Source organism: Sarcophilus harrisii, chromosome 2 (assembly GCF_902635505.1).
Source record: "Sarcophilus harrisii chromosome 2, mSarHar1.11, whole genome shotgun sequence".
NCBI lineage: Eukaryota > Metazoa > Chordata > Mammalia > Dasyuromorphia > Dasyuridae > Sarcophilus > Sarcophilus harrisii.
The window spans coordinates 553,584,744-554,615,266 of record NC_045427.1 but is presented as its reverse complement, the minus strand read 5'-3'; the positions used below and the strand labels follow the sequence as shown (position 1 = coordinate 554,615,266).

Below are 1,030,523 nucleotides of genomic sequence, written 5' to 3'. Positions count from 1 at the left end.
TGTATGTAACAAAGTATATGTAACCAGTATCTGATACGTTGGTGCTTAATAAATGCTTATTGATTTGACTAAGTACTGGAGGATATATAAATGTAGGACACTCTGGGATACTCTTTCCTTTGCCTCACACTGGAAGGTTGGGTTTCCTAGAAGACAGCTACCCCTGCTACAAAGTATTCTCTGGATCCCTGTTCCTAAAATTATAGTTCACAAGTTTCTAGTCAGATGACACAATTTGATTAGAATAAAATAATTTAATAGAGTAGCACTACAAGATTATTTATATTAGAACATTTCTCCCAAAATCTCTCCCGAAAATATAGGGCAGAGAGGGAGCAAGTATAGGAATCACTCATGAGGACCCCAAGTGGAGGATCAACTTACACCTCCAAGTGCCATAGAGCTCCTCAAGTCTTAAGATATCCCATCCCTAGTGAGTAAAACCAAGAGAACATTGGACACAGCAACAATTAGATTATGCAATGATCAATTCTGATGGATGTGATTCTTTTCAACAATGAGGTAATTCAGGCCAGTTCCAACTGTCTTGTGATGGAGAGTGCCATCTACAACCAGAGAGAGAACTGTGGGAATTGAATGTGGATCACAACATAGTATTTTCACGTTTTTTGTTGTTTGTTTGCTTGCATTTTATTTTTTCTCTTTTTTTTTTTTCATTTTTGATCTGATTTTTCTTGTGCAGCATGATAAATGTGGAAATATGTATAGAAGAATTGCACATGTTTAATATATATTGGATTACTTGCTGTGGAAGGGAGGGGTGGGGGAAAGGGAAAGAGAAAAAAAAATTTGGAACACAAATATTGCAAGGGTGAATATGGAGAACTACCTATGTATATATTTTGAAAATAAAAAGATATCCCATCACTGTCCTTCACTGGATTCCATAAGTTTGTAGAGTGTATGACTAGGCTAGGATCTCTGGGCTAGCCCTCAGTTGAGCAGAGAATTTTTGGTCATCAGGTCCACTGCCACCAGGTTCAATTCATTGCTTGGTTATGGTTAATACTTCATTTAGCTCCAGTTTCATTTTCAGTCCTTTACCTAGGGCTCTGATCTTTTAGGGAGAATTAGAATAGAGAATCTAGCCTGAGGGCAGGAAGACCCTCATTCAAGTATGCATGAGTTTAAACAAGTCAGTTCACCTCCATTTCCTTAGTTTGTTCATTTATAAATCAGGGATATTAACAGCACTATCTATCAGGGTCGTTCTGAGTATCAAATTAGATATTTGCAGCTTAATACAGAGCCTGGCAAATAGTGGACAATATTAAAATGCTAGTTATTATTATTATTGGGATTATTAGGAAGCCTCCCCAGTTCTGCTTCCTCAGAGTCTCAGAACATTCCCGCTCCAGGAACAAAGCTGTTTCTCTCTTCAGACATCTCAATGGCTTGATGTAAGCAAGGTTCCTCCTCTTCCTCCCATCTTACCTTTGTAAGAAGCCATTGCTGATCAAGGAAGATGAGGGAAGAGAATAATTCCCTCCCTGAATTATTGTACTATTCTAAAGTCACTTTTTAAGAACTAAAGGTCTCCATTCTGATTCTACTGGGACTGGCTCCCTCCCTTTTAAAATCTGAATCTCTTCCATTCAGCCATGTAAATGAATAAGCTGAGAGGAAGCTCAGATATGCCAGAAGTGGGAATAAATCCATTATCTCTTGGCAGCTATTCAGCAAAATTCCTGACCAGTCTGTATACAAATGTGGACACTCAGAGATTGAGAGGTAACAAGAACATCAACAACTAACATTTAAATAGCTAATTATATGCCATACTATGATAAGTGCTTTACAATTATTATCTCATTTGGTCCTCACAATAACCTTGAAGATAAGTGAGGCTATTACCCTCATTTTACAGGTAAGGAAACTGAGGCAGAAATTAAGTGACTTGCCTGAGTTCACACAGTTGGGATATGACTAAGGCCACATTTAAACTCAGGTTTTTCTGATTCCATGTTAATTCTTCCCTCTCCCGTTCTCACTACATAAAGATTATATAAGAAAGCAAGCCCTCATTGAACTTTTAGTCTAGTTCAGATATACATACACATAAACACATCATATCTACATATGTGGTCTATATACTCATGTATATGTACACATGCATATTCATATTGTCTTATATATTTGTATTCCTGTATTTCTATGTTTACAATCACATGATAAATAACACATGTTAAAAGCAGAAATATTCCAGTACTAGCTACCCTGTTCATTAATGATCCAGTGCTAACAATCCCATCAGGAAAAATTGGAATCTAATAGCTATATTTCTTGTCTGTAAAGGGCTCACTGCTAGTTGAGATCCTTTGGGATAAAAAGTTATCACCAACTGGTAGAGGGGCATAGCTCAAGGTTTAATGGAAGAGAAAAAATTTGGGTGGAGCTTTAAAGGATGATGGGTAGTGAGGAAAGGGCAAAGGCATTTCAGGCATAGGAAATTTATGAGCAAAAAGACATTTGGATGTTAACTACTTAAGCATGATAGTTGAAACCAGGAGTTCAAATAGGGAGGAAATGAAGAACTAAAAACTACTTTAGCATATACCCACATTTAAAGTCAGGAGCATATTAAAACAGAAAAGTAGGTTGGGAAAGGACAATTAGAGGAATAAGACCAGAATGAGGAAGAAATTAGTAAGCGTCAAATACTGCAAGGAGGTCAAGGCATCTATAAATTGAGAAGAGATCTTTGGTTTTGGAAATTTAGAAGTCACCCTGACCCTAGAGAAAGCAGTATCTTTAAAAGAGTGGGGGTTGGAGAGGAGAAACCAAGTTTCAGGTGTTTGAAGAATGAGTGGGAGGTGAAATAAAGAAAGCAGCTAGAATGACCACTCATCTAAAAAATTTAGCCAGGAATAAAAGGAATAAAATTTCGTGGAGGAGTGATTGGGTTTTTCTTTGATGTAGTCACAGAATGTAATCACAGAGTTGAGGTGTTAGTGTGTTATCAAAGAATTAACTCATTTCTTTACTAAATATGACTTCACTCTTTGAATCTGTTAGAAAGACTAAATATTGTATAAACAATCATTGGCCACATTGTGGGTTGACTCTTGAAAAACACAATCCACTCAGTTTGAGTCAGTAAAGGCAAAAGCAAGCAATTGGGAGGGGAAAACTAATTCCTGACCTCTTGGAAGCAGAATAAGAAGAGAAATGGATTCTCTGTTCCTCTCCTTCCCTCCTACCCTTCACTATTGAACAGTAAAGCTTCTTGTCCAGAAGACACCCCTTCTGACAGTTCTAGGTAGTTCCCCAAAGAGCTATAGGTATAGAGAGTTAGTTACTTAAGGTTGGAAATAGTTTCAAGTAATTTGACCAAAGATCAGCAGAGAAAAGAGGCTGCTATGGAATCACAAGAGAGTTGGGAAGCACATGAAGCCCAAGGCCTTGAAATTTGTTGTAGAAGAGGCCAGAGCAAGGATAAAAGGATTTGGGGGCCAATTAGTACTAGAAGGAGTAGCCTTGTCTACATTAGTCATTAGATTTGACAACCTCTAATTGTGGCTTTTTCCCCGGTAGAGAAACATTCAACATTAATTTGCTCATTTTTAAAATGAAAAGACAATAAACTCCCTTCTCCATACAAATGTCTCCTAGAATGTGTTCTTAAGCATCTAAATGCCTCCTAGAATACACATTCTCCTTAAGACCAGCAGAAATGGGATCATGATACTACATCATGGGCATCATGGGTGGACCAAGGGCACCAAGTAGAACAGGGAGATCATAAAAGAAGTATGTATAAACATGAAATTCAAGAGAAATGGGACATAAAGAAAAATATATTTGGTAGAATTTGGAGTCAGAGGACCCTAGTTCAAATCTCATCTTTAATAGTGACTATTTTTAACGTCCTGGGAAAACCACTTAACATCCCTAAACTTGGGGCAGCTAAGTGGTGCAGTGGATAGTTTCAAGATTGGAGTTAGGAAAGCTTATCTTCCAAAGTTTAAATCTGGTCTCAGCTACTTAATATCTGTGTGACTCTAGGTGAGTCAGTTAACACTGCCTCAGTTTCCTCATCTGTAAAATGACAAGAAAATGTCAAATCACTCCAGTACCTCTGACAAGAAAACCCCACTGGACACAACTGAAAAACAATTGAACAACATAAATGAGGAAGCTGGAATAAATAACCCCTGTGCTCTCTACTAGCTTGAAATCTGTAGTCACATCAGTATCAGAAAGTAAATCCAAATATTCAAGATCTAAGCATTTTGAGTTTAAGACCAGTCAGAAAGAGACCTAAAAGTCCTGGAGCTGTGGGGACACAGGCAAAGCAACTAAATTTGATGGTGAGGAAGGCTGGCTTCTTCAGCACTGCTTCCTTTATATGGCTTTGATGGTGGCTAACTACAAACAGCTGACTGGCTAGAAAGGTAGTGCAAAAGCAAAGAGCAGAATCAATTCTCTGGCAGGAAACTTTCCCAGAGAGAGGTGGTTCCAGCAAATAGAGAGTAAGTTTCTTTCCTGCTTCCATTGAACCCTTTGTGATCAGTAAATCCGCAAACACTGCATTTATTTCAGCAGACTCTGGAAAATTAATGGTATTGGAAGCTATGATATCTGATTTTTTATTTTCTATGATATCTGAATATCTAATATTCAATAATAATTTAGGGAAACTCATTGGTGCTCAGACAGTACTTATAAATTGAAGAGTAAGCAAATGATCATTCTTTTAGGAAAGCCCTGTTTCTTAAAGAGAAACCAATGAGTTTTCTCATGTCTAAAGAATGATAGAAAAAACAAGAATACCTACCTCACAGAGCCAATGTGGAGATGAGTGAAATGATGATTAGTGAGAACTTATTGAGTAAAATTAAAACTAAAGTTTAAGCATCAAGACTTTTGGGACACATCATATATGTAAAGTGCATTGCAAACCTTAACCACAATATAAATGCTAGATATAATAATGATGATGATAATAGTTATCTCTAAAGGACATATACATCTAAAATTCTATGATTTCTCCTAGTCTCAGAGATAAATCATGGTGGAAAGTCCTCATTGTTCAATTAAAGCCTTTGGGAGAAGAAAGAAGCTATATTCTTTATCATTTCCTAGTTCACATATAGAATGAATTTGCTCTGTATAAATTGGTTTCATGATTGAAAAAGGAGTTGGGTCAATTGAATTCACCATTTATTATTTACCTACTATATGCTAATAACAACACTAAATATCAGGAATACAAATACAAAATTGAAATTGTTCAGTCTTGTTTGACTTTATGATCCCATTGGATGTTTTTTCTTGGTAAATTTCCTGGAATGGTTTGCCATTTTCTTCTCCAACTCATTTTATAGGTGAAGAACTCAGGTAGATAGTGATAAGTGACTTACTTAGGATCACAAAGCTAATAGGTGTCTGGGCTTGGATTTGAACTCACAAAGATTGAGTTTGCCTGACTCCAGACCTGGCATTCTATCTCCTGTGCTACCTAGCTGCCTTCAAGAAACTTTCATTCTAAAAAATTTGGTGGGAATGCAATATATATGCAGAGAAGTAAATACAAATATATTTACAAATAAGTATAAAGTAATTTCTAGATAGGAAGAGTATTTATAATTGGAGGCTCTGTGGGTATCAGGAAGACTTCATTGAGGAGGTACACTTGAGATGAATCTATTAAGGAAAGTGAAGGATAATTGAGAGACAATCCAAGTGTTTCTCTGATTTTCCAAACTCAGTAGAATGGAGTTACAAAAACACCTGAACTAAAAGGATCCTTTCAACATGATTGGCTTCAATCCCTAACTGAAGCAGGAATTCCCAGGCAAACATATATGATAAATGATAACAAAAATTGAAAAATGAATTGAAGTTTAGGAAGTCTTCCCACACATTAGATAGACATGTAGATTCATGAAAAAATATGAACAAGAATCACCTTGGATGAAATGTGGATTGATTGTAATATCTGGAGATAGTGATTTTAGAGATGAACTAACTAAAGAGCCTTATTTTAGATGAAGAACTAAGGACCAAAATAGGTATTGGAGGTGACTCTAATGATAGCACTCTCTTCAGGTTTGATGTTAGGATGAAATAAAGTACTTTCAAGTTAATTGAACAATAAACAAAAAGAGGTTAACTGTTACCTCTTAATATAGCAAAGGTATGAAACAAAGATATAGGAGCATTCAGCTTCTCTAATATGAAACCTTCATATGAAAAGGTGTGTCTAGTCATCAGTCCAAGCAATGGTATAGGACATGTTGACTTGTGTAGTCTTCAGAAATCCAGCAAATCATGGAGCTTCAACTTCAGATTCCTAAAAGTATTAGACCCAAGTGGAGTTCTATTAGGGTGTAAAAGGCATGGGCTAGGGTGGTCTGTAAAATAAAGTGAATGATAGAGCCAGGCTGACATGTACATCAGTAAAATAACCAGAAAAAAAAAGTCTCCTTTTATAGGACTTTATAACTTACAAAAAACTTTCATATTTGTGTGAAATTGATGATCTAATTTGAGCATCATAATTACATTATGACATAGGTAGCCTATTTATTATCATCCCCAGTTTATGGAAAAGAAAATTGTAATTTTTCCCAATATCTCTTGGATTTTAAGTGACTGGACTCAGATTCAAACAAATTATTTTACTTTCCTGCCTAAATAAACTTATTCACATTATGAGCCTTGTGAACTCATGTATTTATTATAGGAGTTTGAAATTATACCTCAGATAATATAGTTTTCAATTTACCTGTGTGACTTTAATGAACATTGAATTGTAAGTCATCCACTTCAGTAGGCAACATTTTGTCTCCCTCCACATGAAAAAAATTCCAGATCTGTCTAAAGGTTATATTGGTTAGTTTTCCAAAAAGATTATTGAGAGGTTTTAAATAAACCAATTTTGAAAAGACCTCAATGATAGCAAAATTGATCGACAGTTTATAATTATCTAGAAACACAGAGTATGAAATCAGTTCTATTGTTTCATAATCAATTGAATTGTAGCTATAGGATATGGAAAGAAAGAGATTTAGAACAAAAGGAAGAAGTGGCAGAGTGAGCAGGATCACCAATTAAACATATGCTGTCTCTTTCCCTTTTCTCATGTCTCTGCCTCTGTGATTGGAGAGGAGTCACAGAGCTAATAAAAAAAATTTTTTTCCTGTTTGCAAGGCAGTTTTTAAATTTATTTTTAATAGTATTTTATTTTTCCAAATGCATGAAAAGATAATTTTCAACATTCACTTTTGCAAAAATTTGTTTTCCAAATTTTTTCCCCTCTCTCCCTCTTTCTTCCCTCTTTAGGATAACAAGCAATCCAATATAGGCTAAACATGATATTCTTGTAACCATATTTCCATCTTGGCTATATTGCACAAGAAAAATCAGATAAAAAGGGGGAAAAACACAAGAAAGGAAAAAAAAAAAACCAAGCAAACAACAAACAACAAAAAAAGGTGAAAATAATGTGCTTTGGTTGACTTGTTGACTTTGTTGACTTCATTCATTGAGACCATTCCTCAATTGATGCGCATCCACTCAATTTCCAGTTCCTTGCCACTACAAAAAAAAAGGCTGTGCAAGGCAGTTTTTTTTAAACTCCAAAGTTAAGGTGAAGAAAAAAGTGAATACTACTGATGACTACTTACACCAAGAAACAGGGACCAGACTTGTGATTTCATTGGTCTATGTAACTCCCAGGTAAGCAAGCATGCAAGTACTCTGTAATTTAGAGAATTGCTTGGGAGCACAGAGAGATTAAAGGTCTTTCACAAGGTCACAAAACCAATATGTATCAAGGGGAAACTTTTTCAGATTTTCCTGACTTGAGGTCAGTTCTCTATCCATTATCTTGTATGATAAAGAAAAAAAAAGGTTTTAATTTGGAATATGAACTTAAATGAACCAGGTTTCTTCCTACTGAAAGAAGGCATCAATTAAAAACAATACTGTTGTATAGTTTATGAAAGATTAAGAAGGGAAAATTAAATCTATTTTCTTCCATTTGCTCCAAAAGAGTCTTTGGAAAGATCAGACATACAAAACTTAAGTAAAATTATTTCCCAGACATACAGAAGTTGAAATTATATTTATTTTAGTCAGGGAACTATCATAGTTATAATAACTTGCAAATATAACAATCACATATTATTTAGAAGAAGTATATTAGGAATGGAAGTACTCCTGCTTGAGTTGTAAGTTTTCCTTCATTTAGCTTATTGCTGCATGATTATCAGTATTTGCATTTTTAATAAAGTACATTCTTCATTAATAAGTAGTTTAGTTGGTCAAGAAAAAGGGATATATTTAAAAATTTCTCTTATGCATCCTATTCAAAGGAACCCTACTTATATATAACTTTTTTGAAGAGCTAATATGTTACAGTGGAAACAATTAGGAGGGCCATCAAGGGACCAAACAGAAAAAAAAAATGCTCTTGACTTGAACCGAATGAAAGTATGTGTGTGTGTATGTGTATGTGTGTGTGTTTTATAAGAAAAGAACATGTATAATTGTGTAGAATATATATAATGTATAGAAAATATAGATACAAAGTAATTTCTAAAGGTTTACCCTAGAAGCAGTGAGAGGGGACTATTCAGGAAAGCCTTCATGAAAAAGGTAGTGCTTGATCATAGACCCATAGGCTTAGAGCTGAAAGGGACCACAAAGGCCATTCAGTTCAGAGAATTTAAGTGATTTACCCAAGTTTACCTTGCTAGTAAGGGACCAAAGTGAGATTTGTATTCATGTTTATCTGATATTCACTGTATCTCACTGCCTCTTGACTCGAATACGGAAGTAAACAAGAGACTCTAAGAGGTAGAAAAATATATGAAAAGCATTAACAGTATCAGGTAGTGGTATAGTATATTTAAGGATCAAAGGCCAGTTTGACTGAACCATAGAGAATAATGAATAATAAGGTTAGAAAAGTAGACTAAGGTTAGCTTGTAAAAGGTTTTAAACTCCCATCTACTAAGATATAAAGGGATTGTGATTTGTGTAAGTGAAGAAAAATCCACATCAATGGAAAAAAAAAACAACAAATTTTTTTTTGATGTATTAATTTTGTTTATTGAGTTCATCCATAAAAAAGATACGTTGAGAAATCCTAAGTTCTGGTCATTAATTAGTTGTATGATCTTGAGCAAATGATTTCCCATGTAGAAAAGTAGAAACTGGAGTTGTAATCAGAGGACTCCTTTCAGTTCTAAATCTATGATTTGATTGTATGAATCTAAGCCTCAGTTTTCTCATATAGAAAATGAAGAGGTTGGAAAATAAGTCTAGAAGGGCTTTTCCTGCTCTAAAATTCTATGATCTAAGATGCAAGAGAATCCCAGAACTGGAAGAGATTTCAGAGATCATAAAGTTCACTGTCTATCCTCCTGTATATTATGTATCTGACAAGTGACCACCTAGCTTCTGCTTATCAGTGATTTTGCATTTCTAATCTTGCAAAGGGCATCTAAGTGTCAAAGTGGAATGAGTGTCAGGCCTGAAGTCAGGAAGGTTCAGCTTCCTGAATTCAAATCTGGACTCGGACACTTACTAGCTGTGTGACTCTGGGCAGGTCACTTAATCCTGTGTGCCTCAGTTTCCTCATCTGTAAAATGAGATGGACAAGAAAAGGGCAAAACAAGCATCTTTGTAAAGAAAATCCCAAAGGAAGTCACGAAAAGTTGGGCATGACTGAAAATGACTGAACAACATCTTGTGAAATGACTATTTAATTTCTGGTTGGTCTCCACCTTTAATCTGTTTTCAGAGGAGCAACCCCAAATTATCTTCTGTCTTACAGTTGCCTCACATGCAGCACTAATCTACCATTTAGAATACTGTCTAAAACACTGTGAACAAACCTATTCTGATGAACATGGCATAATAGATAAATGATGATAGAACAAACTCTACTCTGGTGTCTCCTCCATCCATTGCCTTTACAGTGGTTGTTTCAAAACAGTTCCAAAAAATTATTGAAGCATGACTTGTCTTTCCTGGGCTCTGATGGTAATTCTTAATCAGGCTCAAAGAGGTTTTTCTGGGTACTTCTCCATTTAATCCATGAAAATACTTTCTAATGTTTCTCTGCAGCTGAAGGGAACCTTACAGTTCTTTAGCCTTTTGTTTTTGTTTATAAACCCTGTTTAAATGAGCAAAGAAAAAGATGATGGTACTCTCAAATTGTACTATCTGGAAAAGCCTGGAAATATGCTTTCACTATCTTTAAGGAAATCCTTTACTTAAGAGAAACATGAAATGAATGGGATTAAATTACCTAACTTCTGCCATCTTGCTTGGATTCTGTTAACCAGGGACTGACATCCAATGTCTGTTTTTCCCCCACTTACACCTTCCTACCTATATATCTTGGTTTTGGTCTTAGCATCATTGCTATGTTGCCCCATCTTTTCCCCTTCTTTTTTTTTATCCATATCTATTTTCAGATTTTATTAGTATAGCAAATATCCCTTACTAACACAGAATGGCACTGATATATTAATGGAGTGGCATAAGTCATACAGTTAATTTATACCAGATGTGGGATGTGAGCCATGTCTCTCTGATTCAGGTAGTTCTTTAACTATTATGCCATGTTATTTTATATTGTTAAAAAAATAAAAATAAAAAATATCTTGCATTCCATTCTCTATGTACCTCTTCTAGGCATTCTTCAGGAGGGCTACCTCTTACTCTGACTTGTAAGGGGTCCAACTCTTATAATATGCAAGGCAGTGAAAGTTGCCTCCTCCCTTCTCCTACCATCCCACTGGGTCAGTGGATCCCCACCCAAGTGGGATGTGAAGAAAGAGAAAAGAGTCCAGTGGCTTAGTTAAACTCAATCAAACTAGAGATTTAGAGGCCATGAAACCCCCTTACTTTCCCTTGGGTTTCTTAAGCTTTTGGCAAGAATCAACTGGCTAGGATTCTTTTGTACACAGATGTGCGTTGTGGGTTCCATATTGGCCATTAAGAACTGTGCCTTTGACCAAATCACTGATCCTTTCAGTTGCTAACCACTCCTAATCCCCCTTTCCAAATATATATATATATATATATATATATATATATATATATATATATATAATTTCTAAATACATTTTAATATACATGCTATCTCCTTTAATCTTCTTTAAGGAGGAGGACTTTTTATTTTTGTCTATATTCCTAGCACCTAACAAAGTGCCAGGTGTGTTATAAATGCTTGATGATTGATTGGTTGATTGATTGATTTCTCTTCTCTGGCCGTCTTTTTCTTCATCTGTAAAATGAAGTGATTCTCATTCTCTTGGAACAAAATTGAGATCATTTAAAAGTATTATTTCCAAAGATGAAGAAGTAGGTGAGATCTGTTCCAAAGATTTGGCTGTCAGTCATCGTTAATCATCCCTATCATGCTTTCCTAGTCTCTATGAAAAATGAGGTATCTGATTTGCTCTGTTTGATACCTTTGGAAACTAGCTCTCATCAAGGATCCATCACTGTTCTGGTTGGCTACATTAAAGATCTAGGACTCAGATTTGGAAAAAATCTTAGAGACCATCTAGTCAAGGGGTTATTACCTTTTTTTTTTTTTTAATGGACCATTATGACAGCTTGGTGAAATCTGGGGGCCTGTTCTTAGAATAATTATTTGAAATAGCTAAAGGAAATGCTAAATTCCCTTTAGAGGTTAGTGGGGGAAAAAAGGTATAAATTTTTCCCTTTATAAATTTATAGACCCTCTGAAACCTATCCATGGATTCTTTGGGGATATATGTACCTCAGCTAAGACCTCACAATTTAGTTCAATCCCTCATTTTACAAATGAGAAAACTGAGGTTGAGAGGGAGAAATGATTTGTTCAAAATTCACGAGTTAGTGGCAGAGTGGGCTGTAAAATCTGATCCCCCGAGTCCAAATGAATCTTGTGTTTTCTCCTTTGTATCATATTATCCCTAATTTGAAAGTGTGACTCCTGATAGGACCAGAAAGTTGTCTGCCCTAAGAAAGAGTCAAAAATTATGTTCCTCATGGATGACTGCCCCCTTCGTACTTTCAGTCTTTACTGAAACACAGATGACGTGGCTTATTTTCATGTATCATGGACACAGAATTATAGAGATGAGGAAAACCAAAGAAAGTTAAGTAAATGACTTGTATAAGGTCACATAAGGTAATAAGTGGCAGGACTGAGATTTGAACCCAGCTCCTCTGTACCGCAATGTTCTCAAATAAATTTAAAGTAAATGTCAAGGAAAGTGTGAAATATGCTAGCATTAAGCATATGTGATTTGTTTGTTTTTGTTCTGAACCTCTGATTTCATCAATATAAAGAATACCCTCTACTGAGACATATAAGTGACTCATCCACAAAGTTGCCTGGGGTCACTGAGAAATTAATGGAATTGCTTAATGTTATATCAATGTTGAGTATCATAGGCCATGCTTGAGGCTGGGTCATCTCATGCCAAGAATGGTCCTTTATCTATTATGTCACACTGTTTCTCAAAAAGAAGGAAAAAAAAAGGAAAAAAATCTCAAAAAATAAAATAATAAAAATAGAAAATAATAATAAAAATTCTTCCTTTTTGTCCCCATAGATGACTATTTATTAGATCAACTTGTCCTGACTCTTCCCCAGATGACCACACCTATTTGTCAATAGTCAAAATAAGGGGTGCTAAATTCGGAAAATCTCTGTGGAAGTGCTATTGACTTTTGATAAGCCATAGATCCTTTAGTATTTAAAAATCAGCTCATAGGTGGCATTCATTGCGCGTTCAAGGACTGTATACAATGGATATCATTTAGGAAATATTACTAAAAATTCAATTTACAAAGTAAATAAATAATGTTATTTCTACAAAACTGGTCCCTGGAAGAAGGTAATATGATCGCACTCATAAACATAGAGATGTATCATCTAGGTCAACCTCTAATTTATCAATTCAGTAAACAGATAGTTTCAGTGGCTTTTGTGAGTCATATAGAAAAGGTGAGATTTAAAACCAGGTTCTCTGAGGACCAACTCTGTTCTTTACAGCTTCTGTTTGTGGAGGGGAAAAAAAAAAAAAAAAACTATTCTTGTATAAAGAAGAACCTGGGTTGGCATTCTGGCTTTCCCTCTTAGTAGCTATGTGACTATGAGCAAGTTAATTAATCACTGTGAAGTTCAGGTTCTGTATTTTAAAAGGAGATAATACTTGCAGAAGATTGCTGGGATAAAAGCAATTTGTAAAATTCAAAGTTCTTTAGAAATTTGAAGTATCATTCACTGATTCCCCAAATATTAAATGTTTATTCTGTACCTGTGCTTATATTATAGCTTTCCAGAAAAATTAAAGTTCCTTGAGAACAGGGATTTCTTTACTCTTTTCTTTGTATCTCTAGCACTTAATCCAATGTCTGGCAGATAGTAGGTGCTTCATGGATTTACCTGAAGAATATCTTGTTAGGAGGCACATATGAGGGGGGCAGAAATGCAAATTGCAGAAAATATATGAGCTCATCATGTTCTCAAGTGTAGCAGACAAAAACTTCAATAGAACTTTAAAGATTGCAATGCTTTTTTAATAGCAGCTCTCTAATGTAGGTGATACATTCCCCCATTCTACAGATAAAAAAATAAAGCTCAGAGATTTGTAATTATTTAGGACTGCACAACTGGTAACAATCAAAGTAAATAACAAGACAAAGACTCTTCTGACTCCAAGTCCAGTGCTTGTTTCTTTACCTCACAAATTCTTCTATGCTGTAATGTTTAGGGCTGATAGAGCTCTAAATTGGCTTCCCATTTCCCTGAAGAACAGAACAACTGGTTGAACTATAGAATGTATAAAAATCGATAATATATGTCTGGGAAAATGGGTTGATATTAGTTTGTAAAGGACTCTAAACAATCGATAGAAGAGTTTGTGTTTGACACTGTAATTGTTAGGTGATAGAGTAGACAGAGTACTGTGCCTGAAAGAGAGAAGATTTCACTTCAAATCTACACTCAGATTACCAGTTGTTTGACCTTAGCAAATAATTTAGCTTCTGTCTAGCTCAGTTTAAGTGGAAAATGGGAATAATAACAGCACCTACCTTATAAGGCTGTTGTGAGCATCAAATGGGATAACATTTCTGAAAAGGCTTTTAGTGCAGTGCCTAGGTGGGTATGATTAGTAAATCCTCCCCACCTTCCCTCATTATGATTCATTGAGCAGGGAAGTGATAAGACTAGATCTATAGTTCAATAATATCACTGTGGCAATTGTGTGGAGGATGAATTAGAGAAGCGAGAGATTTGAGACAGAAAGTCCAATTAGGAAGCTATTTCAACAATCCAGAAGAGAAGTGATGAGGATCCGAATTAGGATAGTGTCCAGGTGAGAAGGCAAGAGATGAGTTTGAGAGAGGTTAAGTTAGTAGAATTGGCTATATTTAGCAACTTAATTGTGCATAGAGGATGAAGAAGAATGAGATTTATGATGATTATGGAATTGTGAACCTAAGTGACTTTGGAGGCTGATGGTATTCTTATCCTTTATTATGGAAATTTAATTCCATGATTTAAAAAGAAAAATCCTGTTCCCTGAGGAACCGAACAATTGGTTGAATTATAGAATATATAAAAAGCAATAATATATGTCTGAGAAAATAGGTTGGTACTGGTTTGTAAGGGACTCTAAATAGTAAAAGAGTTTGTGTTTGACACTAGGGGTAATTGCTAGATGATATAGTAGACAGAGCATTTTGCCTAGAGATGTAATGAGTTTGGAATGTGTGACCCTCAAGAAAAAACAAAAATGAAATTGTGTAGAAGTAATAAAGGAGCTAAGCAAGATCAAGACTAGTTCCTTTCACAGTATAAGGAAGATTAGCATTTTAAAAATTTAAATAGTTTTTTTCTTTAATTACACTTTAAAACAATTAGTTTGTAAAAAAAATTTGCTTCAAATTCTGACCATCCTTCCTTTTCTTCCCTCCCTCACTGAGAAGGCAAGCAATTTGATAAAGGCTATACATGTATAAAATTAGTATCTTTACTTATTTATTTTTACTTAATAGCTTTTTATTTTTCCAAATGTATGCAAAGACAGTTTTCAATATTTACCTTTGTAAATCTTGTGTTCCAAATTTTCTCCTTCCCTTCTCCCTCTCTAGACAGCAAGCAATCCAATAGTTTTAAAAATGTAATTCTTTTAAACATATTTCCACATTCATCATCCTGCACACAAAAAATCAAATCAAGAGTAAAAAAATGAGAAAGAGAAAGAAAAGGAGCAAACAAATGACAACAACAAAAACAAAAAGGTGGAAATACTATGTTTTGATCCACATTCAGTCTCCATAGTTTTCTCTTTGGATGAAGATGCTCTTTCCATCACAAGTCTATTGGAATAGGCTTGAATTACTTCATTATTGAAAAAAGCCAAGTCCATCATAGTCAATCATCACATAATCTTGTTATTACTGTGTACAATTATCTCTTGGTTCTGCTCACTTCACTTAGTATCAGTTCATATAAAGATTAGAATTAAAAAAAAAAAAAGGTTTTTATCAACATGTTTTGTTTCTTTATTTCCTACATTTCCTATTGTATACCTCATCTTTTCCATCTCAGAGAAATGTATTTTATGATAATAAAAAGAAAACGTCAACAAAACTAATAAATGAAAACAGTGACATTATATTCTGTTCCATACCTATGACTCCAAACCTCTGGAAACAGAATTAAATCTGAAAATTGGTATATCTTCAATAGCCCCATAATTGGTATTTTATTATATATCTAGTTCCTCACAGCTACTGGCAGTAAAAATCTCTCAAAAATTTTTAAGAAAGGTTGAATGATCATTTAGGGATAGGGAAGTGAGGAAGAGAAGTTGGAAAACTCTGTCCCAGTCCACTTGGGATGTGAAAAAAATCTGACAGAAAAACATATGGTTGAAAGCAGATCAGGGATTAGGGATGTCAAATCATAAGAAAACAACCAAGTGAGACAAAACTCTAAAAGTTTCTTTTAGGGCTTAATACCAGCAAAAGATTTCATGTATCCCTGCAATATATTTGTTCATGTGGTCATAGATGAGTTAAGTCCGCTGGCAGGGATTTTCAAGTGAATCTATTTTAGCATTTAAACATCTAAAAATCAGAGATTCTGTGGCTAATTTTTCTCATATTAAACAATATTGCCAGGAGAAGAAATCTATCCTGTCATTATCAAATGACATTTATTGGGACTTTATCTGTAACTATCTTTATGCTAAACCATTTCCCCACTAATCAAACATAGCCTTATCTTTCTTATTCTCAACTTGACCAACCCCAACAAATTTGACCATTTACATAGGTAAAGAACAGAAAATAAGATGGTATATGAAACAGTTAATTTTATTACAGGCAGCTTTCTTTTTAAAAATAAAGCTTGTGAAAAAATTTTACAGCAAGTTTCTTTGATAAAGAACTCACTTCTCAAATATATAGAGAATTCAGTCAAATTTAGAGAAATAAAAGCCATTCCTCAGTTGATAAATCATCAAAAAATATGAACAATTTTTAAATAAAGTAATCAAAGCTATCTATAGTAATATAAAAATGCTCTAAATCACTATTGATTAGAAAAATGCAAATTAAAACACTCTGAGTTAGCACCCCATACCTATCAGATTGGCTAATATGACAGAAAAGAAAAATTATAAGTGTTAAAGGGCATGTGGAGAAAATAGAGACACAAATGTATTGTTGGTGAAGTATATTCTTTCAATCATTATGTAGAGCAATTTGGAAGCATGTCCAAAGGACTATAAAACCATGCATATAAAAATCTCTGACATAGCAATACTACTTAATAATTTCAACCTAAAAGGGATTTTTTAAAAAAAGTTTGAAAAGGACCCATATGTACAAAAATATTTGTAACAGCTCTTTTAGTAGTGGCAAAGAATTGGAAATTGACAGGATGTCCATCAATTGAGGAATGACTGAATACATTTTTGGATATGATTGTGATAGGACACTCTTGTGCTATAAGAAATGAGGAGCTAGCAGAATTCAGAAAACCCTGGAAAGATTTACATAAACTGATGCTGAATTAAGTGAGCAGAACCAGGAGAACATTTAACATAGTAACAGCAATATTATATGATGATGAACTGTGGATGACTTAGCTATTCTCTGCAATACAATAATTCAAGACAATTCTGAAGACCTTAAGATGAAAAACACTATCCATCTCTAGAGAAAGAACCGATGGAGTCTGAATATAGATTGAAGGTACTTTTTTTTTTTTTTTTTAACTATTTTCTTAGTTTTTTGGGATCTGTTTTCTAATATAGAATGACTAGCAGGGAAATATGTTTTATATGACTGCACATGTATAAAAAATAAAATTTGTTGCCTTCTCAATGAAGGAGTGAGGGGAGAGCAGGCAAGAGAGAATTTAGAATTCAAGAACTTGTTTAAAAGAATGTTAAAATTGTTGTTACATGTAATTGGGGAGGAACAGTAAATTTAAAAAAAGAAAAGAACATCTTGATCAATTGTGATAGCCTTGGCTCTTTTCAGCAATGTGATGATTCAGAGCAATTTCAATAGTCTTGGGATAGAAAATGCCATCCACATCCAGACAGCTAACTATGGAGACTGAATGTGGACAATATATTCATTTTTGTTGTTGTTGATATTCTTCATTTGCTTGTGGTGGTTTTTTTCTTTCTCCTGTTTTTTTTTTTTTTTTTTTTTTTTTTTTTTTTTTTTTTTTTTTTTTTACTTTTTGATCTGATTTTTCTTGTATAACATGACAAATATGGAAATATTTTTAAAAGAATTGTGCATATTTAACCTATCAGATTGCTTTGCTGTGTTGGGAAGGGGAGAGGTAAGAGAGGGAGGGAAAAAACATTTGGAATACAAGTTTTTACAAAAAAGAATGATGAGAACTATCTATACATGTATTTAGAAAAATGCAATACTATCAAAAAAGAAAAAAGTATCTTTAAAAAGAATAAAATATTAGTTTCAAAGCTTTCCATGGTTTTATTACATCTGCCTTGGATCTTCTGTTCCCCTCTGCATATTAAAAAATTCATAAATGACACTTTCTTTTTGTTGGGAGTGGGGGTAGGGGAAATAAATTATTATTACTGCTATTCCTTTCTCCTTACAAGTCCCCTTCTCATAAAAAATAATTCTCCCTTATAATTAAAAATATTGTTAACTGGCAACATGTAGTACAGTGGATAGAGTATTTGACTTGAGTTCAGCCCCAAGTCACTTCACCACTATCTGCTTAGTTTTTTCTTCGTTAAAGTGGAGTTAATAGCACCAGCTTTTCAGAATGGTTGTGAAGATGAGATAACATTTGTAAGGAGCTTTTCAAATCAAAGCTTGCAATTATTAGTTAGACAAAATAAATCCATGCATTGACCATGTTTCAACGTGTATATCTTATCCAAATTTCTCCCATTCCTAAGGGACAATATTTCCTGGGATCATATTCAGTTAAATCCAACAAGCACTTACTAAATGCCTATTATGTTCTAGGCATTGTACCCTTAGGCTGTGGCAAGCCAAAGACAGAAATTACATAAGAAACCTCCACTCCCCACATATCTCCAAAGAGCTTGTATTCTACTCAAGAGCAGAGAACAAATAAATAATATGCAAATAAATATAGAGACTAGGATATTTGGGAAAGACTAACATCAGAGAAAATTAGGGAAAGCCTCTATAGGCAAAGACAAAGAGTTAGGGCTTCTCTGAGAGAGAAAAGTGACCAATAGTACTCTAAGTAATGAGGACAGACTGTGCAACAGTCCAGGAGACTAGAGATGCAGTGGTGGGAAAAAAAAGTGAAAATAGTATTCATTCAGATGCCATGATTCTTTCTCTGGATATGGATAGCATTTTCCATCATTAGTCTTTTGGAACAGTTGTAAAATCATATTTTTGAGAAGAGCTAAGTCTATCAAAATTGATCATTACACAATGCTGCATTTCTGTGTGTACAATGTTTTCCTGGTTCTGTTCACTTTACTCAGCATCAGTTCAAGTAAGCCTTTCCAGATTTTTCTGAAATCTGCCTGCTCATCATTTCTTATAGCACAACAGTGTTCTATCACAATAACATACTAGAATTTAAACCCACATAAAAAAAATTAACATTTCTATATATTATTAATAAAGCCCAGCAACAAGAAATAAAAAGAAAAATTCCATTTAAAATGACTGTAAACAATATAAAACATTTGGAGTCCACCTGCGAAGACAGATCCAAGAACTGTATGAACATAATTACAAAACACTTTTCACACAAATGAAGTCAGATCTAAACAATTTGAAAAATATCAATTACTCATGGGTAGACCAAGATAATATAATAAAAATGACAATTCTACCTAAATTAACTTAGTTATTTGGTGCCATACCAATCAAACTACCAAAAATTATTTTATAGAGCTAGAAAAAATAATAACAAAATTAATCTGAAAGAACAAAAAGTCAAGAATATCAAGGGAAATAATGGAGTCAGAGTAAGCAAAGAAAGATAACCTATCCATATCAGATCTAAAACTGTATTATAAAGGAACAATCATTAAAACTATTTGGTACTGGTTGGGAAAAAGAATGGTACATCAGTGAAATAGGTTAGGTTAAAGAAGACACAGTAGGCAATGACTATAGTAATCTTCTATTTGATACACCCAAGGGCTTCAGCTTCTGGGAGAAGAACTCACTATTTGACAAAAACTGGTAAAACTGGAAAATAATATGGCAGAAACTAGGCAAGACCAATAGTTTATACCAAAATAATGTCAAAATGGGTACATGATTTAGACATAAAGGGTGATACCATAAACAAATTAGAAGAGTAAGGAATAATTTACCTGTCAGATCTATGGAGAAGGGAAGAACTTATAATTAAACACAAGCTAGAGAATATTGTGAAATGCAAAATGGATAATTTTAATTACTAATGTACTTTTGCTTAGCAAGTCAAGTCATATTCCAAAATCCAAAATAGAGAGTTTTCTCTATAAAAGAATTCCAAGGCAAATCTTATTGCAAATTGGAAATCTCTTTGTAAAGTGAATAATCATTTTCTTAACTATCTATTTTGCAAATTCTGATTTTTTTTTTTGTACTGGGTTTGCTTCAGGGGAAGGAGGACACAACTTGACTTTGTCCCCTATCCTTCAAGCTTATCATCAGCAAAATGAAAGGTTTGGACTAGATGACGCTTAATGTTACAAGCAGCTCAAGATTTGTTCTCTAGGTCTTCCAAAGGACTATTTAAATTAGCATTTTTTAGTGTCTGACTGTTTTTTTAAAAAAGGATTTCCACCTCTTACCTTCTGAAATCATCACAAAATCATCACAAAAACCCAAATTCTGCAGCCCAGTCCCAGGAAAGAGAAAAAGACCCAGGACAGCGGTGGGAAATCCACTTTACTCATCAATTCCTTTTCTGTTTTTTGTTGTTACTTTAAAAATTACCTCGGATGCTCTAGTTTACACTTCAGGAGTCTGCTGGGTTCTCTAACAAGGGAGTTGGTGTATAAATTACACAGTGTGGGCAATGTGTATACAAGAATGGGGGAAGGCATCTTAAGGGATTTAGGTGAGCAGTCCATGGTAGGCATTCTGAGACATCAGTCATCATTTCTGGCTGAGACTGTAGGCAAGTCTGAAAAAGAGCAGACCTATCACTGCTAGTACAAGATTGAACTTGATGGGAAATCAAGGAGATTGCTATGGCAATTCTAAACATTGGAACTAATTACTGTTGTTTACCTGTAGAGTCAAGTCCTTTAACATCACAGGGCTCAGAAAAACTTTTCTCCCTTTTCTGTCCCTTCTCTGGACCCCACCCAGTCTCCTCAGTCATTTATTCATTCGTTCATTCAACTTTCAATAAATATTGATTGAATACCTTTTATGTGAGAGGTACCGTGCCTTCTATATATGGAAGACACCCTTAATTAAGCATGATGGAGGCTGAATGGACATTTTAATTTATTTGAAGTGAAAAACATGGGCTTTGTTTGTTCACTAAGTGACATTCTTTGATTCCCCTTCATGTCTCTGCCTTACACAAAACGTTATCTCAACCTTGCTGGTGACCAAACACCACAGGCGTTCCTATGGTTTTAGACATGTCCTCTGGGTCTGGTTAGAACACAAGAGGTCTTTTTATTTAACAAGTGACTGATACTTTTAGAGTTGAAAGAGACCTTTTGTGGTCATCAAGTTCAATCTCCCACCCATTTCCTTTTGACAAATGGCTATCCAAGCCTCTTCTCAATCACTTTTAGGGATGAAGAGTTTTTTTGCCTCACAGGATAGTCCATTCCATTTTGGACGGCTCTACTTGTTAGAAAAGTCTGCTTTAAATTGGCCTCCTTATAATGTCCTATAAAACCCTATAATTTCTTTCCAGTAACATTGTGTTCCATCTAAAGTTGCATGGAATATCTAATGCTTCTTCCATAGAACAGTCTTGGATTGGTTCTCTTTCTCTTTTAAACAAAGGAAAAGTTCTTATGTTTGGAGTATTAAAGGGGGATTGGTATATTCATTCTTGCATTAAATCATTTGACAATGATTCATTAATGTCTACTACGTGCAAGAAATATAAGCAATTAAGATAAAGTCCTTTTAGTCATGGAGCTTATAATCTTTTGGGATGGAAGGTAGTCTAGGGAGATGACAGGATATAATGCTAACAAATACACATAACTATAACTATTGCAGTGTGGAAAATGATAAGATTTTAATAGAGGTATAAAATTCTGCATGAGATCTAAGGAAGGATATATCACTTCTTCTGATGCTTGAGTGTCCAGTCACTTCAATCTTTTCTTTATTGTCCTCACACAGGCCTCCATCTTCTAAAGTACTTAAGTAGTGCTCAAATTTCAAAACTGGAAAAGCACAGGACCTATCTATGGAAGAGTAAGTTTCCCAGAATCGTAGGATTTAGAGTTCTAAGACCACTTAGAGATCAATTAAAAGCTATTAGCTTGTAGATAAGGAAACTGAAGCTCAGAGAGCTTAAATGATCTGTTCATGGTCAGAAAATAGAACCAACTTTTAAAAGACCCCATATCCTCTGATGTCTAAGCCAATACTCCAGATATCTATTTTTCTATATATCTCTATCTCTATCTACCTATCTATATCTATATATGTTTATATCTATCTATGTTTATCTATATCTATCTATCTATCTTTCTACTCTTTAATGCTCCCAGTTTGACTAAGAAGTAGAGTAGAAGAGGGAGAGTAACATGGTTTATATGCAGATTTGTGCAGTTTCCAGGCAAAGCTTCCAGCATGATATGATTGAAGGGATTCATGGATATTTATTTTCTTTTAGTTCAGGAATAAAGGTTCTTTTTTAAAAATTCTAACTCTTGTTATGGTTGTGATGGAATACCACCATGCTATAAGAAATAATGAGCCAGATATTGTCAAAAAAAAAAAAAAAACCTGAAAAGATTTACATGAACTCATATAAAAGGGAAGGGAGCAGAACCAGGAGAACATTGTACACAGTAACAGCAAAACTGAATGATTAACTGTGAATGGCTTAGCTATTCTCAGCAATATAATGATTTAAGACAATTCTGAAAAATAACTAATGAAAAATGCCACCTCCAGTGTGAAGACCAAGTTAGCACCCTGGATACCTTAGAATCAACTAGAGTCAGGATAAGCAAAAGTTCTTGGTCTTTAGGGGTAGAAGTGAATTGGATAAATGCAGGATCTCCACAACCTCCTTTTTCCTTGCCTACCGCCAAAATGACTCTTGCTTGTCTCACTCTACCCCCTAACCCTCCTACAATTCTCTGTATACACCAAAAAATCAAGCCAGCACAGAATAGTGAGAAGGGCCATTTTCCAAGCATATGCTTATAGAGTATTGTCCAATTGGTAATTAGCCTTAAGTGCTCAGTTGTCTGACTTCAGTGTATCAGTTCAGAGTTTTAGCCCGTTACACTGCAGAGAAAGAACTGATGGAGACTGATAACAGATCAAAGCATTATCTGTGGTGTGTCTTGGCTGAAGGAAGGGGATAAAGGGGACTAAACCCCAAGAAAGTTTCCTTTTTCCTCCCCTATACTTAGAGTCCTTGAAATCTGATCATACACTGTCACCTACCTATTTGTATGTCCTATTCAGTAAAAATGGGGAGCTGAGGAATTACTAACATCTGGGAATTAACGACTATCCTGAGGGTATTTGCCTTAAACTACTGGAAGATTCCCAATAATATGGGCTGCAGTAGTAGTCTTCACCTAAAGCAAAAAATCCCTGGCTCTTTACCATTAAAGATCACAAGTATCATGCCAATTACTGGCTTTAGGCCATTGCTGAAGCACTATCCAGTATAATTCAGACTGGCTCAAAGTTCTCTGGGTTTCTGATTCTGTCTTCTGGCCTATACCTCAGTTCCCGACTAGTCTCTGGCTCCCCTAAACTTCAGGCTCCTGAATATTCTGGCCTTCTGATTCACTGTAATTCTTTGACTTTCACCTCAGTATATCTCAGTTACACTTATTCTTAGTTGATTTACCACCAGGGAATATGCTCAGTGGCAAAGAGTGTTTCTTTAATCTGAGCATTCCATTTATTGATAGCTCTTAAATTTTTTTTTTCCATTTTCTCCCTAGTTATATTTAAAGATAATTTAAATATTCATTTTTAATAAATTTTGAATTTCTAATTCTTTCTCTTCCTTTCTTACCTCCATCGTCTTGAAACAGTAAGTAATTTGGTATAGTTTAAACACGTTCTATTGATTGCTCTTGAAGAGGGGTACAGTGAAGGAGAACAGAAAGCCCACCTAAGTCAGGAAGACCTGAGTTCAAGTTCTACTACTGACATATACCATGGTTACGTCACTTACCTTCACAACCCTCTGGGTCAGTAGCATCCAACACAAATGGAAAGGGGGCAAATAATTCATAAGGGTTTTGAAAAACCACAACTGATAAGGTTACCAAAAACAAGATGAAACAAAACTATGAGAAACTAAAAAAAAAAAGAGTCTTTGAAGCATTTTTTTAAATGTACAGAAAAGAACAGAAGGAAATTCAAAATAGACATTCATGACAGCTTTGAAAGTAACATGTTGAATTTACTATATACTTTTTCAAAAAGTTAAAATGTACATATTAAGATATTCACATTTTCATATATTTTATGAATGTGAATGTGAACTTTTTTGTTCTACTCTACTGTGAATACGGAAAAGCTCTTTTTGAAGGTAGTCATTAATGTCAGAATTAAAATGTCTTTAAATTAGAGAATTTGACTGACTCCTTCCAGCACTATATTTAAGATTCTATAAGGATATTGAATTAAATTATGACTTCCAGCTTTAAATATTTATCAAGTTTACTTGGGAAATAATATATTTACAGTTATACCCCCATGAACTATAATGAATACATATAATCTGCATATATGTGCATATGTATATATATATATATATATATATATATATATATATATATATATATATAAAATCTTGTAATGGAAATTTTAAAATTTTTGACTTCTTAATCTCACTTGACCAAAACCTGACTCATGAAATAATAATGTTAGAAGAAGATATCAGGGACATTTCTCCTAATTGAAAGGTTGTTAAGTTGGCTAAAGTTTGTCCCATGGAATATGAAAATTTACTTAAATCCTTAATCATTCCTTAGATAAGAAGCCAGGAGAAGAATCTCAACTATCACTGACTATTTGGTGGCATTTCTTTTTTAATCAATGAACCTTCTAAATGTAGTTTAATCTTTAACCTGAAGTAGTTTACCTATAGAATTTGTTTGATGAAGTTTATTTCCTTAAGGGATGTATGAAATTATACCTAAGTTGTTTTCAACTTTTATGATATTGAAGCAAGCATGGAATTATAAATCTATCTTCTTTTAAACTTTTATGTTTAAGAGGAATGTACATAATAGCAATATGTAAAAGAATTACTTCTGTCATTCTGATATAATTTAACCTCTAAGAAATCTGGTTAGAATATAATTACAGATATATAAAAATATGTAATTATAAATAGAATATGAATGTACCTCAGAGTCCATCTAACCCATTCCTAACCTATATAACCCTCCCCTTCCTATTTGATAAAACGAGGCCTAAAGGGTTTATGACTTGTTGAAGGTCACATAGTTAAGAAGTATTATTTGTGGAGGTTGAATTCAAGTCCTCTCACTCCAGATTTGATGATCAGTCCATTGTAGATCATTCATTGTGTCTCCCTTAATATCATAGATTCTTAGAGTTCTAAGGTGAACTTTGAAATCACTTAATCCAATCTTACTCAGTATAGAAACCCACTTTATAACATCCCTCAGAGGTTTGGCATTTGCTTGATTATTTCCAGTTATAGGGAACTCAATCCACCTATCAAGTAAGGTCACTTCATTATTGGAGAGATCTCTTCGTTGGGAAGCTTTTCCTTAGAGTGCATTAAAATTTGACTCCTTTGGTTTACTCATTGGTCCTATTTTTGCCCTCTTGTGCTGTAGAAAATAAGTTTATTCCCTCTTTTAGATGATAGTTCTTTAAGTATTTAGACAGATATCACATTCTCCTCCCCACCATAAGTCATCACAAACTAATCACAAACTAATCTTTCAATGTTCCTTTTGAAATGAGATGCTTAAAACCAGCACATAAAATTTCAAATGTGATCGAATCAATACAGAGTTCGTTGTGTCCATTGTCTCTTTTCTTCTGTTAAAACAGTTTAAGATTACATTAGCTTTTGGCAGTTGTACCAAGTCATTGACTCATATTGAGCTTACAATCAACTAAAACCCTTTAAGTCTTTCTTAAATGAACTACTGTCTAGCCATATCTTCTTCATCCTGTATTACTGTACTACTGTTTTTGATTTTTTTTAAGCCTAAGGATGTGAGGGGTTTTTTTTGGGGGGGATATTGGGGGGCAGACATGTGATTATATCTCTTTGGGGAATTCCTGGTATGGAAACTACCTCTGCCTGACAGACTGGAAACAAAGCTGTAACTTAATTTAGGACATTTCTGGGAGCAATGAAAAGTTAAGTGATTTGTCTTTGGACACATAGCTAAGAAGTGTTAGGAGCAAGACTTTAACACAGGACTTCTTGAATTTAAGGCCAATTCTATAGTCTTACTAAATTTCCCACTTTTAGATTAATTGATAATGAAATGGGAATAAGAATGAGACAGAAGAAGTGACAGGAAGAAGGAAAGAGGGATCATATAAGATAATATATGTAAAAATGTTTTGTCAGTTTAAAAGTGCTATATAACTATTAGCTATTATTATTACTAATAGTTATGATATTTCTGGGAGGCATTTTAGAATACAAAACTTCAGATTTCATAGTCTTGCCTGATGCATGAACAGTCTACTCAAAGTCATCTCACATGCCATTCTGACATACACTACATGCCATATTTCTGTCAATTTTTGGTCTAAAACAGGAGTTCTTAACCTTCTTTGTATCACAGACTCCTTGGCAGTCTGGTGAAACCCATGTCTTCCTCTCAGAATAGTGTTTTAAATGTATAACATTAGATGCATAGAACTGCAAAGCTATTGAAATATAGTTATAGGGCAACTAGCTGGTAAAATGGGGCCTGGAATTTTAGATACTTACCCTGTTGCCCTCAGTTTCTTCATCTATGAAATGAGCTGGAGAAGGAAATGGCAAACCACTTTAGTATCTTTACCAAAACCAATCAACCAACCAAATGAGTTGGACACAACTGGAAAAACTCACCAACAACAATATAGTTATAAAATGTTTTCTTAAAAAAGAAGTTCATGGACCCCAGGTTAAGAATTTCTTGCTGGAAGATAAACTTCTGGGACACATTTTTATATTGTAGAAGTCAAAGGAGATGCAAGATACCAAATATCTTTTATAAAGAAGAAGTCAATGAGGAGAAAGTCAGAGAGAAGAAGATAGTCTTCTTTGACCTTGTGGTAAATCCAGAATGCATCAGAACTTTGTACAAATACATGCACATGACAGCTTAAAAAACCCCACAGTTATAATGATGCTTCTGGCCTCTGAGAGCTTGCATGGGCTGTGAGATGCAGAGCAGAGAAGATCCTGCTATAGTCACTTAAGTTAATGCTTGTCCTGTGATGCCTGTGTCACAGTAAGACAGTTTTCTGGCATTCAGTCTAGCCACTCCAGCAAGATATCACTGAGCAAACAGTTCTAGATGAAAGAATTATGGCAAATGCATTAGCCCAAGCCTGACTATAGATTCCATGCTCTAATGAGTCTTCTGGGATGTGTAAATTGCTCCTAAGTTCCTAGAAAATAGGAAGGGATACCCTGCAGGATCACCTGTACTTCAATTGATTTTCATTATAGGCTAGTTTATCTAAGAGCTCTCTTAGAATCTGCATTAACTGTTTGGGGCAAGATTTATCTGTCCATCAGGCACACTCATTTTACCTGCAGCATCATGCTGTGTTTTAGGAAGTGAGGGTTTGCAGGCTTGGTTTGCCAGTTTGGGCAGGCTTGTTTGCACATGCAAAGAGTGAGGTTCAAAGACATACCAGTTGTCCTAGAGTGCCAACTCCAGGACCTTAGGAAAGGAAGAATTGGTTCACATTCTCTTGCTTGCACTGAATATTCCAAAAGGTGCTGACTCTACTGTTCTGCTCCGGAACTCTTTTTCTGAATCACACGATTCTCTTTTTAATTCTTTCTTTTGATTCTTTGGCTTCTCTACCACATAATTTAGCAGTTTTTTTCCAATTTCTTTATCTCTATCAAATCCTTTCCCTCTGCCTGCAAATTTCCTAAAGTTTTTCCTATCATTGTTTGGTTGATTTTTTTCACTCTGGGCCTATAGTTTCATCATCTATAAAATGAAGTGGTTCAACCCCTTTGGGATAAAATTGTGACTATTTACAACTGCAGGATTCCAAACACGAAGAAGTAGGTAAGACCTTCCTTGACTTGGGTAGTATCAGTTATGGTTAATTTCCTTTACACACTCTTCCAATATCTATGCAAGATTAGTGTGTCATTAATTCTGTTAAGTCACCAATTGGAAACCAGTTCTTATCACCAGCCATTTGTGCCTGTGCTTGTTGATTGGTTGATTTGTTGGCTTCTCTTTCTCTTTCCCTTAACTCATTAATATTCCTTTGATCATCTTATCTACTCTTAACAACTTCACCTTTCTCTTTTCTAATAATAATTATGATGAGGATGGCTAATATTTATATAACAGCTACTATGTGCCAGGTACTAAATACTTTACAAATATTACCTCATCAGATCTTTACAGTCCTATAAGGGAGTGTTGTAATTCCCATTTTATATTTGAGGAAACTGAGACAAAGGGAGTTTAAATGTGACTTGCCCAGAGTAACACAGCTAGTAAGTCTCTGAGGTGACATTTGAATTCAGATCTTCCTGATCCAGCACAATGCTGTATTCACTATACCTCTTTGCTATGTAATTGATCCCCAAATCCAATAGATTACAAGCTTATTGAAGGCAAAAAAAAAACAAAAAAACAAAAAAAAACCAAACAAACAAACAAAAAAACCAAAACCATAATTTGTTTGTTCTCAATAATGCTTTAAATACATTAGGTTTGCTTTGAATGTATGATCAGATTGAATTGAATTGTATCTATATCATTAAGTCTTAATTAACATGAGGGCTTAGTGAATCTGCGAATTTGGATGGAATAAAATGTTGTTTTATTTCAATATGATTGGTTTCTTTTGAATGCCTATGTATTTTATTTTTTAAATTTTATTAAAAAAGGTTAAGACACCCCCCCCCTCTTTAAACCTTCGGTCTTACCTCTTTCTCTTTGAGTTCCAGATATTCCTTCCTTTCTGTCTTCTGCACATCTTGACTGTCTGCACCCTGAAATCAAAATGTCCAAAATGGAAGCTCTTCACATACCTGATCCTCCTCTATAATACTCCTATATCTTTGAATGGCTCCATCATTCTCCAAATCACCTCCTCAGTGGCTTAAAGCCTATGACTCAGATTGTACTCTTCTCTTTCCTCCATACAAACCCAATTAATTGGTTGCTAAATTGAGCTGTTCCTTTCCCCACAATTTGTCCTTTCATTTTGTTCCCTCTTTTCCATTCCTGTCATGCTCATCTTAATTCAGACCCTCATTACAATTACTCTTCTAAGTGACACCCTTAGACACCCTTACAATCTCTTCCTCCTCCACAATCCATGTGAAATGCAACTATCAGATTAATCTTTCTCTTACTGTACTGTATTGGTCAAAAATCATCCTTTAATAGCTCACTTCTAACCACAATCTATCAAATGAATTCAAACATGCAATAGTATAGCATTTGAAGCACTCACTACAATTCCAACTTTCTCATTCTACTCCCCCTTATCTATTCTATACTTTAGCTGTCCCTTTACTGTACCTTTAACACCTCTTATGCTTTCCTCTGTGCTTTTGCTTATGCTTTTTTCCCTGACCTAGAATTTCATCCTCCAACATTTCTACCTGTTGAACAATTTTACTCATTCAGTTTATGATGAAAAATGCTATCCATATCAAGAGAAAGAACTGATTGTGTCTGAATATAGATTGGAAAGTACTTTTTTCTTTATTTTTCTTAAGCTTTTTTGGGAGGGAGGGGAAGAAGGAGGGGAATCTATGTCTTCTTTCATACCCATGACTTTTATGGAAATGTTTTGCATAACTTCACATGCACTTTCTTAATGGGGGAAAAGATAGGAAGAGAAAAAAGGAGACAATCTAGAACTCAAAAAATTTTTTTATTAAAACTTTTTTATTTTTAAAACATATGCATGAATAATTTTTCAACATTGACCTTGCAAAACCTTGTGTTCCAATTTTTCTGCCCCTTCTTCCCATCCCTTCCCTTAGATGGCAAGTAATTTATTTAAACACAATAAAATATATATGTTAAATCCATTATATGCATATATTTATACCATTATCTTGCTGCACAAGAAAAATCAGATCAAAAAGAAAAAATGAGAGAGAAAATAAAATGCAAGCAAACAACAACAAAAAAGTGAAGATGCTGTGTTGTGATCCACACTCAGTTCCTCTCTCTGGGTGTAGATGGCTCTCTTCACAAGACCATTGGAAGTGGCCTGAATCACCTCAGTGTTGAAGAGAGCCACGTCCATCAGAACTGATCATCAAATAGTCTTGTTGCCATTTCAATGATCTCCTGGTTCAGCTCATTTCACTTAGCATCAGTTCGTCTAAGTCTCTTCAGGCCTCTCTGAAATCAACCTGGTGATTATTTCTTAGAGAAGAATAATATTCCATAAACATTCATATACCATAATTTATTCAGCCATTCTCCAATTGATGAGCATCCATTCACTTTCCAGTGTCTGGCCACTACAAAGAGGGTTTTTTTGCCCATGTGGGTCCCTTTCCCTCCTTTAATATCTCATTGGGATATAAGCCCAGTAGAAACACTGCTAGATCAAAGGGTATGCATATTTTGATAGCCCTTTGGGTATAGTAAACTTTAAAGTTTTAAAAACAAATGTTAAAAAATGTTTTACATGCAACTGGTGAAAAATAAAATATTAAATAAATAAATAAAAATATTACCAATTTTTAAGGACCTAGCAAAAATTCAGCTTCCTCTAGAAAATATCCCTGATCATCCCATTCCAATTAAATTATTCCTTGCTTTATGTTTCCATAATATGTCTATTTCTCTTTTATGTCACTTATAAGATACATAACTTAGAATCCAAAGAGACTTAAGGGATCATCTGATCTAATGCCTTTATTTTAATATGAGGTTAATTGATTTGCCCAAGTTCACAGAGATAGAAAGCAACAGAGATAAATGATTGTTGATATGAAGTTTTAATATTTACAAAGTGCTCTACTTATATTTTTTATTTAAATCCCACGATAAATCTGTGAGGTATTGATATTTTCACTTTATATTTACAGAAACAGAGAAGTGAGTTGCATGGTGTTATATAGCTAGCAAATGGAAGAGCTAGGAATTGAATTCAGATCACAGATTGAGAGTTGAAAGGGCTTTCAAGGTCATTTTACAGATGAGGAAACTGAGACCCAGAGAGATTAAGTGACTTGCCCAAGAGAAAAAATTTGAACTTAGATTGTCAGAGTCCAAATCTAGCAAACTTTCTATTGTATCCTTTTCTCCATTCTCTTCTTTCTCCTATCAATTTTTCCTTTCTCCCTCCCTCCCTCCCTCCCTCCCTCCCTCCCTCGCTTCCTTCCTTCCTTCCTTCCTTCCTTCCTTCCTTCCTTCCTTCCTTCCTTCCTTCCTTCCTTCCTTCCTTCCTTCCTTCCTTTCATCATGATTTGACTAGGGTCACATAGATAGTTAAGCATCTCAAAATTTGAACTCAGGTCCTCTTGACTCTAGGGTCAATTTTCTATCCATTGCCTACCTAGTGACCCAATTTATCAATTTTCTAATAGCTACCAAAGTGATATTCCTAAAGCATTGGTCTGATCATGTGATTAATTGACTTGCCAAGTTCTGCTCAAGGAATTCCAGTGGTTCTTTATTGCCCTGGAGATAAAATATAGATTCCTCAATCTGGATATTTAAAACTTGTCACAGCCTGGTCTACAGCATACCTTGCTAGATTCACTGCACCTTACTTACTTGTACAGTCAATGTTAAGCCAAGCTAGTCTGGACTTGGCATCCCATCTCATGCCTCCTCAGTGCCTTGCATAAGGACCTTCATGCCTAGAATGTACATTATCTCCACCTCTTAGAATCCTTAGCTTTCTTCTAGGTATAGCCCAGGTACCTCTAAAATCTCTAAAACTCCTAGTTTACAGTTTTTCCCCTCAAACTATTTTTCATTTATCTGTATAAAGGTTATTTGCCACAGTGGAAGGTAAACTTCTTGGGGAGAGGCTATTTTTTTCATTTTGTTTTGTATTTGTATCTGATGGTATAGTGTTAAATATTTAATAATCAGCTCTCAAAAAAATCCCCAAAACAAAACATGTAAGCTTGATATATTTTTTAGTTTAATGTGCATCATTAAAATTTTTCTCCATTACTTTCTTATGTTTAGACAATCATGAAAATATTAAATCAAACACTCATTTATAGTATTTATTGATTTCAGAGGTATAAATGCTGACCCTGAAAATTTAACAGTCTCTTTTGATCTGGCCTCTGTAAACCTCTATATAAATCTCTGGTACTTAGCATGTAATAGGTGCTTAATAGATGCTTATTGAATTAAATTTAGCATGATTTAACTGAATTAATGCTAATTGAACTAAATTTAACATGCACTTTTCAACTCTTTTACATAGTCATTACTTCACAGTTTCTGTAGATTAATTCCATACTGAATCTTTGCTTCTATACCTTATCAGTCTTAGTTGCAATATATTTGATAGTGTTCTTGATCAGAAACGTATTCTCTAATTATATAATATTTTCCCTAGGAAAAAATACAATACCCTGATGATGGGGCTGCCAAGAATACACTGTGCCCCCAAATGGGAACTATCTAGGATAATTTTTTTTTTGTTGCAAGTAAATTTTCTCCACACACCACACCCATTCCCAGACGCCAGATGAGAAGGAAACAACTTTCTTTTTAGAGAACTTCTTATAATTTCCTTAACTACTTCAAACTAAAGAATAGTTTTAAATAATTTTGATCAATAATTAATCCTTCTGTAAACAAACAGAATAGAACTGGACTATCCCCAAAGCATTCATATATTTACTCTCCTCTCAGTGACTAAGGATTTTATTCTTCATCCTTTTCATTCTGTCCTCAAAAAAAAGCAGAGATGAGAGGCAGGTGTCTGCCCAGAAGAGGGAAGAAATTAAAACATCAAGTGCTTTAGGCATTTATTGTAAAAGCAACCTGAAAGTCAGGCTTGGGAACTCGAAGATCTCTTGACTCATTATCCCCCAAGCTTCTTAGAAAACAAATACATAATCAGCAAAAGAGATGCTTGCCATTGTCATGCAAAAGGTACAGGTGGGAAAGCAGACTGAAAACCAAATATGATCACAGAGTCGTGGCATATGAATATAGTCCCCCCCAATCTCCCCACATATGTGTGTGTATATATATATATATATATGTGTGTGTGTGTGTATATATATATATATATATATATATATATAGAGAGAGAGAGAGAGAGAGAGAGAGAGAGAGAGACCGTAGGTATCATTATGAATAAAAGCTAAATCTTTTCTTTAATTCAAATTGGTCTCAGACATTTACTTGGAAAGTCACTTAATCTTATTTGACTCACTTTCCTCATCTGTAAAATAAGCTGGAGGAGGAAATGGCAGTATCTTTGCCAAGAAAACCCCAAATAGAGTCATGAAGAGTCAGATGCACAGAGGTTTGAAAGCAAGACTTAGAACCTGAAAGATTTGACTAGTAGTCCTGCTTATGACACATCCTGGCTTGTAACTTCTGTGCAAATCATTTTACTTTTTTGGAGCCTCCTGCAACATTTTCAGACTTTAAGATATTGATAGAATGACATCAGAGAAGAGAATCTATCTTTGTGCTGTGATTTCTTCAAGCTGATGTGGATGTCTCCTAAAAACTCTGTCTCACAGTATTGTTATGAAGAAAGTGCTTTTGTCAGTCTTAAAGTGCCATATGAATGTGAGATTTATATGTGTGTGTATATTTCCACATATACAGATATATGTGTATTTTTTAAAATGTTGGTGGAGGGTTGAGTTAATAAAGGATGTTACTCACTAAAATATCCCCTTATGTTGCCTCATGGGTGGGGAGAGTTCTTTTCCCTAGGCCAAGGGAGTAACTCTACCTTTAGCAAAGTCACACATCAAGCTTTTTACAACCCAGGTGTCTCACATCAGAAGATAATCCTGGTGGGCCTGGAATTTCCAGGAACAAGTAGTTCAGCAAAGTTGGGAGTTGGGAGCTCTGATTAATGAGCCTATCTTCAACTTAGTGCCACAATATAAGAGTCATTCAGAAAGGAGAACTGGTAAATGATAAGTGCAGAAGCCAGTAGTTCTGGAAATGGGAAGAAAATACAACAGAAAACAGTATTTTGATTAAAATATTTTAAAAAGGAAATTATTGTCTTGGGCAGACTTGCAATTCAGAAACAAATGCTCTTCATTAGTCATTGATTAAAGGGAAAATAATTTCTTAATCTAGATCTATTTACTAAATAGCTGGACAAATCCCAGTACTTTTTTTTTTTTTTTTTTTAAGATAAATTACTGCCAAATGTTTCCAAATACCCCATCCTTCTGGCTTTTAAGGATTCGGTTGGAATTCTGTCTTATTGGAAGACTTTGGCTGTGGTTCATTTGTATTTGGGACAGGTTGCAGTTTCGAAGACTCCTTTGCCTCAATCTGTCCTGCAGTCCTTGGGACTGATTTATAATTATTGCTCTAACCACCACTTACAGACACTTTTTTCCAAATTATGACTCATTACCCTAAGCCATCTCTTCATGAAAGGCTGCTTAACTGTACATGTACCAATCGCTCTCTTTGTCATCTGACTTTCAGACTCGTTCCTGATCTCCTTTGATATACTGTACATGACAGTCTAACAAAACCAAGTCTTTAATCAGAGTGATGAAGATTCAGCTATGTGCCACTGTCAGAAGTTTGGGGAACGCTAACATGTAGCAGATGTGTTCTTGCAGGTCAGATGGAATGAACGGATTTAGAACCTCTACTCAGCATAATCTTTAAATTAACCCTAAGATCTAATTTTAAAAGAAAATCCCACTTTTTTTTCCACAAGGCAGAGATGCTCTAGCCAGCAGGTCACTTTTAACAACAGTCAGCTCCCAAAAGGCCTGAGACAAACTTTTCATAAATGTATAGGAATAAAGGATTAAAAAGAAGTATCTTAAATAAAAGAAACTTAGCTTTTAAAATCTGACAAAAAAAAAACCAAAACAACTTGGTGTAACAGAATTAAGCTATAAGGCCCTTTAGCACCCCCCATCTAATCCATTTTATAGATATGGAAATGAGGTCCAAAGAAATTTAAGTCTGACAGGAAGCCAAAGGGACATGTATTTTAGTGTGGCAAACAGCAAAAATCACAGTTGACAATTTTTAAAAAATCAATCTGCCTTTTTTTCTGCAGTGACATTTGTCATAATATGAATTCATTGAGTGAGGTTCTCCAATTGGTCAATATGCTTAATTAGATCAAATAAGAGGCTAGCTAGGTAGCACTCTTTGAATGGTGTGAAATATATAATTTAGTCAGTTCAGTTGTTTTTCAGTCACATTTGATTCTTCATGAGCTTATTGGGGAGTTTCTTGGTAGAGGTACTGGAATGGTTGCCATTTCCTTCTCCAGCTCATTTTACAGATGAGGAAACTGAGGCAAACAGGATTAAGTGACTTGCCCAGCATCTCAGAGGGAGTAAATGTATGAGGTCAGGTTGGAACTCTGGAAGACGAGTCTTTCTGACTCTAGGCCTGGTACTCTAATCACTGGGCTAACTAGCTGGCCCCAAATATAGTACCCTGAGCAATCAGAGTCTTAATCCTTCTTGAGGATGTGGATGACCCAGGTTAATCTGCTGAATAAGAAAGAGTCACTTCCTATGCAATCCAGTGGGAAAAATGCCAGCAAGGCCTCCTTGCTCCGGGATAGTTCTTCCCCAGGTCTGCTATGGAGGCCTTGAAAGCCTGCCCTTATAGATTAGTTTCTTTGGCTTGGGGCATCATCTCCTATTAAATGCAAATAGTCCTGGGGGGGTTAGATGTTACAGATTCTTTGTGGGAACCAGGATGTCATTTCCCCCCAAAATGACAGCTGGCTTGAAGCAGGGTTTGATGGGAAGAGAATAAAGACACAGGGTGCTGAGGGAAGGAGGGGCCAACAAATGGGGAACAGGGGCAGCCCAGAGCAGAGGTGGGAGCCTGCCAAAGACCAATGTCAGAATGTTGCCAAAGGCAGTCCTTGACAGCGGTGATGGTGATGATTGTTGATTGCGAGTTCAATATCCAGAGAAACCCAGTGGAGTTGCAGAAGCAAAGGGGAAAAGCTAAAGGGCTTAGAAATAATTGTGCTTCCCTTCCAGCTCTTGGAGTCCAGGGCTTAGCTGGGATAAAGAAAAAAGGAAAACAGTTACTATTACTGATACATGTTAGATGCATCACAACCCTGCCATCTCTGGTCAAATTTGGACTAGGAGCTGAAAAAAGAATAGACCTAAGTAGGAATGGCGTGAGTGGGAAGGGCAAAGGGACTATATGGATAACTTAGAGAGCTTTCTTTTTTTTATAATTATTTTAAACATTCCCCCAGTGAATGGATGAAATAAGTACTTCTTATGTGCTAGGCCTAGGGGATACAAATTGATAAAACTAGATACCTTAATGTGACACTGAACAAGCATTTGTTAAAGCACTTACTGTTGGTCAGGCACTGTGCTAAATGCTGGAGACACAAAGAAAGGTAAAAGAAGACAATTCCTGCTAAAAGAACTCACACTCTGACTTGGGGAGACAAAGAAGAAAAGAAATCCAGCTGTATGGTAGGTGAAAAGGCTTGCATGGCTTAAGGACACTGTGATGTGGCCCGTGCAAGGTCCAAGAGTCCTTAGTTTTGTTTTTGGTTTTGTTTTTGTTTTTCAGTATTTTTCTAATATCTGAGAGCTGCAAAGTATATAGGCAGGAAGGACAGTAGAGTTTGCGGGAGCTTCCCTGCAGGAGGAGGGCAGATGATCAGATCTGCTTCTCTGTTTCTCCAAAAGGAAGGAGTTGTTGATTTCCATCTCAGGCAAACCTTGTGAGCTGTCAGGGAGCCCAGGTAAGGGAGTAAAGTACCTCTGAGGGTGAACAACTGGAAAATTATAGTGGGCGTGTGATTCAGTTATGCATGTTATATACAGCCCCAATGTCTCACATACTGTTGCTGAATTTGGCATCTCCCCCAGCATAAATAGGGATCAATTTATAATCTTTTATTTTTTTTCTTGCAAATCAGATATAAGAATACCTTGAAGTGATATTAAGAACACATGAATGATTTTTTTCCCATAATGGAGCAGATATTAGGCATTTACAGCATCCCCTCTGATCAAAAGTGCCTGAAGATGGATTTAAATTGAAGTTTTCCTAATTCAAGGTTCATGTTCTATGCATTGTACCACCTAGATGGTATAAATGTGTTAGGTTTGTCATAGACAAGAATAATTGAGAACATAGATTAATGCCCAGCTTCTTAAACTGTGGTTGGAAACCCCATATTGGATCTCATAACTGAATGTGGGGGTTGCACGATTTACTATCAGCAAATGTTTGATGTGTGTATCCATTTCTATGCCTAGGGTCATGTAAAAATTTCTCAGGCGAAGAGGGGACATGAATGGGAAAAGTTTAAGAAGTTCTGGTTAGTGCACAATTCTCCCATTAAGAGAAATTCTTTTCAAATAGTAAAACATAAATTAATTAACCTCTTTGAACCAAATAACACACAACTTGGACCAAGATTTGAAGTAATACAACTATAATGTCACACATCCAATGAGACCATTGCTGTGGAATGGGGAGTAGAATGGATTGCTGAGTCTTAGCTGTCATTTGACCAGGACATTTGCTTATAAGAGAATGGAATGGAAATACAAGCATGAAGCATGCAAAAAAAAGATTTATATTGGGGCCGTAGCAAGTCCAAATATAAGGTTTTTCTCAGGATTCACAAAGCGTGTTGTTGTTTGTCTTTCATTCTCAAAGGATACCATGACATCAAGGAGGTGATGCTATGTAGGCCCTACAAATGAATTGTATTTAAGTGAGGGAGGCTGTGCAAGGTCACCTGTCTCACTTTCCCCTCCAGAGCCATCTGGGTCCAGTGGTAAGATATAGATCAAGCTATTCAGGCATTTGGCACAGAGCAGGAACATTGGTACACTATTCTGAGAGTAACAGACCAGAATTGTTTAGGCAGCACCTGATCAAGACTGTTCCCTACCCGCAATTTGGCACTTTCATTTGAAGTTTAAGTTTTCCAGGAGGTAGCTACCTCAGGTTCATGTTTCGCTATTGTTCTGTATCTCTAAAACTGCTGTTCAAAAGCTCCCACTCTTGAATTTAACTTTATAGTCAGCCAGGAGATACACTTGGCTCAATGCACTCATTTACTGAAAAATAAAGGATAGTGTCTATTAAACATTTCCTAATAAATCTTGGATATATTCTCCTAAAATACACATAATATCAGTAGGATGATTGAACTCATGTAAAGAGTATGTATTGAAAGAAAGATACTAAGGGAATCAATACATAAGAGTTTGTATACAGAAAAATACACAAGGAAATTGTTATATAATGTGGCCAAGGAAGTTTGTACCTGCAGATCCCCATTGTCTTTTATCTTTCATACCACTCCCCATAGACACATTGTTTTGTTGGTCTGGCTGTTCAGTTGTCACCTGGGCTTATTCTTCTTGAAAACTCAATGCCCAATTAATGGTCATAGCCAACTTTTGTTTCAGCTCATGAAGCTCACTTCTCAAAGATAAAATCTGTCTCCACTAAATTTGAGAACCTTTATTTTCCAATTGTAGATGGAATTAGAAAGCAGCTTGCTGGCTAGAGGCAACAAGGTGGCTCAAGGACTAGAGCCTGAGCCTAGAGTCAGGAAGATTTGAATTCAAATTTGACTTTAGACACTTATTAGTTATGTGATCTTGAGTGAGGTATTAAACCTCTGTTTGCTTTAATCCATTGGAAAGGGAAGTGGCAAACTACTGGGCACTGGATCCTGATGGCTCTGGAGGGAATATGAGGTCAGATGTATATCAGGACCACTGGAAATGATCTTGGATTCAGTGGGAGACAACCCTTTTAAGCTAAATTCTCAGGTTGACTGAGGCCATACCCATTTAAAGATTAACATCTGTAGGACAAGTACAACAAAATATTCACGGGAGCAAGCAATATGAAAGGCACCCTCACATCAACATTTTAAGACAAATTCAATTTGGTAGGGGAAAGGTCAGGGCCCGGAAAGAATTTGAGGAGAAACCTTAGATTTTGAAACACAAAAAGGTAGCGATCTCACAGGCCAGTGCCCTGCGATGGTAATCAGAGATTCTGGGATTCTGGGATGCTAAGAGAGTCTTGAAGGGAAAGCTACCATGTCAAAGAGTGAATAGGATAGGGCTGGTCCAAAGTTAGAGCTCACTGGATTTACAATTGCTAGAAAAGGAGGTAGGAAATCTGTAATCTTCTAAGTTCTTGCTAACTAAGTTCTAAATCCAGCAGTTTCTAAACTTGCCAAATGAGTATTATCAGAACCCATCACATATTGTTACTATGAGACAAATCTCTGGTCTTTTGCCCTAGTAACAACTCTGCAAAGAATTGATAAGAAAATAAACCCTCTAAGCAATTGCATTGAAAATACTCTCAGAGGGCTTCATTTGTGGAAGACACCTGAAAATGAGGCAAAGATTGACCATGCTCCTGAAAGAACAATATATTCTTTGGGAATATTATCATCAGTAATTATAAATGCATACTGACAGGAAGCTTCAAATGACTAAGTTCATCCTCCCATTTGTCCAGCAGATATTCTTTAGGTGAGTCAGAAAGTGAACAAATAATAGAATCCATGTACAGAAGATAAATAAGGAAATGTCTTAGTTTTTTTTTCCTTTGGTGTGGAAAAGTGCCTTCTATTTATTGGGTTAAATAAGTAAATCACAAGTCATGTTATTGCAGAAGTTTAAACTTAGAAGAAGTTCCCCTGCCAACAAACTCCTAACATTTGATCATATCTGTTAGACAGAAATGTTTAGTTCCCAAAATGTGCCAAGTCTTGTTTGGACCAGTATCAAAGATTTGACTTTAGGTGGAAGAAGAGAAGAAGATAGATTAGCCTTCAGAACCAGATGCCCCCACTTCCTCAGATCACTGGAATTCTGATTCTTGTTTGAAGAAGGTCGTCAAGTCCTTTAGTCTAAGTCTGTTTGGAGAACACCTAGGACAATCTAATGGACATGGTATCAAAAACTAACTATATATGCATAGGATTCTGTAAAAATAAATTTCCCTTCACATGAAACAAAATCAATCCATCAGGATCAGCTAAAACATCTTCCTATTTGGGGACTCCCTGAATCTTCAAAGTATCTGTACAATAATAAGTTCTCAGGAAAAGTTCTTTCAATTGATTTGGACACAGCCATTTGAATTTTTAAGATTGTACTTTTCAATGACCTAGTAAGCACTTATTATCAGTAAAATGAATAAATCTTCTTTCTGTACTTAAATTTTGCCCTTTTCTTATAATTAATTTCTAACAACTATATACATAAGCAATACTGACTTTTGAGATCTGGGTTCATTAACCCAAGAATCACTGGTCACAGGGAAAGTAAATTCTACCACTTACTCATAGAGTACTAGAAACCCAAATATCCTTGAGATCCTTGGAAAACCTGAGAATCCTTTTTAAAATCTGACAAATAGCCACTCAATCTTCAAAGGAAGATCTCCAGAAGTGGAAATCTATTCATACTACATTTCTTAGCACTTTGAAATAGCGCTGTCATTGAGATAATTGCCAAATTCTACTTCATGACAACTCCCATCATTTTCTTAGTTCTGTCCTAGAGGGAAAAAATGGAAGCAGTTTAATCCTTTTTCCATGTGACAGTCTTTCAAAAGCTTAAAAAGACCTATGATGTCCCTCTGAAATCTTTTGAAACCAGTCTTACAAAGCATCATCCTGCTTGTCTACTTCAGATGGAGAAAGTCTAGTTTATCAATATTTTATCTATAATACAAGGTGTGGAACTATTGAGCAGAGCTTAGTGTGTGCTAAGGAGCACACAAAGTTCTGGGGATATGAAGAAAAGGAAAGAAAAGAGAGAGAGAGAGAGAGAGAGAGAGAGAGAGAGAGAGAGAGAGAGAAGAGGGGAAGAGGAAGAGGAGGAGGAAGAGGAGGAGGAAGAGGAGGAGGAAGAAGAGGAGGAAGAGGAAGAGGAAGAGGAAGAGGAAGAGGAAGAGGAAGAGGAAGAGGAAGAAGAAGAAGAAGAAAAGAAGAAGAAAAGAAGAAGAAAAGAAGAAGAAGAAGAAGAAGAAGAAGAAGAAGAAGAAGAAGAAGAAGAAGAAGAAGAAGAAGAAGAAGAAGAAGAAGAAGAAGAAGAAGAAGAAGAAGAAGAAAAGAAGAAGAAGAAGAAGAGGAGGAAGGAAGGAAAAGTCCCTGGCTTCATGGAGATTATAGTCTAACTAAATGTATTTATCTAAAGTATAACATGTAAATTATTAGGTATATAAAACATATTTGCATAGTAGATGAAAGGGAATAAAGTAAGGGAAGTGACTAGTGGATAGGGAATCAGGAAAAGCTTCTTGCAGCATGTGGTAATTGGGCCAAGTCTTGAAGGAATCCAGGGAAACTAAGAGGCAGAGATGAGAGTAGAGGGGAGATGGGGAGATGGAGTGTGTGTGTTGAGGAAGTAGGACAGGATAGCTGAATCATTGAGTGCACTGAGGAAAATAAAGTATAGTAAGACTGGAAAGGTGAGAAGGGACCAGGTTATGAAGATTTAAATGGAAAACATAGGGATTTATGTTTGATTCTGTAGAAAACAGATACGAGAGTTCATTGACTGGGAAGGGGGGGGGGACATTAAATTACATTTTAGAAAAATCAACTTTGCAACAGATTGAAGGATGGATTGGAGTGGGAAGTCTAACCCACATACTATGCAATAATCTAGGTAAGAAGGGCATGAATTAGGGTTATAGTTATATGAGAGAGTTATAGTTATATGGAGAGAAGGTGATATATATGAGTAGTTGTGAAGATAGAAAAGATAATATTTGGAAATGATTATATATATAAAGGGTGAGTGAGAAGGCAGAGTTGTGTGTAACACTGAAGTTGTAAACCTGGTGATCGGGAGGGTGACAGAAACAGGGAAGTTCAGAAGATAGAGTGGTTTAAAGAAAAAGATGAGGGTTTTTGGACATATTGAGTGTGATATGCCTAAAGGACATCTGGTTAAAGATATTTATAAGAGCCAAATGTGGATGCATGGCTATAGGTAAGAAGGGAGATTAATGTAGAACATGCAGATATATGCAGAAATCATCTTCAAAGAGATGATTGAATTCGTGTGAAGTGATAAGATCACCTAGTGAGCTTAGTTTATTAATCTTTTTGTGTGTCATGAGCTCTTGGCAGCCTTTGAATCCCTTCTTAAAATAGTATTTGTTGCCTACTTTCATAATATAAGGAAGTGATAGATTTCAATGAGAGGTTAGTGAAAATTAAAATGTACTTTTTTCCCAGTCAAATTTATGGACTCCCCTGAAATTTATCCAAGATTTCCTTGGGGCTATGGATTCCATGTTAAGAAGACCTGTTACATAGAAAAAAGAAAAGAGCATCTAGGATGGCGGTATGGGGAACAGTCCCAGGTAGCAGATATGTCATAGATGAAAAACAAGGAAAGGAAATTGAGGAGTGGTCATATGGGTAGAGGGCACATCAAAAGAAAAGTCTCACAGAAATCCAGAGGAGAAAGCATCCAGGAAGAAAACTTAACCAACAGTGCCAAATGCTGCAGAGACTTCATGAAATTAGGGATTAGGAAGGCCATTAGATTTCAGAATTAAGAGATCAAAGGTAATTTTGGGAGGAGCAGTTTAACTAAAGAATGAAGTCACAAACCAGATTGCAAAAAGCTAAGAAGAAAGTGAGAAGAGGGGAAGTATAACTACTCAATAGTGTTAAGTTTCTCAAGGAGTTTAAGAATGAAGAGAAAAAAGAAATATGAGATGATAAGTAGCAGAGATAACTGGATCAAGTGAGGGGTTTTTAAAGATAAAAAAGATATAGGCCTGTTTATGGCCATCATTTTTCAATTCTATTTTTCAGTTCTCAAACTCTTCCTTGGTTTGCTGCCCTTTCAACAACTCCTTTAAGTCTTTTGTATTATTTTTTCTTTCATTTCTGTTACCATGCTATATTTATTTTATTTATTGTACTAATGTCTTAACTTTCCTTTTCTCCTTTTCTCGGATAACTCATACTGTGATCATGGGGAATTGATGGAATTATCTGCCACAGTTTTCCAATGTAAAATGGAGAGGATTTATTTTTACCAGTCTTTCTCCAAGGCATTTTAAAGTTTGTTGGGGTACATAAGGAAATGTGGAAATAAATATTCACTGTAATTTTTTAAAAAGAATCACAAAATGCACAAAGTTAGAAAAGATTTTAAAGATCTTCTAAATCAGAGATGTCAAACACAGACCTGTGGCCATCTGAAACAGATTAACATATAATTGGATAATATTTAAGAAAATGAAGATACAATAAAACATAGGCAATGCTAATTTGTGGTTTTCTAAGTCAGTATGCAGTCACAGGTATACTTACTATATGATCTAGTGGCTCTATTTCTATTTGAGTTTGACACCATTGTTCTAGATCAATCGCCTTCTCCAATATTTCATCTTTATTTTTCAAAGATTACCTCCCTACAGTCTACTACATTTTCCACATGACTGCCCTGAGATTTAATGAAAGTCATTGTGTTTTCTCTTATTCATCTGCAGGTTATGTCATTTGACAATCTCAAATACTAACAGTCAAGTTGATGTTGGAAATACTATTGAAAGGAAAGATCAGAAAAAAACTGTGATTATTATGGACTTACCAGGAAGCAGCCACTTTCCCATTTCAAAACTGTACAGAAGCTACAAGGAGAAGCAGGTTTAATGGGCTGGCAGGGGCACAAAAAGGTGTTCTGGATCTAAGTCTTTCTCTGTGCCAAACTGATCTGAATTCTGGGGCAATAATCGAGTCTGAATGAGTGACTTGTTTGAGTTAAGTGACTGATTAGAGTTCAAGCCTGTGTAAAAAATGTCCTTATTACCTTGGGAGGGAACAGTTAATTTCTATGTTGTATTTATATATTTTGGGGAATAAATATAAGATTTCCTTTCACAAGGTAACCTAAGTCAGTCCCTTTAGCAGGATCTATAATTGATATCTACACAATCATCATCATCATCATCATCCATCATCATCATCATCATTTGAAGAATTGTGCTGGGGCAGCTAGGTGGCCCTGAAGACCTGAGTTCAAATGTGACCTCAGACACTTAACAATTCCTAGCTGTGTGACCCTGGGCAAGTCACTTAGCCCTGTTTGCCTCAGTTCCCTCATCTGTAAAATGAGCTGAAGAAGGAAATGGCAAACTTACTAGTGTCTTTGCTAAGAAACCCCCAAATAAGAGTCATGGAGAGTTTGACACTACTAAAACCACTGAACAGCAATAACTACTACTAACAGAATGGACAAAATTAATTCTTTCCCTCAGTATTCCAGGGGATATATAATCTCATCCATGTGAATAAACCCTCTAACTGTAGAGATTGTAATTTGTTCCTGTCTTTTGAACCTGCGTGATTATTGTACAGATCTTCCCACAAATGCTTCCTAAAAGGTATCACTAGTTAACAGTTTTCCTTCTGGGTCTTTAACATTTTGTGGGTATCTCTGCAGGACTCCGGTTGTCATTTGTTATCGTCTACTCTCTCAACACGTCCTGCCCACCTCCTTTTTCAATCATACGTTTCCTGGATAATATGTTTCCCGCCACTTCTTTCGTATCATCATAGACAATATACTCTCATCTACTTATACTTGCCATGCACCCCTCTTTTGCTTTCAGGTTGTCAACACTTTTGACTCATCAGAAATTATGATATTCTATGCACAGCCACATAATATAATACTAAAAATAATATGTCAAGGAACATCTTGGGATTGTTGAGAGCATAATTTCCCAAATCCAATCTAGCCCACTCTCTTCCTCTTACTCCATTCTAGACCTAGCTTATTTTCCATCTGCAGTTCCTATCCAAAATAGGTATATTATGAGGAACTGACTCAGTGAACTGCCTCTCCAGCTGCATTTCCAAGATATAGGTATTATTCCATTCTTTTGGCTTTCCCCATGTGAATTGTTAGGCCATTCCCTTTTAGTGAATTTCCTTTTTATTATTATTATTATTATTATTATTATTATAACTTTTTATTGACAGAACCCATGTCTGGGTAATTTTTTTTTACATTGTCCCTTGCACTCACTTCTGTTCCGACTTCTCCCCTCCCTCCCTCCACTCCCTCCCCCAGATGGCAAGCAGTCCTATACATGTTAAATATGTCACAGTATATCCTAGATACACTATATGGGTGCAGAACCGAACAGTTCTCTTGTTGCACAGGAAGAATTGGATTCAGAAGGTAAAAATAACCCAGGAAGAAAAACAAAAATGCAAACAGTTCACACTCATTTCCCAGTGTTCTTTCTTTCTTTGGGTGTAGCTGCTTCTGTCCATCATTGATTAATTGAAACTGAGTTGGATCTCCTCTTTGTCAAAGAAATCCACTTCCATCAGAATATATCCTCATACAATCTTGTTGTTGAAGTGTATAATGATCTCCTGGTTCTGCTCATTAGTGAATTTCCTTTTGAAGGTGATATTCTGGTACATGATGAAATAACACATCTGCAGGATTCCCTTTTTGGGGGGAGATCCTATTTCATTTGGACTTTCCATTTAGACATCCTTATGAGAGAGATGAACCGCCACCACCACCCCCAAGTGACCACAATTCTCCATCTTTGATGAATTGCTTGATATTGGTAACTAGGGGTCATTGGATAGTTCTCTATGGTTGCATCTACTCAAGAATTGCGTTACAATCTTGACACTTGCATGAGTGGTACCTTTTGGAAGGAAACCCGCCAAAGTTGTCTTTTGGTATTGCTAAATCAAATGCTTTTTTTTAAAAAATCAACTAACACATTCCAATCTTCTTTTCTCTACAACTTTAATTTGATTGTGTGACTGCAAATACAAATCTATAGAAATTGTCCGGCTCCCTTCTCATATTTTCATCAAGGATACCCTCAATGCTTTTATCCTCATGCATATATTTTCACAAAGACTTTTTATGCGTGAGAAAGTAGGTATTCTATTTCCTATCACTTAGAGGTTGTTTTTATAAACTACCTATAAGGTAGTTATTGATGTCTCCTAAATAAATTGGCCTTTCCAGGTAATAATATAATCTGTGGCATTTATAATAATGTGGTATTTCTTCTTTTTTCAGTTATCTTAAAAATTGATCTGTCTTTAAATTTAAAGATGAATAGGAAGAAAAATAAATGGGGAACAGTTTAAATTTTAAAAACTGGTCTGTCACTGATTTCAATGTTGTGTCATCTTCAGCATAAATTCTTATTGTGTGTATTTTGCCTCTTCTTACTGTTCTTTTCTTTAACTTCCCATTTTTATGTATATAGCACATCAAGGACTAATGGAATCTTATTTACTTTGAATTTCATAATCTTCATTTCCAGGAGATTAGGCATAAAGGTGACTGAGAAACCTTTTTTTTTTTTTTTCATTTTAAATTTATTTATTTAAAATTTAAACACAACATAAGAAAAGAAAAAAAATTGCCATGTGCACAGCAGAACAAAAAAGAAAATTCAAAATATGAACCAATAACCTTCCATTACAAGAAAGCCTATATAATAAATACTCCAAATTGTTTTCAGAGCTGTCTTTTCTTTCTATTCTTGTGGGTATTCTTTTGTTCTCTGTTGTGTATTTTTCATTTTATTCTTTTTCCCTTTCCTCTCTACCATTTCCCCCAAGAAGACTACAATTAAGTGTGGATATATATATTTACATATATATGTATGTGTATATGCACATACATATATATGTATATATAAAGACACACCTTCATGATTATATACATATATCCAAAATCATACACATATATACATTCCTTACATTTATCTATACACTCATATACATCTATGTACACATATACGTCTATACTGTTTCTCTGAAGGTGGATAACAGCATCCTTCATGAGTCTAATTCTTTCCATATTTTTCTAAATCCACCAACTCATCCTTCCTACATCATAACAATATCCAACTTTATACCATCTAGTTATTTTAAATAATCTAAAACAATATTGATTAATATGGTTGACCATATAGTGCAGTTTTCCCATTTTTCTCTTTTGATTCAATCTATTTTAGCTTTCACTGTGGCTGATTTTCTTTCTTTCCTTCCTTCCTTCCTTTCTTCCTCCCTTCCTCCCTCCCTCCGTCCGTTCCTTCCTTCCTACCCTCCTTCTTTCCTTTCTCTCTCTTTCTTCTTTTCTCCCTCTCTCCGTCCCTTCCTTCTTTTCTTCCTTCCTTCCTTCCTTCCTTCCTTCCTTCCTTCCTTCCTTCCTTCCTTCCTTCCTTCCTTCTTTCCTTCCTTCCTTCTTTTCTTCCTCCCTCCTTTCCTCCTTTCCTCCTTTCCTCCTTCCCTCCCTCCCCCCCACCTCTTTCTTTCTTTCAAATATTTCTCTTCCCCACAACTTTAGACCAGATGGCAATGCAATGGAGGTATGTGAGGAGGGGGGAAGAAAGCATCAAATTAGGAGTCAGGAGATCTAAATTAATTCAGACAATCAATCAATAAACATTTATTAAGCACCTATTGTATTCTAGGCACTGTCCTAAAGCATGGGGATATAAAAAGATTCAACAGACAATCTCTGATTTCATGGAACTTTCCGACTAACAGGGGAGACAATATTCAAATAAATATATGAAAGAAAGCTACCTACAAAATAACTAGAAAATAATTAACAGAGGGAAGACGCTAGAATTAAGAGGGCTTGGGAAAAGCTCTTTTCAAAGCTGGCACTGCCTGTTATTAGCCATGTACTTTTTCCATTTCTTTATCTATACAACAGAGATTTAGGTTCCTTTTAGTCTCACTGTTGTGCACAAGGATAGACCTAAGGCCCTATAGAAGAAGTTAGCTATTTGAAAGTTGTGCTTCTCAGACACCACTTCTTTATTCCCATTCCAGGAATGTCCATTTTGAAAACCAGTCTTTGAGGAAACAGCAACAACAATGGCAACAAAATCCAAGATATAAAGGAACTGTTTTGACTGCACTATGTGATTCTATGACCAAAATGGGCAGGTGAGGGCAGCCCAAAGCTGAGTACCCTGTTGTGCCTAAATTAGAGCAGCTCACTTGGTCTGAGAATAAGAGATCAGAATTGAAAACTAGATCCATGAAATCCCCCTTGGAGTTCAGACCATTATTACTTAGCCAGCATTTGTGCTTTTAAATGAATTAGTAACACTATCATATTGATTTGATAGTCAGCGTCTGCAAACATGTTTGCCTAATTACTCATCATTTGTATGTCACTTAGCAATTATCTTGAATGGTTAATTCCTTACAAAAGCTTTGGGAGGTAGATATGATTTTATACCTAGAGAAACTAAGGACCCTCCCTCCTCTCCCCCCATTAAATATGTATCAGGGCCTTCCTTTAGATGTTTATTATTTGTAACGGAAGCTGCTGCCTTGGATTGATCACCTCTAAAATTTCATCCCTACAATTTACTGAGATCTTGGATGAGACCAGAACCAAAGAGCTAAAATGAAGGTCAGAATGAATCTAGTGAATCCGAGCAGTGTGGACAGCAGCCTCTATAACAAAGAAGTTGTCTACCCACCTTAAATTCCATGGATTAAAGGATTACATTACATTAAAGCTCCACAATTTTACCCTGTTCCATGTAAAATAAGATTATAAGAATTAGACTAACAATTTACGAATTATTTGGAAATATTATCTCAAGTAAGTTGGATGTCCTTCATTATATTCTTAGGAAATTGCTGTTTCTTGTTCACCACTTCCAATTTTTTTTACCTACACTCCAGTCCCTTCCACACAATATACAATCTATCAATGCTGGCCTATTTATTGATCCTCACACACAATCTCCTGTCTCTGTGCCTTTCCTATCCTCCATAATTTGGAATACTTTACCTCCTTACCTCTACCTTTTAATACCTGACGTTCTTCAAGATGCAGCTCAAGGGCTTCTGGAAGAGACCTTCCTCGGTGCCCAAGCTGGAGCTTCAGGGCTGACTTTTCATCTATTGACTCCTCTCGCAGGTATTGGGGTAGGGGTTAGTTAAGTAGGTCCCTCACCCCATTAAAAAAGTGGTGAAATGCTAAACACTTAATGAAGTGAAAGCAAGATCTCAGTCAATTAATCAGTTAAAGACTTTAGTCAGAAACAAGCTCAATAGCCCTGACTGATGCCAGACCCTGTGCTAAGCCCAAGGGAGTTTTCAGAAAGGGAAGTAACTTATGCTCAAAAAGAGTCTTATCATAAAGATTATTGAGTATGAAAAGTCTTGGATCAATTTCAGTGATATTGCACAAGAAGTCTGCTGAGATTGGCCAAGAAGACTTGAACAATCCCCGAGTCTTTCATAAATCAGTTCAGAATCCAAGATTTTGAGATTCCAGCCTGTGGAAAGGCCCTTCTCTCCATTCCAGTTAAATTCTAGAGAAAGAATATACTTGGAGTAGGGCAAGGGGAGGTACAGAGCCCAGGGTCTTGGCTTTGGTCTCCTTCCAACCTCTGACACCTTGACTGGCATTGGGGATGGGAAAAAACTTCCCACCAATATCTAGCAATGACTGCATCTGGAGCCAAGGAGACTGAATATAGCTAGGGCTCTACAAGGAGTCCAACAGAAAAACTAAACCTCACTTTTGGATGTGACTTTGTATTTACTTTGAACATATGTTGGTTTTACTTATTTATGCACCTATTGATTTCCCTTTAGTTGAATGTAAGCTCCTTGAGGGCAGGGACTGTTTGATTTTTTTTTTACCTTTATTTATTTATTTTTTGGTCTGGCTCCAGTTACAGAATAATTTCTAGCACATAATAGCTTAATAAAAACTTGTTGGTTAACTGAATAATTAATTTATAACTCTCTGAGAATTCTGTCTACCTATTTTGCATTTCCCTAGTTATTTTACATAATCTTACTTTTTTTTTTTTTTTTTTTTTTTTTTGAGACAATGGGAGTTAAGTGACTTGCCCAGACTCACACAGCTAGGAAGTGTTAAGTGTCTGAGGTCAGCTTTGAGAACTCACATCCTCCGGGCTTCAGGGCTGATGCTCTATCCATGCACCACCTAATTGCCTCCCATAGTCTTACTTCTTAGAATGTCAGCACCTTGGAATCGGGGACTATTTTTGTCTTTGTCTCCCGGGCTCCTAGCACAGTGTCTGTCACAGAATAAGGGCTTGTGAATTGGTAAAAACCAGTTTGACTGTAGAATGTACGGACTCTAAGGCAGGCATTGCCCCTCCCTAGCCATTTACCTGTTATGACCCAGTGCTTTCTGAGCCTCTTCCCTTCATTCTTCATTAATTATTAGGCAACTCAGAAACGACCCTGATTTCAACGGTCTAGACTGCCTCACTCATTGCCTCGTCCCCTGGGCTATGGGATTGTCTCCTCTTAGTGCCAAGCCCCCTCGTTGTCTGAAACTCTTTGTAAGTTCGAGCTCAGGGTGGCTGGGACCTTGAATTAGAAGGCAGACTTCACTGAGCCTCCCGAGCTTTTACCGCCTGCCTGTGGAGCTGGGGGGGAGGGAGAGGGAGGTCTTTGCTGTTTTCCGTTGGCATGTGTCCCCTTCTCATGGTTCCCATCTTGGGGGACAATTCTTCCTCATCATATTTGCCCTTGAAGGAAATGCTTGTTGAATGAACAACTGACAACTGAAGAGGATGGTAAGTGGTAAATGGACCAGGCCCGTGGGACTTCCACATGAATTAGAGCTCCGGGGCCCACATAGAAATCAGATAACAAACTAGCTCCACAGCAAACATCCAAGAGAGCCAAAATCAATCAGCAGTTATTGATTAAGCACCTATTTTGTGCAAGCCAATAATGTGCAGATATTGGGTCTCTGCCTTCGGGGAACCTGTAGTCTAATTGGATCAGCCCAAGTTGACCTTTATTTTTTCTTGTTCAGTCTCAATATTACAAAAGCACTTGAAGTGTAAAGCACTGGGTCCGTCTCATTTCCCGTGTCACATTGATGCTATGTGGCTTTGCAACAGAACTGATAAAATTAGACAAATGGGGCCTGGGAGCAGAGGCTTTTGAGCATTTTTAGAGAGCATGAAGCTAGGCACAAAACATCAGGTAAAATGAAATCTCTGACTGGTTTTCCTTTACCAATCATGACATAATGTGTCTCTCAAAGTGCTTAATAACCATAGAATGGCACTGTCCACCCCCTCCATAAAATATGTTCTATAACTATCTCTATATTGGGGGTATGCCTTCATTTCCTGAAAAGCGAATTATGAATTATATGAAAATTGATGTGACTGAAAAGATTGGGGGTGAGGAAAGTACTTCCGTGTTTGTCTTACACTTCATGGCTGAGCTTCCTTCTCAGGTTCTGCTCTTTGGGAATCTTGACTTCCCAAAGGATGGTCGTCACTGAAGCCTTGTTTTGAAGAGTATCCCCATTCTTCATGTCTGCATTCTGGTCTAGTCCTTAATGGTTGAAACTGCTTTCCAGACACTTGAGATCCTTTCGAGGCCATGTTTCAATCCTTAAACTGAATCTTCTGCCCTTTCCCCTTGAGAATGATATATCATTTAGGGTCACTAAGCTGACAAGAGAATATGACATGTGACACAAGAGCACAGAAACTGGAGCCAGAAGACAGGGACCCAGTCTTGGCTCTGGCCAGCTGTGTGATCCTGGTCAAGTCACTGAATTTTGACAAGCCTTAATTTCCTCAACTATAAAAGGACCTAAATTAACTATATTGAAAGGAAGACTATTTGTAAGAAAAAAGTACTATAAAGTACTTAGAAACAAAGTATATAAAGTACTATAGAAACAAAAACTATTAACTACTGGGTATTTTTCTATTCCTTAGTCTTCATATAGTAGTCAGTGGATAGAGCTCTGAGCCTAAAGTTGGAAAACCTGAGTTCAAATCCAACCTGAGATATTTTATTACCTGTACAATCCTGGCCAAGTCACTATTTGCCTCAGTTTCCTCTTCTGTAAAATGGGGATAATGATAGCATCCATCTCCCAGGGTTGTTGTGAGGATCAAATGAGATATTAATTGTAAATGGTCAAGCACAACACCAATCTTTAGAAGGCACTTTATAGATGCTTCCTTCCTTCCTTCCTTCTTTTCTTCTTTCCTTCCTCTCTCTCTTTTCCTCACTCCTTTCTTCCCTCCCTCCCTCCTTTCTTTCCTTCCTTCTTTTTTTCTTCCTTCCTTCCTTCTTTCCTTCCTCTCTCTTTTCCTCACTCCTTTCCTCCCTCCCTCCCTTCCTTCCTTCCTTTCTTCCATCCTTCCTCTCTCCCCCCATCAATCACATATCTATTTGAGTTGTATTAGGATAAACATTGCTTTGATGCTTGTAGTCCGGCAAAATTAAGAACTTAATAAGCAATGAGTCTACCTTAAATTTATTGTCAGTACATATCAGAACCAGAACACAGACTGCAATGACATGGAACAGAAGGGGGTCTTTGAAGTGTAAAGCACAAAAAGGTAAAGAGGTTTGTGTAAGATGGTTAGCTCAGATGTGCTGGAAGTCTCACCTGTAACCCTGAATGGGTGAATCTATGCAACATTAAAGAAAATAATCAAATGCAGCGATCTCTGGGATTGACTCTGAAAACATAAATGCGCGCACTGAACATTGGAAGTTATTTCCTACAAGAAGGGGAGGGGCATCTAGATGGCACAGTAGATAGAGCATGAAGTCAGGAAAACCTGAGTTCAAATCTGACCTCAGACAACACCTCCTAGTTGTGTGATCCTGGGCAACTCACTTAACCCCAATAGCCCCCCCCCCCAAAAAAAAAAAACCAAGGAGAAGGAAAAGGTAATAGGTGTTCATATAGTACTTACTATGTACTAGACACTGTGCTAAGTGTCTTGCAAATATTTCATTTTATCTTCACAAAAACTCTGGGAGATGGGTCCTATTTTATCACCCCCATTTTGCAGTTAAGGTAACTAAGGCAAACAGCCATGCAGTGACATGCCCAGCTCCTACAGCCTGTAAGTGTGAGAAGCCATATTTGAATTCAAATCTGCCAGATTCCAGGCCCAGCATCCATCTACTGTTCCATGTAGCTGCCAAACAAATTAAGTCATAGTTGGCTAATATTTTTTAGTACCTTTCAACCCCAAAAATGATATTTAGCAGAAACTTCTTCTAGGTAAGATAGTCAACTCAACAAAGGAACAAACTCAACAAAGGGTGAATTTTTGTTGTTCAGTCATTTTCGGTCATGTCCAGCCCTTTATGCTCCCATTCAGGGTTTTCTTGGCAAAGATACTAGAATGTTTTGCCGTTTCTTTCTTCGGCTCATTTTACAGATGAGCAAACTTGGACAAACAAGATTAAGTGACTTGCCCAGAATCACACAGCTAGGAAGTGTCTGAGGCCAGAATTGAACTCAGGAAAAGGAGTCTTCATCCTTGTCCAGTGGTCCATCCATTGTGTCATCTAGCTGCTACCTAGTAGTAGATACTGGTACGAAATGATGCTGAGATATGAAAAACGAAGCTAAAACAGATTGCTCTGTAGAGTACATGAGGACCCATCTGTACTTCTCCAGGGGTTTTCAAACTACCACCCGCGGGCCAGATGCGGCAGCTGAGGACGATTATCCCCCCACCCAGGGCTATGAAGTTTCTTTATTTAAAGGCCACAAAACAAAGTTTTTGTTTTTTACTATAGTCCAGCCCTCCAACAGTCTGAGGGACAGTGAACTGGCCCCCTATTTAAATAGTTTGAGGACCCTTGCTCTACACTATAGCTGAGGGAGAGTCATACATGTCACAATTTTTACCTGCACAAGAGCTTGTGAGCAAAACCTTTCTCCTAATATCTTAGATTTAGGAATGGAAGGGACTTTAGAAATAATCCAATTCAATCTTCTCATTTTACAGATGAGGAAACTGAGGTGTAGAGATTTTAAATGGCTTGCCTGGAGTCACACAACTTGAGAGTATCACAATTGAGACCTGAATCTTAGGTAGTCCCTACCTCTCTCCATTATCATGTCGTCGTTAATCTATGAGACACATTAAACATTGGTTTTTTGTCACATATATACATAGATAGCATTAAGCTTTTGGGCCCTACCCAAATCTGCCTACAATTATCTAGTGACTACATTTCACAATATTTCTTTTTGCTTCTAATAAAAAACTCCATCTCCATCCCCAACTCTTTCAGCAGGGGTTCTTAAACTTTTTAAATAGTAGTCCCTCAGACAGTTAGAGGGCCAGACTGTAGTTAAAAAACAAAAACTTTGTTTTGTGGGCCTTTAAATAAAGAAACTTCATAGCCCTGGGTGAGGGGGATAATCGTCCTCAGCTGCTGCATCTGGCCCGTGGGCCATAGTTTGAGGACCCCTGCTAGAGTCTTGAGAATGTAAGCTGGTTGAGATTTGGGAATGTTCATGCTTTTCTTTATATACTAAGTGCTTAACGCTATAACTGGAACAAGTGAACACTTAATAAATAATTGAGGTTGGTGTTCCCTGATTCTGGCTTATTTTGAGATAGTTTCCCCAAATTTCCCAGCTGATCTTCCAACATCCAGTCCCTGCTCCTCAGCTTTATGCTGACCAATCAGTGTCAACAGCTGGAAGCACTTTGGGATAATGGGTACCTTTCTAGGGTTCTTCAAATCCCACAAGATAGACTGACTGCTTCTTCTCCCTCTGCAGGTGTCCCAGTTTGGGATGTTTATTTTGTTAAAGTAGGGGAATGTGGCCTTTTTCAAGCAAGATCTTTGGCTCATTTTCAGATTGGAGACAATCGAGGGATGGAGTGTAGGGCCCTCTTTCCTGTAGGCTGCCAGATGTTCCCATCTGGGCTGCAGAGCTGGAAGAACAAAGCTTGTGTTCTGACTCATCCTAAGGAACTTGAAGAACAATGTTAAATGTCTGGAGTCAGGGAATGGTTATGAGATGTCTTGTTTGACCGAAGGACTCAGGAGCTTGAAAGAGTGTCACTGCAGGCAGCAGCTGCTCGGAGTTTGACTTTCCCCTTTCTTGGTGCCCTCTGTAATGAATCTCCTTTCGTAATCTACAGCTTACAATCATCTGCCTGTCAGGTCAAGTTTAAACCACACCTCTTATTTCCTGCTCTAGAGCTCAAAGGCAAGCCTCAGGTTCTGGTGGCTCCTCTTCCTTGGTAGCTGTTTAATCTTTTTTCCATGAAATTACTTGATGGTGGTTGTTCAGTCATTTTCATCATGTCTGGCTCTTTGTGAACTCATCTGGGGTTTTCTTGGCAAAAAAACACTGGAGTAGATACTCATCTTTTACAGATGAGAAAACTGAGGCAAATGGGGTAATTGATCTGCCTCGGGTCATACAGCTAGTATGTGTGTTCAGATTTGAACTCAGCTCTTCCTGACTGGTAAGCTCTCCATTGAACTACCTGGCTATGGACTTAAGCCAAATAAACCTAAATAAACTGGAAAGATAAACTACCTTCTTCCCTCCTACTTGACTGCATTGCCCACTTATTTGTCTAATGATCAGCACAGTTGACTAAATATCAAGGTCTAGATCTTATATTTCTTTTTATACCACGTCTCTATTCCCAGCACTTACTACAGTATTATGCTCATAGCAAGCACTCTATGGCAAGCACCTGCTGAGTGGGATTTTCATGTGCCGCAGATGATATTTGGGATCATAATGTGTGGTTGGGAAACAAGATCCAAACTTCCCTATTTCTGTTGAGACATCTTAGACTATTCCTTTTCCCTCATTTCTCCCCTACTAATCAGTGGCTGGTCTTGTCTCCTGTGCCTCTACAACATCTCTAGTATCCATCTTTCCACCTCTCCCCTCCCCCCCCATTCACACAATCTCATGACCTTATAAGTTTTGAAAGGTGAGGAGAACGAGCCAAGCAATGTCAAGGAGTCTGGAAGTTGATTGTATTTCAGGTTTTTCGGGTAGCCTAACATCACATCACTCCCCCAAGGAGTAAGGATTGACTTTCTGGGGTGGGAAGAGAGGGAAGCTGAAAAAGGACTCATTTGGCATTAATGATACAGTTAGACTTGAACTTGGTGGGATGAATGCTATGCAAAAATTATATTAAATCTAAGTTTACTCTTTCCTAGAAATAGAGGTGGTAGAGGTCTTAGAAGGAAATGTTTGTCCTTCTGTTTTTGCCATATCTTTAAAGTAAATATTCTTTTGAAGAAGTATATAATGTTAATTCGTGGGTAGAACTAGGCTTTTGGTCATTGGTAGCTAACAGTGAAGGAAATACCTCCCATAAAGATGTTTGAGCAGATAGGAGTAAAGATATATATCTTAACTCCTCAGAGGTACCTGTAGAACCCTGAGGGAGAAACGTTACTATATCCATGCTCGGAGAGTGGAGCCAGAGTACTCACTATAAGTGAGTACATTTGGGTACATTATTTATGAATTTGATCATACTCTCTTCCCTTATAAATAAACCCTGGAAGATATTCTTGGGAGTAGAAGTATATGAAAGATGGGGGAAAAGTTGTAGATGCTAGATAAGAGCATCCAGTTACAGAGTCAGGGATGAAAGAAACTCAGGTAGAAATTGGATTTCACTCAAGACACACACACACACACACACACACACACAAGTGCAATTATCTGACTAAAGAGCTGGAAGGAATAGAAGGCAGTACTGCAAGGCACATTCTTAAAATCTTTTTAATTATATATTTTTTTCAATTATCAAATATTTAATTTTCCCTCTCCCACCTCCTCTATCCAATGAGGAAAAAAGAAGGAAGAAAGAGTAAGGGAAAGAAAAGAAGAAAGAAAAAAGAAGAAAAAGAAAGAGTGGGCATATGTATTATATAAGCAGAATTAAACAAAACATATTCCATTTTGGTCATGTCCAAAAATGTATTTCTCATTCTGCATATTGGTCCATTAACTTGGTGTTTTGGAATGATGGTCAATCATTTAGTTGAACAGTGGTCTTAAGTATTTCAAAATTGTTCATTTTTATAATATTGATGTTATGATACAAATTGTTATTCTGTTTCTGTTCACTTTGCTTTTCATCAGTTCATACGGTCTTTCTAGGTCTCTTTAATGTCATGTTTTTCCTCATTTCTTATAGCACAAATAGTTCCATTATATTCATATGCCATAGTTGTTCTGCAATATCCAATTGATGAGCAACCCCTTAGTTTCCTTTTTTCCTCCACTGCAAAGAATTGCTATATGTTTCTTATGTATAAAAGACTTTTGGCTCTTTATTTGATCTTTTTTGGATATAGGTTTAACAGTATTATAGTTGGGTCAAAATGCATGTGCCATTTAGCAGATTTTTGTGAATGTTTATAAACTGCTTTGCAGAATGGTTGTACTTATTCACAAGTCCACCAGTGGTGGCATTTCATAGGATTACCTTGGAATGTAGAAAGGACAGACACAGCATGAGGGAGTGTTGCAAGGCACATTCTGAAGAGCTCAGACAACAAAACCAGGAAAACATTTTGTACAAAAACAGCAACGTTGTAAAAGACAGACTCTTGAAAGTCAATAATTCTAACCAAAGCAATAAATAACTATGATTCCACCTATGAAGATGGAGAAGGGGTAGCCTCAGGGAATAAAATGAAACATATTTTTGTACAGGACCAATGTCAGATTTTGTTTTGCTCGACTATGTATATTTGTTTATAAAAGGTTTTTCTTGTTCTTTTGCTCTTTTTCCTCCTGTTCTTTCTCCTCCTCCTCCTTCTTCTTCTGGAAGAGAAAATAGATTTTTTTCTCATTAAAACATTAAAAAAATTAAGATTAAGAGTTATGAAAGATGAGATCTTGTGTTGTAGCCAGACACAAAAATGATTGGAAGTCATTTATAAATTTAGTTTAGTTACTTCCATGGCACATTGGCCTATGTAGTAAGAGGTAATGAGACCTAGTGTAGAACTGTCCCAAATAGCTTTGTAAATAGGAATAGTCACTTAACTACTCCCATCTTCAGTTTCTTCATACATAAAATGAAGATACTCACATTTGCAGAGGTTCCTCATAGGGCTTTTGGGAGGAAAGCATGTCTTACATTTTGGCTGTTCCAGTCTTTATTGAGACTTACCTGTTTCATTAGTTGCAACCTCTTAAAGTCCTTACAGGCCATGGTGTTTCAACTACTCGTTTTTCACATCCCACAAATTTATCACCTCAAAGTCAATTAGTTTCTCCAAGGATAGAAAGAACTATCTATATTCTCCATTATTTATATGAAGGCATAATTTCAACCCAGGAATATATCAAAGGATATGTTAGAAATAGTAAAAAGATCATGGGTAAGAACAACAGGTAATACTATTTCTGTGTCCATACTTGCAGAATACTGATCCAAATGCAGAAAATCCATTGTAGCTTATAAAATCAGTCTATGTCATATGAATTAGCCAGATAGCTACAAGATCTACTATAGGGAATAAAACCTAGAAATTTTAAATGTAAGTACAGGACATTGGCAGGATCTGATTTTTATCTGAAGTCAGTTCAGTTAGAGGAGAAATATTGATTTTTCTGTACATTTATTCCAGTCTCAAAAGTTTTTTCATGTTTGAAAGAAATATGAAGATAAAAATATCTATATATTTTATATATTTATATATAGGTACATAAACCTATATGAGGTTTAACTATAAAGTAATAAAACTGTTTTTTAAACAAGCATCCTAGACCTTAAGTAACTAAATGAATACTACCCCTTTTAAAGCAGAGACCTCAGAAAGTTGGACACTTATTCTACTGATGCATCCATTGCTCAATACAGGTTTGTTCTGCCTCTTTGGGATTTACCTTCAAGGCCTGAGGCATCTTCTTTGGAATTTCCTTCTCTTTTGAAGGTATTTGACTTTTAGAAAGATCCAAATGTCATTCAGAACCAACTCTAGTGAACAGATGGGACTAGGGAGCTGAGTTATATGATACACTATTCGCATTCAAAATGAAGAAGTTTCTATCAATAAAGTAGTGAAAGTGATTTTTCTTATGTGGCTCATAATAATCTCCAGTCCTTTCCTTTAGCTTTTTTTGAACATTATTACCAGTGAGTTCCATTCTGTGATGTAGTTTAGAGCTATCCAATAATAGAACAGGTCAGTGAATCAATAAGGCAACTTCTCCAGACCTTCAGTGAAACACAGAATCACAAGATAGACTACCATTTGTCAAAGGATTCTTAGATATTCATAAAATTTATGAGCTAGAAGGCAATTTAGAAATCATGTAGTCCAAGTCCCTTGTTTTATTAGAGCAGGAATCAGCCCTAGCTGTAACACCATGAATTAATGGTGTAGCATTGTCAACTGCATTGAGGTAGTCATAAGAATGTTTAATGGAGAGAAGCAAGATCATAGCCTTTCAAACCACAACAATCACCACAAAAATACACTTTTCTCTTTTATTTAATAATGAGGTCACATGAGGCAGGTAAAAAGAAAACTGGGCTTGAAATCAGAGTACACTTGGGTTTGAACCCAGTCACTTGATTTTCTCATGTGCAAAATGAGGATAATAGCTGTGCTATCTACCATAAAAGAGATCATTTAAGAGAAATATGACTGAAAAAGTGATTTGATATAGGAAGAGTAAAGGGTAACAGATGGATAGACCACCTGTAGCATTGGTATCTGTATAATGTCAAGAAGAATTTAGTGTATTAGGTGGCCCCTCTGGATGATCTGCTCTTAATGAAGGGTATGTATAAGAGTCACACAGGAAGGGAAGGCACAATGAAGTGAGATCAGCATCTTTGGATGAAGTTGCCACATCAATGAAATTATAAGTTCAGTAAAGTACTGAGGAATCATGTCTATCCGTAGAGATGCTCTGAGTATAATAGATGCCTATGAAGTACTTTGTAAGCTTCTAAGAATCATATAAATAACATCTTTTGTTATTAAAACTAAGTTGACTGACAAAACAAGCTCAGAAGTAACCTTGATCCTCACATGATAGATTCAACAGAGAAAGCTGTAAAAGGACTGAAAGGGAGGAGGAGAACCAAACGTGCCAGTGAAGGAAAGGGAAGCAGCAAGGGTCCCACAGCTGGGAAGTCATTCTTCAGCTTAACTTTCATCCTACAGGACCCAGTGGATCCAAAAAAGGCCCAGGAGAAAACAAATCTTGAAGCTCTTACTCTGACTTAGCCACTTGCCTCTATAGCATATATTATGAAAGAAATTTGGTGAGTTCCTTAGTTGGAATCACTTTGTAGGATTGTGAAAATCAGTGATTCCCACAACCATCATGGGAAATCTCTCCCTTTCTCTCCCACCTGTGATGCTGCTGATCATTGCCCACTCCTCTCCTACCCCAAATCCCAATCCTTTTAGATGGATCAATGCTACCTCTCTAGATCCTATTTATTTGGGTCTAGACCCTCACAGGGTATAGATTTAGAACCATCCTTTAGATTTAGAATCATCCTAGATTTAGAATAGAACCTTAGAAGCCACCTTTTCTAAATCCCCTGTTTTACAGATGAGGAAAATGAGACCTGGAGAAGTTAAATGTCTTACCCAAGTTCACGTAGGTAATAAATGTCAGTTGGAATTTGAATTTTGGTGTTTGTTAAACAGAGAAGAGACTTCTGGGATTTGGCTTCTATTTCTATGTGTCTTTCTGTGGGAAACTAGATAGAGCTGCCTACTCTACCAGACTATAAGTATCATGAAGGCAGGGACATGTCTTATCTAAACTTTGTAATAGTCCTTATTGCCTACCACAATATTTTATACACACTTCACTTATTGTTTTCAGTTACATCTGATTCTTTGTGACCCCATTTGGAGTTTTCTTGGTGGTTTGCCATTGCCTTCTCCAGCTCATTTTACATATGGGAAAACTGAGGCAAACAGAATTAAGTGACTTCTCAAGGTTACACAGGTAGTTAAGTATCTGAGGGTGGGTTTGAACTCAGGGAAATGAGCCTGACTCCAGGAGTGATAACTATGCCATCTTGCTGCCCCATTCTACACACCGCAAGAACTAAATAAATGATTGTTGATACAAATTAAAATGACCTAGGATGCTAGCAATAGTTGATCATACTGACAGACTCACCCATCTACTGATAAGAATTAGTTCTAGACTAAATTGGTTAGTCTTCTCTGAGATTATAACTCTGAGATTCATCCTATCAATTAGTCAACTAGTATTTATGAAATGACTTCCAATTGCCAGGGCACGGTGCTAGTCAATAGGGACAGCAGTACAAAGAATGAAACAATTCCTATTTGCAATAAGCTTATATTCTAAATATAGGAGCATAAGTACAAAGTTAATAAATACATATTTATGTGTACAAAATAAGATATACACATATATGCTTATATATACAAAGTCGTTAAATACAAAGTAATTCAGAATGAAAGTTATTACCATTTAGTAGGATCAGGAGAGAGCTTTATGCAGAAGATAGTGTCTGAGATGCCTTTTAAAGGAAGAGAGAAACTCTATGTTCCTATATTATTGTGCCCAGGGAAGAAATAAGTACTGTTACACTAAAAGCTCCTCTAATTTTTTGTTTGGTTGTTTTTCTTTGTTTTCAGAACCAGCTGGCAGAATCACAGTTTTCTCCTATCCACCAGATGCCCCATGAAAATTAACCTTCATGCATCAGACCTAGGGCTCAGGGCAACAGATCCAAATCTTCCATTCCCTGGAAACATCTCCAGTCTGGAGACTAATAGCAGAATGACAATTTTAAAAGGCTTGTGAGCTGCTGACCCGTTATCAGTCAGTTATGTAAGAACAACCAATGTAAAGGTCATTTTCTTGGGGTAATCGCTGTCTTCAAAGATTACAGGGAAGATTATTTACACTGAGCTAGTTATAGTATTAATCCTTAGGAGATGCCTTACACCAAGGTCAAAATAACTGTTATTAAGTAGAAAATACATTTTCCAACAATTTCTCCCCAATGGTTTGTCATATTCATCTTCAGAGCTGACTGTGGCATGAATGACCCAGTGAAAATATTTGGCCCAACCTTGTAGTCACTAGGTGGCCTTAGGCTGGAGTAGCTGTAGTTTATTCAGGAGAACATCTGTTCCTTGGTTCCCTCGGACTGTGAGAGGAGAGGGTTGCTCCTGTGCAAGAGATGGGCCTTGAATTGTATACTAGAACTTACAGCCTTCTTATTATCAGCTTTGCCACCTCTGCATGGGAGCAGGGAAAATAGTCACAGTGGTGGGAGATGGTGCCCATTAATTAGTCCTGTACTAGGAGTTCCCAAGCACATGAAGCTTTGAACTGTATAACTAGCTGACTGTCCATAGTCATAGTTCATAGTCCATATTCAGGCCATAGATCAGGGAGTACCAATATTTCCACAAAAAAGGTGATAGTTTGTAGAGCAGAATCTTAGAGTTAGAAGAATCCTTGTATAATCTGTATCAGATTATTTATCTTCTTGGAGAAGGAGGAGGGAGAGGTAGGAGGGAGAAAATGTTGGAATTCAAAATCTTATAAAAAAATGAATTTTGAAAATTATCTTTACACATAATTAGAGAAAATAAGATACTATTTACATTTTTTAAAAATACCAAAAAAGAAATCTAATCCATCAAATTTATAGACATTAAAAAAATGGAAATTCAATTTACTGCCTATATATGTATATGTATGTATGTGTGTGTGTATATATATACCTACATACATATACATACATACACACACACACACATATATATATATATACATATGTTTCAAGGGTTTTGTTTTGTTTTTTCCAGAAGGGATGAGAATGAGAAAAAATAAAGGCTTGTTAATTGAAAAAATAAAATGTAATTAAAAAAAAGAAATCTAATTCATCTCCTTCATATTATAGATAAGGGAATCAAGGTTAAGAGAGGTGAGTCACTTATCCAAAGTGACAAAGCTGGCTTGTGGCAGAATTTGTGATAGAATGCACATCTTTTAGTTCCTAGGCCTGTGTCCCTTGTATTACATGACAATGTCTCCCAGCTACCACATATATGAAGAATCTGGTCTAATACAATACAATAAGTATTTATTTTTAAATTTTTTTCAATAATATTTTATTCTTCCAAATACGTGTAAAGATAATTTTCAACATACATTTCTATAAAACTCCATCCCTTCCTTACTTCCTCCCTCCACAAGACATGAAGCAATTTGACATAGATTAAACATGTATAATCCTTTTTAAATAAGTCCTTTTAAAAATAAATCCTTTAAAATATATTTCCGTATTTGTCATGTTGTACAAGAAAAATCAGACCAAAAGGAAAAAAAATGAGAAATAAAAAAAACAAACAAAAAGATGAAAATACTATGCTTTGATCTATCTATATTTAGCCTCCATAGTTCTCTCTGGATATGATTGGTATTTTCCATCCCATTCCAATTGCAATTGTTTTAAATAACCACATACAATAAGCATTTATTAAGCACCTAACATGTCCAGAGATATGAAGGCAAAAGAAAAAATAAAGCACTTCCTGTCCCCTTGAAATTTGGCTTCAGACCTTATCACTCAACTGAAATTTATATCTTCAGTTACCATTGGTTTCTTAGTTACCAAATCCAAGTGTCTCTTCTCAATCCTTATACTTCTTCATCTCTGGTGTATTTGATGCTGTGGACCACCTTCTACTACTCCTGGATGTTCACTCCTCTCTGGGCTCTTCTTTAATGTTTTTTCCATTAATAAAACCAAGTTTATTTCTGATGTTGAACCACTGATGGTGTTCAAGACTTGGTGAAAAGTAGTCTATACGAGGCCTTTTCTGTGTACACTCTTTGTAAGTGACTTCATAGCTCCCATAGGTTCACTTTGTACTTCTACATATGTAAAATCTCTATGTACCCCACCCCATGCCAAAGGCCCTGCTTCCAGCCTCGCCCCCAAAGTCATTTCCAAGGAATCAATTTTCATGGCCTGGATACCTGATACCTGTCCTTTGCCCTGTGTCTCCTCAGCAGTCACAGTTACTAAACTCCAGAAAAGAAAGTTCTTTTCAACAAGTCTTAGTACCATCAGCGGTTCAATATCAGAAATAGATATGGTTTTATTAATGGAAAGAACAATAAAGAAAATTGATTAAACTATTGCAATAGCCTCAGACAACCTCCACATAGCAGCCAAAGAGAACTTTCCTAATGCATACACTGAATATGCCATTCCCTGCTTTATCAACTCCAATGGCTCTTGAGACCTCTATTTAAACACAAACTTCTTTGTCATTTAAAGCTTTCCTTCAATCTAACATTCCAGGTCTACTAAGCATTGCCTCCATGCTCTCAGTGACTCTGTCAAAGTGGCTTTTTAATCCTCAGACATGACATTCTATTTCCTATTTCCAAGGCTTTGCAACATCTCCCAAACTTGGATGCCTTACCCTTTCTCCTTCTGCCTCTTAGAGTCTCTAGCGTTCTTCAAAGGTCATCTCAAGCATCATCTCCTTCATGGAGCCTTTCTCTGATTCTCGGTTTCCATCAATCATCCTCCATCTCCACCAGCTGCTAGTGCCTTCTGAAATCACCTCAATTACTTTGCATCTATTTTGTTTATATTTATATATGTATGTGTTGTTGTGAATGATAAATCCTTGAGGGCAGGTGAATTTCATTTCTGTCTTTGTTATTCCTAGTACCCAGTACTAGTGTTTGTTAATTTGTTGATTATTACTCCCACCACAGAGGCAGGTTGCAATACTTAGGTGAATGATTTGACAAGTTGTAGCAAAATATTCATTGCCTAATAGCCAATGATCTCCCTTGATAAACCTCTTCAAACATAGTGTCTATGGGTCTAGTTCCCACCTGCTCTCAGGGAGCATCTTTAGTACTGTCTTTCCTGGTCCTAGCATCAAGTGGGAGCTTTAGTGCCATTTTCTGGCCACATAATGGCCTGATGCTAAAAGGACACTGTCTTGGAAATGACAGTGATCCCCAAGTGGACTACAAGATGTGCTGAAAGAAGAAGCAGGCTCCTTGGTTGTGACTTCTCATTACTCTAATTTCCCTACCCAGAGGAATAAGGAGAGGGACAGTGCAAATGTCCTTAGCAAATGGAGCAGCCCAGTTCTGCTGTTGCTGTCTTGGGATCTAGGGATCACTTAATGTTTGCCATGTTATTCTCCCTCTCTCCCCCTTGCTCTGGACATTTCCCCTAACATTGGTCTGAAATGTTATTCTAAAGTATTAAGTCCTTTCAGTGGCCGGCTCTTTGGGTGGAAGAAGGAAGATGAAAGCTCTCTCCAAAACTCTTCTTACTCATCAGGTAGGGAAGATCTGAGCATGCTCCATTGGAAGGAGTTATTCAGTGTGAAATATCCTTCACAGCCATCTCCCTATCCCCAACTAGGCTAGGCTGGTCATAGCTTGACGTCTCCATCATGTATCTGGACCATACCCAGAGCCTTTTCCAGCTTGGTAGTACCTGTCAGAACTTGTGCTCCCCAGGTATAATAAACCTTTGAGAATTCACAGTCACCTCTGTGCCACAATGAGGCACTAGTCATAAGTGAGAAAGTCCATTGCAATTAAAAGACATGTCAGGATCTGTTCTAATGTTCTACCCATACAGTTCCACTAGTAAAGTGCCACTGCTTTCCCATCTCCACTTTCTAGATCAAGCTTCTTCTCCAGGAAACAGAAACCTTCCTGGCTGGGACAGTAGATTGCCTCAGAATTAAGTTTTCCTTGGGAGTTGGCTTACAAGCCATTTCTTTTTTGTATTGTCATGTACCTATGGTACTTGATGATATCCTGGTTCTGACTAATGGTCCAGGTATCTGAGTGCCTATCTTGCTTTGTCTTTTGATATTTGTGCCTTCCTGATTCTCTGGTTACAATCTATATTTCTGCTCCGATTTACGTGAATGTTCTGAGATGGCGTGTCTTCTCTGAGCTTTTTCTGCCCAACCTGCCTGGCACAGTGCTATACACTATGCTTAATACAACTGTTTCCCCATATATTTGTTAGCCTAATTTAGACTAAGTAATCTTGAGGAAAAATAAGATGGTTAACTGGTGAAAAGTTCTTCTTGAGGAGCTACCTTGGAAGGATAGTCTGGGCAGAGAAGATAGCAGCCACATGATATTCAGTGGGGCTCCTTGGAATAGTATAGTGCAGAAAATAAGGAGTGCCATCAATATAGAGGAGTCAGGGAAGATAATTTATATCTGCCAAGGATTTATATCTGCCACATCACCGAGCCAAGACTAGGTGCTGTGAGATCAAGTCATTGTAGCTAGGTAGAACAGTCAGAGAAAAGAGTCTTGGATTCCCAAATCTGATAGAATCAGATTAGATTTGTAACTAAGAAGTGTTGTACTGTTTTAAAAGTGGCTTTTTGAACAATTTGGATCTCAGAGAAAGTTCTGCAATTGTGAAGCTTGTTACAATTAGCACAAAGTTATTTACAGGCATTGGAGAACATCACTATCGATAAGAACTCCCTTTTTGATTTGTATTTTGTGCTGGACATCCTCTAATAGTGGTCTTGGAGAGTGTACAGCTCCCTGACAAATGCTTCATTTGATATTAATAATCAGAAAACTGTCAGACAAGATGATCTCTGTTGTTATACCTTTCAAGGAGTCTTGTGTGATTAGGACATATGCATAGGAGACACCTTATTGGAAAGGAGCTATCTTTAAGATGGCATTTTGCTTTAGGCAAGGTAGAATATTGTATTTTCCATCCTTTTCAATAAATAAAGATGGAACATATTATAGAATATAATTTACAAAAGTCTAAGTCTTCCCTTTCTGTTCTTTTCTCACAACTTCCTTATGTCCTCAGTACATAGGTAAAATACTTTCATAAAGATTTTATAGAAATATGAAAGTAAGCATGTAGGTTGGCACTTATTGATATTTTCTCAATTACTTTTTGTTGTTCATTTTCAGCCAAATTTGATTTTTAGTAACCCCATTTGGGTTTTTATTGACAAAGATTCTGAAGTGGTTTGTTGTTTTCTATTCTAGCTCATTTTACAATGTCTTCAAAATTATGTCCCCTATAACAGTGGATAATAGTTCTGGGCCAGGAGCTAGGAAGCAGAGTTCAGATCTGACACACAGAGCCTTACTAATTTTTTGACTTTGGGAAAATCACTTAACTGTTACCTGCCTCAGTTTCTTTACCTATGAAGATGATAATACAACTTTTCTAGGGTTACTGGGATGATCATATGAGATAACATCTGTAAAGTACTTTGAAAACCTTAAAATGATACATTAATCCTGGCTATTTTACTTGATCTAGTTCATCTGTTTTTTCCTATCTTGATTTTCTTTAAAGTCATACTTACTTCTTCATGTAGGGTGTCCTGTTAGAATATAAATGTGATTATTCTATCACTAATAGTTATTAGAGTACATAACATACAGATCTTTTCCATTTTTCTTCTGCTGGTTGCTCTTTCCTTTTTTCCCCTCCCTTAAATCTAATTCATTTGCAAGACATCACCCTTGTGATATCTGAGAATGAAAGACAAACAACATTTTCTTTTTACATGTCCTTGGAATGATTCACTTTAAGTAGAGGTTTTCAGTAAACTTCCTTTTCCCAGATGCTCCAAGTCATTATTAATCAGAGAAATGCAAATTAAGACAACTCTAAGATACCACTACACACCTGTCAGATTGGCTAAGATGACAGGAAAAAATAATGATGATTGTTGGAGGATGCGGGAAAACTGGGACACTGATGCATTGTTGGTGGAGTTGTGAACGAGTCCAACCATTCTGGAGAGTAGTTTGGAACTATGCTCAAAAAGTTATCAAACTATGCATACCCTTTGATCCGGCAGTGTTACTAATGGGCTTATATCCCAAAGAGATCATAAAGAAGGGAAAGGGACCTGTATGTGCACGAATGTTTGTGGCAGCCCTTTTTGTAGTGGCTAGAAACTGGAAACTGAATGGATGTCCATCAGTTGGAGAATGGCTGAATAAATTGTGGTATATGAAAATTATGGAATATTACTGTTCTGTAAGAAATGACCAACAGGATGATTTCAGAAAGGCCTGGAGAGACTTACACGAACTGATGCTGAGTGAAATGAGCAGGACCAGGAGATCATTATATACTTCAACAACAATACTAGATGATGACCAGTTCTGATGGATCAGGCCATCCTCAGCAACGAGATCAACCAAATCATTTCTAATGGAGCAGTAATGAACTGAGCTAGCTATGCCCAGAAAAAGAACTCTGGGAGATGACTAAAAACCATTACATTAAATTCCCAATCCCTATATTTATGCACACATGCATTTTTGATTTCCTTCACAAGCTAATTGTACAATAATTCAGAGTCTGATTCTTTTTGTACAGCAAAATGATGTTTTGGTCATGTAAAAAAAAATAAAATAAAATAAACTTCCTTTTCCCTCTTACAACTTTTTGATGCTTTACTAAGTGATAGTTATTTTATTCTTTTACCCTCCTTCTATGCTGCATACAGACATAAATAGAAGGAAATTTGAGGAATGAGAGAGAGTTTACCATTGGCTGACTCAGAGAAGATATTAAAAAAGGTAATATATGAGTTGAATCTTGAAAGAAGATAATGATTTTCAGGGGCAGAGATGAGAAGTTATAGGGGACATCTTGTTCAAATACATTGAAATGGCAGCTGGAATGTCATTTTTTGAAAATATCAAGAGTTCAGTAGTGTTCATTAAGAGGAATATGATGAGACTAGGCTGGAAGTGTAGTTTGAAGCCAGATTGCAAAGAGCAATGTTAAAGAGATTGTGCTGTATAATTAAGGCAAAAAGGGGTCACTGAAAGGTTTTGAGAGATGATATAGTTAGAGCTGTGCCCTCAAAAGATTATTTTGTCAATTTTATGAAGGCTGGATTGGGAGAGGACAGCCTAGAAGCAGGTAGGCCAATTAGGAGGCTTTTAAAGTAAAATCATAGATTATAACTTTCTGGAGCCATAAGGAACTTCAGAGATCATCTAGTCTAATCCTTTCATTTTGCAAATGAAGAAACTGTTGCCTGGAGAGGTTAAGTAATTTGGATGAGATCATATAGATCCAATTACAGAGCCAGGCTTTGAATCTAGATTCTCTGATTCTCAGTCCTTTTTCCTATGGTACCCTGCTGACTGAGTTATAACTAGGATGAACTACTGGGTCTTTACCATCAGACATCAAAGTATGGAGCATACAAAATTTTAAATTATTTAAAGAAATTATACAATGAGGAAATTTATTATATAGTAATATGCTAATATTATTTAATATGATACTATTAAATTATTATTATATTAATATCATATTATATACTCTTTCAACTATGTTGTCACTGACTGATAAAAAATGTCAAACTTAGAAGTTATAAATTGTCTCAATTCTTCTCTATCCTCCAATCCCATTGGCAGCTATCAAGAGAACTTAAACCTGTCACAATTCCATTCGGGCCATCCATATGTGGCAGGATCATGATCTCACAGTGTCCCATAGTCTCCCTCTAGAACTTTGCTCCTAGTGTCTTTCCTACTTTCCTCCAATGAAGCTTATGTTAGGATCTTTCCTCATGGACAATTTGAGAATATGATTACTTCTTCTTGACCAAAGTGCTATTTTACATCGTTTGTCTCCATGAGTCAAAATTCCTAGATAGAGCACTTCTTGTTACTTCTTCAAAATTCAGATATTGATAAAATCATTGAGATTCAGAGTCAAAAGATCACTATAATTTTGAAGAAAGTAGTAGGTTCAGAAGTCTAATTATACAGGTTCATTACATGGTAAGGAAATGAAAGAAGTGAGAGTAGAAAACTTTTTCTGGAAGCTTGACAGAAATGTGGAAGCAGAGTAGAGGATACTTTGAAGAGATAATAGGATTAAATGTCTTTTTTCAGGATGAATGAGACCTGAACATATTTGCAGGCAGCAAAGAAAGGAGACAGAAAAAGGAGAATCTGAAAATGACAGAGAGGGATCAAAGAAGAATGTGAGCCAGGTATTGGATATTTGAGAAACAGGAAGAACGATTAAATATGAGCCTATCTCAGGGTAGCCCATTACACTTTTGGATAGTTCTAATGAAAAAGATGTTTTTCCTCACATTAAGCCTAAATTTGCTCCTTTGCAGCTTCTACACATCTGTGTTAGTTCTAGCCCAGGAGCCAAGAATAAATCTAATCTATCTTTTCTATACTAACCCTTCAAATACTTGAAGACAGCTATCATGCTTCTCTCCACATATTACTAAATCTTTTTCAGGAGTAGAAAAGGAAGATCAGTTATTCAGTAGTCATTTATTAAGCACATAATATGTGCTAGGCACTGGGAGTACAAAGAAAAAAATAAAGTTGTCCCAATTTTCTACTGAGAAAAATAACATATTCAGGAAAAAAACATATACAAAGGTAGTGTGAGTGACCCAATATTGAAAATGGGTAGGATATTTGTCGATAGCAGTAGGACCAGAGGCAAAGCATTCAAGGGTATACTTGAGCCAGCTTGATCTAACTTTTGAGAGGTAATTGTTTAGCAAATGCTACAAATCAGAGTTTGAGTTATTGTTTTTTTAATTGTCTAGACTTAAGAAAATGATGGAAAAATGTAAAAAATGTAAATTAAAATTGTGTTATACTTATATACAGTATATAAATATGTATATATACTTTTTTTTGAGAAACATTTGTTAACTACCAATAAACCACTGGGTTTATACTTAATTGATCAGTTATAGGGTCTAAATGCTAAGAAAAAAATGAGTTCAAAGTAAGATAATAAAGTAGGAGACCAGAGAAAGGGATGAAGGGACCAGGGAGCATTGTGAGGACAATAGGAGGAGTAATGCAGAAGGAAAGAATAGGTTATCACAAAATAGGAGAATTTTAGATCTGTAAATCATGAAGGTATAATAGTTGTGGCAATGGAAAAATAGATGGCCCCATTCCTTTCAATAGCTGAGTAGAGTAGAGGTGTAGGTCAAGGAAGCTGAAGAGGTTGTTGGACTGGGTGTGCAGGACATTTGGAGTAACATCAACAGGTATAATGAAGAGTTCAAATATGAGTGCAGGAAGAATGAGCAGGAAATTTTTATATCATAATCATCATGACTTAGATTTGATGATGCAGTGAGATAGAATGAACCTCAAACAAAGAGAGATAACAGAATGCTGTTAATAGAGGAAAGGTCTGAAATTGTGTTGAGTTATCAAGGAACAAGTTCACTTTCCCATGGTTCACTGTGAAATGAAAAAATGGAAAGGGTGACCAAAGAGAAATTTAGACTCCCATGAGCACCAAAAAAAAGGTGGGGGGGACAGATATGAGATGAAGAGATCCAGGATGAAAGGAAGTTTATCAATAAAAGCAGGTAAGAATGTCAAGACAAAGGACCATATAGACCTGGAGAAGTTGGCTTGAGATGGATGAGGATGAGAATGTGGGGAAAGCATAACAAAGGATTTTCTCAATTAGTGATCATTATATGTTGAATTATATATTCCTAAGTAATTAGTTAAAATTATTACCATCTATTATTAATTTTTTTAAAGAGATGACTTTTTGGTGAGGAGGGGACATAAACAACTAGAAAAATAATATCTTCTCTCCTGGGATTCACAATTAAGGATAATGGATTTCTGAACCACAAGGACACAATAAAATTATCACTACATATCTAGTGATCAATTTCTTAATTACAAATATTTACCTTGAAAGAAATATGGAACTCTTCTGAGAATTGGCCTTGAAACCCTAAACCTATAATATAGGTTTATTACATATATACTTGCAGATAGCACTATTATTAGGAGCATTATCAGCAATCCCCATTTATCTAAATTTTAATTGAAATGAGATTCTTGATTTTATTTAACTCATATAATCTCCTAGTGTAATAGTGTGATGTTTCTTCCATCATATTGGGAATGATGGACCAAACACTTATTAAGATGATTACAACCAAGTGGAATGAAAAAAATCAGGCTTTTGGATATTTTCAAAGGATGAAAAAAATAGAGAAAATGTGGGATGGACAACAGTATCACAAGTTAAAACAATCAGATTACTTTCTAGTTGGGAGGCCTTATTTCAATTTTATCTTAAAAGTAGGAAAAGCTACCAGTCAAATAGTAATTATTTCCACATTTTCAAAGTATTATAACATGGTTCCTTTGTTCAGTCTTCTGTTAGCAGCATAATAACTTCAGTGCTTGTGACTGGTTGAGAATATCAATTGGATTTTAGAATTCTATACCAATCTCTTCCATTTCATATGATCACATCTTTTTCAGAAATTGTGTTTTAAAAAAATCTCACCAAACTACTTCCCTGCCAAAGCACCTGTACAGAAAGTTATGATTTGGATGTAGTGACAGGGATGTAAAACAAAGGTTTCCAACTCTGCCATACCTTTCGAATCTAATGTTAAAGGGCAATATATGTAGATAGTTCTAGTTACTGAGGGCATGATGGTAGTTGAAAGAAATTTTTTCATCCAAATAGCAAGCAGATTTGAAGAGATGGTTGCTGAAGCAAAAGCAAAGCTATTTAAAAAGATAGATGCAATAGCTTTTAGTGGCTGGCTGTGTGCAACTATGACTCTAGCTCACAAAAGAGCTAAACTAGTCTTTGGCTATTTCCCAAAAGCACACTGCCCATTTAACCCTAGGACAACTCACATAGTTATAATTCAGTGAAGAACTATTAGGTGGTAGCATAATAGAGAAGACAATCCAGCAGATATTATTACCAGACTAGCAAATGGTACCAGAAGTTCTACAACAAAGCAACAGATAGCAGATCCAACTGCAGAGAAGTGTTCTGAGACAGAACCATAAGACTATGATATGTTCCCTATCCAAATGTTTCCTATATGTTTCTTTCCCCCATAAAATATGAGAATCCATGGAAGATAAATATGAAGGAAATTTTCTTATAATTTAGTTATTCTTTTTAAATCAAATGTCTTTACTTTGAATTAATATGTCTTCTGGTTTGATCTGATTAAAAAAAAGAAATCATAAGCTGTAGATATGGGTAAATGCTGACCCAAAGTATTTCATGCACCTGATATTGTTTTCAGAGACTTACATATGAGGATCACATGAATAAATGTATTTATCATATAGCAGGATAACTGACACTATAAAATACTTTAATATTTCAATAATCTATCATTTTATTTGTAGAGTCACACCCTCCACAATCAAAGACAAAAAAAAGCATCCTCCAACTTAGTCGAAAGTCTTTGAGAGTGGCTGAATCCTTTCTTTCCCCTAAAAAACAGAATTATCCTATAATTAAATTGTTGATCAGTCTTTCTGAATTAAGGCTGATTCTTAGTCAATATACATCAGTTTGTCACTGGGTTTCATACTCAGCTTTTCTAGCTAGGAAATACTTGACAAAGATTATGTTCAATTGGCATAGCCTTCAAGAATCTGATGAGAAATCAGAGTAGGACTTTAGGGGAGGACTATAAAAACCTTTAGGTTCTTAACAGTCACAATGAAATAAGATTTGTATTCCCCATTTATTTTTCCATTTTGTTCTATAGCTTTTCACCTTCCTTATGCTCTAACAAAACTGCTTTATTTCTTGTTCTGTAAGTATTCATCATTTTTTCTTATTTACATGCTTTTGCTCATTCCCCTCACCCCTTTTTCATATTCTCTCCAGTTTTTTCCATTCATCTCTGCATATTGAATATACCTCCTGACCATTATCCCCTGTCTCTCCTTAGTTAAAATTGATTTTTGATCCTCTGAATTCATGTACTGCTTTGTTTTTTTCTTCTATTACCTTCTCCTTTCCTTTCCCCTTTCTCCTGCTTACCTATAGAATGAGACAAGGTTCTATATTAAATTAAATATGCCTGATATTCTCTTTGAGCCAAATCCGATGAGATTAACATTCACACAATACTTATCTCCCTCCCTTCTTTCCCTCAACTGTAATAGGTCTTTTTGCCTCTTCATGTGATGTAATTTACCCCATTTTACCTCCTCTTCCCTTTTTCCCAGTACAATCCCTTTTCCATCTGTAGTTTCTTTTTTATATCACAGTAAAGTCAAATTATATTTGTACTCTCTAAGTATATCCCTAACAAATATACAGTTCTCAAAAGTTAAACGTGTCATCTCCTCATATAGGCAGGTAAACATTTCAACCTTTAAAAAAACTTAGGGTTTTTTTTTTCCTTCCCTTTTTACCTTTTTATGCTTCTCTTGAATACTGTATTTGAAGATCAGATTTTCTGTTCAGCTCTGGTCTTTTCATCAAAAATAAATGAAAACCCCCTATTTCATTGAATGTCCATCTTTTCTCCTGAAAGATAATACTGAATTTTTCTGGATAGTTGATTCTTGACTTTAGTCCAAGTTCCTTTGCTTTCTGAAATATCATATTTCAGCACCTTCAATCCTTTAAAATGGAAGCTGCTAGGTCCTGGATAATCTTGTTTGTGGATCCTCAATATTTGAATTGTTTCTTTCTGGCTGCTTGCAATATTGTCTCCTTTATCTGATAATTCTGGAATTTAGCTATAATATTCCTTGGAGTTTTTATTTTTGAGTCTCTTTTAGGAAGTGAGCAGTGGATTCTTTTAATGGCTATTTTACCCTCTGATTCAATATAAGGGTACTTTTCCTTGATTTCTTGAAATAGGTTGCTGTTTAGACTCTTTTTTATAGCAATTTTCAGGAAGTCCAATAGTTTTTGGATTGTCTCTTCTGGATCTATTTTCCAGATTAGTTGTTTTTCCAATGAAGTATTTTATTTTTTCTTCTATTTTTTCACTTTTTGGTTTTATTTGATTGATTCTAGATGTCTAATTGAGTCACTTGTTTCCATTTGTTCAGTTCTAATTTTTAGTGAATTATTTTCTTCAGGTAACTTTTTTTTATGTCCTTTTGCATTTGGCCAGCTGAACTTTTAAATGAGTTGTTTTGTTCATTGGATTTTTTTTTCCATTTCAGAAATTCTGTTTTTCAAGGAGTTGATTTTGTTTTCCATTTTGCTAAAATGATTCTTTATGGAGTGATTTTCTTCAGATAATTCTGTGTTCCTTTTTCCATAGCTCTTATTTCCTTTCCCCATTTTTCTTCTAACTTTCTTTTAAGATCCTTTTTGAATTCTTCCAAGAGAGCCTTGTGAGATGGAGACCAATTTGTATCACTCGTTGAGGCTTCATCTGGAGATGTTATGCCTTTAGTGTCCTCAGGATTTGAGGTCTGTTCTTCCTGTCTCCATAAAAGCTATCTATGGTCAGAGTTCTTTTTGCTTTTTTAGAGGTTGAGGTCTGCTCTTAGGGTACAGAGAAGATTGCCCCAAGCTTCCTCTACAGGTAACAGCAACTTCATATTTCCTTCTTTCCAGTGCTGGATGGGTGTGGTTAAGTCCCACCACTGTGCCCTGGATCCCTGCACAGCACCTTTTCTCCCGACGCCTGATTGAAACAAACCTTTTCTGAAGTTCTTCCAAAATATCTTGTTCTGGAAATATGTTACACTCCAAAGATTTGTAGGTTCTGTTACTCCAAAACTCATTCAGAGGCTCAATCTGGTGTTGATCTGAGGGAAGCCAGGAAGAGCTCAAAGACCTGTTTACTCTCTGCCATCTTGGCTCCACTCCTACCCACACCCAATACTGCTTTGTTGGTATCATAATTACTGAGCTAATCTTACAGTTATTGGTGTAAATGGGTCATGAGGTCTTAGTTTAACAATTATAACAACTCCTTGGTCCACTGGATAGAATTGCTATATTCTTTCTCTTTTTACCAAGGGGATTCCTTGATCTAGACCCAATTTCAATCCTTAGGATACATGAGCATCTAAAAATAAGAAAGGTCTAGTCTTTTTTGTCCTGTTATTTCCCAACCTCAGCATCATTAGAAGAAAATTACTAAATCTTAGCTCATGTCTAGCATCTCCCCCAAAAGGTGAGTACACAATGAACAATGGAAATCAGGACAATTCTTTATTTTCTCCCCACAGAAGAAATACTCAACATAAAAAGCTCTCATAAGCACACACCGACAAGACTTCTGCAGTCAGTAACATATAATTGAACATACAATAATAATATAACATAATAATGCAAAATTATTCTTTCACACTTGAGAAAGGTGGTGACACAGTGGATAGGATACTGGTGCTGGAGTTAGGAAGAACTGAATTCAAATCCAGTCTCAGAAGTTTATTAGCTGTGTGACCTGAGCAACTCATTTAACTCGGTTGCCTTGATTTCCTCAACTGTAAAATGGGAATAATTTTTCAGTGTTGTTACAGGATCAAGTGAGATAATATTTGTTAAAAAAAAAAAAAAGAGAGAGAGAGAAAGAGAGAAGTGCTTAGCACAGTGCCTGCCACATAGTAGGCATGATATAAATATTAATTCCCTCCCTGCCTTGGGGTTATATTTGTTTTACAGATGATGGAATGCAATGACTGATGCTTACAATCAAGATTAACTCTGTGAATGGAAATTCCAGTGAGATGTGCAGTTTTACTTTGTATAGACATGTACATCCTGACTTCATTGTCATTAGCACCAGGAAGATAAAAGTAGCTAAGAAGGACACAGCAAAAACATTGTAGCTGTCCAACTGAGTCCCGCACTGCTTCAGTAGTATTTGCATGACTGGGAATATTGGGCTGATTCCCCATCCCAATCCAGGTCACAAATTTAAGTTCTAAAGCTCAGGACCTATAGGAAAAAATCATTCAATTAGCAAGCATTTATTAAGTGCCCACTAACTGCTAGTCACTCTTGTAGACACTGAGGATATAAAGCCAAAAATAAAATGTCTCTTCCCTAAAGGAGTTTAATTGAATAAGGGGAAATAATGTCTACATATTTACACATAGACATATAAAATATATAATGCAAAATAATTTTTTGGAGGAGGAAGCTGCTAGCATCTGGGAGATACAATCAGAAAAGGCTTCATGTAAGATGTGGTCTTTAAGTCAAGTTTTGAAAGAAACCAAAGGTTCTGAGAGGTGGAGATAAGAAGGGAATGCATTTTAAGCATGGAGTCAGCTAAAGCAAAGACATGGATGGAGGTGGCAGAGAGTTACTACTAAAGAAAAATAAAAAGTTCAATTTGGTTAGACCATAGAGTTTGTTATAGGGAGCAATGTATCATGAGATTTGAAAGGTAGAATGAAGCCAGGTTATGAAGATTTAATGTGATAAAGATGGAAACTATTAGAAAGGGACATCATAAATTATAAACACCTAAAAATAATATTAAAGACCTTCTTGGGATTAATCACATTTTTTAAAAAAGTTTTTTATTTTTTCCATATTCCATAAAAATTATTCATTTTTTAAAAATCTGAGTCCCAAATTTTTTCCTCATAAAATGGTAAGCAAATTGAAATAGGTTACATATGTGAAATCATGGAAAACAAATTTCCTTATTAGTCATGTTGTGAAAAAAGAACAACAAAAGAAAAAAACACCCCCCTAAAAAAGTTAAAATACCATGCTCTGATCTGCATTCAGACTCATTTAGTTCTTTTTCAAGATGTGGACAGCATTTTCTATCATGGGTCTTTTGGAATCATCTTAGAGCATTTTATTCCTGAAGAAAGTTAAGTCTGTCATAGATGATCATCCACACAATATTGTTGTTACTGTGTATAATGCTCTGGTTCTGCTCATTTCATTTTGTATTAGTTCACGTGAGTCTTTGCAGGCTTTTTTGAAACTTGTCTGCTCATCATTTCTTATAGTACAATAGTATTGCATTTCATTCATGTAGCACATTGGTTAATCACATTTAAGATTAGATTTTTGGACCACAAGGCCACAACCAGTTTATCACTATGTATCTAGTAGTCAAATATTTTTTTTTTTTTTTAATTTAATAGCCTTTTATTTACAGGATATATACATGGGTAACTTTACAGCATTAACAATTGCCAAACCTCTTGTTCCAATTTTTCACCTCTTACCCCGACCCCCTCCCCTAAATGTCAGGATGACCAGTAGATGTTAAATATATTAAAATATAACTTAGATACACAATAAGTATACATGACCAAAACATTATTTTGCTGTACAAAAAGAATCAGACTCTGAATTATTGTACAATTAGCTTGTGAAGGAAATCAAAAATGCAGGTGGGCATAAATATAGGGATTAGAATTCAATGTAATGGTTTTAGTCATCTCCCAGAGTTCTTTTTCTGGGTATAGCTAGTTCAGTTCATTACTGCTCCATTAGAAATGATTTGGTTGATCTGTTGCTGAGGATGGCCTGATCCATCAGAACTGGTCATCATCTAGTATTTTGTTGAAGTATATAATGATCTCCTGGTCCTGCTCATTTCACTCAGCATCAGTTCGTGTAAGTCTCTCCAGGCCTTTCTGAAATCATCCTGTTGGTCATTTCTTACAGAACAGTAATATTCCATAATTTTCATATACCACAATTTATTCAGCCATTCTCCAACTGATGGACATCCATTCAGTTTCCAGTTTCTAGCCACTACAAAAAGGGCTGCCACAAACATTCGTGCACATACAGGTCCAGTAGTCAAATATCTTAACTATAAATATTTGTTATACAGAAAATGTAGAAGTTTACTAAGTGCTGACCTATACAAAGATGCAAATGTCACACTTAATTTTTTTGTTCTTTAATTTCAATTCAATTTATTGGAGAAATGACCCTATTTATATCTGACATCCCTAGATAAATCATTTAAATATCTTCAGTTTAATTCAATATACACTGTAAATTTTTAAATTATAATAATAGAATTATCTGTTCAAAGATAAGAACTTTGATTACTCTTCCATGTCTAGTGTTCTATGATTCTCTCCTAATGCTGGCAAGAACACTGTGCTAGATGGTAAGAGAGCCAAATTGATAAGATATGGTCCTTGCCCTCAAGGATCTTATAGTCTAGGAGAAGAATGTTATTTATATACAACCATAATACAAAAATAATATGAAATAACTGTAAAATGCTTTGTAAACCTCAAATTATTTGTTAATGTTACTTATTATTTTTATTACATTGATTAAAATCTATTTATTGATACTCTGTCCTCTGAAGCTACATTGAATTAGTCTAATTCTCTTCTTGAGCACATTTTCCTTAGCATTTGCTTGAAATGCTAAACATTGATTCCTACTGGACATTCAGTAAATGTCCAACATGACTTCCACAGATAACTAAATCTATACTTGTAACCACTCAATCTCCTAACTGGTATGCCTCTAATATCAAGAAAGATTTTCTCAGCCATTGGTTGACCTAAAATTCATATACAAAAGGAATCAGTTCCTTATTTTATTTTGCATGATTTTTTTCTTTTGGCCAGTGACTTAAGATTTTTTTTTAGCTTTTATTTTTTCAATGAACACTCGTTTATTTTTTTCTCTATTCCAATTCACCCTACCACTGGAAAAAAAAATAAGTAAACTACATCCTTCTAAAAATTATCCATAGTCAAACAAAACAAATACTTGTATTGATCATGACCTAAAATGTATACTTCATTCTTCATTTAAATAATTATCGCTTGAAGTTAGGCAAAAGAATGATGGCTAATTAGCTGATTACATGTAAAATGGAAACTTTAAGAATTGTAATTATGCTTTCTATTCCTACCTTCTGGTGGAAGGGAAATAAGGGAATCCTCTTTATAGTTCGATTACAATAGAAAAATTAATGATCTCAGAGGCAATATTAATAGTGCAAAGGGACCTGGACACGCTGTCAAAATGCTAGATTTAATACTGCTGTTGTTTATTGTTCAGTCATATTCAACTCTTTGTGATCCATTTGAGGTATTCTTAGCAAAGTATCTGTCACTAATTAGCTGTGTGTCTTTGAACCATCCATTTAGTCATAAGATTTCAGAGTTAGAAGAGACTTTAAAGGTAATTCAGACCAATCCATTCATTTTATAGATGAAGAAATGGAAACTTAAGAGTAGAAATGATTTTCTCATAATCTAGTATTAATAAGTAGTGGAATCAGACTTTGAATATATTTCTTCTCAATTCCTTTTAAAGAATCACCGAATCCCATGATTGGGAGGAACTTTGGATGTCAGCTGATCTAACTTATTCCTAAACACATATCCTTTCTACCAACCTTGAAAAGGAATGTTTCATTCTTTATTTGAGAACTCCAAGAAAGAAGGAATCCATTACCTTCCAAGGTAGTCCATTCTATTTTTGCTAATTCTACTTGTTAGAAAGGTTTTTCTTCCATCAAAACTAAATATGGCTTTCTCTGTCTTCTTATCATTCCACCTAGTCTTGCCTCTGGAGTCAAACAGAACAAGTTTTAATCCCTCTTCCAAAAACCAACCTTATAAATATTTTAAGACTGCTGGCACATGTCCATGTTATCTTTCCTATAAAGTCTCTAGTCCTGTGATCTCAAAACTGAGGGCTGTGACAGGATCTCAAGAGACATAATGATTGGCCAGCCCATCACAGAATGGCCAGATACATCACATTCCAAGATATCTAATCATGAGGCTTGTCTCCAATATAAACCATACCCATCTTACACCTCTTACATCCTTTCCCCTTTCCACTCCTTAGCAAGTTCCTAACTTCCTTCCTTCTGAGTCCATCATCAGCTCCTCAGGGTAGTTATAACTGTCTTTAACTTCCATTTATTCTGTAGCTGTAGTTTATGTTTAGAATATATGCTCTTTGCTATATTAAAATGTAAGCTCCTCTAGAGCATGGACTAATTTTATTTCATTTCATTCCCAATGTTTTTTCCATAGTGCTTAATAAATGCTCATTAATTGATTGATTACATACCCACAGCAGTTACTACATAGGACTATTGGGAAAAATCACACCCCACCTGCTCCATCTCCCTTATACACCAAGGTAAAATATATCAATAAAAGTATATTACCAAAAAAAAAAAAAAAAACTTGGGGACTCCTACTCTAAACATTCCTATGTTTTCATTTGATTGTCATATGGTGTGATAGGAAAGCCCTTCAAAGCCCTTCATCATCATACTTATTTGAACAGTTTTTTCTCAATACTAATTTATTTTTCCAAATACATATAAAGATAGTTTTCAACATTCATTTTTTTGTAAGATTTTGTTCCAAATTTTTTCTAACTTCCTCCCTTATTTTCCCTCTTCCCAAGAAAGCAAGCACTCCAATATAGGCTGAAAATGCACAATACTTTTAAACTTATTTCCATATTTGTCATGTTTTGCAAGAAAAAGCAGACCAAAAGGGGAAAAAACATGAGAAAGAAAAAACAAACCAGCAAATAAAGATGAAAATGCTATGCTTCTATTTACATTCAGTCTCCTTGTTCTCTTTTTGGATACAGATGGCATTTTCCATACCAAATCTATTGGAATTATCTTGGATCACTACATTGGTGAGAAGAGCTAAGTCTACCATAGTTGATCATTACATAATCTTGCTATTACTGTATATTATGTTCTCCTGTTTTTTTGTTTGTTTGTTTTTCTTTTTAGGATTGAGGAGACCTAAGCATTTTTATAGTAATTGAGAAAAACATAGTGGAAGTGAGTAGAGAGAGGATAAAGATGCATCAGAGAGGATGATGCTTGGAGCAAATTTCTGGACGTCAAGGGTCAAGGCAGAAGAATTAGTCTTGGTAAAGAGTCATATCTAACAAACTAAGGAAAAGGGGAGAAATAGATAATTTAATTGGTGAGAGAAAGAAGAGAAGAGACAAGTGCAGAGAGCCACACGTTCTTAGATAACTGATGAACTTATTATAGTATCATGCTATCAGCAAATTTAGTTTGTCTCTGAACTCAGGAGAGTTTTTCTCCTGGACTTCACCTACTTGGGATAATTCTATTCTAAAATTAAATCAGGACCTCTTGTTTGATAACAGGACTGCACAAATATTTGTGACCCAGCATGGAAAAACTGCCTGATAACTGAAAGAAATAGTCTGAATCATCAAAGACTATTCAAAATTGACAAGAAGGGAAAATGGTTTGTTGATAGAGGAGCTGCCGTTTGTCTTAGAGTACAGTGCTACCATGGTTTGGGAATTTCTAATAAGATTGGAGAGTTTGATAAAAGTACAATTTGAACATAGCAGATGAAAGAGAGAATTTACATCACTTACATGAATTTCACAAGGAACATTGTTTTAACAGCACCATTTGCCTTAGCAAAGGCAGAGAGGTGGTATAGGGAATAAAGCATTGTCTTAGAATCTAAACTAAAGCATCTTTCTTAGATGCTCCATTCTGACATCATGGGTGCTGTGGTGACTGAATTTGTTGAGTGATCTTTTGATCCTCAGACCTGCTTAGTATATAGAAGATATGGGGGATCTTTATATTGTAACCAAATGTGCTCTGAGTAAAAATTTCTAGCATGGAAGCATTAATGAGAATAGATTTAAGTGCTATCTTTGACTATTCTCTGATTTATGGTTGTTTTTTTTTTTTTTTTTTTTTTTTTTTTTACTTTATGTTTGTTATTGGCATGCATTCTATGGCAATGGGTAATACATCTTTTCCTGTTACATGATATCTAGAACATCTTTAAGCATACAAAAACAGTTAGTAGTCCTAACATTTGGCAGAGAAAGATATAAAACCCCATTCTCTCAAAGATGAAAACTATATGAACAAATATCTTTATTTGAGTTTCCACCAAGATAGCAATTGAAAACTACAGGGAAAAAAAGAACTGATTCAATTCTGAACTACATTTAGCTAGATATTTCAATAGCCTAGAGTTAGGAGCACCTGAGTTCAAATATGACCTTACTTAGTAGATATATAAATAAGTAAGATGGGCAAATCAATGGTTAAATGGGTATAAAAATGTCACCTCTTCCCAAGATTATTGTGAAGATCAAAAAGGATAATATTTGTAAAATGCTTAGCACATAGTAAGCTTAATAAATAGTTGCTTATTTATTTGTTTTAACTATCTTTAACCCATCAAATATTTGTTTGTATACTCAATTTCTTATTCAAGTAGGTCTGGTTGAAATTATTCTTTTTTGAGGGTTTTTAAAGTTCTTCACTATTCCTGTTCTGCATGAAAATACTATTCCTATTCTGCATATGAAAAAATTTCAAATGAGTTTAAAGGGCTTGATTTAAATCACACAGTTATTAATTGACAGAGCTTTGAATGAGCATATCTGATTCCAACATGGTGTGTGGGGTCCCTCTAGCAAAAAACAATCAGAATGTATAAAATGTTTTGTGAAATAGTTAGTGAATCATCTCAGCAACCTCAGTGTTATGCTATTTCTGCACACATTTTGGGAACTTGGTTGAAATTATAAATTGAGAACTAGCATAGTTAAGATGACCTAGTAAGATAACATTCTTCAAATGCTTGCTAACTGGTAATGAATGGATGGCTCAGTAAGTAGAATTTATTGGGTTCCCGGTGTATAGATAAGCTTAACATACTTGATATCCATCCGATATTCCCAGATGAAACATTCAGCCTAAGAAAAGCATGTAATTATCCTTATCCTGCTGTGATTAGATAGTATCTTTAGCATTCAGATAATATTTGTATTTTGATAACACATAAGGTACTTGGCTGATGTTGACATTTTTATTTGTTGATGTTCAATTGTTTTAAATCATGTCTGGTTCTTTGTGACCCCATTTGGGAATTTCTTGGCAAAAACACTGGAGTGGTTTGCCACTTCCTTTTCCAGCTCACTTGACAGATGAAGAAACTGATGCAAACAGGTTAAATGATTTATCCAGGGTCACGTAGCTAGTAAGTGTCTGAGGCTAGATTTGAATTCAAGATGAGTCATCTTCTAAATCCAACATCCACTGCACCACCTAGTGTCCATGTTGGTATTTGGGCAGTCCAACTAGTTTTAAAATGTTATCCTTATATAGTAACCCGAGTATAGTTATGTTGTTACTTCTGTTCTTTAATGGTCTAGAATAAAATATCTTTATCACGAAGTTTATTTTTCATTAAATTTAGGAACATCAAATAAATCATATAAACTTATAATTTGAATATATCTATCTATACATATGAATATATATTCTAAACTTATTATCTGAACAAATATCAAATAAATAAATATCCGGTTCCAGGATAGAGGTAGGAAGTAAACTGATAAATGAATACAGATGAAAGTTTTTCCTAGTATATATCAAAATACATAAGAGATAGGTTATTTTCTTTCTATTTCTCAGATCTTTATTTAAAAGTCTTATTTATCACTCAAACAAGAAGATACAGAATAATTTTCTCTCCCAACATCTTTAGAGCAATGTTAGGTTATTCTTCCACATTAAATGCTAAATAGAGGTCAAAATTAATTTGATTTTGGTGAAGTAATGTATTCATTGATCATAATTTTTCCATACTTTCTATCAGTTCATTATGGAACTTAGAAATTATTTCTTTGTCACTAAAGTTTGTAAACATGACTCAGAATAAATTATTTTGAGGCTATTTTAGGGAAAGAAATTAAATCTATGTAACTCATGCAATGATCTAATTAGTATTTTTGGCAATAGGTTTATTATTAATAACCCAAAACGAGTTTATCTCTGATTGCTCATTTCTGAAATGAAAAATTTGAGCTGCATCATTTTTTTTTTTTTAGTGGAGTAAAGGAGCTTAGAGAACTCATTTTAACTGGACTCAATCTTTTCAGTCTGAAGGAGAAGACTAAGATTTGATAAACTATTCAGTTAGCCAATAGCATTTATTAAGCTCCTGCTGTATGACAGGCACTATAGTAACAATGGGAATACCTTTCAAGCTATCCCTTTCTTTCAAGGAGTTCACTCATGTGAGCTCTAAAGGGCTCCCTTCTGCTTTGAATAAAAATACTAATTCTCCATGTTTGCAGGACTTTAATTTTAGCAGGACTTAAATTTTTCCACACATGACTCTAATGTTGCTGAGAACTTTGATAAAAAAAAGAAAGAAATTTAGAATTGTGTTGAGGGGAATGAAAAGATGATAAAAATACAAAAAAGAAAGATTATAAAGTAGCAATGAGAACCTAGCTGAGATAATATACCATTAATTGATAGAGGATGAAATTAGCTCAAATTTGGACTTTTTCCACTAATGTTCAGCACCTAGGTGTAAGAGCAGAAAAATGCCTGAAATCTTATCTGCAGGTACTATGGGGCCCATAAAAGATCCGTTTATGAGAAGCAGATGACTTCTGAGGTCTTTTCCAGTTCTAAAATTTAATAATTCTATAATTCTGGGCATATTTACAGTGTTAGAACCTCTATCCCAACAAGGGAGTGTCTCAGCTGCAGAGGAAGATGATCCAAAAGAAAGTTTCCAAATGCCCAAAGAAACCAATCTCTCTAGCCCATGGAAGGAACTACCATATGCTCAAAGGATACAATACTGCTGTCAGATATAGGCCCCCAAAATTTCAAAGTGGAGAAAAAAAATGTAATTGTCTCTCCTTCCCTATGGGAATCACACTAATTCCACTCAATAAACATATATTAAGTGACTACTATATTCAAGGTTCTGTATTAGTGACAGAGATAAAAGGAATTTCAGTGGCTTCCTTCTGCTTTGGGTAAAAATATGAATTCCACATCTGTCATTTAAAGCAGGGTTTCTTAAACTTTTTCCACTCATGACCCCTATTTGCCCAAGAAATTTTTACACAACACCAGGTATATAGTATATAAAATAAGCTTATAACTCAAACACTTTCTGATAATAAATCATAAAAACATATTAAAATGATTTTTTGGAATACATATAATTTTAACATTTACTAAAAATGAAAGTAAATTTGCAAAGAGATGGATGTGCTTATTTATTTTTATATAAAAAATTAAATTTTGGCAGAATATTTGATGTTGCAGGATGTATCTCATCTTCAATGTTTTTCAGAGTTGATTGATATTTTGATATTTTATGACCCCTACATTCAGTTATGTAACCCCATATGGGGGTCACAATCCACAGCTTAAGAAATTTGGATTGGGTAGAAAAAGAGGTGGTATCATTCAGGGAGTGTAGTCTCCTGCAGCCAGCTGTTTATTCACCCTGTAAGACACACAGTGACCCTGTTTCTTACTTTATTGTATTTGTTCTCACTCTTGAATGAATGAGTATTGGAAGTGGTATGAACCAGTCTATGACCTTGAGAAATACTCAAAATCCTAGGAATTAGAGTCCATTCAGAGTTTGCTGGTAGCTAAGGCTAGAGAGAACTGACCTGTGTAATTTAATCAGGGGTATGCTGGAGCTAACTAGTATCTGAGAGTTGATTATTAAATTTTCAATTAAATTTTCTTACATCTTGAAAATTGGCAAATTAGGGTTTGATTTGTGTGTGTGTGTGTGTGTGTGTGTGTGTGTGTGTGTGTATGTGAATTGTGTTTAAGGAAGTGGTGGAGAATATTGTTAATAATGCAGATTAAATTTAAGTGTGTCAGCACTAAATTTTGTGGGAGAGGGGGAGTGAAAAGCATTTTCTTGCTTTGGTTTGAGCAAATTGGAGGCTCTGTGAATGTATGACCTTTTTTTTTTTCATATAAAGAAAGAATGAAATGAGATGATCCTAAGATTAATAGGCTAGAGAACAGGTAAATTAAATTCTGCTAGATGGCACTGGCCCAACTTCTGGCCTCTTTATAGCATGGGATGGTTACATACACAGAAGGGCTAATTCTAGATGATAATATTGTAGTGTGTTCTGGAGAGAAAGTAGTAGACTTGGGACATATTTCAGAGTTATTGAAGTTAACTATAAAAGAGAAAAAGGATACTTTCCTTCTCTGATGCTACTGAGAAGGATGAGCAAATAAATGTGGTAACATTTAAATATTGAGGTGAACTTGAAGGTAACTCCTGCCAGATGGAGTCAATCTTTTTCTGCAAAATAGAAGGCAAGGTCATCTGCCAAGTGTCAGGAAGAAAAGATGTCTTTTAAAAGACCCTAACAGATTTGAAATATACATTGTGGGAATAGGGAATTACTAAATCAAAATTTAAACTACTTTAGAACTTTTTATTTTATGCAAAATAACTAAACCTGAGAAGAAAAAAAAAATTCAGTAGAGGTGGTAAATATTACTAGCTTCCTCTCACCTTGCAAACATTTTTTTTTTTTTGCAGCAACAACGAAAATGGTTTGATTTTGTTTTATCTATGAATTAACCTTTATGCAAGGATGAATCAGCTTCTAGATAGACTACCTTATAAGAATAAAGAGAAAAGATTAATAGTCTTAAGTCAATCATTGATTCATTCAGTCAAAAAAAATGTTCATTTAGCACTGTTATGTGTAAGGGAGAAGCACTGGATGCCATGATAGGAATGATATCTAAACTCTTTCATCACGCATGTTTGGCTAGATTTTTTGTTAAAGGGCACTGATATCCTCTTAGAGATATGGCTGGCTAAAGTCTCAGGCTGTTGACAGCACTTCCTGGATAGAAATACAAATAACTGCTTTTAGGAATACTAGGTACTTTCTCTGGTAATTTGGCTTGGTGGAAAACAATGGACTTCTTAGGCAAGAGAACTTCATTTAGCTAAATCACCTTGAGATGTCCTCAGTGCCAATACTTGTTAAATATTTTTTTCCTGTCATGAATAAGTAAGTCTACATTTATTGACTGCTGAGTGTCTCATTTCATTCAGTCAACAAGCATTTATTAAGCTTCTGTTATGTATCAGACACTGTGCTGAATGCTGGAGATACAAAGAAAGGCAATAGACAATCCTGTTCTAATGGAGTTTACAATCTAAGGAGACAATTTGGAAAAAAGATATGTACAAATAAGATATCTATAAGATAAATGGGAAATAATCATATCCTGTAAAGAAAATGATACAACTAAAAATGAAATTAGTGCAGGAAATATTTTTAAAAGATATATACTTTCAGGAGGTAAAAAATTATGTAAAAAATGATGCTACTGACACAATATACTAAAATTTATGAGATGCAGCTAAGTAAGTAGTTCATAGAGGAAGATTTATAACTATGAAAGTTTATATTAATAAAAGAAAGAAAGGGGGCAGCTAGATGGCATAGTGGGTAGAGCACCAGCCCTGAAGTCAGGAGGATTTGAGTTCAAATCTGGCCTTAGACACTTAATACTTTCTAGCTGTGTGACCCTGGGCAAATCTCTTAATCCCAATTGCCTCACCTCCCCCCCCCCCAAAAAAAAAAAAAAGAAATGAAAAAAAGGAAAGACTAAAGAGTATATAATTTCAAACATTAGAAAATACACAAATTTGATGTACACAAAAATAGACATGTTTAAAATCAAAGGAGAGATTAGTAGCAATGAAATCAAAGAGTACTGAGCTGATAAATAATTTTAAAAAACAGTTAAATTGATTAAAAAAACAATACTGACAAATTTGGGAGAGAAGGTGGGGGTGGGGTAGGGAGGAAGAAATAAACATATCTATTATGTGCCAGGCCCTACTCTAGCACTTTAAAAATGTCAACTCATTGGATCCTCACAACAGCCCTGTGAAGTAGGTGCTGTGACTACTAAGACAGATGTTAAGTGACATATCTGTGGTTATTTAATTAGGATGTATCTGAATTCATATATGAAATCAGGTTTTTCTAACTCTAGACCCCTGAATGTGCCACCTAGTTGCCTCCAGTAGAGAAGCAAAGAGAAAGAGGAAAAAAAGAAATCATAGAGAATCTAGACATCATCAGAAATAACAACAGTAAATATATAGTGCTGTCTGAAAAAGTTTGACATGTATTATATCATTTGAAAGAAAGAGCAAGCAATCCAAGAAATAATTCCCAAAGAAAAAACTTCTAGGCTTAATGAATTTATGTCTATCAAATATTTCAAGTACAAGAAATTCTTATGCTATATAAACTATTTTAAATTAAATTAATTTCAATTAATAAAAATTTATTTATTTCTTTTACACTTCCCCCTACCATTGAAAAGAAATTCATATCCACATGAAGCGGGTTGTGGTCCCTTTAAAAAACTACATTTGTGATTCTTTTCAGATTGATTTGTGATTCCTTTCTGATTCCTAACCCTTCCTGGCTGACACATTATCAATCTAGGATGCCAGGGCCTTTGATTCACAAATCCCTTTGAATTCCAATAGGAGATCCGGGTTTGTCCCACCCCCCATCTGAGCCAATTTGGGACTTCACCCATGGGCCCCCTTTAGCTAAATCTCTCATTATAAAGAGTCAAACTAAAATCCTCTCTTTGCAGAGGTTCCAAACATGCTAGCAATACCATGCTTGGCATCCCAGGGAGCCTCTGCTCACTGGAATACTGTTTCCAGTGCCATCTTCTCTTTATCCTCACCTATTTCCCTAACCAGAACCTTACTTCCTAGAGATACAGAAGAGGCAAAAAACAGTCCCTGGTGTCTCAAGGAGTTTACCATCTAATGGGAGTTAGTTCGTATTTAGAAAGTAAACTAATATAGGACAAATAGGAAACATAACAAAGGGAAGGCACTAAAATTTAGATGCATTAGGGAACTTTTCCTGTAGAAGGTGGGATTTTAATTGGAACTGAAATAAATAAACATATAACAACAAAATGCATTAAATATGTTGGAGTTAATCTAGTAATACATGCACTGAATCTATACAGAGTATCTCAAAAATCTTAGCCCAGTTTTAAGTTAGTAAAGTTTAAAGTTTGAAACATTTATGTAGAAATAAAACTACAAAATAATTTTTACAGAATTAAAACTATTCTAAACAAATTGTCAAAGGATTCCTTCATTGGATTACAGTATCTAAATCATTTTGTGGAGTATTATTTTAAAGCTGGAAACAAAATATGAATTCAATAAATGGTTAATAGCAGGAAAAACTAGGATATGTTAATGTAATGCATATTACTACATAAGGAAAGAAGAATGTGAAAAATTCATCAAAATGTTGATTTGTATGAAGAGATACAAAAAAGCCACACATGTAATATATACAGTGACTATCACAAGTATTTAGTGTTGGTTTCATGACCCCTTTTATGGGGTTTTCTTGGCAAAGATCCTAGACTGGTTTGCCATTTCCTTCTCGAACTCATTTTAGAGATGAGGAAACTGAGGTAAACAGGGTTAAGTGACTTGACCAGGGTCACAAAACTAGGAAGTTTCTGAGACTGGATTTGAACTGAGGAAATCCTGATATCAAGCCCAATCCTCTTTGGGATTTGTGATACAAAACTACCTCTGGTTGAATTATCTCTTGTGTCAAAAACAAAACAAAACAAAAGCCCATAAATTTTAAAAAGGAAAAGAAAGTGGATTATCATAAAGCAGATCTCACTTTTACCCAGGAGTAATGTCATGCCTGAAGGTTGTGTTACTAAACAAAGTCTCAGCATTAAATAAATCATACCTATGACTGACATGTCATAAAGGAAGACAGAAGAACAATAAACTTGCATAATAATTTAAAATAATAAAGCTCTCCAAGTCCTATAAAGTAGCCATAAAAGTACATATTGATTATATAATATGTACTATAAAGGATATAAAGAGAACTCAAAATATAACTCTACCATGTCATAAATTTGGCTTGAAATTAATATGCTGGCTATAAGCAAACATTAAGCATTTAACTAATTATTATCTTGTTTGCCTCACAATTTATGAGGTTTGGGGAGAAATCTTTGGCTGTCCCAAAATGTTCTAGTATAGGGAAGCCTAAATTAATGTTTTTTTTTTTATCTCTTGACAAATTTCCATTTATTGAACAGAAGCATTCAAAATTCTTCCTCTGACCTCAGGGCCAAGTTTTCAAATTAGCTTATAATTTCACTTTTTGGTCACTAGATGGGGCTCCTACGCTGAAAAAATAAAAACAAAAACAAAAACAAAAAAACCTGAAAAGCTTAAAAAAAAGTGAAATCAAGAAGTTTGAAACAAATTGGCATGATGAAAATAGAGATTTCTGGGAAAAGGAAGACATGATCCTTGAACACTTTAAGTTAATTGATCAGGAAAAAAATGTGGTTTATAACTGGATATGAAACGGATCATGACACTGTTGACAGAGCTGGCCTTCAAGAGGGGAGAACCTGCATTCAAATCCCACCTCTGATAAGTACTTTCTCTGCTACATTAGATAAATCACCTAGCCTCTCTATGCTCTAGGAAGCAATTTAAGAGTATAAATTGCATAAAGGCTCCTAGAGGTAATTAGGCACTACAATAGAAATTGCAATGAACCTGGAGCCAAGAAGACTCATCTTCCTGAGTTAAAATCAGTCTCAGACATTTACTGGTGGTGTGACTCTGGAAACGTCACTTAACCTCTGCCTCCTTCAGTTTCCTCTTCTATAGAATGGGAATAATAAAACACCTACCTCTTAGGGGGATTATGAGGATAAAAAGAGAATATTTGTAAAGCACTTGGCAAACCTTAAAATGTTATTCAAGAACTAGTTATTATTATTACTATGATTTTAACCTGCATTTGCTAGAATTTCCTTATTTGGGAATTTCCTCTCCTAATGAAACCAAAGGTCCTGTTCCCACCAGTCTGTCTTATAGGAGGATATGAACAAAAATTTTACAGGATGGACAGGTTGTTACTAAGTGTACATATCCAACTAAGAAGTCAATATAAAGTCAAACTCCTTTATGGTGACACTTAGGTGACACTTCCTATCTTATTGCTTGCTACTCCACGTCTAAAGGAGTCTAAATCTTCCTTAAACAATGGATAAACTAAAGACTATGACAGGTTTTCTTTTTTCTAATAACACTAATTGATTCACAAGAAAAACAATCAATAAAGGGTGATCCTGGAGAGCAAAACAATTTGATTTATGTAGTTGCTGTTATTTTAGAAGGTAGAGATGTAAATAATTTGCCTGACCTAATTTTTATTTTAGAGCAGGGAACACAAAACTTTGCTCAAAAAATAGAATATAAATTTAAAATGAAAACCAATGAGAATGGAAAATAAAGAAAAAAAAGGAGGGAGGGAGAAGAAACAGAAGGAACATTCATCTATCCTTGTGACACAGTGACATTCTCTTACATTCACACATTCTAGTTTGTTCATTTGTTGAGTCCTACATTTTGTTTCCAGCTTTAAATAATGCTATGATAGTTTTTGAATGAATGGTTATCCCTGTGTTGCAGAAAATAGTTCCCTCCAAAGGAACATCCATCCATTCATTCAAAACAATAAGAAGTAGTATCACCCCCAAAGCAGGAGAAAACTAAAACAAGAATTTCCCTAAGAAAGAAGACAACTTCTAGACAATTATCTATACCTAGTCTGAATAAGTAGGACAATAGTTCAGTAATTTTTCAGTTGTTGTTCAATTCTTCATGAGCCCATTTGGAATTTTCTTTATATTTTTATATATTTTTTATATTTTATATTTTTTAATTAAAATCTATTTAATATTTTCTCAGTCATATTTATAACAATTTTTACATTTGTTTTTAAAACTTTTGAGTTCCAGATTGTCTCCCTTATCCCCACCTTCAGCCCCCATTAAGAAATCACATATGAAGTTATGAAAAATATTTCCTTAAAAGTCATGTTGTGAAGGAAAACATAGATCTCCTACTCTAACAAACAAACAAAAAATCCTCAAGAAAAATAAAGGAAGCACCCAGGCGTTATTCGAGAAAGTGGGGGGAAGGAGGGGAGAGAGAGAGACAGACAGACAGACAGACAGACACAAAATATACTTCAATCTGTATTCAGGCATAATCAATTTCTTCTCTGGGTATGGATAGGATTTTTCATTTTAAGTCCTTTAGAGTAGTCATGGATTATTGTACTGCTGGGAATAGCAAAATCATTTACAGCTGGTCATCACAGAACATTGCAATTACTTTGTATATGGTACATTTCTTTACTTGAATTCATGGAGGACTTTCCCTTTTTTTTTTTTTTTTTTTCCCCTGAGACCATCCTGCTCATCATTTCTCATAGAACAATAGTATTCCATGACAATCACCTCCCATAATTCAGCCATTCCCCAATTGATGGGTACATTTGGGATTTTCTCATCAAAGATACTGTAATAGTTTGCCCTTTCCTTTTCCAAATCAACAGATGAGGAAACTGAAACAAACAGGAATATTTGCCCATTCACACAGCAAGTAAGTGTCTGAAGCCAGACTTTAACTCAGAAAAATGAGTCTTCTTCACTCCATATTCAGTGCTCTATTTAGTATCCTAGAATATAATAGAGAAATTTAGAAGTAGTAAGATTTGGAGGGCAAAGGTAATGGGTTCTGATTTTTATATATTAATTTTGAGATAACTCTGGAAATTCCAGTTTGAGATGTACAAAAGACAATTGGTGAGACAGGACTAAAGTTCAAAAGTGAAATTTGGGTTGCATGTGTACTTGTATACATATAGTTTACATATATATATGTGTGTGTGTGCATGTGTGTGTACACACACATCTGTATTCACATATCACACAATGTAAACATACTATATATTTAATATGTTTAAGATGATTGGTGAATCATATGCATAGGTATGAAAAATGAATGTTTAGAACAAATGAATTTATTTTTTTTATTATAGCTTTTTATTTACAAGATATAATATGCATGGGTAATTTTTCAGCATTGACAATTGCAAAACCTTTTGTTCTAACTTTTCTCCTCCTTCCCTCCACCCCCTACCCCAGATGGCAGGTTGACCAATACATGTTAAATATGTTAAAATATATGTTAAATACAATATATGTATACATGTCCAAACAGTTATTTTGCTGTATAAAGAGTCGGACTTTGAAACTGCATACAATTAGCCTGTAAAGGAAATCAAAACTGCCAGGCAGACAAAAATAGAGGGATTGGGAATTCTATATAGTGGTTCATGCTCATTTCCCAGAGTTCTTTCCCTGGCTATAGCTGGTTCAGTTCATTACTGCTACTCTATTGGAACTGATTTGAGAACAAATGAATTTAGATGGTATAGAACATAGAGGGAAAAGAGAAGAGGGCCCAGGATAGAATTTTGGTTAGTGGGCATGACATAAAAGAAAAAACCAGCACAATAGAGATAGAGAAATAGTCACCAGAATGGTAATAAGAAAATCAGGAGAAAGCAATGTAAGAAAAACTTGAAGAGAAGAAAATATTCAGGAGAGGATCAGTGTACAATGCTGCATTCACTTTAGAAATGAAGAACTCATTGGTAACTTTGGATCAGCAGAATGAGGAGGGAAGCCTGAAGAATCAAGTGCTAAAGGAGGAAGTAAAAGCACTAACTGTAGATCTCTCTAGGAATTCAGCTGAGAGGAGGGGATGGAAGACAAAAGCAAACTTGGTAGAATCAAAAAGAGGGTCTTTTAAGGATAGAAAAACATAGTTAAGTTTGTAGGTAATTGAGAAGTCAGACAACAGACATTAGAGATAAGAATGGATGTGATACAACTGTCAGATTGGCTAAGATGACAGGAAAAAGTAATGATGATTGTTGGAGGGGATGCGGGAAAACTGGGACATTGATGCATTGTTGGTGGAGTTGTGAACCAATCCAACCATTCTGGAAAGTAGTTTGGAACTATGCTCAAAAAGTTATCAAACTGTGCATACCCTTTGATCCAGCAGTGTTACTACTGGGCTTATATCCCAAAGAGATCATAAAGAAGGGAAAGGGACCTGTATGTGCACGAATGTTTGTGGCAGCCCTTTTTGTAGTGGCTAGAAACTGGAAACTGAATGGATGTCCATCAGTTGGAGAATGGCTGAATAAATTGTGGTATATGAATATTATGGAATATTACTGTTCTGTAAGAAATGACCAACAGGATGATTTCAGAAAGGCCTGGAGAGACTTACACGAACTGATGCTGAGTGAAATGAGCAGGACCAGGAGATCATTATATACTTCAACAACAATACTATATGATGACCTGTTCTGATGGACCTGGCCATCCTCAGCAACGAGATCAACCAAATCATTTCCAATGGAGCAGTAATGAACTGAACCAGCTATGCCCAGAGAAAGAACTCTGGGAGATGACTAAAAACCATTACATTGAATTCCCAATCCCTATATTTATGCCCACCTGCATTTTTGATTTCCTTCACAGTCTAATTGTACAATATTTCAGATTCTGATTCTTTTTGTACAGCAAAATAACGTTTTGATCATGTATACTTATTGTGTATCTAATTTATATTTTAATGTACTTAACATCTACTGGTCATCCTGCCCTCTGGGGGAGGAGGGGAGGGGTAAGAGGTGAAAAATTGGAACAAGAGGTTTGTCAATTGTTAATGCTATAAAGTTACCCATACATATATCCTGTAAATAAAAGGCTATTAAAAATAAATTTTAAAAAATGGATGTGATAATGTGGCAATCTGATGGAAAAGATGACAGAATATGAGATCAAGGATTGGCTTTGGCCAAGTGAAGGGACACTTTTTCTAAGATCAGAGTAAAGGAGGAGACAAAGAGGGGAGGTGACTGACTGATAAGAGGATGAGAGAAGAAACTTGGCAAATGACCTAATTTTTCTCAGTGAAGTATGAGTCAAGGTTCTCAGCTAAGGATGTAAAAAGAAGGGAATATCAAAGGATGGACTGAATAGTTATTGTGATAATGAATCTCAGAGAAGTATAAAAGGATGACTTTGCTGCAGTGAGGGTTAGACTAACCCCATTTAAAATTGTGTAATGCAAATTTGTTGTGGGCTCAGTATAGTCTCATGATTTTCTCCAGCTACATTTAGCCTATATAAATAGGAGTGAAGGCTGCAAATCGGGGGAGAAATCCAAGACTGGGGTTTGGCAAGGCATGATTAGCAAAAGGACAAGGGGACAAGGTATTCAAGTGTGGAGAACAGTACAGAGCTGAACAGGTTTGGTTCACAAAGGGATCAAGATAGGCAAGGAAAGAAAGGGACCTGGAAAAGAACTGAAGGATGGAAAGGAGATCATAGTGAAGAACAAGAGCCTTAGGGGTCATAAAGTGTAGGAAAAGATGGGATGATAAAAGATTATGGTCAGATAAAGGACTTTTGCAGTTTGTGAAGATGGAAATAGAATATTTGTAGGTTATGGCAAGTTTGATGTCACGACCATTTCTATGTGTAGTTGAGGTAGAGTGGAGTAATAGGTCATAAAGAATTAAACAGATTGAGGTGTTGGGAAGTTGTTTAGTATAGGACATGGCACACAATAAGTGCTTAATAAATGAATGTTTAATGATTAGTTGATTGAGGACACATCTATATTTATGAATATATATATATATGTATATTAAAATCCTCTATTGTGGATTTTGTAGTGGATTTGTAGTGGAGAGAAAGAACCATAATTCATTGAGGAAGAAAGGAAAACTGTTCTGAGAATGGAAATGGCCTCCAGGATCTGTATTTTGTGATATTAAATAGCATGAACCTCAGAGGAAGGATTGCTAAGTGGTAATGACAGAGGAAGAGAATGGAAGTGACAGTGGGAGCAAAGGAATATTCTGACATTTCCCCTCCACCCCACCCCATTGCCAGTGAGTAGAGGGATAGTGTTCAGAATTGAAAAGGGTATTGAGGTGAGCAATGTCACCAGGAGAGAACCATTGCCAGAAGATGGAGTAAAAAAGAAAAAAAGCTTAAGAGGAAGCGAAATTTGTCTGTTCCAAAGGAGAAGGGGTATAGAGATCTGGACTGGGTTATTGAGGGAGCTGGGTTGAAGTGGATGTGAGAGTACCAGCTGGAAGTTGAAATGGGCTTGTATGTCAGCAGATGGGAGCTCGGAATCACTAGGATGAGGAAAGTAAAAGGAAGTTAGAGTAGACTAACCATGGAGGAGGGAGCCTAGGCAGAGTAATCAGTAATTGGAATGAGGTTTATTGAGTGAGGGACATGATTAGACATGGTTAGATTGCTTGAGGTTCTCCCTCAAGCTCCAGCTGTATGGCAGCTGATGATATGTTTTGTGAGACCCCAGAAAATCCACATCACAGAAAGCAGGAGCAAGGGAGCCAGGTCAGAGAGCACTGGTCAGGCAGCACTGGAGAAGGGCCTTGCAGTGTCTGTGAGTGTGTGTGTGACAAGTAAAAGGAATTTTGCCTTAGGGTTGGCTGGTGCTTGAGAAGACCCTGGAGACCAAGGAAGCTAGAGGTTGGTGTTAGTGTATTATTAGAGTGGGCTGCTGTTCACTATAAATGTGGATACTATATTAGACTTGTTTGATATGTTGATTAGTTTTGCTGAATTGATTTCTCCTCCTTGTCCTTCTTCTTGCTATAAGAAATAGTCTTCTGAGAGGAGATGGGAGAAGAGATACAATAGAAAATATAAGTGATGAAGAAACAAAATATAACAATAAAACTACTTTTAAATAAATCAAGTTTTTCTGTTTTTTTTGAATGTTTGGCATGATGATTACAAAATATTATCCTGCAGTTTTTTTTTCATTAAAACAACATTAGAAAATAAGAAAGTTTTAGGAAGGGTCTTCTAAAAGAGAAATCAATATTTCTTGTCAATCTAAGAAAAAAGTAGAAGAGTTTATTCTGATTACATTGGAAATAAATGTTATTTTGGAGAAAAGAAAAAGCAAGTATTTGCAATACTGTGAGAGTTGCATCTGACTAGTAGAAAGATGGATGATTTATATTGTTAGATGTGTCAGCCTACCTAAAAATCTGTATTAGACTAAATAGAGGGGGGCTAGAGTTTCATTGCTTTTTTTCCTTCATATTTATGTATAACACACACATACATGTGAATATGTATATGTGAATGTGGCACATTCATTATCACAATAACTATTCAGTCCATTCTTTGATATTCCCTTCTTTTTACATCCTCAGCTGAGAACCTTGATTCATACTTCACTGAGAAAAATTAGGTCATTTGCCAATGTATTGCCATGTATATGTATACATAATCTATGGATAATGCTGTAAATACTTCAAATGATCAGTGATTTAATTGGTGGGGAAGTCTATCTTTTTCACCAGTCACATTTACTTCCTGTGATACTTTCTTTCTGAGACATTATGTCTCAGTTTCCTCATCTGTAAAATGAGGCTAATAATAGCACCTAGCTCCCAGAGCTGTTGTGAGGATTAAATAAGATAATAATTGTGAAGTGCTTAGCCCAGTGTAAGCACTATGTAAATGTTGGTTACTATTATTATCACCTTGAGTGAATTACTTTGCCCCTCTAATTCTCAATTATGATCACTTACCATATATATTATAGAGGGATTTTTGGGCAGGATTTTGAGTTGAACTAGATGGCTTTGGAGGTTTTTTTTCCCCAACTCTGAAATACCACAATTTTGTGGATGTGCTTTTTAAACCTTTGAAGTTCTGCAGAAATGAGTTATCATCATTTTTATTGTTATTGGCAGCAGTCATACTATAACCATATTTTCCAAACTCTAAAATTAGGACACGTGCGCCAATAAAAAATATTCCTTCTGCAAAGCTTTGTTTAAATGTATCTGTTTTTTTCCTAAAATCAAAACCACCCTAGAAAAATCTAGGACATATGGTTGCCATATTCAAAGGGCACAGGTGAAAATGAAGTCCAAGAAACAGCTCTGGGTAACTAGACCCTACTCCAGGAGACATATTTATTAACTAAACTCCTATAAGGCCCTAGGTGACACAAGTAAGTTAATAAACAGGAAACAGGCTACACTGTGCCCTGCTCAGCCAGACAAAACCATCTGCCTTGTCCCTCAGACATCAAAGAAAATGATTTTGAAATACTGGTGAAGAAAAGTGTTTCCACACTAGATAAAGACTTTCATCCTCTCAACAAACTTCCTCCCTCCCTGACCTGAGGGTAGGAAGCCTAGAACTTAGACACCCAAAGCTCTTACTCTCTTAAAATCAAGTCAAACACTACACCTGGAGGAAAAATTCTGTAAAGCAGAAATCTTTGAAACCCTTCCTCCCATCCTCCCCCCAAAGGAAAGAAATCACTAAGGTTTTTAATTTTTAATTGCACCAACTATAAGGAAAATTAACTGAAAATCCTCTAAGAGTCTAGAAATACTGAAGTAGTGTGTGGGGGGCTCCCTGATTTGGCTGCCTAATCCCTGTCATTCAGCTTCACTACCACCTATGGCACAAATAGCATGCCCCCTGCGCCTCCTCCCAAATTCTCTCCCTAAGTCTCATAAATAGCCTTTGCTTCTCCTGAGTTCCATTCCCTTCCAACCCAACACTATCTAGCCTATTTTGTATTCAACACAGTGTGCCTAGACCTTAAACTTGTCAACCAGCATTCCTTCTATGTTCTCACTTGAACAGAAATCTGGTTTTTCCCTGAGGATATGAGGTCCCTTTTTGCCTACTCTGCTGGTGATCCTTCTCCAACTACCTCTGACTCATAAAGCCTGAGGAGGATGGAAGGAAACATACTCCTTGATCCCCATTGTTCCAGATATTTCCTTTTTCACCTTCCCTTCAAAAACTTTCCAGTAACACAGTTTATTCAATCTGTGTGTTCATCACCCATCAAAGTCATCTATTGACCTTGAGGTCATTTCTACAATTTGATTTAATGTGTCTTATCCCTAGTTCATAATCTTTCTTTCAACCCCAATCTTTGTCTTCTGACTTGAGATTCATTCTCTCTCCTTTGGTTTCTCTTTCTTTTACCATCGTCCTGATGTGAATGTTCCTCTTAGAATCAGTATAGTACTTGGACAAGTAAGAAGACTGTCCCTTGGCATTCCATAGCTTTTACTTCCATCTATGCAGATGACAGCCCAAATCCTGAGCACTCTTTAGAGCTCTCCAGCTGTTAGAAGGACATCACCATCTGGACTTCCTACCAGTACAACATGTTCAGAATACACCCCCCCCAAAAAAAAAACCCACCTCTCCTTCTGACTTCACTATTACTCTGCAGCATCTCTGTCAGTTTTATCTCAGTTGTGTTTAACTTTTTACTTTCCCTCACTTCTCATGTTAAACTGCTAATTGGTCTTTGTGAAATGTGCAAGAGTCCATGGCTCAGTTAGTCTGAAAAAATTCAAAGACTTTCTTATAGTCACAAAAGAATTCATTGATGCCGTACCAGGCAGACCAAACTCAGAGAGCCTGGCAATTAGAAAGGTTTTGGGAGAACTTTAATTTATATCCTGAAATTTGGGGCTTTAGCTAGCAGGCTAACAGCCTACAAGCAGAAGGCAAGATACAGATAAGGAAGGAGCCGAGATGTCTTTTCATTCAGGTACATGAGGAGATGGGATTTTTTTGTTTGTTTGTTTGTTTTGTTTTGTTTTGAAGCAAGATATAGTTATTTAGGGAAGAAAACAAGTAAGAAGTCAGGATGAGGCTTTTACAAAAAGATAAATAAGAAGTCAGGATAGGGATTTTATACAGAAGACTCCATATTCCTTAGCTAGATAGCAATTTCAATTAGACCTTGGGCTCTGATCCATCCTCTCCCCCATTTCTATCTTTTGGAGAGAAAAAATTCTGGGGGCAATAGCTGGGGACCCATCACTTGTATAACTTTGAACATAATATCTATGAAATCTCTCACATTTGTTTCCCAGACCAACAAATTTTTATTAAGATTGTAAGCAGATACATACTACATACCAGGTATTGTCCTGAACACTGGGGATACAACAATATTGTCAGTACAACAACTGATTCCCAGTATCATCATTATTCTAGTTTACTAAATGTCTTCCTTCCTCAATGTTCCTTTCTCTCTAATGTCACCTTCATATATTTAACAGAACAATCTTTCTTATACCTAGTTCTAGCCATGACATTCTTTTGTTCAGAAATCATCAGTGGCTCCCTATTGTTTCCTAAGTACAAATTTCTTTGCTCTGCATGACCTGGCTCCATCTTACCATTTTATCCTTCACTTACCTTACAACAATCTAGACATGCTTTCCAAACAACCTGGAGAACTGTATCATTGAATATGCAATGTTCTCACACCTCTGTGTCTTCATGTTGCTCCCTGTGTTGGGAAGAGCCACTTTTCCCTATTGCCTGTGAATTTCAGTTCATCCTTGAAAGACCAATTCTAATGACACTTCTCTGAAGCTCTCCTTGATCCATATACTCTCTCATTTCCTCAGACCTAAGATAGAATTTTGTTAATTCTTGAATGTACATGCTTAATGTATATATTATGTATATGTTATAGCTATCTGTTTGAGTGTCTTTTCCCTGTTACTAAATTATAAGTTCTTTGCCGGCACAGACTATGTCTTATTTACACTTGTATTTCTTATTGTAGGGGGACAACTAGGTGGTATAGTGGATAGAGTACTGGGTCTGGAATTGAGAAAACTCATCTTTCTAAGTTCAGATCTAGCTTTAGACACTTATTAGCTTGTGAGCCTGGATAAGTCACTTAAACCTGTTTGTCTCAGTTTCCTTATCTGTCAAATGAGATGGGAGAAGAAAATAGCAAACTAGTATTTTTGCCAAGAAAACTCTGAATGGGATTATGAAGAGTTGGAACCATTAAAAAAACCTAACTGAATAACAACTCTTCTCAGAATTAATATCATTCTGCACACAATAGGTACTTAAAAATGTGAAATTTGAAAATCTCACTGGATATTTAAGGAAACCTCCCAACACATAATAATAACCTACTTATTTAGTGGGGCATTATTAAGATCAAATGAGATAATGTATAAGAAAAACTTAGAAAATTATAAAGAACTTCAAAAATGCAAAGTATTATTATTACCCTGGGATGCTAAAGTGCCTTTCTGATATGATAATAAATAAGGTTGATTCTCATCAACATAGTTAGAAAAAGAAAACTCAGAATGGAACTCAAACCACTAGAGTTTTGCTTTGAAATTTTTTTTCAATGAGGGGAGGTGGGAAGAAGTAAAAAAAATTTTTTTTTTTGTTGTTGACCAAAAAGAAATTTTAAATAAAACTCAAACTTTCTCATCTTCATTTCAGGATAACTAACTTTTAGACTAATATTACTGATACAGATACTACATGTGAATTAAATTCTAATAAGTCTCTGGCAAGCCTATAAGGGAAGTATGAATTCATGACTACTTAAGATCAATTATTGAATCATTCATAAATATTAATTAAAAATATTTCAAATTTCTTTAGTTGATTTGAGAATTTGCTTTTCACTATCATTTAGGGATCTACATGATATTTTTATTCTTTAATTTGAAGTTCTGGTGATACAGTGGTGGGTCACTGCCCCCTATTGATTAGAGTCAGTCAGAAAAATTTTTAATCTACATATGTACACACATACGTATGTGTATATCCACATACACATATTTTATATATTTTAAATTAATCAGCATTCTACTTAGAATTGTACAAAATGTGCTCTCTAGATTACAATTCACTCAAGTGGGATAATTTTTGGAAAACTATATCCTAAATACATTGCTTCTGCCTTTGTGAAGATGGTGATAAAGAAAAACATAAAACAAATCCAGGTTACATGATAAAGAAAAACATAAAACAAATCTAGGTTACATTTTCTAGAAATGAAGTAAAAAAATTATTTCAAAATGAGTTAATTTTTCCATTGCTACAGCAGAAAAAGACCATTGGAAAATTCATTTTTTCTTTTAATTTAGTGTCTTGGCAAGATCAGTTCTTTGTCATATTTTTGCATTCCATTTTATTAGGTCAGAATTTTTTTAAAGGCCAAAAATTATTAATGATTGAAGTTGATTGTATCAAAAATATTCACCAGCATAGTTTCTTCTGAAAAGTGTTTGATAACTATTAATTGAATGAATAAATTAAACTTTCAATTCCATGATTACTGTTCATGTGTATTTTCCTTTTGTACTGATGATGATGATGTTTTGGACAACATGACAGACTGGGTAAAATTCTGGACTGGGAATCAGAAAGATTTGGTTTGAATATTGCCCCAAATAATGTGTGATCTTGGACAGGTCATTTTACCTTTATGTGTTAGGCAAGTCCATAGTCATAATTGGGTTGCAATGCAAACCAGATTTTATGAATTGCATTTTTCAGTACAATGGGTAAAGCATAGCATTTGGATTCTGAAGATGTGAATACAACCAATGTGACTTTTTTCTAAGTTAAGTGACTTGCCCAGGGCCACAAAGCTACTAAGTTATCTATGGTCAAATTTTAACTCGGGTTTTCCTGACTCTAGGGCCAATGTTCTATCCACTGCACCACCTAACTGCCCTTAACTGTGTGACTTTGGATGAATCATACAACTGAGTCCATATTGCTCATGGATCCATAAATCCATCCATAAATGATGTCGTTAGATAATCTCAAAAGTACCTTCTAGCTTTAAATCCATGTTGCTTTCACAATTGTAGGGTTTGCACAACAAATAAGGTCCTTAATAAAGTGCTGGGTCAGGCCTCTGGTTCCAAATTCAGTACTCTTTCCACCATCTGGTACTCCCTCTAAATTATGTTTTAAGTTCTTCAGAACTGTATAACTGGGTTCCATTATAACTTAAATAGGAATCTGAAATGATGTGTCTGATGAAATGTAAACCAGAGGAAAGGGGCTTATACAATTAGAAATAGAAAAGGACTCAAGTTGCATCTACATTTGGCTCTTATGACAAATGTATAAAAGCTATCCATAATTTCAAAATTATCTATATTGCACAAATGTCATTTTACTATATCTTCTTTTTAAATCAGTCAACATATAAAAGCTCATCTTCATGATATCTGAAGGTTTACAGAATTTTCTGACAGCAAATGTGGAAGTAGTGTATGTCTATATACCTATTTTATAGAAGAAAATACTGAGGTTGGGAGGAGTGAGGGGAAAAAAAGTGACTTTCTAATGGCCATATTGCTAGTGACTGTTAGAGCCAGGAACTGAACTAAATAATCTGACCCATCCATTGCTCTACTGACCATGTTGAACTATGTTTTTGTCCCATCTTTAACTGTCATATCTTTGTGAGATAAATCTGTATCTTATAAAATGCTAGTCAGTAAGATGTTAGACAAATACTTATTCTAATCAATTCAACAATATTTATTAAAAGCCCTCCAAAGGCAAAGTAATTTGCTAAGTCCAGGAGGCACAAAGATAAAAATGACAAACTGTTCCTGTCCTCAGAGAATTTCCATTCTGACATTGTTCCAGCTTGTAAGCTGATTCTTCTCAGGCAAATAAGTGCATTTATTATCTGTGTAAATTATGATTGGACTCTGGTTTGTTCCAGGTCTCCCTTTTGGATCTGAGGTTTCTTCCATTTAACAGTTTACAGGGGTTTTTCCTGAACAGTTCTATTTGGAGTATACAGATGACAGAATGATAATTAGGCAGAAAAGAAAAAGCTTCCTTTAAGAAGCTGTATGTGAACTGGATTTGAAAGCAACTAAGGGATTTGGATGAAGGTGAGAATGGAGTCAGTATAAACTTGGGAAAAGATCATGCAAAAATCTGGATATAGAAGGCAAAATACCAACTTTGAGAAATAGAACCTGGCTTTGGCCCATGCCCAGATCATTTAAGGTGGAGGCATCCATGTGGGAGACATCAGGGATCTGTTTCTGGGAAAAGACATCCCATTTTCCCCTATGGTGCCTGGAAGCAAACTCTTTCAAAGTAAAGGTTCTAAGATTACAATGGGCTTGCCAGATTGGGACAATCTTCTGGTAGTGGTCAGGGGTTGAAGGTGCTGGTCACTTAAAGCACCCTGTGATGAACTGAGTGAGGGAAAGGGGTTTTCTCCCCATTCCCCTTTTATAGGTCCTGTGGGCTCAGGAATTGGCCTGGGGGTTTTGGTTTTTCCTGTTTGCCTAACTTTTTCATTTCTAGGTGAAAGTTGTAAAGTCCCTGGACCTGAAGCTTGAGTCATAGTGACATTCAGGGAAGCAGGATTCCAGGCTGCATACTGCTGTCAATAAAGCAGGCAATCCCTAAGAAGTCAAGGTGCTGGGATACAAGCCTAAGGGAACTTTAGATTTGGAACTTGGGAAGACCATATTATATTTTGTTGTTTTTCAGTTCTTTTTCAATTGTGTCCAACTCTTTATGGCATCATTTAGGGTTTTCTTGGCAAAGATACTGGAATGATTTGTCATTTCCTTTTGCAGCCCATTTTACAGATGAGGAAATTGAGGCAAACAGAGCTAAGTGACTTGCCCAAGGTCACACAAGCTAGTATCTGGGGTCGGATTTAAACTCAGGAATTTGTCTTCCTGACTTGAGTACTGGGCTCTACAGCACCACCTAGTGAGCAGCTATATACCTATATACCATGTTATGCAAGAATTAAATTAAATTATGAACCAAATCCTTCTCCATTTCCTAGACACTTAGGTGATACAGGGAGGATTATGCCCTCCAGGTGATAGAGATGGGATCAGAGGCTGTGATCCTAGCCTATGGGGTCTTACTATACCTATGAAGTAAATATCCTTTTGCAAAAACGAATAGGTTAAATGCTTTAATGGAACTGGGGTGCAAAGGAGCTTTAGAATTGGGAGAATTCAGGTGGCAAGAGCTTGAGCCAATGGCAGAACAGATATCACAAACTCCATTAAGGATACAAGAGAGTCTTGGGGGAAGGATGAAATGTAACATACCTAGCCTTTAGGAAACAGGGCTGGAGTAGTCACTGTGCAAACAGAGTCAATAGGATTTGGCTACTGGTTGGATGTAGAGGGAGACACAAAAGTTAAGGCCAGCCTGGAAGCTGCAGGCCTGCTGGGTGAGTCACTGATTTTAGAAAGTAATTTTCTTTTTAGATCTTTTGTCAGTATCCTAATAGTGATCATCAATCTAAAATAAGTGATTGAAACAATAAAAATCTCAACACCTTTTACAACTTTGGTCATTCCCTTAGTGTTTTTTTCAAGTCACCTTTATTTTTCTAGGGCATACCATCGTGGTGCTTGACAGTTATGCCCTCCCTCTTGTTTGGACAAGTTCTTTTGAATATCAAATGAATATTTCTCTTAAAAATCCATTAGCTTCAGGACTTTCTTTGATGTATAAATTATTGTCCTCATTTCCTCCTTCATATTTTTATTATTACTCTATTTTTAATCTTTCACTGACAAGTATTAAATTAAGGGATCAAACCACTTGAATTTTTTTAAGAAAATGGATAAAAATAATTTTGATGAACTAAGCATAAAAACTCAACAAGTATTAAAACAATCTAGTGAATGAAATAAATAATAAGTAACTTTCATTTTTAGGTTTACAATATGCTTTTCTTACAAGTCTTCCAAAAAATTGTAAGCAATATTATTTCTCTTTGGCTGATGAGGAAATTAAGAGTCAAAGAGGCTGTTTCATGATCATAGTCACAGAGCTTTTAGTGGCATTCAGTAGTTCCAGTCATGTCCAACTCTCCATGACCTGATTTGGGGTTTTCTTGGCAAAGATACCAGAGGTCTGCCATTTCCTTCTACAGATCATTTTACAGATGAGGAAACTGAGGCAAGCAGGGTTAAGTGATTTTTGCAGGGCCACACAGCTAATAAATGTCTGAAGCCAGATTTGAACTCAGGAAGATGAATCTACTTGACTCCAGGCCTGGCACTCTATACACTTTAGCCCCAGCTGCTAAAGATTAGAACTAAGCATCAAATGCAGGTTTTCATAAGTCCAATGAACTTCTTACTTCACCATGGTGCTTTTCTTGGCAGTGGAAAATGAAATAAAAACTGTGCTAATGCTTCACTTGCTTGCTGATTGTGCTGTTAAGATGAATCCCGGCTCTGGTATTTACTGAGTGACACTAATGAAAGCACTTAACATTTCTGAGTATCAGTTTCTTCATCTGCAAATTTACAGGGGTTGAACTAAACAGCCAGGTATTTGCAACTCTAAATTTATGATACTTAACTGCAATCCTGTTTTTATCTTTAGCAAGAGATCTAACAAATTAAAATAGTATCTTAGTGTTGTCATTTAGTGTAGCTAATTGTAAATGATTTATCAGTGATCTAAAGAAGTTTTTAATGATGTTCTTAACTTATGCTGAATTCGTTAATTTTTTAAGATGATAAACCATTGTTTTATAAATGTCCCATATTGGTATGCTATGGGATATAATTCTGTTAATTCAAAAAATAATTATTAACTTCTTACTATGTGAACTGCTCTAGACTTTGTATATAAGTGCTTTTTAATTACATTCAATCTATTGTAAATCATGTTTATGGGAGTATGGCTAATAACTGTTATCTGTTAATACTCCTGTTTTGGTTCAACTTGTATGTTGAATTCTCCAAATTTTGAGGCTTATATTTGTAGTACAAAAATTCATCATGTTAAAACTTTGAAGTATAGTGAGTTTCTGACGGAAAATTTTGATTATTGGATCATGTCTCTATAGTTGATAGGTAGAGAAATTTTTTCAACTTGCAGTGATATCCTACAGTTTCTGCTATTTTCCTTTCAGTCTCCATTGATTAATAAATCCTAGCTCCTGAAAAATGAACTTTCCATTGTTTTCTGGTAGCAAAACCGTATTCTGTGCCACCATCAAAATCCCCTGTTTTTTATGAACAAATCCTCTTGGCTCAGCCATTTGCTTGACACTTATTTGTTGACATCTTATGGATGTGTTCATGTGGCCATCATCTTTGGAAAGCCTTTTGTTTTCATTGTTATTATTATCCTCAGTGAGCATGGCACCTCCTCCAGCTTGGTCTTGGGTTCAGTCTGGAGAAGAAGAGAGAGAAATGAAAGGGAATGGGAGGGAGGAGAGAAGGCTGAGACCAAGCTAGAGTCCCACCGATCCCACTATATGGCCTCAGAAGTAACCCCACCAGATATCCACACCTCTATCAGCAGACCTTTCTCAGTGAATCTTTGAAGAACATTCCAGGATCTATTGTGGACTTAATAGGGCTTCATGGTGTTGGGAACCAAAGTCCTAAAACTCTATTTGTCTCCCCTATCCCATAATCTTTAAAAGCTTAAAAATGTTGTGCCTAAATTTGGGGGGGATTAACTTTTAAGATCCAAATAGGTTTGTCTAGTTCTCATTTAAACATCTATTGTTTAAGGAATAGCATTCTGTATTGGAGAAAACACTATAAGTAGAGTTGAAGAATCTGGTTATAGATCTGCCATTTTATTTCTATATGGCTTTGGGCTCTCACTTAGCTTTTCTGCATCTGAGCTTCTTTCTCTATAAAATGAAAGGATTAGTCTATATGACCTCTGGGCACTATCTGGGGCACCAAATCTATGACCTTATGTAGAAATTTTGTTCTGGATCTATCTATCTATTCATCTATTCATCCATTAATCCATCTATCCATCTATCTATCATTCTATCTATCTATCTATCTATCTACTGTTCTATGTGCTGTTCTATGAGCTTGGTCAGACTCCATCAAAGATGCTAAAGTCATCCAATGCATCCAGGACCACTGCCAATCATCTTCATTTTTATCTCTCTGGTAGAGAGAGTGAGACTGATGACTCTGCTCAGCTCTGCCTCAATTAAATCTAATTCACACACAAGTCAAGATTATCGCCCTCATGACATTCTTCGTTCTCTTTGAAAACAAAGGCCAAACAACAATAACATATAGAGCACAGATATAAATATACAATTCTTCCCAAAAGTATACATAGTATATATTTATATGTCTGTCTGTCTTTCTCTCTCTCTCTACACACATATGCACATATCTCTATATATTCATATATATTTGTACACACATTTGCAAAAATGTAAAGGTTAACGACTTCTTTTTTCTATTGCTTATTGCTTGTTTTTGTGAGGGGATGTTTATAGGGTTTGGGAAGTGTCAAAAAGTATCAAACTAGTCAATCAACAAACATTTTAATTTGTTGTGTTCACATTTCTGGCCAGTTGACATTTTTTAGAGGAAACATGAGGATTCAGAAGCTTTGGGTTTGATCCTAACTCTCCTTACTACCTATGTAATTAACTTATGTTCTTTTGACCTCAGTTTCATCATCAGCATAATGAAGGGAATTTGGCTAGATGCTCTTTGTTACCTTACAATTCTAAATTTTAAGACTCTGACAATTCAATCAGCTAGCAATATGTAGGAGAATGCCTGATGGGTTTTACATATGTTACAGTGGAAAAAACCAAACTCAAACAACAAAAACCCAACAACAACAACAAAAAAAGTGGCTTGGGGTCAAAAGATTTGGGCTCCTATCTAAGTTCAATTCTACCTATATGACCTTGGACAAGATACTGCAGCCCTGTGGTCTTCAGTTTCCTAATCTATAAAAATGAGGATGTGGAACTAGTTATCTCTGAAGTTCCTTCTATCTTTTAATCTGTGATCTCAAGATTCCTCCTCTCCTTCCTCCCCCTCTTCCTCCTCCTGCTCTATCCCACTCTTTCCTCCCCTCTTCACCCTGCCCTCCTCCTTTTTTTTCCTCCTCTTCCCTTTCTACCTCTTCATTACATTTGATTTTTTAAAAGGATTCTGGCAAAGTGTGAAGTTGAAAAACCTTTGTTTCTGCTCAGGACATCAAGAAACATGCCCAAATCCTCAGACTGCTAGAGATGTTCCCCTTGGTTACCACTCATAAAGTGCCTCAATATGTGATTGGGCTTGGAAGTCCTCAAATTGAGCTTTGAGTCTCCTCAAACTATGCCCCAATACTGCAGATGACCATAAACCAATTAAAGCTTTTTTGGTGTTTCGGATACTGAGACCAATTCAATTAAAATGCTGTCCCTGATAAAATTAACCAGGATATTTCCAGACCTTTACCAGTTCAGAAATCAAAGGAATAGATATGAACATTCACTTTAAAGCATTTTAGGTCATGTCTTTGTAACAACCTTTTTCATTCTGAGCCACACTTCCACATGTCTAAATTTCCATGCTATACCATTGACTCCAGACAGGGAATATGCTTCTGGAATAAGACATGGCTGTTAAAAGATGACAACTGCATATATTTAGAAATCTTGAAGGTTATTTGGTCCAGTTCTTCATTTTTATAGATGAGGAAACAGACATAGATTGAGGTGAAGAGATTTGTCTGATGCCATTTAGCTAGAAAATAATAAGGACTGATTCAAACTCAGAGTCTGGTGAGGCAGGTGGGTAGATAGAATACTAAGCTTTGAATCAGGAAAACTTGAAATCAGCATTTCACCTTAGACATTTAATAGCTATGTATTCCTGGGCTGGTCACGTAACTTCTGTGTGGTTCACTTTCTTCAAGTTAAAACGCACATCATAAAGATACCTACTACTTCACAGGATCAAATGAGTTAATATTTGTAAAACACAGTACAATACTTGGCATAAAATAGGTAACTTCATAAATGCTTGTTCCCATTACTTCTTCTCTAACTGCTTACTGCTCTACATTCTAATGTATACCTACTAGTACTGGCAAAATAAGTCTTTGAAAAGTTTTTATTTAATAAAAAGAGAAATAAAAAAGCAGCAGATGGGGTTTTAGGCTTAGAATCTGGGTTAAAATTCTGCCTCTGATATTTAACTAGGAAATCTTGTGCCAATCATTTAATTTCTAGGTACCCTGGGTAATTAGCTATGATTAACCTGCTAATTTACAAAGGAAATGCTGTCTGCTTCAGGTTCACTGGGTTTCCCAAGGTGATAGATTCTTCTTTTAGTCCTCTAATTTTTTTTTAAAGATGAAAATAGAAAAGGTTAAAGATTGGAACATGGGGTTTGGACTACTGCCAATAATTGGAATTCTTGCCTTTATTCTCCCTTTTTTAATCCAGTCTTACATAGCTGCCAAATTGATGTTATTAAGGGGTATGTCTGAGAGGCAGCATGGAGAAGCAGATATAGTTTTAGAGTTAGGAAAGAGCTTAAATATGTGGGCTGTGTGACTTTGGCTAAATCAGTTAACCTCAGTATCTCAAGCCTCAAGACTAAAATTACAGAACTCTTACTACCTTGTATTAATAGTTCTTTACTAGAACTCCTCTACAACAAAGAAATCATGAATTGGGAATACAAAAGAGCATAGACCTGACCATGTTACTTCTTTCTTTGTGGTTCCTAGTTACTTCTAAGAAAAATGCAAATAAAGCCTCTCACGATCTGGCTTCAACATGCTAGCTGGTTACCAACAACTGACCCTCCTCCTTGTGTACCACATGCATCCTGTCTCCCACTATAACTTTGCACAAGCTGTACCCCATCCCTAGAATGCATTTTCTGCTAATTTCCATTAAGATCAACTTAGATGAAACTTCCTACAAATGGTCTTTCCTTTTGCTATCATTCCCCTTGCCTCTGAAATTGCTTTGTATGCATTCTACTCACAGGAGTATGTCCCTTGAGAATCAATATTATTACAAAGCTAAGGTTGTCTGAAAGGTGATCCCATTGGAATCTGTTCTTGATAGTGACCTCTCAGGTGCCTAAGAGCTAAGAATACTCATCTTGTCTTTAAACTGATAAACCTGATTTTAAAGGATTCCTCTGAGTTATCAGCTAAAAAGATCAATCAAGTAACAGAAAGGAAAGCATCCCTTTCTTGTCAGCCAACACATTCTCTCTTCCCATTGATGTAAAGAACTTCCAAACAGTCCCTGAGTTGCATATGTTCAGAAGACATGCTCACTCTGCAACTGGGAAATGGGGCTTTTAAGAAGTTTTGAAGGTGAAAAGTTTAATCCTCAGCAATTGTACTAAATTTATTTGAAAATACCCTGTATCACCTTTAAGTTGCTGTTGATGACAACACCAACTGATCTTGCCAGGTCACCTAAGTGTTAAGTGTCATGGTGCACAGGTTAAAAAACACTGGCATAAAGTTTGGAAAAAAAAAGAAATTTGCAAGATAACTTTATTATCTAATTAAAATGAAAATTAAGTTGTGTATATTTACAGTTTCATGTTCAATCATTCTTTTATTATATATTATAGAAATGCTTGTTTTATTCCATAAACTAAAAATTGAATAAATAAAAATTTAAAAACCCATTAGCATAAGATTTGACTTGAATTGATTCAACAAATATCCATTAAAAATCTATTATATGTAAGGCACTGTGGATACAAAGCCAAAATAGTCCCTAAATTCAAAGAATTTCTACTGGGCTATACCACATTTACACAGATAAGCAAATATTAGATAATTAACCACTGAGACAATTAGAAAAGGCTCTCTCTATAGAAAGTGGAACTTTAGCTGAGTCTTGAAGGAACAGAGATTCCAAGAGGCTAGGATGAGGAGAGAGAATGGTTCAAACACTGGGGAACAGTTTATGCAATACAAAATGGGATGAGTAGGGAAAGAATGTATAGGGTAGAAATGACTAACTAGTAAGCCAGTTTGACTGATAATATCATAGGTGAAGGGGAATAATATGAAATAGAACTGAAAGGCCAGGTGGGAACTAGATTGTGGAATGCTTTAAAATTGGATTGAGTTTATATTTTGTATCCTGAGGCAATAGGGAAATATGAACGTTTTTTTGAGTGTAGAAATGACAGGGAACCAGAACCAGGTTTCAGAAATATTAAGTAGGCAGCTATGTGCTGGAGAGGAAAAAGAATGAAATTGGACTAGCCATGTGAGCCAGGGCAGGTAATTTAACATAAATTTGTCTCCATTTCCTTACCTATGTTGTCTTCTTTTAGAACTATGGAGGAACAACAATAACAGCATACAATGATTTGTCTCAGTTTCTATAAAATAGCATCTATCTTCCAGGGTTGTTGTGAGGATAAAATGAGAAAATATTTGAAAAGCTTTTTGCAAACCTAAGAGCTAGTTAATATTATTACTATTATCCTGACAGAAGTGGTGATGGCCTGTATGAAGGTAATTACTATGTAAATGGAGAAAAGGCAACAGCTATAACAATTAGGCAGTCAGGTAGCACAGAAAAACAGTATACTGCACCTAGAGTCAAGAAGACCTGAGTTCAAATCCTGACTCAATTTATTCATTTGTAAAAAGGAGATTAAAAAAAAAAAGGAAATGAAGAATGACTGATTAATAGCACTTGCCACCCAGAGTTCTAGTGAGGAGAAAATAAGATATTAGCTAAAGACTTTGCAAACCTTAAAGGCTATGTGCTAGCCTAAAATGCTAGTTTTTAATTATTATCAATGTTGTAGATGTAGAACTGACAAATATTGACAATTTATTGGATATAGGAGGTAAAGACAGAAGAAATTACAACCTTAATGATTAGAAGGATAGTAATGTCCTCGACATACAAAGAAAAGTTTGGAGGAATATACTTCAGGAAAGAATAATAATAATAATTATGCCTCATACTTAAACAGTTCTTTAAGGTTTGTAAAACATTTTATGAACATAATCATTTGAGTTCCATATTTTTTTTTGTTTTTTATTTTTAAATTGAATTTGAGATGTAATTCATTACCCACTGTGGGGAGAGATGTCCATCATGCATTTGGGAACATAAGACTGGAGAGTGAGAACTCCTTCAGATTAGGGCTGGATATGTAGGAGGTTATGGAATCATCTATATAAATGAGAAAGTGACACAGAGACCTGATGAAATCACTGAGAATATAGAGGAAGAAAAGACATCCTAGGACAGGGTCTTGAGGGACACAACTGAACTCAATGGTCTGTTATACAATGGTCCAGCAAAGGAAATGAAGAATGACTGATTAAATAGGAGAAGGAGAATGAAGACAGAGTAAGTAGTATCACAGAAGCCAAAAGAGAAGGTAGTTTAGACAGTTTCAAAAGCTACAGAGAAGTCATTGGATTTAACAATTATGAAATATGGGTTGAATAGTGAACAATAATTGAAAAAATGGAGGCAGTAACTATAGTGATTCTTATGAATTTGTCTGTTAAAGGAAAAAGAGAATTAGAAGTTGGAGGAATGACAACAGTAAATGAAGAGGAGTTTCTTTTGAGGCTTAAAAAGACCCTAAACCCTTAGGAAGCTGGGAAGGAGCCAGTAGCCAAGGAAAAATTGAAGATGAGAGAGTGAATGATTAAACAGCAAACTCCAATAGGAAATGAGAAGATGAGATCAAAGGAACAAGTGGAGACTCGATTATGATAATTGATGAGTTTAAAGGGTATTGAGATTTTATTGGGGATTACATTTCCCTTTAAAGGATTTAAAATATATTTTCAAACGATTACCAACTTTTTAAAGATGGAAACAGCATGACCTTGTGTCTCACTGGATATGAATTGACTGGCTCTGTTGGAAGTGGAGCTCTCTGTCTACTGTATCTATGAAAGGGAATCTGTTGTAATTTTTCATTTTCTTCTCCATTGTCTTCCTTCTTTTATGGATATAGAGATATGGAGATATGGAAAGCAGTAAAACCAAGGACAGGCCTGGATCCCAGGAACTACTAATGACTTCCTTGGAGCAGAAGCACTTGGAAGTTTTACCTATTCTTATTCACTGGGATTGAAAGTTCTTGAGCCCCAGAATCCTGGATAAAAGGAAAGGAATTTTCTGGACAATGTTGAGTTCCTAAAGAGTTCTGGAATCTAGACTTCTAAAGAGAGAAGGGGAGTTCTTGGACAGCTCTTACCTCTTGGGCTAGATCAAGTGCAAATGGCTCTCGTGAAGGTAAGACCAAGCAAGGGAGAAAACAGCAACATGGGGGAGTAGAAGATCTGGACTTTGCCTTGTGCTATTATTGTGTGTTGTTCTCTCAGTGCAAGTCTGATTGGAAAGGGGTTGCCTATTTAGCAAATGCAAGTTCATTTTCCTTCCAAGAGAGCCCATTCCCTGAGAGTAGTAGTATGCCTATTTAGTTTTCTGGTGTGAAAATGGAACTTTTCTGAATGTTGGGGGCAGTTGGGTTTAGCAGCATATTAATTTCCCTTCCAAGGGAGAATATCCTTTCCCTTCAAACCACACATGTAGCCAAAGAACTGAGGGATTATATAGAAGGTGAGATTGATCACAGAGAAAAGAGAATTATATTAACTACTTAGGGGTTACTCTAAGCTCTTTTTGCACTTTTTGTGGGTGGAATAAAGATTTACTGATATAAACACTGTTACCATGAGCACTTGCATGGGAAATGGGAAATCCTCTTAACTGTATCTTTGAGGATCTATCTACATTTGAGTTATAATCAGAGATTTCCAAAAGGCAACTCTGAGTAGAAATCAAGTGAATCAAAGAAAAAATAGTTGCTTTCAGCAATTTCCCCAAGATTGGAACCAGGATCCACTGCTTTTCAGCCACATCTCTGAAACAAGATTGCTTAAAGACCATAGTCAAGGGATTTAGCCATTGTGGGTAACTGGTGACCACAGGAACATTAAACTCCAGGTACTGGAGCTATTGTAGCCATCAATGGCCCCTTCCTTGACTTTACTCCATAGTTTCTATGTTCCAATATGATTCCTTTTATGGCAAATCCAAGGCTGATAAGGATGAGAATGGAAAACTGGTGATCATTGGAAAAGTAATTGTCTTCTAGAAGCACAATCCCACCAATATTAAATGGGAATATGCTGGACCAAGTATGTTATAGAAGTACTGGTACCTTTGCCATTTTGCAAAAGATCAGGGCTCATTTGAAGAGTAAAACTAAGTGTGTTAACTCTGCCCTGTCTACCATTACCCCAGCAATGAGAAATATGGTAATTCCTTTAAGATTGTCAGTAATGGCTTTTATAGTACCAGATATGACCCCTAGTCATGACAACTTTGTATTGTGGAAGGACCCAAAATCCATGCTATTTCTCAGCAGACACAGAAGATGGTCCCTCTGGCAAACTGTGGTGTGATGGGCGGCACCCCACTTCTGCTGGTGCTCCTAAGAGAGGGAGCTGAATGGATAGCTCACTGGTGTGGCCTTCTGTGTTCCTATTCCTAATGTAGCTATTGTGGTTTTTTCCCACTACCTGGAAAAGCCATATATAATGATATCAAGAAAATGGTGAAGAAAAAGATGAATCAGAGGAACTCTAGAAGGGCATCTTGGATGACAAAGAGAACCAGATTGAATCCTGTGACTTTAACAGCAATATTCACTTGTTTGGGGCTGGTGCTGGTATTGCCCTCAATGACCATTTTGCTTTGACAACCTCATGGTCTACATGGCCTCCAAATAAAGTGGAAACTTGTGGATAGAGATCCTTAGCCAAAAAAAGGATTCCACCATTGGGGAAACCCACATCCCTAAACTATTTCCCATTACTGGAGATATCATGTCCAATTCAAAGTCCTTCCATCAAAGCCTCAGAGTTCTGAGTTGTGTACTATTAATAGAGTAATCATAATGTAGAAAAGGATATGATTCATGAAGGTCACCCCAAGGTTGAACCTAGTCTGTGTAAGTATAGAAGTTGAGGTTATAGGATGTAAAATGATTAAACTCATCAAGTTGAAGAGCCACTTCTTCCCCAGAAAATGGAACAAAGAAGGAGAAACTAAGAAATGGTTCAGAGACAGTTTGAGGTATGGTTTAAGGAGAAAAGAGAACTCATATTATTTGACCTCAATTTTCTCATTAATAAAGAGAAGTCTTATGGGACAAGAGAGACACACACAGAAAGACAGAGTACATAGACAAAGAGAGAGAAGCAAAAAGAAGTTTGAGAGAAAAACGGAGAGCTTGGAATAGCTCTCCGTTTGGGGAGAATGATAGTCATCAATAGAAGAATGCCTCATGTATCAGTATGGACTTGGTTTAGATTTTACATAAATTTTTAGTGGATCCTGTTGCCATGATTAATAGCTAAGTCAATAGAACAATATAGAACAATAAATTCAAGGTCACAATGACCTGAGTTTGAATACTACCTCACACACTTACAATTCTGAGCAAGATCTCTGAACTTCATTTTTCTCATCTGTAAAATGAAGGAATTGGACTTTTTAATGGTCTCTAAGATCCCTTCTAGCTCTAAATCTAACAATCTTTTCCCAGCATGTTAAATGAGCATGAAAATAGGAGTGAAGAAGGTAGATATTAGGAAAAACTTCATGCTGAAATTTACTAAGGATTGAATGTGGATGATATAAGAAAGGAGAAGTGATTAAAGAGGAAGGAGAAAGTATAAGTTTTTTTTAATTTTTATTATAGCTTTTTATTTACAAGATATATGCATGGGTAATTTTTCAGCATTGACAATTGCAAGACCTTTTGTTCCAACTTTTCCCTTCCTTCCCCCAGATGGCAGGTTGACCAATACATGTTAAATATGTTAAAGTATAAGTTAAAGACAATATATGTATACATGTGTATACAGTTATTTTGCTGTACAAAAAGAATCGGACTTTGAAATAATGTACAATTAGCCAGTGAGGGAAATCAAAAATGCAGGCAGACAAAAATAGAGGGATTGGGAATTCTATGTAGTGGTTCATAGTCATCTCCCAGAGACCTTGAGCTGGGTGTGACTGGTTCAGTTCATTACTGCTCTATTGGAACTGATTTGGTTCATCTCATTGTTGAAGAGGGCCACGTCCATCAGAATTGATCATCATATAGTATTGTTGTTGGAGTATATAATGATCTCCTGGTCCTGCTCATTTCACTCATCATCGGTTCATGTGAGTCTCTCCAGGCCTCTCTGAAATCATCCTGCTGGTCGTTTCTTAACAGAACAATAATATTCCGCAACATTCATATACCACAATTTATTCAGCCATTCTCCAATTGATGGGCATCCATTCATTTTCCAGCTTCTAGCCACTACAAAGAGGGCTGTCACAAATACTCTTGCACATACAGGTCCCCTGAGAAAGTATAAGTTAAATTGTCAATCATACAGTCAAGATGATGAAGGCAAGAGAGTGAAACCAGAGCATGTGTGATGACCTGGGAAAAGAGGGAAGGGTGCTAGAGTTTGTAGTGAGCAATAAGAATAGGTTTAGAAGGGGGCAGTCAGAAAGAGGTGAAAAGATAGGAGAATATGATTGTAGAGAAACCAATATAATTTAAGTTGCTTGAGGAGAGAGACCATTTCATTTTCATTTTTGTATTCCCAATAGGTAATAACCAATAGAATTACCTACTTTGTTGGTGATTAAGGTTCAGTCTAGGAGGTGGGCCATAAGAAGGGCCAAAGTAGCCTCCATCATTCCATTAATGCACAGAACTTTAATAAGCTGCCAAGCTGAGGGAAGCTAGGTGATGCAGTGACTAAAGCACCAGCTCTGAAGTCAGGAGGACCTGAGTTCAAATGTAGCCTCAGACATGTAACACTTCCTAGCTGTGTGACTCTGGGCAAGTCATTTAACCCCAATTGCCTCAGCAAGAAAAAAAAAGCCAAACCGAACCTTAATTTCTTTATTCTATGGGTCAGTAACAGAAAAGTAATGGCCTTATTAACATAATTGAGGTCAAATGTACATAATATTTTTCAATAATAGAATCCTATCTACAGCAGCACATGGGAAACAGAAGCTATTTAATTTAACCTGTTTATTTTGTAGACAATTGCAGAGATTCGAATACTACAATTTTAAGTGGCAGATATATTGTCAAAACAAGCAAACAAAGCATAGTAATAAAATATTCCTCTTTTTGTGTGAATAAGAGATTATGCTTGCTCTATTTTAGTCACACAGTGCAGAAACCAGAGGCAATGGGTCAAAATAGCAAAAAGCAACTTTAGTCTTGATATCAATGAAAAGCAGACAAAGTTACTTCTGGTAAAAGCTATGCCAAAGTGGAATTTCCTGCCTCACTAAGTAGCAAATTCCCCTTGTTAGAAATCTTCAAACAAAAAGATGACCTTTTGGGGGGAGTATTATAATAAGGATTCTTTATCAAGATCAGTTAGATTCTAAGTCTGTTTTTATAATAGCTCTCTACACATTCTTTAGAATGAAAAACAGGCTCCTGATAGGCCCAAATTCCCATCCCACATGGACTGAATCTCACATAGATTATTCTTTGTGATTTGTTTAATTTTTAGATTTTGTTTTTTCCAATTACAGTAAAAACATTTTTAACACATTAAAAAAAAATTTTTTTTTTTGAATTCCAAATTCTTTTCCTCTTTTCCTGACTTATCCCATCTCTAAGGCGGCAAGCAATTTGCTATAGATTATATATACGCCTTACAGACTCTTGAAGCTGACACTCTCTATCCAAATATTTGATGATAGTTTCTTTAAAACAATAATAAGGAATATAGTTTCCTTAAAACAACAATAAGAAATCCACATTTACATAAATAATCAGTTTCCTAGCCAGAGATTGTTTGCAGAACAAAAATAAATGACAATTGATGGCTGATGTGTTTCACAGTTTTAGGAATTCTGACATCAGGAGATGGCATTAGTAGTTTACTCACTATCTGGCTTCCCTTCTTTGTATATGCAGTTCTTTGAAGTGTGAAAACATCTGGGAAGAAACTCCGGCAACTGTAACAAAATGCATATTTCAGGTTCATTAGCCCTTATTGACCTAGAATTCGACATTAGTATTTGTTGTACTGAACTGCTGAAATGTATTGGCAGACATATCATGCAGTTAATTATTCTACCTTATCTATATGCAGTGGTAAACTCTCTTCAATTATTCCTTAGCAGGTCATCAATTCTGAATAATTTAGAGGCTCTAAGGTTTTCTTCAGCATTTGAAATGAAAAGAGTCCACTTCTTGAACTAACCAAATGATTCTTTTTACCTTCATGTAAACCAATAAATACTCCCCCCCAAAGTCTATATGCTTCCATTTGTGATCCAGTAGGTCCAAGGAAAATTGCCATGTTCAACATCTGTAACTCATCATGTCTTTTCTGTTACCTCATTGATCAGCAGACAACATGTTTTCCAGATGTTCCAACATGGGGTTTCTGAAAGGCCTATTAAGTTACAATAAAAGCAAAACAATAGCCATATTTTAAAATTCCTGTTAGAGCCAGGTATGTGTGAATGCCTATCAACAATGAATAAACATTTTTTAAATATCTGATTTATAAAAATGTTAGATATACCATATAAATAATTTAAATAATAATAAATAATATTTACCCCTAAAAACCTGGCAAGATACTATCTAAGTTACTTTCTTGAGTAAGTTATTCAACATTCTTAAATAGAGGAGTTTTCCTAAAATAAATAGGAAAAAAAATTGACCATCTTTAACAATGTGGGGGTTATCTTGGCTGTATCACTAAAAGCTTTCGTGTACCAAAGTCAATCTTTAGAAATAGGAAGAAATGCCATCTGTAACTTACATTAGACCATACTGTTGAGCTTTTCAGTGACAAAGATGGCAGAAAATTCAAGTGGATAAGCCAATTTCCATTGCCAATTTGGATCAAGTGTCTCTTTATTCCTGGGAAGGCATAAATGGTTTTGGTTTGTGCTGCTGGAAGGGGCACCCACAGATCCATCAAAATATCATACTTATTTCATACCATGTTTTTTCCTCTGGACACGTGTGTCCTATAATCATTATTTATCATGTGGGAAGTTATAAGAGCTTAACACATGTACTCCTTTTGACTAAACTCTGAAAGCAGGGACTAGACCTTATTTTACCTCTGCATCTGCACCAATAGGCACTAAATAAAGGTATGTTTACTTGAGTTTAAAGTAAAACACTAATACAATAAAACTCAAGCTTTCCACTGATGTGTTTATCTTTAATAGACAGAAGGGACAGTTAAATAAACCCAGGCAAATATTTTAGGCAGCCAGGTGATGCAGTGAATAGAGTGCCATCAGACATGTAATTAGGAAGAACTGAGTTCAAATCCAAACTCAGACAACTAAACTGGGCAATTAAATGCAGGCAAAGTCACTTAACTGCTGTTTGCCTCATCTGTAAATAAGGATAATAATAGCACTTGATGGTTATTTCTCAAAAAAAAAAAAAATATTATCTTCATTCTCAAAGAGGACCAAAATGTTATCACTATGTTAGAGTCGAGTTGGTGTGTCTGATTGTGGCTGAGCAGACCAATAGAAGTTCAGAACGCCCTGCCGCAAATTGGACCTATATAGTCCCTGTGAACATGTGGGCTGGATTCTCTAACTCTGCATATCTGGTGTGTTTTTTGAGCTAATTCACTTCTGCTTTGCTCATAGAGCACAGCACTTGCTCTGATGAGAGCACACCATGCTGGATGTCCCTGGGTGTCTGTAAGGGTGCACACAATCCGTGTACTGATGATGAGTGGAATCAGTTTTGCACAAGTTTTTGGGTTTTTTAGTGTTTTGACCGCAAGATGGGATACCTGCTTCATCAGTCAGGCCAGGATTGAGGAAGCAGACAATTTTTAAGGCACCTTTTCTAGCCCCTCCCTCTCACCTGGAAGTGAGCAGTGTCATCCTTAAAGGGCTGCTCAGACCCCCAGGATGTCACCAACCTCCCCCCCCGCCCCCCGCCACTGCTGCTTCTAGGGTGTAGGCTGTGTTAGTAGTTCTGAGTGAGGGCTGCCCAGCCCTTCACAGGCCTGCTTTCCAATAGCACCCACTCACAGAGTCATCAGGACCAAATGAGATAAAGACTAAAGAACTTAGTACAGTGTGTGGCACATAATGCTACACAAGTGTTAGCTACCATTATTACTGAAATGGATAGTAGTCATAGAAAATTCCATCCACAAATCTAGGATATACTATCCCACAAATATATACAACCTCAGGAGAAGTGAGCACACACACAGAGTACCTCCACCTGGAGACGGGTTTTCTATTGGGAAGATTAATTTTCCAATCTGCATTCATCTCCTTAATTCTAGGATTGACTCTTATTCCTAGGCCCTCTGGCTTTCTGTCTCATGTGACCTCTTCTGAGGGGCAAATCACATCATTTTGGAATGTCATTTTTTAGGGGATAGTGAGAAGACAGAAATCTCCTCTTCTCTCTTCTATCCCCCATGAAGAGAGAGGCACAAGGGGAAAACCGAAGATTAATTCCATCTCAAGAGCTGAGTGCTTTCTCTATAACTTGCTTTCTTCTCTCATACCAAGGAAGAATCCTTCAGTTGTTAGAAATAACTCTAATCTCTGACACAGCTTTTGGGGTCTCAATTGACTCCTTAGAGAATGTCCCACTTATAGAGGTGATCAGGGATATGGGTGGCTGGTCCTTCAACTAGTTAGCTGCCCTATAATTCTTTCAACTTGATGGAGGAACTTCTTCATGCTTCCTAGAGAAGCTATGAAGAGCAAACACACACACACAATATATATATATATATATATATATATATATATACACTTCCCTTCTAGCTGTGAGTGGTAACTCCCAATATTGTATCTTTTATAATTTGGGAATAGATCACTTCAGATATGAATCATGATAAAGGTGTCAAAATCTAAATTGGGTTTTGCCCCCATGCCCTCATACAATAAAACAACTCTAAATGCAGATAGGACTTTCTCCCTTGCCCCCATAAGTACTTTAAGATAAAACCTAAGTAATGGTATCGTTGGGACAAGGGATGGTTTTGTAACTCAGTGTCATTATTGTTGTTCAAACATGCTTTTTGTGATCCCATTTTCAATCCCCCATGCGGTTTTTTGGCAGAGATATTGGAGTGGTTTGCTATGTCCTTCTCCAGGTCATTTGACAGATAAGGAAACTGAGGTAAGCTGGGTAAGGGACTTGACTAGGGTTAGTTAGTCAGAGAGTAAGTGTTTGAGGTTGGATTTGAACTCAGGAAGTTGAGTCTTCCTGACTTCAGGTCTGACACCCTATCCCTAGCTGCCCCACATATTTCACAATGTTGTATTTTAAGCCCTTCATAACCTAATCTCTTCCTTTTTTTTTCTGCTTTCCACAGATTCATCAATCCAGTAATACTATTCTCTTTGCTATTCTCACATAAGACACTATGACTAATAGTCATCATTTATATAATGCTCACCATAAGCCTGGCACTGTACTAAATGCTTTAAAAATAATATCTTTTTTGATCCTAACAACAACCCTGGGAGGTAGGTGCTATTATTATACTGATTTTACCAGTGAGGAAACTGAGGCAAACAGAGGTTAAAGTCAGTTGCCTAGGTTACAAAGCTAGTATCTCCATCTTCCTACTCCCTGCACTTTGTCTATGCTTGAATTTTGTGTTTTCTCATCTCCTGGTTCCTTCAATTCTCAGAAAAAAGACTACTTACTGCAAGAAGACTTTCTCAATCCCTCTTGATGCTAGCACTATACATCCTGAGATTAATTCCAATTTAAACAGTCAATAAATAGTTATTATACACCTATTAAATGTTATGCACTAAATACTGGGAATACAAATGCAGAAAAGAGAGTTCCTGCTCTTGTTTATAATTTAATAAAGACAACAAACAAAAGGAAAAGACAATATAAAAAATTCAGATGAAAAAGGAGGGAAGAGAGTGGGAAAAGCCCTAAAGTAGTGCTAGTCTACAGAGAAATGAAATGTTTCAAGGTTTTGTAATGCATCAATTCTTCCATCAATCAGACTGAAAGAGGGTAAGGATGAGGTGGAGTACCATGGCTGATGGTATCTTGAAGTTAAGATGACATTTTCCCAATGATAAGTTTCTTGGGGTGTTTTGAAAAATTGAGAGAAGTCCCAAAGTAGTTCAAGTCAGATGAAAAATGAGATCTTTGAGCTAAACTAAGCTGTCTCCTGGGACAGCTAGTGAATAGAAGGCCAGGCCTGGGAGTCAAGAACATTCGTCTTCCCAAGTTCAAAACTGACCTCAAACACTTATTAGCTCTATAACCCTGGGCATGTCACTCATCTCTGCTTGCCTCAGTTTCCTCACTAGTAATTGCTGATTGTTGTTAGGGCTTTCTTGGCAAAGATACTGGAGTAGGTTTGCCATTACTAAATAGAGAATAAGGTGCTCTTGGCTCCATCCTCCAATCAAAGTGACAGGATGTAGGGATGCCATGGAGTACCAAGGCTGATGGAATATCCTTGGCAGATGAGGATGGCTTCACTTTCTGGGGCACGGTGGTAGAAATGTCAGTTACAGAAGTTTGGCAGTAGTACAGCCAGGTGAAAATGAGATGATATGAGGAAGTTCTCCCCTTAAATATGTTATCTCTCCCATTAGATTGTTAACTCCTTGAGGGCAGGGGACTATCTTGTTTTTCTTTATATTAATACACTGCCTGGCACATTTGTTTTTCAGTTCTGTCCAACTTTAAGTAATCCCATTTGAGGTTTTCTTGGCAAAAACACTGGAGTAGTTTGCCATTTTCTTCTCCAGCTCATATTCCTGATGAGGAAACTAAGGCACATAAGGTTAAGTGACTTGTGCAGGGTAAGTGTCTGAGGCCAGATTAGAACTCAGTCTTCCTTATTTTAGGCCCATTACACTATTTACTTTGCCACTTAGCTGTCCCAGCCAGAACATAGTAGATGCTCAATAAATGCTTGCTTATCTAATTTGTATATTTTTATATATGTACATGTTGTCAGTTACAATAGAATGTAAGCTTTTTGAGAATAGTGATTGGTTCATTTTTCTGATGTATTCATTTCCAATATCTAACTCAGTGCCTAGTCCATTGCAGGTGCTTAATAAATGTTTGCTGATTTGCTTACATACTTAATATTGGATTTTATTATTATAAAGTCGGTAATCATGTTTTTGTTCTCTGGTAGGTTTGTTTTAGGAAGAGAGGAATTAGAGAAGGTCAAAGGAAGATTTTTTTTTTTTTGAGATCTATCTTCCCAAATCCAGTATGCCCTTAAGGGGTGTATGGGGTGTTCAAGGAGGACACTTCTGGTGTGGGGGCCTACCGAGCCCTTGATGTCCACTTGTCATCTGCTTCTCACCTATGGCTCCTCAATAGCATGCACAGTGGCTACACCTTGGGAAACCATTTGGGGTATACAGGATAAAACCAGGTGGAGAATAATCAGCAAGCTTCAGATCCATTGGTGAGTAAAGACTTCCCCAGTGAAATGGATGGATGAGAACAATGTATTCCAACATCTATGAAAGCAGCTGAAGCAGTGCTTGCTTCTTTTAGTCACTTTCCCTAACCTCTCTCTGGAATTGAAATTTCCAACATAATATTAGAGCAGCTCCCTAAAGAACACTGGCTATGAGAATCAAGGCACTTGAGTTTTAGTTCTACTTCCTAAATTTGCTAACTAATATCATCTTGGGTAAATTGATTGACCTTTTTTTATAACAGCTTTTTAATTTTTCAAAATATATGCCAAGATAGCTTTCAACATTCATCCCTGCAAAACCCTGTGTTCCATGTTTTATTCCCTATCTCCCTCCTCCCTCCCCCAGCAAACAATCCAATATAGGTAAAACATGTGCAATTCTTCTAAACATATTTCTACATTTATCATGCTGCATAAGATCAAAAAGGAAGGGAAAAAAAAAGCAAGCAAACAACCATCACCAAAAAAAGATGAAAATACTATGTTGTGATCCATATTCAGTTGCCATCAGTCTGGATGCAGATGGCTCTCTCCATCACAGCTCTATTGGAATTGGCTTGAATCACTTTATTGTTGAAAAGAGCCAAGTTCATCACAGTTGATTGATCTTTCTATACACCTTAGTTTCCTCATCTGTAAAATGAGAGTTGGACCTAATAATTTCCAAGGCGTTTTCTCTTGCTTTAAAAGTCCATGATTATGTGAAAAAAATTGTATTGACTATTGGGAAAAGCCCTCAAATATTATTTTTTAAAAAGTGTGTGTGATTAGACAGTATCCCATCTTGCCATTATTATAAAGGGTGCCCCTAAGTTCTTCAGATGGGACATTTTTAGTTTATTAATTCAAATTCATCCACGCTAGTTTTGAAGATCCAATAAAACCATGATATATCTTAAAAGAATATCCAAATATGGGGGATTACTACTTAAAATCTTTTCGGTTAGGTTTTTATTTTAAAGTTTTTAGAAACAAAGGTGATACATTTCTCAAATAGGATTATTACATATGAACTTTCTGCTGTGGCTATGTACTAGCTTCTATGGCACTGCTGGTGGGGTGTCCTGGCTGAGAAGCTCTGGGGAAGTATGGAGCTTGCTAATAGAGATAACACAATACTTTGGGATTGCTTGATTTGAAAGATCAATAGTGGCAATCCTTTCATAATGAGATATATATTTCACAAAATAAATAAATATACATATACATCTCTCTCTCTCTGTGTATATGCTATCAATCTGGTCCATAAAAGGTGGCTTATGAAGTTGCAAAGCCAAGAGAATGGCGTATCAAGTTGGTAAAACTGCTAGTCTTCAATTATATTTGAAAAATAAAGTTTTATAGGGAATAATATGAAATAAAGTTGGGAAGGTAGCAGGGAGCCAGCTTATGGAAGGCCTTACATTTTAGAATAAGGATTTTAAATTTTATACAGTGGGGAATCATTGAAGATTTCTGAGAAGGTAAATGAAATCTTCCATATTATTTAGGAGAAATGGGCAGTTTCCCACTTTCTGAAATGGGAATTTCAGAGAAAATTATGATGCTTTTGGAAAGCTTGGACACTAGATTCTTGATTCCTCTTTGCTTATAATAGCAGCCCTCAAGGTTTAATGTTTTTTCAATATTCTTTCATCTCTTCATTTTGGGGAGATGGGAAAGATTTTAAAAATCTATGGAATAGATATGGATGCCCAAAAGTTTCTAAAACCATCTCTGGAGGTGAGAACTATGAACAATCTTCATTTATGTTTCAGAGTGTTAGGATGAGGAGGAAAAGAAAATGGAATTTGTAAAAAGGAACGCTAAAAAAATTTGCTAAAAGGAATTTTACAAAGGCCATATATGGTAGCATAATATAACAATGCAAAGCTCTGTAAAGCACCTCAAATCATGTTCATCCTGAACTCAAATCATACTCCCATAATTAATATTAATTAATTAATAATTAATATTAATTAATTAATACTTAGTTTATAATTAATTAATAATTAATCAAGGCACATCTCTCATTAATAAAGACAACTTGTTATGCTACTAATTATCACCAGACACTGATAACAGTAGAATCAGAGAGAATGAGTGTGGAGACAATTTAGTTCAACCCTCATTTATCTGTTGAGACCCAAATAGGCTTAAGTGACTAAAGTCACAAAGCAAATAAATAGCAAAGATTTACTTAAAACCAGATATTCTGGCCCAGGTACAGTTTTGTTTTTTATCATTTTTTCAAATTATATCTTCCTGCTTTCTCCAGTTCTCTAGATTAAGAAACAGAACACTGTTCCATCTGACATATGAATGAATTCTATGAAAAAAAATCGATCTGCGCTGGTGATATTTTCCTTGAAAATATTAAATATGATTGGATTTAACAAATATATTTTTTAACATATTTAACACGTATTGGATTACTAATCTAGGGAAGGGGTAGGGGGGAAGGAGAGAAAAATTTGGCACAGATGATTTTGCAAGGTCAATGTTGAAAAACTACCCATGCATATGTTTTGTAAATAAAAAGCCATAATAATAAAATATAAAATAGGAACTCATGAACACGAAAAGCTCAAGAATCTGTAATTTTCTTGGTATGGGCACTCCCTCTATTGATGGCTTGAGCGAGCTGATGTGGAGGAAAACTCCATCCATCATCCTTGCGGTCCTGGATAGTCGTGTTCAGAAAACTGCTCCCAGGTGTCCTCTAACGGGCAGGATCCAGACTTTCCAGCTTAGTTGGAGCTCCCTCGTGTCACAGCCTCAGAAAAGCAAAGGCTCATCTCATACAAGGAAGCATCTTTCGGCAGGACTGAATGACACAAATATAAAAAGTCTTCCTTACAGCCGACAATTTCTGGGGGCGCACAAACAGACTCGGAGGTTCTGCGTTCGAATTCGTGCGGTTCTTTTTTGGTCCCTAGGGAAATCCCACAGACCCAAAAGCTTCCATCTCCACGCCCACACAGATTGGTTTAGGAAACCCTCACGCCGGATGCTTTAGACTTACTTGGAGACAGGCGCAAACGCAAGAGGCTAATCTAGGAACGAATTGTCTAAGTGTGCCTCTAAGTCCGCAGCGCGCGCCACCGAGGCCCCCCCCCCCGCCCCCCCCGCAATGAGTGACGCTCCCCAGCGAGAGCTTCTGGCACGTCTCTGCGTCACGGACGGCGGTCGGAGCAGCCTCACGCTGTCCTTTCCCGCTCTGGTCACGCACTACCTCGCCCTCGCCGCCCAAGGCCCATCGTTGCCCTTGGATCGCCACCTGCCCGCGGCCTCACGTCCCGGCGGGGCGAGAAGCGAGGAACGTCCGGCACACGCACCCCGGGTTCTGGGCGCACGGCGTAAGCGTTTCCCGCGGACGCACGGACTGCGGGGCAAAAACCAGCGGGAAAAGATGCCACAAGCTGCGCGTGAGCGAGCCCCTCGACCCCGCGTCGCGCCCCTCTCCGGGCCCTCCGCCCGCACCTCTCTCTCCCTCCCGCCCCCCCCCCCCGGTATTCACGCAACAATGAAGCGTGGGCGTTCTTCGGGTCTTATTTGCATACAGCCGCGGCTTGGCCAATGGGCGCCCCGGACGCTTTGGAACGCGGTGTTTCTCATTTGCGTACCTGCGAAGGAGTGAGAGTGTGGCTCGCGGTCGTGACAGTGACTGGCGGGGGGTCGGGCAGAGAGCAGCGGGGCGACTGGTCCTGGGCGTCCGCTCCGCTCCGGGACCGCGGAGTCCCCCTCCCCGGCCCCCTGTCCCCCGGCGCCCGCCTCCCCTCCCCCCCGAGGGTCGGGCACCGTTTGGCTCCACGCGCGGTCCACAATGTCTATGGCCGGGCTGAAAAAGCAGTTTCACAAAGCTAGTCAGGTAGGACGGGGGGCCGCCGGGGAGGGGTCCTGAAGGGGGGGGGGGGAAGGCCTGGGCCCCGGGGGTCCGCCGCTCAAAGGAGCCTCCCAAGCCGGCATTGCCTCGACCTCCCTCCTTTCGGGGCTTCGTGAATTCTCCTCATCTCTAGCTGGGCGGCTGTGGGTGGGGGAGGGAGGGAGGGAGGGTCCTCCCCGCTCTTTCTCCCTCGCTCTCCTCCCTTGCCCACTTTTAATCCGTAACCTGGAGCCTGCGGCCTCGTCCCCATCCGCCCACGTGACCACGCCCCCAGGCTAGCCGGGTGGGGGTGTGTAGGTCACTCGGGGCAGGGGGAGATCGGCTTGGGCGGGTTCTGAGGGTTGGAAATACGCCTCGGCGGCGGTGGTTAGTGCTGAGAATGAGAGCGGAGGCACTTGATGCTTTTGACTGTGGAGGGTTGTTGGAGGTGGACACCTGGTCAGGCGATGATATTGGTGTAGCCGCCTCTTTCCCTTCTCCTTCCCTCTCTCCCTCTTTCTTCTCTCCCTCTCCCTCCCTTTTCTATCTCTCTTCCTCTTTCCCTCCCTTCCTCTCTTCCTCTTCTACTCTTCCTCTCCCCTGTTTCTATCCCTTTCCTTTCTTTTCTCTCACTCTTCCTTCTTCCTTTCTTCTCTCTTCTTCTCTTTTCCTCTTCTGCTTTCTCCCACTCCCCATTTCTACTTCCCCCCTTTCTTCCTCTCTTCCTTCTCTCCTACTTCCCTTTCTTTCCACTTTCTCTCCCTCTCTTCCTTGTTTTCCCTCTCTTCCTATTCTCTTCCTCTCCCCTGTTTCTATCCCTTTCCTTTCTTTTCTCTCACTCTTCCTTCTTCCTTTCTTCTCTCTTCTTCTCTTACTTTTCCTCTTCTGCTTTCTCCCACTCCCCATTTCTACTTCCCCCCTTTCTTCCTCTCTTCCTTCTCTCCTACTTCCCTTTCTTTCACTTTCTCTCCCTCCCTTCCTTATTTTCCCTCCCTTCCTCTCTTCCTCTTCTACTCTTCCTCTCCCCTGTTTCTATCCCTTTCCTTTCTTTTCTCTCACTCTTCCTTCTTCCTTTCTTCTCTCTTCTTCTCTTACTTTTCCTCTTCTGCTTTCTCCCTCCCCATTTCTACTTCCCCCCTTTCTTCCTCTCTTCCTTCTCTCCTACTTCCCTTTCTTTCCACTTTCTCTCCCTCTCTTCCTTGTTTTCCCTCCCTTCCTCTTCTACTCTTCCTCTCCCCTGTTTCTATCCCTTTCCTTTCTTTTCTCTCACTCTTCCTTCTTCCTTTCTTCTCTCTTCTTCTCTTACTTTTCCTCTTCTGCTTTCTCCCACTCCCCATTTCTACTTCCCCCCTTTCTTCCTCTCTTCCTTCTCTCCTACTTCCCTTTCTTTCCACATTCTCTCCCTCCCTTCCTCATTTTCCCTCTCTCCCTCTCCTTGAAGTACCTTCAGGGAGCTGTGGATTTCATTTCTTTCTCTCATCACCTCTCCTCCCCCTTGTCCTGCCTGCCCTCCCCCCCCATTCCACTTTTGTTTTTCTGAATGAAACAATATGAGTTCTAAAGGAATATTTATTTACTTCAAGTAAGGAAGTAAAAATATTACATCTCCTCTCTGGAAAAAAATTTCACTTTTTCATGGAAACCTTTGTAATGAACTTTGAACCATGCTGAAGGTCCTGCCGTCCCAACTTCAGTATACTTACCGTAGGAGTGTACTACATTTTGCTACTACTTAACTATTCTAGTAAAAGATATCTAGAGAAATTGCTCTTTGTATATATCATGATGATGATGATGATCAACTAGAGAACTGAGGTGCTTCTAAAACATTATAAGCTTTAGAAAGGAATGAAAGTGAGGAAGTCACCAAGGGAACCACAACAAAAGAATTGTTTAAGTTTTAGTTTGGTAGTTAGATTTAGTTTTTAGCTGACAAATCAAGAGGAAAAAGTTGAAATACTAGAAAGTGGAAGGGTTTGGAGAAATGATAGTAATAAGACAATTCAGGAAACTGAACTGGGTAAAATGTATTATATTAAAACATCAGTTTGTGGATCTGTTCTAGAATGCTCCACTTGAGAAGTAAGAACATACAACAATTTTTTAGTAGCAGAAACTTCATTTTGCAGTTGAAATGCTGAACAGATACATACTTATCTGGTCCAAAAAATACCACAACAGAAGTTAGTATAATAGAAAAAGATACAGTTGTGGAAGAAGAAAAAAGTATTGAAAGGTTGGGATAGCAGATAACATTTAAAAATTTATTATCTTTCCAGTTTTCACTTTTGAATTATAGTTATTTTATGCAAAATTGCCACAGTATTGGAAGGAAGAACAACGTTGAAAAGGGAATATGGAGACTTGTATTCTAGTATTGTGGTTGGAGATATATAAAAATTCCCCATTAACTGATAACTGTATTGGGTAATCATTTAACTATTCTGGACCTCAGTTCTCTCATTTGTAAAATAATTTGTAATCATTTGTAAAATTTTCTGGATGAAAATTGATTTCTAAAGGCTCTTTAATCTAATATTCCAAGTTTTTCATTCTGTATTCTTTATTTTCATTTTGAATTTTAAAAGCATGTTGATAAAACAATGACCAATAAAAAGGATCTTTTTTTTAAAAGATGGACAAGAATAATTATGATTTCCAGGAAAAGAAACCCCTGTCCCCCTATTTTTTGCATTTAAAAATAACTTTAATTGTAGAGCTCGAAGAATTGTGCACTCAGGTCATAAATAATTTTGGAAGCATATTGAAGATAAAAGATAATAGTTAGAAATTCATCCCAAATAATTGTTGTTTAGTCATTTTCAGTTGAATCCAATTCTTTGTGATCCCCTGCCTTTTTTTTTTTTTTTTTTTTTTGCCAGCGATGCTAGAGTGTTCATTTTACAGATGACAAAACTGAAGCACATAGAGTTAAATGACTTGCCCAGTTTCACAGTTAGTGAGTTTAAATTTGAACTCATAAAGATGAATCTTCCTACCAAGCCTAGCATTCTATTCACTGAGTCACCTTAGTGACAAGAAATAGACCAATTTCTAAGAGAAAAATAGTGCTTTAAAGAATAAAATTTATTATCAGAATGTATGAAGTATATCACATATGGATCCTATATTGAAGGGTCTTATAGTCTAGTTAGGGGAACAAGAAATAACTAAAAATAATTCTAAGTATTATGAGCAACTGTATAATTAATAATGGAGTATATAAACAGTAAGTACTAAGAGAACTAAAACATTTTTGATCATCTCAGTTTCTCTTAATTAGAAAAATAGATATAATTCAGGTGCTTTCCCTACTCAGGGGGTGCCAAATAGAGCACTGGGCCTGGAATGAGGAAGATCTGAATTCAGATCCAGTCTCAGACATTTTTTTTTTCCCTTTTCTGTTCCCTTTTTTAGAATAACAAAGTGGAAGTGGTTGTGTAAAGAGGCAAAGTGGTGCTACCTCTATATGGGAAAGTGAACTAGCATTTCTGCTCAGGCTGGGACTTCTGTTATTCCCTAAATCTATCTAGGCATGTTACTATGCTGTTATTCTCTTAAATCTGTTCTTGTGATTTGGGTATTGCAGAATAAATGAGTATTGGGGAATGAACCCTGAATTTGGATCTGATGATAATAAGTTGGATAATTGCTTCCCTTCCCACATGTATTTTTGTATTCAACTGGTTTGCCATTTATCCAAAGAAGTCATCCTGTCTTGTATATGCTACTTTGAATGTTTCTTGTGGGATTATGTTCATTCTTATGGATGAGTTGCTCAGAGGACCAGAGGAAATTGGTCTCTGAGGATTTGTGTTACAGATTCAGCCCTTGTTTCAGGAGGTCAGTCCTGACCTCCTGAATCCTTTACTCTTTTCTCATTCTATGTTCATGACAACGGTTATATACGCTGTTAATCTCTCTCACTAGGATTCAATTAATTCTTCTTACCTGTTTCAGCTAATGAATGTTTGTATTTTTTCCCTATCTTTTGGGTTATCTAATTACACTATAAGCTGGGACACTAATACATTGTTGGTGGAGTTGTGAACTGATCCAGCTCTTCTGGAAAGCAGTTTGGAATTTTACCCAAAGAGCCATCAAACTGTATATATGCTTTGATCCAGCAGTGACTCTACTGGTCCTGTATTCCGATGAGATCATAAAAAAAGGGAAAGGATTTATTTGTGCAGATGAAACTTATAGTCTGAGAAAATTGTCTGATATGTTCTAATTTGTCCAGGTTTCAGAAGTATATGTTGAAAGCAGAACTTGGAACCGATTTCATCTGAATTTTAGGGCCATTTCGTTATACACTGTGAAACATGATCATTCATATAATAATAATGATGATAGTAACAGTTGTGACCTTTTGCATTATTTCTCCCATGTAAGACATCACTGGCTATATGCTATAGCCTATTTAATTCCATAATGCCTTTCTCCATTTCCTCTTGGACCAGTCATAGTTTTGATTCTTCTCCTACTATTATATTTGGTGATTCAGAGCTATATAATACAACCATAAGTACATTATTGTTTTAACTGAGCTTTTATTTTAGAAAGTCAACAATAATATATTTAATTTTTATTATTTATTTAATAGCAGTTTGGGTTTGTTAAAAATGGACTAATTTTCTCCAGGGTTTTTTTTTTCTCAATTCTGGGTCTGCCTCATTGTCTTTCTTCATTACCTGTCCAAGACAGATGTGTACCCGTAGATGAATTCAGTGAACTATCCATCCAAATACATGTCATACTTGACCAATAGACAGTTTTCATCCATTGGATTTTTATTTCTTGTATTCTTTGGCTACTTTTTATAGATTTGTCATGTGTCTTATTAAGGATTTTGTATAGTATTTTACATATGCAGGAGATGCATGATTAGCATTAAGGAAAACTTTGGGACTATTAAGGGTAAACAACAGTCAAATGGTTCTCTTTTAGGGGAAGTCTTCAAGTAAAGAGTGGCTAATTACTTATCGTGTATAATATAGAGGAAGAAGATTCTTGTTCCTGTGGGGATTGAACTAGATGACCTCTGGATTCTCTTTTTAAGGTTGGGAGTCATGTTGGAGAAGGAAACAAACAATATTGATCATAGAGCAAAAGTAAGAAGTAACAACACATGGACAGCCCAAATACATAGTTTTCCATGGTTTACTAAAACAAGTAAAGACCTCCAGCCTTTTGGGTAGTTTTTCTGTGAAGACTTTATAAGAGGACATAGACAAAAGAAAAACTCAGGAAAAAGAGACATATTTAGATTATAAGGTGAAACCTTCAGGGAATGAGATCACATTAAGTGGATGTATATAATGGTGGTGATAGAAATCCATATTTTTTTGATCTGGATCTGGGACTTCATATATGTTAATTTCCAGTGTGAAACCCTCTTTCTTTGATATAGATTGACATTGTGTCAGTAATTTGTGGCCCTAGAGAATTGCCTGGGGCAATGGGAAATTAAGTCACACTGCTAATTTGTGCTAGAGGCAGAACTCAAAACCAGGTCTTTCTGGACCTAAACTTGGCCCTTTATCCACTGTAGCATGCTTTTTCTCATTGTTCATTTTTACATATCATTTTATAGTTTCAAAAGGTACTTTATGTGCTAATTTGATTTAACAGTCCTATAGATAGCAAAGCCATAAACGATTTGCTTAGACCAGTTTTGTTCTAGGACACTGATAGTGGGGATGGGCTGTGTACTTTCTCCCAAGAGGTTTTATGATAGTGCTCCTAACCCTTCCCACTTGCCCAGTTTTTACCCCAGGTAAAAAGTTTTCTAGTTAAACCTAGCTTGTATAAGTATTGTTATTTCCATACTACAGATAGGGAAACTGAGACTCAGTGATTTACACAGCTAAAAGAGAGGCCAAGATTATATGTATAGTATAAAAAACAGGTCTTGAATATCTCAATGTCTGGCACAAAATAAGTACTTGATAAATGTTTGAAAGAAGTCACAGTGTCCGAGTTTGAATTCTGAGTCAGACACTCAGCTATATGACTCCTAGCTCATATGACTATATAACTTCTGAGCAAATCACTTTCTTTCCCTCTCCATAAAATAGTGATAATAAGGCCTGCTTCACAAGTTTATTATAAGGAAAGCTTTGTGATCTAATTAGGGTAGGGAATTGTCTCTACTGCTATAGTGCAGAAAGTATATATCGCATCTTATCCTGTATGATGCTTGTATTTGTATTTCTATAACTCTTCAATAAAAATATCCAGTGTATGTGAACAATTTTCAGATAAAGAAATTGAAACTATTTCTAGCCATATGAAAAGATGCTCTAAGTCATTATTAATCAGAGAAATGCAAATTAAGACAACTCTGAGATACCACTACACACCTGTCAGATTGGCTAGGATGATAGGAAAAGATAATGCTGAATGTTGGAGGGGATGTGGGGAAACTGGGACACTGATGCATTGTTGGTGGAATTGTGAATACATCCAGCCATTCTGGAGAGCAATTTGGAACTATGCTCAAAATATTATCATAATGTGCATATTCTTTGATCCAGCAGTGTTACTAACTGTGCTTATATCCCCAAGAAATTTTAAAGAAGGGAAAGGGACCTGTATGTGCAAAAATGTTTGTGGCAGCCCTTTATTTTATTTTATTTTATTATTTTTTTATTATAGCTTTTTATTTACAAGATATATGTATGGGTAATTTTTTAGCATTGACTTTTACAAAACCTTCCATTCCAACTTTTCCCCTCCTTCCCCCCACCCTCTCCCCTAGATGGCAGGTAGACCAATACATGTTAAGTATGTTAAAGTATATGTTAAATACTATATATATATATATATATATATATATATATAGACATATCCATACAGTTATTTTGGGTAGCCCTTTTTGTAGTAGCTAGAAACTGGAAATTGAATGGATGCCCAGCAATTGGAGAATGGCTGAATAAATTGTGGTATATGAATGTTATGGAATATTGTAAGAAATGACCAGCAGGATGATTTCAGAAAGGTCTGGAGAGACTTACGTGAACTGATGCTGAGTGAAATGAGCAGGACCAAGAGATCATTATATACTTCAACAACAATACTATATGATGACCAATTCTGATGGAGTGGCTGTCTTCAACAATGAGATGAACCAGATCAGTTCCATTTGTTCAATGATAAAGAGAACCAGCTACACCCAGCAAAAGAACTCTGGAAAATGAGTGTGAACCACAACATAGCATTTCCAATCCCTCTTTTTTTGCCCACTTGCATTTTTGATTTCCTTTTCAGGATAATTTTACCTTATTTCTAAGTCCAATTTTTCTTGTGCAGCAAAATAACTGTATGGATATGTATACATATATGTATTTAACCTATACTTTAACATATTTAACATGTATTGGTCTACCTGCCATCTGGGATGGGGGGAAGGAGAGGAAAAGTTGGAACAGAAGGTTTTGTAAGGGTCAATGCTGAAAAATTACCCATGCATATATTTTGTAAATAAAAAACTATAATAATAAAAAAATCTAGTGTATTAGAGACATGATTACTTAAAAAAAATTGTGGATACAGTACCAATACAATGATCAGGCAAAAAACAGTATATAAATATGACTTTCTATTATTAAAGACCAAGTTCACATGGCTAATATATGATGGAGAAGGGACTTGGATTCAAGTCACCTGACTTGTCTCTAAGAACAGCTCTATAGCATGTTGTTTCCCTATTTCACATTCACTGCCACAAAGATCTGTGTATTTGTGTTATATGATGAGTGACTAAAGGGTAATAGTAATAGCCAAGAGATAGATGGGTGGGAATAGAGGATTGGCTGATTGGCAGCTGGTTTGTGAGGATGATTCACCAGTTTATGTGACTGGCCCCTTACCTTTCCAGCTAATTAGTGTGGTTAGGTATATCTAGAATCAGATATATTTATTTATTCATTAGAAATAATGAATTGGAATAATGAAAACAGAAATATTCCATTCTATTCCAATGGTCAAGAAAAGGAAAGAGACTAGGAATGAATATTGTGTTTATGGTTACTGATAAAAGATGTCCATATTATTTTCTTTTTTTAACAGGAGAAACTCATTTGAAAAATATGCTAGTGCTTGTAATCATGGTTATAACCTAGTGTGATTTAGCATTTTCCTCTTATACTTAGTGAGTGTAAAAGTTAAGTCATTTCCACATTCTATTAAACTGAATTTTTAAAAAATTTGCAATCCATAGCTCAAAGAAATCACTTTGAATTCCTTTTGAAAATGTGCACTTTTTCTTTTCTTTTTTTTTTAAAGTAAACAAAAATCATAAGAGAATTTGTGTTATAGGCAGTGTAATGCTTCTCCACCTTAATAGAAAAGCACAACAGTGTTTTATTTCTTTTGACCAACCCTAGTTTCTATTGAAAATGTTTTCCACAGATCTCTTATTGTTCTGTTTCTGTTCCTGTGTCTCTTTGGCTGTCTCTCTCTGTGTCTCTCTGTCTCTATTTTAGTGAGTATTGAAATTAACTTAAGGGATACATTTCATTTCTAGTATGTTTGCAGATATGAGCTTTGGAAGCAGTAAATGGATTGCTAATGTATTTGGAATAACCTTTTAAAAAGATAAAATGTGGACAAGGCCTAGCAGCTTTTAAGTAAGAAAGTGTGATTATTTTATCTTTCATAGCCTCTTTTATGAATGGGAGGAACTAGTGTGTTCCAGAGAAAAGGTTAATGATTCTATGACAAAAAAGCCAATATCAAAGCCAAGTAGACGGTATGAATCTGAGAAATTAAAGCAAGTACATTGGGTCAAGGTATTTAGCTGTGGCTTAGATAAAGCATTTGTTAAACTCTTATTATGTGGAAGGCACTGCGCTAAACACTATATAAACACAAGCAAAAAGAATTGAGCCTTTGCTTTTGAGAACCTTCTTTTCTTTTTCATTTTTTTTTATTTGAGAATTTCAATAGTATTTTATTTTTCCTAATACATGTAATAGTTTTGTTGAGGTGTAGATCAAATGTTGAGGTCTAGATTTGGGGACCTAAATGAAATTAGGGTTTAGTTAAGGTCTAGTGGCAGGTTTGGGGTACAGGGAGTCAGAGTTCCCCTGCAACCCCCTTAGATTCGGCACAAGGATACAGCGGTATTTGAGGTCTAGTAGCGGCGCGGAATTCCCAGTAAAAGCATTTATTGGCCCGGAGAGCTAGATTGATAAAAGAGGTTTATTATTGAGTTTAGAAGTAGGAGATAGGTGAAGGTAGAGATAAGTAGGGCACTAGGCAGAGGGTCCAGTGGACAGAGGGTCCTCACATGGCTACCATGTTTGGAATCTCTGCAAAGAGGGGTTCCCAGCGTGGCCCCTTTTAAGTCAGAGACTTAGCTCGAGGGGCTTTGGGGTGTATCCCCAAAGTTGGCTCAGATCCGGGTGGGGCTGGGACAGGTCCAGATCTTCTATTGGAATTCAAAGGGACCAGGATTTGTGAGTCAAAGGGTAATTTACATTAACTAGGGGGTTGGGAATCAAAGATTGGAATCTTTCCTGCATCAGTTTAACATTCATTTTGGTAGTATTTTTTGTTCTAAATTTCTTCCTCCCTTCCTTATCTGCCCAGTCCCCAAGACTATGAGCAATCTGATATATAGGTTAAATATGTGCTATGCTTTTAAACATATTTCCATATTTGTCATGTTGTACAAAAAAAAAAAAAAAATACCGAAAAGGGGGGGAGGGGGAACATGAGAAAGAAAAAACAAACAAACAAAAAAAATATTATGCTTCAACCCACATTCAATCTCCATCGTCCTCTCTCTGGATGCAATTGACATTTTCCATCCCAAATCTATTGGGGGGATTCACAGTACTGTTAAAAAAGAGCTCAGTCCATCAAAATTATGTGATTATCAACATAATCTTGTTACTATGTACAATGTTCTCCTGGTTCTGCTTATTTTACTCAGCATCAGTTCATATAGTTATTTCCAGGATTTTCTGAAATCAGCCTTCTCATCATTTTTTTTAGAACATTGCCTTCATATACCATAATTTATTCAGCCATTCTCCAACTGATGAGCATCCACTTTATTTTCCAATAGGAAAAATCTATACTTGTAAGGGAACTGGAAGGGATGATGGTGATAGTAGAGGTTTGAGTAACTCAGAGCAGGTTAGAGAAGTGATCTGAGTAGCTAGAGGCTGAACAGACTTCGAAGTGAGCTTGGTGGGGAAAGGACTTTCTCAAGTCAGGGTTTTCTAGAAAAGCTCATCATCTAAGGGTGTCCATAAGCTTGTAGGACCTGCCAGTGTGAGAAGGCTGCTGGGGTAGAGATGAAAAAATAGGCTGGAGTCAGGAGCTGAGCTTGGTTTGGAAGTAAGTGTCAAGAAGTCATGTTTGGTAGCACTCTGTCCTTCACATAGGGAAATGGCAATTCAGTAGTATTTAGCAAGACCTCTCTTCTCAATACTAGTTCTTGAATAAACTTCTTTACCTTTATCAAACACAGAATCCATGGGGAAAAAAGGCTTTTTTTAGACCAGCAAGAGAGCCATTATCTTGGGTCTGTTTTTCTTTTTTTCCCCATTATTTAATTTGGCAACATAGTTCAATTTGATTATCCTTCTTGGAGGCCTAGCCATCAGTCTGTGCCTTAATCAAGCTTAAATTGTACCAGCAGAACTCTAATTCTCTCTTATCTGCCAATACATACCTATTAGTCCTTGCCTATATATAATAGGGAATGTAAACGAGGTTAAAAAAAAAATCATTTCTACTCTTGGATCAGAATTTACCTTTGTGTCAGTTGCTCACTTTAGGATGCACACAATTCTTATAATTCTTTTCTTCAAGGTTTTAGAAGTCATAGGATTTAGACACATGGCCTACTAACCTCTTTTTAAGTGAATAAATATAATTATTCCCTATCTTCACACAAGGAGCTATTCAACATCAAGGGACTGGGCTTTTTCCCATGGTTCCTGCAAAAGGCAACCGTGGTGAGAGCAATAGGTAGCACTTGATCCTGGCATAGGAGGGTCAGTGCATTAATGGTAGTATTATGCCAAAATTCTCTTTTAATGGGGTGACCAGTTCCTCCAATTGTCCTATTTCATAATTCTGCCTTAGGTTATGACCGTCCCCTCTTAATGGTTGAGATAAAGGTTTTATAGACATTCCTTAATGTCATTAGAATATTAGTAACCTCCTTCTATTAGGTTATCCCCACCTAGGTCCCTCTATTGTTATCCATAAAAGGCTCCCTGCCCAGAGACTCACCTCCAATTTATTCATTCACAATCCAACAAGCAACATTTGCATCAGTAAAGGCTAATTTGCAATTCCTTCAAGTGTGTTATGATTCACAGGTGTGGAGGTTCTCAGAGAATTGACCTGCCCTTCACACTTGAATCTTGTGAGATGTCATGGAGGCAAACTTTCTGACAAATGGAGAAGTAGGATTTTAGTCAGAGTACGAATTTTTCATAAGTCCCTGATGAGGGACTTGGCTTGTCCCTTTGATGTGTTAGTCCATTTTAATTACCCCCTACTGAAAAAGTCTTACTGGGTCTCTTCTCCCTTTTCTTCCCCGCGGGTTACTGAAGGAACTTTCCTGGGAGGATCCTACTCACCAACGCTGCTTATTTGTTTCTTGTGCTCCACATTGGGCACCATTTGTTATGTGAGCCACTTGCTAGTGGCTGCTGGGGATTTAATTCTGACCAGCAGAATAGATCCCTTTATGTGAGAGAATGATAATAATACAAGGAGACTGAGAGGCAGTTGCATTCTCTGATTTCCCTCCTCTTCCCTCCAATTTATTTCATTCCCAATCCACAAGCAACATCTGTGTCAGTAAAGGCTGCTTTGCAATTCCTTCAGTGTTGTTGTGATTCACAGCTGTGGGGGCTTTAGGAGAATTGATCTGCAACTTCACACATAGGCATGGTCCTTACAAAGGGATCCTAAGAAGACAGTAGGTATAGAATAGTTCTTGATATTAGCTCTAATACTGGGATAGGTTATTGCAAGATAATAATGGTCTCTTGATTATTTTTCTTCATCTAGATACATATGTTATCCGTGTTATGTAGCTGCTGACTGTGCAGTAGGTAAAAACATGTTTGCAATGGCCCCGATTTTTTAGTGCTGTTCCTACTTGGAGTTACCTCTTTACACTGATGTCTCATTGTGAAATGTAAAGATTTGGTACCACATGGCCCAGGTAGTGTTTAAGGTCTGGAACTCAGTTCTTTTGAAGGTAAGGAGAGGATATGTTGAGACTGGGGATTTCATTATCTTTTTTTTTTCTTCTTCTTCTATTTTAGTTTTTCCTTTCCTTTTCTACTACTACATGGCAGACTTTTGAATCATCAAGGTCAGGATTGCTTTTAGTCATTTAACTTAATGGAAGGTGCACTAGAACAAAGCTTCTTAAAATGTGGATTGGGACCCCATATGGGGTCTTGCAATTAAATGAGAGAAGTTACAAAATTATGATTTATTATCAGCATATATTTAATTTGTATATCTATTTTATATATCTGGGGTTGAGTAAAAATTTCTTATGTGAAAAGGGGTCACAAGTGGAAAAAGTTTAAAAAGTCCTGCACCTTCAGGAAAAAAGGACTTTGCTATCAAAGAACATATATAATATGGTGAGAATAATAATCTAAGGCCCACCCAATGCAGATTAAGCTAGTTTTCCCTTAATCCAAGCTTGGACCATGGATTTAGCTTCCTCAGTATCTGAATTAAAAAAAACAAAACAGCAAAAACATGTTTGGAGTGGGTCCTATCTCAGGTTTCTGACTACACACCAGTATCATGACCAACCCTAGCAAAGAAAAGCTTCAGTTAACTAACTCAAGGCCATATCATGGAGACATATACTTTCCCTGTTCCAAATATCCTTTCCCTGCTTGGACCAAACAAACCTCCTTTTGTTAGTTGTTATATGAGTAATCGTTTTATCCTAGTTTCAGACCTGAAATATGTTAGAGCTTGTGCCTTGCTGGCATAGTCTCCAAGAACTCAGCATCCCTTCCATTTCATAATGATACATGAGAGTTCAACTTTAGGAGAGATTCATGAAATCTGGGAAGGTCATTATGGATGTGATTTTGAAGACCAACATCCTAAATTGAAGAGATTTCTCAGTCATTAAGCATTGTTATATCATTAAGCATCCTATGTCAGGGATAGAAAATGTGAAAAATCAGAAGAGACTGTGCTCTAAATGAACCTATCATATGAAACAGAATATATCATATGAAATACCAGGTGTGTAAAATTCAAGGTAATTTTGTTGTTGCTGTTCAGTTGTTTGCATTGTGTCCGATTCCCATTAGGGGATTTCTTGGCAGAGATATTGGAATGGTTTATCATTTCCTTTAGCTCATTTTATAGGTGAATGAAACCAGATGAAACTTTCTCAAAATCTATGAGATAAAGTATGTCAAACCTTAGTCCTAAATCACATGATCTCTATTCCCAGAGATCTTCGGAGCTGGAAGATAAGGTCTTGGGCCCAGGTTGCAGGAAGTCATATGATCTCTAGGCCTATAGGTTTCTAAATGCCAAGACCCTAGGTCAGGGACAGGAAGTGTCAAGAAGTTACATGACCCACAGGAAGCAGACTATTGATCAATGATGATTATTGCCTTTTAGTCTATCCAATGAAAAGGCTTGGGTCTTTTGCTATTTAACCAGGTTTACTGCTTCCAGCTTCTCCGGTCCATACCTAAGATGCTTCCGGTGTGCTTGGGGCTCTCCCTTCAAGGAGTAAATAAATGCTTTCTCTTTGTACCTGAAGATATCTCTGATTAGTTAATTTGGGGAAGAGGGTCTAGCACCTGTCCCTCACACAGATAATAAAACTGAGGAAAAATGAGGTAAGTATTTGCTGTAGGTTTAGAATGAACTAGAAGATAAAAAGGGAGATCAGGAAAGGCTTTATGTAGAAAGGTGGTACATCAGTTGGGTGTTGTAGGAAATTAGCATTTGAAGACAGGGATGAAGGAGGAATACCTTCTAGGCATGGAAAATGACCAAATTCTTAGGAATAGTAAAGAAGGTTAGCTTGGTTAGACTTTCGAATGCATGAAGAGGAGTAATATGTAAAAGGATTGGAAAAGTAAATTGGATCAGATTGTAAAGGACTTTGAATGCTAAACAAAGAAGTTTGTATTAGATATTAGAGGTGAAAGGAAGTCTTTGGAATTTATTGAGTAAGGGGAATGACAGTCATGCCTGGTTATTAAGGAAAATCACTTTTGCAGTTTTGTGGAAGATGAATTAGTTAGAGGGAGGAGAACCTTTAAGGAATTGATGGATAAAAAGATAAAGTGCCTCCCGTGTGACAGACATTGTGTTAAATACTAGAGATACAAATAGAAAAAAAAAAAAAAAGATACTTCCTAACTCAAAAAGTATATCCTCTTAAGTATAGGAGAAAAATACACAGAAGAGTAAAAAATACAGCTTCAGTGTAGAGAGAAAGTCTTAAGTCCCAGGCTTCTTGTGGGATGTGTTTGTAAAGTAGGGATTAGAAGGCCCAGAGATTTGTAGACATCTGTAGCAGGATGGGATGATAAAGCCCAGAAGCCTTAAGGGTAAAGAACAAGATAGTGGTTCTTTCATCACACAAGACTTGTAGTTGACAACCTGTTTTTTCCTATTGGAATTGATTAAATACAGGGTGACTAGGTAAGTGGCTGATATTCTAGGCAAAAGGGGTGATGAGGTCCTGGCTAGGACAGTAAATAGATGAATGATTAGAAAGCGGAAGAGGTGGGAAAGATGTTGCATCAGAAATAATATTGGGCAAGTGAATGAATGGGTTAAGAGTGTAGAATGAAGTATGACACTGGTATTGTCAACTTGGATGATTGGAAGTATGGTGGTCCCCTTAGAAGAATTAAAGTGCTTTGGAAGAAGAATGGATTAAATGAGATGAATTATGTTTTGAATAAATTTGAGTTTGAGATGCTCAAAAGACAGATTATCTCTAAAGGTGTTTTTTTTTTTTTTTTTTAAATATAAAGATGTGTATCAAGTCAAAATCATTCAGCTTTATTGCCTGGATGTAGCCTATAGTAGGAAGGAAGATTCTTTTGGCTTTCTCTGTTGGGCAGGTTCCCAACATAGGCATTAGCTTCCCCAAAGTTTGAGTTGAGATTTTCGTTGGAAATATGAAATATACCTCCTTTTCAAGCAGAGCCTATTTAACTATAATGCAATTTTTTGAATGTAAGTGAATGAGGTATCACATCTAGTGTATCCTGAATTCTAATGTCCTCTAGTGCTAGTTACTGAAAAGAGCAGCTTAGTTTTTCTAAACTAATCATTCAACTACAATATAGCTAATAGCAGCCATAATCACTTCAAAAACCAAGTGGCTGGCACAACAGTGAAAATATTTTCAATAATAATAATAACAGCCAGAATTTACCTAATACTATCAAGTTTTTAATTTACAAATATTTTAATCTCAAAACAAACTTTGAGAAGTAGGTAGAATTATTGTGAAGGTGCCTTATTTCCTCCTCCTCCTAATGTCAGGTTTTCTTTTTTTTTATTTCAAATCTGAGATTTCATTGGAATAGGGAACTGTTAAGAAAATAAATTTCTTCTACTAATTCAGATCATCCACTTTTAAATATTATAAGAGAGTTACCTAGAGTATGGAGAAATTGCTCAGGATTACATAATAGGTGTTAAAGGCAGGATTTGAACCCAGTCTTTATGACTCTATAAAGTTGGCTTTCTAGCTATTATGCAAGATGTCTTTTCAGTAAAGTAATTACAGGGGAAACAAAATTATGCAAAGTGATAGGGTTGCAAATTCTAGTTTCTGAAGGTAGATTAAAACTATACACTAGGTGTTTTCCTCATTGTGATAGCCATATGGCTTTTCATATTGTTAATTAGCTAAATTTTAGTTGTCTGCTTTGGAAACAAAAGCTGCTCTCTTTAAGGACTGGCTGTAGGAAACATCAGAGCTTACTCATCTCTCTGGAGATGAATCAGATGGTTAAAAAAAAAAAAAAGATTATTAGTACATTTTTATTTTAAGTAACTTGCTAATAAGCACTCAACCTGCCCACAATAATATGTTCTCTGAAAACAGTTAAAAGAAAACCATCCAGTAGCAATTCTGGCATGTTACTCTTGAATTTTGTAATTTAAAAATTGGTAATGGGAAGAAATGGGTCAGATGGGTGATAAAGTGTATAGAGTATCCAGCCTATAATCAGGAATGTTCATCTTCCTGAGTTTAAAGGTGACCTCATGTACTCACTAGTTCTGTAATCCTGGATATATCACTTAATCTTGTTTGCCTCAGTTTCTTCATCTGTCAAATGAACTAGAGAAGGAAATGATACACCACTCCAGTATTTTTGCTAAGAAAACCCTAAATGGGGTCATGGAGAGTTGAACACAACTGAAAAATGACTGAGCAAGAACTAAGAAGAATGTGTGCTAAAACTTTTAAAACTTTAACTTTTAAAAAATGTTGCATTAGGTTTTTTTCCTCTCCATCTAATGTTTCTTTTGTGCTATCATATGTATGCTGTTTTTAAACGTTACTTTCATCACCTTGCACCCCATATATTCTTTTTTTCCCATATTTCTTTGAATTTTTACTCATTGAACTTTACAATATAAACATGTACAGTTAAGTGTATATGCTACAAATGTGTTCGACTGTTACCCAATTTGTTGGACACATTTTTCTAATTTTTATCACAAATAATCCTATTGTGAATATTTTTGTACATGTAGATTTTTATTTTTATTTTAGGTTATCATTAATTTTGGAGCATAACCTCAGTATTTGGATTTTTGGCTGAAAGGGTATAGTTAATTTAGCAACTTTTCTTGTATAATTCCAAATTGTTCTTAGAAAACAGATCAGTTCAAGTCAAGTGTTTCAGGCTCTGTGTTGAATCCTTGGAATACAAAGAAAGGCAAAACCCAATCCCTGCTCTTTTGAAGCTTTTGTCTTCAGAGGGGTGAAAATATGCAAACAACTATGTACATACAAAATAATAGATAAAATAAATTAAGGTTAGTCTCAGGGCAAGGCTTTTTAGCATTAAAGGGGATAAGGAAAGACTTCTTTCAGCAGATAGGATTTAGCTGGAGTTTAAGGAAGATATAAAAGCCAGGAGGTGGAGATGAGGATAAAGCAAACTCTAGCTGAGTGAGCAAACAATAAATTGTCAGAAGCTTTGTGTTATGTTAGGAAAATCAAGGAGGCCAGTGTCACTGGATTATAGAGTATATGGGAAGGAATCAAAGGATAAGAAGACTAGAAAGCTCTAGATCTTTAAAAGTAAAAACAGGATATTATTTTTGAATCATTGATCTGAAAAAAAAAAAAGAATAAAATAATCACAGTAATTTTTTCAGCCCAGATCAGCTTTGGGAGTTCTTTAGGCATTGACATTCACCCTGAAGCCAGGAGCATGAAGCATGGAGCACAGTAATAAATAAAAGAACACTAAGGCTGTATGTACCATGGCAAGATGAGGTCCCAAACTCACATAGAGGGTCCAGTCTTGTTCAAAGTACAGGAACAGATATCAACTGGCAACTCTGACACTATCTCGTTCTGGTTCACAGATCCAGAATTAGGAAGAATTATGGGCCTTAGGTTATGTTCTGAATGAGGATCAAGTTCAGAAGAAAGCAGCAGATATGTAGCTTTAACCACAAAAGCAGATTGGGATCTTAATTCTGGCCTCTAGCCTGAAGAGGAACAACCAGTACAGAAATACAAAACCAAAGAACATCCTGCATTCTGTCACTGAATCTACAAGCTTGGTAACTTAAGTCCAGCAAAAGTCTATTGCAACTCTGACTGGGGGACAAGCCAGTTGATATGTTAATCCATGTTGGAAACTTGTAGAGCTTAAATTAGAAGGACGGTGATAAGACTTTGTTTTGGATCAGATCAACTTTGGGAGCACTGGAATTTTGCCTGTCCCCAGGATGAGCTATTCTTGAAATCCTGGAATAGCATGATATTTATTACAAGTCACAGAAGAACACCCCAAAAGTTCAAAGTCTGGAAATGGATTGGAAAAATGTGCCTCCAATTTTTTTTTTTTTTTAAAGAAATTTTTACCATAAAGAATGTATGAAGATAGGAATACTTGATGATAATCCCAGAAGAATGAATTTAAAACATGTCCAAGTAAAGCCTCAAAGAAAGCATAACTTTGGCACAAGTTCAATTAGAATTACAAGAGATAAAGCAAGAGTTAAAAAATATTTTAAAAATCAAATGAGGAAGACACTGAAGTGATGGTGGTATAGTTGAGCTACCTTTCATATAATATGCATCTTGTTGAATCCAGATGGCAAAATCTAGACAAAGTCACAGTGAGTCATTATCTAAAGTCCACCACAGGATAGGTAGAGAGACACAGATCTGGGGACATGGGTGGACCAGGAGCAAATTTTAATTAAAGCACAGCAATTAGGGAAAGATTGTATACTGGGGAGAAGATCCATACTCAGACATTGGAACAGGGATAGGAGCAAGCTTTGCTGTTTATTACCTATTCAGGTACTCATCAATTCAGGGCATACTTGAGAAGGGGCCTTATGCTTAATGTGATATTTTCAGATTAGGGTAGGACTAGGTGATTTAACAAAAAAAAGAGAAAATTCAGAAACCAGCAGTGGTGTCAAGTGTCACTGGTAGCAAAAATATGATTCAGACTCCGGGCAAAACCTTGTGTTCCAATTTTTTTTTTTTCCCCAGCCCTTCTCCCTCCCTATAGGCAGCAAGTAATCCAGTATAGACTAAACATGTGCAATTCTTCTAAATATATTTCCAAATTTATTATGCTGCACAAGAAAAATCAGATCAAAAAGGAAAAAAAGATGACAACGGGGAAAAAAAGCAAACAACAAAAAGGGTGAAAATTCTACTTTGTGATGCACATTCAGTCTTCATAGTCTTCTTTCTGGATGCAGATGATTCTCTCCATCACAAGTTTATTGGAATTAGTCTGAATCACCTCCTTATTGAAAAGAGCTAAGTCCAAAACATTTGATTATCACGTAGTCTTCTTGTTGCTATGTATAATGTTCCTTTGGTTCTACTCACTTAGCATCAGTTCATTCAAGTCTCTCCAGGCCTCTTTGGAATCATCCTGTTGATCATTTCTTATAGAACCAGAATATTCTGTTACATTCACACACCATAACTTATTCAGCCATTCCCCAACTTATGGATATCCACTCAGTCTCCAGTTTCTTGGTACTACAAAAATGACTGCTACAAACATTTTTGCACCTGTGGGTTCTTTTCCATTTTTTATGATCTCTTTCCTAGTAGATCATAGGTTATGCACAGTTTGAGAACCCTTTGGGTATAGTTCCAAATTGCTCTCCAAAATGGTTGGATCAGTTCACAACTCCAGCAACAATGTATTAGTGTCCCAGTTTTCCCACATTCCCTCCAACATCTATATTTATCTTTTCCTGACATCTTAGTCAATCTGAGAGGTATTTAGTAGTACCTTAGAGAGAAATTTGCATTTCTCTATTGAATAGTGATTTAAGAACAGTTTTCACCTAACTAAAAGTGGTTTTTATTTCTTCATCTGAAAATTGTTCATATCATTTGACGATTTTATCAAATAGAGAATGGCTTGTTATTGGGCATGAGAGAAATATAAAAACCACTAGTGATTAGAAACTAGTTACACTAAATCTAGAACAATGGTGCTAAGCATACTCTATTTTTCTTATCACCCTCTTTATAAAGATTGGGAAATAAATAGAAGGAAAAGCATTAGGGAAGAGAATTAGAGGAAAATACAATCAACACTTAAAGTGTCAAAAAGATGACATAAAACAGTACAGAATAGAAGAATGGATTAGAAGGCAGAATTTAACAATACATTGATTATAAGAAACACAGTTTAAATATAAATATTTTTAAGAAGTTAAAAAAAGGACCTGGAACAGAATGTTATCTGAAGTAAAAAACTCAGGAGTAGCTATCATAACTTCAGACAAGACAACAGCAAAATTAGAAGTAAGATAGAGACATTATATTTTAGTGAAAGGTACCAGTGACAATGAATTGTTATAAGTATTAAAAGTAGTGTCTGAATACCCAAAGAAAAATTTAAGGGAGTTATGGGGAGAAATAAACCAGTAAAACTATAGTAGTAGGGAACCTCAATTTATCCTTTTCAGACCCAGATAAATCCAATCAAAAATTAAGATTTTAGAAAAGTTAGGTATGTTAATTCTCTGGATAAAGTAAATTGTCCAAAGATATACTAAAATGTAATAAATGAAAGAGATGGGATTTGAACCATGTAATAAATGAAAGAGATGGGATTTGAACCCAAGTTCTGTAACTCCAGAAACCAAGAACTAGCAACATGCACTTTGACAGAAAGGAGACCAACATATTAGAACATCTCATCATATACTGACTGAACTCAGACCATTATTCTCACCACCTCCTGACCATCCGTATAATCTTAGATTCTACCTGAGGTCTCCTGGTAGATGATTTTTTTCTACATTTTTTCAGAAATGAGGTATTCAGATCACTTCCAAGCCATACTTTTCTCCATGCCAGTGTGAGTTCCCATGTTCTGAGAGTTGCTTACTTAGAGGAGTCAAGGCTGCTAGCCACATAATAAGTGGATAAATAAGTTGACAGGATCAATATTTGGGAAAATTTTGTCTTTGCTTAGTGTCCAGGAAGATAATTGTTTATATATCTTTCCTCCTCTTCCCTGAGAGATATAGCAGAGTGTTTTTCTCCATAAATTCAGAGTAGCAGGTAGCAGAAGGGCCAGATAAAATAGAATGTAATTGGTTTTGTTCAGTTCAAAATTAGGAGATAAGTTGGATAAAGGTTAAGCTTTATCCAACTTATCTCCTAATCATCTACCTGGAGACCTCAGGTAGAATCTAAGATTATATGGATGGTCAGGAGGTGTATATCTATGGATAAGTATGTAAGAAGTGTATTGGGAAGTTGTTCCTCCTGGAATACCTAGGAAATGGGGAAATGTGAGAGGCTTTGTGGCTGGGTATAGGGATATAATGCTTTATTTTCCTTTCTCCTGGTATGTGCCTCTTTTATAATAGGACATCTGCTGCTGCAGATGTGTACTAAAACAGACTCTTAACTTCACCTCTTTCTGAGTCCAAGAGGTTTATTTCTCACATTCCCTACTGTTCTTCCTCCCCACTCTTCCTCCTCAGCCCTCCAAAATCTTTTAGCCTGTCAACCATTATAACCACTACTAGGAAAGTAGAAAAATGAATAGAATTTCTTTGTAGGCTTTTCCTAATGATTTTGAGTCTCCAATAAGAAAATTACTTTTTAAAATCTAAGATGATTTCATTATAGGTTTCATTATATATAATCTTATATAATCTCCAAAATTCACTTGCCAAGGAGAAATCTGATTTCTGAAGCCTTGGACAGAATAATAATAATATTGTGAACAAATATATAGTAGTGCCCTTATCGGGGAATTGCACACCACTTTATAATTCATTCTAGTAACTTTGGGAGCGTCAGTTAATATTGTCACTAGAGAATTAAAACCCAAATTACTTATCATATTTAGCTGGAATGTATATATATTAAACAAGTTTTGTCATCTATCCTGATATTATTTATTACAGTATTTCAGAACTGTAGGAAATAACTATAATTAGTTTAAATTGTTGAAAAAAATGAGGGAACAGAAGATATGTTTTCTGTGATAAGTTAATTTAATGCCATTCGATGCATACCTGTCCCTCACTATGGAAATATTGCTTTTTCAGCTGTCTGGATTCTTTCCACTCTATTCTTCTTTGTCTTCTTTATTTTTTTTCCTTACTTTATTTTCCCCTCATTTTTTTTTTTTTCGTTTCAGAAAATCAGTAATTTGCCTTTTTTTGCTGGTTCTCCACTTTTCTTATGTCTCAAAGATTGATTCTTGGCTAAGACATCAATTTTCCGTGTCTTTCTAACATAACTATGATTAATATCCTTTTATTTTGAAGATATGTTCAGAAGTAGTATAACTTCTCTTTCCTGAGAATATACTGTGACCAGTTTTCAGCTTTGTTAACATATATCAAATTGAATGACAACAACAAAAAGTTTTTAATTTTATTAGAACAAGGAAAAATATGGCCTAGAGATTATTAAGGAATTTCCTACTAAGAGTATGTGGACCAGATGACAACTTTTTGAATTGCCAGATGTGCATATTTTAACTAAATCTAGTATATTTATGCCTCTCGGGAGATTTAGAGTACTTTGAAAACACAAATGGCTAAAGTCAAAATAACTGAACAGGTGTTTGGAGTATGTCATCAGAATAAGGTTAGTGTGACACTTGTGAAGAATGAGCATACCTTTGCAAAGAACAAATCATATTAAATTAACTCAGTTTACTTCTGAATTAATGGTGGTAATCCTGGAAGTAGACCTGTGCTTTTTATTTTAATAAGATTTTTAATGTTAACACTCATGACCAACTTGTTGAATTGGGATGATTTCATAATATAAAATGAAATTGGAGAGGGTCTAAGAATTATTAAATGATAATAACATTTATATGACACCTTAAGATTTATAAACCAGTTTATTTATGTTGTTTCATTTGATTCTTACCATGACTCTGTGATGATAGATGGGATTTAATTATGCCCATTTTATAGATGGAGAAACTAACTTTTTCCAAGTTAAAAATGGCATAATAAAGAACAAATTGTAGTTTTGCAGAGAGACTTCATAAGGAAAAACTTCATAACAATTTGAACTATCCACAAGTGGAATAGATAGCCTCAGAATGAAAGGGTAATGGAAGTCTTGGGACAATGCTATTCAAATTATCAGAAATATTGTAGAGGGTTGCCTATAAGATTTCTTTTAATTCAAGTTTACCTAAAGTCATGTAACTAGTGATAGAGATTGGTTTTGAACATGGGCCTTTTGACTCAGGCATTTTAATCTCTTAAAAGTTGAAATATGCTAGTGTTTAGGGCAATCTTAGTTTTATGAGGAAAGAAGCAAGAGGATTTAATCTGTGTTCCAAGAATTAAATCTTCTATTATAACATGGCATATGCCTTCCTAAAAAAATCTCTGTGACATGTAAAATGAGAAAAGTGAAGTTAGGGGCCTGTAGGGATGACCCAGATAAATATCCTGAAAACATGACTAAAAATGTGTAGTCAGCTAGGTAGAGGAGGAGAATCAAGAAAGAATTGTTACCAAACTCATGAAAATCTGATCAAAAGTTGAACTAATTTTTTTTTTTCTCAAGGTCATTTTAAGAATCAGGAGGCAGGGCCTGGTGGCAAGGTAGTTTTAAGTCTAGAGAGTTTGTAGAAACAGGAAGCTTCAGAGGATGTTACAGAAATAAAATAGTCCCTGGTTTGGATTGATGCTTCTAAAATAGTGTTCATGCTGAAGAGTTGACCAGATTAGAGGCACAGAATAAATCTTAAATTTTTAGATCTGGCCAATGTTGCTTTGTTTTGCTGGACTATACCTATTTACTACAAAGAGGGTCTGTCTTAAGGAGGTGAGGGGGTAAGACAGACAATGGAGAAAAGTGAGGCACTGGGGAGTCTGGTTCCTGGAATGGCTTTCTATGTGAGTAATTTTTCCCCTGTTCTTTTTATTTCAAAATTTTTAAATGAATTTAATCATCAACAAATATCAGTATTTTAGTATGCAAAGAACAAAAAAGAGGATTGTTTATGAAATCTTGAACTTATAAGTGCAGTTTCTGATAAAAGGGAATATTGAATTTAACATCATAACAAAATTATTTGTTCTTTTCTAAACTTTATCATTGTCTTTTGTGTATCTTTAATGTTTTATGCTCTTTTCTTCTTTTTTAATTTTGTATCATCAGTCATTACCACTCCTTTCCTCTGAATGTGTCATATTTGTCTTTTGTAATAATATTCTATTAAGGTCATAGAACACAGTTGTTTTAGTCATTCCTCAGTTAATGTGTAGCTACTTTGTTTCCTATTATTTACCACAACAAAATGGTGCTATTATAAGTACTTTTTTGTGCATCAGTATTGTGTGTTGCACAATCTTGTGCACTGTGTTGCATTTACAAGCTTCTCTCACAGTCTAAAGGTAAAATATATACCCAAGGCTTGGGCAGTGATACTACTTAGGCATAATATTAGTGATAACTGTACAGGGTCATAGTTACGTAGCATGAAGGAATCTTATAGGTCAATTAATTTTCTCATGTAAAAAATTATTAATTTGGCAAGCATAAAGAAACATTTCCTTACACAAAGAACAGGAAAAAAGAATCTATGATAATTTCGATTTTGTTATATTGAATTTAGATTAAAAATATACATATTTGGTAGATTTTAACATGGTATTACCAAGACTGCCATACTTATCTGTATCCTCTTCTAATCTTCCTTTTGCTCTCTTTGTATTTTTAAAACAATTAACTTTCTTTGTTTTTTTGCAGCAGGTGCATTATCATCACTAGTCTTTCTTGTAACAAATGAATATATTAAATCAAAACATAGCCACATATTGTCCATGTCTAAAACCTGTAGGTTACCACTTCTCTGTCAACAGGTGCATGAGTAGTATGATTCCTCATCAGTCATTGTATTGATTACATTTTACAGTTAAGAATTGTTTTCCTTTAAAGTGTTGTAGTCATCATATAAATTGGTTTTTTTTGGTTCTGTTTACTACACTTTGAATCCATCCATTATGTTATTTCTTATAGCATAGTAATCTTCCATTACATTCATATTAATTCTTTAAAAAGTATTTTTCTTACACATAAAATAGCTTTTGTTTTTGGTTATACATGTACATTCATTTTATTTTTACATATTTCCTTAAGAATCACGTTGGGAGAGAAAAATCAGAACAAAAGGGAAAAACCACTTGAGAAAAAAAAGAAGAAACAAGTGAACATAGTGTGTGTTGATTTACATTGAGTCTCTCTTTGAATGCAGATGGAGTTTTCCATCCAAAATTTGTTGAGATTGTCTTGGATCACTGAACCACGGAGAAAGAATCAAGTTTGTCATAATTGATCATTGAATAATCTTGTGGTTATTATGTACAATGTATTCCTGCTTCTGCTTGTTTAGCTCAGCATCAATTCATATAAATCTTTCCAGATGTTTCTAAAATCAGCTTGTTCATCATTTTTTATAGAGCAATAATATTCCATTATTTTCATATACGATAACTTATTCAACCATTCTTTGCCACCACAAAAAGTGCTGCTATAAACATTTTTGCTCATGTGGGTTATTTTTCCTATTTTATGATTTCTTTGAGTTACAGATCCAGTAGTGGCACTGCTAGATAAAAGGGTATGCACAGTTTTATAGCCCTTTGAGCATAGTTGCAAATTATCTCCAGAATGGCTGTATCATTTCACATCTCCACCAACAATGTATCATTGTCCCAGTTTTTTTCACATCCCCACCAACATTTATCATTATCTTTTCCTGTCATTTTAGCTAATGAGAGGGGTGTAGTGGTACCTCAGAATGGTTTTAATTTGCATTTCTCTGATAAGAGATTTTGAGTATTTTTTTCATGTGACTAGAAATAGTTTTTCATTCATTCATTTATTCATTTATCTATCTATCTATCTATCTATCGATCTATCTATCTATTTTTTGCTGAGGCAATTTGGGTTAACATCTAGGAAGTGTTAAGGTCTGAGACCAGATTTAAACTCGGGTCTTTATGACTTAAGGGCTGATAACTCTTTCCACTGTGCCACCTAGCTGCCCCGGGTTTTAATTTCTTGGTCTGAAAATTGTTCTTATCTTTTGACCTTTTATCAATCGGAGAATGGCTTGTATAAATTTGAGTCAATTATACATTTTAGAAATGAAGCCTTTATTAAAATCACTGGCTGGAAAAAATATTTTCCCCAGCTTTCTGTTTCCTTTCTAATCTTGGCTGTGTTTTGTTTATGCAAAAATCTTTTAATTTAATATATAATTAACATTGTCCTTTTTATATTTCATAATGTTCTCTAGTTCTTCTTTGGTCTTATATAAATTCCTCCCTTCTCCAAAGATCTGATAGGTGAATTAACCCTTGCTTTCCTAATTTGCTTATAGCATCACCTTTTGTACCCAATTTGTGTACCCATTTTGATCTTATTTTAGTATGGTGTGTGTGATGTATGTTTATGTCAGATTTCTGACATAGTATTTTCCAGTTTTCCAAGAAATTTTTGTGAAATACAGAGTTTTTAATCTCAGAAGCTGGAGTTTGGGAGTTTATCAAATACTAGATTATTATAGTCATTGATGATTGTGTCATGCATATCTGACCCATTTTATTGAAATGCCATTTTATTTCTTAGCCAGTGCCATATGTTTTTGATGACTGGTGCTTTATAATAGTTTTATGTCTAGTATTGCTAAGCCACCATCTTTGATAATTCCCTTGATAAGAATAATAATAAGAATGACCTTTTGTTTTTCTAGATGAATTTTGTTATCTTTTCTGGATCTATAAAATAAATTTTTTTGGCATTTTGATTGGTATGGTATTGAACAAGTAGACCAATTTAAGTGGAATTATCATTTTTATTATATTGGCTCAGCCCACCCAAGAGCAATTGATATTTTTCTAATTGTTTAGATTTTACTTTATTTGTGTGAAAAGTGTTTTGTAATTGTGCTCAAATATTCCTGGATTTGTTTTTAGCAGGTAAGATACTCAAATGTTTTATTTTGTCTAGAGTTATTTTAAATGGAATTTTTCTTTCAATATCTTATTGCTAGACTTTGTTAGTAACATATAGAAATGCTGATAATTTGTGTGGGTTTATTTTATATCCTACAACTTTGCTAAAGTAGCTAATTGTTTCAAGTATATTTTTAGATGGTTCTCTTAAATATACCTAATTTATAGAGAGTGATAGTTTTATTTTGTCATTGATTATTCTAATTATTTTAATTTCTTTTTCTTTTCTTAATGCTAAAGCCAATATTTCTAGTATAATATTAAATAATAGTAATGATAATGGTCATCCTTGTTTCATTTCTTATTTTATTGGGAATGCATTTAGCTTCTCCCCATTACAAATAATGTATGCTGGTGATTTTAGATAGATGCTGCTTATCTTTTTAAAGATTTATTCCTGTGCTCCTTAGTGTTTTTAATAGGAATGGGTGCTGTATTTTATCAAAAGCATTTTCTGCATCTATTGAGATTATTATATGATTTCTGTTAGTTTTGTTATTGATATGGTCAATTATAACAATAATTTTCTTGGTATTGAACCAGCCCTCCCTTCCTGGTATAAATCTCACTTGGCCATGGTATATTATCTTGCTGATAAATTGTTGTAATCTTTGCTATATTTCATTTAAAATTTTTGCATCGATGTTCATCAGGGAGATTGGTCTGTAATTTTCTTTCTCTGCTTTGGCTATTCCTGGTTTAAGTATCAGTACCATATTTGTGTTATAAAAGGAATTTAGCAGGACTCCTTCAGCATTTCTCCAAATAGTTTACTTTATATTGGAATTAATTGTTTTTTAAATGTTTGGTAGAATTTTCTTATAAATCCATCTGTAAGATTTTTCTTAGAGTTCCTTGATGGCTTGTTAAATTTCTTTTTCTAAAATGGGACTATTTAAGTAATTTATTTTCTCTTCTATTAACCTGGGCAATTTATGTTTTTGTAAATATCCATTTTAATTAGATTGTCAGATTTATTGATATACAGTTGCAAAATAGCTCCTAATTAGCACTTTAATTTCATCTTCATTGATGGTAGATTCATCCTTTTAATTTTTGGTGCTGGTAATTAGATTTTTTTCCTTTCCTTTTTCTAACCAAATTAACCAAAGATTTATCTATTTTGTTGGGTTTTTTTTTTTTTTTTCATAAAACCAACTCTTAGTTTTCATTTTATTAATCTCCTTTGATTTTCAGAATTTTTAATTTGGTATTTACTTGGGGAGTTTTCTACAGAGGTCTATCATATCTAACTTTTCTAAGATTCGATTAACCACCATAGTTTCTTTGTTGTTTATTTTGTTAATAGATTTATCTTAATCTGAGAAGGGAAGGTTGAGGTTCCTTACTATTGTAGTTTTACTGAATATTTCTTCCTGTAACTGGCTTAACTTCTTTAAGAATTTGGATTATGTACCACTTGATGCTTATAAATTTAATATCAATATTACTTCATTGTCTATGGTATCCTTTAACAAGATGTAGTTTCCTTCCTTATCTTTTTAAATTAGATCTATTTTTACTTTTGCTTTATCTGAGATGAGAATTGCTATTCCTGCTTTGTTTGCTTTGACTGAAGCACAATACATTCTTCTTCAGCCTTTTACCCTTACTCTGTTTGTATTTCTCTGTTTCAGATGTGTTTCTTATAGGATTCTGATTTTTAATATACTCTATTCACTTCCATTTTATGGGAGAGTTTATCCCAATCACATTTACAGTTATGATCCCTCCATCCTATTTGTTCCCTTACATATACTTTTGTTCTTTTCCCAGTTTTTCTTCTATTTCTTTTATTTGTCTTTTAAAATCTTTTATGAGCAATTCCAAGAAGTCTCTTTGGGCTTGAAGACTAATTCATATCATCCTTTGAGATTTCTCATGTGGGCATTTTTTCCTCCTCTGATTTAGTGTTTTGGTCTTCCCTGTCACCATAGCTTTCTATGGTTAAGGTTTTTTTTTTTTTTTTTTTTCTGTTTCTTGAATTTTCTTCCCCCCCCCCCATTTTGTGACTTTTAAGGTTGAGTTCTGCTCCTGGGGTACAGAGGGCACCCCCCCCCCCCCCCCCCATTTTGTGACTTTTAAGGTTGAGTTCTGCTCCTGGGGTACAGAGGGCACTATCCCAAACTTTTTGTGCAGCTCTAAGCTTTGGTTTTGAGCATAGGGTCCTCTTGTGTTTGGTGTTTTGCTTACAGCAAGGAATAGCCCTGCTGTTCTCTCCAGAGACCAGCCTGGTTTCCAGAGTTGGCAATGGCCTTCTGCATTAAAATTGGAGGCTGCCCCACTGCTCTGCTTGCTACTGTGCCAGGACTGAGGTTGCTGATCTTTTGTGATATTACAGATTTATAATCCTCTTATTTTAGAGATAAAAAAGATAGTTAAGGAGTATCTGAGGGTACAATGGATAATGTATTGGGCCAGGAGTCAGGGAAACTCATATTCATAAGTTCAAATTTGACTTCAAATGCTTAGTAGCTATGTGATAGCTGGATAAATCACTTAACTTTGCCTAAGCTTCTTTACTTGTAAAAGGAGACAGAGAAAGAAATGGCAAACCATTCCAGTATCTCTGCCAAGAAAACCTCAAATGGAGTCACAAAGAGTCTTTCATGATTGAAAATGACTCAACAACAATAGCAGCAACAACAGGAAGTTAAAATGACTTGTTCAAAGTTATACAAATAAGAAGTAGCAGAGTCAGGATTTTTTTTAACCCAGATCTTCTTAAATCTGTTGCTCTTTCCACTTTTACCTCTATGATCCAGGGCCTCTTCTAAGTGTTTTACTATTTTTAAAAACTTGTCCTTGTCCTAGTTTCTATAGTTTGACCTCTAATACCAAGTGAATCCAAGTCTTAATGATGAGAAATATATTCTAATGATCATGGCATTGAAGGGGAAAAGGAATAATTTAAAATTAAAATGCTTTCAGATAACTACTCAAAAACTAAAACAAGACCAATTTTGCAGTTTATAGTAATAAAGAATGATGTAATTTATTCATTTAAAAATTCACTTGTCATTTTAAACTCTTTTCCAAAATATTTTCCATCTTTGTGTTTATATCCCTCCTCCCCCTTCATCTTGTATACTGAGTTTGTGCTACTATTGTGGCTTTGTATCATTTCCCTTTTATTAGCTTTAGCTTCCTCATTTATAAAGTGACAGGCTGAATTACTTTCCCTCTTCTCTTTCATTTTTAAGTTCTGTGATACCCTAAGTTTTGCGAAGAATTCTAATTTTATATAGTGTCTGTGTTAGAACAGCTTCAAATAGGAGATATTTAATTGCAAAATAAGATTATAGATTTCTAAACATCTAAATTTAATTTGATTTTTTTGGTTTATTTGTTTTTTTGTTTGTTTTGTTTTTTGGTAAGGCAATTGGGTCACACAGCTAGTAGGTGTGAAATGTCTCAGGCTATTCCTCATGAGTTCAGGGCTGCTTCTTTATCCACTATGCCATCTAGTTTCCCCTGACAGTTTTGTTTTTGTTTTTGTTTTTAAAGGCCTATAATGCATAAGGTGCTAAAGAACAGACAAAGATCAGTATGCCCCTTGTTTCAAAAAGCTACATGAAGCCTTCCCTGACTCCTCTTAATTCCAGTATTTTTCTTTTTTAATTGTTTCCTGTATATATTATATATAGCTTATTTTGTGTGTATTTGTCTCAATGTTATCTCCTTCACTACATCGTGAACTCCTTGAAGGTAGAACCTGTCTTTTGCTTCTTTTTGTATCCCTAGTGGTTAGGTGCTTCACATATAGTAGACGCTATATAAATGTTTATTGATTTGAGTAGGATGTGAATGGAACTGTTATTGCTATTGGGAAGTTCCTATCTTTTTATCTTATTTAACATTTTATTTTCCCCCCATTACCTGTAAAAACATTTTTAACATTCATTTTTCTCTCTCTAAATTTAGAATTCCAAATTCTCTTTCTCCCTATCCATGGGGGGAAGGGATGAAGACAAATGATTTCACATGGGTTATACATATGCATTCATGCAAAACATATTTCCATGTAAATCATTCTGTGAAAGAAACACAGACAAAAAAGATACAAGAAAAATAAAGAAAAAGAATCTTAGATCTGTATCCAGGTTTTAACCATTCTTTTTCTGGAGATAGCACCTTTTATCATAAGTTCTGGATCATTGCATTGCTGAGGATAGCAAAATTATTCATGATGGATCATCATACAGTATTGCTGTTACTGTCTACTCCTAGTTCTTCTCATTTCACTGTGTATCAGTTCATATAAGACTTTCCATGTATTTCTGAGAGCATCCTGCTCACTATAGTATTGAAGCATAATAGTATTCCATCACAATCATACACAATAACTTGTTCATCAATTCCCCACTTGATGGACATGCCCTCAATTTCCAATTCTTTGCCACCACTAAGAGAGCTGTTATATGTATTTTTACGTATATAGGTCCTTTTTAATTTTGTTTTTATCCGTTTAGGATATAGATCTAGTCATGGTATTGCTTTGCCAAGGGATATGCATGACTTTATGTAGCTCCAAATTGTTCTCCAGAAAGATTGAATCAGTATACATCTTCGCCTGCATTCCTTCCAAGGCTGAGCTCAGATTTGAACTCTTTATCTTTCTGACTTCAGGCCCAGTAGTCTATCCAGTGTACCACCTAGTTCCTGTCTAACCCCACCCCCATCCCCAAATCTTTCCTGGCATCACTCAAAAGGAAGTAATTTCTCCTCAAAAATAATAACCTTGGAATTTGGCCTTTACCCTTTTCTTCAAGAGTATCATTTCTTTTACTCCCATTATTTATCAAGCATTGTACTATCTATTGTGGATAAAATAAAAATTAGAAACAACAATTCCAGCCTCAAGAACTCTATGTCCTCTTTCTCTAATCCTGTCCACTGTAATGCAGCATTCACATAATCAAAGTACTTGTAGATGATTAAATTTTATTTTACAGTGATTTTCAGCATACAGAATATATAACATCAAGATTTATTAATTTTTCTTGGTACAAGTTTAAATATTAAACAAACATTTATCTCTGGTCCAAATGTCCCTCCCATCCCGGTTGGGAGAAGAATGAGTGAGTACTACATATTGCTGGTTTTCTTTCTTTGGAATTTCAGTAAGCTAAAGTGGAAAGGGGTAAAACTATACAGGCCAGTATATCCCTGAATGATCCTACATTTACATTTTGTAATTACTACTGCTTAGGAATATATTTCATATTTGTAACAGTTCTTACGGATTTGTAACTTAATTCTTATAGAATGGAGTATTCTTAATGATGTTCTCTTTTTTTTTTTTTTTTTTTCCCCTAATGTTCTTCTTTGGAAGAAAGAAGCAGTTAATATGGCAGATTTTTTTCTTGATATTGATCTGTTTAGAGTGAAATAGGCTGCCTCAACTAGTTGGTTGATGGGGATAGTGGAGGAATTCCCTTTCATTGGATAGAAATCTTCAAAGTCTAGACAGCCATTTGTCAGGGAGTCTTACTCTCATATGGGTTGGCCTAATAGTTTTTTGAACTTTGAATATTCTGTGATTTTGTTTATTGAAAAGGTGCTGTGCTCTATGAGCAAAGAAGATTTGAATTAGTTCAGAAGAACTACACAAAGTTAGAGAAGCCACCCCAAATGTTCATAGGGACTTTTTGTGTCCAAACTTTGGCAGAGCATTCCAAGCTTCAATTGGTCTGATCAGCCATAGTCAGACACATTTGTAACTTGACTCAATATAATGATGTCATTTTGACTCTCTTCAAGAATGAGAGGCAACAACCATTGTATATATACACCAGAGCTTAGGGTTTTTGATGACTTAAGGCATGTAAGTGGTACATTAGGTAGATTATTGGAGTAATCAAACCTTCAGTTCAAATCTCTCCTGAGGTACCTAGTAGCTTGGTAATTTAACCTGTCTCTGATAAGTTACCTCATCAGTAAAATAGGGATAATAGCATTTACCTCAAGCATTTTGTAAACTTCAAAGATATATATATATATATATAGATGCTGGATATTGTAATCATCATTCCTGGATCCTCAACCCAGTGGCTCCAGTTTTTGATATTCCAATGGGAGGAAAAACATTTTGGCCATCTTTACTTAGACAGGGACCCATGTGTTCCAACTATCAGAGATTCCTGTGGTGGTTCTAAATAGGAACTGATAAATGGCAAGTTTAGAAACCTAGATGGCATGAATGAATTTAAAGTTGAATTAATGAACAAAAAGTCTGTTTTTTCTCCTCCTTTCTTCAAACAGATATTGAAGAAAAATACCCAGCAAAACTTTGGGAAGGAATATGTATAAAGAATCAAAGCAAAAACTATTTTTGGTGATGTCCCCCAAAATATGTTTCATGCTAACTCTGTACCTGTATTCCAGAAAATGATTAGCATGCTTCAGCATTGTTTCTCTGGAATCTTGATTGTTGTTCAGAACTCTTGAGATTTTCAGAGCTATTTTTTATAATGGCATAAGTGTAAGGAAGGTTTTAGATCTTATTTTGGGTCAAAAGAGAATACAGTGAATCTCAGGAGATTAGGACTATCATAAACATAAGCGTCATGAACTTCATCTGGAAAAATGCCTCATCAATTTTGAGTACTTTGATTCTCATATCGATATCTTTTTCTGTTTAAATGTCTCTCAACAGAATATAAATATCTTTAGAACAGCAACTAGAAATCAATCAGTAAAACATTTATTAACTAATAGTTTTCAAGTTTAATTTCACAGATGCTAGCATGCGCATTTAGTGTTGGGAAAGGTAGTCAAACCCAGTGTATTGGAGCACTAAATATTGAATATATCTCTTTAAGGAGCTTGATATTTTCTCTTTTAACAAATGAATAATTTGGTATATTTGACATTTCAGATTTGGCTCATTTTAATTCTTTAAATGACAAAATGGAAATCTCAAAATTATTTGAAACTTTTTGCATGTTAATAGAGTTTTGATAAAAATTTAATTGGATATCATTTTGTCTAAATGGCTATCTAGAAAAACATCTGGTAGGTGATAATTGGGTAAAAATATTTATTTGTGTCATTTGTTAATTGCCAGATAGAATAAAGGATGTTATAGCATTGTAACTTTGACAGACCAATATTGGTTACTAATTTTTGGTTGTTGTTGTTGAGGTTTTTTTTTTTTTTTGTTGTTGTTGTTATTTGTTTTTTTTTTTTTTTTTTTTTTGCATTTTGGTTTTACATTGTAATCAACATGGATTATCAGAATTGGGCAAGACTTGTTTAGTCCTTTGTCAATCATTGTGACCCCATTTATTGTTTTCTTGGTAGAGAAACTAGCAGGATTTCCCAATTTATTCTCCCACCCATTTTACTGATAAGTAAACTGAGGCAAATGGTTAAATAATTTGGGTCATATAGATAATATATGTCTGAAACCGGATTTGAACCCAAATCTTCCTGACTCCAGGTCTGGCATTCTATCCACTGTGCCATCTACCTGCCCCTGGGAAAGACAGATATTAAATGTTATCCATAATTTGGACTTACTTTTATTTGAATAATTTGCTTACTGTTTATGAAATAGTCTATCTACTTTTTAAAAAATTTTTTACAATAACTTTGTGGAATGAATATATCAGGTATTATTCTACACATTTTACAAATGTGAAAACTAAGACATAGAAAGATTGCTATAGTTACATAGCAGATGTCAGAGTTGGAATATAAATTTAGGTCTATTTTTTCCATTCATTTTAATTTGAATTAAGTTAAAACATGATTGACACAGAGCTTCAGTTTCATAAGTCTTATTACACATACTGCCTGAACTAATGTTGATTACAAGTTTTTATGTCTTACTGTTATCTTATTAACACTTGTGCTTACATATAGACATCTGACACTTTGTTGTAGAAAATTATAAACTCGTTATCATAGCCTGAACAGGATTTTAAAGTGAGATAATGCTTGGAATGAGATATACTATGGATAGACTCTTCTGAATATTTTAAGTGTTATTCTTGAATATAAGTTTGGATAATGTTTCAGTTTAGGTAACAGACTTTTAATTGAGGTAGGTTTTGGAGCTATAAATTTTCTTATTCTCACTTTTCCTTTGTCCAATATGGGGCCCAGACTATTTGATTCAAATTCTATGAGCACCTTTCTTCTCTCTCATATTTAATGTACTTATGCCTACATATGCAAGGTGTTTAAAGATAAATAAGATTAAATCCCTGTCTTTACAGAACTTGTTGTCTAAAGGAGGAAGAATTTTTTTTTTTGCTGATCTCTAAACAAGTCTAATTGTTGGCTGACAATTTTTATTATATTAGAAAATATTTCTTATTTTGTTATGATTCTTGTTGATTTGGTTTTTTGCCATTTTCAATGTGATTGGCTAAAAGGTTTATTAATTTTTATTAATCTTTTCAAAGAACCAGTTTTTAGCTTTATTTTTCACTTCCATAAACTTTTTGGTTTCCACTCTATTTCATATGTAATTTTCAGTATCCCTAATTTTTTGCTTATATTGAATTTGCTTATTTGTTAGTTCCTGAATTTTAAAAATGCATATTCAGTTCATTAATTCTCTCCTTTTTAAATTTGTTAATGTATATTTTGTTAGGAGATATACTTTTTTTCTTTGTCTACTTTAGATAACATCCCCAAAATTTTATTATGTTATTTCATCATTATTTTTTCACTTAATTATTATTTTCATAATTTGTTCTTTGACTAACTTATTTAGGATTTCATTATTTAATGTTCATTGTTTAAGACTAGGCCCCTTAAACTGATTGATTTGTAAAGGAAGTAGCTACTATTTCTGCCTTTTTGTGTTTGTTTGAAATATCTCTATGACCTAGTTTATGGTTAGTTTTTGTAGAAGTTCCATATGGTCCTGAGAAACATGAATATAATTTTACATATGTGTGTTAGCAATCTCATTTCTCAAGACATTAAGACCTTTAGCTTTAGTTTCTCTGGCAATTTGTCAGTTCTGGTTTTTCCCTTTTGTTTATTGTTTTGTGGTACATATCCAAAACCAAGAGAGGAACACTACTCTTCTACCACTATTGCAATTCTGACTTTTTAAATTAATGTTTTCTTTTTCAGTTTAGAAGGCAAAACATTTGAAGCATGCAAATTTAATATTGCTTGTTTTTATGCATAATGTATTTTCCTTTTTAAACGCCTTTTGTTTCTTTTATCTTTGTTATAATTCTGAGGTTTTTAAAAATTCATAGATTCATAGTAACTATTTTCCCTCTTGCCCTTCATTTTTGTTCTATGTATATTTTTGTTTTTAAGTATATTTTTTGTAAGCAACAGATTGTGGGGTTTCGTTTTCTTATCCAATTTGTCACTCATTCTTATTTCATTGGATTGTTTAATCCAGTTACATTTAAAGTTATGAGTTAGGTTTTTGTCTCTATTGCGTTACCATCTTAGAATTTCCCTTTCTTCCCGTTTAAACACAATCCTATACGTCTTCATTATTTTAGTCTTTTAAAAGTTATTTTAGCCTTGGTCACATTCCCTGTTTCATTCCCCCTTCCCCATGACCCCACTCTCCTTCTTTCCCCCCAGGGGCTTGGTTTTTGCCTTCAGGAACAAATATAAATTCCTCTGATTGACTTTCAAGTCCTCTATAACGAAGACCTTTTCTGTTTTTCTAATGTCATACTTTATACCATCATCCTGCTCATGTGTCCTGAGATTCAGTGACATTGGCCTCTGCTCTTTCTTTCATTAGATATTGCATTTTCTGATTTTGTTCATTTTTACTTGCTTTCTCTCATGCCTAGAGCTCTTGGTGTCCATGCCTTTCTCTGCTGTCAGGTACCCCCAGAAACTCTGATTTCCCTTTTCATGATTAAAGAGCACTTAATTTTTGCAGATTATAACCATTAAATACTCATTTCTTCTTATACAGTCTTTTCTGTCCTTGGAACATTGATAAATGGTACTCTTCCTATCACTGAAAGACTTCACCTCCCACCCTTCACCCCCTTCTTGTGTCAATCCTTTCTTTGTCTCCTCACCTGTTTTACCTGTAGGACTTCATATTTCTGAGATACTATAAGAGTTATTTTCCTTTATTAGTAACCTTTGACTTGGGTACATCACACATTCCCTTCTACCTTCTTCCTCCCTTTCTACCTTGGATATGCTCTAGCATTTTGTAAGTTAGTCCCACAAAATAATTGATTCACCTACAGGTAATGTACTGTTAGTTTTAGTCCATGCTTCAGGACTTTTCACCACTGTTATTTATTTTTGACTTTTTTGCTTTTATATTTGTATCGTTTTGTATATCTATTGTTATTTTGTTGTCATTGTACTTGGTTGCTGTATTTATTATCCTTGTAGTTCAGCTATGTGGAATGTTTGTGAAATTTTTTTTAGGTTTCGTTTTCTTTCCAAGAAGGTTTCTTTTGACTCCTTTTTTTTTTTTTTTAATGGAACATCCATATTAAAAATGTATGATTAGGTCCAGATTTGCAGCTTAGGCAACCTTGGGCTGCATTTTGAGTTTTGTTGTTCTTTTGAAAGTGTTATTCCATCCTCTCTGCAGGTTTTGGTGGGTTCAGAAAAGTTTTTGATGTTGAATTCCTTTACTTTATATTTATTCCCTTACATATCCTTTCTCCTGGTTCTTTGCAAAGTTTTTAGAAGTTAGTTTAAAAATATAAATTAAAAGTTAATTTATTAAAAATCCTTTTGTTTACCCTCACTCCTACACATTGGGAAGACAAGAAATACTATGCTCATTATATATAGGAAATTGTGTAAAACATATTACACATTCGTCATTTTGGGGAAAAAAAGCAAGAAAAATAAGTGGAAAAAACCCTACAATCTGTACACAGATTTCATTAGTTATTTCTCTGAAGGTGGGTAGCATCATGAGTATTTTGGAATTGTTACAGATAATTATATGGTTCAAAGTAGCTAAGTCTTTCACAGTTAAAATATTTCTGTTACTTTGTTAGCTTTTGTTGTTCAGTGTTATCCTAATTCTTACTTCAATTTTGTATTAGTTTATATGTTTTAAAATTTATTTTTAATTTATGGAATAAAATGGAAATAAAATTTCCATAAGATAGTATAATAATAAAAAAAGATTGTACACAAAACAGCAACTTGTTATTCTTTTAAAATATATAAGAAAATTATGTAAATATCTTTCCCCCCTTTTTTCCTCCCACCGTCCATACTAGAAATGACTACAATTAAACACAAATAGGTATATATGTGTAAATTGGTGTCTAGATAGCTTTAGAGTTGCTCATATAGCCCACTGAATTAGTTGATCATGTATATGTATTGACAGACACTGCAGATGTACACTGAATTGGGTCCATAATTTATTAGAAGAGCATAGGCTTGACTGTATTTTGGAAATCATCTAGCTCTTTAATATTGTCAAGCTATTTCATAATATAAAAGTCTTTCTTTTACTATTACTGGTCTTCTAGTGGTTCTTTTTGACGTTAATTATAGAACTCCACAATATCTGCATGACTAAGTGGTGGAATATATTTATATCTAGATTTAGATATCTATATTCATGTTTATGAACAGATATTGCCAGTCTATATCACTTAAATATGACTTACGAGATTAAAAACAACAAAAATCTAGTCACAGTGTATAAATCAAGAAAGAAAGTGGCTCTCCAATAACAAGAAAGAAGGATAATAGATGTTTAGCTTGAGTGCTCTCTATACCATTAAAATTCCTACAGTGTTTTGGGTTTCTGGAGGTTTTATTTGAGTACAAAGTCAAGGAGAGCACAGGATGAAAAGGCATAGATAAGCTGTGAACTGTATATGGAAGCTCTACTCCATAAATTTATGTGTTCAATCCAATATTTAAATATTGGTTCCAATACTTACCTAGATGAGGTAGGCTGATATTCTTCCATGGAAATAATTTCATATATATAATTGATATGAATAATAACATTTGTTTACTTAACTGTAAAGAGAACTTTGTTGAAATTTTAGACCCTCAAAATGTTAGAATTTATAGAGCTCTAAAAAGGCTACTAACTATTGCCTAACACCTTTAATTATTTCCAAGCCTAAGGGATTAGAAACTTTCATTAGTTGCCTTTTGCACTTGCATAATTCAGTTTCTGCTAGTTCTTATCTTTGGATATGTGTTTTCCTTTACATATCAGAACAGGAAATAACAAACTGATAAGTAAAGTCCATTAATAAAGTTATTAAGACCCTATACAAAAGAAAGTCCTATTGCCTGAGGACTAATATAGTCCCTTTTAGATGTGGATCTTCTTTAGAATCCTGGATACCTTTGAATGATTGTTGACACAAGAGAGAGTAAAATCCATCTCCCAGAATTAGCTTACTTAGAATTTTAGCTAGCTAAGAATTTTACTAGCATTAATTTTTCAGAGCACTTTGTTGGTTAAAATAATGGCTTCATCAAATTTATATATATGATTACACTATTCTTTTCCCTCCTCAAAATTTACTTATTTTTATCATTTTTTTTTTAAAAATGGAGTTCCAAATATTCTACCTCCCCCCATTGATTGGGAAGGCAAGCAGTATGAGAAATCATGCAAAATATTTCTATATTATTATCCATGTTGCCAAAATAAAACAAAACAAAGAAAAAACAAAGAAAATTTTAAAAATACATATATTTAAATTTCTCTCTCTGGACATAGGCAGCATTTTCATCATGAGTCTTTGAGAATTATTTTGGATCATTATCTTGAACAGAGTAGCTAAATCTTTCACAGTTGATCATCATTATAATATTGTTGTTACTGTGTACACTGTTCTTCTGGTTCTGTATATTTCACTCTATATCAGTTCACATAGGTCTAAGTTTTTCTGAAACCATCTGGCTCTTCATTTCTCATAGCACAATGGTATTTCATCATAATCATATACAACTTGTACATCCAGTTCCCACTTGATGGGCATCCCTTCAATTTTCAGTTCTTTGCCACCATAGAAAAAGATACTATAAATATTTTTGTATGTATAGATCCTTTTCCTTTGATCTTTTCAGGATACAGACCAAGTAGTGGTATTGCTGGGTGATATATATATATATATATATTGGAAAAAGGGTTATGAGTACAAAAAGATTAAGAAGCCATATTCTACATAAAGTAATTGAAAGATTCCTGCCAATATATACTTTTAGTTACTTATAGTGGTATTTCCCCCAAAAATGTTGCATTTGATTCCCCTTCCTTCCCCTTTCTGATAGTATTTCAGTATTTCTTGACATTAGGCCTAAAAAGTCAGGTGTTTGTCAATACATATATATATGTATATGTGTGTGTGTGTGTATATATGTATATAGACCAGTTCATAACTCCACTAGCAAAATATTATTCCTATTTTTGTAATTTTCCTTTTCTATCATGTTAGCAAATCTGTTCAGTGTGAGGGTGGTACTTTGGAGTTATTTTAATTTACATTCTTCCAGAGTGAGGTGGTACATAATGGCTGCTTTAACTTACATTCCTTTAATCAATAGTAATTTAGAGCATTTTTTTCATATTATTATAGCTTAGATTTTTTTTTTGTCTGAAAAGTGCTGTTCATATTTTTGACCATTTGACAATTGGAAAATAACTTTTTTTTTTTTAATAAATTTGGTTCATTTCTCTATTTGAGAAATTGGTCTTTATCAGAGAAATTTGCTATCTAATTCTCCCTTATCCCTAAGTTTCTTGCTTTACTTCTAATTTTGACTGCATTCTTTATGCCTTCAAAAATTTGGATGCTTTGTCATTTGGTGCATATATGTGTAGTATTTATATTACTTCATTGTCTGTTATACATTTTAATGAAATATAGTTGTGTTGGGCTAAAATAATGTCATATTCTGCCCTGTTGTCACCTGTAACACTCTAGGATCTAACTTGATGTGTTCTTTTAAAGTTGTTTGGACAGGGCAGCTAGGTGGCAGTGGTTAGAGCACCACCCCTGAAGTCAGGAGAACCTGAGTTCTAATCTGTTCTCAGACACTTAACGCGTCCTAGCTGTGTGACCCTGGGCAAGTCACTTAACCCTATTGCCTCAGCAAAAAAAAAAAAAAATAATAATAATAATGAATAAACAGACAAATAAATAAATAAAGTTTTTTGGAGGGGAATGTTGGGAGAGTTCTGCTGAATTGCTGCCTGTACTCTGTCATCTATTTCTTAACACTATTCTTAATTAGACATTGACATTGTGTTTTTTCATTGTCACTAGACAATGAAAGTAGATAAACACTAAACACTAGACAAAAAATGTCACTAGACATTTTTTCATTGTGTTAAATGTATACTTGTAAATAATAGCTTGCAAATATTACATGCTTTGTCTTACTTGATGTAACTTTTTTTTTTAACTTAATAATATTTTTAAGTTACATGAAAAAATAATTTTCAGCATTCCTTTTTGGAAGATTTTGAGTTCCATAATTTTTCTCCTTCTCTCCCTTAGCTTCCCCATTCCCAAGATTGTAAGCAATCTGATATGGTTTATATTGTAGAATCATTTAAAACATACTTTCATATTAGTCATGTTTTGAAAAATCAGAACACAAAGGAAAAAACCACAAGAAAGAAAAAAACAACAAAAAGTGAAAATAGTATTTTTGATCTGCATTCCATCTCCATATTCTTTCTCTGGATATAGATGGCATTTTCCTTCTCAAGTCTATTGGAATTGTCTTGAATCACCATATTGCTGAGAAGAGCTAAGTCTATCATAATTGATCATCACACAATGTTGCTGTTACTATGTATAATATTCTCCAGGTTCGCACTTCACTCAGCATCAGTTCATGTTTCTAGGTTTTTCTGAAATCAGCCTACTCATCATTTCTTATAGAACAATAGTATCCTATTACATTCATATACCATAACTTATTCGGCCACCCCCAAATTGATGGACATACACTCATTTTCCAGTTCCTTGCCACCACAAAAAGAGCTGCTACAAATATTTTTGCACTTGTGGGTGCTTTCTATTTTTAAAGAGAATCATTACTCTTATGTTCTGATCCTGAAAGAGACTTGCTCATAGAACTCTAATTATAGTATTGCTTGTCAAATGTTCTGTTCTGAATGTTATATGTCTTCTACATCACAGCTTCTTATACTATGGATTGTGACCCCATATGGGTAACATAACTGAAGGTGGAGATCATGCTTTATTATCAGTAAATGTTTTATTTGTATATCTTTTTTATATACCTATATATGTACCTGAAATCTCATAAAAATTTCTCGGGTGAAAAAGGGTTATGAGTACAAAAAGATTAAGAAGCCATATTCTACATAAAGTAATTGAAAGATTCCTGCCAATATATACTTTTAGTTACTTATAGTGGTATTTCCCCAAAAAATGTTGCATTTGATTCCCCTTCCAGGTGCTCCACAGAGTGGGTAATGACAAGACTTGGCAACTGAATGAATATGGGGAGTGAGGGAGAGTTAGGAATGGAAGATTGATCAGAAATTGGGAAACTAGGTGATTGGAAGAACAGTTGTGTCCTCCATAGAGAAGTTAAGAGGATGGTTAAGTATGGAAGGGATTTTAGAGAGTGTTGTGTTTTGAATATTTTGGGCTTAAGATGCCAGTGGAAAATCCATTGGGAAATGTCTAATAATCATTTGGTGACATGGGACTATACCTCAAGAGAGAAGCTAAAACTATATATAGAAATCTAGAAATCCTTTGAATAGGGATGAACTCCTAGGAGCTATGGAAATTACAGAAAGACAGTCAAATATAGAAGAGAAGAGGCTTAGAGAAAGTGCTTTAGAGCTACCGAGTGGGGACAGATTATTAATGATTATAAACCAAAGGAATTTGAGAATGAAAGACCTGGGAAGTTGGAAAACCAGAAGTTTCAGTCATATTCAAATATGTCAAGAATATATATGATATATAATAATATATATTAATATATTATGTTAATTATATTAATATATAATAATAATAATGGAACAAGATTAAAAAGGGTGAAAACTTAAGAAAAGATCATCATATTTGATAGTTGAGAATTTTGAGAAATTAGTTTCAGTTAAGTGAATGAGTTTGGAAGCCAAATTGCAAGAAATTTAGAATTGAGTAAGTGGAAAGATGTGGGATATAGATATCCTTTCCTATTCCATATCTCCTAAAAGTTTGTGAAAGAAGGAAAAGTGAGATCTAGGAAAATGCTCGATGATGTTGATGAGATGGTAGGATCAAGTGAAGAATTTTTTTAAGGATGAAACTTTGGACATGTTTTTAGGCAACAGGGAAGGAGCCTGGAAATTGGGAGAGATTGGAGTTTTGAAGACTCAGAAAAAATATGGAATAGTTACTGTGGGGAATTTCATAAAGAGATTTTTAAACTCTTTGGGAAAAAATCTTTAAAATTGTCTTGCATTAATGAGAGCCCAGTTGAGACTAGTAACATAAATTGTAATTGACTCAGCAAGATTCTTTATGGTAGCATGGTAGTGGTGGCATGTGACTAAAATCCAAGAAGGTGAACAGTGGAAAGCAAACCAGGGCTGGTAAAGATAGAGGGAAAAAACATACTTAGACCACTTAACTCTGAAATCAAGATTGAAGAGTTAGGAAAGTGAAGTCAGGTGATGGCCTGGACGAACACAGAGGGATGGAGGATTTGGAGGTCATGGTGAGGATGAAGAATAGATTTAATGAGGGGAAAGGAACAGGAAGAAATGGAAAAATAATTAAGGGTCAGATAGGGGTATTTCAGAGTTCTTCATTTTGAATACTTCTGTGCCAATGACAGTATCATGTAAACAACTGTTCCTCTTTATCCTTGGGGTGGAATTAAGATGTAACTCATAGGAGTTGAGGTGGTTGATGACCTGGGAGTCATTTTGTTGAAGTCTCCAAGTATAAGGGTAAGGGGTTAGGATAGAGAGTAATAGATTAGTGACTAACTCACTAGGTTAGGAGTAAAGTAAGAAATATAAATCGTTTTATAAATATTGGCTATTATTTGTAAATAATTTATAAAATGAAAATATTGGACTAGATTGTATCTGATTCCTTTTAGCCATATGAATTTATAAATGCATGTGTATATGTTAGTGCCTCATTTGGGGGGCAAAGAGAAGAGTCTTTCAAGAAAGATTTCAGATTATTTTTATTGGTGACTTAAATTTTTTTTACAAATTATTTTTTAGTCCAATGAAAACACTAAAGAATGCAATTGTTGGACAAGGTTTATGTGGAATATACAGTAATTCCAGATTAGGTCTCTGCCTGGTGCAGAGTTCCTCATTTTGAATAGAAATGCAGAATTACTTTATATAGTAGAATCTTGCACTTTTTATATATGAATAAAAACTCTGTTCATAGGAGAAAAATAATATGCCCCATTGTTATAAAACTGCATGAATTTTAATTTAAGCACTTGAGCTGTGTATTATATTTTTCAGTAAAATAATAAGTATTGTATATATAAATGCTGAACTTATTTAAATGGGATGTAGATTTACTTATTTTTCTGTCATTGAAATTTTATTTTTACTGAAAAGAATTAACCTTTGGCAACAGTAGTATCACTAAAGTACTTTGGATATAGAGAAAGTATGCTGTGATGGAAAGAATACTAGGCTTGAAGTCAGGACAGCCTGGTTTAAATCCCAACTTTAAGGCACCCCACCTTAGTTCAGACCAACTTCCTTCTGGCCTATTGCAGTAGCTCTTCATTGATCACCCTCTCAAGTTTCATTTCCAATTCATCTTTCCCACAGCTAGAAAAATACATATCTGGCTGTGTCACTCATTTCTCCCATCAGAAGAGCCTGAAGAATATTTTTTTAGAATGGGATCCATTTGGTTTTTCAATCCCTTCACAATCTGAATTTAGCCTACTTTGCCTGTTCAATATAAACATCACACCCCCATACATTCTGAGTTACATACAAATAGATCTATTTAATGTTCCTAGTATAAGATATTTAATTTCCCATCTTATTTTATTTTTTGCATTGGCTTGGAATGTCCTTACTACTGCTTCTCAGAGGTATTTTTTCCTCCATGAGAGTTTTTAATGGTCTTACAGCTACAGGTTACCTCCTTTTGAAGAGGGAACCCCCAAACTGAAAATCCTTAAAGGAGAAAACCTCCTTCAACTCTGCCTCAGTGAGGGGACTCCACCCCAAGCACAGTTTCATCTTTGTTATCTGGGTGGGGTCGACTCAGTCCCCAAACCCATTGAATTAAATTCAAATTCTAGCCCTAGCTGAAACCCATCCAGGAGCCAACATGGGACTCCACCCATGAGCCTCCTTCAGCTTGTAGCCCAAACCCCCTATTATAAAAGAGCCAAACTAAAACCCTCTCTTTGCAGAGGTTCCAAACATGCTATCCATACCATGCTTGGCATCCCAAGGAGCTCCTGTCCACTGGAATACTGTTTCCAGTGCCCCCTTCCCTTTACCCTCACCTATTTCCTTAACCAGAACCTTACTTCCCCATAATAAACCTCTTTTTTAATCTAGGTTTTCAGATCTGTAAATTCCTTTACAGAGGATCTCTGCGCCGCCTAAAAGGGTATCCTGAGAACTCCTACCCTTGCCCCGCCACTAAACCTTATTTAACTCCCTGACTACCAGAAACCCTAATTTCATTTGGGTACCACAAATCTAAACCTCATCACTTTTTACCTTTTACTTAACTTTATATATTTTATATTTACATATAAGAAGGTGAGTTCAGTCAGAGCAGTAATGAGTTCAACTTGTCTTTGTTTCCCTAGAATCTAATTTGTGCACACAGAATGTGCTTAATAAATACTTGTTTGATTTCTTCTATTTGAGTGCTCATGGGATTAAGTGTTTTTGTCTTAAAGTTATTTTAGATTTTGGAGGTCATAGGATTTAACAGTTTAGCAGGACCTTAGACATCATCTTGTGTAGTTAGATATGAGGAAACCAAGATCCAGAGAAAACTGATGATTTCCCTGTTGTTTTGTAGCTAATACAAGTTGCAGCTGAGAAGAGAACTTGGCCTTTTGATTCCACTTGTGTTGCCTTAGGATTTCATGTCTAAAGAAAACAGTTTGGGAATTTTTTTTTTAAAGTTTACCATAATTGAATTAGGGCTATATCTGCAAGATATATAGTGTTGCTTATTTCTTCCTAGATATCTATTTTGGATAACTGCTGGTAGGGATAGTAAGTCATCTTGGATTATTAAAGTGAAAAGTAAAAGCTTAAAGGGCAACAACTAATGACTTCCAGGCTCTGTGATCTTTAGCATGCCTTAGGGGAGGGATTCAAATGGTAATGTCTAGGCAAGCTGACTTTGAAATACAGAGGAAAACCTTTTGGTATACTCTACTCTTCATATCTAAGACCTCAAATAACTTAAAGCCAAGGCTGGTGCATGGACTTTTTTGAGATATGTGCAATAGCAGGGATCATAAACATAGATAACATTGGGAAAAACCTATTATGTGGGACATAATATCCTTATCTTTTATCCTTGTCATGTTGCATGGGAAAGCTTTGGTGGTAAGATGCTAAGCAAGTGTGATGCAGTTTGAGTACTCTCAATTCCTGATGGTCAAGAGATTAGTGGCAATAAGAGAGTTGCTAGGAATCCCCTTTAAATCTGCTGCAGGTTTAGAGTGAAAGAATTCACTCATTCCCGAATTATTAGTTGCAAAATGAACGTTTATTGTTGGATAGAAATCAGTTTACCAAGAGACTGACTTCTATAGTGGCAGATCTATTGGACAATGGAGTTTTGTCACTGAGAATGCTTTCTCAGTGGGCAGAATGGTCCTGCAGCTAAGTGAACTATCTAGATACATCTGCAGAGACCTTAGTTGAAGGAAGCTGTTATATTGGGGATCTTGGTGGGGGCTGGGACAGGGAGCTGGTCAGACCAGGTAGGGGCTGGGACAGATCAGATCAAGATTCACAATTGAATGATAATTTAGAATCTCTATGGGAGTTGATTTTCTTATCCTGAAAGGTTTGGGCTCTGTCTGGACTCCTTGGAGCCTGGGAGATACTGATCAAAGGCGATACAATCTCAGAAAGATAATCTTAAAGGAAACAGTTCCCCTCCCCCTTCAAGTGAAGTTGAGGAACCTTGTTCACAGGTTGATTTTTATTTTGGAGTAGTTCTCATCATTCACATTAATATTCCAAAAGGAAATCATGGTTTATATCCAAAATGACTTCTCAGACAATCTCTAGGGTTATGTATCTCTTGGAACTGGTGCCCACCCGTTAACCTTGACTCCCATTTGTTAAGGCCATGCTTATATACAGATTTCCAGATGTGATGTAATTTTAATCCCAAGACAGTTCTTACCCTCAATAAATTTATTTTCTCCTTGGGGATAAAGAGGGAAGATGTAAAATGTAGATAGATAAATATAATATATAGATGTAATGGGGATAAAGTACTGTAGGCAGACTTAAAGAAGGAGAATCTTCTCTTTTAGGAATTTTTAACTTTTTTGTGTCATGAACTGCTTTGGCAAATTGATAAAGTGTATAGAAATCTTTCCGGAATAAAGCTTCTTAAATGTATAAAATAAAAATTCATAGAATTACCAAGGAGCCAGTTATATTGAAATAAAGAGAGATTTTTTTTTTTTCTCATTCTTGAAATCTCTGGTCTGTGAATACCAACTTAAATAAAGAATTTCTTCTATTTTTATAATGAAGATATTTCTGTAGCAATCCAAAATGTGATACTTCCCCTGCTTTTTTTTTTTCCTGATCAGGGACTTTTTTAGAAACACAATTCTTTAGAATTTTAAATTCTTGAATCTTTAAGGAATGATAAATTCATTTTAACAATGATCATTTAACAAAACAATTCAAAAAGAGCTGCTGAATGAGGTAGTCAAGTGTTCCTTAAAACCTAAGGTCATTAGAGATTAGTGAGTAGGGGAGAATTTAATGGAGCCTATAGGTAAGGGTCAACATGAAGCTAATAGACTGAAAAGTAGCCTCATGAGAGTCAGTAATTTCTTTCATTTTTAGTATTCTGTAGTGAAGGATGATCATTGATCAGAGTAGCATTACATACTCTGATTAATCATAGATTTAATATGGACTTTGGATCATGTGAGTAACAAAATGGAAGACTAGATATTTTCTTCAGTCTTTATCATCTTTCAAACCTGAACACACTAGTAAAGGTAGCCAATCCAGTTTGGCTTCCTTACCTCTAATCTAAGACAACAAAAACGATAGGGAGGAAGGGGGTAACCCAGTAAACTAAGAGCAGAGAAGAGAAATTCCCAATCCTAACAAACTCTCAGCTTTCCCTCCATCCCCCACCACTTCTGGCAGAATAACACAAATTTACAACAGAACTCAACTCCTACCCTCACCTTCAGTTCTTGTTGTGATCTGCTTGGATTGGCCACAGCATCATGGCAATACATGGTGTTACACAGCTCAACCTAAAGACTGAGGTACACAGGGGATTTGGCTTATTACCAAGATAAGATTATTTGTGATCCACAGTCATATTATCACAAGAAGAGTATTAGTGTTTAAAAAAATGAATTTTTTGGTAGTGAACAGATTTTGATTATTAAAGAGACTATATTCTGCTCTCTGGGCATGGATTACTACTCTTTAAAATGGAGGGTTGAATTCATCTTATGCATTTCCTTCCAGTTCTCTATTTATGATTTTGTGGTCCTCTATATAATAATCTGTGCCGACAGACATTTTCTACTTGTTTTGTCAGATTGTCCACTTGAAACACTTGTCCGGGAGTTAAATACTGATGAGTTTACTCACTGGTTCTCCAGGTGCTTCTTTGGACAATATGCATTTTTTAATGTCCATTTTCTTTCTTTAACTGTATAGTCAGTCTAAGCTCATACCTATTGCTACAGATTTCATCGTGGAGAATTTGTAAATATTATGGGGTTCTCATATTTTGATGAGACTATTTTTAAAATCTCAGTATTAATAAGTAATTCTTTATTTGGATTCGGAGCAGGACATCTTCACAATGCTAGTAAAAATACTTTTTTTTTCCCTTAGCCAAAAGGTACATTTATTTAGGAGACAAGGTTACAGGCAAAATGAAGAGGTAAAAAAAAAAAGTAGCATATTTATCAGAAGTGGTAAATATGAACCAGGCTTGGAAAAGCAATAGAGTTACCAAGGAAAGAAGTTTAGAAGCCATTAAAAGAATATGCCATGAGGTGTGAATGTGCCATTGAACTGGCAGGCTAAATCCATGGGAGTTTAGAGACTACTGGAGAAAGATACCATTATAAGGAAGGTGCTATAAAGAGGAAAAGAGTACTTCATAGTGCACTAAGTCCTTTACAGGAGGAAGCCCACAAGTAAAAATCTTTTTTTTTTTTTAAATTATAATAACTTTTTATTGACAGAACCCATGCCAGGGTAATTTTTTTACAACATTATCCCTTGCACTCACTTCTGTTCCGATTTTTCCCTCCCACCTTCCATCCCCTCCCTAGATGAAGCAGTCCTATATATATGAGTATGTTAGTATATCCTAGATACAATGTATGTGCAGAACCAAACAGTTTTCTTGTTGCACAGGGAAATTGGATTCAAGTAAAAATAACCGGGAAGAAAAACAAAAATGCAAACAGTTTACATTCATTTCCCAGTGTTATTTTTCTTTGGTGTACTCTTCTGTCCATCATTGATCATTGAAACTGAATTAGGTTCTCTGTCAAAGAAATCCACTTCCATCCAGAGTACATCTTCATACTGTATCGTTGTTGATGTATATAATGATCTCTTGGTTCTGCTCATTTCACTTAGCATCAGTTCATGTAAATCTCTCCAAACCTCTCTGTATTCATCCTGCTGGTCATTTCTTAATAAATAATAATATTCCATAACATTCATATACCACAGTTTACTCAACCATTCTCCAATTGATGGGCATCCATTCATTTTCCAGTTTCTAGCCACTACAAACAGGGCTGCCACAAACATTCTGGCACATACAGGTCCCTTTCCCTTCTTTAGTATCTCCGTATAAGCCCAGTAGTAGACTTTCTTTAGGTCAAAGGTATCACAGTTTGATAACTTTTTGGGCATAATTCAGATTTTCTCAGAAGGTTGGATTTGTTCACAACTCCAAGTGTCCATTTTCCCATCCCCCAACAATCATCATTATTTTTCCTGTCATCTTAGCCAATCTGACAGGTGTGTAGTGGTATCTCAGAGTTGTCTTAATTTGCATTTCTGATTAATAATGATTTGGAACACTCTTTCATATAGTTGTAATAGTTTTCAATTTCATCATCTGAAAATTGTCTGTTCATATCCTTGACCATTTGTCAATTGGAGAATGGCTTGGTTTCTTATAAATTAAGGTCAGTTCTCTATATATTTTGAAATGAGGCCTTTATAGAACCTTAACTGTGAAGATGTTTTCCCAGTTTTTGCTTCCTTCTAATCTTGTTTGTATTAGTTTTGTTTGTACAGAAGCTTTTTAATTTGATGTAATCAAAATTTTCTATTTTGTGATCAATAATGGTCTCTAGTTCTTCTTTGGTCACAAATTCCTTCCTCCTCTACAAGTCTGAGAGATAAACTATCCTATGTTCCTCCAATTTATTTATAATCTCGTTCTTTATGTCTAAGTCATGGACCCATTGATTTCTCTTGGTATCGATTTTAATGTGGGTCCATGCCTAATTTCTGCCATACTAATTTCCAGTTATCCCTGCAGTTTTGTCATATAATGAATTCTTGTGCCAAAAGTTAGGATCTTTGGATTTGTCAAACACTAGATTGCTATAGTTGACTATTCTTTCTTGTGAACCTAACCTGTTTCACTGTTTAACTAATCTATTTCTTAGCCAATACCAAATGGTTTTGGTGACTGCTTAGTTTTAGATCAGGTATATCTAGGTATAGCTAGGCCACCTTCATTTGATTTTTTTTTTCATTAATTCTTTTGAGATTCTCAACCTTTTATTATTCCATATGAATTTTGTTGTTATTTTTTCTAGATCATTAAAATATTTTCTTGGAAGTCTGGTATAGCACTAAATAAATAGATTAGTTTAGGTAGTATTCTCATCTTTATTATATTCACTTGGTCTATCCAGGAGCACTTAATATTTTTCCAATTATTATAACTTTTTGTTTAGTTCCAGTTTTTTCATGAAAAATAGGTGAAATTCACTTATTTCATTGAATGACCATCTTCTTCCCTGGAAAAAGATGCTCATTCTGGCTGGGTAAGTTATTTTTGGTTGCATACCGAGTTCCTTAGCCTTTCGGAATATCATATTCCAGCCTTGATCTTTTAATGTGGATGCTGCTAGATCCTGGTGATCCTTATTGTGGCTCCTCTATATTTGAATTGGTTTTCTAGCCACTTGGAGTATTTTTCCTTCGTTTGAGGTTCTGGCATTTTGGCCACTATATTTCTTGGTGTTTTTGATTTTGGATCCTTTCAGTAGGTGATCGATGAATCCTTTCAATGTCTATTTTACCCTCTGTTTCTGTGACTTCTGGGCAGTTCTCTTTGATAATTTCCTGGAAAATGTGTCCAGGCTCTTTTTCATCATATTTTCTGGGGTCAATAATTCTCAGATTGTCTCTCCTAGACCTATTTTTCCAGGTCTATTTGTTTCCAAGAAGGTATTTCACATTTTCTCCATTGTTTGATTTTTTGGTTTTGCTTGACTGATTCTTCTTGTCCTTGAGTCATGCAATTCCATTTGCTCGATTCTGATTTTCAATGAAGTATTTTCTTCATTCATTTTTTTTATATCTTTTTCTAATTGTCCAATTTGTTCTATGGAATGTTTTTCCATTTCGCCAATTTTATTTTTTAGAGAGCCAGTTTCTGTTTCCAGTTCACTAATCCTATTTTTTAAGGATTTGATTTCTTTATCCACTCTGTCTTTAAATGGTGGAATGCCTCAGTCTCTTGAAGCCTCCTCTCCTTTTCCAATCTTTCTTCTGCTCCCTTGTGAGAGCCTTTTAAATTTCTTCTATAGAAGTTCATCTGTGCTGAGGAACAGATGATCTCCTCCTGTGGGGATTCACCTGGGAACACTCTGCTTTTAGTCTCCTCAGGGTTTAGAGTCTGCTCTGTCCTATAAAAGCTGTCAATGTTAAGGTCCTTTTCAATTTTTGCTCATTTTGTCAGAGAAGAATCAGAGACAACTAGCAAAAAAAGAAAAAAAAACCCAAATGGAATCTCTTTTTGGGGAGGGGCTGGGTGGCTTCCCAGCTTCCTCTACAGACTGAGGGGCAGCAGCGAGGCACTAGCAGGACTGTGCTGTGCCTGTGCTCTGAGACTTTGAGAGCGTGCTGAGACGCTGTGGGGGAGGAGTGGCCAGGTCTGGAGAGATTGCAGCTGTTTGGAGTTATATTCTTCACCCCGGTGTTTTAAGCTTCTCTGCTGGGCTTTGACTTGCTGCCAGGGCAATATCCAATCCTGTGGACTCTCCCCATGAGGCAGCTGAGATCACACCCCAACCCCCTCGGGTCTGCTCGGCAGTGAGCTGCCTGCCGAGCTCCTGCTGCCCTCAGCTTGTGCCCGATCTAAAACCGTCCCACCCTCGAGCAAAAACAGACCTTTCCTGGCGAATCTCAGGGATGTCTTCTCTTGGTAACTGTTTGTGGGTTTGTTTTTTTTTTTTTCAGTCAGGCATTAATTCAGAGGCTTGTAATGAGATGGATTCTGGGAGAAAATGCGGAGCTTACACAGCTGTGTGCCTCCTCGCCGCCATCTTGGCCGGAAGTATCACAAGTAAAATTCTTAAGGGAACAAGTCTTCTTGTTTTACACCTCTTTCTTTTAGAGCCTTAAGTACTACTATACATATACAACAAGATACCTTATTGGATAAGAACTTTGAAAGTTGCATTTTGTTGGGTTCATTACAGTAAAAATATTTGGAAAGAGTTGGCAACTTGGTATTTGAGCTGTATTTGTAAAGTTTTAGAAAAGACCCAGAGCTCTCAGAAAAGTAACATACTAATGCAATTGTAAGATGTCTTAAAAGTAAACCGTATATAGGGGTACTGATACATTGTTGGTGGAATTGTGAACACATCTAGCCATTCTGGAGAGTAATTTGGAACTATGCCCAAAAAGTTATCAAACTGTGCATACCCTTTGATCCAGCAGTGTTTCTGCTGGGCTTATACCCCAAGGAGATACTAAAGAAGGGAAAGGGACCTGTATGTGCCAAAATGTTTGTGGCAGCCCTGTTTGTAGTGGCCAGAAGGTGGAAAATGAATGGATCCCCATCAATTGGAGAATGGTTGGGTAAATTGTGGTATTTGAATGTTATGGAATATTATTGTTCTGTAAGAAATGACCAGCAGGATGAATACAGAGAGGCTTGTAGAGACTTACATGAACTGATGCCAAGTGAAATGAGCAGAACCAGGAGATCACTATATACCTCAACAACGATACTGTATGAGGATGTATTCTGATGGAAGTGGATTTCTTTGACAGAGAGAAGATCTAACTCAGTTTCAGTTGGTCAATGATGAACAGAAGCAGCTACACCCAAAGAAGAACACTGGGAAATGAATGTAAACTGCTTGCATTTTTGTTTTTCCTCCCGGGTTATTTTACCTTTTGAATCCAATTCTCCCTGAGCAACAAGAGAACTGTTTGATTCTGCACACATACATTGTATCTAAGATATACTGTAACCTATTTAACATGAATAGGACTGCTTGCCATCTGGGGGAGGGGGTGGAGGGAAGGAGGGGAAAAGTCAGAACAGAAGTGAGTGCAAGGGATAATGTAAAAAAATTACCCTGGCATGGGTTCTGTCAATAAAAAGTTATTTTTTTGAAAAAGTAAATAGTATAGTATAAGTGTAGTTGAAACAACTAGAAGATAGGATTTTGGTAACATATGAACAAATTGCTGCTGCTGCTATCAAAGCATTGAAATTAAAGAGGGGGAAAATGGTATCGATAACACAGCTGGAGGGCATGGCCAATTAGACCAAGTTAAGTAACAAGCTGAAAAGCTTAAAGAGTGTGGTGATTCTCAGTCTCCCAGGCTGAACTAGTCTCTCCCAAAGTGCAGGAGGCAGGAGAGACACAACAAGGGTGATCAAAGATGTCTGTGGCTAACTTTGTCCTCAGTTTATATACTCTATTAAAATTATATCATTACAGTATACTGAGTATAAGCCAATCATTATATCACTAGGGAACCATTATTTGTTGTTGTAAGATTAAATCAATCATACTGAACTAGAGAAACTAGATAACCATTGTCTTATCAATTCCACTGAGTTAACAACTTGTTAGAATCCTTGTTTCAGGTACATTTCTCCAGAGTTCTGGTCCATTATAGGATTTTTGTTCTCATCTCTCCGCATTTCCAATTTGTAAAAAAATATATTTAATTCAGTAAATAATATTAATTTAACATTGTATTCGCTTCTTCTCATCTTCTCATAATCAACCTGGTCAAAATGTGCAGTTCCCTTTGCCTTCCCTTTCAGCTCTGGAATCAAAAAGAAATGAATAATATCATTGCTGCTAGAAAGGATATATCAGTCTCCTTTGTGAATCCATTCATCACTTTGAACTTTCCAATCCAAAACATCCTTCTCTGAACACCACTACTCTCTCTCTCTAAGCTTGTAGTATAAGCTTTTTGAGGACAGAACCTTTGTTTTTCAATCCTAGCTCTTAGCACAGTCCTTTACACATAATGAACATGATAAGTGTTGTTTCATTCGTTTTGGAACAAGTTATGAAATACTGAAAAAGATACATAGGATATAGTCCCTTCCCTCAATCATTTTGTCCATAAATTGAGGAAAACACTTGAAAGAGTTAATAAGACATTATGGTTAGAGACAAAATGAAATGTACAGACAGAATTTTAGTTACTGAAAGAAGTATTCCATGCAAGAGTGATTTGAGAAGATCTTATAGAGGGGGAACTTATTGAACTCTAAAGGATGGGTAGAATTTAAATATGTAGAAAGGAGGATGGGGAATATTTCAGGTCTGAGAAAATATGAGTAAATGCAAGAGAGAAATGAATTGTGTTTGTGGGAAAGTAAAAAGAATTTTTAATGGAAATAGTGAAATATAAGATTAATAAACTAAAAGTGGATTCAGATTGTGTTGACTCATGGCAGTCAAATTAAGTTTGGACTTTATTCTGTGGAGAGAAGTTATTTTGGGAAGTTAATGAACCTGGTAATGCTATTGGGGCAGCATTTTAGAGAAATGGGTCAGGCAGTAGTATAGGGATGGGTTGGAAGGAAAAGGGATTGAAAGCAGGGGACCAGTTAGGACATCATATTTCTCCTTAATTAGGAGAAAAAAATGAGGGGCAGTATGCTATAGTGGATAGGCCTCTGACCTTTGAGCTAGAAGACCTGACTTCAACTCCTGCCTCTGACATAATAGTGGTTGTGTAATCCTAGGCAAAGTTGTAGAGAAGTTACTGACCTGCAATAAAGAGAGTTCCTTTTTAGAGAAGTTTGCTGTACTAGTGAAATTATAAGTTTAGTCCTCAGTCCCCAGTTTTGGTACGGCTATGGTAGAATGGAAAGAAATGGATGGATGCATTGCAGAAACTTATGGAAGAAGAATTAACAGGATTGATTGAATTTGTGGGATATGAGAAAGGAGAAAGTCAAAGATAAGTTTAAAAGGCCAGATAACCAGAAGAAAGGTATAATTGATAGATATAAAAGACACTATACAAGAATGAGGGAGTTGGCTGATTTTGTGGTATAAGATGTCACTTTAGATATACTGAGTGTGAGGTGATGGTAATGGAATGACATCAGATAGGAGGCATTCCAATGACTGAAGGTGATAAAGGATTAAAAAGCTGAGATTTGAGCTCAACTTACTAGATTTAAGGTTCAATTCTTTTTGTATTATATACAACACTGACCATGTAGGGAGTGTGTATGTAAGCATGTCTGCATGTGCACATGCACACTTATACTGTTCTCCAAGGCCAAAAAGATTATTTTTGGATTATACTTTGCTTTTTGTTCCCTGCAATCCTCTTTTCATCATTAGTGTAGCTGATTGATAATTGAGTATGTTTATTAAAGGAACATTTCTGATTGTGCATTTGGGTGCTTGCTACTTTGATTATCGGTGTTTTTTGTATGCATTGTAAAAGAATGCACATATTATAGTAGTGATATAATTTGTATTTCCAGGTTCCAGACTGGATTTTTACCAAAGGCCTCCTACTCAAACCATTTCTCCTAGACACATTATCATTGTATTGCAGGTATTTGTAATTCTTTCTTCTACTTGGTTCTCTGAAATATAGTAGAATATATTCAGTAGGAGCTAAACTTTCTTAAAGTCAATCTACCTTGCAAACTCACCCACCCCTGGATATTTAACTTGCATTAAGGGACAAGGTTGGCCTACTTGATAGATAAGCATTTCTTTGTATAAAGCAAGTAATTTTTGTGTTTATTTTTTTATATGTTCCTTTTTGTTCTTTCCTCCCCCTTTTAAAATGAACTTATTGAGTACCTTATGTCAGCTGGCTGCTACAGAGGCTAGCGATACTTGTGCAGGCAACTAAGTCTGTAACACATTTGTAAAATGAGTGGCTATTCTTAAAGCTTGTTGGTAGAAATCATTGGCAATCTCAGATCATACAGGAGTGAAACCTTGGGAAAATCTTGTGTGTGTGTGTGTGTGTGTGTGTGAGAGAGAGAGAAGGAAAAGAATGTACTTCAAATAGATTTGAGCTGGCTCATATAGCTGTGTTCTAGTTTAACAAAATCGAGCATATTGAAAATCAAATTGGATTTATTTAAATGTTTGACTTGATATGGGTGCCAGTTTTTTTCATCTCCAAAGAAGAAGGGGAGCAGGAAACTGTGGTGAGAGAAAGGAAGGGAAGAAAGATCACTAACTGGAATCTGAAATCTTGGGGTCATATCCCAGCCCTGATTCTTAGGTGTGACCTTGGGCACCTTATTTGACTTCTCTGTGCCTTAATTTCCTTACCTCTGAAATTGAGGAGGTGGGGTTAGCCTAGGTGACTTCAGGTTACTTACAAACCTAGGTCTACTGTCTTAGGATTCTTTATTTTACATGAATAATTTTGGAAACCCTTTAAATATTAAATATATATGGAGAATTTAAAACATTTTTGGGCCTATAAAAGTTTTAAGTTCTATTGTGGAGTATGTTTATGGAGACGATAGCAAGGTCATTTGAAGCAAAGGAACTTAATAGTTCCCTCCCATTCCTCTCCCCCCCCCCCTCCCCCCCAATAAGCCTCTAGCCTTTCAAAAGAAACAGACAGTATATTTTATTCTGATGATGGTTTATCACATTGTCGATATCTTTGGACTGGTTTTAATTCTTCAGCCTTGAGCTAAGGCCAGCTTTTAAGCAAACACACATTGGATGAAACCAGACTGGCAGTTACAGCCACGGTTTGTGTGTGTGTGTGTGGGGGTGGGGTGGGGGGGGGTATGGAGTACCAGGGAAAGTTTCCATATTGGAGGATTTGGGACAGGAACTTTTTAGAATCAGTATTGGGGAAGGAGACACAGCAGTAGATGAGATCAAAACTAAGAAAATTGTGATTTAAATTGCTGAATAATAATGCTCTTACCGCTTCCTCCTCTTCCTTAAAAAACAACTTTTATGAGACAATCAAGCTTGTATGTTAGATGGGGCAAATTAATCGATTGTAATTAGACCTGAAGGTTTTCTTATATTTAGTGGTAGTTTTTTATTTGAATTAGTTTTGAATTACTGAATGTCACTAGTTATTCATAGTTCTATCCAGAATTGAAGAAGCTTTATGTAGCTCTTGAAATTTTCAAATTCATAATCTCTGATCTTCATCTGCACCACAAGTACAAACATATATTGTTCATTTTATTCGAATAGTTTGGACACTGCTGTAGCTTTCACTGAGCTGTTCACCTAATGCTTCAAAAATCCTTAAATTTCATGCTTCCCAACCTAAATCTTATTAGTATATTTCTTTAGATTTCAGAAACATAGTTGTAAATATAAAATGTCTTCTTCCTAGTGCATGATTGCCCTCCAGTGGTGAAAATGTGCAACAGTAGATTTATACAGGTTTACACAGCTCAGGGAAACGTTTTTTCTCTTTTTTTGGCTATTTTTTTTTTTAAGTTAGAGAAAGAACTTTTGGGGAGCTAATCCAACCTCTACCAGAACTATGAGCTCTATAATTCGTAGGTAATGATTTTGTAAGTCACTTCTTAAACAATTGTCATGGAGAACTAAATTAAAATCTGTCCTTGGATCCTTATTAGCCATATGACTCCAGAAAGTCACTTCATATTTTTCTAACTCAGGTTTTTCATATGTAAAATGAGGTCAATGATAGCACCTATCTTCCAAGTTGTTTTGAAGATAAAATGAGATGATAATTGCAGCCAGAGTACCATATAAATGTTAGCTATAATCATTGTCATTATCATCATTGCCTTCCTGATTCTGACTGGCCTTCAATAATAATTTTTGTAAAATTACAATTACTCTATAATATGAAGTACTATTATTATTTTGTAATATTTTATAGCCCTATAATACTATATGTGATATCCAATATTTTATGTATAATATGTATGTATAATAGATCATCATATATATCATATCATATCACAACTACATGATACTGTACCATATAATATTCTATTATACAATAATCGTTATTCTATATTAATGATTATAGAAGGTCAGCTTTGGGGGTAGGAATGCCCAGATTGAAATCCTGCCTCTGATTTATATTTAATATGGCATTTAATCCAAGTGCCCCAGATACTGTACCTTTTATATTTATTAACAAACTTCATTATATGCATCTTGTTTTGGAAATCTTGAAATTTATAGACAATTCTTTCCTTTTGTTGCTTTGACTTTTAACAATATGCTCTGTTTTTTACAATGGTTATCATAATTTCCATTTCCTCCTTGATTGGTTAGTTTAAGATTATCATTTGAGAATACACAGTGAAGATTTTGCCTCACTAGTGTAATGATAAAAAGTATAATTGCAAGCTTAAAATCAAAACCATTTATGTAAATCAATGTATAGAAAATGTTGACTCATATCATTTCAAGATACATTCTTCCTTCTTCCTTCCTGAGTTTGTAAGAAAGAAAAATAGTTGCCACCATCTCTATATAAGTGAAGGAAGTGTTTCTTCCTCTCTTGGTCACTTAAATTACAATATTCATCATCCTTTTATTGTCCTTTTACTTTATTGTACTCTTTATGTGTTGATTTCCTAACTCTTGTCAGTTCCTAGAAATTGTCTCATTTCAGAAAAATTGATCATATTTGATGTAGTAAGAATATCCCATTCTATTTGTGAATGAGTAAAAAATTTAGGGGCAGCTTAGATAGGAATCCAAGCCTGGATTCAAGAAGGCCTGAGTTCAAATTCAGCCTTAGCTTAGCTTAGCACACTTATTGTGTGACCCTGGACAAATCACTTAACCTTGTTTGCCTCAATTTCCTCATCTGTAAAATGAATTGTAGAATTGTAGTAGCAAAGTACTCCAGTATCTCTACCAAGAAAACCCCAAATAGGAACACGGTCATTACGGAAACAATTGAACAACAATAACAAAAGAATTTATTCATTTCACCATATGCCAAGCACCTTACTTGTGTCACAATTTATTTCTCCATTCCCAACTTTATGGGAATCGTCTTTGTTTCTAATTTTTTGTTGCCACAAGAAGACTGCTGTGAATATTTTGGTATTCATGATGCCTGACTTTGACATAATTAGAGTATGTAACTGGCAGCAGGGTCTCCGAGTCAAAGAAAATGAATACTTTTATGACACAAATAGTTTACATTTAAATAGGATCCCTAGTTAAAGTCATTTTTGTGTAATGTATATATTAACTTCCTAACATGATTATAAGTCTTAAGAAAACATAGCTACATAAGATGATAACACCAGCAGACAATAAAAGACAAAAGATCTACATTATATAGGATAATGGGTATGGAGTTGAAAGAACTCTAATTAGCTCACCTATTACAATACTCTTATTTTACTTCTGCAGAAATCCAGACTGGTGTGATGTGTCCAAAGCCATACAAATAGAATTGTGATTTGAATCCATTTCCCATAACTAGAGTCAAGGAAAGTTTCATGGGGAAGGTGAGTTGGGTGTTGAAGAGGAGTGTGAAGGGTAATGATAAAAAATAGGATCATAACTGTAAGATCCAAAGACCCCATCAGTTGTCTCATCTCTTCATTTTATAGATGAGGCAGCTGAGAGAGCTCCATGTTATACAGTGATGGGTATTAAACATCCAAATTAGGATTTGAACCCAGGTCTTTTGGTGACTGTCATGCTATTTCCACTGTACACCTCTGCCTTCCCTTCAACTGATAGTAGATATTTGCATAGACTTTTATAATTTATGATGCCCTTTTCTCACAGCAATTCTTTGAGGATAATATATCTTATGGATGAGGCAACTATGGTAATTGACTTAGCCAAAATCACAAGATTAGTATATATCAAAGTTGAAACTTGAACTTTGGCATATGAAAAGTATGTTTCAGGGAACACATCCGTACTGGTAATTATTTACTTCATTGTATAATCTGGGTTCCAATCCTTTATTTATTTATTTATTTATTTTAAAGAAAATAGACCATGCTTTAAGTGAAGTTATGTAAAGCTTGTTTTCTATAGGGCATAGTTCTGCTAAGCGTAGGTTTTGAGAATTTGGAAAAGAAATGTGAAAACCTTATTACCTACAAAAGAAAGAGTGGTTCTGTCCTTGAGAATGATGTGGAAAGAATGTATACAGCTGACCAGGGAAGTAAAATGATTAGGGAGAAACCTGGATTATTTCATTAATTCAGGGAATGAAGTTGAGGATCTGCACATAGAAGCCATGAATGGCTTAAGGAATCTGGTTTTGAGTGGCAATGAGAAAATGAAATACATAAGGCTTAGAAGAAATAAGAAAGACTAAAGAACTTAAATCCTAAGACTTTTTTTGCTACTCCTTTTTTGGTTTTCAAGAAAATTTGTTTTTGTTGAGAACTTAGAGAACAACAACAACATCAACAAAAAATCAGATCATTATACACATAGAGAGATTTACCAATAAGGTAAATCTCATGTACACAATTTTCTAAAAACAATCTTAACAAAATGGGGGATTACTGTCACAAAACAAAACAAAGACAATATGCATCAGTGACAAAGCTTCTTAAAAATATTTTTGTGTACACAAATGAAAGTCCTCTTTTTAGGTTATATCTGGGATATATAAATATCTTTTAGACTGATAAATTTTAGTTTCCCATTATAAAAAAAAAAAAGATACTTAAAAGCACAATCACAGAACAAATACACAGATAAACATACAAAAATTGTGAGGTAGTAGCTATGATATTTTTTTATTGATGATAATGTGAGATTTCAGTGACTAGCTTTCTGAATTTTAATACTTATTATGTAAAATACCTCTTTTCCTAAGCCAATTAGATCCACTTGATAGACCATACCTAAGATTCTTGCTATTGTCCATTTGGTCACTAGATGTCTCCAGAGACTGTACTATTTCACACTCCACAGTCTGATGTAATAATGGGAGAAAAATTCATTCATAAATTAATTTACTTATCTATCTACTTGTAAGGATTCTTGACTTAGGGACCTCCTTCCCCAGATATTCAATTCTTCCAAATAGAGAAAACCTGAAAATAATCCATTATGCAACTTTCCCAAAATATTGGAGAACAACAATGGAAGCAAACTTGAGTTGACTTTTTTGTTGGGATATAGAACTACTTCAATTTCTCAAGCCTGTAGAATGTCACAAACTTAGTACATATTCAAAGTTGCTTCCTTATCCCCTATCCTATTTTGGGAGATCTTTAAAAGAAATACATTTTCATTAAAGACCATCTGTAGGGAATGAACCCCAGGTTTTATGTCTATCTGTCTGCAGACAGATTGTTGCAACTTTTAATACAAATAAGACATCCAAAAGCACAAAACGGAAACACACAAAATTATTTTCAACAGGACACAATATTTTTTCCTGGAGAAGATCTTATTTTTGTGAGTGCTCAAGGGAAGAGTTAACTCTTACATATGTCCTTTTCTCTCCACTCACATAATCATTCTTCTAGTTTAGGCCTTCATCATCTTTTGTCCAGACTGTATTGTAATAGCCCCTTATTTGGTCTCCCTCAAGTGTTTCTCTACCCCATCCTTCTATACATAGGTGCTAATATAATTTTACTGAAATACAGTCTGAGTGTATCAGCTCACTACTCAGTAACTCTAGTGATTCACTGTGGCCCCCAGGATCAAATTCAAACTTTAGCCACTTATTTAAAGCTTTTCACATGATGCGTTTTTGTTCTTCCAGGCTTTTTGCAAATTAACTTTTTTTCTTTTTCATTTGTCTGTAATTTAGGTGTCCTGGCTTTCTTTCAGTTCTTTCTATAAGATGTTGCATTGCACTCTCAGTCCTAGAATGCTCTCCTTCCTTATTAACTCTTGGAACTTGTTTCCTTCACTACTACTCCCCATAAGTGCTACCTACATATAGGCTTTTCTGATCCTTCAAACTAATATATCCTTTCAAAAAACAATCCTTGTATTCATTTCATAGTCTTTTTTCATTTACTTGTCTTCTCATTTGGAATGTAGTCTTGTTGAAGCCAGGGAATGTCTCATTTATATGAAAATGCTTTTGAAATTATTAAGTATTAGATAAATGTGGACATTTCTGTCATAAAAACTTGTATTCTAAAAATTAAAAATAAATAAGTCCCGTATTTAATTTATAACTTTTTAGTTAAAGGTCTTTTTATATTATTTTTTTTTTCATTTTCTTTAATATTCTTAAAAACTTTTTACGAAAAGAATTCGAGGTAGAAACTTGAAGTCATTAAAACTCAGATTTTAAAGAAATTTCTAAAGTGACATATCTTAATCTTTCTTGAATTAACGATTGTATTTTTATTTCATATCACCTTTCAATTTGGCAGCCTTTTGCTGAGAAATTCTTTTTCTCTTTCTTAACACTTTGCAATACTAAACACCTTTCCTGAAGGTCTCCAGGGCAGGACATCACACCTTCAGAGACATAAATTACAAGTATTTTCCCTTACCCCAAGGAACTCAGCAAATACTAGCTAACCACAGTCACATCTGCAACAAATGGAGTAATGTTAATATTAAAATTACTACTGTACTATTTGGGGGTTTGTTTTTTTTCCCTTGCTACAGTCTGCCTGTTAAACTTATTATAAACAGAAGATATAATTGCTCCAAAAAAGTCTATGATAGAAATTCCAACAGTATCCGTTATCCTTTCAGAGTTATTCATCATTTTCTTTCTTAAAATAAATTTTTATTGATAGCTTTTAATTTTATATCACCTACATTTCCCACTATATTACTTTCTCCACCTTTCCCTATCCCTGACCCAGAGCTATTCCTTAATAAACAAAGTGAAAGAAGAAAAGTTTAGTAAAACTAACTAGTATAGTTAAAAAAAAAAAAAGTCTAATAATATTCTCTACCATAGCCTTCCATCTCTGTGGAATTGCCCACTGAGGAGATAACTTTTTTTTTTTTTTTTGAGCCAAGCTTGGTTGTTCTAATTTCATAGCATTCAGTTTTGATTGTTTGTTTGGTGGTTGTTGCTGTTCATTCGGTTTATATCATTAAAGTAATTTATATGTTGATTTTCTGGTTTTGCTTACTTCACTGTTATTTGTATAAATCTTTTTGATGCTGTCTGATAGTCTTTATTCATTATTTCTTACAGCACAGTAACATTTTCTTGTATTTATGCATAACAGTTAAATGTTTAGCAATTTCCAAAATCATTTGATATCTATTTTGTTTCCATTTCTTTCCAGACTTTCTCCCAGGACCTAGTACTTTCCCAGAGAAGGTTATACTACATAATAAATAACATTTTTTGTTTTAGAAAGGAAAAAAAGAAAAAAATAAGCAAAAGCAATCAATATCCAGAAAAAATGCAATGTAGTATACTTGTGGGCTTCCCATCTTTGCAAAGAAATGAGATAAGGATGTATACTCATGTATCTTCTTAGTCATTCTTGTTCTTTGTAACTTTGATTGTTGTATGCATTGTTTTATTGCCCCTCCCTGCTTCAGTTGGCTTAAGCTTCTATAAATCTTTTTTCCCATGCTTTTTTGTATTTATCATATGTATTAAAATAAAACCCAAACTTCAAACTCTTAAGTTCAGCCTTCTCCTTATTGCAACACATTTCCTTCTATGTAGCTTTTAAGATTCTGTTCATTCAAACTGTTTACAAATAGTTTTCTTCTTTATATTGTGAGAATTAGATTAGTAATGATTATGTTAAAATGTGGCATTACTGTTTTCTTTTGATTTTAAATATATAACATTCTGTTGAAATCTTAGCACAGTCATCATGGAGTTGGACATTCAAATATGATACTTATCTTAAAAAAACAAAAACGAAAGAGAAACTCAATAGCATTACAAGCCCACTTTCTTGTTCTGTGAGAAAGTGTTTATTTTCTAAACTGATAGCCAGAAAAATTATTCCCATAGCTTAATTTCAGCAAAATATTTTCACTTTGGTTTGGAAAAAAAAAAAATTCTTACCTTCTGGCACATGCCTGACTTACTGTCAGTCCTATATCTAAACATGAATGAACAAGAAGAAAGATGTATCTCTTTGTAGTACTCTTGAGAGAAGGAACATTGATGAATGTGATTGTGGGAGGCTATGTGTGAACAAATAAGCAGTTATTTAGTTTTCATCAGCCAGGTGAGAAGGATTAGGACATAAAGAGTGAAGCAGATGAAAAAATTAAATACCTTCCTTTGAGATACTGTATTCAAGTAGATGTAATACATAGTTCCCTACTTTCCAGAACTCCATACTTACTTGGGAGTATTCTTAGTTATATTATTCTAAAAAGCCTTGTGGGTCTTTTTTTTTTTTTTTTTTTTTTTTTTTTTAAGTTCTATGACATACACCAGTGTGCAAGAATGTCCTATTTCACTTTATTTTTGTTATATCAACTAATAAAATTCTATGTATGTGAAAGTACTTAGAACATCTTTCATTATTTAAAAGGTTTCAAAATTAAAATAATGAAATTGAAACATCATGTTAAATTGTGGGGACCATTCTTTAAGAACATTGATAATGTAGAAGTCACCCTCCTGCATGGATTACCAGGATGGTGGACCTAAATGATTATTACATGAAGATTAGTTTAAAAAATTAGAGATGTTTATTTTTTTTTATTATAGTTTTTTATTTACAAATTATATGCATGGGTAATTTTATAGCATTGACAATTGCCAGACCTTTTGTTCCAATTTTTCCTCTCCTTCCCCTCATCTTCTCCCCCCTAGTGGCGGGTTGACCAATCCATATTAAATATGTTAAAGTATAAATTAAATACAATAGAAGTATACATGTCCTAACAGTTATTTTGCTGTACAAAAAGAATTGGACTTTGAAGTAGTGAACAATTACCCTGTGAAGGAAATAAAAAATGCAGGTGGACAAAATACAGGGATTGGGAATTCTTGTAATGGTTCATAGTCATCTCCCAGAGTTCTTTTGCTGGATATAGTTGGTTCAATTCATTACTGCTCTATGAAACTGATTTGGTTCATCTTCATTGTTGAAGAGGGCCATGTCCATCAGAATTGATAATCATATAGTTTTGTTGTTGAAGTATATAATGATCTCCTGGTCCTGCTCATTTCACTCAGCATCAGTTCATGTAAGTTAGAGGTGTTTATCTTGAAGAAAAAATTTAATTGTTACATTATCCCTAACTTTAGATAGTTCAAAAACTGTCAGGTAGAAGATAGAGCAGATTTATTGATGCGTGAAAATGGAATTAGAACCAGTAAATGGAAGTTATGTGAATAACTTTCATAACACTATAAGGAAGCACTTTCTGGCAATTAAAGTTGTTCATGAATGACACTCCACCACTCGAAGTATTCAAGTATAGTCACTTGTCAGGGAAATTTGTGGGGGGGGAGGGCGAGGAATTTTCCTGCATTAAAAAAGAAATTGAAGATTATGTTCCCTAAGATTTTCAGTAGATTTTTTGATTTCTAAATATGTTTAATGGTGAACAACACTGAATTAAATAAGAGAAAGCTATCCAGCATGTAATAACTCCTCCCCTCCCCCAAAATGAGGGTGCTGCACAAGAGACTTTGAAAACAGAGATTATCTTCCAGGCAGACACTAAGAATGTACCCAGTTATTTTTCATTTTTCTTAGTCTTGCTCTTATTTGATTTTTCTGTCATTTCATAGCTGTTTTTTGCTTTTGAACATCGTTCTTTTGAGACTTTTGGACCAATGACCAGCCTTCCATTATGCATTTATGGCTTATTCCTAGCACCATTTCATCTCTCTTAACTTTGGCCCATGTTTAACACAAATTTAAGAAATTAAACACTTGGAATATGAAAGGTAAACTTCTTTGTTCCTCCAGTCCTCATGGAAGAAGACATTAATCACATATTATGTAGTGAAGCAAATCTCCTTAGACTTAGGGTTTTTTGGTCATTTCATAGTTGACTTCTGAATGTATCTGCTCAATTCCACAGAGACTGTTTGGCTGGCCAGTGACTAACTTCCTTCTGGCTTAATCTCCTAGAACCATCTCTTGATATAGATCAAATAGAACCTATATTTAGGAATGAAAAGTCTCTCTTTTTTTTTTTCCTCAAATGATAAAAAGAAATATAAGTATATGTTGTGTTAGCAACTCTATTTAAATCAAATAGGTATTTATGCTTTTTATTGATATTTTTCACCGTTATATCCAAATATGTATCTCTTTCCATCTCATCCAGAGAGCCAACTTTTGTAACAATGAATATTTTTAATAGGAAAAAAAAAGGAAGTAGTTTCATGAAACTAATCAATACATCACAGTTTGACAGTATATGCATAGCTCCACATCCCTAGTCTCTCTTTAATGTAAGGAGTTCTCTTTTTAAATGTGCTACGTTTGGTAATTATAATTTGAGTATGCTGATTTCATTTGTTGCTATTGTTTTTTCCATTTGCATTGTTGTAGTCATTGCCAATATTGCTTTCCTGTTTCTGTTTACTTGACCTAACAGTCATTCATATGCCTTCCCATTTTTCTCTGCATTCATGAAATTTGTCATTTCTTATGACACGGTAATGGTTTCTTGCATTCATTTCCTGTGTTTATTTGTTTCCCTTGGTATCTACTTTATTTGCAGTTCTTTGCTTCTAAAAAAGCAACACTTTGCAAAGGATTAAAAACATTGTTTTTACACATCAGATGCTTTGCAACAAACTTTATATAAAGCAAATTCCCTTGAATCTTGTTAGCACATTGTTAATAAAAAGGAGGGATATATTCTTTAAACGTATTAGTAAACTGACATAGACCTTTAATATTTGACCAAAATTTTGTGTTCTACATGTTAACTATTTATTTTGTTGTAGCCTTTATAGATAATGTTCATATTCATTTGTCTCTGCTTTCTTCATTCTGTAATTACTTAATGTAAGTTTTCCCTTTCCCTTGTTTCCTTGAATTTTTCATATTCATCATTTTTTGTAGCTTAGTAGTAGTTGCAGAATTTGTCATAGAATAGCAGGTGGGCCAGCATTACTGATAACTAGGACATAAATAACCATATATAGAATTACATATGATGAATACATTATAGAAATGCTAAATGAATTGAGCATCATTTTCAAAAACTTTTGGTTTAGTATAAAGTTGTGACTTTGCAAAAGATACAGAAATGTTCAAATATACTGTAGTGACCCCTTTAAAAATATTGGAGCAGAACATTTAATTATAGTCAGTGACAATATTGCTTCTAGGGGAGAGGTAAAAACAGGATTATTGTTATTGTTGTTTATTCCTCATTCTTGAAGAGGCCATGATATCAGGGAGGTAATGACACAACATGCAAGTGAATTGGATTTAAGTGATGGATGATTGTGCAAAATCACCAGCCTTTCTTTCTCCTCCAGAGCTGTCTAGGTCCAATGGCAAGACATAAATCAGGATTACTGGAGATGACTCTCGATACAGAAGGAGACTGGCCTTTTTAAGCTAAGGTCTTCAACAGGTCCGTTTGACCAAGGCAATGCACAATCAGTGATTAAGGCTGCATAAGAAATATATTATGTGTGTGTATATCTATGTACACGGGTGTGTGTGTGTGTGTATGTATCAGAAACAATTGTTATTTACATTTACTCTGAGCCATTCAGGACTCAAATAGTGACCAAATGGGGCTTGGCCTGGTACCTATTGTCCAATCAAAGAGAGCCAGTATGATGATAGGCATAGTCCCAGTCTATAAACCCTAAGATGGGTCTGAAGGAGAAAGTGAGGCTGGTGACTTCTCACAACCCTTCCTCACTTAAATCTATTTAACTTTCATATCATGGTATCACCCCTCTGATAAAATGGTCCTTTTTGGAGAACCAAAGACAAAAAATAGCCACTGTTGAGTGGAGTAGGAGGTGCTCACTGGAGACCTAGCTGTAACTGGCCAATTGACCAATGCAACTCTTTTCTTTTCCTTTCCTTTTTTTTTTTGTTCCCCTCTCTATTTCCACATTCCCCTTCTATTCCTTACCTGTGGGTGCTCTGGCCAAAGGAATGTAAATTGTGATCACTGAAACCTTGAAAGATAAAATCAAGTACAGACTATATAGAGGATTAAAGTAATTTTTTTCCTTTTTAATCTGGTGTAGAATATTCATTTCAAGGATAGAAATAGGTAATATTAGAATGATTTTTTAATTGTCCATTGGATCCTTGACTAGAGAGAGGAATCCATCTCTTTTTCTCCTTCCTTCCTTATATTTAATGAGCTGTCCTTTAGCATTTTAAGATTCATATTCTAAATTAGTTTAACCATATAATTTCCTCTTTAATTCCAACAACTATTAGTAAAATTATCTGTACCAAATCCCAATACAAATTGCCCATGAATTAAGGGGACTTTTGTGAATGTTAGAATTAGTATTAGTTTAACCAATCTTTCCATTATGCAAACTAATAATGTTTAGAAAATATGAAGTTCAGAAATTGTTAAATTATTTCAAGACATTTGAATAATTAATATGTAGAGTTGCAGGGAGTTACTCCCCTGCAGGGAGTTGCAGGGAGTGTGTGTGTGTGTGTGTGTGTGTGTGTGTGTGTGAATGTGATCAGAATATGTTTAGGGGGGAGGGCTCACTTTTAATCTGATCTGGAATATTCATCTCAAGGATGGAGTTGGACAATAGCATATATATGTGTTTACGTGCATGATAAATATATATGTTAAATAACACACACAATCAATGTGCCATGACTTCAGAGACCCTGCATTCACATTCATCCTCACATTGCTGACTGTATTTTTTACCCTGGCCAAGTCACTTAGTCAGTCAAAGAATAGGGATTCTCTGAGTCTTAATTACAAAATAGGTACTAATATGTATGCATTAGAAGAACTAGTTTTCTTATTATAAGTTTATAATATATGCATTACTTATGTTGTCCCTTGACATTGTCTATTTTGAACAGTATAGACTCCAAAAGACATCCACAGACCTCCTTTTAATTTCCTTTTTACCCACTCAACTGACTTCCTTGTTGCTTTAGCTAGATTATGTCATATTTTTATCCTTGCTGCTTCTTAGTTTTTTTGGTTTTTTTTTTAAGTCGTTCTGGTTCCAGCAAGGGGAGAGGTGCCCTGATAAATAGCCAGGAAAACAGGTATAGATAAGTGCCTTCACCCATGAACCCTTTTGGGAAATGCCTCACCTGATCAATGTAGAAACCAGCAATTACAATCCCACACTCTAGGTACTTAACTCCCTCCCACCCAGAGTAAAACTTCATATACCGCCTGCAGTTAACTCCACCATCCTGACAAACAAGCACAGTTTAGGATTCAGGATAAAAGCTCTAGGACAGTAGGTCTCAACACCTGTGTCTCAGCAAATAGGGACTCCTCCTCCTCAAGATTTGTCATCTTAGTGGAAGAGTTAAGAATAGGAAACAATTTTATGAGGTCCAGACCAATTTGGTTTTGTTAGGAAGCAGCATCAGAAGTAATGGGCATTACTTTGCAGTATAGAAAACACTGACTTTGAAATCAAAGGAATGATTCTGCCGTTTGATAACTATATCAAGTTATCATCTCTCTGGGCTTCAGTTTGAGGTTTGACTATACCAAGTCTCTGAGGTTCCTTCTGGCTCTTCATCTGTCTACTAGGTGCCTGGTTATGTGATTTAAAATTTTTCTTTTTGAATAGATCAGGGATAGCCCAAAAGCTAACACTTGATGTTAACTAAAATTGTTTTGCCTGAATGAAAATTTGGCTCTATTCAAGGCAGTGATTATAGATAATAGGATCTATTAGACAAAAAGGGGGGATTATTCTTATCCATGATCTATGAGAATGTAAACAAGAGTCCATGCTCCATCAAGCCAAGACTTACTGGGTTTATGAAATCTAATAGGAAAGGCAGAAGATGGGAATGGTGAATACAGCAGCAGTTTGAAATCAAGAAAATTACAGTGGAATAAGGTAGTAGAAGTTGTCAGTGAAGTGAAGGATAATATAATGTGATTTTATTGCCCAAATTATTTTTCTTCATGGTGGTATTTATGCTAACTATGTCCCTCTTTATTCTGTTGCATTAGTGTTGGTTCCTAAGTAGAAAAAAGACCTGAAACCTTTGACATGGGGATTTGCTTTCTGACTGTGTGGTATATTGATGGACATCCATTCAGTATCCAATTTCTTGCCAGTACAAAAAGAGCTGCTACAAAAAAAAAAAAAAATTTTTTTTTTTTTGGCTTATGTGGGTCCTTTTCCCTTTTTTATGATCTCTTCATAGCTCCACCAACAATGTATTAGTGTCCCAGTTTTCCCACATCCCCTCCAACATTCATCATTATCTTTTCCTATCATCTTAGCCAATCTGAGAGATATGTAGTGGTACCTCAGAGTTGTCTTAATTTGCATTTCTCTGAAAAATTTATAAGAATACAAGCCATTTCCTAGTTAATGTATGGTCCATGGATAGGAAAAATCAAAGGATATGAACAGGCAACTTTCAGATGAAGAAATTAAAGCCATTTCTAGTCATGTGACAAAATGCTCTAAATCACTGTTGACCAGAGAAATGCACATTAAGACTATTCTGAGGTACCACTACATACCTCTCAGACTGGCTAAGACGACAGGAAAAGATAATGATGAATGTTGGAAGGGATGTGGGGAAATTGGAACACTAATGCATTGTTGGTGGAACTGTGAACTGGCTTAACCATTTTGGAGAACAATTTGGAACTATGTCCAAAGAGCTATAAAACTGGACATACTCTTTGATTCAGTAGTATCTCTATTGGTTCTGTAACCCAAAGAGATTATAAAAGAGAGGGAAAAGGACCCACATGTGCAAAAATGTTTGTAGCAGTCTTTTGTAATGGTAAGGAACTGGAAAATGAATGAATGCCCATCAATTGGAGAATGGCTGAATAAATTGTGATATATTATTGTTATGGAATATTATTGTTCTATGAGAAATGATCAGCAGGATGATTTCAGAAAGGCCTGGAGAGACTTACATAAACTTAAGCTAAATGAAGTGAATAAAACCAAGAGAACATTGTACACAACAAGAAGATTATACAATGATCAATTCTGATAGATGCTTTTTCTGATAGAGGCTTTTTTCAACAGCGAAGTGATCCAGTCTGGTTCCAATGGATTTGTGATGGAGAAAGCCAGCTGCACCCAGAGAGAGAGGACTGTGGGGACTGAATGTGGATCACAGCATATTTTAACTTTTGTTGTCGTTGTTGTTGTTTTGCTTACATTTTGTTTTCTTTCTCATTTTTTTTTTTGATCTGATTTTTCTTGTGCAGCATAATTGTGGAAATATGTATAGAAGAGAATTGCACCTGTTTTAACATATATTTGTATTACTTGCTATCTAGGAGAGGGGATTAGGGATAAAGGAGGAAGAAAGATGTGGAACACAAGATTTTGCAAGGGTGAATGTTGAAAACTATGCATGTGTTTTGAAAATAAAAAGCTTTACTAAAAAAAGAGAAATAAGGTTATTAAAATGCTGGTTGTAAAATTTTTTTCACCAGCTTTCTGTTTCCTTTCTAATCTTGGATGCATTGCTTTTGTTTTTGGAAAATCTTTTTAATTTAATGTGTTCAGAATTATCTGTTTTGAATTTTGTAATTTTCTCTAGTTCTTCTTTAACCATAGATTCCTCCCTTCTCCAAAGATCTGACAGGTAGATTTTCTCCTGTTCTCTAAAATAGGACTTTTAGACATTAGGAAGTACATTCAAAAACATTCTCACAGAATTTTTCCCTCAGGTTATTGGTTTTTACCAATACAACCAAAGTTGAACAGACCCAATTGATCTGTTTGAGAAAACAGCATAATAATATACTATCATATTGGAGCAAGTTTGTGGGCTTTCCAGTCCAGTTCATCAAGGGACTGGAAAGGCTTGATTAGAATATAATCCAAATACATAAGATTATTATAATTAACTGAAATTGATATAGTACTTTAAGATTTCAAAGTACTTTACATACTTGACTGCATTTAAGCCTCACAAGTATCCTGTGAATAAGATACTGCAGGTATTCATTCTTCCTAATTCACACATGAGAAACCTGGACCTCAGAGAGGTGACCCACCTGATAGAATGTAAGTTCCATGAGGGACAGAGACTGTTTCACTTTTGCACTTGAGAGCCTGGCACAGAGATACTTAACTAGGTCCCAAGTAATGGATTCTTTTCTTTTATGTTAGGACTCTTAGAAGAATGTTGAGTATATATATATATATATATATATATATATTTTTTTTTTTTTTTGTTAGGGTTAACTTAGCCTAAATCATAATCAATTACTTGAAAAAATTTTTGGGAATGATCCTGACACCAGTCAGTCCTCACTATGAAAGTTAAAGAAAAACACAGAATCAAACAATTATGAACACTAGAATTCTATAAATATCTTAACCTTGATGGGATTTGGATAAATATATTCATATTTTTCATCTAATGGAAGATCAACTCAATCTTATGCTTAGCATAGTGTATGGCACATAGTAGATGCTTAATGTTTTTTGAATGATTGATTGCCAAAGTTAAAATAAGAAGAAAAAGAATTTAACCTTCCTTATGTGGAACATTTACTACCTATTGGACTTCCTATTAGTACTTCCTATTCTCTGTATAAAACAAGAAAAACAACAAATTGAAGTGAAATAAGATAAAATTTAGTAATTAATATAATAAAAATAAATAAGGTATTTATTTTATGTATTTATATATAAATAAATTATATATAAAATATACATATACATATATATATATATATATATATATATATATATATATATACACACAAACATAAAATAGGAAATATTCTGATATTTCTATTTAATGGCCAAAGAAGATACTTTATACCAACCAAAAGAGACTAAAGCTTCTGGTGGAGACTTTTTTTTTTTTTTTTTTTTACACAGAGCTTCTTGAAGACTGGATTTGAGGTTGAAGGGTCACTTGAAGAGAATCCAGTCAGTACTTCAAAGTAGCAGTAAAGTAGTAAAACTAGATCAGGATCCTTAGCTTCAAAAGGCCCTATGGTATTTATGAATAACCACTCTAATCCCAAAAAATTTGAGGGTTAGCTTTTTTAGTGTAGCTGGTGGTGCAATTGATAGATGACTGTATTGAGAGTCAGAAAGACCTTAGTTTAAATCCATTCTCAGATGCTTTACTAGGTGTGTGACTGTGGAAAAGTCACTTGATCTCTGACTCAATCTCCTCAGCTGTGTAATGGAATTATTAGCACCTACCTCCTAAGTTTCTTGTGGAAATCAGATGAGATAATATTTATAAAAAGTGCTTAACACAGAACCTGGCGTCATTGTAGGCATCAAATAAATATTTATTCCTTTTTCTTTCTCCCTCTTTCATACTTTAAAGACTGTGATTCATTTAACTGAAGAGAATCCTTCCATCTTCTGTCTATTGAAAATTATAGATTTTTATTGTCAAGCTCAATGAAAAGTTTTTTTTAATATCTATTAAAATGTTATGACATGCCATATAATATAATTATTTTCTGTTTGTTTTTTGCAGCTCATTAGTGAAAAAGTCAGTGGAGTAGAAAAAACGAAACTAGATGAAGAATTCCTAGAAATGCAAAGGGTGAGAAAATTTTCATATGCAAATTAGATAAGATTGACATTGATACTATGGGCCAAGAAATTTTATTTATCATTAAAACTGTCTTTTGTTACTAAAACAAATGAAAATCCTAGGTTTTATAAACCAGAACATTAGCTATAGATCTCAGATAGAGGTTGTTTTATCATAATCTGAAGCTTGGATAGATTCCAATCATGCAGTCCCTAAACATTTGGATACTTTTTTTAGTATGTAGGAATTTGGACATCTTAAAGGTGATTTGGGCTATTGCTATGAAAATGTTTATAAGAAAGCCAAGGTGACATGGTGGAAAAAAGAGTTGGACTTTGAGTAGGGAAGAAATGAGTTTCTGTTTTGCCTCATATACTATCTATGTGGCTATCAGTCCCTTACCTTCTCTGTGCCTCAGTTTCTCTGTAAAATTAGGGAATTGGACTCCAGCTTCTGAGTTCCCTTTTATGATTATGATTTATGATCTTGTGATCCTAAGATCATCACACAGAGACAGAATCTTTTTGGAAAGGTTAAAATAACAGGGCTATACGTTTTAGAGCGATAAAGGCTAAGAAGTTCCAAGTTATTATTTTTAGGTATATGAAAAGTTATTTAATATTTGGGAACTCGTTTCTTCCCATCTTCACTAAACAAAAATTCTGGGATATATGCTATGTAGGGAAGTCAGGGGAACAGGCTCTTTCTGTCATTGCCTACGTGTACAGATTATCAAGCTCCTTAAATTTTACATTCCTCATATGCAAATTGGGAATGATAAATGTGTACCTTATCTAACTCAAAAGGTTCTCCCCAGCAATCAGATGAGCTGTGTAGCGTGTAGTGTATGAAGTGTGTAGTGTATGAAGGGATCACGAAAAGCATAAAATACTATAGAATTGTAAGAGATCATTGTGAATACAAGTAAGATAAGATACTTCTTCCTTCCTATCCTTTGGATTCCCCAATAATCATGAAACTTTATTGCAAGATGGTTGAATCTCTGTTTAGCTTAATGTGGAAGAAGGAGCTAGCTCTATGTAGTGTTTTTGGCACTTTTCATTCTGAGTCCAACCTCAAAATAATCAAGAGTTTTTAACCTAGAGTTTATGGGCTCTGTGGCTAGATTTCAGAGGGCCCATGAACTTATACCTAACCCCTAACTGAAATGTAATATTTCCTTCAGTTTTGAATGTTGTCTGTAAACATTATTTTGATTAAGTGTACAAAGACTTAATTCTTTGTACCCAGATTTGTCTAAGGTGGGTGTGAGGAGAGTGGTTCTAGACACAAAAAAAGTTCAAGAACCCCTGCCTCAGATGCTCATAGTTTTCTTGATGTACCTGGAGTTGGAGGACAGGGTTTTTTCTGGAAACATAATTTGACTCAAGATGGGGTTACTTGCAATTGCAGAAATGGAATAGAAATAGACTTTTGAAAGTCAAATATTGAAATTCATCAATGAGGAGAGAGAAAAGTAAAGGAGCAAAAAACAAGAAAAGAATATGGCTGTGAGTAGAACCAAGATAAAGTGTTTTTGTGATTTTTTTTTTTTATTTGGTTAGTATTGTTGAATTTTGAAGCTGAATCTTCTTTCCAGAGATTAATTAGTTCCTTCTAAATGCTATTCCTGTTTGGGTTGCTGTCATTGTGAATCTGTGTTAGTCATATAGATAATGAAAGTATCTGTTTAAAAAAGGCTTTACTCCCAAATCAAACTTACTCCAGGACTAAAAACAAAAAATAGAGTGGCACTAAAATTCATTTTCCCTACTTTCAATTTATTAAATTTTCAATTAATAAAGATTTATTTTTCTCCCTTCAACCTTTCCCTTTCCCTTGGGGAGATTAAAAAAAAAAAAAAAAACCAAAAACCAGTTTAACTTTAAGATAGTCAAAAAGAACAAATTCTTATATTGTCCATGTCCCAAAATTCATCTTGTTCTGCTTATTTATAGTCCATTATCTGTGACAAAGTATGGATAGCATTCTATATCATCAGATCTCTGCGATGATGGTTGATCATTGCATTGATCAGAATTGTCCAGTGTTCCAAAGTTATTTTTTCTAGTTTTCTGTAGTTTTCTAGTTTGAATAAATAGAATACTGAATAAGAAAATAATCCTATTGGATAAGTGGATCAGTCTTTTGGTAGTATTGTTATTTTTAATATATTGTAACCTAGCCCAATTGTGAGCAATGTTTGATAGTTGTATTCCTGTAGTTTCTTTGTATATCTTGTTCTGTAAACTCCCAAGTATTTTATACAATCTGTAGTCATTTTAAATGTTCTCTTTTACTTCCTGATTTTTTGGGAAGTAATATTTAGAAATGCTCATGACATGTACATTCTTTTTTGCTGGAATGTTTTAATTAATTTTAGTTGGTTTTCTAGAATTCTCTAAATATAACATATTATTGGTAAGAAGGGATAATTTCAATTTGCCTTTATCCAAGCTTACTCACTAAATTTATTTTTGTATTATATTTAACATTTCTAACACTTCATTAAGTAGCACTAGTGATAGTGGACATTTTATTGGGTTTTTTCTCTTTATTTTTCTCTCAGTTTATTCTCTTTATATATAATGCTAGATCTTAGTTTTAAATTTATCATGGTTAAAAAAGTTTCATTTATTCTTATGTTTTCCATTTATTTAAAAGCAGAATTGGGTATTACATGTTATCAAATAAATGAGTTTTTTTTTCATTTATTGATATAACCTTGTCATTTGTTGTTATTATTATGTAGTTATTTTGAAAATTTTCCTAACATTGAACCAACCCTTCATCCCTCTTATAAATCCAGTGTGGTTGTAGTGATAGGTTGTTACAGCCTTTCTGCAATTATTTCATTTAAAATTGTTTACATCAGTGCTCATTAGATATGTAATTTTAGGCTTTTTTGTTTTGAATCTCTTTTTGTGAGTTATCAAGACTATATTTGGTAGGATCTCTTTTCTTATTTTTGTAAATAGTCTATTTAATATAGGAATTAATTGTTTAATATCTAAAATAGTTTGTTTATAAATCCATTTACTCTCTGAATTTTTTCCTCCCTTCTTTTGGGCATTCATTTATGGCCTGTTCAGTTTATTTTTCTGACATTAGATTGTTTAAATTCTCTTTCTGTTTATCTGGGTCTTTTTATTTTTATAAGTAGTCAACCATTTTATTTAAGGAGGAGCAAGTTTTATTGTCATCATTAAGCAAAATGATTTCAGATCTGTCTTTTATTCCTGCCATTGTTGTAAAGTCTCCCTTTTCATTATTAATACTAGTAATATGATTTCCATTTTGGTTTTTAAAATCTAATTAGTTAATGGTTTATTTCATTTATTTTTAAAAAGCTCCTAGTTTCATTACTAGTCTTTCCTTTTTCAGCTTGGAACTCTATTAATTTCTTTTGATTTTTCAGGACTGCTATTTTGCTATTTAATTTATTTAATTGATGTTTTAGAATCTGTTGATTTTTTTTCATTTTTTAAGTTATATATCAAAATCATTGCTCTGGTTTTTTTTCTTTTGTTGATGAAAGTGTTTAGAGATACAAATGGTCATTAAAGGACTACTTTGATTACATCCTAATTTTTTTCTCAACTATATGTAAAGACAATTTTTAAACATTTGTTTTAAAATTTGAATTCCAAATTTTCAACCCTCTTTTCCTTTTCCTGGCTTTGATAAGGCAAGAAAATTTTATAGATTTTTACATGTGTAGTCATGCAAAACATATTTCCATATTAGTCAGTTTGCAAAAGTGAATAGACCAAAAAAAATCTCAAAAAAAAATTTAAAAAGCATGCTTTCATCTGCATTCAAACACTATCAGTTCTTTGTAGGTAGATAGCATTTTTCATCACAAGTTCTTTGGAATATTGCTGAGAATAGTTGTCATTCTCAATTGCCTACTGTACAGTATTGCTGGTACAATGTGCACTGTTCCGTTTATTCTGCTCATTTCATTTTGCTTTTTGTTCATATAAATCTTAACAGGTTTTTCTGAAAGCATCTTGCTCGACATTTTTTATAGCATCATAATATTCCATCATAATCATATCAACTTGTTCATTCATTCTCCAACTAATGGGTATACCTTCAATCTTTAATTTTTTACCACCACAAAAAGAGCTGCTATAAATATTTTTTGTATAATTAGGTCCTTGTCCTTAGTCTTTTTAGGATATAGATTTTGTAGTGAAATTGCTGGATCAAAAGGTATATGTAGTTTTATAGTCCTTTTTGCATAAGTTGTATATACTTGTAAATGTGTGTGTGTGTGTGTGTGTGTGTGTGTGTGTGTGTGTGTGTGTGAATACTTACACAAATATATACAACTGGGGCAGCTAGGTGTGGTGCAGTTGATAGAGCACCAGCCCTGGTGCTCATTAAACAAACCAACTGTGTTATAAAACCCATGTCATCTGTATAGAGGCCCAAGTTCAATTATCAAATGAACAGTGGCAGTGTTTTGCTTTTTATTCTTGCCTTTGTGCTTGTCCTTTAGCATAGTGCCATGGTCATAGTAAATTTTTGAGTTGATGGTTGCGTCAGTGAATAAAAGTAGACTGATAACTCCAGTCCCTCATCTGCTGAGTTATACTATACTGCCACTTAAGAATTACAAAAGTTTTGGTTTTAAGATAGGCACCTAGCTTTCTGAGAAACAAGAGCTTTGTTTTTCAAAGATTCTAAAAACAAAGTTAATGTACAGTCACTTTAATTAAAATATATCCAGAGGCCCTGAGATACTGGACAATTACAAATAAGACATTGTTACAAATACAGAAAGAATCTTTAATTAAATTAAAACATTATGCTGTTTTTACCAGTATGTCACTGAATTTCATTGAATATTGCTTCTAAAATTTGATGTTTTATGGATTGTTCTGATTTGTGATATTTTTGTATCTTGTAAAATTTCTCTTTCAGAAAATAGAAATAACCAGTAAAGCAATTGTAGAGCTTCTTGCAAAATGCACTGAGTGTCTGCAGCCAAATCCAGGTAAAGTTAAGAAATGTCATGACATCTTTTTTAACATTTCATCTAAGATCAAACAATGTTATGGACCTTTTTTTTTTTTTTTTAATGAGCACACCATGAATACATTGAGAATAGGAGGGAACTTTAGAGGTTACTCTTATCATTTTATGGATAAAGAGACTAAAATCTTGCCCAAAGTCACATAGGTAGCACATGGGAATGCCAGGGTTTCCATCCAAATCTTTGAACTCTAAACTGAGTACTCTTTCCGTAGACTTACTACACTGTCTTTCTTTGCTGAGGTTTCTGAAGTAGGGCATTTTGTGTTCCAAGTATTTGATAAAAAATTTAGAAAATGAAGACTCTCTTACATGCTGAGTAATTTCAGAGAATATATACTAATCAGATGAGAAGCTTGGTAAATGCCAAGTTAAATTTTGTGTCTTCATTTCAATAGGGATTCTTTGGTATCTCTGCCAAGTAGAGTGTTATAGCATGATGAAACAAAGGTGTTTTTATTGAAAGATTTTAAAGAGAGGATACACAGCTCTTTATTCAGTCTTGCTTCCTGTCGATGAGCTGCATTTGCTGAAGTCCTGTGCCAAAAGTAGGAGTCTGAAGTAATGAAGGCTCATACTAAGAGATTTACCTATTATTGAAGATTTAAGAAATTTCTGTTTTGCAAGACAGCTGATCTTGTTTAGAATATGGTCCAAAATAAAAGTAAATCAATAAAGGCATGAGGAGATCTTCTTGCCTCAAATGAACTCCTTTACTTAAGTTTATTAGTTTATTACATATAATTTAGTGATATGATCTTTTTGTTTGCTAGAAGTCTTTTTTCCCTTTACTTCCTGGCTCTCACCTGTGTTCTGTTTGGTGAGATTGGTTTTAGAAATAAATCACTTTTGGTTAAGTGATGTGCCATTAAATAATATCACCTGCAACAAATTTCTTCCATCAGTACTTTGTGTCCCAAGTTTGCTGTTCTGCAGATTGATATTCATGCCTTTATTTCCTCTCACCTGGACATCTGCAATAGCTTCTTATGTGTTTTGTTTTGTTTTAACCTATAAAATCATCCTCTTTGCTAGGTCTGAAATAATCTTCCTAGTTCAAAAACTAGTTCAGAAGCCAGTAGGCTTCTGACAAGATAAAACACAAACTGGAATTCAAAGCTTTCCAGTCTAGATTTCCAAATTTACCTCCGACCAAACTCATATGTTAATCCTTTGTTCTAATCATACTAGTCAACCCTTAAACCACAATATTCTATGCATTCCATTCTCTATACTTTTACTCATGCTATTCTCCTTGTCTACAATGCTGTTTGATATCCTTTTTATGTTTTTAAGTTCCATTCTTCTTGTGACTTAGTTATATTCTACTTTAGTCCATTGAAGCCTCTCTCACCTCCTAGCTCACAATGACTAATGATTTCCCAATTTTCATGATTTATTCTTATTGTATTCTTGTGTATGTATATAGGGAGAGATTCTTAAAATAAAGATTAGTTTCCATTTCATAAACTCACATACTCCCCCACCCCCCAGTATCTTTATGTTGTAAATGTGTCATTTTTGCAATCTCCATTTCCATCTTGAGGGTAGAAAATATGGCTTTATTGCTAATGCCAAACACCTTGCCTAATTAGGTAGATTTATTTTTTTGTTTTTATGATGATGACAAATCAGATTGACACTTGTGCAGGGCCTTGAGCTCCAGTATTTTATCTCTGACACCTGAAAAAAGGCCAGAAGCACAATGTTTTGATTCAACTAGCTAAGAGAGGAAGTTGCAGAGCTTAAAAATCTAGGACCAGGACATAATGTTGTATAGAGTTGCTTCTTATTCTTGATTTTGATCCTAACTTTAACATTGTTCAGTTTTTTTTAAAAAATCTTTTTCGATTACATGTGAAAGCAATTTGACAGTTTTTTTTTTTAAACTTTGAGTTCCAAATTCTCTTCCTTCTTCTCTTTCCTCCCATCCCTTAGGATAAGCCATTTGATATAGACTATACATGTGCAATCATGTGAAACATTTTTCATTATCCTGTCTTTGCATTAAAACATTTTCTTAACTTTATTATCTTATTTGTATTAGGGACAAAAGAATATTGCTTTATTTTTTCGTAAACAAGGCTTATTTAAATTAGTGTTCAGGTCCATGGAAGTGTGGAGGTAAAGGGAAAGAAGAGAAAAAAGATGATGTCTGCTGCTTGGGTGTGATATATAATGGGATATGATTCACTTTCAAGTGATTTTGCAGTTTTAGTTTAAAATTTTTTCTTTAAAAGGAAATTACATGTTAGCAGGTAGTTAGTGAAATCATGTACTGTTATGGAGTTAAATTCATCTCATTTTAATTTGTCAGAAGGAAAAACTCTTTCTGTCCATGGATCTTAGTTTCTCAGACTTCGATGCTTAGCACTAGAATTATTTTTCAACATTTTTTATTTTGTTTTTTGAAGCATGGGAGTCTAGTAGGAGAATAATGATTATATGAATTTATTAATTATTAACTGTGTGGGGCCTTCATTATGTTTGGTATACTTTATAAAACTATTTTCTGTCCTTGTATATACATGTCTTCTTTGCCTTTAGCTTAGTCAAGAATCCAAACTTTTATAACTTGAATTGAAACAGATCATTTTGTTTATATCAGGGGTTCTCAAACTACGGCCCGTGGGCCAGATGCAGCAGCTAAGGACGATTATCCTCCTCACCTAGAGCATGAAGTTTCTTTAAAGACCCACAAAACAAAGTTTTTAGTTTTACTGTAGTCTAGCCGTCCAACAGTCTGAGGGACAGTGAACTGGCCCCCTATTTAAAAAATTTGAGGACCCCTGGTTTATATAGTTGAGCGTTTATCTTTTTATCTTGCCTGAGTCTTAAACTTGCTTCCAGTGTGATACTATAATTGTATTTGATTTATCATGCATTCTGCCTTTGTACGTTTAAAGAATTACAAATGACCATATTTTTAAGCATATAGAGTGAAGCTTGGAATGTGGAATACTATGTCCAGACTCAAAGGGCAGGTTCTAACCTCAGGATACCCACAGCCTGAAGGGTTACTAGGAGAGTCTATGCTGCGATATGGAACAGAGCTTGGAGAAAACTCTATGTTTGGTAAGTATGCTAGATACCCTTGATATCTAAGTTTGTTATTTTGGGAAAGGTTGTAGTAAGTTTCTCTTAAGTTAATATACACAGATTTGAAAGGCAATTTGAAAGACAAGATTTAAAAGAGCATATCAGTATAGTGCATTGTCTTTAGTATTTATGGTGGGATGCAGATAAGGAATGCAGAGTAATGTTTTGTGGAGAACAATTTATATCTGTTGATTCTTAATGATGTTTACACATTTTTAACATGGCTAGCAAAACTAATGTCACAAAATTTAAGGGTGGCAAAATTTCCTATCATGGACACAGGAACACTATGGTTCATGCAGATTTTTTTAGCCTGTTGTCTTGCAAGCATAGTCCTATGGATTATCTACAAGATGTGCTAGGTGAGCCATGGGAACGGGGGAAGTAAATATTAGAAACTCTCTTTTAATCTTGAAAAAGAAATTGAGCTTTATTAACATTGAATATATGGATTGACATTGGTACCCCCACTCAGTCCCTATATCTGATGGCTTATTAACCCTCCTTTCCTTCTCAGTGGGAGGAGGAATGTAATGCATATAGGAAACAGTTGGTAGCTCACAGAGGGACTGAGCATGTTTAGAAGGTGGGACTGGTTTGGACTATAAGTAGAAAGCTTTTTATGCTGCTTAGATTCTGTATTCATTTTGTTCAAATGACAGAAGTAATTTAATAAACCTGGCTCCTCATTAAGCAGGATTGTTTCCATTTATCTCTTCCTGCCTCCAGTTGCGGGAAGAGATCTGTTTCAAGAGTGTTTCCTTGTCAGAGATAGATGGGACTGTCTCAACATGTACCTCACATTGAGGTCATTTGGTCCATGCAACCCTTATGAAGGTGATGTGGTCGATCCTTTGGCTAGAAAGCAGACATATAAAGTTGATTTGCAGCAGGAAGATTCTAAGGAGTTATATCATATTTGAAGGGAGAAGGAAGGACTTGAAGTTTCTGGGTATGAACTACAGTATGGAAACCACAGCTTCCTTGGGTACATCCTATTTGCATCACTCAGCACTCCCCTTCTCCCTTCCTCATTCTATTAAGGTTTTCATTCAACAAGCATCTACCATTATGTGTCAGGTACCTTACCTTCAAAGCAAAACATTTTCTTGGGAGGGGGGAATGGGACAAAAATCCATTTTAGCTAAAAATTACTATAAAAGAGTAAAGAATTGAAGAACTTCTCATCATGAGATAGGGCAGTATGTGTTCTAGTGGTTTCAGGTAAAGTGTGTGAAATATGATCCATGTAGGTGTAGGAAGAAAATAGGAGAATTTCTATTTTTGATTAGTTTTTAATCTTAAGAAGACATTAAAGTTTGCTAATATTTATATATATTGATCCTGGTGCCTTCACTTAATCTATATATGTCATGCAATCAGGTATCATATTAGCCCTCCTTTATTTCTAGATATGTGAACACAGGTAAGGGCTATAGACAAAAAAGAAGGGGATGTAGAAAGATAGATGCTTCAATTTTACATTCTAATTTAGTGGGTGGAGAGCAGGCTAGAGATGGAGTATTAACACCTGGGTGAATCTAGAAAGGCCTTTTATAAGAGGTGGTACTTTTAAAGGATTAAATATTTAATATATGTATACATATATGTGTGTGTGTGTGTGTGTGTATTTAGGGAGTATAATGAGATATAGAATAAAAACAACAGTTTTCTCACTATCTTATTTTAAAAAATAGTCTTTTGTAGGGAACTATTGTCTGTAAATCTTTCCCATTTCAATTATGACAGCCATTAAAACTTAAATGTTGAAATAAACTGAACTTTAAACCAGAACTTGTAATTGCTATATCTACAATATCTACAATAAAAAAAAACTATCCATATTCATAATGATTTTGCAAATTTATCTTTTTGGTGTGAGAAAAGTTTTGATACTATTAATAAATAAAATTGGAATTATTTTTAAAATTTTGTCCTCAGAGGACTGTTTTACCCTGTTCTTCCTGTAATACCATATTGCCTCTTTATAAGAAGAAACTGTAGCTTTCTAGTACAGCTGTGAGTTGGTTATAATGGATAAATAGACAAGTTTTAGTTTTAGATGTGAACATGCTCCTCAGAAGCATTATCGGGGAAACACAGGTATGGGGTAGAAAAGTTCTGTTCATGTTCATCTATAAAGAGGTAAGGGCTTCCAGGAAAGAAAACTAAGAAAAAAGTAGTCATTTGCCTAATTAAGAGAGAACGTTAAGAGAGAATGCCTTCATCCAAAGCTAGTTGAAGCTGGTGGTGGAGAAGAAAGAGGCTTTTTTATAATTCCCGGAAGGATATGGTCTTGCCCATTTTCAAAATAATATAGTTTTAGCTGTAGCAGGCCTTGGGGGCCTAGGAATCAGATGAGAAATAGGCTCCCTCTCCAATTAGTTGTGGAAAAACCTTGTTTCAATAACTGGCACTGGTGTCCAATGAACAAGATCCATTTTGCCTTCTTGAGGCAAACCTGGGAAGAAGGAGAATTGGTCCTTAGAGGGAGAGAGAGCACAGGATTGCTCAGAAACATCAGCTACACAGAAGATGAGATTGTGAGTTTAAATATAGATGTCCGGGTGAACCTTAGACAACATGCTATTTCAAATTGTTTACTGCAGTTTTAGCCCTTTGAAAGGGGGGAAGAATATTAACAAATTAAAAGCACCTGTTTGACCTTGGTGTTTTGTAAACTTACTTATTGCTTTGTTTAACTGATTTTTTTCAGCCATTTTGGGATGTGTACTATCTCTTTCCCTACAACATCACCACCAAATGAGACCATCCTGCTAACAAAAACACATTCAAGTGGATATGTGATCTCACAGATAGGGGAGTCCCTTTCACAGATGCAAATCACAGCCTAGCATTTTTGCCTATCCTATGCAACTCCAGTCCTTGTCCTTCCAAAAGCTCACTACGGGGTAGTGTAATTAGTGTTAGAGCCATACTTCCCCTTTTCCTGACATCACAAAGGCATAGGTAAAGTACTCCTGCTGTCCATTCTGTCATCCTTTGTTCATATTGTGTGAATAGTTCACCTTCTCTTTGTGTCATATAATTCTTTGATGATATTTACTTATTTTCTCCAGGGTTCCTTGGTGGTTAAACACCTACCATATAACTTTTATTCACCTTTTTATGTGATACTTATCATAAATTTTTTTCACTGATATTCTGGGTCTTAAAGCCATAGGACAATACTGGTAAAATGCTAGTATTGGGGGAAAAAAAAGGGGCCTTTGCTTTCATGGATTGTGGTTAAAGAGCTTTGTTAATTTCTCAAAAAGTATTTGGGCCTATTCTTCCTTTTGAACTTTGGCCCCATCTATATTTTTTGGTCTAGATATATTTATCAGTAAATGGTGGTCTATTGAATAAATATCCAGATTCATGTTGAAATCTAGCCAATAGACATTTTTTAAAATTAAATTTTACTTTTTCAAGTTATAAAGCATTTTCCCCATCCAACCTTTTCTTCCTTCCACTATAAAGCAAAAAGGGAAAATAAAACCCTTGTAATAAATAAGCATTGTCAAGCAAAACAAATTCCAAGGTTGACCATATCCAAAAATGTATATCTCATTCTACATGATACTCTATCATCTCTCTGTCAGGATATGGTAGCTAATTTTATCAGTCTTATGGAATTGCTTACAATTCTTAAGTCATTCAAAATTGTGTTTATGTCAAAGATAACATAGTATAATTTTTTCTCCTACTACTTCTCATTTCATTCTGTGTCAGTCCATATATCTTCTCAATTTTTTTTTCTGAAACTGGCTTTTATTTCATTTCTTACAACACATTATCATTTCATTACATTCTTATACAGAATTTTTCAAGTCTTTTTTAAATTGATGGATACTCACATAACTACTATGAATATTTTTGTATATATTGGAATTTTTCCTTTTTTCTTTGATTCCAATAGGGCATAGGTCTAGTGGTATTGTTGAGTCAAAGGGTACACACATGTTAGTAACTTTAAGGACATGATTCCAAATTGCTTTCTATAATGACTGTACTTTTTTATAGTACTACCAATAGTGTATCAATGTGCCTATTTTCTTGTGGTCCCTCTGTGTCATTTTCCTTTCTTCCAACTTGTAGTTGACTACGACCTATAACCTTATATTTGTTTTAATTTGCATTTCTCTATTAGTGTTCCATAGCATTGTTTTTCATATGACTATGGATATCTTAGATTTGAGAACTGTCTTCCACTTATCAATTGAGGGAATAGCTTTTATTCTTATAAATTCAAAATTTAAAAGAGAAACTTTTATCAGAGAAACATACTCTAGAAGCTTATTTATTCTGTGCCTGTTTCCTACCGCCCAGAATTATCTGTTCTTAAGAGAAAATAAGACTTCACTGTCCACAGGGAATCCTTCCTCAACTTGGACTCTTTGTTAGCTCTCTTCTATTAGAAGCTAATATCTTTGGGGAGCATATGGCACTTAGGAAGCACAGTGGATAGAATTCTGGTCTTGCAGTCAGCAATACCCAAGTTTCAGTGCTGCATCAGATACCTACTTAGTAGCAATGTGATGCAGTACAAGTTAATTTAACCTCTCTAAAACACAATTTCTTTATCTGGAAAATGGGGATACTAATAGAACCTCCTTTATAACACTGTAAGAATTAGTAAGATGACATGTAAAGCCTCATTCAAACTTAAATGTAGGCTATTTTGTACCTTATCTAATGTTTATTATCAGAGGATCCCTGAACAGAATGATTTCTACATTTTCCAAGGATTCTATATGAAATACCTTGATATAAAAGAATCTATAAAGTGGCATTCTGCTCTCCAAATCAAATGAATTTTCATAATCAGTAACCAACAATTCAATTAAGTAAACATTTATTAAACACCTAACATATGCTAGGTATATATTTTTTATATATATATATATATATTATTATTATTATTATTATATATTATATATATACATATATATATGTATATATATATTCCATATCTTTTTATTAATTGTGAGATGAGATAAAAGAAGGGGAAGGATCCACATGCAGAAAATCTTTGTAGCAGCCCTTTTTATATAAAGTTGCAATGAACTGGAAATTGTGTGGATGCCTATAGTTGGGAAATGGTCGAATAGGCTATGGTATATGAATGTAATGGAATATCATTGTTTTATAAGAAATTATGAGCAGGCTAATTTCAGAAAAGCTTGGAAAGACTTATATGAACTGATGCCAAGTGAAGTGAACAAAACCAAGAGAACATTATAAACAGTAACAACAAGAATATATGATCATCAACTGGGTGGACTTGGCTCTTTTCAACAATGTGGTAATTGAAGGCAATTCCGGTAGCCTTGAGATGGAAAATGCCAATCATATCTAGAGAGTAAACTATGGAGAATGAATATGGATTAAAGAATAGTGTTTTCACCTTTTGTTGTTAATGTTTGTTTTTCTTTCTTTTTTTAAATTATATCTGTTTATTGACAGAACATAAGCATGGGTAATTTTTGTCCCTTGCACTCACTTCTGTTCCTCCCTCAACCCCCGCTCCTAGATGGCAGGCAGTCTCATACATGTTAAACATATTAAAGTATATCTTAGATACAATATATGTGTGGAGATCTGTACAGTTCTCTTGTTGTGCAAGAAAAATTGGATTCAGAAGATAAAAATAACCTGGGAAGAAAAACAAAAATGCAAATAGTTTACATTCATTTCCCTGTGTTCTTTCTTTGGGTGTAGCTGCTTCTGTCCATCCTTGATCAATTGAAACTGAGTTAGATCTTTTCTTTGTCAAAGAAATCCACTTCCATCAGAATACATCCTCATACAGTATTGTTGTTGAAGTATATAGTGATCTCCTGGTTCTGCTCATTTCACTTGGCATCAGTTCATGTAAGTCTCTACAAGCCTCTCTGTATTCATCCTGCTGGTCATTTCTTACAGAACAATAATATTCCATAACATTCATATACCACAATTTACCCAACCATTCTCCAATTGATGGGCATCCATTCAATTTCCAGTTTCTAGTCACTACAAAAAGGGCTGCCACAAATATTTTGGCACATACAGGTCCCTTTCCCTCCTTTAAGATCTCTTGGGGATGTAAGCCTAGTAGTAACACTGCTGGATCAAAGGGTATGCACAGTTTTGAGGATTGTTCCAAATTGCTCTCCAGAATGGCTAGATCCATTCACAACTCCACCAACAATGTATCAGTGTCCCAGTTTTCCCCCATCCCCTCCAACATTCATACTATCTTCTCTTGTCATCTTAACCAATCTGACAGGTGTGTAGTGGTATCTCAGAGTTGTCATAATTTGCATTTCTTTGATCAATAGTGATTTGGAACACCCTTTCATATGAGTAGAAATAGTTTTAATTTCATCATCTGAAAATTGTCTGTTCATATCCTTTGACCATTTATCAATTGGAGAATCACTTGATTTCTTATAAATTAGAGTCAATTCTCTATATATTTTGGAAATGAGGCCTTTATCAGAACTTTTAACTGTAAAAATGTTTTCCCAGTTTATTGCTTCCCTTCTAATCTTGTTTGCATTGGTTTTGTTTGTACAAAAGCTTTTTAATGCCATATAATCAAAATTTTCTATTTTGTGATCAATAATGATCTCTAGTTCTTCTTTGGTCACAAATTCCTTCCTCCACAAGTCTGAGAGATAAACTGTCCTATGTTCCTCTAATTTATTTATAATCTCATTCTTTATGCCTAAATCATGAACCCATTTTGATCTTATCTTGGTATATGGTGTTAAGTGTGGGTCCATGTCTAGTTTCTGCCATACTAATTTCCAGTTTTCCCAGCAGTTTTTGTCAAATAGTGAGTACTTTTCCCAAAAGTTGGGATCTTTGGGTTTGTCAAACACTAGATTACTATAGTTATTGACTATTTTGTCCTATGAACCTAACCTATTCCATTGATCAACTAGTCTATTTCTTAGCCAATACCAAATGGTTTTGGTGACCGCTGCTTTATAATATAGTTTTAGATTGGGTACAGCTAGGCCACCTTCATTGATTTTTTTTTTCAATAGTTCCCTTGAAATTCTTGACCTTTTGTTCTTCCATATAGCTGCATCCCACACATTTTTGGTATTGTCATTTTCTTGGGTGAAATTATTAAATATGTCTATAATTTGCTGTTTCGCCCAATCATTCTTTAGGATGAAATTATTTAGTTTCCAATTATTTTTTGATCTATTTTCCCCTGGCTTTTTATTGAATGTAATTTTCATTGCCTTATGATCTGAAAAGGATGTATTTACTATTTCTGCCTTTCTGCATTTGAATTTGAGGGTTTTTATGTCCTAACATATGGTTAATTTTTGTATAAGTTCCATGAACTGCTGAGAAGAAAGTCTACTCCTTTTTCTCTGTTTAGTTTTCTCCAAAGATGTATCATACCTAACTTTTCTAGTATTCTATTTACCTCTTTGACTTCTTATTTGTCTTGTGGTTTGATTTATCTAATTCTGAGAGTGCAAAGTTGAGATCTCCCGAATTTAGATGCTACACCATTTGGTGCATATATGCTTAATATTGATATTGCTTCATTATCTATGCTACCCTTTAGTAAGATATAGTGCCCTTCCCTATCTCTTTTAATTAGATCAATTTTTGCTTTTGCTTGATCTGAAATCAGGATGTCTACTCCTGCTCTTTTGACTTCACATGAAGCATAGTAGATTCTGCTCCAACCTTTACTCTGTATCGCCCTGCTTCAAGTGTGTTTCCTGTAAACAACATATTGTAGGATTCTGCTTTTAATCCAGTCTGCTATCCACCTTCGCATTATGGGGGAGTTTACCCCATTCACATTTATGGTTAAAATTACTAATTCTGTATTTCTTGCCATCTTGTTAATCCCTGCTTGTGCTTTTCTCCTTTCCTTCCCCCTTACTTTCCTTCCCAGTATTAAACTTGTAAGCACCACTTGCCTCACACAGCCCTTCCTTTTTAGAATCCCTCCCTCCACTTTGGAATTCCTCCCCTTTTCTTACCCCTTTTCCTCACAATTTCTGTATTCCCTTTCACTTAGCTTACTCCTTCCCTTTTCACTTTTCCCCCACCCACTTTTCAATGAGGTGGGAGAAGTTTCTCTGTAAATTGATGTCTAATATTTTTCTCTTTAAGCCAGTTCTGATGAAAGATACACACTGTGTTCATCCCCTTCTCTTCTTTCCCTCAGATATAATAGGTTTCCTTTGCCTCTAAGTGAGATGTAGTACCCCCGCTTTACCCTTTTTCTGGTACAATTTCCTTTCCATCTCTAGTTTCTTTTTTATATTATAACTGTAAAACTAAATTATACATGTGTTCTTTATGTATATTCATAACAGAAATATAGTTCCCAAGATTTCTTTTTACCTTTTTATGTTTCTCTTGAAGCCTGTATTTGGAGGTCAAACTTTTTGTTTAGTTCCAGTTTTTTCATCAGAAATAGATGAAATTCATCTATTTCATTGAATGTCCATCTTCTTCCCTGGGAAAAAATGCTCATTTTGGCTGGGTAAATTATTCTTGGCTGTATACCAAATTCCTTAGCCTTTTGGAATATCAGATTCCAGGCTCTTCAATCCTTTAATGTGGATGCTGCTAGATCCTGAGTAATCCTTATTGTGGCTTCTCTATATTTGAATTGTTTTTTTCTAGCTGCTTGTAGTATTTTTTCTTTGATCTGATAGTTCTGGAATTTAGCCACAGTATTTCTTGGAGTTTTGATTTTGGGGTCTCTTTCAGTAGGTGATTGATGAATTCTTTCAATGTCTATTTTACCCTCTATTTCTATAACATCTGGGCAGTTCTCTTTGATGATTTCCTGGAAAATAGTGTCTAGGTTCCTTTTTTCATCATAATTTTCAGGAAGTTCAATATTTTTCAGATTATCTCTCCTAGATCTATTTTCCAGGTCTGTTGTTTTCCAAAGTAGGTATTTAACATTTTTCTCCATTGTTTAATTTTTTTGGTTTTGCTTGACTGATTTTCTTGGTGTCTCCTTGAGTCATTTGTTTCCATTTCTTCAGTTCTGATTTTCAGTGAATTATTTTCTTCCCTTACTTTTTAAATTTCTTTTTGTAATTGTCCAATTGAGTTTTTAAGTGAGTTATTTTGTTCTATGGAATTTTTTTTTCATTCCATCAATTTTATTTTTTAGAGAGCCATTTTCTTTTCCCAATTCACTAATTCTGTTTTCCTTGGAATTGTTTACCTTTTCCAATTCGCTAGTTCTGTTTTTCAAGGATTTGATTTCTTTATCCAGTCGATCTTTAAATGAGTGGGATAGCTCATCTAGATAGACCCTTTTGCCAAGCTTCCCTTTCCTTCCCCCCCCCCTTTTTTTTTTCTAACTCTCTTGTAAGAGTTTTTAAATTTCTTTTATGAGAGCCTTGTGTGGTGGGGATCAGATCATATCCCCCTTTGGAGATTATCTGGAGAACACTTTGTTTTTGGTATCCTCAGGGTTTGAAGTCTGCTCTCTATTCGTATAGAAGCTATCTATTATTAGAGCATGCTTTAATTTTAGCTCATTTTGACAAAAAAGAATAAAAGAAAACAAACAAAAAAAAAAAAAGGAAATGTGGTCTGCTTTTTGGGCTGTGTGGTGTTACCAAGTTTCCTGTACAGATTAAAGGAAGTAGCACTGAGGCAGCAGTGGAACAGCAATGGCTGTGCAGCAGCCACTCTCTGAGACTCTGAGAGTGTACTGAGTCATTTTCGGTGCTGGGTGGGTGTGGTCAGATTCTGAGAGACCCCAAGGTTTTGGGATTGAGATCTTTATTCCCTGTGTTTGTAGCTTCTCTGCTGATCTACTGGCTTGCTGCCAAGGCAAAGAAGCTTACACTGTGAAGAGTTCTACCCGTAAGTTTTCTCAAGACTGTGACTACACTCTGCCGCCCCTCCAGTCTGCTCGTTGTGAGCTGCCTTCTGTGCTTTTGCTGCCTGCCTGCAGTCTGTGCCTGCTCTAACCATCCCTGCTCTAACCATCCCTGCCCTAACCATCCCTGCCCGTGAGCAAAAGCAGACCTTTTCTGGTGAATTTTGAGGACATCTTCTGTTGGTAATATATTCATGGGTTTTTTTCAGTCAAGCACTAATTCCAAGGCCAGATCATGAAAAAAGTAGTCTGAGGACAAGGAAGAGCTTAGATAGATGCATGTGTCTTCTCCGTCATCTTGGCCAGAAGTCCCCTTGTTTTTCTTTCTCATGGATTCCCCCTTCCCCCCCCCCCCCCCCCCCCCCCCCTTTGATTTAAATTTTTTTTTTTTGTACAACACAACAAATACGAAAATATTTTTAAAAGAATTTCACATATTTAACTTATATCAGATTGCTTGCTGTCTTTTTGGGAAGAGGTAAGGGAGGGAGGGAGAAAAATTTGGAACACAAAGTTTTGCAAAAATGAATGTTGAAAGTGTATTTGGGAAAAAAATACTATTTTAAAATTGTGAGGTGATAAGGATTTGGTCCTTTGTAGTCAACCATTTGGAAAAGTCTGCTTATTACTTCCTTGTGCTTTTGTTAAGAATGCCTTCAATTCATGTATGTATATGTGTGTGTGTATGTGTGTGTGTGTGTATATATATATATATATATACACATATATCTGTCATCAAGATTTTGTATATATTAGAGATGAGGCATTTAAGTTGGTAGTTTCTGGTGTTCTTTTGATTACTGTATTTTGGAATTCAATATTAATTTCTTTTCTGTCTCATTGGTATCTTCCTGTCCTTCAGGCAACTTATTTATTGGTCCTTAAATGTTCTCCCAAATTGTATTTGGCTTTCAGTATAGGTTTCCATTCTTTATACTTGTTTCAACTTGACTGCTTTATCCATCTTTGTTAATTTCTGCCTCTTTATATCTGATTGACTGAAATCATCAAACAGAAATCTATTATCGTTCAGGTATGCTGGTTCCATTCTGTTCTTCATACATTAAATGGTGCTTTCTTTATTTTTTAGCTAAATCTTTTCCTTTTTTTTTTTTTAATTATTATTCCACATTCTCTCTCCCCCTGTCTTAATCCCAAACACCCTCCCAAATTTTCATCTTTGAATATCTTTAGCATGGCTTTGTTTGGTTAATATTATCTTGTCAAAAAAAGAAAAAAAATCACTGAAGGATAACATTCCTTTAAAGAAAGTGCAAAAAGATTTCTTGGATATCAGTTTTTTATTTGAGTTATTTGATAACAAAAATTTCCATTATTTATATTTTACTTTATACTTGCTGTACTGGTTTTGTTCATGGAAAAGCTTTTTAATCTTTTGTAGTTTAAATAAGAATTTGCACCCAGGTAAAAATCATGAAAGGTACTTTCTTTCCTTTCTCTTCTTAATTTTTCTTAAATATTTAATTTGTGTGTCTTCCTGGGTTTTAGACAATGTACTGGTGGGAGCTAGTTTTCTGCTAAATTTTTCTAGTGTCTTGTTGGTTCTTGTTGAAGAGGGAGAACTTTCTCCACTAGTGTCTTGTTGGTTCTTGTTGAAGAGGGAGAACTTTCTCCACTAATGTGTCCTTTGTCAAAGATAGAACAACAGAGATCAGTTGTTTTTCTCTTACTCATCTATTTTCTCATCGGTTTCATCAATCCTACTTTTTTGTTTTTTTAACTAATGCCAAATAGTTTTGGCAATTAAGACTTTCTTATACAATTTGAAATATTAAAAGTATTATGCCCCCTTCATTAATATTTTTCTTTTATTATTTCCTTTGGGATTCTAGACCTTTTACTCCTCCAAATGATTTTTAAAAAAAATTTAATTGAATTTTGCCAAATAATGCCTTCGTAGTTTGACATAGTATTGAATCTATAAGTTAATGTAGATGATGTTGTCATTTTTTGTTGGTACAGCCCAAGGTTTATTCCTTTACTTAAATTTTCTTTTATTTTAATATGATGTTTGTAATTATTTATATAACTCTTAACTGTGACCTCACGAATTAGTTCAGAGATTGGTAGCATTTTGTAGTTATTTTGAAGAAAGTTCTTTTTCTAGCATTTGCTCTTGGCTTTTAAAGTTGCTAAATAAAAATGCTGATGATTTTGTGGATTTATTTAGGCTACCTTTTTATTGAAGTAGAGTTAATGAATTTTCTTAGTAAACCACCTGTAAAAAAGCAATATTTGATGTTTCAGTATTTATTAAGCTGCCTATTTTTAAGAATTGACTTACTCAAGAAAATAAAACAAAATGATTAAGTACTAGTCTAATGGAATAAACAAAATGAATAATTAAATCTGAAGTTTCCTAGTTACCTCATTTCATATATTTGGTGAACATTTAGAAAATATTAAGCAAAATGTTACAGCAAATAAGAATCTTTTTTATTTGGGGCTAACAGTATCCATCTCACACAGTCAGACTAAAACTCCTTTAAAAGGACAGAAAAGAAACAGATCATTCTCTGGGAATCCAGAGAGCATTCATTGCTCAACTGACCCTTTCTTTTCTTTTTTCTAGGTCAAGCATTATTGGATTTTGGTGAATCAATGAAGTTGTTAGCTGAAGTGAAAAACTCTCTTGATATCAATGTGAAACAAAACTTTATTGAGCCACTACAGTTATTACAAGAAAAAGACCTAAAAGAGGTTGGGGTGAGTTCCTGAGCAGGAAATGTGGGTTTATTTTAGTTTTTAGTGAATTATTTTTCTTTAGTTACCTTTTTTAGTTCCTTTTGTATTTGGATAATTCAGTTTTTAAATGAGTTGTTTTGTTCTATGGATTTTTTTTTTTATTTCACAAATTTTGTTTTTCAGGGAGTTGTTTTCTTTTTCCATTTTGTCAAATCTATTTTATAAGGAGTTATATGCTTTTTCCATTTCACGAAATCTGTTTTGTAAGGTGTTTTCTTCAGATAATTTCTGTTTCCTTTTCCAATTCCTCTTGCAAAGTTCTCATTTCCTTTCCCCATTTTTCTTCTAACTCTCTTTTAAGATCCTTTTTGAATTCTTCCAAGAGAGCCTTGTGAGATAGGGACAAATTAATCTCAGTCACCCTTTGGGGCTTCATCTGGAGATGATCTGCTTTTAGTATCCTCAGGGTTTGAAATCTGTTCTTCTATTTCTCCATAAAAACTATCCATGGGGGGCAGGTAAGGTGGTGCATAGGAAAGATCTGAGTCCTGGAGTGAGGAGGACCTGAGTTCAAATCTGACCTCAGACACTTAACACTTCCTAGCTGTGTGACCCTGGACAAGTTACTTAGCCCCAATGTCTCAGCAAAAAACCAAATCAAACCAAAACAAAAAAACCTATCTATGGTCAGAGTTATTTTTAGGTTTTTTTTTTTTTTTTTTTTTTTTTTCATTCTTTAAAAAAAAAGGTTGAGGTCCTCTTTTAGGGCAAAGGGGAGATTATCCAAGCTTCCTCTACAAGCGACAGTGGCTCCACTGGGCTGGTGCTACCTTCCAGTGCTGGGTGGGCATGGTTTAGATCCCAATATTCTGGGGTTTAGGGGCTCACTATTTGCCTTTTGTATTTGTTTTGGATATCTTACAGCTAATTTGATGATCTACTAGCTTGCAACCAGGACAGAGTAGTCAATACTGCTGTAGATTCCTCCCAGTAGATTCTCTAGCATGTACCCTGGGTTTCTGCACTGCCTGCACATTGACTTGTTTCCCTCCATTTTCATCAAAACAGATCTTTTCTGAAGTTCTTCCAAAATATCTTCTGCTGGAATTTGTTGCAGTCCAAATGTTTGTGGGTTGTCACTCCAAAACCAGTTCAGAGTCTGGATTTGATGTTAACTTGAGGGACATAGGAAGAGCTCAGAAAAAGACATGTCTCCTCTCTGCCATCTTGCCTTTGTACTTCCCCCCTCCATTTATTTTACAATGATGTTTTTATTTAGTCATTAACTTTTAAACAGGAAGGACTTGGTCAAAGTATCATTTTCTTAAGTACCTAGTAACAATTCAGTTAAATTGAACAGTTTTGGGACTCAGATAAACTTGAAAAAAAATTGTTTGTATGTGTAGAATTAAATTAGTTATCTAGCAAAGAAAACTCCAAAGCCCAGTCTTATTGCCCCACTTGGGGCCCATTTACTATAGTTAATGTTCAACTTCTTCTACTTTTCCTGTATTTATGTACCAGTCACTTTTTAGGTATTACTTCTCATTTGTTCTTTGTGTAGGATAGGATTGGAAATATATTAGAAGGAAATATGTAGCATTGCTTTTAGCTCTTTAGTTCTAGCTGTCTAGATAATTCAAAATATATCTCGCTACTCTTATCTAGCACACATTTCTCTTTATCGTTTTCAAAAGAATAGCATTACATTGCAAAAATAGCTCAATGGTATGTACAGTATTTAGTGTGCTTTGCTAAAATACAGGTAATATATCTCTAGAATTTTCCTGATCAGTCAGCCTCATAAACTTGTCAAAGTCAGTGAAATCAAATTTTTCCCCTAGGCAGAGAAAATGGAATCAAAATCTGAGTTAAGCAGTTTTTCCATCTCACTGCCTTCTGGCATAACAGTTCTTTTCCATTTTGAGGAGTGTTTCTGCTCCTTTTCCTTCAAGTACAGCTTTAAGTAGTCCCTTTTTAGGATTTCTTTGGTAAAGATACTGGAATAGGTTGCCATTTTCTTTTTCAGTTCATTTTACAGATGAGGAAACTGAGGCAAACAAGATTAAGTGACTTGCCCAGAATTACACTGCTACTGTTTGTCTGAGACTGAATTTAAATTCAGAAAGATGGGCAATCTTGTCTCCAGATCTGATGCTCTATCTGCTGCACTTTAGGAATCATCTAATCTAATCTCATTTTGTAGATGAAGAAACTGTGGTCCATAAAAATTGGGCAAGTTAATTTTGATCTAAAATTAGGCTTGGACTCTTTATCATTGTGATTATAACTTATTTGCACTTTGATTTCACTTCATCTTGATGAGAAGTGAAGAGATGAATTTCAATTAATTTCAGTTTATCTGAACCAATGTTTATTAAGTACCTGCTAATTCTAAATCACTGTGCCAGTTGCTAGTAGTACATAGACTAAAACAAGAATGTCCATGCACTTAAAGACTCTTACTTTTTTTTAAATAGCTTTTTATTTACAAGTTACATGGATGAGTAATTTTACAGCATTGACAATTGCCAAACCTTTTGTTCCAATTTTTCCCCTCCTTCCCCCCACCGCCTCCCCAGATGTCAGGATGACCAATACATGTTAAATATGTTAAAAGTATAAATTAAATACAAAATAAGTATACATGTGCAAACCATTATTTTGCTGTACGAAAAGAATCGGACTCTGAAATAGTGTACAATTAGCCTGTGAAGAAAATCAAAAATGCAGGTGGGGAAAAATATAGGGATTGGGAATTCAATGTAATGGTTCTTAAGACTTACATTTTAAAAGCACATACAACATATACACAGATCAGTATCCCTGTATTTTGTCCACCTGCATTTTTTATTTCCTTCACAGGCTAATTGTACACTATTTCAAAGTGCGACTCTTTTTGTACAGCAAAATAGTTGTATGGATATGTATACATATATTGTATTTAACTTATACTTTAACGTATTTAACATTGTTAGTCAACCTGCCATCTGGGGGAAAGGGTGGCGAGAAGGAGGGAAAAAGTTGGAACAAAAGGATTTGCAACTGTCAGTGCTGAAAAATTACCCATGCATATACCTTGTAAATAAAAAGCTACAATAAAAAACAAACAAAAAAAGAAACAATCAACAGGTTGATTTCAGAGAGGCCTGGAGAGACTTACATGAACTAATGCTAAGTGAAATGAGCAGAACAGGAGATCATTATACATGGCAACAATAAGACTATAAAATGATCAACTCTGATGGACATGGCTCTCTTCAACAAAGACATAATTCAAACCAGTTCCAATTGTTCAGTGATGAAGAGAGCCATCTTCACCCAGAGAGAGCACTGTGGGAACTGAGTGTAATTCACAACATAGCGTTTTCACTGTCTTTGTTGTTGTTTGCTTGCATTTTATTTTGCTTCTCTTTTTTATTGGTTTAATTTTTCCTGTGCAGCACTATAATTGTATAAATATTTATATACATATATTGGATTTAGTATATATTTCTACCATGTTTAATTTATATTAGACTACTTGCTATCTAGAGGAGGATTTGGGAGGTGGTAGAAATTGGACTACAAGGTTTACAAGGGCTAATGTTGATGAATTGTCCATTCATATGTTTTGAAAAATAAAAAGCTTTAATTAAAAAAAAAAAAGATCAAGGGAGGCCTTCATGAAGAAGGATGGCATTCAGAATCTTGAAGGGGGAGACAAAGTGAAAGTAACAAAAAAATACATTCCATGGGGGAGACTAATAATCTAAATTCTTCAGATGTAATGGAAAGAACCCTAGATTTGGAGTCAAGGTACCTGGGCATGAATTTCAGCTTGTTGTACACTGCTGGTGGGATCCTGGTCTGTTTGGAACTCAATTTTTTCATTTGTAAGAAGAGGTCTGTATTAGATGACCTTGAAAGTCCCTTTTGTCTTTAAATCTGATCCTGCTTAATGATTGGCCCAGTATAATATTTAACAAAAATGTTTCAGTTTTGCTATGTTTATTTGGTTAGTAATTATCTAGAGTAAAATTTCTGCATATCAGCCAAGCTGGAGAGAAATGAGTAACCTTCAAATTAGGATTTCTGGTCAAGATTTTCCTAGGTGCTATACTTTTGTTGGATGCCAAAAGGATTTAGCTACTTATACTTACACATGTCTATTCTGTTATTTCATAAGCTTCATTGTACTTTCCTTTATGTTAGATGTTGAAAGACATGGATCATGCCTTTTATGCCTTAGACTTGGGGAAAAATAATTACCTTTTTTCACAGAATTGTAAAAACACTTGACATTCTCTCATTTTTCTCTCAGTATCACTTGAAAAAGCTGGAAGGTCGTCGTTTGGACTATGATTATAAGAGACGAGTTAGTAGGATATCAGATGAAGAATTACAAAATGCAATAGGAAAATTTGAAGAGTCAAAGGATTTGGCTAGAAAAGGCATGAATAATTTGTTAGAAAATGATGTGAGTATGACATTTCAACTATTTAAAACAAACTTAAGAGACTTAATAGAATTTTAATTAAATGATTTATTATATAGAGATATATTCTCTGTGCAGAGGGAGAAAGGTAACTTTAATATCCTTATGAACACAAAGTATGTAGTACTTGTTAGTAATTTGGAATTGTTTCATTGTTGTGGTCAATTCTTGTGACTTCAGAAATTCAAGAAATTGGAGTACCTTGGGAACCCCTTGTTTAGAATCAAGATCATATTCTTAAGTCTGTTTGAGTAACCTGTAGAAGGTGAGAGCCAGGGAAAAATCACAGTGTTTTCTTCTCTTCTTTTACATTTAGTTATTTATGAGTAAAAAAAAAAAAAGCTAAAATAAACTCTATATATGGCCTTTGAAGGGAAAAGAATTTACCAAAAGTCCAGTTGCTGCTTGAGAGAAGAGACAGTATTTGCTTGCACTGGTGTCGACTAAAGCATCAGGCTTCCTCCTCTGTCTATTTGTGGTCACTTGAAGTCACTACATTGCCCATTCAAGCAGCCCTAGGAGTTAAGGGTCCAAGGTGTTGTTCCAGTTCTCCAAACTTGAGAATTTAGAATCTCTGGTTCCCATGTTCAGTTTTCCTCTAGATTTGTGGAACAAGTGGTTTTTTTTCCCCCTATAGGATATATGTGCCATTTTGACATCAGCTCTATACTATTAGAAATGAAGCTTTTAAACAAAAATGATTTATTAAGTCAAGCCAACAAGCGTTTAGTAAATCCCTACTTTGTTAGATATGATGCTAAGTGCTAGAATTTTGTAGAATGACTTTGCCTACTGTTTGTACTACTGCCAAGTCAGAAAACTTATAATGAGTAAACCAAATTCATATAAATCCATCAAGTGCCAGAAAGTCACTTTACCTTTCCCTTTGTTTACTTTTTTCTTTTTTAGAGGGACAAAAAAGGGAATTTCCTCCCCATCTCATTGCTTCTCAGGGTTTCATTTTTTTTGTTTTTGTTTTTGTTAACAGTAGTAAAAATTAATACCATTATGGCACATGGATGCTTTACAGAATACTTTCTTTTCTATATTCTTTGGAAATATTACTATTCTAATTTTATAGATGAGGAAACAGGCAAGTGCTTTGCCCAGGTCACATAATAAATATCACATGGAGGCAGCATAGTATAGTAGATAAAATACTAGACTTCAAATCCTAATCTCAGTCATTTCCTAAATCTTTGACCCTGGGCAAGTTGCAACTTTCTGTGTCTCAGTTTCCTCATCTTTAAAATCAGAGAGTTGCACTTAAGTCCAAATACATTTTGAGTTTTTAATCTACATTTTAATCTACCATATCACCTCTCCTTGTTGGACTTGGCATATAGAATGTTTCATTGCTATCATTCTGTTATGTCTGACTCTTCAAGATCCTTGTTGGGTTTTTCTTGGCAAAGATATTGCAGTAATTTGCCATTTCCTTCTCCAGCTCATTTTATAGATGAGGAAACTTGAGGCAAACAGGGTGAAATGACTAGTAAGTATCTGAGGCTGGATTTGATTCCATGCCTGGCACTCTATCTGTTGTGCCATGTGGCTGTTCAGAAAATGTTTCCTATCACAGAATTATTAGTTTAAGACTATTAACTTGAAAAGATACATTGTTTATAAATGCTGCCATCTAGCTTGTGTGTGGGCAAAGGCCTGCATTGAATATAAAGTAATTTACTGTTAAATTTGACTGGCAATTAGCCCAGCTGTAGGATTCCTTCCCTAATTGTCAGTAAAATTAATTCATTAATGAATTTAGTCATTCATTTCCAGTTTTTCCAGAATAAAGTATATCAGCTTTCTGAGAATGAGAGAATTCCTTTTGTGAAATTGTAGCTATACAGCTTAATTTCTCCTTTTTTACTTCTAATAGAGAATGAAATATAGGCCTCAAATTCCTTAGGCTAGATAATAATAGGTTTTACTCTTTAATTTTTGACTTAGCTTTCACTGTAACCTAGGTACTTTGGCACTCCCACCTTACTCTTAGTAGGGCTTATCTATAAGCTTCATTAGAACTTACTGAAATCAGATCTCTCCACCCCATCCTTGCCTTTGTTTCTTTTTTACTTTATAGAGTTAGAAAAAATAATAACAAATTTCATCTGAAAGAACAAAAGATCAAAAATTTCAAGGGAATCAATGAAAAAATTGCAAAGGAAGGTGGCCTTCCTCTTTCTCTCTCTCTCTTTTTTTAATATTATAAAGCAGTGGTCATCAAAATCATTTGGTATGGCCAAGAAACAGAGTAATGGATCAGTGGATCAGGGAATAGTCACTGACTATTGTAATTTAGTATTTGATAACCCAAAGACTCCAGATTATGGGATAAGAAATCACTATTTGACCAAAATTCCTGGAAAAACTGAAAAATAATTGGGCAGCAATGAGGCATTAACCAACCTGTAACACCCTATGCTAAGATAAGGTTGAAATGAAATTAGACATACTTAAAGTGTGATTCTGTAAGCAAATTAGGAGAACAAAGGATAATTTGCCTCTCAGATCTATGGAGAAAGAAGGAATTTATGGCCAAAGAAGGACTAGAGAACATCATAAAATGCAAAATGAATAATTTTGATTACATTAAATTAAAAATTTTCACATAATCAAAACTAATGCAGCCAACATTAGAAGGGAAGCAGAAGCAAGGAAAAAACTTTTATAGCCAGTTTTTCTGATAAAGACCTTATTTCTAAAATATATAAAGAATTGACTAAAATTTACAAGAATACAAGCCATTACCCAATTGATAAATGGTCAAAGAATATGAACAATTTTCAGATGAAGAAATTAAAGCATTTCTAGTTATAAGAAAAAAAATACTATTGATTAGAGAAATGTAAATTAAAAGAACTCTGAGATACCATTTCACATCTTTCAGGTAGGTTAAGACGACAGGAAAAGATAATGATAAATGTTGGAGGGGGAAGTGGAAAAACTGGAATATGAATGTATTTTTGATGGAGTTGTGAAATGATCTAACCATTCTGGAGAACAATTTGGAACTATGCCCAAAGGGCTATAAAACTGTGCATAACCTTTGATTCAGTAATGTCTCTACTGGTTCTGTATCCCAAACAGATTATAAAAGAAGGAAAAGAAGCCACATGTGCAAAAATGTTTGTGGCAGCCCTTTTTGTAATGGAAAGGAATGTGGATACCCATCAGTTGGGGAATGGCTGAAAAAGTTATAATACATGGATATAAGGGAATATTATTGTTCTACATGAAATGATGAGTAGGCTGATTTAGAAAAGCCTAGACTTACATGAACTGATACTGAATTAAGTGAGCAGAACCAAGAGAATATTGTATACAGTAATAACAAGATTATGTGGTGATCAACTTTTATGGACTTGACTCTTTTCAACATATGATTCAAGACAATTCCAATAGACTTGTAATGGAAAGTATTATCTGCATCCAGAAAGAGAATTATGGAAACTGAATATGGATGAAAGCATAATATTTTCATCTTTTTTGTCATTGTTTGCTTGCTTCTTTTCTTTTTTTTCCCCTCACTTTTAATCTGATTTTTCTTGTATAGCATGACAAACATGGAAATATGTTTAAAAGAATTGCATATTTTTAACCTGTATGGGATTGCTTGCTGTCTTGGGGATGGGGGGGAGGTAACAGGAAGGGAGAAAAATTTGGAATACAAAATTTGTAAAGGTAAATGTTGAAAACTATCTTTGTATGTGGAAAAATAAAATACTATAATAAAAATATTTTCAAAAAGAAAAGAGAAAACCAAAACAAACAGAATAATTATTATACAGCTAATTAATGGCAGGTCTGGAACTGGAATACTGATCCAGTATTACTTCTCATAAACCACCTGAAGTGGAAAAGCACCCCAAAATGGGACCGTGAGAAACATAATCTTGAATCTTTGTAGTTAGAAGTTTATTACTAGTTCTTCACTCCCTAATACAGATGGTATTTTTAACAGTATTTTTAACAACCCAGATGTACTGTCCTGAGAGTCCTGAGACCTTGACAACCTGATAAGAAATGCTGCTTGCTGCTGCCTGAGAATGACCCCCTTAGAGTGATAACTTTTTTTGCCTCCTGTTTAGAATAAAAATTCCTTTATTATGACAAATGTATCAAGAAACATTTTGATATTTCTCTCTTCTTTCTATAAATATATGGCCCTGAGGCCACTCATTACTGACCCCTCCAGTCTTGGTGTTGGGGTTCAGTCGTTAGCTGGCAATAAACACTCTTGAAACTTCATTATTTTGACTGCCCTGTTTTTCTCTCGCCTGGGTACTTCACACCCAGTTCATCCATTAAGAGGAGAAAGGCAAGTTCTTACAGTTGGGGGTGTATGAACCTTCTCTCCCTTTTTTTCTTTTTTCTTGATTCCAATGTATTCTAAAATAGAGAACTTTCTAAGCAAGTCTGTCTTCTTATGGACGATCAGCTTAGGGATATGTTCTCCAGTCTTCCCCTTTCCCATATGGGCACCTACCTCATCCTAAATTCTTTGTTCTCCTTAGCCTCATTTTTCATTTCTTCCACTTTCCTTTTTTAAAAGCCTTGCAATGGAGAGAGAAAAATCTTTTGTGAGTTATAGATGGTATTTGATTGGAGGATATAGGGCATTGCTTTTGTATCAATTTGTTTTGTTTCAGCTCCCCAAAATATGAACTGGTCTTTGTCATTTGCTATTAGTAGACATTATAAGAAATGCCTGTAATCTCTTTGTTACCTGCAGACATTTCTTTTGTCTGCACTATACTTTTGTCCACTCTACAGTTTCTGAAATTTAGATTATCAACCAGTAAATTGAAGCGAAAAAGATCTCAATACTTTTCCTTTAAGCACAAATTGTAGGAAGACATTTCATTTTTTTACTATAAGGACACTAGAACTTTGATAAAAGTAAGTGTTGGGGGCTTTTGGAGCATAAAAGGGATAGATTCTGAGAAGACATAGAAAACATAAAAGGAGCATTTTAATTTTTAATGCTAGAATTTTGCTAGTGAAACCACAATGCTTGAGGCCATTCAAGATAACACTGCTGAAACTGATTCATCTCCTCAAACCTATGCAGCCCAAGGATTTACCCTTGTCATTGAAAGTAACTATTTTTAGAAGGTGGTCATTCCCTCCTTAAATTTATAATTGAAAAGTAGAGGTCCTGCAAGTAGCCTCCACTTCTGCAAGGAAGTTAGTACTTTTCAGTCATGTTTTTCCACTACATATTTTTCCTTCCTGAAATGAAAGCCCAAGAGCTTCACCAGTAAACTTAGGATAATGACATTGGGAAGAGCTAGAGAAATTGAGGTATAAGGAGAACCCATCTCTAAAAAATCTCAAGAAACCACCTAGAACTTCCAGGTCTCTAAGGAAGACTCTTAGATTTTTCCTTCAGTAGAGACAACATCTTATCTCCAATGCCTGGGTTCTTTCAGTTTGTTTGAAAGGAATAGTGAATTTGAATTTTAGTTTTATTTTTGCCAAGTGTACTTTGTGCACTCTGGGCAAATTGCTTCTGTCTTAGTTTCCTCATCTGTAAAATGTCTGCTTCGTGGGAATGTTATAAGGATTTCACAAAATAATGGAAGTGCAAGCAGCACAAAGTACAAAGTGAATTGTTTCAGGAGGTTAAGTGGGATTGATTTCCTTTCCAGAGTACTTTTGGTGAGTTATCTCTGCTCTCCATCTCTGAGTTTACTGAAATAGGAAACTCCTGCTGAGGCATATTAATGCTTTCTATTTCTAGTCTTAGAAAGTGGTCTAGAATGTTGAAAAATTATCACTTATCTTATGTCACACAGTTAGATGTTTGGAAGAAGTAAGGGCTCAAATTGGGTCTTGATCACCTGAAGTTAGTTCTTCATTAATTATGCCATGCTGCCTCTTACAAGGACAAAATTTAATAATTGAGTACAAACTAATAACTCATATCCTATTAGTGGACTCCAGTGTCACTGGAGATAGAGAGTAGTTGGCCATAGACTAACTGATATTTTTCTTTTTCTTTGAAAATTATATTATATTTTAAAATTGATGTTAAATTGTTTAATGATAATAATTAAATGAAATTTGAAGTAGATTTAATAGTCAAAATGGATTAAAATTTAGCTAAGGACACAAATATAATTTTATATTATTTTTCAATTTTTAAAATCATTTACATATATTTTTCAATTACATATAAAAGCATTTTTTTTAACATTGATTTTTACAATTTTAAGTTTCAAATTCTCACCCTCCCTTCCTCTACTTTTTTTCCCCTCATTGAAAAGGCAAGCAACGTGCTGTATATTATATCTGCACAGTCATGCAAAACTTATTTTTCTATATGATCCTAAGTTTGCTGTTGAAATAAAACATAGTTTAAAAACCCTCACAAATATAAAATTTAAAAAGTATCCTTTCAGTCTGCATGCAGATTCCATCAGATTTTTCCCTGGAAGTAGATAGAATTTGTCATCATAAGTCCTTCAGAATTGTCTTGGATCATTGGATCATGTTGCTGACATTTGCTGACAAATGCTAGGACATTTACAGGTGATCTTCAAGTTCTCCTTATTCTATTCATTTTATTTTATATCAGTTCATGTAAATCTTCACAGGTTTTTCTGAGAGCATCCTGCTTGTCATTTCTTATAATAGTATTTTGTCACAAATCATTTATAACAACTTCAGCCATTTCCCACTTGATGAGCATCCACCACTTTTCAATTCATTCTACCACAAAAAGAGTGATTATAAATATTTATGAACATATAGGTCCTTTTCTTATTTTTAAAAATCTCTTTGGAATATAGACCTTTAAGTGATATGCATAGTTTTTTATAATTTTGGGCCTAGTTCCAAATTGTTCTCCAGAATTATTGTATAAGTTGACAATTCTGTCAAGAGTGAATAGATGTCCCAATTTTTCCATATCCCATCCAACATTTGTCATTTTTCTTTTCTGTCATATTTGCCAATCTAATAGATGTGAAATAATACTTGAAATGTTTTAATTTGAATTTCTCTAATCAATTGTGATTTATTGCATTTCTTCATCTAACTAAATTAGCTGTGATTTCTTCTTCTGAAAACTACCTGGTTTTTTTTTTTTGACAAATATAGTTTTATGATGATAACAGCTTGTAGAAAAATATACAGTAAATGTTCATGTCTGTGTCTCAGAGCAATGGAACAAAAAATTTTAAAAATATATTTATAGAGATAAGCCTATCATAAGCATTTCATAATTAAAATATATGGGATTGACAAATACAGACAAGTCCCAGTCATGAAGATCAAGATGGTCAGCAGAGTTTGTGGGTTGAGAGCCCACATTGCATAATCTTTTTAAGATTTCTGGAAACTTGAACCATAGCTAGTTGGATAATTTTTACTTTTTTAAAACGTAAATGTAACAAGATATTGTTTAATTTTGCATGTTTTGAACAAAATTTGGAATTCATGGAATACAATTACTATTTTCCATGCATTTTGAATTCCAAAACTTAGAAACTACTACTGGTATGTAATTGTAGAGTTAATAATTAATAATAGCAAAAAGGGGAAGGGAAAATTAAAGTATAGGCAACCAAAGAAAACTTTTTAGTAGAAAATACAAACAAGATGGAGGATTAATCAAGCAAAGAAATAAAGGAATGGAGGGATAACAGAAGTGCTGAAAATGTATTAAAAATACACACACACACATATATATATATACACATACATATATAGATATGTGTATATATGTATGTTTATATGTATCCGTGTGTGTATGTATATATGTGTGTGTGTGTATACACACACATATTTTTTATTTTAAAAACACCTAGAGAGAAAAATGGAATAGGGAGGATTTAGACTGTGCTAGGTAAAGATTGCTGTTTCATGATAGGAGAAATTATGGTAAACCATATGGTATATCTGAGCTAGAAAAGGGGTATCATATCTCCTTCATTTTATACATGAAGAAACTGAGCTCCAGAAAATATTTACTTATTTTTTCATAGTCACACAACTACTCAGTAGTAGAACCAGCAAGAGAATCCTCCACTTCTGACTCCCAGTACGTAGAGAACTAATGTCATTCTGTGGTTTCTTGAAGGACTGGAAATGCTAGCATTCTCTTAAACATTTGAAACAAAACTCATGTGAGTAGGGTGTAATAAGCTTTTCCCACATGATTGTGAGTAGATTTTGAATACATCCTCTTGTCAAACTGGCAACTTTGATACCTTTGCCTAACTTGATTTTTATAAATGGGAGATTTTTTTTTTTCTAACATTTTATGATTTAATCAGGAATCAACACACATTTATTAAGCATTTAATATGTGCCATGTGCTAAGTGCTATAATACAAATACAAGTAAAAAGTCATTCCACAATCAACAAATGGTCAAGGGACATGAACCTCAGATGATGAAATCAAAGCCATCACATGAAAAAAATGCTCCAAATCACTATTGATTAGAGAAATGCGAACTAAAACAACTCTGAGGTGTCACTCCACACCTCTCAGCTTGGCCAAGATGACAGGAAAAGATAATAATAAATGTTGGATGGGATGTGGGAAAACCAGGACACCAATGCACTACTGGTGGAGCCGTGAACTGATCCACCCTCAAGTGGGAGATTTCAGAAGGAGATGGGGGCAAAAAGGATCTTGAGTAGGGAGGAAAAGAATTTAAATGGAAAGATTAAAATATTGGGCTAAGATTAAAATATTGGGCTAAAAAAGAGAAGCACTTAGTATTAGGGATACAATTGAGAAATGCTTTTCCTGAGGAAACAGAGTTAGCTACCACTGTGTAATTCTAATCTGTTGTTTTTTTCATTATCTTCTTTACCTCTAAATCTGCAAACCTTCCCAACTTTAATCCTAACTCTAATCCTAAATACCTTTACATCTGATTTACAGATCATTAGTAACATTCTCCTCCTCCCTCCCCCCCAGTATACTTGCTTGTGGCTAAGTGACATCAGGAGGACAGAAGGATTAAGACGCTAGGGCTAGCAGATATTACTTTGGAAAGTTGCAAAATTAGTGCATTGTTATTTGCATAAAATCTTTGAATTGGAAGAGAGATTAGCAGAGTGGAAATGAGTATCTTTTACAGAATTCCTAATAAATGGTTATCCTACCCTTACTTAAAAATTCCTCATGATGAGAAATTCATCATGTAGTCAGGCTTATTATTTAACTCATTGCTTAATTGTCCCATTTTGAGATTGTTATAGTTAAAAAGTTCTTACCCAGAAACCAAGCCTCCATGACAACATAATATTTTCACTTTTTGGTTGTTGTTTGCTTGCATTTTGTTTTCTTTCTCATTTTTTTTTTTTGATCTGATATTTCTTGTGCAGCACCGTAATTGTGGGAAAAATGTATAGAAGAATTGCACATGTTTAACTTATATTGAATTACTCGCCTTCTTGGGTGGGCGGAGGGAAGGGAGAGAAAAATTTGGAACACAGGGTTTTGCAAGGGTGAATGTTGAAAATTATCTGAGCATATATTTTGAAAGTAAAAAACTTTAATAAAAAAAAAAAACCAAACCTCCCTCAATGTACTAATACACACTGTTATTCCTAGTTTTACCTTCAAAATAAATTTGAAACAAATCCATTTCCTCTTAAACATAACAAGCATTTAAATATTCGAAAACAATTTTAGTGTTCTTCGTAAGTGTTATCTTTTCAGTCTTGTCATTTCCAGTTTTTTCACTTGTTGATAGTATGATAAGATGGCAAGTACATTCATCTTAGTATTGATAAATTGGGTGATCTATAGTATCCCAGTCAGTACATTAAATGTATTGACTCTTGAAAATGGAGAGAATTTGGAATGTTTAAATTCTGTTGCTTTTATTTTCTTGTATGATAAAAAATGTCATCTATGAGTTGTAGGGATCATATGGATGAATGTCCCACAAATCTCTTTAGTTGGTCATGTAATTCTTCATATTTTCCCTTCCCTATTTGAGGATAGGTTAATATTTTTTTTCCTGCCACTGCTTAGACATTAAATATCTATAGAGAGATTTTATAGAATGCATCTCCTTTAGTGAATTTGTAAGCATTTGTAAGCTGGAATGCCTTTTCATGCATAGCAGTTATGTCCATGAGGTTTATAAATTAGAGAAACCTCCTGTGAAAATATCCTCTAATTTGAAAAACAGGCATTTTGTTGGGTTTACATTAAATTAAATTCACAAATCATAAGTTAACTTGAATATCTCTTTATGCAATAACCAGGAATTATAAGGTACTCTTAACCAGACCAATATTTGGATTGAAGTAAGGATGAAGTACGGAAGTAAGATGTGCCTGAATAATGCTGATTATTTGATGGATTTCCTTTATAAATCATTGTCTGTTGCTAGTCTGATCATTTTTTGTTCTTGTATACCATAAGGTTCCATGAGATAATTCTCCTCCTCTGTTGCAGATAGAGCAAGTTAGCCAGTTGGCAGTATTTGTAGAAGCCATGCTAGACTATCACAGACAGTCTGTTGAAATTTTGCTGGAGCTACACAGGAAATTACAGCACCGGTAAGAGTGAGCCACTCGTTAAAAATCTAAAGTTTCAGATGTGCAACTTTTTCTTTTTTGGTGTTTTGTTATTGTGGGAAATTTATATTTTCATATGTGGGGATCCCCTCCTACCAAATCAGATAATGACTTCCCCGGTCCTCTTGCTTATTGTCTATGCTTTACTATAAACCCTTTTGGGGAGAATCTGTCCCCTGTACCAGGGCCCATCCACTTGCTCCTTCTCTGCCTTGAGGAGCATACCAATTATGCCCTTTGTTGGCTGTCATCTTCCTGATTATATAGTCACCTCACTGATGTCATTTATTCTTCTTGAATATGTGCTCTATGGTAGTAGGCTAATTAACCCACCATTCATCTTTTCATTGCCTTTTGATTTGTTTGTAATATTTATTCTTTCTTAAATATTATTCTGTGTTTCATTAGTTCTAAGCATATGGTCATTACCAAGATGTGATAATTATGATGATGCTAATGATAACACTCAATCAATAAATATTTATTAAGTATTTATATATTAGGAACTGGAGATAACCATAAAAATGGAACAATCCTTACTAGTTCATGTTCTAATAAACTCTAACCTGAATATAGTCGAATATGTGCTTTCATATATATCATCTTATTTAATATCCTCATACTGGTTCTGAATTTTATTTAGTTAGCTGTCTTGGTTGAATGGACTGAGAAATGTACCTGTGGCTATCAGGAAAGGGATCTTAAGCATCCACCTTAGCTCTTTTTTTCTTTTACTTTTACAATGAAAGATGTTTCATTACCTAAGTGTTTGACCAAAAAAAAAAAAAGAGAGAGAGAAAGATTGCTTACTCTCTCTGCTCTGGATTTGAAGTACTTTGATTCTGTTCTTAACATGATTGCTAATTTGCAACTTCTAACTTCTTGAAGATTTAGTTGCTAAATGTAAAGAATGGGGAATACCTTCTCTTTCCTTCTCTGGAGAATGGTAAGAAGACTGAGATAAGATAAACTAGAAAGATATGCCTGACTTTACCAGTACATTAATAATAAGTGTTTATTAAGATAACTCTAGGCCCTTTCCAGACTTTGAAGTTCCACCAGAATTATCCAAAATTAAATTATTGTTTTCTGTAGCATTAAATACATTTTGATTCTTTGAAAATTTGTGATCCATGTGTAATATTTGTACTAATTCTCAATTAAATCAAATCTTAATTAATTGCAGCTCTTTATTGTTGGACTGTGTTGGATAAGAGGAATCTACTGATAAGTCTGTTAATAAGAATTTATTAAATACTATTTCCTAAAATCCTTCATAGACACAGTGTGTATATTATATATATATATGCATACACATACAAAAATGGTTGTGTGTGTTTATATACATATATGCACACAGTGGAAGGAACTCTTCAAAAGATTATTAAGAATAAACTTGTGGGAATTTTCATTTAAAACTCAACACAGTAAAAATATTGATATTTTTAATTTCTTACTAATTTAGAAGGTACATTCTTTGTTTCTGTTAACTTTTAGTAGTTCTGCCTATGTTTAGGAGACACTCATTTTTAAAGATCCAGTGTGGCATAAATGAATTCATATAAACAATAGAAAGAGCAAGCTTCAGAATTTAATTTATATGAGCCCAGTTATCATTGGACATTATGAGATGCATTTTTGGGGTTTTTCAGAATAAATTTGCCCAATTTTTCCTGCTTTCAAATTAAATCTATGATTAATGTCTGAATAGAATTAATATTCTAAGGTCTTAAGTTTTCAATGATTATATATTTTGTATATCTTAAAAATATGTTTTACAGAATACGCATATCATCTATTTTCTCTAATTATACTTACAATCCAAGTACTCCAATCAGTACTTCTAAAGCTGGCAGACATGAAAATTTTCCCCATTCTTCAATAAAAAAAGGTAAGAATGTAAGACTTATCATTTGATTAAATCCAGAGAATAAATTGCATAATTGTTTTGCTTTATCCTTTTAGTTTTAATAAGATGGCTAAATCTTTCCCATGTCAAAGGAAATTATTTACAGATTTCTTCACATTAATATTGCTTGTTTGAATGTTATTAAATATTTATTATTAGTGATTATTATATATTATACTGTATTTTTATTCTATATACACTATATGTACTACATATATATATATATATATATATATATATATATATATATATACATGTACAAACACATACATATGTACATTGTTATATACTTTAACAAATAAATAACTGGAAGTATTAATTTAACTTTTAGTGCTTTTCAGCCTTTTGATGCCTTTTTCTGCAAGGCAACTGGGGTTAAGGGATTTGCCCAGAGTCACACAACTAGTATATGTTAAATGTTTGAGGCTGGATTTGAACTCATATCCTCCTTACTTCAGATCCATTGCTTCATCTAGCTGCTCCTAGCCTTTAGCTTTTAAAATTGGGCATTGTTTAAAAAAGGATATTGTTTAAATTTGACTCTAGACTATCATAGTAGTGCTTAATTGAGTGCTCAGAAGACAGATTTCAAAACCTAGGAAAAGCTATTCCTGATTCACTTTTCTTCTAAGGTTCAGTCTTATCTCTGTAGAAGGCAAAGGGGTAGGAGTGTTGTTAACTCATTACAGCAGTTATCTCAAAATACGTTATGTTGCAGAACAGCGAATTATCTGAATTCTTTATCTTGGCCCACTTTAGCCTTTTCATTTTCAGGGTCAGGGCTACCAGTATTTCAGAGGACAGATATGTAGGGAAAATATGGAGATGCCAGGGAAAAGAGAACTAGAAGAAGGAGGAAAAAGATTTTGAAAACTTTATAGACCTTAAGAAATAAGGTCTTCTTTATTGCATCCATAATCTTTGCTACTAAAGAGACAGACTGGTGGGTTTCTTGAATTGAAGAGTTCTGAGCTGCAGTGGGCCAAGGTAGTTGGATTTCTATACAAAGTCAACCACCATTTTGATGTGAGCTTCCAAGGGTAGAAGATCAGAAATGGAGTAGGTCCAAGAATCCATGTCAGTCTATCCTTGGTAAGATCTGGAGACTTTGTCTTCTCCTCCTTATTCTCTCTATCCCTCATCAAACATAAAAAAGGAAGACATAAAGACATTTAAATAATAAAGACACTCTGGATCAGTAAAAAAAAAAAAAAAACTCTATACAGAAATGGTTAGGAAATAGTGCTCTATAATTCTGCACTTAATGTCAAATTAGGGGACAACTTAGGAGAATATGCCATCTGACCTATGAATCTGGCCAGGACATAGAGTTCTGTGAGCTTCATTGTAAGTACAACATGCATGCAAGCACATGCACACAGATGGTGCACATGGAATGAAGTGGAACTTGGTGTCTCATCATTTACTGATTTTTCCTATTCATCTCATTAAAAAACAAAGCTGTTTTCCAGGAAACTGTTAAAGGAAGTTTAGTCTAATGTGTTGTAATCTATATATATCAAGGGGCCTCCCTCAGGTAGTTGGAAATGAGATTTTTTTCAGAGAACATTAGATTGCTGAGTTGCGGGGAAGCCCTGTTTTGCTTTACAGCCCTAGGCAGAAAAAATATTGCACTGGAAGTGGGCTGTCAAATATTTCTTCATAGAGACCACAATCGACATTGTTTTTACTCACTGTGTAAAGGATTATTTTTCAGGAGGGTATGGGGCCAACCACTAGAATCATCTTCTGCTATCTTCTGCCCTTCTTTTATGTATCTTAGTTTGTCCTATGGCTTTAATACATTGCCTCCTGAATTGTCCTTGGCAGTGACAACCATTTAAAACCCAGGACATTTCACATCCATCTCTATTGGTCATGGTTGGAATGTGTGAGGTTGAAGGGGGCCTGTACTGTTTGTTTCTTAGGAACAGTTTCAGATGAAAATGACATTTTATAGTCCGTTTTAATGGGAAATTACTTTCCATTAGCATTCTGAATGATTTCCACAGAATGTTTATAAAGCAAAGAAAAAATGTCAAGCATTTCACTAACAATTCAAAGTGAAGCTGATGGGACCCTGCCAGAAATGGACTCCAAGAACATTTTCCTCATCATTTCTTCTTTCTAAGGAAGGAAAAGAATGTGGTCAATTAGGCAGTATGAATCCATCATTATAGTGAGATGGGACCATTGATAATATGAGTAAGCAGGTCTGAAATGAAGCCTCTATGTTGGTTAGATTATGAAAATGAACAGAGCATGACAAAAAGATGGAGAAATCACATCTTGTAATGATGGATTGCAGGCAAAAGACCAGGTTAAGGCTTGGCTAGGAAAAATAACCTACTGTCCAAGCTCTGAGAGCGTACAGTCATGTTTGCCTCATCAGCATTCAGGAGTGTTTCTGTGCCAAACTTGAAGAGAAAAGGGGGAGGGAATGCTATTAAGGTGTAAAAGCTCTCTTTGCCCTTGCCTGAAAGAGCCCAGAAGCTCTGTGTTGACTTGTCCTTCTACCTAGAACTTTAGAAAAAAAAAAAAAACTTAGCAACTTGTGGAATATACTTTCCTTATTCCATAAATATTTGGATCTTTCCAGCTCTTCAGTATTCACTTCCCAAATTATAAATTTAGAAATTAGTCTTTATGATGTACTGGAAAGAATACCAATAAAATTAGAAAACTTGGGTTCAAGGGCTGAGCCATAGATCAGTGGTGAAATCTTGAGTAAGTCATTTTATTTATCTGAGCCTCAGTTTCATCATTTTTTAAACCTGTCTTTACATTATAGGGTTGTTTTGAAATGATGTGTAGGAAAATTCTTTGAAAACTGTTAAACCCTTTGCAAATATAAAGTATTATTATTGAATATAAGATTAATCATGGTTTTTTGGTTAACACATTCTCAAAGTTTTGAATGGTTGTCAGCATATATCTTAACTGTCTTAACAGATAAAACTAACTAGCTTGGTTAACTAGTATGACTGGTAAACATTTTATATTAAGAGTTAGATAGATATTGCAATGTTCTGAATGGTTTTTGGCTCTTAATTTTTCTGCCATTCTCTTGGGCTCTTAAGTGTGGTGAAGTGAAAGAAACTTAGAATTTGGAATCACAAAGCATGAGTTCAAATCCTGGCTCTACTATTTATTGCATTTGTGAACTCAATTTTTTCATCTCTAAATGAGAGAATTAGACTAGATATGTCCTCTAAATTCTCAGAAGATTTATATGGTAGGAAAAGAACCAATAATCTACAGTGAAGGTTTAGAGGCACTATAAAGAAATCATAATTAGATTGCAAAATAATTATAGAATAAAAGAAATTTTTAAAAGAATAAGTTGCTATAAACTGTTTAAAGAATATTTCAGCTGGAAAAAGTATTTGCCATACATTTACATGGCAGTCTTGTGGTCTGTCTGAAAGCAATATGGTATAGAGAGAGTACAACTCTAGGAGGTGGGGAACTCTGTGTTCTAGTCTTCTCCCTGCCACTACCTAGATGTGTGGCCTCTCTGCTTCAATGCCTCCTCTTAAGTCATCAGTTGGCCTGTATGATATCTGAGGTAATTTTCAACTCTAAAACCAAATGATTATGTATCTGTCACAGTCAGATGCTTTGCAATATTCCTAATTGGTTTTTGGTTCTTAATTTCTCTGCCATTCTCTTCCTTCCTTTTTAAAAAGTGGAATTGCTCAATATTAAGCCATCTAAATGAACTAATTTCTAAAATAATACTTCATGACATATACATTTATATACAAACTATACATATGTGAATATGTATTCATAAAATATATGTTTTTGTATGTTTTTATTAAGTTGATTTATGTGAGAAAAGAGAATTTCTTGAACTGTAGTATTCCTAGTAGCACAGTACTGAGCACAAGTGCAACTCAGTAAATAATTGGTGATATTTAAGATTTCTTATGGACTAGCCCCTTTGTGCAGTAGGGCATTGCCAAAGAGCAATGGCTGAAGTTAAGGACAAAGGGCCTGGCTTTCAATCCCTCCAGTACCATGCAAGATCTCAGTAAATCCTTTGTTTTGTCCTCTGAGGTCCTTTCCAGCTCTTTGTCTATGATCCCATGACGGGATGGTCTCAGAGATCTCTTCTAGCTTTAGAGCTATTACTTTAAAATTGACTTATACTTGTTGTGTTCATTAATTAGAGACTAGTACATGTCCCCTCACACTCCATCACTTTCAGACTTGGGGTTTATCTCCTCCCTGCTCTGAGGTAGTCTTATTTGTGTGAAGACCAAGAATTCAAGATGATGCCAGTCAGATGTTTTCTCTGTCTGGCCCTTTGTGGTGCTCTCACTGTGCTCCCTGTGAAACCTGGGAACTTATCCTGTGCCTGGATACAAAACCTGACTCATCACAGGTCCTACCTTACCATTCACTCTGATACTCAAACCCCATCACCAGGCTGTTCCCGATGCACCCAAGGTACACTCTCATGCCACATCCAGACACACTGGCATATGCCATTCCAGGGCTTAAAGGCCAGTCATTTCCTATGCCACACTTTCATTCTCAGCATTAATCTCTCATCATTCACATTGATAGGAGGCACAATCTCATATTGACCCCATTGGGATGAGCTTCCATGATTTGTGCTAGTCATCTGCTGTGTTCTGTCCTTGGTGAGAGCACACTAATACATCACATTGCACAGACACACTAACAACATACTCCCCATTGTCCCTATCATACAGTTTCATCATTAACTTATTCATACTAACCATGGCACAAGGACTGAGGCTTTAAACTGCTTCTCCTATAGTATGGGAAGAACATCTGTCAGGAGTTTCTCATCCTGAGTTAGAGTATCATTCTTTCTACCTATTTTGGCTCCTTCTAGAAGGATTTACATATTAATAGTTGGTCCAAGACTAAGCTTGTTATAGAATCTTCACATCTGCTCTCTTCTTAGACTAATGTGGCAGCAGGACAGTATGTGGTAACAGAGGAGGCTGGCAAAGTGGGAGGAGAATCATGGCATGCAAGTCTCTGTGGGCAAGAGTTCAAGACCCGGGAGATCAGTTTGGGCCAAGAAAGAGATGGGATAGGTCTAGGCAATGAGTCAGAGTCAGTAAGAGTGGCACGAGTAAGTAAGGGGCAAATGGCATTTGTTCTCTCTCCTGTTTCATATAACTTCCTGGTTATAGGTTATACTATATGTATTGACTATAGGCAGAAACATCTCAGAAGCATCAGAGATCTCAGGGAAATCAGAAGATTTCCCTACAAATCTTTCCCCAGACTTAAGATAATAACAAAGATAGTAAGTGGTATTGGGTCACATCTGCCTGCATTTTTTAATTCCCCCTGACTCAGTAAAGTGGTATTTGTATTTTTAATGACCATTTTTTATTTCTACACAACTCGAGCAGGTCCTTCGATTCACATGGATCGTCCATGCTGTCGTGCTCTCTATGACTTTGTTCCTGAAAATGAAGGAGAACTTGGATTTAAAGAAGGGGACATCATTACATTAACCCATCAAATAGATGAAAACTGGTATGAAGGAATATTTGAAGGGCAAACTGGATTCTTCCCCATTAATTATGTCTCTGTGCTAGTGCCTTTGCCTCATTAGGTTTGTCACTCCAGCTGTGGACCTCAGTTTGTGACTGAAATGAATTCACCCAAGTGTTCTCTCATTGTGGCATTCTGTGAAAGCCCTTGATATATTTGACTGACTAAATGACTTTTGTATGTGTGTTCTCTTTTTAATGAGTTTTGTATTTCATTTGTATAAATATTTTACCTTTTTGGCCACTTGGAAGTGCAGTTTTCATTTTTTGCTTTGTCTCTTCAAAGTCACTGATTAGATGTGTATGGATCTTGTTGTTTGAAAAAATTGTATTCATTGCAGAAACTCTTGACTGGTTTTTGTTGTCTATTAGATGCAGTGACTTTTAAAAACATATAAAGCTAAAAAAAAAAAAATATCAGTGCCTCCATGTTAATTGAGGTCACTGAGTTTTTCAGTCATCACAATGTAACTTATCTGTTAACAATCTAATAAATATTGCTCATTCTATGTAGTCAAAAGTCAGTTTGGTGTCCTCAGTTCTTAAGATGTTTTTGTATAGAATACAGTCTTTAGGTGGTAGCCTATTCTAGCTTCCTGAGGTTGATCCAGCTTAATAAATATTAGAGATAATAATGCCTTTTCTTCATTTATCTAATGCTCTTAAGTGATTTTCCTTTGCAGATCAAAGTGGTTTTGGGAATGCTTGTGGATTTTTTTTTTTTAATCACACTTTACCTATTTCATCCAGCTATTATAATTTTTCTTTATAGTTCACAGACAGTAAGTAGAAAAAGACTTCCAACATGAATCCTTAAGTGGTTAGTGAATAGGCTTGTGTGAGAAGTGCTGGAGTGAAGCAAGTAATTGAGCACAGATGTAGTTTATCAGAGAAAGCTTCATGAGGGGAGGGGACTCTTTAAACATGGATTTGATTGAAAGGCAAGGACATAATATAGGGAGACAAACTCAGTGTCAGAAAGATTGGAGTAAATAAAAAGTAGGGAAGAGTACAAAAGGTTTGTTTTATGAAAATAGAGACTCCAAACTTTGTTTTAAGGGGAGAAAAGAGTTTTAGAGACAATGGAGCTGAAAAAGGGACCTAGTTCATGGAGGTCCAGAGATTTAAGCCAGTGAGTACTTTTATGATGCAAGAAGCTATTAAGGAATCCCTTTCTATTGAGGAAAAACAATATTTCTGATAGAGGTTCTTAACCTGTAATTTTTGAATAAATTTCAGACAATCCAGGACTTTTTTTGGTTAACATTTCTATAATTGTATTTCAGTGATCATTTCTTTTGTAATCTAATATATTTTATGCATTAAAAATTATTCTGAAGAATTCATAGGTTTCACCAGATTGTCAAAGGGGTCAATGAAGCAACAACAAAAAATGTTTAAAAACTGGTTAGCCGATGATTCAATCTATGGGTCAGATAACTTGGAAGTATTGAGAGACTGTAGCAATGCACTACACCTGGAATTAGAAAACCTAAATTTGAGATTTGGCTTTGTCCCTCCTTACCTCTGATCATGGGCAAGTCACTGTCCCTGCTGTACCATTATTTGAGAAATCTAACATCTTTGTGATCCCTTCTACCTCTCTGTTCTATGAATCTTGAGTGTGTACCTGCACTGCCTATTTAACAAGATTGTTGGGAGCATCAAATAAATTAATGTAAATGAAAAAATATCCTGCGAACTCTAAAGACAAACTAAATATAAAAAGCATAAAAGGCAATTACAGATAGAGGTAAACCACAGAGTCAGAAGGATGTGAGAGACTGGTGCAATGATAATTTAATTTATTTTCACAGACAGATGAAGTATGCTTGTACTTTCTCATTTTTGAGAGGGGAAAATATAGGCAAGAGAAAAGCCTAACGAAGAAAAAAAGAATTAGTCTTCTTGGGATGTATCAGACACTTGTTTAGAATTTTATACCTGTTATAATACATGCTGTCTATCTTAGTTAGTGTGCTTGCTACCTGTCTGTTTCCTGTGCCAACTAGTTGCTAGCTAACAATCCAAAAATGTGGGAGAAGAAATACCATTTTTTTCCTTCCAGTGCAGCTTTTGGTTCTTGCATTGCCAGCTGTCGACTTCTTCCCACACCTAGACATTTCCACATTTGCGGGTGGTGTAAGACAGATGGCTACAAGTGTACGTAATGGAAGTCCTAGCAGTAATGCTATGGAATAACAAGGAAATGGACTGCTTTCAACTTCACACTTGCAAAAATGCCTTAATTTCTTTGAAACAAGATGCCCCAAATCAAATCACAGTTCACACTTAAGATACTTGAATCATGAAGGTTTATGTGAATCATCTCAAACCAGGCTGCATCCTCTGGAAGCATAGCAAGACTACAGGCAATCTTCCCATGCTTGAATTTTTAACTTTTCTTCTTGACCTAGTTATATATGCTCTACTGCAAGAAGGAAAAAAATGATAATAAAAGACATGATTGTTGAAAAGATGTGTTGTCAACACAGACAAAATGAGCCCAAATAATGAAATATTTTCAGATACATCTTTAATATAGATGCAGTTTGCATCTGCACCCATTTTGCAACTTTCAGCATCAACACCCATCCACACAGAGAAATCATATAAACATTCTGCTCCATGTTATTTCAGGAACATTGGTCCCAAAAATGGTTAAAAAAAGAATTTGTTTCTTGGTAAATGTAGATGAATTTTCACTAGATAAAAATGAAATTTTTCTTCTACTGTACCTTTATATTGGAGACCTCAAAACAAAGCTTTTCATTTTTAATATGGTATAATGAAAATACTATATCAGGACAACGTGGCCCAGATTTTAGAATCGCTTTGTCACCACCCTAAGCAAGTCAGTGGAGCTCTCTAGGTCTCTTATTCTCCATCTATAAAATAAATGTGTAGGACTAGTTGACATGAGGTCCATGAAATTTAAAAAATATCTTTTGAAATGTGTATTTCAATATAATTGCTTTGTAATCATCTGCACTTTATTTTTTTGCATTTAAAAATACAATTCTAGAGGGGATGGTTTTCTAGGCTTTATCAGATTACAAAGGGGCCCATGACCTCAAGGTGGTCAAGAATCTCTGGACTAAATGGTCTCTCTAGAGTTTCACGCTAAAATTTATATTTATCACCATGAATATTATAAACATTGAATGATTACTACTAATAGGTTTGGCATAGTTTCTTCATGCCAACCTAGTTTGTTATTCCTAGATTTCTTGCTCATGTAACTTATGCTATTTAACATTTTTATAAATAATATGAAAGTGAGATTGAACAGTCCAATATCTACTTTTCCAGATGAATGGCTAAGGTCTCTTGGGTAGTGAAATGTGAAGTTGATGAGGATATACTGCAGGATGATCTCACTGGGTAATGTGAGTAGGCAAAGAGTAGATGAACTTCAGTGTGGATAAATGTAATATGGTGTGGAGAATTTGGAGTTAGATCTGAATCTAAATCCTGCTTCTGATACTATCTTATATGCAGAATATGAGAGCTGAAAGAGACCCGAGTATCCATTTAGTCCATCCTATACCCAGAAGGAATCCCCACTACCCACTTGGGCATACCCAAGCCTCTGCCAGAAGACCTCTAAGGAGAGATAACCCACCTTCTCTTGTGATCATGGTCAGGTCACCAAGTACGAGCCTCAACTCCTTCATTTAAGCAGGAAGTTGGACTAGGTGATCTCTGAAAAGGACTCTTTGCTTGTCAAAATCTTATGATATTATGAGTATGAGGTAATGCATTTTGGGGAAAAATAAACCCCACTTGTAAGAAGATGGGCTCTGGATGATCTTAGGAAACTAAAGAATCTAGGAATTACTGTAGGCTTCTCAAATGGCCTAACATGCAACTTGCCAAAAAAAAAAAAAATCAGATTCTGAACAACATCATAGAAGACAGTGAAAAGACAAGAAAAAAAATTTAAGAACAAAGGCTATTATACATAGCTATTTTATGGCTATGCCCACCACCAAAACTGATCCTATTCCCCTCCTAACCCCACCTATTGTCTCTATACCCTTCCTTTCAATATATTTTATGCATTTAAAACATTTGTCTGAAAAGGGGAAGATAGGATTCTTTGGCAGTCTGATAAAACCTTTCATTTTCCATAATCTGCAAAAAGGTTAAGAACCCAAGGCTAGCAGATGCTCTTCCAAAATGTCATGGCTGAAAAATATATCACTCTCTAGACAATATAGTAGTTTGTGTGGGACTTTTTGGCTTGTTTTTATTTTTTTAACTTGGGCTAGTCGTGAAATGATAGATATACAGACTCTCATCAGAACTGTACTTGGAGTTTTAAGCTCACATCCAGCTAGCATGGCCTTGAAGGCTATGCCACTACCACTCCATTTCGCCTCAGTGAAGAATTGAGGATAAGAATTGAGGGAACATCCCAGGTAGAAAAAACATCACTTCTTTGCCTAGTTTAATTGCTGCAATAAAGTTACTGTAATATATTCAAAGAGAAAGACAAAATACTACCTAACTGATCTCTTAGATGCTAAAATGTCACAGATAAGTCGTTGGATCATTGAGGGATAATTTGGTTTTAAAATTAATGCAATCTCCATTTTTCCCTGAATAATTGGAAATGTTTTCACAAGTTTCACGTACACTTATTTATGTACATGTCTACCACTGTGTAATGTAAATTTCTGGAGAGCAGGCATTATTTCCTTTTTGTCTCTGTACCCCCAACTCTTAGAATAGGGCTTGGAACATAATAGATTTAGAATAAATGCGAAGGATTGATTGGAACAAAGTTTCAGACATCCTAAATTTTCTTCTAAAAGGAAATCTCATTGTATCCCTGTAAAATCTCTGCTTGCCTGTGCTGGCTTCTTTTTGATAAAATATTCAGTGAACAAAATACTACTCTCTTGGTCTTAAAATAGCAAACTTGCTTTTTAAAATAGCAAAGCCAAGTATAGGAACTTAGGCTAACCAGAAATGAAAACCTTTTGCAAAAATAAGTGTTGGTTAATTAAATTTTCTTGTTATTTAATATGAGCTTACTTTAAGAAAAATTTTACCTTTTACTTTCATTGTTCTGAGACAATTTATACATCTTAATAAATTCCAGGGGAATTACAAAGACACTGCAAATCACTTTAGCCCATAAAAAACAGCCAAGTAAAGGAAAATTATATCCAACTAGAATATGTAAGAACAGTAATATTTTAAATTCCAGAGTTTTATTCCAGAAGTAATATTTAACAAATATTTGTATTCTCAGCCAGCCATTCCATGATTTTGAAGTCTAAAGAAGTTTATTTTTATATAGTTATTCACACTATAGGATGGAGTAGAGAACCACTGACCCATCATCTGGATTAGCAATCAGTTTAATTTTATCTCATTTGTGGAAAGTTTTCTAAAATTAGTTATTTGTTGGTTTTCCCTGATCCTCACCTTTTGATATCAACAAGTATAGTCATGTAGTCTTATCTATGTAATAATCAGTCCACTAGTATTTATTAAGTGCCTGTGGGTCTTTGATAACTGTAGGCTCCCTGACTCCCTGTTGGCTCATTTGCATTATGGTCTCTTGTTCATCTTTGGCTGCCTACTGAATCTGACCTGGACTCTACTTTTACTCTGAGCATGGCCCCCAGATCCTAATTTTCTTAGTACCTTTGTTACCCATTGTTCTGTATAGTCTCAGCTTCTTAGCCTCTCCATCTTCCTCCATCTATTTGGTCTTTTCTTCCTTTTTCCTTGTGTCCAGGGCGTAAAATCTTTGTGTGAAAGGAAGGCAGCGTAGTTTGACAGGAGTGTGAGGAATCAGGAGCCCAGAGAACAAGGTTTTAATTCCAGTTCTGCCACTTAATTCTTGCTAGGAACTTGAGGAAGGTCACTGCTTCACATAGCATCACAGATTTAGAGCTGGGACATTAGAGGCCATGTGGTCCAATCCTCTCATTTTATAGAGGAAGAATTCAGGACCAGAGAATGATTTGGTCAAAGCTGGGCCTTTACCCAGGTTGTCTGACTTCATTTCCTTCTTGTCTGAACTACACAATCTCTAAATCATTTGCCAATTCATTGTTTATAAAACAATTTTTGGGACCTTGTCCAAGAATTCTAACTCTATATCCAATGGCTCCTTGTTCATATGGTTATTAATTTTCTTAGAAAATGATGATCTATCAGCTAAGCAACATTTCCCCTTTGAGAGGTGATTTAACATCCTAAAATGGTAAATCACTGGCCCTGTAATTAAGACAAAAGTTCCAGTTCCACTTCTGACATTACCTGTGTCAAAGTCACCAAATCCTACTGAACTTCACTTTCTACAACTGTAAAATTTTTTAAAAATCTACACCTCAAAAGTTTGCTATAAGTTTACATGAGACAATATATGTAGAGGACATATTGTAAAAACAAGTATGTAAAGCATACTTGTAAAAGCAAAGTAATATAAAAGTGCCAATTATCGTCATAATTATTATTGCTCTGGTTTATGATATTGGAAGTTATCTTTCCTTTAATTTATAAAGGACAACAAAATTTTGACGACATTTATTAGTACTGGAAGCCACTGGAGATCATGATGGTGTCCAAAGTGAAAAGCACTGAAAAAATACCAAGAATATTGATCCTAGGTTAAATGGTTAATGTAAATGCTCAGATGGAAACATCAGAATTGTTTTATCTTAGGCTGCTGTGTACCACACCTAATTTTTTAAAAAATAAAACTACTGTGAAAACATAATTCAGATGTGTCCTTTTTAATGGAACAAACAAATATGTCTTCTATCCTAAGCACTATTTATGATACCTGTGGTATCATGGAATGGTTTCTATTCATAATACCTACAAATTTGGCTCTTAGAATTCAAACTATAAAACATTTTGCCCATAACACATTTAAATATGTATGTATTATGTACTTGAGGCAGTATGGTCTAGTTGATAAAGCCCTTGAAGTCAAATAGACTTTCATTCAAGACCTGCCTCTGAAACATACTCTGGGACAGTGAGCAAGTCATCTAGAGTCACATTGTCTCTGAGCAGCTCCTTTAACTGATAGACTAGTTTTGAATTTTCATGCATGGAGGAAGTATCAATACTTATGAAATCACAGGTGTATACAGGTCTGTGTTCTCAGATTTGGAGAGTTTGTTTTTCAGTCCAAACCTATGTCCTCATTTGGAAATAAGAGAAATTGTCAGGACAAGTGCTCTTTTCATATTGTAAAGAATATATCTTTGATACAGTCAGAATCTATATATAACTCTTGAGAATTAGGCTCTTTCTTTTTTCCCTCCTTACCATCCTGTGAGGATTTGTGAAAAAAACATGTAGTGAGGATTCCCTACAACCCGCTTAGAAGTTTCTGATAATGCTTTCAGACTCTTCCATCCCCTCTTCTGAGAAATACTGCCTGGGAGTGAAAAAAAAAGCTTACTAAAGTGTGAATTCAGGTTCCTGGAAGTAAGCAAGCTAATGGGTCATGTGCAGTATGTCTCGCTTTGTAAATAAGGAATAAAAATGCTTTATTGGCCATAAGCTATTTAAAGTGCCAGAGCTGAGTGTTTTACAAATGGTAATGCATAGAAATGTTTTTATTGAATTAAAATTTGAAAACACTTTTCAAGTATTCCTTTGTGGTGCTTCCAACCCAAATATTGCAACATTGAGGGCATAAGAAACAAGTAGGAAGACAGACTAAACAGACTGCTTCGTTTTATGGGCCAAAGTGAATGACATGCAAAAGAGGAACGAGGTAAAATTTATTTTAAACCTTGTTTTTGAACTGAAGGCCCGTGTAAGACAGTGCGATGTTTATCCCAACACGATCCCTTCTGTATATAGTATCCTTTCACTTCTACTGCTACGAATTATGTAACAACAGTCAAACCCCAGTCCGCCAAAAACCCTTAGGGAAATGAGTCACTTGGGAAGGCTGTTTTCCAGATAGTTGAAGGCTTTTCTCAAACTACTATTTTTTTTTTCCCTTTTATTGGGCCTCAAGAAAAAATCAGGGTGCTTTAGTTGGATCTTTTTTGTTGTTGTTGTTTCTAATCTCTACTCCGTCATTCCCTGTCTTCCATTTGTTTATTAGTTTAACAATCAGATTGCTCTTATGAGTTTGTAAGCTTGCTTTCTACAAAAATCATATTTTCCCTCTGGAACCATGTTTTTAATCATGAATAAAGTCCTTTCAAACACCTTTAGTTTTTTTTTTTTTTTTTTTTTTTTTTTAAGTTGGAGAGGAGGGAGGCGGGTGGATGAAGAAACAGATTTTACTTGGGGTTATAATTTTATTTTCAAAGAAGTTATTTCAACCTCACAAGTAGTTCACTTAATTTTCTTTTCCCTAGAAGTGTGCAAGATATAAATTTAATTGGGGAGGGGAGAGTAATAGCTAATAATGATAGCTCACATTTATATCTCATTAATGTTTGCATTATCTCATTTGATCCTCATAACAACCCTGGAGGCAGGTGCTATTCTCGTCATACTGATGAAGAAATAGGCTCTGGGAAGTTGTGACTTGTCCAAAGTCACTTACTTAGTACAAAAAGGAGATAGGATTTCAGGAACCTAGGTCCTTATGATTCCAACGTCAACAGGTTGGAGTCATTATGTAATAATGGTGTCTGGCTCGTGTGTGAGAACAGCTTTCTCCATCTTTGTTGTTGCTTAATATAAGCCTGGCCAAAACCATCTCCATTCATGGTTTCTAGCAGAGGAGCACTGTGCAGCTGCTTCAGAAATAAGTGGGAAGTATGGTTAAATACTGCAGTGGTGGATAGCTTGACAACGACCACGCTGTCCTTCTCTTCCTTTATTCCCTCCCTACACCAGTTTTATATTCGGCATGTCCCACGTACCTCTTGTGTTCTGCTCCATGTCTTTTTTATTTTTTCTTTTTCTCACGCTACTTATTGCCTCTGCTTCTCTAGTGATAGGTACGATTCGGCTTGGAGAGGAGTAGGGTTCTCTAGTTTTTTTATAATTGGGTTAGGTCCATACTAAAAAAATGTGAGTTAAGGCACGGGAAAGAAAACAGTACTCGTCAATAGCGGATACTTAATAAATGCCTGTTAACTCATCTGTACCCGAAAGCAAACAAAAACTTCCAAGTTAATAGAATAGAGTCTCTATTTGTAATTTCACGGGTATAAGTCCACGTACTCCCCTATCATTTCCTTTGCCACTTTGTCTTTTTTTAGAGAGTTGTCCAGGGCACGTATAAGTTAAAAGACTCGTGTAGGGATCACAAAGCCAAGATGTACCAGGGCGGAACTTGAATCCAGGCCTTCTTGGCCCTAAAAAGCCAGCTCTCCACCAGCCAGCGACCTCCCTTCTTAGTAACACATAATTACAAATGAAAAACCTCCACCACATGTGGCAAAAAATCCCAAACTCGGCCTAACCATCCTTCCCTGGCTTAACCAGTCCACGTCACAAGCCCCCTCCAGCCAAACTAAGAGTCTAGCGCTTCCATATTGCAAGCGCTCCAGTTAGGAGCACTTGTTCCACTAGAGAGCGCTCAGCTCCCAGCTAATGGGGAGGCTGGTGTGCCCTCGCGGAAGTGTGAGCAATTTGGAAAAGTTTCCAACTCAGCATATTTTAGCAAGCCCTTCATCGGTTATGTTTAGTTCGTACTTTCAGTGTCCAGGGCACACGTACAATAGCGAGGAGTTTTACTGTCCTTGTCGATTTCATGTACTAGGTGCGTGTGTCTCCTGAGCTTCCAAAAAGAGGGACGAGGTGAAGGTAAAAATTATTTTAATAGCTTGTACCCATCCCAGCCAAGGAGCTGGATAAAGAGTTAGCCACTAGGGTTTTCGCTGTTTTAAATATTATACCATGGCATAAAGCTCTCAGATTTTACAGGCACAAGACAGATGTTTAAGGTAAAACTCTATTAAACCTCTGTGCAGTACTTGAGTATGTTTTGATCTTTAGGTTTATTATTCCTTAGTCTACCTTGTCCTCAGTGCTGCAAAGGCTCTCAAGTTTGTTTTGCAACATATTCCTCCTCCCCACCCTTCCCTCGCATGCTGGTTACGTTTTGTAACGCTGCAGCATTTCCACCATAACACGCCCGGGGCTGTAATCCCTGCCTTTGGCACGACACCTGGCAGGAGCCATTGGGCAAGGAATGGCTTCCTGCAAACTCGGGCTAGGAGGATTCTGACCAAGTCTCCTAGCCTAAGGTACCTTATTCATTGAGTAGTCACCTGCCCCCAAGGGAAGCGGGGCCTCTGGACCCTTTTCCCCCTAACTCTTGGTGGGGTTGCCCTGCTAGTTCTGCTGCAAAGGATAGTGACTGTGTGTGATGGAAGGAGAGATGCCTCGGTTATGGGAAGCCGTCTTGGAGGCTAAACTCCATTCTGGGACAGTGGACATCTGGGGGGGTGGGGGGGAGGTCTTCAGTGGGGGTGGGGATCGTGGTCCAGTGCACTTGCTCTGGTGCTACAGGTGGCGGCGCGCGCGCTCTCCCGAGTCTGGCTCCCGCAAGTGCTCCGCGCCGGGGCAGTCCCAGGAGTGGGGATAGGAGGGAAGGGCGGGGGGTTAGGGGGGGTTGGGTGGAATGGAGAGGTGGGGCAGCCTCGGCTCCAGCACCATTTAACATCTTGGCGGCTGCGACGCCGCGGCTTGGAGACCGACGTGCAGTAAGGTCATGCTTCTCTGGGCTCCGAAGGAGAAGGCATCATCCCCAGTGGTGGTGACGGGATCGCAACTGCTCTTCTTGCAGCCTCGAACTGAATTGGAACGGCCTTTGGGTGGAAGCGACAGAGTACAGGTCATCGGTGCAAGGTGGGTACAGTGGAAGATGGAGAAAGTGGAGGGGGCGAGGGAGCCCCTTTGGGAGGGGACCGAAGTCTTCGGATTGCGATGGCACTAAGGTAGAGGCTAGAGCTAGCTGAGCCGAGGGCTAGAAGGAGCCAAGCAGCCGAAATTCTCACCAATTGGCCTCTTGTTAAAGGGACCGACTTTACCACTACAGGAGGGGAACTTGTCCCATTTATGACAAGAGTGGAAGAGAGAGAGACCCACCAGAGTAATCCCAAGGGAGGATCTATAGAACTGTCATCCTAGGGGCCGCGGCTGTCTGAAGAGAGGAGGGCGGTCTGTGGGGAAGTGGGGGGTGCGGATTCGAGAAAACTGGGGCGCAGTTAGAGGCAACTGAGTGAATGAGTGTGCGTGTATATGTGTGAAGAGGGAGAGGGACACGGGTGACGGGCCACTAGCTGGGACTGTGGGCTACTAGGCGGGGACGAGACCCGAGCAAGGGGAAGCGTCCCGGGAACTCTGCATCACTTCGGCGGGGCGCTGGCGCGAAGAAGTCGCGACAGGTCGGAAGAAGCAGCACATTTGCGGATCGCATTAGGTCGGGTCCCGTTAATGCTTTCTCCAGATGAGCGCGGAGCCATCCATCCACCCACGGACAGAGCGGCTCCGCATCGGTGGGGGCGCTGCACTTCCCAGCTCCGCGAAACAGAAGTTAGGAATGACCACGGGCCATTACAACTTTAACACTTCTTCAACGTCATCTTTTGCCTATTTCCTGAAACTGAAAGGAAAATATGCAAAAATCCACCCCCCCGTTAGTTGCCCACTTTCTTCTCCGACCCCTGGTTGTCTGAGATTCAGGGTGTCCTAGACTAGGTACAACTCCAAAGCAGAGGAAAAAGTCGGGGTTGCTTTGGCGACCTCCCAGTCTCCGAGTACCTGTAGGGTCTCGGGGGCATCCTTAGGTTGCCACCGGCAGACGTGCAGGTGCAGGGCCTCGGGACAGGGGGGGATAAGAAGAAGAGATGGCTCTGATTTCGGGACTTCCGGGTTTGCAAAGAATCCCGCGGCGGTGTCACGGGCCGGACCCAGCGTCTGTTCGGAAGTCGCTTCAGGACTGTTTCTCTGGACTCCTCGCTCCATTTCTGGACGGGTTCCACGTGGAACCTAAACCAGAAAGCCTTTTCGGGCACACGTCAAGCCTTGGCGGGGCGTTCCAAGATATCTGGCCTCTGGGTTGCGCTCCCAGATTGTGGAGATTTGGAGCCGGGGTGTAGGTCGGGCTCCCGCGCTGCCTGACACTGGCCCCCGCGCTGCCTGACACTGGCCCCCGGGGCAAGACGCCTCGCGGCCCCACCCTAGCGAATGGGAACGCAAGAGGTGGGGCGCCCGGGTGCGGCAGTTTTTTCACACGTACCCGCACGTGCGCTCAGCAAAACTTGCAAATCCCTTTCTTCTCCTGCGTACGTATGCACGCACTCCATATATCCTATCCGCACTTACTGGCCAAGGCTTTGCCTAGGTCCACAATTTCTTTTCCCTAATTGGAAATACCTCATCCCAACACTGATCGTGGGGTGTTGTCCCCTGAGTCAGCTTCCCAGCAACATAAACCTTCCTCGTGTTTGGGTTGCTCCGAGTCCAATGTCCCATTCCCTGGCTAAGTCCGGTTGAGTCACCAAGCTTCCAGAAGGATGGGGGGCAGTAGCATAGGGGCATTTCTTTGAATCTATCTCTCTCTAACAGGCAGAAATCAAGCCTTCTGAGATCAGGAGCCATGATCCTGCCAAAGATCTTCTGGTGGTTGGGCATCTGGATTGCCATTATCTTCTGCACTGTCTTACAGGTAAGTGGCAGGAGGCACGAGGCTGTGGTCAGGTAATTCTTTTAGTTTCATGATTAAACAATAATCTAAAGTCTCCAAAACTGCACTGTTACTAATTCTGAAGAAAAGAGAATCATCTAATGATGCAAAGGGGCATTCTAATCATGAAAAACAGCAAACTTCTTTCTGAAAAAAGTGGACTTTAAATGACCTTGTTATTTCTTTCCTTTTCTAGTTAGGATAAACTTAGCCCTGGAAATAGAGTAGAAACTTTTATTTATCCATGCATTTGGGAAACAGTCAACTTTGTAAGGTACTTTGGTAGATGCTGGAAAAAACACTAAATCTAATGGAGGAGATAAAACTTAGCAACAACTAATTTGAAAATAGAAAGAGCAAATTGCTATAGTGGAAAGGAGTCAGAGAAAATGACATTTATGAGTTGTTTAATCTTTACCAATTATTTTATCTTTCTGGGCCTCAAGGTCCTCATCTATAAAATAAGGGAGTTGTATTAGATTGTTTTGGAAACTCATTTCAGCCATAAATCATCTAGTCCTATGAATATGAGCAATGAGATATTCCCACCTAGGAGAATCGGGGAAATCTTCATTGGAGGCCTTGAAACTGACTTTTGAAGAGTAATAGGGATTTCAAATAAAAGCAGAGGTGGGAGTAGGTGAAATGAAAAGCATTCCAGGTATAGATATTTAAAGGTGAGGAACAAGGAAATTCAGGACATTTGTGGAATGGACAGATGTTATTTGGTATTGTTGAAACAGAAAACAGTTTTCTGTGACTAGATGTTGAGATGAATGAGGAAATAGTCATATTTATCACTAAAGGTAAAAATAAAGAAGGATGGTATTATAATTGACAAAGAGGATAAATCAAGAAAAAAATAAGATACTGGCAGTGAGTAAATATATTTTAAATATGTTGGGCTTATAATAAATATAGAAAACAGATAACAGATGGAAAACTGAATCTGGAAAGAGATTGGGGGTAAGGAGACAAAAGTGATAACTATCTTTAATCCATCCTCCTCACATTTGCCAAAGTCTCAATTTGGCAGATGTGACCAGGTTTTCATTGTTGTCCTAAGTGAGGAAGCTCCAATGAATGTTGGTTCCCACCTTTGCAATTTGTAGGTTGGAAGAGTTGCCTAGAGACCTAGCGGTCCTAGCCAGCAGGTGTCAGAGGCAAGTCTTTGCAACTTTGAAGCTACCTTTCTTTACTATGTAACATTGCCTCTGGCAGGATAGATACATAGTTAGGTATTTGACTTCTAATAGTTATATGGAAGGTACAATAGAGAAGGTAAAGGTTTTAGACAGGGAGACCATTTAGGAGGCTATTAATAGGCTCATAAAGATGGGTTTGAACGAAGGTGTTAATTGTGTGGAAGTAAAAAAGGGCTCAGATATAGAGAGATGTTTGGAAAATAGAATCAAAAAGAACCAGTGGAACGGGGTAAAGGAGAAGGAAGATTCAAGGAGAACTGAGGTTCTGATTCTTGGTAGAGAGGAGAATGGCAATGTTATCAATAAAATAGGGAAATTTGAAAGAGTAGGTTTAGAGGACAAAGATAAAGTTCAATTTTAGATGAACTGAATGTGAGATATGAATGAAGCATTCAAGAAATGACATTCATATCAAGTACAGAAGGTGAGGAAGTAGGAACTGTCATTAAGGAAAATGAAGAGAAATACACACACACATACAACCTCATATATATTGGATAGTGATAGATTTAATGGGATAGAGGGATAGATTTAATGACCTCTTAAGGACCTTTCTCCCTCTCCTTCCCTAATTCCATGATTAGAGGGCAGAGCATTTAGGAAAGTAAAGTGTCTAATTAATCTGTTGTAGTATTCCAGGTATGAGCTGATGTTAGACCAGTTGGTCCAAATAGGAATTCAGAAGAGATAATATATGCATATATATATATATATATATATATACATTCATACATGTATACATGCATACGTATATGTAAATGTGTATTTATAGAGAAAGGTTGGAGAGTTATGCATAGAAATCACTGAAATCATGAAAGCTATTAGGATCACCAAGGGAAAGAGTTAAGAGTGAGAAGAAAAGAGAACCTGAGAACAGAGCCATAGAGTACATACATACTTAGTGAGTAGGCAAAGAATGATGACCCACTATCTAAAAAATAATTATACAGTAAAGAACATGGTTTCTGTAAATGCAGAATAGAATATATTGGAGATATGAGAGATACAATGTGAGTACAGAGTAGGAGAGCTCATTTTCAAATGGGAGGAGGAAAGGCAAGGAAGACGGGGTGGGAAAACTTTACTGTGGAACCAGACTTAAGAGTAGAATTTCAAAAAGGAGAAATTAAATTCAGTTCAATAGACATTCATTACTTTTACTCTGTGGAAGGAAAAATGTGTAATGAAATGAACAGAGATACTTTATGTGTGATGCAGTTTTTTCTCTTAAAGAGTTTACAATCCAGTGATAATGGGGAGGACATGCTAGTTATAGGCAACAGTGTGAGAAAAGGCATGGAAGTGGGAATGTATTAGATGTATATTAGGGACAATGAGTAGTACAGTTTGACCAGAACAAAACATTACAAGTTTGAGTGTTAGCAGAAGATGAGTCTGGAGAGGTAAGGAGGTTGCAGGTTGTATGGGGACTTTAAATACCAGGTTATAAAGTTTGGGCTTTATTTTGGTGGTAGTGGGGAATCTTTGTAGAGTTTTGAGATGAAGAGTGACAGGAATAGATTTGTGTGTTAGGAAGATGAACTTAACTGTTCTAAGTATAGTTTAAGGGGAGGATGGGTTAGAGATGAGAGAATGCATTATAAAAAAATGCATATTTAAAATAACTCTAAACCTTATACAATACTTGTCAAAATAAACCCAGGAAAGATATGAAAAAAATTATAAAAAAAAACAAAAACTTTTTTTCCAAATAAAATCAGATATATTTTGATTTAACTGGAGATTATTAATAATCTGGAGATATATTAATTGTTCATGGGTAGACAGGACCAATGTCACAAAAATGATGATTTTACTTAAATTAATTTATATAATCAATACCATTCCAATTAAATTATTAAAACATTATTTTACAGAGTTAAAAATAATAACAGAATTCATTTGGAAGAACAAAAGGTAAAAAATATCAAAAGAAGAGTGAAAAAAATTGTAAAGGAAGGAGGCTTAGCAGTACCATATAAGGCAGTAATTATCAAAACTATCTGGCACTAGCAAAAAAAAAATTAGAAAGGTAAATCAGTGGAACAGAATAGATATACAATTTACTACCATAAATGACTATAGTAACTTTATGTTTGGAAAGTATAAAGATTTACAATTTGGGGATAAGAATTATTTGGTGAAAATTGTTGGGAAAGCTGGAAAGCAGTCTTGGTAAAAATTAGTTGTAGACAATCATATTATAACCATTTACCAAGATAAGGTCAAAATAGATACATGACCTAGATAAAAGAGATATTACAAGAAAATCTGAAGAGCTTGGAGCATATTATCTATCAGAATTAATGGGTAAGTGAACAATTTATGAATAAACAAGAGATAGCATGAGGTATAAAACAGATAATATTCCGATTATATTGAATTAAAAAGGGTTTATACAAATAAAACAAATGTAGACAAGGTCATAAGGAAAGCCAAAAACTGGAGGAAATTTTATAGATAATTTCTTAGATGAGGGAATCTTATCTCAGATTTATAAAAAAAAAACTTTGTTAAATCTATAAGAATATGACTTTCCCCAGTTGATAATTGCCAATGATATGAGCAGCCACTTTTGAAGGAATCAAAATAGTTTATATTCATATGAAAACATGCTCTAACTCATTGATTATATTATTTTACACCTACCAAACTGACTAAAATTTTTGAAGGGGAACCAATAAAAGTTGGAAGGAATGTAAAAAATTGGGGCATTGATTCACTGTTGGTAGAATTGTGAATTGATCTGGAATTGTGCCCAAAGAGTTATTAACCTGCCTATATCCTTTGACCCATCAATACCACTACTAATCTGTTTCCAAAGATGATTAGGGAAAAAGGAAAAGAACATATTTGTTCTAAAATATTTATAGCAGTTCTCTTTGTGCTGGCAAAGAACTGGAAATTGCTGCAATGCCTATCATTTGGGGAATGGCTGGACAAGTTGTGGTATATGATTGTGATTAAATACTGTGCTTTTAAAGAATGATAAGTTCAATGATCTTAGAAAAATATGGATAAACTTGCATGAAATAATGAAGTGTAAAATGAGCAGAACAAGGAGAATGTTGTGTATAGTAATAGCAGTGTTATTTTAAGAACAACTCTGAGTGACTAAATCATTTTGATTCTTATAAATACCCAAATTAACTACAAAAGATGCTGTCTGCATCAATAGAAAACTAATAAATAGAATTAAATATATATATATACAGACATGTGTATATACATACATAAATGTGAATGTGTATATACATATATATATGTATATACATTTGTATTTATGTCTAGTGTTAGCCATTTCTAGGGAGGGAGGGAGGGAGGAAGAAAAAAGAAAGTTTCATTATAACATATATTTAAAAAGAATAGCAAGTTGTACTTAATAGATTTGCAGATTCATGTGGAGAGAGAGAGAGAGAGAGAGAGAGAGAGATTGAATGTATATTACTGAGGTGGATAAAAAATGGAATTGCTCCCCACCCTGCTAGAAATCTTTCCTTCTTAAGTAATAGATTTGCAGTTTCATGTGTAGTTTCCCTTTTAATTATACTGTTATGGAAATGCTTGTTTTATTCCATAAATTAATAATAAAATTAATTTCAAAAAAGAAAGAAAGAAATGTCTAATTACTTGGAGAAGCTGGTGTGAGGGCAGCCTCCGGTGTTAGAGATCAACTTGGTAAAGCTTCAGGACCTATCAGTAGATTACTGTTGATTGTGGAAACACCAAAGGTTTTTGCTTAATTCTGTTGCCATCTTGATAAAAGCATTGTTTTGAGAACATTTATCTGATGTCAACATGGTAAAAAGGACAATTAACTGAACTTGGAGGCAGGGAAGTGGTAGACTTGAATCTTGTCTGAGGCAAGTGTGTTACTCTGGGCAAGTCATTTAATCTTCTGTACCTCAGTTTCCTCATCAGTAGAACGAGAGGGATAGATTTAATGGCCCCTTAAAGATCTGTCTTCCTTTGCCTCCATAATACTATGATTAGAGGGCAGAGGACTTAGGAAAGTAAGGGGTCTAATTGACATGTTGCAGTAATCCAGGTAGGAACTGATGTTGTCCAGTTCAGAAGAAGAAAAATAGATGTATAAAATATTATATTAGTTACAGCAATACTTAAAATGTTATTCTGGTGGCTTCATGTGAGAATGAAGTAGACACATACACTGGGGAATGCTGTTGTCACTTTTATGCACACTTCTTGGGAAAGCAGAGAGAAAACATAGTGTGTTTGGTTCTCATAGAATGGAATCTGGTATTGGCATTATGCCCTGCTCTCCACATATGAATTGGTCTTGTTCTCTTTATGGGATGTTTCTATTTTTTAGTACAGACAGGTTGAAGTAATCAGCTAGTCATTGTGAGGCAGTCCCTGAAATTTTTATAATATACCACATTTGAAGCCCTCAAAACTTGACCTTTAATTTTTTTTATTCCCATGCTATATAAAGCCCTATTGTCTTGACCTTCACTATATGGGAGGCCTGTGTGCTTCCTTTATTGATTTTTTTGGATAGTTTTAAATGAATCAAATTATCTGTAATGTGATTGGATTAAAGTATTTTTGCCTTCTTCAAATCATTACATCTTCTGTTTAGCTGACTGGGGAGATAAAACATGGATAGCATTTATATCTACAATATTATAAGTTGCTTAATTTTCTGTTGCATAAGATTTAATTGAGTTCAGTAATTTTTTGAGAGCATGTATGTTAGGCAATGTGATAGATGATGGAGATATAAATATACAATCAATGAATAGTCTTTCCTCTCAAGAAATTTGTATCATACTGGGAAGAAACAGTGTGTATACAGAGAGGCAATACAAAGAGGAAGGGAGGAAGAGAAGCCTGAAATAGGAAGAAGTTGTGCTTTGGGGAAAATGAGTGAATTTATACTAGGGTTTTTCAGATGCCTGTACCTCTTACTGAATGGCATTTGGAAATAGTATTATAAGGCAGTGGTATGTCCCTTGGGAATAATGGATTCATTTTGTTCAGAGAGAATAACACAGGAAGGAAGAACCCTGAAGTATGGAATACATTAAGAAAAGCAAGCTATTATTTAGTATATTCTTCTTATTATTTTTTTGCATTGGGAAAATTCTCTCCAATTGTTTCTGGATGTTTCTATAACCTGACAGTGTTTGATTTTAATTCTCAAAAGATTTCATTATAAAATTTCAGTTTGAATTTGAAATCAGATAAATAAGAGAAAGGATGGGCTTTTGTGTCAGGAAGCATCTTGGAATTGTTGAAAGTTCTGTACCATTTCCTAAATGCAATCTATCCTATACCTCTTTTATTCAATATGTGGCCCCACTTATTGTCCAGCTAATAGTAGCTGTTCACAACACACATACACACACAGACACATAACACACACATATATGTGTGTATATATGTGTACATATACATATATGTACATACACACATACATTCATGCATAGTAGTTGGTGGTATGGTAGACAGAGTGCTTGACAGAAGGTCTGGAAGACTTGAGCTCAGATCCTGCCTATCACTTACTAGGCTGTGTGATCCCCTGTACAAGTCACCTAATCTTTCTCAATTTCCTCATCTGTAAAATGGGGATAATAGTAGTAAATCCCTCTTGGGATTATTGTGAGAGTAAGATGAAATAAAAATTGTAAAAGATTTGCAAACTTTAAAACCCTATATAATTACCAACTATTATTTTTATTGCTATTTGTGTACTGATTGATGAACTCAATGAGCTGTTCATCCAGCCCCATGTTTTAACCAATTGACGTTCCTCTGTCATTTATTTTTTTCTTTTGTGGATTGTTAAACTGAACTCTTTTGAGTGGTCATGGTTCTCATTGAGAAGGTTCTGTAGTATTCTAGATCTTAATATAATTAACACATCAGTCACAAACTGAAGCATCTGGAGAATATAACCATCTTCAGGGATTCTCTCTTCCATTTGGATTTAATGCAGGGCATTCTTTGGCTAGCATCCATCACCCTATTTTATGCTTCAGTTGATAAAGATAAACAGAAGATCTTTGAATAAATCTCATGTCTTTAGAACAATTTGTTTTCTTTAATGCCAGGGCAGCAGAGAAAGGCTAGGTGGGCATAAACAGGCAGCAGCACAACACCTGTGATCACAACTTGCATGCAAGAAGTGGTATCTTGGATCTCATCCAGGAAATGTATGATCAGAAAAGTAGGGGGGCTCTCTATGTAGTGAAGGGTAAGGCTTTCTCAGTATTATACTGATACCCACACAATGTTAAGAAGACTTAAGGGAATACCCCCAATTCTCTGGTTAGACCTAAGAAGGAGTTATAGGGGCAGAGAACATATGCACCTTTGATGGAGAGAATACCTTTATTAGTTGTGATCACATAGCACGGGGCCTCAGACTTTTTAAATGGGGGGCCAGCCTCAGACTGTTGGAGGGCCGGACTGTAGTAAAAACAAAAACTTTGTTTTGTGAGTCTTTAAATAAAGAAACTTCATAGCCCAGGGTGAGGGGCATAATCATCCTCAGTTGCCACATCTGGCCCACGGGCCGTAGTTTGAGGACCCCTGATCTACCTTGTGAAATTGAAGGCCATAAATATTATTTTAGTGATTCCTCTATTTCTAAGCTGCACAGAGTATCAGTTACCTTCAGCTGGGTGAGAAATTAGATTTAAGACTAATTAATAGTTTTGGCCTTTGCTCCTATTCATTTTGGTATGGAGAAGCTTAGTAGAAAGAAAACTACATTTGGAGTTGGGAAGACTAGAAGTGAATTCCTGCCTCTGACATGTACTAACTGAGTATGAACAAGTCATTTACTGTCTTTACCCTAAATACTCCTTATGACTGCAAGTTATAGAGGAGATGTCTCTCTATATCAGCAGAGGGATTTTCCCGCACTGATGAAATTCCAGGTTGGATTTAAAAATGAAGCAAAACTGATTAATTGCTATAGCACTTTGTAAATTTTAGAGCACTGTATAAACTATGAGCTGTTATTATTAACACTGCATTCATGAAGTGATTATACATATTCAAATGAAGTAATTAGTATAGCAACTGATATTATGGTAAGATATTACCATTCCTGCCCAAACCAATTTCTCCTATTTTTTTTGGTCCACTACAGGTATCATCATTCTTCTTATTAAAAACTTAACATGTCAGGGTTATCTTATGCTCTTCCTATCTTCAGCCTCTCTTCCAGCCATACAAATTCTAAATCCTAGCAATTTTACCTCCAACCTACTCTTGGATTCCATCCCCTTGTTTTCTTTCCTTATTACTACCATCATCTTATACTTGAATTATTATTCCATTAACTTATTAAGAATTTTCCTCACTTCTAGTCTCTAGTCTGCTCTATATATTGCTGCCAGATTCATCTTCCCAAAGTTCTGTTCGGATCATGCCATTTTTCTCTTTAAGAATTTTACTCTCTCCATTGTCTATACAATTAAATCCATACTACTTATTGTTTTATTTGTTTTCTTCTTTATCCTCTGGTCTTCCTCTGCACATCCATCCAAGTCTTCTACCATGCTCCTATACTACTATATAATTATCAGACAAACTGCATTACTCACTGTTCCCTAAACATGTCCCAATATTGTCTTCTTCCTCCTGTCACCTCCCCCACCCCATCTCTGTTCAAGACAATTTCTGTGCCAGAAAAGATCTCCTCTGACTTCTGCTTATCAAAACTTGTAACAATTCTTCTGTATGGCCAGTTTAAATATTTTTGATCATCCTAATCAGGAGGCAGTATAGTCCAGTGGAAGGAGTGCTAACTCTGAAACCATGGTTTTAGATTTTATTCCATAGTTACTATTTTTCTTATAAATGAATATTTATATCTTATTTTTTTCATTACCTTCATTTCAGAATGGATCCTTCCACTTTCTCCTATCCAGCAAGTTATCTCTAGTAACTTTAGTATCTCAAAAAGAAAGATCCAAAAGCAATTTAGTCAAGCTAGCCAATTTCCCAGTCCAGCTTGAAAATAAATACAATGTTCTCCATATTTATTCTTTTGTATGGTACAACAATATATAGTTAGGTATATCTACATCTATATACTTGTATGCATACACTTTAGTTTGCTTAGCTATTCCCTAATAGATAAGAATCCAATTTGATAACAGTTCTTAGATACCATATAAGTATTATTTTTATGAATAGTTTGGTGTGGGCTTTATTTTCCATTTTTTATTTCCTTGAGGCATACACTAACAGTGACTGACATTTCTGGGTCAAATGAATCACTTTTTAAAAAGCATAATTCCAAGTTGCTTTTCAGAATGATTGCACCAATTTATAACTCTGTCCAAAGTATTAATATGGCTAGTTTTCCATAGTCCTTCCAAAACTGACTTCCCATCTTTTGAATACTTATCCTGTTTTCTGGGTGTAAAATGATAATCCAGTGTTGTTTTGATTTACATTTATTACATGATGATTTGGAATGATTTTTCATGTGGTTGGTAATAGTTTGCAATTCTTCTTTTGACAGCTATTTATTACCTTTAACTAGTTTTTCCATTAAAGAATGGCTCTTTGGTTATATATATATATATATTTTAGTTTGTTTCCTGTATCTCTTGTATGGCAGACCCTTATTATAAATATTTGTTGAAGAGATTTTTTTCCCATTGGATACCTTTTCTAATTATTGTGGTGATACTGAGTGTTAGTGATACAAAAGCTTTTCCATTTCAAGAAATTTAAAATTCTTATTTTAGATTTTGTTAGATTTTGAATAGGCTTCACTATCTTTAGCCATAAAAGTAAATGATCTAGTTTTCTTCTGTCATTTCTTAAAATTAAAATTGGTATGATCTGTAATATTCAGATTGTGTATTTATTTTGAACTTATAGAATGTATAAAATAAAATGTTGGTCTAAAAACCCTATTTCTGCCAAAAATACTTCCCAGTTTTCCCAGCAAAATTCTTCTCAAATATAAAGTTCATTCCCAAATATTTGTCTTCTAATGGATTATTTAGTTGCTACATTTCTGATTCTTTCTTATCTAGTTTGTTCCATTGACCTCTTTTCTAATTAAAAAAAAATGAGATCTAAATAGTTCTGATGATGATTTTTGCTTTTTTAGTACAATATGAGGTCTGGTATAATTTATTCTTTTCTAAAAAATGAAATACAGTAAGTCAGTGGGGCCTTCTGTTTTGAATTCTTTTCATAATACATTTTGCAATTTTGCTTCTAGATTAAATAAATAAACACAGGTTTTGAGAAGGAAAATATGAGCAATAATTTGTTCTTTAAGCAGTTTGACAGTGGTAATTGACAACATATATTTGCTGAGGTTGCTCAGCACAGACTCATACCAGAGACCAATTGCATAAAATAATTTGTGAAGAAGATTGCTTCATGTTTCCGTGTTATTTATGTTATTTAACATTTTTAGGAAAAGTAAACAATCACAATTGCATTCTTTGAAATGTGGTTTCCAGGAAAGGCTAACTAGTAATGCTCTGAGTTTCATTAAGAATTATATTCAATAGTACCCACTTTAATTTTGTCTTGGCATGAACAAATGACAAGCAATCATAAGTCATGTATACAAATGTTGTGGGCAGCTATGTGACACAGTGATTAATGAGTCAAGATCTGAGTTCAAATCCAGCCTCAGATACTTACCAGCTGCATGACCCTGGACAAATCATTCATCTCTGTTTACCTCAGTTTCTTCATCTGCAAAATGAACTGGAAAAGGAAGTGGCAAACTTTTCCAAGAAAATCCCAAATGGGGTCATGGAGAGTCAGACAGTGAAAAATGACCAAATGGCAAATATGTATGTTGGAGATGCCTTGAGCCCCAGACTTCAGTCTTGGTTTTCACACTGAGTGGGTGTATATTGGGACAGGTCATTGTACCTTTCTAAGCCTCAGTTTTTTTCTTTGCAAAATAGGGATAGTAAAAATCTTGTCATTTTCAGAGGTTGTTGTGAAGAAAAGCCTTTTTAAATCTTATAATACACATTAATGTGAGTTTCCATTTTTATTCTTTTTATTTGTAGTTCTTTTTTCTCATTGTCATCTTAGTTGAAGTAATAGTAATTGTAATAATTTGCAGGAGTCATTTTCTCATTGTTACATATATATATATATCAGTGATATGTTAGTATGATGAAATTATGGTGCATTATTTGCCAGATCATCCAACACTTATGTTTCCAAGTCTGTAAGGGGGAAGTTGGATTGGATCCTTAGGTAGGGCAGTAATAAGGTAAGACAGACTTTAGACTCTGATTAAAAACAAAAATGACATCATTCCCTCAATCGAAATGCCTTTCTTATTCATTTCACCTTTATAATCCATAGTTCATTCAGCTCAATTTAGCATCTTCAGTTCCAAGAGGAATTTCTTGATTTCCCCCTTCCCTTTTTAGTGTTTGCTCTTCTCTCCATATTTACTGTTAGTAACCTTCCTTTTGGGCTGCTTCCCAAACTTCCACTGGAACTAGTAGATTGGGATTCTACAAGGTTGTTGATTATTTCTTCATTCATATCCTTTTGTGAGAAAATCCCAAGGGATTGGTGTTTCTCACAGTAGTCAGAAGCAGCTCTCTTGTGTGTGCCTCGGTATTTATTAAATAGTTGATAACTTTTTATAAATGAATTTTGCTGAGAATGTATTGCAAGGATAAAAGTTACCAAAACATCCCCTAAAATGGATGTTTGTAGAGATGCAAAATCTATGGGAAGAGTGAACTCAAGTTTAAAATACATAGGAAATCAGGCACACATATAGACAACACATAGATCCAAGGTTACAGTTTAATTTTTAGTCCTAAAAATATTGTTCTTTTTGGTTTTCTTTTTTTCCTATCTCAGAATTCCTATCCTGTTTGTTTCTGATATGGTGTTACAGGTGAATGGATTGTTCCTATGTCCAGCTGGGTTAGTTCCTAGACGCATGTACTTATTCTGGCTAATGGATCAGTCTACTGTTGGGCTGGGTCAAGTAGGTGACTCCTTAGGGCTAGCTCTTCACTGAATTCAGCTCCTGCTGCTCTTTGCTCTGGTTGTCTCTGCTACCAAATCTGATTGATTAGAGGAGCTCCAGTGACTCTTCCAATCTTTCAAAGCTCACTTGGTTGCAACTTGCTCAACTCTATCCCCACATACTCATTAATATGCTATAAGAAAAGAATAAACATAGAAGAGATAAAATGAACAGAGACACTATGCATGAATCCTTTAGTGGCTAGGTAGGAAACATGATAGATTTTTCTCTCCTTCACCCAGTGGCTCATCCTAATTCTTCTTAATGGAAAACCATTAAGAGACCAAAAGAGAGTTCCTTTGCTTAAACCTTTTCTAAGCAGAAGATTGGCCCTTATTGCTAACCAGAAGGCTCAGCAGGCCTCCACATGTTGGATTGAAATTAAATAGAGAGCATTCCATGTGCCCTGCATAACCTACCCAGAAAGGTATAACATGTGCTCAATGGTCTGGGACCTTACTGGTCGTTCCCCTCCCTCATATTTATATCCCTTGTACTTATCAATGAACCCATTATGTCCCCTAGTAAAAGTTAAGTTCCAAAAGTGATTTAGTCTCACCTGTTTATGTGTGTTCCCAGTACCTTATACATGGCAGGTTCTTAATAAAAGTATTATAAGTTGATTGATTACAAAAAAACTTACACTTTGTTGGAAGGCTGAAGAAAGCTCTGTAGAAAGTAGTGATGAAGGGTGATAGTGGCCAAAATGTAGTAAGCATGAGTGTTGTACTTTCATTCAGAGAATCTGGGTTTTGAGACTGAGATCTGTTACTGGTTTTGTGACTCCTGGACAAGTCACTTTTCTCTGAGCCTGAATTTCTTCTTCTGTATTAAATAAGGGGTTCCTTTCCAGTTTTGTATTTTTGGCCGGCTATAAAAGTGATTTGGTTGGACTTTTTTAATTTTTGAAGATGTTCGGTAATGACCTTCTCTTGTGGAAACCTTAGTGGAATAGGGAAAAAAAGGTTAAGTTTTGTCATCTTGCTATTACATAGAATTACAAAGAAGTTCTTGAGGCCAGGGAATGCTTCTTTCTTGAGATGGGAATAATACTTCTAGCACCTGTGATAATGGCTGGCATGTGGTGAGTATGTTGAATAAATTTTTGTTGAATTGCATTGAATAGGAAAGATAAAATCATTAAATATGTAAAGAAACTGGCTTAGCAAGATTAGAAAGGAAGCAACAAACTGGGAAAACATCTTCACAATTGAAGGTTCTGATACTTCACTTCCAAAATATATAGAGAACTGACTCTAATTTATAAGAAACCAAACCATTCTCCAACTGACAAATGGTCAAAGGATATGAACAGACAATTTTCAGATGATGAAATTGAAACTATTACCACTCATATGAAAGAGTGTTCCAAATCACTATTGATCAGAGAAATGCAAATTAAGACAACTCTGAGATACCACTACACACCTGTCACATTGGCTAAGATGACAGGAAAAAATAATGATGCGTGTTGGAGGGGACGCGGGAAAACTGAGACACTGATACATTGTTGGTGGAGCTGTGAACGAATGCAACCATTCTGGAGAGCAATCTGGAATTATGCCCAAAAAGTTATCAAACTGTGCATACCCTTTGACTCAGCAGTGCTATTACTGGGCTTATACTCCAAGGCGATACTAAAGAAGGGAAAGGGACCTGTATGTGCCAAAATGTTTGTGGTAGCCCTGTTTGTAGTGGCTAGAAGCTGGAAACTGAGTGGCTGCCCATCAATTGGAGAATGGTTGGGTAAATTGTGGTATATGATGATATGGAATATTATTGTTCTGTAAGAAATGACCAGCAGGATGAATACAGAGAGGCTTGGAGAGACTTACATGAACTGATGCTAAGTGAAATGAGCAGAACCAAGAGATCATTATATATGTCAACAACAATATTGTATGAAGATGTATTCTGATGGAAGTGGATTTCTTTGACAAAGAGACCTAATTCAGTTTCAATTGATCAATGATGGACAGAAGCAGCTACACCCAAAGAAAAAACACTGGGAAATGAATGTAAACTGTTTGCACTTTTGTTTTTCTTCCAGGTTATTTTTACCTTCTGAATCCAATTCTCCCTGTGCAACAAGAAAACTGTTTGGTTCTGCACACATACTTTGTATCTAAGATATATTATGACATACTCAACATATATAGGACTGCTTACTATCTAGAGGAGGGAGTGGAGGGTGGGAGGGAAAAATCGGAACAGAAGTGAGTGAAAGGGATAATGTTGTAAAAAATTACCCTGGCATGGATTCTGTCAATAAAAAGTTATTATAATTAAAAAAAAAGAAAGAAACTGGTTTAGTAAACCAAATACTGGCCACAGTTAATCATACTTTAATAATTCTTAAGAAGGTAAGGTCTCAATTTGTTGATATTATGAGATATTTCCTTTTTTCTTTTTCCTGGCTTCTGAAGGGAAGTTGGTATCCTGAGGCATAGGTGGCTGACTTTCAGAATCACACCACCAAAGTGATCCCAATGGCTGTTAACTGTGTGGTAAAGATGAACTCATTACTGAAGCATGCTTCAGGAATGAAAACTGAGCTCTCATCTTTAGTCTTTTAATAAGCTATCAGGAGAAAAGGAAAAGTACTGGGGCCAGTAGACACCTTGAACTCCCAGGAAAGTAAGTTCATGTGCCTTTATTTTGTGAACTCACTCTCAGATTTGGGAGTCATAAATTGAAGATACAGTATAGTCTGTTCAGATATTTTTCACCTATCTACCAACTATTAGAGGGAAAAAGAGAAAGGAATAAGCACTTTGTGTTTATAAGCACTCACTAGTTCCAGATACTATGCTAAGTACTTTACAAATGTTATCTCAGTTGACTTTTACAACTGTGGTAGGTGCCCTTATTATTTCCATTTTTACAGTTGAGGACACTGAGTTTCTGCAAGAGATGATTAGTGTTATTGAAGAGTGAGCTATGATTATAGATTACTTTATACCCCAAGTATGTTCCCAGAATTTGAAATTAATTTTAATTTCTGAAGCATTTTATGTGAACATTAATATGATACAAAAAAGACTGGGGGAAATTAAAACATTTCTGGAGTCCAGAGCACTGAGTGAAGCAAGCTGATTTGGTGTTAGGTGTACAGGGTGCAGTGCCTGACTCCCAGGGCAGGTGAATTTGAAAGGAATTTTCGAATCCAGGGGATTATACTGATTTGAAGTACCTCCGTACTCCATACAGCAGTCCTCCATACTCACCTTCCAGAACCTTCAGGGGAAGAAAAGGAGGACAAGGACTCAAAGATGTTTTGAAGTTTTGATCTTCAAAACTTGTTGTATTTGAGAAAACCAGACAAGTAACAAGTATTGAAGATACCAAATTAATGGGAAATTGTGTTTGGGAAAATACTGTGGGAAACATAAGAGGGATGATTCAAGATGTCAGATCAATTGGAAGCAGCTATTTTAAAACTGTATGTTAACAAAATTCAAATCTGTAAATTCTCTTCTAAATATGTAGGTCACCTAGTGTCTCCAAAGGGAGATAAACACTGAATAATTGAGATGCTTAGCACATGACCACATCGAAAGTATTATAATGGACTCAGAGTTTCCCCAGGGATTAGTAGATATACTGGAGGTTTGCTAAGAGTTTTGCTCCTATCACCGAATCCCTAAATGAACTTACTTGTGGACACCAAGTTGGAAGGAGACAAGAGAGAAAAAGAGAATAGGAAACCAAAGCTCAAACAATGACAGGTGAGGAATTCTGATGCCTTGGAACCAATTGGAGACTGCTGGACTCAGAAGCATGTTCAGCTTTCAAAGGCTCACTGTCCAATTCACATTTTTTAGCAGTGTTGATTTTTGCAGACCAAATAAGTGCTTTGTGTTTACTTAGATACAAGTGTAGAGGAGTTGGGATTTACATTATTTGTGCCAAGCTGCCTACCTTAAAGCCTATCAGGAGTTTAGGAGTTCTGTTATCCCCTCCACAACTTGGATTGTTCAGCACAGGGAAATGTAGATTTGGAATAGAGAGTTTGAGTACTAAATACATGTCACTCAATACACATTAATTTTATACAAGGAAAGTTTTATCTCCCTAATGCTTATTGCAGCATGTACTCCTATCTCTACTATCCCTTATAACCAACTCCACAAAGTATAGCTACATAATTCTTAGCATTATTATCGATTCTTCATTTTTTTTCTTTGAGGGTAGGACAGAAAAGGTAGATCTTTGCTTTGCATATCTTCTTTCTTGCAAAAAGCAAGAAAAAAAAATCAGAGAATCTGAGAGCTGAATGGGACATTAGTAGCTATATAGTTCAATCCATAATTTAAAAGGCTTCCCACTATACCTGACAAGTAGTCATTTAGCTACTACCAGAAGGCCTCCAATGAGGAGGAATCTATCTCCCCCGCCAGCCCATTTCCCTCTTGGGCAGTTTAAATGATATTTTTCCTGGCATCAAGCCTCAATTTTTATCTTTTTTGTAACTTCTACCATTTGCTTCCAATTTTGCCATCTAGAGCCAAACAGGATGAATGTCTTATTTTTTGCATATGACAGCTCTTTAAATATTTGAACACAGCTATAATACCAACCTTCTGAGTTATTATATAGCTTTATATATTATATTACATTAACATGTTATAGCACTTTATAGTTGTTTAAGGTGTTTAAAGTACTTGACAAACAACTCTTATTTTAACCTCAGAACAATCCTGGGAAGTTGGTACTTTATTTCCCCCATTTTACAGATGAGAAAACTAAGGCAGATTGAGGTTAAATGACCTGCTCAGAGTTACATAGCTTATATGTGTCTGATGCCAAATTTGAACTCAGATCTTCTGAACTCTAGGTTTAGTATTCTATACATAAGTTTTCTCTTCATGAGGCATAACATTAAAAGTTCCTTCAATCAGTCAAATCACATGAACCCAAACTCTTCACTGTACTGTGAGGTGCTCTATAATTTATCAATGTTCTTAAACTGTGGTACCCAAAACGAAGTGCAATATTTCAGCTGGAGTCTGAATAGAGCAGAGTATGTCTTCATTTTTGGAAATTGTGCTTTTCCACATTATCTAAGGTTGTATTAGGTTAGCCTCTTTGATTCACAGTGATGACTTGTTCTGAGTTTTCAGCTCACTAAACCCTCTAGATTTTTTTTAATGTAAACTTTTATCTATGCCTTACCTATGTTGTGCTTGTGAAATTGTTTCATTTTTAACCTAAGGAAGGACTTTTTACACATATCACTCATTTATCCGACATTTTGGCTTTTGAGATTGACTAAACTTGTCTTTTGGCCATGGGAACCATCCTTTGGTAAACTAGAATTCTGTAATGTTTTTCCGAGTATCTTTGGAAAACTAAAACTCTTTACTTTGATCTCAACAATTTGATGCTGTTGACCTAATTTTTGCTTTTGAATGATATTCATGGCATAATAAGACAATGGGAATGAGTCCCAGCAAAATCAATTTCATATGATTAATGCGTAGAGTTTTGTAAAGTTGTGTGCTGGATGGCGAGGAAACTATAAATGTCTTTTATTTAATGCCAAGAGCCAAACGTTAAATGCATCTTTGGTCTAGTGGGATTAAGCTGAAAAATTAGAGAGCAATTAACTTAGGGGGGGAAACATAATTTTGTATATGAGTAGATCTTAAAACTCCAGAAAATTTTAAACCATAAAAAAGGAGGAAAAATACTCAACATTTTGTGAGAAGATAGGAAAAGAGAGATTGAACTTTAAAAACAATGTGTAATATATGCATTATTTTCATTCAGTGCTTTTAGCAGAATTAAAATTAAAGAATATGAAAATGTTACATGTATAGCTTGATTTGTTCCTCAAATGGTCATTAGCTCTATTTGTATATGTGGGAGCCTGAAAAAGAAACCATTAAGATTCTGGGAACAAAAGCTTTTTTTCAGAGTGTTTGTCCTCTGGCTCTTCACCACCTAATCATGACTCTCATACCATACCTTCTCCTCAATCAGTTGATATTTCACAATAATGTTTTCCCTGGTTTCTGGTTGTTGTTTTGTCAATATTTTTGTAATCTATTTCATATATATATTATTGGGGTGAGTGGAGCCAGAGAAATAAATGTCTGATATGTAATCAAAGAATTTACAAATTAGCTAGGGAGAAAAGATTTACATGTAGGTAACAACTAGATAATCCAGATGGTACATTGTAAAGTGTTAAAATATAGCCAGGGGCTAAACTCCCAAACCTCTTTGGAACTGGAAAACAAGGTTAGTAGATTGTATTTAATACATCCCTCAGGGCTTTGTAAGTAGCCCTGGAATTTCGGGGTATGGCTTTCTGTTACTTTATATTGCATAAGCTTCAAATGATGTCTTTTTTTTTTTGCCATGATTGATGATTGTCAGTTGACTTAGATTTAATTGACTTTTAGAAAGAAATATTTACTAAGGTGGTCTGATAAAAATATTCTACCTTAATTTTGTGAATTCTCGCCTAGAAATATATCCAGTGTCCAAGGGAAAATAGGATCAAGCTTAGAGAAGACATGTGGCAAAAGGATCTATAAATTCCTCAAAATGTCCACTCAGGGATGGTATAGTTTCTTGTTGGCCTTTTCATAGAACTGTGAATTTGTGTCTAGTTTCTGCTTAGCTCACAATGCAGCTAAATGATCCAAGGATGTTCCTAGGGTAGTACTGGGAAGATGGGAAGTCCTACAGAACACCAAAGTTTATAAGGTACTTCTTTTAGTTATGGGATAAGAAAAGGGGAAAACAAGACCAAAAACAAGTCCCAGAACCCTGTTTCTTCCCCTAGTTGATTTCTTTTCAGGATTTGATCTAGAATGTTTTCTCCTTTCCACTTATTTGAATCTTTGAGGCCTAAAATGATCCAGTATTTTACAGATGGTTCATGGGCAGTTTTCTCAATGCCATTCTTCCTGTCATTGTCACTCTATTTCTTCCAGGGATTCTTCCTACTTAATTTGAAGTCTTTGATTCAATAGAAGTGTTTAAGCCTTGTTCAATCCTCCAGTTTGATTGATTCATTCAAAATGCATTCTCAGTGACTAAATATATTAAAGTTAATTGGATGAAGGTGATTTAAATGCCTCTCTTACAAATATATAATCCAGAGCTAAAGTATAAAAAATAAATCTTAAAACCTATGAAAGGTTAATTATTAAGGGAAAAGAGATTTATTAGGGAAAGCTTCATGAAGCAGGTAAAAGTCATGGGGCAGATAGCCGAGACAGAAGTGTTATTCTCAAAAACTGTTAGCAATAAAGGCAATATCTATAAAGGGCAACATAATCAATGAGATAGAGGACATTTATATGTCTTTTAAGATAAATGTCAGTAAGTCAGCAAAATTGGAAGCCATAATCATTTTCCCCTCAGGAATCAAGAGAAGAATAAAGAATATATGTAACCATTCATGTTATAAAACTGTTTCTCTAATACTGATGGTACATATAGAAGGGTGGATATAGAGAATAAGATATTGAAGTAAGGATGAGAATTATATTATGAAATAAGAAGCTAGATCATTGATAGCAAGTGAGGGATGAGGATAGTAGTGGTATATTGGGGGAGAAGTAGATTTGGTGTTTTAAGAGCAAAAAATATGTGGAGGGATCCCTTCATGGAATGTACTTGGATATTAATGGGAAATGAAAAAAATAGAATTATTGAGCAGGGGGATATGGAGATAGAATAGATTGGAATTAACATAATAGCATAAATTAACAATATGTTCTTTATCATTTTCTAATAGTGATTAGTAGCCAAAGAACCAAAATGTAAAGATTAGTCAAGAGGGAGGTAATATAGGGTTAATTATTGAGGCAGGGACCCAATGGAAGTTCAAGGCTTGCCAGAGAGCCAGAGGTGCCAGTGAAATCTAGTTTTGATAGCCAAAGGGGTACTCATGGCTTGAATGAAGTGAGAAAATTTGTGTGATCAGATATCTGGGGGGCAGATTCAGTGGGTTGCTGGAGAGGTGCCAGGTAGGCTAGAGAGAGGGAACTCAGCGTTTCAGATCTTAAAAGCAGAGTAGGGTCTTTTAACAAGAGGTGCAGGGTAATATTACCTTTTGAAGATGGAGTTAGTTGTTAGTGTTAGTTAAAGAGAACAGGAAAAGGTTTTTTTTTAACATGTTAAAAATATATGTTAAATCCAAGATATGTATACACATTTATATAATTATCTTTCTGCACAAGAAAAATCAGACCAAAAAGGAAAAATCGAAAAGAGAAAAAAATGCAAGCAAACAACAACAAAAAGAGTGAAAATGCTATGTTATGATCGTCATTCAGTCTCCATAGTTCTCTCTCTGGGTGTAGATGGCTCTCTTCATCACAACATCTTTGGAACTGGCTTTTTCATCTCATTGTTGGAAAGAGTGACATCCATAATCATATTGTTGCCACGTCTGCTCATTTCATTCAACATGAGGTCTTGTAAGTCTCTCTAGGTCTCTTTGAAATCATCCTGCTGATCATTTCTTATAGAACAATAATATTCCATAACATTCATATACCATAACTTATTTAGCCATTCTCTAATTGATGGGCATCCACTCAGTTTCCAGGCTCTTGCCACTACAAAAAGGGCTGCCACAAACATTATGGCACATGTGGGTCCCTTTTCCTCCTTTAAGATCTCTTTGGGTTATAAGCCCAGTAGAAACACTGCTTCATCAAAGGCTATGCATGATTTGATAGCCCTTTGGTTATAGATCCAAATTGGTCTCCAGAATGATTGAATCCATTCACAATTCCACTCAATTTTCCCACATCCCCTCCAACATTCATCATTATCTTTTCCTGTTGCCTTAGCCATTCTGAGAGATATGAGTACAGGAAAGTTAATAAAGTCATTTCACTTCTACCTTTTCTTTAATTTTTTTTTACTGATAAAATTATTTTCATACTATCTTGATTTGTTAATTTATCCCTGTCATCACGTCTTCTAGTTAATTCATACTTTGTAACAGAATAAATGTAAAGAAAAAAAAGTAATTTAGCAAACCTAACACAAAAACCAATCTGATAGTATATACATTATTCTAATCATAGTTCTCCATCTTTGTAAAGAGGGAAAGGGAGTGAATTTTCTTATCTCTTTGAGCACCAAACTTTGTCATAATAATTAAATATTTCTGGGTTTTTGTTTTGTTCCTTCCATTTAAACTGTTCTAGTCATTAATTATATCATTTTCTAGATGCCTGCTCCTTTGTTTGTTTCTCTTCATATCCATCATTTCTTATTGTACAGCAATGTTCCATCATTTTCATGTGCCACTTCTCTTTTTTTAATGGCAAGCTCTCAAGTACATAGAAGAATTCTTATTGTTATCACTTGACTTGTTGCCTCCATGAAGATATTGATAAAAGAGATGCATATGCAAACTCTATGACTTGTTTATTTTATTTTCCATAATTCAAACTTTATTTGTATGATTTTAGGTATAGTGATAGTGACTGAACCTACTATAGGGAATGATTTGCTGAGGAAACTCCTTCTACACATGACTTTGATAGGTTTTTTCCCAACTTAGAATCTTCTTAGAGAATTGCCTAGAACATTGAGAGGTTAAGTGACTTGAATAGGATCATACAGCTAGTATGTTTCAGAAGTGGGACTTGATTCTAGCTATGGAGATCTTTGAGTCTTTGATACCAGTTCTTTAATCAACACACTTCACTATTTTTAAAAATTTTTTGATGTTATAAATTGCAAAGTGTAAATGAATTTGCTGCTTTGTAATTTGAATTACAAAGTGTAAATAAATATGCTAATAAAGGACCAATTTTTGATTATCCTGACTATTGTTGAAGTCGAAGTCCAGGATACAACTTGCGGGAAAAGCAACTAACATGATTTTGTCAGTCATAGGAAATAGGAAATACTGTATTAAACACAGAGAAAGAAAACTTGACTAGGTCCTGGCAGATCCTCTGAGTACTCCTCCCATCAAAGTTCTTGCAGAACAAACAGTAACAACACTGTCAAACAAAAGCTTTCCTTTTTGGAATTCAAACCTGCCCTGGTGATAGAGCATTGAAGAGAGCAAGAAGACAGTAACATTGTGTTTGCTCTCCTGCCTCATAGCCAGAACTGGCCTGCCTCCAAGGGCATTCAGGCTTCTACTTGGCAGCCTGGAGGATGACCTGCACTTTTTATACTGCTAGAGGAGTGAGTCAGGAGGGAGGGAGCAGGAATGGTTTCTCACCCCTGGAAACTCTGCCTCGAATCATGGCTTCATGGGAATTTGCCTGACTTGTTTTGTGGAGGTCTTTGGATGCTAATTCTGTTCTCTATTCCAGACTATGGCTATCTTCCTAGTGCATAGTTCTAGCTGGAAACAAGCATCCAATAAATACTTAGTGAATTTCATGGAAAAACTTCCATTGTTAGATTGAGGAGTGTCAGTGTATGGAAGAGTGCCCATGAGGAAAGGCTAATGAAGGTGGGGCTACTTAATCTTGAGAAAAGAATGCTAAGGTGGAGACTCACGATTGTTTTCTCATATGATAGAAGTTATACTTTAATTTTGTTTATTGAAAAAAAAATACATTAACCAACAGGGTACCCTCTACTGGTTCTAAGTGCTCTGTGGGCCATGATCCTCTCTAAGCTGTAACTCAGAGCCCCCACCAATACGTTTAGTCTTAATAGTCAGCCAGAGAACACAAAGTTCACAACAAAGGCATTTAATGAAATAGTATAACAGAAAATTTCCCCCTATAATCTGATTAAATACACTCAGTGATAAAAGTGAGCCTATATAGAAATCATAGGTACATGTTGGCGAACACTTGTGACTAGGCTACTGACATGAAGAAGACATAGAGGGAACATTGTGTGTGTGTGTGTGTGTGTGTGTGTGTATGTGTGTGTGTGTGTGTATGTGTGTGTGTGTGTGTGTGTATGTGTGTGTGTCTGTGTGGGGTACACACACACTTCTATGAAAATTCCAATGTCTTTTATCAGTGTGATCAGTCTGTTCTCCCAAGGACCTGCTTCCTTCCAGGAGTTTCATAACTGTAGTCTTCAGGATCACCTAATATTTAACCCAACTTCTACTAAGAATGCTGTGGGGTATAAGCCTGGCCACTAAAGCTCATTTTAAACAATTCCTACTATGTCATAGTGATAACTTTTATCTGAGGTAGTATCTTCAGAGTTATGTTACTATGTCCTCCTTCTACTGGAGGTATTGTGATTATAATCATCATTTACAAACAGAAGAGGCTCAAATTATTTTGTTAACTCTCTCAGGTACTATCTATGAAGTTCTCAAGCTCTCCAGAGTCAGCATTCTTAGCCAGTAGCTAAGAAGCTCTTTTCAAATCTCTCCAGGCAGCCTCTTTAGCCAGAACCTAAAAAGTTCTTTGACTAAATTAAGCTATAACGGGGGAAAGCAGAGACCTTCTTCTCTCCCTTTCTCATTTATTCCCCCTTTTTTTTTCTTTCCAATTTCATGGGAGCTATCATTGCAGATTTGGGGAAATATTGGATTTGGAAGCAGAAGTTCTGAGTTTGTTACTTACTAGCTATGTGAGTTTTTTCTCTTGTTTTATAATAAAATGAGGATAATAGTATTTGCATAATTTATCTTACAGAGTTGTTGTGAGGTAATTTCTTTGGATTCATTCAAGTGTTCTAGAAATGTGAATTATTATATTTTTCTCCTCTATTCTTTCTTTCTTCTTTCAAGTCTTTCTGGACATTTGTTAATCTGTTTGTGGTCATTGAGGGTAGAATGTGTGATGAAAGAATTAGTGCCTACCAGGAATAATTAAAGTACAGGGAAAAATCTGGTTCACTATCTATTAATTTTTTCAGGAAGATGCAGTAAAACTGTGCAGTAAATATTGCTTTGTCCTCCAGCTTATGGAAATCATTTAATTTTTACTATGACTGTGAGATGGCATCATATGATGTTTCTGTAGTTGTTAGTTTTCTTCTAGTGAAATTGTGTTAATTTTCCATATAAAAATTTAAATGATAATTTGTCTACTTATAACCCTTGTAAAATTTGAAGGGAGCCCCATTTTCTTTAGGTCAGTTTTTATCAAGTGTCAATGAAGAGCATTTTCTCAGGTGTGTCAAACTTGTCTTTTTTGGTAAGAATATCTCAGAAATGTTGTGAAGGGAACTATTCTAACCATTCCTTAGGCTATTTTTTATAAAGGCTCAAAGCATGATAAACATGGACATTTATTTGGAAAGCATTTTGTTTTGTTTTGTTTTCTTTTTCTTTTTCTGCCATGAATGAAGGTTGAAGCACTGTATCAGTGTTCTTCCATTGAGCATTAGGAAAATATTGAGTCTGGTGTCATTAAGAAGAGAAACTTTATAAAGCATTTGCCACATTATCAGACATTATTCTAGGTGCTAGAGATATAGAAAAAAATATTCGATTGGAGGATAGAACATGTGCACTGAAAATTAAAATATGCAGGAGGGAGCTCCTGGAATATTTGAGGATTCTTTACCCTCATTAGTGCATTAGTGACTGGTAGTGGGCTATGGGAAATTTTTATAGAGGAGGTGGGCAGATCCTAGAAAGAAGATAAGGAATATGAAAGGCAGAGGCAAGGGGGAAATACATTCTAGATCTAGGAATCTGGTTTATGACAGAGCATAAAGATGTCAGACAATATGAAGTTCATTTGAAGTTCCAGAATGAGTTATTGATCCAGTTATGCTGGAAAATAGAGTACAAGAGAAAGAATAATGTTGAATAAATTGTAGAGAGAGTTTGGTGCCAAATTACAGCAGAGATTTAAAATTGTGTCCATGACATTGTTTGTGACTATTAAAGTGGTCAGTAGTTAAGCTGGAATGCAAGTAGGGTATTGGATTTAGTTAGTTGATTTTCCAAGATAACACATCAAACCACACTAGCAAAACATAAAAATACCTACTTTCTACTTAGTACTGTGCTAGACAGACATGAAAACTAGGGTCTCTGCTTCAGAGGTGCTTAACAGTTCTAAAAGGGAGATAAAATATCAATATGAAAATTTAAATTCCAATAAAAAATTTAAATATTAATAGAAATTATTAGGTAGCACATTTCTAAATATCAAGTTAGGGTCGTTGAGGGTCAGGTCATCTTTGGACTAGAAGAAAAAGAGAGGGAAGATTTTATGAAGATAAGATTTGTACAAGATGTGTCTATAAAGTAAAGAGATTGAACCTCATGTTTGGCTTTTGTCTTATCAGTTTAATCATTTTGTAGGCACACCCCAAACAAATGAAATTTCTATGACAGGATATTTTAAGTCTAATGAATATATGGACTTTGAGAAAGAAGAGATTGCTTCAGGTTATTATGATTCCCCAGGAAGTAGAGAAGCTATTAGTGATATTTAAAAGCGTAGGCAGGATTTGAATATCTTAAAAAGAACTAAACATTTTATATGGTTTGATTTCTTAGCTTAAGAAGGAGTTTAGAATAGCTACTGGAGTAGGATAGATATTTATGAATTTATGGTTTTATGTTTAGAGATGTAAAATTTCTTTAAAAAATTTTAGCTGTTGGAAAAAATATTTCATATGTGTTTTGTGTTGAGGGTACTAGAGTATGGACATGGGCATTTTAGGGGAAATTGTAATATGAGCAATATTTTTAAAGTGACTTATATAGACTAAGGTCATTTAATTATTTTATAAACATAAGAATTTATTATATATAAATTGGGGTTCTAGATTTTGTAGAGTTTATGGCCCTGGAATTTAAAAGAGGTTTTGCAGAAGAATTATACTATCCATTCAAGGCAAAGGAGTAGACTTTATTTGACTTTTGTAAGAAAAGGTTATGACTTAAGTAGAAATACCTAAGTCTGAGAACATAAAAGAAGATTAGGCAGGGGGACATCCACAAGGGAAGATCACTAGAGTGGCAGATGCACCTCCATACACAGAAGGATAGGGAAAGTTGTGGAAGGTATACAACCAAGGATATTCCCAGAGTCTTAGAACATGGTAGGAGAAGGAGGAAATCCAGGATGGTCTTATGAAAGGCCACTTCCTTAACTTGACACATGCATAATTAGAAGAAATTCTCAATATCTCTTAAGAGGGTGGTAGAAGAGAAGTCTAGGTCCTTCATTCTTCTTTTTGTCCCTGTTGCTTGTGGATACTTTAGAAAGCCTAGGTGTTTTATATTACAAGACAGAGTCTTTTGATTTGGCTTCCAACCTCCAGAATCATGGGTAAGGAGTTTGTAGGATTACACTATGGGCATAAAGTATAAAGTAGCATGCACTGAAAATTACATAAAAGGGAGAGGGTGCAATCTAAAATAGAGAAGTGTCATAATAAGAAAGACTCAGAAGACAGCATTAAGATGGTGGCATGAAAGATCATAAAAAAATAGTGCACTCATACATATTGCAGCAATTATTTTTAAAAGGTACCACTTTGAATTGTGATAAATCTAAAGAGAAACATTACTAAGTGCTTTCATCTAGGCCAGGCAGGACCACACCAAAAAAATTAACCAGAAACCACTAGTGTTGAAAGAAGGGCCCTGCCAAGAAAGCCAGAAGGAGCTCAGCTAAATAGGTCAGAAGCCAGTAGCAGTGACTTGACTGGAGCAGCATCTGGACCAAGGAGACCTTGGGGAAGGGGATGTGTGGAAGGCTGAAGTAGCACCCTGATGGAAGACAACCAACCACAGAATTATGATTAGGAACATTAGATTTTTTCACATGTCTGAGCACAGACACATAAAGGAAAATAAAAACTAGTAGAAGGAGCTGAGGAAATCAAGGTCAAGACCAAAGACAAAGTCCCAAAATAGAAACTGAGGCTGGAGATATGAGTAAACAGAGGAAGACACTGAACATTGTAAAGAAATATTATGTATCAAGAGATAAAACCAGAGGACAGCAGTTCCACAGCAATAATTAGCAGAGCTTCATAAAAAATGTCTTGATAATAAGAACTACAGGAGTACCTTGAAGGAGTGAATCAAGAGATAATAAATGAAATAAGAGCTCTCGAGGAAAAAAAAGATGGAAGAATAATAAATAAATGATACAGAAGACAGAAAACTTTAATTAAAATAGACCAAATAGGATTTAATAACTCCATGAAATAAGTTACTGTGAAAGAAGCAAAATATTACAACAAAAAGAAGTCAAGAAAAGATAAATTAGGAATCACATTTTTGAATACTACTCTCAAAAGCATGAATACTGTATTTCACAAAATTAAAAATGAAAACTGCCCAGATGTACTAGACCTGGAAAACATTAGCAAGAACTAATTAAATTACTTTTTATGTGCTAGGTACTATATTAAGTACTGGAGATAAAAAGAAAGAAAACAGAAAAAAATGCTTTTTTTTCAAGGAGGTCACATTATTTGGGAGATAGTTTGCTTTTTAAGCTACTTAACTCAGGAGGTTTAAAATATTTAACATTCTTTTTTAACCAATTATACTTGGAGTTAATGTACTTCAAGATTAATTCAATTATATCTTGAACTCAAAATTAAGGTTTTTTTTTTGTTTGTTTGTTTTCTGCAATTAAATCAGATCCTAATTACTCCCAAAAGAGAAAGAAACTGACTTCCATACACAAATCAAGGGAAGCATAGAAAGGTAAATGGAGTTGAATAGTTGTAAGACTTTAAACAATGAAGGATTATAGTATAGTAGGAAGAGAAAGGAAAGGTGTGGTCTGGTTCTTTTTTGACATTCTTAGAGGAAATAACAGGAAGGGGAAAGTCATATAAAGTGATGCAGAACAAAGGAGAATCATAACAATTTTAAAATAAAAATGAAAAATTTTGAAGACTTTTAAACAGGTGAAGATAGAATCAGAATATTTTATATAGTGATAACAAAACTTTAAAGATAATTTTTGAAAGCTGTAAGATCTATAATGACCACCCATGATTGTAGAGGAATAATGATGAAACATTATCCACCTTCTTGAAGAGAGGTAATGGATTTAAGGTATAGAATAAAAATATTTATATATAAACAATGAGAGAATTTGTTTTGTTTCACTATGGATTTGTTACAAAGAATATCTTTTTTCAATATAGTGGTGGTTGGGAGAGAAAATACATTTCTATTAATTAAAAAAAAGTAAAATGAAGAGGTGGGGATGCTACAAATGTGCAATGTTGCATACACTGTAAGATGAGATCTCTATGTTGTTAATTTTACTTTTTTGGAGTAAAACCTCACTAAGTGGGGGTAATATGTAAATATTTATAATGTGAAAAATACTCCATTAATAAACTATAAAAAAGGAGAGAGGCAGGATTTAAACACTGTCCTTCTAGACTCCAAGTACCCCATTTTATCCATTACACCATCTAGCTGTCTTTTTTATAGACAATAGGAAAATTCCTGTCTTATTAGAAACATGCCAATCAATGAAAAAATGACTTCTCTTTAATGAAAACAGAATTTTAATAATAATCTAAAATAAAAAATAGTTACTAAGACATCAGTGCTTTTCCTTGGTTTAATGGGACCCTGTCTAACCCCACAGTTCTGAAAACACAGAATCACAGTTTGATGAAATTTGAAGGGACCCTAGTAGTATCAAGTCTTACAACCTAAAATTGAAAAAGATTCCTTTCTTCCACATTCCACAAAAAGTGTGGGATGAATCTATGACTTCCTAAATTACTTCATTCCACTTCTGGATAGCTCTTATTGATAGGAATTTTTTTTCTGGCATGGATCTGAAATCTGTCTTCCTACAATTTTTAAGCATTTCTCAAAACAGTCTAAATCAAATACCTAAACAATCCTTTCTCATTCTTGAAGATAGTTACTTTGTCCCCCACTCTGATCTTCATTCTCTTTGTCATGAATGATTATAGACTAAATGTCATGATCTCTTTATTCTTTGTCATACTGGTTACTTTTTTTTGGACAATCTAGCTTTCCTTAAAATGTGGTGCCCAATAGTGAGGTCATGGTCCTATATGTAATTTGATCAGTGGAGAGTACAGTAGTACTATCTTCTTTGTCTTTTATTCCAAATCTCTTAACACAGCTTAAGGTCTCATTAACTTTTTAATGGAGCTTGCCTAGCATATTCTTGATGCATATTGAACTTGCAGTCCATTAAAATCCCCAAATCTTTTTGAAGATATTGTTTTCCCCTCTTAATTCTGCTCTTCTCTAGCTTAAATATTCTCAGTATCATTAATCATCATATATTATATTCCATGACTCTTCACTTTCCTGAATACCTTCCTTGAAAAGTTCTTTCCAAACTTTGGTTCCTAGAGCAAGATAATCAATAGGAATTATAATGATGATAAACTTACACTTTTCCAATTTCCATCTGATCCTTTATTAATAATTACAGTTTGATAGATATTTATCAAAATCGAACATTTCTACTCATTCAAAAAGTTCCTAAATAGCATTTTGCAAGTGATCTATGGCCACTATCAACTTGGTTATATAAAACTGAGAATTATAAGAACTTAAAATAAGATTGTGTTATCTATAATCCTGTGATAAATTTGAGATTGCAGAGCCAGACTAAACAAGGAGATTTTGTTTTTCCTAAGCTCTCAGACAGGCTTTCTTCTGGGATAGAGAGATGAGAATAAAATAAAAATAAATATATTAAAAAATAAGAAATAGATGAGGACATAATATAGTCACTGATATTTTAATCTATAAAAATATGTGTTAAAAAACTAAAGCCTATTAATTTGCCAAGTGGCAATTACAAAAAAATGAACTAACATTTAAAATAGAATGTAAGTAAATCTCAGGTATAAATAAGCACTAACTAGACTTCAACTGTTATCATTGCTCTATCTAATTTTTTCCTCTATTTTGTTTTCTTCTTTCAGCTATTTTAAAAAATATCTCCTACTAACTAACATAATATTGTCTCAAAAGAGGATGTGGCTCTGTGAATTTCAAAAGGCATTAAGTCTAAACAAATATCACAGCTTGTTCTTTATTTTATTTAATGTTATTTTGGGAGTTTTAATCCAAAAGATATTAATTATTGACTGCTTAATGACAAACATAAAAAGGTATGAAAGATGTTAGCTAGACCTTCTGTGTGTGTGTGTGTGTGTGTGTGTGTGTGTGTGTTTGCATAGTTAACTTTGTCAAACAAACATCATATGTTCTTTTCACTTAGGGCTCTTCCAGTCTTTGCATGGTCTCCATCTGCTTCATTCATCCTGTTTCACCTATTTCAAGTCTGTTTGGGAATTGGTTTTCAAAACTTCCTAATCACCTGCTTGCAGTTTATTTGATAGAACATTTTTGTCTTCAGAGTATTCCTAATTTAACCCTTAGAACTTCTCTCATTTCTTGTTTGCACAGAAAGAACAGCAAAGCAAGAAACAGATCGAGCTTTGACGGTATTTTCCTTTAATTTTTTTCATGTGTGTTAAAACCCCATGATAATAGGCAGTAGGAAATATAGTAGATAGTATTCTGGGGTTGAACTTAGCAAAATCTGAGTTCAAGTTTGAATTCAGATACTTACTAGCTATAGGACTCTGGGTAAATCATTTTAACCTTTGTCTACTTCAGTTTCCTTAATTCTAAATAATGAGCAGACTAGTGGCACTTAGATCACAGGATTGTTGTAAAAATAAAATAATATTTCTAAAAAGCACTTAATACATAGTAGACATAGTAGGCATTATGTAAATACTTATTCCCTTTCCTGATTGATTTAATTTCTTTTTCCACTAAGACCTTGCCTAGTTTCCATAGATTAGTTTTGTTGTTGTTGTTGTTGTTATTGTTTTTTTTTTGTTTGTTTGTTTAGTTGCATCTGACTCTTCATGATCCCATTTGGGTTTTCTTGACAAAGATACTGGAGTGGTTTCTTATTTCTTTCTCCAGCTCATTTTACAGATGAAGAAACTGAGGCAAACAGGATTAAAGTGATTTGCTCAGAGTCACACAACTAGATTTGAACTTAGGTCTTCCTGATTGCAACTATAGCAGTTCTATCCATGGCTCCATTTAGGTGCCCACAGATTCTTTACTAAGCACAATAACTTGACTTGTGCTTTTTAATCATCCATTTTAGACAATTTTTCCAAGGATGCATCTCAAATATGCCTTTAAAAATTAAATAGAACAGGATAGTTTTAAACGGATATATAGTTACTCTCTCACAGACTTATTCATTCCTTCTAATTTCAAGTCTTCTGGAATGTGGTTACTCTGATGATAATCTGTTATTAAAGATTACTGTTCAAGAACTATCTACAAATGGCTTAACAGCTATAGTCCAGAGGTTTTTGTGTCAGAACAGGTGTTATTTTTAAAGGAAAGATCAGGAAATAGTTTCATGCCTGAGGCTGATACAGCATCATAAAGGCAACATTGGTTTTGATTTGTGGCTTCTTATTCAAGAGGAACAAATTACGTGATATGATAACCTTAGAGATTCAACTTCATGTGGTTGGGATAAAATTCTTCAACCTGCCTTAAAGTTGAGAGTATTTTAATTAGGGTTGTGTAGACTTGTGAAATGGTTAAGAATGGGTGACTCTTCTCTTTGATAGATGGAGTCTTTATTTCTTAGCCATAGTATTGTTAATGGATTTTCTCAGACCATCATTTAGTTATCCAAAGACTTTCTTAGAAACTGTTTACATGGTTAGACATCACCAACTAGGGGCAGTTATCAAAGACTTCAACAAAAATAGCTCATCTTATGGAACAGAACAGATACTAAGGGGTTTGGTTCCTCTGCTCAGTCTTGATGTTATAAATTCTTGGAAGATGAGTTCAGATGTCACTTTTGCCTCTTGCTAGCTGTATGAGCATGCAGGGTACTTGATTCTCTACAAACTTAAGGAAGTAGTTTATCTTTAGTTAGTCCCCTTCACCAGACCCAACTGTATTGAATTGAATTAAATTCCTATACCTCTTCCCCTTCTTTGGGAGGAGAACTGAGCAGTACCTTGGATTTTAACTCTGCTAATCTGGAACAGAGAGAAAACTAGACTCTCCTCCTATAGTGAGTGTTTTCTCACTATAGGTTTCAGAAGATTCATTTTTGTTAGAAGAAAAGCTTAGCTTAAAATTAAACTTTGTGCTAACACAAATAAATTTACTTGGTCTACACATTGTGTAACTAATTGGTCTTTTTTAATCCCTCAGAATAGGTTTTTTCGATTAGGAAATCAAGTCATTATGTGTTTTTGTTTTTGTTTTGTATTTTGAAATTTATACAATTTAGCACAGAAATTATGTGCGTGATAAATTTGGGGTTGCTCTTAGAGTGCTAAGCTTTTCCATCTATTTTAATATCCCTAGTGTCCAGTGAGTGGTCACCCTTTTAACTACTTAAGACTTTTTTTAATGGCTTATTTCTGAAGTCTTATTTCAGGCAAAGCAAATTTCTTTTTTTTTGTGCAAGCTTTTAATGTTAAGTCTGAAATTGAAGCTTTATTAGGATTAAGTGTTTAATGGTATAATTTGCTACATCTGTGGCAAACCATAGTCTTTAAAAAAATAAATCCTCCTCAAAAATAAATAAATCATTGTTTTAATTTTACATGGATTTACATTCAAAATGTTGTTATCTCTAACTAAAGGAGATTATGAAAAGGGGTTCAAAAAGGATGTTTTATTCCCTGACCTCTATTCTTTTAAACTTTTCCCATTTAAGGTAGAAAAATAAGATTATTTTTGGCTGGAAAAAAGGGCCTAATATTGCTTTATGAGTTTTTGAAAATAAGTTATGATAGCTTAGAATTGACCACATTGAGCATTTCTGAATTCATAAAACTTTGGTATTCTATTCACTAAAAAGTGAAGTATTTCACCACCACCTCTTGCTGAAATCTGACTTCCTCTTGAGTATTGAGGATGGGTTCCAGTTAGTTCTACTGGAAGCTATCCTTCTGTATTTCTTGGCAAGAACATGAAAAATTATCCCTTGATTGCTTTCCCCAAGAAATGGAAAAACTATAAGGTGCCTATGGCAATGTTTTTGGATTTTGAAGATGTGATCTCAACCACATGTACTTAAGGAGGTGGATTATGGTGTTAGAACATTTTTGCTAGTTTAGATTGCTTTTAGGTATACCTAAATACATGCTTGTGCACCTTAATTCCATGCATAATTATATCTTTTTTATGTAAAGGACTGCATAAAATATGATAATTTTTCTTTATGATTTTAAGTACAACAGATACTTATGCCCAAGATGTACACAAGAAAGGGAATCAATTGTTTCTGCATTTGGGGATTTACAGACCTTTCTTCAGAGTCCAACAGCTTGTGACCATATTGGTAAAAATTTGTAACTAGTTAGGAGACCTTTTGATGAAGTATCCGTACATCTGAGATTGTTACTTGAATTAGAAAACTTTTCATAGTGCTTATTTTTTTAGAATTTAACAATTTGTATAAAGGATTTTCCATGGGACAAACAATGGACTAAGGAATGAACAAGAGAAAGTAATAAACAATGGATGATTATATGAAATACCTAAAAATAGAAAGGACCCCAATGGTTATCAAATCCAATTCCCTAATTTTATAAATGAGGAAATCGAAGTGCAGGAAGATAAAATGACTTGGCCAAGTAATTTTTACAGCACAATAGTATTCGTTTACATTAACGTACCACAGTACATTTAGCTATTTCCCCATTCAGTGGATATCTATTTTGTTTATAATTCTGTTATCACAACTAAAGCTGCTGTTAATATTTTGTTATATATGGGCCTTTTTTCTTTCACTTCCTTGAAGTATGTGCCTAGCATTAGATTCCTCCTTAAACTAAAAATATGATATAATTCCATTTGAATGGTTACATGAAGTTACAGCTCAATCATGTTTTTAGTGTGCTTTTCTTTTCACAGTCTCTCCAGTAGCACCTAGATGCTTTGAATTCTTAATTGTAAAACATTTAATAAAAGAGTACAAGGCAAAAATAAATAATAACAATAACCTGTCCATAAACGTGGTTCATATTCTTCATGAATATACACAGTGTCCATGGAAGAATGTTCCAAGACTTAGAAATCCATAGGATGGAGGTAACCAAATATGAATGTCCAACTGCTCAGAATGATTCCTGAGTCTGGACTGCAGACCTTAATGTTGTTGGACAATATTAAGAGAATAACTGGCACCAAAAGTTACCTGATAGGTAAAATTTTTTTTTCTGGATGTTCTATTGGAATGTGTCTTGGATTGGGGTTTAAGATAGAATTATACCCTTTTAACAAAAGCAGTTTCCTTAAGTCTCGTTTGTACAGAGTTTGTTGACTCAGTTTGACTACTTTGTCTCTTAAACTGCAGGTATAAGTAAAGGGCAAGCCACACAAGCATTTTCCTTCCTCCAGTCAGTTTCCCACAGAAACACTTTTTCATTCAATACATTTTACTTAACTTTTCATTCAGCTTATTCCAGAGCAATAGATGCTGAGTCTATCTCCCTCCATTGAGCTCAGGATACAGGAGCAGATGTAAAAATATATCTTCTGACAGTAAAATTCTTCTCTCAATTTTCAATCAGTTACTTTTCTGTAGTCCATTAGTTCAGCTGGACTTGACTCTTCTTCCTCAGCTTCTCTTTCCTTCTGGTGAGAGTCTGGTGCTTGTTTGTTTTTTGCTGATTTCTTGCCTCAAGGTAAAGTCTGTTAAGTGAAGAAACTCACCTCTTTCTTAGGATTAGAAATTGAAATTTTCATTTCTGCCAAATTCTTAACCTATTGGCAATATATAATTTTCTCACCATTATCAAAAAATTCTAATATCAGAATCTCATAGCTATCAATATCAAAGTCCTCATATCAATCTTATGTAAATTAGCTATTGGGAAATGATACGTTTTAATCTGTCTTTACTTTCTTTGAGTACTTTTCTTTGAGGACTGATTTTCTCCAAGTTCTCTTTCAATTATTTCTGTTCCCAATTAATTTTCTCTTTGTTCTGCTTTCTTAGAGGTTCTCTTAGAACTGTTTTTGCTCTTTTCTAGACATGAAACTGTCCAAAGTTGCAAGGACAGTATTTTACTTTGGGAAGAAAGGTAGACTTGAACTCACCAACAGACTACTGATTTTTTACTTTGTTTTGGGAATCCTTTTCAACTTAAAGAAATAATGGTACTGTCATGTGGCCAGAATAGATAGCAGAAAGTTCTTCTCCTAGAGTTATATGGTGGTTACACTGTAACATGGAGTCATTTGTCCATGATATATGTTTTTCCTTTTTAAACCCTGAGCATTGACTCTAGCAAATGCTTGGATCATACACCTTTTTATTTCTGTTTCTACCTGCCTGTTTGAATCTTTGGCTACTGATCTACTCATATTCCATAATCCTTTGATTCAATTAATACTGTAAGTTCTTTATTATAAGCACCATGAAGGGCAAAGGTCATAGTTTCTTTTTTCTTTTTCTTTTTTAGCACACAGGAGAACCATTTGCACCTAGTAGGAGCATAATAACTTCTGAAAAAGTGAAACTTCAGTTTTGCCCTTATAGCCCAATAGTTTTTCTTTCTGAATTAATTGATTTATGGATCTTGGTTGTGACCTCTTAACTGCATTACACACAGTGTAATTTGTGACATTCCATGTCACAAAGTTCTAGCTTGACTTTCTGCTCTTCATACCATCTGCTTTATCTGTCACTTTTCAATCTACAATCTAGTACTGCACTGGATTGTTCTGACAATTAAAGTATTGTTTAAAAAAGAAGAAGAAAGTGTTGCAGATGAATGGTTTAGAATGTATCATGATTGTAACAATGAGCATGGGACTGGAATTTAGGAGACCTATATTGGAATTCCAGATAGGCCACTAAGTATCTATGTGATCTTTCCTCTTCTATAAATTAGCTGTGTGATCTTGGGCAAGGCATGGAAACTCTTAAGGCTTTAATCTTCTCGTCTGTAAAATGAAGTTGTATGAAATCATTCCTAAGATCCCTTTTGGCTTTAACAATGTATAAATATAATAAGTTGAAATGAGTGAGTAATGAATAGATAATGAATACCAAAACCTAATTAAATCCAAGATGATAAGCATAGAGATGGGGGAAGGATGCTAATACCTCCAATTTTAAGTGGTGAATTTTTGATAATATTTTATCAATAATTGTATATTTTTACTCAGAATTGAAGCATCCTTTCCTAGAAATATATCCCTTGCTATGCAATGGAGGTCTTAAATAGTGGGAAAATTAAAAAAAAAAAAAAAACAACTAAAGAAAACACTTCCTTTGCTTCACTTGTTAGGAACGGTCTTATATAAATTAGCTGTTGGGAGTGCTATCATTCTTTCTGTGAAAACAGATATAAAGAGGGATGCAGAGTTTTAAGTAGAAAAAACTGGCATCCCAAAGATAGAACCAATTATTTTATATTCATCCTTTAATTCTGTAGATTTCTGCCCCCTACAGGTAAGCAAGAGGTTGAGGCTCTTTTGACTTTTAGCCAGTTTTTCCTGGGATGTGATGAGGAGGACTTAAGCCAATTCAACAAAATTTTTTTCAGTGACTTCTACTCTCAAGATTTTGTGTGGGACTCTGCAAGGGACCCCAAAATGGACATAAATATAAGCCGTGCCCTCCAGGAGCTTATGGTCTAATGAAAATAAGATATGGATACAATTAACTGCACTGTTAAGTCTTCATGTAATTAATGCCAGGAGAGAAAGACAAAGTTATATGAACCAAAGAGTTATAGGTCTAGTGCTAAAAAGGGCCTTATAAGTGACCTATTTAAATCCTCTTATTTTGCAGAGGAGCAAATAAGGAAATGACTTACCCTGAAATTCAAATTCATATCTACTGACTCCATATTTGTCATTCTATCCACTGTTCTTTGCTTCCCCTCAAAACAAAGAACAATAACCGTCTATGTGGTGAGAATGTGGGTGAGGGGGTTCAGAGAAGGTTGGATGGAGGCAGTGGCACTTGAGATGAGCTTTCAAGAATGGGTTGTTGTAAAGAAAGAACTTTTTGAACTGGAAAAGTGAGCTGCTATTATAATTATTTTCATCATCTATTCCTGATCCTCTAAATGATCATTATGTATGAGGTTACATGAATCAGGAGGCATACATCAGATGGATGGCCATCTCATCTATCAGACTGATCAACAAATTGTCCAGCCATCAATCTTTTGGCATGTGTTTTTCTTCCAGCGTGTATTGCTAATGTCTGGCAGTTTTAGATTTCCATAACCTGGAAACCATAGGTATCAATCAGCTCAAAGCTGTAAAAATTGCCTTGGAACATATGATGAAATAATTAGGTTCATCATATACATATGCTTCCATTCAGTCACCAAGCTGAATATTTAATCACTGGTTTGAAAACCATGTTGCCATCTGGATGTGATAGCTATTTTAAACGGCTTTCATCCATATATGTCAGATATGATGAGCCGCCTAAAGGGAATGCCCCCCCCCCCCAACAGTAGATATTGTTCCGCACAATTGTTTCTTAAAAACATGGAAGACAAACTACAGTAACACCTCATTTATCTGACATCATCTGGGAATGAGTTCTACCACATAAGTGAATTTTCTGGGTAGCTGAAGCTTATATCCCTTGGTATTGAACTTTAAAAAAATTAACCATCTTGAATAAAAATCTTTCGAAAATATATAATGTAATAATATATATATTCTAAAATATTACATATTTTAGAAAGATTTTATATATATTGCTTTATTATTATTAAATATATGTTTATAATATATATATCATATACAATATATATGTAAATTATATATATATATATATATTGCTTTAAAGTTCACAAAACACTTTATGCTAATCATTCCATTGGAGCCTCCCAATAATCCAGTGAGTGAATTAGGTATGTGAAAAGTATTATTTTACAAATGAATAAAGTGAAGTCTAGAGAAAGTGAATGATCTCATATCAAATGAGATAATATTTGATAAAATTCTTAGCACAATGTCTAGCACATAATAGATGCTTAATAAATGCTTGTTCCCCTCTCCCTCTGCACCCCCATGGTCACATAGCTAGTCAAAGTCAGAGGCTGGATTTGAATCCAGAATTTCTTGACTTCTAGTCCAATATCTTAACAGTATATTCAAAATGTACTTTCATAAAAGAAAAGACTAACCAACATTAAATATCCAACAGCTGGTGAATGGCTGAATAGACTGTGGCCTATCAGTATAATGAGATAGCTCTATAATATCATTAAGGATGATAAATAAGAGGGGCATTGATGTATAGAATATGTGCAGAAATATGAAGCTGGTAGACAAAGAGACACAGAAGTAGGATCAAATTAACTGTTGGGGATATTTGCAAATAAGAATTCTTTTTTTTTCAATTGTAAGTTTTATGTTTAATTTTATTATGTTCAAGGCAGATACATAATAAATAGTTAAATTAAAAATAAAAGGCATTGTATGTTTTCCTGCCTCCTTAAACATAATCATTGATGCAATGGGATGCAGTGGGGACACATTATCAGTGTGAACATGAGCAAATTCATTAACCTTTCTGAGATTTGGTTTCCTCATCTCTAAAGTGAGGATGATAATTAAACCTGCCTTTCAGAGACAACTTTAAAGTGCTCTATAAATATTAGCTGTTGTTATCATAAATATCTTAGTTCATAAGATTTAAAGTTTCACGGAGGAGATCATTACGTTCATTGCTCCCATTGAGTTGTTTTTTAGTCATGCCCAATTTTTTGTGACCCCAGTTGGGATTTTCTTGGCCAAGATATTGGAATAATTTGTTTTTTTTCCTTTTCTAAGTTGGTTTTACAGATGAGAAAATTGAGACAAACATGGTTAAGTGACTTGCCCAGAGTCACACAGCCAATAAGTGTCTAAGGTCAGATTTGAACTCACATATTCCTGACTCTAAGCCTAGCACTCTTTCTTCTATGCTACTTAGCTGCCTTCAATGTTGTCTAATTCTGTAATACTTCAATGATGGCTTCAGAACTTATTGAAGAATGTATGCTCCCCAATGCTAGAATGGTTCCAAAATACAGTAGACTTATTTTCAGACTTTTGGACTTTTTTCTATCTTTTGGAGTTTTTTTATTTTCTGCCCCAATGTCAAGAAATCTGAGGTCACTTTTTACTACTAATAGTGTAGCTGCCTGCAGCAGATCTTTGACTTTATCTTATTTGAAGCTTTTGGCTGGGAAATGAAATGAACATGATGTATCACATGCAAAATAAAACTAAGGGCTTGAAGAGTCCCTGGGGAGTAAACTGCCTTAGGTTTGGTACAGTCTTTGTGACGTTATTTTTGATACCAAGAACCATCTTTTGCTTAATTATTGGTCTTGATCCAACCAATAGTTATTAAATGTCTATTCTGCAGTGTTTTTGTTGAGCTAGGCACTGGAGAAAATAATACTAGTTAATAATAAAATTCAATATGAGATAGCGAGCTAGAAAAATTATTTTTCCCATTTTACAGATGAAAATAGTAAAATTCTGAGTGTTTTAGTGTGTTTTTCATGACTATGATGCCTTGGACATACCATTAGAAGCCATGGTCCAGGAGGAATGATGAAATGTGTATGTGTTCACCATCATATTCAAATTAAACTATGCTGGTGTATAAAAGGAATCAAAATACTCTGAGATCAAATGATTGAGGATACATTTTCAGCTAGGGACACAACAGAAATGCTTTTTTGGATTCTAGACAGGTGAGGTTGCTACATTAAAAACTTCTAGATACATGAGATACTTAAGTGAACAGTTCCTATATGGAGCTTTCATACCTGGAAAATTGTATGAAGACTTCCTGGTTTTTGATTAAGAAAATTAGACTGAGGTATATGTATCTTGTAGTGCTTTCTCTGGCAAATAAGGAACCTTTTGGCAGCAATGGATTTACTCAAAGTCAGTACCCCCATCATCATACCCCCTTTACTCCCACTTTTATTATAGCCAATGGAAATGCATAAGTTGTGGGGAAAAGGGAAGACAGTTCGTCCTTCTGTATAGAAGTAAAAATAATAGGTTTTTCTCTTTTATTCTTTAAATTGGGTTCATTTTAGACTGTGAAATCAGCCCTTGCTGATTTTCCCCCTAGTTAACCTTGACTTTATGAACTCTGTTGCTGCTACTTGCAAGATATTTGATCAGGGCATTATCATTGTTGTAGAAAGGCAACACCAAACGAAAACAGCAGGAGTTAAAGACAGAGCTCAGTTTCCAGCTGTCTTGGGAGCTGTTACTAATCTTCACATCTGTCTCCAGACACCCACACAGAATGAGCACATAATGTGCAACAGAAAGGTCTTCCACATGCAGATGAGGGTGACTGCCAACCCTAGATCTTGGATGTGGTGGCCAATTTCCTTGGTTTGTGTCATAATGCATACTTACTCAGGCAATCTGGCTTGTGTCAGTTCTTAAAATCAGGAAGAACCCCTGGTGGGCTGCTAATTGGTAAGTGATGGAATCCTAGACTAGTTTTCCCTGCTTATACTATAGGGCCATAAATAAGGACACATATTAAGCCCATTGCTCATTCACTGCTGGTGATTAGTGCTATCCACCAAAGCCTTGGCTCATGTCACTATCCTGAACCTAAGTCCAACTATGCCCATTATGAGGTTGCCAAACTCACCACATTAATTTAAAAAAAGATACATGGCATGTTACAAATTCTATTCAGCTATCTGGGTGATACATTGCCCCATTATTCTAGGTACCCTCTCCCTCAAAGTTTGTAACATCCTTTTTATAGGAAGTGAATAGTAGAGTGTAGTCATAAATCCTGGAATCTAGTCAGAGAGAGTGGTGGAAGTTGACTCATCAAATGTAGATAAGTTAGATATAGGAACATTTTATCAGAGTTGGAAATGACACATAAAGTAAGTACAGACTAATCATTCATGCTAATGGAGAAAAAGAATGATAGAATTCTTCTCCCCCGCCTTTTTTTTTTTTTTTTTTTTTTTTTTTGAATTTGCTTGGTTTAGAGAAATCTCAGTGAGGATACTCCTCCTCACTGTTGATCTGTGGTTTTCCTGAAACTCATAGTCTTAGAATTGAAATGATTTCTCTAAGACCAAATAGCCACTATATGTCAGAGGTGGAACTGGAAAATAATAACTTCTAAATTTGGTTTTATAAGAACAGCATGCTACAAAAGGGATCATCATCACTTCCTTTGCTATTTTTCTATTAATGTAGTTTAAGGTTATTTTAGCTCACCCCTTTTTTTTTTTTTTTTTTTTTTTTTTTTTTTTGGCAACCTTATATTGTTTACTCATGTTGAGCCTGCAGTCAAATCACACCTTTAAATCTTGTTACTTTAGGCTACTCTCTACACATGACTCTTCATTCTGAACTTTAGAGACTGAATTTTTGAGCCTAAGTGAAGGAAACTGACATTTATCCCCAGTTAATGCCATTATGTTGGATTCTCCCATTTTCGTAGCCTAAGATCTTTTTTCTGATTCATATTCACCAAGTTCAGTTCTTATTGCATCATGTCATCTACATATTTGAAAAGCATGACCTGTGTGTCTTCACTCTAAAATATTGAACAAGTATTTACAAAGATATGTGGCACAATTCTTCATGATTTAGTAGAAAGAGAAGTGGATCTGGGATCATGAGAACTTTGTGATTAAGTTACTTGACCTCTATGGTCTGCAAGTTTTTTTTTTAACTTATAAAACAGGAGCAACTGGACTAAATGACTCTGGGGGTCCCTTCCCTTCTAAATTCTGTGACACTATAACTCCAGAGCTTTTTCTCCAGATCAACATTGATGTATTACTTAACACTCTTTAATCATATTCATTCAGTTTCAATTCAGTATAGCATATTTGTATTAAATTTCCAAAATGAAAAAAAGTTAATATTTCTTTGGCCACTTGAGGGGTAGTGAGGGGAAGGACAATAGCCTATATGTGCAGCATAAGTAAACACAAAGTATGTATGCATGTATGTATGATATATATTACGTATGTATATATGTGTGTACATATGCATGTATATATATTATATATAGATACATAAATATGAAGTAATACAAAATAATTTGAATTATAATACCAGAGGAAAGGGGAGCAAGAGAAGTTCTTGTGTAGGAGAATATAGCACCCGAGTTGTGTTTTGAAGGAAGCTAGAAAGTCTGTGTAGTAGAAATATGGAGGAATTACATTCCACATTTGAGAGAGTACTTGCTTAAAATCATGGGAGTGAGAGATGGAATGTTCTTTATATGGAATAATTAGGTCAATTCCACCAGAATGGAAAATGCATGAAGGTGAGTAATATAAAATAAGGCTGAAAAGTTAGGTGGGAGCAAGGTTCTGCAAGGCTGTGAGTTTTGTATTTTGTCCTTGAAGCAGTAAGAAACTGTTGAAGCTTTTTGAGTGGGAGGGCTAATGGGGTCACATCTGTATTATGTGAATATCATCATTGTAGCTCTATGAAGGATTTCTTTAAAATAAGATAGAGACTGGAAGATGAGGGATCCAAGTAGGAGACTACTGTAATAGTTCAAGTAATTGGCAGAAAGGTTTCAACTTAGAATCTCTGAGAGTGAAGAGAAAGGGATAGATGTGAAGGATATTGTAGATCTAGGATTGTTAAGTTGTGGTTGCTGATTATATATAAGAATTGAGGAAGAGAGAGATATCCAGGATTGACTCTAGATTGTAAGCCTGAGTGACCTGTTCCTCTCTATAAAGGTTATTTGCATAAATTAAATTCAATCATTTTTATTCTTCCCCACCCCCCACCCCAATTGCCAAAGACTGAGTAGACAAGAGCTTCAAATGATTGAGAAGATTTGGGGCAAATTATTTTAAAAACCAGAGAAAAGTTTGAAAGCCAGTGAGTAAAGAAAGTCCTATATATTTTGGAGCTTTGATTAAACCTAATTCTCTGTGTTCCAAGTTCTTAATTTTCCCATAATCTTGAGATTTAATATGAACTTCTTTATTCAGTTGGAATCAAATATCCAATTCGCAGATTGTTTTAAATTATTCCTGAACTTCCTGGTTTGAGGAACTACTTGACATTTACCCATTGGCTTATCCTATTGGCATCTTTGGATCATAATTTAGACTCTTTGTTGATGTATTTCTGGTTTAGACTTTAGGTTCTACCCTTTAAATGAAACTTCTGTCGTCTCTTGTTCAAGATTAATATCTTTGTCCAATTCATGTTTTCTCTTGATAATCCATGTCCTGAGTTTGTCAGCAATGTTGGCTTTTTTATCTACTTTAGTCTTCTTTTATAATGCATACACAACAAACAGTATTTCCTGTTGTTCCTCCTACTAAATTCTCCCTTGGGTAAAGAATAATTTGCATTTTCAACTCATTTGTAGAGAAGAAATTATACTGTAGACAGATTTTGAACCTAGGAAACAGTTTTTCAGCTCAGCTACTATATACTTTCCCAGATTGGGACTCATTCTTCACAAGTTCCTCAATTTCCCTAAAGCCCTGACACTACAAGTTTAACAGAATAATAACAATAGATAATTTTCACTAACAAAGAGAAAGGATAATTTTGTGCCAATCATTCATACTTGCCAACCGTTAACTACCCACATCCATCATGATATAAAAGACCAAGGCAGATATAATGGATTGGTCACAACACTAGTATAGATATCCTTAACTGAATTCCTTTCTTTGATGAGTCTCTCTTGGTTTGCTGCATCCTACAATGATCCCTCTATACCATTCTAGATCTTTTTGTTAGGATTTGTTATCTGTGTTTTCCTACCCAGTTTGTTTGATCTTGATATTGACCTCATTCTAACAGTTTTAAGGCTGTTTTTTGTCTACTGTTATCCTGCCCCCTCCAAGTTGTAGTATATTCACACTCTTCGTCCTAGTACAACTGAACTGTTAACTACTTTGCTTGTATAACGACTAAAGATTTTTAAATTATGCAAGTGGCTTCCTATCCCTGTGCTTCGTCTGTTTTGTAGTTGCCCATGATTTCATTCTTACACCTTATGCACATGACAAGGAATAACCTCTTGAGCCAGACTCTTGCAAGTAACCCTTCCTGTTGCTCCTTATATAACTTGGAAAGAATGATTTGAGTGGCAACAGGAAGTAGAAACAAGAGTAAGAAACTAGAGAAAAGAGGGAGATTAAATATGTGGGGAAAAGAAAACAATAATTGTGGTGGGAGCAATTAAGTAGCACACTACATAGAGTGCCAGATCTAGAGTTAAGAAAATTAAATTCAAATCTGGCCTCAGACACTTACTGGCTGTGTGATCTTGGGGAAGTCTCTTAACTCTATTAACTTCAGTTTTCTTATCTGTAAAATGAGCTGGAGAAGGAAATGACAAGCCATTCCAAACTCTGTCAAGAAAACCCCAAATGGGGTCACAAAGAGTTGGACATAATTGAAATGACTGATTAACAACAACAACAACAACAACAGCAGCAGCAAGTGTAGTTAACCAAATGAGAAATAGAATCCAAAATGATTATCAAACCAGGAAGATTGACTAATATTAGAGATCAGAAAATCAGTATAATACAAAGAGATCAATATTAAACCACAAATAGATGGCAGCCCACTGTCTATCCACTTTCCCTCTCCCGTTTCACTGATCTTTTTTACTTCTTGTTTTGTGTGTGGGAAATGCTGGTACTGTTCTATATCCCTGTAGGCAAAAGCACCAAATTTGGAGCCAGAACAGCCTTCAAGTCTCACTCTACTACCTCTTTGACTTTGGGGAAAGCACTTTATTTTTCTGGAACTCAGTTTCCTCATGTGTGGATTGGCCTGGGAATGGTGGTGGTTCTTAAACTAAGATCTGTCAACTTAAAAAAAAATTCAGATAGCTATGTTTTATTATATTCATTTAAAAACATTATTCTGATCAGGGAAACTGTAGCCTCCATCTATTTGCCAAAGATTTCCATGATACACACAAAAAATAAAGAACCCTCAGTCTAGGTGATCTTTTTCAGCCCTTTTTATTTCTAAATCCTATGATATCTCCTGTGTATATCTCTTTTCTCATTGGTAAGCTATCTAAGTCTTTAAGGGTGAATTCTTAAAAATAGTTCTTGTTTGATCTCCACCAGTTTTCTTTATGTGGAACCACTGCATGTCTTCCTGGGACAGATTATAAAATCCAAATGTGTGGAATCTAGAAATCTCTGAAGACAAATAAAGAATTGTATTTCACTCCTATCACCTTCTAAGAATGAAGAATTATAATTTTCTTTCTAAAATGTAATGATTTTCTTCATACTGTGCTTTTAAATGCATCTATCATTCCAATTTAGACCTCTTTTGATATTGTATTTCAGTAGTTCATTTAATCAATTAAACACTTAATAAATTCTTATCTTGTACATTGGATTATTTTGCTAAATAGCTATAATTTTAGCTCCTTTGTAAATGACAATGACAATAATCATAATAATGACCCATATTTATAGAGTGTTTCAAAATATCTAAAGATGTTAAACTTATGCATCTCAAGAATTTTTAACGTTGGGTCATAGACATGAGGACAATTTTGATTCGGCACAGCACAGAGAAGTTTCCATTAACTGTCTTCAACATATGAAAAATGATGCTCTGACTCCAAAATTAGTATCTTCCAGTCTTACTTGTTGAGGCACTCTAAAATGGATTAACTTCAAAACTGCAAGTTTGGCATACACTAAAACTTGTTCTTACTGAAGATTTCCTGCTTTGCTAAGCTTATAAAAACAAACTAGCTTATGATTAATATAGCTGTTGGTATGTGAAGATGTTTTTCAGAGCCTGTGTGAACAGAATCTTTCTATCTTTTTCTTATCCTTTGCACATTACATATTTAAAATCTGTACAATCCAGCCACACTGGATTAACTCTGTCCTGAAAGACAGAAGGGCATACAATAGAAAGAATTCAAATAGAAATATATCCATTAATCAGAATGATACCACATCTTTGCCTGGCCCCTCATGCTCACTTGTTATTAAATGTTTTTTCTTGCTAAATCTGGGAAGGATTGCACATTTTTTCATTGCGGATATAAAATAAATTTATAAGTTAGGAAGCATGAGTTTCACAGCTAGTTATTAGCTAGTTATATATTGGATCTAATTGTGTACTTAACAGTTTCTATTCATGTTAGCAAAAATTCCTTTCAACTGCACCAATTTAATCACATATTCAGCATATAATTATTGAGTATCTTCCATGTAGCATTGTTCTAGGTAATGTGAGAAATTTAAAGTAGAATAAATAAGGCGACTTCTGCCCTTAAGAAACTTGTAATCACTGCACTGATGACTAGACACTTTTTTATATGACGGTACTACTGCATCTTTGTTTCATATCCTTTCTGTATTAGGAAGTAAAAATAAACTTCTTTTTGTTTATTGTTCAATAACTTGAAAGTACTTGATTCATCCTAACATCAAACCTGAAGAAAAAGACTGCTGACATTACAGTTACCTCTAATACTCATTCTGATACTCGTTTTCCTCATCTATAAGGCTTTTTGGTTAGATCATCTCTAAGATTATTTTTATCTCTAGATATTATGTTCAATCCATACCTCATTCTGTATAATTCTTGTCTATATTTTCCCATGAATCCTGTATACCTATATGCTGGAGGACTTCCTTTAGTTCATTTCATATTTCAAACTTGTTTACATTTTTCAGATATGTTGTACTGGGGGGTTTCTGCTTCAGTTAGAGACTGAAGCCAATCATGTTGAAAGGATCCTTCCGGCTAGCTTTTTTTTTTTTTTTTTTTTTTTTAAAGCTCTGTTCTACTGAGCTTGAAGAATTAGCAAAATATTTGGGTTCAATAAGCCTTCATTTTCCATTATTTTTTAAAGGCTTATCTCAACTGCACATCCTACGGGAAGCTTTCCTGATTCCCAAACACTTCAGGTGTGAATGTTCTTGCCTAGAATATATTTTACTTGTATGTTTATATTTACTAATTTGTGTACATAATATGTTCCCACCAAACTCTATAGAATATAAGCTTCTTGAAGGCAGTTAGGTACTTAGATAGTTAGATAGCACAGTGTAAGGAATGCTGGGCCTAGAGTCAGGAAAACTCCTTTTCTTGAGTTCAGATGTGATTTCAAACATTACTAACTGTGTGACTCTAGGAAAATCACTTAACCCTGTTTATCTCAATTCCTCACCTGTAATAATAAGCTGGCTGAGGAAATGGCAAATCACTTCAATATCTTTGCCAAGAAAATCCCTCAAAAAGGGTCACAAAGACTTGGATACCACTGAAATGACTGAATAATAACAAAACATAGACAATGTTATATTTAAAAACTAAGCCAATATACATCCTGCAGGAATCCTTGTTTATAGTTCAGTGAACCCTGTTTGACAGACACTAAGACCTCAAGTTACAGAGTGACCTGCATCCAGAGAGGAAGTTTCCTTATCTGGGAATTCCCTATACCAAGAAATCATTGATGCAAGGTAGAAGGCAAGTAGAATTATCTGGTAGGCATTCATAGATATGAGGCAGGAGGGAAAGTAATTTGAGAGTTATCATCTGCATGGAGGTTATAAGCTGAAGTCATTAGAATAGATAATCTTTAAGAGAGACAGATAGGGTGAGAGAAAATAGATACTGTGCCATTATGTGACCTTTGGGTCACTTAATTCCCATGGGCCTCAGTTTCCTCATCTTTAAGATGAGAAGATTGGGTTGGATGACTACTGTGATTCCTTCCATCTCCAGATTTATGATTCCATGATATTTGATCATATGATATCCCATAGCTTATATTTCATAAGACATTTTATGATTTGCAAACTGCTTTTTTCACAATAACCTTGTGATTTGTGTAGTGAAAAAATATTATGATCTTTGTTTTACAGATGAGGAAACTAAAGCTTATAACGTGTGTGTGATCATAGATATAGTGAGTGATAAAACTGTATATTTAGTTGATATCATCAGACTCTAGATGTTAAAGTCACAGTCTGAAGCAACCTCTCCTCTGTACCTTAGCATTTTGTACCTTTTATTGCATTTTCAAATTCAGTTTTTTATTATACTTTTAGTATTATACTAGTATAACACACACACACATTATATTTGGTAACTGGTTTTTTTGGCCTTTCAGGTTTTGGACTTTGTGCCCACTTTAAAGTTATACTATATATAAATTATACTAAAGTATATACTATATACTTTTGGATTATACTAGTTTTTCCTGCTAGATAGGAAGTACCAATAAGGGATTATGACTGCATTTTGTTTATAGTTCCATAAAACTTTGCCTAATGTATTAGCTTTATGCTTTATTGTGCTCCTTGAAGATTTGTAGAATTTTTTTTGGTTGAGGTCATAGAAGGAGTGATGAGAGGACCAACAAGAGATTCAAATTAGTAAGTTATTATATAGTCTGAAGGAGGTGCCTGTTTCAAAACAGGAAGGATGGTTAACAGGCTAAAATTCCATAGAGAGATTAAAAATAAAGACTAAGGAAAAGCTGTGAAAGTTGGCAAGTAAGAACTAAAAATTGATGACATTCTAGAATGTGCTTCGGTAGTGTCCTTATAATGGAAACTGGATTGTGTTAAAAAGTAAATGGCTTGTGTTCTCTATATCCCAATTCTCAATGGCAGGGTCCAATACACACATTTTCCCTGTGGACAAATATAATAAGGGTTTCACAAATGTAGACCCAGATAAAATTATGTTAAGAATATTAAGCCTTTATGGTTGTACCGTACCTTGGTGAAGAGGTCCTATTTTTCTCATTCTAATTTTCAGGGAGTTCAGTGCTTGGGCAAAGTTTATTGTCATCTGTTCAAAGGTATTAAATTTTTTGATCATTCTTTCCTTCCTTGCTATACTTTTCTTTAGCGTTAAGTTTTGTATCATTTGTTTCATTTCTAGGGATTTTAGTCTTTTTGACTAATGCATCCATTTTATAGCAGTTTTTGTAGGTTGATCCTCTTTTTCTGGGTTTATCTCTTGAGTTTCTCTTAGTCCATAGTATTTCTTCATGGTGTTCAGCATTTTCTTCTGTTTACTCATATTTCTAGTCTCAGTTTATAGATTGGAGATTTTTGCTTGGGTCAGACTCTGCTCTCTCCCATAGTCTTGAATGATATGGACAGTGGGTGCAGGTCCTTCTTAGTCCTGAGTGCAGTGACTGTGTAATGAGGATTCACATTCTTTTTCCTCTAAGCAAAACTTCTGTATTAGCAGTAAGGTTGACTATCTTTCAACTATAAGGAGAAAAGTCTTGTTGCTCCTGTTTTTTATTTACAGTAGAAAGCCTTAGTGTTGGGTGATGGGCTAATTTAGCCTTCCTCATCCCCACTGGAAGAAACTGTTAAATCTATAAAATCACAGATCAGTTGTTATAATGCAGCAGGGCAGCAGGCGTCCAGGACACTACCACTACTTTACTTTTTTAGAATTAGTATCCTATCAACCCAACTCTTCCCTCCCATTCCCACTCTCCTCTTCATCCCCAAATGCAGGAAGAAAGCCAGAGGCAGAGTAGGAAATGTGTTAGAGATTAGCAGACCTTTGTTTTAGCCAAGATATAATTGGAAGGGCCCTTATGTAAGTCTATAAGCTGACATGGTTGTTAAGTATGTAAACAAGCCATCTGGAATAAAGTAAGTTCGTACACAGCCATGGAAAGCCAGAGAGTACATAGAGAAAAAGGTGGGCACAAAGTCCAAAATCTGAAAGGCCAAAAAAACAGTTACCAAATCCAGAGGCTAAGTAGTTGGAAGAGAGTTGGAAGGCAATGGGTCAAGAGTCAGGGGCATCAAAACTAGAGCAAGAACAGGAAACAACACAGGAGGCAGGTGTTGAAGACAATTTGCCTCACTCAAAGAAACAGCTTAAGGCAGTAGCCATTTTTTAATGGCAGGCAGCTGAAGGAAACACAGATGTGGACTTGACTAGGTTAGTGCCTCACAACCATGTTCTCAGACACCAGTCTACAGAGACCTGCCTAAGAATAATTTTTATCACCCAGCCCCTAATTCAATTTAAAAAAATCAGTGCTTAAATTCCTACTATGTGTAAGGTACAGTGTTAAGTGACGCAGATACAAAAAATAAAAATAACAGGTCCTATTCTCAGAGGGCTTCCATTTTTCAAGAATTGGGGGCATGTTATTATATGCATCCAGAGACATCCAGAGAAAGTATTGTGGGAACATTTTGGAGGGAGAAATCACTTTCAAAAGTTTGCCTCAAGGAAGGCTACAGTGTTAGATGTGGCATTTGAGCTGAGTCTCAGTGGAAGAGAAGGATTCTGAAAGGTGGACTTGAGAGATTGTGTTGCAGGGAGGGGAGATGGCATATGGGGGAAGATAGCATGTCAAGTTCAAGCAATGATTAGTAGCACATTTTGGCATGAACATGGGGAATGAAGGGGAGAAATATGAAATACAGCGAGTAAGGTAGATTGGAGCCAGATTTTGAAGGGCCTTAAATGTCAGTTTAAGGAGCAATCAGCAGTAGGGCCTCTGAAGGCTGTTTGTGTGTTTTGGACCAGAACTGTGGTTATGGTGTGGTAGAGGAGGGTTACATTGCTATAGGAAATACCTTAGGAGGAAACGCCCTTTGCTAATGATCTGCAACTTAATCTTAGAGAATTATTTGAAGCCCTGAGAAGGGAAATGATTCACCTAGGGTCATACCTATGGCCTTCTGGAAGTGTAGTGCAGGGGTGGTGTTGTGGGCATCTCCCTATCTTAAGTAGGATTATTTTTGGCAGTTCTATGAAAAATTTTCAAAGAGACAGAGTAGAAGCAAGTATGGAGGCATAATTCTCAGTAATTTCTAGACCTGCTCCTAATCCTGCCTCTCCTTGTATAGAAACTGATAATCAGGATACTAACATTCTCTCCTGGGGATTGCAGATATTCTATCAATTACTGCCTTGCACACTGGTTTATGAAGAATTACAAAACTCGCAACTGAGATTATCTTCCACAAGGAAGACACTACTTGCAGGGAAGAAATTCAGCAGAAGATGCAAAAGAAATTCATGAATGCTATTTCACTGAGAGGTTATTTGTACATAATCTGGAGAAGACTCTTGTGCTGAATTTTAGTACTTCTGCCATAGAAACTTCTGAGTAGAAGGGATGACTTCTGATGGGAGTATATTGTGAAACACTCGTGACTTTTATAAAGGTCGAGGCTAATGTACATTGACTTGTGAGCCATTTCACCTGTTGAATAGGGTCAGAAGCTTGGAATCATTGTAATAACCTCTGACTTTAGAGAAGAAGAAAATGGAAGCCAATTGATTCAAGGAATTATGAGGTAGTGGTCAACATGGTTCAATTAATCAATAAATGTTTATTATGACTCCCATATGCCAGGCATTGTAATGAAGTCTCCATCTAAGCCACATATCAGGAGACCAATATTTCTATTATACTGTGCTTGGATCCCTCTTTTGTTACATCATTTTCTTTCTTTTTACTATTGTTGAGTTGTTTTAGTCATGCCTTTATGACTTTCTGGCAGAGATACTAGAGTGGTTTGCCATGTCCTTCTCCAGTTCATTTTACAGATGAGGAACTGAAGGAAACAGGATTAAGTGACTTGCCCAAAATTACACAACTAGCTCGTGTCTGAGGCTGAATTTGAATTCAGTCCATCCTGACTCCAGTCCATCCATTGCACTGTTCAACTACCTCCATGTTCTCCTTTATATTTGACTTATTTATTTATTTTTCATATCCTTGCTAGTAGAGTTTAAGCTATATTAGAGTAAGGACTATATCACTTATTTTCATCATTGTATGTCCTGCACCTTGTACATTTTTGTATTGAAATGAATGCCTCTAAATTTAAAAAGACTTATTTATCTATTTAGAGAGTTTCTCTCTAAAGCTAATAATTTCCAAGCTCACCAAGACTACTACTGATTTGCTTTGCTTATGATAAAGTAATCGTTATTACTTTTTGTAAACAATATTACGAAAACGGTCCCTTCACTCTCAGAAATAAAATTGTGTTTAATAATTATGATGTGATTTGGCTATGGAAAAACTCTGTTTTTTACTTCCAAACTCTGTGTTATAGAGGTGGAATGTCAAAGTGACTAGTGATGGACATGGTGCCAGAAAGATTCAAATTCAAATGACATCTGACCATTACTAATTGCATAATCCTGGGAAAGTTCCTTAATCACTCTGGGCCTTAGTTTCCTCCTTTGTTAAATGGAGACAGTAGTGTTAGTTTTGAGGTTTATTAGAAAATTTGAATGAGATAACATGTAAAGTGCTTTGTAGATGTGAAAAGATGTCTTCCTCCCTTCATCCTTCCTATCTCCTTTTCTTCCTCTCTCCCTTCCTCCCTCCTTTCCTTCCCCATTGGTGATTTTATTTTTAATTTGTTGAGATTTAAAAATTTTCCTTCCTTCCTTTTTTCCTTCCTCCCTCTTTCCCTCCCTTTTCCCTCCCTTCCTTCTTCCCTCCCTCCCTTCCTTCCTTTTTTCCTTCCTTTCTTTTTCCTTTTTTCCTTTCTTCCTTCCTTCCCTTTTTCCTGTCACTAAATGATTCCTGAAAGAGTTAATGTGCTTAAATTCTTTCAAGAGGTCAGATACTGAAACTGGGTGAAAAATTCTTGGGGGGTGGTAGGTTTTCATTAAAGATTTTCCTGTTTGAAAAGCAGATTAACTGTCAAAAATATTAATAAAAACAACTCCAAATATTCTTTCATAGTATTCTACATCTGTATTGTTCACTCAATATCTAATTTTAAAAGCCAGGTTATTCATGAAATCTTTTTTATTTTTATTTTTTCTTCAAGGCATTTTAAGAGAAATTTTTATCTCTATGGCATTTTACAAATTGAGGCTCTTTCCAATGGGAGAATTTTATTTCAAGGCCTACCAAAAAATGAAATCTTAAATAAAATTGTTTAGGAGAAGGCTCAAGGGGGAAAATAGCTAAATTGTATATATTGGCAAGGGGAAGTCTGTCTTTCCTTCATGGATACGGAGTAATAGTCTTGTTTTTAAATAATCCATTATGAAATGCCAACATTTTATTCAAAATTACAGCCAAAACATTTTGGTCTTCCTGTTAGAGGAGAGTACATTCACATGTCAGTCATGTCAAGCTACATGTGGAAGGCGGTGCCTGCTTCCTGTAGGTAGTGCCTAAAGAAAGGTCTTGTTGGACATGATTTAATTCCTCCAGTCGTCTCCCACTGCCCCCCCACCCCCAACTGCAAATTACAAGATGAGCTTTCTCTTCTGGCTAACAGCTCTTCACTGAAGAGGTTTAATCTGTGTTTTTCATCTTAGCTCTACCTGCTCATGCAAGTTTAAAATGTGTGTGTTAAGGAATGGTGTTTCCAGGGCAAATGGCATAAATAAGCTAAAAATTCCTTTTTTGTCAAAAATTAGTATTGAATGTGACAAGTTTGCATTTTAGTAAAGACTTTTAAAAATAAATAACTCATTTCCAGTGTGTAAAAAAAAAGGAACAAGTTAGGAAGAGGAGTGTAAACTTCAGGTGCTCAAATTTCTTTTGGAAATTTGCTTTGGAGTTAAGGTAAACTTTAAGAAAAACCCAATTACTTTGTATTTGGCTTTGCTGTTTATAGAGATCTTTTAGTGAAATGTTCAATGTTTTAGCCAAATTATATCAAGAGAAAATACAATTAGTTGTTGATAAATATCCAAAAACTTAATTACTGCATAAATTTTTTTTAAAGTTCAGAAAAATGTTAAGATTCATTTGATCTTCTGCCCACAGTATCAGTCCTGCCAAAGAAAATGTATTTTATATTTATCAGGAATATATATTTTAAACATAGCTTTAAAAAAAACTTCAGAGTGACGACAGCGCACTTGAAAAAAAATGATCTGGCATGTTTCTTTTTTAACCTAGGTTTCAGGTTTAGGACATAAAGCCTATGTTATGTCTTTTGGAGGAGAAAAAGTGTTAAGTAGCCTGGTTAAAAAATAATAATAAATGACTAGATTTTCCTTAATGGATCCAGGTGGGTGCTAGTTAACAAACTAGTAGTCTTGATCAAAGCAGAGTTGTTCTTAGAACCCTTGTTACTTTTAAATCCAGATCCAGAGAAGACTATATGCTTACATCAGAATATCCCTAATCTAGTAATTAACTTTGCCTGAGAGTGTGAACAACCACTCTGTTTAGAGAATAATAAGTGTGATAGCATAGATGCTTTCTCACCTTGAACATATCCTGGACCATGGACCTTTTAATGTTGAGGTCCCATGGTATCTAGGAGAAAATACAATCTGGACTGTTAACCTCACAAATCTCTGTCTGTCACGTACTGACAGAAGTTACAGCCCCTGAAGACAGTGTAGACTTTGGAGGTAGAAGGGACTTTAGAAATCATCTCATCCAACTTCCTAATTTCTCACATATGATCCAGAAAGGTATGACACTTATATATCCAGAATCACTAAATGATAGAGCTGAGACTTCAAACACAATTTTTTTTTTTTTTTTTGCTATCTCTACATTGATTTCTACATTACCTCTGGATCCAAAGATATGCAGCTCAAGTGTCTGCCTGTGCATATCGGGCTGAGGAGAGGAATAGAGCTAGTTCTAGGTTATATAGAGTTGTGGGGAACTTTAAGGGTCTTAAAATTTGAGCTCTCACCTTACATAGGAATTCCCTTTAAAATATCTCAACAGATAATTATCCAGTGCTCACTACCTGTGATGACTTGGCTCACTATTTATGCAAAGTCTTTCAATCCCTTTTTGGATCTAGAATCAAAGTTGGAAGAGGCCTTTGAAGGCCATGGAGTCCAAACTATACTTGAACAGGATTCAGCTGAAGCTGTACCTGAAAAGGAATCGATTAGGAAAGACATTTCTTACTGTTAGAAATGTTTAACTTCTAGAACTCTGGGAGATGACTAAAAACCATTACATTGAATTCCCAGTCCCTATATTTATGCACACCTGCATCTTTGATTTCCTTCACAAGCTAATTGTACAATAATTCAGAGTCTGATTCTTTTTGTACAGCAAAATAATGTTTTGGTCATGTATACTTATTGTGTATCTAAGTTATATTTTAATATATTTAACATCTACTGGTCATCCTGCCATTTAGGGGAGGGGGTGGGGGGGGTAAGAGGTGAAAAATTGGAACAAGAGGTTTGGCAATTGTTAATGCTGTAAAGTTACCCATGTATATATCCTGTAAATTAAAGGCTATTAAATAAAAATAAAAAAATAAAAAAAAAAGATTATATAATAAAAAAATAAATAAATAAATAAATAAATAAAGAAATGTTTAACTTCTATTGAATTAAAATCTGCTTCCTTAGAATTTCATCCCATTAATCCTGATTTTGTTTTCCAAAGTCATATAGAATAAGATTACTTCCACACTTCATCAACTTTTCAAGTATTTGAAGATATAAAATATGCCCCTCCTAGGTTTTCTCTTTTCTAGGTAAAATGTCACAAATCTCCCAAGTGTATGTAGTATCCTTCTGAATTCCAATTGAATCTATTGATCCCTTTTCATCTGAAGATAAGGGGACTTTATGACCTGGCCATAGTTCTCTTCAACAGGGAAAATTCTGGAGAGGACTACAGACTTTGCTTTTTAAAATTTCCTAAAAGCCCTTTCTTTCCATATTTGACACTTGTACCTGGAAAAGAGCATATTCCTTTTTTGTTTTATAAATTTTATTGGTTTCTTCTGTTTTTTTTAAATATTATCATAGTTTCCCACTGTGTTCCCTCTCCTCCTCCTACTGAGTTATCCCATATAACCAATAGTTATTTTCAAAGAAAAATGAAGAGGAAAAAAGTCTATATAATGCAATGAAAAATTCTAAAAACTTCTGCATTGTTCAGTACCTATAGACATTCCACTTATATTAAGGGATACATTTACTTAATTAATTGTTTGAAAAACAAGATAGCAGTTCTCTTTATTTTCCACATCTTTTAGGAAATTAAATGAAATTATTAGCAAGAGATGTTAAATATTTATCTGATATTTTAGTTGTAATAGAATTAGATTTCCATTAGATGTAAGGATAACTGAAGTTATCTATGACTAGTATCAGTCTCCTTTGTATCATATTTATTAATTTAAAAAAATATCACCTATATCTTTTTTCTGATAGAGTGGTCAATAGCAGAGTGTCAAGTCATCTTGAAAGAGGGGTCATTAGTCAATACATAAGGATATTTTAGTTTTTAGTTTTAAAATATATTATCTATGTTTTTTAACAGTGAGGTTGTATAGTGGAAAGAGTACCTGGTCTCAGTCACAAAGACTCATCTAGCTTTAGATACTTTCTAGCTGTGTGACCCTGGGCAAGTCACTTAACCCTATTTGGTTCAGTTATTCATTTGTAAAAAGAGCTGGAAAAGGAAATGACAAATCACTTCAGTACCTTTGTTAGGAAGACCTTAAATTGGATCACAAAGACTTGATACAACTGAAATAACAACACTTATTTTTATATTATTGTATTTTTATACATTTTATGTATAACATTTTGAACTAGTTTGAGCCACACTTGGGAGTGTTGTAGGCTGCATGTTTCAAATCTCTGGTCTACAATATATTCCCTCCAAGGTATCAGTTTTGTTTCTTATTTTACTTTCACCTAAACTCTACCATGCCTATGCTCTCAGACTTTATATCAAAGCTGGTATCTGCCTTTTCACATCTCAATCAGTCAATCAACAAGTATTTATTAAGCACTTGCTTTGTACCAAGCACTAGGGATGTAGTGGAAGGGTGACTTGGGAAATCATTCTTTCAATTGGATTTTTTTTTTTAATAAAGTACATCTTTCAGTGGCATATTCTTGTCTTGAGTCCAATTCCACTAATTTTTGGTACCATATAGTAACTCCCTTTAAAAGTTAACTTCTTATGATAATAACATTTGTAATAACTTTTATATAAATAACATTTACAAATTACTTCTTTGTGATTACATTTCAACTTTTCATTCACTGTTAATTTATTGTTTATGCTGTGTACACAAACATCTAGATCCATAACCCTCCTCTTCTTTTTCTATTTTCAAATGGGGCAATATCATCTTTGTAATGGCCTGTTCTTCAGGATTGGAGAGAAGAATAGAGAAAAACAAAATTAAGCTGTATGAGTACATAATTATTTTCATTCAGCAGATATTTGTATGCTCCAGTGGTAGTAAAGGATCTGCCAAAATTAAATGTGTCCACAAGCATCCTTTCTTGGAGTGGTTCATAAACTCTTCAGCTGGGGAACATTGTGTGTTCAACCAACAGTTAGCCTTCATTCACAGCTAAGTTGGTGTGGTGTTTGTTCTGGTTTCAAAACAGTGGGATCTGGGAAACAGCTGGCATCTAAATACTAGAGATTGATGGAATGTGAGAGGTCATCTCCTTTACCCTTCAACTAGCACAAGAATCCATTTGAGAGAATGCTGTACAAATGATCTCAAATGATGGAATTCTATATAAAGATTATAAAGAAATCTTTAATGGTTATTTGCTTAATTTGAAGGGCTTTGGGCATGAAATATCATGGAAGAAAGAATGGGTATAGATAGATACTATGCAGTTGTGAACTAGAAAGAAATATTGAGGATTTGAAGACTCCAACTTTGTATGATATAACTTAAATTTTACTACTCTTGCTGAGTTCTTCTAGTTTATTCACTTTAGATAGCAATACATGGTCATAAAATAGCCATTTTTATGGTGTAGGGCATAGAAATGCACAATGAGACACAGTCACATTATTAGGATACAGACCCTAGTTCATTTTAAGAAGGAGCTTTCTGTAATGTTCTTCTTTTCTAAAATATGATCGTTCTCTGGGAGTACGTTTCTTAGGGATGTTTCTGGACTCAGCCTTAGTTTCAGTTCAAATCAATAATCACCCCAAATGCAGCCAGGAGTTAAAATCCAGTTCTTTATTTCCAAAGTATCCCGGTTAGTTTTCCTTCGTTCCAAGAGCTCTTGTTGCTAGTCCTTTGCTTCTGCCAGCTTCTGCCTCTAGCTCAACTCCGACTCCTGGCAATCTTCCAAACTGACTGACTCGGCTCCTTTTTATGCTCTTTTAGAGGTGTAAACTCAAAGGTTGACTCCTCCTCCAGGAGTGGGATTATGGGAGGTGTGAATCTCATTCTTGTGAATCTCGTACTGAATTCTGAGTTGTGAATCTTCCAAACTTGTGAACTAATGTGTGAACTCTCAAAGGTGCAAACCCAAGCACACAAGCATTGCTTCCATCAATTCCAGTGAGTCAACACCTTGTTTCAAGTTCTAAATAAGAGTTGTCCAACAATATAATGAGCCATTTTGTGAAATGTTAAGCTCTCTGACACTGGAATTGATAAAATAGGCTGGTGACCATCTTTCACAGATAAAGTAGGGCACTGTGGTTTGCCATGATTTTGAGTGTAGCCTAACCAGATTAAAATGTTAATTAGGAAATATTTAACAAAATAAATAAAAATATAATAGAACATAGATAATATTAATGATAGGTTTTCTAATTTAGTGTATCCTATAGAGATCTTTAAGTATGGTTTAATGACCACCATCACCACCCCCTTTTGATTTGAGCTTTGATTTGAGGAAGTACATTGGTCTATCTATAACTTTTAAAGTCCCTTCCATATTTGATACTTATATAACTTAAAGTTAACAACAGTGGATTTGGAGCCATCAAGCTTGAATCTGAGAATAGTACAGTGTTCATCAGTGTCTGAGGTCACATTTGAATTCGGGTCTCCCTGTCTCCAGGAATAGCACTCTGTCTACTATTTAATTGCCCCATTCAGCTGTAACATGAGAGCTTTGGACTATAGGACCTTTAAAGTCCATTCCAAGTCTAAATGGATAATCTTATTTCTGGAAATTTGACACCTGTATATTTGTAAATTTTGAAAGGATCCTCATTAGAAGATAATTTAGACTTGAGTATCTTTGTTGTTGCTGTTATTTGAAATTAGACATGCAGTAAAATGAGAATCATAAGGACAAAAAACTTAATGCCTCTGGTCCCAAAAAGAGAAGGCAGGTTTTCTGTGCATTTGAAATTTAGAGCAAGCAGATTGTCATCCATAAAGTTACTGTTATTGCAGAAATTGCACCAAACTGGGCCTTAGAGATTAAGGGCCAAGGAGAAGTCCAGCAGCCAATAGGAGCAGGGGTGGGATCAGGTTCCAGGCTACAGTCTTTGCCAGGGTGGTCAACTGGAGTATAGGGAGGGAGTTGCCGGCAAGAATGCCAAGAGGGAGTAGACCAAATTGTTCATCAGAAGACTAATTCTGGGATTTGGGAGCCTCAGGGAAGGTAGCAGTTTGTTAGGACCAAGTTTTACTGGAGTTTGCAAAAGGACTGTTGTGTTTTTGTTTTCACTCTGAACCTACTGTGGATTTTTCATGCTCCAGTTTCACAGGGCTGTACTTGTCTAATAACCCTGGGGCAATAGCTAGACATAGAAAGTGATTAGAGAATGGAGTTGAGAGGAAGTTCTAGAAGGAATTACTTCAGTACCAGGTTAAATGAGTCAAATGTACAGGAAGCCAAGGCTGTTAATGAACAGGGTCAGAAATAAATGCAACTGCCTTTATGACACAGAAATGGATTTTAATGACTCAAAGGAAGTGTGATGAAATGGATGGTACACTAGATTAGGAGATGGGAACTTGGGATCTAGTTCTGCCTTTGCAATCACAAATTCCATGGGCATTTTAGCTTTTTCTGCTGTAAAAAGAGGCTAGACCAGAAGACCTCTCAGTTGTCATCTCTCTATAAAACTCCAAATCTATCCATGATGTTACTTCCTTCATGCCTCTTCTGTTTGTGCTCTGATAATACAGTGCTAGATTTGAAATCTTGTGACCTAGGTTTCAAACCCATTGCTGCCATTTATGTATATTATATATTTATTATAATATGGGTATGTCTCTTTATCTAAATCTGTAATGCTGTTATCATATTCTTTCTCATGCTTTCATCTCCTTCCATCTTCCATCCTTGTTAATCTGAATCTTTGTGGTTAAGGTTAGCTTTCCCTAAATATTTCTACTATTGTATATTCCTTATGAAGTATTCTTTGTAGAAGAAAGATTTATTAACAAACTAGGAAATGTATTAATAGGAAGTAAGTGTTACAGTTAGAAAATACAGTCTCATGAGTTGAATATATGAAAAACAATGATCAGGTTTAATAAAGCAATGGTTATTTTCAAGGCAGTAATAAGGTTTTCTTATTTTAATATTAGGCATTGGACAAAATATATTCATCTCATTCTGCTGGGGGAAGAAATTTAAGTACTAAGTAATTTTCCTCCTAAATATTTCATCCCAGTTTTGAGAATAAAAAAATATTCTTTCCCTATTAAAAATAATTCCTTTCCTATTTTCCTATCAGGAAAAGTTTTTATTCATAGTATTACCTATTCAGAATCTCTGACTTTTAATCGAAATTGAATGTAACAAAGAAAGAAAAGCTGAGGGTAAGGAGAACTAGGCTATAGTTCAGACTGTCACTAATGAGCTGATTAGTCATTTTAGATTCTATACATCAGTTTTCATATCAGTCATATTTCTTGTCAAGGTTTAAGTACCTGCTAAGTAGGTAGGTCTGTATTAGGGACTGGGGATATAAAGCCAAAAGCAAAACATGTCTTTCTTCAGAAAGCTTATTTTCTATCAGGGAAAAAATATGAAATATATTGGTATGTGCAAAATAGATGTGAGGTAATTTGGAAGAGGATAGTGTTAGTAGTTGGGGGAAACAGAAGTTGGGAAAGACTTTATGTAGAAGGTATGCTTTGAGTTTAAGTATTAAATCTTGAAGAAGCTAGGGATTTTAAGAAGTGCATTCAGGGACTGGGAATGGTCATACCAAAGGCCATGGGAAATAGAAGTGTTATGTGTAAGGAACAGTTTAGAAAGGACAAATTGACTAGAGCACAGAATGTATAAAGCAAAAGAATGTGTAACAAGACAGGAAAGATAGATTGAGGTCAAGTTGTAAAGGACCTTTAAATGCCAAATAGAGCAATTTATATTTGTTGTTAGTTATATTAGAGAAACACTGGAATTTATTGAATAGAGGAATGACATAGTCAAACTTGCACTTTAGGAAAATCATTATGGTATCTTTTGGAGGAGACCAATGCTACTGTAATCTAAGTAAAGGGTGATGTGGATTTGAACTAGGATGGTAGCTGTATAAGGCTTATGAGGGTTGTTACAGAGTTAGAAATAATAAAGTTAGGCAGTTGGATGAATATGTGATGTGAAGAAGAGGGAGAAATTAAGGATCAAACCAAGATATAAACGAGGCTTACTAGAAGGATGGTGGTGGAATAGAAAGGAGGATGGGGGAGAAAATACTAAATTCTGTTTTGGACATGTTGAGTCTGAGGGCATCCAGTTTGAGATACCTGAGGTCCAAGGTCAGAGACCTGGATTAAAATTTTGCCATTTTTGTGCTTTATTTTCTCCTGGGTGACCTGTAACTTTTATTTTAGAGTCTCAGATATTTGTAAAATGAAAGAGACAGAGATGAGATAGCGACAGAATGAATCTTTCAAAGAGGTCATTCCCAAAGTCCTGGCTGGTCACTTTGCTTTGCTTTTTGAAGTGTTTCTTGGCTTCAGGAGGCTCATAACTTAAGCTTTGCAACCCAAATCTCTCACCTTCCAGACCATGAAATAAAGTTAGGAAGATAGGATAATAGGGCACAGGCCTGGAAAGATTGGCCTTTGCCAATACTACCATTTTAGAGATGAGGAAACTGAAACCCTGAAAGATGGTAAAATAACTTGTGTAAAGTCACAAATGGCACAAGTGAGAGAGTCAAGGAATTGAACTCAAATCTTTCTCATTCCCAAATAAGGACTCCTCCCAAAACACTATGGTTGTCTCCTTATAGTTACCAGTTTGTTTGCAAAAGTAAAAAAAGAAAATTATAAAACCCTAAGACCAGGGCTCTGTTTAAGATCTGAGTGTTTTATAGGCCAATTTGTCAAAAATGTAAAATGGAAACTAAAAAGAACACAATGGTCATTGCAACGTTTGGACAAAGATATCTTTTTAGAATTTAGCCTAAGTTCATGATATGCTGGAAATGACATCTTATTGATGCTACACAAGAAAGGACAGATGGGAAACCATAAAGATGAGTAAGAATGTCTTATATAAATATAAAGTATCTTTCCGATGGGGACTTGAGTGTTGTTGTATAGGATAGTTATCTCTGGTATTTGAAGGAATTACTGCTTATGTTATGTCCAGGATAAAAGAAATAACTTTATAACCATATTGATGGTAAGAAATGCAGCATGTAAAAATAACCCTCAATGTATTACTTTGTAAGTTATAAACTAAACAATACAGTGCAGTAGAAAAGTAATTGTAAGAAGAATCAAAAAAGTCTTGAGTCCTAGTCTACATTCTGCCTCACTTAGAATGGCTTTAGGAAAGTTTTTCTGGATCTCATTCATTTATTCTAGTATTTATGTCTGTAAAATTAAAGGGTTGCATTCATTAAATGACCTCCAAGGTTTTTCAGAGTAGTGTTCTTTGATGCAATGTGTAACTAGTCTCTAGTTACAGTATAATAATTGTTAATAATTTTATTATTCATAATAGTCAAATCTTAAAAATGTTAGTTAGGAGAAAGGAAGAGAGGAAAAAAGGAATGTGCTATTGGAGGCTACAAAAAATATCTACTTTTTCCTCCCTTAACTACACATGTAAACAGGGGGAAAAACTATCATAAGGTTTTTAGGGAGGAAAGAGAAGGGTAAATATTGCTGACATTAGCCCGACCTCAGTCTGGCTAGTGGATGGAACTCTTGTTATTTTTCTGACTTTGAAAGCCTAGAGGTTCTGTCTTATTGTACAACTTTGGGGTCCATGACCCCATATGGATATGCCTTCTGTCTCTCTTCTAGTCAGCTGCAGAAAAGAATGCAAGTATGTGGCTATAAGACAAACATGAGATTTGCCAACCATTCTTAATATTGATTTTGTGTGCCTGCTTTGGAGATGAGTATGGGGGCTGTCCAAGCTTCTTTTCCTGACTACTTACTGAGTTTCATTTCACTGTTCAGCAATTCTAATTTGACCAACTCAGAGGTACAGAGAACTTCATAATTCCAACATCAGAGGATCCCACACAGCTCCTACTTGCAATATAAATCAACAAGTATACATTTATTAAGCACCTCTTATATGCTTTAAGTACTGGATATACAAAAAAGAGGCAAAATACAGTACCTTATTGGAGGAAACAACTTGGAAACATGCAAATATAAAAAAGCAAGCTATATACAGGACAGATATTAATAATTAATTGAGGAAAGTCATTAGAATTAAGAGGTGTTGGTTAATGTTCCCAATAAAAGAAGAAATTTTAGCTGGATTTGAAGGAAGCTAGGGAGGTCAGGATATAGAAGTGAAGGAGGACATTCCAGGAATGAGGGACAACTAGAGAAAATGCTTGTTTCTGATTGCTATAGTATCTTGTTCATGGAATATCCAAGAAGCCAGTGTCACTAGTTTTCAAGAGTACATGCCAGGAAATGAGCTGTTAAGAAGACTGGAAAAGTAGGTGGGGTGTAGGTTATTAAGAACTTTCAGTGTTGAAAAGAGGATTTTATTTTTGATCCTAGAGGCAAATGGAAGTCACTGGAGTTTATTGAGTAGGATGGGGTGACATGGTTGGAGCCATATTTTAGGAAAAATCACTTTAGTAGCTGAAAGGAGAATGGTTTGGAATAAGAAGAGACTTGAGGCAGGCTGACTCACTAGCAGGCTAATGCAGGAGGCTAGACATGAGAGGATGAGGACCTGTACCATAGAGGTACAGTAGTATCTGAAAAGAGAAGGGGGCATATTCTAGAGATTTTGAAAGGCAAGATCAAGAAGCATTGGCAGCAGGTTGGATATGGAGGGTGAGATAAAGTGAGGAGACCAAGTTGGCTTCTACGTTGTGAGCCTGTAGTACTGGGAGGATGGTATTATCCTTGACAATAATAGGGATTGTAGGAGGGAGAGAGGGAGGGTTTATAGGGAAAGATAATGAATGCAATTAAGATGTTTACTTAACATCCAGTTTGAGTTGTCCAAAAGGCAGATGGTAGTGTGAGATATAGTCAGCAGAGATCTTAGGGAAAGATAGGTGTATTTGTGAATCATCAACATAAAGAAGTTGGTAATCTCTGAGGGATTTGGAGTACTTGGCCTCTGTGAGGTTTTTCAACTCCATATCTTTTATACCATCACCTTCCTTCTTCCTTTTATATTCCTTTCTTCTTCTCAAGTTGTAACTATGTAACTGTCCTTCCTACTCCTTTTAGCTTCAAAGTTAATGTTAATTATAAAAAGAAAGTTTAGGAGTTAGTGTGCTAGAGCAAAAAGAACTTTAGAATGAATATCAGGACCTGAGTTTACATGCTCTTCCCTCCATTTATTACATGGTGTGATTTGGTGTATGTAATTTAACCCTTCTGTTTATTGAAAATATTGTTAATAAATTTTTGTGGTTCTGTGGTATGTCTGGATGATTGTGGGGGAAAGGGCTTGATTTACTGTCTCAGGAATAATTTTCTTTTAACTTTAATCTGCATTATTAATTCCTTCTTAAGTCTAGACTGTTAGCAAAGGAGTAAATCAACCCCTAATTTGTAGCTAGTTTCCTAGGTGCAGATGTTTACACTGAAAATGTAACAGTCTGCTCTCCACAGCTTTTTAAAACTGACTCCAACACAACCCTGATTATTACTATTATTATTATTTGACTAGACTTGTAGTTTTATCAACGTAGGGAGCTCCATGGAAGGACTTCCTTTACCAATGTGAATAGACACTTGTTCTGCAATTTAGGGATTTAGTACAGGTGTTAACTTTTTTGTGTCAAGGACCTCCTTGACAGCCTACTGAAACTTATAGATACCTTTTCAGAATAATGGTTTCAAAAGCATAAAATAAAATATGTAACATCATAAAGGAAATCAATTATATTAAAATTTGATTATTAAAATATTAAAAGTTCATGGACTCATTTAGATTTAAGAACTGCTGTCATAGAAAGTTGCTTGGGCCATTGAGAAAAATTTATTTGCCCAGGGTTACTTAGTCACTGTCTGTCAGGGGTGAGATTTGAACCTGACTGTGTGGCCAGCTCTCTAATCAACAATTCTACTCTGCCACTCATTGTTTTTGTTATTAGATATCTGGAGAGTGCCTTGTAGAAGAGAGACCAGAAGAAGTGGGAAAATGAGTGGAAAATGCAAAAAGGCCCTTTTAGATATAATGTAAGGAAAACTTTCTAGCAATTACAACTATTCCATGGTGGAGTGGGCTGCCTCTTATAAGTAGTGAGTTTTCCCTGCCTTGCTGACTTCAAGCCAAGGTTGGATGATCATTTTTTTGGTATATGGAAGAGGGAATTTTTGTAAAAAATATAGGTTGCACTAGTTGATGTTCAAGGTGTCTCTTCCAATTCTGAGATTCTAACAAGATAAGACACACTTAAAAAATAAATACAATTCAAGGCAATGTATGAAAAATACCAAATGAGTAATGAATTAGACAGAGGAAGGAGTAGATACTACTACCTTAATTCTAAGGCTGCCCTCATGCCATATTTGTTTGTATGTTGTCTCTCCCATTTGATTGTGAACTCCTTCGTGGTAGGGACTGTGTTTTTCCTCTTTTTTGTATTCCAGTCCTTTGTACATTGTTAAATACAAAGTGCATGAATAATAAATGCTTGTTGACTGATTGGACTACTCAGAGAAGACAATGGAGGAGGTAAGATGTTTTTTGCTGAATGTAGAAGGATAGATGGTGAGATTCATATTCTGAAGAAATTTGAATGCCAGATTACATGGTTGGATTATACTGTTCACTAAAAGCTAAAATATACAGATTTTTAAACAAGGAAGCATGGGGATGAAATTGCTGTTTTAATAAATTTAAAACCATCAAATAGACTAAAGGAAACCTGAAGATGGAGGATCATTTAGGAGGTTAATGTGATGGTGTAGATAAGAAATAGAATGTCTATTCTACTATCATTGCATGAAAAATAAAGTCCTATTTAAAAAACTGTGGTGGTACTCTGTAAAAAATGGAATAGATGGGAGAAAACACGTGAAGAGAAAATTGACATAATTTGGGGAGTGATCAGTTAATGGGATAATGGCGAGGAAAGCATAAGAAACCAAGATTTTCAGAGTTTCGGTCACTGGTAAGATAATAGCACCATTTTCAGCTAGCTAATAAGATTCTACTAATTGTTGCTGCAGGTAGAATATAGTATAGTTTTAGAAATAAAGTGACATACTGTTTGACTTCAAGATCAGAACATCTACAGACTTGAAAACCTATTTCATTCAACAGATGGAACATGTAGATATTAGGAATGAAAACAAATGGAAAAAAAAAAACTAACGTTAGACAATAGTGAAAAATTCATTAGAATGGGAGGGGAAAGAAGAAAGAAAGCCACTTCTCTGCTGAGTCTCTGAAATCAGGAGTTTTGGAGCAGAGGATCTCTTAAGCATCTTCTAGTTCTAAAAATCTGTGTCTGTGAGCTTCTGTGTTCAGAAGATAGTATATTATCAGGAAGAAAAATATGGTAGAGTGAAGGAATGTTGGATTCAAATGGATCCCTGTTTGCTGTGTTTTGATATAGAAAAGCAAATTAAAATTAGCTATCTTGTATATATTTTTTTAATTTTTGTTAAACAAAAATTTTAAACATTTTCTAGTTTCAGTCCCCTAAGTAGGGGGAGGGAAGGGAGCTTTGGAGACACTTTTGGTGTAGAATACTGAACTCAGAATCTTCTGAGGAAAACCTGAGTTGCTATTATACTTTGATCTTGATAATTCAGTAAACCTCTATGTCTTGGTTTCTTCATCTGCAAAATTCAACTTCTGGATCCAGTGGCTTTGCTTAGGTCCTTTCCAGTTCTAAATCTGTGGGATCTAAATGAAAATGACTGAGTGCCAGAAGATCAGAAGAGGAAGATATTTCTGGGAGCAATAGAAATAAATATTCATAAAATTGATAATTAAACTGGATCAGGAGAGATATGTAATAATTATTATAATTGATATGTATTATATGTGTTAATACTTTGCTTATAGAATGCTTTCAATATGTTTTATCATATGATTTTCATAACCCTATAAAGTAGGTACTGTTATCCCATTTTACAGAAGAGGAAACTGAGATTCGGAGAGATTAAGTGCTTTGTCTGTGGTTACATAATTAGTATCAGAATTGGAATTTAAACCTCAGTCTTCCTGACTAAATGTAGCTGTGTTGCAATGCTTTTCAATAGCATTAGGATTAATGCTCTAATGCCTGCTTTAGGATCAAACTTCCCTTGTATCAGCACTGTTCATGTTGACATCAATTCATACCTGGCCACACATTTCCTCCTCCTCTGTGTTGTTGTCAGGCTCGACTCTTATTAGTTTTACAGCATTCAATCCCCTTTCTCCTCCCGTCACTCCAAATCCACTGCTAGCCAAACCATCTTCTCCTGCCAACTAATATTGGTCTCCTTTTACTATATTTGATTCTTCACCTGACTAGTTCTCCTAGTCTCATTTTCTCCCCATTCATGAGAGAAAATAAATTTTCCCTCATTCTCTTCATATTCATTCAGACATGTGCCCCTCTCCCTCTCAAATCTAACCCTGTCAAGGGAAGATTGGAGTTTGTTGGATAAACAAGTGACTACAGTTAGGGAAGGGGTTGAGTTTCTTAGGTGTTAAGTAGGAGGACCAGTGTGGAAAATGAGACTGTGTCAGCAGGGAAGCAGACTAAAGGAAACATAAAAATTTTAGGACATAGGAAATTAGAAATTTGGAAGGAACCTTGGGGGCCATCAAGTTCAACCTCCTAATTTTAGAGACAAAGAAACTGAAGCCTTCATAGTTAAGGGAAGCGGTCATCTGGCTAGTTAGTGGCACAGATTAGGATTTGTTAACTCATCAGTGAAAACCTGCAGCAGATTATCACATAATCATCTGATGTTTTGCAAAGATGTACTTTATTGGACAGCATTTAGCACAATACCCCATCTGTAGATCTTCAGGAAGTATTTGTTTTATATATACATGTATGCATGATTAAAAAATCCTCAGACTCTCTTGGTGGGGGTGGAGAGAAAAATGGACCTTATGCAAATATCATATAATTCCTTGTCAAAATGATGGTCTCATGTCTTACAGTACTCATGATCAATCATTTTCAGGTTTATAAAGTACTTTCCATGTGAAATAGTTAACCTTAGTATTACTAGTTCCTATTGATGAGGAAACAGACCCAGAGAGAAGTAATGTACTTATTGTCCTGTAATAAGCTTCAGAGGAGAGTGATCAACTCCAGTTCCTAGACTTTGGTTTCACAGGTCAGTGAGGGAAGTAAGTCCCCTAGCAGTGCAGGTTGTCTCAGGAAGGAAACTTTCATCATTATATGGATCTGCATGCAGTTGGCTTGGCTTGAAAATCTGCTTTTTTGTAGTTTTTCTCTTTTGAGGAAGTAAGACTTTTGTATTACTTTATGTGTATGTTTTATCTCCAAGTAGAATGTAAGTTATTGAGGGCAGAGTCCCTCCCCCCCACCCCCCTTTACATCCAAAGCATCTATCATAGGTAATCATAGGAGCTTGTGGAACTAATTTGATTGAAGTTAACCCTGTGACTTTAGGTCAGGGGTGGGCCACTCATATACACCGTAACCTCTGTGTTGTGTCAGACCCAAATTAAAGTCTTTTAAATTCCCCATAGATGATGATTGTCATTGCTTCTAGGTCAATGAATTAGTACAGAAGTGATAAAACAAGGCATTGAAAAATGATTACCAAGAAGCAAGAAAATGGAACTTTCTGGGAAAATATTCAGGTCGCAGAGTTTGGAAGATCACTACAATATAGGCCACAAGTAGTTTTCATTTTTCTAGGTTCTATAATGTTAAATTTCTTAGATCATTTGTCAGATAAATGCAGTACCTGCCTTAAATGGGAATCTCACTACTGACATCTTGTGGCCTGGGATGAAAATCTTCTCTCTTCTTCCCATAGAGCTTTTCTTTTCCACTTAAAGGCATCTGTTCCTGATTCATCTTGGAATGCCTTTTTCCCATGTTTCCATCATCATTTACATGGGTGGTGTGATCCTTGAAACCCAAATGTGACTAGGGTTCTCTTCTTTTTTAGGCAAGGGCAGAGAAGTCAACAGGGGCATATTTCCTGCCTGAATTTGCCCTTTCTCCCCAAGGAAGTTTTCTTGAAGATACAACAGGGGAGCAGTTCCTCACTTATCGTTATGATGATCAGGTGAGTAAAAGATGTAATAATAATTGAAGCTGAGTTGATTGTGTAGCAATTCCAATTAAAAATAAAAACTCCTACAATAAATCCTATTTTTTGTATCTCCTCCTTTATTTCTTTCTAGTGTACTACACCCTGCTTAATACATTACCTGAATCATGGAGAAATGAAAGGTCATTTGTTGTTGAAATATTAAACAAACTTACATTCAAATAGGAAAGTAATGTGAAAAGTCATTTAAAAATATTTTTATTTGGGGCTGGGGGAGAGAGGGAGGAGAGAAAAAGACTACTTCTGTAAACAGATTAAGTAACCCAGTTCACATTTTTTGAAATGTGTCTGCTTGAATAGGGTGCAGTGGTTTGTTACACAGCCGGGAACCTTTCACCATGTTGGAATTTTACTGGTGTTAGAATTTATAGCTCTAGTTAATCCAGAAATCAGTGATCCTACACGTTTTAATATGAGAACTTCAGAGAAACTAATTGAGAGGGGGAGTAAGGTTTAAAATTGGGTGTCTGGAAAATAACAAGTCATGCATCTTATAATTAAAGAGTGGTAATGACTTCTCCAGGACTCCACAGATACATTATATTTAGCATAATAACAATATAAAAAGATTTTTAAAAAGAGAAAAAAAACCCATTAATCCAGGAGAACGAGGCTAATGCAGAGTTGGAAAGTGTGTGACATACAGTAAAAGTTGACTCAAAGCACATTGTTTTCCAGAAGCCCTATTGAACACCATGTGTGATCTACTAATATGACATTGATAGATACTTAAAATGTTTCTTTTAATTAAACCAAAGGAACAGGGCAAGATTCACATAGAACCTGTGAGTAGGAATTATAATCCCAGACTTCAAAGAAAAAGATCATTTTACTAAGCCAGGTAGACCTTATGTATGTGGAAATCAGCAGTTAAGATATATATATATATATATATATATATATATATATTTATATTTCTACTAATATATTTATATATATTAGTAGAAACATTCTAAGTTTCAGGAAGAGAAGAAGGTATATGTTTGGGATTGAAAATTTTATATCTTGGCAATCTTTGCCATTCATTATAGGTACCTTACACCTCTTTTCTCTTACTGCTCCATTCACCATAGAAAATTGGAATTCTAAAATTTATGGTAACTTCTGGGTGCTACTCAGTTTTTCTTTGGGAGGAAACGGAAAGCATTGCCACATATTACAAACAATAAGATACTGCCTTCTCAGTATCATAGGATAGAATTGCCACAGCACAAAACTCAACCCTTGTCAGATGCTGTAATGAAGGAGGAAAGGGAATATACCCTGTATGATTTCAGAAACGAATGGGCATTATTCAGGCCATGGGTTTTATATAAAGAACGACAGTTGTATTTTCCAAACTCCAATACTCAGGAAAATAATCATGATCACCAGTGATTCTTCTACACCTAAGACAAAGTGGACATGCACTCCACGGGATCAACTAGCTCAGTCCTCTCATTTTATTGCTAAGAAAACTGACATTTAGATGATTCTTTGAGGTTTTCAAGTATTTTTAGGTTAGGTTCCATAAAACTGAACGATTGACTTCAGGACACAAAGGAGCTGTGATTCATAGTTGGGACCTTCTTTTTACTGAGGCATATCTGCAGCCTGTGACTTGCTACTAAGCCCATAGATGGTATTAGAGGCAGACATAGGAAAAGTAGCTTGCTTAGGACTCCAGAGCTATCAAGTTTCAGAGGCAGAATTTGAACTTGGCTTTCTCTGACTCTTAAATGGTCACTGTATCCAGTCCTAAAGTACTACTAAACTGATGGAACCTTAATGAACCTATCTGTAAGTTAACTCAAAGCTTTTTCCTAGGATGAGAATCTTGGTAGGAGTTCCAAAGCAAAATTCAAAGAAATCTGCCTTGTGAAGAAGCTTTGGGAAACAGGACATCATTCTATGGGAGTATTTGGCAGAATTAGGGGTTAGTTTGAAGCATGAATCTTTTAGGTAGGACCATGTGGTTGACCCACAAAAATTTACACTCTAGTCTATTGTGGCTTGATGGGATAGATTGGATTCATCAGGAGACTTGGCTTGGTATCCCAGATAATTTATAGCTATGTGATTATCAGAAAATTCCTAACCTATCAAAGCCTTGTAAGAAGGGCATGCTATTACCTGTATTACTTCATCTACCAGGTTATTGTAAATAAAGCCCTTTCCAAATTATTATTATTTAGTATCATATGAGAAGAGAATTATTATTATTTAGTATCATATAATGAGAAAAGAACTACATTTGAATGACCACCTTGACAATTAGTTTGTGACAAAAAGCAAAATCACATGACATCTTTGAGCCTTGATCTCAGTAAAATTAATGTGATACATTGTATCACTACCTATCTCACAGAACTCCTTTGAAAAAGTGTAACTGTATCATTCATAGAACATTAGAACTAAAACCTCTCTGATCCAGTCCCCTCATTTTGTTGATAAGGAGACACGTTCAGAGTAATAAAGTTATGGGAGACTTAACCTGAATTTGAATCCTACTTTTGCCAATCAGTCAGTAAATATTAAGCACCTACTATGTACTGTGCTAAATGCTGCAGATACAAAAAGAGGCAAAAAGACAGTAATTGCTATCCAGGACCTCCCAATTTAGTGAGAGAAATAATGAGCAAAACAAACTATATATAGGAAAAATAGGACATAATTTAAAGAAGAAAGAGGACCTTAGAATAGGATTACTGAAGATGATGAGATTTTAGTTTTGAATCTAAAGGAGGCCAGGTCAACTATGTGACTGGAGACAGCTTCGTACAGTGGAAAGGACACCACATTTGGGGTCAAAGAATAAGGGTTACAGTCTTATCTTTGCTATTTCCTAGTTGTGTGACTGTGGGCAATTTGCAGACTTCCTGGCTTTTTCAACATCTTTTGTAGTTCCCCTTTTTCCAATCTCATAGCTACAATTGTAGTTCCAAGTCTCTCCATCTCTTCCTCGGACCATGATACTAGTCTCTGAAATGGTCTCCTTGCTCTACCTGCTCTAGTCCATCCTCCATATACATTTCTGGCAACTATAATGAAGGTCTGACAATGTCATTCCCTAACTTAATTAACTCTAGAGGTCTTCTGTTATTTCTGAGGTAAAATATAAACTCTCTTGTCATTTAAAGCCCTTAATAACCTGACTCCAGTCAATCACCCAATATTTATTAAGCACCTACTGCAGGCCAGGTGCTGTATTAAGTGCTGAGCGCATAAAGAAGACGAAAAAGCAGTCAATCCCTTTTCTCAAGGAACTCACAATTATCTACAAACAAGATCTGTACAGGACAAATTCAGAAGGAAGGGAAAGTCCCTTTGATAAAGCATTCTATACATGTTATTACCATTGCATTGTTCCCTTTTATTTTCTAAATAATTTAATCAAATTGACCTTTGTTTTATTCCTCAAATATTGCTTTGTACTCTTAATTTCCCAATTCTATCCCTTTTTATCAGACATCCCCCTTGTCTGGAAAGCATTCCCTTCTCATTTCCACATTGTAGAATTAATTTCTTTCAGGATTCAGCCTCCTACCATTTAATCTTTCCTGTTACGGATGTCTTTCTTCAGGAAATTACCGTGTATCTATTTTATATATGCTTACTCAATATGTACATGTTGACTCCCTTGTTTTGCTCTTTTCTTTGTGTACCTCATCTGACAAAGTGGCTGGTACAGAATAAACAGTCAGTAAATGCTTATTAATTGACAGACTGATTTACTACAAAAAGAGGGAGTGGGATGAAGTCGCCTTTGAGGTCCTCTCCAGCTCTAAATTCAATTATCTTGTGATTCACCGAAGTCAATTTAACCACTTAAGAGAGTCCTTAGTTTCCTCAGCAGTAAGGTGAAGGAATTGTACTATATGATTTCCAAAATCCTTTCCAGCTTTAGTTCTGTGATCTGAAGTCAGTTATCTTAGGGTCACACAAATGGGTTAGCAACAGAACTGGGAAAAGAAACCTAAGCATGTCTTATAGGCCAGACTCATGACCTTTGTTCTACATTCATGCTTCTTACCAAATAAGAAGCTTTTCAAAGCAATTCCCTTTAATTACAACTGATATGTGGAAACTCTGTTTGGATTGTAAAGGTGTCTGTATGATTGTTAGAAGAACAATTTCATTGGGGGATTAGTCACTAACTTTAAAACAGAAGGTAACTTTAAGGAGGATTTCTTGGAACTTATCCCAGCTTCAGAATGTTCAGCTTTTGTTATTTGTTATAAAGAAAAATAATTAAAAGATGTATTGATATGCTTTATATGTATATCTCTCAAAGAGTTTTTGAGTGTTTTTTTTTTTCATAAATACATTAGTGAGAAGACATTCAGTTCATCTCAGGATGTCTCCTAGATTAAACATCTGGAAAACTAATAATGTAAGAAATAGTAAAACACAGCTGCAATGTGGGCTACATTTAACAAGACCTATTAAAAAAAGTCCAATACAGATCATGCTTGGGGGTGAAGCAGTTTCTATTGAAGGAAGTGTTTGTTAAATCTAATTAATTCATTAGAATATTCATTACTGAGTATTAATTAGATGGTTTTACTTTATTTGGATGACTTCAGTTTGTGTTCCAGCTCATCCATATACTGAAATACTTGAAGAATAAGTGATTTTCAGGGCTGAAGAAAAACTAAGTTCAATCCTTTACTTTTTAAACATGTGGAAACTGTATCCCAGAGAGTTAAAATTTCTTGCCTAAAATCACTCATTTAGTTAGTGGCGGAGGTGGAATGATAAGTCAGGGTTGCAGACTTTACTCTGCTATGCTTTTTTCCCTGCATAAACAGATTTAAACCCTAAATTTTCTTTTCCATAAAATGAATACCATGAGTATTGTTTTTAACAAGGATTTAAAAATTAAAGAATAGTAGAATGCCTTATTTAGTTCCTGCCAACTCCTATCAAGAATTAGGAATCATATCAATTAGAGATATTCTGAGAATTATCCAGATGTTAACTCCTCCTAATGCAATTCCTATTTTTAAAATGCCACAATATTAAAATTCAATATTAATTTTCAAAGTACTTCCTTTCCTTGAAATGAAAACATACTTTGAAAATTTAATCTCTTTAGTACCTAGCAAAACCATTTCAATGAATGCTTACAAATTTCTTCCTTGACTGGCACAGAATTAAAATGACATTTGGGTAAAATATTGGTTTGAATCAATAGAATCAATAGAATTCTGTAATTTCTACTACATTGGGATTGTTTCTTCCATTAAGGCTGCATTTATAAGTAAACAGTAGAATGCTGGTAGACTTAAAAACTGGGAGTCACAAGTTCAAAATTTTATTTTTTCTTGTACTGCAAATTAGAAAAAATATTATTCTGTTAAAACTTTCTAGTGATTTAATCTCCATTTTTAAAAACTAAGGTCAGTAGAGATTTTTCCCAATCAAGATATTCTTTTTAAAGCCTAAAGTCAATTTAATAGGAATAAATGTAAAGTCTCATGCCTGGGTTCAAACAATCAATTACACACCTACAAGGTGGAGAAGGCATTGTGACAAAATAATTCTTGAGAAAAATGACTTCAAATGTTAGTGGCCTGCAGTCTCAACATAATACTGGTTAAGTTACTCTAAGACTACATTGATTGAAGCATGTCCAGAAAGAAGGAACTATAGTCTAACTCTGTTCTGGTTAGATCACATTTGTAAAATTGTGTTCAGTTCTAGGTTCCATATTCTAGACACCACATTTTAAATAGGATTTTAACAATAAACTAGAGGTAGTTCATAGGAATGGTAGAAAGATTTTTAGAGGACTCAGAATTCTGTCATACAGGGATCTGTTGAAAAAAAAAAAACCTGGGATGTTTAGGCTGGCAAAGAGAAGACATTGGGGGGGGGGCGGGGGAGGGTGCAGGGAGAGGGAATGACATGATTGTTTTAAGTATTTGAAGGGCTGTCATATGGAAGAGGGATTAGATTTGTTTGGTTTGGCCCCAGAGGGCAGAAATAGGAGTAATGGTTGGAAGTTTCAGAGAGACAGATTTTGGCTCAACATTAGGAAATCTTCCTGAAGAATTAGAGCTATTCAAAGATAGAATAGACTGTCTCAGGAGGTAGCAAGTTCCATATCACTGTAAGGCTATGAATACAGTCTGGATGATGACCTGTCAGGAAAGTCATAGATAGGATTCATAATTTTTCCAGGACCAGACTAGATGACCTCTGAGGTCTCTTTCAACTCTGAAATTCTGTTAGGATTCTTTTGCCTCCCGCTACTCTACCTAAGTCAAACCTGGGCAAATAGGTGTTAAAGCAGTCTTTGTGAATTGATTTGGTAGTTATGGTAGTAGGGTGAAGGGCACATTATTAAGACTTGAAACTGAAGGAGCAGGAATCAGGTTTCTAGCTTAGATAATTACAACTTGTATGATCACAGAGAAGATGTAAATTTCTTCCAGCCTTAGGTTCTTCTTTAAATCAGAAATATAATGCTTATATTGCCTGTAGCATAGAATAATAGCTGATAAAATCAGTTTGCTAGCTGCAACATATTATACAAATGTGCCAACTTTTTATTTGGATTCTAAAGCCTTTACTAATCCCTATGTTATTTCACTTTCCCCTTTGAAATTACTTTATATTTATCTGTTGTTTGAATGTAAGCCCCTTGAGGAAAAGAATTTTTGTTTTCTTTGCATTTCCAGTTCCTAGCATAGTTCTGGGTACACAATAGACAGTTAATGGTTATTTTAAATTGAACTATAGCATGGTTTCAAATGTTTTATTTTTGGAAATGTTCTTTTATTCCTCTTCATCTATTGAAATTTATTTTTCTCTTTTCATTACTGGATATTTGTTCTCTTATGACTATTCATTATTCATAAAGTTTCACTTATTCATACATAGATATTCATTATCTATATCAAAAGGATCATAGGATTTATAAATGGAAGAGATCTTTAAGGTTGTCTAGATCAATCTTCCATTTAAGTTAAGTGATACCCTGAGGTGTGACTTGACTGACCCAAGGTCATGCTAGTAGAACCAAGATTTAGAAGCCAATCTTCTACTAATCCATGGTACTATGCTAACTTGTAATTCTTAATTTCAAATCCCAACTTCTAATCCATTCTCTAGTTCCACTATAAATGGACTATTAAAAAATGGGTCCCTTAAATGGGACTGTTCTTCCCTCCCTACCACCTCCTGCTTACCTAAAATCTGTTTATCTTTTCTCCTAACAATTCATTATCTTTTTCTCTATTGCTACTATTAGCACTACCATTCTTTGAATGATCCACTATGAATACATGGAGGTAAATTTCCCAAAGCAATAGTTTTACTAGCCTCTGTACTATTGTCTAAGGTCTGGTTTTTGTCTTTAAAGACTATCTGTCCTACCCTGCCAATCCTTGTATGACAAGTACTAGACAGAACCCAGCATATTCTAAGTTCTTAATAAGTGCTTGTTGACTGACTCATTGACTGAATACATTTGACCAGATATTTCTTTTCTCTACACTTCCCAAATCTTATTTCTCATCTAGGTTGTTCTCTTCTCCTTTCTTTTAAACTAGTGTCACATTTTCTTTGCAGTCTATTTTCTTCTTATTTGTTTGTCTTGTATCTCCTAAATTTAGTGTCAAAAAAACCTAAAATGTTTTAATTTCATTATTTACTCCTAATCTAGAATCAGAGAGTTGGAAAGGACTATAGTGGATATTAGTCCAATCCATTCCTGAATCAGAATTCCATCTAAATTATTCTCCAACAAGTAGTCATCCAAGCCTTGTTTGAGTCCCTCTAATTAGGATGAGCTCACTACCAACCAAAGAAGTCTCTTTCTCTCTTGATTAGTTGTTGTACGAAGTCCCCTTCCCTCCCTTCTTTGTGGCTTTGCAGTTTCTACCCAATACTTCTATTCTGCCCTCTGGTGTCTAACAAAAATAAATCATCATTCTTCCAAATGAACTTAGTTGACTTTTCCTTGAGTTATCTCTGAAAACAAAATCAAGAAATTATTATCCTTGACTTCGAGGAATTGTACTAGCTACTAACAGTCTACTTAAGAGACCATGGTTATTTAACATGGTGCCTTGGAAAGACCAATGACTCTGTGATAGGAGACCTGGGTTCAAAAATCAACTTTGACACAGTATCTATGTGGACCTTGGGTCTCAATTTCCCCATCTATCACACAAGGATGCTGAACTATGGCTTCCTTCCATTCTAATTAGCTGCAACGTTATTCAAAGCATCACTCCTTAAATCTTTGTCTATATTCTCTATTAGATCTGGTGAAAGAAGTACCCAAGTTTCTCCAGTAAAACTTTTCAAAGGCTAGAGCTATTTTTCACTGCAACTCTTTTTAGCATTGATCAATAGAATGTTTGAGAGATTGAATCCTACTGAATAAACATAATTTGGTTGACAAAAAAGAATGAAGGAAAGGCTTAATGAGGAATAATGAGTACATGAACTTTCAGGGAATTTCTAGTTTAGTACATAACATACAAATCAATCAAAAATTAAAAATATAATCCTTAAAAGTAATATAAATAGGATGACATTAGGTACCTAGGACAAAGGCCTTAGACCTAACTTGGTATGAGGCCAAATGAACTTCCCCAGTTTAAACAAGCCAAAAGAAGGTAGATGGGTAGGAACAAGAGAGCCAGAAAACAAAAGACTCCATTTTGACTTCTCTGCCTATAAGGGAAATACCCCCTGCCTAATCTATTGACAAGAAGTTATTAAGCATCTATAATGTGCCTGACAATGGTAATACAAAAACAAATATGCAATAATTTCCTTATTTAGGTATTTGGGGAAATATATCTTCATGGTCACACAGGGAGAGAAGATCAAGAAAGGTCTTAAGTAGTCATCAGGGCCTTTTTCTAAGCTCTTGTAGGGCAGCTAGGTGATCCAATGGATTTAATACCAGGCCTAGGAGTCAAGAAGACTCATCTTCCTGAGTTAAAATCTGAACTCAAATACTTACTAGGTGTGTGATCCTGGGCAAATCACTTATCTTTGTTTGCCTCAGTTTCCTCATCTTTAATGAGTTGGAGAAGGAAATGGCAAACCACTTTGGTATCTCTGCCACAGGTAAACCCCAAATGTAATTATGACTGAAAAAACAACTGAACAACAACAAAGACAGCTTTTCTGCCAACCACTTCTAGTCATTAAGTCACGTGCAAATTATTTTTCTCCTTTCTAGAACCTGCTTCTCAGAACCTCCTGAGAGATCAGAAAAACAGTATACCTTGTGTATTCCAAATTCATTTGGCAGAAATGAATAAAGATATCCTTCTCTAAAAGGGTAGCTCCAGATATTTGACTCCAGGAAGGTCAACCCTATTAATAAAAAAAGTTCTTTCTTCAATTTAGTCACATGACTTTTTGGGATTAGTTTTTATGAGATGAGACCACTGTTATTGGCTAGAGACATTTGTTTAGAGTATGAGTTATGATGCCCTGTTTCCTATGCCAAACAACAAAAATATAACTGGGTATCACCTGACATCTGTGATATTCTTAAATATGGCTATACAATTAGACTCCTAATAACTTGTGTTTTAGCTAGGTAAACTTTCACCAACTAATGATACCTCTCTCTTTTGATTTTAAGCTTGTCTAGGAAATATTTGTAACAGCCTCTGTGATAGACATTAGCAGTTCACTGCAGTCCAGCACATTTCATCCATAATGGATCTAGTACTGAGAGTTTAAGGAAACATCAGACCTTATGTATTCCAAACTCCATTGTCAGAACTGAGGGTCAGTGAAGACCCTCAGGGAGTACTATCTCCAGTTTAGTGGAACTTTGAAGTCATTGAGTGCAGAGGAGGAAACTAGAAGGCATCTCATAAAATCAAAAGTTGAGGAAGCTAATATTTGGCTTGGAAATCTTGGAGACATGATTGGCATCTTCAAATATTTGAAGGGCTGGCATTGGAAGAGATATTACATTTCTTCTACATAGATCTGGTGAAACAGAAATAGGAATAATGGATAATTTACCAGCCTAGCTTAAGGAAGAACTTTCTAATGATCAGAATTGCACAATTCTGATTGTTGCTTTGTGAAATATTGGACTTTCCATAATTTCTATGATTTAATAAATGCATTAAATTGAATTTAATTCTGCATTGTATGGGAAATTGAGCTCACAGTATAGTTTAGTCCTTACTGACATGAAGTCAGTAAGGTTTGGGTTTGAATGTCTTTTTGGATAAATCAGTAATGTCTCAGATCTTTAGTTTCATCTTTAAAAATGACTATGAATTACTACAATGACTATAATGCTTCTAAAATTGCACCTCTTCCATGAAACCTTTTTGAGCTATTAGAAATTTTCACAAATCATTTAATATTTCTACCTTTTTACAAGTCATTCATATTCTGTATACATATGCTTTTTGTCTCTGTATATGCACTTTTTATTCTTATCCTTAATAGCTAGCATTTACATAATGCTTTAAGATTTGCAAAACATTTAACAAATGTTATCCCATTTTATATTACCCACAACCCTGGAATAAAAATACTATTATTGTATAAATTTTACAGATGAGGAAAATGAGTCAAAAGAAGCTAAGTGACTTAGGCTTATAAAGCGAGTAAACTGGGACCAGAATTAATTTTTTTTTTTTACTTTCCAATAGTTTTAAATTTTTTTATTACATGTAAAGATAGTTTTCAACATTGGTAAGATTGCATACTTTTTCTCCGTCTCTCTCTTACTCTTCTCCTTCCCTAGAAGCAAGCAATCTGATATAGGTTATAATGTACAATCACTTTAAACATATTAGTCATGTTATGAAAGAAAAATTGGAACAAAAGGGGAAAATCATGAAAAAGAAAAGGCAAACAAACAACAAAAATGGTGGGAGTAGTATGCTTTGATCCATATTCAGTCTCCATACTTTCCTCTCTGGATGCAGATGGCATTTTCCACTCCAAATCTTTTGGAATTGTCTTAGATCATTGTATTGTTGAGAAGAGTTGTCTATCATAGTTGATCATGACATAATCTTGCTGTTACTGTATACAGTGTTCTCCTGATTCTATTCACTTTATTCAACATCAGACTTACCTGAACTAATGTTCAGGTAAGTCTTTAATGTTCAGGTAAGTCTTTCCAGGCTTTTCTGAAATCAGCCTGGTCATCATTTCTTATAGAACAATAATATTCCATTTACATTCATATACCATAACTTATTCAGCCATTCTCCAATTGATGGACATCTAGTTCTGAGACCAGTTTTAATTAAAGTCTTTGTTTCTTTACTCTATCCACTTGTGGCACTCAATCCATTCTTTTAATGGACTATTTTGAATTCCACACTTAGAATGTAAGTTTCTTAAGGTAAAACCCCACCTTTTATCCTTTTCAGTCTGAATGCTCATTCCCTCTAACCAGGATCAATATCTACATCTATATCTATATCTATCTATTTATACATAGATAGATATAGATATGTACACATATACACATATATAACATATATATATATATATATATAATATGCATATATATCATATATAACAGATAAGAAATCACAAGTTCAAATTGGATATGAGGAATATTGTAGTTCCTAAGATGAGTAAATATGAGAGCAAGAAGTTTGATTATATCATCCTTCAGAGATCTTTAAATCTAGAAGAGATTGAAGTTTTGCATTGCCTGGAGACAGGTGCCTGAGATTGAAGTAGATAAACTTTTCCATGTGGTTTTGTAAGTTGTGTAACCACTCCTTATTCTAAATTTTAATTTAAATGTTTTGATCAAGGGAGATTTTAAATTTTGTTGATATCAATTATATCTTATGCTTAACTAGCCTATCTGGATCTTTGATCTCATTGAAATTTGCCTCAGTTTCCTCATCTTTAAAATGGGGCTAAATAGCACCTACTTCTTAGGGTTATTGTGAAGATAAAATGAGATAACATTTGTAAACTTTTATGTCAATCTTAAAGTACTACATTAATATTATAATAAATTATTATTATACAAGGGTACTCTTTCCATCAAGGCAGATTGCAGCCTACTGTATATCTGTTGAGCATGTCCTGTGAGTCCTGCATTGGGGGTAATCGAGACACTTTAGCTTTTCTGCCACCTCTCTTGAATACTGCATGGGTACTGGTAGTATGGCTATATTGTCCATTGTTTAACTAGATTCATTCATTCAGCAGAATGTATTGAGTAGTGATAATGGGCAAAGCACTGAGAATACACAGACAAATAAGATATAGCTCCTGCCTTCAAATAACTGATAATCTACACAGGAGACAAAATACTTATATAAGTTAGAATACTGCAATGTGTAATAGAGAATGCCTTATTTAAACTTGATCAGATCAAGGTTCAACTATTATTATTATTTTCCTAAATTTTTAAATATTTTTCTTAGAATTTTTTCTTAGACTTTTCATGATGAATACAAGTTTTCATTTTTAATGATTGATTTATAAAAGGAAGAAATATGAATACATTATTTTGCAAGGTAACTTTCTTAGAACTTTTCATGAGTATCTTGGCTAGAAGATACAGTTGGGCTAAATTGTTGGCAGACACCAAACTATTGCGTGAGTCTTCCAAGTTATCTGTGCAATAGTTTATAACTTGTCTCGCATATACTTACTTCTGACATTTACATTACAGGAAGCTATATGTAGCCATACTTTCTCCAACTTGCTGTCATCTTCATCACCATCTAAACTTAGCTTCTTTACATATTCCATACATAGAAATGTCTCAGTGTTGATTTTGGCTGATGTCTATGATAGTTTCAAGCAGCGAGCCACTTGAATCTGGCCCATTCATTCCTTTGTTAGTGAGTAATCTTGCTCAAATGGAGTTATGCTTTTTAAATATTCAAGAGCTTTAGACATCTAAAAAGACAAGCTCACATTCTGACATGAGAGACAAGTAAATAGTAATTGTAACAAATTGAATTCTACTCCTAATGCAAGCACATGCATTCATATTGTATATGTCATACAGTACTTTCCCCCTCCTAATATGTTTCATAGAAGGATTTATTGAATTTCATTCCTATTAAACTTGTCCCAGATAATTGTTTCTTGGTCAGAAATGAGACACAGTCAATCCTGTTATCAGAGACCAATTATGGAGGTTTTTTTTTTAAACTCTAGAGACCATTTGCTACTTCTATTCTTTTTTCATTTATTTTATTTATTCTTTTGGTAAGGGATTTTGAGGTTTATAATTACCTGCACCAGAGGGGAAAAAATTGGGAGGAGGCAGCAGTAACAGTTATAGTAGGTAACATTTATACATGATTTAACATTAGCCAAACTTAATGCATTGGCTATTTATTTGTTATTTTTAAAAATTGTTTAACAAGAGGGAACAGATTGAAATGCTTAGATAAAGTGAATTTGGGGGTTATTTTGGTTTTCATATATTCATACTTTTGGGAACATCCCATTTCTTGTTAGAGAGAAGAGATCTCCTCTGAAATCTTATGGCAAAGTCCAAACTTTGTCTTATGTCAAGATTAATTAGAAAATGCTTTAACTATTGAAGTGCAATATATCTTGGAATAGTAGTTTTGCACATTATTATCCCTAAATCGGTTTATGGAAAAAAAACAATTACTAGCACTTCAGAAGTTTGGATAAATTCAATTTATCCAATATGTGAGTCAATAAACTTTCATTTAAATGCCTACTAAGTGCCAGGCACCATAATAGGAATGTCAAAAGACAGCTCCTACCCTCAAGAAACAGTATCAAATGGAGAGATAACCTACAAAAGAAAGTAGGAAATGGTTAAGGAGGTGGTGGTGGGAGAAGTTTCCAGTAGGGGGCAGGATGGAGAAATCCAGAGGAATGCAGCTGGATGGGAAATGAGGCCATTGTTCTTCTAGGCAATTTTTAATATTAATCAGTTAATATCTACTTTACTTGTTAATAAACAATTTGTTGTTGCTAAAAGGTGGGAGTGATGGCATGAGCATAATAACATGCCATAAACACTAATTATTCTTGATTTTGGAATTTATTTAAATTTTTGTTGTATGGTATCCTAATTATGTTTGGTCTTAGGTTACTTTTTAAAAATATATAGTATATTCTCTGAGTATGTACCAAGTTCTGCTGGAAAAATGTTGCCCTAAGAAGTAAAGGAAAGACAGCCTGGAAAAATAATTTGCTTTGGGTAATCTACACACAGATAATTAAGAGTTGACTGTATATCACTCAATTGGAATTTTTAATACAGTAGTTTGTAATTTTACAAGGGATTTTTTTTAAAAAAGCAACTGTATATCTAGTGAATTTTTTCATGGGTAGTTGCACAGTTATTTTTGTCCCCCTAGAATTCTTCTGTGTTCTCAATTTAGAGAAATTTAAAGTCTGTCAAAGGAGACAGAATTGAAGCATTTAAAAGTTAGTTAGACCCAGGGTTAAGTGAAATATTTCACAGAAGAGGTGGTTTAACAAAATTGCGGCACCTATATGTTATATAAAGTTACACTATAGTTATCCAGATGTCAGACTTCCAGCAACCCCAAGCCCCTGGATTAGTGCCGAGCCCTTGGAGGAAGGGGGGAAAAAGAAAAAAGCAATGAAATCTTATTAGGAAGCGAAGAGGTAACCCTCAGCATCCAAGACCAACAGAAAATCGGCAGGAAGAGACTCAATTTCAGAGATTATGCTTTATATGCAAAGATTGTCCAGAAAGAAAGGTTCACCCCCATTGGGTTGACAGTGATTGTAAAAGCCAAGTTATTAGGTGAAATAACTAGAAGTAGATGAGAAATAACAGGAGAGAGACAGAGAGAGAGAAAAAGAGAGACAGAGAGAGACAGAGAGAGAGACACACACACACACACACACACAGAGAGAGAGAGAGAGAGAGATAGAGAGAGAGAGAGAGAGAGAGAGAGAGAGAAAGAATATCACAAGCAGAAGCGGCCACAGAGTTTAGTTAGAAGTGGCAGTAGGGATGATAAATGCCTGATATTTTGACAATAAAAAAGAAAAAGCCAGCTGTGCCCAGATCACAGGAAGTGAGTCACATTGTACTCAGCACTGGTATAGTTCTATTTTCTTTAGTTCTGTGTGCCACTTGTTAAGAAGGACATCAAAAGAATGGAGCATATCGCTAGAAAGATTGTTTTTCTTTGACCTTTGTTTTCGAAGAGGACCAATGACATCACGGGTGACACCTTTTTTATTAAAGTTGTTTATTTTCAAAACATATGCATGGATAATTTTTTAACATTGACCCTTGCAAAATTGTGCTCTAAATTTTCTCCTCCTTCCCCCCAACTCCCTCCCCTAGATGCCAAGTAATCTAATATATATTATACATGTTAAAATATATGTTAAATTCAATATATATAAACATATTTATACAATTATTTGGCTGCACAAGAAAAATCAGATAAAAAATAAGAAAACAAAATGCAAGCAAACAACAACAAAAAGAGTGAAAATACTATGTTGTGATCCACATTCAGCTCCCACAGTATTCTCTTTGGGTATAGATGGCTCTCTTCATCATAAGATCATTGAAACTGGATCCAATTCATTGTTGGAAATAATCATGTACAGGGTGACATCTTAATCAACAGCTAGAATAGTGAGAGATGTGGAAAACATGACAAATGAGAAATAGAAAACTAGAAATTTTTGTCATGGTAAAGAAAAGTCTAAGAAGAAATATCACTTCTTACATCCATCAACTTCAGAATTTTCTATTTAAAAAACTAACTCCTTAGTTCAGGCCTTCACTATCTTTTACCTCAGTATCCTAATTGGCTTCTATGCCTCATCTCTTCCCACTCCAATTCATCTTCTACACACTTTCTACATCTTCTACACATTTTCTTCAAGAGCATATTTGACAGTATCACTTTCCAACTCAATAAACTTCCATGGCTCCCTGTCTGTTATCTCCAGGATTAAATATAAGGTCATCTGTTTAGCTTTGCAATTTAGCTTCAACATTGTTTCCAATTTTATAATTCATGAATCCCATTTCTGCTCTCTTTGGTACAGTTGAGTGGGCTTTTTTTTCTTTTCTTTTCTTTCTTTCTTTTTTTTTTTTTAACCATTCTTTACTCATAGCCCTTTATCTCCCACCTCCATACTTTTGCACTATCTTCTGTGCTTTGAATACTCATAATCCTTACCTCCATCCATTATAATCTCTTATTTCCTTTGAAACTCTGTCCAAACTCACAAAATAGATAATTTTGATTTTATTAAGTTAAAACATTTTTGAACAAACAAAACTAATACAGACAAGATTAGAAGTGAAGCAATAAACCCCAGTTTATTTTTACATTCAAGGGTTCTGATAAAGGCCTCATTTCTAAAATATATAGAGAATTGACTCAAATTTATAAGAATTCAAGCCATTCTCCAGTTGGTAAATGGTCAAAGGATATGAACAATGTTCAGATGAAGAAATTGAAACCATTTCTAGTCATATGAAGAAAACTCTAAATCATTATTGATCAGAGAAATGCAAATTAAGACAACACTGAGACACCACTACACACCTCTGAAATTGGCTAAGATGACAGGGAAAGATAATGATAAATGTTGAAGGGGATGTAGGAAACTGGGACACTAATGCATTGTTGGTGGAGTTGTAAACTGATCTAGATTCTAGAAAGCAATTTGGAACTGTGCCAAAGAATTATCAAACTGTGCATACCCTTTGATCCAGCAGTGTTTCTACCGGATTTATTTCCCAAAGAGAGCTTAAAGGAGGAAAATGTGCAAAAATATTTGTGGCAGCCCTTTTTGTAGGTGCTAGAAACTGGAAACTGAGTGGATGCCTATCAGTTGGAGAATGGCTGAATAAGTTATGGTATATAAATGTTATGGAATATTATTGTTCTGTAAAAAATGATCAGCAGGATGATTTCAGAGAGGTCTGGAGAGACTTACATGAACTGATACTAAATGAAATGAGCAGAACCAGAAGATCATTGTACATGGCAACAACAAGATGATATGAAGATCCATTCTGATGGATGTGGCTTTCTTTAACAATAAGATGATTCAGACCATTCCAATGATCTTGTGATGGAGAGTCATCTACATCCAGAGAGAGAACTGTGGGAACTGAGTGTGGTTCACAACATAGAATTTTCACTCTTTTTGTTGTTGTTTGCTTGCAGTTTATTTTCTTTCTCATTTTTTTCTGGTTTCATTTGATTTTTCTTTTGCAGCAAGATAATTGTATAAATATGTATGCATATATTGGATTTAACATATATTGAACTATTTGCCATTTAGGGAAGGGAGTAGGGGAAATGGGGGGAAATTGGAACACAATAGTTTTCAAGGGTTAATGGTGAATTATCCATGCATATGTTTTGAAAAATAAAAAGCTTTAATAAATTTTTTTTTTAAAATTCTGTCCAAACAACATCTTCTACATGACACCATTCCTGATTTCTCTCTTCTCCTCTCAGCTGTTGGTGATCCATTAATGCCTCAAAAAAAAAAAAAACATAATTTTTTTTACATATTTATTACTGAAAGTTATGTAGAAGATGGATTGGAGTGGGGATAGATGAAGCAGGAAAGACAATTAGGAAACTGGCAATATCCAAGGCATCAGATGGTGAGGGTCTATGTCTGGGTAGCCCAGTGTTGTAGTGGACAGAACCTGAGTTCAAATTTGACCTCAGGCAATTATCATCCATGCAACTTGGGAAGTCATTTTAGCTATAAAATAAGGATCATACAGCATACAATCCTGTCTCAGGATTGTGAGGATCAAATGATATTTCTGTAAAATGCTTAGCCCAATGCTTGGCACATATTAACCACTATGTAAATGCTATTATTATTATTATTTTATTATTATTAATGATAGATTAAGTGGCTTGTTCAGCATCACATAGAATGTGTCAGGTCTTCAGGTCTGCCAGATATTGTAAGATTAATATCTAGAACCCCTTCTCGCACTCACAGAGGCATGTAAGTTTGAAGCTTCAAAGGCACAAGTACCATTCCTTCTCTTTGGGATGTAGGGGTAACCTTGAAGAGTGTAGGTTTCTGGTATAACCTCCTCCAAGCCCCACTGTGCCATACTATCTTTCAATATCAATCAGTTGCATTATTGGTTTCTAGAAAGGATATTTTCTAAGAAGATATAACAAGAATAGTAGATACTGAACATTCCCCCAACCTGGGGTCATTTCCCTTCTTGCAGACTCCCTGGGGTGAGTGGGCTCAAATTTAAATTATTAAGGGAGTGAATCATACTCATAAAGAACACATGTAGCCAAGGGGTGGATACCTTGTGGAATCTGGATTCAGAAATCTTTATTTTTTTCCCTTTGTGAAGCCCTCATTAGTTTCCCCTGTTGGGCTCCTATGATCAGTAGCTACCTAGGCTATAGACATTGTAACAGTATGGATGACAATCCCTAAGGTTCTCCTCAGGAGGCAGGTTTTCCACCTTAGTCCACAGCCCCTTCCTGTTACCACTCATTGTTTCTCTGGTGGACCCAACTGCCAGTTAGTTTTTTTTTTTTTTTCTGGGTCATCAATCTTTTTTTTTTTTTTTTTTTTTTTAAGCTCTTCCACTAACCAAACAGAAGGCTAAAGCTCTTCATCATAGTAGAGTATGAATTGCTCAGTTGCTCATTTCCAGAAGCAGGCTCAGCAAGCCTCTATACAAGAGATTGGAACAAGGCAGGGAATATTTGAGTATGCTTTAGGAAAGACAAATCCAAGTGTGTTTCCAAGACTGGCTTTTCATTAGCTTGTTTCTCCATTATATAGATCTAGATATAAATGGATCCTTGGAGTCATCAAGTCAGACTTACAAAGTTTAAGTTACTTTCCCAGGGTCATATAGATTGGTAAATGTGTGCGGTAGAATTTTAAATCCAGTCTTCCACACTCAAGTTTCAGGGTTCTTTCCACTATAACAACATTTTCTGATATAGCATTTTCTGATGTAATTTCACATCATAGAGTAAATACATGCAGTGTTCTAGCACTAAAAATATATTCATTAATATTCATTTGTTAAAAGCGATATTAAATGCTATTCATATCCAGAGAAAGAATTGATTGTATCTGAATATATATTGAAATATACTCTTTAAAAAATTTTTTTTCTTGAAGGTTATTTTTTTTTTTTGGAGAAGGGAGATCCATTTTCTTTTGCAATATGATTTCCGTAGAAATGTTTTGCATAACTTCACATGTGCTTTCTTAATTGGGAGGGGAGTAGGGAGGAAGGGAGAGAATCCGCAACTCAAAGTTTTAAAAACAAATGTAAAAAATTGTTTTACATGTAACTGAGGAAAATAAAAATATTAAATACAAAAAAGGGAAAGAAAATGAGGGAGGACCTTCAAGGAGAGTAGAAGTTCCATACATTAAAACTTTCCAAAAAATAAAATAGGTTTAAAAGTTATATTAAAAAATCTCTTCTTGTAGACCTCGGCATATTATACTATAATATAGGGGATGGCATTTCCAGGTTTGACTTTTCACTTAGAATCAGAGTATACCTAGCTTATCATTTAGATTACAAATCTCAAGTAAATATATAGAGTCTGCCTTCATCTTTCTTGTATTCCACTTGTCTCTGTTCTGCGCTGGTGACAATATTTTAATAAAGCTGTACTGGTCATGGGTAGTGGGATGAGTTTCTCATTGCACAGTAGTAGCAAGTTAAGTCATCATATAATAGGCCATTATAGAGTTTTTATAAGCAATAGAAAAGTGTATCATAGAAATTATCTGTCCTAAGCAGCATCTAGTCCTTGGGCTCTAACTAGTTGAATAGACCATGTGATATTAATGATTTAAAGTATAATGCAGATAATCTAAAACCATTAAGATCCACCTTTTTATTGAATAGTTAGAGATATAGTTTTCCCTATCTTATGGACTTTTTTTAGTCCTACAAAGGTTTATTTATGACCAACCTAGGTGTATCCCCTTGACTGGGGACCTGAAACTTCAGTTGTCAATGTAGATCATTGACAGGTATTTGTTTATTATAGTAAAAGAAACTGATTATCTTCTGCCTCATTTGACCATTTCACATATTGACCGTATGCTTGGGACAAGGATTGACTTGGTCCAAGATACTTTCTTATGATTTGGATTAGAAATCTTGTCAGGTAGACAGATGAAAGATTATCCCTGCTCCAGCCCAATCTTTACTGAGAAGTCAGTATATGAAAATCAAATGTAGTTAGTTGACTAAGCTATATGTACTTTTAGGAATGGGGCTTAGGCATATGAAAATAAGATATAGAATTTGAACACTATATGTATTAGGAAATTAAGCAAAAAATATTTTTAGGTACCTACTATGTGCAAAGCAGCCTACTGTGTGTGTGTGTGTGTGTGTGTGTAGGTTATAGAAAAAAATATTCCTGACACATAATGTCTCTGTCTCTAGCAACTATTGGTGATTAATGGTAAATAAAACTGCAGAATAATTTCATATCTTTTTTCAGAGAATTCAGTTTTGAGCCTAGTCTTCTCTCAATCCTATAGTATATATATCCTATACTGATATAAGAGCATGGCCATTTAGGATGTGGCCAGCATTCTGAGAAATAAAATACTGAACCATCTATTCCTTGAAGAGATTGATATGGTGAGTGAAATGGTTTTGTTTTGGCAAAGCATAACTCACTTCTAGTTTAGTCCTTGGTGATGAATCTGATCCCTCAGGGATGTAAATAGACTAAGGATAGCCCAACTGTCCTCACATGTCCTAATGTTGTAGAACTCCATAAAATAAGACTGGGAATTGGCGCTTTTCATCAATTGAGAATTTTAAAAGAAGCAATACTGTTAATTACAAAGAAATACATGGATAGTTGGATCTTGTAGGCAATTTGATTTAATAGAAAGAGATTCAGATCAGAGTTAGGGGATCTAGATCTTGGATTCTGGCTCTTGGGCAAGTTAATTAAACCTAAGACCTCAATTTCTTCATCTGTCAAGTGAGAAGGTTGGATTTTTGAACCATGACACTCCTTTCCCATTCTAAGTCAACAGTCCAAAAGACTCCTTTTTCCCCTGGTCAAACCATCAATTTGTACATTTGATGAAGCATTTCAGAATTTAGGCTTATTTAGGCACAGAAAAAAGTAATAATTAGAGAGTTTTAGAACTATGAAGAAATGATATTAGAGTATGGAAATACTTTTTATCATATTCTTACTTTCTAGTATCATTGATTACATGCACATAGATAATATCAAGAATAAGAAATGTTATATTGTATTTAACTTATACTTTAACATATTTAACATGTATTGGTAACCTGCCATCTGGGGGAGGGGGTAGAGGGAAGGAGGGGAAAAGCTGGAACAAAAGGTTTTGCAATTGTCATTGCTGAAAAATTACCCATGCATATATCTTGTAGATAAAAAGCTATTATAAGAAAAAGAATAAGAAATGTTATAAAAGAGATTTCATCAATTAAACATTTAATATGTTTTTACCATGTGCTAGGAACTATATTCAGTGCTTTTACAGATATTTCATTTGATATCCACAATAACCTTAAGAAGAAGGTGCTGCTGTTATTCTCATTTTACAGATGGGGAAACTTAGGCAGATAGAGGTTGAGTAACTTAAGTATAAACAACAAATAAGTATCTGAGGCTGGATTTTAATCCAGGACTTACTAAATCCAAGTCCAATGTTAATACACTATGCGTGTGTGTGTGTGGACACACAAGATACAGTACATTGGTCTTGCCTTAGAGCAGTTGTGGACCATGTCTGGCTCACAATCCATATAAGACTTAGGAAATCATTTGCTAAGACAATTACAAGCAATGATGAGCTGAAAAATAGGTACAACAACCTCCTACTGCTTGAATTCTATGAATTGGTAATTTTGTATGGCTCACTAATGACATTATAAATATCCAAATGGTCTTTGGCAGAAAAAAAGGTTCCCCACCCCTGCCTTAGAGAATAATGCAACTAACCATCCTATTAAAGTACTATTAAAGTACTCATTCTGCCTTTATGAGAGAGAGAGAGATAACTGTAATATGACGTTAGGGATTTCCTTAACAGAATGATTTGAGGATATCTATTCTTTATTTATTCTTTTTGTCTACAATGGCACTTTCTTAGAATAATTGAGATTCATAATCATAACTCTACATGTTTATGGTTTTAATTTTTAAAAGCTAAATTAAATCTATCATTTTATTTAAGAAGGCAAGGAAATGTATTGTCATTAAAGATATGTCCCTCACAGATTTTTATCGGGCATTTTTTGTGTGTTCAAGAGAGTAACAGCTATTTTATTTTAAATGTTTCATGAAGACCACAACAAATAGGAAACTTTTAAGAGAACAATAAAAATACTTAGTTCTAATGATATCATTTAAATTAATATATTGATCAAAACCCACAAAATCAAGCCGAAAAAAGCACCCCCAAAACAAAAGCCCATGGAGTTTTTTTTCCCTTTCATAGTAATTATTCTCAGATATTCTGTACATGGTTAAATAAATAAATTAAACATCACTCAATGGAAAAAAAAATATGTCCATCAGAAATCTTACTCTTGCCATCATTATGCCAAAAGGGCCTTGAAACTGCTTTTTCAACCTTGGGTAAATCAAGGGCTCAGTTTCTTCATTTGTAAAATACTGGGAGCAGATGACATCTAAGGATCCATCTAGCTCTTAGCCTATGATCTTGTGACCCTAAGGCACTGATTAGAGCTTAAGTTGTGACAGGCCCTAAAATTTTTGGAAAGACTTTCCTTCAGGGCCTACTGATGATTGCATGTTTTTCCAATGACCAGCTAAGTTCATAGAGACACATTATTAGAAAGTTGACCTCCAAATAATGATTTTTCTCCTGTGGCAACTTGTAAAGATTATTTATTAACATTTGGAGAGATCATGGTCTATGTAAGGGATGGAATACCCACACCAGTGAACCATGGATCTTTCAAGTACTGAGGTATACATCAAAATGCCAAGGGACTATATGGTTGGGGGAAGGGTCAGAGTACATACTCAGATGAGAATTCTACTATATAAGTCCTAGTTTTATATTTGTGAGACTCAGAAAGATTATTCAATAGTAACTTTCTGAAGGGGGATTTGATTCTGGATCTTTCTAACTATGAGACCAACACACTATCCATAAGACTTTCCTGCCTTTAATTATGGATGCTTCAAAAGAAAAATCTACAGTATAAAGTCAGTGCTTAAAAGGTTAAAGTTTGATCAGCTGAAAAAATAGCTTATCCTAAGTATCACTCTTAGTGATGCCAGATAAATGCAGCCTCACTGTGTCATGTACTAAAAATCCCTTTGGATCAGTGTGGCTTCTATATAGTTTATATGTTGTGCAGAATTTGGCATATACTAGAAAGTTCCTTTTCCAGTAATTATAGGACTTGAAGAAAATGCTAATTATAATTTTATTCCTGGGATTTTCTGAAAGAAAACAAAGGAAACTTTTTCAAGATGCAAAGTATACAAAAGATACAAATGCACCGTTTCTATTTAAATTTGGGAAGATTTGGGGGAGGAAAACAAAGTTTTTTTACTCTTTACCTGCAACTATAAGAAAATCATCCCCTCTTCTAAGTACTAATAGTATTGGAAATGATTTTTGAAGACTTAAAATGTTTTCTGCACTCGAGTCTCTGTTTCCAAGTCTAAAAACATTCCATATGATGGCCCACCAACGAGGACAGTGCTCATAAAGGATTTGGGTGAATTCTTTTCTTAATCCTTTCATTGTTGGATTTAATTCTAATGGGGAAAAACAGTGTTAGAATGGTTGCTATTTTTCCTTTTTAATTAGAAAAAGGCAAGACATTTTATAATATTTCTAGGCCACATGTTTTCCCATCTAAGAAAATATCTGGGAGAAATAATCCAGTTGAGTTGTGAAGTTATAGATTCCTAGCATGTGTCAGAAACTACCTTAACCATACAGAGAGAAACAAAAGAAAAATCAAGTTATATAATAACAATAGCATACATATCACTTTTAGATTTATAAAGTGCTTTCCAACAACAGTCCTCTAAGATAGATAAGGTAATTATTATATCTATTTCATAGATCAGAAAGTGGATACTATTATTACTGTTTTAAAATAAGAATTTGAACCCAGATTCCCAGAACTCTAGGTTATATGTTCATTTTACTATATTGGAGGACAGTTAGAAGTTGTGAGAGGTAGGGCCATCTTGGGACCTGGAGTCAGGGAGATCTGGATTGAAATTTGGCCTCAGACATTTATTAGCTGTGTCACTTTGGGCAAGACACTTAAACTTTGCCTCAGTTTCCTCATTCATAAAATGAGATTAATAATAGTATACATATCCCAAGCTTATGAGGATAAAAATGAAAAAATATTTGTAAAAGGATATGCAAACCTTAACGTGCTATGTAAATTCTAACTATTCCTATAACCACCAATAGTAACTGCAGTACTACTACTACTTTATTACATTCCTGCTATAACTGCTACTATTTCACAAGTACTTACTGTATATGGTGACTGTCTCAAGAAATCAACTTAAGTCAGCATTCAGAAACTTGGTTAAAAAAAGTTCTTTCTTGCATAAGGAATAGATAGAGTCCCTTTAATTGACACAATTTGTATATGAATTGAAGTCTTTTTTTTTTTTTTTCTGTAGGAACATGAACTTAATGGAAAAACAAATATTCAAATCAGTAAGCATTGTTGTTGTCAGTTCTTTTAGTCAAGTCTAACTATTCTCCAAGTGGGATGAAATATGTTTCATAATCTGACCACCATGATCAAAGTTACTACAATCATTCACTGTTGCTTCGATTTATATTATTGTAGTCATTGTATACATGCTTTTGTGTTGTGTCCTGCTTTCTAGAGCCCCCAAGTTGGGGGTGACAAAACATACCATTGCTTTCTAGAGCCCCCACACTGGGGTGATTAAAATATACCTTTCTACTGGAGAAATGATAAGGTGACTCCCGAAGATGGTGGAAAAATGGATTCCATTTATTTCAGGGACCTTCCCCTTTTTATAATTAACAAAAACAATACTGTGCAGGTATTACCACATGAACAACTTGCTATTGTACATAGTTTGCCACCTGGTATCACTCTGCTCCAATCACAACACAGGTTGTCACAGCCCCCTGACTTTTTAGGAAAGCTGAGAGCCCTTAGGGGAGATGGGGAGCCAGACAAGACATTGTTAGCAGGTTCCCTCTGGGTTGAAGGGTCTTACACCTTACCCAGAGTTTCCCCACTGACTGTGACCCTTTATACTTTTGCTTACTTTACTATTCCTTATTTATAAAGGTTTTCTCATTTTTCTATGAATTTTTCTTCTTTTTAATTCATATAACAATGTTCCATTATATTCACAATCCACAAACTTTTGAGTCATTATAACAAAGAGCATCTACTTCCACTCCACCTAATTTTCTTGCTAACATAAAAATTGCTGTTTTGAAGATTTTGTTATAAAGTATCTCCAATTCTGATCGCTTAGGATGGTATACACTACCAGAAAGAGATTACTGAGGCAAAGGTTATGGACAGAAAATTAAACTTTCTTATAATTCCAAATTGTTTTCCAGAATTATTAGACTAATTTATGTCTTTTCTAATAGACTTCTATCTATATATTTCTTCCTGCCGGACTTCTAATATTGACTTTTCTGTCTTCAATATTTTTTATATTTTGGTAGATCAGATTATTAGGAAGTTATTTTTCTTTTCTTTTAAATATGAAGCCTAAATCTGTTTTTTTTTAATTTCCACTCATTATTCCTAGTCCTTCCTTCTAGAGCAAAGTATAATAAGTTTATTCATTCTTGAAAATAAAGTTAATCAAAATATTTTGTTTTTACATTACAGTCCTTTGATTTAGCTTCCCACACAGAATCCTTTGTAATAGAAAAAAAGGTAGTTAAGTTAAACATATATAACCAATGAAGTGACAATATCTGACATGTCAGATTTGTATCAGAAAAAGCATCAGATTTACAATGAACACAAAATGTGAAATGTTGGTTAACATATTGGATCCAAGTAGATTTTATTAGACTAAAACATTAAATGTGACATAATAAGAAGAAATTCAATATGGGCATTTGTAAATAATCTTATGTTCCTGTTTCAGAAGTATTAGGAAATGTATCTTGACGATAATTCCTTTGAAAAAGATACTGAGTTTTTAGTGCACTTTCAGCCAAAAGAGGAAAAAAAAAAATAGCATTATGATATGGCAGTGAAACAAGCTATTGTAAGCCTAGGCTACATTAAAGGAGGCACAATATCTGGAAAGAGGGATATAGTAGATCCCTTGTCATCTAATCTGCGATTAGACCACATCTGGAGCATAGTGTTCTGTTCTGAGTGCCACATTTTCAAAACAACATTGATAAAGCTGGAAAGTTTCCAGTTGAAAATAACATAGTGGAGAGAGTGCAAGGTCAAGGAAACTTGAGCATTAATCCTAATTTAGAAACTTGCTGGTTATGACCCTTGGCAAGTCAAGTCAACAAATTCTTGGCACTGTGGTAAACTTTAGGATATAGTGAAAGGGAAAAATAGCCCTGCCTTCAAGGAGATTATATTCTAATGGGGATAGGAAGATATCTAGGCACACTGCATATAAGATTAATACAATGTAAAAATGGAATGATCTCAGAGGAAAGGCACTGGAATGGAGGGAGTACCAGGAAAGAATTCTTGTAGTGTCTGACATTTTCATTCAGACCTGAAGGAAGCCAGGCGATTTAATCTTTGGATGCCTTAATTTCCTCCTCTGTAAAATGAGTAAATTGGATTCAGAGATCCTTTCTAACTATATTTGATTCAATTCAAGAAACATTTATTAAAGCCTGCTATGTGCCAGGCACTGTGCTAAGTGCTAAAAAATACAAAAAAACAAAACAAAGCTAAGAAAGACAGGCCCTGACTTTAAGGAGCTTACAATCTAAAGGAGGAAATAATATACAAACAAAAATATGCCAAGCAAGCTGTCTATAAGATGATTAGGAAATAATTAAAAATGGAAAGGTCTAGAATTAATAGGGCTTGCATTATAAAAAGTAGGATTTTAGTTGAGACTTAAAGGCAGCCAGGGAGGTCACTAGTTGGAAGGGAGGAAGAAGACTGTTCCAAGCATGGAGAGTGCCAGAGAAAATTCTTGGAGCTGAGAGATGAAGTGTCCTGTTGTGTAATATCCAGGGGCCAATGTCAAGGATTAGAGTACATGTTGGGAAGTAAGATATGAAAAAACTGGGTATAGAGTATGAAGGACTTTGAAAGCCAAATGGATCATTTTGTATTTGTTTCTGGAAGCAGCTAGAGTTTATTTCATGCATGGAAGACATGATCAGACCTTGCCTTTTAAGGAAATCACTTTAGGAGATGAATGAAGGTTGGATTGGAGTGGGGAAAGACCTAAGGTAGGCAGACCCACCCAGCATGCTATGGCAGTAATACCGGGCATTAGGTGACAGGAGCCTGTACCAGGATTGGGGAGAGAAGAGAAAGAAATTCAAGAAATGTTGGACAGATGAAACGGACAGAACTTGGCAAGAGATTTGATATGGGATGATGAGCGACAGTGAGGAATACAGGGTGACCCTTAGGTTGTGAGCCTGACAGATTGGTAGGATGATATTTCCTGCTACAGTAATAGGGAAGGTAAGAGAAATTAGAATTTAGGGAGAAAGATAGCAAATTCTATTTTGGATATATTGAGTTTAAGATATAAAGGCAGTTGGAGATGGCAAGCTAGAAGAGAAACTGGTATAAGAAAGGTAGAATTTAAAATCATCAGCATAAAAATAGAAATTAAATCCATGGGAATGAACTAGTATAGAAAGAGGAAAGGATCCAGAATAGAATCCTGATGAATACCTACATTTAGAGGGAATAATTTGGAGGAGGATCCCCCAAAGAACACAGAGAAGGAGCAGTCAGAGAGTGGGAACAGAACCAGGAGAACCAGTGTTGTTCTAAAAATTTAGAAAGAAGAGAGTATCAAGAAAGAGAGTGATCAACAGTGTCAAAGACTTTAAAGAGAGCAAAGATAATAAGGATTGAGAAAAGGCCACTGGATTTGGCACTTAAGATACAAAAAAGGTCATTGGTAACTATGGACAAAGCAATTTTGGTGGAATGATAAGGTCAGAAGTCAGATTGAAAGAGATTTTTAAAAAAGAGTGAGAGGAGAGAAAGTGGAGATATTTACGGTAAATGCCCTTTGAAGGAGTTGTGCACAAGGGACAGAAGAGAGGATTAAGAAGATGAAAGATTTTTATCTATCTATTTAATTTTTAATTTATGAAATAAAAACAGGCATCTCTATAACATGGTATATAATAAACATATAATAAAATTATCATGTATATTTATTTTTTTCTTGTTCCCCCTCCTCCATTCCAGAGATGGCTATCATAAAATACAAAAGTATGTATAGGTTTTAAACTTCTTCTATATACTTATATTCAAAATATTGAATCTATTGATTCATTCTATTGAATCTAATTGATTATGTTTTATCAAAATTCTACACATACTTCTGTTTATCAATTCTTTCTCTGGATGCAGACAAAATCTTCATAAGTCTCTTCATAGTTAATTCAGTTATTAATAATGGTCAAAATAACATTCTCTCAAAGTGGTACTTAAAACAGCATCACTTTAGATACAATGTTCTCTTGATTTTGTTCATTTCACTCATAATGATATCATGCAAGTCCATCCACATTTTTTCTAAAATTGAGTTCATAATTTCTTATAGCACAGTAGTATTCCATCACAGTCATCTACCATTCTCCAATTGATGGGCATCTTCTTAATTTCCTATTTTTTGCCTCAACAAAGAGAGCTGTTATAATTATTTTAGAACATATAGGTTCCTTTTCTTTTTTCCCTAATCATCTTTGGAGATAGATCTATATCTTGATCTTAACATGATCAAATGTGAAACATTTGGGAACATTTAGTCTTAAGAATCTAACACTAAAGAGGGAACAGGACGGCTCTTTTCAAGTACTGGGAGGGCTGTCATGTAGGTGAGGAATTGAATTTACATTTGAACACTTTAAAGAACAAATCATTAGCCCCAAATCAGTCAATATCAAGCTTTTATTAAGTGCTGGCTACATGTTCTGCACGGTGCTAAGTGCCAAAGCAACCCAATTAAGATGAAAATTATATTTTTCTTGTTCCTTTTAGAATGTATGCTTGTAGGGGATAAGAATATGGTCAAGAAAATTTTTTTCTACTTATTTGTCATCTGATGCTAGCACTTATTAAAATTCATCATATTTTAATTGATGTTAAGAATCATTTGAAAGCTATGTTTTAGAGAATCATTTAGGTTTGTATAAGAAGAAATTTCTTTTTCAAAAAATAATATTTTATTCCCCCCCCCCATTTCCTAATTGATGGACTTCCTCCTAAGAAGAAAGTTACTTAATAATAATAGTTAGCACTTATTTTATACATTAAGGTTTGCAAAGATCTTTATAAATATTGTTTTATTTTATCCTCACAACAACCCTGGGTGACATGATTATCCTCCTTTTACAGAGGAGGAATCCAAGACAGACAGGCTAAGTTTCCATTGTTGATCACAGTGCAAGACACATAATAAACACTTAATAATTGATTATTAATTGACTGATTTGCCTAGGATCATACTTTACTTTCTGGTGTAGCTCATTCAACTCTTAGGTAGCTAAATCCCATGGTAGATCAATCTCTGGATCTGGAACAGGGATATCTTTTGTCATTAAATTAATCACACAATGAAGAGGTGGACAGAACTTAGAAAGTCATAGGATCATAGAGTTCAACCTGGAAGGGACTTCAAAAGCCAGTGATTCTCCTCCATGCATTTACAGGTGATTCTAAGGTCATTTACAGGTCATTATAAGTTAAATTATTTGTTATGGTCACAAGCTATTAAATGTTTTGAGTCAAGATTTAAAATCAGGTCTTCTTAATGTGAGGTCTAGCTCTGTATCCACTGCATTTCCTAGTTAGATCATCCAGTCTTATCTGTATTTAACCAACTAATTTATTTTTAGATGCTCTATTCAATAGCCTTTGGGAGGGAGAAGCAACCTTTTTCTTCCAGGTCTTGAGTCTGTTACACCTCCCAATCTTTGGGGGTTTAGGACACTTGAAATCTTCTAGCCTTGATCTTTCACATGCCAGGAAAATTGAACTTAGTAAAATAATTTTGCAATTTGTTCTAGAAAATTATTTAATGAAATCATTAGCATATATTATCTTATAGGGAAATTCAGTAATGAACTCAGTAATGAACATATATATCTACTTACATACTACTTTATGATTTACAAAACATTTTATTTTAATGATCTATTTTGACCTCCAAATTCACAGACTATCTTTTGAATAATTAATTAGCTCAGGGACATACAGGTTTATCAGTAATGACTTCTATTTGACAAGAATAGAATCTTAAATTTACATGAACTGATGCTGAGTGAAGGGAGCAGAACCAAGAAAATATTGTGCACACTGACAGCAAGATTATGTGATGATCAAATGTGATGGACTTGGCTCTTTTCAACAATGCAATAATTCAAGGTAGTCCCAATAGACTTGTGATGGAAAGTGCCACTTGCATCCAGAGAGAGAACTGTGGAGGCAGTGTCCATCAAAGCAAAGCATTTTAACTTTTTTGTTGTGTTTGTTTACTTGTGTTTTCCCCCTCTTTGATCTGATTTTTCTTGTACAACACAACAGATATGGAAGTTAAGTTTTAAAAAATTGTACATATTTTACCTATATCACATTGCTGTCTTGGGAAGGGGGGAGATGAGTGAGGGAGGGAGAAAAATTTGGAAAACAAAATTTTACAAAAGTGAATTTTGAAAACTATCTAGGCATGTATTTGGAAAAATCAAATACTATTAAAAACAAAAAACAAACAAAAAAAGTTTCATAATCAAAGAGAGACACTGACAAAATTTAAAAAATAGTGATGGAAGAGAAGAAAAATGGAATCTCAAATCCTCATATAAATAAGGTTACCATAGATTATAATTGCTACCTATCTTTAGCTTAGCAGCAACTGCCTAAACATGAGAGCACACAGACGTATCATCTCAGAGGTGAGAGAAAAAGGGCAGAGGGGAAAAAGTATAGAAAAAATTGAACAGCTAGGCCTCTGCCTGGTCCCTCATGGCCATTTGGAAGGAAAGAGAGGTTGCTAATTTCATCCACAGCCAGAAGAGGTTTGGAGAACAGCTATTTTTGGGGGGGCAGATGGACAATGGACATAGCCAATAAGAACTAAAAGCAAGATTTCAGAAACTTTGTCTATAAAGTTGCTCATCTAATTCTGTGTCTAATTGAAGATGATTTCTCTATTGTCAGCAGCTAGATAGGGAGGGGTAGTGGATTCTTCTGCTTTCTCTCTATTGATCCAACCATACTGCCAAGAAGTAGGGAAAAGGGGAGCCATGTTTTATTTATCTCCCTTCTCCTGCATTCAGGTAAACTGCAAACCCAGTCAAAAAACTGGAATATGTTACCTTTATTTTTTTTTTTTAGTTTTGTTATATTTCTTCCTCCCCATTGTTGGTTGGAAGATAGAAATCATTAGACCAACAACATTACCATGTATAGGAGAAGCTGAGAACATGTTGGAACAGTTTTATCTTAATTCCTTGTTTTAATTTAAATACTTTCCCTAAACCATTGTCTGGCCTTCTACCATCACCATCATTTCCAACTTGACACATCCAAAAGTGAATTAATGAAATGCACTGACAAACCAGCTTATCCTCTTGACCTCTCAGTTTTGGTTACTGACACTTATTCTTTTTTGTTACCTATTCTTAAAATCTCAGAATCCTCTTTTGAGCCCTCCCTTGTCCATCACCCTCATACACAAGCTATTGCCACTTCCTGTTGATTATTCCTCCAATATGTCTACTTATTGATCATTTCCTTTCCATGCTCACTGCCAGCAACGTAAGATGGTATTGAACAGTGGTCCTCAACTTGTGGGGCTGTAGACTCTTGGGAAGCCACCATATTGCAACAAGTACATAGGCAAATCCATTAACAAGGAAATAGATTCTTTAAATGGAATGAATAATGCATCTCACACCAGCATACACAACTGATTTCCAAATGAGATTGATACTGTCATTGATAAAATATAAATTTATTTAAAAGGTGTTATGTTCATGTAAAACAAATTTTTTTTTTAAATTTTGAGTTCTATACTTTTACATTTTTGGTGGAGTAGTAAATTGATCCATTTTGGAGAACAATTTGGAACTATGCCTGAAGAGTTATAAAACTGTGCATACCCTTTGATCCAGCAACATCACTACTAGGTCTGTATCCCAAAGAGATCATAAAAAAGGAAAAGGACCCACATGTACAATAATGTTTATAGCAGCTCTTTTTGTAGTGTCCAGGAATTGGAAACTGAGTAAATGTCCATCAGTTGGAAAATGGCTGAATAAGTTATGGTATTTGAATGTAATGAAATATTCTTGTTCTTTAAGTAAGAAGTAACAAGCAGGCTGATTTCAGAAAAATCTGGAAAGACATGATGCTAAGTGAAATGAGTAGAACCAAGAAAACATGGTACACGGCAACAATAAGATTATGTGATGATCAGTTGTGATGGACTTGGCTCTTTTCAACAATTTGGTGATTCAAAGCAATTCTAATAAACTTGTGATGGAAAGAGCCATCCAAAGAGAACTGTGGAAACTGAATGAAGCATGGTATTTTCATTTTTTTGTTGTTGTCTAGTTGTTTATTTTTTTTTCTCCTTTTTTTTTCTTTCACCTTTTGATCTGATTTTTCTTGTGGATCTGATGAATAGGGAAATGTGTATAGAAGAAATGCACATGTTTAACCTATATTGGATTGCTTGCTCCTTATGGGGTTTGGTGGGAGAGAAGAGAAAAATTTGGAATACAAGATTTTGCAGTTGAATGATGAAAACTATCTTTGCATGTATTTGGAAAAATAAAATGCTGTTTTAAAAAAAGAAATCAGCAAAGGCCAAAATGTTTTTGTCTGAATTCCTCCTTCCCTTTCTTCCTCCCTCCCTGAGATGGCAAGCAATTTGAAATAGGTTATCAGACTAGTCTTTCTTAAGCACTACTTTTATATAATTTCCTGTTCAAGAGTCTTTAAGCATTTGTCAGTGCCTACTAATATTTAAAGCCCTATACAACCAAATCCCAACTTACTTTTTCATCTTTTGGGACATTCTTTATCCCTCTCCTCTTCTGCCTTCTCACCCCCCAAATCTTTCATTCATTCAAAAAGCTTTCTTTCTACTGAAATAATCTTATTAAAATAATCTAACCATTCTGAAGAGCAATTTGGAACAATGCCCAAAGGGCTATAAAACTGTGCATATCCTTTGATCTAGCAGTGTCACTACTGAGTCTATATCCCAAAAAGATCATAAAAAAGCAAAGGACACATGTGAGCAAAAATGTTTTTAGCAGCTCTTTTAGTAGTGGCAAGCAACTGGAAATTGCTTATAGGACGAAGGGACAAAGTCCCTTATTTGAGGAATGGCTGAATAAGATATGGTATATGAATGTAATGGAATATTATTATTCTATAAGAAATAACAAGCAGGATGATTTCAGAAAAGTCTGGAAAGATTTACATGAGCTATTGTTAAGTGAAGTGAGTAGACCCAAGAGAACATTATATACAGTAATAACAAGAGTCTGATGATCAACTGTGATGGACTTATCTCTTCTCAACAATTTGATGATTCAAGACAATTCTAATAAACTTGTGATGCATAGTACCATCTTCATCCAGAGAGGGAACTATGAAGACTGAATGTGGATCAAAGCATACTATTTTCATATTTTTTGTTTACATTTTCTTTCTCATGATTTTTTTCTTTTGTTCTGATTTTTCTTTCACACCATAACAAATATGCAAATATATTTAAAAGAATGGAACATATTTAATTTATATCAGATTATTTGCTGTCTGGGGCGGGGGGAGTAAAGAAGGAAGGAAGAAAAATTTGGAATACAAAATCTTACAAAAATATATGTTGGAAAGAAACTATCTTTACACATATTTGGAAAAATAAAATAGTATTGAAAATTTTTAAAAATAAAATAAAATATTCTTTAATAAATCTTTCTTTTTGTTCTTCACATACTACACTAATGTTCCCAGGCATGTTAATGTCCTCTAATTTTTACCTCTGCTTCATAGAGAACCTGTCTTCCTCTAAGATGCAACTCAGTACTATTTGGGCATGGAGCCTTTCCTATGTTCCCCAAATATTATTTGTGTCCCCTTCCTAAATTATTTGATATTTAACTGCTTTGGGAATATGTATATTTATTTAATTTCTACTTATGCTATATAAATTGTTCTATGTAGCTATTCTCATTAGAGCATACACTCCTTATGGGTAAGAGTTGTTTCATCTTTTGCTCTGTTATCCTCAGCACTTAGCATAACCATTGGCATATAATAGGAGCATAATAAATGTTGATTAATTGATTTATAAAACACAGAGACCCCAAACCTTGGGCTATGAGCATAACAAAATATAGTGAGTCAGGATATGTGTGTCAGATATAATCCATATACTCACCATTTGTGTCTTCTGTGTTGAATTCTTAGGCCTTCTCGTTTCCCAGTTCTACAGTCTCTGGATTCCTATATCCTGCTGAGCATATTATGCTTTCCTTCTGGTCCTGTGGCATTTCTGTCAACACTTTATAGATTTAGGATGGTAATTTCAGCATTCAATTATTTATTTCCTCTTGAAGCTTTAGTCTGTAGTTGGAGGGCTCTGCTGCCAGGGTATGGCCATACAGTCTGAATACCCAAGCTTTGGCCAGGATCTAGTTAGTGCTAAGAATAATTAGTGGATTTTTCCAAACCTTTTTAAAAGATAAAGAAAAATTCTTATTACAATAATTAATACATAATACTGTATTTTAAATGAATGAGCATTTATTAGAATAAGCTTTTGCCTAATTCAGTACCTAAATATAATTTGGTACATAAGTTGATAAATTATAATTGCTATCCGCTACAATTTATATTAATAAAAGTAGTTGCTAGATTTTATTAAAATATATCATTATAAGTCACTTTGGAATATGTCACTTTGGAACCTCATCTTAGAGTAACATCTTGATAATTCTAGGACTTTAGGTCATTATGTAGTAACAATTCTTCTGGATAGTTTGCTGTTAACTCTCAACAGCAATCAAAATTAATTTTTGTCTAGAACTGCCTTCTAGCAGCTGCCTTTCCCTCAATCAATCCAAGTATCTCTATGAACTCTTCTGCCTCTCTCTCCAAGTGAAGAATACTTATTGAGCACCTAGTATATCAGGAGAAGCACCATAGTGTGATGGATAAGTGCTTGGTCTTGAAGCCAGCATGTCCTAGGTTAAAGTCTTGCCATGATAAATATGTGATGCTATGTGACCCTTTGTTACTCGGTATTTTAACTCTTTATGATTGTCAGTCACAAAGAAGGTGCCAGCCTGCATTAGTAGAGGGAACTTGTTCATCTGTGAGTTCTTTATATCAATGAAATCACAAGTTCATTCCTACTAAATACAAAGGAATGAAGTAATATTATAAATGATGAAAAGATCAAGAATCATTCCTGCTCCTAGACTCATTACCCTAAAAGACAAATGACATTATAAAAAATAGCATGTAGAAAACCTTATAGATGTTCTCCCTAAATCTTCAGGAAATTTAGAGGAGGCAGCTATTTTCAACTAAGGCAGACAGGACAGCTTGCATTGAAGAGACAGAATTGAGGGACCCATTTCATCAATTAGAAGTTGAGAATGAGAGAGGGCATCCCAAGTTTAGGTAATAGTATTACCAAAAATACAGAGGTGGGATGTTGTAGAAAGCATTCACTGAATGGCGAATAGTTCACATCAATTAGAGCATAGATTACATTTAGTTCAGTTGACACCTGCTGTATGTAGGGTAGGATCAACTGGATGGTTCCATAGATAAGATGCTGCTCCTGGAGTCTTTAGTTCAGATTTGGCTTCAGATACTTATTAGCTGTGTGACCTTACCCTAAACATTTAACCCTTTTTGCCTCAGTTTCCTCATCTGTAAATGAGCTGGAGAAGAAAGTGGTAAACTACTCCAGTATCTTTACCAAGAAAACCCCAAATGGCGTCCCAAAGAGTTGGCCATGCCTGAAAAAGAACTGAACAACAATGAGAGAGATTACAAAATAATTTCCTGCTGAGTTCTGTTCTTTCTTCCATTTAGAGTGATGGATAGAATACTGGGCCTGAAACCTGGGTTCAAATCTCACCTCAATACCTATGTGACTTGAGAAAGCCACTTCAATTCTGTTTCTCAGTTTTCTTATTTGCAAAATGAGACAGTCATATCTAGTGGTCTCTAAGGTCCCTTTTTGCTATAAGTCTGTGATCCTATAGTAGCAGAAGAAAGAGATTGTAATTGTTTAGCATGAGGAGAATGGTATATATATGTCATAGTGGAAAGAATACTACACAGAATCTTGACAACTGGGTTTCTGTCCAAGCTCTGCCACTCAGTAATTGTTTTGTGATCTTGGGCAACCTTTAATCTTTCAGACTTTAGTTTGCTTCTTAGTAAAATGAAGGTATTGAAAAAAGGTTCTTTTCAGATGTAACATCTTCTGTTGCTAAGTGAAGAGCTGCTTTTGAATTTTTGAATTTTGAATTACTCCAAAAAGAGTTCTTTTCCATTGTCATAAGAGAAGGAAGCCTCTCTCTTAAGAGGAATTGAGGTATTAGCTTTGGTGTTTACTAATAACTACACTCTCAATACTTGCTTTACAAGGAAGTAAAGTTGCCCCCTAGGAAGTATCCTTTTGACCCACATCTATTTACTTTCTCTTTTCACTGGATCTGCTTTACCTCTTATAAGTCACATTTATTTAGTACTTTGGTAATTTGAAAACCAATCTTATACCAAAATATATTTTGATTTTTACCAGTGTCTTATTTTATATTACTTTCATTTTTCTATATGTACTTTCCTTTACCTAGAGTGCTGTCCCCTCTGGTAAAGAATTTAAAAAAAGCAAAAAGAGAACATAAAATTTTAGCAAAGCTAAACCACAGCATCATACAAGCTCAACAATATATGTATTCAGTGTGCTATTTATTCATCACCTTTACCTCTGGGAAAAAAGACAGGAGATATATTCTCTCATTTTCAGTGCCAAACCTAATGACTACTATTATGCTGCACTCAGTTGAATTGCAAAGCATTCTTAAAAATTTAAACAGAAAACTTAAAATTCAAAATGAATTTACTCTATTTTCATTGCAATGAGACATGGCAAACATGATTTTTTTATTTGTTTATTTGTGTGTGGGTGAATCTAAATTAAAACCTTACAAGGTGTTGAAAATCTATTCAATTTCCAGTATTCATTGTTTTTCCAATGTCAAATATTTCAAAGACAATAGTACATTTCAAATTTGTTTATATAATTAATTTTCATGTAGACAACTATTATAAAACATGGCAAGAATTTGTAGCAATTGGTGCATACTAGTAACTTGAAAAGTAGCTTAGAGTCTAACAATGTCAGAATTATTTCTGTATGAGGGGGACATCAGTTGAACTTGGAATACTTGAATTTTGTTGTTGTTGCAGAGAGGTTTCATGTGAAATAATCATGTTGCATGGCAAAGCTAGTGCTACTTGTAGCCATTATTCTGGTACAATTAGGTAACTTCTCACTGGGATTATTGAACCACTCCAAGGACTCTTTTCATGCTTCTGTTCTGTGCACCTTCTCATTGCTCCCAAACTCATAGCATTACTTCCATTAGAAATCTGGATTCTGCCTGGACTGTGCAAGTCAAACTTTAGTTATCTAAGGAGATAGCTGGAAAGCTATAGAAAATAGAGTGCTGAATCTAGATTTAGGAAGACCTGAGGTCAAAAGATGCCCTACACACTTTATTAGATGAATGACTGTGTGAATCACACTTAACCTCTATATGTCTTGGTTTCCTCATCTGTAAGATGTGTATAATAATATCCCTTACCACCGAACATTATTGTAAGGATGAGATTTATATTTAAAGTATTTTGGAAGCTAGAAAGCTCTCTATATATACTGTTATTATTTATTTAATTTTTTCCTTGGTATATGGCTTCACTGTTCCGAAAATGAGAAGAAATGAGATGTTGTGGAAAGAGAATACAACCTGGAGTCAAAAGACTTGTGTTTGAATCTTGAATCTGACGCTCTTTAACCCTGGGAACAATGTGTTTAACTTCTCTAACATTTAGATTTCTCATTTGTATAATGATAATAATAAAATTTGTGCTACCCAGTGGAAGGAGATATTGAAACTCTGAGGATCCGTGGTAAGATCAGTTCTTCTGTTTGATTATGGGCATGCCATGTGCCTTTTGTCCCTTTAAACCTCCTCTCATGTAGAGTAAGGAGATTGAACTGGATGGTTTTAGAAGACCCTTCCAAATCTTTGATTCTGAAACCACTACCACCATCATCATCATCTCGTCTTCCTTTTCCTCCTCTTCCTCCTCCTTCTTCCTCTTCTTCTCCTCCTCTTCCTCCTTCTCCTTCTTCTTCCTCTTCTTCCACATCCTCCTTTTCTTCTTTCTTATCTATCACCTCCTTCTCTCGTCCCTTACATAATATGGTATAAAGAGTATCCACTAAAGTGGCCCTAAGGTCCAAAACTCACCCCTGACATTTAGTCACTTTACCACCTTGGACCTAGTTTCCTCATCTATAAAATGAGGAGTTTGGACTTGAATATTGCTAAGATCCCTTCCAACTCTAGATACAATATCCTAATATTGATTTATGGGTTTGCATAGCTGATTTAAGCATGACCAATTCTTTCTGTTCTACACAGCTGGTTGCCTCTTTGTTGCCTGATGTTTTCCTCCATCCTTGCAAGATATGCCATACTAGTAGAAATGGGCCATTCTGTTGAAACTCCATTTTGGTTATATAGGAAATGTGCTAAGAATGAAGGGAAACATGACATATCTTTATAGTGAGTCAGCAATTATCTTTTCACTTCATTGTCCAGAAATGTAAATTCAAAGTACATGTGGCCCATCAAAGTGACCTCTTTATCGGACAAAAATAATTGGAATTATGCAGAATGCCTACTGCAAATATGGCAAATATCCATGAAAGGGTTACTCTCGGGCATTCTCTGAGGTGATTTTTGAAAGGGCAAATATTGAATGTGGCAGACGGCGTCTCGTCCTGGTATAATGAGACATTATGGATGCTTATTTCTAACTTACTGACGACACTTTTTTTGCCACTTAAAACATGCATTTCGTTCCACATTGCTTTAAAAATAATTGTCAACATTGCCAAAGAATCTGATTTATTTCCACTGGCTCTGAGTCTCCAAGAACTATTTGGCCACGAAGAAAAGGATTACATATGCTAGTTACAGTTCTTGGCGGCATGTGCTGAAACACAAAACAGAGATACTTTAGTGGGCCCTTTCCTTTGTGAATTAGTTTAGAGGTTGTTGACAAGTGTTTGTAAATGCTGAAAATGCGAAAAAAGGGGCTAAAATTACAAGAGGCACCAACAGTTGCATTCGGCATTTTTCAAGCCAGGCATAAACTATACCCAGATTTTGGCACTGACAGTGTTTGCTTCATTTAGCATATTAAAAATAGGTTAATTTTGTTTTTCTTTGTATCTCATCTTAGAATTTTCTCCCCTTTCCCATTTGCAATTAAATAATAAGAATGCAACAAAATGTGAAAAAGCTTACTGTCTCAAATTCAACCTGGTTTAAGATATTCCCTACTGGACTTATAATGCCACAAACTTAGTGAAAACTCCTAATTAAATGGTTTAAGGCATATTTTCCTAGGTTGGAAGACTTTTTTAAAAAGTTCCATATTTAGCATTTTTATGTAAGAAAATGATTTTATTATTACATATATTGTTACAGCAGTTATAATGTGAAGCTTAAAAGTTAATGAACAAAACATTTTGGTCTTTTAAAAGTTCAAATGATGGGCATGCCCTTTATTTGCATGAAGGGAAAATCTTCTGACCTTCCATTTTTGTTAGTCATTTTAAGGGCTGAGATTTACATTTAGAAGCAAATCACTAACAGTTTAAGTTAATAATGTGAAAGGCTTCTGCTCTTGGCACCATTTTAAAAAACTATACAGTATTTAAAAATTATTATGAGAAAGGGGCTCTGCTACTGCTCTTACTTTTACTTGGCTGGGTGCAGTATCAGAACTTCAAGGTCAGGTCTTCTGTTAAGGGCCTAAAAGTAGTACAAGATTTTTTTTTCCTCCACTAAACCCATTTTTTAGTCTTCCAATCTTTTTTTTAATAGCTTTTTATTTACAATATATATGCATGAGTAATTTTTCAGCATTGACAATTGCAAAACCTTTTGTTCCAACTTTTTCTCTCCTTCCCCCCACCCCTTCCCTCAGATGGCAGGTTGACCAATACATGTTAAATATGTTAAGATATAAGTTAAATACAATATATGTATACATGTCCAAACAGTTATTTTTAGACTTCCATTCGTGTTACCACAGTGCAGTCAATCAAAATTTGCATACCCAGGTTTTACTCTATCATCATGAAGTGGAAGTACCTTTCTACTTTTTTATAATTATTTGCATTTTTATGAAAATTTAATTTCTCATTTATAATTATAACGTTATGAGGTATATAAATGTAACCAAAATGTTTTCACTAGGAAACATATATTTGATATATTGTTGTCCAACCAATCTATCGTATATAACTTTTTCTTACTCTAAAATTTCTTTCACAATAAAAATAACTTCATTCTTAGCTTTCTTTCTTTTCCTCTTAAGGATTTAGTTGTCTTAAACTTCTTTCTGTATATTCTTTAAAAATATTTTGAAGTTTTCCTCCTTTTTTGTATCATTAACATTTCTCTGTGACCACTTCTTCCCATCCTCAGTCCAGAGAATAATTAATGATTTATGAAGGAGATAGCTGTAAACTCTCTAACACATATTGCTGTTGGGTCTTCTTTTACTGCATAATTTAGAGCAGAGTTCTTTATCTCTTTGGTGTTATTAGCCCCTAAGACAGCCTGTGTGAAGCTTATTTCATCTAAGGGTATAAACACCTTAAAAGCTATTCATCAACTCCAAAGAAGTTTGTGGACTCAGATTAAAAATTCTTTCTAAACAGGATTAGGGTTGAAACATTTAATTTTGCTTATCAGTAAGCCTTTTTACTCATCCCAGCCTGGCAAAGCCAACGAAGAAGGATGCATAGAGGTGCGATTTTGCCCATGAAATTTTATGAAATTTTAGCTTTTGTTCCCTGGATCTGTTACTGTGATGCACTGCTTCTAGGTATTCCCATTACAACCCATGTCTTACGTTCACAATATCCTTGTCCCATAATAGTTTTTCTAACTTTGGCCTCCTTTTCTGTCTTTTCTGTTCATGTACCTCATTCAGTAATTTCTTTGGGGGAGAGTTCCTAGGAAGAAAGATGGAATAAGTCTGTATGACTATGGTGATCTTTATAGAGGTATTTGATAATTATATTGGGGGACCCTAGCCAAGTCCTGTGCCATCCTGTGGCTATCATTTTATGTCCTGTGCTCCTGTTTATGTGAATTTGCATAAAAATAGGTATAAGAACAGATGCATCCTGTTGCCTAGTAGTTTTTAGGAACTCACAATGTAAACATAGAACATAGTGAAATTCCTTTTATTAGTTCTTCTAAAAGTGCAATGAGCTGGACTCACCAGTTGGGGGCAAGGTGTGGTCAAGGAAGGCTTAATGAAAGAGATAACACCTGAGTTAAAACTTAAAGAGAATAGGAAATCTGTTCCAAATATGGGTGGAAAGGGGATATCAGCACGAACAAGGACATAAGAAGACAGAATATAATCCAATTTGATTTTGATATACAATAGAATATATAAGTGGTAATAATATGAGATAACCCTGGAAAAGCAGGCTAAAGTAAATATGCTTCAAATGTCAGAATCAGGATGGTATCAAGAAACAAGTGGTTCTTAATGTCAGATGCTGAAGACAGGTCAAGGAAAATAAGGGGATTTTAAAAAGCTTATTGAATTATTCACTCATTGAATTAGTCAATAAGTCACTAAAAAGATAATAGATAAACTTAGGAAAAGATGGTTGAGTAGAGTGAAGATAGAAGTGAGATTGCAAATAGCTGAGGAGAAAAATGGTGAAGCGTTGTACCTAAAGAGCTTTGTCTGGAAATTTATGAGAAAGATAGCAAAGACTAATAGAATCAAGGAAAGGTTGCCTGACACCCCGAGGCTAAGGGGATGCTTACATATATTTTTAGACTTAAGAGAATGTTCCAGTAGAATTGGTGAGATTGAAAACACAGAAAAGAAATGGTGATTTTTGCATGGGAGTTCCCAGAGGAGGCAGGAGCTATTAGGATTGAGGGTACAGATAATGGAGTATTTTGGCAAGGAAAAGGGTCACCTCTGAGAAGGGAAAGAAGAAAAGACTGAGGCTATTAAAACATTGAAGGGAGTGGAAGAAGGTAGGTGAAGATCTTGTGTTGAATGGACTCAATCTTCTCAGTTAAATAAGAATTAAGGTCATCTGCAAAAAGTGAGGGGAGGGAGTTGAGTTGGAGCTTGAAGAGAGAAGTCATTAGTTTTGGGCTCCCTCATTCACTTTTCTCCTTTCCTCCCTATCTCAATTTATGTTTGCCTTGATCCACTGTCTTCCTTTTTTCTTGTCTCAGAGGAAGATATCTCTCTTATCTCTCTCTTTAATTCCAAGACTAACCCCCACCATCTCCTCTATAATATTGTTCCCTCTTTTATTCCTTCTAGTGCCTGCATATTCAGTAATTATTCTTCTACTTGTTCCTTCTCAAATCAACCATCTTCAAAAACTTCAAAATGGTATTTATTTCCTTCTTTCTGTCTCCATATTCAAATAGTAATAAACTTCTATTGCTTCTTCCTTCACAATGACTATGTAATCTATTTAAGCTATCCTATCCTTTCCATTCCTTCTACCATTAAAGTATTTCAGACTTTTGTGACATCAAGTTCAGAATATGTTCACTTTGTCCTCATGTTTATCTATACATTGCATGCACATTAATTTTTCCTTATTTATTGAAGTTTTTAATTTTCGAAACATATGCAAGGATAATTTTTCAACATTGACACTTTAAAAACCTTGCGTTCCAATTTTCCCCACCCCCCCCCCCCCCCGCCCTAGATGGCAAATAATCCTATATTAAATATGGTAAAAGTATATGTTAAATCCAACATAAGCATACATATTTATACAATTATCTTGCTGCACAAGAAAAATCAAATCAAACCAGAAAAAAATGAGTATATGGGTATAGATGGCTTTCTTCAATACAAAATCATTGGAACTGGCATCTATCATCTCATTGTTGAAGAAAGCCACGTCCATCAGAATTGATCATCATATAATCTTATTATCGCAGTATATAATGATCTACTAGTTCTGTTCATTTCACTTAGTATCAGTTCATGTAAGTCTCTCCAGGCCTCTCTGAAATCATCCTGCAGATCATTTCTGATAGAACAATAATATTCCATAGCATTCATATACCATAACTTATTCAGTCATTCTCCAACTGATGGATTCCAGTTTCTTGCCACTACAAAAAGGGCTATCACAAACACCACAAACATTTTTTGCACATGTGAATCCCTTTCCCTTCTTTAAGATCTCTTTGGAATATAAGCCCAATAGAAACACTAATGGATCAAAGGGTATGCACAATTTGATAACTTTTTGAGCAAAGTTACAAATTGCTCTCCAGAATGGTTGGATCCATTCACAGTTCCACCAACAATATATCAGTGTCCCAGTTGTCCCACATCCCCTCCAATATTCATTATTATCTTTTCCTATTATCTTAGCCAATCTGAGAGGTATGTAGTGGTACCCCAAAGCTGTCTTAATTTTCATTTGTCTGATCAATAGTGATTTGGAGCACCTTTTCATATGACTAGAAATAGTTTCAATGTCTTCATCTGAAAATTGTGGCTTGAATTCTTATAAATTTGAGTCAATTCTCTATATTAGAAATGAAGTCTTTATCAGAACTCTTGAATGTAAAAATGTTTTCCCAGTTTTTTGCTTCGTTTCTAATCTTGTCTGCATTAGTTTTGTTTGTAGAAAACCTTTTTAACTTAATAAAATAAAAATCATCAATTTTGTGTTCAATAATGATTTCTAGTTTTTCTTTGGTCACAAAATCCTTATTTCTCCACAGACTTGAGATGTAAACTATTCTATGTTCTTCTAAGTTGCTTATAATATCACTCTTTATGTCTAGTCATGAATCCATTTTGACTTTATCTTGGTATACAGTGTCTAGTGTGGGTCAATGCCTAGTTTCTGCCATACTAGTTTCCAATTTTCCCCATCAGTTTTTGTGAAATAGTGAGTTCTTATCTCAAAATCTGGGGTCTTTGGGTTTGTCAAACATTATATTACTATAGTCATTGACTATTTTCTCCTGTGAAACTATTGCTCGATTACTCTATTTCTTAGCCAGTACCAAAGGATTTTCATGCATATTAATTTTTAAAGTCACTGCTTCTACAATGTTATCTCCTTATTCAGAAATCAAAATTCCTTTTTATTCCAAAAATGAACTCTAAATTTAGATTGCTATACAAAGGTCACCAAATTATGACCTCTACCATTCCTTTTTGGTTTTATCTCTTATAAATGCTTATGGGGGCTTTTACCCTGAAATGCTGAAATTTAGGCAGCAACATTTGCAGACTTTAAGCAATATAGAAACAACTAAGTTAGTTCCCAGTAAGAAAGAATAACAAGTTTAAAAAAAAAGTTCTTTGATGGTGTGCTTCCTTCCATTGGAAAATACAGCTTAAATGAGTACTTTCCCACTTTAACTCTGACATGTATTCCCTTTTAAACCAAATCTGTCTTCTTTTTTTAAAAAATTAAACTTTTTTATTTATTATAAATGTTCTTTAAATAAGATATTATCCCTTCATATCTCACACTTGTGCCCTCTCATCTATATATACTCCTTCTAACTGCCATAATAATGAGAAAGTTCTAATGAGTTACAAGTATCCTTCCATGTAGAAATGTGAACAGATAAATCTTATTAAATCCCTTATGATATCACTTTCCTAATTACCCCCTTATGTATCTCCAGATTCCTGTATTTGAAAATCAAATTTTCCCTTCAGCTTTGATGTTTTCATCACAGATGCTTGAAAATCCTCTGTTTCACTGAATGACCACCTTTTTCCTTTGAAGGATTATATTCATTTTTTCTTGGTAGGTGATTCTTGGTTGTAATTCTAGCTTCATTGCTCTCTGAAATGTGATATTCCAAGCCCCATGGTCCTTTAATGTAGAAGATGCTAAATCTTGTGTTGTATCTTGACTATGGCTCCACTATACTCAAATTGTTTCTTTCTGGATACTTGCTGTATTTTCTCCTTTAGTTGGGAGTTCTAGAATTTGGTTGTAATATTTCTGGGAGTTTTCATTTTGGGATCTCTTTCAGGAAATGAAATGATTCTTTCAATTTCTATTTTATATGTGGGAGTGTACCTGCCAAGGCAAAGTAAGGGACACAATTACAAAATACTTTCTACACAAATACAGTCAGATCTAAACAATTGGGAAAATATCAAGTGCTCTTGGGTAGGCTGAGCTAATATAATACAATTGACAATATTACCTAAATTAACCTACTTATTCAGTGCCATACCAATCTAACACCCAAGAAATTATTTTACAGATCTAGAAAAATGATAACAAAGTTCATTCATTCTGGAAGAACAAAAGGGCAAGAATTTCAAGGGAATTAATGAAAAAAAATGCAAATAAAGGTGGCCTAGCTGTACCAGATCTAAAACTATATTATAAAGTCATCAAAACTATTTGGTACTGGCTAAGAAATATAGAGTAGCTGATCAGTGGAATAGGTTAGGCTCACAGGACAAAATAGTCAATGACTATAGTAATCTAGGGTTTGACAAACCCAAAGACCCCAGATTTTGGGATTAGAACTCACTATTTGACAAAAATTGCTGAGAAAATTGGAAATTAGTATGGCAGAAACTAGGCATTGACCCACATCTAACATGTATACCAAGATTCGACCAAGATAAGGTCGAAATGAGTTCATGATCTGGACATAAAAAGTAATATTATAAGCAAATTAGAAGAACATACAATAGTTTACCTCTCAGATCTGTGGAGGAGATGGTGGAGAGCAGACTGGACTTTCTGTGACCTCCTCTGACCTTCTCTCAAACCAAGAGAAGATTAAGCCTTTCAACTGGTTCTGGAGTCAAAGAATCCACAAATATCTGGAGTACAACACCTTCTCAGAAGATGCCTTGGAAGAACTTCAGAACAGGTCTGTTTCAAACGGGCAAGGGGACAGTCTGCTGAGCCCAGACACCAGCACAGGGAGACTGGGGCTAAAAGCTGGAGTGGGAAGTCAGAGCATTGTAGCTTCCATGCACCTGGGAATCTTCCGTGAGACTTTTAGGCTACTCTGACCTGGTTGCAAGCAGGTGGTTTGGTTAATTTGCTACAAAGACAAATTGTAAACCACTCAGTCCCGGAAGAATGCGGGACCTAACCACCATTACCCAGCACCAGAAATCAATCAGTAGAATGGCCCCAGGACAAATTAAAGCAGCTGTCACTCCTTTGCATTGAACAGACCTCAAGCCTTAAAAAAGAAGAAAAAACCAAAAAACTCTCACCATAGACAGCTTTTATGGAGAGAGAGAAGAACAGACTCCAATCCTGAGGTTCTTAAAGCCAAAGCAACTCCAGATGAAGCCTCAAATGGAGGCATGAGCTGGTCCCCATTTCACAAGGCTTTCATGGAAGATTACATAAAGGATCTTAAAAGAGAGTTAGAAGAAAAATGGGGAAATGAAATGAGATCATTGCAAGAAGGAATGGAAAAAGCATATATTGCCTTACAAAAAAGATATGAAAAAGACACCAATTTACAGATCTGTGGAGGAGGAAGGAATTTGTGACCAAAGAAGAATTGGAGATAATTAGTAATCACAAAATAGATAATTGTAATGTTCAGGCTGGCTTTCTGGTAGACCTCGGGACCAACTTTGATCTTAGTGCAGGAGTACACTAGGCACTGTTGTGCCATGAGACTGATCAAAGATAGAATGTCTATCTTTCAGTCCTTGTTAATCCTTATATACTTTATTATAATTACATTATTACAGCATACTAATTATATGTGAACTTAGAGAACCATGATAAGTACTAAGTATATATGTGAACTAGAGAACAATCATCTCATCAGTTCCACTGAGTTAACACCTTGTTTCAAGTATACTTCTCCAGAGTTCCAGCCCTCTACAGATAATTTTGATTATATTAAGTTAAAAAGTTTTTATATAAACAAAATTAATGCAGACAAGATTAGAAGGAAAGCAATAAGCTGGGAAAACATTTTTACATTCAAGGGTTCTGATAAAGACCTCATTTCAAAATATAAAGAGAATTTGCTCAAATTTATAAGAATTCAAGTCATTCTCCAATTGAAAAATGGTCAAAGGATATGAACAGACGATTTTCAGATGAAGAATTTGAAATCATTTCTAGTCATATGAAAAGGTGCTCTAAATCACTATTGATCAGAGAAATGAAAATTAAGACACAACTCTGAGATACCACTACACACCTCTCAGATTGGCTAAGATGACAGGAAAAAAATAATGATAAATATTGGTGGGGATGTGGGAAAACTGGGACATTAATACATTGTTGGTGGAATTGTGAATAGATCTAACCATTCTGGAGAGCAATTTGGAACTATGCCCAAAAAGTTATCAAACTGTGCACACCCTTTGATTCAGCAGTGTTTTTATTGAGTTTATTTCCCAAAGAGATCTTAAAGAAAGAAAAGGGATCCACATGTACAAAAATGTTTGTGGCAGCCCTTTTTGTAGTGGCAAGAAACTGGAAACTGAGTGGATGCCCATCAGTTGAAGAATGGCTGAATAAGTTACGGGATATGAATGTTATGAAATATTATTGTTCTGTAAGAAATGATCAGCAGGATGATTTCAGAGGCCTAGAAAGACTTCCATGAACTTAGGCTAAGTGAAATGAGCAGAACTAAGAGATTATTGTACACAGCAGCAAAAAGATTATATGATGATCAGTTCTGATGGACATGGCTCTCTTCAACAATGAGATTATTGATGCCAGTTCCAATAATCTTATGATAAAGAGAGCCATCTACACCCAGAAAAAGAGGACTTTGGGAATTGTGGTTTGCAACATAGCATTTTCACTCTTTTTGTTGTTGTTTGTTTGCATTTTATTTACTTTTTCATTTTTTCCTGTTTGATTTTTCTTATGCAGCAAGATAATTGTATAAATGTATGCCTATATTGGGTTTAACATATATTTCTGCTATGTTTAACATATATTGAACTACTTGCTATCTAGTGTTGGGGGAAGGGGGGAAATTAGAACACAAGATTTTTCAAGGGCTAATGTTAAAAAATTACAAGTGCATTTGTTTTGAAAATAAAAAGCTTTAATAAAAAAATCAATTTCTATTTTACCCTGTGGTTCTAGAATATCAGGACTTCTCCTTGATAATTTCTTTAAAAGAACTCTGGGAGATGACTAAAAACCATTACATTGAATTCCCAATCCCTATATTTATGCCCACCTGCATTTTTGATTTCCTTCACAAGCTAATTGTACAATATTTCAAAGTCTGATTCTTTTTGCACAGCAAAATAACGGTTTGGTCATGTATACTAATTGTGTATCTAATTTATATTTTAATATATTTAACATCTACTGGTTATCCTGCCATCTGGGGGAGGGGGTGGAGGGTAAGAGGTGAAAAATTGGAACAAGAGGTTTGGCAATTGTTAATGCTGTAAAGTTACCCATGCATATATCCTGTAAATAAAAGGCTATTAAATAAAAATAAATTTTAAAAAAAGATAATTTCTTTAAAGATAATCTCCAAGCCCTTTTTTTTGATCATAACTTTCAGGTAGAACAATAATTTAAAAATTTTCTCTCCTGAATCTATTTTCTGGGGTAGTTGTTTTTTTCCAATGAGATATATCAATCCTGCCCCCCCCCATTTTTTTCTTTATTGTTTTTCTTTTTTCATAATTTTCTTTTTATCTTTTCTCTTTTTTCTTTATTTTCATAAAAAAAAACATTAGCTTCCATTTGCTCAATTCTATTTTTAAAGAATTATTTTCCTCAGTGAGCATTTGTACTTCCTTTCCCAATTGAGCAATTTTGCTTTTTAAGGCATTCTTCTCCTTATTAGCTTTTGGTAATTTTTTTTGCACTACTCTCAATTCTTTTCCTAATTCTTCCTCTATCTCTCTTCCTTGATTTTCAAAATCGCTCTTTAGTTCTTCCATGGCCTGACCCCAATACTTATTTTTTGTGGAGGCTTTGGATATAGGAGCTTTGACTTTGTTATCATCTTCTGGGTGTGTGTTTTGATCTTCCTCATCATCATATTAACTTTCAGTGGTCAGAAAACTTTCTGTTATTCTTATTTTCCTAGCCTACTACTAGATTCTTAATTATTTGTTAAAATAAGAACTCTGTTTCCAGGGTGGACAGTGCACTGTCCCAAACTTCAGGGTTTTTGTGCAACTGTTTTCAGAGATCTTTAGAGGAACCTGACCACAAGCACTCTTTTCTGGAGTGCTTAGCTGTGTACCCACCTCACTGTACCTATAAGCTCTAGTGTGCTAAAGCAATAGAATCATGCTTTGCTGGTGCTGAGCCCACTAGGCTTGGCACCAGGGCTTTGCTGGCATGGCCTGTGCTGTGACTGCACACTATATTCCCACTCCATTGCCACAAATCCTCTCCATTGACCTTCCAAGTCCTCTCTAGTGTATCCAGGCTGAGAGTTCTGGAAGCCTGCAGCACAGCTGCTGATTCAGAGGTCCCATCTCACTGATGATGGGTCTGGGGTGGGTCTGGGGCTGGGGCGGGTCTGGGGCCAGGGCCAGAGCTGCACTGGCATGGCTTGTGCTGGTATTGTGCACTGTACTCCCATCCTGGTTCCACAGACCTTTTCTGCTGACTTTCCATGTCTTCTTTGGAGTTTCTGGGCTGAGAAGTCTGGAAGCCACCAATTCAGGGTGGGGCTAGGGCTGGGTCCTGGGCTGCATGTTGGACTCCCACTCAAGTGTCACAAACCTTTTCTGGTGACTTTTTAAGTTGCTTTCATCTGGAAAATGTTCTATTCCATCTTTTTAGGTATTCTGATGCTCTAAAATCTGTTTAGAGTAATTATCTAAAGCAATTTGGAGCAGTTTGAAGGAGAGTTGGGTGAAATAAAGGTTGGCCTTTATTCTGCCACCTTGGCTCCACCTCCTTTTTTAACCTTTTTTTAAAAAGCAAATTAGATTTTTCTCTAGCTTCTACAAATAATTCTACTTGTGTCCTTCTGTTTCAAGTATGTTTAAATCTGTTTCAAGTATTATAAATATTGTGTTATGGGGTTCTAGTTCTAATAATTCTGCTATCTGCTTCCTTTTATGGGTGAGCTTATCCCATTCATATTCAGAGTTATGATTACCAATTTTGTATTTACTTCATCCCCTTTTCTTCTGTTTATCCTCTCTGTTTTTATCCAGTCTTTCCTCAAAAGTCTGTTTTGCTTGTGATACTGCCTCCCTTAATCCACCCTTTAAAAAAAATTACCTCTCCCTTTTCTCTTAATCCCCTTTGCCTTCTATTTTCCTGTTGGATAATTTTGATTTCTATGCCCTATCATAGGGGTGGGGAGCCTTTTTTTTCTGCCAAGGATCTTTTGGATATTTATAACATCATTTTCAGGCCAAAACTATCAATTTATAGAACTTAAGCAATGGTAAATTGTACCTAGCTTTTAGCTCATTATCACCTGTTGTTGCCTTAACAAATGAATTTGTGGGCCTTATTCAGTTTGTAGACATTCCCCACTCTTGCCCTACTGAAGGTGTCTATATATTCTATCCCATTGAATTAGTTCTAATGAGTGTGGTTCAAACATTGTTTGCCCTTTCTTCAATTATTAAATTGTCATTTAACAGTTAACAAAAAGAGTTTAACAAAGGCTATTCAAAAAAGATATGCATCATGAATTCTCTGAGTTAATTAATTTGGATAGATCTCCAGGATCTGTTTCCTATCATGGTTTAGCAGCCAGGCATTAAAGTACATATATATAGTCATTTTCTCTAGTTTGCATTAGGTAATGGGGAACTGATATCAATATCCTGAGCCTTTAGTCTCATACACCATTTCAGTCGGAAATGTGGTTTCCTTAATTTTAAAAAGAAAAACTAGCCTAAAATGTTTATAGCAGTTCTTTTTTGAGGAGGCAAGAATTTGGAAATTGAAGGGATAACCATTAATTGGTGAATGACTGTATAAGTTATGGTATATGAATGTAATGTAATATTATTGTTCTATAAGAACTGATGAGCAGGTTGATTTCAGAAAAGACTGGAAAGACTTACATGAACTGATGTTGAGTGAAGTAAATATACCCAGAACATTGTACATAATGATAGAAAGATTTTATGATGATCAACTATGATAGACTTATCTCTTCTCAGCAATTCAGTGATCCAAAACAATTCCAATATACTTGGGATGGAAAATGGCATCCTCATCCACTACAGAGACTCAGTGTGCATAATATTTTAACCATTTGAAAATTTGTATTTGTATTGTTGTTGTATTTGTTTTTTGTTGTTATTTTCCCCTTGTCTTCCCCTTTTGTTCTGATTTTTCTTTCCCAACATGAGTTATATGGAAATATGTTAAAAATTGATTGCATTTTGGGAGAGGGAAGGAAAAAGGAGGGAGAAAAAAATTTGAATTCAAAATATTACAAAAAAGAATGTTGAAAATTATCTTCTAACTGGAAAAATAATATACCATTAAAAAAAAGAGCCCGGAAAAAAATGAAAAAACTAAATAAATATCCTAACACTCATGGAGGTGATAGGATATTGTTCCTATCATTGGGTCATTTATCACAATTCTCTTCTTCTGTTTTCTCTTGAATGCTCCCTGAGATTAGAGGCAATATTTAGTTTATCACTGTATTATTTCAGGATCTTGTTGTACCTTAGAATAGAATATATCCTATTTCTTCTCTTGTGTCACTTATATTCCCTATAAAACTCAGTTTTGAAATCTTTCTTAATTCAATAAATGGTGATCTCTCTTTTCAAGTAATCTTATATCTACTTATATGTTTACTTTGAGACAGTATAGTATAGTGGAAAGAGCATTGCCTTTGAAATCAGAGGGACTGGGTTCAAGTTTCATTTCTGTCATGACCTGGAGAAAGTCAAACTCATTGGAACTCGCTTTATCTGTAAAATGGACTAGTGCCTTGTGAGGCGTCTTTCAGATCCTTTTATGATTGTGTTACTTACCCACAATAGAATATAAGCTCCTTGAGGGTAGGGACTATTTTCTCTTTTGTTTTTGTATCCCTATTGCCTTTCATAATGACATGAGTGTAATCAGTCTTTTACTTGGTTGAATAAATTTTCACTATTTTTGCCTTTGTGAAATGAATGATTGATGTTCATACCTTTTTTGAGCTGCTGATATTTACAAAGTCTCCTACAGATCTTGACACAGTAGAAAGTTTTGCTTGAGTTCTTCCTTCTCTGTTATCTTATATATGGCCAGCTTTATAGCTCTAGGATTGTACCACTCTCTCTTACACACAAAAAAAGCCAGCAGTGAAGTCCATTCATTTATATCTCAAGTCATTCAGTGTTTGTTGTAGCAGTTTACATGTTTATGAGGTATATGTTGAAAATTTTAAAACCTATTTTTAAAAATCATTTATACAACTCTTAACAAAGATCAATTGTAATTTTTTACATCAAGAAATTTGTCCTTTTTTTCTGAAGTTGTAAATTTATTGAATGACACTTTATAAATAATATAGAAATGGTCTCAGTCATTATTATAAAAATGAAATTATTAGAGCAGCTAGGTGGTACAGTGAATGAAGCACCAGTCCAGAAGTCAGGAGGACCTGATTTCAAATATGGCCTCAGACACTTAATACTTCCTAGATGGGTGACCCTGGGCAAGTCACTTAACCTCAGTTGTCTCAGCAAAAAAAAAAAAAATGAAATTCTTTACATAATTTCTTCTCTTTTGGATTTTGTCTCTTTTGAGGAGTGCATCTTCTTTCAGAAGGAGAAGGTGGGGGACCAAGTAAACATATAAATAGTTTTCTTGTGTCATTTCCAAGAGGGAGAGATCAGTTGATCTATATGACAGAGCACAATTTTGGTTTTCATGATGCATCTCAAGTACAATAAAATCAGCTGAAGAGTTATTAAAAATAGTTAAACATTCTTCCTCTGATATTAAACCAAGGTGACTGTACTCCCACCCCCTTTAAGTGTTCTGACCAAGATTTCAGAGGGGCTTCTTCTGCTGTGATTACAACTATCTGTGACCATGGAATCCTGGTAAAGGAAGTACTATACATATGCCTTGAATTTATTTTCTTTCATCTGTGTATCATAAAACGAAGCCATAGCTTTCTTTAAGATTCACTTCAGTTTCTATCTCTTACATGAGACCTTTATTGATTTACCCTGTTCCTAATCTTTTCCCTTTCATTATTTTGAATATATTTATTTTACTTGCCTGTGTAAAGCTTTTATTAGATATAAGAGCACCTTGAAGGCAGATACTGTTTAAAATTTTTTTCTTTCATTCCCCATTGTCTAGTGTTTGATAAGTAATAGCAATTTAATAAATGGTTGTTAAATTGAATTCAACTGAAATTATAATTATCATTATTTTCTTGTTAGAAGGGACAGCAGATAAGATATTTGGACCACTACTGCTTAGCCCTTTGCTAAGTAGTTATGGGTCCTCTTAAAGAGGACTATAAAATCAGGAAGGTGAAGCCAGGACATGCAAGTGAATTGGATTTCCGTGATGGAGAGCTATTTAAATTCACCAGCCTCACTTTGTCCTCTGAAGCATTCTGGGTCCAGTGGCCATATATTGATCGATTTGAATGGAGATGGCCATGGATGCAGTGGAAGACCTTAGCCTTTTAAAAATGAGGTATTTTAACAGGTCTCAGTTTGATTGAAGCAATGCCCAGGTTTAAGGGTAGGAAACAACTGAAACACAGAATAGCTTATTATACCTAGTCAATCTTGCCCAAATAGAAACAATTGCTATTCACTTTGAGCCATTCACGGTATAATGGGTATTGCATTAAATTACAAAGTATATTTAGTTATACAAAATCCCATCTTGCAATTCTTGCAGCCTTTGTTACTGTTTTTAGTTTTGTAATTTATTTTTAAGGATGCTGTACCTTTCATAGAAGCTGACTTCTTGATACATTGACCAGCAGCCTATAATTCATGTTAACAAACTTTGCTTAATTCATTTCAATTCAATAGATGTATGTTAATTTTCTTTTATGGCCAAAAACAAAATACTGGGCTAGTGTAGAGGATACATGATCAGAAGGGACTTACATTTCAGTGGGGATTTCTTACTGTCTTTTCATTTCCAGTTTCCTAAAGTGTCATTACACATACATCTATACTTTGATAGATGGGTTAATTGATTAGGTGCAGACATACTAGGGATAAGACCTTATTGGAGCTCTTCATTTCCAGAATGAGAGGAACCCATGCTTCATTTTCCCCCCCTGAGATTGAATACAAATATTTTAGTAGCCCATTCCTTTGGGACTCACAAGGGTCTTAGTTTGAGTCAAATGTGACTATTGTAGTAAGAGCCATCATTTAGAATACAGAGTCATTTACAGGCAAAATTATAAACTAGGTTAACTGTTTCCTTGCATCAAATTTTCCAAATCCTTCTGTCATTCTCTCAGAAATGGGAGTGGCATAAGATAGGGTATCCTGTTTTCTACTCATGGTTTTCAATTCTCTGCTTCCTGCCACTTACTGAAACTTTATGATGTGTTGTGTTTACTTCTGTTCTCATCAAACCCACATAATTCCAGCTCATTTATTGAACACTTATCTATTCAAACAAACAAACATCCAAATCCAGATGAATTGTTTATTTATTAGACAGTCGATGAACTTAATATGCAGCAATCTTTTTTTTTAATCGCTTATGATCCATTGTTCTTAACTCATATGGGATATTCACTTAATCTCCTAGGGCTCAGTTTTCTCATCTGTATAATGAAGATGTCGGACTAGATGACATTTGAAGTATCTTCCAAATTTAGAACTATAATCCTTTAATTAGATTTTAAAGCACTGAAGTGTTCATAGATGCTAACTCCTTGTGATCTTTCCTATTCATCCATCTTACTTGTGTTTATTGCTTATCTGAATCTGTGAGAGTCTTTGCCTCTAGTAAAAGGCCTTATGAAGATTTCTTCAATTAATTCTGACAGAATTTTATTAACTTCTATATGCAAGGCATTACACTAGACACTGGGGATATAAAGATAAGAAAAAGTCACTTTCTTTCCTGCAAAAGCTTATTTTCTGCTAGGAGAAACATGCCATGTACTGAGATAAGAGTAATACAAAATAATTTGAGAAGGGAGAACATATGAAAAACCAGAAGCCATAATGGAAGTTGTCATAGATAACATAACACCTAAGGTGAACCTTGGAAGTAAATAAGCATACTGAAGAATAGAGGTATGGAAGAAGTATAATGCCAGACTAGAAGATAACTCATGAACAGAGATCAGAGAGATAACGTCAGGTTTTGGGAGCAACTTCTGATACTGTATGGTTGGAATGCAGAGGATATAAAGAGGAGTAAAGTGTTGAAATAAAACAAGAAAGATGTGGAAGACTTTCAATAACAAACTGAGGAGTTTGCATTATATTCCATAGACACTAGTGAATCATTGAAGATTTTTGAGCATGAGAGCAAAGTGTTCAATTGCATAATTAGAAATATATTATTTTGACAGCAATAAAGAATGGATGAGAAAAAAGAGATGTTGGTAGCAGAAAGACAAATTAGCAGCTAGGTCAGTAGTTCAGGCAAGAAGGCATGGACTGAGGAAGTGGCCGTGTGAGTAAATTGGAAGAGGACTGATATGAGAGATGTAAAGGTATTGTTACAAGCTTGTCAATTGATTGTAGGTCTAAAGTTAGGAAAAAACATGAGTTCAAGATTACAAACTTGGGCAACTGAAAGTATGGTGGTACTCTGAATATAAATAAAAAAGTTTAGAGGAGAAAGAAGTGCAGATTTAGGGGACAATATGATGAATTCTGTGTTGTGTACATTGAATTTGAAATACTGATGCAACATCCAGGTGTTGCTATTCATCAAGCAATGCATGATACATAGGACTGGAATTCAGGAATAAGATGAGAACTAGATCGGTAGATTTTGGAGTCATCACCATAATGATAATTTAATCCATGGAGCTGATGAGATCACTGAAAGAGAGAGTATTCAAGACCAGAAGGATCAATAGGCAATCTATCTTCCATTTGGACCATATGCTGGGCATCCCCTATGACTGGCAAATGCTTTTAGCAAGCACGTCTTCCTTTTTTGTGCCTTGCTCGATATTTATGATCAGACATCCAACAAAACTGTCTCTCTTGTTATATCTTTCAAGCAATCTGTAATGGCTTTAACACATGCACGGGAGATACCTTGTTGGAGGAGAACCTTTAAGGATATTTTCTTTTCTACCAAATCAAATTTTTTTTTAAAGTTAGAAAATAGTAATTCAGAGGGATCTTGTTTTCTCTGTAAGTTTCAGAAGATTCAAAGTAGTTTGTCACATGTTGCAGTTTGCCTATTCCCATCTCATATCTTTATTATTATACATAAATGCATTATTCTCATAAAATTATTGTTGTGATGAGATACTGTCTGTGGACCAGTAGTTAATATTTTCTTAGTTTCCCTTTTCAGTAATAAGTGTTCCTAAAACTTATTTATACACATTAATTAATTTTTGAAATGCTGAGGTACTTGCTGGTATAGTCGTCTAGTTGACTGAATTTAAGATAGGAGAGAAGTAAATCAGAAGTGCATCATTAGATTGCTGTGTGATTTTAGGGCATTAACTCTTGTAAAAACTTGAGTGTAAATTAAAAATCTACCTTCTCTTCACTGAATATTTAGAGAATGGCCCTTTATTGACTCCTTCTTCTCTTCACTTTTATGCATCAGGGATATGGTATATAAATTAACATGCCTTTGGTGCCAAGTTTATACTTTTAAAACATCTTTGTTTAATCAATTATCTCTTTCTTTCTTTCTATTTTTCCTTTTCATTCTTTAATAATGCAGTTGGCTAACTGGCCTTCTTATACCTTGGAGGCTGCTTGGTGGATTTTTTACAGCTCTATGCAGACATTTAAAATTGGAGTCCAATTCTCTCCTTTAAATACGGGCTTTGTTCCCATTGTTGAGAGTCTTACCTTGTGGGAGACACACAGATGGAAGAAGGTGGCTGTAATCCTTTACTTTGTAGATGCTACAACTGGATTCTAGAGTGACTGATGAAGAAAACTGCTAGAGTTAAGAGGTTGGTTCTAAGGAGTTTCCACTACTGACCTGCTGTGGCACTCTGGGAAAGCTATTTATTTGTGTCCAATTTAATTTAAACTTGTGGTTTGTTGACAGTGTTCATATTTCTCAGAATAACTTCCTATTTTTCCTGTTATGGAGAAATTTTATTATCAATATTCAGGATAAGGAAATATGATTGGCATTTGTCACTGTGTAGGCCAGAAAGATAATGTAACTGGTGTGATTAATGCACCTTTTGTAAATCAGAGAGAGATTTGTGAGGCCTGAGGGTTTTAAAAAAACTCCTTACAGTGCTTTTCTTAAGTACATTACAACCTAATGCAAGAAACCCAAATGACTATGTCATATTTTCAAAGTCTACTCTGATGGAAACTGGCCTATTGTCAGGAGAGAATTGTATGGATTAAATTTACAGTGGTATGATTTAATTTAAAATTAACTTATGGTTTGTTGACAGTGTTCATATTTCATAGAATAAGTATAGGGTGGAAGATTCTGTATTTCCTATGAGTAAAAATTATTAATTCTGACATCTGTTTTTAACACTTTCGCTCATATATTTGGCTTTGTTTCCAGTGAAAGCAGGAAAGTGACTAAGAGATCAACTCAAGATGGCCTCAGGGCCCATTCCCAGCTGGTAGCACATCTGGAATGTTATATAAGGGGGATACATTCAGAGCTGCAGTTTAATAAGATTGGTATTCAGGCATTCTGCCTACAGCAGAGGAAAGGACAGTACAGCTGACAACATGCCCAGGGAATAATATGTCAAGGTGTCTGAAATATAAATTATTAGAGTTTTACTTTTATTGTGGATGACCCTTTTTATAGTTAGATATGTATTCTGCTAGTATCACTTTAGATATAAAAGTCTATGAAGTCATCCTGGCAGAAAGTGCAGACTTTTATCTTCTTGGTAGCAGTTTATGATACATCTGTGTGGCTTCTTTTATGGAAAAAAAGTGTTAAAGTCCAATTTTTATGAGTTGACCCAAAATAATTCTCCCCTTGGATCTGTCGGCTCAGGGTGACTACAGCCATTAGTGAAGATTTCATTGAATCATATATCATACTCATTTGAGTTTGTGGATAAAAATCATATGTTATCAAACTTATGATTTGTAGTATAAAAACAGATTGGTTTATTTACCTTTTCATTCCCAAACTGTCCCCAATGGATTTCATTTCTGGTTTATCAAGCACATAGCTGTATCATTAGTCTGAATTCTGATCTTGTGCCAAATAGTTTCCCAAGTAGCTACACTTAATAATCTGTAGTAATTACCATTATTAACCATTGAGTATTGAAGCTATATGATATATAATAACAACAATTAAATATTTACCAAACATTTATTATGTGCCCTCAAGAAGTTTATTTGGGTATGTGGAGTCGATATTATACATACACAAAATAAAAATGAAGATTTTTGGGAGATATATGTGGGAGAAATATAGATAGCTTAATCATACATAATGATATAAGTAAGATTTAAAACTAGGGATTCTAAGAGTTGGAGTAAGGAGGCAGTCCATTTTAGGGTTGAAGTCAACTTATGCAAAAACATTGAGGTGGGAGATGGAATGTTGTGTAAGGGAGTCATAGGATCATAGTTGGAAGGGAATCCAGATTTTTCCAGTCACCTATTTTACATATGAGAAAACTGAGGCCCAGAGAGGTAGAGGGAAGATTTGAATTCATATCTTCTGACTTAAGTGCTAGTGTTCCTTCTCCCATACCACAGAGCATCTTTGCTGGCCAATTTGGCTAGAATGTAAGGTATATGAATAGGGAATAATGTGAAGTCAGTCTGGACAGTTGGAGCCAGATTGTGAAGGGTTATAAGGAGTTTACATTTTGTCACAGAGCCCTGAAGTGAAAAGAGAACCAGAATTTTAGTCAGAAGGCTTTGTTTGGAAGATATCTCTGCTACCTGTGGCGATTTCTTAATTCCCCTAAATTGTTCAGATTGTTTACCTATATCTACTGGGTGTTTGGAGCTCTAAACTGAAAAGTTTTAAATAAAGGTCAGTTATGATGACTGTCATTTAAAGCCAGGTTGTCCATTTCTCCTAATTACAACTGTCCTTGCACTTATTCCGCAGACATCTTTTGGAGGAGATGTTTCACTAACACTCTTCAAATTAATACATATGGGAATTCAAGCATAAATTGCTTAGAGAAATTTTCCTGAATCTAAGTACAACTTAGTGTGGTAACTTATACCATATGTAAGAAAGTGTTTAATTTTTTTTTCTAGAAGAATAATCATCTAATTTGTGGATTATCTAAGTCTTTTGCTTCTTAAAGAAATTTAGAATCAGATTTGAAAGGCATGATAGATATCATCTATTGCAATCCTCATAAAAATTGAACTTTAATACTAGCCACATAGATGTGTCATAGACTACCTACTGTAACCATATCTTCTGGGATGGGCAGTTATCTTGGGGGTTTTAGTTAGAATGAAGCAACTTTGTGTCATGTCTCTATCTGTACCTGTTAATGCCTTCCAAAACACATTAGGGCAACTCATAAACATTGTAGAATTTCTTTCACAATGTTCTTAGCAGTTATTCAGTTTCTGCTTGATTAAATACTCCCAATGATGGAAGATTCTTGCCTTTTAAGTCTGCCTGTATCTCTTCCATTATAGTCTTAGTTACCATTTTACTATTTCTTAATATCTTAATCATAAAGGAGTTAGGAAAAGTAAAACAAAAAGTAAAACTCAGATGTGTTGAATTTTCAGCTCATTAATACCTCTGGTAAGAAAGTTGCTAGTATAGAATAATTTAAGTTCTGTAGAGCATTTGTAGATTTCCATTATTCATCCTCTCTGTATGTCCCTTGATAGACTATTGAATTGGCTGTAGAAGAGGTGGTGGTGATTTACCTTCCTCTCATCCCTTTTCTTAGAGCCAAGCTCATTATGGAGCAAGAGATGACTCTCTGAGGGACTGAGTGTTGTATCATTACATACATTTCCTGAGATACAGGGAATGGCAGCCATAAGGACTATGGCTAAATCATTGGAACTGTATATCCCATGAGATAGTGTAGGCTGAAAATACAAACACTGTTCCAGAATTTCAAGAGGGTGAATGATATACCTTAAAATTCCAAGGCTTTGGCATGTGGGTGCAGATTCAATTACTTAGAAGGTGCTTGGTAAACATTTGATAAATGAATGAATGAATGACTCAGCCAAGAAACAAGTTATATTTTTCCAAATTATGTTATAATAATTTATATTGATATAATTGTACATAGGTTTTTAGAAGCTCTTACTTGTATCTCTTGTACACATATAATTTCCACTTGGTTTCAAATATCTAACTCTATGTAATTGTCATAGCCAGTTTCAAATTAACCTAGTGTTCAATTTTTGCATTTTTAATGTTCAATTTGGTATATTCAATTTTTATATATTTCTTGGCATCTACTGAATTCCTCTCATTTGTCTTCCATTATTGAAAGCTAACTCAGTCTTGTTTGTTTTTGCTAGTTCTTCTTTAGTTCCTGAAATAAGTATCACCAAACTATAAAGGATTCCTTCTAAATAATCTATTTAATAATCAATTTTCTCATTTTTATAAAGAAAATGATATAGAGAGAAGTAACTTGCTCATGGTCACTCAAATAAGAGTTAAAAGAGTGAAGTCTTCTTTGAGATTAAGATCTGTTAAAATACCCAAAATATTTTGATCTATGATTTCTTTAATGTGAATATTTCTTTCAACAAAGAAGAACATAATCCATCCATAAAATCTCCAAAGAATGAAACTTCTGGGCTTATATCAGAAACAAAGCAAATGAAAGTTTCTTCATTGAGCAGTAGTGGGATCAGGTCTGTAAATATAGGAAAACCCAGTTTAAAAAAGGAATAAAGGAGGGAAAGAAAAACTTGTTTTGATGCTCTGATCATTAATATTAGGCAAGGCATGAAGCAATAAAACATATTCTCACCAAACACATTCACCACTTTCATTAAAAAGATCCAGTGCCAAATCCAAATCCCAAAATATTTTCCTGTATCTAATGGAGTCTTTCAGATGATTCATTTTGTGAATGATGTCCTCTTGGTTGAATCAAATATTATACCATAATATTATAGAACCTGAAGTAGATCTGAAATCAATCCAGAGATCCTTTGTTACAGTAGGGGAAAATATTGTCTATAAACTTTAAATAATATTAGATGTACCTACTGGCTTCTCTTTGAGCACCCTTTTAAGACCTATTCATTTAAATGTTTTGTCAAACATTAGGCAACTATTATGTGCAAGGGATAAATTGCTTCTAGTATTTATGGGACTGACAGCTTTCTTATTGAGATAATTAATTATTTTAAAAAATAGTGGATAGTAGCTTTTTCTTTTGGTGAGCACCCTGGAGATTTATATCACATGTGAAACATTTTTATAATGATAGCTGATCTGAGAAGGAAAGGTAAAACTTTTGATCTTTAAGCCCTCAAAGAAAATTCTAGTTTTTAAAAAATGCATTGATTGAGAATCTAATCAATATTTTAGCAGCTACAGTGCTAGAAAACTTTCTGTTAGTGTTATATGCTTTCATCAAAACTTGAAGCTGATGTACTACTTAAGAGGTCCGTGGCAGTGAAGCAAGCAATGTGAATGATTATTCTGAGGAATTGTGTGTTTGGTGGTGTTGGCTCTGTGGAGAAGTAATACAATGAGGAGATAGAATTTAATGTAAATGTCTCTATGGCATTTTCCACTGATTATATGATGCCTTCCATTTAGAGTGTCTTTCATCCCTGGAGATCTCAGAATACTTGTAAAAGTTTATCACTCATATGGAATCATTGAATCGACCAGAAGAAATAGCGTCAGCCTAGGAATGGTACATAGCAACTGTTGAATGACAACAGGGTACTGTTGTCTGTAATGCTAAGTACTGCTCCCTTCTAGGGAAGGTATATCTCCATCATTCAGGACTCTTCTTGTTGGGAAAGCTAGGATTCATTTTAGAACCAGAGGGTATCTTGGGGATCTAATCCAAACACCTCCTTTGGCAAATCTCCATAGAGATTTGAAAGTGATTTACACAAGGAAGAAAAGGCAGTTCTTTCCTCATAGGTATTTCAGTTCTAAACTTAATATTCTATTCACTATCTCAGGGGAGTTTGTGTGTGTGTGTGTGTGTGTGTGTGTGTGTGTGTGTGTGTGTGAAAGAGAGAGAGAGAGAGAGAAAGAGAGCGTATACATATAAAAAGCAATAGAGGATTCCACAAAGCAATGGATTTAGAATTAAGGGTTCAATCCCAGACATACAACTGTCTAACTTTATGATGCTGAACAAATCCTCACCTCTATGGGCCTATTTCTTCATTTGTAAAATGATAGTATTAAACCAGATGATCTCTTTGTTCTTTCCAGCTCTTTATTTATATTCCTTTTATCCTATTCAGAAATACATTCTTACATGTGAAATTCATCAATCTATTTGGTCTAATGAAAACAAGAATTAGAAGGGAATCGGTTATTCTCTTAGTTCCTTCTTTGTTAACAAGCTTTAGAAAATCCTCTCACAAAAGTCCACTCTGCATACAAACCAATCTTTCATAAAATTTAAACAGTGGTATATGAGTTATTACATTCTTTTCCATGATGAACAAGAGAAAACAAGAAATCATGATCAAAAGCAACAGGGAAGTATATACAGTAACATTTAGAAGGTGTCATGTCATTAAGCATGACCACTTCCCTTTTTTTCTCCCCAACAATAAATGCATAAGACTTCTTAATTCATTGTTATCTCCACTTTCATATTCCTTTCTGTTCCTCTTCTTGGTTTGAGTTCCTTAACATTTAACTTTGCTTACAGGTGAGGACATATATTTTTCCCTTTTTTTCCTGCCTTATTCCCTGAAAATAGAACATTGCTATTCTTTGAGTTGTTATGAATTTCTCAAAGTACTACAGGCAAACAGACAAAGGGTCTTAAAATAACAGCCAAATAAAGAAGTGTATGAAGCGATATAGTCCTCACTAGTGATTCCTGGCCCATAGTGAAATGTACATGTAACAAGGCCCTGGTTTTACTTAGTTCTTTCTCTCTCATCTAAATAAATTTCTTTCTGATCTTGCTCTTGAGAATCAGTCTTTTCGGATTCTATTAAATGAGATAATATTTATAAAGTGCTTAGCATAATGTCTGGCACACAGTTGGTACATTTTCCCATCTGCCCCTTCAATTTTAACTTTGAGTATGGGAATCTTAGGCATTTTCTCTTCTTTCATCCTACAAATTCTCTCTCAATCTTTAGGCTATCAAAGACCTTGCTTTCCTCCTCTTACTCCATAGTTACTTGAATGATTAGGAACCTTCCCTGTTGGATCTTTAAAAAAATGGCACATCTGGCCACAAAATGCCCAGATGATTCCTGGGCAGTTGACTTCATCACTTTGATTACAAAATATAGAAATGTAAGAACTGTAAATATTACAGAATCTAGAAATATCAAAGTCAATAAACATTTATTAAGTAGCTACTATGTGCTAGGTATTGTACTAAGTGCCTTTTAGATCATATAATTCCACCCCTGATTTTTCATAAAAAGAAACAGATACTGGAAGATTGCTTAAGGCCACACTACTAGTTAGTGACACACCAATAATTTTTTATCTGGTCTTTTGATTTTATATCCAGTATTCTTTTTGCTTTGGCTTTCTTCTGGCTATCTTAATGACTTCAGCACTTGGAATTTTTCTCCTCTCTTTGACCCTTCCTCCCCATGCAAAAAGTGTTGCCAGAATCAGAATCATTGACTGGATATTATGATTGGCTCTGCCCTTTGATTCAAGTTTTAGATCCTATACTTTGGCCCTGATGGGCAACTAATCCTCTATAACAAATAAATCCCATGCTCCCCACAACCTCCATCCCTTCTGAATGAAAGGGGAGGGTTGAGGTTATCGAGTATAATGGAAGACTGGGTTGAACTAGAATTCTCTCCAGGGAGGTTATCATGAAAGGAGACTCTGGTTACTTTTACCTCCCAGCTTCTGAACCTTTAACTCCTTCTAGTGTTTACTACTACATTTCATTCCTCCCAGACCTCTCTGTAGGTCAAAGGATCTATCACCTCCAGCATGAAGCTGGAGGAAATTCCACTTTGCCTTGCAATTGAGAGGTAGAAAGGAGTTCATAATTTCACTACAGGACAAGAATAGAGAGAAGTAACATATTTTCTCCCTAATCTAGATTGGAACTCAATGTATTTTCTTGTAGAAATAATGTTCCACTTGGTGGTTATTACTGTACATATATGCTAGCAAGCAATCGATGCATTTTGATATGTGTCAAAAGTTACAAATCTGCCTGCATGTTGGATGTCCATCTGAAGCCTTACAGACTTTTCCTTAAAGACTGAATCTCAAAAAAAAAAAAAATTGTGGCAGAGGAATGCATAGATCTTGGAGGTAATTTCTCAGTCATCCTTGTGAATGCCCAGTTTTACAGGGCAAAAGGGAACTAGAACTAGATATATATAGACACACAGGTATGGCAGTAATAAGATAGGGGACCGTGCTATTCACTTGCTGTTGTACCTAGCAAAGAGTCGTTGTGTTTTTCCAGCAGGCTTTATGATCAGAGTAAGCCAAGTTCCTGTCCATCTAAGATGATGATGAGCAGCACAGAGAGGCAATTTGTGGGGGAGCAGGGTAGGGAGAGATTGAAAATTAAAGGAGTTAGTCAATGTGGAATGTATGAGTATCTCACATTCTCCCTTCCCCGGCTGGCCAGAATTGGGAGGTTTCCCCAATGCACCTGATCTATTGTAGTCTTCTCTCTGAAGTAGTAATCACAGAAGTGGTCATTTTGCTCTGTGTGAGTGGGAAGAACAAGATGGCTCCCTTTTCCTGGCATTTGTGTGTCTGTACTTACGTTTTATTGTGATCCTTTCTAATATAATTAAACTTCCCACTTGGATACAGAAACTTGCATAGTAGTTGACTGCATTCTCAGAGTCCTGTGAAGTAAAAAATGCCAAGTAGAAGGGAACAGAGCTAATCGATTGATATACATACCTATAGATCAGGAGATCTTGCCCTGGAACTCAGGGTACTTTGAACTCAGAACTTTGAAGAATCAATGGATGGATTTCAGGGAGTCCATAAATTTGGATAGAAAAAAAATGCTATCTCTATTTTCACCAGCCTCTCATTGAAATTTAGCATATCTTTCTATTATGAATTTAGGCAACCTCATTCTGATAAAGGGTCTATAGGCTTTAACAGATTGCAGAAGAAGTTTAGGGCACAAAATGTTTCAGACCCCCACCTGTGGAATCACAAAGAAGAAGCATAATCCCAAAGAAGAAATATGAGAAGACACCTATCCATCTCCTCTTCAGAGGGCTGAGGTTCTTGAATGTGGAAGATAGCATATATTTTCAGATCTCTATATTATGTCATTCAATTTTCATTTTCCCCCTTCATATTCTTTTTTTTTTAATTTAGAAATATTGTTACATAGTATGGCCTTCTGGGAAGGTGGAAGGAGAGGGATAATGGAAGAAATTTAAATAGATATCAATAAAAATTTACTAGGGAAAAAAAAGCCCCAACTCTAGGTCATGTGAAATGTAAGAAATGGAATCAGGGGCTGATTATAAGTCCTTATTCATGTGGATACTGCTGACTTGAAGATAAAACTGAGCATAAAATGAAGTATGCATGTTTCAAGTTCAAAAATTCATTCTTTTGCCTTAACAATTTTTCCTGATCCCTCTTCCACTACATGTTTCTTTTTCTGAGTCAATGACTGTTATGAGTTCAATAATGTGAGGATGTAGTTTTTGTTACATGTTCACTGTTTATTTTGGTTTGGGGTTTTTACTTAGCCAGTGGTTTCTTCTGTTTCTCTTCTATGACAACATAACTCTTCCTTTCCCTAGTAGACAATGTTTTGAATTGTCTTGAATTTAAAAAGAATACATATGCATCTTTTAATTGCCAACTTTTATGTGATAAACTTCTCAATGAATAACTAAGTTATTCCCAAATACATTTGTACTCAAAATAATTTGGGTACTTTATGAGTTAACTAGAATTCAGTGGGCTGACCAGGAAGTTACCCTGTAAAATGCTGTTTCTGTGAGAGAATGCATTGCAAGCCCTAAACAACTGATAAATGTTATTTTGAAATATAAAACCATTAGATTCTGAGCTCCTTGAAAGCAAAGACCTTTTTAAAAAATCTTTCTTTATATCCCTAGCACTTAGCATCTGACACATTAATAAATGTTTGTTGACTTAACAACCCATTTTTAAATTGGGCCAGGATATTTTGCTTTTTCATTCTGCATAAAATTCTCTCTTCTCCACTCTTTGTTTTGCAATTGATTATTTTTGTTCATCTCAGGTCTCAGTTTACTTGAGATAGTAATATCAGTGATTAAGGCTAGGTTAGAAATAAGGCACAAAGTGTTGGAGATAAGGCAAAGAGAGAATAAGGCAAAAAGCCTCTTTTACTACTCAAAAAAAATCCATCTGGGAGAAGATCCTCTGAATTTCTGGCTAAAACAGAAGCAATTGCTGTTTATATTCACTTTGAGCCAAACAATGACCCAATGCCTCAGGATCTAAATAGTGACTAAATAGGGCTTGACCTGGATCTATCTGTGGTTCCTTAATGAAAGTGTGAGTGATCTGGGTTTAAGGCATGATCCTAACTGGTAAACCCCAAGATAGGTTTCAGAAATCAAAATGTACATTCCTTTGGGCAGAGCATCCATAAGTAAATGGATGATATCCTTTGTGGACAGAAGGAAGGGAAAGGAAAGAAGAAAAGAAAAGAAAGAGCCAGTTCTATTTGGATCTCCAGTGGAGCAGCTCCTACACCTACTCATAGAGGTTGTTTGTCCTTCTTCTCTAAGAGGACTGGGACATCAGAGAGGTAGATGCCATGACATGCAAGTGAATTGGATTTAAATGAGGAATGGCTAAACAAAGTCACCAGTCTCCTCTGGAGCCATCTCTGCAATAGTTTATTTATCCTATCAAGAGTACTAAAACAATGGATTCCAGCCATGTCCATGTTTTACTTAAAGTTTTCAAGTCCTAATGTTTGTAAACATTCACAGAAAGAATCCTGTTTTATAGGTAGGATGGGGAATGGAAAATGGGATTTCATTCCAATAAACATTTTTCTTCAAATAAATGATAATACTTCACCTTTTCCCTCTAGGGTGCACAAAAGTTTTGTTATAAAAAAAATTCCATAAGGCATCCTTTTATATCAGATTTCACAGATGGAACCAGTAAGTATTAGGAGCATTGAAAATCTCTAAAACCTCTCGGTTTATATTTTCTTAGATATTCAATAAAACTCATTTAAGATGTTTTTTCAAGACACTAGTTCCGGAAACTCAAAAGGGAAAGCTGTCAAGAAAAAAGGAACTCTGGGTAAAGAAGGGGAGGGGATAAAAGCGGGGGAAGAGGAAAATTAGGAGATGGAATCTTTGAAAGTGCATTTTATTATAGATATAAAAACTATAACCATGCAAAGGTTAGCAGCATGAAATTTAAATAGGGATGCTAGATTTATAAAAATAACACCTCCTGTTTCTATCTTCCTTTGAATTATTGAAAGCTTTTTCTTCCACAGCATTTTATTTGACCCTATTAAGACTGTGAGGTAGAAGCATGGATGGAATTATTTCTATACTACAGAAAGAGAATGTAGGGCTCAGAGGGACTGAGGGCAATGCTCAGCATCTCCTGACTACTCAGCAGTGAAACCAGAACTAGAATGCAGGAGATCTGGCCCTGGCCTAGTCCCCTTTTCCATCACCTGATGCAGACTCCAGCCATTTTCCCCACATGCAGTTAAAGCCATATTTTGCAACTACCAAAAAACAAAAAAAAAAAAAGGACAGGTTTTAAGTTATACTTAATTAGCAAAACATTATGTTGGATTATGGGTTTATGGCACTCACATTTATGTGGGGGCAAGTGGGTAGGTGAATGTGGGTGGGTGTGCATGTGTGTGTGCTTTCTGTTCATGGATGTATTCCAGATGGCTGAAACTACCACAGGTCTGGCTTCTGGAAAATTTGAATGTTCCAATATCTGTGTTTTTCATGTTTTGCTAAATGGACATATTAGAAAATGGAGGGTTATTTTTTGCAAAAGGAATTCTTTTAGCTTCTCTGGGATAATGAGAGGCAGAAAGATTCCACTACAGACTTGCTGTGTGATTGTGAGCAAACTACTTACTCTCCCTGGGTCTTGGTTTCTTCATCAGTGGAATGTCAAAGAGAAGAACTGGTGAATGTCTGGAAAGAAAAGTGGTGAATATGATTAGCCAGCCTGGCTTCATTAAAAACAGGTTGTACCAGATTAACCTCATTTCCTTTTTTGGCAGGATTACTAAATTGATAGATGAAGGGAATGCTACGAATCTATTTTCCTTACATTTTAGGTAAACATTTGATAAATGTGATCTGAGATTTATGGAGATACAGAGATTTAGACTGTAATCTAAATTTTAGGAAGTTTTTAATGGTCCATGATGAACATGGTATGAAGGCCAAAGATCTGTATACATTTTTTACTCATGATTTGTATAAAAACAGATGGTATGCTTATGATATGACAGTAAGTAGGGAGGGATAGCTAATAGATTCTTGTCAGTCTGGGGCAAAGCTTCTTAAACTGTGGGTTGCGATTCCATATGGGGTTGAATAATTGATTGTGGGGTTTGTGAAAAATTTAGCAATAGCAAAAGGCTTCTGAATGGAACAACCAAAAAATTAATTAAAAATCAAAAGCATAATGAATCCGAGATGTTTCCAGCAGCACTTGCCCATGTTGCATTGCAATTTCACTGCAGTCTTCATTCTGAACACACAGCATTTATAGTTTGCTATGTGCTTGCATGAACCTCAGATCAGATTCAAGATGGGGTTGTGTAAAAATTTCTCAGGTGAAAATGGATTGTGAGTGGAAAAAATTTAAGGAGCTCTTGTCTAGAGCATTGAGTTGAATCTTATAAGGTGAAATTCAGTAATTGTTCAGTCATTTTTTAGTCATGTTCAACTCTTTGTGACCTTGTTTGGGAGTTTTCTTGGCAAAAGTATTGGAGTAGTTTGCCATTTCTTTCTCCAATTCGTTCTACAATTGAGGAAACTGAAGCAAACAGGGGTAAGTGACTTGTCCAAGGTCACACACTTAGTTAAGTATCTGAGACTAGATTTTAATTCAGGAAGATGACTCTGACTCCACTCTTTCCATTGTGCCACCTAGCTGCAATTTCACTAAATATGAAATCTTACTCCTGGGCATAGAAAAAAAAAAGATCAACTTTATAAGTTCAAAATGAAAAAGGCATAGTTAGAAAGAAATACTTCTGAAAAAGATCTGGGGGTTTTAGTGGACTCAAGCTCAATATGAGTCGGTTATGTGGTGGGGTAGCCAAATAAGTACACATGACATTGGATTGCATTAAGAGAGCTGTAGCTTCCAAGAATTGAGAAATGATAGTCCTACTGTCCTTATCAGACCTCATTTGAGAGAACTGTGTTCACTTCTGGGCAGTATTTATTTTTATAAATCAAACAGCTGGAGAGTGGTGAAAGCAGGGCTTAATAAACTTTTCTAGGTTATAGACCCCTCTGGCAGTCTGATGAAATCCATGGAACTCTGTCTCAGAATAATTTTTTTAAAATATATTTAATTGAGGAAGCTAAATTTCAATTAGAGATTGGTGAAAACAAAGAGGCTGTTAATAGAAATGTACCGGAGTCCACAGATCTAAAGTTAAGAATCCACAATTTAGGGAAGGCTACTAGAACGATGAAGGAGATGGTTTCCTTGCCATATAAAGGTCATATGAAAAAGAGAAACCTGGGAATCAAAATATTTGAAAGGGAAGAGGGAGTATGCTGCTTTTATTTGGTTCTAAGGACAGAGCCAGGAGCTTCAATTTAAGATTGTTGTCAAGAAAAACTTTCTAATTATTAGAGCAATTCCAGAACAGAATGAGCTGATTCAAGAGGCCAAGAAGATGCCTTCTTGAAATTCTTCCTTCACCTGAAGCCCATCACCTCCCAACTCTTAGATTCTGTGAAATGAGGTGACCTTCAAGGTCCCTTTTACCTCTGATGTTCTAAGTCTATAATGTAATCTTTCATGAATTAGCTATAACTGAAAATATAATTCCTTTTTTTAAACTTGCAAAACTGGCTAAATGTTTTCAAGATATGCAGGGTGGATGGATGAAAAATCAATAATAGAATAAAAGTACTGCAGATTCTTTGAAAAGACTACTGGGGTAGAAAGGCCCTTTGTACCTCAGTAGGCCCAGAGGTCATCCCTCTCCTACAGACTAAAGTAATGGCTATTCACAATGATGATGAGTTATCATATCATATATTGTTAAAGTTAGAAGGGAGCTCAGATGTGTGTTTTCCAACTCTTTTATCATAACGATGAGAAAACAAAGACCCAGCAAGGTCAAGCAAAATATATCCCGAGTCATACAGAGCCAGGATTCAGTCACAGATCTCATGACTCAATATTAATAATAAAAATGAAAACTAACATTTATATGGCACGTATTATGTGCCAGATACAGTGTTAAGTGCTTTTCAATGACTAACAACTTTGTGGGATAGGTACTATTATTATCCCTATTTTACAAATGAGGATACTGAGGCAGACAGATAAATAACTTGCCCAGGATCACACAGCTAATACGTATCTGAGTCTAATTTGACCTCAGATCATCTTGACTTCAGGCTCTGTGCTCCATCACTGTACTATCTAACTGCTTGTTAAGTAAATTTTTTGTCACTAGATCACCTTGTTACTACCTTTCATTTAGCAGCTTACAATTTTTATACTTCCTTCCTGATATATTATAAACACCTTGAAGACAGAGGCTACTTGTTTTTATCTTTATTTTTCTAGCACTTAGCACAGTGCCTGGGTATTTGTAGTTAGCCAATAATCAGTAAACATTTATTAAGAGCCTACTGTGTGCCAGCAAACATTTAATGCTTACTGTGTTCCAGATGCTTGCTATTAAACACTGGGTTATAAAGGCAAATGACAGTAGGATTTTACAATCTGATAAGGGAGACAACAGAACAAATGTGAATAAATAAGAGATATATAGGATAAAGTAGAAATCACTAGGGAAAAAGCAGTGGCATTAAAGGGAACTGAAAGGGGCTTTTTGTAGAAGATGGGATTTTACTAGAATTTAAAGAAGGAAGCCAGAAGATATGAAGAGGGAGAGAATTCCAGGCTTGGAGGACAGAGATGGACAATCATATGTGATGAGTAGCAAGGAGACCCCCAAACCCGTTGTCACAGTATTACAGAGTATGTGGGGGTGGAGTAAGGTATAAGACTGGAAGGGGGTGTGTGTGTGTGTGTGTGTGTGTGTGTGTGTGTGTATTCATACCAAAGGTAGTAAAAGTTCCATATCTATTGTTTCATTTGATTTTAACAAGAGGCTTTGGAGGTAGGTTAAACCAGAATGATATCTATATTTAACAGATGAGGAAACTGTTAAAAGTTAAACTATTGAAGTACACACTATTTAAGAAACTAGAAAAATATGTGGTATACATGAAAGATCTTCTTCCCAAATATCTAAAGAAAGTTTCAGCTCTTTAAAGGATAAAGGAACTTCAGTTATCTGGAAAAATCACCAAGGTGGAATGTCTCTTTTGCTAATAATGCTGAGATAAATGAAGTGTTCCTGTAAAAAGATGGATTTGAAGGCATTCTTATGTAATGTATACATACATACATATATATACATATATATATATATATATATATAGAGAGAGAGAGAGAGAGAGAGAGATTTATGTTCTCTACAGTCATGATTTATTTTTACCATGTTCACAATTGTTAACTTTTTTTTTTGAAGGCAGATTTTTTTTCTCACTAAACTAACATACCATGGATGATAGGTAACGAAGAATCAGATTTCCAGGAGGCTTGACCAGTGAGTAATAATGGTAAAACCTTCAGATACTAGTTAGCTGATTTGGCAGCTGGACTGAAAAGTACTGAACTTTTATATGTTTATATACTTTTTAGTAGGATAGCTCTTAATGTTTTTATGTGTTGTCTAGTGGGCAAATTTTTTTAGTATGTGAGGCTGTCTGGATCTATTGTGTGTAACGTATGAAGTATGAAGCTTGAATGGTAACGCCCCATTTATCTAGCATCATGGGGGAATTGTGGGGTTTGGATGAGCATCATTTCCAGATAGCTGAAGTAGTTTTACTCTTTCAATACAAATTTAAATTTTTTTTGAATATTTTTATGAAACTGAAGTTGGAATTCAGGTTTTATTGAATCTGTTTCCAATGCTTGTACCACCATTCTCTGCCTGCCAATAATTTAACCTTCTCATGATTATGGCTACCAGCTATTGTACTAGACTGTAATACACTGATTTTCTTAGTGATTATTTATGTGTATATGCAGATATGTGTGTGTGCATATATAAATAATAACTATGGAAATCACCATATTATAGACTAATAGAATTGATAGCTTTCTACATTAACATGCATATTCACATGCTGCCTAGAAATTCAGAAGAGATGGGCTGGAGGGGTTTTGTTCTGTACCACTGGAGAAAGTATCCACATCAGTGAGGTCAGGAATCAGCTCATCTTGACTCTCAGGAACTAAGGTAGTCTTAAGGCATATTGCTTGCTTAGGATTTCCTCACTTCTTCATCATCAAAACTCTCTATTTACTTTTCCTCTGCTGAGCTCTGTCAGCTACATCCCTGGCTCTGGCTTCCTCACTAATGGTGCATACTGTTCTTTCTTTGTCTCATTCTTTTTCTGCCATTGTGAGGAAGGAAGCAGGGATGACAGAGGAAACAGTGATTTCCTCAATTAGGCAGGTAACTTTCCTATGGTAGAACATAAAAAGACTGCTATTTATCATATTTGCCTTTGAGCTCACCCAATTGTAAAGCTGCATTGCCCAGCTGGCAGGAATTCCTCTCATTAAGACTATGAGACTATGTATTCCATCTTCTTTATTGCAAAATGATTTTAATTAATCTCCTTGATTGTTTTCTTTTCTAACAATTATACAATTCAGGGGAATGGAGCATCATTTCATTGGCATGGAAAACTCTTCCAGATGAGGAATCTTTCTCTACTCATTCAAATCTCTAATTTCTCCTTATCTGAAATTTATGGTGTTAGAAAAGTCTTTAAGAAGTTAAGTGGTTAGCCAAAGGACAAATAGTCACTGTGTGCCAGATGTGAGATCTGAACCCAATTCTTCCTGGCTTTGAGGTCAACTGTCCACCATACCAGGCTGCCTGAACTGTTAGCAAACTGGAGAGATGGCATGCCATAGGGGAACGTACTTAGGCTAAAGAAACGGGTACTGGTTCAATTCCCATTTCTGACCCTTCATACTAGTGTGAACTTGAGTCAATTATTTAACATCCTTGGCTTTCAATGTAAAATGGTTTGGTTGGAATACATAGCTTCTGATCCTTCCTGACTCCATTTAGGCCACATCCCTAAAATGAGATCGCCTCAAAAGGAAGACTATGGAAAGATACATATTACTAAGTAGTGTCAGGTATAGGTCATATTTGAGTTTTATTTAAGTAACAATTTAGAGGAAAGTGATTTTACTATGCTCCAATTTAATTCAAGAAGCATTTCTTGAATATCTTCTATTATGCAAGGCATTAGTAGCACAAATACAAAATTTTAAAAAGTGCTTTGCAGGACTTCTGGGGGCAGAAATAGCATATAAATATAATAATAGATAAATAATAATCAGATATTAAATTAGATAATTAGATAATTAAAATAGATTAATAATAACTAAAATAATAGCATAAAATTAATACAATTAAATACTTAAAGAATTAAATTGAATCTTACTTCAAGCCAAGACTAATCTTTTCTCCAAGGTCTGACTTGTATGAAACCCAAGTATAGCTGTCACTGTTATTATTGTATAATCGGTAGTAATTATTTCTACAAATATGAGTTAAGAAGTTGAAAAAGGTCTTTGGAAAGGATAAAATGGGATTGAGGAAACTATCTGGATTCATCATCCCATCCCCAAGACTAAAAATCTATTTCTAAGTTCTGAGTATTTTCTCTCTTTTTGTGATTCGGGGAGGAATCTCAAAGTCTTATTAGGGAGCAAAGTCCTCAGTCTCCTGTCATCTTTCGTCTAGAAGAGAGATTTTCTGCCCAGTTCTAAGGTAGCCAGAATCTCAAGGGATATGTGTGTGTGTGTGTGTGTGTGTGTGTGTGTGTGTGTGAAGTGAATAAATTCTTAAAGACAAATCTAATTTTTAAAAATGTAAAACATAAACCTATGCCACAAAGATTTTTAAAACATAAACATGTGAAATAAAGGGTAAGTTAAGAGTGACCCTTGGATTGGTCATAAAATCATACCAATAATGTTAATATCCTAGTTCCAAATTGGTTGTGGAGTACCATACTTAACAAATGTTTCTCCCATATTGATGCATTTCCTTCAGTGACCTTAACTGCAAGCTTTTCTCTTTTTTTTTTTTTAGCAGAGATTAACTATGATCATATCAAGGTGTTATAATTCTAACAATAAAAGAGTCCCACAAATCATAGACTTAGGAGATCAGAAGGAATCTTGACAGATACATTAGCTTTTTCACTTGTACTCAAGTAGGGCTACAGCTAAACCATGTCCAACCCCTGAAAAGTTAATCTTGTCTCCTGGTTTCTAGTTTTCTAGTTCTCCAATGGTGATTACATTACATAATTTTGGAACCTACTCTAATGTGTTGATATTCTCACTGTTAAGCAAATTATTTTCATATTGTACACCCTATTCTAATAAAAAAAAAAGAGATGACCATAGTTTCAAATCCTATTTCTGAAAAATAAAAGGTTTAAGCATAAAGACATTATTTCATCCTACCCATTTCTATTTAAAGGAATATAGATGACATAAAGTTACAGAAATGGGCTATAAAATCAGGTTACTTGAAAGAAGCTTTTTTGCTATTTGGATTGAATGGCTTATGCTAAAAGCCCATTATTTTTCCTGTTTCATTAAAATAAATTATAATAGCTAACATTTATATACTGCTTACTATGTGCCAGGCCTTGTACTAAGTGCTTTACAATTATCTCATTTGATCCTCACAAGAACCCTGGGAGTTAGGTAATATGATTATCACCATTTAACAGTTGAGGAAATTGAGGCAAATAGATTAAGTAATTTGCACAGGATCACAGAGCTAGTCAAGTAGTCACAGATACTTGTGACTGGATTTGAACTCAGTTGTTACCAACTTGAGGCCCCACACTGTGCCTTTTACCTAACTGTTAATTCTGGGTTTCTGCATTTCAGGAAACTGAGCTAGAGCTCAACCTGTGATAAGTATAATCTTTGAAACCGGAAGAATTAAATGTCTGATATACATATGCCATTTGTGACACTTAGTATTTTCAACTTTGGTGGTAGAAAGAGCAATGAAACTGTAGCCTATTGGAACTCATCATTAGCTATTTCAAAGTATTTTTTCAGATAAGGAAAATGGGACCAGAAAAGTTAAATGACTTACCTTATGTCATCTGAGAAGTAAATAGCCAAACCAGAACTGGAATAAGTACGCTGTCCAGTGCCAAATCTAGCAGTTTTCCATACTATGCTTTTTGTTTCTCTCTCACACATACACACATGTACCACTTAACAGTTTTAAGCCTTCACTATATATATATATATATATTTGTAATTTCTTTTAGAAGCTATTTTGGTACCATGAAAAAAAAAAAAAACCTCAGACTATGAGGCTTCCCTCATTGATTTGAGATGATTTGGTTTCTTGAAGGTTATTCCTGGAGAATGCAAGTGCTGAAGGTGAATTCTGTCTGTTTTTTGAGAACTCATCTATTTATTTTAAAGTAAGCACATCACCAATCTCTTAGTTATTAATCTATTCTACTTCTTAGCAGCTTATAACCTTCTAGAAGGTAAAGGCTGTCCCTCTTTTGTTTTTATATGCCTAATTCTTGCACATAGTAGGTATTTAATAAGAGTCTGCTGAATGATATTGAAAAGATTTACCACTAAGTGATTAATGGGTTTTGGCCCCCTGAACTTATGAAATATTCTACTAAGGCTTGTGGGGATTGCCATCTGCTTTGTTGATGAAAGGGGTACCCTTTTGGATGAAATCATAGCCCTTTTGAAGTATGGAAATAAGAACTGTATTCTGGTATCACTAAGATTTTTGTTAACTCCAAGCTGTAATCCAGAGCAGATGTATCTGATGGTTGTGTGATGGTTGCCATGGAAATGACTCAATGTTAATTTGATTTCACACTATACCCTACTAAACTCTATATCAAGAGAAAGGGTAAGATGCTTGGAGCATCAGTCTTCTTCCCCTCTGTCCATTCTTCTTTTCTCATTACGATTCCCTAAAATGATAGAGAGGAAGCCAGGGAATAAACACTTCTCTTTTGAGTAGAGAAGCTAGTCTGAATGCCTCAGCTTACTACAGAGAAATTTATCAAGGAGGGAAAAAGATGGCAGCAGCTCAAATACCCTAGCAGAGCCTGTTTTTAAAGACCTGTGCTTTGCAAATATTCTCTAAAGTCCTTCCAGATTCTAAGAAGATGAATAAAATTATTAGATGTCTAAGTTTTTCTAACAACCATATTATTTTAGGTCAAAATGCTATATCTAATAGGATTATTATTATTATTATTATTTTTACCTTTTGCATGTATTCTTTATAGTTCACTGGGGTCCCTTGTAGACTCACTAAGTATAGGACATTAAGCCTTGGACATCATTTAAGTATATGTAGGGACTAAAAATGTTTTTAGTTGTTTCCTTGCTTTGATGACATTTGGTTGGTTATAGCTATGATTCATTTGATTGGTCAGAAACACAAGTCCTCACGACACCTTTCATTCTTTGGGGAAATTGAAATCTGCCTTCTGTTGCAGTTTCCTAGGACAAAATTCATCATTGCAAAAGGTGGAAACAGCCCATCAAGTTGTTAGTCATTCTGGCAAAAGTTTATTTAACTGTTTTAATGAAAAATTCTGTTTTAGTTTCTTTTTGTTTGTTTAAATAAGCACAATTGAGTGGGAAAGTATAGTAATCTTTTTTTTTTCTCCTTTAACTATGCCAGTGAGAAACCCCAGTGCTCTAAGAAACTGTAACCAAAGTGGAAGATAAAGAACATAAACATAAAGAACAAGGGATTTGGAATTTAAACCCATTTGGAGTCTAAACCCATTTCTTGCTACAACTAGTTTTGTGACATGGGACAAAACATCAACTCTTTCAACCTTGGTGTTAAGTTCTTAATTTTGAGAGGCAGTCTGTTATGAAATGGCATAGACTTGGGGCCCATAGGTTTAAATCTTACTTCTGTCCTCTGCCAGTCATGCAACCTTAATCAAGTCACCTAACATCTCTATTCTCTCATCTATAAAATGGGCCATAGACAAGAATCAAGTAGGAGGAGACTACTGGGTATCCATCTACACAAGTGAATAGAATTACAGCAATCAAGGCCTATTAATATAACAGCCTGAGGGCTAAGTCTTACTAAATTTGGAGGATCAAATTAGTAGAAAATGCAAAGTTAGAACCTCAGGTGTTTGTTTTTTTGTTTTTAACCAATGCAACACATGACATTAGCTAAGGTATGAATAGTTTGTAGTCTATTAGAATAAATGGAGTAACCACTAATGAAATCATAGACCTTTGTGGAATATGAGCTGTTAGAGTAAAGCCATCCCCTTAGTAGCAGTTTACTCTAATTATCAAGGACCAAGCTTTAAACTCAAATCACTCTCACTCTCACTGATTGGACAACAAGTAGGTCCCAGACCAACCCCCGGTTGGTCATTATGTGGACCCCGATTGACTCGGAGTGAGTGTAAACAGCAGTTGTTTCTGTTTTGGCCAGAGTGACTGAAAATCTTCCCTTTCTAAAATGATTTTTTTGGACTAGGTAAAAGAGGCCATTTTTTGTCTTATTTCTTTCCTAGGTTTAATCACTGATTGGGCATTGCCTTAGTCACACTGAGACCTGGGAAAACCTTATCCGTACGGTATCCAGAGCCATTTCCACTTGTCCTGATCTATGTCTTGCCATTGGACATAGATGGCTCTGGAAGAGAAAGTGAGGCTGTTGACTTTGCACAGCCCACCCTCATTTAAATTCAGCTCAATATGCTATGACATCACCTCCCTGATGTCATGGTTCCCTTTGAGGACAAACAACCACCAACTAGCAAAAAGTGAATGAAGATTGGTCACTTAAAGTACAATCTAACAAAATACTGCTAAATGTCATAGCTATCTATCTAGTCATGAAGTTTTAAAGACTCCTATTAGGTAGCCTCACTGTAGAAATCTGGAAAAGGAATTCTGGGACACAATTCAACATCATTATGTTCAGTTTCATTGGGACTAGGGTCACCATGGTGGAAGGGAGGGATCGGAATTCTGTAATGACATTTTTACAGGATGCAGAATCCTGGGATAAACTGGGTCAGGATTCACCAAAGAAACCTGGCAACAAAGATCTTAAGGAAAACCGCAGAATAGAGCCAGGAGCCAAATGACTACTAGACACTGAGAATCCTTGTAGAAGGAGAAATACTGTGTGTGTATGGAGCCTACTAGCCTAAGAGGGGTTTCTCTTTATCCCTTGGACTTCCTTAAGATAAGAAAAGATGTTTTGGAAATACCTTGATGAAACCTAACCTTTGGCTGTATTGAAGGAATTGGACAGAGAATTAATATTTATATGGACTGAGCCAATTGTATTTTAGGAGTATTGAAACTATACATAGGAAAGAGTGAGGGAGTTTCTGGAACTTGGATTCTTGGCAGTTGTGTGAAAAGAAGCAAAGTCTATTGTGAAAATTAGTGCCATGTGAACACTTGGATCAACAGCCCTAATGGGAGTACTAGGAGAATGTGTTTAAAAAAAAAAAAAGTTTGTGTGGTAGAAGTTTGCACAGAATCTGTGCCTTAGTATCTCTATCCAAATCCCCTGTCACATCTAGCATTGGGGATTAACGCTGAATGCTCATCAACCAGATTTGGTCTTGTACCATTTTATTAGAATCTGAATTTTTTTGAGCCTCCTAAATTCTCAGCATAAGAAAAGAGAATCCCCTGGGGGGATTCAGGTAAAAGTGAACTCGGCTTCAGAAGTGAAGGCATTCAAGGAGATCACTGACCACAGGGTCTGGAAGATTCTGAGTTGAGTGGCAGGGCAGGTCCGGAACTGAGGGTGAATGAAATACAAATGTTTAGGAGAAAATACTGGCCTGGATGGAATGAACTGTTATTCCACTCCAAGCTGTGGTAAATGGATGCAGATTTTCCATGCATACTGACCCTCTCTTCCCCCCATGGGGGCATAATAAGCCAGCTGGCCCAGGCTGCCTTATACTTACAAACTAGTTGAAATATATAACACTTTTCAGTTACAAAGCACTTTCCATAGATTATTATATTTGATTTTTCATATTTTGTTGTTGTAGAACAAATTTTATTTCTAATAGTGTTATTTTCATCAAGTTTTTAAAAAATTCCTTCAAAAAGAGTTGGGGTTCCTATCACATAATATAACCAGTCTGCATTTCAAAATTGTTCCTTTATTGTTTTCAACTTACCTTCTCAAAAACTATAATGGGTCTGAGAATTAGATTGTATATTAGTAAATTATGATTTATTATCCCTACAGAATAACATGGAACAGTGGGATCATGGAAAGTAAATAGTTGCTTCCCTGGTAGAGAAGACACCCAAATCCAAATTATTAATTAACTCTTTGTGGTAGCACAATATATGTGGAAAGAGTAGTGAGTAATTTTGGAGTCCAAGACCTAGTGGTAAGTGTTGAGTATCTCACTTTGGATGAGGTACAATTTGAATCACAGAAACAAGAGATCAGAGAATGTCATTTGAGAAGACCTCTAGTTTAATGCTTTTATTTTACACATGAGGAAGCTGCAGCTTGTAGATGTCAAGTTCAAAACCCCTTTCCTTTTCTAATCCAGCCAACACCTTAGTTCAGATTTTTATAGCCTTTTACTTGGACTATACAGCACTTTCCTTTTGTTCATTTATTTCTATTAGAGGCAGCTAGGTAGCACAGTGAATAAAGCACTGTACCTGTAGCCAGAAAGACCCGAGTTCAAATTCTTCCTTAGATACTAGCTTTGTGACCCTGGACAAGTTAACCTCAATTTGCCTCAGTTTCTTCAACTGAAAATTGGGGATAATAATAGCACCTATTTCCCAGACTTGGTATAAAGACAAAATGTTTAAAGAGGTAGTTAAATAGTAGGCGCTTAAATGCTTGTTTCCTTTCCAATTCATTTTCTACACAGCTGACAAAATTTCCTGCAGCCCAGATCTGACCAGGGCACTCCCCAGTATACCCCAGTGACTCTCTTTTTTACTCTAATATAAAGTCACAAATTCCACTATTTGAATTTTAAAGCCCTATACAACATAGTCCCAGTTTCTCTTTCCAGCCTCATGAAACTACTTCCCCTCCACGATCCAGCCAACTGGCCTCCTCTCTGTTCAAGCATGGTATTCCATCTCTTGTTTTTAGAATTTTGCCTTGTCTGTTTGCCAAATCTAGAATTCTCTCAATCTCCACTTCTGTCTTAGAGAATCCTTGTTTTCTGTCAAGATGGAGTTCAAATTCCATCTTTTACATTAAGCCTTTCTTAATCCCCTTCCTTCCCAACAACTGCCAGTGCCCCCCTCTCTAACTACTTGTATTGAATTACTTACTATCATTGTCTGTCCAATTTATATGGATACATATATCTGTTGTGTACCCAGATAGATTCTTAACTTCTTGACAGCAAGAATTATTTCACTTTTTATCCTTGTCTTCCCAGCAACCAGCAGAGTGGTTGACACATATTAGGTATTCAATAAATGTTTGCTGATTGGCTGATAAAGTATCAAAGCTAAGATTTGAACGTAATTCTCTCATTATTTTCAGGATATCCTCTATAAAGTGAGGATGCTGGGATAAATAATCATTAAAAGTTCCTTCTAGTTAAAACACTTTATGAACCTTTGACCCCATGACCTGGCTTATTGGCTGATGGCAGACCTGTGAGAATACTACCAGAAAGCTGATGGATTTTTATTCTTGGGGAAAACATAATCACAACTACTAAGCTGCTCATTATGGTTTCTAAGTACATAAAATCCCTACAATTTTATTTCACTTAACAAATAGAATTCCCTGCAACCTGATATCCAGAAAGCTTAGAAGTTTTGAAAAGAGAGGTGAGAAAAACATTCTTTTAACGCATAGGCTGTGTATAATTCATACAGGTCAGTTGTTTTAAAAAAAGGTTCAGTGTCCTCCTCTTGACTTGTATCTCCAATAACTACTGCCCCCTTAGAATTAGTTCCTTTACAGGGGATGTTTAGGCTATTTCAAGGGTTTTTTTTGTTTTTTGTTTTGTTTTATTTTACCCCTTTCATACCTCTTTGTTTAGCATTCTTTCCTGTCCATCCTGTTTGGCTCCTCTGAATGCCCTCACATCCTGCACACCTTTCATTTCCTCTTTCCTCACTTGGACAGAGTATTGAAATAACATTTCACTCTTTTGGCACCATGAGTCAGCAGTAGAATCTTCCCTTTAGATTAATTCTGCCCTGGCAAGGGTAAAAATTGGATGACTTATGGAGAAGGTTTTTCCATCTCCAATTCTTCAGATTTCCTCTTGGGTATTTTGCCAGTTGTGGTTGACCCCAAATCTGACTAAAAGTGTAAAAGAAATGTCGGAAAATCATCTGAAATGCTATATATTGTTGCCTTTCTTTGAGTGATTGTAGAAATGTGGCAAAGAGTCACCCTGAAGGTGGTCAGTTCTTCCCCATTCCCTTGCAGAGCTGGCTTTTTTGCTTTCCTCTGAAAGATGCAAGGCTTTATCCTGCCAATTTAGGAGACTTAAAAGTTTCCCAGAGTTTTAAGGCTTGTCTCCAACCATTCAGCCTTGGCTTTTGTTGGCATTTCATTATGATTAATCAAAAGGCAAGTTTTTAGAGAAAGATGCTTTGTATTTTGAGTCTAAAAGGTTGCCTCCCTTTGAGATTCTACCCTGTTCTTTTCTTGAAGACTTTTCTGGCTTTCTCTTAAACAGCATTACATAGATCCTTTCTTTTCTCTTAAAATTTCTCTTAAGTGCTTATCATATTTTAATTTTTTAGGGTCATAGCTTTAGGTCTGGGTAAGGTCACAGAGTTCATCTGGTCCAAATTCTTCAATTTAAAGATAAGGAAACTGAAACCCTGAAAGGCTAGATGACTTCATATAGGCTGGAGTAAGTTGCACAGCCAAGATTTTAACCTAGGTGTTTTAACTCCAAAGTCAGTCTTTCATAATATTGGTATACATCTTAAAATCTATATTATATCATTAGTTTCGCCTCCTACTGTACTTATCTCTTCCTCCCTTTATACATATCAAGTAATTAATAAATGTTTGTCTAATAGAATGAGTGATTGAGTCAAAACCCCTTTTAATTAATTTTGCACTGCCTTGTTGTATGGAAAAGTACAGTCTAGTGATCCATGACCATTGATGCCTTAAAACTGAAATCTACCAAAAGCATTTGTGAAGAAATTATTTTGCAAACCTTAAGACAACATAGAAATGTGAGGTATTATTTATGTCTGGTGTCTCTTTAATAAGACTTTCCAATTGGTCACCATTTTGTCTGCATAGAGTACAGTACACTGATGCCTTCCCTTCTCTCACACCTAAATTAATGGTGACCAACTCATTAAGTTATGTTTTTAATTGATATTTTGAGACAGGAGAATTAATAGGATAGAAAATAAATAGGGTCAGTTAGAATGATGGTAGACACAAGTTCAAAACTGAGAATAAAAGCTGGACCAGAACTAAGATTGAGATTAGGGGGATTGTGAATCTGGAGGTTACTACAGAACACATATTACTCAGTGTTATTCATTATTTTTTGTAAAAACAGAATGTTGGAAGAAATATCATAGGGGACACTTAGTTCTATGCAAATAATTTTGTAGATGGAAGAAAAATTCCTAAATAACCAAAAAAGACCTATTAAATCTAAAATGGGAGAAGGGAAATGATATTCTTCATAATTGGAAAATATCCTTTCCTTTTTCCTTTTGAAGATGGGAAAGAGAAGAAAGAGTCCTAAGCCTGTCCAACTACTATTTTCTGTTTGAACTTGACCCCCTTGACTAATCCAGAGAACACAGTGACTAGCAAAGGAAAAATAGGAGAGAAAAGATATGGTACAGTTTGATTCTGATGGTTATAGAAGGAGTACTATAAAAAGCATGATGGTGAAATAACACCATTAGTTGGCACAAAATGGTGCAAAAGATTAAGATAGTGGTTACTTTCTGGACTTATCAACCTTTTTAAACAAAATTCTTTGTCAATTGACTTTTTAGTGTTCTTGACAAAAAACAACACCAATCTCCTTTTCTCAATCCATCTTCAGTTTCAAACTTGCCATGAGAAATTCTTAAAGATCTCTTCTTTGAGAGGTACATTCCATCATGATATTGACTCAGATGAAAAATATGCACTTTGAATAATGGTATCACCAATAATAAATATTCAGTTGATTTTATAACCTCATAGGGGTTGTACATTTCAGTCTAGAAACAATGTCTTGTGAATTTTTCTTAATTTTTAATGCCCATCTTTCCTCCTTTCCTGGCACTCATAAGAGACAGATATGAACAGGAAGATTTTAATGCCAAGTCCTTTGCTTGTTTTATTATACAATGCTCCTCTGTGAGTTTGAACTAGTCAGTCATTCTCTCCTACCATATATTACCTACCAAACACAGTTATTGTGAAGAAATTGCTTTGCAAGCCTTAAGACAACATAGAAGTGTGAGTTATTATTTTTGTCAGGTGTCTCTTCAATATGACTTTCTAGTTGGTTATCATTTTGCCAGCACAGGGTATGTTCCCTGTATGTTTTTTGAAGGTAATTTTCCTACTACTAGTCATTTTATTCTGGTATTCAGGTAGAGCTCTTGGGTCAGTTGTATAAGTCAATCTAGCCTATTGGCCTTAAAGTTATTGAGACTATTTTTAACAAATTAGACTATTATACTAAACAAATTATGACTATCATAATTCATAAGTCTCTTCAAGCTCAAAATCTATGGATCTCTGATCCTCTAAAAGTATTGATTAGTGATTTTGAGAAAGCAAAGAATCAGTCACTTGTAGACACCAAAGGTGAAGGCTGACTGAAAAACCTGGCCTTTGAGTTGCTCTTTTTTGAATTCTATAGGATTCCAGGAGTGAGATCACCATTCATACAGGAAGCTGTGCTGAGACTACAGAATGAGCCAAGGACTGCTAGGAATAGAGTTTTTTTAGCATGAATGTTGAAGCTGAGCCAGGATGTGTATACAAACACCAGCAAAGATTTAGATAAGCAATAGTGATGCCTATAATTCTAGAAGCTTTAGGGGATGGGAGTGGAGGAGGGAAACCTTTTTTTATTCTTTACCCACTTGTAAAAAATGGAAACCTTAAATAAGGGAAGGCATTGATTTCAATAAAACTGCAATAACGCCCAAAGTTTACATATCAGAGGGATTACTGTGATCCACTTTTCGTATTTTCACATAAACCAATGACCACCAAACATTTCATGTAATCAGTGAGAAGAAAACAAAAGTTACATTTATAGCTGGCTGTCTGAAGATGGAGAAATGGCTCCAATTTCAGAGCATTTGTCATTCTAGCTGGAAGAAGGGAGCTGGTTTAGCCATATAATCATTAGGTCTGACATACCTAGACTCCTTGGCACCACAGGTTCATAATCCAGCAATGGTCTGCTTAGCCCCTTTTCTGCTCTGAGGGAGATAATTGGTGTTCTTTTTTCCACATGGGGGACTTTCATTTGAGATCTTAATAAAAATGTGGGAAAAACACTTTGCATACTTTTTCACAGAGAGAGAGGGCCGATAGTACTCTTTCTATGAGTAAGATCTTCTCCCTCCTATGATTGTGTAGAGAAACACTGTTATCCTCCTCATTTTGGAAAAGAAGCTTTCAGAGCTTTAGGAGAGGATGAATACTCAGAGAAGATTTCTTACATCATTATAAAAACAATGAATAATCTTTTTTTCATGTGGAACGATGCTGCATTGGACACTAAAATTAATGGCGTGAGGTTGTGGAAAGAAAAGTGGATTTTCAAAGCAGAACTGAGTCAGATTACCATCTTAGTTGCTAATCACTTCTGATTTCTCCTTTTGAACCTCAATTACTTCATCTTTGAAATACCAGTCTGGATTTGAGAATCTCTAAGGTCTTGCCCAGATCTAGATTCTGTAATCCCCTGAAATGTACATCATTTTCTTTGCTGTGAAAGAACCTAATTTAGGCTTTCTTAGATCCCTTGCCTGGATCATTATAATCCTCCTAATAAGATCTCTGCCTCATCTCTCCTTGCTCATAGCTGCCAAAGTCATCTTCCTTCACCACATTTATCACCATATGACTCCTCTATTCAATCAACTCCAGTCATTTCCTCCGGGATCAAATATAAATTCCCCTCTTTAGATTTTAAGTGTCTCTACAGTCTTGTCCCAAAGCTTTTTTCCAGCCTCATTGAATATTATTTGCCATCCTCATTTTGCAATTCCACCAATAGGATTTTCCTCTGTTTCTCACATACATTTCCCATATCTGTGCCTTTCTGATAGCTATTTCCGTGACCTTGTATGTATACCCTTGTCACTTCCATTTCATAGTTCCTCTTTTCCTTTAAGATAATAGCTCAAACTCCATAATCTACATATAGTCTTTCCTGATCTCCCTATCTGCTAGAGCCTTCTTTCCCAAATGACCTTTTATTTAACTACTTTTTATATTTACTATTTAACTTTATATTTATGCCATGCATATTTTATGTGAATTTGTCTTTATTAGATTATACATTTTTTTGCAAATATGGGCACTTTTATTCTATATATGTGTATTACCAGAGCCTAATATGCATTGGCTGTGACATGGTAAGCACTTATTAAATACTTGTTGATTGATTGGTCTGACTTCCTGAAGTCTTTCCCCATTTCAGTCTCCACATAGCTACCAAAGTGATTTTTCTAAGGTGAATATTTTTCCTTGTCAGCTCTCACTAACTATATATACACCCCATAAACTTATGGTGGTTCCTTATTACCTCAAGGATCGAATATAAATTCTTGTTTGACATTTAAATACCACCATAACCTAGCCTCATGTTACCTTTGTAGCTTTCTTACACATTCCTACTGCCTATGTACTCTATGGTCTTCCCAAACTGGTCTTGCTTTTTCTTAAATGAAAACTTCAACTTTGGCTGTCCTCCATTTCTGGGATGCTCTCCCGACACAACTTTGTCTAATGAAATTGCCATTTTTCTTTGAAACATGGTACAAGCATCACCTTTTACATGAAGGGAAAGGGAAAGGAAGGGAATAAGTATTGAATTCAGAAGACTTGAATGTGAAGAAAATAAATGAAGCATGTCCTCTAGGAAGTACAATGACTAGAGCACTGGATCTGCTATCAGGAAGTTCAGATTTGGCTTTACACATTTACTAACTGTGTGACTCCAGACAAGTGACTTAACTAACTCTGTTTACCTCAGTCTCCTCAGTTGTAAAATAGGAATAATATTAGCACCTGCCTCCCAAGGTTGTTATGAGGATGAAATCAATCAGATAATGTTTGTTTAAAAAAAAAAGAAAAAAAGAAATTAGTACAATGCCTGAGTAGGTGTTATATACTCCCACCCTCTTTCCTCATTTCATTATCCAGAAAATTATAGGCAGTTGGATGAAGAGTTATATTATATAGTTATCACTACATATTTCTGGAAAATGAATGGCTTAGAATTGTATGGCTCTGAGTCATGAAATACTACGTCTCCAAAAACTTAGTTGATTGAAGTCACTCAGATGACAATACAGAGATTAGTGGTAGAAATAAGTCAGCAATAATCCATTACAAATGAGAAATTAGGCAAAAGAAGTGGTATGAAGGATGCCAACAGAGAAAGAAATGATTGGGGTTGGGGTGCAGAAATGATGGGCCAATCACTGGGGAGCAAAGAATGAACAACTCCACTAATACTCCCACAGTTTCAAGAGAATGTAACAGAACGTTGATAGGATTGACTTCTTCCTCTACATTCTAAGGCCCCTTCTGGTTTTAAAACTGATGAGTTTATAAACTTAATAGAGAATGTAACTTGACACTGATGGTTTTTGTTATTTTAATCTGTAAAATGGGAAGTGAGCATTTCTAGGGGGTTAATAAAGCTCTTAACATTCAGTGATTCAGGTGTATTTGTTCATTTGGATGTATTAAACTTAATAATGATCATAGAGAAATAAATGAAGGATAAGTAATATTAAAACAGTGTTGTTTTTAGACCCCTTTTAATTTGGATGTTTATTAGTTCTCTCCAAAAACTGCTTTATATTTCTGGGCAAATATCAAAACAATTTTTTGGTAGGTGGCCAATTGATGATCCACAGAGAATCAGATTATGACTAAGTTCAAGTAGTGAGAATCATGGATCACTTATTATAGACCAGAGGGGGTGGTGGTTCAGTTTCTTATTCTTTTCAAGAATATCCAGTAACTCTTAACCCAGAAGCAAAGAAAAATGAATTCATTCTCCTTATTGCACATGCATGGATGCCTTTATCACAGCTCCTTTTTAAATACTAATGAAAGAAGGATTAACATAGGGAAAAGAGAAACTTTGTCTTGAAGGTCTATTCTCTGCAAGGATTAGTGAAAACTGAATTCTCTGTCCCCTAGGGACTAACTATCATATCTTCTATTAAATGAAAACAAAATTTTTACTTAAAAATTAGGGCACACAGCCCACTGTGGAAGAATTTTCTCTTCCCAAATGGCACATACAATAAACAATTTGGAGAAAGGCTGTTTCTTGTGAAATAAAGCATTGACTCAAGACACATCAGGATTTGTTCTTCTGGCTATCATGGGGAATTAGGCACATTTATCAATGTAAGCATAAACTTCATTGAATCTCAGGAGTATATTTATTTGCTTTTCTGCCAGAGGTGGGGAAAAAGTGAAGGTTTGTTTGGCACTGCTGCATAGCAGCTGAAGTTTCCTCTTGAACCTCCATGAATTTGGGAGTTATGAGAGATGAATGACTCCAAGGATGAGGCACAGGATCCAAAACCTTGACCTCTAAGTCATTGAATCAATTTCTGTCCTAATTCACAGTGACTAAGAATTGTGATTGACCACTTTATTAATATGCATTTGCCTGAAAGATAATAATATTAATCTGTACTTAATTTTTAGTACTGAGCATAGGAGAGTCATAGACAGGTCAGATTAAGGTAGCAGAGAAGTAGAACCTAGACCAAGACTTAAGCAAATTGTATTCCTTTTTTAAAAAAAATCAGTTTAAAAATGTGGCCACTTCAGGGCTAGGATGGAGTACTATGGAGAAACCTGGCCTGGGATTGTGACTATGATTTACCCTTTTTGTGAATAAACAAAGCCTCCATTTTCCATTTGACATGTTTATGAATGCTAACTTCACTTAAAACGATAAATTCAAGAGGAAGAGATCAGGGCCAGAGATAGGGATTTGGGAGTCATCCACTGAAAGGTGATAATTGAAGCCATAGGAGGGATGAGGTGGCCAAAGGAGAGGGAAAGGTATGGAAGTGAGGAAATATGTGAGAAAGCTCCATTTGGCCAGCCATGCATACCAATTCAAGCATTTCATTCTAGGTCTTTCACTTTAAAAAAAAAAATCCATTTAGTCTTAACTGTGTATGAAAGCCAAATTCTAGGTGATCCTTGCCAAATGGATTTTCAAATAACTTATGACCGGTGTGGTCATGAAGAGGTAGTCAATAGATGATACTCTCCTAAAGTTCCTTCATAAGGGCCCATTCTGTGGTCTCAAGAACTTAATTGTATGAAAAACCAGACTTCTCTGATCTCAGTTAGAGCCCCCTTGCTAGCTGCAGATTTGAGGAAAGATTTATAACTGAGTTGTGTGAACACATTGCATACAAAATGGTGTTACTGATTACAATAATCTTTCAGTTTCTGTCCCTTAATCTATTTTGCTTACTTCCACAGATAACATTTTCCTCAACATTTTTCTGCTTGTTACTTCTCTACTTAAGAATCATTACAGACCTACAGGATAAAGTCCATGCTTCTCAACCTGGATTCAAGCTCTTCCTTAATTTTGTTCCCATCCTAACTTATTCAATATAGTGGAATTAGTCTGGAATATATAATAAATTGGAAAGCAATGTAATATTAGATATTATATAACTGTAAATCATAATATATGATTTACGTATATAAATATATATATATGTATATATAAGATATGAAGAATCAAAATTGTGAATGAAGCAAAGGGCACTTTGTGGCTAGAATAAATAATAGCTTATGATGAATAATAATTTTGCTTACTAACAGCACATAACATGTTACAGGGAAATACTGTATCAGAAAAGGAAGTAGGAGTGAATGATAACAAATAACCTGTATCTTAAATAAGTATTCTCTATTGTCAAGAAATTATAATGAAGTTACCCAAAATATTGATTAAATCCTCTTTGGAACATTTTTTGAAGATATGGACAAAAATACAGAATGGTCCAGTCAGTGCTCTATGCCCTATGCCCCTTAAACTATCTAAAGCCAAGTGCAGGACTTATTATATTTAGCTTATATATTTTTAAAAAACATTATTTATTTTATTAAAAAAACAAAAAAAAGGAAAATATAAAAGGAAAAAACAAAACAAACAAAACAGAACATTGTCATGTGCCCAGCAAAACATCAGGGAGGATTTGAAATATATAACAACAAGTTACCAGTTCAAGAAAGGCTATATAATAGTAAAAGAAATTATATTCATGAGTGTCCATCTTTTCTTTATTTCCTTGAGGGCTGTTGTTTTTTGTTCTCTTCTGAGCATTTTTTAAAAATTTTATTTTTTTTCCCCTTTCATTCCCTCACCTTCCCCAAGAAGGTTATAGTTAAACAAGGATATATTTATGTATGCATTTATAAATATATAGATACACACACACATACACACACATATCTTTCCTAACCATGATAATTCTTTGCTTTAATTCTGCTCTTTAGCTTGCCTTGCTGTTACTTAACTTCCTCCCACTCATGGATTTCTCCCTTATCTTCTTTCCCCACCTTTTGCTTCCCCCTCCACCTATCCCTCTCCCCTTATTTCTTTATAGATTATGGGGGGTTCTATACCCTTCATGGTATATATGTAATACTGCCTATTTAACCCATTCCTGATGTAAGTTTTCAGAACTACGAACCCTTCTCCCCTCTCTAGGCCTCTTTGTCTATTCTCCCTTTGCACTTTATTTGTATAACATAATTACTGTTTTTACTTTAACTCTGTTTCAATCTTTCTTTTGAATCATCCTATTACTGATATCAGTCTTAAACATATGGTATACATTTTCATGTAAAAAATATAAACAGCTTATTTAACTTCTTTGAAAATGATCTTTAATATTGATTCTTTTATGTTAAATATTCCATACTGAGTTTGGCTTTGGTTGATAGAAAATCCTGAAAATCTACAAGTTTATTGAATATTCATTTTTTCTCATTCAATATTACAGATAATTTTGCTGGATGTGATATTTTTGACTGCAGGTCTAGTTCTTTTGATTGTTGATACATATGATTCCAGGACCTTTGGTCTTTTATTGTGGCTATTGATAAGTTCTGTACAATTCTAATTATAACTCCAGAGTATTTGAATTGCTTTTTTCTCATTTATTGCAAAATTTTCTCTTTGATCTGGAGGTTTTGAAATTTGGCAATTATATTTTTATGTGTTTTCCACAAAGAATCTCTTTGAAGTGGTGATCCATGGATTTTTTCAGTTTCTATTTTCCCCTCCTGTTCTATCACTCCAGGACAATTTTCTTGGATTATTTCTTGCATTGATTGTGTCAAGGTCCTATGGTCACAGTTTTCAAGTAGTCCAATTCTTATATTTTCTCTTTTTGATCTGTTCTCCAAATCTGTTGTTTTTCTTATGTTTCACATTCTATTCTATTTTTTTCATTCTTTATATTGTTTTATTATTTCTTATTTTCTTATAGTTTCATGGAATTCCTCTTGACCAATTCTAATTTTCAAAGAATTATTTTCATCTTTGGGACCCTATCTCCTTTTCTGGCTGATAACTAATTTTTTTCATAATCTTCTTGTTTTTCTTGGATTTTTTTTTTTTTTTGAGTTTTTCCTCAATGTCTCTCATTTGACTTTTGAATTCCTTTTTGAGTTCTTCTATAAATTCTCTCTGGGTGATTTTTTTTTTTTTTTACTTCATTGTCCTCTGAGTATGAACCCCAGGCTTCCCTCTTCTCTTAGTAAGTGGCTATAGTTAGGTTTTTAATTCTTTGCTGGTTCATTTCTTTTTTTATGAGAAGTATTAGTGTAAGTACCTCAAATTGTGGAGTGGGAGGATGACGCCTCTAGGGTCACATTACAGCTCTCCCTTCTGACCTGGAACTTCAAACCAAGAGCTCCCAGCTCCTGCAAATGCACCTAAGGATCAGCATTCCCGCCCCACTGTCTCTGCACTCACTTGATGCTGGTTTCCTCTAACCCTGGGCTGCCTCTGCAGCACAGCTGGTCCTGGCATTCCTAATCAGCAGAAGTTCCCTCCATCTTCCCAGACTCAAACCTCCATGTCTTCACACCGTCCAGAAGGTGAGAGTTTTTGTGCTTCCTGATGAGGCTCCAGTTTCTATAGTTGGCTCACCCCAGGGGTGCCCCTTGGGTGTTTCTGGGAAGGTAGCTCTGAGGTGCTTGTATTTCACATGGGTTAATCCTCAACTTGGAGTTTTTGGTCTTCTTAGGTTGTATCAGGAGAACCTTTGCTCTGTCTCAAGTTTTATTGATTTTTCACTAGTTTGTGTTCACCTTGACACACAAATTTGTTACGTGGCTATGGGGAAATTTGGAGAGCTTGAATTTTACTGACTTACTCTGCCATCTTCCCAGAATTTTCCTCTATTTAGTCTCTTTCAATGAAGATCTTTATGGATCCCAAGTCTGTTGCCATCATCTTGACATCTCTCACAATTTTGTATAATCTTCAGATTTGTTATATATGCCATCTATTTGTTGTTGTTCAGTCAATTTTCAATTGTATCTGACTCTTCATAACCCCGTTTGAGATTTTATTGGCAAAGATACTGAAATGATTTGCCATCTTCTTCTCCAGCTCATTTTACAAATGAAGAAACTGAGGCAAATGGTGTTAATTGACTTGCCCAAGGTCATACACCTAGTACATGTTTAAAGCAAGGTTTGAACTCAGACTTCCTGATTTGGCACTGCGTTGCATCACCTAGCTGCCCCCACCTATGCCTTCTGTGCCTTTACTCAAATAATTGATAAAAAATGTCAAATGGAAAAAAATCAGGGACAGATACTTGTGTCATCTCAGTGTAGCAGTTCTTTCTTTTTTAAAATACTATTTTGGGGAAGCTAGGTAGTGCAGTGGAGAGAGCACCAGCCTAAAGTCAGGAAGACCTGAGTTCAAATGTGGCCTCAGACATTTAATACTTCCTAGCTGTGTGATCCTGGGCAAGTCACTTAACCCCAATTGCCTCAGCAAAACAAACAAACAAATAAATAAAAATAAAATTTAAAAAATAAAGCAAATTATCAAATTGTCTAAAAATACTATTTTATTTTTCCTCATGTACATGTTAAAAACATTTTTAAAAAAGAGTTTTGAGTCCCAAAGTCTCTTCTTTCCTTTCTCCCTTCCCTCTTCCCTGAGATAGTAAGCCATTTGATATAAGATATACCTGTGTAATCATGTAAAACATTTCCATATTAGTCATTTTGTACAAAAAGACTCAAACTAAAAAGGAAGGAAGAAAGAAGGCAGGAAAAAAGAAGGGAAGGAAGGAAGAAAGAGAAAGAAAGGAAGAAAGAGAGAAAGGAAGAAAGGGAGAAAGGAAGGAAGAAAGGGAGAAAGGAAGGAAGAAAGGGAGAAAGGAAGAAAGAAAGAAGAGAAGAGAAAGGAAGGAAGGAAGGAAAAAAATGAAAACTAGCATGCTTCAGTCTATATTCAGACAGTATCAGTTTTTTTCTCTGAAGGTAGATAGCATGCTTCATTCTGAGTCCTTTGGGATCGTTTTGGACCATTGTATTGTATAGCAGTTCTTAACTATTCTTGGAAGTCTATGGATAGATTTCAGGAGGTCCATGAATATGAGGGGGACAGAAGTTACATCTTTAAATCTTTAATTTCAATTAGCTATTTTCTTCAATTATTTAAGAATATTTGAGGAGCCCATTGGCTTTAACAGACTGTCAAAGGGGTTTATGTTAAAAAGTTAAGAATTTCTGAATTGGAAAGTTTTTGAATCTTTCTTAGTTGACATTGACGAATTAAATTACCATACTTGGAGTTCAACTGTTCACATGGTTCCAAATTTACTATCACATGAGCAAGTATCCCTCTTGTCCATGAAATTCTTATGAGAAACTTTATTGAATACATTGATGAAATTCATTTATGAAGTTTTAAAATTGTTTATAAGATTAAATATTTCCAAATCAATTACATATAAAAGAATTTTTACCAAATTTTAAAACAAATTTTGTATTCCAAATTCTTTCCTTCCCTCCCTCCCCACCTTCTTGAGAAGGCAAGCAATTTTATACATATGAGATCATGTCACACATATTAGCCATGTTGCAAAAGAAAATACAAATCAAACAAAACAATAAAACTAAAGAAAGTTTTTTAAAGTATGCTTCAATCTGCATACATAGTTCATTAATTTTCTCTCTTAAGGAAGGTAACATTTTTTTGTCTTGGATCTTTTGGAATTGTCTTGAATTTATGTCTTAGTCAGAGTTACTAAGTCTTTCACAGTTGATCATCCTTACAATATTACTATTAGTGTGTACAGTGTTCTCTTGTTTCTGCTTACTTCACTTTGTACCCAATTCGTGTAAGTCTTTCCAGGTTTTCCCGAAACCATCCTATGCTGCTCATCATTTCTTTTAGCACAATAATATTTAATCATAATCATATTTCATAACTTTTCAGCCATTCTCCAGCTGTTCTTGAGGAACTTATGATTTTTCATAGAGATCATGCCTTTTCTTTTACTCACAAAGTGTACCTTTAATAATATGTTGTGGAATTTTGCTGAAGAATAAAGTCAAACTACCAATCTATATATAGACTGAAGAATCTCCACTTCCTTCCTGGGTTCTTTTTTTAAAATTACAACCATTTCCCCCATCTGTGGTCCTAAAATATTTCTCTTATTTTCTACATGAAAAAATTTCTAGCAGTTGTTTAGTAGTCTTATTCACAAGTCCTTTCAATACCCCTGAATGATATTCATACAGATGTGGTAACTTAAATTCATCTAATACAGCTAGATGTTCTTTTATTATTTCCCCACTTATCTTAGACATAAATTTCTGTTAGAAATTTAATTTTTTTCCTTTCCCAGTCTGATAATCAAAAGCAAAATAGATGTTTGGTACTTTGGCTTTCTTGCTTTAATCTTTTATTATCTTGAATTTCCTTTTGCCCCCAAATTCTCCTTCTCCTTCTCTCCTCCTCCTCCTTCTTTGTCTCTTTATTTCTTTCTTCTTGTTTTTCTTCTTTTTGTTCTTATTCTATTTCTTCTTCTTCTTCTGTTTACTTGATATCTCAGGGTAAATAAAAGATGCCTCTCTCACAGGTAATAGGCATGACATGACTAACAATCAGTTTTTACTTTTTCCTATAGAAATAGACTTACTACTAAATAAAAAGAAAATTGTTAAATTCCTTTTAAAATAAGAAGATATGTGAAATATCTTCACATAAAAGGCAATGAAATGATATTGTGACTTTACTATGCTTTTCTCCATGAATTTCTCCTGATATTTTGTCCATTTGATAAATCTACAGTATAATCTTGTGGGAAAGGTTATTCCTGGATTCAAACTCTACCTACATCTGCAAGACTCCTCTCTGATGACCAAGAAAGTTTTAAACTAGCCCTTTTGTTTTCTACTTTAAATAATCTTTCTTGCAAAGACACTAATTGTACCTATTTAAACTTAAAACGATAGTCTCTCATAGAATCCCTTTTAGAGGGAAAAAAAAACTTCCAAAATACTCTTAAGATGGCATCACTTAGTAGTAGCTGGCTTTAATATTGACAACCAATAAACAGTTTGTTTTCAGTTATTTACAGTTACAAAGGTAGCCTTTCATAAAGGCTGGCCTCAGAATGCCAATAGTCAGAAATTTCTCTTCTTACCTGGAATGGTCCTGCTGGTACTAGCCTATCTGAATTCATCATATTATTCAATATATGGCTTAATTATGACAATGAAAGAAACCTCACTGATTATGGGAAAGTCAAATATTAAAGCATTGCTATTATTTATAATTATTTTTGAATGTGCCTATTAATCCATATTTAGTCTTTTATTCTTTTTTGTTGCAATATGCTATTACTGTTAACAATTAAATCTCTAAAACTCAGTTACTATAAATGGTAAAGTTAGCATATCACACACACAACAGAAAGGTGGGCCTTTTTGAACTTGGTGAGTAGAGAAACTTCTTGGTTAAAATATTTAGAATTCTTGGACTGGGTAGAGCCCTGGTCAGAGAAGGCAAAAATTACTTGGAAAAAGGGCACAGGAATAGTCTATTCCTTTCCCCTCAGATATATAGGAAGGAGGAACTTATAGAAAGAAGCAGTATGATATAGAGGACATAGCATTGCATAGGATATCAGACTTTGAGTCAGGAACCCTTGGTTTTGAGGCAGACAACCTAAGTCAGATTCACTGTGTGACCCTGAGAAAATTCCTTAACTTCTCTGTGTCTTAGTCTTCTCATCTGTAACATGAGGCTAGACATTATAGCCCAAAAGGTGTCTTCCAACTCTAAAATTGTTCCTATTAGCTTTAGCACTGGAAAGTTAGTCTACTTCTTTGATATATGGATGAGGAAACTGAGGCACATTCAGTCAATAAATATTTACTAGACAGCTATTAAGTGCCAGGAACTGTAATAATTACATAGAGAAGGAAAGTTCCTTGCTTGGGGTCATTACAATTGTGAGTTAATGGGACTGGGATTTGTAGGTTTGACTTTAGACCTAATGCTATTGTATCATTTCATCTCCTTGAAATCCTTCTCAATGTTACATTCTTGGCAACAATCTTGCTTGCTTACCCCCAGACACATCTTTAAGAGGGGAAAACCTCTTGGAAGCAAAGTTGGTATATATATTGAATGTGAGAGATAGACTTTTGGTTGAGAATTTGATTGAGAATGCTTAATTCTTAAGAGCCTAGGAAGAGGTGAAGGACACGGGAATTTATGCTTCTGAGACTGCCATTAACTCCTCTGCATCCCCTGTCTGTTTTAGCTCGTGCTTCCTTGCTAACGCATTTTGTCATATTTCCTATTTCTTCTAAGCTTCAGCCATGTTGTGAATCTGGAACCTTTGTCTCTCCTTTTGACTCCTTTCCTCCCCAGAAACAGCTTGCCTTCTTATACTGTCACTTTTACTGAATTAATGCTTTGGTATTAATGGGTGAGCTTTGCTTCCCTTAGATTTAAGGTGACACACATGGTTACTGATCAAGAAATCAGGAAAGACAAATGGGCTGAGCAATGGATTAGTAAGGAGGGTTGATCCATGAAATGGTGTGAGAAAAGGCAAGGGGCCACGTAGCTCTTTTTTAATGTAGGTAATGTAATTTCCTTACCTTGGGCAGGAGGCCAGCCATCTCTCCTTAGTGTGGACAAGATGCCAGGTATCTGTCCTTAAGATGGGAAGAAGCCCAAGGATCTTTCCAGAATGTAGGCAGGAGACCAGGGATATGTCCCAGGGATGGGAAGAAATCCAGGAATCTGTCTTAAGTGAGGAAAGGAAGGCTGTCCAGAGGGGGCAGGAAGGCTGACCAAGTGAGAGCAGTATGTTCCTATTACAGGATAGCGAGCACGTTGTCTCCAACGAAGACTATAACACATCATGTAAAGTAACAAGTGACATTCATTCATTCCCTAGTTTATAATTGCCATTATCTTATTGACGGTTTCTCCTGCCATGTTTTTACCCTTGATTTATTAATCTATACCCATTTATTAGCATGGTCTCACTCGTATATGCAGAGATTACTGATTACCTTTCTTTTGAAGAGAGAGGCAGAGAGAGAAAGCACCTGAGGATTAAATTGACTGAACTATGGCTTTCCTATGTTATCTTGGCATCCTGAACAATATTGGCTTGACTCTTGTTTTACTCTGTGACTGGCGTTGGATTCTGATTCTGGTATAACTCTACCTGTAGTCTGCAACTACTGTTGCTACTTTTTTCATTAATAAAAATAAGGATAAATGATTCACATTTATATAATAGTAGCACACATACTTTAAGGCTAACAAAGTACTTTACTTATAACTCTGTGAGGTAGATAATAAGAGCACATCTATTCCCTTTTTATAGTTATCCCACTTTATAGATAAGAACTTTGAGGCTCAGAGAAGGAAAGCAATTTGCCAGGAGTTATAAGGTTAATAAATGCCATGACTGGCATTCAAACACAAGTACTCTGAAGCCAAATCTAATCATCTTTTTTCCTGAGTTTTCTTTGATTCTTTCTAAACATGGACTTCTGTCATAGATCTTGCCCCAAGTGTAAAGGTCATCCTCTGTGATGGTCTCAGAGGTCTCTGGCCCACATTCCATTTCCTCAGCAGTGCCCAGCTCTGGTCCTCAATGGTAAAATATTCCTTTTGTTCTCTCCTATTTCTCTGATGTCAGACTCTCTTGAGATAAAGGGCTTACACATTCTGTGAGAGGATTCCTTACTCTATCAGGCAGCCTGGTTCAGTCACATGAGAACATCCTCTCTACTGAAAAGAAACAATACCTACATAATTCACTGTATTATGGAAAAAAGGAAAAACTACTGAAGGACCAAGCAACAAAGCAAAGTAGAATCTAAAATAGAATCCCCTAGGAAACAAGTGGAAGAATTTTAATGAGTAACTTTCTCCCAAAAATCTATGTAAATTCCCAACTACATATAGTCACTTCTCTCTTTAATTCTAGGTTAGTCACCAAAGGTGTCTCTTGGTCCTCCATCATCATTCCTCCTTCAGAAAGTTCCTCTTAGCATCCTACAGGGGTTTCAGGTACACTTCTTGCACTCACTCATATGGATACTGTATTCCTTTTCTGCCACTGGGCACTGTCTTAATACCACAGAGAGTAGAAATAAGAGTATGGAGTTAGGAAAACCTGAGTCAAAATTCTCCTTCAGACTAATACCAGTCATGCAACTCTTTTTGTCTCAATTTCTTCATCTGTAAAGTGGGGATAATAATAGCATCTCCGAAGGTTGTTGTGAGGCTCACATTACATCATATCATGTCACATAGACAAATGATGTTGCAAACCTTAAAGTTTTAATTAATAGCTTATCATGACATATAACATTTGATCATTTGAAATTACTGTGAAGTTGGCAGTGTTAGTATTCCTATTATCTAGATAAAGAAACAGACTAAGATCAACTTAGCAGTGTCTAGAGCACACAGCTCAACAGTGGCAAGGCCAGTTTTCACTATTCCAAGATAGTAACATTCACCATCTATTGTCTGCTCTGTATTACTCTTGCCACTGTTGGGAAGATCAGGGCAATTATTTCATAAGCATAAGGTGATAAGAATGAAAGCTTAGATAATGAAAGAAAAGAAAGAAATTCTTGGTGAATAACGGTGCCGCTAAAAAAGATAATGAATTCATGTTTGTTTATGTTGAGTTTGAATTTGGATACAAGCAAGTGAAGATATTTTTCTGGAACCTGAAAGATGCAGGCCAACCTGAACTCAAAAGTTAGGGCTGAAGACACAGATCTGGGAGTCACCCACCCAGAATAATAATAGACAACACTTACATTGCAAATATACTTCACATACATTATCAAAGTTCCGTAACCCTGAGATATTTGGCTATTGTTGTTCTCCTTTTACAGATGAGAAAACTGAGGCTGGCATAGATTAAGGTGACTACTTGATTAGAGTGACACAGCTAGTGTCTCAGGATGGATTTGAACTCAGGCATTCCTGCCCAAAAATTATAGCTCTCTATCAATCATATCATAACTCAGTAGCTATTGTAGAGTAAATCATAGGAGATATGAAAGTGAATGAGAATGCTGAGGCACAGGGCATAGAGAGTAAAGATTGAAAGCTGGACCTTAAAGATCTATAATCCTGTATTACATGTTAGAGATAGAGTACAGTTAGCAGTTCAAGAAAGAAGAGAATGAAGAGAGCATAAAGGGTCTATAAAGCTGAGGGAATGGGCAACAGCTGTGGTGTCAAGGGACAAAGGCCACTAGATTTGGTGATTCACTTATCAGTGATCTTTGGGAGAGCAGTGGAAGTAGAGTGACATCTTCAAAAGTTAGATCAAAGGGGAGGGTGAGGAAAAGAGATGATAATAAAGTGGCAGCATTGCAGATAGATAGGTTCCCCCTCCCCCCCACTCCGCCCAGAAATTTGTCAGTGAAGGGGAGGAACAGATAGAATGATAACAGGATGGATGAAAAGGATCAGGACAAAGCTTTTCCTTCCAGCAGATGGGAAGTTCTGCCGTTTCCAAAGGAATTCCCAGGGAAAGGAAAGTCTACTCTAGACACAGGGGACATCATGAACAAAGGCAGAGAGTTAGTTAGGATGAGGCAAGTTACTTTCCCTTTCCCTTCTCATTTTAATATTATGTACAAATTGAAGATTTTCCTCTGTATTGTCTCTTCCACATTATTTATGCAATTGCTAATTAACTAAGACAAGTCCTTGTATTGGTCTTTCAGTTATTTTTTTCCTTACAGAGTATTTATTTATTCTTACTCTTTATTTCCTGTCTCCAAGTTAATTCCATAGCCATTGCAAAAGAGATCTTCAAGCCCAAGTTGACCCCATTAAAATAAGAAGTCTTTGGTTTGGAACTTTATCAATCTTTTTTGAGAAATATGTATTCTGATGCTGCTTTTTATCCCCATGCTTATTTAGAAAGGGAAAAACTCCAGTAGATGAAAAAAATCTAATTTCTCCTTGGAAATCCTCTTGCTTTTTCTGCAGTGTCTCATGAACAGAAGATACTGTCAAATAGTAATAAAAGGTATTGGCTCTGAGGTTAAGGGATCTGATTTAGAATCTTCGATACGTGTGACCTGTGCACTCTTGGGCAAGTTAAGGTTTCCAGGCTTCTTATTTCTAAATTGTGGAGGTTTGAATTAAATGATCTATGCGCTTCTCTCCACCTCCAGTTTATGGATACTTCAGTTGACCCAAGTTTAAATCTAGGCTCTGTTGCATACTCTCTGTGGGATTTGGAGTTGTTGGTTTACTTTTCTGTGAATTGAGGGTGAGAGAGGAAAAAGTGATTGTTTGAAGATCACTTATGTGTATATGTCTGTGTCTATGCATACAGGCTCACAGTTTTCACACACATATATCTGTATATATGCATTTGTCTATCCATCTCTTTTTACTCTGTTTTGCCCCCTCACCTCTCTTTCTTTTTCTGTCTGTCTGTCTCTGTCTCTGTCTTTCTTCTGCACATAGCAAAGCCAGGACCAGAAAATAGAATTCCAATGAGATAGATCTGTGTGTGCTGGTAAATGGGTCCACATTCTATTCAAGTCTCTTCATTCCCTCTGCACTGTTTAACAATATATGACATACAGGATTCTTCTGAGTCTTTTTCACAGAGTTATATAGACAAAGTCAAGTTGACCTAGGGATCAGTCCTCCTAGGTCACTGACTGATTTTTGGCTTTGGGTAACTTTGGGAATTTGTCTTTGATAAAAGGATTGTAATGTTACCTACCTTAGTCTCAGAAGATTGTGCTGAAGTCCTGCTTAGGAAGAGAGCCACAACACTTCCCTTGAATCCAAAGCACATAGTCGAGGGAGAACAGCTGTGTGGTGCATTTATCATATTAGCATACCTATGGGCTTGCTTTTAAAAACATATGGATGGACTTTTTTTTCCCCCTCCACTGGGCTGAGAACTGATGAGAGGGTGCTTGGAACTACTTTTTCTATCCTGGTGGTTTAAGCAGCTGCCCATGGTTCAGAACTCCCATCCCCCTTTCCCTGCCTGGCTTGGTAACAACCAAGAAGTAGCAGGAGCTCAGCGACACCATTACCCGGCAGGAAACCAACCCAGTCTAAAGTCCCTCCAGAAAAGCTAAACCCATGACTCCAGGGCTCTTTCCTGAGCTGCTAAGGTAGCTGAATAATATAAAATATGCCTTACATTTTCACTGCTATTCACCTTTAAGTGACTTTTCAGCTTTTTCCATTAGGAGCTGCTGTTTTCATTTGGCTGGAGAAATCTACTCAAACTGAAACTTGGCATTCGAGGGCCCAGCCTGGCAGTCCTTCTCTCTTTTCCGTTCGTTCATTCATTTTTAAAATTCAATTAAAACCAAACCCAACCAAATCTCTATTTGGCCCTTCCAGAATACCTCCCCTCCTCCCCAACCCCCATCTTCCACCCTCCACCCCACCGCACACACAGACGCACACATCCACACCATCACCACTACCACTCCATGTCCATAGAACTATGAAATTTAAAAAAATACTTTAAAACTTTTGATTCCTTTTAAAATTTATTTTTATACCAGTATTAAGCCACATATTATTTTATGTTCCAAATTTTACCTTCTCTTTAGTTAAGGGATCATAAATGCCTAAAGATATTATAAACTATATTACCCCTAAAAACTTCACTGCATTCATTAAAAACTCTCTGGAAGAAGTGTTAATGTTCATATGGTCATCCAAAAAAAAAAAAATCAGCATCCATTCCTTTGGGAATCCATAGTACCAGTTGTGGTGAGGGCATTTGTACCTGGCCTGACCATTGTTCTCCTGGGTAGTTATTGGCTTAGTTAAATGTGAGCTTTGGAAGCCTGCACAGATAATAGTGGGTTGTGGTCAGCAGGCATAAGCCAATTGCTGCTGAGGAAGCAAATCCCTGGGCTGAATCCCATCGGAACTCTTCGAGTTTGGAGCGAGCAAGAGGGCCAGGTCCAGCTTGGATCCGAAGAGTCTGCAAAGGAAGCTTTGTTTATAGGGTTCTGTCTGCAGAACCCTTCCCTCCTCCCCCCCCCCCAACTTTCCTTTATTAAGCACACTCTGGCTGAGTAGCAGGAAACTTTCGCTTTTTATTACCTATATTCTGGCTACAGGAAGCTCTTTTTTCCCCCTTCTTGCCATTTTGGAACAGATCTTTGAATGCAAAGGTTTTAGCATCTGGCAGAGTCGCTCACCTGACCTGTCCCACCCACCTGCTGGTTTTAGTTGTATGTCACAGACTTCAGGAAGCCTGGCATTCTTTGACGCACCTATGGGAGCGTGTCCAAACTTGGAGCCCAGATTCCTCTGGATGCCAAACAATCAATCAGTCAACAAGCATTTATTAAGTACTTTTGTGCCGACTCGGGTATTAGCACCCTGCCCTTCTTTCCAAGATGTTTATATTTGGTTGTCCCTCCAGTAAAATGACCAGGTCCTTTTTTTACTTCAAGTTAATGCCAGGGAAATACAGCCAATTTTCTGTGACCAAACTGAAGGATTAAGTCCTACTTTTTGTCCACTGATGTCTAGTTATAAACAATCTCTTTCTTAGTGTTTTGACCTATCTCAGAAAGCAAATATCTAAGTGAAACCCTTGTATATTCTTGTACAATCAGTACTGACAATCCAATGGTTTGGGCCATGTTTTTTGTACTTTAGATTTTCTTATGGAGATTCAACCAAGTCAAATTATTATTTTGTTTTTGTGCTTAAGGTAGAAATTTAAGCTTCATGAATATTTCATATTGGATTCCAAACAGGATCTTGAATTATTCCCTTTTTTTCTTAACATTTAGAAAAGAGATCTTGTATTTAGCAATTCAGTGCTTCAAAAAGACATGAACCATGGAATAAAAGTCAGAAAGGAACAAATTTAGGCCTGATGGTCATGAAAACTCAAAATTAGAGCAAAAGTACAATTAGCTTCCTTTTTAGGTTGGAATCCCTCCATTGGAAGCCTTTAGGCAGTGGCTGGGGGACCATATACTTGGCATTTGGTCCCTTTTTTGTTCTGAGTAAGAGTCCCCTTTCATATCCTGCTCAGTCACCTTTTTCTGCTTTCAGTCTTGTCTTATTCCTCCTGATCACTAACACCTGCCATCCCAAATGGCTTGTATTTATCTATTTTGTATATATTTGTATTAATTAGCTTTATATTTGTGCTGTATGTATTTTATATGCATTTGTTATCTTCCCCCTTAGAATGTGAGCTCCTTTCAAATAGAAATTGGTTAATTCTTTGTGATTGTATTTTTATTACCTATAATACCTGGCACATTGTAGGTGCTTTGTTAAATAAATACTTGCTGATTGGTTGATTTTTTTTCCCAAGTATATTGTAGTGTAACTCTTCTAGGTGAATTGGTTCAGAGGCAGTGGATTCTGGGGTCTCTTCCCACTCTGAAATTCTATGATTTTTCAGGGTTCTTTTTTTTCATCAGTAAGAATACTTAATTTAACAAGACCTATTCCAATATTAGTATATGGGTTCATGAATGGCTCTTGACTATATATGTGTGTGTGTGTGTGTATGTGTGTGTGTGTGTGTGTGTGTATACACACATATACATTTCACTGTGGCTACATTAATTATGAGGTTCTCTAAACTTAGCTAGCCTTGTTCTTGAACAAAATATTATCACTATATCATATTTTCAGTCTTTCTAGCTTATTAAATGTTGGCACCATTGGCAAATCAAAAACTCATGACAAGGAATTCATTGGATCATGTTCTTAATATAAATTGATACTGATTTTCTCCTAAAGGTCAATCCTCAGTTGCTTGAAGAAAAATGCTGTGGTCATTGTCCTCAACTTATCAATAACCAGTTTGTCCCCAATTATCAATAGTCAATAAATATCTTCGCCTAGATTTATTTACCATTACTGAGGATTGAGAAGGGTCCCTTCTCCCTACTGGCAGAACCAATCGAGGTACCCCTGCCTTGTCCCCAGGGACTCAGTACTACTTGTTTGCTAAGATTTGGAAGGCTAGGTAGCTGGATTTGGGAATTACCCTGTGTCTTCAGTCTGATGGACATTATTGTCATTTTTATTAACTTCTTTGGACAAACAGTACCTTAGCGTTCATGAGGACAGAAAAGGTGGATATCAGAAAATTCTCTTCTCTATCTCAGGTTATATCCCCTCATCTTTAATCAGGTTCTCTACATCTACAAAGATCTATTGGAGTCCCTTGTTTGGAAATCATCCTCCTAACTTAACTACTTGATGAGAGTTTTGAGTCATTAGTCCCAAGGAAGAGAGAATAAATCACACACTAGCCACTAGACTTCAGCTACAGCCTGTATCCCTGAAGTTTTAACTTTGGGTAGTTTGAGGACTCTAGGGCCAAAGTCCATCAGTCCAGTCCTTGCAAGGCTTGGGCAGAGGATCTGAACAATGATGAAGCCTGGCTTATAAATCAAAATGAAAAGTTCTAAATCTAAGACACTAAATTTGAGAGAGACTAAGTCAAGTAAACACTTATTAAGTAAAGCATTTATTAAGTGTCTGCTGTATTTCAGGCACTGCGCTACATTGGAGACACAATGAAAGAAAAAGGCATTTTTTACTATCAAAGAGCTCATATCTGATGGGGAAGACAACATGAAACAGCTATAAGGGCACAAAATAAAAATATTGTGAGATCTAAGTAAAAAGTTAATTAAAGACATCTTAAAAAAGATATTTTGCTTTTGGAATTAAGTAGAAATATTGTTCTCTTTTGAGTGAACTCAGAATGACTTTGTTCCATTTGTGAGCCAACAAATTACACTAATAATGGCAGATGCACATGGAAGAAAGTGCCAACAGAAGGTCTGTATCAGAAAAAGAGAAACTGCAAGCTTTGAATTGAAACTAAACTAAATGGAGAACCAATAAAATTAACCTTCATAAAACTTGAAAGTGCTCATAAATCCCATTGAAAATTTCCATACATCTCCAATCTACCTCTTCATGCTGCTGCAATGATAGTTATCTTTCCTCAAGTGTCGACATTTAAGGAAAAATTGAAATTCTTTTTAAATTTTTATTGCTTCTCAGTTACGTTTAGTTGATAGTGTTGCATTATGGGAAAACTATGGGAAATCTTCATTAATTTTTTTTCAAAAATATGTACCACATCTGCATCCAGAAAGAAGACTGTTGGGACTGAATGTGTATCACAACATAGTATTTTCACCTTTTTGTTGTTGTTTTCTTGCTTTTTGTTTTTGTTCTCATTTTTTTTTTTCTCCTTTTTGATCTGATTGCAGCATGAGAAATGTGGAAATATGCATAGAAGAACTGTACATATTTAACCTATATTGGATTGCTTGCTGTCTAGGGAGGGGGAATTCCCGGAAGGAAGAATAATTCAGAACATAAGGTTTTTCAAGGGTGAATGTTGAAAACTATCTTTGCAAAGATTTTCAAAATAAAAATCTATTATTTAAAAATATGTACTATATGTGTGAACATACGTTCTTCATGCTGAAAAGAAAATAGGGTTTACTTATTTACTATTTAAAACAAACAGCTCTTATTGTATGTTTACTATATTTCAGCTAGATTGTAAAGTTCCTGTGAAAGGAATCCAAACATCATTTGTGACTTTGTTTCTTTAGAAACATGTATACCAATTTCTGAACAACCAACAGAGGGATACATTCAGAGGATAAGCCATCTATAGCTTGAAGATTATCTTTATTAGATTAAAAAAAAACATTATATATTGGGATGACTATTATGTGTTCATTATCCTATTTTAGAATGAGATCATAGAGAGACCTCAGGGGTCAGCTGGTCCAGAACTGTCAAACTTGAAGTTCAAGTATTGGATAACTCCTGAGTGGATCCCAAAGCACAGTAACATGTATTGTGTTGGGCAGCTAGGAGACCCAGTGGATAGAGAACCAGCCCTGAAGACAGGAGGACCTGAGTTCAAATTCAGATTCAAATACGTAAATGTAATACTTACTAGGTATATGACCCTAGGCAAGTCACTTAATCCCAATTACCTCGCTAAAAAAAGTATTGTGAAATGCTGAACAAAATCAATCATGGTTTTTTCTAAATCAATATAGGTCCTGCACGGATCTATTTCTATTTGAGTTTGACACCACTGATCTTTCCTTTTCATTTTACAGATGAGATGAAACAGGTTTAGAGAGGATAAATGAATTGTCTAAGGCCCCCTTTAGGATAAATACAACTCGAAAATGCCAAGATAACATTATTTTAAAAATTCTTGTTTAGAGTTTTTGTTTTTGACAATACAGCTATTTTTAACCAAGTTAGAGATGATATTTATAATGTGATTTTAAAATCTATAAAGCTCTTTTCTCAAAAGAAAAGTAAGTAGAGCAAACACCATTTTACAGATGAAGAAATTGAGGCTGTATGTAGTCACATAGTTCAAAAGTTTCAGAGGCAGAACTTGCAGCTGGTCTTCTGACTTAGTCCAGTTTGCTCTACACCATGTTGCCTTGCTCAAGAGAAGCAGAAGGTGAGATAGCGTATCAAGAATATATGTCCCAGGTGAACTTAAGATGGAAAAAAAAGTAAATTGAAATGATCTCATATCTATGATTAGGAAGAGCTGATTAACAAAGGATTGAGACAATCATAACAAATAAAATAGATGATTTTGTTTGTACATTGTTGAAATGATTTTGTATAACAATATACCCAGACTAAGAAGAAAAGCCATTGAATAGAGGAGGGGTGGGAAATCTTTGAATCAAATAGCTCTGATAAAAGTCATGAAAAGATTCAAATGTATAAATCAAGATCAATTCCCAAATAGACACGTGGTCAAAATAAAAACAAAACAACTATATGGGGAAAAATGCTTCTAAAACATCAAGATGCATATAGAAGTTTGACTAGAATGATTGTTCTCTCTTAACTGAAGAGGGAAAACAATCTGTACTCTTTGGGAAATCTTCATAGTCACCCCACAATGTCAGCCAAACATATCATGAACATAATAGCTTTCTAGAAACTGCCCTTTTGGTCACTGCCATGGTGATTGGCTTTTGGATTTGGCTGACACCATTCGAGTCCCTTCCCAATATCCCCTCTAAAACAGCTTGTACTTATAGCTACATGTTTTTGTCTGGGAATCCCACTTAATTAAAAGCAAATGATCTTATTTATATTTGAAGATCATTTCCCTTCAATAAGTCTTTCCTCTGCCTGTATATCCTGTGACAAAATTAATTATAAATGACAAACTTAACATGAAATTCAATAGGATCAAGGAAAAACTGTTTAGTACCTTTTGGTCTATAGTTTCATAACCAAATAACCTGCACTGTGAGCTCTTTGTATGCTTTTATCATGTAGAAGGGAAAAAAGGTGCCTTTCATTTAGGCCTATATTGAGCATTCCTCTGTCCTTTTGACTTTTACTATTTGCCTTTAAAATTCAGTCTGTATTATTTCTTCATTTAAATTTTTTGGGTCAATTTGGATGGAGTCATGTTTTTTATTAAAATTCCATTTAACTCCAGCCAGAAAAAATTTTGTGTTTTGTAATTGTAAAATTGTTTCTTTATATCTTCATCAAAATGTTCTTTTGATATTGAATTAAAGGGTAAATTTTATGACACGTTTGCTCATTTTTGAGAGTTTATTGGATAGAATTGAGATACAAAAATAACTTATAAAGATCTTTCTTGAGCTCCATCCCAGAATAGTCAACTACCTCTATAGATACCTCAAACTCAACTAGATTAAAACAGAATTTATAATTTCTCTCAAACCTTTCTTTTCACTTTAGAATGTATAGACATCCTTTCAGTGACCCAGGTTTGCAGCCCTGTTGTTATCCTCAGCACATTAAGATAGAATAATGTCCGGTGATGCTACTCATATTACTCATATATCTAGTCAGATGCCAATTTCTATTCCAATTCCATTTCCAATTCAATTCAATTCCAGATTGCCATTTCTATTCCAATATCTCTTTAATGTAATTGTGGGTGTAAAGTGATGATCACCTAGATAACTATACTAGCTTCCATTTTTATCTTCTTACCTCATGTCTCCCTTCTCCAATTCATTTTTTTGTATAGCTGCTGAAATGACTTTCATAAAATGTAGGTCTAATCATATTACTCTCCTATTCAACAAATTCTGGAGGCTTCTTTCGCCTCTGATTCAGATGTAAAGTCCTCTGTTTGATATTTAAAGAGTTCCCCGGTCTCTTTCCTTACCATTCATTCTAATGTATTTATTTCCTTCCCCTTCTCACATTGTATTTCAAGCATATCGATCCATTTGGTGTTACATATAAACAAATCTCTATTTCCTATTGCTGTACCATTGTATTAGTTTTCTGTTATGTTTGAAAAGCACTTCTTCCTCATCTCTCCCTCTTAGAATACTTGGTTTCCTTCCAACTTATGCACCGTCTCTTTATAAAGTTGTTGACTTTCCCAGTGCTAATTGGGTACCATTTCCCCAAACTATCTGTATTCAATTTGTGTATATCTTGTATATGTTCATATGTGTGCCCATTGTCTTCCTTAGTAAAATTTGTAAACTTCTTGAAAACAGTGAATGCTTCATTTTTGCTTTTTTATCTTCAGTACTTATTACTGTCTTTAATAGAGTAAGTGTGTAATGACCAAATATTTGTTGATCGATTGGCTTCTGTATCTGATATTTTCTCACTTTAGGGAATTTCTGACATGGAAACTCCCTCAGCTACTACAGATGTGAAACTCAGCAGGAGCTTATAGTCTTAAAGAAGTTCCTGGGGGAACTGGTAGGTTGAATCAGCATTTGTCAGAAATGGAATTTTATTCTTCCTTATTCTGGTGTCAGTAATCTCAAGGAGATGTTTTTGGTCCCAGTAGTGGAACCAGTGGCTTAGAGGGTATTTCTGTTGTTACAACTCTATGGTATAATTCCACGTTTCTTTCCTATAAAGATTGGAATGATTTGCTACTCCTCCAGTAGTTTAATAACATCTCGTGAGTACTGTGTTTTCTTGTTTATGGTTGTGTCTAATTTGATGGAAGAGAGAATCTGAGTTTTTAATATTTTCATTTCTCTGTTTTTAAAGATTTTAAAATTTCCCATATGGCTGAGCACATTTGAGAACTGTCTATACCTATTTTTAGATCATATATCTGTCAGAGAAAGGTTTTAATTCTTGTACATTTGGGTCAGTTAAATTTACCAGATGTTTATTAAGTGTCTACCATGTTCAGATTATTGTTCTGGATTCTATGAAAACAAAGAACCAATAATAATAAAAAAAAAAAAAGACCTGCGTTCAACGAGCTTCTACTTCTTCAGGAAATGTGATGTATACACAGATAAATGGATATAAGACTGCTTCAGTATAAAAAGATCACCAACACTTAGTGAAATCAATCAATCATAACAGAACTTTATTAAGCACCCTTATGGGTCATTCTGCAAAATGCCAGGGATAAAAGTATAAAGAATGAAGCAATATCTTTTTGCAAGAGGTTCAAATTTTAAAGAGAAACAAGCACATATAAATACATGTATATATATATGTATATGTATGTATCATAAAATGAATATAATAAGTATATGCAAAATATTGAAATAGAAAGTAATTTGGAAGGGAGAACATTAGCAATTAAGGGATCAGGAAAAGTTTCATGCAAAAAAGAAAGTCTATTCAGAGATAAGAGAGAAATACATTTTAGGTATGTAGCCTGATTATTGTAAAGACAATGATGCAAGAAATGGAGTATCTCTTGTGAGGAAGAGAGAAAAGTTTCTCTGGATTTTAGAGTGGTAAAAATGTAGAATAATGTCCAGTGATGCTATAAAAAAAAGATAAGTTGAAACTTTTTTGTGTAGGACTTTAAAAACTATAAAGAAGAGTTCATATTTTTAGAGGCAACTAGAAACCACTGGAATTAATTGAATAGCATAATATGGTGAGATCTGTGCTTAAGGAAAATTACTTTGGATGCAGTGTGTAGGATGAGATATAGTGGTGAGAAATTTGAGGAAGAAAAATCAATTAGGAGACTTTTGAAATAATCTATGGAAGAAGTGATGAGAGTTTGAACTGAAAAAAAAGTGGTCAAATATGAGAGGTATTGTGAAGGTAGAAAGCAAGTTTTGGCAATTATTTTGTATTTGTAGAGTGGTGGAGAGCAAGGCCTTGAAGATAATGGTGAATTTGTGATACTGAGCAATTGGAAGAAGGTGTTACATTTGAAAGAAATAAGGAAGTTGGAAGATGATAGAGCATGGGGTAAAAAAAAAATGAGTTCATTTTTTGACAGTTCAATTTTAAATGTATTTGGGACATCCAGTTTGAATTGTTTCATAGAAATTTAGTGATACAGCATTGAAGCTTACAGGAGAGACAGGGATTAGATGTGTATATCTATGAACAATTTGTATAAAGATAATGGTTAAACTCATGTTTAAGAATATTATCAAGAGACAGGGTAGGGGGAGAAAAGAAGGTGTAGAACAGAACCTTGGGATAAATAGTTAGGTGATACCATATGAGCCAGCAAAAGTGATTAGGAGCATCACCTCATAAAATAGCAAGAAACAGTTGTAAAATAACTAAGTTTAAAGAAAGATTAGCAAGAGTTCCAACTAAGTAAAGTCATTCAAAGAATATTTAAAGATAAAACTGGAGGGAAAATAATGAAAAATGGAAAAGATCTGTAAGGATCTTTATAACAAATTACTTTCACCATCAAAGACAGGGAAGTCACCACAACATGGTCCTGGGTGTACTGCCAAGGGAAGTAGAAATTTCATTGAAGAAAACAGATGGGAAAATCAGCTCTATTAAATCAAATATATACTAAGGAAGTTTGTGATGGAAGTAACAATCTTGAGCGTAGTAAAAGATTGAATTTGAAAAATAACAAAGGTACAGAAAACACCTCAGATATTTTTTTTAAAAAGGCAATTCTAATAAGATCATTAGTTACTAGTGGTCCATATCCTATTTTCACATTTATCCAAAATTTAATGAGAATAATTATTTTTGTTAAAAGTCAGACTTTTAAAAGTTATATTTCACAGTAGAATCCATTTCAACAAACACATAATTAGTTTCTAGTTGTAAACAATACAAGATCATATCATACTTATTGCTTGTTGACTATGAGAAATCATTTGATTTGATAAAGCATATTGCTATCTCAAAGGTTCTGTTCCAGCAAACTGTATCCCATGCACATATTGCAACCATATGAAATATCTTGAAAAATGTCATAACAAATAACTTTTTTGATGATCTGATTATTAAGTGAGGCATGAAATAGGAAAATAGATGCTAACAAAATTTATTTGCTGCTGGATAGGAGGGGTGTCCAGAATATAGTCTATATTAAAGAGTAATATTCTATAAGATAGTATTTAAGATGACCACTGACATCTATCAAAATCTAAAATTCTATGATGCTAACTCTGTGAAATCTTCCAGATCTATTTTGTAGATGATATTTTATTAGTTACATCTAGCCTTGAATAATGTCAGAATTTCCTAAATGAGAAAACTTTTAAAAATCCATCCTAAATATCCACATAGGGAAAGATCATATACGTGAAGAGTGTTTTCAACACAGTGATGCTTTTGTCTAAGAGTCAGCAATCTCCAAAGCATTGAATTTGATGACCACTCAAAGAGCAATGGAAAGGTACTTAGTCAATAAACATTAACTAATGGCTTCTTGTTTGATATAGGCTGAAAACTGCTTATTCTTGTCCTTTGACCTTTTATTATTTGGAGAATGGCTTTTATGTTTATAAATTTAAATCAATTCCTTACTTACTTAAGAAAGTAAACCTTCGTCAGTTATAAACATTATTTGTGTTATGTATTGTATACCAATCTCTATTTCTTACCTAGTACCAAATTACTACCTTGTAGTATAGTTTGAAATGTGGCACTTCTAGGTTCCTTCTTTCCTCCTTTTTAAAATAAATTTCTTTGATATTCTTGACCTTTTGTTCTTCCAGATGAATCTCATTATTATTGTTTCCAGCTAACTAAAATAATCCTTTGGTAGTTTTATGGGCATGTCATTAAATCAGTAAATTAATTTAGGTAGTATTGTCATTTTTATTATATTGGCTTGCATTATCCATGAGCAGTTATATTTCTCCATTCAAAAATTACATTTTATTTGTGTAGAGTGTTTTATAATTGCATTGATATAGTTCTTAGGCATATCTTGGTAAGTAGCTTCCTAAGTATTTCATACTTTCTGTAGTTATTTTGAACAGAATTTCTATCTTTTATATTGCTGGATGCTGTTGATAATATACAGAAATGATGATTTATGTGGATTTATTTTATATCTTATAACTGCTGAGTTGTTAATTTTTCCCTTCAATTTTAAATTGATTGTGCTTTAAGTAAACCCTCTTATCATCTGTGTGCAAAAAGTGATAATTTTATTTCTTTTTTGCTTACACTTGTATCCTCATTCTCTTTTTCTTGTCTTATTGCTATTACCAGCATTTCTAGCCCTATATTGAGTAGCAATTGATGATATAAATTCTTGCTTTACCTCTGATCTTATTGGAATAGCCTCTAGTATAGTCCCATTATAGCTAATGCTGACTCTGAGTGGATATTACTTAAAATTTTAAGAAAAGATTGCCTTATTTCTATGATTTTTTAATATATTAAATAAGAATGGGTATTATGTTTTGTCAAAAAATTATTTTTATCCATTGATATAATCATTCTTGTTATTGATATGACATTTCCATAAAAATTAATGATATTTATGCTTTTCTTATTATTATATCAACTCTCCATTCCTGGTAGAAATATAATAGCCTGGTAGTTATAGTAAAATCTTTGTGATATGTTGTTATAGTCTTCTTGATAGTATTTTTTTTAGCTGTTTTTTTATGTGTGTTGCTATTCATTAGGAAAATTAGTCTATAGTTTCTTCTGTTTCGGCTCTTCCTGGTTTAAGTAACAAGACCATTATCTGCATAATAAAAGAAATTTGGTAGGACTCCTTTTCAATGTTTTACAAACAGTTTATGTACTACTTAGAATTAATTTTTCTTTAAACTTTGATAAAATTCACTTATAAATCCATCTGGTCTTAGGGCTTTGTTTTTGTGTGAATTCATTTATGGTTTTAAAAACGTCTTTTTTTCTGAGTTTGAGTTATTTAAGTCTTCTTTTTCTTATTCTGTTAATTTGGACATTTACTTTGTAAATATTCATTCATTTCACTTAGATAATAAATTTTATCACAAAAGAGTTATAAATATTTTTTCAAATTTATTTTTGATTTCTTGTGAATTCATGTTTTAGAATTTTGATATTAGTATCATATTTCCTATTTTACTCTTATTTATTCATTCAATGACTCTTTTGCTTTCAATTTGTTAATCTTTTCTTTGATTCTTCAGAATTTTTATTTTTGGTGTCTTCTTAGAATTTTAATTTGTTGGTTTTCCAGTTTTCTAGTTGGATGAATTTATATGAGTCCTTTCAGGTTTTGGTAGGATAATTAAGGGATCACTAATATAGAGATGATAACTGAACCCTTGAGAGCTGAAGTGGACATCCAAATTTATAGATAATACATAGAAATGGTGATTTGAGAAGGGGGAGAGGTAGCATATTCTATTATTTTGCTAATATCTATAATTTGGTTAATTTTTTATTATTATTTTGGCTTTCCAAATAAGTATAATAATATCCACAAATAAAAATGACTTTAGATTTTCTACCAAATCTTCCTCCCATCTTTACTTTCCTTTTACTGTATTATTGTTATTTCTTTTTTACTTTTTATTAAAGCTTTTTATTTTCAAAACATATGCATAGATAATTTTCAACATTCACCCTTGCAAAACCTTGTGTTCCAAAATTTTTCTGTCCCTTTTCCCCACCCCCTCCCCTAGACAGCAAGTGATCCAATATATGTTAAACATGCAATTTTTCTATATATATTTCCACAATTATAATGTTACACAAGAAAAACCAGATCAAAAAAAAAAAAAAAAAAGAAAAGAATGAGAAAGAAAACAAAATGCAAGCAAACAACAATAACAAAAGTGAAAATACTTATGTTGTGATCCACATTCAATCCCCACAGTCCTCTTCTGAGTGCAGATGGCTGTCTTTATCACAAGACCATTGGAACTTACCTGAATCATCTCAATGTTGAAAAGAGCCACATCCATCAGAAATGATCATCATATAATCTTGCTGTTGCCATGTACAATGATCTCCTGGTTCTGCTCACTTCACTTAGCATCAGTTGTGCAATTTCTTTTTTAGTACTGTGAGGATTAATGGTGAGATTTGAATCCAGGGAAAGGGAAGCATTCTTAACTTCAGTTCTGAGTTACAAAGGCTATGCAGTTGTTCTTTTTCATATAGTACTACTTCTTGAGTTTGAATATTTGCATTCTGCTAACATTAAGGAAAAACCCCTCTATTCCTGTGACTTTTACTTTTTCTAACAAAAATAGGTATTGCATTTTATAGAAAAATTTTTATTATTTTATATAGTTATATGGTTTTCATTATTTTTATTGTTAATATAATATTATGTAATTTATTTTCATTACATAGAACCATCCTTTCACTTCTGGTATAAATTCCACTGGATCATAATAAATAATTTTTCTATATTATTACATTCAGTTTGCCAGAATTTTATTTATTTTTTTGCACCATTATTCATTAATTATCCAAATACAAAGTATCCAAAATACAAGTACAAGATCATTATGTAGTTAATCTGAAAAAAGTCTTAACTTCCTAATAATCATGGCCATCTAGGAAGTTAATGATGAAATTTGGCTGTGGGAAAAAAAGATAAGAAATGGGGTACTAGCTGGTAGGGGTCAGTGAGACCGAGTGAAAGTTGTATTTAGATGTTTGTAGTTAGAAATGGAAAGAAGTTGAGTAGGACAAATTGAATATGTTGATGAAGGGATAACTGGGAAAGCATCCCTGTTTAGAAATGGAGAGTAAAGTAACAGAAAAAGTTTGAAAAGAAGAAGAAGAAGATTGAATATACACACAGAAAAGCATAGGGGTCCACCTTTTATAGTCTCTATATTGTCAGAAAAGTTCAAGATAAGATAATCTCATGAAAGCAAGATACATGGAGATGGAATGGGGTTCTTGAAACAGAAAAGAAAGTAAAACTAGGCTTTCTTGCAAGAATGTGCTGAGGGAATCAATAAGAGATGAATAAGAACATTTCTGATTAGCTGTAAGGATTCAGTTGAAGTGAAAATTTGTGTTCTGAAGAATTTGCAAATCTTCTAGCTTGCTCTTAAGTAATATTCTACACACTTGGAGTAGTAACAGAGAAAGACAGTTGGAGTAATCCAAGACAAAGTATTTAATAGAAGGTCAGTAGCACAAAAGAATTTATGGTTTTCAATGTGGGATATTTTGAAGTGATTCCATGGAATTCAGGCTGGTCAGAGTGTCAAGTGTAGCTAGAAGAGTTGAATAGGGGAGAAATGTGTGACCAAGAGCCCTGGTTAAGGGCTGAGAATTTGTTTGGCCAGGATACAGAAGTAGAAGAGAGGCAAGCTAAGGACATTGGAGAGTACTGGGTTTGAAAATAAATTCCTAAAAGTTACAATTGTTTATTTTACCCACACTGAGTAAAATCTTCAGAAATTCATGACAAACAAAACTTTAATCCTAAACCTTTTTATGAGTAAATGCTACAAAAGTACATAAGGACTCTTGATATTTGAGAACAAACTTTAGATAGCTATTCAGAATTTGAAATAACTCTGATAAGAAATTCTTTACAGCTTATAACAATATTTGGATATAGTATCTTAAATGTAACAAAGAAATTCAGAGACTTCACTTCTTAGAAACCCTCTATATTATAAAGTACTAAACTATATCAGTCAATTTACTCTGATATTCTTTGACCCGATCTCCAACCTGAGGTTTTGGGGATGGTGGGAAAAGGGATATATGGGTGATATAAAATTAAAGGCAGAAAATTCAGGCCTCTAAAAATTAATACTTCTCTTTGATAATCACTGATAACATTGAAACGTTTCTTTTTTCATGTGGACCCATATGAAACTTTTTTTCATGAAACTCAACAGGGTTGAATTTTTTTTTTTTTTTTTTTTTGCCAAGGCAATTGGGGTTAAGTGAGCTGCCTAGGGTCTCACAGCTAGAAAGTGTTAAGTGTCTGAGATCAGATTTGAACTCAGGTGCTCCTAAATTTCAGGGCTGGTGCTCTATCCACTGAGCCACCGAGCTGCCCCTGAATAATTTTTAAAGGGAATAAATAACTAGTTCTAAAACTGTCATTCTGGCTCACATTAAAGCCATATAGAACATAATTGTCTGGAAAAACTCATAGTCTAAACCTGTAGTGACAAAAAAAATTAATGTCTAAATGAGACAATAATTATTTGATGGGAAAATCCCATCTATGTTTTAGTTGTTAAAGTGAGAAGTTTCAAGGTTTCATGCTAACGTTACATAGAAATTCTGAATATAAAAGTCTCACTTCTTTTTCTTCATCAAGAATGATATGCCATCAACCAAAGCCCCTGTTGAGTGAAAATCTACAAGCCAAAACACCAGAAGTGGAGATATGAGATAAAAATAACACACTGGGTTATTTCATTTCTTCATTTTTTTGCTGTCAAAGACTATTCCTTGCAGGAGCTTGTTTAAAGACTTTGCCCCCAAATTTTGGTCTGGGTAATGTTCTTGATGATTTTTTGGCACCAAACCTGTATTTTTCTATGTTAAATAGCTGACCTGGAATGGGCGTAAATCACAATGAAAAGTCAAGAGAAATTAAAAAAAAAAAAAACCTCCCTATCATTAAACTAAAAAAATCCCAAGTTTATTTTTAACTTGGAAAGAAAAGTTCACTGTAGATTGTTATATATTAATAGTTTTAATGTGGTTCAAGGTATGTTTAGATTAGAAGGACTTTCTAAAGAATAGTTTAGTAGTCCTAAATATTGGGGAAGGACAGGAATAATATATGTTAAAGCCCAGTAAAAATGTTTGGAAATTCTCATACAAAGTGCAAGGTTTTATTTTGCTAAAATGCTATCTGTGCTCCAGAATTAAACCAGAGAGCATTATTATAGCGTTGTCTCAAAAACAAAGATTATAATCACTTTTGTTGCTGTGTTTCATTTTAGAAAAGAGTTCATTAAACTGGAATGTAACTCATTGTAATGGGGGGAAAGCAGCTTTCTGTCACATACATGTAATCATTTTAGAATGTTTTTGGGTTTCTAGCAATCTAAGAGTTGAAGGGAACTTGGTATTATCTAACCTAATCCCTAGTAGAAGAATTTATTTATATTTATAGATCATTTCCCTGAAATCTGTTTAATAAATCACCTTCTAGGGACTCCAGTCATTGTCTTGGTCTTTTTTTTCCACTCAGAATACAGAGTACATGTCACATAGCAGGCATATTAAGGTGGCAAAAGGTCTTCTGATCCGTACTTGAGAAGTTCTCTAGTTACCCTGAAGTTTGGAGCCACAGTAGACCTAAAGACTCTGACATCAGCTTTGTTTTGAGTCTTGCCTAGCTCCCCAGAATAGTATGATTAAGAGGTGCAAAACTGTACATATTATTCTACCTGAAGTTTTAACCCAGTGATAAATAAAGATCAGTTAACATTTTATATTCTATCTCTGCCCTTTTATAGCTTGAAATAAGAAATAAATATACAATTAAATTCTTTTTCTCTTTTTCTCCTCATCCCTAGACTTTTGCTTTATGTAAGTAAAATTTGAAATTTGGGTATCACCTTCATATTTTTCTTCTAAATTATTTTCTACATAGTAATCTTCAGTCCATCAATCAGTAAACATTTATTAAGTGCCTAATATGTGCCAGGTACTATGCTAAGTTCTGGAGATACAAAGAAAAATAAAAGACAATTCCATGCTTTTAAAGAGCTTACAGTCTAAAGTAGGAGATAACATTGTGCTAATAATTCTGCACAAATAAGCTACATAAAGGCAGTTTAGAAATAATCAGCATAGGAAAGGCATTAGAATTAAGGGAGATTGGGAATGACTTCTTATAAAAGGTGGGATTTTAGCTACAAATTGAAGGGAGGCAGAGAAACTATTAAGGGGAAGATGAGGAGGGAGAGCATTAAGGTATCAAATATAGCCAGTGAAAATGCTTGAAATCAGGGAACTGAGTATCTTTTTTGAGGAACAGCGAAGAGACCCACATCACAGATACAGGTATAAGAAAGTTTAAGAAGACTGGAAAGGTACATGTGTTTGTGTGTGTGTATGTGTGTGTGGGGTTGTAGGTAAGAGTTGTGAAGGGCTTTTATGGCTAAACAGAGAATTCTATATTTGATCTTGTGGGGGTGGGGGTGATAGGGAGCTCCTAGAGTTTACTAAGTTGAGGAGTGAGGGGGTGAGCATTTGAAGTACAGTGATAAGTGGAACCAGAGGATATAAGTTCAATTAATGGTTCTCCCATTAAATTATCTTTGTGATATTGAACAAATCATTTCATTTCTCTAGGATTCAGGTTCCTTATCGTTTCAAGGATAGGGTTGGATGCAGATGATCTTAAAAGTCTCTTCCAACTCGATGTCCTATGATCCTATGACTCAGAAATGATTTTATTTTTTATGGTTTTATGTGCCCTCCTTTTCCATTCTTAGTATTCCCATTAGACTCACCCTGTTCACCCTCCATTCAGTCAGTTGACAAGCCTTTATTAAAACACTCCTGCCTATAATGTGCCAGGCAGGCATTTTACTAAGCACTGGAAATACAAAGAAGGGTAAAAATAGTGGCAACTGCCCTCCTGGAATTCAAAATTAAAGGACTGAGGAATGAGGGAGAGAATAATATGCAAGTGAATCTGGACAGTATAAATGTTAACTTTAAGTAGTACTCTAAAGTATCTAGATATCACTCTTATACAGTGCCCTGAAATTCTTTTTCAAAAAGAAAGACATGAATCTGTAGACTTAGGAAATAGATTTAAATGAGTCTTTGCCACTATCTTCCCACTTGGAGAGCCTCAAATATATCAGACTTCATGAAATTCCATGAAAGGTAAAATTCCCCTGAGGAAAGAGCAATGGATGTATCATAGTAACTGGATCCAAGTCTCACCTCTTCATCCTTATTGCTGTGTGTGTCCTTGGACAGATCACTCAGTGTTTCCGAGTCTGTTTTCTCATCTGTGAATTGAGATGATTGCATTAAATGATCTTGAAATCCATGATTGTGTGAAACTCCCACTTCATCCTTGCAGGTCGCCAGTATGCTTGCCAGCAAATTTTAGCTTTATTTTCTTAATTTTCTTAGCCTATATTCTTCAATTGTTTTATTCTTTTAGAATTTTTTATACTATCTTATGCATATGACTTTTTTCCCCCTCATATTTTATTTTATGAAACACTAGTAGGCTTGTTGTGGAGGGCGGTTGACTTACCAATATTCAATCCTTTCTTCTCCCTCCTAATTTTAAAAATATTTTAATCCATCTTTCCATTATATAATATATACATATACATATATATTTTTCCCTATCACTATATCTCTATCTCTGTCTCCATTTCTATTTCTAGCTGGCTATCTCTATCTCCATTTTTTCAAATCAATACCAAACAATTTTCATGATCATTGATTTATAATATATCTTGAGATACTATTTCCAATTCATTTCTACAAGTTTCATTTCCTCCCTTTAGATGATATTTTGTTCCTTTAATATGTATTATTATTATTATTATTATCATATATAATTTTATAAGACACTCCTTTGATAGTTTGATTGGAGGGACACTAAATCTGTGTTTTAATTTAAATAGCATCATCATTTTTATGATATTAGTGAAGTCCAACCATGAGCAATGAAGTCCCTTCCAATAATTTAAGTCTTAAATTTTGGTAATTATATCTCTTTAAGTCTTCAGTGTGCTGCCTTGGTAGGTTTATTCCCACATATTCTTTTTCATGGTTTTTTTTTTTTAAGGAGATTTATCTTTTTCTCATATCCTTTTGGTTTTTTGTAATTGTCATAAAGAATATGGCACAATATAGCTGTATGTGTATGTGTATATATGTATGCATATGTACATATGTATATATTTTTATGATTTGTGGTTTTATTTTATATGTTGCTATTTATTAGTGTCTCTTGAATAATTTCAGTTAATAGTGGAGATATGGGACATTCCTAATTTTCTCCTCTATTTATTCCAATAGCCTAAATAAAGCAGCCTTTTGGATTTGGGTATATAGTTTTATCATATTAAAAATGATTCAGTCATCTATATGCTTAAGATTTAGTGACATTCCAGAAAAGTCCTTTTCTTTCTGCTGTCTTCTTTAGCCTTTGCTAATAGGAGGAAAGTTTGTTTTATTATTTGGTCTTCAGGATCATAATTGTTTTCCCTCTTTTAAATGTATCATTCATTTCCATTATTTGAGTCATTGTGTGCATGTCTTTCTATATTATGAACTTATTAAAACTAGAAAACCAATATATACAATGTCCAAATTAATAGAAATGAAAGAAACTCTTAATGAAATATGAGATTGCACATGAATGCTTTCCCTCATTCTCAAAATTCCCTCATATTAATTTTTCATATGTTCTCTGTATTCTTACATAAATACATACCATCTAACCTGCTGGAATGTAAGCTTCTTGGGGGCAGGATCTGGCATCTGACTTTTTATCTTTGTATCCCCAGTACCAGGCAAAGAGTAGATGCTTAATGTTTTTACAGAGGAAGGGGTACTGAATTTAGAGCCTAAGGAGCTATGTTCACATTTCACTTTTACTTCTTTCATTTTATTTTATATGTTGCTACTTTTTAAAGTTATTGATTCTGTTTAACTTTGGACAAGTAATTTAATCTTAGTTTCATCAACTATAAAATGAGGAAATTGGACTAGATGACCTCAGAGATCTGTTTCAGCTCATGCTCAATGATTCTGAGATAGATTGAAGCAACTGTGGTTGTTTAGCCTGACTGAATAAAGAAGACTTCATAAGGTGACCATTTTTTTTTTCGGAAAAAAAAAAAAAAAGAAAGGAACTTAATAATTATCTTCAGTTATTCTGAGCCTTAATTAGCTTGCTATTAGAAGTCAGAACTAGGCAGAAATTCTAACCGTTGTAGGCTATTAGGAAAAATTCGCTTATAATTAGAGCTTCCCAGAAGTAGAACTTGTTCCTTATGAAGTAATGAGTTTCCTTTCATCTGAGTTCTTTAAATGACCGCTTGTTAAATATTCGATGGAGGAGATTCTTGTTCAGGTACAAGCTGAATTTAGTTTTTGGGATTACACTAGTCCTGGAAACCAAGGAGATAATATGATATTAGAATATCTTGGATTTGGATATTTAGGGAAGAAAATCTGCTCCTATTTTATTTATATTGCATTCGAATCAAGTCACCACTCTAGGCTTCAAGTTCTCCAGATTTTTAATAAGGAAATTGGACTAAGTTAAGGATAAATAAGGGCTTTTGCTGCTTTCCCATATTTTATGATTTCAGTTCTGTAGTTCTGTGTTTTCATAATTAGTAGACTATAATATTCAATGTGTAGTGCAACCTGAAGGCTTTATGCTATTGAACCAATCTCAATTACTCTGGCAATAAAGAATAAATTATGACCAATTTAACTTCCTGAAAGTTAGAGACCTGCGTTGTTTCATTCATATTCACCCTGTCGAGTTGTGTTTATAGAAGCCCTCAAGATGTATCATGTTCTAATGCCAGGGACCACATATCAATCATATTACTACTCCCATAAGGCCTGCAGTTATATATCAGTGTCAGCATCAGATCTTTTTTCCACTGTTTTGTGAGAGAGATCTTCCTTTCCAAAGCAGCTTATTTAGTGAATGTCTGTCTCTCAGGTATACTCTAAATTAAGTGTGAGGCTTATGTAGCATTTGTTGATTACCTACTGAATATAGAGTTTATTCCTTCCTTTTGTCTTGGGAAAGTTAGAAAGGACCTTAGAGATTATCTAATCCAGCCCTTTTGCTCTAAATGTGAAGAAACCGAGGCATCACAATGCAAATGGAATACTTTGTTTTAAGGTCACACATCTAAATAGTGGTGAGAGCTGGAACTGGATGCCAGATCTCTTTATTCCCAGATCCAGGCTTATTTCACTTATCTGGATATTTGACTTGAGAAGAGATGTATATCATTAAGTGAGAGGGTAGGCTAGATGGTTTCTGAAGTCCCTTCTAGCTCTTAATCATCATTGAGTCTAAAAGGAACTCTACCTCTCCCATTGGATCTCTGTCCAAACTGTCTGAGACTAGCATGGTACTACATTGCTGCAGAGACTAACTCAAATCAAGAACTTCTTCTCTTAATTGTTTATGATTTGAGCCATATCCATTGTTGAATGGATTCAGTTACATATTGGCTGTGTGTTTAGGGGTGATGGCAGCAACAGTTTTTTTAAAATCAGCTTGGTGTAGTAGAAAGCTCTAAACTTGTAATAAGAGTGCTTGGGTTCAATTTCAAACTTGGGGATTTTATTAGGTATATAACTATGAAGAAATCATTTCATCCCTCAGAGCCTCAGCTTCTTCATCTGCAAAATGGGGATAATGATGAAGGCACTACTTAGCTAAGAAGATTTTTCTGATAAAAGTACTTTGTAAACTTTAATGTCATATAAATATGAGTTAGTATTATGATTGTGATTTTCTTTTTATTTTGTGGAATTTTTATGTTCAAATAAAGCCATTGCTGAAATCTGACATTGCTCAACAATCCTACTGACATTTGTTTTTGCTCAGTCTGGTTGTGTTTTTGACCTGTTTTGACAGGTTTCACAACAATTATGACTTTGGGGATTTAGGAAAGAATCCTCAATGTACCTCCAAAATGACGTAGCAGCTTATGAAGCTAAGGACTTTCACAATCAGTCAGTGAATTCATAAAGAAATGCCATAGCAAGTGTTCATGGAGCTTGATTTGAGTGTATGGTTTGCCTGTTTCCTAAGAAGTTTATTTGAAAATTTTCAGTATGATGATATCTCATTTAACACATTTTGGGGGGATGAAATCCTTTATAATAAGTAAAAGGATTTTTTTAAAACCAGAAATTATTCAAAGAGAATAATATGTGTTTGCAGCTAAATGACAAAATTGTCTCCTTGCTTCTACCCATTTACCTGAGAAGTTCCAAGAAAAATATTTTAGTATGCAAAATGATGGAAAAGATGGTGCAATAGACAGTGCACCCTACTGGGAGTCAGGAAGATCTGGATTTAACACTTGACATGAAAGCTTAATAACTCCGTAACTATGGACAAGTCACACTTATAGCCACCATTTTTCATCTTGAAAAAAGGTATTGTGATAGTGATATTAGTTTTATTTTTATCCTGATTCCCCCCTCCATAGGATCATATGTGTAGTTTTTCATGTTTCTTGTTCATATTTCTTTTGGTTAATAAGAAGGACTGGATAATATTTTCATTGCTTGGCTTTATTTACAAAATTCCTTGTTTGTACTTTTGCCTTCTACAATCTGTCAGTTTCCCTATTTATGTCTTCATTTCCTACAATCTGTTGCCTTTTCAAGTAAAGCTAGACAATAAAGGTTTCTAGAACATTTTATTTGTGATGTTTCTTTAGTGGCAAGCCACTTAAATTAGTAAGTGACAATGTAGGTCCTGTCTACACTACTCTATTAAAATTACACTCTAGAAAGTTATTGATCATCCACTTGTCAAATCCAGTGACTCTTTCCTTTACACTCATTCTTGACTTCTCTGTAGCATTTTCTGATGTGAACCACCCCCTCCATTTTACTCTTCTTTGATGTCTCTGGCCTACCAATCATTTTCTTCTCCCTCTTAAAGCAATTCCTCTATTTCTCCTCCCTCTTCTCTTTCTCTAAATGTTGATTTTTCTTAAGTCTTAATTCTTCCTTTCTTGCTATAGTCTCCTTTAGTTTTCTCAGCCACACATGCAGGTTCAATTATTAACTTGAATGTAAGTGACTGAAATCATTACCTCAGGCCCAAACTTTCTTCTTTTCCACCTTAATTCCCATTGCTGGCTTCTGTCTTCCTATGTTTTCCAGCTTTCTTTTGTCCCTACTACAACTCATTTCACATGGACAGTACACTCTTTGAGGACAGGAATGATTTTATAATTTGAATGTAGCTTGCACATAATGAGTGCTTAACAAAGGATTAATGCGTGATTCCATTTAGAAAATGATTATATGTATAGACAAAATGAAACAAAAGTACAAAGCCCAACGGCTAGTTCAGAAGATCAGAGGGCATGCTGGAGAAGATTGCAATTGTTCTAGGTCCTGATAGAAGAAAAGCAGGTCAATAGACAAAGATGAGAATGGGGGAGAGTTCATTACAGGTATAAGGGGCAATCCATGTTAGTAAAATGAAGCAGGAATTGGCAAAATGAGATAAGAGAACAATGAAAGGAAGGAAGATGATATTAAAGAAAGATAGACAAGAACTAGATTGGGAAGTACTCTGAATGTCTGATTTCCTTTTAGCTATGGGGAATCACTAAAGGTTTTTGATCAGATGTACTCCATGTTTAGAAATTATTTATTATGAAAATTTTTTCAACGTCTTTATAGGGGATGAGTAGATAAACCTAGAAGCAGTGAGGTCAGTTAGGAAATTCTTTAAATACCTTAAAAGTATTCCATTTTTTCTTTAAATAATAGGCCCCTACTGAAAGTTTTTGACAGTGAGTTCCATGTTCACACCTGTGCTTTTTGAAGATTGCTTTAGGATCTCTTTGAAGGATGGATGGAAGGCACTAAAGATCACTTAAAAGGTTATTACGATAGGTCAGGCCTGAAGTAGTATAATAGGGATAGAGGTAGGATAGAAGGAGACAAATATAGGATATATTTTGGAAATAGTATCAATGCTGTTGTTATTGTTGTTAAGTCATATCAGCAATATCCAGCTCTATGTTACCTTTTCTGGGGTTTTCTTATTAGGATAATGGAGTGGTTTACCATTTCCTTCTTCAGATCATTTTATAGACCAGGAAGCTGAGCAAAGAGTTAAGTGAATTGTCAAGGATTGCACAGCTAGTAAAGCCCTGAGGCCAGATTTGAACTCAGGATTTCCCTGACTCCAGGTCTGGCTCTCTAGGACTTGACAATCCATTATATATGAGGGGTAATAGAAAAAAAATATAAAGAATAACTGTGAGGTCTAAAATCTTGGCAGCTTAAAAAATGATGATGTTGTTATCTGAATGAGGAAATTAGAAACAGGCCCAGCTTTGAAATTCATTTCTGTTTGAGATATGTTGACTTAGAGGCATCAGTATAACATTATGGTAGAGGTTTCTTGTAATGGGCTGAAGCTTGAGTTGATGCACTGAGGTCCCAAGCACGTGAGGCTAAATAGTAATTGGGCCATACTCTATTAATATATATGCTTGGAGAAAGAATGGCCCCCGCCCACTCTCTGTGCAAGTCCTGATGTGTTGTATAGGAAATGACGATTTTGGTGGGTGGAGGCAGAGAGGAGGAAGAGAAGCTGGGGTGGGGGCCAGGGGGAAGACTGCTGGCTGGTTTCTTGTCGAAGCTGCTCACATTGCGATCGCGATCCTTCTTCATCTCCACTAAGAATAAAGATAGAAGATTTTCCCCTAACCTGATTCCCGCTGATTTTAAATACGTGGTCATCACAGTTTCTAGCAAGCACTTGATAATGTAGGACTGGAGTTGAGGCTACAAAGAAAGATTCTGGAATCATCTAAATAAAGTGATGATTGAAGCCATGCAAATACATGGTGAAAGAACAAGGGCACTATTGACTGATAATCACCTTAGTTTGATTCCAAGTTGTACCCCTAGTTAGTTTGGGTTGACTTTGGGAAAATCAGTTTTCTATTCAGAGGAAATTAGACCTGATGATTTCTAAGAATCCTCCTAACTCAAGCATGCTATTAATTTGTTTAGATTGTTAAAGGACAGAGGGAGAGGGAGACAGAGAGGGAGAGAGAAAGAGAGAGAGGGAGAAAGAGAGAGGAAGAAAGAGAGAGAGAGAGAGAGAGAGAGAGAGAGCCGATTATAGAGATGTACAGTATTGCCTCATTTAAAGGGTAGGAAGAAAAAGAGAATTCAGGGTCAGCAAGAGTGGAGAAAAGTCAAGAAAGCTAAGAAAGAAGAGCTCAAGAAGGGGAAAACCCCAACAACCTAGAAGTGTTAACAGGGTCATAAGTTGCTTGAAGTTGCCAAGGATGATGACAGATGAAAGGGAGGAGAAGAAAACTGTAAGCCAAGAGCTGAAGTCATTGAAGGTGGGAGGGCATTTTAGAGGTCAGTATCTAACAGTGACAGGAATTGGGATATGGTTTTATAATTGGATTACATGGCCTTCAAAGGAGAAGTTAAGTAGTGATGGGAAATGGGGCAGGGAGGGTGGAGTTGACACTGGAGAGCAAGGAGTGAACCAAAATATCCTCTCCTGAGCCCAGTTCTTAATCTGTCTTTTTCACAAATTTACCTCACTACTCCCCCATACAAGCACCCTGCTCCTACTCCCCCCCACAATTTTTTTCCTCAATTCCTTAATCCTCATCCTATTCAAGATTTACCCCTGACCTTCTTCTATATGTATCCTTATTCCTTTGGCAATGTCATCCATTCCCATAACTTCAGTAATGACTTTTATATAGCTGACTTCTAAATCTATCTCTCTTGAGCTCTAGAACATTCTAAATTGCTTCTCAGAACTCTTCCTAGATATTCTACATTCCTTAAGTTCATAATGGAATTTACTTTCCCCCAGAACCTGCTCTTCTCTCTAACTTCTCTGCTTCTGATATTAATATCACATATTTGAAAACACTGACTCTGTTCTGTCCCCCAGCCTTTATTACCACTTATTCTTTATTGCCAGTTCCTTTAGATTATTATTCTATAATATCTCTTGGATCAATCAAATCACCTCCTTTCTACTGTTCCTCTAGGACATAGAATAAATATTAATGTTACTAATAGCACAGACCACTATAACCATATGCCTAAATGTGACCTTTTAACTGGGCTTTCCATTTTCATCTTCTCCTTTCAATGTACTCTTCACACTAATTTATATATGACCTTGATCATTCTGTTTCTTCATCCAAAGTTTTAGTAGCTTTTCCTTAACTACTAAATAAAATCTAAAATCTTTATTTCTTGTTAAGCATTTCTATAATCTGTGAGCATTTCATAGCTCCAATCTCAGCTCCCTATTCTCTTTCATCTGTTCTAGGTATTGGTCCAAATGGACCTTAATTGTCCCAGAGCACTCCCATTTCTCTGCCTTTGCTCATGCCAATCATTTCCTGTACTTGGAGTATCTTCCTTCCTTTCATCTCTGTCTCCTTAATTATTTCTGCCCCTAATTTCCTGTGTTCCCTTTCCCATTTCTGAATTTCTCTTTCTTTCTTATTGTTTGCTTTTGTTGCCATTATCCCAGAACTATTATTGCTACTCTGATTATAACCATAGTATAATTATAATAATGTGGTAGCAAGGACCAGACTTCCTTCATCTGACAGCCAAACTCACATGATATATGCTCAATAAATATTTATTGATTTGATTTTTTTCTTTTTGCATGATGAGAGCAGTGAGTTTTCCAGTATATATGGAATACTCTTATTAATAGCCATAAAGTATATATAAAGGAAAATATATGTCTTAGACAAATTCTGCATTTTAAAAATCTTTTTTGTAATCCTGTTTAAAACCTTTGGTTGGAAGTCCCAATGGAAGAACATTTAAGTTTCAGTTTAATTGTTTTGTTTTTCAGAAATAGCTTAATCTGGCTTTAGCTAGGTCATTCAGTCATGATAGCAAACAGCTTTCATTCTTTGCCTGGTAGCCAGGACCCCTGTAGGGACTATACACACCAAATAGGGAATACTATTTAAGATTGGTAGACATAAATGAGGAGGAATTGCTACTTGATTTTTCTGTCACATTAACAGAGATATCCTATGCCTATAATTTTCACTTTCAAAGTAGTCACCCCAGGGGACTTTATACTTTTAAAAATTATTTTAGCATTGCTCAAAAAACATCATTAGGAAATGTCTTCGAAAATTTTGAAAATGTGGCTATTTTTCAGTATGTTTAATCATGATACTTAGTACTCATCCTTGAAGTCTGAGATGATAGCTTGAAAATTTTTTTTTCTGAGCCTTGCTGCTCAGTCAAAAAGCCAAATATTCTATAGAATCTTATTTAAGCATTTTGATATGTATTATAATTTTATTTTTGCTTATTTTAAAAAGTAGCCCTTTTGTTTCAATGGAAAGCAAAATAAAATCTGATAGAATGCAGGCTTCTTGAGGGCAGGAGCAGTTAAGTGTTTTATCTTTGTATTCTTAATGCTCAGCACATAATAGGTCCATAATAAATGCTTATTGAGTCATTGAGACTTGGCACTTAAATAAATGTTTACTGTTTTATTTATTGATTGGTGCTCAGTTTTATAAATTATGATAAGGAAATTGCTTTATTAAAACTAAATATATACATAAAAAATAATTGCCTTCAGAATGCTATACTTATAATCTTGATTGCATGACCTAAGAATATTCTCATCTGTCAAAGGATGATTTGATTTTTGGAAATTCTTAAGTTTTTCTGATGGAGGGTGGTAGTGTTTTGCAGTGGGAAGAACAGTAGGCTTCAAATTTTAAGAGCATAGTTAAGTCTTGGCTCTACTACTTACTAGCTATAATATTATTAATTTTTATGAGGCCTCTTTCCAAATGTGTTGATGCTGTGGTTGGTGGTCTTGTTACTAGATTGAAGACTTGTGGTTGCAAGAGAACTGCATTTCTTAATGCGAAGCTGAAATTGCATTCTTGAGGTGAGTTCTCTTAAGGGATTGGCTCCACCCTTGGCACTTTCCCTATACAAATGGATTAACCCGTAATCAATCAGAAGATTTACTTAATACTGATTTTCTCTAAAGTAACAAAGGTTTAAAAAACAAAACAAAAACCTCAAATTCATAACATACCAAAGCTAATTTTGCCAAGTATGTCTTGTCATTCAAAGCTGTACCTATGGGAGACTCTACTCTTATTCTAACAATGTGGTCATTGCTCAACACATTTGGAAATCCTCTTTAGAATCTGATTTTGGAGTCCTTATGAGTTTCCAGATTTAATAAGAGAAATCATTGCTAGTTTTTAGGTTGTTTGTGACTCATGATATGTCTTAATTTGATATCTTAAATTTTAATAGTTTTTTTATGATCAACCTTTGCTGTTCATCTTTTTTTTTTTATAACAATCCAGTGAGACAAGTAGTCCTGACTTAAATATGAAGAAATTGGGGTGCAGACAGGTTAAGTGACTTGTCCAAAGACTTACAGCTAATTATTAATATAATTAGGACTAAAATCTAGACTCTTAACTCCTAATCCAATGATATAGGTTGCTGCTTTAGGGTCCAGTTAATTATCCTATTACTAACAATGGGTTCCATTCCTTCTTAAGAGTTATGAATTATAGATGTTGATGGACATGTTGTACCTTTCATATTAATTACACTGTCTTTGGTTTCCTTTCTTTTTCTCTCCTTTTTATTTTGCCATGTTCTTATCCTTCTTTTTCTTCTCTTCACTTTTGATCTTTATTTCCAAATCTCCCCTTTTATTCTTCTCTCTTTACCTTTTCCTCTCCCATTGCTCACCCTAGAGAAGAGGCTGTTGCCAAATTTTGCCACAGGACTCAGACTTTAAATTTAAGCCATTTATCTAATATTTTATACTGGCAAAGAAAAGGTTTCAGGGACATATGATAAATATAATCAAATACTTGAATGAATAGCACATGAAATATTGCTTTGGACAATTAGGAAAAATATGGCAACAGAATCATATTGTAAAGAAAGAATGTGAAATGTCAATCTATCAAGAAGCATTTATTAACCTAATAATAAAAACAACAACACTTTAAGATTTGAAAGGTGTTTTATATATATGTTATATCATTGGAACTTCATAACAATCCTGCAAGGTGGGTGCTTTTATTATCCCATTTTTATGGATGGAGAAACTGAGACTGTGAAAAGAAATGACTTGCTTAGAGTTACACAACTAAGTACCTTAAACTGAGTTCAAACTCAGGTATTCCTGCCTCCAAGTTCAGCATCTCCCCCCTCACCTTCCCACCCTCCCTCTCTACCTGCCCAATTTCCACTGTGCCTACCACCCAGCTATCTCAGTGGGTGTGTTACAGTTAAATACTTTGAATGCTTAAGTCTACTTTGTAAATACTTTATCTGAATGATTACATTTTTTTCTAGTAAGAAATCAGTAAGAACATCTTATGTGGAGAAGGATGGTGTATTTCCTTTTTTCCTGAAGTCTATATAAATCTCAGTAAAGAATTCAGAGATTTTCCAAGAATGAATGTTATGACAAGCCAAATCTTTATCATGCAACATTTAAGTGCTGAAATGCAAAACATATATTTTTAGGAGGGAATTTAAGATAAAAATTATATATACATATATATGTATATATGAACTATAGTACTCCCAAGAAATAAAGAAACATGTGATATCTTTTTGTCAATGGGACATTTTTATTGATTGTAAGATTTTGTTTTCATCATTAAAGACTTTACAGTAGTTATAACCTGAAGAAATGTATTTACTATTAGCTGCATCTGGGTCATTTGTGGTTACTTTAAACAGTTTTTAGTGGTAACTTTGGCACAAACTTTTATTTGATATTTGGGAGGTAACATCCCAGTGGAACTTTATTTTCCTTTGGATTGTTTTTAATACAGGGCCGTTAATAGAGCATTTCCATTAACTGACCTTCTCTGTGAGATCTGCCTTTAATTACCGGTTACTAGTGGTGAGACTGACATAGTATAAGCGTAGCAGAACTGTACTGTTTATTATGAGTCACAGGTTTAGGCAATTGTCAAGAAAATATTTTCAGATATGATTTATGTGTGTGGATACAAGTAAGGCAATAGCTACACCAATCTTTATGAGATTGTGAACACACTTAATCTTACAATATTCTTGGCTTTAGTCAATGCTATTATATAATAAGGAAACAATGTCTTTTTTGTATTTTTCATCCAAAATATTCCCCAGTGAGAAATCTACTTGGCAAAACATGTGATTTCCTATGAATAGATCTTTTTTTTTAAACTTGATTATTTTAGCCAAACTATACAAAGTATATTCAACCTCCTCAACATGTTTTTGTAGGTATCTCTTAAATATACTTTTGTAGCATTTGGTATGAATTTGGCAGGATGTATCCAGAGCTGTGGAGCCACATTTTCCATCCTTCCCAGATTAACCTGCCTACCATCCCCATTTCCACCTGCAGGCCCTGGGTAAGATACACCAGAGTTTGGCTCTAATGCCAGTAAAATATATGTATGTGTAAATGTATGCCATGTATATACATATGTAACACTGACTTGTCTGATTTTCTAAACTCACCATCTTGCCTTGAACTTTAGAAACCCTATTCTCTGCTTCCTGACTAGAATTATAATGGCTCTACAATAGAAAGACAAAAAAAAATGGGAGATAAGCTTTTTTTTCTTCCCCTCCCCACCCCAGGTCTTTTTCTTCTTGCCTAAGTGGAAAATTCTGTAAACTTCATTTTCTAAAAGAAGTGCAGAAAATCACAAAGGCTCACATCACAAATCACATCACAATCACAAAATATACCATATATTCTGCCTTCAAGAGAAAGAAAATGCAAAGAATAAAATAATATATACTCTAACAATCTATAAAGATAGAATGGCAATGTTTTATTAACATTTACCAAAAATCAAAGATGTACTTCATGGGAAAGTTCAAAAAGAACATCTTAAAAATATCAAGATATTTCCTTTCCCTCTTTGCAAAGGTTGGGAGTGATAGTTATAGAACACTATATCTGTTGTCAGACTTTTTTGACGTGTTGCTTAATTTTGCTGCATTCTTTTTTTCTTAAATTTTAAAATTGTTCGTTATAAGGAACAGCTTCCAGGGAAAGGAAGAAAAAGAAATATATAGGAAAATATGGATAATATAAAAACAAAAGATAGAAATAAAATTTATTTATGAATTTAAAAATCAGATTGATAAGAACATTTGATTTTTTGGGTCAACAGCAGAACTCTGAATATTATAAAACCAGCTTCCTTTACTACTTAGAAAAGATAGGACTTAGAAAGTGAACTTCCATCCAAAATTGCTGGTCAAATATCCTAGTTGATTAAAAAAAATCAACTCATTTTGTGAATTACTCTGCTTATAAAGAAGAATAACAAATAAACTGAAAAGCCTTATTGAGATTTTCTCAACTTGTTCTTTCTGCATCAAATCTTTTGTCTCTGAGGTCCATAGAAAAAATACAGAGATCTGAATGGTTATAAGAGTATACTTGAGATATAAAGTTAAAGAATATTGTTAAATATTTCAGAATAAAATATATCTTTACATCTAAAAGAGCAAAAAACAAGAGGAGGAATAGTTCTGTCTTTGGCAAAAGCATTATATTAAGCAAAAGTACTCATATTTCTTGGGATCAACCATGTTGAAGGTCTGAGCAAGAAGGGCAAAAAAGAAATAGACAGTAGTGGGAAGTCCTCCCCAGGGCAGAAATGAAAATGAAGATGTTAGCATCCATGAGACAGATGAGCTCAAGATTTGCTTAGCTGAAAAGGCTTGCTACCTAAATTCTGTTCTTTTTATCTTTCTCTTACCCCCATAAGGAATCAATCCCTTAGTAAGAGCTATTTGGAAACTCACAGGTGCTGGTAATTGAAAACATTTGGCCAGGTAGAAAATATGGAGCCTGGGAGCAGACTCAGAAGCAGTTTCTAACAATAACTTAGATGTTAGTTCAATTTTCTGAAACTACCCAAATGGAAGGGGTTTCCTAATAATATGGAGGCCTGTGCATTTCTAGAGAACCTTGTCATTGTAATGAGTATGTCAAAAGAAGCTCAAGGCACTGAGGATATTCTATTTATTTCTGTAAAATTGAACCTAATTGTATACCTTTGGTTTTGGTCTTCTGTAAGTAGAATGTGATACACATTTCTGACACTTCTTGACAACATGCCAAAATAGTGTTGCAACCGTTTAAAGTACATGTTTGCTCATACAAACAAAATGAAATAGGAATAGCCAGAAAAAGAGAGATTTTTGAAGAAATAACATATACAGCTTCTAATAACCAGCAAAAATTGAAAAACTTGGAGACTTCTCAAAGATCTATACCTGAAAGGGAACTCAGAATGTAGACAAAATATTAGAGCTGATTAAAACTGAGTTTATGTGACTTTTCTGGGTACATACTGATAGTGACAGGCAAAAATTGGGAATACATATTTACTGACTACAAAGCAGTTAGGTGGCACAATGATAGAGCACTGGAATAAGAAAGAACTAAGTTCAAATCTGGCCTCAAACACTTTTTAATTTTGTAAAACATGGATAATAATTCCATCCACCCCACAGGATTGTTATGGGGCTCAAATAACAATTGTAAAGTATTGAGTACAGTGTCACAGTAAGTGCTTAATAAATACTTGTTTTCTTATTTTTCATTATATCATATGCTACTAAAAAGCTAATATAAAAAAATAAGATTTATTTTTCCTGGAAAAGATTTGTAGTTCACTGTGCTCTCCAATTGATCTTGTATGACCCCAAGTATTTTCATTAGAAAATGTATTTATCTCTGTACAATTAGAGGTAAATAATTGGAGTCAGGGAGAAATGGATGAAGTTTTTAAAAGGTCGATGTCTTAGATACTTTTATTTCCAAGCAATAGTATTATTGATTTAGACCCAGAAGGGAACTTAGAGGCCATTAAATCCAACACTTTTGTTTTTTCAAATGAGGAAACTGAGTTACAGAGAAATTTGAGCAGTTTGTCCAAGGTCCTAGAGTTAATAGGAGTCTGGGATAAAATTTGAATTCAGATATTCCTAATTCCAAGTTCAGCTACAGCCATGGCAGTGCTGAAGTCAGCTAGAACCAGCTGATTATATTCCCTTTAAATCACTTCTTCTCCAGAAGAAACTTTGTAAGCTCCTTTAGCTATTCCTTATATGACATAGTCTATAAGCTATACATTTTCCTTTGTGCTTTCTAAGATATATGTGTTTCCCTTAAAATTATGCATTTATCATGCATCTAGAATTATGAACTTTATCATATAGTAGTCCTTCAAAGACTTAAAAATATCATATTCTCCTTAAACTTCTTCTCCAGGAGAGATACTGCTGGTTCCTTTAGCTATTTATTATAAGATAAGGTTTCCAAATTGTTCATGGCATTCTCCTGTGGATCTTCTAAATAGTCTTATGAATATCCCTCTTAAAATTATGACTTCACTGCAGTTTCCGTCCATCATTTCATCTTTTGAGATGTTTTTGCATACTGATTCTTTTATCCATTTTTAAAGATACCTTTTAAAATACCATTAAGCTTCTGCCTCAGAGCTCAACATCAAAACTGAGTGCATTCCCTCAAAGAGGGGTAGGAGCATGAGATATGGAAGGAGGGTCTCTATTCCAAGTGCAAAAAAAGGGGGCATCAATGGGCAAATAGCAAGATGTCTGCACTGCATAGTGCATGGTCATTAGCATAAAAAGTAAGTAGATCAAATTAAAGATTTTTGCTTCTCCAATGTTAATAGCTACCACTAATCTTGAATGCTATCATTCATTCAGTGTACAATTTAATCTTAAGCCTCCCATCTAAATTTCTGTTTCTCAATCTGTTTCCCAATAGCTGAAGGTTCCTTCATAATCAATTCATAAATGAAAGAAAGATAGAACATTTATTAAATGCTTAATGTGTGCCAGACATTGTCCTAAGCAGTGGGAATATAAATAAAAGTAAACAAGACAGCTTCTATTCTCGAGGAGTTTATACTCTAATAGGTAAAGAAAATAAAAGACTGAAAAACATCTTTAAGCACATACTCTAAAGGATGCAAGTGATTCTGGTAACAAAGAATTGGGTTCACATCTTGCCTCTGAATCTTATCTCTTGTATTACCTTGAGCAAGACACAGTCTGGTATGCTGGGTGGATAGAAAACTGGCCTTGAAGTCAGGAAGGTCTGGATTCAGATGGACACGGTGATTGTGTGTAAACTGGGCAAACAACCTCCCAATTCTTGAATCAACTCTCTAAGACTATAAATAGCAGAATAAGTGCAGATACCATTGGTAGAAGGATTTCTCTTATTGGGTGTTAACTAACCTCTAAGACTGTTCCAAAATCCAAGAAAAACAACAACCCAAAACATTATATATGTTATTAGATATGGGAAACCAGAAACCCTTAGAATTCTCAGCTCTTAATAGGTGTTGAATGACAGTTGTAGATGTTGGTTAATTTTGGAGAAGTAGTGTTTAATTCCAACAGTCAACTCTGATATTTATGATTAGACTTTCATTGTGCCTTAAGAGTCCAGATAGTTGGCTTATGACTTTAAAAGAAAACTGGAGTGGTCGTGAAAAGAATTCTATAGCATTATGAATCAGGATCTTTGTATTCATTCATGACTTCTATAAAGGGAAGGTAAAGGAAACAAGGATTTTTCACACACTTACTATGTAGCAGCCATTGTGCTAAATGCTTTACAAATATTTGATTCTTAGAATCTAACTTATCTGAGTTAGATGCTATTATTATCCCTATTTTACTGAGTCTGAGTAAGGTAGGTATTCAGTGAATTGCATAGCTAGTAGATATCCGTGGTCACATTTGAACTCATGCTTTCTGATTCCTAGTGCTTTCTGCACAGCTTCAATTAGTCATAAAGTTACAGGAGACAGACAATGTATTTTAGATTTATGGATGAAAGAATGCTGAGGGGAATAACTAGTATGTCAGGGGAGAAAAAATTGGATTCAAAAACATCTCAAGAGAATGGAATGATGGACAAAACTGCATGTAGTAGTATAGATGTCATAACTGTAAGAGAGATACTGATAGATTTCAGAAGGTCCAAAGGAGAATGTTGTACATGGTTTGGAAGCTATATTGTGATGAATAGCTAAAAGAACCACTGATGTCTCTCCTGGAGAAGAAGAGATTTAAGGAGGAAAAGACAGATTTTTAAGTCTTTGAAAGACTTTTAGATAACAGAGATAATTTGATCCAACTCTTTAATTTTATAGGTGAGAGAACTGAGGCCCAGGGAATTTAAGTAACTTGGTCTAGATCACTAAGCTTGAATCATTAAGCTCAGTAACTTCAAGCAGTCTTTCCATTGAACTATACTGCCTTTCTAGTCACCATAAAGAAGAACTTTCTACTAATTTGTTCTATTCAAAATGGAATGGATTACCTTATAAATAATGACCTTATCAATGGAAATATTGTATTAATAGTTGTCGAATTATGTAGAAATGATTCCTATATTGAAAGATAGTACTAGATTACTTTGAAGCTCTAATGCAACTTTAAAATTTTGTTCTTAATTTGTTTTAAAGTGTGTTTGATACTTTGTAACCCTAGTTGGGGTTTTCTTAGCAGAGATACTGGAGTGGTCTGACATTTCCTTTTCCAGACCATTTTACAGTTGAGGAAACTGAAGCAAACATGATGAAATGATTTGCACAGTCACACAGTAAGTGCCTGAGGCCTGAATTTAACTCAGAAAGATAAGTCTTCTGACTCCAGCTTGGCAGGGAATTCACTAGCTGCCCCTAACTTTAAGACATCATGCTTATAATGAAAATATTATTTGTTAACTTCAGTCATGAACATACTCTTGAGAACCATTTTTTTTCATCTAGTTCATGAAAATTAAGTTAGAAAACACTCAAAACTAGGTAGACTCATGACTACCTAATAAATCCTGAAGAAGTTTTCTTACTATAGGTGTCACTATTCAAAGAACAGTTTTGCCTAATGATTGAAAGAAAACCTGAAAACCAAAACGCAATTCTGGAGAATGGATGAGAAAAAGGAAGAACCAGGCATTCCAAATAAAAGTGTACCATATTATGCACAATAATGGAAGAAAAGATTTAGAACAACCTCTTTGGTTGGACCACTTGGTCTTTAGTTTATTTAGATACTATTACTTGAGGCGTCTATGAAACTATGAAAGACACAATAGAAAAGAAAAAAACCACTGTAGATCTAATATGAGAAAAATGAAAAGCTAGATTTTACTTCTAGACCTTTTAGTGAAGAAAAGAAGACAAATTATTTAAAAGTATCCTTGATTGACACAGAAATTCAGTTTCTAGATATAATGGAAATGAAAACAAATTAAAACCATGTTATAAACCACTCCAAGTTTTCAGTTTCTAAAGATATTTGAGAATAGTTTTTAAACTATCATCTGGGTAAGTATACATAAATAAATTAATCTGCATTAGCTTTATATATTTGATACTTTGTCTCCATGATTGGCAAGAACAACCTAAAGTCAAAGTCAATTTAATTACCTACTGATTGTATGTTCTATGAATGGGTTTTTATGTTTTATGTTTTCACTGTTTTATGTTGTTCAGCATGATAAATCTGTAGGATGCAGATATCTTGAGTATAGTGCTGCCAAATAGATATAGAAAAACCAGAGGGAACATGAAGCTAATTGGAACAGTAAGCAGTCTGGTTTTAATTTGTCTTTATTTCTGATGACAGACTGGGTGAGCTGCCAGGCACTGATGCCTTACTTTCTATGACCTGCCTTACCATGATGTTGATAGAAATATTATGATCAAGTGGACAGCTGACTGGGTGATATATCTGGACATCTCAGGTCCAGTCTTTAGAATCCAATGACTGAAGAGAGGATCATGGATAGTATGCCACGTCTCATCCAATTTTTCAGATATAAAGACATCAGTTCCTTTTGAAACTAAGAAAGAAAATTCATGTTAAGACCCTTTTCTAGTGATTCTTTTATTTTGCTATTGGCCATTTCCATGGTTAGTTTTTAGGATTTTTCCTCCAATCCTTCCTTCCTTTTCTCCTTCCTTCTTTCCTTTCTTTCTTCCTTCTTCTTCCTTCTCTCCCTCCCTCCCTTTTTCCTTCTCACCCTCCCTTTCCCCCTTCCTTCTTTCCTTTCTTTCTTCCTTCTTTCTCTCTGTCTCTCCCTTCTTTCTTACTTATCTCCCTTCCTCCCTCCTTTCCTTTCTCCCTCCTTTTCTCCCTCCTTTCCTTACTTCTTCCCTCTCTCCCTCCCTTCTTCCTTCTCTCCCTTTTTTCTTCCCTCCCTCCTTTCCTCCTCCCTCCTTTCTTCCACTCCTGCCTGCCTTCTTGTACAACTTAGTAATGCAGTAAATTGGCAAAGTAAACATGGAAATCTGTGGCCTAAGTATTTAGTTCACTTGTTGTGGTTTATTCTTCTGTTGCAGTTTCCCTCATAAACTAACTCAGATTCTCAGTGTTGAACTTGGGCCACCAAATATTACTCCTTCCCAATTCTCCCCTCAAAACAAAACGAAACAACTCATCATCCTTTACAGAGAATCTCAAACTTGGGGTTGATTATTCATAAATTAGGATAAGTTAAACTATCAGAGTGCAGTCAGGTGCCATTTTGAGTTTAAAATTAAGAAATCTTATTGGGGAAATTGGCTAGGATTTTAATAGAAATCCAAATTACTTGTCTAAAGATTTAGGCTCATAGATTTAGAATTGGAAGGGAACTTAGAGATCATCTAATGTGACTTTTATTTATAGATGAGGAAACTGAGGCACTGGAGAAATTTAAATGATTTGCCCCCCCCCCCATTCTCTTATCTTGAGATATTAAGTGTTCAAGACAAGGTTTGAATTCACATTCTCAGACTTCAGAGTCAATTAATGTTCTTATGGATATGCCATATTGCCTTGAATCATGGATTGATTATTTTGTCATCCCTAATTCAGTCAGATGCTGTGCAACTGGGAGGTCACTTTATTTTTGTCTCCAGTTCAGCAGAGTTAATTGCTAACAGTTGAGATGGTGTCATGCTGGGGTGTGAGCAAAATGGAATAGAACTATTTAGGAGAACTCAAGATTACTAAGAATTTTCCCAAGAATATCTCATAAATATCTCCTGTGTGCACATTAGGGTAAAACACAGGGAGGTGAGCTAGTAAGGCAAAAAGGAGAACAGAGATAATTATGAAAAAAAGTAATAATTGACATTTATGTAGATCTCTTCTTTACAGAATGTTTTATAAGCATAATCTCATTTAAGACTCACAATAATCCTGTAAAATATTTTATTACATTACTTTTGCAGATTGGGAAAATAAGACTTTGAGAGTGTGGATTGCTCAGTCATACAACTGTATACACTGGAGGCAGGGCTTAAATCTAGGTCTTCCTGACTCTAAGACCTTCCAAGGATACTATGCTACTCATAAATGGCAGAAGGTGGATTGGGTGCAAGGAAGAAATAGTATTCTATTCAAGGAGAATAATGAAACCTGGGCGTAATTGGAATTCACTTATATGGTGGGGAATGAGATCCTGCAGAAGTTAATTTTTCTAATAACAGAAGCATAATCTTTTAACTGTCAAAACTTGTTTACCCATTTTATGGTGATCCCTCTCAAGTATATTACATTTCCCTGTCATCTTATATAGAATATAAACATAAGCTGCTTTATAAGTAAAAATCCCTTGATGACTCAAAGTCATCATTATGAATGTTAGGAATTGCTTAAGCAATTCCCCCTTACTACAGGTACAGACAACTTTGTAAGAACCCTAATCAAAATGATGTTAGTTGAATTTGATTTTTCCATTGAAGGAATGTTTTGGCAAGGGATTTTATTACTAGCAGACTTCTTGATGCCTAGCTTATTAGTAACCACAAATGCTATAATAATTAACTATTCAATCAAATAAATGTCTGATTTATTAAGCACAAATTATATATATAGTATATATAAACACATTATATATACACATATATAATAAATATATTATGCCATATAATATAAAATTTTCACATAGACATAACACATATGTATGTGTATATATATGTATATATATATATATAGTGTATGTGTATGTGTGTTTGTGTGTATGTGTGTGTGAAATGAAGAAGTTGGGATATTTTTTTGAGGAAACTATCAAAGGAAACATTTCTGCAACATTATAGCCTTAGAAAATTATCTAGCAGCACAGGGAAATTTCATTTAGTACATTGCCCATAATCACCTGTATCAGAGCGCCACACAAATCATGCTCTTCCTAGCTCCAAAGTAGATACTTTTATCAATTTAACAGGCAAATATGACAGTCCTTTAGTTCATAATGTATTAATTCATCACACACTTGATGGATACTCTTTTCAAGGCACAGTGCTACTACAAGTTTATTTTATTTCTTTTGACTGTATCAAACTTCAGAGTGAAGGAACATTTTTGTTAGGCTTTTGGATTCAGGCTTCTGAATTCAGGCTTTGGAAGTAGGGGGTGGTGCTGTTTAGTGTTGGCAGGTATCTTTGAAGAAACATTTCTACAATGGAGATATGTGACCTTTTCCAGATATGGTGAAAAATTCATCATGTGATATTTGTTCTCTTATCTTTGTTTTCATTGCAAATTTCTGCTCTGTCTGAAAAGATATCCATTTCCTCAGAATTGTCTGTAGACATAAATTGATTTGTGTGCAGCCTGCCTAAATACCATAAGTAAAAGTATGGATAGAACCCTTTGATCAGCAGTGTCACTACTGGGTTTGTATCCCAAAAAGATTATAAAAGAGGGGAAAAGACCCATATGTGCAAAAATGTTTGTAGTGGCAAGGAACTGGAAATTGAGTGGATGCTCATTAATTTGGGAATGACTAAATAAGTTATGGTATATGAATGCAATGGAAAACTGTTGTTCTATAAGAAATGATGAGCAGGTTGGTTTCAGAAAAGCAGTGATGTAGTAAAGTGAACAGAATCAAGAGAATATTGTACGGAGTAACAATAAGATTATGTGATGATCAGTTGTGACAGACTTGGCTCTTCTCAACAATGCAGTAACTCAAGACAATTCTAATAGACTCGGGATGGAAAATGCCACATCCAAAGAGAGAATTGTAGAGACTGAAAGTAAATTGAAGCATAGCATTTTTACTTTTTTTGTTTGTATGTTTGCTTGCTTTGTTTGCCTCATGATTTTCTTCCTTTTGGTCTGATTTTTCTTGCAGAACATGACAAATATGGAAATATGTTTAAAGAATTGCACATATTTAACTTATATCAGATTACTTGCTATCTTGGGGAAGGGGAGGTAATGAGAGAGGGAGAAAAATTTGGAACACAAAGTCTTACAAAAATGAATGTTGAAAACTATCTTTACATGTATTTGAAAAATAAATATTATTAAAAAATTTTAAAGTATGGATGGAAATATTAGGATTCTGTCTATAAAATCATCTTAAGATGAGACTTGCCTTAAAATGAGGAGTAAGACTGTGATGGTCTTGAGACCTGCTTGCTAGTGGAGAGAGGGCTCTCTTTAGTAGCCCTAGACAACCAAAATTGTGTCATTGAGGTAGGAAGAGATTTGAGTCCAGGAGACCAAATAGGAAGATATTGAAGTGATATACTTGACAAGTGATTAGGTTCTAAGATAAGGTGATAGCCCAGGGAGACCTGAGAAAGAGCTGGAAGAAAGAGATGCTGTAAAGGCAAAAATGCCCAGGTTTGGTTTGGACATCTGGGGTATAGGAGAGTCGAGTCCAGGATAATGCTAAAGTTATTGAACCTGTGATACGAGAAGGTTGGTTGTGCCTTTGACTGAAATAATGAAGTTTAGAAGAGGACAACTTAAAGGTTAACATGTGAGGTAGAGATAATGAATTCAATTTTAGATTTGTTGAGTTTGACAAGTATCTGAGACATACAATTTGAAATGTACAGTAAGCAGGTAGTCATGTGGGTCTAAAGCTCAAGGAAGAGCAGATGGTCTGTATATCTTTATTTAAACTGAATAATCTACCTATCCATAAGGATATCCATATCTTTATATTCTATGTCTACATACATACATGTGTGTAAATATTTATACATATACTCTCTGCTATATGTATATGTAAAGTCATACTACGCATACTTCTATTTATCACTTCTTTCTCTGGAGGTAGATAGCATCTTCCTTCATATGTCTTTTGTAGAATTTATGATACCAAAAATGAATTAGTCATTCAAAGCTGCATAAAAATAAAAATAGATAAAACTAGATAGCACTAGATAGCTAAATAAAAACAAAGCTGTTCCTATGACAATATTTCTGTTATTATCTGAGTATTATTGCTTTCAGTATCTATGATATAAAAATGAATCAGTCATTTAAAATTGTTTTTATGATTGTTTTCCTGTTACTATGCACAATGTTCTCTTGGTTCTTCTCATTTCACTTTTCTTTATTTCATGTAAGTCTTTCCATGTTTTTCTAATATCAAACCATACAGTTAAAACTCAATTTTTCAAAGGAACTGGAGGGGGAAATCTCTTTTCATAGGGATAAAAATAGTTCCTTTTTTAAGTAACCAGAAAGCCCCATTTAGTCAAGTTCAGGACCAAGGAATTATGGCACATTTTTTTTTTTTAATAATTTCATTAGATTGTGTTATTTTAAAATCTTGTTTAAATAAAGTCTTATTTTTCTTGTTCTTTAACTTTTTTTTCAGTTCCTTTTTCTTGTCAAAATAAACAAACAAAAAACTCAACCTGATTCAGAAAGACAGGCACTATTCTGCAAGGATCAGTTTTGACTCTTTTCCTCTATAGCTTTTTTATTATGTATTTGAGTAAAGAAAAAACCATGTTGGGCATTTTACAAGTAATACCAATTTGATGAAACGACCAACAGCCTACCTCTTTGGATTATAATCAAGAATGATTTTAACTGGTCAGAAAAGCATTCGCAAATAAAATACAGTATAATGATAGCACAGCATGAAATTTAGTGATGTGCATTGTACCCCATGGATTCAGAGTTGATTTTAAAGTTGTTAGGCTTTCAAAAAATGTATATATAAAAATTCTTAGCATAAAGTAAGGATCATTAGTGTTTAGAAGTACTTTAGGATTCTGAAGGGCCATGTACTGAATTAGAATTATATTATAGATATCATAGGGTGGGTGTCATGGTTCTTTAAGAAATAGGGACTGAAGGGCTGAAGGGTAGTCATGAGAAAGGAAAGAGAGGTAGGGAGGGAAATGGAGGAAGTGAAGAAAAGGAAAGAGTGAGAGAGGGGATGAATATGAGAGTTCCCAGCAGACCATCGGACATTTCAACTGTAGCATATGGGAAATGGGAACTGTTAAGTAATGCTTTGATTATTCTTGGAGTAGTTTGATAATGAAAGAAAACTGGACTTGGGACCATAAGGTAATATTCATGCTGCTTCCTTAAGGAAATGAGGGATTCTATATGGTGAAAACAAAGAAGTTCCTTCCAGGCATGAGGAAAATAGCTCTTTAACAACTGCAGAGACAGAGTTGTATACATAAGGAATAGAGAAAAGGCCAATTGGGCTGGATGGTGGAATATAGAAAGGGAAATAATATATCATGATTCTGGAAAGAGAGATTGGGACACAAAATTATGAAAATCTTACAAAGTCAAATAGGAGAGTTTATATTCTATCCTAGAGCAATAAAAAGTTGGAATTTATTGGGTAGAAGAGTGACGTGGTAACTAGCAGCTTTGTAGAGGATGGTCTATAGTGGGAAGAGATTTGAGGCAGGGTGACCTCCTGGGAGATCATTGCAGTATCCTATGCATGAATAAAAATACAAGGAATCAAGTCTAAGAGATATGACTTGTCTCATATTTTTGTTTTGTGGGTAGAATGAGATAATGATTATGGTGGTGTTTTCTAAATTGCTATTTGGCTATTATTATCACTATATGGGCAGCTAGATGGCAAAGTGGATAGAGTGGGTAGAATGGAATCCAAAAGACTTATCTTACTGAGTTCTGATGTGATTTCACACATTAGCTGTGTGACTCTGGGCAAGTCACTTAACCCTGTTTGCCCCAATTTCCTCATGTGTAAAATGATCTGAAGAAGGAAATGTCATACACTACAGGAGGCCTGCCAAGAAAACCCCAAAAGGAATCAAGGAGGATTGACACAGTTGAACAACAACAAAATCATCCACATGTGTTCTTATTACCTTTAGACCATGCTATCAGAGTATTGTGACTATTTGGAAGTGGATAGACTTCCTTAACAAATATGTGAAGACATTGATGAAGCAGATAGATAAGCTAAAGCTGGTAGAAGAGGTCCTTGTGAAGAGGTCAAAGAAAGTGAGATGATTAAATTTGGAGAAAGAAGGCAACCCCCTTTTTTCTGGATATTCTCTTTTATAATCTACATATCTTAATTTGCTGGTGTGGTAAATTCCATGTGATTTTCTACTGATGAAGATTGGCAACTGGCATGTAACTTAATTTTGGAGAGTTTCTTGAGGGCACTGAGAGTAACTTTGCTTGTGGTCACACAACACTGTTATCAAAGGAAGGACTTGAGTCCTGGCCTTGGTGAATCTGTAGCTAAGTCCTTAGGCATGGAAATAGTTTTTATACTGGTAAGCAGTGATTGCTAGTATTTTTCATTTTCATTATCTCTGTTAAGAGTAAGCTACCTTACTTAGGATAGGAGCTGAGGGTTAAAAATAACTTGGAAATAAATGATGCCAAATCTTAGAATGCATTATCAAGAGAAGTTTAACAATTGTTTTCTCATGGGATTAAAAATCATCTGTCCACAATTAAATCAATCAGCTGAACTCATTTAAAGCATGTTCCTTCCTAGAGGCAGGCTAGTGCCCTAGAAAATATTCAGATTAGCTACTCTAGTAACCCATCCCTTAACCACTACATAGCTGACATCAGATCGCCAAATACATTGTTCAAACTACTATTTCCAAAATCAACAATGCCTTCATTTTTTTTCTTCTTTAGCTGATGAAGAAAATGAGATCCAGAGAGGTTTGTCAGCTTGACCAGCATCATACTGTTACTTAAGAAGAGTAACAAGATCTCTTCTAGATTAGTGTTTGTCCTATGACATCAGTACAGACTAAATGCTAGAGTAATTCAGAGAAAATAAGTATCTCTGGAGATACTATGAGGCATTCTGGAGGAGATGAGCTTTGATCTTTGTCCTTTAATGAAAGACTAAGATTTTGGACAAATGATGAAAGGAACACATCCTAGGGAGCGGGACCAGCAAAAGTATTGTTGCTGATTCTTTCTCAAAGAGGACCAGTTGACATTAGGAGGGTGCTATCTAGACTTACACATGCGTTATGAGTGAGACAGAGCTGAGTGAAGTCATCAGCCTTACTCTGTCTTCTACTGGCAATGAAGTCTATTGGCAAGACAAGAGTCAAGATAACTACTACCTAATTATGAGGCTGCATGATACAATGGAAGAAGCACTATTTCTCTGGTCAGACTATCTATATTGGTTTATTGGAGTCAGAAAGATGATTTATATCTGGTGTCAGATACTTACTAGCTAGCTGTGTGATGCTGGACAAGTTATTATCTCAACTTTTTTATCTGTAAATTGGTAATAATAGCACCTCCTTTAATAGGTTGTTGTGAGGATTAAATGAGATAATATTTGTAAATCACTTTGCAAATATTAAAGCTCTCTATAAATGCTAGCCTTTGTTATCATTATCATTATAATTGTCCTGCTTCTAAAACTACCTAAATATCTGTGCCCTAGTATTTTCATTAAGTACATGAAAGGGTTGAGTAGCTTCTGAAGATTCAATCAAGCTTCATATCTTGTGATACTGTGATGTGCATGAACTATTATGGAAATAAACTTTACCTGGTTAGAAAGTCTGTATTAGGTATAAGATTGTATAGGAAAAGTGGGTTGCTGGTGGGGTTGAACTTCAGGTTCAGGTATTTGTCCTTAGGTGAACTGGCTCAGATGAAGTAAAGTTGTAAAGGCATCCTGGAGTTACTCACACAGGGATAGGATATGATGAAAGAATGAATTAGCCTGGCTGCCATGTGCAGGATGAATTAAGACCAAGATGGAGGACAGAGGTGTGGACAAGAGTGAGGGAGACCACTAAGACCCTGCTGTCCATTATTGCATAGTTTGAAAGAAATTATGAAGATGGAAAAGGGAATTCTTTTGGAAGAGAATTTTTGTGGTATTTTTAAAATGCCAATGGGAAGAAAGAAGAGAATGTCATACATCTCAAAATAAAGTAATGATATTAGCTAAATGAAGCTGCTTTCATTTTAAGTATTGCTAAGGGACAGGATAGCAGAATTGACTTTACAGTCAAGAAATAGAGAAAAATTTAAAAATGGATTTTAATCAAGAAACAGAGGCACTCCCAGCATACAAAATAGGTCTGCTTGCAGTGAGGTAGCTATGATGGCACAGTGGCTAGAGGGCTAGATTGGAAGTCAGGTAGACCTGAGTTAAAAATCCTCCTCATATCCTTAGCAGTCACTGAACACTGAACACTTCACTTAATCTCCTATAGGGTGTTTCCTCATCTGTAATGTTTCTCAGTCATGTCTGACTCTTCCTTGGCAAAGAGACTGGAGTGGTTTGCCATTTCCTTCTCCAGGTCATTTTATAGATGAGGAAACTGAGATAAATGTGACTTGCTCAGGGTCATTCAGCTGGTAAGTCCCTGAGACCAGATTTGAGCTCAAAGCCTGATTCCAAATCTGGCACTCCTGCATTTTTATAATAGTGAGGAAATAATAGAGTCTACTTCACAGTATTATTTTGATCAAATGAGAGAATTTATATAAAGTACTTTGCATACCTTAGAGTTCAATGTAAATGCTATGTACAATGAGTACATGCTAGAGTACAATGTAAATGCTATCAACAGCAGTAAGGTTCCAGTTTCCCATTGTGGCCATGATGAACACAGCTTTATTCATACAAACAGACCTATTTTGTATTCTAGGATCATTTAAACTTTTTTTTCTTGACTCGAAATAGGTAAATCTGTTATCCCCTTAAGAATGTTTTCAAAGACTAATGATCTTATTCAGATAATGTAATTAATTTTAAAATGTGAACCCCTGGAGCTCCTAAAAGGCATTGTATTAATTTAAGGTATTACTATTAACTAACATCAGCAGTCTTCAATATTGGATTTGTCTTAAATTCCCTGTGGTTACTGTGGGTAGAATTCTTGGAACAGGGAGATCAATGCAACAAGTAATATATCACAGCCTGGACAAATCCCCCAAGCTATGAAAGTCTACTGCTCCAAAGCTCAAGGCCACACCCTGCTCTTAGCCTGCTGAATGACCCTCGGCATTTCCTAGAAATAGCCTAAAGGCACAAAACTGGGAGGGATAGTTAATAGACGGGATTACAGAATAGAATCAGCATTCCGAAACATTTCCGAGGTCTGGAATGATGGCCTAAAACTAAGGAGTTTTCCTCAATAGGGAAGAACAGAAAGCTCTGGGTTAAAAGTAAAATTACACATGACCTTTTGCTTGAGTTAAGTCTTGAATCCTGACACTGCCATTCATTTGAAAATAACTTAAGGGTTTTAGTTGAATAAAAAGCTAAAGCTGTTATGAGTCAGTGTTACATAGCTAAAAGTCTAGTGATTGGCTAGAACAACAGAGGAGATCAAGAAAAAGGTGTCCCAAAAGTCTTAATGCAGTTATAATCTTTATAGAGCATAAAAGTGCCAACCTACTTTCCTTTTAAGCTGGAAACGATTTTTTGTACTGGTCAGATCAGACCTTAGTCTCATCTTTAGTCCTACATTCCACATTTTAAGGTCAATGAAAAACAGGAACAAGTTTGGCTCGTGAAAGAAAGCAATTCCCACATAAGACTTGACAGCTAACTTCACCTATATGTAAGGTTGTTTTTTTGAAAAAGACGTACTTTTTAGCTCCAGACAAAGATCAGGATGCAAAATGTAGAGAAAAAATGATTTATAGTTCCCAAATAAAGGGATTATTTTGTGTGAAGTGGTGACATCCCTGTGTTCAGACTCATCGTATTTGGAATAAGGTCTCTATCGTTGGACAAACTGTCCAGATATTTGAATGCAGTTAGATTTCTTCTAACTTTTATTCAGATTAAATCATTCAGCAGACATTTACAAATCATCCATTTTGTTACTGATAAGCTGGGGGAAAGGAAACTTTTTTGCTTGGGGGAAATCTTCAGGCACTTTCCCCCTTCATTAGAATTTCTTTTTTTTTTTTTAATTAATATTATTTTTTTTTAAATTATTAATATCTTTTATTGTTACAATACCTAAACATCCCCTGCATTCCTCCTGGTTTCATCTCCTAGGGAGACAATCTACCAAAAAAAATTCTTAAAAAGAAAAAAAGACAAAAAAATAGGCAAAACTGGTACTGATCTAGGAATCTCCAAACTCTTTTTAGGCAGGGTAAGCAATGATCATTGGCCAGACAGAGTCTGCTTTTGGTTACTAAGCAAAGTCCCAATTGAGGGGCCTACCCAGAGTGATCTACTTGAGGGTTATAAGCCTCCTTGAGAGGGATTCACCTGCTTGTATCATAGCTCAATGGAAGATAAATGAAGAGAAGAAATCTCCATCCTGTCCTTGTTCAGTTTGAATTGCTTAGGATTCATTAATCAGGTGTATCTTAAAGAAAGGCTGAGCAAGACAGAAAATCGAGCAAAGGCAAGGTCAGTGTATGGGTGTGTTGTAGACTGACATTGGAAGGCTAAATCCATAAATGCTCATTCATGATCAATTGCTTAGCATCCTGGTATACAATAAAAAAATTTAATCCATTCTCTATTTAGGCACTAAAGTGATATTCAAGTCTAATCATATGAAGCCCCAGCTCTTCCCCCCCTTCTCCCCTTCCTCCAACAAAAAATCCCCAGTAGTTTCTAGTTGCCTCTAGGAGCAAATACAAAATGCTTTCTTTGTCATTCAAAACTTTTCATAACCCAGCCCTCTCTTCCCTTTCCAGTTTTCTTCCACCTTATGACATACACTTCAGTTCAGTAACTGTTGCACAAATGTGACAGTTCCAGGTAGTCTCTCTGACTATCCTCCATGACTGGAATAGGCTCTCCCTTGTGACTTCTGACAGCTGACCTCTTCTTTTAAGTCATAACTAAACTCCCACCTCCTCTATGAAGTCTTCCCCTGCTCTTCTTAATTCCAGTATTCCTTTATTTAATTTTTAATATAATATTTAGCCTGTATTTCACTTGCTTTATATAGATATTTATTTGCATGTTGTTTCTCCCTACCAGTTTAATAAGCTACTTGAAGGCAGGGATTGTTTTTTGCCTCTTTTTGTATCCTTGGAGCTTATCATAGTGCCTGGCCTATCACAAACATTTAAATCAATGTTTATTGAACTGAATTCAATTTCTGGAATTTCCCATAGGTCTGCCCATAGCACTATGTGGGGGTATGTTCATATCTAAAGAATATAAACTAATGCTGTTGACATATTTTGGCAAGGTCTTTCAGGAGGTCATTGGACCCTGAACATCAGCCCATAGGAGAAAGTGACCCTATTTTGATCTTATAACCTAATTTGATGCATTTCCAAAGTAAAGCATTAATCCTGGAACATGAAATGCTGGGATGATGACTTGGAGAACAATTGCCTTCTCCAACCATCTCCCTCCTAGATCTCCAGGGAGCATTCCCAGGGGATGATTTCCATAGAAAGAGAGCATGCTGTAATTGCCGATATTATCCACCTGTGCTCCTTGTCTTATTGGGGATGATGAATTTCCTGTAGTAAACTTGGGGATGTGAGAGAGGGGTGTGTGTGTGTGTGTGTGTGTGTGAGTCAATTTAGTGATCACAGACATGCAAGATGCTTCATTTATTTCAGATGCTGAGCACATCTGAAACGTTTCCCTGACTTCCCACCTCACCATTCTCTCCCAGCCCCTCCACTGCTTCTTAGGCTCAAGTCTCTTCTCTCTATACTCCGCTCAGCAAAGTGATCTTCCCAGGAAGAGTCTGTTCCTATCGTCTCCACTCTGCTCAGTAAATACTAGGTTCCCCCTAATACTTTTAGGATTGATTGGAAAGTCTTTTATTTTGTATTTCATGTTTTTTACAACCTGACTCCAATCTCCTTTTCCAGACATAGTCCCTCACACTCCTTGCTCTATATCTTTGTACCTTTGCATTGATTGTTTCCCAAGCCTAAAGCACTCTTTCTCAACTTCAACTCTTAGAAACTCATCCTTTAAGATTCACTTAAGCATCACCTCCTCTAGGAGGTCTTTTTTGTCCCCCCACACCCCTTCTGTTCATGCCATTTTCCTTCTTCTAAGGTTACCTTCCTCCTACTCTATACTCTATATCAGAAATATAGGTTCTAATTTCTGTGTGTCATCTGTCTCATTAGAATGCAAGCTTCTTGAGGGCAAAGACTATTATAACTTTTTCTTTGTATCCCTAGAACTTAGGAGCATTGTCAGGCACACAGTAAGTGATTAATAAATATTTCTTGATTGATTAGCATAATGACAGCTTTGCCAGTACAAAATTCCTACAGCTCTCTTGAAACAACCTAGGACTTTATAAAGGCCAATGTGTTTGTAGAATTTGGGGGTATGCAGGTGACTTGACAAGCCAGGAAATTAATGGAATATCAAATTTCCCATTGCTAGGAATTCTTTCTGTTTTTACTGAGAGGGCATGCTCTGTCATCAGCCTCTTGTACCTATTTTCCTCATCAGATTCACCCTCCATTTGAGGTTTGTGCTGATTCCATATATATCCATCAGCTAGACCCTCCTCTGATTTCAGGGTAAGTGTCATTTGGAAAGGTGAAGCTCACCAGACATCTGGCCCCAGACAAGCCAAAGTGTAAGGCAAATGTTGCTAATGCAATTTTATTTTTATTCCATGAACTATCCCAGAGTACATGTTGGAAAAATCTCAATTTAGGCCCCCTGGTTTACTAATTCCAATTTCCATGGTTTGGTTGGTTTAATTTACAATTTTGATGCCCCTGTGCAGCCAGTTTTTAAAAGCTGTTTTTATTATGGTGTTATTATTAAAATGTTGAAGCAGTTAAATCTATAAACCAATCCAGTTTCAGAAAATCTAAGCACCCTGGCTAAAACTACATCTAAATGCAGGGATTTGGGGTGGGACTTCAGGGTGGAGGAATGAGCTCTTACTGCTACTGGCAGAATTCCATTTGCATGGCCACCATTCTTCATAAGTCAGCCAAATGAGTCCTTGAGCTTGCAATTGGTCCAGATTCTAGCTTCAAAGAACAGGAGACACTTGATTGTCTTCCTTATTAGAGACATTTTAGGGAAGGAGATTGTAGGGTTTTAAACATTTATTTATTCCTTTATTTGCCCTTACTGTATCAATGAACTTCTCAGGAAAAACTATAAATTTCTAATCTGATCTAACCTAATAGAACTTTATCAAAAACAAGAAAATTCAACTATCCATATAGTATTTTTGATCATTAAAGGGAGTAATCAGTTTTTAATTTAGCTTGATCTTTGATTAATTCAAGGTGTTGATGAAGTAGGTTATTAGCTATGGGGCTTGTAGCTGCTGTGTTCATGATCTAATATTCATTATGAATAAGCTAAGTTTGTAAATTTTGAAAATGTGAACTTGTATTAATTCTTTTTGTTCATTTAACATATCTGGCTTTTATCCAGTCATGATTTAATGCAGTATGATTATTTCATGAAGCTTTTATTGTATTATCTTTTTAAAAACCAGTATTCTTGGTGCAAGGGGAGAAAGAGTTGGTTTTCAAGGAAATGATCATGGAATGTTAGAAGAGAATTTGAAGATCACCTATTGAACCACTTTATTTTGAAGTAGAGGAAACAAGGACCTGAAGAAGAAATGCTGTTTGCTCCATCCCTTAGCCACCCTAGCACTTCTAAGGCTAGAATCCTAAGTTTCCTAGTTCCTAGTCTAGTCCCCTTAGCATTTATACCAACCAATCCTTTCCTCCCCAGATATAACCAAGAATGATACATGAAAAATGAAGTATAACTTCTCAGTATCCAGTAAAAGCCACTTTGAACAATTGCTCTGACACTGAGTCTCTGCTAAACAGAACCATATTAATGTGTATTTAGGCCTAGAAGTACCTCTCATGGGTACAATAAAGATAATGAGATGTAAGACAACAAAAGAGAAGGATGAAGATGCTCATTTATATAAGGCAAACTATCTCTCCTGCTCTCAATTTGACTAGGGAAGTCCTGAGTTGGGAAGTCTTGACCATAGTCACTTCTAATTATTTGCAGGGCAAATCTTAGAACCCACATCTCCCAGTATCCAATCCAACCTTTTTTTTTTTTTTTTTTTTTTTTTGAGACCATCCTTTATGATTTACTTTGACTAGAATCACATATTTTTGGTTCCTTTTGGACTGTGTTCTCTGTTTGTGGGTCACACTCTACCATTAGTACAAGAAAGGATTTTCATTTCCAGTACCAAAGATTATAAGCATAAGAGCATAATCTTGTGCTCTTATAACAGAAAGAGAAACGAATTTCCTTTCCTTGGATGGAAACAAGATCTGGATTTGAGTTTAGGAAATTTTTAGTTCTTTCTCAGGCCAGATCAAAGGTGACATGGATCAGTAAATGAGATTCATCAAGGGATATTCCCCTCCCCCCAAAACCCTAGAACAACTAGTACAAACCTGTTCTAATATTATCTAGTATACTCACTATATAGGTTTTAAAATGAATGTGGAAAGTTGACCCACAGATTTTTTTTTTTTGAGGGTTAAATTCAGTGACTATGAAAATTGCTAGGACAGACTCAAATAAAGAGGCTCTAGAAAATTTTTAGACTAGACTAAGCAAACATCTTAAAGAGCCTTTGTCTTCTACTCTTTCCTCTTATGTGCTTGATGGATTAATTGCTATTCCCTAATTGTGCCTCCTTCTTTCTTATCTCCATCCTTTTGTTCCTTGTGTACTAGTTATCCTCTCATCACTTCTGTTTGTGGGCTTCCCACCCATTTTTAAAAAATTCACCTTAGATTTCACTTGCCCTATGAAATCTTACTTGATTGGTTTCCTTATTCTCTACTAAATCTGGAAGCCTTTTTTCCGTCTAATTACAAAGCACAGCTACTTCCCATACTTTATAATTTCTCATTTGTACTGTAATATTTATCTGTTCTTATCTCCCTTTCTAGATTCTAAGCTTCTGAAGTTCAGAAACTATGTTGTACATATCTTGGTATCTCTTCCAACTCCAAGCTTAGCACATTCATTGCAAATAGTGAGCACTCAGTAAATGTTTAAATTTATGCTTTCCTGGGACAGCTAGATGTCACAGTGAATAGAGCATTGGCCATGAACTCAGGAGGACCTGAGTTCAAATATGACCGCAGATACTTCCTAGCTGTGTGACCCTGGGCAAGTCACTTAACCCCAATTGCCTCAGCAAAAAAGAAAAAAGGGAAAAGTATATATATGCTTTTTCTGGCCCCATATAATATCCAGTTCTTATTGTTATAAATTATTAGTAAGATCACTTCCAGATTGTTATCAACCTAGATTGAGAACAATATCTCTGTTAGCAAGAGTACAAATTGGAGGTAGTGTTTCATTTTCAAAAAGGACCAAAATAATATCATTGTGTTGTGGTCAAGGTACAATGTGTCCAACTATGGCTGATCAGATTGATATAAACTCAGAAGGCTCTGCACAGGTGTGGCACAAATAGTCCGAATGAACATTTGGAGTGGAGATAGCTCTCAAATTTGCATGTCTCATGTTTCTTTTGTTCTTTTGAACTACTGCAATTCTGCTTTGCTCATAGAGCATAGCACCTACTTTGATGCAAGCATACTAGACATGGAGGTCTTATGCCCGTGTCTCCTTTCTTAATCATTTCCAAAGTTCTTCAGAGAGACTTTGAAAGTATCCTTGTAAGTATTCTCTGACTTCCATGTGAGCACTTACCTTAAATGAGTTTTCTGTAAAACAGTCTTTTAAGCAAATGTGCATTTAGACTCATTAGGTGGCCTAGTACTGGGCATGGAATCAGGAGTCACTCTTTACCTCAGTTTCCTCATCTATAAAATGAGTTGGAGAAGGAAATGGCAAACCACTCCAATATTTTTGCCAAGAAAACCCTAAATGGGGTCACTAAAGAGTTGGATACAACGGAACAAGAACAATGAGATATATATCCTATATATGTACAAAATAACTATTTTTTGCTTTCAAGCAACTGGTTTATTTTACACTCTCCAAATTAGCAATTCTTTAATTGTTGGGAATCAGTTCCATATAAGTAAGAAAGATGTGATTTTGATCTTGAAAAGATTAAATGACTTATTTCAGCCAATATTATTTTCCTTCAATAGTATATTATTTTTCCAAATACATATAAAGATAGTTTCAACATTGGAAGACTTTGTCTTCCAATTTTTTTCCCCCTCTCTCTTTCCTCCCCCAAGATAGCAAGCAATCTGATATAGGTTAAATATGTGCAGTTCTTTTAAATATATTTCCATATTTGTTGTATTGTACAAGAAAAATCAGACCAAAAGGGAGAAAACCAAGAGAAAAAAAAAAAAAAAAACTAAGCAAGCAAGCAAACCAAAAAAAAAAAAAAAAAAAAGGTGAAAATATTATGTGTGCTTTGATCCACATCCAATCTTCATAGTTGTCTCTCTGGATGCAAATGGCATTTTCCATCCCAAGTTTATAGGAATTTTCTTGAATGACTGTGTTGCTGAGAAAAGCCAAACCCATCAAGTTGATCATCATATAATCTTGCTGATACTGTGTACAATGTTCTCCTGGATCTACTCAATTCTCTCAGTATCAGTTTATATGAGTTTTTTCAGGCTTTTCTGAAATCAGCCTGCTCATTATTTCTTACAGAACAATTAAGTATTTCATTACATTCATAGAATCCACTCAATTTCCAGTTCCTTTCCTACTACAAAAGAGCTGTTATAAAATTTTTTTTACATGGTCCTTTCCCCTCTTTTATGATATCTTTAGAATATAAACTTAGTATAATATATAATATAATATAATATAATATAATATAATATAATATAATATAATATAATATAATATAATATAAACTGTGAGATGAAAGGTTAGAGATTTATAGCCCTTCATTTGAAAGCTGTCTGTTTCTATTCTTTGACCACTTATCAACTGGGGGATAAATTGTATTCTTATAATTTGGAATCAGTTCTCTATATGTTTTAGAAATGAAGCTTTTATCAGAAACATTGGCTTTAAAAATAGTTTCCCATCTTTTGGCTTCCTTTCTAATCTTGTCTGCATTGGTTTTGTTCATGCAAAATCTTTTTAAATTATTGTAGTCAAAATTATCTACTCTGCATTTCATAATATTTTCTAGTTCTTCTTTGGCCATAAATTCTTTTCTTCTCCACGGGTATAATCTGACAGGTTTAATTTAGGATTTAGCTAGGATTATTAATAACTTATTTATCCAGAATTGATGATAATAACCAACTGACATGGATGGGTCATATGACTCTTAAATTCAATAGTCTTTTGCTAAACATCAACTAGAAGAGCTTGATTTTCACCAGCCAAGTCTGTTTGCCCCCAAATTGTTGTTGGCCAGGACTCTTGAAATTTATGCAGATCTTGGTAAGAATATAACTATAAAAGTGAGCCTATAAAATAATGATAAAATTTTGTTTTAGAAAGAGATTCTCTGTGACAAAACTTCTTAAGCTATAGATTGTGATTCCATATGGGGTTATGTAACTAAACATAGGGGTCACAAAATTATAATTTATTATCAGTAAATATTTGATTTATATACCTATATATCTGTCATCATGTAAAAATTTCTCAGGCTTTTTAAAAAGGAGTCATAAGTAGAAAAAGTTTAAGAAGCCATGCTTAATGGGATATCAGCATATAAAGAAATACTGAGATGTAATGGATAGAGTTGGAGTCAGGAAAACTGGAGTTAAATATTAAATATTAAATAAAGTAACCAGCAGATTACTTAATATCTCAGTGTCCTAGCCAGAGCTCTATTATTCCAAGTGACAGATGAGTTCTAGATCCATATTGGTGAGAAGAGTTTCTATACCAGGAAATCTCTTCAGTAAAGAAATCACTGGTCCAGACTGCTTTCTATCCTCTCCCAAAAGAATTAGCACATAGACTTTAAAAAATTCTTAGCTCAGTAATGAACATACCAATCCAGCTGAAGCACAACTGCCAAGTCCATGGAAAATAAGGGGAGCTATTAACTCAGTAATGCATATACAGATCTAGTAAAAGTTGAACTATATAATGAAAATAAAATTCTTGACAATAATCCTAAAAATATACAACATGTATGCACCAGTCTGTTGCAGCCTTTTTTTCTTTTTTTAAGGTGGGGGAGCACTTAGAGATTTCCATAGAAGCAGTAAATCAATCATTAATGCTAAAAAGCAAAAATCCTTATTAAAATTGCATTTAGCCAAAAACCAAAATACTTAAATTGAGATACTAGAGTTAAGGGGAGTATGAGAACAGGACCATAGGAACAAGGGAAAAGATAATTTCTTGGGGATCATTGGTACTTGAAGAATATTCTTCTGAATAATTCAGAGAGGCAGGATATAGTTATAACTTTATCAATAAGAGAATGCAAGCACATGATCCTGAGACTGTGGTTGGAAGAGGAGGCTTGAAGACCATATGAGAGGACTGTCTAGACTGGAAGTTTCCAGATTTTGCAGGTTTTCATTACTCCTCTCTGAATTGATGCATATAGTTGTAGCTCACTCTCACAGAACTGAGATATTTGAGAAGAGAGCCTGATGACATATGGGAGGAGCTTTGGTGTGTAGGCTGTCTGCTTTCATATTATAAATAGATAGATTCAAATTTTAAGACAAGAAGTTGAAAGTGCCTAACAAGAAGAAATTCACAAATGGTCTGTCTGCCGTGTTGTCGGCATCTTGAGATCAGGAAACTGGAAAAGAGAGTCATTTATAGCAGGTGTGAGCATATTGTACCATTTAACAAATTAGAGTACTAAAAAGAACAATCATGAAAGATGTCATCAAAGATGTGTGTGATTGAAAACGATGATTGGTTGGTCGTGTGACAAGAATGGAGGATAAATAATGGATCACAAGTATGCTACATAGTTTTTAGGAAATTAAGAAAATGCAAAGGGTATCCCCTAGCCTCCTGGGTGCTCCCTTTGTGATGAACCTATGGAAAGAAACATAAAAGAATAGTTCAAGGTGGGCCCCTATGGGTGGAGTGAAATTTATTTAATTGGTGGTAGCATCCAAATTAATGAGCTAATTATTAGCAATGAGTATTGAGCCAACATTGCCTTATAACAGTTTGCATGAAGCCAGATTGACTTACCAAAAGGTTACTTGAATGGTCTGAATATCCTCTTGAATTTAATATTATATCTGAACAGAAACAATTCATTAAAAATTAGCCTCTACTCAGATCTAAGTCTTACTTCAAAACAATATTTTTTTTATAAATGTATGATATTGAAAGGAAATAGGCCTTGGGCTAAGTCAGTTGATTTTACTGTTCTACAGTTTTCTCATTTACAAAATCAGATTTAATGATCTTAGTTTCCTTCTTGGTGTAGATGGCATAGTAGAAAGCATGTTAAATTTTGGACTCAGGAAAACCTTGGGTTTGAATTCCATTTCAGACACTTATCTAATTGTATGACTGAAGGCAAATCACTTAACCTCTCACCTTCATAGCATCTACTTCATAGGATTTTGTTGTTATTATTTAGTTGTGTCCAACTCTTTGTGATCTCATTTGGGGTTTTCTTGTCTGACTCTTTGTGATTCCCTTTGGGATTTTCTTAGCAAAGATACTGGAGTGGTTTGTCATTTTCTTTTCCAGATTATTTTACAAATAAGGAAACTGAAGCAAACAGTGACTTGTCCAGGGTCACACAGCTAGAAAATGTCTGAAGCCAGATTTGAACTCATGAGAATGAGTCCCTCCTGATTCCAGGCCAGCTGCTCTTGAAGGGTTTAGAAGATCAAATGAGAGAATAATGTAAACACCTTGTAAATATTAAAACATTTATACATATAATTAAGATCATTACCATAATATTAACTATAATAAATATAATGAGTATAATATAAATTGTTATAACTATACTTTAGTAATAAAATATATGTAATATAGTATTATAATTAATATATTCATTAACCATGATTCTATGGTATATGTTGAATGCTTAGTCACCACAAGAATTAAATTTTCTCTTTGCTCAGCCCTACCTGAAGTTAGGGCCAGAGACACAGGGAGACTAGAAACTTCCCCATTATTCTGGCGGAGACATTCTGGGACCCAGTTCTATGGGTATTAAAACCAGAAAGGAAAAGAAGGTCAGCCATGAGACAACCTGAATTCACCAAGGATCAGAAACAAAGAAGTAGATAAAAAATAGTGAGTAAATTGCCTAGGAAGGGCCAGACACAAAAGGCCATTCATTTTGTCTTGGTGATGTTGTATAGATAAACCTTCTCCATTCTACAAATTATAAATAGCATCTAAGAAAAGGGAGAGAATCCATCTAAGGTGAAAGTAAGGGTCAGCAAGATCAGGGTAATGGGTAGGACTAAGGAGGACTTGAATCTAGACAGAATTATGATTTGTTTGACTCCCTGAGTGGGCACACCTGTGGCGTTTTAAGCCTGGGTGTGTGGGCTGGTCCCTGCCCCTAGAGGAACTACAGCTGGGATTGGCTCAAACTCACCTCCCTGCCTCCAGGATGGGAGACAGCTGTGTTGAAATGACAGCAGACCCAAGCAGAAAGTGGACTTGACCTTTTGAAGAACTCCAATTTTCTTAGTTTAGTTACCAGAATGAGTGAAATCTGTGCGGGCTTCAACAAAACCCATTTAACATATGTCACTATTTAGGCAGTACTCACTTATTTCTAATAGTTTCTATATTTTGTTTTGATAGAAAATGAATTTTGATTGTGTCATCTATTTTTAGTTTACCTTGGAAATTGTAAAAGGTGTGATGCAGGCCCTGGTCATATATTTGTCTGGGGGCCAGAAACCACTTATAAACTTCTTTCTTGATGATCGACAGTGATCCAGATCCTATAACCTCTTTTTTACTCTGAGTCTCTTCCAGTTCTCCAGAGTTTTACATTGAACACACCCTCTTTTCTGAACTCAATCCCCCACCCTTACCCACTTAGGGAGCAACTCCACCTCCTTACCTTCCTTCCTCCCTTCAACATGACAATCATTCAGACATCTGGAGATGCTATTTTGTCTTTCATTAGTTTTCTTTTCTTGAAACTAAATATCTCTAGGTCCTTTAATCAATCTGCTATCTAGCCTTTTTACCACTTTAGTCACCCTCTCTTAGACATGTTCTGTTGTACCTAACATTTCTTACTGGTTTAAGTATTGTCTTGCTCCTCTGAACAATTCTAGCAATATCTCTGCCATTATCTGCCAAACATCTGTAACATCTCTGTCTACATAATTCATTTGGCAAAGGCTTGGTCTTTTTAGTTTTCTTGAACTACTCACTTCACGTGCTGTCCTTTCTCTTCAAATAGATCGCAAACTCTGTGGTCCCAGGAGCCTTTGCCTTGTATTTTTTTGATTTTTCTCAGTGTCTAACATGGTGGCTTGATACTAATATTGTGTGGTGCAGAAAGGTTTCACAGGCAAAGCAGAATTTGAACAGCATTTTTAAAAAATTAATATTAACTTTTTATTTTTATTTTCAAAACATATGCAAAGATAGTTTTCAACATTCCCTTTTGAAAAACCTTGTGTTCCAATTTTTTTTATTCCTCCCTTCTCCCCATTCTCTTCCCGTACATAGCAAGTAATACAGTATGTGTTAAACATATGCAATTCTTCTAATCATATTTCCACATTTATCATGCTGTCCAAGAAAAATCTAATCAAAAAGGAAAAAAATGAAAAAGAAAACAAAAGCAAGCAAACAACAAAAAACATGAAAATACTATGTTGTGATCCACATTCAGTTGCCTTGGTCATTTTTCTGGATGCAGATGATTTCCTTCATCACAAGTCTATTAGAATTGGCCTGAATCACCTCATTTGAACAATGTCTTTAAGGATGAGTAGGATTCATTTTGGTAGAGGAAGGCATTCTGATAAAGTAAAATAGTCTTCACTTGGTGAACTTAGTTTAAGGGAAGGGGGCAACAAGTAGCAGTAGCTGTGTGCTATAGTTTAAAGAATTCCCAGTGGACCGTGTCAAGGAGATGTCCTTTGGCTGACTACTGATGCTAGCTTAAGCATCAGTTTTCCCAAGGCCTGTTGCCTTGCCAGCACTATACACTTTTCCTTATGTGTGATAGAAAGTCAGACTTTTTCTTTCTCTTTAGGATTAGGCACATTCTGGAAACAATGTGGGCCTCAAATACTTGACATCTTCAGTTATACTGAATGTAGTTCAGAATCAAAAGGAGAAATGACATCTGAATATTTAAAAAAGACAACATGAAGCCCTTCTTCCTCAGCGCCTCCACTTGACTTTCGGGGGTACCTTCCGCCTGTTGCTTAGAGTTTCTTCACACTTTTCTCACATGAGTCACACACATTTCTAACACTCTAGTTCCTGGGTTCATAGAAGATTATAAGAAGTAATTAGAAAAGTGAGAACAACTAAAAGGAAACAGGGGCATTTTAATAAGGTTGCTACTGTTGATTTCCTAGCATTGTGTTGTTCAAAGAGATTTCAGAACAATGATAGCAGCAAGAAATAATAGCTCATAGCCCAAGAGCAAGGGAAAAGACTGAAAAAAAATCCTCCAAAAATCAAACAATTCACAAAGTATAATATTCTGGAGCATTTCCTGGAGGATAATATGGCCCTCTTTGTGAATTTGTTCATGAACACTTCACAAGCCAGCCCTTGAACTCAGATCCTCTGAACTGCAAACTCTTTCCACTGCTTTTCTTCCCATCCACCCCCCTCATTTCAAAATCATCTAAAATGATTAAATTGAAACAAACCTTGGTGCTTAAAGGGGTAAATATCAGTTGTCTGGAAAATTCATTCATGTGGAATTTCTATCCCTAGTAGAGATGGAAAAATGAAATGTTACAGTGTTTTGTTTGGGTCCAGTGTTTTCTCCCTAGGGAACATATGTTTGAAATTACAATGTAAATTGCTGGGTGGCAAACCTAATGATGCTCTTTATACAAATTCATTTTACAAAAGGCTCTGAGGAGCATATTCCTTCTGTTAAATGAGGTATACCTATAATAATTTTTTTTTATATTCCTCAGAGACATGTTCTAAGGGAAAATAATTTGACCTTAATCAAATTATAGTGCTCATTGCTAGAACGCCTCTAGGTTCTGATAATTATTTTCTGCCGTCATGCTCTCATGAGAAAATAATAATTTTAAAAGTTAAACATTTCAAAGATGTTTCACTTCCTTTGGATACCCATAGGAAAAGATGGGAAGGGTGGGGAAAACCCAGAAGACTTGAACATTTTACATTTTATTCCGTGTGCTTTTTTTTGCCCTATTTGTAGACATCAAGAATTACACGGTCAGATGAAGATAAGGATGGTGGCTGGGATGCCTGGGGTGAGTGGAGTGATTGTTCCCGAACCTGTGGTGGAGGAGCATCATACTCTCTGAGGAGGTGTTTGAATGGAAGGTCAGTAGCTGGAATGAAGTTTCTTGAAAATGCAACAGCAGTATGTTAAAAGCATATTGGTATATATTGTGAAATCAAATATCATATCCATATAAACTCCAGGATGCTGAGCCATCCAAGGGTCTAGGTAATTATGATGCAATTCACCAGTGTCTACTATGTTCAGGGTACTGTGCTGCGGGATATGAAATGAAAATATGGATAAGTCTTTCCCTTAGAAATTTTCTAGTCTAGTAGCTAGGAAAAGATATTACCCAAGTAACTAAAATGAAAAATCAGATATAATAGTTAGAAGTAAGACTTGGAATCAAGAAGATGAATTCAAGATTCCTCCAAGCTCTATTAAGGATGGGCAAGTGATTTAACCTCTCAGCCTGAGTTTCCTTATCTGTAAAAGATGGAAATTAATCCTTGAACTAGTAAGGGCAGCTCAGTGGCACAGTGACTAGAATGCTTGGGCAGGAGACAGAAAGACCTCAGTTCAAATTTACCTTCAGATACTTTCTAGCTATGTAACTGATAAGTATAAAATAACAAGTTGTTTGCCCTCAATTTCCTCATCTATGAAAGGAGCTAGAGAAGGAAGTGGCAAATTACTCTAGTATCTCTGCCAAGAAAACTCCAAAGGTGGTTACAAAGAGTTGAACATAACTGAAATGACTAAACAATAGTATAGTTACCAAAGAGCTCCCCTCATACGACATAATAAAGTTAGTGATACAAGTATCCACTCCCATTTTACTGATGAAAAAACAGGTGAAATAAACCTATACATCCAAATTACAGGTGACCTTGAATAATAGACTAAGGAATTTGGATCTCATTCAATAGGCAGTATGACACCATTGAAAGATTGGAGCGGAGGAGTAGCATGATTAAGGCAGTATATTAAGATGATTATTTTGGCATTATTGCATAAGATGTGCTGGAATGGGGAGGTTTTGAGGTGGGGATAGTGAACCATGAGGTAACTATATGTATTGAAATGAGCTCTGAATCCAAATACTGTGGCAGCTGTCTTTGTCTCTCTTTACAGCATCCCCAGGAAGCAAGCAATGCTGTGATGAAATTGAGGCACAGAATGTTAAACTGACCTGCCAAAGTAGATGATGGTGTTAGTTGGGAATTCAGGATTAGAACCCAAGTTTCCTGAGTCTTCTTCTTGGGTTATAGCCATTGGAATTAATTTCTTATTAAAATACTATGAATGACCCATTTATTGGAATAGAATATACTCAAAGTTTGCCAGAGAGAAATTAACAAGATTGTTTTTCCAAGTTTTTTTGTATATTAAAAAATGTAAGTCTTTTAAAAATAACTCTAGAATGTGTGTATATATAAACTTGTTTTTAAAAATTTCAGAATTGTAATTAGAATATATTTGCAAAATATTAAGGATTTATTCTTAGGTTTTTGTGAATTCTTAACTAGGTTTTTTAAATCCCATAAAACATTTTAAAGGGAATTTTGAAGAGATATAAATATATTTTAATTCTTCATGGATTTATTTTCATAAAGTTAATGTTTCAAACATGTATGTAAAGGAGGGGAATGCTTGGCAGTGATTTCAGAGACAGTGAGATGGAAAAAGATTAGCAAAGAGAACTGGATGAGGGGAAGGGAAAGAGAGAGAGAGAGAGAGAGAGAGAGAGAGAGAGAGAGAGAGAGAGAAATAAGAATTAGAATGGAAAAGGTTAAAAAGGGAGGGGGCTGATGAAGTAGAGGCAGCTGAAGGGATTCCAGTTATGATACCCTTGATACTTGGAGTGGGTGGGACCAGTGTGCTCTGTCCAAAGAAAGCCCTCAAACCACCTGAACCTTTTTAGCAGACAGTTATGTTTGCATTTCTATTTCATATATTACATGTAGTGGAAAAGAGCCTTGAAGACGGGTAGGGGGAGGTATCAGGAGGTCTGAATTTTAGTCTTGGTTCTTCTTAAACTAACTGTATGACCTGGCTCATTTCATATCACTAAGACAGTTTCCAAAAGCATAAAAGTGATGAGTCTACTATTTAGATATTTCTGTGACCCACACTCACCATCCCTTCCCACCTTGATCATGCTTTTGACCCATGTTCCCTCAGTCCTCTTTGGGCTATCCACATTGACTCTTGGACTCTGGTACTTTTTTATGCTTCTCTTCGTCATTCAAAAGAGAGAAAGTAATGTAATCAACTGGACATAGAATAAGACTACTTGTGTTCAAATTCCTGTTTCTGCCACATGCTCCCTCTATAAATTGGGGCAGATAATCGAACCCCACTTCTACCCTTCTGTAAAAAGAGGTCTGAACTAGACAGTCTCTGAGGTCCATCTGGCTCAAAATCTGAGTTTATATAATACAATGCCTCTTACAAGAAGTCTTTCTGATGCCCATTAAAGCTAGTACCTTCCCTCCATTAATTATCACTAATTGAACTCTCCCATTAGACAGTGAACTTCTTGAGAGCAGTCTGCCTTTTTAATTTTTTAAAAAAATTTATTTTTTAGTATCCCAATGATTAGCCCAGTACTTGTAACATAGTAGTTCTGAGTAAGTATTAACTATCAGATAATGATTCCTGCCTTTCTCAGTGGCTTTACTTCCCCTTTGCATTCCACACTTCCTGGACTGTCTAGGTTAATCTCAGTTGGATTCCACTGCTCTCTGCTGGTTTCCATAATATTTGCAGGTTAAGTTGACCTGGGAATCCTTATAAAATCATTTATTTAAAAAGTTTAGAAATGAAGGAAGTATAAAGGTGATAAGAGAGAGACAGAAGTCAAGTGAAGACCATTTTAAGATAAGATGTATTTTTAAGCAAATGGAAATAAGCCACTGAACAGGATGAGATGGAAGATTCAAGAGGGAACATAGAAGGGAGCAAGATCATGAATGATAACCAGGAGATAGATGAAAACACAGGTGGAAGAATTCTTTTTTTGGAAAGAAAAGAAATTCTTGTATTTCTCCTTATTTGTACTTTGTTTATATAACTTTATCCACTGACTTAGATTCCAGAGAAAATGGAGGCAGGTGGGCTTCTATTTTAATAGTGGTTGTATATATTTGATGAAAACTGCCATAAGAATAAATTAGGGATTGTAAATTGCTGCTTTCACCTTATTGTAAGTCAACCAAAGTAGATACATTTATGGTTTTGATTTATTAAAAATTATACTGATTCTATCCAGAATGTACTTTTCCTAAGTGCTATATATGCTTCTGGGATTTGGTCCAACACCCCATCCAACCTATCCAAGTAGCTACCTAGTCTTTAAAAGCTAAAAAACCACTAACTTCCGATACCAATGCCCTATCTAGGGGAAAGGTAAAACTTTAGCCTGATGTATAAACCACTCGTTATTCTCTATTCTCTTCAAACTGTCTAGAAATGATCAATTCATATAACTCATTTCTCCTTTCCAGTGGGCCATTCACTCTCACTTCATAGCCTTCTGGCCTAACAGCTCTGATCTGCTAGGACTGGGACTGAAACTTGGATCCATCAGATTCACATATGGCTATCTTCATAGTGAAACCAGTATTTTGGGGTTCTTGCCATGTGCTTAGTCATATGCATTTGGCAAAGCATATAGAATGAATTTTAGGATTGATGCACAGAAGCGTGTAATGTTGAACTGAAAGAGAACTTAAGATATAAATAATCAGGTTAGGTTGTTTACAGATGATTAAGTAGGTGCCCAGTAAGATGAAGTGAAAAAATCCTGGGGTCATCCAGTCAATTGATTTATGATGGAGCTACAGTTAAAATCTAAGCTTTCTAAATGCTCTAAATCACCATTGATCAAAGAAATGCAAATTAAGACAACTCTGAGGTACCACTATACACTTCTCACCTTGGCTAAGATGACAGGAAAAGATAATGATGAATGTTGGAGGGGATGTGGGAAAACTGAGACACGAGTACATTTTTGGTGGAGTCATGATCTGATTCAAACATTCTGGAGAACAATATAGAACTATGCACAAAGGGCTATCAAACAGTGCATACCCTTTGATTGAGCAGTGTCTCTACTGGGCCTATATCCCAAAGAGATTATAAAAAAGGGAAAAGGACCCACATGTGCAAAAATGTTTGTGGCAGCCCTTTTTGTAGTGTCAAGGAAATGGAAATTGAGTGGATGCTCATCTGTTGGGGAATGGCTGAATAAGTTATGGTATTCAAATGTGATTGTTTTATTATTGTTCTATAAGAAATTATTGTTTATTTTGAATTTATTGAATTTGAAATTATTGAATCTTATTGTTCTATAAGAAATGATATGCAGGATGATTTCAGAAAGTCTCTGGAGAGACTTACATGAACTGATGCTAAGTGAAATGAGCAGAAACAGGAGATCATTGTACACAGCAACAACAAAATTATGTGATGATAAATTCTGATGGATGTGGTTCTTTTCAACAATGAAGTGGTTCAGGCTGGTTTCAATAGACTTGTGATGGAGAGAGTCATTTGCAGCCAGAAAGAATACCATGCTATCACAGCATAGTATTTTCACCGTTTTTTTGGTTGTCGTTTGCATGCTTTCTGATTTCTTTATCATCTTTTTTCCTTTTTTATCTGATTTTTCTTGTTTAACATGAAAAATGTGGAAATATTTGTAGAATAAATGCATATGTTGAACATAGATTACTTGTCATCTGGAGGAGGGGGTGGGATATGGTAGGGAAAAAATTTGAAACTTAAAGATTTTGCATGGGGCATGTTGAAAACTAACTTTGCATGTGTTTTGAAAATAAAAAGCTATTATTTACCCAAAAAAAATCTAGGCTTTCTGGCTTTGAGTTCAGTTCTCTTGTCACCATATTGGTTCCTTATACTTGTTTCCATATTCCTGTTGGGTGACATGTTTCCTATGGGAAGCCCTTTAACTGTAAGGTAAATGTTTTTAAAGGCAGCTAGGTAACATAGTGTGGTCCTGGAGTCACAAATCCTCCTTATGACTTCAGATGCAACCTCAGATACTTACAGTGTGACACTGGGAAAATCACTTGTTTGCCTCAGTTTCTTCATCTATAAAATGAACTCAAGAAGAAAATGGTAAACCACTCTAGTATCTTTAACAAAAAAAAAACAAAAACAAAAACAAAATAACCCAAATGTGGTGACATAGAGTAAAACACCTCAACAACAACAGATATTTTTAACTTTTTAATGTCCTGGCCTGCTTTGGCAATTTAGTGAAACCTAAGAACCCCTTCTCAGCTTCATGTTTTAAAATGAATAACATCAAATATACAGGATTACAAAAGAAACCAGTTATTTTGAAATACACATATAACTTTTTAAAAAGCAAATTTATAGACTTCAGGTTAAGACTCTTTTTCTAGACTAATATATGTTTTCTGTATATTCCATAGCCCATTAATTAGAAGTGGTGTGGTTAAAAATCAGTCAATCAATAGTTGCACTTTTTTTTTTGCTTTGTTTTGTTTTTAATTTAGTGCCTTCTATGAATCAGGATTGATAGTGCCTTCTATGAATCAGGAGACATATAACTGATTCAGTGGATAGATTTCTGGGCCTGGACATAGGATGACCTGAATTCCAAGAAATACAGACTCAGATCTTACTACCTATGTGATCCTGGGCAAGTCAGTTAACTTCTGTTTGTCTTAACCTGTGGGAAAAACAAATGGCTAAGTACTTCATTACCTTTGCCAGGGTGGAAGGCATTGTCCACGAAGAGTCAAAATGTTCAGTTGGACATCAATAATTTATGTGAGGCACTGTACTAGGCACTGGGAACACAAGGACAAAGAATGAAATAGCCTCTATAAGCAATGAATTTACTTTCTAAAGGAGGAGAGAAATACATATAAAAACGCACACTATCAATGTAAATTTAATAAATAGAAATCTGTAGCTTCAAAGATGATGGCTTCTTGGCAGAAAGTGGATCCTGAGCTTCATCTCAAAGGAAGAGAGGGCTTGGTGAGACAGGGAAGGAAGGGAATTTCTGAACAAAGGAGGAGAGTGTTAGGATGGTAGCTTGAGTGTAAGATAGAGTCTAGTGAAAGTTTAGGGAAAAAAAATTCAGTTTGAAGGATGTGGTTGTAGGAAGCAGAAAAGGTACCTATAGAAAGTCAAGATTAGATGAAAGAGGATGCAATGATCTAATGCCATCATTAGATAATGTGAATTTGTAATGTGTCCCATCAGTCCATTAGAGACATTCTCCAGCTCTGTTCAGCAGTATCATCAGTCAATGTGGAGGTGGTAAATGGAGGGGGATCCAAAGAAGAGAGAGACAAAGGAAGGAAGGTAATAGAACAAGAAAACCCAAGGGATTTAAGAACAGAGGAAAGTATTAAAATAGTTGGTTTGAGCTGGGAAAGGAAGGGAAGTATAGTCAGAATAGAAGTAGTAGTCTAAGATACCAACATAAAGAGAATGCAGGTCTCAGTAACAGCAAAAACAGGGGCAAGAGAGTGAAGGAAGATATAGAATGAGTCTAGGTTGAACAGGGGCCTGCTGCATGCAAGTAGATATTCCTGCCTCCTTCAACAGGCTGGCCATTGCAGGAGAGGAAGACGAATCCTGCAGCTAACAGATGACACAAGTGGGGAGCCTAAAAATAAGGGGATGACTTCCTGGACTTGAAGTTAGAAGTTTGAGGGTTGAATGTCAGCTCTTATATTACTAGCTGTGTGAACCTAGGAATGTCACAATATGATCCAATTCAATTCAATAAGCATTTGTTGGCATAAAAAACCAAAATTAGTTCCAGAGTTTGAGGAGTTTAGATTTCATTGGAAATTGGATGGTAGGTATGTGAATAAAATACACTTAAACAGATAAGCCAATACAAAGCACTTTGATGGTGAAAAGACGACTACCAAATAGGAGGAATCCGTTAAAGTTTCTTATAGGAGGTGCCATCTGAGCTGAGCCTTGAAAAAAGCTAAGAATTGATTCTAAAAGTCAGAGGTCAGAAGAGTGCATTTCAGGAGAGGTATTCAGACCTTTTCAGTTGTGTCTGATTCTTTGTGATCCCATTTGGGGTTTTACTGGCAAAGAAACTGGAGTAGTTTGCCATTCTCCAGCTCATTTTATACATGAGAAAACTGAGGCAAACAGGATCAAGTGCCTTGCCTAGAATCACAGAGTTATTAAGTGCCTGAAGTTGTATTTGAACTGGTCTTCCTTACCTCGGGTCTAACATCCTACCCACTGTGCCACCTAGCTGCCCTCTAGGAAAAGTGGGACAGCTTAAATAAAGGGAAGGTGACAGTATATGGAATGGCAAGTTTGGAGAACACTAAATGAGCCAGTTTGGCTTTAACACACAGTTCATGAAAGAAAATATTACAGAAAAAGTCTAGAAGCTTGAGGCCAGGATGGTAAAGACTTTGAAATAAGGAGTTTCTACTTTATCCTAGAGGCCATTAATAGCTGTGGAACACTCTAGAGAAAGAAATGATAAGATTAGACCTGTGTTTTGGTGAGATTAGTTAGCAGCCTTGTGGAATATGAATTGGAAAAAGGAGAGACTGGAAACAGAAAGAACAATTAGGAGGCCTTTAGTTGGTGTGTGTAGGGTAACTGTGAGTGGAGAGGAAGGGATAAATGAGACAGGTGTAGAAATACTATTACTCACCCAGCGAAAGAACTCTGGGAAATGAGTGTGAACCACTACATAGAATTCCCAATCCCTATATTTATGCCCCCCTGCATTTTTGATTTCCTTCACAGGCTAATTGTACACTATTTCAAAGTCTGATTCTTCTTGTGCAGCAAAATAACTGCATGGATATGTATACATATATTGTATTTAACATATACTTTAACGTATTTAATGTGTATTGGTCAACTTTGCCATCTGGGGGAGAAGGTGGGGGAAGGAGGGGGAAAATTGGAACAAAAGGTTTGTAAATTGTCATAGCTGAAAAATTACCTATGCATATATCTTTAAATAAAAAGGTATAAAAAAGATGTTATTGCCAAAACAAAAAAACGAACAAGCAAAAAAAGAAATACAATTACTAAGACTTGGTAATTGATTGGATATGACTAGGACAGGGAAAAGGGAGCGTAAAGAGTCAAAATAATTTAAAGTGGAACTTGGTGATTGGAAAACTGGTGGTGCCCTTATATAGTAATGGAGACATTGAAATAAGGGAGAGTTGAGAGAAAGTCAGTCATAGGTTTCATTCTGGACATGTCGAATGTGTGGTGCCAATGGTATATCCAAGTGGATAGGTACTGCAGGCTCTTGATGGTGTTAATTTCCAATACAATGAAAACTTTTGAAATCATTACCTTATTAAACCTCCTCAAGGAGGCTTGATAGACAAGAAAAGATTACAACAGCTTCTTTGTGGAGATCAATGGAGAGAGTAGGTTGTACCTGAGTAGAAATGATAATTGAAACTGATGAAAGCTGATGATTGCAATGGGTAGAGAAAATGAGAAAAAGGTCCAGCATTACATCATTCTTTTCTAGGGGAAGGTGGTAAGTTATGTAATCAAGTGAAGGAATTTGATAAAGAATGATCAGACAAGCAGGAAAACCAAGGAGAAAACTGGATTGGGAGGAGAAGGCAGAAAAAAGACATTTTTATTTGACAATTAAGGACTCTTTATCTTGAAGAAAGTGGTTTCAATGGAGTGTTAGTCAGGATACAGACTTCAAGAATTTGAAAAGTGAGAGGTGAGGAAGGCAACCATCTAGATAGCTTTTTCCCCTTGTAATTTGACTGTAAAAGGTTATCCTTTAATAGATTGAGTGTGGTAAAGTAAATTATTTTTTTTTTAAGTCTGTGAGAGACTTCTGCAAGTAAATTATTTTGGTTGATTGATTTTGTACTTTTGTAAGCAGTAGAAAGTGAATTGGTTTCTGGAGAGCAATCTGGAATTATGCCCCAAAAGTTATTAACTGTGCATACCCTTTGATCCATCAGTGTTTCTACTGGGCTTATACCCCAAGGAGATACTAAAGAAGGGAAAGGGACCTATATGTGCCAAAATGTTTGTGGCAGCCCTGTTTGTAGTGGCTAGAAACTGGAAAATGAATGGATGCCCATCAATTGGAGAATGGTTGGGTAAATTGTGGTATATGAATGTTATGGAATATTATTGTTCTGTAAGAAATGACCAGCAGGATGAATACAGAGAGGCTTGGAGAGAATTACATGAACTGACTCTAAGTGAAATGAGAAGAACCAAGAGATCATTATATATGTCAACAATGATACTGTATGAAGATGTAATCTGATGGAAGTGGATTTCTTTGACAAAGAGACCTAATTCAGTTTCAATTGATCAATAATGGACAGAAGCAGCTACACCCAAAGAAAAAACACTGGGCAATGAATGTAAACTGTTTGCATTTTTGTTTTTCTTCCCGGGTTATTTTTACCTTCTGAATCCAATTCTCCCTGTGCAAGAAAATTGTTTGGATCTGCACACATACATTGTATCTAGGATATACTACGACATATTCAACATATATAGGACTGCTTGCCATCTAGGAGAGGGGGTGGAGGGTGGGAGGGAAAAATCGGAACAGAAGTGAGTGCAAGGGATAATGTTGTAAAAAAATTACCCTCGCATGGGTTCTGTCAATAAAAAGTTATTATAATAAAAAAATTTTTAAAAAAAGAAAGTGAATTGGTGGATAAGAAAAGATTGAAAACAAATTATAGAAATGATCAAAGGGCACATTCCCTTAAATGATAAGAGGGATGTAATCTAATGTATAATTAGGATTACAGGATTGGGGCTAGAAGAGATTTTAACAATAACTTGATCCATTTTAAATGGATTTACATCCATTTAAATGGATTACATTTAAAATGACCCAAACTGGTCATTTTAGTTCTGGAAAGATTAAGGCTCAGAAAGGTTTAAGTTGTTAGAGCAAATTCATAGAAGCACTAAAGAGCAAAGGTGGGATTGCAGATTGTCTGACTCCAAATTCAGTGTATTTTTCATGGCATCAGGTCTTGACAAGTCTCTTAGTCAGAGACTGTTATAATGATGAAAAAAATTGCAGGTATGATGGAAGAGGGGAAGGAATAGAGGGAGAACAGAAAGTATACAACAGAGAAGAAGAGGGAGTTCAAATGGTTAGGATATAAGAAAGAAGTTCTTCCTTCCTCCTTTCATGAGAGACAATGAGTTCCCTATTTCAAGAGGGAAGGATTAGGAGACTTGAAAAGATAAGAAATTTGAAATTACTGCTGGAAGAGTGTAAATGGAAAAAGATAAAAGTATTGCCATACACTAGGAAGTGCCCAGTTGAAAGAGCTGAATTTCAAAATAACTTAGGGAAAAACCTAATTTAATCCTCTTAAAAAAAACATATTTTTATATGTTTTAACATATTTAACATATTTTAACATATTAAAAAAGAAACTGAGGTCCAGAGAGCTTAGTAAAAAAAAAAGATATTTTGATCTATATCTCACATGAATGTTATGAGAGTATGATGTATATTGCTTTAGACTTCACAGAACAATGTTCCCAACCCAGCCCATTACCTATGGGCTTTTAAAGTAACGAATGTAAGTATACTTTATAAATTATAAAGCAATATAAAAATATGTGATATTATAATTATTAAAATATCTTGTGTCTAAAGCTCATCATTATATGTCGAGATTCCTCTGAAATTGATTAGAGAATTTATTCATCAAATATTTAATAAGCACCTACTATGTGGCTTTCCACTGTAAGAGTTACAAAATAAATATGCCACAGATCTGCCCCTGCCTATATAGCCTTATTTTTATTTTTTTAAATTCACTGTACCACAAATAGGAATTGTTAGATCCAATTGGATTTGGAGGTTTTGAAATTATAATATTTCTGTATGGTGGGTAAAAATAGGAAAGATAGTACAGAGTGACACTATTAAATGAGAAGAGTCACAATATAAAATAAGCACAAGTCAAGAGACCCAGATTTAAATCCTAGCTTTGTCATTTACTGCTTGACTGAGTAAGTCACAGCCTCTTTGGGCCTTATTTATCTCACCTACAAAACTAGGGTTTTGGCTTAGATGGATATGCAGGGGTCCTCAAACTATGGCCCGCAGGCCAGATTCGGCAGCTGAGGACATTTATCCCCCTCACCCAGGGCTATGAAGTTTCTTTATTTAAAGGTCCACAAAACAAAGTTTTTGTTTTTACTATAGTTTGGCCCTTCAACAGTCTGAGGGACAGTGAACTGGCCCCCCTATTTAAAAAGTTTGAGGACCCCTGGAGAAGAGGGATTCTAGATCTGACATTCTAGGAATTTAAAAAGATTTGATAGTTGAGGGGTGGTGGGTGGAATACAATAGGAATTACTTGCCTATTGTTTGGCTTGTGTAATATCTGGGTATGTGGGATCCTTTAGGGAGGATTAACATCTCTGGTGGGAGGGATTGCTGAACTCTTTTCAGAGCTGCTCATCCTCCTTTAACCCAATTGTCACCCAACTTTCATGTATGGCTCCAAGAAGGTGCAGCATGAGCATCAGATGCATTCCAGTAAAACTGTTTTGGGCTAATCTTAAGAAGATGACTATACCAGGTTAAAGGTAATCAACAAGCTTCAAAAGCTTTGGTGAGTTAATGGAATATCTAACCCAAGTATAGGAAGACTTCTACCATCAGAATGGGTGGTTGAGAAGAATTGTTACAGGGACCACAAAGGCAGCTAAGGATGCTGTGGAATGAGTAGAATCAGATGCCAAGGTCATCCACTACACCCTGGGGCCATTGCCAGACATCTTGACTTTTGTCTTTCACTGGACTTCAATGACTGAAAGAGAGTGAGGCTGACAAATTATGCAACTGCCTCACTTCAATTCATAAAAATCTTTTGATAAAATACAGCACCCATTCCTATTAAAAACACAAGGATAAAGAGTTTTCCTTAAATTAATAAGCAGTATCTATCTAAAACCAAGAGTAAGCATTATTTGAAATGGAGACAAGCTGGACATATTCCAATAAGATCAGGGGTGAAACAAGGATGCCCATTATCACCACTATTATTCAATATTTCACTAGAAATGTTGGCTTTAGTATTAAGAAAAGAAAAAGAAATTAAAGGATATGAATAAGCAATAAAGAGATAAAACTATCACTTTCTGTAGATGATATGATGATATATTGAGAGAATCCTAGAAAATCATCCAAAAATCTGTTTGAAACAATTAACAGCTTTAGCAAAGTTGCAGGATATAAAATAAACCCACATAAATCATCCATATTTCTATATACTACTGACAAATCCCAATAGCAGGAGATAGAAAAAGAAATTCCATTTAAAATAACTGTAGACAAAATGAAATATTTGGGTGTCTACCTGCCAAGACGAATCCAGGAATTATATGAACACAATTACAAAAGGCTTTTCACACAAAGTCAGATCTAAACAATTGGAAAAATATTGCTCATGAATAGGCTGAGCTAATATAATAAAAATGACAATTTTACCTAAATTGGTCTACTTGTTCAGTGCCATACCAATCATACTGCCAAAAATTATCTTATAGAACTACAAAAAAATAATAACAAAATTGGAAGAACAAAAGGTCAAGAATATTAATGGAATTAATGAGAAAAAAAAATACAAAGGATGGTGGCCTAGCAGTATCAGAGCTAAAATTCTATTATAAAGCAGCAGTCTTCAAAACCATTTGGTACCAGATAAAAAATAGAATGATGGATCAGACTAGATACACATGACACAATAATCAATACTTACAAGAATCTTGTCTTTGATACACCCCCAAACTCTAGCTTCTGGGACAATACCTCACAATTTAACAAAAATTGCTAGGAAAGCTGGAAATTAATGTCAGAAACTCATTATATATCTACATCTCATACCCCATGCCAAAATATGGTCAAAATGGATAAATTATTGGGGCACAAAGGGTAATACCATAAGCAAATTATGAGAGCAAGGAATAATTTACCTATCAGTTCTTTGAAGAAGGGAAAAATTTATGACCAAAAAAGAAAAGTGAATTGAATATTCAATTGAATATTTGCATACATGAATATTGAAAATTTTATGACCAAAAAAGAACTAGAAAACATTAGGAAGTGTCAAATGGACAACTTTGATTACATTAAATTTAAAAAAGTTTTGCACAAACAAAACCAACAGAAACAAGATTAAAAGGGAAATATAAAGCTGGGAAAAAAATCTTTAGAGCCAGTATTTTTTGATGAAGGTCTCATTTCTAAAATATATAAACAACTGTGTCAAATTTATAAGAATACAAGTCATTGCCCAATTGATAAATGGTCAAAGGATATGAACAGATAATTTTCAGATGACAAAATTCAAACCATCCATAGTCATGAAAAAATGCTCTAAATCACTATTGATTAGAGAAATACAAATTAAAACAACTCTGAGGTACCAACTCACACCTCTCAGATTGGTTAAGATGACAGAAAAATATAATGATTGATTGGAGAGGATATGGGGAAATTGGGATAGTAATGCATTATTGGTGGAGTTGGGAAATGATCCAACCATTTTGGAAAGCAATTTAGAACTATGTATACCTTTTGACCCAGCTGTACCATTACTGGATCTGTATCCCAAAGAAATCATAAAGGAGGGAAAAGTACCCACATGGGCAAAAATTTTATAGTAGTTTTTTATGGGGTAGCAAAGAATTGGAAAATGAATAGATGCCCATCAATTGGAGAATGGCTGAATAACTTGTGGTACATGAAGGTAATGGAATATTATTGTTCTATTAAAAATGATGAACAAGCTGATTTTCGAAAGGCCTGGAAAGTTTTACACAAACTGATGCTGAGGGAAACAAGCAGAATCAGGAATAAATTGTACACAGTAACAGCAAGATTATGTGAGGATCAACTATGAAAGACTTGGTTCTTCTTAGTCCTTCAATGACCAAAAGCATTTCCAATAAACTTTAAATAGAAAATGCCATTCAAATCCAGAAAAAGAACTAAAGAGACTGAATGTAAATTAACACATGCTATGTTCACTTCTTTTTTCTCTTTATTTTATCTCTCATGGTTTTTCCCTTTTGTTATCATTTTTCTCTCCCAGTATGAGTCATTAAAAAAGTATATTTAAAAAGTTAATATACTTAAATAACCAGCAAAAAATAAAACAATTAAAAAATAAATCCAAATCATATTCAAGACATGTGATGTCATTGATCATCTTTGAAAATGGACAGACAATAAACAACAACATGGAATGTAGATAACTCTCCAACACAGAAAAACTTGTCCATGTGTAGTATGGATTTTTAATTAGATAGTATCTGAGACTTGGTCACCTTGACTCTAGAGAGGGCAGCTGGGTTTGGAGTAAGGAAAATTTGAGTTCAAATCTGCCTTCAGATACTTGCTAGCTATATGACCTCTAAGTTATTAATTTTTCTGCCTCACCTTTCTTGTCTGTAAAATTGGAAATAGTTGTTGTCTGTCATTCTGGAAGAGGACCATGACATCAGGGATGTGATGCCATGACATGCAAGTGAATTAGATTTAAGTGAGGGAAGCTGTGCAAGGTCACCTAGCTCACTTTCCCCTCTCATTTGGGTCAAGTGGCCAGATACAGATGGATACAGATACAGAGGATGACCTTGGCGTTTTTAAGCTAAGGTCTTCATCAGTTCTCAGTTTTATTGAAGCCATTCAGGCTAGGTAGCAATTGAGGCAAAGAATCTCCTCTTTCAACAAACAAATTAATCAATAAATCTAGGAAAGGAAGACCTTCAGGGTTTAGAAATGGTTGTTATTTACTTTCACAGTCAATCAGGGCCCAAACAATGAAGAAATGGGGGATTGGTGCCTAATGAATGAGAATCAGAGGGGTTTTGATTTAAGGGTTGGTCCTTAAGAAAGAAATCTAGCTCATAAAATCCAAGATGATTTGGGAGGGTTAAGAGGTCCAAAAGAAAAAAAAAAGTTTTTAAGAGCATCTGTAGGTAAAGGTATGATACTTTAAAGACCTTTATGATGGTAAGGAGTAATAGGAGTAATAGCACATGATTGCTATTTTTACTTTAACTCTGCTGCAGTCTTCCTTTTGATCCGTCATATTGTTGATGTCAATTTTAAACATATGCTATAAATTTCCCATGGGAAAAAAACAATTTATCCATGTTGAGTTCCTTGAAACTGAGCTTTAATATTGATTCTTATATGTTAAATTTTCTATTAAGTTTGGTTTGGTTGATAGAAAGTACAGAAAATCTACAAGTTCATTGAATATCCATTTTTTTTGTTAAATATTACAAATAATTTTGCTGGATATGATATTTTTGGCCATAGGCCTAGTTCTTTTGATTATTGATAAATATGATTCCAGTATCTGCAATCTTTTGTTGTGGCTGCTGCTAAGTCCTGTACAATTCTTATTAGCTGTAGTACATATGAATTGGGTTTTTTTCTCATTTCTTGAAAATGTCTTCTTTGATCTGGGGATTTTAAAATTTGACAGTGATGCTTCTATATATTTAACACAAAGGATTTCGCTGAGGTGGTGATTGGTGGGGGTTTTTCTATTTCTACTTTTCCCTCATGTTCTGTCACTCCAGGACAATTTTCTTACATTATTTCTTGCATTATTGTGTCAAGGTTCTTTTTTTTCATCATAACTTTCAAGAAGTCCAGTTATTCTTACAGTTTTTATTGATCTGTTCTCCAAATCTGTCATTTTTCTTATGAGATGTTTCACATTCTGTTCTATACTTTCATTCTTTATAATCTGTTTTGTTATTTCTTGGTCTCTCATATCTTCACTGGCTTCTCCTTGGCCAATTCTAATTTTCAAAGAGTTATTTTAGTCTTTGACACTCTGTATCTCCTTGTCTAGTTAATGTTTTCTTTTCATAATTTTGTTTTTTCTTGATTTTTTTTTTTTTTTTTTAGTTTTTCCTCATTGTCTCTCATTTGATTTTTAAATTCTTTCTGAGTTCTTCTGTGAATTCTCTCTGGATAGGGAGCCATTTCATGGTACTCTTTGAAGTAGAAGCTTTTTTTTAACTTTAGTGTCCTCCTCTGAAGATGAATCCTGGTCTTCTCTGTTCTAATAGTATGTTTCTATGGTAGAGTTCTTTCTTATTTGCTGGTTCATTTTTTTTTTTTTAGTAAGAGGTATGAGTATAAACACCTCTAATCCTAGGGTGGGGAGGAGATGGTGTCTCTGGCTTCACTTTAGCTCTCCCTTCTACAAGAGCTCCACCCTCTAGCAAGTTCCAGCCAGCAGGGTCTCTGCCCCATTGCCTCTACACTCATAGGTGTGCTGGTTCCTTCTCTCCCAGGGTTGCCAATTAGCAGCACAGCAGGGCCTGGCATTCCTAATCAGATGAGGTTCCTTCTTGTCTTTCTGGAGTCAGACCTAGATTCCAAGAGTATTCTAGGAGGTGAAAGTCTGCGTGGTTCTTGCTGAGGCTCCAGTCACACCCAGCTAACCCCAAGGCTCCCAACTTGAAGTTTCTATGGAGCTAACCTAGAAGTGTTTACACTTCACAGGGGTTAATCCTGGCCCTAGGTCTTTCTTTTGATCTTATCGGGTGTAGATCTCTCTTCAACGCCCAATCTTCTTGATTTTTCACCAGTCTATGTTTGCCCTGAGATGAAAATATGCTCTATTTGGAAATCAGGGAGAGCTTGAAATTTACCAACCTACTCTGCCATCTTCCCAGAATCCCCCCATGCTCATTTTTTAAAAAGCTGTTTTTGAAGAGGGAGACCTTGCTTCATATTTAGAAAACACAGTTTGGGATGAACAGATTGCCATTGATAAATTGAGAAATGGATTACTCTACTGCATTGGGCTATTCTCCTTCACTGACATACAAAAGCTGTTTCCTCAGTCTGCATTGAGATCTATAAGACTGAAAGAGAAGCAGATTTTTTTCCCCTTCAACATAGGGGATAATACTATAGTATAAATACCTTTATTTAATCCCCCATAATAATTAATATTAATATCCAGACACTGCTTTTGGAGAGTAATCAATGAGTTCCATATCAATTATTGGGTAAGGATTTCAGGGTCCATCTTCTCTGTATACATAAGGCAGGATGGAACATTATGAGCCGATTGGTAAGGAGATTTATTTTTCAGGTCATTGTTTAATCATTTTTTTTTCCAGTCATGTCTGACTCTTTGTGATACCATTTGAGGTTTTCTTGGTAAAATACTGGAGCAGTTTGCCATTTCTTTCACTAGCCCATTTTTCTGATGAGGAAACTCAGACAAATCAAATTAAACAACTTGCCCAGAGTTATACAACTATTAAGTCCTTGAGGCTGGATTTGAATTCAGGGCTTCCAAACTTAATGCTCAGTACTGATCCATCTTGCTGCCCTTCCTCCCCCTACCCCCCTTCAGATAGCTATTGGATTAAATATCTGAGACTCTTTTTCTATTCTAAAGCCTATGGTTCCATGACCTCTTCTTCTGAGGTGAACTCATCTAAATCTCAGTCATGACACTTACCTATTTCTTCTGAAACTATATAAAAGCTTTTCAAAAACCATAAAGTATTCTACAAATGGAAGGTATTATTATCATCATCATTATAAAACAGAAGTGTGGTCTGGTGGTTAGAACAAAGATCAAGAATGAAGAGACTTGGGTCCAATACCTGGCTTATTCAGAAACATGCTGAAAGCATTTTGGCAAATCTTTTTGCCTCACTGGGTCTCTGCTTTGTAAAAGAAGGGCTCCTTTCTTCCTGGTGGTTCTACATACTCACCTAGAATTAGAGAATATTAGAAATAATTGGGCAGGATGAGCCCTTAATAAGCTACAGTGTCTAACTCTCACCTTTAGATTTGGTCATACTTAAATTATTCCAGACCCATTCCAGTATTTAACAACCCTCCCTGTAAGTCTGGGAAGTGCTTTGAGATTTTGAAAAGAAACCCAGAGTAGTATCATTTACTTCCTTTGGAAATCTTAGGACTGCTCTCTATCCCTGAACAGCCTCAGAGACTTATAAAGCCTTTATAAATCTTGAACCTTTGTGGTCAGTCCCTTCTGGAAGAAAGGTATTGCTTGGGAAATTATATTCAAAACAAAGACGCCCTAAAACTTTAGAGAGTTTGTGTGTGCCTCTCTTTAAATTCAGCATTCGGGAATTTGGGTAGATATAATTTTCACTTGTTAATTTCTTTGTGAATTGTTATTTTAAAAATTCAATTACATTTAATACCTTTTGGCTAGTTTGTGCTTTATACAGTAAGCCAGCCAAAAAATCTTTCTCTTGAAGAACTTGTAACATGATACTCTAGGCAAGTACCAGCAATGAAAAATACAAGGCTTAAGTTAGCTATTATTTTAGAAGTTAATATCTTTTTTTTTTTTTTTTTAACAAAACATACACTAGATCTTTAATACACTAATATTTGACTCAAGGTACACTACCAGTATATTAGCAATTGTGAAGTGACCACTATAAATTGTAGCAGTATAAACTCCAGAGCAATTTTATTAATATTTTTAATGTATTCCCATGTGGAGACAACATATGTTTTCTATGCACTGATAAATTTATGGTTTCAAAAGTATTCTATATCAGGTTATTATGATTGTTGTAATGAGTAGGAAGTACATAGTTGTGAAACAACATTTTCAGATTCTCATATGTTCTGAGAATCATTAACTTTCACAGTCATTGGAATGAAATTAAAAATTTCAAGGCAATACTTTTGAATCTTGACTACAATGGGTCAAGGGAGTATTTTCTAGAATAAGCTGGCAAATTCCTATATAGGAAATTTAGGCTCTTATGTCCTTAACTTTTAAATAACTTGCATTTCATTTTGTGCCTGGTTCATAAAGTGGTTATTTATGTACATGTTAAAAGACTATAGCATAAGATTGCCATATCAAGTGAGGCCAGCCAAGGTATTGTCTAAGTGTTGAATTTTGGAAAAGTCTCTATTTTATCATGAATAGAATGAAGTAGTGAAGAAGAAGAAATCTTCCAGAAAACTTAGGGGAAGGGTGAAAAATCCCTTTCTACTAAACCAAATTTAAGGGGTAATGGGTTTATGGTGGTTTATGTTGGATAAATTTCTTATATGATTTGTTGTTTAATTTGTTGAATTTTATCTCTTTGTTAGAATTTAAGTGGTATGTACTTTAGTGATAAGGCATTGATTGCTTTATAATTCTTTATAGTTCACTTGTTCAATTTCAGGACTCGACATGCTTTTTTTTTCTCTCTGTACTCTTTTGTTCTTATTAGGACAAGCTGCCACTATGTGGTGATGGTATCTAAGTTATGGTAATGTAGTCCAATTAAATTGTAAAAAGGCATAAATTTATTTGAGAGACAAATTAGCACCATCTTGTTTTTTAAAAAACAATACACTAAGTTATTCTTTACTAAAGTAACTGAACTCAAAGCTACGTAATAACTTTTTGAAGAAAATACTTTGATACAACTTAGTGTTTTTTCTCACTTTTATCTAGTATTGCACTCCATTTATTATTTTGATTCCTAAAACTTAAGCTGACCATTTTTGCAAATAACCATGATTCTATGAATTTAAAACTGATGATAAAGTGAGGGAGGGAACCTTTAAAGCACCTGTAGAATTTCAGTTCATAGCCACAGTCCTTGTATTTAAAAACCATCATGTGCCAACAACTTTCCAGTTCTAGAAAAAGTATCCTTTTCTTACTGTTCAGAGCTGATAGGAGGACTTTAATTTACCTCTTCTTCCTTCTTTGCCTTTTAATTTTTTTTCAAAAACTTGGATGTTTGACATTGTTACACATGGACATCTGTTATCCTTTTGATTGAAAGGGACAATTTTCAGAGAGAGTGAAAACAAAGGAAGAAGAGAAGGAAGAGGAAGAGGAGGAGGAGAAAGAAGAAAAAAGAAAAAGAAGAAGAAGGAGGAGGAGGAGAAAGAGGAAGTTTGTTAAAAGTCTAGCTGTATTCATTGAAATGTGCATACAATGACAATTTCTAATGCATGTTCAAATAAAGTGGTAGCTACTGACCATATAAGACACTGGATCAAATACAAATTGTAGAAAGTTCTAGATTTCTAAAAAATCTTATATATCTGTCAGGATTAAATATTTAGCAATTTAAATATTTAACAAGGTTTTGAAGCAGGTCAGCCAAAGTGATGTCACAGTAATGACAGTTATTCGAATTTGTAATTACATTTAAAGGCTATTTGATGGTGTATTTTTTTGGAGTGGATAAATAAAGAAACTGGTTACTTCAGGAATTAAGTCCATTTGATACAGCTAGATAATACAGATCTTCTCCAAAAGGGAACTAAAATCTTTGCTTTCTGGATACAGGATTAAGAGTTAGAAGATGGGTTTGAATTCAGAATTTGCTGCTTATTTGGATAGTTAATTTAAACCTTTCTAGATTCTTTTCCTCAACTGTAAAATGAGTAGACTGGAGTTCTAAGATTCCTTCTGGTTCTACATTCTGTAATCTATGACTAGGCTGAAGCACTCTAGACTTATTTTACTTGTTTCATAATAGCTAGCAATTACAGTTATCCCTTCTACATGGCAGGGGTTATGGGTCTGGTATCCTCATAATCTGTAAAATCTGCATAAAATTTTTGACCTTCCCTTCATACCAAAGAATTCAGAATTTTTCCCTTTTCATTTATGAGATTGTTTATAAAATTAAAAAATACTTTGATATTATACAATACTATTCATTTATATATATTTGCATTCTAAACTTCTTCTGAGTTGTCTGCTGGCCTTCATGTGTCATCTGTAGCTTCTACAAAACTCCCTCCAAAATCCCATTTGATTTATTATGCCAATATGCAATATATAGAAACTGCAAAAAGAAAAGTTGCTATATATAAAGGATAACTATATAGCATGTTAAGGTTTGTAAAGTGTTTTATATAAGTTTTCTTTTTTGATCCTCAAAATAATTTTCTAAGATATAAGTGCAATAATTATATGCATTTTAGAAATCAGGAAATCCTAGACATGTAATTAACTGAATATATATGTATGTATATATACATATTATATATGTGTGTATACATATATGTATACATGTATGTATGTATGTATACACAAATAAATAAGGGTTAATCCTGAGATAGGATTTGTTTGTAGAAATCCTTCAGAACTATGGACATTATAATAAAAATCAACTTGTTAATTTAAGAGAATTTTCAAGAAAATGTATCAAGTTCAAAATACACCCTGGAGCTACATCATAAAAACATATCCCACAATAGCAAGATATTCAACTTAGTGCAGAACCATCTTGGGGTCTATTCAGGGAGTTTTGTTACCACACGATTCTTTCAATGCTGATTACAAATTGTCAGCATATGAAATTGATTGGGAAAAGAGGTAAGTGGAGATACATATAGGACTTTATGGGTTAAAAATACAAACAGATATCTTAGAACTTCTATTGTTTTTAATAATTGGATGAAATTGAAAAACCTATTTTATACTTCTTTGTTTAAAGCAATATTTGGCATAAATGAGATATGACAACAGAAAAGAAGTTTTTGCCAACTGGAACAAACCAACAAAATCTTATTTTCTGACAAACAAACATCCTACAAATACCACTTTTCTTTTGAAACCTTCCTCATTATCTTTCCCCTTTCTCTTAGTCCTCTAATCAGATTTGACCTTTCTCTCCTCTGAACTCCAATTGCACTTCCTTTCTACCACTCGGACACAGAGTAGGATCAGGAATTGAAAGAGTCTTGGAATCAGGATATTGTGGTTTCAAATTCTATCTCAGACACATCTTGGCTATGTGAGACTGGTCAAGTCAATTACCCTCTCAATGCCCCCAAACCACTTTTCTGAATCTTAGCAATAAAACAGTTGCCTGCATTAAGAGAGGGGGCTTCTTAGTCTGTGATCTCCCTTTATGGCTGAAATTACAAGTCAAGGCTTCCTCCTTCCTTCCCTCAAATAGACAAAAAAAGATTGCCCTTAAGTTCTATTGTTTTGTCTTGCCTCTGTATTTACATGTCTTATATCACTCAGTAAACTATAAGCTCTCTGAGGTTAAGGATCATTCCTTAGATATTTTTCTGCCTCTTAAAGTCATAGAACTTTACCAGCCAGACAGAAGAGGAATATTAAATATTTTTTGAATGAATTAATAACATCCTTCTCACTTGTCCACCCCCAAGTACTCCCTTTTAGGTGACTGGCACATTTTCCCATATACTCCAGATTAACAAATATTTAAAATTATTTGAAATTGTGAAGAATTTTAAATGAGTAAAATAGGATTTAAGACAGAAAACTGTTCCAGTCTCTCCCAAACAAGCAGACTCGTGGTTTCCCTTGACCCTGGGTTTTCCCTGGTGAAAGCAGTACTCTCTGAGAAGTGTTTGGCCAGCGGTCAAAGAACAGGGAGAAGCCAAAGAGGACAACCATTCATTGCTCATTCCCACTAAAGAGGAAGGAAAGAAATAAAAGCTTGGCCACATCATCCACTTCTAAACAAGGTTTACATCATAATGAGTGGCATATTTTAGACCATGCACAGAGGCAGAGAGAGGCCTTGGACCCCTTGAGTTAACTTGAAATAGGATTTTGTACCCTATATTGTGTTATGGATCCCTTTGGCAGTCTGATGAAACTGAGAGTTCCTTTTCATAAAGATATTTTCAAATGCATTTAATAAAATTCATAGGATTACAAAAGAAACCAAATATATTGAAATACACATCAAAATACAGGCAAAAAAGAAACCTTGACTAGTTCACAGGCCCAAAGTTCAGAGTCTTTGCCAAAAGAATTATAGGATCATCCTCTCTAAATATTACAGACAAAGAAAACTGAGAAAAATGTCTTAGGAGATACAGAATGGAATTATTCTCTTTTTGAAAGACCTTGGTGGAGTGAGATGCTGTGGAAATAGATAAGATACTCTTTGAGGTTGGATCATTCCACAACATTTTTGTGCCAGAACTGTGACAGAAGAGGATATATTATTTATTTATTAATGAATTTAAGAACAGCCTTTCCACTTGTCTACCCCCAAGTTCTCCCTTTTAGGTGACTAGCACTTTTTCTCCCATATACTCCAGACTGAGAAAAATATTTCAGACCGTCTTTAGTTTTTACCATGAAGGAAATTTCATATTTGTTTTGTCCTGAATAGTACCTTCTGCCTCCACTAATCCATCCATCATGGTAAGTAACAGTATCTTCTTGAAGGTCATATCAATCAGGTTTTGGTAGGCTATATACAGACTGGAGAACTTTTAAGAATGGATCCAATAACAGCTGGTTGCTCTGAGATCAGAAAAGCTTATTAGCAAAAGATTAGCACCAGGTAATGAGTTTTTGCTCAAAGAACTCATGAAAAAAGACTGAAACTCCTGGAGGGAAGGCTTTTTTCTTTGTCTTAATCAATCCATGGCAAAGGACCTTGCTTATGCTTATTACGTGATGCCTTGAATGTAATAAAAGACACTTAATAAATGCTTATTGAAGTGAATTGAAGTTAAAACATTTACCAAGATAGGGAAAGGCTATAAATTGTCTTAATGGATGGTATAACCATATCAGAGAAGTTACAAATATTCTTCAGGATTGGGACAGCAGTGTGGGGAAGAAGATAAAATTAGAGACTTAGAATCAGGTAGACAGACCTGGGTGCATAGTACACCTCAAAAATGTAGTAGTTGTGTGAACCTAGGAAATTATACCCTCATTTAGCATTAGCTTTAATACTGCTTAAACTGGGCCTACTAAGAGTACTTATCTTACAAAAATGTACAACAGGCACAAAAATAGAGCTAAAGAATGTTACATGACTTACAAATCTTAAAGTACCCTATGAATGTGAACAGTTATTGATATCATTAATGACCACATAACAACATTGAAATAAAAATTTCTTTGTGTACTTAATTTTATGTGATAAAAATATACTAAATTAGTGTATGTTAAGAGTAAAGAATACTTGCAAAGAAATAATATTGTTCATGTGCAACCATAGAACTTATTTATGTAAAATTATTTGGAAAGCAGTTTATTTTGGACACAAATACAGTAGCTGACAAATAGAGCATTGAGTTTTACAGAATACTATAAAATTGTTTCATTTGATTCTGATTTTGACCTCCCCAGATGTTAATGCTTTCAAAAGATACCTTCTCTGTACACTGTATTTATTTTGTATATAACAATTTATCCATTACTTCCTTCAATAGAATCCAAGCTCCTTGAGGTTAGGGATAATTTTTGCTTTTACTTTGTATCTTCTATGCTTAAGATATTGCCTGACATATAGTAATTTTTAATAAATGCTTGTTGATGATATAACAGTATTTAAAGCTTGTCTTTTAAAATCATTTTAATAGTATTTTATTTTTGCAAATACATAGTTTTCAATATTCATCTTTGCAAAAGCTTGTATTCCAATTTTTCCCTTCCTCCTCTTTTCCAAGATAGAAAGCAATTTGATATAGGTTAAATATGTGCAATTCTTCTAAACATATTTCTAAATTGATCATGCTGCTTAAGAAAAGTCTGATCAAAAGGGAAGAAACCACAAGAAAGAAAAGCAAACAAACAAACAACAAAATGTGAAAATACCATGCTTTAATCCACATTCAGACTCTATAGTTCTCTCTCTGGATATGGATGGCATTTTTCATTACAAGTCTACTGGAATTTAAACCTAAGAACTTAGAAAAGTGAAATGAAATGTTCTGGACAGCATTACAGGAAGGAATTAAGGTAGAAAATAAATATTTATTAAGCATCTACTATATGCCAAACATTGTACTAAACACTTTACAAATATTTTCTCATTTGATCCTCACAACCCTAGAGGTTAGATTCTATTTTTATCCCTATTTTATAGTTGAAGAAACTGAGCCAAACAGAAGTTAAGTGAATTATCCAGGATCACACCTAGTGTCTGAGTCCTGACTTGAACTCATGTCTAACTTGACTCCAAGAGCATCACTTTAATCACTGTGCTACTCAGCTGTCTCATAGATGAAAGAGAATGGTCATAGACTTAGAAGTGGAAGAGACCTTGGAGATCAACTAGTTTTATCAGTCTCATTTTAAAGATAAAAAAACTCATGCCCAGAGAGATGAAGTGGCTTGCCCTGGGCTATGTAGGAATAGTTTTTACAGAAAATCATTATCTTGTTTTTGCTTGTGGATGAACATAACTTTTATTTAGAATTTTTATCTTTTTTTCTCTACCTAGGAGCTGTGAAGGGCAGAATATTCGATATAAAACCTGCAGCAATAATGTAAGTCTTGTAATGTAATATATATATATATATATATATATATATATATATATATATTCTAATGAAACTTTTAAGACATATTATTGTGGTATGTATTTAAAAGCTAATGGTGCATAATAGTCTTTCCTCACTCTCTTGTTACCCATTTAAAGAAATTTGACTGTTCGCCTAATTGACCACAGATTTAGAATTTGCCCTTTGTGAATGCATGCCTTACTGCCAAATTGGATACAAAATATTTCATGTGAATTACAAGGAAGTTACACATTTGGGGAGAACTCATAGGAACTTATCCTAAATTGTTCAACATTTAGATATTTTAAAAAATATTTAAGACTTCCTTTTATAATTTTTTTAAAACAATAAAGACCAGGAAAGATAAAGGAATATCTATCCTGTACACAATCTACTGACCAATTTAAGAGGATCATTTGACTTTCAATAGTTGGATTAAGATGATAATTATGAAAACTCTTCAGTAACTTCAGTTACTTTAGTCTGCAGTTGGGGAGATACCTTCCTTTCGAATAGAATTTGCTTATATGAGCAATAAGCTTAGCAGAGTTTGAGGTTATGATAATATGAGTTAGAGAAAAAAAATTTCTAAATATATATATATATATATATATATATATATATATATAATAGGCAATGTCACTAATTTTTTCTTGATAAATGCTGTTGTTTTTCCCATAAATCCTTCAGAAGTTTTAAAATATCTCCATATTTGGAAATATCTCCATGTCTGTCCAGGACAAAACCTTGACTAAAGCCACACCTATGTAAGTGTGGTTAAATTAAACCAGATGAAAAAATTCATCCTGGATTGAGCTACCTTCTTATAATGGGCTGGGACATTTTCCTCTGCCTGGCCACAGAATAAAGTGGTAATAATAAATGATTTCATAAAATGAAATTTTTTTTATGATTAAAGAGAATTGAAAGAAAAGGCAAAGAAAATAATTTATCAGGAATATTTCTGAATCTGCTGTTTTCTTCAGTATCTCCTTAACCAAAAAGAGCCGTTTTTCCTTAGCTAGAGATCTCGAGACTGCTAAGGTATAAAAGAAGACAAACAACATTCATTCAATCAGACAGTCAATCATTCAAAAAACATTTATTAAGTATCTACTATATAATAGCCACTGTTCTGGGGGTTATAAATATCATAACAAAAATTTGTCTGTATCTGCAAAGAGCTTAACTTTTAAAAAAGGGAGTCAATATGAACATATAAATATATACATGATAAATATAAGGTAACTAAGGGTGACAGAAAGACCATGATAACCAAGGAAGTATCAGGGGAAACATAGAAAGGTGGCAAATGAACTGACTTTTTTATTAAAGCTTTTATTTTCAAAATCCATATGCATGGATAATTTTTCGACATTAGCTCTTGCGAAACCTTGTCTTCCAATTTTCCTTACTCATCCCCTACACCCTCCCCAGATGGCAAGTAATCCAATATATGTTAAACATGATAGAAATATGTGGTAAATCCAATATATGTATACATATTTATACAATTATCTTGCTGCACAAGAAAAATCAAATCAAACAGGAAAAAATAAGAAATAAAATAAAATGTAAGCAAACAACAACAAAAAGAGTGAAAATGCTATCTTGTGAACCACATTCAGTTCCCACACTCCTCTCTTTGGCTATAGATGGCTCTCTTCATCACAAGATCATTGGAACTGGTCTGAATCATCTCATTGTTGAAGAGAGCCACATCCATCAGACATGATAATCATATAATCTTGTTGCCGTGTACAATGATCTCTTGGTTCTGTTCATTTCACTTAGCATCAGTTCATGGATGGAGTTCTTACATAACAATAATATCCCATAGATTTATATACCATAATTTATTCAACCATTCTCCAGCTGATGGGCATCCACTCAGTTTCAGTTTCTTGACACTACAAAAATATGCATACAATTGTCTGAATGAACTGACTCTTTAAATCAATTAGGAATTTCAGCAATTAGTAGTTTATTGCAATAATTCAGGCTTTTACTCTAGAATCAGGCAACCTGAGGTGAGCTTTGCTCTTTATTGCTGGTACTATTGAAAAAAATGAATATATTCTGAGCAGTAAATTGTCTTGACTTCCAGAAATTGGTTCTCTTGTGATATCTTGCTGCCCTCCTGATTGAGGTCCTTAGAAGCCCCTCAGCTAATTGTACTAAATCTTGGTACAAGACTGTCTTTTTGTATGAACCTGGCTCATTTTCAGCCACAGCATCTGCCTTCCCAACTTGGTCTTTTTGCTGCTCTAGATAGCAGCATAAAAGAATCTGAAGGTTCCTGTGTTAAGAAGTCCCATCAGAAATCTTACTAGTTTCCTTTTTAGTAGTTGTCAATCAATCAACAAGTGTCTATTAAGTATTTACTATGTTCCCAATAGGGCAGTTAGATGGCACAGGGTATAGAGTGTTGGACCTGAAGGCAGAGTCCAAATCAGGCTTTAGACAATTACTAGCTGTATGATCCTGGACAAGTCATTTAAATCTGTTTGTCTCAAGTTCTTCATCTATAAAATTAGTTGAAGAAGGAAATAGAAACCTATTCTAGAGTCTTTGCCAAGGAAAACCCTAATTTTTAGGAATTAGGACATAGTTGAAAACGAGTAAGACAGTCATGTGCCCTGTATTAGATACTGGGGATACAAAAACAAATAAAGTTTGGAACAGTTCCTCTCCCCAAGGGACCCTCAAATTAAGATATCTGAAAGCCCATTGGTAGTAAAAATTATCTACATTAAGTCTGGAACTATGGACTCTTTCTACAAATTACATCTACAGAAGTTAATTTAATTCATTTATTATTTATTGAGTACCTAAATAGTGTACCACTATGAAGCATACAACAGAGGTATATAATACCCTCTCTGGAGCACCTATTGATGCTAGGCACTAGGCAGATGAGAAACAGACTTAAACATCCCCCAAATGGAATAGTTCCTGCCTTCAGTGAGCTTACAATCTATCCACAATCATTCCATCCACAAAGCTCTATTATATATCCTGTACCTATATAGCCTAGCACAGTAAGGAATATAGACAGAACATAGACATAATTGTTGCTCTCTAAGACCTCTTCCTTCTTGATGGAGAGAGAAGAGTTAAGCAAAATGCAATCAGTATATAACAGAAATATAATAGGCATTTTGGAGCAAATTCGTGTTGCCATGTTGAAAGCTATTTTAAAAAGGTTCATTGGATGATGAAATTAGAGACAGGATCTAGACTCTAGAGAACTGTAGATCTAGACTCTAGAGAAATTCTTAATCTTTTTGTGTCCATGGACTTCTTTGGTAAGCCCGGTAAAGCTTGAGAACCACTTCATAAAATAATCTTAGTAAATGCATGAAATCAAATACTTACTGAATAGTAAGTCTCCTTGAATAAAATAGAGTAGAAATGGAGTGAAAGAAGAACATATCTCAGAGAAACATTCCAAATGAGCTCTTGACAGAAATAATTACAGATATGATAAAGATGAAATGAATAGAGAATAATATAGATTACTTGTAGATTTTGATTAGGAGAAAGACTGATGTCTTTTGTAGAAAGAGAAGCATAGAGAAAGGTGCTGAATTTCAAAAGGAAAAAAATATATTATTTCTGATTGGAATGTTTTTGATATGTCATGAAAATAAAAATATCCTAAATGTAATTAGTGATGAGATTGTCTAAGTCAATTCTAGAATTATGTATTTCTTTACCTATAGTCATGGAGATAGTAATTGAAAACATGAAAATTAATGAGTTTAATGAGGGAGTGTGGAGAAAAAAATAGAGACTCCAGAACTGAAGAATATATGATAGTTACAGTTTATAGGAAAGAAAAGGAAAAGAAGAATCCGTGTGAATAGTAGATATAGTACTATTAAGGGGGAGAGAATTTTTAAAGGAAGTATGTACTAAAAGAAACAAAGCAGTTAGGAAGAAATAGGATAGAGTCATTTAGCACTTAAGCAGGGCAGTAGAGTTGTGGGGAGAGAGATTAGATTATAGTAAATTAGGAGGAATGGGTAATAAAATGAAGAGGGCAAAGATAAAAAATTGAAAATAGTTTTGACAGCAGACTCATTCATAATTTAATAGGGATGACTTTTGGATTAGGTAATAAGAAATAAATGACAAATCAAAAATGCTGTGGAATCTGGTGCAGAGGGATTTGTGGCCTAATGGGTGAAATTTTACATAATGATAATAGATAGCATTTATATAGCCCTGTATGTGTGTTATCTAATTTGATCAGAACAATCTGTAAAGTTTGTGCCATTGTTGTCTATCTCCATTTTATATAGATGAGAAGCTTGAAGCTGAGAGAAGTTAAATCAGTCAGTCAACAAATATTTATTAAGTGCCCACTATGTGCCAAGCAAAATGCTGGGGATGCAAAAAAAAAAAGCAAAAGACAATACCTGTCTTTAAGGAGCTCACAATGTAATAGAAGAGACAAGATGTATTTTTGTATGTGTGTATACATACATACAATATCTACATACATACAAGGTACATAGAAAATAATTAAGAGAGAAAAAGCACCAGAATTAAGAGCAGTTGGGAAAGGCTTCCTGTTTAAGAAGAGATTTTAGTGATGACTTGAAGGAAGCCAGGGAAGCCAATAAGTGGAAAGACAGAGGGATAGCATTTCAAGCATGAAATGGCCAGAGAAAATGCCCAGAGCTAAGAGATGAAGTGTTTTATCAGTGAAACAGCCAGGAAGCCAATACCACTAGAGCATAGTATAGTGAGGAATAAGGTATGAGTACATGAAAGATAATGGCAGCCAAGAAGGGGGAATAGGTTATGAAATGCTTGAATGCCAAAAAGCATTTTATATTCAATTTTTGAGGTGATTGGTAATCACTGGCATTGATAGAGTAGGAAGATGATGTGGTCAAACTTATGCTTTAGGAAAGTCAGCTTGGCTCAATGGAGTATGGATTGGAAAGGGGAGAAGTTAGAAATAGGCAGATCTACCAGCAGACCGTTTCAATAGTCCAAGCAAGAAGTGATGAGGACCTGAATCCTAGTGATGGCAATCTGAGAAAAGAGAAGAGGATTTGGGAGATGTTTCAGAGGTCAAATCAACTAATCTTGGAAACAGACTGGATATGGTGGGTGAAAGATGGATGGCAACTAGGTTGTAAATTGGGGTGTGTGTGGGGAGTGACAGTGCCCTCATTGGTAATAAGGAAGTTTGGAGGAGGGGACAAGTTTTAAGAAAAAGATAATGAGTTCAGTTTTGGATAAGTTAAGTTCAAGATGTTGGTTAGACATCCATTTTGACATGTCTGACAGATAGTTGGGCTTGAGTTGGACTTGAGGTCAGCAAAAAGGTAGATTTGAAAGTTATCAACATATTATTAAATCCAGGAAAGATCACCACATGGAATAGTATAGAGGGAGAGTGTCTGGGACAGAGCTCAGGGAGATACCTATGGTTAGAAGGCATGACCTGGATGAAGGTCTATCAAAGAAGACTAAGGTTAAGTGGCTTGCCCAGGCTCACACAGCTGTGTCCACAACAGGAATCAAATTCAGATCTTCTACACTTCAAGTTATATACTTTGATTTGAACTTTATTTGGTAAGTATGTGGAAAGCTTTGGAGATTTGGTGCTAGAAATGATCAGAACTTAGAAAGCTTACTACGGGAATGTGAAAGAATAAAAGGGAAATTGGAAGCCCTCCTATGTCAAAGGCCCTCAGTGGGAGTTGAAAAAAAAAGTTATGGAGTCCTGACCCAGGGTGGTAGCAGACAAGTGTAGAATGGAATGCTCAATGCATGAGATGGAGATGGTTTGGACTCATTTGAAGGTAGAATGGATAAAAACAGAGGAGACAAAGAGATTGTTTCTTCATATTTATATTGTTGCACTTTTGGATAGAATTTATTAAGGATTCATTTTGCGCCAGACATCATGTTAAATAAAGTATAGTGATACAAAGACTGAAATAGGTCTAGCACTTAAGGAGGTTATATTCTATTGAGGGAGACAACATGTATGAATGTAAGTGTGTAGAAGGTGCTCTGACAAGCTTTTGAAGGAAACAAGGGATTCCAAGAGCAGAGATGAGGAAGTATGGGGGACCATCAAGGATACATTGATGGGAGCTAGAGAGTGTTATATGTGAGGAGCAGCAAGAAGGCTGATTTGACTGGGCCATAGAATTAGACTGTGGAATACAGGAAAAGTAGTAGTATTTGATATTTTGAAGAAATAGATTCAGATGAGGTTATAAAGAGGTTTAAAAGCCAAGCAGAGGAGTTTATATTTCATCCTTCGGATAACAGATAATCATTGGAATTTAATGAGTAGGAGAGTGACATGATAAAGCCTGGGCTTTAGAAATATCAATTTGGCAGTTGTGTGGAAGACAGATTATAATGAGGTGAGATTTGAATCAAGAAGATGAGTTAGGAAGCTCTTGCAAATTCATATAGAAACAGGAACCCCTAACCAACCTCTTACATAAGGATCCCTGAAGGATGCATAGACTTAGACAACCACAAATTAATATTTGTTATTTAGTCATGTTGGTCATTTCTGACTCTTAGTGTGCCCATTTGGGGTTTTCTTGGCAAAAATCCTGGAGCAGTTTGCTATTTTCTTCACCATCTCATTTTATAGATGAGGAAACTGAGGCAAAAAAGATTAAGTGACTTGCCAAGAGTCACATAGTCTAGTTTGAGATTGGATTTGAACTCACAAAGAAGAGTCTTCCTGACTCCATACCTTGTATTCTATCCATTGTACCACCTACCTATTCCATATTAATACTATTTATGTTTTATTATATCTTTATTTTGTTAAATGTCTCTGATTTATACCTTAATCAGGTTTGGACCTCACTTGGGACTATTGTGGGCTACTTATGGTCCGCAACAAGTTTGATTTCTCTGGTCTAGGTTAAAGGTGATTAGGGCCTGAACTGGGTTGGTGATTGTGTGAATGCAGACAAGGGGATAGATATGATAGATGTGGGATAAGTAGAAATAACTAGATTTGACTATAATTATATGAATGAAGGTTGTGGAAAACTAAGGAATAACTTTGATTGTAGATCTACATACTTTTGACAGAAATAGGGAAATTTGGAACAAAAGAAACAGGGAAAAGATGAGTTCTGCTTTTGATATATTGGTTTTAAGAAGCCTATGGGATGTCCAGTTTGAAATACTTAGTAGTTTAGTTGGTAATGCACAACTGAAGCTCAGAAAAGAGACAAAGTCTGAAACTTTGAGAGAAAACTTTTACTTTTGTAAAAAGTAAGTAAAGTAAGTTAAAAAAGAGTAAAGTTTTTTTTAAAAAAGTAAGTAAAAAAGCATTTATTTTTGTCATATATGACCAAAACCCTTATGCTACGGATGTTAGTGGGGCTTTTGTATACCCAAAAGATGTGGCAAAAAAAAGGAGGAGGGAGAACTTGGATTAAGAGCCATTCAGATTGATTTGTTCAGTTTGAAAAGCAAGAATTAGACTATAGCAGATATAATTGATATAGGGTTTTGGGTGACTTTATTTTAAGAATATGGCATTCTTAAAATTTACATAGCTAAGAGAGTCATCATTATTGTGGATGGGTGGGTGTATCTTATCAGCATGACCTAATGGAAAACATACGTTTGACTTAGGCTCAGGACATCTGAATTCTAGACACTTATTATTACTTTGCTTCTTGGTTTTCTCATCTATAATGTGAAGATGTTAAAGTAGTTGATTTCCAAAGCCCCTTTCAGGTCCAAATCTTATGAAACTTTGATATTTCTTAATTTTGTGTGACTTTGAAAAAGTTATTTCCCTGGTCAGGCCATCAGTTTCATCATCTGTAGATTGATGGTATTGGATTAGGGCCATGCTTCTCAGACTGTTCCATGGAGCCCTAATATAGTGTGAATAGGGATTTTGAGAAAATTTGGGGGTTAGTGATATCTTCCCATGAAACATTAAATGTAAAATTATATATTTATACAAAATGCTTATAATGTGCAACAATTTCTTGGTATGAAAATAAGCTTAATTTTCTTTATATTGCTCCAAAACTTCTCCAACCCCATTTATCCTGGCATTGTGCCAGACCCCAAGACTCCTCAGACCTATATTTATGGGTTTCATCAATATATTTCAAGTTCCAAAGCTTTATGTGGCCAAATTAGTTTGAGAAACACTGAATTCTAAGGTCTCTTCAGGCTTTAACATACTCTGATCCTCTATGATTCCATTAACATACTTAGAAGAACAGTCAATCAAACTGCAATATGTAAATCCTCTTTTTCCCCTCTTCCTCTACAGGAAATATTTTGTGGTCTGTTTGTGCAACCACAAGTTAAAGCTGTAGGTACTATTTGTGATTTAAAAGTATATGAAGTAAAAATCTTCAATAAGAGTTGACAGTTTGTGTTATACAATTTTTAAAAAGAATTTTCAGAGGTCAAGAAATTGGTCATTAAAATGCATAAGTTCTACTCAAATATATTTAAAGACCAGCAGTACTTGTCAAGCTATGTAAGTCTCTTTAGTTTGAAAATTGGGTGTATTTCATCTTATATCCTATATATTTAAGGCTTTTTTGAACCCCCTGAAAGATGCTAGCTATTTTTGTATAGCCTTGAACAAGAGGTGACAGAAACACAGTGTCTGTAAATGTCATTTTGCCATATGATCCATGCTACCTCTGAAGTTTGTATCAAGTACAGATGAAGCACAACTTCATATGTCACTTCTATGAAAAGAACAAGAGTCATTTGACCATGAAATTGGTTTCATCTGGATTTGTAATCGAATAGCAGGAGGTTCAACAAGTTTTAGCAAAGCAGTTCTCGGCACAATATTTCAGGCAGAAACGTGTAACTCAAAGTTTCCATAAATGAAAAGCATGTGAATTTTTAATCTGTGATTGACCTTTTTAATTTGGTAGTTTAAAAAAAACCCACAATTGTCTTGGCAATAATTTTATTTAAAAGGCAGACATTTCATAGGTTTTCATAAATACTTTGAAAAAAATAAGCTAAAATAAAACATTAGAGTCTTCCTATCTTTCAACTTAAATTTTTCAGTTTTCCAAAAGTCCTCTACTTTACAATTGCTTCTTTCTTTAGCTTCTTCAATCAATCAAGCAAGCAATAAACATTTGTTAAGTGCCTACTGTGTGTCAGGCAGTATGTTCCTCAATGGCTGGGAATATGTAGCTTTTCATTTCTCTTGCTCCTCAGTCTCCAAACACACTGTACATGAACACTACTTAGTATTCTTTGGTAGACTATTAATGACATTCAGATGCCATGTTTCTGCCCTCTCTAAAGAAATAAGAATAAACCATTATGCAAGTTAAGTTTTCTCCTGTTCTATTCCATTTAAAACATTCAGAAGGGAGGAAAAAAGAGCATGGCTCTTTTAAGCAAAAGAAGCAAATTTCTGGCAGAGATACATTTATAAACCACTAGAAGCCTGCTACAGTTGTTAGTTTGAATAAAATTACATGTCATACAACATCTAACATCTTCAAAGGTTTGGGAATTAAGTGGGAGATGTGAATCTCAGAGTGAGAAAATCTTATGAATAGAAAAATACTATATTCTAGGATTAGGCTCACTCCTATAATGTAGTATGGACATCCCTCTAACATTCTCCCCTCACCTTCACCCTTCCTCCTCCCCCCCCCCCATGCCCAGTTAGTGGAGCTTATGGAGCTGAGAAAAACCATGTGGAGCTAAAGCCATGTGCTCTCTCTATAGCCAATAAACATTTATTAAGCATGTACTATGTGTCTGCTACTAGGTCAGATGCAAGGGATGCAAAGGGAAAATGAAAATCATCTTTGCCAACTAAGAGCCTGCCTTTTGTCAAGGAACTGACATATACATGACTAAATCCAAGGTGATTTACTGGAGTTTGGGAGTGGGCACTAATAGCCATGGTTAAAAAGAAAGGCCTCATGTGGAGGATGAACTCTGAAGGTAACTAGTGATACCAAGGCAACTACATGGCTCAGTGAATAAAGCAATGTGTCTGAAATAGAAAGACCTGAGTTCAAATCCAACTTCAGATACTTATAAGCTTTGTGATCCTGGGTGAGTTAACTTATCACTGGAAAAGAAAAGAGCAAATCTTTCCAGTATCTTTTCTTTTCTAATAAAATCTCATGGACTGTATGGTCCATGGGGTTACCAAGAGTCAAATGAGAAAGTCAAAAGTGTTTAGTATCCAAGATATCTAGACAATTTGCAGCTATACGAGTCTGTATGTGTGTGTGTATAAAACCAAAATCCATTTTCCAGTAGACAAGTAGTCAAAAGAACAAACAATTCTCAAAAGAAGAATTACAACCTATTAACAATCATATAAAGAATGCTCCAGATCACTAATAATAAGAAATATGAATATCATAACACCTGACATCCAGCAAATGAGCAAAGAAAAGAATAATCGGCATTGGAAGGGTTGTGGAAAGATGGGTTCACTTGTGCACTATTGATGAAGCTGTGAATTAATAATCCATTTTGAGAACAATTTAAATTATGCAAATAAAGTGACCTTTGATCCAGAAACTCTGCTTCTGGGTATATGTTTCAAGAACATTATTGATTAAAAAGTCCTCATATATATCAAAATATTCATAATAGTGGTTTTTTTCAGTAGCAAAGAATTGGAAAGGAAATAGAGGCCCATCAATTTGGGATTGGCTAAACAAATTGTGGGACATTAATATAAAGAAGTAAAATGTCTTCTGAGTGATGTGGTGAATAGAGAGCAAGGTTTATTGTCAGGAATAGCTGTTTAAATTAGACCTGAGACAATTGCTAGCTGTGTGACCATAGGCAAGTCATTTAACACCACTCAGCCTCTGTTTCTTTAACTATGAAATGGGATAATAATAGCACCTACTTCACAGGGTTGTTCTGAGTATCAAATGAGTTCATATTTGCAAAGTATTTATCCCTGTGCCTGATACATAGTAACTATTTATTAAATGCTTATTTCCCTTTCTTCACTTATGTATAAGTAGTCTCTTATTCCGTTATTGTGTTTTCAGTGTTTTTTCCCTAATCAGTGGAAAGATAATGCGAAAGAGAAAAAACATAATGCTAATAATAAACTAACAATTTAGTCCCAAATATGCTAGAATCAATTTAATTTAACATCAATTTATATCCAAATCATTTCTCTCTTGGACATAGATGTGAAAACTGACATAGTTCCCCATGTTCACCTAAGACTCTGAACCAAAACAATTTCAGGTTAATATTTGTGGAAATCTTGAATGAAGGAAAGGTATCTTAAAAGTACAATATAGATTTTAACATTACAGAATCCAGAAGCTTTGTCTTTATCATCCTTCCTCTTGGACAAGTAATGAGATTCCTCCTACAGGACATTGTAAAAATTTAAATTGAATAACAGGTAGTTTGAGTGCTTCCCTTTAAATGGATGAGCGTACTTCCCATAGGATGGAACAAGTTTAATCCTTTCAGGGGACAGAGGGAAGAGAGGATCTTTAGATCCATCTATATTGTCATGTATAGGGTAGAATAGACAAAGTTCTTATGTAGTCAAGAGGTATGCTTTGCTTAGTTTCTGGGTATCACCTTTAATTTGTTCTCCTAATGAAAAACTCTTTTAACTTTGGTCCTGAGCTATCTCATCCTTTTTTCCCAGGAGTTTGGAAAGACTTCAGAAAAAATTATTAATACCTCTAGAGAAACAAAAATGATATTGTTAATATATTTCCATAATAACATAATTTTTTCATTCTACAAATATTTATTAAACATTTGTTGCATTCAAGACTGTACCAAACAAATAATGATGGAAATATAGAGATGAATAATACATGGACCCTGTTTTTATGCATTTTGTACCTTTTTAAGTTTTCTAAATTATTTTCCTCTTAACAACTCTCAGTAGAAGAGTATTACTACTAAATTCGCCCTGCCCCATTTTAGAGTAAGAACCTGGAGGGATCAATATTTGGTCTAGTGTAGCTTAACATTTCATCAAGGACTTAAATAGAAATATAAGAAATTATGCCTCCCAAAAAGCAAAAGAAGCATAGCTGGAATGACAAAATTAAGGTTCAAAGAAACTGTGGGGAGCTTAGAACACTGAGTGAACTCTAACTAAACAAAATTTAGTGGAAGAAAAATACAGAATTATGCATTTGGGAGTCAAAAAATCAACTTCATGGATATAAGATGGACCACCTGTAATTAGAGCTCTCATGATACCATGCTTATCATTTCTTCTGCTGAGAGGCTAAAGCTAATAATGGATTACCTGAGCTTGGATATTCTGACCTGAAATAGGATTAATGTTAATTGTATGTCTTCACTAAGTCTAGCACCAGGGTGAACTCCTGGGAGGTGGAATGGTGGCAAATAGGATCGCTGAGGAGAATTAGCTAAGGCCAGAAGCAGAGTAGGTTCAGTGTGATCAGCAGTGAGATTAGGTCTGTGAATGGCTGCTGTATTTCTAACCTAGGCAAGATAGGGAAATTAAATTTTAAAACGATAAAACAAACAAAAAAAAAAAAAACAAAAAAAAAAAGAAAAAAAAAAAAGAAAAGAAAAGAAGAAGAAAAGGAAAAGAAAAAGCCCTAGATGGGATAGGTGAGTTAGATTATAGTTTATTAATTATATTACAGAAAAGGATCTGGAAGTTTTAGCAGACACCAAGCTCAAATGAAGTCAATCTACAGTAATAGTCTGACATGACAGCCAATGAAGTTAATGTGATACTATTGCTGTCTTGTCCCCGATGAGATCAAATCTGGAGTCCTGGAGATCTGCCTTGAATGTTGCATTTTAGGAAGGACATGTATATGCTGGAAAATGGACAGTGGGAGTCTGCCAATATGAGTAAGGGCCTAAGTATAATTATTTGACAATGTTTAGTATGGGGAAGGAAGAGAAGACTTAGAAGAAGGATGATCGTTATCTTCAAATATCCTAAGGACTGTCATATGGAGGAAGGAAAATTAAGAAAAAAGGACAGAAGTTGCAAAGAAATAAATTTAGATTTGATGTAAGAAAAGCCTTCCTATAATTTATTGTTGCTGTTCAGTTATTGTAAGCATGGCTAACTCTTCATATACTCATTGGTTTTCTCAGCAAAGATACTGGAGGGATTTGCCATTTTCTATCTCATTTTACAGAAGAGGAAACTGAGGCAAACAGAGTTAAGTGACTTGCCAGGGTCATGCAGTTAGTAAGTGTCTGAGGCCAGATTTGAACTTCCCTTCTTTAGGCCCAGCACTCTATGCACTATGGCACCACTTAGTTGTTCACCAAACAGAAATGGAATGGGCTATCTTGAAAATGGGTTTCCCTTCATTGAAAGTCTTAAATCAAAGGCTAAATTAGCCTCTTGTTGGTTACGTTGTAGAAGGAATGTTTGTTCAGATATGGACCAGAGAAGATGGCCCATTAATTGCTTTTAAATCTCAAATTCTTCGCTTCTCAGAGTAGTGTATTGACTTGTTTGTACTGAAACGAGAACTCTATGACTACAAACCTTGTTTTCTGACTTTAAATTCTTTGTTCTGTTCACTGCATCATGCTCATCAATAATAATTATAATCCACTATAAGACTGTAGAAATTCCACAGGTATAGAGGTATAGAGTGCTGTGTTGGTTGAGAGAAGGGGAAAACCACATCTGGTTTTCAAGAAAGAAATCCAGATGTGTTACTCACCTCATTGGAAATGGTTTTTTCCACCCAATTTGAAAAACTGCCATAAAATGCACTGCCCTTTTGACATCTGGAATACTCACTGCCTGTGCACATAATTGGACCTGATCAAATACTGCAGAACAGAATGACAATCCCCATTTATGAATTTTCTATATGGAAGTGAGAGATGTTTTGTCTAGATATCAGTTCCACATCCTAATGGTATGAAATCTAGAATCATTGCTTCAGAAGAGACCTAACACATGATCCAGTCTAATATCTCTTCATTTTACAGATGAGCCCTGGAGAGGGCTGGATGGATATGCTCAAGATTGCTGAGCATGTACAGTCCCAGAGATCCTAACTCTCAATACAGCTTGAATCTGCAGTCAGACTTTTGGACACTCTTTGCAACTTCCATAGCAGCACCGTCTAACTGTTGCTGCTGCTGCTACTGCATGTGTCTGACTTTTTCATCATCGTAATTTAGACACCCAGAGGTGTGCTTATAAAAGGGGAGTCTTACAAGATCGAGGTGGGTTCCAAGTCACATGTTTGCCAGTGATTGATGAATTATATGGCCCATATAATTTTGAAATGTAAGTCAGACTCGTTTTAAAATTGTCCAAATAGGTGGGTAGTGTGGACTTGAAATTGAAGGATCTGGCTTTGAATCCTAACTCCTTATAATTTCCTAACTTTGTGACCATTCTTTGTCTGAGCTTCTTCCTGTGTAAATACAATGGTGTTGGACTCAAGAGCCATTGAAGTCCCTTCTTTCTGTGACTCTGTGACTTGATCTAAGATCTCAGGTATGTGATTCTCTAATTGTCATTTGAAGTCACTAAGTATAAAATGGGCAGCTAAGTGGCTCAGTGGAGAAAGAGCTATGCTTAGAATCAGGGAGACTCCTCATCTGGTCTCAAACACTTACTAGCTGTGTGATCCTGGACAAGTCACTTAACCCTATTCGCCTCAGTTTCCTCATCTGTAAAATAAGCTGGAGAAGGCAGTGGCAAACCACTTCAGTATCTTTGCCAAGAAGAACCCCAAATAGGATCATGAAGAATTTGACACAACTTAAGCAACTAAATACTGGTATGAATTTACTGAAGAGAGAAATTTATAAGAACTATGTATGAACCTTTTATCTATTAGTTCAAGTCTAAGAGGAAATGCAATTTTAGCAGCATTTCTTAGATAGTCCCAAGTTGAGTTTTGAGCTCCTCATTGCTCCTGCCTCATTTTTCTACCCTCTAAACTGAAAGCAGCAAAGCTAAATAAGTGATGTTGAACAAGTGTTTAATGTTCAAGATGATCACAGGGTATGTTAAATCCTAAATAAACTTTAAGGGGCAGCTAGGTGGTGCAGTGGATAGAGCACCAGCCCTGAAGTCAGGAGGACCTGAGTTCAAATTTGTCCTCAAACACGGAACAGTCCTAACTGGGTGACCCTGGGCAAGTCACTTAACCCCAACTGTCTCAGCAAAAATAAATAAATGAATGAATGAATGAATAAAGTTTAAGGTTCATCTTGAAACCCCCATGCTTGGAATTATTCCTTTCTCCATTCATCATTCACTGATCAGCTCAAGTACCAGTACCTACAAAGGGTCTTTCTTGTTACCCACATTGGTATTGTTCTTCCTCCCCAAATAACTCCCCCCAAATACTTTTAGTTTGAATTGAATTATAAGGAAGGCCCCAGAAATGAGGCACAAAATTCCCAAAATCACCCAGCAAGTTAGTGGGAAAAGTTTTTTCTTCTCTTATCCATTTATCTATGAGGGCACTCATATTTTCCATCCAGGAGTGAAATTTTACAACTCAAAGGGACTGATGTATCTTTCAGGTGCTGCCATATGGTCTGACATTTAGTATCCCAAGAGTTTAGATGACATGTTAGGGCCTTTGGCTTTTCTGTCCAATGAAAATACAGCCAGTGTTTGTTATAACCCAGATGTGAGAGTCCATGTGTGGACAGAATTCTGGGAAGACTGTACATTCCATCTTGCACTGAGGCTATTTGACATTGGACATGCTTTCCTATGTGAAGGATTGATGCAGTATATCTTTTGTCAGGGGCTCATAAAAGTAACTTTCCTGTAGAAAAAAAGCTTTAGAAACACAAGAATGTTTTTAAAGAGATGCATCATGATCCTAATGCTTAATTTAGTGTTCTGGGTTAAACTTAATGTTTGATGGAAATTTTCACCTGGAACACTATCTAAAGTTTTAAGAAATTTCTTGTTTCAGATACTTTCCCCAGGGAAAATGTTGTCCATGAAAGAGAAAAGAGTTTTAGTTTTGGGAAAAAACACATACAAAAACATGCTAGCCCTATCTGTATTCTGGAATAAAATCAGAAATAGAAACTAGAGAGTATATAACAGATTAAGAAAATGGCTTACTTTTTGTTCTTGGTTTATTTCTCATGATTCATAAAGCATCTGTTCCCAATATTTGAAAGTTTCCTTTGGATTCAGATAAAGTTCATTTATATCAAATAGAGGAATGATTCACTTACCCACTTCTATTAACCTCAGTTATCCAGAATAATGTAGAAACCAGTTAAGTAAAACATGCATTTGAGTTGTCAGACGGTTCATGCACTTTATTTACAAGAGAGCCTCTCATGCTCTCACTCAACACCTATTTATGTTTATTTTACACACAATTATGACAAGTTTACTATTCAGTTTCTCATCCCATTATAGCACAAAAGCAACAGATTAGAAAGAACAGGTATATAGCACCAGTTAGAGGCAGGTGTACTGACAAAAATAAGAAGTCACAGCCAACAAAGAAGAAACATTAAAAAAAAAAAAAAACAGAATGAAAAGATTTTTTTTTTTTTTTTTTTTTTTTTTTTTTTTTTGCTGAGGTAATTGATGTTAAGGGTCATACAGCTATGAAGTGTTAAGTATCGGATTTGAACTCAGGTCCTCCTGACTTCAGGGCTGGTGCTGTATCCACTGTGCCACCTAGCTGCCCTGAAAATTTTTATTTTTAAAATTTAAAATTTTAAAATTTTAAACTACAACATTATAATGCCATTTTATTGTAGAGACAAATAGACCCATGCCTTACTCTAAAAAGAATATACTAAATTGTAATAGTTTAATAAATTATCAGGAAAATATTTAAGTCAATTCAATATATTCTGTAGCTAAGTGGTACAAGAGAAAAAATGTTGGATAGTATGGAATTAGAAAGACTTCAGTTCTAATTTTACTCCAGGCACTATCTGTGTGACCCTCCAAAAGTGATTTAACCTCATCAGCCCTCAATTTACTCGTCTGCAAAATGAGGATGATGATAGAAGCTTCTTTACTTTGCTGTGGTGATCAAATGAGATAACATTTGTAAAACACTTTGCAAATCCTAAAATGTCAGAAATGTTAACTATTGTTGTTTTCATTGTTATTATTTTCTTCTCAAGAAAATCAGGCAAGTCATTCCCCCATTGATAAATCGTCCAAAGATATGAACAAACAATTTTCAGATGAAATTGAAACCATTTCTAGTCATATCAAAAAGGTGCTCTAAATCATTAGTGAGTAGAAAAATGCAAATTAAGACAACAGATACTACTCCACACCTCTCAGATTGGCTAAGATGACAAGAGAAGATAATGACATGTTGGAGGGGATGTGGGAAAACTGTAACACTAATATATTGTTGGTGGAGTTGTGAACTGATTCAACCATTCTGGAGAGCAATTTGGAATTATGTCCAAAGGACTATCAAACTGTACACACCCTTTGATCCAGTAGTGATTCTACTGGGCCTATATCCCATAGAGATCATAAAGGAGGAAAGGGACCCATATGTGCATAAATGTTACAGCAGCTCTTTTTGTAGTGGCAAGAAACTGGAAACTGAGTGGATGCCCATCAGTTGGGGAATGGCTAAATACGTTATGATTTATGAATATTATGGAATATTATTGTTCTACAAGAAACGATCAGCAGGATGATTTCAGAAAGACCTGGAGAGACTTAAATGAACTGATGCTAAATGAAATGAACAGAACCAGGATATCACTGTACACAGAAAAAGCAAGATTATATGATGAGCAATTCTGATGAATGTGACTCTTTTCAACAAGAGTTGATTCAGGCCAATTCCAATAATCTTGTGATGGAGAGAGCCATCTGTATCCAGAGAGAGAACTGTGGGAACTGAGTGTGGATAGCAGCATAATATTTTCACTCTCATTGTTTTTGTTTTGTTGTCGATTTTGTTTTCTTTCTCATTTTTTCCTTTTTGATTTGATTTTTCTCGTGCAGCATGATGATTGTGGAAATATGTATAAAGAACTGCTCATGTTTAATATATATTAGATTACTTGCCATCTAGGGGAGGCGGGAGGGGGGAAGGCAGGGAAGATAATTTGGAACATGGGGTTTTTCAGGGGCGAATATTGAAAATTATTATCTATGCATATGTTTTGAAAATAAAAAGCTTTAAGAAAAAAAGTCAGACAAGTATATAATGCCTTTTAAAAGGGTTTCTATCTGGAGTGATAAAAATAATAATATAGTTTTCAATTTTGAAGGGGTTTAGATACCTGGGACATTCATTTATGAATACTTCGTTCAGCTTGGATGATGAATAAATGAAGTGTTAGAGTATAATATTGCTACCAACAATCAAAGGTCAAACGAATTCTGATAATATCATATATATGAAGACTTAGTGGGTAATCTCCTTGGAAAGAGACCCATATGTAGTTGCAGGTTTGTAAACTCCTTGAGATCAAGGGCTGTCTTTTATCTTTTTTTTGTATCTCCACCTTTTAGCATAATATCTGGTAGACACTTACAAAATGATGATTGATTCACTGCTTTGGTCAAATTCATAACAATAACAAGTGCCAGAGTAAAGATTCAAACTCGGTGTCCTTTGACTCCAAAATCAATACTCTAGTTTTCTCCATTGTCTCAAATGAGTCACATTCATCCCTAAGTATATCTGTTTCTTAAAGGAATGACCTGTTTCTTTTGCCTATTGAAGGACTGCCCTTCTGATGCTGGTGACTTCAGAGCTCAACAGTGTTCAGCCTATAATGATGTCCAGTACCAAGGCCACTACTATGAATGGCTTCCTATCTATGATGATTCAGCTGCACCATGTGCCCTTAAGTGCCAGGCTCGAGGGCAAAACTTGGTTGTGGAATTGGCCCCCAAAGTTCTTGATGGGACTCGCTGCAACATAGACTCCTTGGATATGTGTATTAGCGGTATTTGTCAGGTGAGTCAAAATTCTTTTCTGCGCTTCTCTCCTAGATTGTAATCTTTATAAGTAAAAATCCTTCTTTATTCTACTTTATTCCTTACACACACACACACACAGTCAGAAACAAATATTAGTTCAGATGACTGCTAAGAAAAAAAAATAAGGTTTGGACATTATTCCATCAGCTATCCCTTAGTTTTTCTAACTAAAAACAATGTCTATTTACATACGTAGAGTTTAGGATTCTCTGTTGCATGGAGGGGTATCTCATTTCTGGCCCTCTTGTATTTAAATATGTTATTCTTTCCATTGTTTCTGATTATCATATAGATGGTTGACTTGGCAAATTTTTTGAGCAAAAGTATACCCTTTTGTGTTATACATAAGGGTCTTATTCTTGAAGCCGAGCCACTGACCTGTTTTGTTTGTTATTATTATTGTTATTGTATTGGTAGAAAAGGGCACTGATCTATTTACTGAAAACAATCTTCTTCTTCTAGTTTTGCAACAGCTTCTCTGCTGTAGCTACAGTTAGTTGGGAGTTTTGTCACAATGAGGGGAACTGATGCATGGGCCCCAGGTGTATGTTTTGAAGGAACTGACAGTAGGTTTAAGGATATGTGAGTATTTTGGAGAAAGTTGGAAGATAGGGAGCAAGGCTTAGAGTTGAAATTTATTGACTTTGGAAAAGGTGGCAAATTTTAGACCCGGAGGGAACTTTGGTTCCAACCCTTCATTTTACTAATAAGAAGAATGAGGCCCAGAAAGGAGAAATGTCTAGAGGGCTTATGTTACAATGGAGAAGGGGACTTAGTCTTGCTGTTTTGAACACACATATTTGCTATTTATTATCTTGGGACAACATTTAAAAATGGAATTTCTTCCTTTTAAGTATGGGGTGAGAGTGGGGGAAGAAAAAACTAAATTTGCCACTGACGATATTTTGCAGCTTGAAGTAGATGAATAAATAATGGAAAATGACTCAAAAATATTTCACATCCCGTGAAATTCTCATAATTCTCTATAGATGATGTACCAAAACAACAGTAATGATTCTAATTACTTGCCACTAACTATGTAATACAATTAACATCATTTAAAAAAAAAGATAATATTTCAAGTAAATTTCAAAGAGGACCACCCTTTTTTAGGGAAATTGGTATTCCTAGTATGAAATTCCTAAATGTGGTGTGCTGGAAAATACTTACAGGAAAACTATCAGACTAAAAAATGTATATTATTCAAGAATTTGTTGAAATAATTGGTAATATTGAATCTGAAGAAGAGAAGACTGGAGGTGGGTGGGTGTGACAGTTATCTCGTAAGGGCTGGCAGAAGGATAAGAGGTTCCACTTGTTCTGCTTGGCAGCAGAAACTGAACTGGGGCTGGTAGGTAGAAGTTCCTATGAGGCAAATTTAAACTTGATAAGAGGAAAAACTTTCTAATAATTAGAGTGCTTCAAAAATGAAATTTACCAACCAATTTATGCTAAAATCAAGGATGGAATCAAAAGAAAATAAGATAAACATAAAGAAATGTGATATAATCTTGTTTAGCTAGTATAAACTGAGATTAGGATAGTAAAAACTCTGTGTGTGGTGTGTGTGTATGTGTGTTTGTGTGTATGTATGCATGTGCATGCTTGCTATATGAAAGGAAAAAAAGCAGAATTAAGAAGAGTAGAACTTGGGTAGAGGGGAAATTGCTAATTGATGGCAGAGAGAAAGCAGAGCTGCTCAATTCATCACTATTTTCTCTGCCAAGGAAAATGATCTTTGAAAAAAAAGGATAAAACAAAAAATAGGTTAACTGATACCCAGGAAGAGTTGGGAGAAAATAAGAAAAGTACCTAGATGTTCTGGATGCCACCTGGTCCAGAAGAGCTATATCTTAGTACACTAATAGATTTGTCAAATGAGAAACTGAACCACTGTCAGTGATCTCAGAAAAATCTGAGAGAAATGGAGTCTGCAGATTTTAAATCAATGAGACTAATTTCAATTAGTCACAATATTAGAATATATTACTAAGGGAGGGTTATCATAAATCTAGAGAAAGAAATAATGTATAAAGAAGCAAACAGTGGATAGAGTACTGGGCCTTGAGTCAGAAGTTGTTTCTTGTACAGTCATTTAGTTGTGTCCCACTTTTTGTGAGTCTGTAGACCATGGCATAATAATACTGTTCATAGAGCTTTCTTGGCAAAAAAATGGAGTTTGCCATTTTCTTCTCTAGTAGGAGTCAGGAATACTTAAGTTCAAACCAAGTTTCAGACACTTATTTGCTGACTTTATCCAAGTTACTGAAGCTTTTTGTTTTAGTTTCCTCATTTGTAAAATGGAGGCGATAACAGCACTTACTTTCCAGAGTTGTTGTGAGAAACAGATAAAAAACTGGAAAGGTTTTAGCACAGTGTCTGGCATGGAGTAAATTCTATATTATTGTTAGTTCTTATTCTCATCATGGATTATTATTATTTACTATCATGGCTTTTTCAAGAATAGGTCATGCCAAACTAACATTATTTTTTGATATGGTTACTAGAATGATTAAGTTCTATAGAGGAATTCTGTACATACAGTTTGCTTAATTTTTAGCAAAACAGTTGAAAAAGTTTCATTTGCTGTTCTTTAGGAAAAACTAAGATAGCAAAATTAGGTCTATTTGAAACTAATTCAATGGCTTGACTCAATGTGTAGTCTTTAAAGGTTAAACATCAACTTGGAAGGAGAGGTTCTCTGCAATGGTGAAAAGATCTGACTTGGTCTTGAACTTTTTAACATTTCCATAAGTGACTTGGTAAAAGGTATAGGTAAAATGCTTATCAATTTTCCAGAAGACACAAATCTCGGAGAGTTAAATTGTATGATAGATGATAAAAATTAGAATTCAAAAGATCTCAACAAAATTAGAACATAGAGCAGAATCAAATAAAATGAAACTTAAAAGGAATAAAGATAATTGTTGCATTTAGTTTCAAAAATCACAGTAGTTATTGTTATTGTTGTTTGTCCTTCTTTCTCAAAGAGGACCATGACATCAGGGAGGTGATGTTATGGCATGCAAGTGAATTAGACTGAAGTGAGCAGAGGGCTGTGTAAGATCACCGGCATCACTTTCCCCTCCAGAGTCTTCTAGCCCAAGTGGCAAGATATCAGTCTTATAAGTACAAACTTTGAAAGAATCAGCGATATAGTAGTTCCTTAAAAAAAGATTTGGAGGTTTTAGTGGATTGCAACATGATGAGTCAACAGTGTGATATAGCAGTCACAAAAGCTCTTATCATTACTGGTTTCTAGAAGGAGGCATACGATGGTCTCACTGTTATTCTTTGCCTTCATTCTTATTCACTCTTATGTATGACCCAAACTCTCACTGTATTATACCCTCGTCAGACCCATGTTTTAGGTTTTGTCTTTTACTTCTGGGTACCACATTTTAGGAAAACATTGATATAGTCAGCTAACATTTATTAAGTGCTTACTATGTGTTCAGTACTTTCTCCTTCCCTTCTTTGCTTCTTCCTCCCTTAGATAGAGGTTACATATGTTCAATCATGTAAAAGATTTTTAGGAAAGACTTCTTACAGAAGGTGGGACTTTGCTAAAACTTGAAGGAAGAAGTAAGAGAAGCTAGGAGGTAGAAATGAAGCAGAGAGTTCGAGGCATGATGGACAGAAGTAAAAATGTTCAGTTAAGAGATGAAGTATTGTGATCAGTAAAGAGGCCAGGGTCACTCTATCATAAATTAAATGGAGTGGAGTAGAATATAAAAAGAATGGAAATATATACATTTGAGGATGAGGTTAGGGATAAGGACCATTTAGGAAGGGATCTGAATGCCAAAGTCATTAGACTTTTATGAATAGGAAAATGCTATGGGCAATTTTGTGCTGTAAAAATATCAGTTTGACATTTGAGATTGTGTGGAAGGAAGAAGAGAACCAAATCAGTGAGAGGCTTTGAGATTATCCCATATAATGGGATTTAGCTTGGTGAAAAAAAAATTTAACTAACATGATATCTGTCTTCAAATATATGAAGGGCTATCCATCATATGAAAAAGGATTTACACATTTTCTCATTGATCCTAGAAAACAGAACTAGTAAAAGAGACAAACTTGAAGCTTAATGGAAGGGAAGAAAAATTTCTTAAGAATTAGAGGAATCTCAGAGTAGACAGGAGAGTTTTGGATGGCATCTTCAATGAGTTCCCCCTAGGAGAGATTGCAATGCTTTTAAATAATCCTAAGCTACTACCTAGTACAAAAGGCCTATTTTCCTCATAACACACATTCCCAGTGATACTGCATCTCTGCCCGTTAATTTTGGACTCTAAGAAATCTAGATTTCAGTGGACGTAAAGGGCAATAGAAAGATACATAATGATTGTAGTAAAGGTATAGCACATTTTGGATGATGACCTAGGCTCAAGAAGTTATCAATAATTTATAAAAAATATTTTAGTAGATGTTTTAAAAAATGAAAAAGAGGCAGGGTTGGTCATGTGTTAGAAGTGAGAAGTAAAAGATGAGTAACCTGAGTATTCCATTGGTACTCTGAAAATGTAAAAATCCTTAGAGCAGAAATTCTTTACTTGAGATCCACAGATGGATTCCATGGATGGTGTTCATCAATTTGATGATCATGAATGAGAAAAAAATCTTTATTTTTGCTAAATTCTAACTAAAATGAGGTTTTTTTCAATTACTTATAATAATAACATAGGCTCCCACAAACTGCCAAAGGGATCTAAGAAACCAAAACCCAGTAAGAACTCTCTCATGGACAGTCTTTTTGACTGCATTCAACATTCAATGATTTTTTATTAAATACCTACCATGTTCTTTCATAGCACCTTGGTAATCATAAAGAATACAAAGAAACTCCTGTCCTTAGGGAGCTTCTCATTTTCTTGGAAGACATAAAAAGCAAACCAACAAAGCAAGAGTTTTTTGGATTCTACCCTAGGCTACTCATTCTTGATTAGAAAAACTCTTCTAGATCAGGGTTTCTTAAACTTTTTCCTTCATGATCCCTTTTTTGCCACCAAAATCTTTATATAATTCCATCTCAAATTTGAGCTGAGGTGCTTCTGGTAGCATTCGTTGATGTTGCATGGTGTTGAAGGCAAAAGTACAAAGGTGTATGTTGTGTGTTTAGAACCCAGCAATTCACTGCAGTGAAGTTGCATGATGTAACATGGGCAAGTGCTGCCAAAAACACCTCAGATTCTTTATACATTTGATTTTGAATTATTTGGTTATTGCATGTTTGGAAACCTTTTATTATTGCCAAAATTTTCACAATCTCCTTATTCAGTTATGTTGACCCCATATAGAGTCACAAACCACAGTTAAGAATTTTTGCTGTAGATGGATACCTGTTCTTGGAAAGCAAAAGATCAAACCAGTACTGAGGCCGGCCCCAGACTTAATGGCTTCTGTTTGGTCCTGAATTTGGCTTTGGAACTAGAAAGTTCTTTTAGTGGCATATATAAAATACTATTGCAATCAACTCAATGATATAAACATTTTGGTGGAATTTAATGGGCAATGGTAACTTGAAGCCATCATCAAATGCTTTTTTTTTTTTTTTTTTTGGCTAGGCTACTTTTTATATATATATATATATATATATATATATATATATATACACACACATACATATATGTGTATATATGTATATTTTAAAAGAGTAGAAGCTTCCTCAGAAGCTGACACAAATGCTTATCTGGGGCAGCTCAGAATCTCACTCTACAGAGGAAATGGTTCCCATAAATTTCCTTTCTTGTAAAATGTGGCTACACAGTCAGCAGCTGTTAGGATGAGAGAGAGTAAACTTTGTGATTAGTTGCAATCGTTGTAGCAAAAACATCAGTCTTTTGAGTTCTGACATTTACTTGGCATGAGCCACAACAAGTTTGGCAAGTATTTTCCTGGTTAACTCATCTAAATAAACATGTTTCATTGTTCATATGGCTGCTGTTCCATTTGCCAGAGAGCAGTAGAGGAGAGATCTTTTCTGATTGCCTCCTGCTCTGGGTGTTGCTACTTTAGCTTTTTTTTGTTTTGTTTTGTTTTTTGATATATATATATATATATATATATATATAAAGGAAGCCTTACTTGGTAACCAGCCCTCAGCCTTTAAAACCAAGCTTGATTTGATGTTCATATACATCATATTCTCTGGGGACTGTGGCTGTGGAAAATCCACTTTGTCTTGTTTAAAAAGTTAATTTCAGATTTAACTGAAATTGGCAAGTGGAAAAGAAAATGCTCCCTTTAAAAGAAACAAGTTCTTTTTGGAGAAGTTTTCTATCTGAAACAGGAAAATCCTCTGAAAGATTTAGTTGATTAGGAGACCAGTGGTATCCACAGAGGCCTACCCTTGTATGGAAATACAGGGTAAATAACCAGGAAGGAGAACTAGCTAAATAGACAAAAAGGAAGGAGGGGAAGAAAAAAAGAAGGAAGGAGGGAAAGAAAAAAAGAAGGAAGGGAGGGAGAGAGAGAGGAAAGAAGGAAGGAAGAGAAAAGAAGTTTGTTGAAAAATCATAGGTGTCTAAATGGTGCTAGCAAGTCAATGTGACCATCAGTTTTCTAGAGCAGAAGAAGGTCACTTAGAAAGAATAATCAGCTGGAGATCACTAGCACTTCAACTTCAGTACACTGGAAAATGTTTATTACTAAGAGCTACAATTGATTTCTCCAGAATTTCTACCCATTGCTCCTGGGTCTGTCTTGTGGGACCAGGTAGAAAAAGTTTAATCCATATTGCACTAGAAAATACTTCCAATACTTGAAGCCATCTGTCTTTCTTCCTTCCCCCGTGTTCTTTGCTTCGGGCTCAAAGTCCACAGTTTTCTAATCAATTGTAAAATGGCATCAAACCCTTATTGTCCTGGATACTACCTTCTGTTCACTTTTAAATTGATCAGTTTCTTTTCTAGAATTCAACATAATACCCCACATGCTTCTATCCAGGGTAGAGTCTCTGGGCATTCTCTCTGTCCTCCATACCTGGAATATTCTTTACCCTCACAGCCACCTCTAGGTTTCTAGGGCTTCCTTTAAGTCCTAAATAAAATTCCATCTTCTGTAGGAAACTTTTAATAATCAAGCCCTCTTAATTCTAGAGCCTTTTTTCTCATAATTATTTCTTTTTACCTCCTGAGTGTATATTGTTTGTTCATCTCCTCCATTAGAACATGAATTTCTTGTAGACAAGAAGTGTCTTTTACTTTTTTTGCCCTTGGCATTCCCAGCATTTAGTATAATGCCTGGCAAATAGTAGGTACTTTATAAATGCTTATTAACTGACCGACAGGATAACAGGACACAATGTCCCTCTCAATGCAGTGTAATAGGAATGTGCTAAGCCATTGTGGATTGATTAATTAATATTGTCTTAACTCCTGATAATCAAGTATTTTTGTCCCCAGAAAGAGTACTTGAAGTGGTTCAGTAAATCCAAGTGAATTATTGTTAATGGTACTAGAATTCAACTGATTGAATTCAGTCCTCAATTTCAGGGTCAGAGTCTGATTTTAACCACTCAAGCACAAGTCTACTGGGAGTTCACAGCTATTACTTATTTCTGCCCTTTTTCATGTACTGAATTTTGGCTGTGAAATTAGCAGAGTGAGCTGTATTTTTTAAAATGTGAATTAAATATGAATTCATGGGGTTGAAAACTTTCCAAGATCTTTTAAACCTATAAAAACCCTTCAGAACAAGCCCAACCTAAATTCTAAGCTCACACCCTTCCTGGCAAAAAAAGAAAACAGAGGAATGTTCACTTTCATGAAATGTTAATTGGTAGGGGACGGTAAATTTATAAGGACACAACTTGGCCAAGACGTTACATTTTGCTAAGTAATAGCTGAATTACCTCTGCTGAAGAAAGTTGTTCTAAGGACAGGTAACTCACAAACCTAATTCCTAAGGTTTCTTAAATTATTTTTTTTAATTAACAAAAATCTATTTTTTACTTCCATGTCATTGATAATGAACAAGAAAATATCTTGTAAAATACATTTAGTGAAGCAAAATAAAATCCCTCATTTATGATGTTTTAAAAAAAAACTTATTTTGTTCTTTGAATTTATTACCTCACTGTCAGAAAATAAGATTATCATGCTTCAACATTGCTTTAATGAAAATATACATGATTGTAGAATTTGGTTAATTAAATTGGTTAATTATCAAATGAGACAGCGTATTACAGAAGATAGAGTAGAAGTTTCATTACAAAAAATTGAAAAGATTTTGCATAAACAAATCCAATAAATCTAAAGTTAAAAGAGAAAATAAATTACTGAGAAACTATTTGCAAGACATTTTTGTGGTAAAGGTCTCACTCATTTCCAAACTAGACAAGGACATGATTCAAATTTGTAAGAATCAGAGCTACTCTCCAATTGAGGTATTAAAATCAGTTCACAAGAGAAGAAACCCTGGCTCAGTATTTTACATATGATGTTTTAAAATCCCACCTATCCACTGACACTTTAACAAGCAAGCAAGTATTAAATTGAAATTTAGCTTTGTTCAGAGCATCATATTTGGGCTAGAGACATACAAATAGCAATATAATTATAATAGTTCCTGAAATTCAGGAAATTTACAATCTTAGGTGGTGGAGGGAGAAATACATGTTTATAAATGAATATAAAACAGCAGATTGTAATGGGTGCTTATGGGTGCAAAATTCTATTTAAGTAGGTATGTTGAAGAGATCATTATTGGTTCTAGGAGTTGGGAAAGGTTTCCTGGAGAAGATATAATTTGACCGAGACTTGAAGAATGGCTAAAATTTGGTAGGAAAAAGACAAGGTATGCTAGAGAGATGGTATTCAGATAATAAAGAATAGATGACAAAATACAGACAAAATGTTATATGCATGCTGAGTGCCAAGCACAGTGCTGGGTATTGGGTATATGGACATAAAAGTGAAAATAATCACTGCCTTTAAGGAACTTAAAATTTTGCTACACAAGTTACATAAAAAATATACAAATGCCTATAAAAGAGAAATAAGGTTTATTTGAGTATAGACTTTGGAGAAAAGAATAGTGTATGACAGAGCTGGAAAGGAAGTAGGAACCAGATTGTGGAGAAATTGAATTTATTTAGTAGGAAATGAGAAGTTATTAATGTTTTTTGAGAAGTAAAATGAATGGTACCATGTAGAGGTTGCTTATACTGAAGAGGATTTAATATTTTCCTAATGATTCAGGATCATTATTATGAACATCATTCATTATAATGTCCTAGAACATCATATATGTGCACTCTTTCTTCTCTACCACTTCTGTACCACTAAAATGATGCAGTCTCATAATTTATGTCCTATACAAGATCTCAGTTCAACTATTCATTTGATGTTCCTTCTTCTTGGAGTAGACAGGCTTCCTTTTTACATGCTTTACGTCACTTTGCAGTATTTCAAATAATTTTTAGATGAGCTTGTTGTATATGATATTCCCATGGAATGTCAATAGAACATCATTAGTTGTTTACTGTTCCTTCACAAAAGGTTTTAGGGCTTTTAGTAGCGTCAGTAGAACTGTTTCTCAGTGATTATCATTGACTATTATGAGAAGTAAAAGTAAAAGTTAAAAAAAAAGCTCCATCCTGGAGGTGGGATCAGGAAATATAATATTCAATTTGGAGGTGGCTAAAACTTACAAGAACATTTATACAAATTTATATGTGTGGCAGTTGCCCTTATCAGTCTGCCTTCTAATTTCATGTAATTTTTATATTGAACAGGATAAATATATTCCAAATACACAATGGGAGAAATTCATTAAACCAGCAAGTGCAAATGGAATGAGCACATTCCTAAATCATGGAAGGCATCATTGCAGCTCTCCTTAGGCTGAGCTACAGGAACAGGAAAGGAATATAACTATATGTGGTTCCCTGGGGCCTCAGGAATCATTTCCACCTCTCCCTGGCACTGTCTCTCTGTGTTGGGACCATGAGACAGTTCTTCCAGCTGTCTGGATAGGACTTGAGTTTTCAGGCCGCAGCCGTGGATTATCTAACTCTTTTCTTTCTCTCTATACTCTGCACAAATGAGTTGGAAAACTCATGAGAACAGCAAGTTTTGCATATTTTCTCTCTGTCCTGGAGGAGGAGGTCAGGGACACCATGAGAACAGCCTTTGGCACGTTTAGTTCTGGGCCCAGCTGGAAACTGGCCGTGGGAGGAAACTTCAGAACATTTATGATTGTCCATTGGGTTCTGAAAATAGGCAAGGATTCAGAACATTGTCTTGATTAAGTCAGAATATCCTTTTTGTAAAAGAAAAACTAAATTTTAATATAGGAAGATGAATGTATATAGATAGCTTTATGTTTTTTTGACAGGGAATAAAGGTAATTCAAGATGGTGGTCAATCTAGCTGAAATTTTTCTTTTCATCACAATGTATTTAGAATCCTGGATTCTGAGAGAATGAACTGGCAGATATATGAGGACTCAATCTTGGGGAAAAGTTTGTGATGAATGAATGGTGCATTAGATATTCTGCTATCTATGCCCTTTTAAAGTTGTCTCCTAGAAGTAGTAGAAGTGGTAGAAAGGCAGCAAAATCAGACAAACAAAATTATTTTTATACAAAAACAGGGAATCAAATTACTTTAGCTTTTAAAAATACAGTAACTCTTCCCCCCCACCCCCATTTCTTCCTTCCTTGGACCTTCATGCTCACTACTAGCTGACAATTCAAATTAAGTTGCAACAATGAAAATGATTCCCAGAGCAGATGTACAATCATCCTCATTGTTCTACTCTCATTGACTTCCTGTATTATTCTCCACAATGACCATCTAAAAGTTTTCATTATGGTATAGTAGGAAGAGCTCTAAATTTGGAGTAAGCAGCTTCATCCATTCCCTCCACCTCTCCTGTCTCACAGGACACTTCTCTTGGACTTATTATGAATTTATTTTTTTCTCTTTATGTCTATCCCTTTCTTAGTTTATAGCTTCATGGGAGTAAGGACAATATCTTATCTGAACTTAAATTCCTAGCAAAATTCTAAATAGTAAGATAAAAAAAATGTTCATGAACATCTTGAAAAAATAACTGATCTTAGAGCAACAGCATGGATTCATAAGAATAAGTCATGTCAGATTAACTCTATTTCCTTTTTTGATTACCTTACCAAATTAGTTGATCAGGGAATGATTTAGATGTTATTTTCCCTAGACTTTAAGAAATCATTTAATGAAATTCTTGATAAAATTCTTAGAGACAGGATGGAGAAAAGAGGATTAGATAGACATTCTTGTTAGTTCCTTTACAATTTCTTCACACTTAATTCAGAATGATGTGCTAAACGGCTGATTGTCTTGGAAGCTGAAGCCATCAGATTGTATTAGGTATTTCTGTTTCAAGCAGTTTTAACATTTTTATAAATTATTTTGAATAGAGTTTATTAAATTTGAACACAAAACAAGTTAAGACAATACACTGAAGAATGATTCAGAGAGATCTTTAAAGGCTCGAACATTGAACTCAACAAATGAGGTGAAATTAAATAAAGATAGGTGTTATGTCCTATAATTGGGTTTTTAAAAATCAACTTCCCAAGTGAAAGATAAGGTAAATGAGATTAAAGGGTAATTAATCTGCAAAAGGCCTGGGAAAACTTTGCAGATTATAAACTGAATATAGATCAAGACAGGTGGCATCCAAGAAAGCTAGTCATTTGAGGCTATATTAAGAGAGGAATCAATAGGTACCATGTTTTACAATGAACAGACTGCATCTCTAATATTGTGTTTGGTATTAGATGCTACACTTTAGGAAGGACATAAGTAAACTGTCCAGAGGAAAACAACCAAAATGGTCAAGGGCCTTGAGTTTCTGCTATATGAGAACTGGTTAAAGAACTTGGAGTATATTTATCCTAAAAAAGAAAACATATTGTTTGGGTCTTGTTAGCTATGTTTCAGTAGCTAATAGGCTGTCACATAGATTATGGATTAGATTTCTTTTATTTTACCCCAGTGAACAAAACTAGGGACAACAGTTTGAAGCTATAAAGAAAAAAAATTAGGTGTGATGAATGAGAGCTTTTTCTAACAATTTGAGTTATTTCAAAGTAAAATAGGCTTCTTTAGGAAACAGTAGATTTCCACTCAATTGAGGTTTTTATATAGATGTTGGATGGCCAATTGTCAAATATATTGTAGAGGTTATTTTTAGGTAATTATTGAACTAGGATGAGGATTGTTAACATCTGTTTCAGCTTGAAAATTCTGTGATTATGATCATTAGAGGAAGACACTTCCTAGATGGGTATGGTCAGTGGCAGGCAGAAGCCTTTGTGGAGCTAAGTGGAGAGGCTCAGAGAAGATGTAAAAGAATACCAGTTCAGAGCCTGTAAAGAAAATGCTTAACTTCATTTGTGAATGCCCTAGTACTACTCTGCATTTCTTTACAAGAGCCTAGAACAACTGGGGGCCTTTTGGGATGCAAGCGTGCTACGTAGCAGGAATAAAGAGAAAGAGGGCCATGTCTAGGGCTGGGCCAAACTAGTTGAGTTCAAAACATTCTGGATAGCCAGTGACATAGGGGAGGGATAGGGGGAAATGGGTACCATGCAGAAAACTGCTGGAAATATTGAGCACAGAGAAAATGTCTCAGGCGAGACATACTGGGTAAACTGATTTGGTTTCTAATCATTGAATAAAAGAGAACAACATGAAAACAGAGTCCAGGCTTGTTACAGTGAGACTCCTAATGACACTACTATGGAGGAGAGAATGCTAGACCCCTAGTCAGAAGGTCTGGTTTCTAATCCCATTTCTAACATTAACTTTGTGATCCTGGGTAAATCGCTTGGTAAGATAAAGGTGATGTTACTTGCAATACTAATGTATAGGTTCATTATAAGGAAAGCACTTGAAGTGTTGTCATATTGGGTATGAATGTAAAATGCTATAAAAACTGGCCTGTGAAAATAAATCTAAGAATTCAGTTCTTTGTTGTTTAGACTTTCATATACTGCCTGAATGTAATAGGGTCTATTTTCAATTCTAAGACCCTCTAATTTTTTCTAAATATCCAAGAATGTGATAAACATAATGTCAGTCATATGGATCTAGAATTCTTGATATATGAACAAAGTGCCTAATTACTATCTTTGAATCGACATTCTATGAATAGATGTGAAAGAAACTATCTTAATATGCAAAATTCTAAAGCGTTAGAGCTGAAAGAATCTTAGAACCCTTTTTTTTTTTTTACCAGTCTACCCTTTTACTCAAAGTAGAAATTTTTGATGCCATATTGATTATGGTCATTATGTAATCAGACTTAATCTTTTTTAACTTTAAAAAAATTTCTGATTATCCATATACATTAATTTTTTTAAAAAATACACATTTCTTTATGAATCATGTTGGGAGAGAAAAATCAGAACAAAAGGGAAAAACCATGAAAGAGAAAAAAACAGAAGAAAAAGGGGAGAAAAAAATCAACATAGCATGTGTTGATTTATATTCGTTTTCCATGGTTTCTCTCTCTGGATGCAAATGGCATTTTTTAATCAAAGTTTATTGAGATTGCCTTGATCATTGAACTGCTGAGAAGAAACACATCTTTTATAGTTGATCATAGCATAATCTTATTACTGGTTCTACTTGTTTGGGTCAGCATTAGTTCATGTAAATCTTTCCAGGCCTTTCTAAAATCAGCTTGTTCATCATTTTTCATAGAACAATAACATCCCTTTACTCTCATATATCATAAGTTATTCAGCCATTCCCCAATTGATGGGCATCTACTCACTTTCCATAGACATACTCTTAAAATAATTTTGATAGCAGTCTAGAAGATTGACTGTCATGGGGAAAGGCTCAAGATAGGGAGACCAATTGAAAGGAGGCTTTTTTGAATATCTTATTAGAGATGATGAGAGCATGAATTAACTTGGTAGCTAGATGAGTTAAAAAAAATGATGTTATGGAGGTAGAAACAGCAATATTTGGCAACTGATTGGATTTAAAGAGTGAAATGAATTAAGGATAAGACCAAGTTACTGAATCTGAGAGATGGAAAGTATTATTATTATTATTATTATTTTTGTTGAGGCAATTGGGTATAAGTGACTTGCTCAAAGTCACACAGCTAGGACAATGGAAAGTATTTTTCATCATAAGAGAAATAAGGAGGTTTAGAAAAGTGTGAGTTTGGGCAGAAAGAGAATTAGCTTTGTTTTGGACATGATGAGTTTGAAATGTCTTTGCAATCTCTTTTGAAATGTGCAATAAGCAATTGAAATTGTAGGACTAAAATTCTCAGTTACACTGGGCTCAATATATAGATCTATGAATTATTTATGAAGTTCTTACCCCAGTAGTTAGTATGTTTGGGTTTTTCAAACTCTGTACTTCTGTGTTCAATTGTTACTATGTTCAGTTTGCACACCTATGCACTTCATATTGTTCTCCCTCTCTTCTTGGATGCTTTCTCCTTTAAGGGTCTTTTGTAACACTACTCTCTAGATTTTCATCCATTCTAACTACTCTTCTCTCTCCTTTTCTGTTTTAATATCTATATCCATTCTTAAATGGTGGGTGTTTTTCAAGGCTTTGTTCTAGGTTGTTGGGGACCTCATCTGTTGTCATTTTATAAAAATTGCCTGGAAAACTGGAAAGCCATCTGATAGAAATTAGGATTAGGCAAACATTTTATGACCCATAGCATAATAAATATCAAATGGATAAATGACATAAAAATCACATATATCATAAAAATTAGAAAACAAAGGAAGAAGCTACCTTTTACAGTGCTGGCGTGAGATGAGAATGGGTATAAATTCTTATTTAAATAAGCAGTACAGATAATCACAAAAAATAAAATGGAGAAATTTGGTTACATAAAAATTTTAAAAGCTTCCATATAAGCAAAATGCATTTAGAATTAGGAGGGGGTGGATAATTGGATGGCAAATCTCCATAGCAAATTCTTTTGATTAAGCTGTAATATTAAAATTATATAATCAATGCAAACATAAAAATAAGAATGGCTCTGAGAAAGATACATAGTCATAGAATGTGAGTAAGACATTTCTTAATAAAGAAAAGTTAGTTGTCCAAAATATGAAAAAATGTTCCAAATTAATAATAATGATTTATCAATGGTATATAACTTCAAAAGATTAATAATGAAATGTGATCATCATTCCACCCCCAAGAGAGAGTAAAGAAGTAATAGTATACAATTAAACAATGAGATATATTTTCAGACACAACCAATGTGTTAATTTGTTTTGTCTGACTACACTTATTTATTACAAGGGACAGTTTCTACTTAGATTGTGAGAGCGTATGGGCCAGGAGTTAATGGTTAGTGGTAATGATGGAAAAGAAAAAAAGAGTTTTAATGGAACACTTAAAATGCAGGAGGCTCAGAAAGGGGGCACAGACAAACAGGGATATTTTAGGTTTTCTTTTTTGAAAATTAACAGACTTTAAAAACTAACCTTTACCTAACAGAAGTTTTAGATATTGACATATAGCCCTATTTTCTGTTGTTTGTATAATGCAGTATTAACATTTGTTATGCTTCTTAAGTTCATACATACGTATATACATATATACAGTATATTTTTCCTTGTCTCTCCAATCAACTCCTTGCAAATAGTTTTTTTTTTCATTCTTTGTCCTTTATACCTAGCACCTAATAAAGTATCTCACACATAGGAGGCATTTAACTACTACTTCTTAAATCCATTTCAATTTAAACAAAAAAAAACTAATTTTTTTGACACAGTATAGATTTGGTTCCGAGTCTTCATTTGAATACTTATTTTCTACGTGATTGACGATAGGTAGCAACCTTTTAAAGACTATTTCCTCATATGGAGAAGTGAAATATTGCTTCAGCTATTTACTTTCCAAAGCCTTGTAGGGAAAATACTTAATAAACTATACAATAACTATAAATGATAACTGTTGTGGAGTCAGAATGTACCCCAATTGGATCTGTTGCAATTCTATAACAAATGGATGTCACTTGAATTTCTAAATGAAGGGATGACATACGTTGAAATTGTTCATCCATCCATCCATTTTGCAGCTGGATAGATTTGGGGTGGGGAGAAAGGCTATATAGTGTTGTACCAATTGCATATGATTAAATATAGATTTATAGTTTATATAGTCTTATTTTTTTTTCAAATAAAGACTCCCAAGACTGTATTTTCAAGTGAGGACCTCATGTGCAGTTGCCAAGATCCATTCTATGTGCATGCATGCATTCAGTTGTGAATTTTGAGTTCATGTAGGGTACAGTGTGAGAGAGGAGAGATCCAGTTCTCAGATGCAAAACAAGATCCAGATGACTGGTGCATGAATGGATAGTAAATAAAATTTAATTCAGTTTCTTTACTCTTATTTTACCATTTTTGAGATAACCTGAACTAATACAGAGTAAAATGTATTTTTCATCTGCTTTTACTGGAAATATTAAAATCCTAGTTGTTTTTTCCTCTCCTGAAGTATTATTGTTTCTGCCATGGCTAGCTGTATTAATTTTTTAAAATTTCATATTGAAGTATAAAACAAAAAAGATAATCTTGGAATTTTATATTGGCTCTTCAAAATAGCCACTAATTAACGGCAGCGATTCAAATCATGAGAAAAATTTTAAAAGTGGTCTAAAAATTTAGCCTTATTTTCTTCTAGTTATTAATAGAAAAATTGACACTAAATTATTTTTTACTTCCATAGTGACCATTATTTGCATGTTGAATAGAATGTTCTAAATGAGGTTAGCCTGCGAGAGTCAGTTTAATAAAAACATAGATACCAGAGTTATTGGTAATTTGAGCATTTTCTATATCTCTTACAAGGACAAGAATAAAGTGTAAGAACAAAATGGATCAAAAATTTCATGGTGTAATGACTTTTAGTAGTACTCTCACCCATGGCAAATAGATATAAATGGTTTCACTGTATTTAATTTGTATTTTCAAAGCTATTTGTATCATTTGTTATTTGTTATCTTTGTGATCTTGGATCATTCATTTTAAGAAGCATTTATTGTCTGCTTTGCACCCTAAAGTGCGGGGAATTCAAAGACAACAAAACTGTTTTTTGTCCTCAAGAATCTTATATTCTACTGAAGCTCAGGATTATAGATTTAAAACTTAATAGGGGATTTACCTTTTTGGGGCTAATATTCCTCATGCATTGAGTGAAGAGATTAGGCTAGATGTCCCATAAGGTTTCTTCCAGTTACACAAATCCTAGAACACTAAACGATTCAAGACAAACAATTTATCAGACATTGTTGGCTTAGCCCATTGCTTGGAACATAGTAGGTACTTTAAAATTTTTTTCTATGTAATAGTATCTTATTCCCTCCCCCCAGATACATGACAAAAAATGATAGTGTTCATTTTTGCAAGTTTTTGAGTTCCAAAGTTTTTCCCTCCCTGTCTACTTTCCCCCTTCTCCTCTCTTCTGAAGAAGAAGGTAGTCAGTTTGATCTAGTTTACACATGTGCTGTCATGTAAAATATATTTCTATATTAGTCCCAGTTGTAAAAAAAGAAAGATCAAAAGGGAAAGAACATGAGAAAGAATTATGTAAGTTTAAAAAAAAAAATCCTTCAATCTGCATTCAGAGTCCATTAGTTCTTTATCTGGTTGTGGGATGCGTTTTCTCTTGTGAGTCCTTTATACTTGCCTTGGGTCGTTGTGTTACTGAGAAGTTCTGAGTCAATTATAACTGATCGTCACATAGTGTTGCTGATACTGTGAGTTTTCCTGGTTCTGGTTCGCTTTGCATCAATTCATACAGATCTTTCTAGGTTTTTCTGAAATCTGCCTGTTCATCATTTCTTATTGCATAATAGTATTTCCATATAAAAGCAGCACATGGAATTAGTTTGATTCAAAGTGAATTTGGGCAAGTAAGTGATGCAGTGGATAGAGTGCCAGATCCTGGAGTCAGGAAGTTCTGGCCTCAGACACTGACTAGCTGTATGACCCTGGACAAGTCACTTAACCCTATTTGCCTTCATTTTCTTATCTGTAAAAAGGAATGGAGAAGGAAATGGCAAATACTCAAATATCTTTGCCAAGAAAATCCCAAATAGTGTCACAAATAATCAAATACAATCGAAAAACTACTGAACAACAGCAACAAACTAAACTTGGAGAAAAAAGGGAGTTCATTTCACATTGTTCCTCTTCATACATTTAGCTTACTAGATGTTCCCCAAATTGTGCGTTCCATTTTCTGTCTTCTGTTTAGTCCATCCCTGTCAATGGATTTCATTCCCTACCTCTACTTCTTCCAATCCCTGTCTTCCTTCAGGCTTTCCTCAGGTTCCTGGTTGTCTGTGAATGCAATCTTGACCACCACTGTTTTCAGTGCCTCCTATCTTCTGAAACTACCTTGTTTATTCTTAGCTTTATATATTGTTATTTTTCTCTTAGAATGTAAGGTACTTGAGGGCAGGGAATATTTTTATTTTTTGACTTTTTGTCCCCAGTTTTTGAAAAGCACTTTGAAGCATATAATAGGTGCGTAATTGTTTTTTGTTTGAATTGAATCAATAAAAACTTTTTTGAAGAGAGATCAAAAAAAGGGGCCAAGACTTATTTGTACAGAAATATTTATAGTATCTCTTTTAGGGTAGCTAAAATTTAGAAATTGAGGGGATTCCCATCAACTGGAATGGAATATTGTATTAGAAGAAAAGACAAGTATTAGAATGATTTCAGAAAAACCTCAGAAGACCTACATAAATGGATACAAAATAAAGTGAACAGGACCAGGAGAATATTGTATATAGTAACAACAATATTAAGAACTGTGAGGAACAACTATTCTCAGCAATACAAGGATCTAAGACAATCCTAAAGGCCTTCTTGGTTAAACATGCTAGCACCTCCAGAGTTCTAGTTACATCTCTGAGATTTTTGGACAATGTGACAATTGTTTCTGGATCTCTGTTCCCTTGCCTATGAAATAGAGAGGGAGTAAATAAGATGATTTCTACTTAAAAAGTAGTTTAATTCCCATTAAGTCATTATGATTCTGTGGTTTTAAATGAACCATAAAAATTGAGCTCAAGTTTAGATTACCTCTCTGTTTATGCAGGTTTAGCCAAGCAGTAAGTTTGCTCTCTGAGAAATAAAAGAATATTCTCTATCATGGCCATTGCCCAAAGGAATTATCTAAGTGTGGCCTCAGTCTTTCTTCTTTCTACATAGGTAAAATATTTTGTATGAGTTTGTATGATTTGTGATTAGATTTTTTGTTCTATTTTACATCCCTGGATTTATTTATAGCTAATGATTATATGTAGCTTAATTTAGAAATAGTTCCAAAATACTATATGAACTCCCCAAGGTAGCTTTTCTTAACCTGAATTTCCCAATTTTAAAGGTGGCCAGAGGCATGACTGATCTGCCAGCCAGCTAGCCAATGGCATTCACCTTGGAACAGCATCAGATTCCTAGGGTCAGTTAAGGAACTTGTTCACACTTTCTCTACATGTGCCCATCAAAGTCTGGAAGGAGTGAACATTTCCACGTTCCAAATGGGATACACCACAAGATCTTTTACATTCTTCTAATAGGTTGCATAGGGGTATGAGCTACTCAAGGTTTCCCACCTAATAATAATCTGTAAAATGAAGCCATCCAAAGACAAAACCTTTACCCTAATTGCTTCTGTTACATTACTGTTATATTCTGTAATTTCATCAAAATGATTGATGGGACTTAATTTATAAGGCAAAACATTAAAGTTTAATTAACTGTTACTTGTCCCTTTTATCCTTTAATTTTATTAAAATGATTGTAGGGGGTGGACTCAGTTTATCAGAGATGCTTTGAATAATATCCCTCCTCACAATAATAATCCAATTTTTATAGTCCTTAATGATTTTGAAATGCTTTTCTGATAGTAGACCTGAGGCCTTGTAGCGCTGATATTATTGTGTTCATTTAACGAATTAAGAAACAAGTTCAGAGAAAGTAAATGATTTATCCATGATCACACAGCTAGTAGAGTGTTAAATCTAGCCTCTTGATTTCAAACCTAGTACTATTTCTGCAATATCATACTGGATGTTTTTTCTCCATTGAAACTTTTCTCCTTTCACCCTTCAGTGTATACCAGGTGTTCTAAGTTCACAGATGTTTCAAATATTCTAAAAGCCTGGGAAACATTGATCTAGGGAATCATTCACTCAGAGGATGCAATAGAGTGCTGAGGTTCATCAAGGAAGTGCAGCAACAGTTACTCATAAGTGGTTCTGGAAGGAAACATAGGCTTCCAAATGGATTTGGAATGCCTGTAGTGTAGTAAAGAACCCAGCTGTAGTGTCCAACACTTACAGAAAGTTATGGTCACCAAAAGCCAACATCAGCTTCTGAATAGCAAGAGTTGTTATACTGCCAACAAGAAAGAACTTTCTAACAATTATACTTGTCCATAAATGGAATGAGCTGCCTCAAGAAGTCATGAACTCCCTATCACTGGAAGTGTTCACGTAGAGGTTGAATGATTGCCTGTTAGGGATGCTGCTGAAGGGATTTCTGGGATGGTTGGGAGAATGGACCAGATGATTTTGGAGGACTCTTTTCTCAATTAGGTTTTTCTGAGCCCACACTTCTAAAATTCAGACTCATTATCAAATTCCCTAAAAATCACCTCACTATTAGTTAGGGAAATTAGTTAACGACATACTAGGGGAGCATAGAATGCTCAGATTATCAATCCTTGGAATGATAGAACAGAAATGAGAGACAATCCTTTACAATCTAATTGGAAATAGAAGACACATACAAAGCAAGAGGAAAGCATGCAGGTTATATATAGCAAAATATCAGAGAGACAAATTAAAGATACTAGTGATATTTTAAATATAGCTCATGTGGTACAATAGAAAAAAAAAAACTAGATTTGGAGGCAGGAAACATGAGTTCAAAACCTGATTTTTACCTTTCACTGATTCTGTCATATTGGTCAAATCACTGACCTTGGATTACGCATATGGTCCAGGAGGAGGATTAAAGTGGATGACCTCTCAGGTCCCTTTTTCCTCTCCATTTATATCTATCTCATGCCTCAGGAATTTATATCAACCAAAAACTTTATTATTTTCAAGAAGAGCCATAATGGCTCATTAAAGGAATATTTATGATATTTAAGAAACATCCCTAACCTTTTGAGTTTAGAAAGTAATTTCTGGTATATTCTCCAAAAAATAAATCTTAGATGTTACTAGCAGGCATGTGGTAATGGGACTGACTAGGTTAGAATTCTCTGTAACAAATTTTAAATTTTTGTTGACTTTTTTATCCTATTAAAGAATGTGTATATATTTAGATTTCTATATGGATGAAGCATTTATTAAGTGCCTACTATATGGAAAGCTTTATATTAAGTGTTTGTGATACAAAGAGAAAAGTAAGACAGTATGTTCTTGAGGAACTCATTCTAATGGAGAACATATTGTATATGATTTTGTCATTCTATCTTTTCTGATTCTTTGTGAGCCCTCTTGGGGTTTTCTTGGCAAACATAATGGAGTGGTTTGCTGTTTCCTTTTCCAGTTCATTTGATAGATGAGGAATTGAGGCAAAGAAGATGAAGTGATTTGGTCACCCAGCTAGTAAGTGTTTGAGGCTAGATTTGAACTTATGAAGATGAGTCTTCCTGATTCCCAGCACAGTATGGGAATCTGTGCTCTACCCACTATGCCATCTAGCTACCCTTCCTTCTTATAGTATCTCTACCATCATCTATTCTATTTCTCACCATCTCTAGTAACCTTAGCTTTATTGTTCTTTAGATACAATAAATATTTCCATCTCCTGACTCTTTTCATTGGTTGTGCCTCTTGCTTGGAATATATTCCAATCTCACCTCTGTCTACTTTTTTGTTGCCTTCAAGGCTCAACTCAATCCTATCTTCTGCGGAAAGTTTTTTTTTTTACTTCTTTTCCCCACCCCCCAGCTTCCGCTATTAATTCCTTCCAAGATTAACTTTATAGTGTATGTATCCTTTATCTACAAAGTTATTAACTATAAATATTTAGTGATTTAATCCCATAGCTCTATTAGAAAAGGAGCTCCTTGAGATCAGGGATCATGGTGAGTTTTTTTTCCCTTTCTTTGATATATAAGCAGATAATAAGGACCTAATAAATATTTGTTGATTGACTGATTATAGGGAAGTCCAGATCTGTGATTTCTTTGGTACCAGAAAGTCTCAGTGAAGAAAGTATGTATACCCACGAAGACTTGCAACTATTCTATAACTTTCAGTCTTTGAGATTTTCTGAGGCAACTGAAATCTTGTCACTTGCAAATTTAGAGACCCTGATTTCAAATCTTGGCTCTGCTACTTATGTTGGTGACTTTGGGCAAGTAATTTTCCTTTCAGGTTTTGTTGTGTCATATGTAAAATAAAGACATTCTACTACATTTCCAAGGTACCCTCTAGCTTTAAATCCTATGATCTTATTTTATTGACATTTTGGGAAAAACAAAAAAGGATTTTGGCTCGCTCTAATCTAATGAGCTACAATTTCAAAGTCAAACTCCTTGAGTTAGGGAAAACATGAGCCAGAAACAAGTTTGTTCAAAGCCAGACTGGCTCAGACTGGTCCTTTGAATTAATCCATAGTCAATTGGGAGTAGAAAAGAATATAGTTAAGATGGGAAAGTTGATGAGTCAGACTTTAATAGAAAGATTTCAATATCTTAGTGTTGTGAATCTTATAACAGAGACATTCATATTTAAATATAGAGTGTAAAGCATTTCCAAAGCTTATATAATTGTATTAGAAATTAACTATACTAGAGCTCCCCACCCTTAACTGGTATCAAATTGAGTACAAATTGAAGAGATCAGAGTTTCAAAGATAAATATGAGTGAAGGGGATTAATCAGGAAAGGAACTGAGGCCCAGCCAGATTGAATGAGTTGTTCAGAGACACACAGATAGTAAATGGAAATCCAAGATTTGCACTCAGGTTACCTGTGAGTGAAGCTTAATGTTTCTGTTTAGGTAAGATTAGAATTTTGTACCTGAAAGGAGTCACTGTCTGACTCCTCAAAGAAAAATTAGCATTACTCCAAGATTACTCCATAGAGTATATTTCATTTTATCTACAGATTTTATACCATTTCATCTGTTGTTTTGTACCTGTGAAAGGAATTGTGCTTAACCACAGGGTTTCTTTTGGATGTCAATTCATGGATGAAAGCCAGAGAGAGACCTCCAGCGCCCAAGAAGTGTGGTTATCCCAACCATTTATATTCTCTTGAGAGTAATACAGCCCCTTCTGGAATGAGAAAAAATAACATGAAGCAGTCCAGGGCTCTGCAGCTGTTGTCTTATAATTGTATGGGTGGGAACCTTAGTTAGCAAGCAGTATGTTTTTCGACTGCTGCCCATTTCCTAATAACATTTAAATGGACATATGTGCTTAGGAACTGAAGATTTTTGAATCTAACAAATTTTAAATCGAGCATGTCAAAATGAAATTAGACTTTCTCTATTCCTGTTTTTCATTTAAATCTTGCTCATTGGCCAAACACAAAGCACAAGGAGCAGGAATCATGGAAGCATCTGTAGAAATGTCCACAATGTGAGTTGAATGTTTGTGAGATGTTTATGGAACTCCACAGCATTGCTTGGAGTCCAATGGCAATCACCTTTCCCCTGCATTGATAAGTCTGTGTCTTTCTTCTAGAAAAGTGTTGCTGCATGCTCCCCTCTGTTTCAGGGTCTGCTTTTTCATCATTGAGAACCTGGACTAAAACAGTTTGTTCAGAAATATTCAGTTTCTTGTACTTTGATAAATAGAAATCACATTTTATGAAGGGGAAGTTGAGTCGGAGCAGGAACATGCTAGAAGTCATTAAGTTAGTCAGAAGTAGAGCTGAGATTGAAATCCAGGTCCTCTGACTCCAAATCCAGTGCTTTTTTCACAATGTGCTTTTGTGAAGCATGAGAGGCTCATGGAAATCTTCGAGCTAATGGGTACGTAGACACCATCTTCCTTAGTCTTCAGATGAGGAAATGGAGACCCAGAGAGAGCAAATGAATAGCCTTTGGAAGGAAAATACTATTTCATTCTATGTATTTATTTTATTTTATTATTCATTATATTATTAATTCATTTTTATTCATTAAACTAGATTAAAAATAAGGATAAAGAAATGCGAAGTATTCCTAAAGCCTAGGGCAGCTTCTCTTTTTGCAACCCATTCATTTGTTCGTTGATTCAACAAACTTTTAAAAAATATTAACTACAGAAGCCAGGAGAGGAGGACAGTAAAGATAATTCTTGGGTATTCCTCTCATTGAGATTATAGGGGATAAAGAAGACAGAAAGATACTATTGAAATCATCTAAATCAACGTTAATTTTACAGTTGAGTATATTGAATTACAGAGGAGTTGTGCCTTACAGGTAGTGAAAAGTAGATCAAGGATTCTAACCCAGTTCTCTTGACTCCAAATTTAGTGATCTTTTCACTAATCCACAGAACAATCTCCCTGAACCCATCCCAGATCAAGAATGCTTTCTCATAGAGAGCTGATCCCAACCTATTTTGTCAATAAAGTAGGTATAGATGGTGCCATAGTGCACAGGGTTGGACCTGAAGTCAGGAAGACTCATCTTCCTGAGTTCAAATCTAACCTCAGATACTTGCTAGTTATGTGACCCTGGGCAAGTCACTTCTCCCTGTTTGGCTTAGTTTCCTCACCTGTAAAATGAGCTGGAGGAGAAAAAAGCAAACCATTAAAAGTACCTTTGCCAAGAAAACCTCAAATGGGAGTATGAAGTGTCAGGTGCAACTGAAATGGCTGAACAACAAAGTAGGTGGACAGTCTTTAAAATGATCTTCAGGATTTTTACTGTTGATAATGAGGGAATAAAGTAATGATGAATAAATGGCAATGGAAATGTATATGGATAGAGATACAAGTCATAAGCTTCCCAGAATTCTCTTTGGTCTTTTCCTTGTGTGTTCCACTAAGCCTTGTGATGTAGCTTAACTGCTTCCATTTGTTAATGAGGAAACTAAAGGGCACAGAGACTTGACTAACTGGAGATGTTATCAGAGTGAAGACTCAGATTTTCAGGTTTTACTTTCCGACTGATGTCAATACAGTTATTGACATTCTACCATATCAATATATTATACTATTTAGATGGAAACATGGAAAATGGGAATTAAGTACAAAATAGAAAGAGAAAATGTGTCATCTCTAGGAAAGATGGGGAGATTATCTAATTTTATTATGAGAATAGGAAAAGTCATTATCATCCTATCCTTTTTTAGGGAAGAAGGAGTTAATCCTTGGCAGGCACCAACACATGAATATATTTGTGCTGGATTTTCAACTGCACTAGGGCTGAAGTGTATTCATTTGGATGAAAGATCCATCTTCTTGGAGTCTTCCAAAGACAAATTACTCTGGGTATTATTCTGACAATTCTCTCCTAGTTTTTATTGAGGGAGACAAAAAAGTGCCAAAACAAACAAGTACACTTTTTGCACTTTGCTTTTGTTATAACAATCCCAAGTTATCCACATTTTACAATGAGAGAAACTGAGGCTAAGAAAATTAAAGTGAATTACTGTATATAATAAAGCTAGTGTACTTCTGATCCAGGTTTTAACTTTAGTCTTTAGACTCTAAACAGCGGTCCTCAAACTTTTTAAATAGGGGGCCAGTTCACTGCCCCTCAGATGTTGGAGGGCCGGACTATAGTAAAAACAAAAACTGTGTTTTGTGGGCCTTTAAATAAAGAAACTTCGTATCCCTGGGTGAGGGGGATAAATGTTCTCAGCTGCTGCATCTGGCCCTCAGACCGTAGTTTGAGGACCCCTGCTCTAAGACCATAACTCTCTTCTTTACACCACTATGGGTTCTGATCCTGACTCATTGTAATTCCTAATTGTACAATTCCAAATTACAGAAACTATTTGGACCTTGGGTTTTTCTTCTATAAAATGTAGAAATTAAATAAAATATTCTCTAAGGTCCTTTCTAAATATAGGACTTTAGAATTCCAAATTTTATGTATACTGTTCAATTTCCAATTTGTGGAAATGCAATAGGAATTGAGTGTGATGTGATACCTTAGAAAGAAGACAGATTAGCAGCCTGTTGTCAAAATTTCCCCAAATATTTTAATAAAAAAATTCCACATCATGTACATTGTAGTGTAAACATTTTCTGAAGAGAGAAAAATGAGTCATGCCATCTCAGACAGATGGTGTTGTTTAGGAAGTCAATCTTCTTGTATGATCTACTTATTCCCCAGTTTTCTCTCAAACTGATTGTTTTAGTTTTCTGCTTGGGAAAATCATGCCCTATAGTTTACTGATTCAATTAGTTTAAATTTGCAACTGAAATTTTTATTATGAGGTTTCTCTTAAACTAACTCAGGATATTTCAGGTTTAATTCTAAATTACATCTATTTTTCTTGAAACTTTTCTTTTATATTCAGAATATTTTTAATATAGAGAAAGCTTTTGTCTCTGCGTTTCCCCCTCATTGTCTCCTCTTTGCCTTTTTCTCCATCTGTCTCTTGTCTCTCTGTGTGTCTCTTTCCTCTCTTTGTCTTGGTCTCTGTCTTTGTCTCTGTGTCTCTCTTTGTCTCTCTCTCTCTGTCTCTCTTTTGCTCATACTTTCTTCTTTCCATTTTTTTCCATTTTCTCTCTCTCTGAATCTATTTATTAAAAAATACCTCCTCTCCTCCTCCCAAAGGGATGCATGGATGAGAGTAACTTATATGGACAGATGTGAAATCACAACTCCAACTAAGGACTTGAATATACCTAGATCTAATTCTGTGACCTTGGGCAAGTTACTTAATTATTCAGTGATTTTCTAACACTATAAATTGTAGAAAAATTGATAATCTGTTTTGATAGAAGTTTTCTCAAAAAAGGAAAGGAGAATAACAAATTCTAAATTCCTCAATTAATCTAGTGGTATCATTTCTGCCTCCCCCCCTTAAGTCCTCTGTATTTGGAGAGAAGAAGTGACAGGGGAAGGTGAAGGAGGAGGGGAGTCTTGATTCCCCTCAAGGATTGCATTGTTACAGGTGAAAATTCTTTCCACCAAGTTCTTCTATTTAAAGAACTGTTGGGAGCTGTATAAGAGAGATTAGTGGACTTGCCCAGGGTCACATAACTAGTATGTAGTAGAGGTATTTCCAGCCTTGGAGTTTGCCTTTCACAATATTTCCTAATATCTAAAGTAAGATGTAATGAAAAGAGTACTAGTCTAGATGCCAAGAAATAACAGTAACTAACATTTACTACCTAAATGTTAAATATGTTGATTACTGTTCAAAGTATTATCTTATTTGAGCTTCACAATAACCCTGGGAAATAGGTTTTATTATTATTCCCATTTTATAGATAAGTAAACTGGGGTTAAGTGATTTGCCCATAGTGACACAGATTTTAAATGTCTGAGGCTGTATTTGAACTCAGATCTCCCTGACCACAAGCATTGTCCCTTTATCCAGGCTCTCTACCTAACTGTCTTTGGATTCCAGACTTAATTCTGCCATTACCTATGTGACCTTGGACAAGTGACTTTCTTGTTCTATGTCTGTTTCCTCATTTCTAAAATAGTGCTTTTGGAGGTTCCTTCTGTCTCTGCTGTCTAATATTTCAGTCTAATTAGTTTACATCTGAATGACCTGTGCCCCTTTGGATATTTCCCTAATCCACTTCTAATAATTGCATTTTGGTTCCTTTTCACTATGAAAAGAGCCAGCTATAGGGAGGCTCCCCCTCATGCTGCCTTCATCAGAAAAACCTCCTGGCTTGCTGCATCAGACCAGGGCAAAGGGAAGTCAGTGGCCAGAGATGTCTGTCTCTACCGCTCTGGAGCCCTGCTGTATAGCAGGTTTTTGATCATTTCTCATGCCCTCTTTCAACCTGGAGCTTGTGCACATAAAATGTCACCAGAGTGAATCAAGACTTTTTTTGTCTTTAGGCCCAAAATAAATGCCACCTCATGAATCAGTCAGCAGAGGGTGCTGCATTGCAAGAAACTGTGATCACCCTTTCTTTAGCCTGGACCCTCTATATCCGAAATGGGAAGTAAATGCCAGCTTTTGTCTGGAATCTACTCAAAAAATGGTATTCAAAGAAATGTGGAAGAAAACTCTCAGCTGATTGATTATTATTTGTTAAAGCTCAGCTTAAGCTTTGGCTTTTCCATAAGATGTTGCATTATAGATCTGTAAACCCTGCTGCCCAAGCTGTTAGCACATTCCCTAAAAACAAAACAACAATCAAAAAATCTACGCTAAATTTATGTGTTTATGTCATATAGATTTTATGTCTGCTTATAAAAAATACATGTTGTCTCTCCCATAAAATGTCCATTCCCAGAGGATAAGGCCTGTTTCTCCTTTTTTTCCAGTTTCTGGCTTACTTAGGTGCTTAATAAATACTTGATGGGTTGAGTATTCTCAGTGTCCAAAAGTAGTTGTGGTTATTTCCTCCCTATTGTGTTAATGCTCCTTCAGATTATCAATAGAAGGAAAATCTTTAAGTATTGTTCTCAAGGCTTACATTCAATAGCTTACTGTGTCTTAGATTTAGAGTGTTAGCAGTTTTGTAATGAGAAAATAACTCGATTTCTATGGAGTTTGTAAGGGAGAGTGTTTTGTAACTTGTAGCCAAAAACTTTTGCCTGATTCAGTGCTTCCATTCCTGGAGAACACAACACCTCAGTCTTAGCCTCACACCAGCCTCCCACACCCACATGTAGAGTAGGGTGAGATTCCTCCACCCCAGTTCTCTATTTGAACAAGGAATATGCATAAGTAGAGAATTTCTGCTATATTAAAGACATTTAATGCATCTACACACATAATCTTCAAATATAATTTTAGGCCATGCTTTAGAAATGACAGAACAGGATGTGAATCATTCAGTGATCTCTCTAGGAAAATGCCAGGATGTGTAATATTATTAGTCTCACCTTTGCCATGGTTGTGCCATAGCCTGGGCCTCCAAGGGATCAGGGTAGGGGAAAGTGGAATTTCTCTTTAGCCTTTTTTTAGCCTATAGGGAGATCTATTCCACCTCCAGGCTCTGTTAGTTTAACCTCCAAAGTTCTCCGAAGAGGGTTCAGAAGTCATAAATTTATGGAAGAAAAGAATTCTTCATCTGTATTGTTTGCTTTACTTGAAATACTCTCCTATTCTCTAACCTCCTAACCTTCCCTTTAGTCTCCACTCTCAAAATTCTACCTGCCATGAAAAGCCCAAATCAAATGAAACTTTCTCAAAGAAGACTTCCCAGATTTTCCCAGCCAAGTCATCTCCCTTTTCTCTGCACTCTCAAATACTTTGCATCACTTTTATGATAAATAGGACATTCTATCCTGGACTTGTAGTTATTTGTATCTGTCTTATTCCCACAAGAAATTACAATCTCCTCAAATACAAGATATATGTCTTATTTATCTTCAAGACTTCCCCACTGCCTAGATCAGTTCTTTGATAAATGTTTGTTGAATTGTTGGAATCCAAAGATTTGGGAAGTGGGCTTATTTCTGTTGTCCCCTTGGGTCAAGTAAGAGATTTTTGTTTACAGCGAGTGCCTGTTCTAGAGATCCCTTCTTTTACTAAGATTTGTAACCTATGAGTTGACCTTAACCTTTTTCTCTTTCTTCTACCTCATGTTCAATCACTTGCCAAGACTTATCTCCATATTATTTCTTACCATGTCAAGTCACTTCCAAGACTCTGCTCAAAGACCATTTCTACATGAAGCCTTTCTTGATCCCTATAAGTGCTAGGGTCTCCCCCCAACCTAAATAACATTGTATTAAATATTGCATACATTTTGAACATCTCTATACATGCACTTGCTGTTTCTGCTGATTGAATGTAGCCTCCTGGCTATCAAGTACTGTTTTCCTTTTATCTTTGTAGAATAATATATCGCATGACACATAGAAAGCACTGAAAACAGTGCAGGATTGATAGATTGTTGACATACATTCTCTTTTCTCTTCTCCTAGCCACTGTCTTACTTTACTCAATTAGTAGAGATTTATTTATCAGGTATCTAAGTACCACAATGCTAGTTGCTGAGGCTTTCAAGACAAAAATGAAGTAGTTCATGTCCTCAAGAAGCCTACATTATCATAATTTCTCACATAGACTTTTTCAGTAGCCTAATTGCTTGAGGGTAGCTAGATGACTTAGTGTAATGGGCAGAGGAATGGGCTTAGAATCAGGAAGACTCATTTTCATGAGTTCAAATGTGACATCACACATATCAGCTGTATTAGCCTGGATAAGTCACTTAATCCTGCTATATTCTCACTTGTAAAATGAGCTGGGAAAGGAAATGGAAAACCACTCCAGTATCTTTGCCAAAAAAAAATCCTCAAAAAACAAAAATAGGGATCGCAAAGACCATACTTTCAGTCTTTTCTTTCTTTCCCACTCAGTTCTTCAAGAGGTGTCCAAATTAATATCATAGCCTAAAGGTCCTTAGCTTTCTCTGTGATCTTTATACAATCCAGTGAAGCCTCTTCTCAGACTCTTTTTATATGCATAGAAAAAAACAAAAAGTATTACCAAAAGAAATCAATTATCTAGAAGTAAAGTTATCAAAATTTTTTATTATGTTCATGGATACCAAGTTAAGAACTCCTTTTATAGAGATGTAAGTCTGAAAATTTGACTTTCCTACTCCAAAATCTTCATTGTTCCTAAGATAAAACACCGATTCTTTATCATGTTTTTGAAATCTATATAGCATTTTGCTCCTACCTAGCTTTCTAGACCTACCTACCTAACTATATGTGTTTGTGTATATGTTTGCATATATATGTGTGTGTGTATATATATATATATGCATATACATAAAATATCTCCCTTCTCCAATAAAATGTAAACTTGTTGATTTCAAAGACTATGTCACATTTTAATGTTTTTATCCTTAAGCACCTAATAGTAATTTGTACATTTTAGGTACCTAATAAATGTTTGTTGAATTGAATTGTGCCAGATATAGAGATGGGAGCAAGATTTAAGAAATTGCTATATCTTTTCTTACATTAATTAAGTAGACAATTTTGAACATTTTTAGTGCTCAAGATCTCTCATCAGTGTGACTATTCTTTCCATATAGACTCATGCAAATTGCAACCCTTCACATTTTCATAGTTCCACAAATAGTTTTGGTTTAAAAAAAATGAGCTACTAAACAACCATCTATTATCTTATTCAAAGCTAACTAGCCTGTTGCTCCCAAAGCAGATGTGCAGTCCATTACCAGAACACAATTTGAAGTATTTCCATCTCGTTATGATTTGACAGTTTTCCATAATATAATCCCTTAGAATCCAAAGTTATCTGTGATGATTACTTTGTCAATGCTGGCAAAGCCATCAGAATAGGACTTTGAGTTGCAGAAGATATATACATAAAAATTCCTATAAAACATTCATGGCACAAGAGAAGGAGCATGAATTCCAGGGTCAGAGCATGTAAGTTCAAATTTTTCTCCTGACACTACTTTTGCAACCTTAAACAACTGACAATCCAAATTCACCTCAATCTTTTCATCTGCAAAATGAGGAATTTGAATTAGGTGGTATCTTAAGCCCATTCTATCTCTAGATCTATGATTCTAATGAATTAGAATATGATTTTTTTATGAGAGTTAGAGAAATAGTCCCACCTTGTGTCATTAATTGAATCCCCCAAAGTATGTTATTAAGAAAAACATCATTACAAGGAATAGTTTGTTTCATTGGAATGGAGTCAGAGGTGTCAGAGTGAGCAGTATTTAGCCAGTGGTGTAGGGAACAGGAGCCAGTGCTACCTGGGAAGGTAAACCAAAAGACATTACATTGGGATTCAGGACATGATGGTAGCATATAGTTATAAGGTGTTAATGATGTTATTGCAAAGCAGTGTTGGTTAGGGCAATGTTATTCAGGATATGCCTGTATAAATAAAGTGCTAAGAGAAGGTTCCGTGGAAGAGGGGGCATAGAAGCTGAAGCATGAAGGTAAGGTAGAGTTTTTAAAGGTGGCAAAGAGGAGATAAGGTGTTCAACAGAATATTCAACTGACATTTATTAAGTGTACTGTGCTAGGTGCTAATGAGTCTTAGACAAAAAAGTAATGGTCCCTTCAAATGGTAGGTATGGCAAAGTTGAGAATGAAGGATGACTTCAAGGTTACAGACCAGGTTGCCAAGAGGATAATGGATTTAAAATTGGATAAGGTCTCAAAATTATCTAATCAGACACTCTTATTTTTCAAATGACGAAATGAGGACCCAAAAGAAGTTATTTGTCCAGGGATAGCAAATGGCATAGATGGGATTCAAATATACTTCATCTAACTCCAAATTAAACATTTTCCCCACTGTAATATGAAAAAGAGAAATTTGGAAGAAATCTGAGTTTAGTAAAAAAGATTATGAATATTTTTGGACTATTTTCAGGAAACAGTTATTAGGCACTTACTATGTTCCAGGAACTGTCAAATATGAGGCATATTGAATATGAAATGCTTATAGGTCCTCTAAAAGGATTTGTACAAGGGAAGAGATAGAGATGGTCAATAATGCGTCATGTTCAGGGAAAAGCAATAATTCTAGCAGTGATGTTGCTTCAAGGAAAGCCATTTTGGAACTGTATTGTAAAGAATCTTGAATACCAATTCAAAGAGTTTAAACTTTGTTTAGTAGGCAATGAGAAACATGTGAATGTTTTTTTGAACAATGAAGTGATATGATCCATATCCAAGGAAGCTAAATTGATTAGATGCCCTAGATTTCAAGGATGGGTGACCCAAAATAGTGATGCCATTCACAGACATGGGAAAATTAGGAGAAACAATTTTTTTTTACTTTTTATTGTTTTATGTTAAACATGGTAGAAATATGTTAAATCCAATATATACTTACATATTTATACAATTATCTTGCTGCACAAGAAAAATCAAATCAGAAAAAAATAACAAAATAAAATACAAGCAAATAACAACAAAAAGAGTGAAAATGCTATGCTGTGAACCACACTCAATTCCTACAGTTTTCTCTCTGGATATAGATGGCTCTTTTCATCATAAGATCATTGGAACTGGTCTGAATCATCTCATTGTTGAAGAGCCATGTCCATCAGAATTGATCATCATATAATCTTCTTGTTGCCATGTACAGTGATCTCCTGACATTTCACTTAGCATCAGTTATGTAAGTCTCTCCAGACCTCTCTGAAATCATTCTGCTGATTGGAGAAGCAAGTTTTTAGAAAAATATTAATTTAGTATTAAATATATTTGTGTTTTAGATTTCAGTGGAATTGAAGGTGATAGCAAATGATGATTAGACAGTTGAGTGAAGTGGAGAAGTAACAGACAAAAGTCATGAAGTCCAGGTAGAAAACTATAACAATAGTGTAGTTATGAGATATAAGAGCCCAAAAAATGATAGGGTAATGGTAATGGACTTAAAGTTAAAGGAATGAATAGATTCAGGAGATGTTGGGGAAATTAGAGAAGGAGGGGAAGATAGATAGGGAATTTGGGGAATCAAAAGTTACTCTGGAATTTTTAGGCTGGATGACGGGGAGGTACTTCCATCAAAAGCAAGAAGTTGAGGAAAGGGTCAGGCTTAAAAAGAAAGTACAATCAATTCCAAATTTTATATGCTGAATTTGAATGAGGTAGTTGGGTTAGAAATGTCCAGCAAGATTTTTAAAAATTACCTAGACTACCTAAATTAGAACTCAAGCCTTATGACCCTAGTCCATCACTGTTTCTACCATAGCATATACCACCTTTTGACATGCCTTATAGTTCCTTTTTCCCTGAATCCCAACTGGTTCACGACCATAACTTATTTCCCATGGCAAGGTTCCCAGCTGTAGGCGGTAGGCCTGCTGCATCCCCAAGCCAATTTTGTATATTTTTAGGCATTTTAAAATTATCTGTAGTAATGTCAGTTTCTTTATGCAAATATGCAAGAGTTGACTCTGTTTTTAATTATTTTGTGAATTTGGAGGAAGAGTTGGGTCTTCTAATAGGAAGTGACCTTGATATCTAGTCAAATTACCTGAATATGTCTTATATAATTTATTTTCTTTATATTTTGCTTTAAATGAACAATGTTCAGATTCAAATCACTTATGCATCATGTGCCCAGTTCCCAATCCCCAAACACACATACACAGATTGTACTGTTTAGAATTGTAGTGAAGCAGTCCAAGGAAAACAATCTGAAAATGAAAACATGTTTTCCTTTGTTCCTGTACATGAATAGTAGACTCCAAAGTGCTGTTGATTTTCTCTTACTTTGATTTTTTTTAATTAGTCTGGTCTACACTGTCATAATATGGTGGCTAAAACTGGCAGACTGTTTTAAGTTGTGGCCTCACATGTTGTTACAATTTTTTGGTCCCTATACAATTCCAGGTTCTTGTATGAAAGAGAATTGGGTCAAAAACTAATTATTTTTTATCAGTTTTTTCAGCATTAGTTAGATTCTGATTCTACACACACACACACACACACACACACACACACACACACACACACGGAGACAAAATACTGACTTATAGATCAGAATTCTAAGACTGGTCTAATTGTTTGCCCAGGGCCCTCCCTTTTTAGTGGATGGACCCACTTAGAAAATCAATTGACAGACCAGAAGGTCCTAAACTTAGTAAAAAAAATCATAGCAGATGTCTTTAGAGAAGAAAAAGATGAGGAAGTAATAAAACCAAATGATTTTTCAAGATCAGGGAGGTATGCATTTTTAGAAAGGAAAATTCTGTAGAGAAGTAAGGAGTAAATATGAAGAACATTTTCCAAAAGATACAAGAAGGGATAGAATGCAGATCAAAGAGTTTAGAGCTAGAAGGGACCTTAAATATCACCAGCTTATTATAAAGATGAGGAAATTTGGAGTCCCCAAAATTAAGATAGGAAAACTGGGATTCAAACCCAAGTCTTCTGACCCCAAATGTACTCTTCTCATTACACCAAGATAGAGATGAATTCTCAGAGAGACGGAAGGAAAGAAACAAGCATTTATTAAGTCCCTACTATATTCTAGGCATTGTGTTAAGTGCTGGGGATACAATAAAAGGTCGATGCTATTATTATCTCCATTTTTGCAGTTCAGAAAACTGAGCAGGCAGGTTAAGTGACTTACTCAGGTTTACATGGCTAGTTAGTATCTATGGGCAGATTTGAATACAGATTTTCCTGACTCCATGCCCAGTCCTCCCTCCACTTAGCTGACTTTGTAATCCTTCTTTTAAAACTTGTCTGGGAAGCTGAAAAAATTAGATAGCTCTAGATCAGGCAAAGCTAATACTAGATTAGTTTTGACATGAAAATAAGAGTAAGTGGCAGCATTGCCGTTTATGAGTACAAAAGTTTGTCTTTTTATTTTCATGGGCTAAATTTCACATTTTCTGAGCAATAGCCCTATTGGTATATTTCAGCACCCTATTTGACTACCCTCAACCTTTTAGTCATTTATTTTGCAGTTCATGATGTACCTCAGTTTTATTTCTGACAGTCTTGAATCAGATTATATTCCTGCAATTTGGTTTCTTTTTCTGAGATCCAACTGAAATTTTTATGCATAATATTCATATAGGGAATGATGGTATGGAAAACATTAATAAATTTAATAATTAGTTATTTATTTTATAATAATAATTTAATAAAAGATAATAAATTTAAAGCCAAAATATGTGAAAAGCTAGGAAGAGAACACCTAGCAATTTTCTTGATTTGTTGACCCTCTGGACCAAGGATTATGTCCTAGGACTCTTTAACTTTTTCAATTCTGGAATTCCATCCCTGATTGTTGGGTGTTTTACATGGTACGCTACATCTTTCTAGTCCTTTGAAACTATTCTTAATTTCCTGTTTGGCTATCTTTTTGCCTACATGCTCAGTATGCCTGTTCTACCCTCTTACTCCTACTTTCCAGCTCTGGAATCATACCCTTGCTGTTGGAAATGGAACATCAATTCTACTCATTGTGGCTTCAGCTACTACCCTTGTAATTTTCCAAGCCAAAATCCCTCCTAAATCACCATTTTTTCCATATGTTTCTATATATTTCTCCTATCAGAATGTATGCTTCTTGAAGGTAGAAATTGTTTAGAGATTGAATTTATATATCCATATGCATTGAATATATATATTTATTCATACATAAATATATTTATTTATATATGTATGTGTATATATACATATATATCACCATGCTTATTAGCACATAGTTAACACTTTTAAATGCTTTTGCATTCATTCTTTTATTCATTCATCAAATCCAAGTATACTATATCTCAAAGTATTGATGAAACTAGTGGTGCGATTATTGAACCATTATCAGTGATCTCTGACACAATAAGAATGGGAAAGATATTATTAAAGATGGGTTCATTTTATCTGACCTCTAAAACTGGGAAGAAAGTAGATTTTTTTATTCTATAGTCTGGAAAACTTGACCTCAAATCCTATGAAATTTCTAGTATATTATTAAAGGTCTTTTGAAAAGAAAAATGTTGAACACTAAAAGTAAGAATGAGATCATTAGAGATAGATTAAGCTATTTTCAGTTTCTCTTCTGTTTTTTGCTTTTTTCTTTTCTTTTCTTTTCTTATAAGATTACTGCTCTGGGAAATCAGGAGATGCTACAGACATACTGTGACTAGAGTACAGAAAATTATTTGAAAAAATGATTTATAATATCCTTGTGAACAAATTAGATGTTCATTTTGTTATATAGTTAGCTATTTTTGGAACTTTTGAATAACCAGAACTTTTGAGTAATGTGTAAATAATGACTCAGTGTAAAATAGAAGGACACCTCAAACTTGGAGGGAATATCCCAAGTAGCTCTCCTTGACCTATAGGTGCAATTTGGTAGAGTAAACAGTGCTCAGTGAAAGGATCAGGAAGATGTGTATTCAGATTTCACTCTCGACACTTTCTTGCTGTCTGATGATAGACAATTCACTTAATATCTCTAAGCCTCAGTTTCCTCAAAAATAAAATGATAATGATAATGTGTGTAGTACCTACCTCATTAGGTTGATATGATTCTAAAATGAAAAAAAATGGATGTTAAGTACTTTTTAAACTTTAAAATCCTATATTAATGTTAGTTATTCAGCATGCTATCTTTGATTTAGATGAAGTTATAGATGGCATGCTAATCTTTTTTAAATATCTTAAAATTCAGTTTTATTTTATTTTTGGTTCCAACTATTTTCCCTCATCAGCCACCCTTTGAACAGGCAAGAAAAAATAAAATATTTATAGTCATGAAAAACAAATTTCTACGTTAGAGAGAGAGAGAGAGACAGAGAGACAGAGAGACAGAGAGAGAGAGTAGATTTTCACTGTACTCTAAGTCTGTCAGCTCTTTAGTCTCTCTCTGTATATGGATAACATATTTCATCATGAATCCTTTGGAATTATAGTGGGTTATTGTGTTGATCAGAGTTATTAAATCTTTCAACATGGATTATCTTTACAATATGGCTATTACCTATTTTCTTACATGTCTTCAGCATAGCCTATCCAATATGTATGAGGTGGTACTTCAGAGTACTTTTAATTTCATTTCTCTATTTATTAGTGATCTGGAACATTTTCCCTTCATATGGCTATTGATGGATTTAACTTCATCTTCTGAAGTGTTTGTTTACATTTTTCTGACTTTTTCAGTTAATGGATGGCTTTTATTCTTACAAATTTGACTCAGCTCTCTATACATCTTAGAAATGAGACCTTTAACAGAGAAACTTGCAGCAAATAATTTTCCTTTCCTTTCCTCCTAATTTTAACTACATTGAGTTTCCTTATGTATTTTGTTTGTTGAGGGATTGACTGAATATGGGGAAAGTGGAGAATGAAAGAATGTAAATAATTGAGGGTAACAAAATAATGAAACTGGGTGTTTAGAAGATGAATATCCTTTCAATAGAAATTGAAAAGTTAGGAATAGAATTGGTTGAGGAACAAATAGTGTATTTTCTTTTTGACATATCTAATTTAAAATACATGTTGGGTATCTAGATAAAGACACCTAGTAGACAATTGGTAACGTGGAACTGCAACTCAAGAGAAAGATGAGGATTGAATATGTAGATTTGGGAGTTATTTGTATACAAATAATAAGTGAACATAAGGGAAATGATAAGATCATCAAGATAAAATATAAAAAGGAAAGAGCTCCATACCCAGGATTCTAAATAATGGTGTAAAGTAAAAACTAAGACCATAGGATTATAGATCTAGAGCTGAGCAGGACCACTCCATTTATAGCACTTAATACTCTCATTTACATGTGAATACATTGAAGTTCATTAAGGTTAAATGATATATACAGGATCACATGGCTAGTGAGAAGGCCAATGTTCAAATCTCATTCCTCTGACTTCAAAAATCCAACATTCTTTCCACTGTCCCCTGCAGAAATCTATATGTGAGTTAAGTCTGTATATAAATAGAAAAATCCAAGATGCTTAAGGAAAAATATTCTGTGATACTTTATCTGTTGCCACGTGTCTAATATTGGGATTTCAGGGATTTGAGTAGTATGTCACATACAAATATCAATTGCATCTTTGAATCTAATTTCAAATATATGAATTACTCAATATGCAGAGCACCACACTACATATTAGAGAAGTCACCAAAATGAGAGAAGTTCATAAGACAAGGGCTAAATGTCATTGTTCCTTTGGCTTTATTAGTATTCATTAAGCTATATGGCATTATTAGCTTAAAGAATTGTGCTAGACAACCTGAAGAAGTAACATTATATTCAGCACCTTAGACAGATGCTTTCAGAAAAGTATTTTTCTGTTACCTTCAACTTTCATATAGAACATAATTATTTCTCATATCTTATTTATTTTCCTTTAACTTTGATTTTCCATATTTTTTATTGATTGATTTAAGTAGAAAACCCTAAAATAACAATAACCACTTATTTTGGATATTGTAATATCATAATGCAATATTTTCAGTTGATTCCCCCAGAGAGCTTAGGAATTAATTTCTTTTATTAAAGACCCCAAACTTATATTTGGAGGTTTTATTTTCTTTTTTATATTATTTTGATGACTGAGTTCTGGAAGATGTTATATAGATGTTATATTCTTTTACTAAAGCAGATTATAGGATAATTGACATAAATTAGACTTTGCCAACTTGTCTTGATACAAAGCTCCTTCACATAATTTATGACCATAGAATATATCATTGAAACAAGTAGTTTTCATTTCTAACCATGGTAATGGTTTGTAATGTAGTTTTCTTACAAATTAACCCTTTTAATATAATATGTATATAATATATATATATAACATATATTATATAATATAATATATATAATATAATTAGAATTGGAACTTGATCCTTTAAGCATTGAGAAGAATAAGGAAAGCAATTTTGCATATTGATGCAGAAATACTTTATTATAACATACTTAATCATTATAACTTTTTCATGAAAATCATAGATGGCATCACACTGTAAATTTTTTCATAGTTCAGAGTTACAAAGATTTGTCTTGACCAAAGGAAGTCAACTAATAAAAGAAAAAAGGATAACATCATAAACAAAATATTCCAGAGACCTGACCACATCTACTACAGCTTTGTCTTCCCTCTGACTGTGATGTTGCTGTTGGCAGGCAATAGGATGTGATCGACAGCTTGGGAGCAATGCCAAGGAAGACAACTGTGGCGTCTGTGCAGGAGATGGAGCAACATGCAGACTTGTGAGGGGACAGTCTAAGTCCCATGTTTCCCCTGAAAAAAGTAGGTTTTAAAATTATAACAGTATGTTCTTTGCTAAGAATATGCCTTTTTTGTGTTGCACGCTCACAGAACACCAATGGGTTCAGTCCTTATTAAGATACTTCATAAAATATTTATACTAGATGGAGATACTTGAATTTGAAGAAAGCTATCCTACCCTGGGACATAAAGAAGAAAGAGTTCAAAATATGCATGCTATTATTGGTGATAAATTTATTTTGCCTCTTTAAACATAAGGTTCTGTGTCTTATTTGACAGGAAATCCTTCTTTGTGCTCTAATTTTGTTGCATAGTTTTATAGCCACATCTTTTAGAAACTGGCTCGCACAAATAAGTTGACTGCCCTTTAAATTATATGGATAATTTGGCAAGTGATTTGTTTTATTTGAAATTACTATGTCTTGCTCTCATAGCTCAAAACAGCAAACTTCCCTAGAAAGAGCAAACTAGTAAGTGTTTGGGGTTTATCCCATGCCCAGCTGTGGCATCCACTGAGCTGCCTGACATCTGTGAGAGAGTCAGAGACTGCCTTGCAGAGTCATTCAGGTTCTGCTGGAATTGGGATGGATATAAAAAGGATCTCTGTGGTTTTGCAGTGCTTATAATGCCCTGGGCAGTAGGAGATGACAGCAGAGGTAAAACATGTGGGTTGCAGTCTATGTCATTCCTACTGCCTGCCTAGCCTAAAAGGCAACACATTTTGAAAAAGACTCCCCAAAGACATGTGTTAGACCTAATCTGGTAGCCAGGGTATTTTTTACTAATCTCATGCCATAGGTCCTGTTGTATGTAGGATCTGAATATGAACATGGCTTGCCTCTCCTTACTCTTTAAAAAAAACATATTTTGCATATTTTTGAATGAGAAACAGCAAACCATAGTGAAAAACTGCTTTCATATTCTGAATGTGCTGTAAAGTAGTATGATCTTGTGGACAGAGAGCCAGTATCAGAGTCAAGACCTGATCTCAGGTCTTGCTTGTGACATATTCTGCCTAAATAACCCTGAAAAAATCACTTAGCTTCTCAGTATTCCAGGCCAGAGGTGTCAAACATGTGGCCAGCAGGATACATGAAGCCCACAATATTCTTTAGTGTGACCCAAATCAGATTAAAATGTAATTGGATGGATTTGTGATGGAGAAAGCCATTTGTACGCAGAGAGAGACTGTGGGGACTGAGTGTGGATCTCAACATAGTATTTTCAATCTTTTTGTTGTTTGCTTGCATTTTGTTTTCTTTCTTATTTTTTCTTTTTTGATCTGATTTTTCTTATGAATCATGATAATTGTGGAAAATCTTCATAGAAGAATACTTCGCACCTTTAACATATATTGGATTGCTTGCCATCTAGAGGATGGGGTGAGAAGGGAAGTGAAAAAAAATTTGGACCACAAGGTTTTGCAAAGATGAATGTTGAAAAATTATATATGCATATGTTTTTTATTATAGCTTTTTATATACAAAACATATGCATGGGTAATTTTTCAACAATGACCCTTGCAAAAACCTCTGTTTCAACTTTTCCCCTCCTTTCCTCCACTTCCTCCCCTAGATGGCAGGTAGTACCATACATTTTAAATATGTTAAAGTATATGTTAAATACAATATGTGTATACATATTTATACAGTTATTGCACAGAAAAAAATTGGATTTAGAAAGAAGGTAAAAATAACCTGAGAAGAAAAAACAAAATTATGTATATGTTTTGAAAATAAAAAGCTTTAATTAAAAAATTAAAATGTCATCGAAAAATATTTAATAAAATAAATAAAATACAATAGAGAATAAATAATATGAACATGTGATTTTCCAAGTCATTGTGTGGTCATCAGGGATATAGATTTATTAGTCCTCCTTTCTATGTGAGTTTAACAGAAGTGCTTTAGACAACTCTCTAAGTTTTCAGGTTTTAAGGAGATGCCAAATTAAATTGGAAGGAATTTGTTCATCAGAGTGTCATGAATTAATAGAACCCCAAGTCTAGCCCCTATCCCTCTATTTTGAATATACTTATATATATGGTATCTCTCTAAGTAGCATGTAAGATTCTCTCAAGGATGAAGTTTCATCTTTGTCTTTTTGCTGCTAGAGTTTAGTACAGTATTTGACTATAGTAAGTGTTTAATACATCTGCATAGTAGATATTTGATAAAAAAAATATTTTTGGTAGTTTAGATTCCTTGGTAAATTCCTCACAATAACATTTGAAAGATTAATTTGAATACAATTTTCTGTGCAGTTTTTAAAGAGCTTCCTTAGACCTTAGGGAAGATCATATCTGACTCTCTCACGAAGGTTCAACCTTTTTTTGTGATAGGAGAAACTGAAAACTATAGAGATGAAGAGATTTGTCAAACCAATACAGTGAGGGAGGTCAGTGTATTCAGATGAGTCCTCTTCCTTTGAGGTAAATAGGCAAGTAGATTATGGGTAGGATCATAGCAGTAGAAAGGACCTCAGAGGCAATGTAGACCAATACCAACATTTTACAGATGAGAAAACTAAATAACCCACAAGTATTAAGGATCAGAGTCCAAATTTTAAACCCAAAATACTGAAATGATTCTCCCACCACCTCTGCCCTGATTACTGACCTCCATGGCTTCCTTCAAGTCCCAACTAAAATTTCAACTTCTACAAGAATCCCTCCTTAGTGCCTCTTAATTCAAATTCCTTCCTTTAATTATTTTCTATTTATTCTTTATAATTTTATTTGTATGTATTTGCTGTATTATAAGATTCTCATCAATCCCATCAAATTGTAGCTCCTTGAGGGCTCATTTTGTACTCATAGCATTTAGCACAGCATTTAACATGGCATATAGTAGTCACATATTAAATGTTTATTGATTAATTTATTAAGAAGATATCTATAATTAGACTACTTTTTAATTTCTTCAATATATGGGAACTAAACTACATATATCTTGAGAATATCTTTGAAAATATAGGAAATGAAAAGAGCCTGTATAAATAATATTTTATCATAAGTTAGATCTTTATAAAGTTCAGTGCTTAAAACAGTTCTTGGCACATAATTGTTTCATAAATGCTTATTGACTGATGAAAGAACAGAGAATACAGATTTCTACCATTTTTATTGGGTTTTGATTATAAGAAAATAATGTGACTTGTAGGAAAATGCAGCCATAGAAAATCTCCTCCAACAAGATATCTCCCAAGAATACTTTAAGACAATGCAGGATTCCATGAATGATAACTATAAATATTAACTTCAGCAGCTATCTGTTTATTAATATCAAGCAAGTCATAGCAGATGTAAATTTATGTAGAATATCTCTGCCAGAATCCATAGCCATAAAAAATGAACTTTATTCTTCGGTTCTGCTTCCAAATGCTTTTTTTTCATGGCTGACATTAGGCTGTTTTACTGCTAAACAAGAACAATAATCTCTCCAAATTATTTGGCCTATTTGTCCACACAAGTAAAAACAATATACGAACAATGTTTTACAGACTATATGTCCTATGTGTCCAGTTGGATGGATAACCCATTAGGCTTCATTCCTTGGGAAGACAATGCTGATGAATAATGAATGAACAAATGAATCCCCATAACTTAGTAGGAGAAAAGGACAAGCTGGATTTTACTTGGGAAGTGGAACTTTTAGCCATTCCAAAGCCATTTCTTAAAAATCTACTTTTTACACTAAAATTCTTCTCCTGATGCTATGTGTCTGCCAGTCACAGAATGAAATGATCTCTTAGTTATCATAATTACTGGTAATCTAAGAGTCAAGGGGAGAACATGGTGGGTGTAAATAGACTGAGACATATTACCAATGATGACTTGCACACAAAGAAATTATATAAAAGATATCCAGAAGATGTGATTAGAAAAGAAGATAAGCTTCTCATATAGAAAAAGTGAGGGATGAAAAGGATAGACAGTCCAAATATTGCCTTGGTCCTCATGTGATTTTAAAAAACCTGGTGAAGGCCTCTATAATGTTGACTGGACATGGATAGGAGTGAGAACCTACACCAAAAAGATCATGAATCCCATTGATATAATTAAGTATTCAAATATGTAAAATATTTATAATTTTCTCAGCATGAAGAGCTCCTAATATGGGAGCTTCCTCCATTAACAGAGATTACAGCTTTTCTATTATTACATAGTATATATATATATATATATATATATATATATATATATATAATCTAGAGAGTTCCCCTGAGTCACTAAATTACTTATTTGGTTCATACATCTAGCTAATGGCAGCATTTGAATCCAAATCTTTCTGACTTTAAGTTCCAAACACTATCCACCATGCCATTAAGCCTTATATTATATATTATACTGCTAAATAAAATTTAATCAACCATTCCTATATTATTTGATATGAAGCTTTTCCAGTTTTTTGCTCTCATAAATAAAACTTTTATTAATGCTTATTCCCCTCTTCTAATACATTCTTTGGATGTAGTCCTGGTAGTAGGATAACTAGGTCAATAAATACAAGTAGTTTTGTAATTCTTATTGGATATTACCCAATTATTCCCCCAAAAGATTGTACCAGGTCACAGTTCCAACAGTGCAACAGTATTTACTTGTTGCCCCACAACCCTGCCATCATTCAATTTTATTGTTTTTAATTAACTTAGGAATGGGCCTATCTTATACATTTTACTAGTAGAAACCCTGCACATTCCTCAAGGCCCACCTCAAATATCTCTTCCATAATTACACTAACCAGAAGAGATTGCTCCCTCTGATAAATTTCCATTTCTCCTTTTTGGAACCTCTATCATATGCCTTGATCCCCTTTGTTGTATTTTTATGTAAACATGTTGTTTTATATCTTTCTATAAATATTTCTATACTTTCAACAGATTATCATCTCCTTAATTGGCTAGGGACATACGACTTTGTATATCTATCAACACCTCAAACAGTGACTTTTCATATATTAGGAATTCAGTCAATGTTTGTTAAAATGAATTAAGACCATGTGAACCCCTCACTGTGGTGGGCCTTCGGCAGTGGTTCCTTTTTGGCTAGTGAATAAAGGAGCTCTGTGTGGAAACCCTAATGAATCTGCTGTCTTCATTAGCACCAAAGTTCATGCCTACAGCATTGATCATGCTGGAGACGTTGACTGTGTTAGGCTTGGCCCTAATTTTTGGCCTCTAGTCTCAGGAGATTTCCAATCTAAAGGAAAAGTTGAGGATTTCAGTCATCTGAGCTCTCTGCATTTTTCGCAGTAGCAGGCTAACCTCCAAAGACTTGGTAAGACCCATAAAGTTAATTTTCCTTTGATAGGGTCTATGGGGCTTAATGTGAGATGCTTAAAAATGGAGCTTTTTGCTTAGTCTAGACTTGTGATTTTCTCAGAGAAAAGACCTTTCCAGTGTGGAAATTTCTTCCATCAGATCTGATGACTCCTCTGTAAGTAGCAGTTTTAGAGAGTTGTCTGAGGCACTTAGAAGCTAAGTGACTGGTCTATGGTCACATAGCTAATATATGAAAAGAGGACCTTGAATGTCAAATTTCTTAACTCCAAAGCCTGGCCACTCTCCACTGTACCATGCTACTTGTCAGCATATACCCAGCCCCATCTACTGTTGCCACTTTATTTAGAAGAAATATCCTTTATTTAAAAGAAAACACCAAAATATAGATCTATATTTTCAAGAGAGGCAATCTGTTTATCTGTTTAGGAGCTATTCGCTCATCATTCTATTAAAAATCTCATAGAAATGCAACTAGTATAGTTCTTCTTATGGGCTCATAAGTAATTGTAAATCAAGGAGATCCGGGTTCAAATCCTACTACTTTTCAGTTTTATGACCTTGGCAAGTCACTTAACCTCTGTGCCTCTCAGGTGACTCCTAAGGATTTAATAAATAAACCTGCAGTGGTGGAGGCTGTTCTCATACTAGTGGAGACTCCCACAGGGAGTTTGTTACAATGATGAAAGCGCAAGATCTTCTATCTACGTGGGTGCACAGTTATAGGAAGGGAGAAACAACCCTACCCCCAGCTAGGATATAAGCTTCTGCAGGGCAGGGGCTTTTTTTCTCTTTGTACCCATTACCTAGCCTGGGACCTTGCATAAAGTGAATAAATTTTGTTTGATTGTTTGCTTCATTCTTGGATTTTTGTTTGTTTGATTTCTTGGAGACTGGTCTTGGATGTACCATAAACTAGATGTATGGTCTTACAGAATCCCTTGTCTTTTAGTCTTTGAAAGAATTTAGGTTGTATGATCTTTCTGATATAAAATGGTACTACTTTGAGAAGATGTCATTTATTTTTGGCTAGGCATAATTGTGGCAACACACAAAATAATCTTTAATCCTCCTCCCTCAAATGTGTGTGTGTGTGTGTGTGTGTGTGTGTGTGTGTGTATGTGTGTGTAAAGACAATCCTAATGTATTATGGCTTTAGATCCAAGTAAGAGAGAAAAGAGATTTGTTTGAGTCATTTGCAAAAGAGAAATACATACCTCTATGTGCCTCTCTCAGCCCAGGATTAACTACTGAGCCAGCAAGAGCAGCTTCACATGAATAACTCTGGTCTTTTCTTGACTGAACATGTGAAGATTCTAGGACTCCTTTCTTTCTTTACTCTCTCTGTGTCTTCGTCTCTCATTCTAACTCATGTTTTCTCTATGGCTCAAAGGCTCTCTCCCTTTATGTCTCTGTGTTTCTGTCTCTGTATTTCCTTGGCTCTTTTTGTCTTTTTCTTTCTCTCATCTCTTTCCCTTTCTGTCATTGTCTTTGTATACCTCTGTCTTTCCATCTCTTTTTCCATCTTTGTTTCTGTCTCTCTGTTTCTCTCTCATACCCCTATGTGCCTCTCTCAGGCCAGGATTAACTACTGAGCCAGTAAGAGCAGCTTCACATAAATAACTCTGGTCTTTTCTTGACTGAACATGTGAAGATTCTAGGACTCCTTTCTTTCTTTATCCTCTCTCTGTGTCTTTGTCTCTCATTCTAACTCAGTTTTTCTCTATGGCTCAAAGGTTCTCTCCCTTTATGCCTCTTTTTCTGTCTCTGTATTTCCTTGGATCTTTTTCTTTCTCTCTCTCTCTCTCTCTCTCTCTCTCTCTCTCTCTCTCTCTCTCTCTTTCTCATCTCTTTCTCTTTCTGTCATTGTCTTTGTATACCTCTGTCTTTCCATCTCTTTTTCCATCTTTGTTTCTGTCTCTCTGTTTCTTTCTCTCTCTCTCTGTTTCTTTCTCTCTCTCTCTCTCTCTCTCTCTCTCTCTCTCTCTCTCTCTCTCTTTTTCTCTTTCTCTCTCTCTCTCCCTTTTTCTTTTCAAGATTCCCCATGAGGATAGGAAGGGATTCCTCTTACTAGGAACTATGATGACTCCTTACTCATAGAAGCTAGCTCATGTTCTAAGTGAACTTGAAACTGGACCATATACTACCTCTTCTGATTATGTTCCTTTCCTTCAGCATAGGAGACCAAATAATAATTCAGAATTGGACGCTTATTTCTTTGTAGGAATCCTTGTGAATTAAGTTTAGATCTTTTGGTTCCTTTGATTAGTGCCAGCTACAGTATGGGAAGTTCTCCATGCAGTTGATCAAGATATCATTTTTAAGAGCCTATTATGTGCCAGACTCTGTGCTAAATTCTAGGGATACAAAAATAGACGCCCCCCCCCACAGACATATACCCAAGTCCCTGTTCTCAGAGAGTTAACAATGAGGAAAACACTATTCCACTAACTACATATAAAATAAATTGAGAGTAATCTCAGAGAGAGGAACTAAGATTAAGGAGAATTGGAAAAGACTTTTTGCATAAGGTAGCATTTTAGCTGAGATTTGAAAGAAACCAGAAAATGGAGATGAGAAGGGAGAGAAACACTTGGTGTCAGGTTATGGAACAGTGTGTTCTAGGAATGGCAAGGAAGTTGAATAAGACTGACTAGGTGAATAGGTTGAATAAGAAGACTAGAAAGGTAGGAAAAACCAGGTAATGAAGAACCATTCAGTGACATCAGTACTTCTCAAGGGGAGATGATAACCACTGCCAGGAGGATGAACCCAGTTATGTTCAGACTTTCCAAAATACAACTAGTATAAAACTGAGGTCAAAGGTGAAGGAGCTATTTCCCAGTTCCATAAAATGTTTCATGTTTTGATATTTTAAGTATCAACTTCCCAGAACAGTATAATAGGAATTATGGTTACTGTTTATTTTTTAAATCTTTGACAACATTCATTTATGAGCATTTTGGGGATTAAGCATTTCTTTTGTGTGGATGAATGCTGTCTGATACGGGGTTTACATTGTACATTGAATATCTTCCTATTCTCTTTTGGGGAAACCCTAGTCATGAGCCAAGCCCAAGCTTTTTTCAAATGAATTTTCTCAAATTGTTATAAAGAACAAGAGAGTACAGGAAAGGGGAAAGAGCCTGATCCCTTTGTAGAGGCTAGATATACCTACGACCAAATCTCAGAAATGAAGCCCCTTAGTGAAAGAAGGGATCCCACCTCTCTTCCTCCCATGCCAGTAGTTCTATTGCTATATAAGAGCACTTTTCTTATTCTAATGGGCTAGACCTCTTATGATCAGTCCACATAAATGAAGAAGTTTATAAATATATACATACACACATATATAATAATATATATATATTAATTCAATGAATAATTGGACGGATTAACAAGCATTTATTAAGGGCTTTATATGGGACAACTCCAAAAATAATATGATTTCTGCCCCCAAGGAATTTGTTGTTGCTGTTATCCATCCTTTCTTCTTGAAGAGGATACCATACATGCCAAAAATAGGCGTGGAGAGAGAATACATATATACAACACATTTATTAAATGCTTTTTATATTCTGTAGATATTTTTCAAACATACATGTTTGTGCTAGTCACTGGAGAAAATTTAGCAAAGTTTAGCCAAGACTATAGTCCCTTTCTTCATTAAGCTTACAGACAAGTAGAGGAATAAGACATAAATCTAGCTCCAAATACATTAGAGAGGTACAAAATCAAATCAAAGTCTTATTGAAATTTGAGGGAGATCTTCACTGATGGGGATTCTGGGTGACTTTGTGGGCATCCAGGAAGGTCTCATAGAAGAATCCTTTTAACTGGCTTTAAAGGATATGTAGAAATTCAGTAGTTAAAGAGGTAAAATGAAGAGAGAATGGGCATATTTAGGACAATATGAATGAAGGCTAGCAGACCTGAGGATATAAGGTTATTTCAAAGGACATGAAGTGGTCCATTTTTACAATAGTATAGAGTTGTGAAAAGGAATATTATGTTAAAAGTAGAGTGCTGCCAAATTATGGAAGTCCTTGAATAGCAAACAAAGGAATTAGCACTTTAATTGGTAGGCAATAAGTAGTCAGTATAAGATTTTTGATTAGGTAAAGGACATGATTTGATCTATGATTAAAACATTCTTAATGGATAAGCCATCCCCTCAGAGTTTGTTTTGGAGGAAGTTTCACAAAGGATGAAAAACTTGGACCCAGAATCTGGTTATGAGTCAGAGAAATGTGAGTAACAAGGACAAAGCAACATTTAAGAACGTTTAGATGAGGAATAAGAAGAAGACAGTGCACAATGCAAAAGGCCAGTTTGGGAAGACTTTTTTGGTAGAAAGAGAAAATTGAGGGGAGGTCAAATAATCATCATCATCATCATAATATCTGACATTTATATGGTGCTTTAAAGTTTTCATAGGGCATTTGGGGAATTGCATGGAATTACATTTATTCTTGAACCCTGAAGCTTATGCTTAGAGAATATGCCAGAAGGGACCTTGTTTCATCAGGGGCCAAGAAAGAACTCTAGTTGGACCCAAGGTAGAAGGAAGGAGAAATTGGGAAGAGAAAAGAGACTTCTTGGAGAGAGAAGTAAAGTGATGAAAGGACTATACCATATTACTGTATTTCATATCTGTGAGTCACATACCTGTTTGTAGATTGCAAATATCCAGCTGAGTATGATGAGACTCTTGACTTAATTATTGAAGGACTGAAACAAAAGAAAATAAAGATTTTAAACAGAGGCATATTGGGATCTGCTTTAAGCAAAGCCTACTATTAAATTTTCAATATGAACATCTATATCTCAGAAATTTGCAAACACTATAAATCAAGGATTGATTTATTGTTTTGTTGATTTTCTACACTTAAGAAAATGATGGACAAAATATTAATAATACATTTTACTTTAACTTGTGTGTATTTTGGAGTGGGGTAGAGCTGGTTGTTAAGCATTTACCTCATACCCCTTGTTCCAATATCTAGAACTTCTTCAGGAAGGAATGTCCATATCTTTGAGTAATGTCTACAGAAGGAACTTTTGGCAAGAGGAGAGAGTGTCCTGTTTTGGGTGCTTCTGGCATTTCATTAGATCTTATATACTTGTACCTGAATTAAGGCTAAAAATAACATGAATCTCCTACTTCCATGAATATAAACTGTTCCCATTCCATAATTTTTAGTTTAGTTTGTTCACGTCTCTGTTTTTCTTGCTCTGAATCTGGCAAGACAAAACCCATTTTTGGCTAAGATTTTCCACATACCATATGGAAGCACTTCTATGTAATCATGCTCTGTGTGAATGAAATGTGGAAATGAAGCCATGTCTCCTTTTTTTGATTGTGTATCAGTAGTGCCTGCAGAATAAGTACAATTTTTTGGTAAAGGTTGCCAAGTGATTGTTCATATCTTAACTTGGATTCATACCGAGTCAGTGTTGAAATGAGACAATATTGGCACATCCCTGCTCAAGAAAAAGTACACAAGGTTGTGAACAGGATATCATTTCCATCATATGTGGAGGCAGTCTCAAGGTACAAGAGTGCAGATCAAAGATCTTGATTATGAGAAAAATGAGATAGTCATTCAGATGTAATATGTGAGTGCTCTACTCAAGAAAGAGGAAGAGAGAGGGAGAATTAATAAGAGTTTTCCATGGGTGATTTGGAGTGAAAGCAAAAGATGTAAAGGCTTTTTTGTACTTCTGAGTCTAAAAAATAGTATTAGATAAACCATGCTCTTGTGATACAGACAAAATAACTAATTGAAGAATTTGGTATGTATCTTTAATTTCTACTCTTTCACTTATGGTCATATTAACCTAGGGAAAATGGTGTTGGGGTATAATAGAACTGTGGCTTTCTTTATCCCCCACAAAAACCAAACAAACTATGCTCCTGCTGTTATGGTTTCTTCCTAAAAAAAAAACAACTTTGATACCAATGTCAGGACCCATAAGCCATTAATGTACCTCAAAATAGAATTTCTTATCTCCTAAATGGTTGAGTGTTTAGAGTGCTGGGACTAGAGTTAGGAATACCCATCCTCAAAGCTGGTATCCACTTATTAGTTGTATGGTTCCATATAAATCACTTAAGCTCTGTCTTCCTCAGCTCCTCATCTGTAAAATGAAATAATGGTATATTTGAGATATATATGAAGATTGGAAATATATGAGATTGTTTGAGATAATATTCCTAAAGCCCTTGGCACAGTACCATCATAGGCATTTAATGATTGCTTCTTCCCTCCCTCCTATAGATACATACAACTGGTTTCTCCTTTTTAATTATAAATCAAAAGAAATAATAAAAAAGGACTGATAACTATAAGACAATAGAAAAACAATCCAGTTAAACATAGTAACATTGCTGAAATCCTCTTTTTAAATAATGATCTAATATCCATTTCCTTTTGTATTCTCACACTGAATGAAAAAGTCTTCCCCCATCATGAGGAGTTTGGTATGTCAAAATATAGGGAGATCAGCTACTGGATTCCTTTTAAGGTATCTCATCAACTTAGCTGAGCTCCATAAAGAGGGCAGGATGGTGTTAGAAAGAACAGAAAACAAGAAAAATTGAGACCAGGATGTTAAGCCCCAGTTCCAGCTGTGATATTAAGTGAACTTGAACAGAACACTCTATTTTCTCTGCACTTAGTTTTTGTGATCTCTAGTATCTATTCTAGCTTTAATATTGTATACATATATTTGTAGTGAATTCTTAGTTTTTCCTTTTCTCCTTTTATGCAAAATGTTTGTAGCAGCTCTCTTTGTGATGGCAAAGAACTGAGTGCATGCCCATCAGCTGAGGAATGACTGAATAAGTTATTTTTTATAAATATAATGGAATATTAGTGTTCTATAAGAAACGATCAGCAGACTGGTTTCAGAAAGACCTAGAAAAGATTTATGTGGACAGATGCTGAATGAAGTGAGCAGAAACAGGAGAACATTTTACATAGTAACAGTGAGGTTGTGAAATGATCAACAATCATACACTTAGCTCTTCTCAGCAACACGGTGATCCAATACAATTCCAATATACTTGGGAAGGAAAATGCCATCCACATCCAGAGAAGACTGAATGTGTATCAGAGTATATTATTTTCATCTTTTTTTTCTTTCATGGTTTTTCCTTTTTGTTTTGATTTTTCTTTCACAACATGATTAATATGGAGGCATGTTTATTTTAAGAAGTGGTATAGGATTGAGCTAAAGTCAAAGAAAGGAAGTCTCGGTTGCAGTCTTAATAGAACAATAGACCAGTTAAATATTGATATTTTCTTTTTTGTGTGCTAGCACTCTCAGAATACCCAAAGAGGCTGCTCAGCACAGGCCAAATGCCAGAAAAAGAGGTTCATTTTGGGACAAAATAGGGTCTTCTGTTATTTATTAGAAAGGATAGTAGAAAATCCTGACATGATGCTCTCATGCCCAGTGAAATGCATTCTTAACTCTTGGAGTCATAATAACAGCTTACATTTGTTTAGTGTTTTAAAATTTGTGACTTTCCTCCTAACATCCCCATCAGATAATGAGTGCAAGCATTATTATCCCTGCCTTACATACAAAGAAACTGAGGCTAAAAGTGATGAGCTCATGATCATACAATATCTGGGACAGGATTTTGAACCCAAGTCTCTTGGCTCCAGGTCCAGCACTATATCCATTAAGCCATTAAGTTCTGCCCTTTTAGATATTGCCTCTTTAAACCCATGTTGATGAGTTCATTCTCATTCCACATTGTCTTGACTACATTTTTTTTCCCTGGATTCTTCTGTTCTAAGTAAAATCAGAATCCATCTAAGAGCCTTATTTGCCTCCTAAATACAATTCTAAATGAGAACACATTGAAAGGAACTAGTTACAATTATCAACAATGTCATAAATGAGAAATGCATTCCTGACTAGCCAAAATTTAAGCTATATTAGCTGAAGCATAGAGTCAAGAGACTTAATTTTAATAGTAATCTTGGCATGCCGCAGCTTGCTTTTTCCTTTATCCTTCTGCATCTCTGGGTTTCCTACCTGATGAGTGGGGCTAAGAGTTGCCTGAGACTTCCTTTCAGGCTCTGGGAGCAGTGTCATCGAACATGTTGCACTGGGTTCTCAAAGCCTTTCCACATCTTTTCAACTCCCCACCATTCCTGTTAGCACTTTGCAAAATCAGCAGCTCTGGCCACTCCTGGGCTATACTCCTGAAGTCAAAGGAAGTCAAGTCAACCGGCATTTATTAAATACTAACTATTAAGAACTAAATGTGCTCATCATTGGGACTGAAAATGCAAATAGAAAGTTTCTGCTATCGAGAAGCTTACATTTTAATGGGAAAAAGCTCTCAAAGCTTACAACTGAAAAGAGAAATGAGAAGTCAAATAGAAGGTACCAGGGACAGGAGCATTGAAGAGAAAGTTTAAGAGGGTCAGAAATACAGCCTGCAGAGTAATTAATTTGTGGATGTTCTGGGTATCCTCCTTAAAATGGTGTTTCTGAGAGGAAATGGCCAACCAGAGGCAAAGACTACAGGGGCAGAGGCTACTTTGTTGTGTGAAATCCAAGGATGGAGTGAGCTTCCAGGATCAGGAGGTTTCTAGGACATTGTAGAGGAATTTCAAGAGAGTTATTATTTTATCTAGGGCCTTTCCACAAATGAGAGCTCACCACCATCTTGAAATTAGTCCTAGCAGAGATTCAATCAACTTTGGACAAGGATTTGTTATAAAGTATTTATAATATAATAAAATTCTTTCACAGAAAGTTTTACTGGGGCCCCTTTATGTGGGGTCAAAATGTTTAAGACCGTTTTTGATGGCAGCACAATTCATTAGACATCTTGAAAAAAATCAATAAAATTTGAATATCTGTGACTTAAAGGGTTTGCTTGCTTTATATTTGGATCACTAAGCTCACACTTTTGCTTCTTCCTTCTTGATGATAGCATTGAGTGTATTCTCATGGATATTTATTTTCTTCAGTCTATTATACACCTGCTTTCAGCTAGGCACTGGGCACACCAGAGAATGGTAAGAAAGGATCCCTTCCTCTAGGAAGGGACCCTTTTAATGAAAGGATGACTTACACAGGGATTAATAACCATAGCAGATAACAGAGGCTAAGTCAGATGAGCATTTGGGGCAGTAAATAATCCAAAGGGAATTTGAGGATCTTTTCCTCAGTTAAAAAGATCTGGGCCTTTCCCTCTGGGCTCTTGGCCAGACTCTGATCAACAGGAGGGACTCATCTCCTCTGCTTTTCCTCTCCAGCTTTCTCAGTCACTAAGGAAAGGGGAAAAGAAGACCCAGCCAGCTGTATTGTCCCATCCTTTCTGGGAGTCTCAAAACTCTTGTCTAGTTTTTGCCAAACACAGGGGGTTTTTCTACCTTTTGCTTCTTTGCTCTAAAAAGGAAAGAAGTGTTCCAGATCCTTCCCATCTGCTTATGTTATTCTGAACTGACTAGCTACTTTTTTCTTTTTAAAACATACTAGGCTGGTTTACTAAATTAACAATCCTACCTGGATATTCCTTTAGAAACTGCTTCAAAAACAAGTTTAAAGTGTCAGTATCTTTTACTATACCACAAAAATGAAATAAACTTGTGGAGAGAAAAGCAGCTGATTCCCTCATGGTTCAGTATATGGTTGTATATCTTCGATCATTTATTTTTTGTTATAATGGAGATGATATTATTTATTTCCATTATAATCAAGTCAGTCAAAAACTTTCTTAAATGGAAGGTACACCATTATAATGATAAGGTACATTTGGGTCATAGGGAAAAAAAAACAAAAAAATTTCAAAACACTCCATCCAGTTGAAGGATTATAACAGAAAAACTGCCTCTTATCAAATATTGGCAATTGGTGTGTTTTTAATGTTCTAATTAAGTACAGTAGTGGTTTTCATTGCATTTTGCATTTTCTCCACTTTCTATACCTAAAAATTTTTAGGGGAGTTCTTTAGCCTCAGGGTACCAAAGATTGGCAGATGAAGATACTGTACTGGCAGGGGAGATTATCTCCTCAATATGTGGGGGCAAGGTGGTGCAGGAGAATGAAATATTGTTGCCAAGATCTTGTCCATAAGTTGGGGTCAGAAAAATAAGTTTTAAACTTACAGGCCCTGGAAATTTACCTGTCTTGTTTGGGTTCATAGGATTTAGAAGTTAAAAAAAAGCTTCAAGATCATTTATTCAAAACCCAGATGAGGATAGGATAGGAGTATCCTTGCTTTGCAATTTGCCTTTATCATGTGTATTAAGTAGATTCCTAGCTGGATACCCAATAGTGCTCCCTCTTGTTGTTTTTTAAGTTCTTATTTATATGATTATGAGACCTAAATGACATGGTATGAAGGATGAGTTTACCTGTATAGAATTTAAAGTTATTATCAAATAGACCTTAAAAGAAAGTTAATTTGAGAGGGTTAGAACAATATAGGAAACTCATGTCATAAAACTTATCATCAGTGGAAAGGGCACTGGAAGGGTACCTCTTCAGTCAGAAGATTTGTATGTCAGTCCAGATTTTCCTTTTATTAGTCTCCTAGTGTTGATAAGTAACATTATCATCCTTTTAAAATATTTATGTGTATTCAATTCCATTTTATTTTTGGATCTATATTCTTTCCTTTTCAACTTTCAGCCATTCATGAAATCTATAGAAGTGACAAGGGTCAATGATAGTTTCCCTTGCCAAACTAACACCTGAAAAAAATGGTTGATTACATTAGAGTAAATTATGATTAATACAAATTAATTCTCTGACAAAAGCATATATAAAATGAAGTTATTAACCTTGCAACATTATTTTTGTTATGCAAAATATATATTTTGTTATAAAAAAAAAATTTCAAGAGGTCTGTTTATTTCATTCCTCTGCCCACAATGAGACCTATTTTTATGTTCCTTTAGAGAAATGGAATATAATCTTAAGTTTTGCTTGTTGTTGTTTTGTTTTTGCTTTTTCTAAACTGACAGAGGAAAAATCCATATATTTATGGAGAAGGGCTTCTGCATTTTCCAATGTAACCAGAACCCTTCTGCTCCTCATTATTGACCTTAAGAGCCAGAACTATGAAATGACAGTAAGTGAAGACAAGTTTTAACTTCCTGTTTGAAGGATTTCCCCTTTATATGGGTCTAAAGTATAGCAGCAACTTTAGTCATACTTTACCCAAGGAATTGATGGAAACATCATTGTGGTATAGTCTTGAAGGAAGCTTAAATAAAGTAATCTCTGTATGGGCTATAAAGCATGAAAACCTTATATGTAGGAAATACAATACATATCATATGCTTTGTAAGTAATAGTCACTCAACATATGCTTATTGAATAACTGAAGCTATTACTGGAAATGAGGTACCGTGCTGGGCATTAGAAACACAAAGACAAAGTCCATCCCTTCCTTCAGGGAGCATATCAGATGTTTCTATCTTCTATCTTTCTATTCTCCTTTACTTAGATGTGCAGCTGAGGTCCTGTACAACACAGTAATATGGGATGCTTTGTGCCATATATAAGGGAATACCATTTTGATACACTTAAAAAAATAGAAACTAAAAAAGTAGAATCATACATTTTGTCACTTTATCAGAGCCAACTCTGTTTTGCTATATTAACTGACTCCTATTAGGACTTTTGTTATTAAACAAATTCTTATATTAAGAACAATCTCATCAGCATTATCACTCATGACAGTTAATTAATACAGAACTTTAATTGTAAATATCTTCAGTACCAACCTATGGCAGTTTATGCCAAAGATTAGTTTTCAGTAACAAGGATGTAGGATGTCTCTTCAGCAGTTAAAAAAATTATAGAAATGTGATATAAAGTTGGGAAAAGACTTTAGGAGTCAATCTACTTCAATCCACTCAGATAAGAAAACTGAGATCCAGAGAGATTAAGTGACTTGTGGAACATTAAAAAAATAATAACATCAGTGGTGGGATTTGAAATAAGGTTCTTGGTCTAAAGTCACTTATTTCTACTAAGTTCCTCTTCTAATGGGACACATTTATCCCCTGACTAACTTTCAGTTATCAACATAGTCACACCACCCTTCCAAAGCCTTACAAAACAAAGGTTAAATTTATGGTCAGTCATCGGTAAGATTACCAGTCCCTGTATTATATATTCATGAAATTCTTTCCTAAACAGATAATCCAAAGCTATTATGACAAAAATTCTTTCTGAATATTTATTGTTGTTAGGGGGGATGGTTTCTTCAATTCTTTTTACCCATGCTTATAGCCCCTAAAACTAGAGAACAGGGGTGAAAGTAATGAGGGATGAAGAAGAAATAAAAGCATGAAAATCAGCTGAGAGAAAGCCAGAATAGAAAATGGGTTTAAGTCTGTATTAGATCATAGTGAGAAAAATTCAGAAATGTTTCCCTGTTTAAGTTAACTTCATACAGGTGGAGGTAGTTTCAGGGTGCATGTAAGGAAGGTTTATTGCTGAGAGGAATGACCTAACATAAATTTCTAGATCTAAACTGAAGCATTATAATTAGTTAGTGTTGTGTGGGTGATTGATTTCCTATAGATCTTGCTACTTACACTGTGATCTGTGACAGGAAATGAGGTATTGGGCAAAATATGATGGAACAGCTGGACTGGTTGCATTTATGTGTGGGAGGGAATGGAGTGAAACAAACTAAGCAGATCCATGAGTCAGTCCAAAGATTACAAAATAAATTCAGATGAAATCCATAGAATATAAATATGTAACTAATTTGTTCTTGATATTCAAGTTGTTTGGACTTACAAAATATAATTTCCCACTACTCAGAATGACTTCCAAGGTTGTTGATGCTTGTGTGTGTGTGTGTGTTACTTTTCCAAAGCAACTTAATTCTGACTGTTAAAATGGGACTTGTTGTATAAAAGGATGACCTTTGAGCCAGAAGATAATATTTTTGCTTCTTATTAGTCATGTGATCCATAGGTAAATTCATTTTTCTTCTCATCTCATTGTCTCTGTGTCTTACCCTTATGATCTTCAACTCTCTGAAATCTAACAAGGGCATGCTTCAAAATAAGAATGTGTTATCCCTCCCTATATACTGTAAATTCTTTGAGGGCAGAAAGTTTTTCATTTTTGTATTTATATCCCCCCAAATATCAAGCAGTGCAGGATACATAGTTGACAATGAAAAACTACTTAATTAACTATTTTGAAATGAAATATAATGAAATGGGAATACAACAAAAGCCTATTTAAAGTTAAAATGTGAACCACAAGAATAAGTTTCTGGTTGTTTTATGTTTTAACACTCTCATCATATCTGTTCTTACTACAATTCTCTTGTTTCCTCCTAGGGGAAGAAAATGTGATTGCTGTTCCACTGGGAAGTCGAAGTGTGAGGATTACTGTGAAAGGACCAGCACACCTCTGTAAATATCTGTTATAAGATGTGTACCTTGTGTTTATTTCTCAACTAGAAGAGAATGAAATCCCTCTTTAAAAAAACCCACACCCTTGTATTATTTACATCTGTAGAATATAGAAGAATGCTTTTTCATAGATGTGATACTAACCAGTGGGGGATGTAGAAAGTAAATAAAGTCCTTGGAACCATTCTAAGAATTTTCCATCCAGATTTGTTGTGTTGGACTTGGAATCAGATCCCTAAGCATCTCTGGCTGCCATACTGTGAGCCTAAACTCCTGATGGAGCACAGGGCTCTCTTTGTTTTGAGGTAGAAAGCAGCTTTCCTACATTGCTTCACTAATCAGTGGAGTATAAAACATACACTTTAAAAACACAATTAAAAATATGGGGCTATATATTAAGTTTGATAGTCTAATTTTAATAGAGAAAACCTAATTAGCAAAATGATCAGCTTCATCCCATCACAGGATTGTTCATTGTGGTAAGCATTACGTCTGAACTGCAGGGAGCTATGATTTCATGAGTGTTGATGAACTCTTAATGGACCACAAACTGTCTACTACAGAAGTAGTTGTGGAATCCTGGACAAGTCACTTCATTTCTTTGAGTTTTGGCTTCCTTATCTGTAAAAAGAGAATAATAGTGCCCACTTCAGGGTTGTTGAGATTCTCAAATGAGTGAATATATAAAGTGGTTTTCTAACTTTTAAAATCCTATAAAAAATGTCAACTAATTAGCAGCAGCAGGATGGTTGAAGAAGATGGTAAAGAAGTGTGAGAGAGGAAGATGTTGACAGTGATATTCCTCAGTAGGTTAATGACCAAAAAATTTCATCACTAATGACGAATCTTTCTGGCTAGAAATCTCTGAAAATTTAGAATGGTCCTAGGAAGGCCAAAAATTTTTTTTAAAAAAAGACAACAACATCTTTATATGATTGTTAGGTACTTACCTGAAGCCTTTTCAGTTTGCTAAGAACTTCCAAATTTGTACCTAGCATTTGAGAATGTTTGGTAAGGGTTATCCTGGTTTATTTAGTGGCAGAATCATACACTGGATAGTACACTGGACATGATATCAAAAAGCTCAGGTTCAAATTCTTTCTCAATCACCCAAGTGATTTTGGTTGAATCACTTAATCTAAATTCAGTAGTCCTTTATTAAGCATCTGTTCTGTTCCAGGCACTATGCTCATTGGATCTCTTTGGTCCTTAGTTTCCTCCTATGTAAAATAAAGATATTAGAGTCACTAATACCTGCCAGACAATTCTTACTGTTATATAACAGATAATTGTTACATAACATATTTTCTTGTATAACCCTTATTCTGGGAAGGAGGCTTTTCATCAACTACTCTCAAAATTAACAGCTCCAAAATTATCTCAGGATCTGTCAGAGACCCCAGGGAATGTTGTGGTATAAAATCATAGCTATCTAGTCTCTTTTACTTTCTCTTTCTGGAAAACACAACCTTAGAGCTCCTCAAAGGAGCTTGGGCAATTCTGACAAATTTCAATCCAAACAACCATCCTCATAATTTCATGGTGCTGATTACCCTCTTGATTACCAAGAGGGAAAAATTCCTTGCTTTGGGGTTATCCACATTTCATCTGTTGGGGTAAGGAATCAGATTCACTTTTAAGAAAGAAATCCTATAGTTAAAACATTTTTCTAGGTCATCTTTTATTTAGTTTTATTTCTCTAAGCTCTTTTTTATAAAGAGGAAAATCCTTAGTTTTGTCTTCTTAGTGACTTCTAAGTTCAATGGGATTTTTGAAAACTGGGCTTAACTTCTAAATAGAATTGCCCTTTGTCAGAGGTTTCCATTTAAAGTGTTTCACTTAAAGTTCTCCCACCTGTGAGTCTGTCCTTTATTAGAACAGTAGGGAATTGTTAGAAAACATTTGAAGGCAATAATGAGGTGGTTAATGAACTGGAAGAGAACATAAGGAAATCCTGTATGTGGTATAATTTAAATTTGGAAAGCAAGAGAAATTTAATGATGCTGGAGGCATGAGGGATGAATGGACCAGAAAGTCCTTTCACACCTTTAGTTTCATGAGACAAACTGTTATTATGCAATTGCTTTTGTTAAACAAACAAAATTCAAACCTATATTCAAATAAATACTCTCCCCTTCCCAGGAAGTCATCTTCAAAAGCTATACCTGCTTACTCTGTTGATTCTACCTTGTAAATGGTCAAAACATTTCTGGAACTCCCTTTTGAGGATTGCTCTTACTAACTAGAGCAGGTCAGTTTCCTCACTGTACTTGGAAATAATCAAAAACCATTCAGGGGCAAATCTGTTCAATAAGATGAGGCAATAACTATTAATTTTAATCTTCTACATTCATTTAAAACAGTAAAACAATGTTTCAAATCTTAGAAAAGCAATATAACTACCCCATATGTATTGAATATTTGAGGGGTCCTAATTTCATTCATGGAAGACAGGATGATATTATGAATAGAATGCTAGACCTGGGTTCAAGATTTACCTCTGATATTTATTTTGACCATGGTAGGTCACTTAACCTCATTTACAAGTGGGCTATAATAATATAATGTAAACTATTCTTGAGGTTGAAAAAAGATAATGTATGTAAAGTGATTTGAAATTTTAAAAGGACACTAAATGTCAGCTAAAGTTATTATGTAATGCACAGAATAATTCAGATAGATTTAGGGATTAAAATGCAAAGTGGGCCTTTAAAAAGATTTTCTTGGGGTTTGTAAACTGTCTCTGAAATCTTAAGTTCTTAAAGAGAACCAAGTAATACTCACAACATTGAAATAAGCATCTAACCTCTCAAGGTGATTGTTCTGAAGGACCACATTCATTTGGATATTTATTATGCCATGTGTTAGTTTGTCATCATAAGCAGTCTTGCTATATCTTATAGGCAGACACATTTGGGTGATACTGCCCTGCACCAAGGCTCTGAAATAGTCCTATTTCATAGGATTAATCACAGCCCGAGGGCTGAAAGAGAGCTCAAAAACCATATAGTCCGATGTCCTTATTTTATGGAGGAGACGCAAGTTCTGTTAGTAGTATTTGCTTAAGGTAAGCATGAGACATGACTTCAATCTTGGACCATTGATGCTAGAGCCCATATTGTTTCCACTGTTCCACTCTGTTACCCACAGATGACAAATAGACTCCATTGCCTAGAAAGAACTTTGTTTTGATTCATCTTGCAGTTCTCTTAGAAATATTTCTGAATATAAAATGGTTTAGAAAAAAATATCAACTTCCAAATAAAAGAGTCTTCTTGTTGTTAAATTGTCTTAGTCATGTCTGACTCTTGGAGGCCCCATTTGGGATTTTCTTGGCAAAGATACTGTAGTGATGGTCATTTCCTTCACCAGATCATTTTGCAGATGAAAAAAACTGAGGTGGACAACATTTAAATGACTTGCTCAGAGTCACCCGGTTAATAAGTGTCTGAGGTCAAATGTGAAATTAGACCCTCTTCTTGATTCCAGGGCAAAAACTTCCACTATCCACTGTGCCACTTGGCTATAAAAATAAAGAAGTAGGCTTCGTTTATTTAACTTTTTTCCTTTAGCATTTGTCATTTCCATATTCCTTCTTTCTTCATCTTAATTTATAGCTGTTGTTTTTTTGTGAAGCTAGCAACTGAGAGGTTTGCTTCTGTGTGACTTGGCTGCTGTCCTTTTAATTATGGGCAATGCTTCTCACACAGAAAATACCTGATTTTTGCACATGGGTCAGTATGCACCAATGAAAAAATCCCCAACTGTGAAATCTGAGAATTGGGCATCAGAGTGTAACTCTGACACAGACTTCTTACATGAGTTTAGGAGAGTTACTGTCTTCTAGTAACTTAGTTTTGTTATTTAATGAGAGGATTAGACTAAATGACCTTAGGTCCCTTCTAGGACTACAGCTATGATCCTATAATGATTCCTAATAGGAATAATAGCATAATGTTATGTTATGATATTACAATTATAATAGCAATAATATTACTTTAATATCATTTGCCATAGAATAAGTTTAAATACAAGGCAGGACCATTTTGAGTTCCAGCAAAGAGTATTAATTACTCCTAATGACATTCATATGATCTCACAAGAATTAAAAAAGACAAGCACATTAAGTAATATTCCTATTGGGAATTTGTGGATGGACATGTATAAGAGGTAGGATAAAATGAAAATGGATGAATTTCAATTGGAATTATTAGAAACAGTGTTTACACTGATGAATTTACAGATCTATTGAAGTAAGGATTGGAGCATAGTTATTAAAGATTTTATTTTAGGGCAAAGTCTATAGACAGCTTCTCTACCATCCTTCCAGGCTCATAACTTAAATAGGGTCACAAAACAATCTTTTTTGTAAGAATAATGTTAAGAAAGAAATCACACATCACGGTGATAGAAACCTATCATTATCAGGAAACCCTATTTTCAAGTTTCTGCTCTAAAAATAAAGGCATATTGCCTGAGTAAATTACCTTAATTTCTCAGCATCCCAGGAAACTCTCCAAGACTAGATTGAGGAGTGGGCATGAATTACACTGATAGAGGGAGATTTCTCACTGGAAAACTTGACTTCTTCCCTATTTTTTATTTGATTCCCCCAACAATGCTATCATCATGTCCATTTTATAGACAAGAAAATTGAGTGTGAGAAAAGTTAGGTGATTTGCCTAGGATTATACAATAAATGTCTGGGACAGGATTTGAATTCAAATCTTCCTAAGTCCAAATTTGGCACTTTATCTACTGTGCCACCTAGTTACTTGAATATTAAATAAGTCATGTAGATATTAGGAATAAGATATGTCATAAAAACAAACAGGCAATAATTGCCTATGTAATCATCTGTACCTCTGCTAAAAATCCTATTTCTATTCCTCATTGTGGCAGGCAGTAGATCTTGTGTTTGCAAAGACCAAATCAGTGGAACACTAACTCTGACAAGTTCAACAAAGCCAGAAAGGATTTGAGTAGAGACATAGCCATAAAGTTTGATGATAAGTCCAGATAAGTCCAGAGAGCCTTATTAACAAAAGGTTACTCAGTGATAAATTTTCTTGGCTATGTCAAGTTTTCACAGAGATGATCTACTTACGCCTCCAAATGGTAACCTCTAAGTTTGCTTTCCTTGCTTTTCATTTTTCAGTTTTATAAAAGCTTGGCAGCCACTTAGCCTTTTAGTTATCCCCCCTTTTTCTCTCCTTCCCTCCCTCCTTCTTTCTCTTTCTCTCTCTCTGTCTCTGTCTCTTTTCTCTGTCTCTGTCTCTCTCTCTCTGTCTCTGTGTTTTTTCTCTCTCCACAAAATCTCTAAAAAAGAAAAAAAATATATTCTACATTTCTAAAATGTCAGAGCTAAGGAAGAATTTAAAGAAGCCCCTCATTTTGCAAAAAAGTTATACTTCACCATACTTTGGTGAAGATAGTACTCATACCAGTGAGCCATATGTTTTTGATGTATTTCAATAGAGTAATTTGGGAGTCCTTGTGATACATAGAAAGAGCACTGCTGGATTAAAATTCAGAGAACCTGATTACAAATTCTGCTATTACCTCATCAGTGTTAAACAAATCACTCAATTTTCCTGGGCTTTCTTTTCCTCAAGTAAATAATGAGGGGTTGGAGAAGATAATTTCTGAGATCCTTTTCCAGCTCCGTGTCTATGACTGACTGACTTAAAATCATGAAGTGACAATTTAGGTCCTGTAAAATGGACATCAATGTGTCACATGCACTGGTTCTCCAACGGACTTCCAAAAGACTAGAAAATGTCCATATAACACATGAAAAAATCACAATAGTTATATGATAAATGTATATAAATTCTATAATTATTCATTAGAAAATTAATAAAAGTATTCAACTAGAATCAATTTTACTATAATTATAGAATACAAATGGCCTTTTGGGAAGGATTTGACTAACCCACTTCTTTTAGCAAAGTACTGAATATGGAAAAGTTTGAAGTGATACCTTCTTTATCTCTTTGTAAATAAAAATCTCTACTGCAAGGAGAGGCCAGTTTAAATTATTCCTTTAAGCATTTTTAAGAATATATTTCAGCAAGTAAATATTTGAAAGCGTAACTAGGGACTTCCTTGAGTTTAATCTTCTAGTTTCTTGTATTTTGTTGCTCTTAGATTTTTTTTTTTTCTCTCTATGTGTGTTTTCACCTACTAGTCCCCAAATCCCATTTCAACAACAGCAAAGGTAGTAAGGGGGGAAAGACAAACCTGAGAAGTGTGGGTATAGAGTAAAGGGAGGAGTAAACATTCATTTGCCTACTCAATAGGGGGAAGCATGTATTGGATTGATTTTATGCGTATCTTCATTTACTTCTTGACAACAACTGCAGAGGCTGTCTTCAGTTTGCTTCTCTTGTCCTCTTCTGACTTTAGAAACCTAACTCTTTGACTCTAGAAACTTGCTAAAATATGAAAATGGGGGGAAACTGGGAATAGGGACATTGATTAAAATACAAAACATGGGGAATTCAGGTGCACCTGAATCTTGAAAGTAGAGCTTCTCAAGTATTGTATGATCTCTGAGTCTTCAATTCAGATCTATTATAAAAAGCAATTTCATTATTAATCTTAAGAGGCTCAAGGGACTAGGAACCTGCAAAATTGCCACCATTTAAAACACATAGCCATAAGAAATTGTGAAGATCGCGTATTTTAAAATCAGTTGGAGTCAGGAATTCAGGTTAGGGGAAAATCGTCAGTCTTTATTCTCGGTGAAGAAGGATCGGAGGTGGAAGAGAATGGGCAATAGCAATGTGTGTAGCTGAGTCAAGAAGCTAGCTAGATCAGCAGCCACATGACCAGCAGCTAGGAGCAGGGAACCCAGGCTCAATCTCTCCCAGCCTCTCTTCCTCTCTCTCTGCCTCCACTCACCAAAATCGTCATTTCCTCTACAACACATCAGGACTTGCACGGAGAGTGGGCAGGGACCATTCTTTATCCACTCATGTATGTTAATAGAGTATAGCCCAATTACTATTTAGCCTCACGTACTTGGGACCTCAGTGCATCAACTCAAACCTCAGCCCATTACAAGAAATCTCCTCTCAGCACCTGAATTGCTTTAATTTAAAGTGAAATGGTTTTATTGAGCAAAATTAAGTGAGTAATTTGCATTCATGATCTGTCAGAGAATCTGAACAAATAATTTCACTCTTTGTCTCAGCTTATTCATGAATACAATTGAAAATCAAAATTATACTGTTCTCTAACTCATATAGACAGCATGAGAGTGTGTGATTTCACTGGTGGAAAAGTTTGGGGTTCTTTGGCATGGAGATAACTTCCCTTCCACCCCCAGTGGATGGTGATCTATGCCAATGAAGAACAGCAGTGTGCTTTTCTCTCTCTGCTTATCTAAACTGGCAATGTGTTTTAATACTCATAATTTCAATCAATTCTATCAATAAACATTTTTAAGTGTCTACTGTGTATCATACTATTGCCATATGCATGACAACGGGAGTACAAAGAACAAAAAGAAATAGCCTGTGCCCTCAAGGAATTAAGGAAGCCAAATGATCAAGACAACAAAAATTAGATTTAGATTATAAAATTCATAGTGTTTTTCTCCTTACCTCTTAAAGCTTTATCCCTTTCAAATACCTTCACCTTGCCGACTCCCATAAAGTCCCCCCATAAGGGAGTAGTGATTTAAGAAGTATATGTGTATGTAGGTGTGATAAAAAAGCATTTAGTGAACTCAGCAAAGTATGCCATTTGGATGCTCTCTATTGCTTATCTGGCTAAGTTAATAACTGGGTATTTGGACATTGTTTGATTATAGTCAGCTATCTAATTTTATCTGAAGGATGTTTTCCCTTATTACCTTTTTCCTGTTATGAACATTCTTTTTTAACCCTTTCCTATTTTCTTTTGATACCAATTGTCTTTTTACCACTTAAAGATAAGAATGCATTTTAGCATTTTGTGATTATTGATTGCTTCCCTCCCACCCTCAATCACATTTGATCCTCACAACAACATTGTGAAAGAAGTAGTACAGTATGATTGTTCCCATTTTAGAGATAAGGAAACTGAGAGTCAGAGCCAGGTCTTGAACCCATGTCCTCTATCACTAAATTTTGAATATTTTCCACTACATTACCACTGCCTTTCAAAGAACCTCATGGGAAATGGAAAAAAAAAAGTACTTTGTCTTGTACTTTCCAAATATCTAATATGGTCAGGGCTTTATTCCAAACTTTGATTTCAAGGTCATTGCCTTAAAGCAGCTGGTTTTTGTGTGTTTGAAAATAGCCAGCATACTCCATACCCTTCTAATAAATTCTCCAAATCAGTAGCTCAATTCTATCCCTTGATTTTTCCCAGAAACATTCTCTGCCTTTCTGTTAGTGATAACCAGCAATGCCTGCAAAAGGTTACAGTCTTTTGTGGATTTAGCACCAAGCTTTCTGGAATTCCTGTGGCAGCCACAGTAGCAGAGAGAAAATCCAACGAAAGAAAGCAGTATATAAATGCAAAACTTTTAAGATTGTATTCCCTAGCTTTTCATTTTTCTGTATCCAAGCAACTCCAGCTACAGATACAGACTTGGTATTTTTTGTCAGGATGTCTAAGGAATAGCAAGATTACATTCAACCAGTCGTAGAAAGTCAGAGTTAGAAAGGACTTCATTTATCCCAATCTGCTCATTTAACAGAAGATGAAAGGGAAGCCTTAAGAGATAATGTGACTTATTCAAGGTCATGCAGCAATTTAGAACTGGAACTCAGATCTCTTGGCTCCCATTGCATGGTTCTTCCCTTTACTCCATACTACTTCTCTCAATCCTAGTCCATGTCTACAAGATGAAGTGAAATTAAGAATAATGACAGTTATCTGGATGATGAAAAGCAAAAGCCTTCTTTCTCACAATTTCAGCCTGTTTCACGCAAACTATTTATTTTGGATTTATCCACCTAGGCAATTAACCTTATTTCTCAATTTTGTTAATGTTAGAGTCAGGAGTATGCTAAATAAATAAATTGTTATTTAGTTGTGTCTGACTCTTTGCGATCTCGTTTGGGGTTTTCTTGGTAGATATTAAAATAGTTTGCCAATTCCTTTCTCAGTAAATTAAGACACAGAAATGACTTGCCTAAGGTAACACAGTGTTTTAGGCTATATTTGAACTCAGCTCTTGCCAGTTATAAACTCAGCTCTCTATTTATTGTACTACCTAGCTCTCCCAAAGTTTAATAATTATGTCTGTATGGAAGAAATGTAGCAGGTCACACCTTTAGATTTAATCTGTTTTATTAGCATTTTCTCCAATATTCTCTTAAGTTTAGACAATTATCAAAAAGAAAAAATCAAAATCTGATTGTTAGAGCTTGCCGATTTCTAAGGCATAATTGCTCCCATGGAAAATTTTAACAATTTCTTGAGCTGCTTTGAGTTAACTCTGGCACATCCCTCAGCTTTTCAAGGGTATTTATGATTCAGATTTGACCAGGTAAAAGAGAAAGGCCATAACTAAAAAGTTGTCCTAATTGTTATGTTCCTGCTATGCCCCCTAATTATCCCTAAATGCTCCCCAAAAGTCCTGCATTTGTGCTCTCTGCACAAGTATTGTTAAAGGAAAGAAGTTGGATATTAGATCATTCAGTTATCTGCTAAATGTCATGGGCAATAGATTGTACTAGAAGAAATTGGAAATGGACAAATGCTTGATCTCTTGGGATAGATCTCCACACTTTGCTCTTTTCTATAGCAGCTCTACCTGTATTTATCAAGAAGGTCAGGGCTTCTTCAGGTTTTTCATATTATGGATCTCCTTGGCAGTCTGATAAAGCCTATAAATCCTTTCTTAGAAAAATGCTGCCTACATCAGAACTGAATGAAATGCTGTATTTTAGTTAGGGGTTAGTGAAAACAGCAACTAGAATTTATAAAGCACTTTAAGATTTTCAAAGTACTCTGGAAATTTCACCTCATTTTTGTCCTTATTGTCGAGGAAGATGCTATTATTACCATTTACAAATAACATTACATACTTCTTAAGTGTCTTAAGCACAATTTAAACTTATGGCTCCCTTACTCCAAGGTCAGTGCTCTGCTATTTAAGCAGTATTTTTCCCCCATCCAACTTCATGATCTTGCTGAAATTTGTCATTCAGTGGACTGTGGGATAAGAATCCCTGCTCTAAAAGCAAGTTTCTAGATGGATTACCTAAGTTCTAGAGCATTTTTTCAGAGAGTCTACACCATGATTTGCATCATAACTTTGTTATAGTTATTATTATAATTGTTATGGCATTATGATCATGTTAATCATACCCACACACACACACACACACACACACTCAAACCAGAAACATATGATGCTGAGTAAAACATTACACTAACCTGGTGCTTATTAACAAATTGGGTAACAGATATTTCTAAAACAATGGGCCAGTAAGTAGACTTCAAAGAGGAAACAGTTCACTTATACTGATGGAAGAAAAACCTCCCAAAGGAGCAGAATTTGTATATTTATATTCATGGCACAGGTTAGGATTTATGAATGTGTAATCATTTTTCTGGGTAATAAAATAATTGCACACAAACTGTTGCTAATTGCTGTCACTATGCATAAGAAGTCATTTAAAAACAGCTTTTAAAATAATTTAACTTATTTCAATGTTTTATTTTTAGTTATTGAATCAAAAACCCTTCAAGGAAGCAAAGGAGAACACAGCTTTGCCGCCCCTGGAGTTTTTGTTATAGAAAATACTACAGTTGAATTTCTGAGAGGGTCTGATAGGGAAACTTTTAAGATTCCGGGACCTCTGGGAGCAGATTTCATCTTCAAGGTAAGATGAGCCTGTTTGTGAATGTCTCAACATAATTAAAATACAGTACTATATAACTTCAAAATATCATGTAACAAAAATCTATTCAAGTCAATATGACATATCTATGTATATGATCGGTCTGCTTTTGTTACTTGTCAGCTTATTCCTACTGAAATACAGTCAACCATATTTATTTGTTTGATCCTAAATCCCTTGTGGGGATAAGAAATGATTTTTATCAAATGTAGCCTTCCAATTTCATATTCAATTGAATTGCTCTTTTATTATAGTGAAAATAGTTTAGCATGGACTCATTCATTTAACAAACTTTTAATAAGTATCTAATGTGATAGGCTGATAAGGGAGATATAAAGTTTAAATGAGATCTAGTTTGCCCTCCTGTTGGAATGAATATGAGAATAGGGAGATGAAACATAAACCCACATAATTCCAAGACATAATGTTACATGATAAATAAATTAGAAAGAGAACAAACAAGAGGAGGTCAGTGTGAAAGGATTGTTCAGGAAAGGCTTCGAGGAGGAGATGGTATCTGAATTAGACTTTAAAGAATAGGTAAAAAGTCAGTGGGCAAAGAGTGGAAGGCATTTCACAATGCAGTTATTTCTTCTACATTATACCTTTCCCTTTCATGGTTTGAATATATCTCAAGCTGGCATAAGAAATTAAATGAGAATTTTGGGGGAGTTTTGTGGAAGCCACAGACAACATATGAAGGTCAGTAGATGAGAAAGAAAAGATTTAGAAACTCACAAAGGCATAAAATATGTTTACTATTATTTATAATATCAACCCAAATTTTGCAATAAGGTATTGTAAATACCCCATAAAAGAAAAAGAAAAATTCAGACTTCTTCTCTGATATGAAGGGAGGAATAAAAAATTTTACACAGATTGTCCAGATTATGGGAGTGCTACACTTCTAATCCCCACGATGTGTCATTAATGAGAATTCACACTGGTTAAGTGTCTAGTTTCAACTTGAAAAGAAGTTCTAGAAATTTGTCTTTTGTCCTATGATATTTAAAATTTCAAACAATGATATAAAGACATTGATGATATGGTTATCAGAATTGTTGATGATTAAATATGGCAGAGCTAAACACTCAGTAGGAGAGTCAAAGAAATTTGGTCTTGACCCATTAGAACATCCAATCTAATAAAATGAAGTTCAGAAAAATACATTCAAAATTTTAGTCTTGAGTTTTAAAAAAAACACCTTTGCAAGTTCATGATAATGAAAGGCAAGTTTAGATAGTAGTTTGAATTTAAAAAAAAGTCTGGGGGGAGGATATTTAGTGGACTGCAAATTCAATTTGAATTTTATATAGAAGCCAAGAAAATTAATTCAGTTTTTAGCTACAGTAAAAGAGCCTTGACTTCCAAAATAAGTTATGATAATTTTATCATTCCCTAGCCATATCTAGAGCATTGTGTTCTCTTTTCGGTATCACTGTTTTTAAGAAGTGCATTGATAAGCTGGAGCATGCCCAAGAACATCTGTTGGGAAACTATTTCAATAGTATAGGGAAAGGAGTAATAAAGGTCTTATTTTAAATGTTGACATAAAGATGGGTACATATTGGTGAGATAGAATTGACAGGACCTTATAATTGATTGTCTGTAAGAGGTGAGGGAAAAAAGGAAGATTTAAAGATAACTCTTAAGGTTTTGAACACCAGAAACTGGGTGAATGGTAGTGACAAAATGTAAATATAAAAGTCCTAAGGGGAAAAATAAAATTAGTTTAGTTTTGAATATGTTAAAATTTGAGAGATAGGGCAATTGAGTCTGAAAATAAAGTCTGAAATAGAGATAAAAGAAAAATGAAAAGTTGGAAATCAATGAAAGAAGAGGTGTAATGGTCAAACAGAAATCAGTTAGGTAGACATGTGAATGAAAATAGAAGAGGGTCTAATGATCCACAATACATTAGTGGCAAAAGGATATGTACTCAAAAGAATTGCAAACTATTAACAACTATGGGAATTAATACTATAAGTAACTAATAATAAGAGAAATATAAATCAAGATCAATTTGAGATTGCACTAGTATGAGAATATAATCGAATATTGCTATGCTATAACAAATGAGAGATGTGATGAATACAGGGAAACTCAAAAAATCTGCATGAACCGATGCAGAGTAAGGTAAGCAGAGCAAAAAAACCCAACATACACCATGATTATAACAATATAAATAGAAAGAACAACCTCAAAAAAGGGAATAATGTAAAAATGTAACAAACAAGTGTGGCTCACAAAAAGAGACATGGAAATACATTCCTCCCCACCTGTTTGCAGAGATAGGAAGTCAACAAGTATTGTATATTGCACATATTTTCAATTTTTGAAGTATTGATTATGCAGTTTTCCCCTCTTTATTTTTTCTCTTTAAAAATACTATTTTACGGGGCAGTTAGATGGTTCAGTGGATAGAGTGCTGGTCCTGAAATCAGGAGGACTTGAGTCAAATCCCACCTCAGATACTTAATACTTCCTAGCTTTGTGAACCTGGGCAAATCAATTAACCCCAATTGCCTTGGCAAAAAAAAATCAAAGCTATAACCTTGGGAAATATTCAAAGTGAAAAATTGAATAGAAATTATGAGCTTCTATAGGAAGTAGATATGGAATTGCAAAAGAAGTATAGCTAGAAGTAAGTACACAATACCTCTGGTGCTAAAAAAAAAAACCAAAAAAAAAACCATAAATGTCCTGTAGGAAAGATGGTCAATAGTATCATTAGTTGAAGAGAAATTGGGTAGGATGAAGACTGAAAAGATAGACTATTGGATTTTATGATAAGGAATTAGTTACTTTTGAAAAGTAATGTCAATGATGGTGAGAGCCTGATTGCAAGGGATTGAAGAGGTAGAGAATATTGTTGAAGTGAAGGTTTTGAGAGTAGAGGATTTCTTAAAGTTCAGCCCCAAAGAAGAGCCAGGGTAATAGCTTCAAGGGCTAGAATGAGAAGGGAAGACTCTTACAGTTGAGGATACCAGAACAGATTAATACCTAGCTAGCATATTCACTTTTTTTCTTTAGCAATGACACTTACTCAAACTACATAGAAATAACATTAATCATGAAGCATTCCCTCTCCCCAGCCCCTAAGTCCTACAAATAAACAGAGTCTGAAAGAGAATCTTAAGATACAGTCATAGTAACCCACATGTGTGGGAAACACATGTTCTACTGGAGCTCACAGCTGCACAACTGAAGAACCTCAGTGCCCAATCTTTCTCCCAAAATTTCTTTGGTAGACAAATCATTCTGTTGCTAACTCATCTCAGCTGCTGCTGACTGGACCAAGTGACTGAGCACTGCTCTTGCTGGACTGGGATGCGCAGGTCATTTTGCCACTGGGCTGTTAGGTTTGGAAGGGCAAGTAGCTCAGTTTCTAAGTGTGGTGCTTCTCCAAGATGCTCTGGATTTGTTCTTTGATGGGTAGTTGAAGTCTTTTTCCCATCTTCAGCCTCTGGCTCAAGAGTATAGTACTCAAGCAACTGGTTAGCACAGTGGATAGAGTGCTCCCTGGAGGCAAAAAGACCTCCAGGGTCAAAAGACCTTCAAGGCATAGTATCTGTGTGATTCTGGACAAATCACTTAACTTTGTTGTGCCTCAGTTTCCTCATCTGTAATATCAGAATAATAATAACAATACTTACCTTGAAAGGTTATTGTATCAAATAAGTTACTAATTATAAAGTGCTTAGCAAAGGGCCTGACATATAGTATTTACTATATAGATTTATTATGATGATCATTATTATTATTATTTAGTTGAAGTGTTACAATGTTCTTTTTTATCTAGAGAGCTATGATGATGTTTCAGGTAAGTCAAGCCTTTACTTAGGTATTATGATTATCCCAAGTATTATAAATTTATTACCTATCACCTAAAGTAGAAACAAGATTTGGTGAACAAGTGTTTATATCCACTTTTCATCTCCCTTTAACCTTTATCTTTCCAGACTAATAGAGAATTAAAAAAAAAAGATTTGTAGAAATGTTTATATTCCACAATATCCTAAGTTTCATATGTCATGCACAGATTGACTGGATCATAGATGTAGAACTAGAAAGGGCTTTAAAGATCATCAAGCCCTGCTCATTTTACACATTAGAAAGCTAAGACTCATGACTACTTGTCTTTTATATTTTTGTCACTGTAAGTTTTTCGGTATGCTTGCTTCTCACCTGTAATCATACCATATAAAAATAATATTTTTAAAAAGAAAAAAATAAGTAAATAGGGGGAAACTGAATAATTAATAAATATTTCATAATTAATCAATATCTCAAGTGGGATGATTTACCTGTTATGCAGTAAGTTTCTCAGGCAGGATTTGATCTCATATCTGCTTGGCTACAAGCTACAACACTAACTTTCCCCTTGGAGCAATGAGCCTCAGAGCTATATGCCTAATTAGAAAAAAAAAAACTTGCCTATTTTAGATAAGTGTATGATTAAATTCCTGGAATGATAGTGTTTTCTTAGCTTGTTTATCTAAGCTAGATTGTCAAACATGTTACCCACCACAGTCTGGATTAAAATATAATTGGGAAATATTTAACAAAACACAATACAAATAAACAAACAAAATGATAAATAAAAGACAAGCAAAGTAATGTCAATTTGTGGTTTGCTATGTTTGTATATGGCCTATAGGAATCCTTGAATTTGACACCACTGATCTAAATAAACTGGGGTTCTAGGAAATCAAATAATTCGCCTTAGTGTGGTGTTCTAAGGTTTGCAAAGTGTTTTTCCTCAACAACCCTACAAAGTACATAATAGAAATACAATTACCTTCTTTTAACAGATGAGCAAATTGAGACTCTGCAAGGTTGAATGATAACGGGTAATGTTACTGATAACTGTCTAAAGTGAGATTTGAATTAAAATCTAATTCTCTATCTGTGACACAAAAGAGTTGTGGATGAATTGATGAGTCCTTTCTGATTATGGAGAAATGGAGTTCGTGTGCTTGCCTGTGCTCAGCTGTGGCTAGAATTTAGTCACTCCACACTCCCATTCATCATTTCTGATTAGTCTGGTATATTGCACAGGCAAATTCAACTGGAAAACGCATTTATCATTATGCAAAATGTTCGGCCTCATATCCCTTTTTCCCATTCATTATCCCTTTTTCCCATTCATTAACCAATAGAAATGGTCTAAATTTGGACCTATACAGAGTCTATACAGAGGAAGTGGTAAAGGAGACCTTCCTTGTCCTAGCTGCATTAATTTGTGTTAGGAAATGCCAGAAATGGTGCAGGCATAATTTCTAGCAGATATTTCTTCCTTTCATCTGAGGAACTTGACAAATGAACTGTTCTGAACTATGTCTCACTTGTTGAGGGAGCAAAGGACCTTAACAGAGCACTGTAGATACTCAAATTAGACATCCTGAAAATAAAGAATTTATCTTCAGAATATTCTACATAGCAATAGAATGGAGATGAACTGAAGGGGCCAGTGGAGCTCAAATCATTGTTACTTTAATATAATGCTCAAGTATGTTTTTAATATAAATAACCTTCCTTCCCAAGAAAGACTAGTAACTATGCAAGCACTTGGGTTTAAAGAGATGTATGGGTGCATTTAAATGATATTAGAAAATAAATTTTCTGGGCTATTTTTTGGATACTGACTCATCATTTCCCAGATAACATAGGCAGATTTTTTTTTTCCTGTTGAGCAGAAGGCTGTATTTTATTTGATATTTTCCTAATTGCACCAAGATGAAATTAGGGCTGTCTTTCTTCAATTGGGTCATTCATGGAAATTTTCATTTCTCTTGCTCTCTGCGCCTGAGTTTTCCTGAATGGCTCATTTGCTTCTCATATGATGCTTCACAAAGCTCTCCTGAGATCAGCACTTAGGGAAGGAATGGGGAGAGTGTACCTCTGTATTCACTCCTCTGACAGTGTATACATGCTGCTACCAGATAGCCAGAAGAAGGCCAGAAGCCTGAGCAATAAAATGTCAGTAAGGCAGTCAGGAAGGATTATTAAGGAAGGACCAGGCTTGTGTTGATGCAAAAATTTGCTAGTTCTTTGAGGTATTTCTAAATTTTGATTCTTCTAGTGTTTTAAACATGTCCAGGCATTGTGCTAAGCAAAAGAAATTCAAAGAAAGATAAGATGCAATCCTTGTTCTCAAGTGGCTCCTACTTAATAGGGAGGATAACATCCAAATTTATATAGCTATATATATTTACACACATATAGATACAACATATATATATATACATATATGTAATATTGTATATATGTAAATGTATCTGTATGTGCATGCAAATATGTATATGTAAATTTATATGTATATATATATATATAACTTACAAATACATATATATACACATAGATAAATATACATATGCGTGTGTATGTATTGTGTATGTATGTATATATGTGTATAGAGAGAGAGAGTAAAAAGAAGGTACTGGTGATAGCAGGGTGAAGGTTGAGCAGCAAAGGCTTCCTGCAGAAAGTACTATTTGAACTGAATCTTGAAGGAAGCCAGAGAAGCAAGTCAGGAGGTTTGGGTTAGGAGAAAACATTATAGCCATGGACAAGAGCCAGTGCAAATGCATGGAGTCTAGACTCCATGATCAAAGAGTACATACAGTATGATATAGAAAGGAAGGGAAAGGTCAGATTGGGAAGGGTTTGAAAAGCCAAGGAGAGGATTTTATATTTGATCCTGGAGGTAAAAGGGAGTGACTGCCGTTTATTGGATATGTGTGGGAGAGCAGAGGGAGGTGACATGGTTAAACCAATGTTTAGGAAAATCACTTTGACAAAATTGGAATTGGAAGAAACTTGAGGCAGGGAGCCCAACCAGAAAGCTATTGCAATATTTTAGGAAAGAGGTGATGAGGGCTGGACTGAAGTTGGGATTGTGAAAGTGGAGAGGACCGGATGCACATGAAAGGTGTGTAGGAAAGACAAGCTTTGGCTGGCTGGATATTTGGGGTGAGTGAATGAGGAACTGAGGAAGCAATTGAGGTTCTGAACCTGGCCGACAGAAGCAAAGATGTTGAAAAACTGAGGATGTGGAGGGAAAGACGAAGAGTTTAGTTTTGAACAAGTTAAGCTTGAGATGCCTATAGGTCATGCAATCCAAGATATCCAAAGACAGTTGACTATCTAGAGCTAGAACTTAAGAGAGAAATTAGACATGGGTATGTAGATCTGGAAATCATTCATAGAGATGATAGGTAAACTCATAGAATATGATGTAATTGCCAAGCCAGATAATATATAAAAAAAGATGAGGACCCAGAACAGAGCCTTGGGGGATAACGCATGGTTAGTGGGCATCCTGGATAAAGAGTCAAAAATTAGGAATGAAAAAAAACACTCAGGAGAAATGGGAAAGAATATCTTAAAACTACTAGACCCTTAGTAGCAGGTATAAACATCAGCTTTTATGATGATACACTTTAGAGCCTAAATCTAATAACGACTCCCTCTTTGAAGTCCATGCTATCTAACTCAAAACGGCATGACATTAAATTTAACATATTAAACCTTCGTGGTTACCAGATCTCATTGATTTCTCTACCATAGTATCCCTCTCTCCTCCATTTGCAGTTTTCTACCTTTCCTGCCCTCCAACAAAGACCTTCATCTTTTCTCTCCAGTCTTGTCATATTAACTGGTGTTCTTGTCTTTCATCTATGAACTTTATTCTTCATACTGTTGAGTGTCCTCCCAAATGGTACTGTTCAGTCACTTCAGTCTTTTATCCTAAAACCTTGTTGATTTATCAAATTAAAAATAAATTCCTGATCGTGGTGTCTAAGACCCTCTATCATATACCTCCTATGATAGCTTTTCAGCCTTGTCTATTACTCATATCTCTACAGTCTAGCTAAACTGAACTACTCTTTGACTCTCATCCTCAACTCTCTAACTACTATATCCTGCCTAACTTTGTGAAATGGAGCCTCCTCCACTCTCCTGTTGCAGTCTACAGAAGTAATTTCCTTCCTTCAAGATTTAACTCTGGGTAAGTTAAAACTTGATTCTGCCTTGTAGGTGCTCTGGAGAATACTGATTGTATTTTTATAAGTTATCATTTAAAATTCTGGGAAAATTACTTTGATAATTTAGTGTCCAAGTTCTTCTATTTTTCATAGTTCTCTGAAATATCCTTATGTTGCTGCATTGTAATCTTTTTCCAGATCTGCCACTTGGTTTCCGTGTCTTCCAGTAGTTTAGATAATTCATTGTTTGGGGTTTTTTGAGGCTACATTATTACCAACTTCTCTATATCTTTATAATAATGTCTGCTGCTTATTTTTACTTGAATGAATTTTTAAAAGTCTTTTCTATTGTTTTCTCTATATAAGCTATCTTCATTATTTTCTAATTTTCTTTTGTTAATATTTTAAAATTCTTGATTAATTTTCTTTTTTTTTCTTTTATTTGGCTTTATGGTTTTCTTAGTATCTCCATTACTTAGCTAGTGATTCTGACTATAGATTCTAGTCATTTTTCTGATAACTCTGAATATCTTTTCCATTCCATGTGGGTTCTTTTTGGGGTTTCTGGTGCATCTGGTACTTTAGGTGATTTATTTGCTGTACTGTGTTTTTAAAATCATGTCAACATTCTTTGCTTTAATCTTTTTGGGAGTGTTTATAAGAGTTTTACTTTCTTTTGCTTATGTTTTATTTTCTGCTATTTCTCTTCAGTATTTCTGTTTGTTTTTGTTGATGTTTATGGGATGCTTCCATGGAGTAAGTCTCTTCATGAGGTGATTATTATGTTAATTCTTCAATGAAACTTTTTCTAACCAACTACTCTTTTGCCCAATTGAAAGAGATATTTCTCTTATCAGATTTCTCATAGTTTGAGAAATCTCTTGCTTCTCACACTCTATTCTCTTATGTGTATAGCATTGTTATCTGTGAATGTGATATTCTCTATTTCCAATTAGGTTGTATATTTTTTGGACTTAGCCTGTACCAGAACAAACCCTGTAACTGTCTTGCTTAATAGAACCTTGCATGCAATGGATTTTCAATAAATGTGTGAAATTAAATGTAAAAAAATAGGAAGTTTTGAGTAACTAGTTATAACAATATTTTTTGAGATTTAATACATTAACTTTTCTAGTTAAGCACTTATTTTCTCTTCCTTTCATTTCCTCCCCATTAAATAAAAAAGGAAAAGAATATTTTGTAACAAATATATAATCAAACAAAACAAATTCATGCATTGACCTTGTCCAAAAAAATGTATTTCTCATTTGACATTTTAAGTATATCACTTCTATGAAAAGAGATTGTATAGATGGCTTCATCTGTAGAACTCTGGGACATTAGTATATTCATCAGAGTTGTAAAGTCTTTAAAAGCTGTTTTTCTCCATAATGGTTCTATTCACTTCATAATGTTTTAGTTCCTAGAAGTCCTCAGTTTCCTATGAAACTACCCATTTCATCATTTCATGTGAAGCAATATTTCATTATCTTCATAATTTGTTTTGCCATTTCCCAGAGGCAACAACCCTGTTAAGTTGCCAGATATTATTGCAAAATGAACCATGTAACTATATTTCCCCAATTCTTTATTGTCCATAGTCCTAGATTGTTTTTATTTTAATATCTATACCCACTTAAAAAGAAAACTTTCTCTTCCTATTATACATATTATAGTACTTTATATCAAACTTAAATTAATTTAGATTTTATTTTCTATTCCCATAGCCAGTTCGCTTCTCCTTAGGAAATCATTGTTGTTGCATTGGGCATATTTCTGATTCACCTAGGAGAATTTTCTAATTCCCTAGTTCCTTCTAGATAGTAGATTCTATCTTTCTCTAGTCTTTCCTAACTATAGTTCTAGTAGAAAAAAACTCCCAAGTTTTTCCAGCTAAAAGTATCTTTTCTACTACTTTAAATCTAGCGTTACATCACTTCTCAGAAACTTAAAATACGGTGTCTAGCTTCCCCTAATCACATGCTGCTTTTATTTTTTTCTAGAAAGAAAAGCCACTTAACTCTTCTCATCAGAGTTCTGACATTTTTAAAGATCTTTGATACAAAATTGATCTTTTCTCCCTCATTTGGCTTTAAATACCCACTCATGAATTCAGGAAAATGTGTGCAAAATATAATAAAGCATATCAAAGTTTAGCACATTAATATTGATCTAAAAGAAGATAATTCACAGTAGTAGAGGAAAATGTACATTTTCTTAAAGATCAAAGAAAATAAAATATATCCCAAAATAAAACTTTTAGAAAACTGGAACTCTCTGAGCATTCTTATCTCTCAGATACATATAAATTCACAGTCTCTCACAGATGAATTTAGGAAATTCAAGCAATATGAGAAGGCATCTCTTCTCTCCTTTGCAGAGATATGGTACTGTAAGTGTAGGAAGATTGTGTACAATGAAGACTTAGATTTTGTCTTGACTAGTTTTGTTCCGCGGTCTTCCCCCCTCACACTTTCTCTTTTTTATTCTTTGCTTCCTTTAATGAGGAAAGAGGAGACATATATTAGAAAAAGAAATGATGTTAAAAGACATCTTTTTTTTTTTTTTAGTTTCTTCTCTAGTTTCTCTTAAGTTCTTAGCAGATGTACCAAATATAACTCTTCTTTGACTACATCTCTTGAAGGGGAGCAGTCAAGAACCCTACAAAAATCTTTGTCATTGGACACAGTCTTCATTACCACAGGAAAAAAAATTGGATTTACTTTATTGGAAGGCACAGTTCTAGGTACATATCTTCCTTTTATTAAGACTATTTCCATTTGCCACCAACCTAATTGCTTTTGTTTAGGATTGAGATGCTTGCCATTTTTAAAATCCAGGAAAATTTCCATCACTAACTTCAAATTTAGATATATTATAAATCTTGAGGCTCTTTCTCCCTGGAACTTTGGGAAAACATCTTCTATATTCCACATGTTAAGAGATTGACAGCACTCCCCAGTTTCTCCTTAATATTCTTTTTTTAAGCCACTGGGTAGGATTATTGAAATTATCTTTGTTATCCCCATCTGTAAAGTTAGAGGGTTGGATCTTTAAGAACTCCAACAAAGAAATTTTTAATACTCTACTCCAAGATGATTGATACTCCAAGTGTTTGTTAGCAGCCTTGCCTAAAGTTCTGTTCTTTTTATCTCATCAAGCTCTAAATCTAGGACCCTTTGATCCCATGATCCTGTTCCTTAATCCTTAGCTCAATGCTATTTATTTTGGAAGAGAAACAGGGATTTCTCCTAGCATCTGATATATTGATTTACATTTATTTTGCCAGTTTCCCCTAGAAACTGCTTTAAAATCTTGAAAGAAAGAAAGGTTCAGGATTATACGGTGTCTTAAGTAAAAGACATTCCAATTTGTTGAAGAAAAATAAAGATGCATTCGCTAAAGAGGATTCACTTAAGATGCACCTAACTCAATAGAAGAAGCATTCCGTTTTTCATAACCCTGCCCTCCATAGTCCCATTTGTTGTTCAGATTATTTCAGCCATGCTGATTCTTCATGACCCTATTTGGGGTTTTCCTTGCAAAGATACTGGAGTGGTTTGCTATTTCCTCCTCCAGCTTATTTTACAGATAAAGAAACTAAGGTAAACAGGGTTAAATGACTTGCCCAAGATGACACAGCTAATAAATAAATGCCTGAGGCAAGATTTGAAGATAAAGAATAAGATAAAAGAAGATAAGTCTTTCTGATTCCAAGTCCTTTGCTCTATTCATTGGATTACCCTTCTATAATTTTATAGGGAAGTAATTCAATATGACTATCTGTTCTTAAACTATTTACTTACTGTGTATTCAAATGATACTTGCAGCATGATGAATACAGAAGCAAACTTATACTACTTATACTAAAGGCTGAAAATGAATAATTATAAAATAAGATTTCATTATTAATTAAATTCCTGTATGTGCAAAATGACTAGATAATTGGGTAGACTGTTTAAACATTTAACTATTTTAGTTAGCTATATATAGGGTGTCCTAAAAATTTTAGTGCTGTTTTAAGCTTTAATAGTATGAGACTGCACTAAGATTTTTAAGATACTCAATTTAAAGCATGATTGAATTAGCTTTTTTTATTTTCTCCAAAGAATTAGGTAAAATGCTGCTTATCAAAAAAATTTTAACATCTTGGATGATATATATGGTTTGCAATATAATCATTAATTTTCCATTCTTGATTTTGATAAAGATAAAAGATAGTATAAAAATAGTATGTATATATGTGCATATATACTTATTCATATGAATATACACACAGACATATATGTGTGTATAAATATTGGGACAGCTAGATGGTGCAGTAAATAGAATGCCAAACCTAAAGTTAGGAGGATCTGCATTCAAATCTGGCCTCAGACACTTATTAGCTCTGCAACCTGGGCAATAGTCATTTATCCCTGTTTGCCTCAGTTTCTTCATCTGTAAAATAAGCTGGAGAAGGCACAGTTTGTGTTGATTGGTAAACTTAGCAAACAGTCATCTTTGTCATCCCCATATTCAGAACTTTTCAGTGGTTTCCTATTTCTTCAAAAGTAAGTTTAAAAATTGCCTGTTGTTCATTTGTTACAATCGTGTCTGATTCTTCATGACCCCATTTGGGGTTTTCTTGGCAAAGGTACTGAAGTGGTTTGACTTTTCCTTCTTTAGCTCATTTCACAGATGAAAAAACTGAAGCAGTCACACATCTAATAAGTATCTGAGGAACTCCATGTCTTCCTGACTCCAGGCTGAGAGCTCTATCTACTAGAGTATCTAGCAGTCCAGATCTCTAGCTCCAGCCAGACTTATTTTATAGTAGTTCCCTTATCACATACTAATTTCCAGTCACAGTTGTCCATTAGCAGCTCCTAGAATTTGCCATGCTTTGTCTCTCTTTGTTCAGACTGTGTCCCTAATACCTAGAATTTACTTCTTCCCTACCTGTACCCCTAGATGTCTTAGCTTCCTAAGGCTTCTTAGTTCCTGTCACCTATTCAACCCTTCTCATAATGACCACATGTCTTCCTCTTGTTCTTGTTAGCTTGTTTTATTCAAATTTTTAAAGTTTATTTGGCCTTCATCTTTTGAAGGTAATTTCTCCCGAAAATTTTATGGGGAAATGTTTCAAGGCTGTAAATCAATCTTTCTTCAAAACAAGGGAAAAGGAAAGGAATGAGGGGAGGAAAGAAGAAATCTGAATCATTAGAAAGTAAAACATTTTTAAAAAAATCTTTGAAAAATACAAATAGTGGCTTCTCTTCAACTTGGTGTCATTCTCATCTTCACCAGTTTCAGTGCCTGGGTCTCTTGAGAGTTCATCATAAACCTCCTGCTCATTTTCCTTCTGGGACAGCTTCCTTCTACCTTAAGCCAAATCCCAGACTTAGTTTCATTTGGTTTGGGTAGGCCCAAATCCTGAAGAGGAGCTGAACCTCTGAAACCCTCTCCCCAAACTGGCTGGTTTTAACTCACCCATTGCCTTTTTCTCCCTTTAATTTAGTGGAAGCATCTAAGTATATCCAGAAGGTCTCTGGGGTGTCATCATTTTGCTTATTAAGCTGACATTTCATGGAAAGGCAAATAGTGTCTCCAAGATCCTGGACTGCTTTAGCCAACATCCAGAGAAGAGGCCCTGGATATCTATAAATGTTCAGCCAAGACATTGTGCAACACTGGCTTGAATCACCTTTGAGAAGCTGCTCTAGCCAGCCAGATTTAGGCATCCCATTATCTACTCCCTAAATATCTCCAATCCCAGATAGAATCTTTCTTTTTGTTAAAATTTTTCTGCTTTTCTAGGGGCAGTCACTTGAGTTTCAATCTTTGTTCAATTTGATTTTCTAGATCTGATAATATACAGTGATGTGGACAGTCAATAATCACTCAGGTAATGAGAGCTTCAGAGCTAGAATGCTACTTTGGCCATACAGTATTGGATCTAGAAAGGTCCTTAGAACAAAGAATGTGTCCAAAGTCACATGAATTTCTTAGTTGCCAAGCTAAGACTAGAACCAAAGTCTCAGTTATAGTGAAAGACTCTTATCATGATCTAATGTCAATAATCAGCATCCATTGTCAAACATACTGCATGTTTAATAGGTTCTACTATTTCTATACAGACTCTATACTACATTCTAAAAGTTAATTCTTCTTACTCCAGAAAATTACTCATATCATCTTCTTTTTTTCTGACTTGTAAAAAAATGGTTTGTAAATTTTCAGATTAAAGAATGAGGGAAGCTAAAAATGCCATTTATTTAAGTTATCAATTTATTTGAATTCCAGATAAATAATAGTTTAGCAAATGGCTATTAAAACAATTTAAATTGCTTTTTGTTGTTATCAGTTTTCAGTCATGTCCCACCATTTATGAGCCCTTGAAATTTTCTTGGCAGACCTCTTTGGCTAGAAATTTTTTGGCAAACATCTTTGGCAGAGTAGTCTGCCATTTCCTTCTCCAGCTCATTTTATAGATCAGGCAATTGAGGCAAGTAGGGTTAAATAACTAGACTAGGGTCACATAACTAATAAAAGTCTAAGGTCAGATTTGAACTCATGAATATGAGTTGGCCTGGTATTTGTCCACTGTGGCACCTAGTTGCAGACTCATAAAACTAGGTACTATCAACAAAAATCATCATACATATAACAGAGGAGTCAAAATTCTCCTCCCAGATCCCAGTTTTCAATAAGGCAGAATCAAACAAATTGATAATTTATTCTCTTTCTTGTTTTACCTTTGATTGGTTTGCTATATTTGAACCATTTTCCCTTCTCTTTTCTTATTTTTTATTTTGATTAAGGTTATTAGCATAAATGAACTTATATACTAGTATATATAAGGTAGGCCTATTCCTTTTATTATACCTCACCTGGTATGTCTTTCAATTTTGCCTGTATTAATTATTGTATACTAATTTTATGGCATTTTATAGGTAAGTGGTACAGTAGATAGAATGTTGAACCTTGGAGATAGGAAGGCTTACCTTCCTGAGTTCATATCCAGCCTTAGATATTTACTAGATAATCCTATTTACCTCAGTTTCCTCATCTGTAAAGTGAGCTGGAGAAGGAAATGGTAAACCATTCCAGTATCTCTGCCAAAAAAGGGTAACAAAGACTCAAAAATGACTGAACGATTACAATAATATCCCTTTACATGAATATATCATAATTTTGATATATTGATTGTTCCCTATTGTTTGCTGTTTTTAAATAGTACCCATCCTGAATATTTTATGTAAAATTTTGTAAGTGGGATCAAAGATCCCCTTTGTTTCTTCTTTTATTTTGCTTTCCAGATGAGCAAGAGCATATTTTTGGGATTAAAAAATAGGCCTTGTATTCATGAAGAGCTAGGTCAAATACTACTTCTAATGAATAATAACTGTGACTCTAGACAAATCACTTAATTTCTCAGTGCTCTTAGGCAACTATCTTAGATTAAAAGTTGTATACATTGGTAGATTGTTTTCTCACTGAGAGTTACCTATAACCAGTGAAATTCAAAATATGAATCAATGTTTTGAGGATGGATTATTGGAAATGGAGCTGCTAGGTTGCAAAGAATTATTTTTGTGACTTACTGCATATTATTTTTCAAAATTGCTCTACAAATATTTGTGCCAGTGTGCAGTCTCACCAGCAGTGTGTTAGAATGGATGTATCCCCATAATCCTGCCAATATTAGCTTTTATCTTTTTTTCCCCCGTTTGGTTTATATTTTCAATACTTAAAGAGTTTGAGCATCATTTCATGTGGTTATTAACAGCTTATATTTTTTCTTTAGTAAATTATTCATGTCCTGTGACTCAAGTAGGGAGTGTATGTGTGTTTTAGTCATAACTATGTGTCATTTATATATTCATTGTTGATTTTTAGAAATCTTGCTTGAATTTCTTGTTAGATTGAATTTTTCTTTCATTAATTTTTTCTGTTTCATGATTAGGAACAAATATTTAAGATTGATATGGTCTCATTTTGTATATAAACTTACTGACATAATGTTATGTCCTTATTACTCTTAATATTTTCTAATTTGACTTCAGCTTTGGCAGTCTGATGGTATTGGACAATTTTATGTATTGAAAGAATTGGTGGAAGCAGTATCAGTGGCAGCAGCAAACGTACTCATCATCATAATAATAACAAAAACACTCATATCCTTATGGAGTCATAAAGTTTATAATTTTTTTTGCAGTAAAACTGTGAGGCAAATGTTTCAGGCACAATTTTTCTGACCAATAATACAGAAACAAAGTTATGATAAGTAAAATGAGTTGTCCTAGTGTTTTTAGATTAAAGTGTTTTAGACAAAGTTTAGTAGCATGTTAAATTTTAAGTTATTCTTTAATATTGAATCTTTTTAGATCCTTTTAGATTAAAAATGTTTTTCATAAGCAGTATATTCTTGAATTGTGCTTTTCAACCACCTTATAATTCTTTTTAGTTTTATTGGGAAATTTGTCCCATTTATGTTTGATATTATAATTGTTAGGTTTATATTTTTGGAACATTTGCTCAGAATAGAATTTAGCTTTCTTATTCATTTTATTTTCATAATTCATCTAAACAGTTGAATCTGATAAACAAAGTTTCTTTTTCTTACATTCATGAATTTGTCAGTTACTTTATTAGAGATAGGAGCATTGCTTACTGTTTTTCTTCCCCAGCTTTTTCCCCTCCTCTCCATTGAAATACCTTATAAAATATTTAGTGATTTAGTAAAAAGTTTCCATACCATGCTAACCACTATTTCTCTTAATTCTTTTTAGTGCTTACTTTTCTCTTGGGAAACTTTGTTGTTTAAAACTTCCCTCAGAAAATTATGCAAAGCTAACATTTGAAAGTCAGTTTCTTAAAAAATACATCTCCTATATTCATTTTTTGTAGTCTTGGAGTTTAACTCTTTGATGTGTCTAAACTCAAAAACCCTCCATATTCTTAATTATTGGGGTCTTGATGATCATTTCTATTGTTTCTGAAGTTTTTTTTTTCTCTTGAGGGAGTGGGAAATAGTAACATAATATTTTTTAATCTGCTGTCAGTAATCGTGTGATTGAAGAAAAGAATATATTCTCCAAGACTTTTATATGGATATTTGTGTGTTTTCTAATATTTTGACCAAGATTATGTTTTCTAGAGCCCCCAAGTTGGGGTGACAAAATGTACTGTGCTTTCTAAAGCCCCCATGCTGGGGTGGTTAAAATATATCATCATAGTGGAGGAGTGATGAGGTGAGATTGCTGAGGATGATGGAAATATGAAGTCTGTTTATTCCAAGGACTTTCCCCTTTTTATACCCTCATACCCTTATATAACCAAAGCAACACTACACATGTGCTAAGTATTTGTATTGTGCACATGAGACCACATAAACAACTTGTATATAAATTATCACCTGGTATCACTCTGCTTCAATCACGACACAGGTTGTCACTGACCCTGACTTCTCAGGAAAGCTGAGAACCCTTAAGGAAGATGGGGAGCAGAACCAGACATTGTTAGGTTCCCTCTGGGCTGAAGGGTCTTATATCTTACCCAGAGTTCCCCCATTGTCTTTGGCCCTGCACACAAGATGATGATTTTTTAGCTTAAATCTTTGGCTCTGCTGCATTATATATCATTATAGCTTCTACTATTGTATAATTGTTGTGTCTTGCAATTTTGTTTTTTTTTTTAATTTTTTAAATTGTGTTTTCCATGTTGATAATTTTCATTAATCTGACTTGGATTTTTAAAATAATAATTACTTTCTTCATTTTGAATTCCTACTTTCTTTATGCTTCCTATTTGATTTTATGATTTCTTTAACATCTCCAATTTTTGCTTGTTTTGTTTGACTGTGCCATTTTTCTTTCTTGGTATCTTTTGGCAAACATTGTATAGTTTATTTTTTTACTTCCAGTACTCTTGTTATTTTAAGTGATTTTCTTCTTCTAAGGTTTATTTTAAAGATAACTAAACTTCAGCTTTTATTTTGGTCCATTGACATTTTTGTATTTTTTAACCACTCTGCTTTTCTTAGGTGTGTGCCTGTAAAGTTGTATTGTTATGTAGAAAATCATCTGCAAAAAAATTCCTGTTTCCTTCTCACATTTTCATTACAGAAATACTTGATATAATAGGTCATATGTAGGTTTTTTATAAAGGTTTTATGAAGTTGACAGAAATCATGTTATTGCTAGTTGCTTTTATCTTCTTTTGTGGGTTATCATAATGTAAACTATGATCATAAAATTATTTTGGAATCTTTTCCTTTAGATATTTAAAAAATTAACCCTCTGATATCCTTACATTTGTATGATCTTTAGTTTAGATTCATTTTCTTCATGGTTGGTTCTGTCATCTTTTCTGACTTCATTTCCCTGGGTTTCATTCCACATTGTCATATAACATATTAGATACTAAGATTTCAGAGACCAAATTTAGTACTTTTACTACCATCAGTGATGAAAGTAGATTAAAGCAAGTATCCTAGCAGTTTTGTTTCGTTTCAAATGTATTTGTTCTTCTCCTTCTATTTCCATTTATAAATATTTTGGGAATGGTCTGGATTAGTTGGTTCTTACAGTATCCACTACTGTTCATACACATTATTAAAAATTGTGATTTTGGAGTTCTAACTCAATAGATCGTGATGGAAAAAAAGTTGGAGTTGTTTCTTCCTCCTCTTTCTTTTTTTTCTTTTACAGCATGACTATGAGACAAAACTCAAAACAGATTAAGATGTAACTAATAAATGTTTAACAAAATAAATAAAAGGACAGTATAATCTAGATAATGTTAATTTGTAGTTTTCTAAAAGAATTTGAGGGCCTATGAGGATTCTTTCCTTTTGAGTTTAAAACTACTCTACTATTCCATTGAAATCACAGGTTCAGCTCCCTTTCTTATATTCATTTGATTGTTATGAATTTTCTAAATGGATTTCATTTTAGATGAATTTTGATTCTTGTTTCAAATGGAGCTTTAAGCTATTGAACTTTATGGAATCCATTATTCCTTAGCTTTTGCCAGCTAATGAAAAGCAGGCACAAACTTGAGAACAGAGACACCATCAGTTTAAGAGCAAAACAAAATCATTAAATTTCCTGTATTTCACACTTAGGCAAATACAGAAAGAATCACTTTTTAAGCAGAATTAGAGTGAAAAAAAACAATGTGAAATGGACAAAATTCATGTAAAATAAATCCAACTTTTGCCATATAAATTAAATGAATTTTGTTTTCCTGTCAGCAGTTTCTGCTTCTTCTGATGCTTTGCTTTTTGTCTTCTTCATGAGGATTATGGAAAATGAAAACTTGAGATGAGCTATTTCTACCCTTTTGTGCATGTGTCTGTTTACAGATTTTGTCAATCTCTCCATATACACATTTTGTTGACTACAGTAAAGTAGATGGAAGAATTGAAAGCCAGTGAGAAGCAAGAGGAGTCAAAAGTTGTGTTGTATAAAATCTTTCCTCAATGTCACAGAAGGTATTTGATTGGTAGAAAACTAATCTGCTTTCCTGGATTCATGTAGCTAATGCATTTCTCATTCTGCCACAGTTTGGAAGTCCTTTCCAAAACCAGTCCTCAGCATGCAATTTATTTTGTAATATGGTCCAGCACAGTGGCAGTGCTATCACCACCTACATTTCTCTCTTATGTTGTGGTAGTTCATATAAAGAGAGTGCCAAAAGAATGGGTAGTTGAAATCTGTAGAAGATATATTTTATTTCTTCTTGAGGATTTGTGGATCTTCAACTAATACTGCTTCCTAAATAGATTTCTTTTTCAATAAATGATGTCAAAAATATTAACAGTTTGCCCTACGCTGTTTTATTATCTGCTACTCCTTCACATTTCTTGTTGTTGGATTCTTTTTCAATCATGTCTGATTCTGTGATCCCTGGATTATTCTTTCCTTTACCAGCTCATTTCACAGATAAGGAAACTGAGGCAAATAGAGGAAATGATTTGTCCAGGATCACACTTCTGTAAGTGTCTAAGGTCAGATTTGAACCCAGGAAAATAAGTCTTTCTGACTCCAGTTCTAGCACTCTATCCACTATGCCACCTAATTTCCCCATCTCCTTCACCATTGGCATTTTTTATTCATTTTAAAACACTCCACAACTTTATTTTCATCTTCTGGAGAGCATCCCACTTTTATGGGATGTCCAACATTTTGCCATCTGGTGATCATTCACTTTTTCTTTCCCAGTTTTTCCCCAGATTGGTTGTGGTATTTGAATTGTTAGTCTATAGTGCAAATGTTTTCTTACTTCCATTTTCCTATACGAAATTGTGTCTTATAAGTGATCTCTCTGAAAATGATTGCTTTTGTGGTATTTAGAGTTTTATAATTCATCTCTCTAAAATCTGTCTCTTTCCCTTTATTATAGTATTTCAGTTTTTTTAAAAGTGACTATTATTTTGTTGTTGTTACCACGAAGTTTATGCATCTGAAAGTACTTGCAAAATATATTGCTGCATTGAGTCTTTATTTTCTTAAATATTTAACTTCATTATATCTTTGCATTCTTGGATACAAAAGAAATACTTACACAAAGATTGTCTGCTAGCCAACCAGTGTGATGGTTTTTATAAACACTGCTTGCCAATATGAATTTTCAGTTATTGACAGATGCCACCCAGTGGAGACATTTTGTCTGGAAAGTCAACGTGAAGTTCTGTGTATAAAAATAATAGTAATGATAATAATAAATAACAGCTAGCATTTACATTTGCTCTTAGATTTGAAAAGATATTTACAAATATTAAGTTATTTTATCATTTCAAAAACACTGGGGGTGAGTGCCATTATTTTCTCCATTCTACAAATAAAGAAACTGAAGCAAATAGAAGTCTTCATCCTTGCTTATAATATTTGGAAAGTGGAAGGTGTTGGTTGGGCACCCCCTTGTGCTAACAGTGAAGAAGGCATGAATAGGATATTTCTTACCTGCAAGAATATGTTTGCTTATCCTAATAATATTATGTTTCATTGGGCAATATTTGCAAATTCTACATCTTTTTTTTAAACATCTCCAAATCATTTGCACATTTGAAAATTACTATGTAATAATATGATCTTAACATTTTGCCAAATGAAAAAAGAAATGTAGTTGTATGAACAGCTTTTATAGAAAGATTAACAGAGTATGTGAAACATCTCAAATCAACTCTCTCAAATCTTGTTTGACTAGTTGGCTAGATAGTTTTGCTGTGGAGCATTGGATTAGTAGGAATTTAGCTGTAACTTTATGAGTCAGGAAAACCCCCTAGAGAAGCTAAAATAAAGTTTAATATAAAATGTCTTAAATTTCAACTAAAAGACATAGTTTTTTTTTCATTTCCATTATGTTACAGGACCTAGAAGACTTATTTTCAAATTTCTATTCAGCTACAAAAGTTTTTAACTTTGATTACTGTCAGCCTCCAGTATTAGATTCCCAGATTTAAAATTGAAAGGACCTTAGAGATCATCTAGTTCAACTTTTTATCTGATGATGAGGAAATTTAAATCCAATGATATTAGGAGTCTTATCCATGGCCATACACAGAGCCAGAATTCAAGAACAGATCCTTTGACTCCACATTCAGTTCTCTTTCCATTGTTCTAGGCTACCTTTTGAGTAAACAGAACACACTACTTCTAGTTTCTTATCTCCGCAAACTACTACTGCTAATTTTCACTTTACTGCAAGACAAGGACCAGCCAAGAAGTGGGAAGAAGGAAGATTGTTAGAGACACCAGAGAAAAAAAGGAAGTGGCTAGTGACTGTAGTCAGCTAGTTAACCCTCAATTGATCAATTTATCAGTTGTCCTCAGTTTCCATTTGTCTTGGACTTTGAACAGGAACTTATTTATTTACATTTTTGTAGTTTAATGTTAGCTTTTCTGATGAAATAAATAAGACTAGAAGATTCATCTGCCTTTGATGAGCAGTTTACAACATCTGGCACTTGGAGCACTTGGGGAAACAAATGTCTGCAGTCACCAGTAGTTGGTCATAGCAATTTTGCTTGCTCAGAACAGTCATGATAATGGCAGAGAATTGAGTATAAGCAAGTGTTTCAACTTGGGAGAAAAGAAGAGCAGTTATCCAGAGAAGTATAAGAGAAATCTAATCTTGGAGGATATAAAATGTGAGACATTGAAGAAGACAATGGAAATAAAGACTATGGAGTAAAAGGACCTAAAAGATAAGAAGACTGGTCCTATAGAAGGAAGGAGAGAAGGAAGTAAATGCTAATGTTCCAAAGGTGATGAGGGGATACATAAGGGATATCATGAAAGAGATCATTCAGTATTGGGTCTGAAAAAGAAGAGAGAAATGATGTCTGGTGATCACTTGATAAAGAGCTGTTCTTAATCTACTCATCACTGAAAATATCTCCTATCTTCTGGGAACACATATCCAGAACATGATAAAAAAACTCAGTCTCTTATCAAACTTGGTGACTAATATCCCTTTTTGTAGAAGGAACACAGTAGTTATTGAGGCAGATTGTAACATCCAGAGCAAAATCCAAGTTTCTCTTGGTGCAAAAAAGATGCAAATTGTAAACAGTAAAAGATAAAATCTAAGGTAAAGGAGACTTTGTTCAAGATAAAGTTGAGAGGGAAATGAGTCCAGAAAGTAAAATGGAACAGGAAGGTAGATGATATAGATCATTGACTGTAGAGTCAATGGTGGATAGGGTGGAATCCCCAACTCTCAGTGAGTTAGGGAAAGATAAGGCAAGGAAATGATTTTGTCTTAGCTGCTGTTGTTAGCTCCTTTTTCTTATTATGTTCAAAATGAAAATGAAATGTTCCTCCAAGTCCTGCAGTAATCAAATTCATAGTCAGGGAGGAACCTCACTATCTCTTACTCCCTGAAAACCAGTATTTTTTAAAATTTGGTTTATATATTTTAAAGCACAGGAATCAGTCATAAGTTTGTGAGGCTCCACTACAACAAAATCAAATTTTAAAATATGTGAGAAACATTTGGCAAAATAAATAAAAATACAATAGAATATAATGTTAACATGTGGTTTTCTAAGTCAATAAGCAGGCTATAAAGACTCCTGTATAAAGTTTAGTGTTCCCCTTTCTACAATAGTTTGACACCACTGCTATAAACGAATCAGTTTGATTTATATCTCAGGAATTTCCTTCTGGTCATCTCCATTTCAATTGTATTTTTCTTCATTGGGAAAATCCATATTGAGTCATTTGCTATTATCTTTAGACTTCACATCTTTTAAATTTAATATTTAAATATTACTTTTTTCACCTACCATATAGAACATTTGTCTGGGAAGAAAACCGATCAATAAATCAATAAGCATTTATTAAATCCTGCTAAGCCTGAGTGTGTAAGTGAAGAGGAAGAGTCCGACAGGCACAGGGAACAGTTTGCGCAAGGCATAGAATTGGGGAGTTTGTATGTGAGGACAGCAATTTTGTCTAAAGAATAAGGATTCTTAATCTGGGAGCTATAGATTGTTTTTTTTTTAACTACATGTTTCATAACTTCATTCCGTTATAATTGTGTTCCTTTGTAATCCTACATATTTTATTGTATGCATTGAAGTGAGTTGATAGGCTTACTCAGATAACCCAAAGTTTCCATGATACATATACCAAAAAATGCAGTTAGCCTAAAAAGATTGATTTCAGTCTAATTGTGAAGAGTTTTAATGCCAAACAGGGGACTTGTGTTTGTTTTTTTTTTTAATCCCAGAAACAAGAGCTAATCATTAAACTTCTTGAGTTGGCTTGATATGCCCAGTTATGTTTTAGGATATCAATTTGATAGCTGTTTTGAAGGATTGATTAGAGGAAAAATACCAGATGGAGGTACTGTAGTTAGCTGGCTAGAGAGATGGCAAAAGCATGAACTAGCAATAAATAAAGAATAAAGAGAATGAATCAAATGAGGGAGATGTAGAAGTAGATTAGACAAACCTGGCAAATGATTGAGGATGAGCGTACCTCAAGGATTACCCTGAAATAGTAGCCTTGAAAAAATAGGTAAGTGAAGAGATCTTAAATTCTACTTTGGATATAATGAATTTCAGATGTCTATAAGATATTTAGATGAGATACCTATCAGGCAATGCAAAGTGTGGGACTGAATTCCATAGAGAGATGAGAACTACATGTGACTAGAAATCAGAATTTAATTCATAAGAGCTGATAAATTCACTGAGAGAGAATATAAAGAGAAAGAAAAGAAGAGAGCCCTATGCAGAACACTAGAAGGGATGTAGACATCTGTAGAAAAGGGATGGGACATGCATGATAATTCTTCAAGGAAAAACAATGACTAGAAAGAGAAACACAATAGAACAATGTCATAAAAATTCTAAGACAACAAAATGTCTAGAATAATGGGGTGCCAAATTCAAAAAAGAGACAAAGATAAAAAAGGTATAATAACTAAAGCAATGGTAGATTCAACTGAATGTTTTTTAATGGATGTGGAAGTACTGGACTTGTTTGAAGAAAAGGAACCTATTGATAAAAATAAACTAGGGAAAGAAGAGGGATAATTTGCAGAAAGAGGTTTCTTGGAAGCAACAAGAGGACATAGGATAATAAATGTAAAGGATTTGGTCTTGACTTCATCCTTCAAAATTAGAGCAGACTGGTAAAGGATAAGGGGAAGAGATGATTCTGAGGTGATTTAAAATCTGGAGTTGGGAAGGAGATGGAGCTTGCTATAATGAACCTCAAAAATTTTAGTGAAATATGTGACATGGTACTCTATTAAGAAGGAAGTGGGAGTATGGGTAGTTTCAGAAGAGAAAAGACTTGGAACAGCCACTCTGGGGGAATGTAGTATAGAAACAATGAAGAATAAAGGGACAAAGCAATTATTTGTAATCTCAAATCCCATCTTCAGTCACTCCTCAGAAAAGTCCTGTGAATTGAGATTACATTTAGGGGCTATAGTCCTACTATTGCAGTTCAATGTAAGAAAGAGGAGAGGGATTTAGGCAATCTAATCAGATATAGAGGAGATAGTTCTGAACATCTCAGTTGACATTCAACATAGCAGTTTTCTGAATTTAACTCTTACTCTGATAAATATAAACAGTTATTTCTTAGACAAACGTTTATTGACAGTAACAATTAGCATTTCCAAATTTTAAAAATGTAGTATTTTTCAGGAAAAATAATTTTCTTTGTTTTCTTATCAAAAATATGTAGGGAAGATAAATTCTGGACATGGGGTTAGGATGTTAAGAGAGAAGAAGTAGAATATACATAAATAATTCAGTTGCAGCCCCATATGCTGATTAATATAGAATTTTTAAAGAGATTGAATAAAGACTGACAAATGCTCATAATTGTCCCCCACACACACATACACTTATCAACCTTGTTACCATATTCAAATTTATATAACTATTTATATACATATCATAGCATCCCTCCTGAATGATAAACTCCTTGAAAGTAGGGACATATATGTTTCATCTCACCAACACTCATCAATTCATACACAGTAGGCACTTTAAAGTGTTGAATTAAATTTCTTTGTCCTTATGGCACTACAGTATTAGTGCAGTGCTTAACTTTGTGCTGGAATATGTTCGGTAACAAATAATAATTTTCAGTGGAACAGAATGGAAATGATCCATCTTGACATTGAAATGCAGGGTCAGCAGTTGTCTTCTTAATTTGTTCAATGAGTGATCAATGAGTATGATCAATCTGGATAATTTGTCACCAAAATTCATGTTTCTCCTAAATTATCCAGGTAGTTTAATCCAAAGCAGAGGACTGGGACTGAATTATCTAGAAATTATAGTTTGTAGAAAATTCTCTTTCATATAGTAGTTGATAATATTGCTGAAATTGTCTGCATTTGTATAACACTTTTCTTTCCCCAGTACAATCACTCCTAGTGATCTGGAAATTCTGTAAATGTCACATGAAAGTCATATGGTCTTAAGTATTCCTGAGGTGATGATACTTTGAAAATGGCAATTCATGATTAATGATCGCTCACTGCACTGTTAATTTCTTTGTACTATAATTTATTATCTGTGAGCATGTGATTCCCATATAATGTTGACACATATTGCTTATATATTGAAACACTGGGAGAGTACTGATATGAGTATGCAAATGTGTTGTAATGACCATTTCTTTAGACCAGGTATACTACCTCCAGAGACAGCGTGGTCCAGTTCTTCTTCTACCAACCTATCAGTCATCAGTGGAGACAAACTGACTTCTTTCCCTGCACTGTAACATGCGGAGGAGGTGAGCAGAGGATATTCATGAACACATTCACCTATGAATTAGAAACAGCTAATTTGCATGTCTGAAATGGTGAATTAAAAATTAAAACAATGAAACTGATACAAATTTGATAAATACAAATTTAATTAAAAAATACAATTAGAAATAAATATAACCCACATAAAGTTCCTTTACAACTACATATGCTTCCCTCATGGTTATTTATTCATTTAAGCTTTCAGACAACTGTGTGAAGTAGATGATATATATGTAGCATCCTCATGTCTGTTTGAGAAATGAAGACTCACAGAGGTTAGCAGATTTCTAAAAAATCCCATAATTACTAATTAGCAGTGCTATTTGCACCCAAGTCTTCTGACTCTAAGACCAAGATGCCAAAATTCATAATTTTTAATTGTATCATTCCTTCCTCAGTGAAATAAATAACTGTAGCACTCATGACTATGGATATACTATGGCTTTTTTCTAATTCCCAAAAAAGAGATTAAGACTTAGATTCAGAAAGAATACTTCTTATTGAGAGTATAGACTCTTTCACATATGTGATTACTTTTTTCCTTCATGACATCTCTATGAAACGTGTTCATTTCTCCATATTCCCCATAGAAAAGCAGAGTGAATTAGAGAGTTAGTGATTTAGGCAAAGCACCAGATGCCCTAATGCCCTCTTCCCACCCCCATGTTATCCTCCAATGGTTTCCCAATTAAGCCTTGATGCTTCCTAAAATAATTCATTTTGATTAGAAAATTAAAGCCAACATTGATAAAAAGTTATTTATAGTTATAGAATGCTTTAGATAATTTATCTCATTTGATCTTCATGAGTATTATGATCCCCATTTTTAAACATGAGGAAACTGAGCCTGACAAAATTTTAGTGCCTTGCTTGTACTCATCTGGATCATGTCAGAGATGATATTCAAAGCCAGATCTTGTCAAGACTAGTGATCTTTCTACTAGATCATGCAGCCTCTATCTTTGTGCTTATTAGAAGGTAGCTTTCATTTATCTGCCTCTTGAAGAGATTTCAGTTTTGTGTTTAAAGTATTTCCATCATTCTCCATTCCCTTTACCCTCCTCTTCATATTTCTCTGTCTGGCATTTTAAATTAAATTAGTATAATTTCCAGTTAAGCCCTCCAAATTCTTGCTTTGGGGCCTGTCTAATAAGCTCTTGGATCTCCTTTTAGAGTTTATTCCGTTCAAACTGCCCATGGTGTAATAGTCACCACCCAGATCATGTGGAGAATATATTCGCCATCCACTTCACTCTGAGGTGCCTTAAAATAAATTTTCCAAGGCTCTTAAATTAACCTTGTGTGCTGTAGTTTAATGTTCCGTGCTATACTTTATAAGTTTTTTTCAACCAACTAGTAAGCTTATACTTTTCAGGCTTGGTGAAATGTATTTCTCCTGAATTAAGAAGACTTGTCTTCAAAACAAAAGTATGGAAGAAGAGTAAAGCAATCAGTAACTGGGACAATTCAGGCAAAAGAATACTGGTTCTGAAATGCAAAAGAAATAACATGAATCTAATTTCAAAAATGGGGACTATAACTTCATTTTTGAATAATTCCTTAGGAAACTGAATTTTGAATTTTGAATAATTCCTTAGGAAATTTTAATTGCCTAAATGATTACCTCTCCTTTTCCCTAAAATTACATAGAACCCATCTTATAGATAGATTTAGGAATCAATCTTTCCCCCAGGGTAGAGGTGAGGAGAGAGAAGGTCCTTGATTCAGGCTACATATATATACACATACATATATACACATATACATATATACAAATACAAACATATGTCTTTGTACACATATATACATGAACACATATACATCCATATATACACATATACACACATGCACATACATATATGTATATAAGTGCATATACATATGTATAAATATATGTGTACATGTATGTGTACATATGTATGTGTGGGATTATATATATGTGTATATGTATATATATATATATATGAAAGATGATTCCAGCCCACTTTGCTACCTTAATTTAAAATCCACTAGCTCATCTTCCGACCTCCACGTACAGTCACATGTCTAGTGAAGGCCAGTTGCTGAATGTTTATCTATCTATGGCATGCTGGATCTTCATTTCCTCAAATCTAACCAAAGTGTACTGGGTTTATATCCCAAAGAGATCATAAAAAAGGGAAAAGTACCAATATATGCAAAAATATTTGTAGCAGACTCTTTTGTAGTGGCAAGAAACTGGAAACTGAGTGGATGCCCATCAGTTGGGGCATGGATGAATAGATTATGGTATATGAATGTTATGGAATATTATTATTCTATGAGAAATGATCAGCAAGATGATTTCAGAGAGACCTGGAGAGACTTACATTAACTGATGCTGAGTGAAGCGAGTAGAACCAAGAGAACATTGCACACAGCAACAAGATTATGTGATGATCAACTGTGATGGACTAAACACTATTCAACAATATGATGATTCAGGGCAATTCCAATAGACTTGTAATGGAAAGAGCCATCCACATCTATATTGATTGAATGTGGATCCCAGCGTAGTATTTTCATTTTCTTTGTTGTTGTTGTTTATTTGTTTTTTTTTCTTTTTCATTTTTCCCCTTTAGATCTAATTTTTCTTGCACAGCATGATAAATATGGAAATATGTTTAGAAGATTTTCACGTTTAACCTATAATTGGATTGCTTGCTGTCCATAAGAGGGGACATGGGGGGGGGGGAGAAGAAAAATTTGGAATACCAGGTTTTTATCTTTGCAAGTATTTTGAAAAGTAAATGGCTGTCATTTTTTTAAATCTAAATAAAGTGGGGGCTTAGTTATAACAGAGGGACAGAAAGCAAACATCTGCCTTATCCTTTTCTGACAGGAATACTTAATTCCATTAAACTTATTTTGTGATATTAATAAACTTTGAAATTAGCTCCAGTTACTGCTGGGTAGTCCAATGTATAGATGAGCCTGGATTGAGGAACATCTGAGTCTAAATCTGGCTCAAACACTTAATAGCTGTGTGATCCTGAACAAGCTACTTAACCTCCATTTGCTTAGTTTTCCCACCTATAAAATGAGGATAGTGGCACCTACCTCTTAAGGTTGTTGTGAGGATCAAATGAGATACGATTGTAAAGTGCTTAGCATAATGCTTAGGACATAGTTTAAAATGCTGTATAAATGCTATGTAAATTTTAGCTATTATTGTTTTTATTATCAACTGCTGTAAGTATGGGACTATAATATAATGTAATATAGAACTTTTGCAGTTGAAAAAATGCTATATATAGTTTATCTTATTTGAGCCTCAAAATAACCATGGGAGGTAGATGCTATTATTATTTCCATTTAGATAGATAGGAAAATTAGACAGAGGAAGGTCATCCAGGAATTGTATAGCTAGTGAGCATCTTAAGGTAGAATTTGAATTCAGGTCTTTCTGATTCCAGACTCAGCACACTATCCATTTTGACACCTGGAGGTCTCACAGTTTGGGGTTTCCAAAAGCTGACTACTGCATCCCTCCCACACACATATATAGTGTCTAACATTCCACTGTTGGCTTTAAATTACCTTAAGTTAAGACTACTCTTGTGAAGTATCTCCTTTCAAAGAGCAGACACCCTGGGGAGGGGTAACTAATATAGTTGTACCCAGGCTCCTCCATCCCAGTTTCCCAGAGTGGAATTGTGAGTTCAGTGATATAAAGAAATTTATATTGATCCAACATGGATCAAGTCCTGCTCTGTACTTTTAGAGTAGCCTGGGGAGCACCAAGAGATAGGAGGCTTGTCCAGGATCTATTTCAAGGCTTCATTCACTACTCCACACTGCATTTCTGCAATTAATAGTGAATTATTGTCAACTGGCTATTTGTAAAGCAATTTTTCTAACTTTGGACTAATTCAGGATACCTAGTTTCTGGACCTGACTTTTCTGCTAACTCATGGCATGAGATCCTGGACAAATGACTTTCTCTCTGGGCCTCAATTCCCTCAGTTAAAAGGATTAGACAAAATGATATTGAGGAGCATTCCAGTTCTAAGATTCTGGTTCACTGATGTATATATAGCATTGCAGTTGGAATCATACAAGCTTGAATTTCACCTCAGACATTTGGGTGACCCTGTTAACCTTCTCAGATTCAGTTTACTCATCTGTAAAATGGAGAGAGATGTCCCTGGCTTTTAGGTTTGATAAAAGGATCAAATGAGATCATAAATGTAAAGTGTCTTACAAATGATATATAAATTCAGTTATTGATGTTGCTAATTGCCTAGTGAAGGTCATACCTTCTATTGTTATTGTTATTCTAGTCTACTAAAATACCCATTTTTTTTTTCTCTTCCTGAGTTTGAGAATCATTTGCTGATATGGCAGCATAGCACTGGATTTAGGATGCAAGGATCTGGGTTTGTACCACATCGCTGCTACTGATTGGCAAAACATTTAACCTGTGAACCATATCTAAAATAAGGAACTTGAAGAAAAGAACCTGTAATTAGTTAGAAATATATAGTCAACCAATCAATAAACATTGATTAACAATATAGTGTATACCAGCACCATGTTAGGTTCTGAAGACTTGTTTGTGGGCCAAAATTACCTTTAGGGTTCCTTTACATAGACTTTCAAGCATGCTGTGAGGGGAAGTCCTTAAAATACAGACCTCTGTCTGGACTGTTTTAGACAGCATGCTGCTTGGAGACTGGACCAGTTGAGTCTACGGGTTCCCTGCTAGTTCTGTGATTCAGAAATTCTTAGGGCCAAATCTCTTCCCTGAAATTAATACTCAGAACTTTATGCTTTCTCGTAAATGCTGATACATAGTCAGCAGATGCATAACTGACCTAATCCCTCAGGTCTGGGCTTCTGGCATCCTTCTCTGCGCCCAGGACAAGCTACCAGATGTACTTGGGTGTGACTCATTGGCCTGCCATAAAGGAATTGTTTGCATAAATTAATGGTACCTACAGATTTGCATGTGTAAGCTTTGCTTACTCAGCACAACAAACTCAGCATAAACTTTCTGAATGCAACATGGTCCCCGATCAAAGTTAAACAAAGGGGATGATCCTTTGAAAACAAAGGAATTGGGGCAGCTGGATGATACAATAGATAAAATGTTAGCTCTAAAGTCAGGAGGATCTCAGTTCAAATCCAGCCTCGGACCTTAACATCTTCTAGCTATGTTACTCTGGACAAGTCACATAACCCCAATTGCCTTGCAAAAACAAAACAAAACAAAAACCACCAAAGAATCATTGGCTCTAGAAATGAAAGAGATTTTAGGTATCAACAAAGTCCCTTACTTTTATAGGTGAGGGAACTAAGACCTAAAAAAGGTGAATTTGCCCAAATAGAATTTGCAGAAGGGAAGAACTAGAATTTAAACCTAAGAACCATCTGGCTGCAGATGTGTCTTACTACAAGATGTATCTTGTAGCATGTGTATATGTCTTTTTGCCGTTCTTTTTTGGCAGGAAAACTTTTCTTCTCTTTAACTGCATCTATATGGCTTAAGACCCTATTGGTCAACCAGTCAATCAAAAAATATTTTTTTCTTTTTCTTTTTTTTTAAGAAGCATTTTTAAGCACTTATTTACCAGGAACTATGCTAGGTAAGATACACTAAACAAAGGATAATGCTTATGTCTGAGAGTTGTATTTAGAAGTAGGATTTGGATAATTACTTTTAGTTTGATTCCAAAGAAATGGCTCTCAAATTTACTTGTAAGTAATAAAAAGCAGGCAATAATGAAATTTCAGAAAGGTGTATTTGCATATTCTTGGGATCTTGTATAGAAGCTAAAGGTTGGATGTGCTAAAACTTGTGAGATTGTTGTGTTATTATTATGAGATTGTGGGCTACTTGTTGAACAGTTTAAGGAACTTTTTTTTTTCTTTTTGACCAAAGAGTTGTCATTCTTATTCCCTACCATATTTGTATGGTAACAAACTTTTAATATTGTTTTAGTGCTTTGTATTTCATCATAATATTTGCTCACATTTGTATAATGCTTAAAATTTTCTGAAAACCTCTTATCATATTAGACTGTGAGTTCCTCAAGAATACTATCTTTTATTTTCCTTTTTTCTGCTCAGTGCTTAACATCTTGCCTAGCATAGAGTAGGTGCCTAATGAATGTTTCCTGATCCACTAAAAAAGTTCTGGTTTTAGAAAGCTACATTAGCTGTCCGTCTCCACACACTAGTACATGATAGAGCTGAGACTTTGATCCAAGTCTTCTGAGTTTCAAATGCAGTACTCTTTCCATTATTCTCCAATCCTCACTTTAACCTTACCATTATCTACAAATGGAAAGGCCGATAGATAGATAGACAGACAGACAGACATGGGCATATAACCACATTATTTTACCTATTTAACTCTAAAACGTTTTACAACTAAAGAGAAAGAGCAAAGATGATTTCTTTCCTCCAACTCCATGCCAAATCATAAATATATCCTTGCTCACTTTCTCATTTTCTTATTTGTATGTTTCCTTTAAAACAAAGGTATTTTCTCTTTAAAGACCACAATTTAGTGCTTTGTTGTTGTGTTTTTGAAAAAAAATCAGGTCTAATTGTGCTTGTTTTCTAGCCAATATGATTTGTATAAATGGCATTTTTCTAGGTTCCTTGGATGAATAAGAAAGTTAGCTTATTTGCCTCTAAGGTGCCAGAACTACTTAACTTAATTTTCTTATAAAATCAATGTGGGGATGCTCTTGATGAGCCAGGGAAATGGGTAGAAGTTGCCATAGATATCTGATATTTAAGTCTTTTAAGTAGATACTGGCACTAGTATTATAGTCATATTTTATTGACTCCATTTGGATTTTCATTCTTGTGGTTTCTACCTTGTTTTTTATAATGCATACCAGTGCATCCTTCTCCACTCAGCTTACATCCAAGCCATTGCTCATGAATGCCTTAACTCTTTTTGCCAAGAAAGCAGCTCAGTGGTTTATAAAATCAAATTCACTCTTAGTAATCAATCCTTTAAATAGAATTTTAGACCAATTAGATATGTTTGGGTTTGGGGCCTTTTTGGAGGGAAGGGGGCTGAACTACTGATGATATTCATGAAAAATACTTTTAAAAATGTTTAAAAACAGTGTAGTTAAAAGCAAGTGAGGGCCAAACTTTTCCAGAAATGAAAGTACAACTTTCTTCTTTTTCTTTGTTATCCTCACCTGTTCAGGTTATACCTTGCAGGTGTTTTCTTCCCTCAAAAATATATAATTAGTTTGTTTGCAAATTTTTTCCTCGTTTTAAGGTACTGAATCTCGAATAGCTTGCTGCTAATTTGCTTACACTCTTAAGAATTTGGGCACTCTATTATAATTTTTCAGTTATAGGCTTGCAAGATAAAATAATGAGATTGAAAGGCAGCATGGCCATAATGGGTAGAATATTTTACTTGAAAGACATTGAGTTCAAATACACCTCCAATTCTCAAAGATTGAAAACATAGAGACATCACTTATCCTCAGCCTCCATTTCCCCATCTGTTTAAAACAAACAGGATAATAACACAGAGCTGTTAGCTGCCTCATAGAGTTGTTTTGGAGCTTAAGTGAGAATTTTTGTAAAGCATTTTGCGAATCTTAAGTTATGACATAAAAACAAGCTACTATTATTATTTACAGAGTCTGGATAGAAAAATGACATTGGGAAGGGGAGTATAAAGGAACTGTTTTGACAATTAAAACCACTCTGAGCAAAGATGACTTCTGAAAACTTCTTCTAGCCCTACGTTCACAAAAATGATATCATTCTTGTATTTTCATTTTTTCCTTCTTAGGATATCAACTCAACTCTGCTGAATGTGTGGATGTTCGCCTGAAGCGAGTTGTTCCTGACCATTATTGTCACTACTACCCTGAGAACACAAAACCGAAGCCAAAACTAAAGGAATGCAGCATGGATCCGTGCCCTTCCAGGTTTGTGTGCATTGCTTATGTAGTTACTTATTGAGGAATATATAAGCTAGTATTTGCTAATACCAATCATTTACCCTTGAACCAGTTTCCTTCTTGATTCCTACTGTTGGAAGAAGAAATGCTGACGGTTGGCACTGTTATATTCACAATCTAGGTCTATCTCGTTGGCCTTCAGTAATGCAGCTTAAACTGTCTACAAGGCAGGTTAGCATAACCTAATCTCCTAATCATGGTCTGCATCTACTTTTGATGTAGCTATTAAAACTCATGAACACATTAAACCTGGCCAAGTGCCTCTTCTCCATGAGGTGCCATATATGGTATCAAGGATTTCTTCCTCCCAAGTTTCCAACTTAATTTATCCTTCTGCCAGTTGCAGACTGTGAAAGTGGGTCACTTATTAGCATGTTGTGGCTTGAAAAGTAATCATATTAAATGTGGTATGAATTGTAAATTTGTGCAAAGAACTACCAAGTGTTAATACTGGAGTGTAGAGAAGCCCTGCAGAAACTATAATGTTGCACAATTTAGAACCAGCTTACTTTTGGACTGCTTGAAGCGGTTTCCTGGCAACATTACAGTATCTTAAAATAACATCACAATATCAAGTCCCAGAACCTCACATAAATATGCCAGCTGGCGGAGGGAGAGTTATAGGCAAGTGGAAAAGGAAACATTCTCGGTGGATTTCATTTCCTATAGCTAAACTGTCCATTTCCTTTAATCCCAGTTGGACATCACCATTAACCGTGACCTTTCCTGAGCACAAATACCTGTACTAAAGACCCAATTAATAGGAGAGTGTGCTATAATGCTTGTGCATTTTACCAGAGTAACCTATAAGTAGCAGGCATGGGACATGACTAAAATTTTGTCTAGAAAAGAGCCCATTTCCCCTCCAGAGGCCAAATACACCACCTTTTGGTCATGCAAGATAATTTGTATTTTTCATCAACTAACTAGTCTGGGGTTCTGTGAAATACATTCTCATATTAGAAATGAGGTTAGTTGGTGGTTTGTGTCAGGGATGTTTCTGAAATGGAGAAAAAGCAAGAGAAAACCACAGAAGATGAAGTTGGCGGAACACTTGGGAAATGAAAGCATGTCATATTGAGCTGTCATTGGAAAAGGGGAGCTTCTTTTGAGAGGTTCTCAAACCTCTCATGAAAATGTCATGATATCAAATAATCAATTGTCTAAAAGATAAAATAACGTTGTGTTAATTATATTATTCATAGTGATGGATTTAAAGAGATTATGCCCTATGACCACTTCCAGCCTCTCCCTCGGTGAGTTCTGATTATTATTAATTTTATACATTGCTTATTTTCATCAAATATGAGTAGATTTCTGGGCACTAAACAAAACATGGCCAGTACCTAATATAAGTGGTTTGTTGGGGTCAAGTTTGTCACTCATTCAAATGTTCTCATGTAACATAAATATATCTTCACTAAATTAGACGTTGATATTAATTCAATTCATTGGACTTTTATTTTTTAAAAGCACTTTCTCTGTGCAAATCATTATGTAAAATGTCAGAGGATAGGCAAAGGTTAAGGCATAATCCCAACCCTTATAAATCCCAGACTAATTGGGGAAATGACGCCTATGAATCTAATTTCAAATAGAACACTAAAAGTCGCATATGCTAAGTACAAATAAAGTATTATTTAAGGCTGGAGAAAGAAATAATCATTTTCTAGTAATAAAAGAACCCAGAACATTAATTATAAAATACTAATCTCAGCTCATTTTATGTTTTAGCACTCTTGATACTACTAGTACTAGTTTATGCTTCAGTTTTGAACTCATCCTTCATAACCTACACTAGTTTCATCTTTTGCATATATTTTTAGAAATGTGAACTAGTTGAAGAGTTCCCTATGAATCCATATTGGTTTATTAGATAGTTTCTACTTTCATTTTTCCCTTGCAATTGTTTATTTTTTGTTGCTTCAGAATTTTATTTTTGAAAGCACCTGTCTTTTATAGATTGACTTCTCCTTTAGAATTTTTGACCATAGGATCCGCTTCATCTTTTCTCCCAAATCTTGGAAATCTGCTTTCCCCAAATTTAAGATATGTGTCAGATTATGCCTGGTTTTTTTACTTTCTTAAGGTCACTGATGGCACAGTGATAAAGCACAGGATGTGGAATCAGGAAAACCTGAATTCAAATGCAGCCTCAGATACTTAACTAATTCTGTGACCCTGGGCAAGCCACTTAATTTCTGTCTTCACCTTTTAAAGGATGAAATTTTAATTTAAGTAAGCCAAGTTACTCTGCTTTGGCAGAAAGAGTATGCCAGCTGAGTCCAGATAACTGAATTTACTTGTCCCTGTGCTAGATTTGCTGAGTAGTTGATGAGCCTTTCTACGGGATTTTAAGGTTTGCAAAGTGCTTTACATATGTTATTCACTGGATCTTCACAATAACTCTGTGTAATAGGTGCTAGCATAACCCTTTTTTAAATAAAGATCTGACACAGAAATTAATGACTTCCTAAGGTCCCAGTAATAGAGTCTCTCTACTGTGCTACTTAGTTGACTAATACTATTGTGACAATGTTACTTCTATTTTCCTTTACGTATCTTTTTACCAGTTCAGCACACTTATCCCTCTAGTTCTTGAATTTCCTCACCTTCTGTTGTTTGTTCTCACTTCGTGGACATGAAGTGGACAGGGAAGTCAACAAACTACCTTCTGACTACACAGTTTCTCAATATTATCCAACTTCTGTTGGCTTGGATTTTGCCTGGGAGAGACTACCCAGAATGCCCCAAATCTTAAAGCTGAAGAAGTAGAAAGAAGAAGCAATGTAATCAGATAGCCTTCACCAATATTTCAGTGACCTTCTGATTACCCTCCAAGCATTCCCTCTCAGGTCTGACTCTCCAACATTTATAGTGCCTTCATACCACCTGAGACCTGGAGTAACAATGAGGGATAAAGCCCTCTTGGTTTTTCTCAGACCAAATCTCAAACTTAAGGAATTTTGAGAAAACTACCCATTCATTAGGACAGGTCAATGGATATTTTGTGAGTGGATAGACCCAAAAGATAGATTACAATATTAATATGTGATGCTTTTCTGCCTCTGTATTCCTTCCTTTTAACCTATTTTGTTCCTTTCCAACAAAGTTTGTTCTCCCAGAACCAGATTATCATCATAGATGAAATCCTATCATATCTCAGTGATGGTTGTGAAACTGAATTTGTGATCTTCTTTTTCTTAGACTAAAACTAAGATCTTTGTGATAGAGAAATAATGTACATCCCACTTAGTGCACTAGTTGGATCTTCATTCATCTAGGCTTAGTTTCAGATCTCTGTTGTGTCACTAATCACAGACACTACCTTTTAATCCTCACTTTGTTCATCCATAAAATAAAAGGGTTAGATTAAATGTTTATTAAAATCCCCTCTGGGGTTAAAGAGCTATCCTATAATAAGGCTCTGCTTGCAACACAGTTTTTGTTTCAAAGCAAAATAGATAATAAATAAATGAGAATATATGTATTGGTGTGAGTATGAGAGAAAGAATAAACTCTTGAGTCTGTTGAGGATGACCAGTATACTACTTCAAATACAATAACTATTCTATAAATACTTTTCAATTTTTAAAAAAAATTCATTAATAATGTTGCCATTTTCATGAATAGTAATGCTAATGCATTGTTAATACTATTACCTTTATAGAAATTGAGCAGGGGTTGGAGAATGCTTTAAAGAAGCAATCGGACAACTGGGTGGTGCAGTAGATAGAGCACTAGCCTTGAAGTCAGGAGGCCTCAAATCTGATCTTAGACACTTACTAGCTCTATGATCCTATGCAAGTATTTGCCTCAGTTTCTTTCTCTTAAAATGAGCTGGAGAAAAATAGGGCAAACTACTCTAGTATCTTTGCCAAGAAAACCTAAAATGTGGTCCCAAAGAGTTGGACACTACTGAAATGACTCAATAACAATAACAAATATATGTGATGAAGGAAGGGAAAGAAATATTTTCCTAGAGTAATTGAGCAAGAGTTTAAAGGAAAAGGGAAAGCCATGCAAACGCATATATATGTGTGTGTTTGTATTTGTATTTATGTGTATATGTAAATTCATCAAAACTAGTATATTGTAGTGGATAGACAGCAAGACTTAGGGACAGGAAAAGTCCTGCCTCTAAAGCATACTACCTTTGACCTTGATCAAGTCACTTGATTAATGTCCCAAGAAACTCAATGAATTCTAATTCTATGTCTCATTCTATAAAATTCAAGAAATCTTCTCTTTTTCCTTCAAAAAAGTATTGAACAAAGAGCCTACAAAAGACAATATGTACTCTTGTGGATAGATAATTCTTAAACACCTACAATTTTAACTTAACTATGGACATTCTTGGAGTTGATTAGAATATATTGTGCAGTACTTATAGGAAATGCACCTGGGGTCTTAAGAATATTCTATTACTTAAAAATCAGAGCATGTTTTGAAACAAGTTGGATCAGTCTAATGATCATTGTAAGTGGGCTTAAAAACTTTAGCAAGCTGATTTACGTATCTTTCCATTTCATCATATACTTGGGAATAGTGAAGGGCCCAAATGGATTATGTTTCTCTAATCTTTAATATTAGTCTTGATGGCATCAGGTACAAATTATACTTTTGGAATGCTAAAAAAAATTAAAAAGTAACATCTTTTTCAATTGTTTTTGCTCCCGAGCTGGGAACATAATCCTTGGACAGCATGCTCGGTGTCCTGTGGTGGAGGGATCCAGAGGCGTAGCTTTGTTTGTGTGGAAGAGTCCATGCATGGAGAGATATTGCAAGTGGAAGAGTGGAAATGCATGTATGCCCCTAAACCCAAGGTGATGCAAACTTGCAACCTTTTTGATTGTCCCAAGTGGATTGCCATGGAGTGGTCTCAGGTAAGATTGAGTGGTTTTCTTCTATACTTCCCCTAGCCAGATTTTGTGTCTTCATGACATAAGGAATATGAAAGTAGCATCTAGTCATGGCCCCCTGCTCCCATGTAACTTCCAGTGCACTTAAAGAAGCATAAAACAACTGAAATTCAAGATCCCGTTTTGTGCTAAAATGTGGATGGTACAGACAGTAAGCGTTGTGGAGAGTTTGGTAATGATCACAGTTTAAAGCATGAAGAAACAAGGACTGTGCCTTGGCACCTGGAGAGAATTTAGAAAGGTGAGAGTATTATTGGCAGGAAATTAATAGGATAAGCAAAAGTATGACTGTGGGAAGTCTGGCATTTTTTGAATAAAGAGAATAAATAAGTTAGAGAAGAAGTATGGACTAGTAAATAATAGACAATAAAACTAGACAGGAAAGATGGATCCAGACTGTAGATATCTGAATATTCATCAGGAAGGTATAATGAGTTCTCCATTATTGGAGGAAAGATATAAAAATAATGCTCCCTTAAGGTAAATCGGATACCACTATACAAGATGAATTATAGTAGTTTTGAAAGGCTGAGCCATGGAGGAGAAAGTAGGAATAAAAAGGAAAGAATGAATCTGAGATAGATGATGCATAAGCAGTATTTAGAGGTAGGGGATTTGGGTTCAAAATCCAATTCTTCTGTTTTTTATGTTTTGAAACTTTGAACAAGTCTCTCTCAGACCTAGTCTCACTTTCCTTTTGTATAAAATGAAAAGTTTGGACTCTAAATGACTTCATGAGTCATTTAGACTCATAAATTGTTTATTAATTTAATAATTAATTAATTGAATCCCTCTTCAAAATAAATTTAATATTCTACTAGCAAAATCTTTGGAGAGTCCACAGAAAGTTAAAGCTCTATTATGATTAACAGGAATTGAATATTATTTTTTAAATGTCCCATAGGCTTTAATCTTAATCTTATCATTCTTAAATAATTTTATATTCAATTTTTATAATATAATACATTATAGAATATAGAACCTATATTTCATGGTATATATTATGTATTTATATAGTGATTATGATATCAATTTGCTGAATATTTTAGCATCTTGAATGAATTTATACATATCATATATAAAAGTGGATAACTGATCCAGGCAGATATTTTTCATTTAAACTGAAAAATAGATCATCATAATTTTTATAAAATATAAGGGCTTATTAAAAAAAGCAAGAAAAAGCTTTTATAGTGGAGGGGAAGAAGGGAAAGTGAAGGTCAGTGAATGAAGCATCAGAATTGGCTCAAATAGGAAATAACATATGTAAAGTATAGGATATAGAAATCTATCTTACCCTGCAGGAAAATAGGAAAGGAATGGAATATGGAAAACGGGGATGGTGATAAAAGAGAGTGTATATTGGGGGAGAGAGTGGTCAATAGCAAACACTTTTGAGGAGGGACAAGGTAAAAGGAAAGAATAAATGAGGATAATACAATTAGCTATAGTACTTATAATTTCAAAGCAAGTTTCTCTGGGGGAATATTATTGTTCTCTGGAAAATGATGAGCAGGATGCTCTCAGGGGAAAAAAAAATACTTGAAAAGCTCTCCATGGACAAAGTGAAATATGCTATGTGCAATGTAATAGCAATGTTCTGGAATGACAGTTGTAAATAACATTTTTATTCTCAGTATTACGATCACCCACACTTATTCTGAAAGACTTAATGATGAAAAATCCTATCCATACCCAGAGAAGGAACTGATTGAGTCTAAATATAGATGGAAGCATTCTCTATTACTCTCTCTAACTCCCTCTCTTGACTTAATTTTTCTTGAGGGTTTTATTCTCATTAGGGTGGGAGATCTGTTTTCTTTCACAAATTGACTGTTATGGAAATGGTTTGCCTAACTTCACATGTGGTTTCTTAATTGTGAGTGGGGTTAAAGGAGAGGGCCTAGAACTCTAAAATCTTTTTTAAAAATGTAAAAAAAAATTGTATTGAATATAAGTGGGGAAAATATTAAATATTTTAAAAAATAAATTAAAATATAAGGGCTTTTAATAAATTATCAATATTTGTCATTATTCTAGAGGACTTACAAAATTTAAGGTATGACTCTAAAACTGATTTTTAATAAATATCGGATCATATAATCATGTGACAGTTGTCCTTCAAAGTAGACACTTGGGGAGACTGGGTATGAATGTGCTTATAATTGATTGTTTTAATGGTAGATGTTCAAACTCCAAATATTTTTAAATACCTCTTTAAAATTACCTTTAGAACTAATTTACAAGAAAGTCACCTTTATTACTTCACAGACACACCTTTTTTAATACAAAATTCTTATAGCCAATGATCACTGATCTTATTTGTCAGAGTTGTCTTCTGACAACTTCAAAATTTAAAAATAAATCTTTCTTCAAAAGACAAAGCACTGCTTTGCATAGGGATATTCTAAAGTTATATTAGTTCTCTCTCATAAGTTGCAATTTAATGTTATTGTGTCACTTTTTTTCCCTTGAAGTGCACAGTGACATGTGGTCGAGGGTTAAGATATCGAGTTGTCCTTTGTATCAATCATAATGGACAACATGTTGGGGGCTGCAATCCACAACTCAAGTTACACATCAAGGAGGAATGTATCATCCCAGTTCCATGTTATAAACCAAAAGGTAAATTGTTTTCTTTGCTTCTTCTTTCTTTTTTTTCTTTAACTTTTTTTGCTTGAAATTCATTTAACTTGGTAAGTCCTATATGAAGATGTTCTTGATTCTCTTCTAGTCTGTCCTTTGCTGGATAGTCACCCCTTTTCTACAGTTGCTTCTCACAATTCTGTCCTAGAATTTCTTCCATTTTCTTTCCATATGTTCTGTCCTGTTGATCTCATAAGTTCCCAAGAGTTCAATTATAAATGTTTTATGTAGGTGACTCCCACATTTCTGAATCCCACCCTGAATCTCTCTCATGCCCCAGTTCTATATCACCAAATGCCTATTTGACATGTCTAAATGCTTCCCAGACACCTCAAAATCCATATGACCAAGACAGGATTTTTCATCTTTCTCTGCAAATGCTCTCTTCTTTCCAGGTCACCATTTCTATTGAAGTTTCTGATATCCATCTACTAACTTAAGTTCACAGTCTCCCAATCATTCAAAGACTTTCTTCTCCCAAATTCAGTTAGTTGCTAACTCTTACATATTCTTCCTTCACAACTCACCATATGACTACTGCTTTCTCTCCACTGATATGACTATCATACTAGTTTAGGACTTCCTCAATCTTGCCTGGACTATTGCAGCAGCCTGTTCATTGGGTTCTTGACCTCAAGGATTTCTTTCCTTCCTCTGATCTGTCTTTCTTGTGTACCGGAATGATCTCCCTAAAACACAAGTCTGACCATATGATTCTCCTGCTCAAGAGCTTTTAATTGCTTCTCATTGCTTCTGGGAGATATGATATATGCTCCTCAGCTTGGATTTTAAAATTCTTTCCAGTTATCTCAAGCCTCTATTTTCAGGTTGAATTGACACTTTTTCTTCACTTACAAAATTCTGGCCAAACTTTCTAGTTCGTATTTAATTGCATATAGAATTCCATCCCTAGCCTCCATTCCTCCCTCCATGTCTATAATGCTTAGCATCCTCATCTCAGCCCCTTAGAATCTCCCCATAGTCAAGTCTTAGCTCATGTTCTGCCTCCTTCAAGAAGCCTTCCATGATGACTCAAATTGTTAATATTCAACCTTCCTTAGTTAATCATGGATATTTTCACAAGTTTATATACTGGGTCCCCCAGTAGAACATAAACTTGTAGAAAAGGCCTCTTTTTTTGGTTTCTTTTCATATCATCAGTACTTAGTATAATACCTCACATAGAGCAAGTGGTCAATAAATGTTTCTTGGGCTAGTTTAGATTAGATTTTGATTTTTATTATTCAATGAGTATTCATCAATATTCATTGTAATAAGAGGAGTACATTTTTTACATATTAATTCTTTGATTTTATATTCTTTCATTCTGTAATATATCCTCTAGAGGACAAAAAAGAAACAGTACAGAACTCCTTCTTTGACAATAGTTGTAATGTTTTTAATAATTAAACAAATTTTGAAAAAAATTTAATGTTATATTTAACATGTTTAACATATGTTGGGTTACTTGCCATCTATGGGAGGGGGTTAGGAGAAGAAGGGAAAAATTTGGATCACAAGGTTTTGCAAGGGTCAATGTAGAAAAATTATCCGTGCATATGTTTTGAAAATAAAAAGCACTGTAATAAAAAATAACAAAAAAAACCCTTAATTTTGAATAGGATTTTAATGACCATTCATGCCAAAATATATTAATTCTTTGTACAGTCTTCCCTGACAGAGATCATCCAGTCATTGCTTAAATATTTTGCCATTCTTTTAAATTTAAATTAAATTTAAGTTAAATCAATAGTCATTCATTAAGCATCTTGTTTAAGTAAAACCTTGTGTTAAATGCTGACATGTGATGACAGGAAAATGAAGAAATTTGACTCAAAACTCTACCCTCAAGAAGTATACATTCTATCTGGAGCAATGGTGGGAGTGAGGGACAGAGGAAAAGATGAATAGAAACAAGTAAATACAAAATAATATCAAATGGAAGAAAGCAACTAGAGTCAATAGTCAATAAAGTCAGGAGTCAGTAATCAATAAAATCTTATGAAGTATCTACTATATGCCAGGAACTATGCTCAGTGTTGAGGATATAAATACAAAAAGAATACAGTCCTTGCCCTCTCAAGGAGCTTACATTCTAATGGGGGAAGACATATTAGAAAAAACCTTGTTTTGAAGGAAACCAGAAAGTCTATGAGGCACTGAGTGAAATGCATTTATTTAATCAACATGCATTTATTAGGTGTCCACTGTGTGTTCAGTTCTGTGCTAGATGCAAAAACAGAAATGACATATATCACTTGCTCTCAAAGAGCTCCCCAGAGGAATGTATATTTGATCCCAGAGGCAAGAGAGATACATTGAAGATGATCCAAGAGGGGAGTGACATGGTATGACATGTATTTCAGCAATGTCTCTTTGACCTCTAAATGGAAGATCACTTGAAGGTAGAATATTGAATGTTGGAGAGGGGAACAGCCAACTGGATAATGCAAGTAGAAAAGAGAAAAACCTAGGAGGAGAGCAGTACAAAATAAGATTAAAAAAGCAGGTGGGGGTCAGATTGTAGAGGGTTTACAAGACCATCTTGAGGATTCTGTAAATTCTCCTATAATTTATAAGGAACTAGTGAAAATTTTAGGAAAAAAGGAAGTAACATCCTGTTCTTGGGCATTAGAAGACTGGGAAAAGTGTTGATCCAGGTTAAATATTGTAGTCAACTTTCTTTGTGACATTGAGCAAATTACTCAATGTCTTTGGGTTTGTTTTATTATCTGTAAAATGAGGGTATTAGCTCACATGAACTTGAAGGTCTTTCTAGCTCAGAATCACTGATCCTCTAATTATTATTTCTGTTGAGTAGCAAAAACCCAATTCTCCATTGCCCCAGTTCTATTTTCTGAAGCAGCATGGAACAAGCCCTAATTCCTGTTGCCTGTAACTTTCCTTAAAATGTTTATAGAACTCCAGTTAATTATGTTTTTTTTCTTTTCTAGACTATTTGCTTGTTTCTAACAGCTATTCCTCATGTAATCTTGCTTCTTCTTAGAAAGATTACAAAGAATGTATTATAACATAATTTCCTTTCTATGTTGATAGGATGTTATATTTCAAAGGCTTTCACTATTCATTTTTGGAATGTTTTTACAAAAGTCATGTTAAGTAAGTTGTGATCCCCTTTTATAGACAAGAAAGCTGATGTGTGGGTATATGAAACAGTCAATCAACTGCATTTATTAAGCACCTACATATTCTAGGTGCTATGTGCTATGTGTGTGTGTGAGAGAGACAATTCAACTAGACTAGAGGATTAGAGGCAAGTCTCCTCCAAGTCCTGGTCTTGTGAGGAAGTTCACTAACAAGGGAAATGGGCCAATGATAAGTACCAAGAAGGGAGCAGAGTGGAGCATTACCAAACTCAAGTGAGAAGCTTTTGCTGGATTCAGTCCATAGCATCAGCTGGGGAATACTTATGTGTCAAGCCAAGAAGATTAGACCAGGAGTGTGAACTGATTTGCCAGACAAGAGTCAAAGAACCCCCAGAGATAGAGCAGAGGAGAGAGAGCAAAGAGACAAGAACCTAGAAGATAATTGTTCATTTGTGTATCTCTGGGATGAATCTCTTCTTCAAACTCACCTCACTTATAGAAGGCTGACTGATGGACATAAGCTGTTTGGGATATTGTAGTAAAGTTAAATGCCATTATTCAAACCTATACCTAACACTTACTTTCTTACTTTTTACTCTAAAAAAGCTCCTTAGTTCCCCCCTCTTCTATTTCCCTATTTTCCATGTGATTTACCATATAAGGACTGGACCTGTGATCTCATTGATACAGGAAATTCCCTCTGTAAATGCAAGGCAGCATCTACTTTGCAATTTTAAAAGTTGCCTGAAATGTTAAATAACTTGACCGGAGTCATACACATGATGAGCATCAGAAACACAGTTTGAATCCAGGCCTTCTGATCTCAGAGCCAGTGGACTTTCCAGAGTACCAACTACACAAGATCACAAAACCTTTCTTGTTTAAGATTATAGCACTGTGAGACTCAATACAGGTCATATGTTGGCTTAGAAAACTACAAATTAACATTATCTATGTCTTATTGTATTTTTACTTTTTTGTTAAAATTTTCAAATATGCATTTGAATTTGGTTCCCTGAACTTGGGAGTTTGGCAGGCTGATTGCAATCATGGCTATATGACACTTCTGTCTAGGAAGATGGTCTTTTTAAGTTACAATTTTTCAAAAATCATCATCAAAAAACCAACCTTCTGGTAATGAAAATGAGACTTTACTTTCCAAACGTAGTTAAATTGGTCCTTGTATGACAGACACAAAGTCCATTGCTGAACCTATATAAAACTCTTCCAACTTGTTGGGACTTGCCAAAACATATAACATTCTGGCACAGTCTTTGAGAATCCAGAGTCTCCCATACACCACAGTGTATGCCCCATCAGACGTTAGTGGGGAAATGATCCTGAATAACTAACTGAAAATGCAAATGTTGGAAATAATACCAATAGTTGATATCACATTTTAGAAGACATTTTATGGTAATTTAGGGAGTATATCCAAACACTAACCAGAGATTTTTCTTCTCTGTTTTGCTAATTTGTTGTTTAAAAAAATGTAACTGAATAGAATTTGAGCTAATTTTTACTCCAGAAACCACTTGATGAGCTGTGTTTAAGTGAAACCACTTGAATCTATACCACTTAAATTTTTCTGGTGAAAAAATTAATAGAAAACTTGTGTATATTTAATATGAATCCTTAATGAATTAACAATAACCAAACATTGTTCCTATCCTAGAAAAAAATCCAGTGGAAGCCAAATTACCCTGGTTCAAACAAGCCCAAGAATTGGAAGAGACTAGAACAGCAGCCTCAGAAGAACCAACGTGAGTTCATTGTCTTTTATGAGCCTAGAAGGGAACCAAACCCCTTAATGAGACCTTTGTCCATTTTCTTCTCATTTGGGAATCATTTATAAAAAGTGATCTGAACTTTTTCGACTCAATAGATATCACAGCTGTTGTGCACCCTTCTCTTTTCACAACTCCTTGACGTGCCACTTTGGGCATCTGTCTAGAGGAGCACAAGACAGGGTGGAATTATTTATTCTGGAGCAGGCCAAATGGCAAATTATGGTTAAAATTGGGTTGACTTTGTAGATTGTCATGATTCGTTGGCCACAGAAATCCCACTATTTCTTAAATAAAACAAATCATATTAAAGTCAATTCTTTTGTTTTAAACTAAAGTAATGGCTAATATATATACAGCCAATGTAATTTAAATATTAAAAAGCTAAAATAATTTGAATTAAGTATTTTGAGTAAGATATGTGTATGTTTGTTTATGTGTATGTATTATATATATGTGTGTATATATATGCACATATGTATATATGTGTATATATATATATATATATATATATATATATACACACATACATATACAGACACAATGGAGAAATCGGACATTTATGTACAGCCATAGGGACATACAGCTGTATGTAGCCTTTGTTATTGGGGTGGCTAAGGCTAATGGAATGTTTGAGCTCAGGAGTACTGAACTGTAGTGAGGACCAAAGCCAATTAGGTGTCTAAGTCCAACACTAATATGGTGAGCCTCCAGTAACAGGGGTCCACCAGGATCCCTAAAGAGAGGGGAATGGACTATGTCTAAGATCCCTGTATTAATCCATAATAACACTGTGTCCCTAAGAGGCTGCAGAACTTCCACGCTGGGCAAAATAGGGAAACCCAGTCTTCTTTCCACCTAAAAATATGTAAATCATGTAACTTTTAAAAAGTTTACATGCAAGCTATTTAAAATGGGAAAAAAAATGAGTGACCAAGAAATTGAAGAGGGAGGGATATTTTTTTCATGGCAGAGAACTAGTTTAGAAACAAGAAATACAGGGTTGGTATAACTTCTACTTTTGTGGGGGAATACGAATGATGAGATCACATAGTGATTGCTGTTAGGACTTACTTAATTTTATTTTACTTTTTTACTTAACTAACTTTTATTTAAGGTTTTAAAAAATTATCTACTTTTATAAGAATCCTGTTCATGGAAAGGGAGAAATCATGGGTTCTGAATTATCTGGATTATGCATATAGAACTTTTAAATGATTCACAATTTTAGAACATAAAGGACATAATCTTCAGCATAGTTGGTGCCAATTTGTTTTGCTTCCTTTTAAATTCTGAGCTCTTAGCAGACTGCACATAATAGGTACTTAATAAATGTTGATCAATTGTTTGGTAGAAGAAATTTCCTCATCAAGAATTCACTACAGATCCAAGCCCAGTTTCACCAGTTCCTCTTTCCTGTCCTTTAAAAAAAATTTTATCAGTGAGAATATGTGACTATAAATTCATGGAATATTATCTTATCACAAGTGTTATATGTACAAGTAACCCAAAGAGGAATGTCAAACATAAATAACTCATAACATCTAACTGTTGATAATTTATATGTGAGAAGAAGTAAAAGACCAGAAAGGGACAGAGACCAGTTAGAAGTGAGGAGTGAATGATAACAAGACAGCATAAATGTTGTATTGTTGTTCTCAACATATTAAAAAAAAAACAAAAACAAAAGAAAATCTTCCCAGTGCTTTAGGAATAGCCTTAAAGGATAATTTACAAAAAGATGCTGGCCATAAAGGATGAAGTTGAGAAGACATGGGAAGATTATGATCAGTCCTGCTAGAGAGAATATTTATGATTTTTTATTATAGCTTTTTATTTACAAGATTGATGCATGGGTAATTTTTCAGCATTGACAATTGCAAAACCTTTTGTTCCAATTTTTCCCCTCCTTCTCAGCACGCCCTCCCCCAGATGGCAAGTTGACCAATACATGTTAAATATGTTAAAGTATAAATTAAATACAATATAAGTATACATATCCAAACAGTTATTTTGCTATACAAAAAGAATTGACTTTGAAATAGTGTACAATTAGCCTGTGAAGGAAATCAAAAATGCAGGCGGACAAAAAAGAGGGATTGGGAATTCTGTGTAGTGGTTCACACTCATTTCCCAGAGTTCTTTCGCTGGGTGTAGCTGGTTCAATTCATTACTGCTCTATTGGAACTGATTTCATTCATCTCATTGTTGAAGAGGGCCACATCCATCAGAATTGACCATCATATAGTATTGTTGTTGAAGTATATAATGATCTCCTGGTCCTGCTCATTTCACTCAGCATCAGTTCATGTAACTCTCTCCAGACCTTTCTGAAATTATTCTGCTGGTCACTTCTTACAGAACAATAATATTCCATAACATTCATATACCACAATTTATTCAGCCATTCTCCAATTGATGGGCATCCACTCAGTTGAGAATATTCGTGTTTAATGTGATCACAAATCTGCTGATATGTCAAAGTCGTCTTAGGGTAGATATGGAAGGAAGGAAAGAAGAAAGGAAGGAAGGAAGGAAGAAAGGAAGGAAGGAAGGAGAAAAGGAAGGAAGGAAGGAAAAGAGGGAGGAGGGAGGGAGGAAGGGAAGAGAAGGAGGGAAAGGAAGGAAGGAAACAAGCATTTATTAAGTGCCTTTTATGTGCCAGGTACTATGCTAAGCACTCTAGATATCATCTCTTATCCCGGAAACCAGATGCTATTATTTTCCCCATTTTATAGTTGAAGAAACTGGGCCAGACAAGTTTAAGTGGCTTGCCCTGAGTCAGTCACATAGCTAGTAAGCATGCTAAGGCCTTTATTGCATCAGTCTTGTAATGATTATAGGCAGCTAAGTGATACAGTAGATAGAATATAGGGCTTTGAGTCAGGAAGATATTAGTTCAAATCCTGCCTCAGACACTCCCTATCTGTATGACCTTGGGCAAATCAATCTATCTGTACCTCAGTTTATCTAATCTATAAAATAAAGATAATAATAGCATCTATTTTACATTATTGTTTGTGAGAATCAAATGAATTAATATATGTAAAGAAAAATATTTGTAAAGTATTATGTAAAGTATATATACTATATAATTACTAGCTATTAGCTATGACTAAATTTAATATGTAAACTGTTACTAAATTAAGAAAAGTGGATAATAGTTAAATGTTTTGTATTTTATGGACATAAACCATATTTGTTTTCTCTTCAAGTGAAACAACAATATTTAAAATCCAAAGGATTTCTATGGATTTATGCTCAATATAAATTAACAGGCTGGTAAGAGAGATAAAAAATTAATTCAGTCCTATTCAATATTAAATAAGACAGTGTCCAGAACAAGGACAGGGAAAGATAATTTTTTGTCACTTTCTCTAGTTCATCCACATAAATTGTGAGCATCCCTGTATGCCTCATTGTAGAAAATAGGCTTAGAGACCAGACCAAACTGAAATCAACTGCAGGAACTATGGATATTTGTCCATGGATAACGGAATTGGGGGTCAAGGATATAATCATTTACCTTCAGTAATTTGACAGGGATGTCATGTGAAAAGGAAAGGAATTAGATTTGTTTTATTAGTTTTAGAAAACAGTTAGGAGAAAAGGGTGAAAATAATAGAGATGTGAGCTAGACAATGGTACATTACTGGCATTCAGAACTAGTTGAATCACAAACACAAAATAATATTAATAAATGTTTTAAAATCTCATTTGGAAGGATTACATAGTGGCTCAAGGATATGTACTTAGTCTTATACTAAAATATTTAACATTTTTATCACTAAGTTTGATTATGGTGTAGGTCTCATGTGATAAAATGTGATAAACATTCAGATAATCCAAAGGTAAAAGCAATAAGTAACATGATGGAAGATTGAACTGGGTTGCATAAAAAGACTAGACAGATAGGATGTTAAGTGAAATTGAATTAGATGGATAAATGTAAAATCTTATCTTGGATTCAAAAAATTAATGTCAAAAGTATAAGATGAGGGCTCGTTCACTCGAGATGAGCCAATAGAGCACTATAGCCGTCAAACAGGTCAGCTTCAGGAGGAATATAAGAGCTGTATTCCAGTGTTTGAAGGATTGTAATCTAGGAGATGTTGCTTCTATTTGACCCCCAAGGGAACAGCCAAAAGCCATGAATGGAAGCTAAAAGGATTTAGCTTCCTTGATTTAATTACAAAGTTCCTGACAATTAGAGTTTTCCAAAAGTAGGATAGGTTGCATTGGTAGAAAATAGATTCCCCTTCCTGGGAAATTATTAGCACAGGCTGAATTTTGGAATAATATTTGGGATAATATTATCAAAGGGAACAAGTTGAACTCTCCAGGATGCCTCTAAGGTTCTCAGCCTCTCTGGGTTTCAGATTCCTGTAGAATATGAAGGATTTGGACTAAAGTATTTTTGGGATTCCTTACAGCTCTCAGAGATACGATCTCCCAATCTTGTCCACCTCTGGGTTTCTCTGATTGCCTCAAGTTGCAAAAACTTTGTGCTTGATTTAAGAGCCAACTTCCCAACACGGAGCTCTACCTAAGTACCATGGACCTCTCTGGGAGGGAGTGGGTTTTCTCTCTCTCTGGAGGAAATGGAGCAGAAAGCAACGTTTATAGAAAGGATACAGGAAGTCACATCAAAAGATTATCTTGAAGTGTTCTAGAGTTATGTGGATAAAGAAATGAATTGCAGCTGCCTGATATGAACTCAGATTTTGTACTGCTTCTTTTTTATTTTAGTCACAATCAGCTGGTACAGTAAATAGACCACAGAACCTGGAAGCAGAAAGATTAGTAGCTGTGTAAACTAGAGCAAATCACTTAATATCTGCCTGCCTCAGTTTCCTCATCTATAAAATTGAGATGATAATAACACCAACTTACCAGGGTTGTTACAAAGATAAAGTATTTATAAATTTTGCCTTGCAAAATTGAAAGTGCTATAGAAATGCTAGATATTATTATTATTATTGCTGTTGTAGTTATCATGCTCTATCAGTATAGATTACAACCCATTCATATCTTTGTAACTTTTGAGATTCTTGTCCATACATTCTTATAAATACTTTTGTTTTAGTGGTTGTTGTTTAGTCATTTTCATTCATGTCTGACTCTTTATGACCCTATTTGGGGTTTTCTTGCAAAGATTCTGGAGTGGTTCACTATTTTCTTCCCCACTTCTTTTTACAGATAAGTAAATTGAGACAAACAGGGTTAAGTGACTTTTTTTTCAAAGTCACACAACTAGTAGGTATCTGAGGGCGGATTTTAATTCATGTAGATAAGCCATCCTGGACTCCAGACCTGGCCCCCTACCAACTATATTACCTAGTTGCCCCTATAAATCCTTTATAGATCTACTTCATATATTAGAGAACTTCCTTTAGGTTTTCTAACATTTTGGGGAGTACCAGTGCAGCACACAGAAAATGTAGATCATATCTTGCTCTCATTGTAGACTTCTTTCTTCCTCTTCTGATCATACATATATCCTTGTGCTATTTTGTTAGACAGTCACATAATCTCAGTTGGAAGTGACCTCAAAGGCATCTAGAACAACATATACCTATATAATCATCCCCTCTACAATATCCATCAAAAGTGTACACTAAATCTTCAGTGAAACAACTCTTAGAGTTATTCCACTTCCCAACTGGCCCATTCTACTTTTAGATAACTCTAATTTTTAGCAAATTTTCCCTACTTATTAAGTTTCTTTACTTCTTCTCATGTTCCTGTTATCATTGGCGATATTGTAACCAGCTTTATCCTCCCAGATGCCATTTCATTCCCCTTTGGGTCTTCTACAACTTTTATTCTTTGGAAATTGTGATGTTTAATGATGTGGCGCTGCCAGGAGTATATTACTGTTTTAAAAAATTTCAAGGAGTTGCTTGGGATCATTGAAAGCACTGGGAAAGTTCCCAACTGTTCTCATGCCCCTCTTAAAATGGTGTGAGTATGATTTACCCAAGGGCCATTTTAAATGGATAAATTGGACATAGTTCCTTAGATGTGGCCTCATCAACACATAGTACAATGGGATTACTACTTCAGGTATCTAGACATTAATGTTATTCATGTAGCTAAAACTGGATTAGCTTTTTAAAAAGGAACATCACCTTGACAGTTTGTTTAGTGTGTTGTCAGCTAAAATTCCCAAGTCTTTCCCACAATCTGCTGCCAAGGTAGACTTCTTCCATCTTTTATTTATATAATTGATTCTGTTAAAAAAAAAAAAAAAGCTAAATAGAAAACTTACATTTTTTGCTGTTCATTTTAATTTCGCTAATTTCTGCCTCTAATTTTAAACCTGTCAAGATTATTTTTAATCTTGATTCTGTCACATATGGAAAATGACCTCTTCTTTTAACTTTGATAAGTGGTCCTTTCTCTGTCTTTAGGGTACTATATTTTCCTTATTTTTAGGCTTCCCAAATTAAACATGATTGCCTTTTGAGGGACTTTCAAAAGAGATTTTTGTTCTTGAGAGCAGACTAAGATTAAGGAGAGAGATTATGAATAATATAAGAAAGAATTTTCTAACAACATATATTACTTTTCAACTATGGAACTTTATAACAATATATATTACTATTCATCTATGTAACATGATGTCTCATTACACTGAGACATCTGTTGCATAGAAAGTGCTGAAGTGTTATTCCTGATATATGAAAAGCTGTAATAGATTACCTCTAAAATGCCTTCTCACTCTTAGAATTCCATAAGTGGATACTCAAAATATATTAAAAGATCTAGGATCTTATTGATTTGAGATTCTCTCCAACAATGCAGATTGAAGCTCATTCCGCCTGCTTGCTCCTTCTGTGGAATTCTTGTCAACTCCTTTGGTTGACCACAGGGATTCCCCCAGTATGCTGGAGGTATACTTTGATTTCTTTTGACATCAAGAGCGTCTGATAAACTACCTATCACCTTTCACCCTTTCCATGTGACAAACCCATCTTCTCTTTCTGTCATACAATTTTTTCTTTTTTTATTTCTTTAATTATAATTTTTTATTTTCAAAATACACACAAAGATAGTTTTCAACTGCAAAACCTTGTGTTCCAAATTTTTCTCCCTCCCTTCCCCTACCCTCTTCCCTTAGACAGCATATAATCCAATATAATTTAAACATGTGCTACATATTTCCACATTTATCATGTTACACAAGAAAAATCATATCAAAAAGGAAAAAATGAGCGGGGAAAAAAGCAAGCAAACAACAAAAAAGGTGAAAACACTGGTTTGTAATGCACATTCAGTCCCCATAGCTCTCTTTCTGGATGCAGATGGCTCTCTCCACTGCGTCTATTCCAATAAAATCTACTGGAATTTACCTCAATAACCTCATTGTTGAAAAGACCCAAGTCCATTGCAGTTGATCATCATATAATCTTGTTGCTGTGTACAATGTTCTCTTAGTTCCACTTCCTTCACTTAGCATCAATTCATATAAGTTTCTCCAGGTTTTTCTGAAATCATCCTTTTGATAATTTCTTTTAATATTCCATTATATTCAAATACCATAACTTATTCAGCCATTCCTCCTCTGTCACAAAATTTATTGATGAAACCTAATATTACTGTTCTTTGAAGTTCCTCATTAGCTATATTTTGCAATCCACTCAGACCTCCCACATTTTTCCTTTTATATTATTTTCTCCAAGTATATTGACATGTGGATTTTGAAGAAGGATGTTTTCTGGGAGTTATTTACTCTTAAAGGGCCCTTTCACTGAAGCATGCAATTTTTTTCTTATTCAATATCCTTGGTTTAGACATAAAAGCATTAGTTGTAATTTCATTTGTCTCACTCTTTGTGACCACATTTGGGGCTTTCTTAGCAAATATACTGGATTGATTTTCTCCAGCTCATTTTACACATAAGAAAACTGAGGCATTCATGCTAACCTTTTATGCTGCTCTCCCTTATCTCATTTAAAAAAAACAAAACTATACTCTACTTTAATGTTCTTAAGGCAAGAAAATTAATATTGTCCCATCCAAGGAAAGTCCAAATTACTCAGTAAGTTCACAATAAGTCAAATCTTTGTGGAACTCAAAATAATTCCTTAATACTCCTTACATTTGTATAAAATTTTGATTTAATGGATATATTTTGTTTCTATACCACCAACATTTATCAATGTATTCTTCCCACTGACAGAAGTCTCTCTTGTAATAAAGAATGAAAACAGAAAAAAAGCAATTTGAAAAAAACCAAAATACATTAAAAAGTTCTGACAAAGCATGCAATAGTCCACAGTTTTAGTCCCCTAATTGCAAAACAAACAAACAAACAAAAAACAGGGCAAGGTACTTTGTCATATCTCTTCTTTGGGTCAAAGTTTAGTCATAACATTTTTACATTTGGTTTCAACGTTTTATTCTGCTTTACATTTATGATTTTATAATCCTTGAAGATATGAATGGTTTCACTTATTTTATCTGTATTGCCACTGCCTCGCACAGTGACTGGCACATAATAAGCACTTGGTTAATGGATTGCCTTGATTGACAGTTCTTATGTATATCATTTTCCTGATTTTGCTTACCTTACTTTGTGTCTGCATCTTTTCATACTTTTCTATTTTATTATATTTATCATTCTTACAGCAGTAATATTCCATTTCATTCATATACCACACTTCATTTATACATTTCACAGTTGATGACATGTTTTGTTTCCAATTCTTTGCTACTACAGAGAAGAAGTATTTCAATTTTGAAAAGAACTTTCAAACACATGCCTCATTTGATTCTGTGAGCTCCAGTAAGTCTGTAATTGGAGGACTAATTGTAATCTAAATACTAATTTTAGTTGAGAAGTGTGGTATCTGTACCTGTGGCTTTATTAGCAGACAGAGATCCTTGAATGAAAATTTGCTCAATCTAAGTAGAAGACTGACTGACCAAGAGATTTAATGACATGTCTAGGGTTAGTCAACTAGCATTTAAAAAGTGCATTCTCTGGGTTTGGTATCATGCTAAGCCTCATTTATTATATGCCCAAGCTTTCCTGAGTTCAAGATTTATTTTCTATCTATTGCCATGATGCTTCTCTTTTCATTTTATGGAGAAGAAAGTCTTTAAGGGTTAAGTGACTTGTTCACTCTCTCATGGCTAGTAAATGATGGTAGTGGGAATGAATGAAGCATTTATTAAATCCTTAGTGTGTACAAAGTACTGTGCTTTTGTGGGACTCAAAGGTAGGTCTTCTGACATCCATCCAGGGATCTTTCTCCTATAGCAGGTTGACTTCATAAATATTTCTATGACTCCTTCGGAGCGCCAAATCACTTTTATAGACATCATTTCTTTTATTGTTGTACAATTAAAAAGATCCCTGAATTGCATCAGGACCTAGATTCTAGAACTAGCCCTACTCTGTCCTAGTTGTGTGAGTGTAGGCAAGCCATTCTCTCCTCTCTGACCTCAATCTGTGCATCTAAAAGATTAAAGAATTGAGTTGGAAGACCTCAAGTTCTCAGGTTCTTTTTCCACGTTGAAGAGTATATAAGCAATGAAATTCAGCTCTAATTGAGGTTTCTGTAGTCTGCATACTGCTTTACCTCTTGAGATTTTTCTTGCTTTTTTTTCTTCTCCTCTTATGCATATAAGCAAGCAGAGCCTCCAAACTCTTTGGCCCTTTAAAGATTCAACATCATCACAATAAAGTCATGTAACATAGGGGAGGGAAGCACTGGATAGGGCCAATCTGGACTGATTTAATAACTCTTTTATAATTGATTATCATTGTGGCTTTGGTCAAGCCACTTAACTTTTCCAAGCCTCAGTTCCTTCATCTGTGAAATAAAGAAGCTGGATTAGATGAACTCTGAGACCTTCTCATCTCTCAAATCTAATGATGCTGCTAGTCATAAGAAGGAAAAAGCTGTACTTCTCCATCGGAAGCAGCCAGATGGCAGGTGGATAGAGTGCTGGACTTGCCATCAGGAAGCCTGAAATTGACTAGCTTTTTTTAAATTATGTTTTTATTGTAGCTTTTTATTTACAATATATATGCATAGGTAATTTTTCATCATTGACAATTACAAAACCTTTTGTTCCAGTTTTTCCCCTTCTTCCCCCTCCCCCAGATGGCAGGTTGACCAATACATGTTAAATATGTTAAAGTATAAGTTAAATACAACATATGTACATATTTGACTAGCTTTTTGACTCTGGACAAATCAGTTTGCATGTCTGTCTCATTTCCCCATCTCTCCAAAGGGAGTAATAATAGCACCAACCTCATAAGGTTGTTATGGGATTCAAATGAGATAATATATGCAAAATACTCTGTAAACTTTGAAGTTATATGTGTATATATGTGTGTATATATATATATATATATATATATATATATATATATATATATATATATATATATCACTGTTGTTTTGGTTGGTAAGTCATGTCCACTCTTTGCAAACCCATTTGGGGTTTTCTTGGCAAAGCTATTGGAATTATTTGCCATTTTCTTCTCCATCTTATTTTATAGGTGAGGCAACTGAGGCAAATAGGGCTAAGTAACTTTTGCCTAGGGTCACAGTTAATAAGTGTCTGAAGCCAGATTTGAACTGAGGTCCTCCTGGACCCTGCAGAGTCAGGGATTTCTTTATTCACTCTATTCACTGTACCACCTAGCTGTACCAATATATTCATATACCCACATATTATGTGGTATATGTGGGTATATATATTTATAAATATCTTTTATATTATCTTTTTTCTTTATTATCATCATCTTTTTTCTTGGGACCTCAGAGGATGATCAACCATGTATAGTAGGAAACTTCCTCTCCCACAAATGTAGACTCTCTCCCATCCTGGCATATATTTGATTTTCCTTTTGTAATTCATGTTGCCTAACAGTCTCTGGCCCACTTCTGGTTAGTGTGGGGTTTACAGTTTCCTTGGTAGGCTGCCACAACGTTTGACTTTATTCATTTCCTAGTTTTCCAAACAAAACCACAACATATCTCAGCTTCTAGTTCATCCTTTTATTACAACTGTCTTCTGTGGCTCTGAGTTGCGTGTTAGTTGATAATGAATAAGGGAATAAGTGTAGCTGTGTTTCAAAACCCCTAAACACAGGCATGCCAAACCAGTTTGTGGAAGATAAATAGTTCAGCCTCTGTGGTCTACCGTGGCTGGGGTTCTGAATTTACATAGAGAGTGAATGTTCAAAAGAGATTTTTTTATTAGGAAAATAAAAAATTACAGCTTGTCAAGCTAAGCCAAGAAAAATGTAGGTTTGGCCTTTTGAGTTTTCAATTGTGGAATGTGATGACAGTTGATACGCATCATCATTTTAAAAGTTCCTCCCTGGAGCCGTCTGAGTTTCTCTGGGATTCTCAAGACTTCAGCAAGGTTTTACATCACCACTGCCATCTTCCCCTTTCTCCTTACCTTTTCGTTTTCATCAAAGGGCCAAAGAAATTAAATGAATTTAGAATGCTTGGTATGTTTTCTCCAGCTGACACTTAAGCCTTTTCCATTTATGGACATTTAATTTGTTAAAAAACCAAGTTGAAGTATGATATTTCAGGGATTTGTAACCAGGATGTTTCTGACCAGTTTTCCCAAGAACTGTATTACAATGAAAACTTATATTCAGTCTTCCATTTTATAGTTTACAAAGGTCTTTCTTCCTGAAACTGTTATGAGATAGGTAGTGGAAAAGTAACTTTTTTACAGAACAAGAAACTGAGTTTCCGAGAGGTTAAGTAAATTGCCCATGAATACACAACTCATAAAAGTCAGAGCCAGAGTTCAAACCAGTCTCCTGACCCTAACTATAACACTGCTCTGATTCTAATACTCACTGTTACTAACTCTTGGACTGTTCTTCCTTATTCCATTTAATACATCTATTTCTGATTTTACTACAGTTCTGTGCTGGTTTCTATTGGTAAAATGCAAAGCTGGTGGTCTTTTCAGAACCCACATGAGAGCCTGGCCCTAGTGGGCTTCTTTTAGTGCCAAAGTTGAGGAAGCCAGAGACCCCTTTGGGGCCCTCAAAAATCCATCTCCCTTCACACAGCCCACCATGAGAGTTAGTTTCTTCATAAGATTCCCTAGATAACTTTCTGACCTCAGTTCCATCCTGGTCCATATTCATTTATGACCCATGTTCATCCTAACTTCCTGCTGTATATCTCAGTTCTCCACTTTGGCATTCTCATCCTTCCTCTGACCTGATCCTTTGGCTTCCTGAGAACGGGCTGACTTAGATTCTGCTTTGCAAAGACCAGTATTTAAACTTCTATTCCTCATCTCTCTCAGTGGGTTTTCCACAGTTTTTAGTCCTCAGCCTGTACAAATGGTAATAGTCTCATATCTGCTGACACTCACAGTTACCTAATCACCATAGCCTCTTCATTATATAGCATCAGTTAACCTCTTGGGTCCCAGCATCTCTTCACTTTACTGTTGATTTCTCCTTATTTTTTCTTTTAAAAATATTATTGATACATTTTTAGATAGCTTTTATTACTGAATATACTTGTAACAAATAATTTTAAAAAGAAAAAAAAATGTTCAGCAAAGCTAGTCAGCAGAGCTCTGCTGACTCTAACAATGTGTACAATATTCCCACTCATAGTCATCATGTAAAGAAGAGAGGAAGGTATTTTCTCATCTTTTCTCTGGAGCCAAAGATGGTCATCTTAGGTTTTACTGTAGTTGTTTGTTTATTTTCATTTATATTGTCATTTTGCACTATGATTTCCTGGTTCTCATTAATTCAGCCTTCCTCGGTTCATCTAAGTCTTTCTACACTGCTCCATTATTTTCAACATTTCTTTTACCATGTTCCATTACATTCATGTACCAAAATTAGTTTAAGCATTCCCCAATAAATGGGCATCTTAATTGTTTCCAGTCCTTTGCTACCATAAAATATATTCCTATGTATGTTTTGGTGTGTGGTATGTCTTTGACCTTCTTAAGATATACCCCTAGCACTGGCATCTGTGGGTCAAACTTGAGTTTTTCCTTTATGATAGAATTGTTTTGCAGTGGTATCTCATACATACATCTTTCTTCATAATCATTCATGGTTGAAGAAGAGCAAACGTTAAGGATCTTCTTTCAAATGTATGGAGCATTCTACTAGACAAATAGGAGTTATAAAATTCAGATTTTCCCTTGCTTAAGGAGCACAGAGCCTAATAGAGTGATAAGATGTGAATACAGATATTCCTGAGTATGACTTGATGTAACTTACATTAAAGAGGTACAAAAGTTTATGTGTGACTGGAGGACTATGGTTGTTATTAAAGAAGAAAATCTTGATGGCTTTTGAAGGATGTCATGGATCTGAGATGAATAGAAATTCAACTAAGCATTCCAGTAGGGAGCAACCTGAACTTGATAAGACAGAAAAATAGCTCAGAAACCAGAAATCCAATGGATACTAAAACACTATTTAATAATTACAACCAATTGTTCCTTATACTTCTGAAGAATATAGCCATTAGCTATGCGAACTTGCATTCCAAGTTTTTTTTATTTTTAATTATAGATTTAGAGAGGTAGTAATGAGGTCAGAAATCTTTCCAGTAAACAGAATGACTAGATTAAAAGTAATAAGGTGGGAAAGTGGAAGGCATGCTAGAGACACCATAAGAAAACCAGTGTGAGTGGAGTTTATAAAAGAATAGTGAGAGTAAAGTGCTCTCAAATTTGGATTATTATAATTAGGAAATAAATTTTTTAGAAACCTTCATTAGTTCAGAGCAGACTATAATGCCTTGATTTTTTTCAACCTAACTCATGACTCTTTCCTTTTTCTTCTCTTTCTTTTCCATTATACTGGGATGTAAAGCCTTCTTAATTCCTATTTTCCTGGGTATGGCTAGAACTCCTCACTAAATTCCTTTCCCAACTTATTTTTAAATTTTATAGCCATCACCAAAATATCTTTGTCTTTCTGTGATGCCAGTTCTCATGAACAGGAAAGGAAAGAGGAAATGTATGATGAGGTGGTAAGATCACTGAATTGAGCATAATGAGACTGAGGTAAGAGGTGGTAAGGGCCTGAGCTAGAGGGATACGAGTGGAAGTGGTAATGGAAAGGAAGACTTTTTATGGATTCTACCCATAAAAAAGAATAATATAATTTTCTTGGGAGACTGCCACATATACAAACTATATTCTCCTATAATAAAAGTGAAATACTTTGGGAGAGACTGTCTTGAGCCCTCATGGTTTCTATACTGTTTTGTTTGCTATCATGAGTTCAATTTAGCATCACTAGAAGGCCAATCCCACATTTATGTATCCATCCCTAATCCCCTATTATACCTCTAGGACATCTCTACTTACATGTCCTGCAGGTGTCTTAATCTCAACATATCTGAAACAGAAGTTATCTTTCTTCCCAAATCTCCAAACTTCACCATTTTAGTTAATGGTTCTACTCAATCAGTTCTATAACCATTTACTTATCTTTTTCCCTCAATCTCCATATCCAATCAGTTGCTAAATCTTGTAACTCCAATCTGTACATCTCTTGCATTTGCTCTCTTTTCTATGCTGATGTAACCTCTATTGGGGTTAAACTCATTATAACTTACTGGGACTACAAAGGAACCTTCTAATTGACTTCTAGTTGCTTTCCTTTTTGACCTATCCTTTTCTCAGTTGACAAATGAATATTCCTAATACCCAAATCTGACTCTGTTACTTCTACTCAGATACCTTCAGTGGCCCCTTTCTTACTCCAAAAAAAGATAAAATACAAAACTTGGCTTCACATAAAAGTCTTCTACCTACCTTTCCAAGTATTAATTCATAGTTTTATATTTCATGCAAACTCTATTTCAGCTAAAGAAGCAAAATAGTTGCTCCCAATATATGATATTCCATCTCCCATTTGCATGCTTTTGAATAAATTTTTGGAATGCACTGCCTCCTCTCTTCTAGCTTATAATTGAATTTCTCCAAAGCACAACTGAGGTACGATCTTGCTACAGTATAACCTTTCCTGATTCCTCAGTTCCTATTACTTTTTATTTTAAAATTATATTGTTTCACTTATGTACTTGCTGTATCTTCTTCCTACCCACTTTATCCCTCTTGTAGCATATAAGCTTCAGGAGAGCAAGGATTGCTGGATTTTTGACTTTGCATCCCCGAAGTCTGGCATAGTATTGAATTCATAATAAACACTCAGGAGATGTTTATCAGGTTGACTTGGGAACTCTTGGCAGATAATTAATGACTGTGTTACTAAGTGGATATTTTTATTATATTTAACAAACATTTATTAAAAACCTTCTATGTGAAGAGCATTGTGCAAGGCACTAGGAGAGATAGAAAATCTAGATAAAACTGTGTTTTCATAGCATTTAGAGATCAGTGAAAAGATAAAGCATAAAACATGAAAAATATGCAATATATTATTTTATAAGAAGTATATTAGAAGACATAATGGAGAGAGACATTTGCATCCAGAAAGAGGACTATGGAAACTGAGTGTGGAAGACAACATAGCATTTTCACCTTTTTGTTGTTGTTGTTTGCTTTTTTTCTTTCTCATTTTTTTCTTTTTGATATGATTTTTCTTGTGCATCATGATAAATGTGGAAATATATTTAGAAGATTTGCACATGTTTAACCTGTATTGGATTACTTGATGTCTAGGAAAAGGGATGGGGGAAAGAAGGAAAAAAATTTTGAAACACAAAGTTTTGTAAGGGTAAATGTTGAAAACTATCTTTACACATATTTGAAAATAAAAAGATATTTAAAAAAAAAAAAGAAGTGTATTAGAATGGTATAGGGAGTAAAATATTATGTGCACTCCAAAGAGAGAATGAGTTATTGGCAGGAGATATAAAGATAAAGTTTACAGAAGTATTTGAGTTTTATGTAGGAAATCAGCTTATGAAAAAAGATGAGATATGTAATCTAGGTACAGGATGCAGTAGAAACAAAAAGACAAAGATATGCTATCACAGCTTATGTTTGGGGAAAGGAATAGTTTGACTTAATCAAAGGAATAATTAGATGAAATTGGAAAGATAGAGTAGCATGTAGCATTTAAAATGCAAGAATAAGAATCAGTAAGATCTGTATTGTATCTCTAAAACTTACCATCAATATGATTATAAACAGATGAATTAACCTCTTTGTGAATCAGTTTCCTTATCTGTAAAATGAGGAGGCTAAATTAGATCACTTCTAAGTTTTCATCCATCTCCAAATCTGTGAGTCCATGATGCTGTGAAATTGTGAAGGGCCTTGAACTTAAGTAAAACATTTAAAATTTACCCATTAGGCAGGAAAAAAGTGTTGAAGACATGAACAGAAAAGCAACATTACCAGATTGTTAAGATTAGTCTGGCATTGGTATGGAGGCTGGATTGGAGTGGGGAAAGAAGAAATGAGCAGATCTATTAAGTTATTGAAAAGTGGCCATAGGAGAAGACAAGATTTAAACACAAAAAATGTTTCAGGAGTGGAATTGATAAGATTTCAGAACTGGATAAAAGAGGTGAGGATGAAGGAATTGTCCAACATAATCTTAAGTTTTGAATTTGGGATGAATGAGGTTACCAAGACAAAAAGAAAAGAAAAAAATTGAGAACAGAACCTTGGGCAGTATTTGGAAAGAGGATATACAAGGCCAACAATGGAGACAAAGAAGCATTTAGAAGAAATAAGAAATTAATTCAGAGAGTGAAAAGTCACCAAAGTCAAGAGAAGAGTTAACTAGTAGGAAGAAACATCAAATAGTTTCTAAAGTGTCAAAAAAATATGAGGGCCAGAAACAGAGCCCATTATATTTGAATATGAGAATGATTTTGGAGGCTCATCTAGCCATAAATTAACTATTTCCCTGATGGTTTGCAAGAGTTAATTGACCTCCAGGTAAGTACCCTGCTATCTCTAATTTTTAAAATCAGTCTTAGGGTTCCCCTATCTCTTCTTAACCAGCCTAGCTCAGTGATTCATTAGAACTCAAGAAAGATTTCCTTTAGAGAAGAAACTCAATAAATTGAGCCTGGAAAGTGCATTTAATTTTAAGAAAAAGAAGCACAAGTCAATTTCTGGAGTTTTTTGTGTTTTCATCCTTGGACTTGAGCTCTGTTTCAGGGTCAATTTTCCATTCCTGTAAAGCCATTTGGGACTTTGGAATTGATCAGAGGACTGAAAGATCCAACTATTCTGTGGATTCTAATGCTTTAAGGAAATAATAAAATATCTTGTATCGTTGTGCTCTGAATGGTATTCAGTGAGCCAGCAACTGAAGAAACTATGGCAAAAAGTCTTCTTCCCACACCAATATTCTTTTCATTGCTTGCCTCCTATTATTTTGTGCTTCTCCCTTTTTTGGAAGTAGGAAAGGATATAGTGAGAAGAGAAAATAAAAACACGTTGAAGTTACATAATCCTAACTCTCCAGATAGGTATTGTCCTAGCTTTGTCCCTGGTTGTTAGTATGACTAAATAAATTATGTAGTTTCTATAGGTCCTAGTTTCTCCTTAGCTATAAAAAGAAAGAGTTGAACTAGCATTTTTCAGTAATCTTCCATGTTTTCTTTCCAGATGACCATGTTATACTTTATAAGAGTTTTAATAATTTAATATTAGTAGTAATATTTACATTATATTTTGAATTGAAAGTCACTGAAAGTTGTTAACGATCTTAGAAAGAACACAATGTATATATTCCATTTTTTCACATATTCATTCACATATTTCTTGAAGAAATATTAATACAATGTTGTGGGAAAATAAAAAATGAATAAGATTTAGATTTGTATCTCAAGGAACAAGCGATAAAGTATGCATACAAATAATGGCATATGATCAGGGTGTGATACAAGTGCCAGAAGAGTTCAAAGGAAAGCAAAGTCAGGTCTGCTGAAAGGATCAAGGGATGCTTCTTGGAGGAGGAAGCACTTGATTTTGATAACCTTGAAAAATGCGTAGAATTTCAGTAAGCATATGCCATTTAGGGGTAGGAAAATGTCTTATCTAATCTTTATCTATTTACCCAATATTTTGGAGAGTGCTCTTCACCTAATAAGCACTTAAAATGGATTGTATGGGAAGGAAAGAAATGCTGAGAAGGAAGCATTGGAACAAAAGCTAATAGGGAGGGAGACTTATGAGCTGCCTGATTTGATTGTTCTCCAATGCATATAACAGATGATATTGCTTATTATGACTGTGTGTGTGTGTGTGTGTGTGTGTGTGTGTGGCTATACTCCTATTAAATTTGTTGAGGACAGGGACCATGCCATATCTGCCTTGAGTGTTTAAAGGAGAAGGCAATGAATAAATGGTTGTTAAATGTCATAATATTTCTTTACCAATTGCTCTTTTATGAAAATAGCATATAACTGCTAATGGGAATATGTAGGAAAAATGCTTTATAATATAAAAATATTATGTTCTGAGTTCCTCTATTGATTAGGTACATAATACTTCAGTTTTAATATTCTCTGGTCTCTACCAGTGCTGTTTTAGCTACATAACAAAAACTTTCCACATTCATCAGTTGCAAAATAATAATAATAATAATAATTTGTCAGTGAATTTGACCTACATCCACATACTAAGGAATTAATAATAGCAATACTGTTATAAATCTGAGAGACTAGACATATAGAATGCCTTTTTTCTTATTTAACATTTTATTTTTCCTAATTACTTGTGAAAAATTTTCCCCTTTTCCCCGACCCCTCTTATTATAAAGCAATTTGTCCTAGATTGTACATGTGTAGGCATTCAAAACACATTTCTGTGTAAGTCATTTTATGAAAAAAAAAGAGAACAAAAAGAAACAAGAAAAAGAAAGTAAAGAAAAAGTTGGGCTCTACTAGTTCTTTCTGAGGAGATGGACAGCACCTTTCATTATAAGTCCTATAGAATTGTCTTAGAAATTGTTTTGCTCAGAATAGCTAAGTTATTCATAGTAGATTATCACATATATTTCTGTTACTATGTACAGTGCCCTTTTGATTTTGCTTATTTTATTTTGCATTGGTTTATGTAAGTCTTTCCATGTTGTTCTGAGAGAGGTTGTAATTCTAGGTTTTGTCTTTTCCAGAATATCATATTACAAATCTTCCAATCCTTTAACATGGAAGCTACTAAATTTTGTGTTATCCTTTCTAACATTTAAGCAAGGCATTCAGTTGTCAAGCCTGTACGAGTATTTATTTGAAAGATTCTAAAGCTCCATGATAGTTGAATTTTTGGGGGGCTGCTTGTAGCATTTTCTTCCTGATCTAGGAAGTCTGGGATTTGATATAATATTTCTAGAACTTTTCATTTGGGGATCTCTCTTAGGAAGTGATTGATAGATATTTTCAATTTCAGTTTTACTCTCTGGCTCTAGAATATCAGAGCAGTTTTCCTTGATAACCTCTTGAAAATAATGTCTTCACTTTTTTATTATGATTTTCAGATTGTTCAATAATTCTTAAATTATCTCTCTTGGATCTATTTTCCAAGTCAGTTGCTTTTCCAATGAGATAATTTGCATTTTCTTCTGTTTTCTGATTCTTTGATTTTGCTTGATTGTTTCTCGATATCTCATCAAGTCACTAGATTCCACTTGCTCAATTCTAATTTTGAATTTTCTTCAATGAGCTTTTGTATCTTTTTGTGTGTGACCATGTGACCAGTTCTCCTTTTAAGGGGTTTTTCTCTTCAGTGAATTTTTGTAGATTCTTTTTCCATTTGGCCAGTTCTACTTTTCAAGACATTCTTCTCTTCATTAGATTTTTGTGCCTCTTTTACCATTTGGCCTGTTCTGTCTTTTAAGGTGCTATTTTCCTCAGTATTTTTGTGCCTCCTTCACTAACTGTTGATTCTATTTTCATGATTTTCTTGCATTACTCTCATTTCACTTTCCAATTTTACCTTTATTTTAAAAATCTTTTTTGAGTTCTTCCATGGCCAGAGACCAATTCATATTTCTTCTTTGAGGCTTTGGATGCATTTTGTCTTGTAGACTTCTGAGTGTGTATTTTGATCTTCCCTGTCACCATAGTAACTTTCTATGGTCAGAATTTTTCTGTTCTCAGCTCATTTTTCAGATCATTTCTTGACTTTTAACTCTCTGCTCCAGTGGTACTCTGCTTCACAAGTAGAGGGGACATTGTCCCAAGCTTCAGGTTTTTTATGCAATTGTTTTTAGAGGTAATTTTTGGGATCTGTAAGTTTTTGGTTCTTTCATGGTTGTATGATCTAGGAATAGGTGTGTTTATTATTCTTTACTGTGCACTGGTTTGGAAGAGACCATAAATACTCTTTTCAACCCTGCCTGGCACATAGTAAGTGTTATATAAATGTTAGCTATTATTAATATTGCTATTATTATAAATGTTATGCAGGAGATTTTTATTTAAATGGATTTTAAATTCTGGATGGATTCAATAACTCTGGGGTTTCTTACAGTCCTGAGATTCTGTGATCAGGAACATCCCCTTATACTCTAACATTCTTTGATGCTTTATCTAACTTAATCAGAAGAAAATTCCTAAGTTGGGGGAAGAGGTGATCTTAGCCTCCTGGGAAAGCTGAAAGCACAAATTTAAGTCATAACAAGAATAAAAAGTATCTTGTTGTTTCTATGTAGTCATCAGGTCAAATCCTATTTCTGAATCAGCTTCTTCATTTTGTCAGCATGTTGAAATAAGAGAGGAGATTCAGAGAAGCAGATGTTCCTACTGACAGTTTGCATATAGAAAACCAGGGGTTGGAGGTAAAGGAAGGAGAATTGTACCAGGGCCAGGAAGAATAAATTTAGAGTGTTGAAGGAATTCTGACCACCAAGGATGAAAGGAAAAGGAGAGCACAAAAACTTACCTATTGTAAGATAGGAGCAAAGACTTAAAGGAAAGACAAATTAAAATCAGAGTAAAGTCTTAGGAGTGAAATGAAAGAGTTTTGGATGACTATGAGGAGAAGCATAAGCTCAGAGTGGGAAATTAAACAAACTTATCAGCACCTAATCTTTTGAGTAGAATTGGTGAAACAGTATGGAATGGATAAAACTTCAAAAGGAATCATGTCTGTTGTTAACAAGAAAGTCATTTTTCATAGTATGTTTTAAGTGGAATGAAGTTACTGAGGAGTTGCTGCATCCTGCAGAGAGTCAAGCAGGTGTAAATCTATCCTTTGCCAAAGCCATTTTTGTGTGAGTTGGTGCTTCAGAAAGCAGCAGAATGGACCAAACCACAGAGGGTTCAAACTTTGAACTCCAGGAGATCTACAGTGTTGAAAGTGTTGGGGGCCTGAATAAGGGAGCAAGGCATTCGGTTGTCAAGTCTGTAGAGGTGTTCATTTGAAAGTAGACATGAAACTGTAATATCAGAGAGGGAGTAGATAGAATATAAAATGTCTAAGCCAGTTCCAAAGTTCAGAATGTCAGTCTAAATAGAATTCGGCAGGTTGTCAGTAAAAGTGCAAGCAAGCAAGTCAGTTGAGATCATCCAGCAAAACATATTAGGTTCTGAATCACTGGGAGATTGGGGATCAAGAGCCATGCATGAACCTAGTCAGTCACTGAAGAACTAAAGGGCAGCAAACCCCATTATTGGGAATGTGGGTGGAAAGGAGGAACCTAAACCCATGGGAACTAAGAAACTGCACAGGAAGCTCAAATGAACTGGGAGATGAGGACACAGGATTAAAACAGGATCAGCTCAAGGTTGCTTCTGACATTCTATCGGTGTAACACAGAGCCTAGACTTTAATCTCCCCTGCTTTAGACAGTTCCTTGAGATTCTAAATTATCGACGACTCTCCAGAACCTGGAATTTCCCCCACAAGTCAGACTGAAACTTGTGGTGCTAAAGACATCACCATCAAAAGTCTTTTGCATGGCTATGACAGCTATTTATTTAACATTTTTATTCCACTTTCTGCCAAAAAGATTTGAGGCAGCTTGTTAGTTCAAATAGGGCAGCTAGGTGGTGCAGTAGATAAAATGCTGGACTTGAAGTCAAAACTCCTCTTCCTGAATTCAAAACCAGCCATGCTAGCAAGTCTAGGCAAGTCACTTAACCCTGTTTACCTCATTTTCCTCATCTATAAAAATAATATGGAAAAGGAAATGGCAAATCATTCTAATCTTTTTGCTAAGGAAACCTCAAATGGGGTCATGAAGGCACAACTGCAAAACTACTGAGCCACAGTTGGTTAAAAAATATTGTTAAGCTAGTTCAGTTAAGGGTAGAAATAGGAGAGGGACCACTTGAAGAACACAGGAGAGGCTACCACATAATAGGGATAATTTGATTATTATAATTAGGCCTTGAATTTTTTGATAGCCTAAAAATGGAAACAGATCATATCACAAAATTTTCATTTTCCAACCAAAGAGAGCAAAAAAAATTTGTCTACAGAGACGAACTTTTTCCTGGAACTAAATTCTATCAGGAATTTAGTTCTGCATAAGACTTTTTCTGAGCAACATTGGGCAATACAGCAAGATAATGTTCTCAAATACAATTTTTAAAAAATTATAGAAATGTCATTTAAAGAGAATTCTTGCCTCATCCCACTATAAAGGCTAGAAAAATCAAAATTAGTTGTAACTTGGTGACGGTAACCACCAGTTTATACAACTGTCCTTGACAGTCATAGTTGGGACTTATAAATACTAGTTGCAATTTTTTCTCATTTTGCCATTTGGGATTTGAAAGCAGATACCAATGTTAAACAGGAAACCCTAATTGCAGTATATGTCTGCTATAAGTCAAAGAAAACTGCTTATGATTTTTGAGTTTATTAATAAATCTGTGGTGAACTTCAGCCTTTTCTTCCAAACCAACAAATAAAAGGCTTCAGAAGAATGCACTATAAATTATTTTTGGATGCTCCAAAGAATTCATTTGGCTATATACAACAACAGGTCTCATTTCTGGTATGCTGCTATCACACTTGAACCAAACAGGCTATTTTTTAACTGTGTAAATTATTAGGATAGTAGCTTTAAGGATTGTTTTAACTATCAAAATTCAAAGAACTATTTCACAAATTATATAGACTGACAAAAAAATTAATCTACTTGTATTCAGAAAAAGTGTAATAATGATACTTCAAGATTTACAAAGGGATTTTTTTTCTTTCCCTCAGTATCTAGTAATATTCATTCTTTTATTAAATGTTAAGAAACTCTAGCTAGTAGATATTGAGTTCATAATCATACATTGTGTATTGGAAATAAGAATTTTTCGCCACCCATCAGTTGGAGAATGCCTGAATAAGTTATGGTATATGAATATTATGGAATATTATTGTTCTAAGAAACAATCAGCAGGATGATTTCAGAGAGACCTGAAGAGACTCACATGAACTGAATGAAGTGAGTAGAACCAGGAGTATATTATACACAGAAACAAGATTATGTAATGATTAACTCTGATGGACTTGGCTTTTTTCAAAGGTGATTCAGGCCGATTCCTATAGACTTACGATGGAGAGAGCGATCTGCATCCAGAAAGAGGACTATGGGGATTGAATGTGGATCACAACATAGTATTTTTACTTGTTCATTGTTGTTTTCTTGAATTTAGTTGTTTCTCATTTTTTCCCCTTTTTGATCTGACTTCCCTTTTATAGCATAATTGTGGAAATATGTATAGAAGAATTACACTTGTTTAACATATATTGGATTACTTGCCCTCTGGGGAGGGGGTGGGGACAAGAGAGAGAAAAAATGGAACACAAGGTTTGCAAAGATGAATGTTGAAAATTATCTATGCATATGTTTAGAAAATAAAAACTTTAATAATTTTTAAAAAGGAAATAGGAATTTTAGTGCAAGTGTTTCCATTTCTTTCCCTTATACCATACTGACTTGAATTTTCTTGTGGATGAAAAATCATTGTTTTGTTTGGGGTTTTCTACATAATGCCTTCTGTCATACTGTTATAAATGTCTTCTGTACCTCAAATATTTTGAGGGCCAGTATTCTTGGAATTTTCCTAGGCTTTAATCAGTAGAATAACTGAAGAATTGAATCCTACTAAATAAACACATATTTTACATATATACATGTAAAAAGACAAAGTGGAAAAAAAGCATTTCTTAAGCATATGGACTTAGAGAGAAAATTTATCATTTCTTTATCTTTTCCAGGGTTATCTCTGGACCTGGAATATTCTCTCTTTATCTGTACCTCTTAGAATTTTTGCTCCCTTCAAAACTCAAATCAAGTGGCACTTCTTACTCATCTTTATTTCTCCAGCTGCTACAGCCTCCATTTCTCCCCCAAATTACCTTGTATTTACTTTGTATGTACTTTCTAAAAGTAGTAGCATGTCCACTTTTATACTGCTTCCAGAACTATAACACACTGATTCTCTGTTGTCTCCTTTTCTTTCACAGCAAAAGGGCTGTGGCATTAAGAAGGCAGGATGCTAAGAATCACGTAGTTAGATCAGTGTGGGTAGTACACACTGGTAATCCTTACCCACTATGGAGATCGGTGGATCTCTTGAGCTTGGGAATTCTGAGCTGCAGTATGTTCTATAGCTGATTAATTATCTGTACTACATCTGACACCAATATGATAAGTTCCCAGGAGCAGAAAGTTACCATGTTGCCTAAAAAGGGATAAACTGGCCCAGATCATAGAGCAGGTGGAAACTCCCATGCCAGACAAAGCAATATCAGACTCATGAGCAGACCTTGTATTGCTAAGCTAGTCTTTTACCAAAAAACACTTCATTTTTCAGATTTCCTATAAATATTTATTTAAATGAGACTATTCTAAATGTGAAATCTTTGTCCAATGTGAAAGAAGTTGAGGTACTACTGGAGAAACAAAACTACTATATTGATGTTCTTGCTATAAATGAAACCCGAAGATGTAAAGAAGTCACTGCTAAATAGAAGGATAGCTCAAAAAATCTTCTGGGCAAGGCAAACAAAGAAGTCTGTTGCCAAAAGCAACATAAAATATCATTTAACAGGACACTTGATCATCTTATTTGGCAGGGTACATGATGAATAGACTAAAAAAGACCACCATGAAGGTATTTGCAGTTTCTGTGCCAACAACTGTTGTAAAGGGTGAGGAAGTAGAGAAATGCTAGGAAGAACTTGACAAGATTCTCCACACTGTGTCCATAGACATTGCCACTCAGACCTTTTTCCTCAAACACCAGATCATTTGTTGAATTAAGGGACCAATAGAACAATAGTCATAATAGTGGTGCTTCTACTAGAAAATTAAATGGGAGCAAGTCTCCTTTGAACCAAGCTGGCCCGGACTTAGAAGGAGACTGGAAAGTTCTGGGTCCTCAATTTTGACCCACTGGTAACCATGACTGACAAAGAAAAGTACTGGCATGGAATAGGTTATAGAATTCTGGAGGAGAGTTTAGGCCCAAGTCCAGCTAAAGTGGGGCTCTTAATCTAGGTCACCTTGGTCTATAGGTAGATTTCAAGGAGTCTACAAATTTTCATGGGGAAAATAATTGCCCCTTTATTTGTACTGTCTTTCAAACAGAAATTTAACATTTTCTTCAGTTATGAAATTTTAAAACATACATATTATTTATACATTAAAGCATCTTTAGTATCAGAAATTGTCTTTTTCTTTAACCAAAGAATCACTACACTGATACCAAGGAAATTAAAATCAGTTTAAAAATTATATGAAGCAGGGGGTGAGAATGGGAGGAAGGAGAATTAGGAAATCCAGTCCATGTGAAATAGGGACTTTATCAATGCTTCAAGAAGGCAAGGTGGCCTTATACATACTGCTATTTCCCCATTACTATGAATTTTCAACCATGATAACCAACTTAAAGTGTATATATATATATATATATATATATATACTTACATATAAGTGTATATAAGTGTCATAAAATAGCTTGATTTTATCTATTTTGTTTATTTAAAAAACTCATTTCCTCTAAGCCTTAACATCTAAATAAAATAGCAAATAATTTATTTATTCAGCCATAGTATATATCTGTTTTTAAAGGACCAAAAAAAAAAAATGTAGGGAACTTATACCTTTTCCTAGTACAAAGAAAAAAAAGGGGGGGGATATATCCCATTACTAAAATGTTAATTTTTAGAGCATTTTAGTAAAATAATTTTAAAAATCCATTTTTCTGTTTGTGGCAGCCCTGTTTGTAGTGGCTAGAAACTGGAAAATGAATGGATGCCCTTCATTTGGAGAATGGAAGGATAAATTGTGGTATATGAATGTTATGGAATATTATTGTTCTGTAAGAAATGACCAGCAGGATGAATACAGAGAGGCTTGGAGAGACTTACATGAATTGATGCTAAGTGAAGTGAGCAGAACCAGGAGATCATTATATACGTCAACAACGATACTGTATGAAGATGTATTCTGATGGAAGTGGATTTCTTTGACAAAGAGACGTAATTCAGTTTCAATTGATCAATGATGGACAGAAGCAGCTACACCCAAAGAAAGAACACTGGGAAATGAATGTAAACTTTGCATTTTTGTTTTTCTTCCCAGATTATTTTTACCTTCTGAATCCAATTCTCCCTGTGCAACAAGAGAACTGTTTGATTCTGCACACATATATTGTATCTAGGATACACTGCGACATATTCAACATACATAGGACTGCTTGCCATCTAGGGGAGGGGGTGGAGGGAGAAAGGGGGAAAATCGGAATAGAAGTGAGTGCAAGGGATAATGTTGTAAAAAATTATCCTGGCATGGGTTCTGTCAATAAAAATTTATTATAATAAAAAAATAAAATAAAATATTCAGACAAAAATAAATAAATAAATAAATGAAAATCCATTTTTCAAAAAAAAAAAATTAACCCAAGGTTTTGCAAGGATGAATGCCGAAAACTATCTATGCATATGTTTTGAAAATTAAAAAAAGCTTTATTTTTAAAAATCCTCTTTTTTTTGATGAGAACAAGTTAGTCAACAAGCATTAATTAAATGCTTATTACTTGTCAGATACTGTGTTTAATACTACGGATATAAAGAAAGATTTAAAAAAATAGTCATTACTCTTAAGGATACATATTCTAATGTGGAAGAAACCACGAATTAGGAACATACAAGATATAGATATACAGAGTAAATGAGATAATCTCAATGAGAGTCCTGGGATTAAAGAAGACGAAGTAAGGCTGTTTGTAGAAAAAGCTGAAGTTTGGAGGGAGTTAGGAGGTGGAGAAAGGAGAAGGAAAGTCCTATATTATTGTCTATTGTTATTAAATCTATGAGTAAAGCTTCATAAAGATTTATTTTAAAGGGCTATAAAAAAGAGCTTCAGTAATCAAATGACCATTTTCTCTGATGGAAAATATTCCTTCCAAGCAGCCCTGCTGCGAATGTGATGTCAGTATGGTGGTTAAATATAGCAAGGCATTGGCAAGACAAATTGAGAGGAAGTCCATTAAATAACGCTGGATGTGTTTTTCTCCCCATTTTTCCTTATTCTATATATTAAAGATATTTTGGTGCTTTTCCTATATGTCTCCACTAAATCAATCTCTCTCTCTCTCTCTCTCTCTCTCTCTCTCTCTCTCTCTCTCTCTTTCTTTCTCTCTCTCTCTCTTTCCCTCTCTCTCTCTCTTTCTCTCTCTCCCCTTCTCTCCCTCCCTCCCTCAATTTCTATAGGTTTATTCCTGAGCCTTGGTCAGCCTGCAGCACCACCTGTGGTCCAGGTATCCAAGTCCGAGAAGTCAAGTGTCGGGTTTTGCTTACATTCACTCAGACAGAGACGGAACTGCCTGAGGAAGAGTGTGAAAGCCCTAAACCATCCACCGAAAGGCCTTGTCTTCTTGAAGCATGTGATGAAGTCCCTTCTGCACGTGGACTGGATTTCTCGCGGCATGAAAAGCACAGTGAAACTATTTATGATTGGGAGTATGTTGGTTTTACTCCTTGCTCAGCTACGTGCTTGGGAGGTATTTGACACTTCTTTTTCTATAGTGCTTATTTCTTGGGCAACCAAAGCCATGTGAAAAATGACTTAGTCAACCCAATTGTGTAAATTAATTTGGTCTGATTTAGTTGTTCTTCATTCTCAAAGAGGACCAAAATGACATCACTGTGTTAGAGTCTAATTAGTATGTCCCACTTTAGCTGGTCAGATCATTAGGAGCCCAAAAGGCTCTACTACAGATTGGACACAAATAGTTCCTGTGAACCTCTGGGATGGATTCTCTAATTTTGCATATCTCACGTTTCTTCTGAGCCAAATCAATTCTGCTTTGCTCATAGAGCCCAGGACCTTCTCTGATGAGAGCACACCATGCTGGGTGGTCCTGTGCCAGTGTCTACCATGTGAAAATTAGCCTGGGAGTGAAAGAAAATCTGTTGATGACTTAAGGGATAATTGGTAGAATATTCTGCCTGTTAAATCTCTTACTCACAGGAGGTAGTACAGCAAGAAAGAGATACTTGTTTTCTCTCTAACAATGTGTCAGCAGGAGTACATTGTGTCTAGGTGGGGAAGGAAGAAAGGAAATGTCCCTTTGATTCTGCCTATTAGTAACTTTGTGAACTTGATAAGTGATGCCCCCTCTGCAACAAAATTTCTTCTTTTGTAAAATAAGGGATCTGACTAGGGGCCACCTTGGAAAAAAATGAGAGGCAAAGGTGGGTTTTGCAGCCTAAGAAGAATTTCTACAAGAGCCATCACAGAGATTGAAGTGACCCTGTAGACTTCCAGTAGCCCAGTGCTTAATTTTATAGATTCCTTTAAGAATCTTATTGGATGCAGCAAAGGCTGTTTCTTTATAATATGTTTCAACCTACTATCACAAGGTCATTCTTCAAAGATTGACTTTGTGTTTTGAATTTTGAGCTGTATGCAAGAGTTTCATAACCTAACTTCTGGAAAGCAGAGGGCTTTCATCTGAAAAAAGTTTGGCAGTTATAGTAAAAGGTTATGCTGAGTAAAATATAATTTTCCACTCTTAACATTCATGGATCAAAGTCATGTTTCCCATGGAGAAGAAATAATGAATATAAATTAATAATTTTTTAAAAAGTCAACCCCAATGCCTAACATCCTTGAGATTTTTTAGCTTATAAGCATGTATATCAATCACATATGCACATCTCAGCCAAATTGTTAATGGATAAATTATTTAAGCTTTTCAGCATTGACATTCAGAAATTTTTTTAAATCTTCTCTTATGTTAGTGTGGTTACCACAAAGTTCACCTTTCTGTTTCCTGATCTTCCCATAATGATTAAGAAACCAGACACATTCTATTTTTAGCTTCCAGAACAGATAAAGCAAAGCAGTCAAATCTTCATCTTGCAGGATACATATGCCTCTCATTTGAATTTCATCTGGCCTATAGCATTTAAAAAAATCTTCCTCCCCACATTCAAAGCCTATTTTTGCCTCTGCATACTAAAATCTTATACTTTTTGGCAGAAATATCTTTAAAATGTAATAGGAAGGAGGTATTACTCTATCAAGGAAGACATTCTTTTCAATTGAACTATTATTTATGTGGCTAGAATGAGAAATAATAGATGGGTAGAACAAAGACACATTAGTGCCTTCAGAAGATCCTTATATGATAGAGTTCTCTAAGTGTCAATTGTTATTATTAATATTAAGAAAATAATTATCAAGGCAGCTAGGTGGCACAGTGGATAGAGCACCAGTCCTGAAGTCAGGAGGATCTGAGTTCAAATTTGATCTCAGACACTTAACACTTCCTAGCTATGTTACCCTGGGCAAGTCACTTAATCCCAATTACCTCAGCAAAAAAAGAAAAGAAAAGAACTATTCAGGGACTTTTATGTTACTAAGTAGATTCTTGATGAGGAATTTATTGGGGAAAATATGGACAAGAATTGCATATAATGATCATATAAGGATTGGAAGCAGTGTGAGTGAAGAGGCTGTCCTCATCCATGAAATCAAGATTCCATCTAAGCATTAAAATATTATACTATAATAGTGATTTCTAACTCAATGAAATTTGCCATCCTAATAAAAGGAAGACAAAAGAGATGGACATTGTTGACCAATTCTAGAAAAGTGAATTGTCACAAAATGAAGGTATTCAGGAAATTTGAAAGGTAGAATTCAAAAATTCTGTAAATCACAAGAAGTCTATAAACTATTTAAAAACATCTCTAATGGTACCACTGTTTAGTTCTATTCTGTTCAAGTGTATTTAAAATTTTTATAAAGCAAAAACTATATGCCCATTAGGAAATAGGTTCTCAAAAACTGTTCAATATAGGGCAGAGTATAATTACTTTCCATGAAAAGTGATTAATTAAGCAAGCTTACAACTTTGCTTCATGACTGATGTACATTATTTTCTTGCACATTATTTTCTCATTTTCTTGAGAAAGTGTTGCTTTTAGTTCCTTGCTGATGAATCTGTGTGTATAATAAATGGTGTGGAGAAGTTGAGAACTTTAAGAATCTGTGTCTGGAATAAAGTCTCCACAGGACATTTAATTCAATTTAAAATGCCTACTATGTATAACATGCTGTGTGAGGAGCTAGGGATGTAAAGACGAATAAAAAAGCATCAGTCTCAAGGAGTTTAGGAAATAAGAAACTTAACATTGAACACCAGAAAGAACTAAACTTGCCTAGTAAATATGTACCATTTAGTGCAAATAATTGATCTATAAAGTGGTCATATGAATTCAAATTTATACAATTCAAAATTATAAAATAAAGTATGTTAATTGGGTCCAGCCCAATCTTTTTTCTTTCTCTTTTCATCATTTTCTGAAGATATTTCCAAAGTTGTCTTTATTCCTAAGACTTGTATTATTGAAGTGAACTATCGCACTTCATCAATATACTAAATTTATTTAACCATTCCATACAACTGAAAATTTTTAAAGAGATTAATGCTTTTTGACTAGCCAGTGGAAAATTCAAGTGCTCCTAAAATCCCATAGGTCCCTAGATCTTAGTCAGATCTTAAACACAATTATTTATCAATGAGGAAAAAATAACATCATAGACATTCCTACATTAAAATAAATTTTAAAATACTATACATTATTATACACACACACACACACACACACACACACACACACACCTGGGTCATATTCACCAATGCACTTAGTATTTGTGGCAAAGAGTGGACACATAATTGCAGAACTTTGCAAGGAACTACATGCAAGACAAAATCCCATGTGCTTGGGATCACTGATATATGGAATGTAGATAATGATGTCATCTATGCATTCAAGAACATCTGCACTTCTCTGTTAACTGCTTGTCTTTCAATGCTTAATACTTTCCAATTGAACAGGTCCTCTTCCCTTTTCTCTGTTAAACTCTAATATAACAATTAGAATTTCTGTCAATTTAGAATCTAATTGCCTTAAAAGGGCAGTTAGAAGCTGTCACCCCTTAATGTTCTTAACATTCAATACAGAAAACTGCACAACTCATCAGCCTAGCTATCTGGTCCATAAGGACATTAGTATTCACCCAGATGCGATGTTGACCTATCAGAACAGCTCATAGCAAACTTCTCAAGTTGACTCTGGACAAGGGAAACCATAACTAGTCAGCTCTTCCTATATAGAGAGCAATTGAAATGCCCTATTTCTTTATTTCCTTCTCAGATCAGAGGGGACAGGAAAGGGCAACATGTACTTTTGAGGATCTTCACCAGATAATATCATATAGCTGACATCTTCTCCAAGTTGTCCACTCTGGTTTCTTCAAACTACTCTAACAAACTGGTTTTCCAACCCTCAACTGTTTCTCCCATCTTCACTTCTTTTTTTCCTTTCTTCCATTTCTTGCCTCATCCTTCTATTTCTTATTCCTCCCATACTTTTCAGTGTATTAAATCAAAACCTCCTAGCTCTTGGTAACTTACTTTTCACCAAATGTTTTCTTTGAAAGTTTCTCAATATTCTTATGAGTGATTTATAAAGTTTTATCTTCTTTTGAAACACCTGAATAGGTGTACTAGATAGAATACCAGGCTAGAATATGTGAAAACCTGAGTTCCAATCCTGCCTCAAATGTATAATAGCTGTGTAAATTTGGAAAAATTATTTAATTACTGCTTTAATTTCTTCTTCTGTAAAATTGTCATAATAATTACAATTACCTTCAAGAGTGTTGTCAAGCTAAAATGAGGCAATATATCAAATACTTTGCAAGCCTTAAAGTGTCATCTATTAGTTATTATTTTTGTTATAATAAAACAGTGCTATGCAAATAAGCTGAGGAACTATAATGTTCTACAAAACATTGTCTCCAGGGAGTAGTTGGCTTTAGATGGCTACCATTATTCTGTGGGTAGTATGTGAATGTGAATTTGGAGTGGACACTCCATACCTGAGACAAGTTCTTCCTTAGTCTGCCACTTTGTCAAAATATTGTTGATTGTCTTCTTCCAGGCCATCTTTGACACAGATGTCAAACTGACAAACAGGTCTGACCATGTTGACCTATCTACTCAAAAATCTTTGGTGCTGTTGCATGAAAGATAAAATAGTAAACTCTCAACCTAAGCTTTAAAGCCCTCCACATTCTGACTCCCACCCACCTGCCCCAAACCTATTCAATTTTACTCCCTTCACACACTCTCTTCTCTGTTGTAGTCAAACTGTCTTGGTAACCCTTCCTTGCACACCACATGTCACCTCCTGCATCTGTGTTCAGAATGTATCTCTTCTTACTGGGGACCTTATGAAGTGGCCCCTCCTGTATAGGAGAAAACTTCTTTCTCAGTTTAGGTGTCCTTACCTCACCTCACATAAGTTCCCTCAGCTAATAAGTGCCCATCCAGACGATAGGCGTAGCCTCCTTAGGAGTCTGGGACCTGTGCCATATGGACTGGCTTGTGGACCTGGCTAGGGCATACTTGTAGAAACTGCTCCATCAACCCCATATCCAAGATTGCCTTGGCCCTAGTCATCTCCTTGCAGCCATTTCCTTACTGATTCTTCTAGGCTCCTGACCCTTTCACATTCTGTCTTACTGGGAGCTGCTATATGGTCCTAAGACCAGCTTTTCCATAAGAAGCTTCTTCCTTCAATTGAAACTTATCAAGGAGTATGGTAGAGTATGGGTATCTCTACACTATAGGAGCAGAGCTCTATACCAATGTGGAGGCCCATTGCCCGGTAATTTATAAATTCCTAAGGAGAGGGACTTGGTCCTGAGATCCTTCTTTCCTTTACATTTCTCTGGCACTTCATCTGGATCACATATAAAACTGCCATGTATTTTTCTTCATATTTTTAAATGTCTCATTACTTCTTCTGTATTTTAAAGAGAAGACTGCTTTACTCTCCCTCTTCATGCTATATGGCACCTAATAAAGTGTCCACTATTTAATGAGTTCTTTTACTTGTAGAATAGATTAATAATAATTTTAAAACTTTTTATTTTGGAGAATCCATTAGGCTAGTCAGATTTAGAGCTAAAAGGAACCTTGAAAATCTTTTCTTAATGATTTTGATGATAAAATAATTAATGAATTAAAAAAACCATTTTACAGATAAGAAATTTGGGATTCAAAAGGTCAAGTGACTTGGCAAGAATTATATGCAAGCAAGTAACAAAATGAGTATTTGAAATCCCCTTTTCTTGCTCTATATCTTGTATTTTCACAATTAAAAAAAACAAATTCAGAAATTAGAGCGCAGGTAGTTTAAAGAAGGACTTAAAGTTAACATGATTAGTCTTATAAAATTATAGACGGGATTCTATTTTTATTCAGTTCCCAGCTATCATATTATGTTTTAATTGTAGAAAAATCTGAATAAGCCATTATTCTTCTTTGAAGACCCTCTTTGCATTTTAAGTGGTACAAAACTTGTAAAAAATTATTAGATCCATGTAGAGAGAGGAGGGATATCTACTTAGGTTCTTCACTCTTTTTTTATTCCCTTCTGTTTTAAGAAGTCAGATGGAACACTGCTCTGGGACTCAGTAGCTATGGGGTCCAGTGGGCCATGTGATTAGACAAATCACTTGATCTTAGTGGGTCTAAGTTTCTTCATTTATAAAATGAGAATAATAAAGCCTATATTGTTCAGTTTACATGGTTATTTGTGAGGCAAGGGCTTTGTAAATTATAAAGTTCTATTTAAACATGATTTATTATTAGTTTAATTGTGGATCATTTAGAGACTACTAGGTACACAGTTATACACTAAGTCATGGCTCTTATTAGGCCAAAATACACACACACACACACACACACACACACATACATGTATGCACACCACTCAGCTCTTTGCAGACCCAGTCAAAACAATTTTACAACAGAGCCTTCCTGAAATAAACCACTTGGATTATGGTTCCCATTGATGCTAATGAGAATTCTGGCATCCAGGATGTGGTACATCCTGTCTGACTGTTAAGCACATTACATGCAAGAACATTTAATATGTTTGAAACAACATGATTAAGTCAAGTGTCAGACTAATGGAAGATTGCAGCCTGATTTTGAAAGATCCCAGATATTGAAGACAATTTTTAAAATTGCAATGAGAATGTCCCAAAAATTACAGGGATCTCATAGAGGCTTCCCAGGACCACAGAATAATATACACATTCAAGGTGGTGCACCTGCAATAATGAGTAGCATGGAGGGCAAGCCTGCTTATGCTTAATGATGTTTAAACTAGTCTCTTGCATTTGGGACAAGAAGCAATTAATGATATTAATACAAAGACTAGGGAAGAAGGTTTTGTGGAAAGAGCATTAATTCTCAAGTCAGAAAGTATCAGTCCAAATCCAAGTTTTATTATTTTATTATGTAAATGACTTTAATTCCTTAGCTTCCATATGCTTTGAAATGAAGGGGCCAGACTAACTCTGTAGCATTGTTTCCAGGGTTAAATTCTAAGGTCCTATCCATATGGTCAAGTATCATGTATGTTAAAGAAAAGAGAAAATAATAATAATGCTTAAACATTCCCTAAGATACTTTAAACTAGGAAGGAAAGATGGCATAATGGAATGTTCTCTAGACTTAAAATTAGGAAATCTTCCTTTTAATTCTGGATGTATCACTTACTCACTCTGTGACCTTGAGCAAATTAGTTAGCCTCTCTAGATTCCATTTTCCTCCTCTCTAAAATGAAGGGGATATCTCAGGTCACTTCCAGTTCTGACATTCTGTGTTTCTGGGCATGAATGAATAAACATTCATAATGAATACATGAATTAAAAGGATTTATTAATAGCTGACTATGTGCACAGGGATATGCAAAAGGCTGGCAATATAAGTAGAAAAAGAGAAACTATCTCTGCTTTCAAGAAGTTCACCTGAATTAGGAAGGCAAGCTCATAGGAGATTTCAGCTGCAAGTCAGGTGGCAATCCCAATGGAAATCTCTTCTTTAATGTCATTCCCACTAAAAGAAACATATCCATTTCTAACTGAGCCATTTGACAGCACCAATAGCAAAAACTCTTTAGTGTCTATAGCTGCAGCAGAGAGGAAGCTTCAGCGGTTGTAGAAATAATTTCCAGGAGGCTCTCCACAGGTATTGATGATAAAGGGGCTTATGATGGGGGTGGAGATGACTACCATACTCTTGGTTTGCCTGTCAGTGGCAGTTGTACAGTGGGGGGGGGGGGCGGTGGCAAGGAGATTCGCCCATGATAGCAGCAGAGATTAGACTGTGAGTAGAGTTGGTGAGGAGGGGGGGAATCTTCCTGTTCCCTCACCAGAGGCAGCTGATGGCAAAGTGCTTGTCTGTTGTCAGGAATACTTGAGTTTAAATCTGAACTCAGACACTAGTGACCCTGAACAAGTTTCTAAACCTTAGTTTGCCTCATTTCCTCATCTCTAAAATAAGGCGCCTACCTTGTAGATTTGTTGTGAGGATCAAATGAGACATTTATTTTAAAAAAGAACCTATACTATAGCATGTCACATAGTGAGTAGGTGGATCTATATAAATGATTATTCCTTTTCTTTCTTTCCCCTTCTCTCTCTCTTCTTTTCCCCTACTAATCCCGGGGTCTTGGGCTCAGAATCCTGTCTCCATTGGAGCATGAAGGAAGGTTCACCTTTGGATGTAAGTTGTTCAGCCTACTCTAGTGACAGCTGATTTTTTCTCACTGGAATTATTTCTGTGGATGATGGTTTGGGGTAGATGGGCTGGAAGCAAGATTGGTAGGGGAGGAAGGAGTTATTCCCAACACCAAGAATCCAAGACTTACCTGCCCAAAATGGCAAATGGAAATTAGCATCATGAACCTGAGAAGCCATTTTCTGTGCCCCAAATGAACTGTTGTATTAATAATCCACAGTAGTTATTGAGTCAACCATAAACCAAGGTTTTAAGCTCTTTGTGGTTATGAGGTTTGTTAAGTTCCAAATGTCATGATCTTTAACTCAGTCAACAAATATTTATTAAGTTTTGACTTTATTCCAGGCATTATGCTAAGTACTGGGGATCTAATAGGGGAGATTACAAGAAATATACAGAGTAAATTCTTAGATGTCGCAATGAGAAAATGTTATATTTAGAGAGGTCCCATAAAGTCCCCAGTAGGCTGACTTGATGGGCAGAGCTGCTAAGGAAAAATCTCTATAAAGCAAAAGTGTTGGGTCAAGGCAGGAAAAATAGAAGGGAAATAGAAACAGAGGAAGTTGCCCTGCCCATTATGTAATTGCAGAAGAGACTCAACCTGCCCACTGAGTATTCAATGAAAGAAAATAGCCTCTTGGGAACTGCTTTCTACAGTGGTAAAACTGGAATCATTTTTTTCTCACCACTGTTTTAAAGAGGTTATAAAAAGTTGATCCATGCAGGACTTTGTACAGCTGTTAATTGAAAGCGCTTGTTTTTTCCCATATACCAATGGGACTTATTTTTCAGCTATTAAGGACAGCTAGGTGGTGCAATGGCTAGAGCACTGGGGCTGAAGTCAGAAAGACTTGAATTAAAATCTGGCCTCAGAGGCTTACTAACTTTGTGACTCAAGGAAAAGCACTTAACCTCTGTCTGTCTTAGTTTCCTCACCTGTAGAATGGGTATAATAATTGCACCAACTTCCCTGGATGGTTGTGAGGAACAAATGGGATAATATTGGTAAAGTGTTTAGTACAATGCCTGGAATATAATACATTAGACTTGAAAATCATTCAGAGCCCTAACTCTGAAGGAATTTTTGCCCACAACTGTCTGGATGTGTCTTCCTGGATGGTTTTTCCTTGGGGTATGAGCCAGCTAGTCTATCTCCATGGGCCAGATTATTCTCTGCCTCAGACACTTAATACATCCTAACTGTGTGGCCCTGGGCAAGTCACTTAACTCCAATAGCCTCAGCTAAAATAAATAAATAAACAAAAACAAACAAATAAATAAAAGAGAGAATGAAAATGCTTTATTTGGGCATTTTCTGAATGTATGTATCGGTTGGTTTGGAAGAAATGTCAGGGACTGCCTTGAGCTGACTGATTTCCTGAGGCAGAAGCAGTGATAAAAATATCCTTAAGAGGCATTGGTAAAGTGTTTTCTGAAGTTTCCTCAGGGTAATCAGCATAAAAAGAGTAATGAAGTAATTCAGCTGAGAACTAAAAAGTAATCAAGGCCAATAAGGAAGAAAATTGAAGGCATGATAATCATGGACTAAAATCAACCTGGGGGTCTGTTTATTCCAATTTTATACACAATTCTAATAAGCTTGATTAGTCCCACAGATTTGAAATAGATGATTAGAATGGAGGAAGAGAAAAGGGAGGATATACAAACAGAAAATTTATATGTATATGTATAGTGTGGTATAGAGGATTTTTTGTCAGAAGCCCAGAGTTGAGATCCTGATTTCGCAACTTCTATGACTTAGTAAAATTAATTTATCCTTTACAGGCTTCAATTTTCTCATCTGTTAGATGAGAGTTGAACTAAAAGACCTTCTAAAAGCTATTTACTTCTAAATCTGTGAACCTATAGACCTCAATAATTTCTGAGGTTATCCCTTATATTTATAGTGATCAAGTAGTGGTTAAATAATGTCCAGTATAGTCTGTGTAAAAAATCAAGAAAGTATATACCATTTACAAAATTGAATATAATAATTAAATTTTATTTTTTAATGTTTAGCTATTTGAGACCTTAACTGTATAGAATATTAATTCCTTAAAAGTTCGGGATAGGTGAGGTTTAATTGTATTTTCTAAGGATGTCTAGTTAGAAATCAAAATATAAATAAAAATATATTGATAAATGCATGTGTGCATATAGATATATATGTTGTGTCCTGCTTTCTGTTGTCCCCATGCCAGGGTGATTAAAATATTGTGTCCTGCTTTCTAGAGCCTCCAAGTTGGGGTGACAAAACGTACTGTGCTTTCTAGAGTCCCCATGCCAGGGTGGTTAAAACATACCATCTTAGTGGAGAAGTGATGAGGTGAAACTCCTGATGATGGTGCAAATATGAAATCCATTGATTCCAAATTCTCTCCCCCTTATATACCCTCATACCTTTATATAACCACAGCACACTACACATGCGCTAAGTATATACGGTGCATATGGGACCACATGAACAACTTGCTATTGTACATAGTTTGCCACCTGGTATCATTCTGCTTCAATCACAACACAGGTTGTCACTACCTCCTGACTTCTCAGAAAGGCCGAGAGCCCTTAGGGAAGATGGGGAGCCGAACCAGACAGTGTCAGTAGGTTCCCTCTGGGCTGAAGGGTTTTATACCTCACCCAGAGTTCCCCCACTGTCTGTGACCCTCTACATATTCACCTATACATACACATATAAATTTTTACATAAAAAAAATGCAACTAGCTAAGGAAGAATATTTATAGACTTTGAAGATGAAAAGGGAAAAATTTATATTTGAAAGCAGGAAGCAGAATTAGTATATTATGACAATATTTATTCTTGTATATCAGATTAATCAGTTTTTATTAAAGGTTCATAATTAACTAGTATTTTAGCACTATGAATTGTTATCATCAAGCATAGAAAATTACTAGTGAAGGCAGCAGGAGCATTACAGAAAAAAGAATTGGCCTTTGTAAACATATATATATATATATATATATATATATATATATATATATGTTTACAAAGGCCAATTCTTTTTTCTGTAATGCTCCTGCTGCCTTCACTAGTAATTTTCTATGCTTGATGATAACAATTCATAGTGCTAAAATACTAGTTAATTATGAACCTTTAATAAAAACTGATTAATCTGATATACAAGAATAAATATCATAAAAAATTATCTTGACTCTTTCATGTAAAATTGAATACCTGTTTATATTTCAAAATGTATTCTTATTCTTAAAAGTTTTACCCAAGAATTTCCAACAATTTTGTTGTAATTCCTATGTTTAAAGTTTTTATCTTTTTCATTAACTGAATTCATTCATTCTGCAGGCATTTCTCATTAGTGAGGTACTGAGGTATCTCAAACAAAAACAAAAATGAAACAGTTCTTGCCTTTGAAAGAACCTCCAATTCACTGAGAAATAAACTTATACACTGATGTTAAATATGAATATATTTGCATATATATTCATATACACATATCTAGAGATATTTATAGATACATGTATAAGTAGTCATACATGCATATTTTATCTGTGTGAATATACATATATAAACACACATTTGTGTGTCTATGTGTATATCTATCTATCTATCTTTATATCCAGCTATAAAATTAACAGTACTTGGCATTGGATTAGTTATGAAGTTTGAGGGAAAGCAGCAAATAGACAGGGACTTAGAGGTTATGAACCCAAGTGTCTGGAAGATGATAGTTCCCTTGCTAGAAAAAGGGAAGTTCAAATGAGAAATAGTTTTAGAAGAAAAAGTAATGAGTCCTGTTTTGTGGATTTTGGGTTTGAGATGTCATGCAAATGAAAATATTAGAGATTCGGTTTGAGACATAACTCAGGAAAAAAAACTACACAAAAGTACTTCTGGAAGGCACATCCAACACTTTGCAGAGATGAGACTATGAGCATGAACCATGGTACTGCAGTGTCAAACTTCTGCCGTGTTTTGGTTAGCTTCAGTACTTACTTTTTTCCTTTTTTTCTTCTTTTTTAAATTCTTTGTCCTAAAGCAGTGATTCTCAAAGTATGGTCTAGAGAATTCTGGGGATTTCTGAAACCTTTTTAGAGGGTCTACAAATTCAAAAATTATTTTTATTTCCAATATGGTAAATATATTTATAATAATATAATATTATTATAAATATATTTATATTTATCTATATATAATATAAAATAAATATATAAATATAAATATAACCCAGATAAACAAAAACGCTTTGGAGAGATCCTCAATAATTTTTAATAGGATAAAGATATTGAAAACAAAATTTGAGAACCACTGTCCTAAAGTATAGTTCATTGGAGAGGAAGAAGGATATATTGATCCTTATACTTATAAAAACAGAAGTTTTTTTAAGTTCTCAGATATTTCATGGAAGTAACTCTGGATTCAATAAGGTTAATTTAGCAAAAAACAAGTTCTAGAAAGTTCTGCTATTTTGTAAAAACTAATAGTGCACAGTCTAAGCAATAGACTGAGTTTATTGTACAAGAACCCAGCTTAGCCATGTACAGAGATTCTCAGCATCAAGTTAGCTAGGAGGAGATGAATTCTTTGGTCAAGGTGATCTGGAAGTGATATAGAAAATCACAAGCTGCCCTATGCAGGACCTTTTTATTTTCCCAGTGGTGACAGATTATTGGGAAAAGGAAGAAAGGGTGCTAAAAATCACATAATTTTGGTATTGTCAATATATATAAAATTAACTATTAATTCTCAATACGTGCATCCTTTATCTAATGAATACTGAGTGGATACATGACTAGGAAAACTGAGCTATATTCCTATTGATATTTTCACTATAAATGAAACCAAGAATCATAAAAGTTGTGGCCAAATAGAATATCAGTTTATAGGTTCTTCCCAAGAGAAGCTCAATAAAGATTTTTGTTAAATTAGTTTCATTATGTGCAGCCAAAAGAAACAAGAAGGATCCTTTCATGGAATACTTGATCATTTCTTTTTGCAATGGCTATTTTAAGTAAGTATAGTTAAGATAATTGCAGCATACGTGCCAACATCTGTTGTAGAACATAAATATATAGGGAAAATCTATTTCTGCAATTTGATGAGATCCTCTACATTAAGTCAATATTTACTCTGATTCCTAGTGACTTCAGTCTGAAGGTAGACACAGGGGAGCATGTTGGAAGACTATGTTGGAAAATATAATTCCAGATCAAAGATTTAAAGAGGCTACAGGCTTGTAGACTGCTCAGAAACCTCACATCTGTAGATCACAAATACTTTCTTCAAAAAAGGAGCTCAAGTTTCCAGAAATGGAGAGATCTCTAAACAATATCATAAAAACCAAAATCTATTATATCTTGATAGGAATTAGTTAGTTATGTATGAGCTGGGAATCATTTTCTCGTTGCTATGTAGTCAGACATAGTTAGAGAAAATAAACACTAAATTAAAAGAAAAGATAAAGATGAGAAGACATTTTATGATTTCAGTGGCTCCAACTCAACCTTTTTCAGCAATTTGTTTATTCTGAAAAATGGAAAATATGTCAAAGTAAATATTTTAAATCTCTCACTATTTTTAGAAGAGTTTAGCTGATAGAAAATAACCTCCACAACAAAGAGGTCAAAAGACCCCAGAAACCACATTAGCCAATAAATACTTCTGAATATCCTTGGTAAGCAGTGCAACATGAAAGCCAAGAGAAACATCACTTTAGGGTATAAATTGATTTGTAAAACATTATAGAGATGAACGACTTAAAAATATGAAAAGCAGAACAAGGATTTATGAACTAAGCCAGATTATGCTAAAAGCATTCACAGATGATTATCAAAGGAGAAAAATAAATAAATATGAAATGGAACAGATTAATTGACATTTTTAAGACAATATGTTCTCATCAGCAATAAATGCGAAGCCTTTCCACTTTATTTCTACCTCCTTGGTATCCAATGTGCTATATGTGGAAGTTAAAATGATAAATGTGAAATCAAAAATGGAAAGTACAAATGGACTGCATGAAATACACACAAAATAAATTAGTGCTGACAGAAACACAATTTAAAAGGATGTTTCCATTATATTTCAAAAAAGATAAGTGTTGCAAAAGAATAGAATAGATTATGATTGGTACTGTGACCAACTTTTAGCAGTGGGAGGATAATAGGATGATCAGCTGTTCAAGTACTCCTATTTGCTTTTCACCCTATTATTAACTTATTGTCCAGATGTGCTTCCTGATATAAACTCTACTTCACTCCAAGAAGTAGTATCAAAGAATTCAAAAATTCTCTTTATCCTTTTATTAGTGACAAGTCCCCAATTAGAGACAGTGATTCTGGTAAAACACTTCAATTTATTTCTGTGTCTTTTCTCTGGGGATATATCCCCTTCAGTTGCTTCCTCCCACCTGTATTTCTCATAAGTACATCAAAAGTACTAAAGGCCTGTGGCTACCACAGTTTATAGACAAAATAAATGTCTAAAACAAAGAAAGCCTTCCCCTATGTTCAATAGGAAAGGTTTCTGTCTTCCATAAGAAAGCCTGAGGGAAGAATGGAGATACAAGATTGTCTATAATCTGTCAAGCAACAAAGCAATTTTAACAATGATGAAAAGTGTCTTAAGAATAAGGTGATAATTATGTGATGTGGGGGACTATTCAATAAACCATGGAGACAGATTGCTTCAGACAGCTACTCTGGAACTTTGACCTTTGAGAGCTCTGGAAACTGTGTAAGTCTCCTAAATCCCTTGATAGGGAATTTTTAAAGAAGGTCCTTTATTTCATCTAGGAGAGCAGCATTTTTTTTCAACTCCAAAGCTAAAACACAATCATGATTATTTCAATACATACATACACATGTGTATATACACATAACATACATGTGCATGTATGTATACACACAGCATATGTATGTTCCTACTTATGTGTATATACAGTTATTTTTCAGTCATGTCCAACTCTGCATGACTCCATTTGGGTTTTTCTTAACAAAGATACTGGAGTGGTTGGCCATTTCCTTCTCCAGCTCATTTTACAGATGAGGAAACCAAGGCAAAGGAAGCTATTTGATTTGCCAGAGTAACACAGCTGGTATGTGTCTGAGAGTACATTTGAACTCAGGAAAAAACCTTACTGACTCTAGACCTAGCATTCTGTCTTCTGAACCAGGTAAGCTGACATAATCATATAAATATATATATATATGCATGCAAACAAACAAACATACATCATACATACATGTTGGACTATAACCTTTGTATCTGGAAGCAAATCCAAATTTTATATGTGAGTATACACACATGTATATGTATAACTAGTTATAGATGTAATATAAACATGTGTATATACAGATACATGTGTATGCATATCTATAATAGCTAGTTATATATGCACAAATATATAAGTATAGCATTTCATATTTCTAGATACAAAGGTTACATTGTTCAATTTGTCCTAAGTATAGAAAACTTCATTAATTGGGATTAACTGAAGCAAATCCTTTCTTGGATTACAAAATAATATAGAATGCCATATAGAAATGCAACAAAAGGTACTTTATTTATTTATCAGGGGGTCTTAGCAACTAATACTGCTGGTTCCCTCCTCTGCACCCAGAAGATTTCAGATTTAGACAGTATTTAGAGAGGCCAGGGTTGGTTGTAGATGGATAGTAAAACAGTAAGTTCAGACCTGTCCATGGATAATAAAACAACAGCTTCAGACTTGTCCATCAATCGGTTAGTTTTCAGCTCCCAGAAGATAAACAAGGTAGTGAGAACAAAGACCTTGAGATGGGACAAGGAGTATCATCATGTGTGAAAAGGAGTAAGCAGTCCTGGACCTCAGAGTGTGAGGAGAGGAGCAATGTGTAAGCAAATGAAAAAATTTCCCCTTTTAAGTTCTCACTTTAAGACTCCACCCATCTGGAGCAGAGGAAAGCCTTAGAGGAGCTATCCACTATGGAATGGCTGGTCACCATTTTAACTAGAGACTCACATACTGACTGCTTTTGTTTTATCTAAGACAGATGATTTCTAGGGTCCCTTTGGTTGGTCTAGCATTCTTCATCTCAGATAGTATGAGCAGTGACTCTGGAGTCAAATCCAATTTCAAACACTTACTAGCTGTATGACCCTAGTCAAGTCACTTAATTGTACTGGCCTCCACTTCCTCATCTGTAAAATTAAGTAGAGAAGGAAATGGCAAACAACTCTATTATCTTTCCCAAGAAAACTCCAAATGGGCTTTTAAAAAGAGGTGGACATGACTGAAAAATGACTGAATGACAATCTTCACATTCACACAGTTGACTGGGAGAATTGTCCCTATTATTCAGTACAGAAATTAATTTCACTTAATGGAACAAATCACAAACTTAAATGCTCTCTTGTAACTATACATCTCCTCTTGATGTTTTTAGATTTCTTGATGTACAAGATTCCATGATAGAGTTATGATGATAATTCCAACAATCCTGTAATATAAACATAAAGTGAAGCCTCACATCGGGGAAAGACACATGTTCGCCATAAATATTTACCACTTTCATACAAGATGTTCTGGCCAAAATCATTGAATCACAGAGGAGTTTCCGCTTGATTGAATTTTTCATCTGCTCCTGTTTGCAAGTGATAGCATGCCAAATTGAATTAATCTCTTTCACACTACAGGATATTTTAAATGAAATCTCTCCTCACTTAAAAGAGATAGGCCTAAGAGTTATTTTTATATTATAAGTATTTTTCCCAACTAGTTTCAGAAGACTAGTCCACTTCCTCATGAAGGTGAACCCTGAGGTTGAATTTGATTTGGGCCAATATTTTAATCAAATTTTTAAGTCATAAAGCTCTTTAAAAATCTGACATAATCAATAAGAGCTAATTTAGGAAAAAGACAGAGACAAAGACACAGAGAGACAAAGACAGAGTCAGAGAGAACAGCGAAAGAGAGCAAGAGGGACAGAGAAAGAGAGAGAGAGAAAGAGAGGCAGAGAGAGAAAGAGAAAATCCAAGGAGATTGATTAAAAACCAAGGAGATGAAGAATACTTTGTTAAGGTGCTAAACTTTCTGGGCCTAAATTTCCTTCTCTGTAAAGTGAAGGAGTTGGATTAGATTGCCTCTTAGGTTTCTTCTAACTCTCCTTCCAATTCTCTGACTATGATCCTATGAACATATTCAACACATGATGAAATGCAACATATAATGCCTATCAATGGACATGGATAGACAGTGAGATGGAACCAGGATTAGAGATGGAGATTAGAATGGATCCCAAACTCTATTTGAACTTTTCTGATGAAATTTCTCTCAGTTTTAAGACTCTCTTAACTGTCTTGTCCTCTTATTTATGGTGTAAATATATCTGTGCCCTTAATTAATCTACTCTGGTTTATTTTAACACCTTAGACACAGTAGACATTAAACAATTTTTTTTTGAATTTATATGTGTTGTTGTGTCAACTCCTATTTAACCAGTTTTCTGTCTGAATGATAAACTCTGTATTCACTTCTGTTTCTTTTACATATTCCCAAAGACCCTAGTATTTATCAACCATACATAGACAGTTGGTTATCTGGAACAATAAAACTTTTACTGTTTAATAAATTGAATGCAAAAGTTTACTATTTCCACAGCTTTTCTTTGCCAGCCAAAATACAATCATTAGATCTGGGAAATACTGTTTTATTTTCTCTTTACTCTAGTCTATAATTTACTTCTTATGTTTTAGGCCAGGATTTAAATTCCAGTCATTCAGGATTTTGTTTTTTTTAACCTCAAATGAAAAGTATGTTTATGAAAGTTCATATTTAAGTCAGGAGAAGCTAATGAAATAAAACTGCAAACAATAATTAAAAGTGCAATAACATGTAATTTATAATCAAATTTGATATGGCATAATTTAAATATATAAATGCAGTATGTTCTACACTTTTCCATTTCATATCATAGTATTTGTACAAATGAACAAGGAACACTGTTGTCCCAATCTCTTCCTGTATAAGTCTGACCCAGCTTAAATATCATTTTCTCCATTAGATCTTTCTTGATGTTTCCATTTGGAAATATTTCCTCAGATCCAGAATTGTAGTTATACTTGTTTTATATGCTAAGCATGTTCATTTTTTATTATAATTATTTGTACATATGTTATATCACCTCATTTAGATTCGAAGTTTTTAAGCATTTTTGTGTAGTGAACCTTTTTGGAAATCTGGTGAATTCTATAAACCTTTTCTCAGAAGAATATTTTAAATGCATAAAATAAAGTAAGTGGGATTAGAAATAAAATCAATTAATTGAAATATAGCTATCAACATTTTAAAAACTCATGGCCTCCACAGTAGGAAGCCCTGTTCCAGTTGGTGAGTTCTGTGACCACAAATTCTTCGTATTATTTTTAGTATTCTCCAGAGCCTACATCTAATAGGCACTTAATAAATATTTTCTTTCATTGGCATTTTTTCACTACTAAGGAGATACAGAATTATAACTTCATACTGATCTGTTAAGTTAATTGATAAGACTTTATTCTTGAAGGTTAATTTTCATTCTGTCTAATTTCAACTTTTTTCCACACCAAGTTCCTTTATGTCATTTGTGGTTTGGGTATTTTTTTTAAAACTAGGCAAACGAGAAGCCATAGCTCGATGTCTACATATCCAGACCCAGCAAGCTGTCAACGATACACTGTGTGACCTAGCCCATCGTCCCCCTGCAATGACTCAGGGTTGCAACACCGATCCCTGTCCTCCAAGGTATGTATAGCACCTAGTACTCTTGGGACTCATATGTCTGGGCCTTAATCTTTGGCTGTCATCAGCACTCAGAAGCTTCTGCAAGCAGAAGTAATGGAGCTGGGGTTTGGGTGCCAACATACAAAAGCCAGGATACAGTCTCACTCAGAAAGCCAGGCCATTCTGTCTGTTTCACTCTGTAGTCTAGGGTCTTGTGCTTCCTGTTTGCCATATTGACACCTAGAACTAACTGAAAGGTATGGTGAACACTCAAAGTCAGCTTTTTGTACCATACAAGAAGCTACACAGAACACAAAATACTTTTTATACTTGGTTTATGTTTACCCCTATAGCAGACAGAGGTAAACAGGGCAGATCTGAGATAAAATGCTAAAACCCATGAAATGTATGTCCAATCTCTCTTTGTGCTTCTCCCCTCTCTCCTTTTAGAGCAATATCTTCTTTACTTTCAATCCTTTGAGGCTTCCTTTACTTTCCTGTTCTCTAATCCCACATCCCTGTTAAAACAAGAACAACTCTGATGTTGTAGCTTTTAATTTGAAGCTCATGCATACACCTACTGGCTCTCCCCTTGTAAATCTAGTAAATGGCTTTCTCTACTGCTACAGGAATTTTAGCCATCATTGAACAGATAGAGAGAGGAAGCATTTCTTTGGACAAAGGATCTTTCTTCTGACCTTAAAATCGTAATCTCTGCCTAAACCCAATCTCAAGGGTTGCCTATCTTAATGAATTTAGGGAGCATGGGTAGTGGGAAGAGTTGGATAAGAAGGAAAGGAAGGATCCCTTCACTTCATCCCATCATAAAATTATCATTCCCAATTACATAATCTCTTCAAGACACCTCAGAGCTGCCAAAAATTCTTTCCTAAATTCAAATTTGAAAAAGATCAAAAAAGACCTCTATTTAGGTGTGTTAGGGAGTGAAGTCTTTTATCTATATTCTTTCTGGAAGTACTTATGCTGAAGGGAAGAAGGAACTCCCTAATACCTATAATAGATCCAATAAGAGTCCAACTTTCATCCCTACCTCCCTTGAAAATGAAGGTATATACCAGTCCTCCCTTTCTCATTCAGCTCCATGACATCCTCAATATCTAATACTCTGGTGGTGGATCACTATGTGGCGTAGTAGGCATGGTACCTGATTGGAAAGCAAGATTTGAAATCAAATCCTGCCTCAGACACTTGCTAGCTGTGTGACACAACTTCTCTTAGCCTCAACTTTCTTATTTTTAAAATGTGAAGAATAATAGCATTTAAGTTCACAGGGTTATAAGAATCAGCTGAGATAATAACAGAGTATTGTGTGAGTTTTAAAGTGATATCTAAATGCTAACTAATGCTATCATTATTACTTCCTCACTGCCTAAGGGAGACTGAAGTCAATCTTTAACTTGGAGAGCAATATATAGTAATCCTGGAAAAAGTAGACTAGAATCAGATTGTGGAGAGGTTTATATTACAGAGGTCTTATCTTAGAGGCAGTAGGGAATCACAAAAATTTCTTAAGCTGGGAAGTGACATGAACAAACCTGTGCTTTATGAATACCCAGCTGGTAGCTGCGTATAAGATGTAGCAATGAAGGAAGAATCTGAAGGGTAGGCAAAAAGTGATGATCACTTGTAGTGTCTGGGTGAGTGGACAGAGGAGAACTCATGTCTATGCTGGAGGAAGAATTAATGAGAATGGAAGAATGAGAGAGAGAGAGAGAGATTCAAAGACAGACACAGAAAGACATACATAGGGAGAGAGACAGAGAGACACACAGAGAGAAATATAAGATGATAGAATGAAGAGTTGATAAGATTAAGGGGAAAAGTTTGTTTCTCTGTTTTTAGGGTGGGGAAGATGTGGACATGTTTACAGGGATCAAGAAAGGAACCAAGAGATAAAAATGTATTTCAGAGAGAGATACAGGAGTAATAATTGTAAGGACAAAAGTGTTAATGCTGGATTAAGGAAACCAGTAGAAAAGAGTTGGTCCTGGAAAGGAAATAGATTATTTTATTTACCAAAGACTAGAGGAAACTAGGAAAGAACAAACTTAAAATGATACACAATTTGGCCAAGACCATCTTTAATTATAATTTAATGGATCATCTTATCCTGGCCAAGATGGCTAGTAAGTTCCCACAAGTTAGATGGTTCACAGAAGAAGTTGGTTCCCCAAGTCTTCCTATATAAAAACAGAAATGAAGCTTAAAATTCATGTCCTCTCCTTCTAATGAACAGAAGCATAACTTTTTAACTGTATTTCACCCCTTTATATTTTACTGCTGCTGACATTTTATAGGATTCTCTCTGTTCCCTAGCCCTTCCCAAAATAGTTAGCTCAACCCACCCACCTGTGTTTTCTTACTTAAAGAGCAAGCCAAGATGTGGTCACCTTCCCAAAATAGAATTTGGTGGTCATTGAGGAGGGTACCAATTCCCAACTTTTACTTAGATTCTTTATTGCCTAATCTTGTCATAATTTTTTTTTTTAGTTTTCTGCCTTATGGAATTGTGTAGATTTATTCTTTGTTTAATTTAGAAGTCAATCCCTATTCCCTTAATGCCCAGATTTTCCTTTATAATCCTTCGTACATTAAGTATGCACTAATAACTCATGGATCAAAGAAGTCATGGTGAGGATTCCATAAAAAATAAAAAGGATAACAATAAGAGAGTGGTAACTTACTGGTGGGTAAGAGTGGATGGGCAGAGACTGGGGAAACAGCCCTGAGATGTGGATAAGAAAAAGTGTTTGGAAACAAAGGAAACTTATTTGTTAAAGACAATATCCAGAGCTCTTGTTTTTAAATGCATGCCTGTGTTTATGTTTGTATGTGCACACACATTAATGATAATGGACAGAAAGATTAAAAAGTGTGAAAGAAAACTCATTACTGATGCAGATTCTACATGCTAGAGAGCTTCGATAATGAAAAGTGAAAAGTTAAGGATTTGTTTAGTGAGTTTGACTAGTTTGTATCCCTTTCTTATTTTAAGAAGTCAGAATTTTAATATAAAAATCAAGAAGGATTGAAAATTCCGGGCAGGGTTGAACTTAGTCTACACTGCAGGTCTTTGCTCAGCAAGTCAACTCCAGATTTAATAAAGAGCCAGGAAATTGTTTCCTAATGATTCTGAAGAACGTTTTCATTCTGTCCCTTGTAATAACTTGTTGGTTTCCTCTTGTAGTAGCCTATGTGGAGTATCCACCTCAATACATCTCAACACTAGACCTTGCAAGTTATCCTTCTCAGGAATTCCATACCCTGGAGCCCCAGAGCTAGAAATAATTGGGCAGTCAGAATGTGTTGATTTCTTTGGGAAACTGATACTTTGTTTTTGTACAGAGGGAAATATTATGCCTCATTTCAATGATGCAGATTTAATAAACTTTTTCAAAGAGTGGGGATTCGATTGGAAAAAAAGGACATAGTAGAGACAAAGGTCGAAGCCAAAACAAAGGTAAGTTTACGGAAATGTTTGAGGTTCTAAAAACTTGTGGTTGTAGAAATAACAGGAACAGGGTGTTGGATAATATTTTCCATACAAATATTGACTGGCTCCAAGGGCAATGGCTCTAAAACATCACCCAAGGGTAAGGCTCATTGCTGAGATTGTGTTGCACATCCAGCGGGGCTGTTTTTACCCAAAGGCAGCTTTCTTTGGTTTCTTTGCTTCAGCTTTCTGAGGCTGGGTGCTGCATGTTTGATTCACCCTCATTCTCAATGAAACCCATCATTGCCAAGATTCTGCTTCTTCCTGTCTCCAGGAGGGAGTCAGCTGTTCATAAAAACTTGTAGGTGATGTGATATATGATGATTCCTGAAATCTGGGAGGAGCTCTTTTCTCACACAGTCTCAGAAAAGAAATAGAGAAGGTCTCTGCCAGGTGGAAGGAGAAAAAGAAGACGGGAATATCCACCGGTCTTGCATATTAGTGTTTTGAACCACTTGGACCAGCAAGACAAGAATAATTACCAATTTCCCAAATTGCCTAGTGTTGCTGTAGAGGTTCTGCTATTTGCCCTCTTTCTAGAAAAAAAAATAAATGTCCTGCAACTATTCAAAATGGAAAAGATAAATTTAAATCAGATTGCTTTAAATATGTAACATGATCTTCCAGTGAATTTACTTATAATACCACTTTTATTAACATACCCTTGATTGCCTTAGAATCTAGACTGAGAATTTCCAAGGCAAGTCAAGATTTGATGTGGTTGTGGATGAGGATAGTGAACCATGTGAGCTCATGGAGTTGTCTCTCTTCTCTGCCATATTTCTCTTTCTCTATCACCCCTCGGTTGCTTTGGGTAGAGTAGATACTTAATGAGTGGAATGAAAATGTTTTGATTTAGGTATAGCACTCATTGGAGAAATCAGTCTTTATGGGATTTCTGCAGTTTATCCACAGCATAACTTTATGCAGTTTGCCTATTGCTTCTAATTAAAGACCTAGAGAAAGGGAAAAATAATAAACTAATGTCATTAAACACACTGGAACATCCCTTAAACCCTTTATTTTGCAGATAAGGAAATTGAAATCTAGGATGATCAGGTGACAAGTTAAAAGTTACATATTACACTAATGACAGGATCAAAACTAGAACCGAAATCCCCTGACTCCTCATCCAAGGACGTATCCACTTTTGTATTGTAGAACCATAGCATTTTAGTATTGTGAATGTCCTCCTTTTTTATAAAGAGGAAATTAATACCTTTTAGAGATTAAGTGATTTACCTAATGTCAGACAGATAACATGTGGCAGGACTGAGTCAAAGTCAAGTACTCTGACTAAACCCAGCACTCTTCCTCATGCACCAAATGGTTTCCAAGTTCTTAATAGAATTGTAAAAGAGGTTTGCTTCTTAGAGAGCATCAAGAATGCCTACAGAATAAGCAACAGGATAATCTGAGTAATTAAGCCATTTCTTAATAACATTAATATTAGTAACTGAAGTAACATGAAAGTAAGCAAGAAATGTGAAATTTTGTCAGCTTCAAGAACTCCTAGTCTAAGAACTTTCTACCAAGGCAGAACACAATCCTTGTGAACTTTATAGAAAAATCTTGTTAGAAAAATTCTGTCTCTGGAATCAAAAGTTAAGGTTAAAGTCATATAGCAAGTAAATGTCAAAAGAATTCCAACTTCAGCATTATGCTATTTCATCATTTTTCTACTTCTAAAAATACATACTGCAAAATCATAATGATGGCTGGCATTTATATAATATTTTGAATTTTCCAGAAAGCTTTAAACTATATTGTCTTTCTTGGTATGTGACAAAAGAAATATATTTCAGAAGCAATGTTAAGAAAAACTTTGTGAAATCACATAGATGTCTTTGGGGTGAGAACCTAAGTTAATTAGGAAATTATTCTGGTACCTTCATTTCCTCTATCACAAATTGGGCTCAGAAAGGGAAGGTAAATTTCTCAAGTTAGTAAGTGACAGAGATAAGATTTGTATGCATGTTTCCTGACTCTTGGTTCAGTCTTTTCTCTATACCACTAGACTTCAGCTAACATATGATTCAAATTTATTCATCAAATGCTTGTAAATGACATTGATAGCCTACAAAATATTTTTGGTGACTAAATGAATGATCTGATAATAAAAAAAGAAATAACTTTACTTTTGTCAGAACTTATATTTTTGTTTCATTTGAGAGAACTGGCATTCTTAACAGAAATTCTAGGAAGCCAGAGGCTACTGAGATATGTTGCACTTTTTGCCTGACCCCTTCAATGATATATGACTCAAATCTTCTTTTTATTAAAGTTGTTTATTTTGAAAAACACATGCATAGATAATTTTCAACATTCACCTTTGCAAAACCTTATGTTCCAAATTTTTTTCTTTCCCTTTTCCCCACTTCCTCTCCTAGAAGGCAAATAATCCAATATGTTAAATATGTGCAATTTTTCTATGTATATTTCCACAATTCCCATAGTGCATAAGAAAAATCAGATCAAAAAGGAAAAAAAAATGACAAAAAAACGAAATTCAAGCAAACAACAATAAAAAGGTTAAAATACTATTTTATGATCCGCATTCACTAGGACTCAAATTTTTGGTGAGAAAGAATCTCATGCCATTTATGTGTGATGACCTCTTTGTGTGACATTAGTACCAGAAAAGCAGAACTCAGGTTCTATTAGCATGGATAGAGCCATGGATATAGCCCTTATTTCTTTTTACCTTCTTAGACCTGTCCTTTGTTTTTATTACTATAACTTATTGCTAAACTTTTTCAGAAGCCATTCTGAGATTCAGGAGTAATACCTACTTTAGGAAATAGATACTCATATCTGAAGTCCCATTGAGGGAGCTAGGTGACACTATAGTGCATAGAAGGCCAGGCTTGGAAGTTAAGAAGATTCCTCTTTCTGAGTTCAGATTTGACTTCAGACATTTACTAGCTGTGTGAAAATGGGCAAGTCATTTTACCCTGTTTGCCTTAATTCTTCATCTGTAAAATTAATTGGAGAAAAAAAATGGCAAATCCCTCCAGTATCTTTGCCCCCCACCTCAAAAAAAAAATAAACAAACCCAGATGAACATTTCTAAAAATGACTGAACAACTTGTTACCAGGTGTCAGACATAAAATCATAAATCAGGTGTTAGACATAAATCAGATGTACTTAATCTAGTAAAACATTGAGCAAGATTATAAGGTTTTTGTGTTTAAGTGTTAGTGCCTAGTTTTTGTATTCTTCATATGACCATTTATGTGTGGAATATTTGACCTTAGAAATCAGCTTTAATAATCTGCATCTCAAATTATTGATTGACCATTTGACAAATCTTGTTTATGATTTTAGTGGTCTACTATTAACCTAGAGAAGAATATTTCCCTAACAGGGGAGTCTGTTCTGTTCCATGTTATATATCCTATGTTTCTGAATGGAAATTCAGAGGATAGAATGTCTTTATTTTTACAATTTACTTTTAGATTTCTGTCCTAGCATTATTTTATTAAATATATTTTGATACTTAAGTGTAGGATGTTTAGTCTGCAAAGCCCAGATCATGATTCTTGTCACTCAACTAGATTTGAAATTATCAAACAGATGCCTATTAGTTTAAACTTTCCTTCATTTTCAGAATTTATTGTGTTTAAAAATGACTTCATAAAATCTCAAACTTGGAAGTAACTTTAGAGGGCTTACCTAGCTTTCTTAGCAGTGCATGAATCCTTTCTGTGGTGTCCATGAGCAATAATAACCAATCAGTAAACATTTTAAAGTGCTTGTTATATGCCAGGTACTATGCTAGGTGTGGGATGTAGATGGGGAGGGAGGTTAAGATGGGAGAGAGGAAGGAAATATTCCTTACTTGCAAGGACCTTTCATTCTTAGAAGGAATCATCTAGTCTTTTTCCAGCAACTCTGATGTCAGGCAGTCCATTATCTCAAGAGGACTCCTGATCCATTCTTGGAAAATATTCCATATTTGGTGATAAAATCTTCCTTCCAATTAATTTTGCCCATTGATTCTAATTCTGCCCTCTGGGACTATACAGAATAAGTTTCACTCACCACTTCTTCATTACTTGAAGATTACATCTTTTCACAAGTCTAATGTTCCCATCTTCCTTCAACTCATCTTCACATGATATAGTTTCTGGAAGCCTTACTATCGTGGTCTTCCTTTAAACATATTACAGTCTGTCAGTGTTCTTCAAGCAAAGCTAAGTACACAACCTAATTAAAATCTATCCTCCTTTATCCTAGAGGCTACTTTTATTCTTGCAGTCTAAAATTTCATTACTCTTTTGACAACTTTGCTACTTTTTTGAGTCAGTGTTTAGCTTGAATTCAACTAAACCCCTAGATCTTTTTCCCATCTGGTACTGTCTAACCACATCCACACAATCCTAGCCCCACATCATGAACTTCTCTTGCTAATATACAACTTGATATGTTTTCTTTATCTCACAGCCAGCATGTATGGAATTGCATACATAGCTCTTTTAAGAGTGGTTTCAAAACATTTTCTCCCTCAGAAAAAATTCTTCCCTATTCTAGAGGTTGATCTAATCTCCCAAGCCAGAAACAGTCTTTCTTTCCTTTGAACTCCAATAATATTTTGTTGGCATGTCTTAGGCACATTTTTTAAAAAAAAATTTTAATCTTTTATTCTAGTTATTTGTCAATTTATCTTCTCTATCTTCCTAGACTACAAGCTTCTGGAGGGCAGGAATTATATCTTATTTATTTTTGTTTGCACCTTAATGTCTAATGAAAAGTCCTATTCATTGTAGATACACGATAAATGTTTCTTAAACTAAATTTGTAGCATTTGTGTTAAGGCTAAAAAAAAGTCTTCCTTCCCAGGTTGATTCTTTTGTGAAGCCAAACTAAGCCATCTTTTGCCTCGAATCTTATCTGTCCTTTAAGAATGGGCATTGCCTCAGAAAAACTGAGATCTGGGAAAGACCTTAATTTTAAAAGACCAAGGTCCCTCCCTGTATCCCAAGCGGTCATCAATCATCTTGACCTGTCTTGCCATTGGGCTTCAATGAGTGAGACTGGTGACTTTGTACAGTTCTACCTTACTGAAATCCAATTCAGTTGCAAGTCATCAACCTTCTGATGACATTGAGAATGTCCTGATGTCTTTGAGAATGAAGGATGAACAACAACAGACAGCAACAAAGTAGAACAAGTACAAATTTAACATAGTTCTTTATTTTAGTTACCAACAAAGAGCTTTCTAGTTCTCTAGACTTCTCCTTGCTATGAATTTTGCATATGATTTTGATATAAAACATTAGAGAAATTCCATTATACTTTGCATTGAATATGAAAATATGTTCATTCAACTAAAATATAGTTTAGCATTTTGAATCTAGATACATATAAACTTGTTTTGTTTGCTTTTTTTCTAACAAAAATGTGTAATTTCTTGTAGTTCATTTGTGAATCTCAAGGTTGATGTTAGGATTCTAAGACTTAGAGCCAGAAGGGCTTTTCCATTGTACAGAAAAGAAATCAATCAATCTTCTTGATGCTTCCAGTTTAAAGGTTTAGTTGGGAAGAAGGAAAATCTCTAGATTATAAGTTATCAAAAAGATTCTTACAAGCCAAGGCAGCACTTCATCTTTCCTTCTCTTGTGAGAATGACTCTGCATTGGAGGTCAAAATGCATTTTGCTTTAGAACAGGACAGAACTATCCAGAGTATAGGAATTGTAATGATAGCTAGCTTTTCATCAAAGTTTTACTCATTGCATACCACTTGGAATTTGTTTGGGGGAGTAAATATTAGATTATATATATATGAATGCCATTCTTTAAAATTTTTATTTATCATTCTAAAAAATTAAGACTACAACATTTTTTGGGGAAACGAGAGTCCTTGGGAAATAACAGAAAAAAAACAAACTGTTTTTTTCCCGAATCTTTCCGTTTGTTTTTTTTTCCCCAGGCCTTCACATCTCTATTGCCAGTTTCCCCTCCTTGGATTATGCTTGGTAAGCAGCTGTCCTAGTTTTTCTGTTTATTTGCAAATATTTTTTAAAATATATTTCATTAAAAAAAAATTTTCATTCTCCCAAGATTTTATCTGAAGTAAATCTCATTGACCTAATTAATGCTTTATATATGATCTTACCAGAAGAGGTGAATAGTTTTAGAGTGATCTGAGTGAATTAAGATAGGTGACTGGAAGCTTTCCTGAAATGGACTTTTTAAGCTTTTAAAATTGCTTTTAATAATCATACACATCATCCTTATCTTTGTGTTCTTTTCAAAAGGAAACAAAAGCTTCACTAATTATAGGCTAGCCTATCAGGACTTGGTGGACAGCCTTGTGTTTTACTTTTGTTTTTCTGAAGGACCCTCATAAATGGATGGGATTCTTCTTTGAGAAACATCACGGACATTTCTTGTGTTAAAAACAATGGTTCTGTATTTTATGTGTGTATGTGTGTGTCTCTGTGTGTTGCCTTTTTTTTAATTGAGATTTTTTGTGGCTTTTGAGATTTTACCCTGAGGATGAAGTGTGTTAGGCAGGGAAAGGGAGCTCTGAAATCAGTAGAACTCCCATTCACTGTTGCTCCTGGCATCTGAGCACCTTTTCCTAGAACATGGCTGTACTCTTTTATGTTTTGGCACAGGTGGCAAACAGGGTCCTGGAGACCATGCTCCGCAACTTGTGGTGTGGGAATACAGACCAGAGACGTGTACTGCCTGCAGCCCGGGGAACCCCTTGTCCCTTCTGAAGAGTGCAAAGATGAAAAGCCTCATGTTTTGCAAGCTTGCAATCAGTTTGACTGTCCCCCTGGCTGGCACATAGAAGAGTGGCAACAGGTACAGCAGCTGATGTTCCTCAAGCTAGAGGGGCATTACCCTCCACAAAGAGATAAATGCAAAGTTAGCAACGCCAGCCTTACCCATTTTCCCCTGCCCCTCTCTCTCAGTGTTCTAGGACCTGTGGTGGAGGAACTCAGTATCGAAGAGTGACCTGTAGGCAGCTGCTGACAGATGGCAGCTTTCTGAACCTGTCGGATGCATTGTGTCAAGAACCCAGAGCATCATCCCATAAGTCTTGTGCAAGAACTGACTGTCCACCTCAGTTAGTTTTAGGAGAGTGGTCCAAGGTTAGTGGCCTATATGTAGTCAGAAGACTTTTCATACTATGTTTTTGTATGAATATTTCAAGAAACTTCCAAAAATAAAACTAAAAAGGTTTAATAGTTTTTGTACAAAGAAGAATTCTCTTAATACATAATAATATGGGTTATATCTTTCTAACACATAATAATATATATACATATTAATACTAATTATTGTATTATTAATGTATTAATATATATTGCATATTAATACATATTAATAATGTATATTTCTTAATCACTTTAGTATTGGCAACTCACATTCCTCTCAACTACTTGATGAGGTTGGCAGGGGAGGTGTTATTTTTTTTACAAGGGGAAACTGAGCCCCAGAGAAATTAGGTGATTTGCTCAGATTCATAAAGCTAATAATTGTCCTGGATGGGACTTGAATTTTGAGGCTTCTAAAGTGGGTCACTAAGAGAATTTCAGGGCTTATCTTCCTCCCTTCACTCTCCCCCCAGGGTAGTAAGATCTTTGAAAAGATGTTGCATAATTATGTCTCTGGGTGCTATTTCAGGAAATTCTGCTCAGGTATGGTTTAGAGTAGATCACCTCTGAGTCCTTTCAAACTGTGTGATTCCATGATTTAGTGATTTTTCCACTGATTGATTCTCTGGCTTTGTTTGAAGGTCTCCCCAGCTCCTTTCTAATTACCTTCCTCAGGTAGTATTTGAATGAGAGACTCAGAGGAGCTCAATAACCTGAATTTTCAATGGCTGCAGATAATTTTACAATATACAAAAAGTTTATTCACTCTGTATCCTTAATTAAACTGGTAGATGCCATGAAATGCCTCTGTAGAGTAGAGAGAACACTAGACTAGGAGGTCAGAAACATGGCTTCTAGTCCCATGCCAATGCTTTGTAAACCTTGGTATTTTATCGACGTAGGCCTCAGTTTTTCCTATAAAAGAAGAAAATTAGTTTAGGGGAGTCGTAAAATACTTTGCAGTTTTAAACTTGAGTGATCTGAAACCTCATTCTGTATCATTCCATAGCATCCTCCCAACTTATTCCTTTTGTCTATTCAAAGCTAACTCTTCTTTGAAGGTCCATCTTAAGTACCACTTCCCCTGAACAGTTTTCTGTGACTTGTCTGTTTCTAAATCACTCTAACCTTCTTTGAATTACTTTAGCTCCTGTCGGTACTCCTCCTTTTAGTCCTCATGGTGTATGATCTAACTTGTTAGCTCTGAATGTATATTTTATCTTCACAAAAGTGTAAGTACCGCTAGAGTAGAGAACATGCCTTTCCCTTCTTTTGTGGCCAACACTATAACTTGTACACTTTTGGGGCCAGATTCAGGAACTTTAACAAGCAAATGTTGAGTTAAACTGCATTTCATCAGGAGGGAGTGAAACCTGTACAATTGCCATGTGAGCTATTTAGCAAAAGATTTCCTGCACAGAAGCAAAGTGTCCTGTTGACTGGGATCTCCATAATTATCTGTGGTCTTAGTTAAGTTGCCTGGGAATTTCATGGATTTCAGTTCTCCCATTTATCAAGAAGTCAGGAAAGGTACTGGAGTGATTCATGAAGTCCTTTGCAGATACACAGTGTTTCCTAAGTATGAACTAAGAAAAAGGTATATCTGGGACAAAGCTCCAAACTTCATGAAATGGAGTTAAATCGCTTTTGGTATGGAATTAAAGTCATATACATTTATATTCAAAGAAGTAATTAAAAACAAACAAAAAAAAAGTTCTTAACCTGCTTAGGTTTTGGGTAGGAAAGACAGGTTGTCAAGGCAACAAAATTGATTAAGGAACAAAGTGAGCACCCAGATCAGCTTAACCCCATCAAGACACTCAGTCCAACCACAGACCACATTTCTATGTGAGACCATTAATGGGGTATGATCAAGGGAATTGTGTGCACATGATTTCATTTTCAACCTTTCTTTCAAAAACAAAATCCTTACTGGGGCTCAGAAACAACAGGATGCATATACAGTTGGTAGGAAAGGAATTTAACATTTTTGTAGCATTCCCGTTTTCTCTTTTCTATTGAAATTTCCTCTCATTTTGAAGTTATTTTTTTTTCTTTCTTTGGCATAGTACTTGACACCTAATTGCTGCCTGTGTCTATGACTGCCTGCCAAGTCCATGTGCCAAGGGAATTCTCACCTTAAAGGCAGCTAGCTATTATTCATTGTAGCCTCTGAATAGCTCTATTGCAAGATTATAGCTAACCATTTAGACCTGTGCATTCAAAGGTAGGTAAATAGCTCAGAGTATCTACATTTCTAGCTGACCTTTCTCCAGCCTGTGATCACCCTTCACTCACTGAAACTGGCTTCATTTACAAAAAGTTTTTTAGAATGTTAGCATTGGGAAGGCCCTTACAGAACATCTAACTCAGCCCCTTTATCATTCACTTGAGGAAACTTCATCCCAGAAAGGGACAGTGGGGTGAGGTAGGGAATAATAATATCCAAGGCCATACATTTCAACTATATTTCTTCCAGCATTGGTAAGGAGTCTGGGAATTTGAACTGATAACAATACTAATAACTCACTTTCCTATGACACTTTATAGAATAAGTCGCTATCTAACAATCTTGTGAGTAGGTAGACAAGTGTTATTTCTATTTTACAGATGAGGAAACTGGAGATCAAATTAGTAAACTGATTTCAGCAAGCTCATAGAAGCAGAATCAAGATGGAATCCCAGATCTTATACCTCCAAATATAGTTGTTCCCCCCCCCCCCACTGGACTTTATGCAGCTTACAGAAAAAAAAGAAATAAATATCAATGCTGGGTTCCTAGATTCTGGAGCTATTTGATGTGCCTGAGTTCTTTGCATTTATTTCCTCACCACCTATGAGATGCAATGTAGAACTATAGAAGGTACAGTGGATTTGGAACCAGATGAAGATTTGAATCCCACCTTTGACACACACTGCCTTGTGACCTTGGGCCTCAGTTCTTCAACTATAAAAGCAGGGGATTGGACTGGATGGTCACTGAGGTTCCTTCTGCTCAGAATCTAATCTATCTCCTTGATGTCTATACTTTCCACTTTCCTCCTAATGAAACTCCCAACTCATTTTTTTTCACCCCTAGTGAATTGGCTGTTATTCTCCCCAATCACTTTTTCTCAGTTTCCATCTCCATTACCTTTCTGCAGAATTCGATAATACTGATCTCTCCCACTTGACTCTCTTGCTTTCTCTTATTTGACCTTCTGTATCTCCTTTTCTAGTTGTTCTTGTTCACTCTTGGAGGTACCTCAGAGGCTCAGCCTTTGCTCTGTGCTCTTCCTGATCCAGTTCTCTTGACAGATGTCACTTCTGTGCTTATTGTCTCTACCTCCATTTTAAACACAGACCATTGTCCATTGTTCTGACTTTTTCATGTGCTTATGTCTTATCTTACCATCCAGAAGGGAAGCTCCCAGAGATCATGAACCATGACTTGTGTTTCTTTGTGTTTTTCATTGCCTAGAAAGTTGTTAAATATGAATTTGAAACATGATTTCATTGGTACAGGGAACAATCAGAAAGAACATTCCCTCTACCAATATAGATGAAGACTTAGAGATTTGCCTAATTAGAGTTGTCTAAGAAACTTCCTTTTCTCTCTCCTTTCTTCCCTCCTTTTCTCTCTCTCTCTCTCTCTCTCTCTCTCTCTCTCTCTCTCTCTCTCTCTCTTTTCTTTCTCCCCTTCTCTCCCTACACACACACACACACACAAACAAAAAAACAAAACCCTCTTTTGGGGGTATATGGCTTTAAAACTATATTCTAAGTCATTTAATGTTTAATATTGTCAATATTGATAGATAAATCCTACATAAACAAAAGCTCTTTGGAGTCCTCAGCTAATTTATAAAAATGTAAAAGCTTCCTCAGGTCTGAGAGAGTCATAATAGTAATTATAATAATAAAAATATGATCAATAAATAATAAACTTTTTATGGTGCTTTAATATTTGTGAAACACTTTACATACATCATTTTATTGGATCATTGCAGCATTCTTAGTATCATCATCCTTGTTGAGGATACTGATCTGGTAGTAGGTTAATTGTGGCTAGTACCTGAACATGGGCCTTCTTGTCTCCAAGTACAGTATGCTGTCCATTGTACAACATAACTGCCTCTCAGGTTAAGAGATTTGCCTAGGTTCACATGATCTGTAAATACCGGAGGAGTTACTTGAGCCCTTTATCCACTGCTCCCTGCTACTAAAAAGTTGAATTATTATTGAACAAATGATGAGACTTACAAAAGACACCCAGTTCCTTATGTTCTACTCCCTATTACAAGGAGAACTGATGAAAAATCATAGACTTTTAGATAAAAAAAAAACTTTAAGGATCATCTGATTAAACCCCCTTGTCTTATAAGCCCAGAGGTGAAATAATGATATGTAATTTGGAGTCAGGACAATTTGGGTTTAAATCTGAACTTAGACACTTCATGGTTTTGTTACCCTGGGCTGTTAGCCTCTTGTTAATTCCTCTAAGTCTCCATTTTTTCCTTCTATAAATTGAAGGTAGTAATCGTATTATTATAGTGTCAGTAGGCTATTGTGTGGGATAGATGGGGCTCAAATGAGTTAATATATTATTATTTCATATTACTTTAACAGTGATACACAGAAGCAGAGCTAAGACTAGAACCAAAGTCTTTTAACTCCCCATTCAGTCTTCCCCTTCCAGGTTGATAATTTTTGACAAGGTCTTAATCAGTGAATTTGTGTCAGTCACACATTCCTATTAAAGACTTTAACTTAAAAAGGCCAAGGCTTCCCACTGCATCTAGGGTCATCTCCAGTCATTCTGACCTATATCTGGCCACTGAACCCAGATAGTGTGGAGGGGAAAGTGAGGCAGATGATCTTGCCCACCCTCCCTCCCTTAAATCCAATTCACTTTGTCATGGCATCCCTTTGCTGATGTCATGGTTGTCTTCCAGAACAAAAGATAAACAACAAATAAGGAAAAAGGAAAACCTTTTGGAGGCTATTTTGAGTAAAATGACCATTTATTTGAATGCACTTACTTTAAAAATAATTAGAAGCCAATTATGACTATGAACAAGGTAATTCCCATGACAAATGGCATTACAAGAAAAACAGTTATGAAGTCTGAGTAACAAAAATCCAGAAAGTGGCTCTTTCACTTGAAACTTTACATTTGTGAAAGTCTTACACATCTCTAAAGTTTAACCTCCCATAGAATTCACTGTAGTTGAGTTTGACATGGACCAGATTAGAACCTTATTTTATTCCATTGCATTTTCCCTTTTACAGTGTTCTGTAACTTGTGGTGTTGGGATTCAGAGAAGGAAGCCCATCTGTCAAAAGCTGACCTCCAAAGGTCGCAACATCACGCTTAGCGGGTCACTGTGTAGGGGTCGGCTGCATGCGCCTCTCGTAAGATCTTGCCGGATGACAATGTGTAATAGTAAGTATATGTGTTTTTAATTTTTCTCTCTCGCTCCCAATTCAAAAAAAAAAATCTAAAGAAAAAAATTTTAAATAGTAAGTATAGTCCTATCATGTCTTCAATTAAAATGTTTAGCTTAATGATCTGAATTATCTGAATATTAAAGTACAGATTTTGCATAACTACCAAAAGTTTTTTTTTTGTCTTCACATTAGAGTGTTTCTAATCAGTTGATTAAGATGGTCAAAGATGAGAAATTCACAAAGGTATTCTACACTAATGAAGTCTATAATTATAATCTATAATTAGATTTCTTGTCTGTTCTTGCTTGCATTTACAATTTCTGCCTCTTGGGTTTTGTTTTTATTTTTCCAATATTTGGACCTGACCTCCCCTCAGAATGCTTTCTTCCTGGTTTTCTAACATTTGATGTTTGTGAAGTTAACTACATAACTGATGTTAAAATTATTCCTAATTTCACTTCATAGGATTTAGATTCATGAGATCTAGAGAGTAAGTTGTCCAATTTTTTCATTTTGTATGAGGCCTATAGGAATAGATCGACCTTCTCAAACTTCACAGGTAGTAAAGAGCAAAACTGAGATTGGAACTTGATCCTTTAACTCCAAATCTAATGTTTTTACCATTATGCTCATAACATCTTTATATTTGAGCTTTAATAGCAAAGAAAGAGCAAAAGTTTAGTGTTTTTATTAAAAATGAACCAACATCAGAATTGAATTAAAAGTGAAATGTTACTACATTAAAAAAAAATACAAGACCTTAAACATATTATAAGGTGAGAGCATTGTTGAAGTATAAAATTGATAATTTTCATTATTTTAAATTAAATCTTTTTGTGTAAATAAAACTTCTTCAGCCAAGAATAAATAGAAGGAATGCAGAAAATTGGAGGAAAAAATTTCCACAGGCAATCTCTCAAAAAGAATGTAATTAGGTTGGAATATTGTTGTGGTGTAGGAAATGATGAGCTGGTTGATTTAGAAAGACATGGAAAGACTTGGATATATTAAAGGAGATACTATCTACCTTCAGATAAATTATAACAAGTGGAAATAAGCATAGTATAGTCTTATATGTGTCTATGTTTATAGATATCTATGTATATTGTGTATGTATCTATGCTTTATTATAGCCTTCTTAGCAGCAGGAGGGAGGAAAAGGAGGAGAAAAAAATAAAATTAAAAGTTCTTAGCAAAGAACAAAAGAAAACTTATATGAAAGCAAAGAAAAACTGAATAGCTTTGAAAATAATGTGCAGTATTTATTATAGAGGTTTTCTTGAAATGGAAATTTATTGGATTCTCTCGTGTTTTGCTGTGTAGATAGCATTTTCTCACCTTTAATTTTGTACTTAAGTTTAAAATAAATTTAAAATTTTTAAAAATACAAAATTTAACTTAAATAGCTTTGTTAAACAAGATAATAAATTCATTATAGCTTATTAGAGAGAAAGTGCTACTCTTTCCAAATACTTAAAATAATGACAAAACTCTAAATACATATATATTTCAAATGAGACTGTTTAGATTTGATGCCTAGAATTTAATAAATAAGAAATAGGATGAGCATAGAAATATATTAGTCTCCTGGAAGTCAATAATTTCCCATTTCTTTTTCTCACCATCCCACTTCTTGATGCCTTCACATATTAATCTTCAAAAAATAGGTTTAATTATATGAAGGTCCATCATGGAAGATACTGTTAAAAATAATTATTAAGAGAAATTTAGTCTAATAAGATGAAATATTTGGTTAATGCTATCTAAAATATCTGCTTATATATAGCTTTCTCAGTCACTCAAAAAAACAAAATAAGAAATACAATAATTATTGGTTCATGCATCATTTGAAACTTCTTTTATTGCACGTCTTTTAAGTTGGCATTGCAAAAGTCTGAGGTTCCAAACATCACTTAAATAAAGCCCCAAGGAATTCTGGAATGTCCTTGGCATGTAGTGTAATATAAAATTTTGAGTTACATATTTATTTGAATTTTATTAATTGTGGATAGTTACATAGCTGTGTGGCTAGTCAGTAAACTGCTTAGAGGAGAGTCATATTAAAATAACATTGGAAGTTTCCACTAAAATAATATCAGGACAACATATGGGAATCTGTAGTAGTTATTAGGGCATGAAATGAGGTGCAGGAGAAATTATAAGTTAGCAAAAAAAATGCTTAAATAAATGCCTTTATAGATTGTAACCCTCCTTTAGCTTTGTAAACCATCCTCATCATGGAGTCAGGCAAAAATGTACACCCATTATCCAGAGAGAGTACCATGCTGCTGTTCTTGTCATCACTTCAATACTTCCCTAGCTTCCCCAGAAGATCAGACTTGGTTAGCAGACCCTCATCTTGTGTAGATAGAGCACCTTTACTAAAATTAGCTTGGTAGGTCTTAATCAGATGGAGTGAACACCTTGACAGGTTTTAGGACTTGATTCCTTGTCAAATATATGATATAAAGAAAACTATAACAAATGATAATAAACTAATTTATGTAAACCCTAGAGGTCAATTCCTCTTCTATAGGTGCCCTTAACCTTTTTTTTTTTTTATCTGAGGAGGGTATTTTTATTTCTTAAAGACATCTAAATCATAAAATTTAGAGCTAGAAGGAACCTTAGAAATTCATCTGGTCCAACCCTTATATTGCACAAATGGAGAAACTGAGGTCCACAGAAGGAAGTGATATGCCCCAGGTCAAATCCACTGCTATTTCCACTCATCACACTGTTTCCCCAGGAAAAACATCTGAGTCTGAAATTAAAGTCTCTAAAGGACAGAAAAGTGTGGGATTCTATCAGGAAAGTTCTTGGAATGGAGCAGGGGTACCACATTTTAATACTCCTTTCTGCAAGGAAATTTTGCAAACTGTGGCAGAAAAGGAAACATAGAGTCAGCTCTGAAAAGCTCCTGTGAAAGGCTTTACAAATCTCCTGAATAGGGGCAGCTAAGTGGCTCAGTGGATAGAGCACCAGCCCTAAAGTCAGGAGGACTTGAGTTTAAATCTGGCCTCAGACTCTTAACACTTCCTGGCTGTGTGACCCTGGGCAAGTCACTTAATTCCAATTGCCTCAGGGAAAAAAAAATCTCCTGATTGAAAGATTTACATGATCTGATGCATAGTGAAGTGAACAGAACCAGGACAACATCGTACACAAAAATAGCAGTATTTTTAAGTGAATAACTGTGAATGGTTATCTTCAGTAATACAGTGATCCAAGACAGTCCCAAAGGACTAATAATGAAGTCCCAAAGTGAAATATACTGTTTGCCTCTAATATTACTTGATTGCAGAGAAGCATACTATCTTTTGCTTTCTTTCTTTCTTTTTTTTTTTTTTTTTTGCTTTATACGAGTCTTCTTGTACAAAATGACTAATATGGAAATGTTTTACATAATTACAAATGTACAACCTACTGTCTGAATGTTCAGGAAGAAAAGGATAGAATTCGGAACTCAAAACTTTAAGTAAAATTTTTTTTTAAATTTCCTGATTGACCCCAAGTATCAGTTGAGTAGCATTCCTATTCTACTATTTTCATGATCTCAAATATTTTAAACCTGGGACACTTCCATTGCTACAAAGGTATTAAATTATAATTTTAAGTGTATTTTTTTTTAAATAGTAAATTAAAAATTTTAAAACAAACTACTTTATCAGTGCCCATTCCCATTTGCATTTTATCAAATAATTAATTTGAAAGTCCTTGTACTGCACATGGAGATGAATTATTTACCTAGGAATTGGATAATCGAGGTCATGGGTCAGAACATATTTCCCCCAGCAAAGAAATAACCGCTAAGGCCTGCAGATATTTAGCTTCTTGTCTCCTTCACCCACTGTTTTGTGGTACCACTTACATATATTGAGTATGTTTTAGGTTTTCCACAGCTGAAGTAGTGCATGGGACTTAAAATGTCTCAATACATTGGAGATGGACATTTAGCCTGGAGGTTATACTAGCTGTCTTTGTGTATTAGCCAGGGCACAGAATCAGGACTAGTGGGTGGAAGTTATAGGAAGCAGATTTAGGCTTGGTGTAAGAAAAATCTCCCCGAAATTTAGAGCTGCCCTGAAGTGGAATACACTGGCCTAGGAAGCAATGAATTCTGTATCACTTAGTGTTTTCAAGTAGATACAAAATGAACACTTCTTGAGATTGTTAAAGAGAAAAGTTTGAGGTTCCTTAAGACCCTGAGATTCTATAAGATTTACCAGCACTTTTATTCATATATTTTAAAAAATAAACTAAAAAACTAAATACATATACAAAAATATAAAAATGGATGAGAATATTACTACTTTTGACAAGTTATTTTATTTTTGTTTCTTTGCAGTGATAAAGCCAGATGTTATACCGAAATATGGTGCCCAGGGTCCTCAGATCCTTGGAATCAAAAGAGTCTACATTCAGACAAGAGAAGAAAAACGTATTAATTTCACAATAGGTGGAAGGGCTTATCTACTTCCCAAAACATCTGTGGTCATCAAGTGCCCAGTAAAAAGGTTCCAAAAATCTCTTATCCGGTGGGAAAAAGACGGACAGCGTTTGCAGAACTCCAAAAGACTTGGGATAACCAAGTCAGGTTCAATGAAGATTCACAGCCTTGAAGCCAGTGATATTGGATTGTATCGGTGTATTGCGGGGCCTGTGCATGAAACATTTATTCTCAAACTAATTGGTACTGATAACCGACTCATAGAACCCCCAGCCTTCCGAGATCACCTTCTTGAACGTGGCAGGATAGACCATAATGAAGCTAATAGTTTGGGAGCCACGTGGCATAAAATGAGACAAATATGGAGTCAACAAAATGAACTCTATCTGGATGATGGTCAAGTTAGTGACCAGCCACTCTTGAGAGCTCTTGTCCACCATGGCAATAATCCAGCAGAAACTCCCAACTCCTTGGAATTCAAAGATAAATGCTTAGAAGCAGCTGTCCTACAAGGATCCTACAGTATGGACACTGTACAGTTTGAAGAGCTAATAAAAAATATGAGTCAGCTTATGGAAACTGGAGAGGTGAATGATGATATTGCATCCCAAGTGATCTATGAGGTGGTTGCGGAATTAGCAAAGATACAGCCTACAAGGGAGAAATGGAGAGGAGCCCAACTAGAATCTTCCACCACAAAACTGAATATGAAAAGTCAAAATGTGTCTAGAGGTTTCAACTCAAAGAACCCAAACAGGCAAACCGTCAAGCAAAAAGGACTTGCTCTCATGAAACAAAACAAATTAACCCCAATTTCCTTTAATAAAACAATAAATTCGAGGATTGGAAATGCAGTTTTTATTACCCAAAGTACTGAGATCATCAACTTGTTCTGTGACCTTGTTAAAACTAATGATGCTAAATATACATGGACCAAAGATGGAGCAGTACTACAGCCCTCAGAAAAGTAAGTAAAATGTAGATCTTGATTTAAATAATAGTCTAATGATTCCTCAGATAGTTTTGATATACTTTCAGATTCCTTCTTCTGAGTTTCGATTGCCAATATAAGAAAACGTACTATTAGTATATGTCCACATCAAAGAGTGCATACATTCGGCATTTAATTCATATTGATTGATTGATTACATATAAATGATAAATTTAACATGTAACAGTTAACAAAATTAGCAAAATAATTGCTGATTTGAATCACTTAATTGATTTTTTTAAAAATACTAAATGATTTTTTCCTTTATCTTTGAATTGGTGATAAGCATGGAAGTGCTATCAGCATCTGAGTCTTCCATAAACATATAGTTTTTTATTATTATTACTGTGTTCTTATAATTCTTTCCAATGACAGTACAGAAAGTAATTTAGAGCTTTCTCTTATAGTACTCTACCCAATTATTCAGCATTAAAAAATATCTTAAATATTTGTGGAGTTTTTCTATTCTTTAATGTCTCTAGCTCTTGCTATTTGTGAATAACAAATCATCATCTACATAATTAGCATAAATTATGGTCAAAATATTTCACATGAAAAAAAGAACTATGACTATTTTTAGGAATTAAAAACCAGAAATATATGAATTCCTTGACATTCCCATCCAACTATCTTCTTATATCTCTCCTCCCTTTCACAGCCAAACTTAAAAAAAAAAAAAAAAGATATTTAGACTTTTTTCCTTTTCTCCAGTGTCACCGATGTTCTGTTTATCGCTAAATCCAATGACCTTTTCTCATTCTTCTTTGTAGCATTTGATACTGTCAGACACTTCCTGATTTTCAGGATACTGCACAGAGATGGTTTTCCTACTTTTCTGGTCAGTCTTTTTTAGTCTCTTTTACTCAGTCATTATCCATGTCTTACCTTGTCTGTGTGCATACCTCAGGACTCAGTCCTAGACCAAAGTTTTTTAAACCGTGGGTCTTGATTCCATATGGGGTCAGTAACTAAATGTGGAGGTCATGAAAAATTTGGCAATAGTAAAAGGTTTCTGAACACAAGGACCCAAAATTAATTCAAAATCAAGTGTGTAATGAATCTGAAGTGTTTCTGGCAGCAATTGCCCTCTTGCATTGCACAATTTCACTGTAGCCTTGGTTCTGAACATACAAAATAGGTATTTTGCATTGCATGTGCATGAACACTGCCAGAAACACTTCAGCTCAGATTCAAGACAGGGCTGCATAAAAATTTCTTGGGGTAAAGAACATCACAAGTGAAAGAAGTTTAAGAAGCCTTATTCTACTTGACGTCTCTGTGCCACTTCTCTATATGTATATATTTCTCTCTCTCTCTCTCTCTCTCTTGGAATTGAGAGAAATGTTAGCAATTACCTAATCCAATCTCTTCATTTACAGGAGGACAATAAGATGCAAATATATTTAGTGACCTGCCAAAATGTCACTGTGTATCAAAGATCACGCAGCGAGGTAGTTGGTAGAAAATGCAGAATTAGATCTTCCTGTTTCTGATTTCCTAAGTTCAGGGGTATAAAAACTGACATTTTCCCTCTATAATCCAGAAAGCTAGATAGAGTGAACTAGAAATAGGTTATAATAATGCCTCACTTAACTGGAATTAACTTATCTTACAAATGCAACTATTTAGAATTAAATCAATAATCAGTAATTAAGCAAAAAAAAAAAATCCAAATATATACATAGAATTCATTCACTAAAGTTCATGTACTTTATTCCATAGGAGAGTTCCTCAATTAACCTATTTATTGTTATTTTGCAAAAAAAAAAAAATGCTATTTTTCAGGTACCCTGGCTTTATAATAAAAACAGTAATTCATTTTTCTGTTGAATTTTACAGTTCATTAAGTACAACATATCAAAACAGTTCTATATTAACTATTTTTTCATGTCATTTGTCATATGTATTGATCATAAGCTCCTTTGAGAATCAGTACTCTTATATCAGCTGGTATATAGTCCCTTAATTTTCATTGAATGAGATTAATGTACTTTCTTGATTTCAGTTCAGTTGAATGCAGTGAGCATTAAAACTTTTACTATGTTCAAGTTACCCAAACTTTTAAAAATAGTTTTTACTCTCAAGCAGGGTCTCTGCCCTCAAGTAGGCCCTCTAGATACATTTTTGGGATGATATAATGTGTACACAAATAGGTAAATTCAAAATATATAAAGAATTTCAAGAAAGAGTGCTAATAGTCACAAAGGAAAAACTTTTTGTAGATTGTGTGAACTTTAGGAGAGAGTATATTATTCCAAACATGAGGTATCACTGATATAAAGACACAAAAGAGGAACATGAATTTATAGACAGTAAATGATCAGTGAGTTAATTTTTCAAAAACAGAAAATGCAGAAAGGGGAATGATATGAAATAGGATTTTGAAAAATCATATTTTGAGGAACTTTAAATGCCAGATTGAGGAATTTTGAGTCACAGGCAACAAGGGAGTCACAGAAAATTTTTGAGAAAGAAGTCCTGTGTTTTATGAGTACCAATTTGGCAGTGACATAAGGGATGGATTGGAGAAGAAAGAATTTAAAGGTAGGTTGACCAGTTAGGAAGCTTCTGTAATGGTGTTGGAGAGAAGTGATAAGGATCTGCGCTAAAATAGTTTTAGGAGTTTTCTGTTCTTGTCTGGCCAGTGAATAAGTGTCAATATTGGGCAAAAACTTCTACTCAAATCCAGGATTCTTCTTTCTTCTTTCTTTGTTCCCTTTTCTCTGATTCAACGTCAACCTCTTTTATTTTGAAAGGATGGGCTTGCCTTAATATAAATGATGAAACAAGAAGAAATTATATAACCCAGGAAGAAATTATATGACCATCAGGGGAAAAAAAAGAGATTGAAATGATTATCTGCTAATTGTACTGGGAATATGGAAAAATGTTTTTCTCCATCTTTTGATTTCTTCATACTAGCCATTTAGATTAAAAATGTTATGTTTCAAATAAAGAATTAGAACTGTAAAAATAGAAAGGATCTTTTACATTCAACTTCTCATTTCATTAATGAGGAAACTGAGCTCCTAAGAAATAAAGTGACTTGCCACTTGACTTATAAGACATTCAACAAGTTCTTGTTAATTTGATTTGACTTGTTGGCCTTAGGATACCACCAAGATTGAATTAAAGTTAATTTTCTAGGCCTAAGTCTCAAGGAATTATGATTTGGCCTTGAATTTTGAGAGTTTCTGAAATTATAACAGCTTATTTAGATGTGACTCTGTGTCCTTTAATGATTAGCACCTTTGCCAAAAAATAAAGTCTTTCTATGTGGATATTAAAGTGTTTTTAAATGACATCCTTACAAGAATTACAGATGATTCTGAAGTCTCTGTGAAGATTTCCAGTTATTGGTATCCTGTGGAACATACTTAATTTGCCATTAATTGGGTTAAAGTGATAGTTTTCCTTTGCTATAATCTAAATTCTTGTCTTTAGATCTAATCTTTCTGAATTATTTAAATCTTAAAGTACAAAGAAATTAAAAATTATTATATTTAGGAGTTTTCTTTTCTTGTCTACCAGTGAGAAAGTATCAATATTGGGCAAAAACTTCTACTCAAGTCCAGGACTCTTCTTTTTTCTTTCTTTGTTCTCTTTTATCTGATTCAACCTCAACCTTTTATTTTGAAAGGATGGACTTGCCTTAATATAAATGAAGAAACAAGAAGAAATTATATAACTCAGGAAGAAATTATATGACCATCAGGGGAAAAAAAGATATTGAAATGATTATCTGCTAGGAACTCAGATTTGCTAAGATGGACAACTAATGTGTTCTACAGTTCTCTATAGAATTGGATTGATTAGAAAGCCTGATTTTTTAAAGATTTTAAATTTTTTAAGTATCAATTGTACTTAAGATAGATTCCTAACATTATTCCATTTTTGGAGTATCAAGAGTGAGGGAAGAGCAGCAGCCTGATAATACCAGATATGTTATCCACTGCCAGTATCATGGGAATGTATCTAATGTAATGTAATAACGGGTTGGAATTGTTAGATAAATAGAATTTAAATGAGTAAATGAGTAGGCAGGAGGCTTTAAAGTGATGGCAGTAGGGGGCAGCAGAAGCTTTGTTTAGAGATGGCCACCGGCCAATTCCCCTCAAAAGTAGTCAAAAATTGCGTATTGGATAAGTGGAAGAGAGGAAGAGACAGGGGAAGAAAAACCACATAAAAATATAGAGGCACCTGAAACTTTGCCAAAGGGAGGGAGGAATTCCAGGATCAAATCACTGAAGCACTTGACAATAAGTTCTTGAGGTCAAGGTAGAGTACCTGGTCCACAGGACTGATAAGTCAGAGAGCATAAATGAAGAACAGACCAAAGGTCAGGCTATCCATTCGCAATCAGCCTGCAGTTTGAGAATTCAAAGGAAAGCATAGCTATAGCAAGGGACAAATTAAAAACTGGAGAAATGTCTAGGACTCTTTGGTTAAAAACAAACAAAAAAACACAAAGCTACAATGTGACCCTGGAGTTGTCTAAGTCTTCAGATTCAGAATCCACAGAAACTTTACCAGTTTAGGAAAAAACACTCAATAGATTCAATTTACAAAACAAAAAGGAGCCTAAACACGCCAAAATAAAATGGATGCAGGATTAGGATGAGAGTCAATATGATATGATGGATGTACTGCCAGATTTGGAGCCAAAAGATTGGAATTCATATCCCTTTTCAGACATATATTTGCTATGTAGCACTGGAAAAGTAGCTTAGCAGAGTCACAGTTTCTTTGTCTGTAAAATGGAAATATTAACATTTGCACTTTTGTGGTAAAGGTTGACTGAGGGGCCATCGATCAAGTACTACTAACATTCACCAAATCAGTGATTCTGATAGTTATCTGCAGAGTTTTATTATTCTTGGAGCTCAGGAAGTAAGAGAACCCAAAACATCAGCTTCTGCAACTTTTAAGTGGAATGGAAATATGTACACAGCATAGCTAAATGGAATTTTACAGAAGTGAGGAGGGAAAGATAAGAGTGTACATGTTCAGAAAGAAGGAACAGAAGGGGGAAAGTGGGGTAACCTGCCAGGCTGGTAAAAGCAGGAGCTTACATTCTTTTACCAGCTTTGATTCCATAGGTTTTGTGCCTTTCAGGCATCGAGGAACAATGTCTGGATGCTCAAAATGGAGACCAGGCAATACCTTCCACTTCCCATAATAATGGCATTAATGAGCCAAAATTTGTTTCACTTCCTACTTTTTCTCTTCTCATACTGGCAGCAAGAAGCCTGAACCTCAAATTGTTGTGTCATGCTTTAGGTGCTATCTAAATGTGTTTATTATGTTTGATATTAAAAAGGAAAACATTGATATAAGCAAAAGATAAAAAAGGAATTGCACTTAACAATCAACCAATTAGTATTTCCTAAGGAGTCAAATACTATTCAAGGTACCTGAATTTAATACACAACAATTACTTTAAAGCTCATGTGTTTGTTTAATCTTTAGTTGTCATATCATATGGTATAACTTCATTAAAATAATTTTGTGCATTTAATTTTAAAACATAAAACCAACTAAACATACATTTGAGACTTATTGGCATTTTTAAAATTAATTTTAATATACATATTATAAGTTTGATATTTCCCCTATTTCCTTTTCTCTTTTAATATATTTGTCTCTGCATCTGGGTATAAATTTTTTTTTCCTAGTATGTATATATTATTTTGATTCTTCTTTCATTTTATACTTTTGTTGGTTGGTTGTTTTAGTTATGGCCTGACTCTTCATGATGCCATTTAAAGTTTTCTTGGCAAAATATAGGGTAGTTTGCCATTTTCTTGTCCAGCTCATTTTACAGATAAGGAAACTGAGATAAATGCAGTTAATGACTTGCCTGCGGTAACACAGCTAGTGTCTGAGGCAGGATTTGAACTCAGGAAGAGGGACCTTTCTGACTCTGGGCCTGGCACTCTGTCCACTATGCCATCTAGCTGCCCATTTTATTTCTACTTAGTTGCAAGTATTTTTTCATTTCCCCCACATTCTCTGTATACCATTTTAAAAGTTGATATTACATTATATAAATAATTTACAGGCTTACATGTAATAAATTACAGACTTAAATCTGGAAAAGACCTTCAAAACTCTGAGTGTGACTCTGATTTGACAGTGAGTAACTGGAGCCCAAAGAAGATGAATGGCACTTATCCAGGATTATGTAGATAGTAAAGTAGTAGAAGCAGAATTCAAAACTCATTCAATAGTCTTTCTACTATTTTATGTTTTCTTACCAACAATTGAGTATTTTCATTTCTTTGCCATCACAAGTACTGCTTTACATGACTTTTAACAAATAGCTTTGATTTTTCTAATACCTTGGATATTCCTAATAAAGGGAATTCTAGGATAGAAGATTTGTTTATATTGCATATTTCTGAATTGCTCTCCAAAAAAGTCCTACCAACTTTCAATTCTACCAACAATGTATAAATAAACTTGTTTCTTCACAGCTTCAAGAGCTCAAAATTTTATCCTTTTCTTTTAGTACCTATAAAATGGCACCTCAATTTTATTTGACTTGCAGTCTTATTATTCTGATTATCTATTTAAAACATTTTAAAGTAATTCTTTACAACATGAATATCTTGCTTTGTAAATTGACTTTTAATATCTTTTGAGCATTTATCCAATGAAAAACTGATGTTCATCTCCCTTGATTTTTAAAATTTCCATATAAATATTAAATATCAAATTTATAAATGTTGACCACCAATATTTTTCTAATCTGTCAATTTTTTTGAATAAATCTTTTATTATAAAACTACATTTTATGCAATCAAATCCATCTACCTTCCCCATATGTTCTTCACAGAATGTACTGGATGGATTATACCAATTTTAGTTATGTGCAAGTATTCACTTTTTTCCCCTATTCCTTAAATCAAAGATTCAATATAGCTTTGAAGGGCTTCAATTCCTGGGCACATCTATACCTAGATACTTCTTTTTTTACACTCTCACTACTATTCTCATTCTGACCCCATTCATTCTGATTGTGGCTGGCTTCTCTTCCCTTCTCATTAATATTTCTAACTCTCCACTAAGTTATTTTAAACACAATTCCAACTTGTCATTTCGTCACCATACCCTAAGGCTAATTTCTCCCAATTGTGCCTTCTAGAGCACGAGTCAAAAACAATATCTCAACACTACTAAATTTGCTCACCATATAGTATATAGCCATATTGTAACATCGCTTCCTGTCAGAACTTTTTGACCTTTCAATCCTGAGTATTCCCAAATCATAAGAGGTATTTTTATTCATGTTACATTCAGTCTATAAGTTAATCCAGTGTATATTGTCATATTTTATTAATATTCATCTTCATTGATTACATTTTAATATTCATTAATTATATTTCAGCCTACTCAGTTCCACCATGTAGCTCTCCATTGTCTTTTGGAGATTCTTCTAAGACCATCCCATGTCTCATTCCCAGAACCACTCATATAATATTGGCAAAAAAAAAAAAAATTTAAATGTCAAACTGGAATTTATATTTTATCCTGGAGAGTAGAATCTTAGGAAATAAATGAGCTAAATAAGTACACCCTGTACTAATATATGCTTTAGTCAAATCACCTTGAGAACTCAATGGATGATAGATTAGAAGGGGAAAAAATGAGAGGTAGGGAAACCAGTCTCTCTCTCTCTATTTCAATCCATCCAATATTTAGACGCCAACATAATTAATTGGATATTATTGTAATGGTCCAAGCAAGAGGTGATAAGAACCTGGACCAGAGATATGTGAATGGGAAGAAATGAAGATATATTAGAAATCTGATATCATTAGGGAACCTTATAACTCCCCCAAAGCAATCCTATCCTCTCACCATCTCCTTATTAAATTTGAGCCCAATTTGTCATGGATGGTTTTTCAAATATAAAAACTGATGGACATGTTCTATAAGTTGACCATTCGGTTCCATATTGTAATCTAACAAGAGACATTCTTCATCTCTTCTCTCTTTCCTGTGTGAATCTATTCCATCATATGGTTAAATGCCTTTGGCAAGCATGCAACAGAGAATGGCAATATTATGTCATGGAAAGAATGTGGGACCTGGCATCAGGAGAGACTGTTCTAATCCTGCCTATGATACAGATTAGTTATGTGACAGTAGGCAAATTAATATCTCTGGCTCTCAGTTATCTCATCTGTAATATGGGAATGATGCCTTTGAAGGAAGTTCCTTTCGTTTGAAGGCCATTTTTCCCACTATTGGCTGCCTTAAAGTTAAAGAAATTGGTTAAGGGTCTACCAGGACTGATGTTTCACCATTCTCTCAATGGTGGGCAGAAAGCACCAAGATGAGTAAATCATTGGGTCACTTCAAAGCATATGTTTAGTGTGAGGGGGATAGAAAAATGGTAGAAAAGTGTTGATTGGGTGGAAAACCCTTTTTCTTCCATGTGGATCTTATTTTATTAAGGAAAGTCAGTTCATCAACCAGCATTTCTTAAGTGCCCTTCCTTCCAAGTACTGTGCTAGGGGCTGGGGCTGAGATGACTTGCCACTTGGTTCTCTCCTCCCCCTAAGGACTCCCCTGGGACCTCCCAGGATTTCCAGCTGCCCTTGACTCATGCTCCCCTGCACTGTTCTGGCCATCTTCCCACTTTTCCTCTCTGTCTTTTTCCTCTGAACCCAAGCAGGGAAATCACAATGACGTCAGATAAACCGATTCACAGTAAGGCATTAGTGGCACCAGAAAATACATTAAAACTGAAGCCTCAGACCCCCAAAGGTATAAGTAAGGGGAGAGATTTCAAAGCCTGTCCTTGGGATGGATGGAGTTCAGCCCCTCTCTGGATCTTAGTTTCCCCACCTGTCTGATTAGGAGGTGGGATGAAGTTTTTCCCACTAGCATTGTGTTACCTTAAGGATCTAACATTTGGCTCAAAATACTTTTAAAATGAAGTTAATCGTGATTGGTGTTGATAATACTCGGGTCCTATTATTAAAACATATTTTACAGATGTCTCCACTAGTACCCAAAGGCTCTCTCCACTTACTTCTTACTTGACTTATTTGCAAAATCCCATTGTAATAAATAGCAAAGTCAGATTTTCAGAATCCCAATTCAAAGTTCTTTTGTGATTATCTTATTCAAGGGTCACCTTACCCCCCCCCCCCCCCCCCCCCCCCCTCCCCCCCCCCCCCCCCCCCCCCCCCCCCCCCCCCCCCCCCCCCCCCCCCCCCCTCCCCCCCCCCCCCCCCCCCCCCCCCCGCCTCCTCACATACACTGTTCCTTATAAAATTGTCTTTTATTATTCACCTATCCCCTGTGATTGTTGTTTTTTTTCCTCCCTCTAGATGCAGAGTTATTTCCCTTCAGCAATATTTTAATTCCCTGAACAATAGGAATTTCATTTTTGGTCTTAATTTTAAGCCACAAGTCATCATTTAACATGCACCACAAAATAGCACTAGAAGCACAAAGTCAAAAATAAAGCAATGTCTGCTTTAGAGAGGCTTCCACTCCATTGGGTAGAGAAAGGGCACATGAAATGGTCAGTCATTAGAGAGGAGCAAGCACTGATGTGTGTGCATATATATGTGTCTATGTATATATACATATATATAAAACACACATATATATTGTATATTTATATTATTTTTCAAACTTGAAAGTAAATGTCGATGACTATTATTAATGTCTGAACAACGTATAATATATTGGTGATATGAGGTATTTTTTACATTTAAGGAATGACAAATATGAGAAATTCATAGAAATATGGGAAGATATATGAAATTGGTACAGACCAAACAAACATAGAACCAAGAGGAAAATATGCACAAGTATAGTGATATAAATCAGAGGTGTCAAACTACATACCACAACACTCCCAAGTGTATCAGAACCAGATTAAAATGGAATTGGGTATATTTTACAAATACATAAAAATACAATAAAACATAGATAGTATGAATTTGTGGTTTTCTAAGTTAGTATGCAGCCTGGCAGGGATCTGTTTCTACTTAAGTTTGACATCACTAATATAAATGCTTTAACAGACAATGGTCAATGTTGGCTTTAAAGTAGTACTGCCGGAAAACATTTCTTTCCAGTCTATGGAAAAGGAATGGACTATTGGTGTAGAATTATACTTATTCTTGTTGCTCATACAGACCATTGTTTAATTGTATTGCGTTTTTTATGGGGAAAAATATGGGAATGATATTGGGAAGTGAGTGTGGTATGAAAAAACAACATACAGTTAGAAAATATATTTTATTTCAAATTTTAGCAAAAAAGAAAAATAATTTAAAAGAAGAAATAGCAAAGGACAGAACCTTAGGGAATGTCTATATTTAAAGGGTAGGAAGAAGAAAAAGAATCAATGTAGTTTTCATGGATGGATCTATTGGAGAGAAAGAAGAATCCAGAAAATTGGTATGATGAAAAGAGGGAAAGAGAGGATTTTCAAGAAGAGCTAGTTAAGTATCAAATGGCATGGACATCAAGAAAAATGATGGAGAAAAGTTGATAGAATTGACAGCCAGAAAGTCACTGGTGACCTTAGAAAAAGCAATTCCATTAAATTGGTGAAAGTAAAATTGAGGTTGCTCAAAGCTTAGATGTGAGTGGGTTGTAAAGACATTGAGTTTAAACTAATACCTTTAGATTTTGGCAGTGAAAGGAAGGTGAGATTTGGGACGTTTTCTAGAGAGGATCAAGTCTGAGGCAAGGTCAGGAGTCCCAGAGACTCACTGGGAATGGTCCATGACAAACAGGCTTGGTGGAACCGAGCCAGGAGAGTTACAAGTAAGGCTCTGAACGCCAGGGGGCTGGAATGCTGGGAGGGGGCCAAATGAAGGAAGGTGTCTGAGGGTGAGCCAAGAGAACCATAGACAGAAAGGCAAGCTGGCGTCCCAAAAGGCGTGGGTAGTTTGTGGGAACAGAAACCCAGGAGACAGACAAAGTAATTCAGGTACTGATAGCTAATCACCTGCTCCCCTTTTTGCATAGCTATCCTCCGTCTAATCTTCGTTTTATTTTTGAAGGCATAAGGCAAAGAGAAGTGTTGTTATGGCTATTGTTTAGGATAGCTGAGACTTAAGTATGAGTGTAGGCAAAAGGGAATAAAGCCAGTAGGAAGGAAGAAACTGAGGGTGTAGGAGGAAGAAAATCAGTGGGACAAGAGCCCAGTGGAGTGGAGTATAAGGAGGCTGGGTCAAGGGTACAGATAAAGAGATTATTTTATTATTGAAATAAACAATGATACAATCATCCTTCCAGTCACCTCCAGGGTTCACAACTTTAGAATGATCCTCGATTCCTCTCTCTCCTTCATTCTCCATGCGTTATTATTGCAGTTGTCAAGTCTTTAGATTCTACCACATCTCTCCACCAGTACAACCATTACTCAAATCCCAGCTCTTATCACCTCTGTTCTCCTTGCTTCTAGCCACTTCTCCCTCTAATTCATCTTCTACATCACTATTAAATATTCTTCAAATATAATCCCTTATATCCTTACTCAGAAATCTTCTGTGGCTTCCTGGAAACTCCTCAGCCTCAGATTCTCCAGAATATGGTTCTACATTTCCACCCTTGCAACCCATTACTCTCCTTCATGCCCTCTGTGCTGTAGTCATATTAATTCCCCTATTTCCAGGCTATTCTCTTAATCTGACAATTCTATCTCTTTCCCTTGGATAAATTATGTCCCCCATGCATGGAATATTGAGCCACTTCTCTCAATTCCTAACATTTTTCAACACTCAGCTAAAGTGTCCTAGGAAATCATTTCTATCCCACTGCTCCCTTGCAATTGCAGTTCCCCTCTCCCTTCTAAAATAACTTAGTGTTTACTTGTCTATGAAAATGTTAGGTCCTCAAGGGCAGAGCAATGGAAATCTTTTTTGCTTTTGTATTACCAGCATCCAGCACTTGGTTGGTGCTTAATAATCGTTTGTTGATTTTAATTAAACTGCTACTGACTTCAGAATTAGGAAAGAAAGCTCACAGAAAGAGTAGAAGGAGCAAAACCAAATTCTTTAAAAAGGAAAGTAATTTGTGATAGTTTAGGAAGTGTTTGGGTGAGCCATATTGAGAAAACAAAATTGAGTAGACCTACCCCAAGCAAGAAACTGTTAGATGCTTTAAAGGAATAGAAAAAAGCAGATAAATCTGATGCATAAATAACAAAAATTAAAAGTCAAAATCTTCACAAACAGATTTAAGGTGTTAATGAAAAGGGAGAACAAGCAGAAGTATTGCCAATGGACATCTTAGTGTGCTTGAGAAGGAAAGAAGTGAAGGTGCTGAGTTTGAAGAATTAAAATAGGTTAATTTGAAACCTAAATATAAGCTACAAATACTAGAGAGTTTTTTCTAAAAGTTAATTCGAGAAGCCAAAAGGTTGCAACATGAGTAAAGGAAAGTGGCTAGTAATCAAGTCAAATTCAATAAATCATTTATTAAGCTTTGACTCTGTGAAAGTACTAGGCTAAAACACCAGAAACATAAAGACAACAAAAAATTATCCTTGTCCTCAAGGAGTTTACATTTCACCTAGGGTTTCACTTAGAAATGGAAAAAAAAAATGTGCATGATAATTTGTGAAGGAGAGAGATTACTAACAAGTAACAGGATCATGAAAAGCTTTCCTTTAGAGGTATATAATCCAGAGACTATAAAAGGCAGAGTCCAAAAAGCAGAGGGTCTTATAGGCCTGCAAAAAGACATGAAGGCAAGAAATTAGAATTCTGTGTTTAGAGCTATTTGTCTGAAGAAAGTTCATAAAGGAGAGAAATGTGTAGTGAGCTTGGCAACAGGCTGGAGCCAGACTGTGGAGGGCTTTAAACCAAGCTAAGCAAGCATGTATTTTATTCTAAAGACAAAAGGGGCTGATATGCTCAGTCTTACACCTTATGAAGATTATTTTTGGCAGTGAAATAGAGGATGGATTGGAAAGGGATGAGACTAAAAGCCAGGAGTCTAAGTAGGAGGCTATTTCAGTAGTTTAGGCAAAAAGTGATGAGGGCCTGAACTAGGGTGAATAAGTAAATGAATGAACAAATGAACTAAGAGTTTATCAAGTGCCCAGCACTGTGCTGAATTGCAGGATTACAGAGAGAAAAGCAATGAGTTCACAGTGAATTCACATTCTAACTGGGAGAGATGACAAAGTGGGGGGATGGCTAAGCTTTAAGGCTGGTGGAAGGGCACAGTGATCCTGAAGGTATAATTGTAGAGAAGATATGGTTTTCCAGAGTAGCCAATTAAAGTTAATTGACAGGTAAGGTACAATTTGGCCATTCATAGGACTTTAAAGTTAATTGACAAATAAGATGCCAGTGCCTGAGAATCTGGAGGGCATAATTGCAGGGCAAATAGTAAGCTTTCAGCCCTGTTTCCTATTCTCCCCTCCAAATTTTCTTTCTTCTGAGAAAAATTCCAAATTCCCTACATTTACAGAAAAGTAAGGGGTGGGGGGAAGGAGGGCAACTTCAGATGCTTATTTCCCATAGATGGAGAAGGATACTGACCTAGTAAGAAGCAACATTGCATATAGAAATTGATGATAGTGGAGATAAACAGTATAAAGAAAAGTTTGGTAAAAGGAGGAAGAGAATATGAAACTCAAAATTTTAAAAAACCAAATGTTAAAAATTGTTTTTATATGGACTTGGAAAAAAAAGAAAATATTATTTTTAAAAAGAAAGCTTGATGAGAGACCCTTCCCCCCAATTAAATCTTTTCAGGTTTATTTAAGGATGAAATAGTAAAGCAAATAATAAACTAATAAAAAGTGAAAAAGATGTCCAAATATTTTTACAACAAATTCTGTTCACCATAAAATAAAAGTACTTATTTGGATTCTAAGAACACAATTCTAAATAAGTTTATAAAGCAAGTGTAAATGTCCTTGCAATAAATAAACAATTGTGGGAAAAGCTAAACCAAATATAATATGAAGGATATACATTCTGGAGGCAACAGATAATGACACTGAGAGAAATTTTTCAAGGTATCTGAGGAGGAAGATATCAAAAGTTTTTTTTAGAAATTAAGACTCCCTTAGTTCTTAAAAAAATTGCAATGTAGGGAATATCAGTTACAAATCCATAACCCTACTTTCCCATCATATAATTTTAGAGAATAATTTGAACACAAATTTAAGGCTACTTTGTTGAAAATATTAGAAGGGAATATACAGATTATTGAAAGCAATGTATTGATATATTTGAAAGTGACGTCACATTGTATCACAAGTGACTGAAGAAATAGAATACAAGACACCTCTATACTTATTGCTTATTAACTATAAAAATACATTTGATTCATTAGAACAAAATGCTATCTTAAAATTTCCCCTCCAATGTATCTCTCAGCCTTGTGCTCTACTAATAGAAAATCACATGAAAAATGTAACAACAGAACTATTTGTTTCTCTTTTTCCAGATCGTCCTTCTCTTTTGTGTGTTTGCATTCCCATTAAGTTATTCTCCTTAATTCCTTTGGTGAAACTTGCCACTATGAATTCAAGTTTTTTTTTTTAATCTGGCAATTATTTTTGCTATACAATCCATAGATTCTGCTTTAATAATTCTCATTTCACTTTTAAACCATTCAGAAATATCCATAATTTCTTGTACATAGGATCCTTTACCTCCACCTCATCAAGTGTTAATTCATTTTCCTTTTTCTTGAAATATTTATTTGCAGAAATCTGGACTTTTAAAAAGTTATCTGAAGTCATATTGCCTTTTGTTTTTAATATCTTCCCTATTTGTTTATGTTCAAAGTTATTAATGTAATATCCTTATGAGATCTTTGGTAACTTCAATCATTTTTTCTTCTTTGATGACAAATTTTGTGGGCACTATACTTCAAAGCCATTGAGATGGCTCATCCCATATTGAGCAGTTCACATCTTACCAGCCTCATTCTCTGTCCCTAATGACTTTAGGAGTGTGGGCAGATGGAGAGAATTGGCCCCAGCAAGATACCTGACTCCTTCCCTCAAACTTAATATGGTCCCACACATACATATATGAGTGCTGCCCCATTGCCCTCTGTTCTTCAGTTCTCTCTTGCAGCACAGAGCTGCTATTCCAGCCCAAGAAAGCCTCTGCTTTTTTATTTTTTCACTGTTAAAATGAATTCATTTGCAAGTCTGTCAGCCAGCTTGTGCAGCTCTGCTACAGAAAGCTGATGGGCAGTAGGAAATGGAATGTTAAAGATTAAGGATTAACCTTCTGTGCTGCTAATTTATCAGAAGTAGGGTTCCTAGTGTCCCAGACTGTGGAGAAAGCCAAAATTGCTTTAGCACTTGTACATAATTCCTATTTTGGACACAGTTGAGAAGTTTAGAGGATAAGGAAAAAATGTCTAGTCTTCCATCTTGTTGATTAGGAAGATCATTATAACAGAGCTAATCGTCTTTGAATACCTTTTGATAATAAATATCAATTTAAACATTTAAGAGAGAAACATGATAGCCAAAGGTGTTTACTACTATATTTAAAAAAAAAAAACACAACTCTGCAGAGTTTAAATCAGGGAGAAATTTCCCCAAAATACTGAAATTCTTTAGTATTTTGCTAAGCTAAGCTAATTGAGTTAAAGAACATTGGGACTGCGTGTTCTCCTAAAGGAAATTCATATTTACTTAAATGAATTTGGCCTAACTATTCACATAGAATAAATCAATTTAATAAAGAATATTTGTTGTCAAAACTTATATGCAATAGCACCAGAAAACTTAAATATCATGAAAGTGCATATATATCTTGTTTTTATATTACATGGTAAAAATGTGATGAACCCAAAATTTATAATAATAATAGCTTTTTATTTTTCAAAATACCCGCAAAGATAGTTTTTAACATTAAACCTTTCAAAATCTCGTGTTTGAAGTTTTTCTTCCTCCCTGCCCACTTCTCCCTCCTCTATATAGCAAGTAATCCAATATAGATTAAACAGGTGCAGTTCTTCTACACATATTTCCACATTTATCATGCTGCAGAAGGAAAATTGGGTCAAAAAGGGAAAAAAATGAGAAAAAAAAAAACAAGCAACCAAACAACAACATTAACAAAAAAGGTGAAAATACTATGTTGTGATCCACATTCAGTCCCCCTAGTCCTCTATCTGGATGCAGATGGCCCTCTCCATCACAAGTCTATTGGAATTGTCTTGAATCACCTCATTATTGAAAAGAGCCATGTTCATCACAGTTGATTATAAAATAATTTTATTGTTGCTGTGTACAACATTCCCTTGGTTTTATTCACTTCACTTAGCATCAGTTCATGTAAGTGTCTACAAGCCTTTCTGAAATTAATCTGCTGATTGTCTCTTATAGAACAATAATATTCCGATACATTCATATATTTATTCAACCATTCCCAAGTGATGAACATCCACTCAGTTTCCAGTTCCTTGCCATTACAAAAAATGAGCCTAGAATTTAACAGGAGCAGGAAAGTTGGCAGGATCACCTTTGAGGAATTTCAGAACTTTTCTCTTGACTGCATAATCTTCCCAGAAATAAAGAACCACCCTTTAAATAGTGGTAGTTTTCTGGGATTGTTGTATAGCCATAAATCATGGAAGAATGCAATCTATAAAGAATTTAAGTTGAGGATTATGCAAAGGGTAGTGGAAATGCAACTCATTCCAAAGAAAAAGTAAAGGAGAAATAGAACCGTCAAATAAACAAATGACTTAAAAAGATGGATTGATCATATGGCCAAAGTAAAGGATAGCTAATTGATGGCTTGTATGCACCACTGGTATCTTCACAATGTCAAGAGAAAATAAGAAATGCTCCTACCACATTGGATTGACCCTCCTGTGACATGCTAATGGGAGGATGTGGGTGAGAAGTCAGCAAACCAGAATTTTAGTCTTGATTCTGATATATATTTCTTTCATGACCCTGGGCAAGACTCTATTTCATCTTGATAAAATAATGAAGTGAACTAGATTTAGAATTGGAAGGGAACCTTAAAAGTCATCCAATCTAACTATCTTATTTTTCAGGGAAGAAAACAAGCCCCCCAAAATTAAATTATTTGTTCATGAAATACAGATGGCAAGATGGCAGATGGATGGTCTCTGAGATCCCTTAGAGTTTTAAAAAGCCTATAATTCTATAACTATAAGGATAGAAAGGGGAGGTTCAGACCACAGATAAGGGAATCCCTAGAGGCCTTTCTCAGAGTCATAAATAGAGTTAAATAGGTCTTTGCTCCAGGGGATCAAATTTAGAAGGTGATGACAAGCACTTAATTAGAAACAAAAGTTAATTAAAATATTAAGCTATTAAGATGGAGGACTGGGATAAGTTCCTTCCCCAACTCCCAGCAGTGGTTCTCACACTGGTGTCCCAGGGGATTATTGCCTCTTACCACACTCTGTTGAGTATGCCATGGTACCATTTCCTTTACCACACTTTGTGGTACTTGCAACAGACACAAAAATTTCTGCTCTTGGCTCTATTTTATTAGCCTCAAAAATTTTTAGACCCATATTCTCAAGTGTTATAAATGGCTTTCCTTCATAAATATATTTATTGAGTGAATACATCATGTCTCTTACTGTTCTACAGAATAATACTGGATGGAACCAGAAAAATACAAATTCGGAATCCTACAAGGGAAGAACAAGGTGTATATGGATGTACTGTGGTTAATCATCCTGATTCAGACACAAAAACTTCCTCAGTGTTGTATGCAGGTAATACCTAGTGAAGAATTCAGAATGGTTTTTTTTTTTTCACTTTACAACTAATTCCATATCTTGCTTCTTCTAGAAATGAGAAATCATTAGAGTTATTTAATGTGGCTATGCTCAAAGGTGGTCTCTAAAACAGCCTTTATTCTTATTATAGATATTTATTTTCAACATTACTGGCTATTCATATTTAAAGTCCCACTAAATCAAAGAAAGTGGTTTTTTTAGACTTGTCCTTTTTTAAAAATACCATGATATATAACTAAATGCCTCATTAAAAACATTTCAAAGAAGCTTGAACTTAATAAAATTCTACAGACATTTTATGATTTCATAAATCAAGTCTTATGAGGCAGCCGGTAGCACAATGAATAGAATGCTGGACCTAAAGTCAGAAAGATCGGCATTCAAATCCTGTTTCAGATATTTACTAGTTGTGTGACCCAGAGCAAGTCATTTAATCTTTCTATTAATTTCCCCAACTGTAAAATGGGGGTAATAATTGCACCAGCCCCCAGGGTTATTGTAAAGATAAAATGAGGTTATTTGCAATGCGAGATTTTTTGCTTTTGTTGTTGTTGTTCACTCATGTCTGACCCCCATTTGGAGTTTTCTTGGTAAAGATTCTGGAGCGATTTGCCATTTCCTTTTTTAGCTCATTTTACAGATAAGGAAACTGAGTCAAACTGGGTTAAGTGACTTGCCCAGGATCACCCAGGCAGTACGTGCCTGAGGATGGATTTGAATTTAGGATTTTCTGACTCTGGGTGCAGAGCTCCATCCACTGTTCACCTAGTTAAAACATCATATAAATGCTAGCTATTGTTGCTGCCCCCAGACAGACACTCAGGGAAGGCGAGTGGCAACTGTCTTATTTTAAGGAAATATTCTAAAGCTTTATTGTCTTGTCAAGTCATTGCCGGTCTATGAAGTCACTAAGACCTGATTTCCATCCTGCCTCTGATATAAAGTAGCTCTCTGTTCCACTTAACCCATCATTGTCCATAGCCAACTCTAGCACTATAAACTACTGGAGAATTGCCTTGGTGGGTGAAGTCTCCACTCCGGGAATTCTTTGTACTAGAGAAATCACAGAGGGGGGAAAGTTTTGTTAAAAAGCTTTCTTATTTCTAGCATACAGAGATGAAAGGAATTACCCCTAGCACCAGCAGTGGTTTCTGTTACTGCTTCCCTAAACCACAAGTGAGAATCAGATGTAGGGCTTCCAGGGTGGGTGGGAGAGGGAAATGTTTGCAAAATTGCTCTTTGGGGAGAGGTCACAGCCAAGTGCAATAAGTTGAGCAGCATAATGGTAAAAGAGAAATAACATGGTCTTTGGAGTCAAGGGCTTTGGTTCTGGTCCTGGCTGTGCAGCTAATGAGCTCTGTAGCTTTGTTCAAATCTTCAGCTCTCCAAGTCTCAGTTTCTTCATTTGAAAAATGAAGACCTTGGATTAGATGATCTGAGTCCCTTCCAGTTCTAAAATTATATGGTTCTAAGTATTCCCTGAATGCCCTTTTAAGCATCCAACCCAGATCGGAGCACTGTAGGGGATAGCAGAGAAATATGAGACGGGCCTTTTGGCCACAAAGAATTTACATTTCCCTGGGGGGAATAAGACAATATGTAATAGTGAGCTGGAGGATTGGCAGAGTTAGGAGTGAGATGGTTTGAGCAGTCTTGTAGGCTCTGCCACTAATTGTTTGACTTTGTGGTTGTTACCTCTGTGGGCATGGGTTCCTCACCTGTATAATGAAATAATTGGTCTGGGCTTTTTCTGCTCTTAATGTTCTAAGATGCTAATAAACTCCCACCCTGACATGTTACCAAAGCCAGTTTGCTTCTGTCAGATTTCATCTTCATTCCTTACATCCTCCGACTACATAATTTTTAATAAGCCTAAGGGCTTTCTTGAGGCATCTACTTCTATTGGCAATTATTTTGGGGTTCACAATGTGTTCTAGAAAAATATCCTGGACTAATATTAAAGTGTTTTGCATGACTGCACATGTATAATCTATATTAAATTATTTGCCTTCTCAGGAAGGGAAGAGGAGAAAGGAGGAAAGAAAATAAAAAGAAAAAAATTAATAAATGTGTAAAAATTTTGTTTACATATAATTGAGAAAAATAAAGTAAAATTCAGTCTAAAAAGTTTTTAAAAAGTATCCTGCAGGGGAAACCTTCCTAGACTCCCAAAATTATAAAATCCCAGAAGTAGAAAAGAACTCAAGGTTATTTACTCCAAACTGTATAACTGAACAGAATCCCAAACTTTAAAAGTTGGACCAGAGACCTAACTTATACCTGAATAAAAATTCTTCCTACATATATGTCAAGTGATAATATAACTTTAACTTTAAAATGTCCAAAGGAAAGAAAGCAACTCTACCCATTTTACTTTGGGATAGCCCAAATTGTTAGGAAGTTCTCCCCTACATCTCACTAGCTTTGCCTTCCTGATCCAAGGAAAACAAGTTTAACTTTTAGTACTAAATTTATATATATATATATATATATATATATATATATATATATATATTCTTATAATATATATAATATAATGTATATATATATACATTATATTATATATATTATAAGAATATAATATTTAGACATCATAATAAAATTTTTATTTAGTATTAGACTAAATTATCCCTTTTTCCCTTCTCTAGATTAAACATCTTGAATTAATATGTCATGATCTCAGCATACTTGTTCATTCTGATCACCTTCCTTTAGATGTGTTCTAGCTTACCAATGTCTTTTCTCAAATGTGGCCATTAGAAAGGGACAAAATATTCAGGGTCTATGATAATCTGGACAGACTCCCTCTCGGAGTCATGGACCCTATATAATACCTCTAATATTGCACAAGATTACATTAACCGTCTTCACTGAACCATAGTGAACTTGCCATCAACTAAAACTCCCCAGATCTTGTTTTATCCCCATACAAACTGATGTCTAGCCATGCTTCCCTGGTCTTATTCTTGTGAGTCTGATTTTCTTAACCAAAGGTAAAACTTTAAATCTATCCCTATTAAATTTCCTCTAATTATAGTTGGCCCAGTCTTCTATCCTCACAAGATTTTTTTTGGCTCCCAACTCTGTCATAACGATTTGTTAGCTGGCTTTCTGTCACCTGCAAATTAAATAAGCACACCAGCTGTACTGTTATCCAAGTCACTGATAAAAATTGTTGAATGGTCCAAGGCCAAAGTCAGATCTCTGGGGCATTTCCTGGGAGACCCTCTGCCAAGCTCACTAGGAACCTGCCTCTCAGCATTTATGATAAGGTCACTGAGGTCCTGTGTGAAGACATTTAGTGAGTCCTTTCTTTTTCTTGCTCCTCTAAGTAAAGGACTTAGAACAGCCTCAGCTTAGGTTCTCTTAGCTTCAGGCCAAAACTATTTTTCTGGTACTTGTTGGTTTTTATCTGGGTGGTGCCCATTGATTAGGGATTCTTAATCTTGTTCATGTCATGGATCCCTTTGGCAATCTGGTGAAACCTTTGGACTCCTTCTCAGAATTCTATTCTTAAATGCATAAAATAAAATATGTAGGATTACAAAGGAAATCATTTATGTTGATATCAAATATATTTTTAGAAGTTCATAGACTAGAGGTTAAGAAACCCTATCCCAGGACTATCTGGTATCAATAAAAGTATCATATATCAGTATATATATATCATATATCAAGATCACCTATCAATTATTATTTAAGAAGGTAAAAAAATATTCTTAGTTCATGGGAATCAAGCAGTTGGCAGAATTTGCCTCCCCACCACCATAGTTAACTGATTCCCTTTTTGTCCTAGCCCCCTTTCTTGATTTCTCAGACTAAATTGCCCATCTTCATCAGCACATTCCTACCAACTTGTCCCTTCCTGTTTTCCGAAAGCGCCATGTGGTGGGTCTAGACTGGCCTTGGGAGGGTAGCCTTGTTTACTCTGTGGTACTTGGCTTTTTGCCTGTCACCAGCCCTAGGGGAGCATATTTCTTTAGGCAGGAAATGTTAGTGTGAAGCCAGAGTTGTCACTGACCAACACATTCTTTATTCTTTCCAAGCTTGAAATATTTTTTCTAGTATTGAATTTTTCCACTTAATCTGTTATACAAACACTTGTTTCAGAATAATCAGATATTAACTTTTAATTTTATTTCCACCATTATTGACCATTTTTTTAAAATTAAATTACACAGTGTTACTGGTCTTAGCCACATATAACTTTGCTGTTGGAGAGCTATGTTACAGCTGACCAATTAAGGTTCATTTTCCATTTTAAGATTTTCTGCAGCAAGTCACTTAACCCCAATTGCCTCAGCAACAACAACAACAAAAAAAAACTTTCTGCTATTTAAATGAGTCTTAGTGTTGTAAGTTATTTTAAGAGAAACTCTTTAATCTGAATTGAAATTTGTATTGGATGAACTGAAGTCAATTCTGCCTTAACAAGGTCAGATAATAAAGATGATCATAGGATCTTAGATCTAGAATGCTTGGATAAAATCAATCTCCTCACATCATTGCTGAATTTTTTGGCCAGAAAGAACTTCAAACGTCAACTCATCTATGAAAAAGAATAGCTAATGTAAAACTCCCCATAGGTTTTCAGTCTTTGCTAGAAAAATTCCAGGGTAGGGAGGACCAGGTTCTTCCACTTATGGACAGACTTAATTCTTAGGAAGTTTTTCCTGACATCAAGCCTAAATGTCTACCTTACAACTTCTACCTGTGTTTCATGTTCATGGGTTCAAACAGAACAAATCTGATACATTTTTCACATGTCCTTCAAATCCTCAAAAATCATTATTTTGCCCTTCCCAGAACCTTCCCTTTTCTAGATTAAATATCCTTAACTCCTTCAACTAATTCTTACCTATATATAAATTTATATATATTTTGTATGCATTCCTGTTGTTTTAGTTCTCTCTCTTTTTTAATAATATAAATTTGAGAGTTGTATATGTGTCATTTTTGACTTTATATTCCCAATATCCAACATATAATCAATACTTGATAAATACTTGTTAATTGATTAATTAATTGATATGATATGGACTCATTTTTCAAATAAGGCAAGTGAATGAAGCCCAGAGAGAGATGAAGGGATTTGCTCAGATGATTCATAGTATAACCAGTCAGTCCACAAACATTTAATAAGCTCTTATTATGTGCCAGGCACTGTGCTAAGTCATAATTTGAACACAAGAACACAAGTGATCTATTCCAGTTTTTTTGGGGAAAGAGCTTTCTTTTTATCCCTAGGACTTAGCATAATGACTGCATATTGACTAGTCCACTACCCTGCTCAAACCTATGAGTCAGAATTATAATTTCTTTGGTATTTAGGGGAATCCATGTGTTATAAAATGAGACATTTGAAAAAAATGAAATAGAAAGATTACCTCCTTTCGCTATTTATGATTAATACGTATATGACCTGCTTTGTTAGCTAGGGAAGAAAAGGGGGGGGAAGACTTTAACCTGACCCCGCTCTTGTGCTTCCTTTTAATTAAGAGGGGCCTGTCATCTTGGCTGTGGCAAGAAATTTCACAGAAGTGGAGCACGGCCGTCTGACTGTGACTGTCGGTGGCACTGCCAAGGCAACAGTGGGAGCCAACGTCACCATCAAGTGTCCTGTCAAAGGTAGGTCAGAGCATCCGTTTCCATGCAGGGCCCTGGGGGAGCGCTGAGAAGGATTGTGGCCCTGCTTAGTCATAGAAGGAAGGCCCCGCTTTTTTCCTAGGGCCTGTGATCAGGCGTCTGTCTGGGGCCCACCCGGCACAGACGTCCAGCCCTGAAATCTCTTCCCTCTTGTGGATGGCCCGTGGCCAGCCTTCCTCCAAGCTGCAAGGGAGCCCTCTCTTGGCTTCGCCACCAGTTGACCTATGGGTCTGAAAATCTGCAAACCCACAATGAGCTGTTTTTCACCCCCTTTGAAGTTCCCAGGCCATCTGGCCTTCATAGATCTAGACTTGTAAAAGACATCTCCAGAAACTCACCCGATTCCCCCGCTGCCCTTGCCCCGAAGGGGGTGGGGAAAAACACACACAACACAACTGCGAGCCTTTTGGCAGTACAAACCTAGCCATTATAGTCCGGACCGGCATTCTGTGGCTACGGCGAGGAGACGAGCGGGATTACGCGGCTCCGATGCCAAGCCACAGCTGTCTGGAGCTTCTGCCATCCCGCACCTGCAGAGAAGGACTGGGGAGAACAGAACCAGCCTTTATTAAGAGCAGCCTCATTGTCTTGCCTTCATTCTGATTTCTGATTTGCATAGTATTGTGAAATTGGAGTTCATGGTGTAGCTATTTTAGAAGTTGCATTTTTAGATAGGATGACAGATGAATAATTGGCTTCCGTGGCAATTTTGTCTGAGGAAAGGACACATGATTGGCCCAAGTTTGGTTATCATTTGCTGTCATTAACAGTTTCTATAAAAAGCTGTTCAAATGTTGGACCCAAATTTTGTTCTCTTGCTGGCACAATTTATTTTGGAACTGGGTCCCCATGAGACACAGAGGCTTAAACCACTTCTATTTTTGCAATATTTGAAAAACTGTTATTGTGTTATTTGCGCAAGCATTGCCAGTCCTGTTTGTTTATGAAGGTATCCTTAAAGTTGCTATGGGCCATGCTTCTGACTTTACTAGGAACTTATGAAATTTGGTTGTCTTGGAAATTTGGTCATCTTATTTTCATCAATTCCCTGCTCCTGTCCAAGAGAGATAATGAGAAATCTGCTTTAAAATTGGATTCTATCGCCAGAGGAATGAGAACATTCAAAGGACCATAGAATTAGAAGAGAAAAGGACAAAATTACTATCGACCTGTCCCCCTGCACTCCCAGTTTCATAGATGGAGATAGTCTGGCCCAGCCAGGTTAAGTTGTTTACCCAAAGTGGGCAAGTCATAGGTGAAACTTAAGCCCAGCTTCCCTGGGAGGCAGCATAGTATTAGTAGATAAAAAAACTAGCTTTAAAGCCAGTAAGATGTGGATTCAACTCTGAATCTGTGAAATTGGGCAAATTACTCATATCTCCAAGAATATAAGTTACAGAGAAAGTGATGGCCTGTGAAGTTTCTTCACCTGGCACTTCCCTATTCCAGTGAAATCACAAATTCAGTCCCTATCCTAGAGTCAGGAACTCCAAAATCTCCATTAAAGGAGAGATTGAGCACAAACATCTCTTTTCTCATCTGGCCACATGACTTTGGGACTTCTCTACTCCATCCCTTCCTGGAGTACCTCCCCCCTGCTCCTTTTTAGCTTTCATTTTTTCCTTTGTATGATGTCTTCCACCATTCAACTGCAAACTCTCACAGCGCAGGGATTAAGTTTCTTTTTTCGTCTTTCCTCAGCATTTAGCATGGTGCCCATAGTAGGTGCTTAATAAATGTCTATTAACTGACTTAATGATTATATTGATTCCATAGACAATACTTTTGAGTTGCTTTGCATTGCTTATTTTGAATAAACTTGTATAGAATTAATTAGATTTTTCCTGTAGATACTTTCCTTATTCACTGACTTTTTAGTGTAAGACCAAATCTATAGGAAATGATATAATGAAGAGCTAATAGCACTAAGAGTCCTGTTTTCTTGTCTCAGTTTTGCCTGTGTCTACCTGTATAACTTTTAGCTGTTAACTCTTCACTCTCTCAAAGCCAAAATTTCTTCATTTTTCAGATAAGGATAAAATGCTCAATGATGTTTAATGATTGTTTTAAGGCTCAAATGAGATGATGTGTGTGAAAGCATTTTTAATACTGTGAATGGCTACACAAATGGGGGGAAAGAGAAGGAAGCAAGTACCTTTATGTTCTAAGCACTGTGCTAAGTGCTTTTCAAGCATCCTCTTTGGTTCTTGCAACAACGCTATGAGGCAGGTATATCTCTGTTTTATAAATGAGGAAACTGAGGCAGACAGAGGTTGAGTGACTCATGCAGGACCACATGGCTATTAAGTATCTGAAGCTGGATTTGAATTCAAGTTTTCCTGACTTCAGCCTCAACACTCTAATAATACATTTATGGTCCTAGAAAAGAAATTAACATTGAGATGAAGGAACATGATTAATGTGGCAGTAGTCATAGAGACCTATCATTCAAAGGATCTTATGTGTCCCCTCAGAGTTCTTTTAGATACAGATCAGGAATTATACTTGCAGTATGGAATAGACACACACAATGGATATGGTGGAAAAAAACATGAGTCCTGGAATCAAGGCACCTGAGTTGAATTCTCAGTTCTCAGTCTTTCTACCTGTATGATCCCACAAGTCATTCTCTGAAGTTCAATTTACTTATCATAAAGAAAGTATTTTGTAAACCTTACATTGCTATAAAATCATATGAATTATTATTATCATTATTATTTTATGCAGTAAGGTTATAATGTGTTGACTTATTTTTACAATCACAATTTAGTCATTGCTCCTTGTAAACTTTGATCTTACCATCTTATTACCTTTAGTGAATACTTGCACTGATTGTGTCTGTCTGTCCACACATATGTTGCTAGACCAGCCAAAATCAGTGTGAATTGTGTTTTAATTAATTTCTCTTTGAGAAGTATTTAAAAATCATACATGTGAATTTTAGTACAAATATCTTTTATTTTATTAACTGCAAATCACTGTGCAAAATGATAACCATAGTTTGACATATATGAATAAATATGTGGAATTCTCCTTTCTAAGGCAAACTGGAAGTGCTGGTCCTTAAACAGAATTCACAAGGGAAAACATAGCTCATGGATGATTCAATGAGTAACTTGACTAATGTATGGTATTAGAGATAGAAAACACTCCATATATACCGTAGTTCAACACTGTTCATTATTTTGAAGATGAGAACACTGAAGTTGAGAGATGACATTACTTTTCTAAAGATACCACTCCACACTTGAGATTAATTGGAGATGTTGACATGTTCTAGTGGTCTACATAAAAATATGCTCTCCAGCAGTTCCCAGCATCGGGTAATGGTGATGACTTTTATTTATTTTTTCATTACCTTATAATTTATGAAGCACTTTAGTTATTAAATAATTAAATAAAATTCGTTATTAAATTAAAATCTCAGTTATTAAATTAGTTATTAACTGTTAACTATTAAATTATTTATTAAATAAAATCCATTGGACTTTTAGATTCTTGACAGCAAGTCTTTTTTTGCTTTTTTTTTTCAAACCCCAATGTTTACTTAGCACAGTGCCTAATATATAATAGGTACTTAGAAAATGCTAGTTTACTGACTGGCTGAAAATCATATGATGTAAACAAGAAAGGTGTATTATCACCATTTTATTGATGAGGAAATAGCTGCCTAGAATAGCTAAATGACTAGATCTAATAGGTGTTAATAGATGGTCTAATAGATAATAGATGGTGAAACTAGGGCTTCTGACTCCTCAGTCCAGTGTTTTTTCCATTATACCATAAACTATCACTGAATTTCAGAGGTAGAGAAGGCCTCAGAGGCTATCTAGTCCAACCCATAGCCTAAAGAAGGATTCTCTATACAAAATTCTCAATAAGTTGTCATCCAATTTTTGCTAAGAGTTGTAGTAAAGAAAACCCATTGCTTCCTTGGACATTGTTCTTTGGGATAGAATTAATTGTAATGAAATTTTTCCTTGCATCCCCTTTTTGCAACTTACTCCTAGTTCTGCTTTCTAAGCAAAGCAAGTTTATCTCCTTTTCCACCTGATAGCTCCTCAGACAACTTTTATGTATTCCCCTCTATTCTTATCCATCTCTTCTGGTCTCCAGGCTCCAGTTTCTTCTACAATTCTCACATGATATGATCTTCAAGATAATTATCCTGTTTATCTCTCACCCCCTTTGAATGCTCTTCAGCTAATCAATGTCCTTCCTAAAATATAGCACCTAGAACTGAACCTAATACACCCCACATGGAATCTGATGGGGTAGATTGTGTATGCTTTTAAATAATGTAATACATGGCATGTAATCTTCCACAAATTTTATTATGTTGCATAATACCTCAGGCTGTTAAATTAACTATATATTTAACTATATCATTCTAACTTTAATATTATCAAAGAAAAAATATAGCCGTGTGTTTAGAATTAATCAACATATTTTTTCCTATCCAACAGTTTTATTTACTGATTTTCCTACCACACACATAGATGTTTCAATTTTCCAATCATAAGCCTCATATTATAAAACTTACAAAATTAAAATATCCTAATAAGTAACATATATGGAGGTTGAAAATTGGAAAATTTTATTAATTCATTGGAGACACTGGTATAAATGCCTATTTTCATTTTAATTAACTCTCAAAACATTTTCCCCTTAATTATACTAAACTCATGTTCATGAGACTTTATTCATTATGTTCAAGAAAAATCCATATTCTCATGTTGTGGACAACTATGGTTCAATCAATAAATAGAATATAAATATAGCTCTTAAATAAAATTGACTGTATTTTCAGCAATCCTTTTTAAATTATACATTAAGTAAATAGAACCTCTTGAATACTATAAATAATACTTAAAGCTCCAGAGTTCTAAGATTAAGTAAAACAATGACCAATTTGTTGCCTAAAAATTTTTGTGGCAGAGAGAAAGGTAAAGGTCCTGGAATTGGCATTAAAAGATTTGGATTCAAATCCAACTTCTGTTGTTTATTTACTTTTTGATCTTGGGCAAATCATTTTGTCTCTTATTTCTCAGCTCTAAAGTGAGAGTTAGTGAGATGATCTCTCAGGTCCTTTCCAGCACTATTTCCTTTGATCTGGATCCTATGGAAATGAGGGGAAAATGAGTATTCCCTGCCACCTTCTGGTTAGGAAAGGAAAGCTCATCAGAAAAAAAAATGGTCACTTGATATTAGTTTTTATAAACAATTTGATTTGATCATTATGTATCTCAAAAGTACAGATTTGTGACATATGACATTTTTTGTTCAATACATGCACTCCATGTACTTAAACATGTATTGTGACTGCAGGTATCAGTCAGTCAATAAGCACTGATTAAGCTACTACAGTATACCAAGTCCTATGTTAAAAGTTAGGGATACAAAAAAGTCAAACAATAGTTCCCTGTTCTCAATCTTAAATGTTCACAGCCTAAAGGAGACAGCATGTAAACAAGGTGGCTCAGCAGATAAAGTGCTGGACCCACAGTCAGGAGGATTCATCTCCCTGAGTTTAAATCTGACCCTAGATACTTACAAATTCTGTGACCCTGGATATGTCATTTACCCCTATTTATCTCAATTTTATCATCTACATATTGAGCTGGAAAAGGAAATGACAAACTACTCCAATGAGTTCCAATGGAGAATCAGACCCTACTGAAAAACTATTGAACAACAAATATACAAAGGATGTAGATAGAATAAATCAGAAATAATCAACAGAGGGAAGCTACTGGAATTAAGGGGGATCAGGAGAGGCTTCTTGTAGAAAGGATTTCAGTTGGGAATTGAAAGAAATCAGGGAACCATGATGTGAAAATGAGGAAGGAGAGCATTCAGGTAGGGGAGGCAAAGAGAAAATGTCAGGAGTATAGAAGCTCTTTGTTTGAGGAACAAGGAGACCATGGTCACTGGACTGCAGAGTTTGGGGAGGAAGGTATATGGAAAGATGTAAAAAGACTGGAAAGGTGGAGGGGAGAGAAGGAGAAAGATTCTGAAGGGTCTGAACACCAGGGAGAATTTTGATCTTGGAGATGATGGGAGCTGCTAGAATTTATTGATTAGAGGGAGGACATGATCAGATCTTTCACTTTGGCCACTGAGTGGGAAATGGACTGGAAATGGGGAGAGACTTGAGGCAGAGGGACCAAGCAACAGATTCTTGCAATAGACCAGCCCGAGTTGAGGGGCACCTGTACCACGGTGGAAGAGAATGGGACACATGTGAGGGTCTTGCAAAAGTAAAATTAATAGGTCTCAGCAACAGATTGGAAAAGGGGGGAGGATGATGAGAGAGCACAGAGCTGAGGATGTCAGCTCAAAGTCCCCTTAAGCAGTTGTTGTTACTGTTTGGAAAAACTGTTTCTTATCTTCCAAAGACTTTTAGAGTCTTTGGAAGTCTCACCATCAATAGAATGATAGGCTAGGAAAAATGTGGCAATCATAATACCTAGAGACCTAGGTCTCTAGACCCAGAGATTTTTTTCTCTCTCCAGATTTTTAATCTCTGGAGTAGAAATCAGGACATCCACTTTTTTTAGTCCCACCTCTGCTACTTCTGTAATTCTCTGACTTCAAGCAAGCTGCGTCCCCTCTCTACCTTAGTTTTCTCATTTGTGAAATCATGAGGAAAGGAGGATTGTTGGTTTCTACATCTCTAAAATTATGTGTCTCCCATTTTCCTGATTCTATGAGATTAGGACAAGATATCAGCTTCTAACATAACATTTTGATGAGGTTGGAGCTGATAGAGAATTTTCATTTCAAGGTGAATATGTATGAAAAATGTCTCAACTTAAATAATTAGTGAATTTCCTGACAAAATTCAGAACTTTAAGCAAACCACTTGATCTCTCTGAGTTATAATTTCCTATCTGTAAATCAAAGGAACCAAATAAGATGATCTCTTGGCTGTCCTTCACAATCCAGAATTCCTCCTTTAATTAAGGTATAATTTTCTGCCTATCAGAGAGAAGATCTTTCATGGCAATGGACTTTTACCTCTAAATCTAGGAAACTGTCCTAACCCTGTATTTTAAAAAGTTTTGCTTAATTTTTTTGACTAAGACTGGTTGCCTTTCTCTCATGCAGACTAGAATCTCTGCAGCCACTCCTGGGTTTGGTGCCATTCCATGACGTGAGAGTTTTGACCTTAGATAATTTGTCCCTTCTTGTTGTCCTCCATTCTGAGAGGTCAAAGGAATCAAGTATCAATGAATGAATTTGAACCCAACTCTCTCAACTCTCTCAGCCCATTGTTCTTTCTAGGATATCTTCCCCATAATGTGTTTGATTCTCTGAAATGGAGCTTTTCCTCCGAACACTTACAGCTCCTGTAACTGGGTGTGGGAGAGGAAAAATACTGCCCTTTCAGCCTGTGAAGTCAATTTGTCCTTGGTCATTTTGAGTATGGTTTGAAAGACAGCAGGGGACCAGGATTGAGTTACCAAAGTGGATTACGAGGCAACCTATAATTTTTGTAACACTTGAGGTCTGGGTGAGGAAAGAGCAGTGGTTCTTTCCCTCCCCACAAAACTCTTATAAATTGGCATCATGAAAATTGGTCTGTTTGAATGAAGGCAATCAAATGCTGTGGGCAGCAGATGAAAGAAAGAGTTTGTTTTCAGAGAATCTCAGTATGTTAGAATAAAAGGAATTGGTCAGGAGAGTTTCTGACGAATTTAATGACCTCCCACAGCCAGTTTATAGATTGTGAGCCTCTTTTGATGTATCTAAGGAGCAGCCTCCTGAAGGATTGCCCATGGGTGACTTGGTGACGAGTTTCATAAGGACAGACTCCTGCAGGAAGAGTCAAGCCTCCCTCTGTGGTCTCTTAAACTGAGCTAAAAGACTAGCTCTATGTCTCTCACCATCGTTTGGATTTTTAGGTAACCAGAGGATAGCAGGATGGACCTGCCTTCTGAGTGGGGCAAAAATGTAGGGAGAAAAGCAGAAGAGACTGTTTTTCTATGTACATTTTCATCCTCTCATGAACAATGACTTATCAGAAATATATGATAGAAGGGATGTATGGACTTATACATAGCTTGAGGATAGAGATTGTAAGAGTAGACTTTTCCCACTTAATAGTTTGTAACAACCCTGACATTATAGATTTCCTTCAGAATCATATGAAAGTTTATGACTACTCAGCCAGAGGGTATTTCAGGGACAGTGCTTGCCCTGTAGTTGGGAGAGAGTATTTTAATTTCCCTAGGCAGAGTGACCCCAAAATTGAACCTTTTAATCAGGACAAGAACATTTCCCCAGTAGAGCCTTTGGATAATTCTAAATATGGGACTTCCCAAGTTTGAGTTTGGTGCTGGACTTTTTGAAAGGAAAAGAGCATTTCCTGATGAAGTGTATTCATTGGATAGAGAATGGGATCATATATTTGGTTCCTCTACAATGTCCATTTTAGAGATTAATACCAGTTAGTTATTCAGAAAGTACAAGTTTGATAGCCAAAGGATTGCTTTTTCTTCAGCCTCTCTTAAAGTATGTTTATTTTTGAGGGGAGACACACAGGATGTCATTATAACTTGGGGAAATCTATAGGACTGTATGAGAGAATGTTAAGAGGTAACCTTGAACACCTCAAGTTTATTTCTCTTTTTAGGGGGCAATACTTAGCAAAGTTCTTAGTAGAGTAGGTGCTTAATATGCCATATAAGCTGCCCAGTCTATATTGGTTGGCTATTGTAAAAATAAAATGAAATAATATATAAAGCACCTTGAAAATCTCAAAATGCTACATACCTGCTAATTACTATTAATCTCATTGTTACGACTCCATATGTCCTTGTTTATAAAGTCAGTTAATCAATAAGTATTTTTTTTAATAAATTTTATCCATACTTTTTTATTTCACTTTTACAAGAGATTTCTCCTTATATTCTTCTTTTTCATTCCTATGGAGTCACCCTTAAAACAATCATTTTTTGTTGCTTGAAGTAGAAGATTTAGAAAAAAAAAAACAATAAAACCAATCTACCTATCCAAAAGGCTGACATATTTGCAATGTTCCACACAAGTGGACTCCCAATTCTGCAAAAGAGCAGAAGGAGGTATCATTGCAAATCTCTGGTCATTATAATTGTACAATACTCATTTTCAATTATTTTGTGATTTTTTTCCCATCTACATTGATATAACCATCATGTGTTGTTTTCCTTAATTTGCTTATTTCATTTTTCTTCAGCTCATATAATACTTTCCATACATCTCTATAATCATATTTGTCAGTTCTTTTATAAAGTTTTTAAAAATTTTATTTTTATTTTTAGTCTCCAATTTTCTCCCCCTCTCCCTCACTCATTGGAAAGACAAGAAATACAATACACATTATATATATGAAGCCATGCAAAGCATTTCTACATTAGCTATATTGTAGGGGTGGGAGGCAGAAAAGAAAAATAAATTAAGAAAAAAGTTTCATTTAACATTTTTCATCATTAGTCCTTTAGAACTGTCATGAATTACTGTAGTGATAAGTCTTTAATAAAAGATTATCATTATCAGTATTGCTATTATTGTTTCCAATGCTTCTCCAGCAAAATTGGGACACTAATGCACTACTGATAGAGTTGTAAATTGATCCAACTATTCTGAAGAGCAACTATGTCTAAACGGCAGTAAAACTGCCCACTCTTTGGTCCAGCAATACTACTACTACTACTATGTTTATATTCCCAAAAGATAAAAAGGAGGGAGGAAACCTCCTTATACCAAAAAAAAAAAAAAATTTGTAGCAGCTTTTTTATTGTTGTTTGTCCTTTGTTCTCAAAAAGGACCATGACATCAGGGAGGTGATGCTGTGACATGCAAGTGAATTGGATTTAAGTGAGGGAGGGCTGGACAAAGTCATCTGTCTCACTTTCCACAGCAAAGCTATCTGGGTTAGTAGCAAGATACAGCTCAAGATGGCCCTGGATGCAATGGGAGACCTTGGCCTTTTAAAGCTAGGTCTTCAAAAGGCCTCGATTTGACTATTCAGTGATTAAAGCTAGGTAGCAATTGAGGCAAAAAATGGCCTCTTTCACTTAGTCCCCCCACCCCCCCAAAAAAAAATCTAAATAAATAAATCTAGCAGGGGAAGATTTTAATGTTTTCTGTACAAAGCAGAAATGACCAAAACCAGTAATGCTGGCTAAGATATAGAAATTGAGAGCATATATACAATTGAGGAAAGACTGAACAAGTTATGGTATATGACTGTAATGGAAATATTGTTGTACTATAAAAAATAATGAGCAAGATGGTTTCATAAAAACCCAAAAGACTTACATGAACTGATGCAAAGGGAAGTGAGCAGAACCAGGAAAACATTGTGCACAATAAAAGCAATATCATACAATGATTAAAGAATGTGAATGACTTAGCTATTCTCAGCAATATAATGATCTAAGACAGAAAGAAATGATGAAAAATGCTGTTTGAATGTAGATTGAGGCATATTACGTTACAGTTTCTTGGTTCTTTTTCATTTGTGTTTTCTTTCACAGCAAGACTAATGTGGAAATATGTTTTGCATGATTGCAAGTCTCTTTTTTATATTTATATCAAATTCTTGCAATTGGAGAGAAGGGGAGGAAAGAAGGGAGAGAATTTTGGAGTGAAATTTTTTTTAGATAAATGCTAAAAATTTTTTACATGTAATTGGGAAAAATGTTATTTTTAAAAATGTTCCCCTAGTTTTGCTCATTTCACTTTTCATCATTTAATATGTCTTTCCAGATTTTCCTAAAACCATCTTACTTGTCATTTCTTATAGCATAATAGTATTCCATCACAATCATATACCTCAGCTTGTTCAACTATTCTCCATTAATGATCATCCCCTTAGTTTCTAATTCTTTGCCACCACTGAAATAATTGTTATAAATATTTTTGTACATATAGGTCCTTTTCCTTTTTAAAAAAAAAAAAATCTCTTTGTGATTCAGTCAGTGATATTTCTGAGTCAGAGGGTCTACCCAGAACAATTTGGACATAGTTTAAAATTGTTCTCCAGAATGTTTGGACCAGTTCTCAGCTCCACCAACAGTGCATTACTGTACCTATTTTTCCACATACCTTCCAGCATTTGTGATTCAGTAAGCATTTGTTAAATGCCTGTATGTTTCAGGCACTGCAGGCACTGTTGCTGCTGGCTCACATAAATCACGTGTCTCTCAATTACCCTCTAAGTTATTCTCATTTTCACTTCATCAGAGACTCTAATGTTCCACATAATATACCACAACCATTCAACAACACTGGCAGAATTTTCCTATTTAAAAAAAATGTACTTTTGTTTCAGGGAGAAATTGAAGGTCATTAAAAGAATTTCGCAATTTCCCAAAAGGTGAATGAAGCTACTCAATCCTATCCTCCTCCTAGCCAATTCTTAGCCCAACTCCTTCTTCATTTTGGGGAAATAAAAGGCACAAAAATATAATTCCTGTAGTTCTACTTTTCTTATTTTTTGATGCTTTAAAATAGTTTTAGTTTGTTGGGATTGTTTCCATAGTACACAATATAATAAATATATGGGAAAATGAAGCATGGATAATAAAGGATAAGGTATAAAAAGGAAAGCAAAATGTTAGAACAACAGAGCCCATCTCTGTGGCTCTTTAGGGACTGAATGTTGTTTCCCTCACAACAGTCTCATGACATAGTTGTGCAAGTATTAATCAATATTTTGCATTCTTTACAGCTTATGCAGTAGGGGCCATAGAAGTTAAATAAATGACTTGCCCCCAATCATACCCGTTGGTATGTCAGAGCAGAGATCCAAGTCAAATCAGGAAAGAACAGTTTAAAAGCTGGGGGAGAGGAAGAGAGTGGTCTCTGAATCAATGCATGGTCTCTGAAATCTAGACAAGAAAGAGAACTTACAAGTTGAGGGAACTCATCAAGACAAAATACCACAGATAGGTTAGGAATGTTGAGAAAAATGCCTGATCACCACAGGCAAAAGTGGCCTTCGAGAAAAAAAAAAACTTTTTGAACTCTGGGGCTGGAAGACCTGTTAAAAGGGGTCAAAAAGATAATGAACAGTGAGGAAGTAGGAGCAGCGAATAAGGATAATTTTCCACTTTATTTGGAAAAAGGAGAAGGATCAGTCATCAATAATCAATCAACAAACATTTATTAAGTGCCTGCTACATATCAGGCGCTGTGCTTTATAACAGGAATATAAAAAGAGACAAAAGACAGCCTCTGTTTTTAAGGAGATTACAATCTAATAAGGGAAACAACAGACAAACAAATATATACAAAGCTACAGGATAAGTAGGAACCAATTAACAGAGGCAAAGCACTAGAATTAATAAAGGTTGGGGAAGGTTGCTGGAGACTTTGGAGACTTGGAGCCAAAGGAAGTCACTAGTCTGAGTGGAGGAAGGAGAGCGTTTCAGGTGTGATGGACAGCCAGAGATGATCCCCAAGCAGAGAGATGGAGCTCCTTGTTGGTAGAATATCCAGGCCACCAGGGCTGCTAATGTGAAGAAGGGTCAAGAGGGAAGGCTTTTAGGATGGAAAACTGGGCATGTTGGGGAGCAAACAGGAAGAAGCCAGGGGAGAAGGAGAGAAAGGAGTGCCAGAACCCAAGTCCTAGAGGAGCTGGGAAGGGGATTGAAGGCCCAGATAAAGAGGTGAGCCTTAGCAAGTGGCAGGACCAGTTCCCTGGAGATGGAAAAGAGAGAAGAGACAGTAGGGAGTAAACTGTGAGGTTTCCAGGGAACTTGCATGTAGTCACCTTGATTGTTCATAGTAAATTTTGGAGGAAAGAGCATCTGAGAAAAGCTAGGAGTGTAGTGGAGCAAGAAAAAAGAGAATTTCTGTGGCTACTGTTATTGATTTTTGGGACTATTTTCACTAGTTTGGGGAAGTCCTGGTGGGAAAAACCCCCTCTATGAATGCTGATGGACACCTGCTCAGTCTTTGAGCATTGCCTAGAGCACTGGCAGCCTTGCCTAGTTGTGGGACTTGAATCCATGTCTTCCTGACTATACGATTGCTTTCTTTTACACAATTCCTTAAATGATGATCATTGACGTTCACATAGCACTTTAAAGTCCGCAGAACCTTTTACATACAGCATGCTCATTTAAGGCAGTGTGATAAGTACTATTAGCTCCCATTAGAGATGTGAAAATTGAGACCCAGAGAAGGGTGAGTGACTCGCCTTTGTGGGTGAGAAGCTGGATTTGCGCCCCAAGGCCAGCCTACATCATTAGTGGATGTTGTGTTTTTATGGGTACCGTTACAATGGCCATCATGTACATTTGTGCCTGGCAGGCAACAACACCCACTGGAGAGTCACACAGGCATTCTAGTGTGGTTATTCTTATTCTACAGATGAGGAAACTGGAGCATGGGGATATTAAATGCCTTGTCCAGGACCACGTAACTGGGAAGTTACAGATCCAAAACTCGAACTCAGAGTCTTCTGAATACAGTGCTGTCAGAGGGCAGAAGAAGATGCAGTGTTTTGGACAATCTTGTGATTTAGAATACTTTGAGCTCTACACACACGCACACACACACATACACACCCCTCACTACATTAAAAAAAAGTTTGCATCATTAGATTTATTTCAGGATGTGCAAGCTGTGGAATATACTCATGAATTCTGTTGAAGACTTATTGGATTCTATTCATTATTAACTTCCTCCACTGGGTTTCATAATTTTCTCCCTTTCAATGTGGTCTTGAGAAAACATTTATGGTAAAGCAGAATTATATGTGGTTAAATTCCTAAACTTGAATCTTTTCTCCTTCTGCTTTCCACCCTTTTCTCCATGAATTCTATTGGTTTATATTATATAGAAGAGAGGACTTTATGGTTTGAGTCTTTGGGGCTCTGGACTGCATCCCAAATAAAAGTTCAAATCTATTGCTTACTCTATGTTCTTTGAATCTTATTAAAATCTTAGTCTGCTATTTAAACACTATTAAAATTAACGAAATAATTAAAATTTTAATTTTTAAAATACTATGTTCCTTACTATATCTAAAACAAATTCACAATTTTACTTCTAAAACTAACTACCCTTTCTGACCTCCCTGTTCTCCTCAGTGGTATCAGTGTTTCCTCTCATCCAGACTCAGAGGTGATCTCTAGTCCTTGTCCCTTTCCCAAGTTTTACTTAATCACCAACTTCTATGCATTCTTCCTTCAAATTTCTTACTTTTTTTCTTTGTTTTTATTTTTATGGCCATCAAGTCCTTATCATTTCATATACAGATTGTTGCTTCCTAATTGATTTCCCTATAGCTAGCTTCTCTCCATACCAATCAGCTCTGTGCCCCACCACTAAATTTATCTCCCTAAAACATCCCTTTTATTTTCTGTCTCTATTACATTGGATGACAAATGTGTACAGGACATGGCTTGGAAGGATGATCATCTTGCTTGTCATAGGATAGTTTGGTGCTAGATATTTTGGTCTTCATGATGAACTATCTCAATAGATCCATATATGGGGGAGGGATATATGCACATCAAGACAGGAATGGTAGAGATAGTGGTTCAGTGGATACAGTATTGGGTCTGAAGTCAGATAGAAGTCATCTTTAAGAATTCAAATCTGGCCCCAGACACTTGCTAGCTGTATGACCTTGGGCAAATCATTTAACCCTCCAGTTAAGCCTCAGTTTCCTCATTTGTTTAAAAAAAATGAGCTGGAGAAGGAAATGGCAAACCACTTTCCAGGAAATGGAAAACTCCAAATGGAATCATTAAGAACTGGATATAACTGAAAAATGACTGAACAATAAGTACACACTCACACACAATAATGTGCATGTGTCTGTGTAAAATATAGGAATTAAGATAAACTTATCTTCGGGTAATTAAAGCTCTCTTCCATTCTTTCATTTCTGGTATTTTTTGGAATATGTGGATGAGTAGGTGAATATACATTGCTATCACATCAGACAGCCTAAAGTTAAAGAATCACTACATAGGCTGTAGTCTCTAACACTGCAACATAGCTTCTATCTTGTATAATTCTCCTACTCTCCTCCACTGACCTGTCTTGTAGCCCAGAAAATACTTCTTTCTCTTCCTTTAATTAACATTTTCCTAGGCATAAGAGTTGTTGTTAGGATCAAATGAAAGGACATATATAAAGTGTTTTGCAAATCTGTTGTTGTTAATGTCACTGATGTTCCTATTATTTTCAGTCTATCAAATAACTAATAGTGATCTGGGGATGCTGAGCAGGAGTTCAAGAGCAGATGATGGTATTATGAATGTAAAGGTTTACTTCCTGGTATAGTGAATTGAGGGGACACCGTATTCATGAACCTCTAAGAGACTGGGGAGTCTCTCACAACCCCCAATTATTCATACAGGTTATACTTAGCCTAGGAGGTGATAACCATTCCTCACTCCTTTGTATCCAGCTCCTATTGTCTGTTTCTAGAGGTCCAATTTGATTACTATCATCATTCCTGTCCCATTGGTCCATTAACTTAGGTATCTAAAATGGGGATAAGTGGATAGTGATTCTGGATAATTATTAAATTCAAGGCCTTACAATAATTTCAGGGTTGTATTTCTTCATTTTTCTTTTTAAGAAATAGAATTAAAGCTCTGAAGAGATGGTAAAAGGCCAGTATAACCTTCTTTTTTGTTTCAGAGATTTTTCTTTCCAAACTTCCATAGGGCTGCCATCTCTTATCTGATCAATTAATTAAGATGTCTGGGATTTAAACCCATCAGACTCAGTTGGATTATATAGACAAATAACCTTCATCAGGGCAACTTCTCTGCCTCAACTATTTTAAACACATGATATAGTCTTCTAAGTTTGTGCCTGAAATTTCCTTGTATTTTTTTTCCACATATCTGAAAATTCTTTTGACCTTCTCCAAATTCTGTATTGGATTATTTAGTTCCAGATAACCAATCACAGTTGTTTTTATGTTAATCTCCCTGCCCCATAAGAAGGTCTCAATGATTCCCCATTATCTCTAGGTTAAAATGTAAATTCTTTCACCTTCTATTTATGGTCCTATGTAATCTGGCCCCACCCTTACTTCATATTGCTTTTCATTTATTTAGTTCAATGAAATATAGGTTTACATTATTATTTATCTTTGCATTTTCATATGTGTTTCTCGTCTTTTCAAAAGGATTAAGTTCTTCTCTATGATTCCCAGCTTTCCCCCTCCCAAGAAACTAGCACTCTGATAAATACTCAGGTTACATCTGTGTAATGTATGAACATAAAGCTCAGGAAGCATGAACTGTGACTTCATGTATCTTTTGGATTTTCTTATCCAAAGTGGCTATGCCCCATGTTTAATCTTATCCATATATAATCATAAGAGCAATGAATAATTGCTCTTAGTTTAGTTTAGAAAAATGTAGACATCACAATGAAAGAAAATAATCACTGAATTTGTTCAGAACCTGTTTATTTTCATCATCATTGTCATTTGGGAATGCAATGTCATTCAAAGATATTCATCATTCTTCTGGGGAGAGGGAAAGAATAGCCATGCAAATTGGCCCTTTTCAGCTCACTCTCACACTCTCATCTGTTTGTGCACTCCTCCCTCCATCTCTCTCTCTCTCTCTCTCTCTCTCTCTCTCTCTCTCTCTCTCTCTCTACCAAAGTCAGAAGCAGAGAAGGAAGGCTTCTGAACAAAAGGTATTCTGACATTATCTACAAAAGCACCAAAAACAAATGAACTTATTAACTTTAATTTAAAAAAATAACTTTGGATAGGCAAAAATAGATATTTTCTTGAAAAAATGGAAATTCTTCTAAAGCCTACACTTATTTGGCCATGTAGTCTTTTTTTATTATAGTTTTTTATTTACAAGTTATATGCATGGGTAATTTTACAGCATTGACAATTGACAAATTCAAACCTTTTGTTCCAATTTTTCTCCTCCTTCCCCCCCCATCCCCTCCCCCCGATGGCAGGTTGACCAATACATATTACGTATGTTAAAGTATAAATTAAATACAAAATAAGCATATATGTCCTAACAGTTATTTTGCTGTACAAAAAGAGTCGGACTTTGAAATAGTGTACAATTAGCCTGTGAAGGAAATCAAAAAATGCAGGCGGGCAAAAAATATTGGGGATTCTATGTAATGGTTCATAGTCATCTCCCAGAGTTCTTTTGCTGGGAGTAGCTGGTTCAGTTCATTACTGCTCTATTGGAGCTGCTTTGGTTCATCTCATTGTTGAAGATGTTGGCCATGTAGTCTTAAAGGAGTTTATGAGGAATACAGAGGAGGCTAATTTATCTACTAATCTTGTTGTTGTCTGTCCTTCCTTCTCGAAAAGGAGCATCAGTGATTCTATGACATGCAAGTAGATTGGATTGAAGTGAGGGAGGACTGTGCAAGGTCTCCTGTCTCACTTTTCCCTCCAGAGCCTTCTGGGTTATAGACCTGGATATAGGTCAGGATGACTGGAGATTGGTTTGGATGAAATGGGAGACTTTGGCCTTTTACGCTAAGATCTTCCCCAGGTCTCAGTTTGACTGATACTGCACCTATTCAGTGATTAAGACTAGGTATCAATTGGAGCAAAAAATCTCTCTTTTATCTGGTCCAAAAAAATATCTAGATGAATGAATGAATGAATGAATTGATTGATTAATTAATGACTCTGGGAGTGATCTGGGTCAAATCATTTAACTTTCCTGAGGTTCACCTTTGAGGTCTGGGAAATAGATGCCATATTCCATTCCTGTGGACCTTCCACCTCTGCAAAGGAATATGAGCAGGAAAGATCTTCCAACCCTTCTTTGGAATCCTGCTGGTTCTTTGTTGCTGTGCATCCTAAGCATCTCTGGTTGCTTTGAGTGATGGTGACTCTTTCATTCACAGTGTTGTAGTCACTGTGTTCTTTCCTTGGCTCTGCTTACTTTATTCTGCATCTGTTCATGGACATCTTTCCAGGATTATTTGTATTCATCATGTTTGTCACATTTATAGTCTGTGATATTCCTATGCCAGTATTTGTTGGGTCATTTCCCAGTCAACTTCCTTTTCCTTTTCCTAGTTGTCTTCATCTAAGTGTGATGGGTCCACCCTGTCTCAACAGTATTTTCAATCACACTATTTCTATTTTGTTCATATCAACTAGGTTGCTCTAATTCTTAGGAAATCACAACTTTTTTCAAATATTCAAATAAGATATAACCAGTACAATTATCAATCTTCACTATTGTCAATGAAAAATCTAGAAAACTTTATAGGACTACATAGCTGAAAGGAGGAAAAACTCTGTCAAGAAATATCCAGTATTTTAGTGCAGTCTGAGTAGGCCAAGATTTTTTATAGTGTGGAATATTTCATGGGCCTTTCAAGGTTGGAGGAAATTTGTTTTTAAACACTGAATATTTTAAAGGCACCCTATAGTGCAGACTTTTTTAAACACATGTTTTGCAGCCCCTCTAGACCTGAACTTTTTTCCATAACATTTGCTGTCCAAAAGCTACTTTAGGATTGTGGAAATTGAACACTAGATAGTTCAGAACTGCTGTAAGACTGGAAAAATAGCCTACCTTTTAAGGGCAAATAAATAAATCTAAACTATTTTTGACATTTTGTGGTTATTTTAACATGGAGCAAACATTTATATTTTCAGTTGCTTTTAAAACACCAAACAAACTGTGAGCATTGATAGAAAAAAATTTCAAATTAATTTTTTTATATTTTCTGATCATTTTTGAATGCATAAAATTCTGCTTTTATATTTCTATAACATCTGGATAATGTCTTAAAAGTCAGTTTCTCTCTGTCCTTGGTAGAATTTGTCCTAAAATGTCATCAGATATATAACTGGCCCGGTTATTCTTTCCAGACTTTAATATGTATTAGATAACACCAATCAATCAATAAGCACTTATTAAGTACCTACTGAGTACCATGCACTGGGTGAAGTGCTGGGAATATAAATACAAAAAGTAAAACAATTCTTATATCATTTAACTCTGGGCAAGTCATTTAACTCTGCTGACCTCAGTTTCTTCATCTTACCTAACTGCTCAAATAAGTTTCCCACAAAGGTCTCCCCAATATGATGTGAGCCCTCCTTTTGCCCTCTTGACATTGCAGATGTGGTCAGTAGGCTGTCCACTGATCACCTTTGCTCTTTTCTAGTGACCAGTTCATCTTTTGTGTCACTTCTATATTTCATGGATCCATGATACCATTTTTCCTAGTCATTTTTTGTTGGTAACATCTTGCAGCCTACTTTTATCCATGATAGGCTCCTTTATCTCCCTTTAGGGGTCTGTTCATTCTTATTCAGTTTATACATCAGATGTTTGTATGTTCTCATTACACTTTCTCCTTGCACAAAGCCCTGACTCTGTGCACACTTTTTAACTGGGACTTGATGGAAGCCAGAAAGCAGACATAAGGAAGGAGAGTCTTCCAGACCCAAGGGATATCCAGTGAAAATGCCAGAAGTCAGGAGATGGAGTGTTTTGTTTGAGGAATTGCAAGGAGGCTGCTGCTGTGAGATTATGGGGAACAGGGAGCTGGGGATGGGGATGGGGTAGGAGGGAAGGGTGTGAGTTATAAAAAGCCAGGGAAAAGGGTGTGTATGGGGAGTTAGGAAGGGCTTTGAAATTATAGAGCTTAGAAACTAGTTAGAAAGAATTTACTTTCTAGGTGGTGGGCAAGAGTGATCTTGTCTCTTCCCCCATTCTAGTCCCTCATCTCCTGTGCACCGGTTGTCCCCACAGTAGCTTTGAGCTGCTTTTCTGGGATCTAGTTCTCTGCTTGGAACAATATTCTGCACTCCCACACCCGAGGGTGTTCTTTGTTCTGTTTGCCCTAGGATGGAGAGACATGGAGATGTAGGGGGTAATAGTCATGCCGGCCTAGGTCCAAACAAAATAAAGTGAATGTTCACTGGTTAGATCTGGGGTCTGAGAGGCAAGTGGAATTCTAGAAAGGAGGTGGAAGCCAGGTAGAGAGAACTGGAAAGGATCTTAAAGACCTTTCATTTTAAGGATGAGGAGCAGCAGACTCAAACCAGATAAGTCCCATAATTAGTGGCTGAGCCAAGACCAGAATCCCCCTCTCCCAACACTCATTTCATTGTCCTTTCTGCTACACGTAAAGGGCCTGCCATGAGTGTCTTGTGATCGGTTTGAAAAGACAAGTACAAATGAAGCAATTAGTGAACATGACAGTGTGATCATTATAATTACTCAGTACAGTACAGTTCCTGTTCGTGAAAGACCCTTGGGAAATGGCAATTTGATTCTTTTCACCAGCTAATTAGGTGAAAAAAGAGACCTGTGAAAAGTGAAGTTTAGGTGAATAAATTTCTAAATCTTAAAGCTTTTCTTAGGTTTGCACTGAAAGTGGTATTGAGTCCCCCAGGAATGTTTCTATAATTTACTGATTATCTTTTGTTGAGTCAGCAAGCCCAGAGCCCCCAGATACTTATTGGCTGCTTAATCTCTTGGGAAAGCAAGTATTTAGATAAGTCTCAAGTGGGAACTTAAGGATAAGTAGGGCTTTTAGAGGTCTGCCCTAGACATTCTAAGGGGAAAAAGTGAGGGTGTTTATAAGCAGCCTGTTCAGAAAATGACAGGAAATGCTCCTTCCAATTAAATAGAAACCCAGCACTTTCAAGAGGAAAAAAGATCATTACGTCTTAGACATCCTGGAGTCTAATACTCCTCATTATTTGCTTTTTGGATTTGGTGTGGTTTAGACTTTGTTTGTTTTGTTTTGTTGTTGTTGTTTTGGTTTGGTTTTTTGCAACTTGGTATTTATATAAACATTAATGTTGAAGGAAAAGTCAAGTAATGCTTAACACTTTCTATGATTCTAAAATCTGTTGTGTATTAGGAATAGCTATTAACTTCATGACTTTGAGCAAGTGAAAAAGCCCTTTGAATATCCGTTTTCTCATCTGCATAATGGGGATGATTCAGACCCACATCTTTTGGACTTCAGGTCCTTTCCACTGCACTTTACCTTCTCCCCAATCATGGAAACTGACAGATATGTTCCATACACTGTTTTAAAAATATATGTATGAGGAAATAAGTAGCACATCACAGTAATATCAGTTTCCATTAAGCTTTTGTGGGCAGTTTCATATCTTCCCAATTTAACTTTTTTCTAGCTAATGTTGCCAATGAGATATTAAGAGCATTAAGTTCATAATATTATTATTTATTATTAACCTTTAATTCAGATTATCATTTTGAAAATGCACAGAAGGTTCCCACCCCTACTTCATATCAAAATCTTAATTCTTCAGCATCTCATCTCCTCTGGGCCTTTCTAAACAAAAATGACATATTCCACTCTTGTTACTTTATTCCTCTTCTCTAGTATGTCAGAAAATCAATAGTTCTTTAACAGCACAGAAAAGGAGGTAAATTTAGAACCATTTTTTGACATGCTACATTCTGTGCTTATCCATACGAGGCCGTAGTTCAAAAAGACAATCCCACTCAGGGGCTTGGGTGATGTTCCATCCTTCAGAAATGTTGCTTCTGAATAGTAAGAAAGGTAGAGATTGCCCTTCCTACATTGTACCTTTACTTCTGTGCTCTAACCCCTAACCTGTGAAATTCTGATTAAGTGCTCTTTCCACCGCACTTTACCTTCTCCTCAATCATGGAAACTGACAGATACATTCCATATATTGTTTAAAAGAATTATCAGGAAATAAATAGCACATCACAGTAATATCAGTCCCTATTAAACTTTTATAGACAGTTTCATATCCTCACAATTTAACTACTTGCTAACTAAAATGTTACCAGTGAGTTTTTTGAGGATAGAGGCAATATTTGGATTTTTTCCTTTGTGCCTTGTACATAGTAGATATTCAATAAAAATATGTTGATCAAATTATGCAATATGATTAGAATTCTGAAACTATACTGCTAGATTATGCTATTATTGGTTCAGTGCCATTTTGTTATTATAGAAGCTACCTACAATGCTATTGCTCATAACAAATTTAATACTTCATTGATTTTTTTCTCTACTGAATAATTCAATTACATATCATTTTATCTTCTTAAAAAACCCACTTCTCTATGCTCCAGCTCTGGGAATTTTCCCTGGCTGACCCTGGCATCTGGAATTCTCACCTTCTACAAGCAGCCTTTCCCAACTGCCATTAATGCTAGTGCTCACCTCTGTTGATTATAACCAATTTATCCTGTTTATGCATAAGTGTGAGTTCCTTGAGAACAAGGACTATCTTTTGCCTTTCTTTATATCCCCAGCACTTAGCACAATGCCAGGTTCGGTCATTTCAGTCATGCTCAAGTCTTCATGACTGCATTTAAGATTTTCTTGGTACCGATACTGGAGTGATTTGCCTTTTCCTTATTGGGCTCATTTAACAGAAGAACTTGCCTAGTGTGACGCAGTTAATAAATGTCTGAAGCAGTATTTTAACTTAGGAAAATGAGTCTTCCTGACTCCAAACCTGATGCTTTGTGGAGTATGGTGCTACCTAGCCTAGAATGGGAGTGGACTTTTATTAATTCAGTGGCATTTATCACCCTGAGGCTCAATTTCTTTAATTGTAAAAGGAGGATAATTATACTTTTATTATCTATCTTTCAGGGTTGTTGTGAGAAAAAATGCTTTGTGAACCTAAAGTGTGATGAATGAGATAAATGCTAATGACTAATTAGCATGATTAGATTATAGGGAAATTAAATGAATTTTTTTTTCTTTCAAGTACATATAAAGAATAACAAAGCAAGGAGTAAAAGATTGACACTCTGAATGCCACATTGGCACTCACCAAATGTTAAAAAGCCTAGATCTCTAGCATATTGGAAGGATGTGGTCAGAACTTTCCTACAACAAAAAATTTTTGTATGGCTTATAGGGTGTACCTGTGGCAAAATCTATTCAAGAATGGAATCGGATGTTGTTACTGGAACTTGGTTAACAAAATAGAGAAAATGCTTTAAAATTGGTGTATTAATTTTTGCATGTTTCCTGAAACAGTTGAGTGGGTTGTAAAGCTTCCATAAGAGAGTCTGCTTTCACAATTAACTTGTTTGACAAATCCTTTCTTCACAAATAATCATATGACCACAAATTCTAAAATAGAAATAAATGAAGTAACTTTTTAAAAATAAGTTTTTTTTTAATTTTCAAAATACATGCAAAGATAGTTTTCAACATTCACCCTTGCAAAACCTTGTGTTCCAAATTTTTTACCCTTTACCCCAATCCTCTCCCCCAGATGGCAAGAAATCCAATATGGTTTAAACATGCAATTCTTCTACATATATTTCCACAATTATTATGTGCAGAAGAAAAATATAGTGCCAACATAAACCATAAGACATAAAGATTTCTTATTGGGATATAGCATTGTTCCTTTCCATTAGGTTCTTAATTACATCTTGTAGAAGTTCTAGTTCTATGAACTAGATTTTCTAGTTCTTAGAATTTCTTAATAGACATATTCTTGAATGATAGAGGACGAAGAGAAAACCAAGCACACATAAACAGAGATGCAAGGGATCTCAAGATATCATTTAGTCAAGTCCATTACCTTTAGAATCTAAAGTTTAGACAAAGATAGACTAGTATCTCTTTTTTTCCCCTAAGCAACTGAGACCCAGAGAGGCTCTGTGACATGCACATATAACTAGCCAGAGACAGAGTGAGCACTAGAAACAGTTCTCTTTCTGTATTACCTCAGGTCCCTTCCCTTATAATCCAGAGTTAACTGGATTTCAGTTTTGAAGTACAAACTATTGTTTCATGTTTCCAGGTTATTTAGGGAATTTGCATTTTTCATGTGGGGGAAAATGCAATGAATTATTTCTGCAATGAAGATTAAGCACTTGAAACTGAAGATTGGTCTTAATACCAGAAAACTACATGCATGTACACACATGTGTATATATAAGAAAAATATGACGAAGCCATGAAAAAATAGGACTTTTTTTCATTCTTCTAAATCAGGGATTGGCAAACTTCAGCCCACAGATCAAATCTCAGACCATAGTTTTAGGTTTGGAAAGTATTTTACATTATTTCAGAGAGCAATAAATGGAAGGAGATAAATAAAATGTTAAAAACAGAAGTGCTCTGAGAGATGAGATCAAAAGAGACCAGAATTTAATAGAAGGTAGTATACAAAAACAGGTGGCAAATAAAGGCTGTAGTTTGCTGTCTCCTGTTCTGAACTGTTATGTTAATAAGCTCCTAGAGAAAAGAGAGATTTCAATTGCTAAGACTTAATCCTTAAATATCTCTGGACTTTTAGCCATAATACCTAATATTCCAGGAAATACATTTACCTCAGTTATTACTTTTGAAAGACTAACAGAATAGCTAAGAATGAACCAGAAAACAGCCTAGATTTATTTCATCCACATCCCCAGAATGTTGGCCAATGATAAAGCACCCAGGAAGATCAGTCAGTGATATACATATCAGAACATTGATCCAGATAAAGAGCAATGAGCAAAAGCTGATGGCTATCCAGCATAGAATTCTCTGCTATATTCACATAACACAAATGTAGAGCTCTGTCAAAAAAAAAAAAAAAAAGACCATGGATGGCAAATGAGCCTGAGACAGTGAGGGGCTTTAGACAAATCATGTCTCAAGGATGAGAAACACTAGATGAACCATCTGACTTATCGAATGAATCTCACAGGGGCACAGCCAATGCAATAAAGAAGCTGAGAAGTTGGTAGGATCAGACAGTGGTCTGGTTGTTTGGACTTGAGGAAAAGTGGCAAATACAAGTTTGAGTTCTGGAGTTAATCAATCCAAAAGAATTTGTTAAGTACCTACTTCTTACTTGCCTGTGTCTCCTTGAGCAAGTTACTTTACTTGGGTCTGATTGTCTTCATCTGTAAAAGGAGTCGGACTAAGTGATCGCTAAATCTGATTTTATACTCTTATATGCTGGGCACTGTGCTCAGCCCTGGGTATTTGATGGATCTGTGCTCCCATTGTGTCCGTGACAATGACTGAATGATTTGGCACATTGTGATTGTTAAACATTAAAGGGATATTTTTGATTTGTTTTTGTTTTTAAGGTATTCCTCAGCCTAATATTACTTGGTTAAAAAGAGGAGGATCCCTGAGTGACAATGCTTTCTTGCTTTTCAATGGGTCCCTAATGCTGAAGAATGTTTCACTTGAAAATGAAGGCACATACGTATGCACAGCTACCAATGGCCTTGGAAAAGCAATGGCAGCGTCTGTTCTTCACCTGTCAAGTAAGTGGATAATTTTCTTTGTTTTTCATGCTTAGATGACATTTTTAGGATTTTTTTTCCATGAGGGAAAGTTGTATTCCAGAAGTTAGGGAGTAAGAATTGAAAGACATTTTATTATTGTAGTCCTTGACAAATAACCTGTCTGGTGTTTACGCAATAACTGAGTAGCATTTCCTATTATTATATTAGCAGCTCTCTTACAATGTATTGCTTTTAACATCTAGCTCCAGTAAACATCCTGCTTACTGAATCAAGCCTAAAATGGTTTTTCCTCGTTTTCTAAGCTTTTTGTGACCTGCATCCATCTTGTCTCTCTTGCTTTATTTGCCACTATTCTCCAAAACCGATGCTCTATTCTACATAGGTTTTTCACTCTAATGCACATACCACATGCTAATACATAGTTTTCCTTCCCCAGGCTGTTTCTTCTGCTTCTCTTGTCTGTCTTGAAGTTCTAACTTGATTTCTATCTCTTCTATTAAACTCTGGTCTCTTAATCTCTAATCTCTCAGGGTACTTCTATTTTAAAATTTTATTTATCTCTTTCCATTTATTGCTCTCTGAAATAATGTAAAATACCTTAACTATAAAAATGTTAGCTATAATAATAATTGTTATTATTATTATTATTATTATTATGTGTTAGCATCAGCATCCCAATTTGATGGTCACCTTTTTGAAATCAGGGACCTGTTCTCAGTCAGTAGTGAGGAAATATTTATTAATTAATCAATCAACAAATCTTTACTAAATACTTACACTGTACTAAGTGCAGAGGATATAAGGGGTGGGAAGATAACTGCCTGACCTTTAGAAGAATACATTCTAATGGGGAAAAACAAGTAAATAATTACATATGTGTGAGGGGAGAGAGAGAGACACTCAGATACAAACACAGACAGGGACAAAAAGACAAAGGGAAGGAGAGAGAGAAAGAGAGACTGAGAGAAGATTGGAAGTGATCAGAAAAGAGAAGGCATTAATATCTGAGATGATTGAAAATGGCTTCTTAATCAAGGAAGACATTGAGCTAAGTATTAAAGGAAGCCAGGGAATCCTAGAAGTTGAAAAGGAGAGGGCAGCGCAATCCAGGGATGGAGAATAGCTAGCAGGAAAAATTCCATTAATATCTCTAGAACACCTAGCATAAACTAAATCCCAAACAAATACTTATTAAGTCTTCAAACCTCCTTTATGTTCATATCAGAACTATCAGCTGTATTTTACACAGGAAAAAATAGAGATGAAAGAAAACACCAGGATGGGTTACTTTTTGAATGAGTAACTTAAAGTGGCATTAAATCTCAAGGCAAATTAGTCGAATGGATTGTGGTAGGAATTACCAGGTCAAATTACTTTCATTCTTGACAACAGGCTAAGCTCGAGATACAGAGGAAATGACAGGTAAATTGTGACAAGGAGAAGAAAGAAGAAATGTTCAGAACATAAAACATTGGCTAGGGGAAGGGGGAAGGGTAAATAAGTCTGAGGATCTCTGTAAAGTACAAAAGGGAGGGGTGTTTTATAGAGGTAGGGGACAAAGTATCAGCTAACTAGGTATTTGAGGCAGGAAAAGGAAGGAGACAGATCATTAAGGGAAAATGTGGTCAAAAGGAAATATAAGAAGGGGCTCCAACAATCCTTAGCCAGTTTCACAAATTGGCCAAGGACCTGTACTGTCCATAGCTTTGTTCTTTTATCTCTGTATTTCTTACAGACCCATCTTCATAAAAGGGTTTTTTTTTTTCCTCTTAAAATATCCTTGTTTTCTCTCTTTATATATGTAATTTATAATCTCAGGCTAGTGATATATATTATATATATGTAATATATATGAAATGATACTCAGATTGATTCCCCTAGAAAAAAAGTGTTTTTTTGGGGGGATGAGATTCTCCATTCCCATATTCTCCAACCCCATTCTATACATAACTATTAATAACAGCTGGAATTGACATTTAAATAATGATTTAAAGTGCACTTTACAAATATTAAAACTTTCAAACCTCAAAACAAAACTTTAAGATAAGCAATATAGATATTATTCTCCACATTTTATAGATAAGGAAACTGATATTCCAAGAGGTTGTGTCTTGCCTAGGGTCCACAGTCAATGAGTGTCTTGAGGCAAAATTTGAACTCAGATCTTCCTGATTCCAAATTGAGCCCTCTACACATGATGTAATACTGACTCTTAGATATGTCACATTATTAAATAAAGTATCATAATCCATTGCAGGGATCTTTATATTCAGCCATGGGTAGAGTTATGTGGTATACATGCATCTACAGTTATTTTCCAATATGAATCACTCTATTCCATTTGCTTTGATAAACATTTTAACTACTTGAGGACAGGGATTATTACATTTTTATTTCTGTATTTTTAGCAGTTCCTTGCATACAATAGACACGTAGTAAAAGCCTTGTTGGATTTAATTGACATGAAATGCCCAATCTGTATTAAGATATTATACTAGCAATATGTGAGTGGGGGGGGACTTGAACTGTACTGGGAAAAATACTTGGATAATATGCAATACTCTGTTGTCAGAGTCAGCATCTAACCCACCTTGTGTGTACTCTGTCATATCCTGTGTGTATGGCACCATGGGTAATTTTTCTGTAAATGTTCATAATAATGAGTAAAGGCTGTTATCCACAAATAGGTAGAAATAAGAATTTCATGCTAGAATAATACTTTAGCAACATTTCTAGTAAAAAGTATATTTTATTTTTCAGAACCAAGATATCCAGACATAAGAGTTAATTTGCCCCAAGGGAATAAGAAACATGTTCTAATAGCATCCAACATCAGTACAAATATCAATTTGACAACTGGACAGATGCTTCATATAGGTGAGTTATTTGTTTTTCCTTAATTCTTTCAGCAAGGTATTTTCAACTAAAATTACATTAGGCTAAAAGACTTTTATAAATATTTAGTATTGAATAATGAATTTCACAGAAACTGTGAAATAGTGAATATAGAATTAGTCTTAGAGCCAAGAAAACTCAAGTTCAAGTGGCACTTGTAATATATTCTGTCAGTAGGGCTCTAGCCCAGTCACTTTAACTTCTCAGAGTTTTAGGCAAGCCACTAAAACTGCAAGCTGCAGAAGTACTAACCTGAATAGATTGAGTTCCTAACTCAAATCATAGGTGGAATATCAGTCCCTATCCCAAAACAATAATTGACATGTATTAGGGCTTTATTAGGGCTTTATAATTACAAACAGTTTTCATGTCCATTTTTTCATTTGATCTTCTTAACCATCTGTGAAGATATAGGGGCAAGAATAAATATTCTATACTATTACAGAAATGAGAAAACTAAAGCTTAGGGAATAAATAGCTAATAAATGGTGGGACTAGGATTCACATGCAGGTCTTCTGATCCTTAAGCCTGATTTTCCAGGAACAAGTTTTGAACCTGATAAGCAATATCTTTAAAGCGAAATGCAACAAACAATTGGTTTTCCCAACAAATGAGAGTATTCACAATAAAGGATAAGATTTTTACCCACTGATGAACTTACTGTATTTTAACATGGCATGTTCTTATAAATTTAAGGTGAATTGCTAATGAATATTATCTTTAACAATATGTATTATCTGCATATTTCTACATCTTCTTTGTAAGAAAGATAAATGATGGTGTACTTGGTAATCATATGAGGGCATATTAATGACACTAGCACAGGGCCAAGCATAGGCACTCATTTCCAACTGAGTGTGGAAAAGGATGCTTTTTATATCAGTAATATTGGTAAAGCAAACCAGAAAGTGGGTAGAGCTAGGGGCTATGCAGAGGATTGGGGGGTGACTAAGAAGAGAGCCATAGGATGCCTTTCTCCTAAACAGAATAGTGGTCTGGTCTTAAGAAGATGAGATCTTTTCCCCAGCTTGATTTAAGTTGAGAAAATTAGTAATTAAGCACTCTCATTTCTTGTTCCTTATTTCACATTATGTAGATTTTACTTTTCTACCTTGCAAAGAAAACACAGAACAATGATTAATCAGCAAAGTGCTGGGCAGTACAATGAGAATGACAGCATCAAGGGTTTCAAGCGAGGTTACATAGGATGCCACAAAGTCTTTTAGGTGCCAGATTCAGTGGGATTTTGTGAATTCATGCATATCCATTGAAAGCAAAAGGAGTAAAACAGTATCTCTAGTGACCATTTTATGAATGATAGCAACTGTCAAATATCTCTGTTGTCTGATAAAATTAATTTTGTGTGAGGAAAAATGCATCTCATCAGTCTATGAACACTAAAAGAAAGGAAGGGAGCATCTGGAATAGCAACCACAGTCATAAATATCTTGCAGTGTTGTTGGTTTTGAGCATGTCCTAGACAGTCACATCAAAGAAGAACCATTTGTTGAGAACATCAGTGTCTTGAGGGAAAGTCCCTTGGCTAGACTTCAGCCCTGAAGGTAACTTTTGTCTCTCAGTAGTTCACTGGACAATACAAATGTTGGTTATGCAATGGCTCAAAGCCACTTTTTTGCTTAGAGAAACATCAGCATTGAGGATTTATTAAGAAATACATGCCCTGTTCTTTCTCTTACTTCTTTTACTTACTGTTTTTCCCCAAATACTTTCAACTACTTAAAGAATGATGACCCAAGTATCTTTATATTACCTTCTGAACATAAATGGGAGATCTGGGTTCAAGTTTCTGTTCTACTATTACAAGCTGGGTGACTTAGGATGGATTCTTTTTATTCTCTGAATATTACTTCATTATGTGAAAAATCAAGATAACAGATATTTACAAAATGTTTGCTGAATTGAATTCCAGAAAACCAAATCTATTAGCTTATTTCATCCTCACTATGATGTCAGGTGAATACGGCAACTATTTCTGTTTTTCAGGTATGGAAATAGGAGCTCAGAGAAATTGTGATTTGTTCAAAGTTTCAAAGCTAAGAAATGGTGGAAATGCAGCTTCATTCATTCATTCATTAAGCATTTCACCCAGTATGTGTTAGGTACCAGCACACAGAGATAATAAAGAAGCAATCTCTGTCCTCAAGGAATTTACATTCTAATGGAGAAAATAACAGATAAACCTCTGCAATTGATTGGTTAATACAGAGTTAATACAAAATAATCTCATTGGTGGGGGAAGCAGTACCAACTACATCAATTAGGAAAGCCCTTCCTAGGAGGTAGCTCTTAATTGAAAGATCTGTGAGAACTCCAAGCTTTTTTCCACTGCAATCCCTGGCCTCCCTTGAAGAATTGTTCTGAGGATTAAATGAGATTTTGTGTTTGTAAAATTTTTAACTATAGGTATAACACATACAGTTGCTATTATTAATGCTACTATTTGTTATTGGGAAGAGGAAAGAGAGAAAAACCCATCTCAATTCATTTAGATTGTTAGTATCTTAAGTAAGAGGTTTGAGAGATAAAATCTGTTGGCTACCCTGAAGATTCTAGTTTATTTGTATATTTGTTTGTTTTGTCAGATAAATAAGGATTTATACCAGGTAAATAAAGGAGGAGGGCTATCTATTCTTTAGACAGCCTCAGCATTCCAGATATATATATATATATATATTATATATATATATATGTCTCTTATGAAATGTAAACACATTTTTGGTACCATGGAATTTTTAAGTGATAAGAATATCATTTTATTCCATGATTATTTTACTCAAAGGGTTAAAATAGCCTATTGCTAGTGCCATTGTGCTTTCTAATGATTCCTATCAATCATATACTGGTAAAGCAGTTCAGAACACAGCAGTTTTCAGAGTCCTGCTTCCAAGAGCTTAAATTCTGAAGCTGTCCTTGGTAGTTCATTAAGTCCCTTAGGAGCTATTTATCAAAAAGAGAAGAAAATACATAATTGTGTTCCACCTTACCCTCCCTCTGGCCATATCTACACTGGATCCTCTTATGTACAACCCCAGTAAATTAGGTATTTCTGAAAGAGGCCCCTCTTTATCATCCCTATTGCCTTCTCCAGAGGTAAGAGAAGGGTGACTTGGAAAGCCTTTACAATCATAGGGATCCATGCAAATATCTGTTTCCATAATGGAGTAAGAGTGAGATAAATTAGAAGAAGGTATAAGAATGGGAATTTAATACAAGCTGGCACATAGCTCCAGGGTCTCCTCTTTCTACCCATTCCTCCTGTGGAGAAAAGCAAAAAGCATGCAGTAGTGTATTGAATAAAAATTTAGCACCTAGGCCCTCTGCAAGCTCTCCTCCCCACCTCCTGTTCTTGCTAAGTTCCTAATTCTTTGGAGCCTTGGACCCCAGCTTCAGCTACTCTGGGGATGATGCTTAAATTCTTGCTGTCAGCAGCCCTCCCTGCTGGGTGTCCCTGCTGCCGCCACCACCACATGAACATCCTCCATCTCTTTATTAATAATCACTGAGCTCTGAACTCAATCCAGTCTCAAGACACTCTGTCAAGTGGAGTGGGCAACACTTAGCCCCTCTCCTCACCCACACCTCCCAAACAACTCCCATTCATTGGAACTTTTCAACTAGGTATTGATCTGATTAAAGCAGCCTTGACACTAAAGGGAGAATGATACATAGATCTAACACTCCAGACTTGTTGATCCCAATTAACCTTCAGTTGGTAGAAGGTGTTGGGGAGATGATTTTGATCAGGGGCCTATCTCCTTAACACCACACCCCCTTCTCTCCTTCCCTCCAAAAACCACAAGGCCCAAACCTAGTCCACCTGGGAGTCAAATCCTGGAATCTTTCTTGCAGGTTCTCACTCCTCCCACCCCTAATCACAAAGACAAACAGCTAGGTTGCAAAGATCGCCAGATTCCTATTGCAATACTGTATTGATGGGTAATTTTAATAAAAATATTTGGGTTATTAAGACTTATCATGATGTACTCTGACTCCTCAAATGGCTCATCACTTAAGAATTTGTAAAGAGATGAGGAAACCAGAGAGACCCTTGCTAAAAGTGGGCAAGGCAAAGGGATTGCCCTGTCAGAGCGCAGGTGCTGCTGTACTTAAATAAACAATCTCCAGGCCACAGTGACAGTCAATAAATTTAACTGTTTCTACTTTGCAAATAACCCTTTGTGCTGCTTAAAACAAAAAATTCAGAACTAAGAAGGAAAGTCTGAAAAACAATAAGCTAAAGAATTCATTATGTGCTGTTTGAGGGCGACTGTGGACACAGCTGGTAGCTATCAATTATTTTTGGTTATTACAGCTAAATCTGGCTCCTTCTGTGATCACATAAAAATCTGTCAACATCATGTAGTACCTCATCTGTTACAAAGTGTCAGAAGAGTAGGGAAAAATCATTTGGAATGGTGACTAACTATAAGAACTATAATTATTGAAAGTGATTAGCATCTAATTTCTAAAGAAAATTCTCATTTTTCACCTCACTTTGCTCAGTGTTCTCAATGGAAAATCATTTAGATGATTTAAGGCACAAAATCTGTCATTTAGATTAGGAGTGGATGGACTATCTGGCAAAATCATCTCAAAATCATTAGATTTGAATTGGAATCATATTACTGGATTCACATAGAGTCATTCTAAATATCTGGTCCTTTTTCCTCGGATTGAACTCTCATTTTATGAAATTATGTCAAAATGAGCGCTACAAAATAGAATGCAAACTCTTTGAGACTAGGACCTGGCTTGTATCCCCAGGGACTAGCAGAATGGCAGACTAAGTGCTTCATCAATGTTTTTTGATTCACAGGTCTTGAGAGAAGGTTAACTAACACCAGCCACCATGGATAGTCAATTTGGTTTTCAAAGGCCTATTAGTCAACACTGAGCAGCTAACTTAGACTTTATCAGTCTGAAAATATGTGTAAGAGTCTTTCTTAGTTTGAATGTACATATGATTTCACGCACATACATGTAAGCCCACAGTCACTACATTCATTTTTCTAAAGTTCATTAGTTTGGGTGGGAAGAATACATATTTCTGGGCATATCATGGAAAAATGGATATGGTTCTTTTTAAACGAAATGCCTCCAGATAGGTCCTTTTCTTGGGTCTTTCTAAGGTTAAATGAAACCTGAACATCCAACAAGAGATAATACTGAAATTGTTTGCTTCTGGTGTTTCTATGTTGGAGATAGCTTTAAAAACCTTAAAATTCTTTTAAAACAGAAACTATTGCTATTTCATTTAGCTTTTTTCTCTGTCTTGCTTATGAGCCTAAAACCATTGATGCCTTAGTCTGGATATAATATCCTTTTCCTCCTATCTCTTCTAATATTCAGAAGTGGTCCCTCATCTTAGATTCTTTTCATGTCTAGCTCTTTATCTGTTACTATACTAGGTGGGCAGTGGATAGAGCACCAGGCCTGGAGTCCAAAAGGCCAGAATTCAAGTGCAGCCTCAAATACTTACCAGCTGGGCACATCACTTACTATTTCCTCATCTGTAAAATGAATTGGAAAAGGAAATGGCAAACCACTCCAGTATCTTTGCCAGGAAAACCCTAATAGGGTCACAAAGAGTCAAACAAAATTGGAAAATGACTGAACCAACAAACTTCCAATACACTTTTCAAATAAGTTCACTACCATAAATAACACTAAATTCGCAAAATTTCATATTTCTGCTTATTACTTCAACAAGTACTTCAATAGTTTTTTTAAACTAGTTTATTTTTCAGTCCACTAATATGAAGCTCATTTTAATTCATTATTAGAATTATTATCAGCCCACATCACTATTTTTGGTAAATCTGTTGCCTGTTTAAAATACCCCACAATCCTCTACATATTGCCCATTTTTGAAAGTCAAAACTATTTAAAATATCTTCTGCTGTAGAGTTAAAAGCCTGCCAGTGTTTCAAATATCCTTGGCATGGTATTGGTGTCAGCTAAACTATGACTGTGGTAGAGTATTCAATAATGTATGGTTTATAGCTTCCATATCCCTCTGCATCATGTATATAAAAATGTTTGCTTTTTAGAGTTTTTATAACCATAAGTGCTATCTTTTATGAATAGAAAACAAATTCATATTGCTTTAAGGAGACTGTATACATTCATACAAATATTTATATATAGCTCTATAGATAAATTTTCTGCCAAATATTACTACCCTTGGCAGTGAGCTAGCTGTTTATGGATAAAAGCAGAGCTTCTTATACTGTGGGTCACAAACCATATGGTGTCATGTAACTGAATGTGGGAATCACAAAATTATGATTTATTATCAATAAATATTTGATTTCTATACATATTTTATATGCCTATCTACCCAGGGTTGCATAGAAATTTCTCAGATGAAAAGAAGTCTCAAGAAGAAAAACATTTAAGAAGCCCTGGGTTGAAGAATGATAAGATATTCCACTTTTAACTTATGCTTTATTCTACTTGCTTGTGTAATATGGTGCTTGTCACAGTTCTCAACTGCTGAAATGTCTCTTAAGTTTCAAAAATTACATTAATGTTCCTTTCAACTCAAATTGAATCAACAAGTATTTAAGTGATGAATATTAAGTACTCGTATGTCAAGTGCTAGGATACAAAAAGAGGCAAAAACTTTCTCTGCCTTCAGAGAGTTTACATTCTTGCTTATTTAAGTAGATCAGATTTCTCCTGATGTCTTCTTTTCACTTTTGTCCTATTTTATAAATTAATGTTTACTTTGACTTTGATTCTTATTCAGGATTTATTAATCTGCGGTCTATGTATAGATTTCAGAGGGTCCATGAATTTCAATCTGAAAAAAATACATCCATATTTTCAATAACTTCTAAGTGAAATTTAGCATTTCCTTCAATTATTTAGAAGCATTTTTCTGGGAAGGGATCCATAAGCTTTTTGCTTATGGAAATTGCCAATGAGATCTATGACACAGTAGGTTATTTGGTTAAAAACAGCATAAGAACTCCTACTCAAATTGGTTAGAGAGCTTACAGTAAGTACATGGATAATTGATTATTAAATGATCATGTTTGTACTCAATCCTTTTCCAAGTTACAGTCAGTTTCATTTTTTATGATATAAAATGATATTCTCTGAATGTTAGTATCTCCTAATTCTCTTTGGTCGATTAATTAGTAATCTTAGATGATTATGTAGGCACTATGCTATTTATTCACCAGGCATACAAAGACTAAGTTAAATAGCCCTTTTTCTCTAGGAGCTTGAATTCCATCAAATTCATTTTATTTTTGAACATCAATAACATAGAGACATGAATCTTCTAATTATTCTACAATGATTTGGTGTCCTTCTTTTCTTAATACTGAATCATATATTTAAAAAGAGTGCTTACCCTTTTCCTATTCAATGTTTGGTCAGAATACTGAAGTCACTGAGTTTCAAGGAATATGTTGATATAGTTTAGAGAATCTTGTCAAGTTCTTCATAAAATGGAGGAGTTTTGGGTATTCTCCTCTTATTGCGATAGATAACAGTTTGGCCATCAAGTTAAGAATGATGAGCAGTTTAGTCTTAAGTCTACTGTCTCATCTAGCTAATCCACTTCCCTAGAATTCTTAGGAACTAGAAAATTTAAACATTTCTGATGATTATGCCATGTTGAACCCCTTATCGATAAAAGGCAAATGCTATGGACTCATCTTTGGTGCTCTATTTATGAGTCATCCGGGATCTCCTGTCTCCCTACCAAGTTAATCCAAGACAACCTCGCCCTGTGCTGCCCAAATGGCTAACACAGCCCTAACTAAAGAACCAAAAGCAGAAGGGTCCTCTCTCCAGTCCTCCCGAAATCTCTGCTTGCTGGGGAAAATCATTCTCCAACAAACTTCTTTAGAGTTATAAGTTCTATGGGTTATCTGTGCCTTTCCTTTCTGAGTATGGTAGAGAGTTTTTCATTAAATTATTCATTTAAAGAACAACCGTTGCTAAATATGGAAATTAAAATGGACAAGTTATTAACCAATTCCACTTTTTAATTATTCCTAGGGGGCCCAAAATAACCCTGGCTCTACAGCTGTCCTGTGATAAATTCTTACTTTCTGTCTTGGCAGGCCCTCAGCATTTCGTGCCTGAACTACTGCAGTAGCCTTCTGGTTACTGTCCTTGTCTCAGTTCTCTCCAGTGCATTCTCCAGCTGAATGCCAAAATGCTCTTCCTAAAGCTCAGCGATGACCATGTCATCCCTTGACTTACTGAATTCTAGTGGCTTCCTATTACCTCCAAGATCAAATTCTCTTTTGCAGCTTTAAGCCTTTTCCAACATGGTCCCTTATTACCTTTCCAATGTTCTGCTTTGACTTTTCTCCATGTACTCTTCAATCCAGTGACACTGGTCTCTCACACAACACTCTAAGTACTCACTGCCTTTTCACTGGCTGTTCCCCATGCCTTGTAGAGCCCTTACCTTTGCCTCCTGGCTCTCCTGGCTTCCTTCAGATCTCAATTCAAATCCTACCTTCTGCAAGAAACCTTTCTTTTTCCCCTCATTGCTCTCCATCTGATATTGCATCCAATTTACCCTGATTATACATTTGTTTGTCTCATTAAATTGTGAGCTCCTTGGGAATTCAATTTTGCCTTTCTTGTACCCCTAGTGTTTAGCACAGAAGTACATAGAAAACACTCTACGAATCCTTCTTGACCAGTGGACTAACTGATTCTACTTGGCTCTGGCCAGAGCAGTAGTTCTGAGAAAGAATGTGGGAATAGGAGTGAGGGGAAATAATAGTAACTCATATGATCAGATTAAGGAAGAAACTTTTTATTATTAACATGTTGGACCTTCTTGATTCAGAGGTAAACTCTTTACAATCATCTTTTTTTTTTAATAATCATCTTCAGATTATAAAACATACATTGCAGAAAGGATGGTTTTGTTTCCATTTCTCAGCAGAGTGGGGAGTGAGTATAGCAGATTACATAGAGAGTTTTTCAGAAAGGGAAGTGATTAAACATGATCTGAGTAATCTTGAAGTAGTAGAAAGGACTTGAGGATGCAGATCTACTTTTTTGGCATTCTCTCCCCTCCTAGGGAGTATTCTTCCACTTCTCTCCTTCCCTCCTAGAGAATATTCTCCCACCTCTCTCCCGAGAGGCAGAAGAGCCTGTAGCAACAATGCACTCCCTCCACTTTCCTCTATCTTCTTCTCCCTCTCCTGGAATGAGAAAGCAGTAGTCTTTCTCAACCTTTTTTTCCTCTTCCTTTCCCTCTCTATGAGCTTGGTTTGGATGTGGGAAATCTGTGTAGCCTTTGTCAAGCAAGATAGACCCAGATGGCCTGAGGAGAGATGGTTGCATTCCGTCCTGTTTGTAGAAATACATACATGCCTATGTCTTTAGGATTATTGTCAAAAAAATAAAATTATATCCTTGATTGATATGAGTTATTTTCAGCAGATTCTTGCTGCATGTTTTGTATACTTTTGAAGCGTCGTTAATCTCCGTTGTCCCCTCATTAGCCATATTGTCTCTGTTGATTGAATGGGCTTTAGCCAACCCTCTTGTCAATGATTAAAATCCTGAGAGCTGCTGGCTAAAAAGGTGGGATTTGCCTCCAAATCTTTCCCAGGACAGTGGCTTTAACAGAAGTTGCAAGTCTCTGGTTTTCCCCCTTCCTGTGTTCTGACAAGATATCTGAGTAGGAGGTCCAGTGGTTAATAGCTACACCTTCTGGGATTTTTCTGGGACATCTGGTTGGCTCACCACAGTCCCCCTTTCCCCTTCTGTGGTAATAGAACATGGATGTCTTCCAGTGGGCCCCATTTGGCTCCTCCACCTGATTCTGTAAATACATGAAGGCAGGGGAAGGAAAATGATATTTAAAATAGTCTATTGTACTTTTGAGAAGAAGGAAAGATGTCTTTCTTTTGTGCATCCTTAAGACCCTATTGTGTAAAGAAGACATAAGAAATTTAGTCCCCCAAATTGCTAGAGGCCATACCAGTTACCCCTAGTCACTGTTTCTAAGTTGATTTTGTAACATCACTTTCTTCTTTTCTCTTTTTGTTTAGCAGAATATAATTGGGAACCTGGTGAATGGACACACTGCTCTGCTACTTGTGGCAATCTTGGAAGCCGCATTCAGAGACCCCAGTGCATGACAACAAAAAGACAAAAAGTCAATGAGACCTTTTGTGATCACGTCCAGAAGCCACAAAATCTGGTCCAGCCCTGCAACAGACGTGACTGCCCTCCAAGGTTTTTCACTCTTGTATCTTTACTTTTAGCCTCTTCAGGAAGCCCCCTGCACAGTTAAGCTCCAGGACACAGTGTAAAGAATAGGAATCTTTCTCAAAGTTATATTTAAAAATGAAATTACCGGGCAGTTGTCTTTAGAATGTTAAAGTGGACTCAGCTTAGCTCCCTTCAAATAGATAAGTCTTAGCATTTTTATTTCTCAGAGAACAAAAGCCACTTTTCTGCTGTTACTTCTCACTATTCACCATCTGGTCAGGAGAATGAGCTATTTCAACAAAGCTTGAATTGTCTTTTCATTGTTCCCATCCTACTGATCCAATCATGTCATAGTTGGAAAAGATCTCAGATAACCCATATCTGAACCAAAAATCCTTCTAAACTTTCCTTCACCTTTGCCTAGTGACACTCACTAACTTCTGAAGCCCTTGACACAATTTAGAAAATTTGGGAACTAGAGCTGACTGCAACTATCTGTTAGTCTTAGGAGAGTAACTTTACCTCTATGAAATTTTGTTTCATCATCTGTCAAAAGAGTTGGACCAGATATTATTTCTATATAGGTTTTGTCTCTCTTACTAGATTAGAAACTCCTTGAGGATTAGAACCAGTACCTGGTCTTGCCATTGTATTGCTTTAGGCTTCTATTACAATACTATATTTTTAGTAAATATTCATTTAGTTTGTCTTGAAGTGAAATTAATTTCTTGACTCCTCATGCTCTTAGAATTATTGAGATAAAAAGTTATGTTTCATTCTGTGACTCTAGCACATTCCTTACTCCATACTAAAATTTCTTGTTTCATATTCCCCAGGTGGCTGACAAGTAACTGGTCAGAATGCTCTGTGTCTTGTGGCAATGGATTCCAACATCGTCAGATAACTTGTGAGCGGGTAAAAGCCAGCGGCATCGTGCAAGCAATGTCGCCAAATGCTTGTGTCCATAAAGATCGACCTTTGGGCAGAAAACGTTGTTCAGGCCAAGCTTGTGGTGAATGGGCAGTCCAATTGGGGAGCCAGGTAACCCATTTATTCTCTCATGACTTGATATCCGGCTAACACTAGAAGAAAATCAAACTGATCTGTATTAATTAATATAATTTTCTCATCTGAAGATTCATATTCTTAGCCCAAACACAGAAAGTGTTTAATCAGTGTCCATTGAGTTTTGAAAAGTTGAATTCATCTTTCGAAATCAGTATAACAAAATGAAAAGTGAATAGTGTGGGGGACTGGGAGTCTTCCAGAGCTTATAAGCACACATATACATATTTGCATACATATCCCGGTACAAAATGTTTATTTTTGTATATGGTATAAATAAATGTGTGCATTTATGCAAATGCCTTGTACATGTGTACATATATGTATTATAATATATATTTATTGTGGAATGAATTATGTGGTATGATATACTCAACATGTATATTTCTGTGTATAAGCTTTGGGACATGACGGTGACACATGTGTATATATGTGTATACCACATATACACATAAATATATATTCATCTCACAAAAGTATTTGTTTGCTTTTTTAATTTATACATTTATACATATATATATATATATATATATCCCTCCTCTAAAAGGATGAGTCAGTAAAGATATTTCTGTAGAGAAGAATTTTCTTATAGCCATTCTCTTTCCCCACTTGCAGTTCAAGGCTATACAGTTCAGACTATACACTGCTTGTTTGTACATTTGTATATTTGGTATTTGTAATCACCTATTTTTCTATAAGCAGAAGGGAGAATTGGGATAAATATATTGTATCTACAATGCTGATCTTATATGAAACCCAATGGACCTCATGTGATGTAATTTGAATGCTTAGAAACTCAGCACAAACAGCTAAATGACTCACAAATAGGAAGTTAACTTGTTTTTACCTTTTCTCAGGACTTTGCTTATTTTTTCCCTTTCAGTGTTTGTCGGGGCAGTGTTTGGGCCGTGCCCAGGAGATGCAACGTCTGCCTGTGCTCTGTCAGCATCAAAATGGCTCGGTGGTATCTGACCTGGATTGTGATGAAAGAAAGAGGTATGAGCCATATGTCAAGATGGATCAGATCTCTCCTCCCTAATGCAGTTCATAATTGTCACAGGAGCCCTGCTTTAGAACTGGAAAGGACCTGGGAGATCATTGAGTCTGAAGTCTGCATCTCACAGATGAGGATGCTGAGGTTCAGAGAGGTGACTTGTGCAAGATCACATGGCTATAGACTGTCAATATTAGTATCTCTGTTGAATTTTTGAAATCTGAATTTTTCTTCAGAAATCATTGGGACAAAGTGAAAAATGAATAGAGTACTGGATTTGGAATATTTTAGGGCATATATAGACACACAAATATGCATACACACATATGTACATATGTATGTGTGTGGTTCACATATCTATATGCATATGAATAATCCCTTTTTAGAATACTACTCTTCATTCCTTCAATGGCATTTTCTTTGAGCATTAAAAGAAATATCGAGACCACTGTAGAAGAAACATGCACATTAATATAAAAGTGATCCAATCCAACCTTTTATTAAGGACCTCGGTTACATTCTAGTTAAATATGAGTTTTTGTAATCTATCATGTGAACACTCTTCCTGCTCCATTGTTGTAGGGTGCTTCATGTGTGCATTACTCCAAGTACTGAGGATGCAATTTGTAATTTAATGCAAATTCTAAGTAATAATGTTGACTTGAAAGAGTGTAGGATTAAGAAAATAGAGAACCATTCCCTATTGACTGGATATGCACAAAAAAGGACAATTACAGGATTTATGCTTGTAAACACAGACACAATAAATGGATTATTTTTTTCTGCTTCTATGTGTGAGAGGCAAGAAAAGCTAAGGAAGGAGAATCAGGCAGCCTTTGGAAATTAAACGGTTGGCAGCTTCAGAGCTCAGGCAATGTAAGGAAAAGCCAAGATAGACCTGGGGAGAAGCTTCCTAATATCCCTCTCAGTTAGCCAGGTCTTCCTTCCCTAAGGAATCAGTCATCTCACTTCTCTGGGGCTCAGTTTTCTTCTCTATGAAATGAGAGGGTTGCACTAGATGGCTTCTAAGGTTTTTCTACCTCTCCAATCCTATGTCCCCATATTATATCTGTCACCGACCCACTCATACTTCCCTTTGTCCTGAGCTCTGGGTCTACTTGCTCCATCCCCTCCCACAGATAGTCCTTTGCCCCCTATTTTAGAGACTACAGCTCCCTCAGAAATGTGCCGGTGAAACATACAGAATCTATTTGGACTTTTTTCAGCTTCATTCTCAAAGTGATATTATTATGTGGAAGACAGAGCTATAACTTGTAATTTTTTTAATCTAGGGAACTAGAAATAGAAAATATTCCCTCAAAATGATTTTTAAAGGAAGTTTTAGTTGGGAAGGTGAATGGAGATTGGTAGGAGATACCAGGACAACACCTTTTCCTCAACAGGGATGAAGGGATTGTGTCAGGAGAGGGAAGGTAGTGTTTAACAGCCTTGGACCCCGGAGATGTGGAAGCATCTTGCCTTCCTGTTTTAACTAATTATTATCGTTAATTAGGTGCTAGGCTGAGTTGTTTCTGCTTGGCTAAAGGGTTGTAAGTAATGTTTAGAGGGTGTTTCCTCTACATTTCAGGACTTGTGGGACAAAGCCTTAGTCACCCTCACCCCAAGTTTCTTCACCTACATCTTCCTCAGCATTCAGCACCTACTAGACTCACCACATGCCATCATTTCCCAGTCCACTTCCTATTGTAGAGTCACTTACGTACAGTTGCTGCTCTCTGTCTACCATATATAAAGCGCTTTTCCCAATCTCCGGATGACTTAGAGTCATAGCATCCTCTTTGTCTCTTTCTCCTTCACACCAGAGATCTTTGCCCTGCCATACATACATGGAACTGTTTCCACTACTGTGCCTCCTCGATTCACCCTCATTAATGGATCATCCTGAGGCCTGTGAATGTGCTCAGGGATTGATGGATTGCTAAGAGCTGTGCTATCCCCATGTAGCCTCTCGGATGCACAGATCTTCCCTCTTTCTTTGCCTAACGCTGCAGTTAACGGCAAGCAATGTTCTTAGGGGAAAATCAATGATATCTTTAGAACTGACCTGGAAATTCAAACCTATAAAGAGACAATGAGAGTCACAGTTACTGGGCTTGATTCCATGTTTATGATCAGATAAACTGGACAATAGAAGAACAGAGCAGAAAAGTGGGGGACATACTTAAGGAATCAAAAGCAACTTGTACTTGGGATTCGCGTCCCTTCCTGTTGACTAGACAAAGCCTAATATATAGATATTTAGATACTTAGATTATGCCCGAGTATATTATATCTGATTATATATGATTATATCTGAGTAGCAAACTGTGGCAAGACCAGTAAAAAAAAAAAAAAAAAATTAGAAAAACATGATGTGATAGAAAGAATACATACTGCCTTTGGAGTCAAAGTCCTATTGCTCCTTACTGCATACTTTGAGGAAACCCCTTAAACTCTTTGGATCTCCTTTTCCTTATCTTTAGAAGAAGATTATTCATTTGGATGGTTTTCAATAAGAGTGTTCTGGTGAATGTGTTTAACAACCGACTTCCCAAAAAGTAAGATTTACTTCTAAATTTAATCTGAACTGTTAACATTTTCTCCGTTACTTTCTTAAGTCTAGATAAGCAACAAAACAATAAATCAAACTGCGATTTGTAGCATTTGCCAATTTCTCTGGTGTAAAATGCTCACCTTTCCTTCTGGCTCTTAAGTCTAGGATAGAATTCTGCTGTTCGCCTAAACAGGTAGAGTCTTGCCTTTTACTCAGGATTTTGTGGCAGTGTGTGTGTGTGTGTGTGTGTGTGTGTGTGTGTAGTCACACAACCAGGAAGTGTCTGAGGCTAGATTTGAACTCGGGTCCTCCTGACTTCAGGGCTGGGGCTCTATCCACTGCGCCTCCTAGCTGCCCGGACAGTATATGTTCAAAGGTAAAAGCTTCAGTGAGGATACTAAGGTTTAATTAAGTGAAATGAACAGTTTCCGGGGAAATTGATAGCTTTTTGTGGTTTAGAGCCTTTGTTGTTTATCTGTCCGAGTCTTTGGGACCCTTTGGAGTTTTCTTGTCAGGGGGACGGGAGCTGCCTTTTCTTTCTCCACACAAACGAGGAAGCGGAGGGAAATTGGCACGGGGGTCTTGCGGTTAGTCAATGTCTGAGGCCCTCTGTGCACTCCTGAGTCTTTGAGTCCGGACCAGCCCTCCGTGCTCTTTGGGACCCCCTGCTGGGGCCAGTGGGCATAATGGGAAAGTCCTGAGATGATTGCCCGAGGGAAATTGTCATTGCCTATATTAAGCGCTCTTCCCCGCAGCGCAGGTTTTGCTGACGCAAAGTTGTTCTTAATGAGAACGAGAACACCTATAGCTTTTAAAAATGCTAATGCCTCCTCCTTTTATTGGAGCAGTTTGCTGAGTTTCTGTATAAACAGACCCGATCCACAGTCGCCATCTAGTGGCAAAATAGGGTAACTCCTGCAATTCCTGAATTGCTTCTGAAATCGTTCAGGATTTCGGTGACAAAATAAAGAGCATCAATCATTATTTTTTTTGTTTGTTTGTTTCTGCAAAAATATAACTTTTTTTTTACTAAAACATAGGAGCACAATTCTTTATCATTATTGTAGATATTATAAACATATATTAGCTTTAAGATGAGAGAAAGAATTCTTGCAAGAAGGCCAATCCTCAATGAATGGATAAAATAAAAATTCAGAAATTGAAAAGCTGAGGACTCCATTTAAAAGGGAAGCTTCATATAATGTTTCCTGACCTATGGCCTGAAAGTGACCTCCATCTCTTCTGAATTTAAGGCTTTGTGCACACTTATATTATCTTTTTTATTATACTTCATTGTACACACTGTCTTGTTTCCCTCTCCATTATAAACACCTTGAGGAAGAGCCCTGTTTTACAATTTTATCTTTGTAGCCTTTGCATTGTCCCTTAGTACCTAGCATTGTGCTTTCTACAATAAGCATTTAATATGTTTATTACCCAGACTTTTGTGACTGGTTCTTAATTTTTTTTTTTTTAACGGTTACAACTCAAATCTACCTTTGGTCTTGTCCTCTGGCTTGATTAAGATACTTCTTTCTAATTCATCTAGAATTCAGGTCTTGAAGTTCTCTTCCATGCTTCCACCATTGAAGGTGAAAATTTTCAGATTGCCTAGCTCCTTCCAGCTCCTCATAGACTTTTCTGACCATTGATAGTAATGGTCTTCACCTAATTAAACTGTCTGAGATACCTAGAGGTGAAGTAAAGAAAGATGAGTCTAGTGGATCCAATGAAATTATTTAATTGCAATTGAGATAACCACTGTCAAGATCAGGTCCTCAGTTTTTCAGCTTCGGGTTTCTTTTTTATCAATTTGTGTAGGGTTAATCTAGTAGAAATAACTGTTTTCATCTTAATTTGTTAACAGTGTTTATATAATACTTTATAATTCCAAAGCAATTTATATGCATCATCTTTTTTTCTAATAGGGAAGGGATCAAAGGATATAAGTGAAAAGTTCTCAAATAGAAAATTGCTAACTATTAACAAGCCATGTAGAAGAATGCTCCAAATTATTAATGAGAAATGAAAATCAAAATAACCTTGAGAATTCATCTGATATTCAGCAAATAAGAAAAACTAAGAGATGGAAATGGACTACTTTGGAGGAGTTGTAGAAAGTGAGGCACATTAATGCGTTGTTGATGTAGCTATGAATTAATATAACCATTCTGGAAAGCAATTTTGGAATTATTCAGATAAAATCATTAAAATGTACATGTTCTTTGATCTGGAAATTCCACTGTTCTTCGTAGTCCTCCAGGAGTCATTGACAAAAAAGAAATCTTCATATTTGAAGGAAGGGTAGATTAAAGAAATAACAATGAATTCTGTTTGGATTTGAGATATGGAGATTATTCTGTGTTATATACAGATTTAGAAGGCATTGATGTAGAAATGATAATTATGGGAACAGCGAAGATCACTGAGGACTTGAAGAAAAAAGAGACTTAGAACAGAGTTTTGGAGAATAGTCACATTTAGGAAGGATGGGAAACTGAGAAGTAATGGTTAGGGGGGGAGGAGAAAAAGGAAAAAGCTATATCTATACCACATAAACCAAAGAAAGAGCCAGTATCAAAGAGAGAAAGATGGCTAATACATATTAAAAGCTGCCAAGAGTTTACAACAACTGGATTTATCTCAGTAAAATTGAGTCTGGAGTTCTGCTGAGAGAGCGTGGTTGGACTGCATAGTTATGTAGTGGGCCCATTCAGCAAGGTTAAATGATTTCCTCTGACAAGGTGAAAGAGGACATTCTTTGCCTCAATTGCTTACTCACATAAAGTTGTGACCATAGTCAAACTGAGACCTGTTGAAGACCTTAGCTTAAAAAGATCAAGGTCTCCCATTGCATCCAGGGCCATCACAAGTTATCCAGATCTTTATGTTGTCCACTGGACTCAGATGCCTCTGGGGAAGGGGAGAAGTGAGGCAGGTAACCTTTCACAGCCCTCCCTCACTGAAATCCAGTTCAATTATTTGTCATGGCAGCCCCTCCCCGATGTTATGGTCCTGATCCTCTTCAAGAACAAAGAACAAAAAACAGCATGAGAATAGGAAGAAAGAAACCTGATGAAGAAATGAGAGACAGATAATCCAAACATAGGAATCAGCTGATTTAGGAGTAGCAATAGGACAGAGAAACAAAGGACTCAAGGGTAAAGTAGAATTAGAATATAAACTCCTTGACGGAGTGACTATTATTATTATTATTATTTGTGTGTGTGTGTGTGTGTGTGTGTGTACTTAGCACAGTGCCTGGTACATAACAAATGCTTAATAAATGCCTTTTGAATAAGTAATGAATACAGTTATTTGATCAACTAAAGGGCCCAATCTGTGATAAGAGAAAAGGTGACAAAGCAGGATAAATGATGGAACTTGGGATCACTGTGATAACAAAGAAGAGATTTAGGAAAAATAAAAGATTTCTATTGTACTTCCATTTAGTTCCCACCATGATCCACTACCCCCAGGAAATTTGTGCTAGATAATAGTAAACTTGTGAACTTATCTAAAGAATGCCAATTAGAAGATGGCTGTCAATTTGAACAGAAATCTTTAGTGACATGCCACAAGAACTGACTGAGAAATTAGAAGAGAAAGCTCATAAATGGTAGAATCAAGAATCAAAATGTGCTCAGTGTTCTCAATAGCTAGCAACATTGAGCTGAAGCCAACAATCGATGAATTAGCAATTTAAACACCTGCCATGATTAAATGCCAATAAGAAGCAGCTTATTAGTGTAGCAGCTGAGAGCTTCCCCCCAACTCACACTTGGGTCCCCAGATTCAACATTGTGGGTCTACATCAATGCAAACTTATAGCTCATGAGTCCCCACCAACGTGTTTGCTTTTATTACTGGGCCAGAGGATGCAATTCCGATCAAAAAGAATTTAATGAAAAAAGCAGTTTTTTAAAAAAGTAGCAATAAAACATTACCCTTCTAGATCTTGGGCACACTGTCCCACAAATAGCCTATCTTCTCACATAAGGTCACTGAGACCTTCAGGTAATAATCTTGCCCTGCTCAACCTACTCCACCATGGGTTCTTAATTTATAATCTCTGACATATATATATATATATATATATATATGTATATATACATACATATATACATACATACATACGTGTATATATATGTACATTATATGTATGTATGTGTATAACACATTTGTGGGATGGGAAAAGACCTAGTTTGGGAGTAGTTCATGTGAAAAAGATCTGAGAACATAATTATAAATTCAACATAATGAAAAATCATGATCTGAATGCTTAAAAAAAAATTACCCAAACTATCTCAAAGTTTGCTGATGGTAGCATCCAGATCTTGGCAGTGATTCCTCAATTCTGTACTGAATTTACCACATTGTTGAAGAAGGGAAGGAAGGAATTAGCATTTATAAAGAATCTATTATGTGCCAGGGGGTGTGCTAAGCACTTTTACATAAATCATCTCCTTTGATCTTCACAATAATGCTGGGAGGTAGGTTCTATTATTATTCTCTTTTTACAGTGGGGAAACTGAGGCTCACAGAGGTTAAGTGACTTGCTGAGTCACACAGCTAGTAAATGTTTGCTGGGTTTGAACTCTGGTCTTCCTGACTCCATAGCACTCTATCCACTGTGCAATCATTTGCCAGAAGAACATGATAAATAAATAGAAAGGCATCCAGCATCCTGAAGAGAATCTACATGATGTGGGTTATGGATGACATTCATGCAATATTTCATTTAGATAAGAGAAAGCTAGAGACATAGGAACCACCTTAGAATATTTGAAAGGCTGTCATTGGAAGGAGGAAGTCAAACTATTCTGCATTGCTCCAGTGGGCAGAACACCTTGAATAGAAAGTCTATGACAACTTTGACTAAAGAGTTCCATGCAAAGTTGTCCCCCTCACCAAATGTGCTACCTTCAGGGGAAGAGTTTGGTCAAGCATCTGTCAGGGATTTTCTCTGGGGATCCTTACATTTAGTTGGGAAGCAGAGCTCAACCTCAAAGGTCTCCTCTAATTTCCAAATGCCCTCATTTTCCAACTAGCAAAATTCAAACAAAGAGGACCTTGACTGCAATGATTAGAAGACCCAGGCTGATTAAAGGCTGAACTGGCTCAAAGTAGAAAGTTTTGATACAAGCCCTGATTGTTCAAAACTTCGAAGTAGGCAAAGCAAGAATAGAGAACCTAGTGCACAAGCCACCCAGAAACTTTAACTAAGCAACACTCCAAAAGGCATTATTTAGAAGATTTCTTGACATTAGAAAGAAGCAGTTAAAATAAACTTAAGCAGTAATTACTACAAAATTGAGTTCAGTACAAAAAGGTACCAAATGCCAATATAAGTGTTGCATTTCTTTAAACTGTGCCCTCTACGAGTTAGCAAGTCAAGTAATTTGCATTTAACTAATTATTTGTGTGGGCTTATTTTTAATAAAGAAAATGCTTAAGAAAACAACAATAATGCAGCATGTTCCCTTAATTCCTCCTTTTTCTTCATTGCCCAGAGAGGAGATGGATGTAGTACAATGGGTACAAAGTTGATCTTGAAGCCGGGAAGATCTGGGTTTAAGCCCCTCCTGTAATAGAGACTGTCTGGGTGGCCTTGGTCTTACTCTCTCAAGGCTCTAAGCCATTCCAATACTTGCAGAATTTGCAGGTCATTTGCAATGAACTCCAGTGATGAAATTTTCTTAGGGGTGAGTTCTTTATGCAAATGAAATGAGGCCCAATATCTATCCCTCTCTTAGGATATACCTTTATTCCTGGGCCAGAGGATGCAATTCAAATAAAAGAGCATCAGTTTGAAGATAATCAAATTATTATGGTCATTTAAGGTCATTCTTGATCATTGAACATACAAAATTAAATACCAGACACCACCTTGTGATATATGTTGGAATTACAAGCCTATTTAGCCTATCAGTAAAAATAGTAGGCCTTTGTATGGAGTTAGATTTGCATTTCCACCCATAATAATTTGATAAAAATTTTACAGCTTTAGCCTCAAGGAAGCACATTTTTCATCTTTATCCCCAGAATTTTATCTTATTACTGAGGTTTGGATTCTTTACTCTCTGGATATCAGTGAGTTGGCCATAGTTCACTTTCCTGCATCTGAGGAGAGCTAAAGAATGGCCTACTTAAATTGTGGTTCTCTCTGATTCTCCATATGCTCCTTAAAAGGCTGAAGTAGTAGAGAAAGAAAAATTACCACCACAAAGCACCTCTACATTTTGATGCAAATTCCCAAAACTTCCTTTTTCTAATCAGAAGGAGGTAACTTTCCATTCCAAAGATCAACAGGAAAGAAATATCCCTTCTTGAAAATAGTGTTTTCAAACTGTTTGAAGTATTATTAAATTTAATTTCTTTAACTGCCAAAGCTGCCCGTAACACTTCACATCATTTATAGAAGAAATTTTGTATCACAGAATCTCAAAATTAAAAGGAAGCTCTGAGGCCCTCAAAACCAAACTTCTTGTTGTCCTCCATTTTGAAATGACCTCACTATGTTAGAGTCAAGCCACAGTGACTCCCACTGTGGCTGATCAGATCAGTATGAGCTCAGAATGCTTTGCCACAGGTCGGACACAAATAATCCCTGTGAACATTTGGGGTGACTTCCCTAACTTTGCACATTTCACATTTTCTTTAGGCTACATTCAATTCTGCTTTGCTCATAGAGCACAGCACCTTCTCTGATCAGGGCCCACCATGCTGGGAGATCCTGTGCTAGTGTCTTCCAGTATCTTCTTTGTCTTTAAACTTTGTCTAAAGTTCTTTAGAGATGCCTTGAGAGTATCCTTCTATCTTTTTTTCTGACCACCTTTTAGGCGTTTGCCTGTGTGATTTCTCCATAAAATAATTTTTTTGGCAAAATCTAGAGAAACAGCATGATGTAGTGGCTAATAGAATAAATCTGGAGTCAGGAAAATTTACTTCAAATCTCCCCAAAGATTCTTATTATTGGTGTAACCTGGGCAAGTCACTTAACCTCATAGCATCTTAGTTTCCTCTTCTGTGACATCTTTGTCAAGTGGTCATCTGGCTTTTGCTTAGAGAACTCAAGTGAAAGAAAATCCACTTATTACCTCTCAATGCCCTGTTCTATTTCATTTTTGAATAGCTTTATCAGGAGGTTTTTCCTTCTCTCATACATGTATATCCCTCTTTACCATTGTTCCTGGGCCACAGTCTCTGATCAAGCAGAAAATGTCTAATCCCTCTTCCATGCGACAGCTCTTCAAATGTTTAAAGGCAGTTTTCATGGCCACTCCTCTCAACTCCCTTCTCTTCTCCAGGCCCAAGATGTCCAGTTCCTTCTATTCATCTTCATATGGCATGATCTCAAGAACTTTCATTATTCGTGTTTGAAAAATTCTTTTATTAATTATAAATTATAAATGTTAGTTTTTGCCAGGTAGTAAGCCAACTAAACAAGTTGAGATATAGGATTATGATGAAATACTACTGTGCTATAAGAAATGATGAGTTGGATGATCTTTGCAAAACATGGATAGAATAGATTTACATGAAATAATGAAGAGTGAAATGAACAGAACCAAGAAAATGTTATATGCAGTAATAGCAATGTTGTTCTAAGAACAACTTTGAAAGAATATCATTTTGAATATTACAAATACCCAGATTAACTATGAAAGTAATAAGGAGAATGCTATCTGCATCCAGAGGAAGAACTGATAAATAGATGTATAGAATGTTTTTATACATATACATATTTGTGACTAATGTCACAAAGTGGGGAGAGGGAAGAAATTAGAAAAAAGAAATTAGAAAAAAAAGAAATTTACATGATAACTTTATTACATATTTTAAAAGAATGGCAAATTGTATATTATAGACTTGCAGTTTCATATATAATCATCTTTTTATACAAGAATAAAAAAATTATTGTTTTATTCCATAAATTTAAAAAAATATTTTTAAGTATTTATTAATCTTTTACTACATGGCAGGCATTGCACTAAGTACTCAGGGCTTATATCCCAGTAGGGGAGATATGTAAGTTAGGTCATATAAGATACATAAGGAATAGATAAAGGTTGTTATTGTTTATCCTTCATTCTCGAACAGGACCATGACATCAGAGAGGTGATACCATGACATGCAAGAAAATTGGATTTAAGTGAGGGAGGCTAGGCAAGGTCACCAGCCTCACTATCTCCTCCAGAACCATATGTGTCCAGAGCAAGATATAAATCAGGATAACGGGATGGCCCTTGGGGCAGTGGGAGGTCTTGGTTTTTTTTAATATAAGGTCTTTAACAGATCTCATTTTGACAGAGGCAACTTTCCATTCATTGATTAAGGGTAGGGAATAATTGAGGCAAAAAATGGCCTCTTTTACCTGGTTAAAAAAAAATCCTTCCACATGAAAGGGTGATGGATGAAACCAAAGGAATGAATGGGATTGCTAAAGAAAACTGCTTAGAAAGAAAGAAAAAAAGGTGCTAAAGAGAAGACCTTAGGAAAATCTTATAAGGGTTAAGACAAGCAAATGGCTCAGTGAAGGAAACAGGACAGCAGCGTGCTAGAAAGAGAATAAGGATACTGAGATGAATGAAAACCTCAAGGGACAAAGTTTCTGGATAATTAATGATCGATTTATTGATTAGGCTGGCCTGCAATCAATAAATTGATGGTTAGAGATTTCAGACATCAAAGGAGACCCTGAAATGCCTTAAATCCTCCTTAAAGGGAGGGATTTCCTCACAAGTGAAAATCAACCTTGATTAGTGGACATTTAATGAAGAAGGGACCTAAAAATATCCAGCTTCTCCACAGGAGAAGCTATAGGTATGTAATGATTGATAAGTATGACCTGATGATTACAAAAATCCTATGGTTTTTTTTTTAATGATAATGCTAGAATTTTATTTTAAAAGGTCAGTAAAATTCTCAAATGCCTAAAATAATCATGGTTGCAGCCTCATAGCTTATATTCCCTTGGAAGAAGGGTATACCTGAGAGTAGCCATCAGCTCTGATTGGAATGAATATTACAATGAGGGACTGGATCTAGTCTAATAAACTTTGGTTATATTTTTGATTTCCAAATTGCCTCTACTTTGAGCAGTCTATTCGAGGAATTTATCCCTATGTAGACATATGTAGAGTACAATAGGCTTCCCTACATTAGAATAAATTCCTTGTAAAGTTGGGTGAGGTCTGACTACTATTGAGAAGAATGTCAATCCAGCCTTCTAAAACTTAGTTTTATAAAAGGGGGTGGGACTTTGGATCTCCCCAGACTATTATTATTAATAATCATCCTTCTCAGACTCCTAGTTGGGTGGAATTCCATCCAGAATTGGCAATTCCTTGAGGACTAGGAGCAATCTTATCAAATCAGCCCTGAACTTCAGAGATTTTAATAGGAGTCGGGCCTTTCTAGAAAAACAGAAGGAAAAGGGGAGGATCACAATGAATAATTATTAATATGAGTATAATTTCTCTCAACAGCACAGTCTCATGGAAGTTCATGGAGAAAGGAGAAAAGGTCTTTTTTTTAACTTTTTTAGATCAAGCCCTCAGCTCTCTTCCTTGACTTCCCTAGGTCCCTAGCCTTCCACCTTATAACCAAAGGTCTTCAAGCCTCATTGTATTATCTGTACCAGACTGGGCAGAGGATGCTTGCTCCCCATCCCGAATCCCTAACCTTGAAATGGGTGTCATTGATACCTGTTTCCAAGGTATTCATTAAGCCTACTTTGTTTTGCTCTCCTTACCTCTCTCCATCTCTTCTTCCTTGAATCTTTTGATATTTTTGTGAGGTTATATACTTCCTCCTATCTCTTAGCCTAACTACATCATGGTCCTCTTCGAACAAAGGACAAACAACATTTTATTTGAGGGAGCTGGAAGTGAATTGGGTAGAATATGGTAAATACAGGGTATTTGAAAACAAAGTTTCATTTCCTTGAGTAAAGAAAACACTTGAAAATTGCATTTTTTTTTTAACCAAACCCTTATTTTCATGAGCAGTGCCAAGGCAAATGTCAGTTGAATTCCTTTCCCAATTACAATTTTTTTTAAAAAATTGATGGAGGGAGTTGTGTCTGAATTATGAGTAGTTTAGAGGTACAATAGTATTTCAGAAAATGCTTGCTCTTCCTCCTCCACTGGATCCCCCTAATTCTTGTGCTTTCCTCCCCTTTAGACCCACCTTGAGGAGAAACTGCTCCTCTGAACCATGCGATGTATACTGGCGCACAGGCCCTTGGAGGCCCTGCACTGCAGCCTGTGGCAATGGGTTCCAGTCCCGGAAAGTGGAATGCATACATCGAAAAAGTAGCCGACCTGTGGCGGTCCACCACTGTGCTTCTAGACAGAGACCAGTGACATGGAAGCATTGCAATGTTACTTCCTGTGGTAGTATGTACCCATTTTAAGTTCCTTCTCCTTTAGGGTGCTTCTCTGCATGGAATAGTGAATGCGAAGAGCATTGTTGGGCTCTTGAGTCATTCTGGGTTGAATCTTGCTTGCTTCTATCTGGTTATTATGGCAGAAGGGTTTTGTTTTGGGGGTTTGGTATTTGGTAGTTGGGTGTTATGGTATTTTGGGGTTGAAGATGATTTGAATGGTTTGATAGAAAGTAGTGCCTTTTCTCTCTGTAAGGAACTCCCAAGATAATACATCTTAAAGCTACTTGAGCCTTCTGTGAGGGCACTGTCCAGCTATTTTTTTTTTTTGTTTGTTTCTTTTGTCAATCTATTGATTTACTAGTTTCTTCTCCATTAAAATGTAAAAGGAGAGACTATTTGGGCTCCAGGCCAGACTCCAAACTCTTTGAAAGAAAAAAATGCTATATAAACCCCCAAGACATGTCTGGTTCATGAGGATGACTGGTGTAACTACTGTTGGTTTTACTACTGGCCAGGCTTTCTGCACTAGGAAGTTGCTTCAGCTTTGAAGTGCAAGTGCCAGAACAAATAATTGTTCTATATAGCAACCAGAGAAGTAAGATGTGGCCATTAAACACAATCTTTTAAAACCAAAATAGGTCTGGATGCAGAGGTAAAGTACTGACAAAGTACCAGTAACCACCCTATGGACTAGGAACTAGAGAGTTTAACTATGTTTAGGCTGTCTTGACTAATTACTTGAAAGGTTTGTAGAAATACAACCCTTAGGACTAGAGTTTTTTTTTAATGTCTGATTAATCCATCAATATTACATTTATTATTTAATAATAAATTGCACTATGAATAGAAATATGAACCAGACTTGTAATTTCACTAACTTGAGGAGGTCTCAGATTAAGATTGTGACTTGTTTGGGGTCACAGTTGGAATGTGTCAGAGGCAGAATTTGAATCTGGGTCTCTGGATTCAAATCTAGCTCCCTATCTATTGTGGCACATTGCCTATTAAAACCTTTAAGATAAACACATTGTTCATGAAAATGTTTCCCATTAAGAAGCAATGTGGGATAGTTAAAGTTCTATATTTAAGCCTTTCCCTGTCACATGGTAATTGTATTGACCCTAAGTAAGTCAATTATCCTCTAAATTTCCCAGATAATTAAAGACTATAAATTAGCTGCTGCCAGTTTGTATCCCTGATGAAAGCTTTTACATTAGGAATAACTGATGGTGATGAGAACATTAGACCTGGGCTCAAAATAAAATATTTAATAAATCCATTTAATCAATTGTTATTTTTTGCAGAAGGAGAATGCAAGGACACAACTCACTACTGTACATTTGTAAAGAATCTAAACTTGTGCTCGATAGAACTCTACAAACAAAGGTGTTGCCAGTCTTGTCAAGAAGTATAGCTCTGTGCAGAGTTCATGGTGCTGCTATGAAGGAGGAGAAAGAAGTTCTTTGCATGTAGCTGGTTCCAAAGTATGTATTCAGTGTAAGACTCCAGGCTTAAAAGTAAAATGGATGTTGATGCAGAAATACTACAGTTAGAGTGGAATTTTTTTCCATAACTTTGGTTTTTTCTTCTTTGATCAACATTTCCATGATGAACTTTTAACACTTAAAATTTTATTGTTGTTGCTGTTCCAGAATTTAAAATACTACAGCACATAATCCATTGAACTGAATAGGCCCTTGTCATATTGTAATCAGGAAAACACTATTATCACCAGTGCATCAAATACTGCTCACTTCCTGTGATTTGTAGGAAATCATAGTAGTTTAATTCATCTTGAAGACTTGGGAAGTGCAGCAACTGATGACTGTTTCTCAACTTCGTATTTTTAATGTTTGTTGGAATTCACAAGGTACTGAAATTTCAGATCCTCTGGCCAGTAGCTGTCAAAGTGATGGTTGTCATTGATTGTATTTTTCATAGCTGGCTTTAAGATTGGACTATGAGGCAAACTCTCAGGACAAACTTTCTCAAGATTGGCTAGTGGCTGGATATACAGTGTGGGAGAGCATCTCCCATCCTTAACCAGCATTTATGTACCAAAATGGAAAAGACCATTCTTGACAGCCTTGCCATTTTCCACTGCAGAAATCTGCATTTTTTTAATCAGAGGTGTTGTTTGGCTTGGTTCCTCTTCTCTTCCACTCAGATTGAAATATGATCAGAGGGAAGCTCTGCTTAATTTTTTCTACTGACTTTGAATTAGATTCAACACTTCCTTAGAAGAGCTGTGAATGACACTTTGGTAAGCACTATTCTCTTGCACATGACTAAACAGGAAAAGCCTTATCTGGTCCAGTCTGTGTCAAATATCATTCCCTAGTATTTTATATTTTTTTCAATCCTCAAACTAATAAGGAACTGGTGTTTTAAGCAGGAAGCTTAATAATGAAACCATTGATTATTTTCATACACATTGAGCTTCCATCACTCAAAAAAAAAAAAAAAAGGAACTTAAGCTTGTATATTATAAATTCTAAAACTATTATTGAAAGAGACTTCTCTACAATCTTCCTATATGTATTGCCAATTCTAAGTCTGATTGACCAAAAAAAAGTCAGGAGAGGAGAGGTTGAGGGAAAGAAAAAGAGCTGAGAATTTAGCATTTGGATGACCCAGCAGTTTGAGGAAGGTGTCATAGCTTCCCTGTTTATATGCAATATTTTACCTATTTGTAGCAATGATGAAATCTGAGGGGGAAGCACATCTCACTGTTTCTTGCCTCAGTGCCCAACAGAGGACATGCATTTTGGCTTTGGATTTCTTGGAGGACAGAGCAGTCCACAGAGTTGGCACGTGGTAATTTGGAAAGCCACAGGTCTCCTAGGCCATAATTTTTAGCATCACTGAAACTGAGATGAGCACTACTGTATCCCAAGGGCTTAGAAGGCACAGCATTTGGTGGCTGTGTGGAGAGGATACCCCAGATGACAAGCTTTTTTTTTTTTTTTTTTAAATCAGTAATGGGTCTTGACTGTTGAAACAGGTTTTTAAATTAAAAGGACAAAGAACATTTGTAAGATAACTTTTGTATATATTTATTGTATGATTCTTAAAGTGCAATATTTTGTTTTGTACAGTGTGTAATAAAGATTATGGAACATATATTTTTCTTATTACCAAAAATTCATATTAAATTACTTCATATTTGTATTTAAACATTAAGAGTTAACATTAAGCATTTCTTGTTTTCTATTATACCCTCTGGGTTGGGTTGAATATATTCTTGCAATAAGGAAGCTGTGTTTATTACCATCAAAATGACATGCCTGTGTAGTGTATTGACTACTGTTACAATAACAAGAAGTGTTCACCATATATATTTCATAAAAACTGCTTCAATAATTCAGAAATAAAATTGACTTTGGTTATTCAGCTGCACCATCATTTATGGAGAGCATTTCTTTTTGTGATTTCTTTTGTGACCTTTCTGTATGGGAATAGCCAGGCCATCCCTAAGGTATTTAGGGCTCAGGACTTTCCTCTGGGGAAGTGGATGGTGGCAGGGAGTTGTCTCCAACTCTCTACCTCCTCCACCCACCCAAAGCATCTTTCATAGAAGGGAAATTGGCATTATAATTAATATACAGATCAATTAGGAAGTAGCAAAAAGGAATCACAGATACCATACAACTTAAGATGGGGGTAGGACAAGTGGAGGGAAGGACGGGCCCTGGCAAGATGGAAGATGAGAAAATTAATGGACTAACATAAATAGAGATAAGTGTACATACATACAAATATGTCTTCTCTCTGTATATGTATATATATATGTAAGTCTCACGATACCTTTTGTCCAAACTGGGGGAACCATCTTCTGCCCCTGGCTAATTACATGTGAAATCTATTGTTGGGGAGGGGAAGAGGAACAAAGAGAAATATTCCAGTGTTTAGGGTCAAAGCAATGACCACATTTGCCACGTCCTAGGAATGACTCAGTTATTTTTACGTCTTCTTTGTAACTAGGTGCATTATGGCTCTATTATAACCATGTATTAAAGGGTTGCTGCACATAAAACCTGTTGTCACTCATTTTGGGAAAGCTTTGATTTTGAGCTTAAAACCCTATTCCCAATTGTATACCGAACATGGAAATATAAGGCTTCCAAAAATGCATATACTCCTTCAATGATTATCCAGGCTGTAAGTGTACTTAATGTTAAAAACAGAAGAAAGAAAGAGATTATTTTATTAAATTGGAAAGATTAAAGGCCCTTAGAGTTGAAACATACTTCCTGACATTGGAATTCTAGGTTTTCCATTTTAAAAGATTGCTAATGACGTAGAGAAATACTTTTTCATCTATGGAACAGGAAGCAAAAAGAGAACTTAAAAATTGTCTATCCCAACTTTTTTGTTTTACAGGTTAACAAAGGTAAGACCCAAAAAGGCAAAAAGACCTGTCCAATATAACATCCAGAGTCAATGGAAGACTTAGCTGGACTAGAATCCATTTCCCTTGAGTACCCAGCTGTTGGTCCATTATACAGTGACGTATGGCTTCATTTGAGTGATAATTCACAGAATATCTTTCATAGACATCATTTCTGGGACTGCTTTTTTAAAACAATGAGGACTACTTGTTATATTGAGAAAATTTTTATTATCCAATTTGAGAATTATTCTTAATTCCCCTCCTCTTTTGTTCGAATGTGTTCTTGAAGCACTACAAATATTTTTATGAAATTAATATTGACATGCTTCTACCCATTAGTGTATCTCTGATCTCATCCATGCACGTATTCCTTCTTTTAGCACAGATTGCAATCTATATCTTCTCATTTTATCCTTGTCTATGATTTTCGCTTATGAGAGATAAAATGGTCTGGGCACGCCAAACAGATACATTAATGAAATCATGTTGATAAAAGCAGAGTCATGATAAAGAGGTCTCTCTTCTGTTCTCTAAACTATTAAATATTATACAAAACTTAAAAAAGCATTTAGATTATCAATAACATATCCAAACCTCAAAATGGGAAATTTGAAATTCTTTCTGACTTGTGTACTCAGAATTCATATAGACGATATATGACTACTCACTTCATGTATGTAGTCAGTTACTGGGCATTATTTTTCCCCAAAATGAGATTTTTTTTTTTTAGGGAAAGATGGAAATATAAGTCTGTTTTTTGATCATCTGATATTACATAGAGATAAAGTTTTTAAGTGCCATTTATAATTTTATAGTAATATATACAACTTAAATCATGTTAGTAAAATTAATCATAATAATCCAATAGCAAGTTTTTCAATCTAAAAATTCTATTACTTTTTCATTCTAGGTCCCAACTTGATACACATTTAATATATATTTAATGTAGACATAATAAAAAGCTAAAATTAATTCCATATTAAACATTTATTCAAAGAAAAAATATTTCAGTAAATTTTATATTTCTAGGATATTATGGAAATATCTAATCCACTACCAATTTCTTCTACTCTATTTACTAGCAGAATCCTTTTTCCTTTCCTTTTTTTTTTTAAGCAGATACTTTATTGCTAAACTGGAGAAAGAAGCAGAGAGTAGGAGGGAGATGATATACAGGCATAATCTTAGATTTTATGACTCTGAGTCTGTCATTATGATTATTTTAAATCTGGAGACTTTTGCTACTTAAAGGTAAACTGAGGAACTCCCACCAGTCAACCAGAACATGGCTAATTCCACCTCCCCAAATACTCTGAAGACTTGGAACAATTATCTCTTTTTGATATATTTTTACAATTTTTTATAATAATCATAACCATAGCAAATTACAGTTATATACCAGCCTTTTAAATCTTGCATTTTTTTTTCATTTGAGCTTTATAAAACCTCTGTGTACCAAATCTGACAGATATTACCCCCATTTTTGCAGCTTCATGTGGCACTCTCACCAATGATTACACAGCTAGTTGGAGTCAAAAGGCTAGGCACAAACCCAGGTCTTCTCCTTGGTTTCAAGTCCTGCACACTTTCAACGCTTTACTTCATTCTGCGTGGCTTTGTCTTCAGCATCATGCAGACTGCTTCTACTGCTTAGTCTCCCATACTCCCTGGGAAATCGTGTTCTTGTGCAACATTGGAGTTTCTGGAAGGCAAAAGCATTCTTTCGACTCTGTGCAGAAGTGTCCTGTTTGGGAAATCAAGGAAAACTTGCACCATTGCTCTATAATCTTTGTGATGTATTTAAAGGAGATAGTAGGCAGCATTGTCCACCCCTACCTAAAGGTATCCAAGAAGGAACCCCTCCCTTAGTCACAGGACTCTCTCCCTCAGCAGATTCCTGTCCTTTGCCTTGATTTTACCTTAGCATCTGTCTCCCTTTATTTCACAATTTGTAGAATCATACATTTAGAACTGTATCTGCTATGAGCCCAAACTCTTCATTTTAGAGATCCTTTGTAGAAAAAGGGAGACACAATGAATAGGGCCTGGAGACAAATCCCACCTAGTGACACTATTTGGATGACTGAATATCTATAAAATAAGAAATTGGGCCAACTAGGTATTTCTGTTACTATTGAGTCATGACCCTATCTGGAGTTTTCCTGGCAAAGAGATTAGAGAATTGGCCATTTCCTTTTAAAGTTTGTTCCACAGATGAGGAAATTGAAACAAACAGGATTCAGTGACTGGTCCAGGTCACACAGCGAAGACATGTTTGAGACTGGATTTGAATTCAGGAAATAAGTCTTCCCTACTCCAGCGGGACACTATATCCACTGAGCCGCTTAGAGGTCCCTAGACCTGCAAAATCTAACATCCAGTGCCCAGGGAGATTAAATGCATTGTCCAAAAATCACACAGATAATTATGATGTTCTCTTAGGAGAGTATGAGTAGCTTGAAAGCAGAGTCCATGTAAAATCTATCTTTGTATTCCTATTACCTAGCACACAATACATTAACAAGTTCATTATGTAGGGAATACTAAATTACTTTGGAACTGTCTTTTGCCTCCCTTTGTATCTCCCAGTTTTTAGCACAGTACCTGGCCCATAACCAATTAATGTTATTGAATTAAATGTTAATGACAGTTAATGTTTATTGAATTAAATCGAAATTCGGAATTTTCAAAATCTGTGAAACACAAACTCTGATAGATCATACCAAAATGTATGGGACTCTCCATGTATGGTATGCCAGATTAAGTAATCCAAGAAAGGCAAACCCACCAATTGAGGCATTGGTTTGCCCATGGCTACTCCTATAGAGTGCCTGCTTTGGTTTAGTGGGATTGCCATCTGTTGTGATGGAGACATCCTTGAAGTACAATTATACATTTCCCATCCATTTTCTTACTTAATCCTTTAAAACAGTCTGATGAGGATATCAGAGCTGATAACAATATCTCTATTTTACAGAAAAAGAGACAATACTCAGATACACTAAATGCCTTGTCCAGAGGCACATTGCTCCTTGTCTATGATGCCCTACTTGATCTTGCCCTTAAGAGAGTGAATCCTTAATTAAAACTCTGTAAATTCTATGCCTTAAATTAATTGTTCTAGAATGACAAATTGGAGCTCTAGTAAAAATGAATACTACAGCATTTCAGGAACTGTATTTAAGATTGTTTGGTATGTAGATCCACCATACCTTAATGTCACTTATTCACTCTTTCCTCTTAAAAACAAAACAAAAACAAAAAGGGAGAGGGAGCAGTTTAAGTCCACAGAAAGAAAGCTGAGGGGAATCTGAGCTGCTCTTATGGAATTGCCTGAGATTTCTTGAAAAGGAAGGGAGAGCAGGAGCCATCCAAGGCAGAGGTTAAGTTGGGTTGATTTTGGCATGGATCAGACATTCAGGATGTTTTATATTGTCAGCCTGAGAGGTAATAGGCTGGTAAATCAGTGGACTTAAATTTAATCCCCTGGCTACAATGTTCAGTAAAAGTTTATTTAGCACCTACTGGATGCAGGATTTTGTGCTACATGCCAAAGGAGATAAAAAAAATTGATAAAAGATACTCCTGGGGGCAGCTAGGTGGTACAGTGGATAGAGTACCAGCTCTGAAGTCAGGAAGACCTGAGTTCAAATTTGACTTCAGACACTTAACATTTCCTAGCTGTGTGACCCTGGGCAAGTCACTTAACCCCAATTGCCTCAGGAAAAAAAAAAAAGAAGAAGAGAAGGGAAGGAAAGGGAAGGAGATGCTCCTTAAACCCAAGGAAATTGCAGTGTTATAGGAAGATAAGGACACTAACCCAGATGGTCCATAATCCATGAAAGAGTTACACAACAGTATTATAGGAATTTTGAGGAGCAAAAGTTATTACTCGATTTGTTCAATCAGTGTTAACTTCTTGAATGATATGGCATTTTGTAAGGGAATCAGTAGTACTTAATTCAAAAGATAAAAATGGGAATGGAGATCATTTCAGTCCTACAAAACAGCCTGAGCAAAGATAGGAAAGTGAGAGAGTACAGTAATTGTGATGTTTATCTGTAAAATGGGAATAATAATAAAAGTCATCCTACCTAATTAACAGGATTGTTGTAAAGTACTTTGTATATTATAAAGCACTGTATTCAATCATTTATTAAACATCTACTATATATCAAATGTATCATGAAATATAAATCAAAAAAATAAAATATATAAATCAAAAAAAACCTTACATTTGATATATGTTATTATTATTATAACAGGACTTTGATTGGGGAAATATTATATAGAAAAAATAACTGGAAAAAAATCTAAAAATACTTAATAAATTAGCTTAAGTATATGAATGATCATGAACTGCTTGAATTTCTAAAAGCATAATTTATATCAGAAATCATATTTTATGTACCAAATTTCATCTGGGTTTCATTTACTATGTGTTGAATTATTACACTGTTATAAACAGAATGAAATTAATAACTGAACAATTGGATCCCTGGCTATATACACATAAAAATGTGATAATTATATAAGATCACAGAATGAGAATCAATTGTCAATTTGTATGTTCAGAATAATAAGTTACATTGGGAATACACATACTAAAATTGTTTAAGTGTATTGTTAAGAAAAATGGGCTAAAAATATCAATGTTAATTGTATTTGGCTCTTTAGTATCCAATTTTTAATGCCTCCTGAAGTAAAAGAGGTAATCCTGGGTTTCTGGAGGCTATGCCAGTGAATTACAAGCTTTGGTAGGTATCACCAGGCTGGAAGGGCTATGAGTACAAGTCAATGACCTGCTTGCCTTCCAGGGATCCAAAATGCTCATTAATAAAAGGGTGATTACTTGTTGATGATTTTTGGGGGGACTTAACAACTTATGAAGAATTGTCTCCTAAGGCATGGAAGGGTTATGATTAGCTTTGGTAAAAAGAATAGTCATACTAATTTAATCATAGACCTGTTGAAGCAATTCTGTCAGCAGATATATTGATCTCTCTTGATAGATCTTCAAATTTCCTGAGGTTAAAAAAAAAGTCCAGTTCAAATATTTTACTATTAATCCTTCATAAGAACAATCTTCCAAAGATTTTTCTCTTTATCACCTAGTTAAAATGTTTTGATTCTCATAAGTCCATCAGCCCAGCATTTCACAAAATCCATTTATTTGGAAACTTTATCAATTGATGGGGAAAAGTCCTTCCCTGAAGGAATATCCTTGCGGAATAATTTGTGACCCTGGGAATCGGTATTTTCAAATGCATATCCTGGAGGGGAAGTATAGAAAGCTGGGCATGTCTCCTGTTTCTTGGCTGTATATTGTGTTGAGTATACTGTTGAATCATCAAATGGTTCGGTGCTGTGAACGACAACAGGTACAGGTTTGAAATTCAGTGTTGGAATTAACTCGTGTGGTATGTAATGAGATCTAAACGTGGTCAAGCCGTCAAACTTCCCAGATGGACCAGGAATCTGATTTTTGGGCTTAATCATTTCTAGCCGACATGGTTTGTCCCATGGTTTGAAATCCTCTTTTGTGATGCTTCTTCCTTGAAAAGGAAACTTAGAGATCCGTGAATAAACTGGCTTTTTGGGAACCCCTGTAGTCATGAGAGTTGAAACATGATCTTGACGGTTTTTGTTACTGTGCTCTATGCTACTTGTTGAGGTGACATCTTCTGTTAATTTTCGCACCTTGGGCAATGGAATTTCCTGAAAATTATCCCGAAATTCTGTGTTTTCCACAAATGGAGCACTTTTTTCCACTCTGATGATTGTAGGTTTACAACTCTTTGCAGGTTCTCCAAAAAGGCCTTTGTAGGTATGACGGTTAGTTGTTAAATCATCAAAGGGCTCATTGTTTGGCTTGTAAACTTCTTTTGGTCTTATAAATTTGGGTTCTAGCTGGTAAGGCACAAATGACGATTTATGGATTGTAATAGCATTAAAGGGAATAGCAGAATGAAAGAGTAGGTTTAAAGGTTTAAAAGTTGACCCAGCATGTAGTTTTTGAGGACTTAAGCCATTCTGAAATTTCTCGGTAGGCAGAGGTTCAGCAGTTTCACTTTTCTTGATAGTCCAAGGTCTGAAATCATCTTTAAAATAAAATGAATTTAAGATAAAAAATTAGATAAAAGAATCTTTAAACATAAAATGAAAATTAAAGACCTGTTGATTCTTAAATAATTGCTCTATTAATATCACTCCCTTCTGTCACTGCCAGTAATTCCCCTATCTTTGGAAATCTTCTATTCTCTATATCATTTATTCATTTGGTAACTAATCACAAATTGCCTTATGGCATCACTTATCTTATTGGCTTAAAATTTTTGTTTATTGTATTAACTTTTCACATGTAAGCATTCATGTTTTGTCTTCCCAGCTTGATAAAAAGTTCCTTGTAGATAATGAAATGTTATTGTACATATCTGTATCCTCCATAATGCCTAGCCTTAAATATAGGAGGTGCTCAGTAAATATTTGTAGGTGACTAATTATTATCTAATGTGTCTAGAAATTAATAGTTTCTTTAAACTATAGATCTGTAATTAGAACTCAAATTAAGAATGAGTCTTCCCTCCTGAATGAATCTTTTCCTTCGCCTAATTCCTCTCTCACTTTCTTCCCTGCCCTAAACTCTCTTGATAGAGGCTTGCGCTCAAAGTCAGTTTTCGATATTCTCTTCCTCCTTTTCTGTGATATTAAATTCAGGTACATGTGCTTCTGTTTGTCTTTTGTTATTCAGCATCCAAGATAGTAAGGCTAATCTTTCTCAGTCTGGTTAGGAGTGAGCTACTAATGGGAGGAGGGAGTGGGAAGGAGATGCTGTTCAAAAGCTTCCCCTCAGAAGGGAGTTTGAGAGAATGATGGGCTAGGAGATTATATGGAACTTTAGTTTTGACTCGTGAAACAGGAAGGCAAGGAGCCCAAAGGAAATGCCAGCTTTTAAGAAACCTTTGCTTTTATCAAATATGTGAGAGGGGTGTGTGTGTGTGTGTGTGTGTGTGTGTGTGTGTGTGAGAGAGAAAAATAGAAGAAGAGAAAAGGAGGAAGAAGAGAGGAATCTAATTGTACACATCATTAAAAACACAACACTGGTTTTATTTATATGGATCTTAGAAAATTCAATAAGGAGAAAAATTATAGCAAAATCTTAAGCATTACTATGGTATGGTAGAAAAAGCTGTCAGCTTGCAATCAGAAGAGCTAGTTTGAGTCTTAAATCTTCCACTTGCTCTTTCCCTGTGTTTCCCTGGTTAATTATTCATTGACTCTTTCTGAGCTTCTCAGTTTCTTCATCTATAAATCAAGTTTATGAAGGATGCTGGCAAGATGATGGAATAGGTTGGTAAATTCAAGCTCTCTAGATCTCCCCTCAGGGAGAATATAGACTGGTGAAAAATCTAGAAGACTTTGGGCAGAACAGGGTTCCTCCTGGTACAACCTAAAATCTGAAGAAAGACCTAGGGCTTGGGGATTAACCTGTGTAAAGTGCCCGCCCAGGGCCATGGCTGGAGCCTCCACAGGAACCACAGAGACTTTCATCTCTGGGATTGTTTATGGAGTTGGGAAGACTGGGGGAACCTCTGCTGATTGGGAACACCAGGCCCAGCTGTGCTTCAGGGACACAGCCCTGGACCAGAAGGAGCCAGCCCCCAGTGAGTGCAGAGGCAGTGGGCAGGGACGCTGCTGGCACCTGCAGGAGGGGAAATTCTTGGTTTGGGTTTCCTGGTCAGAGGGGAGAGCTGAAGTGAAGCCAGAGGCACTGTCCCCCCACTCTGGAATTAGAGATGCTTACACTAATACTCTTATTTTAAAAAAAAAATGAACTGGCAAAGAAGGAAGAACCCATTATAGAAACTTGTTGTGGGAATAGGAAAGACCCAGGTTCATCTTCAGAGGAGGACAGTGAAGCAGAAAAGAGCTTCTTTTACCTCAAAGAGTAACATTGAATTTATAGAATTCAAAAGAAAAAATTTTTAATCAAGCGAGAGACACTGAGGAAAAACTAACTAAATAAAAATCATCTAAGAAAAACAAAAAGATTATGAAAAAAATTAATTAGAAAAGAAGATACAGAGTTTCAAAGATGAAAATAAGTCTTTGAAAATTGGGTAAGGGAAGCCAGTAAAGCTATGAGAGACCAAAAAATAACAAACCAGATTCTAAAGGATGAAAAAATACAACAGAATGTAAAACAACACCTATAGAGGACAGATCAAGAAGAGAAAATATAAGAATAATTGGACTTCCCTAAAATTGTGAGCAAAAAAAAGAATCTTGACACAATAATGCAAGAAATAATCCAAGAAAGTTATTCTGGAGTGATAGAACATGAGGGGAAAGTAAAAGTAAAAGAAATCCACCTATTACCATCTCAGTGAAATCCTTTGTGGAAAACACATAGGAATATTATTGCCAAATTTCAAAACCTCCAGATCAAAAAGAAAATATTTCAGGACACAAGGAAAAAAACAACTCAAATATGCTGGAGCTACATTTAGAATTGTACAGGACTTAGCAGCAACCAGAATAAAAAACTGCAAGTCCTGGAATCCTATCTACTAACGATCAAAAGAACTAAGTCTATGGCCAAAAATATCATATCCAAAAAAATTTTCTATTAATATTGAATGAGAAAATGGACATTTAATGAACTTGTAGATTTTCAGGACTTTCTATCAACCAAACTTGAACTTAATAGAAAATTTAACATATTAACAGTCAGTAACAAAGATCAGTTTCAAGGAATTTAACATGACTAAATATATACCATATGTTCAAGATTGACATCAACAATATGGAAACTCAAAAGAAAGATTGGGGTACAGTTAAGGAAAAATAGTAATCATGTTACACAAATGAAGTGCAGAGGAAGAATAGATATATAGGCATTAAAGGGGGAGAAGGGGTCCAAGTTCTGAAAACCTACTCATATCTGGAATGGGTTAAATAGGCAACATTTATACATATTATGAATGGTATAGCACCCTCTAAAATCTATAAAGAAATAAGGGGGGAGGGATGGGTGGACAGGGAAGCAAAGGATGAGGGAAGAAAGCAAGGGAGGGATTCATAGGTGGGGGGAAGCTAAGCAGTAGCAAGGCAGAATTAAAGGGAAGTCAGCACACATAGGAAAGATAAGCATCTGTGTAGGACGAAGGGGCAGAGGTGTGTGTGCATGTGTGTGTGTATGTGTGTGTGTGTTCTACAGATATAGACATAAATATATCCTTTCTTAACTATAGCCTGCTTGGGGGTAGGGGTGGGGATGAGCAAGGGAAAAAGAATAAAGTAAAAAAGATGGGCAATAGAGAACAAAAGAACAATTTACAAGAAAAGTAAAGAAAATATGGACACATGAATATAATTTCTTCCACTACTAGATAAATACTTCCTTGAACTAGTAATTTTTTCCAACATATTTTGAATTTTCCCTTATGTTCTGCTGGGCACGTGACAATGTTCTCTTTTGTTTTGTATTCCTTTTCTATTTTTCTTTTTTTCTTTACGGTTTTTTAAGATAAAATAAATTTTTTTTAATTAAAAAAATAAATCTAGGCTTTTAATTATCATACTGCCTACTACTTCATAAGGTGCTTGTAAAGAAAACATTTTGTAAAGAGCTAAACACATAGATTAGTATTAGTTTTCAATTCTGAAAATGTCCCAGGAGAAAGTATATAATAAAGGGGTTTTAGCCAAAAAGAATATCTATCTTGATGTTTTGATACATAGATATGTATCATATTTTCTCTCTAAATACATACATATAATTATATTAATAAAAAATAACAGATGGCAGATGTAATACTGAACAATTTCTACTTCTAGATCTCTCCCCACATAAAATGATTTTGCATTTAGTTTCATTTGTATAATAATGGATTATAATTAATTTATTATATTATAATATTTATTTTATATTTATTATATGACATATAACATCTAATAAATTATAATAATTATTTTTATAATAATAACTCATAGTTTATTATCTTTGCTGGAAAAGGGAAAGGGGAGGTAAAAAGGGAAATGGGGAAATGTCCTTAAAGTTGCTGACTAGTATGGAACAATAAGGATAACATTTATTACAATTTTCTACTCTTACTGATTCCCTATCCTATTTCCCTTTTGTCACAACTATGCCAAACCTTTTCTCTCCTTAGGCCTCTAAATGTGCCAAATCAGATGAACTAGCCCACCTGCTTCCCTGAGATTTAAAAGGAAATGGAAACCATCTCAACTTTCTCAGCATGGTCTCTCATTTTTATGTCCTTCCATCTCAGAGAAAGAAGCAATCTAGCCTATTCTCTCTGTCTAGGCCCTTGATCTCAGCCTTTCTGCCCCCTCCAAGATACTGATTAATCCAATCATTCCTTCTCTCTTATGGGTCGGTCTTGGCCCCTCCAATGGCTCCCTTATATTTGCCTACAAATATGTTCAAGTTTCCGCAGTCCTAAAAAACCGGGAAACAACAGATCAAAACCTTCCCTTGACCTTTCTGCCTTATCCACATCTCCTTTACTCCTAAGTCATGAAATCAACCAAATGCAGATGAAACCTAGGAATACAGATCCAGCTGTCTATACTTATTTCTCTAACTGTTCTTTCACTAATTCCTCCCTCTCTTAGAACCTAATACAGGTCCTCATTACCACTCTCCTGGGCTACAGTATCTTCTTCCTAATGGGTCTTCCCATCTCTACTTAAGCACCTTACAAAACATTTTTTCCACTCCTTATTTTCTTCAAGTACAGGTGAATTCATGTTACACATTGGTTCAATGGCTCTTGCTTCACAAATGAAATTTGAGATCTGAGACTTTCTACAATATTTCTAGTATCTTTCTCTTTCATTTTACCCCCATCACCAAATCCATTCCAGTTCTCTCAGAACCTTACGCATTTTATCGTAATAGCCTCCTAACTGGCCTTCCTGTTTGCAAATGCCCCTCTCTCAAATCCATCTACCACACAGTTGCCAAAGCAACTTTTCTTTCTAAGGTAAAGATGGAACTAGTCATTCTTCTCTTCCTCAAAAACAAAAAAACAATCTTTCATAGCTCCCCATTACTTCTAGGATCAAATTCAAAATCTAAGCCTTACATTTAAAACTCTCCATGATACCCCTTTCTAGACATTTCATCCTATTCCTTTTTAATACATCCAACATCCAGCTAAATTGGACTACTAGCAATTTCCCAAACAACATTCCATTTCTTGGCTTCCCAAACTTTTTTCAAAACTCAGCTCAGTAGCTACTGATTTTTTTTTATTAAGACAATCAGGGGTAAGTGACTTGTGGGAGGTCACCTAGTTAGTATGTGTCTCCAGACTGGATGGCTATGAACTCGGGTCCTCCTGATTCCAGGGCTAGTGCACTGTCATGTAGCTGCTCCTACTTAATTTTTTAAGATTCTCTCAGGCTGACCAGTGTTCTCTACTGCCCAAATGGCCTTGCATTTATTATCTTTAGCTTTGTGCATGAGGCATCAGGATATTAACTCTCTTGAGTATGAGATCTTTTTTCCTTCTGTTTCTGCGTGTCCAGCTCCCAGGATAGTAACTGGCAAATGATAGGTTCTTGATAATTTGCACCTCCTCTCCTTTCTAGCCCCTTCTTATACAACCTTCATAGCAAGATACCAGGTTCTATAATAATTATGAACTTCTTGAAGTCCTGATTCCTGTTTTATTTATCTCTGTATCTTCTCTAATTAAAGCAGTGCCTTATATGTATGAGTACATAATGCACTTATACACATATACAAAGTGCTTTGTATAAGTTAAAGTGCTATCTAAATGTAAATTATTTACATTATTTCTGTTATAGTAGGAGTAGTTGCTTTTTAATAAAGTGGGGCCCTGAGTCTTTTCTTCAATCCCAAATCTTGATTCTCAGTTTTTACATACAGATCTCACATGTAATTTTTAACCAAAAAGTAGGCATCAGAGATGTTGTAATCCATTTTCAGAATATCCTTTTCCTCAGCTTTCCCAGTCCCATAATTCCTTCCCCCCTAAACATCATCACTGTCTTCCTTATTCAGCTATTGTTTACCCACATCATTAATTTCTTGTTTTTCTGACTTTTCTGCACCTAAGAATTCCTTAGTTATCTTAATTCTTAAAATCATTTATTTGGTCTTCATCATTCTGGTATAATGCTTTTGATTCTATAATATGGCTATTACTGCCTTTGCTTTCACTAGAGTATTCAGCCATAAATCCTAGCTCCTGAGAGGCAATATTCTAGCCTAACCCTGTTATTTTTCAGGAACAGGAAGCTGAGGCTGAAAATTATCCTATCTAAAACATCTTTTATAATCCCATCCAGTTACTTGCTTATGATCAAAGGAAATTAATACATCTTCCAAATACCATAAGCTAAATTTAATGAGAAACTAAAGTCATTATTTAAAATTAAAGTGCCATATTGGCCAAATATAGGCCATACATTGTTGGTCAAATATGATTTGTACAAAATTTGAATTAGGCTCTGAATGAGTTATGTTTCATTGTATGGGCATATATGTACTTGTAAATAGACACATACAGATATGTGTACCTTTACAAATATGAGCTGCCAAAATGTTTTTGAAAGCATGTATATGGATATATGAATATATATATATATATATATATATATATATATATATATACACATAATCCTAGTCATGGTACATGTGTGGCATATTTATATGTATAGATACATACAAGTGTGTATGTATATATATATATTATTGCTTTGCAGAGATATTTGAGAAGTTCATATTTGACCCAACAAAGTTTATGAAAAGTATCTAAAAATCAGTACATCACTACATTAAAAGTATGTGCTGGTTATGTTACTCCTTTTAAAAATATGTGATATATTACCTCTATAGGTAGGAAGAGTATCCATCTTTTCTTTTTTAATAAGTTGTCTTTCTGGAGGCCACAATGTTTCAGCAGGTTTTGATGGATAAAAAATAAAATTCCGCTTATAGGTAGTTGCCAAATCAGGTTCCATCATTTTTGACTTGTATTCATCAGGTGCTTCAACCTTTTCTTTATATGTATCACAGGGAAGACATTCAGATCTGAAATATTGTAACATGGGACATTCCATAAAGGATATTAATTTTTTGCTTCATGAAATATGAGTACTGAGGGTATTTCAGATTCAAAACACAAATCAGGAAGCCAAGGACTATCAGAAGAAGCTCAGAGTTAGAGGCAGTACTGGTACCACCACATAGCCCTTTTTTCGGGTCTCCACGGCCTCCCAAAGACCCTGAGCAGCTGCCCTACAATCATTCCTCTTCTACAGAAAGATATTAAATTAGTCTGGCATGCTGGATTAGATAATCTATTTACCCTCTGTCTTGCCGGTGTTTTAAAAATTTAAATTTAGAACTGGAAGGAATGTCAGAGTTCATTTTTTCTAACACTTTCATTTTTACAGATGAAGAAATTGACATCCAAAAAAGTTGTCAAGTTAGCAGGTATTTATTAAGTATCACCTATGTGGAAAGTATTATGCTAGACATTGGGGGTACACAAAGAAAGGCAAAAAAACCTCCACAAAAACAAAAACAAAAAAACAGTCCTTGCTCTCAATCTGATGGAGTTGTGATTTGGCTGGGATCACAGATAATAAAAGCATTAGGCTCCAACCTGAAAGCCTTTGACTGGGAATCCACAGCTCTTTCTCCTAAGTAAATCCTAAAGTATCTTGATGCTTTATCTCTCAAAAGGTCCACTTGATTACTATTTTTTAAACTTCCTACTGAGGATTAGTCTGGCAAAATGACTATAAATTACAGAATAAAATCTTGTTTCTCACCCACCTTTGAATCTGGTTCACTTACCTTTGTGTGAAAAGTCATCAACCTCCTTGATTGTCATTAGTTTAGGTTAGGTTGCTTAGAAGAGACTCAAAATTTCTGGGACATAGTCTCTGGTATATTGTGGTTATATAAGTGAGAACTGGGGTAAATCTCTGGGGTAAGTCAATGCAATTCAGACTATTGACCACTGTTCACACATCTTTTATTTTTTATTCTTATAACTTCAGAAATTCTACTCTGAACTGGAAATCTAAGATACTCACTTAAAGGAAATTGTTCTCTGAATTGTAGTGTCTATGACTAAAAGGACTGGTTGAAATGAAGTCAAGGGCTACATTCAGCCTAAAGACTACATCAAGTTCTCCATCAGTGCTATACACAAGTGAATTTGACTCTACCTGAACCAAAATAATGCCGGGATTCTGGCTTAAACAAATAAAAAATGTGATGGAGGAATGTAAAAATAAAAATTAAAGAAAGGTGTGGAAAAGTGGAAAAATAATCAGAGAAAATAAAAGTTAATCAACCAATTAAGTATGGACAGTGACAGAAAAATTCACATCAAAATGTGAACTTCAGAATAAATATCTTTTCCCTTCTATTTCTTTTTACTCTCCTCAGTCTTATTTTTAATCATCTTTTCTGAGCCTCAAAATTAAATGGTCTGGTTTCTTCATAGATGATTCCTGCTTCAGGAATCATTAATCATCAATAATCAGTAATCATACATTACTAGCTTAATGTCAAAGTGAGAATCCCACTTCTAACAGGGATGCTGACATTAAAGATACAAACCAAGTTTAGCTTTCTCAAGAAATTGACATAGAATGAGAAAAACCAGCAGGTAGAACAAAGGAGAAACCAAGGGAAGAGCTCGGAGGGACACCTCAGTTATTGTCAAGAGGACAGGGAGAGGAATAACAAAGCGGCAAGTAAAGAAGCTCCAGACCAAGCCTATGTGGGATTAATAGGCCAGTCCTTCCTGCCTGGGAGAGGGGCTGGGCCACAGATAACGTGGATTCCGGGATTTTGTCCCCCAGCTCCCTCAAAGGATCCTACCTGTAGCAGGGAGTAGATTTTAGTCTGATGTAAAGGTGAGGAGGCATTTCTGGTGCAGGTGTCAATTAACCCAACTGTTATGGAAAACAATTAAACAATAAACCATACATTGCCTTTGACCTGAGTGATGCTGCCACTAGGCAAATACCCTAAGGAGGTCAAATATTGAAGGAAAGGTCTGATATTGCAATAGCAAAAAAGTAGAAGTTAAGTGGGTATCTACTGACTAACCAAAATGTGAATTATACTGTCCTGCAAGGGGAAATGATGAACAGGAAGTAATCTGGGGAGACTTACACGATCTGAGGCAAAACAAGGTATGCAGAATCAGAACTGACATGGCCACAAGACTGTAACAGCGTTGGCCCTCTCTTATCAACATACTGTCTGTGAGCAATGGTGGCTACATGTGAGGAAGACAACATGAAAATGAAGCATGCGAAAGAATGGTGGATAATAGGTGCAGAACAAACTACACATCTTCAAACATGGTCAATGTGTTGATTTGCTTTGCTAAGCAGAACTTGTTTGTTGCAGGGGAGAGTCCTATTGGTTGGGAAAGGTCATTAGAAAGGGACAATAATGTCATAAAAAATAAAGCACACCAACAAACCATTTTTGAAGGCTAGAAATAGCTTTACCCCCCATTACAATGCTATTTAATTACAATACTATTTAATTAAATACTATTATTTCTTACATTTTGTCACCACATGCTTGAAATTGATGTTGCACAGGCTTAATACTTTCAAAGTGGGTATATTTTTCTGAATATTCAGTTATGGGGTTACTCAAATCTAGTTTTTCATAAATCCTTGTAGGCCTCTGAGGACAGCGATGGAGCCTGTGTAAATACAAATAAACAAATTGTTTCAACTTTTAAAAATATTTTTCATGTAATGAATTCATTATATTGTAACCCAGAAATCTTCAATATATTTAGGGGTTTTTACTTGAGAGCAGTTTATAAACATAAACATATTTATGTTAAATGTGAGACTTTTCTTAACTAATCTGTCATTGTAGGTTATTTAATGAAATTTATAAAAGAATGAAAAGGAATGAAAATATGAGGGAAATGAAAGAAAGAAAAAATTGGAGTGAAATCTTGCCTGCTGTCAAGGCCGGTATTCTTATTTCTATTTTACATATGAGGAAATGGAAGCTCAGATAGACTAACTGACTTCCCAGAGCTAACATATACACCATTACCACATACATACTCTATTTCTTGATTCAGTAGTCTTTTCACTGTTTACCCCAACCCCAATATCATATTTCAAGCAACAATCTTAAATGAATTATTTGATTTTCATAACCTATCCAGAAGGTACAGGTCCCACAGGTAAAATTGACTACAGGATGCAGATCAAGATTGAGGACCAGGTAGGGAAAAGAAAAAATGCTAAAATTAGTAACAAAATTGCCTCCCTCTATTTTAAATTTTATAAGAATCTCTAAATCATACATGGAATCATTGATCTATAAAATGGCTTCCAAATAACCCAGGCTTTAGTATAACTTGTACATGTATTATTACCCTAATCCTTTACATCAAAAAGCAGCTAACTTAAAATTATGATCAAAGAAGGATAATTTACAACCTTGTGAATTGTAAAAGTGTGATGAAATACAAGTTAATAATGCAAAGATATATGTAAATTGATAAGGATGATCAGCATGAAGCAGATACAGTAAACTGCAATTCAACAAAAGAAGAGTGGCATAGTAATACTTTCTTTAGTGTTTTTCCAGTACAGTCTAGAGCTTTAAAAATATTTAATAAATGTATTCCAATATAATTGGTTTCCATATGATCCTATGGATTTTATTTTATATGTTTGAAAACATCATTCTACAGTGCCAATACTGGATCTATATCCCAAAAATGTTTGTAGCAGCTCTTTTTGTGGTAGCAAAGAATTGGAACATGAGTAGATTCTCATCAATTGGGGAATGGCTGAACAAGTTGTGGTATATGAAGGTAATAGAATATTATTCTATAAAAATGAACAAGCTAATTTTAGAAAGACTGGAAAGATATTTATGAGCTGATGCTGAGCAAAACAAGTAGAATCAGAAATACATCATACATAGTAATAGCAAGTTTAAGATTACTGAACTACTGAGAATTGTTTTCCATTATGGAAGACTTAGTTCTTCTCAGTAGTTCAGTAATATAAAGAAATCCCAATAAACTTTGGATAGAAAACACTATTTGCATCCAGAAAGAGAACTATAGAGACTGAATGTAAATCAACATATGCCATGTTCACTTTCTTCTTTTTTTTTTCTCTTGTGGTTTTTTCCCTTTTTGTTCTAATTTTTCTTTCTCAACATGATTCATAAAGAAATGTGTATTAAAAAAAATAAAGAAAATATTATTCTAGAAGGGAATTCATAATTTCACTAGGCTACCAAAGGCGAAATATTGAAAAAACAAGTTAACAGCTTCTGGTCAAGGCTTCTCTGTTTCTAGATTGGTACTTCTAATCAGAAAAATTCCCAAGAAAATGAATCAATCAATAAGCATTCATTCAGTGATTCCTATGTGCCAAGTATTTTAGTATCCTCAAGGTGCTTATATTCTATCAGGGAAAATGAAATGTTCACATAAAAGTAGATATAAAATGTACATAAGATAAAATCAAGGTAATGGGGGAGGACACAGCTTCTAAAGCAATCAAGAAAGGCCTCATGTAGGAGGTGGAACAAGTGTTAATTTTTAAAGGTAGCTAGGCATTTGGAAAGATGAAGCAAGGAAGTAGTACATTTCAGTCACAGAATAGGAGATGGAAAGAAGTGGACAGTCTGTGTTAAGGCATATTGAGACCAGAAAGCATCTTGACAGAAAGCATAGTTAAGAAGAGGGGGTAGGGACTGGGGGAAAGATTATGAGTTCCGTTTAGACAGGGTCAATTTTAGATGCCTCTGGAATGTCCAGCTGGAAATGTTCAAGGAATATTAGGAGATTTGGGACTGAAGTTCAGGGTAGAGTAGGACTGAAAATATAAATCTGGGAATCATCTGCAGAGATGACAATTGAACTCTTTTTTGGGAATAAATGATATCTCCAAGAGTATAGTTAATCACTGGCTAAAAATCTATTACCTGTTATCTATGACTCAGCTGATAAAGGAACTAAAGGGTGTTTATAATAGATCTTTGGAATGATAAAAATGTATCCATCTTTGTGCAAAATAAGCTAGGAATGGTCTCCATGCTGTAGAGAAAACAAGCACAGAGATAATAATTTTTCTCAATTTCATACCACATTCCTGTCAAAATCTATGATAATAAATCCAAATATCTAGACTCTAAATTCAGTATTCTATTATTCTATACTTCTCCAACATCAGAGATAAGATGCTACTGACATTATTTCAATGAGAAATTTTCCATTTAGCAAAAAGTAATTAACATGATGTGGGCTTATATTGTTTTTGCATATTTTCTTGCCAACTTTCTATTATTCAACTGACAGTAAGGAGTAGATGTCTCAGATTAACATGTCATCTATCTTTGGTAAACAAAATTGACATAGACTAGCAAACAATGAGGTGTTTTGGAACTTAGAAATTTATAAGAAAAAAAAATTAAAGGTAAAGGAAATTCGAGAATAATAGTTCATATTTAGATCTCAAGCTATAAATCTTGAGTTTGAATACTTGCTATCCCTGTTACCTTGTGACTCTTTAGGAAAGTCCCTTTATCTCTTTGGTTCTGTTTCTTTATCTAATGGGCTAGATAATCCCTAAAATCCCTTCCAGTGTGGTCTATTTAAATTAAAATTCCATGCGGTCTTTGGAGGTTTACAAAACACTTCCTTAAAATCACAGAATGTTAAAGTTGGAAGAAACATTAGAAATTAGGTTGCCCAACCTCCTACCTCCATTTTATAGAGGGAGAAAATATATATAGGCTCAGAAAAGAAAAGTCAATTACCTAAGGAAACCAAAGCAAAAAGAAGGCAAAAACCAAAGAGTTTTGAGGAACAAAAGATGTTTTATAAGGTAGATCTCTATCACAGATCACACAGATTACACATCTTCATAACATAGCAGATTTAGAAGTGAATACTGATTTGCAAAAAATGGTAGGAAAGTATTTTAATTTGTAAGTAAAATTCAATGAACAAATATTTATTGAACACATTCATGTAGTATTCAACAGACATGTATTAAATATTTCTTATATGTAATATTATCTATTAAGTGCTAGTGGGTAAAGATATTAAAAAATGATCCTTCTTCCCTCTATGAGTTTCTACACAAAGCCATGATTATTTCCAAAGATCTTATAACCTAGTTGATGAAAGCACACAAGGGCAAAGTGGAAAAGGATTGTCTTCTTCTTTAATGGAGTCCACTAGTGCCAAGTCCTCTTAGAGGTGAGAGAGCCTTCATTCTCTTTGCAAGAAGGATTGTGATGTCAGACTCAGTTTCTGGATGCAAAAATGGCTTTTGAAAGTGAAAACTGGTTAAAGAAGTGAGAAGACAGGAGCTGCATTGTCTGAAGGACAGCCTCTCCACTTCTAGGTGAGTTTTCCCTAGGAACTTTTTTCTCTGTCCTACAGGAAATAGAACATTTTGCTCATTTGCATATAGAAGACTAAGAATTTGACCAATTGTTTTTCCCTGGTTACTTACATTAATTTTATGTTATTAAGTGTTTTTATTGGGTTTATTATTCTTACATATTCTACAAATAGAGCTTTTTGGGTATTGGGCCATGGTTTGCATAACCAGGTACCAAAAACATTCCATACCAAACTTAGAAAAAGTAGCCAATTCTTAGGGAAACTTAAGGGGACTCTAGTTACATACGAATGAAAAAATAATCAGTACCAGGCCATTTATAATAAATGTCAAATAGGCAAATTATTTCCCTCTAGGACTCGATTTCCTTCTCTGTAAAATGTGTGTGGTTTAAGTGTGTATGTGAGTATAGGGAATTACCAGATAATCTCTGAGGCACCTTCCATTTCTGAAGCCTGTGTTACTATGACATAAATGTTCTACCTGTTCCAGTGTTTCCTGCTGAATTAATTATTCCCTTGCTTTATTATGCTCCATGATTTCTCCTAACATTAACCAATATCTCTAGTGTGTATAAGCCAAATCAATTCATTATGTTTAGTGTTAGGCTCTGGGGAATTTGGACTTGAAAGATGAGTGTGTTGAAGGCCTAAGGGATTATAGTTTTATATATATATAGTTTGAATAGTTATTCAAAGTTGTCTCTGCAACCCCCAGACTATATAAGAGATTGCTTAAATATAGGAATGCCCATGGTTCTTGGGAATGTGTTACAAATATTAAAGATCTAGAGATCACTTGTGAAACTGTAAGTTTATCATTGAACATTGGTGGGGGAGACTGATGAGAGAAATTGATTGTAGAGTTAAAAGTCTGTAGACAAGCATGAGTCAGTGTAAATGGTTTGTGGGTGTTTTTGGCGACGATTCTCTGGCAGATAGAGAATGAATCTGGATTCCTGGAAGTCTAAGTTGATCCTAGGGTAAAGTCTTAATTTAGGAATTGTGGGAACACTGTTGATTTAGGGTAGTAGGCAACATCCCCTCTACCTTGTGCAGTTAGCTGGTAAAAATTTCCTCCATAAACCACCCTGGGTATACTAACATAAATAAAACCAGCCATCAGCAGAGATGCATAAATGTTACAAGTACAGTCAAACACATAAGGAACATGTGCTTTGGGGTTTGCAAAGTGCTTTACAAATATTTTTTATATCCTCACAATAACCCTGGGAAGTAGGTATTATTATCATCCCCATTTTACAGATGAGGAAACTGAGGCAAACAGACATTAAATCACTTGCTTGGAGTTACACAGCAAAGTGTCTGAAGTTGAATTTGGACTCAGCTCTTTTTCTAGCACTTTCTCTCTTGAGTCATCTAGCAGTGGTCGAGACAAAAAATGGGGAAATGCCATTTGACATTCAAAATCCTTCATCGCCAGCTTTCCCCGCCCAGCTTCTAACAGCCTATTCCCTGTCATGTAGCCTTCCAGGGATACTAGTTGACCTTTCTGCTTTTCCATGAACATGATGCTCCATCTCTTGGCTCCAGTCATTTCCTCTGATTGCCCTCACCATGCCTGAAATTCTCTCTCTCCTCAGCCCTACATACATTCTGGCTTCCCTGGCTTCCTTAAAGTTCCAAGTTAAAAGCCTTTACAAGAAGCCTTTCCTAGCCCTTTTTTCATAGATCTTGTCTTCCACATTGGCAACTTAAGATACCATCCTTGACTCCCCTCTTTCATCCCCCCATCTAATTTGTGGTCAATCCTAGTTTTTATCCCCATAATATCTCTCTTCTATGCCCTCTGCTCTCCTCCTTCCCTGCCCTAATCCCACTACCCTCTAGGACCCCCCATCACCTCAGACTTGGCTTACTGCCATAGTCACTGGGGTTTGGGAGGGCACAGAGGGTGGATCTATCTGCCATAAGTGTCTTCTCCATCCAATCCATCTTCGATTCAGGTATCAGACTAATCTTTCTAAAAAGCAGCTCTGACAATGTTACATAGCCCATCCCCTTTTAATTCTAGTGCCTTCTAATTATCTATTCTGCATATCCCTTGTTCATCCATATTGGATTGCTTATTGTCTCCCCTATTAGCTTGTGAGCTCCTTGCCTCTTTTTGTATCCCTGGCACTTAGCACATAGTAGGCTTTTAATGTTTATTGATTTCTCATTAATGTCATCTTGCTACTCTGAAACAATCAGATCAGGTCTCTGAGCAAATTCATGAAACTGTGATCCCTGTTTCTAATATATTCAATAGAACCCTGGTACATCCACATCCCTCCTCCCCCGTTTTTTAATATTATGGCAGGTAGCCACAAGCCCAGTTATGTCGCAAAGTATTAAAGTACTTTTCTGTTGTCTCCTTTGACTTCTGTATACCTGAGCTGACCTATATATAATCGTGATGGCACATTATAAATTAGGACATATTGCCCTGTAAGAACCTTGACTGCCCACATTGGTAACAGATTTTCTTTGAGAATATAATTGGTTCTCCTTTGGGAATAATTGGTTACCTTTGGCATTTTCTTTTCTTTAGTTACAGGAAGTCATAAGATCCTAGTTCTAGGGTTGGAAAGGACCTCAATGAGGCTATCTAGTCCATACTTCAAATTTTCTTGAAGTTTGAAATTTAAGCAAGTTATTTTCCCAAAGTCATGTGGCTAATAAACATCCTTGGTATAATTTAAATATAGTTCCTTTGATGCTTGATTCAATGCTCTTTCCTTTTTTTCCTTCCCAAGTGGATTTTACTACTACTTCCATGGACATGGAACTTTTGTAGCCATATTTCATACTACAAGTTTCTATAGTTCATACTATAAGCTTATGAGTTAATTCTGTCACTTGGACCATTGATTCTTTACCTTGTATTAATATTCACTTGAAATCATGTGATAGAATTAGTCTGGAATAAATTATTAGGTATCTGTTTAGGGAAACCCCCTCCTCTTACATCCTATTTCTATTAACATCAACTTGGGTTATAAATTTACTTTAGGAAAGAGTAGGAAGTATGTTTTTTAATTTTTTTTAAAATAAGATTGAGTATAAACATTTATGTATAACTCAAGAAATATCACCCTTTACCTCTTGATATTAATATATTTCAGATAATTTGGTTTTAACTAAGCACAGACAATAGGAGATCTTGCTCCAGGATACCTCAAGCTTGGAGAGATACCCCCTAGGTTGTTTGTTTGAATGGATAGGAAGAGCTAGGGCTAGCTATCTTATTGTTAAATAGGATGAATTTTTCTAGGGTAGTTTTGAGTGGCTTTTGTTACTTTTGCCATATTTCTGCTCATGTATTTCATTCATGCTCATGAATGTTCTGTTAAACTTAAGACAGGTCCTCTTCATACTGACGTGGATCCTTGTGACTTGGCAGTTTCATCTTTTCTAGTCCCTTTTCCATACCACTTTTGTTTCCTATCATTCTCCACAGTGTCCTGTGCTGTGGTCTTCCAGGTCTTCTTATCACGCTGTGGATGTTCAATGTACACAAAAACCTCAGAGCCTTTACTTACATCATTCCTTTCATCTGGAAAGGTGTTCTTCATTCTCTACCAATAGTCCAAAAAGTCAGCTAAAGATCTCTTCCATTATGAAGCATTTTCTGCCTACCTCAGCTTGCATTGTTTCCCCCACCCTCATCTCAAAAAGCATTAAAAATTGGTATTTATCCAATTTCATATCTGTAGGTTCGTACAGGATAGAGCTGGAAGGAAGCTTAGAAATTATGCAGAATAAACATTATTTTACAGAGGAAGAAAGAGAGGCTCAGAAAGGTCAACTGAATCGGTAAAGGTCACTTACAGTAATATAGTTGAGGCTAGTTTTATATATTTTTTAATCTTTTGGTTTGTGTATATTGATTTTCTCTTCCCAAATATATTGTAAGTGCCTCCGAATCAGGAACCACGTATGCCTATGTGCTTTGCAGGCCTTACTATAGTTCTCAGAATATAAAATACACTAAATCAGAATTTGTTGGTTGATTGAATCTGAATTATTCTGAATGATGAGGAAAAAACATCTGGATGAAAAATAGAAAACTTAGATAATCTCCAGATGTTTAGCCAAACATATGGATATTTGGAGTCATTCAGATATCTGTCAATCTGCAGAAGAAAAAAATCTGGATATTTAATTGCCATTGTTATTTTTCAATCAAATATTCTGGCATCATATCTACGCTTGTCTATTGCCTAGACTTGATTATTATCATTTTTTACATTCGTGTTTCTGTTGCTTATCATATAAAAACTTTATCTTATGATGTATTCAAAATTGCTCAGGAAAATGAAGCAACTAAATGAGAGATTATAATGACATCAATCCAATCTCATTTGTCTAAATCAACTATACATTCAATTCCTTCCATATCTTGAGAAAACTTTCTAGTTGCAACCATTAAGCTATATGGTAATTCAAAATGCAAGGACTATTATTTAAATGTATTCTGCATGTTTTATTTAAATTTTCTCTAAATCCAAGTTTTTATGTTAATTTTCCTCTTTTAATTACTCTTATAAACCTAGTTTTGGTAATGAGGATACATATGTTCTATGTTACTGAGTAACTGCTTCTAGCCAAAAAAAAAAAAAAAAAAAAATTGAACAAACTCCAAAAGACCAAAACTCCCAAACCCACAGTTGGAGTATTCTTATATTTGGTATAAAAAAAAAAATCAAGTTTTTTTTCTTATTTAAATTGACTATAGTTATTCTGTCATCTTCAAATTTGATAAGCATAATATTCATACCTTTAAATCTTTGTTAACAGGAGGCAAGTTAGATTTCGGTTATTACCGTAATCATTAAATTAACTAAACAGAGACATTATACAACATCTAGATATATATAGTAATCATGTAACCAGATTTATTTAAATCAGTTATAGTAAAACTCAAGGGCCTGCTCTGGAAAAAATAAAACAAAAACAAAACAGCCCTCGTGTTCATGTGACCCACTTCTGCATCTGCTGTGATCTTGGCAAGCAGTAGAGAAAGCAGGCCAGAAAGCCCTATGAATCATAGTTCTTAGACTTTCTGTAAAACAATAACTGAATTGTAGGTACTATGAATGATAGTTCAATTCTTGTATGCTATCCAAGAAACAAACCTATTACTGGAGAAACTAAAACTTGTCAATCTTGACATTCTTGCTATAAAGTAAAAGACCGAAAGTGAAAGAATGGCTCATAGGTTCTTCTGGAAAATAGAAATTAAGGGAATGCACCCAGAACTGGTTTCAGTTTCTGCTCAAAGGCAATAAGAAGTATCATGTTATGGGATACTCTTATGTTTCAGGATTTAAGATGAACATTTGGGAAAAAAGGCTATCTACTTTTGCAGAGAATAAATAGAGAAAATGATCCATTAAGAATTGAATTAAAAACTCCTTAAATTAAAATTAGCTTATAATTTTAATTTTCATTTCAACATAAAAAGGTGGGTGTCGAGAAAGATACTGAAAAAATATATTGGAAGACATGACTTAGGAGCAAGAAATGAAATATGTCAAAAGACTGTCATCTATATAGAAGCCTTATACCTTATTATAAATATTCAAGAAGAAAGGAGAAACATGCTGGACAGTGAACCAAAATTTTTTAATTAGAAGGAACGTGAAATACCTTAAGAGATATGGAGCTGTCTAGTCCATCCTGTATCAATCAGAACAAGTTAAATTGAACCATCAAGAGACAGCCCTAACAACCTGAAGATGGTTGTTATATTCTCACCATACCATCTCCTACCCCTCCTATCCTTAAGTCTTCTCTTCTGTAGGCTAACCATCATTCAAACAATTCTAGATATGGCATGACTATGAATACCTTCACAATTCTGATTGTGCTCTTTTCAATATTTTGAAGCAAATTGTTATCCTTAAAAATTGATGCCAGAATTAAATGTTTATGGTCTGACCAAAGCAGAAAATGGGATTATTGCCATCTTAGTTATGAATATATAAACATGTAAATACACCTACACACATATTAGTAGAAAGTAAGGAAAATACTTCTGGATGGTGAGGATTAAAAGTAATCTAAAATGAAAAATATATGGTAAATAATTCACAGGAGATAATCTACATGTAAACAACTAAGATTTAATTGTACTATTTAAAACTAAAACATCATGACATTTTATATAATCATTGATAATAAATGAGTTTTTCATTTTCATTTGGCAGTCATTTTGCTCCTTACAAAGGGAAAAGAACATGGGGAGGAATTTTTATATTTTTCTAGACAGAAGAAGCAAAAAGTCACAGGCCAAGTCTAGAATTTAAATGTGATATAATAATGATGGGGGACTTTAATTATCTGTAGATATGTAGACATGTAGAACCATACTTTTTTAACCATAATTAGAATAATTAATAATGTCTTGACTTGCCTTAATGATAATTTCTTTATCCTTAGAAAGATAGAAGCAACAAGAGGAAATTTCTATCCTATACCTGATTCTTAACAGCAAATAGAAACTTGCATGGAAACATTTGAGGAAAGTGGCCTTAGAATTTGTGATAAGAGGCAAGAAGATGGTTATAAGCTGAAACATATTTTTTATTTTGGGAGAGCATGTTCAGTTTATTGAGAAAAAAACTTAGACTGAATGGCTGGACTCAAAACAATCACTAATAGATCCATCCAGCCATTCTGGAGAACAATTTAAACTATGTTCAAAGGGCTATAAAACTGTGCATACCCTTTGATCCAGCACTACTACTACTAAATCTATCTCCTGAAGATATAAAAAAGGTTGAGAGAAGGATATATTTGTACAAAAATATTTATAGCAGCTCTTTTTGTGGATGCAAAGATTTGGACATTGAAGGGATGTCCATCAATTCAAGAATGTCTAAACAAGCTGTGGTGTATAATTGTAATGGAATATTATTGTACTGTAAGAAATGACAAACAGGAAAAAGCTGGAAAGACTTACATAAACTGATAACTAGGAGAATGTTGTACACAGTAACAGCAATATTGTATGATGAACTATGAACGACTTAGCTATTTTGAGCAATAGAGTGATCCAAGAAAATCCCAAAGGAACAATGATCAAGCATATTACCTGCCTATTTTTCACTTTCATTCTTTTTAAGTCTTCTTGGATATAACGATTAATATTAAAATGTTAAGTTATTGTACATGTATAAACTATATCTGATTGCTTACCATCTTAGAGAGGAAGGATAGAAAGATAGGGATAGAATTTGGATCTCAAAACTTAAAAAAACCCAAATGTTTAAAAAAATTGTTTTAACGTGTAATTGGGGAAAAATAAAATATACTAAAAAACAAACAAAAAATAATCACTATGGGGTGATTGAAAGAGTGAGTCATGGGACTTTAATTTCATCTCAGTTCTACTATTTATAATTACTATTTGATGAATCTGGGTAAATCCCTTAAACTCTCTAGCCCTCAGTTTTCTCATATGTAAAATGAGAAATTTGGATTAGATGATTTGTCTGGTACATTTTAGCTAGTGATCTATGATTCTATGTTAATAACTTTGCAGGAAGTTTCAGTAGATTGCTTTAGGGACCTGGGATATTTAATATTTCTATCAAGAGCTTAGATAAAGATGACACATTTATAACATGTAAAGATGATACAAAGCTTTATGGCTAACTCACTACATTGAATCTAAAAAGATCTTGGAAATCAAGAACATAGGGCTAAATTGAAGGTGAAATTTAATAGAACTGAATTACACACTTAAGTTAAAATTTTTAATTTCACACAGGAAGATATGATAGACAGCAGATTGTCTACCAAAGTGAGCCTTCACTTGGGGAATACTTGAATATAATATATGTAAATTATGATGACATAAATAACAATAAATATTAAGAATACTTTTTACCAAATGATAAATGAACGAGCATTTATTAAGCACCTACTTTATACCAGAGACTGTAGTAGGCTGGGAATAAAATTAACAAAGTAGTCCTTGCTTTCAAGGGGCAATCATTGTATCAAAACCATACACACATGTACACATACATACACAGATTATTTACACACACACATGTACACACACATGGGTGGGAGGATATTAGTAGGAGGGTTGATAAAGTTCTTAGGAAGGAGGCAAAAGTTGACTTAAGTTTTGAAGGAAGCTATGGCTTCTGAGAGGCAGAAGTGAGAAGTATTCCAGTCTATGGTTCAACTAACTTGGCTTCCTTGCTGTTGCTCACATGTACATTGTTATCTTCTATCTCTATCTTTGAGCAAGCTGTTCCCTATACATGAATAGGGTTGGCCTATGGACTTGGAGTAGGTGAGAAACAATGATGTAAGTTTTCTTCTTATTTAAAAGATGAGGAAATTAAGGAACAAAAATTTTAAGCACTTGCACAGTACAGCTAATGGCAGAACCAGTACTAGAATCCTATAGTTCTTTTTATAGTTTGCCAGACTTTTGTCACGTCACAGTAACCTTTTAACTCCCATTCTACAGCTTTTCATTTCACCCTGAGATCCCCCCATCACTGAAACCCCCTCCTCTGATCAGTGAGTTCCTCCTGCAATCACCATTTCAGAAATTTCATTTTTCAGAAAGTATTTAAATCACTAATTATGTTCCCTCTGCTGCTCTCCTTTGTACTTTCCCATTGTCTTCTCCCTCCCTCCCATCCCCAAGAATTTAATTCTAGTCCCTCTTCTCATGTTCAGTGATCTTCAAATTCCCAAATCCTGGGGAGAATCTAAGAATATCAGAGTTGGGACCCCAGGCCCATCCGGTCCAACCCATACAACCAAAAAAGTCATCACAACACACTCAACAGTCATCTGACCTTCTGAGGTCACCATCACCTTCTAAAATGACATGTGTCATTTTGGACAGCTCTTTTGTCATGAAGGCTAATTCTGATTCTTTGTTAATTCTACTCATTGCTCTTAGTTGAACATGCTGAGGCCAGAAAACACATCTAATTCTTCCACATCACAGTCCTTCATATACTTAAAGGTAATTGTGTCCTGGAAAGATCACTGATTCAGTAGACAAAGGCCTCGGATTTAAAACCTATCTCTTGATTCCACCACCCATACAACATTGGATAGGTTGCCCTGAACCTGTTTCCACATGGGCAAAATGGAGGACTGGCATAAATGACCTTTTGGATCCCTTGCAGTTACACAAATGTGACTCTATAGCTGTCCTAAGCCTTTTCTCTTCTAAGATAAAAATCTCTCATAACTTCAAAAGATATTCATAGAACATGAACTTAATGCCTTTAGCCATTTTAATTATCTTCCTCTAATTGCTCTCCATTTTAAAAATGGTTTTCAAGAAACATAATGCTCAGAACTGCATACACACAGACGTGTGTACACACATGTGCACATGATGCGTTTGAGCATAACGGTACAGTGGGATTGGCTACAGTCTAACCAGGAAATTTGAACCATTTTAAAGTACTCCAAAATTGCATTAGTTTTTTGGGGGCCTGTATCATTTAAAAAAAAAACCCAAAACACTCATTAAGTACATACTATGTATCAGGCACTGTGCCAGGGTCTAAGAATACAAACAAAATAGAACCTGTTCTCAAGGAGCTTACATTTTAGTGAGGGGAAACAACATATAAAAACATTAGCAAATATAATCTGAGGGAAAAGAACAGTTTCAACATGAAGGCAATTTGTGAGCAATAGAATTCATGGGTTTTGGAAGGCACAATAATGTGAAGCAATATTATATCTGGAACAGCTTTTTTGAAGGTAAAGATAAAATTTTATATTATTTCAGCTCAATTTTCTTGCTTGGTAATACTTTTTTGGGTACTGACTTTGTTACTCAAGTCTCTTAGATATCTTTCAAAGCTTTATTTACTCTACTTGAGGATTGCCATCTATACCTTGATCCAATTCATTGATTAAAGTGTTACATTACAGGATCTAACTACTATAGACCTCTGAGACACTGCACCTAAAAAAGTTTTGCATTTCATACATGTTAACCACCAACCATTAATGATTACTTGTTGAGTTGATAGTACTATTATATTCCATCTTTTCCACAAAAACAGTAAGAACTACTCTGTTAAAGGCTTTCTTAAAACTTGTGTAAATTGTATTTATACTATTTCTTGTGTTCTACTACTTGAGAAACCATGTTAGAAAAGGAAATACTAGTTTGGCATAATTTATTCTTCCTGAAGCTGTGGTTACTAATTGTTCTCTAGTTCATTAAATCTCTCTCCAATAAATAAGTTTTAGAGGGTTGCCAAGTTTATTGAACTATGGTTTGTATGGTCTTTGCTTTTTTGAAAAAAAGGAGACTTGCTCTTCTCTATTCCTACAGTTATCTCTGCTGTTCTCCAATCATACTTACCAATTCTTCCAATACCTAAGAATGTAGCTCCTCTGTTGAAGAGAGCTGCTTCTATCATAATGAACCCACAGAAACTTTCTACTCTCAATTACTTGCTCCTAAATCATGTTTCTAGTCAACAATGGATATGGGAAAGTGACCAATGCAGAATCTGGCAGTGGGAAAAGGTGAACCTTAGGCTCTTAGGGATGGCACTGAAAGGAACAGAGACAGTGGGCCATTGCAAAGTTATGAGAAAAGTGCAGGGATAGCAGCATTCTGGGAACAGTCATAGTTTCCTGCCTGCTAGTTAAGACTTTGAAAAGTAGTTCCTCCTATAGGCCTATAATCTTTAATTTCAACAATGACAATGCCTTTAATGGATTGTAATCAATGGAACTGAAAGTTCTCTATTTTTTGTCTCTCTCCCCCCCCCCCCCCCCCCCCCCCCCCAGTCTTAATATTCACTTAGTAATTAGCTCATTGCTGCTTTACATTTGTCTTATGGAAACTTTAAATAGATTTACAACAACATTTAGGCATAGATGAATCTATGAATTCCAAATTATTTTCATTTGGTCCATTTAAATGAAATTTTGTAGCCCTTTTGCAAAATTTTGCATTTTGGGATCATCTCTAAATATTTAATGTTTCAAGGAACCATACTTTCATCAGTGTGACATTTCCCTTCACCAACACAGAAAATAATCCCATTTCATTCAATAGTCTTCACAAATTTTATGGCTCCCCCCAAAAAAAATAATCCTGATGGGTGGCCTTTGGGTAATGAGGCTCTGAAAACTCAGATATGCTGGTCCTCAGAACAAGTCAGTCTTCTCCTGAACCCACATTTGAAGCCACTGAGTACAATGAGATCTGCTTATATCTTATGTTCTTCGGGCATAGTTTGTGACAACACCAGGTCACCTCTATACCATCATGAAATATTCCAGAAAACTTTAGTAGAAGTGTTTCAGAATACTTATATCTTAACTTTTATAACTTTTAGTTGCCCTTTTGTGATGATTTGTGCTTCATAATAAGCACAAACTAGGATTTTAATTGAGGATAGATAAGAAGAGCATATTGAGTCGGAGAAGAGGCCAGTTGAATTGGCCAGCTAATAATACACATTATCAAGTGCTTCCTATAATTGGATGTGGTTAGTAAAACATATACTTACCAATGCCTGGGCTAAAAAATTGAATTCTATTATTGTAAGCATTTAACCAGTGACAAAAGATTGTTTAAAAATTCACAAATATCCTTATGTATTATTTTATTCTTTGTATTATGAACTGAGGGAATCAAATCTTGTCCCATCTGTGTTGTACATGATCCCATATTTTAATGCTTACAGATGGAAACACACAGAATTATAAAGAATTTTAAAGGAAGATAGACAAACACATACAAAAAAAGGTGAGAAAAAGTTGAGAATTTATTGCATTTTTAAAAAAAAATGAAATATAATAACAATTTCCCAGAAAATATTTGATAACCTTGACTGGAATAACCTAAATAATCTTTGGTCCATTGTTATATTTAACTTTTTGATGAGAAACAAGTTTGTGAAAAACCATTTTCTCATAAAATTCAATTGTATTGCATTTGGAAGTAGTCATGACTTAGGAGTAGAAACAATAAATTAAATGGTCCATTTATAATATTGTTTATTTAGCATATGCTGATTAAAACCTTAGGTAAACAGTGGGGAGAAAGCAACTAGGTGTGACTGTGTTTGACATAGGAAGTTGTTAGGTGGAGTCTTGGCTATTTCCTCAAACTGGGAAGAAATTTTCATTTTCAAGCTTATTGAAAAGATGATTCCAACAAGAAAAAAATACATACAGCTTAACCTTCATATTTGAGTGTTTAAAAAAATACCCTTCATATTTGAACTAAGGCAAGAAAAGTACCTTTCCTAATCTCTCTGAATATGGTTGGACTTCAATAAAGGACAAAGTTTTCAAGAAATTCAAGAAGCAGAAAAAAACAAATTTGAACAGAATTCTGGGAGAAGTTGATATAAATTTGGCAATTTGGGGGAAAAAAAAATCTAAGGTCACAAACCCTGGGCTTTAATGGAACAGTAATGCTTAAAGATATAGGGTACTCAGGCACAGAGCCTGGATCCATGGAACTAATGACTAAATATATTAATTAAATTGGCAAAGAGGTATCATCCATAGGAGACCCAATGGGGGAAGGCCCTCGGGAAATATAATTCAACAAACAGTTTTTATGTAAAAATGAAATCGTTCTAGACCTCAAAAAGTTTACATTTTACAAGAAGGGAGAAAAAGAGAGGTGTTGGTTGTCTGGAAGAAGAGAACTGAAAGGTTTAAGGGCTCGGGAAAGTGGACTGTGTCCTGAAAGTTGAGGGGAATCGGAACTGGGACAGGTCCCTTGAAGATAGAGGAGCGGTTGGATGCCTAGGATAGGAGAACTGCAGGGTGCGATGGCTCAGGAAGGCAGAGCTTTGAAACGGGAGAGCTCAAGTCCGGAGTCAGGAAACTGGCACTGGCTCCCAGGCCATTGACAATTAGGAGGGAAGAGAAGGGGTTTGGAAATAAGGTGCAACATGCATTTTTGATTTCCTTCACAAGCTAATTGTACAATATTTCAGAGTCTGATTCTTTTTGTACAGCAAAATAATGTTTTGGTCAGGTATACTTATTGTGTATCTAAGTTATATTTTAATGTACTTAACATCTACTGGTCATCCTGCCATCTAGGGGAGGGGGTGGGGGGGGGGGGAGGGGGTGAAAAAGTGAACAAGACGTTTTGGCAATTGTTAATGCTGTAAAGTTACCCATGCATATATCCTGTAAATAAAAGGCTATTAAATAAAAAAAAAAAGAAAAAAAAAAGTAAAAAAAAAAAAAAGAAAAAGAAAATAAGGTGCAGGTTACAAACTGAGCTTTTGGAATGTAAGGGAGGTGGGGGGAGGGGAGGGACAGGAAGGGGTTCCGTCCCCGCAGTAGGGGGAGTCATGGGTGCGGCTGCCCGGAGCGGAGCTGATTCGGAAAGGGGGCTAAGTTCCGAAAGGAGGCTGCAGGGTCCCTGGAACACCGGGTAGCCTGGGTCTCTGAAGGGGGTGGGAGCTGGAAAGGGGGCTGGCTGGCCGGCTCCCACAACGGGAAGAAGGCGGCTCTAGAGTCAAGGACGACGACTCGGCTCTCTCAGGGGAAGGGGGCGAATTTAGCGAGAGTGGGGCTGAAGGAAGTCTACGAAGCTGACAGGCTCTGAGGGAGGAAAACCAGAGGAGTCTGGGAAGGGGTCTCTGGGGCCGGGAAACGGTCGAATTCGCCGGAGTCGGGCAGCTGAGTGCGATAGCGTCAGGAAGGAGGGGTGAGGGGACCAGAGGGGCTGAGACCCTGGAAAAGGACGGCTCAAAGCTGCAGGATCAGGAAGGAGAGCCGAGACCCTGGCATGGGGGGCGGGGGAGAAGGGGGGAGTGCCCCACGCCCAGAGCACGCGTGGGGCGGCGCGCCGGCAGCTCGGAAGCGCACGGAGGAGCCGAAGGGAAGCCGATTCCAGAGGAGGGATGGAGAGAGCTCCGTCGGACGATCCCGGGCGGCGGGAGAGAGGGCCCCGCACTCACCGCAGCTCCAAACGTCCCTTACCCGCAAGTGCAAATCTGGCACAAACAGAGGAGCGTCATCTCGCCCGCCGAAGCCTTCCTCCGGGCTGTTTCCAACGCTCCAGAAGCGCGGCCGTAACCACAGCAACCCCGGGGCTGCCTAGTGACGGCCGCGGCGTCCTACGAACGGGGCGGGCTTCCGGCGTCGTCAGAGGGGGCGGGCGAGTCGAAGGTCGCGGTCCTCACCACGCCCCCTACCCCCGCCTTCCCCTTCCCCAGCTCCCCCATCCTTGGGTTCCGCGTTTGGAACAGCCTCCTCCTCCTCCGCGTTTCCTCCGGCACGCGTGGTGGTGCCTAAGCTCCCGAGCCTGACGTCGGCTCCTGGGCTTTTTTTTGTCATTTGTAACCGAGCGAATAGGTGAGTCGGGGGGACTCCCGGGAGACGGGGGGGCCCAAGGCCAGGCAGACTAGAGTGACTGCCTCCAGCGTCTTCCCGGAGCGCTTGGAGATCCGCTTCCCTGTCCGGCGTCACTCGCTGGGGTCAGAGGTCGCGCACGCCCAGGCTGTCACAGCTGCGAGGCGACCGGGAACCCTGGGAAGTTGTGAGACGCCGGCGCCCGCGTGCCGCTCGGGACACCTTCACGCCGCGTGCCCCCCTGCGCCCCTTTCCCCCGCCTTCCTCTCCCCCTTGTCCCGGCTCACTCTCCTTTACTTATTCCCCACCCCCAGCAAAAGCGCCGTCCGAAAGCGGCCGCACCTGCAGCCCGGCCTCCCGCGGTCCCAGCTCCGGGGAAGGGCGGGCGGGCGGGCAGGAAACTTCGGCGAGGCGCGGCGGACGTTAGCGCTCCTCGGAACCGAGCGCTCTACGGGAGGGGCGGCAGTGTTGGGGTCCCGGGGCCTGGCCCTGCTCGGGCAGACCGTGCTCCGTCCTCTCGCCGAGCCCCGCGGTTCCCTTGTAAGATGAGAGAGATTACGAGCGGCTAAACTTTGGGGGAGCAGAGGAGGACGTGGCGGGGATTCGTGGACCCCTTTTAGCGATCTGCGCAATCCACGAGCTCTCCCAAAATAATGCTTTTAAATGCAGAAAACAAACTACATAGGATTGCAAAGCAAACAAATATACCGAAAAGGAGCTGTGGAGCTTTATATAAAATCAATTTATGTGCATGGGTGCTTATATCTGTTTATAGATGCACATACACAACGTCGGAGCACGTGCATGCTAGGCAGGGGTATTTATGTGTATCGGAGGGGATTGATGATACAAGTTTGGAAAAATAAGCCAGTGTGGAAGGCTTTGAAGGTCTAAACATTAGTACTTGGGCAGTGGCGAGTCATTGAAACGCATTCTGTTGTACGCAGGAATGGGATGAAGCCATTACTCATTTATGTGGGGTTTTATTGTGTGCTGTGCCTCAAGTACTGGGGACGCGGAAAAAGCCACATGTATATGTATATGTATGTATGTATTTCTGTGTGTGTGTGTTTTTGTATTGTAAGGAGTTCACCAGAATTTTGGTTAACTCATCCTGGAAGACCTCTAATGTCAGCAGCAATCATGTTATTAATAGCTTGCTATCTATGGTGGGACACTATACTAAGCACTGGAGAGGATCCTGATTTTTGCCTCTGAATCTATCATACCATGATTCTAGGTTCTGAGGATCCAGAGGCCAAAAAAAAAAAAAAAAAAAAAAAGCCCTTGAACTCCTTTACATTCATCTTGTCACTTTGCCCTAACTCCTCTCCCTAGATTACAGTCAACTATTCAGCAGGATTCTTTTTTTTATTTTTTATTTTTTTTTTGGGTAATAAGGATTTAGAAGGTCCAGAGTAGTCAGACATAGTATCAGGAAGTTGACTTTAGGCATCAACAGTATATAGACCATAAATTTATACTTGACTTCTCAGAATTTGTTGAAGTTAACACAGCTTGTTTCAAAAGTCTTAGTATACTAAGAAGCATTGTCAATAATGCAGTTTTAAGCTTCTAATATTCCTTCCCATTTGGTAGTTAGGGCTTAAATTGAGAATTGTTAAGAGGCTTTTTCTCTGGTTCTTTGGAGTCCAACTCTCTTGACTAAATAAACAAAACTGAATCCTAGAGAAGTTAAATGACTTCGGAGATGGACCAAATTAATTGTAAATTTTTTTTAAAGCTTCAATTGTGAAAATAAAATTTGCAAATTACTGAAAACGCTTGAAGTCATTTTGATTTTACCTGTGTGGACATTTTAAAAACTTGCTTCTCTTAGTCTTTAATGACTCATGTTAAAGATTTGTGTAAATGTCTCTAGGTCATGATGAATCAGTTTCTAAATTTATTGCTCTGTACATTTCAAAGGAGGCAAGCTGGGCATCATAGTAGTTAGTCATGTACCTAGAGTTGAGAAGATTTGAGTCTAATTCTCAGGTAGCAGGTGTGTGATGGCAAGTTATATAACCTCTTTTGGCCTCAATTAAATATTGTAAAATGGAACTCTGCAAAATGGAAGTAGCACCTGACTCTCACGGTGATTATGAAAATAAAGTGAAATCATGTTTGTAAAGTTTTTGCAAACATTAAAGTGCTATGTAAATAGTGTTCAGTTGTGTCTAACTCTTCAATACCCATGTGGGGTTTTCTTGGCAAAGATATCAGAGTAATTTGGCATTTTGTACAGTTGAGGAAATGGAGCAGATGGGGTTAAGTGACTTGCCCACTTAAGTTAAGAATCACTTAACTTAGTGTTTGAACTGACAAAGATGAGTCTTCTTGCTTCTAGGCCTGGCACTCTGTTCACTATATCACTTAATTACTTCATGTGTAGACATAAATGTTAGCAGTAAAAAACGAATTCTAAACAGAAGTGGCTGTGACTGTACTAAAATTCTTACTACTGTAGTAGTTGTAAATAAACAAAAGAGAAAATTAAAAAAAGTTCTTCCATGATTCCTTTGCAAAATATTGAGAGAAAATTGATTGAAATGTCATTCCTAAACTTGGAGTAAACTGTTTGATGATTTGTTCACTTTATGGTAAATTTTTCTTTATTAAAGCTTTTTATTTTTCAAAACATATGTATGGATAATCTTCAACATTAACCCTTACAAAACTTTGTATTCTAATTCCTCCCCTTCCCCCCATCCTTCCCTTGGATGGCAGGTCGTCCAATATATGTTAAATATGGTAGAAATATATGTTAAATCCAACATATGCATACATATTTATGCAATTATCTTGCTGCACAAGAAAAATCAAACCAGAAAAATGAGAAAGAAAATAAAATGCAAGCACACATAAAGTAAAAATGCTGTTTTGTGAACCACACTCAGTTCTATGGTAACTTATGAAGAAACTAAGAAGTTTTTTTTTGTTTTACACTGAAAAAAAGATATTGAAAGGCAAATTTTTAAATTACAATACCCACTATGAAACCAAATCCTGGGCACTGTTTTCAAATCCATAAACTAAAGCATTTCTTAAAGAAATTTTAGTAAAATTTTATACATATATACAGAACACAGAGAGGAATACTTAAAGAATAATTCTGGTGATTAGTCAGTTTGCTATAGATTGACTGCATGAAGAAAACACTGTTTTTGCCTTGTTTGTACTATTAATTTAAACAAGAAATGGTAAAGACCATTGACACATAACAAAAACAAAGGGCCACAAAATAAAAGCAATAATAAAATATAGCAGTCTGCTTTTTGAATTAAGGAGGATAAAATTTTATTGAAAACAATGCAGTTTTTAAAAGTTCCATATTATGCTTAATTTAAGGAAGAGTGGACTTTAAGGGCTGCTTTTTCTTAATAAGTAGAATATAATTAAAATGATGGATATATTTTGCTTAGAACCTAGGGTTCTTTATTTTAGGGCCTAAAAATATGTTTTACATTTTGTAGATTCTCTAGAGTATTCTTTGAGGTGAGAGTCCAGAAGCGGGAAATTGGCTGAACTTTTAGCTATATAGGAGTTGAACTTTTACAAACTGCTCATGTTCAGTATTTATTATCTTTGCAGGTTATTGTTTCACTACTGTCTTGAATCCAGTTTTAAATTCTTCCAGGTCTGCCTCAACTATAAATGAGCTTTTTTGGGATATATTTTATATTAAAGTGTCTAAAGTGAACATTATACATAACAGTTTCCAGATGATTTATGTAACCTGGCAATCAAGACTTTCCAACACTGGTTCTTCTCACCTCTCACTACTTCCTAACATGGAAGTCTTTAGTCTCATAGTTCCTCGAGTATAATCTATTTCAGTATGGGTATCTTCTACATATAGCTTGCTTTGTATGTATTTATTTACATGATCTCTGCCCATTAAATTGTAGGCTCTTTGATTGAAGGAATTTTCTTTTGCCTCTTTTTTATATCCCCAGCACTTAACACGGGCCTGAAACATAGTAGACTCTTTATATTCAATATAATCTTGTTATGTTATTTTTCTCATCTAAAATATGCTTCTTCAAATTCTCTAATTACTCCTCTACTATTGAGAATACAGCAGAAGCTTTACAATTTCCAGGACATGTACCTCTTGCCCCACTATTTCCCCCAATTTTTTTAGAATAATTATTGCTCCTGCCTGCATTGCCTCCAAAGTGGTTCTTTTCCCATATGCTGGACTTTGGCATGACCTCAAGATATGTAACCAAGTGAAGGGTGGGATAGGAAGATAGATTCGTAGCCTTCCCATATATCAGGTTGTTAGGATTGTTTACAACACAACCCATCTCCCTTTTATTATAATTCAGAATTCCCCGTCTATCCCCAAAATCCACGGATGGCTTCTTGTGGCTGTGTGAGCCTCTAGCCTCCCCCTAGACTGAGAAGGTAAGCTTCTCAAAGAGTATGAACACAAGTAGAGTACAAATACATTCTTGCCACCTATCCCTATACCATATCATCTCCCAGACTATCGGTGGCTGCATCAGGTGCTTCTCAGTGGGCTTTACACTCCTAGGAAGATTACCCAGATGCTTCGGGGGTTTTTTTCCCCTCATGGACATTTTTCCTGATATTGTGAGGTGCCTTTAGTGAGAATGAAAATGATATAAAGATCACCAATTGCACTAATATTACATTATTTAACTTGAAAGGGCTAAAAGCCAAGACAAAGTGGAGGGAGAGTTAGTGGGCAACTTTTTGTTCTTAGATGATTATGCACTCAGTGCAACCTGAGACAATAGAATATGGATCTGTTATCTATTGCTTGTGCTAATTTTGGCCTGACAATATCAAGAAAAGGATTTTTCACCAGATCACAGCAGCACATCATCTATCTGCACATGGAACCATCACTTACAGCAAATGGAGAAATTTTGAATGCCATGGATAAGTTACTTTGGCAGTATACTTTCTAGGGATGTCCACATAGATGATGAGGTGGACTCATGCATTGCAAGAGCTAGTTCAGTATTTGGGAAGTTCCCCAAGAAGGTTTGGGAGAGAAATGATATTAGACTGACTATCAAACTGAAGGTCTGCAGAACTATTGTGCTACCCTTATGGGTTGTATGCCTGTGAAACCTAGACAGTATATCAGTTCCATGACAGGAAACCAAATTGCTTCCATTTGAATTGTCTTAGGAAGATACTAAAGATACCTAAAGTCCAATGGTTCCATCATAACTCTAAGATCAAATATTTAATTTTTGTTTCATCCTTTTTTTAGTTTAATATTTGTGTTTTATACTATATATAAATAAGTAAATATGTATATATTGGGAGTGCGTGCCTAAAAATTTTTTTACTGAATTTTTTCCCCTTACTGATGGAGTATGTTAGTAACATTGGCACATTTTATATAGTTTGCAGTATTTTGTAACATAGTTGTTGTAGTAGCAGAACTTTAAGATTTGTAAAGAAGTTTGCAAATATTGTCTCTGATTCATACAACAACCTTGTGAGAGTAGTACTATTATTGTGCGATGGAGCAACGCAGTTAGTATTTCACTGTTTAATTTTATACTGCCTTGCCTTTGTTACTTAACAGTTGCCTGGAGGCTCCAGGAAAGGAGGGCCTTATATTTTTATAATAGAGTTCTTGTATCCCTCAATAGAGAAATCCTTTTTGCATCAGTGAATTCAGCCTAAGAACACAGATCCAGCATTGTTCAGAACTTTGATTGAACTTACAAGTCATTAATGAGCAATCAGTTCAGTTTTTAATGGATAAAAATATTTGAGGCAATTTTAAATGTTGATTTTAATGATTGGACACAAATTATCAGATTTATAATCTACCTACATGTGTATGTTTTGGTGTGAACAAACATTCATGACCTAGAAATGAAGGAATACTGTGATGGTTCTTTATCTGTTACCCAGAAGTTGCCCATCTCAGTGATTCTTTGTTTTTATGTAGCCTTTGGCATTCTGGTACCTGAGCTATTTAAATGACTACAGTGTGCTATCACATTAACTACTAACACTGAGTTTTGATGTTGATTACATGACAATTGACTTGTCAGCTACCAACATTTTATTATTTTTCTTAACTTTTATCTTTAGCTCTATTTGTAATAGAATACAATTTAATTTTTAACCACAGGGGGAAAAGAGACCATGGTGCTCAACAGTTTGGATAAGATGATTCAACTCCAAAGAAATACCCGTAACATTAGGAACATCTGCATACTGGCTCATGTGGACCATGGTAAGCATCATGTTTGAATTACATTATTCTGAGTAATAAAAATGTGTGAGGTAGGAGTGACTAATGCGTGGGCAATTTATAGGGTTTTAATTTATACTATTAGACTGGGTAATTTTCCTAGAGGTAAGAGAAATCCAAGGCAGTTTCATCAGGTCTGTTATGGTAGTGGTTTAGTGCAGGGCTTCTTAAACTTTTTCTACTCATGACCCCTTTTTGCCCAAGAAATTATTACATGACACGAGTTATGAGGCATATAAAATTGGTATAGAAACATTCAGTTTAAGAAGCTTTGGTTTAATTTAGTATTATCATGAGATCATTGCTTAGAACAGCTAGGTGGATAGAACAGCACAATGGATAGAGTGCTGGGTTTGGAGTCAGAAAGATTCAACTTCCTCAGTTCAAATCTGATCTCAGATACTTACTAGCTGTGCAACATGGATAAGTCACTTAATCCTTTTCACCTCTGTTTCCTCATCTGTAAAATGAGCTAGAGAAGGAAGTAGTAAATCACTCCAGTACCTTTGCCAAAGAGACCTCAAATGGCATCAGAAAGAGTCAAACTTGAGTGATATGATAGAACAACAAACAACAACATTGCCTTAGGATTGAGAGAGATGTCTGAAGCCATCTCTAGTGTATGCCTTTAATTTTATACATGAGGAAACAGAGCTTCTGACATCCTAAAGAGAAATGAAATGATTTCTACAACATCAAAGAATCAGAGTGAGAGGAGGAATGAGAGGGAATTTTACTGCAGGAGGTCCTTTGACTCCAGAGTTGATATTTTTTCTACTTTACCACTCTTATCTTTTTTCTTTATTGGACTATAGCTTTAAGGATTCATGGAAAATCATTGGCACATTTTATATAGTTTGCAGTGTTTTGTAACATAGTTGTAGTAGCAGAACTTTAAGATTTGTAAAGAAGTTTGCAAATATTGTCTCTGATTCATACAACAATCTTGTGAGAGTAGTCCTATTATTGTGCCCACTTTAAAAATAAGGAAAACTTACTAAAATTGAGACAGATCAAGTCCTATGTGCCCGGGAGTCTCCTAGGTAGCAGGTTTCTGAGGCAGGATTCAAACTTGAGTTTTTCCGTGGCCAAGGCCAACACTCTCTCTACTGTTTTTTAGATTCTTGTTAATTTATTTTAAGTGCTAGATTTTGGTCTAATTTCACTTATTAGTAACAACTATGGGATCTTTTTAAAGCCATATCCAGTGGTCAAATATTCAGCCCTAAGTAATTTACAGTTTAAAAAAAAAAAAGAATAAATGCCCTTTAATTATTCTTATTTATAGGGAAAACCACACTGGCAGACTGCCTCATATCTAGCAATGGAATCATCTCCAGTCGTCTGGCTGGGAAGGTAAGATACTCTTTTTTATGGATACATATTCATTAGGATTCCACAGTTTAGTTCAGCAAGTATTTATTGGGTGTTTACCATAGGCTCAGCACTTTGAATGTATGAAAGATGTCTAAAACATGGTTCTTATCCTAAAAAAGTTATGGTTTACTAGGAAGATAAGTCGGTACACTTAGAAAACAATTATATAATCATATGAGGAGGAATTTGATATAAGTACAAAAATGGATGGTATAGAGAGTTGTGGAGATAGTTTAGTGATTAAGAATAGACCTTCTATTGTTGGAACACTGGGAAATAGATTGAGAGGTAATATGAACAAAGGCTCTGAATGTGATGTATTTGGAGAATAGTAAGACCAGCTTACTAAGAATGGAGTTTTTGGGGGGAAGTTATTTAGGTTAGTATTTTGGAAACTATCTTGAAAAGAACCTTGAAAGCTGGTATGAAAAGTTTCAACTTCATTCTTAGTATAGTAGGAAACAATGAAAAGCTTTTGAACTGGAAATAGCAGGATGAAATGAATGTTTAAGATGGGTTGGTCTATAGGTTTCTATGGGTAGGATACAAATAGAGGATTTGTTGGAATCTTGAGGAATTAGGGCATGAAATATTGAGGACTATGATGGTTAGGCGACAGTAGTGATGGAAAGGAAAGGATAAATACAACAATTATTTTTAAAGTATGAATCATTTTGAGTTCTACCTTTAAGGTCCTTATGACCTGTCATTCTGGAAACATGATTTAGTAACTAATTGAAAATTGAAGGCCAAAAGAAGAGGGAAGAAATAAAGAATTCAAAGGTTTAGGGCCTGGGAAATTGAAGAGTAGGGTTAGTGAGAGAAATAGAGAGTTTGGCAGGAGTTAGTTTGAGGAATATGTTGAATTAGGTTTTGTAAGAGTAAGTTGTAATGATGCACATGTAAAGGACAAGAGCCAGTTAAAATTAGGGAAGTTCAGGAAAAGTTCAGAGAAATACTATATCTGGCTTTACATTTTTAGTGCTACTTGGTGTTCATTGATATCTCTTTTGGACTCTTTCTGCTGCTAAAATCAATGGCAAAGGATAGTGCCTAGTGTTTGAGGTCAGGTGAAAGGTCAGAATTATAGATGCAGAAAGTGTCCAGAAAAGGATTCTTTGCTGTACCAATTCTTCTTCCAGTGATAATTTTACTCATCACCTCTTGGGCTGCAGGATTATTTGTAAAGAAGTATGAAGACTGTTTAATTCCACTATTTTCAGAGATATGTAGAATCTATCTTCAGAGAATGACAAGAATCTCCTGTGTAGCTTTGGAAATATCATTCTGGTTTTTCTTGTACAGCAAGATAATCGTATATGTATGCCTATATTGGATTTATACATATTTTTACCATGTTTAACATATATTGGATCCTTGCTGTCTAGGGGGAGGGAATGGGAGAAAAGAGGGGAAAATTAGAACACAGGATTTTGCGAGGGTCAATGGTGAAAAATTATCCTTGCATATGTTTTGCAAATAAAAACCTTCAATAAAAAAAAGAAATCATCATTATAGAACTGATAGTTGAAGGCATAAAAATGAGTCAGCTCTCTGAGAAAGAAAATATAAAAAGAGAGAAGAAGAGTAAAGGAACAAGAATTTGGACTTTAGAAATTGCCTTTATTTAGGATTTGGAGGGGCCAGAAGAAGCAGCTATGAGTATTCTTTGCTACAGATTCTAGCAGAAACATGAATCACCCCCCAAAATAGGTTAATACTAAATATGTGTGAAGCCAGATATAGCATTTCTATAAAGAATTCAAACTTTTGCTTTATAACAGTTACACTAGAAACAATTATAATAATGATATTGAATAATAGAAGAAATTCTTCTGTTCCCAGTTTCTAAATGTTCACGTGTATAATAGTTGCTCACATCAAATAAGGAGTAAAATGGAAGATTACAATTTTGGGAAAAGTGTCATAAGTACAAATTTTTGTTTCAGTAGTAATGGTAAAGATTTACATACTTCCGTTTGTTTTATTTGTTAATTTTATTAATTTTTAAAATTCCTCAATTCAATTTAAATTGTATATTTAAAAAAAGTTTTCTATAAAACTTCACCATTCAGTATATTGCACTTTAAATCAATGACCAATAAAGAAATGAATACATACATATATACATATATGTATGCATAGCGTATGTTTATATAAACTGTTGGATTTTTTTCATTTTTTAGTTAAGATATATGGATAGCCGAGAAGATGAACAGATTCGGGGAATCACAATGAAATCAAGTGCCATTTCCCTACATTATGAAAAAGGTAAAACTAAGGTTCTATTAGAGAATATTTTAGTCCTTTGCTCTTTTTTTTGTGGTAAGTTGGCACTTTTGAATTAATTTGCTTATTATAATAATTCCTTTTTTAAAGGAATTAATTTAAAGTGTTTTAATATTAATAGTTGCCTTCAAAAGGTCTTAGTGGACTTATGGGGCTATTGTCATTCTATGAAATGGGTAAAATAACTGTAGTATAGTATTAAAGACATAAAACTAGAATTCTTAGTGGATAAAGATGAATAAAAAGAAAGATGTTAAAGCTGTCATCACACAATATGTGTGTGGGGAAGAGTGATAAAGCAGTATCTGGTGATGATTCTTTTGTGCATCAGCACTGTATAATATAACACTTGTCAGTCAGATGCCTACTTCTGCTAAAAGAGTTCTTCCTTTTCTACGTAGCTTAAAAAGGCCAAGATCTCCTATTGCATTTAGGACCATCTCCAGTCATCCCAATCTATATCTGGCCACTGGACTCAAATGGCTCCAGTGGAGAAAGGAAGGCAAGTGACCTTGCCCAGCCTCCCTGACTTAAATCCAACTCATTTGCATGTCATGGCATCCCCTCCTTGATGTCATGGCCCTCCTTAAGAAAGACAGACAACAACATTAACAATGGAGTACTTGGGTGGTCACAGATACAAACTAGCATGTAGATTAGTCATGGAAGGAAGTAAGCCTTTTACAATTACACTTTAACAGTAAGAAAAGTCAGTAGAGAATGAGATTCATGGCCTACCTATAATACATGCTGGGTCTATGACCTTAGAGAAATCATTTAACCTCTCATGGCTATCTAAGACTGATAAGTTGCAGAACAGGTGACAACTTACATTGGCAGAGGGAAATCCTCACTCTGAATAATCAAATTACAAGCTCCATTAAAAAAAAAAAAAGAAGGCAGAATAACATCACTTGAGGGACAAGCTTTATATATTCTTTTCCATTTATGGAAGACTTGTAGGAAGGGGAGAGTTGCTGCCAAGAAACTCTTTTCTTTCTTTTTTCTGGGTTCTATCATTCTGACTGTTCTTCAAGGACCACATCAGTTCCTACCTTCCATAGTCCTCCTTTTTTCTCTCTTCCCCACAATGGGAAGGAATCTCTTTGAAATCTTCTATCTATTTGTTTGTACTTTTCTCCTGGAAATTATTTAATTCTACCATAGTTAATAGTGTTTTTGTTCTGTTTTCATTTCTGACTGTTTGTTCCTTGGGAGTCAGAGCCTTTGTATTTCTCTCATCACTTAGCATAGCACTGGCCATGTTATGTACTCAGTAAATATTTGTTGAGTGAACTAATTTTATAAGATAGAGACAGAATAGAAGCATAATGCTAAATATGTAAAAAAAGAAAAAAAATAGCAAGAAAAACATCAAAAAAACCAGAATGGACTAAATTAAAACATTTGAATAAGAAAATGAATATGTTTAAAAATTCTTTAAAAAACTTCCAGAAAGAAGCAGATTATCAGAGCAAAGCAGAGATGTTTCATTTTTTTTTCATATTTTTAAAGCTACCTTTTAAAAGTTAGGATGATGTAATGTAGGTGTAAGTTTTATATAATTCTCACCACATGCATAACAAAACTTAGAGGTGTTCCCTTTGAAAACCAGTGATTTAGACTCTTTAAAATTTTTTAATTTTTAATTTGTAAAATAAACATTTCTATAACACACTACAATAAAAAGATGATTGCATATCTTCTATGTAAAGTTTACTATTCCTTTCAAATATATAAAGAGGTATTTTGTAGCTTCCTTTTTTTTCTTCCCTCTCCCCCAAAATGGTTCACAAATAACTTGGCCATGCTTTTTCCTCAAACTGTCACCTGCAGAATTTTATGTTATAAAATATGAAGTAATAATTGCAGCAATAATAATTGAATAATTAGATAGCTCTTGAAAGTTTAGAGGGTGCTTTCTTCATCATGCTCCCGTAAGGTAGGATGCTAGGTAGGAAATTGAGACTCAGATGTGGGATGGTGAGAGACTCTAAATGGCTAAATTGAGACTTGTAGTTAGAACCTTTGTCTCCAGATTGTGAGTGTTCTATAGGAAGACTTTCCTGCTAATGATAATGAGGTAAATTGAATTTATTTATCAAAAGTATTTATTGTGTGTAATAATTTTAGGGGATATGGAAAAGACCTGAAATTTCTGAAAATTCTTTAATTCTGAAAATTCTCCATTTCCCTGTTGGTATTTATGTTCTTGAAATCTTCTAAAGAATATTAAAGTTTTGTCAGAAGTGTTTGGTAGCCAAACTTATTTGTAAAACTCTACTTTAAGAGAAATGAACATCAGTAACTATGACTTTGAACGAAATAAGCTCTTTTTATCATAGTTTTACCTTTGTCCTTGCATTTGGAATTTGTGTTTTTTAATCCAGCAGATGAACAAGATGCATTGTAGACCTTTGAGCTGGGGAGTGACATAATGAAAGGGATGTTTTAGGATGATAAATCTGGAGGTGGCGCCATGCAGTATATGCTGGGGTATATGCTGGGGTTGGCGCGAAGACAAGATTAAGGCCAGGAGAGGGAGGAGGGAAGTCAATGACAAAGGTGTGGCCACATTCTAACCACCCTCATCTTTGCAAGGTGCTATATGAATCCCAGAGAGCTTTACAGCCATTTCTGACCCCATGGTGATAATGAAGTAGGTCAATATGTAAAGGATCTGCGATTTCTTCCATGGCCATCTGTCTTCAGTAGAATAGTACATCAATCTTAGCGCCATAAACTCGGAGAGTGTGAGGGATATGTCCTGCTTCCTAAATCATGAGCTCTACAGGAGTAGCTTTTGAACTTTGTCTTTTATTATAATTCTCACCACATGCATAACAAAACTAGAGGTGCTCCCTTTGAGAACCAGTAACTTAGACTCTAAAAAATTTAAAAAATTATGTCTTTCTAACCTAAAGTCTAAAACCCCATCTATTCTACCTTGGTGTCTCTTTATAACCCAAAGAATAGACCTGCTATTACCTGTAGTTTACAAAAGGGGAAACAATCCATTGGTGGGGCTAGAGTGAACTCAGGCCTTGAGATTTTGAATTCAGTGCCTATTTCCACTGCACAATGCCAGTTAGTACCTGCTGCAGTGGGGTGGTTTATGCTGCTTTGTGTCAGGTGTCCAATTTTTTTTTTTTTTTTTTTTTTTTTTTTTTTGCTGAGGCATTTGGGGTTAAGTGACTTGTCTAGGGTCACACAGCTAGGAAGTATTAAGTGTATGAGATAAGATTTGAACTCAGGTCCTCCTGACTTCAGGGCTGGTGCTCTGTCCACTGCGCCACCTAGCTGCTCCTGTCCAACACTTGTACAGTAAAGGTAAAACATTAGCTTAAAAGAGGCCAATATTTTAAAATGTTTGTTCTTCATATCAGCATCAAAAACAGATGCAGTTTTCCATTAATTATGATTACTGCATTCTTAGCCTCCCAAAGTATGATCATGATGCACAAATGACTGTTCTCCAAGAAGTTTTCATTTGCACTCTTGTGAGCTTTAGTTTAGTGGTTTTGTTTTTTTTTTAAACCAATTTCTTCTTTTTTCTAAAGATTTAATGTTCCCTTGTCTCAGAGGAAGAGGAGGCTATGGCAAATTCATATAACTGCCAGACCTGTGCTCTTCTCTGTCCTTTGAATTTTCTCATACTCATCATTTTTATACAAAAATAGGAACTGAACCACATTTTCATATTGATTCCATTTTGTAATAATGAGTTTTATTGAGGGCTTTTTGCTCTTGTGTTTATGACCAGGTTCTTGGATCTGCTGTCCCAGATTTTTGGGAGGGAAGATGTAATTTGCACACTGTTACAGACTCATTGAATAACAGTTCCAAATTGTCCTTTAACAGAAGGATAGAAATGTTCTCTCTATGTAGTTCTTCTTTCCATTTGCTTAAGAGGTTTTCTTCAAGATTGCTAGAGTATATCCAAGTTGAATCATATCTTTTGATAGGAAAACTTTAGGATAAAAAAAGTTTGAACAAAATTATGGACATGCATCGTTTTCTTCAAATGTTTTGTTTTCACCCTTTAAAATTAAGGAAAGAGGTAAGTGACTTCCTTATGTTTTTTTAAAAATGAAGGTAAAAGTAAAAGATGGACTTGTTATTCTCAGTAGACATGACTGAATGAATGAAAAAACAGGTATTAGGCATTTGCTACACATGCTATGTGCTGTGCAGAGGACTCTAGCTACAAAAATTAAAGAAACCAAGACCAATCCCTCCCTTAGGGAACCTATATCCTAAAAAAAGTGATGGCCAGGGAGAGTGTTTTGGTCTAGAAAATATGTTTCAGGTAATTGATTGCCAATCCTTTCAAGAATTTATAGTGTTGTCTTGATTATCTATTATAGATAGAAAGGAAGAAGGATAAAACATTATAATCAGGAACTCAGTGTGGTACAGTGGGATTTCTGAGATGTACTATATGTGTTTGGGCTCTCATTAGTCAATCAGTTAATCACCAAGAAGTCCCAGGTCTCAAGGTGGGAGTTGGATGGCAGAGAATCTAGAAAGTGAAGTTTTCCCAATCAATCCAGGGCATTTAGGAGAACTGGCTTGTTCACTTCTTTTTATTTTAATAAAGCCTTCTCCTTGTTGGATCTGTGTCTGTGTTTAATAGGTAGCGGTATTTCTGGCAATTCTCTGTAGTGGCCAGAAACTGGAAACTGAGTTGGTGCCCATCAATTGGAGAATGGCTGAATAAATTGTGGTATATGAATATTATGGAATATTATTGTTCTGTAAGAAATGACCAGCAGGATGATTTACATGAACTGATGCTGAGTGAAATGAGCAGGACCAGGAGATCATTATATACTTCAACAATACTATATGATGATCAATTCTGATGGATGTGGCTTTCTTTAACAATGAGATAAAACAGATCAGTTCCAATAGAGCAGTAAATGAATTGAACCAGCTACATCCAGCGAAAGAACTCTGGGAAATGAGTGTGAACCACTACATAGAATTCCCAATTCCTCTTTTTTTGTCTGCCTGCATTTTTTATTTCCTTCACAGGTTAATTGTACACTATTTCAAAGTCCAATTCTTTTTGTACAGCAAAATAATTGTATGAACATGTATGCCTATATTGTATTTAACATATACTTTAATGTATTTAACATGTATTGGTCTACCTGCCATCTGGGGGAGTAGGTAGGGGGAAGGAGGGGAAAAATTGGAACAAAAGGTTTTGTAACTGTAAATGCTGAAAAATTACCCATGCATATATCCTGTAAATAAAAAGCTATTAAAAATAATTAATGGTGGTGACAACTGTTTTAGTCATTTCACCCCATTTGAAATGGGGACCCTTCATCTCATCATTTTACCGGTCATGTGGGAGATCTTTTGGCTGGTGTGTGTGACAAGTGAACTTGCTCCTTAAATGATTCTCCATGGCTTACTGAAAGATCAGAGGACTCTTGGGGAAGAGTGCAAGATTCTTTTCTCTTAACAAATTTCTAATAGCAATAAAGAAGCTCATCTGGAAGGTATTGCCTTTGGAGACAGGAATTTCTGTCCTCTTCCTCTGCTTAGTTGTTTTTCCTTTTGCCTTGAATGTTAAAATTCGCTGAATGCTTGTGATTAACTTGTTCCTTTGAAATAGAAAATTTGTTCTGTAGGAGTTAATGCAGTCAGTACTTAACTCCCAGGATGGTATTAGAAACCTCAACACATATAGTTTAAGGTTTTGTCTCTCCCAAAATGCCGTGTGTGTGTGTGTGTGTGTGTGTGTGTGTGTGTGTGTGTATTTTAGGCGCGCTATTGTAGAAGAGAAGATACACGTGCTGGTAGTTTATTTTTATGTTGTTATTGTTATTGTTGTTTTAATTAGGGAAAGGAGGGAGAAAGGGAAAGAACAAGGATTTTATTAAGGGCTTACTTTGTGCCAGGCACTGTGCTAACTATTTTACAAATATTATCTCATTTAGACCTCAAAGGTGATAAATTATTAGAGCAAAGTTGTCAGTGACTAACCTGGAGTAAAAACACAACAAGCAGAGTTTGGATTTTTATTCTACTTTTCCTAACTTTTGGCCCAGCATCCTCTCCATTCATTATATTACATAGCTTCCCTTATTCACAAATAAACTTTATAAATAAAGTTATTTAGTTTTCTCTAATTTGATAAAGGATAAAATCCAATGGACATTAGATAAGGGATTTTAACACAAGAGTTCACTAATTATGAAAGCTTGGGGAAGGTACTTAATTTTCAGTGATTCCTTTATGTGGGTGACTTTTAAAATCTTGTATCCCTTCCCCTGAACTCTCTCCCAAACTCCAATCTTATATTTCCAACAGTTGCTACATATCTCCTTCTCAAATTTAGAATGTCTAAATCAAAATTAGTATTGGGCCTCCTCACTTTCCATTCACCCAAATCTTTAAACTAACTTACCTCACTTGCCTCCAACAACTTTCAATTTGCCCCACTCCCAACTCCCTCCTTCTATTAATGACACTTTTTTTTTTTTTCAATTGAATTTTTGGCTGTTAACTTTGGCTTTTTTATCTATAACACTCCATGGCCAATTTGTAGTCTAGTTTTATAGGTTTTACTCCTGTAGTATTTTTCGTAATTTTCTGTGATTCCTGTTACCCAGAATAAAATTCAAACTTTTCAGCATCACCTTTCTTTCCAATTTGAGGAGCTTTCTTTCCAACCTTATCTCCCAGTACTATTTTATTTGAACCCTACCTTATTGCTTAGTCAAACTTGGATTAGCTGCTGCTCCTGCTGGGCCTTTTGTTTCATTTCTCTCTACTTTCTCTATACTGTTTCTTTTTGCTAGAATTTCCTATTCTCTGGTTGTCTGCCTGTTCAAGTCTTGCCTGTCAGCATCCTAATCCCAGATGTCTCCTCTTCCATTTGTATTCTGTCTCCCAATATAAAAGTTCCTTCAGAACCTCTCAAAAATACTTTGTATGCTTCTCTCATGATACTTATCATATTCTGCTTTGCATTGAAGATATTGTGTATGTCTTTATTCTATACAACTTTCGAAAGTTGTATAGGTAAAGGGTAAAGACTATGTTTTATTTATTTTATGTATCCCAGAGTACCTGACATAATGCCTCTTATATAGGGGAGTACCTGATAAATATTTATTGGAGTTCAGCACTTTGAACTAGTTCTTTCATCATGATTGTTTGGTCCCATTAAGCATCTATACTGTCAAATATATGCAGTATGAATATGAAGTAATGAGACTGATTTTCTTGTGGTTTGTGGAATTTGTTATTATTTTGTAATTTTGTCTAACAGCAGATCACATTTATATAGTATTTTTAAAGAAGTTTACAAATTGCTTGTACATATTTACTGGTATTTATTGATAGGATTGTTTGTTGTTTCTCATTAAGTCTGTCATCTCTATGTGCAGAGTTCCCATTCTTATAATTGCAGTATTAACTATTTTATTAAACTTTGAAAATCTTGTCTCGTTTTTCTTCATATGGATACTGTGATTAGATACTAGGATGCTATTTAAAGCCACCTGTTTTTTGGGGTCGTATTTTGAAATTGCTATTAAAATGGTTTTAAAATTTGAGAGATATATCACAAAATAGGAAAGCCATCCTGGCCGTGAAGTAGTTAAATCATTTATTTATACATATTACATAGTTCTTCCTTAAAGAAGGATTAACTTTTAGTTGTTAAGTGTTGCCCTAGGACCCCAGCAGTAATAACATAAAAAATTCCTTAATTTCTACAAGTTGTTGAAAGTATGGAAAGTTACTTTTGTAGAGTTTATTCCTTTAGATCATTGTTTGGAGTATTGTATTTAAATATATTGAATCTGTCACTGGAATAGCATTATCTTGGGACTCAATTAAAATGCTATTATATGTTCTATGGAAAGACATATTTCCTACTTTAAAAAAGGAATATATTATTTTGCTGTTAGAAGCCAAATATTGGAATCAGAACTAGCCACAATCAAAGCTTGGCCTAATAATGGGTAATGAGGATTTGTTGACAAGAGAAAAGATGGCTACATAAGACTAAATCTAAAAGTGTTCTATATCATGTAAATGTAAAAAAGAATTAGGACAAATTGATATGACATAAAGTAAATTGAAATGTAACTGTTTATGGTGCTCCTCATTATATTTTATGATGCAGAATAACTCCTGGAATTTTAAGCACTCTAAAGCAACCTGGATTGTAGTTATTTTTGTATTTCTGAATAATATGAAAAGATTATCTTTTTTAAAAAGGTAAATTTTGCTCTTAAAGTTGTATGAATTTGATTAAATAAGTAAATTTGATAACAAATAATTTTATCCAGAATGGTTTATAGTGAATGAAAAGCTCAAAATAATACCTTGTGATTGATTATAAACATGAGTATAAAATTAAGTGATCAACTTTGCAAGCCATATGTGAAAATAAGTCATATCTTTGATGTTTCAATAAAATCTTGTGTTTTTCTTTTGAAAGAAGATCCCTAAGAAAATAAATGAGAGAAGGTCTTAAGAATGATATTGAAGAATTTAAACTATTCTAGTTTTATCATTAACTAGCTCTATGATATTGGACATTTCACCTCTCCTATGTGAGTGTCACCTCTCATTTCCATGAACAAAGAATGAAATTTTCTCATTTGCATGAACAAAGATTGAAACTAGATGGTCTTGAAAGTCCCATCTCATGTTAAAATTATGATTCTGTGAATCTTACCTAATTGGTGGACCTTACCCAATGAAAAACTATTATTTGGAGGTAGTTGTTTATCAGCTATGACACAGGAGCTGAGAGTAATGGGAACCTGCATATTTTGTTTCAGAGTTGTTTTTTTTCCTTCCCACATGATCACCACTTCTTTTTGTTGTGAAATAAAAGCCTTTATGCGTGCTTAATTATGTCCAAGGAACAAATGGCAGAATTGGCAATATGAAACTTGTTTATAAAAGAAACTTTTTAAAGTACAAATGATTCTTATCTCAAGTTGTTGGGCGCTGGAATCTGTTAAAAGCTTAAGACTGTTCTAAGATTTTGGTTTCCCCTTTATTTATTCTTTAGACTTGCTCCAAGTTTCAGACTTCATCTTTTCTATTTTAGGATATTTTCTATCAGGATGTTAGTAGGATGCAATTTTGCCCTATTTCTCTGCATTCCCTTTCCTTTCCAGTTTATCATGGCCATTGGTTGGGAGGGACCTGATCTTTGTTTTTTTTTTTTTTTTTAATTAAATTTGTCAGAATGTCAGGCAGGAACTTGCCTCATATGGAATGCTATATGGATGGAAAGAGATCACTCCAACTACCTTTATACCAAAAACTAGAAGTCCTCATGTGGAACAGAGGATGGCATTGAAGTTGGGTAGGGACAGATCCTTAAGTTTTGATGTAGGACTTTCTGTGAAATTACTTTACTAGTGTGGAATTTCTTTGTTTTGTGACTAAGCACACCTGTTGAAATCCTCTACATTTTTAAAACTTGATTTCAGATGATCAGGAGTACCTCATTAATCTAATAGACTCTCCAGGACATGTGGATTTTTCCTCAGAAGTGTCGACTGCTGTCCGAATTTGTGATGGCTGCATCATTGTGGTAGATGCTGTGGAAGGAGTCTGCCCACAGGTAATGTACTGTGAGAAACTATGGCATTTACTGGGAATAGCCAAGGGAAATAATGAGCCACCAGAAAATTCATAGTAGTAACTAACTCACATTTGTGTAGCATCTTAGAGCTTACAAAGTGCTTTCCTAACAACAACTTTGTGAACAAGGTAATACAAGTTTTGCAACCCTAATTTTACAGATGATATAACTGAAGCCCATGGGGTGAATTAATTTGCTCATGGTCACAGAGCTAATAAGTATCAGGCAAACAATTTTATCCAATATGGTTTCACTCTTTTAACACCAAAGGAGCCCAGGGCTCCTTTTACTACTCTACAACTGCTTCCATCTGTTTTGAACTCTTAAGGATTAGCACGGTGTACTGGATCAAATGTAGGGTGTGTGTGTGTGTGTAACTTGTATAGAATATATATATATATATATATATGTATGTATGTAACTTATATACAAGATATGCACAAAATTTAATGTTAAAATTGAAAAGATTTTAAACATCAGAGGAAGAATGAGGAAACTGATGTCCAGTAGCTTAAATTAAATTTGGGACTTTAATTCCTATCATTATCCCCATTATTTTCCAGATGATGTTAGAGAGGTAATTTATTTTGCTCTGGGTGGAATTAAGATTCAGGTTTCCTGAGCCCATATTTGGCCTTCTTCCCATTCTTCCATACATCCTCTCTTGACAAAAATTTAAAATCAAGGGGCAGCTAGGTGGTGCAGTGGATGGAGCACCAGCCCTGAAGTCAGGAGGACCTGAGTTCAAATCTGGTCTTAAACACTTAACACTTCCTAGCTATGTGACCCTGGGCAAGTCACTTAACCCCAATTGCCTCAGGAGGGAAAAATTTAAATCAAAGAAAGGTAGTCAAAAAATTCATTCCCCACTCTTGGTGATTCTTAAGTAATTATCACATCCTCAAAGGTAGCTTCTGAACTAAGCAACCATTCTGGAGAATGAGAAATTAGGGGTGCATGAATGATGAGGAGGATACTTTCTTGGGTCATGCTTGCTACCTTGCTGCCATTGGTGGGGAGTACTCTTCTTAAAGTGAAAGTCAATCTGGCAATCTTGCTGCTGAGCCTATTGCTTTGGAGATCTGAGGCAAAAACAAATCACTTGGGCATCTGATTAAGCAAATTGTTTGTTTTCTTTCTTTTTAAACCAAGGTTATTCCGGTTTTTTTTGTTTTGTTTGTTTGTTTTTTTGCTGAGGCAGTTGGCAAATTTGCTGGGGCATATTAGTGACTTGCCCAGGGTCACACTTCTAGGAAATATTAAGTGTCTGAGATCAAATTTAAACTCAGGACCTCCTGACTTCAGGGCTGGTGCTCTATTCATTGTGCCACCTAGCTGGCCCATTATCCTGTTTTTTGATAAGTATATTGATTCACAAATGTGAAATGACTAAAGAAGCTCAAGATTGCTCTTCCCGCCTTGAAAACATTGTATTTGTGGAATACCTCCTGTGTAGCTAGCTGCCTTTTTATTTCTAGAGCAGAAAATCTGGAGAAAGAGAGACAGTTAAGAAGCCCTACCCTATTGAAAAGATGTTTTCTACTAGAATAGTGACTGTGAACCTGAAAAGGAAGTTCCATGGATGGTACAAACCTTTCTGAAAAGGATGGATAAGTGGGATAACTGAGGTGAAATTCTAGGAAGAGAAACCAATGCACGATTTTGAGTTTAGAAGAATAGTGAGCCCAGAAAAACAAATGGAACTTTATTTTCAGCTCTGAGTTCAAGGTATAGTGTAAATGTAAACCATGTGGAAATTGAGCCATGTTTCTGTTCTTGCTGCCTCATCCATTTCACTTTTCATTGCTATAACTCCTTCAACAGTTTCTTGCAATTAATTGTACCCTGATTATCTTCTCTCTTTTATTCTCTTTTAGTCTATGACTTCTGTCAGTAAAACTCATCAACTTTAGCTTTGTGCACTGACTACTGCTTTAATTGCATCACAAAATTCAGCTTAGAATTGGATTTTGATTCAAAACCTGATTCTGGCACTTACTGTGGCCATCTCATTTGAAAACTGAGAATAATAATAAGAAAATATATTGTTTGCTTTACAGGTTGTTGTCAGGATCAAATAGGATGATTCATACAAAAGCACTTTGTAAACTGTGAAGCATTTTATCACTGTGAGCAGCTGTTATTACCAATGGAACATCTCTCTAACCCTTTTGTCCCCAAATTTGTCACTTCTCCTTATTTTATAGCTCAATACTTCAGGAAAATTTTCCTGAGTAACCCAGTATCATTTTTCTAACCTTTCCAGCAAATGCCTAATGAATGACTTCATAATCCTATGTATTCCCACTAAGCATTGTATTTGCTGACTATTTATGTGTATTGGATTTTGATTAGATGGGATGAAGTGTATTGGTTATTTTGCATTGAAAGTTTTCTTAATGCCATTTAATTCTGTCAGGACATGAGCTGTATTTACTTGTGTGTTTTTATTAGACTCAAGCAGTTCTTCGACAAGCCTGGCTAGAAAACATCCGCCCTGTTCTGGTAATCAATAAAATAGATCGTTTGATTGTGGAACTTAAATTCACACCTCAGGAAGCATATTTTCACCTCAAGAATATCTTAGAGCAGGTACAGTATCAGATTATTCTTTTGTTATCAAACTGGGGAGGCCAGAGGGAAATTCAAGGAGGACAGTCCCTGTGGTTTACATTGATGTGATGTATGGCATAACTTCAGGAAAATTAAATGAAGCTTTCTTCTGAAAAGATCAGTTTTTTGAATGTATTTATAGGTAACCATTACTGGGAAGCTTTTGCTTCCTAATGGATGGGTATATATAATCTGAGAGAAGGTAGTAAGTAGAGTGGTGGGAAAATTTAAAATACATATTAAGATGTTTTGTATCACTCATTTAGCACAATGCTTCATGTATATAGTAAGTGATTAAACAGATACATGTTTATTCATTAAATACCTTCAAGTTTGCTATGAAATAAAGTTAAAAGGATCAAAACCAAATCAAATCCAATATATATATAAAATCTTCCTTACTATATTTTTAGGTCGTGTTTGTCATCAAACAGTATAACTAGTGAAAAAATTCTTTTGGGTTGTCAAGTTTGTCAATGAGCACTGTTTATGTTGGGAAATAAAAATAAAAATTTGCTAGAGGATTTGACAGTGTATATTTGTAATTAAAATATTAAGATGACTTTTTAGAATACCACCTCTGATTTGGCTTTACTCTGAACAATTCAAACTTGATAATATCTTATTCTAAGTAAGGTCAAGAATATCTTTGGTAAAGTAAGGTGGACATACATTTTCTTCTTAAATTGAGTATAAATTGGCAGCACCCTTTACTCCTAGAGTTAATTACCTGGAATTAGGGAGTATGTACCCCACGATAATTATCCCATAGTGGCCATTGCTTACTATCTGGATGACATTTTTGTATTTTACCTGTCTTCCCTAGATTAATGCACTCACTGGGGCTCTTTTTACTTCTAAAGTCTTAGAAGAATGGGCCAAAAGAGAAACTGAATCCCAAGCAAGTTCAAATTCTGTACCAGGAGAGCAAGTTTATGACTGGAGTGCAGGCTTGGAGCATACAGATGATTCACACCTTTACTTCTCACCAGATCAGGGAAATGTGATATTTACAAGTGCAATAGATGGATGGGGCTTTGGGTAAGTCTGTTTGAATCCAGTAGAAGTTATAGTCCTAAGAAAAATAAACATTTTTCAACATTACTACAGTTACTCTATTTTCTGCCACACAACTGAAGCAATATGGTATAAGTGCAAAGAATGAGAAGAAACATGGGTTAGAAAACTTAACTGTCAACAGTAGGTGTGTAGCTATGGGCTAGCCAGTTTACATCTCTGGTACTCAATTTCTTAAGCTGTAAAATTACTAATACCTGTAGTACCTACCTAAGAGAGTTGTAAGATGTGACATGTTGTATGTAAAGCACTGTATACTTATCAAAATTGTCATTATTATGCTATCATTGATATTATACTATGAGTTAATCCTTTTACAATCCTTCTAAGGTAGACAAGTTAACTCTCCTTGAACTCTTTCTTTAATTTCATTTGTTAAAAGCTTTTGATTATTCAGGTTAATACAGGAGAGGAGGATGTTGGATAAACTAAAATGGATGATTATCCAAAAATATTTGATATTTGATTTTTTAATGCATCTTATAACTAAGCCAAGTTATAATGCATTTTGTGTAATTATGTTTTCTTCAGCCAAATAGCAGTAGAATTAAATTACAAAGAATACACTGGGAAAAAAAAGTTTTGTAATATAGATGTTTTGAAGCATATAGTCTAGAAATATTTCGCTAATTTTAATTTTCATAATTTTATAAATTTGTTTTAATAAAAACATTTTTGAACACATCATATGCAAAGGGAAATGAATAATCCAGTGTTTATGCTTTTTTGGGTTCTTTCCTATTTTGCCTTTCTTTGTTTTGACCTAGATTGTATGATATTTACCTTGTAGAATCAGGTTGGTAATAACAAACTCTTTATACTTTTATCCAACTTCTCTTCAAGTTCCCATACCACACTATTCCAAACATTGCAGCCAACTAAAAAAAATTCCAAAACTCAAACAATACTTCAAAACAAGAATGTATACAAAATTTTTGAGAGCTTGTAGGGAAAAATACTGTTCTGGGTTCAAAGCACTTTTTTTCTCTTGACAATTGATGGTAAAGAGCATATATTCATCTTTGTTTCATCTAGTCTTACAAAACTAATCCTAATATTCTATTATATTATTAAAAAGATGAGTATTTCCTTTGGAATTTCTTAACTAGACTTAAATTAGGTTGTCTTCCTAGAGCACATTCATGTTTTTAGTGGGGGATAAGAGCCGAGTGGGAGGAGTAGGATGAGAAGTAATAGGGAAAAATGAATACCAGAGAACCTGAGTGTGATAATATTTTTAGCAAACAATTCAGAATTGGGTTGTCTTCATATAGATAATTCTGGGTTAACTGTCTGTATTTCTGCCTTTTCCATTATTTTAAAAACGTGAAGTAGGAATCTATTCCTACATATTCCTACAAATCTGCAATTGTGATTATGAACCAAGCTAGAGAATACAGCTATTATTATTTTGAGAAATAATTTTTGTTTAATTTTTGAGGAAAATTTGAACAGCTTTTTTTTTTTCTCCTGAGTAACTTAACTTCTGCCATTAATATTTATTTACTGGCAGTGAAAGGCATCATAAGAGTAATGGATACAGAGCTGATCTTGAAGTTAGAAAGTTAGGAAATTATAGTTAAATTTATGCTTCTGCTATATACTATGATCCTGACTAAGTCACATAATTTCTCAGTGACTGTGAACTTATTTTAAATAATTTATTTTCCCCCCAATTACACGTGAAGATAATTTCTAACATTCATTTTTAAAATTTTGAATTCCAAATTTTCTTCTCCCTTCCTGTGTCCCCTTCCTGAGATGGTAAGCATTTTGATATGGGTTATAGATGTGCAGTCATGCAAAATCATGGTAGTCCTGCAGTGGAAGGAGAAACAGATTTAAAGGGGGAAAAAATCCCTTTAGACAATTTTTTATTAACATATTGAGTAGAATAGCTAAAGAAATACATTGGTAAGATGTTGCCTTCACCAGAATTTCTATCAGTGAAATACAAGTTTGAAACAGATTGGACCAATAATGATTATAGATAGTACTATTACTTAACAAAAAAAAAAAAAGAGGAGGCAACCCAAGGTGGTATTGGAAGCTATCATCGCAGATGCCCACTTTCTCATCTCTAACTCGAGTAAGTCTGTACATTCAGTACCATCGGTGATTGAAATGAGAAAGATCTGGGCTTCTACAGACAGTTCTCTCCAGCAGACTGTGATCGAGAAGGGGGTGTCCTATAGACTTTGAATGTATAATCTCTGTAAGTCCAACATATAGAATCCCTCTCCCTTTAAGGTAGTGCTCAAGCACCATAGTCTGCATGAAGCCTTTCCAGGCTCCCCTCAACTTTGAATGTTCCCTCCTCTCTGCAACTACCTTATATTTAATTCCTTTGTAAATTATTTTTATTTATTTTAAACTTATGCTGTGTGTGCTTATGTACTTATTGTTTTCCCAATAGAATATAAACTCTTTGTGAGTAGGATTGTCTTATTCTTTGTACTAGAATCCCCAGTTTCTGACATCATTGTGCCTTGCACATAGGTTTTTAATAAACATTTGTTGATTGTTTCCTATTTACCACCTTGTCAGGTTATTGGCTTGTCACTATTTACAGATTTCATTGCTATATAAAAGGACTAGTGATAGTTTTTGGGGGGAGGGCTTCCTGAAATATTTTGTATCTTGATTAATTATGATATCTATTTCCTTATTTGAAGTCCCTCTATTCTGCAATATTTTATTATATCTAGAAGTTCGGTTAGTTCTTTTAATAATTGTGAGTATTCTGCCAACTGGCCACAAGATGGGGATCTTGTCTTTTTCTTTCAAGTTACTATAATGTTTAGTTGAAATCTTCATTTATAAATGATGTAAAGATTATTTTGTCAGAGAGCCATGTGGGTAGAGAAAGGGCAATAAGATGATGCCTCTATCTGATTAAATGTAGCTGACATCTCTTTGAATTCTGTTTGGCTTTTTTTTTTTTAATCCATCAATATAAATTTCAATCAATAAATGAATATTACACATACTCAGTTATCAGTTTTGGATATCTTTTATTGGCTGCTTTCAAGAAGCTCAGGATCTGGTAATAAGGTTTCCATATGGGGAAAGTTAAATTTTTTTAAAAATAGAATAGCAAGATAGAGGGATCTAAAATCTGATCATTGGGAGAGGACAAAAAAAATAAAAAGAGAAGGTGCAAAGTAACTGAAAATGCCATTCAGAGAAAAGAGCAGGAGGCAGTTTTTGTTTGCTTCGAGAGTTTGGTAAGAAATTGCCAAATTCCAATTATATTAAGGAGAAAAAAATCGGGATGCTATGAATAAATGGCCATTAGCTTAGTCAACAGATGTCTTCACTTGCCATGAGAGCTGCTATGAAGAGCAATAGACTACACAGAGGTTCTCATTTCCTTTAAGTATGTAGAGGAAGGGCAATTTTGCAATGACCAGATCAGGTGCTGTGTTAATGTTTTTTTATTGCCAAGTAACAAATAGATTAATAAGATATTGATTGGTTTCCTTTTTAGAGTAGTGAGGTGAAAAAGCTGGAGGAACTCTTCTTTATAGATAACAGGGATAATTAAATATTCATTGAAAGAAGTGCTTTTTGAGAAAATCAGTTTGGTTCATTTTGAAAGACATTTAGGATACAGAAACAAAAATGTAACATTTGCCACAGTGAAGGAACATGTAGTGTTCATGAAACTATTGTTCATGCATAAATGATCATTGGTGGAGGTAACTGTTGCCAGTATAAATCTTTCAAGTTCAGATACTAGAGTTAGGTACACAAAGAAAGGACAGTAATAGAGAAGCAAAAATTTACAGGACATAATATTTAAAGAGACCAAGCAATAAAATCCATGTCCTTCAATACACAGGTAAAAATACACCAAATATAGCAATAATAAAACAAGGACTAATCATCCTAATGTGACAAGAAAATTTAGACCTAATAAATAATGTATCCTTAAGAGTAAGTAAAATGGGATTAATGTCTGGAATGTGGCCAGAGAAGAGTATATCAGATTAAAAAGATACAGAATATATAAAAAGGGCAGTGGAATAGAATTTTACATATATATTTAAATTTACAATTATATTTTTAGTTCCAAGTCTCTCCCTTCCTCTTCTCATTGAAAAAATGAAAATAGTATTTTTCAGAAGATATGTTCTTGTGGTGAAATCTAGCAACTAAAGAATATAGTAAGAAATCACTGGAGTAAAAAATGAATGCATATTATCAGTGTGTAATGTAGACAACCTGAATAGAAGGAAATAGTTATATTTAGGAAATCACATCAACCTGACATGGTATAGTAGAGATAGGAATTTAAGCTATCAGAATATCTACTGGAACTCTGTCAAATGGAGAAAGTCTGATACGTTTTCATGTGCCTTTGTGATCCTTTCTTAAAAGATCAAGGAAGTAATTAAAACATCTACTTATTCCATATCTGATTCTGACCACCAAATGGCTTTTGAAATAGAACTGCTGAGAATCTTGAGGGAAAATGACCATCCCATTTTATAATTTCTGATAGAGGAAGAGTCAAACAAATAAGTCTGATGTGTGCTGTAGATTTGGGGGAAAACAGATTTCAGAGGTTACAGGGAAAAAAATAAGCAGGATTTCAAGGATTCATTCTAGAGGGCAAGTCAGTTTAGGAAAAATAGAAAACCATGGAGACAAAAAAGAGAGAATTGGGGAAGAAAAGAAAATGCTTCTTAAAAATGGCTATGGGGCATTCATCCCTACAGTTAATGTTTATGCACAGTTTATGAAGAAGATTGCAGTCAGGGAAAGTATGAGAGGGGATGAATCCAAGTGTTATTTTAGAGTGTTATGTCAAGTACTCAAGTCCAGAATCAACTAAAGGGAGGGGTAAGTGCTCAGAATAAGAGAGAGAGCTTTTTAATCTATATTTAGGGGCAAGAGAAAGGCCAAAGATAATATCACTGCTAGTGGAAGATGGATTGGTAATGCACAATGAAAAGAAGGTAAACCTACAATAATTAGAGAATCATAGTTTTAGAGATATAAGGGACCTTAAAGGTGAGAGTTTCAGCCCCTTCATTTTATAGATGAGGAAATTTAGGGAACCTTGCTATAAGTGAATTCATATACTTGAATGACTGTTATGTAAATATTGTCTGACTCCATGTACTTAAATTTTACCCTTTCATTTTACAAATGAAGAAACAGGATTCCAAGTTATGTTAAAAGTTTGAAAAATGAATTATACATGTTCTGCTTTATCCCCACAGAGCAAGACTGAAAATTGAATGGAGTTGAGGCATTGATTTAGAGATGACATGATAGAAAACTTTTAAATGATTCAAAAAGTGTAAAAGTTGAGTAGGTTACATTGGGAGTGAGTGAGTTTTATTCACTAGAAGTTTGGATATTGTAAAAGGGATTCCTTTCTGGGTATAAAGTATGTTGAACTAGATGTCCTCTGAGACGTCAACAATTTCACGATTGACTCATAAGTGGTGTTGAGTTCTTATTGTTAAACATTCTTTAACGTCATTCAGAGAATCCTTTTTTTCCTTAGGGTTAGTATCATCAGGTCTGGTAGTTTTGCTTGAGATTTTTTAGAAATATATATACACATATACATATATATTTGTATAAATATATTAGTATAAAAAGTATATATATACACATGTGTGTATATATTTATACAATTTTTAAATAAAATTTTTATATATACTATGAAATATCAGTTAAGTACAATTGTTTGGGGAATGCTGTGTGTTTAATAATGGAAGATCATTTCTCTTCAAATTAGAATCACTGATAAATTCTTGACTTGCCTTACTGAAATTTCATCTTTGAGAGAGCAGAGGATAAGATGAGGAAGCTGCTGTTTTGCCCTTAATATTCTAGTCATTGAAATAGAGTTCCTAGAAATCTAGCAGTAGATTATACAGTAGCAGTAGATATACAAGGTTATAGAAACCTTGGGAAATAATGATGATGTCATCTGAAGTTCATGATTACAAAGAAAGAAAACTTAGGATTATTTATTAGACATGGTTGTAGGCTGTGGTGGGAAAAAAGTAGGAACATGAATCTTTGGCTAGAAATTTTGAAAGAAAATATTTTTTCCATAAATTAGGAGGTTCTAAAAAGTGAAATTTTGACAGTATGATTGAAAGTAATCCCAATTAGGGAAAAGTTGGAGAAAGTTATATAAAATAATTTCTTTTGTTCTGCAGAAAATTTGCCTAGCATTAGAAAGAACTTGTACAAAAAATTGACTTAAAAGTATAGTAAAGTGGTAAGAACCCTAATAGTATTATGAATAGTGTTAGAATTAACCAAAATTTGCCAAAAATATTAAAGACAAAAACCTTTTTTGGAACAAGAACAGCAGGGAAGAGATTATTTAGAAGAGATGGTGTAATATTAACAGATGACAAAAAGAAGGCAAAGCTACTTATCTTCTCTTGTTCTATATTCTCTGGTTGGGAGCAACTTGGAAAGGGGTAGGGGGAAAAATCTTAAAAGTGGAATTGAAGTCTGAAATGGGTTATGAGAAGAAAAAAAGTAGCTTTTTTAGTATTAAGAGACAAATTACATTCCAGTGTACTGAAATGACTTGTACATGTCAGAAAAACTCCTATAGTAATCTGGAGAAATAATTGTGAGTGGGAGAGATGTCAAAGGGCTAGAAATAAACAAATACTGTTAATTTGGTAGAAAAGGTGGATACTAGAAACAATGGATAAGCCTTATGTTGCTTCCTGGCAAAAGTCTAGATTATATTATGTTTGAAATCTGTGTGAACATTTAGAAAAGAAAAAAGATAGTGGATAAGGAGAAGAAATCCCATATAACTAATATAATTTCCTTTTATGTTAAGGTTATTAGACTGGTAGATTGGGAATGCCACAAACACAGTTTATCTTGATTTTAGCAAGATAATTGACAGTCTCTTATGATACCTCAAGACAAGATGAAGAAAGTAGGGTGAATGATAGTATCTTTAGGTGCATTTACACTATTTTAACATGTGAATTTAAATAAAGTTGATTAGGATTTGTCTTTTTTTTTGCTGAGTCAATTGGGGTTGTGACTTGCCCAGGGTCACAGAGCTAGAACATGTTAAATGTTTGAGACCAGATTTGAACTCAGGTCTTCCTGACTTCAGGGCTAGTGCTCTATCCACTGTGCCACTGCCCTAGGATTTCAGCTTTGATAAAGGAAATCTGGTTTATTTTTACCATATTAGCAGTTTGATGAAGACATAGAAGTTGTTTGACATAAATTTGCCAGAATCGGTAGTCTAGGAGTAGCCACTAATGTGATAGATAAAAGAATTAAGACTTAAAGTGATCTTGACAGGCTGGAATGATGGAATGAAATCAATATGATGAAAATTTACAGAAATAAATCTAGCATCTTTCATGTATGCTGCTTAACCTATCAGTTGAACAGAGATGATGGCAGCCACCCAGAGTGACAGAAGTTTCCAGGAGAAAGATACTTGATTCTTTATATTCTTTCAGTATTAATAAGCAATGGGGATATACAGTCTCTGGTCATTTTCAATATCAGGTTTAAATCATGGAGAATTACATTACCACTGTCGCCTGTTTTGCTTGGATTTTGTATGGGTTATATTGTTCAGGTCTGGGCTATATTTTCGACAAGAAAATGTTCAGAGGATAGTAACCAAGATAGTGAGAGTTTTGAAGAGGAAAGATTTGAGAATTTGTCTTGTGAAGACAAGTGTCTTTGTTTTACTTGCCTTGTTTTGTCTAGTTTGAATACTATGTCTGATGAACTGTTAAGAGAATTAATTGGTTATGGTTCCCAATTCATTAATAGAGAGATGGTCTATTCTTCTCAGAGGGAAAACAAAATTTTTATTTTTAGTGCTAACTATCTCTAAGAAAGAGTCCAAATCTCATAAACTTAAGAACATTCAAGCTTAAAAGAGTTTAGATCGTATGCGCTATAAAACAATTAGGTGGCGCAGTTGATGGAGTTAAATTTTGGACAACCTGAATTCAAATCTTTCAGATTTGAACTGAGTTGAATCAAGTGATCCCTGGGCAAGGCAACTCAGCCTTGGTTTCCTCATCTCCAAATTTAGGATTATAATACCATTTACTTCCTAGATTTATTGAGTCAAAATGAGATTGAGCATGTGTAATAAACTTGATAAATTTCTAAAAAAAAAGGTTATATTCTCCACAATGAGAGCCAACACATGCAAGCATTTAGGGCAGTCACCAAGGTTGGGAGAAAATCCCTACCTGGAGAAAAGTAGACAGAATTAGAATATTTGATCCAAACTAACATCTACAGAAGACAAGGCCAGATTGGAAGCAGAATGTTTTAACAATGTTGGGTTATAAGGGGTTTAAAACAGATGTAGAAGCTGGAGGCAAGAAACAGGTTTTTGAATGCATAGGATCAAGGCCAGCTACCAGGAGTATTCCCATTCTGTGTCCTCAAACCTCTGGGCTTTTATAGTGATATTGCCATTCTCTGCTTTGTAATGATGTGTTGTTATAAACCAGTCTCAGCATTAATCCTGCATACAAAGCCATGACACCAGGCCACAGATCCAAGGATAGTAGTAATTTTAGTGAGGACACTTAGACCTATGGAAGGAGTTTTGTTTCACCTTTTTGTCAATTAGTAGCAGAGGCATAGTTACAGTTTCCATTTCCTGATTTTCAATCTAGTACTTTTTTCTATATTCTATGGTACTCATCTTCGTTTTTCTTACTAATATTGTTTTATTAGGAAAGGTTCTTGGGTGAACTAGGAATTGCTATGATACATAAAAGATACCTTAGAAGTTCCCATCTATTGCAGGAACTTACTCTTGCACACCAATGACATAATTGCTGACCTATTCTAAACATCTTCCATGTGCTCATGGGAGGAGTGAATGAAGTTTAGATGGTTCTATTTTGATCAAGTGCTGAATACAGTACATCTAGGATTCCCATATAAAATCTATGTTTTAAAAGGGTGCAGTCAGATTCTGTATTAATAATTGCAGACATCAAGTGAATCATAAAAATCTAAGTTTCATTGCCTTTGATTTGCTTTCAGAAAATGCTGGCATCTTTTAAGACACTGTCTTGAGTGCCATGTTATTTGCAACATCACTTTTTAGAATGTTGTTTGGAAGAAGAATGTCTCTGGATTCCAAGGTCATATGCTCACAACTAACTTAGGTCTCTGAAGAAGTAAAGTTTTCTGAGAAACAGGAATATTTCTTATTTCAGTCTCACGATGATAATTCAGCAACTGTACTCAAATTACCTAATTGAGCTCTTTTCCTTCATTGAAAGTTGCATATGAATAAAAACTTATTATTTCTACTGGTCCTTTTTGAGGACCAGTAATTTATTCTATAGAGGTAGTAGCAAAAGGTACACCCAAAAGAATGAAGGGCAGAAGACCTAGAATATTATCTCCATCTAGCCATTTATGCACTATATAGTCCTAGGGTATTGACTTCTTTTTGAGAATGTGACAGCTACTTATGAAGCACTAATGATGGAAAATAACATTTTGACTACTTTTTTTTTTCAATTTCATATTTTTGTTCTGGAGACAATATCAAAGAGGACAATAGTACTTGCTATATTGAGTTCCCAGGTTTGCCGTCAAATTCAAATTAAATAAAACACCTTCTAAAGCTCTATCAATGGTATTTGCTGCTATTATTATTAGAGATGGATTATGAAAAGCTATGCTCATCAAATGTCATCTCTAGCATAACTAGAATTTAGAAAGCCTTGGAGTGCAGACCAGGCAATGAATTATATGTCCTCTATTTGACTGCTAGCCTTATTTCAAGGAAAATCAGTAGCAATGTTTTGACCAAGTGATGAAATTTTTTTGGCCTTAGCAGTTCATAAATCAACCTATTAAGAATATGGATGGATTGTGTATATTTCTCTCTTAGTGGAGGAAATTCCTTCACTGATAAAATCTCACAGATCTTTTGATATATAGAGAAAAAAATTAAGGCAGAAATGTATACCTTATGTATATTCTACATCTACTTAAAATCACAGTGCTTGTTGGGATGTTTTTCCAAGAAGTTGAACTCATTTTAGTTTGAGATTGGGAAGGGGTATTGACAGAATCAGCACTCATAAAATACAGGCATCTTTGAATCCAGAAGTCCTAGGTGCAAGTCTTGACCACAGTACCATTTATTTGTGTGAACACAAGCAAAGTGCTTGACCTCTTTAAGTATCCCTCTAATATTAAAAGCCACAGAAAAGTTGATTGGCATGAAATGATGAATTGCATGGAAGCAATGAATAGACCTTTCTTCAATGGTTTGAAAATCCCAATCTCCATCTGCTCCATAGGCCTACTTCCCTTCTCTTTCTTACTTTACTTATGAAATCAATAAAGTATAGCATATTTTGTATAATTCATATTGCTATGGAAAATCACTTTCTTTCAGGATTGAGCATTTTGCCAAACTATACAGCCAAAAACTTGGCATCAAGACTGATGTTCTTTTGAAGACTTTATGGGGAGATTATTACCTAAATACAAAATCAAAGAAGATTATGAAAGCTGACCAGGTAAATATAATAAGGTCAAGCCTTACTTTGTAGTGAGAATTACTATTGCTAAATTAAAGAAAATTAAATCTTTTAAGGTTTTCTACCAATATTTATTCCACCATATATTCAATATATATTCTACCAATACCAATACCATAAGCAATAGCTGATACTTAATATTCTTCCTTATTCAATATAGTATGGAAATTATGATCTTAATAATTTTTCAACACATGTAGCACAAATATCAGTAATATTCTCTTTATGTTCATTTATGCCATTTTGCAAATTTGGATTTCAGAGATAAAATTGTAATGTTGAACATTGAAGAAAATTATGTCTTTATTCAAACAGTCACAGAAAGTGTAGCATATAACATTTTGATATTTAGCTGCATTCTTTCCCTTTGAATATCTTATATCATTTAAAAGCTGTAATATACTTAATTCATCTTTCATTCATGCTGCTCATGTCATAAAAGTTTTTTCTTCTTCAAAGTTGGTTAATGCTTAAAAGCTTTCTTTCCCAATTTTTGTGCTTTAGATAAAATTTTTTATTGACCTTTAAAGCTTATATGGCATAACATCTCATTTCCTCATAGTTTGGAGTTAAGAGATTCAGGTTCAAGTCCTGGTTCTTGTGTGACTTCCCCTTTCTGGTCTCTGTATAAAGTCAGAAGTTTGGACTTTTAGACTTTTATCTCTTAGAGATCTGAAAAAAACTATTGACTATTGTTAAGGTCACTTAGCTACGCAAGAGCTCTGGGGAAATCATAGAGAACCACACATTTTATAAATCAAAGATTGTGTATTTGCCATTTATCATACATGTCTCAGCAATCTGGGGCCACTTAATGTAGTAGGGCAAACATTCTTTGGCATTTCATTGGTCCCTATGGGACTCTGTTATAATGCAATACAGTATTTACTATTCATAATGACAGTCCTGAGTTATAAAGAAAATGCTAAGGTATGTTTAATATACTCTATATAAAAAGTAAGGAAGTGAATATGACTTTGTAGAAAGAATTCCATATGAAGGAACTACTCAAGCAGAATTAAAACAGAAACTACCTTGGCATCTGTACTGGGTAAGAGATAATGCTTCTATTGAACATTTGTGGCAAGAGCAGTGGAAGTAGCCATAGAAATTAATGTTGTTTGAATTGAATTGAAATGGCAGCATTAATGGTGGAGCAGCTGCAAGAGCAGGGTTTCCTTTTTTCATTGGTAAGTATTATTTGTGTTACTGTTTGCCACCATTGGTTTGGATAATTGAAATTGGCTCTGAGTGCTGAACTACAGGTTATGCTAAACTGAAAATTATATTGAGTAAATATTTGCAAACTGATGAGACGTATAGTTGATAAAGAATCAAGTGTGAAATTGAATTGTGTTAAGACATCTGTCAAATGTTCAAGATCTTGACAGACAATCTGGTGGAGACCAGAGAGCACAGACATCAGCACACATGGATGGGAATTCTGGCTTTAGCACTTGCTAGATTGGTGACTGTGACCAAATCAGTTCGTCTCTTTATGCCTTCGTTTCACCTGTAAAATGAGGGTTAATAGCCTTTCCACATTATCGGGACTGTGTAGAAAGCCTTTTGGGAAACATAAAAGTGGTATATAAATGTGAGTTATTATCGTTCTAATCATATATATTCTTTCTTACAGACAAAAGGAAAGAAACCTTTATTTGTACAGTTGGTCCTGGAAAATATATGGAGTCTCTATGAAGCAGTCTTGAAAAAGTAAGATTATAATATAGTTTGATATTCTGATCAATTCTGTTTAGGTGGCATACTAATCTTAGGCACTTCTTATGCTTCAGGAAGAGTGCAGTTGACAAGGAATGGATATAGATGTTTTCAACAGATTCGATTGGAGTTGGTGAACCGAACATTATTGTTAATATTCAGCCCAAGTAAAAATCATGGTTAAAGGATATTATTAGCCAAGATTGTACAAGGTAGAATGGTAACAGTATGATGATAATAGCTTTGTGTTACCAACAGGGCACTAAAAGATAAATTGAGTCATGGGAAGTCAGTTTCTGTGAGAAAAAAAAATTGACATCTATGCCCATTATAAGACTAATTTAATAAAATTTGCCTTCAGTAAATGGATGTTGTTGATAATGTAGTTTGTCATGAAAGACTTGGAATCTCCCATTTTGAAAATTAAAAAAAGAAAGAACAGGTTGTTTTTGCACTATGGCAACAATACCTCTCCTAGTCTTTTATTGGAAAAATAAAAGTTGGAAACAATAGCCAATTTAATTTTACTTCTGTTTCTGTGTGTATAGAAATATAATCTCGTGTTTTTGTTTTCTTGAACAATTGTAGGGATAAAGAAAAAATTGATAAAATAGTAAGTTCGTTGGGATTAAAAATTGGAGCTCGAGAGGCACGTCATTCTGACCCTAAAGTTCAGATAAATGCCATTTGCAGCCAATGGCTTCCAATATCAAATAGTGTTCTTGGTATCCTTTTTTGAAATTACCTACTATTGGTAATCCATGAAGACCTTTGAAAAGAAAACTTTTCAAGTTGAAGCTTTTTATGGTAATGTTATGAGCTTTTTTTAAGGCCTTGTGTATGGTATTTGTTTTTCATCTTTAGAGATTATCCTTTTTCCCATAACACTTTAAACTAATTCTAACATGTATAGGGAAAAAGGTGACCTACATTTGTCATATTTATTATCTATAGTTTAATAAAATACTTTTTTTTTTCTTTGGGGGGGGTCACTGGTTAATTTGATAATGGTTTCTACTGGGAATTTGGTTGGTTCCATTTGAATAGCACTGTATCATCAACTGATTACTGTTTACTCTCATGCCTTTTTTCTCTTGTCTGCTCTTAATTGAGCCAGTTAATTAAATACTTTTAAAATGTTTTCCTTTTCTTGGGACTTTAGTAAACAACTTTAGTTGTTTATACTCTGTATGGGTCTGGAAAACTATATACATTTGAATATTTGTAAATAAAATCATAATTACAGTTATGAAGATAGATGTTTCAAAGAAGTCTGTGGTAAATATTTTAAAATGTAGATAATCATGCTCTTAATTTTAAATTCACATTCTTTTGTGTGAGAAAAGTTCATATTCTTTAACTGAGAAGCATAAGCATACAGTGGCTAGAGCTCTGACTGCAAGATCAAGGCTAGGGATATTTTGAGTTTTGCCTCTGATGCTTATCCTGGCCAGATCACCAGCAGCCAATTTATTCCTCAGTGCCTCAGATTATTCTCTAAGGCTAAAAAATCTGCAAAGTAGGTGCCCATTTACATTGGTTTTTCATGAATTCCCTATATTTATTGAAATCAAAGGTCCAGTCTGTATAAAATTTTAAAAAATTATTTTACAGTTTTCTTTAAATGACAAATTATATCTCTATTCTTATTACAACATCATCTTATAATAGCAGCTCTGTGCTTGAGAATTTTGCTCTTTCTGGGGATTATCTAGTACATCTCTCCTAGAAATCTCTAGCTCCGTCATACCTGGCACATTGCATTGTGGTGAAGACCAAAATATATGCAATGTGATTTGCTAACTTTACAGTTACCCTGTAATCTGTCTTATCATCTCTCCTATTCTGCTGATCTTGGTGTATATCATTTGATAAGGAAACTTTTAAAAAATCTAGTACAACCAAACATTTAAAGAACAATTGGCCCCAATGCTATATAAATTATTTGATAAAATAGGGAATGAAGGAGTCCTACCAAATTCCTTCTATGACACAGACATGGTACTGATACCTAAACCAGGTAGGCTGAAAACAGAGAAAGAAAATTATAGACCAATCTCCCTAATGAATATTGATGCTAAAATCTTAAATAAGATATTAGCAAAAAGACTACAGAAAATCATCTCCAAGATAATACACTATGATCAAGTAGGATTTATACCAGGAATGCAGGGCTGGTTCAATATTAGGAAAACTATCAATATAATTGGCCATGTTAATAACCAAATTAACAAAAACCATATGATCATCTCAATAGATGCAGAAAAAGCATTTGACAAAATCCAACATCCATTCCTATTAAAAACACTAGGAATAAATGGACTTTTCCTTAAAAGAATCAACAACATCTATTTAAAATCATCAGTAAGCATCCTATGTAATGGAGACAAACTGCAACCATTCCCAATAAGATCTGGAGTGCAACAAGGTTGCCCACTATCACCGTTACTATTTAATATTGTATTAGAAATGCTAGCTTTGGTAATAAGAGCCGAGAAAGAGATTAAAGGAAGAAGAATAGGCAATGAGGAAGCCAAATTATCACTCTTTGCCGATGACATGATGGTATACTTAGAGAACCCCAGAGATTCTGCTAAAAAGTTATTAGAAATAATCCACAACATTAGCAAAGTTGCTGGTTATAAAATAAACCCACATAAGTCATCAGCATTCTTATATATCACTAACAAAATCCAACAGTCAGAGTTACAAAGAGAAATTCCATTTAAAGTACCTACTGATTATATAAAATATTTAGGAATATATCTGCCAAGGGAAAATCAGAAACTTTATGAGCAAAATTACAGACCACTTTTCACACAAATTAAGTCTCATCTAACCAATTGGAAAAATGTTAAATACTCTTGGATAGGGCGAGCAAATATAATAAAGATGACAAGACAATATTACCAAACTAATCTATTTATTTAGCGCTATACCAATCAGACTCCCAAATAACTATTTTAATGACCTAGAAAAAATAACAACAAAATTCATATGGAAAAACAAAAGGTCAAGAATTTCAAGGGAATTAATGAAAAAAAAAATCAAATGAAAGTGGCTTAGCTGTACCAGATCTAAAATTATATTATAGAGCAGCAGTTACCAAAACCATTTGGTATTGGCTAAGGAATAGATTAGTTGATCAGTGGAATAGATTGAGTTCAAGGGATAAAACAGTCAACAAATATAGCAACCTAGTCTTTGACAAACCCAAAGACCCCAGCTGTTGGGATAAGAACTTACTGTTTGATAAAAATTGCTGGGAAAATTGGAAACTAACATGGCAGAAACTAGGCATTGATCCACACTTAACACCGTACACCAAGATAAGGTCAAAATGGGTTCATGACCTAGGCATAAAGAATGAAATTATTAATAAATTAGAGGAACACAGGATAGTTTACCTCTCAGACCTGTGGAAGGGGAAGGTCTTTATGACCAAAGCAGAACTAGAGATCATTACTGATCACAAAATAGAAAATTTCGATTATACCAAACTGAAAAGTTTTTGTACAAACAAAACTAATGCAGACAAGATTAGAAGGGAAGCAATAAACTGGGAAAATATTTTTACAGTCAAAGGTTCTGATAAAGGCCTCATTTCCAAAATATATAGAGAATTAACTCTAATTTATAAAAAATCAAGCCATTCTCCAATTGAAAAATGGTCAAAGGATATGAACAGACAATTCTCAGATGAAGAAATTGAAACTATTTCTAGTCATATGAAAAGATGCTCCAAGTCATTATTAATCAGAGAAATGCAAATTAAGACAACTCTAAGATACCACTACACACCTGTCAGATTGGCTAAGATGACAGGAAAAAATAATGATGATTGTTGGAGGGGATGCGGGAAAACTGGGACATTGATGCATTGTTGGTGGAGTTGTGAACGAATCCAACCATTTTGGAGAGTAGTTTGGAACTATGCTCAAAAAGTTATCAAACTGTGCATACCCTTTGATCCAGCAGTGTTACTACTGGGATTATATCCCAAAGAGATTATAAAGAAGGGAAAGGGACCTGTATGTGCACGAATGTTTGTGGCAGCCCTTTTTGTAGTGGCTAGAAACTGGAAACTGAATGGATGTCCATCAGTTGGAGAATGGCTGAATAAATTGTGGTATATGAAAATTATGGAATATTACTGTTCTGTAAGAAATGACCAACAGGATGATTTCAGAAAGGCCTGGAGAGACTTACATGAACTGATGCTGAGTGAAATGAGCAGGACCAGGAGATCATTATATACTTCAACAACAATACTAGATGATGACCAGTTCTGATGGATCAGGCCATCCTCAGCAACGAGATCAACCAAATCATTTCTAATGGAGCAGTAATGAACTGAACTAGCTATGCCCAGAAAAATAACTCTGGGAGATGACTAAAAACCATTACATTAAATTCCCAATCCCTATATTTATGCACACATGCATTTTTGATTTCCTTCACAAGCTAATTGTACAATAATTCAGAGCCTGATTCTTTTTGTACAGCAAAATAATGTTTTGGTCATGTATACTTATTGTGTATCTAAGTTATATTTTAATATATTTAACATCTACTGGTCATCCTGCCATCTAGGGGAGGGGGTGGGGGGGGTAAGAGGTGAAAAATTGGAACAAGAGGTTTGGCAATTGTTAATGCTGTAAAGTTACCCATGTATATATCCTGTAAATAAAAGGCTATTAAATAAAAAAAAAAAAAAAAGAAAAAAAATACCTTAGACAGCATAAGTACCATAATAAAAAGAGGCAATAAGAGGAATTATTATTCTAATAACTCCAAAAAAAAGAAAAAATCTAGTACAAACAATTGGGGACAAGTCCTCATGCATTGGCTTTGAATCCTTAACAGTAGGTTTTAGATATGGTATGTCAGAAACTCCCTAGTCCCCTTGACATCCCAGCTGAGCGGGTAGAGAGATTGCTTTGCACTGGAGCAAGGACATTTGATTCTCTTCCACCAGAAACCCAGGAACTAAAGACAGGTAAGTTAACTTAGAAATGATTAAAGCTCATTCTAATGCTACAGGTCCAGGATTTGAAATTCTGGTCACTAGACATTATGTAATTTCACATTTGGATCTAGTCTTGGTAATAATGGTTTTTAAATTCACATGTATTTGAGCTTTGGAACTTTAGGATTAGAATTGCTACATTTATTTGTCTTTGCAGCACCTAGCACTGTGCCTGGTACATCCTAAGAAGTCATGACACGATTGTTGATTGATTGTGGTTGAGCCGATGGTATTCATTTGGGTCTAGTGCCTTTGTCAGTTCTGGTTTTGAATGGATTTTCTCTCTTGAGAGTACAGTCAGTGTTTGAAATCTTTGATTTTGGGCCTATAAGCAAATAACACAACAGTATTGATTGTTTATGGATGACACTGGGGATGTTTAGTAAGCTTAAAATATGATCTGCCATTACTGAAATAATGTTAAACCTGCTCTTGAGAAACACACACATAAGTGTACTTCACCAGAAAAGAGTTCTGAAATGTTCATTGGTAGATTCCTCAAAACTCCATTTAAACACCAGTATACTTTTCCTTCCCATAAAAAACAACTTGCTTTACAGTAATATGAAGTTAGGTGATATTTTTCAAAATTTTAGGTGAAACTCATTTAGACTCTTTTCTTTGGGGGGCAGGGACTTGTTAATCTTAATGTTATGGAAAGTAGATCGTCAGATTGTGTAAATGCAGTGCAGAATAGTTTTTGGTGGGGCATAAAGCTAACTCTTCTCTTGTTACCAAGTTGCTCTGGAAGACTAGCAGAAAAATCATTATTAATAAAAGCACAGGATACAAAATGTTTATAGGTAACCCGCATCAACTTGTACATCTGATGATTGATTACATATACACATTATGGATTACATATTTGAGCAACATATGTAGGAATTACTGTATCATTCCCAGTTTGGGAGCTGGTGCTTCTGGTCTATTAGAACCTTCCTCTCCTGTGAGTGTGGAAATACTCCAGTTACTTCAGCATTACATCATTGGCTTCAGAGCAGTTAGGGATATTTGTTCTAGAACATTAAAATAGTTATTTTTGAAATTGTTTCAAGAGAATTTGGTGCTATTTTCCTATTAACAGTATTCTGCCATAGTTGTATTTCCTGGTATCCCTTGAATGTGAAATTGTAGCATGGAATCATAGGATTATAGTTCTAGAGCTAGAAGGGATGTGTGAGGCTACGGAAGCTTCAAATACTATAGCTTTGGACTATTTAAGGAAGGATTCCTAAGTTTACAGGCTATCCCACCCACACTGCCTGGATACACATTAGCTCTTCTCACGGAGTGTCATTTCTCTGGATAATATGGCCTGCCCTCTCTTGATTTATTATTCCATTTATTCCTTCTATATTTTGAGGAGAAGCAATCCTTAATTCTGGGGCCAATAATCCAACCATTTACTACAAATAATAGGTATACAAATCAGTCATTACAGATTACTTTGATTTTTTTTTTTTTTCTGAGTAAAGAAAGGAAATACTTTTGTTCTCTGGAAAAGCAATCTTTTAAGTGGATTTTAAAAATAATTATTATGATCATGGAATAGTTTTACCTTTAAATGCTGTTTTATTTTAAACCTCACTTGTTCTAAGATTTTTTTTATAGTAGATGAAGAAAAAGTATGACTGTTTCTTATTTATTTAGCTTTTATGAAATGTGGAAGTGACGACACAGCCCCAGTGATCATCTTTGTTTCTAAAATGTTTGCAGTCGATGCAAAAAGTTTGCCTTGTAACAAACCGAGGTAAGTTTCAAAGAGAAATTGGATGTTTCTTCCGGTGGAGTAAGTTAAAATGTAAGTATGTGTGTTGGAGAAGGGGAGGCAGGTTATAACTTTTCCTGACTAGCTCATAATTTATAACCATCAGGAATAAATTAAGGTTCACTCTCAATGACATTTCACTCCTTTTCTTGTAGCATTACCTTTGTAGTTGTGCCATGTACATGATACTGTACTAGTAATTTCTACTGCTATGCTGCTGTTTTCATGTGTCTAGTTATTTAATGTCTGCTTCTTCCTTGCCTAATATCTGTACATATGGATTCCAAAACTAGAATAATGTGCTTATGTGCCCTGTAAAAGATTATATGGTTCTTTCCCTTGCCTTTAAAAACATGTCTCAGAGCATCAGCCCTGGAGTCAGGAGGACCTGAGTTCAAATGTGACCTCAGATACTTGACACTAGTGGTGTGTCCTTGGGCAAGTTGCTTAATTCCAGTTGCCTCACATCAATATCAGCAATACAAAAAGTCTCCTGTATGTTTCTTTCTATTGGAGGTTTTGAGTTGTCAGTCTAGCACGTGAGACTTAACTTTTCACAGAATACCTATATACCACAGAGAACAGAATTTTCTTTCATTAAAAACATTAAAAGCATTTATCAAGTTACTGGAATCCAAGACCTATGCTTTCTTGAGCTATTCCATGCTCTCATTCATTAGAGCAACCTTAAAGTAGTTCAGTAACTTAATCTAAGGCCGCTTTCATCTCTGCTGGCCATCACTTAAGGAAAGAAAACAAAATCATTCCCAAACATTGTGACAAAAATTTTTACCAGTAGCAACAAAGGTGTTATTGGATCTTTTAGCTGAAGTTATCTTTTCCTATATCTAGGAGGAATAAAGTTTATTCCAAGATGGGCAGTTGACTAAACCAAGTTGTGATCAGATCTAGTCAATATCAAAAGAACCAACTATTGTGTCTGTTTATAGCCACTGATAAAACTATTGAGTTTGCATCTTTTTTCTATTAAAACTTACTAATTTAATTTTTAAAGATTGAAACTATTTTATAAAACTCATGATCAAACAAGTAAATGCTATTTTTAAATTGCAGTCAAATTTATTGTGAAGGAATATTGAAGCTTTCTTCTAGTGACTGCATTTTATCATTTTAATTAGAAAAGTATAATTTCTCAAATTATATTAGGCAGCAGCTACTGAAAATTTCACCATTGTGATACAATCATACTAGGCCTTTGATCCCAGTGAACCACTTGAACATGTTAAATGGAGTTTTAAATAGGTTTAACTTCTCTAGGAAATGATACTTTCACATCTGTGGTATGATAAATATTTTGACAGGTCTTTGGTGTACAATGAAAATAGATGCTGTGTGACATTTTGGAAATAATTTGTTTCTTCTCACTAAATTAGGTTTTGTTTTTTTTTTATATATGAACTTGGCAGTTTTAGAAAGGTCTTGAAACAATTTCAGAGCCTCTTGGTTATCCATTGGATCATTGATGTTTATAGTTATTCTATAAGAGATCATAATATAGGTATGCTTTTCTTTATTGTCTGATCTTGTGGACTTTTTTAATATGGTGAAGGGCATTTCATATACTTCATTTTTTAAAAGGACTAGCTTGTAGCTCAGTGAAAGAAGACTGAATTTGGAATCCAAAGGCCTAGCTCAACAGGTTGCTAGGTAAACTAGGACTAATCAGTTAACTTGGTTCAGTTTTCTCATTTGTTAAATAAAGGAATTAGTTGTGATGATTTTGGTCCCCTCCTGCTTGGGTGATGGCAGACTGACTAGAAAGGCAGAGAGGTGTGTGAAAATAGTGCCAGAACTCGAGTCAGAAGTCCAGGGTTCAAATATGTCTCTTACAAGTTGTGTGGTCTTGGACAAGTTCATTTCACCTGTATCTCACTTCAAAATAATGATAATGATCCTGTCTGAGACTGGATTTGAAGTCTCATATAATCTAAGCCTAGCATTCTACGCCCTGGGCCACCTAGTAGCTTCTAAAAGGAGGATAGAATCACAGAATACCAGAGCAACAAGAAGTCTTTAGCACTCCTGTAGTCCCATTTTTCCATTTTAAAAATAAAGAAATGAGGGTACACTGTAAAACAACATATCCAAGATCATATTGCTAAGGAAACAGTAGTCAGAATTTGAAACCAGGTATCCTGACTTCTCACCCATTCTACCTTAGATAGCATTGTCACTCTCAAAAAGATAATTCTACTGAGACTCAAATCAATGAGTATTTGTGAAAGTGCTTTATAACTATAGAGTCTGCTGTGATCCATAGGTTTTCTTATTCTTTTTTCTTTCCTTTCTCCTGTACTTCTCTCATCTTTCTCATATGGCTCAGCATAACTGAGGAAGGTAGTCCAGTTTGCCTAAAACCACTTTTTAAAAGCGTACATGACATCCATCCACTATACTATCTAGCTGCTGCAGTTATATTTGACATAGAATACTTTTCATAAAAGAAGATTTTAATAGTAGAAAAATGTGTTGCAGAATAGGGTGAGGTTTCGTCTTTTTGAGGAAGGAAAGGAGGCTTCGGATGCTGGTGGTAATCTTTATACACTTTGTAATTTTGCTTTAGACCAGCTCATAGTATATTGCAGCTGCAAACAATCTTAAAAACCATTTAATCCAACCCTAGTGTTCACTGGATAGAGCTGGGCCTACTCAGGAAGATCTGTGTTCTAATGTGGCTTTTAGATGCTTAATAGTTTTGTGAACTGGGCAAGTCACTTGACCTCTGTCTGCTTCTGTTTCTTCAAATATCAAATAGAAATAGTAATGGAGCTTTTCTCCCTTTTTTATTTTGTTAGGCTTAAATGAGATAATATTTGTAAAGCATTTAGCGTAGTGCACACTTGGGACTAGAGTTCTTTTCTCAAGAATTCCAGCCTATTGCTTTTTAAATGTATCTGTGCACGTTTTTGCTGTATCTGTGATCTTGTCAACTTGAATACTCTATTGACCACTGCAGATTACAAGCCATTCATGCCTTCTTATCCAATATTATTTTCCTTTCCTTTTTCCATAAGTCTTCCCTAAAGAATCCAACCAGTGGGTGAGGGTGTCCTGTGCAGCATTATGTGACCATCTGTTTTATTTAAGACTGCTGCTGCATCCCAGCTTACTCCTTTGAAGTCCAGTCAGTTCTGGCACAATCTTGCAGCCTTTATAGATTCATAGCCTCCCATTATTTTGGGGGGTCATCTGCAATCCTGAGATTATGTTGCCTCATGAATATATTGTTCCATGACAACATTCCTGGGAATTTAGACTGTCAAAGAGATGTATTTTCATAGCAGTGAATTTAGGATCATTGAACCGTCTCTCAGGAATGATTTAGCTTGACTAGATCCTGGTCAATTCTGACCTCCCCCTCGTTGTCCATCCACAGTGACTCTCCAGAATACATAAGGAATGCTGGATTAGAGTCACCAGACCTGGGATTACTTCCTTCCTCTACCACTTGTACTTGTGAGACCTTTGGATAAGTCTCTTCACCTGGAATTCTTTCCTTATGTATAAAATCGGGGAGTTGATGATGACATTCAAGATACCTTCCAGCTATAAATCTGTGATCATATATACACACTTCAGTAATTGATGGACTGATGTAATTACCTATGATAGCTGTAAGTCAATTGTGATGTAGTCTTCTGCCTGCCCCACTTTTTGGTCCAGACTTGTGATTTCATTGGTTTAGTCAAGTAAGGAACTCCTTTGATTGCTGGGGACACTGAGACAAGGGACTTTCTCATGATCTGACAGCTAGTATACTTCTGAGATAGCACAAGTCTTACTTTTAAGGGCCTTTCACATATCAACCATTACTGGATGTACCATGTAACTTTGGACAAGTAATTTTACTCCCTCTGGAACTAGTTTCTTCTCAAGTCCAAAGAAGAGATTGGACTGGGTTATCTTAAAGTTCTGTCCCATCTGTTAGATTCATTGTTAGTGCTTCATTGGTATTCTCTCAATCTGTCGTGTGTATTATTCTTCTTAAGTAGAAATTTCATATTGAATACTAACACTGCACGTATATACATGCATGTTTTTTAATTGTTTGAAAAATTAAAAGTTGGAAAATATAATAGGTAATATGTATTTGGACTATTCATTTTTGAGTTGTTTTAAGGTCTCTAAAGTTAAAACGAGCCCAAGCCATTTCATGATATGTCTTATTAATAGCAAACATGATAAAAGGCATATAAACTTAAAATGCCTTACTGCCAAGGGATTTTCTTTAGAGACTAGCTGGGCAGATAGTTTTTTGATTCCTTGGGCTAATCTTATAAGTCATCTTCAAATGACCTACCTGACTAGATTATTCTGTGATCAAGTGTCTGTCTAAAACTTTATCAATCTATGTTTAAGACAGTTTTAACTCAAGAGAAGGGAGAAGGAAACATTTTTCTACCAACTCTCATATGATGAAATTTAAAAATGCCCTGCCTGTGTAGCCCTATAGCCAGTTATTCAAAGATCTAAGACTAATGGGCATAAGAATCCTTTTACATTTATATAGTCTTTTGTGACTTTAAAAACCTTATTTCATGTAGAACTTCTTACTTCATCTTTACAACCCTGTAGAAAAGACAGGTGGGGATTATAATGGTCATTATTTAAATTGAGGAAATGGAAGCTCAAGGAATTTTGATCTGAGTTCGGGTCTTCTGGAGCCAACTTCAGCCCATCTTAACTCTCAAGTTTTGGGTTTCTTTTCTTCCCCATCATGTCATCATTGCTTTAGCAAAAGTAGTGACTATATACTTTCACCCAGTATGGAATGGCTGGTTCTAGGCAACCTAGAATGGTCCTGATAAATGCTGATAGCCAGAAAAAGGGAATACAGACTTTATTTTGTACTAAGGAATAAACGTCAATAAATATAACTTTTCCTGAGAGTATGCTTTGGTAAAGGAGCTGAGGAAAAGAGGAAAATCTTGGACCTGTGTAGGGGCTTTAATGACTATACTGCCACAACTACATCTTAATCTTATCTTTACATTATTGTGTCTTAATAAGGCAGTTCTAGTCGATGAATTTTTAAAAAAATCTATTTCATTCCATTTTTTGGTCTACTACCTGTTTTATAGCATTGTTATGAAGATCAAATAAAGGACTAGATGGGAAATGCTTTTCAACTTTAAAGAACTGTTATTAATGTTAATTATTATTACTTCTCCTTTGGTCTGCCTGTCAATAAAGAAGCTTATAAATGGATTTTGTTTATTAAGGTCACTGGTTTGTAGATTTCCTTAGGAATTGTGAACAACCATCCTGGACCATAAAAAAAATTATGTATTTTGCCTCTCTTTTTTGTTGCTGTTTAGTAAGATTTTTCTTTCATGAGAATTTGTATAAAATAGTGGTACAGATTTGCTGGAACCCTTTACCTTTGTTCTCCCAGATTTAAGAAGAGCGTTAGGGTAGTTTTATTATCAAAGAGAGGAAATGGCATCGATAATTGTTACATGGAGAAGACAAAAGTTTTTTGAGTAATATGAATAATACTTCTGGATTACACTAAGCAGTAGACTGATCATATGGATTTTGAAAGCATAAGTAAGTATCTTATAAGTGAACTCAAGGCTTCAGAAAAAGAGGAGACAAAATGGGAACCAAGGACAAATATATGCTATATTACTTGCTTTTCTACACAAAATTATTCTCATTATGCAATTATTCTCATTATGCCTATGAAGCTTGACAATTCTCAAGGAATTTATGCATTGGAAAATAAAAAGGGACTGGAATTGTCTCTAGGCTGATTTTCCCTTTATCAAGAGCTACTATGACTTAAAAACAAAAAACCAAATACCCTTATTACAATATCTGACTGCTCTTAAGCTAGAAGCTTAAGTTCACCTTTCTTCCTTCCTTCCCCACACTGACACCATGAAATAATTACCCTAAAATGCAGTTAAAATAGAATTCAGAATTATTTGAGTTATTTTATTATTTTAGAATTATAAGAGATCATAAAAATACCCACACACATTACAGATGAGACAATGGAGGGCTAAGATGATGCAGGAAAGTGGCACAGCCATGATTCAAATTCATGGCTTCTGACTAAGTTTATGGCTCTTGCTGCTATAACACAACATATTTTGAATACAAGTGCATTCCAGGAAAAAAAAAAAGGTTTATTTGACCAGAATTTTCTGGGTTATTGTCTCAAATCTTTATATTGTGGGAACAGATACATAATAGCTTATTTTTTTTTTTTTCAAACCAGAACACAGTGTACTAGAATCAATAAGAAAATGAGATACTTATAATTCTTTTCATTATAGTACTATTTAAATGCTAGTTATTAGTATTATTAATGCAGTTTTCTTTCTAATAAAATTTCATGCTAAGTAGACCACATCATGTACATATCTTTGTTCTTTATATGTATTATCAACTCTCCTATTCCCTCCCTCATTCCGGGTGGTGTGTTTGGTTGTGGCTCAAGTCCTCCAACATGAGTAGTTCTGGACTCAAGCAAGAATTGGGCAAATACTTTGTTTAATTAAATTTAGTTATTATTTATTGGGCTTTTTGCCTGTTATCCAACCCTGTTGTCTAGATCTTGATCCCTGTTTGTCAAAGTTCTTTTGTCTGGTTTCCTGGCTGACTTTTCTGGAAAGCAAATATTTTGTGTCCTGGGTCTAATTTTCTCACTTCACATGAAATCATAGGCTCATTCTTAGTTTTTTTCTGTCAGTCACCCAACTTGAAACCTCCCCTTTCCCAATTTTTTTTTCAGTTATTTTTGGTTTTTCTTGTACTCTAAACAAACCAGAAGGTACAAAAAGATTTCACTTTATGTTTCTTAGTGGTTTATAGTTTCCAAGATTTACTTTTGTTTAGGTAATTGACCAGAAATTTCATCATTAATTGGGAAAAGGTGATTTTGTATTATAAAATAAGAAATAGTGAAGGCTTTATGAAAACTTTTAAAAATATTGTTCCATTTTCAAGGAAATAGACTCAAAGCACTGATTACTAATGAACCATTTGTTATCTGTGAATTATATAGGATCAGGTTGTACCTTCATTTCATGTAAACAAAAGTATCTTTAGGAATGACTAATGCCATACAAAAAATAATGTACATAAGCAAGGTTTGTCACAGCTAATCAAATGTCAGTTCAGTTACTGAGGAAATTAATTACCAAATCACAATATATACATATATATTTATGATTTATAAAGTGCTTTTATATCTCTCTATATAGTCTATTATTTGACTTTACAATCACCTGCACAACTATGGACAAACACAAATGCATGCATCAGAATATTGTTGTCTTCATGACTGATTGGAGGAAGTACTCAGTGATGAGAATACAGAATCATAGAAATAGAATATTATCCCATTTTACTGATGGAAAAACTGGAGCTTAGGAAAATCATTTGTGCAGGTATTAAGCCTCAGAACTTGAACCTTATTCTTATGACTCCAATACCAGTAGTCTTTGCATAATTTGCACCATGACTGCATCTGACTGTGATATAATCAGAGCTAGTTTCCCTCAAACATTCTGCAACCATTGCTCTGATCTGGTTGATGAGTAGTAACTGAAAACAACCAGTCATAAAGTGAAAATGAGGGTGGCAAACAGATGGAGTTCTTTGGCAAAGACTGGAATTTGGCAGTAAGAAGGTTATAGTTTCAGAAGTGTCTCTAGGATTGATAATCAGGTCTTAGGGAGGAAGAAAGTCAGGGAAGCAATAGTCAGTATCTGATAGGTCTTTTTAAAAAACAACCATTATTGATTTTTTTAGCATTTATTTATTTTAAAATTTAAGTTCCGGATTGTCTCTTTTCTTCTAGTCTCCCCCCCCCCCCCCCCCTCAGATATTGAAAGGCAAGCAATATGATATCAGTTGGACATGTTAAATCATATAAAATATTTTCATATTAGCCATGTTGCCAAAAAAAAAAAAAAACCAAGAAAAATAAAGAGAGAAAATTATGCTGCAATTTATATTCCTACTTTATCAGTTTTCTTTCTGGAGATAGATAGCAATTTTTTTTTTGATCATGAGTCTTTTGGAATTATCTTGCATCATTGTATTGATCATTGTCTTTCACAGTTGATCAGTATGTCATCATCATTGTTAGTGTGTACAGTGTTATCCTGGTTCTGCTCATTTCACTTAATTTCAGTTCATACAAGTCTTCCCAGATTTGTTTGTTTTTTTAGAAATCATCTTGTTAGTTATGTCTTATAGCACAATAATATTTTGTAACAGTCATATACCACTACTTCTTTAGCCATTTCCTCAATTACCTATTATTTGCCACCACCAAAAAAACTACTATAAGTTTTTGTACATATAAGTCCTTTTCTTTTTTCTTTGATCTTTTGGGGATATAGACCCATTAGTAGTCAAAGGATATATAATTTATAGCCTTTTGAACATAGTTCCAAATTCTCCACAATGGTTGAACCAGTTCACAAATCCACCAATAGTGTATTAGTTCCCCAATTTTTTCACATCCCTTCCATCATTTGTCATTATTCTTTATCATTAGCCAGAGGTGTGAGGTAGTACCTCAGAGGTGTTGCAATTTTTATTTCTCTAATCAGTAATAATTTAGATCATTTTTAAAATGTGACCATAGATAGCTTTGATTTTTTTTTTTTCTCCTGAAAACTGCTGTTCATGTCCTTTTGACATCTTTAAGAACTTTGGAAGTTAAAGAAAGAAGAAAATAGGATAATAAATAGAAGGACTACAGCAGATTTGAGTGCTGTTTTTTTTCACAAGAGAAATATTATGAATAATACACTTTTAATAAGGATGCATACTTAAAAAGATTTTCTTCATTTAACCATAAACAGAACTCGTGAAAAATCTTTAATTTGCAGACGCAAAATGGTATACTAGAAATAGTACTAGACGTGAAATCAGGAGAAACATGGGTTTGACCTTCAACACTTAATAGTTATGTGGACATAAACAAATCACCTAATTTCTTTGAGCCTTAGTTTTGACATCTGTAAAATGGGACTGATGATAAATGTAGCTGCTTTGCTCAACATATTTTTATTAGGATCATTTCAAAGTGTGTTTGTAAACCTTACAACATAATGGTTTTATTATTATACCAGAAAAATGAGACATTTGTGTACTAATGACACGATTTTTTAAAGTAAACACATTCCAAATGCAAAACATTCTTTGGAGGAAAATAATTTTTTCTAATTATTGGGTTTTTTTCCCCCCTCACATGGGCCAGCAGGTACTGTCTTATCTTCTGAGTGATTTATAGTTCCAAGATTTGCTGGACTTAAGGTAGTTAGTTGATGCCTGTATTGCTGACCATAGATTTAATTAACAAACCAAAGTGATTATGTTTAATTTTATGATCTTAATTGAATAACTTTTACTCTTTTATTCCTAATTTTTAAAATGTGAGGCTCAAATGTTTTCTACTTCTTTTAAAACAGCAAGAACTAACTAAATTTAGTTTATTTTACATTTTATTAGGCCTCAGTTAATTATTTTCCTTTGTACCTCAGTGCCCCTAAAAATAGAAAAATGGTTACTCAACTTTGCCTAAGTAAATAGTTTGAGATCTCCCTACACATAATTTGTACCCCCTTCAAACCAAAAACAATATAGAAACGAGAGGTGGTGATGAAAAAAGATCCAAAAAAATGTAATTTTCAATTGTGTCCATTCACTTCTTGTACATGTCATTTTAGACCCTAGGTAAGGAATATGGAAATAAAATAGGCAATGAAAATGACAAAAATTATGGGAAGTAATGTAAGGGACTAACCAAAACAGGGGTAAAGAAAAAGTAGTCATAAATTCCTTTTCATTTGAATTTGCAGTATCTAACATGTTTGGGTCATCATTTATGGGCCATCTATTTTGAAACTAAAATATGCAAAGGTGGATGGTGAATATTTTGCTGAATATTAATACTTTCATGGCATTTTCATGAGGATGAATTCATCTGTATCTCAGTTATCCAGACATATAGCAACTTTAAGCATAAAGGATTTGGCCATTAAGAGCCAAAGCTCAAGCCGCCGTCAGATCTCTGACAGAAACACTGGTCAACAGCTTCTCTCTGACAGTCTTTCTAGTAAGCTCCTCCTCCAGATCTGAGAGAACAGGCTCATAATGGATCAGGAGATCTTTTTGTAAGATAGCAGAAAAACTTACTTTATCTCTTCAGTATACATTGGTGTGCTGTTGGTGTGCTGACCAGAAGGAAAGATTGTTCTCACCTCTTTTCTCTAAATGGTATGAGAAATGCAGATAGGGAAAAGGGGAAGGTGCTAGTGGTTGGGAGGAAGCTTGTTGAAGGGAGAAGAAATGATCAATGAGAAATTGCTTTCTATATTAGGAGCAAATTGTGTAGAGTAGAACTGGCCATTAGGTTGGTGAATTGGAGGCTCAAACTGCAGAAGAAAGCCCATTATGAAGAGACAGAAATAATACATTTCCACAGTTGTTGGGAGCAGTGAGCCACTCAGATTTTAGCAATCTCTTCTAGGCATCTCTGTCTTATAACAGTCATATCAATTTTTGGTGCTATATAGATCACTGGCATTCCTAAGAATAGTGTTATGTCATATGCATGAGTAGAGCAGTGGTTGTATTGTGGGGAACTGAATGAAAGGGGGAATTAAGTAATACCATGCTTACTTACCAACTAATGTTAGTTTAGCTTATAAATGAAGTAAGCTAATTTATTGGTGCAAGAGTTATGCTGTATTTTCAAGATTGTTATGACATTAAAGATATAGTTTTTAGCTTTGGCTGGACCTGGAGTAAAGTCACACATTCGTGAGATCTTGAAGAAAAAGGTAAAGGGAGATGTTGTTATGTGTATACAAGTATCATTTTTTTCTGCTGAAAAATTTCTAGCTGTTGGAAATGCAAGGACTTAACTCAACCTATACAGAGTTCTGTACTAGGTACGGAATTTGAGGGTAATTTTGTTCTTTTGTTCCACCCCATTTATATCTACTTAGATTTGCCATCTGTTAAATGGGGCTGATAACATATAGCGCCTACCCTCAACATGTTTTATTAGAATTAATTTTGCATTGTAGTATACTCCTAGTAGCAAATTTAGTGCAAATGAAAGAAAAATAGATTAAAATCAACTGGAAAGTCCCATGACTCATTGTGTTAGTGATATATAAAAATGTGCAGTGATTTTAGAAGCAGTGCCAGGTAGACATGGAATCAGGAGACCTAGGTCAAATTCTGATTTCTATACTTGAACTATTTTTGTGACCGTGGACAATCAGCCTAACCTTTTTGAGACTTCATTTCCTAATTGGTAAGATGGAGATGACACTTTGAATACTTATGGAGATCATCTTTTTCAATTATTTTATTTTTTTCTCAATAGTAATTTTAAATTTTTTTCCAAATACATTTTTGTAAGACTTTTGTGTTTTCAGATTTTTCTCCTTCCCTGCTTTTTTTCTCCCCTCTTCCCAAGACAGCAAGCAGTCTGATTTAGGTTAAACATGTCCAGTCCTTTTGAACATATTTCTATATTTGTCATGTTGGGCAAGGAAAATCTGTCCCAAAGAGAAAAAAACATGAGAAAGAAAAATAGTGATAGTTATTTCTCTCAATGCAGATGGCATTTTCCATCCCAAGTCTATTGGAATTATCTTAGAAAAACCAAGCCTATTATAGTTGATCATCATATAGTCTTGTTATTGTGTACAATGTACTCTTGGTTCTGTTCGTTAAGTTCCTGTCTTTCCAGGCTTTTCTGAAATTAGCCTGTTCATTTCTTATAGAACAATAATATTCCATTGCATTCATATTCTATAACTTATTTAGCCATTCTCCAATTGATGGGCATCCACTCAATTTCCAATTCCTTACTACTACAAAAAGAGCTACTGCAAATTTTTTTGCACATGCAGGTTCTTTTTCCTTCTTTATGATCTCTTTGGGATACAGACCCAGTAGAGATACTGCTGGATCAAAGGGTATGCAGAGTTTTATAGCTCTTCAGAATGGTTTTATCATTTCACAACTCTACCAACAATGTGTTCTGTTTTTCCCACAGGAAAAAAATACTTCTTACTTTATAGAATTTTTTTTGGGGGGGTGCTAATTAACCTTAAAACGCTTTAAAAAATCATCATTATGATTATTGTACTGTCCAAGAGGCTATGTAGCTAATCATCATGCTACCTTTTATAAGAAGCCAAATGAGGATTACTCTTGACTGAGGACTTTTAGTTACTGCAAGTTTTAGTGTAACTTCTGAATTCCTTATTGTTTCAGCCCTTTGTCCTATTCCACCTACTATATTTGCATGTGTATCAATGCCTTCCTATGTTGATGACCATGAGATGTAACCTAATTAAATTAGTTTAAATATATTTTGAATTCAAAAGTTTAAGTTTACAGTTTAAAAACGATTTTCATTGGGGGAAAAAAAGTTAAAATGGTAAAGAATACTGGTATAGCTTATAGAGACCCTGCCCTTGAGTCAGAAAGGACCTGAGGACTTTGACCCAGACTGCCTACGTGGTGGGGTGGAAGCTTAAACCTCTGAATGCTCCAGGCAGTTTTCTCAGCAGCTGGCAAAGTAGGAGCTGACTTCCCCCTTGGGGAGTCAATGAAATCAGATCTCTCTCTTCCCTCCAAAATAACAACTACAATGATGTTAATTAAAAAAGTAATGTTTTCAACTTGAGGGACCTTAAAGATCTTCTTATAATAACAGCATATGATAGTCTGATGCTTTGTGATTTGCAGAGTGGTTTTCCATGTTTCCTCTATTTGATTCTTATAACCCTATGACAGAGATAGAAATGCCTTTGAAATTGAAATTCTGAACAGTTGAGGGACTAGAAAAAGTTCATGACTGAGTATAAGGAACTTGAATTCCTCTCCTCAGATTCCAGTGCTTTTTTTTTTGTGTGTGTGTGTGTGTGTGTGTGTGTGTGTGTGTGTGCCACAATACTGCCTCCTTCTTTTCCAGATGAGGAAACAGTATCTGCATATATGTCGTTATAATTGAGTTATCAGAACACCTCAATCTCTAATAATTCCAGATAACTGAGGTATGAGGTATTAATCAGATGTTTCATCTTTTAAGTTAGAGTTTTCTAGGGAAAAAAATCACAAGAGAAAATGTTCACTTGTTTGGTTTTAAAATATTGAAAGAATTAAGTGTCTGCTCTTTGATATACAATTTATTATATTAAACAGAAATTTGGGGAAGGTGGAGAGGATATCAAAAAGTAATACTAATAACATTTTTGACTTTTAAAGTCCTTGTAACTTTAGTAGGACAAAGTTTTGTCCTTCTGACCTCCAAACCATCCATTAAGATGATACTTTAATGAAAATTTCTTTGTTTTCATGACTTGCTTATTTATTTTTTAATTTTGACTTACTGGTGAACAGTGGTTCTCTTTGGTATACACCCATTCACCATTTTTTTGAGGGTGCTATAATCTGCTTTGTACAGACTCCTAATTCTTTCTGCATTCCAAAGTATGCCAACCAAGTATGACCAAGTCTTTAGTTCCTTTGTTTCATTGAAGTTTTTTTTTTTTTTTTTTTGAGAATAAATTCTGAAATTAGAATTGTAGGAGATACACAGTATATTCTTGTTTGTCTTTATAAGACCAAATTGGTTCTTGTTTGTTTTCGGTAAATCTGTACAATAATTTCTCCTACTTGTCTTTTGGTTTCAACTTTAATTAGAGAAGTGGCACATAATTATGTGAATATAAGCCATATTTTTGCTTTTTTCTCAATTTTGCTTTCTGGAAAATCTGAATGTGGCCTAGAATCATGTACTTAATAAGAGAATAACAGTGAAAGTGATAAAGATGGGAGGAGCAATGATGATAGAATTGTTAGGAATTTTTTTTTTTAAGAAAACTTTCCCCAGTAAATAAACATATAGGTGATAATGTAATTATTTTCCCAGTATATATCATTTTCCCCAAAAGAGATCTCATTAAAAGATGTAACCTATCCTCAGAACAGTACTGTATTTGTTGACAGATTTACATCTTTGCTTTTTCTTTTAAATTCATCATTTGAATTTTCTTTTCAGATCCATTGCAAATTTTTTTCTTTTCTTTCTTTCTTTCTTTCTTTCTTTCTTTCTTTCTTTCTTTCTTTCTTTCTTTCTTTCTTTCTTTCTTTCTTTCTCTCTCTCTCTCTCTCTCTCTCTCTCTCTTTCTTTCTTTTTTTTTTGGCTGAGGCTAAGTGACTTGCCCAGAGTCACACATCCAGGAAGTGTTAAGTGTCAGAGCAGATTTGAACTTGGGTCCTCCTGACTTCAGGACTGGTGCTCTATCCACTGTGCCACCTAGCTGCCCCTCCATTACAATTCTTAGCATTTTTTTCAATGTTCCACAACTTCATGTGATATTGTGAAGCTAAAATATTTTCAATGTATTTGCAGAATTAATTGGGGAAAATATGAAAATATTTATTTGCTCAGTGAGAAAGGGAGCATAACAGAACTGTGAAGGCAAGCATCAAGTAAGTGCACTTGTTTCCTTGAGTGTGTTAGGGATTCTGGTTGTTTGTTACCTTGTGTTTGGTTCAGGTCCAGCTACCCTAGAAAATGAAACCTATGGTGAGTGTATGTGCTTTGCTGCTCAAATGATCAGTGTATACTGAAGCTTCTATCCTGTCAGTAATGTCAGGGTTAGGTAAGGAGAATGAGAAAGTCAGTGGACACTGGGAAATTAAACTTCTGGGAGGGAACTTTGTATCTTTTACATTTTACTACTAGATCCAGCCATTTATAATGAATCTTTTATGAAATTGGAAGATTCTGTAGTTGAACCCTGGCTTTTTCTCCTGCACAAATACTGACTTGACTAAGGGTGAAAAGTTTAGCTTAATGTCAGTTTGACTTTAGATCATTCAGATTGCCTGACTCCTGACCAAGGGCTATCTTACATGTGGTATTCTCCCTATGGCTTTCATGATAGATCAGACTCATGGAAGCTCAAGGATTCTTTTCTCTCTGAATGACAGTTTAGAGATCCCCTTTACTTTTTATACTTTTCTTCTCAATGACATGAAAACTATTATTCTCTGCATGTGATCAGCACCTTACATTAAATGTCACCATAAAATTGGCACTTTGCCTTATAATACTGCATGAAATTAGCACGATAATTAAATCTCTGGTTTTTGTCATGCAGCTCGTTTGCATGTGCTAAACCAACTGGTTAGTTTTAATGCGGCATTTGGTAACACATTTAAGTTTCTTTGCTTCTTTTTTGGAAAGCTTGCAGGCGTAAAGATGCAGCAGCAAATTTGGTTTTGCTTTGTCATGAATAACATTTTGATATGATTGTTGTATAAAGCATAATCTTTTATAGAAATAAAATTTTCTTGAACTTATTTCTGTAAAAAGGCATTTTATTAAAAAAATTCTGATCTGCCTTTTTGAGTACAAAAAAAGCATTTTGTGGCAGAACTTTATTGTATTAACCAGTTTGTTAAATAGAAATATTGATAGTAAATGCAAAATGATAGTTAATTGTGCATAATGTTAAAAGAATTTTTTTTTTTGGCTGAGGTAGTTGGGGTTGAGTGACTTGCCCAGGATCACACAGCTAGGAAGTGTTAGGTGTCTGAGGTATCTGAGGTGTTTAGGTATCTAAATTTGAATTCAGGTCCTTCTGACTTGAGGGCTGGTTCTCTATCCACTGCACCACCTAGCTGCCCCAGTTAAAAGAATTTTTAATGAAAAGATTGGATATTTATATATATATATATATATATATATATATATAATTTATGAACTTTATAATTTTGGTCTCTCAAAGGAAAAATACATTTATTATTCTTTGTTATATGGAAATATATCTCTTTCTGAGTTCAAATAAAACATGTACTGATTTAAAGTAATAGCTTTTATATATGTGAAATTTGGATCTCTCTGTGGTTTGTACATAATTGCAAGATGGCAAACAAGTATTAAAATAACTAGAAATGCTTCAATAATGCAGTAATGTGAGGACTTGGGTATTTTTAGTTTTTGAAATTATAAGATTGCTCTGATATGTACATTTTAATTTTAGATAAATGATGGATAATCAATTGCTATTTGAATAGAATTTTAAGTCCATAATTTTTAATCTATCCAAAATGATATGTAAGAGAAACATAATAATCTTAAATTAATATATTAATAATATCGTTAATATTATTATATATAATTTATCGCATATAAATAATATTATCTATATTGGTATATTAATATTGTATGGTATAATAATCTAAAATTAATATATAATCTTACTTGCCATATAGTATATTGTCTTGACCTTCCAATGTTTAATAAATATGAACTGGTTCACTTATTTTTTACTTTAAGCTTACTTTGGAGTGATGCATTTATTGTGTTACTAACATGATTTTAATTTGATAATTTTGTTTCCCTTGCCATCATTCACTTTTCCCAAGAAATAATCTGATTTCAGAGACTCTGAACTTAATTTGCCAAAAACTGGTGCATGCTTAACAATTGTGGGGTTGAAGTTCTGTACTTAGAAAACTTAATTTCACCATTCAAGTGTCAATTAGTTCTCAGCTGCTCTGCCTACTTTCTTTATTTTTATTTAATTAATTTGGTTTTTTAGGTGAAGCAATTGGGGTCTGTGATTTTTCTGAGGTCACACAGCTAAGTATTAAGTGTCTAAGACTTGACCTGAACTCAGGTCCTTCCAACCTCAGGAGCAGTTCTCTATCCACTGCACAACCCAGCTACCCTTTCTGCTTGGCTTTCAAGGCCTTTCTCAATTCATTCATCCATACTTCCCCCAATAGATCTGTTAACAGCCAAAACACCTATAATTGTTTCTTTACTTAATAGTATTTTATTTTTTCCAATTACATGTAAAGGTAGTTTTAAACATTCACTTATATATGAAAATTCCATCTTTTTTTCCTTCTTCCCTTCCTTTCTCCTTTCCCAAGATGGCAGGTAATCTGAAGAGGTTATCCATGTACAATCATATTAAGCATATTTCCTCATTAGTCAAATTGTGAAAATAGTCTTGTTCCCATCTACCACCTTCAAGAAGCTGTTTCCATGTTCTTTGATTATTTTATCATAAATTTCTTTTGTGCCACTTTATTATTTTATTCCTTAGAGACTTCACTATTGGATATCCGAATATCTTTGACACCCTTTTCTTATAGTTCTTTATCTGTGACTCTTTTAAACCCTCTCTGTTCCATAACAACTATGAACAAGTATCTCCATGCCCTCCCTTCACATCGTACTGATATCTGTAGCTGAGCTTATGAATTTGATTCTCTCCACTTTTTACCACTTATTTAGCCACATTTTGTCTAATTGATTGTTTAACTTTTGGCTCCAGTTGATTTTCCTATACAGCACAAATTATGTGGTCATATATTTCATTGCTTCTCAGATTAAAATTCTACTCACTTTCCCCATTTCTTGATATGATTCTATTCCAACTGCCATATCATCCCACTCTCTAGATGTTCCTCTCTTATACTTTTTGGTCATAAACGCTTTTTGAAAAAAAGCTAGAGAGCTGTGTGACTGAACCTACTGCACATTTATCCTACCAGCTTTTATTATTTGGCAGTCCTTTTTATCATTTTACCATATTTTCCAAAATGGTGGTAGTTCTGTAAATTCCCTCAGGTTCCCCAGTGCTACTGTATCCTGCCTCCTTCCAGATGATGATTATTTATTGAAGAAATCAAAGTTTAAATTCTGCCTCACACATGAAAATGCCTTTCACTCAACACATCTTTTGGTGATTTCTTTCCTTTTCAGAGGAAGAGTTGCCCCTCTTTTTCAAGACCAACATCTATCCTGATGTATACAGATAATCTTTAGTGGAGATAAGCAAATTTACCCTTTGACATCAAATTATGACTGTTTAAGTGTTTAGTTAAGTTTTGAAAGAAAACTTCCCTTTGGAGGGAAAATATAAAAGATTAAAAAATACATATGTATTTGGCATCCCTTAAATTATACTAACTCTACTACCCCTAATCTTTACTGTACATACTTTAAGACTGGTATTCTTCCACTTTATACTTACAGTTTTCTTTGGAAAGGCAGTAATACTTCATTATCTTCTAAAGTCACTTCAAGTCCAGCCATCTGTCTGCTGGTTCACTTCTGGAGCTGTTGATCTCACTTTAATAGTGGTATTTAGGCCTAACTGGCTTAACTGTTGCTATTTACACAATTGAAGAATGAGAATCTTCCTTTTTTTTCCCTTCCAAATTACACTCCTATTTTTTTCTTACTTACAGTGAGGAGAAACTAGCAATACCTTAGTCCAATGATTAAGTCAGTCAGGAAATAGCCTTTCCCTGATTTTACTCTTTTTGCTTCTCTCTATATTTCATTGTCTGGTATATACTAACTTCACTTAAAGGCTCTCTTCCTTCCGTCACCTTGTATCCTGTCAAGGTTTATTACCAAACAATAGGGACTTTTGATAATCTCGGTAACTAGGAAACCTAAAGGGGTCCGTTTTAAATACCTTTAATTTTTGCCGCCAGAAAGATAACTAAGATTTAGTGTTGAAATAAATTTCTTTACATGTTTATCATAATAAATAAATAAATAATCAAAATAAATCATTTTAAACCATATATAAATAAATAATGGGGGAGGTAGCCCAACATAGTATATAATTAGGAGACCTGGGTTTAAGATCTATTTTGGCTACTTTTTGAGCCTTGATTTCTTTTATGTGTAAAGAGAGGTGGTTAGACTAGCAATTTTAAGTTATTGTCCCAAACTGACTTTCTATGATTTATACAATTAAAGTAGAAAGGAAACAAATAGAGTTTAAGAAAACTGGTACATAGTGGGCATTTGATATTTATTGGATTATTTTGAAAATTGCCCAAAGCAACAGCTACCTAGTTTGTAGTAATATTATAGTTACTACAATAATGATGCTCTTTCTACTCTATTGACCATTTTATTAATATTGTTTTCTTCACAGAAGTTAGGTACTCACATATTGATTTATGGAAATTTAATAGGCATATCACACAAATTACTTTTTGTTTTCGTCTCTAAAATAATTAGGCAGTTTAAAATTTAAAAAAAAAACAGCTATTAAGAATTCATTCAATTCATTCATTCTCATTTAACATAACATTTTTAATGGTTTGTTCAATTTCTTTTTTCCTTTCTTTTTTTTAAATTAAAGCTTTATATTTTCAAAGTATATACATGGGTAATTTTCAACATTCATTCTTACAAAATCTTGTGTCCTGAATTTTTTCTCTCTCTTTCTCCCACACCCTCTCTTAGATGGCAAGTAATCCAATATATTAACATCCATTTATTAAGAGCCTTCTAAAGGATTTGGTATCCAAGATGCATAAAAAAATAACAAATATACATGACTAATAGCCAATCCCCAGAATATAAACGATTAAAGAATATGAACAAACAGTTCTCAAAAGAAGAATTACATAGTAATTGCAACCATATACAAGAACATTCCAAATCACTAATATACACACTTTTGACAATGAAAATCAGATAATCAAGGGAAATTTATTCAAGAAGAATTTTAAGGAATCGTCTTCATGTTTCTGGCCTAAAAGGGGATCCACTCCTTTTTGGGAAGAAGGAACCCTGAGCACAGAAGTGGAAAAAGCTTCATACTTGTTAGTTTGGTGCAGTCCCTCTTTTTAACAGAGACCAGTTTGGTCCGTTCCCTTCCAGGTTACAATCTTTCTGTTACACCCATTATAGGTTTCCCCCAAATATACATAAGCATGCCCCCCCCTTCCTCATCATTCATTCCTTGTTCAAAAATGGTATAAAACTCCTCCCATAGGATGTGTTGTTTAATATTCAATTAGCCTAATAAGCACCTGCATTAGTGATTTGGTCTTTGACCCCCTACTAGTTTGGGCTAGATGGGCTATTATCTTAAGTTTGTATTTTTCTCAAAACCACTAAACTCTTTCCTATTGATTCCTCCTGAGCCTTCCAAGCTCCTCAATTCCTTGTTTGCTCAAGCCTTCTGAGAGATTGAACTTAATTGCTTTGTGAATTCTTATCCTTTCTTAAACTCTCACATTCAAAAAAACCTATTGGTCAGTAGTACCCACTATCCTATACTACCTCAAAGCTTGCAACACTCTATGAAAACCCAACTTTTCAGTATTTCTCACTAATAATAAGAAAAATTGCTAATCAAAATAATCCTCAGGTTTTACCACACACTGCAAAAGATGACAAAAAATGTGGAGAGTCATTGTTGTAGAGATTGTAGAATAATAGGTATGTTTTTTGCAGAGTTGTGAAAATAGTATGACCTTTTGGAAAACAATATGAAATTATGCAATTACAGAAATTTAAAGTTAATATATAAAAGCAGAATATACATGCCATTTGACCCAGAAATTCTATTACTGGGCTTATGCCTCAAGGAAATAATGTACAAGTAGAAAGTTTCCATATATGCTAAAATGTTTATAGCAGCACTTTTGTGATAGCAGTCACTTAATCATTAAACATATATTAATGTGGCAGGAGTCTTAATAAATTAATGGTGAGCTGTATATTCCAACAGGATTATCATACATAATGTTTACATTCTATGCTATTAATATAAAACTATAATTCAGATGACTATTAGGCATAATGGGCTGTTGCAAGCAGATTTGAGAGCCTAGTTACTGACATATAATATTATTCCTGTGGCAAAATGTGTTTTGGATTCCACTTAACCAATTTGTAAACACATTGTAAAGCTGTTGACAGGTTTGGATGCCAATTTTTCCAAGTTTGAACAAATACATTTGGGGGGGGGGGTTGTGGTCATCAAAGGAAAAATCCTTTTACTTCTTGGTTTTATGGGAAAAAATATTAGGATGATGTGCATTTAAAATACTGGTGAAAGCCTCAGTATGATCTAGGTGATGCTTTCTTTGATGATAGAATATTTATTATTATTCTCTATCATATATACTCCACAATTTTGGAAGCAGGCAGTAAGTGGATATATCCCTGTAGTTCCTGATTTAGACAAACTACCAAAGTTTCAGCTTTTAGCGTTTTCTCTGATAGAGGGTTATTTTTTGTTTCAGTCTTTTATTCAAACCCCCACATAGCCCCAGATTGGGTAAAATTTTAATTTATTTCAAAAGAATTCAGTAGTATGTTATATAGCAATTGTTAGTTTTCTTCACATTTCATGTTTAAATATATTGTCTTCTGTAATCAAATTGCTGTGTTTTACTGTTTTTTAAAGTTATGGTTTCTTGTTATATATTAGTCATATACAGAAGAGCAAAAAAGAGGAAATTGAATCCTTGCTGTTCATGTAAAAGTTAGATGGGGTGACTAGATTGATGCACTGGAAGGAGCACTGGCCCTGAAGTCTGGAGGATCTGATTTCAGATGTAGCCTGAGACACTATCTTAATGACCCTGGACAAGTCATTTAACCTCAATTGCCTTGCCCCCACCCAAAAAAAAAAACCCAGAAAAACAAAACAAAACAAAACAAAAAAACAAACCCAAACTACATAAAAGTAAGATTCTGTGAAGTATATTCACCGAGGTTATGTTGCAGTTGGGCTTAACATAATATGTATACTAAAATATCTTATCCTAGAAATAAGGGGGTTTGTACCCCTCTTTTTTATCCTATCAAGATAATTCTTTTGTCAGACATATTTCTACATTTGTGGTGGGATACATGATAGGGCAATTGGTAGGGAGATAAATCATAAGCATATTGCTAAAGTTATTGGTAAGTTCTTTCATAGGAGTTGCATTAGTTGGTCATAGCAAATGTGGGTATGAGTCTCGGACTCATAGAAAAGCTATGGTAAGAAGGAGTGTTTTTAATATAAATGATATGGTGTTTATGTGGGAGAGGTTTGGTGTGAGTGATGGTCCTAGGAATAGGATAGTTGTGATGGCATTCATAGCAATAATATTTGCGTATTCTGCTAGGAAGAAAATAGCAAACGGGCCAGCAGCATATTGGGTGATATTTTTGAACATTCTCTAATCTCCTGCAGAATTTGGGAATCTTTTTTTTCAAAATAACTAATTTTTCTTATTATTCAAGTTATCTAATAATCTCACCAGTGGGAGAATAGGGAAGAAATTATCCTGTGGAAATGCATAGTTTACTCTTGGCAATGGCAGAGAAGTTGAGAATGTTTGAGCTTGCAACCAAAGAACCCAACCAAAGGGGAAATGTCTTCAGGTTAGGACTTTTAGAATCTTGAGATCTTTGTCTATAATAGGTCTTAAGTAAATTTAGTAGAAGGGACAGAATACTGTCTTAAGAATGGCTTTTTTCATTCTGGTAAAATTCTTCTGCATAAAGTAATCTCTCTTCCCAGATGTCTTGTCTATGGCATTGGGTTATTTTTCCCAAACAAAACAAAAATGATGTGCTTTTATATAATATGGCTTTTTCACTTTCTTTTGGCTGAAATTTTTGTTCTGTCTTTTCAGCCCTTCCAAAAATGAAATGAAAAATGAATTAAAAATGAAAATACTGCCTAGTGGTGCTATAAAAATATAGTTTTATCATCATATAGATGCCCTACTCAAGAGCCTTCATGCCTCTAGTATCACTGCTGTTTAACAAAGGAACAGATTATTTTCCATTTGTATCAGTTGAACTACTCATTAGTTAATATTGTGCAGATGTCAAAGTATAATAGAAGGAGCCCTGAATTTGAAATCAGAATATTTGGGTTCAAATAAGTCCTGACCTAGCTGCTTATTACCGGGATAATTTGGGACAAGTTACTTCATACCTCTTGGTCTTGCGTTTCCATCTGTAAAATGAGATGATATCTATGGTCTGTATCTGATGATTCCTTTGGTTTATTACTTGTTTCTTTTGTGTCTTTTAGCCAGGTGGATTAAGCCCTTCTGAATTCTTACCTGAACTTAATCTGTGTCACACCAATTTGTGCTTGATTGTGTACCTAAGAGCCATAGAATAGGAGCTGAGAAGGAATGCAGAGGCTACTAGTTCAAGTGATACCTGAATAAAAGTGCTGACTTTGTAATTTCTTTGTAATTTTCTTGTCCCTAGATAGATTGTCAAAGCAGGGGCTGACTGAAAGTTATTTTGTATTCCTCATAATAAATACCTATTAAAGGTCTAACAAATACTCATTGCTTTTTTCTATCTTATCCCATATTTTGTTATATCTTTGGATTCATGAACTCAACATTATGGGCATTTCCTCTTTTGGTAGGAGAGAAGGGAGAGTCTTCCATGACTAGGAGACAACCAGAGAAAATAAGCAGCCCAGAGATGGAGTATGTATCTTGTTTGTGAAGTAGTCAAGGGGCCAGCGTCACTGTATTGAAAAGTATTGTGACAAGGAAAGGGCTAGCCTGTGAAGGCCTTGAATGTAAAAAAAGCATTTTGTATTTGCTCCTGGAGGTGATAGGAAGCTGCTGGAGTTTATTGAATAGGGGATGACATGATCAGAGTTGGATTTTAGGAAAATCCTTTTAGTGGGAGTGGAGGATAAATTAGAGTAGGAATAAACTGGTAAAAACAGCACTGCTGCCCTTACCCCCAAAAGCACACAATTGTAGTAATTGAGGTAGGAGGTAATGAGTGCCTGCACTAAAGTGGTGACAGAGCAGAGAAGGGAGAATCTCTGAGAAACATCACATGGGTGAATAGCAGGTCTTCCAAAAGCTTGGATGTGGCAGGCAAGAGATAGTGAGGAATACAAAATGTTTCCTAGGTTGTAACCCTGAGGGATGGAAGGAAGGTCAAGCTTTCTACAGTAATAGAAAAGGTCTATTACGTGTGGAGATTTAGGGAAAATGATAATGAGCTTTGTTTTGGACATGCTAAATAAGTCAAAATGTCTGAAAGGTTTTTGGAAATGGCTAGATTGGAAGTCAGCAGAGAGATTGGGGCAGGGTAGAGACATTTGAGAATCAGCAGCATGGAGATGGCAATTAAATCTGTGAGAGCTGATGAGTTCACCAAGTGAAGTTTTCTAAGGGAAGACTAAAGTCTAGAGGGACAATTGTGGTTAGATAGAGACTGTGATCTGGAGGATCGTGCAGCAAAGGAGACAGAAAAGGAGTGGTCAGATAAATAGGAGGAAAGCCAGGAGAGGGGTGTCCTGAAAACTTAGAGAGAAGAGAGTTTCCAGGAAGCAAAAATAATCCAGTGTCAAAGTCTCTAGAGAAGTCAAGGAGAATTAGTTTGAGAGAAAATCCATTGGCTTTGGCAATACAGGAATTATGCATAATTCTGGAAAAAGCAATTTCTGTGTTAACGATAATGTTGGAAGGCAGATTTAAGGGGTTAAGAAAAAGTAAGAGGAAAAAAAAGTGGAGGCACTTCTTGTGGACTGGGTTTTTGAATAGCTGAGCTACAAAAGGTAGAAGAGATAAAAGGTAATAGTTGGCAGGGAAGGATGAAGTAAGGTTTTTTCAAGATAGGGAAGAGAAACCGTTCAAACTTTCCTTGCCATATTTTCACATTCCCTTTTGTATTATAGTTATTTGTGTACTTGTCAGATCTCTTTTTATAAATTTTAAGCTCTGCAAGGTGGCATAGTTTATTTTTCCTTTTATTCCATTTTGGATCTAGCACACAGACTTGTACATTTTAGGAACTCAAGAATATCTTTTAATCGAATTGAGTTAGCTTATGATAATTTTAATTTGCCCTTTGAGTTCTATGACCCCTAATCTTGGCTTGACCTCTCCTTACATTCTCATGATTCAGCTAAACATGATGGTTTTTTTTCTTTTTTTCTTAATTTTTTGAATGGATGGGGAGATATGAAAACCAAGTTACGTATACTAAAATTATTTCCCTATAGATTGCTGATGATAATAATAGCTTATATTTATCCAGCTCTTCAATGTTTATATAAACTACTTTCCTTTACAATCACATGGAAGGTAGGTAGGTTGTATAACTGTTGTTATTATCCCCATTTTATAGGTGATGGTGGTGTATGCAAAGTCATACAAATGGCTACTGTCAAAGCCATCAAAATTCTAACCCAGACCTGATTATAAATCTAAGATTCTTTTCCAGCAAATCACACAGTGCCTCTTTGGTAGCTACCACAGATTCCTGAACCCTCTAGAACAGTGGTTCTCAAACTTTTGTTTTCAGTATCTTTATCCTATTAAAAATTATTGAGGAACTCTCCAAAGAGTTTTTGTTTATCTGGATTATATTTATAGACATTTACCATATTGGAAATAAAAACTATTTTTGAATTTGTAGACCTTCTAAAAGGGTTTCAGAGATCCCCAGAATTCTTTAGACCATACTTTGAGAACCACTGCTCTAGAAGGTTCTTTGTCCTCCATGAAGACTCTTCTTGGGCCCTAAGAAACTTACTTAATGCCTTGTCTAAATCTTAAGTGGGATCAGGAGCTAGAGAGAATGCCCTTGTAGATGCTATCCAGGAGCAGATGGGCCTGGGAATCAGGTAGCTACTACATTGAATTCCAAACACTTACAGGGACAAAAAAGCCTTATAAGAATTTTTGAGATGAGTTGATAAGTCTCCATACTTCAACTTCTGCTGAGGTGGTATACCGTTAATGAAATAGTTACTTTAACAAAATAAATAACTAGGATTTAGCCCTACCTCACCATGCTATAGTGATAATTGTTATTTCTTTGATTGAATTTAATAGAAATCCAAATGCTTCCAAATGTTAACAATTTTGTAATGTTGTGCAGGCCTCTGACTCCAGAAGAAATTGCTCAAAGACGAGAGTTTGCAAGACGAAGGCATGCAGAAAAGCTGGCTGCTGCTCAGGGACAAGTGCCATTGGAACCAACCCTTGTTGGAAATACGTCTGAAATCTGTCCAAAGAAAGAAGAGACAAAAAGTATTGTTGTTGTTGTATTTATTCCATATTTAAGAGGATTTGTGGGATAGCTCATAATTTGAAAAGCCTTATTTGAAAATAAAGTAGCCCTTCCACCCAGCCTCTAGTAAAGATGTATTTTGGTTATAGAGATGGCCCTGGGCTCCTAAAAGTCATATGAATGGGGCCCAAGATTTGGCATGTTGTATTCAGTAAGAATGGTTTTGAGTACTTTTCTAGTGAGGGACATAGAAGGCCTGCATCAGCTCCCCATAATTCAGAGAGATATATCATCAGAAGACTGATATAATAGCCTAGTGTACTTTTCCAGCCACAACAATTCAAAAAGAACATCTGCTGAGACACAGAGGGCTTGCAACCCATATGGAGAAAATATCCTTATCAGTAACATGACAGGTCCTTAAAATATTGCAATGCATAGTATTTCACTTTTTTTTTTTCTGAGGCGATTGGGGTTAAGTGACTTCCTCAGGGTCACACAGCTAGAAAGTGTTAAGCGCCTGTAAGGGAGTATTAAGTGTCTGAGGACAAATTTGAACTCAAGTCCTCCTGACTTCAGGGCTGGTGCTCTATCTACTGTGCCACCTCGCTGCCCCTGTATTTCACAATTTTAAAGAAGTCTTATATATACTATCTCATTTGAGCCTGATAATCCCATGTGAGTTTTGGCCTCATCTTAGAGATGAAAAAACTGAAGTTTTGAAAGATAAGATAACTTATTTAAGTCACATAATTAATATAAGTTTTGGAGCCAGGATTCCCGAGTTCAGTGGTCTTGCCATAAACTACCCTGGCTCTCTTCATTTATGTATGACCACAGTATGTATTTAAGAAGTAAAAGGCATGCTCTTGACTTGTGGGGCGTTGCTAATAGGCTGTCAACACTAACCCCACTTCATAGGCAAGGATGGGATTTCTTACATCATTTTAAAAGCATGTGTTCCTGTCTGATAACATGTGAGACTTCAAACTTAGATCATCTTTTGTCTCTCTTACTCTTGTCAGGCCCTTTCCCCCAAAAATTTTCTTCTCCTTTTCCTTAACATTTCTTCCCTGTGGGTGGCTAGATAGTGCAGTGGATAGAGCATCTGCCCTGGAGTCAAGAGAACCTGAATTCAAAGCTGGCCTTAGAGATTTTACCCTTAACTAGCTGTGTGACTGTGGGCAAGTCCTTTGACCCTGATTGTCTCATCAATACACCCCAAGAAATCAAAAACATTTCTTCCCTGATGGTTGATCAAAATGTATAGCGTTACTATTTTCTTTTGTTTTTCTCCTTGATGATAAAAATAATATTTTATATCTATTTTTCTTTTAATTAGATGATGAGCAGCTAACCAGTCCAGCTGAGAATATCACCTTAAAACCTGTGATACAGGAAGCAGAAGACAAAGATTATTTCATTGCTTTTGCTCGAGTGTTTAGTGGTGTGGCTCGAAAAGGACAGAAAATTTTTGTCTTAGGACCTAAATATGATCCTGCTGAATTTTTGCGAAGGGTAAGAATTGGAACTAAATTTTTATCCTATTGTGTGGTCTTTTTTCTTTCCAAATATCTCAGATTGGTTTTGGGTCTGCTAAGAGTTGAGATCCATATTGTTTTTAATTTGAAAATGGGTAACGTCATCAAAAAGTGGGCCTTTGACACATTGGCCTCCACTTGAAATCAATATTTTCTTTTGTAACTTTGACTCAGATTTGTTAGTATTGCTTATATCTTTTTGTTAGTCCTGTTGGAATAGTCATATGATAGGCAATTGCAGTTTTGTATTTAAATCTAAGGCTCTTTAGCACTAAACTCTAGATTTTTTTTGCAGAATGGATCAAGTGCACTTGAGAAGAACAAGAGAGGGAAAGCACCTTTTGAACAAATTAATAACTAAACATGGCAAAATGTAGAAAAACATTTTGGCATACTGGGACTAAGGCAACTCAAAACTGGCATTTTGAGGCCATGGCAAGACAACTGACAATGGTGGTATACCATGGAGTTTGAGTTAGATAGGGCTCTATCACTGAATGGACATCGTGGGATCTGAGAACAAGAGGGGTAGAGAAAAACACAATATAATTGTACTTTTGAAAATTAACCTTTATGTCTTATTTGCAACCAGATAGGCACTGAGTAAGGAATAAGCCTTACCTCGGATTCACACCCAGAAGAGAGTGTGAAAGAAGTAGAAATAGGAAGCACAAATCACTGTCAAACTACCTTGAGGTTGAGTAAAGGTTCTGGATCATCCAGATAATTTTATAAATTTCCTTTTAAGTTATCGACTGATTCCTGGGAATAACCCAGCATTCCAAGGTCGGTAGGGGAGCATAAGTAAAGGAATGTGGGAGTATGGAGGTAGCAATTTAATGTGGGTCCTGACAATAACTTTAACTTTATTTTTATATCAAAAATACTTTATCCATATTAGTTTAATTTATCTACCTCTGAAATAATAAGATAAATTTGAGGACTTTTGTTTTCTACATACCCTGATTTATCAAGATGCACTTCAAATGTGTGTGTGATTATGGTTTTTGAATTGTTAAATCTGGGATGATGAGATTTATGAAAACCCATTTGTGATTACCTTGATGGTTTGGTTTGCATATAAATTTTTTGATAAAGATGCAAATTTCTTATTATTAATAAGTTTCAAGTACTTCGTTTGAACCTTTTCTCACATAAATAACTGAAAGCTGGAAATTTGCCTAGATGACTAAGAGATTTTTAATTTATTTAAAAATCTTGATCAGATGTTACAAAGATTATGGTCACCTCAAATCACCCCTAAGTGTTTGTGGTTCCTTATAATTTTGGTAATGTTACCATCAATATCTGCTTGACTTATTAAATTAATTATTTTTGGAAATTCAGATAAGGGTGATTGAAGTTTGTATGGGCCATATAGTAAAAAAATAAAATTAATTATCCCCACATTCTTAACCAGCAGAATGATAATCCTAAACTACAGATCTGACTCCAACCCTAAGCAAAATGTCTTTAGTAAACACTCGATAAAATTTTGTTGACTAACTCTCACTCTTCCACTCAAGAAATTTTACTTCCAGGATCAAATACAAATTCATGTTTGGCATTTTAAAGATATTTATAGTTTTACTCCAACTAATTCTTCTAAGCTGATTGTACATTATTCTCAGTTATGCAGTCTACTGACCTCCATGCTGTTATACAGACTGTTTTCCCATACCTGTAATGCTTTTTCTTCTTACTTTGACTTTAGGTTCAAGGACCAACTTTTTGCAAGATCTTTTCTGATTCAGTCAATTGTTAGTCCCTACTTGAGTTTTTTCCTTCTCCCATTCTAACCCATGTAAATTATGTGTTCATTGGTAGCTGGCACATAGTAAGTATTTGAGATACATGTTTTAATTAAATTAATTTAACCTTTTCAGATTCATCATACTCTTAATCCTGTGTTTAGCTTCTTTGGACCCCCCCACCCATAGAAGCAGTACACATAAGTGTAGGTTGCTTTGTTGGTTTGACCTCTTTATGTACAGGGCCATCCTATATATGTGTATGGTCACAAAAAGATCAAGTCAACAAGCTTTTTTTTAAACTTTTACATGTGCCAGGCAGTGTGCTGAGGATTCAGAGAAAGGCAAAAATAATCTCAGTGAGCTTACATTCTAATGGGAGAGACAACATATAAATAATCAAGTACTATAAATTATATACCTAGTAGATGGAAGATAAGAACAATGAAAAAGTTCAGAAACAGTTTCTGGGTAAATAATAATTCATTCATTAATTAGGCTAACAATAATCAATAAATTGATGGTCAGTGGTTTTTCCCCTGTAATAAAGACAAAACTATGGAGATCACTGAATGCTTAAATATCTTTGGAAAAGGAAGTACACCTGAAAGGAGAAAATCAACCCTGATTGTTGAACAGTTAATGAGGGGTGGACTTTAAGATGAGAAGATGGACAGAAAACCTTCAGTTTCTTCTGCTGAGAACCATGGCTTGATCATGAAGCTCAGCTGCCTCTAGCAGTCTGGACAAAGAAATCCATCTCTATCCAAATCTGGCTGATTTTTTCTGTGATCTGAATTACCCTAGAGCCCAGTAGAGGAGTGCAAGGGTATAGACTTGATGCTTTAGTGTTGAAATTCACCTTGATTAGAGGATTTGGACAATCTCAATGTTTCAGCAATGTCAAAGACTGGCTGGCTTACAGGGGTGGTCTCTGAATAAGGACATAGGGAGAAAAAGCATCACCTCTAATTTAAGAATTGGTTATTAATATAATAATAATAATTTCTCTCAAGGGCTAGAGAAGGGGGAATCAACCAACGAACCACATATGGTTGCTGTGCTTGTGGCTTGACTCCACATAGGGAGATAAATAGTTTTTCTGTATTATGTTATATTATTTTTCTGTTTTGGTATTTTGGGTGTTGCTTTCTACCTCCCATAATCCTTGTAATAGGATTGCTTACCTACATAGTAAACCTTTGGGATTCCTTTTTCCTGGACAGATAGGGATAGAGTACTTTTATGAACTTGCAGTCAAGAAGATCTGAGTTCAAATTCTGTTTCAGATGTTTACTGGTTGCATAATCCTGATCAAGATATTTAATGTATGTTTTGCACAGTTTCATTACCTGTAAAATGGGGATAATTATACACCTATCTCCTAGGGATGTTTTGAGGATAAAATAGGTAACATTTGAAAAGTGCTTTGCAAAGCCTTTATAATTCTTAAGAATCTTCTAAACTAATAGCTCTGGATTTTCTGACTTTAGCCATCAGGGTTGGCCCAACATCAACCTCAAAATCATGACCTCATATGGAGTTTTTTATCTGCAATTTCCATCTAGTCACTTCCCTTCTCAGAATCCTTTAACAGCTCCTAATATTTTCTTAGCTTGGGCTTGAGGTCCTCTGAGGATTCTACTGTCCTTTCTAATCTTACATCTCATCATTATCCAAAACCTTTTTCTCTGCTCTGGCCAGAATGGCACACTAACTTTTCATGGGATATACTTTGTGTATCTTGCAGTATCACTTTGCCTTTTCCTTTTTCCTTCTATTCATCTGAGTCCTCTTCATGCTTTATGATACTTCCATATCTCCATTATAGATCTTTCCTTTACCATCTACTCCTTCCAGGCCACAGTGATCCTTTTTACACTCATATCATGTTAGTTATCTTTTTATGTGAATGCATTTTGTCTTCCCAAATCTATTAAAATCTCTTCAAGGTTAGGGACCTTTTATAATGATCTTTTTATATTACATATTACTTCTAGCACAATTCTTTGCACATGATATGTTTGTATAAATTTTGTTGTTTGATTGGAATGGGTACATTTTTACTTTTTATGGAAATCATTCTTAGTTCATAAAATGTCTGTTTACCATCAGTCATTCTCTTTGACCAGGTACCTTTAGGCTTTTCGGCTTCTTCAGATGATCTTCCATCAATTCCCCATATGGCTTGTTGTACTTTGGAAAATCTCTACCTTCTGATGGGAAGGGAACTAGAGGATCTTCAGGAAGTACCTCCAGGCAATGTACTAGGTAAGACTGTGCTTTAAATTTCTCTAATTTAGCATATAAGCATGTAATATGTTTAAACATGTAAAAAATTTTTTTCTGCAGGATAGTTCTCCTTCCTTATACTGCCATTACTCTTTTTTTCTATCGGTTCCAGCTTCTTTTCATTGGAATGGACATTTTTTAGAAGACCTGAATTGCCTGGAAATATTACTTAATGGCCCATTTAAATTATTTTCTTTTTCTCTTCGATCACCATTTACTTTTCTGACATTTCTTCTTTACCTGTGGCTAAAATTATCCATCAGTTTCTATGAGTTTTCTTCCATATTACTTAAATGAGAAATGTCTAGTCATTTGGTACTTCTTTCCTGCTCAAGATTTGTGTATTCACATTTAAAATTATAAATGGAATATTAGTTTTCCATAAAAATTTCTTAATGTGAACTTGATAGACTTAGATTTTCAGGTTCTCCTTATTCATCTTCATTGCAAATCAAATCTGCTGAAGGTAATTTCTTTAGTAGGTCTTTGTCCAGAACCTTTGTTAAATTATAGAGCCCTTTACTATAAATTACAGTCTATTGATCTTGAGATGCCCTTTAGTGTCAGTAGATATTTGTCTTAATCTTAGAAAAACTAGTTTAGAAAAATTTCTTGAAATATTTTTATTTTAGGTGCATAAATACATACCTCTTTATGAAATAAAGCACATAACAAGCACAATTACCTAATTTGCTTATGATCCATGTCTTTCCCATGATTTTGAAGCCTGCTTTTGAATGGCTTTGAGTACTTACGTGGTTTCATGGACAGCTGTTGCTGACAAACTCCTGGGTATTGAGAACATAATTAGAAATAAAATAGAAAGCATCATTCTGCCCTTTTACAAAACTATAAAAATTTTGCATTTGTAAAGCTTCCTATTGTTGCAGATAAAATAGAACTGGAGAAGGTTAATAGTGGTGATTTAAAGAAGCAAGTGGATGGCTGACCTGAATGTGAGGACAGTATAATAAAGTTGTTTTTTTTTTTTTTTTTTTACTTTGGAAAGTAAGAAATTGAAGCTTAAGTATTTGGAATCATAAATGATATAGATTAGTTAGTGAACATAGACTGTTTTTGTCATATTATCAGTACTTGCATGAACCCCTGCTATTAAGATCCAAATAGACAGTGCAGCTTGGTGAAAAAAGAACCATAAACTGGGTTCAAGTCTAAGTTCTTCTAGTAACCAGCTGAATGACCATGAACAAATCCTTTCACTGGCCTGAGCCCTAGTGTCCCAGTCTATAAAATGAAAGAAATAAGCTAAGTAATAATGTCTGTGGTGCCTTATAGCTCTAGTGTTCTGTGAGACGCTGATCTTCAGAGAAATAATTTTACTGTTAAGTAAGATAGAATCAAAGATGATTTTTCCCTGCTTAGGGTATTTTTGAAGTATCAAAAAAACAAAACAAAACCCTAAAACAGGTTTGTTTATGTATTTATTTAGGAGCTGTTCAGAGTTCTTTAGCCATTGTCACCAAAACATCTTAAACAGATGATGTCTCTTCAAACCTGTGAGTTACTTAGGCCATTTCACTTGTTCACTGAAGAGCACATAGTGATTAAGAAAGTTTGCCACATGTGCAGTAGTTGTGATAGTAGCCGCCATATCTGAAACAAGTCACAGAGTCACCTAACAGAAAGCAAATTTCCAAATTTAGGAGTAAGTTCAGTTTAGGGCTGAAAGGCAGGTCGTGTATTCTGGTATATTATGAGGTGGAAGGGGATAGAGTGACCTAGAAGAGAGACAGCAACAGCTCAAAATAATGAATGCTGGGATGCCAGCCAATAATATGTTGGAGCAAATTTTATTGATACCAGATGTGTCAGCATAGTTTTATCCACTTAAAAATGCTTTATCTTTTTACATGTGGATATGAAATGGAAAGGAATCAGCTCATAAGTTGGCTAAATTTGGCTTAAAAATACTTTATTAATCATAGATATTTTGTTTTCTATTTCTTTTTTACCACAAATATGGTAGGAACATATTTCACAAGTTAAGCTATAGGGGGTCTTATTGTGATTTGGACAGACCCAAAAGCTCTACCTCCCTTTCCTCTCATTAATTAACATTGTAAAAGGTACCAATTCACTTTTTAAAATGCAAAAACTTTCAGAATAAGATTGATATAACCATTATCCATATGTTTCTCATCAAAAAATGGTATACGACATCAGATTTATCCATCCCAGATGTAAATTTTTGTTGGAAGAAAAAAAAAAGAAAACATTATATAACTTACTTGAACAATTCTACATTTTATAGACAAGAAACAAAGCAGAAATTTCTTTGGCTTTTGAGAACATAGGGATTCACATTTGGTTTCTGCTAAATTCATTTGAAGATCTTGTAATGATTGATTAGAATACAATAGTTTTTTGTGATCTGAAAACAGTTGATGACGTTTTGACTTTACCTGCTTGCTTTCTACATTTGTGTGGTTAAAGATGAGGGCATAGAGGAAGGCAGTGGGTCTCTACTAGCCTTGACACTAGCTTTTTGTTATACATGGAGATGAACATCTCTAAAAATATAAGTTTGCTATTGCCTCTTATTAAAATGTATGGGAAATTAAATTAGATTTCCAAATCTTCAGCTTTTTTACGGAAACTTTTCAGATCTGTTCCAGATGGTTAAATTGCCTTTAAAAGTTCTTGAAGAAATATTCTCAGAAGCAACATGATATCTTCTTTTTCACCATAACATCAAGAAAATAATGAATATTAATAAGTTCTCTTCTGAACTTATTTTGCTTAAGTTCTGATTGGTCACCGGGTCAATAGAAAGTCATGGCATGTTGATTGAATTAACTGTGAAATATTGGTCAAATAGTATAATTGAAGTCCAAGAAACTTTGAAAGAGTTTTGATTTAATATTTATTTTGAGAAAAATATAAATAATTTCATGGTTTTTATATTTTTAAAGTAACCTTTTATCTAAATAGTGATTAATTTTTCCCTTTATTCCAAACATTTCTCTTTGGATAGGAAAGGAGAAGATTTGTTTTAGTTAGCTCCAAATGATATTTGGTTTTTGAATTATATCTTCATTTAAGAAAGTATTTAAAGTGTTTAAAATATTTACCTTATAAGTTCTGACACCTATTATGGCACTTATTTCTTAATCATCCTTGATTCGGCCCTTATTCTTCAATGAAAAGAGTATATTTTTCCAAAAGAAACAGTGTTGCTTGCTTCAAGCTAATAACTGTACATTAGGAATTTTAGTAACATTTGAATTGTTTCCATTCCATACCTGTGTGAGGTAATCCCATTTGTTTCTCTCTCAGCATTAAGAATCTATAAATTAGGGAAAGATTATTTCTTTCTACTTAATTCACAGGTTGCATCAATTTAGCCAAAGTAAAATGGAAAGGATCCTCAAGTGTTGTGAATTTTTTTCATTTTAGACCAGAAAAAAAAGTGTTGAACTTTTTTGCCTGAATAATACAAGTATCTGTGATCTTCTGCTTTGTTTTGGCTACATAGAATGTTATTGTTATGAAGAAAATATTTACAATTCCACTTGTTTCAGAAAGTGGCTAGGCTGGCAGAATTATCTGTTAATTTGCATTTAGTCCTCTAAAGTTATTGGCTATGATCCTGCATATCAAATGGCTTATAAGTCTTTACACTCACACAGCCTCATATAAGGTCATAGATGCTATGGACATATTATATGAGAACAGAAGGGCTACCTGATGAGGAGAAGTGGCTGCAGAGTTCCCTTCTGCCCCCTCTCAGTCAACTCCCCAAGTACCAGCTGCTCTGTACATTAAGCAGAGTGGACAGAGGGGTTGGGGAGACCAGCACACTGCCTAGGCAGAAAAAGCATAGCAGGGCTAATGGAAAATGCAGTGTCATCATGGCAAGTTTTAGTCTCTTCATGGCTTCTTTTCTTTGTTCTTGCTCAGGTTTATTATATTGCTCATGATTTTGTTCTGTTATTACTGTGGTGATTACTTTTCTTCTCTTCCCATTTGCTTTTTTTTTTTTTTTCCTTTACTGATAACTGGGACTGGTCTCTTTAAAGAACCACCAACTTCCAAACAGACTTTGTTCTTTCTTGCCTCTCTTGCTGTTCCATCACACACAATTTCTCTCTCATATGAATCCATGAATCATGTCACAAAAAGTGCAGCAGAGAGTTGTGGTCTGTCAGCCCCCCAAGCATTGAAAATACAGAAACAAACAAGCTGTTTAATTTACCTTTTCTTTGTAATTCTGTATGATATTTCTTTTCCTCTGGGTACCAAGGAAAGTAAAGCATGTAGTAGCTTCTTGATTTTGAAGCTCTTGTATGAATCCAATCTGATTTCAGGTGAGGCTTAGAGGAATAGTGATGATAACCGTTGTTTACATATTAAAAGCTCTTTGACATCCATTTGCTCATAGGATTCCTTATAACTTTAACCTACATTTTAATAGATCTTTGACCCCTTAATTCCATTGTTGAGAATGTTCTAAGAGTGTTAAAAAAGAAATAAAGCCACTAATAAAGGATTATAATAATGACATAAAACCCAAAACATATCTAATAGTTGAAAAGAAATCAGTGTAAGTAAATCAGTACTGAAGTAGTACTTTCATTAGTGTGGCTAATCACACAAGTAATGCCACCTTCTCTCTGATCATACCTGAGATAGTTTTCCTGAATTATTCAACTAAAATAGTTCATCATTTAGTGGTTGGTGAATTTCATGTTAACAATGAAGTGCCGGAGTATGTTTTTAGTGGAGGCAAACACAGCAAGGAAAAGAAATGTAAAGAAATCAAGAAACTAGGATTTTCTTTTCCATTATTCGAAAAGGAACGTGTCTACATGTTCCCTACATACAAGGGGTAAATGGACAAAAAAAATCATTGGAATAGGACAAAGAAGGTTATAATTGATGTTGGTGTAGTTACCTGTAGGATTTTTTTTTTTTAATTTTGGTTAATTACAAATCAAGTTTTGTAGATTTTGCTAACATCCATATTCAATTCTTAGTTTTAAAAATGAACCATTGCAAAATATGAGGAGGAACCACTGCAAAATAATTACATTTCATAGTATATGTATATTTTTTCTTCATTCTAAAGAACAAAAGTCTTTTGTAGCCCCTAGTAACTGAATAGTGATCAGCTTTGTCAGTAGGGAGCTGGATTAGCTGAGATTAACAGTGCCTATAATAACTATATCAAAAAAAAAGGTCACTTTTACATAGTACTTTATAGTTAACAAAGTGATTCCCTCACAGCAGGTCAGTGTGATAGATCTGATGAATATTATAATTCCTGTTTTACAGAAGAAATTGAGGAAACTCATGTGGGTATTAGTATCTTTGGTTTTCAGAGGAATAAACTGAGTTTTAAAAATTTTAGGTTCTATTTCTTTCCCTCTTGAGGACACTAGGGAAAGCTAAGAATGACAGCAGTCTGCATCTTTTGCACCTAGCTAATAACTATAAAATGTGATGCTCAAATTAAGATTTTCCAAATTCACATTTAATGTCTTTTATTCAACACTACAAGTTGCTTCCAAAGGTAACTGCAGATCTATGTGTCTTCAGCTTTTTGATGTGCATAGTGTTCTTCCTGATAATTAAATTGTAGCATATATGAAATCAGAGTTTTGTTTGGAGTAGCCACAAAACTCTTGATTATAGCATGCCTAGAAATTTATGGGCTTGTGAAGCTATACTAGTGAATGAACAAAATAAAATTCTGTATTAGGGAAAAACTTAAGCAAGATAATTTATTGTAACAACATAAATATAAAATGATAAATATCTACCTAGGATGGTGGGAGGAAAAATTGAAGGGAAGAATTGGATATAAGAAACATCAAGGGAAAAAAATTAACAAGATTTGATGATTGATTGAATATGGAAGGGTGATGGGCAATAAGCAGTGACACTCCAGCAGAATTTTTCTTTGCAACTATTTACATTTGAAGATATAAATTTTATTATATGTAACATCTATAACAACTTATTAATATTTGATTTTTCTTTTTCTATACATCTCTATTTTATGTATATAATTCTACTTTTATATAAATTGTTCTGTTTTTATTAATGACACTATTGTCCTCCTAGTCAAGCACCCAAATTCATTATCTGAAAGTCTCCCTTCACTCCTTCCTTATTCCCATCTCCTCAGTTCTACTTCCATAGTATTTCTCCCATATTTCCCCTTTTTTCTACACAAGCACCTTATCCTATCTATTTCTCTTCTGAACAAACTAGACTAATAGCTGTTTCCAAAGGCAACAGTCCAATATCGTGCTTCCATATATTTATAAAGATCATCTCCTTCACGTCTTAGAATCCTGAACGTCCTTCCAAGTCTTAGGGAAGAGTACCTTTTTTCTGAAGTAATCCTTGCTTTCTTTACCATACATGCTCTTCTAATCCAAGTTATTAATGTTCTCTTCATCTTCATATTACTTTGCATTTTTTATCTGTGCCTATCTTTTTTTTCCCTCAATAGTATTTTATTTTCCCAAACACATACAAAGATAGCTTTTAACATTCACCTCTGCAAAACCTTGTGTTCCAAATTTCTTTCTCTTCCTCCTCTATATCCCCTCTCCCCAGGACAGCAAGCAATCCAATATAGGTTAAATATGTGCACTCCTTTTAAACATATTTCCATGTTTATCATGTTGTGCAAGAAAAATCAGACTGAAAAAGAAAAAACCGTGAGAAAGAAAAAGCAAGACTACAAAAAAAAGGTGAAAACACTATTTTGTTATCTACATTAATCCCTATAGTTTTCTCTCTGGATGCAAATGGCTCTCTCCATCACAAATCTATTAGAATTGCTTTGAATCACCTCATTGTTGAAAAGAGCTGCATCCATCAGAGTCAATCATCACATAATCTTGTTGCTGTGAACCATGATCTCCTGGTTCTGTTCCCTTCACTCAGCATTAGTTCATGTACGTCTTCCCAGGCTTTTCTGAGGTCAGCTTGCTCATCACTTCTTACAGAATAACATTTCATTACATTCATATGCCATAACTTACTCAGCCTTCCCCAGCTGATAAGCAACATCCAATTAGTTTCCAGCTCCTTCCCTCTACAAAAAGAGCTGCTATGAACACCTTTGCACATGTGGGTCATCCTTCCTCCTCCACAATCTTCCTGGGAGGCAGACCAACCTTGGTGCTCTTGGAGCAAAGTTCATGTACCGTTCTATAGCCATTTGGTCATAGCTCCAGACTACTCCCTAAAATAGCCAGACCACTTCACAACTCCCCTACAATGCAACAATATCCCAATTTTCCAACATCCCCTCCAACATCCACCACCATCTTTTTCTGTCATTCTATGCAGCAATGTATCAAGTGGTACCCTAGAGTTGTCTTAATTAGTTTCTTTAATCAATAGTGATTCAAAGCACCTTTCCATATGACTAGAAATGGCCTCAATTTCTTTATCCAAAAATTATCTGTTCATATTCCCCAACCATCTATAAATTGGGCAACAATCTGCTTTTCTAGAAATTTTAGTCAGTTCTCCATATATTTTAGAAATGAGGCCTTTATTAGAAACATTAGCCACAAAAATTGTTTTCCTTTCTTCTTTCCTTCCAATCCTAGCTGCATTGATTCTGCCTGTACCAAAAACGTTTAATTAAATATAATCAAAATTATCCAATCTGTACCTCACAATGTTCTCCATTTCTTCCCTGGTCATAAATTCTTCCTTTCTCCACAAATGTGACAAGTAGACTATCCCTTGCTCTACTAATTTGCTTATAATATCACCCCTTCCCCCCCCCCCCCCCCCCCCCCCCCCCCCCCCCCGTCATGTCTAAATATGAATCCATTTTGACCCCATCCTGGCACAGGGTGCCAGACACTGGTCAATACTTAGTCTCTGCCACACTTTTTTCCAATTTTCCCAGCAATTTCTGTCAAACAGTGAGTTAGTGTACCTCTTTTAACTCCATAGTATTTAAGCTCTTTGGGGGAGGAGATGGGAAGAACATAAAAACTGTTTTATTATATTTCTATCTCTAGCACTCAGAAGAGTTCTGAATATGTTTAATGAGTGCTGATTCGTTGTTGGACACATACATGTGGACACACACATTTTTTTCTATTTAGTAGTGATCAGGAAAGTTTTGAAGAATAGCAGGCTTTGATGAAAAGATTATGAATTTGGTTTCAAATAAGCCAGTTTTGGGGTAATAGACCTAAGTGGAAATAGTTCCTGAGAGTTAATGATATGAGGTTGTATCTCAGGAGAAAAGTCAGGGCTGAACATGTTAATTTGGGGGTAATCTGATGGTAATGTTAACTGACTCTAACATTGATAAAATATCAGACAGAACAGGTGGTATCAGATTTGGTTGGGGTTCTATACAGACTTGCAAGCTGGGTAGAAGGAAATATGAAGGAAAATACTGCCCAGACCCCAAATTTTAGTTATATCAATACAATGGATTATTATTAGAAACCTGCCATTGATGTGCCAACCATACTTGAAAAATGGCAAATGGTCTAGTGTGAGCAGAATCAGGCTGGCTATTGCTCTTATGCAAGCAGGTTACCAGCTGAAAAATGGCTCTCCATTGTTTCCCTTTTTCATGCTTCCCCCCACTTTTAAAAATAGTTTTCCTAGTAAACCCATCATAGGTGCTTTAATTGAAAACGCTCAATAGATGTTGTAAGACATAGTGAATAATTATTTAAATATTCCATACTGAACAATAAGTGTTTTGTAGGTCAGGTTTCATTTAAATGAATTTTAGAAAAAATATTTGTGACTTCTTTGTTTAATATCATCCCTGTATGTCATAATAGAATTTAAGTGGCTACAACACAAGAAAGACAAAGGGAATGCAGGTCTGTTCGTTGTTCTGGAGAGGAGAGTGCTCTTGGGGCAGGTGGTTTGGAGGCTGAACTCAGAAGTACTAACCCAGGTAGAAAGAGCTAGGTCATGCTGGGTGAGGCTGGAGTGCCCAAGCTTTGCCCCTTAAAGGTATGGCCACAGGGTCTAGCTGTGTACAGAAGATGTTTGTGTGGTTAAAGAGTAACAGGTACTTGGGGAGCTGAGGACCATGGCGCTGGCCTTTGTGCTTACTCTGCCTCAGGTTTGGTGCTGAGCGGTTAACCAGTTCTATCTCAATTGATCCTCAGTGATCCTGAGAGGCGGCTGCTATGACTATATCCATTTTATAAATGGGGAAACTGAGGCAAGCAGAGTTAAGTTGCTTACCCAGAGTCTCCCGGCTGGTAAGTGTCTGAGGCCAGATGTGAACTCAGTTCTCTGGGACTCTAGGCCCAGCACCGTATTGCTGGATTGGAAGCCAAAAGCCCTGGGATCAAGCCTGGCTACCTGTATTCTCTTGGGTAGTCACTTAACATCTTTGGGGATCTGTAAAGCACAAGGGTTGGATTAAATGATCTGTAAACAGTCAAAACTAAGGTAGAATAACTAAGGATTTGTTCCAAGACTCCAGTATTTGGGAAAGTGTACACCAAGTTTTTTTCTAGGACACCAGTATCTAGGGGGATCACAAAGGACAACCATATTGTTCTACTCCCTTACTCCTTCTTCCATGCCCTTCTCCCAGGATTTCCCTTCTTCTGTTGTCCACCTCACTCTGTGAAACTGGAATGTACTGGCTGCCCCTTCCCTGGCACACAGCATTCTCAGGATCAGTAACACCCTAATCAGCATACTGTGCCTGTCTCGGGCCTGAAACCAGAGGCTGGCACCACTTTCCCCAAACTGGACAAAGTGCCTGTATGCTCCTTGGGCTAAGCATTGAGCTCACTGGCTCCACACCCCTACTTTGCCCCAGGTTGCAGAATTCCCAATTAGGGTCCTGTGCACATGAAAATCCTATGATCATCAGGCAGGGTGCAGCCAAATTACTTTTTAAAATAGGTAGCTTATCTAAGTATAAGGAGCGTAATACAGTCAGGAAGTATCAGATGCTGAAGGAGATATGACCAGGCAAAAGCTTCAAACAAAAACTGACGTCTCTATCAGTAGGTTTAGTTGTGCTATGCTGTCTGATCCTCCCTGGGAAGAGCTGATTTTTCACAGACACATCTGTGTTTTTTGGAAGTCCTTTACTTTGGTGGAGTGCGACTTTCTTAGCTTTAAAAAGATCTGGATATAGGAAAGTTCATAGTACCTTTAACTCTTGGTCTTCAATTTCCTTATTGTAGACATTTTCCAAATTAGACTTGAATATATGTGCTGCATTTTTATTTGTGGACTGATAGCTCTACCCCAGCTAGGAGTGCAGTCTCTTTTGAATTCCAGTCCAATTCCCTCCTTCCCTCCTCCCCCCCCCCCGCCAAAAAGTTCTTAGACTGCCCTTTTTTTGGTCATAAACCTGCACCCTAAACAAGTGACATGGATCCAAGAAAGTGAAGAATCAAATCCAGAAATCTAGAAGAATTCTAAACTTAGAATCAGGAAATTTGCAATAATAGTGTCCCAGAACCTGTTTCCTTATCTGTAAAATTGGGGATAATAAGACTGACACAACTAGTCTCTTAGGTAGCACTTTACAGGTCTGTTAATTTTGTGCATTGTTCTTAGGGCCACAACTGTATCCAAAGTGTGAACAGATTTGAGCCTTCATGTGGATGTAGTTAGACACACATTTGGCTGGAAAAGTGGGATTGAAGGAACAAGGACACTCACCAAGATTAATATGACGGTTCCAAAATAGGACTGTGCCTTTTCCCTCTTTGAGATGTCTTTACTTGGAATTTGGATCCACTGAAAGCAGGCATCTTCTTATCCTTTGGCTAATTGGAAAGATTAAAAATACTTCTCATCTCTTCAATGCTTCACCTCTCTAGTCCTAAATTAGGGCTAATTTGAGTGTTCTATAGGCCTCTGAATAAGATTACTGGCAGGGACCCACTCTCTTCATCTAGCTTCTTCTTGTTTTCCATTTCCACTTATACTTTCTCCAAGTAAATCTGTTTCAGGGAGTAATCAAACTTTCCTAAATGATATTTCAAAGGTATAGCTAAAGTTCATATTATATGAAATATAGTGCCTCCATATCAGTAAAAATAACAGTAGAAATGATCACAACTGCCTTTCTCTGAAGACAAAGAAAGGGCTGATTCTTGGGGGGCACTTTTCATATCTATTACCAGAAACCTTATAGGGGCTATTTATTTCCATGTACAGTGATATCTTGTGGACACTGCAGAGAAAGCATGAATGGTAAAAGTAGTCACAGACTTATAGAAAATTAGTTCTAGAAGTAACCCTCAAGATTATTTATTGATGAAAAAAAGGTTAATTTACTTGTTTATTGTCACCTAAGGACCCTGCTATTGTGAGTAGATAGGCCATTTTATAAATAACCCTTTATTTTTTGTTATTGATAGAAAGCTTATACTAGATAGTGGTTTCATAGAATATGTATATAGCCACCCCAAAAGAAAATGTTTTATCCAGTAGGAAAGAAAGAGAAATGCTGACATTGACATGTTTAATTTGGGTACTTTTTTATTTTCTTATATAATTAATTTCCTAAATGAAAGAAACCTTACTTGTAATGTAGAATATAATTACAATGGTTAGATCAGTATTGTATATTACTATTTGTTTAACAGATGAGAAGGCTTTGAAAATTCATCAGCAAGTTCATTTTTTTGAGTCATGTAATTAACTTTAGGAATCATCTAGTCCAACTCCTTCATATAACAAAAAAGGATGCAGAACTTGGGAAAGTTTAGTGACATTTTAAGAGCGATATCATTGTTTTAGCCTAATTTGGATAGACTTAGGATTCCTGAATCCCATTCCATCACTTTTCCTTCATTACTTAAATACCATTAAAAACAAATCTCCTTTTTGTAATCCACATTAAAAAATAAAAAGCAAATCTGAAATGCCAACACTTTCCATCTAAAAGTGGCATTTGTTTACAATTTACGTCATTTGAAAAATTAGAAGGAAATACTAGGGGTGGACTCCATCCAGAGTCAGCACATACATGACTGCTTTTAAGCTACAAGATTGATTTAGAGTAAGAACCTTGATCTGGAAGTGATCTCTTAGAAATTGTTTAGTTTAAATTCATTACTATCACCATCAAAAATCCCAGTGTCTCAGAGATCTAATAAATAGTGAAGTGGGAGGCTTATGACTCCAAGTTAAACACACTATCATTTATAGTTTCCTCAAAGCCAACATTTCAGGAGATGAAGTAACATGGGTCATTTGCTTCTTTTTCTTTTTAAACTTATCCATTGTCCAGTATTCTTAAACCTTTTTTACTTTTACTGTGATTTGTCAAATTTAGTGAAAGATATATTTTTCCATGTGGGAAAAAAAAGATTTTAATAGTGATTTTCACAAATCTCTCATGATTCTAGTTAGGTTACAATGATTTTCTTTTTAGAAATTTTCTCCTATACTTGGATTCTTACAATTAAATTATTGATAAATTATTCAGCAAATTAATGAAGTTATTCAGACCTCAGTGATTATTTTTGTAATGAAATTACCACAAAAAAACACAATCTTAAAGTCAAAGAATTTTTCAATTAGAAGAAATTATAAAGATTATCTAGCCTAATCTTTTTTAAAAGATGAGAAATATATTGTTTTCTATTTTTACAATGACTTATTAACATGGAATAATTTTTCTCTTTATTTTTAATTGAGGTTTGGTATAGAGTGATTTCTAATAATTCTTTTTGGTAGAGTCTAATAAGTTTCTTTGCAAAGAAAGGAATTTTTAGTCTTAACCCAAATTGAGAAATTGATATCAATTTATCTGTCATACACTAGTTTGAAAGTATATCATTAAAAACAAACAGGAATTGCAATAGTTGGAAGAGAATGTTGTTAACTCAACAAAGCTTTATAGTGACTTCCTTGAAGTCCAGGAACTTAATAAATTTTCTTCCTTGAAAACTTGAGAAGGTATAAATGTCCTCAGGTTAAAGCTATTCTCAAAGTCAAGTAAGTTCAGGAGTCCAGAACTTGTGAGGTAATTGGAAGTAGAAGTGAAAACACCAAAGTAAACTGCAAATAGATATTAGCCTTAAACATAACAATTGCACCATTAGAGTCAGCAACCTGACTCAGCAACACTGTACTGTGCTCTTGATTAGAAATACAGATTTTTCGGTCATCTACAAATAAAAGTAGTAGAGAGAAAAAAAGTAAAGCAAAGAATGTGTAGTTGAAGGGTTAATGTCTTTAAAAACATTAGGAATAAGGTTAATCTCTGAAAGGAGCGGCACTTGTTAAATGGGAGGCCAGGATGAAAAGATCTGTATAAAGATAAGTATTTTAAAATGGAAACAAAGAATGGTAATAATAGCTGGCATAAAATGCTTTAAGTTTCTAAAGATCTTTACTTATATTACCTAATTTTACCTTCAGAGCAATCCTAGGAGGTAGATGTTATTACTGTCTCCATTTTGCAAATGAAGAAACTAAGAAGCTCCCACTGATTTCGCTGGTGATGTAAGAGGTGAAGTAAACTGCTGAAAATTTCAAAAGTGGGGCAGCTAGGTAGTACAGTGGATAGAACACTAGCCGTGAATCAGGAGTTCAAATCTGGCCTCAGACAGTTAACATTTCCTAGCTGTGTGATCCTGGACAAGTCACTTAACCCCAACTGCCTTAGCAAAAAAAAAAAAGAAGAAGAAGAAAAAGAAGAAGAAAAAAGAAAAAGAAAGAAAAAAAATGTCAAAGGGGGTTGGCTTGAGGGATTTAGACCAAGTATATAAGGAGAATGAACAAAATGCCATAGTTGAATTTCCTACCAATACATGAGGTCCAAGTGCTGGACGCACACACATTAATCTTAACATTCTTCTTTTTTTAAGTTTACAAAAAGAGAAAAATGATTTTGGTAGTTTTCCCTCAGTTCAAAAGAAGGGGAAATGATTTCAGGCTGAGGTTTAAGTATTAAATCATTTGTACCAAATGACTAAGTATTCTTAAAAAAGAAGGGGGAAAAAAGATAGAAACTGCTATTGGGTACTTAGCTACTGCTGAAGTGTTCTGGCTCCAGTCATTGGGTTGTTATTGCTATCTTAATTGTAAACACAATGCTTTTTAAAAAATTCTTTGACTTGACTTGGCAAAAGTGAAAATGGATGTAATCTTTTTTAAACAGACCATGAAACTTATGAGTTTATTTTTTTAAAGTAGAACAGGGTAGTGATACGATGTTGTTTATACAATAAAGCCTGGTGAAACCTCAGGAATTTCAATATGGTCACTGAGGAATGAACACTTTGGGATATTGTTAATGAAAAAATCCAAGTACCACATATTTACAAAATATTTTCCTTTTGTCTTTTTATACATGAGGAAAGAAGCAATAAGCTTGTCAGATAGTAAGAATGAGAGCAGAGTTAGTAATAGAGGTAGACAGAGTTACTTAGAGCCCAGCTTCTGTAATTTTTAACCCCATCTGGGATCTCATAACTGAATGTGGGGGTTGTGAAATTCTAATTAATTATCAGTAAATTTGTGTACATATTTTATATACGTATATACTCAAAGTCATATAAAAATTTCTTGGGTTAAAAAAGGGTAGCAAATGGAAAAAGTTTAAGGAGCCTTGACTTAGAATGCAATATCTGGTGGAGCATAAAGAGGGCCTCTTTGTAATTTTATTTTTAATAAATGCCTATGTTTGTAATGCCCTCAAAATGCTTTCTGTAGCACATGTAGTTAATTTTGTGCTAATTTGAACTGTGCATTAAAATGAAGGTTCAAAACTCTATAATATTAATGCTCTGTGGAAAGCATTTTCTTTTTTTCCTTTGTTTTAATATACCCATATTTAAAAAGCTTTAATTTAATTTAGTACATTTTAATAAATATTTTTAATGAAATGCTTTTGGAAGTTACTTAATAACAGTACTTAGGTAACAATGCTTAACTAAATTACTTCATATCTTTTTTTTTTTTAGCATGTGTAATAATTTTTTAGCAAAAAAAGGAAAGAAAATAAGAATTTTAAAATATAAGCTAATATTACTTCAAAATTATAAGATGAGAAAGTTAGCTCCATTTTATTTTTCTCATTTTAAAATATCTTGGTCCGACAACATAGCATTTGCACTCTTTCTGTTATTGTTTGCTTGCATTTTTTTTTTCTTCTCAGGTTATATTTACCTTTTTTCTAAATCCAATCTTTCTTGTACAACAAGATAACTGTATAAATATGTATACATATTTTGTATTTAACATATACTTTAACATATTTAACATGTATGAGACTACCTGCTATCTAGGGGAGGAGGTGGAGGAAAGGAGGGGAAAAGTTGAAACACAAGTTTTTGTAAGGGTCAATGTTGAAAAATTACCCATACATATGTTTTGTATATAAAAAGCTATAATAAAAAAAGAAAAGAAAAAAAAATCTTGTTCTGAAAATGTAAGATGCTATAACATTGAAAAAGATGACTACTTTACTCTTGCTTCTATCAATTTTCAGGATAGTTTTTGGTAAATTATAGCCAAAATGAACTTGATCTCTGAAAACCAGAAATGAGACATTTTTTATGAAGAAATGGTTTGTCCAGGCTATACCAACTATACCAGCCAACCCCTGAACACTTGGAACCCAGCCTAGAGTTTTCTTATTGATTAGGTAATTTCTTTACTAACTTCCTCTTCTCTCAGGAAGGTAGAAGGGGAAGAGCTTGATTATGGCAAAAAGCATTTTCAGACCTTGTCTTGGTTTTTCGTTGGAAGAATTGTAGGAGAGCACAATCTTTGTTGAAAGGAGGTAGGGAAATGTGGCTTGCTGGGATATGGAAAAGATGGCATATATTTGAGGATGAAGAGTCTGCTCCAAAATGCATTTATATTGTAAATATGTGCTAAAAATAGGTCATCTGAAGGTTTTCAGGATTCCTATCTACTTAGGTTTACTAATACCATGAAAATTTGTCCACTAACATACTTGTTTGAAGGATTAGCTCAACTCTATCCACATTGATGGTGGATTAAACAAACAAAAAACTAACTCCTGCACATGTCTGTCTCCTCCTTACTGACCCCATTAACCAAGCCTCAGTATCTGCCTCGTCAGCAGCTATCTAATTGGACATCTTAATCAAACATATACGTATGTCCATACAGAATTCATTATTGGCTACCTTAAACCTACCTTTTCCCTATCCTCATTTCCTTCCAAGGCACCATCAATCTTCCAGTCATCCAGGTTTGCAAATTTTTCATGATCCTTGACTCTTAACTCCCCCTCGCTCCCCATATTCAGTCAATCAATTCTCCTCAAGTCTTGGCATTTCTACTAACACTCCATCTGTCACATCCATATCCTCTGCACTCATACAGTTACCATTCCGTAATACCCTCATTACCTTGCACTTGCTAATTGTCCTCCTGGCCTTCTAGTCCCACCACTTTCCAATCCAACTTTGGTATTGCTGTCAAAATAATCTTACAGAAGTTCAGATCTGAGCATGTTACTGCCCTGCTTCAGAAACTTTAGTCATTATTTACTGTCTCTGGAATCAAATATAAACTCCTCAGCTTGGAATTGATAGTTCTTTGTTTTCTAATTCTAGCCTACCTTTAGAGACTTTTATTTACCTTTCCTGCTTTTCATAAACTGCATCTTCTTACATTAATTGAAATTTGCAGAAGTACACAACAAATATTATTCAAGAAAACAACCAGAATAAATCTCTCTCTAATGTCTTTATGGAGATGGACAGAGGGCGGCAAGCATTGAGAACTAGAGATCTAAGACAAGGAAGAAAACTTGATATCATCACTCTCATTTGAGATTTGAGGTTATAATACATGTGTTTAGAATACAATTCTGAGAAGGTATGTGCCTTATTCAAAAGAAAGAAGAAATAGTATATTTATCAAGAAGATAATAGTCAATGTATGGATGTCCAGGAACTAGAGGAAGAAGACAGTGAAGGGAGTATTCAAATAAAAAATGAATGGAAACAGAAATGAAAGATATTGTCATCTGTAGACAACTTACATAGAAAGAGAAAATACATGAGGGGTTTGGGAAACACACCACAGGTCTAAATAGTAGTTATGGTATGTAGAAGTGATGAGAGACTTCATTTATTTGGACATATGGTAGAAGTTGTGTGTCTGCCAGAAGCAAAGCAACTAATAATATTTTGATTTTACCCTAATGATGAGTTCATTCTTCAAAAGTATAAAATGAATGAGTTGAATTAGATTACCTCTTAGGGGTCTTCTTGTTCTCAATCTGTGATCTAGTTGGTTCTCAAGATCCAACTGGAGTATTCAAGAAGGAGAAATAATCTTATGGATTTGATTTTCATCCATAAGGAAGATAGATGTGTTTTCTAGTACCAAGATGATGGGGGATTGGGAAGGGAGGGAGAGAATGGCGAGTTTGTTTTTGAATTTATGACAGAGGCATAGAAAAGTAGGCATTGTTTGATCTTCCCTGTATACTTTGATAGTATCACATGCTGTGGTGGATAAAACATTGGACTTGGAGCCAGGAAGACCTGAATTTGAATCCTGTGGTAGATGCTAATTAGCTGGACTAGTCTCTCAATTTTCCTTAGCTTCAGCCTTTTCCTTTGTAGAAAGGGATGATAATAAAGATCTCTTTCATAGGATTATTTAAGATGAAATGAAATTATATACAGAACACTTTGCAAATCTTAAAGCATTTATATAGAAATTGGTTAGCTCTTATTTTGGGACCACAGATATCAAATATTCAGAGTGAAGACTGCCTAAATTAAGTTCTGCTCTTAGGGTTAAATACTATTTTTAAGATTTCCTTTAACACTGTATATGAGTACATAGAGAGTTGCTCAGTAATTAACTTGGCAAATGGAATTTTTTTCATGTAAATTTTTACTTTATTTTTGAAAAAGGAGAAAAAATATTTTTTATCTACTTGGGAAAGGTTTTTCAGTTCCATTTTTAGAAAGGAAAAATATTTTTCCTATTCTGTCAGGTAATCAATTTTTACAGCTTTTGAGGAAAAATCACTTGTGTTTCACTACTGTAGATTCATAGATCTAGAGCTGGAAGGAACCTCAGAGGTCATCTAGGCTAGGCCTTTGAATTACATAGGGAAGAAGAGTCAGAGGTCCGATTTTGACTCTGGTTCTGATCCTAAAGTGTTCGAATTCACTACATTTAATGCTTAGGTTTCTAACTCTAAATTAAGTATTAGTTTTCCACAATCTCCCCTTATGTGCTTTGAGCAAACAATTTAATCTCCTTGGGTTTCTTTACATATTAAATTTGGGGAAACCATTTGATGTATAGCTCAGATGATTAAGTTTCTTTCAACCATGACATTCTCTGGCGTACTTTAATGTTACCTATTTTTGACAAGGCAATTGGGGTAAAGTGACTTGGCCAGGGTCACACAACTAGTAAATGCTAATTTATAATTATGACTTTTTAGACTTACTTCCTACTGCTCTCTACATAAACCTTCTATTCCATCACTTTCCTTAGAAGATATCTTATAATTTCTTAGGCTCGTGCTATTCTTTGCACCTGAAATATCCTTCTCTCTGCTTATCTTCTAACACTGTCCTCCAAAGCCTTTACAGATGCTCCCTTCTTGATGAAGTCTTTTGAAACCTTCTAACTCAGTGAATTCCTCATTTACTAAAGTAAGAATCCATAGATTGCATTCATTTAGCAATTTATTTTTCTCTTAGTTTGTTTTATATCCCAACTAGATTATAAACTCCATGAGGGCAGGGATAATGTCTTACACTACCTTATCTGACCTAGAGGCTTGAGTGTGCCCAGTAAATATTTGATGATTGACTGATATAGTCATTGTGAAGAGAGAGGCTAGCCCTGCTAAGAACACTGCTGCTTGCCCAGGAGGCACTTTTTCCCTTTGGGGATTTCTTGTAATGATTTAGGAGCTTTTTAATAAGCAGGCTCTGCTTAGCACAAGGAGCAGCTGCAAGTGGTGGTGCCATTATAAGGGTCCAGAATGGCTTTCTAGGATTGATGCCAACTCGCAAGCGTTAACACCTTCTCTGAAAGCCTTGTGAACAGTCCTGCTGTTAAACCAGCCTTTTATTCTGTGCAAACATTTGGTGGGCTAATTTTGCTCTCTGAATCAGTAATGTGATTATAAAAGTAGCTGGCTTAAAGTAGTTCCAGCTGCATCCAGCTTCCTAGTTCCATCTTGAGGTGAACACAGGAGGGCAGTCTTTCTCACAGTTTTTTCAACCAGTAACTGAAAACAGTCAAAGAAATAAGGACAGAAATGTTTGGAGGGGTGGAGGAAAAATCCATGTAACATCTGAAATTGTTGGTTTTCAGGGTAATTGATTGCTTTACTTTTAATGCAAATGCTGAGTTATTTCACTTGATGTATTTTAACCACAGTATTAAGGAATTGGGTAAAAGGTGCACACAATTAGAAGATTTCTTATTGATTGGGCAGTTTTTGTAAAGCACAGCTCTGTTGTCCTTTGTTGGTATATGCTGTATCACCCATCGGAGCCCTCCCCAGCACTGCTTTATCCATAGTTGGAGCCCAATAAATATTTGCTAGTGATGATGATGACATGACCAGATGTTTAAAGATGTTATTGTTGAAGTGGAAATTCTTTTAGTTTTATCAGGACCAAAAGAATGATCTTAAATCAGCCATTTAAATCTAGTGCAGCACTTCCTTTGTCCCTCCACCTTCATTCCTGAATACTGGGACCATTGTCTTAGTTGTATATTTTTACTGCAGTTCATTTTGAGTCTTCTGAAATTGAGTTATTACTCCTTTGGTTATTTCTAATTTGAAGTAGCTTTATTATGGAAATACATGCTATTTAGTGAGCAATGAAGCAGAATGCAAAACATTGCTAATAACCTGATATCCAGTGCAATTAGGAGCATATTGTCACTAGTTTTGTTTTATGCTTCCCAGATGACTGTTTGTTAGTTTTTACCAGTTCAGCACATAATTCCATTGATGATCATATTTCAAAGGATATGGGTTTATTGATTCAAGTACTGAATTGAAGAAATACAGTTATTTCTTCACTATTGTATCTAATTTCATCATATTATCTGACTATAATGGAGGAAAGAAATCAGATATGCTGGAAATTAAAGGCAAAGTCTATTTTCCTCTATTGAGAAATACTTGTGTAGGTCTATACAAAAGCAGCAATTAGTAGATTTATTTGTTACATGCTTATCATTTTTCTTCAATCTAATTGTTTTTTAAATGTAAACTATTCAAGTTCAGTTTTTAAATAATCAGAATCAATTACATTTGCTTTATGTATCTATTTTAACATGATATTTATAAATGAAATGGAAGTATTTAAGATTAGACACATTATATAGCTTCAATTCTTATAAACTTATTGCTGAGATGATATGACTATGAGTCAAAAAAAAAGTTTTATCATTTTTTTCTTTATTCTGATTTTGTGTACCCCAGAACTTTCTCATTCCCAATGTTTTGGTGTTAGGGAATTGCCTCATTGAAGAAACCATGATGTAGCTGTTTAAAAACTAATCTCTTACTTTAAAGTGTGTTTAAAATATTCAAAGGGGGAAAAATAGTTTACCTTAAAGATAGATTGTAAGAAACAAATTAATTGCAGGCTCTGCAAGTGTTTCAAATGTATTGTGATAAAGAAGGAAGGAGAGAGGAACAATTTGGAATGACTTAAGAATTTGGTCAACATTTTCCTGGTTGGATAGACATCATCTTGGGTGTGAATCCAGATTTTATATGCAGCTGAAAATTCAAATAAACATATACTTAATAAACACATTCTTTTGTGCCTGTTTGTAATGTATAGACAGTTCTTATATTCTAGCAGAATCCGTGGTCCCAGATTGGGAAATAGGGAGGAAGAGGGAGGAAGAATATGTCTTTCTTGAGAAAGACTAATAGATTGGTGAGAGCTAGGAATTGTTAGCCTTAAAGCATTTCACCTTCAGTATAGCCTGGAAAAGCTACTTGGTCAGAGATATTGGGGACTATTTAAATCCTAGGGTTTTCCATTCATGAATACTGTAATCAAATATTAATTATTCAGTTCTTACAACCAGTGTTTCCTCTAGTTTGCACCTTTGTACAATTGTATGAAATGTCATTTGTCCCATATACCTGATGTTACTTTTACCCTTTAAGTTTATATGGGTAGGTAAGGACTTAAGAATGTGGTTTTGTTGACAGGTTCTGTGTTGTTTCAGCTCTTATGTTTGTTATTTATCTCTAATTTTGAAAAACTGTTGGGACCATTCAAAATCGTTAGCTTTATTTAACTAGATATCTGATTAGCAGAGAAAACAAACTTTGCCCCTTTATATGCTGATTTTTCTTCCCTTTCTAACTTAAAAAAAATAACCTCTCAAAATTTGACTGTCTCAAGTACTTTCCAATATTTTTTATTGTTTGGTTTATTTTACTTTTTCACAATTGTAAATAGCTTCACATTTGTTTCTTAATGGATCTTTCTCAAAATGTCTTTACAATTTGTTTTGAATGTTGACTAGGTTAGTGACTCCACTCATGGTCAGATACAATTATCTGTAAATAGGTCTGTTTCCACATGATCGACCTACCTGAAGATATGGTTTTTGATCAATATCTAGCTTTAAGAATAATTTGTCTTAGTGGTGACCACAGGTTAGTGAAAGCATTGACAAGTGAAGCATTACCACTTACCTGAAGATGATATTCATTTTTTTTCTTTTTGGATGTTGAACTGCAAAATCATTTCCTTAAGACAAAATACCAGAATATACATACCAATTATAAGATTTTGCTATTTTAAAGACATTTCAGTTTTTATTTTTAAGTAACATAAAAATATGCAGAAGTTGATCCATTATAAGATAGGTAGTAATATATTATAAAGCCAAGTGGCAAAGGACAAATTTGTTTTAAAAAACAAAATAAATATTTCTAATCTTTGTGTTTACAGTATATATCCTTATGTATTCTTGGAAGCCTGTGGAGTAAGGCGATGCTCTTTTCTTTCCTAATTCTTACTGTTCTATGTTCTTTGCCTGGATAATGGTTTCTATTACAGGAGAATGACTAATAACCATTTTAAGGGCCCCTTTTTCCTCAGAAGGTTAAATATGTTTTTGTAGTGGTGAAATTGACTCTCAAGGGAAGTGATGGGAACTCTTACATTAGGTAACTCTAAACTGGATAAAATCAAGCTTTGCAGAGTGTGCATTTGAGGGAAACAATCTTGCATTTGTAAGTGGAGTAGATTAAGTGACCCAGTAGGTCATTTTAAAAAATCAAACAAATGTCCTTTGTTCTACCTGACATGAGTGTCATTCATCTTCTGAATGATCCAATTTCTTTCCATCACAAATTCCAAAAAATTAAAGGACTCTATCATTAGGGGGGAGAAAAACTTATTTGGTTCCCTTTGGGAGTTGGAGGAGGTAGAGAAGAAATCTGCTCATCTCTATTCAGGTATTAAAAAATCTAAATAAATTAATAGGGTTTTTGTGGCTAGCAATATTTTTCTTAATTATTTTTCCAATAACATGTTTATGCCAAAGATATTTATTATAGATGTTAGATTTTTCTTTTTCTGTGATGAATTGACCGTTCTCTACCCCTCTCCATTTTCTCTCCAACCCAAGTTGATGGCACATTAATACTTTTATCACCAAGAGTAATGACTATTGCTTCTTTGGAGAAAGAATGGGAAGAACCAAGAAAATGGGAAATTCCATCCCATCCTTTATATTCACCATATGTTAAAAATACTGTTATAAAAATGTAAAAGAAAAAGGATAAAAGTTTTGTTTGTACTTCCTAATTCTCTAGAAAGAAGCAGAATAATCTAGAACAGAAATTTAAAAGACTGCTATAGTTGGTAAGATTTAAATACCTTTTAATTATGTTTTCTAAGCGCTTTCATCTAGGACTTTAACAAATTTAAGGAAAATAAACAGGAAGGAGAGTCAATATACTACTCCAGTTAGGCAGCTTAGTGGCTCAATAGATAAAAGAATGCTGTACCTGGAGTTAAGAAGATCTGGTTTAAATTCTGCCTCAAACTCCCATTACTTTGGACATTTCACTTAACTTCTGTCTGAGACCTTAATTTCCTCATCAATAAAATGGATATAATAATAGTACCTACCTTGTTGTGAGGACCAAATGGGATAAAATTTGTAAAGTGTTTTATAAATCTGAAAGCTCTATAGAAATACTAGGTAGTAGAAGGTGCATAGTAATAATAATAGCAGTAGGAGTTATAGTAGTAGTAATAATAATAGCAGTAGAAGTTGTAGTAGTAGTAATAATAGAAGAGGAAGTAGTAGTAGTGATAATAATAGCAATAGAAGTTATAGTAGTAGTAGAAGTTGTAGGAGTAGTAGTAATAATAATAGAAGTAGCAGTAGTAGTAATAATAATAATAGCAATAGAAGTTATAGTCATAGTAATAATAATAACAGTAGAAGTAGTAGTAATAATAATAGAAGTAATAGTAATAATAATAGCAGTAGAAGTTATAGTCATAGTAGTAGAAATTGTAGTAATAGTAATAATAATAGTAGAAGTGGTGGTAATAGTAGAAGTAGTTGTAGTAGTGGTAATAATAATAGTAGAAGTAGTAGTAGTAGTAGTAGTAGTAGTAGTAGTGGTAGTAATAGCAGTCATAGTAGAAGTTGTAGTAGCAGAAGGAGGAGTTGTGGTGGTGGTAGCAGCAGCAGTAGTAGTTATGGTAGCAGTAATAATAGAATAGTAGAAATTGTGGCAGTAGTAGTAGAATGTAGATAAACAACAGTAGGTAGTTAAAGATGAATGATAGATGGTTTAAGAGCATGTGTTAATACAATCATTCCATGCTTCTGATAGCATTTATTAAGTACCTACTACATGCCAGGCAACTGTACCAAGTGTATTGAGGATACAAATAAAGGCAAAAACTGCCCCTGATCTTAAGTTCACCATTTGTTGAGGGGAAGAACAGCATAAAAGAAACTCTGTACCAACAAGATTTCTACAAGAGTAACTGGACATAATCTCAGAGCAATGCAGTGGGGTAAGAAGGTCTGAGGAAAGACTTACAGAAGGTAGGTCTGTAAAAAAGACTTGCATGAAGCAGAGAAGTCCCAGAGATGAAGGAGAGAATTCCTCCAGACCTTGCAGTTGACCAGTGAAAATGCTCAAAGTCTGAGATGGGGTTTCATGTTCTAGGAACAGCAAGGGATGCCAACATCACGAGTACAGGGAGGACCAGTGAGATGTAAGACAACTAGAAGGATCAGGTTATAGAGGGGTTTAAAAGGCTGAAGAAGAGTTTTTATATTTGATCCTAGCATAATAAGGAGCCATTGGAATTTATGAACAGTTGCCCTTTAGAAAAATAAGTTTGATAGCTGGACGGAGAATGGACCAGTGTTGGGGAGACATGGAGGCCAAGTAGCAGATCAGCCCAGATCTGAGGTGATCGGAGTCCTGCACCAATGTGGCGATAGCATTAGAGGAGAGAAGAGAGTCTATACAAGAGATATTAAGAGGTAGAAACAGAAGTAATAGTAGGATCAAATGGGAAAGGGGCAGTGGGAGAGAATGAGAAGTTGAAAGTGGCATCTAGGTTACAAACCTGGCTGACTGGGCAGATGGTGGTACTTTCAACATTAATTAGGAAGTTGTGGGGGATATGATATCTTGTCCTATTTGGGGGAAAATATTATACTATTTAAATCTAACCTTATAAACTGAAAAGTTACTCATATGCAGAATATTGTTTGGCCCCAGTAACTCTCTAGGAATGCCAAAGATGGTTATAAGATAGTAGTCCCAGCCCAGATCCACCCAAAACATTCTTGTTTTGACTTACTATATTCAGGAGTTCCTGAAGGACCCATCCCAAGCTTCCATTTTGGTTGTCCTTGTGTTTTGACTTCACTCAAATCTTATCAAATGCTTCTAGTTAATCATATCTATGTCAATCTGCCTTGCTTTCAGACTGCCTTTTTGGCAAAATCATTTAAGTAGGTACATGGGGTATACAGGGTTCCTGTGTGAGAAACCTTTGTCAAAATCCTAGGTAATGTAAATCTTCCAGAATCTGGGGAGGAGGAGCCATATCCCATTTCTAGCTTACTCTCCTCTACCAAATGATCTAACAAATTTTTTTATTTGAGTGTTTGAGGTAAAATTTTAGGGTTGTTTTGATTTGCATTTTTTCTTATTATTAGTGATGTGGAACATTCTTTCATATGACAAAACTGTCATATGTAATAGTTTACAATTTTTGTTAATAGTTTACAGTTCTTTTAAGAACAGTTTCTATCCTATAACCACTTATCTTTTGGAATGGCTTTTGGATGGGTATATATTAGTGTGTGTGTGTGTGTGTGTGTGTGTGTGTGTGTGTGTGTGTGTGTGTGTGAATATATTAAATCCTTACTAGAGAAATTGGGCACAAATAATTTATTTATTTATTTGTATCCAGCTACTTATCTTCTGATTCTAGGTACATTCATTTTATTTGTAAAGACACTTTTCATTTTCATGCAATTAAAGTTCTCTATTTTATCTGTTATGATTGCCACCTGCATCCTTTGTTTGGTTCAGAATTCATCCTCTACTTATTGCCATAAGAAGTATATGATTTCCTTCCTAATTTTTTTATAGTATGATCTTTCATATTAAGATCAAATACGCATTTAGAAAGCACTATAAAATACCATGTAAGATATTGGTTTAAACCTTATTTCTAACAGACTGCAGTTTTCCCTGAAGTTTTTTTTTAATCAGGTAAGATGTTCTTTACTAAGTAATCATATATTTTCTAGTTTATTGAATCTGTATTTTTTCTTGTGTACCATACTGCCTCCTTATTTGATTGATCTTTGGAATACCATCTTCCCTGATGGCCAGAGCCATTTCTTTGTTGAGATTATTGGAGAAAATATTGGCAATATCTGAGAGTAGATGTTAAGACTATAACTGTTAGCAGAAGCAGAATTAGAACCCATATTTCCTGATTTATAGTCCAGAGCTCTTTTCAAAAATTGACTATTTATAAGCAAAGATTTAAAGTGGAAATGGAGAACCCCACTTTGCCAAGAATGTAATTAAGAAGCTATTGGGAAAGACTTTTTTACATTTGATTTTGAAGTATTCCAAATGTCATCCATTGAAAAGAATAGGTGGGCTTGCATTTTTGATTTCCTACTCAGGTTAGTTTTTAAGTCCTATTTTTCCTGTGCAGCCAAATAACTGTATGGATATGTATGCATATATTGTATTTAACATATACTTTAACATATTTAACATGGATTGGTCTACCTGCCATCTGGGGGAGGGAGTGGAGGGGAAAGAGGGGAAAAGTTGGAACAGAAGATTTTGCAAGGGTCAGTGCTAAAATATTACCCATGCATATATCTTGTAAATAAAAAGCTATAATAATAATTTAAAAAAATTTTTTTAAAGAAAAAAATAGGTGGGTTTTATGGGAAAACTCAATGTCATTCTACCAAAGCTTGATCAACTTATTTGAGAGTGATATTTGATCAATTGTGATTGATTTTCATTAGACATTCCCAGTGAGATTCTTATCACTATCTAATTTAAAATATTGATAATTCCTATTTTTCTCCACTACTCAGGAAAGTAGCCAGAATAAAGGAGGTTTGGATTTCATGCTGAGATCCATTTTTAACATGACTACTTTGTGTTTGTATAGTGCTTTTTTACTTTTAAAAATGTCTTACTTAATCTACAGTATTTGGTCAATCCAATCTATCTTTTTTTTTTTTCTTCTTCAAAGGTTTATGCTGGTTATTTTGGAAATAATACCTAGTGAGCTGATGGATTTGAAAAAATATCAGATATTGGATATTCTGGATTAGCAATGAAATAGCTTTGGGTTTTGGTAGGGTAAAGTTCATTTCTTCAAATTACCTTCAAGAAGGCTAGTTGTCTTAGGGATTTCTTATTTTTTTGAATAAACATTCTGTTGATGGGGAAAATATATAAGGATGCAGAATCACAACAGAGTGACTTGACCACCATAAACATTCTCATATTATAGGTATTAGGGAAATTTACTTTGAGGACTAGAAAGGAGAGAAAAAGAGATGTCAAGGAATTTCTAGCAGAAGGGTTTGGACAGAGAAAATTGTCACCATTCCATTGATCGTTCCTCTGAGACTTTGCATTGAAGATAGAATTTCAGAACTATTGAAATTACAGGAGACAGATTGGGAAAATTCAGGGTTGGAAAATATTTAGAAATAATTAACATAGAATCAAAACCTAAGGAACAAATAAGTATATGTTAAGAGAGCACTTATTACATTCACTGAGTTCACCAGGCCCTGAAAAACTTCATCCCATGGTATAAAAATAATTCTGGAATGTAATTGCTGAACACTTCCACCAATCTCCTACCATAGTCGTTAACTGGAAGGTAAATTATGATGAAAATTATTGCAGGACTGATGATAGACAAATGTTACAATTTTCAAAAGTGGAGAAGAAAGTATATTTTTCTAAGCAGTGATGAACTTGACCTGACAAAAATTTCTAACAGTAATAAATAGAAGGATGGTTTTTAAAGCCTTAGAAAGGAAAACCATGATCACTAAAAGCTGTTGCCTTTATCAAAAATATGTCATGCTCATTTTCTTTTTGGACAGGATTACATATAAGGAGAATGCTATTCTCCAATGCCAAGACATTGCCAAATCATTTGCCAAAATCCAAATTCAATAAGAATTGTCATTTATATATTGACTTGAAGTTTGTGAAATTTAATGTGCATTCTTTCATTTGATTCTCATAAACATTCTGTGAAGTGGGTACTATAGGCATTATAATTTTGATTTTACAAATGAGGAAACTGCCCCAGGTTAAAGGACTTGTGGCCACATATCTAGTAGGTATCAAAAGCAACAATGAAACTTAATTCTGTCTACTAAGCCATGCTTCCTGTCCAGATGTACTGTGTCTTATGATATACTTATGCAGAAGATTGAGAGTTCTTTCCTGAATGACAGTATGATCAGTCAGATTGAAAACTGTCTAAACAATGGAACCTTAAGTTGAGTCCTAAATAGATTGATGTTACACCTGAATGGGGAAGCCACAAGTAGAGTTTTCAAATAGAGGTTGTCTTGACCCAGGAATATTTTTGTCATTGTTTTGGATAGATAGCATACTCAGCAAGTCACAACAATTTAGGGAGGGTTAGTTAACATGTTGGAGGACAGAAGTGGGCTCCCCAAAAAATTATGTTAGAATAATAAATTGTTTAATAAGATGAAACTGTATATCAACAAATCTAAAGTCATTTTTGTGTATTGCATGAAGTATAGGATGAGGAGGAGGAGATATCATAAAAGCAGTTGATATGAAAAAAGGACAAGGGCAAAAAAATGTGTTATATTCAAAAGCTAGTGCAGTTTTAGTCTCCATTAGTGTCCAAAATGTTGGTTGTGATAATTCTGGTGTACTCTACCCTGGTCTGGTCATATCTATATAGTAAAATTATCTACTCCAGGCATCACATTTTAGGAAAACTATTGATAAGGTTAAGAGTAAGTAGAATTGTGGGATGACTAGAGAGTAACAAGAATTAGTTGAACAAACTGAGAATGTTTTTGTTTTTGTCCCTATGTGTATTTTTGAAATTTTTATTAAAATAGCCAAATAATTGTTTGGAGAAATGTTTCTTAGCTGTTAGTTGTGAATTTCATAGTGAAAGTCCTTTGACTACTTCTGACTTACTTTTTCTAAGCTAGTAATCTTACTGTATAAAATCCTCATCTTTGTTTTCTTATATTTTCTGTTTTAAAAGAACTCTGTTGAATAGGACTGGCTGGAGACTACCAGTATGAGAGGAATATATGAGAAGGTTAGGTCCAATTGGGAAGATCTTCAAATGCTAAACAGAATATTTAAGCCTATAGGTAAGAGGGAACTACTGGGACTTTTTGAGTAGGAAGATGGTAGAATCAGACATGAACCCTTTTTGAAGAAAGTCACTTTGTTGGCTAAGGAGCTTTGTGCCAAAGATAAGAGTAGTTTCAACATAGGAGGAAAACACCTTTAAAATTATTTTAGCTTGCTCAGCTCCTTTCTTCTCACCCTCCTAAAGTGCTCAGTCCTGTGTTAAATTGAATTTCTCCTCCCAGCTCTCTCAAAATCAGCTTGATATATAGCTAGCTCACTGGCACTTCATACTGCTTCCCCTGAGCCACCCAGTCAATTGGCAGTTATCCTGGTGGGCATTATATTGTAGAAATAAAATAACATAGTTTATATAAGTTGAGAGGAAGAAATTGACTCAAAAGTATCCATGGGGTAGAAATGCAGGCATATTCTGAAGTTCTGCTGATTTTTCTTTGGCTATGAGTGAAAATGCAAACAACCAAAACTCTTTTACCAGAGAACAAAACTTCCATGCTCCATGGCAGACTTCCCTTATTATTTTGCACCAATGCCTAGAAATTTGACCTTTCCTCCCCTGCCCCTAGACTCCTGTTTATATTTACCTTTTACTAGATTATATCCTTTTAGGAGCAAACTCCTTACAGAAATACTTACGTGTTCCATCAGTCCTGGAGGGAGATGAGATTGGTTCTCTCTGCTGGAGTCTTCTCATTTCTATAGCCCTAGTTTTGTCTTGATGCTATTCCAAGCTCTTTGATAATCTCAGAATCATATAGAAACAATTTTTTTTGAAGCTTTTCCCCTTCTTCCATTTTCTTCCCTCACTGTGGAGAAATGGTGCTTTTTAATAAGTATCACAAAATTTTGTGGCTATGTAATTCATTTTTGCTTTTATTCTTAGTACAGAGACTCCTCCATTCTTCTTAGCTCCTTATGTATGTAACATTGAGAGATTGTTCTTTGGAATCTATGTCAGGGTAGAATGAGCACATTTTCCTTCCAATCCCTTTTTCATGTGTTTTTTAGAATACATACAAGATCACAGATCATGGAAGATTCTTGAAAAGGAAAACTTATTTACATATCATATGTCACTACACTTAAGTTATCCTTCTGTTGCTTTTTCTTATTTATTTTTCTGATATAAAAGCACTTTAAGATTTTTAAGGCTGTTTATCTGCTCCACAGCAAACATTAAATGAAATGTCAAATATCTCTTTGGACAATCTATCTTCCTGCCTTGTGTTACTGTATAATTTTGGAAAAATTAGCTAGAAGCTGAGCTGACCTAATTCATGGTCTCCTGTTACAATTTTGATCTAGATTTTGTGAGTCAGTGTGGTTAGAGGCCTATTTTGATGAGCTTTATTGGACAGCAAAATTCCATATTATATTAAAGCTTTAAGACTAGAAGGCTATTGCATTAGTGAGAAAGGATCACACTGAAATATATATCGATATTTATTATTATTTAAATAGGCTAATTTAAAAAAAAAAAAAAAAAAGCAAACATCCAAACAAGTAAAGAGAATGATGAACTCAACTAAGGTTGAGAGATGAATTCTGCTCCTGACCCTGACAATGGATAGCTAAGTTACCATGTGATACTAACTTTAACTTTCTGGATCTCACTTTCTATATAATCAGGATATTGGGTTAGATGCTGTCTGAGAACTGGTCAGCTCTAAATTCCTTGATTGTCAATGTTTTGTATACATTGTATGTAAGTAGTACAGAAATTAGTTAAGTGGAGATCTTTCTGAAATGGAGATTTCTAAGCCAATTAAGTTCAGCATTTTGATGCAAGAAGGGAAGTAGAGTGAAAGCTATGATTATTGAATTTTAGAAAATGGAGATATGCCAAGTGAGGCTTTGGGGAGAAAGTGAAAGAAATACTTAATAAAGTAAATATTTCGCAGAAATACTACTGACTCAAAAAATTTCTAAAAAGATTGAGAAAAATGTTTACTAAGTGAGTATAGTAGATACTCATGAAGTAATAACTCTTATTTTCCTAACCAGGAAAGGAAGGAAAACAGCACAAGAAAGAATAGAAAAAATTAACAAAATGAGGAGAATTTAGTCCTATATAAAATTTAAGAAAGACATTTCAGGGGACTCCAAGGCCATTTATAATTTGTTTAAATACTTAAAAAGCAGGATAGCTGATGGAGAATCCATTAGGACCATTTGATGATCAAGACAAAGATTATGTATGGGCAAATGCAAAAGATAACTGACTCAATAAATTCTTTCTTTTGGGCTTCATTGAGAAAACTATTTGGGGTATTCACACTTCAGATTTTTTTTTTTACTCAGATGGAAGAAAGCTATTGGAACAAACTAGATTTAGACAAACTTAAAAACTAATAGTTGATATAAACAAACCACCAGATCTGAATGATTTCCACTCATTGATTCTGAAAGAATCTCAAAGATTCATGCTATCTTAGATTTGTGGTTTGGATGGACTTTTGAAGGGCACTTCCTCTCAGTTTAAAAATGAAGAAAATGGTGTCCTAAGGAGAATAAGTGATTTATCCATTTGATTTGTATGACACAGGTCTTAGTTTTCAGAGCCAGAATTTGACTTCAAATCTAGGGCACTTTCTACAGTATCAAATTACCTTATAAAATCATTAAAGCTTTGGTCAACATAATAATAATAATAATTATAATTATAATTATAGCTGGTATTTTCATTAAAGTTTAAGACTTGCAAAATGCTTTACAAATATCTCATTTGATTTTCACACCTTTGTGATGTGCCATCTCTGTCCCCATTTTATAGATAAGGGAACTGAGGCTAAGAGGTTAAATGCCTTGCTTAGGATCACATGACTCAAAAGTGACAGGTGGAGCATATGAACTTGGGTATTCATTTATTCATTCCATAAACATTTATTAAGCACCTATTATATGCCAGAAACCATGCTAAGGGCTGGCATACAAAAAGAGGCCAAAAACAATCCCTTTCCTCAACAAGTCTAATGACTTGCAAACATGCAAACAAATACATACAAATCAAGCTACATATAAATGGGAAATAACTAACAGAGGGAATTAGAATTAGAAACTAGAATTAAGAGAAGTTAGGGAAAGCTTCTTATAGAAAGAGGGATTTTCATTAGGACTTAGAGGAAGCCAGGAAGTCATAATTGAGGAGGGAGAACATTGCAGGGTATGGGGGACAGTTAGAGAAAATGTCCAGAGCAGAGAAGTGAGGTGTTTTGCTGGTGGAACAGCCAAAAGGCTGTTGTCACTGAATCAAAAATATGTATGTATCTTGAAGGGAGGTGTAAGAAGAATGGAAAGATAGCGGAGGGGGTAGGGGGAAGGAAGGGAGGGTGGCAGCTAGGTAGCACAATGGATAGAGCACCAGCCTTGAAGTCAGGAGGACCTGAGTTCAAATCTGGCCTCAGACACTTAATACTTCCTAGCTGTGTGACCCTGGGAAAGTTACTTAACTCCAATTGCCTCAGCCAAAAAAAAAAAAAAAAAGATAGCAGGGGGCTAGCTTCTGAAGGGCTTTGAATGCAAACAGAGCATTTTGTATTTGCTCTTAGAGGCCATGGGAATATACTAGAGTTATTGAATAGGGGGTGACATGATCAGACTTGCATTGTGGGAAAATCCCTTTAATGGATGAGTGAAGGATGAATTAGAGTGGGGAGAAACTGAGGCAGGCAGGACACCCTTCTCCCCCTCCCCCCTCCCGTGAGGTACACACATGCTTCACCCCTGCTGCCCAAGCAGGCCCTAGCAGTAATTGAAGCATGAGGTAATGAGTGCTTGCACAGGAGTAGTGGCAGTGTCAGAGCACAGAAAGGCCATTTTTGAGAAATGTTGCAAGGGTGAAAAGGCGTGGATAGAGGAAGTGAGAGACAGCAAGGAATCCAGAATGTCTCCTAGGGTGTGAGCGTGAGAGGCGGGAGGCTGGTGTTTCTCTCTGCAGTAACAGAAAAGGTCTCTGTGTGTGTAGAGGTAGGGAGAATGATCATGAGCTCTGTTTTGGATATGCTGTATCTAAGATGTCTATTGAACATCCGGTTTGAGATTGTCTGAAAAGCATTTGGAAATGTGAAATTAGGAGTCAGCAGAAAGAATGAAGCAGGATAGATAAATTTGAGAGTAGTCAGCTAGAGATGGCAATTAAATCTGTGAGACCTGATGAGATCACCAAGTGAAGTTTTCTAATGGGAGAAGAGGTCTACAGGGACAACTGTGGTTAGAGAGTGTGATCCGGAGGATAATGCAACAAAGGAGACAGAGGAGTGGTTAGATAGATGGGAGGAAAGCCAGGAGAGGAGTGCCCCGAAAAATTAGAGAAGAGAGTTTCCAGCAGTAGGGAGTAATCAGTGGTGCAAGGACTACAGAGAGGGAAGAGAGAATGAGGACCTAGAAAAAGGCTATTGGTAACTATTTAGTAACTTTGGAGATAGCAATCTCATTGGCATGATATGGTCAGAAGCCAGATTATAAAGGGTTAAGAAGACAGAGGAGAAAGTGGAAGCACCAATTATAGACACGCTTTTCAAGAAGTTTAACTTAAAAAAAAGAGAGAGAGAGAAATAAAGGATTCTAGTTTAGCAAGAATGGAAAGTTCAAGTGAAGAGTAACAGAGGGGGCACTTTGTTGTAGGAAACAGGATTGGAATGGGACTATTTGAACAAGTCTTATCCAACAATTTCCTCTTTTATTATCCCCATTCTCATTTCTTTTCTGTCTTTCCCTTCTTAATGGCTTATTTCTTGCAACCTATAAACTGCCTTGTGAAACATGCATTCCAGAAGGTCCAGTGAAAAAGCTGATGAAACTTGGGGGTAGGAGAATTGAGGGGGTGAGAATGAGGAATTAAGGGGGGGGGGAGAATTGGGGATGATGATCTACATGAGTTTAGAATTACTGAGATGAGAAAGATATGACCACTTGTAACATGTTCATCAGTAGATAGAAAGTATTACTCCTCCACCTTTAAAGGACAGGTACAACAGGAGATGCAGAGGCTTCAAGTTCAATTCTCTTATCTATCAAGCCACAAAATGTTATTTTTCTAAATATTCCATTAAGTATTTTATTTGAAAGACTAAGGTAAAGACAATTCACTTAATCATTAAGGACATCAGTTTTTTAAATTTGTAATTTGAGGAAATTTAGCTTATCTAAAAATTCTCACACTCCATATTCTGTGATTCTAAAATTGATCCTGAAAAATTGCAAACTAGTGATTCTCAAATTAATAATAAAAAAAAAAAAACTATCTCTAGGGCAGCTAGGTGGTATAGTACAGTGGATGGAGCGCCAGGCCTGAAGTCAGGAGGACCTTGAGTTCAAATTTGACCTCAGACATTTAACACTTCCTAGCTGCGTAACCCTGGGCAAGTCACTTAACCCTAGTTGCCTCAGCAAACAACAACAACAACGACAACAAATTATCTCATCCATCTGCTACTATTAGGGTTAACATTGTTTCTCTAAGGAGAATTTTTCTTTGAAGATTCTACCAGAATTTTTTGACATTAAAATAAGTCTTATGAGCAAGATGGTTTCCCTGAAATGAACAGTGATTTCTTAACTTAGATGTCCCTACCTCTTGTATCTTTACTTCTCCATTTCATCCTACATACTTGTCTTCTTTGAACCAGGATACTTTGAGGACACTGGAACCTTTGGAAGCTGCCACTAAACCTTAGTTATAGTGCACAGTGGTCTGGTATTATAGAGAGCAAAGTTGGGAGATTTAGTTTTTGAAGCATTTAGAGGCTGCACATGAGTAATATTCATCAGCAGTCAGAGTCTGGTTCTGTGAAACAGGAACTAATGAGACTTTTGTACTACCTATGTGAATCATTGTGAGGAAAGCACTTTGCGTTAGGAATCTAGAAATATGAATTGTTATTATCCAGTTTTCCCCTAGTTTCTTTCCAATATTTAATGTCAGAACTTTTATTTCCCAAATGCATGTTTAAAGGACTTACACATGCTCACCTGTATACATTTGTTCTATAATTTTAGTCTATCCTCATTTCTGAACTCATAGCATGGTTATCAAGTTGAAGAGAACTGAGAATAGAGTAACTATCCCAAACTGTCAAAGGCAAGCTGCCATCTATAGTTGCCTTCTCAGGGTGGTAATCTTGATTCAGATTCATTAAGGCCATAATATGAACTTGATGGCTTTGATTTTAGGATGTTTGGGCCCATGGCACTTGATATATTTAGACTTTCAATCAAATGTTCCTTGAGGAAAAAAATAAACCTAGTAATGACTAAATTATTTTGCACTAAAGAATTAGAAATATTTATTGTCCAAAATGTATGTGGTATTTCAGTTTGAAGATGTTTTTTAAGGGCATACTAGTAAATAATATAATCATCTATTACGAGTGGTTTTTGTAAAGCTCTATAATAATTGTTGTTATTAAATACATATTAAATAATTATATTTATTAACAAATAAATGATATATATTAAATAAAATATTTATTATATTTCCTTAACATGAGATATTAAGAAATTAGTGCCAAATTGAGCTTTATTTTCTCAATGAAAATAACATTTGCAGAGGTTTTTCACCAGGAGTTAATTGTTCAGGGTGTTTGTTCCCCAAATTACACAATCATGCCATTTCCCAAATACACATTAAAAAACAGTGCCCAACTCCTCTACCCCTGGTGCCAGTTTATAGGATTTTAGGAGAATAGACTATCCCATTACAGGCATTACTTCACAGCTGATAAAGACATTAAGGTAATCTAGTATGACAGGGATCTTCTTTTGTGGGAGTGTAAGATATCTGGGCTTTGCTTTTATATTCTATTTTAAACTCAGATGTTCAGATTTCTAGCTTTCTGAAAAGGATCTGACACTCTGGTTGGATTTTTTTTTTTTTTAATGTTTTTGGTTAGCCTTCAAGTGGAAGCAACCCAGCTCTTGCTGTTGCTTGAGGATGATACATGATCCCAGGTTTGTGGAGTGCTTTGTTTAGTCAGCAGAATACTAGCCAGAACTGCTTTGTTTCTGAGAGACCTTTGAGTTGGGGGATTCATGGAGACAAATTAGTGTGTTTCATTTCCATGAGGTGTTTGCTCCACATGCTTCATGGGTGAAAGGAATTGAGACCTCCTCATTAGTTATACAATGGACTGATTGTTAAACCTATGCTGTGGGTTCCTGCAGTGTTTCCTGAGACTCAAGATCCATTAGTGAGGAAGTTCTTGTTCTTTTAAATATTGTTTCTTTTTTTAGAATTATACAGATTTTGGCTTTATGTCTGTTTGCTTCCCCCAATCATTTGAGAAACCTAAGAATAAATGCTTTTCTGTCTCTTTATTCTAGTATGTCTTTTTTTTTTTTCCTGATTTTTCCCCAAATTCTCATCAATTTCTAGATGATTTCATCTGGTTGAGACCTTAAAGATTATGTAGTCAAGTGGTTCTCCAACTTTTTGTTCCTAGGACTTTTTAATGCTCTTAAAAATATTGAGAACTCCATAGAGCTTTTGTTTATGAGAGTTTTATCTGTTGATTTTTGCCATGTTAAAAATGAAAGCTGGGAATTCTGTTAGTAGATTTCTTATTCAGATAATCCACCCAATTTCCTTTCCTTTCTAGTGTTCAAGAAAAAACAAACTGATGCCTTTTGCCTTCCTCTTCATGGGACTCCTGAGGGTTGGAGCCTTGGACAAAATTGCTAATCACCAGCAAACTCCTTATATCAGCTCTTTTTATCTCCGAATTTGGAGTCATTGGGTGCCTAGTTCAAAACTATTTTCTGTTTCCCATTGCCAAATGTTAGAGCTGGAAAAAGAGGAATAGCATCAATTTAGTGCTTTAAAATTTGCAAAACACTTTACATAGATTTTCTCATTTGATCCTCACAACAATTTTATGAGAGAGGTGCTGTTATTTCCCCCCATTTTACACATGAAGCAAAGGAGGTTGAAAGAGGCATTCTGTCAGTCAAGAAACATTTTTAAGTGCCTCTATATTCCAGGCATTGTGCTAGCTGGGAACACAAATGCAGTCTTTGCCTTCAAAGGGCTTACTTTATAATGGAGGAAAAGAACAGATGGAAAAGGAAAGGGGGTAAAGAAGATTAGGGGAAAATTAGAGAAGCTGGTAGAGAAGAATGAGTCATGGAACTGAGAAGTTCCAGGATCAGCTGTCTGGTCAGAGGAAAAAGGTTGCCAGGGTAAGAGGTTGTGATTTCCAGCACTAGAGATAACTTCAAGAGGAATATGTTTCTGAGACACAATAGGGGAAGTTTGGAAAAGAGCCTTGAGAAGTAGGATTCAGACTCAGGTCATCTTGCTAGAGAATTCACACCTGCTCAGGGGAGAGTCAAGTGTTAAATATTCAATGTACACATTTACACCTCAGATCAGCATATGCTACAAATCTAGTTGGTTGATGTTGAGACTTGAGAGAGTAATGGATGTTTTAATCATGCAGATTAAACTTAAAAGCTGTGTCATGTGTACATTTTTTTTCTTGGAGAACTGCTTGATTAACTTTTACTAGTGCACCCCCTGTACAGGTCCCCACCATTTACTTCATGACCCAGCTGATCTTAGAGATCAGTTTTGTCAAATGTGTTCTCTCATTCCAATCCACTTCAATTCTTCCTCTCACAAGACCTCTTCCCAGTCCTCTCTTTCACCATTAGGCCTTTTGTATCTCCATTTAATTTTAAGCAAACTAACCTTTATCTTAGTTCTCTTCATTTCACAGCTCTTCAGTCTTATACTCATGAACATGGCTTATACCAGAACACAATGCATGTTCATCCTTGGCTACTTTCTTTAATCCTGAGTTACCCATCTATCACACGACAGTGTTCAGGCAAGAGCAAAAGACATTTTTCCCTCTAACACTGAGCAGCATCTTTGGGGTTGACTTCATCTAGCTAACTCACCTTGTTTTGGTCTCTTATTCAGTAGAACAGGCATTTTAGAGCCCCTGAGTCATTATCCCTGAAAATTGTGGGATTCTGCACCTGGAGACTCTGTCTCCCTCTACTCTTGGGGACATCAGAGTACAAGTTGATGTGCCTTCAAACCTCTAGGCCTTCTAATCCATCAACCTTTTCAACTCCTCAGGAACTGTACACTTTTCTTACATGATAGCCTCACAAAGGAGTAATATTCCTTGATTTCAGTATCATTCATAATTGTCAGTGTCTAGATTTCTGGAATTTCTCTCTAATCATGATTTCTGTCTCTTCTCCTTAATCCTTTTTCACCCTCACTAAGACCTCTAGTCAATCTGCCCCTTCCTTTTCTTCCCATCACAGAATCACAGAATTTGAGAATTAGAAGGGACCCCATTGATTGTCTAATCCAATTCACACATAAAAGGAATCTTTAGCATATCCGCAAGTGATTGTCCAGCTTGAAGACTTCTGAAGAGAGGGAATACACTCTCTCTTAAGAGTCATTTCACTTTTGAATAGCTGTAATTGTTATTATCTCCACTTTACAAATGAGGAAACTGAGGCAAATCGAGATTAAAGGACTTGCTGAGGATCACACAGCTACTAAGAAGAATCTAAGCCTGAATTTGCATCTAGATCTTCCTGAATCCGAAGTCTGGTCTATCCACTGCCACTCTACTGCCTCATATTGAGTTTGCAATACACTAAAGCCTTCAGATCTTTTTCAGAAATTTTTTTCTAATGATATTGGTATCCTTGCTATTTCTCCCATGTGACACTTTCATTGGCTGCCCCCTAATCCTTCTTTACTTCTGCCATATAGCTTCCTGACTCCCTCCAAATCTCAGCCAAAATTCCACATTCTGTAACAAGGCTCTCCCAGTTCCTTTCAATGCTAATTTCTTCCCTCTAATGTTACCACAATTTACCCTTATACATCTTGTATATATGCATACCTGTTTATGTATTGTCTCTTCCATTAGAATGTAAACTTCATTGGCACAGGAAGTGTTTTTGCTTTTCTGTGTACTCCCAGCAATTAGCACAGGCCCGGGTGAATAGTAGGCACTTGATAAATGATTGTTGCCCTTATTTTGTTTTCTATGATCTTTCAAATGTCAGTGAAAATACTTCAGTAATCAAATCTTCCACTTCTTTCAAGAACCAAGGATGTAGTTCATTTGGTTCTAGATTCATCATGAGCTACTACTTGGACTTTGTCTTCTTGGGCCTCAACTTCCTGTTAGTCATTTTTGTTTTGTCATTTCTAGTGTAAAGGTCATTAGCCTTTAGAGAGAAAATGGAAACCAGAATTGAACAGTGTGGTTATCATTGTCATATCCATCTGAATTTAGTGAAAGTCCATCATCTTTACTGTGTCTTTCCTTTCTTCCTATGGTTAACCAGCTCATGGAAAAAAATTCATGGTATGGACTACTAAATCCAAGTGAACTGAGACCATTACAAAATTGTTATCAGATCTTAACTGGTCCTTCACTTCTATGTAATAATTCTTTTTTTCTTCTTTTGAGTGACTTATTTTTCCAGATGTTTTCTATTTTTCAGGGCTCCTACACCTTCCTTACCCTCTTTATTTAGCAGAGAACTTTGCTTAAAAAAAGCTTTGTCACCACTTCCTTCCTCTCTATTTTCTACTTTAGAACTGCTTTTCATCATTTTCCATTCTTTCCTCCTTTGCACTAATCTGAAAGGAGGAAGCTCTTCCCTTTGACAAGTTCAGTTCCTCTTGCTACTTGATACCTTTTCTTGTCTCTTCTTCTCTGAGCTTGCCTTTTTAATCATCCCCTCTCCTTTTTAATTCAGACTCCTCTTATACATTCAATTCTCAGTTGCTTAAAAAACCTGATAAATCTTTCCCTTCTCAAAAAACTTTCCCTTGACTCTCATGTTATCTTCCTTTTTTCAGGCAGAGTACTCTTAAGATCCTAATACCTGTTGCTGCCATTTCATTCACTTCTCAGCCCCAAGCAAACAGCTTCTGCTTGAATCATTCCATTGAACAATTTCTTTAAAAGTTATCACTGATTTCCCAATTTTAAGATCCAGTGCTTTTTTTTCAATTCTCATTCTGCTTGATAATATTGTCAAACTTATCCCAGCAGCCATGACAGGGTTTCCTCCGAGCCACACTTCTTCTTTTGCTTCATTGACACTATTCTCTTTTGGTTTTGCTTATACCATCTGTGAAACTCCTTCATCTGGAATATCCTTTGATGGATTATCACCTTTTTCCCACCCACTAATGTGGGCATTTCTCTTTATAGTCTCTCCTTTCATGATCTCATTGGTTTCCCCAGCTTTTTCTTTATGTAGATGATTGTAAGATCTATAAATCCAGCCTGAAAGTCTCCTCAACTCTGGCTTTGCATTACCAATTCCCTGCTGGATATATCCACATAGGTATTCTGTAGCTAACTCAAACTTCACATATCCAAATAGAAATGTTCATCTTTTTCCCCCAAACTCATTTCTAATCCTTACTTCTTTAAGTTGAGGGAATAAAAATCTTTACTTTCACTTTTGTGGAGTGATTCTTGGAGCCAATTCTCCACTCTTTCTCCTTTTCTTTTTTATCTTCATTAACTTGCCAAGGCTTATCAATCCTCATTCACATTTCTTGCATCTGTTTTCCTATTCTTTACTCAAACAACCTCCACACAAGTTCAGCCTTCATTGGCTCTTACCTAAATTATTTCTGCAACTTCCTAGTTGGTCTCGCAACTTCTCAGTCATTCTCCACCTAGCTGTCTAATTGATATTTGACTATTCTAAAAATTTTTTGGTGGCTCCCTTTTGCCTTTATGATAAAATCTAAATCTTCAACTGTCACTTAAAGCCCTCCATAATCTATCTCTGTACTTTTTAGTCCCATTCACATTCTTCTCCATTCCAGTCAAACTGGCCTGTTAAATTTTTCTTATTGGGGATTCTTTTGTCTTCTAGCTTCATAACTGCCTTTTATCATCCCTAGCTACAGGAGGCCTTTCTTGATTTTCCCCAATTGTTAATGTACTCTCTTTTATGGATTTATGTATATTTTATGTTTACTTTTATAAGTGTACATATTTAATTCCCCCCCAAAAAAGGTAAACTTATTGAGGATAGGACTGGCATTTTAATTTTTTTATCTGTCTATACAAATGTGTATATTATATATGTATATGTATATGTATATGTATATGTATATGTATATGTATATGGCCGCAGATAGTGGGGGAACTCTGAGTGAGATATAAAACCCTTCAGCCCAGAGGAAACCTGCTAAAAATAACTGGTTTGGCTCCCCATTTTCCCTTTGGAATTTCTCACCTCCCTCCCTGATAAGACAGGGAGGGCATGACCACCTGTGTTCTACTTGAAGCAAGGATACTTATAGCAGGGTGCTTATAGTTAAGTGCTTATTCAGTGTGATTGATAAGATAATGGTTCTCTAGTTCACATATACTTAGTGTGTTATAATGATGTAATCAGACTGAGGTATTTAAGGACTGAGAGGACTGAAAAAGAGAGCTCAAGCTGGATCTCAGACTGAGATCTCAAACTTGGACACAGGAGAGACTCAGACACAGAAGAGACACAGAAGACGGAGACAGAGACAGAGATAGATCCTCCTGGTGGCTCTCTTGCCTTCATCATTCCTCCACCTAAGACTAAGGCTCGTCCAGAGATTCTCCAGAGAGCTTTACATATATGTATGTATATATTTATGTCTTGAGAGGGTACGTGCTTACTGAATGTTCATTGGAATTTGCTGAAGTTGGGATGTGAAATTAAATTTTCTCTAAGGGTTCTTCATCCACAAAATTCTTTGGATCTATTCTCTTATACATATGTTCTATGTATACAAAGTGTCTTGCAAAACTTCTGTAGATTAAATTGCTATAACTCAGTCAGAATAAATTTGAGAGGCCATAGTGTTTGAAAGAGAGTATTAGTGGAAAGGGCCTAGATTTGAAATCAGAGTATTTACCTGGATCTGCTACTCACAGTTCTGTGGCATGTCATTTAACTTCTCTGAACCTTAGTTTTCTCATCTGTAAAAAGGGTTGAAGTACATGATTGCTAAGGTCTTTTCCAAGTCAGGATTCTTTGAACTTCTGTCACTGCAAAAAGCAGAACCAGATAGGGATGAGAAAAATGAAGTCTTACATTTGAAAAGTAAATCATCATTGGAAGCCAAGAGTAAAGATTATAATGATCTTGGACTGGGGATATGAAGGATCAGGATTTGATTAGGAACAAAGAGGATGGAATAGTACCTTGAAGAAGGTACTATGCTCAGCAACAGGGATTTTTAGAATCAGTGAGCCCTCTGTTAATAATGTAAACTGCAATAATACTTTGCTTTCAAACTAGTAAGGTAGCCTTTTGTTGTTTTTCTGGGCAGAGTTCCCAAAGTCTTCCCAGTTTCAGAGAATTCTACTTTGAAGTTTTATTTTAATGTTGGCTTTTAATAACTCCCTAGGAAAGTGCACTAACTGCCAATTGACTGCTAATAAATATAGGAACACAAGGCCTATTGTAAACCCAGTGATAATATGCAAAACTGGTTAAATGCTTAGTAGTGCATTAGGATTTAAAGATAATTATTTTGCTGGACCATTCTCTGAACTTCTCTTATTAAATTTCTTCCATCACTGCTCCTCCACACACAGATGCATCTGTATGATTGGAGCTCCAGGCCTCTTATCACTGAGTGACATCTGCAGGGAGAACGACATATTTGTGGAGCAATAGTGTGATGTGCTTAATAGTGCAGGGACTGATCTGTCCAACTGACTAATAATAATGAAATGTGCCCTAAGCAGTGTTTTGACACAGACTCTAATGGGAGAGAATTATTTTCCCCCTAGATAATAAGGCTATAAACAGTCAAAGGGAGCAAGCACAGAATTGACTTGTCTAAAATAGTACTTCAAATTCATATTTATTTAGTGCCTTTTTCCTGTGGCTTTATAAAGAATAGGCAGTTTTGATCAGAAAAAATGGAGGGTTTTTGTTTTGTTTTGTTTTGTTTTTGTAACTAATGATACAGAGTACCTAAACAATTTTTTTTACTAAGCATTATATTCAACTGACAGTCCATCAGGGTCTTTTGCTAAGTTCCTCTTCTGTTTCTTTTCTGCCATATTTTGAATTTTGTTTTCTTGAGCCTACCTATAAAAATACCATCCTAATAAATAATATACCAAGTTAGATATGGAAGGAGCAAACTCAAAAATAATGTTTTGCTCTCATATGGTTAGCACTGAGTTCAGGTTAGTCATGTTAATAACTGTTTCTGTAGTCAAATTTTTTTTTTTTGCCTTCTTTATTAGGTGAACTTTCTTATAAATGTAAAATAAGAATTTTTAAATAAGAAGGCAAAGATTTACAGAAGTTTTAGAACACACTAAATATGCCTTTATCTGTAGAGCCATGTAGAGGAGAAGTGAGCAAGAAGACAAGAATGGTAGATTTCAGGTAGTTTGTGGAAAGTGATGATAGTTATGATAACAAAATAAAGATTAGCAGAAGGTTAGTCTATATGTTTAGTAGAATGGAGGAGTAGGGGACTGAATGTAAATCACTATACTATAGTGGAGGAAACACTGGTCCTAGACTTAGATGGTCTTGAGGTGAATCCTAGCTCTATGGCCTTGGGCAATACATATAAACATTTTGAAAATGATAGTTTCTTTGGTCCCTTCATATAAACTTTGATCACAGGTTAATTAGCAAGACAGAACAGTAATCTAAATATAAGGTGGATAAAATAATAGCCTGAACTAGGATAGTATCAGTGACCATGTGAAATAAAAGACTGGGTGGTCTTACTAAGGATGAATTAGCAGATAGAATATGGTAATTGAGGAATTAAAGGGGTGGGAAAATATATGAGATCAAAAATCACTAAGCATGGAGATCACAAACTTAATATGAGTCTAGTATGACAAAGTAACTATTGCAATCTTCAATATAAGTATAGTACATAGATGTTGGTGTCTTTTGCTGGTCAGACCATATTTAGAATATACTATTGTTTTTGGAAGTAGCACTTTAAAAGATATTGGTATAAGAGGTTGGTATTAAGAGATAATGGTTAAGAGAGAGTACTTTTGGATGAGTTCCACAAAGATGGTAAAAGTAGTCTAAAAATCATGTAATATGAAAAATGACTAAAGGATTATAGTAGCATTTTATTTGGAAGGTTCTGGTAGTAAATTGATTGAATGAATGAAAAACAAATTAATTAACATTTAGTATATCCAAACCTGTCTTTAGATTATTTTAAAGATTCATGTAGAAGAGGGTAACGGATTCATTGTTTCAGAAGGCAAAATTAGGACTAATAGGTAAAAGATTAAAAAAGGCTCTTTTCTTCCCATAATAAGAAATAGCTTTTTAAAAATAGTTATATCCATCAAACAGTGTAACAGGATTCCTTATAATATACTAAAGTATAATATACTTTATATTTGAATATAAATGTTCAAGAAGATGTTCACTTAACTATCTCTGAGGGATAAGTCAAGGTAAAAATTATTTCTATATTCATGTGTGTTTAGGCTAGATGAACTTCTAAATATGGTTTAGGTGTTAATGATTTTTAAGGACAAAAGTTAGGATTTGAGGGTAGAACCTTAACTGATAAGATAACATGGCTCAAGTCACAAGCTATTGGTGAGAGGAAACTGAAGATTTGCCAAATCAAACCAGAGGATATTTGGACTACCAAATTCAATGGATATAGAAAGTAAGAAAAGAGTTGGTATTCTTGCTTCCTGATTATCCCCTCTCCTATGCATCATTCACATAGCTGCCAAATAGATATTCCTAAAATAAAGATTTACCTTATTACTTCTCTAATCAAAACTCACTGTCTCCCTCCTGTCTCTGGGATAAAATATGAAATTTTCTGCCTGAAGTTCAAAATTCTATAATCTATCATTCCTACCTTTATAGTCATTTCCTATTTCCCCCCTTAAAACACTCTACATTCCTGTCAAATTGTTCTATAGGTATTTTATATGTATAACATTCCCTCTCATTTCTATGCCTTTGCATAGGTGGTCCCATTTCTGGAATGCATTCCTACTTCATCTTTCCCTCCTTTTATCCTTAACTCCTTTTAAGACTCTTCTTAGTTGTTACCTATATGAAGCCATTCCTGATCCTTCACCAGTTTTTAGTGTTCTATTCCTCATGACCCTTCTTTGTAATAAACTTTGTGTTTACTTTTCTGTGCACATGATATATCCCCTCAGTAGAATATAAGCTCCATTAGAGCAGGGATATTGACTTTGTCTTTTATCCTCAGCACGAGAAATTGTCTTGTGATGCTTAATAAATATTTGTTTTTGAATATACTACAGTCATTCCAAAGCCAGGTAATCAACTTGAAGTCCTTTGGGACAAACATTATAAATGGGAGCAACTGGTCTCATTGAGATAGTCCAAGTACTAGCACTTTGTTTTAATCCTTTTCTCAGTGACACTATTAGCTAACTCTCTTAATGTTGAGCATATTAGATTGTTAAAGATACCATATAATATGTACCAGATGCTAATTTTTCTTTATCACCTTTATCTTATAGGCTTCATCCCTAAAACTCATCTTGACCACAGTATTTATAACTAGAAGTAATTTTGCCTCCAATATGGTCTCAATTTCTGTTTTTGCCATTGTCTGAGAAACCAAGACTTGAAACCTCAATCATCTTTATCCCTCTCTTAATTATATTTCTTGAATCATATCTTATAAGAATGTTATAAAAATCACATTAAACAATATATATCAACACATTATTTATATGTGACAGTATATTGTAATGGGCTGAGGCTTGAGTTGATGCACTGAGGTCCCAAGCATGTGAGGCTAAATAGTAATTGGACTATACTCTATTAACATATATGCTTGGAGAAAGAATGGCCCCTGCCCACTCTCTGTGCAAGTCCTGATGTGTTGTATAGGAAATGACGATTTTGGTGGGTGGAGGCAGAGGGGCAGTAAGAGAAACGGAGAGAGACTGCTGGCTGGGTTCTACTCTGGTGGCTTCTGGTCTGGCTGGCTTCTCCCTTTACCTCCGATTCCTTTTTACCTCCGATCTTTCTCCACTTCTACTGAGAATAAAGATTGAAGATTTTCCCCTTAACCTGAACCCCTGACTCCGGCTGATCTTAAAATACACGGTCATCACAGTATATTTTGTAAGAAGCAAATGAAACAATATATATGCACCAGTTTAAGTTTTAATGTGCTTGTTAAATGCCAGCCATTATTATATTATTTTTATTATATCATATTATGTTATATTATGATACCTTTAATCTTCTTACTTAGGGTTCCAGAATCTCTTCCATCTGTCTTCTCCCTTCTGTTCTACTGCTGCCATTCAAATTCGGGTTATTACCTCTCACTAGAGCTATTTTATTAGCCTCTTAAATGATAACCCTGCTCTGGTTTTCTCTTTCTCCAATCTATTGTACCTACTCCTTTCATATTAATCAGGTCTAATTATGTTCTTCCACACTTATATTAGTATTTCAGTGGTTCCTTAGTCCTACTAAAATCCAGGATATTTTCAACCACACTTCTTAGTGTCTCTCATAAGTCCTGTGACAATATAGCTTAACAGTAATATCTCTCACTTTTTAAAAAAAAAATTACATATAAACTACATGTCATTGATTGAACTACATATGATTCCTTTTACCTAGAGTGACTTTTGTTTGAGTCTAACAATCAGTCAAAATTCTGCTCATCTTTCAGCCACTTGATCAGCCACCAGGCTGCCTTATACCTTTCTTGATCCATGTAACAGTGTCTCTCTTTTCTCTTTGAATTAACAATTTAATTTTGTGTCTTCATTAGCTCTTCTATTATCTTTTTTATTGTAGTCCTTTTGGAGCTTGTTTTGAACCACTACTGGAGTATAAGCTCCTAGGAAGCAGAAATGTATATTCATCTTTGCACATCAGTACCATGCACAATTCTCTGTGAATAGTCAACTCTGTGAATAGTTAGTGCTCAATAAATCCCTGTTGACTGCATTAGAGTATGTTCCAATGTTCTGGGTCATTCTTTTTAGAGACATGTGGTGGATAGCTACACACTGTCTTTTATAATGTTTGATGATTAAAATTCAAGAAAGATACAATACAATACAAGTGAGCTGAAATCCTGCTGAGTTTCCTAAAGATCTTCAATGCAAGAAGGAATAGCCTGAGACATTTGGATCCTTTAAATATTATCTAGCCAAAGCCTCTCATTTTAAAGAACAGGAAGAAAGGGCTCTGATAGGTTAAGTGGCATTTGAAATTTTGGAACATCTTAGAGCTGAATCACGGAAATTCTCTAATACAATCCAGAATAAACAGCTTCTTCTACTTTGTATTAAAGTATATTTTTCTAAAGATTTTATTTTATTAAATTTCTAGACTTCCTCTTTTGATGATAGATTTTCTAGACAATTAGCTTGTCATATCTAATAAGGCAGAGTCTACCAGATGCATAGTTTAAATGAATAATTTGCAAATTTACAGCCCAAAGACTTCATTGATTTTATAATTGCTTTTTAATCAGCATCTGGTAAAAACCAGATGCTAGTTTTTAATTTTATATGTGTATGGGTGTATATAGGTATATCTATCTTTAATCATACTTGATATAAAAATCCAGAAAATTAATTGATCATCCACTTAACCAACTAATATGTGATAGCATTCCTTTAAAGTAATAAACTCTAATAAAATATTGGAAAGAAATAGTATTTCATTTTTTAAAAATTCATTTTATACATAGCATTTTAAAAACCCATCTGTTACTAGTAAGGTACACCTGAATGTACAACTGCATTGTTTTCTTAGGTCCTTAAATGTAAAGTATTTCAAAGATGTGTGATATCATCCTTGTGGGCTTTCCTTCCACTAACATAGACTGCAAACTTTTTGTGCCTGAGTGATCTTGAGGTGCTTTGCCAAACAATTCATTACTTTGTAACCATCATGATATTGAATTTTTCCAAATTTACTTAGGCTGACCTTCATGTGACTGATGTATAGTCTCTCACTGGGTCTTTACAAAAGTTTTCCAACTTGCTAAAAATTGGATCTAAAACTATAAAGGATGTTAAAGATCACCTGCAAATCATCTCAGTTCTTTCCCAAACTACCATCTTGGCCCTGGCTATATTCTCCTCCGTTTCTCATTTTGACCTGATGAACTAATTCAATATTTCTTTTTTCTTGAGCCTTTGCCTCTTAACCAATTTTGTTCATCCAAAGCCAGCCTTGGTTAACTCCGACTATTCTTCACCTTCACTCCTTTTCAGCTAATGTTAAATGAGGCTGGAGAAAGTCATGAAATTGTGCTGACTGAGTGCACTGCAAATTTATATTACATAATCTTAACTGGTCCTCTTATACCTTGTTGATTGATTCACTATCCCACTCAAACCACCAAGTTTTCCAAACTTTTTTATCCCTCATCAAAACTTCTATAATTTTTCTTTCCCTTATCCACTCAGCTGAGAACTTTTCCTTATATTTCATATGAAAAATCTGAGACATTCACTAAAAGCTGTTTTCCCCCCTTTTTTCCACATCATCATTACTACTACCCCTTTCTTCTTCATCTTCCTTTCTCCATTCTATTTCTTCCTCCATCCTCCTCTCTTCCTCTTTTTTCTTCTTCATTCCTCCTTTCTCATGCCCCACTTAATTCCTTCTCCTTCCTTGTCATCCTCATAATGATAGTAGTACTTAGATATTATTTCATTGTCATAACTATCATGGAATCTCAAAGTTGAAAGGCACCTCAGGTTTATCAAATCCAACTTGTATCTAATTAAGAATCATTCTGTGACATACTATACCCATTAAATAGTTAACCAACCCTTGCTTGAAGACTTCAAAGGGAGAACAGCCTGTCCTACCTTTTGGACAGTTCTAATTGGTAGTAAGTTTTCATTACGTAAATCCTAAATTTGACTCTGTAGGTTTCACTCCTTACTTCTAATTCTCCCCTTTGGGGTCAGTTATCTAAACTTTATTCTTTAATTATTCTTTAAAGGGCTAAACAATCTCACTTCCCTCAACTCATTGTTATGGTCTTTTCTTGAGTCCATTCATCATCCTCATTGTCCTATGAGTACTCTCCATATCATTAGTGTATAAAGTGATGGCCAGAAGTGCACACAATACCTCAGTTGTTTGACTAGGATAGAGTATAATGGGATTCCCAAATTCTGGATATTGGGCCTTTAAAAAAACAAAACAAAAACAATGCAGCCTAGGATCACATTGGCTCTAGTCAAAACAAAGTGTCTTTTATAGAAACTTAGAAGTACCTTCTGCTTACTTGAAATAGTAATGGATCTATAGACTAAATAAAGTTCCATATCTTCTCTTGAACTGTTTCTCACTACTCAAAACTAGGATTATGAAATTTCATCTTCTCCTCCTAACCCTCGTCCTGATAAATCCTTTCTGCAATAGAAGTGCATAAGATACTAAGACTTGCTCTTTATAAAAACCCCTATGATGATTCTTAGGCTTGTGTGTGTTGGCTCACTTTACCTATTTGTAAAGCAAAATCAGAATGCAAAGATTTTTTTGGTTTATAACCAAGTATGCTTTTGCAAATAATTAGTAACATAAAAATGCTAATATCTAAAATTTATAATTTTGACAATAGCTCATTTTTGCTTCTCATTCACATGTATTATTTTAGTGAATTTTCATAGTGCAAGGCAAGGCAGATGGTATTATTTCCATTTAACTGATGAAAAAGTAATTGAGAACAATGAAATAACATACCTACCACATTCTTTGTGATTGTTAATGTAGGAAACAGAAGTTATACTGTGGATATAGCTGACTTTCTATCCATTGGTGTGATAGCTCGTCCTGGTAATCTATTCCATTTCCTTGTGTGCTCTTGCTGATTTGGGACACTCTATAAATACTTATTAAATTAATAAAGTAAATATAAAATGTTTGTTAACCTAATCTCATAGAATCAGGATTGCCTTGGTATTGTTGGGGAAGTTCTCAGTCTGGGTTCTTTGAGAGCCCAAAAAGAATCTCACCCTCTTTCAGGTCTATATGACTAGGGGTCAAAGTAGCCAAACTGAAAGAAAAAGATACATGAATTCTCTAAGAAATCCTCTTTTGCCTAGAGCAACTTTAGCTATGTAGTGGCAGAATAGGTGTATATACATAGCTTTTTCATTCCTCTTTGGAGGACACTGCCAATCAGCAACATTCTTTAGCATTTCAAAGAACCAATGGGATACAGTCTATCACTATTGGAAAAGTGTTCTGAAAGTCCTTATGTTTTCTAAGAGTGCAACATCTGTGACTGTATAAGTAAGTGTTTTATGTATTCAGTCTTAACTAGATGGAGGTGGTTGAGTCAGGTTTGTCATTCAGTCTGCTGAAAGATGAGGGGGAAGAGGGTAGTTCAGTGAGGAATTCATTCTACTGCTGTGGAATGGTTGGCAGGGAAGGTAGGGAGGAGGTGATTTCAGTCAAACGGAACATTCAGATAATAAGTTTGGGTTCTTTTCTCTCTCCATAGTATTTATTGTGGAAGCCAATAACTAGAAACTACATTTATTCAACAATCATTTATTATGTGTCTATAATATATAAGCCTGTAGTCTCAAGGATAGTCTTATAATCTAGTCAAAGAGATTAAGCCATGTAGGCAAATAATTATAATTCATTCATCTTTAGGTAAAGTGGCAAATAATTGTGACTGCTTGCTTTCAAGGCGTCTTCTGCTAGAGAGGAGAGGTTGCCAGAGGTTGTAATTACATAATCAAGTAATTTGTTAATTTTTACTCTGAGTTTATTCACCTGGTAGCTACTCTCTGGAGCAGAACAGGCTGGTAAATTCTCGAGCATTGTCTTTTGAATTTTCATGTTCAGTAAACAAAGGCGAGTATGGATTTATTGTGTACTTATATTCACAGATTCATAAACTATTAGAGCCAGAAAGGGACCTAAGAAATCTAGGTCAACCCCTCAATATATAATTACAAAACCAATCTAGATAGGGGATGTGATGTTCCCAATATCTTATGTCTTCATTCCTAATTCGGTTTTTTAATTTTTTATTCTTTGGAAAAAAGAAGCAACTAACACCAAAGGAAAGAAGTCTCCTTTAGGCTTTTCATTTTACTTTAAAGAGATATTTTAAACCAAAATAAACAATATTAATTCTGCAGGCCATTATAAACTGGCCAGCATGAGAATAGCATCTGTCAAATGAATAAGCAACCATTTGTTTGAGAACAGAAGAGTCAAGATTTTTGTTTGTAGTGTTTTATGTATTGACATGCATAAATATGGGGTGATATTGGAAAGATGTGGAAGAGAATTTAAATATTGAAACTAGTTTATTTATCTTTTCTAATTTGATGGGCCTTTTCAGTGGACAGTGATAATAAGGTTTCTATTTATTCAGTGCATTTGAAGGTTCCCTTTTAGTCTCAATAGAGTTTGTCTTATTTCACTCTAAAATGAATTCTCTTGATTATGCTTAATTTTTCTCTATGTGTTTTGGGGAAGCCATTGAGTCTGTTTCCTCATTTATAAAATAAGAAGACCTGATGATTTCAGGCAGGTAAGGTCCTCAAAGGTCTAGTCCTGGCTATCAAACTCAGTAATTGTGGGACCTTAGACAAGCCACCTTTGTCTGAACTCCTTGGCTCACCTCCAGTTTTTTCTCTTTAAAATGAGGGCGTTGGATTTAAAGTTCCTTGTAGCCTTGACATGTGTGTGAATTTGTGATTTCTATGAATCCTTTCATACTCAAGCCCTAGTGAAACTAATTGTATATGGTGGTATAGTTGGCGGACACTGGGGAGTGTTTTCCCCTCCTTCTGAGGAAAAGCTAATGTGCTTCCTACATAAAATTCTTGCTTTACACTGGCTAATTTTTCTTGAAATCTCTTTTTGTGTGCTTTTCCCATTAATTTAACTATAGTCTTTAAAGCAACTGATCTGTAAACTCTATTTTCTGTTTCACCGATCTGACTAAAATTACTTTCCAGTTTTCTTCCCTTTCTTCTTTTAACTATAGAATTTATCTTCATTCCTCCTCATTTCCACATACTTTAAACTTCCTTCCATTGCTTCTAATTACTTTGTTTTCTCTCCACACTCCTCTTAAGCTCTTCTTTAGCTTTGCCTACCTCCCCATATTTTCTTCATATGTTGTTAGGATATGTATTGTCTGAGCTAGCTTTTGGAGGTCCTCCGGATGGGCCTTGGTCTCAGCAAGATAGCCCACCATGAGGATGGACAGGAGTCCTTTATTGTCTCCTTCGCAGTCTGTGTCTGTCCCAGTCTGATCCAGTCTCCTCCATCAGTTTGACTCTGTCATAGTCTGACTCAGTCTCACTCTGTCCCCAGTTCTCTCAGCCCTTAAATACCCTATTACAATTATATCAACTGTAGAATTATTACCTCACCATGCTAAGTATTAAGTATATGTAAACTAGAGAATCATTATCTCATCAGTTCTACTGAGTTAATACCTTATTGTGAGTATTCTTGTTTCAAGTATACTTCTCCGGAATTCTGGCCCTCTACAAGGATACATAGAATGAGCACCTTTTTCTTTTCCCAGAAGATAACTGACCCTAAAAGTAGGTTCTTAGTTATATTCTTTCTCTTGGCTCCTTTCCCCACTAGCATCCTCATTAATGGCCACATTTGCCCTAATTTAATTGATTTTCATGGTGTCTGAGAGAGTTAGAAAAATGTGGGCCCTGGGGTGTGATTAAAACGTAAGAATATATGGCAAAGTGTAAACTGTGTGTAATCTTAAAGGTGCTTGTTTATGGTTTTTTTTTTACTTGCTTTGCTTGCTAGTTGAAAAAATAGCCATGGATGCATCCAATTTGTTATCAATTTAAAAAAAAGTTTTCTTTTCATCTGTTTCAATTAACCTCTTGGAGTTTGGTTTCTCAGCTGTAAAATGGGGAAAATGATGTCAGCCACATGAAGCTGTTATGAGATTCAAATAGCATAATGTATGCAATAGCACAATGAAAAGGGTCATGGATTTTACAAATATAAAGTCTTGTTATTACCATCATCATTCTTTTTCATAATAATAATAACAACTAGGATAGACTTCTTTGTTTTTATGACAATAAAAGAAGGCCTTTGAGAATCTGCTTAGGGCCTTAGATAGATCTCTGTGGTAGAGGCAGGTTTTTAGTATTGTTCCACTGTTACAAATCCCATTGATGCCTGAAATATCCTACCTCTAAAGCTGTTTGTCATTAAATGGGACTATTACTGAACTTAGAGCCAATGATAAGGGATGCAATCCCTGTGAATGATGAAGTTTGCTCCCTCAATTCTCTTGAATTTTCTTTGCTAACTTAGAATGTCAGTCAAAAGCACAGCAAATATTGCCTAAAAATAACCTTGTGACCTTGAGCAAGCATTTCACTTTTAGGCCCGTTTTCTTCTCCCTAAAAAGAGGGAATGGACTGGAGCCCCTTCCAGCTTTAAAAATCTCCAATTCTGTAAGTTTAAGCATTTATTCCCAAACATTTCAAAGTGATGTTATCATTAGTACATAGAGATACATATGCTTAGATGTGACTTTGGTGTTTTTTATTTTTAACCAAGCCATTGAAGCTAAAATTTGAACAACTCTTAATGTATTAGTTATCAAATGGTCAAAAAAATCTGTTGTTTAGTGAATTAGCAGTTAACCATTTTTTAAAAAATATGGTGTTGTCACTTTTTGTGTGTGCTTTCAGATAGAATTTGGAAAATTAGTCCTTTCAAATCCAAAGAAGAAACTAAATACTGGTTTCTTGTAATTGATTTTAACTTGAATAAACCTGGTCATTGCAACTTTGATGTAGTTTATTTTCAAAGAGTTGGCTGGTGTTCTTGTAAGATTAGGGTTGGAAGACTAATAAGTTAATTTTCACCAGAAAATAGTAACATTTGGTGTTTTATCTTCTGTTGAGTGTATTTAATAATTATGTAAACATTTTAGAACTCTGTGTGTGTGTGTGTCCCAAATGAGGTTGAACTAGATGCTCTTAAAAGCTCTTTTCTGCTTCAAAATGTTACTATGATCCCTAGCATTTTCGAATTTTTTAAGTAGAATTTGTTATAAGATTAGTTCAACTTGAACTCCATTCAATACAATATACACTACTTTAGTTCCTAAAGAACCTCTATCAGTTTAAGTTTATTTTCTTCTTAAGCAGTCTCTGATTTAAATGGATTCAGTTATAAGGCTCTAGAGCACTCTTTTCTATTGGTGACATTTTTGATGATCTTGGAAGACCTGTTTCCTCTGGAAACCACTGTTGGAATTATGAACATTTTCTGCTTTTTGGGGGCTTGTTTACCTGACCAGTAAAATAAAGAAGACTCTTTGGAAATTAAATGAACATATGCTATGTTCACTTTTGTTTTGTTTTCTTCTGTCGTGGTTTTTCCCTTTTGTTCTGATTTTTCTCTCCTAATATGATTCATAAAGAAATGTGTATTTCAAAAGTTAACATACATGTATTACCAAAAATTAAAACACATAAAAAAAAGTTTAAAAAAAAGATTATTTGCTTCTGGGATGACTGGGTGACTTTTATTGTGAAGAGTTAGAAGTTATCATTTAGGAGACATTAGGTCAATTTTGAAGGAGACCATTAGAAATATTTTTCCTTGGTGTCAGCATCATTTGAAGAAATCACTGAATTATCTGAAAAGGTTCATATAGTAGTAGCTCATCTTAGCACTCTGTCCCTTTCGTCTCTATGGGTGGTACTTCCAATAGCATCCAGCTGTTCTGGATTCAAAATGTTCAAAATCCTTTAACCTATGAGACAACCTCTCAATTTAAGAGTTCTCGTGGCAACAGAAAATGTACTGAATGTCTTCAAGAGCACACTTTCAGTTTTTGTTAACTTTAAAATCTGGTTTGTGTAATGTTTTTTAGATTGTGTCAAATATCACATATACTTTTATCTCTTAGGAAAGGTTCAGTTTTAGGTGGGAAGCTTTCTTGCTATTTAAAGTTTTAAAAATTTCAGATGTGAATTTATAGCTCTCTATGGAAATATGTAATACTATTAAAATACTTGGGTTTGAGTTTAAGCCATTTATTTGTAAATCTTGATTGAGAAATATTTTTATGGGCATGTAAATTTGAAAGACAAAAACATATACTTTTAATACTGATAATCGGAATTACATAATATAGAAAAAAAGTTTTTAATCTATAAATATTAAAATAAAAGTACTTTTTATTATGAATTTGGGCATATCAATAGATGGGTTTGACACTAGTATCTCTTAACCTAAAGAAGTGCAAGCACGCTAAAATATTTTTTTGCTAATCAAAAAGGAAGTGACTTTTTACTTGTATGCATAAAATTCTAGAATTTTTTTTATCAAGTCATATTTCTATACTTTTATGTAAGGTATAAGAGTGTAGGAATAACTAAGTTCTCAGGGACTGTACCTTGAAGTACAAGCTCTGATAATTCCTCTTACAAATCTGGAAAGATTTTGAAAAGGATCCTGGTAATAAACTTGTCTGTCTTTTGGCCAAGGTCTAATTTATCCCATCAATAGAAATTTGTTATTTAGGTTAGTGATTTTGTGACCAAATTCATGAAAACCATCAAAGAAAGACTACAGTCTGCTTTGGTGGAATGAACACCTACCCTAACCAAATTACAAATCCAAGTATCAAAGAAGTATGTGTAGATGTGTATACATATGTGCATATAAGTGTTTACATGTGTATTTTTATGTATACATATGCATACTTATGCCTATCTATATCATTTTGTATCTACACTATATTCCCTGTTTGCAAGTAACCTTTCTTTTTTAACAATTTATTTTTTCAAAGTTATTCCTTTTCTCTGCTGTCCTTTTCTCATCACTCTTCTCAATGAAACAGCTAGAAAAATAAAAACCCTGTTACAAACACATGTAGTAAAACAAAACAAAAATTCTCATAGTCTGTGTCTAAAACTATATCTTTTAGTTTTCATTCTGAATCCATTGCCTCTCCGTCAGGAGCTAATTTGTTTCATCATACATCCTCAGGAATTGGGGTTGACCATTATGTTGATAAAAATTCTCATTAATGAATTTATGTACATATTTATACATATGTACACAGATAAATGGGCTCCCTGAATTTTTCTGGATTTCCTCATCAGGATTCAGTCTAGTCCATTTTCTAAGGAAGAGTTTGTGGAGAGGAGATTACTACATTGCTTCCGATCATTTAGCTATTTTGGCTAAAATTGCCCTTTCAGAGGAAATTTTTTGGGGAGAGTTTTTTGTTTAAAAGAGAGCCACTGATGAGAGGGAAGTACTCTAGAGAAAGAACTCGGGCAAGATAGCCAACTTATTGAGAGCTATTTACACAGTGATGAAGGATAGAAATACTTAAGACTTCTAGTTTAAGTTCCTTTAGATACATGGAATAAAATTAGCAATAAAACAAGTACACTTTGAAAAGCAGTTAAGAAACAGAATTAGATGAGCAGATTAAGAGTGGAATCTTGATGTGAAATACTCAATATTATTTTACTTTTAAATATTACCCCTTATTCCATCAGGTGAGAGGCACACTAAATTGCTATCACAAGCTCTCTTTAGGTCTAAAGTGTATTCAGCTAGTTAACCTTTTTCATTGTCATCGATCTTCATAAGCTTAATTTGTAAGTTGATATATTTCAGGATATATTTAATACACATCCTCAGAGGAAACCAGTTGCATAAAATTATAGAATTCATTTGTCAAACTTCTTTCAAAATTGAAACCATTTGAAATTATAGGAAGCTTCAGCTTGATATTCATCCTGTAGAATAGAGCAGGGATTTACAAAATTTTTGGAATTAGGCATTTGCTGCTTATTATTTGTACAACCTTGTAAAATGTCTCTGGAGTTCATTTGCCTCTTGTTAGAAGGGAAGTGACAAAGTGCATGATTTCTTAGGTCCTTTCTAGCTCAACATTCTGTGATCCTTTGTATTATTCCTCTTCCCTTCCCCCCAAAAAAATCAAACTTTTCAACTAGTCTAGTCTTAATGACTCATATGACATAGTGATGATGAAACAATATTCTTAGAAAAAATTTTTAGCTATTATATCTGAAATAAACATCATGTTACAAATGTATAAATAAATATCAGGATAGTGGATAAGGATTTGGAAAAATTTTCATAAAATATGTTCACTTTTATATTATTTTTCTAAGTCATTTTCTAAGTCTAAGCATTTTCTGCCTGTGGTAGGACACTTGTATTTTTTATTTTCTAGTATAGCCTTTGACTAGAAGTATGTGTGTGTGAAGATGGAGGCAGAAAAAAACTATAGGAACTGTATTGGTGGTAAGGATAGAGTCCCAGGATCTTCAGATTTTTCAGGTTTTTATTTTTGCTTTTATTTTTTAAATTCAATGAACTATGTACAGTGATACATCCCTGTAAGTCCCTGCTACAATAGTACTATAGTTGATCTTTTGTCCACATTAAGACTGGCACCAAATGGTGAACCCCTGTGACCTAAAGACTATCAGGTTGGCTCACGGAAAATATAACTAACCAAGGTCAGAAAAACACAGCCAGTTAAAGCTTCCTTGGCAGTAAATTTTGACATCTGGCTGATGAGTGACCCTTACATTTCTAATCTCAGCAAACTAGAGATATCCAGTCTTGAAAAAATCAAACAAAACAATAGTTACTGTCAAAATAGTTACTATTAATAGTTACTGTTAAAATTGAACTCAATTATAACTAATTGAATGTGCTTTTTTAATATGAATGCATTGAAATACTAACAACTTTTTAGCAACTTCTGAGTTTCAATTAGAATTTTTTTATTCCTTCTCATTCATTTTTCCTCTTACAAGATTATAGGGGCAGCTAATTGGTGCAGTGGGTAGAGCACGAGCCCTGAAAATCAGGAGGACCTGAGTTCAAATGTGACCTCAGACACTTAACACTTTCTAGCTGTGTGACCCTGGTCAAGTCACTTAAGCCCCAATTGCCTCAGTTAAAAAAAAAAAAGATTATAGTTAATGAGTACTCACTTTTTCTGATCGGTCACTAAGCTCTTATTATATACCAGATATTCTAAAGATATAAAGAAAGACAAATTCTCTATCCCTATTGGCAAGGAGTTTTTATTATGAAAGTCAATGTGTAAATAATTATGTATATATAGAATATAGACAGAGAAGATGAAATGCTAATCTTTACAGGGAAGACATTAGCAGTAAGTAAGGAGAAAGGGAAAGACTGAGTAAGTCTCCCTTCTCTTTTCCCTTGACCTTTATTCTTTTCCTCTTCCTAGTGGCACTTAATAATTGGGAGGGGGGGATAAAATTTATTTCTAAAAATTAGAAAAAAATGCTTTTTAAAGCAGGGGCAAATGTTGTAATCTTCATTTTTCGGATAAGAAGACCAAGATCAGAGAGATTGTCTCCTCCATGATCACTAGTTAATTAGTGACAGGTGGGAATGAAACTCACATTTACTTACTCACTTTTCCCATTAATTTCATGCTATCAATTACAAGGAGGAAAATTCCATAATTTTACTGTTAGGTTAAACATCAAATTAGCTAATATGTAAAGAATACTTTGCAAACTTACAACACTATATAATTGTTCTTTAACTATTTCTATTATCAGCACAGATTCATAGCTCCTCGATAAGAAACTTCAAGTACAGAACCTCGTAGTCAGTGCAGCACAGAAAGAACATTATCAGTCCTCTGAAAGAATCTCCTTGGGAAAATGTCAGAGGAGTTGGGCACTACCCCAGCCAGCTCCATCGTTGTCCTCCTATTGCCTTAGACATAAAACCCATCTGTTTGATGGAGATTTCTGCCAAACCATGTGTGAGAATCCAGTACATTTATGACTGGACTATAGTTATTGGAATGTTTTAAATGTTGGTTACTCATATGTTCAAGCATTACCTTGGGTGTGAGCATAACTAACTCAAAGTCTTGTAACTATATAGGCACACAATTGGGGAAAACCACTTACTTAGTCTGTGACTAAATGTAACTGACACAAATTTTTTTGTTTTTATTTTTGCATTATTTAGGGGGCAGTTTATACTATAGGATTATTGTAGGATTGTATAAGTTTTGACAGGTCTTACTAAACTCTAAGCTAGGTTTTGAATATTACTAACAAAAGACTAATGCCTGTTAAATAATATATACACATTTGGAGAGTTTTGTTACTCATTTATCTACTTAGCTGTGAAGTTTTTGGCCATAACAATGCCCAAAGACTACATAGACATTGAGATCTGCATTTGGTGATGGGAGACTCTACATGTATAAAATCATGGGATCATGGCGTGGTACTGGTAGACTGTCCAGGTTTCATATGCATACGACAATGAGGTCAACCCAATGACTCTCACCCTTCAGTTTGGTAGGCAGCCTAATACCTTTTCTCTTTTACATTTTCCTTCAGAGCCTCCCAAATGTCAAACTGACTCAGGCAGTGCATGTGTCCATCCTATCATCCACATGCATATCCATGAAGAATAAACTAAGTATTTTTGGTAATGAACCTCCCCTTCCTACATTCCCTCCCTTCAGAGCCAAGTTCCTCTTTGGAATATGAACGCACGTATTGGAAGCCTTTTCAACATGGCAGAGTTACTAGAATCTAAATTCACTTCAACACTAATGAAGCATTAGAGGCAGGATTCTTAACCTGTGGTCTTTGAACATACTGTTACTGTTGTTGTTTTAAATCAATAACTATATTTGTGCATAGTTAGTTTCCTTTGTAATCCTCTGTGTTTTATTTTGTGTATTTAACAAAAGTCTTTTGAAAAGTCCATAAGCTTCATCACATCAATCAATGGGTCCTGAAACAAAAAATGTTAAGAACCTTTGCATGAAGAGAATGACTTAGGGGACACTTGTACCATGTAGTCCACAAAAAGACATTCTTCATTTATTAACAGTACTTTACAATCTCAGGAAAATTATTTTTACAGTTATAGTTGGTTTGTGATTATAGTACGATAGTATTAGGGATGGAAAGACCAGAAAGATCTTCTAGTCCACTCCTACTCCACATTCTGTAAATAAGAAAACTGAGGGTCCCAAAGATGGAAAGATCTGCCCAAGTTTATAGAAGTAAAGCTGAGATTTAAACCTTGGCCTTTTGATTAAGGTCCCTGGAATTCAAGTGCTCTTTTTACTATGTTACTGTTTCTTTTTCTACATTGCCATGCTGTGCTCCCACATTTACTGCTTAAGAAGAATAATACTAGAGTTGCAGTTCTTAGATATCCTAATATTTCTGGCCTGCTTCAAGTTAAATTTCTATAATGAGAAAATACAGACTTTCTAGATCTTAAAAACTATTTCCCATACCTCATGAAACATTAAGATAAGGATGCACATGGATGGACAATTTATTTTTCCTGATTCATTTCAGTTTACTTTTTAAATTGTAATAGGAAAACATCCTCAAAACATAGGTTTTCCTAATGACAATGGTGCTGTTCCTTTAGCTATTCTGTAGTATTAGCAGCAAAAATTTTTACCATTTTACTGTGTACTAGTGTCACCTCATTGATTCCAAACTAAGGGCTGATGAACTGTTGAGAATAGGAAAGATACTGGATGAGAATATTGATCCCTTATAGCTGTACCATATAAGACTTTTAACAACAACTATAATAATAGCTAGCATTTATATTATCGATATGTAGCTGCTATTTCTTGAATGAGAATTGGGTGAACACCAAAACCAGATGAGCAGTTCTGAAAAGGATTCAAGAAAACTCCCATCAGAGGCACTAATCATGTATTCTCCATGAAAGAATAGGGAAATTTAGGTCTGTAAGAGATATTTGAAATCATTTATTATTATTATTATTAATGTGACAGTGATATCCCATGGCTAGAAGGCGACTCACACACTGTTCAATTGCTATAGGAGCTTCCTCAGCCTGAAGCTGAATGGTATAACAGAGCTTCCACTGTGAGTTTACCTCCCATATTGCAGATGTAAAGCAGGAGCCAACCAGTTACTGGCTTTGCTTGGAGAACTACGAAACCCTTGCAGTTATTTTGATGTTTGTAAAACCTCTGATGATTGATCCCCCTCCCCATTGCCCATCCTTGGGGCTATGTACAGAGTAAAAATGTTTATTTAAATAAGGTTCTGTTTATTTCTTGTGAAAATAATAATGATAAATAGTTTATATATAGCACATAAGCATTAAGAACATAAAGCACTGTTTTGTAAAGTGCTTTCTTCACAGTCCTATACCCAACAACATAAGTAAAAAAAAATTAATCAAGTAATCAAGTGCCTCTCTTCCTATGGATCTGAAGATAAATTTAGAGAGCTTGTGGATCCCAATCAAGCTTACACTTCTGGGGAGGGATATGAGCAGGGACAAAACCCATGCATCTTGACTTCTTGTCAGTGCTCCTTTCTTGTACTTTACATTCCCCCTCACTTTCTTCATTTTTTTTTTTTTTTACCAAGAGATTAAGGTGGTATTTACTTTAATAATTTAGCTGAATTTATAGCAACATGTTTTGTGTGACTGGTAGTATGCTCAGTGATGAACTCGAGTCAATTTGTGGAATACAAAAGTAGTAGAAGATAGAACCCTGGCCCTCAAATGGCTTGCCATCTAGTTTATGTGTGTCTGTACACATTATAGTTGTGGGTAGGAGGGATTGTCATAAGGTTTTGAGTTGATAACTGATAACAGTAAGAATTCTCCTTTAAATGTACAAAAAAGTTAAAATTGAAAAATCCTGGGAAACATGAGAAGTCACACTTAGGAGGAACTATTTTGTTTTTGTAATTTTCAGAGTTAAGAATTACTGCTCTCACTGGTGATATCTCGTGTAAGATTCCTTTTATCCCACACTACCATAATATTTTGTTTGTGAGTTAATTAATAAAGCTTCATGGCACACTGGTATTAAGCCCAAGCCATTTTGTGCTAGGCTATTGTCATTTACCTGGGACCCTGTAGAGACCTCAATTTCAATGAGGTCTTTCCTATAGAGACCGACAGTAGTTGAAAGTACTCCTTAAAAAATAGCTAATATGGTGCATGCTGTGATACTGCCCCATTAGGATATTGAGAATGGTTCTGTCTAAGCTCAGCAGAATAGCAACTGATATAATGATGTATGACAGCAAAGTGAATTGTACCAAACTGAAGAAGGAAGCGTTCAGATGAGTGGTCTCATCTGTCAGCCAAATGCACTACATGGCCTAAACAAGTAAGTTTGTCTAATTTCACTTGGCATTTAAGAAAGAAATGAGAACAGAAGGGAAGTAAGCAATTTGCTGTCAATCAGAAAAGTTTTTTGCAACTACATTAAGAAGTCCTGTTATTTTCTGTGCCTAGTTCAGTGCCCTGACTGATGGACTCTTGACTTTCTCTCCCTTTCCCTCTCCCCAACCTCTCTCTTTTTTAACCTCTCTCCCTTTTTCCCTTTTTTTCCTCCTTTTTTTCTCCTTCTCTTTCCCTCTCTCTTTCTCTGTCCCTCCCCCTTCTCCTTTTTTTTTTTTTAGAAAGGGCTATACCCTCAATTATCTTGTGATTTTGATGAAACTGAGTGAAATAAAAACCACATGAATTGAGAGCTGCTTGGTCAAATTATAGCCTGAGGCAGGCTAAAATGGTCAAGTTGTAACCTCACCAAAAAAAAAAAAAAGTAACAACTAGGCATTGGTGGCAAGACTGATGATGGATTTGAACCATCACATGTTACTGTGGTTTGGAGGCATCAATTTATCGGCAAACTGCCTCAGCTATGACACAGAAAATCTGAAAAGTTTGCTGCCTCCCATTCTAGAATTAAATAAACTACTGTCATTTTAATAAATCTAGCTGCATCTGATTAGAAATAATAGTTTTGGTTACTTAAAATTTGGGCTCATTTTATGAAATGCAAAGAAAGAAGTCACTATGGTGTGTGCAAAGATTTTTTTTTTATTAACTATAGAAGATGAAAATATACTGACCATCTGTAGATTGTGTCCCAGGAGAGACAGAGGAAAGACTACTATTTGTTTCTCATTGAAACCATATGTTGTCTGAGTGAGGAAGGAAGTTCAGCCTGGTCATAGGTCAGAGATAGAATGGAGTTTGAAGGCCCACGTTTACTTCAGAATATTTTTATACTTCTGGCCTTGTTGGATATGGTTTTATTTCTAATTTAGAGGTAAACTTTCTGAACTACAGGCACAGCAGAAAATAGTCTCTTCAGTATTCCCAAATGGCTCTATAGATTGTGAGTACCCGGCAGTCCAGCTTTTCTGGAGTTCTTTTGTACAAGCAGATCAAGCCCTGAATAGTGAGAAAAGGAAAGCTCTGGTGATTAGAGAAATAGAGGGGAAATGTGCACATATGTGACCAGAATGATTTAGGGAAAGGCATACTTGGTTTTTGTTACTAGATTTAATATCAGGGTAGTGAAAGTGAGATTTTGTTCAAATTTAATTTAGCTACATATGATTTTCACTTAAAATACGAAATTGAATGTTCTTACTGGTTTTCTGCTTGGCTTTGCTTTGTTTTTAAAACCAGAGGGGGGGGGGGGGGGGGAAGAAAGGTATGATAGTTCCAAGTAAGCCTTCAAATAGCCTTAAGCTAGTTATATGATTTGCAGTTTTTTCATCACTCTGCCTTTGATTTCCAATCTGTAGGATTATTATTTTCTCATTTTAGTATGTGTTTAACTCCAGATTATCAAAGACTTATACTAGTGGGGTAGTGGCAGGTGCTAGCTACCAAGTTGGAAAGTCTGGACGTATGGTCCTGCTGCCTATCTGCTATCTAAGGACCAACCTTAGCTAATTTTATTAATAAAAGGATAGCCATATTATGCTGCATTTTTTAGCTGGAGAAACTCATGAAACATACAAATTCTAAATGAACTTCAGTCCCATGAGGCCCCCTTCTGTTTCCATAGTAATGGCGTCAGAATGTTTAAAAGCTATAGATATTAATCTAGCTGTGTGCTCTTAAGTGTGAGGTTTTTTCCCAGCAACCAATAACTTGGATTCATATCTACACAGACATTCTTCACAAAGAAATTAGAACTAAATTGAAGGTTGACCATTTAGTTCTTCTTGGGCAAATAAAGGAGATGGTAGGAGTTGATACTATTATTGGACAACAAAAGGATAACATGAAAGCTAATTTAAATTCGATTCTGTAAATGTTTATTAATCACCTACAATGTTCAAGATACTATGCTGGTCTCTGAGGATATAGAAATAAAAGTAAAATAACTTGTCTTGTCAAGGAGTTTACATTCTACTAAAGTGGATAGAACTTTTATATTTAAAAACTGCAATGGATCAGTGCTGTTGTTGCTATTAGTACTCCTTCCAGTGATATAAATCACAACCCATTCATGGCTTTCATTTTATAGTATTCTTATAATATTCTCTTATAAATTCTCATTTAAAGCAGTTCCAATAGAATTGTGATGGAAAGAGCCATCCACATCCAAAGAGAGAACTATAGAGATTGATTGTGAATCAAAGCATAGTATTTTCAACATTTTGTTGTTGTTTGTGTGCTATTTTTTCTTTCTTGTGTTTTTCCCCCTTTAGATTTGATTTTTTCTTACATAGTGTGATAAATATGGAAATTTTTTTGGAAGAATTATACATTTAACCTACATTGGATTGCTTGTTGTCTGGGGGGGGAGGGAAGGGAGTGAGAAAAATTTGAAACACCAGAGTTTGCAAAAGTGAATGCTGAAAACTGCCTTTGCATTCATTTGGAAAAAATAAAATACTATTAAAAATATCTTCATTAAAAAATATATACATATATACATACACACACACATCTCTTCATAGGAAGCCCTCATAGAGTACTATACTTCTTTCTCCAGATCTCTTAAAATTATGGGGCAATCAGTGACTTATTCTCTCCACATTAATGACCTAACTCCTTTTCTACTCATACATACCTTTGATAATAAATTTTATGCACCTTTGTGAAGACAGTTGATAATTTGTTATATACTACAAGCCTAGTTATACCTATCATCTACCTTTCCCTCCTTTCAGTAATTTAAATTTCTCATATCAGTTTCTCATATCTCATTTCAAATTCTCATAGATTGTAGTGTTCCATGATTTTTTAAAAATAGAAAACCACATGAACATAGAGAATTAAAAACTTTTTCAAAACCACACCTATGATTTCAACAATATAAGGACCGCTTATTAAAGAATTTCCTTTACTATGATGAGTATGACTTCTACAATTTATAAACCGAAAGAATTGTCTATATTGAAAAGGATGTTCAACTTGGAAAATTGGTGTTAAGAAATGGGGATTTTTTGTCTCAGGGAGAAACTTGAAACTTGAAAATTCTTCCATTTTCCTAAAAGTAATCCAACCCACTCTCTTCTGCTCACTGAGAGATGTATTGCAGCACTGTCCCATTCTTAAATCTTTGCCAACATTGCTGTCTTTAGGATGTGACTTATTCTTGTGAAGATGAAAAAGATGTGGCATTCAGTAAGCTGGCTGAGTGGATATCTGTAGCTAAACTAAGCTCCTCTTCACCTTAAACAGCAAAATATGCCAAATAAAATAAAAAAGGACTTGTGATTTCATTAGTTTAAGAAACTCTGAAACAAATTCCCTCTAACAGTGCAGAAATTTTTTTTTTTGTGGGAGGGAAAGAATTGAACTATTATTTCTCAGAATGTGATGTCACAGATGAAGATAAGATTCACTCAGACATGAATTTATAGGATATATATGCATAGATATGTACACATATATATCTTATATTTATAATTACATAATTGTATATGTATATATAATATAATTAAGGAATCTGTTTTTGGTCTGGTCAGCAGAAAGCTGACTCATGTTTTTTTGTAAGAGTAAAGTTCGTGAGATCTCTACTTCCCCCCATATTTTAATAATCTTTCACTTCTTGGAGGTAGATGGCCCAGTGAATAGAGTCCTGGACCTGGAGTCAAGAAGTCTTGAATTTAAATCTAGCTCAGGCACTCGTTGACCATGTGACCCGGAGTAAGTCATTTAACCCTGTTGGTCCGAGTTTCCTAATTTATTTAAAAAAAAAAAAAAAAAAAGGCGGGGGAGGAGGGGATAATAATGGCATCTCCCTCATAGAGGTCTTGGGAGGATATTTATAAACAAACAAATAAAAAACATAGCATAGTGCCTGGCACATGGCAGGTGCTGTTCCCCTTCCCTTCTCCCTCCTCCTCTTTTTGTCCCATAAAATGCAACAAAATATCTCAAAATTCCTTCTTCCTTTCTCTACCTTCCTAGGGTTTGTTTTTTGCTTTTCTCTGGGGGAATACATAGGCTCATAGCTTGTCATTATCTTCCACATGCCCCTTGGAGATAGTAAGAGTTTGATAATAGTGTCCCATGTATACTAATATTGTATTTAATTTATACTTCAACATATTTAACATGTATTGGTCAACCTGCCATCTGGGGGAGGGGATGGGGGGAAAGAGGGGGAAAATTGGAACAAAAGGTTTGGCAATTGTCAATGCTGTAAAATTACCCATGCATATAACTTGTAAATAAAAAGCTATAATAATACCAAAAAAAAGATAATACTGTATTCCTCCTTCTAAGATTTGCTTGCTTATTTTTTAGCCTTTTGAATTATTCAATTTTGTTTTCTTTTTTAAATGTTTCACTGTATTCCTAACTTTTAGAAACTTCAGTTTAATTATCTGTAAAATGAGGAAACTTTAGCAACTACTTAACTGAAAGATTGTTCTAAGAATCAAAAAAAATTATGTCAGAATATATAATATGACCTATTATCATTGTTTTTATCTGCTACTTTAGCATTTCAAAAACCCTACCAATTTCTGATTTCTTAGGAGGAATGCTTGAAAGTGGTTTCTGCTAAAAACTATTTTTTCCTTCTCAGTTATTCTCATTATAATAAATTCTTGTTGATACAAACCATTTTCCAGTGCTCTTCAGTATTTCATATTCCAATCTGTTCTTTTCTTTCTTGTACTTGAAGCAAGTACGATTCTTACTGGCTTTTCTAAATTGTTGACCTGGCAAGTTGACTTGCTTGGAGTTACATTTCCGAGTATGTTAATCCTAAGAAGTTTTTTGATCTGTTTCCATCCTGTTCTTGTCCTTATAATTACATAGATTAAAATTTTGAGTTTTCTTTTTTTCTACAATATGACATGCTTTCTGAATTTTGGATTACTTTTATAGCTCTTTTTAAAAGAAACTTAAGTTTGTCAATGTCTCTTTTAAAATATAATGCCCACCTTTTTGTAATGGCAAGAAACTGGAAAGTGAGTGGATGCCCATCAGTTGGAGAATGGCTGAATAAGTTATGGTATATGAATGTTATGGAATATTATTGTTCTATAAGAAATGATCAACAGGATGATTTCAGAGAGGCCTGGAGAGACTTACATGAACTGATGCTGAGTAAAGTGAGCTGAATCAGGAAAACATTTGTACATAACACCAACAAGATTGTACAATGATCAATTCTGGTGGATCCGTGACTTTTCAACAATGAAATGATTCAGGCCAGTTCTAATGGTCTTGTGATAAAGAGAGCTCTGCACCCAGAGAGAGGATTGTGGGAACAGAATATGAATCACTATATAGTATTTTCACTCTTTTTATTGTTGTTTGTTTGCATTTTATTTTTTCACATTTTCCCCTTTTGATCTGATTTTTCTTGTGCAGCATGATAATTGTGGAAATATGTATAGAAGAATTGCACACTTTTAACATATATGGGATTACTTGCTGTGTAGGAGAGAGGGTTGAGGAAAGGAAGTGGAAAAATTTGGAGCACAAGGTTTTGCAGGGTTGAATTGAAAATTATATATGCATATATTTTGAAAATAAAAAAGCCTTAAAAAAAATTAGGCAACAAAAGACCCCTAACAATGCCCAGAATTAAATGCAATATTCCAAATGTGGTTTGACCAGTACAGTGGATTAATTATTTCTCTTGTCTTGCACGGTATGGTTCTTTTAATGCAGCCTTAAAAATCAGTAGATTTTTTTTGGCAACCATAACATAATATTGGCCCATTTTGAGCATGGGCACTCCTCAAGCCTAGAGAAAACTATTATTAGACTACAAATTTTATAATATTTCAAAGTTAGTGAGAGGATACTTGGTTATATATAAATTTTCTATTAAAACATTGTCTTAAATGGTGTATCTTATTTAAAAGTGTTCCTTAATACTTATACTTAGTTGTTTGGATCTTTTCAATTTCACTTTTTGAAAACAATTGAGAAGAAAATGTTATAATTTTCCATTCATATAATCATATTTCTGTGCAGTCTAGGTGGTTGACTGCAAGACCAAATAGAGGTACCATCATCCATATGAATACTCTAATTGCCCCAAGAGAAAATAAATTGCTTTCTGAATGTTGGTCTTGCACACACAAACCTATAACATGATGATGGACGTCACAGTTCCATTTCAACTGAGCTGTGATTCACAGCTCTATTTGTGGTTTTTGGCTGCTGGTTTTGCCAGGGGGCTTGTAAAGGTGCTAGGCATGTGTCTGCCAGAAATAATTGTGGGTTTCAATTGCAACACCATTCAACTTAGGTTAGTGTTATATTAAATAGGAAATTAACACTTCTCCCTGCTGATTGTGTGTGTGTGTGTGTGTACATGTACGCAGGTATGGTGAGTTTCTATACATGTGTATATGTGTTTTTACTATCTTGCCTAAATGGTTGGGGTATAATTGAACTGTAAGATTTCAGTTCAAGAACTACTGATGGTTTCAGGAAAATTGTCTCTTCTCCTAATATAGAAATACCACCAAATTACACAAAAGAAATTCTTTTTGTGTTTAAACTTTGGCTCTTCCTTTACTCTTTATTCCCTTCTTTCTCTGGCTCTTTCCCTCCTTAAACCCCCTTAAATGTGGACATCCCTCAAAGTTTTGTCCTTTGCTTCCTGTTCTTTCTCAAAGAGAGCTCTATTCTCACTCATAGCCTCAGCTGTTACTTGTATATATTTCATTGCATCTCTCACAGGGTAGCTCCTACCAAACTTTCCAACCTTTTATCTCATTTTACTCCCCTGCCTATTGCCTGAACCTTGTTTTTCCTTCACCATTTACTTGCCTTTGTACAAGTGCTCTTCCCTTGTCTGGAATATATTCCTTTATAACTTCCTCTTGATGGATACTGTCACCTAGTTGAAGTTTTTCTAGATTTTCTACCACATCCACAAGTTGTTAGAACTATTCCCTTTTTGATATTGCTTTGTTAAATATTTTATATTTAAATAAATATTTATATTCATCTCTTTACATGATGTGTTATCTTACCAATCCTCAACATAAATAAGCTCTTTAAAGGCAAGGACTATTTTTTTGTTTTTGTATCCCTAGCACCTAGCACGATGCCTCATGTAGTAGATACTTAATAAATGTTTCCTAAAGTGAAGTAAATTGAATAATCCCCAAATCTTTATCTGTGCTTGTGAGCTTTCTTCTGAATTCTGGTTGCACATTTAAAATTCTCTGTAATATCCACTTGATTATTGTACAATTATCTTTAACATGTCAAAAATCCAAGCCATCATCTCCCCCCAAATCCACAGTTGTTCCTTTTTTTTTAATTCCCTACTTTTGTCTGTTATCACCATATTTCCAGTCACTTAGACTTGAAATTTTAAAGTTATCATTGACTTTGTCCTCTCTTCTTACAATTAATCAGTTAACGACTCTTGTCACATGTTCCTTCACAATCGTTTTCTCATTTGTTCCTAACTGGTATTTCTTCTTTTCTACTTCCTACCTTTCTACTCCATTGCTATCAGATGAATTATATAAAAACATTTTGAAGCTATCTCCTTGCTCAAAAATCTTCACTGTGTCGCCGAACATGAAGGGTAAAGAAAGCCCTCTGCAGTTTTAATTTTTACTGTAGCCTTAACTCAGAGTACTTTACTAAATTAGCTTTCCCAATTCCTTCTAAACTTATTTCTGTCTTTCCAACATGCCTCTTCATGCTGCTCACATTTTCTTCTGCTTAGATTGCCTTCTTCAGCTCTGATTATTGAATAAGGGCCTAGGTCAAATGTTGTTTCCTCCATTAAAGTATTCCTGAACACTTTGTCATACCTTGTAAATTTTTCTATATATCTATATAATTAATATCGATGCTACTCATATAGCATTTACATATTGCCTCATATTGTAGTTATTTGTGCACATTTCTTGTCTCCCCTCAAGGTTGTAAACTCCTAAAAAGGAGGAACTTTCCCATATGTCTTGGTGTCATCTTCAGTTACAATACAATGCCTTATACATAGTGTGCTAAGGAAAGGTTTAACTTTAAATATCATCCCACACTCTTCAAATTGACAAAAATAGTTAAAAACCATGAAATAGTCCTCTTAAACATTATGACTAAATGGGAATATTTATTCACTGATGATGGAATTGAAAACTTCTGAAGTCTTTCTGAGAATAAAATAGTATTCAGGGAAATTTGTAAAGATAATTACATTCTTTGAGTCAATAATTCTTTCTTTAGGCATATATCCTGATGGTGTTATCATAATATAAATAGAAGACCCTATCTGCTCAAATATTTTCATAGAAGCATCCTATGTAATAGTGAGAAAGAGAAAGCCACCTAAATGTCCAACAATAAATGAGTTAAAATGTGGTACATTCATATAATGGAATACAATAAAATCATTTAGATACAAACAAGTCTAGACAGATCTTTACTATATCACAAAAAGTAAAAGAAAAGCAAAGCCAAACAACAGAATGTATTTTAACTTTGGTCATGTGCAGAAAAGTGTATGAAATAAATCTATGATTGTTTTAGGAAAATAATTGAATAATCATAATGGATACTTTAAAGGCAAAAGTAAAAAAAAAGTATTGAATTTTAGGTATTAAACTAATTTAAATATGAATCAATATTAAGCAAATGTACTTTGTATTGCTGTTTAAAGTGTCTCTATTAAATATTTGTTTTCTTGAATGTATGAGTTGAAATTAGTCCACTTATTTAAAATTTTTCTTTTCTTATGAAATTATCTAAAAAAATTATCATTTCATTGTCCTTTGATTGTATATGGTAGCTTCTAACTTCCTTTTGTAATAATCTTTTTCAGTTATTAGCAGCGACAGAAAAACATTCATGACCAACTTTGGAATGTTCTCTTTAATCTTAGTGAGGCTTTTCTGACATGGCTTTTAAAAACTCATGATCCGTTCTTAAACTACAATGAGTTGTGATAGTAAAAATTTGAAAAGAGGAAATCTTCCTGCATTAATAAAATAATCTTTTGCTATGGAGAATTTATCTTCTATATTTAATCTTAGAAAATTAAATGTTATTTATAAGCATGATATATATAAATCAGTATTGGAATTCCAACTTGTATTCCAAACTTGTCCCTGTATTATGATATTTATGATACAATAGAAAATTAGGATTTGGGAAGCAGTGGCAGGTAGACTGTGTTTGACATTAGATAAACACCTTACATATCAATAAAAAAAAAAAAAATCAGTGTGCAAATCTATTATTTTAATTAGATTAGATGTTGGCCTTCTTTTGGTTTTTGGTTGTAAATTCAAATTTTATCATCATTTATTGATATCCTAAATCTTTGTTTCTTGTTCACTTATTTTTTGTTTTTGTTTTGTTTGTTTTTTTAGGGATAGGAGGATTGCAAGAGTTTGTCCTGAAGTCTGCAACCCTGTGTACCTCACCATCTTGCCCTCCTTTTATCCCACTCAACTTTGAAGCCACACCCATTGTGAGAGTTGCAGTTGAACCAAAACATCCAAGTAAGCAGACTCTTGTCTTTCTTAACTTTAGCCCTCCTAACATTCTTTCCAGTTCATGCTGTTGTATTAATCTTCTACTGCCTGTCTTTGTTTTTGCCCTCAGTACATTTTTGAAAAATCTTTGCTGGTTGATGAGTTTCTCCTGAAGTGCATCCAAATTAGTCTCTTTATACAACTCCCCCTTTTCCCTTCTCATCATTAGTCTTTCTCTTTGGTCTTCAGAAATATATTCTTGATGGCTTTCTTTGCCTTCTCAGCTGAATTTCTTTATAGATTTATAGTCCATAAAATCCTGTCTCTCATTTCAATTAATCCTTTGAAAAAACTCTTGTGGGAAAACGGGGCAAAATCTAAATTTTGATATAAGAAGATGAGTAGAAGGCTATACTCAGAGTAGCAAGAGTTCATGGGGTAAACACATCCAAATGGCTAGTCAGGAGGTGGCAGTGGTCTAAAGTTCTGGAGAGGAGGGGATGAGGTCAGAGAATAACTTCTAAAGGGAGTAATTTTTGCTGTTGGCAAAACGATGGTTATTTTCATGAAATGATTCATCCTCATCTAGTTCTCTTTTATGGCAGCAGCATTAGCCACAATTTCTCCCTAAAATATCTACCTGGAACTCAGAACCTAGTGCTTGATGGTGTAACATTGTTCAAAGACCAATACAAATTTTGTGTGACAGTGGTTCCCATGTTCTTTCCAGGTTTCTGTAACCCTCCCAGCCCATAAGTGGTGTCATTGTTTCTAGAGCACCTTCTTATTTGTCCACAATTGGTAGGATGGACAAAAATTCTTTGCCTGTAACTTAAGGGGGTCCGTCACAGCAAAGACTTGAGAATCACAACATACAGTGCATAATCAAAAGTATAATCCTAGTCAGTTTGTTCTGAGACTTACTACCTGATAAAGAAATAGCCTTTCTTCCAATCTCCCAATTTTGAGAGGGCAGTCATTCTTGATCTCCCATACCTGCCCTGGGAGTGATATATTGGTTCAATTTATACATTTGAAATTTCTGTAGGACATCAAAGTGAAGCTGTTTAGTAAGCTTTTGGTAATACATGACTGAAGCTTGGTAGAGAGATTTAGAATGAAGGGGGATGGAAAGATAGATAGGAAAGAAATAATAAGGAAAATCATGGCAGCCAATACATCAACAACAGAGAATCGATTAGAAGTCAAGACTTTTTTCAAAGTTTTGGCGCAGGCCATGATTATAAGGTAAGACATTCACCTAGGGAGACTAAGATAGTTGTTACACAGGTAGAAAAAGAACCAGGAGATAGGAGTGTCATACAAGCCAAGGGAAGAAGAAGAATTCAGGAGAGAATATTACTCTCTCTGCTTTTTAGACCAAACCTTTTCTAGACCACATGTTGACCCACACCATCTGATTTCTGTTTTTGCTTCATTGCAACATCTTCCTAGCATCTTTACAATTTCAGATCCTATTTTTGATTCAGCATGTTTTCAGTGGTCTGGCTTCTGATTGTTCTAGGACAGCTTCCAGGAAGGCTCATGTCATCCATTTGTGTGGATTCCTGTTAATCTCGCAGAGTGTTCCTTTTCTGAGTCTCAACTATTTTGCTTTCTCCTAATTACTGATGTCCACTTTGGGAACGGTTTTAGCCACTGGCCACATCCTACATGTATTGGATCAGAAGAAAGTGAGCTTTGAAGGAACTCTAGAGATCAATTCTACACCAATTATTTTACAGATGAGGGAACTGAGGCCTAGAAAAGTGAATGGACTGAGACTGCACAGGTAGTTAAGGAGCAAAGCTAGAATTCAGTCAGGTCACCTGACTGAATTCTTTGTTCTTCTGACTCTACCATGCTGTTATGTCAAGTTCTTTGAAAGCATAATTTTCTTTTATGGAATCATTAGAATTATGATGTCTTAGATTTCTGGATTGATCTCTAGAATACAAACTTTTTGAAGGTGTTGTTTCTTCCACTTTAAAACACAAGCAAGATGATGTTAATATAAAATACTTAAAAAGTCTGTTTCAGAGGCTTCAGGGATCCACACCCTAAGCAATCTGTCCAAAACCAGACCAGAATTCTACAGCCACTTTGTGGACAAATCCGCTTATGTCATAAACTTCCTGTTGAGTCAGTAAAAATATGGGTATCTCTAGGAAGTAGGTTTTTGCAGAGATAGCCTGACAGGTACTCAGGTACTGCAATACAGAGGACTTTCCTTTGATGGCACTCTAAAAAAAGCTCCAGAGTGTTGTTCTGCATACCATATATCTATATAAGAGGACAGAGAGCGCTGTAGGACTGGTGAAATAGCTTTTAAGGCAATAAGTAATAACTTTATCAAAATGCTAAAGCTGATACTTACAGGACAATTTTTATGCCCAGAAAACTCTTGATTCTAATATAAGCAATTTTACAGATGGTTTGAGTTTTTCCCTACTGCAACAGCTTCGTGATAGCTATTTATTCTCATTTTTCTTCTAGCTAGATTCCACATTTAATCCTTCCTTTGGTTATTAGCTGCCTATGTCTTATCTGTAACTTGGGGAAAAGATGTCTGTTATATTCTTAGCACCAATGGTAAACTATAGTTAGGCCTATTGAAGAGTTCAAATGATACTATAGGATTTCACATTGCATGCTTATAAATACTATAGCCTAAAAATGTATAAAACTGAATTTTAAGTAATAAGTTCACACATAAATATAATTTTTGTAGAAGTTTTTATCCAAATGGTTTTTAAAAATTAGGAGCTTCAGGTACTACTGGATTTTCATTCTTTCCCCAGTGTGGTAATAATTTTTAGTAGTCTTTCTTCTGCTGCGATTTTAATAACTTTCCATTTGGTCTGCCTAGGTGAGATGCCACAATTGGTTAAAGGAATGAAGCTTTTAAATCAAGCTGATCCATGTGTGCAAGTTTTGATTCAGGAGACTGGAGAACATGTGTTAGTTACAGCTGGGGAAGTCCATCTCCAACGATGCCTGGATGACTTGAAAGAAAGGTTAGGAGAGAAGAGTGGTGGATTTATTTGCCATATACATACATATATGCATATATATATATATATATATATATATATATATATAGTTCAGTGGGTTGTTTGAATATTCCTCAGTTATTAAAACACACGATTATAGTTTATCTTTGGCAGGTAGCCAGAATATCCTTATGCAAAAATTTTCTTGCAACTGAATCACACGTTAAAATTTTAATAAAAATGATTACTGCCAGGAAATGTTACTTACTTCCTATTTTCTTAAGTATTTTTCATTTTAATGATACTTTTATATTAGTCATAAATTGCCATTTAATGTTTTATATAATAATAATAAATGACAATACATATTATTTTAAAGTGATTTTACATACATCATCAAGGTAGTGATTAATGGAAAATTTACTTGGAAACATAGAAGGAAAAATCCCAGTTTCATTTGATTGTAGTTGTAAAGAATTTATTCTGCCATTTAATCTCATGTAGTATTTTTTCTATTTTGAAATCTTCATTTTTGTGTATAAAGTTGAAGGCATGTTAGCTAAAGTTATAACTTGCAATTTTACTTTTGTTTTCTATTTTAGATAAATTTTAATGAAACTATTTTCTCTCTTTTCTTCCCTTAAAACTCATCCTCTTAGTTATCTGAAATAGATTTTAAATCTTTATGTTTCTTTAGATTAAGAATTTAGAATTTTAGAATTGAAAAGGATTTATGGATTACAGAGGTCAGAAGAACTGCCTAGAGTCACAAAAAGGTGATGACTAGAATAGTCCCCAGGATTTCTGACTGCCGGTTCTTTGCTTTTCTTATCCTTTACTTCCTTTAATATCCCTAGGTTTCTTTGTTAAAATTATTTTGCTAATTATGGAAGGTTTCTATAGCACTCAGAGAATAATAAACCATCCAGTATAATCTCTTTTAAAAGAGTATCAATAACTTTCAACAATTTTTTTATGTAGTTATTTAATTTATTAACTTTTGATAATCTTTGATAGAATGCAAGTTCCCTGAGGGCAAATACTTATGGCTTTGTATTTCCTAGCTCTTGTTATGGCAGCCTGACACAGAGTAAATACTGAAGCAATTTCTTTTTTTTTTCCTGAGGCAATTGGGGTTAAGTGACTTGCCCAGGGACACACAGCTAGAAAGGTATTAGTGTCTGAGGCCAGATTTGATGAAGCAATCCCTTTTTAAAAATTTTTTAATTACAGCTTTCAAATTGCATGCAAAGATAATTTTTGAAATTCACCCTTGAAAAATCTTGTGTTCCACATTTTTCTCCCTGCCTCCCCTCTTCTAGATAGCAAATAATCCAATATAGGTTTAAAATGTGCAATTCCTGAAGTAATAATTATAAATGTAATAATTTCCATGGAGATATCCCTTACTTAACATCTCTGAACCTTATTTTCTTTGTCTGTGAAAATACTGTTGACTAAGATTAATTCTAAGATTTCTTTCAGCCCCAAATTCTGTGCTGCTCAGTAGTAATTTGAAATAAATTCCCCCTTACATGCAAATCAATTTAAAACTTTTTAAATTCTCAAACTATTAGCTTCCTCTCTTCATAATGTCATGCATCTTTTTAAACTTAGTTACCCACCAGATACTCCTCCCAAGTGTGTGTGCTTCTATTTCAATAAGTATCTGAGCTAAGTCACTTACTTGTGTCCTAGATATGCATTATTTGCATTCTCTGGTGTTTAGGTGCACTTTTTTTTTCCTGAGGAAAAAAAAAATTACATTTACAAAAAGAGAAATTGATTTTTTTTTTTCCAGGAATGTGGCCTTGACATGGTATTAAAGTATTTATAGAAAACCAGCTCTCTTTGAAAACCATTCAGTGTGAAAACTACTGGAAAGATCAATATTACAGCTTATAAACATCATCAAAAATATAGACTGATGCTGAATGAAGGGAACAAAATAATGAAAACAGAGGCCCATCAACTATCTTTGGGTTTATGTTCTCTAAAAAAGATACTTTAAACATTCTTCTCAAGCGCTCTTAGAATTGCTCCTTGTGTTTGCTGGATACACCTGTTTCTGGAGGTGATAAAATTCCATTCTTTCATGGCTCAGATTCTTTTTCATTATGGGATTTAGAGCAAGAAGTCATATCATCCAAAGCTGTCATTTATCAGGTGAAGTAGCTGAACCCCAGAAAGTTAAACCTGACTTTTCCAAGCCTACACAGGAAGAAGTGACAAGTAAAAGAGTAGGATTTGAAACTAGAATTTCGGGCTCCAATTACACTTCTCTAAGAATGATTTTTAGGAAAAAGAAAGAAAAAAATTATAATTTCATTAAAATTTATTGAAAATAGACAACAATCAAATTGTAAAAGTTAATTTATAATACTAGCTAACCTGCCATTCAGTTTTATACACAAAAATGAAGATTTCAAAATAGAAAAACACTATATGGAATTAGATGGTAGAATAATTTTAATCACATGATACTAGGATTTTTCTTTCTTTGTTTCTTGGAACTTTCTCTAATTCTGTAACATGGAGATGCTTCTGTACAGTCAGTGAAGTCAACTGAAAGTTAAAAAAAAAAAAATCCTGTAGGGCATGGATAGGAAAATTAGCCTCTTCCTCCTGGTCCCTGATTGAAGGTGGATGAAAAATAAAAAATCACAGAAAGAACAATTAGAGAAGATGTTTGGGCTCATGTAAAAGGGTCTTAGCATCTTAGTTCTCAAAACTCACCGGATAAGGAATGTAGTAAACAGAGATAATGTATAAAAGAATAGAACAAACCAAAACTGAAATTCCAAAGGGAAAAGAATGAGAATCAGAAACGGGAGGGAGCTTTGAATACATAAGTCATCTTTACAAAATGCTCCGGTGAGTTTTCACAGCTGGTTTGATTTTAGATTTTTATGCCTGTGTCTTCATCTCCTCCATAATGGATGCTTGTGCCTTGGTTGCCAGGAACAGAGAAGTAGTAGATTTTTTCTGTGAGAAAAAAGGAGTTCAATAGAAAGTGAAACAAAGAGAATAGAGGCAAAACATTAGCAGAGAGGTGAAGAATTGAGAGTGGAAAAAAGGTCATTAGTTTTGGCAGTGAGGAGGGGGACCTTTAAGATAGTACTTTCTGTAGAGTGACATAGATAAAAATTAGGTTCTAAAATTATGTCCACAGCATTAACAGCTATTTATTAAATGAGAGGCCTTGTTTATGTGGCTTATAAGAAGCTGTGTTCAAGCCCCAGAATGAATATGTGATTCTATTTAAGTCCTTTAATCTTTCAATACTCTCAGAACCTCTTCACAAATACAACAAATTGTAGAACTCCCAACATGCATCATTAAAGATATTTTCCTCACTATGAATTCCCTGTATCGGGAAATCACAGATCTAGTCTCTTGTCTCTTTGTGCAAAAAACATCCAAAACTGTTTCTGACACTGGAAGAGGTTCAGATATAATTTAGACATAGTCACATATACATATACAAATATACTACAGAACAATAATTACTAGAAGCAATATCAGCTAGTGGTTAAAGAGAGTTGGTCTTGGAGCCACAAAGGCCTTAAGTTCCGCCTCTGAAGTAAATAGAAAGGCTAGTTGACCCTGGAAATCTGGCATAAACACTGAGTGCTCTGGGCAGCTCCCTTTGCAAAGTGCTGACCTGTTTTAGTAGAGGGAATTTTTTCTCCTTGAAGCTCCCTCATGAAACCAATGCAATCTCAGGTCTATTACTCATATGTATAGTAACTAAAAAGAAATGCTATTTTCTACAGGGCAGAAGTAGAGAGATACTCTCTCAGAGATTGCTAGATAAATTATAACCCCTTATTTCATGTTAAAGTTTAATTTACTATTTTACATTTAGCATATATTAAATTATCTTTATACAGGCTTTTCTTTATAGAAAGATTTTCATTAATTTAATAATATTTTTAATTGAACTTTATTTCAAAATCTACTTTGCTTCCCAAAGTAGCACTGTAATCTGAATATACTATAGTAGAAAAGCTTCTTCCTCCCCTCCAAAACTTTCTGTTTTAAAATAAATGAGACATCTGTACAGGCAAACATGAATTATTTAACTAAATAGCTTCTTTTCCTACTTTTCCATGTTTGCTGTGGGAACAAAAAGTAAGCAAGAGGACATAGGGTTTACTTGAATACAAGGAATGGAAGTAATGAAAAATGAAACACAACCTGGAATTATCAGAGCTAGCGAGTACTCTCTCCTCTTGATAAAGTCCTTTATAGTTCCCTGTTAGAACTCATCAAGTCTTAGAACTGGAAAGAGTTAACCTGGTGTCTTTATTTCATAGATGAGGAAATTTAGACCTAAAGGTCAGTGATTTAAAAAGATCATGCTGATACTAACCAAGGTTAGGATTCATGTTTCCTCTCTCTCACAATTCAGATTCTTTCCATATCACTTTGTTACCTCTTGTTGGAGGAGAGGTAGAGAAAAAAAGCTTAATGATGATAATGTTTAATATTTATATAGTGATTTCAGGCAACCCCGTGAAGCAGATAGTATTTATATTCCCATTTTATAGATGAAAAAACTGGGTCTGAGTGAAATTAAGTAATTTGCCCAAGGTTACATATCTAGTGTCTGAGATAGGATTTGAATTTAGGTCTTTGTGACTCCCAAATCCAACCCACTGTGTACTATGCCACCTAGATGCCTTTGATATTAGTTTAATATACTCAACCTTTGGTTAGCTAAGGCTGCCCTAACAAGAATATTGAGAATTCTTTTTCTACGCCTCTTTTGGGGTGTATAACATCACTTTAATTTTTGACCACTGGTCTTCCTGAGGAAATCCAGGTGAGTATTACTGCCACTAGTCAGTGTGTGTTGTTGTCACCAGCTGGATTTTCCTGGCTAGAAAAAGAAAAGTTCTCCATAGCTCACAGGAACTTAGAAAGTGATCCTGAAATGGTCTTTTTTTTTTTTCAGCTGACCTAAGCTAACAGCATGAGAGGGATTTCCCCCCTACAAATTTATGCTACAGTCTATTTTTGTAAATCTTTTTGGTCTCAGAATGCCCTTGGAAACTAAAGACAATTTCCCCATAGAACCCATTTTGTTATATTTAAGATATCATTCTTATATGTAATAATATATACTTTTTAGTAATTGAATGTAATGATTAAAATATTTTTAAAAATAATTGACTGGGTTAGGAAGCTTGGGTCTTAGTTCCAAATTTGAAACTATGTCCTTTACTGTCTCATTTCCTCATCTTTATAAAGCAGTAGACTAAACTGATATCCAGTATCTCTTTCAGTTCTAAGATTTTGTATTCTATTTAGAGTTATAATGTGTTTTCTCTTAACATGTTTTAGTAAATGATTTGATATGCATGTTTTTAATACACATTAGTCAAATCTTGCTACAATAAATATTTTCCAAGTGAAAACATATATAATGTTATAACTAAGTCCAAATATTTCAATAATAATAATTTTAAATAATAGCACTATAATATAATATAATTCTAACATTGGGTATTCTCCTTGAAGTATAATTTTTAAAAACAGAATTCTATTTTTTTAGCCTAAAACCAAAATGAGTTTTACATTCTGAATTCATAAAACAAATTATTATGGTGTGTTGAGAAAAAAAAACAAACTACTCTGTTTTCAACAGGAGCTAGCTCACATACGTATATAGTATTTTTTATTGTACCTTTTTTCTGGGTCATCATCATCATCATTGTTTCTATTGATTTTGTTTTCAGGTTTGCAAAGATTCAAATCAGTGTATCTGAACCAATCATCCCATTCAGGGAAACAATTACTAAACCACCAAAAGTTGACATGGTTAATGAAGAAATAGGTAAACAACAGAAGATTGCAGTGATACACCAAACCAAAGAGGATCAGAACAAGCTTCCAGAGGGAGTCCAGGTTGATGCTGATGGGCTCATCACAATAACCACCCCAAACAAACTTGCCACTCTCAGTGTCCGAGCCATGCCTCTCCCGGAAGAAGTCACTCAGATCCTTGAAGAAAATTGTGATTTAATTCGTTCTATGGAGCAATTGACTTCTTCTTTAAATGAGGGGGAAAATACCCAGATGATTCATGAGAAGACCCAGGCTAAGATCCAGGAGTTCAAACAAAAGTTGGAGCAGAACCTACAGGGAAGGAAGTGGAGGAATGTAGTGGACCAGATCTGGTCATTTGGTCCTAGGAAATGTGGACCTAATATATTAGTAAATAGGTGCAAAGATTTTAAGAGCTCTGTATGGCAGTGCCTTGAGAGCAAATGCATTAAAGATGCGAGTAAATACAGAGATTTTGATAATAGTATCATCAGTGGATTTCAGCTGGCAACATTCTCAGGCCCCATGTGTGAAGAACCACTTATGGGTGTCTGTTTTGTTCTAGAAAAGTGGGATCTAAGTAAATTCTTGGGTCAAGGAGTAACTGAGAAACCAGAAGAGGAGCTAGATCGAGGTGAAACTGCTGTTCTGAGTAGGGATTCAAAATCACCCACTGAAAATGAACAGTTTCAAGATGACTCCCCAGAGACACTGGAAAAAAAGAGCAAACGTAAAGGGGAAACCTTGCTAGCAGACTGTTATGGCCCTTTCTCTGGTCAGCTGATTGCTACCATGAAAGAAGCCTGCCGCTATGCTCTGCAGGTGAAACCCCAGCGACTAATGGCAGCCATGTATACCTGTGAGATCATGGCCACTGCAGAAGTACTAGGTAAGGAGAGGGGTGGGGGGACACACTGTGCCTGGGAAGCTCTGTCATCCAAGAAAGACTCGTGGGGGGAGGGAAGCCAGTGAAGGAGCCACAGTGACCGTCTCTGAAGAAGTGGGCTACCACAGGGGCACTTGAGGAAGTCATGGGTGTAGATGTTTGAAGCCCCGTCTAAAGAGAAACAACATTGGATTTAAGCATCAAAAGAGCTGGACGGAAATCATGACCTTTACACCTGTTTAGCTCTGTGACCTAAAATCATTTAACAAATCCCTCTAAACCTTAATTTTCCTCATTGTACAATTACAATCGTACTGCAGAGGATATTGTGAAGATCAAATAAGATGATGCATATAATATAAGGTCTTTTGTAACTATATATAAATGGGAATTATTAATTGTCATTTATCTGAATGATATCTTACAATCAGCCTGGCTTCTGAAATCTACCATTCACTTCAAAGGATTCTCTCCAAACTTCTCCATTGCTAAATCCATTGTCTTTTTCTCAGTCCATGTGATTCTTGACTTTTCTGAAGCTTTCAATACCAGCAACCCATTTCCTCCTGCACATTATCCACTTTGGCTTTTTGCGACTTTCTCTTCTTGCCAGTTTCTCTGAATACTTTCAAATCTACTTTTCATAAATTACTTGTCCAGTTATGTAGAACATTCTCTCTCCTTTAGTATTTAAATATCCCTCTTTTATTGACTATTTTTCAGATTGACATTTTTGCCATTTCTTTCCTTTGCATTTTTAGTAATTTATATATAAAATTTATGAGATACTTTGCTTTTAACAGAGTAACATTCATCTAATGTCAGAATAATTGAAGTCCCCCATCACCACTATATTTTACCTTTGTCCCAGTTTTAATATCTGTGTTCAGAGAGTACTTCTGACCAAGTGGTCTGTTGTATAACAATATTGTTACATAACAGTATTGTATTCCTCTTTAATCTCCCCTTTTATTCTAATTCAGAAACTCTCTACTTCATGTGCACTCAAGTATGTGGATTTTAATATGTGTTAAATTTGCATGCTATTATATTCTTCTGCCTTAAAAATAAGTCAGATGTTAATTTTGTATAAAGTATCCCCTGACATTATCATATTCCAAGTATGAGTCTATATTAACAAGTCTCAGTGATTTCTTTGAAATTGTATTTACCATTTTGTGTTAAAGTTTCAGGTTTATTTTGCTCATTTTATTCAATTTTAATATAAATGGAAAACTGTTGAAGCTCTGTGAGTTGTCACGGAGACATTAGAAAGCTTAGTATTGTTTCTAACCTGTTTTCCTGTTATTTTAAACCAAGAATACTAGCACAATTTCCATGATGCTTCTTTCTTGGTCAAGTGCATTTTCTTACATAGTATCTAATTTCACTGTTTTATCTGGTGGTTCTCTCCTTTTCCTCAGAATTCAGTTAAAAGCTCTTTTGATCAGATCTTGCTAAATTAATTTTTCCTAGTTCTTTGCCAGGAACCTATTGTTCTGATACCATAGACCATGAAACTAAATCCGTCTCTTTGACCTCATCTGTATAACCACTCTTCATTCCCATATCCTCTTTTTTCTTCTGAAGTCATAATTTTGAACTGGAGAAGATAAACTTTACCAATTCCCCTCACATTCTTTAATTTTCAACCCAGAATTTTAAAATGTTTTAGGGATACATTGGAGTCCTTCACTTATAAGGTGAAATGATTGATTGCTTTATTTCATCTTTCAATTAAGCTTTATCTTTTTAATATGAGCCACACCATGACATAGTGGGTAGAGAACTGATCTCAGATTCACTAAGACTCAAGTTGTAGTCCTGCCTTTGACTCATAAACTGGCTCTTCATCTCTTCCTCCAGATACTTTTCTAAGACTGGACATTGTTGAAAAAGTTCCAACCTGTATTAGGAGAGGAAGTTTCTTGTCAGGCTCTTCCATGAAATCATAAACTTTAAAAAAAGAAAACAGATAGAATTCCTTTTTAACAAATATAATTAACCATAAAAATGTTCTTAATTTATTCAGTTTTGGTATAAATGAAGACCTATTACTACAATTATCAGCCAATCAGTAAATGTTTACCAGTTGTTAGGACACGTGGCTTTTTCCCCTCCTTCTATAAAAACCATTGCTCAGAATATTACTCAAATATTTTTGCATTTCTTCTAATCCCAATCCTTTGATTTTAAGTAATAAATCTTTTTTTCATTTTTTAATTGTTAGCTTTCTGCTCCCATGGGAATCACTTTCTCCTGTCCCTCTTCCCAGCAAAGCTAAAAAAATAAAAAATACCCCAGAACACACCCATTTAGTCTTTTGTAAGCTAGTTAGCTTTTCAAACTCTTACATTCCATTAAAGTACAATTATACTGAAGCAGTATTTTCCATACTGTGTTTAACTCAAATATGAATAGGTTCAAGTAGTGACATCTATTTAAGTTATTTTTGTTATTTTTTAAAATTTGAATAAATTGCTTATAATGCTGATGTAAAAATAGGCAAACAATGAAACTCTAAGCTATGTACAGGGAAAAGAAAATAATCTCTTTACACTTTTACACTGAGCTAGAAATTATCTTGGTCTTTACTGATATGAAACTTAACCTCTATTCTGTTATTCTGGAAGCTTGCTTTAAGTTGGGTCTTGAAGGTCCTTGCCATAAAACCATGTGGTAAATCAGTTTTATAATAGATTCCTAGTCTGTAGTTTAAATTTCAACTAGGAGATTCTCCAAACAGAACTTTGCAAAACCACCCCTCTTTAACTTTGGTTCATGTAGCTTGAACATAACAGGGGTCCAATTTATATTTCTGGGGAGCCAGAAATAAGCCCACATTAGTGGAAGGGTGGAATCAAAATATTTCATTGTGTGCTTTTTAGTTAAAGACAGTTCCTCTCATGAATCTGAGACATAAAATTAGATTTTTGAAAATCTAAAAGAGAAACATAGAAAAACTTATATGAACTGATTCAAAGTAAAGTAAATAAGGAAAACAGTATGTATAATAACTACAGGAATGCAAACCATCACAAAACAATCAAAACTGAACATTGGAAGATTATAAAGAGCAAATATAGTCCTAAAAAAAAAGATATGAGAAAACACTCTTCTTGCCTCTTGTATCAGAGGATGAGGTCCACAGATGAGGAACATTACTTGTAATAAGTCAGATTTTTTTCAATGTGTTGTGCAGATTTGTGAATTTTCATTTTCTCTTTTTTTTCCTTAAAAAAATATTACAAGGGAGACAGCTAGGTGGTACAGTGGATAGAGCACCAGCCCTGAAGTCAGGAGGACCTGAGTTCAAAGCTGGCCTAGAACACTTAACAATTCCTAGCTGTGTGACCCTGGACAAGTCACTTAACCCCAATTGCCTCAGCCAAAACTCACACACACACACACACACACACACACACTTTTGTTTTTGTTTTTGTTTTTTTTTGTTTTTTTTTTTTATATACAAGGGAGAGTTTTCCAGGAAAGATGAGACACACATGGAAATCTAGGTGATATTAAAACAAAGTAAGACTGGAAAGGCATTAAAATTTGGAGTTGTTGGGAAAGGCTCACTGTAGAAGATGAAATTCTATTTGGGCTTTAAAGTAAACCATGGAAGCCAGTAAGAAGAGATAAAAGGGGAGAACATTCTAGGCATGTGGGAACAGCTAGAGAAAGTACCCAGAACCGAGAGATGCAGTGTCTTGTTTGTGCAGTAGCAAAGAAGCCAGTGTTACTGTATCAAAATGGGAAAGACAGTAGAGGGTTAGGTTATGAAGGGTTTTGTGCACACACAAAAAGAGGAATTTGTATTTGATTCTGAAGGAGAAAGCCACTGGAGTTTAGTGATTTGGAAGAGGGGGCACAATATGGTTGAACCTGTGCTTTAGGAAAATCACTTTAATGACTGAAGGGAGGATTGCATTCAAGTGAGGAAAGACTTAAAGAAAGCAGACCTATTGCAGTAATATAGGTGTGAGATGATAAGAATCTCCATTAGATTGGGATAGTGTCAGGTGAGAGAAAGAAGCATATTTGAAAGTTGTTGCAAAGGTGAAAGCAGTAGACCTTGGCAGCAGGTTGAATGGAGTTAGGAGGTGAAAAAGGTAGTGGAGAGTAGAGGATGACTCCTGGGTTATAAAGGGAAGGAAGTGGGAGAATGATGTCACCCTCTACAGGAATAGAAAAGATAGGGGAGAGGAGAGTTTTTAGGGGAAATGATAATGAATTTCATTTCTTTTTAAATTTATTTAAATCTTAACTTTAAAATATAAAAAAATGAAATAGAAAAAGAAAAAATAAATGGTTTTCTTGTTTTTCCTTGTAGGTTTTCTTTTGTTCTCTGTTGAGCACTTCTTACTTTATTTCCTCTGTTTCCTCTTCCCCACCTCCCTAAAGCAGGCTCCAATGATGAAGTTCAGCAGCAAAATTAAGGAGTATGGGGTAATATCCAAAAAATATGTTGGACGTACAGACCATTAACACGAATTATCTAAAAAAAATTGTAAAATTAGGCCTCCAAATTAAGGGGCAAAGATTTTATTACACTCCTAAGAATGGGCTAAATTCCAAGTTAATAAGAAAGAGATTTTAATGATTAACAAGGGAAAGGACAAGTTTCCTGGAAGTAACTTGGAGGAAGACACCATTAAAGGGAAGATGTCATAAAACCAGAGTACACTAAGGTGTGCTAACCTTAAAAGGGAGTTTAGCTATAATAAGGCTTCCTGATTGGATATAATAAAGGTGGGTTTTCTAGAGACCTCCACCTGGGGTGGGACTGGAAAGTCAGTACTCTTCCCTGCTTACTTCAGGGGGTATTATAATCCTACTAGTACTTTAGGTTTTCCCTGCTAAACCCCCCACCTCATCACACACATATATACATTTATCTGTACACACACACACACACACACACACACACTTGAATGTTGTGTAGGACAGTAGCAATTCTAAAACAATCAGAAGTCCAAGTATGAATGTAGGAAAAAGTTTATTTCTTTCTCATGAGAAAGGATACACAGTCTCTGATACACTAAAGCTGGTTTGACAGACAGACAGACAGACACACACACACACGCAAAGAGTATTCCTTTTTTTGTTCCCCCACAGGAGCTCCTCTCCCCAACCTCCTGGCTCCTTTCCCCATTGGCTGAGGTTTCTAAAGTGCAGTTTCTAAAAATAAGAAGGTAAGAAAGCCTGAGGCTATCAAATGCTTAACAAATTGTAGCATTTTCCACTCAATACCATCCCTGCCCCTAAGAAGCTTACATTCTTTTGGATGAGAAAACCTTCCTTGTAAGTTTCAATTTTCTAATTTAAGTTTCATTTCTCCAATTTAATTTTTATACTGTGGAAACCAAATAAATCCATTTCTCACAATATGAATACAAACATAGATGCATCTAAAACAATATTAATATGGCTAATTAAAATAAGATTTGTTTTCTTTCTGAGACTAGTAATTACTAGCCATAGGTTTTTTTCCTAATGAATTCTATTCCTGATCTTTGTTGCAGTGTTTGTGTATATTGCTTTATTTCCTATTCCTGGTAACTTTTCTACTTTAGTTCTACTCTTTAACTTGCCTTACTATTACTTAACCTCCTCTCTTCTCACTCTTACTTTCTCCCCCCTCACACCTTTTCCATCCATCTTTATCCCATTCCCATTAATTTACACACCTTATTCCACTCCCATTAATCTATACACACATCTGTACTCCCACCATATCCTATTCTCTCCCCCACTTTATTTCTTTATAGATTTTGGACGCATTGAGTTGAAATATTTGCTACACATTCCATTTGATAAGGGGTTAAGGAGTCAAGTTTCCCACAGGAAACTTCCATCTCCAATTGATCTGGGAATCAGTTTGCCCTGGAAAACAATCACCACCCTTATTGATTTGAAAATTAGTCCCTCATATAGCTCCCTAGCCCCGAGCCATAGAAATCTAAATAAAATCAAAACTCTGTATCCCAATCTTCGCTATCTTTTTAATTAGGAAAGGGCCCACTGAGAGAAAGAGCTTCTCAGTGAAAATAAATCCATTTTTGCCAAACCTCTCTTGGAGACTGGTACTATGAATTCTTTTGAAATGTAAAACCTGTGACACTGGCCTGGGTGATGAGGTTAGTGGCAGTCAGGATGTTGTGGGAACCCCTTCTGGTCAGCACAGGTCCTTCCTGAAAGAATTCACGAACCTGAAAAGTTAGACTGGCAAAAAGAAGTTTATTGGCACCGAGAAGTCACCTTTTGCTAGGAGGCTGACTTCCTCAGTGGCAAGGTCCTGACAGAGAAGTCAAGGTATAGCAGGAGAATCCTGGCAGAGAGAGATAAGGAGGGGTTAATGCTGAGAAGAGAATGTCTTCCCAACAGGTAAAGGGTCCTCACAGGCAGCTATGCTAAGGAGAGAGAGAGGGAGAGGGAGAGAGGTTCCTTGACAAGGCATGGTCCTCCGAAAAGAAATGAGCGCCCAAATTGCCCTTTGAAAGAGATCTATGAGATTACTGCCCCTAGACCTAGATTTCCAGTAGCATGAGATCACTTACTGGGAGTGGTCCTGAGCCAGTTTTCAGCTCAATAGAGTTCCATAGAAATATCAAGTCCAGATCTCCAACTAAATGAGACCACTTAAGTTCCAGCTAAGTAGGGAATAGTCCTGGGCCAATCTTAATGAAGCCACATAACCGCCCCAAAAGGTAGGTCCCTGTCTGGAGAGTTTCATGGCTCATCCCAAAGATCAAGAAGGACAGTTTCAAGGTTCTCCCATCATGGGGGGGGCTCCCATTGCTGTTAGGGTATCTCACCCTTCAACAATAGAATTGAGAATAAAGAGTAGAGTTATATAAAGGAAAACAGAAGGAGGTATAGAAAGCCAGTAGATAATGGTTCCCTAAGGGAATTTCAGAATTCTTGAATTTAGAGGTAGGACTTCTGTAGATGCTAGCATGATTAAAAAGTATGACTATATGTGGTGTGTGCATGAGGTGGAATGGAGTGGGTCATGGAAAATGAGTAGATTAAGGAATGTTAGGGAACTGAATGGTTAGGAGTTTAAGCAATCTAGAAATAAAATTAGTTAAGATGGCCCCAGTGTGAAAGACTGTGTTAGAAAGAGTAATTGGACTTGATAAGGAAGGAGGATCCATTTGAGATTGTTGATTAGGAGAATAATGTGATAAAATGATGTTTTATGAAAATGATTCTGTCAGTAGTAAAAAATAGATTAAGAGATAGAATGTGGATGAGCTGAATTAGAGTAGTTTCAGGAAGAATGCAAAGACCTGGATAAAGTCAAAGATGATTTCAAAATTTTTTTGTTTAGTTATTCAGAGGGCAGTGTTAGTGATGATAGGAGTAGGAAACTTGAGAGGTGAAATTTTGGGCATGTTAATCTTGAGGTAGAGGTGGATATCCAGTTGAGAATGTCTTGATAATAAAAGGGATTAGAGATCTGATTGTTGAGGTTGAGAAGGGGACCCCAAAAGTTCCAGACCAGTATCGTGAGGTGGCTCAAAAGAATTTGCAGGCTTGAACTCTTCTATCTCCTAGTCAAGGGGCAAAGTTTATTAATGTGACGCTATTACTGAGCAGATTGAATTCTAAGTAGAATACAGCAATGGTGTATTCTGATGTAATTAGATGAATAAAGGGTGGTCTTCAGATAGACGATTGGGTGTGTTCAGTTTCCTGAGGCACTTTCCAAAGCCAGAAGACCAAGGTCTCATTAGAACAGAAGCTCCAAGGTCAGGAGACCCCAAAATCACATTACATCAAGATCAGAACTGGACATGAAATATAAAAGACATAGTACTTGAATACACACACAAAAATAGGGTATTCAAAGCTTAAAGTATACCAGAGGGGATTGAATCTTGGTGAAAGCCTATAGTTAGGCAGAGAGAAAAAGTAAATATCAGAATTTTTTTTGAAGAGTTAAAGGAAAATAGGATTAATGTGGTTGGTGAACAAGAAGTCAAGAGAGAAGAAAGTTTCAAGAAGGGAGGCTATGATCAGTTGTTTCAAGTGTCATAAAGAAGTCAAGTAGAATTAGGACCTAGAAAAAACTCAATAAAGGCAGTTGGCTTATTTGGCATTAAGGGACTCATTAAGAAACTTCAGAAAAGCATTTTCACTGATTGTTGGGAATGGAAAATAGATTTCAGGGAAATGAAGAAGGAATAAGTTAATATCTTGAAGAAACCATTCCTTTGACATGTTTTTTGGGTATGGGAAAACTGGAAGGGGTAACAGGATCAAAAGAAATAATTTCTAATATTAGAGATATTGCCTGAATATATTTCCAAGGTAAGAAGAAGGCATTAAAGCTTGAAAAAAAAATTGAAATTTTGAAGAGATTATTAACAAGCGATATTAAGAATCTTGAGGAACCATTCCTGTTAAACCTGTCAGTCATTATCTGTGAATTATTTCTACTTTATTTCTCTTAATACTTTCGACTATTCTTTTTATTGACACCACCACCAGGGGGCAGGCAGGATCAGGAAGAGAAAGTAAGGCTTTGTTACAGTTTTGTAGGTAGTTCTTACAAAAAGTTATGCAGAAGAAGTGACCAGAATTGTGGCATTGGCCAAAATTAGTCTTTAGGATTGTATATGCATTTCATTTATCTTTACTCTTTACTGTCAGCATTAATTACCCTTGAAGGATAAAAAATACTTTCTACATATATACTCATGTATATGAAAAAACTTATATCGTTTCCCAAGTATATGAAATAGTGATAATGAATAGGAGAGGCTTTGGTCAAGAAAACTTTTTTGATTTCTAATACATGACAAGAATTTTTAGGGATATGAGATGACATACAATTTCATAAGGCTAATATTCTCTCATTCTTGTACTTTATAGAAGATTGGATTAAAGAAAAAAATATATAAATATGTCTCTCTTTCTTTGACTCAGAAAGATTAGTACAGCGGGTGTTTCCCATAACTAGAACTATGCAATCAGTATCCCAAAAATGCATTATAAGTAAGTTAATACTATCAAGGGACATTTGATAAAATTACACATTAGGGCAGATCATTATAATGGACATTCTTAGTTGTGGCAAGTTCAACCAGTTAATAAGATTTGTGATTCCGCAGGTCGGGTCTATGCTGTTTTGTCAAAGAGAGAAGGTCGAGTATTGCAGGAAGAAATGAAAGAAGGGACAGACATGTTCATTATCAAAGCTGTACTTCCAGTAGCTGAAAGCTTTGGATTTGCTGATGAAATAAGGAAGAGGACTAGTGGGCTTGCCAGCCCACAGTTGGTGTTCAGCCATTGGGAGGTAAAAACAAAATATTTTTAATATTTTATTCTTTAGTATTTATTCTTTCTCTTTGGGGGCTAGGCTTCCATAAATGTGCCATATGAGGGGAAAGGTATTGCTAAGATCAAATTGGCTTATACACTCAGAGAGAGGACTGCGGGAACTGAGTGTGGACCACAACATAGCATCTTCACTTTTTCTATTGATGTTTGCTTGCATTTTGTTTTCTTTCACAGGTTTTTGTTTTTTTTTTCCCCTTCTTTATAGGATTTTTCTTGTGCAGCAAGATAACTATATAAATATATGTATATGTAGATATTGGATTTAACATATATTTTGACATATTTAATATATATTAGACTACCTGCCATCTAGGGGAGGGGATGGGGAGAAGGAGGGAAAAATTTGGAACAGAAAGTTTTGTAAGGGTCAATGCTGAAAAATTACCCATGCATATGTTTTGTAAATAAAAAGTTTTAATAAAAATTTTTTAAAATATATCAAATTGGCTTATTTCCCAATAAGCCTAGTGGCAATATGTTTTGGTCATAGTATTTCATGCTATATACCATATTTTACTTTTAGGTTATTAAGAATGGCTGCACAGTACAAGTCGATATGTCTGTAAATGTTCTATTTTGTTACCCTTTACTTTTCTGGTTTCACTGCATGCTATTTTTATTACAAATAAGTTTTTAAAAAAAGGAAATAACCTTTTTTAAAAAATCAAATTTAAGTTTTGATGCTACAGAAGAATTCCCATCTTGTTCATTGGAGGTAATTTTTAGATCTGCAAAAGGAAACGTTTAGTTCATTGAAAATGTTGGTTGTTTTCTGAGAACCAAGCAACTGTGTTTTTTTTTTTAATTTGGTTTCAAGTAACTTCTCTTTTTGAAAAAAGGACATATTTAGCATTTCACTAATAAATGAAAAACATTTTTTAAAAGTGTTATCTCTGGGAAGGAACAACTGAAAGAAATAGATTAGACTCCATACCTTATTATACTCTGCTTACTATATGTATGTATAGAATGTATACTATAGTATACATCCATACTATGTACAAAAGGATTTGGAATTTTAGCTCTTGTTCTGGGCCTATAACATCATCAAGGGACTCTAAGATAAAAGCCAGGCCACAAAAATTACTATATTTGTAATTAGTAAGCCAAACAGGGCTTAGTGTTAAAGAAAACGCATTGGACATTTTTCTTTAAAAAGGGGGGGAGGGGGAAACGACATTAATTTGGATTTTTTTTAATCTAACGGCAAAAAAGAAAAATGAAACCTTTTTCTTTTTCCCTTCTCCCCTCTCCCCATCCCTAGACAACAAGCAATTCAATATAGATTTACCATGTGTGATACTTCTAAACATATTTCTACATTTATCACACTGCACAAGAAAAATCAGATCAGAAAGGGGGGGAAAATGAGGGAAAAAAGCAAGCAAACAAACAAACAACAACAAAAAATGTGAAAATACTATGTTATGATCCACATTCAATCCCTATAGTCCTCTCTCGGGATACAGTTGGCTCTCTCTATCACAAGTCTTTTTGAACTGACTTGAATAACCTTAATGATTCCATTTTAATAATGGTCATTACATGATCAATAAAGATTACAAATTCCTAAAGCATATTCAACTATCTCATTGTAGAGGTGATCCTAGGCTGTCTTGCTGGTGAGATAAACTCAACCAAGATGTACAGTGTTGGAAAGGCTTCAACAATTATGTTCATGGACCTGTCTAGCTCCTAGTGGAAAGGATCATTAAAGGGGTTAGCCACTCCTGATGAAATTTTTGGGTAAAAAAAAATACAAAATGGAGTAGCCATCTTCCAGTTCAGCAGTGATGTTGATGGAGCAGCACAAAAGGGAACAGAAAATCATACTGAAAAAGATAGTAAAAGAAGAAATGGCAGGTGTTAGAATGTGAGAAGACAGGGACTCTTAATGTATTATTAATGGAGCTGTGAATTAATCTAATCATTGTATAAAGCACTTTGAAATTGTGCTTTTAAAAAAGCACATGAACCATATGAAACCTTTTCCTATTTAATGTCACTACTAGGCATATACTTATATTCCAAGGAAGTCAGAGAAAAAGGAAAAGATTGGTAATAATACATAAAAATATGTATAGCAGTAAATAATTGAAAAAAGGTAGGTGCCAATTAAGGAGTGATTGAATAAATTATGGCATACGAATGCATCATTGTAACATAAGTAAAGATAAAAAGAATTCAGATAAACAAAGGAAATTTTGTATTAATGAAAGTATAGCAAAATAAATTGATGTAAAATCTTTCAGAAAATAGACTATAAAATTTTAGGTAGCTAAGGGTGATCCAGCTGCTAAGAAAAAACATCACATGCTAATTTTCAGCTAGTCATACTTGTTTTGGGAGAATTGATGCCCCTCATTGTTTAAAGAGAAAAGTAGAAAATTACTGTCTTATGATTGGAAAGAGAGAGTCACCAACTGCAGCTGATATAAATATATGTTTATGCCAGTATAGTGTCCCTCTTTTGTTCCTGCACTGTAAAGGAGGAATAGCTCTTAGAAAATAGAATGCTGGATAGGGAAAAGATGCTTTCTTTTTCTCTTCTTCACCGTCTCCATATAGTTCTTTCTACCTTTGGTAGTCCAGTGAGGAAGAGACTGAAATAACACATACTTTTGAAAGAAACTAGGAATGAGGGACAGTAAAGCCAAAGAAAACCGTAGAATTTTTGTCAAAAACCAATGAAGGCATTTTAACCCTTGAGCTAACATCCTCATACCAGCTGTGGGAGAAATCTGAGTGCAAGGTAAAAGATTCCAAATGACTTATTATTCTAGCCATTTGGGGCACAATACCAAGATCAGATTTAGGTGTTTGTTTTTAATAGTGGCAGGCTTTATTTTTTGTTGAACAGGCTAGCTACAGGCAATCAGATGATTCCAATTTAGTTGACAGTAGTAAGAGTATGTAATCTGGGGAAGATTGGATGCAAGCATTCTTCTTTCCATCAGACTTCATCATTCTCACAAAACTTCTTTAGTGCCTGCTTTATCTGATGATTGTTGGCATTAATGTCAATGATGAATACAAAGGTATTCTATGAAATACATACATACATACATGGGTATGTATTCTATGAAACTTGATGATCACAATAAAATCTTGTTATTCCTAGGAGGACTTTTTCCAAGCTGCTTGTGAAGTCAGAGTGCCCATAATGTGGAATGTTTGAATTTTCTTATTTTTGTGGTTAGGGGCAGTCTTAACACTTAACTTCTTGGCCTTCAAAACTTTTGAGTTTCCATCTAAATGACTTTCTACTTTGCTTCCACACCATCTTAAAAGAAAAGCTAGATAAAATGTTAAGGAAAAATTAGGATGAATTATCTTGGGATAAAATGGGGGTTCCTCCCATTGTCTTAAAACAAAGGAAGTCAACTGGTTGAATATATATTAGAAGGAATTATTTTTCGGTTATAGATTGGACTAGATGGCCTCTGAGGTGCATTCCTACTATCCAAATCCATAAGTGATATTTCCACATTAGTGAAAAAGCTTCCAGATTAAATGTGTAGGTATTTTTTTTTCCCTTCAAATATTATTCTGTATATATATATATATATCTTTTTTTATTGGTGAGGACATTGTAAGGTTCTTGAGGGCAAAGATTATCTTGCCTTTCTTTGAATCTCTAAAATGTAGCACAGTGCTTTCCACACCAGTAGTAACTTAATAATTACTAGTTCGGTAACTATTTTGTTTGACTTTTAATAAAGATTTATAGTTTTAATTTTTAAAAGAAAAGAACTTATCTTTCCATCAGGTTCGTTCAGGATGAACCATCAGTGTGGTAGAGTCAGAAGGGCTTTTGAATACATAAAAACCCAAGTTTGAGTTCAGATTTTGCCATTCAACAGCTGTAGCATCTTGGCTGAATCACTTGGCCACTCTGAAGACAAATTCTCTCATTGGCAAAATGAAGTGATTGTAGTAGACATTTATTGGAGTCCTTTCCAACTCTGACAATTTGTGACTGTGTGTGAGACTATTGTTGACATTATTGTGTCCATGGCCTCTGCAGCAGCACCACTTTTTAACAGCTTACCATACTTGTAGCCAAATAGCTGGAAGGAAATAGAGTGGTGTTGGAGTGCTAAACATACAGTCTCAGCCATATAAAGTGATGGTGGCAAATATCACACTGCAGTTACCTTTGATGGATACATGGCAGAGGTTGAGGAGGGAGATGTGTTAGTACAGAGATAATAATCTTCATCATAATGAGTTTTTATGATCTTTGATTTTATATTATATAAAAAAAATCTTGAAGGAAAATTAGGATTTAGTTAATTTACCTAGCTTTTATTTATAATTTATATTTATTTAGAATTTTGTTGTATATAGAGCCCTGCATTAGAGCTCAGAAGTGCATAAAAGTATAAGAAACTGGAGTACTAACATAGTACTAATCTGCCTGGGCATAAAGAATATAACTATTTCTTGCTCTGTACAAGAAGTGGGAAACATTTTTAAGAAAAAAACAAACAAAAAACCCCATTGGCATAGCTATAGAAAGTATTGAGAGATATACACAAGGAAAAAAAATCACTAGTAACTTTGGCAGTTATTTTTCCCTAGTAAGAGAATAATAGATTTTCTATTCCTCTTTTACAATTAAGAGCAATAGCCCCAAAATTTGATTCATTAAACATAGCACATAATTTAAAATATGTTTCATTTCCATGTTTGTGTGGTAGTTAAAGAAACAAGCAAAGTAGAAGGAAATTAAGATGGAAAGAAAAACTAAAAAAGGCAGGGGGGAAAAAAACAAGGAAAAGAAGGTAAGTGAGGGAGAAAGAGCAGAGAAAAGGATGATGGGGAAAAGGGAATACCAAAGAACATCATCATTAATAAAATAGTGATGATGATTGTTTGCATTTGCATAGAGCTTCAAGATTGGCCAAGCACTTCTCATATCTTATCTCATTTGATCCGCATGGCATCACTATTTTATTAATTCAAATCCCTTCTTTCCCACCTATGATGCATTAGTCCAGATCTTCCTCCCTAGAATTCTAAAGTGACACACATTTACACCATAGAAGCTCTTTATCAGGAGAAAGTGTTCCGTCCAGCTTTCATTTCATATATGTCCCACCCTCTGAGTCAACCCAGATGACTATTATAAAGACACAATTGTATTTTCAAATTAAAATCTAGCCCATGTTTCCTGTGATATTCTAGTCTTGTTGAGGTTGTTTCTGTTCAATCTGGCAAGGAAGCTTATGTTCTAAAAACTCCCCTTTGATGACCTTGGGTATCACAGCTTCTGCCTGCCCCTGCTGTGGCTTTCATTGGTCCTAGGAAGTTGGATAGAAAATTTTTAAATCTGATTGGCTATCAAGAACAGAATTTCTTTCTCAGACACAAATGCCCAGCTGATCTTGGAGGTACATGACCTTGCCACATACACATCTACTACTAGATAGAATAACAACAGTGCCATCTTGAACCCTGGATAGATGACTTGTTTTAAGTCTGAAACAGGCTTTGTAAAATTACAGTAGAAATAGCAGTAACGATTCAGATTGACTCCAGTAAGTACTCATGGAAATAAAGATAGGTCTTACTGAAAACCTTAAAGGTTGGTAGGTTCTGTCCAATCAAAAGGGGGAAAATGTTCTAATATTTTATTTTTTTTCTTATTGCTGCCTTGAATAATTTTTCTTCTTTCTATATTGCTAGACATACCAATATGGTTAATTAAAGAAGGATATAATTACTTCAGAGGATTCATAACAAAGCAGTCAGCCCATTCAGAATATAGATTAGACTTTTTTTGGACATGGCCAGTACAGGAATTTGTTTTGCTTGATTTCTGCATGTCTGTCACCGAGGAGTTGTTTTTCCTTCTTTCTCAGTAGGGAGGGAGAGAAAGAAAGTAGATTTTCATTAGGAAAAAAAAAAATTAAATTTTTAAAAAAGGCTAACAGATATAAAGGATATAATTGTCCTTCTTGACATCAATCTCAAGTATTGAGACTGTCATACTTCTGTCTTTCTTTAGATTTGATGCAGATCTCTGTGTCCCTTAGGTTCATCACCTTCTCACAGTGACTAAACAAGTCATTTCTGTGGGCCTCAACTTTTCATATGTGCCATGGAGGGGACAGGTTGGACTAGATGCCTCTGGAGTACTCTTTCCAGCTTAAAGTTTCACCTAACCTGCTCTTTTAAAATATATATATGTGCTTGAAGTCTGGAACAGTTCCTATCATAATATGTTTCATTAATATATTATGTGTGAATGGGGGCAGCAAGATGGCTAAAGAACAGAATACTGCACTGGAAGTCAGGAGGACCTTCATTCAAATCCTGCTTGAGGCATGGGAGTGGTATGACCCTACAGACATTGCCTATTTGCAGTGTGAGTGTTCTCCTCTGTATAAGATTGTTAGGAGAACCAGACAAGATAACATGTGTGAAATGCTTTGCAAACCTTAAAGTACTGTTGTTGTTATTCAATCATCTCTGTTGTATCTGGCTCTTTGTCACCTGACTTGGGGTTTTCTTGGTAAAGAAAGATACTGGAGTAGTTTGTCCTTTGCTTCTCCAGCTTATTTGACAGGCAAGGAAATTGAGGCATACAGGGTGAAGTGACTTGCCCAGAATCACACAGTATGTCTGAGGCCAAATATGAGTTCACAGAGTTGAGTCTTCCTGACTTCTGGGTCAGTTCTCTAGCCACTGTATGACCTCGCTACAATGAAAAGTATTGCATGATGTATATGAAGTTATATGTACTTATAATTATTATTAGGTAAAGCATTGTGTTCTGTATTTGCTCTAAATGTACCTCTCAACCCTCAAGTGGTAGTCCCTAACTCTGGTATTACAAAATTTGATGAAATAATCCATTTTACCCCCATATAATATAAAATTGGTAAACTTTTTTGTTAATAGTATGACTTTATATATTTAGAATCATAGTATTTAGACTTGAAAGGGAACTTAGAGATAATATGATCATAGACAGTAAAACTAGAAGAGCCCACAGAGATTTTAGAGTCTAGTATCCCCATTATAACAGATGAATGAACTGAGGCCCATTGACAACATCTCAACTCGGGCCTTCCTGATTTCCCATCTAATGCTCTTTCCACTCCTCCACACTAAAAGCCACCACTTTTCCTGCCTCTCTTTTGTCTAAAGTCTCAAGGCTCTCTGCATAGCCTTTTTCATATTGCTCTCATCATTTTAGTTGTTCATCCTCCAGCCTTCAGTGGGGAAAAAGCAATGTGGTTATAAGTACCTCTAAGACATTTTAAAGATTTTCTCCTATTAACCTTTTAAAGTGTTGCTGACATAGTGTTCATTAAAAGCTAATTATGGCCATGGCATTTACATCACCCTGTGGTAACATGTGGATATATAACCACAGTGGCCTCTTTCACTCCCCTCCCCAGTGTATACTGTCATGTTACCTAGTGACCAGCCAGCAAAGCAAGTCATTGGATGCACCCAAGAGTTTATGTATTTTACATAGTGCTTGTCTCTCCTTGAGCTTATTTATTGCTGTTTCAGCGCTCTCCAAGGGGGAAGCAGATTGAGGTGGAGTTGCCACATAGCTTGTGAAAGTGTGAGAAGTTTGTTTACCTTTCCAAAACATAGAAATATGGACAGCCATTTAACCATTGTATTTTTTACCCCATCCATTTGTAAATTCTGGATTATGCTTTCTTCCAAAATGATTTTTTAAGACAAATGATTTACCAGCAGCAAGAAAAGCAACTCGTGGTAACATTGCATTTCTTACTGGTTACAAAGCAAAGAACAGGCTATAGAGATAAATCAAAGAAACAAATAAGTTTTATAGAACATGGGGGTAGATATACCCTGCCTGTATTGAAATGTCACAAGTTGATCTTCCCCAGGCTTAAATTAATCTGAGGCTGCCTACAGGATTATGATACAGTTTACTTTTGGCTGAATAAAATGTCCTTTGAAATATACAAAAGTTAAAATGTTTCTTGTATATTAAAGTTAGCCTCTAGATTGAAAGGAAAGTCAAATGTGGTAGACTCAGAATTTTCCTTATAAGACGATCAAAGGATGTGGAAATGTTTTTGGTTTCATTTTCTGATTACACCAGTAACTGCAAGCAGCTTCAGTGTAACTTCTCACTTCATTTATTATTAGTGGTCAAAGCTTATTGTTTATCTAAACAGAAAGTCAGTCACAAAGAACAGTGCATTGTGGTGTTGGAGATGTTCCCCCAGATGCCCGATATGCTGTACTGAGGTTTCTGATAAAATGTGTACATTTTTTTATTTCTATCAAGGAAATAATTTACTCATGTTATTTAACTAAAACTTGTACTGCCTGATGTTAGCATTATATTGGCTTCGTTGCTCCCATTGATTCACATGAATTTTTTATAGTAGCAAGTGAAGGGCTAGGTGGTTTAATAGATAGGAAGCTGTTTTCAAAGCCAGGAAGACCTGGATTCAAATCCTACTTCTGACATGACCTGGCTACATGAACCTTAACCTCTCAGTGCTCTAGGCAATTCTAGCTAAATTGCCAAGAAAGTGCTGTTGACTTATATTGGTGAAGAGTTTCCTCTTTCCTGGGACATTTAGATCACAGATCCATTTGTCCTTTAATAATAATGAGTAAGCATCTTTTGCCTTTCTGAAAGGTTCCAAAGAAGACAAAAATTTTAGTATTGCTGTTCTCCAATATTTTGTGTGTGTGTGTGTGTGTGTGTGTGTGTGTTGCTGAGACAATTGGGGTTAAATGACTTGCATAGGGTCACAAGTGTTAAGCATCTGAGGTCAGATTTGAACTCGGGTCCTCCTGACTTCAGGGCTGGTGCTCTACCCACTGTGCCTCTCCATTATTATATTTTAAGAACTTATGGAGAGCAAAGCCAAAAAAAGTTTTACCAAAGGTGTGTTTTTTTTTTTAAACTTCACTTTATTTCCTAATATTTCATTTTTCTCTCCCAACTCCTCATTCTCTGTCAGTTTGTCTGCTTCTCTCTGAATGTCTATTTCTCTCTCTCATACACATACACACTGTGTCTGTCTGTCTCTTTCTCTATCTGTCTCTCTCTTTGCGCCTCTCTCTCTCTCTCTCTCTCTCTCTCTCTCTCTCTCTCTCTCTCTCTCTTTCTCTCTCTCTCTCTCTCTCTCAACAAAATGAAACCTTAAGGAAAAGCAGACTAGCTTTATTATGTAGCATTCTATATCTACAGTCTGATGTGTCTTCATCAAAAGGAGGAACAATATACTTTCATCACCAGTCTTTTGAAATCAAGATTGTTTGTATATTGATCTGAATACTCACATTTTTTAATGTTTTCATTTACATTATTGTATTCATTATGTATATTATTCTCTTAGTTCTGTCTTTTTCCCTGTGTCAGTTCATATCAGACTTTCCAGCAATTTCTCTATATTTTTCATGTGCATGATCTCTTATGATGCAAGTCTTTCATTACATTGACATCTCATAATTTGTTCACCCATTCCCCAGGCACTCATTCTATTTCTAGCTTTTTGCTACCACAAAAAAAGTGCTGCTGTGATTATTTTAGTACAGATGGGAGCTTTCTTTCTGTCTTGAACCCCTTTACAGTTTATGCTCAGTAGTGAGACTTTTGAGGTCACTTTTTAGAGCACATTGGAAGCAGGTCCACAGAATTAATGTTTTACTAAGGTGAATCAGAATCATAGGATTTAGAACTAGAAGGGATTTTAGAGACCATCCCCACCCCACCCCACTCCCAGTCCCATTTTACAAGTCAGGAAATGTGAGCTCCAGAGCTCTTAAATAATCTGCTCCAAGTCACATGGATTGTAATTGGCAAACCAGGGACTCAAACCCAAGGCCACAATTGCAAGTCCTGTACTTCCCCTATATCTACAATGTCTTGTGGGGTTTCTGCCTGGATAAAAATTCAAACAACCTTTTTTAGGGGAGGGAAGATGAGGGGAGCATATTTAGCACTCTTCTTTAATGAGAAAAGAAACGTCCAGCAACATAATATTGAGGTTTGTTGTGTTGTTTTTTTTAATTTAACTGTCAGGATAGATACATCTACTATAGTTAAAGTTTATGTAATGATAATTGACTTTTCAGGAAGTAAATGAAACACTGAAATTCTAAAATTCCTTCTGAAAGATGGTTACACTTTCAATAATACATTTTTTCTTGTTTCAAGTTTTTGAAAATTGTTGATCTGCATGCCATTTATAGTGACTTTATAATAATCAGAATATCTTATTCTTGACCTTGCTCAATAAGAATTTTTATAGCCCTATTTATATGACCATAACTGATGTTCTGATGATCATAATACTTCAAATAAAAAACAGACAGCATTTTGAAATTTCAAGCTTCTTTCTATTCTTATGTAACCACGGACATTTGTAATCAGGGAAAGTACCTTATAAATTATAGAGCTTTAACCTCACCTACTTCATTCTACAGGTGAGGAAATTGAAACATGGAGAGTTTTAATCAAATAAACATTTAACATTTATTAAGCATCTGCTATTTGATAGGTACTGGCCTAGATCCTGATAAATGAAACAGAAATGAATCAGCCCCTGTCCTCAAGGAGTTTACATAATAGTAGGGGAGACAACATCATCAAAACTTACACAGTAGGTACATGCAAGATAGCTGTGTCTCCTAATTCCTGGCCACATTGGCTGGGCTACCTTTTCCTAGGGTTCTACTTCACTCAGGATACACTGGTTTCCCCTTACCAGATATTAACAGCAACCTTGAGACTTAATTGGCTCAGGAAATTAAAGCTAGAAATATTGACATAATAACTTCCTGGTGGCCTTGGTACAAACTCGACACACCAGAATTATGAGCTTCTCTCAGCTGCACATATACTTCTGACTGTGTAGCATCATGACAAACACAGAATCAGGAAAGCTGTGCCTAAATGAATCAGTGCTTTGTGTTTATTTTATACCTTTTCTCGCTATGATTATGTAAACCTCCTTTTGTCAACTGTTAAATATGGGATTTTCAACCTTTCCTATGTCATGACAGTGTGGCGAAACCTATAGATTCCTTCTCAAAAAACTTTTTAATTCATAGAAGTCAATGCTACATTTCTTTTAGAGGTTAGTGAAAATGAAGACATTATTTTCCTCCCCACCAAGTTCAAGAAGTCCCTAAAATCTAAGAACCCTATCTGTGCCTTTCTTATTCTCTAATCTGAATCATCAGACCAGACTACATCGGTTCTGGAATACAACATAAGGTAACCTTGGAGGTGAAAGTGCTAGCCTCTGGAGAAATCAGAAAGGGCTTCATGCAAAAGGTGGTGCTTGGGCTCAGATTTGAAAGAAATCAGGAATTCCAAAAGGCTGAGGTAAGGAAAGATACATTCCAAGATTGAGAGTAAGGGAAGGTGGGCAACTAATGCAAAAACATTGAGACAAGAGATAGCATGTTAATGTGTGAGTAACTATCAAATGCTGCAGTCAAGATTGAGAAAAGGCCATTAGATTTGGCAGTTCAGAGGTCATTGGTAAATTTGGAAGGAGCAATTTCAGCTGAGCAGTGCAGTCAAAAGCCAGATTAAGTTTTTTTTTTTTTTTTTTGGGGGGGGGGGGATGTTGTTTTTAAGAGAGTAAAAGGAATGGAAGCAGAGGCACTAGTAAAATGCTTTTTTTTTTTTTTTCCCAAGGAGTTTTGCCTGTGTGCAATGGGTGCTAGACCCCCTTTCCCAAATTAACTAATCAGAGACATCTTCAGGTACAAAGAGAGCATTTATTTAGTCCCTGCAGGGACTGGGCCCTGCAGGGAGAGGCCCAGACACACACCTGGGAGCCATTCCAGCTCCCGCCCATGTGCTCCTGAACTTGATCAGCCCGAAGTAGAACAGCCAGTTAAATAGGAAAAGACCCCAAGCCTTTTCATGGATAGACCAAAAGGACATGGCCATCCTTGACCAGTGGTCACCAGTGTTGTCTTGCTCCCATAGGTCATGTTACTTCCTGCAATCCACGGTCTGACCCTCCAGAGATCATGTGACACCCCCCTATACTCCAACACCCCAATCCCCACCCTCTGGCAGTGCAGTCAAAAACTAGATTTTTTTTTATTGGTTTTTGTTAGGTGGTGTTATTTTTAATCGAGTAAAAGGAGTAGAAGTAAAGATACTAGTAAAATACTTTTCTTTTTTTTTTTTAAAGAGTTTGGCAAAAAACTTGAGGAAAAATACAGGATTTATGTTGGATAGTAATTCTGTTGAGAGTTTTGTAAGAATAGAGAAGACATAGGTGTGTTTTTAGGCATCAGGGAAGGAAAAACTCAAGATTACAGGAATGATAATAGTGGAGTCAATCTACTAGAAAAGATGGGAAAGGTTAGGGGTTAGAGAGGAGACAGAAAGCGGGGGAAGGAGGGGCAGAGATTTATAACAATGCATAGTCAAGCAAAACAAATTCATTAGCTGTGTACAAAAATGTCTGTCTCCTTCTGCACCCTAAATCTCTCACCTCTGTCAGAAGGAAGATGACATACTTCATCATCAGTTTCTACTATCATGAATGTTCTTTGCATTGATCATAATTCTTAGAGCTTTCAAAGATTTTGTCTTTACAGAGTTGTTATTGCATAAATTTTTCTTCTAGTTTTACTTTATGCTATATCAATTCATATAACTCTTGCTATTTCTTTTTCATTAAATCATTTATTTCCTTCTTTATTATAGCACGAACAATTCTCCATCACATTCATGTACTATAGTTTATTTAGCCATTCCTCAATTGATTGACATTTCTTAGTTTCCAAATTTTTGCTACCACAAAAATAGTTGCCATGAATATTTTTGTACATATAAGCTCTTTGCTTCTTTCTTTGATTTCTTTGGATATAAGCTAGGTCATGTATTGTTTAGCAACTTTTCCTGTATAATTCCAAATTGCTTTTCAAAATAGTTATACCCATTCACAAATCCATCAGTGTGCCTGTTTTCCCACAGTTCCTTCAACTTCTATCATCTTTTTTTTTTGTTATTTTTACCAATCATATCTCAGAGGTATATTTCAGCATTACCTTTACTTTTCCTTCTCTAAATAGTTGATTGGAGCATTTTTTTTTTTTTTTGGTATGCTATATTAGCTTAGATTTCTTCCTTGAGAAGTTTCTGTTCATCCATTAGTATATTTAACAATTAGTGAATGGCTGTTATTGTTATAAATTTGAATTGGTCCATTAAATATCTTGGAAATGGGACCTTTATCAGAGAAACTTGTTGAAAAGATTTCCCACCTCCACCCAGGTAATGGTTTCCTTTGTGAATCTTTACTAGATTTGTTTGTAAAGATTTTTTTTTTTTAATTTTATGTCATCAAAATTATCTGTTTAATTTCTGTGGTCTCTTTTTCTTGTTTTCCTATGTGTAGATCTAATAGATAATTTTTTTCCATGTTTCCCATTTTTCCATGTTTATGTGATCTTTCAAATACTGTGTTACATGGATCTTTGGAGCTTATCTTGGGGTATAAAGTGGGGATTCAGATAAAAATCTGAATCTAATTTAGATCATCATCTGAAAAGGGTAGCATAATAGTATGCTTAAGAGAAGAAAGGGTTTGGAACAGCTACTCTCCTTAAATAGAAAAGGGAATTGAGGTAAAATGAAGGGAGATCCTTGCTGTAGTGAGGGCCTTCTTGAAATTAGAGAGGATAAATGTGTATGTCTTTGTGGGGAGAGTGAAAGTAAAAAGTGTCAGCAGTTGTATTATAGAGTTCCTATAGTTCCATTTAGTAGTAGAATAGGAAGTTATGACTAATCCAAGATTATACAATTGAATGACTAAGCTCCCAATTATCTGCTCAGTTTCTCCTCTTCTCTCCATTCTTTTTGGGAATGAGGCATACTACTATTCAGTCAACATGCTTGATCAGGTGTTTACCAACTGCCAGGCACTGTGCTCTCTTTGAACATACAAATACAAAGAAAAAAAATTGTCTCTGCCCACAAAGAGCTTATATTCTAACAAGAGAGACTCTAGGAACATATCAAATATAAGTATATACAGAACAAAGCAGAACTAATAATACAGAATAATAGCAAATGACAAAAGAATAAATGAATTCATATTAAGTAGTTTTAGGATCTGTCCTGGGCTATCTTCTCTCCTTCTGTACCATTTTAATTGGTTATTTCATTAACTCTGATGGAATCAATTATCTCTATATGGATTAATCTCAAATCTACTTATTTATTCCTTACCTGCTTTGCTGATCTCCAGTATTATATCTTTGTCTATTAGATATCTTGAAATGGATGTCTTATACACATCTTAAACTCAACATAGCTGAAATTGAACTCATTATCTTCCCCCCACCTCCGAGTTCTCCTTACTTCCAAACTTCTGTATTACTACTGAGAACACTATTCCCTAGACTCCTAGACACTCAATATGAGTGTTATCTTAGACTTTCACCCCACAATCGCTGTGTCCACTTTGTTGTTAAGACCTGTTGATTTCACCTTTGCAACATCTCTCCAGGGGTCCGCCTTCTCCCCTAATACTGCCACCATTCTGGTACCAGCCTGCAGGTTTGTTGTCCCTATCACCAGTCTTTCCCCACCTCAGGCTATCTTTCTCTCAATTGCCAAAGTGATTTTCCTAAAGCATAGATCTGACCGTGCATGCGCTATTGTCTGAAAGGCTCCCAGTCCCTTCCAGGATCAGAGGTGAAGCTTTCTGTTTGGGGTTGAAAGCCTTTTATAGCCTCTTTCTCCCCCACAATTCTTTCTAGTCTTCTCCTATTTTGCATGCCAGCTCCCCAGAGATTCTTCAGTCCAGTACCAGTGACCTCCTTGCTGGTCCTGGATCACAATAAGAAATCTCAAGTTCCATTTTCCCTGGTTGTCTGCTGTATCTGGAATGTTCTCTCTCTTCCTCTTAGCCTCTTGGCTTTGCTGGCTTCTTCAAGTCCCAGCTAAACACTTACTACAGAAAACCTTTACAGAAATGCTGATCATTTCCTGTTCTCCTGTTCTTAGCTCGTTTGTAGATAGCTATTTGTATGTTTTCTCCCTCTTATTTGACTATGAGCTCCTTGCAGGGACTGTCTTTTGCCTTTGTGTTCCTATCCCTTAGGATAGAACCTGGCATGTAGCATGTTTAGTAAATGCTTAACTAAATGATAATCCCACTTTCTATGAGATTTCTTTTTGTTCAGTCTTTCTCCAGAGCTTATCAAGCAACATTGCTGATTTCTGATATTGACAGTGTAAGCTTCTGTATCTCCAGATCCAACAGCGTGAAATATTTGAAATTGAACTAAATGAGTTGCCTGTGGTGACATAGTGATACAACAGTGTGAAGACCGAGTTAGTACCCTGAATACCTTAGAATCAGCCAGAGTCAGGATAAGCAAAAGTCCTTGATCTTTGTTATTGGTCTTTAGGGGTAGAAGTGAATTGGATGGACACAGGATCTCCACGACATCTACACTTTGTCTCCCGCTCAAAAGGTGACTCTGGCTAGTCTTACTCCACCCCCTAGTCCTTCCTACAATTCTCTGTATACACCAATTATCGAGCCAGCACATAATAGTGGGAAGGGCCATTTTCCCAAGCATATGCTAATAGAGTATTGTCCAATTGGTAATTAGCCTTAAGTGCTCGGTTGTCCCATTTCAGTGCATGAACTCAAGAGTTTCAGTCCTCTACAAGTCAGCAATCATTTTGACTTTTTTCCTTACTGTTTTCCCCCACAATTCTTCATTCCTCATTGCATCAATTCAAGAGTTTCGGCCCTTTACACAACAGGAATCAGAACCCAGGACTCTTGGCTCCATGGCCATTACACTTTCAAATTCAATTCTTCTGCTCTTTGTGCGGCCCCTCTTGCACTATTCTCTTAGAGAATCTTTACTGCTAAATTGACTTAATGAAACAATTAGAACTTATCCCATTATTTCTAAGCAAAGCTTGCTTGTAACTAAGCTACAGGTGTTACTGTACATTTACCAAGCCAAGCTCAGCTGGATTCTAATCATAAGACAGGTTTTCCTAAACCTACCTACTATTCACTATCTGTATGACCCCAGGCAAATCACTTAACATCTCCTTGCCTCAATTTCCTCAATTCTGAAGTGGGGATACTTCCCAAGGTTGTTATGAGGATCAATATGTGATAATATCCACAAAGTACTTAGCATAGTGCCTGGCACATATTAAGCTGTATCAGCTATTATTACTGTTACTTATCCTCCTGCAAGAGTTTTGATCTTCTCAGTAGTCCCTTTGGAAAATGTGTTCTTATTCCAGGGATTCTGCCATTACTTAAAACTTGTTTAGAAAATTTCCCCATGGGGAATTATCTTTGGAACCAGCTGCATATTCTTTTGAATGTCTTTTATAGTGAATCATCTTTCATTCCTTGAGAAGGGATTTGATTTCTAGAATCAGCCAAAAGTTAGTTTGAAATTGGTCTACTGAGTAAGGCAGGTAAGCCAACTTGATATAATAGTTTGGAATAAGAAACAAGATATGGCTGTAAAGTATTGAAACATTTTTTTGGCGGCTTGAAAGCTTACTCTGATGGCAGTCCCAAAAACCATTCCAAAAAAAATTGAATTATAATAGCCTTAATGGGATGGTTTTATATGTTTGAATGTGTACTTATTTAAAATAAAAACAGAATTATTGCTTTATACTCACAATTCATTCTTGAAAGTAATAAAATCGAGTTTAAAGACAAAAAAAAATTGTAATTCAAGCTTGTACCGTTTCCAAGTTAGTAAGGTCCTAGAAGAGACTGGAGGAAAATGGATCAGGGCACAGGTAGCACAGATTTAGCCTTAATGAGGAGAAGGCTCACCTCTTTTTCATAACTAGAGGTCAAGAAAGACTATTGGGTAACAGTTCTGGAAAGTTTTGCAGAAGATAGAAAGGGGAATTGAGGGAATTCATATCAAAGGATATCAATCTTCTTAGTGAAGGACAGAAGTGGAAAGAAGATGGGTTTGTGAAGTAAGAAAGATGGGAGCCTTAAATAAACACTTGGATTAATTTTGTTGGGGGATGAGATAGGATCAACAGGGATAATGGAGGTGGGTGTGTTAAAAGGAGCTGTAAAAAGTAAGGTCAAAGAAAATAAACTCTCCAATTGCAGACAGTGTCATTCTGGAAGTTGGACTCGTAATAAAAATCTTTTAGAAGAAAATATTTTTTTAAAAAATCATTCTTTGAAACTTTTCCCATCTTTCTGTGGTCCCTTTCCCATCTGTAAACATGCTATTTTCAAAAGCTTCAAAATCTTTAGAAAATTTGAAGCAGTAAATGATCCCATTGAGCTTTAGAAATAACAGTTTCTGCTATCTTACTTCAAACATTTTAAAAATATTTTATTATTTGTATCCTATCACACTGTAATTTACAATCAAGAGCTTTTGAGAGGAAGTACTTCAAAAAAAACCCAGAAATTAAAATTATGTGCATTTTCCATGTGGAAACCATTAGAAACAGCCATGTCTTAGAATTCTTTTCTATGTAGTATCTACATAAGGGGAAGAAGGGAAAGAAGCTGGTGATAGACTGGATACTAAGTATGTTTTAAGTGTCAATCAATAAATAAACATTTATTTAGAATTTACCATTTACCAAGCACAATGCTAAGAGCTGGGGTTACAAAAGAATCAATAGGGGCCCTGCCCTTAAAGAGTTTACAGCTTATTGGGGAAATAATGTGCAAAAGAATAGATAGAAAGTTAAGTTATATAAAGAAAAAATAGAAATTAACAAAGCTGGCACCAGAATAAAAATGGGTTAGGGAAGGCTTTTAATAAAAGATGGGATTTTAGTTGTAATCTAAAGGAAATGAATGAGATCAGTAGTTGGAGTAGAGGAGGGAGAGCATTCCAGGCATGGGAGACAGCTAAAGAACATTTTTCACAGAGCTGAGATCAAATTATTATTTGTGGAACAATCAGGAAATCAGTGTCACTATATGGAATAATATCTTTTGAAGGAATAAGATGTAAGAAGACAGGACAGGTAGGAAAGGGTAGGTATAAAAAACTCTGAATGTCAAACAGAGCATTTTGTATTTGATCCTGGAAGCAATAGGAAACTAGTAGAGTTGACTGAATAGGAGAGTGACAAGATCAGCATTGTGGTTTAGGACAATAAATTTAATAGCTGACTAAAGGATGGATTAGGGTAGGAAGAAACATGAAGCAGGCAGATCCACCACTAGGTCATTGCATTAACTGAGATGATGAGGACCTATACTAGAGTGTTGGCGATGTTGGAGAACAGAAGGGGTATATTTGAGAGATATTTCAAAGGTGAAATTGGCAACAGATTGGATGGGGGGGAGGGAAATGAGATACAGTAAGTAGTCCGGGATGACTTCTGTGCTGCAAGCCTGAGGGATGTGTTGCCGTCGACAGTAGGAGGATGAGGGGAGAATGAGTTCTGTTTTGTATATCTTTAAGATGTCTAGTGGACTTCCAGTTCAAACTGTAAGAAAGCAGAGGTGCAAGACCAGGAGCAAATATTTGAGAATCATCAGCATAGATGGTAATTAAAATCCAAGGGAGCTGATGAGATAATATAGAGGGAAAAGAGAAGAGGACCCAAGATTGAGGGTCCTGAGGGATATTTATGGTCAGTGGGTGTGATATCCTGAGGGATATTTATAGTCAATGGGTGTGATCTGGAAGAGAATACAGAGATGGAGCAGCCATAGAGGTAGGAGAACCAGGAGAGAACAGTGTCCAAAAATCTAGAGTGAAGGATATCAAAGGGTAAATAGTGATTAAGTGTCAAAGGCTTCAGAGAGGTCAAGAAGGAAGAGAACTGATTAAAAAACCATTGGATTTGGCAATTAAGAGATCAATGGTAACTTTGGAGAGAGCAATTTTTGTGGAATAATAAGATAGAAAGTCCTATTAGAAGAAGCTAAGAATAAGGTGAGAAGAGAGAAAAGGGAGACACTTGCTGTAGAAAAATTTCTAAAGAGTAGCTACAAAGGACAGAAGAGACATAGGATTATAGTTAACCAGGATGGAAGGATTAAGTGAGGTTTTGTTTGTTTGTTTCCCTCTAGGATGAGGGAGACATGGACATGTGTTTAGGTTATAGACAAGGAGCAACAGAAAATAAATTAAAGGGGAAAATTTTTTGGGGAAGAAATGGGATGGAAGACACCATTTGAACAAATAAAAGGGTTGGCTTTGGTGAAGGATAAAGCCTCTTCATTATGTCAAACAAGGTTTAAAGGAGGAGATAGTGGCAGAAAGCATCTGAGTGATAAAAGATAAAGAATAGAGGAAAAGAGTTAGCTCATAGCAAGTGGCAAATTTTTGTTTTTGTAGACTATGAGGCAGTTTTCAACTGAGAGAATGGGGGAAGGAGAGAGGAGAGATGATAAAGTTTGAAAAAACTCTGTGAAGAGTGGAATAGTGAGTTAGAATTGTCAGATAATAAGAGAATATAGTAGAATTTGCCTCGTTTCAGGAAGGACCCAGGAAAGGTTTATATAACAAAAATTTGTAGTAAATCCCAAAAGAATAATTGTATGATTGTCTCCATCTTCCTTCAACATTACATATCTAGAAGTGAAGGCAGAACCCAGACTTAAGTTTGGCTGAACATAATTGATAATATTGACAAGGGGGATAGTGATTCAGAAGTGAAAGACAGTGTAGAATTGAATTATTTCACCAAAGGGTCAAAGTGTAGCAAAGAGAAAAGTGTAACTAAGGGGAGGTGTCCTTGAGTGGCCAGAGTTTGAGGGAGAGTTACAATGTAGTTTGAGGTCAGGAGTTGGAGAGGAGAGAAAAACTGTGTTCCAAGTACCAAACTCATTGAAGAAGGAAGGGGACTAACCTGGGGGGGGGGGAGGGGAGAGGGTTCTACAGATAACAGCTACCAGGATTTTGATTGGGCAGTATATATAAATATCCTGATCTTCAAAGAAAGAGAGGTAACTCAATGATGGAAGTGGAGGGAGAACTCACAAATGGCCATGGGAAGCAAGGAAGTCCCCTGTCTCAGCCAGTGAGTCTAAGGAGAATGAATAAAAGTACAACCAGTACTGGAAAGAGTGGCCAGAATAACTATCATCAATGAGCACTCAGGTTTCAACAAAAATTAATAGATGGAAGGGAGTAGAATAGCAAAAGAGATAATATGAAGAGAAGTTTGTTGCTCATGTCACAGGCATTCCAAAGGGCAAGCTGGGGTTAGGACGAAACTTTGTGGGGGTAGTAATGTTAACAAAGATAGAAATGAAGAATCAGGTGGTAGAAGTTGGGGAACTGGAGTTTGAATGATAATCAGTATCAGATAACTAAAATTACATTAAAATTGAGGAGTAAAACCTAACCTATTGCAGTAGGAAAGTGAGAGACTAAGAAGAAAAAGTACTATACATTCTCAGGACTGCTATGGCATTTGTGTGGTGGTCTACCCCAGGATCTGCCAACAGGGTTAACTGTCCCAACTGCTCAGTTAAGGTTACTGTGGCTGTGAGAATGAGACTCATGGAGACTTTTTTCTTTACACTTTATTTGAAAAAATGTAAACCCCAAGTAGTTTTGCTGCTCTATCTAGACTCAAAGCTAGATCTAATGTCTCTTTTCCACCTTCATTCATTAGGCCTATCATTTTTGCAATCATTTGCCAAAATTTATTGGGAGAATGGATATACATAAGCCAACATCTCTGCCTTCCAGAGCTTTTATCTTATCAAGGAAAAAACAAGGACACAACAAATAGTATTATATAGCACATAAAGAGTGAGTGCCGTGAAAGGAAGTTAACGTGCTTTGAGGCTCTAGTTGGCAGAGGTTTGAAGTGATCAGTGATTCAAAAGAGATAGGGACAGCTATCTGGTTGGGGTCCTAATGGAGGGGGCATCCATACTCTGACTAGGATTTTGACTAGCAGAGATGTTGGGGGAGGTCTTTTGGGACAGAGAAACACTATAAGCAAAAGTATAAGGTTAGGATAACCTAGAATATGCTCAAGTATGTGGCCAAAACTTGAGTTCTTATAGGGCACCCATGAATTATCAAGCTAGATAATTCAAGATCCCCTACTACCTAGGTCTATCCTACTTTTCCCAACCTTATCTCCCAGTATTTCCCCCTCCATGGACTCGATACTAATCTAGACTATTTACCGTCTTCTTCTATACTTTCCCTAGTTGACACTTTCCCCCATAGAGGCCCAGAATCTCTTAGACCAAAGAGTTGGCCCTTGACCCCATAAGACAAAGAGCTGGTTCTGTCCCTATGAGCCAGCAGGAGTCTTTTAGAAATTTTAGATCAAAAAAGTGGCATGGTTTTGCCCTGAGAAGAATTCATAATCTGCCATTTATATGGGTCTAGTAAAAAGTCTGAAATTTGCAAACTTTTCAAGTCAACATGAGCTGATAATCTTTATTTGAATCTTTATGAAAGTGTGGGACAATATTAAACAGAGAATAGTACTAGACAATAATTATGATAAATGTGCATTCTTGTTTTTAGATAATAGGTAGCATTTATATATGTTGACTCATTTGATCTTCCCAACGATTCTGTGAGGAAAATGCTGCTAATTATTCTCATTTTATAGTTAAGGCCCTAAAACACAGAGCCCAGGGTCACAAAGCTGTTGTCTGAGGCCAATTTGAACTCAGGTGACTTTGGAAAGAAGAAAAGAGGAAGAGAGAGCAAATCTTGATTAAGCCACTAACCCATTGTTGCATTCAGATCATAATATGAAAAAAAAAATTATTTTGAATCAACCATTATAGATTTTAGTTTTTCACTGATAACTATTTGAGAAAAAAATGAATGGAAATAAAATTAATTTTTGATTTGGATTTTGCATAACATTTTTATTTTTTAACATCAAGTTGTTAATTCCACACCCCATATGCTCCTTGGGGACAAGGACTATTTATTGCATGCCATGTACAAAACTTTCCTATAGAAGTTTTTCAATAAATGTTTGTTTTTGCTTTAGTTTTCTTGGAATTAAAATCTTTGAAATGCTTTAAAGTCAGTATAACTTACCAATACAATTAGGCTAGTCTGATCAGCTAACTCGCTCTTTTCTGTTAGTTTTTAAGGTTCATATGAATAAGAACCTTTTCTTAGTCGTATATTTCCCTAAGCACCTAGCACACAATGCTTTAAACATAGGAGTTCGATAATTCTTGTTGAATCATTGAGCAGTTATGATCTTCCTCCACCCTAGCAAGTTGTGCCAAAATTCCAAAGACTGATCTTCATTCATTCCTTGCCCCTTCAACAAAGCCTTCCCAAACCACATGAAGTTCTTCTGGCCCAAAGTTGATTTTAGGCTAACTGTTTTTCCCCCCTCGCCCTTTTTTGGTCAAAATAAGTTATAGAATGGAACATTAGCTAAAAGTGGTTGCAAATTCCTGATCTGTATTTTTAGGTTACACGTCTGTCCCCCCTCTTAGTAGGATTATATGGCTAGAATAAAGATTGAGACATTATCTGGTCCATTTCCAGGCAGGACTGTTTCTAAACCAGTTGTGGGGAAAACAGTTTTTTTTCTATGAAAGGCCAATGGCCCACAAAAAAAAAAAAAAAGAAAACATTTTTTCCTTAGCAAAATATAAATTACTTGACTCACCTACTTGAAAAAATAAAGGCAGATATTTTGACTATGCTTATGATACAGAAGTTCTTTTTAATTCATTATGTTGAGTAGGTAGAAAGGAGAAAAACAATTAAATGGTAATTGGAAAAAGTACAAATTTAATTTTTAAAGTTAAATTTTTTTTTCAATTCACAAAGGCTCTTAATACATTATGAGCTGAAATATAAATGTTCACTTAGAAAACTTAGTTATTTGCATTGGTGTTCATAGTTCAATTTTATGAAAAAAAAAAACAGGGTGTTTTTTTTTTTTTTTAATAAGGGTAAAGAACCTAAACTTCATGAAGATAAAAAGATATGCTAATCTCTACATTGTCTCCACATGAGGGGAGAATTAAGAATGAGATTACAAGAATTATGGGAAGAAATTGAAAGGAGACAGAAGAAAAATAAAAAGGAAAGATAAATAAGATAGAGAAAAAATAAGGAGAAAAAAAAATCAACATGGAACATAGATGAATAGAGAGACACCAAGGAAAGTAATGACCACAAGCCATTTTGTCACTCCTTCCTTTTCACTTAGTGTAAAAATAAGTCATTTAATTCAATTTAGTTAAGTTAAGGGTCAAGGTGCTGAATGAGACACACAGTTTAGATGATGGTAATAATGATTTGCATTTATATAACACTTGATGGTTTGCAAAGGGCTTTCCCCACAACAGCTCTGCAATTTATCTTTCTATTTTCTAATTAGGGAACATGACACATATGCTAATAACTATGCTGTACAATGATACATAAGTGAGTGAGAGAGCTACAAGTTCTTTATAAAATTAGAAAGGTCATTACTGTTGGAATCAGTTAAGTCTTCTTGAATCAGATGGGGTTTGAGTTGGATTCTAAGTCAAAGAATTTTGAATTCAGCAAAATGAGAAGGCATTCCAGATATGGGGGAAAGTGTCAACCAGGGAAAGTATAGAAGATGATAAATAGTCTAGATTAGTATAGAGTACATGGAGGGGGAAATACTTCGAGATAAGGTTGGAAAAGTAGGCTAGACCTAGGTAGTAGGGGATCTTGAATTTAAAGAGGCTAAGAAATGGGGAGAAAAAAACATTTCAAGGAGAATGATTTAACCAGTCAAGGGAATAGAGAACAATAGAAATGTTTTAAATAAAATGAAATAACCATGTCTGTATGTAAGAATTATATCTGGCAGAAGTTCAGAGGAATATGTAGAAGTGGGAACATTGGTTAAAGGCTCCTTAAATAATTTAGGCAGCTGGTAATAGGGTGAGCTTTCTGAAAGTAGTAACAGTAGAAGTAGAAAGGAAATAGCAACAAGTAGTGGGGTGAGATTAACAATACTTGGTAATGGATTAGATTTGAGAGATGAGAGAAAGGGAAATTCAAAGACCCAGTCTGAATTTGAGGGCCTAGGAGATTAGTGATGTCACAAACAGAAATAGACTCAGAACGAGAAGATTTGCCATAAAAAGAAAAATCTTGGCTTGGCCAGGTCTAGGTATAGAGTTGTAGGTGTGGGTCTAGAACTCAGAAGAAAGGTCAGTTCTAGAGGGAAGAGTTTTTGAAATCATCTCAATAGAAGTAGCAATAGTTGAAGTCATAAGAGTGAATGACATTGCTAAGGGAAAGAGTATAAGAGAGTGCTTGGGGCCTACTTTAAATGGTGAGCAGCAGGAGGGAAAAAAGATATAAGAGATAGAGAATAAGGAAAATGGGAATGCCATGTTCAGTAAGTCATGAAGGGAAAAATATCCAGAAGGGAACAAAGTTTAATCTTGCATAGAAATCAAAGATAAAAGATTAAAAGGGGAGGAGGAGACTATTAAATTTAGTGGTTAGGAAGTCATAACTTTTTGTGGGAGCATTTTTTGTAGTATGGCAGAAAAAGAAACCAAACTTTGGGTCAAGGCAGTGTTGTTATTTTCTTTTGAAATTTTCATTAGACTTTTAATTACTATTCATAGGTTTTTTACTGAGTCCTTGAATTTTAAAACTACATCTGAATGTCAATTAGCCTATCAGGATGAAATTGTTCTTTGGATTATAGCCAAAACAGTGTCACCTCTTCTTGTCAGTTTCTCCACCATTGTTCTAAGTTAATACAAACCAAATCAATCCAGTCCCTTTGACATCAAGGTTAAATTTGAATTTTTGAAACAACTTGGAAACATTTTTAGTTGATTCTATCTAAAAGACAACTCAGGTGTGACAATATACAAAACAGTGAGTAGTACATAAATTATTCATATTTTATTTTAGACTGAAGTGTAATCCAGCCAGCCAGTGCAGTGATTACATACACATACACATACTTAACGGGAGACATTCACACATTCACCCCCTCTTTCTGTGTCTGACAGTTTAAAAACTGTTCATTTCTATAACTATTCATGTCCTAAATTACATATACTTTTAGGATCATAGGATTTAGCCCTGACAGGCAGTTTAAAAGACCATCTAGTCCAACTCTTTCATTTTTCAAGGGAAACTGAGACCTATGCAAAGAGAAGTAGTCACACTAAATCATACAGAAGAGCCAACATTCAATTTCAAGTCCTCTGACTCAAAAGCTATTGTTCCTTCTGTTACTCCATACTATATACTCCATACTAGTTCATAGTTAAGATAATAAGATTTTTATAGTTTTAGTCTTAGTTGTGTGTGCGTTTATTTTAAAAGAATCATAATTTTAAATTCATTTGTAGTTGCTTTATAAATTGTATAAAATCATCCAGTTTTGAGAGACCCACAAAATTAATTTAATTTGACCAGCACCACACAGGTTCTCAGCAAAATTTATTTTAAAAGCTTTCCAATCAGATGACTCTTAATGTGATTCCAAGAGATCTCGAGGGAAACTGATTTCATTTCCCTCTCTGATGAGGTTCAACATTTAATGCTTCTTACTGCCAAAACTTAAGGCAGCTCAATTGAGCAAGTTGTTTTTCTTTTGTATTAATATTGCTTCCATTCAACAAATTATTATTGAAAGCCTGTTATATATGAGCCATTATGCTTGATGCTGGCTGTACCAAGACAAAATAAACATTGCCCTCCTAGAATTTATTTTTTTTCTTGGAGGAACAGAGTATATCCACAGATGGGTAAATAAATATAAAGTGATTTCAAAAGATGGAGAGTTTTAACAGCTAGGAGAATCACAGGCTTCTCCAAGATAATAGTCTTGACCTAAGCCTTGAAAGAGACTAGAGATTCCAAGAGGCAGCATTAGAACTAGAGAGTACACATCAAGCATGTGCCAAGGAATGGAAGCAGAAGATGGATCAATGTGTTGGGGACATAGATCCACCAGGCCATTTTGCCAGGAACATAGAGTACATGAAAGGAATGGCAAGAAAAAAGTCTGGAAAGTTAGACCAGGTCCAGATTAAGGCCTTAAATACTGAACAGGAGTTTGTATTCTCTTCAAGAAGCAGTCACTGAGTTTCTTGAGCAATGGCCTAATGTGATTAACTTGTGCTTTCAAGATTATTCTGGCAACCAAATGAGGAGATGATTTGGAGAGGGACTGGAAGCAGGGAGACTAAACAGTCAACCAGTAAAATATTGATTAAGGGCTACTATCTGCCAGGCTCTTGGATAGACCAATTAAAAAGACTGTGGTGGTAGTATCAGAATGTCAAGACATTAGGATCTGAACTAGGGAAGTGACCATGTGAATGGAGAGAAGATGATAGGTGAGAAAAAAATAACTTTATTTAAAAGCCTATTATAGACAGCATGTTTTATAGCATGAGGAGGAATGCAAAGATGTAACTTATAGTCCCTCTCTTCAGGATGTTGCAATTAAATGAAGATTGATCTTTATAAATGAACAATCAATAGTTTAGCTCAATTTGAAAAAAAAAATAAATACAAAGCCTCTGTTCTGTTGAAGAAGTAAAGCCACAGTCATTCTAGAATCTAAAAAGGAAGATGTTTTTTAGAATTAGCTTTATGATACTTTATGCCAATATCATCATTTTTAGGAAAAAGAAGACATTGAGCTCTGTTCTTTGACAACATTAAAACTAACTCGATTTTAGATATTTTTTTTGGTTTGTTATTAATGAGTTCTATATTATAAGGTTTTCCTCTAGAATTACAGGTTGGAATATCAGTTTAGTCATCTCCCCATAAGGCCAAAATTAAATTTTATTTAAAGTCAAAGAAATTTAGATTTTAGATAATCCAAAGGACTTTATAAGAATTGAAAATATAACCAATAGTTTGGGAAATAGGGAGGAGGGGAGTCTGTTCTCATTAATATCAAATACGATTTTATATTTTTACTTCCAATATTATTCCAGTAATGATCATTTTCATTGGATCATATATAGAGAGGTGGAAGTTATTTTACTCTAGTCCAATTTCTCCCCCAAACTCCCAGCCCTAGTTTTTGAGATTAGACAACTGAGGCTTTGGGAAATGACTTGTGTGGAGATTAAATAAATATTACTGCTTGACAGGGCTAGATGTTTCTCATATCACAATTAATTTTTATTTTATTTTATTTATATTTATTTATTTCTCCAGAGTATTTGGGCTGGGGAAGGAAAAAGAGCTTTAGTAAATGTTAAAGATTCCTGTTAGTCAGTGAAGTAAGTTGATGATACTTAGGGTTGCCAATTTTAATTTTAATTTGGAAAGATGAAATCACAAGTCCAAATCAAAGGGGGGAAAACAATAAAGCTATTTAATATACACATAGCCCAAAGGAATTTAATCTTATTATTGGGATTTTAAGGTCCTTTGCAAAATAATGGGAATGATAATCTATGGGTAGATTGATTGTCTGGTATCCCTCAAGTCACATTCTGGCATGGGTTTAGGGCCAGACTTGCATCTTTAATATTCATTACAGAAACAAATTCTAACATTGTAAAGTCTATTAAAGAATTGCCACTTATCTTTAGGGATTTGTCTTTCACCACAGTCACTGAGTTTTGAAAATGGTTGGGCACTGAAACATTTATATGTAATCTAAATATTGATTATGTTCTCAACAGTGTTTTACTTGGGGCATTTGGGCTAATTTATTGGCTTATTAAAAATATGTCACCACTGGCTGATTAAACATCACTTTATATTTACATTTGATTTGTGTTTTTAAAGTGGGAGTCTGAAAGAAAGAGCTTAACCATTATTCTTTTTTGATGTTCTACTAGTTTTTTATTATTACATTTATGTTTAGTAGAAATCTACCCAGAGTGATTTTTTTTAAAAAGCTAAAAAATCAACTTTATTAAATACAGCAAGGAAAAAAATCATTAAAGATTTCTCTCACAAGAAGATTGTTTTATATTTTAGTTAAGACATTTGATTCATTCCTAGTTATAATCAAACACAATCACCTGCTTTTCCGGAATGTTTAAATAACTCGCAGCCTGATGAAAGAAACATGTTCAATGGGAAACTCAATTTCAAACTACCACACTCTAAATGATTTTTATATCAGTTAACAGACAGTTAAGTTTACTAATCTTTGAAATGTTGATCTCTGTTTATAGATATTGGCAAGTAGTAGTACCTTTTGGAATACAGAATAGGTACTCTTCCAGAAAGTATTTCTATAAACTAAATATCTCTGTATAGAATCCTATTTATCCATTGATTTCAGTGGTTAAAATCAATGGTATTTTCATGAAAAAAAAAGGGAGAATGTGAATTCCAAAATATGTTATTTAATGATTACATTAAACTTGGTACATAGCACATTGTAAAGACCTGAGTTCAAATTCTGCCTCTTTCACTGGGTCTAATGGTAAAAAGGGAATAGACAGTTTACTTATTTTTAAGTTCGTGCTATTAAGGTTTTATCACATACATTAGAACCTGAAAATTCATAGATGAGTTCATGAAAGGCATAGAACTAGAGACTTCCAAGGCATTTTTGAATTTTAAATCTATATTCCTGTAATCTTCTAGAAATGTTACCTAGAGCATACCTCAAAATAGCCAAGTATCTGTTTCTATTAATTGTGTTTTTAAGACCTCTTGAAAAGCCTGTTCAATAGTTTGGAATAAGAGGAAATCTGCTTATTGTTCATTTGTTTGACCATTGTTCAGCCAACACTTTTTAAGGACTATGTTGTAAGTACTGTGTCCAGTGCTTCAAAGAATACCAAGGTCAATATCCTTATGATGAGTCACAACTCACTATAATAAAAGCTTCACTATAAAAGAAGACATCTTTCTCCATGTTTAATCCTTAAAAAAAAAAAAAGTGTTTCTCAGCATGTTTGTGTGCCTCTAGACCATGTCCTTTGAGATTTTGCTTTTAATTGCTATTTTTATCTTCCCCAAATGGCTTATGCAGAGACCAGTTACACAGAAACTTCTTACTGGGGTAGATTATTTACATTTTTTGCTATTATTTAGTAACAGCTTTGATTTTTATAGAAAACCTGAAATCTAGTTGCAGATTATCTGTAAGTTAGGCATTTACTTTTTTTGGATCTCAACTTTCTTATGTACAGATTGAACAGATTAAAGTAAGTTACTGCTTTCAGGTAGTGATGTATGAAACAGAACTCTAAAGGCTCACCTTCAAAAAAACAGATGACTTTTCCTTTTTCTATTATTAGACCCAGACTATGAAAGATCAGAATTAAATTTAGACATTGTGACTCTGAGAAGGCAAAAATTAAGGACATCTTTACAATTCAGGTAGGTTTTAGGAAGTTTAGGGGCTATATGAGGAAGTAACTCACTAGGAAGTGCCCAAAGTATAGTGTTCTCACTAGTACATTGTTGATGAAGTTGTGAAATGATCCAACTGTTCTTAGGAAGCTTAGGGACTATATGAGGAAGTAACTCACTAGGAAGTGCCCAAAATATAGTGTTCTCACTAGTACATTGTTGATGAAGTTGTGAAATGATCCAACTATTCTGGAGAACAATTTGGAACTATGCTTAGCTGTGCATACCCTTTGACCCAGTGGTATCTCTACTGGGCCTGTATCTCAAAGAGATGATGAAAAAGGGAAAAGGACCCACATGTGCAAAAATGTTTGCAGCAATCCTTTTTGTAGTAGCAAGAAACTGGAAATTGAGGGGATACCCATCATTTGGGGAATAGCTGAATAAGTTATGGAATATTATTGATCTATAAGAAATAATGAACAGACTGATTTCAGAAAAGTCTGGAAAGACTTAAAGTGACACTGAGTGAAGTGAACAGAACCAGGAGAACATTGTACATAGTTTCTTCTCAACATTGTGGTATTCCAAGGCAATTCCAATAAATTTGGGATGGGAAATGTCACCCACATCCATAGAAAGAACTATGGAGATTGAATGTGGATGGAAGCATAGTATTTTCACCTTTTTGTTTGTTTTTCTTTCTTGTGGTTTTTCTCTCCTTACGGTCTGATTTTTCTTGAACAACATGACAAATACAGAAATAGGTTTAAAAGTACCATTAACCTATTTTAGATTGTTTGCTGTCTTGGGGAGGGAGAAGTAAGGGAGGGAGAGGAAAAAATTTAGAATACAAAGTCTTACGAAAATGAATGTTGAAAACTATCTTTACATGTACTTGGAAAAATAAAATACTATAGCAAAGTATAGTGTTCACAAGATGAGTTACTTTAACAAGAGTCAAAATAAAATTATATGTCTTAATAATGTGAAATAGAAGGGTCAGTTTCTTAAGTATTTATGTGAATTTCAACCTTCCAGCAATATTCTGGTCTCTCTGTAGTAGTAACTTCTGTAAAAATAGACATCACCAAAGCTAGAAATTTTCAATTTAGTTTAAAAAATGAATTTTGGGCACAGATTATTTAGAAAAGTCTTTTAGTCTTCTTGCATTCCTTGTCCCCCTTGAAATAATTCTGAAAAGGTTTTATGGCATAGCAGCTTAATGGGCTGCTTTAAAAAAGTCACAAAACTATTCTGACTAGGTCCACTACAAATTATGCTTTGTAACTTCGATTCTTTGTTGCATTGAAATTCTTTTCTCTATCCCTTATTTGCTTTCTGTCTTATTCCCTACAATGTCCTCTCTTTTCACCTCAAGACCTGATTCCATTCCCTGTCTTACCTCCCACTTTGTTGATTGAGGTCATTTACCATGAGCATCTTGAGCTCTCTCTGCTTTCACACCTTAAAACAAACTTCTCTGTGTTGTCTCATCTATTTCCCTTTGATCTTCAAGGATAAGATGATCCTTTTTACTAATGCTAACTCTTTCATTTGTTGTCTTGATCCTATCTACTTCTGGCTCTTCTAAGAACTAATTCTATTCCAATCATCACATCCTCAATTTTCCCCTATCAACTAAAAATATATTATCATTGCTGAATCTCCAAGGAAAAAGTTATAGTCATTGTGAAGCAATAAAAATGTTAACCTACTGAAACTTAGGAAAATGCCTCTGTAGTGTCAAAGGATCGGCCAGTATTTTACCCTCTTTACAAGTATTAGATTGTGTGTTTTATTCTGCCTCTTGACAGAGGGTGCAAGTGAGAGAATGGATAGGAGAGGACGTATTTTTGAAAGAAATTGCATATCTTGCCACTTTATTGCATTTGCTCCTTAGGACCATAGACCTTATCCAAATGAGTTTTTTTTTTTTTTTTTCTTGTTCTTTTGTTGTGCTCCAACTTTTGAAGCTCCCTGGTGTTTTGGGTTTTTTTTTTTTTTTTAGATATTATATGAATCAAGAAGTTGTAATGTCTGAAATCGATTAAAAACCTAACATTCTACTATTTTCTTTTTAAAAGATAATATCCAGTGATCCATTCTGGGTTCCAACAACTGAGGAAGAATATTTGCATTTTGGGGAAAAAGCTGACTCAGAGAACCAAGCTCGAAAGTACATGAATTCAGTACGAAAACGGAAAGGACTTTATGTGGAAGAAAAAATTGTGGAACATGCAGAGAAGCAAAGAACACTTGGCAAAAATAAGTAACTGCCTCCATATTCAATTCTGTACACTGGTGGATTATTTTTTTTTTCTTTCTTTAATAGATTAAAAGCATCATTAAGGATTTGAAATTTTGAAATTTTTTTTTCTGCCACAGAACTTGTTCATTTTTAATAAAATTTTAGTATATTAAATAAGTTTATTCAAAAAGAATGTTGATAAGGTTTTTCAATTTTATTCTAAGACAAGTATGTCTTGCAGGTATCTAAAAAATGACTTGTTAGTTTTCTACATTCTACCTTAAAGATTCCAATATGAATATTGAGTAGAACAAGATTTTTATACAGGGACAATAAATTATGGAGTCTGGTTTGCGTTTGTTGCTTTTTCATTTTGTAAAAAGTCATCATGGTTTTATCTTGCATCCTGAAGTTTTGTATATCCCTTTAATAAATTTTGTAGAGTGAAAACCTTAAGGAAAACATCTCCCACAAACTGATGGCAAAATTGCAACAGAAATATTTTTTGGCACATAAAAGTCAAACTACCTGGTGCATTGTGTAGAGATCATGTGCCTAGTAGAAAAGTAGCCATTTTAAACTCAAGGTATGATTCATCAAATCTCAA

General features: G+C 35.1%; 4 protein-coding genes across 16 annotated transcripts; 3 read left to right on the top strand and 1 right to left on the bottom strand.

Moving 5' to 3' along the window:
* Positions 1-127,833: 127,833 nt before the first annotated feature.
* SH3GL3 (SH3 domain containing GRB2 like 3, endophilin A3) lies at positions 127,834-246,242 on the top strand. 8 transcript variants are annotated; one of them, XM_031955665.1, is made up of 10 exons: positions 128,179-128,503; positions 188,294-188,391; positions 202,441-202,509; positions 207,433-207,505; positions 210,475-210,618; positions 223,116-223,249; positions 227,532-227,687; positions 238,142-238,245; positions 240,045-240,154; positions 245,572-246,242. In XM_031955665.1, exons 2-10 carry the CDS (start codon positions 188,383-188,385, stop codon positions 245,778-245,780), a joined length of 1,008 nt encoding a protein of 335 aa, XP_031811525.1. In that variant the 5' UTR covers positions 128,179-128,503; positions 188,294-188,382; the 3' UTR covers positions 245,781-246,242. The 8 variants fall into 8 exon arrangements, with proteins under 8 accessions (XP_031811528.1, XP_031811526.1, XP_031811524.1 ...); XM_031955668.1 differs by lacking the exons at positions 128,179-128,503; positions 188,294-188,391 and adding an exon at positions 127,834-128,060; XM_031955664.1 differs by lacking the exon at positions 188,294-188,391 and having other exon boundaries at positions 128,170-128,503; positions 223,116-223,243.
* A 9,548-nt stretch (positions 246,243-255,790) lies between these two features.
* ADAMTSL3 (ADAMTS like 3) lies at positions 255,791-798,191 on the top strand. Of its 4 annotated transcripts, XM_031955661.1 has the most exons (31): positions 255,791-255,917; positions 256,460-256,521; positions 258,244-258,343; positions 327,752-327,871; positions 490,337-490,464; positions 515,645-515,690; positions 534,404-534,640; positions 574,379-574,505; positions 593,111-593,185; positions 603,860-604,017; positions 630,172-630,283; positions 638,095-638,233; positions 639,472-639,522; positions 642,948-643,152; positions 645,666-645,813; positions 650,617-650,704; positions 678,365-678,654; positions 697,373-697,502; positions 707,622-707,814; positions 707,925-708,104; positions 713,382-713,535; positions 717,889-718,957; positions 736,581-736,708; positions 742,232-742,360; positions 767,434-767,616; positions 770,359-770,475; positions 780,556-780,742; positions 781,555-781,759; positions 782,667-782,779; positions 795,520-795,734; positions 797,029-798,191. In XM_031955661.1, exons 3-31 carry the CDS (start codon positions 258,275-258,277, stop codon positions 797,136-797,138), a joined length of 5,106 nt encoding a protein of 1,701 aa, XP_031811521.1. In that variant the 5' UTR covers positions 255,791-255,917; positions 256,460-256,521; positions 258,244-258,274; the 3' UTR covers positions 797,139-798,191. The 4 variants fall into 4 exon arrangements, with proteins under 4 accessions (XP_031811521.1, XP_023352327.1, XP_023352321.1 ...); XM_023496559.2 differs by lacking the exon at positions 255,791-255,917 and having other exon boundaries at positions 256,288-256,521; positions 780,559-780,742; XM_023496553.2 differs by lacking the exon at positions 255,791-255,917 and having other exon boundaries at positions 256,288-256,521.
* Positions 798,192-804,413: 6,222 nt separating this feature from the next.
* SAXO2 (stabilizer of axonemal microtubules 2) lies at positions 804,414-894,745 on the bottom strand. 2 transcript variants are annotated; one of them, XM_031955658.1, is made up of 4 exons: positions 894,316-894,745; positions 815,717-815,860; positions 813,005-813,207; positions 804,414-806,218 (listed from the first exon to the last, which is right to left on the bottom strand). In XM_031955658.1, exons 1-4 carry the CDS (start codon positions 894,375-894,377, stop codon positions 805,287-805,289), a joined length of 1,341 nt encoding a protein of 446 aa, XP_031811518.1. In that variant the 5' UTR covers positions 894,378-894,745; the 3' UTR covers positions 804,414-805,286. The 2 variants fall into 2 exon arrangements, with proteins under 2 accessions (XP_031811518.1, XP_023352410.1); XM_023496642.2 differs by lacking the exon at positions 894,316-894,745 and adding an exon at positions 833,537-833,692.
* EFL1 (elongation factor like GTPase 1) lies at positions 833,806-1,030,266 on the top strand. 2 transcript variants are annotated; one of them, XM_031955656.1, is made up of 20 exons: positions 833,806-833,911; positions 840,042-840,146; positions 841,453-841,520; positions 843,728-843,812; positions 853,310-853,443; positions 855,919-856,056; positions 856,904-857,118; positions 867,575-867,698; positions 869,359-869,435; positions 870,030-870,166; positions 874,318-874,440; positions 876,121-876,220; positions 901,971-902,122; positions 903,445-903,620; positions 907,527-907,665; positions 979,258-979,389; positions 982,232-982,379; positions 988,100-989,076; positions 998,196-998,380; positions 1,029,753-1,030,266. In XM_031955656.1, exons 2-20 carry the CDS (start codon positions 840,056-840,058, stop codon positions 1,029,939-1,029,941), a joined length of 3,390 nt encoding a protein of 1,129 aa, XP_031811516.1. In that variant the 5' UTR covers positions 833,806-833,911; positions 840,042-840,055; the 3' UTR covers positions 1,029,942-1,030,266. The 2 variants fall into 2 exon arrangements, with proteins under 2 accessions (XP_031811516.1, XP_031811517.1); XM_031955657.1 differs by lacking the exons at positions 833,806-833,911; positions 840,042-840,146; positions 841,453-841,520 and adding an exon at positions 853,062-853,182.
* Positions 1,030,267-1,030,523: the final 257 nt, after the last annotated feature.

What these genes read in the sequence shown, in the direction of transcription:
- SH3GL3 (XM_031955662.1), top strand. Translation starts at nt 128,459, where the DNA reads ATGTCTATGGCCGGGCTGAAAAAGCAGTTTCACAAAGCTAGTCAG. An exon ending in AGTTTCACAAAGCTAGTCAG is followed by an intron (nt 128,504 to 202,440) that starts GTAGGACGGGGG and finishes TGTTTTTTGCAG; the next exon opens with CTCATTAGTGAAAAAGTCAG. An exon ending in CACAGGAAATTACAGCACCG is followed by an intron (nt 238,246 to 240,044) that starts GTAAGAGTGAGC and finishes TATGTTTTACAG; the next exon opens with AATACGCATATCATCTATTT.
- ADAMTSL3 (XM_023496553.2), top strand. Translation starts at nt 256,385, where the DNA reads ATGCTTCTCTGGGCTCCGAAGGAGAAGGCATCATCCCCAGTGGTGGTG. An exon ending in TTTTAGGAGAGTGGTCCAAG is followed by an intron (nt 708,105 to 713,381) that starts GTTAGTGGCCTA and finishes TCCCTTTTACAG; the next exon opens with TGTTCTGTAACTTGTGGTGT. An exon ending in TTCCTCAGTGTTGTATGCAG is followed by an intron (nt 736,709 to 742,231) that starts GTAATACCTAGT and finishes CTTTTAATTAAG; the next exon opens with AGGGGCCTGTCATCTTGGCT.
- EFL1 (XM_031955656.1), top strand. Translation starts at nt 840,056, where the DNA reads ATGGTGCTCAACAGTTTGGATAAGATGATTCAACTCCAAAGAAATACC. An exon ending in CCAGTCGTCTGGCTGGGAAG is followed by an intron (nt 841,521 to 843,727) that starts GTAAGATACTCT and finishes TTCATTTTTTAG; the next exon opens with TTAAGATATATGGATAGCCG. An exon ending in CTGGATGACTTGAAAGAAAG is followed by an intron (nt 982,380 to 988,099) that starts GTTAGGAGAGAA and finishes TTTTGTTTTCAG; the next exon opens with GTTTGCAAAGATTCAAATCA.
- SAXO2 (XM_031955658.1), bottom strand. Translation starts at nt 894,377, where the DNA reads ATGGCTGGACTTGAAGTGACTTTAGAAGATAATGAAGTATTACTGCCT. An exon ending in CAAGCATGTGGTGACAAAAT is followed by an intron (nt 813,208 to 815,716) that starts GTAAGAAATAAT and finishes ACAATATTTCAG; the next exon opens with ATCTGAATGTCTTCCCTGTG. An exon ending in TACTCTTCCTACCTATAGAG is followed by an intron (nt 806,219 to 813,004) that starts GTAATATATCAC and finishes TTTATTTTAAAG; the next exon opens with ATGATTTCAGACCTTGGACT.